Source organism: Apodemus sylvaticus, chromosome 21 (assembly GCF_947179515.1).
Source record: "Apodemus sylvaticus chromosome 21, mApoSyl1.1, whole genome shotgun sequence".
Taxonomy (NCBI): Eukaryota; Metazoa; Chordata; class Mammalia; order Rodentia; family Muridae; genus Apodemus; species Apodemus sylvaticus.
In genome coordinates, this window is record NC_067492.1 from 44,959,545 (window position 1) to 45,842,044 (window position 882,500).

Consider the following 882,500-nt stretch of genomic DNA (forward strand, 5'->3'; position numbering starts at 1 on the left):
GTTTTCCTTTGTAAGAGTTGCCGTGGTCATGGCATGTCTTTACAACAGTAAAACACTAAGGCATTTACCAACCAGTCTTGGCTTCAAGCCCTCCTGCCTTCCACTGCCATATGAATATGATGAAATAATGTTATGGTTGCTTTTAATAACTTCCCTTTGGTGCTCACTGCATCCACACATGTACTAAAAGTAGAACAGTACAGAGATTAGCCGGGCCCCTGCACTAGGATGGCCTGCAGATTTGTGAAGTGTTCCATACACGAAGAAAAAAAAAGTCCTCTCTTGACTTGTCTGATAAAATCCTGGATTTTTTTACATGGTGCTTCCTGACTTCCATAAGATGGCCCAGTCTCCTGTGCACTGCCTGCACCCCCTGCAGTGTGACATGGCCCAGTCTCCTATGCACTGCCTGCACCCCTTGCAGTGTGAGATGGCCCAGTCTCCTGTACACTGCCTACACCCCTTGCAGTGTGAGATGGCCCAGTCTCCTGTGCACTGCCTGTACCCCTGCAGTGTGAGATGGCCCAGTCTCCTGTGCACTGCCTACACCCCCTGCAGTGCACTCATCTGCACAGCGACTGCATCTTTCCATGTTTTTGAATCCAGAAGGAAAACAAAATGGAGAAAATGAGCAATGGGTCTGCACTCTTTTGTCTGTTTCCTGACTTGCAATGTGAACACATAAACCACTGAGACACCTCTACAAGCTCCGTGGTCCCTCAGCATCAGAGATCAAAGGGAATGGGAGCTGAAAAGGCAGAGAAGGCTCTGGAGTCCCAGTTGTATAAAGGACCAGTGGCTACATGGAGGAGTCAAAGCAAAACAAACACCAGAGAAACAACCCCGGGTGAAGGAACGTCTTGATGGAAACAAGACAGTTAGCAAAGAAAGTGAAGTGGGCAGCAATTTGGAGGAGACCTTTAAAAACACAGTGGAAAAATCCAGGAAGGTTATTGAAAGTCTGGAAAAGAGCCAAACAGAAGTGTCAAAACTGAAAGGGCCAGTCACTCAAAGAATCAAGCACCATCAATCCAGGGGCAGGGCTAAGCAGAAGGACTGCTTTTAGAGGCAGTTGAGGAGAAGATGGAGACAATAACACATGCATAAAAAATAACATTTAAAAATCAAAATTCCTAAGAACTCTGGGATACATTCAAGACATAAAACAAAAGAAGCTGCAGAGTAGAAGGAGCTGAGGTAAAGTGTAAGGGAAAGGCTCTTTTTCCCCTAAAAGTTTTATTTAATGTGCATTGGTATTTTATGTGCATGTATGCCAGTGTGAGGGTGCTGGAGTCCCTGGAGTTGCAGGAAGTTGTGAGCTGGGAATTGAACCCAGGTCCTCTGGAAGAGCATCTCTCCATATGAACCATGTCTCCAGCCCCCTGTCCCAAATTTCAGAAATGAAATGGATATCTAAATACAAGAGGGACTTAGAACCTCAAACAGACATGGCCTATTCATGACATGCCATAGTTACGATGTCAGAACTGCAAAACAAACCCAATAGCTGTCTGTCCTGGGATGTGCTAAGTCGTCTACAAAGGTGGATGTAACAGAATAGCATCGTATCTCTCATCAATATCCTGAAAGCCAGGAAAGCAGGGAGGAATATATTTCAGTGTCTGAAAGTACAACTAGCCAACACTGCTATTCCCATCAACCTTGTCTTCTAAAGTTGGTGGAGAAATGCGAACATTTCAAGACAAGTGCACACCAAGGCAGCTCACAGCAGCCAGGCCAGCGCTGCGGAAAGCAAATGATCAACTTTCAGGTAGAGCTGACATCAGAACTTCCCAAGCTGTTCCACAAAATAGAAAAGGAAGACACTCCCAAACTTGTAATGAAGCCAGTACTACCCTAATACAAACACTGGATATCCAACTAAATAAGGGAGATGAACCAGTTTTCCTCATGAATAAAAACACATTTTCAATACAGTACTGAAAGGAACACATTAGAAAGACCATCATGACCAAGTTGATTTCATCCCAGCATATAAGAGTAGGTCACTATATGCAAATCAGTTCATGGAATAGGACATGTAAAACTTGAGGCCCAAACCACATGACAATCTCAATATACACAGGGAAATCATTTGAAAAAGTCCAATATCTTTGGACATGGTGGTGTACACCTTTAATCCCAGTACCAACAAAGGTAGAGCTCTGTGAGTTTGAGTCTACTTACTGAGTTCCAGGACAGTCAGAGCTACACAGCAAGATCCTGTCTTTAAAAGAATTTTTTCAATATCCCTTCCTGATAAAAGTTCTAAAGAAATTAGTTACAGAATATATCTCAATATAGTAAAGTATGTATGTAGCAAACTGATATTCAACACACACACATACACACAAGCTCAAATTTATCTTCGGCTACTGAGCAAGTTTTAGGCCAGCCTGGAATAGGTGAGACACACCAACATAACAACACAAAACAGAACCAGACCACTATGTAGGGAACACTTGATTCCTAGATGGTGGCAACGTTTTTTGGAGGTTTGGAACCTGGAAGGGGTAAAGACCAGCTGGAGGAAGTGGGTTGCCAGAGCCTGGCTCAACTTCCTGTTCTGTCTCTGTGTTTTAATCTTTCCAGAAGTGAGTGCCCTTCACAGCCTCGAAGCTTTGGGCCACTACTGCTGCCATACTTTCTCTACTGTGTTCCTGTCAGCCATGGGTCAAATGAAGCTTTCCTCCATTACTGTGAAGTTCAAAAGTCCAATTGGTTAGACTTCTCCTCTCCTATTTGAAAGGAATTTGCACAGCTGTCTGTGATTGGCTGAGACTCAGCTATGTGCCACAATAGGAGGTCACAATCTAGCTTACAATCTTGCCACCAGATGTATATTGAGAAGCTTTTAGACTAAACCTAATGTAGATGTAATATAGGCTAAACACTTCCATTTAGAGAACTATTTAGAAAACTTCCAGAATCTGGTCTGTAGTAGTTGCTGGCCCCCAGGTATTTGCTGAGTATATATTGAACAATCACTGTAGGTGAGGAAACTATCTGCCCGACTCCATTTTAAAGTCAGGAGCCAATATGTTGTATTATTAAAAATGTTTCCATTTACTGTAAGAACTGAGTTTCTGTTTTGTCTCTGTTTCCTAGAGTCCCACCATGACATTGACTTTTTTTGAGAATACCCAACCCATCTTAACCACCCTGCCTTCTCTAATCACGTGGTGGCTGTTGCTGTTTGGTTTTTTTGAGACAGGGTTTCTTTGTATAGTTCTGGTGGTCCTGCAACTCACTCTCTAGACCAGGCTGGCTTCGAACTCAGAAATCCACCTGCCTCTGCCTCCTCTGCTGGGATTAAAGGTGTGTGCCACCATTGCCTGGCCGACTGATGTGCTGTTGAATTATTTTCTAAACTTCCTGAATGCTCCGTTGTCTTTCTTCTGTAAACCTGCTTTGCAGTGACTTTACTTCTTAACAGGGCTTAAGAACCAGGGCTCGGACTGCTCTATAAGAAACGGGACTCGGGGCTGCTCTATCTCTGACTTAGGAGGCAGTTGCTGGCCAACTCTTGGGTGTACCCCAATAAAAAAATCAAGCTTGCTTCAAATTTGGCTCAAAGGTCATGGTAGTGGTCTTATTCTGGCTGGGTGGGATTAACATCGGTAAGTAGTAGTTGTTGAGTGGCGCCCCACTATGCAGACCAGTCTGGTTTCATCTTCACTATAGGTCATAATGCTTGTAATTATTTTTTGGAACTTGGCTTCTTGTACCTCAGACCAAATGTGTCTTCTGTTAATAAGGAGAAGTACTGGATTGTCTTTTTTTGGACAAAATTTAAGAAATTTTGAAGTAAGTTGGTTTTGGGAGCGGTTTAACAATAACTGACTCATTTAAGAGTCGTCTGATGGAGAAAAGCAGCACATGAAAAAAGCCAAATCTTTATTTTTTTATTAATTTTAAACTGAAATATGTTGTTATTGTTTTAATTTTTGACTTTACGTGTTGTATGTAGGACGGGCACACCTGTCTTGCAGCTTTTATGTGCAGAGCAGAGAAAAACTTGCAGGATTAGCTCTCTCTCCACCATGTGGGTCCCAGGAGCTGAATTCCTTGTGTCTTCAGGCTTGACTGCAAGTGCCTTTACCCAGTGAGTCATTTAGCCAGGCCTTCTACAAAAAAAAAAAGTATAAATATAGGTGACATATCACACTGACATTAATCCCATCAATAAAAATCACAGACATCTTTATTACACATGAATGTCACTCGTACTTACTGTACTTTGAGGACAGCTGCGGTGGCTCAGCCTTAATCCAGTACTTCAGAGACACAGGCAGAAGCAGGTGAATCTTTTGTGAGTTTATGGCCAGCCTGGGCTATTTAGAGTTTCAAGCTAGCCAGGATATACAGTGATACCCCATCTAAAACCAAACCAACCAACCAAAGAAACAAAGTTTTGGAAATGTTTATTGAAAAGCACCTGGATTTTTTTTTAAAGTGTACCTTAAAAGACTGAAAAGTCTTCAAGATTTCCAAATAGATCTGCAACTCAAAACTGACTAAGAGTCCTTGCTAGAATATTTGAATAAAACAGCCCAAGCAAGGCCTAAGGGGCCTCAACCTGTTCAGTCTTTGTTCCTTTCTAGAAAATATTGGACCATGAAAGCTAAGAAGGGGACAGTTGTTTGCAGAAGTGAGAGGCATTTGTTTCAGTTAGCTTACTTAGAACCAGATATAGAGGGAATCGACTCCAGGTTTACCTTAATTTCTCTCTCTCTCTCTCTCTCTCTCTCTCTCTCTCTCTCTCTCTCTCTCTCTCTCTCTCTCTCTCTCTCTCTCTCTCCTGTTCTAAGACAGGGTTTCTCAGTGGAATATTGGTTATCTTAGAACTCACTCCTTAGATCAAGCTGGTCTCAAACTCAGACATCTGTTTACCTCTGCTTCCCAGAGGTAAGGGGGTGTCACCATCTCCCCGCTCCACTTTTTCATTAAATATTATTGCTGTACATATATTTGCTCTTTGAGTGAACAAATCCTTAGCAAGAGCCTGCCAAGCACCAGAATTTAAGAGCTTCAGAGCAGGAAGACATCAGCCATACAGTAGCTAAGGGACTCTGAACAGTGTTTTTATCTTGGAGATTGAGTTTTCTAATCTGTTAAGTGGAGATGCTGATCCTTGGGACTAGATAAGGAAGTGGCTGCAAAACACGGGGTGCACAGATACCAGTCTGGCTCATTACAGATAGGACAAGTTGATAAAAAGAAGAGCTCACATGCTGCGGGACTTGTGGCAACTCTGGTTGCAAAGCTGGGAGAGAAAGAAGACAAAGTCTGTCTTACTCCTTGGTTGAGGAGCAAGTTTTGTTTTATGTTTTAAATTGTGTGTGCATCTGTGTTGGTATGTGCATACGGTATGTAAGTGTGCCTGTGGATACCAGAGGTATAGCTTCCCATGCAGCTGAGGTTATTGGTGACTCAACCCCCCCCCCACACACACACACAAGGGTCTTTTAAAGGCAAAGTACAAGGAAGTGGGAACAAAGGGATGTAAAGGAAATCAAGATGTTACTTTTGAATTTCAGGCATCAAGCATATCACAGTTGGCTGCTGTCAGGAGCAGGGCCTCCCAGGAAATAGATTCCATTATCAACAACATCCCTATGCTATGTTAATGGCTTCCTTCTACCTTCATGTGAGAATGCAAGATGCTGAAAAGCTGTTTGTGTCTCTGTGTTCTGTGACCCTCCCTGGGAGCTACAGTGTTAGCAAGCTTCTAACTTAGCACTGTTTCAGAATTGAATCAGTGTTTTTGTGAACACAGAAAAGGTTACAATAACTATGAATTGACAACTTACCCTTTGACCTCTTATGTCCATTGTTATGTTATGTGTTGTTAGTTATGAAAGAAAAACATTCAGATTTCTTGAGGGGAAAATATCTATACTTCCAGAATTTGAGAGCCCAGCATTATTTTTTGCTGGACCCAATAATTTAGAAAGAGCACAGAGACGTGGCTAGACTTTTGATAGATCTATGGCAATCAGTGGGTAGCAGACCTTGATCTGGAGATGTTGCAAATACCTGATGAAGAAACTTCCTAGGAAGTTTCAGCAGCCTCTCACCACTATTAGCCCAGAAACATTAAATAAGCACCCTAGTACCTGACTCTCAAGCCCTGTACTAAATTCCCTTCCCTTCTTACCAGGTCCATCACAACTGCAGGACAGAAGAGTAAAGATCTCACAGGAAACAATATAATATACATCTAACAGGCCTCTAGGCGTTAGCACAACTGACTCCATGATGGAAGTACCATTCAGGCTTTGGAACCCAGCATGGAAACAGCGCCACCTCCTAAAACTGGAGACTTCATCCATTGAAGTCCATAATTCTGGGGAAGTTCCTAAGTGTATTGACCTTGCTTTTTGGCTTCCTTAGTTTCACTTCTGGCTTACTGTTTATGTTAACTGAATGTGGCTTCTGTGCTTAAAAGCTCAACCTGAGAAAGGCTCACTGGTACACGAGGATCCTGAACACCCAGCACAACCACCACAAAGCTAATAAAAATTTTCTATGGCTTAACCCCATGGCAGAGCAGTCTTCCCTGGTGGATACCTCACAACAGGAGCACGTAATCATATTTTCCCATGCTCAAACACTTAACCTGAAGCAAGGCAACGTTCTGGTGTGTTTCAAATTCCACTGACAAGTGAATAAATGTGAAGGCACTTAACTTTCAAAGCTGTTCATTCCTGCAGGGGACAGTGAATGCCTCTAAACCTGCTCTTGAGATGCAGAGGCACAAAGATTTTGAATTCTAGGATTCAACGTCTCTAAGCTTAGATACAGAGAACCTATGCCAATAAACATCAAACAAACAAACAAGCAAACAAAACCAAAGTTTGTGCTATTCTGTCATACACTGCTTGTTTCCTATCTCCATGGTTTTGAATTTTGTCTTTATCCCTACAAAAACTAAGACCAAATCCCCTAGAATTCCCAGTACTGGGTGTTGATAACTATAAGGCAGCCCTGGGAGTCACAGGCAGAATCCTGAGTTCCACGCAACACCAGGGCTATATGGAGAGACCTTGTCTCAAATAACCACAGCAGCAAGAAAATAGTTGCTTCGCAGAAAGAGAAGAATCACATTATCTTGAATTTGAAGACTACAACAAAGACTTAAGATAAAGGCATATTGGTTTTTTTTTCATCATTTTCTTGTATACAAAGAGATAAGACTACTCCCATAGCTGACAAATTACTTAGTGTAACTTCTTTGTATTCTTGCTTAAGTTTTTTTTTTAAAAAGGCCTGGCAGTGGTGACACATGCCTTTAGTCCCAGCACTGAGGGGGCAAAGGCAGGCAGAAGATCGCTAGGCTCGAGGCCAGCCTGGTCTACAGAGTGAGTTTCAGGATGATTAGTGCTTCTCAGAGCAACCCTGTCTCAAAAAACCAAGATGAAGGGGAAAAGAAAAGGAAGTTGAAAAATAACCACTAAACTCAGAAAAGGAGTGTTTGCCAGGAGTATTGACAAGTGTTCTTAATTCCAGCACCCAGGAGGCAGAAGCAGGGGCATCTTTTCTGAGTCCTGGTTTACATAGCCAGGACAGCCTGTGCTACACAGTGAATAATACCCCGTTCCTGGTCTAGAAAAGAAAATAGAAGAATATTAAGAAATAATAGGAAGGCTCAGGATTCTGTTGAGGTAACAATACACCAGCAACCTCGCAGAAGTATTATTAAAAGGAATATTGCTGTTAAACACCTTAAAATTCCATGTGTGATGGGTGTGCTTGTAGGCAGGCACTGTGGATTCTTGGCTGTTGGTTTCTACCTTTTATTCCCATTCCCCACTGAACCACGGCAGGAAACAGAAACGACCACCAGGGTGCGCTGTAGTTCCACAGCAGCAGGATCAGGCTGGGCTCTGTGGCCATTGTGAAGCTCTGGGTGGCCATGGTTTTTCTGCTTTTAAAGATTGGTGATAGGAAAAAATTCACAGGAAACCTGAAAACACTTTGCTGAAAACAGTCCCAAATTTACTGTGATTTAGAGATCGGTTTTTCAGGGAGAAAAAAAAAATCCAGGGTGGGGTTCTCTGCTTTGCTGGGTGAAAGGACTTTCCTGCTAGACAAAGAAAAGATTAGAAAATCCTGTTGAAAGTTAGTTTTCTATATGATCCAGTTGTTGATGGATAATACTATTTCTAAAAGTTCCAAGATAGGGTATATTTATTTAAAGAAACATAAACATTTCAACTTTTTTTTCTCAAGCATTTTCATTCTCTTTATTCCAAAATGTCAATATTTATGAACTAGGGGTTTGTGGGAAATGTTACTTAGCATTGGAGAAGCCAGGGTTTGTCTTGTCTGTCCCTGGGGACTTGAGCCTGAGTGCCAGAGGGCAGTATGTGGCTGGAGGGACCTAGCCCTTCCTTCTTGGCACCCTGTGGTGAACTCTTTGAAGTAGAAGGAAATTATGTTTTCTACTTCATATGCGGACACCTCAAGACCAGCAATGGCTGCCAGTTTCTGTATATCATTGTGCTATAAAAACAAGCGTACGGACAGCAAAAACTGCACTGGCAGGGCCAGCGCCTATACAAGTGAATGTGGCGGCTCCGCTAAGGTCCACACACCTGAATTTCTGAATACTACATGAGGATCTGCATAGCGTTTGTGTAGTCCACGACAATACTCAACAAAGGTGAGCCCAAATCATGAAATATTAGTAAATTGTGGTGCTTATATTTACTTTGAGAACTTTTTCTCCTTTTAAGATGATGGGGGAACAAAGAACATTATTTTTAATCTGAATGATGTGTTTCCTTTCTACTGTCTGTTGCTAGGTTCTGAGATACAAATTAAGCCACAAGTTGGTAAATGTCACTAGAAAGAATGAGAATAGGAAATATATCAGATTCATGAGAGCCACTAACAAAACAGGAAGAAAGGAATTAAGGAATGAAGGAAGACTTAGAAGCAAAAGTCACACAGTAAACCCTTGTCTCAGATGAAATGAAGACTTGTGCCATGGTCCCAGTGCCAACAGTCTTACATAAAGGCTGCCCCCCCCCTTATTCTTTCTTTACATTTAAATCTGTAACCCTTTGCCCCTCAAATATTTAAGTCTCCTGGTGTCAGTTCTCTAATCACTAATCATGATTCTTTCTTTGTTCTATGTGCTTTAGCAGTTTTTATTTAGCTTGCTTTATTTTAAATGTTCCAACAAAACACTTAACTGCTGTCCAAAAAGCTTGCTGTATAAATAACGAGATAAAACTTCATAGAACATTTTATTTTCCTAGGTCAGGAAGTAATTGTCTTCTTTGGTTTTTTGGAAAAGTGTCAAAAGAATTATTGAGATTAACAAAGAAGCAGTTAGAAGCCTCTGCTTTTGGGAAGCAAAGAGTTCTCCATTTCCTGAACACATGGGTGTGGCCTTGACTTTTCCCTCCCTGTGACCTGCTCTTCATGGATGGCTTTCTCTCCCTTTGCCACTGTTTGCAGTTCTAGTCCCCAGCCTGGCTTTCCTCATCTGGAAAGGGCTTGGAAACACTTAGCCCAGAACTGTAGAGGCCTCGGGATTTGTAACAGATTCAGTCCTTAGCATTGCATAATGTCCAGTGTGTGGTTTGCTCTTCTGCCTTTTCCTTATTGGTTAGAAAAACAAGAAACAAAACACAATTTTATCTCTCCCTATACCTTTTAAGTACCAATATGAAACTTATGTGTAGTAACTTGTACAATAGTAGCTAACGTTTCCAGGGGGCACCTTCCTTTGTAAATGGGTGGTGGCGGAGCTAGGGGCTAACACAGGCTGTTCCATAACCAGTCAGCCACTCTGAGAACGGGGAATGATCTATCCCTCACACCCAACAGCTTGCAAAGCCAGGGACAAAACCTGCAAGCCTTTGATTATGGTCAGAAGGATAGTTTGACTCTTACCTCTGTCCTGTGGGGAGAATGACATTCTGAACTGCCAGACACTTTGTAAGATTTCTATGAGCAGGAGGCTTTCTGGGAAAGAACAATGACATACCATTGCCCTCTCCCTTGGGGAGTTAAGTCATATGGTCTGTGCTTAATTTAAAAAAAATAAAATGTATATGTGAGTGTTTTGCCCAAATGCATGTATGTCCACCACATGCATGCCCAGTGCCCAGGGAGATCAGAACAGATGTCAGATCTGGAGCTGATATACAGGTTATGAGCTGTCATGTGGGTTCTGAGAATCAAACCCTGGTCCTCTCTAAGAGCAACTGCTCTTAAGCTCTGAACCATCTCTCTGGCCTCTGTTTGCACAGTCCTTTGAAAACAACACAATGGTCTCTGGCCACTGTACACTCTCACTCCTGAGCCTGCTCCATCATGTCACCTTTGTTGGTATTCTGTCTAAGCTCCACCCCACACCTACCTGGCAGTAGCCAGGTATGCCCTGCACCATAGAACTGGCCCACTATAAAAGGGGATACTTGCCCCTCCTCCCTCTCTCTCTCTCTCTCTCTCTCTCTCTCTCTCTCTCTCTCTCTGTCTCTGTCTGTCTGCCTTTCTCTACCACTAACTCCCATCCTCTACCCTGAATAAATTCTATTATATACCATGCCTGTGTGTGCATGGTCCCTCAGGGGGCAGAGGTGCCAGGACTAGGGCCTGCCTGGGCATCCCCTTCCCCCATACCGCCCTGCCACACTCCCTTAACCCCCATCGTCCCTTTTTAAGCCCCTTCAACCTTATAATCAAGTCGTTCTTCTACACTCTGCTCTGTTGCCACAGTGATCACAAGGACCTGCGAGCTGGAAAAAAGTCAGAAGGCATCCCAGCAACATTTCCATGGGTTGTACCTCCTGCCTCTTTAACCCAGTCACAACATGCTTAACAGAATCAGTACAGGAGACAAGCCTCGGAAAGCACGCATGAGAATTCTGTTGGGTAGAGTGTATATGTGAATATATTGTCCTTGTGCACATGTATATTTGTGTTTAATTTGTGATTAATTTATTATTATTTAAGGATTTGTATGAACCCTATGTTTCTGTGTATTAGTTGTATATGATTTGGTTTTGATATTGTATACCCATGCATGGTTTTTGTTTTTGTGTTTGTTTTTGTGTTTGGGGTTTTTTTTTTGGTTGTTTTTTTTGGGGGGGGGGTTGGTCTTTTTTGAGCCAGGGTTTCTCTGTGTAGCCCTGGCTGTCCTGGAACTCACTCAGTAGACAAGGCTAGGCTCGAATTCAGAAATCAGCCTGCCTCTGCCTCCCAGAGTGCTGGGATTACAGGCCCATGCATGTTTTAAAGATGCATTTGAAGGTTTTCTATTTCTGTTCAGTCCAAAAATGGAATTACTACACAAAATTTGATTCTACATTAAGGTGAAAAAGAGCCAATTCCCTTTAGCCAACTACCAATGTTATAGTGTGTGAAACTCAAGGTTAAAAATATTCCATTTTTCTTAGGAAAGAAAAACCCATATATTCAAATTAATAGCATCTTTTGGAGGAGTTGCTTGTTTCAACAGGTCTGCTATTGTTCCAGATCTTTTAGGGTATTCTTTTAGAATTAGTTTTAGTATTTGCTAAGTAACCCAGTTAACCATGTGCCCACAGTCCCAGCACTTGGAAGGCTGAAACACAAGGAACTTCAAGAAAACTTGGTCTATAGACCATGCTTCTGCCTCTGCCTCTGCCTCTGCCTCTGCCTCTGCCTCTGCCTACCCCCTCGATGTTCACCTCTCCCCTCCCCCATCTCCTTCTTCCCACTCTCATAAATATCCCTGTATACATACTCACATGCACGTGTGCCAATGAAGAAAGAGAAACAAAAAAGAATAAAGAAAGAAAAAGAATAGCTGGATTATATCAGTCTTCTTATATTTAGGCTAAGTAGTTTTATCTCTTAACTGTAATCTAGAGTTGTTTTAAAAATCCATAGCAGTTTTCTGACTGCTTATGTTGGACATCATTCATACGTGTAGACAAATTCAGGTAGACTTATTCAAATGAAGTGGCACTGTTGGTAGTCATTTTGTAAATGTAAATGTTTATGCCATAAAATGAGGGTCCTCACAAACAGATAGATGCAGTTACTTAAAAAGAAGCCATTGTGAGGTTTTCACCCAGAGTCTGCTGTGTTCAGTTAGCGAGTCCAGAAAGTTCCAAGAGAGAAGACCAATCCAGTCTTCCACCAAGCTCAAGCCTGCGATGCTCCTTCACCCTCACACAGATCTGGTTAGTGAGCCACTGCAGTGCCTTTGTATGTAATTAAATCTAAGCCAGTCACTGCAGAGTAAAGGAGGATGGTTTCATGGACCATGTTGTGAAGCAGAAGCAGGAAAACAACATGAACTTGTTTGAGGAAGGATCCAGATTTGAAGATAGTAAGATCTGAGTAGTAGCAGTTAGGGAGAGGCTCAGATGATCTGCAGGGTATTTGTGTCTGGCTATTGGCTTAAAAAGACAGAGATTAGTATTAAGAGAGAAACTAAAAGAAAACAAATAAACCACCAAGGTCTTTGCTCAATGACCATCCTCAGACCAAATTACAGTGGGGGCTGCACAGCAGATGCGATCCGGGACACAGGCAAAAGGCCCTGAAGAGCCTGCCTGCAAGGGTGGCAGTGCTGGTCCTTGGGCCTGCAAGCTCCTGAGCCATCTTCAGACCCTCAGATCTGCCAAGCTCCTCCTCCTCCCTGCTCCAACTGCAGAAGATTTGAAGTCTTGGGGGCCAATCCACAAAGTGCAACCCACAAAGCTAAGCATTCATTCTGTGTATCCACTGTGTAGCAGCTGGAATCAGAACAAACCCGGGAACTTAAAAAGAAATCCCAGTAGCTATGCTCCTCAGGCCTTGAGAAAGAAATCCCAGTAGCTGTGGTCCTCAGGCCTTGAGAAAGAAATCCCAGTAGCTGTGTTCCACAGGACTTGAGAAAGAAATCCCAGTACCTGTGCTCCTCAGGCCTTGAGAAAGAAATCCCAGTAGCTGTGCTCCTCAGGCTTTGAGTATGGCAGCAAATAACTCACAATGAGGTAGCAATTTTTTTCTCTGGAAAGGATTCCTGGAATTGGTGTGGCGGTGTGGCTATCTTTTTTTTCTTTTCTTTCTCCTTTCTTTCTTTCTTTCTTTCTTTCTTTCTTTCTTTCTTTCTTTCTTTCTTTCTTTCTCCTTTCTTTCTTTCTTTCTTTCTTTCTTTCTTTTCTTTCTTTCTCCTTTCTTTCTTTTTCTCCTTTCTTTCTCCTTTCTTTCTTTCTCTCTCTTTCTCTCTCTTTCTCTCTCCCCCTCCCTCCCTCCCTCTCTCCTGTCTTCTCTCTCTCTCTCTCTCTCTCTCTTTCTTTCTTTCCTTTCTTTTAATGAATCTGTCTCCTTTAAAATAAAACCCATGAATAATTTATATTGTTGCCAAAGATGGCTTGTTTTTATTATTATTAAGTGTCTGGGGATAAAGGTCATTGGGCCCCTGGGGCTATGTGACCTTAAGACTAACCTGGTCTGGCCAGGTCACTTTCTGGGAAGAGGCCCTCCCTGAGAGGAGAGAATGGTCTCTGACATCCTCATATCCTCAGTCTGGACCTGAAGCCCAGCTGGGATTAGCCTGTTTGGAACTTGATAGAAAGAATTAAGGACACAGAGCAGGGTTTCTGGAGCAGCTGAAGGAGATGAGTGATGATGAGATTCTCATGACACCTTAATTACTTATATAACAAAAGCAGCTGTGTTTCCTCTGTCTTCCCTTTCCTAGCTATGGTGTCAAACCTTTACACAGTAAAGCACAGGAAGCCAGCTCTTAAACACCATATTGCTATGTGATTCTGTTGTCTGAAATAACTAGAAGAGCTGATTGGTAAGATAGGAGGTAAGTGGTGGTCAGAATTTAGGAATTAGAATAAGGAGTGTGTACTTAATGGATATGAGATGCGTTGTGGGGTAATAGGACTCACTATGCTGCTAGACAGTTCAAACTAGATGTTTGAGAACATGAGGTATTTAAGCCCACTGGGTTAGATGCTTTAAAGTGATTAAAATGGTAAGTTTTACCCTGCTATTTATTTTCCCTAAACTCATTCCTCTTAGGTAAATCACAGGCAAGGTCCAATCAGAGACATTAATTGTTAAGTCATTTGCATAATTTACCAATTTCAGGAGAAGTTCAGAGTAATGAAGGGTCTTCTGGTGTGCCCCAGAACACGAGGAAGAAGATGCTGTAAATGAGAAATAGGTGAAGCTGGGCTGATCTTGTGAGGAAACGGTGAGGTGATGCTGTGTATTAACTGGCCTAAACTTTGGGATGCACAAATGTTCATGTAAATAATGTTTCTGGTGTGTGTGTAAGGATGAGCTTGTGGCCTGAGTAAGTCAGAGTCTCTCCTGACATGGGTGGGCACTGCTTAATCTGGTCAAGGCCTGGAGCAAATGACAGGACAAGTAAGGAAGAATTCTTTCTCTCTGCCTGTCTGTAGACTAGAACTTTAAAAAACAAAAAAACAGGTAAGGCCAATAAACCCTTTCCTTAGCACATATTAACTGTACAAAGTAATGGATCGTATTGTGCCGTTGCCACACAGGCATAAGGGAGGGATCCACATGTCCATTACTCTGTCTGGGACTTCCACACTCTTTCTTCTCCTGTATCCCCAACAATCCCTCCTTTACTTTCATAACCCCACTTTTAATTTGATATCTGAGAGCAAAACCTGTATCAATAAAATTAGAGGTGAAAAAAGTGGACCCTTCAACAGGAACAAATAAAACCTTGAAAACACTCTGAGATATTAAACTCCAATAAAATTTATTTTGGTTTTTTGAGACAGTTTTTCCATGTAACAGCCTTGGCTGTTTTGGAACTCTGTTTGTAGATCAGGCTGGTCTCTGCCTCCTGAGTGCTGGGGCTAAAGGCATGTGCTACACCCCACTGGCAATATATTTGAAAATTAAGACCTGGAAGGAAGCATTGTAGACCATTTGTCTACCAAAACATAAGTGAGAGGACAAGAAAGCTGAACAGCTGCATTGAGCAATGAGCTCACAGCAAGTGATAGGTCCTTCCAACAAAGCTAACCCCAGGACTGGAGGGGTTCACTGCTGAGTTCTATTAGTCCTTTGAAGAAGAGTTATAACCAATGGTTTTCAAACTATTCCATAAAATAACCCTCCTATAAATCCAATATTTCCTGATACCAGTCTGGATACAGACATAGTCATTAAAAAAAAAAAAACAATTTAAATCAATTTCCTTGGTAAACATAGATTAAAACAAAAACAAAAACAAACCCCAAAAACTTCCTAAACTGAATTTAACAGCACATTGAGAAGCTCAGACAGTGTGGATTTCATGCCAGCAGTGAAAGGGTAATTCAACGTATGCAAATCAATAAGTGTTGCTGCCAGCAGCTACAAATGAACCAGATGCCTGAAAAAGAACCCTGGGGATGCATGGGAAGGCAAGGTGGCAAAAAGGAAGAGGGCCAGGGCAACATTTGCTGGTCCAGGCCCAAGGTTAATGGCTGTCAGACCATTTAACAGTTTGGGCGAGCCCCTCCTCCCAGAGTCTGGGGTGAGTTCCAGGGAACTGTTCTGGCTGTTCCTGGCTCCACTGTCAGCAGGTGGCCTGCTGGGAAAAGTCTGCCAGCTCTGCAGATACTCCAGGTGGTGGCTCCACTGCTCAGGCAGCTGGAACTTGTAGACCTGAGGAACAAAGAACTTCCCCTTTACTCTGAGTGCTCCACCCTAGGTGGAGCAGGATCCTGACTAGCACAGGACTTTCTGCTCAACAAAGGCTGGGAGAGGAAGTTCACCTTGATCAATGTCAGTTCCAACCTTGTGCCATGACACCCACTTATGGCTCTGTACAAATAAGCATATGTATGAGGGGGAAAAATCCTTTGACAAAATTCAATATCCCTTCAGGATAAAAGCCCTGGAGTCACTGGGAATGGAAGGGGTATATCTCAACAAAATAAAAGCTGCATATGACCAGCCCAAGCCAGCATTGTACAGGATGCTGAGAAACACTTCCTCCTCAATAGTGTGTGAGACAGAGCCCTGTGCTTTCCAGTCCTTTCCATGGTGGTGCTGGGACTCACGAAAGGCAGAAATCAAACCATTTCTGTCTGCAGAGGATGTTGCCGTCTAGCTGATACACCAGGAAGATGTTTAGATTTGATAAATACTTTTAGCAAAGGAGTGGGACACAAAAGCAACATATGAAACACTAGTAGCTTTCTTACCTGCTGAGAAAGGAGCCGGGTAAACAACAGTGATTTGTGGCTTTCTCTCAGATGCACATGGAGAGCTACAATGCTGGGTTTCTGCCTTCTTGACCCCTCATGTTTGTGTGGTACATACTTCACCAATAGAGCCTTTCGTAGGCCCTGTTCTTTCTTATTCATTATCCTGAGGGTCTCTTGGATATTTTCATTCTCTTCACTAGGACTTCAGTAATAAGAAGCTTGGCTGTGGGAGTGGGAGGAGCTACAGGAGTGGGCGTGTCTGAAGTGGTTGCTCCATGCAGGCCCATTGCCCCTCCTCCTAGTGAAAAAAATAAGAATTTCTGAAATCAAAGAGATCTTCATGGAGGTCGTCAGAATTTGAGGAGCAGAATTTGGTTAGGGATAAATTACACACACACACACACACACAATACATTAAACTTGTGCTTTTCTGTGTGTGAGTGCTGGTGTGCAGGTGTGGAAATCTGAGGATACCACTGGGGAGGTCAGCTCTCTCCTTCCACCTTGAGGCAGGGTCTCTTGCTTCTGCTAGCTGTCTGGTGAGCTTGTAAGCAGTTCTGTTTCCATCTTCCATCTTGCCATAGACACCCCTCACATGGCTTACAGAGATGGATCAGGTGGTCAGGCTTGCCTGAGCCTTTTCCTGGTGAGCCACCTCCACAGGCCAGGCTATGTGATTTCTTATGGCAGACAGAGCAGACTAAAAGGATCCCACCATTCATCTGTACTGTAAGCCATTCTGCAGCCTGCATTTGCATATCGAAGGGCATTATCTGACATGCTCATCTGCATGGCCTCCATTAAACATCCATATCAGCAAGTGAGGGGCCTGGGCTGTTGGCAGCTCACACTGCACATTAGAAATGGTCTTAGAGGTTTGTGGTACTTTAAGACTACTGGTGATGCTCACAACTAAGAGAAGTCTTAGACAGAATGACGTAAATTTCATTTACTGTTGTATACTGTATTCCAAAAACATTAAGTGAGGAAATTACATTTAAATTAAGATTGCTAGACCTAAATTTGGGTGGACAAATCTCAAATAGCCTAAAAACATAACAAATGAAAATACTTAATGTCATATTATAATACCCTTAAATATCTATATGGACTATAAACAAAAATTTAGTGAACAAAAAGATCCTACAAATATATTTAGACACACCGATTAAAATATTTTCCATAATCAAGGGGGTCATCTACCTGGTCTGCCATAATTCTTCCAAAATAACTGTTTCTCAATAAAAGTATTTTCTGGTTATTATGAATTGTTAATTCTAAGTTTCCACTTTACAGATATATTATAGATATAGGTTAGGTATCTAGATTGTACACTTGACATCAACAAGGTGGGCCAGAGAGACGCCTCAGCAGGTAAGGTGCTTGTCTCCAACACTGATGGCCTCAGCTCAATCCTCTGCACTCATTATGATGAAAGGGCAGAACTGACTCCCCAAGCTGTGCACGTTCAGACCTCCACAACTAGACATTCCCAGGTAGACATCAACAAATATTACTTTTTTAAAAAATATAATGCTACTCTTTTATGTATATAAAAAGGTATACACAGGAGAGGCTTGTAAACTTTTTGCTTTGATTAAGGAGTAAATTCGGGTCTGGGAATGAAGCTCAGTTGGCAGAATGCTTGCCTCAAATGAACAGAGCCCTGGGTTCAATCCCTGCGTTGAATAAACAGAATCATGGATACACTTGTAATCGGACCACTGCGAAGGTGGACATAGAAGCATCATTCTAGGCAATAAAACGAAATCCAGAACAGCCTGGTCTACATGAGACTTTATCTCATTAAAGAAAGAAAACATGTCACTTCGAAGGTAAATTTAATTAGCCAAATCAATTTAACAAGAATCCTTTGGTTCCAGGAAGCTGGCTAAAAGCTTGCAAAATCCAGAAGATAGTTTTCAAGGCAGTTTGGTCTGTTTGGTCAAGCCCAATATTTGCATAGCAGATCTGATTTCAAGAATAAAGTTCTTTCTGGGGCTGGTGGATATTGGGTAAGCAGCCCACCATCATAAGCAGGTGCATTAACTATTGTTTCTCCACCCAGACCTACCTCCAGTTGTAGCAGTTAAATAAAACCAGACAGGTTGGTTTAATGTAGATGAAATGTTTTTCAGTACTCGAGCATTAGAAGGCAGACAAAAAAAACTGTCAACCAGCTAAGAAAGGGTAGCGGTGCAGGACCCTCTTACCTTCGGTTTTTGAAACTACAGGGGTTGGATCCATCTCCTCCAGTTATTTCCATTACATGGGCAAGGCATTTTCAGAACCAAATTCTTTTTGATCAGCCAAGTCAATGAGTGGGAGGAGCTACAGGAGTGGGCGTGTCTGAAGTGGTTGCTTCATGCAGGCCCTTTGCTCCTACCTTGACCTAAATCAAAAAGTTTTTTTGTTCCTCTTCTCCGTTGTTAATTCTGATATGTTGGCCTGAATCAAGAGGCTTTAGTTGTTTTGGGGGGATGTCATGTATGCTATCTTGTCCTCTAACAAGAAGCTTCTGTTCTTCTGGGATAGGGTTCTGTGATGTAACTGTGTGTCCAAAACCTTGGTATAGGCCCACTGTGGAGGGTGGCTTTGAAGAGCTGAAGGTGTTTCTTGTGAAGAGAAGGATAGTAGGCTCGAATGTTCTTTATGATGCTGGTCTCCAGGAAAAAATTTCTTTTTTGGATAACCTTGCATTGTCCTTCCTTTAAGACAATAGAAACTTATTAACCAAAAGTTATTTTTACCATTTTAAACACATGATTCAAAAAATAGCTCCCCCTACCCCCTATCTCCTTGAATTTGAAGAGCCTACATCATGGTACTGCTATGATATGGTCTTATTTCTTACCTACTGAATGGTCATGGCAGGAAAAATATAATAACCAACATATTGGGGCTGAGGAGACATTTGTAAATTGCTGGCCACACAAACATGAAGGAACTGAGTTTAATCCTACTGACAGATAACAAGCAGGGCATGGTTTTGTGTGTTGCTCACAGTAAGAGAAGGAGGGTCTCTGGGGCTCTCTGGCCAAGCATCCTAGCTGAGATCTGTGAACTCCAGGAGAGGGAGACTCTGTTCCAAAACCCAAATCTGAACAGCTCCTGAGAAACCACACAAGAGGTTCATCTGAGGTCCCCACATGCACACACACACACACACACATACACCCAACCTGTTACTTACCGAAACAACTAACTTGGTCTGAAATATCATCTCTAATATCAGAAACATCCCACATTGCGAGGAAGGAGTCAAAGCAGGAGCCTTTCTCTGCTTCATGGACATAGGGTTTATAGGAGAAAAGTATGGAGATGGGCAATTGCGGCCAAAAACATCTCAATACATAATATGAAATGCTATAAAACATCAAGAAAAACATCAGGCATATTTTTGGTTAAATCTAGTTTTCCAAATTAATAACTTTTTAAAAGTTATTTAGGGTGTTAACATTTTTTTAAAGTTCCAGACTTAAAAATTCATTTTCAAAACTTTTTTTTTCATTTCAAAACATGATAAGCCAAGATTTACATTTCTTTTGCATCCTTCAGTCAAGTATTTCTCAATGATACCCAAGGATTGAAAGGTACCATGCAGATATAGGTGGACAAAGAATAAAATAATTAATAGTCAGTATCTATAGCTCACTTCTCTAGGGTTCCTGCACTATAGAATTGGACAACAGTCTCGTCACACTGTTTGCATGTTGTTCAAGGGCAATACTGCATCAAACGGCTCAAGAAACAATACAATTCCCCGAGTTCAGAGATGGTTCTACATACCTGTAGGCCCGTGGCCATAGCTTCTGCACTTTGCCATTCCCAAGTCTGCTTTTCTGAAATAACTACAACTTTAACCAACAAAGCAATAAGTACTGCTTGCCTATGACTCAAGAAAACGAGTGTCAGTGCCACATCTGAACCCTGGAATGACTGGTGGTTACAGATCTGCAACAGGGGCATGCTGGGAGGTGGGTCAGAGGGTAAAGCGCTGGCAGCAGGAGTCTGACACCCGAGTGAGAACCCCAGCCTAGGTAAGGCTGGCCATGGGCAGCACACACTAGTGCTCCTGAGGGGAGCAGGGAGGTGGGAAGAGACTGCAGGGCAGCAAGCCTGAGGTGTGCAGAGAAGCAATTCTAAGACCCTGTCTCAAATGAAGGGCAAGGGCTGAAGGCTTAAGTTGTCCTCTGAGCTCAGCATGCACAGATGGCCTGTACATGCCACCACTCACACAATAAACACAGCATATCATACATGAAAAGATTAGAAAATATGTACGTAGAACCAGTGAAGGCCTCAGAGTATACCCTAGGACTCCATACTAACCTGCCTTCAGGGCATAGTCCCAAACAAGTTGTGTTTATATTAAATAGACTCCCTTGCCTTGTGAATTAATTCTACTAGCTTCTTAAGATGAATTTCATCACACATTCTCACAACTTCTTCATTTGATTTAAATATCCATTTATTGCTTTGAAACCATGTACAAATAATTAGATTCTAAATTCTAACAGCTTGTAAGTAATGGTCTGACACTCAAGTGTGTTCACATGTGTATTACTAGGATTTTATCATTCATTCATTCATTCATTCATTCACTCATTCATTCATTCATATATAGGGCTTTACTATATAACCACAGTTGCTTTAGAACTTGCTGTACTGACCAACCTGACTGCAAACTCAGAGATCTGACTGCTTCTACCTCCCAAAGGCTGAGATTAAAAGTGTGCGCACCACCGCCTGGCATGGGACTAGCTTTTAAAAGAGGTAAAGAATGGCATTTTAGGTCACTTCCTGTCCTAACTCTTGTTTTGTCTGTAGCTTTTCCTGCCTCATACTCACATTATCTTCAACACTTTCTTAATCAACAGCTTTATTTACTGGTATTTATAAAATAAAAACATTTATGAGAAAGCAATACTTACCAAAAGGAAAAGAAGACCAAGAGTTTGACACAGAGAAACTTGCCAATTGGATTTATAGGCTTAAGCTCCTCCTTCAGGGCCTTGTAAAATAGTAGCAGGCAGTACAGGGTGAACTAGAAACAAAAACAACACTCAACCAACAAACACTGTGCTGGAGGAAGGCAGTCACAGAACTGCTGAAGCCCAAGCCAGAGCCTGCTCTACAGTAAGGTTCTGGGCAGAATTACTGCCAATTACACAATGGTTTTAGATTAAAACAGGCTTCCTTATTTCCTGCTGATGCATAGAAGTGAAATTTGTCCAGAGATAGATATGTAACATTTCCGCTGGAACTCAAGGAAAGAAAAAACCAACAACAATGGAACAACAACAACAAAAAAAAGCAAACATCAGTTATACATCTAAAGGCAAACTATCACTGGTTTTGTATGGATTTGGGTTACTTTTATTAGTAAGTCTCTTGCATAACATTTACACAACACACACACACAAGTTTATTTTAGTTAATCAATTAATTAATTGGTATGCATTTTCGAGATAGTGTCTCACTATGTAACCTTGGCTGTCCTGGAACTCACTTTGTAGACTAGGCAGGCCTTAAATTCACAGAGATCTCATGTCTCTGTCTCCCGAGGGCTGAAATTAAAGGCATGCACCACCACTGCCCAGATCATGCAGTTTATAAGTCAACACTAAATAAATACAGTTTCAAACAATTCTGACCATCAGATCTGCCTCATACAAACACATTTCCTTGAGAGGAGTACATTAGTCCACATTACCCAAATGTCTACACTACAGCTGTGGTTCAGTGGCACAGTGTCCACCCAACATGCAGGAGGCCCTAGATTCTAGTTATCATACTGCTGAAAGAAAAGTCAACGGGACTCCAAGCATGAAGCCATTTCGTAGTACCTATGCACTGCTACCCTCATTCTGGGATCAAACCCAGAGCTGTGTATGCTAGGCAAACACTACACCCGAGGAGTTCCATAAGTCCTAAACTAATATCCAGTATCTGTCATGAATTAGAATCAAAGTTTGTTGCTCAATCTTTTTGACCTGAAAGTAGCTGACTTCTGTGTATGTTTCATAGGGTTTCATTTTAGTAACTGTCTAAATGCCAACGGGAAGATGAAACTATGTCCACTGAGTTCAGAGTGTTTGTTATAAAGTCCTTTACATCCAAGGCAAAAGTACTTCTATTTCTTTAGAATACATTGCCAGGAAAGGGTCTATGGTCATGAAGATGACCATGAGGAAGGAAGGCCCTGGAGACATGTCCCACTCATCTTCACTATAAACTTCTCATTTTGGTGTTTCCAGACAGGGTTTCTCTGTGCAGCTCTGGCTGTCCTGGAACTCACTCTGCAGACTGGCTTTGAGCTCACAGAAATCTGCCTGCTTCCACCTCCCAAGTGCTAGGACCAAAGGCGTGTGTCACCAAGGCCCATCACATTTTTCCATTTTTAGTTTTTTTGATTTTTTTGTTTTTTTGAGACAGTGTTTTTCTGTATAGCCCTGGCTGTCCTGGAACTCACTCTGTAGACGAGGCTGGCCTTGAACTCAGAAATCAGCCTGCCTTTGCCTCCCAGAGTGCTGGTATTACAGGCTTGCAGCACCACTGCCTGGCAAATTTTTCCATTTTTCTTTAAACTCTGTCCTATCATATGCCAATTAGATTTTTTCCTCTTACTGAATTGGTCTCTATTAGGTTTCTTTAGAAGGCATATTTCTTTAATATGTACCTTGTATAAAGGTACATATTACAGCTTCCTCAGATTCTATGTAAAAAATAAAAGAATATTTCTGTAAAGAAGTAGTGCCTGATAATATTTAGCTACAGAAACCAATTTAATACAGTTAAGAATATGTTTATTCACTTACCAGTTGTGAGAAATTGTTTAATATAACCAGGTATGTCAAAGGATTGGAGAAAAAAATCTTTCCTTCATGGTATAGTCCAAGGATTTCACATGCCCTGAAAAGTGGCAAAAATCAGACAACTTCATGACTAACCAAGCAGAACCATATCTCACTGTGTATCTTTTAGAAACTGAGTTTTTATTTTATGTGTATGAGTATTCTGCCTGCATATATACCTGTGCATAGTGTGCACACAGTGCCCTGTGGCCTGAAAGAGCATTGAACACTGGAGTTAGCAGATAGCTGTGAGCAGCCATGGAAACCAAAGAGCTCTTAACCATGCACGCTCTTCAGAACTGAACACATATGTAAGGGACAGCTGCACCACTGCTTAAAATTTACCATCAGTTTGTTTTAGAAAGCCTATGGTTTTAGAAAGCCTATACAATATAAAGTGAGAACCATTAAGCCTGAGAATAGTCATTATCTTCCTAATTCTAGAAAGCATGATTGATAAACATGACTATAGCTCACTCTTTCCTGTAAATTATCTTGGAAGTAAATATTTAAAGGGCCAGATCCCCTTCCCACAGGGACATTTTAACACAAGCACTAAGTTATATGCTTGCCCTATTTCTAAGCAGCAAAGAAATAAATCACTTCCATAAATGATTCTGGTTCACTAACAGGGTAAAGAGTTCAACTACTTTCTTCACATGGCTTTCTTTTATTTTGTAAGTTACACAATACAACATCTAACAGACAAGCACAGAAACTGACATTCTGGGATTTTTAGGGAACAAATTCCCAGGCGGTTTGATTATACCTCACATTTTGACTTTAGTTTTTGTGTCTGTTTAAGATCTGGTTGCCTCTGCCTCCTGGGTGCAGTGATTAAATGTGTGCAACAGTTAAAGAATGTGTAAATAAACTCTTAAAAAATTAAAAACAGCACTAAAGATAAATCTGAATGATTAACCCAACTAAAGAAGGTTTTTTGTTTGTTTGTTTGTTTGTTTTTTTGAAGGGTTTTACAGCATGGTCTCCGAGGTGTGAATCTTGTGGTAATTCTTGCACTATTCACCAGCTTTTATACATGTGGTTTTATAGCAGACCAGACTCCCATTGTTGATCAACACTTTTTCTACTTGTTGTTCCCATATAATAGGTTCTTAAAGACAGGCCCCATGCTGGCCTTAAACATTGGCTCTCCTGCCTCTACCTTCAAGTGTTACCACTGTTTGCCTTGAACTTGGTTTCTGTAGTGCTGGGGATTAAACCCAGAGCTTTGTGCATACAACACAAACACTATTCACTGAGTTAAATTCCTAGGCATGTATCATGAAGACAAAAAGAAAAAAAGGAAAGGCAAGTCACACTTACAGGGCAGTGACGGTGGTGATTGGTCTGGCTACGGTGGTACTGCAGCACTCCTAGCTTACACCGAAAGAGCAGCATTCTGTAAAAACAAGAGAAAACAGCATCTTAGCTATCCCTTGGCAGCAGAATACCAATCCCTTTGACAAATGACATCAACTCTATTGAATTCTGCCAACTTTGTTTTAAAAGACAAGAGGGTATGAATACGCATGGCAATAAGGGAGCCTGAAGCCCATTTTGTAATTATATAAGGAATATCATAAAGTTATTTAATAGCTTTATATCTCTGAAAGACCCCACCCTCCACCAGCTCCACTATAGTGCAACACAGAACAAAATGACGACCATGGCACCTTGGTCTTTTCCTGTCTCCTCCTCCTGCCTTGATCACCTCAAATCAACAGCCCACGTGATCTGAATTTGAGTCAAACAAGCCAGATCATCTCAGGATTTTGCCAGTGATAGAAAGCTGACTAACACTCTAGTAGAAAACCTGAGGCCCAGATGAACTGCTCGCTTGTGCATTCACAAGTGGATGGCATCATGCAGTTGTCTTTGCTTGACAGCAGGCATGCCTGCTAGATGCCTTTCTCACCACGATGAGTGCACCCTCAAACTGAGAGCCTATACTAATCCTGTGCCTCAACAGTGGCTTCTATCAGTTTCTATCACAGCAATCAGATGAGGAACTGAAGTTCTTTGTGCAGAACATCCAATCTTAATCTTTTGCTTTAAGAATTTTATTTTAAAAACTTTCAGTGTCCCATACTTTTAATCCCAGCACTAAGGAGGTAAAGGCAGGTAGATCTCTGAGAGTTGGAAGCCAGCCTGGTCTATTGAGTGACTTTAGGACAACCAAGGTTATGCCACCCTGAAAATAGAAAAAGAAAAATAAACTCTTTTTTTAGAAAACATTTTTAAGAAATTTATTTTATTTGTATGAGTATATTGTAGCTGTCAGACACACCAGAAGAGGCCATCAGCTCCCATTACAGATGTTTGTGAGCCACCATGTGGTTGTCGGGAACTGAACTCAGGACCACTGGAAGAGCAGTCGGTGCACTTACCCATTGAGCCATTCTTCCAGCCCCACTTTTTTAAAAAGGCATATTTATGTTACTTTATGTATGAATGCTCTGCCTACATGTGTGTATGTCTGTGTGTGCATTCCACACGCATGTCTGCTGGAGTCCCAGACACTGGGGTCTATAGGGACTGCTGGAGTGGCTAAGGGTCACTCCCTGGGGGCTGGGAAGTTAACCTGGCACCTTGCAAGAGCAGCAAGCAGTCGTAACCCAGAGCCACCTCTCTAGCCTTTCAGTAAGTGACACAGGCTTACTCACCTTCCTTTACTGTCACACAGGAAGAGAAGACAGCTTTTAATTGCCTTTGTTTCTTGTCATATATTGTCTTCCCAGCTAATCTAGGTCGTTTAACTAGATTATGTACAAGATGTGCAGGTGCCAATTTCCAAGTGTAAAGAAGATGATGACTAAGTATCTTCTAAGGATTTCTTCTGCATAGATGACAAACATTTCATCGAGTGAGCAATGAAAAAATAAAACCAACCCCCTCCCAACATGTGCATTATAAAATGTATTTTGTTCTCTCTCTACCTGTGCCTGTTGCTTTGGCTGCATTCACAGCACTGCCGAGCAAAGAGCTGACTGATATTTAGCAATTCTGCTTCTGTAGAGTCAGCCATACTTATTCTCCCATTGCCCATGGTGGACAGCAGCACAGTGGAGGGAGGTGGTTTTGCTGATCTTTAGCTTCCAGGTGTAGTATCAAGTTTGGGAATCGGATTGTCAGTTGTTGATAAGGAATATCATGAAGTTATAGATGACATAAGCTTTGTAACATCCCCTACAGGTGTCCATGTATATTGCTATTTTGGGATATTTCACAGCCATCCACAGTGGAGAAGCAAAGATGTTGAAGAAGATCAGTTGCCAGAATAACATTTCTACTCAATTCCACTAAAACTATAATACTGAGGATTAGACAACTCAAGGCTGTCTTCCATCACTGAGCTACAACCCAGGTCCTGCAAACATGCTTTCAAGTGTAATAAAGCACCTTTGATACAGTTAAACAAAAAAAAAAATAAGCATTTGGGGTGAATAATGAACGTAAAATACAAAGTTAGTACTTGACCAATGCCTAAGGTCCTAAAATTTATGAGTCTACCCAATCAAACTTGTAATATATGAGCTAAAATAGCAAACTTGAAAACCAGAGTGAATTGCATCTCTCTGTCTGTTTCTGCCTGTCTTTCTGTCTGTCTCTCTTATACACAAACTACAATTGGAGGAGAGAGGGCCACCTTGAGCCAATGTGGCAAAGTTGCTTGTTTGTTCTCCACTCCTCAAGACAGCACATGGACCAAGAGTCATCTTAACAGAAGCAAGGCCATATAACCTGAAGGGAGATCTGACAAATAATTTCAAAGGCACAGTCACCTTAGGCTTGTCAAGGAAACATTATCATTTTTCAAGCCTTGTTCTAGCCCAGGGCTCTCCCTTCTGGTTAATAAGGCCTATTGTACATGTGAAAAACACAAAGAAAAATGACATAATGGGAAAGAAGAAAGTGGAGCTTAAAGGTAAAGGGATAATTAGAGCATTGCTGAACAAAGAGATCTAATGAGAGACCTGTGCTTGGGACGCACTGGCATGTTACTGGATATAGAAGGATGAACTTTCCTGAATTGTTTCCAATATTACCTAGATCTTTCCTGCAGCTGTATACTATAGTGAGCAGACTAAAAATCTCAACCACCTCATGCTTACTTGTTACCAACTTAATATTAGGTAGGATTTCAGGGAATTAGATCCTTACTTCAGCCTCTTATTAAAGGAGAATCTAAAGCAGTACAGAGCAGGACCCATGGCCAGGGGTGGATGTCAGCAGACCACTGAAAACAAGATGGCCTGCTCTATTCACTTACAGGAAGCCAGAGACCCAGGGCCTAGAGGCTCATTTTGGCTTAATATGCCTATATTTTAGCCCTCCTTTCTTGTGGATGTTTTTAATACTTCCAGCAATTTGGGGAAGAGATCAAGACAATAATGTCTTGAAAGCACAAAGAGCTGCACTTGGAGCCCAGCACCCATGTGAAAGGCTAGGCATGCTGTGTTTGTCTAGAATGCCAGCTCTGGGGAAGCAGAGAAATCAGATCCCTGGAACGCATTGGCAGGGAAGAACCAATCAGTGAGCTCCAGCTTCAGTAAGATACCACATCTCAAAAATAAGGCAGAGAAAATCAACACCCAGTGCCAACTTCTGATCTCTGTGCCTTTACATACACAGGCACATCCGTGTGTGTGTGTGTGTGTGTGTGTGTGTGTGTGTGTGTGTGTGTGTGTATGTGTGTGTGTGTGTGTGTGTGTGTGTATCCACACAAACACATATGAACACAAGGCACATACAAACAATACACATATAAACATATTCACAACGCACATGTGAACACAAAGTGGCTCTAATAATGGCATTCCTGACCTCCTCCACCTATGCTTGTCTTCAAGAGCTTCCCTTGGGCACACTGCACACTGCAATGGTGCAAATTGCTCTCCACACTCCTCTTCTGAGCAACATGACCTGGCACAGATGGCAGGACTCATAAGACCTCCCACTGCAGGTGTGTAGAGAAAATTACAAGGTAGCAGCTGCCAAGCATTCCACAGAGGGCAGGGCCTGACTGAAACCTGACCAGCCAGGGAGAATAGACCTCATGAGGTTGGAAGCTGCGCTCACTAGTCTAGGTGACATCTTTTTCATGCACAGTTTTCTATGTCCCTGCATTGTGCACAAACCTATGAAAGTGTATCTGATGACCCCAGCACCATTCATTTCTCTTGAAAAGGATTAAAGAAAACATTCTGGGTAAATATTACCATTATTTTCTCTTTATAGAGAAAAGAATTAAGACAGGGAGTGATGAAATAGTGAGGTTTACATCTCACATCAGGTGACTTTGGATAGATTTAATGAAAATACAGGCAGAAAGGCACCACAGAAAACCAGGTGTTGGGTAGTCGTTATTATACTTTAACCAGAGAGATTTGTTGACACGGGTGTGAAACAATGAAATACTTTGCCCCAGTCTCTCTTAGCCATATTTCAGTTTAGGTTGAGAGAGGTATATTGGGTGACTGCTGATGTTAGATGTATAGTCAGGACCCTTTTCCGGTACTTCCTCCATGGTTTAGGCACTGTCTAGGAAGCAGACGTGGTAGTGCACAAGTGTTACACTCAGGTGGGAATAGAACATTGTTTCTGTCCTAAATAAGACATGACCCATTATTTCCCAATGACTACAGGAAGCTCTCAAAGCCTGTGCAAGTGGAGGCAGGATTCACATTCACATGACAGTCAAGGAGTAGAATGAGGTTTATTTAGGAGTTGTTTGCAAGAGAGTTGTTTTCTAAGCTACTGTGACTTCTTAGCCACCAAGCATAATTTATGTGTGTTGTAAAACACATTCAAAATGCCTGATTATAAACATCCCATCAGCTGCTGTCTGTATTTAGGAAGTCTTGCTGTGCTCAGCCACACTTTTGACTTGTTTTAGAGTTAACTCTCATCCTCATTTGCTCCATGGCTCTTGATACAGTCACTGGAGATCTCAAAAGAGGGAAATAAGTCCATTCAAACTGCTCGCTCTCCACAGCCCCTCCAGGTTGCCATAGCTACTGGACATTTTTTTCTTAAAGCTGTGCTGGTTGTAATTCTTCGGCGCCACCCCTGTGGCCAACACATGCACAGCATGCACACACTCCGACCCATCTCACTCTTTGTTGGTTCTTTCTCAGCTTTGCTTCTCTGTATCCCTTCAGCTACCTCCTCCATTTAGCCTTTTGGCCACCGCGTGTCCAGGGGATGCAGCTCCACCCTCTCTTCCTGTCGTCCACCCACCTGCTTCAGGGACCACACTTTGTAGTACCACCTCCCAAGTCTTCATCCACTCAGGGAACATTTCTTCTGGACGTTTCTTACAGTTGAAATCTAAAACAAGTTGGTTGTCTCTCCTTGAGAATCCATCCCCTGCCAGCCTCCTGCACAAATAGTCCTATGTTAGCCAAGGACCTGCTTCCTTTCCTCAGGCTTCCCTCTCCTTACCCGGCTGGTCCCTCAGCCTCGCATCCTTTGCAGCCATCCATGTCAGCACCTGGACATGCCATGGTCTGAAAGCCCTTCTCCCCACCCACCCTCTCTCACCTGCACCTCAGTGTCTGCTTCTCAGTGGACCTATTCCCCATCTCACTCCCTCGTGCATCTGTAGAAAAGTTTTTCCTAGTCTAACTCTGTAGCCGGTAGTTGCTTGCTGCACTCTACTGTGTATTTAAAGAATACTGAGTATTCAGTGCTCATGGCACCAAATGACTTAATTTTAAACGTCATTTTATTTTAATAAGTTTAAATGCCAACTGCCACACCTGGCAAGGGTGACTGCTGACAGAACAGCTGCTGTACAACTGGCTCACCATTTCTCTCCATAACCTTCTAATGATGCTTAGAAATACAAAGAAGGGAGATATTATCAAAGCCAGCAGCTGAGGTGACCTGTGGACCCCTGGTGAAGAAAAACCCCATCAGAGCACCCTACAAAACTCATCAAGGATTTGTTCCTTCAGCTACCAACATCTGACATCACCAAACCTTAGATGACAAGCTGTTTATAGGACACTCAGTCATCTCTTCCATGTTTATCTATCACACATTCTGACTCATTGGGACCATTTAAATTGTGTGTGTGTGTGTGTGTGTGTGTGTGTGTGTGTGTGTATGTGTGTGTGTGTGTCTTAGAAGCCAGAAGAGGGCACTGGATTCTCTGGAGTTGGAGTTACAGTCAATGGGAGCTGCCTAATGTGGGTTCTGGAAACGGAACTCAGGTCTTCTAAAACCAGAAGGCTTTGCTAATCCCTGAGCCAACTCTCTGGCCCTTATTTGTTTGTTTATTTATTTATTTATTTATTTATTTGAAAACCATCTTGAGGCACGTCACTCTGTAGCCCATGCTGGCCTCAACTTGTCCCATACCTCAGGCTGGTCTGGAACTTATGATTTTCCTGCCTCAGACTACTAGTGTTCGGGCCACAGACCTGTGCTACCACACCTGGAACTAAATATATTTGACACACATATTTTTTCAGTTATACCCACATATTTCAGATGGTAACAATTATCCATCAGTACAGCCCACCCAGAGAAATGCTGGACCACACTATACCCTTATAATTAGAAACTTGTAAATGCAAATGCCAGCCCTTACCTCCCAGGGAAAGTCTAAAGGGACCAGTGTACATGACTGGGCGTTGTCCATTGCCACACCATATGGCCAGACAGCAGTCTCATTTCTAGCCTTGGTTTGGGATCTTTACTGAGAAAGTGGTCCTGAGAGCAATCTCTGCCCTGCTTGCTTCCTGATTCCTGGAGAGATGAGGCCTTGCTCGTTCAGCTGACTGCTATAAACAAGTCTATTTAGCATCTTTCTTAGTCATACTCTCCTCAGAGAAGGCGTCAGGATGACACTGCTAGCAATTCCACCGAACACTTGCATGGCTTTCGAACTTGCCCCCTCACAGCTGCCTGTGATACTGGCAACACGGGAGCTTTAGTCATGGAATCAAATGATCCCAATGTCAGTAGGGCAACAGGTAAAGAGAAAAATGTTGTTCTACATTTCATTCATTCCTCAAAACCATTCGATAGTGTGGCAGCATGTCCATTTTAGGAATGAAGAAGTTGATCCCAAAGCATGAAAAGGTGCGCACATGTGCACTGCATACTGAGGGGGTGCTCACAGAGGGCCAGAGGTCATGTTTGTCCTATCCCTGGTACTCACATTTCTGTTAGCAGGTTCCCATTTTGGCCTCAAAACTTTTTCTGAAGGGAAACTGACCAGAAGACTTATGGTACAGTCTAAGTGAGGGTGAGCACGCAATCACCGTGGGTGGAACCACACTCCTGGCATGCATACTTTGGCACATGATAAATGATGCTTAAACTGGGTTTTTCTTTATTTCAAACCCACTTATGGCCGAATCACAGAGGAAGTGTCCAGCACTGCAGCCTGCATGCAGACACTTACTAATGAAATGAGCAGTAGCAATCTGAAGGATCTGTTAGTGGCCCTTGACACTGGGCCATGAAAACAGAACAGACCTGCTAGTGGTGCCTCTCAGAACATTCCAGGGTTGCTACCCCCAGAGCTAACCTTGAGGGAAGGAAACCAGGCTCCCCAGTTGGCTAGACAAGAGCCACTTCAGCTGTCCATCATTCGCCGTGACAGCACAGACACCAATCACACAGTGAGAGCACACTCAGTGCCTTCCCATCAGTCATGGGAACAGATCTGCACGACAGTCTGATGCCTGCCCAGCTAACAAGCAAGTCCCATCTAGGTGAGATGGTCGTACACACAAGCATTTGCCTAGAAAACTGGGGGCAGTGCAGAAGCCTAGACAGCTCTCCTCCCCACGGGGCATTGTAATCAACAACCAGAAACACAGCCTTCAGGGTGTGTCACCATGCCTCACGAAACTGAAGGGTTCCAGAGGTTGATGGGGAAAGTCCAAATGAGCCTGGAGAGCACAGGGCTGTTTCCGGGCTTCCCCAGTCAGCCCAGCCTGCAATGAGTGCTGTTGCCAGCCTGTGCTCATCATGACAGTTGTGTCAGGGACACTTACAGTGAGCCTGGGAAGTTTCTGCCAAGCACAGCTGGCTCCAACATCTTCTCTATGAGACTAATGGCAAATTAGAAGGGTTGCTAATGAGGCCACCATTCAGGCTGTGCCCACCTTGACCTTCAGCTGCCATCAGGTTCCCCTTGTACACAGCCATGCCCTTGCAGTCAGAAAGCTTCTTCCAGAAGGTGTGAGCTCCCCAAGGATGGGCATCCTGCTCTCTCTTGACCCTTTGGTCCTGGTACATAGCCTGCCAGGCCACCACAGTGCATGGGATATGCTTCAGCACTTGAGCCTGTCTGCCTCTACAGATGCTAAGCTGATTCAGATTAGTTCTCCTGGTACTGTTATTACTAGATGTGGTCACATTTTTGTGGCCTTTGTGTACCAAAATAAAACTGTAACTCTTACAATATTTAATAGAACAGGGCAATTTGGCCTCCAGATACAGTACTCATAATTTTTTGTATTTACTAAATACTATAGACCATACCATAAATGGTCCTTAACTTCTGAGAATGCATAAAAGCAAACAACAAATTAATTAGACACATTCTTCTTATACCACAGGAGATGTCTTACCTTTCTTAGTAATAATTTAAAAATGATTGTCCATTCTAATAGAATAAAAATCTACCTAGTCTTTACACACAATACCCAAACATCAGCAATGCAGAACACACCCCTACACTTCTTGGAGTCTCCCCATAGCTGTGGTCCTTGAAACATCATTTTAAGGAAAGATTGATGCTCAGAGGTGTTCTGATTCATAAAAGCTGTTGGCTAAGCACTCAGCTGTCAGTGTGTGATTTGCAGAATGTTCTTTTCACCCACCTTGGCACCATTCTGCCACACATATGTGCACCATGTGGAAGAAATCCATGTCCTGGTAGCTGTGGTCGAGTGGCCTGGGAACTGTGGGCATATGTGTGTGTCCTGGGAACTGTGGGCATATGTGTGTGTCCTGGGAGCTGTGGACATGTGGCCCAGGAACTGTGGGCATATGTGTGTGTCCTGGGAGTTGTAGACCTGTGTCCTGAGAGACAGGAAACAATGTGAGCTTTGGAAGCACAATTTCCATGTATATGATGTAATTGATTCTTACTTGTCTGAGGATCAAGAACAAATGTTCTCTTTCACTAAGTAACCAGAACTCGGCTGGAAGGACAGAGCCAGCATGCTGGTGTAGCAATTAATTTCTTTGAGGAAAACACTACAATGTTGATTCAAGAATTTACTCAAATGAAAACACTGAGGGTATCCCCCAGGCCTAGTAAGCATGATTGCTTAGAAAGGCTTCTCTAGAATTCCCGTGTGCTTCCCTGGGTTCCTCTGGAATCCCCGTGCACTTCCCAGGGTTCCATCCTGAACTGGAAAATAAAGAGAATGCTCTAGATGATTCTTTCCCATCACCTTAATGAGCAAACATCTCTGATATCATAAAATAAAATATTACCGAATAAAAACAATTTCAAATGTACATTTACCTTCATCCAGGTAGAATAAGGTGATTGAATTTACAGAAATGTTCACGGAAAACCTAAGTGTGGCCTTGGCTGATCTGAGGACTTCCAGACACAGCACCAAAAACAAGAGTGGGAATGCCAGCAACAGCCCCTGAACTCCTTTGCTGGAACTGTCACCCAACGGCATCCCTGCGGCAGGGTCCTGCTGCCAGGGACAGGTGCAGAAGCTTTCAGAGGTGGGGCCTTGTGGGAAGTCTGTAGCTGCCTGGAGCTATGTGTGCACTCAAAGCCAACGCGGGACCCACATTTCTTCTCTTTCTTTCTGGGGCTCCCTAAAATCTCAGTGGTTCTTGCTTTGCTGCACACCCCTTGCCATGATGTGCTGCAATGGTACTGGCCAAAGTGGCAAGCCAACCAGTCAAGGGTGGGAGTCCCTGAAATGACCAAGCAAAATAACTGCTTTCTTTTTACAAGTTGATGATCTCAAGCATCTGCTGTAGTACTTGCTAACCTTAAAAAAAGTCTAGGTTTGTAAGATGGCTGGATGGTAAAAAAGCTTGTTGTGCAAATGTGATGACCTGAGTTTGGACCCCCAGAGCCACAGAAATAGTGTGAGAGGCAAGAGGTGGAGACTGAAAGCTCTATGGCCTACTCTCCTAGTATGGCGTGTTAGAGAGCAAAAGCTCTTGTCTCCAGCAAGGCAGCAGGTGGAGGCCAACCCGGAGGGTGTCCTCTGACTGCACACACTCACTGCAAGTGCACATACTGTACAGCAAGAACATGCACTGCACAGGAAAGTACACAAATTGTAAGAAAATACACACACTGCAAGCAAAGTTCACACATTGCACAGCAAAGTTCACACACTGCACAGCAAGCACATGCATTGCACAGCAAGTAAATGCACTACACAGCAAAGTACACACATTGCACAGTAAGTGCACACACTGCACAATACACACACTGCACAGTAAGTGCACACACTACACAGTACGTGCACATAATATAAGCAAGTGCACACACTGCACAGTGAGTACATATTCACAGAAATCTTCTTTCAAAAGCCATTTTCCCCAAGGGAATGTAATGAAGAGACATAGATCAGAAAAAATTAAAAATCACATATCTAATAATAATGATGTGTGTAGCTACTCTATTTAAAAGGTTTTTAAAATCATAACCGCTAATAAGCAATAAAATTTAAAGAAAAGGAGAGGAAAAAATTAGCATGGATACCACATGTAACAAGTGTACAAAAAGATGTCTAATCATGGGGAAAATGCAAATTAAAAACCACATTGACTCCCAACATACAGCAAAGAAAAACACTCAAATTAAAAATAACTAGCCGTGCCCAGCACCGTTATCTAGGGTGTGGGACATTCTACATTCTCAGGTACATCAATCACATGGGAATGTAAAACTAGTGATTGTGGATGATGTTCTGGTATGTCTTATGAAAACAAAAATATATGTGCAGTGTCCACAGGGAATTCCACTGCCTGATACTCCCCATGAAAAGAGGACAACATCTGTCTTCACAAAGACGGGGGCAGAGTTGTTCAGATTTACACAGACTACTCCAAACTAGGAACAAGTCAAGTGTCCATCAGCAGGTGGATTCCATGAGTGAGCCGTGGTGTGTTCACTCAGTGGTGTACCATGCAGAAACCCTGACAGAGAGAGCACGCCGAGCTTCTGAACACACAAACAGCAGATGAGCCTCAGCACAGTCATGGCTACTGAGGGAGGCTCACGAAACCATCTCTACAGGACACACTTCTGTGTGACACTGTAATGCTCAAGGTCAATGCCTTTCACAAGGAAACCATAGAGAACATCCTGCCCAGAAAGAGCTCCAAGGTCATCACCTCAGCAGGTGGGAGGCATCTGAGGCTGGATATGGCACTAGCTTGGTTGCTGTGCTAGTGCCCTGGATATATGGCTGTTTCAAAACTTAAACTATGTATTTTTAATGTACATCAACTATGTCTAAATAATAGAATCCCAAGACACTAAATTATGTCGAATCAACCTGGATGAAACAGGTATTCCCCAACTACGGTAGGCGGCAGAGGAGAGATTTTGGATACCTCTTTTACTTATTCCCTTAAAGCAGGGTCTCTCGTGAACCTAGAGCTAGCTGGGCTGGCAGCTAGTAAGCTCCAACAAGCTTCCTGCCTATGAGGACAGCCATGCCTGGCTATTAGGTGGGCACTGGGGATTTGAACTCAGTTCTTCAGGCTTGCTTAGAAAGCATTCTTATTTATTGACCCATGTCTCCAGGTCCACATACAAAATTTGATAGTATTCTTTACTTTTGTACAATGAACAGAATTCACTGAGAATGAACTATAAGATCCCACCGTTATCTCTTTTAGGGAGGGATTTCAATGAGATCAGTGGGGAAGGTACAATCTGATGTCTTGCAGGTAATAAGCAGAAATAACACCAAACACAGGAAAGATTTCCTACCTGCGCCTCCACCCCGTGTTTCCTTCAGAGTGAGGCATGAGCCTTGCCAACCACCACCCTACATTTCTAAGATGTTTCCAATTACACTGTAAGGCCACAACCACTTATCTCTGAGTTCACCTGAAGTGGAGCTTGCCCTTTGTTATTGGAGAAGTTCAGAGAAAGTGGTGATCTCTATACAAAGCACTAGGAAGTGACCTGTGCTCCTGGGCCATCAGCACAGAGAGAACACTGCAGGGCTATAAGCTGACTTCAGCATTCACAGGACTCTTAAATAATCTTGGCCGCTGAGTCTGTCAACATTTTCCTCCCAGAGTAGAGAAATCTATCATTCAAACCATACAAGCCAAACCTAGATAATAAAGTCTCCAAATGAAAGTGTTGAAAATTTCTCAAATATGAAAAACTCATTGAGCAGAACAACTGTATAGAACATTCTTTGAGAAAGAGCTAGAAAAGCGACACAAGGAACAGAGAGCTGTCTGGCTTGTTATTCTGTGGAAGCTGATAACCAACACTTCAGCTAGATCTTTGATTGATGAAACTAGAAACAAATCCAGAATCTACTTTCTCTATTTACCCAGAACATGAGAGATGCCTCCTATGAAGACTGATGACTATAGGGTTCAACATTTGGTACAGACTGAGATGATCCAAGCTGGCTCAAGACTACTAATGTTTTTGAAAGATTGGGTTGTTAGATTAATAGTTGTGGAAGATGGACACTATTTACGCAATGTTAAAGCAAACATTTTTATGAACCAAGCATTTCCTAAATTGCAAACAAAAATGTGAAATTCTATCTGACACCTGTAGTAAATCTGAGAGCCTTCCATAGTTCAGGGCACAGAGCCACACCCTTTCTGTACACAGTCTCTCTCCCAAGGTTAGACAAAGAAAGGGCACTGTAACTGGAGTTCAACTCTTGCAGTCTACGTCCGGGTGCTTCCATTCTTTCCACAGCCATGTGAAGCCAGTTATCCGGCTTTATTGTGCCAAGTCTTTGTGTGTTTGTGTGTGTGGGGGGGTGCTTGTGTATGTGCGCACACATGCATATGTAGTCACTGCTTACCAACTTTGTGGAGATCAAGGGCTCTACTTACATCATGCATGGAGTCTAAAAGCTTGTTCAGTTGGGAGAACCTCTGCCAACTCTGTCCAGAACTGTTGGGACACTTGGTGACCAATTTCCTCAGTTTTTTTATATACGTTGTCCTCATCTCCTCAAATGCAGCCTGGCTCTTGAGGCCATCTTTGGGAACTATGTTAAGGAATACAGACATAAATCCACATGTGAAGAACACAGATTATCTTATCATCTTTGCAGTTCCATACCCTCAAATATTTTAGACTCACATACTGGTTATGAGGTTGGACTATGTCTTATTTAATTGTAATTATGAAACGATATGACAGTTCCGTACATGGCAAACACTCACTCTCTCTGTCTGTCTCTCTCTGTCTCTCTCTGTCTCTCTCTCTGTCTCTGTCTCTCTCTCTCTCTCTCTCTCTCTCTCTCTCTCTCTCTCTGTCACACACACACACACACACAAGAATGATAACTGTTAGACCTGATTATTCACATGTTAGCTCCTTTTGTTCTGGCACCAATATTATTACACAGCTCATAGTTATTTTCACTTTATAGGTGAGGAAACTGGACTCTAAGTGGATTCATTACTATGGAGTCTAAAATAAACAAACAGCAGCTCAAACCAACTTTCAGTGTTTACCTTCTAGATACCATGCCCCACATAGTATGGGGAGTGTCCTCAGAGTGTCTTCTGAATCCTTGCTTACCGGTGCCTCAGAGCCAGGAAAATACCTTTCAATATCACAGGACAATCTAAGCTGGGGCTCGTCATGGGTGGCAGCATTTTCAAATTCAGGTTTAATTGCAGACACCATGGGGAATTGGCCATGTATCACATGTGCAATGCTGAATACATTGTTTCTCTGACTGCCTAGGATCTCCAAACTATGGTAGCATCACAGAGAAGTGTGTATTGGTTTGCCTGTATGCAGGCTCAGCATCAACACTGCACTCCAATGAGAGCTAATGTTCACTTTTAACTTTGATGAAGTAGAAAATGAAGGATCATATTTCGCCTTTGTTTTGTTTTCTTTTTAAATGGGTAGGTTTTACACTAAAACAAAATGTTCACTTACAAAGACTATTTTAGGAGCTGAGTATGTAGCTCAGTGGCTTCTCTAACATGCACAAAGCCCTGGGTTCCCCAGCCAGACCCCACCCAGCAGGGAAAACTTTGGGGTTCACAGCATTGTGCAGCCATGTGCTCCCATGCCCAGTCCCATGCTGTGTTGAAAGGAGCCACCTGGCAGGACAGATTACAAAAGGTGACAAGAGGGTTGTCGGTGGCATTGCCATTAAAGATGCCTCTTTGGAAGTCAGATTCCTTCTTTTTTTCCAGTGTGGTGGACAAGTGGCAACACATAGACTATAAAACTATGAACAGTACAAATACATAGAACAAAGGTTTTAGGAGGTAAAGACCTCCTGAAGATCCGTCCTGTGATTTCAAGACTGTGAGTGTCTAATATAGAACTCTTATGTTCTTACTGCTTTATTGAAACTCCCTCCCCTTTACTAATTTTCTGTAAATGGCATAAATGGTGATGTCTTGGATCATTAGTACTTTAGAGCAATTACAAAAGAGTTTTCTAGATTGCTTAGCCCCAGAAAGCCAGGTATACCACTGTCTCCAAATTAATTTGTTTTCACAAATAAGGGTGTGAATGAATTATGTGACAAATAAAATAGCCTCCATCGTGATGCTAGCCATCTCTAGAGTTAAACTATTGAGATTTTGACTTATCAATTCCTTACATCTGTTTCCATAGGAAAACATATCTCTGAGAGTCACCATGCACGAGTTCCCGAGGCTTGTTAAACCACAGTGTGACTTTAATATCTGACTTTAATGTTGAGTTAAGTGGCACCCATTGCATATGGAACTTTAAGGTTTATTTATTTTATGTGTCTATATGTTATTCTCTGCACATATGTATATACACCATATTTATACCTGGTGCCCACAGAGGTCAAAAGAAGGCATGAAATCTCATGAATCAGAATTTCCAACGGTTGTGAACCACTGTGTGGATACTGGGACCAAATCTGAGTCCTCTGCAAGAACACTTGCCCTTAACTGCTCAGCCATTTTCCAGCCCCTAAGAACTAGTCTCTTCTGAAAAGTTTAAAAAGCTACAGAAAGATGGCAATAACTGGCAAATTACCAGTGACCCTAACTTGAAACTGAAAGCTTGCCAAGACCAAGCTATGGTACCCAGCCATAGACTGACAGGTCTTTAAAATACCAAAGCCATTTACAGTCCATCTTTTTCAATGAATACTTAAGTGATGATGCTATCCCTACATAAAAAATATCATCTACCACCCAGGGACATTGTGCCATTCAGTATGGTGATACTATTTGCTTATATCAACTAGATTAACCAAAGATCATCATATTTCTGGTAGTTGCATTGTCAAAGAATCAAGGTTATATCATCTCATGTTCAAATATTACACATATATGCATATACATATATATATACACACACACAACACACACACATTGAGGTATAGCATCTCAATTTCTCAGGCAACTTTTAGACCAAAAGTTGGTCTAAAAAAACCAACTTTTTTTTAGAATTTGAAACAAATCAACAGCTAAAGGTAAATTAAGGAAACCCTCACATTTTGAATGCTGCCCTGAATTTCTGAATTTACTTATTAAGTCCAGCAGGCCTGTTGGAACAGTTCCAGAGCCTACATCCCGGAGAGGAGCTGAAAGCCATAAGCTTGAAGTCAGTCTGCTTTCCTCTTTAAGCAAAGGCTGTGGGATTCTTGCTACTTTGTTTCCAACCCAATTCCCTGGTAAAAGAAACCTCAACTCAGTTAACAAACCAAGCTACAAGCCTAGATTGGGCAGACCTCCCACTATGCTTCTATAATCTTAGCTTCTCTTTGTGTTGTAATTCTAATATTGCAGCATCTGCCTTATTTTGACCTATGAAATCCTGAACCTTTAGTTCTAGTGTTACTTGTAATCTCTTTTCTAAGGCAGGGAATTTTTTTGTCTAGGACCCTGTCTTTTGAGATGACATAGTAAATCAAGAGAATAAGTATTGCAATACCAATGAGTTTTTCCTCTAGATCCATTCCTGTTAAACCATTCAAATTATCATGACATAAAGCCAAAAAGACATGTATTGATTTTCCCATCTTTAAGTATCAAGATGCTATATATCTCTTGTATATCAATGAATTACCTGGTCCGGAACCCTTTGTATCTACTGCCCAAGCAGTTCAGGGCTGCAGTTAACGGTTTATCTCAGGTTTGTTAGGTTCTAAACAAACGTTGGGCGCCATTTTGTTGCTACTTTGTTTCCAACCCAATTCCCTGGTAAAAGAAAGCTCAACTCAATCAGTTAACAAAACAAGCTACAAGCCTAGATGGGGCAGACCTCCCACTACACTACTCCATTTCCATCTATCTTGTCCCATATAACTTGCTGTTTCTCCAGGCCATGAGCTTCTCTCTCTTTCCTCCCTCTCCCTTGATCTCCCGTTGCTCCTCCCCTTCTCTCTCAGCTCCTCCCACTTCCTCCTGCCCAATCATTGGCTTAAGCCTTTATGTGAAAAGTTAAGGTGGGGAGAAGGTTCACAAGGCATCTCCTCAGCTGCAGCCCCTCTGAGGAGTGGAATTAGCATCAAAATACAAGCCCAGGGCTCTCCACAACATGGGATCCTTGTGCTATCTTTGCTAAGTCCTCTGAGAGGCTGGTCATCCATTGTGAAATGTAACACACCTAGGAACTGGCTTCGTGAAGTCCATCACAGATGAGCAAAGCAAGCAGCCAAAGCCTGTAGCTTCTGTGATCCCACGCTCCTTAGGCACTGCCGCCTTTTAATTTTGCTTTTTCAGAATTGAAAGTACTAAGTTGGAAGCTGATACATGCATTCAGGTAGTTTAAAATGACATCAGAGGCTGAAGGGGTAAAAATGGACGTAAACAGCATAAGGCCCGAGGTAAGTCAAATTTTCAGAGTGAGAGATGGACACTGGCAGAAGCATTTCTCTTACAGTCTGCCTTCCATCTGATGGTTTAAGGAAATATTTTTCCTAAACAAGTCATAGCAAGTAGCACAGTTTCACTGTGGAACAAAATCATGTCTACTAAATTGAAAGATAATACTTTACAGAGTTATGCTCTGGGGTGGACAAATTAGGACTGTAAGGAAGGGCCGGCTTCTTCACACTATCTACCATGCTGCAGGACTACAATAACACACATTCAACAAATGTTAAAAGTGTCAACCCGACGATACCCAAGACAGAGAGCAACAGTAGAAAAAGTTATATCCTGCCAATTGACCAAGAGTAGAGAATGTTATGTCCTGCCAATTGGCTTCCAGATGATTCTAAACCATATTTTTAAGCTGCCTAAAGAAGTGAGCTGCTATATCATGCACAGACGAGAGGCACAGAATATCTAATTATACCAGGAAGATGTGTATAACAACTAGTGCCATAAACATCTAGCTCCATTTAAAATTAGTGCTGGTACGAAGGAAGCACTCAGTTGTATGGTAAACCTCTCCTCATTCTTCAAAGTATTATTTCTTTATTCTCCCTGTCTTGAAGAGAAAACAAGAGAGGTCACTTTCATCTCAAGCAGGCTCACAAACTTCCCTCCCTATGACAGAGAATACAGCAGCCCGTCACTCATTCAAATCTTCCCCTCAAATCTTGGCAGAAAAAAAAATACCTACCTTTTAAACAAAAACTGTTTATGCTAGATTTTATGAAATAAAATTTACCTTACCCTATGAGGCAAGGAGAATGCGGACATTGTCACATGAAAATATGCTTGGTATCTGAATGAAGAGCCTTGATGCATTAGTCTGCTTTGAGCCAGCCAGTCAGTCTTGAAGAATGCTTATCTGGATTGGGCTTAGCATCCATGTGAAGGTCACTGTGAGAAGGCTACAGGCCTCTGTGGGGCAGTGCCTTAGTTAGGGTTTTACTGCTGTGAACAAACAGGATGGCCAAGGCAACTTTTTTTTTTTAAGTTTGGATGAGGGTCTTAAAGCCCACACCCACAGTGGCACACCTACTCCAACAAGGCCACACCTACTCCAACAGGGACACACCTCCTAATAGTGCCACTCCCTGGGCCGAGCAGGTATAAACTATCACAATCTCCAAAGCACAGAACCCCACCTTGACACAGCACCACCTTCTGCTTTGGATGTCATTCCAGGTTGAAAATGGACCACTCTGTGCACAGCAGTGTGGTGTTTTTATAGAGACTACCCTGTGGGCACATTTATTATGAAAGTCATTACTAAAGTTGTCAGAATCCGTTGTCAGAATGAGCTTGGCTGTAGAGTGATTTTGATATAGGTAACAGAAAGCAACTGAAAACCATGGTTGTCATGTATGATTAAATGACATTCAATTTATTTGAACAGGAACTTAAAATTCTAGTTATTTCCTTAAAGACTGTTACTATCATGCTTGAAAGCTTGGCCCAGGGGAAGTGGCCTTAACAGGAGGTGTGGTCTTGTTGGAGTGGGTGTGGCCTCTTGGAGGAAGTACATCACCACAGGGGTGAGCTTTGATGTCTCCTAGGACTCCAGCTCCACTAAGTGTGGAATAACCTCCTCCTGGCTGACTTTAGATCAGGATGTAGAGCTCTTGGCTCCTCCAGCACCATGTCTTCCTGCGTGCTGCCATGTGTCATGCCATGATGATAATGGATAAAACCTCTGGACCTGTAAGCCAGCCCCAATTAAATGTTTTCCTTTATAAGAGGTGCAAGAGTCATGGTGTCTCTTCATAGCAATGAAACCCTGACTATTCTGATTTGTTTGATTTTATTTCATCTTCTTGTATATTAGTAATTTTTTAAAGAGGCCTGGGTGGGTGGGAAATGGGGAGTATCTGGGAGGTGTTGGGGGTAAGAGAAACCATAACCATAATATATTTGATGAAAAATATCTCCAATAAATAATTAGAGAAAGAGAAAAGCCAAGGTTATCACCAGAAAGAAAGAACAAAGTTGTAAAGTACAAAACGGTAAAATAGCATGTAATTAAACATCATGAAATAATAAACATGAGACAGAAAAATCAAGTAACATTTAAGAAGTCTAACATCAGTGGTGATTGTGGTTCCTAGGCAGAGCATTTGCCTGACACAGAGGAAAAATATATTACTTAAAACTCAGGAGCAACATACTCTATGTGGCACCTTGGCCTTTCCATCAAAGATGTGAACACTGCGAACAGACATTCCTCAGCCATTAGTAATCATTTAGAAGCTTAGCACAGAGGTAGCACCTCTGTAGACTTGTTAAGATATCATTTTATCCCTAAGAATAGTAGAATGTGGATGTATTTTCAGAGGAATGCCTGACCCTGATCACCTCCACTATGAACCAGCCAGTTCCACTTTCCCTGAAGGCCCTTGGGTAGCTCTCTGTGTTGTGTGTATTTCTCCTCTTATGTTCTGACATTTGCTTGTTTCACACTTTATTAATATTATATAACCATAATATATTTGATGAAAAAAATTATCTCCAATAAATCCTTCAGGGTGTTTGTATTCCCAGCACGAGGGAGGAAGTCAGGTGCTGTGTGGAGTGGGTGTGGGCAGGCTGGAGTGTAGACACTTTCACCCCTTTATAATAGGGGAAGGTTGAGTGACCAGGGCAGGTTATCTAATACCCACATGCCACGCTGAAAACAAAGTGCACAATCAGGCTGCACTAAAACAGCAAGTGGTCGGGCCGACATTGAAGCTGGTTTTTGTCCTTTAAAGCCTGTTCCTTAACTGATAAATATGTGTGAACAGTCACATTTTAAGTAAAAGGACTACTTATATTTCACTGTTCAGACCCTCTGAGACATGCTCGCTATGGACACTAGCTTCTCCATCACTGTTTGCAAGTTTTGGTCTCCTCTTTTCTAGGTCTGCTAGTCACCACTGGGATACATATAGTGCAAGTCAGTCAATGGGATCTGGACTGAGTCCTAGGTTTTCCTCTTTCAAGCTTGGAATCAGGTTATAAAGAAACTGGCCTCGTTAGTGTGAGGTTGCTCTTAGGTACCCAGCCTGAAGGGTCCTCCATGGTAGATCTCAGACTGGGAAGACAGGGAGCTCAGGGTTGGTAGCTCCTCTGACTAGGGGTACAGAAACTGTAAGTGGAAAGCTCTTTCCTTGACTCTTGATGACCTCCAGGTACTAATCAAGGCAATCTTGAGTTCCAGCTCATTCTTCTTCTTACTAAAATCAGTTTTTTACCTCCTTTGATCTGTCACGGTTTTAATTACACATACATAGATCACTTGTCAGATTGTAGCGAGACTGTGAGACACCTACAATTTAGTTCATTCTCATAATCAGGTTCCTTAATGGTTTTGATTTAGCTCAGTTGTATTTATATGTTGCTATAGCTTTGGTATCTCCTATGTGACATCAAGAGTCTGGTCCCATAGCTTTTAGGTGGAACCTGGTCCTTTGAAGTATTCCAAACCTAGACCTCTTCCAAACCTGACCCTGTGCCCCATAGTTTTATGCCTAGAACCTAGGAGTGTTGTCTTTCAGGTCCTGTCTTTTTAACCGGCCTCGTCTGTTAACAGCTGGGTTGTCTTCAGGTTTCCTCTTCAGTTCTTATCTTCTCAGCCCAAGATTAAAGCAGCTAAGTAAACCATTCCAACTATCTCTCCTTCCATTCCCTGTTCCCTGTGCCTACCCAGCCTGCCCTTCTCTGTAACAGTAAACTTTATTCTCGTCTTGTAATTCCCTCTGAGGTTTGCTGCTGCCAACCTAGGCCTAGCCCTGGAAGCTTCTACACTGGGAACAGCCTAATCTAGGCCTAGAATGTTTTCAGCCTCTGAGACTTACTGCAGAACATGCTCACCCTTTCTAGTTCTTTCTGAGCTCTGGGTAGCTAGTTCAACTCAGCTGTGCTGGCTCAAACTCCTCTTCAAGCTTACTGATTCAATCTGGCATTTCTCTCAGGCTCTAATTGAATTTCTCTACTTGGCCTCAAACCAACTCTAGCTTTCTTTTCTAATCTGCTTGTGTAAGACCCCCCAAAAACCGAGGGTGCCCCAGTACCCCACACCTAGGAAGGCGACACCCATATCACTCAAGAGAAATGGTCTCAATGCAATAGCACGAGGATTTCTTTTATTTTATATCCTCTAACACTCCTGCCCCACCCCCACCCCTTCTCTGCCACTTCCCCAGCTCATGCATAAGCTCTTTCTTGGGGATGTGTCCCTTGATGTTGATCTCTGCTCTGAAGCCCTGTGCTCTCCCATGTTCTTCTGGTCTGGCCCTCATCTGGCCACTGAGCATTGAAAGTCCATTGCTATGCCTGCCATCCTTGCACCTTCTCCTGAAGATTTATGATCTCAGTGGTTATTCTGAAAGTGGAAATTGTCTTGTGTACGTTTCAGGGAATGTCTAGATTATTTCAGAAGTCTTAAGGAATCTCGGGATGGTGACTGTGATGGTTTGTATATGCTCATCCCAGGGTGTGGCACTATCAGAAGACGCGACCAGCCTCTTCCTGCTCCAGTGCTTCATAGATGGGGTAGATGTTGGGCTGGGCCAACTCAGCTCAGTGTTCCCTGATTCCTTTCTGTTCTCCATTGCTCAGCCTGGGCTTGAGTGTGTCTGTATCAGAGTGACCCATCTAGAGTTCTCCCTCCTCAGTGGGGCATAACTCAAGCAGACTGGCCCTAGACCTAGGACTGTGTAGTAGTTGAGCTGGTCACCCTGTCAGCTCTTAACCCACCAGCAGGGCAAGCTCTCTGTCAATCATGGCCAGGACCCAATGCTGCAGCTGGCAAGGGGCGGGGTCAGCTCTCCCAGGCTTACATCCTTGGGGACAGCTCCCCACTCCCCTGCCACCAGGCCCTTCTAGCATACAGTGTTCTTACATTGTGATTCTGCAGTAGGGTCACATCTCGTAACTTGAAGATTCCTAAAGATTTTGCTTTAGGTTGGAATTTGCTTCAAGGTAATCTTGGGGTTGTAGATAAGCCAGGATTGATCATGGGGTAATAGAATTACCTATGTGATGTGTTTGTGCTGATCATGTAACTGGTTTTATTTGTGCTAATAGTTAAATGATCTGATAGTTATAGTTAACACCTTTTCTTTTATGTAGTCATTATTTGAGTGGACATTTAAAAGGCTGTTTGTATATTCCTAGGAATGCTTTTCGCTACCTAGGTTTGATCAAGTCTGCTCAGAGAAGAGGTTGGTTGCCAGTGGCTGACTGGGTACCTGGTATCCCAGACCCTTGGCAAACTCTGCTCTGGAGAAGGAGCCACAGCTGACCTCAGAAGGGTAGGGTGCTGTCACATTTAGTGCAGTTTGTAGGGAACTGCAGAAGCTAAAGCTTGGAGAGCTGAAACGACTTATCCAAGGTCACACAGCTTCTGCTATCCCCTCACAGCCTGCCTCAGTCTGGAGGATTTTAGACAGTTAAACAACAAGTTAGGCAGTTCCTTGTGGTCTTCCTTTCTCTCAAGAAAAATAAGTCTACTTTTTTTTTTTTAATTTAAATGATGCATAGCATTACGGTCAGAATCACAACATGGCTGGCTCTCCGTTTAAAGTACACAAAAGTGCTTATGTCTGCATCTTTGGGAATGCATGGGAGTCAGAAAGGAAATCCCAGTATTTGGTTTCCTAACGTGATGAGCTTCTATAGCTGCTGGAGCCACACATGCCGGTGCCTGGCAACGCTCAGAGAATGTTCACATTAATCTTCACACAACTGTGTGACATTTGTCACACATGGCCTTCATATTGTAGATGGTGCCAAACCAAATCTACAAAACAGTTGCATTTATAGGTTATGAGGAAGATTTATACTTCTTTCTAAAGAAGAGTAATTCTGCGCACACTCACATAAAGAAACATTGTACATTGGCAGTGCACAGAATCTGGGCCAAGGCCTCCACTGTAGTGTTCCCTGCATCTCCCTCCCCCTGTGCTTTGTTGTGCAGTCAGTTTGGCTTTTTCACACAGTGAAAAGGGAACTTTCTCACCTGGTGTTTGTTCTTTGCAGTAATCCCTTCCTGGCCCCAGCACTAACTGAGAGGGGGAGGGCTCTAACTCTAACTGCTAAGTCACTTTATAATGCCAGTTCTGCTTAGGAGGAAATGTGGGGATGACCACTGAGGGGATTAGACATCATTTAGAGGTTTAATGACAGAATCAGGTCATATGTGCTGAATGTGCTAATAAGCACTAGAAAGCTGTGCTGCGTTGATGGATTGGTGTGGGGGGTCCTCTCCTGGGGGTTGGTTCTTGCATGTAACCATTTTATTTTGTGGTTTCTGCTGGCTTGTGTTTCCAGGGCCACAGACACATGCACTCTCTGACTTTTCTGTCAGTGCATTCTTTTCTCCCACTTCCATGTTCCTTATACAAAACCCTTCTGTGTTGTGTTCCTCCATTCTCTCTATGTCCACTGCCTTTGTCTTAGTATTCTTGGTGTGGGCTTCTCAAGTTCTTATGCTCTACGTGTGTCGGAGAACTTAAGGGGAGGTAACAACCAGACTTCAGAAGGAGCCTATGGTGTTTGTGCTGCACTGGTATGCCATTGAAGTCTGGATAGACCTTGCCCAGCAACTGTTGCTGTAAAGGAGTTGACCCAGGAGTGAGTGAGACAGCTAACACAGACAGAGAGGGGACAGCCATGATGCTTTTCAGCTTACAGGTCTCTGCCTGCCACCAGATCTTCCCACTTAATTAAGCATTTATACATACTGTCGTCACTTATCAAAAACATGTTGTTGTTTTTTTAATGTAGTATTCCTTTTGATATGTGTGGTTGTGTTTTGCTGGCATATATGTCTGTGTGCCAGATCTGTGCTCAGTGCCCATGTAGGACAGAAGAGGGTGTCAGACACCCTGGGGTGGAGTTACAGATGATTGCAAGCTGCCCTGTCAGTGCTAGAATCAAATGCAGGCCCCTGGAAGAGAAACCAGTTCTTAGTTGCTGAGTCACCTTTCTAGCCTTCCAAAAGCATGCTCTAAGGTAGCAGAGTTAGAAACAGATCCCAAACCTCGAATAAAACTAAATTACATTAAGGTAAAAACCAAAAACCTAAATTTAGAAGGACCTCTGGTAGGAGATGAAGGACCAGGCTTAGAGACAGGTGGATAGAATTTCCAGTCAAGGTGATTACACACAGGTGTGCATACAGCATGGAGACACTGAGACAGGAGGACTGAGACTTCATGGCTAGCCTCAACTTCATACTGAGACTCTGACTCATCTTCTGATCCTAACCCTGTATAGAAAGGATAGGGATAAACAAGTAAATTTGGGGGGCTGGAGAGATAGCTCAGGAGGTAAGAGCACCGACTGCTCTTCCAAAGGTCATAAGTTCAAATCCCAGCAAACACATAGTGGCTCACAATGATTCATAAAGTGAGCTAACTCCCCCTTCTGGTGTCTGAAGACAGCTACAGAGTACTTACATATAAAATATATATATATATTTTTTTTAAAAAACCAAGTAAAGTTATTAAAAATATCATCAGAGCCATTGGAAAAGAGGTAGGTGGGAGATGAGCCCAGAGAGGAGCAGAGCTTTGTCCCCACTATGATAAGTTTCTATGTAGGTGGATGAACTGCTTTCCTGTGCCCAGAGGGTCCCTAGCATAAGGACAGAGGTCTGCTAGGGTCATGCACAGCTCAGCCTGAGGAAGGGAACATGGATGCATACTGTGACCGACTTGCACAGAGACCTGGCTGTGTTCTTGTCTGGTCCATACTGGTTATGGACTAGGTTGTTTGCCCTGTAATTCCTAGGTTGAATCCCTAATCTCAAAATGTATTAGAGGATAGGGCTTTACTGAGATAATAAAGGGTAAATGGAGGGCCCAGTGAGGAAAAGAAGGCACAGAGTGGCTACAGGTAGGGAAAGAATCCATCAGTCAGAGGTCTGTTCTGGAAGCCACCAGAAGAGACTCTGCCTCAGGTTAACACCGGTTTTGAACATGTAGCCTCTTGGAAAGAGGCAACAAACAAAAAATTAAAATGCTAGTGAATAGAACAGACTGGAATCAAAGTTTCAGAAGAAATGGCTGCTGTGATCACACGCTTCTTCAGCAAAGGGAGACAGTGAAAGGCGACAAAACACAGATGTAAGAGACAGGTACAGACATCCAGAGGTAGACCCAGTTTCAGTGGTAACTAACTTTTCTTCAAAGTCTGGGGACCGTCAGGAAATGCCAGTTTTCCATCCTGAGTCAATCAGGATTATCCACAGCAAGCATTAGATTTTGAGGAGTAAGAAAAAAATGTATTGAGGGGATCTACCTGGTTGTTTCATGTTTTTCTACCACAGTGTTGATACATCTTGAGGACCTAATTTTGACTTTAAAAGAAAAGCACATGGGCTTGTGAGGTGGCTCAGCAGTTAAGAGCACAGGCTGCTCTTCTAGGGGTCCTGAGGTCAATTCCCAGCAACCACCTGATGGCTCACAACCATCTATAGGGGGATCTAATGCCCTCTTCAGGCAGCTGGATGTACATGCAACAGGGTGTTCTTATATTAAATAAAGTTTAAAAGAAAAAAAAAAGAAAAAGGTAAAGGAAAAACACACCAAAAACATCAAAATGCAAATATATTACTACTGCTTCTGACCACAGTACTCTGAATTTAGATAGTAAAAATGCTAATACTAACAGAAGCAAAATAAATACTGCCCACAATATTGATCTAAAAGCTTATATACATGAGATCCAAGTAATAATTTAAAAAAAGAAACCTGGAAGATATAAAGAAAAATAAAACTTATGAAAAGAATCTTGATGGAACTTAGAGAAGACTAAGATGAATCTTAGAAAACTCACAACCTGAAGCACCTGAGTGTGTTGTCCAGTGAGCGTCACATGAGCAACACCTCCCCAGCACCTGACAAGTAGGAACTGCTGATCTTTCTGAGGGAGAAAAAAATGCTTGTACAAATTTGACTTACACTCTGATAAAGCCATAGAGTAAACCCAAGCACGTAAACTATGGGTTGTGGGAAGGCTTTCAGAGAAACAGTGTTTGTACTTGGAAGTTGAGACTGACTGAAGCTAGGGAAGTAGTGTGAAAGACACTCTGGGATTTCCCAGGGCAGTATCCCATTTCCCAAACACTAGGCTTTGGCATTCTGTTCTTATTTTTGTTTACTCCTGAAGCAAGGTTCCCTGAAGCCCAGGCTGGCCCACAACTCACTCTGCCATGAGGGCTGGTTTTGTACTCCACCTCTTCAGTCTTGGGAGTGTGGTTGTGTTCCACCACGCCTAGCTCTGGAAGAACAGAACTAAGTCATCTGTTAGTGCTTAGACTCAGTCAGCCTCTGAAGGGAAGCTCCCTGAATCAGGCATTAACGCTGAAGCTCAGGAGAGAGATGAATATTATGTAGTGATAGTAAGTAACATCTACAGATAACAGCAGTTCAGTAAGCTTTTGAGTATTCAAGTTTATTCCATTTGAAGTGAAATTACAAAATTTGTCTCCATATTTGGGAAACCATTTTTATACATTGCTTTTTTATTTTTTATTTTTATTTTTATTATTATTTTTATTATTATTATTATTATTATTATTATTATTGGTTTTTCGAGACAGGGTTTCTCTGTGTAGTCCTAGCTGTCCTGGAACTCACTCTGTAGACCAGGCTGGCCTTGAACTAAGAAATCCTCCTCCCTCTGCCTGCAAAGTGCTGGGATTACAGGTGTGCGCTACCACCGCCCGGCTCACATTGCATTATTAAGTCAAAGGAGAATGTCGCACCAGATTCCTGAAAACATTAGATAAAATTTATAAATTCCTAACAATACTTTGAAATAGATTGTGACTGACTACTTAGTAAAGCATTAATATGTATCTAGCTAACATTATATCATATTTTAAATTGTTAAAAGGATACAACTCACAGACCATATGAAGCTCAAGAAGAAGGAAAATCCAAAGTGTGGATGTTTCAGTCCTACTTAGAGGGGGGGGGGAAGAATACTGAAATATAGCTATTAAGTCTTATTCTGCAAATACAAGAAAATGGAAAGGTCTAACTTGGAAGGGGGAAGGCTATATTCACAGATGGAGGGGGAAGGAGGAAGGAACACTACATCTACACAGATTAATGAGGTGGGAGAAAGCAAAGGCTATGTGTGCTGCACAGGAATTAGAGTGTGCAGTGGGATGATGGATCCTGCTAACAGTTACTTCCGAAAAGATGAGTCATGCGAGTGTGAACCTACACCAGAGAATGTAGAACAGCCTTCTGAGAACTCCACCGTGTGTGTGTGTGTGTGTACATATTTTTTAAATTTACTTATTTTATTTATATGAGTACACTGTCGCTGTCTTCAGACACAGCAGAAGAGGGCATCAGATCCCATTACAGATGGATGTGAGCCACCATGTGGTTGATGGGAATTGAACTCAGGACTTCTATGGCTTTGTAATCTAATGGCAAGAATGCTTTTCCGTGCTAGGCTGACAATGTCCAGCACCATTTATACTGTTCATGAGCTTTGACAACTCATGAATAGAATCCAAAAGTGTCATCTTATGGAAACGCAGAACAGAAGAACAGTGCCCACAGGCTGGGAAGGATCGAGAGGCTGGAGTAGGCAGATCTTTGCTCAAGCACTCAAGCACCATTGCATCACACAGGAATAGGCTCTGTTGTTTCCCACAGTAGGTGCTATCGTTAGTAATGTGAATCACATACATGAAGGTACTGAACGTCCTCAGAACAGAGGATTACATGTGATGGGCATTCTTCTGTTTACTTAGTCTTCTGCCATACAGGATGCCACACACTTTCTCTCTGTCACACACTTCTTCACTGCCTTTTAATACAAAACTCATGTGTAAATATATTAGGGTCATTAAAAGAGAGTGAGGTAGATTTGTAAGTATCAGGGACTGTGGTGTAGACAGTAGCCTGACCCTAGAGATCCCAGTTCTGGAGGGTCAGAGATGTGAAACTCAATGCCAACCAATAGACTTCGGCAAGGTGGTGGCATTGTGTTGTGTAAGGTTGCCTTTCCAGACTGGAGAGTCTCCTACTGGCCAGCAGAAGCAAGCAGCCATGTGTGAATTGCCAGTGAGGATGGCAGAGGATCTCAGCTTGCCTTCAGCCCAGTCAGAAAAACCATCTCAACTTCATGGCACCCAGCGAATAACAGGCCACGTGAGCTTAGGTCAGGAGACTCATCCACAGAGCCCTCTGGAGCACGGCCAACCAACACCTTACAGCCTGATGAACTAAGGGCCTTTTGGAGCAGGGGATTCAGCTAACTCCTTCAAGCTGTAATGATTGATCTATAGCTGTCTTATGTACAGTAAGAATCAGAAAATACAATCTTTTTTTTATTCTGGGACAGGGTGTCTCTGTATAGCCCAGGCTGGCCTGGAACTCACTCTTTTAGACCAGGCTGACCTCAAACTCAGAAATCTGCGTGCCTCTGCCTCCCAAATGCTGGGATTACAGGCATGTGCCACCACTGCCCACAGAAACTACCATCTTGATGAATGTATTTGTAGTCAGTGAGACTATGATAACTTGTCCAATCAGAAGTTAACATGCTGAAATGGAACATTTTCCACAAAGTCCACACCCTTCTCAATTGGCAATAAGTTGAAAATCCCAAGCTTCTTCCTAATCCACCATGCTGTTCACACACCCGTGCATCACAATGCATGTCGACTGACCCTGTGGTCTTCCTGCTGCAGGTCTACCTCAGGCCTTTGCATTAATCATGTGTTTCTTCTGTGTAAACTTCACATGTGCCATAGTAGGCTTCCAGTCAACATTACGCTAGATAACTGAATAGCTTTGGAGCAGCTGGATAACTGAATAGCTTTGGCGCAGCTTGTGCATTATGGTCTTGTGTATAATAATGCCAGTATAGAAGTAGACATGTCTGCAGGTTTGTGTGTAGTTAACTGAGATTTTTTTCCTTAAATTTAAGTTATTAGCAGTAGTTGTCTCATGGGGAAAAGAGTATTAGGGAGAAGTGAGGTTTAAGCGAATGGATTGTCTATCATTCTGAGTGTATCAAAATCTACTGCTGTTGGGATGGAGAAATGGGGGTCCATTTGTAATTTTCTAGCATTTACTAACCACCAGAGACTTAGATTATTACAGGATAACAAATATTTTTTTACATATGCTACTATCTTTGAACTCAAATCTTCTGGGTGGAAATAGAAATCCTGAAGAGACCAGGTCTTAGATGAGTAAACTTAAGAACGAGTTGGTTCCCCCTGAGCTGCTTGTGTCCAGCAGTCTTTCTTTTCTGACTAAGTTCTTATATGGCTGTTTTGTCTTTAGGTGACAGAACTTGAAGTACTTGTGAGGGAACGTGTGTGTGTGACCATTTAGCACACGTTTACTGTGAAGCTTTCACATCTTGAGGTTACTGTGGGGATGGTCGCTTTGTTTGTAGCCATCGTCTGGTTGTGTATGTATGGTGTTGGGTGGAGGATGGAAACACAAGCATCTTATTATGGTAAAGATGAACAGATTCTCCAACACTTCCCCTTCATTCCACAGCTTCTTCCTGTGACTATGGCCAAAGATGTGCTGCTTCTGTTCCATTCTTCTTAAGACATTTTTTGAGTCACACAACAAATACAGCTACTCTGAGCCTGCTAGGCAGCAAGGGAGAGGGAGATCGTGCTCTGTGGAAGTGGGAGAGGGGGTGGGAAGGGAGACGTGGGGAGGGAGTGTTTTTCCTACAAGTAAGCAGAAGGGACCACAGGTTTGAGTGACATTGCTTTGGAGATGCCCAGTTGACTTCCCAGGAAGTACTCTTCAAAGGAGACACAACATTCTCTGTTAGCTGTCACTTTCGTAATATGAAACTTCGGGAAGTGGAAATGCAGAAGTGGATCTGAGAAGCTGCTCATCATCCCATGTGGCTCAGCACAGGAGCAGCAGCTCCATAGCATTGACCCCTGGGCGGGGCTTTCCCCGTGAACTTACGCATGCTAGGCAGGGGCTCTACTTCTGATTCTGGTCTCTAGTTCTTGCGCCTATCCTTCCAGGCACAGGACTGTGGTAGAGAGGGATATTTCTCCCTACATGTTCCTCTCCACGCTTCCTTAGCCTGTGTTCTTCACTGGTGGGTTGAACCCTTCTGGCCTTTTTTGGAATCATGCAAGCTGTACTCAATAGTCCCTGATAGATTTTCTTGGTTTACATGTGTTGTCACTGGCAGGTGCAGAAAAGTAAGTTTGAATTCCTGTAGGCGCCATGGGAGTTGGTAAAATGTCAGGAAGGTTAGCCCTCGGGCTTTTGGGCAGAAACCTCCTTCTGTGTCCATGACAAATGTACAAAATGAGTAGGAAGGAGGGAAATGAGAATGGTTTGTCTAGAGATCCTGTGTATGCAATTGGGAGGAGCTAGAACTGCCCCTGAGGCTCACACACACTCTTAGCCTGTGACCAGGCGAGGGGAGTGAGTGAGGAACCGTTATCCCATAGGCTGAAAAAGGCGTCCTGCCACTTTTGTGGGATTGCAGGCCATGAAGTAGAGTCACTTGCCAGATCAGGTATCTAGGTAAGAAAATCTTTTAGTGACAGTTAAATATTTTGTCACTCATAGATTCATGAGTTAACTGTCTAAGCCATTTTGGAACATTAGCCATCCTTTCTGATGAAATGCTTGGGGACACAAAGCTTGCAGCTTCTGCATGAACTGGTCAGGAGGTTCCCTTCTCCTCAGATTTAGCTGGCACGTGTCTTTCTATATTCCCAGCCCTTTAGCTCCATCTTTACTCTCTGGGGCTTAATATAGGCCCATGCCCGCCCCATGTGGCAGTGGATTAGAGGCTGAAGATCGCTGTGGAAACCTCCTGGATTGCTTTTCAGTTCTTGTCATCTCCGAGGCCCCACTTTCAGGAGGCCGTTGCTTCTGTTGTCTCTCGCAGAACTAGGTGGAATGTCACCGACTCCTGGCTTGGCTCTAGTTAGTAAGCTTGCTTAGATCAGTGTCCTTCTCATCTGCCCTTGCTTACCTGCAGGCACCTGCAGTCATCAAGGTGTGACATGCCCAGGCTCCTTCCTGGTTTCCTTGTCCACATTGACGCTTCTGCTGCTTTTGAAGACATCTGTTCATTTCTGCAATCTCTTCCATTTCTGGTTGCTGGTTTCCAGCCCACTAGAAAGCTTTTGGACACATTTCTTACTTTGGTGATTGCTTTTATCATTTTTCCAGGGCGTGTCCAATCTGTCTTTGCAGTTGTGCAGTGCTGTTTTCTAGAGATGGTACAGCAAGTTGGCTGTGGAGAGAGAGAGAGAGAAAGAGAGAGAGAGAGAGAGAGAGAGAGAGCTCAGCTGGTCTCTGATATCAGACTCAAGAGACTGCAGCACAGAAGGTGGTGCTCTTCTCACCACAGTGTTGTTGTTTGGGAAAGAGCTGGCTTCCATCAAAACACATCAATCTTTTCTTTCTAGCCAGCTGACACTACTTTAAAAGGTTTAATAGTCGAATATTTACTTTCGAATATTGTCAGTCAAGAGATGTTGTCTATACAATTCTTTATGATCTTCACTAATTTTTATGACTACAGGAAGAGGTCACCAGATGATAATAGTCAAAGATCATCTGGAATCTGGTGGCTCCCATCACCCATGCAGGGTCACACACAAATGGCTTGCGTCAGGGGGTATTGGACATCTCCATAGGCACATCTCACACCATCTCACACCAGTCATTAAAAAAATAGAATTAAGTAAAAAGTAAAAATGAGGACAAATTCATGATCTCTGAGCATTGTCAGAGCAACGTGGGTCTGTGTAGACAGAATTGTTAGCAGCATGTCTATGTGTCTGTGTGATCTAGAATCAACACAGTGGCTGGGCATTGCCTGGAAGTGAAGACTGCATCCAGCCTCACTCCAAGCTTGCTGAATGAGAATCCTCCTATTAGTGAGACTCTGGGTAGTTGGTGTGTGTGAGCATGCTTGAGAGGTTCTGCTTTGGTGGGCGATGTATGGTTGTGATGTATGCTCATGATGACTTGCATAAGAAGACTTTGGTCCAGGACTCAATCCATGACTATGTGGTTCATAAGACTTGTCATGACTCTTCATTGTCTTCAGTTTTTACAATTGGATTTAGGCTTTGTATATTCTCTTCTAAGTGTCTCATATCACAGTTCGTTGGATAGTACTAGTAATCAGTGAAACTACATTGATCACTTGGCTAAGATATTGTATTGTTACTTTTCTTGCTCCTAACAAAAGCAACTAAAAGAAGGCGGGCTTACTTTAGATCACACAGTGCAGCATGGTGGGGAAGGCAGGGCCCAGGTGTGTGAGATCTGCTTACACTGCAGACATTGTCAGGAAGCAGAGGGATGAATGCAGCTGTGTATTACCTCAGTTTCTCTTTTTGTTCATCTCAGAACCCCACAGTTAGGGCATATCTTCCCACTTGAGTTAAGCCAATCTAGAAATTCCCTTACATATACACTCCAGGGTTTGTTGCATGGAACTTGTCAAGTTGAGAGTCTGGATTACCTGTCACAGTGGTGTTCTGGAAGACTGAAGTGTCCCTGAGCTCATCATTGGCACTAATGTCACAGTCACACAATCACTCTGGTTTCCACTCAATCAGTGGCTTCCAGGTTCTTGTCTTGTGAAGTTAAAGGATGATATTCAAGGGAACTTTGAGGGGCTGTTTAGGAAGGAGTCTTATTACAGATCTATACCTGAGAGCGTGAGAGAAAGAAGGCAGAGCTCCCATACAGCACGCGGACCACTGAGAATGGCACGGCACACCACTGAACTGGCAGTCTAGGGACTTTTATAGCAGGTAGGACAGAAATTGGGATGTGGTGCAGAGGGATTAGCTGGTCAGTCCAGTTGTCCCAACCAGATTTTGTCCTGGTGCTGCCTCTCAGCTTTAGACCTGCATTTATAGGGGAAGAGTGAGAATGAGAAACTGAGCTTCCTTTCTGACATCCCAGGCCTCTGACCAGGCCCAAACCATGACATTTTAGCTTAAAAACTTTGGGTATCTCTGGCCTTTGGTGGAGACACTGCTGCTTAAAGAGCAGATTCTGCTTTTATTTATTTGTTTACTTTGGAATTTTCAAGACAGGGTTTCTCTGTATAACCCTGACTGTCATGGACTCCCTTTATAGACCAGGCTGGCCTCAAATTCACAGGGATCCACCTGCCTATGCCTCCCAAGTGCTGGGATCAAAGGTGTGTGCCACCATATCTGGATGCACTTTATGATTTTAGATAGTTTCTGATACCCTAAAAGTGCCTGGTCATTTCTGTCTCACGTATTTGTGGTATCACGTATTATAGGAGAACAAACCATCCAAAAAAGTAGTCTTGTTTTCATGATTAAATAAATAAGGGAAGGCAGAATTAATTTGCCTTGCTCTATAGTACCTGGGTCTGAGCTAGGTCATTTTCAAGCTTTTCAAAGGACTGTTGGGGGGCAGCATTCTGGAAGCTGCTGTATCCACATCTGGTGCCTGGACCAGGGTCTCTCAGAGTCTGGGCTTTCACCTTTCTATGACTTTTGACGTAGACTAGGCCAGCTCCTTTCAAGAAAATATTCTGGCCAACAAGGCAGAAACAGTCTGGCATTAGACATCCTACAGCTCACTGTGACACAGGCTGCTATTTGAAGGTGTTCTGAGCCTGTGAAGATGGGGAGAAGAGCATTCATGTCCCCTCTTAATGAAGAGTATCAAAGAAATTGTAAAATTATAAAATTGTCACAGACATTGAATGCTTAGACTACTTGCTATAAAGGTGACTCGTCATCAAGGCTTTAAAAGAACTGTCTGTCTGTGTGTGGTTTGTGGATGTTCATTTTCTTTTCCTGTTGCTGTGATAAATACCCTGACAAAACCAACTAACTTAGCTCTGAGGGTGGCAACCCGGCAATATTCTGAGAGGCACCACTAGCAGGTCTGTTATGTTTTCATGGCCCAGTGTCAAGGGCCACTAACAGATCCTTCAGATTGCTACTGCTCATTTCATTAGTAAGTGTCTGCATGCAGGCTGCAGTGCTGGCCACTTCCTCTGTGATTCATCCATAAGTGGGTTTGAAATGGAGAAAAACCCAGTTTAAGCATCATTTACCATGTGTCAAAGTATGCATGCCAGGAGTGTGGTTCCACCCACTGTGATTGCGTGCTCACCCTCACTTAGAGTTTACCATAATTCTTCTGGTCAGTTTCCCCTCAGAAAAAGTTTTGAGGCCAAAATGGGAACCTGCTAACAGAAACGTGAGTACCGGGGATAGGACAAACATGACCTGTGGCCCTCTGTGAGCATCCGCCTCACTTCCCTGACATGGATCCCTGACGTTGGCATCATTTTATTCCATGACTAAAACTCCCAGGTTGCCAGTAGCACAGGAAGCTGTGAGGGGGCAAGATCAAAAGCCATGCAAATATTTGGTGGAATTGCTAGCAGTGTCATCCTGACGCCTTCTCTGTGGAGACTATGACTAAGAAAGATGCTAAATAGACTTGTTTATAGCAGTCAGGTGAACGAGCAAGGCCTCATCGCTCCAAGAATCAGGGAGCAAGCAGGATAGAGATTGCTCTCAGGACCACTTTCTCAGTGAAGATCCCAAATCAAGGCTAGAAGTGAGACTGCTGTCTGGCCAGATGGTGCGGCAATGGACAATGCCCAGTCATGTACACTGGTCCCTTTTGACTTTCCCTGGGAGGTAGGGGCTGGCATTTGCATTTACAAGTTTCTGATTTTAAGTGTGTAGTGTGTTCCAGCATTTCTCTGGGTAGGCTAAACTGATGGATAATTGTTACCATCTGAAATATGTGGGTATAATTGAAAAAATGTGTGTCACATATATTTAGTGCCAGGTGTGGTAGCACAGGTCTGTGGCCTCAACACTAGCAGTCTGAGGCAGGAAAATCATAAGTTCCAGACCAGCCTGAGGTATGGAACAAGTTGAGGCCAGCATGGGCTATATAGAGACCTGCCTGAAGATGGTTTTCAAATACATAAATAAATAGATAAATAAATAATTAAATAAATAAACAAATAATGGCCAGAGAGATGGCTCAGGAATTAGGAAAGGCTTCTCGATTTAGAAGACCTGAGTTCAGGTTCCAGAACCCACATTAGGCAGCTCACATTGACTGTAACTCCAGCTCCAGAGAATTCAGGTCCCTCTACTGTACTCTGACATACACACACACGCACGCACACACACACACACACACACACACACACACACATGCACACTACTTAAATGGTCCCAATAAATCAGAATGTGTGATAGATAAATATGGAAGAGATGACTGAGTGTCCTATAAACAGCCTGTCATCTAAAGTTTGGTGATGTCAGATGTTGGTAGCTAAAGGAGCAATTCCTTGATGAGTTTTGTAGGGTGCTCTGATGGGGTGTTTCTTCACCAGTGGTCTACAGGTCACCTCAGCTGCTGGCTTTGATAATATCTCCCTTCTTTGTATTTCTAAGCATCATTGGAAGGTTATGGAGAGAAATGGTGAGCCAGTTGTACAGCAGCTGTTCTGTCAGCAGTCACCCTTGCCAGGTGTGGCAGTTGACATTTAAACTTATTAAAATAAAATGACGTTTAAAATTAAGTCATTTGGTGCCATGAGCACTGAATACTCAGTATTCTTTAAATACACAGTAGAGTGCGGCATGCAGCTACCAGCTACAGAGTTAGACTAGGAAAAAACTTTTCTACAGATGCACGAGGGAGTGAGATGGGGAATAGGTCCACTGAGAAGCAGACGCTGAGGTGCAGGTGAGAGAGGGTGGGTGGGGAGCAGGGCTTTCAGACCATGACATGTCCAGGTGCTGACATGGATGGCTGCAAAGGATGCGAGGCCGAGGGACCAGCCGGGTAAGGAGAGGGAAGCCTGAGGAAAGGAAGCAGGTCCTTGGCTAACACAGGACTATTTGTGCAGGAGGCTGGCAGGAGATGGATTCTCAAGGAGAGACAACCAACTTGTTTTAGATTTCAAATGTAAGAAACTTCCAGAAGAAATGTTCCCTGAGTGGATGAAGACTTGGGAGGTGGTACTACAAAGTGGTCCCTGAAGCAGCTGGGTGGACGACAGGAAGAGAGGGTGGAGCTGAATCCCCTGGACACACAGTGGCCAAAAGGCTAAAAGGAGGAGGTAGCTGAAGGGAGACAGAGAAGCACCGTAGTAGTGAATAGAGCAAGCCATCTTGTTTTCAGTGGTCTGCTGACAGCCGCCCCTGGCCATGGGTCCTGCTCCGTACTGCTTTAGATTCTCCTTTAATAAGAGGCTGAAGTAAGGATCTAATTCCCTGAAATCCTACCTAATATTAAAGTTAGTAACAAGTAAGCATGAGGTGGTTGAGACTTTTAGTCTGCTCAGTATAGTATACAACTGCAGGAAAGATCTAGGTAATATTGGAAACAATTCAGGAAAGTTCATCCTTCTATATCCAGTAACATGCCAGTGCGTCCCAAGCACAGGCCTCTCATTAGATCTCTTTGTTCAGCAATGCTCTAATTATCCCTTTACCTTTAAGGTCCACTTTCTTCTTTCCCATTATGTCATTTTTCTTTGTGTTTTTCACATGTACAATAGGCCTTATTCACCAGAAGGCAGAGCCCTGGGCTAGAACAAGGCTTGAAAAATGATAATGTTTCCTTGACAAGCCTAAGGTGACTGTGCCTTTGAGATTATTTGTCAGATCTCCCTTCAGGTTGTATGGCCTCACTTCTGTTAAGATGACTCTTGGTCCATGTGCTGACTTGAGGAGTGGAGAACAAACAAGCAACTTTGCCACATTGGCTCAAGGTGGTCCTGTATCCTCCATTTGTAGTTTGTGTATGAGAGAGACAGACAGAAAGACAGGCAGACACAGACAGAGAGATGCAACTCACTCTAGTTTTCAAGTTTACTATTTTAGCTCATATATTACAAGTTGGATGGGGTAGACTCATAAATTTTAGGACATTAGGGATTGGTCAAGTATGCAAGGATACACAAGGCACAGAAAACAGTTGATCTCATGGCCAAGAAGCAAAAGATAGAGGAAGGGGCTCATGTAAAAGCTTTCCCCCAGAGACCTAAGGACCTGCCTCCACATCCCACCATCCTAGAGACCAAGCCTTTCAACACGCAGGCCTTTGGGGGGCATTCATCATTCAAACAACTCCAGCTTGCACATAGGGCCAAACCTTGCAGCCTTCCATTCTCGGCCAACTAACAATTTCCCTGCACACTTTCCATCCTGATGTTGGGTCCTTCTGAGTCAGGCTACTTTTTACATCTCTATCCACTGTCTCTCTGGATAATCTGGTCCAGGAATGTTGCTACTTATTTGTTTCTGTGTCTCTGCTCTTCAGTAGCTGACAGGAAACAGCCATTGAAGCAGTGTAGACACAGGGGCACTACCTTTACCAATGCTTTTCTCTGGCACCATTTGGGGGAAAGTCCACACCTGTGCCCCTCCCTTCCAACTCTCTAAATTCTTTCCTGTAGGGCTGAGGAGATGGCAGATAAGAGCAAAGCGCTGGCTGCTCTTCCAGAGAACTTAGGTTTAGCTCCTGGTAACCACACAGCAGCTCACGACCATTCATATCTCTAGTTCCAGGGAATCTGATGTCCTCTTCAGTCCTGCATGGGCAGCAGGTACACGTGTGATAGATGTGTACTCATGCAGATCAGAGAGAGAGAGAGAGAGAGAGAGAGAGAGAGAGAGAGCATAAACAGTGCTTCAATGGGAATTCATGTTTTTTTTTTTAGAGTTCTTTTTTTTTATTATTCGATATAATTTATTTACATTTCAAATGATTTCCCCTCTTCTAGCCCCCCCACTCCCCGAAAGTCCCGTAAGCCCCCTTCTCTTCCCCTGTCCTCCTACCCACCCCTTCCCACTTCCCCGTTCTGGTTTTGCTGAATACTGTTTCACTGAGTCTTTCCAGAACCAGGGGCCACTCCTCCTTTCTTCTTGTACCTCATTTGATGTGTGGATTATGTTTTGGGTATTCCAGTTTTCTAGGTTAATATCCACTTATTAGTGAGTGCATACCATGATTCACCTTTTGAGTCTGGGTTACCTCACTTAGTATGATATTCTCTAGCTCCATCCATTTGCCTAAGAATTTCATGAATTCATTGTTTCTAATGGCTGAATAGTACTCCATTGTGTAGATATACCACATTTTTTGCATCCACTCTTCTGTTGAGGGATACCTGGGTTCTTTCCAGCATCTGGCAATTACAAATAGGGCTGCTATGAACATAGTAGAACATGTATCCTTATTACATGGTGGGGAGTCTTCTGGGTATATGCCCAGGAGTGGTATAGCAGGATCTTCTGGAAGTAAGGTGCCCAGTTTTCGGAGGAACCGCCAGACTGATTTCCAGAGTGGTTGTACCAATTTGCAACCCCACCAGCAGTGGAGGAGTGTTCCTCTTTCTCCACACCCTCTCCAACACCTGCTGTCTCCTGAATTTTTAATCTTAGCCATTCTGACTGGTGTAAGATGAAATCTTAGGGTTGTTTTGATTTGCATTTCCCTAATGACTAATGAAGTTGAGCATTTTTTAAGATGCTTCTCCGCCATCCGAAGTTCTTCAGGTGAGAATTCTTTGTTTAACTCTGTACCCCCATTTTTTAATAGGGTTGTTTGGTTTTCTGGAGTCTAACTTCTTGAGTTCTTTATATATATTGGATATTAGCCCTCTGTCTGATGTAGGATTGGTGAAGATCTTTTCCCAATTTGTTGGTTGCCGATTTGTCCTCTTGATGGTGTACTTTGCCTTACAGAAACTTTGTAATTTTATGAGGTCCCATTTGTCAATTCTTGCTCTTAGAGCATACGCTATTGGTGTTCTGTTCATAAACTTTCTCCCTGTACCGATGTCCTCAAGGGTCTTCCCCAGTTTTTTTTCTATTAGCTTCAGAGTGTCTGGCTTTATGTGGAGGTCCTTGATCCATTTGGATTTGAGCTTAGTACAAGGAGACAAGGATGGATCAATTCGCATTCTTCTGCATGCTGACCTCCAGTTGAACCAGCACCATTTGTTGAAAAGGCTATCATTTTTCCATTGGATGTTTTCAGCCTCTTTGTCGAGGATCAAGTGGCCATAGGTGTGTGGGTTCATTTCTGGATCTTCAATCCTGTTCCATTGATCCTCCTGCCTGTCACTGTACCAATACCATGCAGTTTTTAGCACTATTGCTCTGTAGTATTGCTTGAGGTCAGGGATACTGATTCCCCCAGATTTCCTTTTGTTGCTGAGAATAGTTTTAGCTATCCTGGGTTTTTTGTTGTTCCAGATGAATTTGATAATTGCTCTTTCTAACTCTGTGAAGAATTGAGTTGGGATTTTGATGGGTATTGCATTGAATCTGTATAGTGCTTTAGGCAAAATGGCCATTTTAACTATATTGATTCTACCGATCCATGAGCATGGGAGGTTTTCCCATTTTTTGAGGTCTTCTTCCATTTCCTTCTTCAGAGTCTTGAAGTTCTTGTCATACAGATCTTTCACATGTTTGGTAAGAGTCACCCCAAGATACTTTATACTGTTTGTGGCTATTGTGAAGGGGGTCATTTCCCTAATTTCTTTCTCAGCCTGCTTATCCTTTGAGTATAGGAAGGCCACTGATTTGCTTGAGTTGACTTTATAACCTGCCACTTTGCTGAAGTTGTTTATCAGCTGTAGGAGCTCTCTAGTGGAGTTCTTTGGGTCACTTAGGTAGACGATCATGTCGTCTGCAAATAATGATAGTTTGACTTCTTCCTTTCCAATTTGTATCCCTTTGATCTCCTTATGTTGTCGAATTGCCCGAGCTAGTACCTCAAGTACAATATTGAAAAGATAAGGAGAAAGGGGGCAGCCTTGTCTGGTCCCTGATTTCAGTGGGATTGCTTCAAGTTTCTCTCCATTTAGTTTGATGCTGGCTACCGGTTTGCTGTATATTGCTTTTACTATGTTTAGGTATGGGCCTTGAATTCCTGTTCTCTCCAAGACTTTAAGCATGAAGGGATGCTGAATTTTGTCAAATGCTTTTTCAGCATCCAATGAAATGACCATGTGGTTTTGTTCTTTGAGTTTGTTTATGTAGTGGATTGTATTGATGGATTTCCGTATATTGAACCAACCCTGCATTCCCGGGATAAAGTCTACTTGATCATGGTGGATGATCGTTTTGATGTGTTCTTGGATTCGGTTGGCAAGAATTTTATTGAGTATTTTTGCATCGATGTTCATAAGGGAAATTGGTCTGAAGTTCTCTTTCTTTGTTGGATCTTTGTGTGGCTTTGGTATCAGCGTAATTGTGGCTTCGTAGAAGGAATTGGGTAGTGTTCCTTCTGTTTCTATTTTGTGGAATAGTTTGAAGAGTATTGGTGTTAACTCTTCTTTGAAGGTCTGGTAGAATTCTGCACTGAAGCCATCTGGTCCTGTGCTTTTTTTGGTTGGAAGACTTTTTATGACTCCTTCTATTTCTTTAGGCATTATGGGACTGTTTAGATGGTCTAGTTGGTCCTGATTTAATCTTGGTATTTGGTATCTGTCAAGGAAATTGTCCATTTCCTCCAGATTCTCCAGTTGTGTTGAGTATAGGCTCTTGTAGTAGGATCTGATGATTTTTTGGATTTCCTCAGTTTCCGTTGTTATATCTCCCTTTTCATTTCTAAGTTTGTTAATTTGGATACTTTCTCTGTGCCCTTTGTTCATTCTGGCTAAGGGTTTATCTATCTTGTTGATTTTCTCAAAGAACCAGCTCCTGGTATTGTTGATTTTTTGTATGGTTCTCTTTGTTTCTACTTGATTGATTTCGGCCCTGAGTTTGATGATTTCCTGCCTTCTACTCCTCCTGGGTGAAATAGCTTCTTTTTGTTCCAGGGCTTTCAGGTGTGTCATTAAGCTGGTAATGTATGCTCTCTCCATTTTCTTTTTGGAGGCACTCAGGGCTATGAGTTTTCCTCTTAGCACTGCTTTCATTGTGTCCCATAGATTTGGGTATGTTGTGTTTTCATTTTCATTGTGTTCTAAAAAGTCTTTAATTTCTTTCTTTATTTCTTCCTTGACCAAGGTATCATTGAGTAGAGTATTGTTCAGTTTCCACGTGTATGTGGGCTTTCTGTTGTTTCTGTTGCTATTGAAGACCACTTTTACTCCATAGTGATCAGATAGGAGGCATGGGATTAGTTCGATCTTCTTATATTTGTTGAGGTCTGTCTTGTGACCAATTATATGGTCGATTTTGGAGAAGGTACCATGAGGTGCTGAGAAAAAGGTATATTCTTTTGTTTTAGGATAGAATGTTCTATATATATCTGTTAAATCTAATTGGTCCAAAGCTTCAATTAGTTTCATTGTGTCCCTGTTTAGTTTCTGTTTTCCTGATCGGTCCATTGAGGAAAGTGCAGTGTTGAAGTCACCCACAATTATTGTGTTAGGTGCAATGTGTGCTTTTAGTTTTAATAAAGTTTCTTTTACGAAAGAGGGTGCCCTTGCATTTGGGGCATAGATGTTCAGGATTGACAGTTCTTCTTTTTGTATTTTTCCTTTGACCAGCAAGAAGTGTCCCTCAGGGTCTCTTTTGATGACTTTGGGTTGAAAGTCAATTTTATCTGATATTAAAATGGCTACTCCAGCTTGTTTCCTGAGACCATTTGCTTGTAAAATTGTCTTCCAGCCTTTTACTCTAAGGTAGTGTTTGTCTTTGACCCTGAGGTGTGTTTCCTGTAAGCAGCAAAATGTAGGGTCCTGTTTACGTATCCATTCAGTTAGTCTGTGTCTTTTTATTGGGGCATTAAGTCCATTAATGTTAAGAGATATTAAGGAATAGTGATTGTTACTTCCTATCATTTTTGACGTTATTTTTTAAATTTGAATGCTTAACTTCTTTTGGGTTTGATGAAAGGTTACTATCTTGCTTTTTCCAGGGTGAAGTTTCCCTCCTTGTATTGGTGTTGTCCTCCTATTATCCTTTTTAGGGCCGGGTTTGTGGATAGATATTGGGTAAACTTGGTTTTGTCATGAAATATCTTAGTTTCTCCATCTATGGTGATGGAGAGTTTTGCTGGATATAGTAGTTTTGGTTGGCATTTGTGTTCTCTTAGAGTCTGCATGAGATCTGCCCAGGACCTTCTAGCCTTCATAGTCTCAGGTGAAAAGTCTGCTGTGATTCTGATAGGTCTTCCTTTATATGTTACTTGGCCTTTTTCTCTTACTGCCTTTAGTATTCTTTCTTTGTTTAGAACATTTGGTGTTTTGATTATTATGTGACGGGAAGTATTTCTGTTCTGGTCCAGTCTGTTTGGAGTTCTGTAGGCTTCTTGTATATTCATGGGCATCTCTCTCTTTAGGTTAGGGAAGTTTTCTTCCATAATTTTATTGAAGATATTTGCTGGCCCTTTAAGTTGTAAATCTTCACTCTCATCTATGCCTATAATCCTTAGGTTTGGTCTTCTCATTGTGTCCTGGATTTCCTGGATATTTTGGGTTACAAGCTTTTTGCATTTTGCATTTTCTTTAACTGTTGAGTCCATGGTTTCTATGGAATCTTCAGCATCTGAGATTCTTTCTTCTATCTCTTGTATTCTGTTGTTGATATTTGTATCTCTGTCCCCTGATTTCTTCCCAAGGCTTTCTATCTCCAAAGTTGTCTCCCTTTGAGTTTTCTTAGTTGTTTCTACTTCTGATTTTAGATCCTGGATGGTTTTGCTTAGCTCCTTCACTTGCATGTTTGTGTTTTCCTGTAATTCTTTAAGAGATTTTTGTGTTTCCTCTCTCATGAGCTCAGCCTGTTGACCAAAGTTCTCCTGTATTTCTTTAAGAGATTTTTGTGTTTCGTCTTTCATGACCTCAGCCTGTTGAGCAAAGTTCTCCTGTATTTCTTTAAGTGTTTTTTGCATTTCCTCCTTGTTGGCTTTTGTATTCTCCTGGATTTCTTTCAATGATTTTTGTGTTTCCCTTGCAAGGGCTTCTAACTTTTGATCCATTTTCTCCTGAATTTCTTTATGTATGACCTTCATGTGTTCCTGTACCAGCATCATGACCAGTGATTTTAAATCCAAATCTTGTTTTACTGGTGTGATGGGGTATCCAGGACATGTTGGTAGAGGAGAATTGGGTTCAGATGTTGCCATATTGCCTTGATTTCTGTTAGTGACGTTCCTGCGTTTGCCTTTTGCCATCTAGATCTCACTGGTGTTAGTTTATCTTGTCAGTGCTGGACTCACCAGTGCAAGCTGCCCCTTCCCAGTTGGCCTCTGGTGCACAGCTTACCTCCTGCACTGCTTGTAGACAGTGTGCTGCTGCCCAGGCTGTTCCGATCCCAAAGCAGGCACCCGAAGGCTCCCGCTGGGGCCCGCTGGATTCACTGGAGCACACTGACTTCTCCCAGCTGGCCGCCCGGAAGCCCAGCTAGCCACTTGCAGGACTTGGAGATGTAATGCTGCCGCCCAGACTGATCTGGATCCGGAAGCGGAGAGAGTAGAGCTAAGGGCTTCTGCCTGAGGCCTTGCCCCAGATTGTGTCTGTGGAGCAGATGGAGCCCGTGTGCACCCCCAGGGAGCGCGAAGGTGTGTACTACTGTGACCTCCCCTGTGTTCCTCTCACTCCGCTGGGCAGCCGATCTGCCAACCGGGCTGTCGCACACAAGGTTAGCCTGGCCGCCCAGTCCCTGAGTCCAGGCAAAAGCCTGGGAGGCCAAGGTCCGAGCAAAGTTCCCCTAGGGCTATGACTGTTAATTGGGTTTGCCAGGTGACTAGGATAGCGGGCGTGCGTGCCCGCGCTCCCTGAAAGCGCTGGGAGAGTCTGCTTTGCTAACAATCACCTGGGCGGGTTGACTCACAGATTGCCCACCAAGCCGCCCAGTTCTTGGGGTCAGTCCTGTGCCTTTTGGGGCCTGGACCCCCGCTTTGTTAGCCTTAGGCTATGCCTGTTACAGGTCTGCCCACCTGAGCTCTCTGTCGTCCTGCAGGCAAAATGGCGGTGGCGCGCTCGCAGGCCTGGGCAAAAAACCTCCTGGCTGGGTTGGCACCCCGATGGCCCCCCCGACCCGCCCAGGGCCTGGGTGCAGGCCAACGCCCGTCGGGCTCAGACCACCGCGGTGTTGGCCTCGGATTATGTTTGTGTACCTCAGTCTGTCCGATTCCTGGAGTACGGAACCAAGATGGATGCTCCTCTCCTGACTGGTGGGAGGCCGAGTTCTGAAGTGGCCTCCGTGCAGGAAAGGCGCCGCACAACTGCAGCTGCTTGCTGCCCGGCTGTTCAGCGAAGGTCAGTGGTCGTGGGCGCAGGGCCTAACTGGTCCCTGTGACGCCTTGGTTCCACTGCTGATGGCCCTTCAGCTGGAGCAGCCACTGCTGCCGCTGCTGCCGCCTCCGCCGCCGCCGCCGCCGCCCGGGAATTCATGTTTTTACAGTCAGAAAACTATTTTGGAATTGAATATCATGGGGCTGAGTGGGGTTTCAGTCTGAGGAAGGTTCTCAGGTTGCAGATGGTGCTCTTGCTAGATACCTACAGGGCTGAACCACCTCTTTTTTGAAATCATTTTCCCTGAGACTATGACCACATCTCACCTATGTCCCTTCCTGTCAGCCTTATCTCCAAGTATGGCCACTTGCATTAGGGATTTAGTTTCAACATATGAATGAGGAGAGCCCAGCCTAGTTACTAGTGGTCAGACTTTACACAGTGTCCACAGTTCAAAGAACACTTGAGTTTAAGGACAGAAGGAACAGCAAGGATCCAGCACCAATATTTCACTGGAATTTACAGAGAGGGTCAATGAACTAAACACCGGGTGGGGAGGGTTTCAGGGGGAACATTTGACATGTCCACACTTGTCACCCTATCTGTCGCTTCTCACAAGTAGGAAGGCCATTGGGAGCTTAGTGATTTCATGGCAGCTGGAAGGGCCTAAGCCAGAACAGAATTGTTTAAGTAGGAATGTGTGCTAGAAACATAGAATCAGAGATTTAATGAGATTTGAAGATTTTTGACTTTGAAGGAGACTGAGAAATGAGAGGACATAGGTAGAGAGGGCCAGGGGTGAGGGAAGCTTTGAGTTGTGTGGTTTATTTTTTTAAGGTTAGAGGCATTAACTGGAGCTTATCCCCAAGATAGCTTTAATTTTTCATGTAACTATTAAGTTATTTAATCCTCTTAGAATATAGAAATGTGTCCTTTTATATTGATGAGGACACTGAGGCAGAGGCAAGTCCCCGGAGTGACACTGTGCTAAGAGCTCATACCTGTAGGAGAGACGTGAAACTTTCTTCCTAACAGCACTCTGGGGACACTTGGGCTTTGTGCCTGGTCAGCACTCAGCCTCTCACATATAAACAGCAAGTAAGAGTCAATATAAAGAGTAAATAACACACTAGGAATAGGCAAAGATCTTGCAGTGATGTGGTTGTTAAGGGCTCTTTGGTGAGGCAGGGGCTCAGTGTGTGGCTCTGGCTTTCCTGGAGCAGAGCACAGAGCTCAGTCTGCCTCTGCCTCCAAGGAGTCCAGAACCCTCCCACTTCTCACTTCAGCAGAAGCCCAGGCTCTCACATGCACAGATACATATAATTGTTTAAAAAGTTAATATTTTGTTTTTTAAATTGTTACTAATTATTTGGGAAATAACCAAACAGTATTACTAATCAAATGAAAATTTAAGAAATACAAATATTGATCTTTATACTTTTAATATCAAAATGTAACCAAATGTGGATTTGGTTTTTTGTTCATTTTGTTTTTCAGGTTGGCATACAAAAAAGCTTGGTTTATTGCTGGGATATTCCTGCTGTTGACCATCCCTGTGTCTATTTGTGGGATCCTTCAACATCTGGCGCATTACACCAAACCTGAACTTCAAAAACTAATCATAAACTAAACTCCTAACCTATTGCTAAGACAATAACAGAATACTGGCATTGAATGACTTAATTCTTAAACATTAATTTTTTTATGTTTTACTTTCCATAGAATTCTTTGGATGGTCAAAATATACAGTTTGGATACTGTACGTATATTTTATTATATTTCATGAAGAATTTTATGGCATTTAAATATGCCTTCTAGAGAATGCTGAATGAGGTAGTAAGCGCACAATATTGGTAAAGAGAGATTAATTTCTTTCACTATTTTAATTCATGGTTTTTTGTTTGCTTTTGTTTTGTTTTGTTTTTGTGTTTTCAAATCAGTGTTCTGTATAGCCCTGGCTGTCCTGGAACTTACTCTGTAAACCAGGCTGGCTTTGAGATCCACCTGCCTCTACCTGAGTGCTAGGATTAAAGGTGTACTCAACTAAAACCTGGCTGTTTTGTATTTTTTTTTTTGAGGCAGGCCCTCACTATGTAGTCCTGGCTATTTTGGAACTCAGTATGTAGACCAGGTTAACACAGATCTCACAGAGAGCCTCCTCCCTCTGTCTCCTCTAAGTGCTGGGATTAAATGTGTTCTCCATTACAACTGGCCAAGTTCACATTTTTTTTAATGTTACTAAGAAAGGTAAAAAATATGATTATGAATAAAAATGCAAATATCTTAAGTATTTTTAGTGTGTAGCTGTTCTCCATGCTCAGTTGCTTATATTTTCAGATTAGAGGTTTTTAATCTTTTAAAGACTTTAGTATTGTAAATTACCTTCAGCCACAAGGGAATTCCTCTCCATCAGAGCTACCAAAAAGTGCTGATGCTTAAGTCCCTCATATAAATTGAGTATCATCATACGAATGAGATCCATCTCTCCTATACTTACAGTCATCCCTAGGTGACTTATGACACCTGATAGAATATTGGTACTTCACATAGGTAAGAGGATCTCTTTGAGTTCAAGGCCAGTCTGGTCTTTATGGGGTTAGCTGAACCCATGTTTGTATTTCTGATAAGAATGCTGATTGGTTGCTATCACATTTTTTAGTTACTTTTATTTATGCCAAAAGAAGAGGAGGATGAAGAAAACAGGTTGGGGGAACTTTCCATAGCAGATACAGCTACTGTGGCAATTACATACACAAAAAAATGTCTTCAGCCAGATGACATGGTGCATGCCTTCAATTCTAGTACTCAGGTAGAACTCTGAGTTGGAGCCCAGTCTGGTCTGTTTTGTGAGTTTCAGAACAACCATTGTATGTAGACCATTTCAAAAAAACACCAAAAAGAAGCAATGTCTTCAGTGGCCTTTTCTGTGGGCATGCTTCTTCTTAATTTCAAATTATTTCTGAGAACTCAACTAAATAATGAGTTCATTTTACACTCACTATTCACCCCAAATGCTTATATCTTTGTTTAACTGTATCAAAGGTGCTTTATTACACTTGAAAGCATGTTTGCAGGACCTGGGCTGTAGCTCAGTGATGGAAGACAGCCTTGCGTTGTCTAATCCTCGGTGTTATAGTTTGAGTGGAATTGAGTGTAAATGTTATTCTGGCAACTGATCGTCTTCAATATCTTTGCTTTTCCACAGTGGGTGGCTTTGAAATATCCCAAAATAGCAATATACGTGGGCACCTGTAGGGAATGTTATGAAGCTTATGTCATCTATAACTTCATGATATTCCTTATCAACTATTTGACAATCTGATTCCCAAACTTGATACTACACATGGAAGCTAAAGATCAGCAAAACCACCTCCCTCCACTATGCTGCTGTCCACCATGGGTGATGGGAGAGTAAGTATGGCTGGCTCTACAGAAGCAGAATTGTTAAGTATCAGTCAGCTCTCTGAACGGCAGTGTTGTGAACGCAGCAAAAGCAACAGGCACAGGTAGAGAGAGAACAAAATACATTTTATGATGCACATGTTGGGAGGGGGTTGGTTTTATTTTTCATTGCTCACTCGATGAAATGTTTGTCAACGTATGCAGAAGAAATCCTTAGAAGATACTTAGTCATCATCTTCTTTACACTTGGGAATTGGTACCTGCACATCTTGTACATAATCTAGTTAAATGACCTAGATTAACTGGGAAGACAATATATGACGAGAAACAAAGGCAATTAAAAGCTGTGTTCTCTTCCTGTGTGACACTAAAGGAAGGCGAGTAAGCCTGTGTCACTTACTGAAAGGGTGGAGAGGTGGCTCTAGGTTAAGAGTGCTTGCTGCTCCTGCAAGGTGCCAGGTTAACATCCCAGCCCCCAGGGAGTGACCCTTAGCCACTCCAGCTGTCCCTAACCCCAGTGTTGGGGACTCCAGTAGTCATGTGTGTGGAACACACTCAGACATACACAAGTGCAGGCAGAGCATTCATACACAGAGTAAAATAATTAAGCCTATTAAAAAAAAAAGTGGGGCTGGAGAGATGGCTCAGTGGTTAAGTGCACTGACTGCTCTTCCAGAGGTCCTGATTTCAATTCCCAGCAACCACATGGTGGCTCACAAACATCTGTAATGGGATCTGATGGCCTCTTCTGGTGTTTCTGACACCTACAATATATTCATACAAATAAAATAATTTTTAAATGTTTTTTTTAAGTGGGGTTTTGTTGGTTAGTTGGTTTTTCTTTTTGTATTTTCAGGGTGGTATAACATTGGTTGTGGTGGAGTCACTCTGTAGACCAGGCTGGCTTCCAACTCTCAGAGATCCACCTGACTCTACTTCCTGAGTGCTGGGATTAAAAGTGTGGGTCACAAAAAGGTTTTAAAACAAAATTCTTAACGCAAAAGATTAAGATTGCATGTTTTGTGCAAAGAACTTCACCTGATTGCTGTGATAGAAACTGATAGAAGCCACTTATGAGGCACAGGGTTAGCATTGGCTCCCAGTTTGAGGGTGCACTCATCATGGTGAGAAAGGCATATAGCAGGCATGCCTGATGTCAAGCAAAGACAACTGCATGATGCCGTCCACTTGTGAATGCACAAGCGAGCAGTTCATCTGGGCCTCGGGTTTTCTACTGGAACTGTTAGTCAGCTTTCTATCACTGGCAAAATCCTGAGATGATCGGGCTTGTGTGACAGATTCAGATCACTTGGGCTTTGGATTTGAGGTGATTGTGGCAGAAGTAGGAGACAGGAAATGACCAAGGCCCCAATGTCTTAAGTTTGTTCTGTTTTGTGCCATAGTGGAGCCTGGGGAGGGTGGGGTCTTTCAGAGAAATAAACTTATTAAATAACTTTATGATATTCCTTATATAATTACAAAATGGGCTTCAGGCTGCCTTATTGCCATCCCTATTCATACCCTCCTGTCTTTTAGAACAAAGTTGGCAGAATTCAATAGAGTTGATGTCATTTGTCAAAGGGATTGGTATTCTGCTGCCAAGGGATAGCTGAGATGCTGTGTTCTCCTGTCTTTACAGAACGCTGCTCTTTCTGTGCAAGCTAGGAGTGCTGCAGTACTCTGTTGTCAGACCAATCCCCACTGTCTGTAAGTGTGACTTGCCTTCCCCTTTTTTTTCTTTTTGTCTTCATGCTACAGGCCTAGGAATGTAACTCAGTGAATAGTGTTTGTCTTGCATGCACAAAGCTCTGGGTTTAATCCCCAGCACCACAGAAACCAAGTTCAAGAAAAACAGTGGTAGCATTTGAAAGTAGAGGTAGGAGAGCCAATGTTTAAGGCCAGCCTGGGTCCTGTCTTTAAGAACCTATTATATGGGAAAAACAAGTAGAAAAAGTGTTAATTAACAGTGCGAGTCTGATCTGCTATAAAACCACATGTATAAAAGCTGACAAATAGTGCAAGAATTACCAAAAGATTCACACCTCTGAGAAGATGCTGTAAAGCCAACCCTTCAGAAAAAAACAAAAGCAAAAACAAAAAACAAACAAACAAAAAAAACAAAACAAAAAACCCTCCTTTAGTTGGGTTAATTATACAGATTTATCTTTAGTGTTGTTATTAATTTAAGAGTTTATTAACACATTCTTTAACTGTTGCACACATTTAATCCCAGCACCCAGGAGGCAGAGGTAAGCAGATCTTAAATAGACACAAAAACTGATGTCAAATGTGAGGTATAATCAAACCGCCTGGGAATTTGTTCCCTAAAAATCCCAGAATGTCAGTTTCTGTGCTTGTCTGTTAGATGTTGTATTGTGTAACTGAAAAAATAAAAGAAAGCCATGTGAAGAAAGCAGTTGAACTCTTTACCCTGTTAGTGAACCAGAATCATTTATGGAAGTGATTTATTTCTCTGCTGCTTAGAAATAGGGCAAGCATATAACTTAGTGCTTGTGGTAAAATGTCCGTGTGGGAAGGGGATCTGGCCCTTTAAATATTTACCTCCAAGATAATTTACAGGAAAGAGTGAACTGCAGTCATGTTTATCAATCACGCTTTCCAGAATTAGGAAGATAATGACTATTCTCAGGCTTAATGGTTCTCAGTTTATTCTTTATAGGCTTTCTAAACCCATAGGCTTTCTAAAATAAACTGATGGTAATTTTTTTTTTTTTTAGTCACAGGCAGTGTTTATTGAAAATCACATACTCATCATGTACAAGTTACAGTTTGATGAAACAAGAGTGGACCAATGAACACAGATCAAAAATTGTTATCACAGGAACAAATTAAAAGAAATTAATGAGGTTGTACACACAACTAAGAGAACCATTGTTACATTAATACTTGAAATTGTGGCACATATTTATTTTCATTTTCTGTGGTGATACTGATAAGAGGTGTTTGAAACCTATATAGAACTTTGTTACTGTTCTCATTTTCAGTTCTCAGTTGAGAAGTATAAAACTCAAGGAAATTGATAAACATTAATAAGCAAGTTGTTTTAGCTACTTTGTCAAAGTTCAAGTGACCATAAGTATGTAGGTTCATTTCTGGATCTTCAATTCCATTCCATTGATCTATCTGCCTATCACTGAACAAATACCATGCATTTTTTGTCACTATTGCTATGTAGTACTACTTGAGGTCAGGAATGCTGATTCCCCAAGAAGTTCTTTTATTGTTGAGAATAGTTTTTGCTATCCTGGGATTTTGGTATTCCAATTGAATTTGAGAATTGCTCTTTCTAACTCTATGAAGAATTGAGTTGGAATTTTGATGGGGATTTCATTGAATCTGTAGATTGCTTTTGGTAAGATGGCCATTTTTACTATATTAATTCTGCCAATCCATGAGCATGAGAGTTCTTTCCATCTTCTGAGGTCTTATTCGATGTCTTTCTTCAGACTTGAAGTTCTTGTCATACAGATCTTTTCACTTATTTGGTTAGAGTCACACCAAGATACTAGTATTAGAGCAAGAAACAATGGGAAACACCAAGAAAAAAAGTACCTCTGTAGCAAAAAGATGAGTAAATATAAGAATTTAAAGTGACTGAGGCAGCATGCACAAGACCTGCATAGGTTTGCAGTAGAAGACATCCTGAAGCTGAAAGAAGTAGGCTCATGACTCTATTCCTAATCCAAAGAAATCTCCCACTGAAACCTACTTTTAAATTATAATGGAGTTTCTTCAAAGGAAGTCTAACTCAGATAACAAACTACTTCTTTTTATTATTTTTTTAAATTAGATATACTCTTTATTTACATTTCAAATGATTTTTCCTTTCTTGGATCCCCCCTCCCTGAAAGTCCCATATTAATCTTTCCTCCCCAATTAACCCCTTCCTGCTTCCCTGTACTGGTAGTCCCCTACACTGCAACAAACTACTTCTTCTTTTTTTTTTTTTAATTTTTAATTTTAAGCAGTGGTGCAGCGGTCCCTTACATATGTGTTCAGTGCTGGAGGGTGTGCATGGTTACGAGCTCTTTGGTTTCCATGACTGCTCACAGCTATTTGCTAACTCCAGAGTTCAATGCTCTTTCACGCTACAGGGCAATGCATGCACACCATGCACAGCTATATATGCAGGCAGAATACTCATACACATAAAATAAAAACTCAATTTCTAAAGGATATACAGTAAGATATGGTTCTGCTTGGTTACTCATAAAGTTGTCTGATTTTTGCCACTTTTCAGGGCATATGAAATTCTTGGAATATACAATGAAGGAAAGTTTTGTTTCTCAAATCCTTAGACATACCTGGTTATATTAAACAATTTCTCACAACTGGTAAGTGAATAAACATATTCTTAATTGTATTAAATTCGTTTCTGTAGTTAAATATTACTAGTCATTATTTCTTTACAGAAATATTCTTTTAATTTTTACATAAAATCTGAGGAAGCTATAATATGTACCTTTATACAAGGTATATATGCCTTCAAAAGAAACCCAATAGAGACCTATTCAGTAAGAGGAAAAAGTCTAATTGGTATATTATAGGACAGAGTTTAAAGAAAAATGGAAAAATTTGCCAGGCAGTGGTGGTGCAAGCTTGTAATCCCAGCACTCTGGGAGGCAGAGGCAGGCTGATTTCTGAGTTCAAGGCCAGCCTGGTCTACAAAGTGAGTTCCAGGACAGCCAGGGCTGTACAGAGAAAACCTGTCTCGAAAAAACCAAAAATCAAAAAAACTATAAATGGAAAAATTTGATGGGCTGTGGTGACACACACCTTTGGTCCCAGCACTCTGGGAGGCAGAGGCAGGCTGATTTCTGAGTTCAAGGCCAGCCTGGTCTACAGTGTGAGTTCCAGGACAGCCAGAGCTACACAGGGAAACCCTGTCTCAAAAACCAAAAATAGAAGTTTATAGTGGAGATGAGTGGGACATGTCTCCAGGGCCTTCCTTCCTCATGGTCATCTTCATGACCATAGACCCTTTCCTGGCAATGTATTCTAAAGAAATGGAAGTACTTTTGCTTTGGATGTAAAGGACTTTATAGCAAATATTCTGAACTAGGTGAACATAGTTTTGTCTTCCCATTAACATTTAGACAGTTACTAAAAGGAAACCCTAGGAAACATACACAGAAGTCAGCTACTTTCAGGTCAAAAAGATTGGGCAACAGACTTTGATTCCAATTCATGACAGATACTGGAAATTAGTTGAGGACTTATGGAACTCCTCGGGTGGAGTGTTTGCCTAGCATACACAGCTCTGGGTTTGATCCCAGAATGAGGGTAGCAGTTCATAGGTACTACGAAATGGCTTCATGCTTGGAGTCCTGATGACTTTTCTTTCAGCAGTATGATAACTAGAATCTAGGGCCTCCTGCATGTTGGGTGGGCACTCTGCCTCTGAGCCACAGCAATAGTATAGGTGTTTGGGTAAAGTGGACTAATGTACTCCTCTCAAGGAAATGTGATTTAGAGTCAGATCTGATGGTCAGAATTATATTGAAACTGTATTTATTTAGTGTTGACTTATAAACTGCATGATCTGGGCAGCGGTGGTGCATGCCTTTAATTCCTGCCCTCGGGGGACCGAGGCATGTTGGTTAAAGTGGGAGTTATTTCAGAAAAGCAGACCTGGTAATGGCAAAGTGCAGAATCTGTGTCCATGGGCCTGCAGGTATGTAGAGCCATCTCTGAACTCGGGGAATTGTATTGTTTGTTGAGCCATTTGATGCAGTATTGCCCCTGAACAACCTGAAAACAGTGGGGCGAGACTGTTGGCCAATTCTGTAGTGCAGGAACACTGGAGAAGTGAGCTATAGATACTGACTATTAATTATTTTATTCTTTGTCCACTTATATCTGCATGGTACCTTTCAGTCCTTGGGTAGCATTGAGAAATACTTGACTCAGGGCTGCAAAAAGAAATGTAAATCTTGGCTTATCATGTTTTGATATGGGAAAAAGTTTTAAAAATAAATTTTTAAGTCTGAAACTTAAAAAAAAATTTTGACACCCTAAATAACTTTTAAAAAGTTATTAGTTTGGAAAACTAAATTTAGCCAAAAAGATGACTGATGTTTTTGTTGATTTTTGTAAGATTTCATCATATGCATTGAGATGGTTTTGGCCGCAATTGCCTATCCCTATACTTTCCCCTATAAATCCTATGCCCATGAAGCTGAGAAAGGCTCCTGCTTTGACTCCTTCCTCGCAATGTGGTATGTTTCTGATGTGAGAGATGACATTTCAGACCAAGTTAGTCTTGTTGGTAAGTAACAGGCTGAGTGTGTGTGTGTGTGTGTGTGTGTGTGTGTGTGTGTGTGTGCATGTGGGGACTTGAGATGAACCTCAGGAGTGGTTTCTCAGGAGCTGTTCAGATTTGGGTTTTGGAACAGAGTCTCACTCTCCTGGAGCTCACAGATCTCAGCTAGGATGCTTGGCCAGAGAGCCCCAGAGACCCTCCTTCTCTTACTGTGAGCAACACACAAAACCATGCCCTGCTTGTTATCTGTCAGTAGGATTAAACTCAGTTGCTTTATGTTTGTGTGGCCAGCAATTTACAAATGTCTCCTCAGCCCCAATATGTGGGTTATTATATTTCTCCTGCCATGACAATTCAATAGTTATTTAAAAATAAGACCATATTATAGCAGTTCCATGATGTAGGCTCTTCAAATTCAAGGAGATAGGGGGTAGGGGGAGCTATTTTTAGAATCATGTGTTTAAATGGTAAAAATAACTTTTGGTTAATAAGTTTCTATTGTCTTAAAGGGAGGACAATGCGAGGTTATCCAAACCAGCATCATAAAGAACATTCAAGCCCCCTTTCCTCCTCTTCCCAAGAAACATCTTCTGGCTCTTCAAAGCCACCCTCCACAGTGGGCCTATACCAAGGTTTTGGACACACAGTTACATCACAGAGCCCTATCCCAGAAAAAGAGCAGAAGCTTCTTCTTAGAGGACAAGATTGCATACATGACATCCCCAAAACATTACTAACGCTTCTTGAATCAGGCCAACATATCATAATTAATATCCCAGGATACCAGATGGAGATTCCCAATCTCAGCTTTCAATACCCTATAGAGACAGTTTCCTCACAGGTGTTATTTTCATCATAGACATCTGAAGATTCCGCGAATGACATGTTGGAATCACTGCAGGAGCTGTCTGATTCATCCATGGACCCTTAAAGCTGCCACATCTTCCTGCACAGTTTAAAATTTAAGATAGCCTAAAAATAGATAGACATATAATAGCAATATGTACATATATTTATATATATATTATATATCACAAATAATATTTAAATTTCCTAAGCTTTGGCTTTCTTAAACTGTTAGGATATCATATATTCAAACAGTAGGTAACAACTTTAGCAGATGCTCTTGAATTTATCAAACAGATAAACATTTTTAAAAAAATCAATGTTTCATAACACTGCATGAATGTAATGCTCTGGACTGAAAATTTGAATTAATTGAATTTAATCCTAATCATGTTCCATTTAACTTTATATAATTATAGTGTTTTTAAACTCATAGAACTCTTACATGTCTTATTCTTTTTTTTTTCTCGAGACAAGATTTCTCCTATATATTCATGGTTGCCCTAGAACTTGTTGCAATATACTTCCTATCCATTCACATTGAGGGGATTTGAGGCCAGTGATTGGAGGCGGAGGAGGAGGAGGAGCTAGGAGAGGTGAGGGGAAGGAGAGAGAGAGAGAGAGAGAGAGAGGGAGAGGGAGGGAGGGAGGCAGGCTTGGGGTAACCACATGAGCAAAGAGAGAGGGAGACACTCCTATGCAGATGGTTTCAGACATATTTCTGTTGTTTTGGATGGGTTAGAAATATTGGGATAAGACTTTATCATTGTAAATTGGCATTATGTAAATTGGAGTTTTATATACATAAATATATCTGGTTAACTATTCAAGTTTAAGAGTCATGCTTTACGAGATACTTGGAAGGAGTGGGTGGGTGCTGGGCAGGAGCGTGGGACTCTGCCATTTACAGAGTCTATGGAGGAGAGGAAACACAGCTGGGATGCTGTGAGAGTTAGTTGGAAGAGATTGGCTCAGTGGTGAGAGCTGACCTGAGAGAGTCCCGCCGGGACCTGGCGGTGCAGTACTCTTTCTTAATTATTAGCCACTACAAGAATTCACTTTGTAGACCAGGCTGGCCTAAAACTCAGGTCTGCCTCCCACATGCTGGGATTAAAGGTATGCACCACCAGTATCTAATTGTGTTTTACTCTTTAAGCAGATTCTTAATATGTGGGGCAAGGGAAACCGTGTCACCAGACAGAAAAAGTGGTCAGAATGAGCTGATTAAGGAACCCTGGCAATTCTCATAATTTAGACCAGTAGGTACTTGAACTGCTGATTCCTGTCCTGAGGTACATAGCGATGACACCCCACTAGAGGACCATGACAACTGGTCACGAAGCAAACCGCCCAGAGTTCTCCATGCTAGTGAGGTATCTAGATGGGCCAGCAGGAGGGCTCAGCCAATGAGCTTCCCTTCCCACACATTCCTTCCTGTAAAAGGAATGTCTATTTAATCTCTAGGCCACCCTGAGTAAGGTGTATGTACCCTTTGCACCATGAATAAACACTTTGGACAAGCAAGGACTGTCTCTGATCAAGAACCACCATGAGGAGGACTTCATTACACTCCTGATAACCTGAGCTAAGCCAGATCCCCTGCCCTGGGCTCATTGCTGGCCCACTGGCCCTCATTCTCAACTCCTTGTGGTTCCTAGCTATTTCTCACCCCAAGAAATGTGGACTGAAGCCCCCATCTTAGTCTACATTTTGCCTCCTCTGAGCAGTGTGTCAGAGTGTCCCACAAGCCCCACACTCCAGTACATTGACTTGAACCATTTACTCAAGTCATACAAGGTCCACAAGAAACCTTTCCTGACTTTTTACAAAGACTATCCTCTGCTGTGGAAAGGAGTATATGAGATTCTGTAGCAAGGAAGGCAATAATTGAGTCTTTAGCTTTTGAGAATGTGAATACTGAATGCAAAGAAGTAATCAGACCACTGAGGGCAAAGTCAGCATCAATAGACGAGTGGGTTAGATATACAACTGATGTTGTATCTTGCTCACCTGATATGACTATAAAAGGAGAAACTGCCACTAGATACCTAGAAATGACCCAGGATTTCAAATGTTTTGTGGTGAGTGGGGTCATCTCAGAAATGAGTGTAGGAAAAAAAATAACCAAAGCAATACCAAAAGGGGGCCAATGCCTTTTGGAATATGTCAAAGGTGTGGCAAAGAATGGCATTTAACTAGGGAATGTAGAGCAAGAACAGACAAATGGGGCAACATCCTGCCAAAAAACTCCCAGGAAGGCCTCTCGCAGGTCCCAATGCCAGACAGGGAGAGCTTTCTTCCTCAGGACAATTAAGTGACACTGCATCAAAAACAGATGTTCTAAGACGAGATAAGACTGAGGCAAGTTCTGTAGACAATTCAGAAAGCCTCAAAGGGACCCAAAAAAGAATATTTTGGCAAACTTCTATAGAGGATCACAGGTCAAAACTAAAAATATTAAGATTGAAGGAATGGTTGACACTGGAGCAGATGTCACCATTCTCTCTCCAAAATCTTGGCCTGTAAGTTGGCCACTTCAAGAAGTAGACATCCAATTTCAAGGAATTGGGACCTTATCCCAAATAAAGCAAAGCACCAGATGGCTTACATGTATAGGACCAGAAGGCCAGGTAGGAAAATTGAGGCCATACGTGGCTGATATAGCCATGAACTTATGGGGAAGAGATCTATCACAGCAGTGGAAAACCCAAATTAATATCCCCTTAGTCTCAGTATCTAGCCATGAAACTAGTCAGGCTCCTAATAAAAATCTTAAATTAGCTAGGGAATCTTATCAAAGGCAGTTACAGACTGTCAAGCTGTCCATAAACAAGATACAACAGAGGCTGACAATTTAGCTTTACCCCAAGGATCCAAAACACCAACAGCCTTACCACTAAGGTGGTTGACTACCCAACACATTTGGATTGATCAATGGTCTATGACCAAAGAAAAACTGCAGGCATTAGAACAGCTAGTCTAAGAACAGCTGGAGGCTCAGCATATAGAGGAGTCTACCAACCCTTGGAATTCTCCAGTATTTGTCATTCAAAAGAAATCTGGCAAATGGAAGATGTTGACATATCTCAGAGCGATTAATAAGATTATTCAGCCAATGGGTTCCTTGCAACCTGGAATCCCATTGCCTTCCTTGTTGCCTAAGGAATGGCCTATCATAGTGATTGATCTGAAAGATTGTTTTTTTACCATTCTTTTACATGAATGTAATAAGGAAAGGTTTGCATTCTCAGTACCTACATTCAATAGAGGTCACCCAATAAAATGATATCACTGGAAAATCTTGCCACAAGGAATGTTAAATAGCCCTACCTTGTGTCAGTATTTTGTCCAACAGCCATTGGACATGATTCGCAATTTCCCCAATCCATTATTTATCATTTTATGGATGGCATCCTATTAGCTAATTCAGATATAAATATTGTGGAAAGAATGTTTGATGAAGTAAAAAAAAAAAAAAAAAAAAAAAACTTGCCTTCCTGGGGATTGCAAATCACCCCTGAAAAAATACAAAGAGGGGATTTTATTAATTATCTAGGATATAAAATAAGTCGGCAAAGGGTTTGCCCACAAAAGGTGCAAATCAGAAGAAGCCAATTAAGGACCCTTAATGATTTTCAGAAGCTACTGGGAGATATCAACTGGCTGAGGCCTGCAATTGGTTTGGCCACTCAAGAGCTAAACAATTTCTTTCAAACCTAACAAGGTGATAAGGATTTAAATAGTCCAAGGAAACTGAAAGCTGAGGCTGAGATGGAGCTAACTTTGGTAGAAATTGCAGGATAGACATCTAGATCATACTGATCCAAAGGTGGCCTGCATCTTAGTTAGTTTTCTGAGGAGCAGGTGGCAGCTGGAACTTCCCAGGCTCACTGTAAGTGTCCCTGACACAACTGTCAATGATGAGCACAGGCTAGCAACAGCACTCATTGTAGGCTGGGATGACCGGGGAAGCCAGGAAACAGCCGTGTGCTCTCCAGGCTCATTTGGACTTTCCCCATCAACCTCTGGAACCCTTCAGTTTCGTGAAGCACGGTGACACACCCTGAAGGCTATGTTTCTGGTTGTTAATTACAACCAGCCCTTTGTTAAGAGCTAGGCAAAAAGGCCTTGAGTAGGTGATCCTGGACCCATAAGATAAGTGGAAATGAGGTAATTATCTGCTTATCTTGTTTCTGTAAACTGCTTACGCCATTACCCCCACCTAGGAGTTCACACAGCTGTAGACCTCCAAGAAAACAGGAAACTAATTGGTCCACAGAGCATGGGCTCCGATAATTTAAACTGACTGGCCTAAAAACTATGGAGTGGTACAAATCAATTGGCTCACACTTCGAGGGCTCTCAAATAAAAATCCTCTTGCTTACTGCATCGAGACCATTTTTTCATGAGTGATATGGGTGTCACCTTCCGAGGCATGGGGCGCCGGGGCACCCTCGTTCTTTGGGTCTTACATTTTCTTGGTGCATTGACTGGGAAGTGCGACTATCTTTCACACACGAGAACTGACTTGGAGGTAAAGGGGATCCCCTCTGGAATGTGTGTGTGCCGGCTGATGTTTTTGTTGTCCTGAGTGTCTGTCCTGCACTATTTTCTGAATTTGAATCTGAAGAGACGTGCACTTTTGGTGGGCAGCTGTTCTCTGGGATCGTGAGAACGTGAGTAGACGTGCTCGGTAGACCACAGGCTGTGACCCTGAGAGACGTCCCAGGAAGTTTTGGGGCAACTCTAAGGACCCTAGAAGATCCCTGTCTGAGTGTCAGAGAGGACACAGTAGTTTACTTAATTGGAGAACTTATATGCCTTCCCGGCCGTCTGGTTTTCAGTCTTTGTCTTGTTTGTCTGTCTACAGTTTGACCGGGTACTACGGTTTGTTTTCTGTCTCACAGTTTGTCAAAGTCTGAGTCTATAAGCCTGTCTGAAAACTTTCGGTTTTGATTGCTAGTGTCTGGGGCTCGGAGAGCCTGTCTGGGGCAGTGAGTTCAACTGGCAGCCATGCTAGTAGAGACCGCAGGGGTCTGGAGGAAGCTTTAGACCCTGGAGAGAGCTGAATAAGGCTCTCCTCCATCTGCAAACAGCAAGGCAGTAATGGCGGGAGCCATTTTGTTTTGCTGAATCTGGTTTATCTGGTTCCTGCAGTGTGTGCAGGAGCACCTGGTGTCTGAAACAGGGCCCCTCTAGGGGCAAATTGTGTGATTTTCCTTGTTCTGTGTTCTTGAATCTAGAGGACTGATGGTGGCAGGGTCAGGCTGTCTATGTGGTGTTGTTTTGTATCATGTTCTGTGTTCTTGGACTTAGACGGACGATATTATTTGGACTTTAGACTGACTGAAAAGCAACTCTCTCTGTGGTGCCAAAATCAGGTCACATGATCCAAGCCCACCATCTTAGAACAAAAGGAGAGCCAAAATGCTTGGGCTCTGATGCCCCCTGGTGGGGAAATAAGTCTTGACAAGACACTCAATGTAGCAGGTGCGAGTATTCTGGTACATTAAGTTGGTACAGAGGGTTTATTTCTTTTATTTTAAATTGTTTAAATTATTATGATTGATGTGATGTTAAACTTTGTGGTTATATTGTTCCTCTGGGAGAGAGGTCAAAATTAGCGAGACCTCCAGAAGACTAGATTCTAAACTATTAAGTGAAAAAAATCTGTCTTTGTGATACTAAAATCTTGTTTTGAGATTTACATTACAGAAAATACCACTCCCCTTCATATCTCAACATCTGTATTCAGAATGAAGAAACTGTCTTTCTAGAGAATATAGAAATGGTCAGATTTAAAATGGGGAGAAAATAAAATTAAGTATATAGGCATAATCTCATTTGATAAAAAACTTTATAATTGTTATTAAGTTCAAGGCATAAATTCTTATTTGATATAGGTTTTATTGTGATACAAAATCAAGGTTTTTATTGGTATAAATACTAAAAATTTAAAAGTACAGGATTTACACCCAGTCCTTTTTTGCTGTTATTATTACAGATCTGAGATATTTAAGCCTGTGAGTTTAGGGCCAAATAGAAATATAAGGCTCTGAGTTTATTGTTAGGGTGTTTTCTAGGTTTTAATCAGAAATAGCTGAAGATAATTTAAGAGACAACAGTCCACATTACTTTACATAGATAGCTGGTTTTCAAAAATGTCAAAACTCCATGAAATATGATGTTTAAGTCTTAGAAACAGTGTTAAGCTTTCTATATAATTTCAGTAAATATTGGTCACTCTTAGATTTCTGATGGGGTTAAAGACTGTTAGTCTCATAGCAGCCCATGTTTCTTGAGAAAGCTGATATAGATTTAAGTAAATGATTTTCAGGTGACATAAAATTTAAAGCCAAGACATGAGTCCATTCTTACAATGTTAATTCTTAAATGTTAATTCTGACAGTCTTTAAAGATAATACAGATGAAAAGGTTATGTGTAATTGACAGGGATGATAAACTAGGTGTTTTGTCTATCTTATAGTTTATAATTTACAAGATGGTAATAATTATGCTCAATTGCTATTTAAAGAGGACTACAGAATGGAGCAGGAGAGGACCTTAGACCACCTATCCTGATACCATGGTAGCTCTCTCACTAAGGGCATATTTCCAAAGAGACTGATTAATCTCTTTGAGACTGTTTTATTTGTAATACAGGAAGCCAAAAAGAATACCCCCTCATATAAAAGGTAAGAGGCACCTATAGGGCCAACACCAGACTCCATTGGCAGGTCTCCAGGGCATGGCAGCCCACAAATTTGACCAAGGTATGTAAGGTTAAGCAGGGACCAGATGAGTCACCTGCAGCTTTTCTAGAGCAGCTCATAGAGGCATTCTGCCAATATACACGCTATGACTCCAGGGGCACAGAATATAAAGCTATATCAGGAAAAAGCGTCAGAGGCTAGATGGATTTGGTGCAGGTTGCTGAGAAGGTCTGTAGAAGTATTTAGTGTAGGTTACTGAGAAAGTCTGTAGAGAGATTTAGTGCAGTTTGCTGAGACAGGGAAATAGAGAGGAGAAGAAAAAGAAAGAAAAAAAAATAACAGAGAAAGAAGCTACAGAGAATCCCGGCTATAATAGTTAGAAAAAGCAGAAAAGAGAGACAGAAAAGGACCAGTGTGCATACTGTAAGGCGAGAGGCCACTGGGCCAGAGTGTGCCCTAACAAATAGAAGCCGGGAGCAGGAATCCTAGGTCTTGAGAAAAGTACCCCCAAATGGCAAACCCAGGTGTTAGCCCTGGGTGAAGACAGTGACTAGGGGAGATGGGGTTTATGACCACCTTCCCCAACCCAGGATAACTGTGGAAGTAAAAGAGAAACCCACTCAGTTCTTGGTGGACACAGGGGCCCTACACTCGGTCTTTCAAGCCAATGGCGCTGTTTCGAAGAAAGGATCTTGGGTCTAAGAAGCCACTGCAACCAAAATGTATTCATGGACTACCCGAAGAACAGTGGACCTACGGATGGGATGGTTAGCCCATTCATTTAGGGCCACCCCAGACTCTCGTTGGAGTAAGACGTGCTCTCTAAAATGGAGAGGGGGCAGATATGCTTCCTGCCCAACAGGCTGCAGCTAACTGGCCCCAAAAAGAGAGACTGACCCCTGCTGAAAGTCACTACAGACAGGAGCAGTTTTCTCCATAATGGAAGCAGGTGCTGCTATGGTGGACGGCACAAATGTCATCTGGGTAGAAGAATCTTTAACCACTGGCATGTCAATGCAGAAAGTAGAGCTCATTGCCCTCACCAAGACCTTGGAACTTGGAACCAGTAAGAAAATCAACATCCACACGGATAACCGGTATGCCTTTGCCACAGCCAATGTCCACAGGGATATATGCCAAGAGGACTACTCACATCAAAGGAAACCAACAGAAAATCTTGGACCTTTTACATCTCCTAATGAATCCAACAACTGTGAGTATTATTCACTGCCCAGGACATCAAAAGGAAAAAGATTCAATGGTAAATAGCCAGGCAGAGCAAGTGGCTCCAGGAATGGATATACAGGAACCTATACTGATTATGGGCCTGCAAGAGACACTCACTGCAAAATGGGACAAAATTAAGAAACAGTCTCACTTAAAAAAGGACTGAGATTGCTGGTCACCCTACCAACTTATTACCAAGAGAAGGTGCACACAAGAAGGGAGAACTATACTCCCCAGGAAGTAAGCCAAAGACTCACTAGGCCAAATGCACAGATGGGCTCAGCAGATTCAAAACCTTGTCCTGGCAGTTAAGGGACAAAACGTATATATTTATGAGTCAGGTTTTAGGCTACAGAGATAATAGAACAGTGTAAGATATGCCAGCAAGTAAATGCTTATGCAGTAAAGAATAAACAGGGCAAAAGGCCTACAAGAGAATAGCCTAGAATATATTAAGAAATTTTATAAAAGCTAAGGCAGGAGAATATGGTTATAAAATACCTTCTAGCATTTATAGATACTTTTCTCTAGATGGGTTGAAGCAGGAAACAGCTGCCAGGGTTAGAAGAAATTTTCTCAGGAAAATTTCAGAGTTCCTAAGGTAATTGGATCAGACAATGGTTCTGTTTTTGTTTCTAAGGTAAGTCAGAAATTGACAGAGATATTGAGGACTAATTGGAAACATTATTGGATGTACTGTCCCCAGGGCTCAAGGCAGGTAGAGAAAATAAACAAAACCCTATGAGAGACTTTATCTAAATTGGCCTTGGAGACTGGCTCAGGCTGGGTGGTGCCAGTTTCTGAACAGCCTCTGCCATTTTAACCTGACCCCCCCTAGAGATCCTCTTTGATACCCCAACTCCTTTGGTGTCCACGGAGCCCTCTCAAGAGGTGTCCCACAATATGAGATTTGCCTTAAATGCTCCAGGCATGCCAGAGACTCCTCACTGCTTCCAGATAGGTGACTGGATCTGTATGAGAAGGCTTCAGGAACTGTTGCTGAAACCATGATGAAAGAAACCCTCACCAAATTGATCACAGAGATTGGTGTTAATGTTAGATAGCTCTCCTACCCTTTGTGCCCTTTAGGCCTTTATTCTCTAGGCACAAGGCTTTGAGTGGGTGAGGCAGCAAGCATGGAAGCAGCTCTGGGAGGCCTACTCAGGAGAAGGAGACTTGCAAGTCCCACATCACTTCCAAGTTGGAGATTCGCTCTACGTTAGATGCCACTACACAGAAAACCTTGAGACTCAGTGGAAAGGCCCTTATCTTGTAATCTTGACCACCCTGCTTTCTGTTTTGATGAGACCCTTACTAATTTTGCTCCTGTTGCTTACAGTTGGGCCTTGCATAATTAATAGCTTTATTGCTTTTGTTAGAGAACGAGTGACTGTGGTCCATATCATAACACTTAGACAACAGTAAGAAAGACTTCTGAGCCAAGAGGAGGCCAACCTTTAATTCTCCTAGTTCTAAGATTAGAACTATTAACAAGAGGAAAAGTGGGGAATGAAAGGATAGAAAATACAGCCTAACTCTCTAATAACCCCAAGAAGTCAGAAGCTTAAAATGCTATCCCGCTCCAAAGAAGCTCTAACTCCACCCTTCTAAGGAGCCCCAAACACTTCATATTCCTTGAACCCACTTTGTTAGAAACTAGGTGAAAGATCGCATTCCAGAGCCCACCCTTTGTTAAGAGCTAGGCAAAAAGGCCTTGAGTAGGTGATCCTGGCCCCATAAGGTAATTGGAAATGAGCTAATTATCTGCTTATCTTGCTTCTGTAAACTGCTTACGCCATTACCCCCACCCAGGAGTTCACACAGCTGTAGACATCCAAGAAAATAGGAAACTAATTGGTCCACAGAGCGTGGGCTCCGATAATTTAAACTGATTTGCCTAAAAACTATGGAGTGTTACAAATCGATTGGCTCACACTTCTCAGGCCCTTGATGCTAAGAAATGATTGGTTTGTGATTCAAGGGCTCTTGATCTCTACAAAGTTCACAGGTTCTCTGTCTAAGCACACACCCAGCATGACTTGGAAATGCACCATTGCTGTTCTCTTGCCCCTGTGCTACATCAAACCCCACATACACCCAAAGCTAGATCATTCGTGTAATTACTAGACACAGCTCAATCCTACTGCATGGATTCAGGGGCTAAGGGATGTGAAGAAAACCACTGATAAACAAAGGAGGAAGGAAAGCTGGAGAACTCTTGACTGAAAAAACAGACACACATCAACCTTCCATCACAGGGACACGCGATTTGAGCAAGTTATTCACTGTGGCAATGACTCTTCTGGCCTGCCTCGCCTGGCTGCACAATTTCAGCCTGGTGGTTTTGCAGACACCTCTTGCTCTCCAGCTCCTCCCACATGACACTGTCCTCTGCTCCCGCCCACTCTCACCTCACACCAACACTGATTAAAACAGAAATGGCGAGTGAGACACGCATTTGCTTGTGTAGGCTTAATGGGGATAGCTGTTCTTTATTGTCTTCATGTCACATGGGATTCGCCCTTGGCGATGTGAGATCACTGTGCAATCATGGTCAAATGCTGCCAGTTCACCTGGGCACCTTAAAACCCAAACACACCTCCAAAGATTAATACTGAAACCACACATTATCTTCTGAAAAAACTCATCCTGAGCCCCCACACCAGCTGAGCACTCTGGAAGCAGCACAATGCCCAAGCCAATGTCAGGAGAATTCTCCAAAAATGTTCGGAGGAAGAGAAATCACATAGGTGTGACAAATCAAGGTCTGTCGTGTCTTTTCTGTCCCAGGCACTCACAGATTGTTACAGTGATGAGTTTGATAACTGACAGCTTTCCTACACCAACATTTTAATGCCATGCTCTAGAAAAGTAAAGTGAATATTCAAATTACACACATATGGAAGATTTTAAAGAGAAACTTCATAAAAAAGTGACATACAAATTTAGTTTTAACATAATGGCTATTTTAAAAACAGCAGCTAACTTGTTTTTAATCAAAAAAAAAAGAATTACTGTTTTTGCTTGCATTGCAGTACATATACCTCAAAATTAGGTGTTATGTGTGCCTATCAAGAAAAAAAAATGTACTAGGCATGTTTCCTCTCTAGGATGGGGAGTTATTTACTTGAGAAAATTACATAGGCATATTTCACACTCTAAAATACTTCACTCTCCTCCATATGCAAGATGATCTTTCTCTGTCTTCTATATCACCCATAATTCATAAAGATGCCGACATAAACTCCTATATATATGACATGGAAATATTCATTCTAAACACATACAGAAAACCAACCCTTCTAATAATTTTATAACCTGTAATTTGTCAACTTGCCAGTATGACATGTTGGTTCTATCTCTTCAATGCCCAGGCCAAAGCAATCGCTTACTGAATGTTTTCTACACGCAAAGCACTGCATGTTGATAGAAAAGAGAAGCATGCAAAGGATAAGGAAGATATTTCTCCATTCCAAGGAAACAGTAGATTCTAAGAAACAAAGTAAACACAGGAAACATAATGAACAAAACCAGGGTGTGAGCAACAGAGGAGGCACACAAATGTGTCAGGATAAACACACACACACACACACACAGAGAGAGAGAGAGACAGAGACAGAGAGAGAGGGAGAGAGAGAGAGAGAGAGAGAGAGAGAGAGAGAGAGAGAGAGAGAAGAAGAAGAAGAAGAAGAAGAAGAAGAAGAAGAAGAAGAAGAAGAAGAAGAAGAAGAAGAAGAAGAAGAAGAAGAAAAAGTAAAACAGAGAAAATGGCAGAGAGCACAGGGTTTTTCCTAAAGCTAGCTCATCTCTTTTCCACAAACTAGGTACATGAAAGCATACAAACTCCTGTCACACTCCCTGGTGCCGGATGAAGAATCTGATGTCCAGATACCATTTGATTCTATGAGTCAATGAGTGTGTGTGGTTTGACTGCTTCTGAGATGCAGCAGACCCTGAATACCTGCCAGACAGTCCCACCCGGCCAGAGAGATGTTAGTGTCTGTATCACATTTGGAAGCTAAGGTCCTTCCAAAGCATTGTTGTAGACCTCACCATTCTCTCAGAGGCAAGGCAGCTCCTTCGAGAGCCTGCTCCACCATACTCCTGTCCTGCCTGCCCAGTCTCACCTGACTCAAACCCCAGGCACAGTACATTCATTCAAACACCAACACCTTTACTCCCTGAGCCTAAAGCCCTTCCTCCTGATAGCCCAAGGCAGCGGGAACCTGGACAATTCTTCTTCCCCTGTAGAATTCAGACCAACAGTTGGGGACGCTCTTTTGCCTCCTGGCCATGGGGCCTCACGTAGTTTTTAAGTTTTGGTAAAGAAACCCTGGACTTGAATTCTGAGTAATGCTGTGAGAGTTACAACCTCGCGCTCTTGGAATGCATTTTACCTTATGAGACAAGAGCCTTGGGAGGCCAGAAGCAGACCATCTTCCAATGGCCCATGTTTTGGAGGACTGGCATCTAGAAAGCAAGGTTTAGCAGAAGGTTGCTGGGACAGCCCCACTGAGGCCTGGAAGAGGAGTGTGGAAGTTGTCTTCCTTGTTTTCTTTGCTTTCTAGCCATATGATGAGAGGTTTTATGTCACTACATAGTCCAGGCATGCTGTGCTGCTTCACCATAGGTCCAAAGCTATCAGAGTAACTGATCACAGACTGGGACCTTCAGACTGAGAACCACAAATATCTACTTGTTTGCTTGTTTGTCTGTTTGTTTATAGAGGGTGGACCCTCCAGGCCTCCATGAATCAGGATGCTCTAGAGGACAAAGGAGAATGCTAAGCCATCCTCTATAACACGTGCAGAGCAGTAGCACTTCCCTGACTTCCCGGGCTCGTCTGCATGGCATCTAACAGATTGATTCTCTTGGCTTGACACACTGAGATCTGGCTTTCCTATAAGTTCCCAAACACTTCTTACAATCCCCAAAGTCCTGCGGCCCCAGTCAATAGATTTCACATATCACCCGCACAGAAACCATGGCTGTCCCTGTGCCCTGAAAGCCCCCTCTAATTCTGCAGCTGCTCTGCTCCTCTCAGGTCTCACTACCTATAGCAGAAACCAACAAAGGTCCTCAACACACTTGGAATCCATAGTCACAAAACACAATGCAGCAAGGATGTGTCACAAATGTCTGTGTGGCTTTGGTCCTCTTACTTCCCAAAGTCCTTGCAGCAATCCAGCGAGTCTCTAAGCACTGCTTGACCAACAGGACTCCAGTGATGTCATCGGTGGCTCGGAACTATATGTGCCTCTGCCAACTTGGTCACCTTGCATAGGAAGCTGCCCAGTCTCTGCAACATGTGCACATGTCACAGTCACTTCCTTTCATACTAACCTCGGTAAGCCTGCTTGCTCTTTAGCGCCCTCTAGCACCGAGCCCACACCTTCACCATTGCGTGGAAATGCATTAGGTACTTGCTTTCACTACTGACCCTTTGTGTTTCCTTCCCAGTCAAGTTTGAACTCCCTCAGCTACATTCCATCTACATCTTAGCTGGTAATCTCTGAATGCCAGGATCTAACCCTCATCCCTTAAGATCTTAGATCAAGAAAGCCCATTCCTGAACCACAGTCCTCCATTAGCACTGAGGCCTTCCAACCCACTGTCTGTCACATGCCAAGGTTCTCCTAATCTGCGCAAACTTACATTTTTATTTTAGCACCTAGAATAATTCAATTGCTTACCGATGTCTCTGCTCTGACTAACATTACTGGTTTAAGGGTATATGGAACCAACCTTTACTGTCTAGTCCAAAGACCTGAGGCAAGGCTCTGTCCACCTTGAAATTGCTCAATAAACCCAAGTTAACAGACCGGCTTTCTTCAGACACACTAGGGATGGATTATCTGTTACTGAGGAAAAGAATACTGCTATCTTGTTCAGAACATTTCTGTTTTATCTAGGATTAAATCGGATTGTTATTTAAGAAAAGAAGTTAAGAAAAAAGATTCTACATAGCAGGTGGTAGCACGGATGAAGAATCTGGCACCAGGGTGAGAAACTTATGTCACACATGTTGTCTCCAAGTTGAAGGATTTCATCAAACACTTGTTGCCAACTTCCTCTGCACCTTCATCACAGTGAACCTTTCACAATACTGACACAGCCTCTGGTACACAGTCTGACTTAATTGCTAATGGTGTGAACTGGGAACTGGCTATTTCAAAAGCTCCCTGCTTCAGGGAGACTCCACAGCCTTCTGTGCATAGCCAGCTAGGAGGGAGTGATCTCCTAGCAGGCTTTCACTTTTGATCTTAGAGGTGAGATCTCCCACTTTTGATCACAGAGGTGAGATCTCTCACTTTTAATCTCAGAGGTGAGATCTCCACCTTCTCTATGGAGGGGACTCAGCTAGGAGCACACAGGGTCTAAGATCAGTGGAGCAGCTGGGATGGAAGTCTTCCTGCCTGCCACCATTTGTACAGGGGAGCCAGGAAACTCCACACAGCCTTCTGTGCATATTCCACCAGGAGAGAGAGAGAGAGAGAGAGAGAGAGAGAGAGAGAGAGAGAGAGAGAGAGAGAGAGAGAGAAAGAAAGAAAGAAAGAAAGAAAGAAAGAAAGAAAGAAAGAAAGAAAGAAAGAAAGAAAGATAGATCTCCCAGCAGTGCTTTCAATTTTGAGCTCAGAGGAGTAAGGACACAGGCTTACAGGCCCATGCGAGGAACAAACTCCAGCTAGAGACAAGAATACTAACTAGCACCAGATGGCGAAAGGCAAGCACAAGAACCCTACCAATAGAAACTAAGGCCACATAGCAACATCAGAACCCAGTTCTCCCAACACAGCAAGTCCTGGATACCCCAACACACTGAAAAAGCCAGAGTTGGACTTAAAATCATATCTCATGATGCTGATAGAGGGCTTCAAGAAACACTTAAATAACTCCCTTAAAGAAATACAGGAGAACATTGGTCAATAGGTAAAAACCCTTAAAGAGAAAACACAAAAATACCTTAAAGAAATACAGAAGCTCATGGATCAACAGGCAGAAACCCTTAAAGAAGAAACACAAAAAGCCCTTAAGGAATTACAGGAAAACACAAACAATCAAGTGAAGGAACTGAGCAAACCCATCCAGGATCTAAAAGTGGAAGTAGAAACAATAAAGAAATCACAAAGTGAGACATCTCTGGAGATAGAAAACCTTGGAAAGAATTCAGGAGTCATAGATGCAAGCATCAACAACAGAATACAAGAGATAGAAGAAAGAACCTCAGGTGCTGAAGATACCATAGAAAACATTGACTCAACAGTCAAAGAAAATGCAAAATGCATAAAGCTGGTAACCCAAAGCATCTAGGAACTCCAGGACACAATGAGAAGACCAAACCTAAGGATTATAGGTATAGATGAGAGCAAGGATTTATATCTTAAAGGCCCAGTAAATATCTTTAACAGAATTGTAGAAGAAAACTTCACTAACCTAGAGAAAGAGATGCCCATGAACATACAAGAAGCCTTCAGAACTCCAAACAGACTGGACCAGAACAGAAAATCCTCCCAGCACATAATAATCAAAACACCAAATTCACTAAACAAAGAAAGAATATTAAAAGCAGTAAGGGAAAAGGGGCAAGTAACTTATAAAGGCAGACCTATCAGAATCACACCAGACTTCTCACCAGAGATGATGAAAGCTAGAAGATCCTGGGAAGACCTCATACAGACCCTAAGAGAACACAAATGCCAGCCCAGGCTACTATACCCAGCAAAGCTCTCAATCATCATAGATGGAGAAACCAAGATATTCCATGATAAATCCAAATTTGCACAATATCTGTCCATAAATCCAGCCCTACAAAGGATAACTGATGGAAAATGCCAACACAAGGAGGGAAACTATACCCTAGAAAAAGCAAGAAAGTAATCTTCTTCCAACAAACCCAAAAGAAGATACCCACACAAACATAAAAATAACATCAAAAATGATAGGAAGCAACAATCACTATTCCCTAATATCTCTTAACGACAATGGATTCAACTCCCCAATAAAAAACATAGACTAATGAAATATTTCTCATGTAAATCTTCAATTTTATCAGAAAAATGTTTGTAATTCCCCTTTTAATCAATTTAGTAATTTCCTTTATGGTGACCATTTTATCTGCATTATTTGTCATGACAATCTTCAATTTTAATACGTCTTTCTATATACTTGCTCTATTTGATCAGAAATGTTTCCAATCTAAATCTTTGATTTTATCACAAATGTTTCTAATTCCACCTTCAATTAATTTAGAAAGAGTTTTTACATCAACCATTTTTTATGTAAAATTTCCCATGAAATAGTCAATTTTAACGTGTTTGTCTATTTATTTCTTGAATTTTACCAGAAATATTTTCCGTGTTAATCTTCAATGTATCTGAAAATGTTTATAATTCTGCCTTCAATCAACTTAGATCTTTATGCCTATCATTTTATCTATATAATTTCCATGATAATCTTTAATTTTAACATGTTTTTCTATCTATCTCTATATATTTCTACAATTTTATCAGAAACATTTTCCATGTAACTCTTCAAATCTGTAACTGAAACAGCCAAAATGCTCCAACTCTAATAGTTTACAGCAATGCTCTAAGACTACAGAGAAGGCTCTGAAAGAGCTTTCCCAGACCTAAGTGTACAGTCACCTTATAGAAGCAGAAGGGAGCACTCTATGAGAATATGACTAATATATCCAATAAATGTATGTGCTCTTAAAAAATGTAACGGTCTTCATGACTTGTGTCATCTAGAAAAACTGTCAATGATTAGAGTCAAGTGCCTTTTCAGGAAAGGACAATAAAATTAAAGGTTCTCCCCTCTCCTGCCCCACCCCCACCCAAAAAAACCTAAAATGCTTATCCACTCTTTCTAAGGAATAGCCCAACAAGTAAAGCTAAGCTAGTGTTCTTTCTTAACCCACTAGGTTAGAACAGTCACATTCTGTGGAAAGTGGGCCAATTATGTTTAGTACAAACACTCTCCTGTCATGAACACCTCAGGATGGATAAAGGCCTTCCCACCCTGAGTTAAAGAAGACAATAAGGGTCAGATATCCTGAAGATCAGACATTTACAATTCATAACGGTAGCAAAATTACAGTTATTAAGTAGCAAAGAAATAATCTTATGGTTGGGGTCACCATAACATGGGGAACTGTGTTAAAGGGTCACAGCACTAGGAAGGCTGATCCACAGTGCTGCTTCTCCCTTCTGAGTCTCCACAGCATCAGTCCCACCCTGATAACAAGGCCTCTGTGCCCCCAAAACATTAAAACCCGGGGGTTCCCTTCAAATAAGAAAAAGGACTTCATGATCTGACAGAAACTCCCATTTCCTTCATATGCTTCTTGATGACAATGACCTTATTTTGCTGTTTGCTTTACTATTTTCTGACACCATTGATACACCTGATGACTGTGGCCTCACACTAATTCCTTTCATTCCACCACTGCTTGCTTGCTTAAAACTGTACATTTGTAACTGTGTTCTTTTCACAGACAGTGAGGTCACACTTCCCAACTCAAGTTAAGACAGGCACCACTGTCTACAAGACTCAGGCTCTAGAGCTGCATTCTCAGGCGAGGGCTGTGTGTGTGTGTTGCCTGACTCGGGGTGCCACATCCTCAGCCCTCCAAGACCTACACACAAGCTCATCTCCCTGTATCGTGGCCACTTGCTAGTAATGCACCTCATGGGAGAAGGGGGAAGAGGCTCTGCTGTTCTGGGAATGACTGTCTACATGAACTGTGCTCGTATGTGTGAGATCGGATGCCCTGAGTGATGATCCTCTTTTCTAGACTCCATTCGAATGATGGCTCTGTTGTTTATGAGACAGGAGATCAGACCGGTTGAGACAACAGATCCCCCAGGACATAGGCTGTATATCCCTATCAGTGTGGACACAGAAAACTATCATCTGCCCTCAACAATCCCTAAGATGCAAGGACTGAAGTCTCAGGGGGTGGGGAGGGACTGAGACAGGAAAAGCTTTTAACTGAAGCTTCCCAGGGGCTGAGAGGCAAGCATCACACAGGTCACAGCTCTGTGAGGCATTCTTCCCTTGAAGGCTCATCCATTCTCTACAACTCTCACCAGAGACCTTTGGTGCACCCCGAGTGGCTCCTAGTTTTGTGTTGCCAGATTTTAATTCCATCCAAGGAACCCCAGGAGCCAAGCTATCATTTCACTTATTTGGGGAAGAGAGGGTCCTCAACAACTTTACATGATGTAACTTGAGAGTCAGCAGAATGGGACCATAGCCAATGCAAAGACACTAAATTGTGGCTTTCCCCCCAGAGGCCATCTCCACCCGTGGGAACATCTTACTCTTCCTGAGCATCTACATATTTTAATTTTATGGTTTGTTATGGGTGTGCCTGTGTGTGTGTAGTATAGGTGCCCTCAGAAGTTAGTAGAGGACAAGAGATGTCCCTTCCCCCACAGCATTTGGCTGGACTTCTTAGCCCATCCTATTCAAGCTATGACATTCATGACCTACAGCCTCCACCCTTCTCCCCCGGACCCCCCACCCCACCCCCATTCCTCTCTGAACAGGAACTTGAATTTTTGTCTGACTCACTATTCACCTCTACATTACTATTTGTGCTATAGCCAAGTCAAACTAGTGGAGCCCTGTTATGCAGTACACATGGCATGCATATATTTACATGAAACAATATAATCCTACAAACATTCGTTGGCATCCGTCTCATCAAATGCAGTAACTTCTCAACAATAAAGCTACTGTGTACCGAACAGATGGCACTGTAAGTCGGGATGCCAGTTCATACACTTCAGGCCTCTACCCAGAAGTCTGTAGCCACTGTCTCCCTCCTCTTCCACCATCCACTAACCTCCAACCACCACCCACTCTTACCCCCAGCCCTCATTCCCAACCCTGTCCCACCCTCAAACACAAGTAGGTCCATTTTAAATGATCTCTAGCATTGCCAAATGTCAAACTGTCCCCAGTTGAGACCTGCTGACTAGCATTTAGTTTCACTCCCATCTCAGCACCTGCCAATGACTCATTTTGTCGTGAGCTTTTATTTCTCTGAGCTCTCCAATTGTCATCTATTCTGCAAAAATTAATTTAGGACTTGGAGGGGCACTCAATGAGATCTCTTATGTGTACCATGCCCAAAGCCAGTCTCCAGCCCAGAGAGTAAAGAAACAGTCCATTTAGAAGTCATTTCTTGGGCTGGAGAGATGACTCAGCGGTTAAGAGCACTGACTGCTCTCCCAGAGGTTCTGAGTTCAATTCCCAGCAGCCTGGTGGCTCACAACCACCTATGACGGGATCTGATGCCCTCTTCTGGTGTGTCTGAAGACAGTTACAGTGTACTCACAGAGATAAAATAAATAAATAAATCTTTTTAGACAATCATTTCTCAGCAGGATGTAATAGTATGAACCTGTAATTCCAGGAACTTGAGAGGCTGAGGCAGGAAGAGCAGTTTGAGGCCAACCTGGGCCACTTAGCAAGATCCTGAATCTTGCTAAGGTCTGGAGAACATCAGCTAGTAGCTCTGAAGCTCAGTGGGGAAGCATTTGCAAAGCTGTGAGTTCAAACCTCATTATGACAAGAAAAAGAAAAATTGAGTGACTTTCTCTAGCAAGACTGGCCAGCTAGCCTCTCCATTCCAATGCTAAGCTTGAGAAGCACTCCTACCCTACGAATGTGCGGGAAGCCTGGGGTTTTCACCACTTTAGGGTGACTCTCACCTCACTGCCACCCTCAGTATCAGCTGCCAGCTGCCCATGTGCCTGGGTGAGACACAGCACTCTTGATACCGTTCAAACCAATGCTATGAACTTCAGACATAACATGCCCAGGTCTATTTTTGGATGCATATGAAAAATGCACCTCTGAATTAGCATGCAAATGTTTAGTGTGGACATGCGTGCTATTATATTCAGATATATGTATGTACATCTACAACTACGTGTACAGAGAAAATGTAGAATTCTGGGTCAGATGGGTATGCAATGTTTTCCCTTTCAAAGGGGTACAGAAGAAAAACTGTTTCTCAAAGCTGCTACAACATTCTATCCCAACTTCTGGGGGTAGTAATGGCCCTGATAAGAGTCTTTAATCTTCCCTCTGAAATTTCACAAGCCAGGCCTCCATCTTCTGCACTCTTCTCAACATTGACTTCCAAGCTCCTACACAACATCCCCCCTTAATACCAAATGGATCTTCTAGCCCAAAGTTCCAAAGTCCTTCCACAATCCTCCCCAAGACATGGTTAGGTTTTCACAGGAATACTCCACTATGCTGGTACCAATTGTCTTAGGGTTTCTATTCCTGCACAAACATCATGAACAAGAAGCAAGTTTGTAGAGGAAAGGGTTTATTCAGCTTACACTTCCACATTGCTGTTCATTACTAAAGGAAGTCAGGACTGGAACTCAAGCAGGCCAGGAAGCAGGAGCTGATGCAAAGGCCATGGAGGGATGTCTCTTACTGGCTTGCTCAGCTTGCTTTCTCACAGAACTCAGTACTACCAGCCAAGGGATGGCACCACCCCCATGGGCCCTCCCCCCTTGATCACTTACTAAGAAAATGCCCCACAGATGGATGTCATGGAGGCATTTGCCCAACTGAAGCTGCTTTCTCTGTGATAACTCCAGCCTGTATTACGTTGACATACAAAACCAGCCAGTACACAGCCTAGCTGTGCCTCCATCAGAACGCTGATGTGCAAGTATGGGCAACCTTTGAAAAATATTCATTAACAACAGCACTATCAGAAAAATGGGAGCAGGTATCTTGAGGAAAAATGGGAGCAATTATCTTAAGCCTGAGGCATCTGAGAAAACGAACCAAGCCCAGAAGGAAGAAAAAATCATACGCAGAATATTTGCATCAACCCTGGCCTGATTGTCTTTGGCTTCCCCAACAAAACAAAAGACAAATTAACTCTGTTTCAATTCATGCTGACTCTTTCTAGTAAATCTAACTAAACCTGATCCAAAAGAAATACCACAACTGCAGAAAATCTCTTGACTCCTATGCAAGAAGATCAAGTGTCTGCCAAGGCTCATGAAGTCTCATCCACAATGCCACTTCTTCCAACATAAAAATGCAAAATAGCAAAAACAGACACTCAGAAAGAAGGCAAAACTTAGATTAAGAGCACGCAATCAACCATGAAGTTGCTATTTAAAAGGAACTGTGCAGTCTCAATGCCCACACTTCAAGACAGGCTAAGTATATCTGGGCTTACGCTGCAGCAGAGTGGATCAGGAGAAAGGCGCTGCCTGACTCAGTGAAGTCTCAGTGCTGTCTCTCCCAAGGAGCAGTCAACGTTGGTTATTACAGCACAGATTTGGGGAATGCTCGCCTTCCACAGGGCACGACATCTGTTACCACAGTACCAAGTCACACCAAGGGTGATGGCCCAGCTCTCGGGATTCACAATCTAACAGAAGGAGAATGCGTTACCTGCATCCTCGTACTCTCCTGGGCCAGAAACCAGGGGATAAACAAGAGCAGGTCCCACCGCATTCCAGCCTCTGATTAAAACCTTGAGGGCTTCATAGTTATGGGTCTCAGTGTACACTCATCACTGACACCCAAACCACTGGGGACTTTTAAAGATTTTTTTAAATTATGTGTTTCTGCTGGGGTAAAGAAGTGCACACAGAAGTACCATGCCTGCAGAGGACAGAAGAAGATGCCAAACTCCCTGGAGTAGATGTTACAGACACCTGTAAACCACTATATGTGGGTGCTAGGAATCAAACTCCAGAACCCACCGCACCAGTACACGCTCTTAACCACTGAGCCGCCTCTCTGGCCCCAGCCCACTAGTGCTTGCTCCAGAAGAGTAACACGGTTGGGGTGAGAGGATCTTTACCCCGAAAACTCTACATACTAGTAACAGCAAATACAAATAGATGCTTTCTAACTGAGAAATGAACAAATTAAGCCATAATTAGGCATCTATAATCCAAAAATAAAAACTGGATTTATTCTGAGGACCCAAAGAAATCAGAAAAAAAATACATTACAGAGAAGCCCCGTGGTCATATTCGCTGCTTGCCAGGACAGAAAAGGGCCACTAGGTACTGACTGTATCACACTGAGCTTTAAATCTCTGGTGGTGCAAACCGCCTGGGGTCTGCCTGTGCCAAGGAACTGAGCACATAGGCGGTTTGTCTGCCAGCCTGCTGGGCGTGGGGCCTGTGTCCTGCCCAGAGAGCAGCAGAGGAAGAGATTCCCTGTGGCCATATTCGCTCCCTTCCGGGACAGAAAAACATCACTAGGTACTGAATCACCCTGAGCTTTAGATCTCTGGGGGTGCAAATCTCCAGGGGTCTGCCTGCATTCAGGAACTGAGCACATAGGCGGTTCATCTGCAAGCAAGTCTGTCGCGGGACCTGTGTCCTAGGTGAGAATTAACAGAGGGAGTGACCCCCACCACACCATCTTTGCTCCATAATAGAGCAGACAGAGAATACCTGGTTGAACTTAACAACCTAAGTATAACATTGCTTGAGGCAAGACTGAGCAGGGCTCCAAAGGCACAAAAGAGGAAGGCAGCATATCAGTAATCTGTGCCAGAGGAAACCCAGTTATCCAGTGTTGCAGAAATAACCTTAAAGATCCACAGTAAGTTGAAGCACCAGCCAGTGACAATAAGACCATCTAACACCTGTGAGAACTAGATGGCTAAAGGCAAACATAGGAACGTTACTAACAGAAACCAAGGCATTATGGCAGCATCTGAACCCAATTTTCCAACAATAGCAAGTCCTGGATACCCCAACACACCAGAAAAACAAGATTTGGATTTAAAATCACTGGTCATGATGCTGGTACAGGAACATATGAAGGACATATTTAAAGAAATTCAAGAGAAAATGGATCAAAAATTAGAAGCCCTTACAAGGGAAACACAAAAATCATTGAAAGAAATTCAGGAAGATACAAAAGCCAATAAAGAGGAAACGCAAAAAATCACTTAAAGAAATACAGGAGAACTTTGATCAACAGGCAGAAGTCATGAAAGAGGAAACACAAAAATCTCTTAAAGAATTAGAGGAAAACACAAACAAGCAAATGATAGAACTGAGCCAAAACTTCCAGGATCTAAAAACAGAAGTAGAAATAACTGAGAAAGCACAAAGGGAGACAACTTTGGAGATAGAAAATCTTGGGAAGAAATCAGGGACCATAGACGCAAATATCAACAACAGAATACAACAGAAAGAATCTCAGATGCCAAAGATACCATCGAAATCATGGACTCAACAGTCAAAGAAAATGCAAAATGCAAAAAGCTTGTAACCCAAAACATCCAAGAAATCCAGGACACAGTGAGAAAGCCAAAGTTAAGGATTATAGGCATTGATGAGAGTGAAGATTTACAACTTAAAGGGCCAGCAAATATTTTCAACAAAAGTATGGAAGAAAACTTCCCTAACCTAAAGAGAGAGATGCCCATGAATATACAAGAAGCCTACAGAACTCCAAACAGACTGGATCAGAACAGAAATACCTCCCGTCACATAATAATCAAAACCCCAAATGTACTAAACAAAGAAAGAATACTTAGGGCAGTAAGAGAAAAAGGGCAAGTAACATATAAAGGAAGACCTATCAGAATTACACCAGATATCTCACCAGAGACCATGAAAGCTAGAAGATCCTGGGTGGAGCTCATGCAGACTCTAAGAGAACACAAATGCCAGCCGAGACTACTATACCCAGCAAAACTCTCAATTATTCTAGATGGAGAAACCAAGATATTCCATGACAAAACCAAATTTACACAATATCTTTCCACAAACCCAGCCCTACAAAGGATAATAGGGGGAAAACACCATTACAACGAGGGAAACTATACCCTGAAAAAAGCAGGATATTAAGCTTCTTTCATCAAACCCAAAAAAGATAACCACACATGTATAAAATTAAAATAAAAAATGATAGGAAGCAATAACCACTACTCCTTAATATTTCTTAACATCAATGGACTCAATTCCCCAATAAAAAGACATAGACTAACAGAGTGGTTACATAAACAGGACCCTACATTTAGCTGCATACAGGAAACACACCTCAGTGTCAAAACCACCTTAGAGTAAAAGGCTGGAAGACAATTTGACAAGCAAATGGTCCCAGGAAACAAGCCGGAGTTGCCATTCTAATATCAGATAAAATTGACTTTCAACCTAATGTCATCAAAAGAGACATGGAAGGTCACTTCTTGCTGGTCAAAGGAAAAATCCAACAAGAACAACTCTCAATCCTGAACATCTATGCCCCAAATACAAGGGCGCCCTCATTCATAAAAGAAACTTCACTAAAGATCAAAGCACACATTGCACCTAACACAATAATTGTGGGTGACTTCAACACTCCACTCTCACCAATGGACCAATCAGGAAAACAGAAACTAAACAGGGAAACAGGGAAACTAATTGAAGTTTTGGACCAATTGGAGTTAACATATATATAACTTTTCATTCCAAAGCAAAAGAATATACCTTTTTCTCAGCACCTCATGGTACCTTATCCAAAATAGATCATATAGTTGGTCACAAGACAGACCTCAACAAATATAAGAAGATTGAAATAATCCCATGCCTCCTATCAGATCACTATGGAGTAAAAGTGGTCTTTAATAACAATAAAAACAACAGAAAGTCCACATACATGTGGAAACTGAACAATACTCTACTCAATGATACCTTAGTCAGGGAAGAAATAAAGAAAGAAATCAAAGATTTCTTAGAATTTAATGAAAATGAAGGCACAACATACACAAATCTATGGGACACAATGAAAGCAGTGCTAAGAGGAAAACTCATAGCTTTGAGTGCCTCCAAAAAGAAATTCGAGAGAGCATACACTAGAAGATTAATGGAACAACTGAAAGCCCTGGAACAAAAAGAAGCTAATTCACCCAGGAGGAGAAGAAGACAGGAAATCATCAAACTCAGGGCTGAAATCAATCAAGTAAAAACAAAGAGAACCATACAAAGAATCAACAAAACCAAAAGCTGGTTCTTTGAAAAAAATCAACAAGATAGATAAACCCTTAGCCAGACTAACCAAAGGGCACAGAGAAAGTATCCAAATTAAGAAAATTAGAAATGAAAATGGAGATATTACAACAGAAACCAAGGAAATTCAAAAAATCGTCAGATCCTACTACAAAAACCTGTACTCAACACAACTGGAGAATCTGGAGGAAATGGACATTTTCTTAGATACCAATTACCAAAATTAAACCAGGATCAAATAGACCATCTAAACAGACCCATAACCCCTAAAGAAATAGAAGGGGTCATAGATAGGCTTCTGACCAAAAAAAAAGCACAGGACCAGATGGTTTCAGTGCAGAATTCTATCAGACCTTCAAAGAAGACTTAACGCCAATACTCTTCAAACTTTTCCACCAAGTAGAAACAGAAGGAACACTACCCAACTCCTTCTTCAAAGCCACTATTATACTGATACCAAAACCACACAAAGATCCAACTAAGAAAGAGAATTTCAGGCCAATTTCCCTTATGAATATCGATACAAAAATACTAAATAAAATTCTTAGCCACCGAATCCAAGAACATATCAAAACGATCATCCACCATGATCAAGTAGGCTTCATTCCAGGGATGCAGGGATGGTTAGATATAAGGAAATCCATAAATACTATCCACTACATAAACAAACTCAAAAAAAAAAAAAACACCACAAGATCATTTCATTAGATGCTGAAAAAGCATTTGACAAAATTCAGCATCCTTTCATACTAAAAGTCTTGGAAAGGACAGGAATTCAAGGCCCATATCTAAACATAGTAAAAGCAATATACAGCAAACTGGTAGCCAACATCAAACTAAATGGAGAGAAACTTGAAGCAATTCCACTAAAATCAGGGACTAGACAAGGTTGCCCCCTCTCTCCATATCTTTTCAATATAGTTCTTGAAGTCCTAGCTAGAGCAATTAGACAACATAAGGAAATCAAAGGGATACAAATTGGAAAGGAAGAAGTCAAACTATCACTATTTGCAGATGATATGATAGTAAACTTAAGTGACCCTAAAAACTCTACTAGAGAACTCCTACTGCTGATAAACAGCTTCAGCAAAGTGGCTGGCTACAAAATCAATGCAAGCAAATCAGTAGCCTTTATATATTCAAAGGGCAAGCAGACTAAGAAAGAAATTAGGGAAATGACTCCCTTCACAATAGCTACAAACAGCATAAGTATCTTTGGGTGACTCTAACCAAACAAGTGAAAGACCTATATGACAAGAACTTCAGATCTCTGAAGAAGGAAATTGAAGAAGATTTTTCCATCTCAGAAAATGGAAAAATCTTCCATGCTCGTGGATTGGCAGGATTAATATAGTTAAAATGGCAATCTTGCCAAAGGCAATCTACAGATTCAATGCTATCCCCATAAAAATCCCAACCCAGTTCTTCATAGAGCTAGAAAGAGCAATTCTCAAATTCATCTGGAATAACAAAAAACCCAGGATAGCTAAAACTATTCTCAACAGTAAAAGAACTTCAGGGGGATTCAGTATCCCAGACTTTAAACTTTACTACAGAGCAATAGTGATAAAAACTGCATGGTATTGGTACAATGTCAGGCAAGCGGATCAATGGAATAGGATTGAAGACCCAGAAATGAACCAACACACCTATGGTCACTTGATATTCGACAAAGGAGCTGAAAGCATCCAGTGGAAAGAAGATAGTCTTTTCAATAAATGGTGCTGGTTCAATTGGAGGTCAGCATGCAGAAGAATGCGAATAGATCCATTCTTATCTCCTTGTACTAAGCTCAACTCCAAATGGATCAAGGACCTCCACATAAAACCTGACACACTGAAACTAATAGAAAAGAAACTGGAGAAGACCCTTGAGGACATGGACACAGGGTAAAAGTTCCTGAATAGAAGACCAATAGCTTATGCTCTAAGATCAAGAATTGACAAATGGGACCTCATGAAACTACAAAGTTTCTGTAAGGCAAAGGACACTGTCAAAAGGACAAAACGTCACCCAACAGATTGGGAAAGGATCTTCACCAACCATATATCTGACAGAGGGCTAATATCTAATATATACAAAGAACTCAAGAAGGTAGAACCCAGAGAACCAAATAACCCCATTAAAGATTGGGGTACGGAGCTAAACAAAGAATTTTCACATGAAGAACTTCGGAGAGCTGAGAAACACCTTAAGAAATGTTCAACATCATTAATCATTAGGGAAATGCAAATCAAAACAACCCTGAGATTTCACCTCACACCAGTCAGAATGGCTAAGGTCAAAAACTCAGGAGACAGCAGGTGTTGGCGAGGATGTGGAGAAAGAGGAACACTCCTCCACTGCTGGTGGGGTTGCAAATTGGTACAACCACTTTGGAAATCAGTCTGGCGGTTCCTCAGAAAACTGGGCATGACACTTCCTGAGGACCTTGTTATACCACTCCAGGGCATACACCCAGAGGATTCTTCAGCATGCAATAAGGACACATGCTCCACTATGTTCATAGCAGCCATATTTGTAGTAGCCAGAAGCTGGAAAGAACCCAGGTGTCCTTCAACGGAGGAATGGATACAAAAAATGTGGTATATTTACACAATGGAGTACTATTCAGCCATTAGAAACAATGAATTCATGAAATTTTTAGACAAATGGATGGATCTGGAGAACATCATACTAAGTGAGGTAACCCAGTCTCAAAAGATCAATCATGGTATGCACTCACTGATGAGTGGATATTAGCCTAGAAACTTTGAATACCCAAAACATAATCCACATATTAAATGATCCAAAAAGAATGGAGGAGTGGCCCCTGGTTCTGGAAGGACTCAGTGCAAGAGTACAGGGGAATTCCAGAACAGGGAAGCGGGAAGGGGTAGATGGAGGAACAGGGGAAGGGAAGAGGGCTTATGGGACTTGCAAGGAGTGGGGACCCAGAAAAGGGGAAATCATTTGAAATGTAAATAGAATATATCAATAAAAAAAAGAAAATACATTACAATTATGAACAATTTTCCAAATTAACCAGAGTTAGAGAAAGGTACGACTTAAGCAACTAAAACTTTTTTAAGACATTTATAGATCGGTGTTTATGTAAGATTAAATTCTTATGTGTATATAAAATGCTGGATCCCATCAACAAATATACTTTCCCCTCAACACATAAAAGCAGGAACTCTGAGGGGGACTTGCTGGTACAACACTCCCCACCATGTTCTGGGCCCTGCCTGAGCTGTAACACGGCAGCACCCAAAAATAATGACAACTTAAAAAGCAACTCTGCCAGACAGTGGTGGCCACACCTTTAATCCCAGCATTCAGGCAGAGTCAGGAAGATCTCTGGGGCCGGTCTAGTCTACAGAGTGAGTTCCAGGACAGCCAGGGCTGCACAGAGAAACCCTGTCTTAGAGACCTACCCCTAAAAGAAGGAAAAATTATAAAAGAAGCAACATATGATCTTGACTGTGAAATGTCTCTCTGAACTATACAAGCAGGAATACAGAAAGCAGGCCCACATTAATGACTGAAATTTGATGAGGGAAAAAACAGGTGGCCACCTCCAATATATAAATACTTGTAACCACATACTAATAGTGTGTGTGTGTGTATGTGTGTGTATGTGTATGTGTGTGTGTGTTTGTGTGTGTGTCACTAAATTTATCGCTACAACTATGAGTTAGACAAGGCCATAAGAGACTGTAAACACTAGGCCCAGTGGACTCCTCAGAGCTGGGAAATGTCCTGGAGAAGGGTTGGGGGGAAGCAGGGCAGTGGTACTGCTGGAGCAGAGGGCCCACTGTACCGTGGGGAGAGTGGGCCTGCCCACAGAGGACATGCACAGCAGACCACCAGGACAAAACCCTGCAGGGGCAGCAGGCTGAGGTCTGACGGCTAATAGAACAGGGGAAAGCCGTCTGAGACATCGCCATAATAGCTTTCTGAGGAGTTTTTGCTGTTTGTGGAAGGAAAGGAATGGGTGGTAGATTAAAAGGTTCACTGATAGTATAACAACTTTTAAATGACAGATGAGAGAACCATGTGTGCTGCTGGGAGAGCTGCAGGGATGAACATGGCGACCAAACTGAAAACACTTAAGGAAATTTAAGGACAAGTGGGCGAAGGCGAGGAATGACAGCACCAGCATCTGCACATGGTCCTTAAAGGACCCTGTAGCCATAACAAAACAAAACAAAACAAAACAAGCACGGAAGTGGGGACCAGAATGATGCACAGTTCTGCAGTTAAGAGCACGGGCTGCTTTTACAGAGGACCCGGTTTTGATTCTTGTTCACAACACATGATGACAGCTACCATCTTTACCTCTGGTTCCAGGGGGTCTGATGCCCTCTTCTGGCCTTGTTAAGCACAGCATGTATATGGTGCACAGACATAACATTCAAACACACAGAAAGCATACCATAAAAGTAAATAGGGGATTTTCCCCTGTGCCCATGTCCTCCAGGATCTTCCCCAGCTTTTTTTCAATTAGTTTCAGTGTGTCAGGTTTTATGTGGAGGTCCTGGGACCTCATAAAACTACAAAGTTTCTGTAAGGCAAAGGATACCGTGAAAAGGACAAAACGTCAACCAACAGACTGGGAAAGAATCTTCACCAACCCTAAATCCGACAGAGGGCTAATATCTAATATATACAAAGAACTCAAGAAAGTAGAACCCAGAGATCCAAATAACCCCATTAAAGATTGGGGTGCGGAGCTAAACAAAGAATTTTCACATGAAGAACTTCGGAGAGCTGAGAAACACCTTAAGAAATGTTCAACATCATTAATCATTAGGGAAATGCAAATCAAAACAACCCTGAGATTTCACCTCACACCAGTCAGAATGGCTAAGGTCAAAAACTCAGGAGACAGCAGGTGTTGGCGAGGATGTGGAGAAAGAGGAACACTCCTCCACTGCTGGTGGGATTGCAAGATGGTGCAACCACTCTGGAAATCAGTCTGGCGGTTCCTCAGAAAAATGGGTATGTCATTCCTGAGGACCCTGTTATACCACTACTGGGCATATATCCAGAGGATTCTTCAGAATGCAATAAGGACACATGCTCCACTATGTTCATAGCAGCCATATTTGTAGTAGCTAGAAGCTGGAAAGAACCTAGATGTCCTTCAACGGAGGAATGGATACAAAAAATGTGGTATATTTACACAATGGAGTACTATTTAGCCATTAGAAACAATGAATTCATGAAATTTTTAGACAAATGGATGGAGCTGGAGAATATCATACTAAGTGAGGTAACCCAGTCTCAAAAGATCAATCATGGTATGTACTCACTGATAAGTGGATATTAGCCTCGAAACTTTGAATACCCAGGACATAACCCACAAATTAAATGATGTCCAAAAAGAATGGAGGAGTGGTCCCTGGTTCTGGAAAGACTCAGTGCAAGAGTATAGGGGAATTCCAGAACAGGGAAGTGGGAAGGGGTGGATGGAAGAATAGGGGGACGGAAGAGGGCTTATGGGACTTGCGGGGAGTGGGGACCCAGAAAAGGGGAAATCATTTGCAATGTAAATAAAAAAATTAAATTAAATTAAAAAAATAAATAGGGGCTGTAGAATGACTCATTGTTGATAGTACTTGCTACTATTTCAGAGGACCCAGGTTTGATTCCCAGTATCCATGGGGAAGATAACAACTATCTATAACTCCAGCTCCAGAAGAACCAATGCCCTCTCTGGCCAGAGACAGAGACAGGCAGACAGACAGACAGACAGACAGACAGACAGCATAGAAAAACTCTGATGGCTATTCTTGGCTGTCAACTTGACTACATCTAGAATGAACTATGATCCAGAAATGGAGGGCACATTTTTGAGTGAATTTTTTTTGGGGGGGGGGGAGATGAATCCACTTCTGGTCTAGACCTTTGAGGTAGGAAAACAAACATAAATCCCCTTTAGACAGACAGACATATGACAGATTCATTCCTTTATTCATTGTATAACTTCTGTGCTCTAGAGACCCCTGACTAATGTCAGGAAGGGCCAGAGTCCCACTGATAACCAAAGCAAGGAAGGAGGGAGTGGGGCTAGCGAGTTAAGAACATGCTTACAGCTTAGCACAGCAGCACTGCCTGAACTCAAGCACACACTTAGGAAGAAGAAAATGGGACCTAAGGGACAGACTGGGTTACGGGAGATTCTACTGAGGGAGGAGAGAGTGAGAGGGGGAGAGGGGACAAATAGGAACACGGCCAGCTCCCATGGTCCTCTGCCATGCGTGGCTCTGCTAGTCATCTCCTGGGGAAAAGCAGCCAGCTCATGGGGAAGAACCTCATGAAAACTCTGCGTGCCTAACTGGGTGAAAAGGGATTCATGTGGAGGCCGCTCCACCTTGCAGGGTTCCAGACTGTGACTACATGGCAAGCAAAAAAGCCAGATCCTCTAGGTAAACATAGATGACCAACAAGTCACAAGGCCTAGTGCAGGAACTCTTTGTCTTCTAAAACAGTAACAAATTCTACTCCTCTCTGCTTAAGAATCTAACTGTAAAGACCTAAGAGTATGATTTAGAAACAAAACAAGGATGCTAATTCTAAAACCAAATGTCTCAATAGTCAATATGAAACTACTAAACGACAAACCCAGCAAGTATCTCTCATATAAAATAAAACGTACTATCAAATACTTACCAGGTTCCCACCAGATCTGTGTTCAAATGGAATCATGTTGAATTTCTTGGCTGTTTTCCTGTACATGTGGTAGTGTTTGACCCAACTGGACCCAAATGGAGCAGGCCCTTCAACAAAGCACAGATCATTGTGGTTTTCCTCCTGAGGAGGCAGACATGCACAGTGAGAGCACATTACCACACAGCTCACTGGGGAAAGCATAAACATGCAGGGGCTCAGCCCAGCATGGTGACACACACCCTTGGTGCCAGCACACAGGAGGCAGAAACAGATAGGTCTCTATGAGTCTGAGGCCAGCCTGGTCTACACAGGGAATTGAACATCCAGGGATACTGAGAGAAACCCTGCTTCACACACACACACACACACACACACACACACACACTGCAGGGACTAGCAGAAGGGGACTGGTGCATAGGACACCTTTAGAGCACTGTGAGACTTTTCTACAGATGACAGTGATGAGTTAGGACAACAAGGTGATTCAACGTGTCAAGTACTTATCACTGAAACCTGGTGACCTGAGCTCAATCCCCAGATCCTACAGTGGAAAGAGAGAACCAGCTCCTGACAGTTGTCCCCTGACCCCACATGCTCCATCCCAGGTGCTCATCCACATCCACATTATTACTATATAGTAATAATCAGAATAAAGGACATACTTTGTATGTGCTAGAATGCCCGAGAGCACCTCAGGCATTCTGGATTGAAGGACAGAAGCACACCATCCCACTGGCTACTTAGCTTTGGTTCAACACAGACAGCACTACTTCTCCCACAATCCTCTACTTCCCAGCTGGTCAACGTGGAAGCCAGACAAATTGGCCATAGACAAACAATGGAAGGAAAGTGTGTAGCCCTGAGCAAAGCTAAGGGTCAGAAGGAGGGAAACAGGGGAATTCAACTCAGAACTTTGAAGGAGTTTTGGCTTCTTTAATTTTCCAACTAGGAAGCCCTCTGTGCTGCATCTGAGCGAAGCAATGGTGCAATGACTAGTCTATACCCCAAAGAGTCTCAAGCTGAACTACCACCCTAACTCTACCACACTGAGCCTGACTGGGTGGTGGGACACCAGTCCAACAAGGAATTTGCAGAGTTCTCAGTGGGTCAGTTCCCATGAGAATAGTGTGTGCACACATGTGTATGCGTGTGTGGGGTGCACTTGCACATGTTCATAGATGCATGACTCCAGGCTAACAGTGGGTATCCTCCACTACCCATGATTACTCTCTACCTTACCTTTTTTTGGGGGGGTGGGAGGGTCCTGTTTTTCAAGGCAGGGTTTCCCTGTGTAGCCCTGGCTGTCCTGGAATGCACTTGTAGACCAGGCTGACCTCAAACTCACAGAGATCCACTTGCCTCTACCTCCTGAGTGTTCCACCTTATCTTTTGAAGACAAGGTCTCTTTGTTAAACTCAGAGCTCGCCAGCTGCCTAGATTGGTTGGCCCAGTGAGGCCCAAGGATGCCCTCTTGCCCACAATGGCACAGCATTATCATGAGACACTCGTGGAGACACCTTGGTTTTTTGATGGAGGCTGTGGATCCTGAGGCTTGAAGTGTAGGCACTTCACCAGCTGAGCCACTGCCCCAGGCCACAGTGGGCTGTTTACAGTGAAGCACCTCACACATGGAGCCATTCACCTTCCTGCTTCTTTGTCACAATGTGGTAGAGCCCAGGGGTCACTTCCCAACCACCAAAAGGATGAGCCAAATAAATCACTTCTTTATAAAGTATCAGGTCTCAAGTACTTTGTTATAAGCTACACAAAGACAAGCAACACAACACTAAAGACTCTTTAAGTAAAATACTGCTATGTAGCACTAGTTTCTATATCCATCCATGGTATTCCTAATATCTTTTAAGGTTTTTATTGTTAGTTATGTGTACAGGTATGCATATGTGAGTGAAGATGCTCACAGGAGCCAGAGGCATTAGATCCCCCTTGTGAGCTACAAGGCATGGCGGCTAGGCACTCAACTCTGGCCTTCTGGAAGAGCAGGAAGTGCTCTTAACTGCTGAGCCACCTCTCTGGCACATTTCTTAATAACAGAGACACAGCAGTGGCCAGAACAGATAAGGAATGGGAAGAGGAAAGGTGTTGGGAAGGGAAGGGAGGACTGTGTTGCTGGTAACACAGTCCCTCCTGGCTGTTGTTACCTTTAACCTTGGTTTCCTTAGAAACAAAAGAAGCAAACTCCTGGAGCACATCATCAGAGAGCATTCAGCAGCACAGTCAACCAGCTGGGGAGCCCCATGCTGCTGCCAAAGCAGGAATGTGTGCACAGTGTGCCTTCAGGAGCTGGAGAGATGGCTCAGCAGTTCAGAGCACTTTCTGCTCTTGCTGAGAACCTGCATTTGGGTCCCAAGCACCCAGAAGCTTCATATCCAGCTTCTGGTCCTGGGATTTTGTCTGATTTTATTCGTGAGTTCCTCCATTTCTAACCTGGTTCCCTCAAATCGATTCTGTGTCTGAAAATGAAAAAAAAATGCAGATTTCAAGTTCTCCTATGAGTTTTCTTTTTTTTTTTTTTGGTGTGTGTGTGTGTGTGTGTACATTTTGATGTTTCTGTATAACTAGAACTAAATCTGCAGAACTGAAAAAAATGATTGTTCTTTCCAGTGTATCTCCCTATTGAGATTCATATTCAAAGATAACAAAATGTAAAACAGTCAATAGAGACGATGAGCTGATGACACCAGAGAGGTCTTGCTGTATCATGTTTCCTGATTTTGTTAACCTTAGATGTAAAGAGTAAATAAGCCATTAAAAATCCTTCTACTGGGGAAAAATAAAAGGTGTTCACAACAATCCACCTGACCCAAGCTAGTACTACAACAGCAATCTGAACACTAAAAATCCGAAAATAATTATTCTTTCCAAGCTAACAAAAACAAAGTCAGTAACCATTTTTTTCTCTGACTGCGCTAAGTACACTAGAAGATGACATTTCTTCCCTGAGAGAGGCAAGGAGGAAGCTCTCACAGACAAATAATATCCATGCAGCTAAAGCAGTTAATGACAGTCTGGAAACTCGGAAGACACAGCTGCCAGTGTCTGCTGAGTGGATGCCCTGAACACGTCTTGCGACTAGAGCAGAGCAGCCACAGGCATCCTCAAGAGTCACCACCACCCAGGGCAGGGACAGCTCTTTCAGCCAGGCTCAAAAACAATTGCATGGATACCAAAAAGCTGTTAATGTGAAACTGTAGAGGGGCTCAGACAGAACATTGTTACTACAATTTCCCCTCCCTCCTACCTACAATGAAAGGGCTGTCATGTTCCTAAGGGCAGAAGAAACTAGAAAGGCTGGAGAACTGGGACCTTCCTCCCAGGGGATGGGAGACTGAGAAGCACAGACTCTAAAAAATTAAACTATTTCCAGAGGTTTATTTAAACAGAAAAAAAAACAAAAAAAAATTTTATGCCCTTTAGGAAAACACTGGACTAGGGTAGGTGGTGCATACCTTTAATCCCAGCAGTTCAGATCTCTTAATTTGAGGCCAGTGGGTCTACAGCGAAAGTTCCAGGACAGCAGGGCTACACAAAGATACATGGTTACTCATTTATATTTATAAATAAATAAATAAATAAATAAATAAATAAATAAATAAATAAATAAATAAAAAACAAATAAATCCATTCATTCATTGATACATTGATACATATTATACACACATACACACACACACACACACAAGACTATAGAAAGGTCTGGTTCCCCTTCCTGTCCCCATCTGCGGCAGCTCCCACGATCATGTCTGCTTCCATTGATTTCACATTGGCATTATTCATCATTTAGTGAGATTATTCCCAACCCTCACTTCCTCCACAAATGTGTAGAGCAGATCTAGTCCAATGGGCTTCGCGCATGATCTCCTGTTGATTAGTGTCACTGCCCTAAATGGCTACCGGTGTGCAGCCAGCCAGCAGGCCTCATGGCACAGCCTCTAATTCTCTGAGCAGTTTCTCATCCTCTCAGACTCATCCTCTCAGACTCTCCCCATCGCTGATCCAGAATGTATTGTTTTGATGGAAGGAAGCAGCTTACTCCATAACCAGGTTCAGTCTCTCCCATCGCTGATCCAGAATGTACTGTTTTGATGGAAGGAAGCATCTTACTCCATAACCAGGTTCAGTCAATACACACACGCGCACACATACACACACACACATGCACACACACACACACAGGCACTCACATACACATTTTATCCCACACATGCATGCACACACACACAGGCGCACACACACACACACACACACAGGCACTCACATACACACTTTATCACTCTCTCTCTCTCTCTCTCTCTCTCTCTCTCTCTCTCTCTCTCTCTCTCTCTCACTGTTTAGCATACACATACACAATGGAGCCGCTATTGCTCTACTGTAAAAACCTGTGACTGCATACCACTAAATTGACTTCTAGTCCGGTTCCTGAGGTTTCTTTGTAGCCCATCCGTTTCCCCAGGTTCACCCACTCCTACTGAGAACTAAAGTCCTATTACCACCAATGCATTTTCAGATCCACTCGACACATTCTTAAGAACAAGCAGGCTCTCACATACTCCATACTCTGCTGCATGTCACCTCCAGACCCCAGTCCCAACCCCACGGTCCCACACAGTGATTCCAAGTGTCGACTTGCATAATTCAGTAAGGTTTTCCTATCCCAGCCAATAACATCACTCAGAGCAAAAGGAGGCAGAGGGGAACAGCGTGAGGAGGATTTCACCTTACAAAAACAACAAACAAAACCAGTACTGTTCCCAAGACAGACAGACAGACAGGCACACAGACAGACAGACAGACCTCACTAAAACCTCATATTCTCAAGAGTTCTATACATATGGAGGAGGAGGAAAAAGAGTGGGCTGGCAGATCCAGGAGAGTAGCTGATCAGGCCTTAATACTCCCGAAATGCCACAAAGCACAGAACGGGGATCTCTGGACCCATCAGACTCCTAGAATGAGAGGCAAGGTTTGCCAGAAGTGCTGGAATCCCAGTCCTTACCATTAAGAACTTGTTTCCTACAAGTTTTTAGAGGGGACAGGCAGCCTTACCAGGATGCTCCCCAAATCCTTGCTTATTGATCCCAGATATACCAGGGGGGGGGGGACCTATTTTCTAGCCCAGCATGCAATCTGAAATTAAGCAGAGCAGGACCTGGTGAACAAGCAGTTCCCAGAAGGATCTGGGAGGAGAGCACCTTTCCTTGCACCTCAGTGTCACAGAGGTCATGACAGCTGTCTGTTCACCGTGGGTGAATCATTCACCACAACAGCGAGCACAGGGAAATGAGTCAATTTTATTCTTCTATGGTTTAACTAGTCAAAACTCTTCATTATTGCCTACCAAAGGAGAACGACGTACCCACACTCTTAACTACTTCTCAACTTCCTGATGATCCTGAAATCCCTATGGCTCCCTCTGTCCACCCTCCTTGCCCACCTCGTCCCACCCTCCTCCAGCCAGCTTTCTAGGATGGCATCACAAAAGTGCAAAGTTAGCTTTCTAAAATATCCTTTAATTTTGATACAATTTCCTTTCCTCTGGGGAAACCACTACTTTCTAAAAGCCATCTTGTTACTTTCTTACTTTCTATTTATTACTCCAGAAAACAGAAAAATGGGTAAAAAGCAAATCCCTCAGGGAAAGTCCAGCCATTTTTACAACATAAAAGACATAACTAGATGAGGCTGGAAATAGCTTGTTTTCCTTTTTAAATAAAATTACCTCGCCTTTTGAGTATAAAAGTCATTTTAACTTTAATTATTTTACTGTAATAAAATTCTAAACAATTGACAAAATTAACTATAATGTTATAACAAAAAGACATCTAACTTTAAAATTCAGTTGTATTATTTCAGTGTGGTTGACAATATCATATTAAAAAGTAAAACATAACCAGGGTTTTCTTTCAGAAATATGTGGCTTTATATAGTCAGTATCTGCCCTTATTTAAAAAATCACAAGGGAATAAGATGAAAAGCCAAAAAAATGAGTAAATGACTTCTGAGGGAGAGCTGACAGCCCGTGACTTATTTGGGGAAAGTGGCTGAAAGCAGAGGCAAGGCACATGAGTGCACACAGACACACACATGCACACATGCATGCACACATGCACACACAAATGCACACACACTCATGCACACACACATGCACACGCACACATACATGCACATGCACACATGTATGCACACATGCACACACACACACAAACACAGATAGACACACACACACTTGGACACAGACACATGCATGTAACCCGTCCCGCGGGTCAGTTATTCCAGGGTTCCGAAGGGGTGCTACCTGCGGGTCAAAAGGGGTGGGGAGGGAGACGGAGGCCAAGCGCCAAGAAAGACAGAGTCAATCTGGGTTTTGTCAAAGCCTCGTTTATTGTCCTGGGGTACCCAGGTTTTAAGGTTTTCAGGAGGGGAGTACCCCAAGGTAAGGACAAAGAGGGGCAGAGATATTCCTGGCATTTACGACAGGAGATGAGAAGGTCATCTGATGAAGATACCCGGAGTCGGCGATGTTGACGCAGGCAGGATCATTCTGCAGTAATCTCGAGACAATGGCTAAACAAATACCCATTGGAGAGGCTCTTGTTTGCTTTTCTCAGGGCCTTAGCCCTGTCAGCCAAAGTGAGGGTCTCTAATGGCTTCCTACAACTCCTCCTTTTTTCTTTCTTAAGTTGAGGGGTGGCTATGGAAAGAGGGTCGGTGGAGAGCCTGTCTTAGGCTATGTGGTTTTGCCCCCACGTCCAGCACCGCAGTAACTAGGCCTTTTTAGATCCTAGTAGGGCAGGGCCTCTGTCTTAGGCTATGTAAGTTGCATCCACTCCTGGCATCACATCCCACTCCAATGGCTTAATCAGGCCCTTGGTGGGTGTGACGGGCATCCAGGTAGCGGACTCACAATAATCCCGTCATGGAGTCACCCTGCAGCCAAGAGCCGGTGTGCATCTGGCTCGTGGCACCACAATATTTCCCGTCATTGGCTACTCCACAGCTTATGGCCCTCAGCCACTATTAGGAGCTGGAGGTCACCCTCCCTGGCATTGACGTTTCTACCGCTTATGGAACCAAGAAAGCTCTGTGCCTGCAGCAAGGGTAGAGAACTTAAGGCCGATGGTTGCTACCTCCATGTCTGTCAAGGCAGAATCAATCTGTGATTTAACAAAACTGGTTAATCTGTTAAAGGACCAGGGGACAAATGACAAAAGAAACAAAAGACCCAGGAGGGGCCCCAAAAGGCTGGAGAGCAAGGTGGAAAGCCAGGGTGAAATCTCAGCATCAGCATACTCTGGCAGCTAGCATGTTCCTTCAGCATCCTGTAGAAAAAACACAAACATACCTCTTCTCTACACTTAGAGTTCCCTGGCATTAAAATTTAAAATTTTTTATGGTATATAGAGATGTTATTCTCCCCTCTTTTATTATAAAAATATTGCAAAGTTATTTTTATTATAAAAATATTGCAAAGTTCTATGGGCTTGTTCTATAATATCTTGTCTTTGCGAATTATGAGGAATCTCAGTAATATGACTAATATCAAATTGTTAATAAGACATCTTAAATGACTGGTTATAATAATCAGTTATAATATTTGTCTTAATCTGATTTGGAACATTTAGTATAAAAAATAACATATGTAATGACTAATTTTATTTTTGTTTCTTATGTTAAAACAGTTATAACTAGAAAGCCTGAAAAGCTGTCAATAGTCGTATGTATATTTTTGATTAATTTTTTGAATTGTATTTGTATAAATAATTGTAAAATTTAAGAATTAGTATCATTAAAAAGAAACAACTTTAAGCAATTGCAAGCCATGAGCTATATATGTATATTATTAATATAAAAATCAAAAGTTTGATTTTTAACATTTTAAAAGAACAGCTACAGCACCCAGTTCAATTATCTGTGCTGAAGCAAGGGGACACTCAAAAGAATAAATATGTGATCTAATTATATGAGCTTTACTCCCATAGTAGATGCATTTTTATAGGATGCATGTATAAATCTATAACAATATAAAAACATGTATAGAGGAAAATTTTTAACAATTTATCTTTAGATAACAATTATTAATTTTGTCAAAAAGGCTTGTCATGTAATAGATTAACAATTAATAATAATCAATTTGATTGTTGTTTAAAATAAGGAACAAACATTTTATCATGCTCTTAAAACATTCTTTTTAAAAATATTTTTATGATTTTATTTTGTAACATTTTATTATTATATCAAATCTTTATTGGAGGATGTCAAAACCTTATTTGGAGAGATTTTATATTAATGTTCTCTTTGTTAAGGAATGGAAGTGAGCATATATCATAAACTGTTGACAAATACTTATGGTAGCTTTCTCTAAGTTATGTCTCTCAATATTTATTTTGTATCTATCTTGAGAATATCAGAAACTTAAATGACAAACTTAAAGCAGTCTCTTAGGCAAAATATTTATCTTAACACCTTTTGAAAATCATTTTCTTAAAAATTTTAAAAGCCCATTGTTAAGAGCAAGCCATTTCTTGAGGAATAACTTTCTAACGAAATTATTTTATTGGTTTTTTAAAGTTAGCTTATGCTCCTTTAAAGTTAGAAGTGAATGTTTTTATAATTATCAGAATGTAAAGCAAAAAACTACCCTCTATACCTATAATAATTTTCTATGGAGTAGACAGGCCAAATTTTAATGCCTTTATAATTTCTACATAGCCTTATTATCTTTTACAGATCTAAGTGTGAACTTTATTTTGAACCATATCTGTATGAATCAGTTAAAAATGTTCTTTTGGCCAGAAACTCTCTAAGTGAGGCCTGCAAGACAAAACTGCATCTCTCAAGCCTCTGCAGCTTTGAGCGGCTTTGAGGCAGCTCTGAGCTTTGTATTAACTCAAATGTAAATCTCCTGATCTGAGTTTGTTATCTCTAAGGCCAGACCTACACCCACCAGTCCTGTAAAGAGTAACCTGTAATCAGACCCTATTGTATAGAAGTCAAATAACAAAAGGAACCTGTAATATCAAAGCATAGCTACAATTTGTTGAAAGCAAAACCCAGTTTTAAACAATCTTTTCTCCTTAAAATTAATGGCAAATATATTTTTATATTGTAAAGTTTGTCCATCATCTTGTGTTTGAATGTATGACTTTGTAACTTATTGAAGAGACATTATTTTAAATCATATTTCTTATAAGTCCAATCTCCAGGCCAAGATTTACACAAAACACCATGTCAATTTAGAAGCATCTTAAACGCCTGTATTTCCTGGGTTGCGTCATGCCACATGTAGCTAGTTAAGATGGCTCCGACACTGAATCACCAGTTTTAAACTAACCTTTTTTTTTTTTTTTTTGTAACATTATACCTTTTAAATCATAACCAATTAATTTATAACTCTATAGTCAAGATATGTAAAACATTTATACCTTTAAGACTAATTAGAAATAAAAATGAAGCGATCATACAAATCTCATAAATTTAAACCAAATATATATTTTTTTCTAGCTGTAACTTCAGAGGAATAAAGCACTTTGAACCCAATCATCATCATGATAGAAATTTTTCTAGGAGAATTAACCATTTCCACTTGTCCGGCTGCTTGCTCTTTAAGAAGCAGTTTTTCTTTTTTTCTTTTTTTTTTTTTTCCAGCTGTCTTTGACTCCTACCTTAGAATGTGAGGCACCTCAAATTAGCCTCCTCTGTGTAAACCACAATTGGCAGGACTGCCAGCAAGATAACGCCTTTTTACCATTTTTTTTTTTTTTACATAAAACATAAAAAACAACCAATCATTCAGCCAAACAAAACAATGGACAACATGAATTGACACACATATAGACAAGTTTTGGTGCACCAAAGACGTACAATAGACAGCGAGGGAACTTCATGTCCCAAAAGATCCAAATATCTTAACCTGAACTAAGGAGATCTCCAGTAGGTTTCAGAGAGAAAACAGGACGTCTCCCATTTTCTTCTCCTTTCCAGGAAAGTTTTGAAATAGCTTCTAACTATTTCTTTCTTTTTCTTTCTTTCTTTCTTTCTTTCTTTCTTTCTTTCTTTCTTTCTTTCTTTTTTTTTTTTTTTTTTTTGATACCGTGTCCTACACATGGAAAAACTGCTTTTCTGTAACCTGCTTTTTCTCTTGTTTAAGATTTAACAAGGGGGAAGGAGGATGCCTAGTCGAACACACACACCTGTGGAGAGGGGTGGGAGGAGAGCCCAGGTCTTACATGCTGCCCATGAGCAGTTTTTCTTCCGCCGCCTCAGCAGCAGTCTCTGACTTCTACCTGCATGGGTCTCCCCTGTCCATTTTTGCCTAGTCCCTGTCCAGGGAGATAGCCCTGGGAGAGCATTTGTTGAGCAATAACCTCATTGGGACTATACATAAGGACTTTCATTTGAGAGAGAATGTCTCTTCCCCAGAGGTTAACAGGCAGACCAGAAACCACGGAGGGCTGAGTAGAGCCAGTATTTCCCTCTGTCCTCCCAAGTCAGCAACTTTGAGCTCTTGGAGAGTATTTTTTTGATTGTCCAATCCCCTGCAGAAGGGTCAGAGAGGCTTGCAAAAGCCAAGCAGGGGCCAAGCACATTGCGAGATCACAGTAGAATCGGCACCTGAGTCTAAGATGCCCTCAAAGCTTTTACCATTTATTTTAAGGCTGAGTGTAGGACGATCTCTGGTGATTGCCTGGACCCAGTTAAGGTCTGAGGGACTTGGCTGAGAGGAGCCACGCTGCATGCCTATCGCCGGGTATAGGGTGGTGGGCCACGTGGAGGGGCTTGTTTTGGCTCTGGCTTTTTCTAGGCATTTGACTTTGAAATAAATCTTGAAGTTAGAATGACCATTTGTCCTTCGTAGCTCCTTTAAGAGGACTGCTTGCTCTCTGCGGCTTTTCTCCTCCAAGTTGGCTTTTTCCCCAGGGGTTCTCTAAACTTAATGACATATCAGCAAGGGATGGGTCCCTCAGGAGCGGAGGATAAGAGAAGTTACAGGAGCGGATGGCGGGGACTCAGACCTGTCTATAACGACCAAGGAAGGTTTTGGAGAGTTCTTTTTATGGGAAAGCAAAGTCACAGAAGCTGCCCAAGACAAAGGGCGGAGGCAATATTCAGCAGGGTCCTCGTTCGCACTCTGAATGAGCCCCCAGTAACTAAAGAATGTATCAAACATTGATTCACCTGTACCTGTTTTTAAAATCTTATTAATTTCTTTACCAACCTTATCTCAAGTTAACGGGTGAATGTCAGGTCCACTTAAAATTAACCAAGGACATTTCTCATGACAAAACAAAAGAACTTAATTAAATCTTTTTTCTTAACTCTTACTCCTCTCTCCCTGAACGATTGCTTGATTTCTCCTTTGAATCAAGCCTCTTTAGCCTCTTTTTTTTTTTTTTTTCCCCAATGACAATCGGACGACAATGTTTGGCCACTCACCTGCCCCTCCAGCGACGCACGAGCGATGCGGTCTGTGGGGTCCTTCATTCCTTTACCCGGGATTTCTCCTCCGTCGTCCGGTAGTTGACCGTACTTCGGGTCCCTGGTTCGGGCGCCACTGTAACCCGTCCCGCGGGTCAGTTATTCCAGGGTTCCGAAGGGGTGCTACCTGCGGGTCAAAAGGGGTGGGGAGGGAGACGGAGGCCAAGCGCCAAGAAAGACAGAGTCAATCTGGGTTTTGTCAAAGCCTCGTTTATTGTCCTGGGGTACCCAGGTTTTAAGGTTTTCAGGAGGGGAGTACCCCAAGGTAAGGACAAAGAGGGGCAGAGATATTCCTGGCATTTACGACAGGAGATGAGAAGGTCATCTGATGAAGATACCCGGAGTCGGCGATGTTGACGCAGGCAGGATCATTCTGCAGTAATCTCGAGACAATGGCTAAACAAATACCCATTGGAGAGGCTCTTGTTTGCTTTTCTCAGGGCCTTAGCCCTGTCAGCCAAAGTGAGGGTCTCTAATGGCTTCCTACACATGCACACACAGAATGAGGCAGAAGGGACAGCTTCAAATGAGCGACACCCAAGAAGCCTCAGAGACCAGAATAAAACTGAGGGATATTTATAAAGGTAGCTAGAATAGGGACACACTCAAGAGTGTGGATTTGGGGCAATTCCTGATGAATGCATAGCTCTGGATTCCAAAACATATAGGAAAAAATGTTTCCCTTTCCAGAAAGCTCTTGCCTATTTACTCACAATAAAGAACAGGTGTTGTTGTCAACCAACTGTGCAAGCTCTTCCCTTGTCAGCGTATTAATGAACATGGCATTCTGAGTAAGCCTCTCTCCTCTCTTCAGGCTTTGCTCACCATCATCCCATGCCTTGACATGACTCAGTCCTGCTGGACTCCCTCTTCGTCACAGGTACATGATAAAAGTAAGGGATGTGAGGACGGGCTGAGCAGAGCCCCAGGAGACTGATGGGTTCCTGGCACTCCAGAACCTGGGTTAACTGGAGATGGCTTCCTAGGCTGGAGGCTGTACAGTCACATAGGGCTGGCCTGTCATACAGGGTCTCGTGATAGGCTTAAAGTGCTATTCTATAATGGGAGGAGAGGCCGGAGAGAGCATTACATGTAGCTCAGGCTGGTCTCAAAATCACTACATAACCTTGAACTCCTCCTGATCCTCCTGCCTCTGCCTCCCTCCGGGATGACAAGCAAGAACCACCACACTGAGTTTAAATGCCCACCATCTTGGAAGTCTTCATTGTTTCTAATGTGGGATTCTGTTCTCATTTTACACTAGTCCCATAATACACACAACAGACCTAACTGCAGTTCTCATCTTGTCAGCCCTAAAGTTGACAAATAAAGTCTAGAACAGCTGTTTCACAGCATATAGGTTACTCTGAAATATAAATCATTTCATTAAAATTTCTAGTGGGCTAAAGAAATGGCTCAGTGAATTGTCTGTCACACAAATATAAAGCTGTGAGTTTGAATCCCCTAGCACCTACATAAAGGTCTGTCTCCATGTCTGTAACACAGCAGGGGCAGGGAGCATCAGAAAGATGTTGAGGTGGACTGGAACACACAGCTGTGTACATCTGTCTTAACTTCTAGCTACCTAGCTTCTAAACCACAGTACACACACACACACACACACAGACTGTGAGTTCTGGGTGTGCTGTGTGTGAAGCTGTTACACTGGGTTTCTAACATACAGAGTTTTTCTCTGAGAATATATCATGTAAGCAAGGTCCACCCTGGAAAAACCAAGTGTTAACTAAATAAAATCTTTTCTTTAACTTTTTTTGAGTGCACATATAAATGAAGTATACAGTGTGTGTGTGTGTGTGTGTGTGTGTGTGTGTGTCCTCACCTTGCCTGACCCATGCCTCTGATTGTTAGTGTTGCACTCACAGGCCAGCTGAGCCCAAGAGTCCTCTTCTCCTCCCTTACTCAAGCACTGATATTATGGAATAGTCTGCCAACTGGCTGGGATTCAAACTCAGGTCCCCAGGGTCATACAGCAAGCACTTTACCCACTGAGCCATCTCAGCCTAAAGCAATCCTTGAGGATATTGCTTTAGGCTAAGATGTGTTGTCTGTGTGCAAGTACACACCAACAACACATCAGGCGATGGCTCAGGCCCTAGTTTATAATGCAGAACATGTGGGTGAAAAAATTATTTTCCAGAACACATTTTAATTATTCATCACCCAAAAATGTGCTGTTTCCTTCTGTGGTTGGATGAAGCTGGCGTCCCCCTAGGGGCTTCCCACATGCTCTTGGTTCCAGGCATGGGTCTATAAACCCACCAACAGAGGCAAACAGGTCCCTTTGCAGCTTTCTACAATTTCTTAACTAAAATAAGGGGGATGGGAAGCATTTTAGCAAACAGAACCTGCTACTGATGGTCCCAGCTGGGAACTATCAGATCCAAGGGGGATTCTGGGTATCAGGAGAGGAACAGATGCCAGCGAGTGACAAACAGACACAACCACAGAGGCGGTTTGAATCTGAATGTATTTTTCTGGGTATCTCCTAGTCCAGTCAAGTTGACATCTCAGATTAAGCATCATATTCATCTGTCAAAGCTTCAGTTTTCTTGGGTAGTACAGGGTGTTTACCCATCATCCAGGGTGCATGTGGTTAAACTAATTCTTCATTGTGGCCCCGCTATCAGGCTAGCCCAGGAGCTAGGGAAGGATGGATCCTGCGTCTAGCTTCCCAGTGAGGATGGCAGCTTTGCAGAGCTTGGAGAGCCGCCTGGCCTGCACTGTCATCCAAGAGCACCTCTGCCTAGTCCACCTGCTGCATTCTTCTCTGTGCCAGCCATGCCCGGGCCGCCCTAGGCGCCTGGCGATTAGCTCCAGCTGCAGCCCCTAGTCCCAGCCCGGTGAAGTAACTGGTGAGTCCCTGTGTCAAACTCCCCGAGTCTAAAATGAGTCTTCCTGACTATTAAGTATGAACTGTATCCTGAATCACACCTGGATAAGCTAAGAAGATTGTTTTGGTCAAAGACTCCCTAGGTCAGGTCTGCAAAACAAAAGCAGTTCCTCACAAGCTTCCTTTGAGGCAAATCACACCTAGATAAGTTAAGAATATTGTTTGGCTAAAGATTCCCTAGGTGGGGTCTGCATGTATCTTTAACAGACATAGGATCTTTGTATCCCGGCGAGCCTGGGTGGAGACAGATTGTCTGCTTAACAAGGTCAAGAGTTGAAGGTTGAACAGGATTAACTTGTCTGCAGATGTCCCCAGGTATCCAATTCAATTGCAAATTAACAACTCAAAAGACAGAAAGCCTGGCCTCAGGGATGGGGGAGGTAGCTTTGAGCTTTGCACCAACTCAAATGTAAATTATAATTTGCCCAACACCCACCTGTTCAGCCAGGACACAGTGTGAGGGCCAAATAACAAAAGGAACCTGTGATTTTAGGATTCCTGGAAAATTCTATTGCCTGCTATTACAACCTTTTCTACCATATTTGGAGCCATACTACATATATATCCTGTATATATGGGAGGTAAATGGAATTACATAAACAATTGGAGCAAAGCATTGCAGAATTTTTTGGCTACAAGATGGATTCTTTTACATCTTAATTTGCTCAGTTTTTCTTAGTCCTGGCTCTAGGAAGAAGGAGAGTTTCAGAACTATAGTAAATTGCCAAGTGAGATTTTTGGCTTCTAAATAGAGGAGTTCCACAAAGTCCCACAGGAGACATTTGCTTGCTTCAGTCTGTAAAATTTTGTTTTACAGATTTCACTGGGGCCACTGTGGCAAGAACCAAAAAGAAAGAAAAAAGAAGGAAAAACAAAGACCACAAACTGATGCCTAATTTCCAAAACTAAAAGGTATTAAATATGTGTCTGGAGAGCTGGACTGAGTAAACCATCACTGTTGATGAATCACAGGACTTTGTCTATCCCCAGGGGCATCACTGTAAATATTACTCACCACTGTGGAAAGGACCTGTCAATCTACAGAAATTAAAAGGAAGACGTTGGCAGCAGCTCCAACTTCACTGGTGATGAAGGTGTTTGCAAGCAAGGGAACGGAATCCCTGATGTGCCCGTCATCTTTAAATGTATCTTTAAAACCATGATCAGAAAAATAAAGTTTCAATTGCGAACTATTTCCCTTTCTCCTTTCTTCATCAAGAACATTTACTAAGTGAAGGACTTTGAGCACCATTGGAGACTTTCGGCAGCAGGATGATGAAGGGGCTTAAAGGGGGGAATATAGGGGGTTAGGTGAGTGTGGCTAGGCAGTGTGGGGGAAGGTGTCCAGGCGGGCCCTTGCCTGGGCACCTCTGCCCCTGAGGGACCACACACACACAGACATGGTATAGAATAGAGTTTATTCAGAATAGGGGATGGGAGTTAGTGGTAGAGAGAGAGAGGTAGAGAGAGAGAGGGAGTGGAGGCCGGCCATGACCACGTGGTGGGGGGGGGGGGAAGAGCCGCAGGGGCAGAGAGGTGAGAGAGTATGGGAGAGCAGAGAGCAAAGAGAGAGAGGAGGGGCAAGTAGCCCCTCTTATAGTGGTCCAGATCTCTGGGGCGGGGCATACCTGGCCATTGCCAGGTAGGTGTGGGGTGGAGCTTAGACAAAACCCCAACACTAAGTACATCCTTAAAAATCAGAACTAAGTATGCTGAAAAACTATCTCACCAGAGGAACAGATGGGGCATCCTTCGGGAGTCATCCCATTGTAGGAATCGTAAGGACTTAACTCTACAATTAGGTGCCCTGTAGGTGATTGTTAGGTAGTAGGTTGGTGGGCTTTCCATCTGTCTGCCTGTCTGTCTTTTTGTCATTTTGTCTTGTCCAGCACCTATCCCTAACCTTCAACACCACCCAAAGCTGAGGACCCAACCAAGAACTCTTGTTCTCTACGAATGAGCTAAATCCCCAAACCTAACAATTTTCATTGGTAAAATAAAAACCTTGGCTGATGAGATTGGAAGGCAAGGTGGTACATGAAGCCTTCATCCTAAGAAAATGTAGCAAGTGAGGTTCATCGGATGCAGCTGTTAGGAAAATTGCTCCGGCAGAGCAGACATCTGCCCGGTACAGCATGGTGAATCACACTGGCACTGACAACAGTCTTTAGGATTTGGGGACAGTGGGTACATGGGTTTGATTCTGCCAAAATCAGCCATGTTAGGAAAGCTTTGATCATGTAACAAAGCATGTTCAGTCGGCCATGTTCAGCTTCCTGATCCTATGGCCTTCATGGGACACAGAAGCAAAGGCGGTAGGTAGGGAAGAGGAGGTGTTTATGGGAGAGCCAACCCCAGTACAGTGGTTTCTCTGTGTATCAATGACCTTACTACCCCTTCAGAATATCCAGAGGCAGGACACACATCAGCAAAACACAACAGTTTATTCAGTGTTTGGTGTATGACCAAAATCAATGAAATATCTAAAAGTCATTCTGAAACAGATAGTTGTGCAGGCCTTTAGACTTACACCAGCTGTTTTAAGAAGTTAATATTCATGTACTCTACCACCATGTGAGCTTTTATATCTGCACCCTTCCCACGGTGTGCAGCTATAACAGTCTAGTTTTCTATGTACACACAGAAATAATGAAATGCCCATGGCATGTTATTTACAACTGTTTACCTGGATCATGCTCCTCAGTGTCAAAGGCAGGCCTGACAGCAGTCCCGTCACAGCAAGTGTGTGCAAGAGGGGGAAAAGAACTAATGACCTCTGACTGAAAAGAAGCCACAATGGCTGCGGTGTCACCCCACCCTTGCAAAGGCACCCCCCCCCCAGTGACTAAAGCCCTCCTGCTAGGTTCCATCGCTGAGAGATCCCCCACCACAATGAGGACCAAGCTTCAAGCCCACTCTGGCTGCAGGGGGCTCTTATTCACCTGTCCTTTGCTTAAGGCCCATTTCCTTCATCGTTTCTTTTCTCCCCTGCTCCTCCTTTTCCTCCTCCTCCTCCACCACATTTTCTCAAATGTGCCTATTTCCTGGGGAAAAGACGCCAGCTGAACAAAACCCACAGACAAGTTGTCTTTTTTTAATCTATGTTCTCTCTCCATGAAGCTTCTGGGGCCACTTTGCTCTCTCAAAGCATCTTTGACAGAGACAGGGATGTGCAGACAGAGCACAGCCCTTCCATGACACTTTTCAAACCATGACACTAAGTTCAAAAGGGGACGAAGTGCTTGTTTGTTTGTTTGTAACAAGCTATATATATTTTATACAGCTCTGGCTCTCTTAGAATGCACTCTGTAAACCAAGCTGGTCTCCAACGTAGAGATTGGCTTGCTCTGCCTCACAAGCACTGGGAGTGAAGGCGTGAGGCACCACATCCAGCTACACTAAGTCCTGCCTCAGAAGGACTGTTTTTTTCATGAGTATGTTTGTTTTTAATCTATTTAATGCATGTGTTTTGCTGGAGTGTGTGGATGAGCACCGTGTGTACCTGCTGTCTCTGGAGGTCAGGATGAGGCAGAGGAAACCAGATCACCTGGAATCATCTAACAAGTGATTGTTGGCTGTCACATGGGTGCTGGGACCGAAACATGGGTCTTCTGCTGGAGCAGCCAGTACCCACAGATACAGACAGAACTTACACAAATATTCATCCATCTTTGTCTTTTGAGAAGTAAAAGAATGTTTTAAGGAGAGAAGCCTAGTTAAATAAATTTAGAAACTGGTAGATTTAAACAAAATTCTACAGATTTATCACTGAGTTGTTTTAATATAATCATTCAATGGTATGTGTCCAAGACAGCACAAAAACACCATGAATTACACCTGACTCCAAATATTATTTTCATGCAACTTCCTCCTTTCAACAAACATCAGTCTTTCCCTGAAAAGGTGGAGGTCTGCTACACTGCATGATCTAATAAATCTTACTTCGAAAGACTCAGTACAACACATATATCACACTGCACTCTGTGATGTATGGCACATGACTGTGGTACACTGAGGCATACACACACACACACATACATACAAATCTCTGACTATAATTTGGAACATTTCATTTGGATTATGCAAATTTTGTTCAAAACACTTAAGTTCATGTTTAAAATGTAACCTGCTCATTATGCTGATTAATCTTCCATTATCAATTTGGCTGGACTCAGATCAGTTAGGAGACACAGCCTCTGGGCCAGACTGTGAGAGTATATTCAGAGAGGCCTATATGAGGAGGGAAGACTCACCCTACAGGAGTGGTGCCACTACACAGGCTGGGAAACCAAAATAAAGAAAGTCTAGAAAGTCAGAGAACACTAGTACTGGACTCTGCTTCTTGAATGCAGAGGCAACTCCTGCCACAGGCATGCCTCCTGACTCTGATACACTGTCTCCCCTCAAACTGTGAGCTGAACCTCAGGCATGCCTCCACACTCTGATACACTGTCTCCCCTCAAACTGTGAGCTGAACTACAGGCATGCCTCGCCACTCTGATACACTGTATCCCCTCAAACTGTGAGCCGAAATAAGAAATAACCACGAAAGTTGCTTCTTGCCTCTTGCTGGGTATTTGGTCCTGGCAACACCTATGAGGATACAGATGCAGGCCTGGCCCACTGCTGACTCCCCAAGAACATTACTTCTCTTCTCCCAGGAGGACTACCTCATCACTAAGTGTGGAACAGAGGACCACAGAAACAATCCTGTATACTCCTGTGGTTTGGACTGATCACTGCCCACACACTCTGAAGTTCCCAGCAAAGACACTCAGAAATGCAAATGCAAACATACCAAGAAATCACATGCAGAAAAGAGATCACTGTTAAAGGTGGAGATCCCTAGAGAAGAGTTTGTACCTTTCAACAGGCTTGTCTCAGAGATACAAGGACATTGACAGGGACTTAAAAAAGCAGCTTGCCTCTGGCTGAGTGCTATCCCCAGCACCTCCTCCAGGACCCAGTTGGACGCTACTTCACAGGCAGTCTTCTGCTCCAATGGTAAGTATGCAGAAACTTTGCATGCCTGTGAAAGCCCACCAACTATGCACAGCACACAGATAGGGTTTTCCTATTTGGCTGGGGTGCCCTTCAATCAGGTTATGGAAAATCAGCCATGAAGGAGAAAAACCAGCTCCCTTCATCTAATTCCTAATGATTATCTGTTCTTCAGATAATCAGATGAGCAGGTCAAGATCTCCTCTTTTTTTAAGGTTTTTTATGAGACTGGGTTTCTCTGTGTAGACCCTGGCTGTCCTGGAACTCCATCTGTAGACCAACCAGGCTGGCCACCTGCCTCTGCCTCCTGAGGGCTAGGATCAAAGGCATCTGCCACCAGTACCTAGTCTTACTTTTCTTTTACAAAACTACTTATACAAGAAATAGAACTTTAAGGAAAACATGGGAAAATAAATTCTTTAAAAGAACTATTACCGGGCACAGTGATACACTTATAACATGAGCATGAGGGGATTATAATCCATTATAATGAATTCAAAGCTAACCTGGGGTTTCTGTAAGAGACTCCGTCTTAAAAAACTGAGGGTTGGAGGTATAATGTTATGAAGTGTACCTTTTAAAAGTTTATATAAGCTGGGCGATGGTGGCCCACACCTTTAATCCCAGAACTAAGAAGGCAGAATCAAGCAAATCTCTGAGTTCTAGGCCAGCCTGGTCTACAGAGTGAGTTACAAAACAACCAAGGCTACACAGAGAAACCTAATCTCAAAAAAGAAAAAAAAAAAAGTCTGCCAGGAGCCATTCTCACATAGATCTCAAAACCCCCTCCTCTCAGCCATTTCCAGCCTGCTTTCTCTAGGCTGCTTTTAGAAGGAAATGTACTAGTTTAAAGATTAGCCAAGTAAGCTAGATGGTCAGTACATACAGAGCTCACCCAGGTGGGCTTAAACAAATGAAGCTCACCTGTGGTAGGTTACCATAGGAACTCCTTTCCGGCTCACCTCCTCATGGCCTAATTATGATGCCAAGTTCCTACAGCACTTGCCAATTCTTCCCTAAGATCCTGAGAGACAATTCTGAGAAACTGTTCCTAAGAAATGATGTTAGCCCCCTGAGATTGTTCCCCGAATACAATGACTTTCCCCCTTCGCCACTCCTTACACTGCTTGCTTGCCTTTATATTGCCTTGTTTAAAAAATAAAAAATGACAGCTTGATCAGAATCTGTCTTGCTGTCCATCTCTCATGTCTCTTGTCTCTCGCCTTTCCCTAGGTAGTTCTGGGGACCCTGTTGACTGTCCTGCTAGTCTGGACAAAAGTCTATAAGTGAGCCCAGGGAGGGGTGATGGGGGAGAGCCTTTCCTTTCCACCATGACAATAAAAACAGCATCCAGAGGCCTCATGCTCCTGCCTCCTTGACAGTCTGTCCAAGCAGTCATGGAGAGAACCCTCTAAAAAAGCATCTTTTAAAACTTAGGGGATCAAAAAGCCCTTTCACAGGGATCATCTACAGCCATGAGAAAACATAATTATTTATATCACATAGCAAAATTACAATTACAAACCAGGGGCAAAAATAACTACGTTTGCGGGTCACCACATGAGGAACTATATTAAAGAGTCACAGCATTAGGAAGGTTGAGAACTAATGCTCTACAATCACGGGGGAGGGAGGGAGACACACTACACACTGACAACTTTCTGGCTTTAAGGTGATTTCTCAGCAATTCAGAGGTAACTGATCAGCAAACCCAGTCTAAAAGATAGGATCACAAAACACTGCTCTATGGTAGTGTGTGCACTAACACTGAGCCCTCTCCCCAGCTCCAGATACGAACTCAGAGCTGAATTCACCTCCTGACATCGCCAACTAAGAACTCTGTAACTGTACGTCTTTATTTAAGGACTTTAGATCTTTATTTACATCATGATATGTTAAAATTCACAAGCTAAAGGAACTCAGCCTAAAAATCTCCCTCAATTAACTGAGAAAAATCAAATGAGGCAGAAAATGTCTTGCAAGTACTCATACAGCAATGCTCACTGTCATCACCAACTGGAAGGGGAGGTGGTATGAACAAACCTCTCTAGAGACAGGTCAACTCCAGCTACCAAACAGAGCAGTCACTAGCCATCTGGGAAGTGCAAAGATGTGTTATTTTAAATGGAGATATAATACAAGCAGAGATACAGGATACCCGGTGGATTCCCATATCCTACCTGAAAGGGAAGATACAAAGTATCCAATAGCTTTCATTCTGGTTGCAAGCTTATAAGGCAGCAGGGGGACATGCTAGATTAACCCCACTTCCTCTTAGTGATTACTAGAAACATTTTACTGATCCAGGTCCCGGTGTATTTTCATGGATGCAATGAGCTGCACTGATGCACACACTTGCCCTACTGCTTACCTTGCAGCCTCAGTTTCTATTTGAATAAAATGAAATCAGCTCTTAACCTTTTAAAAGCAGCAGCAATGACAGCAGGGACACACATGTCAGGCAGGTCAAAGGACAAATCTGGGCAGGCTTTACATGGATTCAGATTCAGGTACCAGGCTGAAGCAGCAAGCACACTTCTGCACTGAGCCCTCCACCCAGATCCAGATACCAGCTCTTCCTGCAAATACCTTAGTACCCACCTACTACATGCTAAATGCTATCATCCATATTAATCTCTGCAAGGCTGCCATTCTTAAGAAAACACACAGTAACTGACAGGAAAATAACAAACTGATGAAAAGCCATCAGATTGTATGCTTTAAATGAATGGACTAAGAGATTTGTGATTTACATCTCAAAAGTTGACCCAAAAATATTAGTCACAAGTCTTTAGACATATGTGTATCTGCACTCAAGTATTTATAGAATGATGGAAAAGGGTTTAATAAAAACAGCATTTGCAGTCTGAAAGGCACATGCAGCTCCAGCACAACTGCTAGACATGTATCTGTCACATGCCCAGCCTCTCAACCCACCTGGCCCTGTTCTGAGCTCTGCTGAGGTGGCACATTCACACAAGTGTCCCCTATCACAGGCTTCCTAAACAGGAGCAGGCTCCTTGTCCAAGAAGCAGGAAACAGACAAGGCTAGTCAAGGACTAGCAAGAGACAGCCTTGACCACCTGTTCCCAAGGGCAAACACTGCTATGTAGGTGACCTAATGTAACTCCTGAAGGACCATGACAGGAGACTGAGGATCTACACAGGAGACACAGCATGGGGTAAGACAGAGAAGCCCGGGGTGAAGACCATGAGTGCAGAGTTCTAGGAAGCAGAAGTTCTGCCTGGAGAGACTATACAAATGCCACAGCAGCTGAAGAGAAACCCAGATGACCAGCAGGGGACATCAAACACTGGGAATACCAACTAGGCCAAAACTAGACACGGAGTACCACAGCACTTCAAGCTGAGAACATTAGACTTTTGAACAAACCTGATGAAGCCACTATACCATGCTAAGATTCCCCTTTGACAACATTCATTTCCCCAGACACTGCCCTCCCTCCTTCCCTTCCTCCCTCCTCCTCTCTGTCCAGGCTGCCCCCATGTAAGCAGGCTAGCTCACCTTCACGAACACCTCTCTACATCAAACGCAGTGGAGCCAAACGACTCTGGACTGAAGCCTTGGGAACTGGCTCAGGTAAATTTCCCTCACCTCTAACACTTCAGCTATTCAGTTACAAGGACAGAAAGCTAACACCCAGACTGCCTTCTGCTGAAGAAGCAGCATTCTGTTTCATGGCCACTTTTGTTCTGCCTGAGACTGCATCAGACTGGAATTTCTAGTTAGATAAATGTCTCTGTGTCCCTCCAATGCCCTAAAACCAGTACAGGGCATTGGCTCTTGTCAACAGTTCAGTGGCCTGCTGACTAACTGGTGGCTGGAGAGACACAGAGATGCTCCCCTTTACAATTATTTACTGAAAGATCCAGAAGCCACTACAATCTTTCTTGCTGCCCTAGAGCTGAACCACAAGTGACTATCTTCTCACAACCACTTATCATCAGTCGAAGACTCATGTAAAAGCTGTGGCCTACTAAAATTAAGCTTACTGGAAAGTTTTAAGAATGCTTCTGATACAGACCAACCTTTCTTCTTCTTTTTCACCATTCCAAAATATTGGGTGTGATATGGAAACTATTTTGTAAGCATAAGGCAAAAGGCAACCAGTCTTAGAATCCTCAGCCTTGGCAGTCACCCAGCAGCAGGCTAATCCTGAAAACAAAAATGACCAAGTTGGTCAGGGTCTTTACACCGGCTCTCCTGCCACATGCAGCTGTCAGTGCTGAAGAACTGCTCCTTCAACAAGTGGGACAGCAAAAGCGATGCGTTATCAATCAACCAAGCTGTCCTGGAGACCTGCTCTCAGTGCATGGCCAGCAACCACAGGTATCAAGCACTGGAGATGATCCACTGTCCACATGGAAGAGCCTCACCTAGGTAAGGACATGGGGAAGAGTCTATTAACAGCAACTTGGAAGAGAAAGCCAGTACAGTCAGCTTCTTCAACAGGAGTCAGACTGCTTCTGGGTAACATGGTATGGATGGTCTTGTCTTACTGCAGAGTCCCTTCCCCCTTACAAGCAAGGAGGTGGAATGGAATGCCTTGCATTTTCTGGAAGAAATTAAATAGAACAAGAGGCCATAAACCAAGAACCTCCGACTGTGTATCGCAGAAGCAGCTATGCCAGGCACAGTTTTAATAAAATAAACCTGGTAAGTAAACAATGTAAGCACAAACTCCATGCCATGAGATAACAGAATGTCATTTCTGTTCTAAAATTAATGGGACTGTCTAATGTTACAGCTTTTGTTTTATCTAAATAACAAATTTACTTCTATTGTTATCTTTGGAAAATTTTTAAATGTCTGAAACATTTGTGCTTCTCAAGAAACTCTGTTCTATTATAAATTTAATAAAACCATATATAACCACACACTACATTTCCCCACACAAAACAAAGAAAATTTAACTATCTATACCTGATGACAGAATTAAAAACGCAGATATCCTTCGGCAAGTTAAGTGCAAGAAGCCATTAGAAATGTCAATAAAGGGATGGGGGAAGACTCAGCAGTTAAGAACACTGGCTGCTTACTCTTCCAGAGGTCCTGAGTTCAATTCCCAGCAGCCACAAGGTGGCTCACAACCATCTGTAATGAGATCTGATACACTCTTCTAGTGTGTCTGAAGCCAGCTAGAGTGTACTCATATGAATGAAATAAATTAATCTTTAAAAGAGAGAGAGAGAAAGAGACAGAGAGACAGAGACAGAGAAAGAAAAGAAACAAACAAACAGTGAGCAGGCGTCAATAGAAACTGAGGCAAAGGAAGCCTGCTGCCCCTGCTGAGCAGGGCAGAAGGGGATCTCAGAGAGACATCCCATGCATCCCAACTGTGACCAACATCACCTGGGCATGTCTTCACTGTCCCCAAATTTATCAACTCAAGGAAAGCCCAAAGCACTTCTGAAGGACTCCCACCCCTAGGGGGCTCCACCACCACCCCAGGCCTCCCTGGGCTTACTGTTCTGACTGGTTTCAATGGTGCTTGCACCAGGAATTTGAGAAGAGATGGAGCAACACATAGGATACAAAGCTTCTTCTAAAAGTCGCTTCAGGCAGGAGCCACATTACACCATAGTCCATGATGGGCCTCCCCCTCACAGGGAGGGCAGCTCAGGGAGCTATGCACTAGAGAAAAACAAAGAAAAGCCTCCTCCCAGCAACTGTGAACTGTCTAAACAGCCTTAAGGAGGATCGGAACCCTCATGCACCCCTCCCCCGGCAACTGTTAATGACTTGTAGTAAATGCTGCCCACTGAGAGGCTTCAAAGGCCCTGTCTCCAGCAACCCTCCTTAACTATCTTATAAACCCTCAGGAAGGGCAGCGCCTTCTTTCCCTCCTCCCTTGAGAGGAAAGTTGGGGGCATAATCTTGTTCATCCTTCCTTCAGGTAACCACAGCTGCTGGCAGTTCTAGAAAGCAGATGTCACCACCACCACCACCACTGTGCAGTGCTTCCAACAGCCTAGGCAAGCCTCTACCAACTGAGCCACACTGGACAGACTGGGAGGTGGGGGCGGCAAAACAAAACCTTCTTCTTTAGGAAGATACAGGCCTTACCCTGCCAGGGGTAAACCACCCAGGCAAAGCCAGTACTGTGCTGTCAGTGCCCTGTGTGACCCTACCTACTGTGCTAAAGGCGAATTGCAGCTCCTTCTTTAGTGATGGATTTCATGGTGTAGACAATAATTCAGATCATCTGAGGACGACTGTTTTCCCTGTGACTCTCAGCAACTGTCTTAGTCACCAGGAACAAAATAACACTGACAAGAGGAAGCATTTAACTGGAGGCTGGCTTACCATTCCACAGAGTCAGTCCATTGTCATCACAGTGAAAGCACAGCACACTGGCCAGCATGGCCCTGGAGCAGAGAGCTTTACACTCTGATCTGCAGGCAGCAGAAAGAGACAGGGCTTGGCATGGGACTTTGAAATCTAAAGCCCACCCCCAGTGGCACAGTTCCTCCAACAAGGCCATGCCCCCTAATCCTTCTAATCCTTTCAAACAGCTCTACCCTCTGGTGACAAGGAATTCAAATATATGAGCCCACTGGGGCCATTCTTATTCAAACCATCATAGAAGCTTAAAGGAAATTTCTGCTTGAAAACTTCTCTGATTCCCTAAAGTAATTACTACAGACATTATAACCCATGGCTTTACACAAAATACCTCATCCCAGGTACTTAAATCACTCATCAACAGAGATAAGATGTGCTCCCCTAGATACTGAGAGCTCTGACCAGGGTATGTCCTGCAGGAGCCTGTGCTCTGGAGGTCAGTGATGTTCCTCTTCAAACTCAACTTCACAAGTTCAAACTGAAATTGGTTTAAGAGTAATGACTATGGTCCCGGGTATAGTGTTACACATCTTTAATCCCAGCACACAGGAGGTAGAGACAGGAGAGAGGCAGAGACACGTGAAATCTGTGAGTTTGAGGAAAACGGGGTTGTCTTAGGATTTCTATTTCCGCACAATCATCATGTCCAAGAAGCAAGTCGGGGAGGAAAGGGTTTATTCAGCGTACACCTTGCACACTGCTGTTGATCACTAAAGGAAGTCAGGACTGGAACTCAAGCAGGTCAGGATGCAGGAGGTGATGCTGAGGCCATGGAGAGGTATATCTTACTGGTTTGCTTCCCTTGGATTGCTCAACCTGCTCTTGTATAGAACCCAAGACTACCAGACCAGGGGTGGCACCACCCACAAGTGGCCCTACCCACCTTGGTCACTAATTGAGAAAATGCCCCACAGTTGGATCTCATTGAGGCACTACCCCAACTGAAACTCCTTTCTCTCTGATAACTCCAGCCTGTGCCAAGTTGACACACAAAACCAGCCAGTACTACAGCCAGTCTACAAAGAGTTGTAGGGCCAGCCAGGTCTACACTGTAAGACCCTGTCTCAAGAACAACAACAATGAAAATCCTTTAACATATAATTGTCACGAGAAATGCACAGTCTCTGAAAACACAGTATGTGCTTGGAGATGCAGACAGACACTTATTGTTAGCTAACAACTACAGTCCTCAGTACCACTAGTAACTGTGGTACTATACCACACACAATGTCTCACAACTGCTGCAAACCCAAGTATACCAAATGAACTGAAATTTAGTATCTCTGAGCAGTAGTAACCTACTCATTATTGGCTAAAGTTAAAGATATGCATGTGTATCTTCATTTAAAGTGCTATTACACTAACCCTGTGGTCTTAGTTCACACACAGTGTGTGTCCACCGAGCTGAGTATCGAAAATTTCATTTATTTATTAACTGATTCAGTGACTGATCTGAAGCAGCACAAGCTGGACTCAAATATACTTCCCAGACAAGGCTAAGCTTGAACTTGTGACATCCCTCAGCCTCTGGAATGTTGAGATTACTGGCGTGTCCCAGCCCATCCTATTTTTATGAAGTGCTGTGGATTGTGAATGGATAAAAGTAATCTTCCAACTGAAGGTCTTCTTTAGCACCTATAGAACTTGTTATTCTAAGTTTTCTCACTCATATAAACCTGTAGAGTTTGTGTGTATTTATGAAACGTCAGCTACAAACTGGCAGAGTCAACCATTGCTCTTCATCGTTGTTGGCTCTCCTGCCCCTCACTATAGGCCACACACTCACCGATGCCTGCGCTGGCCCCTGCGGTGCCACCACCTCGCTATCCATTCTCCACCTTCCATCCATGTCATACATTGAATTCAGATGTCCCCCACTTAAAATGGCACCTAGTCTTAACGTTCTGAACTTAAATGCCAAAGCCACAAAAAGTCTTTTACAAACTCACCTCTGTTTTCTGACACTTCCTTAATTACTTTTTTTGATTTACAACAGTCAAGATCAATGAGACCTGCCACTTGGGCAGACACTGCCAAAAATCACACAATTTTCTTCTAATAGTAAACAAAACCGTTGACTGAGGTTACAGGATACGTCCAGTTTCTTCATTTGTGACTGTTCATTGACAGGCTAGTTTAAATAGCCACACAAGCTTTGAGACTGCACATTTTAAAAGAGCCCAGAGTTTACATAATAGCTAACTGGCTCTCTCCATTCTCTACTTCCCAATCCTGTCTTCAGATACTATGTGGCACACTCAGTGCAACCTAAAGAAGGTAGTCTCAAAGACTATCACATAATTTCAGGAGGAAATAAGGCTCCTCCACCTCACACTCCTACCATGATGTTCTGTCACCACAGGCACAAAGCAGCAAGCATAGTGACCATGGACTAAAACCATCAGCCAAAATAAACCTTTCCTCTTTTAAGAGCTGCCTTTGGGGGAGGGAGAGATGACTTAGCAGCTTGCTCAGTGGGTAGAGTGCTTGCTATGCAATCATGAGGCCCTGAGTTTGAATCTCACTGTACGCTTGAAAAAAGCCAGGTGTGGTCCCAGGCCTGTACTCCCAGGACTACAGGGAGGAGAGACACAAAGATTATTAGGGCTGGCTGGCTGTCAGCCTCACTCAAGGTTCAATGAGAGACCTTGCTTAAGAGGGTAGGACCAAGAGTGATATCAGGATAGCTGATGGCCTCCTCACCAAGGACCCTGCTCCCCACACGCTCATTCACCTGTGTTCACAAAATTCCCCATCTTGCTAAGGAAATGTTGTTTCCTGAACTCTGAAGTGTGTCCTTGGCTGTTCTTCCTTGTCCTTCGTGACTTTCTCCAAATTCATCTGTTCATTCGTTTATTTGCCCATTCGTTCATTCATGCCTTTCCATTTACTCTTTTCTGTCATTTCTCTAATTGTGTCCCATTTCTAAACCTTCTTCCTCACTGTAGTTTGAATGCAAAATGTACCCCCCCCCAGAGTCATACCTTTGAATACTTGGTCCCAATTACTGACAGCATTTGAGAAGGCCCTGTTACCTTTACAAAAATCTTACTGAAGTAAGTCCCTGGGATGATCCCCAAAACCTTACAGCTCAGCACTCTTCCTAGTCTCCTTCCTAAGTGTGGTGACTGAGCAACCAGCCACCTGCTCCTACCACCTATGCTTGCCTGCCTGCTGCCACACCCTCCTCACCATGATGGCCTGGATACCTTGGAACCATGAACCAGAATAAAGCCCTTCTCCTGCCACATCTCTACAACCATTAGCTCTGTTCTCCCTTCCCAAAACATACAACCACAAAACAGGCCAACTGAGCCCACCCTAGACACAACACCAAAAGCTAAAACACATCATTCTTGCCAAGCCTGTTCCTCTCCTTCACTCACCTCCCACAGGAGAAACAGACCTCAGCTTACTTCCACCCCACACCCAGTCAGCACCATCTAAGCAGGGACTGTCCTCCTGCACTAGTCCTGGTCATGGCACCAATGCCCTGCCCCTGATCCGCCTCTTCCCTTAGCAGGAACTGTGCTCATCAGTCCTCATGCCCTCAGACACCCTGACCTGTCTGCAGCCCGACTGCTCCCAACCATGCTGGCTGCATACTGCTGTCTCTCAGCTACAGCCCTCTCTTGGAGAATTTCCCTTCCCCACTCAGCAGAAATCCCTAACCCTCCTTTGCTCTTACTAGTTATTAGAGGATGAATAGCCATTGTTCAAAATGCTTGGGACCAGAAGTGTTTCGGGATGCTGAGATCTGGGTCAGAACCCACCTGTCAACACCAAACTCATGAGTTCCTTATGAAACATATGCATGGGTGCAGAAGGCAGTTCGGCACAATACTCTTAAGAATTCCTGGGCAAACCCAATATTTCATGGTATAGAATTTTTTATACGGTATCTTGGCAGCACTCAAAATATTCCAGGATCCACAAAGTGCACAGTGATCAATTTAAGGAGGTTTTGGGGGTTTTTTGGTTTTTGTTTTTTGTTTTTTTTTTGGGGGGGGGAAGGGTGCGAGACAGGGTTTCTCTGTATAGCCCTGGCTGTCCTGAAACTCACTCTATAGACTAGGCTGGCCTCGAACTCAGAAATATGACTGCCTCTGCCTCCCAAGTGCTGGGGTTAAAGGTGTGTGTCACCAGTGCTCGGTTTAAGGAGCTTTTATTTCGTTTTGCAGTAGTGAGTCTGGTGCGCTGAGATCCAGAAGGCCCGGAGCAGCGCACACTCCGGGCCAGAGCAGGCTCTGGAACTCGCAGCCGCACACTCCAGGAGGAGGGAGAGAAGACACAAACCTTTGGTTGCAGCCTGGGAAAATACCCAATCCCAGAAAATGATCTCACAGCCTAGTCCTCCAAGTCGTTAGGGGGCCACAATTTACTCCCCGGCGTGACGTCATCACAGCGCGTCGCCGCGGGATGCGTGCGCAGCTCCGCCCGCCGCTGGCAAGGCGGGGCTTCCCGCTGCGTGCACCGAGCCACTCAGCACGTCCAGTGGCTGCGACGGGTCCTGGGAAACGCGCAGTGGAGACTCTCTTTTCCCTTCGTCGGCTTCCGAGCGGAGACTTAGCCGTGCCTAACTCGAGGTCCAGGCCCCCGAGGCGCCGGGGGTGGTGCAGGTGCGGCCGGCCGGGCCCAGCTTGTGGCACGGTCCTTGCAGAGTGCTGAGCACTGCCTAGGAGACCAGGACTTGGGCACTGCCCACGCCCATTACCTTCTGGTGCTCAGCCTGGCGCCAGAGCTCAAAGACGACGTGAAGGTGAGGCCTTACTTCTATCAGTAGCTGGCAAATCCTGTGATCTGAGCAGCAACAGCAGGGTGTAGTGTGCGCGTGTGTTTGTGTGTGTGTGTGTGTGTGAGAGAGAGAGAGAAAAGAGAGGGACAGAGAGAGAGACAGACAGACTGACACACACACACACACACACACACTCTTCAATCATCTAATTACTTTGGGAATCGATTCCGTACCGGGCTCCCCTACAGCCTACAGCCAGATTTAATTAGCAAAAGTCAAAAATTGTCACACATCTGTTTCAAAATTTCTGCCTCTCTTAAATAAAATTCCAAAGGCTCTTAAAATGGGATGAGACTGGGTAGTTTTTTTTTTCTTCCTTCTCCAGTATCTAAGTTAAATTTGCCCTGCCCTGTAAGCTTTGCACTATCCTGTGTAGAAGGAATGCTGTGTGTCCTGAGGTTGGATAAAGTGTGCAATCATAAGGGACTCTTAATATTTATTAATCCATCTTATTTGTAACGGTCAAACTGTTAAGCTACTGTATTTTTTATATTAAAATCTTAACTTCAAAAAGTAACGTAATTGTATATACAGTTTTAAGATGTAAATGGTCTTGCTTTGTTTAGTTTAGAATCTCTCAACCTGACACTGTTGACATTTTGCACCAGACAGTCCTGTGTCTTCCTTCCTGTCTCACAGCATGGTCTGCCCTCTGCCCACTAGATGACAGTAGCATTAGGCTTTTGTAATTCATAGACATTTCAGGACCTGTTGGCTTACTTCGGAATATGATAGTATGCTGGATAGTTTGTTCCTCTGCGTAGACCACAGTAGAATAGTGAATCTGGTTTCTGACAAGGGACTGAGGTGTATATTTTATGTATGAAAGCAGACCCGGCCTCCAGGTTCTCCCAGCATCCCTCAGTCTCTACCTGGCATATCCTGCCCTCTACCCTGAACTTTCCAGCCCAGAGGCTGGGCTGCCCCTCCTCTGGAGGCTCTTCTTTATATAATCCGGACATTTTTGTCTCCTCCCCCTTACCTCCCCCCACTCTACTCCTGCACCCTTTCTTTCATTCCCCTTCCCATCATCCCCATGGCAACTCCCCTGGCCTCCATCCTTGGGGCTACTGAACTCACCCACCTGAGAGCAGCTTCCCAATAAACCTACATTTGATTAATCTGGTTTGAGTTGGCACACTTCACCGGAAGAGAAATAACTTATCATAGTGGACCAACACAATTCTTTGCACAGTTCTAGCTGCTGCTTCTGAGGACAGACAAGACAAGCAGTGCTTGTTGAAAGTACATATAAAATTTGGCTGTGAGTGTAGCTCATCAGTAGGGTGCATGTGTTGGTAAAATTCTTATTCCGGGGGAATATATAAGCTGTGCTTGCCCTTCTTCCTAAAATCCCAATAACAGGTCTCTGGAGGAAGTAATGGACTCATGGGGCTTACTTACAGAGGATAGAGGAGGGTTTTTTTTTACTGGAGTGTGAAGACTCCTGCTTCAAAAGGCTGCACTGGAAAGCCTTTACTGAGCAGGGATAACTTTATAGTCAAGAATAGAAGGGGTTACTGGGATAATTGATGCTGGTTACCTGGAGCGAAGAAATTAGTGGTGATGAAGAAGAGACTAGTAAAGTGGAAATTCATGGTTTCTTTGAGCACTCAGTTATGAAACAGGAAAAAGGATATTTTGCTGAAGCAGGCACATGACAGGTGCATGATGATTAGAAAGAATATAAATGTGACCACACAGATAGTGTGACGGAAGCTCTTGCTTTGGATTGCCTTGCTGTGCGTTGCTTGTCGCGACTTCCTAAAGAATATCCCGCCAATGCCACAGACTAACCCAGCTGGTATTCAGGAAGGCATAGGTACGGAGAGATGACAGATGACATAATTTAGTCCCAGCACTCGGGAGGCAGAGGCAGGCAGATGTCTGAGTTGGAGTCCAGCCTGGTCTACAGAGTGAGCTCCAGGACAGCCAGGGCTACACAGAGAAACCCTGTGTCAAAAAAACAAAACACCTATAAACAGTCAACGAACCCTGACACTACTATGGATGACAAGAAGTGCATGCTAAAAGGAGCATGCCATGGTTATCTCCGGAGGGGCCCTGCCAGAGCCTTACAAATACAGAGGCAGATGCTAACAATCAACTATTGGACTGGGCATGGGGTCCCCAATGGAGGAGCTGGAGGATGGTCCAGAGGAGCTGAAGGGGTTTACAGCCCCATGGGAAGAACAATGATTTCGGCCACCCAGACGCCCCAAGATTCCCAGGGACTGAAACATCAACAAAGGGGCACACATGGTTCCACCCAAAAATGTGGCAGAGGAAGGCCTTGTTGGGCATCAGTGGGAGAAATGGTCCTTGGTCAGGTAAAGGCTAAACAGAGGCCCCAACAAGAGAAACGGGGGTGGGAGGGGGTGTTGGGTAGAGGGATATGTACGTGGAGACAGGGGGAAGGAGGAAGGGGAGTGGTTGGGGGGTCTTAGGGGAGGGGGATATGGGGAAAGGGTTTACCATTGACAATGTAAATGAATATTCAATTAAAAAAACCTACACACACACACAAAGACACAATAAAGTGACATTCTTAAGAAGCATTTCTCACTATCAACTTTTCTTGAGTTCTGAAGTACTTTTTAAGACATATTATGAAAAACTCAATTTTATTAAACTAGGTTATAACCTTATCTTCAGAAAACAAGGACTTTTGTTAACATAAGGAGCTGGAAATGTGTCATAAGGTTTTTAATGAAGTATAAACACACCTTTCAGGGATGTGCTTTGGAATCTCTATATCCAGGGACTTCATGTGCAAGAGCTTTATCCCACACTCCATCTTGTTTGCAGCCACTGCGTCACAGGCGAATTCATACAGGGTCTTGGATAATTCACAGGCATAGACTGAGTGTGCACCAGCGTTTTTAGCAAACATGCTACAAAAGAAGAAAAATCCGTAAAATTATGATGCTTCAAACATGGATCTTCCTCCCATTCTTTAATGTAACCATCATTTAAAAAAAGTAGGACAAGCAAGATGGCTCCACAGGTAAAAATTTGCACATGCAAGTCTGACACCTGAAACCCAGCAGAAGGTGAAAAGACTGAAAGGTAGCTTCTGACTTCCACATGCATACTGTGGTATACAAGCTCTCTCTCTCTCTCTCTCTCTCTCTCTCTCTCTCTCTCTCACACACACACACACACACACACACACAACACACACACACACACACAGTAATAATAATCTAGTTTAAAATTAAAATAAGGCCAAGCTTAGTGGCCAACTTTATAGCTTCTTGTTTCAATGTCTGGGATCCACACATGTTATTCTAGGCCCCTCCAAAGGGCTTGGGTCACGTCTCCAGCTCTGTCCTCTGTAGCACTGTAGGCTCTGGTTGACTCTTCTCCACTGCTGCTGTTGCTCTTGGTGGTCATTCCATGGTACTGACATCTCCAATATACTGCTATCTTCTGCTGCAACTGGGCTTCACTAATAGCCTCTCATAGGCCCTCTTCATGGTGCCAGGCCTCAGATTCTTTGCATAATCCCTTTAGTCCTGGGTCATCGACTGCAATTGAGGCTGCACCTTCACCAATGGCCTTCTCTAGCTTCTCACAGTCTCAAGCCTCAGCTGTTCTCCCTGACGCTTTCACATCTTCAAAACCAGTACGACCGAGGTGATTCTTATACATTACCAAGTCCAGCTGCAGCACAAGGTACAACTTTAGCTATCTCTGGAACACAGTTTCTTTGTGATTTCAGAAAACAGCACCCAGAAGATTTCACCTCAGTGATGCTGGTCTGTAGGCTTAGATTTTTCAAAACTACTTTAATAAGGGTTAACACTTCAACCTCCCTTCTAGCCCACCACCCACTAGAGATAGGGGAAAAGAAAGGTTAATAGAAAATGGGGGTGTGTGGACCTGTTTAAAAATAGTTCTTTGGAGCTGTAGCAATCTTCCTTGTCAACAATACAGTCCACATGACAAACACCGAACACGAATCAGCAGTAGTAGTTTAATTCAGAAGAAACCAGGAGGCTCTGCCAATCAGCAAGAGTCCAAAGAAGCAAACAGGAAGCAACCAGAATATCATAAGGTCTGGTGTGCCAAGACTTTTGGTCTTAATAAGACCAAAGAGATTTGTGGCAGCCCTTATCCTAGGGAATCTCAGCATTAATAGCCATACTCACTACATTTGCCATCTCTACTGCTGCCTTGGTTCAGGAAATGCATACTGCACAATTTGTCAATGATATGAATAAGAATATCTCATTGGCCTTGTTAGAACAAGCACTGATAGACAGAAAGTTGGAGTCAAAGATAAATGCTTTAGAAGAGGTGGTCTTAGCTTTAGGACAGGATATAGTAAATATTAAGACCAGGATGGAGACTCCATGCCATGCTGCCTTTCCGTATATTTGTGTTACACCTTTACCTTATGATGCTACTGAGCAATGGGAAAAGGTGAAGAATCATTTACAGGGAGTTTGGGCAGATTCTGAGATTACTCATGACAAGGAGATATTGCAGAGGGATATTGCAACAATTAGCAAAGCACATCTAGATAATACCCAGCTTGACTCATTGGCTAAAGGACTGGAAGCAGGAATTAAGTCTTTGAATCCTCTAGATTGGTACAATATTTTGTCTTAATTGGAATATTGATGTTCATTATTATTATGGTCGTGCTGTTATTTCCTTGCCTTTTCAGACTTGTGCTGAAGTCCATTTACTCAAGGAAGCGAGATCTAACAGAGTTCCGTCTTAAAAACAAAAAACCGGGAACTGCCACACCAACTCCAGTGTCATCTGTGTGACATGACTGTACGTCTTTAAGGCAGATGGGAGAAAAATGCCCCTCGGGCCTAGTCTCCCTGGAGGTCCCTGGCAGTATGCTCACCTCTGCCTAAGAAAGGGCCTTGATGTTCTCTAAGGATATTGAGCTTCCTGGGCTATGGGTTCTGCACTGTGTCTTTCTTCTTCTCATTCTTAATTCTTTATACAGCACAATCCCAACCTACAAGCTGGTTAATTGATAAAGGAGAACTTGGTATTCTGGTGGAAAGAAAAAGAGGATGTGGCGATTATGCCTACTGCTTACAGTCCTAAATCCAATGAACTTAAGTTGAACCTTAGTGAAAGAAAGTCTTGGAATGCTTTTTAACAGGGTCCGTCTTTATCATTAGCCTTAGCAAAGGTAATGATGAATAGTTTGTAGCAGAAAGAATACAATATGAAAAAGTATAGGACTACTGATGAGCTATTGCTTTATACAGGTATTTATGATCAGAAGGTAATAAATGGATAAAAACATTGAAGGTTAGAAGGTCCTATAATTTTCTTGAGATTATGGACATAGATTAGCTTGAGCCAGACCACCATGGTGTTTGCTGTCCAAGGCAGTAGAGAAGGCTCTTGTAATGTATATGTGTTCATTTTTAAAGCATTTTGACTTTTGATAACAGAAATAGGCTTTAAGCATACAAATTGGTCTGAAGGTCCAAGTTCTCCTGTTGATTATTAAGACAACTTTAATAAGAAACCACAAGTTAGAATCGAACACTATATGTCTGAGGTTCATGATCATAGTTTGCTTTTGATAATGGTTGACAGAATAAGAGTTCCTGTGGGTATTATGTCATGTCCACTTGCTGTTCTAATTAAGATGGAAATGTACCTTGTTTAACAATTGTTTGGGTGTGCCAACCTTGATCTGTTCCTCAATATACTATAAATATGCCTGACTAAAAAGTAAAGTTGCAGCAGATTCAAACTGCTCTCTGGTGTCTGTCATCTGGTGTCTGTCATCTCGCTGTACCTATACCTTCCTGAATACTGGCTGGGTCAGTCTGTGGCATCTGCCTCCCGAGTACTGGGACTAAATTATGTGGTTTTTCTCATTAAAGTAGACAGACTTCCTGTGGGTCAGTGGTGCTAAACAGCCGTTTCCACTGTGAGCAGTTCACCCTTGCAGACATCGTGCTGTCATTACTGGCCTGCACCAGAGTGAAAGCTTGCAAGTGCAGTGGGCGAGCACTGTGGCTCGTGTGCACAGTCTGAGAAGCCCTGCGTTTGTGTCTGCATCTCACTGTGGTAGGATCTCTGTGAGATCAAGGGCAGCCTGGTCTACAGAATTACTTCTGTGACAGCCCAGGCCACACAGAGAAACCCTGTCTAAACAAAACAAAAGAAAATAAAAAATGAAGAAGAAAAAGGGAATTAACTTTGAGATGGGTCACTGACAGAGTCTGTGGATGTGTTCCCTCCCTGGTTTGTTTTTGATTTTTAATGCAGCGGTTTCATGTAGCCCAGGCTAGCTTTAAACCCACTGTGTAGTCAAAGATTACCTTTAACTTCTGTCTGATCATCTTGCCTCCATGTGTCATGTGCTGAGATTACAGACATAAACCACAATTCCAGGGCAGGAGAAAAACACTTACATTGTGTTAAGAGTTCGAAGCTAAATGTTTACTGTCAGGCAGACCAGAAAAGATGTGGGTACCAATTACTCTTAAGAACAGGCTGTGAACAAAGTCTGGGCACAGAACAACGCTTCTGTGCCTAGAGCAAGGGAAAGGAGCTAATGAAGAGGAGGGGAACCCAAGGGACATCTCATGACTCAGGGGAAGATAATGAAATGAAATGTATTAAGAGAATTGTAAAGATTTTCTATAACTTATTTGCCCTTTTCTCTCAGCTTTGACAGCTTTATAGAAATAGCATATCAGTTTACTTACATTTATCTTTAAAACATCATTCTATAGAGTGTCCCTAATTGTAGCAGAAACTGTCGATGAAGGCATATTTGGAGAAGGAATTGTGGAGAGTTTGATTCATGCCTGGGAACATTTGCTTTTGCAGCCGAAGGTAAGCAGCAGGCAACCAGTGACTTTTGATGACAAATTCATTGTTTCAGAGGCATATTGAGCCCCTAGAATGTTTGCAGGACATAAAACATATGTCACAGTACAACTAGATACACGGAAAGAAACACAAGAAAAAGCATTTGGCAACAGTATAATACAATGTGCATTTTATGCACCCGTAAGGTTACAGATCAAAATTCTACAAAAGAAAGCCCTGTGAATGAGAGCTTATTTGTGGAGGGATTCACTGAAATGCTCGAGAAGAAGAGGGAAGAACTTTGAATCTCACAGCTGTGTCACAGTGCCTGGGATTGTGGCAGATCTCCAGAAAGAAGGTAGTAATATTAGTTGAGTAATGTTTTAAGGTATTCAGTAAATTCAGGCTACTAAAGAGCACACTGAACTCTTCTACTGCAGCCCACAAGCCATATGTATATTACAGTTAATTTACTATATACATTGTATATATTAAGGAACTTTAGTAAAACCATCTTTATAGAAGATGATATGTATTTAATCTAGAAGAGAAGTTTATTTTTCAAGTAAATAATGATGACTTTGTTATTTTCTTCCTTCCTTCCTTGTTTTTTCTAGTACTAGGAGTTGGACTTGGCACATGGCTAGTGCTCTGCTCCTGAGCTAGATTTCAAGCCTGATTTTATTCTTTCTGTTTAAAGATTTTTTTTAATTTTTGTTTTATGTATTTGTTTTACCTGCATGCATGCATGCCTGTTTCATGTATGTCTATGCCTGTTGCTTGTGTGTCTTTCACATGTGTGTATATGCCTGTTGGATATGTTTGTGCCTGTAAAATGTCTATATGCCTGTTGGATGTGTGGGTCTTTTAAATGTGTGTGTATAGCTATTAGATGTTTGTGTGTCTGTCACGTGTGTGTCCCTGTTACATGTGTGTGTGCCTGTTGGATGTGTGTGTGCCTGTCACATGTGTGCAGTGCTGGTGGAAGTCAGAAGAAGGCATGGTGCCCTGTGGGATCATGAACTGCCTGTGGATGCTGGGACTTGAACTGAGTCCTCTGCTACAGTAGCCAGTGCTTTTTTTTTTTTTCCTCCTTTTAGTTTTTCAAGACATGGTTTCTCACTGTAGACCAGGCTGGCCTCAGAGATTCTTCTGCCTCTGCCTCCAAAATGCTGGGAGTAAAGGCGTGCTCTACCACTCCTGGGCTACCTTTTTTTTGTTTGTTTGTTTGTTTAATTATTAAATGATATTCTAGAGTGACATAGCTTTACACACCACTCTTCCTCTTTGTACTTGTATTCTAAACATTAAGTTACATATATTTGTATGAATTACACATGGACACATGAATGAAATTTTAAAGAAGTTTCTTAGACTACACACACACACACACACACACACACACACACTTATTTGAGCATGTAATGTTGTAACTTTTGTTATATTTTTCAGACAAAAGAAGAAAATGGAAATTGCAGGAAGTATGGGAAAGTGATACCAGCCAGTGCCATTATATTTGGGATGGCAGTCGAGTGCGCAGAGATACGAAGGCATCACAGGTGAGTGGTTAGAAGAGCACTCTGGGGGGCGGTGCGGGCCAGGGCAGGCAGACATCTTCATTTGATGCTTAGTTCTACTTAAGTAGAATTCCAGGATCAGAACCAGCTTTTTCTAAGTGGAAAATGTTCATTCAGCTTACTCTGTGAGAGGTTAATGCAGAAAAATATTTCAGTTCAGATTGATTTTAGTTGACATTCAAGTAAGGATGTCCAATGTGAACATAAATTTTAGTATTGTTTTTCTTGGTAATTTCATCAATGTAATGATTGGGCAAAATGCAATTTTATATCTTTTAAGGATGTCTGTTTCCTGTGTAAAGTTAACATAAAAATAGTTTAGGAAGTACTGAGGAATGAAAGAAATAAAGAAAAATCACCCTGAACGGACTCCCGGTAAATAGCTACTGTTATGTTTGCTGTGAATTGTTTGTTAATCTTATTGTTTCATAAGTGAAACATAAGTTTCATATTGTAACCGGGTGATAGTAAAAATGTTTGATAAAATGTAGGCCCAGGACAGCATGCAGACACAGGGGCCTCAGTTACCAAGTTGGATGAATGCAAATGTACTAGTTGCCTCTCAGTGTATCTTAACTCATTAAAGAATGCCAGTGAATACAGTCGTGTGGGCCGTACCCTCCTTAGGCCTGCTGCTGACTGCCTGTCTTGTGGAGCGTGTGGTGGGGTTCTCACCTCACTGCTTGACGCTCACTCAGATTCATATTTTACTTGGTTGTCTTATCCCCTTTGGTGAAGGACCTAAGTGCTTTGTCTGTTCTTGGTTGTCTCCTGTTAGCTTGCTGGAATTCAAAAGCACATTTTTTTGAATGGAATATGAGTCATTTAGTGAATATGTGTTCTGTAAATACTTCCCTTTTTAAAAGTTTTACAATTTATATTTCTGCATGTGTGTTTTGTGTGTGTGCCATGTGTATGTGCAGTTTGCGGCGGCCATAGGAGGGTGTTGCTGAAGTTGTAGGTATTTGTGAAACATCTGACGTGTGTGCTGGAACCCAACTGAACTCAGGGACGTTGCAAGAACAACATGGGTGCTTATCGCTCCATCCCACAAAAATTGTTAATTTTAATATGGAGTTAGTCATCATTTTTTTCCTTTATGTGATTTTATATATGCGCGCGCGCGCGCACGCGCGCGTGTGTGTGTGTGTGTGTGTGTGTGTGTGTTTATTTATTTATTTAAAAAATCTGTAGCTTTGAGGTCTTATTTCACTGTTATGTTTATATTCTCTCAACTATTAGACAATGATATTTGATAATTTAAAAATCCTGTCTTACAACTTACCTTTTCTTTGAACTCTTCCTAGGGTTGGTGCTAAGGACATTGCTGGTATACATTACCAACAAATGTGAAATTTTAGAGCCTGGCCTATTCTTCTGTAGACACCGAAGAAGCAGTTGAAGCATACACAACTGAAAAGATGGGTGGAATCCCTGGAGGATACCTGCCTTTGACAGAGTGCTTTCAGATTATGAAAGTTTCATAATCTTTCAGATTATGAAAGATGAAATCTTCAGGTAAAAACAATATGTTTATTTCTTACCTTTGTTGTTGTTTGTTTTTGTTTGTTTGTTTTTTCCAGTCCTGGTTTCTCTGTGTAGCCCCAGCTGTTCTGGAACTTACTCTTTTGTCCAGACTGGCCTCCAATTATGACATCCTCCTGCCTCTGCCTCCAGAGCGCTGTAATCAGAGGTCGGCACCACCACCACTGCTGCCTGGTTATGCCTTACTTTTTGAATGTACATGAAGGTTTACAGTCTTATGATGAAATGATCAGCAGCAGATTAAAATTCCCTGTTGAAAGTATTCTTTTTCATTGTAATGGGAATGCTGCCAAGGGTTTTTGTGTGCTGTGCTTTGTAAGAGCATGCACTATGACAGTAGAAATAAGACAAGGTGTGAGCCACTCAGGTGAAAGACTAGAAGAATTTTGCCACGTTCTTAGATATTTAAACACAGGGATGAATACTCCAGCTTAGATCTTTATATTTATCTTTAATATCCTATCTTCTCAAGTTAATTGTTTCCTTGACATGAACAATAATCTAAACCTAATCATCTAAATTTAAAAAAAAAATTGTTTGGGCAGTGATTTTTCAGTCAGTGGGTCGAGACCCCTTGGTTGTCAAATTACCCTTTCAGAGGTCACCTAAAGATCATCAGAAAACACAGATGTTTGTATCATGATTCATAACAGTAGCAAAATTACAGTTATGAGATAGCAGTGAAGATGATTTTATGGTTGGAGGTCACCACGTATGAGAGGATCTCAGCATTGGGAAGGCTGAGAACCGCTGTGTTAGGGTAATAGCGTCCAATCTCACCAAGGGCTGAAGGACTCCTGACACAGAGAACACTTAGGTCTTCTGTTTGGGAATGGTAGGGATTGGACCCAGAACCTGGCACTTGCTAGTCAAGCCTCTGTACTGTGTGTGTGTGTGTGTGTGTGTGTGTATTGGTGGAAGATAAGATGTATGCATAAGGAACCCAAAGAGCCCAAGAACTGTTAACTAAAAATCTGGTTAGTAATGTCTTGAAGAAAGAGTAATATTCATATACACACGTTTCCCGTGCTCCTTTTCTGTAGACTGTGAAAGAAGGGTATTCTAGCATGAGATTTTAAAATGCAGTTGCTTCCCTTTAGCTGGCTCTCTTTTGGGAGTGGTCTGCAGTGGTCTTCAGGTCACTTTTGTAGTTGTTGAGCAGCCTTGTGTTTTAAGGTCATTCCTGACCAGACAGGACATTCCAGGAAGTAATGGGGTACAGCTGTTATGTACCATATAGCTGCTCCTTCTCTTTTAGATTTATTTATTTTATGTGTATGAGCACACTGTAGCTGTCTTCAGACACTCCAGAAGAGGGCCCCGGATCCCATTACAGATGGTTGTGAACCACAGTGTGGTTCCTGGATATTGAACTCAAGACCTCTGGCAGAGCCGTCAGTGCTCTTAACCACTGAGCCATCTCTCCAGCCCAACAGCTCTTCTTTTATTGTTAGTTTTTATTTGAATTTTTCCTTACACTGCACACCCTGTAAAAGGCTTTGGTTTTAAAATTCCTGGCTGTTTCACACTTCCCAGGAGCACAGTGTCCTTTCCCTGTGCCGCTTGTTGAAAGGCCTCATTCTGGCTGGCTTTTCTCTGTGTGTGTGTGTGTGTCTGTGTGTATGTGTGTGTGTGCGCGTGTGTGCGCGCGCACATGTACTTTTGTCATTCAGTTCTATTACTGGTGACTTGACTTCATCTGCAGTATGTGTATGTCTGCTACATGATTAGTAGACACATAATATTCTGTAATCGGTTCCCTGACTGCAGGGCAGGGCAGGGCAGGGCCGTGTGCTGTGAAGTTGGGCTGAGTTGTAACATTGAGGGAAACACAATTTATAAGGCCTCTCATTCTCTTATTATTCAGAAATTTTTGGCTCCTTTCTACTTTCCTCACTTCTGTTTTCTGATCCTTTTTACATTTTCAGGAATTAAAAAGTCTTGCAACTAAGAAACCACACTCTTAATGTCCCTGCTGTTAAAGAAGGCATGCTGGACGCTATTATGGTTTGGTTTGTTCTCCAGCTTGATGACGAACACAGTTTGTCCACAAGTCCTAGTGAGGAAACCTGCTGGGTACAGGCTGTGTATCCAGTATAGGCCCTTGAAGGTAAGTATTATCTCATTAAAAAAAAATTAGTGGCTGGAGAGCTGTGGTTAAGACCACTGGATGCTGTTCTAGAGAACTTGTGGTACCTACAGGGTAGCTCAGAACTGTCTGTGCCCATGATCCCATGGGATCCAATGGCTTTTTCTAATATGCAGACAAAATATCCATTTACATTTCTAAAATGCATAAATAAATAAATAAAACTTTTTAAAAAATTCTTTCAATGGGCTAGAGACATGGCTCACCAGTTAAGAGCACTGACTGTTCTTCCAGAGGCCGTGAGTTCAAGTCCCAGCAACCATATGGTGACTCACAACCATCTATAATAGGATCTGATGCCCTCTTCAGGTGTGTCTGAAGAGATCAATGGTGTACTCGCATACATAAAATAAAATAAATCTTTTTTTTTTAAATTCTTTTAAAGCAAACCTTTCCCCGACAAGCTAGTCAAACAGACAAAATTTGTTGCTTGAATCAAGTTACTGTCAGGCTGGAGAGATGGCTCAGTGGTTAAGAGCAGTGACTCTTCCAGAGGTCCTGAGTTCAATTCCCAACAACCATATGGTAGCTCACAACCATTTGTAATGGGATCTGATGCCCTCTCTTGTCGTGTGTCTGAAGAGAGCAACAGTGTACTCACATACAATCAATCAATCCATCAATTAAAAAAAAAAAGAAGTAAAGAAAATCAAGTAACTGTCGGTGACCAAAAAGAAAAAAATAATTACTTTTGAGATGAAGTTTTCAGCAAAAAAAGTGTTACTTTACTATTTAAGAATTATACATTTCTTTGTTCAAAAGTACATTTGAATTACAAATGTGTTCTTTAGAAGAGAGATTAAAGACAGCTGCAGTATTGTATGCTGTTAATCACAGCATATCAGGGTCTCAGGAGACAGGCAAATATCTGGGAGTTCAAGACCAGCCTGGTATGACTATCATAGGACCTTAACTCCCTGTGTTCAATCCCTAGAGACCAAGTAAAGTAGAAGGAAACAGCTGCCCCGCCTAGGTTCATTCTCTTATAGTAATTTAAATATCTCTTAAAGAATTTGCAATCAAAGACCATTTTAAATGCTTAACCCAAAAATAACAATTTTGGTTTTTTTTTTTCCTCAATTAAAAATATTTGTGTCAGGCGTGGTGGCGCATGCCTGTAATCCCAGCACTTGGGAGGCAGAGGCAGGTAGATTTCTGAGTTCAAGGCCAGCCTGGTCTACCCAGAGAAACCCTGTCTCAAAAAACAACAACAAAAAAAAATCCGTGTGTGTCTGTTTGTACGAGGTGTTTCTTGGGGACACATCCCATGGCATGCACGTGGTCACAGGACAGCTGTTTCCTTCTACTTTACTTGGTCTCTAGGGATTGAACCGAGGGAGTTAAGATTGTAAGTCAGATTTTATGGGCTCAGTCGATCTTTTGGTCTCTGATTCCCTGTCTCACCATACCTAGGTATGGATTGTATTTTTCTCTGGAACTGATAGGAAGAATGACAGTCATACATGGGCAGTGGGGAAATGGACCCCGTGTGAAGAGTCACAGAGGAGCACAGAATACTCCTCACTGCAGGACTTATTCTTCCTTAAACCGTGATGTTCTCAAACATGCAAATTTCCAGGTGCATAAGGATACCATCGTGCTGTGCTTTCATTGTTTTGGAAATTACCTTTAGAGAAAAGAGTGTCTAGTTAAGCTAAAATGAGGCTTTACTAAATGATATTGATTCCATCTGTCATTGCCTATAGACAAAGCCTCCTTTATCCCCAGGTCTTCCTCAGTTTGGCAGCCTTTCTACTGATTGTAGTAAAAACAGTATGAAGCTGGGCATTGTAATGCATGTCTGTAATCCCAACACTTAGGATGTAGAGGAAAGAGAACCAGGAGTTTCAGGCCAGCTCCAGCCCGATGGCAAGTTTGAGATGCAGCCACTTGCAGCAAGGAAGCCCAGCATTTTGGAGATGGCAGTACCATGGCATAACTGCCTAGAACAGCAGCAGCCGTGCATTGTCCCAGTCGGTAAGGGGTCAGTTGTGCTGGGTAGTTTTATGTCAACTTGACATAAGCTAAAGTCATCTAAGAGGAGGAAATCTCAATTAAGAAAATGCCTTTATAAAATGGGACTGTAGGTAAGCCTGTAGAATATTTTTAATAGTTGGTAATTGATGGGGGAGGGGAGGGCCCAGCCCATTGTGGGTGGTGCCATCTCTTAGGGTGGTTGTGTTAATTTCTATATGAAAGTAGGGTGAGCTGGGTGGTGGTTGTGTATGCCTTTAATGCCAGCATTCAGGAGTCAGAGGCAGGCATACCTATGTGAGTTTGAAACCAACCTGGTCTACAGAGGTAGCCAGGGCTACACAAAGAACCTGTCTCCAGAAAAAAAGGAAGGAAATAAGGAAGGAAGGAGGAAAGGAAAGAGGAAAGAGACAAGAGGAAAGGAAAGGGGAAAGGAAAGGAAAGGGGAAAGGAAAGGGGAAAGGAAAGGAAAGGAAAGGGGAAAGGAGAAAGGAGAGGGGAAAGGGGAAAGGAAAGGAAAGGGAAAAGGAAAGGGGAAAGGGGAAGGGAGAAATGAAAGGGGAAAGGAAAGGGGAAAGGGGAAAAAGGAAAGGGGGAAGGAAAGGGGAAAGGGGAAAAAGGAAAGGGGGAAGGAAAGGGGAAAGGGGAAAGGAAAGGGGAAAGGAAAGGAAAGGGGAAAGGAAACGAAAGGAAAGGGGAAAGGAAAGGAAAGGGGAAAGGAAACAAAAGGAAAGGGGAAAGGAAAGGAAAGGGGAAAGGAAAGGGGAAAGGAAAGGAAAGGGGAGAGGAAAGGAAAGGAAAGAGGAAAGGAAAGAAAAGGGGAAAGGAAAGGAAAGGGGAAAGGAAAGGAAAGGGGAAAGGAAAGGAAAGGGGAAAGGAAAGGAAGGTTGAGGAGGCCAGTAAGCAGCCCCCCTCCATGGCCTCTGCTTCATCTCCTGCTTCCAGGTTCCTGCCCTGACTTCCTTTAATGATGAGCCAAATAAACCCTTCCCTCCCCAGTGTGCTTTTCATCACAGTGTTTATTACAGTAATAGAAATCCTAATTAAGACAATCAGGATGTATGAATATGTATTTGTATATGTATATATTATTTTTTCCTTTCCTTTCTTACAAATGAAGACTACTGCATTCAGACTGGTGACTGAGTGACAATGGAGGCATCTTGTCACGATTGTTACCTAAGAATCCAGGGGATCAGTATCTTGCATTTGGAACATGAAATGGAAGTAATAAAAAGTTTTACCAATAATAAAGACTTGCTCTCTCTAGGAAATGAGGCAGAACTCTGTAGTGCTTTGGCTAACCTTCAGACCAGTAGACCAGACGCTCTGGAGCAGACCTGTGTGTTAGAGCCCACAGAGATTGTTCTGCTTAATAACATTCCGTATCATGAAGGCTTTAAGCCGGTGATGAGGAAGGTCTTGTCTTCGCTGGCCACAGAGCCGGGGTGTCAGCCCACAGACACTGTCAGTATGTGGAGACGAACTCTGGGAGTGTACAGAGCGATGCTGCACCCAGTCCCTCTGACCCTTTCTATGTGCTGGATGTTCTGAACGCTTCTCTCTTTTACTTATACTTGCTGGAACACTTGGTCAGGTTAAGCCCTACAGTTCAGTGGAGAAAGACCTGCATTGTATTGCTTTGGACCTCGTATCTGAAGCCAATCACTTCCCTAAGGAAACATTTGACTTTTGGCTGCCACAGAGACGATGAAGCTGCTGTGTTGCAGAGGCCCAAATCGGACAAATTGTGGAACATAATTATATTAGATATCATCGAGCCATCTGGGCTTATCCAGCAGGAGCTAATGGAAAAGGCCGCAATATCCAGGTAAACGAAAACCAGAAGTGTGAGGGGGAGTTTGGGTTCAAGTTTCTCTTAGGTTTGTTGTTGGTTTTGTGTTTGTTTTTCTTTTTGTTTTCAAATTCTATCAGCAAAAGGGGTAAGGCGACTGTCTTACTGTCTAACCATACCTTGACGTCAGGGTTTGTTCTGCAAGGGAGGCCCTCTAGGCAGCTTTGGGGTAGAGGCTGGAGGTTGCCGGTGGTTGACAATTTCTGACCTTTCCTGAAACTGAGTTAATCACCAATAAATAAATGAGTCTTCAGCAGAGCTCTGACTGGAAAGTTCACATGCTTTCCAGAGTGGGTGAACACATCAACATAGGGAAGGGAGAGTAATGTGCCTTAAGACTGGGGCTCCGAGGTCCCCTTTCCATTAAAGAGCTGTTTCTTCCTCTAACCCACCTTTGGTGCAGTACTGGGGTGATAGGTATACAGGGGTTTACAGCTGTTTAGTTCTCCAGACACCAGCTGCTGTTCTTTAATTCAAGTCAGTTCTGGTCCTGCTACCTGGAGGAGAAGTAGAACCTGTAGGGGAGCCACCAACTTCAAAACCCAGATGCATATATAGTTGTCATCTATACTTCTACGTGCCAGATAGAGATTGAAGGGTCCTTCAGTGGATAAAGCCCTCTTCAGATTAGGGTGAACGTCTTATAGCAGCTCATAGAACTTAGGAACATGTTTGTTATAGAGGATACAAATGAGGAGCCAGGAAAGCTGCACAGGGCAAGGCCCATGGAAGGGTGCAGAGTGTCCACAGTCTTTCCCGACATACTGTCCAGGGCCCTTCACTCCCTGAGTAACAGAAGCTCTCAGCTCAATCCTTGGGGATTTCCATGGGCTTCTTTTTGTGTGGCAGCACTGGGTATTCGTGATAACTCAGCCTGGCTTTGAGGCTAGGCAGGGTAATCAGACAGAAAGGCCCTTATTCTTTCTGGAGGACAAACCAGAGAGTCTAGGAGTCCCTAGATCCTGAGATGGCCTCGGGATACAGAAGGTACTCTTAACGTTCTTTTGACTATGAGAAGACTCCTATGTTAAGGAGCTTTGTGCTAAAAACAACAGAACAACAGCAAACCAAGATCAAACATAGTGTTAGTATAAATCATTGCCTTAGACATGTCTTGTTTGGCCATTTCTTCATGAGTTTATCTTTAAATTCTTTTTTTTCAAGATTTATTTATTTTAAGTATGCTTTGCCTGCATGTATGTATTTGTATCAGATACTTCCTTCAAAAAGGGAGTTGTTTGAATGCCACATGTGTATTAGTGGTTGCAGTACACCAGACACTAGGGGTTTAGGATTGGCGTCTGAAGAGGGGCAGTCATATAGGACTGAGCCCTTTAACTGGGGTGATACAGGTAGATAGTGTTAGAATTGACTGGAGAGAAAGCACTTGTTTGGGTAAAAGGCAGACAGTTTATGGGGTGGGGATGTGGTTCAGTGGTGGCGAGTTTGCCCTGGTTTCCCTAGTCCTACAAGGAGAAACCTAGCATGACGTCAGTGCCTGGTAAGTGGCCCATTTAATAACAGTGAAATAACAAGTTAAGGAGCACTCTTACCATTCTTGGAACTTTCTTGAGCTTCACATTTTAGAAAGTTAAGGTAAATTGGCAGAAAATTAACAAGTAAATAGGCTAATTTCATAATAGTTCACTAGCTAATAGTAATGGTTTTGTTGAAAGTTGTGCCACTCTATTAAGAGATAAGTAATTTCACTAATTGAGATTGGCTTCTGACTTTCCCTCGAACTCAAACAAATTGTTAGGACCAGCACAGGATGAGCAAGTCCCAGCCTCCTCTTAGGTGTATGAGGATCAGCCTGGTGGGCGTACATCATGGGTGTGAATCAGGCTCGTTCCTCTTTACTCACTTGTAAGCTCATGACCGTGCAAGCCTAGAGTGAGTCCTATGGACCTGGACAGCCCAGAACTAGACGCCGCCCCGACTCAGTGCTTGCCTGTTGTCCCTTGTTCTTGCTGTTCTGTTTCTATGAGTGGTGAGTCCCTTCCTTGTTTCCCCTCACTAAACACACAGCTTGCTGATTTGGGAGCCTAGGGTTTGGACTTGCCTTGAGGATTCCACCCCCACCCCCACCCCCATAAGAATTTGGGTTAAAGGCAGGCTGCTATTTTACCTCAGTGATGTCGATCTAAGCTCTGGCCTTCCCATTTGGACTGCTAGTGCCTTATCCCCTGAATTGTTTCCCCAGCCTCTAAGGTTTCATGATCTATTTAGGGAAGCCATGTAGCAAAAATATAAACATCTATGCATATTATTTTTAGATATGTACAAACTGATAGATGGCTAGTCTGTGTAACTTGCATTTAAAGTTTAGTGTGAAAGATATTCAAGGTGACACAGTATTCAACTCTCTGTAGTCCCTGTTCTGGAAATTCAAGTAGGAGATACCCAAAATTCTCAGTACAAGTAAGACCTGCTGTCTGATAAGGGATAGTTTCACTTGGCCTTACAGACCTTAGTCTGTCTTCTATTGCTGCTTCATTTTACGGCTCAGTATGAGAAACAGTATTCCATGGTAGTTTTAGTGCCGGTCCCTCATATGGGAACCAATTCTGCCTTGGCATGGCCTCCAGTGTAGTCCTTGCTACAGCAGCACATGGTCTCCACATGCAGGGAGTGCCAGCTTCCCACCAGACACTTGTCTTCTGCTTGTAATTCTCTGTCCAGGGACAGCTTATTTGAAGAGCTTTTTATAGCCATAGCTGTACTGTTATTATGTTCCTGTGGCACCAAAGGGAGCAACATCCTGGAAGTCCCTCCTACTTGCCCAATCTTGGCTCCTTTATTCCTTAGGGGATTGGTTCACAAGAACAGCACCAGGCCCATCCACAACACCTTACATACACTCATAAAGCAGCCTTGTAGTATTTTTAGTGTACTTGTTCTTATGGAAACCTATTCATGAAGTCATATATAGAATATCCCACATACTTTATTGTATGAGTGTTCAAAAAGTGCTCAGTTTTGGAGCATTTTGATTTCCATGTATGGTTCACTATTAATGATTGTGGCCTGTTAATTAAAAATTTGCCTTAGTCTGTATCCTGAGTTAACAATCCAAATATGACTTCTTGGGCAATTATTTCTAGTGGTTTAAATTCTGAGCTACTAGCCAATAGTGACAAGGTCCACCAGACTACGTACCATCTATACTTCATTAATTCATGATTCTTGCTTATATCTAAGGCTTTTACAAATATTTACCCCTTTTCAGATGTTTATTGCAGTCTGGAGGCAAGGTTTCCCCCCAGTATGTGCTGATGTTTGGGATGCTTGTGGAGTGTCAGACGCTGGCGGAGGAGAATGCGGTTCAAGGAACAGAACACACTCATGGGCTAAACATGCACCTTTCATCAACCAGTTTCAGGTAAATGTCTACAGAACTGTTCAGCCAGGATGTCAGCGGCTCCCGGTGTCTTTCTCTCCTTTTGAGTTTTTACCTGGTTAGCAGGTTTATTTGGATAAAAAGGGCTGTCAGTTTCCTGGGGAAACTGGACATGTCAGGGATGAAAATCAACCTGAGAGTCGGAATGACCAGGAACTTTTGTCGTGAATACTGACTAAAGTCAGTAGAGTTTGCTCTGAATCATTGTTAGAGAATAAAAGAACAAGACGTTTTAGGCACGCAATAAACAGTTGTGCTTTTGTAACAAAGAAGCATCCAGAAAACTGTATCTGAAGCTTAAATTTCTGTATTGAAACTTCAGATTGGCTACTGATTGGCCTTAGCAGCTGGAGTCCAGGTCTGGGCCATCTGTCTGCATAGCAGGGGTGGTGGGGCTCAAGAAGGAAGGTTAGTGTTGCTTTAAGAAACAAGGAGTCGTGGGGATTTAGAAAGAGAGTGGCACAGCACAGGTGCACATGTGTGCGCTTAAGATATGTCTAGATAGAGCGCTCAGGGAAGCCACCTGGGGTTCAGGATGGGATGAAGTGGGATGTTGAGTACAGAGTCGGAAAATGATGTCGAAAGGCTCTAACTAGTAAGCTCTTGAGGGTTCTGGGAGTCTGCCTTGACAGACCCTACTTAAGGAATAAATTAATTCACTACTTTTTTGAGGGGCCCTGGGGTATGGGATGTGGTTAATCAAGATTTTAGAGTTAGTTTAATATCTCCTTTGTGAAGATTTAATAAAGAGAATACACTTAGCACAAGATAGAGATGTTTAAGCTGCTTCTGTGCATGTTCCCAAACTGCTACCATCTTATCTTTCTATTGTAATGTTCTAAAAGAATTATTTACTTATTTTAGTGTGTGTTTGTTTGTATGCATGTGTGTCTTGTGTGTTCATTGCTCATGTAGTCTAGAAGAGGAGATAAGATCTGAACCTAGAATTACAGGTTATTGTGAGCTACCATGTGGGTGCTGGGTTGAACCTGGGCATCGGCCAGAGCAGTAAACACTCTTAACTGCTGGAATTTCTCTCTAGTCCTTGTCTTTCTATTTTATTGCCACTTGATCCTGACTCCATCAGTTCTTAATTGTGTCAGGGTCTACAAGATACTGGTCCTGTTGGCCTTTCACAGTATCTCCCACTCATGACCACTCTTCCCTTTGTGGTCTGTATACTTTTCATATAATGTAAGTATTGTACTCCATCCCCCAATGTTCTTGAATGAGCAAGCCTTGGTTAAGTCCCACCCACTGTGTTTCTACAGAACATACACAACACCCTACCATTTGCCCGCATACCATGTTCACTTGACCGCTTAGCTAAAGACAATCCTTAACCTTCTGTAGCACTTTTATATTTTAGAGCCTGTTTACCCCGTTGCCCTAGGTCTCCTTTCTTCTGAGGATTGACCACTAGAAAACTGTGTCAATCAATGAAACAAAATCATAGGTTGTTAAAAGAATATAATACACAAAAAACTAGTCCACAGATGTTCATTGAGCACCTACTGTATGTCCTGTTCATTTTATTTATTTATCTTTTATTTTTTTTGAGAAAAGATCTCATGTAGTCCAGAGGACCTCAGTGTGTAGCCAAGGATAACCTTGGGCTCCTGATCCTTTTGTTTCCACCTCCCAAGGGATAGAGTTGTAGACATATGGCACCATTCCCAAATTGCATGTGTGTATTAGTTACTAGCTGCTACAGCAAAACAACTGACAAGGGCACCTCAAAGTAAAGGTTCATTTTGGCTTACAATTTGAGGAACACGATTCAGGATGGTAGAAATTTCCATCTCAACCTTCTATTAAAAATAGGCAGAAGGAAGGGCAATTGAAGAAGACACCCAGTATCTACCTCTAATCTTCACTTACACTTGTGTAACTTGTGTGCACCAGAGTGCAAGAGCATACGCATACAGAGCTCCACAGAAGCTGTGGAGGCAAGCACAGGCAGGCAGACTTCAGTGCCTTTCCTAGTGCCGGCCAAGCTAGAAGGAAGCATGAACCCCCATGCAGTCCTTCCCTATGGTACACACCCTTCAGGGAGAACAGAGTCATGCTTCTATAAATGACCAGCCTGCCAGCTCTAATATGTCCAATATGGCACCTTAGATTGGGTCAGCAATGTTTTCCTCATAGGAGGCTTGAACTAGAAAAATCAAGAATCTGCTGTTCTTGCTACCAACTCTGCAAACCAGGTATTCCAGTATAAATCAAAGGTGTGTGGTGGGAGCAGGGTGTCTGTGATGATGGGCTAAGAGTATGGCAACATGATCGACCTTTAGGGCCCCATACATACCAAGTGAACCATGAACAAGAGCCCAGAGACATCAAATTAACTCTCGCTACTAACATAGACAGCCAGGCAGGGGGATCCTAAGAACGATTCCACATCCATTCAAAATACTAGTCTGCTATAGCCAATGAGAAGTCTGTTTACAACTCTGTGAGCTTGACAGGAAAATTAATATCTTAACAGAGAAGGCAGTGGGTCCACAAATTTGCCTCTTGAGCTCTGTTGCCTCTGACTATGAAGGAGGTCAGTAGATTGACTCAAGTCAACAAGAACAAAAAATGGTGGCAACTTAAAATGGGCACACGAGTCAGGGTTGTCAGCTCCTTGAAAAAACAGGATGTCCATAGTCTCTGCCAAACAGATTTCGGCTTCACCAAATATTTTTGGACCTTAATGAGTCCATGAAGTCCCAGCCTAAAACCTATCCTTACTCTCCTTCAGGTTCAGGGCTTAGACAGGGACTCTAGACTCCTCAGTCAACCAGCTGTTCCTTGGCAGAAAGGCCAAGACCTCCAACTCCAGCATTAACACTATGTAGTCAGATACCCTCCTTGCCCTCAAGACCTAGGATGCCATTTCTGGTTCCAGAAACGGAATTAAATTACTGCAAACCCTAGATAGTTACCCAGTATGAAAATCTCTGACATGGTGTGGGTCCTGCCCCATGGGGTAAATCAGGATCCTTAGACAGCATCACAGAGGGTTGGGCAGTGGGATGATGGAACAACCTACTTTGAAAAGGTCTCTTAGGTGACTGTCAGGAATAAAACACACGTGAAGCCAGTTGGAGGCAGAACCATAATAGTTAGTCAGCGAGAGCTGGTAGCTTAGACCGGAATTGGAGCCATGTATGCATCTGCATGGATTTTAATGGTAGGAGTTTAATAGATTGGATGTAGAATATGAGAAAGGACCAGGAAGGATAGTTACCATTTATTAATGTGGGGAAACAGTGGAGTAATCAGCTGTATTGTGTATAAGAGCTGTCAGAGGAGGTCACTGAGCAGCTGGATAAGGATTCAAATAAAACTAGGCTGAGCACCTAAAGTTGGCGGTCAGTATCAGATGTTATTAAAGCCACAGAGTGGATGGCACATTAGGGGTGTGCAGAGAACAACTTGCAAGGTGCCGAGCTTTAGTGTGAAGGACAGGAGAGGCTTGGAGGCTAGGCTGAGAAACTTAGGGACAGACCGGACATTGCAGTAGAACTGTGAGCATTTCAGTCCCAGGCAGGGAGAAGTGGGAATGGTGTTCTCAGGGCCTGGCGTGAGCAGGAGTACACGGCATAAGGACGACTGGAGAGCCTAGGAGAGGTTGGTGTGTCTGACAGAAAGGAAAGCGTCTTCTAAGTGGCACCATCTTCTTAGTTCATGCAAGGAAGAGGCTTCAGAGTCCGGGGCCTGACAACAAATTGACATGGTGTGTACCCTGAGCAGCTGGACCTTTTAGAATCCCCCAGTGACTTGAAGTTGTAGCCAAGGTTTTAAGAACCACAGCTTTGTAGAAAAGAGGTCATTTTTCTGAGTGAATTTGTTCAGATGAAATTGTTTGTTTGTTTGTTTGTTTGTTTGTTTGTTTGAGAGAAGATCTCATTGGGTAGACTTGGCTGTTCTGGAACTCACTATTAGACCAACCTGGCTTCTCATAAAGTTTTCTTGGCCTCTGCCTCCATGGTGCTTGGATTTAGAGCACGTGTCACCATGCCTGGCTGAATTTGGTGTCTGATCAAAGACATCAAATACTAACTGTTAGATTGTTTGCATGTTAGGACACATGTTCTAGTCATAAATGTATTTGGAATTGTTTGGCCATTTGAAAGTGTAGTGTGTTTCCATCCAAGAAAAAGGCCTGTAGGTAACAAAGCGCAGCAAAGTGTTGAACCTGCCTACAAACCTTAGCTTTTCCATTCCTCCTGGGTACTGGCCATGAGGCTTCATGCCTTAGGACCGCTGCATAAAAGGCCAAGGCCTAGAAAGTAGTGTGAGAAAACACAGAGGGAGCCCTGCCTGAAGGCGAGCAGAGAGAAAGTGGCCTCTCTTTTCAGGTGCCTATCCGGGTATGTCTGGATCTATCTTCTTTGCCATGTGTCCCGTTAAGCCAGCCAGTGGAACTGTTGAGACTGGATCTGATGACTCCATATTTGAACACTTCCAATAGAGAAGTAAAGGTAAGGACAACTAACTATAAATGATCAGTCTTGTCATTTCAAGACATTTACCCAAAACCCTAAATGGCAGTCATTTCCTTTGAAGAGTTAAATCTTATCTTCTAAACAACATGCAAACATAGATTAGATGAATATTAGTATCCAATGTTAATTATAATTAAATTAAAATGAGTGGTTAAATATATCTTTTGTTTTTGTATTCAAACTGATTAAGAAGAAAAAAAGACCTAACTTTACTTGATGGAATGTTCAGGATTTTCTTTCTACAGGTCCGTGTGTACAGGTCTGGGCGAGTGACCACGGATCCATTTTGGTTTCATTTGTGCCTGGATGAGGAGGTGAGGCTGGACACCTCAGCTGAGGCCTCCCACTGGAAACAGGCTGCCGTGGTTCTGGGTGATCCCATCTAAGCACAGGTGGGAGAGGAGCTTGTGCTTAGTGTTGAGCACCACAAAAGCAACACCAGCATCGCCGTGAAGCAGTGAGACTGTCATCGTACAATACACAGTGAAAATCCGCAGAGTCGTCAAAGATGTTTAAAGGTTGCAATAATAAAGCCGGTGTTAAAAGTCTTAAAGTGTATGTAACATTATTTATTTTTAAGATGTAGACTTTGTTTTCTAGACGAGGATATATCTTTTGTTGGGACTTTGTAGTGATTTAAAAGGTGTCTGCCTCATGGTCATCTCAGTTAAGCAAATGTTTAAGGTTTCCAGCTGTTGCCTTATAATGGGGCAGTGTGTAAGAGTCTGGAGGCAGTGACTATGAACCAGAGGCTGCTTCTGTTGGGTACTGGGTATATTAAAGAGTGAATGGTGTGGGGAGAAGTGTCCTCAGGACGTAATGCTTCCTTCTCTACTTTGACAAAAAGAAAGTTAAACATCAGTGGCAAACAAAAGCTGAAAAATGCCAAAGCAGAATTTGTTTAAATTCAAATTTTGATTTGAATGACCTGTTTCAAAGCTTTGTAACTTCATGGGAGCCCCTTTTTTTAGTTAATTGGTTTTATGTCTATGAGTACACTGTAGCTGTGTTCAGACACACAGAAAAGGGCATTGGATCCCATTACAGATGGTTGTGAGCCACCATGTGGTTGCTAGGAATTGACCTCAGGACCTCTGGAAGAGCAGCCAGTGCTCTGAACCGCTGAGCCATCTCACCAGCCCAGGAACACATGTTTAATTGTTGATATTAGTTTCTGAGTGATCTAGCACATTTCTAGAAGTCCTTGCACTTGTGCCCATCTCTGTCTCTACCTCTTCCCTCCCCTTCCCTCTCCCCACCCCTTCCCTCTCCCCACCCCTTCCCTTCCCTCTCCCCTCCCTTCTCCTCTTTCCTCCCCTCCTTTCTTTCTGTGTTACTTCCTCCCAATATTTATTTTTTGACAGGGCCTTATGTATCCCAGGCTGGTCTCGAATTAGCTCTGTATCTGAGTATGACCTTTAATTTCTGAATCTCCTATCTCTCATTCCTTGATGCTGACAATATATTTTATGAGTAAACTGCTGGGAATCCAGCTCAGAGCTGTGGGCACACTAGTCAGACAGTTTGGTAAGCTGTGGCCCCGCCCCTTGTTTTTCTTCTCAAAGAACCAAGTCAGCCTCACTCCATCTTTTGTTTCATTAATCTCTGCATCTTAATCTCTTTTCAGCCACTGTTTTGGGTCTCACTTGTTCTTAGCTCTTCCAGACTCTAAGGTGCTTTGTTATTTATCTGAGAACCTCTGGTTTGTTTTTTTTAATGTGTGCATGTTTACCTACAACTTCCCTCTTGGGAGTGCTTTTGTTAATGCCACATTGTGTATGTATGTTATGTTTTCCCTTTGCTTTGATTCCAAGCTTTTATTACCTTCTTGATTTCTTCACTGATTGTGCATTATCCAATGTTGTGCTGTTGAATTTCCACAAGTTTGCATCCTCTATAGTTCCTCTTGCTACAGATTTTTAGCATCATGATCAAAATAATAGAAGTTATTTCAAGTTCCCTATTGTAAAGCTTTCTGTCCTACTGCATGGTCTATTATGGTCTTTTTAGAGTCAGTTCTGCAGGTTGCTGAGAATGTCTATTCAGAAGTATTTAGTTGGACTGTTCTGTACTTTCTTTTTTTTAAAAGATTTATTTATTTATTATGTGTGAGTACACTCTAGCTCTCTTCAGATGCACCAGGACCTTCAGAAGAACAGTCAGTGCTCTTAACCACTGAGCCACCTCGCCAGCCGTTCTGGCGTTCTACTTTCTATGTAGTCTATTGATATATGATGTCATTTAGCTGAGGTGTTTACTTTTTGTCAAGATGATGTGTTAGTGAGAATGGAATATTAAAGTCATTCACTGTGTGTTGGAATTTCTGTTAGTGAGAATGGAATATTAAAGTCACTCACTGTGTGTTGGGATTAATTTGTGACTTTTTATTTGGCTTAAAACCTTCATTTGTGGGCTGGATAGATGGCTCAGTGATTAAGAGCACTGACTGTTCATTCAGGGGTCCTGAGCTCAGTTCCTGGCAACCACATGGTGGCTCACAACCATCTGTAATGAGATCCAGTGCCCTTTTCTGTATGTCTGAAGACAGCTACAGTATACTCATATACATAAAATAAACAAACATTTTTTTTAAAAAGTCAATCTAATTTTTTAAAAAGATTCATTTGCATGTGGCTTGTGTAAGGAGAGCACATATGTGCTAGTTTGCATACATGTTGAACCCTGAAGTTGATATGGTGTCTTTCTCAGTCACTCATTCTTGTTTATTGAGGTATGTTCTCTTTCTGAAGCCAGAGACTACCAAGAACAGCAATTGTCTGTGGCTGGTTTGCCTTGGGATTCTGGCTCTGCCTCCACAATGCTGGCATCACGGCAAGCCCCACAGGTGTCTGGCTTGGATGTTGGTACTGGAGTTCCACATTCCAGTGCTGCTACTTGTGTGGCAAGCACTTCTGCCCAGCCAATTTCTGTCCGATCTTTGATTTTATATTTAGCAGTTTTTGTTATTGAAATAGGTGTGCATATCAGCTGGGTGCATGGAAATTGAGAGTTGTAATGTCCTCTTGATAGATTATTGTTTATCTTGATAGATAAAATGACTTCTCTTAGGTTTTTGACTGGCTCTGCTGGGTATTTGCTTGTTTGTAGTTCCATTTGTTTGGAATACCTTTTCCATCCTCTCATCCCGTGGTACTATCTCTTTATAATGGTGACTCATGTTTTGAAGGCAACAAATAACTTGATCCTTACTTTGACCCTAAGCTCCTCACAAGTGTCTTTAGGGATTAGGGAGCATTGCTATTCAGAGTTACTGAGAAGGTCCACATTGATCCTGTCACTTTGTGATATCTGGCGTTCCTAATCTTCATTTGTTTTACTACAGTTGCAGCATCTATTCTTTCCCATAGCCTCTTGGGTTGGTGTGTTTCCTTCAGTCCACAAAAATAACTTCCAGTATCTTCTGCTAGCCTGACTCAGCAGACTTGGGAAGTTGAGTCTGTCCCTATAGTATCATGATTCTCGTAGGCCCCTTCAGCAATAGCAGTTTGCTTGGAGTCTTAGATTGGGTTCCTTTTGCTGCAGAGACACCATGACCACAGCAACCTTTATCAGGAAACAAACCATTTCATTGGGGCTGGCTTACAGGTCTGAGGTTTATTAGTCCGTGACTGACACGGACGTGATTAGTCCATTTATTAAGTCCGTCTTAACTTTCATCTTTTAAAATTTTGTTAAGTCTGCTATTTTGATGAGCCAGGCTTTATAATATGACCTTTTCTTTTGCAACTTTGAGTTCTTTGAGGTTTTCTGAGTTCTCATTGGGCTCCTATGGGTTTGGGAGTTCACACAGCTGCATTGCTTGGTGTTCCAGTTTCCTGTGCTTTTGCCCTGAGCATCCAGTACACTCTTCCAGCTTCCTTGGGCACCAGCCATGCACACTGGTACATTGACAAGTGGGTGAGACAGCCACACACATGAAATAAAAACACGATTGGAAAGAGTATGTGTTGCAGAGGACCTGAGCTAGGTTCTAGCCCGTGTGTGGCTTACAACCACCTGTAACTCTAGTTCCGGGGACCGGGCCACCTGTTCAGATCACAAGCTTCAGGCACATATACATACATTCATAAAAATAAACCTAAGAATAATTTTTGAAAAATCCTATCATCTTTATTGTTTTAGTGGAAGTGTTTCTAGTGTCCAAGAGAGATTCGGGTCTAACAAAGTTGAAGTGCTATTTTCTTCCTGATTACAGTTCTTGGCCTGGCTGTAGTACTCTGACAATGTCTACAACCATAATTGCTATCAAGGGGTAGGCCTACTGTGAAAATACCACACAGCTAAATAAAACCCAATCATCCCTTACTACCTTAGGAAGTAATGGGCACTGATGATTCCTGTGCACTAGTGCATATGCTCCCGTGGGAATGAGGAGGAAGGAAAAAGAGTATTGGTTCAGTAGAGGTAGGGGAGAGGGATGTTAAGTTTCAGGTAACAGAACAGCCCCAGCTCTGAGGAGGAGGACACAGAGACTCCGCAAATCAGCCCAGCATTATTTTTCTTAGAGAAAGGAAAGTAAATAATGATGGGAGGGAGATAGAAAACAACAAACTTGACAAGGATGGGTATGGGGAGTGCTGGGTGGGGACTGGGCTGTTGGCTAGTCTCAAATGGAGACTATTCTTCACCATTCCAAGGATTTTCATCCATTCATTATATGATTCTAGTCACACTGCTTCACCTGTGGTGCTGACGTTGCTTTTGAGATGCTCAACACTAATTACAGGGCATTTTTGTCCTGTTTTCCAGCAGCCTGCCCTGTTCTTCGTCTTTTTTTCACTGCCTGGTCCTAGCTACTGGTCACATCCCAGGTGTTGCCCCCACCCCAACTCCCAAGGATCCTGTTTTGAAAGCTGTTCTTGCTTCTGGGTTTCCCCCTTGCAGGCTGGGTTACAGATGCTGAGAAGGTCCCTGGTTAATCCTGTAGGAAAATGGTTGCCAGTGTTGACCTGCTGTTGTACAGCCAGTGTCGAGCATGCTGTTTACATTTTCCAAGCTTTCCTTAGTTGCCTGTACTTGTTTGTATAGGGTTGAGGCCTATGGACCTTTTCCTTGCCCATTTTGTCCATTGGTGTCACCCTTGTTCAGCTCACGTTTGGGCTATCATGTTGTTGACACTTCTTACATCACTAGGAGATAATCTCACAGCAAACTCCCAGATCCTCTGAATCTTACAGCCTTTCTGCTTCTCTCTCCCACAAAGTTACTGAGCTGCAGGTGTGGAAGCATTTTGTAGATGTGTCCATTGGGACTGGGCTCTGCAGCAAACTTTGGTTTTCTGTAATAGTCTCTCTCCATCTGTTGCAGAGAAGTTTCCTTAATGAGGGATAAAAACTACACTTATTTGTGGGTTTAAAGACAAATGGTTACAGTTTTTCACTAGGGATGATGATTTACTAAATAAATGGTGTAGCTTCTCTTCCAATAATTACTAGCAGAAATTAGTTAGCTGACTTTCCAGTACCAGGCATGGTTTGCCTCTTGAGCAGGTCTAATTATGAGAGCTGTTGTTTACAGCCAAGGTATGTATACCACTAGTGCACCCTTTGGGTTATCATATCATGCTAGTTGTTGATGTGGTTGTTATAGCTGTGTGTAGGACCTTGGAAGCTTGCAAGGTGCCTTCTGGTGGTATGGTATTTTGAAGGTGACTCCTAAAGCTGATGGTTCAGGGACTTGTATATTCTCCTCTTACTTAGTAACAGGTCTCACATTTGCATGTCTTACACAATAAGTTGATTTTGGTGTTTGGTGTAAAATAAGGGTCCACTTTCATGCTTTGGTATGTGGAATCCAGACTTCCTGGTATAATTCCCTGTATGCCAACTATTTTTTCTAGTGCTCTTGGATCTGCTTGGATCTAACACAACTTAAACACCAAGTCAGTGCAGAAAGAAAAGTTCATTGTCATCAACCCACTAGTGATCTGTCAGGGATAGAGAACAGACTCAGGAACTGAACTGCAACCCAAGCCAGAATGTTACAGAGCTTTTAAGCACAAAAAAATCACAAAAAGCTACAATCATCTGTGCCAAGTTACATTTACATTTCTCCCAATCAGGATTCAGGGATGGGGACTTTCCTAGGAACAGTTCTTTGTGCTACACTCAACCTGTCCTTGCTGGTTTGCTCTGCTGTGCTGAGGGGACTTGCCCAGCATATCTCAACTTGCCAGCCAAGATGCAACTCATCCAGGGAGGTCTTGGGAACTTAAAATTTGATCTCTATTCAAAATGGAAGTTTTGTTCGAAATGGCTTCAGTTTGGGTCGTCTTCTCAGTGCTCTTGCCAGCAGTCATCTTGAACTGCCCACTTCATTCTACGTGCTTTGTCAGTACCAAGTTTCCTTTCCCTTCAAACATTTGATTTTTATTACTTATGAGTTTGAGTGCTTTGCATGTATGCCTGTGTACCAGTGTGCATGCCTGGTGCCTGAGCTTAGAAGAGGGTATTAGATTTCCCAGAGGGCTGTGAGCTGCCGTGTTGGTGGTGGGAATCAATCCTGGCTTCTCTGGAAGAGCAGCTAATTTTCTTAACTGTTGAGTCAAAATTCCAGACTACCATATTTTGACCACCATAACTTCGTAATAATTTCTTTTTTTCTAGAGAATGGGAAGGGGGGTCTCACTCTGTTGCTCAGGCTAATGTAGTGGGAAATGCTAATGAATAGCACCAGCCCACCAGGACTGCACCATGTCCCGCAGCTCTCACTGTGTCCTCTGAGCCAACCTTTCCCAGCTAGCTCTCACAGCATCCCAGCTGTGTTTCCTCTCCACCATAGACTCTGTAAACGGCAGGAGTCCTGTGCTCCCGCTCTCCACCCAAATACCCAGTAAAGCATGACACTTAAATAGTTAACCAAATATCTTTATGTATATAAAACTCACAAAGGAGGTCCACACGAGCTGGGCAGAGAGGAGAGACGCGGATATCCAGATGGTTTCAGACATATTTCTGGTGTTTTGGAAAGGTTAGAAAGCTGGGATAAGACTTTATCATTGTAAACTGGCAATTTGTAATTGGGAAAAATAAATATGTTTCGTTAACTATTTAAGTTTAAGATTCATGCTTTACCAGGTATTTGCAGAGCGGGAACTCAGGACTCACTCCGTTTACAGAGTCTGGTGGAGAGGAAACACAGCTGGGATGCTGTGAGAGCTAGCTAAAAGAGATCGGCTCTCTCGGAAATCCAAGAGAGAGAGAGAGAGAGAGAGAGAGAGAGAGAGATTGGTTCAGTGGTTTCAGTGAGAGTCACCCTGAGCTGGACCTGCCAGGACCCTGGTGCAGAGGCCTGGGAGGGCAGTACTCTATATTAATTATTTACTCCTACAGGCTAATCTCAAACTTTTGAGCTCAAATGACCCTTCTTCCTTAGCTTTATTAGTGGGATGACAGGGAATGAGCCATGGCACGCAGCTTGTATTCAAATCAGGGAATATCCAACTTTTCTCAGAAGTGGTTTGACGATTCTTTTACATTTCTATATGAATTTTAGGATTAGTCTTATTTAAATAATGCCACTAGGATTGTGGTGACAGTTATGCTGAATCTATTTATTCATAAGGGCAGCGTGGACATTTTATTCACAAGGTATTCTTCCATTCCTTTTTATCTTGTTTCTTTGATCAGTGTTTTCTGATTTTGATCTTTGCCTAGACCAGACTGGCCTGGAATTCATCACGATCTGACTATCTCTACTTCCCAAGTGCTGGTTTAAAGGTATTATAGTGGTTTTGGCAGAAGCATTATGTGCAGGAAAGGCAAATCTATAACCAGAATAGTTATCTACTTCAGTAAGAACAAACATTGTCCTTTCCACAGAGGAATTGGTCTGATGTAGTCCACCTGCTACCAGGTTGCTGGCTGGTCATCGTGGGAATGGTGCCCCATCAGGGGCTCACTGATGGTCTCTGCTGTGGGCAGATCTGGCATTCAGTAACAGCTGTAGCCAGGCCAGCCTTGGTGAGTGGAAGTCCATGTTAATGAGCCCAAGAATAACCCCCTTCTTGGCTACCATGGCCACATATTTAATTTTTTTTCCTTTCTCATCTTGCTAAGATTGTTTAAAATGCTCTTCATGAGACTTACCCATAGAACAAAGTCTATGGTGGGACTTTCTGAGACTTCCTTTGTCAATAAAATTAATCTGAGTGTCTTCACTTTAACCTCAGGTAGACTCTTCAGACAAGGGCAAAAAGTAGCCACATACTTCACTAAAATACCACAAAAACAGTTTCTAGGCCACATATAGAAATTCTCCACTGAAACCTCTTGGGCTAGGTCTGCACAATTCAAATCACTCTCAGTAACAAAAGTCTTCCATATTCCTACTAGGATAGCCCATTAAATCCCATTTAAAGCATTCCACTGCTTTCCAAATTCAAAAGTCCCAAAATCCACATTATTCCAAACAAAAGCATAGTTAGGCCTATCACAGCAATATCCCAGTCCTGGTACCAACTTCTGTCTTAGGGTTTTACTGCTATAAACAGACACCATGACTAGGGCAACTTTTATAAAGACAACATTTAAGTGGAGTTGGCTTACAGGTTTAGAGGTTCAGTCCATTATCATCAAGGCTGGAACATGGCAACATCCAAGCAGGCATGGTACATGAGGAGCTGAGAGTTCTACATCTTCAACTGAAAGCTGCTGGCACAATACTGGCTTCCAGGCAGCTAGGATAAGGATCTTAACGCCCACACCCATAGTGGCACACCTACTCCAACAGGGTTGTACCTTCTAATAGTGACAAGCATATACAAACCATTACAGGCCAGGTGCAATAATTTATCCTTTACCTTAGAAGGAATACCTTGGCCGGGCAGTGATGGTATACGCCTTTAATCCCAGCACTTGGGAAGCAGAGGCAGGCATATTTCTGAGTTCAAGGCCAACCTGTTCTACAGAGTGAGTTCCAGGACAACCAGGGCTACACAGAGAAACCCTGTCTCAAAAAACAAAACAAGGGAATAACGCTATGCCCACTGGACTCCTAAGAATTTCAGAGGTAGAAAGTCCTTTATTTTATTTCATTTCATTTTATTTTATATTTTTGAGACAGGAGCAGTTGCTCTGTGTAACAGCTCAGGCTGCCTCAACTCTGAGATTCACCTGCCTCTGCCTTGTGAGTGCTGGGATACACCACCAGGCCTTGAATTTTGGTTGGATGTATTTCCCATCCTCTGATACTCTTATGTGTTACTGAGTCCAAAATGATTGCTACCTTCTGCTCACTTGGTCCAATCAGCATAATGTCATCAATATAGTGTACCAATGTTATATTTTTGTGGGAGAGACAGATGACAAAGTTTCCTTCTAAGTTATGACACAGGGCAGGAGAGTTAATATATCCTTGAGGCAAAACTGTAAAGGTATACAGCTGAAGGCAAATATCTTCTCATAGCTCTATGAACAGGTAGTGAGAAAAAAGCAATTACCAGATCAATAGCTGCATACCATGTTCCAGAAGATGTGTCAATTTGCTCAAGTAAGGACACTACAACTGGTACAGCAGCTGCAATCGGAGTTACTGCCTGATTTAGTTTTCGGTAGTCAACCATTATTCTCCCCGATCTATCTGACTTCTGCACTGACCAGATAAGAAAGTTAAAGGGAGGTGTGGTGGGACCACCACTCTGTATCTTTAAAGGTCCTTGATGATGACACTAATATCTGCATTTTCTCCAGAAACACAATACTGTTTTTGATTTACTATTTTCTTTGGCAGAGGCAATTATAAAGGCTTCCATATAGTCTTTCCAACCATGATAGCCCTCACTCCACTAGTCAGGGAGCCAATGTGAGAATCCTGCTACCTTCTAAATACATCTATCCCAATTATACATTTTGAAACAGGGGAAATAACCACAGCATGAGTTCAGGGACACACTGGACCTACTGAGTTGGACATCAGCCAAAACTCCATTAATCACCTAACTTCCATAAGCCTCTACTTAAAGCAGTCCACTGTTTTCCAAAGTTCCAAAATCCATATTCTTCCAAACAAAAGCATAGTCAGGCCTATCATAACAATATCCCATGAAGGGACAATATAAACCCCAATTTGTTCCCATTTAAGGACCCAATCTGTCTCCATTTTGAGGACTAGGCCTGATTTTAAACAAAGGTTGTAAGACACCAGCTTCAGGAATAAAGTATAAGTCCCAGAAACTAGGCCCTAAGACACCAGCTCTAGGTATAGACCATACAATCCATAACAAGATCATAAAACCCCCTCCTAAAGAACAGCCTGGGGATAACCACCAAAATGGGGAAATGTCTTATCTCAGAATGGGCCACCTGCGCTGGACAGCCCTATTTCATCACATGATTGAATGCTCATGACATAAGAATGTAGACCACTGATTACCTGTGACCTCTTAGCATCCACCAATGAAATTGTAGATTACCTAATCCGCCTAGAGAGTTCCTCTGCTTCCCTATAATGTCTGCATGCCTTTGTCTGGGGTCAGCATTTTAAAGAATGTTTGACCCCTGCATGCTGGCCATTTCTGCAGAATAAAGACTGTTTTTGATTACTGAGTCTGGTGTCTTCCTTTAGTGATTTTTGCACCTAGAAACCCTGATACCAACTTGTCTTAATTTGGGTTTTGTTGCTGTGAAGAGACACCATGACCAAGGCAACTCTTATAAAGGAAAACATTTAATTGGGGCTGGCTTACAGGTTCAGAAGTTCAGTCCATTATTGTCAGGGCAGGAAACATGGCAGTGTGCAGGCAGATATGGTCCTGGAGGAGCTACAAGAGATCTACATCTAGATCCATAGGCAGCAGCAGGAGACTGTGTCACATTGGCCAGACTTGAGCATATGCATGAAGCCTCAAAGTCCCCCTGCTACCTCCCCTGACCCTACAGTGACACATTTCCTCTCACAAGGCCATACCTCCTAATAGTGCCAACTTCCCCCGGGCCAAGCATATTTAAACCACCACATGTATATATCACTAAGTCAAATTTTCAAAGAATGTGTTTGATTTCTACTCAAGCAATTTTTGTGAAAGTATTAATATTGTTCTGCATTACACTTCACTGCTGGGGTGTTGAGACACTGCTTGGGGAGATGAAATGCAGGGGTGCCAGGCTATGTTCCTTCATCACTGCCACTGGGGAGTGGGACTTCTGGGACTCTCTGACACACCAATAAGAGGAGGCAAAATGTAGCCCAACATTGGGGCTTCAGTCCACGTTTCTTGGGGTGAGAAATAGCTAGGAACCACAAGGAGTTGAGAATGAGGGCCAGTGGGCCAGCAATGAGCCCAGGGCAGGGGATCTGGCTTAGCTCAGGTTATCAGGAGTGTAATGAAGTCCTCCTCATGGTGGTTCTTGATCAGAGACAGTCCTTGCTTGTCTAAAGTGTTTATTCATGGTGCAAAGGGTACATACACCTTACTCAGGGTGGCCTAGAGATTAAATAGACATTCCTTTTACAGGAAGAAATGTGTGGGAAGGAAAGCTCATTGGCTGAGCCCTCCTGCTAGCCCATCTAGATACCTCACTAGCATGAAGAACTCTGGGCTGTGTGCTTCGTGACCAGTTGTCATGGTCCTCTACTGGGGTGTCCTCGCTATGTACCTCAGGACAGGAATCAGCGGTTCAAGTATCTACTGGTCTAAATTATGAGAATTGCCAGGGTTCCTTAATCTGCTCGTTCTTACCACTTTTTCTGTCTGGTGACACGGTTTCACTTGCCCCACATATTAAGAATCTGCTTAAAGAGTAAAACACAACGAGATACTGGTGGTGCATACCTTTAATCCCAGCATGTGGGAGGCTGACCTGAGTTTTAGGCCAGCCTGGTCTACAAGTGAGTTCTTGCAGTGGCTAATAATTAAGAAAGAGTACTGCACCGCCAGGTCCCAGTGGGACTCTCTCAGGTCAGCTCTCACCACTGAGCCAATCTCTTCCAGCTAACTCTCACAGCATCCCAGCTGTGTTTCCTCTCCTCCATAGACTCTGTAAATGGTGGAGTCCCATGCTTCTGCCCAGCACCCACTCCTTCCAAGTATCTCGTAAAGCATGACTCTTAAACTTGAATAGTTAACCAAATATATTTATGTGTATAAAACTCCCAATTACATAATGCCAATTAGCAATGATAAAGTCTTATCCTAATATTTCTAACCTCTCCAAAACACCAGAAATATGTCTGAAACCATCTGGATATCAGAGTCTCCCTCTCTCTTTGCTCATGTGGTTCCCCCAAGCTTCTCTCCCTCCCTCCCTCCATCTGTCTGTCTCTCTCTCTCTCTCTCCCTCCCCTCACTTCTCATAGCTCCTACTCCTCTTCCTCCTCCTCCTCCAATCACTGGCCTCAAACTCCCTCAATGTGAATGGATAGGAAGTATCTTGCAACAAGTTCTAGGGCAACCATGGATATATAGGAGACTCGAGGAATAAAGAAAAAGAATAAGACATGTAAGAGTTTTATGAGTTTAAAAACAGTATAATTATGTAAAGTGAAATGGCACATGATTAGGATTAAATTCAATTAATTCAAATTTTCAGTCCAGAGCATTACATTCATGCAGTGGTATGAAGCATTGATTGTTTTTTTTAAATGTTCATCTGTTTGATAAATTCAAGAGCATCTTCTAAAGTTGTCACATACTGTTAGAATATATGATATCCTAACAGTTTAAGACAGCCAAAGCTTAGGAAATTTAAATATTATTTGTGATATGTAAAATATATATAAATATATGTACATATCACTGTTATATGTCTATCTATTTTTAGCCTATCTTAAATTTTAAACTGTACAGGAGGATGTGGCAGCTTTAAGGGTCTGTGGATGAATCAGATATCTCCTGCAGTGATTCCAACATATCAATTGCAGAAGCTTCAGATGGTTCTGATGAAAATAACCCCTGTGAAGAAACTGTTTCTATAATGTATTGAAAGCTGAAATCAGGAATCTCCATCTGGTCTTCTGGGATATTAATTATGATATGTTGGTAGGATTCAAGAAGCTTTAGTTGTGTTTTGGGGATGTCATGTATGCTATCTTGTCCTCTTATAAGACTCTTCTGCTCTTCTGCTGGCATAGGGCTCTGTGAGGTAACTGTGTGTCCAAAACCTTGGTATACGCCCACTGTGGAGGGTGACTTTGAAGAGCCAGAAGGTCTTTCTTGGGAAGATGAGGAAAGGAGGCTTGAATGTTCTTTATGATGTTGGTTTGGATAACCTCGCATTGTCCTCCCTTTAAGACAATAGAAACTTATTAACCAAAAGTTATTTTTATCATTTTAAACACATGATTCTAAAAATAGCTCTCCCTACCCCCTATCTCCTTGAATTTGAAGAGCCTACATCATGGTACTGCTATGATATGATTTTATTTCTTAAAAAATTAGTGAATGGTCATGGCAGGAGAAATATAATAACCCACATATTTGGGCTGAGGAGACATCTGTAAATTGTTGGCCACACAAACATGAAGCAACTGAGTTTAATCCTCCTGACAGATAACAAGCAGGGCATGGTTTTGTGTGTTGATCACAGTAAGAGAAGGAGGGTCTCTGGGGTTCTCTGGCCAAGCATCCTAGCTGAGATCTGTGAGCTCCAGGAGAGTGAGACTCTGTTCCAAAACCCAATCTGAACAGCTCCTGAGGTTCATCTGAGGTCCCCACATGCACACACACACACACACACACACACACACACACACACAGCCTGTTACTTACCGACACGACTAACTTGGTCGGAAATATCGTCCCTTACGTCTGAAACATCCCACATTGCGAGGAAGGAGTCAAAGCAGGAGCCTTTCTTAGCTTCATGGGCATAGGGTTTATAGGAGAAAGTATAATGATGGGCAATTGCGGCCAAAAACATCTCGAGACAAATAATGAAATCCTACAAAACATCAAGAAAAACATCAGGCATCTTTTTGGTTAAATCTAGTTTTCCAAACTAATAACTTTTTAAAAGTTATTTAGGGTGTCAACATTTTTTTTTAAGTTCCAGACTTAAAAATTCATTTTCAAAAATTTTTTTTTCACTTCAAAACATGATAAGCCGAGATTTACATTTCTTTTGCATCCCTCAGTCAAGTATTTCTCAATGCTACCCAAGGAATGAAATGTATCATTTTCTATAAGTGGACAAAGAATAAAAAAATTAATAGTATCTATAGCTCGCTTCTCTAGGGTTCCTGCACTACAGAATTGGACAACAGTCTCGTCCCACTGTTTGCATGTTGTTCAGGGGCAATACTGCATCAAATGGCTCAACAAACAATACAATTCCCCTAGTTCTGACATGGCTCTACATACCTGCAGGCCCGTGGCCACAGCTTCTGCACCTTGCCATTCCCAGGTCCGTGTTTCTGAAATAACTCCCACTTTCACCAAAAAGGCAATAAGTACTGACTGCCTATGAGTCAAGGAAATGAGTGTCAGTGCCACACCTGAACCCTGGAATGACTGGTGGTTTCAGATCTGCAACAGGGCATGCTGGGAGGTGGGTCAGAGGGTAAAGTGCTAGCAGTAGGAGTCTGAGGACCCGAGTGAGAACCGCAGCCTAGGTAAGGCTGGCCACTGGCAGCACACACTAGTGCTCCTGAGGGGAGCAGGGAGGTGGGAAGAGACTGCAGGGCAGCAAGCCTGAGGTGTGCAGAGGAGCAATTCTAAGACCCTGCCTCAAGTCCCAAACAAGTTGTGTTTATATTAAATAGACTCCCTTGCCTTGTGAATTAATTCTACTAGCTTCTTAAGATGAATTTCATTACACATTCTCACAACTTCTTCATTTGGTTTAAAAATACTTTTATTGCTTTGAAACCATGTACAAATAATCAGATTCTAAGTTCTAACAGCTTGTAAGTAATGGTCTGATAGTTAAGTGTGTTCACATGTGTATTAATTACTATAATTTTAACATTCATTCATTGATTCATGCATTCATATATAGGGCTTTTCTATATAACCACAATTGCTTTAGAACTTGCCGTGCTGACCAACATGACCAAAACCTCAGAGATCTGGCTGCCTCTACCTCCCAAGCGCTGAGATTAAAGGTGTGCGCACCACCACCTGGCACAGGACTAGCTTTTCAAAGAGGTAAAGAATGGCATTTTAGGTCACCTCCTGTCCTAACACTTGTTTTGTCTGTAGCTTCTCCTACCTCATACTCACATTATCTTCAAACATTCTCTTACTCAACAGCTATATTTACTGGTATTGATAAAATAAAAAGATTTATGAGAAAGCAATACTTACCAAAAGGTCACGAAGACCACGAGTTTCACACAAAGAAACTTGCCAAGTGGATTTATAGGCTTAAGCTCTTCCTTCAGGGCCTTGTGAAATAGTAGCAGGCAGTACAGGGCGAACTAGAAACAAAAGCAACACTCAACAAACACTGTGCTGGAGGAAGGCAGTCACAGAACTGCTGAACCCAAGCCAGAGCCTGCTCTACGGCAATGTTCTGGGCAGAATGACTGCAAATTACACAATGGTTTTAGAGTAAAACAGGTTTCCATATTTTAGGGCCAATGCATAGAAGTGAAACTTCTCCAGAGAAAGATATGTAACATTTTCCCTGGAACTCACGGAAAGCAAAAAACAACAATGATGGAACAAAAACAAAGCAAACATATCAGTTATGTTTTTAAACGCAAACCACCACTGTTTTTATAAGGATTTGGGTTACTTTTATTAGTAAGTCTCTTGCATACCATTTACACAACACACACACAGTTTATTAAACTTAATTAATTAGCTTGGGTGTTCGAGACAGTGTCTGACTATGTAACCTTGGCTGTCATGGAACTCACTTTGTAGACCACACAGGACTTAAATTCACAGAGATCTCATGCCTCTGTCTCCCAAGGGCTGGAATTAAAGGCATGCACCACCACTGCCAAGATCATGCATTTATTTATAAGTCAACACTAAATAAATGCAGTTTCAATACAATTCTGACCATCAGATCTGCCTCATACGAACACATTTCCTTGAGAGGAGTATATTAGTCCACATTACCCAAATGCCTACACTACAGCTGTAGCTCAGTGGCAGAGTGCCCACCCAACATGCAGGAGGCCCTAGATTCTAGTTGTCATACTGCTGAAAAAAAACTCATCGGGACTCCAAGCATGAAGCCATTTCGTAGTACCTGTGAACTGCTCCCCTCATTCTGGGATCAAACCCAGAGCTGTGTATGCTAGGCAAACACTCTACCAGAGATGTTCCATAAGTCCTAAACTAATTTCCAGTATCTGTCATGAATTGAAATCAAAGTTTGTTGCCAAAAAAATAAAAAATAAAAAACCAAAAAAAAAAAACAAACAAAACACAAACAAACAAACAAAAAAAAACAAGAAATAAAGTCTGGCAGAGGTGGCGCATGCCTTTAATCCCAGCACTTGGGAGGCAGAGGCAGGTGGGTTTCTGAGCACGAGGCCAGCCTGATCTACAGAGTGAGTTCCAGGACAGCCAGAGCTACACAGAGAAACCCTGTCTCCAAAATAAATAAATAAATAAAGTTTGCTGCACAATCTTTTTTACCTGAAAGTAGCTGACTTCTGTGTATGTTTCATAGGGTTTCCTTTGAATAACTGTCTAAATGCCAACAGGAAGATGAAACTATGCCCACCTAGTTCAGAGTGTTTGTTATAAAGTCCTTTACATCCAAGGCAAAAGTACTTCTATTTATTTGGAATACATTGCCAGGAAAGGGTCTATGGTCATGAAGATGACCATGAGGAAGGAAGGCCCTGGAGACATGTCCCACTCATCTTCACTATAAACTTCTATTTTTGGTGTTTTGAGACAGGGTTTCCCTGTGCAGCTCTGGCTGTCCTGGAACTCACTCTGCAGACTGGCCTTGAGCTCACAGAAATGGGCCTGCTTCCACCTCCCAAGTGCTGGGACTAAAGACGTGTGTCACCACAGCCCAGAAAATTTTTCCATTTTATTAATATGTACCTTGAAGAAAGGTACATATTAAAGTTTTCTCATACTCTATGTAAAAATTAAAAGAATATTTCTCTAAAGAAATAGGGCCTGATAATATTTAGAATCTAAAAATACAGAAACCAATTTAATACAATTAAGAATATGATTATTCACTTACCAGTTGTGACACATTGTTTATTATAACAAGGTATGTCCAAGGATTAGAGAAACAAAACTTTCCTTCACTGTATACTCCAAGGATTTCACATGCCCTGAAAAGTGGCAAAAATCAGACAACTTCATGACTAACCAAGCAGAACCATATCTTACTGTGTATCCTTTAGAAACTGAGTTTTTATTTTATGTGTATGAGTATTCTGCCTGCATATATACCTGTGCATGGTGTGCATGCAGTGCCCTGTGGCCTGAAAGAGCATTGAACACTGGAGTTAGCAGATAGCTGTGAGCAGCCATGGAAACCAAAGAGCTCTTAACCATGCACGCCCTACAGCACTGAACACATATGTAAGGGACCGCTGTACCACTGCTTAAAATTTACCATCAGTTTATTTTAGAAAGCCTATGGGTTTAGAAAGCCTATAAAGTATGAACTGAGAACCATTAAGCCTGAGAATAGTCATTATCTTCCTAATTCGGGAAAGCGTGATTGATAAACATGACTATAGTTCACTCTTTCCTGTAAATTATCTTGGAGGTAAATATTTAAAGGGCCAGATCCCCTTCGCACATGGACATTTTACCACAAGTACTAAGTTATATGCTCACCCTATTTCTAAGCAGCAAAGAAATAAATCACTTCCATAAATGATTCTGGTTCACTAACAGGGTAAAGAGTTCAACTACTTTCTTCACATGGCTTTCTTTTATTTTGTCAGTTACACAGACAAGCACAGAAACTGACATTCTGGGATTTTTAGGGAACAAATTCCCAGGTGGTTTGATTATACCTCACATTTTGAAATCAGTTTTGTGTCTGTTTAACATCTGCTTGCCTCTGCCTCCTGAGTGCTAGGATTAAATGTGTTCAACAATTAAAGAATGTGTTAATAAACTCTTAAATTAACAACAACACTAAAGATAAATCTGTGTGATTAACCCAACTGAAAGAGTGTTGTTTTTGTTTTTTGTTAGGGTTTTACAGCATGGCCTCAGAGGTGTGAATCTTGTGGTAATTCTTGCACTATTTGCCAGCTTTTATACATGTGGTTTTATAGCAAATCAGATTCTCACTGTTAATCAACACTTTTTCTACTTGTTTTTCCCATATAATAGGTTCTTAAAGACAGGACCCAGGCTGGCCTTAAACATCGGCTCTCCTGCCTCTACCTTCAAGTTCTACCACTGTTTGCCTTGAACTTGGTTTCTGTGGTGCTGGGGATTTAACCCAGAGCTTTGTGCATACAACACAAACACTATTCACTGAGTTACATTCCTAGGTGTGTAACATGAAGACAAAAAGAAAAAAAAAGGAAAGGCAAGTCACACTTACAGGGCGGTGACGGTGGTGATTGGTCTGGCCACGGTGTACTGCAGCACTCCTAGCTTGCACCGAAAGAGCAGCGTTCTGTAAAGACAAGAGAACACAGCATCTCAGCTATCCCTTGGCAGCAGAACACCAATCCCTTTGACAAATGACATCAACTCTATTGAATTCTGCCAACTTTGTTCTAAAAGACAGGAGGGTATGAATACGGATGGCAACAAGGGAGCCTGAAGCACATTTTGTCATTATGTAAGGAATATCATAAAGTTATTTAATAACTTTATATCTCTGAAAGACCCCACCCTCCCCCAGCTCCACTACAGCGCAACACAGAACAAACTGACGACCATGGCACCTTGGTCTTTTCCTGACTCCTCGTCCTGGTATGATCACCTCAAATCAACAGCCCAAGTGATCCGAATCTGTGAGTTAAATAAGCCGGATAATCTCAGGATTTTGCCAGTGATAGAAAGCTGACTAACAGCTCCAGTAGAAAACCTGAGGCCCAGATGAACTGCTCGCTTGTGCATGTACAAGTGGCCGGCATCATGCAGTTGTCTTTGCTTGACAGCAGGCATGCCTGCTAGATGCCTTTCTCACCACGATGAGTGCACCCTCAAAGTAGGAGCCTATACTAACCCTGTGCCTCATAAGTGGCTTCTATCAGTTTCTATCACAGCAGTCAGGCGAGGAACTGAAGTTCTTTGTGCAGAGTATGCAATCTTAATCTTTTGCTTTAAGAATTTTGTTTTAAAACCTTTCAGTGGCCTACAGCTTTAATCCCAGCACTCAGGAGGTAGAGGCAGGTGGATCTCTGAGAGTTGGAAGCCAGCCTGGTCTACAGAGCAACTCCAGGACAACCAATGTTACACCCGCCCCGAAAATACAAAAATAAAAACTAACCAAAAAAAAACTTTTAATTTTTTTTTAATTTATTTTATTTGTATGAGTATACTGTAGCTGTCAGACACACCAGAAGAGGCCATCAGATCCCATTACAGATGTTTGTGAGCCACCATGTGTTTGCTGTGAATTGAACTCAGGACCGCTGGAAGAGCAAATGATGCTGAGCCATCTCTCCAGCCCCACTTTTTTAAAAAGACGTATTTATGTTATTTGTGTATGAATGCTCTCCCTGCACAAGTGTATATCTATGTGTGCATCCACACGCGTGTCTGCCTGAATCCCCGACACTGGGGTTAGGGACGGCTGGAGAGGCTAAGAGTCACTCCCTGGGGGCTGGGAAGTTAACCTGGCACCTTGCAAGAGCAGCAAGCAGTCGTAACCCAGAGCCACCTCTCCAGCCTTTCAGTAAGGGACACAGGCTTACTCACCTTCCTTTACTGTCACACAGGAAGAGAACACAGCTTTTAATTGCCTTTGTTTCTTGTCATATATTGTCTTCCCAGCTAATCTAGGTCATTTAACTAGATTATGTACAAGATGTGCAGGTGGCCAATTCCCAAGTGTAAAGAAGATGATGACTAAGTATCTTCTAAGGTTTTCTTCTGCATATGTTGACAAACATTTCATTGAGTGAGCAATGAAAAAATAAAACCAACCCCCTCCCAACATGTATAAAATGTATTTCATTCTCTAACTGTGCCTGTTGCTTTTGCTGCATTCACAACACTGCCAAGCAGAGAGCTGACTGAAATTTAACAATTCTGCTTCTGTAGAGTCAGCCATACTTACTCTCCCATTGCCCATGGTGGACAGAAGCATAGTGGAGGGAGGTGGTTTTGCTGATCTTTAGCTTCCAGGTGTAGTATCAAGTTTGGGAATCGGATTGTCAGATAGTTGATAAGGAATATCATGAAGTTATAGATGACATAAGCTTCGTAACATTCCCTACAGGTGTCCACGTAGATTGCTATTTTGGGATATTTCAAAGCCACCCACTGTGGAGAAGCAAAGATGTTGAAGAAGATCAGTTGCCAGAATAACATTTCCACTCAATTCCACTCAAACTATAATACTGAGGATTAGACAACGCAAGGCTGTCTTCCATCACTGAGCTACAGCCCAGGTCCTGCAAACATGCTTTCAAGTGTAATAAAGCACCTTTGATACAGTTAAACAAAGACATAAGCATTTGGGGTGAATAATGAATGTAAAATGAAAAGTTAGTTCTCAGAAATAATTTGAAATTAAGAAGAAGCATGACCACATAAAAGGCTACTCAAGACATTGTTTCTTTTTGGTGTTTTTTTGAAACACGGTCTACATACAATGGTTGTTCTGAAACTCACAAAATAGACCAGACTGGCCTCCAACTCAGAGTTCTACCTGAGTTCTGGGATTGAAGGCATGCATCCCGTCATCTGGCTGAAGACATTTTTTTTGTGTGTGTATCTAATTGCCACAGTAGCTGTATCTGCTGTGGAAAGTTCCCGCCAACCCTTTTCTTCATCCTCCTCTTCTTTTGGCATAAATAAAAGTTAGTAACTAAAAAAATGTGATAGCCACCAGTCAGCATTCTAATCAGATACTACAAACATGGGTTCAGCTAACCCCATAGAGACCAGACTGGCCTTGAATTCAAAGAGATCCTCTTACCTATGCGAAGCACAGATATTCTATCAGATGTCATAAGTCACCTAGGGATGACTGTAAGTATAGGAGAGATGGATCTCGTTCATATCATGATGATACCCAATTTATATGAGGGACCTGAGCACCAGCACATTTTGGTAGCTCTGATGGGGAGGAATTCCCTTGTGGCTACCTAGGGCTGAAGGTAACTAATGATACTACAGTCTTTAAAAGATTAAGAGCAACTAATATGAAAATGTAAGCAACTGAGCATGGAGAACAGCTACACACTAAAAATACTTAAGATATTTGTATTTTTCTTCATAATCATATTTTACCTTTCTTAGTAACATTAAAAAAACATGTGAACTTGGCCAGTTGTAATGGAGAACACATTTAATCCCAGCACTTAGAGGAGACAGAGGGAGGAGGCTCTGTGAGTTCTGTGTTAACCTGGTCTACATACTGAGTTCCAAAATAGCCAGAACTACATTGTGAGGCCCTGTCTCAAAAAAATACAAAACAGCCAGGTTTTAGTTGAGTACACCTTTAATCCTAGCACTCAAATAGATTCAGGTAGATCTCAAAGCCAGCCTGGTTTACAGAGTAAGTTCTAGGACAGCCAGGGCTATACAGAACACTGTTTTGAAAAAAAAAAGTGAACTAAAATAGTGATACAAAATTCACTGTTAATCTCTCTTTGCCAATATTGTGTGCTTACTACCTCATTCAGCATTCTCTAGAAGGCATACTTAAATGTCATAAAATTCTTAATTAAATATAATAAAATATACATACACTATCCAGACTGTATATTGGGACCATCCAAAGGATTCTATGGAAAGTAAAACATAAAAAAAGTTTAATGTTTGTTTAAGAATTAAGTCAGTCAATACCAGTATTCTATTACTGCCTTAGCAATAGGTTAGGAGTTGACCTTATGATTGGTTTTTGAAGTTTGGGTTGTGTGTAATGTGCCACATGTTGAAGGATCCCACACATGGACACGGGGATGGTCAACAGCACGAATATGCCAGCAATGAACCATGGCTTTGTGTACGAGAACCTGAAAAACAAAACAAAAAATCCAAACACATATTTGTTTACATTTTGATATTAAAATTATAAAGATCAATATTTGTATTTCTTAAATTTTGGTTTGATTAATAATACTCTTTGGTTATTTCCCAAATAATTAGTATCAATTAAAAAATTAACTTTTTAAACAATTATATGTATCTGTGCATGTGAGAGCGGGGGCTTCTGCTGAAGTGAGAAGAGGGAGGGTCCTGGACTCCTTGGAGGCAGAGGGAGACTGAGCTCTGTGCTCTGCTCCAGAACAGCCAGAGCCAAACACTGAGCCCCTGCCTCACCAAATAGCCCTCAACAAGCACATCACTGCAAGATCTTTGCCCATTCCAAGTGTGTTATTTACTCTCTACATTGACTCTTGCTTGCTGTTTATATGTGAGGGGCTGAGTGCTCACCAGGCACAAAGCACAAGTGTCCCCAGAGTGCCGTTAGGATCAAAGCTTTACGTCTCTCCTACAGGTATGAGCTCTTAGCAGTGTCACTCTAAATAACTAAATAGTTACATGAAAAATTAATGCTATCTTTGGGATAAGCTCTAGTTAATGCCTCTAACCTTAAAAATCAACCACACAACTCAAAGCTTCCCTTACCCCTGGCCCTCTCTACCTATGTTCTCTCATTTCTCAGTCTCTTTCAGAGTCAAAAATCTTCCAAATTCATTTATTCTCTGATTCTATGTTTCTAGCACACATTCCTACTTAAACAATCCTGTTCTGGCTTAGGCCCTTCCAGCTGCAGTGAAATCACTACGCTCCCCCATGGCATTACTACTTGTGTGGAGCAACAGATAGGGTGGCAAGTGTGGACACTTCAAATGTTTCCCCTGAAACCCTCCCAACCCAGTGTTTAGTTCATTGACCCTCTCTGTAAATTCCTGTGAAATATTGGTGCCAGGTCCTTGCTGTTCCTTCTGTCCTTAAACTCAAGTGTTCTTTGAACTGTGGACACTGTGTCATGTCTGACCACTAGTAACTAGGCTGGGCTCTCCTCATTCATATGTTGAAACTAAACCCCTAATACAAGTGGCCATACTTGGAGATAAGGCTGACAGGAAGGGACATAGGTGAGATGAGGTCATAGTCTCAGGGAAAATGATCTCAAAATGAGGTGTTTCAGCCCTGTGGGGATCCAGCAAGAACATGGCCATCTGCAACCTGAGGACCTTCCTCAGACTGAAACCCCACCCAGCCCCATGATATTTGATTCCAAAATAGTTTTCTGACTGTAAAAACACGAATTCCCGTTGAAGCACTGTTTATGACTGATATAATACACACACACACACACACATTAAACGTGTGCTTTTCTGTGTGTGAGTGCTGGTGTGCAGGTGTGGAACTCTTGAGGCCTGGTCTCTTGCTTCTACTAGCTGGCTGGCCAGCTTGTAGGCAATTCTTTTTCCATCTTCCATCTTGCCATAGGCACCAATAGCATTTCTTACAGAGATGGATCAGGTGATCAGGCTTGCCTGAGGCTTTTCCTGGTGAGCCACCTCCACAGGCCAGGCTATGTGATTTCTTATGGAAGACAGAGCAGACTAAAAGGATCCCACCATCCATCTGTACTGTAAGCCATTCTGCAGCCTGCATTTGCATATCGAAGGGCATTATCTGACATGCTCATCTGCATGGCCTCCATTAAACATCCATATCAGCAAGTGAGGGGCCTGGGCTGTTGGCAGCTCACACTGCACATTAGAAATGGTCTTAGAGGTTTGTGGTACTTTAGGACTACTGGTGATGCTCAAAACTAAGAGAAGTCTTAGAATGACATACATTCCATTTACTGTTCTATACTGTATTCCAAGGAATACTAAGTGAGGAAATTACATTTAAATTAAGATTGCTAGACCTAAATTTGGGTGGACAAATATCAAATAGCCTAAAAACACAACAAATGAAAATACTTAATGTCACATTATAATACCCTTAAATATCTATATGGACTATAAACAAAAATTTAGCGAACAAAAAGATCCTACAAATATGTTTAGATACACTAATTAAAATATTTTCCATAATCAAGGGGGGGGGGCATCTTCCTGGTCTGCCATAACTATTCCAAAATAACTGTTTCTCAATAAAAGTATTTTCTGGTGATTATGAATTGTTAATTCTAAGTTTCCACTTTACAGATATATTATAGATATAGGTTAGTTATCCAGCTTGTACACTTGACATCAACAAGGTGGGCCAGAGAGACGCCTCAGCAGGTAAGGTGCTTGTCTCCAACACTGATGGCCTCAGCTCAATCCTCTGCACTCATTATGATGAAAGGGCAGAACTGACTCCCCAAGCTGTGCATGTTCAGACCTCCACAACTGGGTATTCCCAGGTAGACACCAACTAAAGTACTTTTTAAAAAAATATACTTTTATATATATATATATATATATATATATATATATATATATATATATATATATATATAAATGTACACACAGGAGACGCTTGTGAAATTTTTGCTTTAAGGAGTAAATTCGGGTCTGGGAATGAAGCTCAGTTGGTAGAATGCTTGCCTCAAATGAACAGAGCCCTGGGTTCAATCCCTGCGTTGAATAAACAGAATCATGGATACACTTGTAATCGGAGCATTGCGAAGGTGGACATAGAAGCATCATTCTAGGCTATAAAGCGAAATTCAGAACAGCCTGGTCTACATGAGACTTTATCTCATTAAAGAAAGAAAACATGTCACTTCAGACGTAAAGTTAATTAGCAAAGTCAATTTTTTTTGTTTTGTTTGTTTTTTGTTTTTTTCTTTTGTTTTGTTTTTTCAAGACAGGGTTTCTCTATATAGCCCTGGCTGTCCTGGAACTCACTCTGTAGACCAGGCTGGCCTCGAACTCTGAAATCCGCCTGCCTCTCCTCCCAGGTGCTGGGATTAAAGGCGTGTGTCACCACTGCCTGGCTAGCAAAGTCAATTTAACAAGAATCTTTTGGTTACAGCAAGCCGACTAAAAGTTTATAAAACCCAGAATATAGTTTCAAGGTAGTTAGGTCTGGTCAAGCCCAATACTTGCACAGCAGATCTGATTTCAAGAATAAAGTTCTTTCTGGGGCTGATGGATATTGGGTAAGCAGCCCACCATCCTAAGCAGGTGCATTAACTATGTTTTTCTCTACCCGTACCTACCTCCAGTGGTAGCGGCTAAATAAAACCAGACAGGTTGGTTTAATGTCCAAAGATGAAATGTTTTTCAGGCCTCAAGCATTAGAAGGCAGACAAAACCCACTGTCAACCAGCTAAGAAAGGGTGGCGGTGCAGGACCCTCTTACCTTCGGTTTTTGAAATTGCCCAATACAAATAGGATCAGCTACCAGAAGAGCAGCTATGTAAAGGAGTACCAGCAGGGGTCGGACCCATCTCCTCCAGTTATTTCTATTAAAGGCCTAAGGCATTTTTAGGAACAAATTTTGTTTAAACTGCCAAGTCTACGAACTAAATCAAGACTTTGGCAAGTTCTCTTTTTCGGTTGTCTTCTCCACAGGCGCCCTATAGGGGAAGATCTAGTGGCCGCTGACACCGCGATCTCGGGTTGCTCTGTGCTTGCGGCTGCTGCAGAGGTGGCCTTTCGGGATGCTCGCAGGTGCAGGCTGCATCCTTGCCAGCCAACCCGCATGCACCCGGTGCCACCGTGGTGTCGCCACCGCCTCACCTGCCCAGAATCTCGGCTGCATCATGACCCCGAGGACAGTCGGGGTAACCGGGGGATTCTGGGCACTCGGGGTCTGAGCTGCATCTGGTACCCTACCAGCCCTCTCTCTGCTTCCTGCTCTGGCAGGCTAGTCTCCGCCCCCGGAAGTCCCGCCCCAAACTTCCTCACTCACTCAGTCGGAACTTCCAAAGGAGAGGAACTCATTTTCAGACGTCAAGTCCACTTCCTTTTCCTTTCAGAGGCTAACAGCCAATGATTTGCGCTGAGTTTCAAGTTGAGCTAACCTTGTCCTGCAGCGCAAAGCATTGTGATTGGTCAGCTATGGAGGAGGGCGTGACTGTAACCTAGGTTACCTGAAGGGCGTGGCGAGGGCTGCAGAGGAGGATAGAGAAGGATTTCTGGTTTCTCTAATTTACCTCCTCTTAGAGGTGCCCTAAGAGCACTCCCGAAGTTGTAGGAACTGGGGACGTTCCAGAAACACCTGCTACATTCCTGAGACTTTATCGAAAGAAAAGTCGTAGTGAGGTGCAGTCACTATGGAGCAGAATTGAAATAAGAGTCCTGACTAGACACATGAGCGCTGTCTATATTGTCATTTTCTGAAATCAAATACTAACTTTACCCATTTCATATGAGTAGATCTGCATAAAAGTACCGAGTAGCAACGGGCAGTTTTCCGTTTCACAGATGAGAAAAGTTTCAAGTGATTAATTTGTCCAAATTTGACCTATTAAGTAATAGAGCTGTTTTCTCTGACTTTGGACTCTGCTTAATGTTTAAATATTTGCCATCACCTGCAACTAGGGGAATTCTGCCTATTATCCATCTGGGCACAATGCTTTTGGCCAGAGTCTCACATGTATATAGATGAAATCACATACCCCTCAGTTACCAGAGCCTGGAGTCTGATATCTGCAGGCTTTCTTCTGTGATCTACATTTTGCAACTTTCCTTACAGCCGCTGTAGGATTTTAGTTTGGTCTACACTATAAGTTAAAATAGTTGGTTTTAAGGAAATTCCTGACCATTAGTGAAATCTTGGTATACTATTAAAGTTGAGAAAATTAGGGAAAATTCTTGCGTTACAACTTATCACTACTACTTATTTCTTGGCAAAAGGAAGTCTTTTTAGGTAGGCTGTCTAATAGGGCTTGTTTCTGTGTGTCCAGCCACACTCCTGCTGCTGCTGTCTTCTTCCACATTCCTTCTCATAGGGAACCAATTTCTACATAATTTCTGAAATCTATTTATACACACACACACACAAGCAAGCAAGCAAGCAGGACAACAGAGGGATCTCTTAGAATAGTGAACAGAACACAGGTTGTCAGCTTGAATCCAGGATTTGACCTCAAGTCATTCTTTTTCACTGTTCTAGATACTGCTTCTCCCAAGAACCCCTCTTCAAGCTGTGGCTGGTCCTTGGCACTCTAGCATGAACCTTCATGCTTAGAACTTAAATGTTCCTCCATTTCTCTTAGAAAAGTTAAAATTCTTGAACCATTAAGAATGACTATTAGCTAGATGGTAGTGGCACACGCCTTTAAGAGGCAGGCAGATCTCTTTGAGGTCAAGGTCAGACTGGTCTAAAGAGAGAGTTCTTGGCCAGCCAAGGCTCTGCTTCCTGGCCCTCTAGGCAGTGTCTGGGTAGGTTCCCTCTATACCACTCGGGTATATATCCAAAGGATGACCGTATACCACATGGAAATTTTTCTCAACTACGTTCACAGCAGCTTCATTCATAATAGCCAGAGACTGGACACAACCTAGATGTTCCTCACAGAAGAACAGATAAAGGAAATGTGGTACATTTACATCATGGAGTATCTATCACTCAGCTGTTAAAAACAATGACATCAGGAAATCTTCAAGCAAGTGGATGGAACTAGAAAAGATCATCTTCAGTGAGGAAACCCAGACCTAGAAACACAAACATGGCTTATGCTCATTTATAAGTGGACGTAAGCCATAGAGCATGGGATAACAGTGCTACAGTCCACAGTCCCAAAGAGGCTGTGACAGGCAGGGCCGAGGTGGGAAAGTGAATCTCACTGAGAAGGAGAAACAGAACAGACATCACAGGTAGACAAGGTGAGGAAGTGGGGTGTGGGGCATGTGTGTGGTTGGGGTCTGGATGGGGATTGGGGATGGGAACTGGAGGAATCAGGTTTGGGGAAGCTGTGGAAAGGAAAGAGTACTGCATTTTGTTTTGAGTTCCGTGTTTAAACCACTGAACTAAATATTTAAATTGCTGTTGCCCTAACCCTCAAATGTGTGTCACCAGAGCTGTGGGATTCAGGACTGTCGTGTTCTCTAGTTTCCTCAAACGAAAAGTGACAGAGTGTCTTTTGCCACCCAAGAGATTTCAGTAATGATGATGATTAGCTATGGAGGAGGAAATACTGTGAAGTTGTACACAACCTGTGCAGTAAAAAATTACCTCATGTAAAAGTCATTGCTCCCCAGAGGAGCTTTCCAGTCAGTCATCTGACAGGGAAACTCCCTTCCTTCCCTTCCCTTTGCTCTGTCCTCTCCCCTCCCTTCCCTCTCCCTTTTCCTTTGGTCCTCCCCACCCCCACCTCTTGTATCTCAGGCTGACCTCCAACTTGCTACATCACTAAGGTAGACCTTGGACTTTCTGACCCCTTTCTGTCTTCTGAGTACTGGGATTACAGGCCTGAAGTATCCAGGGCAGTTTGTACAGGGCTGGGATTTAAACTTGGTGCTTCATGTACTCTGGGTGACTACTCTACCAACTGAGTACTTCATAACCAGCCCAGTTCTTATTTATTTCCACCAACATGCTTTGTTTTCAGATCAGTTTAAGTGACACTTCTGGAGAATCAAAGTGCAGGCTAAAAGGAATGAAAATGACAGCCCCCGTATGTGTGTGTGTGTGTGTGTGTGTTGAGATAGGGTCTCATTCTGTATCTCAGGTTGGCCCCAAGGTTTGCCTCCGGAGGGCTGGAATTGCAGATTTTTAGCCATCATATCTGACTTGGGATAAACACTAATAACTTCAAATAATAGAAATTGTATTACTTAGAAAAGTCAACAGAAAAATTTTTTGTGGCAAGGCAGATGATTCTGGATATTTTATAAATAGTGAGAAGTAAAAAAGTAATACTGAAACATTTTTACATTTTTAAATAAAAATGTAATATTAATTGTGCATTGCATGCCAAACTGTGCATAATCCCCAAACAAATCTTATGTACCTCCCCCCTGCATGTGATCAAGCACATTGGTGCAGCTGAGTCAGACACACTTGGTGGGGTGTAGGGGTCCATGATTCACTGAAGAATGATTCCCCAGACTCAAACAGCAGGTAAATGAAAAGTGTTTTTTATTCTGCAGAAGCCCAGAGTGCTGGGGTCTCCCATTACCAAGCTACAGAGACCCTGCAGTGAGCCCACAGGCCCAATTTAAAGCACATTAGGGCTGTTCTGTGTGAGGTGGGCTCTGTCTTATTCTAGTCAAGTGCAGTAGTGAGAAGGGGAAAGTATAGCTCAGGGGTTCAATCTGTAACTGTGAACAGTCAACTGAGATAACACACTGCCTTCGGACCTGCCTGTCTCTTCCCTCAGCAGGAGTGAAAGCCTGTGGCTTGTTATCTCCCACAAGCAACAGCTTTGAATCGATGGCTTCTGGCAAATGTCTGGGAGAGGAAGGGCTCAGTTCCATTTAAGGGGCAGGCCACTGAGAGTTTGATCATGTTCTTCAGTGACTATATAGATAACACAAAGTGAACTTGTTTTTCCCCTTATTTTCATTTTTATTAATTTTTTGGAGGGGGAGGTCACGGTGAGGGGAGCTGGACAAGACTGTGTCAGGAAGGGATTGTGAAGGTGCATGATGTGGCTCCCAGGGAATCAGTAAAAATGAACCAACCAACCAACTAAAACCCAACAGCCTTCATGGATTTAGAAGTTTATGTCCCTGCCCACAGGGCTTGCAGATTAGTGGTTTTGTTTATGGATCTCCTGGGCCCAGTAATTACAACTTAAAACATAACTTTGGCTGTCATGGAGGATTAGCTGGAGGGTTTTGTGCTAATGTGGACACACGTTTAAAACTTATAAAAGAAAACATTTAATTGGGACCTGGTTACAGTTTCAGAGGTTTAGCTCATTATCATCATGGCAGGAAGCAAGACAGCATGTAGAGAGGCGTGACATTGGAGAAGGAGCTGAGATTCTACATCTGGATGGTAGGCAACAGAACAGAACTAGTTTGAGTTTCTGAGACCTCAAAGTCCACCCCTAGTAACACACTTCCTCAAACAAGGCCACACATCCCAGTAGTGTCACTTACCTGTGAGCCTATGGGACCATTTTTATTCAAACCAATACAGGTGTTCCATCCCCAAATATCCTGATCTTTCCTCAAGAGATAACCCTTTGATGCTTCCTTCCCAGAAGGGATCCTGCTGTGTGGTTCAGACCACAAAATGAGGAGAAGGGCACGTGTTACTTTCAGTCTAAAATGTTTCATTGCTGGTGTAAGACTGTCACTGTGTGAATCTGAATCCTCAGCTTTGATTGTTTCTTCCCTAGCTGGTAGTGCTATTTGTTGGGGACCTGTGGAGCCTCCCTGGTAGAGGCAGGTCATAGAGGATGACCTTTGAAGGTTATACTTGTTGCGGGTTCCTGCCCTAACCTGTGCTGTCCCCACCACACAGTTCTGATGCCATGAACTAAGCTGTTCTTCCATGCCTTCTGTGCCCTGATTGTTGGAAACCCTCAGAGACTGTGAACCAAAATATGTCTGCTCTGAAGTGAGTTCTGTCAGGCTTCACAGTCACAGTAGGGGCAAAAATGGCTGAGAGAGCCTCCCAGCACCTCTTCCTTCACTCTGGCAAGTCATGTTGACTAAAGTGGGTGCCTCTGCACGGGGAGTGGTCAAGAACTGGTATTTCCTTCACATAACATGGAGGAAATAATTTATTTTATTCTCTCTCTCTCTCTCTCTCTCTCTCTCTCTCTCTCTCTCCCTCTCTCTCTCTCAATCTCTCTCTCTCATCTGCATGAATACACATCCATCATGTGTGTGCCTGCTGCCCATGCAGGACTGAAGAGGACATCAGATTCCCTGGAACTAGAGTTATGAATGGTCGTGAGCTGCTGTGTGGTTACCAGGAGCTAAACCTAAGTTCTGTGGAAGAGCAGCCAGTGTTCTGCTCTTATCTGCCATCTCCTCAACCCTACAGGAAACAAATTAGAAAGTTGGAAGGGAGGGGCACAAGTGTGGACTTTCCCCAAATGGTGCCAGAGAAAAGCATTGGTAAAGGTAGTGCCCCTGTGTCTACACTGCTTCAATGGCTGTTTCCTGTCAGCTACTGAAGAGTAGAGACACAGAAACAAACAAGTAGCAACATTCCTGGACCAGATTATCCAGAGGGACAGTGGATACAGATGTAAAAAGTAGCCTGATACAGAAGGACCCAACATCAGAATGGAAAGTGTGCAGGAAAGTCATTAGTTGGCCGAGGATGGAAGGCTGCAAGGTTTGGTCCTACATGCAGCTGGAGTAGTTTGAGTGATGAATGTCCCCCAAAGGCCTGTGTGTTGAAAGGCTTGGTCTCTAGGATGGTGGGAAATGGAGGCAGGGCCTTAGGTCTCTGGGGGCAAGCTCTCAAATTAGCCCCTTTCTCTGTCTTTTGCATCTTGACCAGGAGATTAACTGTTTTCTGTGCCTTGTGTATCTGGCTGTAGTTGACCAATGCCCAAGGTCCTAAAATGTATGCGTCTACCCAATTCAACTTGTAATATATGAGCTAAAATAGTAAACTTGAAAACCAGAATGAATTGCATCTCTCTGTCTGTCTGTCTCTCTCATACACATACTACAATTGGAGGATACAGGGCCACCTTGAGCCAATGTTGCAAAGTTGCTTCTTTGTTCTCCACTCCTCAAGACAGCACATGAACCAAGGGTCATCTGAACAGAAGTGAGGCCATATAACCTGAAGGGAGATCTGAGAAATAATCTCAAAGGTACAGTCACCTTAGGCTTGTCAAGGAAACATTATCATTTTTCAATCCTGTACCCCCTGCAGTGTGAGATGGCCCAGTCTCCTGTGCACTGCCTGTACCCCTGCAGTGTGAGATGGCCCAGTCTCCTGTGCACTGCCTACACCCCTTGCAGTGTGAGATGGCCCAGTCTCCTGTGCACTGCCTACACCCCTTGCAGTGTGAGATGGCCCAGTCTCCTGTGCACTGCCTACACCCCCTGCAGTACACTCATCTGCACAGCGACTGCATCTTTCCATGTTTTTGAATCCAGAAGGAAAACAAAATGGAGAAAATGAGCAATGGGTCTGCACTCTTTTGTCTGTTTCCTGACTTGCAATGTGAGCACATAAACCACTGAGACACCTCTACAAGCTCCGTGGTCCCTCAGCATCAGAGATCAAAGGGAATGAGAGCTGAAAAGGCAGAGAAGGCTCTGGAGTCCCAGTTGTGTAAAGGACCAGTGGCCACATGGAGGAGCCAAAGCAAAACAAACACCAGAGAAACAACCCCGGGTGAAGGAACTTCTTGATGGAAACAAGACAGTTAGCAAAGAAAGTGAAGTGGGCAGCAATTTGGAGGAGACCTTTAAAAACGCAGTGGAAAAATCCAGGAAGGTTATTGAAAGTCTGGAAAAGAGCCAAACAGAAGTGTCAAAACTGAAGGGCCAGTCACTCAAAGAATCAAGCACCAGCAGTCCAGTGGCAGGGCTAAGCAGAAGGACTGCTTTTAGAGGCAGTTGAGGAGAAGATGGAGACAATAACACATGCATAAAAAATAACATTTAAAAATCAAAATTCCTAAAAACTCTGGGATGCATTCAAGACATAAAACTGCAAAGTAGAAGGAGCTGAGGTAAAGTGTAAGGGAAAGGCTCTTTTTCCCCTAAAACTTTTATTTAATGTGCATTGGTATTTTATGTGCATGTATGCCAGTGTGAGGGTGCTGGAGTCCCTGGAGTTGCAGGGAGTTGTGAGCTGGGAATTGAACCCAGGTCCTCTGGAAGAGCATCTCTCCATATGAACCATGTCTCCAGGCCCTGTCCCAAATTTCAGAAATGAAATGGATATCTAAATACAAGAGGGACTTAGAACCTCAAACAGACATGGCCTATTCATGACATGCCATAGTCACGATGTCAGAACTGCAAAACAAACCCAATAGCTGTCTGTCCTGGGATGTGCTAAGTCGTCTACAAAGGTGGATGTAACAGAATAGCATCGCATCTCCCATCCATATCCTGAAAGCCAGGAAAGCAGGGAGGAATATATTTCAGTGTCTGAAAGTACAACTAGCCAACATTGCTATTCCCATCAACCTTGTCTTCTAAAGTTGGTGGAGAAATGCAAACATTTCAAGACAAGTGCAGACCAAGGCAGCTCACAGCAGCCAGGCCAGCGCGGTGGAAAGCAAATGATCAGCTTTAGGGTAGAGCTGACATCAGAACTTCCCAAGCTGTTCCACAAAATAGAAAAGGAAGACACTACCAAACTTGTAATGAAACCAGTACTACCCTAATACAAACACTGGATATCCAACTAAATAAGGGAGATGAACCAGTTTTCCTCAAGAATAAAAACACATTTTCAATACAGTACTGAAAGGAACACATTAGAAAGACCATCATGACCAAGTTGATTTCATCCCAGAATATAAGAGTTGGTCACTATATGCAAATCAGTTCATGGAATAGGACATGTAAAACTTGAGGCCCAAACCACATGACAATCTCAATATACACAGGGAAATCATTTGAAAAAGTCCAATATCTTTGGACATGGTGGTGTACACCTTTAATCCCAGTACCAACAAAGGTAGAGCTCTGTGAGTTTGAGTCTACTTACTAAGTTCCAGGACAGTCAGAGCTACACAGCGAGATCCTGTCTTTAAAAGAATTTTTTCAATATCCCTTCCTGATAAAAGTTCTAAAGAAATTAGTTACAGAATATATCTCAATATAGTAAAGTATGTATGTAGCAAACCGATATTCAACACACACACACACACACACAAGCTCAAATTTATCTTCGGCTACTGAGCAAGTTTTAGGCCAGCCTGGAATAGGTGAGACACACCAACATAACAACACAAAACAGAACCAGACCACTATGTATGGAACACTTGATTCCTAGATGGTGGCAATGTTTTTGGAGGTTTGGAACCTGGAAAGGGTAGAGACCAGCTGGAGGAAGTGGAGGACCAAACTCACAGAGCTCTACCTTTGTTGGTACTGGGATTAAAGGTATACACCACCATGTCCAAAGATATTGGACTTTTTCAAATGATTTCCCTGTGTATATTGAGATTGTCATGTGGTTTGGGCCTCAAGTTTTACATGTCCTATTCCATGAACTGATTTGCATATAGTGACCAACTCTTATATTCTGGGATGAAATCAACTTGGTCATGATGGTCTTTCTAATGTGTTCCTGGCTCAACTTCCTGTTCTGTCTCTGTGTTTTAATCTTTTCAGAAGTGAGTGCCCTTCACAGCCTCGAAGCTCTGAGCCACTACTGCTACCATACTTTCTCTACTGTGTTCCTGTCAGCCATGGGTCAAATAAAGCTTTCTCCATTACTGTGAAGTTCAAAAGTCCAATTGGTTAGACTTCTCCTCTCCTATTTGAAAGAAATTTGCACAGCTGCCTGTGATTGGCTGAGACTCAGCTATGTGCCACAATAGGAGGTCACAATCTAGCTTACAAGTGAGGTTGCCACCAGATGTATATTGAGAAGCTTTTAGACTAAACCTAATGTAGATGTAATGTAGGCTAAACACTTCCATTTAGAGAACTATTAGAAAACTTCCAGAATCTGGTCTGGAGTAGTTGCTGGCCCCCAGGTATTTGCTGAGTATATATTGAACAATCACTGTAGGTGAGGAACCTATCTGCCGGACTCCATTTTAAAGTCAGGAGCCAATATGTTGTATTATTAAAAATGTTTCCATTTACTGTAAGAACTGAGTTTCTGTTTTGTCTCTGTTTCCTAGAGTCCCACCATGACATTGACTTGTTTTCAGAACACCCAACCCATCTTAACCACCCTGCCTTCTCTAATCACATGGTGGCTGTTGCTGTTTGGTTTTTTGAGACAGGGTTTCTTTGTATAGTTCTGGTGGTCCTGCAACTCACTCTCTAGACCAGGCTGGCCTCGAACTCAGAAATCCACCTGCCTCTGCCTCCTCTGCTGGGATTAAAGGTGTGTGCCACCACTGCCTGGCCGACTGATGTGCTTTTGAATTATTTTCTATACTTCCTGAGTGCTCCATTGTCTTTCTTCTGTAAACCTGCTTTGCAGTGACTTTACTTCTTAACAGGGCTTAAGAACCAGGGCTCGGACTGCTCTATAAGAAACGGGACTCAGGGCTGCTCTATCTCTGACTTAGGAGGCAGTTGCTGGTTAACTCTTGGGTGTACCCCAATAAAAAAATCAAGCTTGCTTCAAATTTGGCTCAAAGGTCATGGTAGTGGTCTTATTCTGGCTGGGTGGGGTTAACATCGGTAAGTAGTAGTTGTTGAGTGGTGCCCCACTATGAAGACCAGTCTGGTTTCATCTTCACTATAGGTCGTAATGCTTGTAATTATTTTTTGGAACTTGGCTTCTTGTACCTCAGACCAAATGTGTCTTCTGTTAATAAGGAGAAGTACTGGATCATCTTTCTTTGGACAAAATTTAAGAATTTTTGACACAAGTTGGTTTTTGAAACAGTTTAACAATAACTGACTCATTTAAGAGTCGTCTGATGGAGAAAAGCAGCACATGAAAAAAGCCAGATCTTTATTTTTTTATTAATTTTAAACTGAAATATGTTGTTATTGTTTTACTTTTTAACTTTACGTGTTGTGTGCAGGACGGGCACACCTGTCCTGCAGTTTTTATGTGCAGAGCAGAGAAAAACTTGCAGGATTAGCTCTCTCTCCACCATGTGGGTCCCAGGAGCTGAATTCCTTGTGTCTTCAGGCTTGGCTGCAAGTGCCTTTACCCAGTGAGTCATTTAGCCAGGCCTTCTACAAAAAAAAAGTATAAATATAGGTGACATATCACACTGACATTAATCCCATCAATAAAAATCACAGACATCTTTATTACACATGAATGTCACTCGTACTTACTGTACTTTTGAGGACAGCTGCGGTGGCTCACCCTTAATCCAGTACTTCAGAAACACAGGCAGAAGCAGGTGAATCTTTTGTGAGTTTAAGGCCAGCCTGGGCTATTTAGAGTTTCAAGCTAGCCAGGATATACAGTGATACCCCATCTAAAACCAAACCAACCAACCAAAGAAACAAAGTTTTGGAAATGTTTACTGAAAAGCACCTGGATTTTTTTTAAAGTGTACCTTAAAAGACTGAAAAGTCTTCAAGATTTCCAAATAGATCTGCAACTCAAAACTGACTAAGAGTCCTTGCTAGAATATTTGAATAAAACAGCCCAAGCAAGGCCTAAGGGGCCTCAACCTGTTCAGTCTTTGTTCCTTTCTAGAAAATATTGGACCATGAAAGCTAAGAAGGGGACAGTTGTTTGCAGAAGTGAGAGGCATTTGTTTCAGTTAGCTTACTTAGAACCAGATATAGAGGGAATCGACTCCAGGTTTACCTTAATTTTCTCTCTCTCTCTCTCTCTCTCTCTCTCTCTCTCTCTCTCTCTCTCTCTCTCTCTCTCTCTCTCTCTCCTGTTCTAAGACAGGGTTTCTCAGTGGAATATTGGTTATCTTAGAACTCACTCCTTAGATCAAGCTGGTCTCAAACTCAGACATCTGTTTACCTCTGCTTCCCAGAGGTAAGGGGGTGTCACCATCTCCCCGCTCCACTTTTTCTTTAAATATTCTTGCTGTACATATATTTGCTCTTTGAGTGAACAAATCCTTAGCAAGAGCCTGCCAAGCACCAGAATTTAAGAGCTTCAGAGCAGGAAGACATCAGCCATACAGTAGCTAAGGAACTCTGAACAGTGTTTTTATCTTGGAGATTGAGTTTTCTAATCTGTTAAGTGGAGATGCTGATCCTTGGGACTAGATAAGGAAGTGGCTGCAAAACACGGGGTGCCCAGATACCAGTCTGGCTCATTACAGATAGGACAAGTTGATAAAAAGAAGAGCTCACATGCTGTGGGACTTGTGGCAACTCTGGTTGCAAAGCTGGGAGAGAAAGAAGACAAAGTCTGTCTTACTCCTTGGTTGAGGAGCAAGTTTTGTTTTATGTTTTAAATTGTGTGTGCATCTGTGTTGGTATGTGCATACGGTATGTAAGTGTGCCTGTGGATACCAGAGGTATAGCTTCCCATGCAGCTGAGGTTATTGGTGACTCAAGCCCCCCCCCCCTACACACACACACACAAGGGTCTTTTAAAGGCAAAGTACAAGGAAGTAGGAACAAAGGGATGTAAAGGAAATCAAGATGTTACTTTTGAATTTCAGGCAGCAAGCATATCACAGTTGGCTGCTGTCAGGAGCTGGGCCTCCCAGGAAATAGATTCCATTATCAACAACATCCCTATGCTATGTTAATGGCTTCCTTCTACCTTCATGTGAGAATGCAAGATGCTGAAAAGCTGTTTGTGTCTCTGTGTTCTGTGACCCTCCCTGGGAGCTACAGTGTTAGCAAGCTTCTAACTTAGCACTGTTTCAGAATTGAATCAGTGTTTTTGTGAACACAGAAAAGGTTACAATAACTATGAATTGACAACTTACCCTTTGACCTCTTATGTCCATTGTTATGTTATGTGTTGTTAGTTATGAAAGAAAAACATTCAGATTTCTTGAGGGGAAAATATCTATACTTCCAGAATTTGAGAGCCCAGCATTATTTTTTGCTGGACCCAATAATTTAGAAAGAGCACAGAGACATGGCTAGACTTTTGATAGATCTATGGCAATCAGTGGGTAGCAGACCTTGATCTGGAGATGTTGCAAATACCTGATGAAGAAACTTCCTAGGAAGTTTCAGCAGCCTCTCACCACTATTAGCCCAGAAACATTAAATAAGCACCCTAGTACCTGACTCTCAAGCCCTGTACTAAATTCCCTTCCCTTCTTACCAGGTCCATCACAACTGCAGGACAGAAGAGTAAAGATCTCACAGGAAACAATATAATATAAATCTAACAGGCCTCTAGGCATTAGCACAACTGACTCCATGATGGAAGTACCATTCAGGCTTTGGAACCCAGCATGGAAACAGCGCCACCTCCTAAAACTGGAGACTTCATCCATTGAAGTCCATAATTCTGGGGAAGTTCCTAAGTGTATTGACCTCGCTTTTTGGCTTCCTTAGTTTCACTTCTGGCTTACTGTTTATGTTAACTGAATGTGGCTTCTGTGCTTAAAAGCTCAACCTGAGAAAGGCTCACTGGTACACGAGGATCCTGAACACCCAGCACAATCACCACAAAGCTAATAAAAATTTTCTATGGCTTAACCCCATGGCAGAGCAGTCTTCCCTGGTGGATACCTCACAACAGGAGCACGTAATCATATTTTCCCATGCTCAAACACTTAACCTGAAGCAAGGCAACGTTCTGGTGTGTTTCAAATTCCACTGACAAGTGAATAAATGTGAAGGCACTTAACTTTCAAAGCTGTTCATTCCTGCAGGGGACAGTGAATGCCTCTAAACCTGCTCTTGAGATGCAGAGGCACAAAGATTTTGAATTCTAGGATTCAACGTCTCTAAGCTTAGATACAGAGAACCTATGCCAATAAACATCAAACAAACAAACAAGCAAACAAAACCAAAGTTTGTGCTATTCTGTCATACACTGCTTGTTTCCTATCTCCATGGTTTTGAATTTTGTCTTTATCCCTACAAAAACTGAGACCAAATCCCCCAGAATTCCCAGTACTGGGTGTTGATAACTATAAGGCAGCCCTGGGAGTCACAGGCAGAATCCTGAGTTCCACGCAACACCAGGGCTATATGGAGAGACCTTGTCTCAAATAACCACAGCAGCAAGAAAATAGTTGCTTCGCAGAAAGAGAAGAATCACATTATCTTGAATTTGAAGACTACAACAAAGACTTAAGATAAAGGCATATTGTTTTTTTTTCATCATTTTCTTGTATACAAAGAGATAAGACTACTCCCATAGCTGACAAATTACTTAGTGTAACTTCTTTGTATTCTTGCTTAAGTTTTTTTAAAAAGGCCTGGCAGTGGTGACACATGCCTTTAGTCCCAGCACTGAGGGGGCAAAGGCAGGCAGAAGATCGCTAGGCTCGAGGCCAGCCTGGTCTACAGAGTGAGTTTCAGGATGATTAGTGCTTCTCAGAGCAACCCTGTCTCAAAAAACCAAGATGAAGGGGAAAAGAAAAGGAAGTTGAAAAATAACCACTAAACTCAGAAAAGGAGTGTTTGCCAGGAGTATTGACAAGTGTTCTTAATTCCAGCACCCAGGAGGCAGAAGCAGGGGCATCTTTTCTGAGTCCTGGTTTACATAGCCAGGACAGCCTGTGCTACACAGTGAATAATACCCCGTTCCTGGTCTAGAAAAGAAAATAGAAGAATATTAAGAAATAATAGGAAGGCTCAGGATTCTGTTGAGGTAACAATACACCAGCAACCTCGCAGAAGTATTATTAAAAGGAATATTGCTGTTAAACACCTTAAAATTCCATGTGTGATGGGTGTGCTTGTAGGCAGGCACTGTGGATTCTTGGCTGTTGGTTTCTACCTTTTATTCCCATTCCCCACTGAACCACGGCAGGAAACAGAAACGACCACCAGGGTGCGCTGTAGTTCCACAGCAGCAGGATCAGGCTGGGCTCTGTGGCCATTGTGAAGCTCTGGATTTTCTGCTTTTAAAGATTGGTGATAGGAAAAAATTCACAGGAAACCTGAAAACACTTTGCTGAAAACAGTCCCAAATTTACTGTGATTTAGAGATCGGTTTTTCAGGGAGAAAAAAAAAATCCAGGGTGGGGTTCTCTGCTTTGCTGGGTGAAAGGACTTTCCTGCTAGACAAAGAAAAGATTAGAAAATCCTGTTGAAAGTTAGTTTTCTATATGATCCAGTTGTTGATGGATAATACTATTTCTAAAAGTTCCAAGATAGGGTATATTTATTTCCAAGATAGGGTATATTTATTTAAAGAAACATAAACATTTCAACTTTTTTTTCTCAAGCATTTTCATTCTCTTTATTCCAAAATGTCAATATGAACTAGGGGTTTGTGGGAAATGTTACTTAGCATTGGAGAAGCCAGGGTTTGTCTTGTCTGTCCCTGGGGACTTGAGCCTGAGTGCCAGAGGGCAGTATGTGGCTGGAGGGACCTAGCCCTTCCTTCTTGGCACCCTGTGGTGAACTCTTTGAAGCAGAAGGAAATTATGTTTTCTACTTCATATGCAGACACCTCAAGACCAGCAATGGCTTCCAGTTTCTGTATATCATTGTGCTATAAAAACAAGCGTCCGGACAGCAAAAACTGCACTGGCAGGGCCAGCGCCTATACAAGTGAATGTGGCGGCTCCGCTAAGGTCCACACTCCTGAATTTCTGAATACTACATGAGGATCTGCATAGCGTTTGTGTAGTCCACGACAATACTCAACAAAGGTGAGCCCAAATCATGAAATATTAGTAAATTGTGGTGCTTATATTTACTTTGAGAAAATTTTTCTCCTTTTAAGATGATGGGGGAACAAAGAACATTATTTTTAATCTGAATAATCTGTTTCCTTTCTACTGCCTGTTGCTAGGTTCTGAGATAGAAATTAAACCACAAGTTGGCAAATGTCACTAGAAAGAATGAGAATAGGAAATAGATCAGATTCATGAGAGCCACTAACAAAACAGGAAGAAAGGAATTAAGGAAGGAAGGAAGACTTAGAAGCAAAAGTCACACAGTAAACCCATGTCTCAGATGAAATGAAGACTTGTGCCATGGTCCCAGTGCCACCAGTCTTACATAAAGGCTGCCCCCCCTTATTCTTTCTTTACATTTAAATCTGTAACCCTTTGCCCCTCAAATATTTAAGTCTCCTGGTGTCAGTTCTCTAATCACTAATCATGATTCTTTCTTTGTTCTATGTGCTTGAGCAGTTTTTATTTAGCTTGCTTTATTTTAAATGTTCCACCAAAACACTTAACTGCTGTCCAAAAAGCTTGCTGTATAAATAACGAGATAAAACTTCATAGAACATTTTATTTTCCTAGGTCAGGAAGTAATTGTCTCCTTTGGTTTTTCTTGGAAAAGTGTCAAAATAATTATTGAGATTAACAAAGAAGCAGTTAGAAGCCTCTGCTTCTTGGGGAAGCAAACAGTTCTCCAAGTCCTAAACACATGGGCGTGGCCTTGACTTTTCCCTCCCTGTGATTGGCTCTTCATGGAAGGCTTTCTCTCCCTTGCCACTGTTTGCAGTTCTAGTCCCCAGCCTGGCTTTCCTCATCTGGAAAGGGCTTGGAAACACTTAGCCCAGAGCTGTGGAGGCTGCGGGATTTGTAACAGATTCAGTCCTTAGCATTGCATAATGTCCAGTGTGTGGTTTGCTCTTCTGCCTTTTCCTTATTGGTTAGAAAAACAAGAAACAAAACACAATTTTATCTCTCCCTATACCTTTTAAGTACCAACATGAAACTTATGTGTAGTAACTTGTACAATAGTAGCTAACGTTTCCAGGGGGCACCTTCCTTTGTAAATGGGTGGTGTCGGAGCTAGGGGCTAACACAGGCTGTTCCATAACCGGTCAGCCACTCTGAGAACGGGGAATGATCTATCCCTCATACCCAACAGCTTGCAAAGCCAGGGACAAAACCTGCAAGCCTTTGATTATGGTCAGAAGGATAGAGTTTGACTCTTACCTCTGTCCTGTGGGGAGAATGACATTCTGAACTGCCAGACACTTTGTAAGATTTCTATGAGCAGGAGGCTTTCTGGGAAAGAACAATGACATACCATTGCCCTCTCCCTTGGGGAGTTAAGTCACATGGTCTGTGCTTAATTAAAAAAAATTAAGATGTATATGTGAGTGTTTTGCCTGAATGCATGTATGTCCACCACATGCATGCCCAGTGCCCAGGGAGATCAGAAGAGATGTCAGATCTGGAGCTGATATACAGGTTATGAGCTGTCATGTGGGTTCTGAGAATCAAACCCTGGTCCTCTCTAAGAGCAACTGCTCTTAAGCTCTGAACCATCTCTCTGGCCTCTGTTTTCAGAGTACTTTGAAAACAACACAATGGTCTCTGGCCACTGTACACTCTCACTCCTGAGCCTGCTCCATGTCACCTTTGTTGGTATTCTGTCTAAGCTCCACCCCACACCTACCTGGCAGTAGCCAGGTATGCCCTGCCCCATAGAACTGACCCACTATAAAAGGGACTACTTGCCCCTCCTCCCTCCCTCCCCCCCCCCCTCTCTCACTCTCTCTCTGTCTGCCTTTCTCTACCACTAACTCCCATCCTCTACCCTGAATAAACTCTATTATATACCATGCCTGTGTGTGTGGTCCCTCAGTGGGCAGAGGTGCCAGGACTAGGGCCTGCCTGGGCATCCCCTTCCCCCATACCGCCCTGCCACACTCCCTTAACCCCCATCGTCCCTTTTTAAGCCCCTTCAACCTTATAATCAAGTCTTTCTTCTACACTCTGCTCTGTTGTCAAAGTGATCACAAGGACCTGGGAGCTGGAAAAAAGTCAGAAAGCATCCCAGCAACATTTCCATGGGTTGTACCTCCCGCCTCTTTAACCCAGTCACAACATGCTTAACAGAATCAGTACAGGAGACAAGCCTCGGAAAGCACACATGAGAATTCTGTTGGGTAGAGTTTATATGTGAATATTTTGTCCTTGTGCACATGTATATTTGTGTTTAATTTGTGATTAATTTATTATTATTTAAGGATTCATATGAACCCTATGTTTCTGTGTATTAGTTGTATATGATTTGGTTTTGATATTGTATACCCATGCATGGTTTTTGTTTTTGTGTTTGTTTTTGTGTTTTCTTTTGGTTGTTTTTTTTTTGGGGGGGGTTGGTCTTTTTTGAGCCAGGGTTTCTCTGTGTAGCCCTGGCTGTCCTGGAACTCACTCAGTAGACAAGGCTAGGCTCGAATTCAGAAATCAGCCTGCCTCTGCCTCCCAGAGTGCTGGGATTACAGGCCCATGCATGTTTTAAAGATACATTTGAAGGTTTTCTATTTCTGTTCAGTCCAAAAATGGAATTACTACACAAAATTTGATTCTACATTAAGGTGAAAAAGAGCCAATTCCCTTTAGCCAACTACCAATGATATAGTGTGTGAAACTCAAGGTTAAAAATATCCCATTTTTCTTAGGAAAAAAAAACCCATATATTCAAATTAATAGCATCTTTTCGAGGAGTTGCTTGTTTCAACAGGTCTGCTGTTGTTCCAGATCTTTTAGGGTCTACTTTTAGAATTAGTTTTAGTATTTGCTAAGTAACCCTGTTAACCATGTGCCCACAGTCCCAGCACTTGGAAGGCTGTAACACAAGGAACTTCAAGAAAACCTGGACTATAGACCATGCCTCTGCCTCTGCCTCTGCCTACCCCATCGATGTTCACCTCTCCCCTCCCCCATCTCCTTCTTCCCACTCTCATAAATATCCCTGTATACACACTCACATGCATGCACGTGTGCCAATGAAGAAAGAGAAACAAAAAAGAATAAAGAAAGAAAAAGAATAGCTGGATTATATCAGTCTTCTTATATTTAGGCTAAGTATTTTTATCTCTTAACTGGACTCTAGAGTTGTTTTAAAAATCCATACAGTTTTCTGACTGCTTATGTTGGACATCATTCATACGTGTAGACAAATTCAGGTAGACTTGTTCAAATGAAGTGGCACTGTTGATAGTCATTTTTTAAATGTAAATGTTTATGCCATAAAATGAGGGTCCTCACAAACAGATAGATGCAGTTACTTAAAACGAAGCCATTGTGAGGCTTTCACCCAGAGTCTGCTGTGTTCAGTTAGCGAGTCCAGAAAGTTCCAAGAGAGAAGACCAATCCAGTCTTCCACCAAGCTCAAGCCTGCGATGCTCCTTCACCCTCACACAGATGTGGTTAGTGAGCCACTGCAGTGCCTTTGTATGTGATTAAATCTAAGCCAGTCACTGCGGAGTAAAGGAGGATGATTTCATGGACCACGCTGTGAAGCAGAAGCAGGAAAACAACATGAACTTGTTTGAGGAAGGATCCAGACCTGAAGATAGCAAGATCTGAGTAGTAGCAGTTAGGGAGAGGCTCAGATGATCTGCAGGGTATTTGTGTCTGGCTTAAAAAGACAGATTAGTATTAAGACAGAAACTAAAAGAAAACAAATAAACCACCAAAGTCTTTGCTCAATGACCATCCTCAGACCAAATTACAGTGGGGGCTGCACAGCAGATGCGATCCGGGACACAGGCAAAAGGCCCTGAAGAGCCTGCCTGCAAGGGTGACAGTGCTGGTCCTTGGGCCTGCATGCTCCTGAGCCATCTTCAGACCCTCAGATCTACCAAGCTCCTCCTCCTCCCTGCTCCAACTGCAGAAGATTTGAAGTCTTGGGGGCCAATCCACAAAGTGCAACCCACAAAGCTAAGCATTCATTCTGTGTATCCACTGTGTAGCAGCTGGAATCAGAACAAACCTGGGAACTTAGAAAGAAATCCCAGTAGCTATGCTCCTCAGGCCTTGAGAAAGAAATCTCAGTAGCTGTGCTCCTCAGGCCTGGAGAAAGAAATCCCAGTGGCTGTGTTCCTCAGGCCTTGAGAAAGAAATTACAGTAGCTGTGCTCCTCAGTCTTTGAGTATGGCAGCAAATAACTCACAATGAGGTAGCAATTTTTTTCTCTGGAAAGGATTCCTGGAATTGATGTGGCTATCTTTTTTTTTGTTTTCTTTCTCCTTTCTTTCTTTCTTTCTTTCTTTCTTTCTTTCTTTCTTTCTTTCTTTCTTTCTTTCTCTCTCTTTCTCTCTCCCTCCCTCCCTCTCTCCCATCTTCTCTCTCTCTCTCTCTCTCTCTCTCTCTCTCTCTCTCTCTCTCTCATTCCTTTCTTTTAATGAATCTGTCTCCTTTAAAATAAAACCCATGAATAATTTATATTGTTGCCAAAGATGGCTTGTTTTTATTGTTATTAAGTGTCTGGGGATAAAGGTCATTGGGCCCCTGGGGCTATGTGACCTTAAGACTAACCTGGTCTGGCCAGGTCACTTTCTGGGAAGAGGCCCTCCCTGAGAGGAGAGAATGGTCTCTGACATCCTCATATCCTCAGTCCGGACCTGAAGCCCAGCTGGGTTAGCCTGTTTGGAACTTGATAGAAAGAATTAATGACACAGAGCAGGGTTTCTGGAGCAGCTGAAGGAGATGAGTGATGATGAGATTCTCATGACACCTTAATTACTTATATAACAAAAGCAGCTGTGTTTCCTCTGTCTTCCCTTTCCTAGTTATGCTGTCAAACCTTTACACAGTAAAGCACAGGAAGCCAGCTCTTAAACACCATATTGCTATGTGATTCAGTTGTCTGAAATACCTAGAATTGTTGATTGGTAGATAGGAGGTGAGTGGTGGTCAGAATTTAGGAATTAGAATAAGGAGTGTCTACTTAATGGATATGAGATGCGTTGTGGAGTAACAGGAGTCAATATGCTGCTAGACAGTTCAAACTAGATGTTTGAGAACATGAGGTGTTTAAGCCCACTGGGTTAGATGCTTTAAAATGATTAAAATGGTAAGTTTTACCCTGCTATTTATGTTCCCTAAACTCATTCCTCTTAGGTAAATCACAGGCGAGGTCCAATCAGAGACATTAATTGTTAAGTCATTTGCATAATTTACCAATTTCAGGAGAAGTTCAGAGTAATGAAGAGTCTTCTGGTGTGCCCCAGAACAGGAGGAAGAAGATGCTGTAAATGAGAAATAGGCGAAGCTGCGCTGATCTTGTGAGGAAACGGTGAGGTGATGCTGTGTATTAACTGGCCTGAGCTTTGGGATGCACAAATGTTCATGTAAATAATGTCTCTGGTGTGTGTGTAAGGATGAGCTTGTGGCCTGAGTAAGTCAGAGTCTCTCCTGACATGGGTGGGCACTGCTTAATCTGGTCAAGGCCTGGAGCAAATGACAGGACAAGTAAAGAAGAATTCTTTCTCTCTGCCTGTCTGTAGACTAGAACTTTAAAAAAAAAACAAAAAACAAAACAACAGGTAAGGCCAATAAACCCTTTCCTTAGCACATATTAACTGTACAAAGTAATGGATCGTATTGTGCCGTTGCCACACCGGCATAAGGGAGGGATCCACATCTCCATTACTCTGTCTGGGACTCCCACACTCTTTCTTCTCCTGTATCCCCAACAATCCCTCCTTTACTTTCATAACCCCACTTTTAATTTGATATCTGAGAGAAAAACCTGTATCAATAAAATTAGAGGTGAAAAAGGGGGACCCTTCAACAGGAACAAATAAAATCTTGAAAACACTCTGAGATATTAAACCCCAGTAAAATTTATTTTGGTTTTTTGAGACAGTTTTTCCATGTAACAGCCTTGGCTGTTTTGGAACTCTGTTTGTAGATCAGGCTGGTTTCTGCCTCCTGAGTGCTGGGGCTAAAGGCATGTGCTATACCCCACTGGCAATATATTTGAAAATTAAGACCTGGAAGGAAGCATTGTAGACCATTTGTCTACCAAAACTTAAGTGAGAGGACAAGAAAGCTGAACAGCTGCATTGAGCAATGAGCTCCCAGCAAGTGATAGGTCTTTCCAACAAAGCTAACCCCAGGACTGGAGGGGTTCACTGCTGAGTTCTATTAGTCCTTTGAAGAAGAGTTATAACCAATGGTTTTCAAACTATTCCATAAAATAACCCTCCTATAAATCCAATATTTCCTGATACCAGTCTGGATACAGACATAGTCATTAAAAAAAAAAAAAACAATTTAAATCAATTTCCTTGGTAAACATAGATTAAAACAAAAACAAAAACAAACCCCAAAAACTTCCTAAACTGAATTTAACAGCACATTGAGAAGCTCAGACAGTGTGGTTTTCATGCCAGCAGTGAAAGGGTAATTCAATGTATGCAAATCAATAAGTGTTGCTGCCAGCAGCTACAAATGAACCAGATGCCTGAAAAAGAACCCTGGGGATGCATGGGAAGGCAAGGTGGCAAAAAGGAAGAGGGCCAGGGCAACATTTGCTGGTCCAGGCCCAAGGTTAATGGCTGTCAGACCATTTAACAGTTTGGGCGAGCCCCTCCTCCCAGAGTCTAGGGTGAGTTCCAGGGAACTGTTCTGGCTGTTCCTGGCTCCACTGTCAGCAGGTGGCCTGCTGGGAAAAGTCTGCCAGCTCTGCAGATACTCCAGGTGGTGGCTCCACTGCTCAGGCAGCTGGAACTTGTAGACCTGAGGAACAAAGAACTTCCCCTTTACTCTGAGTGCTCCACCCTAGGTGGAGCAGGATCCTTACTAGCACAGGAATCCCTGCTCAACAAAGGCTGGGAGAGGAAGTTCACCTTGATCAATGTCAGTTCCAACCTTGTGCCATGACACCCCATTATGGCTCTGTACAAATAAGCATATGTATTAGGGGCAAAAAACCCTTTGACAAAATTCAATATCCCTTCAGGATAAAAGCGCCTGAGTACCTGGGAATGGAAGGGATATATCTCAACAAAATAAAAGCTGCATATGACCAGCCCAAGCCAGCATTGTATGGGATGCTGAGAAACACTTCCTCCTCAGTCGTGTGTGAGACAGATGCCTGTGCTTTCCAGTCCTTTCCATGGTGGTGCTGGGACTCACGAAAGGCAGAAATCAAACCATTCCTGTCTGCAGAGGATGCTGCTGTCTAGCTGATACACCAGGAAGGTGCAGGACCCTCTTACCTTCGGTTTTTGAAACTACAGGGGTTGGATCCATCTCCTCCAGTTATTTCCATTACATGGGCAAGGTATTTTCATAACCAAATTCTCTTTGATCAGCCAAGTAGACCAGTGGGAGGAGCTACAGGAGTGGGCGTGTCTGAAGTGGTTGCTTCATGCAGGCCTGTTGCTCCTCCTCCTAGTGAAAAAAATAAGAATTTCTGAAATCAAAGACATCTTCATGGAGGTGGTCACAATTTTGGGAGCAGAATTTATTAGGGGTAAATTACACACACACACACATGCACTCACGCGCACGCCTGCGCACATGGCTAAGGCAATAAGATAACTCAGTGGGAAGCTTTGTCTGTGCTGGTGTAAAGACCAGAGCCTGGCTGGAACCCTCCACCAGTGTAAATGACTGAGGAGAGGGGCAACCTCCTTGCTATCACCACACTCTGAGGGTGCAGATGGGATCCCTGGACTAAGCTAGTTAGCTGTACTAGGTTATCTGTGAGTTCTGGACCTAACTAAGAGCACTCGGGTCACTGCCCGTGGTGCAGGGCAGTGGAGGGAGACTTCTGACAGCAACATTGGTCCACCCCCCCCCCACATATACACTAGCATGAACATAGCTGTTTACACATATGCAAATACAGACTCATACATTCACACATACAGACTCATGTAAAATACATGTTTTTACTTTTAGTTCTAATGAACTGTTAATAACTGCTAGAACTTACAGGAAGCAGCAAGGTATTTGGATATTACATGTGTTAGATACAAAGGAGTGATCAGATCAGGCCATTAGCATATTTATCAGCTCCCTTATTACTTCTATGTAGGAATATTGAAAATCCTCTCTTGGTTATCGGTTGGTTCTCTCTCTTGGAGTAGTTGCTGCAGCCATAGCCATTCAACTGTGCTCCATAGAGAGATTCCTCTTATCTAGTCACATCCTGTGCTCATCTCCCACTTGGTGTCTGTCACCCTCTGCTGTCCCTCCTGGACTGTGGAGACCACTCTTCTACCCCACAGCTATGAGGTCAGTATTTCAGCTTCTACATAGAAATGTCTCAGTCACCACAGATATTTTCAAATTATCTTACTATTGCTGGCAGATATCCCCAAATGCCACCTACGTTCATTTGGTAGTTGAGGGTCCTGATATTACAGTTTATTATCTCATGTGTCAGTCAAGAAGTCTTACATTGCCTTGTCACAAATTAGCTTTTAAAGTTATTTTGCTGGCTATATTTCATTATTATTAGTATTCAGATACTTCTGTGTATTTAAACAACATATTTTAGAATATTATTCACAAGAGCTGGGTACAGTGGCATGCAGATCTGCAATCCAAGTAGCAGCAGAACATTATCCACTAGGCTTTCCCCAAAAGGTCAATGGCCAAAAAGAGATGAAAAGCCCTGTAATAGGACAGGCTTCCGAGAAAATTAGCAGAGGTGTGGGTTCAGGCCTCTTCAGGACATGGCTCAACACTGCTTAGCAACACTGGTATCAGAAAGGTCAGTTCATTCTAAAGCATGAGATGTACTAGGTTAAACTACTAAGCTATTTCAGTCAACACATTATAAAGTGCTTTCTCGGGTAGCTAAATAGAAGAACTCAATTGATCTCACAGGTCTTGGCATCTTGACAAGCCCACCCCTAACCCTGGTGGAGACAAAAGCTCATCTGATGGTTTAGCCTCTGTCTCTCTGTCTCTGTGCTCTTTCCCTGCCTCTGATCCCTTTGTATAATGTGCTCTGTGTTGTGTTTAGCAATTGTTCCCTGAGCTAAAGAGAAGAGTTGGTACAGCAGTTTCCAGTCATAAACAGTCTGACTTAATCTGATGCAGGAAGAGGCTCTATCTTGCCAAAGCTGTTTCTACCAGAACAATGTCTACAGTAGCAGAATTTCACTTGAACAAATCATACCTTGGATGAAGATTTGGAAACCGCTGCAGACAGCTCCTGAAGTTATTCTGAGATTCTCAGATGTCAATCATGGAATCTTCAGATGGCTCTGCTGAAAACAAAGCCTGTGAGGTAACTGTTTGTATCCGGTATCGATAGTAGCTTTGATCAGGAATCTCCATCTGCTCTTTTGGGATATCAATTGTGATAAGTTGGTCTAAATCAAGCTTTTTTTACTCTTCTTGGATGTTAATTGTGATATGTTGGCCTGAATCAAGAAGCTTTTGTTGCTTTTTTAGGATGTCATGTGAGCTATCTGGTCCTCTAACAAGAAGATTCTCCTCTTCTTCTGGGATGTTATTTAAGATAGCTTCATATATGTTGGCTATAAAGATAGGGCTCTGTGATGTACCTGGGTGTCCAAAACCTTGGTATAGGCCCACTGGGGAGGGTGACTCTGAAGAGCCAGAAGGTATATCTTGTGAAGAGGAGGAAAGTAGGCTCGAGTGTTCATTATGATCCGGTCTCCAGAAAAATATTTCTTTTTCGGATAACCTCACATTGTCCTCCCATTAAGACAATAGAAACTTATTAACCAAAAGTTATTTTTACCATTTTAAATACATGTTTTAAATAAAATCTCCCCCTACCCCTTATCTCCTCGAATTTGAAGAGCCTATATCATGGTACTGTTATAATATGGTCTTATTTCTTAAATAACTACTGAATGGTCATGGCAGTAGAAATATAATAACCCACATATTGGGGCTGAAGAGACATCTGTGAATTGCTGGCCACACAAACATGAAGCAACTGACAGATAACAAGCAGGGGCATGGTTTTGTGTGTTGCTCATAGTAAGAGAAGGAGGGTCTCTGGGGCTCTCTGGCCAAGCATCCTAGCTGAGATCTGTGAGCTCCAGGAGAGTGAGACTCTGTTCCAAAACCCAATCTGAACAGCTCCTGAGAAACCACACCAGAGGTTCATCTGAGGTCCCCACATGTGCGCGCACACACCCAACTTGTTACTTACTGATACAACTAACTTGGTCGGAAATATCATCTCTAACATCAAAAACATCCCACATTGTGAGGAAGGAGTCAAAGCAGGAGCCTTTCTCTGCTTCATGGACATAGGGTTTATAGGAGAAAGTATAGTGATGGGCAATTGCGGCCAAAAACATCTCAATACATATGATGAAATCATACAAAACAGCAAGAAAAACATCAGGCATCTTTTTTTGTTAAATCTACTTTGCCAAACTAATAAGTTTTTAAAAGTTATTTGGGGTGTCAACATTTTTTTAAGTTCCAGACCTAAAAATTCATTTTCAAAAATTTTTTCATTTTAAAACATGATAAGCCAAGATTTACATTTCTTTTGCATCCCTCAGTCAAGTATTTCTCAATGCTACCCAAGGACTGAAAGGTACCATGCAGATATAAGTAGACAAAGAATAAAATAATTAATAGTATCTATAGCTCACTTCTCTAGGGTTCCTGCACTATAGAATTGGACAACAGTCTCGTCGCACTGTTTGCATGTTGTTCAAGGGCAATACTGCATCAAATGGCTCAACAAACAATACAATTCCCCGAGTTCAGAGATGGTTTTACATACCTGCAGGCCCGTGGCCACAGCTTCTGTACTTTGCCATTCCCGAGTCTGCTTTTCTGAAATAACTCGCACTTTAACCAACAAAGCAATAAGTACTGCCTGCCTATAAATCAAGGAAATGAGTGTCAGTGTCACATCTGAACCCTGGAATGACTGGTGGTTACAAATCTGCAACAGGGGCATGCTGGGAGGTGGGTCAGAGGGTAAAGCGCTGGCAGCAGGAGTCTGAGGACCCGAGTGAGAACCCCAGCCTAGGTAAGGCTGGCCATGGGCAGCACACACTAGTGCTCCTGAGGGGAGCAGGGAGGTGGGAAGAGACTGCAGGGCAGCAAGCCTGAGGTGTGCAGAGGAGCAATTCTAAGACCCTGTCTCCAATGAAGGGCAAGGGCTGAAGCCCTAAGTTGTCCTCTGAGCTCAGCATGCACAGATGGCCTGTACATGCCACCACTCACACAATAAATACAGCATATCATACATGAAAAGATTAGAAAATATGCACCTAGAACCAGTGAAGGCCTCAGAGTACACCCTAGGACTCCATACTAGCCTGCCTTCAGGGCATAGTCCCAAACAAGTTGTGTTTATATTAAATAGACTCCCTTGCCTTGTGAATTTCTTCTACTAGCTACCTAAGATGAATTTCATCACACATTCTCACAACTTCTTCATTTGATTTAAATATCTTTTTATTGCTTTAAAACCATGTACAAATAATTAGATTCTAAATTCTAACAGCTTGTAAGTAATGGTCTGATAATCAAGTGTGTTCACATGTGTATTATTAGGATTTTATCATCCATTCATTCATTCGTTCATTCACTCATTCATTCATATATAGGGCTTTTCTATATTACCACAGTTGCTTTAGAACTTGCTGTGCTGACCAACCTGACTGCAAACTCAGAGATCTGGCTGCCTCTACCTCCCAAACGCTGAGATTAAAGGTATGGGCACCACCGCCTGGCATGGGACTAGCTTTTAAAAGAGGAAAGAATGGCATTTTAGGTCACTTCCTGTCCTAACTCTTGTTTTGACTGTAGCTTTTCCTGCCTCATACTCACATTATCTTCAGACACTCTCTTAATCAACAGCTTTATTTACCGGTATTTATAAAATATAAACATTTATGAGAAAGCAATACTTATCAAAGGAAGCAAAGACCAAGTGTTTGACACAGAGAAACTTGCCAATGGGATTTAGAGGACTAAGCTCTTCCTTTAGGGCCTTGCAAAATAGTAGCAGGCAGTACATGGCGAACTGAAACAAAAGCAAAACTCAACAAACACTGTGCTGGAGGAAGGCAGTCACATAACTGCTAAACCCAAGCCAGAGCCTGCTCTAAGGTAATGTTCTGGGCAGAATTACTGCAAATTACACAATGGTTTTAAATTAAAACAGGCTTCCATGATTTGCTGCTAATGCATAAAAGTGAAATTTGTCCAGAGAGAGATATGTAACATTTTCTCTGGAACTCAAGGAAAGCAAAAAAAAAAAAAAAAACAAAAACAAAAAAAAAAAACAAAAACAAAAAAACAAAAACAAAAACAAACAATGGAACAAAAAAAAAAAAAAGAAAAAAGAAAAAGAATAAAAAAAGCAAACAGATCAGTTATGCTTCTAAACCCAAACTACCACTGCTTTTATAAGGATTTGTGATACGTTTATTAGTAAGTCTCTTGCATAACATTTACACAACACACACTCAGTTTATTTAATTTAATTAATAAGTTAGTTTGGGTTGTCGAGACAGTATCTCACTATGTAACCTTGGCTGTCCTAGAACTCATTTTGTAGACTAGGCAGGCCTTAATTTCACAGAGATCTCATGTCTCTCTCTCCAGAGGGCTGAAATTAAAGGCACGCATCACCACTGCCCAGATCATGCAGTTTATAAGTCAACACTAAATAAATACAGTTTCAAACAATTCTGACCATCAGATCTGCCTCGTACACACACATTACCTTGAGAGGACTACATTAGTCCATATTACCCAAACGCCTACACTACAGCTGTGGCCTAGTGGCAGAGTGCCCACCCAACATGCAGAGGGCCCTAAATTCTAGTTATCGTACTGTTGAAAGAAAACTCATGCACTGCTACCCTCATTCTGGGATCAAACCCAGAGCTGTGTATGCTAGGCAAAAACTACACCAGAGATGTTCAATAAGTCCTAAACTAATTTCCATTATCTGTCATGAATTAGAATCAAAGTCTGTTCCCCAATCTTTTTGACCTTAAAGTAGCTGACTTCTGTGTATGCTTCATAGGGTTTCCTTTTAGTAACTGTCTAAATGCCAATAGGAAGATGAAACTATGTCCACCTAGTTCAGAGTGTTTGTTATAAAGTCCTTTACATCCAAGGCAAAAGTACTTCAATTTCTTTAAAATACATTGCCAGGAAAGGGTCTATGGTCATGAAGATGACCATGAGGAAGGAAGGCCCTGGAGACATGTCCCACTCATCTTCACTATAAACTTCTCATTTTGGTGTTTCGAGACAGGGTTTCTCTGTGCAGCTCTGGCTGTCCTGGAACTCTCTCTGCAGACTGGCTTTGAGCTCACAAAAATCTGCCTGCTTCCACCTCCCAAGTGCTAGGACCAAAGGCGTGTGTCACCATGGCCCATCACATTTTTCCACTTTTAGTTTTTTTGATTTTTGGTTTTTTCGAGACAAGGTTTCTCTGTATAGGCCTGGGTGTCCTGGAACTCACTCTGTAGACCATGCTGGCCTTGAACTCAGAAATCAGCCTGCCTCTGCCTCCCACAGTGCTGGTATTACAGGCTTGCAGCACCACTGCCCAGCAAATTTTTCCATTTTTCTTTAAATTTTGTCCTATCATATACCAATTAGACTTTTTCTCTTACTGAATAGGTTTCTATTAGATTTTCTTTAGAAGGCATATTTCTTTAATGTGTACCTCCTCAGATTCTATTTAAAAATTTAAAGAATATTTCTGTAAAGAAGTAGTGCCTGATAATATTAAGCTACAGACACTAATTTAATACAATTAAAAATATGTTTATTCACTTACGAGTTGTGACAAACTGTATAATATTACCAGGTATGTCAAAGGATTGGAGAAAAAAACTTTACTTCATTGTGTACTCCAAGAATTTCACATGCCATGAAAAGTGGCAAAAATCAGACAACTTTTTGACTAACCAAGCAGAACCATATCTTACTGTGTATCCTTTAGAAACTGAGTTTTTATTTTATGTGTATGAGTATTCTGCCTGCATATATACCTGTGCATGGTGTGCATGCAGTGCCCTGTGGCCGGAAAGAGCATTGAACACTGGAGTTAGCAGATAGCTATGAGCAGCCATGGAAACCAAAGAGCTCTTAAACATGCACGCCCTACAGCACTGAACACATATGTAAGGGACCGCTGTACCACTGCTTAAAATTTACCATCAGTTTATTTTAGAAAGCCTATGGTTTTTGAAAGCCTATAAAATATAAACTGAGAACCATTAAGCCTGAGGATAGGCATTATCTTCCTAATTCGGGAAAGCGTGATTGATAAACATGATTACAGCTAACTCTTTCCTGTAAATTATCTTGGAAGTAAATATTTAAAGGGCCAGATCCCCTTCCCACATGGACATTTTACCACAAGCACTAAGTTGTATGCTCGCCCTATTTCTAAGCAGCAAAGAAATCAATCACTTCCATAAATGATTCTGGTTCACTAACAGGGTAAAGAGTTCAACTGCTTTCTTCACATGGCTTTCTTTTATTTTGTCAGTTACACAATACAACATCTACCAGACAAGAAGAAACTGAAATTCTGGGATTTTTAGAGAACAAATTCCCAGGCAGTTTGATTATACCTCACATTTTGACATCAGTTTTTGTGTCTGTTTAAGATCTGCTTGCCTCTGCCTCCTGAGTGCTGGGATTAAATGTGTGCAACAGTTAAAGAATGTGTTAATAAACTCTTAAATTAACAACACTAAAGATAAATCTGTGTGATTAACCCAAGTAAAGAAGGGTTGGGTTTTTTTGGTTTTTGTTTTTGTTTTTGTTTTTGTTTTTTTCTGAAGGGTTTTCAGCATGGTTTCAGAGGTGTGAATCTTGTGGTAATTCTTGCACTGTTCAACAGCTTATATACATGTGGTTTTTATAGCAGATCAGACTCACACTGTTGATTAACACTTTTTCTACTTAAAGACCAGACCCAGGCTGGCCTTAAACATTGGCTTTCCTGCCTCTACCTTCCAAGTGCTACCACTGTTTGCCTTGAACGTGGTTTCTGTGGTGTTGAGGATTAAACCCAGAGCTTTGTGCATACAAGACAAACACTATTCACTGAGATACATTCCTAGGCATGTAGCATGAAGACAAAAATTAAAAAAAGGAAAGGCAAGTCACACTTACAGGGCAGTGATGGTGGTGATTGGTCTGGCCATGGTGTACTGCAGCACTCCTAGCTTGCACCGAAAGAGCAGCGTTCTGTAAAGGCAAGAGAAAACAGCATCTCAGCTATCCCTTGGCAGCAGAATACCAATCCCTTTGACAAATGACATCAACTCTACTGAGTTCTGCCAACTTTGTTCTAAAATACAGGAGGGTATAAATACAGATGGCAACAAGGCAGCCTGAAGCCCATTTTGTAATTATTTAATAAACTTATATCTCTGAAAGACCCCCACCCTGCCTCAGCTCCACTATAGTGCAACACAAAACAAACTGAAGACATTGGGACCTTGGTCTTTTCCTGTCTCCTACACCTGCCACAATCACCTCAAAACAAAAGGCCAAGTGATCCGAATCTGTTAGTCAAACAAGCTGGATAATCTCAGGATTTTGTCAGTGATAGAAAGCTGACTAACAGTTCCAGTAGAAAACCTGAGGCCCAGATGAACTGCTCGCTTGTGCATTTACAAGTGGATGGCATCATGCAGTTGTCTTTGCTTGACAGCAGGCATGCCTGCTAGATGCCTTTCTCAGCACGATGAGACTGGGAGCCAATACTAACCCTGTGCCTCATAAGTGGCTTCTATCAGTTTCTATCACAGCAGTCAGGCAAGGAACTGAAGTTCTTTGTACAGAACACTCAATCTTAATCTTTTGCATTAAGAATTTTGCTTTAAAAACTTTCAGTGGCCCATACTTTTAATCTCGGTACTCCGGAGGTAAAGGTAGGTAGATCTGTGAGAGTTGGAAGCCAGCCTGGTCCACAGAGTGACTCCACCACAACCAATGTTACACCACCCCGAAAATACAAAAAGAAAAACGAACTAACCAAAAAAACCCCACTTTTTTAAAAAAAAAAACTTTTAAAAATTATTTAATTGGTATGAGTATATTGTAGCTGTCAGACACACCATAAGAGGCCACCAGATCCCCTTACAGATGATTGTTAGCCACCATGTGGTTGCTGGGAATTGAACTCAGGACCTCTGGAAGAGCAGTCAGTACACTTACCTGCTGAGCCATCTCTCTAGCCCAACTATTTAAGAAAAAGGCGTATTTATGTTACGTTGTGTATGAATTCTCTGCCTGCACATGTGTATGTCTGTGTGCGTTCCACACCTGTGCCTGCTGGAGTCCCAGACACTGGGGTTAGGGATGGCTGGAGTGGCTAAGGGTCACTCCCTGGGGGCTGGAAAGTTAACCTGGCACCTTGCAAGAGCAGCAAGCAGTCGTAACTCAGAGCCACCTCTCCAGCCTTTCAGTAAGTGACACAGGCTTACTCACCTTCCTTTACTGTCACACAGGAAGAGAACTCAGCTTTTAATTGCCTTTGTTTCTTGTCATATATTGTCTTCCCAGCTAATCTAGGTCATTTAACTAGATTATGTACAAGATGTGCAGGTGCCAATTCCCAAGTGTAAAGAAGATGACGACTAAGTATCTTCTAAGGTTTTCTTCTGCATACGTTGACAAACATTTCATTGAGTGAGCAATGAAAAAAAAGAACCAACCCCCTCCCAACATGTGCATTATAAAATGTATTTCGTTCTCTCTCTACCTGTGCCTGTTGCTTTTGCCTCCTTCATAGCACTGCCTAGTAGAGTGCTGACTGATATTTAACAATTCTGCTTCTGTAGAGTCAGCCATACTTACTCTCCCATTGCCCATGGTGGAGAGCAGCACAGTGGAGGGAGGTGGTTTTGCTGATCTTTAGCTTCCAGGTGTAGTATCGAGTTTGGGAATCGGATTGTCAGATAGTTGATAAGGAACATCATGAAGTTGTAGATGACATAAGCTTCGTAACATTCCCTACAGGTGTCCACGTATATGGCAATTTGGGGATATTTCAAAGCCACACACTGTGGAGAAGCAAAGAGGTTGAAGAAGATCAGTTGCCAGAATGACATTTCCACTAAATTCTACTCAAACTATAATACTGAGGATTAGACAATGCTAAGCTGTCTTTCATCACTGACCTACAGCCCAGGTCCTGCAAACATGCTTTCGAGTGTAATAAAGCATCTTTGATACAGTTAAACAAAGACATAAGCATTTGGGGTGAATAATGAGTGTAAAATGAAAAGTCAGCTGAGTTCTCAGAAATAATTTGAAATTAAGAACAACCATGACCACAGAAAAGGCCATTGAAGACATTGATTCTTTTTGGTGTTTTTTTGAAACAAGGTCTGCATACAATGGTTGTTCTGAAACTCACAAAATACACCAGACTGGGCTCCAACTCAGAGTTCTACCTGAGTACTGGAATTGAAGGCATGTACCACGTCATCTGGCTGAAGACATTTTTTGTGTATGTAATTGCCACAGTAGCTGTATCTGCTATGGAAAGTTCCCCCAATCCTTTTTCTTCATCCTCCTCTTCTTTTGGCATGAATAAAAGTTAGTAACTAAAAAAATGTGATAGCAACCAATCAGCATTCTTATCAGAAACTACAAACATGGGTTCAGCTAACCCCATAGAGACCAGACTGGCCTTGAACTCAAAGAGATCCTCTTACCCATGCAAAGCACCGATATTCTATCAGATGTCATAAGTCACCTAGGGATGACTGTAAGTATAGGAGAGATGGATCTCGTTCATATGACGATGATACCAAATTTATATGACGGGCCTGAGCATCAACACATTTTGGAGGCTCTGATGGAGAGGGATTCCCTTGTGGCTACCTAGGGCTGAAGGTATTTTACAATGCTACAGTCTTTAAAAGATTAAGAGCCACTAATCTGAAAATGTAAGCAACTGCATGGAGAACAGCTACACACTAAAAATACTTAAGATATTTGTATTTTTCTTCATAATCATATTTCACCTTTCTTAGTAACATTAGAAAACATGTGAACTTGGACAGTTGTAATGGAGAAAACATTTAATCCCAGCACTTAGAGGAGACAGAGGGAGGAGGCTCTTTGTGAGATCTGTGTTAACCTGGTCTACATACTGAGTTCCAAAATAGCCAGAACTACATAGTGAGGCCCTGCCTTAAAAAAATACAAAACAGCCAGGTTTTAGTTGAGTACACCTTTAATCCTAGCACTCAGGTAGAGGCAGTTGGATCTCAAAGCCAGCCTGGTTTACAGAGGAAGTTCCAGGACAGCCAGGGCTATACAGAACACTGTATTGAAAACAAAAAACAAAACAAAAGCAAACAAAAAAACATGAACTAAAATATTGAAAAAAAATCACTGTTAATCTCTTTGCAAATATTGTGTGCTTAGTACCTTGTTAAGCATTCTCTAGAAGGCATAAATGTCATAAAATTGTTAATGAAATATCATAAAATATAGGTATACTATCCAAACTGTATATTGTGACGATCCAAAGAATTCTATGGAAGGCAAAACATTAAAAAAATTAGTTTGTTTAAGAATTAAGTCAGAAAATACCAGTATTCTATTACTGTCTTAGCAATAGATTAGGAGTTGACTTTATTATCGGTTTTTGAAGTTTAGGTTGAGTGTAATGCGCCAGATGTTGAAGGATCCCACACATGGACACGGGGATGGTCAACAGCAGGAATATCCCAGGAATAAACCAAGCCTTTGCGTATGCCAACCTGAATAACAAAACAAACAAAAAAACCAAATCCACATTTGTTTACATTTTGATATTAAAATTATAAAGATCAATATTTGTCCCAACCCAAGGAACCTAGTAATTCAGGGAGCCAAGGAAGACCAAGCCTGAAAGAGAAAATGGGCGGGAAAGAAAAGTGAGGCCAAGCAAACGGGGTGTCTTTGTCAAAGCCTCTTTAATGAAATGAAAAACGCCTGGTTTTGAACCCACCATAAGAGGAAGTAGGGACAGGAATGTTAGAGGCATAGAAAGAGATAAGGTCATCTGGAGCGGATGTTGAGTCCAGCTCAAAGCATCTGCAGCTTTTGTGGAATACTGGTTCCACCCAGACCATCCCAGGTGTTCGGCCAGTTAAGGTTGATCAGCCTTGTGTGAAGGGGGTTGGGGGTTTCAGCTGTAAACCACAAGGTCAGTGAACTTTCAAGGTGAGGGCTGATGAAAGTCTGTTTGTTTAGGGTTTGGTCTCCCACAAATATTTGTATTTCTTAAATTTTCATTTGATTAGTAATATTGTTTGGTTATTTCCCAAATAATTAGTAACAATTTAAAAAAGAAAAGATTTACTTTTTAAACAATTATATGTATCTGTGCATGTGAGAGCGGGGGCTTCTGCTGAAGTGAGAAGTGGGAGGGTCCTGGACTCCTTGGAGGCTGAGGGAGACTGAGCTCTGTGCTCTGCTCCAGGACAGCCAGAGCCGCACACTGAGCCCCTACCTCACCAAAGAGCCCTCCTCAACAAGCACATCTCTGCAAGATCTTTGCCCATTCCGAGTGTGTTATTTACTCTCTATATTGACTCTTGCTTGCTGTTTATATGTGAGGGGCTGAGTACTGACCAGGAACAAAGTCCATGTGTCCCCAGAGTGCCATTAGGAAGAAAGTTTCACGTCTCTCCTACAGGCATGAGCTCTTAGCAGTGTCACTCTGGGGAACTGCCTCTGCCTCAGTGTCCTCATCGATATAAAAGGATACATTTCTATATTCTAAGAGGATTAAATAGCTGAATAGTTACATGAAAAATTAAAGCAATCTTGGGGATAAGCTCTAGTTAATGCCTCTAACCTTAAAAATAAACCACACAGGCCTGGGCAAAAAAAACCCCTGGCTGCGTTGGCACCCCGATGGCCCCCTGACTACCCCAGGGCCTGGGTGCAGGCCAACGCCCGTCAGGCTCAGACCACCTCGGTGTTGGCCTCGGATTATGTTTGTGTACCTCAGTCTGTCCGATTCCCGGAGTCCGGAACCAAGATGGATGCTATACCACTCCTGGGCATATACCCAGAGGATTCTCCACCATGTAATAAGGATACATGCTCTACTATGTTCATAGCAGCCCTATTTATAATTGCCAGATGCTGGAAAGAACCCAGGTATCCCTCAACAGAAGAGTGGATGCAAAAAAATGTGGTATATCTACACAATGGAGTACTATTCAGCCATTAGAAACAATGAATTCATGAAATTCTTAGGCAAATGGATGGAGCTAGAGAACATCATACTAAGTGAGGTAACCCAGACTCAAAAGGTGAATCATGGTATGCACTCACTAATAAGTGGTTATTAACCTAGAAAACTGGAATACCCAAAACATAATGCACACATCAAATGAGATACAAGAAGAAAGGAGGAGTGGCCCCTGGTTCTGGAAAGACTCAGTGAAACAGTATTCAGCAAAACCAGAACGGGGAAGTGGGAAGGGGTGGGAGGGAGGACAGGGGAAGAGAAGGGGGAAAAAAAAAGAAAAAAAAATAAACCACACAACTCAAAGCTTCCATCACCCCTGGCCCTCTCTACCTATGTCCTCTCATTTCTCAGTCTCTTTCAGAGTCAGAAATCTTCAAATTTCATTTATTCTCTGATTCTATGTTTCTAGCACACATTCCTACTTAAACAATTCTGTTCTGGCTTAGGCCCTTCCAGCTGCAGTGAAATCACTAAGCTCCCAATGGCCTTTCTACTTGTGAGGAGCAACAGATAGGGTGGCAAGTGTGGACACTTCAAATGTTCCCCCTGAAACCCTCCCTACCTGGTGTTTAGTTCATTGACTCTCTCTGTAAATTCCTGTGAAAGATTGGTGCCAGATCCTTGCTGTTCCTTCTGTCCTTAATCTCAAGTGTTTTTTGAACTTTGGACACTGTGTCAAGTCTGACCACTAGTAACTAACTAGGCTGGGTTCTCCTCATTCATATGTTGAAACTAAACCCCTAATGCAAGTGGCCATACTTGGAGATAAGGCTGACAGGAAGGGACATAGGTGAGATGAGGTCATAGTCTCAGGGAAAGTGATCTCAAAATGAGGTGTTTCAGCCCTGTGGGGATCCAGTAAGAACATGGCCATCTGCAACCTGAGAACCTTCCTCAGACTGAAACCCCACTTAGCCCCATGATATTCAATTCCAAAATAGTTTTCTGACTGTAAAAACACGAATTCCCGTTGAAGCACTGTTTATGATTGATATAATACTCTCTCTCTCTCTCTCTGTCTGTCTTTCAGATCTTCATGAATACACATCCATCATGTGTATATCTGCTGCCCATGCAGGACTGAAGAGCACATCAGATTCCCTGGAACTAGAGTTATGAATGGTCGTGAGCTGCTGTGTGGTTGCCAGGAGCTAAACCTAAGTTCTCTGCAAGAGCAGCCAGCACTTGGCTCTTATCTGCCATCTCCTCAGCCCTACCGGCAAGGATTTAGAGAGTTGGAAGTGAGGGGCACAGGTGTGGACTTTCCCCATATGGTGCCAGAGAAAAGCATTGGTAAAGGTAGTGCCCCTGTGTCTACACTGTTCCAATAGCTGTTTCCTGTCAGCTACTGAAGAGCAGAGACACAGAAACAAACAAGTAGCAACATTCCTGGAGCAGATTATCCAGAGGGACAGTGGATACAGATGTAAAAAGTAGCCTGATACAGAAGGACCCAACATCAGGATTGAAAGTGTGCAGGAAAGTCGTTAGTTGGCCGAGAATGGAAGGCTGCAAGGTTTGGCCCTATGTGCAAGCTGGAGTAGTTTGAATGATGAGTGTCCCCCAAAGGCCTGTGCGTTGAAAGGCTTGGTCTCTAGGATGGTGGGATGTGGGGGCAGGTCCTTTGTCTCTGGGGGGAAGCTCTCAATGAGCCCCTTCCTCTATCTTTTGCTTCTTGGCCATGAGATCAACTGTTTTCTGTGCCTTGTGTATTCTGCTGTACTTGACCAATGCCCAAGGTCCTAAAATTTATGAGTCTACCCAATCAAACTTGTAATATATGAGCTAAAAGAGTAAACTTGAAAACCAGAGTGAATTGTATCTCTCTGTCTGTGTCTGCCTATCTTTCTGTCTGTCTGTCTCTCTCATACACACACTACAATTAGAGGATAGAGGGCCACCTTGAGCTAATGTGGCAAAGTTGCTTGTTTGTTCTCCACTCCTCAAGACAGCACATGGACAAAGAGTCATCTTAACAGAAATGAGGCCATATAACCTGAAGGGAGATCTGAGAAATAATCTCAAAGGTACAGTCACCTTAGGCTTGTCAAGGAAACATTATTTTTCAAGCCTTGTTCTAGCCCAGGGCTCTCCCTTCTGGTGAATAATGCCTATTGTATATGTGAAAAACACAAAGAAAAATGACATAATGGGAAAGAAGAAAGTGGAGCTTAAAGGTAAAGGGATAATTAGAGCATTGCTGAACAAAGAGATCTAATGAGAGGCCTGTGCTTGGTACGCACTGGCATGTTACTGGATATAGAAGGATGAACTTTCCTGAATTGTTTCCAATATTACCTAGATCTTTCCTGCAGTTGTATACTATAGTGAGCAGACTAAAAATCTCAACCACCTCATGCTTACTTGTTACCAACTTAATATTAGGTAGGATTTCAGGGAATTAGATCCTTACTTCAGCCTCTTATTAAAGGAGATTCTAGGGGCTGGAGAGATGGCTCAGTGGTTAAGAGCACTGACTACTCATCCAGAGGTCCTGAGTTCAAATCACAGCAACCACATGGTAGCTCACAACCATCTGTAACGGGCATCTGATGCCTTCTTCTGGTGTGTCTGAAGACAGTGACAGTGTACCTACATACATTAAATAAATAAATCTTTTTTTAAAAGGAGAATCTAAATCAGTATGGAGCTGGACCCATGACTGGGGCCAGACCATTGAAAACAAGATGGCCTGCTCTATTCACTTACAGGAGGCCGGAGACCCAGGGCCTACAGGCTCATTTTGGCTTAATATGCCGATATTTTAGCCCTCTTTCTTGTGTATGTTTTTAATACTTGCAGCAATTTGGGGAAGAGATCAAGACAATAATGTCTTGAAAGCACAAAGAGCTGCACTTGGAGCCCAGCACCCATGTGAAAGGCTAGGCATGCTGTGTTTGTCTAGAATGCCAGCTCTGGGGAAGCAGAGAAATCAGATCCCTGGAACCCATTGGCAGGGAAGAACCAATCAGTGAGCTCCAGCTTCAGTAAGACACCACATCTCAAAAATAAGGCAGAGAAAATCAACACCCAGTGCCAACTTCTGATCTCTGTGTCTTAACATACACAGGCACATCTGTGTGTGTGTGTGTGTGTATGTGTGTGCATCCACAGAAACATGTCTGAACACAATGCACATACAAATAATACACATACACACATACATTCACCACACACATGTGCACACAAAGTGGCTCTAATAATGGCATTCCTGACCTCCTCCACCTATGCTTGTCTCCAAGAGCTTCCCTTGGGCACACTGCACACTGCAATGGTGCAAATTGCTCTCCACACTCCTCTTCTGAGCAACATGACCTGGCACAGATGGCAAGACTCATGAGACCTCCCACTGCAGGTGTGTAGAGAAAATTTCAAGGTAGCAGCTGCCAAGTATTCCGCAGAGGGCGGGGCCTGACTGAAACCTGACCAGCCAGGGAGAATAGACCTCAGGAGGTGGGAAGCTGGGCATCTTTTTCATGCGCAGTTTTCTATGTCCCTGCTTTGTGCACAAACCTATGAAAGTGTATCTGATGACCCCAGCACCATTCATTTCTCTTGAAAAGGATTGAAGAAAACATTCTGGTTAAAAAAATTACCATTATTTTCTCTTTATAGAGAAAAGAATTAAGACAGGGAGTGATGAAATAGTGAGGTTTACACCTCACATCAGGTGACTGTGGATAGATTTAATGAGAATCCTGGCAGAAAGGCACCACAGAAAACCAGGTGTTGGGTAGTCATTATTATACTGTAACCAGAGAGATTTGTTGACACAGGTGTGAAACATTGAAATACTTTCCCCAGTCTCTCTTAGCCATATTTCAGTTTAGGTTGAGAGAGGTATATTGGGTGACTGCTGATGTTAGATCTATAGTCAGGACCCTTTTCCGGTCCTTCCTCCATGGTTTAAGCATTGTCCAGAAAGCAGGCATGGTGGTACACAAGTGTTAGTTTCAGGTGAGAATACAAGATTGCTTCTGTCCTAAATAAGACATGACCCAATATTTCCCAATGACTACCGAAAGCTCTCAAAACCTGTGCAAGTGGAGGCAGGAGAATTATAAGTTCAGAGTTAGTATAGGGGACAAAAGACTGTGTCTTAATGTATATAAAGGGAAATGTCCTGTGTACTGAGAGTGAGGCAGGAGAGTAGCCAACTTAAAAACTAAACCCTTTTAATAAACTGGATTCAAATAAAACTTGAACTTTTTCCAGCTAAGGATTAAACACAGAAAAGTACTGCTATGTAAAAATGCAGGTAAGAAGGATGATTCTGATACACAAATAAAACAAAATATGGAATAAGAAAATATTTGTTAACCACTTATATGATAAAAAACTATGTAGATTTTCTACAAATCAATAATATCCTAAACAAACCACAACAAAAACTGTTGTAAGAGTCGGCCTGTGGAAACCAAGAGCAGGCAGGAAATGTTGAGAGATACAACCCAAAGTTAATGTCCCCCTAGTCAATCATGCTGTGAAAGTGACAGGTGAGGTCAGGTCTGGGATTCTGTCACAGGACACATGATCAGCTCTGGTTGCTGTGGTTGCCTCTGGTGCAAAGTGATGTCATTCACACACCCAATACACACACATGCACACAATACGACAAGAAGCCTTTACTGATTCACATTCACATGACAGTCAAGGTGAAGAATGAGGTTTATTTGGGTTTAGTTATTTGCAAGAGAGTTGTTTTCTAAGCTACTGTGACTTCTTAGTCACCAAGCATAATTTATGTGTGTTGTAAAACACATTCAAAATGCCCGATTATAAACATCCCATCAGCTGCTGTCTGTATTCAGGAAGTCTTGCTGTGCTCAGCCACACTTTTGACTTGTTTTAGAGTTAACTCTCATCCTCATTTGCTCTGTGGCTCTTGATACAGTCACTGGAAATCTCAAAAGAGGGAAATAAGTCCATTCAAACTGCTTGCTCTCCACAGCCCCTCCAGGTTGCCATAGCTACTGGACATTTTTTCTTAAAGCTGTGCTGGTTGTGCTTCTTTGGCTCCGCCCCTTTGGCCATCACCTGCACAGCATGCACACACTCTGATCCATCACACTCTTTGTTGGTTCTTTCTCAGTGGTGCTTCTCTGTTTCCCTTCAGCTACCTCCTCCTTTTAGCCTTTTGGCCACCGTGTGTCCAGGAGATGCAGCTCCACACTCTCTTCCCGTTGTCCACCCAGCTGCTTCAGGGACCACTCTGTAGTACCACCTCCCAAGTCTTCATCCACTCAGGGAACATTTCTTCTGGAAGTTTCTTACAGTTCAAATCTAAAACAAGTTGGTTGTATCTCCTCGAGAATCTATCCCCTGCCAATCTCCTGCACAAATAGTCCTGTGTTAGCCAAGGACCTGCTTCCTTTCCTCAGGCTTCCCTCTCCTTACCCGGCTGGTCCCTCAGCCTCTAATCCTTTGCAGCCATCCATGTCAGCACCTGGACATGTCATGGTCTGAAAGCCCTGCTCCCCACCCACCCTCTCCCACCTGCACCTCACCGTCTGCTTCTCAGTCGACCTATTCCCCATCTCACTCCCTCGTGCATCTGTAGAAAAGTTTTTTCCTAGTCTAACTCTGTGGCCGGTAGCTGCATGCCCTACCCTACTGTGTATTTAAAGAATACTGAGTATTCAGTGCTCATGGCACCAAATGACTTAATTTTAAACGTCATTTTATTTTAATAAGTTTAAATGTCAACTGCCACACCTGGCAAGGGTGACTGCTGACAGAACAGCTGCTGTACAACTGGCTCACCATTTCTCTCCATAACCTTCTAATGATGCTTAGAAATACAAAGAAGGGAGATATAATCAAAGTCACCAGCTGAGGTGACCTGTAGACCACTGGTGAAGAAACACCCCATCAGAGCACCCTACAAAACTCATCAAGGATTTTCTCCTTCAGCTACCAAAATCTGACATCACCAAACTTTAGATGACAGGCTGTATATAGGACACTCAGTCATCTCTTACATATTTATCTATCACATATTCTGACTCATTGGGACCATTTAAGTAGTGTGCATGTGTGTGTGTGTGTGTGTGTGTGTGTGTGTGTGTGTCAGAGGCAAGTAGAGGGCCCTGGATTCTCTGGAGCTGGAGTTACAGTCAATGGGAGCTGCCTAATGTAGGTTGTGGAAACTAAACTCAGGTCTTCTAATACCAGAAGGCTTTGCTAATCCCTGATCCATCTCTCTGGCCCTTATTTATTTATTTATTTATTTATTTATTTATTTATTTATTTGAAAACCATCTTCAGGCAGGTCACTATGTAGCCCATGCTGGCCTCAACTTGTTCCATACCTCAGGCTGGTCTGGAACTTATGATTTTCCTGCCTCAGACTGCTAGTGTTGGGGCCACAGACCTGTGCTACCACACCTGGAACTAAATATATTTGACATACATATTTTTTTCAATTATACCACATATTTCAGATGGTAACAATTATCTATCAGTACAGCCCACCCAGAGAAATGCTGGACCACACTACACCATTAAAATCAGAAACTTGTAAATGCAAATGCAAATGCCAGCATTTACATGCATGTACATGACTGGGCACACTTAGTGCCTTCCCATCAGTCATGGGAACAGATCTGCATGACAGTCTGATGCCTGCCCAGCTAACAAGCAAGTCCCATCTAGGTGAGATGGTCAGACACAAGCATTTGCCTAGGATACTGGGGGCAGTGCAGAAGCCTAGACAGCTCTCCTCCCCACGGTGCGTTGTAATGAACAACCAGAAACACAGCCTTCAGGGTGTGTCAGCGTGCATCACGAAACTGAAGGGTTCCAGAGGTTGATGGGGAAAGTCCAAATGAGACTGGAGAGCACACGGCTGTTTCCGGGCTTCCCCAGTCAGCCCAGCCTGCAATGAGTGCTGTTGCCAGCCTGTGCTCATCATGACAGTAGTGTCAGGGACACTTACAGTGAGCCTGGGAAGTTCCAGCTGCCACCTGCTGCTCAGAAACCTTAGAAATCCTTCTCTGGGCCTGTGGTATCTATAAGAGTTCTCTGACACCCCTTAAAGTTTCTGCCAAGCACAGCTGGCTCCAACATCTTCTCTATGAGACTAATGGCAAATTAGAAGGGTTGTAATGAGGCCACCATTCAGGCTGTGCCCACCTTGACCTTCAGCTGCCATCGGGTTCCCCTTGTACACAGCCATGCCCTTGCAGACAGAAAGCTTCTTCCAGAAGGTGTGTGAGCTCCCCGAGGATGGGCATCTTGCTCTCTCTTGCCCCTTTGGTCCTGGCACATAGCAGCAGAGGTGCATTGTCAAGGGAATAACTACATGGGCATGCATGCATGAGCCTGCCAGGCCACCACAGTGCATGGGATATGCTTCAGCACCCGAGCCTATCTCCCTCTACAGATGCTAAGCTGATTCAGATTAGTTCTCCTGGTACTGTTATTACTAGATGTGGTCACATTTTTGTGACCCTTGTGTACCAAAATAAAACTGTAACTCTTACAATATTTAATAGAACAGGGCAATTTTGCCTCCAGATACAGTACTCACCATTTTTTCTATTTACTAAATACTACAGACCTTAACTTCTGAGAATGCATAAAAACAAACAATAAATTAATTAGACACATTCTTCTTATACCACAGGAGATGTCTCACCTCTCTTAGTAATAATTTAAAAATGATTGTCCATGCTAATAGAATAAAAATCTACCTATTCTTTACACACAATACCCAAACATCAGCAATGCAGAACACACCCCTACACTTCTTGGAGTCTCCCCATAGCTGTGGTCCTTGAAACATCGTTTTGGGGAAAGATTGATGTTCAGAGGTGTTCTGATTCATAAAAGCTGTTGGCTAAGCACTCAGCTGTCAGTGTGTGAAATGCAGAATGTTCTTTTCACTCACCTTGGCACCGTTCTGCCACACATATGTGCACCATGTGGAAGAAATGTCCTGGGAGCTGTGGAGGTGTAGCCCGTGAATTGTGGGCATATGTGTATGTCCTGGGCACTGTGGGCATATGTGTGTGTCCTGGGAGCTGTGGACATGTGGCCCAGTAACTGTGGGCATATGTGTGTCCTGGGAGCTGTGGACATGTGGCCCAGGAACTGTGGGCATATGTGTGTGTCCTGGGAGCTGTGGACCTGTGTCCTGAGAGACAGGAAACAATGTGAGCTTTGGAAGCACAATTTCCATGTATATGATGTAATTGATTCTTACTTGTCCGAGGATCAAGAACAAATGCTCTCTTTCACTAAGTAACTAGAACTCGGCTGGAAGTACAGAACCAGTATGCTGGTGTAGCAATTAATTCCTTTGAGGAAAACACCACAATGTTAATTCAAGGATTTACTCAAAGGAAAACACTGAGGGTATCCCCCAGGCCTAGTAAGCATGAATGCTTAGAAAGGCTTCTCTAGAATTCCTGTGTGCTTCCCAGTGTTCCTCTGGAATCCCCGTGCACTTCCCGGGGTTCCATCCCGAACTGAAAAATAAAGGGAATGCTCTAGATGATTTTTTCCCATCACCTTAATGAGCAAACATCTCTGATATCATAAAATAAAATATTACCGAATAAAAACAATTTCAAATGTACATTTACCTTCATCCAGGTAGAATAAGGTGTTTGAATTTACAGAAATGTTCACGGAAAACCTAAGTGTGGCCTTGGCTGATCTGAGGACTTCCAGACACAGCACCAAAAACAAGAGTGGGAATGCCAGCAACAGCCTCTGAACTCCTTTGCTGGAACTGTCACCCAATGGCATCCCTGTGGCAGGGTCCTGCTGCCAGGGACAGGTGCAGAAGCTTTCAGAGATGGGGCCTTGTGGGAAGTCTGTAGCTGCCTGGAGCTATGTGTGCACTCAAAGCCAACGTGGGACCCACATTTCTTCTCTTTCTTTCTGGGGCTCCCTAAAATCTCAGTGGTTCTTGCTTTGCTGCACACCCCTTGCCATGATGTGCTGCCATGGTACTGGCCAAAGTGGCAAGCCAACCAGTCAACGTGGGAGTCCCTAAAATGGCAAAGCAAAATACCTGCTTTCTTTTTACAAGTTGATGATCTCAAGCATCTGCTGTAGTACTTGCTAACCTTAAAAAAAGTCTAGGCTTGTAAGATGGCTGGGTGGTAAAAAAGCTTGTTGTGCAAATGTGATGACCAGAGTTTGGACCCCCAGAGCCACAGAAATAGTGTGAGAGGCAAGAGGTGGAGACTGAAAGCTCTATGGCCTATCTCCTAGTATGGCGTGTTAGAGAGCAAAAGCTCTTGTCTCCAGCAAGGCAGCAGGTGGAGGCCAACCCGGAGGGTGTCCTCTGACTGCACATACTCACTGAAAGTGCACATACTGTAGAGCAAGAGCATGCACTGCACAGGAAAGTACACAAATTGTAAGAAAATACACACAGTGCAAGCAAAGTTCACACACTGCACAGCAAAGTTCACAACTGCACAGCAAGCACATGCATTGCACAACAAGCACATGCATTGCACAGCAAGTACATGCACTGCACAGTAAAATACACACATTTCACAGTAAATGCACACACTGCACAGTATGTGCACACACTGCACAGTAAGCGCACATACTATATGCAAGTGCACACACTGCACAGTGTGTACATATTCACAGAAAACTTCTTTCAAAAGCCATTTTCCCCAAGGGAATGTAATGAAGAGACACAGATAAGAAAAAATTAAAAATCACATATCTAATAATAATGATGTGTGTAGCTACTCTATTTAAAAGCTGTTAAAATCATAACCGATAATAAGCAATAAAATTTAAAGAAAAGGAGAGCAAAACATTAGAATGAATACCACACGGAACAAGTGTACAAAAAGATGTCTAATCCCACCAATCATTGGGAAAATGTAAATTAAAAACCATACTGACTCCCAACATACAGCAAAGAAAAACACTCAAACTAAAAATAACTAGCCATGCCCAGCGTCGTTAGCTAGGGTGTGGGACATTCTGCATTCTCAGGTACATCACATGGGAATGCAAAACTAGTGATTTTGGATGATGTTCTGGTATGTCTTATAAAAACAAAAATATATGTGCAGTGTCCACCGGGAATTCCACTGCCTGATAGTCCCCATGAAAAGAGACAACATCTGTCTTCACAACGACTGGGGCAGAGTTGTTCAGATTTACACAGACTACTCCAAACTAGGAAAGTCAAGTGTCCATCAGCAGGTGGATTCCATGAGTGAGCTGTGGTGTGTTCACTCAGTGGTGTACCATGCAGAAACCCTGACAGAGAGAGCACGCCGAGCTTCTGAACACCCAAACAGCACGGATGAGCCCCAGGACAGCCATGGCGACTGAGGGAGGCTCACGAAACCATCTCTACAGGACACACTTCTGTGTGACACTGTAATGCTCAAGGTCAATGCTTTTCACAAGGAAACCATAGAGAACATCCTGCCCAGAAAGAGCTCAAAGGTCATCACCTCAGCAGGTGGGAGGCATCTGAGGCTAGATATGGCACTAGCTTGGTTGCTGTGCTAGTGCCCTGGATATATGGCTGTTTCAAAACTTAAACTATGTATTTTTAATGTACATCAACTATGTCTAAATAATAGAACCCCAAGACACTAAATTATGTCGAATCAACCTGGACGACACAGGTATTCCCCAACTACAGTAGGCGGCAGAGGAGAGATATTGGATACCCTGCTCTCTCTCTTTTACTTGTTCCCTTAAAGCAGGGTCTCTCGTGAACCTACAGCTAGCTGGGCTGGTAGCTAGTAAGCTCCAACAAGCTTCCTGCCTATGAGGACAGCCATGCCTGGCTATTAGGTGGGCACTGGGGATTTGAACTCAGTTCTTCAGGCTTGCTTAGAAAGCACTCTTATTTATTGATCCATGTCTCCAGGTCCACATACAAAATTTGATAGTATTCTTTACCTTTGTACAATGAACAGAATTCACTGAGAATGATCTATAAGATCCCACCATTATCTCTTTTAGGGAGGGATTTCAATGAGATCAGTGGGGAAGGTACAATCTGATGTCTTGCAGGTAATAAGCAGAAATAACACCAAACACAGGAAAGATTTTCTACCTGTCCCACCCACCCCATGTTTCCTTCAGAGTGAGGCATGAGCCTTGCCAACCACCACCCTACATTTCTAAGATGTTTCCAATTACACTGTAAGGCCACAACCACTTATTTCTGAGTTCACCTGAAGTGGAGCTTGCCCTTTGTTATTGGAGAAGTTCAGAGAAAGCAGTGATCTCCATACAAAGCACTAGGAAGTGACCTGTGCTCCTGGGCCATCATCACAGAGGGAACACTGCAGGGCCATAAGCTGGACTCTTAAATAACCTTGGCCGCTGAGTCTGTCAACATTTTCCTCCCAGAGTAGAGAAATCTATCATTCAAACCATACAAGCCAAACCTAGATAATAAAGTCTCCAAATGAAAGTGTTGAAAATTTCTTAAATATGAAAAACTCATTGAGCAGAACAACCATATAGAACATTCTTTGAGAAAGAGCTAGAAAAGCGACACAAGGAACAGAGAGCTGTCTGGCTTGTTATTCTGTGGAAGCTGACAACCAACACTTCAGCTAGATCTTTGATTGATGAAACAAGAAACAAATCCAGAATCTACTTTCTCTATTTACCCAGAACATGAGAGATGCTTCCTATGAAGACTAATGACTATAGGGTTCAACATTTGGCACAGACTGAGATGATCCAAGCTGGCTCAGGACCACTAATAATGTTTTTGAAAGATTGGGTTGTTAGAATAATAGTTGTGGAAGATGGACACTATTTATGCAATGTAAAAGCAAACATTTTTATGAACCAAACATTTCCTAAATTGCAAACAAAAATGTGAAACTCTATCTGACACCTGTAGTAAATCTGAGAGCCTTCAATAGTTCAGGGCACAGAGCCACACCCTTTCTGTACACAGCCTCTCTCCCAAGGTTAGACAAAGAAAGGGCACTGTAACTGGAGTTCTACTCTTGCAGTCTCCCTCTGGGTGCTTCCATTCTTTCCAAAGCCATGTGAAGCCACTTATCCGGCTTTATTGTGCCAAGTCTTTGTGTGTGTGTGTGGGGGGGAGTGCTTGTGTATGTGTACACACATGCATATGTAGTCACTGTGTACCAACTTTGTGGAGATCAAGGGCTCTACTTACATCATGCATGAAGTCTAAAAGCTTGTTCAGTTGGGAGAACCTCTGCCAACTCTGTCCAGAACTGTTGGGACACTTGGTGACCAATTTCCTCAGTTTTTTGATATACTTTGTCTTCATCTCCTCAAATGCAGCCTGGCTCTTGAGGCCATCTTTGGGAACTATGTTAAGGAATACAGACATAAATCCATATGTGAAGAACACAGATTATCTTATCATCTTTGCAGTTCCATAGCCTCAAATATTTTAGACTCACATACTGGTTATGAGGTCTATGTCTTAGTTAATTGTAATTATGAAAAGATATGACAGTTCCGTACATGGCAAACACTCTCACTCTCTCTGTCTCTGTCTCTGTCTCTGTCTCTCTCTCTCTCTCTCTCTCTCTCTCTCTCTCTCACACACACACACACACAAGAATGATAACTGTTAGACCTGATTATTCACATGTTAGCTCCTTTTGTTCTGGCACCAATATTATTACACAGCTCTCTGTTATTCTCACTTTATAGGTGAGGAAACTGGACTCTAGGTGGATTCATTACTATGGAGTATAAAATAAATGGCAGCTCAAACCCACTTTCAGTGTTTACCTTCTAGATACCATGCCCCACATGGTATGGGGCCTGTCCTCAAAGTGTCTTCTGAATCCTTGCTTACCAGTGCCTCAGAGCCAGGAAAATACCTTTCAGTATCACAGGACAATCTGAGCTGGGGCTCGTCATGGGTGGCAGCATTTTCAAATTCAGGTTAAATTGCAGACACCATGGGGAATTGGACACGTATCACATGTGCAATGCTGAATACATTGTTTCTCTGACTGCCTAGAATCTCCAAACTATGGTAGCATCACAGAGAAGTGTGTATTGGTTTGCCTGTATTCAGGCTCAGCATCAACACTGTCTGCGCTCCAATGAGAGCTAATGTTCACTTTTAACTTTGATGAAGTAGAAAATGAAGGATCATATTTCTCCTTTGTTTTGTTTTGTTTTTAAATGGGTAGGTTTTACACTAAAATAAAACGACCACTTACAACAACTATTTTAGGAGCTGAGTATGTAGCTCAGAGGCTTCTCTAACATGCACAGAGCCCTGGGTTCCCCAGCTAGACCCCAACCAGCAGGGAAAACTTTGGGGTTCACAGCATTGTGCAGCCATGTGCTCCCATGCCCGGTCCCATGCTTTGTTGAAAGGAGCCACCTGGCAGGACAGATTACAAAAGGTGACAAGAGGGTCGTCGGTGGCATTGCCATTAAAGATGCCTCTTTGGAAGTCAGATTCCTGCTTTGTTTCCAGTGTGGTGGATAAGTGGTAACACATAGACTATAAAACTATGAACAGTACAAATACATAGAACGAAGGTTTTAGGAGGTAAAGACCTCCTGAACATCCATCCTGTGATATTAAGACTGTGAGCCTCTAATATAGAACTCTTATGTTCTTACTGCTTTATTGAAACTCCCTCCCCTTTACTAATTTTCTGTAAATGGCATAAATGGTGATGTCTTGGATCATTAGTACTTTAGAGCAATTACAAAAGAGTTCTCTAGATTGCTTAGCCCCAGAAAGCCAGGTATACCACTGTCTCCAAATTAATCTTGTTTTCACAAATAAGGGTGTGAATGAATTATGTGACAAATAAAATAGCCTCCATTGTGATGCTAGCCATCTCTAGAGTTAAACTATTGAGATTTTGACTTATCAATTCCTTACATCTGTTTCCATAGGAAAACATATCTCTGAGAGTCACCATGCACGTTCCCGAGGCTTGTTAAACCACAGTGTGACTTTAAATATCTGACTTTAATGTTGAGTTAAATGGCACCCATTGCATATGGAACTTTAAGGTTTATTTATTTTATGTGTCTATATGTTATTCTCTGCACATATGTATATATACCATATTCATGCCTGGTGCCCACAGAGGTCAAAAGAAGGCATGAAATCTCATGAATCAGAATTTCCAACGATTGTGAACCACTGTGTGGATACTGGGACCAAATCTGAGTCCTCTGCAAGAACACTTGCCCTTAACTGCTCAGCCATTTTCCAGCCCCTACGAACTAGTCTCTTCTTAAAAGTTTAAAAAGCTACAGAAAGATGGCAATAACTGGCAAATTACCAGTGACCCTAACTTGAAACTGAAAGCTTGCCAAGACCAAGCTATGGTACACAGCCATAGACTGACAGGTCTTTAAAATACCAAAGCCATTTACAGTCCATCTTTTTCAATGAATACTTAAATGATGATGCTATCCCTACATAAAAAATATCATCTACCACCCAGGGACATTGTGCCATTCAGTATGGTGATACTATTTGCTTATATCAACTAGATTAACCAAAGATCATCATATTTCTGGTAGTTGCATTGTCAAAGAATCAAGGTTATATCATCTCATGTCCAAATATTACACATATATGCATATACATGTACGTATATATATATATACACACACACACACACACACACACACACACATTGAGGTATAGCATCTCAATTTCTCAGGCAACTTTTAGACCAAAAGTTGGTCTAAAAAAACCAACTTTTTTTTAGAATTTGAAACAAATCAACAGCTAAAGGTAAATTAAGGAAACCCTCACATTTTGAATGCTGCCCTGAATTTCTGAATTTACTTATTAAGTCCAGCAGGCCTGTTGGAACAGTTCCAGAGCCTACATGCCGGAGAGGGGCTGAGAGCCATAAGCTTGAAGTCAGTCTGCTTTCCTCTCTAAGCAAAGGCTGTGGGATTCTTGCTACTTTGTTTCCAACCCAATTCTCTGGTAAAAGAAACCTCAACTCAGTTAACAAACCAAGCTACAAGCCTAGATTGGGCAGACCTCCCACTATGCTTCTATAATCTTAGTTTCTCTTTGTGTTGTAATTCTAATATTGCAGCATCTGCCTTATTTTGACCTATGAAATCCTGAACCTTTAGTTCTAGTTTTACTTGTAATCTCTTTTCTAAGGCAGGGAATTTTTTTGTCTAGGACCCTGTCTTTTGAGATGACATAGTAAATCAAGAGAATAAGTATTGCAATACCAATGAGTTTTTCCTCTAAATCCATCCCTGTCAAACCATTCAAATTATCATGACATAAAGCCAAAAGACATGTATTGATTTTCCCATCTTTAAGTATCAAGATGCTATATATCTCTTGTATATCAATGAATTACCTGGTCCGGAACCCTTTGTATCTACTGCCCAAGCAGTTCAGGGCTTCAGGAGCAGTTAACGTTTAATCTCAGGTTTGTTAGGTTCTAAACAAACGTTGGGCACCATTTTGTTGCTACATTGTTTCCAACCCAATTCCCTGGCAAAAGAAAGCTCAACTCAGTCAGTTAACAAAACAAGCTACAAGCTGAGATGGGGCAGACCTCCCGCTACACTACTCCATTTCCATCTATCTTATCCCATATAACTTGCTGTTTCTCCAGGCCATGAGCATCTCTCTCTCTCCTCCCTCTCCCTTGATCTCCCATTGCTCCTCCCCTTCTCTCTCAGCTCCTCCCACTTCCTCCTGCCCAATCATTGGCTTAAGCCTTTATGTGAAAAGTTAAGGTGGGGAGAAGGTTCACAAGGCATCTCCTCAGCTGCAGCCCCTCTGAGGAGTGGAATTAGCATCAAAATACAAGCCCAGGGCTCTCCACAACATGGGATCCTTGTACTATCTTTGCTAAGTCCTCTGAGAGGCTGGTCATCATTATGAAATGTAACACACCCAGGAACTGGTTTCATGAAGTCCATCACAGATGAGCAAAGCAAGCCGCCAAAGCCTGCAGCTTCTGTGATCCCACGCTCCTTAGGCACTGCCGCCTTTTAATTTTGCTTTTTCAGAATTGAAAGTACTAAGTTGGAAGCTGATGCATGCATTCAGGTAGTTTACAATGACATCAGAGGCTGAAGGGGTAAATGGATGAAAACAGCATAAGGCCCGAGCTAAGCCAAATTTTCAGAGTGAGAGATGGACACTGGCAGAAGCATTTCCCTTACAGTCTGCCTTCCATCTGATGGTTTAAAGAAATATTCTTTTCTAAACAAGTAATAGCACATAGCACGGTTTCACTGTGGAACAAAATCACGTCTACTAAATTGAAAGATAATACTTTACAGAGTTATGCTCTGGGGTGGACAAATTAGGACTGTGAGGAAGGGCTGGCTTCTTCACACTATCTACCATGCTACAGGACTACAATAACACACATTCAACAAATGTTAAAAGTGTCAACCCGATGATACCCAATAGAGAGAGCAACAGTAGAAAAAGTTATATCCTGCCAATTGACCAAGAGTAGAGAATGTTATATCCTGCCAATTGGCTTCCAGATGATTCTAAATCGTATTTTTAAGCTGCCTAAAGAAGTGAGCTGCTATATCATATACAGACGAGAGGCACAGAATATCTAATTATATCAGGAAGATGTGTATAACAACTAGTGCCATAAACATCTAGCTCCATTTAAAATTAGAGCTGGTACAAAGGAAGCACACAGTCGTATGGTAAACCTCTCCTCATTCTTCAAATTATTACTTCTTTATTCCCCCTGTCTTGAAGGGAAAACAAGAGAGGTCACTTTCATCTCAAGCAGGCTCACAAACTTCCCTCCATATGACAGGGAACTACAGAGAATGCAGCAGCCCTTCACTCATTCAAATCTTCCCCTCAAATCTTGGCAGAAAAAAAATCTACCTACCTTTAAAAAAAACTGTTTATGCTAGATTTTATGAAATCAAATTTACCTTACCCTATGAGGCAAGGAGAATGCAGACATTGTCACATGAAAACGTGCTTGGTATCTGAATGAAGAGCCTTGATGCATTAGTCTGTGTTGAGCCAGCCAGTCAGTCTTGAAGAATGCTTATCTGGGTTGGGCTTAGCATCCATGTGAAGGTCACTGTGAGAAGGCTACAGGCCTCTGTGGGGCAGTGCCTTAGTTAGGGTTTTACTGCTGTGAACAGACAACATGGCCAAGGCAACTCTTTTTTTAAGCTAGGATGAGGGTCTTAAAGCCCACACCCACAGTGGCACACCTACTCCAACAAGGCCACACCTACTCCAACAGGGACACACCTCCTAATAGTGCCACTCCCTGGGCTGAGCAGGTATAAACTATCACAATCTCCAAAGCACAGAACCCCACCTTGAAGCAGCACCACCTTCTGCTTTGGATGTCATTCCAGGTTGAAAATGGACCACTCTATGCACAGCAGTGTGGTGTTTTTATAGAGACTACTCTGTGGGAACATTTATCATGAAAGTCATTACTAAAGTTGTCAGAATCCATTGTCAGAATGAGCTTGGCTGTAGAGTGATTTTGATATAGGTAATAGAAAGCAACTGAAAACCATGGTTGTCATGTATGATTAAGTGACATTCAATTTATTTGAACAGGAACTTAAAATTCTAGTTATTTCCTTAAAGATTGTTACTATCCTGCTTGAAAGCCTGGCCCAGGGGAAGTGGCTTTAACAGGAGGTGTGGTCTTGTTGGAGTGGGTGTGGCCTCTTGGAGGAAGTGCATCACCACAGGGGTGAGCTTTGATGTCTCCTAGGACTCCAGCTCCACCAAGTGTGGAATAACCTCCTCGTGACTGACTTTAGATCAGGATGTAGAGCTCTTGGCTCCTCCAGCACCATGTCTTCCTGCGTGCTGCCATGTGTCATGCCATGATGATAATGGATAAAACCTCTGGACCTGTAAGCCAGCCCCAATTAAATGTTTTCCTTTATAAGAGGTGCAATAGTCATGGTGTCTCTTCACAGCAATGAAACCCTGACTGTTCTGATTTGTTTGATTTTATTTCATCTTCTTGTATATTAGTAATTTTTTAAAGAGGCCTGGGTGGGTGGGAAATGGGGAGGATCTGGGAGGAGTTGGGGGTAAGAGAAACCATAACCATAATATATTTGATGAAAAATATTATCTCAAATAAATAGCTAGAGAAAGAGAAAAGCCAAAGTTGTCACCAAAAAGAAAGAACAGAGTTATAAAGTACAAAACAGTAAAATAGCATGTAATTAAACATCATGAAATAATAAACATGAGACAGAAAAATCAAGTAACATTTAAGAAGTCTATCAGTGGCGATTGTGGTTCCTAGGCAGAGCATTTGCCTGACACAGAGGAAAAATATATTACTTAAAACTCAGGAACAACATACTCTATGTGGCACCTTGGTTTTCCATCAAAGATGTGAACACTGCGAACAGACATTCCTCAGCCATTAGTAATCATTTAGAAGCTTAGCACAGACTGGACCAGAACAAAAATATCTCCCCATCACATAATAATCAAAACCCCAAATGTACTAAACAAAGAAAGAATACTAAAGGCAGTAAGAGAAAAAGGGAAAGTAACATATAAAGGAAGACCTATCAGAATTACACCAGACTTCTCACCAGGGACCATGAAAGCTAGACGATCCTGGGCAGATCTCATGCAGACTCTAAGAGAACACAAAGGTCAGCCAAGACTACTATACCCAGCAAAACTCTCAATCACCATAGATGGAGAAACCAAGATATTCCATGACAAAACCAAATTTACACAATGTCTTTCCACAAACCCAGCTCTACAAAGAATAATCAAAGGCAAACTCCAACACAAGGAGGGAAACTACACCCTGGAAAAAGCAAGATAGTAACATTCTTTCATAAAACCCAAAACAAGATAACCACTCAAATATAAAAATAACATCAAAAATGACAGGAAGAAATAATCACTATTCCTTAATATCTCTTAACATCCATAGACACAATTCCCCAATAAAAAGACATAGACTAACAGACTGGATAAGGAAACAGGACCCTACATTTTGCTGCATACAGGAAACACACCTCAGTGTCAAAGACAAAAACTACCTTAGAGTAAAAGGCTGGAAGACAATTTTATAAGACAATGGTCTCAGGAAACGAGCAGGAGTAGCCATTCTAATATCAGATAAAATTGACTTTCAACTTAAAGTCGTCAAAAGAGACAGGAAGGACAGTTCTTGCTGGTCAAAGGAAAAATCCACCAAGAAGAACTCTCAATTCTGAACATCTATGCGCCAAATGAAAGGGCACTCTCATTCGTAAAAGAAACTTTACTAAAGCTCAAAGCACACATTGCACCTAACACAATAATTGTGGGGGACTTCAACACTCCACTCTCCTCAATGGACAGATCAGGAAAACAGAAACTAAACAGGGACACAATAAAACTAATTGAAGCTTTGGACCAATTTGATATTTATAGAACATTTCACCCTAAAGCAAAAGAATATACCGTTTTCTCAGCCCCTTATGGAACCTTCTCTAAAATCGACCATATAATTGGTCAACAAATATAAGATGATCGAATTAATCCCATGCCTCCTATCAGACCACTATGGAGTAAGAGTGGTCTTTAATAGCAACAAAACCAACAGAAAGCCCACATACACATGGAGGCTGAACAATACTCTACTCAATGACAACTTGGCTAAAGAAGAAAGAAAGAAAGAAATCAGAGACTTTTTAGAATTTAATGAAAATGAAGGCAGAACATACCCAAAATCTTTGGGACACAATGAAAGCAGTGCTAAGAGGAAAACTCATAGCCCTGAGTGCCTCCAAAAAGAAACTGGAGAGAGCATACACTAGCAGCTTAATGGCACATGTGAAAGCTCTGGAACAAAAGAAGCTAATTCACCAAGGAGGAGAAGAAGACAGGAAATCATCAAACTCAGGGCTAAAAAGCAATCAAGTGGAAACAAAGAGAACCATACAAAGAATCAACGAATCCAGGAGCTGGTTCTTTGAGAAAATCAACAAGATAGATAAACCCTTAGCCAGACTGACCAAAGGGCACAGAGAAAGTATCCAAATTAACAAAATTAGAAATGAAAAGGGGGATATAACAACAGAAACTGAGGATATTCAAAAAAAATCATCAGATCCTACTACAAAAGCCTATACTCAACACAACTGAAGAATCTGGAGGAAATGGACAATTTCCTAGACAGATACCAAAACCAAAATTAAATCAGGACCAAATAGATCATCTAAACAGTTCCATAACCCTAACGAAATAGAAGGGGTCATAGAAAGTCTTCCAACCAAAAAAATCACAGGACCAGATGGTTTCAGTGCAGAATTCTATCAGACCTTCAAGGAAGACCTAACACCAATACTCCTCAAACTATTCCACCAAATAGAAACAGAAGGAACACTATACAACTCCTTCTACGAAGCCACAATTATGCTGATAACAAAACCACACAAAGATCCAACAAAGAAAGAGAACTCAGACCAATTTCCCTTATGAACATCGATGCAAAGTACTCAATAAAATTCTTGCCAAGAACACATAAAAAACGATTATCCACCATGATCAAGTAGGCTTTATCCCAGGGATGCAGGGATGGTTCAATATATAGAAATCCATCAATGCAATCCACTACATAAACAAACTCAAAGAAAAAAAACATATGATCATCTCAATAGATGCAGAAAAAGCATTTGACAAAATTCAGCATCCTTTCATGCTTAAAGTCTTGGAAAGAACAGGAATTCAAGGCCCATATCTAAACATAGTAAAAGCAATATACAGCAAATCGGTAGCTAACATCAAACTAAATGGACAGAAACTTGAAGCAATCCCACTAAAATCAGAGACTAGGCAAGGTTCCCCCTTTCTCCTTATCTTTTCAATATTGTACTTGAGGTACTAGCTCGGGCAATTATTTGCCAACATAAAGGAGGTCAAAGGGATACAAAATGGAAAGGAAGAATTCAAACTATCATTATTTGCAGATGATATGATAGTCTACTAAGTGACCCAAAAAACTCCACTAGAGAACTCCTACAGCTGATAAACAACTTCAGCAAAGTGGCAGGTTATAAAATCAACTCAAGCAAATCAGTAGCCTTCCTATACTCAAAGGATAAGCAGGCTGAGAAAGAAATTAGGGAAATGACACCCTTCACAATAGCCACAAACAGTATAAAGTACCTTGGTGTGAATCTTACCAAACAAGGGAAAGATCTGCATGACAAGAACGTCAAGACTCTGAAGAAAGAAATGGAAGAAGACCTCAAAAATCTCCCATGCTCATGGATCAGCAGGATTAATATAGTTAAAATGGCCATTTTGCTAAAAGCAATATACAGATTCAACGCAATACCCATAAAAATCCCAACTCAGTTCTTCATAGAGTTAGAAAGAGCAATTCTCAAATTCATCTGGAATAATGAAAATCCCAGGATAGCTAAAACAACAAAAGAAATTCTGGGGGAATCAGTATTCCTGACCTCAAACAATATTACACAGCAATAGTGTTAAAAACTGCATGGTATTGGTACAGTGACAGGCAGGCGGATCAATGAACTAGGATTGAAGATCCAGAAATGAGCCCACACACCTCTGGCCACTTGATCCTCGACAAAGGAGCTGAAAATATCCAATGGAAAAAAAAGATAGCCTTTTTAACAAATGGTGTTGGTTCAACTGGAGATCAGCATGCAGAAGAATGCAAATTGATCCATTCTTATCTCCTGTACTAAGCTCAACTCCAAATGGATCAAGGACCTCCACATAAAGCCAGATACTCTGAAGCTAATAGAAAAGAAACTGTGGAAGATCCTTGAGGATGTCGCACAGGGGGAAATTTCCTGAACAGAACACCAATAGCATATGCTCTAAGATCAAGAATTGACAAATGGGACCTTATAAAATTTCAAAGTTTCTGTAAGACAAAGGACACCATCAAAAGGACAAATCAGCAACCAACAAATTGGGAAAAGATCTTCACCAACCCTATATCAGATAGAGGGCTAATATCCAATATATACACAGAACTCAAGAAGTTAGACCCCTGTTATTTGGTTAGAAAACCAAATAACTCTATTAAAAATGGAGTACAGAGCTAAACAAAGAATTTTCACCTGAAGAACGTCAGATGGCTGAGAAACATCTTTAAAAATGCTCAACTTCATTAGTCACGAGGGAAATACAAATCAAAACAACCCTGAGATTTCACCTTACACCAGTCAGAATGGCTAAGATTAAAATTTCAGGAGACAACAGGTGTTGGCGAGGATGTGGAGAAAGAGGAATACTCCTCCACTGCTGGTGGGGTTGCAAATTGGTACAACCACTCTGGAAATCAGTCTGGCGGTTCCTCAGAAAACTGGGCATATCAATTCCAGAGGACCCTGCTATACCACTCCTGAGCATATACCCAGAGGATTCCCCAGCATGTAATAAGAATACGTGCTCCACTATGTTCATAGCAGCTCTATTTATAATAGCCAGAAGGTGGAAAGAACCCAGGTATCCCTCAACGGAAGAATGGATGGAAAAAATGTGGTATATATATATATATATATATACAATGGAGTACTATTCAGCCATTAGAAACAATGAATTCATGAAATTCTTAGACAAATGGATGGAGCTGGAGAATATCATACTACGTGAGGTAACCCAGTCTCAAAAGATCAATCATGGTATGCACTCACTAATAAGTCGATATTAGCCTAGAAAATTGAAATACCCAAAACATAATCCACACATCAAATGATGTATAAGAAGAACGGAGGAGTGGCGCCTAGTTCTAGAAAGACTCAGTGTAGCAGTATAGGGCAAATCCAGAACAGGGAAGTGGGAAGGGGTGGAAGGGAGAACAGGGGGAGGAAAGGGGACTTATGTGACTTTCGGGGAGTGGGGGACCAGAAAAGGGGAAATCATTTGAAATGTAAATAAAAAATATATCGAATAATAAAAAAAAAAACCACATGTCTACAAATCACCAATCAGCTTTCGTGGGGCTCACAGCTCAGACATGGCTGTGATGTGAAAGCTAGCTGGTGAGGATAACTTGGTTAGACAGGAGAACCACCAACTGCCCAGTTCCACTGAACCCAGCTCATGCAACCGAACTTCAAAGACAGGTCCGTCTGCCACTCCAGGCTTCCGACATGACTAAGAGAACTTCGGTCCACTGGGTTCAGTACGGTGCAGACACCCAAAGCCCCACAGCAACAGTGACTGGTGCCTCTAATCCAGACACATTAGCAGTGGATTGGCTCCAGCAGCTCCTCACATCAAAGAACATATATTCCCAACCATAAAATGGTGTTTTCTGGTTTGCAAACATTTAGGAAATCACTCCAGATGTGATGTTGCCCATGTGCACCTCCACCATTTGGGAAACCCACTATCACATCTCCACGGTCAGATGAAAGTGCTTTCCCACACACAGCTGCAGCTTCAGTTTCCAGAGCCCTAATGTCTGCAAATTTTCTCCTCACTAGAACTTTTCTTCAGTGTGCCCTTTGCTAACAGGCAAGTAAAATCTTTAAAACAATAAAGGTCCAAACTAACATTAACGAAATATGTCCTATGCTAACTGTGCTCGCACTCCAAAACTGACACTTGCCCCGCCCCTTCCTGCTTTGATCTGGAGAAACCTCTTTGTGAGGAGAACATAGCACTTGCTTCCTTCCTGTTCACTTTTCTTCTGGACAGAAACCATCTTAGAAATTGGCTCTAGAAGCAGTACAGAGGATGTCAAGACTAAACCTATTGTTTGCTGTCCTGAAAAGGCAGGGATTCCTCAAGTGAAGCATCCTTTCAATCTATTAACAGCTCTGACTTAAAATATCCTACCTCATATGCTACTTGGAAACTTTAGTCCCAGAAAACAAATCTAGAAGTAGCTGGTGTCACCTCACAGAATTTCAAGGTCAACAAAATCTTTTGGAACACGGGTAAGCTGGGTAACTAGTTTTCTAGCAGGAAACAATAAGGAAACAACCCAAAATGTACTGGGTGGATTTTAATTACAAAGAAAAAAAGTTACCACAATCATCTGAAACTTCTTCCAAGTACACACACCTGTCCAAATGGCCTGCCTTTTCAAAAGATCCTTAGAGCACTCATTTATTCAGACTAGCACAGACTTAACTCCTTAAAGCAGAACCACACACAGAGCCACTGTCCCTCAGCAACAGTGCTTTGAAAAGAAACAGTGGATGTAGCAGTAGGTATCCCTTTATAGTTAACTACTATTTCTTTTGTTTGTTTGTTTGATTGTTTGTTGGATTTGGCTTGGGTTTTTTTTTTTTTTTTTTTTTTTTTTTTGAGAAAGGGTTTCTCTGTATAGCCCTGGCTGTCCTGGAACTCACTCTGTAGACCAGGCTGGCCTGGAACTCAGAAATCCTCCTGCCTCTGCCTCCCTGAGTGCTGGGATTACAGGCATGTGTCACCACCGCCCAGCCGTTAACCACTATTTCTAAAATTTATGGTAATAGTTTTCCTTCTTTACCAAAAAACCCACTTCTTTCAAATAACAATTCATATGTTAAAAAATTGGTAAGGTTTGCAATATTGAAAATGTCAAATATTTACAGCAGTTAAAAGAATCTCTTAGAAGCCAAAACCAACCACTATGTTGTCAACTTGACAAGCTCTGGAATCACCAGAGAGATGAAGCCTCTGGAAATGACGATAAAGATTACCTACATTAGGTTAGCCCCTGGTCCTGCCCGTAAGAAATTATCTCACCCACACTAGGTTAATTAGAGTGGAAATCCACTACTGTAGGGGGCGTCATTACATGGTCTGGACCCCAAATTTCTTCTAAGGAGAAAGCTAGCTGAACGCAAGCATTTAACATTCTCTCTGCTGACTAGGGCGGGCCAGCTGCCTCAGTCTCCTGCCACCCACCATGTTTCTCCATCATGATGGACTGTAACTTTAGCTAAAATAAAGCCTTTCTCCCTTAAGTTAGTTGGTTTTGTCAGGGTATTTATCACAGCAACAGGAAAAGAAAATGAACATCTACAAACCACACAGAGACAGACAGTTCTTTTAAAGCCTTGATGACGAGTCACCTTTACAGCAAATAGTCTAAGCATTCAATGTCTGTGACAATTTTATAATTTTACAATTTCTTTGATACTCTTCATTAACTAGGGACATGAATGCTCTTCTCCCCACATCTGCACAGGCTCAGAACACCTTCAAATAGCAGCCTGTGTCACAGTGAGCTGTAGGATGTCTAATGCCAGACTGTTTCTGCCTTGTTGGCCAGAATATTTTCTTGAAAGAAGCTGGCCTAGTCTACGTCAAAAGCCATAGAAAGGTGAAAGCCCAGACTCTGAGAGACCCCGGTCCTGGCACCAGATGTGGATATAGCAGCTTCCAGAATGCTGGCCCCAACAGTCCTTTGAAAAGCTTGAAAATGACCTAGCTCAGACCCAGGTACTATAGAGCAAGGCAAATTAATTCTGCCTTCCCTTATTTATTTAATCATGAAAACAAGACTACTTTTTTGGATGGTTTGTTCTCCTATAATACGTGATACCACAAATGAGACAGAAATGACCAGGCACTTTTAGGGTAGCAGAAAGTATCTAAAATCATAAAGTACATCCAGATATGGTGGCACACACCTTTGATCCCAGCACTTGGGAGGCATAGGCAGGTGGATCCCTGTGAATTTGAGGCCAGCCTGGTCTACAAATGGAGTGCATGACAGCCAGGGTTATACAGATAAACCCTGTCTTGAAAATTCCAAAGTAAACAAATAAATAAAAGCAGAATCTGCTCTTTAAGCAGCAGTGCCCCCACCAAAGGCCAGAGATACCCAAAGTTTTTAAGCTAAAATGTCATGGTTTTGGCCTGGTCAGAGGCCTGGGATGTCAGAAAGGAAGCTCAGTTTCTCATTCTCACTCTTCCCCTATAAATGCAGGTCTAAAGCTGAGAGGCAGCACCAGGACACAATCTGGTTGGGACAACTGGACTGACCAGCTAATCCCTCTGCACCACATCCCAATTTCTGTCCTACCTGCTATAAAAGTCCCTAGACTGCCAGTTCAGTGGTGTGTCATGCCATTCGCAGTGGTCTGTGTGCTGTATGGGAGCTCTGCCTTCTTGCTCTCACGCTCTCAGGTATAGATCTGTAATAAGACTCCTTCCTAAACAGTCCCTCAAAGTTCCCTTGAATATCATCCTTTAATTTCACAAGACAAGAACCTGGAAGCCACTGATTGAGTGGAAACCAGAGTGATTGTGTGACTGTGACATTAGTGCCAATGATGAGCTCAGGGACACTTCAGTCTTCAGACCACCACTGTGACAGGTAATCCAGACTCTCAACTTGACAAGTTCCATGCAACAAACCCTGGAGTGTGTCTGTAAGGGATTTTCTAGATTGGGTTAACTCAAGTGGGAAGACACACCCTAACTGTGGAGTTCTGAGATGAACAAAAAGAGAAACTGAGGTCATACACAGAAGCATTCACCCTCTGCTTCCTGACAATGTCTGCAGTGTAAGCAGTTCTCACGCTCCTGCCTTCCCCACCATGCTGCACTGTGTGAGCTAAAGTAAGCCCGCCTTCTTTTAGTTGCTTTTGTTAGGAGCAAGAAAAGTAATAATACAATATCTTAGCCAAGTGATCAATGTAGTTTCACTGACTACTAGTACTATCCAACAAACTGTGATATGAGACAATTAGAAGAGAATATACAAAGCCTGAATCCAATTGTAAAAACTGAAGACAATGAAGAGACATGACAAGTCTGCTAACTTGCAGGAAAAAGACTCCCTCCCCACCTCTTTCTTCCCACCCCCTCTCCCACTTCCAGAGAGCATGCTCTCCCTCTCCCTTGCTGCCTAGCAGTCTCAGAGTAGCTGTATTTGTTGTGTGACTCAAAAATGTCTTAAGAAGAAAGGCCAGAAGCAGCACATCTTTGGCCACAGTCACAGGAAGAAGCTGTGGAATGAAGGGGAAGTGTTGGAGAATCTGTTCATCTTTACCACAATAAGATGCTTGTGTTTCCATCCTCCATCCAACACCATACATACACAACCAGACGATGGCTACGAACAAAGCGACCATCCCCACAGTAACCTGAAGATGTGAAAACTTCACAGTAAACATGTGCTAAATGGTCACACACACACTTTCCCTCACTAGTACTTCAAGTTCTGTCACCTAAAGACAAAACAGCCATATAAGAACTTAGTCAGAAAAGAAAGACTGCCGGACACAAGCAGCTCAGGGGGAACCAACTCATTCTTAAGTTTACTCATCTAAGACCTGGTCTCTTCAGGATTTCTATTTCCACCCAGAAGATTTGAGTTCAAATATAGTAGCATATGTAAAAAAAAAATTTTGTTATCCTGTAATAATCTAAGTCTCTGGTGGTTAGTAAATGCTAGAAAATTACAAATGGACCCCCATTTCTCCATCCCAACAGCAGTAGGTTTTGATACACTCAGAATGATAGACAATCCATTCGCTTAAACCTCACTTCTCCCTAATACTCTTTTCCCCATGAGACAACTACTGCTAATAACTTAAATTTAAGGAAAAAAATCTCAGTTAACTACACACAAACCTGCATACATGTCTACTTCTATACTGGCATTATTATACACAAGACCATAATGCACAAGCTGCTCCAAAGCTATTCAGTTATCCAGCTGCTCCAAAGCTATTCAGTTATCCAGCATAATGTTGACTGGAAGCCTACTATGGCACATGTGAAGTTTACACAGAAGAAACACATGATTAATGCAAAGGCCTGAGGTAGACCTGTAGCAGGAAGACCACTGGGTCAGTCGACATGCATTGTGATGCACGGGTGTGTGAACAGCATGGTGGATTAGGAAGAAGCATGGGATTTTCAACTTATTGCCAACTGAGAAGGGTGTGGACTTTGTGGAAAATGTTCCATTTCAGCATGTTAACTTCTGATTGAACAAGTTATCATAGTCTCACTGACTACAAATACATTCATCAAGATGGCAGTTTCTGTGGGCAGTGGTGGCACATGCCTGTAATCCCAACATTTGGGAGGGAGATGCAGGTAGATTTCTGACTTTGAGGTCAGCCTGGTCTAAAAGAGTGAGTTCCAGGACAGCCCGGGCTATACAGAGACACCCTGTCCCAGAAAAAAAAAAGATTGTATTTTCTGATTCTTACTGTACATAAGACAGCTATAGATCGATCATTACAGCTTGAAGGAGTTAGCTGAATCCCCTGCTCCAAAAGGCCCTTAGTTCATCAGGCTGTAAGGTGTTGGTCGGCCGTGCTCCAGAGGGCTCTGTGGATGAGTCTCCTGACCTAAGCTCACGTGGCCTGTTATTCTCTGGGTGCCATGAAGTTGAGACAGTTTTTCTGACTGGGCTGAAGGCAAGCTGAGATCCTCTGCCATCCTCACTGGCAATTCACACATGGCTGCTTGCTTCTGCTGGCCAGTAGGAGACTCTCCAGTCTGGAAAGGTAACCATACACAACAGAATGCCACCACCTTGCTGAAGTCTATTGGTTGGCATTGAGTTTCACATCTCTGACCCTCCAGAACTGGGATCTCTAGGGTCAGGCTACTGTCTACACCACAGTCCCTGATATTTACAAATCTACCTCACTCTCTTTTAATGACCCTAATATATTTCTCCACACACATGAATTTTGTAATAAAAGGCAGTGAAGAATGCTATTTCTCCAAAGACTTGAGAGAAAGTGTATGACATCCTGTATGGCAGAAGACTAAGTAAACAGAAGAATGCCCATCACATGTAATCCTCTGTTCTGAGGACGTTCAGTACCTTCATGTATGTGATTCACATTACTAACGATAGCACCTGCTGTGGGAAACAACAGAGCCTATTCCTGTGTGATGCAATGGTGCTTGAGTGCTTGAGCAAAGATCTGTCTACTCCAGCCTCTCGATCCTTCCCAGCCTGTGGGCACTGTTCTTCTGTTCTGCGTTTCCATAAGATGACACTTTTGGATTCTATTCATGAGTTGTCAAAGCTCATGTACAGTATAAATGGTGCTGGACAATGTCAGCCTAGCACAGAAAAGCATTCTTGCCACTAGAAAACAAAGCCATAGAAGTCCTGAGTTCAATTCCCAGCAACCACATGGTGGCTCACAACCATCTGTAATGGGATCCGATGTCCTCTTCTGGTGTGTCTGAAGACAGCAACAGTGTACTCATATAAATAAAATAAGTAAATTAAAAAATATGTACGTACACACACACACACACACACACACACACACACACGGTGGAGTTCTCAGAAGGCTGTTCTACATTCTCTGGTGTAGGTTCACACTCACATGACTCATCTTTTAGGAAGTAACTGTTAGCAGGATCCATCATCCCACTGCACACTCTAATTCCTGTGCAGCACTCATAGCCTTTCCTTTCTCCCACCTCACTAATCTGTGTAGATGTAATGTTCCTCCCTCCTTCCCCCTCCATCTGTGAATATAGCCTTCCCCCTTCCAAGTTAGACCTTTCCATTTTCTTGTACTTGCAGAATAAGACTTAATAGTAGCTATATTTCAGTATTCTTTTCCCCGCTTCTAAATAGGACTGAAATATCCACACTTTGGATTTTCCTTCTTCTTGAGCTTCATATGGTCTGTGAGTTGTATCCTTTTAAAGATTTAAAATATGATATAATGTTAGCTAGATACATATTAATGTTTTACTAAGTAGTCAGTCACAATCTATTTCAAAGTATTGTTAGGAATTTATAAATCTTATCTAATGTTTTCAGGAATCTGGTGCGACATTCTCCTTTGACTTAATAATGTAATGTGAGCCGGGCAGTGGTAGCACATACCTGTAATCCCAGCACTTGGGAGGCAGAGGCAGGAGGATTTCTTAGTTCAAGGCCAGCCTGGTCTACAGAGTGAGTTCCAGGACAACTAGGACTGATGATAGTCTATAAACTATTTCAAGGAAACTTCATAAAAGGAGCTGAGCTAGGCCTGGCACAAGAGCATTTCCCACTTGGGTTTTGAAATTATGATTCCCAATCTTGTCTTGGGCAGTGCTGAGGAGAAGTCTCTGAAGACTGTGCAGCTTTGTTTTAGAGAGAAAATTGAACACTAGGTCCAGAGGCAGAAATCTAGTCCCTCAAGTACAATATTGAAAAGATAAGGAGAAAGGGGGCAGCCTTGTCTAGTCCCTGATTTTAGTGGGATTGCTTCAAGTTTCTCTCCATTTAGTTTGATGCTGACTACTGGTTTGCTGTATATTGCTTTCACTATGTTTAGGTATGGGCCTTGTATTCCTGTTCTTTCCAAGACTTTAAGCATGAAAGGATGCTGAATTTTGAAGTAACCCAGACTCAAAAGATGAATCATGGTATGCACTCACTAATAAGTGGATAGTAACCTAGAAAACTGGAATACCCAAAACATAATCCGCACATCAAATGAGGTACAAGAAGAATGGAGGAGTGGCCCCTTGTTCTGGAAACCATCAGTGAAGCAGTATAGGGCAAAACCAGAACAGGGAAGTGGGAAGGGTTGGGTGGGAAAAGAGGGGGAGGGAAGGGGGCTGATGGGACTTTTGGGGCATGGGGGGTCTAGAAAAGGGGAAATCATTTGAAATGTAAATAAAAAATATATTGGGGTGGGGGGAAAGAAATCTAGTCCCTACACCCGATGCTAACTGACGCTAACCTTCCCCTATTATAAAGGGGTGGCAGTGTCTACACTCCAGCCTGCCCACACCCACTCCACACAGCACCCGACTCCCTCCCACATGCTGGGAATACAAACACCCTGAAGGAGATGAGTAGGATCAGGTTCTGCACCCTAACTTTTTGGTCTGCGTCTGCCCTGGAAGCCCGAGGACAGGTCTCTGCACCTCCAAAACTCCAGACACGTCTGCAGAGAATTTCAGGGTGGGCAAGACCTCTGGGGTCACCAGCTTTACTTCAGTCCTGCTCTAGACTCTAACACCTGACCTTTCTTTGCTCAATCAAAAGCTCACTCCTTGCAAATTCATCCTCCTCGAACTGAGAAAGCTTTTCCTAAGACAACAGAGAACCTGCCTCGATTATCCCATCCCTCCCATTTTCTAGAGTCCAGGCCAGGGCTTCCTCTACGCTGGGTACCTACATACTTCAGAATGCCTCCTTCCCACAGATCTTCTCTTCTCAAACTACCGCAGTGGCCCCTGGGAACGGACACCCTCAGAAGTTCTTCCTGGGCCCTGGCTCTCAGCTACACAGCGCAGGCTTGGGAATTCTGTCGCCACTGTTTTCCCTCTCACATGAAAAGGAGAGTTTCGTGCACTGTGAACGACTTTTAAAAGTCATGTCTGAGTGTAAACCCAAAGCATGGAACAGTCAACACCAGAGACAATCATGACAAGAGGGGCACCTGGAAAGGGACGACTGCTGGGTATGGGCATCTGCGGTATGCGAAGTTCCACAGACAATAACTGTGAGGATGCTCAAGTACTCTAAAACACCACAGTACTGACATATCTAAAGTGAGCACAACCTCCTTGAGTCAAAGCTAGATTACCAAAATACTTGATCAATGCAAAAGCAACCTGAAAGGTTGTTGCATGGTATCATTTGGGTCATAATGACAAGGAAAAGAGACCCCGTGGACACATACACCCCCCCCATCGTACTTTCCATCAGTGGTTGGCTGACCCCAGCACCCTTCCCAGTCCAGTTGTCCTCCTTTGTTCTTTATGACTGGGGACTGGGTGCTGGCTGACAGGAGACCTATGATATGTATTTCCAACCAGAAAACAAAACAAACAAAACCAGAGCATAGGATAGAAACTTCCAGAAAGGACACAGATATTGACATCTGCACAAGAGCACGATCATCACAAATTATGTCTATTTCAAACCAAGAAAAATGTAATACAGACCTCCCTAGTTTGTAATATAGACCTTCCTAGTTTGTAGTTTGCTTTCTGTTGCTGTGACCAAACTGACCAAAATCCAAAACAAAACAGAAAACAAAAACAAAAATCCAAAACCACTGGGAAGGAAAGGATTCATTTGGCTCACAGGTCACATACAGCCCATCACTGGGGACCACGGAGGGCTACCAGCAGAAACCACCCGGAACCTGCTCATTCAGCGACCCTTATCCCAGGCCCACACGCCTAGGGATGGCATGGAGCAGAGGTGAGAGGCAGCCCTCCTGCAGCAATTAGCAAATGAGAAAATGCCTCACGGGCATGACACTGGCCAGCCTGAGAGAGACAGTTCCTCAGCTGTAAGCCCTTCCTCCCAGGTACAGTCTAGATTTGGATCAAGTTGGCCAAAACCGAAACAAATTAGTAGCACATGGCTTCTCATTACAAATGCTAACATGATTACTTTGAAAAAGCTATCAAGAAAATCTTCGTCAACAAAAAGGTTTATGTGAACAGTCTTATAATCTCTGTGTACCCTGGGGTCTAAAGAGACTACAAGGTATAAAGGTCCATCCTAGGACAAACTCAACCACCTCCTGTCTCTATGGAAATCAAAGAAATGACTTGAGCAAACTAAAATACCACACGAGGATCAGGTCAACCCAAACAATTCCATCCCACTGAGAAACCAAAATAAGACATCCAACAAGCCAGCTAGAGCATGGATTATAGTCCTAATCATTCATAACTGATGTGGTGGAGAGGCACCATCCTTTCCAGCATGAATGTGAAATTAAAAATCACAAGAAAGCCAGCCTAATATTAATGTGTTCTTTGTTGTTCTCAGAGTTCTTTAGGATCTTCACAGGCCTCTGGATGGACAGTCATGCTGTAGACCTTACTCCACTGCTGTATGCCCACAAGGACAAGAAGCACCAACAGGTGCTCAGCCCTCAGGCACTGCAGGCCCTTCTGGGTCCCTCCCTCCCAGTAGTGTTCTGGCTTTTCCTCCTGAGGGACTGTGAAACATGTGGCACGGAAACATAAAGGTAACCTCTACTTATGACCTCCTTCCTAATCCCGCACACGCCCAGACCCTCGAGGGTGACTTTTACCCTTGCTCCCAACAGGAAGCTGACTCTTGCAGGACTCCATGCCACCTGCCATTTCCCAAGTCTCATGTCACTGGCAGCCACTGGCATGCTTAATCACACTGGTAGGCAACTCTGACACAAGCACAGGATCTTTTATGACTCCCTTTTTATCACTGATTTTAACACTTGACATTTTCTCCAGGACAGTGTTTGATTTCTAGCCACACAAAACAAAGCATCTGGCATCAAACACTCTCAGTCCAAGCCCAAACACCATCATCTGGCTGCGTCCCCATGAAGAAGCTCATCTATCACTGGGCACTGTCCATACAAAGTTTGTACCCACGTAGATATGATCACATACATCGAAGGACTCAGGCATGTGACCTGAATACATACACAGTTGGGCTGTTTGTTGGTTTTGTTCTTGTTTAGGAAGGGTACAGTACACAAGACTGTGCCAGGCAAATAAATACTCTATCACTAAACTAGTCTCTTCAAACTCTCTGAGCAGGGTGGCCTGGAATGTTAATGTTCACCTGCCTCAGTCTTTGTCCCATAAGCATGTGCAATGATGTTCAACTTCATGGTTTTAGCATGTATTTTGAATGTCTGCAGCCACAAAAATCTCCAATCACATTATGGTCTGAAGACATAAATACTGCATTATAATGAATTAAAAGCTGATCTCATGCCCTGGGCTATTATCCTGCCTATTTTTAAACTTCCCTCAGATCTCCCAGAACTGAGTTCTTACACGTTCCTAAGAGAGCCATACAAAATAGACAGTAGATTCTCCTGAGTGATGCTTTTCACCCTGGAAAGCTGTCTTCTAAACCATGCCCTTAATCTACCAGAGCCCTCCCTCCTGATTACATATGCCTCTAATTGCTGTTTCACACCGTAGTCAATTAACCCGTCTGACGCACGTTTACCTGAAACCCTGAGTTGTTCAGAGAGCCTCCGGTGGCACGCCCACCCTGTCCACACCTAGCCAGACGCCCTTTCTCACCTCATCCATATTTCTTTGTGCCATCTTCTTGGGGTAACCATCTCCTACCTTAGGATATGGTCTGCACACCTCCACTCTACAGGACACATACACACACACACACACACACACACACACACACACACAGCTGAAACAGTCTTCCCCAGGGAGCCCTCAGCATGCTCTCAGTGTCCCACACTGTATCTCATGGCTACTTCTCAAGTTTTTCTTTCCCACAACAGGACTCATATTTATTTTCCCCATATCACACACATCTAACTCACAACAGGCACTCAGCAAACAGTGCTCTGAATTAATGTGTAACAAGTACACAAAAGTCACAAAGCCATGAGTATAACCACGGTTGGAAAATCTGTAGGAGGTGCAGAGTACCTGCTGAACAATGGAAAAACAATTTTCTGTCTTGCAAAGAAAAGAAAACACACACACCACCGTGATGTTTTTGGCCCAGGAATACTCCATTTAAAACACCATTTTGATGTTTAGTGTGCAAAAGAAAGCAAGACATATGAAGTGAGTTTCCTAGCAAGTACATATGGATTTTATAAGCAGCAGCAGCAAAGGACTGGGAAATCATGGCCTCTGCAGCACATGAACTTCATCTCTTCCTCACTCCAAGACCCAGCTGGAAATCTTCTGCTCCAATGGCATGGCCCTTCCTCTTTGCTTGGGTGATATTCCTACACTCAACATTTTTGCCAGTCCGGGGGAAGGAAAATAAGCAACGAGAGAATAACACACCCCCTTCAGTCACTGACACACCTTCTGTCTGCTCTGTCACCAGCACTGTAGCACCGTCTATGCTTCAGGAGCATGGAGCACTGTGACCGGTGGCACTAAAATAGAAACAGGAAAACTGCGGGGATAAAAAGCATCTGATCATATGCTCAGGAGTGACACCCCAGGGCTCAGAAAACTCACACAAGTACAGCTCTGAACCAACAGGGGAGCAGACACAAAGCAGGAAGCATTTCTGAGCAGAACCTGGATGTGCCGTGGAAGAAAAGCTCAGGAGAGCACTATCAGGCTGGTGTGAGGAGATGGGGATAGCCCCAGCACAACACAGCACTGTGGTAAGCATCCCAGCAAGTTACAGAGCAGAGCGCTGAGGCAGGGGTAGTGCTGTGAATGCCTTAAGTTACATGTTCTGATAGACCGTGGCTTGCACTGAATCGAGTATATTAAAGTCTATTTCTCCAACCAAAGATGAGTAGCATCACTATGGCCCAGTCCATGGCGTCTGAAACGTGGCTGTCTGGAGGAAGACCCGGTGTATGGCATCCCTGGGCTCTCTTGCAACTGTGTTGAGTGTGTTGACTTTTGCTGGCCTTGAAGCTTTACTATGACTTAATTCACATTGTAAACTTGATTCACTGCAAGTGACAATATCAATTCACCCCCATCGAAGACCATGTGTGAGGAAAAGGTCTCCGACACTTCCATCTCTGTGCAACTCTCCTCTGCTGTTTGTCCAAGCACACTTGCATGCTCCACACAAGCATGGAAGTGCATGGTGCAGGTTACTTTACGACTGGCTTCTTTTACTCCAACTCTTAGGGACTTGTTCCAAGCACTCCAGCTGCCATTTCTTCTCCGGTCTTTGTGAACGCCCCTGCTCACTAGGAGAAGACACTGCTCTTGTTTGCCCATTTATCAACACAAAAACGTTTAAGAGAGTCCTATTTTGGGTACATATGAAAAATGCACCTATGAATTAGCATGCAAATGTTTAGTGTGGACATGTGTGCTACTACATTCAGATGTATGTATTTACATCTACAACTACGTGTACAAAGAAAATCTAGTTTCTGGGTCAGATGGCAATGCACTGTTTTACCTTTTGAAGAGCTATCAAACTGTTTCTCAAAGCTGCTACACTTTTTTTTTAAATTCAATATATTCTTTATTTTTTATTTTTATTTACATTTCAAATGATTTCCCCTTTCCTTGATCCCCCCCTCCCGAAGCATCCAGCCCACTCTGGCTGCAGCAGGCTCTCATTCACCTGTCCTTTGCTTATGGCCCATTTCCTTCAGCTTTTCTTTTCTCCTCTGCTCCTGCTCCTTCTTTTCCTCCTCCTCCTCCACCACACTTTTTTTCTTCAAATGTGCCTATTTCCTGGGGAAAAGACACCAGCTGAACAAAACCCACAGACAAGTTGTCTTTTTTTAATCTATGTTCTCTCTCCATGAAGCTTCTGGGGCCACTTTGCTCTCTCAAAGCATCTTTGAGAGAGACAGGGACGTGCAGGCAGAGCTCAGCCATTCCATGACACTTTCCAAACCATGACACTAAGTTCAAAATGGGACGAAGTGCTTGTTTGTTTGTTTGTAACAAGCTATATATATTTTATACAGCTCTGGCTCTCTTAGAATGCACTCTGTAAACCAAGCTGGTCTCCAACGTAGAGATTGGCTTGCTCTGCCTCACAAGCACTGGGAGGGAAGGCGTGAGGCACCACATCCAGCTACACTAAGTCCTGCCTCAGAAGGACTGTTTTTTTCATGAGTGTGTTTGTTTTTAATCTATTTAATGCATGTGTTTTGCTGGAGAGTGTGGATGAGCACCTTGTTTACCTGCTATCTCTGGAGGCCAGGAGGAGGCAGAGGAAACCAGATCCCCTGGAATCAGCTAACAAGTGATTGTTGGCTGTCACATGGGTGCTGGGACCGAAACATGGGTCTTCGGCTGGAGCAGCCAGTACCCACAGATACAGACAGAACTTATACCAATATTCACCCATCTTTGTCTTTTGAAAAGTAAAAGAATGTTTTAAGGAGAGAAGGCAAGTTAAATAAATTTAGAAACTGGTAGATTTAAACAAAACTCTACAGATTTGTCACTGAGCTTGTTTTAATATAATCATTACATGGTATGTGTCCAAGACAGCACAAACACACCATGAATTACACATGACTCCAAATATTATTTTCATGCAACTTCCTTTCAACAAACACCAGTCTTTCCCTGAAAAGGTGGAGGTCTGCTACACTGCATGATCTAATAAATCTTACTTTGAAAGACTCAGTACAACACATACCTCACACTGCACTCTGTGATGTGTGGTTCATGACTGTGGTACACCAAGACACACACATGAATCTCTGAGTGTAATTTGGAACACTTCATTTGGACTATGCTAATTTTGTTCAAAACACTTAAGTTCATATTTAAAATGTAGCCTGCTCATTATGATGATTAATCTTCCATTATCAATTTGGCCGGAGTTAGAGTCAGTTAGGAGACACAGTCTCTGGGCCAGACCGTGAGGGTATATTCAGAGAGGCCTACCTGAGGAGGGAAAACTCACCCTACAGGAGTGGTGCCACTACACAGGCTGGGAAACCGATATGAAGAAAGCCGAGTAAGCCAGAGAACACGAGTACTGGACTCTGCTTCTTGACTGCAGAGGCAACTCCTGCCACAGGCATGCCTCCCCACTCTGATACACTGTCTCCCCTCAAACTGTGAGCTGAACCACAGGCATGCCTCCCGACTCTGATACACTGTCTCCCCTCAAACTGTGAGCTGAACCACAAGCAGGCCTCCCCATTCTGATACATTGTCTCCCCTCAGACTGTGAGCTAAACCGCAGGCATGACTCACCATTCTGATACACTGTATCCTCTCAAACTGGGAGCCAAAATAAGAAATAACCTCTAAAGTTGCTTCTTGCTTCTTGCTGGCTATTTGGTCATGGCAACACTTTATGAGGATACAGCTGCAGGCCTGGCCTACTGCGGACTCCCCAAGAACATTACTTCTCTTCTCCCAGGAAGACTACCTCAACACCAAGTGTGGAACAGAGGACCACAGAAACAATCCTGTATACTCCTGTGGTTTGGACTCATTGCTGCCCATCCACCCTAAAGGTCCCAGCAAAGACACACAGAAATGCAAATGCAAACACACCAAGAAATCACATGCAGAAAAGAGATCACTGTTAAAGGTGGAGATCCCTAGAGAAGAGTTTGTACCTTTCAACAGGCTTGTCTCAGAGATACAAGGACATTGACAGGGACTTAGAAAGCAGCTTGCCTCTGGCTGAGTGCTATCCGCAGCACCTCCTCCAGGTCCCGGTGGTAATTGACTTCACAGGCAGCCTTCGGCCCCAGTGGAAAGTCTGCAGAAGCTTTGCAGGTTTTCCTATTGGATGAAGGGGGGAGGTTCAATCAATCAGGTTATGGAAAATCAGCCCTAAAGGAGAAAAACCAGCTCCCCTCATCTATTTCCAAATGATTATCTGTTCCTCTGTTAATCAAATGAGCAGGTCAAGATCTCCTTTTTTTCTTTCTTTTTTTTTCTTTTTCTTTTTCTTTTTTTTTTGTAGGCTTTGAGACAGGGTTTCTCTATGTAGTCCCTGGCTGTCCTGGAACTCCATCTGTAGACCAACCAGGCTGGCCACCTGCCTCTGCCTCCTGAGGGCTAGGATCAAAGGCATCTGCCACAACTACCTAGCCTTATTTTTCTCTTACAAAACTATTTATACAAGAAGTGGAACTTCAAGGAAAACATGGGAAAATAAATTCTTTAAAAGAAATATTCCTGGGCACAGTGATACACACACTTATAACCCCAGCATGAGGGGATTAAAATTCATTATAATAAATTCAAAGCTAACATAGGGTTTCTGTAAGAGACTCAGTGTTATAAAACTGAGGGTTGGAAGGTATAATGTTATGAAGTGTACCTTTTAAAAGTTTATATAAGCTGGGTGATGGTGGCCCACACCTTTAATCCCAGAACTAAGAAGGTAGAATGAAGCAAATCTCTGAGTTCTAGGCCAGCCTGGTCTACAGAGTGAGTTTCAAAATAGCCAAGGCTAGACAGAGAAACCTAATCTCAAAAAAGAAAAAAAAGTCTATAAGGGAGCCCAGGGAGGGTGACGGGGAGAGCCTTATCTCTGGCCTCTCAGCTTCCTTTCCACCAGGACAATAAAAACAGCACCCAGAGGCCTCCCTGACAGTCTGTCCAAGCAGCCATGGAGAGAACCCTCTTAAAAAGCAGCTCTTAACCCTTTGGAGATCAAAAAGCCCTTTCACAGGGGTCATCTAAGGCCATGAGAAAACATAACTATGTATATCACATAGCAAAATTACAATTACAAAGCAGGGGCAAAAATAACTACGTTTGCGGGTCACCACATGAGGAACTGTATTAAAGAGTCACAGCATTAGGAAGGTTGAGAACTAATGCTCTACAATCACGGGGGAGGGAGGGAGACACACTACACACTGACACCTTCCTGGCTTTAAGCTGACTTCTCAGCAATTCAGAGGTAACTGCTGAGCAAAGCCAGTCTAAAAGATAGGACCACAGAACACAGCTCTATGGTAGTGTGTGCACTACCACTGAGCCCTCTCCCCAGCTCCAGATACCAGCTCAGAGCTGAACTCAACTCCTGACACGGCCAACTAAAAACTCTGGATGCTTTATTTAAGGACTTTGGATCTTTATTTACATCATGATATGTAAAAATTCACAAGCTAAAGGAAGGCAGCCTAAAAATCTCCCTCAATTAACTGAGAAAAATTGAATGAGGCAGAAAATATCTTGCAAGTGCTCATACAACAATGCTCATTGTCACTACCAACTGGAAGGGGAGGTGGTGTGAACAAATCTCCCTGGAGACAGGCCAACTCCAGATACCCAACAGAGCAGTCACTAGCCATCTGGGAAGTGCAGGGATATGTTATTTTAAATGGAGATATCATAAGCAGAGATACAGGATACACAGTGGATTCTACATGATACAAGGTGGATTCCCATATCCTACCTGAAAGGGAAGATACAAAGTATCTAATAACTTTCATTCTGATTGCAAGCTTAAAAGGCAGCAGGTGGACATGCTAGATTAACCCCACTTCCTCTTAGTGATTACTAGAAACATTTTACTGATCCAGGTCCCGGTGTATTTTCATGGATGCAATGAGCTGCACTGATGCACACACTTGCCCTACTGCTTACCTTGCAGCCTCAGTTTCTCTCTGAATAAAATGAAATCAGCTCTTAACCTTTTAAAAGCAGCAGCAATGATGGCAGGGACACACATGTCAGGCAGGTCAAAGGACAAATCTGGGCAGGCTTTACATGGATTCAGATTCAGGTACCAGGCTGAAGCAGCAAGCACACTTCTGCACTGAGCCCTCCACCCAGCTCCAGATACCAGCTCTTCCTGCAAATACCTTAGTACCCACCTACCACATGCTAAACGCTATCATCCATACCAATCTCTGCAAGGCTGCCATTCTTAAGAAAACACACAGTAACTGACAGGAAAATAACAAACTGATGAAAAGCCATCAGATTGTACGCTTTAAATGAATGGACTAAGAGATTTGTGATTTACATCTCAAAAGTTGACCCAAAAATATTAGTCACATGTCTTTAGACATATGTGTATCTGCACTCAAGTATTTATAGAATAATGGAAAAGGGTTTAATAAAAATAGCATTTGCAGTCTGAAAGGCACATGCAGCTCCAGCACAACTGCTAGGCATGTATCTGTCACATGCCCAGGCTCTCAACCCACCTGGCCCTGTTCTGAGCCCTGCTGAGGTGGCACATTCACACAAGTGTCCCCTATCACAGGCTTCCTAAACAGGAGCAGGCTCCTTGTCCAAGAAGCAGGAAACAGACAAGGCTAGTCAAGGACTAGCAAGAGCCAGCCTTGACCACCTCTTCCCAAGGGCAAACACTGCTATGTCGGTGGCCTAGTGTAACTCCTGAAGGACCATGACAGGAGACTGGGGATCTACACAGAAGACACAGCATGGGGTAAGACAGAGAAACCTGGGGTGAAGACCATGAGTGCAGAGTTCTAGGAAGCAGAAGTTCTGCCTGGAGAGACGCTACGAATGCCACAGCAGCTAAAGAGAAACCCAGATGACCAGCACGGAACATCAAACACTGGGAATACCAACTAGGCAAAAAAATAGACATGGAATTCCTACTGGCATTCATTCTTCAAGCTGAGAACATTAGACTTTTCAACAAACCCGATGAAGCTACTATACCATGCTAAGCTTCCCCTTTTGTCAAGATTCTTTTCCCCAGACACTGCCCTCTCTCCTTCCCTTCCTCCCTCCTCCTCTCTGTCCAGGCTGCCCCCAAGTAAACAGGCTAGCTCACCTTCACAAACACCTCTCTACATCAAAGGCAGTGGGGCCAAACAACTATGGACTGAAGCCTTGGGAACTGGCTCGGGTAAACTTCCCTTGCCTCTAACACCTCAGTTATTCAATTACAAGGACAGAAAGCTAACACCCAGACCGCCTTCTGCTGAAGCAGCAGCACTCTGTTTCATGGCCACTTTTGTTCTGCCTGAGACTGCATCAGACTGGACTTTCCAGTTAGATAAATGTCTCTGTGTCCCTCCAATGCCCTAAAACCAGTACAGGGCATTGGCTCTTGTCAACAGTTCAGTGGCCTGCTGACTACCTGGTGGCTGGAGAGACACAGAGATGCTCCCCTCTATAATTATTTACTGAAAGATCCAGAAGCCACTACAATCTTTCTTGCTGCCCCAGAGCTGAACCACAATTGACTATCTTCCCACAACAACTTATCATCAGTCGAAGACTCATGTAAAAGCTGTGGCCTACTAAACTTAAGCTTACTGGAAAGTCTTAAGAATGCTTCTGATACAGACCAACCTTTCTTCTTCTTTTTCACCATTCCAAAAAATTGGGTGTGATATGGAAACCATTTTGCAACCATGAGGCAAAAGGCAAGCAGTCTTAGAATCCTCAACCTAGGCAGTCAGCCAGCAACAGGCTAATCCCGAAAACAAAAATGACCAAGTTGGTCAGGGTCTGTACACCGGCTCTCCTGCCACATGCAGCTGTCAGTGCTGAAGAACTGCTCATTCAACAAGTTGGACAGCAACAGCGATGCTTTATCAATCAACCAAGCTGTCCTGGAGACCTGCTCTTAGTGCATGGCCAGCAACAACAGGTATCAAGCACTGGAGATGATCCACTGTCCATATGGAAGAGCCTCACCTAGGTAAGGACATGGGGAAGAGTCTATTAACAGCAACTTGGAAGAGAAAGCCAGTACAGTCAGCTTCTTCAACAGGAGTCAGACTGCTTCTGGGTAACATGGTATGGATGGTCTTGTCTTACTGCAGAGTCCCTTCCCACTTACAGAGAAGTGGAATGGAAAGCCTTGCATTTTCTGGAAGAAATTAAATAGAACAAGAAGCCATAAACCAAGAACCTCCAACTGTGTATCGCAGAACCAGCTATGCCAGGCACAGTTTTAATAAAATAAACCTGGCAAGTAAACAATGTAAGCACAAACTCCATGCCATGAGATAACAGAATGTCATTTCTGTTCTAAAATTAATGGGATTGTCTAATGTTACTGCTTTTGTTTTACCTAATTAAGAAATTAACTCCTATTATTATCTTTGGAAAAATTTAAAATGTCTGAAACATTTGTGAACAAGAAACTCTGTTCTATTATAAATTTAATAAAAGCATATACAACCACACACTACATTTCCCCCACACAAAACAAAGAAAATTCAACTATCTGTACCTGGTGACAGAATTAAAAATACAGATACCCTTCAGAAAGTCAAGTGCAAGAAGCCATTAGAAATGTCAATAAAGGGCTGGGAGGAAGACTCAGCAGTTAAGAGCACTGGCTGCTTACTCTTCCAGAGGTCCTGAGTTCAATTCCCAGCAACCACAAGGTGGCTCACAACCATCTGTAATGAGATCTGATGCCCTCTTCTAGTGTGTCTGAAGCCAGCTAGAGTGTACTCATATAAATGAAATAAATTAATCTTTAAAAGAGAGAGAGAGGAAAAGAGGGAGGGACAGAGAGAGAAAGAGAGAGAGACAGAGACAGAGAGACAGAGAAAGAAAAGAAACAAACAAACAGTGGGCAGGCGTCAATAGAAGCTGAGGCAAAGGAAGCCTGCTGCCCCTGCTGAGCAGGGCAGAAGGGGAGCTCAGAGAGACATCCCATGCATCCCAACTGTGACCAACATCACCTGGGCATGTCTTCACTGTCCCCAAATTTATCAACTCAATGAAAGCCCAAAGCACTTCTGAAGGACTCCCACCCCTAGGGGGCTCCACCACCACCCCAGGCCTCCCTGGGCTTACTGTTCTGACTGGTTTCAATGGTGCTTGCACCAGGAATTTGAGAAGAGATGGAGCAACACATAGGATACAAAGCTTCTTCTAAAAGTCGCTTTAGGCAGGAGCCACATTACTCCATAGTCCATGATGGGCCTCCCCCTCACAGGGAGGGCAGCTCAGGGAGCTATGCAATAGAGAAAAACAAAGAAAAGCCTCCTCCCAGCAACTGTGAACTGTCTAAACAGCCTTAAGGAGGATCAGAACCTTCTTGCGCCCCTCCCCCAGCAACTGTTAATGACTTGTAGTTAATGCTGCCCTCTGAGAGGCCTCAAGGGCCCTGTCCCCAGCAACCTTCCTTAACTATCTTATAAACCCTCAGGAAGGGAAGCGCCTTCTTTCCCTCCTTCCTTGAGAGGAAAGCTGGGGGTACAATCTTGTTCATCCTTCCTTCAGGTAACCACAGCTGCTGGCAGTTCTAGAAAGCAGGTGTCACCACCACCAACACAGTGCAGTGCTTCCAACAACAGCCTAGACAAGCCTCTACCAACTGAGCCACACTGGACAGACTGGGAGGGGGGGGCAGCAAAACAAAACCTTCTTCTTTAGGAGGATACAGGCCTTACCCTGCCAGGGGTAAACCACCCAGGCAAAGCCAGTACTGTGCTGTCAGTGCCCTGTGTGACCCTACCTACTGTGCTAAAGGCGAATAGCAGCTCCTTCTTTAGTGATGGATTTCATGGTGTAGACAATAATTCAGATCATCTGAGGACGACTGTTTTCCCTGTGACTCTCAGCAACTGTCTTAGTCACCAGGAACAAGAGAACACTGATAAGAGGAAGCATTTAACTGGAGGCTGGCTTACCATTCCACAGAGTCAGTCCATTGTCATCACAGAGAAAGCACAGCACACTGGCCAGCATGGCCCTGGAGCAGAGAGCTTTACACTCTGATCTGCAGGCAGCAGAAAGAGACAGGGCTTGGCATGGGACTTTGAAATCTAAAGCCCACCCCCAGTTGCACAGTTCCTCCAACAAGGCCATGCCCCCTAATCTTTCTAATCCTTTCAAACAGCTCTACCCTCTGGTGACAAGGAATTTAAATATATGAGCCCACTGGGGCCATTCTTATTCAAACCATCACAGAAGCTTAAAGGAAATTTCTGCTTGAAAACTTCTCTGATTCCCTAAAGTAATTACTACAGACACACAAAATATCTCATCCCAGGTACTTAAGTCACTCATCAACAGAGATAAGATGTGCTCCCCTAGATACTGAGAGCTCTGACCAGGGTATGTCCTGCAGGAGCCTGTGCTCTGGAGGTCAGTGATGTTCCTCTTCAAACTCAACTTCACAAGTTCAAACTGGAATTGGTTTAAGAGTAATGACTATGGTCCCGGGTATAGTGTTACACAACTTTAATCCCAGCACACAGGAGGCAGAGACAGGAGAGAGGCAGAGACATGTGAATCTGTGAGTTTGAGGAAAACGGGGTTGTCTTAGGATTTCTATTTCCGCACAATCATCATGTCCAAGAAGCAAGTCGGGGAGGAAGGGTTTATTCAGCGTACACCTTGCACACTGCTGTTGATCACTAAAGGAAGTCAGGACTGGAACTCAAGCAGGTCAGGATGCAGGAGGTGATGCTGAGGCCATGGAGAGGTGTATCTTACTGGTTTGCTTCCCTTGGATTGCTCAGCCTGCTCTTGTATAGAACCCAAGACTACCAGACCAGGGATGGCACCACCCACAAGGGGCCCTACCCAACTTGGTCACTAATTGAGAAAATGCCCCACAGTTGGATCTCATGGAGGCACTACCCCAACTGAAACTCCTTTCTCTCTGATAACTCCAGCCTGTGTCAAGTTGACACACAAAACCAGCCAGTACTACAGCCAGTCTACATAGAGTTGTAGGGCCAGCCAGGTCTATACTGTAAGACCCTGTCTCAACAACAACAACAATGAAAATCCTTTAACATATAATTGTCATGAGAAATGCACAGTCCCTGAAAACACAGTATGGGCTTGGAGATGCAGACAGACACTTATTGTTAGCTAACAACTACAGTCCTCAGTACCACTAGTAACTGTGGTAATATACCACACACAATGTCTCACAACTGCTGCAAACCAAAGACTACCAAATGAACTGAAACTTTGTATCTCTGATCAATAGTAACCTACTCATTGTTGGCTAAAGTTAAAGATATGCATGTGTATCTTCATTTAAAATGCTATTACACTAACCCTGTGGTCTTTGTTCACACACAGTGTGTGTCCACCGAGCTGAGTATCAACAATTTCATTTATTTATTAACTGATTGTGCAACTGATCTGAAGCAGCCCAGGCTGGACTCAAATATACTTCACAGACAAGGCTAAGCTTGAACTTGTGACGTCCCTCAGCCTCTGGAATGTTGAGATTACTGACGTGTCCCAGCCCATCCTATTTTTATGAAGTGCTGTGGATTGTGAATGGATAAAAGTAATCTTCCAACTGAAGGTCTTCTTTAGCACCTATAGAGCGTGTTATTCTAAGTTTTCTCACTCATATAAACCTGTAGAGTTTGTGTGTATTTATGAAACGTCAGCTACAAACTGGCAGAGTCAACCATTGCTCTTCATCGTTGTTGGCTCTCCTGCCCCTCACTATAGGCCACACACTCACCGATGCCTGCGCTGGCTCCTATGGTGCCACCACCTCGCTATCCATTCTCCACCTTCCGTCCATGTCATACATTGAATTCAGATGTCCCCACTTAAAATGGCACCTAGTCTTAACGTTCTGAACTTAAATGCCAAAGCCACAAAAATTCTTTTACAAACTCACCTCTGTTTTCTGACACTTCCTTAATTACTTTTTTTGATTTACAACAGTCAAGATCAATGAGACCTGCCACCTGGGCAGACACTGCCAAAAATCACACAATTTTCTTCTAATAGTAAACAAAAGCCTGTTGACTGAGGTTACAGCATAAGTCTAGTTTCTTCATGTGTGACTGTTCATTGACAGGCTAATTGACATAGCCACACAAGCCTTGAGACTGCACATTTTAAAGGAGCCCAGAGTTTACATAATAGTTAATTGGCTCTCTCCCATTCTCTACTTCCCAATCCTGTCTTCAGATTCTATGCGGCACACTCAGCGCAACCTAAACAAGGTAGTCTCAAAGACTATCTCATAATTTCAGGAGGAAATCAGACGGCTCCACCTCATACTCCTACCATGGCGTTCTGTCACCACAGGCACAAAGCAGCAAGCCTAGTGACCATGGAATAAAACCATCAGCCAAAATAAACCTTTCCTCTTTTAAGAGCTGCCTTTGGGGGATGGAGAGATGACTTAGCAGCTTGCTCAGTAGGTAGAGTACTTGCTATGCAATCATGAGGCCCTGAGTTTGAATCTCACAGTACACTTGAAAACAGCCAGGTGTGGTCCCAGGCCTGTACTCCCAGGACTACAGGGAGGAGAGACACAAAGATTATTAGGGCTGGCTGGCTGTCAGCCTCGCTCAAGGTTCAATGAGAGACCTTGCTTAAGAGGGTAGGACAAAGAGTGATATCAGGATAGCTTATGGCCTCCTCACCAAGGACCCCGCTCCCCACACGCTCACTCACCTGTGTTCACAAAATTCCCCATCTTCCTAAGGAAATGTTGTTTCCTGAATTCTGAAGTATGGCCTTGGCTGTTCTTCATTGGCCTCTGTCACTTTCTACAAATTCATCTGTTCATTCATTTATTCGCCCATTCGTTCATTCATGCCTTTCCATTTACTCTTTTCTGCCATTTCTCTAATTGTGTCCCATTTCTAAACCTTCTTCCACACTGTACTTTGAATGCAAAATGTACCCCAAAAGTCATATCTTTGAATACTTGGTCCCAAATTACTGACAGCATTTGAGAAGGCCCTGGTACCTTTACAAAAATCTTACTGAAGTAAGTCCCTGGGATGATCCCCAAAACCTTAGAGCTCAGCTCTCTTCCTAGTCTCCTTCCTAAGTGTGGTGACTGAGCAACCACCACCTGCACCTACCACCTATGCTTGCCAGCCTGCTGCCACACCCTCCTCACCATGATGGTCTGGATACCTTCGAACCATGAACCCTTCTACCACATCTCTACAATCATCAGCTCTGTTCTCCCTTCCCAAAACATACAACCACAAAACAGGCCAACTGAGCCCACCATAGACACAACACCAAAAGCTAAAACACATCCTTCTTGCCAAGCCTGTTCCTCTCCTTCACTCACCTCCCACAGGAGAAACAACCTCACCTTACTTCCACCCCACACCCAGTCAGCCCCACATAAGCAGGGACTGTCCTCCTGCACTATTCCTGGTCATGGCACCAATGCCCTGCTCCTGACCTGCCTCTTCCCTTAGGAGGAACCATGCTCATCAGTCCTCATGCCCTCAGACACCCTGGCCTGTCTGCAGCCCGGGTGCTCCAAAGCATGCAGACTGGATTCTGCTGCCTGTCAGCTACAGCCTTCTCTTGGAGAATTTCCCTTCCCCACTCAGCAGAAATCCCTAACCTTCCTTTGCTCTTACTAGTTATTAGAGGATGAATAGCCATTGTTCAAAATGCTTGGGACCAGAAGTGTTTCGGGATGCTGAGATCTGGGTCAGAACCCACCTGTCAACACCAAACTCATCAGTTCCTTATGAAACATATGCATGGGTGCAGAAGGCAGTTTGGCACAATAGTCTTAAGAATTCCTGGGCAAAACCAATATTTCATGGTATAGAATTTTCTATACGGTATCTTGGCAGCACTCAAAATATTCCAGGATCCACAAAGTGCACAGTGATCAATTTAAGGAGGTTTTGGGTTTGTTTTTTTGGGGGGGCGGGAGGGAAGGGTGCAAGACAGGGTTTCTCTGTATAGCCCTGGCTGTCCTGAAACTCACTCTATAGACTAGGCTGGCCTCGAACTCAGAAATCCGACTGCCTCTGCCTCCCAAGTGCTGGGGTTAAAGGCGTGTGTCACCCGTGCTCGGTTTAAGGAGCTTTTATTTCATTTTGCAGTAGTGAGTCTGGTGCGCTGAGATCCAGAAGGCCCGAGTGCTGGGACTAAAGTATGTGGTTTTTCTCATTAAAGTAGGCAGACTTCCTGTGGGTCAGCGGTGCTAAATAGCCGTTTCCACTGTGAGCAGTTCACCCTTGCAGACATCGTGCTGTCATTACTGGCCTGCACCAGAGTAAAAGCTTGCAAGTGCAGTGGGTGAGCGCTGTGGCTCGTGTGCACAGTCTGAGAAGCCCTGCGTTTGTGTCTGCATCTCACTGTGGTAGGATCTCTGTGAGATCAAGGGCAGCCTGGTCTACAGAATTACTTCTGTGACAGCCCAGGCCACACAGAGAAACCTTGTCTGAACAAAACAAAAGAAAATAAAAAATGAAGAAGAAAAAGGGAATTAACTTTGAGAAGGTTCACTGACAGAGTCTGTGGATGTGTTCCCTCCCTGGTTTGTTTTTGATTTTTAATGCAGCAGTTTCATGTAGTCCAGGCTAGCTTTAAACCCACTGTGTAGTCAAAGATTACCTTTAACTTCTGTCTGATCATCTTGCCTCCATGTGTCATGTGCTGAGATTACAGACATAAACTACAAATCCAGGCCAGGAGAAAAACACTTTCATTGTGTTAAGAGTTCGAAGCTAAATGTTTACTGTTCAGGCAGACCAGAAAAGATGTGGGTACCAATTACTCTTAAGAACAGGCCTCATTCTGGCTGGCTTTGCTCTGTGTGTGTGTGTCTCTCTGTGTGTGGTGTGTGCGTGTGTGAGCGCGCGCACATGTACTTTTGTCATTCAGTTCTATTACTGGTGACTTGACTTCATCTGCAGTATGTGTATGTCTGCTACATGGTTAGTAGATGCATAATATTCTGCAATCAGTACCCTGACTGCAGGGCAGGGCAGGGCCGTGTGCTGTGAAGTTGGGCTGAGTTGTAGCATTGAGGGAAACACAGTTTATAAGGCCTCTCATTCTCTTATTATTCAGAAATTTTTGGCTCCTTTCTACTTTCCTGACTTCTGTTTTCTGATCCTTTTTACATTTTCAGGAATTAAAAAGTCTGGCATCTAAGAAGCCACACTCTTAATGTCCCTGCTGTTAAAGAAGGCATGCTGGACGCTATTATGGTTTGGTTTGTTCTCCAGCTTGATGATGAACACAGTTTGTCCACAAGTCCTAGTGAGGAAACCTGCTGGGAACAGGCTGTGTATCCAGTATAGGCCCTTGAAGGTAAGTTTTGTCTCATTAAAAAAAAATAGTGGCTGGAGAGCTGTGGTTAAGACCACTGGATGCTGTTCTAGAGGACTTGTGGTACCTACAGGGTAGCTCAGAACTGTCTGTGCCCATGGTCCCATGGGATCCAATGGCTTTTTCTAATATGCAGACAAAATATCCATTTACATTTCTAAAATGCATAAATAAATAAATAAAACTTTTTAAAAAATTCTTTCAATGGTCTAGAGACATGGCTCACCAGTTTAGAGCACTGACTGTTCTTCCAGAGGCCGTGAGTTCAAGTCCCAGCAAACATATGGTGACTCACAACCATCTGTAATAGGATCTGATGCCCTCTTCAGGTGTGTCTGAAGAGATCAATGGTGTACTCGCATACATAAAATAAAATAAATCATTTTTTTAAAAATTCTTTTAAAGCAAACCTTTCCCCGACAAGCCAGTCAAACAGACAAAATTTGTTGCTTGAATCAAGTTACTGTCAGGCTGGAGAGATGGCTCAGTGGTTAAGAGCAGTGACTCTTCCAGAGGTCCTGAGTTCAATTCCCAACAACCAGATGGTAGCTCACAACCATCTGTAATGGGATCTGATGCCCTCTCTTGTCGTGTGTCTGAAGAGAGCAACAGTGCACTCACATACAATCAATCAATCCATCAATTAAAAAAAAAGAGAGAGAAGAAAAGAAAATCAAGTAACTGTCGGTGACCAAAAAGAAAAAAATAATTACTTTTGAGATGAAGTTTTCAGCAAAAAAAGTGTTACTTTACTATTTAAGAATTATACATTTCTTTGTTCAAAAGTACATTTGAATTACAAATGTGTTCTTTAGAAGAGAGATTAAAGACAGCTGCAGTATTGTATGCTGTTAATCACAGCATATCAGGGTCTCAGGAGACAGGCAAATATCTGGGAGTTCAAGACCAGCCTGGTATGACTATCATAGGACCTTAACTCCCTGTGTTCAATCCCTAGAGACCAAGTAAAGTAGAAGGAAACAGCTGCCCCGCCTAGGTTCATTCTCTTATAGTAATTTAAATATCTCTTAAAGAATTTGCAATCAAAGACCATTTTAAATGCTTAACCTAAAAATAACAATTTTGGTTTTTTTTTCCTCAATTAAAAATATTTGTCAGGCGTGGTGGCGCATGCCTGTAATCCCTGCACTTGGGAGGCAGAGGCAGGTGGATTTCTGAGTTCAAGGCCAGCCTGGTCTACAGAGTGAATTCAGGACAGCCAGGGCGACCCAGAAAAACCCTGTCTCGAAAAACCAAAAAAAAAAAAAAAAAAAAAAAATCCGTGTGTGTCTGTTTGTACGAGGTGTTTCTTGGGGACACATCCCATGGCATGCACGTGGTCACAGGACAGCTTTACTTGTTCTCTAGGGATTGAACCCAGGGAGTTAAGATTGTAAGTCAGATTTTATGGGCTCAGTCGATCTTTTTGTCTCAGATTCCCTGTCTCACCATACCTAGGTATGGATTGTATTTTTCTCTGGAACTGATAGGAAGAATGATAGTCATACATGGGCAGTGGGGACATGGACCCCGTGTGAAGAGTCACAGAGGAGCACAGAATACTCCTCACTGCAGGACTTACTCTTCCTTAAACCGTGATGTTCTCAAACATGCAAATTTCCAGATGCATAAGGAGTATTGGATACCATCGTGCTGTGCTTTCATTGTTTTGGAAATTACCTTTAGAGAAAAGAGTGTCTAGTTAAGCTAAAATGAGGCTTTATTAAATGATATTGATTCCATCTGTCATTGCCTATAGACAAAGCTTCCTTTATCCCCAGGTCTTCCTCAGTTTGGCAGCCCTTCTACTGATTGTAGTAAAAACAGTATGAAGCTGGGCATTGTAATGCATGTCTGTAATCCCAACACTTAGGATGTAGAGGAAAGAGAACCAGGAGTTTCAGGGCAGCTCCAGCCCGATCGCAAGTTTGAGGTGCAGCCACTTGCAGCAAGGAAGCCCAACATTTTGGAGATGGCAGTACCATGGCATAACTGCCTAGAACAGCAGCAGCCGTGCATTGTCCCAGTCTCAGCTTTAGTCGGTAAGGGGTCAGTTGTGCTGGGTAGTTTTATGTCAACTTGACATAAGCTAAAGTCATCTAAGAGGAGGAAATCTCAATTAAGAAAATGCCTTTATAAAATGGGACTGTAGGTAAGCCTGTAGAATATTTTTAATAGTTGGTAATTGGTGGGGAAGGGGAGGGCCCAGCCCATTGTGGGTGGTGCCATCTCTTAGGGTGGCTGTGTTAATTTCTATACGAAAGTAGGGTGAGCTGGGTGGTGGTCGTGTATGCCTTTAATGCCAGCACTCAGGAGTCAGAGGCAGGCATACTTATGTGAGTTTGAAACCAACCTGGTCTACAGAGGTAGCCAGGGCTACACAAAGAACCTGTCTCTAGAAAAAAAGGAAGGAAATAAGGAAGGAAGGAGGAAAGGAAAGAGGAAAGAGACAAGAGGAAAGGAAAGGGGAAAGGAAAGGAAAGGGGAAAGGAAAGGAAAGGAAAGGGGAAAGGAAAGGGGAAAAAAGGAAAGGAAAGGGGAAATGAAAGGGGAAAGGAAAGGAAAGGAAAGGAAGGAGAAAGGAAGGGAAAGGAAAGGAAAGGGGAAAGGAAAGGGGAAAGGAAAGGAGAAAGGAAAGGAGAAAGGAAAGGAAAGGGGAAAGGGGAAAGGGGAAAGGAAAGGGGAAAGGGGAAAGGAAAGGGGAAAGGAAAGGAAAGGGGAAAGGAAAGGAAAGGAAAGGAAAGGGGAAAGGAGAAAGGAAAGGGGAAAGGGGAAAGGAAAGGAAAGGGGAAAGGAAAGGAAAAAGGAAAAGGAAAAGGAAAGGAAAAGGAAAGTTGAGGAAGCCAGTAAGCAGCCCCCCTCCATGGCCTCTGCTTCATCTCCTGCTTCCAGGTTCCTGCCCTAACTTCCATTAATGATGAGCCAAATAAACCCTTTCCTCCCCAGTGTGCTTTTCATCACAGTGTTTATTACAGTAATAGAAATCCTAATTAAGACAATCAGGATGTATGAATATGTATTTGTATATGTATGTATTATTTTTTCCTTTCCTTTCTTAAAAATGAAGACTACTGCATTCAGACTGGTGACTGAGTGACAATGGAGGCATCTTGTCACGATTGTTACCTAAGAATCCAGGGGATCAGTATCTTGCATTTGGAACATGAAATGGAAGTTATAAAAAGTTTTACCAAGAATAAAGACTTGCTCTCTCTAGGAAATGAGGCTGAACTCTGTAGTGCTTTGGCTAACCTTCAGACCAGTAGACCAGACGCTCTGGAGCAGACCTGTGTGTTAGAACCCACAGAGATTGTTCTGCTTAATAACATTCCGTATCATGAAGGCTTTAAGCCGGCGATGAGGAAGGTCTGTCTTCGCTGGCCACAGAGCCGGGGTGTCGGCCCACAGACACTGTCAGTACGTGGAGACGAACTCTGGGAGTAGACAGAGCGATGCTGCACCCAGTCCCTCTGACCCTTTCTATGTGCTGGATGTTCTGAAGGCTTCTCTCTTTTGCTTATACTTGCTGGAACACTGGGTCAGGTTAAGCCCTACAGTTCAGTGGAGAAAGACCAGCATTGTATTGCTTTGGACCTCGTATCTGAAGCCAATCACTTCCCTAAGGAAACATTTGACTTTTGGCTGCCACAGAGACGATGAAGCTGCTGTGTTGCAGAGGCCCAAATCGGACAAATTGTGGAACATAATTATATTAGATATCATCGAGCCATCTGGGCTTATCCAGCAGGAGCTAATGGAAAAGGCCACAATATCCAGGTAAACAAAAACCAGAAGTGTGAGGGGGAGTTTGGGTTCAAGTTTCTCTTAGGTTTGTTGTTGGTTTTGTGTTTGTTTTTCTTTTTGTTTTCAAATTCTATCAGCAAAAGGGGTAAGGCGACTGTCTTACTGTCTAACCATACCTTGACGTCAGGGTTTGTTCTGCAAGGGAGGCCCTCTAGGTAGGTTTGGGGTAGAGGCTGGAGGTTGCCTGTGGTTGACAATTTCTGACCTTTCCTGAAACTGAGTTAATCACCAATAAATAAATGAGTCTTCAGCAAAGCTCTGACTGGAAAGTTCACATGCTTTCCAGAGTGGGTGAACACATCAACATAGGGAAGGGAGGGTAATGTGCCTCAAGACTGGGGCTCCGAGGTCCCCTTTCCATTAAAGAGCTGTTTCTTCCTCTAACCCACCTTTGGTGCAGAACACGGCCAAAGCAACAGGCACAGGTAGAGAGAGAACGAAATACATGTTATAATGTACATGTTGGTAGGGGGTTGGTTTTATTTTTCATTGCTCGCTCGGTGAAATGTTTGTCAACTTATGCAGAAGAAAACCTTAGAAGATACTTAGTCATCATCTTCTTTACACTTGGGAATTGGCACCTGCACATCTTGTACATAATCTAGTTAAATGACCTAGATTAACTGGGAAGACAATATATGACAAGAAACAAAGGAAATTAAAAGCTGTGTTCTCTTCCTGTGTGACAGTAAAGGAAGATGAGTAAGCCTGTGTCACTTACTGAAAGGCTGGAGAGGTGGCTCTGTGTTAAGAGTGCTTGGTACTCCTGCAAGGTGCCAGGTTAACTTCCCAGCCCCCAGGGAGTGACCCTTAGCCACTCCAGCCATCCCTAACCCCAGTGTTGGGGACTCCAGCAGTCATGTGTGTAGAACACATGCAGACATACACAAGTGCAGGCAGAGCATTCATACACAGAGTAAAATAATTAAGCCTATTTAAAAAAAAAAAGTGGGGCTGGAGAGATGGATCAGTGGTTAAGTGCACTGACTGCTCTTCCAGGGGTCCTGATTTCAATTCCCAGCAACCACATGGTGGCTCACAAACATCTGTAATGGGATCTGATGGCCTCTTCTGGTGTTTCTGACACCTACAATATATTCATACAAATAAAATAATTTTTTAAATGTTTTTTTTAAGTGGGGTTTTGTTGGTTAGTTGGTTTTTCTTTTTGTATTTTCTGGGTGGTGTAACATTGGTTGTGGTGGAGTCACTCTGTAGACCAGGCTGGCTTCCAACTCTCAGAGATCCACCTGCCTCTACTTCCTGAGTGCTGGGATTAAAAGTGTGGGCCACTGAAAGGTTTTAAAACAAAATTCTTAACGCAAAAGATTAAGATTGCATGTTCTGTGCAAAGAACTTCACCTGGTTGCTGTGATAGAAAGTGAGAGAAGCCACTAATGAGGCACAGGGTTAGCACTGGCTCCCAGTTTGAGGGTGCACTCATCATCATGAGAAAGGCATATAGCAGGCACGCCTGCTGTCAAGCAAAGACAACTGCATGATGGCCGTCCACTTGTGAATGCACAAGCGAGCAGTTCATCTGGGCCTCAGGTTTTCTTCTGGAGCTGTTAGTCAGCTTTCTATCACTGGCAAAATGCTGAGATGATCGGGCTTGTGTGACAGATTCAGATCACTTGGGCTTTTGATTTGAGGTGATTGTGGCAGGAGTAGGAGACAGGAAATGACCAAGGCCCCAATGTCTTAAGTTTGTTCTGTTTTGTGCCATAGTGGAGCTGGGGGAGAGTGGGGTCTTTCAGAGATATAAACATATTAAATAACTTTATGATATTCCTTATATAATTACAAAATTGGCTTCAGGCTGCCTTGTTGCCATCCCTATTCATACCCTCCTGTCTTTTAGAACAAAGTTGGCAGAATTCAATAGAGTTGATGTCATTTGTCAAAGGGATTGGTATTCTGCTGCCAAAGGATAGCTGAGATGCTGTGTTCTCCTGTCTTTACAGAACGCTGCTCTTTCGGTGCAAGCTAGGAGTGCTGCAGTACACTGTGGTCAGACTAATCCCCACCGTCTGTAAGTGTGACTTGCCTTCCCTTTTTTTTCTTTTTGTCTTCATGCTACAGGCCCAGGAATGTAACTCAGTGAATAGTGTTTGTCTTGTATGCACAAAGCTCTGGGTTTAATCCCCAGCACCACAGAAACCTAGTTCAAGACAAACAGTGGTAGCATTTGAAAGTAGAGGTAGAAGAGCCAATGTTTAAGGCCAGCCTGGGTCCTGTCTTTAAGAACCTATTATATGGGAAAAACAAGTAGAAAAAGTGTTAATTAACAGTGCGAGTCTGATCTGCTATAAAACCACATGTATAAAAGCTGACGAATAGTGCAAGAATTACCACAAGATTCACACCTCTGAGAAGATACTGTAAAACCAACCCTTCAGAAAAAAACAAAAGCAAAAACAAAAAACAAAAAAACAAAACAAAAAAACCCTCCTTTAGTTGGGTTAATTATACAGATTTATCTTTAGTGTTGTTATTAATTTAAGTGTTTATTAACACATTCTTTAACTGTTGCACACATTTAATCCCAGCACCCAGGAGGCAGAGGTAAGCAGATGTTAAATAGACACAAAAACTGATGTCAAAATGTGAGATATAATCAAACCGCCTGGGAATTTGTTCCCTAAAAATCCCAGAATGTCAGTTTCTGTGCTTGTCTGTTAGATGTTGTATTGTGTAACTGAAAAAATAAAAGAAAGCCATGTGAAGAAAGCAGTTGAACTCTTTACCCTGTTAGTGAACCAGAATCATTTATGGAAGTGATTTATTTCTCTGCTGCTTAGAAATAGGGTTATCATATAACTTAGTGCTTGTGGTAAAATGTCCATGTGCGAAGGGGATCTGGCCCTTTAAATATTTACCTCTAAGATAATTTACAGGAAAGAGTGAGCTGTAGTCATGTTTACCAATCATGCTTTCCAGAATTAGGAAGATAATGACTATTCTCAGGCTTAATGGTTCTCAGTTTATACTTTATAGGCTTTCTAAACCCATAGGCTTTCTAAAATAAACTGATGGTAAATTTTAAGCAGTGGTGCAGCGGTCCCTTACATATGTGTTCAGTGCAGGAGGGTGTGCATGGTTAAGAGCTCTTTGGTTTCCATGACTGCTCACAGCTATTTGCTAACTCCAGAGTTCAATGCTCTTTCACGCTACAGGGCAATGCATGCACACCATGCACAGGTATATATGCAGGCAGAATACTCTACACATAAAATAAAAACTCAATTTCTAAAGGATATACAGTAAGATATGGTTCTGCTTGGTTAGTCATAAAGTTGTCTGATTTTTGCCACTTTTCAGGGCATATGAAATTCTTGGAGTATACAATGAAGGAAAGTTTTGTTTCTCAAATCCTTGGACATACCTGGTTATATTAAACAATTTCTCACAACTGGTAAGTGGATAAACATATTCTTAATTGTATTAAATTCGTTTCTGTAGTTAAATATTACTAGGCATTATTTCTTTACAGAAATATTCTTTTAATTTTTACATAAAATCTGAGGAAGCTGTAATATGTACCTTTATACAAGGTACATATTAAATAAATACGCCTTCAAAAGAAACCCAATAGAAACCTATTCAGTAAGAGGAAAAAGTCTAATTGGTATATGATAGGACAGAGTTTAAAGAAAAATGGAAAAATTCACCAGGCAGTGGTGGTGCAAGCTCGTAATCCCAGCACTCTGGGAGGCAGAGGCAGGCTGATTTCTGAGTTCAAGGCCAGCCTGGTCTACAAAGTGAGTTCCAGGACAGCCAGGGCTATACAGAGAAACCCTGTCTCGAAAAAACCAAAAATCACAAAAACTATAAATGGAAAAATTTGATGGGCTGTGGTGACACACACCTTTGGTCCCAGCACTTGGGAGGTGGAAGCAGGCCCATTTCTGTGACCTCAAGGCCAGTCTGCAAAGTGAGTTCCAGGACAGCCAGAGCTGCACAGGGAAATCCTGTCTCGAAAAACCAAAAATAGAATTTTATAGTGAAGATGAGTGGGACATGTCTCCAGGGCCTTCCTTCCTCATGGTCATCTTCATGACAATAGACCCTTTCCTGGCAATGTATTCTAAAGAAATGGAAGTACTTTTGCTTTGGATGTAAAGGACTTTATAACAAACACTCTGATCTAGGTGAACATAGTTTTGTCTTCCCATTAACATTTAGACAGTTACTAAAAAGAAACCCTATGAAACATACACAGAAGTCAGCTACTTTCAGGTCAAAAAGATTGGGCAACAGACTTTGATTCCAATTCATAACAGATACTGGAAATTAGTTTAGGACTTATGGAACTCCTCGGGTGGAGTGTTTGCCTAGCATACAACAGCTCTGGGTTTGATCCCAGAATGAGGGTAGAAGTTCATAGGTACTACAAAATGGCTTCATGCTTGGAGTCCTGATGACTTTTCTTTCAGCAGTATGATAACTAGAATCTAGGGCCTCCTGCATGTTGGGTGGGTACTCTGCCACTGAGCCACAGCTGTAGTGTAGGCGTTTGGGTAATATGGACTAATGTACTCCTCTCAAGGAAATGTGATTTAGAGTCAGATCTGATGGTCAGAATTGTATTGAAACTGTATTTATTTAGTGTTGACTTATAAACTGCATGATCTGGGCAGTGGTGGTGCAGGCCTTTAATTCCTGCCCTCGGGAGACCGAGGCATGTTGGTTAAAGTGGGAGTTATTTCAGAAAAGCAGACCTGGTAATGACAAAGTGCAGAATCTGTGTCCACGGGCCTGCAGGTATGTAGAGCCATCTCTGAACTCGGGGAATTGTATTGTTTGTTGAGCCATTTGATGCAGTATTGCCCCTGAACAACATGAAAACAGTGGGGCGAGACTGTTGTCCAATTCTGTAGTGCAGGAACACTGGAGAAGTGAGCTATAGATACTGACTATTAATTATTTTATTCTTTGTCCACTTATATCTGCATGGTACCTTTCAGTCCTTGGGTAGCATTGAGAAATACTTGACTGAGGGATGCAAAGAGAAATGTAAATCTTGGCTTATCATGTTTTGATATGGAAAAAAGTTTTAAAAATGAATTTTTAAGTCTGAAACTTAAAAAAAAATGTTGACACCCTAAATAACTTTTAAAAAGTTATTAGTTTGGAAAACTAAATTTAGCCAAAAAGATGAATGATGTTTTTGTTGATTTTTGTAAGATTTCATCATATGCATTGAGATGTTTTTGGCCGCAATTGCTATCCCTATAGTTTCTCCTATAAATCCTATGCCCATGAAGCTGAGAAAGGCTCCTGCTTTGACTCCTTCCTCGCAATGTGGTATGTTTCTGATGTGAGAGATGACATTTCAGACCAAGTTAGTATTGTTGGTAAGTAACAGGCTGAGTGTGTGTGTGTGCGTGCATGCATGTGGGGACTTGAGATGAACCCCAGGAGTGGTTTCTCAGGAGCTGTTCAGATTGGGTTTTGGAACAGAATCTCATTCTCCTGGAGCTCACAGATCTCAGCTAGGATGCTTGGCCAGAGAGCCCCAGAGACCCCCCTTCTCTTACTGTGAGCAACACACAAAACCATGCCCTGCTTGTTATCTGTCAATAGGATTAAACTCAGTTACTTCATGTTTGTGTGGCCAGCAATTTACAAATGTCTCCTCAGCCCCTATATGTGGGTTATATTTCTCCTGCAATGACAATTCAGTGGTTATTTAAAAATAAGATCATATTATAGCAGTTCCATAATATAGGCTCTTCAAATTCAAGGAGATAGGGGGTAGGGGGAGCTATTTTTAGAATCATGTGTTTAAATGGTAAAAATAACTTTTGGTTAATAAGTTTCTATTGTCTTAAAGGGAGGACAATGTGAGGTTATCCAAAGCAGCATCATAAAGAACATTCAAGCCTCCTTTCCTCATCTTCCCAAGAAACATCTTCTGGTTCTTCAAAGCCACCCTCCACAGTGGGCCTATACCAAGGTTTTGGACACACAGTTACATCACAGAGCCCTATCCCAGAAAAAGAGCAGAAGCCTCTTCTTAGAGGACAAGATTGCATACATGACATCCCCAAAACACAACTAAAGCTTCTTGAATCAGGCCAACATATCATAATTAATATCCCAGGAGACCAGATGGAGATTCCCGACCTCAGCTTTCAATACCCTGTAGAGTAAGTTTCCTCACAGGGGTTATTTTCATCATGGACATCTGAAGATTCCGCGAATGACATGTTGGAATCACTGCAGGAGCTGTCTGATTCATCCATGGACCCTTAAAGCTGCCACATCCTCCTGTACAGTTTAAAATTTAAGATAGCCTAAAAATAGACATATAACAGTAATATGCATATATTTGTATATATTTTATATATCACAAATAATATTTAAATTTCCTAAGCTTTGGCTTTCTTAAACTGTTAGGATATCATATATTCAAACAGAAGGTAACAACTTTAGCAGATGCTCTTGAATTTATCAAACAGACGAACATTTAAAAAAAATCAATGCTTCATAATACTGCATGAATGTAATGCTCTGGACTGAAAATTTGAATTAATTGAATTTAATCAAATCCTAATCATGTGCCATTTAACTTTATATAATTATACTGTTTTTAAACTCATAAAACTCTTACATGTCTTATTCTTTTTTTTTTCTCGAGACAAGATTTCTCCTATATATCCATGGTTGCCCTGGAACTTGTTGCAAGATACTTCCTATCCATTCACATTGATGGGGTATGAGGCCAGTGATTGGAGGCAGAGGAGGAGGAGCTAGGAGAAGTGAAGGGAAGGAGAGAGAGAGGGGGGGACAGAAGGAGAGGGAGGGAGGCTTGGGGGAAACACATGAGCAAAGAGAGAGGGAGACACTCATATCCAGATGGTTTCAGACGTATTTCTGGTGTTTTGGAGAGGTTAGAAATATTGGGATAAGACTTTTATCATTACTAATTGGCATTATGTAAATGGAAGTTTTATATACATAAATATTTTTGGTTAAATATTCAAGTTTAAGAGTCATGTTTTACCAGATACTTGGAAGGAGTGGGTGCTGGGCAGGAGCGTGGGACTCTGCCATTTACAGAGTCTATGGAGGAGAGGAAACACAGCTGGGATGCTGTGAGAGTTAGCTGGAAGAGATTGGCTCAGTGGTGAGAGCTGACCTGAGAGAGTTCCACTGGGACCTGGCGGTGCAGTACTCTTTCTTAATTATTAGCCACTACAAGAACTCACTTTGTAGACCAGGCTGGCCTAAAACTCAGGTCTGCCTCCCACATGCTGGGATTAAAGGTATGCACCACCAGTATCTAGTTGTCTTTTACTCTTTAAGCAGATTCTTAATATGTGGGGCAAGGGAAACCGTGTCACCAGACAGAAAAAGTGGTAAGAACGAGCAGATTAAGGAACCCTGGCAATTCTCATAATTTAGACCAGAACCGCTGATTCCTGTCCTGAGGTACATAGCAATGACACCCCACTAGAGGACCATGACAACTGGTCAGGAAGCAAACAGCCCAGAGTTCTCCATGCTAGTGAGGTATCTAGATGGGCCAGCAGGAGGGCTCAGCCAATGAGCTTCCCTTCCCACACATTCCTTCCTGTAAAAGGTATTTAATTTCTAGTCCACCCTGAGTAAGGTGTATGTACCCTTTGCACCATGAATAAACACCTTGGACAAGCAAGGACTTTCTCTGATCAAGAACCACCATGAGGAGGACTTCATTACACTCCTGATAACCTGAGCTAAGCCAGATCCCCTGCCCTGGGCTCATTTCTGGCCCACTGGCCCTAATTCTCAACTCCTTGTGGTTCCTAGCTATTTCCCACCCCAAGAAACGTGGACTGAAGCCCCCATGTTAGACTACATTTTGCCTCCTCTGAGCGGTGTGTCAGTGTCCCACAAGCCCCACACTCCAGTACATTGACTTGAATCATTTACTCAAGTCATACAAGGTCCACAAGAAACCTTTCCTGACTTTTTACAAAGACTATCCTCAGCTGTGGAAAGGAGTATATGAGATTCTGTACCAAGGAAGGCAATAATTGAGTCTTTAGCTTTTGAGAATGTGAATACTGAATGGAAAGAAGTAATCAGACCACTGAGGGCAAGGTCAGCATCAATAAACGAGTGGATTAGATATACAACTGATGTTGTATCTTCCTCACCTGATATGACTACAAAAGGAGAAACTGCCACTAGATACCTAGAAATGACCCAGGATTTCAAATGTTTTAATTGTGGTGAGTGGGGTCATCTCAGAAATGACTAAAAAAAAAAAAAAATAACCAAAGGAATACCAAAAGGGGGCCTATGCCTTTTGGAATATGTCAAAGGTGTGGCAAAGGCTGGCATTTAACTAGGGAATGTAGAGCAAGAACAGACAAATGGGGTAACATCCTCCCAAAAAACTCCCAGGAGGGGCTCTCGCAGGTCCCAATGCCAGACAGGGAGAGCTTTCTTCCTCAGGACAATTAAGTGACACTGCATCAAAAAGAGATGTTCTAAGACCAGATAAGACTGAGGCAATTTCTGTAGACAATTCAGAAAGCCTCAAAGGGACCCAAAAAAGAATGTTTTGGCAAACTTCTATAGAGGATCACAGGTCAAAACTAAAAATATTAAGATTGAAGGAATGGTTGACACTGGAGCAAATGTCACCATTCTCTCTCCAAAATCTTGGCCTATAAGTTGGCCACTTCAAGAAGTAGAAACATCCTTCTGTTTCTATTTTGTGGAACAGTTTGAAGAGTGTTGGTGTTAACTCTTCTTTGAAGGTCTGATAGAATTCTGCACTGAAACCATCTGGTCCTGTGCTTTTTTTGGTTGGAAGACTTTCTATGACTCCTTCTATTTCTTTAGACATTATGGAACTGTTTAGATGGTCTAGTTGGTCCTGATTTAATTTTGGTATTTGGTATCTGTCAAGGAAATTGTCCATTTCCTCCAGATTCTCCAGTTGTGTTGAGTACAGGCTCTTGTAGTAGGATCTGATGATTTTTTGGATTTCCTCAGTTTCTGTTGTTATATCTCCCTTTTCATTTCTAAGTTTGTTAATTTTTCCCCACCATGTAACAAGGATACATGCTCTACTATGTTCATAGCAGCCCTATTTATAATTGCCAGATGCTGGAAAGAACCCAGGTATCCCTCAACAGAAGAGTGGATACAAAAAATGTGGTATATCTACACAATGGAGTACTATTCAGCCATTAGAAACAATGAATTCATGAAATTCTTAGGCAAATGGATGGAGCTAGAGAACATCATACTAAGTGAGGTAACGCAGACTCAAAAGGTGAATCATGGTATGCACTCACTAATAAGTGGTTATTAACCTAGGAAACTGGAATACCCAAAACATAATCCACACATCAAATGAGGTACAAGGAGAAAGGAGGACTGGCCCCTGGTTCTGGAGAGATTCAGTGAAACAGTATTCGGCAAAACCAGAACAGGGAAGTGGGAAGGGGTGGGTGGGAGGACAGGGAAAGAGAAGGGGACTTAAGGGACTTTCGGGGAGTGGGGGGCTAGAAAAGGGCAAATCATTTGAAATGTAAATAAATTATATCGAATAAAAAAAAAAAGAAGTAGACATCCAATTTCAAGGAATTGGGACCTTATCCCAAATAAAGCAAAGCAATAGATGGCTTACGTGTATAGGACCAGAAGGCCAGGTAGGAAAATTGAGGCCATACGTGGCTGATATAGCCATGAACTTATGGGGAAGAGATCTATCACAGCAGTGGAAAACCCAAATTAATATCCCCTTAGTCTCAGTATCTAGCCATGAAACTAGTCAGGCTCCTAATAAAAATCTAAAATTAGTTAGGGAATCTTATCAAAGGCAGTTACAGACTGTCCAAGCTGTCCATAAACAAGATACAACAGAGGCTGACAATTTAGCTTTACCCCAAGGATCCAAAACACCAACAGCCTTACCACTAAGGTGGTTGACTGCCCAACACATTTGGATTGACCAATGGTCTATGACCAAAGAAAAACTGCAGGCATTAGAACAGCTAGTCCAAGGACAGCTCAGCATATAGAGGAGTCTACCAACCCTTGGAATTCTCCAGTATTTGTCATTCAAAAGAAATCTGGCAAATGGAGGATGTTGACAGATCTCAGAGCGATTAATAAGATTATTCAGCCAATGGGTTCCTTGCAACCTGGGATCTCATTGCCTTCCTTGTTGCCTAAGGAATAGCCTATCATAGTGATTGATCTGAAAGATTGTTTTTTTACCATTCTTCTACATGAATGTGATACGGAAAGGTTTGCATTCTCAGTACCTACATTCAATAGAGGTCACCCAATAAAATGATATCACTGGAAAATCTTGCCACAAGGAATGTTAAATAGCCCTACCTTGTGTCAGTATTTTGTCCAACAGCCATTGGACATGATTCGCAATTTCCCCAATCCATCATTTATCATTTTATGGATGGCATCCTGTTAGCTGATTCAGATATAAATACTTTGGAAAGAATGTTTGGTGAAGTAAAAAAAAAAAAAAAAAAACTTGCCTTCCTGGGGATTGCAAATCACCCCTGAAAAAATACAAAGAGGGGATTTTATTAATTATCTAGGATATAAAATAAGTCGGCAAAGGGTTAGCCCACAAAAGGTGCAAATCAGAAGAAGCCAATTAAGGACCCTTAATGATTTTCAGAAGCTACTGGGAGATATCAACAGGCTGAGGCCTGCAATTGGTTTGGCCACTCAAGAGCTAAACAATTTCTTTCAAACCTAACAAGGTAATAAGGATTTACATAGTCCAAGGAAACTGAAAGCTGAGGCTGAGATGGAGCTAACTTTGGTAGAAATTGCAGGATACACATCTAGATCATATTGATCCAAAGATGGCCTGCATCTTAGTTTTCTGAGCAGCAGGTGGCAGCTGGAACTTCCCAAGCTCACTGTAAGTGTCCCTGACACAACTGTCAATGATGAGCACAGGCTGGCAACAGCGCTCATTGCAGGCTGGGATGACTGGGGAAGCCAGGAAACAGCCGTGTGCTCTCCAGGCTCATTTGGACTTTCCCCATCAACCTTTGGAATCCTTCAGTTTCGTGATGCACGGTGACACACCCTGAAGGCTGTGTTTCTGGTTGTTCATTACAACCAGCCCTTTGTTAAGAGCTAGGCAAAAGGGCCTTGAGTAGGTGATCCTGGACCCATAAGATAAGTGGAAATGAGCTAATTATCTGCTTATCTTGTTTCTGTAAACTGCTTACGCCATTATCCCCACCTAGGAGTTCACACAGCTGTAGACCTCCAAGAAAACAGGAAACTAATTGGTCCACAGAGCGTGCGCTCCGATAATTTAAACTGATTGGCCTAAAAACTATTGAGTGGTACAAATCAATTGGCTCACACTTCGCGGGCTCTCGAATAAAAATCCTCTTGCTTATTGCATCGAGACCATTTTTTATGAGTGATATGGGTGTCACCTTCTGAGGCATGGGGCGCCGGGGCACCCTTGTTCTTTGGGTCTTACATTTTCTTGGTGCATTGACCGGGAAGTGCGACTATCTTTCACACATGAGAACTGACTTGGAGGTAAAGGGGATCCCCTCTGGAATGTGTGTGTGCCGGCTGATGTTTTTGTTGTCCTGAGTGTCTGCCCTGCACTGTTTTCTGAATTTGAATCTGAAGAGACGTGCACTTTTGGTGGGCAGCTGTTCTCTAGGATCATGAGAACGTGAGTGGACGTGCTTGGTAGACCACAGGCTGTGACCCTGGGAGACGTCCCAGGAAGTTTTGGGGCAACTCTAGGGACCCTAGAAGATCCCCGTCTGAGTGTCAGACAGGACACAGTAGTTCTTCTTAATTGGAGAACTTATATGCCTTCCCGGCCGTCTGGTTTTCAGTCTTTGTCTTGTTTGTCTGTCTACAGCTTGACCATTGAACGGGTACTACGGTTTGTTTTCTGTCTGTCTCACAGTTTGTCAAAGTCTGAGTCTATAAGCCTGTCTGAAAGCTTTCTGCTTTGATTGCTAGCGTGTGGGGCTCGGAGAGCCTGTCTGGGGCGGTGAGTTCAACTGGCAGCCATGCTAGTAGAGACCACAGGGGTCTGGAGGAAGCTTTAGACCCTGGAGAGAGCTGAATAAGGCTCTTCTCCATCTGCATACAGCAAGGCAGTAACGGCGGGAGCCATTTTGTTTTGCTGAATCTGGATTATCTGGTTCCTGCAGTGTGTGCAGGAGCACCTGGTGTCTGAAACTGGGCCCCTCTAGGGGCAAATTGTGTGATTTTCCTTGCTCTGTGTTCTTGAATCTAGAGGACTGATGGTGGCAGGGTCAAGCTGTCTATGTGGTGTTGTTTTGTATCATGTTCTGTGTTCTTGGACTTAGATGGACGATATTATTTGGACTTTAGACTGACTGAAAAGCAACTCTCTCTGTGGTGCCAAAATCAGGTCACATGATCCAAGCCCACCAACTTAGAACAAAAGGAGAGCCAAAATGCTTGGGCTCTGATGTCCCCTGGTGGGGAAATAAGTCTTGACAAGACACTCAATGTAGCAGGTGCGAGTATTCTGGTACATTAAGTTGGTACAGAGGGTTTATTTCTTTTATTTTAAATTGTTTAAATTATTATGATTGATGTGATGTTAAACTTTGTGGTTATATTGTTCCTCTGGGAGAGAGGTCAAAATTAGCGAGCCCTCCAGAAGACTAGATTCTAAAATATTAAGTGAAAAAAAATCTGTCTTTGTGATACTAAAATCTTGTCTTGAGATTTACATTACAGAAAAAACCACTCCCCTTCATATCTCAACATCCATATTCAGAATGAAGAAACTGTCTTTCTAGAGAATGTAGAAATGGTCAGATTTAAAATGGGGAGAAAATAAAATTAAGTATATAGGCATAATCTCATTTGATAAAAATATTTATAATTGTTATTAAGTTCAAGGCATAAATTCTTATTTGATATAGGTTTTATTGTGATACAAAATCAAGGTTTTTATTGGTATAAATACTAAAAATTTGAAAGTACAGGGTTTACACCCAGTCCTTTTTTGCTGTTATTATTACAGATCTGAGATGTTTAAGCCTGTCAGTTTAGGGCCAAATAGAAATATAAGGCTCTGAGTTTATTGTTAGGGTGTTTTCTAGGTTTTAATCAGAAATAGCTGAAGATAATTTAAGAGACAACAGTCCACATTACTTTACATAAATAGTTGATTTTCAAAAATGTCAAAACTCCATGAAATATGATGTTTAAGTCTTAGAAACTGTGTTAAACTTTCTATATAATTTCAGTAAATATTGGTCACTCTTAGATTTCTGATGGGGTTAAAGACTGCTAGTCTCATAGACAGCCCATGTTTCTTGAGAAAGCTGATATAGATTTAAGTAAATGATTTTCAGGTGACATAAAATTTAAAGCCAAGACATGAGTCCATTCTTACAATGTTAATTCTTAAATGTTAAATCTGAGAGTCTTTTAAGATAATACAGATTAAAAGGTTATGTTTAATTGACAGGGATGATAAACTAGGTGTTTGGTCTATCTTATAGTTTATAATTTACAAGATGGTAATAATTATGCTCAATTGATATTTAAAGAAGACCGCAGAATGGAGCAGGAGAAGACCTTAGACCACCTATCCTGATACCATGGTAGCTTTCTCACTAAGGGCACATTTCCAAAGAGACTGATTAATCTCTTTGAGACTGTTTTATTTGTAATACAGGAAGCCAAAAAGAATACCCCCTCAGATAAAAGGTAAGAGGCACCTAAAGGGCCAACACCAGACTCCATTGGCAGGTCACCAGGGCATGGCAGCCCACAAATTTGACCAAGGTATGTAAGATAAAGCAGGGACCAGATGAGTCACCTGCAGCTTTTCTAGAGCAGCTCATAGAGACATTCTGCCAATATACACACTCTGACTCCAGGGGCACAGAATATAAATCTATATCAGGAAAAAGCAACAGAGGCTAGATGGATTTGGTGCAGGTTGCTGAGAAGGTCTGTAGTAGGATTTAGTGTGGGTTACTGAGAAAGTCTGTAGAGAGATTTAGTGCAGTTTGCTGAGACAGGGAGATAGAGAGGAGAAGAAAAAGAAAGAAAAAATAACAGAGAAGGAAGCTACAGAGAATCCTGGCTATAATAGTTAGAAAAAGCAGAAAAGAGAGACAGAAAAGGACCAGTGTGCATACTCTAAGGAGAGAGGCCACTGGGCCAGAGTGTGCCCTAACAAATAGAAGCCGGGAGCAGGAATCCTAGGTCTTGAGAAAAGTGCCCCCAAATGGCAAACCCAGGTGTTAGCCCTGGGTGAAGACAGTGACTAGGGGAGATGGGGTTTCTGACCACCTTCCCCAACCCAGGATAACTGTGGAAGTAAATGAGAAACCCACTCATTTCTTGGTGGACACAGGGGCTCAACACTCAGTCTTCCAAGCCAATGGTGCTGTTTCCAAGAAAAGATCTTGGGTCCAAGAAGCCACTGACACCAAAATGTATTCATGGACTACCAGAAGAACAGTGGACCTACGGTTGGGATGGTTAGCCCATTCATTTAGGGCCACCCCAGACTCTCGTTGGAGTAAGATGTGCTCTCTAAAATGGAGAGGGGGCAGATATGCTTCCTGCCCAACAGGCTGCAGCTAACTGGCCCCAAAAAGAGAGACTGACCCCTGCTGAAAGTCGCTACAGACAAGAGCAGTTTTCTCCATAATGGAAGCAGGTGCTGCTATGGTGGACGGCACAAATGTCATCTGGGTAGAAGAATCTTTAACCACTGGCATGTCAATGCAGAAAGTGGAGCTCATTGCCCTCACCAAGACCTTGGAACTTGGAACCAGTAAGAAAATCAACATCCACATGGATAACTGGTATGCCTTTGCCACAGCCAATGTCCACAGGGATATATGCCAAGAGGACTTCTCACATCAAAGGAAACCAACAGAAAATCTTGGACCTCTTACATCTCCTAATGAAGCCAACAACTGTGAGTATTATTCACTGCCCAGGACATCAAAAGGGAAAAGATTCAATGGGAAATAGCCAGGCAGAGCAAGTGGCTCCAGGAATGGATATACAGGAGCCTATACTGATTATGGGCCTGCAAGAGACACTCACTGCAAAATGGGACAAAATTAAGAAACAGCCTCACTTAAAAAAGGACTGAGATTGCTGGCCACCCTACCAACTTATTACCAAGAGAAGGTGCACACAAGAAGGGAGAACTATACTCCCCAGGAAGTAAGCCAAAGACTCACTAGGCCAAATGCACAGATGGACTCACTTAGCAGATTCAAACCCTTGTCCTGGCAGTTAAGGGACAAAACATATATATTTATGAGTCAGGTTTTAGGCTACAGAGATAATAGAACAGTGTAAGTTATGCCAGCAAGTAAATGCTTATGCAGTAAAGAATAAACAGGGCAAAAGGCCTACAAGAGAATAGCCTAGAATATATTAAGAAATTTTATAAAAGCTACGGCAGGAGAATATGGTTATAAAATACCTTCTAGCATTTATAGATACTTTTCTCTAGATGAGTTGAAGCAGGAAACAGCTGCCAGGGTTAGAAGAAATTTTCCCGAGTTTCAGAGTGCCCAAGATAATTGGATCAGACAATGGTTCTGTTTTTGTTTCTAAGGTAAGTCAGAAATTGACAGAGATATTGAGGACTAATTGGAAACATTATTGGACGTATTGTCCCCAGGGCTCAAGGCAGGTAGAGAAAATAAACAAAACCCTATGAGAGACGTTAACTAAATTGGCCTTGGAGACTGGCTCAGGCTGGGTAGTGCCAGTTTCTGAACAGCCTCTGCCATTTTAACCTGACCCCCCCCCCCCCGAGAGATCCTCTTTGATACCCCAACTCCTTTGGTGTCCACTGAGCCCTCTCAAGAGGTGTCCCACAATATGAGATTTGCCTTAAATGCTCCAGGCATGCCAGAGACTCCTCACTGCTTCCAGATAGCTGACTGGATCTGTATGAGAAGGCTTCAGGAACTGTTGCTGAAACCATGATGAAAGAAACCCTCACCAAATTGATCACAGAGACTGGTGTTAATGTTAGATAGCTCTCCTACCCTTTGTGCTCTTTAGGCCTTTGTTCTCTAGGCACAAGGCTTTGAGTGGGTGAGGCAGCAAGAATGGAAGCTGCTCTGGGAGGCCTACTCAGGAGAAGGAGACTTGCAAGTCCCACATCACTTCCAAGTTGGAGATTCGCTCTATGTTAGATGCCACTACACAGAAAACCTTGAGACTCGGTGGAAAGTCCCTTATCTTGTAATCTTGACCACCCTGCTTTCTGTTTTGATGAGACCCTTAGTAATTTTGCTCCTGTTCCTTACAGTTGGGCCTTGCATAATTAATAGTTTTATTGCTTTTGTTAGAGAACGAGTGACTGTGGTCCAGATCATAACACTTAGACAACAGTAAGAAAGCCTTCTGAGCCAAGAGGAGGCCAACCTTTAATTCTCCAAGTTCTAAGATTAGAACTATTAACAAGAGGAAAAGTGGTGAATGAAAGGATAGAAAATACAGCCTAACTCTCTAATAACCCCAAGAAGTCAGAAGCTTAAAATGCTATCTAGGTCCAAAGAAGCTCTAACTCCAGCCTTCTAAGGAGCCCCAAACACTTCATATTCCTTGAACCCACTTTGTTAGAAACTAGGTGAAAGATCGCATTCCAGAGCCCACCCTTTGTTAAGAGCTAGGCAAAAAGGCCTTGAGTAGGTGGTGATCCTGGCCCCATAAGGTGGAAATGAGCTAATTATCTGCTTTTCTTGCTTCTGTAAACTGCTTATGCCATTACCCCCACCCAGGAGTTCACACAGCTGTAGACATCCAAGAAAATAGGAAACTAATTGGTCCACAGAGCATGGGCTCCGATAATTTAAACTGATTTGCCTAAAAACTATGGAGTGTCACAAATCGATTGGCTCACACTTCTCAGGCTCTTGATGCTAAGGAATGATTGGTTTGTGATTCAAGGGCTCTTGATCTCTACAAAGTTCACAGGTTCTCTGTCTAAGCACACACCCAGCATGACTTGGAAATGCACCATTGCTGTTCTCTTGACCCTGTGCTACATCAAACCCCACATACACCCAAAGCTAGATCATTCGTGTAATTACTAGACACAGCTCAATCCTACTGCATGGATTCAGGGGCTAAGGGATGTGAAGAAAACCACTGATAAACAAAGGAGGAAGGAAAGCTGGAGAACTCTTGACTGAAAAAACAGCCACACAACAACCTTCCATCACAGGGACACGAGATTTGAGCAAGTTATTCACTGTGGCAATGACTCTTCTGGCCTGCCTCGCCTGGCTGCACAATTTCAGCCTGGTGGTTTTGCAGACACCTCTTGCTCTCCAGCTCCTCCCACATGACACTGTCCTCTGCTCCCGCCCACTCTCACCTCGCACCAACACTGATTAAAACAGAGATGGCGAGTGAGACACTCATTTGCTTGTGTAGGTTTAATGGGGATAGCTGTTCTTTATTGTCTTCATGTCACATGGGATTCGCCCTTGGCGATGTGAGATCACTGTGCAATCATGGTCAAATGCTGCCAGTTCACCTGGGCACCTTACCACTCAAACACACCTCCAAAGATTAATACTGAAACCACACATTATCTTCTGAAAAAACTTGTCCTGGGCCCCCACACCAGCTGAGCACTCTGGAAGCAGCACAATGCCCAAGCCAATGTCAGGAGAACTCTCCAAAAATGTTCAGAGGAAGAGAAATCACTTAGATGTGACAAATCAAGGTCTGTCGTGTCTTTTCTGTCCCAGGAACTCACAGATTGTTACAGTGATGAGTTTGATAACTGACAGCTTGCCTACACCAACATTTTAATGCCATGCTCTAGAAAAGTAAAGTGAATATTCAATTAACACACATATGGAAGATTTTAAAGAGAAACTTCATAAAAAAGTGACATACAAATTTAGTTTTAACATAATGGCTATTTTAAAAACGGCAGCTAAGTTGTTTTTAAGCAAAAAAAAAAAAAAAAGAATTACTGTTTTTGCTTGCATTACAGTACATATACCTCAAAATTAGGTGTTATGTGTGCCTATCAAGAAAAAAAAATGTACTAGGCATGTTTCCTCTCTAGGATGGGGAGTTATTTACTTGAGAAAATTACATAGGCATATTTCACACTCTAAAATACTTCACTCTCCTCCATATGCAAGATGATCTTTCTCTGTCTTCTATATCACCCATAATTCATAAAGATGCCAACATAAACTCCTATATATATGACATGGAAATATTTATTCTAAACACATACAGAAAACCAACCCTTCTAATAATTTTATAACCTGTAATTTGTCAACTTGCCGTCTGACATGTTGGTTCTATCTCTTCAATGCCCAGGCCAAAGCAATCGCTTACTGAATGTTTTCTACACGCAAAGCACTGCATGTTGATAGAAAAGAGAAGCATGCAAAGGATAAGGAAGATATTTCTCCATTCCAAGGAAACAGTAGATTCTAAGAAACAAAGTAAACACAGGAAACATAATGAACAAAACCAGGGTGTGAGCAACAGAGGAGGCACACAAATGTGTCAGGATAAACACACACACACACACACACACAGAGAGAGAGAGAGAGAGAGAGAGAGAGAGAGAGAGACAGAGACAGAGACAGAGAGAGAGACAGAGAGAGAGAAGAAAAAGTAAAACAGAGAAAATGGCAGAGAGCACAGGGTTTTTCCTAAAGCTAGCTCATCTCTTTTCCACAAACTAGGTACATGAAAGCATGCAAACTCCTGTCACACTCCCTGGTGCCGGATGAAGAATCTGATGCCCAGATACCATTTAATTCTATGAGTCAATGAGTGTGTGTGGTTTGACTGCTTCTGAGATGCAGCAGACCCCGAATACCTGCCAGACAGTCCCACCCGGCCAGAGAGATGTTAGTGTCTGTATCACGTTTGGAAGCTAAGGTCCTTCCAAAGCATTGTTGTAGACCTCACAGAAGCTTAGACCTCACCATTCTCTCAGAGGCAAGGCAACTCCTTCGAGAGCCTGCTCCACCATACTCCTGTCCTGCCTGCCCAGTCTCACCTGACTCAAACCCCAGGCACAGTATATTCATTCAAACACCAAAACTTTTACCCCCTGAGCCTAAAGCCCTTCCTCCTGATAGCCCAAGGCAGCGGGAACCTGGACAATTCTTCCCCTGTAGAATTCAGACCAACAGTTGGGGACACTCTTTTGCCTCCCGGCCAGGGGCCTCACGTAGTTTTTAAGTTTTTGTAAAGAAACCCTGGACTTGAATTCTGAGTAATGCTGTGAGAGTTACAACCTCACGCTCTTGGAATGCATTTTACATTATGAGACAAGAGCCTTGGGAGGCCAGAAGCAGACCATCTTCCAAAGGCCCATGTTTTGGAGGACTGGCATCTAGAAAGCAAGGTTTAGCAGAAGGTTGCTGGGCCAGCCCGACTGAGGCCTGGAAGAGGAGTGTGGAAGTCATCTTCTTTGTTTTCTTTGCTTTCTAGCCATATGATGAGAGGTTTTATGTCACTACATAGTCCAGGCATGCTGTGCTGCTTCACCATAGGTCCAAAGCTATCAGAGTAACTGATCACAGACTGGGACCTTCAAACTGAGAACCACAAATATCTACTTGTTTGTTTGCTTGTTTATCTGTTTGTTTATAGAGGGTGGACCCTCCAGGCCTCCATGAATCAGGATGCTCTAGACGACAAAGGAGAATGCTAAGCCATCCTCTATAACACGTGCAGAGCAGTAGCACTTCCCTGACTTCCCGGGCTCGTCTGCATGGCATCTAACAGATTGATTCTCTTGGCTTGACACACAGATCTGGCTTTCCTATAAGTTCCCAATCACTTCTTACAATCCCCAAAGTCCTAGGGCCCCAGTGAATAGATTTCATACATCACCCGCACAGAAGCCATGGTTGTCCCTGTGCCCTGAAAGCCCCCCCCCCTAATTCTGCAGCTGCTCTGCTACTCTCAGGTCTCACTACCTATAGCAGAAACCAACAAAGGTCCTCAACACACTTGGAATCCATAGTCACAAAACACAATGCAGCAAGGATGTGTCACAAATGTCTGTGTGGCTTTGGTCCTCTTACTTCCCAAAGTCCTTGCAGCAATCCAGTGAGTCTCTAAGCACTGCTTGACCAACAGGACTTCAGTGATGTCATCGGTGGCTCTGAACTATATGTGCCTCTGCCAACTTGGTCACCTTGCATAGGAAGCTGCCCAGCCTCTGCAGCATGTGCACATGTCACAGTCACTTCCTTTCATACTAACCTCTGTAAGCCTGCTTGCTCTTTAGCGCCCTCTAGCACCGAGCCCACACCTTCACCATTGCGTGGAAATGCATTAGGTACTTGCTTTCACTACTGACCCTTTGTTTTTCCTTCCCAGTCAAGTTTGAACTCCCTCAGCTACATTCCATCTACATCTTAGCTGGTAATCTCTGAATGCCAGGATCTAACCCTCATCCCTTAAGATCTTAGATCAAGAAAGCCCATTCCTGAACCACAGTCCTCCATTAGCACGGAGGCCTTCCAGCCCACTGTCTGTCACACGCCAAGGTTCTCCTAATCTGTGCAAACTTACATTTTTATTTAACACCTAGAATAATTCAATTGCTTACAGATGTCTCTGCTCTGACTAACATTACTGGCAAGTTAACCCAAGTTAACAGACCGGCTTTCTTCAGACACACTAGGGATGGATTATCTGTTACTGAGGAAAAGAATACTGCTATCTTCTTCAGAACATTTCTGTTTTATCTAGGATTAAATTGGATTGTTATTTAAGAAAAGAAGTTAAGAAAAAAGATCCTACATAGCAAGTGGTAGCACGGATGAAGAATCTGGCACCAGGGTGAGAATCTTATGTCACACATGTTGTCTCCAAGTTGAAGGATTTCATCAAACACTTGTTGCCAACTTCCTCTGCACCTTCATCACAGTGAACCTTTCACAATACTGACACAGCCTCTGGTACACAGTCTGACTTAATGGCTAATGGTGTGAACTGGGAACTGGCTATTTCAAAAGCTCCCTGCTTCAGGGAGACTCCACAGCCTTCTGTGAATAGCCAGCCAGGAGGGAGTGATCTCCCAGCAAGCTTTCACTTTTGACCTTAGAGGTGAGATCTCCCACTTTTGATGACAGAGGTGAGATCTCTCACTTTTAATCTCAGAGGTGAGATCTCCAAATTCTCTATGGAGGGGATTCAGCTAGGAGCACACAGGGTCTAAGATCAGTGGAGCAGCTGAGATGGAAGTCTTCCTGCCTGCCACCATTTGCACAGGGGAGCCAGGAAACTCCACACAGCCTTCTGTGCATATTCCACCAGGAGAGAGAGAGACAGACAGAGAGAGAGAGAGAGAGAGAGAGAGAGAGAGAGAGAGAAGAGAGAGAGAGAAATCTCCCAGCAGTGCTTTCTCTTTTGAGCTCAGAGGAGTAAGGACACAGGCTTATAGGCCCATGGGAGGAACAAACTCCAGCTAGAGACAAGAATACCAACTAGCACCAGATGGTGAAAGCCAAGCACAAGAAACACTTAAATAACTCCCTTAAAGAAATACAGGAGAACATTGGTCAATAGGTAAAAGCCCTTAAAGAGGAAACACAAAAATACCTTAAAGAAATACAGAAGCTCATGGATCAACAGACAGAAACCCTTAAAGAAGAAACACAAAAAGCCCTTAAAGAATTACAGGAAAACACAAACAATCAAGTGAAGGAACTGAACAAACCCATCCAGGATCTAAAAGTGGAAGTAGAAACAATAAAGAAATCACAAAGTGAGACATCTCTGGAGATAGAAAACCTTGGAAAGAATTCAGGAGTCATAGATGCAAGCATCAACAACAGAATACAAGAGATAGAAGAAAGAACCTCAAGTGCTGAAGATACCACAGAAAACATTGACTCAACAGTCAAAAAATGCAAAATTCATAAATCTGGTAACCCAAAACATCTAGGAACTCCAGGACACAATGAGAAGACCAAACCTAAGGATTATAGGTATAGACGAGAGCAAGGATTTATATCTTAAAGGCCCAGTAAATATCTTCAACAGAATTGTAGAAGAAAATTTCACTAACCTAGAGCAAGAGATGCCCATGAACATACAAGAAGCCTTCAGAACTCCAAACAGACTGGACCAGAACAGAAAATCCTCCCAGCACATAATAATCAAAACACCAAATTCACTAAACAAAGAAAGAATATTAAAAGCAGTAAGGGGAAAAGGGCAAGTAACTTATAAAGGCAGATCTATCAGAATCACACCAGACTTCTCACCAGAGATGATGAAAGCTAGAAGATCCTGGGAAGACCTCATACAGACCCTAAGAGAACACAAATGCCAGCCCAGGCTACTATACCCAGCAAAACTCTCAATCATCATAGATGGAGAAACCAAGATATTCCATGATAAATCCAAATTTGCACAATATCTGTCCATAAATCCAGCCCTACAAAGGATAACTGATGGAAAATGCCAACACAAGGAGGGAAACTCTACCCTAGAAAAAGCAAGAAAGTAATCATCTTCCAACAAACCCAAAAGAAGATACCCACACAAACATAAAAATAACATCGAAAATAATAGGAAGAAACAATCACTATTCCCTAATATCTCTTAACAACAATGGACTCAACTCCCCAATAAAAAACATAGACTAATGAAATATTTCTCATGTAAATCTTCAATTTTATCAGAAAAATGTTTGTAATTCCCCTTTTAATCAATTTAGTAATTTCCTTCCATTTTATCTGCATTATTTGTCATGATAATCTTCAATTTTAATACGTCTTTCTATATACTTCCTCTATTTTATCAGAAATGTTTCCAATCTAAATCTTTGATTTTATCACAAATGTTTCTAATTCCACCTTCAATTAATTTAGAAAGAGTTTTTACATCAACCATTTTTATGTAAAATTTTCCATGAAATAGTCAAATTTAACGGGTTTGTCTATTTATTTCTTGAATTTTACCAGAAATATTTTCTGTGTTAATCTTCAATGTTATCTGAAAATGTTTATAATTCTGCTTTCAATCAACTTAGATCTTTATGCCTATCATTTTATCTATATAATTTCCATGATAATCTTTAATTTTAACATGTTTTTCTATCTATCTCTATATATTTCTACAATTTTATCAGAAACATTTTCCATGTAACTCTTCAAATCTGTAACTGAAACAGCCAAAATGATCCAACTCTAATAGTTTACAGTAATGCTCTAAGACTACAGAGAAGACTCTGAAAGGGCTTTCCCAGACCTAAGTGTACAGTCATCTTATAGAAACAGAAGGGAGCACTCTGTGAGAATATGACTAATATATCCAATAAATGTATGTGCTCTTAAAAAATGTAACGGTCTTCATGACTTGTGTCATCTAGAAAAACTATCAATAATTAGAGTCAAGTGCCTTTTCAGGAAAGGACAATAAAATTAAAGGTTCTCCCCTCTCCTGCCCTACCCCCACCCAAAAAAAACCTTAAATGCTTATCCACTCTTTCTAAGGAATAGCCCAACAAGTAAAGCTAAGCTAGTGTTCTTTCTTAACCCACTAGGTTAGAACAGTCACATTCTGTGGAAAGTGGGCCAATTATGTTTAGTACAAACACTCTCCTGTCATGAACACCTCAGGATGGATAAAGGCCTTCCCACCCTGAGTTAAAGAAGACAATAAGGGTCAGATATCCTGAAGATCAGACATTTACAATTCATAACGGTAGCAAAATTACAGTTATTAAGTAGCAAAGAAATAATCTTATGGTTGGGGTCACCACAACATGGGGAACTGTGTTAAAGGGTCACAGCACTAGGAAGGCTGATCCACAGTGCTGCTTCTCCCTTCTGAGTCTCCACAGCGTCAGTCCCACCCTGATAACAAGGCCTCTGTGCCCCCAAAACATTAAAACTCAGGGGTTCCCTTCAAATAAGAAAAAGGACTACATGATCTGACAGAAACTCCGATTTCCTTCATATGCTTCTTGATGACAATGACCTTATTTTGCTGTTTGCTTTACTATTTTCTGACACCATTGATACACCTGATGACTGTGGCCTCACACTAATTCCTTTCATTCCACCACTGCTTGCTTGCTTAAAACTGTACATTTGTAACTGTGTTCTTTTCACAGACAGTGAGGTCACACTTCCCAACTCAAGTTAAGACAGGCACCACTGTCTACAAGACTCAGGCTCTAGAGCTGCATTCTCAGGCGAGGGCTGTGTGTGTGTGTTGCCTGACTCGGGGTGCCACATCCTCAGCCCTCCAAGACCTACACACAAGCTCATCTCCCTGTATCGTGGCCACTTGCTAGTAATGCACTTCATGGGAGAAGGGGGAAGAGGCTCTGCTGCTCTGAGAATGACTGTCTACATGAACTGTGCTCGTATGTGTGAGATCGGAAACCCTGAGTGATGATCCTCTTTTCTAGACTCCATTCGAATGATGGCTCTGTTGTTTATGAGACAGGAGATCAGACCGGTTGAGACAACAGATCCCCCAGGACATAGGCTGTATATCCCTATCAGTGTGGACACAGAAAACTATCATCTGCCCTCAACAATCCCTAAGATGGAAGGACTGAAGTCTCGGGGGCCGCGAGGGACTGAGACAGGAAAAGCTTTTAACTGAAGCTTCCCAGGGGCTGAGAGGCAAGCATCACACAGGTCACAGCTCTGTGAGGCATTCTTCCCTTGAAGGCTCATCCATTCTCTACAACTCTCACCAGAGACCTTTGGTGCACCCCGAGTGGCTCCTAGTTTTGTGTTGCCAGATTTTAATTCCATCCAAGGAACCCCAGGAGCCAAGCTATCATTTCACTTATTTGGGGAAGAGAGGGTCCTCAACAACTTTACATGATGTAACTTGAGAGTCAGCAGAATGGGACCATAGCCAAAGCAAAGACACTAAATTGTGGCTTTCCCCCCAGAGGCCATCTCCACCCGTGGGAACATCTGTCTCTTCCTGAGCATCTACATATTTTAATTTTATGGTTTGTTATGGGTGTGCCTGTGTGTGTGTAGTATAGGTGCCCTCAGAAGTTAGTAGAGGACAAGAGAGTCTGGAGATAAACTGAGGCTCACTTTCAGCATAAAGCTTCATATGCTGAAAAGCATGGAGGCCTCAGAAATGTTTTTAATTCTACATGGTCTGTGCCTTTCCAAGTCTACTAAGAGGTTTTGTTTTGTTCCTCTCTGAACAGGAACATGAATTTTTGGCTGACTCACTATTCACCTCTACATCACTATTTGTGCTATAGCCAAGTCAAACTAGTGGAGCCCTGTTATGCAGCACACATGGCATACATATATTTACATGAAACAATATAATCCTACAAACATTCGTTGGCATCCGTCTCATCAAATGCAGTAACTTCTCAACAATAAAGCTACTGTGTACCGAACAGATGGCACTGTAAGTCTGGATGCCAGTTCATACACTTCAGGCCTCTACCCAGAAGTCTGTAGCCACTGTCTCCCTCCTCTTCCAGCATCCACTAACCTCCAACCACCACCCACTCTTACCCCCAGCCCTCATTCCCAACCCCGCCCCACCCTCAAACACAAGTAGGTCCATTTTAAATGATCTCTAGCATTGCCAAATGTCAAACTGTCCCCAGTTGAGACCTGCTGACTAGCATTTAGTTTCACTCCCATCTCAGAACCTGCCATGATTCATTTTGCCATGAGCCTTTATTTCTCTGAGCTCTCCAACTGTCATCTATTCTGCAAAAATTAGTTTAGGACTTGGAGGGGCACTCAATGAGATCTCTTATGTGTACCATGCCCAAAGCCAGTCTCCAGCCCAGAGAGTAAAGAAACAGTCCATTTAGAAGTCATTTCTTGGGCTGGAGAGATGACTCAGCGGTTAAGAGCACTGACTGCTCTCCCAGAGGTTCTGAGTTCAATTCCCAGCAGCCTGGTGGCTCACAACCACCTATGACGGGATCTGATGCCCTCTTCTGGTGTGTCTGAAGACAGTTACAGTGTACTCACAGAGATAAAATAAATAAATAAATCTTTTTGGACAATCATTTCTCAGCAGGATGTAATAGTATGAACCTGTAATTCCAGGAACTTGAGAGGCTGTGGCAGGAAGAGCAGTTTGAGGCCAACCTGGGCCACTTAGCAAGATCCTGAACCAGAAAAGGTCTAGAGAACATCAGCTGGTAGCTCTGAAGCTCAGTGGGGAAGCATTTGCAAAGCTGTGAGTTCAAACCTCATTATGACAAGAAAAAGAAAAATTGAGTGACTTTCTCTAGCAAGACTGGCCAGCTAGCCTCTCCATTCCAATGCTAAGCTTGAGAAGCACCCCTACCCTGCGAATGTGCGGGAAGCCTGGGGCTTTCACCACTTTAGGGTGACTCTCACCTCACTGCCACCCTCAGTATCAGCTGACAGCTGCCCATGTGCCTAGGTGAGACACAGCACTCTTGCTACCGTTCAACCAATGCTATGAACTTCAGACATAACATGCCCAGGTCTATTTTTGGATGCATATGAAAAATGCACCTCTGAATTAGCATGCAAATGTTTAGTGTGGACATCCGTGCTACTATATTCAGATATATGTATGTACATCTACAACTACGTGTACAGAGAAAATGTAGAGTTCTGGGTCAGATGGGTATGCAGTGTTTTCCCTTTCAAAGAGGTACAGAAGAAAAACTGTTTCTCAAAGCTGCTACAACATTCTATCCCCACTTCTGGGGGTAGTAATGGCCCTGATAAGAGTCTTTAATCTTCCCTCTGAAATTTCACAAGCCAGGCCTCCATCTTCTGCACTCTTCTCAACATTGACTTCCAAGCTCCTACACAACATCCCCTTAATACCAGATGGATCTTCTAGCCCAAAGTTTCAAAGTCCTTCCACAGTCCTCTCCAAGACATGGTTAGGTTGTCACAGGAATATTCCACTATGCTGGTACCAATTGTCTTAGGGTTTCTATTCCTGCACAAACATCATGAACAAGAAGCAAGTTTGTAGAGGAAAGGGTTTATTCAGCTTACACTTCCACATTGCTGTTCATCACTAAAGGAAGTCAGGACTGGATCTCAAGCAGGCCAGGAAGCAGGAGCTGATGCAAAGGCCATGGAGGGATGTCTCTTACTGGCTTGCTCAGCTTGCTTTCTCACAGAACCCAGTACTACCAGCCAAGTGATGGCACCACCCCCCATGGGCCCTCCCCCCTTGATCACTTACTAAGAAAATGCCCCACAGCTGGATGTCATGGAGACATTTGCCCAACTGAAGCTGCTTTCTCTGTGATAACTCCAGCCTGTATTACGTTGACATACAAAACCAGCCAGTACACAGCCTAGCTGTGCCTCCATCGGAATGCTGATGTGCAAGTATGGGCAACCTCTGAAAAATATTCATAACAACAGCACTATCCAAAAAATGGGAGCAAGTATCTTGAGCCTGAGGCATCTGAGAAAATGAACCAAGCCCAGCAGGAAGCAAAAATCATACGCAGAATATTTGCATCAACCATAGCCTGACTGTCTTTGGCTTCCCCAACAAAACAAAAGGCAAATTAACTCTGTCTAAATTCATGCTGACTCTTTCCCGTAAATCTAGCTAAACCTGATCCAAAAGAAATATCACAACTACAGAGAATCTCTTGACTCCTATGCAAGAAGATCAAGTGTCTGCCAAGGCTTATGAAGTCTCATCCACAATGCCACTTCCTCCAACATAAAAATGCAAAATAACAAAAACAGACACTCAGAAAGAAGGCAAAACTTAGATTAAGAGCACACAATCAACCATGAAGTTGCTATTTAAAAGGAACTGTGCAGTCTCAATGCCCACACTTCAAGACAGGCTATGTATATCTGGGCTTACGCTGCAGCAGCGTGGGTCAGGAGAAAGGCGCTGCCTGACTCAGTCAAGTCTCAGTGCTGTCTCTCCCAAGGAGCAGTCAACGTTGGTTATTACAGCACAGATTTGGGAAATGCCCGCCTTCCACAGGGCACGACATCTGTTACCACGGTACCAAGTCACACCAAGGGTGATGGCCCAGCTCTCGGGATTCACAATCTAACAGAAGGAGAGTCCTCATACTCTCCTGGGCCAGAAACCAGGGGATAAACAAGAGCAGGTCCCACCACATTCCAGCCTCTGATTAAAACCTTGAGGGCTTCATAGTTATGGGTCTCAGTGTACACTCATCACTGACACCCAAACCACTGGGGACTTTTAAAGATTTTTTAAATTATGTGTTTCTGCTGGGGTAAAGAAGTGCACACAGAAGAACCATGCCTGCAGAGGACAGAAGAAGATGCCAAACTCCCTGGAGTAGATGTTACAGACAGCTGTAAACCACTATATGTGGGTGCTAGGAATCAAACTCCAGAACCCACTGTACCAGTACATGCTCTTAACCGCTGAGCCGCCTCTCTGGCCCCAGCCCACTAGTGCTTGCTCCAGAAGAGTAACACGGTTGGGGTGAGAGGATCTTCACCCCGAAAACTCTACATACTAGTAACAGCAAATACAAATAGATGCTTTCTAACTGAGAAATGAACAAATTAAGCCATAATTAGGCATCTATATAATCCAAAAATAAAAACTGGATTCATTCTGAGGACCCAAAGAAATCATAAAGAAAATACATTACAATTATGAACAATTTTCCAAATTAACCAGAGATAGAGAATGGTACGACTTAAGCAACTAAAACTTTTTTAAGACATTTATAGATTGGTGTTTATGTAAGGTTAAATTCTTATGTGTATATAAAATGCTGGATCCCATCAACAAATATACTTTCCCCTCAACACATAAAAGCAGGAACTCTGAGGGGGACTTGCTGGTACAACACTCCCCACCATGTTCTGGGCTCTGCCTGAGCTGTAACACGGCAGCACCCAAAAATAATGACAACTTAAAAAGCAACTCTGCCAGGCAGTGGTGGCCACACCTTTAATTGCAGCATTCAGGCAGAGGCAGGAAGATCTCTGGGGCCGGTCTAGTCTACAGAGTGAGTTCCAGGACAGCCAGGGCTGCACAGAGAAACCCTGTCTTGGAGACCCACCCCTAAAAGAAGGAAAAATTATAAAAGAAGCAACATATGATTTTGACTGTGAAATGTCTCTCTGAACTATACAAGCAGGAATACAGAAAGCAGGCCCACATTAACGACTGAAATTTGATGAGGGAAAAAACAGGTGGCCACCTCCAATATATAAATACTCGTAACCACATACTAATAGTGTGTGTGTGTGTGTGTATGTGTGTGTGTGTTTGTGTGTGTGTGTCACTAAATTTATCGCTACAACCATGAGTTAGACAAGGCCATAAGAGACTGTAAACACTAGGCCCAGTGGACTCCGCAGAGCTGGGAAATGTCCTGGAGAAGGGTTGGGGGGAAGCAGGGCAGTGGTACTGCTGGAGCAGAGGGCCCACTGTACCGTGGGGAGAGTGGGCCTGCCCACAGAGGACATGCACAGCAGACCACCAGGACAAAACCCTGCAGGGGCAGCAGGCTGAGGTCTGACGGCTAATAGAACAGGGGAAAGCCGTCTGAGACATCACCATAATAACTTTCTGAGGAGTTTTTGCTGTTTGTGGAAGGAAAGGAATGGGCGGTAGATTAAAAGGTTCACTGATAGTATAACAACTTTTAAATGACAGATGAGAGAACCGTGTGTGCTGCTGGGAGAGCTGCAGGGATGAACATAGCGACCAAACTGAAAACACTTAAGGAAATTTAAGGACAAGTGGGCGAAGGCGAGGAATGACAGCACTAGCATCTGCACATGGTCCTTAAAGGACCCTGTGGCCATAACAAAACAAAACAAAACAAGCACGGGAGTGGGGGCCAGAACGATGCACAGTTCTGCAGTTAAGAGCACGGGCTGCTTTTACAGAGGACCCGGTTTTGATTCCTGTTCACAACACATGATGACAGCTACCATCTTTACCTCTGGTTCCAGGGGGTCTGATGCCCTCTTCTGGCCTTGTTAAGCACAGCATGTATATGGTGCACAGACATAACATCCAAACACACAGAAAGCATACCATAAAAATAAATAGGGGCTGTAGAATGACTCATTGTTGATAGTACTTGCTTCTATTTCAGAGGACCCAGGTTTGATTCCCAGTATCCATGGGGAAGATAACCATCTATAACTCCAGCTCCAGAAGAACCAATGCCCTCTCTGGCCAGAGAGGGAGACAGAGACAGAGACAGGCAGACAGACAGACAGATAGGCAGACAGACAGCATAGAAAAACTCTGATGGCTATTCTTGGATGTCAACTTGGCTACATCTAGAATGAACTATGATCCAGAAATGGAGGGCACACTTTTGAGTGAATTTTTTTTGGGGGGGGGGGGGGAGATGAATCCACTTCTGGTCTAGACCTTTGAGGTAGGAAGACAAACATAAATCCCCTTTAGACAGACAGACAGATGAGAGACAGATTCATGCCTTTATTCATTGTATAACTTCTGTGCTCTAGAGACCCCTGACTAATGTCAGGAGGGACCAGAGTCCCACTGACACCCAAAGCAAGGAAGGAGGGGGTGAGGGCTAGCGAGTTAAAAACATGCTTATAGCTTAGCACAGCAACACTGCCTGAACCCGAGCACACACTTAGGAAGAAGAAAATGGGACCTAAGGGACAGACTGGGTTACGGGAGATTCTACTGAGGGAGGAGAGAACGAGAGAGGGAGGGAGGACAAACAGGAACTCTGGGTCTGAACAGACATTAGGAACTGAGGTGGGCACAGGAGAGAATAGTAACGTAAAGAGCAGAGGTTTCTTGCCAGTAAGAGAGCTGTCTTTCGAAATGATTTTACATATGTGTAAAGGTCAGCTTTATTTCAGAAAGGAGCAGTTTTTGTAAAAGAAAAAATGAAAAAAAAAACAAAAAACAAAAAAAAAAAACAAACACAAACACCCATTAGAAGAGGTTTCCTGTAAGCTCTGTTCTAGTTCTTCCTCTATTTTAAAGTTATTGTCCAGGCAAGGTATGGGGCACAATTCTGCTATCCTAGCACTGGATAGACTGAGAAAGAGAGATTGTGGGCTAGCCCAGCCTATCTCCAGAGGCTAGATTCAGGACCTAGCCTTTATCATTTAAAAAAAAAAGGTAAGCCTTTATATACAAAAGTGACTTAGCAGCAATCCCTCATCTGTCTTTCTGAGCAGAAAAAAAGGTTACAGCTTACAATCATCGCGGCCAACAAAAGCATTCAGCATTACCAATGCTTCCAAAAATAGGAGCTTCAGCAAGCACAATACTTCATTCATTCAAACAGCACAGAAAGTACTAGAGATAGCTGCTCTCAAAGCAGTCAGTTACTTCATTGAATACACCATCCAGCAAAGCAAACTTCTGATTCATGAAGGTCGATTATTTAAATAAAACTCTGACCACACTGATATCTGCTGGGGCTGTCACACAGAAGTTTAAAAGACTTGTGCTTTCCAGGCAGAATGTACCAGTTCAACTCTCAACTCTTCACTTCACGTCTCCATGGTCTCCAGGGTCACTGAAGCCCTTGGAGCTGCAGCTTCTGACCTGGGAGGTGTGGCAAGGGGTAAAGCTGACAGATAAAGGTCACAAGGACAGAGTCACGGTACCCTGAGCTGGGTCTGAGGCAGCATGGGCACAGATAGGTTCTCTCTGAGTATCACAGACCAGAGTCTTAGGACCAGTTTGCAGTGATGAACTTAGCTCTTAGCCTGTTTTCAAACAACACATTCTTTCTCTCACAATCTTGGCAAACGCTCCTTGCCACAGCACCACCAACTTCGTCAGGGTGCATAAAGACACCTATTTTTATACAACTGGTCTTCAGTGAATTTACTCATGGGCCTCTCCCTCTCTGTACTAACTCCATTCTCAGCCAGATCATGGAAATAAAGCAGGTAAATTTGACCTGAAAAAAAAGTTTGTTCTTAATACTCTGTTGGAAAACTTACTACACACACACCAAACAGCTTTCTCTAAAATCTCCTGCAGCCAAACTAGGGTCAGCAAGCACCTGCCCTGCAGGCAGCACCAGGTACTCTTGGGGGACAGACATCACTGCCAGTCATTGCCTCCTTTACTTCTGTCTCTCTGCCAAAGATTCTGAAAACTAAATGCTTGAAAGTTATTTAGTAAGAAAGAGCTTTGAGCTCACTGGAAGGGCTTGCCTGTGACCCTCAACGACATAACAAGGACACTCACTCAAATGCGCGTGAGGACTCCCATTTCCACACTGCTGTGGCAAGCTCAGTCTTTAACCTTATCACACACCACTCACACTTGTCTCATTACTCTCTTCCTGCTGTAAATCAGAAGTGCAGCCACAATGAAATGCTTAAAGTCTCTCCTTCAGGTAACAGCACAGGTTGCCAGGATTGTAGTCTTCAGCCAAAAAAAAAAAAAAAAAAACCCTATGACCCTACAACTCCACAGTGGCCAATGACAGTTTACAATAAACATGGCCAAGACTCAACAAGGTAACATTTTTCTACTTGAGAAATCACTTTTTCCCAAATTATACTTTCAATTAATTTTAATATCAAATCTAATTAATTCCAATACCTTACCTGTCAGCGGCTTCAAAATCAAAGCAAAACCTTCTGTCAGTGGAGTCAATACGCCTTTTGATGCATTCTTTCAAAAAGAATGCTTCTCCATCCCCCTACAAATAAGCACAATACTCAAAATTCTATACAGAGTCTGGTGCTGCTGCCCCACTGGAGCCAAGGCTAGCCCTTTCTGTTCTGACACCTCTCAGCTCCTTACCCAGGATTTTCTAGTTCTAGAGGACAGCAGTACTGTTTTGCAGCTGTCACAGACGCTGACTCGAGGACAGCAGGAAGGATTACAGTGCTAGAATCTGCTTTAATATCACACTATATTATACACTGTGTCATTATCAGTATGACCACTATTAGCCTATAAACACCTCAACTCCATAAGGATTGACCTGAAATCTCACCATATTGCTGGGATCACGAGTTTATCCACTAACACAGAACCAGTGGATCTGGGCAGTTCTGCCTCCTATGAGACTCACCGTAAAGGCCTCACCCTCCCTAAGAGCATTAGAAGTGGGGTAGAGACAGAAGCTACGCAGTGCTTCAGCAAAGAGCGAAGTCTACACCGAAGATTTTCCAAACTATGGAGGTCTGTTAACAATATTTTAAAAGATCCCAGGTAGATATTCAGAACATCACAGCTACACTGCTACATTTGGTCATCTGCAGCTGAAACTGGAAGCTATCACTAAGAACTGCCCTAAAACCCCGATTCACAATAACAGCAAACTCAGGCTCAAAGTGAATGCTGCAAGTCACCCTTCTTTTTATTTTAGTCAATATATTTTTATTTACATTTCAAATGATTTCCCCTTTTCTGGCTCCCTACTCCCCGAAAGTCCCATAAGCCCTCTTCCCTCCCCCTGTTCCCCCAGCTACCCCTTCCCACTTCCATGTTCTGGTATTGCCCTATACTGCTGCACTGAGCCTTTCCAGAACCAGGGGCCACTCCTCAGTTCTTCTTGGACATCATTTGATTAATGGATTATGTCTTGGGTATTCCAAGTTTCTAGGCTAATATCCACGTATCAGTGAGTGCATACCATGAGTGATCTTTTGAGACTGGGTTACCTCACTTAGTATGATGTTCTCCAGCTCCATCCATTTGTCTATGAATTTCATGAATTCATTGTTTCTAATGGCTGAATAGTACTCCATTGTGTATATAAACCACATTTTTTGTATCCATTCCTCCGCAAGTCGCCCTTCTACGAGGGACGGAGCCTTGCCTCAGCCCCATCTGGGCAGCTGTTTTCTATGTGCATCCATCACCACAAAGGCTCCTACTCTAATGTGTTTGTTTGTTTCTGGAGGAAGTGTAGGATGAAGACAGAAATCACATTAGATTAATTCTGAATTCAACTAAGCAAAATGTCACCCATCCACACAGCAAGCAACAAACTGACTGGCTTTCTTAAAAAGTGTGGCCAATTATAGTCACGCCTAGTGCGAAGGGCTCCACCCCAGACACCAGTGTTCGCCTCCAGCATCTATCACAGCTATTCACTGGCCCAGGAGGCCCACCTTCCCCACACGGCCAGCTCCCACGGTCCTCTGCCATGCGTGGCTCTGCTAGTCATCTCCTGGGGACAAGCAGCCAGCTCATGGGAAAGAACCTCATGAAAACTCTGCGTGCCTAACTGGGTGAAAAGGGATTCATGTGGAGGCTGCTCCACCTTGCAGGGTTCCAGACTGTGACTACATGGCAAGCAAAAAAGCCAGATCCTCTATGTAAACATAGATGACCAACAAGTCACAACGCCTAGTGCAGGAACTCCTTGTCTTCTAAAACAGTAACAAAGTCTACTCCTCTCTGCTTAAGAATCTAACTGTAAAGACCTAAGAGTATGATTTAGAAACAAAACAAGGATGCTAATTCTAAAACCAAATGTCTCAATAGTCAATATGAAACTACTAAACGACAAACCCAGCAAGTATCTCTCATATAAAATAAAACGTACTATCAAATACTTACCAGGTTCCCACCAGATCTGTGTTCAAATGGAATCATGTTGAATTTCTTGGCTGTTTTCCTGTACATGCAGTAGTGTTTGACCCAACTGGACCCAAATGGAGCAGGCCCTTCAACAAAGCACAGATCATTGTGGTTTTCCTCCTGAGGAGGCAGACATGCACAGTGAGAGCACATTACCACACAGCTCACTGGGGAAAGCATAAACATGCAGGGGCTCAGCCCAGCATGGTGACACACACCCTTGGTGCCAGCACACAGGAGGCAGAAACAGATGGGTCTCTATGAGTCTGAGGCCAGCCTGGTCTACACAGGGAATTGAACATCCAGGGATACTGAGAGAAACCCTGCTTCACACACACACACACATACACACACACACACACACAGAGACACATAGACACACAGACAGATACATGCACACACACACACACACACACAGATACACTGCAGGGACTAGCAGAAGGGGACTGGTGCATAGGACACCTTTAGAGCACTGTGAGACTTTTCTACAGATGACAGTGATGAGTTAGGACAACAGGATGATTCAACGTGTCAAGTACTTAGCACTCAAACCTGGTGACCTGAGCTCAATCCCCAGATCCTACAGTGGAAAGAGAGAACCAGCTCCTGACAGTTGTCCCCTGACCCCACATGCTCCAGCCCAGGTGCTCATCCACATCCACATTATTACTATATAGTACTAATCAGAATAAAGGACATACTTTGTATGTGCTAGAATGCCCGAGAGCGCCTCAGGCATTCTGGATTGAAGGGCGGAAGCACACCATCCCACTGGCTACTTAGCTTTGGTTCAACACAGACAGCACTACTTCTCCCACAATCCTCTACTTCCCAGCTGGTCAACATGGAAGCCAGTTAAATTGGCCATAGACAAACAATGGAAGGAAAGTGTGTAGCCCTGAGCAAAGCTAAGGGTCAGAAGGAGGGAAACAGAGGAATTCAACTCAGAACTTTGAAGGAGTTTTGGCTTCTTTAATTTTCCAACTAGGAAGCTCTCTGGGCTGCATCTGAGTGAAGCAATGGTGCAATGACTAGTCTATACCCCAAAGAGTCTCAAGCTGAACTACCACCCTAACTCTACCACACTGAGCCTGACTGGGTTGTGGGACACCAGCCAAACAAGGAATTTGCAGAGTTCTCAGTGGGTCAGTTCCCATGAGAACAGTGTGTACAAATGTGTATGCGTGTGTGGGGGTGAACGTGCACATGTTCATAGATGCATGAGTCCAGGCAAACAGTGGGTATCCTCCACTATCCATGATTACTCTCCACCTTACCTTTATTGGGGGGGGGGGGGAGTCACGTTTTTCAAGGCAGGGTTTCCCTGTGTAGCCCTGGCTGTCCTGGAATGCACTTGTAGACCAGGCTGACCTCAAACTCACAGAGATCCACTTGCCTCTACCTCCTGAGTGTTCCACCTTATCTTTTGAAGACAAGGTCTCTTTGTTAAACTCAGAGCTCGCCAGCTGCCTAGATTGGTTGGCCCAGTGAGGCCCAAGGATGCCCTCTTGCCCACAATGGCACAGCATTATCATGAGACACTCGTGGAGACACCTTGGTTTTTTGATGGAGGCTGTGGATCCTGAGGCTTGAAGTGTAGGCACTTCACCAGCTGAGCCACTGCCCCAGGCCACAGTGGGCTGTTTACAGTGAAGCACCTCACACATGGAGCCATTCACCTTCCTGCTTCTTTGTCACAATGTGATGGAGCCCAGGGATCACTTCCCAACCACCAAAAGCATAAGCCAAATAAATCACTTCTTTATAAAGTATCAGGTCTCAAGTACTTTGTTATAAGCTACACAAAGACAAGCAACACAACACTAAAGACTCTTTAAGTAAAATATTGCTATGTAGCACTAGTTTCTATATCCATCCATGGTATTCCTAAGCCACAAAAAGATCCAACAAAGAAAGAGAACTTCAGACCAATTTCCCTTATGAACATCGATGCAAAAATACTCAATAAAATTCTTGCCAACCGAATCCAAGAACACATCAAAACGATCATCCACCATGATCAAGTAGGCTTTATCCCGGGAATGCAGGGTTGGTTCAATATACGGAAATCCATCAATACAATCCACTACATAAACACACTCAAAGAACAAAACCACATGGTCATTTCATTGGATGCTGAAAAAGCATTTGACAAAATTCAGCATCCTTTCATGCTTAAAGTCTTGGAGAGAACAGGAATTCAAGGCCCATACCTAAACATAGTAAAAGCAATATACAGCAAACCGGTAGCCAGCATCAAACTAAATGGAGAGAAACTTGAAGCAATCCCACTGAAATCAGGGACCAGACAAGGCTGCCCCCTTTCTCCTTATCTTTTCAATATTGTACTTGAGGTACTAGCTCGGGCAATTCGACAACATAAGGAGGTCAAAGGGATACAAATTGGAAAGGAAGAAGTCAAACTATCATTATTTGCAGACGACATGATCGTCTACCTAAGTGACCCAAAGAACTCCACTAGAGAGCTCCTACAGCTGATAAACAACTTCAGCAAAGTGGCAGGTTATAAAATCAACTCAAGCAAATCAGTGGCCTTCCTATACTCAAAGGATAAGCAGGCTGAGAAAGAAATTAGGGAAATGACCCCCTTCACAATAGCCACAAACAGTATAAAGTATCTTGGGGTGACTCTTACCAAACATGTGAAATATCTGTATGACAAGAACTTCAAGACTCTGAAGAAGGAAATGGAAGAAGACCTCAAAAAATGGGAAAACCTCCCATGCTCATGGATCGGCAGGATCAATATAGTTAAAATGGCCATTTTGCCAAAAGCAATATACAGATTCAATGCAATACCCATCAAAATCCCAACTCAATTCTTCACAGAGTTAGAAAGAGCAATTATCAAATTCATCTGGAACAACAAAAAAACCCAGGATAGCTAAAACTATTCTCAGCAACAAAAGAAAATCTGGGGGAATCAGTATCCCTGACCTCAAGCAATACTACAGAGCAATAGTGTTAAAAACTGCATGGTATTGGTACAGTGACAGGCAGGAGGATCAATGGAACAGGATTGAAGATCCAGAAATGAACCCACACACCTATGGCCACTTGATCCTCGACAAAGAGGCTGAAAACATCCAATGGAAAAAAGATAGCCTTTTCAACAAATGGTGCTGGTTCAACTGGAGGTCAGCATGCAGAAGAATGCGAATTGATCCATCCTTGTCTCTTTTAAGGTTTTTATTGTTAGTTTTGTGTACAGGTATGCATATGTGAGTGAAGGTGCTCACAGGAGCCAGAGGCATTAGATCCCCCTTGTGAGCTACAAGGCATGGCGGCTAGGCACTCAACTCTGGCCTTCTGGAAGAGCAGGAAGTGCTCTTAACTGCTGAGCCACCTCTCTGGCACCTTTCTTAATAACAGAGACACAGCAGTGACCAGAACAGATAAGGAATGGGAAGAAGAAAGGTGTTGGGAACGGAAGGGAGGACGGTGTTGCTGGTAACACAGTCCCTCCTGGCTGTTGTTACCTTTAACCTTGGTTTCCTTAGAAACAAAGGAAGCAAACTCCTGGAGCACATCATCAGAGAGCATTCAGCAGCACAGTCAACCAGCTGGGGAGCCCCATGCTGCTGCCAAAGCAGGAATGTGTGCACAGTGTGCCTTCAGGAGCTGGAGAGATGGCTCAGCAGTTCAGAGCACTTTCTGCTCTTGCTGAGAACCTGCATTTGGGTCCCAAGCACCCGGATCTAGGAGAGTAGCTGATCAGGCCTTAATACTCCAGAAACACCACAAAGCACAGAATGGGGATCTCTGGACCCATCAGACTCCTAGAATCAGAGGCAAGGTTTGCCAAAATGCTGGAATCCCAGTCCTTACCATTAAGAACTTGTTTCCTACAAGTTTTTAGAGGGGGCAGGCAGCCTTACCAGGATGCTCCCCAAATCCTTGCTTATTGATCCCAGATATACCAGGGGGGGACCTATTTTCTATCCCAGCATGCAATCTGAAATTAAGCAGAGCAGGACCCGGTGAACAAGCAGTTCCCGGAAGGATCTGGAAGGAGAGCACCTTTCCTTGCACCTCTGTGCCACAGAGGTCATGACAGCTGTCTGTTCACCGTGGGTGAATCATTCACCACAACAGTGAGCACAGGGAAACGAGTCAATTTTATTCTTCTATGGTTTAACTAGTCAGAACTCGTCATTATTGCCTACCAAAGGAGAACGACGTACCCACACTCTTAACTACTTCTCAACTTCCTGATGATCCTGAAATCCCTATGGCTCCCTCTGTCCACCCTCCTTGCCCACCTCGTCCCACCCTCCTCCAGCCAGCCTTCTAGGATGGCATCACAAAAGTGCAAAGTTAGCTTTCTAAAATATCCTTTAATTTTGATACAATTTCCTTTCCTCTGGGGAAACCACTACTTTCTAAAAGCCATCTTGCTACTTTCTTACTTTCTATTTATTACTCCAGATTACAGAAAAATGGGTAAAAAGCAAATCCCTCAGGGAAAGTCCAGCCATTTTTACAACATAAAAGACATAACCAGATGAGGCTGGAAATAGCTTGTTTTCCCTTTTAAATAAAATTACCTCGCCTTTTGAGTATAAAAGTCATTTTAACTTTAATTATTTTACTGTAATAAAATTCTAAACAATTGACAAAATTAACTATAATGTTATAACAAAAAGACATCTAACTTTAAAATTCAGTTGTATTATTTAAGTGTGGTTGACAATATCATACTAAAAAATAAAACATAACCAGGGTTTTCTTTCAGAAATATGTGGCTTTATATTGTCAGTATCTGCCCTTATTTAAAAAATCACAAGGGAATAAGATGAAAAGCCAAAAAATGAGTAAATGACTTCTGAGGGAGAGCTGACAGCCCGTGACTTATTTGGGGAAAGTGGCTGAAAGCAGAGGCAAGGTACATGAGTGCACACAGACACACACATGCACACATGCACGCACACATGCACACACAAATGCACACACACTCATGCACACACACATGCACATGCACACATACATGCACATGCACACACATATGCACACATGCACACACACACACACAAGCACAGATAGACACACACACACACTTGGACACACAGAATGAGGCAGAAGAAACAGCTTCAAATGAGCAGCACCCAAGAAGCCTCAGAGACCCGAATAAAACTGAGGGATATTTATAAAGGTAGCTAGAATAGGGACACACTCAAGAGTGAGGATTTGGGGCAATTCCTGATGAATGCATAGCTCTGGATTCCAAAACATATAGGAAAAAATGTTTCCCTTTCCAGAAAGCTCTTGCCTATTTACTCACAATAAAGAACAGGTGTTGTTGTCAACCAACTGTGCAAGCTCTTCCCTCATCAGCATATTAATGAACATGGCATTCTGAGTAAGCCTCTCTCCTCTCTTCAGGCTTTGCTCACCATCATCTCATGCCTTGACCTGACTCAGTTCTGCTGGACTCCCTCTTCGTCACAGGTACATGATAAAAGGAAGGGATGTGAGGACGGGCTGAGCAGAGCCCCAGGAGACTGATGGGTTCCTGGCACTCCAGAACCTGGGTTAACTGGAGATGGCTTCCTAAGCTGGAGGCTGTACAGTCACATAGGGCTGGCCTGTCATACAGGGTCTCGTGATAGGCTTAATGTGTGATTCTATAATGGGAGGAGAGGCTGGAGAGAGCATTACATGTAGCTCAGGCTGGTCTCAAAATCACTACATAAGCTTGAACTCCTCCTGATCCTCCTGCCTCTGCCTCCCACTGGGATGACAAGCAAGAACCACCACACTGAGTTTAAATGCCCACGATCTTGGAAGTCTTCATTGTTTCTAATGTGGGATTCTGTTCTCATTTTACACTAGTTCCATAATACACACAACAGGCCTAACTGCAGTTCTAATCTGGTCAGCCCTAAAGTTGACAAATAAAGTCTAGAACAGCTGTTTCATACCATATAGGTTACTCTGAAATATAAATCATTTCATTAAAATTTCTAGTGGACTAAAGAAATGGCTCAGTGAATTGTCTGTCACACAAATATAAAGCTGTGAGTTTGAATCCCCTAGCACCTACATAAAGGTCTAGCTCCATGTCTGTAACACAGCAGGGGCAGGGAGCATCGGAAAGACGTTGAGGTGGACTGGAACACACAGCTGTGTACATCTGTCTTAACTTCTAGCTACCTAGCTTCTAAACCACAAACGCACAGCGCGCGCGCGCGCGCGCGCGCACACACACACACACACACACACACACACACTGTGTGTTCTGGGTGTGCTGTATGTGAAGCTGTTACACTGGGCTTCTAACATACGAGTTGTTCTCTGAGAATATATCATGTAAGAAAGGTCCACCCTTGAAAAACTAAGTGTTAACTAAATAAAATCTTTTCTTTAACTTTTTTGAGTGCACATATAAATGAAGTATACAGAGTGTGTGTGTGTGTGTGTGTGTGTGTGTGTGTGTGTGTGTGTGTGTCCTCACCTTGCCTGACCCATGCCTCTGATTGTTAGTGTTGCACTCACAGGCCAGCTGAGCCCAAGAGCCCTCTTCTCCTCCCTTACTCAAGCACTGATATTATGGAATAGTCTGCCAACTGGCTGGGATTCAAACTCAGGTCCCCAGGGTCATACAGCAAGCACTTTAGCCACTGAGCCATCTCAGCCTAAAGCAATCCTTGTAGGATATTGCTTTAGGCTAAGATGTGTTGTCTGTGTGCAAGTACACACCAACAACACATCAGGCGATGGCTCAGGCCCTAGTTTATAAGGCAGAACATTTGGGTGAAAAAATTATTTTCCAGAACACATTTTAATTATTCATCACCCAAAATGTGCTGTTTCCTTCCATGGCTGGATGAAGCTGGCGTCCCCCTAGGGGCTTCCCACATGCTCTTGGTTCCAGGCATGGGTCTATAAACCCACCAACAGAGGCAAACAGGTCCCTTTGCAGCTTTCTACAATTTCTTAACTAAAATAAGGGAACCACGTTAGGAAAGCTTTGATCATGTAACAAAGCATGTTCGGTCGGCCATGTTCAGCTTCCTGATCCTATGGCGTGGATGGGACACAGCAGCAAAGGCGGTAGGTAGGAAAGAGGAGGTGTTTATGGGAGAGCCAACCCCAGCACAGTGGTTTCTATCAATGACCTTACTACCCCTTCAGAATATCCAGAGGCAGGACACACATCAGCAAAACACAACAGTTTATTCAGTGTTTGGTGTATGAACAAAACCAATGAAATATCTAAAAGTCATTCTGAAACAGATAGTTGTGTAGGCCTTCAGACTTACACCAGCTGTTTTAAGAAGTTTATATTCATGTACTCTATCACCATGTGAGCTTTTATATCTGCACCCTTCCCACGGTGTGCAGCTACAACAGTCCAGTTTTCTATGTACACACAGAAATAATGAAATGCCCATGGCATGTTATTTACAACTGTTTACCTGGATCACGCTCCTCAGTGTCAAAGGCAGGCAAGAGAGCAGTCCCATCACAGCAAGTGTGTGCAAGAGGGAAAAAGAACTAAAGACCTCTGGCTACAAAGAAGCCACAATGGCTGTGGTGTCACCCCACCCTTGCAAAGGCGCACCCCCCCCCCAGTGACTAAAGCCCTCCTGCTAGGTTCCATTTCTGAGAGATCCCCCACCACAATGAGGACGAAGCATCAAGCCCACTCTGGCTGCAGCAGGCTCTTATTCACCTGTCCTTTGCTTAAGGCCCATTTCCTTCATCGTTTCTTTTCTCCCCTGCTCCTCCTTTTCCTCCTCCTCCTCCACCACATTTTTTCTCAAATGTACCTGCTTCCTGGGGAAAAGACACCAGCTGAACAAAACCCACAGACAAGTTGTCTTTTTTTTAATCTATGTTCTCTCTCCATGAAGCTTCTGGGGCCACTTTGCTCTCTCAAGGCATCTTTGACAGAGACAGGGACATGCAGGCAGAGCACAGCCCTTCCATGACACTTTTCAAACCATGACACTAAGTTCAAAAGGGGACGAAGTATTTGTTTGTTTGTTTGTTTGCAACAAGCTATGTATATATATATATATATATATATATATATATATATATATATATATATATATATATATATTTCATACAGCTCTGGCTGCCTTAGAATGCACTCTGTAAACCAAGCTGGTCTCCAACGCAGAAATTGGCTTGCTCTGCCTCACAAGCACTGAGACTGAAGGTGTGAGTCACGACATCCAGATACACTAAGTCCTGCCACAGAAGGACTGTTTTTTCATGAGTGTGTTTGTTTTTAATCTATTTAATGCATGTGTTTGGCTGGAGTGTGTAGATGAGCACTGTGTGTACCTGCTGTCTCTGGAGGTCAGGAGGAGGCAGAGGAAACCAGATCACCTGGAATCATCTAACAAGTGATTGTTGGCTGTCACATGGGTGCTGGGACCGAAACATGAGTCTTCTGCTGGAGCAGCCAGTACCCACAGATACAGACAGAACTTACACAAATATTCATCCATCTTTGTCTTTTGAGAAGTAAAAGAATGTTTTAAGGGCAGAAGCCTAGTTAAATAAATTTAGAAACTGGTAGATTTAAACAAAATTCTACAGACTTATCACTGAGTTGTTATAATATAATCATTGCATGGTATGTGTCCAAGACAGCACAAAAACACCATGAATTACACCTGACTCCAAATATTATTTTCATGTGTCTTCCTCCTTTCAACAAACACCAGTCTTTCCCTGAAAAGGTGGAGGTCTGCTACACTGCATGATCTAATAAATCTTACTTCGAAAGATTCAGTACAACACATATATCACACTGTACTCTGTGATGTATGGTACATGACTGTGGTACACTGAGACACACACACACACACACACACACACACACACAAATCTCTGACTATAATTTGGACCATTTCATTTGGATTATGCAAATTTTGTTCAAAACACTTATGTTCATGTTTAAAATGTAGCCTGCCCATTATGATGATTAATCTTCCATTATCTATTTCACTGGACTCAGATCAGTTAGGAGACACAGCCTCTGGGCCAGACCGTGAGGGTATATTCAGAGAGGCCTACCTGAGGAGGGAAGACTCACCCTACAGGAGTGGTGCGACTACACAGGCTGGGAAACCAAAATGAAGAAAGCCTAGAAAGCCAGAGAACACCAGTAATGGACTCTGTTTCTTGACTGCAGAGGCAACTCCTGCCACAGGCATGCCTCCCGACTCTGATACACTGTCCCCCCTCAAACTGTGAGCTGAACCACAGGCATGCCTCCCCACTCTGATACACTGTCTCCCCTCAAACTGTGAGCTGAACCATAGGCATGCCTCCCCACTCTGATACACTGTATCCCCTCAAAGTGTGAGCCGAAATAAGAAATAACCGTGAAAGTTGCTTCTTGCCTCTTGCTGGGTATTTGGTCCTGGCCACACCTTATGAGGATACAGCTGCAGGCCTGGCCCACTGCTGACTCCCCAAGAACATTACTTCTCTTCTCCCAGGAGGACTACCTCAACACCAAGTGTGGAACAGAAGACCACAGAAAAAATTCTGTATATTCCTGTGGTTTGGACTGATCACTGCCCACACACTCTGAAGGTCCCAGCAAATGCAAACATACCAAGAAATCACATACAGAAAAGAGATCACTGCTAAATGTGGAGATCCCTAGATAAGTATTTGTACCTTTCAACAGGCTTGTCTCAGAGATACAAGGACATTGACAGGGACTTAAAAAGCAGCTTTTCTCTGGCTGAGTGCTATCCCCAGCACCTCCTCCAGGCCCCAGTGGGAAGCTACTTCACAGGCAGCTTTCTGCTCTAATGGTAAGTATGCAGAAACTTTGCATGCCTGTGAATGCCCACCAACTATGCACAGCACACAGATAGGGTTTTCCTATTGGGCTGTGGTGCCTTTCAATCAGGTTGTGGAAAATCAGCTATGAAGGAGAAAAACCAGCTCCCCTCATGTAATTCCTAATGAATATCTGTTCCACAGATAATCAGATGATCAGGTCAAGATCTCCTCTTTTTTTTAAGGGTTTTTATGAGACGGGGTTTCTCTGTGTAGTCACTGGCTGTCCCGGAACTCCATCTGTAGACCAACCAGGCTGGCCACCTGCCTCTGCCTCCTGAGGGCTAGGATCAAAGGCATCTGCCACCAGTACCTAGTCTTACTTTTCTTTTACAAAACTATTTATGCAAGAAATGGAACTTTAAGGAAAACATGGGAAAATAAATTCTTTAAAAGAACTATTACTGGGCACAGTGATACACTTATAACCTGAGCATGAGGGGATTACAATCCATTATAATGAATTCAAAGCTAACCTGGGGTTTCTGTAAGAGACTCAGTCTTAAAAAACTGAGGGTTGGAGGTATAATGTTATGAAGTGTACCTTTTAAAAGTTTATATAAGCTGGGCGATGGTGGCCCACACCTTTAATCCCAGAACTAAGAAGGCAGAATCAAGCAAATCTCTGAGTTCTAGGCCAGCCTGGTCTACAGAGTGAGTTACAAAACAACCAAGGCTGCACAGAGAAACCTAATCTCAAAAAAAAAAAAAAAAAAGTCTGCCAGGAGCCATTCTCACATAGATCTCAAAACCCCCTCCTCTCAGCCATTTCCAGCCTGCTTTCTCTAGTCTGCTTTTAGAAGGAAATGTACTAGTTTAAAGATTAGCCAAGTAAGCTAGATGGTCAGTACATACAGAGCTCACCCAAGTGGGCTTCAACAAATGAAGCCCACCTGTGGTTAGGTTACCATAGGAACTCCTTTCCGCCTCACCTCCTCATGGCCTAATTATGATGCCAAGTTCCTACAGCACTTGCCAATTCTTCCCTAAGATCCTGAGAGACAATTCTGAGAAACTGTTCCTAAGAAATGATGTTAGCACCCTGAGATTGTTCCCCGAATACAATGACTTTCCCTCTTCGCCACTCCTTACACTGCTTGCTTGCCTTTATATTGCCTTGTTTAAAAAATAAAAAATGACAGCTTGATCAGAATCTGTCTTGCTGTCCATCTCTCATGTCTCTTGTCTCTCGCCTTTCCCTAGCTAGTTCTGCAGACCCTGTTGACTGTCCTGCTAGTCTGGACAAAAGTCTATAAGTGAGCCCAGGGAGGGGTGATGGGGGAGAGCCTTTCCTTTCCACCATGACAATAAAAACAGCATCCAGAGGCCTCATGCTCCTGGCTCCATGACAGTCTGTCCAAGCAGTCATGGAGAGAACCCTCTAAAAAAGCAGCTTTTAAACGTTTGGGGATCAAAAAGCCCTTTCACAGGGATCATCTACAGCCATGAGAAAACATAACTATTTATATCACATAGCAAAATTACAATTACAAAGTACATTTGTGGGTCACCACATGAGGAACTGTATTAAAGAGTCACAGCAATGGGAAGGTTGAGAACTAATGCTCTAAAATCACGGAGGGAGGGAGGCAGACACACTACACATTGATACCTTTCTGGCTTTAAGGCGATTCCTCAGCAATTCAGAGGTAATTGATCAGCAAACCCAGACTAAAACATAGGATCACAAAACACTGTTCTATGGTAGTGTATGCACTAAAACTGAGCCCTCTCCCCAGCTCCAGATACGAACTCAGAGCTGACTTCACCGCCTGACATCGCCAACTAAAAACTTTGTACCTGTACGTCTTTATTTAAAGACTTTAGATCTTTATTTACATCATGATATGTTAAAATTCACAAGCTAAAGGAACTCAGCCTAAAAATCTCCCTCAATTAACTGAGAAAAATCAAATGAGGCAGAAAATGTCTTGCAAGTGCTCATAAAATAATGCTCACTGTCACCACCAACTGGAAGGGGAGGTGGTGTGAACAAACCTCTCTAGAGACAGGTCAACTCCAGCTACCCAACAGAGCAGTCACTAGCCATCTGGGAAGTCCAGAAATGTGTTATTTTAAATGGAGATATAACACAAGAGGAGATACAGGATACCCGGTGGATTCCCATATCCTACCTAAAGGGAAGATACAAAGTATCTAATAGCTTTCATTCTGGTTGCAAGCTTAAAAGGCAGCAGGTGGACATGCTAGATTAACCCCACTTCCTCTTAGTGATTACTAGAAACATTTTACTGATCCAGGTCCCTGTGTATTTTCATAGATGCAATGAGCTGCACTGATGCACACACTTGCCCTACTGCTTACCTTGCAGCCTCAGTTTCTATCTGAATAAAATGAAATCAGCTCTTAAACTTTTAAAAGCAGCAGCAATGATGGCAGGGACACACATGTCAGGCAGGACAAAGGACAAATCTGGGCAGGCTTTACATGGATTCAGGGAGCAGATTCAGGTACCAGGCTGAAGCAGCAAGCACACTTCTGCACTGAGCCCTCTCCCCAGATCCAGATACCAGCTCTTCCTGCAAATACCTTAGTACCCACCTACCACATGCTAAACACTATCATTCATACCAATCTCTGCAAGGCTGCCCTTCTTAGGAAAACACACAGTAACTGACACGAAAATAACAAGCTGATAAAAAGTCATCAGATTATAGCTTTAAATGAATGGACTAAGAGATTTGTGATTTACATCTCAAAAGTTGACCCAAAAATATTAGTCACAAGTTTTTAGACATTTGAGTATCTGCACTCAAGTATTTATATAATGATGGAAAAAGGTTTAATAAAAGCAGCATTTGCAGACTGAAAGGCACATGCAGCTCCAGCACAACTGCTAGGCATGTATCTGTCACATGCCCAGCCTCTCAACCCACCTGGCCCTGTTCTGAGCCCTGCTGAGGTGGCACATTCACACAAGTGTCCCCTCTCACAGGCTTCCTAAACAGGAGCAGGCTCCTTGTCCAAGAAGCAAGAAACAGACAAGGCTAGTCAAAGACCAGCAAGAGACAGCCTTGACCACCTGTTCCCAAGGGCAAACACTGCTATGTCGGTGGCCTAGTGTAACTCCTGAAGGACCATGACAGGAGACTGAGGATCTACACAGGAGACACAGCATGGGGTAATACAGAGAAGCCCGGGGTGAAAACCATGAGTGCAGAGTTCTAGGAAGCAGAAGTTCTGCCTGGAGAGACGCTACAAATGCCACAGCAGCTGAAGAGAAACCCAGATGACCAGCAGGGGACATCAAACACTGGGAATACCAATTAGGTCAAAACTAGACACAGAGTACCACAGCACTTCAAGCTGAGAACATTAGACTTTTCAACAAACCCGATGAAGCCACTCTACCATGCTAAGATTCCCCTTTGACAACATTCATTTCCCCAGACACTGCCCTCCCTTTTTCCCTTCCTCCCTCCTCCTCTCTGTCCCTGCTGCTCCCATGTAAGCAGAAACTCTCATCTTCAAGCACACATCTCCACATCAAAGGCAGTGGGGCCAAACGACTCTGGACTGAAGCCTTGGGAACTGGCTCAGGTAAATTTCCCTCACCTCTAACACCTCAGTTATTCACTTACAAGGACAGAAAACTAATACCCAGACTGCCTTCTGCTGAAGCAGCAGCACTCAGTTTCATGGCCACTTTTGTTCTGCCTGAGACTGCATCAGACTGGAATTTCTCGTTAGATAAATGTCTCTGTGTTCCTCCAATGCCCTAAAACCAGTACAGGGAATTGGCTCTTGTCAACAGTTCAGTGGCCTGCTGACTACCTGGTGGCTGGAGAGACACAGAGATACTCCCCTTTACAATTATTTACTGAAAGATCCAGAAGCCACTACAATCTTTCTTGCTGCCCTAGACCTGAACCACAAGTTACTATCTTCTCACAACCACTTAGCATCAGTTGAAGACTCATGCAAAAGCTGTGACCTACTAAACTTAAGCTTACTGGAAAGTCTTAAGAATGCTTCTGATACAGACCAACCTTTCTTCTTCTTTTCCACCATTCCAAAAAATTGGGTGTGATGTGGAAACCATGTGCAAGCATGAGGCAAAAGCCAACCAGTCTTAGAATCCTCAACCTTGGCAGTCAGCCAGCAACAGGCTAATCCTGAAAACAAAAATGACCAAGTTGGTCAGGGTCTGTACACCGGCTCTCCTGCTACATGCAGCTGTCAGTGCTGAAGAACTGCTCCTTCAACAAGTGGGACAGCAACAGTGATGCTTTATCAATCAACCAAGCTGTCCTGGAGACCTGCTCTCAGTGCATGGCCAGCAACAACAGGTATCAAGCACTGGAGATGATCCACTGTCCACATGGAAGAGCCTCACCTAGGTAAGGACATGGGGAAGAGTCTATTAACAGCAACTTGGAAGAGAAAGCCAGTACAGTCAGATTCTTCAACAGGAGTCAGACTGCTTCTGGGTAACATGGTATGGATGGTCTTGTCTTACTGCAGAGTCCCTTCCCACTTATAAGCAGGGAAGTGGAATGGAATGCCTTGCGTTTTCTGGAAGAAATTAAATAGAACAAGAGGCCATAAACCAAGAACCTCCGACTGTGTATCACAGAACCAGCTATGCCAGGCACAGTTTTAATAAAATAAACCTAGCAAGTAAACAATGTAAGCACAAACTCCATGCCATGAGATAACAGAATGTCATTTCTGTTCTAAAAATAATAGGACTGTCTAATGTTACAGCTTTTGTTTTACCTAAATAACAAATTTCCTTCTATTATTATCCTTGGAAATTTTTAAAATGTCTGAAACATTTGTGTTTCTCAAGAAACTCTGTTCTATTATAAATTTAACAAAAGCATATATAACCACACACTACATTTCCCCACACAAAACAAAGAAAATTTAACTATCTCTACCTGATGACAGAGTTAAAAATACAGATACCCTTCAGCAAGTTAAGTGCAAGAAGCCATTAGAAATGTGAATAAAGGGCTGGGGGGAAGACTCAGCAGTTAAGAGCACAGGCTGCTTACTCTTCCAGAGGTCCTGATGTCAATTCCCAGCAACCATAAGGTGGCTCACAACCATCTGTAATGAGATCTGATGCCCTCTTCTGGTGTGTCTGAAGCCAGCTAGAGTGTACCCATATAAATGAAATAAATTAATCTTTAAAAGAGAGAGAGAGGAATTGAGGGAGGGACAGAGAGAGAAAGAGAAAGAGAGAGAGACAGAGAGACAGAGAAAGAAAAGAGACAAACAGTGGGCAGGTGGCAATAGAAACTGAGGCAAAGGAAGCCTACGCCCCTGCTGAGCAGGGCAGAAGGCGAGCTCAGAGAGATATCCCATGCATCCCAATTGTGACCAACATCACCTGGGCATGTCTTCACTGTCCCCAAATTTATCAACTCAATGAAGCCCTAAGCACTTCTGAAGGACTCCCACCCCTAGGGGGCTCCACCACCACCCCAGGCCTCCATGGGCCTACTGTTCTGACTGGTTTCAATGGTGCTTGCACCAGGAATTTGAGAAGAGATGGAGCAACACATAGGATACAAAGCTTCTTCTAAAAGTCGCTTCAGGCAGGAGCCACATTACTCCATAGTCCATGATGGGCCTCACCCTCACAGGGAGGGCAGCTCAGGGAGCTATGCAATAGAGAAAAAAAAAGAAAAGCCTCCTCCCAGCAACTGTGAACTGTCTAAACAGCCTTAAGGAGGATCAGAACCTTCATGTGCCCCTCCTCCAGCAACTGTTAATGACTTGTAGTAAATGCTGCCCTCTGAGAGGCTTCAAAGGCCCTGTTCCCAGCAACCCTCCTTAACTATCTTATAAACCCTCAGGAAGCGAAGCGCCTTCTTTCCCTCCTCCCTTGAGAGGAAAGTTGAGGGCACAATCTTGTTCATCTTTCCTTCAGGTAACCACAGTTGCTGGCAGTTCTAGAAAGCAGATGTCACCACTACCACTACTGTGCAGTGCTTCCAACAGCCTAGGCAAGCCTCTACCAACTGAGCCACACTGGACAGACTGGGAGGTGGGGGCGGGAACAAAACAAAACCTTCTTCTTTAGGAGGATACAGGCCTTACCCTGCCAGGGGTAAACCACCCAGGCAAAGCCAGTTCTGTGCTGTCAGTGCCCCGTGTGACCCTACCTACTGTGCTAAAGGCGAATAACAGCTCCTTCTTTAGTGATGGACTTCATGGTGTAGACAATAATTCAGATCATTTGAGGACGACAGTCTTCCCTGTGACTCTCAGCAACTGTCTTAGTCACCAGGAACAAGAGAACACTGACAAGAGGAAGCATTTAACTGGAGGCTGGCTTACCATTCCACAGAGTCAGTCCATTGTCATCACAGAGAAAGCACAGCACACTGGCCAGAATGGCCCTGGAGCAGAGAGCTTTACACTCTGATCTGCAGGCAGCAGAAAGAGACAGGGCTTGGCATGGGACTTTGAAATCTAAAGCCCACCCCCAGTGGCACAGTTCCTCCAACAAGGCCATGCCCCCTAATCCTTCTAATCCTTTCAAACAGCTCTACCCTCTGGTGACAAGGAATTCAAATATATGAGCCCACTGGGGCCATTCTTATTCAAACCATCACAGAAGCTTAAAGGAAATTTCTGCTTGAAAACTTCTCTGATTCCCTAAAGTAATTACTACAGACATTATAACCCATGGCTTTACACAAAATATCTCATCCCAGGTACTTAAGTCACTCATCAACAGAGATAAGATGTGCTCCCCTAGATACTGAGAGTTCTGACCAGGGTATGTCCTGCAGGAGCCTGTGCTCTGGAGGTCAGTGATGTTCCTCTTCAAACTCAACTTCACAAGTTCAAACTGGAATTGGTTTAAGAGTAATGACTATGGTCCCGGGTATAGTGTTACACATCTTTAATCCCAGCACACTGGAGGCAGAGACAGGAGAGAGGCAGAGACATGTGAATCTGTGAGTTTGAGGAAAACCTGGTTGTCTTAGGATTTCTATTTCTGCACAAACATCATGACCAAGAAGCAAGTTGGGGAGGAAGGGGTTTATTCAGCGTACACCTTGCACACTGCTGTTGATCACTAAAGGAAGTCAGGACTGGAACTCAAGCAGGTCAGGATGCAGGAGGTGATGCTGAGACCATGGAGAGATGTATCTTACTGGCTTGTTTCCCCTGCCTTGCTCAGCCTGCTCTTGTATAGAACCCAAGACTAACAGCCCAGGTATGGCATACCCACAAGAGGCCCTACCCACTAATTGAGAAAATGCCCCACAGTTGTATCTCATGGAGACACTACCCCAACTGAAACTCCTTTCTCTCTGATAACTCCAGCCTGTGTCAAGTTGACACACAAAACCAGCCAGTACAGCCAGTCTACATAGAGTTGTATGGCTAGCCAGGTCTACACTGGAAGACCCTGTCTCAAGAACAACAGCAATGAAAAGCCTTTAACATATAATTGTCCTGAGAAATGCAGAGTCCCTGAAAACACAGTATGTGCTTGGAGATGCAGACAGACACTTATTGTTAGCTAACAACTACAGTCCTCAGTACCACTAGTAACTGTGGTACTATACCACACACAATGTCTCACAACTGCTGCAAACTCAAGTATACCAAATGAACTGAAATTTAGTATCTCTGAGCAGTAGTAACCTACTCATTATTGGCTAAAGTTAAAAATGTGCATGTGTATCTTCATTTAAAGTGCTATTACACTAACCCTGTGGTCTTAGTTCACACACAGTGTGTGTCCACCGAGCTGAGTATCGAAAATTTCATTTATTTATTAACTGATTCAGTGACTGATCTGAAGCAGCCCAGGCTGGACTCAAATATACTTCCCAGACAAGGCTAAGCTTGAACTTGTGACATCCCTCAGCCTCTGGAATGTTGAGATTACTGACATGTCCCAGCCCATCCTATTTTTATGAAGTGCTGTGGATTGTGAATGGATAAAAGTAATCTTCCAACTGAAGGTCTTCTTTAGCACCTATAGAGCGTGTTATTCTAAGTTTTCTCACTCATATAAACCTGTAGAGTTTGTGTGTATTTATGAAACGTCAGCTACAAACTGGCAGAGTCAACCATTGCTCTTCATCGTTGTTGGCTCTCCTGCCCCTCACTATAGGCCACACACTCACCGATGCCTGCGCTTACTCCTGTGGTGCCACCACCTCGCTATCCAATCTCCACCTTCCGTCCATGTCATACATTGAATTCAGATGTCCCCACTTAAAATGGCGCCTAGTCTTAACGTTCTGAACTTAAATGCCAAAGCCACAAAAATTCTTTTACAAACTCACCTCTGTTTTCTGACACTTATTGCTTTTTTGATTTACCACAGTCAGAATCAATCAAACATTCCACCTGGGCAGACACTGCCAAAAAAAACCACACAATATTCTTCTAATAGCAAACAAAAGGCTGTTGACTGAGGTTACAGGATAAGTCTAGTTTCTTCATGTGTGACTGTTCATTGAAAGGCTAATTTACATAGCCACACAAGCCTTTGAGACTGCACATTTTAAAGGAGCCCAGAGTTTACATAATAGTTAATTGGCTCTCTCCCATTCTCTACTTCCCAATCCTGTCTTCAGATACTATGCAGAACACTCAGCGCAACCTAAAGAAGGTAGTCTCAAAGACTATCACATAATTTCAGGAGGCAATCAGGCGGCTCCACCTCATACTCCTACCATGACGTTCTGTCACAACAGGCACAAAGCAGCAAGCCTCATGACCATGGACTAAAACCATCAGCCAAAATAAACCTTTCCTGTTTTAAGAGCTGCCTTTGGGGGATGGAGAGATGACTTAGCAGCTTGCTCAGTGGGTAGAGTGCTTGCTATGCAATCATGAGGCCCTGTGTTTGAATCTCACAGTATGCTTGAAAAGGCCAGGTGTGGTCCCAGGCCTGTACTCCCAGGACTACAGGGTGGAGAGACACAAAGATTATTAGGGCTGGCTGGCTGTCAGCCTTGCTCGAGGTTCAATGAGAGACCCTGCTTAAGAGGGTAGGACCAAGAGTGATATCAGGATAGCTGATGGCCTCCTCACCAAGGACCCTGCTCTCCACACGCTCATTCCCCATTTTGCTAAGGAAATGTTGTTTCCTGAACTCTGAAGTGGGGCCTTGGCTGTTCTTCCTTGGCCTCTGTGACTTTCTCCAAATTCAACTCTTCATTCATTTATTCGCCCATTCGTTCATTCATGCCTTTCCATTTACTCTTTTCTGCCATTTCTCTAATTGTGTCCCATTTCTAAACCTTCTTCCACACTGTAGTTTGAATGCAAAATGTACCCCAAAAGTCATATCTTTGAATACTTGGTCCCAAATTACTGACAGCATTTGAGAAGGCCCTGGTACCTTTACAAAAATCTTACTGAAGTAATTCCCTGGGATGAACTCCGAAACCTTATAGTTCAGCTCTCTTCCTAGTCTGCTTCCTAAGTGTTGTGACTAAGCAACAAGCCACCTGCTCCTACCACCTAGGCTTGCCAGCCTGCTGCCACACCCTCCTCACCATGATGGTCTGGATACCTTCGAACCATGAACCCTTCTACCACATCTCTACAATCATTAGCTCTGTTCTCCCTTCCCAAAACATACAACCACAAAACAGGCCAACTGAGCCCACCCTAGACACAACACCAAAAGCTAAAACACATCCTTCTTGCCAAGCCTATTCCTCTCCTTCGTTCACCTCCCACAGGAGAAACAGACCTCACCTCACTTCCACCCCACACCCAGTCAGCCCCATCTAAGCAGGGACTGTCCTCCTGCACTAGTCCTGGTCATGACACCAACGCCCTGCTCCTGACCTGCCTCTTCCCTTAGGAGGAACCATGCTCATCAGTCCTCATGCCCTCATATGCCCTAGCCTGTCTGCAGCCCGGGTGCTCCCAACCATGCAGGCTGGATACTGCTGTGTCTCAGCTACAGCCTTCTCTTGGAGAATTTCCCTTCCCCACTCAGCAGAAATCCCTAACCCTCCTTTGCTCTTACTAGTTATTAGAGGATGAACAGCCATTTTTCAAAATGCTTGGGACCAGAAGTGTTCCGGGATGCTGAGATCTGGGTCAGAACCCACCTGTCAACACCAAACTCATCAGTTGCTTAAGAAACATATGCATGGGTGCAGAAGGCAGTTTGGCACAATAGTCTTAAGAATTCCTGGGCAAAACCAATATTTCATGGTATAGAATTTTCTATACGGTATCTTGGCAGCACTCAAAATATTCCAGGATCCACAAAGTGCACAGTGATCAATTTAAGGAGGTTTTGGGGGGGGGGGGGTTAGGGGGAGAGGGGTGCAAGACAGGGTTTCTCTGTATAGCCTTGGCTGTCTTGAAACTTACTTTGTAGACTAGGCTGGCCTCAAACTCAGAAATCCGACTGCCTCTGCCTCCCAAGTGCTGGGGTTAAAGGTGTGTGTCACCAGTGCTCGGTTTAAGGAGCTTTTATTTCGTTTTGTAGTAGTGAGTCTGGTGCGCTGAGATCCAGAAGGCCCGGAGCAGCGCACACTCAGGGCCAGAGCAGGCTCTGGAACTCGCAGCAGCACACTCCAGGAGGAGGGAGAGAAGACACAAACCTTTGGTTGCAGCCTGGGAAAATACCCAATCCCAGAAAATGATCTCACAGCCTAGTCCTCCAAGTCGTTAGGGGGCCACAGTTTACTCCCCGGCGTGACGTCATCACAACGCGTCGCTGCGGGATGCTTGCGCAGCTCCGCCCGCTGCTGGGAAGGCGGGGCTTCCCGCTGTGTGCACCGAGCCACTCCGCGCGTCCAGTGGCTGCGACGGGTCCAGGGAAGCGCGCCGTGGAGACTCTCTTTTCCCTTCGTCGGCTTCCGAGCGGAGATTTAGCCGTGCCGAACTCGAGGTCCAGGCCCCCCCCGAGGCGCCGGGGGTGGCGCAGGTGCGGCCGGCCGGGCCCAGCTGGTGGCACGGTCCTTGCAGAGTGCTGAGCACTGTCTAGGAGACCAGGACTTGGGCACTGCCCACGCCCATTACCTTCTGGTGCTCAGCCTGGCGCCAGAGCTCAAAGACGACGTGAAGGTGAGGCCTTACTTCTCTCAGTGGCTGGCAAATCCTGTGATCTGAGCAGCAACAGCAGGGTGTAGTGTGTGTGTGTGTGTGTGTGTGTGTGTGTGTGTGTGAGAGAGAGAGAGAGAGAGAGAGAGAGACGAGAGACAGGGAGAGACAAACAGATGGACACACACACACACACGCACACACACACTCACTCACACTCTTCAATCATCTAATTACTTTGGGAATCTATTCTGTACCGGGCTCCCCTACAGCCTACAGCCAGATTTAATTAACAAAAGTCAAAAATTGTCACACATCTGTTTCAAAATTTCTTCCTCACTTAAATAAAATTCCAAAGGCTCTTAAAATGGGATGAGACTGGGTAGTTTTTTTTTTTTTCTTCTCCAGTATCTAAGTTAAATTTGCCCTGCCCTGTAAGCTTTGCACTATCCTGTGTAGTTGGAATGCTGTGTGTCCTGGGGTTGGATAAAGTGTGCAATCATAAGGGACTCTTAATATTTATTAATCCATCTTATTTGTAACGGTCAAGCTGTTAAGCTACTGTGTTTTTTATATTAAAATCTTAACTTCAAAAAGTAACGTAATTGCATATACAGTTTTAAGCTGTAAATGGTCTTGCTTTGTTTAGTCCAGAATCTCTCAACCTGACACTGTTGACATTTTGCACCAGACAGTCCTGAGTCTTCCTTCCTGTCTCACAGCACAGTCTGCCCTCTGCCCACTAGATGACAGTAGCATTAGACTTTTGTAATTCATAGACATTTCAGGACCTGTTGGCTTACTTCGGAATATGATAGTATGCTGGATAGTTTGTTCCTCTGCGTAGACCACAGTAGAATAGTGAATCTGGTTTCTGACAAGGGACTGAGGTGTATATTTTATGTATGAAAGCAGACCCGGCCTCCAGGTTCTCCCAGCATCCCTCAGTCTCTACCTGGCATATCCTGCCCTCTACCCTGAACTTTCCAGCCCGGAGGCTGGGCTGCCCCTCCTCTGGAGGCTCTTCTTTATATAATCCGGACATTTTTGTCTCCTCCCCCTTACGCCCCCCACTCTACTCCTGCACCCTTTCTTTCATTCCCCTTCCCACCATCCCCATGGCAACTCCCCTGGCCTCCATCCTTGGGTCCAGAGAACTCACCCACCTGAGAGCAGCTTCCCAATAAACCTACATTTGATTAATCTAATCTGGTTTGAGTTGGCACACACTCCGGGAGAGAAATAACTTATCATAGTGGACCAACACAATTCTTTGCACAGTTCTAGCTGCTGCTTCTGAGGAGACAAGACAAGCAGTGCTTGTTGAAAGTACATATAAAATTTGTCTGTGAGTGTAGCTCATCAGTAGGGTGCATGTGTTGGTAAAATTCTTATTCAGGGGAATATATAAGCTGTGCTTGCCCTTCCTACTAAAATCCCAATAACAGGTCTTTGGAGGAAGTAATGGACTCATGGGGCTTACTTACAGAGGATAGAGGAGGAGTTCTTTCCGGGAGTGTGAATACTCCTGCTTCAAAAGGCTGCACTGGAAAGCCTTTACTGAGCAGGGATAACTTTATAGTCAAGAATAGAAGGGGTTACTGGGATAATTGATGCTGGTTACCTGGAGCGAAGAAATTAGTGGTGATGAAGAAGAGACTAGTAAAGTGGAAATTCATGGTTTCTTTGGGCTCTCAATTATGTCATGTGATGTTTTGCTGAAGCAGAAACAGGAAAAAGGATATTTTGCTGAAGCAGGCACATGAGAGGTGCATGATGATTAGAAAGAATATAAATATGACCACACAGATAGTGTGACGGAAGCTCTTGCTTTGGATTGCCTTGCTGTGCGTTGCTAGTCTCGACTTCATAAAGAATATCCTGCCAATGCCACAGACTGACCCAGCCGGTATTCAGGAAGGCATAGGTACGGCGAGATCACAGACACCAGATGACAGACACCAGAGAGCGGTTTGAATCTGCTGCAACTTTACTTTTTAGTCAGGTATATTTATAGTATATTGAGGAACAGATCAAGGTTGGCACACCCAAACAATTGCTAAACAAGGTACATTTCCATCTTAATTAGAACAGCAAGTGGACATGACATGATGCCCACAGGAACTCTTATTCTGTGAACCATGATCAAAAGCAAACTATGATCATGAACCTCAGACATATAGTGTTCGATTCTAACTTGTGGTTACTTATTAAAGTTGTCTTAATAATCAACAGGAGAACTTGGGCCTTCAGACCAATTTGTATGCTTAAAGCCTACTTCTGTCATCAAAAGTCAAAATGCTTTAAAAATGGACACATATACATTACAAGAGCCTTCTCTACTGCCTTGGACAGCAAACACTATGGTGGTCTGGCTCAAGCTAATCTATGTCCATAATCTCAAGAAAATTATAGGTCCTTCTAACCTTCAATGTTTTTATCCATTTATTACCTTCTGATCATAAATACCTGTATAAAGCAATAGCTCATCAGTAGTCCTATACTTTTTCATATTGTTTTCTTCTTGCTACAAACTATTCATCATTACCTTTGCTAAGGCTAATGATAAAGACGGACCCTGTTGAAAAGCATTCCGAGATTTTCTTTCACTAAGGTTCAACATGAATTCATTGAATTTGGGAATGGAAGCAGTAGGCGTAATCGCCACATCCTCTTTTTCTTTCCACCAGAATACCAAGTTTTCCTTTATCAATTAACCAGCTTGTAGCCTGGGATCGTGCTGTATAAAGAATTAAGAATGGGAAGAAGAAAGACACAGTGCAGAACCCATAATCCAGGAAGCGCAATATCCTTAGAGAACATCAAGGCCCTTTCTTAGGCCAGAGGTGAGCACACTGCCAGGGACCTCCAGGGAGCCTAGCCCCGAGTGGCATTTTTCTCCCATCTGCCTTAATGATGTACTGTCATGTCACACAGAGGTCACTGGAGTTGGTGTGGCAGTTCCCGGTTTTTTGTTTTTAAGACGCAACTCTGTTAGATCTCGCTTCCCTGAGTAAATGGACTTCAGCACAAGTCTGAAAAGGCAAGGAAATAACAGCACAACCATAATAATGAACATCAATATTCCAGTTAAGACAAAATATTGTACCAATCTAGAGAATTCAAAGACTTAATTCCTGCTTCCAGTCCTTTAGCCAATGAGTCAAGCTGGGTATTATCTAGATGTGCTTTGCTAATTGTTGCAATATCCCTCTGCAATATCTCCTTGTTATGAGTAATCTCAGAATCTGCCCAAACTGCCTGTAAATGATTCTTTACCTTTTCCCATTGCTCAGTAGCATTATAAGGTAAAGGTGTAACACAAATATACGGAAAGGTAGCATGGCATGGAGTCTCCATCCTGGTCTTAATATTTACTATATCCTGTCCTAAAGCTAAGACCACCTCTTCTAAAACATTTATCTTTGACTCCAACTTTCTGTCTATCAGTGCTTGTTCTGACAAGGCCAATGAGATATTCTTATTCATATCATTGACAAATTGTGCAGTATGCATTTCCTGAACCAAGGCAGCATTAGAGATGGCAAATGTAGTGAGTATGGCTAGTAATGCTGAGATCCCTAGGATAAGGGCAGCCACAAATCTCTTTGGTCTTATTAAGACCAAAAGTCTTGGCACACCAAAGACCTTATGATATTCTGGTTGCTTCCTGTTTGCTTCTTTGGACTCTTGCTGATTGGCAGAGCCTCGTGGTTTCTTCTGAATTGAACTACTACTGCTGATTCGTGTTCAGTGTTTGTCATGTGGACTGTATTGTTGACAAGGAAGATTGCTATAGCGCCAAAGAACTATTTGTAAACAGGTCCACACCCCCCCCCCCATTTTCTATTAACCTTTCTTTTCCCCTATCTCTAGTGGGTGGTGGGCTAGAAGGGAGGTTGAAGGGTTAAAGAACCCTTATTAAAGTAGTTTTGAAAAATCTAAGCCTACAGACCAGCATCACTGAGATGAAGTTTTCTGGGTGCTGTTTTCTGAGATCACAAAGAAACTGTTTTCCAGAGATAGCTAAAGTTGTACCTTGTGCTGCAGCTGGACTTGGTAATGTATAAGAATCACCAAGGTTGTACTGGTTTTGAAGATGTGAAGGCGTCAGGGAGAACGGCTGAGGCTTGAGACTGTGAGAAGCTAGAGAAGGCCATTGGTGAAGGTGCAGCCTCAGTTGCAGTCGATGACCCAGGACTAAAGAGGTTATGCAAAGAATCTGAGGCTTGGCACCATGAAGAGGGCCTATGAGAGGCTATTAGTGAAGCCCAGTTGCAGCAGAAGATAGCAGTATATTGGAGATGTCAGTACCATGGGATGACCACCAAGAACAAAAGCAGCAGTGGAGAAGAGTCAACCAGAGCCTACAGTGCTACAAAGGGCAGAGCTGGAGACATGACCCAAGTCCTTTGGAGGGGCCTAGAATATCATGTGTGGATCCCAGACATTGAAACAAGAAGCTGTAAAGTTGGCCACTAAGCTTGGCCTTATTTTAATTTTAAACTAGATTATTATTACTGTGAGTGTGTATGTGTGTGTATTTGTGTGTGTGTGTTTGTGTATGTGTGTGTTGTGTGTGTGTGTAAGAGAGAGAGAGAGAGAGAGAGAGAGAGAGAGAGAGAGAGAGAGAGCTTGTATACCACAGTATGCATGTGGAAGTCAGAAGCTACCTTTCAGACTTTTCGCCTTCTGCTGGGTTTCAGGTGTCAGACTTGCATGTGCAAATTTTTACCTGTTGAGCCATCTTGCTTATCCTACTTTTTTAAAATGATGGTTACATTAAGGAATGGGAGGAAGATCCATGTTTGAAGCATCATAATTTTACGGATTTTTCTTCTTTTGTAGCATGTTTGCTAAAAACGCTGGTGCACACTCAGTCTATGCCTGTGAATTATCCAAGACCATGTATGAACTCGCCTGTGACGCAGTGGCTGCAAACAAGATGGAGTGTGGGATAAAGCCCTTGCACATGAAGTCCCTGGATATAGAGATTCCAAAGCACATCCCTGAAAGGTGTGTTTATACTTCATTAAAAACCTTATGACACATTTCCAGCTCCTTATGTTAACAAAAGTCCTTGTTTTCTGAAGATATGGTTATCACCTAGCTTAATAAAATTGAGTTTTTTTATAATATGTTTTAAATGGGGCCTCTGTTGAGCCTTTACCTGACCAAAGACCATTTCTCCCACTGATGCCCAACAAGGTCTTCCTCTGCCACATTTTTGGCTGGAAACATGTGTGCCCCTTGGTTGATGTTTCAAACCCTGGGAATCTTGGGGCACCTGGGCCGAAATCATTGTTCTTCCCATGGGGCTGTAAAGCCCTTCAGATCCTCTGGACCATCCTCCAGCTCCTCCATTGGGGACCCCATGTCCAGTCCAATAGTTGATTGTTAGCATCAGCCTCTGTATTTGTAAGGCTCTGGCAGGGCCCCTCCGGAGATAACCATGGCATGCTCCTTTTAGCATGCACTTCTTGTCATCCATAGTAGTGTCAGGGTTCGTTGACTGTTTATAGGTGTTTTGTTTTTTTTTGACAGAGGGTTTCTCTGTGTAGCCCTGGCTGTCCTGGAGCTCACTCTGTAGACCAGGCTGGCCTCCAACTCAGACATCTGCCTGCCTCTGCCTCCCGAGTGCTGGGACTAAAGTATGTGGTTTTTCTCAGTAAAGTAGACAGACTTCCTGTGGGTCAGCGGTGCTAAATAGCCGTTTCCACTGTGAGCAGTTCACCTTTGCAGACATCCTGTTGTCATTACTGGCCTGCACCAGAGTGAAAGCTTGCAAGTGCAGTGGGCGAGCACTGTGGCTCGTGTGCACAGTCTGAGAAGCCCTGCGTTTGTGTCTGCATCTCACTGTGGTAGGATCTCTGTGAGATCAAGGGCAGCCTGGTCTACAGAATTACTTCTGTGACAGCCCAGGCCACACAGAGAAACCCTGTCTGAACAAAACAAAAGAAAATAAAAAATGAAGAAGAAAAAGGGAATTAACTTTGAGAAGGGTCACTGACAGAGTCTGTGGATGTGTTCCCTCCCTGGTTTGTTTTTGCTTTTTAATGCAGCGGTTTCTTGTAGCCCAGGCTCGCTTTAAACCCACTGTGTAGTCAAAGATTACCTTTAACTTCTGTCTGATCATCTTGCCTCCATGTGTCATAACCACATATGACATACCACATATTTACAGACATAAACCACCATTCCAGGCCAGGAGAAAAACACTTACATTGTGTTAAGAGTTAGAAGCTAAATGTTTACTGTTCAGGGAGACCAGAAAAGATGCAGGTGTTGGCAGCCGCCCATACTGCGCCCAAAGATGGGGCAGGTTTCCTGTGCATGAATCAGCAGGACACGGCTATTGTCCACCCCGAAGGACACAGTGCGCATGACCCAAGTATATCACAGCCTGCTCTGGGGCATGCTAATAAGGCATTGAGGCCTGCACCAATCAGGTAGCGACATGAGTCTCCTAGCATATATAAGCTGTGCCTTTTCCTCCCTCGGGGTTCCCTGCTCAGAAAAGCTGTACAATAAAAGAGTGTCCGCAGAAGGATCCTGCTGCCGTGCGTCGTTCTTGCTGGCGAGACGATAGGCGCGAGACATGTGGGTACCAATTACTCTTATGAACAGGCTGTGAACAAAGTCTGGGCACAGGACAACCCTTCTGTGCCTAGAGCAAGGGAAAGGAGCTAATGAAGAGGAGGGGAACCCAAGGGACATCTCAGGACTCAGGGGAAGATAATGAAATGTATTAAGAGAATTGTAAAGATTTTCTATAACTTATTTGCCCTTTTCTCTCAGCTTTGGCAGCTTTATAGAAATAGCATATCAGTTTACTTACATTTATCTTTAAAACATCATTCTATAGCGTGTCCCTAATTGTAGCAGAAACTGTCGATGAAGCCTTATTTGGAGAAGGAATTGGGGAGAGTTTGATTCATGCCTGGGAACATTTGCTTCTGCAGCCGAAGGTAAGCAGCGCGCAACCACTGACATTTGATGACAAATTCATTGTTTCAGAGGCATATTGAGCCCCTAGAATGTTTGCAGGACATAAAACATATGTCAGAGTACAACTAGATACACGGAAAGAAACACAAGAAAAAGCATTTGGCAACAGTATAATACAATGTGCATTTTATGCACCTGTAAGGTTACAGATCAAAATTCTACAGAAGAAAGCCCTGTGAATGAGAGCTTATTTGTGGAGGGATTCACTGAAATGCTCGAGAAGAGGAGGGAAGAACTTTGAATCTCACAGCTGTGTCACAGTGCCTGGGATTGTGGCAGATCTCCAGAAAGAAGGTAGTAATATTAGTTGAGTAATGTTTTAAGGTATTCAGTAAATTCAGGCAACTAAAGAGCACACTGAACTCCTCTACTGCAGCCCACAAGCCATATGTATATTACAGTTAACTTACTATATACATTGTATATATTAAGGAACTTTAGTAAAATCATCTTTATAGAAAGCATCACAGGTGAGTGGTTAGAAGAGCACTCTGGGGGGCGGTGCAGGCCAGGGCAGACGGACATCTTCGTTTGATGCTTAGTTCTACTTAAGTAGAATTCCAGGATCAGAACCAGCTTTTTCTAAATGGAAAATGTTCATTCACTTTACTCTGTGAGAGGTTTATGCAGAAAAATATTTCAGTTCAGATTGATTTTAGTTGACGTGCAAGTAAGGATGTCCAATGTGAACATAAATTTGAGTATTGTTTTTCTTGGTAATTTCATCAATGTAATGATTGGGCAAAATGCAATTTTATATCTTTTAAAGATGTCTGTTTCCTGTGTAAAGTTAACATAAAAATAGGTTAGGAAGTACTGAGGAATAAAAGAAAGAAAAATCACCCTGAACGGACTCCCGGTAATAGCTACTGCTTATGTTTGCTGTGAATTGTTTGTTAATCTTATTGTTTCATGTAACGAGTGATAGTAAAAATGTTTGATAAAATGTAGGCCCAGGACAGCATGCAGACACACGGGCCTCAGTTACCAAGTTGGATGAATGCGAATGTACTAGTTGCCTCTCAGTGTATCTTAACTCATTAAAGAATGCCAGTGAATACAGTCGTGTGGGCCGTACCCTCCTTAGGCCTGCTGCTGACTGCCTGTCTTGTGGAGCGTGTGGTGGGGTTCTCACCTCACTGCTTGACGCTCACTCAGATTCATATTTTACTTGGTTGTCTTATCCCCTTTGGTGAAGGACCTAAGTGCTTTGTCTGTTCTTGGTTGTCTCCTGTTAGCTTGCCGGAATTCAAAAGCACATTTTTTTTAATGGAATATGAGTCATTTAGTGAATATGTGTTCTGTAAATACTTTCCTTTTTAAAAGTTTTACAATTTTTATTTCTGCATGTGTGTTTTGTGTGTGTGCCTTGTGTATGTGCAGTTTGCAGCTGCCATAGGAGGGTGTTGCTGAAGTTGTAGGTATTTGTGAAACATCTGACGTGTGTGCTGGAACCCAACTGAACTCAGGGACTCTGCAAGAACAACATGGGTGCTTACCTACAAACCATCGCTCCATCCCACAAAAACTGTTAATTTTAATATGGAGTTATTCATCATTTTTTCCTTTATGCGATTTTATATATGCGTGTGTGTGTGTGTGTGTGTGTGTGTGTGTTTATTTATTTATTTAAGAAATCTGTGGCCTTGAGGTCTTATTTCACTCTTATGTTTATATTCTCTCAACTATTAGACAATGATATTTGATAATTTAAAAATCCTGTCTTACAACTTACCTTTTCTTTGAACTCTTCCTAGGGTTGGTGCTAAGGACATTGCTGGTATACATTACCAACAAATGTGAAATTTTAGAGCCTGGCCTATTCTTCTGTAGACACCGAAAAGCAGTTGAAGCATACACAACTGAAAAGATGGGTGGAATCCCTGGAGGATACCTGCCTTTGACAGAGTGCTTTCAGATTATGAAAGTTTCATTATCTTTCAGATTATGAAAGATGAAATCTTTAGGTAAAAACAATATGTTTAATTCTTACCTTTGTTGTTGTTTGTTTTTGTTTGTTTGTTTTTTCCAGTCCTGGTTTCTCTGTGTAGCCCCAGCTGTTCTGGAACTTACTCTTTTGTCCAGACTGGCCTCCAATTTTGACATCCTCCTGCCTCTGCCTCCAGAGCGCTGTGATCAGATGTCGGCACCACCGCCACTGCTGACTAGCTATGCCTTACTTTTTGAATGTACATGAGGTTTTACAGTCTTATGATGAAATGATCAGCAGCAGATTAAAATTCCCTCTTGAAAGTATTCTTTTTCATTGTAATGGGAATGCTGCCAAGGGTTGTTAGGTGTGTGTGCTGTGCTTTGTAAGAGCATGCACTATGACAGTAGAAATAAGACAAGGTGTGAGCTACTCAAGTGAAAGACTAGAAGAATTTTGCCAAGTTCTTACGTATTTAAACATAGAGATGTACACTCCAGCCTAGATCTTTATATTTATCTTTAATATCCTATCTTTTCAAGTTAATTGTTTCCTTGACATGAACAACAATCTAAACCTAATCATCTAAATTAAAAAAAAAAATTGTTTGGGCAGTGATTTTTCAGTCGGTGGGTCCGAGACCCCTATGTTGTCAAATTACCCTTTCAGAGGTCACCTAAGATCATCAGAAAACCCAGAAGTTTGTATTATGATTCATAACAGTAGCAGAATTACAGTTATGAGATAGCAGTGAAGATGATTTTATGGTTGGAGGTCACCACGTATGAGAGGATCTCAGCATTGGGAAGGCTGAGAACCGCTGTGTTAGGGTAATAGCGTCCCATCTCACCAAGGGCTGAAGGACTCCTGACACAGAGAACACTTAGGTCTTCTGTTTTGGGGATGCTAGGGATTGGACCCAGAACCTGGCACTTGCTAGTCAAGCCTCTGTACTGTGTGTGTGTGTGTGTGTGTGTGTGTGTGTGTGTGTGTATTGGTGGAAGATAAGATGTATGTATAAGGAGCCCAAAGAGCCCAAGAATTGTAAACTAAAAATCTGGTTACTAATGTCTTGCAGAAAGAGTAATATTCATATACACACGTTTCCCATGCTCCTTTTCTGTAGACTGTGAAAGAAGGGTATTCTAGCATGAGATTTTAAAATGCAGTTGCTTCCCTTTAGCTGGCTCTCTTTTGGGAGTGGTCTGCAGTGGTCTTCAGGTCGCTTTTGTAGTTGTTGAGCAGCCTTGTGTTTTAAGGTCATTCATGACCAGACAGGACGTTCCAGGAAGTAATGGGGTAGAGCTGTTATGTACCTTACAGCTGCTCCTTCTCTTTTAGATTTATTTATTTTATGTGTATGAGCACACTGTAGCTGTCTTCAGACACTCCAGAAGAGTGCCCCGGATCCCATTACAGATGGTTGTGAACCACAGTGTGGTTCCTGGATATTGAACTCAAGACCTCTGGCAGAGCAGTCAGTGCTCTTAACCACTGAGCCATCTCTCCAACCCACAGCTCTTCTTTTATTGTTACAGTTTTTATTTGAATTTTTCCTTACACTGCACACCCTGTAAAAGGTTTTGGTTTTAAAATTCCTGTCTGTTTCACACTTCCCAGGAGCACAGTGTCCTTTCCCTGTGCCGCTTGTTGAAAGGCCTCATTCTGGCTGGCTTTTCTGTGCGTGTGTGTGTGTGTGTGTGTGTGTGTGCACGCGCATGCACATGTAGTTTTGTCATTCAGTTCTATTACTGGTGACTTGACTTCATCTGCAGTATGTGTATGTCTGCTACATGATTAGTAGACACATAATATTCTGCAATCGGTTCCCTGACTGCAGGGCAGGGCAGGGCAGGGCCGTGTGCTGTGAAGTTGGGCTGAGTTGTAAATTGAGGGAAACACAATTTATAAGGCCTCTCATTCTCTTATTATTCAGAAATTTTTGGCTCCTTTCTACTTTCCTGACTTCTGTTTGCTGGTCCTTTTTACATTTTCAGGAATTAAAAAGTCTTGCAACTAAGAAGCCACACTCTTAATGTCCCTGCTGTTAAAGAAGGCATGCTGGACGCTATTATGGTTTGGTTTGTTCTCCAGCTTGATGATGAACACAGTTTGTCCACAAGTCCTAGTGAGGAAACCTGCTGGGAACAGGCTGTGTATCCAGTATAGGCCCTTGAAGGTAAGTATTGTCTCATTAAAAAAAATTAGTGGCTGGAAAGCTGTGGTTAAGACCACTGGATGCTGTTCTAGAGAACTTGTGGTACCTACAGGGTAGCTCAGAACTGTCTGTGCCCATGGTCCCATGGGATCCAATGGCTTTTTCTAATATGCAGACAAAATATCCATTTACATTTCTAAAATGCATAAATAAATGAATAAAACTTTTTAAAAAATTCTTTCAATGGGCTAGAGACATGGCTCACCAGTTAAGAGCACTGACTGTTCTTCCAGAGGCCGTGAGTTCAAGTCCCAGCAACCATATGGTGACTCACAACCATCTGTAATAGGATCTGATGCCCTCTTCAGGTGTGTCTGAAGAGAGCAGTGGTGTACTCCCATACATAAAATAAATCTTTTTTTTTTAATTCTTTTAAATCAAACGTTTCCCCGACAAGCCAATCAAACAGACGAAATTTGTTGCTTGAATCAAGTTACTGTCAGGCTGGAGAGATGGCTCAGTGGTTAAGAGCAGTGACTCTTCCAGAGATCCTGAGTTCAATTCCCAGCAACCAGATGGTAGCTCACAACCATCTGTAATGGGATCTGATGCCCTCCCTTGTCGTGTGTCTGAAGAGAGCAACAGTGCACTCACATACAATCAATCAATCCATCAATTAAACAAAAAAAAAAAGAAAGAAAGAAAATCAAGTAACTGTCGGTGACCAAAAAGAAAAAAATAATTACTTTTGAGATGAAGTTTTCAGCAAAAGAAGTGCTACTTTACTATTTAAGAATTATACATTTCTCTGTTCAAAAGTACATTTGAATTACAAATGTGTTCTTTAGAAGAGAGATTAAAGACAGCTGCAGTATTGTATGCTGTTAATCACAGCATATCAGGGTCTCAGGAGACAGGCAAATATCTGGGAGTTCAAGACCAGCCTGGTATGACTATCATAGGACCTTAACTCCCTGTATTCAATCCCTAGAGACCAAGTAAAGTAGAAGGAAACAGCTGCCCGGCCTAGTTTCATTCTCTTACAGTAATTTAAATATCTCTTAAAGAATTTGCAAACAAAGACCATTTTAAATGCTTAACCTAAAAATAACAACTTTGTTTTTTTTTTTTCCTCAATTAAAAATATTCGTGTCAGGCGTGTTGGCGCATGCCTGTAATCCCAGCACTTGGGAGGCAGAGGCAGGTGGATTTCTGAGTTCAAGGCCAGCCTGGTCTATAGAGTGAATTCAGGACAGCCAGGGCTACCCAGAGAAACCCTGTGTCGAAAAACAAAAAAAAAATTCGTGTGTGTCTGTTTGTACGAGGTGTTTCTTAGGGACACATCCCATGGCATGCATGTGGTCACAGGACAGCTTTACTTGGTCTCTAGGGATTGAACCCAGGGAGTTAAGATTGTAAGTCAGATTTTATGGGCTCAATCGATCTTTTTGTCTCAGATTCCCTGTCTCACCATACCTAGGTATGGATTGTATTTTTCTCTGGAACTGATAGGAAGAATGATAGTCATACATGGGCAGTGGGGAAATGGACCCCCGTGTGAAGAGTCACAGAGGAGCACAGAATACTCTTCACTGCAGGACTTACTCTTCCTTAAACTGTGATGTTCACAAACATGCAAATTTCCAGGTGCATAAGGATACCATTGTGCTGTGCTTTCATTGTTTTGGAAATTACCTTTAGATAAAAGAGTGTCTAGTTAAGCTAAAATGAGGCTTTATTAAATGATATTGATTCCATCTGTCATTGCCTATAGACAAATCCTCGTTTATCCCCAGGTCTTCCTCAGTTTGGCAGCCCTTCTAGTGATTGTAGTAAAAACAGTATGAAGCTGGGCATTGTAATGCATGTCTGTAATCCCAACACTTAGGATGTAGAGGAAAGAGAACCAGGAGTTTCAGGCCAGCTCCAGCCCCATGGCAAGTTTGAGATGCAGCCACTGCAGCAAGGAAGCCCAGCATTTTGGAGATGGCAGTACCATGGCATAACTGCCTAGAACAGCAGCAGCCGTGCATTGTCCCAGTCTCAGCTTTAGTCGGTAAGGGGTCAGTTGTGCTGGGTAGTTTTATGTCAACTTGACATAAGCTAAAGTCATCTAAGAGGAGGAAACCTCGATTAAGAAAATGCCTTTATAAAATGGGACTGTAGGTAAGCCTGTAGAATATTTTTAATAGTTAGTAATTGATGGGGGAGGGGAGGGCCCAGCCCATTGTGGGTGGTGCCATCTCTTAGGGTGGTTGTGTTAGTTTCTATATGAAAGTAGGGTGAGCTGGGTGGTGGTTGTGTATGCCTTTAATGCCAGCACTCAGGAGTCAGAGGCAGGCATACCTATGTGAGTTTGAAATCAACCTGTTCTACAGAGTTAGCCAGGGCTACACAAAGAACCTGTCTCCAGAAAAAAAGGAAGGAAAAAAGGAAGGGAGGAGGAAAGAGACAAGAGGAAAGGAAAGGAAAAAGGAAAAAGGAAAAAGGAAAGGAAAGGAAGGTTGAGGAAGCCAGTAAGCAGCCCCCCTCCATGGCCTCTGCTTCATCTCCTGCTTCCAGGTTCCTGCCCTGACTTCCTTTAATGATGAGCCAAATAAACCCTTTCCTCCCCAGTGTGCTTTTCATCACAGTGTTTATTACAGTAATAGAAATCCTAATTAAGACAATCAGGATATATGAATATGTATTTGTATATGTATATATTATGTTCTCCTTTCCTTTCTTACAGATGAAGACTACTGCATTCAGACTGGTGACCGAGTGACAATGGAGGCATCTTGTCACGATTGTTACCTAAGAATCAGGGGATCAGTATCTTGCATTTGGAACATGAAATGGAAGTTATAAAAATTTTTACCAAGAATAAAGACTTGCTCTCTCTAGGAAATGAGGTTGAACTCCGTAGTGCTTTGGCTAACATTCAGACCAGTAGACCAGGCGCTCTGGAACAGACCTGTGTGTTAGAGCCCACAGAGATTGTTCTGCTTAATAACATTCTGTATCAGCTTTAAGCTGTCGATGAGGAAGGTCTTCTCTTCGCTGGCCCCAGATCCGGGGTGTCAGCCCACAGACACTCACTGTCAGTACATGGAGACGAACTCTGGGAGTGTACAGAGCGATGCTGCACCCAGTCCCTCTGACCCTTTCTATGTGCTGGATGTTCTGAAGGCTTCTCTCTTTTGCTTATACTTGCTGGAACACTGGGTCAGGTTAAGCCCTACAGTTCAGTGGAGAAAGACCTGCATTGTATTGCTTTGGACCAATCTGAAGCCAATCACTTCCGTAAGGAAACACTTGACTTTTGGCTGCCACAGAAAGGATGAAGCTGCTGTGTTGCAGAGGCCCAAATCTGATAAATTGTGGAGCATAATTATATTAGATATCATCGAGCCATCTGGGCTTATCCAGCAGGAGCTAATGGAAAAGGCCGCAATATCCAGGTAAACAAAAACCAGAAGTGTGAGGGGGAGTTTGGGTTCAAGTTACTCTTAGGTTTGTTGTTAGTTTTGTGTTTGTTTTTCTTTTTGTTTTCAAATTCGGTCGGCAAAAGGGGTAAGGCGAATGTTTTACTGTCTAACCATACCTTGACGTCAGGGTTTGTTCTGCAAGGGAGGCCCTCTAGGCAGGTTTGGGGTAGAGGCTGGAGGTTGCCGGTGGTTGACAATTTCTGACCTTTCCTGAAACTGAGTTAATCACCAGTAAATAAATGAGTCTTCAGCAAAGCTCTGACTGGAAAGTTCACATGCTTTCCAGAGTGGGTGAACACATCAACATAGGGAAGGGAGAGTAATGTGCCTCAAGACTGGGGCTCCGAGGTCCCCTTTCCATTAAAGAGCTGTTTCTTCCTCTAACCCACCTTTGGTGCAGTACTGGGGTGATAGCTATACAGGGGTTTACAGCTGTTTAGTTCTCCAGACACCAGCTGCTGTTTTTTAATTCAAGTCAGTTCTGGTCCTGCTATCTGGAGGAGAGGTAGCACCAACTTCAAAACCCAGATGCATATATAGTTGTCATCTATACTTCTACCTGCCAGATAGAGATTGAGGGTCCCTCAGTGCATAAAGCCCTCTTCAGTTTAGGGTGAACGTCTTATAGCGGCACACAGGACTTAGGAACATGTTTGTTATAGAGGATACAGATGAGGAGCCAGGAAAGCTGCACAGGGCAAGGCCCATGGAAGGGTGCAGAGTGTCCACAGTCTTTCCCGACATACTGTCCAGGGCCCTGCACTCCCTGTGTGACAGAAGCTCTCAGCTCAATCCTTGGGGATTTCCATGAGCTTCTTTATGTGTGGCAGCACTGGGTATTCGTGATAACTCAGCCTGGCTTTGAGGATAGGCAGGGGAATCAGACAGAAAGGCCCTTATTCTTTCTGGAGGACAAACCAGAGAGTCTAGGAGTCCCTAGATCCTGAGATGGCCTCGGTATACAGAAGGTACTCTTAACGTTCTTTTGACTATGAGAAGACTCCTATGTTAAGGAGCTTTGTGCTAAAAACAACAGAACAACAGCAAACTAAGATCAAACATAGTGTTAGTATAAATCGTTGCCCTAGACATGTTTTGTTTGGCCATTTCTTCATGAGTTTATCTTTAAATTCTTTTATTTTTTTTAAAGATTTATTTATTTTAAGTATGCTTTGCCTGCATGTATGTATTTGTATCAGATACTTCCTTCAAAGGGGTAGTTGTTTGAATGCCACATGTGTATTAGTGGTTGCAGTACTCCAGACACTAGGGGTTTACGATTGGCGTCTGAAGAGGGGCAGTCATATAGGACTGAGCCCTTTAACCGGTGTGATACAGGTAGATAGTGTTAGAATTGACTGGAGAGAAAGCACTTGTTTGGGTAAAAGGCAGACAGTGTATGGGGTGGAGATGTGGTTCAGTGGTGGAGAGCTTGCTCTGGTATCCCTAATCCCTAGTCCTACAAGGAGAAACCTAGCATGACGTCAGTGCCTGGTAAGTGGCCCATTTAATAACAGTGAAATAACAAGTTAAGGAGCACTCTTACCATTCTTGAAACTTTTCTTGAGCTTCACATTTTAGAAAGTTAAGGTAAATTTGCAGAAAATTAACAGGTAAATAGGCTAATTTCATAATAGCTCACTAGCTAATAATAATGGTTTTGTTGAAATTGTGCCACTCTATTAAGAGATAAGTAATTTCACTAATTGAGATTGGCTTCTGACTTTCCCTCGAACTCAAACAAATTGTTAGGACCAGCACAGGATGAGCAAGTCCCAGCCACCTCTTAGCTGTTCGAGGATCACCCTGGTGGGTATACATCATGGGTGTGAATCAGGCTCGTTCCTGTTTACTCACTTGTAATCACATGGCCGTGCAAGCCTAGAGTGAGTCCTATGGACCTGGACAGCCCAGAACTGGACACTGCCCCAACTCAGTGCTTGTCTGCCATCCCTTGTTCTTGCTGTTCTGTTTCTATGAGTGGTGAGTGCCTTCCTTGTTTCTCCTCACTAAACACACAGCTTGCTGATTTGGGAGCCTAGGGTTTGGACTTGCCCTGAGGATTCCACCCCCATCCCCCACCCCCACTCCCCACCCCTGTAAGAATTCGGATTACAGGCAGGCTGCTATTTTACCTCAGTGATGTCGCTCTAAGCTCAGGCCTTCCCATTTGGACTGCTAGTGCCTTATCCACTGAATTGTTTCCCCAGCCTTTAAGGCTTCATGATCTATTTAGGGAAGCCATGTAGCAAAAATGTAAACATCTATGCATATTATTTTTAGATATGTACTAACTGATAGATTGCTAGTCTGTGTAACTTGCATTTAAAGTTTAGTGTGAAAGATATTCAAGGTGACACAGTATTCAACTCTCTGTAGTCCCTGTTCTGGAAATTCAAGTAGGAGATACCCAAAATTCTCAGTAAAGTAAGACCTGCTGTCTGATAAGGGATAGTTTCACTTGGCCTTACAGACCTTAGTCTGTCTTCTATTTCTGCTTCCTTTTACGGCTCAGTATGAGAAACAGTATTCTATGGTAGTTTTAGTGCCGGTCTGTCTCTTCCCCCACAACATTAAGCTGGCTGGCAACCCCCACTCTTCCGATGGGCTACCTCCGGCCTTTGTTCCTGGGAACGATAAGGCGCCATCACCTTAACTACCAACACTGCCCCAAGGCGGTTTCACCTGACACCCAACAGAGACCTCGCCAGGCTGAAGGCAGTCGACTTGCTGAGATCTGGAGCCAAAGAAGACTTCACAGCCCTGCCTTTGATGTGACCGGCCTCTGGGAGGGGTGGCTGATTCCCCCAAGACTATAAAACATGTCATAAAAATATTAAAGTTAGTCTTGACCGGATTGCCGCCTTGACTCACATCTCTCTCTCGCCCCCACCTTCCCGTTAACCTCAAAATTCTCTTACAGGCAACCCAGTTCACATGTAGCCGCTGGCGGTTACACCGGTCCCTCATATGGGAACCAATTCTGCCTTGGCATGGCCTCCAGTGCATGGCCTCCAGTGTAGTCCTTGCTACAGCAGCACATGGTCCCCACATGCAGGGATTGCCAGCTTCCCACCAGACACTTGTCTTCTGCTCGTAATTCTCTGTCCAGGGACAGCTTATTTGAAGTGCCTTTTATGGCCATAGCTGTACTGTTAATATGTTCCTGTGGCACCAAAGAGGGCAACATCTTGGAAGTCCCTCCTACTTGCCCAATCTTGGCTCCTTTATTCCTTAGGGGACTGGTTCACAAGAACAACAAGCACCAGGCCCATCCACAACTCCTTACATAAACTTCTAAAGCAGCCTTGTAGTATTTTTAGTGTACTTGTTCTTATGGAAACCTATTCATGAAGTCATATATAGAATATCCCACATACTTTATTGTATGAGTGTTCAAAAAGTGCTCAGTTTTGGAGCATTTTGATTTCCATGTATGGTTCACTATTAATGATTGTGGCCTGTTAATTAAAAATTTACCTTAATCTGTCTCCTGAGTTAACCATCCAAATATGACTTCTTGGGCAATTATTTCTAGTGGTTTAAATTCTGAGCTAGTAGTCAATAGTGACAAGTTCCACCAGACTATGTACCATCTATACTTCATTAATTCATGATTCTTGCTTATATCTAAGGCTTTTATAAATATTTACCCCTTTACAAATGTTTATTGCAGTCTGGAGGCAAGATTTCCCCCCAGTATGTGCTGATGTTTGGGATGCTTGTGGAGTGTCAGACGCTGGTGGAAGAGAATGCGGTTCAATGAACAGAACACACTCTTGGGCTAAACATGCACCTTTTATCAACCAGTTTTAGGTAAATGTCTAGAAAACTGTTCAGCCAGGATGTCAGCGGTTCCTGGCGTCTTTCTCTCCTTTTGAGTTTTTGCCTGGTTAGCAGGTTTATTAGGATAAAAAGGCCTGTCAGTTTCCTGGGGTAACTGGACACGTCAGGGATGAAAATCAACCTGAGAGTTGGAATGACCAGGAACTTTTGTCATGAATACTGACTAAAGTATTCGGTTTGCTCTGAATGATTGTTAGAGAATAAAAGGACAAGAGGTTTTAGGCACGCAATAAACAGTTGTGCTTTTGTAACAAAGAAGCATACAGAAAACTGTATCTGAAGCTTAAATTTCTATATTGAAACTTCAGATTGGCTACTGATTGGCATGGGCAGCTGGGGTCCAGGTCTGGGCCATCTGTCTGCATAGCAGGGGTGGTGGGGCTCAAGAAGGAAGGTTAGTGTTGCTTTAAGAAACAAGGAGTCATGGGGATTTAGAAAGAGAATGACACCGCACAGGTGTACAGGTGTGCGCTGAAGATATGTCTAGATAGAGTGCTCAGGGAAGCCACATGGGGTTCAGGATGGGATGAAGTGGGATGTTGAGTACAGAGTCGGAAAATGATGTCGAAAGGCTCTAACTAGTAAGCTCTTGAGGGTTCTGGGAGTCTGCCTTGACAGACTCTACTTAAGGAATAAATTAATTCAATACTTTTTTGAGGGGGCCTGAGGTATGGGATGTGGTTAATCAAGATTTTAGAGTTAGTTTAATATCTCCTTTGTGAAGATTTAATAAAGAGAATACACTTAGCAAAAGATAGAGGTGTTTAAGCTGTTTCTGTGCATGTTCCCAAACTGCTACCTTCTATCTTTCTATTGTAATGTTCTAAAAGAATTATTTACTTATTTTAGTGTGTGAGTGTTTGTATGCATGTGTGTCTTGTGTGTTCATTGCTCATGTAGTCTAGAAGAGGAGATAAGATCTGAACCTAGAATTACAGGTTATTGTGAGCTACCATGTGGGTGCTGGGTTGAACCTGGGCATCGGCCAAAGCAGTAAACACTCTTAACTGTCGGAATTTCTCTCTAGTCCTTGTCTTTCTATTTTATTGCCACTTGATCCTGACTCCAGCAGCTCTTAATTGTGTCAGGGTCTACAAGATACTGGTCCTGTTGGCCTTTCACAGTATCTCCCACTCATGAGCACTCTTCCCTTTGTGGTCTGTATAGTTTTCATATAATGTAAGTATTGTGCTCCATCCCCCAATGTTCTTGAATGAGCAAGCCTTGGTTAAGTCCCACCCACTGTGTTTCTACAGAACATACACAACACCCTATAGTATGCCAACATACGACGTTCACTCGACCACTTAGCTAAAGACAATCCTTAACCTTCTTTAGCAGTTTTATATTTTACAGTCTGTTTACCCCATTGCCTTAGGTCTCCTCTCTTATGAGGATTGAGCACTAGAAAACTGTGTCAATCAATGATACAAAATCAGAGGTTGTTAAAGGAATATAATACACTAACAACTAATCCACAGATGTTCATTGAGCACCTACTGTATGCCCTGTTCATTTTATTTATTTATCTTTTGTTTTTTTGAGATAAGATCTCATGTAGCCCAGAGGACCTCAGTGTGTAGCCAAGGATAACCTTGGGCTCCTGATCCTTTTGTTTCCATCTCCCAAGGGCTAGAGTTGTAGACATATGGCACCATTCCCAAATTGCATGTATGTATTAGTTACTAGCTGCTACAGCAAAACACCTGATAAGGGCACCACAAAGTAAAGATTTGTTTTGGCTTACAGGTTGAGGAACACGGTCCAGGATGGTAGAAATTTCCATCTCAACCTTCTATTAAAAATAGGCAGAAGGAAGGGCAATTGAAGAAGACACCCAGTATCTACCTCTAATCTTCACTTACACTTGTGTAACTTGTGTGCACCAGAGTGCAAGAGCATACGCATACAGAGCTCCACAGAAGCTGTGGAGGCAAGCACAGGCAGGCAGAGTCCAGTGCCTTTCCTAGTGCTGGCCAGGCTAGAAGGAAGCATGAACCCCCATGCAGTCCTTCCCTATGGTACACACCCTCCAGGGAGAACAGAGTCATGCTTCTATAAATGACCAGCCTGCCAGCTCTAATATGTCCAATATGGCACCTTAGATTGGGTCAGGAATGTAATCCTCATAGGAGGCTTGAACTAGAAAAATCAAGAATCTGCTGTTCTTGCTACCAACTCTGCAAACCAGGTATTCCAGTATAAATCAAAGGTGTGTGGTGGGAGCAGGGAGTCTGTATTGATGGGTTAAGAGTATGGCAGCATGATCGACCTTTAGGGCCCCATACATACCAAGTGAACCATGAACAAGAACCCAGAGACATCAAATTAACTCTCGCTACTAACATAGACAGCCAGGCAGGGGGATCCTAAGAACGAATCCACATCCATTCAAAATACTAGTCTGCTATAGCCAATGAGAAGTCTGTTTACAACTCTGTGAGCTTGACAGGAAAATTAATATCTTAACAGAGAAGGCAGTGAGTCCACACATTTGCCTCTTGAGCTCTGTTGGCCTCTGACTATGAAGGAGGTCAGTAGATTGACTCAAGTCAACAAGAAAAAAAAAATGGTGGCAACTTAATATGGGCACACGAGTCAGGGTTGTCAGCTCCTTGAAAAAGCAGGATGTCCATAGTCTCTGCCAAACATATTTTGGCTTCACCAAACATTTTTGGAACTTATGGGTCCATGAAGTCCCAGCCTAAAACCTATCCTTACTCTCCTTCAGGTTCAGGGCGTAGGCAGGGACTCTAGACTCCTCAGTCAACCAGCTGTTCCTTGGCAGAAAGAAGCCAAGACCTCCAACTCCAGCATTAACACTATATATTCAGATATCCTCCTTGCCCTCAAGACCTAGGATGCCATTTCTGGTTCCAGAAACAGAATTAAATTACTGCAAACCCTAGATAGTTACCCAGTATGAAAATCTCTGACATGGTGTGGGTCCTGCCCCATGGGGTAAATCAGGATCCTTAGGCAGCATCACAGAGGGTTGGGCAGTGGGATGATGGAACAACCTACTTTGAAAAGGTCTCTTAGGTGACTGTCAGGAATAAAGCACGTGTGAAGCCAGTTGGAGGCAGTACCTTAATAGTTAGTGAGAGCTGGTGGCTTAGACCGGAACTGGAGCCATGTATGCATCTGCATGGATTTTAAAGGTAGGAGTTTTATAGATTGGATGTAGAATATGAGAAAGGACCAGGAAGGATAGTTACCATCTATTAATGTGGGGAAATAGTGGAGTAATCAGCTGTATCGTGTATAAGAAGTGTCAGAGGAGGTCATTGAGCAGCTGGATAAGGATTCAAAGAAAACTAGGCTGAGCACCTAAAGTTGGCGGTCGGTATCAGATGTTATTAAAGCCACAGAGTGGATGGCACATTAGGGGTGTGCAGAGAACAGCCTGCAAGGTGCCGAGCTTTAGTGTGATGGACAGGAGAGGCTTGGAGGCTAGGCTGAGAAAAGTGGGGACAGACAGGACATTGCATTAGAACTGTGAGCATTTCAGTCCCAGGCAGGGAGAAGTGGGAATGGTGTTCTTAGGGCCTGGCGTGAGCAGGAGTACACGGCATAAGGACGACTGGAGAGCATAGGAGAGGTTGGTGTGTCTGACAGAAAGGAAAGTGTCTTCTAAGTGGCACCATCTTCTTAGTTCATGCAAGGAAGAAGCTTCAGAGTCCGCGGCCTGAGGACAAATTGACATGGTGTGTACCCTGAGCAGCTGGGCCTTTTAGACTCCCCCAGTGACTTGAAGTTGTAGCCAAGGTTTTAAGAACCACAGCTTTGAAGAAAAGAGTTCATTTCTCTGAGTGAATTTGTTCAAATGAAATTGTTTGTTTGTTTGTTTGTTTGTTTGTTTGTTTGAGACAAGATATCATTGGGTAGACTTGGTTGTTCTGGAACTCACGATTAGACCAAGCTGGCTTCTCATAAAGTTTTCTTGGCCTCTGCCTCTGTGGTGCTGGGATTTAGAGCACATGTCCCGATGCCTGGCCGAATTTGATGTCTCTGATCAAAGACATCAAATACTAACTGTTAGATTGTTTGAATGTTAGTACACATGTTCTGGTTATAAATGTATTTGGAATTGTTTGGCCATTTGAAAGTATAGTGTGTTTCCATCCAAGAAAAAGGCCTGTAGGTAACAAAGCTCAGCAAAGAGCTGAACCTGCCTACAAGCCTTAGCTTGTCCATTCCTCCTGGGAACTCGCCAAGAGGCTTCATGCCTTAGGACCGCTGCATAAAAGACCAAGGCCTAGAAAGCAGGGTGAGAAAACACAGAGGGAGCCCTGCCTGAAGGCGAGCAGAGGGAAAGTGGCCTCTCTTTTCAGGTGCCTATCCGGGTATGTCTGGATCTATCTTCTTTGCCATGTGTCCCGTTAAGCCAGTCAGTGGAACTGTTGAGACTGGATCTGATGACTCCATATTTGAACACTTCCAATAGAGAAGTAAAGGTAAAGACAACTAACTATAAATGATCACTCTTGTCATTTCAAGACATTTACCCTAAACCCTAAATGGCTGTCATTTCCTTTGAAGAGTTAAATCTTATATTCTAAACAACATGCAAGCATAGATAAATATTAGTATCTAATGTTAACTATAATTAAATTAAAATGAGTGGTTAAATATATCTTTTGTTTTTGTGTTCAAACTGATTAAGAAGAAAAAAAGACCTAACTTTACTTGATGGAATGTTCAGGATTTTCTTTCTACAGGTCCGTGTGTACAGGTCTCGGCGAGTGACCACGGATCCATTTTGGTTTCATTTGTGCCTGGATGACGAGGTGAGGCTGGACACCTCAGCTGAGGCCTCCCACTGGAAACAGGCTGCCGTGGTTCTGGGTGATCCCATCTAAGCACAGGTGGGAGAGGAGCTTGTGCTTAGTGTTGAGCACCACAAAAGCAACACCAGCATCGCCGTGAAGCAGTGAGACTGTCATCGTACAATACACAGTGAAAATCCGCAGAGTCGTCAAAGATGTTTAAAGGTTGCAATAATAAAGCCCGTGTTAAAAGTCTTAAAGTGTATGTAACAGTATTTTTAAGATGTAGACTTTGTTTTCTAGACAAGGATATATCTTTTGTTGGGACTTTGTAGTGATTTAAAAGGTATCTGCCTCATGGTCATCTCAGTTAAGCAAATGTTTAAGGTTTCCAGATGTTGCCTTATAATGGGGCAGTGTGTAAGAGTCTGGAGGCAGTGACTATGAACCAGAGGCTGCTTCTGTTGGGTACTGGGTATATTAAAGAGTGAATGGTGTGGGGAGAAGTGTCCTCAGGACGCAATGCTTCCTTCTCTACTTTGATAAAAAGAAAGTTAAACATCAGTGGCAAACAAAAGCAGATAAATGCCAAAGCAGAATTTGTATAAATTAAACTTTTGATTTGAATGACCTGTTTCAAAGCTTTGTAACTTCATGGGAGCCTCCTTTTTATTTTTTTATTTTTTTATTTTTTTATTTTTTTTTAGTTGATTGGTTTTATGTCTATGAGTACACTGTAGCTGTGTTCAGACACACAGAAAAGGGCATTGGATCCCATTACAGATGGTTGTGAGCCACCATGTGGTTGCTAGGAATTGACCTCAGAACCTCTGGAAGAGCAGCCAGTGCTCTTAACTGCTGAGCCATCTCACCAGCCCGGGAACACATGTTTATTTGTTGATATTAGTTTCTGAGTGATCTAGCACATTTCCAGAAGTCCTTGCACTTGTGCCCATCTCTGTCTCTACCTTTCCCCTCCCCTTCCCTCCCCTCCCCTCTCCTCTCCTCTCCCCTCCTCTCCGCTTCCCTTCCCTCTCCCCTCCAGTCTCTTCTCTCCCCTCCTTTCTTTCTGTGTTACTTCCTCCCAATATTTATTTTTCGACAGGGCCTTATGTATCCCAGGCTGGTCTCAAATTAGCTCTGTATCTGAGTATAACCTTTAATTTCTGAATCTCCTATCTCTCATTCCTTGATGCTGACAATATATTTTATGAGTAAACTGCTGGGAACCCAGCTCAGAGCTGTGGGCACACTAGTCAGACAGTTTGGTAAACTGTGGCCCCGCCCCTTGTTTATCTACCCCAAAGAAAGAACTCAGCCTCACTCCATCTTTTGTTTCATTAATCTCTGCGTTCATCTTAATCTCTTTTCAGCCACTGTTTTGGGTCTCACTTGTTTTTAGCTCTTCCAGACTCTAAGGTGCTTTGTTATTTATCTGAAAACCTCTGTCTGGTTTGTTTTTTTTAATGTGCGCATGTTTACCTACAACTTCCCTCTTGGGAGTGCTTTTGTTAATGCCCATTGTATATGTATGTTATATTTTCCCTCTGCTTTGATTCTAACCTTTTATTACCTTCTTGATTTCTTCACTGATTGTGCATTAACGAATGTTGTGCTGTTGAATTTCCACAAGTTTGCATCCTCTATAGTTCCTCTTGCTACATATTTTTAGCATCATGATCAAAATAATAGAAGTTATTTCAAGTTCCCTAGGTTAAAGCTTTCTGTCCTACTGCATCGTCTATTATGGTCTTTTTAGAGTCAGTTCTGCAGGTTGCTGAGAATGTCTATTCAGAAGCATTTAGTTGGACTGTTCTGTACTTTCTTTTGTTTTTTTAAAAAGATTTATTTATTTATTATGTGTGAGTACACTCTAGCTCTCTTCAGATGTACCAGGACCTTCAGAAGAACAGTCAGTGCTCTTAACCACTGAGCCATCTCGCCATCCGTTCTGTACTTTCTATGTAGTCTATTAATATATGATGTCATTTAGCTGAGGTGTTTACTTTTTGTCAAGATGATGTGTTAGTGAGAATGGAATATTAAAGTCACTCACTGTGTATTGGGATTAATTTGTGACTTTTTATTGGCTTAAAACCTTCGTTTGTGGGCTGGATAGATGGCTCAGTGATTAAGAGCACTGACTGTTCATTCAGGGGTCCTGAGCTCAGTTCCTGGCAACCACATGGTGGCTCACAACCATCTGTAATGGGATCCAATGCCCTTTTCTGTATGTCTGAAGACAGCTACAGTATACTCATATACATAAAATAAACAAACATTATTTTAAAATGTCAATCTAATTTTTTAAAAAGATTCATTTGCATGTGGCTTGTGTAAGGAGAGCACATATGTGCTAGTTTGCATACATGTTGAACCCTGAAGTTGATATGGTGTCTTTCTCAGTCACTCATTCTTGTTTATTGAGGTATGTTCTCTTTCTGAAGCCAGAGACTACCAAGAACAGCAATTGTCTGTGGCTGGTTTGCCTTGGGATTCTGGCTCTGCCTCCACAATGCTGGCATCACGGCAAGCCCCACAGGTGTCTGGCTTGGATGTTGGTACTGGAGTTCCACATTCCAGTGCTGCTACTTGTGTGGCAAGCACTTCTGCCCAGCCAATTTCTGTCCGATCTTTGATTTTATATTTAGCAGTTTTTGTTAGAGAAATAGGTGTGCATATCAGCTGGGTCCATGGAAATTGAAAGTTGTAATGTCCTCTTGATAGATTGTTGTTTATCTTGATAGATAAAATGACTTCTCTTAGGTTTTTGACTGGCTCTGCTGGGTATTTGCTTGTTTGTAGTTCCACTTGTTTGGAATACCTTTTCCATCCTCTCATCCCGTGGTACCATCTGTTTATAATGGTGACTCATGTTTTAAAGGCAACAAATAACTTGATCCTTACTTTGACCCTAAGCTCCTCACAAGTGTCTTTAGGGATTAGGGAGCATTGCTATTCAGAGTTACTGAGAAGGTCCACATTGATCCTGTCACTTTGTGATATTTGGTGTTCCTAATCTTCATTTGTTTTACTACAGTTGCAGCATCTATTCTTTCCCATAGCCTCTTGGGTTGGTGTGTTTCCTTCAGTCCACAAAAATAATTTCCAGTATCTTCTGCTAGCCTGACTCAGCAGACTTGGGAAGTTGAGTCTGTCCCTATAGTGTCATGACTCTCGCAGGCAATAGCAGTTTGCTTGGAGTCTTAGATTGGGTTCCTTTTGCTGCAAAGAGACCCCATGACCACAGCAAACTTTATAATGAAAACAAACCATTTCATTGGGGCTGGCTTACAGGTCAGAGGTTTATTAGTCCGTGAATGACATGAACATGATTAGTCCATTTATTAAGTCCTTCTTAACTCTCATCTTTTAAAATTTTGTTAAGAAGTCTGCTGTTTTGATGAGCCAGGCTTTACAATATGACCTTTTCTTTTGCAGCTTTGAGTTCTTTGAGGTTTTCTGAGTTCTCATTGGGCTCCTATGGGTTTGGGAGTTCACACAGCTGCATTGCTTGGTATTCCAGTTTCCTGTGCTTTTGCCCTGAGCATCCAGTACACTCTTCCGGCTTCATTGGGCACCAGCCATGCACACTGGTACATTGACAAGCGAGTGAGACAGCCACACACATGAAATAAAAAACACAACTGGAAAGAGTATGTGTTGCTCTCGCAGAGGCCCTGAGCTGGGTTCTAGCCTTGTGTGGCTTACAACCGCCTGTAACTCTAGTTCTGGGGACTGGGCCACCTGTTCAGATCACAAGCTTCAGGCACATATACATACACTCATAAAAATAAACCTAAGAATAATTTTTAAAAAATTATGTCATCTTTATTCTTTTAGTGGAAGTGTTTCTAGTGTCCAAGAGAGATTTAGGGTCTAACAAAGTTGAAGTGCTATTTTCTTCCTGATTACAGTTCTTGGCCTGGCTATAGTACTCTGACAATGTCTACAACCATAATTGCTATCAAGGGGTAGGCCTACTGTGAAAATACCACAAGCTAAATAAAACCCAATCATCCCTTACTACCGTAAGAAGTAAAGGGCACTGATGGTTCCTGTGCACTAGTGCGTGTGCTCCTGTGGGAATGAGGAGAAAGGAAGAAGAGTATTGGTTCAGTAGAGGTAGGGGAGAGGGATGTTAAGTTTCAGGTAACAGAACAGCCCCAGCTCTGAGGAGGAGGACACAGAGACTCCGCAAACCAGTCCAGCATTATTTTTCTTAGAGAAAGGGAAATAAATAAGGATGGGAGGGAGATAGAAAACAACAAACTTGACAAGGATGGGTATGGGGAGTGCTGGGTGGGGACTGGGCTGTTGGCTAGTCTCAAGTGGAGGCTATTCTTCACCATTCCAAGGATTTTCATCCATTCATTATATGATTCCAGTCGCACTGCTTCACCTGTGGTGCTGACGTTGCTTTTGAGATGCTCAACACTAAGTACAAGGCATTTTTGTCCTGTTTTCCAGCAGCCTGCCCTGTTCTTCGTCTTTTTTTCACTGCCTGGTCCTGGCTTCTGGTCACATCCCAGGTGTTGCCCACCACCCCAACTCCCAAGGATCCTGTTTCGAAAGCTGTTCTTGCTTCTGGGTTTCCCCCTGCAGGCTGGGTTACAGATGCTGAGGTCTCACCTGGTTAATCCTGTAGGAAAATCGTTGCCAGTGTTGACCTGCTGTTGTACAGCCAGTGTCGAGCATGCTGTTTACATTTTCCAAGCTTTCCTTAGTTGCCTGTACTTGTTTGTATAGGGTTGAAGCCTGTGGACCTTTCCTTGCCCATTTTGTCCATTGGTGTCACCCTTGTTCAGCTCACGTTTGGCCTATCATGTTGGTGACACTTCTTACATCACTAGGAGATAATCTCACAGCAAACTCCCAGATCCTCTGAATCTTACAGCCTTTCTGCTTCTCTCTCCCACAAAGTTCCTGAGCTGCAGGTGTGGAAGCATTTTGTAGATGTGTCCATTGGGACTGGGCTCTGCAGCAAACTTTCGTTTTCTGTAATAGTCTCTCTCCATCTGTTGCAGAGAACTTTCCTTAATGAGGGATAAAAACTACACTTATTTGTGGGTTTAAAGACAAATGGTTAGTTTTTCTGCTAGGGATTATGATGATTTACTAAATTAATGGTGTAGCTTCTCTTTCAATAATTACTAGCAGAAATTAGTTAGCTGACTTTCCAGTACCAGGCATGGTTTGCCTCTTGAACAGGTCTAATTATGAGAGCTGTTGTTTACAGCCAAGTTATGCATAGCACTAGTGCACCCTTTGGGTTATCATATCATGCTAGTTGTTGATGTGGTTGTTATAGCTGTCTGTAGGACCTTGGAAGCTTGCAAGGTGCCTTCTGGTGGTATGGTATTCTGAAGGTCACTCCTAAAGCTGATGGTGCAGCTACTTCTGTATTCTTCTCTTACTTAGTTACAGGTCTCACATTTGCATGTCTTACATAATAAGTTGATTTTGGTGTTTGGTGTAAAATAAGGGTCCACTTTCATGCTTTGGTATGTGGAATCCAGACTTCCTGGTATAATTCCCTGTATGCCAACTATTTTTTCTAGTGCTTTTGGATCTGCTTGGATCTAACACAACTTAAACACCAAGTCAGTGCAGAAAGAAAAGTTCATTGTCATCAACCCACTAGTGATCTATCAGGGATAGAGAACAGACTCAGGAACTGAACTGCAACCCAAGCCAGAATGTTACAGAGCTTTTAAGCACAAAAAAAATCACAAAAGCTACAATCATCTGTGCCAAGTTACAGTTACATTTCTCCCAATCAGGATTCAGGGATGGGGACTTTCCTGGGAACAGTTCTTTGTGCTACACTCAACCTGTCCTCGCTGGTTTGCTCTGCTGTGCTGAGGGGACTTGCCCAGCATATCTCAACTTGCCAGCAAAGACGCAACTCATCCAGGGAGGTCTTGGGAACTTAAAATTTGTTTGATCTCTATTCAAAATGGAAGTTTTGTTCGAAATGGCTTCAGTTTGGGTCGTCTTCTTAGTGCTCTTGTCAGCAGTCATCTTGAACTGCCCACTTCATTCTACTTGCTTTGTTAGTACCAAGTTTCCTTTCCCTTCAAACATTTGATTTTTATTACTTATGAGTTTGAGTGCTTTGCATGTATGTCTGTGTACCAGGGTGCATGCCTGGTGCCTGAGCTTAGAAGAGGGTATTACATTTCCTAGAGGGCTGTGAGCTACCAGGTTGGTGGTGGGAATCAATCCTGGCTTCTCTGGAAGAGCAGCTAATTTTCTTAACTGTTGAGTCAAACGTTCAGACTACCATATTTTGACCACCATAATTTTGTAATAATTTCTTTTTTTTTTTCTAGAGAATGGGAGGGGGGTCTCACTCTGTTGCTCAGGCTAATGTAGTGGGAAATGCTAATGAATAGCACCAGCCTGCCAGGACTGCACCATGTCCCGCAGCTCTCACTGTGTCCTCTGAGCCAACCTTTCCCAGCTAGCTCTCACAGCATTCCAGCTGTGTTTCCTCTCCACCATAGACTTTGTAAACGGCAGGAGTCCTGTGCTCCCGCTCTCCACCCAAATACCCAGTAAAGCATGACTCTTAAATAGTTAACCAAATATCTTTATGTATATAAAACTCACAAAAGAGGTCCGACGAGCTGGACAGAGAGGAGAGATGTGGATATCCAGATGGTTTCAGGCATATTTCTGGTGTTTTGGAAAGGTTAAAAAGCTTGGATAAGACTTTATCATTGTAAATTGGTAATTTGTAATTGGGAGTTTAATAAATATGTTTCATTAACTATTTAAGTTTAAGAATCATGCTTTACCAGGTATTTGCATAGTGGGAGCACAGGACTCCTGCAGTTTACAGAGTCTGGTGGAGAGGAAACACAGCTGGAATGCTGTGAGAGCTAGCTAAAAGAGATTGGCTCTCTCAGAAATCCAAGAGAGAGAGAGAGAGAGAGAGAGAGGCTCAGTGGTTTCAGTGAGAGTCACCCTGAGCTGGACCTGCTAGGACTCTGGTGCAGAGGCCGGGGAGGGGGCAGTAGTTTATATTAATTATTTACTCCTACAGGCTAATCTCAAACTTTTGAGCTCAAATGAACCTTCTGCCTTAGCTTTTTAAGTGGGATGACAGGGAATGAGCCATGGCACGCAGCTTGTATTCAAATCAGGGAATATCCAACTTTTCTCAGAAGTGGTTTGACCATTCTTTTTCATTTCTATATGAATTTTAGGATTACTCTTATTTAAATAATGCCACTAGGATTGTGGTGACAGTTATGCTGAATCTATTTATTCATAAGGGCAGCGTGGACATTTTATTCACAAGGTATTCTTCCATTCCTTTTTATCCTGTTTCTTTGATCAGTGTTTTCTGATTTTGATCTTTGCCTAGACCAGACTGGCCTGGAATTCATCACGATCTGACTACCTCTACTTCCCAAGTGCTGGTTTAAAGGTATTATAGTGGTTTTGGCAGAAGCATTATGTGGGAAAGGCAAATCTATAGCCAGAATAGTTATGTACTTCAGTAAGAACAAAACATTGTCCTTTCCACAGAGGAATTGGTCTGATGTAGTCCACCTGCTACCAGGTTGCTGGCTGGTCATCGTGGGAATGGTGCCCCATCAGGGACTCACTGATGGTCTCTGCTGTGGGCAGATCTGGCATTCAGTAACAGCTGTAGCCAGGCCAGCTTTGATGAGTGGAAGTCCATGTTAATGAGCCCAAGCATAACCCCCTTCTTGGCTACCATGGCCACTTTGTTCATGTGGCCTTTGGGCAATGACATGGATGGCAAGGGAGAGAGGCTGACTGTCCACAGAATGGGTCATCAAGTGGATATTTGATTACTGAATGCCTCCTCGGCTGGACACCTTTTAATGAGCATTTATATGAGACTTAAAGTATCTCCATATCCTTTATACATTTGGAGAGATCTGTCCACATACTTCTTCACCAGATGTCTTTCTCACCAATTTTCCAATCATGATCTTTCTATCCAGCCCAATCCAGTGATCATCCCATGGTACTGACATCTCCAATACATTGGGGTCCCTTGGTGCAACCAGGCTTCACCAGTAGCCTCTCACAGGCCCTTTTCATGGTGCCAAGCCTCAACTTCTTTGCATGACCCCTTCAGTCCTGGGCTGTCAACTGCAACTGAGGCTGCACTTTCACCAGTGGTCTTCCATGGCCTCTCACAGTACCATGCCTCAGCTTCTCTCCATGACCCCTCTATACCTTCAAAATCAGTACCACCTGGGTGATTATTAAACATTACCTAGTTCAGATACAGCATGAGGTACAACCTTGGCTATCTCTGGAATATAGCTTCTTTGTGTTCTCAGGAAACTTCCCAGAAGACTTCACCTCAGTGATGTTGGTCTCTTCTTAATCACTGCTAATTTCTTAGCTCCAGCTAACCAGCTTAAATTGTCCCAGTGGTCCTTTCTATTCTTGACTCTAAAGACAGACACATGGCCAAAGCTACTGAGTTCTGCTGCTTGATGGGGCTGCAAAATGACCCCCTTGTTCTATTATACTATCACCAGCTTTGTTTTCCAATTCCTTTACTGCCTAAACTTGGCTGTCCTGGAACTTGCTCTGTAGATTGACCTTGAACTCAGAGATCTGTATGCCTGTCTCCTGGGGTCTAAAGGTGTGTACCATCATGCCTGGGTTTGCTACATTTTTCTTTACCCAGAACCTGCTCTGTTCAAGGCTGGCCTTGAGCTCAGAGATATGTTTGCCTTTGCCTCCTGGTAATAAAGGCTTGTTCTATCAAGCCTAGACTTAAACTTTGCTGGCTGAGATCTTGCCCTAAGGTCACCACTTCCTTAATTCAATTTAATATCCTTGAACACAGGATTTGTTCCATTTCACTTCTTGGTACCCTTTAAAACTTGAACTATATATTTAAATTTTTTCCTTTCCCATCTTGCTAAGATTGTTTAAAATGCTCTTCATGAGACTTACCCATAGAACAAAGTCTATGGTGGGACTTTCTGAGACTTCTTTTGTCAATAAAATTAATCTGAGTGTCTTCACTTCAACCTCAGGCAGAGTCTTCAGACAAGGGCAAAAAGTAGACACATTCTTCACTAAAATACCACAAAAACAGTTTCTAGGCCACATATAGAAATTCTCCACTGAAACCTCTTGGGCTAGGTCTGCACAATTCAAATCACTCTCAGTAACAAAGTCTTCCATATTCCTACTAGGATAGCCCATTAAGTCCCATTTAAAGCATTCCACTGCTTTCCAAATCCAAAAGTCCCAAAATCCACATTATTCCAAACAAAAGCATAGTTAGGCCTATCACAGCGATATCCCACTCCTGGTACCAACTTCTGTCTTAGGGTTTTACTGCTATAAACAGACACCATGACTAGGGCAACTTTTATAAAGACAACATTTAAGTGGAGCTGGCTTACAGGTTTAGAGGTTCAGTCCATTATCATCAAGGCTGGAACATGGCAACATCCAAGCAGGCATGGTACATGAGGAGCTGAGAGTTCTACATCTTCATCTGAAACCTGCTGGCACAATACTGGCTTCCAGGCAGCTAGGATAAGGATCTTAACGCCCACACCCATAGTGGCACACCTACTCCAACAGGGTTGTACCTTCTAATAGTGACAAGCATATACAAACCATTACAGGCCAGGTGCAATAATTTATCCTTTACCTTAGAAGGAATAACGTGGCCGGGCAGTGGTGGTATACACCTTTAATCCCAGCACTTGGGAGGCAGAGGCAGGCATATTTCTGAGTTGAAGGCCAACCTGTTCTACAGAGTGAGTTCCAGGACAACCAGGGCTACACAGAGAAACCCTGTCTCAAAAAACTAAACAAAACAAGGGAATAATGCTATGCCCACTGGACTCCTAAGAATTTCAGAGGTAGAAAGTCCTTTATTTTATTTCATTTCATTTCATATTTTTGAGACAGGAGCAGTTGCTCTGTGTAACAGCTCAGGCTGCCTCAACTCTGAGATTCACCTGCCTCTGCCTTCTGAGTGCTGGGATACACCACCAGGCCTCGAATTTTGGTTGGATTTATTTCCCATCCTCTGATACTCATATGTGTTACTGAGTCCAAAATGATTGCTACCTTCTGCTCACTTGGTCCAATCAGCACAATGTCATCAATATAGTGTACCAATGTTATATTTTTGTGGGAGAGACAGATGACCAAGTTTCCTTCTAAGTTATGACACAGGGCAGGAGAGTTAATATATCCTTGAGGCAAAACTGTAAAGGTATACAGCTGAAGGCAAATATCTTCTCATAGCTCTATGAACAGGTACTGAGAAAAAAGCAATTACCAGATCAATAGCTGCATACCATGTTCCAGAAGATGTGTCAATTTGCTCAAGTAAGGACACTACAACTAGTACAGCAGCTGCAATCGGAATTACTGCCTGATTTAGTTTTCGGTAGTCAACCATTATTCTCCCCGATCTATCTGACTTCTGCACTGACAGATAAGAAGGTTAAAGGGAGGTGTGGTGGGACCACCACTCTGTATCTTTAAAGGTCCTTGATGATGACACTAATATCTGCATTTTCTCCAGAAACACAATACTGTTTTTGATTTACTATTTTCTTTGGCAGAGGCGATTCTAAAGGCTTCCATTTAGCCTTTCCAACCATGATAGCCCTCACTCCACTAGTCAGGGAGCCAATGTGAGAATCCTGCTACCTTCTAAATACATCTATCCCAATTATACATTTTGAAACAGGGGAAATAACCACAGCATGAGTTCAGGGACACACTGGACCTACTGAGTTGGACATCAGTCAAAACTCCATTAATCGGCGGCGGCGGCAGCGGTGGCAGTGCAGCAGTAGCTGGTCCAGCTGAAGGGCCATCAGCAGTGGAGCCAGGGCGACACAGGGACCAGTTAGGCCCTGCGCCCTCGACCACTGACCTTCGCTGACCAGCCGGGCGGCAAGCAGCTGCAGGTGTGCTGTGCCTTTCCTGCACCGAGGCCACTTCAGAACTCGGCCTCCCACCAGTCAGGAGAGGTGCATCCATCTTGGTTCCGGACTCCGGGGATCGGACAGACTGAGGTACACAAACATAATCCGAGGCCAACACCGCGGTGGTCTGAGCCCGACGGGCGTTGGCCTGCACCCAGGCCCTGGGCTGGTCGGGGGCCATCGGGGTGCCAACCCAGCCAGGGGGGTTTTTGCCCAGGCCTGTGCACGCGCCGCCGCCATTTTGCCTGCAGGACGACAGAGAGCTCTGGCGGGCAGACCTGTAACAGGCATAGCCTGAGGCTAACAAAGCAAGGGTCTAGGCCCCAAAAGGCACAGGACTGACCCCAAGGACTGGGCGGCTTGGTGGGCCATCTGGGAGTCAACCCGCCCAGGGGATTGTTAGCACAGCAGACTCTCCCGGCGCTTTCAGGGAGCGCGGGCGTGCATGCCCGCCATCCTAGTCACCTGGCAGACCCAATTAACAGTCATAGCCCTAGGGGAACTTTGCTCAGACCTTGGACTCCCAGGCTTTTGCCTGGACTCAGGGACTGGGCGGCCAGGCTAACCTTGTGTGCAACAGCCCGGTTGGCGGATTGCTGCCCAGCGGAGTGAGCGGAACACAGGGGAGATCACAGCAGCATACACCATCGGCACTCCCTGGGGGTGCACACGGGCTCCATCTGCTCCACAGACACAATCTGGGGCAAGGCCTCAGGCAGAAGCCCTCAGCTCTACTCCCTCCGCTTCCGGATCCAGATCAGCCTGGGCGGCAGCACCACATCTCCAAGTCCTGCAAGTGGCTAGCTGGGCTTCAGGGAGGCCAGCTGGGAGAAGTCAGTGTGCTCCAGTGAATCCAGCGGGCCCCAGCAGGAGCCTTCGGGTGCCTGCTTTGGGATCTGAACAGCCTGGGCAGCAGCACCCTGTCTACAAGCAGTGCAGGAGGTAAGCTGTGCTCCAGAGGCCAACTGGGAAGGGGCAGCTTGCACTGGTGAGTCCAGCACTGACAAGACAAACTAACACCAGTGAGAACTAGATGGCAAAAGGCAAACGCAGGAACGTCACTAACAGAAATCAAGGCAATATGGCAACATCTGAACCCAATTCTCCTCTACCAACATGTCCTGGATACCCCATCACACCAGTAAAACAAGATTTGGATTTAAAATCACTGGTCATGATGCTGGTACAGGAACACATGAAGGACATACTTAAAGAAATTCAGGAGAAAATGGATCAAAAGTTAGAAGCCCTTGCAAGGGAAACACAAAAATCATTGAAAGAAATCCAGGAGAATACAAAAGCCAACAAGGAGGAAATGCAAAAAACACTTAAAGAAATATAGGAGAACTTTGGTCAACAGGCTGAGGTCATGAAAGACGAAACACAAAAATCTCTTAAAGAAATACAGGAGAACTTTGGTCAACAGGCTGAGGTCATGAAAGAGGAAACACAAAAATCTCTTAAAGAATTACAGGAAAACACAAACATGCAAGTGAAGGAGCTAAGCAAAACCATCCAGGATCTAAAATCAGAAGTAGAAACAACTAAGAAAACTCAAAGGGAGGCAACTTTGGAGATAGAAAGCCTTGGGAAGAAATCGGGGGACAGAGATGCAAACATCAACAACAGAATACAAGAGATAGAAGAAAGAATCTCAGATGCTGAAGATTCCATAGAAACCATGGACTCAACAGTTAAAGAAAATGCAAAATGCAAAAAGCTTGTAACCCAAAATATCCAGGAAATCCAGGACACAATGAGAAGACCAAACCTAAGGATTATAGGCATAGATGAGAGTGAAGATTTACAACTTAAAGGGCCAGCAAATATCTTCAATAAAATTATGGAAGAAAACTTCCCTAACCTAAAGAGAGAGATGCCCATGAATATACAAGAAGCCTACAGAACTCCAAACAGACTGGACCAGAACAGAAATACTTCCCGTCACATAATAATCAAAATACCAAATGTCCTAAACAAAGAAAGAATACTAAAGGCGGTAAGAGAAAAAGGCCAAGTAACATATAAAGGAAGACCTATCAGAATCACAGCAGACTTTTCACCTGAGACTATGAAGGCTAGAAGGTCCTGGGCAGATCTCATGCAGACTCTAAGAGAACACAAATGCCAACCAAAACTACTATATCTAGCAAAACTCTCAATCACCATAGATGGAGAAACTAAGATATTTCATGACAAAACCAAGTTTACCCAATATCTATCCACAAACCCGGCCCTAAAAAGGATAATAGGAGGACAACACCAATGCAAGGAGGGAAACTTCACCCTGGAAAAAGCAAGATAGTAACCTTTCATCAAACCCAAAAGAAGTTAAGCATTCAAATTTAAAAAATAACCTCAAAAATGATAGGAAGTAACAATCACTATTCCTTAATATCTCTTAACATCAATGGACTTAATGCCCCAATAAAAAGACACAGACTAACTGACTGGATATGTAAACAGGACCCTACATTTTGCTGCTTACAGGAAACACACCTCAGGGTCAAAGACAAACACTACCTTAGAGTAAAAGGCTGGAAGACAATTTTACAAGCAAATGGTCTCAGGAACCAAGCTGGAGTAGCCATTTTAATATCAGATAAAATTGACTTTCAACCCAAAGTCATCAACAGGGACCCTGAGGGACACTTCTTGCTGGTCAAAGGAAAAATACAAAAAGAAGAACTGTCAATCCTGAACATCCATGCCCCAAATGCAAGGGCACCCTCTTTCGTAAAAGAAACTTTATTAAAACTAAAAGCACACATTGCACCTAACACAATAATTGTGGGTGACTTCAACACTGCACTTTCCTCAATGGACTGATCAGGAAAACAGAAACTAAACAGGGACACAATGAAACTAATTGAAGCTTTGGACCAATTAGATTTAACAGATATATATAGAACATTCTATCCTAAAACAAAAGAATATACCTTTTTCTCAGCACCTCATGGTACCTTCTCCAAAATCGACCATATAATTGGTCACAAGACAGACCTCAACAAATATAAGAAGATAGAACTAATCCCATGCCTCCTATCTGATCACTATGGAGTAAAAGTGATCTTCAATAGCAACAGAAACAACAGAAAACCCACATACACGTGGAAACTGAACAATACTCTACTCAATGATAGCTTGGTCAAGGATGAAATAAAGAAAGAAATTAAAGACTTTTTAGAACATAATGAAAATGAAAACACAACATACCCAAATCTATGGGACACAATGAAAGCAGTGCTAAGAGGAAAACTCATAGCCCTGAGTGCCTCCAAAAAGAAAATGGAGAGAGCATACATTACCAGCTTAATGACACACCTGAAAGCCCTAGACCAAAAAGAAGCTATTTCGCCCAGGAGGAGTAGAAGGCAGGAAATCATCAAACTCAGGGCCGAAATCAATCAAGTAGAAACAAAGAGAACCATACAAAAAATCAACAAAACCAGGAGCTGGTTCTTTGAGAAAATCAACAAGATAGATAAACCCTTAGCCAGACTGACCAAAGGGCACAGAGAAAGTATCCAAATTAACAAACTTAGAAATGAAAAGGGAGATATAACAACGGAAACTGAGGAAATTCAAAAAATCATCAGATCCTACTACAAGAGCCTGTACTCAACACAACTGGAGAATCTGGAGGAAATGGACAATTTCCTTGACAGATACCAAATACCAAAATTAAATCAGGACCAACTAGACCATCTAAACAGTCCCATAATGCCTAAAGAAATGGAAGGAGTCATAGAAAGTCTTCCAACCAAAAAAAGCAGAGGACCAGATGGCTTCAGTGCAGAATTCTACCAGACCTTCAAAGAAGAGTTAACACCAATACTCTTCAAACTATTCCACAAAATAGAAACAGAAGGAACACTACCCAATTCCTTCTACGAAGCCACAATTACGCTGATACCAAAGCCACAAAAAGATCCAACAAAGAAAGAGAACTTCAGACCAATTTCCCTTATGAACATCGATGCAAAAATACTCAATAAAATTCTTGCCAACCGAATCCAAGAACACATCAAAACGATCATCCACCATGATCAAGTAGGCTTTATCCCGGGAATGCAGGGTTGGTTCAACATACGGAAATCCATCAATTCAATCCACTACATAAACAAACTCAAAGACCAAAACCACATGGTCATTTCATTGGATGCTGAAAAAGCATTTGACAAAATTCAGCATCCCTTCATGCTTAAAGTCTTGGAGAGAACAGGAATTCAAGGCCCATACCTAAACATAGTAAAAGCAATATACAGCAAACCGGTAGCCAGCATCAAACTAAATGGAGAGAAACTTGAAGCAATCCCACTGAAATCAGGGACCAGACAAGGCTGCCCCCTTTCTCCTTATCTTTTCAATATTGTACTTGAGGTACTAGCTCGGGCAATTAGACAACATAAGGAGGTCAAAGGGATACAAATTGGAAAGGAAGAAGTCAAACTATCATTATTTGCAGACGACATGATCGTCTACCTAAGTGACCCAAAGAACTCCACTAGAGAGCTCCTACAGCTGATAAACAACTTCAGCAAAGTGGCAGGTTATAAAATCAACTCCAGCAAAACAGTGGCCTTCCTATACTCAAAGGATAAGCAGGCTGAGAAAGAAATTAGGGAAATGACCCCCTTCACAATAGCCACAAACAGTATAAAGTATCTTGGGGTGACTCTTACCAAACATGTGAAAGATCTGTATGACAAGATCTTCAAGACTCTGAAGAAGGAAATGGAAGAAGACCTCAAAAAATGGGAAAACCTCCCATGCTCGTGGATCAGTAGAATCAATATAGTTAAAATGGCCATTTTGCCTAAAGCACTATACAGATTCAATGCAATACCCACCAAAATCCCAACTCAATTCTTCACAGAGTTAGAAAGAGCAATTATCAAATTCATCTGGAACAACAAAAAAACCCAGGATAGCTAAAACTATTCTCAGCAACAAAAGAAAATCTGGGGGAATCAGTATCCCTGACCTCAAGCAATACTACAGAGCAATAGTGTTAAAAACTGCATGGTATTGGTACAGTGACAGGCAGGAGGATCAATGGAACAGGATTGAAGATCCAGAAATGAACCCACACACCTATGGCCACTTGATCCTCGACAAAGAGGCTGAAAACATCCAATGGAAAAAAGATAGCCTTTTCAACAAATGGTGCTGGTTCAACTGGAGGTCAGCATGCAGAAGAATGCGAATTGATCCATCCTTGTCTCCTTGTACTAAGCTCAAATCCAAATGGATCAAGGACCTCCACATAAAGCCAGACACTCTGAAGCTAATAGAAAAGAAACTGGGGAAGACCCTTGAGGACATCGGTACAGGGAGAAAGTTTCTGAACAGAACACCAATAGCGTATGCTCTAAGAGCAAGGATTGACAAATGGGACCTCATAAGGTTACAGAGTTTCTGTAAGGCAAAGGACACCATCAAGAGGACAGATCGGCAACCAACAAATTGGGAAAAGATCTTCACCAATCCTACATCAGATAGAGGGCTAATATCCAATATATATAAGGAACTCAAGAAGTTAGACTCCAGAAAACCAAACAACCCTATTAAAAAATGGGGTACAGAGTTAAACAAAGAATTCTCACCTGAAGAACTTCGGATGGCAGAGAAGCATCTTAAAAAATGCTCAACTTCATTAGTCATTAGGGAAATGCAAATCAAAACAACCCTAAGATTTCATCTTACACCAGTCAGAATGGCTAAGATTAAAAATTCAGGAGACAGCAGGTGTTGGAGAGGATGTGGAGAAAGAGGAACACTCCTCCACTGCTGGTGGGGTTGCAAATTGGTACAACCACTCTGGTAATCAGTCTGGCGGTTCCTCCGAAAACTGGGCACCTCACTTCCAGAAGATCCTGCTATACCACTCCTGGGCATATATACAGAGGATTCCCCACCATGTAATAAGGATACATGCTCTACTATGTTCATAGCAGCCCTATTTATAATTGCCAGATGCTGGAAAGAACCCAGGTATCCCTCAACAGAAGAGTGGATGCAAAAAATGTGGTATATCTACACAATGGAGTACTATTCAGCCGTTAGAAACAATGAATTCATGAAATTCTTAGGGAAATGGATGGAGCTAGAGAACATCATACTAAGTGAGGTAACCCAGACTCAAAAGGTGAATCATGGTATGCACTCACTAATAAGTGGTTATTAACCTAGAAAACTGGAATACCCAAAACATAATCCACACATCAAATGAGATACAAGAAGAAAGGAGGAGTGGCCCCTGGTTCTGGAAAGACTCAGTGAAACAGTATTCGGCAAAACCAGAACGGGGAAGTGGGAAGGGGTGGGAGGGAGGACAGGGGAAGAGAAGGGGGCTTACGGGACTTTCGGGGAGTGGGGGGGCTAGAAAAGGGGAAATCATTTGAAATGTAAATAAATTATATCGAATTAAAAAAAAAAACTCCATTAATCACCTAACCTCCATAAGCTTCTACTTAAAGCAGTCCACAGTTTTCCAAAGTTCCAAAATCCATATTCTTCCAAACAAAAGCATAGTCAGGCCTATCATAACAATATCCCATGAAAGGACAATATAAACCCCAATTTGTTCCCATTTAAGGACCCAATCTGTCTCCATTTTGAGGACTAGGCCTGATTTTAAACAAAGGTTGTAAGACACCAGCTTCAAGAATAAAGCATGAGTACCAGAAACTAGGCCCTAAGACACCAGCTCTAGGTATAGACCATACAATCCATAACAAGATCATAAAACCCCCTCCTAAAGAACAGCCTGGGGATAACCACCAAAATGGGGAAATGTCTTATCTCAGAATGAGCCACCTGCGCTGGACAGCCCTATTTCATCACATGATTGAATGCTCATGACATAAGAATGTAGACCACTGATCACCTGTGAACTCTTAGCATTCATCAATGAAATTGTAGATTACCTAATCCTTCTAGAGAGTTCCTCTGCTTCCCTATAAGGTCTGCATGCCTTTGTCTGGGATCAGCATTTTAAAGAATAGTTGAACCCTGCATGCTGGCCGTTTCTGCAGAATAAAGACTATTTTTGATTACAAACTGACTATGGTGTCTTCCTTTAGTGATTTTTGGACCCTTACACCCAGAGATCCTAATACCAACTTGTCTTAATTTGGGTTTTGTTGCTGTGAAGAGACACCATGACCAAGGCAACTCTTAAAAAGGAAAACATTTAATTGGGGCTGGCTTACAGGTTCAGAAGTTCAGTCCATTATTGTCAGGGCAGGAAACATGGCAGTGTGCAGGCAGACATGGTCCTGGAGGAGCTACAAGAGTACTACATCTAGATCCATAGGCAGCAGCAGGAGACTCTGTCACATTGGCCAGACTTGAGCATATGCATGAAGCCTCAAAGTCCCCCTGCTACCTCCCCTGACCCTACAGTGACACATTTCCTCTCACAAGGCCACACCTCCTAATAGTGCCAACTTCCCCTGGGCCAAGCAAATTTAAACCACCACATGTATACATCACTAAGTCAAATTTAAAAAGAATGTGTTTGATTTCTACTCAAGCAATTTTTGTGAAAGTATTAATATGGTTCTGCATTACACCTCACTGCTGGGGTGTTGAGACACTGCTTGGGGAGATAAAATGCATGGGTGCTAGGCTATGTTCCTTCATCACTGCCACTGGGGTGTGGGGCTTCTGAGACTCTCTGACACACCAATGAGAGGAGGCAAAATGTAGACTAAGATGGGGGCTTCAGTCCACGTATCTTGGGGTGAGAAATAGCTAGGAACCACAAGGAGTTGGGAATGAGGGCCAGGGAGCCAGCAATGAGCCCAGGGCAAGGGATCTGCCTTAGCTCAGGTTATCAAGAGTGTAACAAAGACCTCCTCATGGTGGTTCTTGATCAAAGACAGTCCTTGCTTGTCCAAAGTGTTTATTCATGGTGCAAAGGGTACATACACCTTACTCAGGGTGGCCTAGAGATTAAATAGACATTCCTTTTACAGGAAGAAATGTGTGGTAAGGGAAGCTCATTGGCTGAGCCCTCCTGCTAGCCCATCTAGATACCTCACTAGCATGGAGAACTCTGGGCTGTTTGCTTCGTGACCAGTTGTCATGGTCCTCTAGTGGGGTGTAATCGCTATGTACCTCAGGACAGGAATTGAGTTCAAGTACCTACTGGTCTAAATTATGAGAATTGTCAGGGTTCTTAATCTGCTCGTTCTTACCACTTTTTCTGTCTGGTGACATGGTTTCACTTGCCCCACATATTAAGAATCTGCTTAAAGAGTAAAACACAACTAGATACTGGTGGTGCATACCTTTAATCCCAGCATGTGGGAGGCAGACCTGAGTTTTAGGCCAGCCTGGTCTACAAAGTGAGTTCTTGTAGTGGCTAATAATTAAGAAAGAGTGCTGTCCCGCCAGGCCTCTGCACCAAGTGCCGGCGTGTCTCCTTCAGGTCAGCTCTCACCACTAAGCCAATGTCTTCCAGCTAACTCTCACAGCATCCCAGCTGTGTTTCCTCTCCTCCATAGACTCTGTAAATGGCAGAGTCCCTCGCTCCTGCCCAGGACCCACTCCTTCCAAGTATCTAGTAAAGCATGACTCTTAAACTTGAATAGTTAACCAAATATATTTATGTATATAAAACTCCCAATTACATAATGCCAATTTACAATGATAAAGTCTTATCCCAATATTTCTAACCTCTCCAAAACACCAGAAATATGTCTGAAAGCATCTCCCTCACTCTTTGCTCATGTGGTTCCCCCAAGCTTCCCTCCTCTCCCTCCCTCCCTCCCTCCCTCCCTCCCTCCCTCTCTCTCCTCCCTCCCTCTCTGTCTGTCTCTCTCTCGCCCTCCCCTCACTTCTGCTAGCCCCTCCTCCTCCTCCTCCAATCACTGGCCTCAAACTCCCTCAATGTGAATGGATAGGAAGTATCTTGCAACAAGTTCTAAGGCAACCATGGATATATAGGAGAAACCTTGCCTCGAGGGGAAAAAAAATAAGACACGTAAGAGTTTTATGAGTTTAAAAGCAGTATAATTATGTAAAGTTAAATGGCACATGATTAGGATTAGATTAAATTCAATTAATTCAAATTTTCAGTCCAGAGCATTACATTCATGCAGTGGTATGAAGCATTGATTTTTTTTTTAAATGTGTGTCTGTTTGATAAATTCAAGAGCATCTGCTAAAGTTGTTACCTACTGTCTGAATATATGATATCCTAACAGTTTAAGAAAGCAAAAGCTTAGGAAATTTAAATATCATTTGTGAGATATAAAATATATACAAATATATGTGCATATTACTGTTATATGTCTATCTATTTTTAGCCTATCTTAAAATTTAAACTGTACAGGACGATGTGGCAGCTTTAAGGGTCCATGGATGAATCAGACAGCTCCTGCAGTGATTCCAACATGTCAATCACGGAATTATCAGAAGGCTCTGATGAAAATAACCCTTGTAAGGAAACTGTTTCTATAAGGTATTGAAAGCTGAGATCGGGAATCTCCATCTGGTCTTCTGGGATATTAATTGTGATATATTGATCAGATTCAACAAGCTTTAGTTGTGTTTTGTGGATGTCATGTGTGCTATCTTGTCCTCTTACAAGAAGCTTCTGCTCTTCTTCTGGGAAATGGCTCTGTGATGTAACTCTGTGTCCAAAACCTTGGTATAGGCCCACTGTGGAGGGTGGCTTTGAAAAGTCAGAAGATGTTTCTTCTGAAGAGCAGGAAAGAAGGCTTGAATGTTCTTTATGATGTTGGTCTCCAGAAAAAAATTTTTTTGGATAACCTCGCATTGTCCTCCCTTTAAGACAACAGAACCTTATTAACCAAAAGTTATTTTTACCATTTTTTCACACATGATTCTATAAATAGCTCCCCCTACCCCCTATCTCCTTTAATTTGAAGAGCCTACATCATGGTACTGCTATGATATGATTTTATTTCTTAAATAAGTACTGAATGGTCATGGCAGGAGAAATATAATAACCCACATATTGGGGCTGAGGAGACATCTGTGAATTGCTGGCCCCACAAACATGAAGCAACTGAGTTTAATCCTACTGACAGATAACAAGCGGGGCATGGTTTTGTGTATTGCTCACAGTAAGAGAAGGAGGGTCTCTGGGGCTCTCCGGCCAAGCATCCTAGCTGAGATCTGTGAGCTCTAGGAAAGTGAGACTCTGTTCCACAACCCAACCTGAACAGCTCCTGAGAAAACCACACCAGAGGTTCATCTGAGGTCCCCACACGCACACACACACACACACACACACACACACACACACACTCAGCCTGTTACTTACCGACTCGACTAACTTGGTCGGAAATATCCTCTCTAACATCCGAAATATCCCACATTGCGAGGAAGGATTCAAAGCAGGAGCCTTTCTCCCCTTCGTGGATATAGGGTTTATAGGAGAAAGTATAATGATGGGCAATTGCGGCCAAAAACATCTCAATAGATATGATGAAATCCTAAAAAACATCAACAAAAACATCATGCATCTTTTGGTTAAATCTAGTTTTCCAAACTAATAAATGTTTAAAAGTTATTTAGGGTGTCGACATTTTTTTTTAAGTTCCAGACTTAAAAATTCATTTTCAATACTTTTTTTCTCTTTAAAACATGATGAGCCAAGATTTACATTTCTTTTGCATCCCTCAGTCAAGTATTTCTCAATGCTACCCAAGGAGTGAAAGGTATCATGCAGATAGAAGTGAACAAACAACAAAATAATAGTATCTATAGCTCGCTTCTCTAGGGTTCCTGCACTACAGAATTGGACAACAGTCTCGTCCCACTGTTTGCATGTTGTTCAGGGGCAATACTGCATCAAATGGCTCAACAAACAATACAATTCCCAGAGTTGAGACATGGCTCTACATACCTGCAGGCCCGTGGCCACAGCTTCTGCACCTTGCCATTCCCAGGTCCGTTTTTCTGAAATAACTCCCACTTTCACCAAAAGGGCAATAAGAACTCCTTGCCTATGAGTCAAGGAAATGAGTGTCAGTGCCACATCTGAACCCTGGAATGACTGGTGGTTACAAATCTGCAACAGGGGCATGCTGGGAGGTGTGTCAGAGGGTAAAGCGCTGGCAGCAGGAGTCTGAGGACCCGAGTGAGAACCCCAGCCTAGGTAAGGCTGGCCATGGGCAGCACACACTAGTGCTCCTGAGGGGATCAGGGAGGTGGGAAGAGACTGCAGGGCAGCAAGCCTGAGGTGTGCAGAGGAGCAATTCTAAGACCCTGTCTCAAATGAAGGGCAAGGGCTGAAGCCCTAAGTTGTCCTCTGAGCTCAGCATGCACAGATGGCCTGTATATGTCACCACTCACACAATAAACACGGCATATCATACATGAAAAGATTAGAAAATATGCACCTAGAACCAGTGAAGGCCTCAGAGTACACCCTAGGACTCCATACTAGCCTGCCTTCAGGGCATAGTCCCAAACAAGTTGTGTTTATATTAAATAGACTCCCTTGCCTTGTGAATTAGTTCTACTAGCTTCCTAAGATGAATTTCATTACACATTCTCACAACTTCTTCATTTGGTTTAAATATCCTTTTTTTGCTTTGAAGCCATGTACAAATTATTAGATTCTAAATTCTAACAGCCTGTAAGTAATGGTCTGATACTCAAGTGTGTTCACATGTATTAATTACTAGGATTTTATCATTCATTCATTCATTCATTCATTCATTCATTCATATATAGGGCTTTTCCATATAACCACAGTTGCTTTAGAACTTGCCGAGCTGACCAACCTGACCACAAACTCAGAGATCTGGCTGGCTCTACCTCCCAAGCGCTGATATTAAAGTTGTGCGCACCATCTCCTGGCACAGGACTAGCTTTTAAAAGAGGTAAAGAGCCAGGCAGTGGTGGCGCACGCTTGTAATCCCAGAATTCTGGGAGGCAGAGGCAGGTGGATTTCTGAGTTGAAGGCCAGTCTGGTCTACAGAGTGACTTCCAGGACAGCCAGGGCTATACAGAGAAACTCTGTCTTGAAAAAAACCAAATCCAAAAAAGCCAAAAAAAAGAAAGAAAGAAAGAAAGAAAGAAAGAAAGAAAGAAAGAAAGAAAGAAAGAAAGAAAGAAAGAAAGAAAGAAAGAAAGAAAGAAAGAAAGAAAGAAAGAAAGAAAGAAAGAAAGAAAGAAAGAAAGAAAGGAAGGAAGGAAGGAAGGAAGGAAGGAAGGAAGGAAGGAAGGAAGGAAGGAAGGGGGGGAGAGAGAGAGAGAGAGAGAGAGAGAAAAAAAGAAAGAAAGAAAGAAAGAAAGAAAGAAAGAAAGAAAGAAAGAAAGAAAGAAAGAAAGAAAGAAAGAAAGAAAGAAAGAAAGAAAGAGGTAAAGAATGGCATTTTAGGTCACTTCCTGTCCTAACACTTCTTTCGTCTGTAGCTTCTCCTACCTCATACTCATATTATCTTCAAACACTCTCTTACTCAATAGCTTTATTTACTGGTACTGATAAAATAAAATCATTTATGAGAAAGCAATACTTACCAAAAAGTCACGAAGACCACGAGTTTCACACAAAGAAACTTGCCAACAGGATTTATAGGCTTAAGCTCTTCCTTCAGGGCCTTGTAAAATAGAATCAGGCAGTACAGGGCGAACTAGAAACAAAAGCAACACTCAACAAACACTGTGCTGGAGGAAGAGGTCACAGAACTGCTGAACCCAAGCCAGAGCCTGCTCTACGGTAATGTTCTGGGCAGAATGACTGCCAATTACACAATGGTTTTAGAGTAAAACAGCCTTCCATATTTCCTGCCGATGCATAGAAGTGAAATTTGTCCAGAGAGAGATATGTAACATTTTCCCTGGAACTCAAGGAAAGAAAAAAACAACAACAATGGAACCAAAAAAAAAAAAAAAAAAAGAAAAGAAAAAGCAAAGACATCAGTTATGCTTCTAAACGCAAACTACCACTGCTTTTATAAAGATTTGGGTACTTTTATTAGTAAGTCTCTTGCATAATATTTACACAACATACACACCCAGTTTATTTAATTTAATTAATTAATTAGTTTGGATTTTCGAGACAGTGTCTCACTATGTAACCTTGGCTGTCCTGGAACTCACTTTGTAGACCAGGCAGACCTTAAATTCACAGAGACCTCATGTCTCTGTCTCCCAAGTGCTGTAATTAAAGGCATGCACCACCACTGCCCAGATCATGCAGTTTATAAGTCAACACTAAATAAATACAGTTTCAATACAATTCTGACCATCAAATCTGCCTCATACAAACACATTTCCTTAAGAGGAGTACATTAGTCCATATTATCCAAACGCCTACACTACAGCTGTGGCTCAGTGGCAGAGTGCCCACCCAACATGCAGGAGGCCCTAGATTCTAGGTATCGAACTGCTGAAGAAAAGTCCTCGGGACACCAAGCATGAAGCCATTTCGTAGTACCTATGAACTGCCTACCCTCATTCTGGGATCAAACCAGAGCTGTGTATGCTAGGCAAACGCTCCACTAGAGATGTTCCATAAGTCCTAAACTAATTTCCAGTAACTGTCATGAATTGGAATCAAAGTTTGTTGCCCAATCTTTTTGACCTGAAAGTAGCTGACTTCTGTGTATGTTTCATAGGGTTTCCTCTTAGTAACAGTCTAAATGCCAACGGGAAGATGAAACTATGTCCATCTAGTTCAGAGTGTTTGTTATAAAGTCCTTCACATCCAAGGCAAAAGTACTTCTATTTCTTTAGAATACATTGCCAGTAAACGGTCTATGATCATGAAGATGACCATGAGGAAGGAAGGCCCTGGAGACATGTCCCACTCATCTTCACTATAAACTTCTATTTTTGGTGTTTTGAGACGGGGTTTCTGCTGGGCAGTGGTAGTGCATACCTTTAATCCCAGCACTTGGGAGGCAGAGGCAGGTGGATTTCTGAGTTCTAGGCCAGCCTGGTCTAGAGAGTAAGTTCCAGGACAGTCAGGGTTGCACAGAGAAACCCTATCTCAGAAAACAAAAACCCGGAAAGCAAAAACAAAAACAAAAACAAAAACAAAAACGAGATGGTATTTCTCTGTGCAGCTCTGGCTGTCCTGGAACTCACTCTGCAGACTGGCCTTGAGCTCACAGAAATCTGCCTGCTTCCACCTCTCAAGTGCTGGGACCAAAGACGTGTGTCACCATGGCCCATCACATTTTTCCATTTTTATTTAAACTCCTGTCCTATCATATGCCATTTAGACTTTTTCGTCTTACTGAATGGGTCTCTATTAGGTTTTATTTAGAAAGCATATTTATTTAATATGTACCTTGCATAAAGGTACATATAAAAGCTTCCTCATATTCTATATAAAAATTAAAAAAAAATATTTCTCTAAAGAAATAGTGCCTGATAGTATTTAGAAACTAAAAATTCAGAAACCAATTTAATACAATTAAGAATATGATTATTCACTTACCAGTTGTGACAAGTTGTTTATTATAACAAGGTATGTCCAAGGATTGGAGAAAGAAAAGTTTCCTTCATGGTATAGTCCAAGGATTTCACATGCCCTGAAAAGTGGCAAAAATCAGACAACTTCATGACTAACCAAGCAGAACCATATCTTACTGTGTATCCTTTAGAAACTGAGTTTTTATTTTATGTGTATGAGTATGCTGCCTGCATATATACCTGTGCATGGTGTGCACGCAGTGCCCTGTGGCCTGAAAGAGCATTGAACACTGGAGGTAGCAGATAGCTGTGAGCAGCCATGGAAACCAAAGAGCTCTTAACCATGCAAGCCCTCCAGCACTAAACACATATGTAAGGGACCGCTGCACCACTGCTTAAAATTTACCATCAGTTTATTTTAGAAAGCCTGTGGATTAGAAAGCCTATAAAGTATGAACTGAGAACCATTAAGTCTGAGAATAGTCATTATCTTCCTAATTCTGGAAAGCGTGATTGATAAACATGACTGCAGTTCACTCTTTCCTGTAAATTATCTTGGAGGTAAATATTTAAAGGGCCAGATCCCTTTCACCCATGGACATTTTACCACAAGCACTAAGTTACATGCTCACCCTATTTCTAACAGCAAAGAAATAAATTACTTCCATAAATGATTCTGGTTCACTAACAAGGTAAAGAGTTCAACTGCTTTCTTCACATGGCTTTCTTTTATTTTGTTAGTTACACAATACAACATCTAACAGACAAGCACAGAAACTGACATTCTGGGATTTTTAGGGAAAAAATTCCCAGGCGGTTTGATTATACCTCACATTTTGACTTTAGTTTTTGTGTCTGTTTAAGATCTGCTTGCCTCTGCCTCCTGAGTGCTGGAATTAAATGTGTGCAATAGTTAAACAATGTGTTAATAAACTCTTAAATTAACAACAACACTAAAGATAAATCTGTGTGAGTAACCCAACTGAAGGAGGGTTGTTTTTTGTTTTTTTGTTAGGGTTTTACAGCATGGTCTCAGAGGTGAGAATCTTGTGGTAATTCTTGCACTATTTGCCAGCTTTTATACATGTGGTTTTATAGCAGACCAGACTCTCACTGTTAATCAACACTTTTCTACTTGTTATTCCCATATAATAGGTTCTTAAAGACAGGACCCAGGCTGGCCTTAAACATCAGCTCTCCTCCCTCTACCTTCAAGTGCTACCACTCTTTGCCTTGAACTTGGTTTCTGTGGTGCTGGGGCTTAAACGCAGAGCTTTGTGCATACAACACAAACACTATTCACTGAGTTACATTCCTAGGCGTGTAGCATGAAGACAAAATGAAAAAAAAAGGAAAGGCAAGTCACACTTACAGGGCAGTGACGGTGGTGATTGGTCTGGCCACGGTGTACTGCAGCACTCCTAGCTTGCACCGAAAGAGCAGCGTTCTGTAAAGACAAGAGAAAACAGCATCTCAGCTATCCCTTGTCCCTTTGACAAATGACATCAACTCTATTGAGTTCTGCCAACTTTGTTCTAAAAGACAGGAGGGTATGAATACGGATGGCAACAAGGGAACCTGAGGTCCATTTTGTAATTATTTAAGAACTTTATATCTCTGAAAGACCTCACCCTCCCGCACCTCCACTATAGTGCAACACAGAACAAACTGAAGACAATGGGACCTTGGTCGTTTCCTATCTACTACTCCGACCACAATCACCTCAAATCCCAGCCCAAGTGATCCAAATCTGTGAGTCAAACAAGCCCTATCATCTCAGGATTTTGCCAGTGATGGAAAGCTGACTAACAGCTCCAGGAGAAAACCTGAGGCCCAGATGAACTGCTCCCTTGTGCACTCACAAGTGGACGGCATCATGCAGTTGTCTTTGCTTGACAGCAGGCGTACCTGCTAGATGACTTTCTTACCCTAATGACTGCACCCTCAAACTGAGAGCCAATGCTAACCCTGTTCCCTGTAAGTGGCTTCTCTCAGTTTCTATCACAGCACTCAGGTAACGAACTGAAGTTCTTTGTGCAGAACTTGCAATCTTAAACTTTTGCTTTAAGAATTTTGTTTTAAAACTTTTCAGTGGCCCATACTTTTAACCACCGCACTCAGGAGGTAGAGGCAGGTGGATCTCTGAGAGTTGGAATCCAGCCTGGTCTACAGAGCCACTCCAGGACAACCAATATTACACCACCCCGAAAATAGAAAAAGAAAAACCAACTAACCAAAAAAACCTCACTTTTTAATAAAAAACATTTTTTTAAAAAATTATTTTATTTGTATGAGTATATTGTAGCTGTCAGACAAACCAGAAGAGGCCATCAGATCCCATTACAGATGGTTGTGAGCCACCATGTGGTTGCTGGGAATTGAACGCAGGACTTCTGGAAGAGCAGTCGGTGCACTTACCCACTGAGCCATCCTTCTAGCCCCACTTTTTTAAAAAGGCGTATTTATGTTACTTTGTGTTTGAATGCTCTGCCTGCACTTGTCTATGTCTCTGTGTGCATCCACACGCATGTCTGCCGGAGTCCCCGACACTGGGGTTAGGGATGGCTTGAGTGGCTAAGAGTCACTCCCTTGGGGCTGGGATGTTAACCTGGCACCTTGCAGGAGCAGCAAGCAGTCTTAACCCAGAGCCACCTCTCCAGCCTTTCAGTAAGTGACACAGGCTTACTCACCTTCCTTTACTGTCACACAGGAAGAGAACACAGCTTTTAATTGCCTTTGTTTCTTGTCATATATTGTCTTCCCAGCTAATCTAGGTTGTTTAACTAGATTATGTACAAGATGTGCAGGTGCCAATTCCCAAGTGTAAAGAAGATGATGACTAAGTATCTTCTAAGGATTTCTTCTGCATACGTTGACAAACATTTCATCGAGTGAGCAATGAAAAAATAAAACCAACCCCCTCCCAACATGTATAAAATGTATTTCGTTCTCTCTCTAACTGTGCCTGTTGCTTTGGCTGCGTTCACAACACTGCCAAGCAGAGAGCTGACTGATATTTAGCAATTCTGCTTCTATTGAGTAAGCCATACTTACTCTCCCATTGCCCATGGTGGACAGCAGCACAGTGGAGGGAGGTGGTTTTGCTGATCTTTAGCTTCCAGGTGTAGTATCAAGTTTGGGAATCGGATTGTCAGATAGTTGATAAGGAACATCATGAAGCTATAGATGGCATAAGCTTTGTAACATTCCCTACAGGTGTCCACGTAGATTGCTATTTTGGGATATTTCAAAGCCACCCACTGTGGAGAAGCAAAGATGTTGAAGAAGATCAGTTGCCAGAATAACATTTCTACTCAATTCCACTCAAACTATAATACTGAGGATTAGTCAACGCAAGGCTGTCTTCCATCACTGAGCTACAGCCCAGGTCCTGCAAACATGCTTTCAAGTGTAATAAAGCATCTTTGATACAGTTAAACAAAAACATAAGTATTTGGCATGAATAATGAATGTAAAATGAAAAGTTAGATGAGTTCTCAGAAATAATTTGAAATTAAGAAGCATGACCACAGAAAAAGCCACTGAAGACATTGTTTCTTTTTGGTGTTTTTTTGAAACAGAGGCTACATACAATGGTTGTTCTGAAACTCACAAAATAGACCAGACTGGCCTCCAACTCAGTTCTACCTGAGTGCTGGGATTAAAGGCATGCACCACGTCATCTGGCTGAAGACATTTTTTTGTGTATCTAATTGCCACAGTAGCTGTATCTGCTATGGAAAGTTCCCCTAACCATTTTTCTTCATCCTCCTCTTCTTTTGGCATGAATAAAAGTTAGTGACTAACAAATGTGATAGCAACCAATCAGCATTCTTATCAGAAACTACAAACATGGGTTCAGCTAACCCCATAGAGACCAAACTGGCCTTGAACTCAAAGAGATCCTCTTACCTATTTGAAGCACCAATATTCTATCAGGTGTCATAAGTCACCTACGGATGACCGTAAGTATAGGAGAGATGGATCTTGTTCATATTATGATGATACCCATTTTATATGAGGGACCTGAGCATCAGCACATTTTGGTGGCTCTGATGGGGAGGAATTCCCTTGTGGCGACCTAGTGCTGCAGGTAACTAATGATACTACAATCATTAAAAGATTAAGAGCCAGTAATCTGAAAATGTAAGCAACTGAGCGTGGAGAACAGCTACACACTAAAAATATTTAAGATATTTGCGTTTTTCTTCATAATCATATTTTACCTTTCTTAGTAACATTAAAAAACATGTGAACTTGGCCATTTGTAATGGAGAACACATTTAATCCCAGCACTTAGAGGAGACAGAGGGAGGAGGCTCTCTCTGAGTTCTGTGTTAACCTGGTCTACATACTGAGTTCCAAAATAGCCAGAACTACATAGTGAGGGCCTGCCTCAAAAAAATACAAAACAGCCAGGTTTTAGTTGAGTACACCTTTAATCCTAGTACTCAGGTAGAGGCAGGTGGATCTCAAAGCCAGCGTGGTTTACAGAGTAAGTTCCAGGACAGCCAGGGCTATACAGAACACTGTTTTGAAAACAAAAAACAAAACAAAACAAAAGCAAACAAAAAAGTAAACTAAAATAGTGAAACAACATTCACTGTTAATCTGTCTTTGCCAATATTGTGTGCTTACTACTTTATTCAGCATTCTCTAGAAGGCATACTTAAATGCCATAAAATTCTTTAGATTTGGGTTTTTCGAGACAGGGTTTCTCTGTGTAGCCCTGGCTGTCCTGGAACTCACTCTGTAGACCAGGCTGGCCTCGAACTCAGAAATCTGCCTGCCTCTGCCTCCCAAGTGCTGGGATTACAGGCATGCGCCACCACGCGCAGCTTGCCATAAAATTCTTAATGAAATATAATAAAATATACGTACACTATCCAGACTGTATATTGGGACCATCCAAAGGATTCTATGGAAAGTAAAACATAAAAAAATTTTAATGTTTGTTTAAGAATTAAGTCAGTCAATACCAGTATTCTATTACTGTCTTAGCAATAGGTTAGGAGTTGACCTTATAATCGGTTTTTGAAGTTTGGGTTGTGTGTAATGTGCCACATGTTGAAGGATCCCACACATGGACACGGGGATGGTCATCAGCACGAATATGCCAGCAATGAACCATGGCTTTGTGTACGAGAACCTGAAAAACAGAACAAACAAGAAAACAAAACCCACATTTGTTTACATTTTGATATTAAAATTATAAAGATCAATATTTGTATTTCTTAAATTTTCAATGATTAGTAATACTCTTTGGTTATTTCCCAAATAATTAGTAACAATTTAAAAAACAAAATATTAACTTTTTAAACAATTATATGTATCTGTGCATGTGAGAGCGGCGGCTTCTGCTGAAGTGAGAAGTGGGAGGGTCCTGGACTCCTTGGAGGCTGAGGCAGACTGAGCTCTGCGCTCTGCTTCAGGACAGCCAGAGCCACACACTGAGCCCCTGCCTCACCAAAGAGCCCTCCTTAACAAGCACATCACTGCAAGATCTTTGCCCATTCCTAGTGTGTTATTTACTCTTTATATTGACTCTTGCTTGCTGTTTATATGTGAGGGGCTGAGTGCTAACCAGGCACACAGCCCATGTGTCCCCAGAGTGCCATTAGGAAGAAAGTTTCACGTCTCTCCTCCAGGTATGAGCTCTTAGCACATTGTCAATCTGGGGACTTGCCTCTGCCTCAGTGTACTCATCAATATAAAAGGACACATTTCTATATTCTAAGAGGATTAAATGCCTGAATAGTTACATTAAAAAATTAAAGCTATCTTGGGGATAAGCTCTAGTTAATTCCTCTAACCTCAAAAATAAACCACTCAACTCAAAGCTTCCCTTACCCCTGGCCCTCTCTACCTATGTCCTCTCATTTCTCAGTCTCCTCCAAAGTCAAAAATCTTCCAAATTCATTTATTCTCTGATTCTATATTTCTAGCACACATTCCTACTTAAACAATTCTGTTCTGGCTTAGGCCCTTCCAGCTGCAGTGAAATCACTAAGCTCCCCCATGGCCTTCCTACTTGTGAGGAGCGACAGATAGAGTGGCAAGTATGGACACTTCAAATGTTCCCCCTAAAACCTTCCCCACCCGGTGTTTAGTTCATTGACTCTCTCTGTAATTCCTGTGAAATATTGGTGCCGGATCCTTGCTATTCCTTCTGTCCTTAAACTCAAGTGTTCTTTGAACTTTGGACACTGTGTCAAGTCTGACCACTAGTAACTAGGCTGGGCTCTCCTCATTCATATGTTGAAACTAAACCCCTAATGCAAGTGGCCATATTTGGAGATAAGACTGGCAGGAAGGGACATAGGTGAGATGAGGTCATAGTCTCAGGGAAAATGATCTCAAAAAGAGGTGTTTCAGCCCTGTGGGGATCGAGCAAGAACACAGCCATCTGCAACCTGACAACCTTCCTCAGAGTGAAACCCCACTCAGCCCCATGATATTCGATTCCAAAATAGTTTTCTGACTGTAAAAACACGAATTTCCATTGAAGCACTGTTTATGACTGATATAATACAAACACACACACACACACACACACACACACACACATTAAATGTGTGCTTTTCTGTGTGTGAGTGCTGGTATGCAGGTGTAGAAGTCTGAGGATACCACTGGGGAGGTCAGCTCTCTCCTTCCACCTTGAAGCAGGCTCTCTTGCTTCTACTATCTGGCTGGTGAGCTTATAAGCAGTTCTGTTTCCATCTTCCATCTTGCCATAGACACTACTCACACTGCTTACAGATATGGATCAGGTGGTCAGGCTTGCATGCCTAAGGCTTTTCCTGGTGAGCCCCCTCCACAGGCCAGGCTATGTGATTTCTTATGGCAGACAGAGTAGACTAAAAGGATCCCACCATCCATCTGTACTGTTATTTACTGTATTCCGAGGAATATTAAGTGAGGAAATTTCATTTAAATTAAGATTGCTAGACCTAAATTTGGATGGACAAATCTCAAATTGCATAAAAACACAACAAATGAAAACATTTAATGTCTTATTATAATACACTTAAATATCTATATGGATTATAAACAAAAATTTAATGAACAAAAAGATCCTACAAATATGTTTAGACACACTAATTAAAATATTTTCCACAATCAAGGGGGGGCATCTACCTGGTCTGCCATAACTCTTCCAAAATAACTGTTTCTCAATAAAAGTATTTTCTGGTTATTATGAATTGTTAATTCTAAGTTTCCACTTTACAGATATATTATAGTTATAGGTTAGGTATCTAGATTGTACACTTGACATCAGCAAAGTGGGCCAGAGAGACGCCTCAGCAGGTAAGGTGCTTGTCTCCAACACTGATGGCCTCAGCTCAATCCTTTGCACTCATTATGATGAAAGGGCAGAACTGACTCCCCAAGCTGTGCACGTTCAGACCTCCACAACATTCTCAGGTATTATTAACAAATATTATTTTTTAAAAATATAATACTACTCTTTTATATATATACAAGGTACACACAGGAGAGGCTTGTAAAATTTTTGCTTTGATTAAGGAGTAACTTCAGGTCTGGAATGAAGCTCATTTGGTAGAATGCTTGCCTAAAATGAACAGAGCCCTGGGTTCAATCCCTGTGTTGAATAAACAGAATCATGGATACACTTGTAATCGGAGCACTGAGAAGGTGGACATAGAAGCATCATTCTAGGCTATAAAGCGAAATCCAGAACAGCCTGGTCTACATGAGACTTTATCTCATTAAAGAAAGAAAACATGTCACTTCGAAGGGAAAGGTAATTAGCAAAGTCAACTTTTTTGTTTGTTTGTTTTGTTTTTTCGAGACAGGGTTTCTCTATATAGCCCTGGCTGTCCTGGAACTCACTCTGTACACCAGGCTGGCCTCAAACTCTGAAATCTGCCTGCCTCTGCCTCTGCCTCCCAGGTGCTGGGATTAAAGGCATGTGTCACCACTGCCCGGCTAGCAATGTCAATTTAACAAGAATCTTTGGGTTCCAGCAAGTCAACTAAAAGTTTATAAAACCCAGAATATAGTTTCAAGGTAGTTAGATCTGGTCAAGCCCAATACTTGCATAACAGATCTCAAGATTTCAAGAATAAAGTTCTTTCTGGGGCTGATGGATATTGGGTAAGCAGCCCACCATCGTAAGCAGGTGCATTAACAATTTTTTTCTCTACCCGGACCTACCTCCAGTGGTAGCGGCTAAATAAAACCAGACAGGTTGGTTTAATGTCCGAAGATGAAATGTTTTTCAGGCCTCAAGCATTAGAAGGCAGACAAAACCCACTGTCAACCAGCTAAGAAAGGGTGGCGGTGCAGGACCCTCTTACCTTCGGTTTTTGAAATTGCCCAATACAAATAGGATCAGCTACCAGAAGAGCAGCTATGTAAAGGAGTACCAGCAGGGGTCGGACCCATCTCCTCCAGTTATTTCTATTAAAGCCCTAAGGCATTTTTAGGAACAAAATTTGTTTAAACTGCCGAGTCTACGAACTAAATCAAGACTTTGGCAAGTTCTCTTTTTCAGTTGTCTTCTCCACAGGCGCCCTATAGGGAAAGATCTAGTGGCCGCTGGCGCCACGATCTCGGGTTGCTCTGTGCTTGCGGCTGCTGCAGTGGTGGCCGTTCGGGATGCTCGCAGGTGCAGGCTGCATCCTTGCCAGCCAACCCGCATGCACCCGGTGCCACCGCGCCTCACCTGCCCAGAATCTCGGTTGCATCATGACCCCGAGGACAGTCGGGGTAACCGGGGGATTCTGGGCACTCGGGGTCTGAGCTGCATCTGGTACCCTACCAGCCCTCTCTCTGCTTCCTGCTCTGGCAGGCTAGTCTGGGCCCCCGGAAGTCCCGACCCAAAACTTCCTCACTCACTCAGTCTGAACCTCCAAGGGAGAGGAACTCATTTTCAGAAGTCAAATCCACTTCCTTTTCCTTTCAGAGGCTAACAGCCAATGATTTGCGCTGAGTTTCAAGTTGAGCTAACCTTGTCCTACAGCGCAAAGCATTGTGATTGGTCAGCTATGGAGGAGGGCGTGACTGTAACCTAGGTTACCTAAAGGGCGTGGCAAGGGTTGAGGAGCTAGAGAAGGATTTCTGGTATCTCTAATTTACCTCCTATTAGAGGTGCCCTAAGAGTGCTCCGGAAGTTGTAGGAACTGGGGACGTTTCAGAAACACCTGCTACATTCCTGAGACTTTATCGAAAGAAAAGTCGAAGTGAGGTGCAATCACTATGGAGCAGAATTGAAATAAGAGTCCCGACTAGACACATGAGCGCTGTCTATATTGTCATTTTTTGAAATCAAATACTAACTTTACCCATTTCGTATGAGTAGATCTGCAGAAAACTACTGAGTAGCAACGGGCAGTTTTCCATTTCACAGATGAGAAAAGTCTCAACTGATTAATTTGTCCAAATTTGACCTATTAAGTAATAGAGCTGTTTTCTCTGACTTTGGACTCTGCTTGATGTTTAAATATTTGCCATCACCTGCAACGACGGGAATTCTGCCTATTATCCATCTGGGCACAATGCCGTTGGCCAGAGTCTCACTGTATATAGATGAAATCACATATCCCTCAGTTACCAGAGCCTGGAGTCTGACATCTGCAGGCTTTCTTCTGTGATCTACATTTTGCAAATTTCCTTAAAGCGGCTGTAGGACTTTAGTTTGGTCTACACTATAAGTTAAAATAGTTGGTTTTAAGGAAATTCCTGACCATTAGTGAAGTCTTGGTATACTTTTAAAATTGAGAAAATTAGGGAAAATTCTTGCATTACAACTTATCACTACTACTTATATCTTGGCAAATGGAAGTCTTTTTAGGTGGGCTTGTTTCTGTGTGTCCAGCCACACTCTTGCTGCTGCTGAGTCTTCCACATTCCTTCTGATAGGGAACCAATTTTTACATAATTTCTGAAATCTATTTACACACACACACACACACACACAAGCAAGCAAGCAGGACAACAGAGGGATCTCTTAGAATAGTGAACAGAACACAGGTTGTCAGCTTGAATCCAGGATTTGACCTCAAGTCATTCTTTTCGCTGTTCCCAGATATCCCTTCTCCCAAGAACCCCTCTTCAAGCTGGGGCTGGTCCTTGGCACTCTAGCATGAACCTTCATGCTTAGAACTTAAATGTTCCTCTATTTCTCTTAGAAAAGTTAAAATTCTTGAACCATTAAGAATGACTATTAGCTAGAAGGTAGTGGCACACACCTTTAAGAGGCAGGCACATCTCTTTGAGGTCAAGGTCAGACTGGTCTAAAGAGAGAGTTCTTGGCCAGCCAAGGCTCAGCTTCCTGACCCTCTAGGCAGTGTTGGGGTAGGTTCCCTCTATACCACTCGGGTATATATCCAAAGGATGACCGTATACCACATGGAAATTTTTCTCAACTACGTTCACAGCAGCTTCATTCATAATAGCCAGAGACTGGACACAACCTAGATGTTCCTCGACAGAAGAACAGATAAAGGAAATGTGGTACATTTACATCATGGAGTATCTATCACTCAGCTGTTAAAAACAATGACATCAGGAAATCTCCAAGCAAGTGGATGGAACTAGAAAAGATCATCTTCAGTGAGGTAACCCAGACCTAGAAACACAAACATGGCTTATGCTCATTTATAAGTGGACGTAAGCCAATAGAACATGGGATAACAGTGCTACAGTCCACAGTCCCAAAGAGGCTGTGACAGGCGGGGCCGAGGTGGGAAAGTGAATCTCACTGAGAAGGAGAAACAGAACAGACATTACAGGTGGACAAGGTGAGGAAGTGGGGTGTGGGGCATGTGTGGGGTTGGGATCTGGATGGGGATTGGGGATGGGAACTGGAGGATTCAGGTTTGGGGAAGCTGTGGAAAGGAAAGAGTACTGGATTTTGTTTTTGAGTTTTGTGTTTAGACCACTGAGATAAATATTTAAATTGCTGTTGCCCTCACCCTCAAATGTGTGTCACCAGAGCTGCGGGATTCTGGACTGTCGTGCTCTCTAGTTTCCTCAAAAGAAAAGTGACAGAGTGTCTTCTGCCACCCAAGAGATTTCAGTAATGATGGTGATTAGCTATGGTGGAGGAAATACTGTGAAGGTGCACACAACCTGTGCAGTAAAAAATTACCTCATGTAAAAGTCATTGCTCCCCAGAGGAGCTTTCCAGTCAGTTATCTGACAGGGAAGCTCCCTTCCTTCCCTTCCCTTTGCTCTGCCCTCTCCCCTCCCTTCCCTCTCCCTTTTCCTTTGGTCCTCCCCACCCCCACCTCTTGTATCTCAGGCTGACCTCCAACTTGCTACATCACTAAGGTTGACCTTGAACTCTCTGACCATTTCCTGTCTCCTGAGTACTGGGATTACAGGCCTGAAGTATCCAGGGCAGTTTATGCAGGGCTGAGATTTAAACGTGGTGCTTCATGTACTCTGGGCGACTACTCTACCAACTGGGTACTTCATAACCAGCCCAGTTCTTATTTATTTCCACCAACATGTTTTGTTTTCAGATCAGTTTAAGTGACACTTCTGAAGAATCAAAGTGCAGGCTAAAAGGAATGAAAATGACAGCCCCCTTGTGTGTGTGTGTGTGTGTGAGTGTGTGTGTGTGTGTGTGTGTGTGTGTCTGTGTTTGCCTCTGGGGGGCAGTGGGGGGCTGGAATTGCAGATTTGTGCCATCATATCTGACTTGGGAAAAACACTAGTAACTTCAAATAATAGAAATTGTATTACCTAGAAAAGTCAAGAGAAAATTTTTTGTGGCAAGGCAGATGATTCTGGATATTTTATAAATAGTGAAAAATAGAAAAGTAATACTGAAACATTTTTACAGTTTTAAATAAAAATTCAATATTAATTGTACATTGCATGCCAAACTGTGATGATCCCCAAACAAATCTTAGTCCTGCTTATGTACCTCCCACCTGCATGTGATCAAGCACATTGGAGCAGTTGAGTAAGTCACACTTGGTGGGGTGTAAAGGTCCATGATTCACTGAAGAATGATTCCCCAGACTCAAATAGCAGGTAAACGAAAAGTGTTTTTTATTCTGCAGAATCTGGGAATGCTGGGATCTCCCATTCTGTAGATAGGTGTGGCACTGAAGAAGGAGCTGAGATTCTACATCTGGATGGTAGGCAACAGAAGAGAACTAGTTTGAGTTTCTGAGACCTCAAAGCCCACCCCTAGTAACACACTTCCTCCAACAAGGCCACACATCCCAGTAGTGCCACTACTTGTGAGCCTATGGGACCATTTTTATTCAAACCAACACAGGTGCTCCATCCCCAAATATCATGTTCTTTCCTCAAGAGAGCACTTTGATGCTTCCTTCCCAGAAGGGATCCTGCTGTGTGGTTCAGACCACAAAAGGAGGAGAAGGGCACGTGTTACCTTCAGTATAAAAGACTGTCACTGTGTGAATCTGAATCCTCAGCTTTGATTGTTTGTTCCATAGCTGGTAGTGCTATTTGTTGGGGGACCTGTGGAGCCTCCCTGGTAGAGGCAGGTCATAGAGGATGACCTTTGAAGGTTATACCTGCTGCGGGTTCCTGCCTTACCCTGTGCTGTCCCCACCACACACTTCTGATGCCATGAACTAAGCTGTTCTTCCATGCCTTCTGTGCCCTGATTGTTGGAAACCCTCAGACTGTGAACCAAAATAAGTCTGCTCTGAAGTGAGTTCTGTCATGCTTCACAGTCACAGTAGGGGCAAAAATGGCTGAGAGAGCCTCCCAGAACCTCTTCCTTCACTCTGGCAAGCCATGTTGACTAAAGTGGGTGCCTCTGCACGGGGAGTGGTCAAGAACTGGCATTTCCTTCACATAACATGGAGGAAAGAATTTATTTTATTCTCTCTCTCTCTCTCTCTCTCTCTCTCTCTCTCTCTCTCTCTCTCCCTCTCTCTCTCTCTGATCTGCATGAATACACATCCATCACGTGTGTGCCTGCTGCCCATGCAGGACTGAAGAGGACATCAGATTCCCTGGAACTAGAGTTATGAATGGTCGTGAGCTGTTGTGTGGTTACCAGGAGCTAAACCTAAGTTCTCTGGAAGAGCAGCCAGTGTTCTGCTCTTATTTGCCATCTCCTCAGCCCTACAGGAAACAATTTAGAAAGTTGGAAAGGAGGGGCACAAGTGTGGACTTTCCCCAAATGGTGCCAGAGAAAAGCATTGGTAAAGGTAGTGCCCCTGTGTCTACACTGCTTTAATGGCTGTTTCCTGTCAGCTACTGAAGAGCAGAGACACAGAAACAAACAAGTAGCAACATTCCTGGACCAGATTATCCAGAGGGACAGTGGATACAGATGTAAAAAGTAGCCTGATACAGAAGGACCCAACATCAGAATGGAAAGTGTGTAGGGAAGTCATTAGTTGGCCGAGGATGGAAGGCTTCAAGGTTTGGTCCTACATGCAGCTGGAGTAGTTTGAGTGATGAATGTCCCCCAAAGGCCTGTGTGTTGAAAGGCTTGGTCTCTAGGATGGTGGGAAATGGAGGCAGGGCCTTAGGTCTCTGGGGGCAAGCTCTCAAATTAGCCCCTTCCTCTATCTTTTGCTTCTTGACCAGGAGATTAACTGTTTTCTGTCCCTTGTGTATCTGGCTGTAGTTGACCAATGCCTAATGTCCTAAAATTTATGAGTTTACCCAATGTGAGCTAAAATAGTAAACTTGAAAACCAGAATGAATTGCATCTCTCTGTCTGTCTCTGCCTGTCTTTCTCTCTGTCTGTCTCTCTCACACACACACTACAATTGGAGGATAGAGGGACACTTTGAGCCAATGTGGCAAAGTTGCTTCTTTGTTCTCCACTCCTGAAAATATCACATGAACCAAGAATCATCTTAACAGAAGTGAGGCCATATAACCTGAAGGGAGATCTGACAAATAATCTCAAAGGTACAGTCACCTTAGGCTTGTCAAGGAAACATTATCAGGGTAAAAAGAAATAGTCACACTTTGTGTTATTGTCAGACCATTGTTTTTGAATGAACACTAATTGCCACACAATCCTAAACATGATTTCCACCTAATGTATTCACAATTCCAGCTAAAAACTCATGCTAAATTATATCAAGTGAGTAGAGAAGAATTCAAAGCCAGGGCTGTTCACAAAGGGTGCAGACTCACCAATTATTTCAGCCATCCTCATGACTGGTTTCCACCAGCTCAGCTTCATTGAACTGAATGGCCATTGACACTCAGGCCTTCCCTCGATAGGCTCAGCTTTGCATAGTTGGTCACCTTGCCAGCATAGAAATGTCTACCTCAAAAAGCAGTTAAAAGTCACTGGAAGGGAGCTGCTGACCCATTTGAATTCATTACATTTGAATTTCAGCTGTACTGCCACTGCCTTTTTAAAAAGTGTGATTCAGTATGACAGATGTCGTGAAATCAGGGCTGTGTGCTTCTGGAAAGAGCACAAGAGTGACAATATATAGATCTGAAGTTTACAGTAACCTCAAGCCGACCACACTGACCATGAGGCAAGGCTGCATCCATTCCAGACATATTTCTATGGAAGAGATGAAGCAAAGCAGAGAGAGACAGACAGACAGAGAGAGAGAGAGAGAGAGAGAGAGAGAGAGAGAGAGAGAGAGAGAGAGAATTTTGACCTTGATAATAAGTAGACTTCTGTGGAAGAATATGTAATACCCCCAAGTTTGGTGGGCCAGTTTCTTTCCAATAATAGTTCATCTCTAATATTTCTAATAATGAGCTATTTGCTAAGCTAGTTCATATTGCATTATTTATATATTGTCTTTATTCAGGATTTAGAGCATTTTCACTTTACGGAGAGATTGTAATTTTTGTATTCAGATTATTTTAAGGTTGAGAAATTTAATGGTTTTGTGCTTTTGTGTGTTGTGGGGTATGTGTGTGCATGTGTGATGTGTGAGTGTGTGTGTGCATGTGTGCATGTGTGGGCAGGGACATGTGTGCATGTGTGTTTGGGTGTGCATGTGTGTGAGTGTGTGTGGGGGGGACTCATCTTCATCTTCTGACACCTTTATGACACTATTGTGACTCAAAATTTTAGTGATTGGAACAGGGTAGCATAATGGTTGTTTATATTTTACATCTAAAATCTACCCAATGGAGCAGCTTTTAAAAGACTGGAACTGCATCAGGCAAACCCAGTTCAACTCAATATGCTTGGCATGGTGATTTATACGAGCATGCTCAGTGTTTGTTAGTCTTGGTGGATAAGTAACTTCTAAAAAGAAAACTATTTTTACCCCTCTCTTCAATCCCTCACTGTCTCCCCCTCCTCAGTCTCTCTCCCTGTCTGCCTATCTCTCCTCCCCCTGCCCCCACTCTCTGCCAGGTACAGGCATCCCAGCACACATGTGGAGGTCAGAGGACCGGATCGGTGCCAACCACTGCCTTCCACTCTGTTTGAGGCAGTGTCTCTTGTTTTCTTTTTCTTTTCTAAAGGAAACATCAAATTCAATTTATAGAAGCACAACCTGGAATTAACTGCAAGAACAATGGGAAAACCAACTCTGCAAAGCTCAAGGCGTTCACAGTGGCTGGAGGGCTGGAGGAAGGGAACATGGCATTTAGCTGGAGAGCTTGTAAGATACTTGCAAATGAACTTTGAGGGCGGAGGGGTCAGAGTGCGTGTGAGCATCTCTGTGAGTATACTGTACATCTCTAAGAGGCAAAGACTCCACTTTGCTACACAGGATCCATCTTCTGTCTCAGCCAGTTCTCAATGGAAGGGTGACCCCGTCTCATTTCCAACACCACCTCCCCTGTCAGAGCATAGGGCTGCTCTGTTTTGCGGATTTATCTGTCTCTTCATATGTCTCCCATCAGTCTCTGTCATCATCACAGCTTTGCCCACATCTCCCAGAATCATATTTAAATGGTGAACGCAGGCGTGTAGTCCACCTCCGAGCTCTGGGTCAATTCTCAGCTTCACATAAGTTCGCTCATCCAAGCTGATCCCGATGAGATCCATGGAGTCTTCTGTGGTTATTGGTAATCTGTTGCTCATCTATGTCATCCATCATGTTTGGATCTCTTGTTATATGGTGAATGCACCAGGCTTGCTTCTCTGAGACCTTCTGGGGTGTCTCCTATTTCTGTCTCATGTCTTGATGTAGTACTGGTATCAAAAGTGGATACTACTGTGTTCCTGAGGTTGAAACTCAGGTCTTCAGTTGGAGCAGCACATAGTTTACCCACTAGGCCATCTCCTCAGTCAGCCCCCAAATGCCTTTGGAAGTATGAAATGTAGTGATCTTGGAAAGCTCACTGCATACTGGCAAACAGACCCAATAGAGCTACTGGGAGGAAACACTGGAAACCCCAGGTGCCTGGCCAAGATTGGTAATTGATAGCTCTAGGGCTTTAGGGAAGATATGTCTCTGAGCCTCTGTTTTCTTCTCTGTAAAATGGAAACAGGTAAGGCAGCAATCTTGAAAAGCTGAGATAAGCTTTCAGTGACAACTTTAGTACAGTTGTTATATTCTAAGTACTGATAACTCAATGATCTTCTTCACATAGTGGGGGTCTTTGTTCACCACTGTACGTTCTTCTGAAACTGCTCCACCCTTTCTTATCTAGATGGAACAACAGGAGTAAACATGATCCTGTGCAACCCAAGAGCCTGCTCACCGAGTCCTTTTCTCAGGATTTCCTGGACTAGGCACCAAGAGACAGAGCTAGGAGCCTCTCTCTTTGCAATGTAGCTGAAGGAGTTACTGAGGTAGAGACTGGGAGTTGCCAGCAGTGTCCTCTGCAGTGGGACAGGCCAGTTTCTAGGGTGACGAGTAAGGGAGAAGAAAGCAGGGGAGACGCACCCACGAGACCTGGGTGCTGTTTGAGTTCTCATTTCTTGTCCTCAATTCCATGACAACCCCAGGATGCTTACAAGGGATTCCTTTGCAATAAGCTGTGTATGATGTTCTGCTCTGGATGCTTGGTTGGGCTGTGAATTATGTTCTATGCATGGTTCTGAGTTATGGTAAGAAGAGATTTATAAAGACAGAGGGAGACTAAGACAATCACCATGTTTGAATTGTGGGTGAGCCTCTATTTGTTCCTGACTTTGAGGCCAGCCTGGTCTACAGAGGGAGTTCCAATGTACCTAGGGCTCACATGGAGAAACCCTCTCTAGAAAACGAGGAGGAGGAGGGGGGAAGAGTGGGAGGAAGAAGAAGAGGGGGAAGAAGAAAAAGGAGGAGGAGGAGGAGGAAGAGGAGGAGGTGGAGGAAGAGGAGGAAGAAGAGGACGGAAAGAAAACCCTGGCTACACTGCCTGGACTGGCTTTGGTTAAAGGCGAATCATAGAATGAAGAGTTAGCTCTATGAAAGAGAAGCACTGTGAGTTACACAAATCGAGAAGTTTAATAAATCATGCAGAATTGGAATGAATTGGCCATAGTCTACCATAAGAAGTGGTGGCTAAGCGTACTTTCCCTCTTCCTGACAGACCAGCTGATTACCAACCAGCAGAAGCGGCTCCTTTCTGTCCAGCCAGGTCCTTGGCTGCAGAGCACAGAGCAGGCGCAGAGCAGATGCCCTGTAGCCCGCATGCGTGCCCAGCATGCCTTCACAACTTGTATCTCTAGCTTGCTTTCCCAGCCCATGGGAGCAGCTGGGTACTATTGGCTCCTTAGACTTTTCTGCAAACTGTAACAGTCCCTCCTGCCAGTTCTCAAAGAGGATTAGTTTGTGACTCTTCCTAAAACCCTCTGACTGGCACCTCCTTGGCTGTCCTATATGTGTGTGAAGCCTGTTTGCTGGAATCAGTCCCTTGTTCTGTACTAGTCTGGTGGCTCGACTTCTGTGCTAGAAACTTGACCAACACAGGTGGTTCTCGATTCTTCTCTCAAGCTGAAATCACAGCAGTCTTTCCTTTCTTGCATATTTTGCATTCCTTAAATAAAAAGAGCCAGAACAAAGGGGAATAGTAAGATAACACTATAAAATATGTCTGTGTTTGCATGTTTGTGTGTGTGTGTGTGTGTCCTCGTGTGTGTGTGTGTGTGTGTGTGTGTGTGTGTGTGTGTGTGTGTGTCTGTGTCTGTGTATGTGTGTGTGTCCTCATTCATCACTGCATATGTAGGAAATTCAAAGGATGACTCACATGATTTGTTCTCTCCTTCCATCACGTGGGTTCTGGGGATCAAAACTCAGGTCATCAGCTTTGGCGGCAAGCACCTTTCCTGCTGAGCCATCTCACCAGCCCGTACTTGTATCAGTTTTCCTTTCTTGGTGACACATTAGTAGAAACTTAGTGGATTAAGAAATCCTAAACTGGGGGGTTGGAGAGATGTCTGAGTGAGAGATGGAGAGACTTCTTGAGTTCAATTCCTGGTAACTACAAGGTGGTTCACAGCAATCTGTAATGGGAGCCAATGCCTTCTTCTGGTGTGTCTGAAGACAGCAACAGTGTGCTCACATACATTAAGTAAGCAAGTAAGTAAATTAATATACATACATACATACATACACACATACACACATACACACATACACACACACACACACACACACACACACACTAAAAGAAGAAGACATCCCAAAACTGGTATGTCCATTTTCTGCTTGGGCATGGCGTGGCTAGATTCTCTGTGCTGGCATTTGAGAAGGTACAGCCAGGGTATTGGCTAGGACTGGGGTTGTGTCTGGGTATGGATATTTGTCACTTTCTCTTTTTTTAGTGACTGGCCTCTCCAAGAGGCTGTGTCCAGCAGAGCCCATACCAGCCTTTAAGATTGGTTCTGGTAAAGTGTGGCATGAGGGCAGTGGAGAGGAGTCAGAAGCTCAGAGCAGCTAAGGAAGAAAGAACTTCAGCATAGAGTCCTTAATGTGTGTGGGCTGTTGGCCCAGGCAGAAAACACCTTAATCAAAACCTAGTGAAAGGGACATGGAAGAGAGGTCAGTTTGTAAAGTGCCTGCCCTGCAATCACGAGGATATGAGTTTAGATGTCCAGGATCCACGAAAAAGGGGACATGGGACACATGCCTGGATCTCAGTTTTGGGGAGCCAGAAACAGGCGGGAGATCTTTGGATAGCTAGTTTTTCCAAGGCAGCAAACTCTCAGTTTAGTGAGAGACTGTGCCAAGTGATAAGGAGTTACAGGAACACTATTTAGAAGGATTAGGATCTATGGCCTTGTTGGGGGAAGTGTGTCACTGGGATATAGGTTGGATACAGCGCTTTGACAAGCTCTCAGCTACTTCTCCAGTCTGCCTGCCTTAGCCATGCTTCCCACCTTGGTGACAATGGACTAAACTCTGAACCTGTAAGCAAGGTCACAATGAACTGTTTTCCTTTGTAAGAGTTGCCGTGGTCATGGCATGTCTTTACAACAGTAAAACACTTAGGCATTTACCAACCAGTCTTGGCTTCAAGCCCTCCTGCCTTCCACTGCCATATGAATATGATGAAATAATGTCATGGTTGCTTTTAATAACTTCCCTTTGGTGCTCACTGCATCTGCACATGTACTAAAAGTAGAACAGTACAGAGATTAGCCGGGCCCCTGCACAAGGATGACCTGAAGATTTGTAAAGTGTTCCATACACGAAGAAAAAAAAAGTCCTCTCTTGACTTGTCTGATAAAATCCTGGATTTTTTTACATGGCGCTTCCCAACTTCCATAAGATGGCCCAGTCTCCTGTGCACTGCCTGCACCCCCTGCAGTGTGAGATGACCCAGTCTCCTGTGCACTGCTTGCACCCCTTGCAGTGTGAGATGGCCCAGTCTCCTGTACACTGCTTGGACCCCCTGCAGTGTGAGATGGACCAGTTTCCTGTGCACTGCCTGAACCCCCAGTAGTGTGAGATGGCCCAGAACCCTCTGCACTGCCTGCACCCCTTGCAGTGTGAGATGGCCCAGTCTCCTGTACACTGCCTGCACCCCCTGCAGTGTGAGATGGCCCAGTCTTCTGTGCACATCCTGCACCCGCTGCAGTGTGAGATGGCCCAGTCTCCTGTGCACTGCCTGTACCCCCTGCACCGTGAGATGGCCCAGTCTCCTGTGCACTGCCTACACCTCTTGCAGTGCACTCATCTGCACAGCGACTGCATCTTTCCATGTTTTTGAATCCAGAAGGAAAACAAAATGGAGAAAATGAGCAATGGGTCTGCACTCTTTTGTCTGTTTCCTGACTTGCAATGTGAGCACATAAACCACTGAGACACCTCTACAAGCTCCGTGGTCCCTCAGCATCAGAGATCAAAGGGAATGAGAGCTGAAAAGGCAGAGAAGGCTCTGGAGTCCCAGTTGTATAAAGGACCAGTGGCCACATGGAGGAGCCAAAGCAAAACAAACACCAGAGAAACAACCCCGGTGAAGGAACGTCTTGATTGAAACAAGACAGTTAGCAAAGAAAGTGAAGTGGGCAGCAATTTGGAGGAGACCTTTAAAAACACAGTGGAAAAATCCAGGAAGGTTATTGAAAGTCTGGAAAAGAGCCAAACAGAAGTGTCAAAACTGAAAGGGCCAGTCACTCAAAGAATCAAGCACCATCAATCCAGTGGCAGGGCTAAGCAGAAGGACTGCTTTTAGAGGCAGTTGAGGAGAGGATGGAGACAATAACACATGTATAAAAAAGTAACAGTTAAAAATCAAAATTTCTAAGAACTCTGGGATACATTCAAGACATAAAGCAAAAGAAGCTACAGAGTAGAAAGAGCTGAGGTAAAGTGTAAGGGAAAGGCTTTTTTCCCCTAAAACTTTTATTAAATGTGCGTTGGTATTTTATGTGCATGGATGCCACTGTGAGGGTGCTGGAGTCCCTGGAGTTGCAGGGAGTTGTGAGCTGGGAATTGAACCCAGGTCCTCTGGAAGAGCATCTCTCCATATGAACCATCTCTCTAGCCCCCTGTCCCAAATTTCGGAGCTAAAATGGATATCTAAATACAAGAGGGACTTAGAACCTCAAACAGACATGGCCTATTCATGACATGCCATAGTCACAATGTCAGAACTGTCTGTCCTGGGATGTGCTAAGTCGTCTACAAAGGTGGATGTAACAGAATAGCATCACATCTCTCATCCATATCCTGAAAGCCAGGAAACCAGGGAGGAATATATAAGTACAACTGGCCAACATTGCTATTCCCATCAACCTTGTCTTCTAAAGTTGGTGGAGAAATGCAAACATTTCAAGACAAGTGCAGACCAAGGCAGCTCACAGCAGCCAGGCCAGCACTGCAGAAAGCAAATGATCAGCTTTAAGGTAGAGCTGACATCAGAACTTCCCAAGCTGTTCCACAAAATAGAAAAGGAAGACACTACCAAACTTGTAATGAAACCAGTACTACCCTAATACAAACACTGGATATCCAACTAAATAAGGGAGATGAACCAGTTTTCCTCATGAATAAAAACACATTTTCAATACAGTACTGAAAAAAGGAACACATTAGAAAGACCATCATGACCAAGTTGATTTCATCCCAGCATATAAGAGTTGGTCACTATATGCAAATCAGTTCATGGAATAGGACATGTAAAACTTGAGGCCCAAACCACATGACAATCTCAATATACACAGGGAAATCATTTGAAAAAGTCCAATATCTTTGGACATGGTGGTGTACACCTTTAATCCCAGTACCAACACAGGTAGATCTCTGTGATTTTGAGTCTACTTAGTGAGTTCCAGGACAGGCAGAGCTACACAGCGAGATCCTGTCTAAAACCAAACCAACCAACCAAAGAAACAAAGCTTTGGAAATGTTTATTGAAAAGCAGCTGGACTTTTTTTTTAAAGTGTACCTTAAAAGACTGAAAAGTCTTCAAAGATTTCCAAATAGATCTGCAGCTCAAAATTGACTAAGAGTCCTTGCTAGAATATTTGAATAAAACAGGCCAAGCAAGGCCTAAGGGGCCTCAACCTGTTCAGTCTTTGTTCCTTTCTAGAAAATATTGGACCATGAAAGCTAAGAAGGGGACAGTTGTTTGCAGAAATGAGAGGCATTTGTTTCAGTTAGCTTACTTAGAACCAGATATAGAGGGAATCGACTCCAGGTTTACCATAATTTTCTCTCTCTCTCTCTCTCTCTCTCTCTCTCTCTCTCTCTCTCTCTCTCTCTCTCTCTCTCTCTCTCTCCTATTCTGAGAATATTGGCTATCTTAGAACTCACTCCTTAGATCAAGCTGGCGTCAAACTCAGAGATCTGCTTCCCAGAGGTAAAGGGGTGTCACCAACTCCCCGCTCCACTTTTTCTTTAAGTATTCTTGCTGTACATATATTTGCTCGTTGAGTGAACAAATCCTTAGCAAGAGCCTGCCAAGCACCAGAATTTAAGAGCTTCAGAGCAGGAAGCCCTCAGCCATGTAGTAGCTAAGGGACTCTGAACAGTGTTTTTATCTTGAAGATTGAGTTTTCTAATCTGTTAAGTGGAGATGCTGATCCTTGGGACTAGATAAGGGAGTGGCTGCAAAACACGGGGTGCACAGATACCAGTCTGGCTCATTACAAAAGAGGACAAGTTGATAAAAAGAATGGCTCACATGCTGCGGGACTTGTGGCAACTCTGGTTGCAAGCTGGGAGAGAAAGAAGACAAAGTCTGTCTTACTCCTTGGTTGAGGAGCAAGTGTTGTTTTATGTTTTAAATTGTGTGTGCATCTGTGTTGGTATGTGCATACGGTATGTAAGTGTGCCTGTGGATACCAAAGGTATAGCTTCCCATGCAGCTGAGGTTATTGGTGACTCAAACCCCCCCCCCCAACAAGGGTCTTTTAAAGGCAAAGTACAAGGAAGTGGGAACAAAGGGATGTAAAGGAAATCAAGATGTTACTTTTGAATTTCAGGCAGCAAGCATATCACAGTTGGCTGCTGTCAGGAGCTGGGCCTCCCAGGAAATAGATTCCATTATCAATAACATCCCTACGCATCCCTACTTTTAATGGCTTCCTTCTACCTTCATGTGAGAATGCAAGATGCTTAAAAGCTGTTTGTGTCTCTGTGTTCTGTGACCCTCCCTGGGAGCTACAGTGTTATCAAGCTTCTAACTTAGCACTGTTTCAGAATTGAGTCAGTGTTTTTCTGAACACAGAAAAGGTTACAATTACTATGAACTGACAACTTACCCTTAGACCTCTTGTGTCCATTGTTATGTTATGTGTTGTTTGTTATGAAAGAAAATCATTCAGATTTTCTTTCTTGAGGGGAAAATATCTATACTTCCAGAGTTTGAGATCCCAGCATTATTTTTTGCTGGACCCAATAATTTAGAAAGAGCACAGAGACGTGGCTAGACTTTTGATAGATCTATGGCAATCCGTGGGTAGCAAACCTTGATCTGGAGATGTTGCAAATACCTGATGAAGAAACTTCCTAGGAAGTTTCAGCAGCCTCTCACCACTATTAGCCCAGAAACATTAAATAAGCACCCTAGTACCTGACTCTCAAGCCCTGTACTAAATTCCCTTCCCTTCTTACCAGGTCCATCACAACTGCAGGACAGAAGAGTAAAGATCTCACAGGAAACAATATAATATAAATCTAACAGGCCTCTAGGTGTTAGCACAACTGACTCCATGATGGAAGTACCATTCAGGCTTTGGAACCCAGCATGGAAACAGTGCCACCTCCTAAAACTGGAGACTTCATCCATTGAAGTCCATAATTCTGGGGAAGTTCCTAAGTGTATTGACCTTGCTTTTTGGCTTCCTTAGTTTCACTTCTGGCTTACTGTTTATGTCAACTGAATGTGGCTTCTGTGCTTAAAAGCTCAACCTGAGAAAGGCTCAGTGGTACACTAGGATCCTGAACACCCAGCACAACCACCACAAAGCTAATAAAAATTTTCTATGGCTTAACCCCACGGCAGAGCAGTCTTCCCTGGTGGATACCTCACAACAGGAGCATGTAATAATATTTTCCCATGCTCAAACACTTAACCTGAAGCAAGGCAACGTTCTGGTGTGTTTCAAATTCCACTGACAAGTGAATAAATGTGAAGGCACTTAACTTTCAAAGCTGTTCATTCCTGCAGGGGACAGTGAATGCCTCTAAACCTGCTCTTGAGATGCAGAGGCACAAAGATTTTGAATTCTAGGATTCAAAGTCTCTAAGCTTAGATACAGAGAACCTATGCCAATAAACATCAAACAAACAAACAAGCAAACAAAACCAAAGGTTGAGATATTCTGTGATACACTGCTTGTTTCCTATCTCCATGGTTTTGAATTTTGTCTTTATCCCTACAAAAACTGAGACCAAATCCCCCAGAATTCCCAGTACTGGGTGTTGGTAACTATAAGGCAGCCCTGGGAGTCACAGGCAGAATCCTGAGTTCCAAGAAACACCAGGGCTATATGGAGAGACCTTGTCTCAAATAACCACAGCAGCAAGAAAATAATTGATTCGCAGAAAGAGAAGAATCACATTATCTTGAATTTGAAGACTACAACAAAGTCTTAAGATAAAGGCATATTGTTTTTTTTTTTTCATCATTTTCTTGTATACAAAGAGAAAAGACTGCTCCCATAGCTGACAAATTACTTAGTGTAACTTCTTTGTATTCTTGCTTAAGTTTTTTTAAACAAGGCCTGGCAGTGGTGACTCGTGCCTTTAGACCCAGCACTCAGGGGGCAAAGGCAGGCAGAAGATCGCTAGGCTCAAGGCCAGCCTGGTCTACAGAGTGAATTCAGGATGCTCAGGGCTACACAGAGCAACCCTGTCTCAAAAAAACAAGATGAAGGGAAGAAGAAAAGGAAGTTGAGGCTGCGGCGGTGGCGGCAGCAGTGCACCAGTGGCTGGTCCAGCTGAAGGGCCATCAGCAGTGGAACCAAGGCAACAAAGCGTCCAGTTAGTCCCTGCGCCCACGACCACTGACCTTCGCTGACCAGCCGGGCTGCAAGCAGCTGCGGTTTTGTGGCACCTTTCGCTGCACGGAAGCCACTTCAGAACTAGGCCTCCCGCCAGTCAGGAGAGGTTCACCTCCATCTTGGTTCCAGACTCCAGAGATATCGGACAGACTGAGGTACACAAACATAATCCGAGGCCAACACCGCGGGGGTCTGAGCCTGATGGGCGTTGGCCTGCACCCAGGCCCTGGGCTGTTTGGGGGGGGGGAGGGGGCATTGGGGTGCCAACCCAGCCAGGAGGTTTTTTGCCCTGGCCTGCGAGCGCGCCGCCATTTTGCCTATAGGACAACAGAGAGCTCTGGCAAGCAGAGCCATAACAGGCATAGCCTGAGGCTAACAAAGCGGGGTTCTAGGCCCCAAAAAGCCCAGGACCGACCCTAAGAACTGGGTGGCTTAGTGGGCCATCTGTGTGTCAACCCGCCAAGGAGGTTGTTAGCACAGCAGACTCTCCCGGCGCTTTTGGGGAGCACGAGCACGGACGCCCGCCATCCTGGTCACCTGGCAGACCCAATTGACAGGACTGACCCAATTGCATGGACTCAGGGCCTGGGCGGCCAGGCTAACCTTGTGTGCGCCAGCCCGGTTGGGGGATCGGCTGCCCAGCGGAGTGATCAGAACACAGGGGAGGTCCCAGCAGCATACACCGTCAGCGCTCCCTGGGGGTGCACACGGGCTCCATCTGGTCCACAGACACAATCTGGGGCAAGGCCTCAGGCGGGAGCCCTCAGCTCAACTCTCTCCGCTTCCGGATCCAGATCAACCTGGGCTGCGGCACCACATCTCCAGGTCCTGCAAGAGGCAAAAGGGGCTTCCGGGCGGCCAGCTGGGAGAAGTCAGTGTGCTCCAGTGAATCCAGCGGGCCCCAGCGGGAGCCTTCGGGTGCCTGCTTCGGGATCTGAACAGCCTGGGCAGCAGCACCCTGTCTACAGGCAGTGCAGGAGGTAAGCTGTGCACCAGAGGCCAACTGGGAAGGGGCAGCTTGCACTGGTGAGTCCAGCACTGACAAGACAAACTAACACCAGTGAGAACTAGATGGCAAAAGGCAAACGCAGGAACGTCACTAACAGAAATCAAGGCAATATGGCAACATCTGAACCCAATTCTCCTCTACCAACATGTCCTGGATACCCCATCACACCAGTAAAACAAGATTTGGATTTAAAATCACTGGTCATGCTGCTGGTACAGGAACACATGAAGGACATACTTAAAGAAATTCAGGAGAAAATGGATCAAAAGTTAGAAGCCCTTGCAAGGGAAACACAAAAATCATTGAAAGAAATCCAGGAGAATACAAAAGCCAACAATGAGGAAACGCAAAAAACACTTAAAGAAATACAGGATAACTTTGGTCAACAGGCTGAGGTCATGAAAGAGGAAACACAAAAATCTCTTAAAGAATTACAGGAAAGCACAAACAAGCAAGTGAAGGAGCTAAGCAAAACCATCCAGGATCTAAAATCAGAAGTAGAAACAACTAAGAAAACTCAAAGGGAGACAACTCTGGAGATAGAAAGCCTTGGGAAGAAATCAGGGGACAGAGATGCAAATATCAACAACAGAATACAAGAGATAGAAGAAAGAATCTCAGATGCTGAAGATTCCATAGAAACCATGGACTCAACAGTTAAAGAAAATGCAAAATGCAAAAGGCTTGTAACTCAAAATATCCAGGAAATCCAGGACACAATGAGAAGACCAAACCTAAGGATTATAGGCATAGATGAGAGTGAAGATTTACAACTTAAAGGGCCAGCAAATATCTTCAATAAAATTATGGAAGAAAACTTCCCTAACCTAAAGAGAGAGATGCCCATGAATATACAAGAAGCCTACAGAACTCCAAACAGACTGGACCAGAACAGAAATACTTCCCGTCACATAATAATCAAAACACCAAATGTTCTAAGCAAAGAAAGAATATTAAAGGCAGTAAGAGAAAAAGGCCAAGTAACATATAAAGGAAGACCTATCAGAATCACAGCAGACTTTTCACCTTAGACTATGAAGGCTAGAAGGTCCTGGGCAGATCTCATGCAGACTCTAAGAGAACACAAATGCCATCCAAAACTACTATATCCAGCAAAACTCTCAATCACCGTAGATGAAGAAGCTAAGATATTTCATGACAAAACCAAGTTTACCCAATATCTATCCACAAACCCAGCCCTACAAAGGATAATAGGAGGAAAACACCAATACAAGGAGGGAAACTTCACCCTGGAAAAAGCAAGATAGTAACCTTTCATCAAACCCAAAAGAAGTTAAGCAATCAAATTTAAAAAATAACGTCAAAAATGATAGGAAGTAACAATCACTATTCCTTAATATCTCTTAACACCAATGGACTTAATGCCCCAATAAAAAGACACAGACTAACTGACTGGATATGCAAACAGGACCCTACATTTTGCTGCAGGAAACACACCTCAGGGTCAAAGACAAACACTACCTTAGAGTAAAAGGCTGGAAGACAATTTTACAAGCAAATGGTCTCAGGAAACAAGCTGGAGTAGCCATTTTAATATCAGATAAAATTGACTTTCAACCCAAAGTCATCAAAAGAGACTCTGAGGGACACTTCTTGCTGCTCAAAGGAAAAATACAACAAGAAGAACTCTCAATTCTGAACATCTATGTTCCAAATGCAAGGGCACCGTCTTTCGTAAAAGAAACTTTATTAAAACTCAAAGCACACATTGAACCTAACACAATAATTGTGGGTGACTTCAACACTGCACTTTCCTCAATGGACCGATCAGGAAAACAGAAACTAAACAGGGACACAATGAAACTAATTGAAGCTTTGGACCAATTAGATTTAACAGATATATATAGAACATTCTATCCTAAAACAAAAGAATATACCTTTTTCTCAGCACCTCATGGTACCTTCTCCAAAATCGACCATATAATTGGTCACAAGACAGACCTCAACAAATATAAGAAGATCGAACTAATCCCATGCCTCCTATCAGATCACTATGGAGTAAAAGTGGTCTTCAATAGCAACAGAAACAACAGAAAACCCACATACACGTGGAAACTGAACAATATTCTACTCAATGATAGCTTGGTCAAGGAAGGAATAAAGAAAGAAATTAAAGACTTTTTAGAACACAATGAAAATGAAAACACAACATACCCAAATCTATGGGACACAATGAAAGCAGTGCTAAGAGGAAAACTCATAGCCCTGAGTGCCTCCAAAAAGAAAATGGAGAGAGCATACATTACCAGCTTAATGACATACCTGAAAGCCCTGGAACAAAAAGATGCTATTTCACCCAGGAGGAGTAGAAGGCAGGAAATCATCAAACTCAGGGCTGAAATCAATCAAGTAGAAACAAAGAAAACCATACAAAAAAATCAACAAAACCAGGAGCTGGTTCTTTGAGAAAATCAACAAGATAGATAAACCCTTAGCCAGACTGACCAAAGGGCACAGAGAAAGTATCCAAATTAACAAACTTAGAAATGAAAAGGGAGATATAACATCGGAAACTGAGGAAATCCAAAAAATCACCAGATCCTACTACAAGAGCCTGTACTCAACACAACTGGAGAATCTGGAGGAAATGAACAATTTCCTTGACAGATACCAAATACCAAAATTAAATCAGGACCAACTAGACCATCTAAACAGTCCCATAATGCCTAAAGAAATAGAAGGAGTCATAGAAAGTCTTCCAACCAAAAAAAGCACAGGACCAGATGGTTTCAGTGCAGAATTCTATCAGACCTTCAAAGAAGAGTTAACACCAATACTCTTCAAACTATTCCACAAAATAGAAACAGAAGGAACACTACCCAATTCCTTCTACGAAGCCACAATTATGCTGATACCAAAGCCACACAAAGATCCAACAAAGAAAGAGAACTTCAGACCAATTTCCCTTATGAACATCGATGCAAAAATACTCAATAAAATTCTTGCCAACCGAATCCAAGAACACATCAAAACGATCATCCACCAGGATCATGTAGGCTTTATCCCAGGAATGCAGGGTTGGTTCAATATACGGAAATCCATCAATGCAATCCACTACATAAAAAAACTCAAAGAACAAAACCACATGGTCATTTCATTGGATGCTGAAAAAGCATTTGACAAAATTCAGCATCCTTTCATGCTTAAAGTCTTGGAGAGAACAGGAATTCAAGGCACATACGTAAACATAGTAAAAGCAATATACAGCAAACCGGTAGCCGGCATCAAACTAAATGGAGAGAAACTTGAAGCAATCCCACTGAAATCAGGGACCAGACAAGGCTGCCCCCTTTCTCCTTATCTTTTCAATATTGTACTTGAGGTACTAGCTCGAGCAATTCGACAACATAAGGAGGTCAAAGGGATACAAATTGGAAAGGAAGAAGTCAAACTATCATTATTTGCAGACGACATGATCGTCTACCTAAGTGACCCAAAGAACTCCACTAGAGAGCTCCTACAGCTGATAAACAACTTCAGCAAAGTAGCAGGTTATAAAATCAACACAAGCAAATCAGTGGCCTTCCTATACTCAAAGGATAAGCAGGCTGAGAAAGAAATTAGGGAAATGACCCCTTCACAATAGCCACAAACAGTATAAAGTATCTTGGGGTGACTCTTACCAAACATGTGAAAGATCTGTATGACAAGATCTTCCTTCTGAAGAAGGAAATGGAAGAAGACCTCAAAAAATGGGAAAACCTCCCATGCTCATGGATCGGTAGAATCAATATAGTTAAAATGGCCATTTTGCCAAAAGCAATATACAGATTCAATGCAATACCCATCAAAATCCCAACTCAATTCTTCACAGAGTTAGAAAGAGCAATTATCAAATTCATCTGGAACAACAAAAAACCCAGGATAGCTAAAACTATTCTCAGCAACAAAAGAAAATCTGGGGGAATCAGTATCCCTGACCTCAAGCAATACTACAGAGCAATAGTGTTAAAAACTGCATGGTATTGGTACAGTGACAGGCAGGAAGATCAATGGAACAGGATTGAAGATCCAGAAATGAACCCACACACCTATGGCCACTTGATCCTCGACAAAGAGGCTGAAAACATCCAATGGAAAAAAAGATAGCCTTTTCAACAAATGGTGCTGGTTCAACTGGAGGTCAGCATGCAGAAGAATGGGAATTGATCCATCCTTGTCTCCTTGTACTAAGCTCAACTCCAAATGGATCAAGGACCTCCACATAAAGCCAGACACTCTGAAGCTAATAGAAAAGAAACTGGGGAAGACCCTTGAGGACATCGGTACAGGGAGAAAGTTTATGAACAGAACACCAATAGTGTATGCTCTAAGAGCAAGAATTGACAAATGGGACCTCATAAGGTTACAGAGTTTCTGTAAAGCAAAGGACACCATCAAGAGGACAGATCGGCAACCAACAAATTGGGAAAAGATCTTCACCAATCCTACATCAGATAGAGGGCTAATATCCAATATATATAAAGAACTCAAGAAGTTAGACTCCAGAAAACCAAACAACCCTATTAAAAAATGGGGTACAGAGTTAAACAAAGAATTCTCACCTGAAGAACTTCGGATGGCGGAGAAACAGCTTAAAAAATGCTCAATTAGGGAAATGCAAATCAAAACAACCCTAAGATTTCATCTTACACCAGTCAGAATGGCTAAGATTAAAATTTCAGGAGACAGTAGGTGTTGGAGAGGGTGTAGAAAAGGGGAACACTCCTCCACTGCTGGTGGGGTTGCAAATTGGTACAACCACTCTGGAAATCAGTCTGGCGGTTCCTCCGAAAACTGGGCACCTCACTTCCAGAAGATCCTGCTATACCACTCCTGGGCATATACCCAGAGGATTCCCCACCATGTAATAAGGATACATGCTCTACTATGTTCATAGCAGCCCTATTTATAATTGCCAGATGCTGGAAAGAACCCAGGTATCCCTCAACAGAAGAATGGATGCAAAAAATGTGGTATATCTACACAATGGAGTACTATTCAGCCATTAGAAACAATGAATTCATGAAATTCTTAGGCAAATGGATGGAGCTAGAGAACATCATACTAAGTGAGGTAACCCAGACTCAAAAGGTGAATCATGGTATGCACTCACTAATAAGTGGTTATTAACCTAGAAAACTGGAATACCCAAAACATAATCCACACATCAAATGAGATACAAGAAGAAAGCAGGAGTGGTCCCTGGTTCTGGAAAGACTCGGTGAAACAGTATTTGGCAAAACCAGAATGGGGAACTGGGAAGGGGTGGGAGGGAGGACAGGGGAATAGAAGGGGGCTTACGGGACTTTCGGGGATTGGGGGGGGCTAGAAAAGGGGAAATCATTTGAAATGTAAATAAATTATATCGAATAAAAAAAAAATCTAGGAGAGTCAGAAGAACCAAGGCAGATGACTCTGGAAGATCGGCATGAGATAGCCAAACTAAACAGGTAAGGAAAAGGACAAGCATTTTGTAACAGGAGGCTTGAAGGTTCCCCCAAAGCCTTTAAGGAATAAATGTAGGGAAGGATTATCTTTTATACAATCTTCCTTCTAATGCAGCTAAATGTGACCAACTTAATTATAAGGAAGGATATTTACTGACAAGACATCTCAATCCATCCTATAGATAAAAGCTAATATGAGGCAACCAAAACGGACTGTGGCTACATTTTGGTGATGGGAATAAAATTAACTTTCTGCTACAATAGAGCTATGTACTGATCACATGATTATGAGAATAAAGAGAATTTAGAACAATTAACACACTTGAGACACCTGTGAAAATAGAGAGTCAAAGACCCTAATAGCCAACAAATAGTCATGGTCAAGGACAAGAGTACTTTGGAGCTAGAGATGGGAAGATTGGGGTTTCACCTACCTCCAACTGGATGAGAAACTCACAAACAATGCATTGAGTATATCTTTCTGTTACCACGGAAATAGGCAGAGAATGTGTGAATTTTCTGTTTGCTCAGCTTATAATAACACAGAAAATAAACCAGTTTCAATAGTCTCAAAAATACCTCAGGTCTTTTCCATCTCTGCCATGGCCCTAGAAAACCCTAGAAAATCAAAATTCAATGACTTTTAACCTCTCTTGGAAACTCTTTTTTTAAAAAAAATTTTTTTAGCGATTCTTTGTGAATTTCACATCATGGAGCCCAATACCACACTTCCCTTCTTCCCTTTATATCTGTTCTCCACACTTGTAAGCTTCCCCCAAAAGAAAACAAAAAATAAAAATAAAAAAATAAAAAATAAAAATAAAATAAATAAAAACAACAACCAAAAACTTCACATTGTAAAAAAAAAAAAATTCAGGAGACAGCAGGTGTTGGAGAGGGTGTGGAGAAAGAGGAACACTCCTCCACTGCTGGTGGGGTTGCAAATTGGTACAACCACTCTGGAAATCAGTCTGGCGGTTCCTCCGAAAACTGGGCACCTCACTTCCAGAAGATCCTGCTATACCACTCCTGGGCATATACCCAGAGGATTCCCCACCATGTAATAAGGATACATGCTCTACTATGTTCATAGCAGCCCTATTTATAATTGCCAGATGCTGGAAAGAACCCAGGTATCCCTCAACAGAAGAGTGGATGCAAAAAAATGTGGTATATCTACACAATGGAGTACTATTCAGCCATTAGAAACAATGAATTCATGAAATTCTTAGGCAAATGGATGGAGCTAGAGAACATCATACTAAGTGAGGTAACCCAGACTCAAAAGGTGAATCATGGTATGCACTCACTAATAAGTGGATATTAACCTAGAAAATTGGAATACCCAAAACATAATCCACACATCAAATGAGGTACAAGAAGAAAGGAGGAGTGGCCCCTGGTTCTGGAAAGACTCAGTAAAGCAGTATTCGGCAAAACCAGAACGGGGAAGTGGGAAGGGGTGGGTGGAGGACAGGGGAAGAGAAGGGGGCTTACGGGACTTTCAGGGAGTGTGGGGCTAGAAAAGGGGAAATCATTTGAAATGTAAATAAATTATATCGAATAAAAAAAAAAGAAAAGAAAAGGAAGTTGAAAAATAATCACTAAACTCAGAAAAGGAGTGTTTGCCAGGAGTATTGACAAGTGTTCTTAATTCCAGCACCCAGGAGGCAGAGGCAGGGGCATCTTTTCTGAGTCCTGGTTTACATAGCCAGGACAGCCTGTGCTACACAGTGAATAATACCCTGTTCCTGGTCTAGTAAAGAAAATAGAAGAATATTAAGAAAGAATAGGAAGGCTCAGGATTCTGTTGAGGTAACAATACACCAGCAACCTCGCAGAAGTATTATTAAAAGGAATATTGCTGTTAAACACCTTAAAATTCCATGTGTGATGGGTGTGCTTGTAGGCATGCACTGTGGATTCTTGGCTGTTGGTTTCTACCTTTTATTCCCATTCCCCACTGAACCACGGCAAGAAACAGAAACGACCACCAGGGTGCGCTGTAGTTCCACAACAGCAGGATCAGGTTGGACTCTGGCCTTTGTGAAGCTCTGGGTGGCCATGGTTTTTCTGCTTTTAAAGATTGGTGATAGGAAAAAATTCACAGGAAACCCGAAAACACTTTGCTGAAAACAGTCCCAAATTTACTGTGATTTAGAGATCGGTTTTTCAGGGAGAAAAAAAAAAATCCAGGGTGGGGTTCTCTGCTTTGCTGGGTGAAAGGACTTTCCTTCTAGGCAAAGAAAATATTAGAAAATCCTGTTGAAAGTTAGTTTTCTATATGATCCAGTTGTTGATGGATAATACTATTTCTAAAAGTTCCAAGATAGGGTATATTTATTTTTTAAAAAAAACATAAACATTTCAACTTTTTTTCTCAAGCATTTTCCTTCCTTCTCTTTATTCCAAAATGTCAATATTTATGAACTAGGGGGTTGTGGGAAATGTTACTTAGCATTGGAGAAGCCAGGGTTTGTCTTGTCTGTCCCTGAGGACTTGAGCCTGAGTGCCAGAGGGCAGTATGTGGCTGGAGGGACCTAGCCCTTCCTTCTTGGCACCCTGTGGTGAACTCTTTGAAGCAGAAGGAAATTATGTTTTCTACTTCATATGCAGACACCTCAAGACCAGCAATGGCTGCAAGTTTCTGTATATCATTGTGCTATAAAAACAAGCGTCCGGACAGCAAAAACTGCACTGGCAGGGCCAGCGCCTATACAAGTGAATGTGACTGCTCCTCTAAGGTCCACACACCTGAATTTCTGAATACTACATGAGGATCTGCATAGCGTTTGTGTAGGCCACGACAATACTCAACAAAGGTGAGCCCAAATCATGAAATATTAGTAAATTGTGGTGCTTATATTTACTTTGAGAAATTTTTCTCCTTTTAAGATGATGGGGGAACAAATAACATTATTTTTAATCTGAACAATGTGTTTCCATTCTACTGCCTGTTGCTAGGTTCTGAGATAGAAATTAAACCACAAGTTGGCAAATGTCACTAGAAAGAATGAGAATTGGAAATAGATCAGATTCATGAGAGCCACTAACAAAACAGGAAGAAAGGGATTAAGGAAGGAAGGAAGACTTAGAAGCAAAAGTCACACAGTAAACCCATGTCTCAGATGAAATGAAGACTTGTGCCATGGTCCCAGTGCCACCAGTCTTACATAAAGGCTGCCCCCCCCCCCTATTCTTTCTTTACATTTAAATCTGTAACCCTTTGCCCCTCAAATATTTAAGTCTCCTGGTGTCAGTTCTCTAATCACTAATCATGATTCTTTCTTTGTTCTATGTGCTTTAGCAGTTTTTATTTAGCTTGCTTTATTTTAAATGTTCCAACAAAACACTTAACTGCTGTCCAAAAAGCTTGCTGTATAAATAACGAGATAAAACTTCATAGAACATTTTATTTTCCTAGGTCAGGAAGTAATTGTCTTCTTTGGTTTTTTGGAAAAGTGTCAAAGGAATTATTGAGATTAACAAAGAAGCAGTTAGAAGCCTCTGCTTTTGGGGAAGCAAAGAGTTCTCCATTTCCTGAACACATGGGTGTGGCCTTGACTTTTCCCTCCCTGTGACCTGCTCTTCATGGATGGCTTTCTCTCCCTTTGCCACTGTTTGCAGTTCTAGTCCCCAGCCTGGCTTTCCTCATCTGGAAAGGGCTTGGAAACACTTAGCCCAGAGCTGTGGAGGCTGCGGGATTTGTAACAGATTCAGTCCTTAGCATTGCATAATGTCCAGTGTGTGGTTTGCTCTTCTGCCTTTTCCTTATTGGTTAGAAAAACAAGAAACAAAACACAATTTTATCTCTCCCTATACCGTTTAAGTACCAACATGAAACTTATGTGTAGTAACTTGTACAATAGTAGCTAACGTTTCCAGGGGGCACCTTCCTTTGTAAATGGGTGGTGGCGGAGCTAGGGGCTATCACAGGCTGTTCCATAACCAGTCAGCCACTCTGAGAACGGGGAATGATCTATCCCTCACACCCAACAGCTTGCAAAGCCAGGGACAAAACCTGCAAGCCTTTGATTATGGTCAGAAGGATAGAGTTTGACTCTTACCTCTGTCCTGTGGGGAGAATGACATTCTGAACTGCCAGACAATTTGTAAGATTTCTATGAGCAGAAGGCTTTCTGGGAAAGAACAATGACATACCATTGCCCTCTCCCTTGGGGAGTTAAGTCACATGGTCTGTGCTTAATTTTAAAAAATTAAGATGTATATGTGAGTGTTTTGCCCGAATGGATGTATGTCCACCACATGCATGCCCAGTGCCCAGGGAGATCAGAACAGATGTCAGATCTGGAGCTGATATACAGGTTATGAGCTGTCATGTGGGTTCTGAGAATCAAACCCCGGTCCTCTGTAAGAGCAACTGCTCTTAAGCTCTGAACCATCTCTCTGGCCTCTGTTTTCAGAGTACTTTGAAAACAACACAATGGTCTCTGGCCACTGTACACTCTCACTCCTGAGCCTGCTCCATGCCACCTTTGTTGGTATTCTGTCTAAGCTCCACCCCACACCTACCTGGCAGTAGCCAGGTATGCCCTGCCCCATAGATCTGGCCCACTATAAAAGGGGATACTTGCCCCTCCTCTCTCTCTCTCTCTCTCTCTCTCTCTCTCTCTCTCTCTCTCTCTCTCTCTCTCTCTCTCTGTCTGCCTTTCTCTACCACTAACTCCCATCCTCTACCCTGAATAAACTCTATTATATACCATGCCTGTGTGTGTGTGGTCCCTCAGGGGGCAGAGGTGCCAGGACTAGGGCCTGCCTGGGCATCCCCTTCCCCCATACTGCACTACCACACTCCCTTAAGCCCCATCGTCCCTTTTTAAGCCCCTTCAACCTTATAATCAAGTCTTTCTTCTACACTCTGCTCTGTTGTCAAAGTGATCACAAGGACCTGGGAGCTGGAAAAAAGTCAGAAGGCATCCCAGCAACATTTCCATGGGTTGCACCTCCTGCCTCTTTAACCCAGTCACAACATGCTTAAGAGAATCAGTACAGGAGAAAAGCCTCGGAAAGCACGCATGAGAATTCTGTTGGGTAGAGTTTATATGTGAATATTATGTCCTTGTGCACATGTATATTTGTGTTTAATTTGTGATTAATTTATTATTATTTAAGGATTTATATGAACCCTATGTTTCTGTGTATTAGTTGTATATGATTTGGTTTTGATATTGTATACCCATGCATGGTTTTTGTTTTTGTGTTTGTTTTTGTGTTTTGGGGTTGTTTTTTTTTCGTTGTTTTTTTCTGGAGGGGGGGGTGGTCTTTCTTGAGCCAGGGTTTCTCTGTGTAGCCCTGGCTGTCCTGGAACTTACTCTGTAGACAAGGCTAGCCTCGAATTCAGAAATCCCCCTGCCTCTGCCTCCCAGAGTGCTGGGATTACAGGCCCATGCATGTTTTAAAGATGCATTTGAAGGTTTTCTATTTCTGTTCAGTCCAAAAATGGAATTACTACACAAAATTTGATTCTACATTAAGGTGAAAAAGAGCCAATTCCCTTTAACCAAATCAATGATATAGTGTGTGAAACTCAAGGTTAAAAATAGCCCATTTTTCTTAGGAAAGAAAAACCCATATATTCAAATTAATAGCATCTTTTTGAGGAGTTGCTTATTTCAACAGGTCTGCTGTTGTTCCAGATCTTTTAGGGTATTCTTTTGGAATTAGTTTTAGTATTTCCTAAGTAACCCAGTTAACCATGTGCCCACAGTCCCAGCACTTGGAAGGCTGAAACACAAGGAACTTCAAGAAAACCTGGACTATAGACCATGCCTCTGCCTCTGCCTCTGCCTACCCCCTCGATGTTCACCTCTCCCCTCCCCCATCTCCTTCTCCCCACTCTCATAAATATCCCTGTATACATACTCATATGCACATGTGCCCACGAAGAAAGAGAAACAAAAGAGAATAAAGAAAAAAAAGAAAAGCTGGATTATATCAGTCTTCTTATATTTAGGCTAAGTAGTTTTATCTCTTAACTGGAATCTAGAGTTGTTTTAAAAATCCATAGCAGTTTTCTGACTGCTTATGTTGGACATCATTCATACGTGTAGACAAATTCAGGTAGACTTGTTCAAATGAAGTGGCACTGTTGGTAGTCATTTTGTAAATGTAAATGTTTATGCCATAAAATGAGGGTCCTCACAAACAGATAGATGCAGTTACTTAAAACGAAGCCATTGTGAGGTTTTCACCCAGAGTCTGCTGTGTTCAGTTAGCGAGTCCAGAAAGTTCCAAGAGAGAAGACCAATCCAGTCTTCCACTAAGCTCAAGCCTGCGATGCTCCTTCACCCTCACACAGATCTGGTTAGTGAGCCACTGCAGTGCCTTTGTATGTGATTAAATCTAAGCCAGTCACTGCGGAGTAAAGGAGGATGATTTCATGGACCACGCTGTGAAGCAGAAGCAGGAAAACAACATGAACTTGTTTGAGGAAGGATCCAGACCTGAAGATAGCAAGATCTGAGTGGTAGCAGTTAGGGAGAGGCTCAGATGATCTGCAGGGTATTTGTGTCTGGCTATTGGCTTAAGAAGACAGATTAGTATTAAGAGAGAAACTAAAAGAAAACAAATAAACCACCAAGGTCTTTGCTTAATGACCATCCTCAGACCAAATTACAGTGGGGGCTGCACAGCAGATGCGATCCGGGACACAGGCAAAAGGCCCTGAAGAGCCTGCCTGCAAGGGTGGCAGTGCTGGTCCTTGGGCCTGCATGCTCCTGAGCCATCTTCAGACCCTCAGATCTGCCAAACTCCTCCTCCTCCCTGCTGCAACTGCAGAAGATTTGAAGTCTTGGGGGCCCATCCACAAAGTGCAACCCACAAAGCTAAGCATTCATTCTGTGTATCCAATGTGTAGCAGCTGGTATCAGAACAAACCTGGGAACTTAGAAAGAAATCCCAGTAGCTATGCTTCTCAGTCCTTGAGAAAGAAATCCCAGTAGCTGTGATCCACAGGCCTTGAGAAAGAAATCCCAGTAGCTGTGGTCCTCAGGCCTTGAGAAAGAAATCCCAGTAGCTGTGGTCCTCAGGCCTTGAGAAAGAAATCCCAGTACCTGTGCTCCTCAGGCTTTGAGTATGGCAGTAAATAACTCACAATGAGGATTTTTTTCCTCTGGAAAGGATTCCTGGAATTGATGTGGCTATCTTTTTTCTCTTTCTTTCTTTCTTTCTTTCTTTCTTTCTTTCTTTCTTTCTTTCTTTCTTTCTTTCTTTCTTTCTTTCTTTCTTTCTCTCTCTCTCTCTCTCTCTCTCTCTCTCTCTCTCTCTCTCTCTCTCTCTCTCTCTCTCTCTCCCCCTCCCTCCCTGTCTCCCTCCCTCTTTCTCTCTTTCTCTCTTTCCTTTCTTTTAATGAATCTGTCTCCTTTAAAATAAAACCCATGAATAATTTATATTGTTGCCAAAGATGGCTTGTTTTTATTGTTATTAAGTGTCTGGGGATAAACGTCATTGGGCCCTTTTTACAACTGTCTCCTGTGTGTGTATATATATAAAGTAGTATTATATTTTTAAAAGTAATATTTGTTGGTGTCTCCCTGGGATGCTTGAATTGTGGAGGTCTGAACGTGCACAGCTAGGGAGTTGGTTCTGTCCTTTCATCATAATGAGTGCTGAGGATTGAGCTGAAAAGCTAAGATCAAAAACTCAGGAGACAGCAGGTTGTGGTGAGGATGTGGAGAAAGAGGAAGATTCCTCCACTGCTGGTGGTCTTGCAAACTGGTGCAACCACTCTGGAAATCAGTTTGGTGGTTCCACAGAAAACTGGACATAAGTAGTTGTCTTTTTATTCAACATAAAAAAGAGTTAAAAAAGTTAGCACAGCTAGTCAGTAAATTCAACACACAAATTCAAAACTACAAGTTAAATCACTGATATTTAAATATAAGCAGAACATTCAGTCATCACATCTTGGAGAAAGGCAAAACTATCAGCAGTAATGATCCACCTTCCAGAGCAGAAAGGAAATATGGAAGGAATGAATATTTGTGGAAAGCCTGTTCACTAACAAAGAATATCAATAAAATATGTTTTCTATGTGACCTTAAGACCAACCTGGTCTGACTAGGTCACTTTCTGGGAAGAGGCCCTCCCTGAGAGGAGAAAATGGTCTCTGACATCCTCACATCCTCAGTCCTGACCTGAAGCCCAGCTGGGTTAGCCTGCTTGGAACTTGATAGAAAGAATTAATGACACAGAGCAGGGTTTCTGGAGAAGCTGAAGGAGATGAGTGATGATGAGATTTTCATGACACCGCAATTACTTATATAACAAAAGCAGCTGTGTTTCCTCTGTCTTCCCTTTCCTAGCTATGGTGTCAAACCTTTACACAGTAAAGCACAGGAAGCCAGCTCTTAAACACCATATTGCTATGTGATTCAGTTGTCTGAAATAACTAGAATAGCTGATTGGTAGATAGGAGGTGAGTGGTCGTCAGGATTTAGGAATTAGAATAAGGAGTGTCTACTTAATGGATATGAGATGCGTTGTGGGGTAATAGGACTCACTATGCTGCTAGACAGTTCAAATTAGATGTTTGAGAACATGAGGTGTTTAAGGCTACTGGGTTAGATGCTTTAAAATGATTAAAATGGTAAGTTTTACCCTGCTATTTATTTTCCCTAAACTCATTCCTCTTTGGTAAGTCACAGGCGAGGGCCAATCAGAGACATTAATTGTTAAGTCATTTGCATAATTTACCAATTTCAGGAGAAGTTCAGAGTAATGAAGGGTCTTCTGCTGTGCCTTGGAACAGGAAGAAGCAGATGCTGTAAATGAGAAATAGGTGAAGCTGGGCTGATCTTGTGAGGAAACGGTGACGTGATGCTGTGTATTAACTGGCCTGAGCTTTGGGATACACAAATGTTCATGTAAATAATGTTTCTGGTGTGTGTGTAAGGATGAGCTTGTGGCCTGAGTAAGTCAGAGTCTCTCCTGACATGGGTGGGCACTGCTTAATCTGGTCAAGGCCTGGAACAAATGACAGGACAAGTAAGGAAGAATTCTTTCTCTCTGCCTGTCTGTAGACTAGAACTTTAAGAAAACAAAAAACAAAAAAACAGGTAAGGCCAATAAACCCTTTCCTTAGCACATATTAACTGTACAAAGTAATGGATCGCATTGTGCCGTTGCCACACAGGCATAAGGGAGGGATCCACATCTCCATTACTCTGTCTGGGATTCCCACACTCTTTCATCTCCTGCATCCCCAACAATCCCTCCTTTACTTTCATAACCCCACTTTTAATTTGATATCTGAGAGGAAAACCTGTATCAATAAAATCAGAGGTGAAAAAGGGGGGACCCTTCAACAGGAACAAATAAAATCTTAAAAACACTCTGAGATATTAAAATCCAGTAAAATTTATTTTGTTTTTTTGAGACAGTTTTTCCATGTAATAGCCTTGGCTGTTTTGGAACTCTGTTTGTAGATCAGGCTGGTCTCTGCCTCCTGAGTGCTGGGGCTAAAGGCATGTGCTATACCCCACTGGCAATATATTTGAAAATTAAGACCTGGAAGGAAGCATTGTAGACCATTTGTCTACCAAAACTTAAGTGAGAGGACAAGAAAGCTGAACAGCTGCATTGAACAATGAGCTTGCAGCAAGTGATAGGTCCTTCCAACAAAGCTAACCCCAGGACTGGAGGGGTTCACTGCTGAGTTCTATTAGTCCTTTGAAAAAAAAGTTATAACCAATGGTTTTCAAACTATTCCATAAAATAAACTCCATATAAATCCAATATTTCCTGATACCAGTCTGGGTACAGACATAGTCATTAAAAAAAAACAATTTAAGTCAATTTTCTTGGTAAACATAGATTAAAACAAAAACAAAAACAAACCCCCAAAACTTCCTAACCTGAATTCAACAGCACATTGAGAAGCTCAGACAGTGTGGTAATTAGTTTTCATTCCAGCAGTGAAAGGGTAATTCAATGTATGCAAATCAATAAGTGTTGCTGCCAGCAGCTACAAATGAACCAGATGCCTGAAAAAGAACCCTGGGGATGCAGGGCAAGGCAGCAAAAAGTAAGAGGGCCAGGGCAACATTTGCTGGTCCAGGCCCAAGGTTAATGGCTGTCAGACCATTTAACAGTTTGGGTGAGCCCCTCCTCCCAGAGTCTGGGGTGAGTTCCAGGGAACTGTTCTGGCTGTTCCTGGCTCCACTGTCAGCAGGTGGCCTGCTGGGAAAAGTCTGCCAGCTCTGCAGATACTCCAGGTGGTGGCTCCACGGCTCAGGCAGCTGGAACTTGTAGACCTGAGGAACAAAGAACTTCCCCTTTACTCTGAGTGCTCCACCCTAGGTGGAGCAGGATCCTGACCAGCACAGGAATCCCTGCTCAACAAAGGCTGGGAGAGGAAGTTCACCTTGATCAATGTTAGTTCCAACCTTGTGCCAGGACACCCCATTATGGCTCTGTACAAATAAGCATAACCTAACAAATAAATGGAATTAAGAACAAAAGTCAAATGTATGAGGGGGAAAAAACCCTTTGACAAAATTTAATATCCCTTCAGGATAAAAGCCCCGGAGTCCCTGGGAATGGAAGGGGTATACCTCAACAAAATAAAAGCTGCATATGACCAGCCCAAGCCAGAACTGTACAGGATGCTGAGAAACACTTCCTCCTCAATAGTGTGTGAGACAGACGCCCCTGCTTTCCAGTCCTCTCCATGGTGGTGCTGGGACTCGTGAAAGGCAGAAATCAAGCCATCCCTGTCTGCAGAGGATGCTGCCATCTAGCTGATACACCAGGAAGATGCTTAGATTTGATAAATACTTTTAGCAAAGGAGTGGGACACAAAAGCAACATATGAAACACTAGTAGCCTTATTACCTGCTGAGAAAGAAGCCGGGTAAACAACAGTGATTTCTGACTTTGTCTCAGATGCACACGGAGAGCTACAATACTGGGTTTCTGCCTTCTCAGCCCCTCATGTTTGTGTGGTACACATTTCACCAACTGAGCCTTTTGCAGGCCCTGTTCTTTCTTATTCATTATCCTGAGGGGCTCTTGGGTATTTTCATGCTCTTCACTAGGACTTCAGTAATAAGAACTTTTATCAGTGCTGTGGGAGTGGGAGGAGCTACAGGAGTGGGCGTGTCTGAAGTGGTTGCTTCATGCAGGCCCATTGCCCCTCCTCCTAGTGAAAAAAATAAGAATTTCTGAAATCAAAGAGATCTTCATGGAGGTCGTCAGAATTTGGGGAGCACAATTTGGTTCGGGATAAATTACACAAACACATACACGTACATTAAACGTGTGCTTTTCTGTGTGTGAGTGCTGGTATGCAGATGTGGAAGTCAGAGGATACCACTGGGGAGGTCAGCTCTCTCCTTCCACCTTGAAGCAGGGTCTCTTGCTTCTGCTAGACGGCTGGTGATCTTGTAAGCAGTTCTGTTTCCATCTTCCATCTTGCCATAGACACCCCTCACATGGCTTACAGAGATGGATCAGGTGATCAGGCTTGCCTGAGCCTTTTCCTGGTAGGCCACCTCCACAGGCCAGGCTATGTGATTTCTTATGGCAGACAGAGCAGACTAAAAGGATCCCACCATCCATCTGTACTGTAAGCCATTCTGCAGCCTGCATTTGCATATTGAAGGGCATTATCTGACATGCACATCTGCATGGCCTCCATTAAACATCCATATCAGCAAGTGAGGGGCCTGGGCTGTTGGCAGCTCACACTGCACATTAGAAATGGTCTTAGAGGTTTGTGGTACTTTAGGACTACTGGTGATGCTCACAACTAAGAGAAGTCTTAGACAGAATGACATACATTTCATTTACTGTTGTATACTGTATTCCAAGGAATACTAAGTGAGGAAATTACATTTAAATTAAGATTGCTAGACCTAAATTTGGGTGGACAAATCTCAAATAGCCTAAAATCATAACAAATGAAAATATTTAATGTCATATTATAATACCCTTAAATATCTATATGGACTATAAACAAAAATTTAGTGAACAAAAAGATCATACAAATATGTTTAGACACACTAATTAAAATATTTTCCATAATCAAAGGGGGGCATCAACCTGGTCTGCCATAAGTCTTCCAAAATAACTGTTTCTCATAAAAGTATTTTCTGGTTATTATGAATTATTAATTCTAAGTTTCCACTTTACAGATATATTATAGTTATAGGTTAGGTATCCAGCTTGTACACTTGACATTGAAAGGATAGAAAATAATACAGGCTAACTCTAATGACCCCAAGAAGTCATAAGTTTAAAATGCTATATTGCTTTGTTAGAAACTAGGTAAAAAGTCACATTCCAGATTCTGCCCTTTGTTTAGAGCTAGCAGAAAGGCCTTGAATAGGTGATCCTGGCCCCACAAGGTAACTGGAAATGAGCTAAGCTTATCTTGCTTCTGTAAACTGCTTTCACCATTACCCCTAAGCATGAGTTCAAGCAGCTATAGACATTCAAGAAAATAGGAAACTAATTGTTCCACTGAGCAAGGGCTCTGAGAATTTAAACTGATTGGCCTAAAAACTATGGAGTGGTACAAATAGATTGACTCGCATTTTGCGGGCTCTCCATGCTAAGAAATGATTGGTTTGTGATTCTCGGGCTTTGTAGTAAAGTTATAAAAGCTGTCGCAATTTGGCACTCGTGGTCCACAGTCCTCTACCCCTGCGCGGTGTATGGCTGTGGAACCCAGAATTCTGGAATAAAGAAATCCTCATACTATTGCATCAAGACCATTTCTTGCAAGTGAATTGGGTGTCGCCTTCCGGGGCGTGGGGTGCTGGGGCACCCTCGGTTTTTTGGGGTCCTACAACATCAACAAGGTGAGCCAGAGATGCCTCAGCAGGTAAAGTGCTTGTCTCTAACACTGATGGTCTCAGCTTAATCCTCAGCACTCATTATGATGAAAGGACAGAACCAACTCCCTAGCTGTGCACGTTCAGACCTCCACAACTCGACCATCCCAGGGAGACACCAACAAATATTACTTTTTAAAAATATAATACTACTTTATATATATATAAAGGTACACACAGGAGACACTTGTAAAATTTTTTGCTTTGATTAAGGAGTAACTTAAGGTCTGGGAATGAAGCTCAATTGGTAGAATGCTTGCCTCAAATGAACAGAACCCTGGGTTCAATCCCTGCATTGAATAAACAATGATGGATACACCTGTAAGTGGAGCACTGCGAAGGTGGACATAGAAGCATCATTCTAGGCTATAAAGTGAAATCCAGAACAGCCTGGTGTACATGAGACTGAGAGACCCCAACTCAATGTTTTTAAGACCCCTAAACAACTAGCCCAGCACAGAATAACTTGTTTTTCTGCTTTCAGCTTGAGAGAAAGATAGCCCACCCTGTTCTAGTTCCAATGTTTAACTATAGAATGCCCCAAGGACATTTACTCCAGATAATCTCTAACCTTCCTTAAGGCACAAACTTGTCTGACTTCCTCATTCTATACTTTCCCCATTCTGTGCATGTTTTGTCCTCCACCCCTTGCCTTGTGATTTTTGTCCTCCACCCCTTGCTTTGTGACTTTTCCCCTTTAAATACCCCTGACTTCATTTTCACAGGATCCCACAGTCCTCTACCCCTGTGCTGTGTATGACTGTGGATTCCAGAGCTCTGGAATAAATAATCCTCTTGCTATTGCATCGAAACTATTTCTCAGGAGTGATTTGGGTATGACCGAGGAATGGGGCACTGAGGCACCTGCTTTTATCGGGTCTTACAAGACTTTATCTCATTAAAGAAAGAAAACATGTCACTTCAAACATAAGTAAAGTTAATTGACTTTGCTGCCCAGCTAGCAGCAAAGTTCTTTCTGGGGCTGATTGATATTGGGTAAGCAGCCCACTATAGTAAGCAGGTGCATTAACCATTTTTTTTTTCTCCACCCGGACATACTTACAGTTGTAGCGGCTAAATAAAACCAGACAGGTTGGTTTAATGTCCAAAGATGAAATGTTTTTCAGGCCTGAAGCATTAGAAGGCAGACAAAAAACTCTGTCAACCAGCTAAGAAAGGGTAGCGGTATAGGACCCTCTTACCTTCGGTTTTTGAAACTACAGGGGTTGGATCCATCTCCTCCAGTTATTACCATTACATGGGCAAGGTATTTTCACAACCAAATTCTCTTTGATCAGCCAAGTAGATGAGTGGGAGGAGCTACAGGAGTGGGCATGTCGGAAGTGGTTGCTTCATGCAGGCCCATTGCCCCTCCTCCTAGTGAAAAAAATAAGAAGTTCTGAAATCAATGAGATCTTCATGGAGGTGGTCACAATTTTGGGAGCAGAATTTGATTAGGGATAAATTACACACACACACACACACACACACACACACACACACACACACGGCTGAGGAGGTAAGATAGCTCAGTGGGAAGCTTTGTCTGTGCTGGTGTGAAGACCAGAGTCTGGCTGGAACCCTCCACCTGTGTAAATGCCTGAGGAGAGGGGCAACCTCCTTGCTATTCCCACACTCCAAGGGTGCAGATGGGATCCCTGGACTAAGCTAGTTAGCTGTACTAGGTTACCTGTGTGTTCTGGACCTAACTAAGAGCACTTGGGTCACTGACTAAGGAGCAGGGCAGTAGAGGGAGACTTCTGACAGCAACATTGGGCCACACCCCCCACATATACACTAGCATGAACATAGCTGTTTACACATATGCAAATATGTTCACACATACAGACTCATGTAAAATACATGTTTTTACTTTTACTTCTAATGAACTGTTAATAACTGCTAGAACTTACAGGAAGCAGCAAGGTATTTGGATATTACATGTGTTAGATACAAAGGAGTGATCAGATCAGGCCATTAGCATATTTATCAGCTCCCTTATTACTTCTATGTAGGAATATTGAAAATCCTCTCTTGGTTATCGGTTGGTTCTCTCTCTTGGAGTAGTTGCTGTAGCCATAGCCATTCAACTGTGCTCCATACAGAGATTCCTCTTATCTAGCCACATCCTGTGCTCATCTCCCACTTGGTGTCTGTCACCCTCTGCTGTCCCTCCTGGGCTGTGGAGACCACTCTTCTACCCCACAGCTATGAGGTCAGTATTTCAGCTTCTACATAGAAATGTCTTAGTCACCATAGATATTTTCAAATTATCTTACTATTGCTGGCAGATATCCCCAAATGCCACCTACGTTCATTTGGTAGTTGAAGGTCCTGATATTACAGTTTATTATCTCATGTGTCAGTCAAGAAGTCTTACATTGCCTTGTTACAAATTAGCTTTTAAAATTATTTTGCTGGCTATATTTCAGTATTATTAGTATTCAGATACTTCTGTGTATTTAAAAAACATATTTTAGAATATTATTCACAAGAGCTGGGTACAGTGGCATGCAGATCTGCACTCCAAGTAGCAGCAGAACATTATCCACTAGGCTTTCCCCAAAAGGTCAATGGCCAAAAAAGAGATGAAAAGCCCTGTAAAAGGACAGGCTTCCAAGAAAATTAGCAGAGGTGTGGGTTCAGGCCTCTTCAGGACATGGCTCAACACTGGTATCAGAAAGGTCAGTTCATTCTAAAGCATGAGATGTACTAGGTTAAACTACTAAGCTATTTCAGTCAACACATTATAGAGTGCTTTCTCGGGTAGCTAAATAGAAGAACTCAATTGATCTCACAGGTCTTGGCATCTTGACAAGCCCACCCCTAACCCTGGTGGAGACAAAAGCTCATCTGATGGTTTAGCCTCTGTCTCTCTGTCTCTGTCTCTGTGTCTGTCTCTCTCTTTCTCTCAAAGGCATGCCAGTGTATTAAGAGGTGAGGGATTTCTTCCCTTAAATGCCATTTCATTTATTTCTCTTTGGGAAGTTCTAAAGATGTGCTGTTTTGGATGTGTTTATGTTTTGAGTTATTTTATTTGACTCTTGGCTCATGCTTAGTGCTCATAGACAGTACTGAATTAATGGGTCTGGAGACTCAAGTCTCTGTTTATGGCTTCTTTGGGAAACAGAAGATCCTTGAGTGTGGATTTTCCTGCTCCACATATACAGTTGCCTCAGTTGTGATCCAGGGAACTCCAGAGAGCTTAGCTTCCTTTTAAGAAACAGTTAGTGTGTGTTTGTGTATGTGTGTGTGTGTGTGTCTGTGTGTATACACATATGTGTTTGTGTGTGGGTACACACAGCCATGGCATGCAGGTAGAAATCAGAGGACAGCTGCAGGAATTGGTCCTCTTTCTAACAAATGCTTCAAGGGTATCAAACTCAAGGGGCAGTCTTTGGTCTTGAGGGCAGTCACCTGCTGAGCTGCTCAGAGCCTCCCTCCCTTCCCATCCTTCATTTCACCCCTGGAAACAACAGGAGCTCACAGAGAAGGCCTCTGAGGATTTCCCCATCTCTTCTTAATCTGAATACTTGCAGAGATGGCTGCTCACTTTCCAGTCTCCCCACCCATTTTGCTCTTTCCCTGTCTCTGATCCCTTTGCATAATGTGCTCTGTGTTGTGTTTAGCAATTGTTCCCTGAGCTATAAAGGAGAGTCTGTACAGCAGTTTCCAGTCATAAACAGTCTGACTTAATCTGATGCAGGAAGAGGCTCTATCCTGTCAAAGCTGTTTCTACCAGAACAATGTCTACAGTAGCAGAATTTCACTTGAACAAATCATACCTTGGGTGAAGATTTGGAAACCGCTGCAGACAGCGACTGAAGTGATTCCGAGATTCTCAGATGTCAATCATGGAATCTTCAGATGGCTCTGCTGAAAACAAAGCCTGTGAGGTAACTGTTTGTATCCGGTATCGATAGTAGCTTTGATCAGGAATCTCCATCTTCTCTTTGGGGATATCAATTGTGATAAGTTGGTCTAAATCAAACTTTTTTTGCTCTTCTTGGATGTTAATTGTGATATGTTGGCCTGAATCAAGAAGCTTTTGTTGCTTTTTTAGGATGTCATGTGAGCTATCTGGTCCTCTAACAAGAAGATTCTCCTCTTCTTCTGGGATGTTATTTAGGATAGCTTCATATATGTTGGCTATAAAGATAGGGCTCTGTGATGTAACTGTGTGTCCAAAACCTTGGTATAGGCCCACTGGGGAGGGTGGCTCTGAAGAGCCAGAAGGTATATCTTGTGAAGAGGAGGAAAGTAGGCTTGAATGTTCATTATGTCTGGGTCTCCAGAAAAATATTTCTTTCTTGGATAACCTCGCATTGTCCTCACTTTAAGACAATAGAAACTTATTAACCAAAAGTTATTTTTACCATTTTAAACACATGATTCTAAAAATAGCTCACCCTACCCCCTATCTCTTTGAATTTGAAGAGCCTACATCATGGAACTGTAAGAGAAGGAGGGTTTCTGGGGCTCTCTGGCCAAGCATCCTAGCTGAGATGTGTGAGCTCCAGGAGAGTGAGACTCTGTTCCAAAACCCAATCTGAACAGCTCCTGAGAAAACCACACCAGAGGTTCATCTGAAGTCCCCACATGCACACACACACACCCAGCCTGTTACTTACCAACACAACTAACTTGGTCTGAAATATCATCTCTAACATCAGAAACATCCCACATTGCAAAGAAGGAGTCAAAGCAGGAGCCTTTCTCCGCTTCATGGACATAGGGTTTATAGGAGAAAGTATGGAGATGGGCAATTATGGCCAAAAACATCTCAAGACATATAATGAAATCCTACAAAACATCAAGAAAAACATCAGGCATCTTTTTGGCTAACTCTAGTTTTCCAAACTAATAACTTTTTAAAAGTTATTTGGGGTGTCAAAATTTTTTTAAGTTCCAGACTTAAAAATTCATTTTCAAAACCTTTTTTTCATTTCAAAACATGATAAGCCAAGATTTACATTTCTTTTGCATCCCTCAGTCAAGTATTTCTCAATGCTACCCAAGGACTGAAAGGTACCATGCAGATATAAGTGGACAAGACTAAAATAATTAATAGTCAGTATCTATAGCTCACTTCTCTAGGGTTCCTGCACTACAGAATTGGCCAACAGTCTCACCCCACTGTTTGCATGTTGTTCAAGGGCAATACTGCATCAAATGGCTCAACAAACAATATAATTCCCTGAGTTCAGAGATGGTGCTACATACCTGTAGGCCCATGGCCACAGCTTCTGCACTTTGCCATTCCCAAGTCTGCTTTTCTGAAATAACTACAACTTTAACCAACAAAGCAATAAGTACTGCTTGCCTATGACTCAAGAAAACGAGTGTCAGTGCCACATCTGAACCCTGGAATGACTGGTGGTTACAAATCTGCAACAGGGGCATGCTGGGAGGTGGGTCAGAGGGTAAAGCGCTGGCAGCAGGAGTCTGAGGACCCGAGTGAGAACCCCAGCCTAGGTAAGGCTGGCCATGGGCAGCACACACTAGTGCTCCTGAGGGGAGCAGGGAGGTGGGAAGAGACTGCAGGGCAGCAAGCCTGAGGTGTGCAAAGGAGCAATTCTAAGACCCTGTCTCAAATGAAGGGCAAGGGCTGAAGCCCTAAGTTGTCCTCTGAGCTCAGCATGCACAGATGGCCTGTACATGCCACCACTCACACAATAAACACAGCATATCATTCATGAAAAGATTAGAAAATATGCACCTAGAACCAGTTAAGGCCTCAGAGTACACCCTAGGACTCCTTACTAGGCTGCCTTCAGGGCATAGTCCCAAACAAGTTGTGTTTATATTAAATAGACTCCCTTGCCTTGTGAATTAATTCTACTAGCTTCCTAAGATGAATTTCATCACACATTCTCACAACTTCTTCATTTGATTTAAATATCTTTTTATTGCTTTGAAACCATGTACAAATAATTAGATTCTAAATTCTAACAGCTTGTAAGTAATGGTCTGATACTCAAGTGTGTTCACATGTGTATTACTAGGATTTTATCATTCATTCATTCATTCATTCACTCATTCATTCATATATAGGGCTTTTCTATATTACCACAGTTGCTTTAGAACTTGCTGTGCTGACCAACCTGGCTGCAAACTCAGAGATCTGGCTGCCTCTACCTCCCAAATGCTGAGATTAAAGGTGTGCGCACCACCGCCTGGCATGGGACTAGCTTTTAAAAGAGGTAAAGAATGGCATTTTAGGTCACTTCCTGTCCTAACTCTTGTTTTGTCTGTAGCTTTTCCTGCCTCATACTCACATTATCTTCAACACTCTCTTAATCAACAGCTTTATTTACCGGTATTTATAAAATAAAAACATTTATGAGAAAGCAATACTTACCAAAAGGAATCGAAGACCAAGAGTTTGACACAGAGAAACTTGCCAATGGGATTTAGAGGACTAAGCTCTTCCTCTAGGGCCTTGCAAAACAGAAGCAGGCACTACATGGCGAACTGAAACAAAAGCAAAACTCACCAAACACTGTGCTGGAGGAAGGCAGTCACATAACTGCTAAACCCAAGCCAGAGCCTGCTCTAAGGTAATGTTCTGGGCAGAATTACTGCAAATTACACAATGGTTTTAGATTAAAACAGGCTTCCATGATTTGCTGCCAATGCATAGAAATGAAATTTGTCCACAGAGAGATATGTAACATTTTCCCTGGAACTCAAGGAAAGCAAAAAAGAAAACAATGAAACAAAACAAACAAACAAACAAAAAAAAAAAAAAAAAAAGGAAACACATCAGTTATGCTTCTAAACCCAAACTACCACTGCTTTTATAAGGATTTGTGTTACTTTTATTAGTAAGTCTCTTGCATAACATTTACACAACACACACACACAGTTTATTTAATTTAATTAATTAATTAGTTAGTTTGGGTTTTCGACACAGTGTCTCACTATGTAACCTTGGCTGTCATGGAACTTGCTTTGTAGACCAGGCAGGCCTTAAACTCACAGAGATCTCATGCCTCTGTCTCTCGAGGACTGGAATTAAAGGCATGCACCACCACTGCCCAGATCATGCAGTTTATAAGTCAACACTAAATAAATACAGTTTCAAACAATTCTGACCATCAGATCTGCCTCATACAAACACATTTCTGTGAGAGGAGTACATTAGTCCACATTACCCAAACACCTACACTACAGCTGTGGTTCAGTGGCACAGTGTCCACCCAACATGCAGGAGGCCCTAGATTCTAGTTATCATACTGCTGAGAGAAAAGTCATTGGGACTCCAAGCATGAAGCCATTTCATAGTACCTATGAACTGCTACCCTCATTCTGGGATCAAACCCAGAGCTGTGTATGCTAGGCAAACACTCCACCCGAGGAGTTCCATAAGTCCTCAACTAATTTCCAGTATCTGTCATGAATTGGAATCAAAGTCTGTTGCCCAATCTTTTTGACCTGAAAGTAGCTGACTTCTGTGTATGTTTCCTAGGGTTTCCTTTTAGTAACTGTCTAAATGTTAATGGGAAGACAAAACTATGTTCACCTAGTTCAGAATGTTTGCTATAAAGTCCTTTACATCCAAAGCAAAAGTACTTCCATTTCTTTAGAATACATTGCCAGGAAAGGGTCTATGGTCATGAAGATTTGCCTTCAATTTCTTTAGATTACATTGCCAGGAAAGGGTCTATGGTCATGAAGATGACCGCGAGGAAGGAAGGCCCTGGAGAAATGTCCCACTCATCTTCACTATAAACTCATTTTGGTGTTTCGAGACAGGGTTTCTCTGTGCAGCTCTGGCTGTCCTGGAACTCACTCTGCAGACTCGCTTTGAGCTCACAAAAATCTGCCTGCTTCCACCTCCCAAGTGCTAGGACCAAAGGTGTGTGTCACCACGGCCCATCACATTTTTCCATTTTTAGTTTTTTTTTATTTTTGGTTTTTTTGAGACAGGGTTTCTCTGTATAGCCCTGGCTGTCCTGGAACTCACTCTGTAGACCATGCTGGCCTTGAACTCAGAAATCAGCCTGCCTCTGCCTCCCAGAGTGCTGGTATTTGCAGCACCACTGCCCGGCAAATTTTTCCATTTTTCTTTAAACTCTGTCCTATAATATACCCATTAGACTTTTTCTCTTACTGAATTGGTCTCTATCAGATTTTCTTTAGAAGGCATATTTCTGTAATATGTACCTTGTATAAAGGTACATATTAAAGCTTCCTAAGATTCTATTTAAATATTTAAAGAATATTTCTGTAAAGAAGTAGTGCCTGATAATATTTAGCTACAAACTAATTTAATACAATTAAGAATATGTTTATTCACTTACTAGTTGTGACAAATTGTATAATATTACCAGGTATGTCAAAGGATTGGAGAAAAAAAACTTTACTTCATTGTGTACTCCAAGAATTTCACATGCCCTGAAAAGTGGCAAAAATCAGACAACTTTATGACTAACCAAGCAGAAACATATCTTACTGTATATCCTTTAGAAATTGAGTTTTTATTTTATGTGTATGAGTATTCTGCCTGCATATATACCTGTGCATGGTGTGCATGCAGTGCCCTGTGGCCTGAAAGAGCATTGAACACTGCAGTTAGCAGATAGCTGTGAGCAGCCATGGAAACCAAAGAACTCTTAACCATGCAAGCCCTCCAGCACTGAACACATATGTAAGGGACCGCTGCACCACTGCTTAAAATTTACCATCAGTTTATTTTAGAAAGCCTATGGTTTTAGAAAGCCTATAAAATATAAACTCAGAACCATTAAGCCTGAGAATAGGCATTATCTTCCTAATTCTTGAAAGCATGATTGATAAACATGACTACAGCTCACTCTTTCCTGTAAATTACCTTGGAAGTAAATATTTAAAGGACCAGATCCCCTTCCCACATGGACATTTCACCACAAGCACTAAGTTATATGCTCGCCCTATTTCTAAGCAGCAAAGAAATAAATCATTTCCATAAATGATTATGGTTCAATAACAGGGTAAAGAGTCCAACTGCTTTCTTACATGGCTTTCTTTTATTTTGTCAGTTACACAATACAACATCTACCAGACAAGAAGAAACTGACATTCTGGGATTTTTAGGGAACAAATTCCCAGGTGGTTTGATTATACCTCACATTTTGACATCAGTTTTTGTATCTGTTTAATATCTGCTTGCCTCTGCCTCCTGAGTGCTGGGATTAAATGTGTGCAACAGTTAAAGAATGTATTAATAAACTCTTAAATTAACAACACTAAAGATAAATCTGTGTGATTAACCTAAGTAAAGAAGGGTTGCTTCTTTTGTTTTTTGTTTTTTGTTTTTGTTTTTGTTTTTTCTGAAGGGTTTTACAGCATGGTCTCAGAGGTGTGAATCTTGTGGTAATTCTTGCACTGTTCTACAGCTTTTATACATGTGGTTTTATAGCAGATCAGATTCGCACTGTTGATTAAAACTTTTTCTACTTGTTTTTCCCATATGATAGGTCCTTAAAGACCGGACCCAGGCTGGCCTTAAACATTGGCTCTCCTGCCTCTATCTTCCAAGTCCTACCACTGTTTGCCATGAACTTGGTTTCTGGGGTGCTGAGGATTAAACCCAGAGCTTTGTGTATACAACACAAACACTATTCACTGAGTTACATTCCTAGGCGTGTAGCATGAAGACAAAAATAAAAAAAGGAAAGGCAAGTCACACTTACAGGGCAGTGACGGTGGTGATTGGTCTGGCCACGGTGTACTGCAGCACTCCTAGCTTGCACCGAAAGAGCAGCGTTCTGTAAAGACAGGAGAACACAGCATCTCAGCTATCCCTTGGCAGCAGAATACCAATCCCTTTGACAAATGACATCAACTCTATTGAGTTCTGCCAACTCTGCTCTAAAAGACAGGAGGGTATGAATACAGATGGCAACAAGGCAGCCTGAAGCCCATTTCGTAATTATTTAATAACTTTATATCTCTGAAAGACCCCACCCTCCCCCAGCTCCACTATAGGGCAACACAGAACAAACTGAAGACATTGGGACCTTGGTCATTTCCTGTCACCTACACCTGCCACAATCACCTCAAATCAAAAGCCCAAGTGATCTGAATCTGTGAGTCAAAGAAGCCTGATCATCTCAGAATTTTGCCAGTGATAGAAAGCTGACTGACAGCTCCAGTAGAAAACCTGAGGCCCAGATGAACTGTTCGCTTGTGCATTTACAAGTGGATGGCATCATGCAGTTGTCTTTGCTTGACAGCAGGCATGCCTGCTAGATGCCTTTCTCACCACGATGAGACTGGGAGCCAATACTAACCCTGTGCCTCATAAGTGGCTTCTATCAGTTTCTATCACAGCAGTCAGGCGAGGAACTGAAGTTCTTTGTGCAGAACACTCAATCTTAATCTTTTGCTTTAAGAATTTTGTTTTAAAAACTTTCAGTGGCCCATATTTTTAATCCCGGTACTCAGGAGGTAAATGTAGCTAGATCTCTGAGAGTTGGAAGCCAGCCTGGTCTACAGAGCGACTCCACCACAACTAATGTTGCTTTACCCCGAAAATACAAAAAGAAAAATGAACTAACCAAAAACACCTCACTTTTAAAAAAAAAATTTAAAAATTATTTCATTGGTATGAGTATATTGTAGCTGTCAGACACACCAGAAGAGGCCATCAGATCCCATTACAGATGTTTGTGAGCCACTATGTGGTTGCTGGGAATTGAACTCAGGACCTCTGGAAGAGCAGTCAGTGCACTTACCTGCTGAGCCATCTCTCCAGCCCCACTTTTTTTAAAAAGGCATATTTATGTTACTTTGTGTATGAATGCTCTGCCTGCACTTGTGTATGTCTGTGTGTGCGTTCCACACCTGTGCCTGCTGGAGTCCCAGACACTGGGGTTAGGGATGGCTAGAGTGGCTAAGGGTCACTCCCTGGGGGCTGGGAAGGTAACCCGGCACCTTGCAAGAGCAGCAAGCAGTCTTAACCCAGAGCCACCTCTCCAGCCTTTCAGTAAGTGACACAGGCTGACTCACCTTCCTTTACTGTCACACAGGAAGAGAACACAGCTTTTAATGGCCTTTGTTTCTTGTCATATATTGTCTTCCCAGCTAATCTAGGTCATTTAACTAGATTATGTACAAGATGTGCAGGTGGCCAATTCCCAAGTGTAAAGAAGATGATGACTAAGTATCTTCTAAGGATTTCTTCTGCATACATTGACAAACATTTCATCGAGTGAGCAATGAAAAAATAAAACCAACCCCCTCCCAACATGTGAATTATAAAATGTATTTCATTCTCTCTCTACCTGTGCCTGTTGCTTTTGCCTCATTCATAGCACTGCCCAGCAGAGAGCTGACTGATATTTAACAATTCTGCTTCTGTAGAGTCAGCCATACTTACTCTCCCATTGCCCATGGTGGACAGCAGCACAGTGGAGGGAGGTGGTTTTGCTGATCTTTAGCTTCCAGGTGTAGTATCAAGTTTGGGAACTGGATTGTCAGTTGTTGATAAGGAATATCATGAAGCTATAGATGACATAAGCTTCGTAACATTCCCTACAGGTGTCCACGTATATTGCAGTTTTGGGATATTTCAAAGCCACCCACTGTGGATAAGCAAAGATGTTGAAAAAGATCAGTTGCCAGAATGACATTTCCACTCAACTCCACTCAAACTATAATACTGAGGATTAGACAACGCAAGGCTGTCTTCCATCACTGAGCTACAGCCCAGGTCCTGCAAATAAGCTTTCAAGTGTAATAAAGCACCTTTGATACAGTTAAACAAAAACATAAGCATTTGGGGTGAATAATGAGTGTAAAATGAAAAGTCAGCTGAGTTCTCAGAAATAATTTGAAATTAAGAACAAAGATGACCACAGAAAAGGCCATTGAAGACATTGTTTCTTTTTGGTGTTTTTTTGAAACAAGGTCTGCATACAATGGTTGTTCTGAAACTCACAAAATAGACCAGACTGGCCTCCAACTCAGAGTTCTACCTGAGTGCTGGGATTAAAGGCATGCACCACGTCATCTGGCTGAAGACATTTTTTTGTTTATCTAATTGCCACAGTAGCTGTATCTGCTGTGGAAAGTTCCCCCAACCCCTTTTCTTCATCCTCCTCTTCTTTTGGCATGAATAAAAGTTAGTACCTAAAAAATGTGATAGCAACCAATCAGCATTCTTCTCAGAAACTACAAACATGGGTTCAGCTAACCCCATAGAGCCCAGACTGACCTTAAATTCAAAGAGATCGTCTTACCTATGCAAAGCACTGATATTCTATCAGATGTCATAAGTCACCTAGGGATGACTGTAGGTATAGGAGAGATGGATCTCGTTCATATGATGATGATACCCAATTTATATGACGGGCCTGAACATCAACACATTTTGGAGGCTCTGATGGAGAGGGATTCCCTTGTGGCTACCTAGGGCTGAAGGTAATTTACAATGCTATAGTCTTTAAAAGATTAAGAGCCACTAATATGAAAATGTAAGCAACTGAGCATGGAGAACAGCTACACCCTAAAAATACTTAAGATATTTGCATTTTCTTCATAATCATATTTCACCTTTCTTAGTAACATTAAAAAACATGTGAACTTGGCCAGTTGTAGTGGAGAACACATTTAATTTCAGCACTTAGAGGAGACAGAGGGAGGAGGCTCTTTGTGAGTTCTGTGTTAACCTGGTCTACATACCGAGTTCCAAAATAGCCAGAACTACATAGTGAGGCCCTGCCTCAAAAAAATACAAAACAGCCAGGTTTTAGTTGAGTACACCTTTAATCCTAGCACTCAGGTAGAGGCAGGTGGATCTCAAAGCCAGCCTGGCTTACAGAGTAAGTTCCAGGACAGCCAGGGCTATACAGAACACTGTTTTGAAAACAAAAAAACAAAACAAAACAAAAGCAAACAAAAAAACATGAACTAAAATATTGAAAAAAATACACTGTTAATCTCTCTTTGCCAATATTGTGTGCTTACTACCTCATTCAGCATTCTCTAGAAGGCATACTTAAATGTCATAAAATTGTTAATGAAATATAATAAAATATAGGTATACTATCCAAACTGTATATTTTGACCATCAAAAGAATCCTATGGAAAGTAAAACATTAAAAAAAAATTAGTTTGTTTAAGAATTAAGTCAGAAAATACCAGTATTCTATTACTGTCTTAGCAATAGGTTAGGAGTTGACTTTATTATCGGTTTTTGAAGTTTAGGTTGGGTGTAATGGGCCAGATGTTGAAGGATCCCACACATGGACACGGGGATGGTCAACAGCAGGAATATCCCAAGAATAAACCAAGCCTTTGTGTATGCCAACCTGAAAAACAAAACAAACAAAAAAACCAAATCCACATTTGTTTACATTTTGATATTAAAATTATAAAGATCAATATTTGTCCCAACCCGAGGGACCTATTAATTCGGGGAGCCAAGGAAGACCAAGCCTGAAAGAGAAAATGGGCGGGAAAGAAAAGTGAGGCCAAGCAAACGGGGTATCTTTGTCAAAGCCTCTTTAATGAAATGAAAAACGCCTGGTTTTGAACCCACCATAAGAGGAAGTAGGGACAGGAATGTTAGAGGCATAGAAAGAGAAAAGGTCATCTGGAGCGGATGTTGAGTCCAGCTTGAAGCATCTGCAGCTTTTGTGGAATACTGGTTCCGTCCAGACCATCCCAGGTGTTCGGCCAGTTAAGGTTGATCAGCCTTGTGTGAAGAAGGCAGGGGGGGTGGGGGGGGTTCAGCTGTAAACCACAAGGTCAGTGAACTTTCAAGGTGAGGGCTGATGAGAGTCTGTTTTTTTAGGGTTTGGTCTCCCACAAATATTTGTATTTCTTAAATTTTCATTTGATTAGTAATATTGTTTGGTTATTTCCCAAATAATTAGTAACAATTTAAAAAAGAAAAGATTTACTTTTTAAACAATTATATGTATCTGTGCATGTGAGAGCGGGGGCTTCTGCTGAAGTGAGAAGTGGGAGGGTCCTGGACTCTTTGGAGGCTGAGGCAGACTGAGCTCTGTGCTCTGCTCCAGGACAGCCAGAGCCGCACACTGAGCCCCTGCCTCACCAAAGAGCCCTCCTCAACAAGCACATCACTGCAAGATCTTTGTCCATTCCGAGTGTGTTATTTACTCTCTATATTGACTCTTGCTTGCTGTTTATATGTGAGGGGCTGAGTGCTGACCAGGAACAAAGTCCATGTGTCCCCAGAGTACAGTTAGGAAGAAAGTTTCACGCCTCTCCTACAGGCATGAGCTCTTAGCAGTGTCACTCTGGGGAACTGCCTCTGCCTCAGTATCCTCATCGATATAAAAGGATACATTTCTATATTCTAAGAGGATTAAATAGCTGAATAGTTACATGAAAAATTAAAGCGATCTTGGGGATAAGCTCTAGTTAATGCCTCTAACCTTAAAAATAAACCACACAACTCAAAGCTTCCCTCACCCCTGGCCCTCTCTACCTATGTCCTCTCATTTCTCAGTATCCTTCAGAGTCAAAAATCTTCAAAATTCATTTATTCTTTGATTCTATGTTTCTAGCACACATTCCTACTTAAACAATCCTGTTCTGGCTTAGGCCCTTCCAGATGCAGTGAAATCACTAAGCTCCCCCATGGCCTTCCTACTTAGGGTGGCAAGTGTGAACACATCAAGTGTTCCCCCTGAAACCCTCCCCACCTGGTGTTTAGTTCATTGACCCTCTCTGTAAATTCCTGTGAAATACTGGTGCCGGGTCCTTGCTGTTCCTTCTGTCCTTAAACTCAAGTGTTCTTTGAACTTTGAACACTGTGTCAAGTCTGACCACTAGTAACTAGGCTGGGCTCTCCTCATTCATATGTTGAAACTAAACCCCTAATGCAAGTGGCCATCTTTGGAGATAAGACTGACAGGAAGGGACATAGGTGAGATGAGGTCATAGTCTCAGGGAAAATGATCTCAAAATGAGGTGTTTCAGCCCTGTGGGGATCCAGCAAGAACACATCCATCTGCAACCTGAGAACCTTCCTCAGACTGAAACCCCACTCAGCCCCATGATATTCAATTCCAAAATAGTTTTCTGACTGTAAAAACAGGAATTCCCGTTGAAGCACTGTTTATGATTGATATAATTCTCTCTCTCTCTCTCTCTCTCTCTCTCTCTCTCTCTCTCTCTCTCTCTCTTTCTGATCTTCATGAATACACATTTATCTGCTGCCCATGCAGGACTGAAGAGCACATCAGATTCCCTGGAACTAGAGTTCTCTGGAAGAGCAGCCAGCGCTTTGCTCTTATCTGCCATCTCCTCAGCCCTACAGGAAAGAATTTAGAGAGTTGGAAGTGAGGGGCACAGGTGTGGACTTTCCCCATATGGTACCAGAGAAAAGCATTGGTAAAGGTAGTGCCCCCGTGTCTACACTGCTTCAATGGCTGTTTCCTGTCAGCTACTGAAGAGCAGAGACACAGAAACAAACAAGTAGCAACATTCCTGGACCAGATTATCCAGAGGGACAGTGGGTACAGATGTAAAAAGTAGCCTGACTCAGAAGGACCCAACATCAGGATGGAAAGTGTGCAGGGAAGTTGTTAGCTGGCCGAGAATGGAAGGCTGCAAGGTTTGGCCCTATGTGCAAGCTGGAGTTGTTTGAATGATGAATGTCCCCCAAAGGCCTGCGTGTTGAAAGGCTTGGTCTCTAGGATGGTGGGATGTGGAGGCAGGTCCTTAGGTCTCTGGGGAGAAGATCTCAAATTAGCCCCTTCCTCTATCTTTTGCTTCTTGGCCATGAGATCAACTGTTTTCTGTGCCTTGTGTATTCTGCTGTACTTGACCAATGCCCAAGGTCCTAAAATTTATGAGTCTACCCAATGAAACTTGTAATATATGAGCTAAAATAGTAAACTTGAAAACTAGAGTGAATTGCATCTCCCTGTCTGTGTCTGCCTATCTTTCTGTCTGTCTCTCTCATACACACACTACAACTGGAGGATAGAGGACCACCTTGAGCCAATGTTGCAAAGTTGCTTATTTGTTCTCCACTCCTCAAGACAGCACATGGACCAAGAGTCATCTTAACAGAAGTGAGGCCATATAACCTGAAGGGAGATCTGACAAATAATCTCAAAGGTACAGTCACCTTAGGCTTGTCAAGGAAACATTATCATTTTTCAAGACTTGTTCTAGCATCTGCTTCTCAGTGGACCTATTCCCCATCTTACTCCCTGATGCATCTGTAGAAAAGTTTTTCCTAGTCTAACTCTGTAGCCGGTAGCTGCATGCCCTACCCTACTGTGTATTTAAAGAATACTAAGTATTCAGTGCTCATGGCACCAAATGACTTAATTTTAAACGTCATTTTATTTTAATAAGTTTAAATGTCAACTGCCACACCTGGCAAGGGTGACTGCTGACAGAACAGCTGCTGTACAACTAGCTCACCATTTCTCTCCATAACCTTCTAATGATGCTTAGAAATACAAAGAAGGGAGATATAATCAAAGTCACCAGCTGAGGTGACCTGTAGACCACTGGTGAAGAAACACCCCATCAGAGCACCCTACAAAACTCATCAAGGATTTTCTCCTTCAGCTACCAAAATCTGACATCACCAAACTTTAGATGACAGGCTGTATATAGGACACTCAGTCATCTCTTCCATATTTATCTATCACATATTCTGACTCATTGGGACCATTTAAGTAGTGTGCATGTGTGTGTGTGTGTGTGTGTGTGTGTGTGTGTGTGTGTGTGTGTGTGTGTCAGAGGCAAGTAGAGGGCCCTGGATTCTCTGGATCTGGAGTTACAGTCAATGGGAGCTGCCTAATGTAGGTTCTGGAAACTGAACTCAGGTCTTCTAAAACCAGAAGGCTTTGCAAATCCTTGATCCATCTCTCTGGCCCTTATTTATTTATTTATTTATTTATTTATTTATTTATTTATTTATTTATTTATTTATTTGAAAATCATCTTCAGGCAGGTCACTATGTAGCCCATGCTGGCCTCAACTTGTTCCATACCTCAGGCTGGTCTGGAACTTATGATTTTCCTGCCTCAGACTGCTAGTGTTGGGGCCACAGACCTGTGCTACCACACCTGGAACTAAATACATTTGACACACATATTTTTTTCAATTATACCACATATTTCAGATGGTAACAATTATCTATCAGTACAGCCCACCCAGAGAAATGATGGACCACACTACACCATTAAAATCAGAAACTTGTAAATGCAAATGCCAGCCCCTACCTCCCAGGGAAAGTCAAAAGGGGCCAGTGTACATGACTGGGCACACTCAGTGCCTTCCCATCAGTCATGGGAACAGATCTGCATGACAGTCTGATGCCTGCCCAGCTAATAAGCAAGTCCCATCTAGGTGAGATGGTCGTACACACAAGCATTTGCCTAGGAAACTGGGGGCAGTGCAGAAGCCTAGACAGCTCTCCTCCCCACGGCGCGTTGTAATGAACAACCAGAAACACAGCCTTCAGGGTGTGTCACTGTGCATCCTGAAACTGAAGGGTTCCAGAGGTTGATGGGGAAAGTCCAAATGAGCCTAGAAAGCACAGGGCTGTTTCCGGGCTTCCCCAGTCAGTCCAGCCTGCAATGAGTGCTGTTGCCAGCCTGTGCTCATCATGACAGTAGTGTCAGGGACACTTACAGTGAGCCTGGGAAGTTCCAGCTGCCACCTGCTGCTCAGAAACCTTAGAAATCCTTCTCTGGGCCTGTGGGCATCTATAAGAGTTCTCTGACACCCCCTTAAAGTTTCTGCCAAGCACAGCTGGCTCTAACATCTTCTCTATGAGACTCATGGCAAATTAGAAGGGTTGTAATGAGGCCACCATTCAGGCTGTGCCCACCTTGACCTTCAGCTGCCATCGGGTTCCCCTTGTACACAGCCATGCCCTTTCAGACAGAAAGCTTCTTCCAGAAGGTATGTGAGCTCCCCAAGGATGGGCATCCTGCTCCCTCTTGCCCCTTTGGTCCTGGTAAATAGCAGCAGAGGTGCATTGTCAAGGGAATAACTACATGGGCATGCATGCATGAGCCTGCCAGGACACCACAGTGCATGGGATATGCTTCAGCACCCGAGCCTGTCTGCCTCTACAGATGCTAAGCTGATTCAGATTAGTTCTCCTGGTACTGTTATTACTAGATGTGGTCACATTTTTGTGACCTTTGTGTACCAAAATAAAACTGTAACTCTTACAATATTTAATAGAACAGGGCAATTTTGCCTCCAGATACAGTACTCACCATTTTTTCTATTTACTAAATACTACAGACCATACCATAAATGGTCCTTAACTTCTGAGAATGCATAAAAACAAACAATAAATTAATTAGACACATTCTTCTTATACCACAGGAGATGTCTCACCTCTCTTAGTAATAATTTAAAAATGATTGTCCATGCTAATAGAATAAAAATCTACCTAGTCTTTACACACAATACCCAAACATCAGCAATGCAGAACACACCCCTACACTTCTTGGAGTCTCCCCATAGCTGTGGTCCTTGAAACATTGTTTTGGGGAAAGATTGATGTTAAGAGGTGATCTGATTCATAAAAGCTGTTGGCTAAGCACTCAGTTGTCAGTGTGTGAAATTCAGAATGTTCTTTTCACCCACCTTGGCACCGTTCTGCCACACATATGTGCACCATGTGGAAGAAATCCATGTCCTGGGAGCTGTGGAGGTGTAGCCCGTGAATTGTGGGCATATGTGTATGTCCTGGGCACTGTGGGCATATGTGTGTGTCCTGGGAGCTGTGGACATGTGGCCCAGGAACTGTGGGCATATGTATGTCCTGGGAGCTGTGGACATGTGGCCCAGGAACTGTGGGCATATGTGTGTGTCCTGGGAGCTGTGGACCCGTGTCCTGAGAGACAGGAAACAATGTGAGCTTTGGAAGCACAATTTCCATGTATATGATGTAATTGATTCTTACTTGTCTGAGGATCAAGAACAAATGCTCTCTTCACTAAGTGACCAGAACTAGGCTGAAAGGACAGAGCCAGTATGCTGGTGTAGCAATTAATTCCTTTGAGGAAAACACCACAATGTTGATTCAAGGATTTACTCAAAGGAAAACACTGAGGGTATCCCCCAGGCCTAGTAAGCATGAATGCTTAGAAAGGCTTCTCTAGAATTCCCGGGTGCTTCCCAGGGTTATTCTGGAATCCCTGTGCACTTCCCAGGGTTCCATCCTGAACTGGAAAATAAAGGGAATGCTCTAGATGATTCTTTCCCATCACCTTAATGAGCAAACATCTCTGATATCATAAAATAAAATATTACTGAATAAAAACAATTTCAAATGTACATTTACCTTCATCCAGGTAGAATAAGGTGATTGAATTTACAGAAATGTTCACGGAAAACCTAAGTGTGGCCTTGGCTGCTCTGAGGACTTCCAGACACAGCACCAAAAACAAGAGTGGGAATGCCAGCAACAGCCCCTGAACTCCTTTGCTGGAACTGTCACCCAATGGCATCCCTGTGGCAGGGTCCTGCTGCCAGGGACAGGTGCAGAAGCTTTCAGAGGTGGGGCCTTGTGGGAAGTCTGTAGCTGCCTGGAGCTATGTGTGCACTCAAAGCCAACGTGGGACCCACATTTCATCTCTTTCTTTCTGGGGCTCCCTAAAATCTCAGTGGTTCTTGCTTTGCTGCACACCCCTTGCCATGATGTGCTTGCCACTGGTGAAAGTGGCAAGCCAACCAGTCAAGGTGTGAGTCCCTGAAACGATAAAGCAAAATAACTGCTTTCTTTTTACAAGTTGATGATCTCAAGCATCTGCTGTAGTACTTGCTACCCTTAAAAAAAGTCTAGGCTTGTAAGATTGCTGGATGGTAAAAAAGCTTGTTGTGCAAATGTGATGACCTGAGTTTGGATCCCCAGAGCCACAGAAATAGTGTGAGAGGCAAGAGGTGGAGACTGAAAGCTCTATGGCCTATCTCCTAGTATGGCGTGTTAGAGAGCAAAAGCTCTTGTCTCCAGCAAGGCAGCAGGTGGAGGCCAACCCGGAGGGTGTCCTCTGACTGCACACACTCACTGCAAGTGCACATACTGTACAGCAAAAACATGCACTGCACAGCAAAGTATGCAAATTATAAGAAAATACACACACTGCAAGCAAAGTTCACACACTGCACAGCAAAGTTCACACACTGCACAGCAAGCACATGCATTGCACAACAAGCACATGCATTGCACAGCAAGTACATGCACTTCACAGTAAAATACACACATTTCACAGTAAATGCACACACTGCACAATATGTGCACACACTGCACAGTAAGCGCACATACTATAAGCAAGTGCACACACTGCACAGTGAGTACATATTCACAGAAAACTTCTTTCAAAAGCCATTTTCCCCAAGGGAATGTAATGAAGAGACACAGATCAGAAAAAATTAAAAATCACATATCTAATAATAATGATGTGTGTAGCTACTCTATTTAAAAGCTTTTAAAATCATAACCGATAATAAGCAATAAAATTTAAAGAAAAGGAGAGCAAAACATTAGAATGGATACCACACGGAACAAGTGTACAAAAAGATGTCTAATCCCACCAATCATTGGGAAAATGTAAATTAAAAACCACACTGACTCCCAACATACAGCAAAGAAAAACACTCAAACTAAAAATAACTAGCTGTGCCCAGCATCGTTAGCTAGGGTGTGGGACATTCTGCATTCTCAGGTACATCACATGGGAATGCAAAACTAGTGATTTTGGATGATGTTCTGGTATGTCTTATAAAAACAAAAATATATGTGCAGTGTCCACCAGGAATTCCACTGCCTGATACTCCCCATGAAAAGAGGACAACATCTGTCTTCACAACGACTGGGGCAGAGTTGTTCAGATTTACACAGACTACTCCAAACTAGGAACAAGTCAAGTGTCCATCAGCAGGTGGATTCCATGAGTGAGCTGTGGTGTGTTCACTCAGTGGTGTACCATGCAGAAACCCTGACAGAGAGAGCACGACGAGCTTCTGAACACACAAACAGCACGGATGAGCCTCAGCACAGCCATGGCTACTGAGGGAGGCTCACAAAACCATCTCTACAGGACACACTTCTGTGTGAGACTGTAATGCTCAAGGTCAATGCCTTTCACAAGGAAACCATAGAGAACATCCTGCCCAGAAAGAGCTCGAAGGTCATCACCTCAGCGGGTGGGAGGCATCTGAGGCTGGATATGGCACTAGTTTGGTTGCTGTGCTAGTGCCCTGGATATATGGCTGTTTCAAAACTTAAACTATGTATTTTTAATGTACATCAACTATGTCTAAATAATAGAACCTCAAGACACTAAATTATGTCGAATCAACCTGGACGACACCGGTATTCCCCAACTACAGTAGGCGGCAGAGGAGAGATATTGGATACCCTGCTCTCTCTCTTTTACTTATTCCCTTAAAGCAGGGTCTCTCGTGAACCTACAGCTAGCTGGGCTGGTAGCTAGTAAGCTCCAACAAGCTTCCTGCCTATGAGGACAGCCATGCCTGGCTATTAGGTGGGCACTGGGGATTTGAACTCAGTTCTTCATGCTTGCTTAGAAAGCACTCTTATTTATTGACCCATGTCTCCAGGTCCACATACAAAATTTGATAGTAGTCTTTACCTCTGTACAATGAACAGAATTCACTGAGAATGAAGTATAAGATCCCACCATTATCTCTTTTAGGGAGGGATTTCAATGAGATCAGTGGGGAAGGTACAATCTGATGTCTTGCAGGTAATAAGCAGAAATAACACCAAACACAGGAAAGATTTTCTACCCGTCCCACCCACCCCGTGTTTCCTTCAGAGTGAGGCATGAGCCTTGCCAACCAGCACCCTACATTTCTAAGATGTTTCCAATTACACTGTAAGGCCACAACCACTTATCTCTGAGTTCACCTGAAGTGGAGCTTGCCCTTTGTTATTGGAGAAGTTCAGAGAAAGCAGTGATCTCCATACAAAGCACTAGGAAGTGACCTGTGCTCCTGGGCCATCATCACAGAGGGAACACTGCAGGGCCATAAGCTGACTTCAGCATTCACAGGACTCTTAAATAATCTTGGCCGCTGAGTCTGTCAACATTTTCCTCCCAGAGTAGAGAAATCTATCATTCAAACCATACAAGCCAAATGAAAGTGTTGAAAATTTCTTAAATATGAAAGACACATTGAGCAGAACAACTGTATACAACGTTCTTTGAGAAAGAGCTAGAAAAGCGACACAAGCAACAGAGAGCTGTCTGGCTTGTTATTCTGTGGAAGCTGATAACCAACACTTCAGCTAGATCTTTGATTGATGAAACTAGAAACAAATCCAGAATCTACTTTCTCTATTTACCCAGAACAGAGAGATGCCTCCTATGAAGACTAATGACTATAGGGTTCAACATTTGGCACAGACTGAGATGATCCAAGCTGGCTCAAAACCACTAATAATATTTTTGAAAGATTGGGTTGTTAGATTAATAGTTGTGGAAGATGGACACTATTTACGCAATGTTAAAGCAAACATTTTTATGAACCAAACATTTCCTAAATTGCAAACAAAAATGTGAAACTCTATCTGACACCTGTAGTAAATCTGAGAGCCTTCCATAGTTCAGGGCACAGAGCCACACCCTTTCTGTACACAGCCTCTCTCCCAAGGTTAGACAAAGAAAGGGCACTGTTACTGGAGTTTAACTCTTGCAGTCTCCTTCTGGGTGCTTCCATTCTTTCCAAAGTCATGTGAAGCCACTTATCCAGCTTTATTGTGTCAAGTCTTTGTGTGTGTGTGTGGGGGGGGTGCTTGTGTATGTGCACACACATGCGTATGTAGTCACTGCGTACCAACTTTGTGGAGATCAAGGGCTCTACTTACATCATGCATGGAGTCTAAAAGCTTGTTCAGTTGGGAGAACCTCTGCCAACTCTGTCCAGAACTGTTGGGACACTTGGTGACCAATTTCCTCAGTTTTTTGATATACTTTGTCCTCATATCCTCAGATGCAGCCTGGCTCTTGAGGCCATCTTTGGGAACTATGTTAAGGAATACAGACATAAATCCACATGTGAAGAACACATATTATCTTATCATCTTTGCAGTTCCATTGCCTCAAATATTTTAGACTCACATACTGGTTATGAGGTTGGACTATGTCTTAGTTAATTGTAATTATGAAGAGATATGACAGTTCCGTACATGGCAAACACTCTCACTCTCTCTCTCTCTCTCTCTCTCTCTCTCTCTCTCTCTCTCTCTCTCTGTCTGTCTCTCTCTCTCTCTCTCTCTCTCTGTCTCTCTCTGTCTCTCTCTCTCTCTCTCTCTCTCTCTCTCTCGCTCTCGCTCTCTCTCTCTCTCTCACACACACACACACACACACAAGAATGATAACTGTTAGACGTGATTATTCACATGTTAGCTCCTTTTGTTCTGGCATCAATATTATTACACAGCTCTCTGTTACTCTTACTTTATAGGTGAGGAAACTGGACTCTAAGTGGATTCATTACTATGGAGTATAAAATAAACGGCAGCTCAAACCCACTTTCAGTGTTTACCTTCTAGATACCATGCCCCACATGGTATGGGGAGTATCCTCAAAGTGTCTTCTGAATCCTTGCTTACCAGTGTCTCAGAGCCAGGAAAATACCTTTCAGTATCACAGGACAATCAGAGCTGGGGCTGGTCATGGGTGGCAGCATTTTCAAATTCAGGTTTAATTGCAGACACCATGGGGAATTGGCCATGTATCACATGTGCAATGCTGAATACATTGTTTCTCTGACTGCCTAGGATCTCCAAACTATGGTAGCATCACAGAGAAGTATGTATTGGTTTGCCTGTTGCAGGCTCAGCATCAACACTGTCTGCGCTCCAATGAGAGCTAATGTTCACTTTTAACTTTGACGAAGTAGAAAATGAAGGATCATATTTCTCCTTTGTTTTGTTTTGTTTTTAAATGGGTAGGTTTTACACTAAAATAAAACGACCACTTACAACGACTATTTTAGGAGCTGAGTATGTAGCTCAGTGGTTTGTCTAACATGCACAAAGCCCTGGGTTTCCCAGCCAGACCCCACCCAGCAGGGAAAACTTTGGGGTTCACAGCATTGTGCAGCCATGTGCTCCCATGCCCAGTCCCATGCTGTGTTGAAAGGAGCCACCTGGCAGGACAGATTACAAAAGGTGACAAGAGGGTTGTTGGTGGCATTGCCATTAAAGATGCCTCTTTGGAAGTCAGATTCCTGCTTTGTTTCCAGTGTGGTGGATAAGTGGTAACACATAGACTATAAAACTATGAACAGTACAAATACATAGAACGAAGGTTTTAGGAGGTAAAGACCTCCTGAAGATCCGTCCTGTGATATTAACACTGTGAGCGTCTAATATAGAACTCTTATGTTCTTACTGCTTTATTGAAACTCCCTCCCCTTTACTAATTTTCTGTAAATGGCATAAATGGTGATGTCTTGGATCATTAGTACTTTAGAGCAATTACAAAAGAGTTCTCTAGATTGCTTAGCCCCAGAAAGCCAGGTATACCATTGTCTCCAAATTAATCTTGTTTTCACAAATAAGGGTGTGAATGAATTATGTGACAAATAAAATAGCCTCCATCGTGATGCTAGCCATCTCTAGAGTTAAACTATTGAGATTTTGACTTATCAATTCCTTACATCTGTTTCCATAGGAAAACATATCTCTGAGAGTCACCATGCACGTTCCCGAGGCTTGTTAAACCAGAGTGTGACTTTAAATATCTGACTTTAATGTTGAGTTAAATGGCACCCATTGCATATGGGACTTTAAGGTTTATTTATTTTATGTGTCTATATGTTATTCTCTGCACATATGTATATATACCATATTCATGCCTGGTGCCCACAGAGGTCAAAAGAAGGCATGAAATCTCATGAATCAGAATTTCCAACGGTTGTGAACCACTGTGTGGATATTGGGACCAAATCTGAGTCCTCTGCAAGAACACTTGCCCTTAACTGCTCAGCCATTTTCCAGCCCCTAAGAACTAGTCTCTTCTGAAAAGTTTAAAAAGCTACAGAAAGATGGCAATAACTGGCAAATTACCAGTGACCCTAACTTGAAACTGAAAGCTTGCCAAGACCAAGCTATGGTACCCAGCCATAGACTGACAGGTCTTTAAAATACCAAAGCCATTTACAGTCCATCTTTTTCAATGAATACTTAAATGATGATGCTATCCCTACATAAAAAATATCATCTACCACCCAGGGACATTGTGCCATTCAGTATGGTGATACTATTTGCTTATATCAACTAGATTAACCAAAGATCATCATATTTCTGGTAGTTGCATTGTCAAAGAATCAAGGTTATATCATCTCATGTTCAAATATTACACATATATGCATATACATATATATATACACACACACAACACACACACATTGAGGTATAGCATCTCAATTTCTCAGGCAACTTTTAGACCAAAAGTTGGTCTAAAAAAACCAACTTTTTTTTAGAATTTGAAACAAATCAACAGCTAAAGGTAAATTAAGGAAACCCTCACATTTTGAATGCTGCCCTGAATTTCTGAATTTACTTATTAAGTCCAGCAGGCCTGTTGGAACAGTTCCAGAGCCTACATCCCGGAGAGGAGCTGAAAGCCATAAGCTTGAAGTCAGTCTGCTTTCCTCTTTAAGCAAAGGCTGTGGGATTCTTGCTACTTTGTTTCCAACCCAGTTCCCTGGTAAAAGAAACCTCAACTCAGTTAACAAACCAAGCTACAAGCCTAGATTGGGCAGACCTCCCACTATGCTTCTATAATCTTAGCTTCTCTTTGTGTTGTAATTCTAATATTGCAGCATCTGCCTTATTTTGACCTATGAAATCCTGAACCTTTAGTTCTAGTGTGACTTGTAATCTCTTTTCTAAGGCAGGGAATTTTTTTTGTCTAGGACCCTGTCTTTTGAGATGACATAGTAAATCAAGAGAATAAGTATTGCAATACCAATGAGTTTTTCCTCTAGATCCATTCCTGTTAAACCATTCAAATTATCATGACATAAAGCCAAAAAGACATGTATTGATTTTCCCATCTTTAAGTATCAAGATGCTATATATCTCTTGTATATCAATGAATTACCTGGTCCGGAACCCTTTGTATCTACTGCCCAAGCAGTTCAGGGCTGCAGTTAACGGTTTATCTCAGGTTTGTTAGGTTCTAAACAAACGTTGGGCGCCATTTTGTTGCTACTTTGTTTCCAACCCAATTCCCTGGTAAAAGAAAGCTCAACTCAATCAGTTAACAAAACAAGCTACAAGCCTAGATGGGGCAGACCTCCCACTACACTACTCCATTTCCATCTATCTTGTCCCATATAACTTGCTGTTTCTCCAGGCCATGAGCTTCTCTCTCTTTCCTCCCTCTCCCTTGATCTCCCGTTGCTCCTCCCCTTCTCTCTCAGCTCCTCCCACTTCCTCCTGCCCAATCATTGGCTTAAGCCTTTATGTGAAAAGTTAAGGTGGGGAGAAGGTTCACAAGGCATCTCCTCAGCTGCAGCCCCTCTGAGGAGTGGAATTAGCATCAAAATACAAGCCCAGGGCTCTCCACAACATGGGATCCTTGTGCTATCTTTGCTAAGTCCTCTGAGAGGCTGGTCATCCATTGTGAAATGTAACACACCTAGGAACTGGCTTCGTGAAGTCCATCACAGATGAACAAAGCAAGCAGTCAAAGCCTGTAGCTTCTGTGATCCCACGCTCCTTAGGCACTGCCGCCTTTTAATTTTGCTTTTTCAGAATTGAAAGTACTAAGTTGGAAGCTGATACATGCATTCAGGTAGTTTAAAATGACATCAGAGGCTGAAGGGGTAAAAATGGACGTAAACAGCATAAGGCCCAAGGTAAGTCAAATTTTCGGAGTGAGAGATGGACACTGGCAGAAGCATTTCTCTTACAGTCTGCCTTCCATCTGATGGTTTAAGGAAATATTTTTCCTAAACAAGTCATAGCAAGTAGCACAGTTTCACTGTGGAACAAAATCACGTCTACTAAATTGAAAGATAATACTTTACAGAGTTATGCTCTGGGGTGGACAAATTAGGACTGTAAGGAAGGGCCGGCTTCTTCACACTATCTACCATGCTGCAGGACTACAATAACACACATTCAACAAATGTTAAAAGTGTCAACCCGACGATACCCAAGACAGAGAGCAACAGTAGAAAAAGTTATATCCTGCCAATTGACCAAGAGTAGAGAATGTTATGTCCTGCCAATTGGCTTCCAGATGATTCTAAACCATATTTTAAGCTGCCTAAAGAAGTGAGCTGCTATATCATGCACAGACGAGAGGCACAGAATATCTAATTATATCAGGAAGATGTGTATAACAACTAGTGCCATAAACATCTAGCTCCATTTAAAATTAGTGCTGGTACGAAGGAAGCACTCAGTCGTATCGTAAACCTCTCCTCATTCTTCAAAGTATTATTTCTTTATTCCCCCTGTCTTGAAGGGAAAACAAGAGAGGTCACTTTCATCTCAAGCAGGCTCACAAACTTCCCTCCCTATGACAGAGAATACAGCAGCCCTTCACTCATTCAAATCTTCCCCTCAAATCTTGGCAGAAAAAAAATACCTACCTTTTAAACAAAAACTGTTTATGCTAGATTTTATGAAATAAAATTTACCTTACCCTATGAGGCAAGGAGAATGCGGACATTGTCACATGAAAATATGCTTGGTATCTGAATGAAGAGCCTTGATGCATTAGTCTGCTTTGAGCCAGCCAGTCAGTCTTGAAGAATGCTTATCTGGATTGGGCTTAGCATCCATGTGAAGGTCACTGTGAGAAGGCTACAGGCCTCTGTGGGGCAGTGCCTTAGTTAGGGTTTTACTGCTGTGAACAAACAGGATGGCCAAGGCAACTTTTTTTTTTTTTAAGTTTGGATGAGGGTCTTAAAGCCCACACCCACAGTGGCACACCTACTCCAACAAGGCCACACCTACTCCAACAGGGACACACCTCCTAATAGTGCCACTCCCTGGGCCGAGCAGGTATAAACTATCACAATCTCCAAAGCACAGAACCCCACCTTCACACAGCACCACCTTCTGCTTTGGATGTCATTCCAGGTTGAAAATGGACCACTCTATGCACAGCAGTGTGGTGTTTTTATAGAGACTACCCTGTGGGCACATTTATCATGAAAGTCATTACTAAAGTTGTCAGAATCCATTGTCAGAATGAGCTTGGCTGTAGAGTGATTTTGATATAGGTAACAGAAAGCAACTGAAAACCATGGTTGTCATGTATGATTAAATGACATTCAATTTATTTGAACAGGAACTTAAAATTCTAGTTATTTCCTTAAAGATTGTTACTATCATGCTTGAAAGCTTGGCCCAGGGGAAGTGGCCTTAACAGGAGGTGTGGTCTTGTTGGAGTGGGTGTGGCCTCTTGGAGGAAGTACATCACCACAGGGGTGAGCTTTGATGTCTCCTAGGACTCCAGCTCCACCAAGTGTGGAATAACCTCCTCCTGGCTGACTTTAGATCAGGATGTAGAGCTCTTGGCTCCTCCAGCACCATGTCTTCCTGCGTGCTGCCATGTGTCATGCCATGATGATAATGGATAAAACCTCTGGACCTGTAAGCCAGCCCCAATTAAATGTTTTCCTTTATAAGAGGTGCAATAGTCATGGTGTCTCTTCATAGCAATGAAACCCTGACTATTCTGATTTGTTTGATTTTATTTCATCTTCTTGTATATTAGTAATTTTTTAAAGAGGCCTGGGTGGGTGGGAAATGGGGAGTATCTGGGAGGAGTTGGGGGTAAGAGAAACCATAACCATAATATATTTGATGAAAAATATCTCCAATAAATAATTAGAGAAAGAGAAAAGCCAAGGTTATCACCAGAAAGAAAGAACAAAGTTGTAAAGTACAAAACGGTAAAATAGCATGTAATTAAACATCATGAAATAATAAACACGAGACAGAAAAATCAAGTAACATTTAAGAAGTCTAACATCAGTGGCGATTGTGGTTCCTAGGCAGAGCATTTGCCTGATACAGAGGAAAAATATATTTCCTAAAACTCGGGAGCAATATACTCTATGTAGCAACTTGGCCTTTCCATCAAAGATGTGAACACTCTGAACAGATATTCCTCAGCCATTAATAATCATTTAGAAGCTTCGCACAGAGGTAGCACCTCTGTAGACTTGTTAAGATATCATTTTATCCCTAAGAATAGTAGAATGTGGATGTATTTTCAGAGGAATGCCTGACCCTGATCACCTCCACTATGAACCAGCCAGTTCCACTTTCCCTGAAGGCCCTTGGGTAGCTCTCTGTGTTGTGTGTATTTCTCCTCCTCTTATGTTCTGACATTTGCTTGTTTCACACTTTATTAATATTATATAACCATAATATATTTGATGAAAAAAATTATCTCCAATAAATCCTTCAGGGTGTTTGTATTCCCAGCACGAGGGAGGAAGTCAGGTGCTGTGTGGAGTGGGTGTGGGCAGGCTGGAGTGTAGACACTTTCACCCCTTTATAATAGGGGAAGGTTGAGTGACCAGGGCAGGTTATCTAATACCCACATGCCACGCTGAAAACAAAGTGCACAATCAGGCTGCACTAAAACAGCAAGTGGTCGGGCCGACATTGAAGCTGGTTTTTGTCCTTTAAAGCCTGTTCCTTAACTGATAAATATGTGTGAACAGTCACATTTTAAGTAAAAGGACTACTTATATTTCACTGTCCAGACCCTCTGAGACATGCTCGCTATGGACACTAGCTTCTCCATCACTGTTTGCAAGTTTTGGTCTCCTCTTTTCTAGGTCTGCTAGTCACCACTGGGATACATATAGTGCAAGTCAGTCAATGGGATCTGGACTGAGTCCTAGGTTTTCCTCTTTCAAGCTTGGAATCAGGTTATAAAGAAACTGGCCTCGTTAGTGTGAGGTTGCTCTTAGGTACCCAGCCTGAAGGGTCCTCCATGGTAGATCTCAGATGGAGGCAGACTGGGAAGACAGGGAGCTCAGGGTTGGTAGCTCCTCTGACTAGGGGTACAGAAACTGTAAGTGGAAAGCTCTTTCCTTGACTCTTGATGACCTCCAGGTACTAATCAAGGCAATCTTGAGTTCCAGCTCATTCTTCTTCTTACTAAAATCAGTTTTTTACCTCCTTTGATCTGTCACGGTTTTAATTACACATACATAGATCACTTGTCAGATTGTAGCGAGACTGTGAGACACCTACAATTTAGTTCATTCTCATAATCAGGTTCCTTAATGGTTTTGATTTAGCTCAGTTGTATTTATATGTTGCTATAGCTTTGGTATCTCCTATGTGACATCAAGAGTCTGGTACCATAGCTTTTAGGTGGAACCTGGTCCTTTGAAGTATTCCAAACCTAGACCTCTTCCAAACCTGACCCTGTGCCCCATAGTTTTATGCCTAGAACCTAGGAGTGTTGTCTTTCAGGTCCTGTCTTTTTAACCTGCCTCGCCTGTTAACAGCTGGATTGTCTTCAGGTTTCCTCTTCAGTTCTTATCTTCTCAGCCCAAGATTAAAGCAGCTAAGTAAACCATTCCCACTATCTCTCCTTCCATTCCCTGTTCCCTGTGCCTACCCAGCCTGCCCTTCTCTGTAACAGTAAACTTTATTCTCGTCTTGTAATTCCCTCTGAGGTTTGCTGCTGCCAACCTAGGCCTAGCCCTGGAAGCTTCTACACTGGGAACAGCCTAATCTAGGCCTAGAATGTTTTCAGCCTCTGAGACTTACTGCAGAACATGCTCACCCTTTCTAGTTCTTTCTGAGCTCTGGGTAGCTAGTTCAACTCAGCTGTGCTGGCTCAAACTCCTCTTCAAGCTTACTGATTCAATCTGGCATTTCTTTCAGGCTCTAATTGAATTTCTCTACTTGGCCTCAAACCAACTCTAGCTTTCTTTTCTAATCTGCTTGTGTAAGACCCCCCAAAAACCGAGGGTGCCCCAGTACCCCACACCTAGGAAGGCGACACCCATATCACTCAAGAGAAATGGTCTCAATGCAATAGCACGAGGATTTCTTTTATTTTATATCCTCTAACACTCCTGCCCCACCCCCACCCCTTCTCTGCCACTTCCCCAGCTCATGCATAAGCTCTTTCTTGGGGATGTGTCCCTTGATGTTGATCTCTGCTCTGAAGCCCTGTGCTCTCCCATGTTCTTCTGGTCTGGCCCTCATCTGGCCACTGAGCATTGAAAGTCCATTGCTATGCCTGCCATCCTTGCACCTTCTCCTGAAGATTTATGATCTCAGTGGTTATTCTGAAAGTGGAAATTGTCTTGTGTACGTTTCAGGGAATGTCTAGATTATTTCAGAAGTCTTAAGGAATCTCGGGATGGTGACTGTGATGGTTTGTATATGCTCATCCCAGGGTGTGGCACTATCAGAAGACGCGACCAGCCTCTTCCTGCTCCAGTGCTTCATAGATGGGGTAGATGTTGGGCTGGGCCAACTCAGCTCAGTGTTCCCTGATTCCTTTCTGTTCTCCATTGCTCAGCCTGGGCTTGAGTGTGTCTGTATCAGAGTGACCCATCTAGAGTTCTCCCTCCTCAGTGGGGCATAACTCAAGCAGACTGGCCCTAGACCTAGGACTGTGTAGTAGTTGAGCTGGTCACCCTGTCAGCTCTTAACCCACCAGCAGGGCAAGCTCTCTGTCAATCATGGCCAGGACACAATGCTGCAGCTGGCAAGGGGCGGGGTCAGCTCTCCCAGGCTTACTTGGGGACAGCTCCCCACTCCCCTGCCACCAGGCCCTTCTAGCATACAGTGTTCTTACATTGTGATTCTGCAGTAGGGTCACATCTCGTAACTTGAAGATTCCTAAAGATTTTGCTTTAGGTTGGAATTTGCTTCAAGGTAATCTTGGGGTTGTAGATAAGCCAGGATTGATCATGGGGTAATAGAATTAACTATGTGATGTGTTTGTGCTGATCATGTAACTGGTTTTATTTGTGCTAATAGTTAAATGATCTGATAGTTATAGTTAACACCTTTTCTTTTATGTAGTCATTATTTGAGTGGACATTTAAAAGGCTGTTTGTATATTCCTAGGAATGCTTTTCGCTACCTAGGTTTGATCAAGTCTGCTCAGAGAAGAGGTTGGTTGCCAGTGGCTGACTGGGTACCTGGTATCCCAGACCCTTGGCAAACTCTGCTCTGGAGAAGGAGCCACAGCTGACCTCAGAAGGGTAGGGTGCTGTCACATTTAGTGCAGTTTGTAGGGAACTGCAGAAGCTAAAGCTTGGAGAGCTGAAACGACTTATCCAAGGTCACACAGCTTCTGCTATCCCCTCACAGCCTGCCTCAGTCTGGAGGATTTTAGACAGTTAAACAACAAGTTAGGCAGTTCCTTGTGGTCTTCCTTTCTCTCAAGAAAAATAAGTCTACTTTTTTTTTTTTTTTTTTAATTTAAATGATGCATAGCATTACGGTCAGAATCACAACATGGCTGGCTCTCCGTTTAAAGTACACAAAAGTGCTTATGTCTGCATCTTTGGGAATGCATGGGAGTCAGAAAGGAAATCCCAGTATTTGGTTTCCTAACGTGATGAGCTTCTATAGCTGCTGGAGCCACACATGCCGGTGCCTGGCAACGCTCAGAGAATGTTCACATTAATCTTCACACAACTGTGTGACATTTGTCACACATGGCCTTCATATTGTAGATGGTGCCAAACCAAATCTACAAAACAGTTGCATTTATAGGTTATGAGGAAGATTTATACTTCTTTCTAAAGAAGAGTAATTCTGCGCACGCTCACATAAAGAAACATTGTACATTGGCAGTGCACAGAATCTGGGCCAAGGCCTCCACTGTAGTGTTCCCTGCATCTCCCTCCCCCTGTGCTTTGTTGTGCAGTCAGTTTGGCTTTTTCACACAGTGAAAAGGGAACTTTCTCACCTGGTGTTTGTTCTTTGCAGTAATCCCTTCCTGACCCCAGCACTAACTGAGAGGGGGAGGGCTCTAACTCTAACTGCTAAGTCACTTTAGAATGCCAGTTCTGCTTAGGAGGAAATGTGGGGATGACCACTGAGGGGATTAGACATCATTTAGAGGTTTAATGACAGAATCAGGTCATATGTGCTGAATGTGCTAATAAGTACTAGTAAGCTGTGCTGCGTTGATGGATTGGTGTGGGGGGTCCTCTCCTGGGGGTTGGTTCTTGCATGTAACCATTTTATTTTGTGGTTTCTGCTGGCTTGTGTTTCCAGGGCCACAGACACATGCACTCTCTGACTTTTCTGTCAGTGCATTCTTTTCTCCCACTTCCGTGTTCCTTATACAAAACCCTTCTGTGTTGTGTTCCTCCATTCTCTCTATGTCCACTGCCTTTGTCTTAGTATTCTTGGTGTGGGCTTCTCAAGTTCTTATGCTCTACGTGTGTCGGAGAACTTAAGGGGAGGTAACAACCAGACTTCAGAAGGAGCCTATGGTGTTTGTGCTGCACTGGTATGCCATTGAAGTCTGGATAGACCTTGCCCAGCAACTGTTGCTGTAAAGGAGTTGACCCAGGAGTGAGTGAGACAGCTAACACAGACAGAGAGGGGACAGCCATGATGCTTTTCAGCTTACAGGTCTCTGCCTGCCACCAGATCTTCCCACTTAATTAAGCATTTATACATACTGTCGTCACTTATCAAAAACATGTTGTTGTTTTTTTAATGTAGTATTCCTTTTGATATGTGTGGTTGTGTTTTGCTGGCATATATGTCTGTGTGCCAGATCTGTGCTCAGTGCCCATGTAGGACAGAAGAGGGTGTCAGACACCCTGGGGTGGAGTTATAGATGATTGCAAGCTGCCCTGTCAGTGCTAGAATCAAATGCAGGCCCCTGGAAGAGAAACCAGTTCTTAGTTGCTGAGTCACCTTTCTAGCCTTCCAAAAGCATGCTCTAAGGTAGCAGAGTTAGAAACAGATCCCAAACCTCGAATAAAACTAAATTACATTAAGGTAAAAACCAAAAACCTAAATTTAGAAGGACCTCTGGTAGGAGATGAAGGACCAGGCTTAGAGACAGGTGGATAGAATTTCCAGTCAAGGTGATTACACACAGGTGTGCATACAGCATGGAGACACTGAGACAGGAGGACTGAGACTTCATGGCTAGCCTCAACTTCATACTGAGACTCTGACTCATCTTCTGATCCTAACCCTGTATAGAAAGGATAGGGATAAACAAGTAAATTTGGGGGGCTGGAGAGATAGCTCAGGAGGTAAGAGCACCGACTGCTCTTCCAAAGGTCATAAGTTCAAATCCCAGCAAACACATAGTGGCTCACAATGATTCATAAAGTGAGCTAACTCCCCCTTCTGGTGTCTGAAGACAGCTACAGAGTACTTACATATAAAATATATATATATATTTTTTTTTTTTTTAAAAACCAAGTAAAGTTATTAAAAATATCATCAGAGCCATTGGAAAAGAGGTAGGTGGGAGATGAGCCCAGAGAGGAGCAGAGCTTTGTCCCCCACTATGATAAGTTTCTATGTAGGTGGATGAACTGCTTTCCTGTGCCCAGAGGGTCCCTAGCATAAGGACAGAGGTCTGCTAGGGTCATGCACAGCTCAGCCTGAGGAAGGGAACATGGATGCATACTGTGACCGACTTGCACAGAGACCTGGCTGTGTTCTTGTCTGGTCCATACTGGTTATGGACTAGGTTGTTTGCCCTGTAATTCCTAGGTTGAATCCCTAATCTCAAAATGTATTAGAGGATAGGGCTTTACTGAGATAATAAAGGGTAAATGGAGGGCCCAGTGAGGAAAAGAAGGCACAGAGTGGCTACAGGTAGGGAAAGAATCCATCAGTCAGAGGTCTGTTCTGGAAGCCACCAGAAGAGACTCTGCCTCAGGTTAACACCGGTTTTGAACATGTAGCCTCTTGGAAAGAGGCAACAAACAAAAAATTAAAATGCTAGTGAATAGAACAGACTGGAATCAAAGTTTCAGAAGAAATGGCTGCTGTGATCACACGCTTCTTCAGCAAAGGGAGACAGCGAAAGGCGACAAAACACAGATGTAAGAGACAGGTACAGACATCCAGAGGTAGACCCAGTTTCAGTGGTAACTAACTTTTCTTCAAAGTCTGGGGACCGTCAGGAAATGCCAGTTTTCCATCCTGAGTCAATCAGGATTATCCACAGCAAGCATTAGATTTTGAGGAGTAAGAAAAAAATGTATTGAGGGGATCTACCTGGTTGTTTCATGTTTTTCTACCACAATGTTGATACATCTTGAGGACCTAATTTGACTTTAAAAAGAAAAAGCACATGGGCTTGTGAGGTGGCTCAGCAGTTAAGAGCACAGGCTGCTCTTCCAGGGGTCCTGAGGTCAATTCCCAGCAACCACCTGATGGCTCACAACCATCTATAGGGGGATCTAATGCCCTCTTCAGGCAGCTGGATGTACATGCAACAGGGTGTTCTTATATTAAATAAAGTTTAAAAGAAAAAAAAAAAAGAAAAATGTAAAGGAAAAACACACCAAAAACATCAAAATGCAAATATATTACTACTGCTTCTGACCACAGTACTCTGAATTTAGATAGTAAAAATGCTAATACTAACAGAAGCAAAATAAATACTGCCCACCATATTGATCTAAAAGCTTATATACATGAGATCCAAGTAATAATTTAAAAAAAGAAACCTGGAAGATATAAAGAAAAATAAAACTTATGAAAAGAAACTTGATGAAACTTAGAGAAGACTAAGATGAATCTTAGAAAACTCACAACCTGAAGCACCTGAGTGTGTTGTCCAGTGAGCGTCACATGAGCAACACCTCCCCAGCACCTGACAAGTAGGAACTGCTGATCTTTCTGAGGGAGAAAAAAATGCTTGTACAAATTTGACTTACACTCTGATAAAGCCATAGAGTAAACCCAAGCACGTAAACTATGGGTTGTGGGAAGGCTTTCAGAGAAACAGTGTTTGTACTTGGAAGTTGAGACTGACTGAAGCTAGGGAAGTAGTGTGAAAGACACTCTGGGATTTCCCAGGGCAGTATCCCATTTCCCAAACACTAGGCTTTGGCATTCTGTTCTTATTTTTGTTTACTCCTGAAGCAAGGTTCCCTGAAGCCCAGGCTGGCCCACAACTCACTCTGCCATGAGGGCTGGTTTTGTACTCCACCTCTTCAGTCTTGGGAGTGTGGTTGTGTTCCACCACGCCTAGCTCTGGAAGAACAGAACTAAGTCATCTGTTAGTGCTTAGACTCAGTCAGCCTCTGAAGGGAAGCTCCCTGAATCAGGCATTAACGCTGAAGCTCAGGAGAGAGATGAATATTATGTAGTGACAGTAAGTAACATCTACAGATAACAGCAGTTCAGTAAGCTTTTGAGTATTCAAGTTTATTCCATTTGAAGTGAAATTACAAAATTTGTCTCCATATTTGGGAAACCATTTTTATACATTGCTTTTTTATTTTTTATTTTTATTTTTATTATTATTTTTATTATTATTATTATTATTATTATTATTATTGGTTTTTCGAGACAGGGTTTCTCTGTGTAGTCCTAGCTGTCCTGGAACTCACTCTGTAGACCAGGCTGGCCTTGAACTAAGAAATCCTCCTCCCTCTGCCTGCAAAGTGCTGGGATTACAGGTGTGCGCTACCACCGCCCGGCTCACATTGCATTATTAAGTCAAAGGAGAATGTCGCACCAGATTCCTGAAAACATTAGATAAAATTTATAAATTCCTAACAATACTTTGAAATAGATTGTGACTGACTACTTAGTAAAGCATTAGTATGTATCTAGCTAACATTATATCATATTTTAAATTGTTAAAAGGATACAACTCACAGACCATATGAAGCTCAAGAAGAAGGAAAATCCAAAGTGTGGATGTTTCAGTCCTACTTAGAAGGGGGGGGGGAAGAATATTGAAATATAGCTATTAAGTCTTATTCTGCAAATACAAGAAAATGGAAAGGTCTAACTTGGAAGGGGGAAGGCTATATTCACAGATGGAGGGGGAAGGAGGAAGGAACACTACATCTACACAGATTAATGAGGTGGGAGAAAGCAAAGGCTATGTGTGCTGCACAGGAATTAGAGTGTGCAGTGGGATGATGGATCCTGCTAACAGTTACTTCCGAAAAGATGAGTCATGCGAGTGTGAACCTACACCAGAGAATGTAGAACAGCCTTCTGAGAACTCCACCGTGTGTGTGTGTGTGTGTGTACATATTTTTTAAATTTACTTATTTTATTTATATGAGTACACTGTCGCTGTCTTCAGACACAGCAGAAGAGGGCATCAGATCCCATTACAGATGGATGTGAGCCACCATGTGGTTGATGGGAATTGAACTCAGGACTTCTATGGCTTTGTAATCTAATGGCAAGAATGCTTTTCCGTGCTAGGCTGACAATGTCCAGCACCATTTATACTGTTCATGAGCTTTGACAACTCATGAATAGAATCCAAAAGTGTCATCTTATGGAAACGCAGAACAGAAGAACAGTGCCCACAGGCTGGGAAGGATCGAGAGGCTGGAGTAGGCAGATCTTTGCTCAAGCACTCAAGCACCATTGCATCACACAGGAATAGGCTCTGTTGTTTCCCACAGTAGGTGCTATCGTTAGTAATGTGAATCACATACATGAAGGTACTGAACGTCCTCAGAACAGAGGATTACATGTGATGGGCATTCTTCTGTTTACTTAGTCTTCTGCCATACAGGATGCCACACACTTTCTCTCTGTCACACACTTCTTCACTGCCTTTTAATACAAAACTCATGTGTAAATATATTAGGGTCATTAAAAGAGAGTGAGGTAGATTTGTAAGTATCAGGGACTGTGGTGTAGACAGTAGCCTGACCCTAGAGATCCCAGTTCTGGAGGGTCAGAGATGTGAAACTCAATGCCAACCAATAGACTTCGGCAAGGTGGTGGCATTGTGTTGTGTAAGGTTGCCTTTCCAGACTGGAGAGTCTCCTACTGGCCAGCAGAAGCAAGCAGCCATGTGTGAATTGCCAGTGAGGATGGCAGAGGATCTCAGCTTGCCTTCAGCCCAGTCAGAAAAACTGTCTCAACTTCATGGCACCCAGAGAATAACAGGCCACGCGAGCTTAGGTCAGGAGACTCATCCACAGAGCCCTCTGGAGCACGGCCAACCAACACCTTACAGCCTGATGAACTAAGGGCCTTTTGGAGCAGGGGATTCAGCTAACTCCTTCAAGCTGTAATGATTGATCTATAGCTGTCTTATGTACAGTAAGAATCAGAAAATACAATCTTTTTTTTATTCTGGGACAGGGTGTCTCTGTATAGCCCAGGCTGGCCTGGAACTCACTCTTTTAGACCAGGCTGACCTCAAACTCAGAAATCTGCGTGCCTCTGCCTCCCAAATGCTGGGATTACAGGCATGTGCCACCACTGCCCACAGAAACTACCATCTTGATGAATGTATTTGTAGTCAGTGAGACTATGATAACTTGTTCAATCAGAAGTTAACATGCTGAAATGGAACATTTTCCACAAAGTCCACACCCTTCTCAATTGGCAATAAGTTGAAAATCCCAAGCTTCTTCCTAATCCACCATGCTGTTCACACACCCGTGCATCACAATGCATGTCGACTGACCCTGTGGTCTTCCTGCTGCAGGTCTACCTCAGGCCTTTGCATTAATCATGTGTTTCTTCTGTGTAAACTTCACATGTGCCATAGTAGGCTTCCAGTCAACATTACGCTGGATAACTGAATAGCTTTGGAGCAGCTGGATAACTGAATAGCTTTGGCGCAGCTTGTGCATTATGGTCTTGTGTATAATAATGCCAGTATAGAAGTAGACATGTCTGCAGGTTTGTGTGTAGTTAACTGAGATTTTTTTCCTTAAATTTAAGTTATTAGCAGTAGTTGTCTCATGGGGAAAAGAGTATTAGGGAGAAGTGAGGTTTAAGCGAATGGATTGTCTATCATTCTGAGTGTATCAAAATCTACTGCTGTTGGGATGGAGAAATGGGGGTCCATTTGTAATTTTCTAGCATTTACTAACCACCAGAGACTTAGATTATTACAGGATAACAAATATTTTTTTACATATGCTACTATCTTTGAACTCAAATCTTCTGGGTGGAAATAGAAATCCTGAAGAGACCAGGTCTTAGATGAGTAAACTTAAGAACGAGTTGGTTCCCCCTGAGCTGCTTGTGTCCAGCAGTCTTTCTTTTCTGACTAAGTTCTTATATGGCTGTTTTGTCTTTAGGTGACAGAACTTGAAGTACTTGTGAGGGAACGTGTGTGTGTGACCATTTAGCACACGTTTACTGTGAAGCTTTCACATCTTGAGGTTACTGTGGGGATGGTCGCTTTGTTTGTAGCCATCGTCTGGTTGTGTATGTATGGTGTTGGGTGGAGGATGGAAACACAAGCATCTTATTATGGTAAAGATGAACAGATTCTCCAACACTTCCCCTTCATTCCACAGCTTCTTCCTGTGACTGTGGCCAAAGATGTGCTGCTTCTGTTCCATTCTTCTTAAGACATTTTTTGAGTCACACAACAAATACAGCTACTCTGAGCCTGCTAGGCAGCAAGGGAGAGGGAGATCGTGCTCTGTGGAAGTGGGAGAGGGGGTGGGAAGGGAGACGTGGGGAGGGAGTGTTTTTCCTACAAGTAAGCAGAAGGGACCACAGGTTTGAGTGACATTGCTTTGGAGATTCCCAGTTGACTTCCCAGGAAGGACTCTTCAAAGGAGACACAACATTCTCTGTTAGCTGTCACTTTCGTAATATGAAACTTCGGGAAGTGGAAATGCAGAAGTGGATCTGAGAAGCTGCTCATCATCCCATGTGGCTCAGCACAGGAGCAGCAGCTCCATAGCATTGGCCCCTGGGCGGGGCTTTCCCCGTGAACTTACGCATGCTAGGCAGGGGCTCTACTTCTGATTCTGGTCTCTAGTTCTTGTGCCATTCCTTCCAGGCACAGGACCGTGGTAGAGAGGGATATTTCTCCCTACATGTTCCTCTCCACGCTTCCTTAGCCTGTGTTCTTCACTGGTGGGTTGAACCCTTCTGGCCTTTTTTGGAATCATGCAAGCTGTACTCAATAGTCCCTGATAGATTTTCTTGGTTTACATATGTTGTCACTGGCAGGTGCAGAAAAGTAAGTTTGAATTCCTGTAGGCGCCATGGGAGTTGGTAAAATGTCAGGAAGGTTAGCCCTCGGGCTTTTGGGCAGAAACCTCCTTCTGTGTCCATGACAAATGTACAAAATGAGTAGGAAGGAGGGAAATGAGAATGGTTTGTCTAGAGATCCTGTGTATGCAATTGGGAGGAGCTAGAACTGCCCCTGAGGCTCACACACACTCTTAGCCTGTGACCAGGCGAGGGGAGTGGGTGAGGAACCGTTATCCCATAGGCTGAAAAAGGCGTCCTGCCACTTTTGTGGGATTGCAGGCCATGAAGTAGAGTCACTTGCCAGATCAGGTATCTAGGTAAGAAAATCTTTTAGTGACAGTTAAATATTTTGTCACTCATAGATTCATGAGTTAACTGTCTAAGCCATTTTGGAACATTAGCCATCCTTTCTGATGAAATGCTTGGGGACACAAAGCTTGCAGCTTCTGCATGAACTGGTCAGGAGGTTCCCTTCTCCTCAGATTTAGCTGGCACGTGTCTTTCTATATTCCCAGCCCTTTAGCTCCATCTTTACTCTCTGGGGCTTAATATAGGCCCATGCCCGCCCCATGTGGCAGTGGATTAGAGGCTGAAGATCGCTGTGGAAACCTCCTGGATTGCTTTTCAGTTCTTGTCATCTCCGAGGCCCCACTTTCAGGAGGCCGTTGCTTCTGTTGTCTCTCGCAGAACTAGGTGGAATGTCACCGACTCCTGGCATGGCTCTAGTTAGTAAGCTTGCTTAGATCAGTGTCCTTCTCATCTGCCCTTGCTCACCTGCAGGCACCTGCAGTCATCAAGGTGTGACATGCCCAGGCTCCTTCCTGGTTTCCTTGTCCACATTGACGCTTCTGCTGCTTTTGAAGACATCTGTTCATTTCTGCAATCTCTTCCATTTCTGGTTGCTGGTTTCCAGCCCACTAGAAAGCTTTTGGACACATTTCTTACTTTGGTAATTGCTTTTATCATTTTTCCAGGGCGTGTCCAATCTGTCTTTGCAGTTGTGCAGTGCTGTTTTCTAGAGATGGTACAGCAAGTTGGCTGTGGAGAGAGAGAGAGAGAAAGAGAGAGAGAGAGAGCTCAGCTGGTCTCTGATATCAGACTCAAGAGACTGCAGCACAGAAGGTGGTGCTCTTCTCACCACAGTGTTGTTGTTTGGGAAAGAGCTGGCTTCCATCAAAACACATCAATCTTTTCTTTCTAGCCAGCTGACACTACTTTAAAAGGTTTAATAGTCGAATATTTACTTTCGAATATTGTCAGTCAAGAGATGTTGTCTATACAATTCTTTATGATCTTCACTAATTTTTATGACTACAGGAAGAGGTCACCAGATGATAATAGTCAAAGATCATCTGGAATCTGGTGGCTCCCATCACCCATGCAGGGTCACACATAAATGGCTTGCGTCAGGGGGTATTGGACATCTCCATAGGCACATCTCACACCATCTCACACCAGTCATTAAAAAAATAGAATTAAGTAAAAAGTAAAAATGAGGACAAATTCATGATCTCTGAGCATTGTCAGAGCAACGTGGGTCTGTGTAGACAGAATTGTTAGCAGCATGTCTATGTGTCTGTGTGATCTAGAATCAACACAGTGGCTGGGCATTGCCTGGAAGTGAAGACTGCATCCAGCCTCACTCCAAGCTTGCTGAATGAGAATCCTCCTATTAGTGAGCCTCTGGGTAGTTGGTGTGTGCGAGCATGCTTGAGAGGTTCTGCTTTGGTGGGCGATGTATGGTTGTGATGTATGCTCATGATGACTTGCATAAGAAGACTTTGGTCCAGGACTCAATCCATGACTATGTGGTTCATAAGACTTGTCATGACTCTTCATTGTCTTCAGTTTTTACAATTGGATTTAGGCTTTGTATATTCTCTTCTAAGTGTCTCATATCACAGTTCGTTGGATAGTACTAGTAATCAGTGAAACTACATTGATCACTTGGCTAAGATATTGTATTGTTACTTTTCTTGCTCCTAACAAAAGCAACTAAAAGAAGGCGGGCTTACTTTAGATCACACAGTGCAGCATGGTGGGGAAGGCAGGGCCCAGGTGTGTGAGATCTGCTTACACTGCAGACATTGTCAGGAAGCAGAGGGATGAATGCAGCTGTGTATTACCTCAGTTTCTCTTTTTGTTCATCTCAGAACCCCACAGTTAGGGCATATCTTCCCACTTGAGTTAAGCCAATCTAGAAATTCCCTTACAGATATACTCCAGGGTTTGTTGCATGGAACTTGTCAAGTTGAGAGTCTGGATTACCTGTCACAGTGGTGTTCTGGAAGACTGAAGTGTCCCTGAGCTCATCATTGGCACTAATGTCACAGTCACACAATCATTCTGGTTTCCACTCAATCAGTGGCTTCCAGGTTCTTGTCTTGTGAAGTTAAAGGATGATATTCAAGGGAACTTTGAGGGGCTGTTTAGGAAGGAGTCTTATTACAGATCTATACCTGAGAGCGTGAGAGAAAGAAGGCAGAGCTCCCATACAGCACGCGGACCACTGAAAATGGCACGGCACACCACTGAACTGGCAGTCTAGGGACTTTTATAGCAGGTAGGACAGAAATTGGGATGTGGTGCAGAGGGATTAGCTGGTCAGTCCAGTTGTCCCAACCAGATTTTGTCCTGGTGCTGCCTCTCAGCTTTAGACCTGCATTTATAGGGGAAGAGTGAGAATGAGAAACTGAGCTTCCTTTCTGACATCCCAGGCCTCTGACCAGGCCCAAACCATGACATTTTAGCTTAAAAACTTTGGGTATCTCTGGCCTTTGGTGGAGACACTGCTGCTTAAAGAGCAGATTCTGCTTTTATTTATTTGTTTACTTTGGAATTTTCAAGACAGGGTTTCTCTGTATAACCCTGACTGTCATGGACTCCCTTTATAGACCAGGCTGGCCTCAAATTCACAGGGATCCACCTGCCTATGCCTCCCAAGTGCTGGGATCAAAGGTGTGTGCCACCATATCTGGATGCACTTTATGATTTTAGATAGTTTCTGATACCCTAAAAGTGCCTGGTCATTTCTGTCTCACGTATTTGTGGTATCACGTATTATAGGAGAACAAACCATCCAAAAAAGTAGTCTTGTTTTCATGATTAAATAAATAAGGGAAGGCAGAATTAATTTGCCTTGCTCTATAGTACCTGGGTCTGAGCTAGGTCATTTTCAAGCTTTTCAAAGGACTGTTGGGGGGCAGCATTCTGGAAGCTGCTGTATCCACATCTGGTGCCTGGACCAGGGTCTCTCAGAGTCTGGGCTTTCACCTTTCTATGACTTTTGACGTAGACTAGGCCAGCTCCTTTCAAGAAAATATTCTGGCCAACAAGGCAGAAACAGTCTGGCATTAGACATCCTACAGCTCACTGTGACACAGGCTGCTATTTGAAGGTGTTCTGAGCCTGTGCAGATGGGGAGAAGAGCATTCATGTCCCCTCTTAATGAAGAGTATCAAAGAAATTGTAAAATTATAAAATTGTCACAGACATTGAATGCTTAGACTACTTGCTATAAAGGTGACTCGTCATCAAGGCTTTAAAAGAACTGTCTGTCTGTGTGTGGTTTGTGGATGTTCATTTTCTTTTCCTGTTGCTGTGATAAATACCCTGACAAAACCAACTAACTTAGCTCTGAGGGTGGCAACCCGGCAATATTCTGAGAGGCACCACTAGCAGGTCTGTTATGTTTTCATGGCCCAGTGTCAAGGGCCACTAACAGATCCTTCAGATTGCTACTGCTCATTTCATTAGTAAGTGTCTGCATGCAGGCTGCAGTGCTGGCCACTTCCTCTGTGATTCATCCATAAGTGGGTTTGAAGTGGAGAAAAACCCAGTTTAAGCATCATTTACCATGTGTCAAAGTATGCATGCCAGGAGTGTGGTTCCACCCACTGTGATTGCGTGCTCACCCTCACTTAGAGTTTACCATAATTCTTCTGGTCAGTTTCCCCTCAGAAAAAGTTTTGAGGCCAAAATGGGAACCTGCTAACAGAAACGTGAGTACCGGGGATAGGACAAACATGACCTGTGGCCCTCTGTGAGCACCCCCCTCACTTCCCTGACATGGATCCCTGACATTGGGATCATTTGATTCCATGACTAAAACTCCCAGGTTGCCAGTAGCACAGGAAGCTGTGAGGGGGCAAGATCAAAAGCCATGCAAATATTTGGTGGAATTGCTAGCAGTGTCATCCTGACGCCTTCTCTGTGGAGACTATGACTAAGAAAGATGCTAAATAGACTTGTTTATAGCAGTCAGGTGAACGAGCAAGGCCTCATCGCTCCAAGAATCAGGGAGCAAGCAGGATAGAGATTGCTCTCAGGACCACTTTCTCAGTGAAGATCCCAAATCAAGGCTAGAAGTGAGACTGCTGTCTGGCCAGATGGTGCGGCAATGGACAATGCCCAGTCATGTACACTGGTCCCTTTTGACTTTCCCTGGGAGGTAGGGGCTGGCATTTGCATTTACAAGTTTCTGATTTTAAGTGTGTAGTGTGTTCCAGCATTTCTCTGGGTAGGCTAAACTGATGGATAATTGTTACCATCTGAAATATGTGGGTATAATTGAAAAAAATGTGTGTCACATATATTTAGTGCCAGGTGTGGTAGCACAGGTCTGTGGCCTCAACACTAGCAGTCTGAGGCAGGAAAATCATAAGTTCCAGACCAGCCTGAGGTATGGAACAAGTTGAGGCCAGCATGGGCTATATAGAGACCTGCCTGAAGATGGTTTTCAAATACATAAATAAATAGATAAATAAATAATTAAATAAATAAACAAATAATGGCCAGAGAGATGGCTCAGGAATTAGGAAAGGCTTCTCGATTTAGAAGACCTGAGTTCAGTTTCCAGAACCCACATTAGGCAGCTCACATTGACTGTAACTCCAGCTCCAGAGAATTCAGGTCCCTCTACTGTACTCTGACATACACACACACACGCACACACACACACACACACACACACACACACATGCACACTACTTAAATGGTCCCAATAAATCAGAATGTGTGATAGATAAATATGGAAGAGATGACTGAGTGTCCTATAAACAGCCTGTCATCTAAAGTTTGGTGATGTCAGATGTTGGTAGCTGAAGGAGCAATTCCTTGATGAGTTTTGTAGGGTGCTCTGATGGGGTGTTTCTTCACCAGTGGTCTACAGGTCACCTCAGCTGGTGACTTTGATTATATCTCCCTTCTTTGTATTTCTAAGCATCATTGGAAGGTTATGGAGAGAAATGGTGAGCCAGTTGTACAGCAGCTGTTCTGTCAGCAGTCACCCTTGCCAGGTGTGGCAGTTGACATTTAAACTTATTAAAATAAAATGACGTTTAAAATTAAGTCATTTGGTGCCATGAGCACTGAATACTCAGTATTCTTTAAATACACAGTAGAGTGCGGCATGCAGCTACAGGCTACAGAGTTAGACTAGGAAAAAACTTTTCTACAGATGCACGAGGGAGTGAGATGGGGAATAGGTCCACTGAGAAGCAGACGCTGAGGTGCAGGTGAGAGAGGGTGGGTGGGGAGCAGGGCTTTCAGACCATGACATGTCCAGGTGCTGACATGGATGGCTGCAAAGGATGCGAGGCCGAGGGACCAGCGGGGTAAGGAGAGGGAAGCCTGAGGAAAGGAAGCAGGTCCTTGGCTAACACAGGACTATTTGTGCAGGAGGCTGGCAGGAGATGGATTCTCAAGGAGAGACAACCAACTTGTTTTAGATTTCAAATGTAAGAAACTTCCAGAAGAAATGTTCCCTGAGTGGATGAAGACTTGGGAGGTGGTACTACAAAGTGGTCCCTGAAGCAGCTGGGTGGACGACAGGAAGAGAGGGTGGAGCTGAATCCCCTGGCCACACAGTGGCCAAAAGGCTAAAAGGAGGAGGTAGCTGAAGGGAGACAGAGAAGCACCGTAGTAGTGAATAGAGCAAGCCATCTTGTTTTCAGTGGTCTGCTGACAGCCACCCCTGGCCATGGGTCCTGCTCCGTACTGCTTTAGATTCTCCTTTAATAAGAGGCTGAAGTAAGGATCTAATTCCCTGAAATCCTACCTAATATTAAAGTTGGTAACAAGTAAGGATGAGGTGGTTGAGATTTGTAGTCTGCTCAGTATAGTATACAACTGCAGGAAAGATCTAGGAAATATTGGAAACAATTCAGGAAAGTTCATCCTTCTATATCCAGTAACATGCCAGTGCGTCCCAAGCACAGGCCTCTCATTAGATCTCTTTGTTCAGCAATGCTCTAATTATCCCTTTACCTTTAAGCTCCACTTTCTTCTTTCCCATTATGTCATTTTTCTTTGTGTTTTTCACATGTACAATAGGCCTTATTCACCAGAAGGCAGAGCCCTGGGCTAGAACAAGGCTTGAAAAATGATAATGTTTCCTTGACAAGCCTAAGGTGACTGTGCCTTTGAGATTATTTGTCAGATCTCCCTTCAGGGTATATGGCCTCACTTCTGTTAAGATGACTCTTGGTCCATGTGCTGACTTGAGGAGTGGAGAACAAACAAGCAACTTTGCCACATGGGCTCAAGGTGGCCCTCTATCCTCCAGCTGTAGTTTGTGTATGAGAGAAACAGACAGAAAGACAGGCAGAAACAGACAGAGAGATGCAACTCACTCTGGTTTTCAAGTTTACTCTTTTAGCTCATATATTACAAGTTGGATGGGGTAGACTCATAAATTTTAGGACCTTAGGCATTGGTCAAGTATGCAAGGATACACAAGGCACAGAAAACAGTTGATCTCATGGCCAAGAAGCAAAAGATAGAGGAAGGGGCTCATTTGAAAGCTTTCCCCCAGAGACCTAAGGACCTGCCTCCACTTCAAACCATCCTAGAGACCAAGCCTTTCAACACGCAGGCCTTTGGGGGACATTCATCATTCAAACAACTCCAGCTTGCACATAGGGCCAAACCTTGCAGCCTTCCATTCTCGGCCAACTAACAATTTCCCTGCACACTTTCCATCCTGATGTTGGGTCCTTCTGAGTCAGGCTACTTTTTACATCTCTATCCACTGTCTCTCTGGATAATCTGGTCCAGGAATGTTGCTACTTATTTGTTTCTGTGTCTCTGCTCTTCAGTAGCTGACAGGAAACAGCCATTGAAGCAGTGTAGACACAGGGGCACTACCTTTACCAATGCTTTTCTCTGGCACCATTTGGGGGAAAGTCCACACCTGTGCCCCTCCCTTCCAACTCTCTAAATTCTTTCCTGTAGGGTTGAGGAGATGGCAGATAAGAGCAAAGCGCTGGCTGCTCTTCCAGAGAACTTAGGTTTAGCTCCTGGTAACCACACAGCAGCTCACGACCATTCTTATCTCTAGTTCCAGGGAATCTGATGTCCTCTTCAGTCCTGCATGGGCAGCAGGTACACATGTGATAGATGTGTACTCATGCAGATCAGAGAGAGAGAGAGAGAGAGAGAGAGAGAGAGGAGAGAGAGAGAGAGAGAGAGAGAGAGAGAGAGAGAGAGAGAGAGAGAGCATAAACAGTGCTTCAATGGGAATTCATGTTTTTACAGTCAGAAAACTATTTTGGAATTGAATATCATGGGGCTGAGTGGGGTTTCAGTCTGAGGAAGGTTCTCAGGTTGCAGATGGTGCTCTTGCTAGATACCTACAGGGCTGAACCACCTCTTTTTTGAAATCATTTTCCCTGAGACTATGACCGCATCTCACCTATGTCCCTTCCTGTCAGCCTTATCTCCAAGCATGGCCACTTGCATTAGGGATTTAGTTTCAACATATGAATGAGGAGAGCCCAGCCTAGTTACTAGTGGTCAGACTTTACACAGTGTCCACAGTTCAAAGAACACTTGAGTTTAAGGACAGAAGGAACAGCAAGGATCCAGCACCAATATTTCACAGGAATTTACAGAGAGGGTCAATGAACTAAACACTGGGTGGGGAGGGTTTCAGGGGGAACATTTGACGTGTCCACACTTGTCACCCTATCTGTCGCTTCTCACAAGTAGGAAGGCCATTGGGAGCTTAGTGATTTCATGGCAGCTGGAAGGGCCTAAGCCAGAACAGAATTGTTTAAGTAGGAATGTGTGCTAGAAACATAGAATCAGAGATTTAATGAGATTTGAAGATTTTTGACTTTGAAGGAGACTGAGAAATGAGAGGACATAGGTAGAGAGGGCCAGGGGTGAGGGAAGCTTTGAGTTGTGTGGTTTATTTTTTTAAGGTTAGAGGCATTAACTGGAGCTTATCCCCAAGATAGCTTTAATTTTTCATGTAACTATTAAGTTATTTAATCCTCTTAGAATATAGAAATGTGTCCTTTTATATTGATGAGGACACTGAGGCAGAGGCAAGTCCCCGGAGTGACACTGTGCTAAGAGCTCATACCTGTAGGAGAGACGTGAAACTTTCTTCCTAACAGCACTCTGGGGACACTTGGGCTTTGTGCCTGGTCAGCACTCAGCCTCTCACATATAAACAGCAAGTAAGAGTCAATATAAAGAGTAAATAACACACTAGGAATAGGCAAAGATCTTGCAGTGATGTGGTTGTTAAGGGCTCTTTGGTGAGGCAGGGGCTCAGTGTGTGGCTCTGGCTTTCCTGGAGCAGAGCACAGAGCTCAGTCTCCCTCTGCCTCCAAGGAGTCCAGAACTCTCCCACTTCTCACTTCAGCAGAAGCCCAGGCTCTCACATGCACAGATACATATAATTGTTTAAAAAGTTAATATTTTGTTTTTTAAATTGTTACTATTTGGGAAATAACCAAACAGTATTACTAATCAAATGAAAATTTAAGAAATACAAATATTGATCTTTATACTTTTAATATCAAAATGTAACCAAATGTGGATTTGGTTTTTTGTTCATTTTGTTTTTCAGGTTGGCATACAAAAAAGCTTGGTTTATTGCTGGGATATTCCTGCTGTTGACCATCCCTGTGTCCATTTGTGGGATCCTTCAACATCTGGCGCATTACACCAAACCTGAACTTCAAAAACTAATCATAAACTAAACTCCTAACCTATTGCTAAGACAATAACAGAATACTGGCATTGAATGACTTAATTCTTAAACATTAATTTTTTTTATGTTTTACTTTCCATAGAATTCTTTGGATGGTCAAAATATACAGTTTGGATAGTGTACGTATATTTTATTATATTTCATGAAGAATTTTATGGCATTTAAATATGCCTTCTAGAGAATGCTGAATGAGGTAGTAAGCGCACAATATTGGCAAAGAGAGATTAATTTCTTTCACTATTTTAATTCACGGTTTTTTGTTTGCTTTTTTTTTGTTTTGTTTTGTTTTTGTGTTTTCAAATCAGTGTTCTGTATAGCCCTGGCTGTCCTGGAACTTACTCTGTAAACCAGGCTGGCTTTGAGATCCACCTGCCTCTACCTGAGTGCTAGGATTAAAGGTGTACTCAACTAAAACCTGGCTGTTTTGTATTTTTTTGAGGCAGGCCCTCACTATGTAGTCCTGGCTATTTTGGAACTCAGTATGTAGACCAGGTTAACACAGATCTCACAGAGAGCCTCCTCCCTCTGTCTCCTCTAAGTGCTGGGATTAAATGTGTTCTCCATTACAACTGGCCAAGTTCACATTTTTTTTAATGTTACTAAGAAAGGTAAAAAATATGATTATGAATAAAAATGCAAATATCTTAAGTATTTTTAGTGTGTAGCTGTTCTCCATGCTCAGTTGCTTATATTTTCAGATTAGAGGTTTTTAATCTTTTAAAGACTTTAGTATTGTAAATTACCTTCAGCCACAAGGGAATTCCTCTCCATCAGAGCTACCAAAAAGTGCTGATGCTTAAGTCCCTCATATAAATTGAGTATCATCATACGAATGAGATCCATCTCTCCTATACTTACAGTCATCCATAGGTGACTTATGACACCTGATAGAATATTGGTACTTCACATAGGTAAGAGGATCTCTTTGAGTTCAAGGCCAGTCTGGTCTTTATGGGGTTAGCTGAACCCATGTTTGTATTTCTGATAAGAATGCTGATTGGTTGCTATCACATTTTTTAGTTACTTTTATTTATGCCAAAAGAAGAGGAGGATGAAGAAAACAGGTTGGGGGAACTTTCCATAGCAGATACAGCTACTGTGGCAATTACATACACAAAAAAATGTCTTCAGCCAGATGACGTGGTGCATGCCTTCAATTCTAGTACTCAGGTAGAACTCTGAGTTGGAGCCCAGTCTGGTCTGTTTTGTGAGTTTCAGAACAACCATTGTATGTAGACCATTTCAAAAAAACACCAAAAAGAAGCAATGTCTTCAATGGCCTTTTCTGTGGGCATGCTTCTTCTTAATTTCAAATTATTTCTGAGAACTCAACTAAATAATGAGTTCATTTTACACTCATTATTCACCCCAAATGCTTATATCTTTGTTTAACTGTATCAAAGTTGCTTTATTACACTTGAAAGCATGTTTGCAGGACCTGGGCTGTAGCTCAGTGATGGAAGACAGCCTTGCGTTGTCTAATCCTCGGTGTTATAGTTTGAGTGGAATTGAGTGTAAATGTTATTCTGGCAACTGATCGTCTTCAATATCTTTGCTTTTCCACAGTGGGTGGCTTTGAAATATCCCAAAATAGCAATCTACGTGGACACCTGTAGGGAATGTTATGAAGCTTATGTCATCTATAACTTCATGATATTCCTTATCAACTATTTGACAATCTGATTCCCAAACTTGATACTACACATGGAAGCTAAAGATCAGCAAAACCACCTCCCTCCACTATGCTGCTGTCCACCATGGGTGATGGGAGAGTAAGTATGGCTGGCTCTACAGAAGCAGAATTGTTAAGTATCAGTCAGCTCTCTGAACAGCAGTGTTGTGAATGCAGCAAAAGCAACAGGCACAGGTAGAGAGAGAACAAAATACATTTTATGATGCACATGTTGGGAGGGGGTTGGTTTTATTTTTCATTGCTCACTCGATGAAATGTTTGTCAACGTATGCAGAAAAAATCCTTAGAAGATACTTAGTCATCATCTTCTTTACACTTGGGAATTGGTACCTGCACATCTTGTACATAATCTAGTTAAATGACCTAGATTAACTGGGAAGACAATATATGACAAGAAACAAAGGCAATTAAAAGCTGTGTTCTCTTCCTGTGTGACACTAAAGGAAGGCGAGTAAGCCTGTGTCACTTACTGAAAGGCTGGAGAGGTGGCTCTAGGTTAAGAGTGCTTGCTGCTCCTGCAAGGTGCCAGGTTAACATCCCAGCCCCCAGGGAGTGACCCTTAGCCACTCCAGCAGTCCCTAACCCCAGTGTTGGGGACTCCAGCAGTCATGTGTGTGGAACACACTCAGACATACACAAGTGCAGGCAGAGCATTCATACACAAAGTAAAATAATTAAGCCTATTAAAAAAAAAGTGGGGCTGGAGAGATGGCTCAGTGGTTAAGTGCACTGACTGCTCTTCCAGAGGTCCTGATTTCAATTCCCAGCAACCACATGGTGGCTCACAAACATCTGTAATGGGATGTGATGGCCTCTTCTGGTGTTTCTGACACCTACAATATATTCATACAAATAAAATAATTTTTAAATGTTTTTTTAAGTGGGGTTTTGTTGGTTAGTTGGTTTTTCTTTTTGTATTTTCAGGGTGGTATAACATTGGTTGTGATGGAGTCACTCTGTAGACCAGGCTGGCTTCCAACTCTCAGAGATCCACCTGACTCTACTTCCTGAGTGCTGGGATTAAAAGTGTGGGCCACAAAAAGGTTTTAAAACAAAATTCTTAACGCAAAAGATTAAGATTGCATGTTCTGTGCAAAGAACTTCACCTGGTTGCTGTGATAGAAAGTGAGAGAAGCCACTAATGAGGCACAGGGTTAGCACTGGCTCCCAGTTTGAGGGTGCACTCATCATGGTGAGAAAGGCATATAGCAGGCACGCCTGCTGTCAAGCAAAGACAACTGCATGATGCCGTCCACTTGTGAATGCACAAGCGAGCAGTTCATCTGGGCCTCGGGTTTTCTACTGGAGCTGTTAGTCAGCTTTCTATCACTGGCAAAATCCTGAGATGATCGGGCTTGTGTGACAGATTCAGATCACTTGGGCTTTGGATTTGAGGTGATTGTGGCAGAAGTAGGAGACAGGAAATGACCAAGGCCCCAATGTCTTAAGTTTGTTCTGTTTTGTGCCATAGTGGAGCCTGGGGAGGGTGGGGTCTTTCAGAGAAATAAACTTATTAAATAACTTTATGATATTCCTTATATAATTACAAAATGGGCTTCAGGCTGCCTTATTGCCATCCCTATTCATACCCTCCTGTCTTTTAGAACAAAGTTGGCAGAATTCAATAGAGTTGATGTCATTTGTCAAAGGGATTGGTATTCTGCTGCCAAGGGATAGCTGAGATGCTGTGTTCTCCTGTTTTTACAGAACGCTGCTCTTTCTGTGCAAGCTAGGAGTGCTGCAGTACTCTGTTGTCAGACCAATCCCCACTGTCTGTAAGTGTGACTTGCCTTCCCCTTTTTTTTCTTTTTGTCTTCATGCTACAGGCCTAGGAATGTAACTCAGTGAATAGTGTTTGTCTTGCATGCACAAAGCTCTGGGTTTAATCCCCAGCACCACAGAAACCAAGTTCAAGAAAAACAGTGGTAGCATTTGAAAGTAGAGGTAGGAGAGCCAATGTTTAAGGCCAGCCTGGGTCCTGTCTTTAAGAACCTATTATATGGGAAAAACAAGTAGAAAAAGTGTTAATTAACAGTGCGAGTCTGATCTGCTATAAAACCACATGTATAAAAGCTGACAAATAGTGCAAGAATTACAAGATTCACACCTCTGAGAAGATGCTGTAAAACCAACCCTTCAGAAAAAAACAAAAGCAAAAACAAAAAACAAACAAAAAAAAACCAAAACAAAAAACCCTCCTTTAGCTGGGTTAATTATACAGATTTATCTTTAGTGTTGTTATTAATTTAAGAGTTTATTAACACATTCTTTAACTGTTGCACACATTTAATCCCAGCACCCAGGAGGCAGAGGTAAGCAGATCTTAAATAGACACAAAAACTGATGTCAAATGTGAGGTATAATCAAACCGCCTGGGAATTTGTTCCCTAAAAATCCCAGAATGTCAGTTTCTGTGCTTGTCTGTTAGATGTTGTATTGTGTAACTGAAAAAATAAAAGAAAGCCATGTGAAGAAAGCAGTTGAACTCTTTACCCTGTTAGTGAACCAGAATCATTTATGGAAGTGATTTATTTCTCTGCTGCTTAGAAATAGGGCAAGCATATAACTTAGTGCTTGTGGTAAAATGTCCGTGTGGGAAGGGGATCTGGCCCTTTAAATATTTACCTCCAAGATAATTTACAGGAAAGAGTGAACTGCAGTCATGTTTATCAATCATGCTTTCCAGAATTAGGAAGATAATGACTATTCTCAGGCTTAATGGTTCTCAGTTTATTCTTTATAGGCTTTCTAAACCCATAGGCTTTCTAAAATAAACTGATGGTAATTTTTTTTTTTTTTTTAGTCACAGGCAGTGTTTATTGAAAATCACATACTCATCATGTACAAGTTACAGTTTGATGAAACAAGAGTGGACCAATGAACATAGATCAAAAATTGTTATCACAGGAACAAATTAAAAGAAATTAATGAGGTTGTACACACAACTAAGAGAACCATTGTTACATTAATACTTGAAATTGTGGCACATATTTATTTTCATTTTCTGTGGTGATACTGATAAGAGGTGTTTGAAACCTATGTAGAACTTTGTTACTGTTCTCATTTTCAGTTCTCAGTTGAGAAGTATAAAACTCAAGGAAATTGATAAACATTAATAAGCAAGTTGTTTTAGCTACTTTGTCAAAGTTCAAGTGACCATAAGTATGTAGGTTCATTTCTGGATCTTCAATTCCATTCCATTGATCTATCTGCCTATCACTGAACAAATACCATGCATTTTTTGTCACTATTGCTATGTAGTACTACTTGAGGTCAGGAATGCTGATTCCCCAAGAAGTTCTTTTATTGTTGAGAATAGTTTTTGCTATCCTGGGATTTTGGTATTCCAATTGAATTTGAGAATTGCTCTTTCTAACTCTATGAAGAATTGAGTTGGAATTTTGATGGGGATTTCATTGAATCTGTAGATTGCTTTTGGTAAGATGGCCATTTTTACTATATTAATTCTGCCAATCCATGAGCATGAGAGTTCTTTCCATCTTCTGAGGTCTTATTCGATGTCTTTCTTCAGACTTGAAGTTCTTGTCATACAGATCTTTTCACTTATTTGGTTAGAGTCACACCAAGATACTAGTATTAGAGCAAGAAACAATGGGAAACACCAAGAAAAAAAGTACCTCTGTAGCAAAAAGATGAGTAAACATAAGAATTTAAAGTGACTGAGGCAGCATGCACAAGACCTGCATAGGTTTGCAGTAGAAGACATCCTGAAGCTGAAAGAAGTAGGCTCATGACTCTATTCCTAATCCAAAGAAATCTCCCACTGAAACCTACTTTTAAATTATAATGGAGTTTCTTCAAAGGAAGTCTAACTCAGATAACAAACTACTTCTTTTTATTATTTTTTTAAATTAGATATACTCTTTATTTACATTTCAAATGATTTTTCCTTTCTTGGATCCCCCCTCCCTGAAAGTCCCATATTAATCTTTCCTCCCCAATTAACCCCTTCCTGCTCCCCTGTACTGGTAGTCCCCTACACTGCAACAAACTACTTCTTCTTTTTTATTTTAATTTTTAATTTTAAGCAGTGGTGCAGCGGTCCCTTACATATGTGTTCAGTGCTGGAGGGTGTGCATGGTTACGAGCTCTTTGGTTTCCATGACTGCTCACAGCTATTTGCTAACTCCAGAGTTCAATGCTCTTTCATGCTACAGGGCAATGCATGCACACCATGCACAGGTATATATGCAGGCAGAATACTCATACACATAAAATAAAAACTCAATTTCTAAAGGATATACAGTAAGATATGGTTCTGCTTGGTTACTCATAAAGTTGTCTGATTTTTGCCACTTTTCAGGGCATATGAAATTCTTGGAATATACAATGAAGGAAAGTTTTGTTTCTCAAATCCTTGGACATACCTGGTTATATTAAACAATTTCTCACAACTGGTAAGTGAATAAACATATTCTTAATTGTATTAAATTCGTTTCTGTAGTTAAATATTACTAGTCATTATTTCTTTACAGAAATATTCTTTTAATTTTTACATAAAATCTGAGGAAGCTATAATATGTACCTTTATACAAGGTATATATGCCTTCAAAAGAAACCCAATAGAGACCTATTCAGTAAGAGGAAAAAGTCTAATTGGTATATTATAGGACAGAGTTTAAAGAAAAATGGAAAAATTTGCCAGGCAGTGGTGGTGCAAGCTTGTAATCCCAGCACTCTGGGAGGCAGAGGCAGGCTGATTTCTGAGTTCAAGGCCAGCCTGGTCTACAAAGTGAGTTCCAGGACAGCCAGGGCTATACAGAGAAACCCTGTCTCGAAAAAACCAAAAATCAAAAAAACTATAAATGGAAAAATTTGATGGGCTGTGGTGACACACACCTTTGGTCCCAGCACTCTGGGAGGCAGAGGCAGGCTGATTTCTGAGTTCAAGGCCAGCCTGGTCTACAGTGTGAGTTCCAGGACAGCCAGAGCTACACAGGGAAACCCTGTCTCAAAAACCAAAAATAGAAGTTTATAGTGGAGATGAGTGGGACATGTCTCCAGGGCCTTCCTTCCTCATGGTCATCTTCATGACCATAGACCCTTTCCTGGCAATGTATTCTAAAGAAATGGAAGTACTTTTGCTTTGGATGTAAAGGACTTTATAGCAAACATTCTGAACTAGGTGAACATAGTTTTGTCTTCCCATTAACATTTAGACAGTTACTAAAAGGAAACCCTAGGAAACATACACAGAAGTCAGCTACTTTCAGGTCAAAAAGATTGGGCAACAGACTTTGATTCCAATTCATGACAGATACTGGAAATTAGTTGAGGACTTATGGAACTCCTCGGGTGGAGTGTTTGCCTAGCATACACAGCTCTGGGTTTGATCCCAGAATGAGGGTAGCAGTTCATAGGTACTATGAAATGGCTTCATGCTTGGAGTCCTGATGACTTTTCTTTCAGCAGTATGATAACTAGAATCTAGGGCCTCCTGCATGTTGGGTGGGCACTCTGCCTCTGAGCCACAGCAATAGTATAGGTGTTTGGGTAAAGTGGACTAATGTACTCCTCTCAAGGAAATGTTATTTAGAGTCAGATCTGATGGTCAGAATTATATTGAAACTGTATTTATTTAGTGTTGACTTATAAACTGCATGATCTGGGCAGTGGTGGTGCATGCCTTTAATTCCTGCCCTCGGGGGACCGAGGCATGTTGGTTAAAGTGGGAGTTATTTCAGAAAAGCAGACCTGGTAATGGCAAAGTGCAGAATCTGTGTCCACGGGCCTGCAGGTATGTAGAGCCATCTCTGAACTCGGGGAATTGTATTGTTTGTTGAGCCATTTGATGCAGTATTGCCCCTGAACAACCTGAAAACAGTGGGGCGAGACTGTTGGCCAATTCTGTAGTGCAGGAACACTGGAGAAGTGAGCTATAGATACTGACTATTAATTATTTTATTCTTTGTCCACTTATATCTGCATGGTATCTTTCAGTCCTTGGGTAGCATTGAGAAATACTTGACTGAGGGCTGCAAAAAGAAATGTAAATCTTGGCTTATCATGTTTTGATATGGAAAAAAGTTTTAAAAATGAATTTTTAAGTCTGAAACTTAAAAAAAAATTTGACACCCTAAATAACTTTTAAAAAGTTATTAGTTTGGAAAACTAAATTTAGCCAAAAAGATGACTGATGTTTTTGTTGATTTTTGTAAGATTTCATCATATGCATTGAGATGTTTTTGGCCGCAATTGCCTATCCCTATACTTTCCCCTATAAATCCTATGCCCATGAAGCAGAGAAAGGCTCCTGCTTTGACTCCTTCCTCGCAATGTGGGATGTTTCTGATGTGAGAGATGACATTTCAGACCAAGTTAGTCTTGTTGGTAAGTAACAGGCTGAGTGTGTGTGTGTGTGTGTGTGTGTGTGTGTGTGTGTGTGTGTGTGTGTGTGCATGTGGGGACTTGAGATGAACCTCAGGAGTGGTTTCTCAGGAGCTGTTCAGATTTGGGTTTTGGAACAGAGTCTCACTCTCCTGGAGCTCACAGATCTCAGCTAGGATGCTTGGCCAGAGAGCCCCAGAGACCCTCCTTCTCTTACTGTGAGCAACACACAAAACCATGCCCTGCTTGTTATCTGTCAGTAGGATTAAACTCAGTTGCTTTGTGTTTGTGTGGCCAGCAATTTACAAATGTCTCCTCAGCCCCAATATGTGGGTTATTATATTTCTCCTGCCATGACAATTCAATAGTTATTTAAAAATAAGACCATATTATAGCAGTTCCATGATGTAGGCTCTTCAAATTCAAGGAGATAGGGGGTAGGGGGAGCTATTTTTAGAATCATGTGTTTAAATGGTAAAAATAACTTTTGGTTAATAAGTTTCCATTGTCTTAAAGGGAGGACAATGCGAGGTTATCCAAACCAGCATCATAAAGAACATTCAAGCCCCCTTTCCTCCTCTTCCCAAGAAACATCTTCTGGCTCTTCAAAGCCACCCTCCACAGTGGGCCTATACCAAGGTTTTGGACACACAGTTACATCACAGAGCCCTATCCCAGAAAAAGAGCAGAAGCTTCTTCTTAGAGGACAAGATTGCATACATGACATCCCCAAAACATTACTAACGCTTCTTGAATCAGGCCAACATATCATAATTAATATCCCAGGATACCAGATGGAGATTCCCAATCTCAGCTTTCAATACCCTATAGAGACAGTTTCCTCACAGGTGTTATTTTCATCATAGACATCTGAAGATTCCGCGAATGACATGTTGGAATCACTGCAGGAGCTGTTTGATTCATCCATGGACCCTTAAAGCTGCCACATCTTCCTGCACAGTTTAAAATTTAAGATAGCCTAAAAATAGATAGACATATAATAGCAATATGTACATATATTTATATATATATTATATATCACAAATAATATTTAAATTTCCTAAGCTTTGGCTTTCTTAAACTGTTAGGATATCATATATTCAAACAGTAGGTAACAACTTTAGCAGATGCTCTTGAATTTATCAAACAGATAAACATTTTTAAAAAAATCAATGTTTCATAACACTGCATGAATGTAATGCTCTGGACTGAAAATTTGAATTAATTGAATTTAATCCTAATCATGTTCCATTTAACTTTATATAATTATAGTGTTTTTAAACTCATAAAACTCTTACATGTCTTATTCTTTTTTTTTTCCTCGAGACAAGATTTCTCCTATATATTCATGGTTGCCCTAGAACTTGTTGCAATATACTTCCTATCCATTCACATTGAGGGGATTTGAGGCCAGTGATTGGAGGCGGAGGAGGAGGAGGAGCTAGGAGAGGTGAGGGGAAGGAGAGAGAGAGAGAGAGAGAGGGAGAGGGAGGGAGGGAGGCAGGCTTGGGGTAACCACATGAGCAAAGAGAGAGGGAGACACTCCTATGCAGATGGCTTCAGACATATTTCTGTTGTTTTGGATGGGTTAGAAATATTGGGATAAGACTTTATCATTGTAAATTGGCATTATGTAAATTGGAGTTTTATATACATAAATATATCTGGTTAACTATTCAAGTTTAAGAGTCATGCTTTACGAGATACTTGGAAGGAGTGGGTGGGTGCTGGGCAGGAGCGTGGGACTCTGCCATTTACAGAGTCTATGGAGGAGAGGAAACACAGCTGGGATGCTGTGAGAGTTAGTTGGAAGAGATTGGCTCAGTGGTGAGAGCTGACCTGAGAGAGTCCCGCCGGGACCTGGCGGTGCAGTACTCTTTCTTAATTATTAGCCACTACAAGAATTCACTTTGTAGACCAGGCTGGCCTAAAACTCAGGTCTGCCTCCCACATGCTGGGATTAAAGGTATGCACCACCAGTATCTAATTGTGTTTTACTCTTTAAGCAGATTCTTAATATGTGGGGCAAGGGAAACCGTGTCACCAGACAGAAAAAGTGGTCAGAATGAGCTGATTAAGGAACCCTGGCAATTCTCATAATTTAGACCAGTAGGTACTTGAACTGCTGATTCCTGTCCTGAGGTACATAGCGATGACACCCCACTAGAGGACCATGACAACTGGTCACGAAGCAAACCGCCCAGAGTTCTCCATGCTAGTGAGGTATCTAGATGGGCCAGCAGGAGGGCTCAGCCAATGAGCTTCCCTTCCCACACATTCCTTCCTGTAAAAGGAATGTCTATTTAATCTCTAGGCCACCCTGAGTAAGGTGTATGTACCCTTTGCACCATGAATAAACACTTTGGACAAGCAAGGACTGTCTCTGATCAAGAACCACCATGAGGAGGACTTCATTACACTCCTGATAACCTGAGCTAAGCCAGATCCCCTGCCCTGGGCTCATTGCTGGCCCACTGGCCCTCATTCTCAACTCCTTGTGGTTCCTAGCTATTTCTCACCCCAAGAAATGTGGACTGAAGCCCCCATCTTAGTCTACATTTTGCCTCCTCTGAGCAGTGTGTCAGAGTGTCCCACAAGCCCCACACTCCAGTACATTGACTTGAACCATTTACTCAAGTCATACAAGGTCCACAAGAAACCTTTCCTGACTTTTTACAAAGACTATCCTCTGCTGTGGAAAGGAGTATATGAGATTCTGTAGCAAGGAAGGCAATAATTGAGTCTTTAGCTTTTGAGAATGTGAATACTGAATGCAAAGAAGTAATCAGACCACTGAGGGCAAAGTCAGCATCAATAGACGAGTGGGTTAGATATACAACTGATGTTGTATCTTGCTCACCTGATATGACTATAAAAGGAGAAACTGCCACTAGATACCTAGAAATGACCCAGGATTTCAAATGTTTTAATTGTGGTGAGTGGGGTCATCTCAGAAATGAGTGTAGGAAAAAAAATAACCAAAGCAATACCAAAAGGGGGCCAATGCCTTTTGGAATATGTCAAAGGTGTGGCAAAGGCTGGCATTTAACTAGGGAATGTAGAGCAAGAACAGACAAATGGGGCAACATCCTGCCAAAAAACTCCCAGGAAGGCCTCTCGCAGGTCCCAATGCCAGACAGGGAGAGCTTTCTTCCTCAGGACAATTAAGTGTCACTGCATCAAAAACAGATGTTCTAAGACCAGATAAGACTGAGGCAAGTTCTGTAGACAATTCAGAAAGCCTCAAAGGGACCCAAAAAAGAATATTTTGGCAAACTTCTATAGAGGATCACAGGTCAAAACTAAAAATATTAAGATTGAAGGAATGGTTGACACTGGAGCAGATGTCACCATTCTCTCTCCAAAATCTTGGCCTGTAAGTTGGCCACTTCAAGAAGTAGATATCCAATTTCAAGGAATTGCGACCTTATCCCAAATAAAGCAAAGCACCAGATGGCTTACATGTATAGGACCAGAAGGCCAGGTAGGAAAATTGAGGCCATACGTGGCTGATATAGCCATGAACTTATGGGGAAGAGATCTATCACAGCAGTGGAAAACCCAAATTAATATCCCCTTAGTCTCAGTATCTAGCCATGAAACTAGTCAGGCTCCTAATAAAAATCTTAAATTAGCTAGGGAATCTTATCAAAGGCAGTTACAGACTGTCAAGCTGTCCATAAACAAGATACAACAGAGGCTGACAATTTAGCTTTACCCCAAGGATCCAAAACACCAACAGCCTTACCACTAAGGTGGTTGACTACCCAACACATTTGGATTGATCAATGGTCTATGACCAAAGAAAAACTGCAGGCATTAGAACAGCTAGTCCAAGAACAGCTGGAGGCTCAGCATATAGAGGAGTCTACCAACCCTTGGAATTCTCCAGTATTTGTCATTCAAAAGAAATCTGGCAAATGGAAGATGTTGACATATCTCAGAGCGATTAATAAGATTATTCAGCCAATGGGTTCCTTGCAACCTGGAATCCCATTGCCTTCCTTGTTGCCTAAGGAATGGCCTATCATAGTGATTGATCTGAAAGATTGTTTTTTTACCATTCTTCTACATGAATGTGATACGGAAAGGTTTGCATTCTCAGTACCTACATTCAATAGAGGTCACCCAATAAAATGATATCACTGGAAAATCTTGCCACAAGGAATGTTAAATAGCCCTACCTTGTGTCAGTATTTTGTCCAACAGCCATTGGACATGATTCGCAATTTCCCCAATCCATTATTTATCATTTTATGGATGGCATCCTATTAGCTAATTCAGATATAAATATTTTGGAAAGAATGTTTGGTGAAGTAAAAAAAAAAAAAAACTTGCCTTCCTGGGTATTGCAAATCACCCCTGAAAAAATACAAAGAGGGGATTTTATTAATTATCTAGGATATAAAATAAGTCGGCAAAGGGTTAGCCCACAAAAGGTGCAAATCAGAAGAAGCCAATTAAGGACCCTTAATGATTTTCAGAAGCTACTGGCAGATATCAACTGGCCAAGGCCTGCAATTGGTTTGGCCACTCAAGAGCTAAACAATTTCTTTCAAACCTAACAAGGTGATAAGGATTTACATAGTCCAAGGAAACTGAAAGCTGAGGCTGAGATGGAGCTAACTTTGGTAGAAATTGCAGGATAGACATCTAGATCATACTGATCAAAAGATGGCCTGCATCTTAGTTAGTTTTCTGAGCAGCAGGTGGCAGGTGGAACTTCCCAGGCTCACTGTAAGTGTCCCTGACACAACTATCAATGATGAGCACAGGCTGGCAACAGCGCTCATTGCAGGCTGGGATGACTGGGGAAGCCAGGAAACAGCCGTGTGCTCTCCAGGCTCATTTGGACTTTCCCCATCAACCTCTGGAACCCTTAAGTTTCGTGAAGCACGGTGACACACCCTGAAGGCTATGTTTCTGGTTGTTAATTACAACCAGCCCTTTGTTAAGAGCTAGGCAAAAAGGCCTTGAGTAGGTGATCCTGGACCCATAAGATAAGTGGAAATGAGGTAATTATCTGCTTATCTTGTTTCTGTAAACTGCTTACGCCATTAGCCCCACCTAGGAGTTCACACAGCTGTAGACCTCCAAGAAAACAGGAAACTAATTGGTCCACAGAGCATGGGCTCCGATAATTTAAACTGACTGGCCTAAAAACTATGGAGTGGTACAAATCAATTGGCTCACACTTCGCGGGCTCTCAAATAAAAATCCTCTTGCTTACTGCATCGAGACCATTTTTTCATGAGTGATATGGGTGTCACCTTCCGAGGCATGGGGCGCCGGGGCACCCTCGTTCTTTGGGTCTTACATTTTCTTGGTGCATTGACTGGGAAGTGCGACTATCTTTCACACACGAGAACTGACTTGGAGGTAAAGGGGATCCCCTCTGGAATGTGTGTGTGCCGGCTGATGTTTTTGTTGTCCTGAGTGTCTGTCCTGCACTATTTTCTGAATTTGAATCTGAAGAGACGTGCACTTTTGGTGGGCAGCTGTTCTCTGGGATCGTGAGAACGTGAGTAGACGTGCTCGGTAGACCACAGGCTGTGACCCTGAGAGACGTCCCAGGAAGTTTTGGGGCAACTCTAATGACCCTAGAAGATCCCTGTCTGAGTGTCAGAGAGGACACAGTAGTTCTACTTAATTGGAGAACTTATATGCCTTCCCGGCCATCTGGTTTTCAGTCTTTGTCTTGTTTGTCTGTCTACAGTTTGACCGGGTACTACGGATTGTTTTCTGTCTGTCTCACAGTTTGTCAAAGTCTGAGTCTATAAGCCTGTCTGAAAGCTTTCGGTTTTGATTGCTAGCGTCTGGGGCTCGGAGAGCCTGTCTGGGGCGGTGAGTTCAACTGGCAGTCATGCTAGTAGAGACCGCAGGGATCTGGAGGAAGCTTTAGACCCTGGAGAGAGCTGAATAAGGCTCTCCTCCATCTGCAAACAGCAAGGCAGTAATGGCGGGAGCCATTTTGTTTTGCTGAATCTGGTTTATCTGGTTCCTGCAGTGTGTGCAGGAGCACCTGGTGTCTGAAACGGGGCCCCTCTAGGGGCAAATTGTGTGATTTTCCTTGTTCTGTGTTCTTGAATCTAGAGGACTGATGGTGGCAGGGTCAGGCTGTCTATGTGGTGTTGTTTTGTATCGTGTTCTGTGTTCTTGGACTTAGACGGACGATATTATTTGGACTTTAGACTGACTGAAAAGCAACTCTCTCTGTGGTGCCAAAATCAGGTCACATGATCCAAGCCCACCATCTTAGAACAAAAGGAGAGCCAAAATGCTTGGGCTCTGATGTCCCCTGGTGGGGAAATAAGTCTTGACAAGACACTCAATGTAGCAGGTGCGAGTATTCTGGTACATTAAGTTGGTACAGAGGGTTTATTTCTTTTATTTTAAATTGTTTAAATTATTATGATTGATGTGATGTTAAACTTTGTGGTTATATTGTTCCTCTGGGAGAGAGGTCAAAATTAGCGAGACCTCCAGAAGACTAGATTCTAAACTATTAAGTGAAAAAAAATCTGTCTTTGTGATACTAAAATCTTGTTTTGAGATTTACATTACAGAAAATACCACTCCCCTTCATATCTCAACATCTGTATTCAGAATGAAGAAACTGTCTTTCTAGAGAATATAGAAATGGTCAGATTTAAAATGGGGAGAAAATAAAATTAAGTATATAGGCATAATCTCATTTGATAAAAAACTTTATAATTGTTATTAAGTTCAAGGCATAAATTCTTATTTGATATAGGTTTTATTGTGATACAAAATCAAGGTTTTTATTGGTATAAATACTAAAAATTTAAAAGTACAGGATTTACACCCAGTCCTTTTTTGCTGTTATTATTACAGATCTGAGATGTTTAAGCCTGTGAGTTTAGGGCCAAATAGAAATATAAGGCTCTGAGTTTATTGTTAGGGTGTTTTCTAGGTTTTAATCAGAAATAGCTGAAGATAATTTAAGAGACAACAGTCCACATTACTTTACATAGATAGCTGGTTTTCAAAAATGTCAAAACTCCATGAAATATGATGTTTAAGTCTTAGAAACTGTGTTAAGCTTTCTATATAATTTCAGTAAATATTGGTCACTCTTAGATTTCTGATGGGGTTAAAGACTGTTAGTCTCATAGCAGCCCATGTTTCTTGAGAAAGCTGATATAGATTTAAGTAAATGATTTTCAGGTGACATAAAATTTAAAGCCAAGACATGAGTCCATTCTTACAATGTTAATTCTTAAATGTTAATTCTGACAGTCTTTAAAGATAATACAGATGAAAAGGTTATGTGTAATTGACAGGGATGATAAACTAGGTGTTTTGTCTATCTTATAGTTTATAATTTACAAGATGGTAATAATTATGCTCAATTGCTATTTAAAGAGGACCACAGAATGGAGCAGGAGAGGACCTTAGACCACCTATCCTGATACCATGGTAGCTCTCTCACTAAGGGCATATTTCCAAAGAGACTGATTAATCTCTTTGAGACTGTTTTATTTGTAATACAGGAAGCCAAAAAGAATACCCCCTCATATAAAAGGTAAGAGGCACCTATAGGGCCAACACCAGACTCCATTGGCTGGTCTCCAGGGCATGGCAGCCCACAAATTTGACCAAGGTATGTAAGGTTAAGCAGGGACCAGATGAGTCACCTGCAGCTTTTCTAGAGCAGCTCATAGAGGCATTCTGCCAATATACACACTATGACTCCAGGGGCACAGAATATAAAGCTATATCAGGAAAAAGCGTCAGAGGCTAGATGGATTTGGTGCAGGTTGCTGAGAAGGTCTGTAGAAGTATTTAGTGTAGGTTACTGAGAAAGTCTGTAGAGAGATTTAGTGCAGTTTGCTGAGACAGGGAGATAGAGAGGAGAAGAAAAAGAAAGAAAAAAATAACAGAGAAAGAAGCTACAGAGAATCCCGGCTATAATAGTTAGAAAAAGCAGAAAAGAGAGACAGAAAAGGACCAGTGTGCATACTGTAAGGCGAGAGGCCACTGGGCCAGAGTGTGCCCTAACAAATAGAAGCCGGGAGCAGGAATCCTAGGTCTTGAGAAAAGTACCCCCAAATGGCAAACCCAGGTGTTAGCCCTGGGTGAAGACAGTGACTAGGGGAGATGGGGTTTATGACCACCTTCCCCAACCCAGGATAACTGTGGAAGTAAAAGAGAAACCCACTCAGTTCTTGGTGGACACAGGGGCCCTACACTCGGTCTTTCAAGCCAATGGCGCTGTTTCGAAGAAAGGATCTTGGGTCTAAGAAGCCACTGCAACCAAAATGTATTCATGGACTACCCGAAGAACAGTGGACCTACGGATGGGATGGTTAGCCCATTCATTTAGGGCCACCCCAGACTCTCGTTGGAGTAAGACGTGCTCTCTAAAATGGAGAGGGGGCAGATATGCTTCCTGCCCAACAGGCTGCAGCTAACTGGCCCCAAAAAGAGAGACTGACCCCTGCTGAAAGTCACTACAGACAGGAGCAGTTTTCTCCATAATGGAAGCAGGTGCTGCTATGGTGGACGGCACAAATGTCATCTGGGTAGAAGAATCTTTAACCACTGGCATGTCAATGCAGAAAGTAGAGCTCATTGCCCTCACCAAGACCTTGGAACTTGGAACCAGTAAGAAAATCAACATCCACACGGATAACCGGTATGCCTTTGCCACAGCCAATGTCCACAGGGATATATGCCAAGAGGACTACTCACATCAAAGGAAACCAACAGAAAATCTTGGACCTCTTACATCTCCTAATGAATCCAACAACTGTGAGTATTATTCACTGCCCAGGACATCAAAAGGAAAAAGATTCAATGGTAAATAGCCAGGCAGAGCAAGTGGCTCCAGGAATGGATATACAGGAACCTATACTGATTATGGGCCTGCAAGAGACACTCACTGCAAAATGGGACAAAATTAAGAAACAGTCTCACTTAAAAAAGGACTGAGATGGCTGGTCACCCTACCAACTTATTACCAAGAGAAGGTGCACACAAGAAGGGAGAACTATACTCCCCAGGAAGTAAGCCAAAGACTCACTAGGCCAAATGCACAGATGGGCTCAGCAGATTCAAAACCTTGTCCTGGCAGTTAAGGGACAAAACGTATATATTTATGAGTCAGGTTTTAGGCTACAGAGATAATAGAACAGTGTAAGATATGCCAGCAAGTAAATGCTTATGCAGTAAAGAATAAACAGGGCAAAAGGCCTACAAGAGAATAGCCTAGAATATATTAAGAAATTTTATAAAAGCTAAGGCAGGAGAATATGGTTATAAAATACCTTCTAGCATTTATAGATACTTTTCTCTAGATGGGTTGAAGCAGGAAACAGCTGCCAGGGTTAGAAGAAATTTTCTCAGGAAAATTTCAGAGTTCCTAAGGTAATTGGATCAGACAATGGTTCTGTTTTTGTTTCTAAGGTAAGTCAGAAATTGACAGAGATATTGAGGACTAATTGGAAACATTATTGGATGTATTATCCCCAGGGCTCAAGGCAGGTAGAGAAAATAAACAAAACCCTATGAGAGACTTTATCTAAATTGGCCTTGGAGACTGGCTCAGGCTGGGTGGTGCCAGTTTCTGAACAGCCTCTGCCATTTTAACCTGACCCCCCTAGAGATCCTCTTTGATACCCCAACTCCTTTGGTGTCCACTGAGCCCTCTCAAGAGGTGTCCCACAATATGAGATTTGCCTTAAATGCTCCAGGCATGCCAGAGACTCCTCACTGCTTCCAGATAGGTGACTGGATCTGTATGAGAAGGCTTCAGGAACTGTTGCTGAAACCATGATGAAAGAAACCCTCACCAAATTGATCACAGAGACTGGTGTTAATGTTAGATAGCTCTCCTACCCTTTGTGCCCTTTAGGCCTTTATTCTCTAGGCACAAGGCTTTGAGTGGGTGAGGCAGCAAGCATGGAAGCAGCTCTGGGAGGCCTACTCAGGAGAAGGAGACTTGCAAGTCCCACATCACTTCCAAGTTGGAGATTCGCTCTACGTTAGATGCCACTACACAGAAAACCTTGAGACTCAGTGGAAAGGTCCTTATCTTGTAATCTTGACCACCCTGCTTTCTGTTTTGATGAGACCCTTACTAATTTTGCTCCTGTTGCTTACAGTTGGGCCTTGCATAATTAATAGCTTTATTGCTTTTGTTAGAGAACGAGTGACTGTGGTCCATATCATAACACTTAGACAACAGTAAGAAAGCCTTCTGAGCCAAGAGGAGGCCAACCTTTAATTCTCCTAGTTCTAAGATTAGAACTATTAAGAGGAAAAGTGGGGAATGAAAGGATAGAAAATACAGCCTAACTCTCTAATAACCCCAAGAAGTCAGAAGCTTAAAATGCTATCCCGCTCCAAAGAAGCTCTAACTCCAGCCTTCTAAGGAGCCCCAAACACTTCATATTCCTTGAACCCACTTTGTTAGAAACTAGGTGAAAGATCGCATTCCAGAGTCCACCCTTTGTTAAGAGCTAGGCTAAAAGGCCTTGAGTAGGTGATCCTGGCCCCATAAGGTAATTGGAAATGAGCTAATTATCTGCTTATCTTGCTTCTGTAAACTGCTTACGCCATTACCCCCACCCAGGAGTTCACACAGCTGTAGACATCCAAGAAAATAGGAAACTAATTGGTCCACAGAGCATGGGCTCCGATAATTTAAACTGATTTGCCTAAAAACTATGGAGTGTTACAAATCGATTGGCTCACACTTCTCAGGCTCTTGATGCTAAGAAATGATTGGTTTGTGATTCAAGGGCTCTTGATCTCTACAAAGTTCACAGGTTCTCTGTCTAAGCACATACCCAGCATGACTTGGAAATGCACCATTGCTGCTCTCTTGCCCCTGTGCTACATCAAACCCCACATACACCCAAAGCTAGATCATTCGTGTAATTACTAGACACAGCTCAATCCTACTGCATGGATTCAGGGGCTAAGGGATGTGAAGAAAACCACTGATAAACAAAGGAGGAAGGAAAGCTGGGGAACTCTTGACTGAAAAAACAGCCACACATCAACCTTCCATCACAGGGACACGCGATTTGAGCAAGTTATTCACTGTGGCAATGACTCTTCTGGCCTGCCTCGCCTGGCTGCACAATTTCAGCCTGGTGGTTTTGCAGACACCTCTTGCTCTCCAGCTCCTCCCACATGACACTGTCCTCTGCTCCCGCCCACTCTCACCTCACACCAACACTGATTAAAACAGAAATGGCGAGTGAGACACGCATTTGCTTGTGTAGGCTTAATGGGGATAGCTGTTCTTTATTGTCTTCATGTCACATGGGATTCGCCCTTGGCGATGTGAGATCACTGTGCAATCATGGTCAAATGCTGCCAGTTCACCTGGGCACCTTAATACCCAAACACACCTCCAAAGATTAATACTGAAACCACACATTATCTTCTGAAAAACTTGTCCTGGGCCCCCACACCAGCTGAGCACTCTGGAAGCAGCACAATGCCCAAGCCAATGTCAGGAGAATTCTCCAAAATGTTCAGAGGAAGAGAAATCACTTAGATGTGACAAATCAAGGTCTGTCGTGTATTTTCTGTCCCAGGAACTCACAGATTGTTACAGTGATGAGTTTGATAACTGACAGCTTGCCTATACCAACATTTTAATGTCATGCTCTAGAAAAGTAAAGTGAATATTCAAATTACACACATATGGAAGATTTTAAAGAGAAACTTCATAAAAAAGTGACATACAAATTTAGTTTTAACATAATGGCTATTTTAAAAACAGCAGCTAAGATGTTTTTAAGCAAAAAAAAAAAGAATTACTGTTTTTGCTTGCATTGCAGTACATATACCTCAAAATTAGGTGTTATGTGTGCCTATCAAGAAAAAAAAATGTACTAGGCATGTTTCCTCTCTAGGATGGGGAGTTATTTACTTGAGAAAATTACATAGGCATATTTCACACTCTAAAATACTTCACTCTCCTCCATATGCAAGATGATCTTTCTCTGTCTTCTATATCACCCATAATTCATAAAGATGCCGACATAAACTCCTATATATATGACATGGAAATATTCATTCTAAACACATACAGAAAACCAACCCTTTTAATAATTTTATAACCTGTAATTTGTCAACTTGCCAGTATGACATGTTGGTTCTATCTCTTCAATGCCCAGGCCAAAGCAATCGCTTACTGAATGTTTTCTACACGCAAAGCACTGCATGTTGATAGAAAAGAGAAGCATGCAAAGGATAAGGAAGATATTTCTCCATTCCAAGGAAACAGTAGATTCTAAGAAACAAAGTAAACACAGGAAATATAATGAACAAAACCAGGGTGTGAGCAACAGAGGAGGCACACAAATGTGTCAGGATAAACACACACACACACACACACACAGAGAGAGAGAGAGAGAGAGAGAGAGAGAGACAGAGACAGAGGGAGAGGAGAGAGAGAGAGAGAGAGAGAGAGAGAGAGAAGAAGAAGAAGAAGAAGAAGAAGAAGAAGAAGAAGAAGAAGAAGAAGAAGAAGAAGAAGAAGAAGAAGAAGAAAAAGTAAAACAGAGAAAATGGCAGAGAGCACAGGGTTTTTCCTAAAGCTAGCTCATCTCTTTTCCACAAACTAGGTACATGAAAGCATACAAACTCCTGTCACACTCCCTGGTGCCGGATGAAGAATCTGATGTCCAGATACCATTTGATTCTATGAGTCAATGAGTGTGTGTGGTTTGACTGCTTCTGAGATGCAGCAGACCCTGAATACCTGCCAGACAGTCCCACCTGGCCAGAGAGATGTTAGTGTCTGTATCACATTTGGAAGCTAAGGTCCTTCCAAAGCATTGTTGTAGACCTCACCATTCTCTCAGAGGCAAGGCAGCTCCTTCGAGAGCCTGCTCCACCATACTCCTGTCCTGCCTGCCCAGTCTCACCTGACTCAAACCCCAGGCACAGTACATTCATTCAAACACCAACACCTTTACTCCCTGAGCCTAAAGCCCTTACTCCTGATAGCCCAAGGCAGCGGGAACCTGGACAATTCTTCTTCCCCTGTAGAATTCAGACCAACAGTTGGGGACACTCTTTTGCCTCCTGGCCATGGGGCCTCACGTAGTTTTTAAGTTTTGGTAAAGAAACCCTGGACTTGAATTCTGAGTAATGCTGTGAGAGTTACAACCTCGCGCTCTTGGAATGCATTTTACCTTATGAGACAAGAGCCTTGGGAGGCCAGAAGCAGACCATCTTCCAATGGCCCATGTTTTGGAGGACTGGCATCTAGAAAGCAAGGTTTAGCAGAAGGTTGCTGGGCCAGCCCCACTGAGGCCTGGAAGAGGAGTGTGGAAGTCATCTTCTTTGTTTTCTTTGCTTTCTAGCCATATGATGAGAGGTTTTATGTCACTACATAGTCCAGGCATGCTGTGCTGCTTCACCATAGGTCCAAAGCTATCAGAGTAACTGATCACAGACTGGGACCTTCAGACTGAGAACCACAAATATCTACTTGTTTGCTTGTTTGTCTGTTTGTTTATAGAGGGTGGACCCTCCAGGCCTCCATGAATCAGAATGCTCTAGAGGACAAAGGAGAATGCTAAGCCATCCTCTATAACACGTGCAGAGCAGTAGCACTTCCCTGACTTCCCGGGCTCGTCTGCATGGCATCTAACAGATTGATTCTCTTGGCTTGACACACTGAGATCTGGCTTTCCTATAAGTTCCCAAACACTTCTTACAATCCCCAAAGTCCTGCGGCCCCAGTCAATAGATTTCACACATCACCCGCACAGAAACCATGGCTGTCCCTGTGCCCTGAAAGCCCCCTCTAATTCTGCAGCTGCTCTGCTCCTCTCAGGTCTCACTACCTGTAGCAGAAACCAACAAAGGTCCTCAACACACTTGGAATCCATAGTCACAAAACACAATGCAGCAAGGATGTGTCACAAATGTCTGTGTGGCTTTGGTCCTCTTACTTCCCAAAGTCCTTGCAGCAATCCAGTGAGTCTCTAAGCACTGCTTGACCAACAGGACTCCAGTGATGTCATCGGTGGCTCGGAACTATATGTGCCTCTGCCAACTTGGTCACCTTGCATAGGAAGCTGCCCAGTCTCTGCAACATGTGCACATGTCACAGTCACTTCCTTTCATACTAACCTCTGTAAGCCTGCTTGCTCTTTAGCGCCCTCTAGCACCGAGCCCACACCTTCACCATTGCGTGGAAATGCATTAGGTACTTGCTTTCACTACTGACCCTTTGTGTTTCCTTCCCAGTCAAGTTTGAACTCCCTCAGCTACATTCCATCTACATCTTAGCTGGTAATCTCTGAATGCCAGGATTTAACCCTCATCCCTTAAGATCTTAGATCAAGAAAGCCCATTCCTGAACCACAGTCCTCCATTAGCACTGAGGCCTTCCAACCCACTGTCTGTCACATGCCAAGGTTCTCCTAATCTGCGCAAACTTACATTTTTATTTTAGCACCTAGAATAATTCAATTGCTTACCGATGTCTCTGCTCTGACTAACATTACTGGTTTAAGGGTATATGGAACTAACCTTTACTGTCTAGTCCAAAGACCTGAGGCAAGGCTCTGTCCACCTTGAAATTGCTCAATAAACCCAAGTTAACAGACCGGCTTTCTTCAGACACACTAGGGATGGATTATCTGTTACTGAGGAAAAGAATACTGCTATCTTGTTCAGAACATTTCTGTTTTATCTAGGATTAAATCGGATTGTTATTTAAGAAAAGAAGTTAAGAAAAAAGATCCTACATAGCAGGTGGTAGCACGGATGAAGAATCTGGCACCAGGGTGAGAAACTTATGTCACACATGTTGTCTCCAAGTTGAAGGATTTCATCAAACACTTGTTGCCAACTTCCTCTGCACCTTCATCACAGTGAACCTTTCACAATACTGACACAGCCTCTGGTACACAGTCTGACTTAATTGCTAATGGTGTGAACTGGGAACTGGCTATTTCAAAAGCTCCCTGCTTCAGGGAGACTCCACAGCCTTCTGTGCATAGCCAGCCAGGAGGGAGTGATCTCCTAGCAGGCTTTCACTTTTGATCTTAGAGGTGAGATCTCCCACTTTTGATCACAGAGGTGAGATCTCTCACTTTTAATCTCAGAGGTGAGATCTCCACCTTCTCTATGGAGGGGACTCAGCTAGGAGCACACAGGGTCTAAGATCAGTGGAGCAGCTGGGATGGAAGTCTTCCTGCCTGACACCATTTGTACAGGGGAGCCAGGAAACTCCACACAGCCTTCTGTGCATATTCCACCAGGAGAGAGAGAGAGAGAGAGAGAGAGAGAGAGAGAGAGAGAGAGAGAGAGAGAGAGAAGCCTTCTGTGCATATTCCACCAGGAGAGAGAGAGAGAGAGAGAGAGAGAGAGAGAGAGAGAGAGAGAGAGAGAGAGAGAGAGAGAGAGAAAGAAAGAAAGAAAGAAAGAAAGAAAGAAAGAAAGAAAGAAAGAAAGAAAGAAAGAAAGAAAGAAAGAAAGAAAGAAAGAAATATCTCCCAGCAGAGCTTTCACTTTTGAGCTCAGAGGAGTAAGGTCACAGGCTTACAGGCCCATGCGAGGAACAAACTCCAGCTAGAGACAAGAATACTAACTAGCACCAGATGGCGAAAGGCAAGCACAAGAACCCTACCAATAGAAACTAAGGCCACATAGCAACATCAGAACCCAGTTCTCCCAACACAGCAAGTCCTGGATACCCCAACACACTGAAAAAGCCAGAGCTGGACTTAAAATCATATCTCATGATGCTGATAGAGGGCTTCAAGAAACACTTAAATAACTCCCTTAAAGAAATACAGGAGAACATTGGTCAATAGGTAAAAACCCTTAAAGAGAAAACACAAAAATACCTTAAAGAAATACAGAAGCTCATGGATCAACAGGCAGAAACCCTTAAAGAAGAAACACAAAAAGCCCTTAAGGAATTACAGGAAAACACAAACAATCAAGTGAAGGAACTGAGCAAACCCATCCAGGATCTAAAAGTGGAAGTAGAAACAATAAAGAAATCACAAAGTGAGACATCTCTGGAGATAGAAAACCTTGGAAAGAATTCAGGAGTCATAGATGCAAGCATCAACAACAGAATACAAGAGATAGAAGAAAGAACCTCAGGTAATGAAGATACCATAGAAAACATTGACTCAACAGTCAAAGAAAATGCAAAATGCATAAAGCTGGTAACCCAAAGCATCTAGGAACTCCAGGACACAATGAGAAGACCAAACCTAAGGATTATAGGTATAGATGAGAGCAAGGATTTATATCTTAAAGGCCCAGTAAATATCTTTAACAGAATTGTAGAAGAAAACTTCACTAACCTAGAGAAAGAGATGCCCATGAACATACAAGAAGCCTTCAGAACTCCAAACAGACTGGACCAGAACAGAAAATCCTCCCAGCACATAATAATCAAAACACCAAATTCACTAAACAAAGAAAGAATATTAAAAGCAGTAAGGGAAAAGGGGCAAGTAACTTATAAAGGCAGACCTATCAGAATCACACCAGACTTCTCACCAGAGATGATGAAAGCTAGAAGATCCTGGGAAGACCTCATACAGACCCTAAGAGAACACAAATGCCAGCCCAGGCTACTATACCCAGCAAAGCTCTCAATCATCATAGATGGAGAAACCAAGATATTCCATGATAAATCCAAATTTGCACAATATCTGTCCATAAATCCAGCCCTACAAAGGATAACTGATGGAAAATGCCAACACAAGGAGGGAAACTATACCCTAGAAAAAGCAAGAAAGTAATCTTCTTCCAACAAACCAAAAAGAAGATACCCACACAAACATAAAAATAACATCAAAAATGATAAGAAGCAACAATCACTATTCCCTAATATCTCTTAACGACAATGGATTCAACTCCCCAATAAAAAACATAGACTAATGAAATATTTCTCATGTAAATCTTCAATTTTATCAGAAAAATGTTTGTAATTCCCCCTTTAATCAATTTAGTAATTTCCTTTATGGTGACCATTTTATCTGCATTATTTGTCATGACAATCTTCAATTTTAATACGTCTTTCTATATACTTGCTCTATTTGATCAGAAATGTTTCCAATCTAAATCTTTGATTTTATCACAAATGTTTCTAATTCCACCTTCAATTAATTTAGAAAGAGTTTTTACATCAACCATTTTTTATGTAAAATTTTCCATGAAATAGTCAATTTTAACGTGTTTGTCTATTTATTTCTTGAATTTTACCAGAAATATTTTCCGTGTTAATCTTCAATGTATCTGAAAATGTTTATAATTCTGCCTTCAATCAACTTAGATCTTTATGCCTATCATTTTATCTATATAATTTCCATGATAATCTTTAATTTTAACATGTTTTTCTATCTATCTCTATATATTTCTACAATTTTATCAGAAACATTTTCCATGTAACTCTTCAAATCTGTAACTGAAACAGCCAAAATGCTCCAACTCTAATAGTTTACAGCAATGCTCTAAGACTACAGAGAAGGCTCTGAAAGAGCTGTCCCAGACCTAAGTGTACAGTCATCTTATAGAAGCAGAAGGGCGCACTCTATGAGAATATGACTAATATATCCAATAAATGTATGTGCTCTTAAAAAATGTAACGGTCTTCATGACTTGTGTCATCTAGAAAAACTGTCAATGATTAGAGTCAAGTGCCTTTTCAGGAAAGGACAATAAAATTAAAGGTTCTCCCCTCTCCTGCCCCACCCCCACCCAAAAAAACCTAAAATGCTTATCCACTCTTTCTAAGGAATAGCCCAACAAGTAAAGCTAAGCTAGTGTTCTTTCTTAACCCACTAGGTTAGAACAGTCACATTCTGTGGAAAGTGGGCCAATTATGTTTAGTACAAACACTCTCCTGTCATGAACACCTCAGGATGGATAAAGGCCTTCCCACCCTGAGTTAAAGAAGACAATAAGGGTCAGATATCATGAAGATCAGACATTTACAATTCATAACGGTAGCAAAATTACAGTTATTAAGTAGCAAAGAAATAATCTTATGGTTGGGGTCACCACAACATGGGGAACTGTGTTAAAGGGTCACAGCACTAGGAAGGCTGATCCACAGTGCTGCTTCTCTCTTCTGAGTCTCCACAGCATCAGTCCCACCCTGATAACAAGGCCTCTGTGCCCCCAAAACATTAAAACTCGGGGGTTCCCTTCAAATAAGAAAAAGGACTTCATGATCTGACAGAAACTCCCATTTCCTTCATATGCTTCTTGATGACAATGACCTTATTTTGCTGTTTGCTTTACTATTTTCTGACACCATTGATACACCTGATGACTGTGGCCTCACACTAATTCCTTTCATTCCACCACTGCTTGCTTGCTTAAAACTGTACATTTGTAACTGTGTTCTTTTCACAGACAGTGAGGTCACACTTCCCAACTCAAGTTAAGACAGGCACCACTGTCTACAAGACTCAGGCTCTAGAGCTGCATTCTCAGGCGAGGGCTGTGTGTGTGTGCTGCCTGACTCGGGGTGCCACATCCTCAGCCCTCCAAGACCTACACACAAGCTCATCTCCCTGTATCGTGGCCACTTGCTAGTAATGCACTTCATGGGAGAAGGGGGAAGAGGCTCTGCTGTTCTGGGAATGACTGCCTGCATGAACTGTGCTCGTATGTGTGAGATCGGAAACCCTGAGTGATGATCCTCTTTTCTAGACTCCATTTGAATGATGGCTCTGTCGTTTATGAGACAGGAGATCAGACCGGTTGAGACAACAGATCCCCCAGGACATAGGCTGTATATCCCTATCAGTGTGGACACAGAAAACTATCATCTGCCCTCAACAATCCCTAAGATGGAAGGACTGAAGTCTCGGGGGCCGCGAGGGACTGAGACAGGAAAAGCTTTTAACTGAAGCTTCCCAGGGGCTGAGAGGCAAGCATCACACAGGTCACAGCTCTGTGAGGCATTCTTCCCTTGAAGGCTCATCCATTCTCTACAACTCTCACCAGAGACCTTTGGTGCACCCCGAGTGGCTCCTAGTTTTGTGTTGCCAGATTTTAATTCCATCCAAGGAACCCCAGGAGCCAAGCTATCATTTCACTTATTTGGGGAAGAGAGGGTCCTCAACAACTTTACAAGATGTAACTTGAGAGTCAGCAGAATGGGACCATAGCCAATGCAAAGACACTAAATTGTGGCTTTCCCCCCAGAGGCCATCTCCACCCGTGGGAACATCTTACTCTTCCTGAGCATCTACATATTTTAATTTTATGGTTTGTTATGGGTGTGCCTGTGTGTGTGTAGTATAGGTGCCCTCAGAAGTTAGTAGAGGACAAGAGATGTCCCTTCCCCACAGCATTTGGCTGGACTTCTTAGCCCATCCTATTCAAGCTATGACATTCATGACCTACAGCCTCCACCCTTCTCCCCCCGACCCCCCACCCCACCCCCATTCCTCTCTGAACAGGAACTTGAATTTTTGTCTGACTCACTATTCACCTCTACATTACTATTTGTGCTATAGCCAAGTCAAACTAGTGGAGCCCTGTTATGCAGCATACATGGCATACATATATTTACATGAAACAATATAATCCTACAAACATTCATTGGCATCCGTCTCATCAAATGCAGTAACTTTTCAACAGTAAAGCTACTGTGTACCGAACAGATGGCACTGTAAGTCTGGATGCCAGTTCATACACTTCAGGCCTCTACCCAGAAGTCTGTAGCCACTGTCTCCCTCCTCTTCCAGCATCCACTAACCTCCAACCACCACCCACTCTTACCCCCAGCCCTCATTCCCAACCCTGTCCCACCCTCAAACACAAGTAGGTCCATTTTAAATGATCTCTAGCATTGCCAAATGTCAAACTGTCCCCAGTTGAGACCTGCTGACTAGCATTTAGTTTCACTCCCATCTCAGCACCTGCCAATGACTCATTTTGTCGTGAGCCTTTATTTCTCTGAGCTCTCCAATTGTCATCTATTCTGCAAAAATTAGTTTAGGACTTGGAGGGGCACTCAATGAGATCTCTTATGTGTACCATGCCCAAAGCCAGTCTCCAGCCCAGAGAGTAAAGAAACAGTCCATTTATAAGTCATTTCTTGGGCTGGAGAGATGACTCAGTGGTTAAGAGCACTGACTGCTCTCCCAGAGGTTCTGAGTTCAATTCCCAGCAGCCTGGTGGCTCACAACCACCTATGACGGGATCTGATGCCCTCTTCTGGTGTGTCTGAAGACAGTTACAGTGTACTCACAGAGATAAAATAAATAAATAAATCTTTTTAGACAATCATTTCTCAGCAGGATGTAATAGTATGAACCTGTAATTCCAGGAACTTGAGAGGCTGAGGCAGGAAGAGCAGTTTGAGGCCAACCTGGGCCACTTAGCAAGATCCTGAATCTTGCTAAGGTCTGGAGAACATCAGCTAGTAGCTCTGAAGCTCAGTGGGGAAGCATTTGCAAAGCTGTGAGTTCAAACCTCATTATGACAAGAAAAAGAAAAATTGAGTGACTTTCTCTAGCAAGACTGGCCAGCTAGCCTCTCCATTCCAATGCTAAGCTTGAGAAGCACTCCTACCCTACGAATGTGTGGGAAGCCTGGGGTTTTCACCACTTTAGGGTGACTCTCACCTCACTGCCACCCTCAGTATCAGCTGACAGCTGCCCATGTGCCTGGGTGAGACACAGCACTCTTGCTACCGTTCAAACCAATGCTATGAACTTCAGACATAACATGCCCAGGTCTATTTTTGGATGCATATGAAAAATGCACCTCTGAATTAGCATGCAAATGTTTAGTGTGGACATGCGTGCTATTATATTCAGATATATGTATGTACATCTACAACTACGTGTACAGAGAAAATGTAGAGTTCTGGGTCAGATGGGTATGCAATGTTTTCCCTTTCAAAGAGGTACAGAAGAAAAACTGTTTCTCAAAGCTGCTACAACATTCTATCCCCACTTCTGGGGGTAGTAATGGCCGTGATAAGAGTCTTTAATCTTCCCTCTGAAATTTCACAAGCCAGGCCTCCATCTTCTGCACTCTTCTCAACATTGACTTCCAAGCTCCTACACAACATCCCCCCTTAATACCAAATGGATCTTCTAGCCCAAAGTTCCAAAGTCCTTCCACAATCCTCCCCAAGACATGGTTAGGTTTTCACAGGAATACTCCACTATGCTGGTACCAATTGTCTTAGGGTTTCTATTCCTGCACAAACATCATGAACAAGAAGCAAGTTTGTAGAGGAAAGGGTTTATTCAGCTTACACTTCCACATTGCTGTTCATCACTAAAGGAAGTCAGGACTGGATCTCAAGCAGGCCAGGAAGCAGGAGCTGATGCAAAGGCCATGGAGGGATGTCTCTTACTGGCTTGCTCAGCTTGCTTTCTCACAGAACCCAGTACTACCAGCCAAGGGATGGCACCACCCTCATGGGCCCTCCACCCTTGATCACTTACTAAGAAAATGCCCCACAGATGGATGTCATGGAGGCATTTGCCCAACTGAAGCTGCTTTCTCTGTGATAACTCCAGCCTGTATTACGTTGACATACAAAACCAGCCAGTACACAGCCTAGCTGTGCCTCCATCAGAACGCTGATGTGCAAGTATGGGCAACCTTTGAAAAATATTCATTAACAACAGCACTATCAGAAAAATAGGAGCAGGTATCTTGAGGAAAAATGGGAGCAATTATCTTAAGCCTGAGGCATCTGAGAAAACGAACCAAGCCCAGAAGGAAGAAAAAATCATATGCAGAATATTTGCATCAACCCTGGCCTGATTGTCTTTGGCTTCCCCAACAAAACAAAAGGCAAATTAACTCTGTTTAAATTCATGCTGACTCTTTCTAGTAAATCTAACTAAACCTGATCCAAAAGAAATACCACAACTGCAGAAAATCTCTTGACTCCTATGCAAGAAGATCAAGTGTCTGCCAAGGCTCATGAAGTCTCATCCACAATGCCACTTCTTCCAACATAAAAATGCAAAATAGCAAAAACAGACACTCAGAAAGAAGGCAAAACTTAGATTAAGAGCACGCAATCAACCATGAAGTTGCTATTTAAAAGGAACTGTGCAGTCTCAATGCCCACACTTCAAGACAGGCTAAGTATATCTGGGCTTACGCTGCAGCAGAGTGGGTCAGGAGAAAGGCGCTGCCTGACTCAGTGAAGTCTCAGTGCTGTCTCTCCCAAGGAGCAGTCAACGTTGGTTATTACAGCACAGATTTGGGGAATGCTCGCCTTCCACAGGGCACGACATCTGTTACCACAGTACCAAGTCACACCAAGGGTGATGGCCCAGCTCTCGGGATTCACAATCTAACAGAAGGAGAATGCGTTACCTGCATCCTCGTACTCTCCTGGGCCAGAAACCAGGGGATAAACAAGAGCAGGTCCCACCGCATTCCAGCCTCTGATTAAAACCTTGAGGGCTTCATAGTTATGGGTCTCAGTGTACACTCATCACTGACACCCAAACCACTGGGGACTTTTAAAGATTTTTTTAAATTATGTGTTTCTGCTGGGGTAAAGAAGTGCACACAGAAGTACCATGCCTGCAGAGGACAGAAGAAGATGCCAAACTCCCTGGAGTAGATGTTACAGACACCTGTAAACCACTATATGTGGGTGCTAGGAATCAAACTCCAGAACCCACCGCACCAGTACATGCTCTTAACCGCTGAGCCGCCTCTCTGGCCCCAGCCCACTAGTGCTTGCTCCAGAAGAGTAACACGGTTGGGGTGAGAGGATCTTTACCCCGAAAACTCTACATACTAGTAACAGCAAATACAAATAGATGCTTTCTAACTGAGAAATGAACAAATTAAGCCATAATTAGGCATCTATAATCCAAAAATAAAAACTGGATTTATTCTGAGGACCCAAAGAAATCAGAAAAAAAATACATTACAGAGAACCCCCGCGGTCATATTCGCTGCTTGCCAGGACAGAAAAGGGCCACTAGGTACTGACTGTATCACCCTGAGCTTTAAATCTCTGGTGGTGCAAACCACCTGGGGTCTGCCTGCGCCAAGGGACTGAGCACATAGGTGGTTTGTCTGCCAGCCTGCTGGGCGTGGGGCCTCTGTCCTGCCCAGAGAGCAGCAGAGGAAGAGATTCCCTGTGGCCATATTCGCTCCCTTCCGGGACAGAAAAGCATCACTAGGTACTGAATCACCCTGAGCTTTAGATCTCTGGGGGTGCAAATCTCCAGGGGTCTGCCTGCACTCAGGAACTGAGCACATAGGCGGTTCATCTGCAAGCAAGTCTGTCGCGGGACCTGTGTCCTAGGTGAGAATTAACAGAGGGAGTGACCCCCACCACACCATCTTTGCTCCATAATAGAGCAGACAGAGAATACCTGGTTGAACTTAACAACCTAAGTATAACATTGCTTGAGGCAAGACTGAGCAGGGCTCCAAAGGCACAAAAGAGGAAGGCAGCATATCAGTAATCTGTGCCAGAGGAAACCCAGTTATCCAGTGTTGCAGAAATAACCTTAAAGATCCACAGTAAGTTGAAGCACCAGCCAGTGACAATAAGACCATCTAACACCTGGGAGAACTAGATGGCTAAAGGCAAACATAGGAACGTTACTAACAGAAACCAAGGCATTATGGCAGCATCTGAACCCAATTTTCCAACAATAGCAAGTCCTGGATACCCCAACACACCAGAAAAACAAGATTTGGATTTAAAATCACTGGTCATGATGCTGGTACAGGAACATATGAAGGACATATTTAAAGAAATTCAAGAGAAAATGGATCAAAAATTAGAAGCCCTTACAAGGGAAACACAAAAATCATTGAAAGAAATTCAGGAGGATACAAAAGCCAATAAAGAGGAAACGCAAAAAATCACTTAAAGAAATACAGGAGAACTTTGATCAACAGGCAGAAGTCATGAAAGAGGAAACACAAAAATCTCTTAAAGAATTAGAGGAAAACACAAACAAGCAAATGATAGAACTGAGCCAAAACTTCCAGGATCTAAAAACAGAAGTAGAAATAACTGAGAAAGCACAAAGGAAGACAACTTTGGAGATAGAAAATCTTGGGAAGAAATCAGGGACCATAGACGCAAATATCAACAACAGAATACAACAGAAAGAATCTCAGATGCCAAAGATACCATCGAAATCATGGACTCAACAGTCAAAGAAAATGCAAAATGCAAAAAGCTTGTAACCCAAAACATCCAGGAAATCCAGGACACAGTGAGAAAGCCAAAGTTAAGGATTATAGGCATTGATGAGAGTGAAGATTTACAACTTAAAGGGCCAGCAAATATTTTCAACAAAAGTATGGAAGAAAACTTCCCTAACCTAAAGAGAGAGATGCCCATGAATATACAAGAAGCCTACAGAACTCCAAACAGACTGGATCAGAACAGAAATACCTCCCGTCACATAATAATCAAAACCCCAAATGTACTAAACAAAGAAAGAATACTTAGGGCAGTAAGAGAAAAAGGGCAAGTAACATATAAAGGAAGACCTATCAGAATTACACCAGATATCTCACCAGAGACCATGAAAGCTAGAAGATCCTGGGTGGAGCTCATGCAGACTCTAAGAGAACACAAATGCCAGCCGAGACTACTACACCCAGCAAAACTCTCAATTATTCTAGATGGAGAAACCAAGATATTCCATGACAAAACCAAATTTACACAATATCTTTCCACAAACCCAGCCCTACAAAGGATAATAGGGGGAAAACACCATTACAACGAGGGAAACTATACCCTGAAAAAAGCAGGATATTAAGCTTCTTTCATCAAACCCAAAAAAGATAACCACACATGTATAAAATTAAAATCAAAAATGATAGGAAGCAATAACCACTACTCCTTAATATCTCTTAACATCAATGGACTCAATTCCCCAATAAAAAGACATAGACTAACAGAGTGGTTACATAAACAGGACCCTACATTTAGCTGCATACAGGAAACACACCTCAGTGTCAAAACCACCTTAGAGTAAAAGGCTGGAAGACAATTTGACAAGCAAATGGTCCCAGGAAACAAGCCGGAGTTGCCATTCTAATATCAGATAAAATTGACTTTCAACCTAATGTCATCAAAAGAGACATGGAAGGTCACTTCTTGCTGGTCAAAGGAAAAATCCAACAAGAACAACTCTCAATCCTGAACATCTATGCCCCAAATACAAGGGCGCCCTCATTCATAAAAGAAACTTCACTAAAGATCAAAGCACACATTGCACCTAACACAATAATTGTGGGTGACTTCAACACTCCACTCTCACCAATGGACCAATCAGGAAAACAGAAACTAAACAGGGAAACAGGGAAACTAATTGAAGTTTTGGACCAATTGGAGTTAACATATATATAACTTTTCATTCCAAAGCAAAAGAATATACCTTTTTCTCAGCACCTCATGGTACCTTATCCAAAATAGATCATATAGTTGGTCACAAGACAGACCTCAACAAATATAAGAAGATTGAAATAATCCCATGCCTCCTATCAGATCACTATGGAGTAAAAGTGGTCTTTAATAACAATAAAAACAACAGAAAGTCCACATACATGTGGAAACTGAACAATACTCTACTCAATGATACCTTAGTCAGGGAAGAAATAAAGAAAGAAATCAAAGATTTCTTAGAATTTAATGAAAATGAAGGCACAACATACACAAATCTATGGGACACAATGAAAGCAGTGCTAAGAGGAAAACTCATAGCTTTGAGTGCCTCCAAAAAGAAATTCGAGAGAGCATACACTAGAAGATTAATGGAACAACTGAAAGCCCTGGAACAAAAAGAAGCTAATTCACCCAGGAGGAGAAGAAGACAGGAAATCATCAAACTCAGGGCTGAAATCAATCAAGTAAAAACCAAGAGAACCATACAAAGAATCAACAAAACCAAAAGCTGGTTCTTTGAAAAAAATCAACAAGATAGATAAACCCTTAGCCAGACTAACCAAAGGGCACAGAGAAAGTATCCAAATTAACAAAATTAGAAATGAAAATGGAGATATTACAACAGAAACCAAGGAAATTCAAAAAATCGTCAGATCCTACTACAAAAACCTGTACTCAACACAACTGGAGAATCTGGAGGAAATGGACATTTTCTTAGATACCAATTACCAAAATTAAACCAGGATCAAATAGACCATCTAAACAGACCCATAACCCCTAAAGAAATAGAAGGGGTCATAGATAGGCTTCTGACCAAAAAAAAGCACAGGACCAGATGGTTTCAGTGCAGAATTCTATCAGACCTTCAAAGAAGACTTAACGCCAATACTCTTCAAACTTTTCCACCAAGTAGAAACAGAAGGAACACTACCCAACTCCTTCTTCAAAGCCACTATTATACTGATACCAAAACCACACAAAGATCCAACTAAGAAAGAGAATTTCAGGCCAATTTCCCTTATGAATATCAATACAAAAATACTAAATAAAATTCTTAGCCACCGAATCCAAGAACATATCAAAACGATCATCCACCATGATCAAGTAGGCTTCATTCCAGGGATGCAGGGATGGTTCGATATAAGGAAATCCATAAATACTATCCACTACATAAACAAACTCAAAAAAAAAAAAAACACCACAAGATCATTTCATTAGATGCTGAAAAAGCATTTGACAAAATTCAGCATGCTTTCATACTAAAAGTCTTGGAAAGGACAGGAATTCAAGGCCCATATCTAAACATAGTAAAAGCAATATACAGCAAACTGGTAGCCAACATCAAACTAAATGGAGAGAAACTTGAAGCAATTCCACTAAAATCAGGGACTAGACAAGGTTGCCCCCTCTCTCCATATCTTTTCAATATAGTTCTTGAAGTCCTAGCTAGAGCAATTAGACAACATAAGGAAATCAAAGGGATACAAATTGGAAAGGAAGAAGTCAAACTATCACTATTTGCAGATGATATGATAGTAAACTTAAGTGACCCTAAAAACTCTACTAGAGAACTCCTACTGCTGATAAACAGCTTCAGCAAAGTGGCTGGCTACAAAATCAATGCAAGCAAATCAGTAGCCTTTATATATTCAAAGGGCAAGCAGACTAAGAAAGAAATTAGGGAAATGACTCCCTTCACAATAGCTACAAACAGCATAAGTATCTTTGGGTGACTCTAACCAAACAAGTGAAAGACCTATATGACAAGAACTTCAGATCTCTGAAGAAGGAAATTGAAGAAGATTTTTCCATCTCAGAAAATGGAAAAATCTTCCATGCTCGTGGATTGGCAGGATTAATATAGTTAAAATGGCAATCTTGCCAAAGGCAATCTACAGATTCAATGCTATCCCCATAAAAATCCCAACCCAGTTCTTCATAGAGCTAGAAAGAGCAATTCTCAAATTCATCTGGAATAACAAAAAACCCAGGATAGCTAAAACTATTCTCAACAGTAAAAGAACTTCAGGGGGATTCAGTATCCCAGACTTTAAACTTTACTACAGAGCAATAGTGATAAAAACTGCATGGTATTGGTACAATGTCAGGCAAGCGGATCAATGGAATAGGATTGAAGACCCAGAAATGAACCAACACACCTATGGTCACTTGATATTCGACAAAGGAGCTGAAAGCATCCAGTGGAAAGAAGATAGTCTTTTCAATAAATGGTGCTGGTTCAATTGGAGGTCAGCATGCAGAAGAATGCGAATAGATCCATTCTTATCTCCTTGTACTAAGCTCAACTCCAAATGGATCAAGGACCTCCACATAAAACCTGACACACTGAAACTAATAGAAAAGAAACTGGAGAAGACCCTTGAGGACATGGACACAGGGTAAAAGTTCCTGAATAGAAGACCAATAGCTTATGCTCTAAGATCAAGAATTGACAAATGGGACCTCATGAAACTACAAAGTTTCTGTAAGGCAAAGGACACTGTTAAAAGGACAAAACGTCACCCAACAGATTGGGAAAGGATCTTCACCAACCATATATCTGACAGAGGGCTAATATCTAATATATACAAAGAACTCAAGAAGGTAGAACCCAGAGAACCAAATAACCCCATTAAAGATTGGGGTACGGAGCTAAACAAAGAATTTTCACATGAAGAACTTCGGAGAGCTGAGAAACACCTTAAGAAATGTTCAACATCATTAATCATTAGGGAAATGCAAATCAAAACAACCCTGAGATTTCACCTCACACCAGTCAGAATGGCTAAGGTCAAAAACTCAGGAGACAGCAGGTGTTGGCGAGGATGTGGAGAAAGAGGAACACTCCTCCACTGCTGGTGGGGTTGCAAATTGGTACAACCACTTTGGAAATCAGTCTGGCGGTTCCTCAGAAAACTGGGCATGACACTTCCTGAGGACCTTGTTATACCACTCCAGGGCATATACCCAGAGGATTCTTCAGAATGCAATAAGGACACATGCTCCACTATGTTCATAGCAGCCATATTTGTAGTAGCCAGAAGCTGGAAAGAACCCAGGTGTCCTTCAATGGAGGAATGGATACAAAAAATGTGGTATATTTACACAATGGAGTACTATTCAGCCATTAGAAAAAATGAATTCATGAAATTCTTAGACAAATGGATGGATCTGGAGAACATCATACTAAGTGAGGTAACCCAGTCTCAAAAGATCAGTCATGGTATGCACTCACTGATGAGTGGATATTAGCCTAGAAACTTTGAATACCCAAAACATAATCCACATATTAAATGATCCAAAAAGAATGGAGGAGTGGCCCCTGGTTCTGGAAGGACTCAGTGCAAGAGTACAGGGGAATTCCAGAACAGGGAAGCGGGAAGGGGTAGATGGAGGAACAGGGGAAGGGAAGAGGGCTTATGGGACTTGCAAGGAGTGGGGACCCAGAAAAGGGGAAATCATTTGAAATGTAAATAGAATATATCAATAAAAAAAAGAAAATACATTACAATTATGAACAATTTTCCAAATTAACCAGAGTTAGAGAAAGGTACGACTTAAGCAACTAAAACTTTTTTAAGACATTTATAGATCGGTGTTTATGTAAGATTAAATTCTTATGTGTATATAAAATGCTGGATCCCATCAACAAATATACTTTCCCCTCAACACATAAAAGCAGGAACTCTGAGGGGGACTTGCTGGTACAACACTCCCCACCATGTTCTGGGCCCTGCCTGAGCTATAACACAGCAGCACCCAAAAATAATGACAACTTAAAAAGCAACTCTGCCAGACAGTGGTGGCCACACCTTTAATCCCAGCATTCAGGCAGAGTCAGGAAGATCTCTGGGGCCGGTCTAGTCTACAGAGTGAGTTCCAGGACAGCCAGGGCTGCACAGAGAAACCCTGTCTTAGAGACCTACCCCTAAAAGAAGGAAAAATTATAAAAGAAGCAACATATGATCTTGACTGTGAAACGTCTCTCTGAACTATCCAAGCAGGAATACAGAAAGCAGGCCCACATTAATGACTGAAATTTGATGAGGGAAAAAACAGGTGGCCACCTCCAATATATAAATACTTGTAACCACATACTAATAGTGTGTGTGTGTGTGTGTGTGTGTATGTGTGTGTATGTGTATGTGTGTGTGTTTGTGTGTGTGTCACTAAATTTATCGCTACAACTATGAGTTAGACAAGGCCATAAGAGACTGTAAACACTAGGCCCAGTGGACTCCTCAGAGCTGGGAAATGTCCTGGAGAAGGGTTGGGGGGAAGCAGGGCAGTGGTACTGCTGGAGCAGAGGGCCCACTGTACCGTGGGGAGAGTGGGCCTGCCCACAGAGGACATGCACAGCAGACCACCAGGACAAAACCCTGCAGGGGCAGCAGGCTGAGGTCTGACGGCTAATAGAACAGGGGAAAGCCATCTGAGACATCGCCATAATAGCTTTCTGAGGAGTTTTTGCTGTTTGTGGAAGGAAAGGAATGGGCGGTAGATTAAAAGGTTCACTGATAGTATAACAATTTTTAAATGACAGATGAGAGAACCATGTGTGCTGCTGGGAGAGCTGCAGGGATGAACATGGCGACCAAACTGAAAACACTTAAGGAAATTTAAGGACAAGTGGGCGAAGGCGAGGAATGACAGCACCAGCATCTGCACATGGTCCTTAAAGGACCCTGTAGCCATAACAAAACAAAACAAAACAAAACAAAACAAGCACAGAAGTGGGGACCAGAATGATGCACAGTTCTGCAGTTAAGAGCACGGGTTGCTTTTACAGAGGACCCGGTTTTGATTCTTGTTCACAACACATGATGACAGCTACCATCTTTACCTCTGGTTCCAGGGGGTCTGATGCCCTCTTCTGGCCTTGTTAAGCACAGCATGTATATGGTGCACAGACATAACATTCAAACACACAGAAAGCATACCATAAAAGTAAATAGGGGATTTTCCCCTGTGCCCATGTCCTCCAGGGTCTTCCCCAGCTTTTTTTCAATTAGTTTCAGTGTGTCAGGTTTTATGTGGAGGTCCTGGGACCTCATAAAACCTCAAAGTTTCTGTAAGGCAAAGGATACCGTGAAAAGGACAAAACGTCAACCAACAGACTGGGAAAGAATCTTCACCAACCCTAAATCCGACAGAGGGCTAATATCTAATATATACAAAGAACTCAAGAAAGTAGAACCCAGAGATCCAAATAACCCCATTAAAGATTGGGGTACGGAGCTAAACAAAGAATTTTCACATGAAGAACTTCGGAGAGCTGAGAAACACCTTAAGAAATGTTCAACATCATTAATCATTAGGGAAATGCAAATCAAAACAACCCTGAGATTTCACCTCACACCAGTCAGAATGGCTAAGGTCAAAAACTCAGGAGACAGCAGGTGTTGGCGAGGATGTGGAGAAAGAGGAACACTCCTCCACTGCTGGTGGGATTGCAAGATGGTGCAACCACTCTGGAAATCAGTCTGGCGGTTCCTCAGAAAAATGGGTATGTCATTTCCTGAGGACCCTGTTATACCACTACTGGGCATATATCCAGAGGATTCTTCAGAATGCAATAAGGACACATGCTCCACTATGTTCATAGCAGCCATATTTGTAGTAGCTAGAAGCTGGAAAGAACCTAGATGTCCTTCAACGGAGGAATGGATACAAAAAATGTGGTATATTTACACAATGGAGTACTATTTAGCCATTAGAAACAATGAATTCATGAAATTTTTAGACAAATGGATGGAGCTGGAGAATATCATACTAAGTGAGGTAACCCAGTCTCAAAAGATCAATCATGGTATGTACTCACTGATAAGTGGATATTAGCCTCGAAACTTTGAATACCCAGGACATAACCCACAAATTAAATGATGTCCAAAAAGAATGGGGGAGTGGTCCCTGGTTCTGGAAAGACTCAGTGCAAGAGTATAGGGGAATTCCAGAACAGGGAAGTGGGAAGGGGTGGATGGAAGAATAGGGGGACGGAAGAGGGCTTATGGGACTTGCGGGGAGTGGGGACCCAGAAAAGGGGAAATCATTTGCAATGTAAATAAAAAAATTAAATTAAATTAAAAAAATAAATAGGGGCTGTAGAATGACTCATTGTTGATAGTACTTGCTACTATTTCAGAGGACCCAGGTTTGATTCCCAGTATCCATGGGGAAGATAACAACTATCTATAACTCCAGCTCCAGAAGAACCAATGCCCTCTCTGGCCAGAGACAGAGACAGGCAGACAGACAGACAGACAGACAGACAGACAGACAGAAAGACAGCATAGAAAAACTCTGATGGCTATTCTTGGCTGCCAACTTGACTACATCTAGAATGAACTATGATCCAGAAATGGAGGGCACATTTTTGAGTGAATTTTTTTTTTTGGGGGGGGGAGATGAATCCACTTCTGGTCTAGACCTTTGAGGTAGGAAAACAAACATAAATCCCCTTTAGACAGACAGACAGATGAGAGACAGATTCATTCCTTTATTCATTGTATAACTTCTGTGCTCTAGAGACCCCTGACTAATGTCAGGAAGGGCCAGAGTCCCACTGACACCCAAAGCAAGGAAGGAGGGAGTGGGGCTAGCGAGTTAAGAACATGCTTACAGCTTAGCACAGCAGCACTGCCTGAACCCAAGCACACACTTAGGAAGAAGAAAATGGGACCTAAGGGACAGACTGGGTTACAGGAGATTCTACTGAGGGAGAAGAGAGTGAGAGAGGGAGAGGGGACAAATAGGAACACGGCCAGCTCCCATGGTCCTCTGCCATGCGTGGCTCTGCTAGTCATCTCCTGGGGAAAAGCAGCCAGCTCATGGGAAAGAACCTCATGAAAACTCTGCGTGCCTAACTGGGTGAAAAGGGATTCATGTGGAGGCCGCTCCACCTTGCAGGGTTCCAGACTGTGACTACATGGCAAGCAAAAAAGCCAGATCCTCTAGGTAAACATAGATGACCAACAAGTCACAAGGCCTAGTGCAGGAACTCTTTGTCTTCTAAAACAGTAACAAATTCTACTCCTCTCTGCTTAAGAATCTAACTGTAAAGACCTAAGAGTATGATTTAGAAACAAAACAAGGATGCTAATTCTAAAACCAAATGTCTCAATAGTCAATATGAAACTACTAAACGACAAACCCAGCAAGTATCTCTCATATAAAATAAAACGTACTATCAAATACTTACCAGGTTCCCACCAGATCTGTGTTCAAATGGAATCATATTGAATTTCTTGGCTGTTTTCCTGTACATGTGGTAGTGTTTGACCCAACTGGACCCAAATGGAGCAGGCCCTTCAACAAAGCACAGATCATTGTGGTTTTCCTCCTGAGGAGGCAGACATGCACAGTGAGAGCACATTACCACACAGCTCACTGGGGAAAGCATAAACATGCAGGGGCTCAGCCCAGCATGGTGACACACACCCTTGGTGCCAGCACACAGGAGGCAGAAACAGATAGGTCTCTATGAGTCTGAGGCCAGCCTGGTCTACACAGGGAATTGAACATCCAGGGATACTGAGAGAAACCCTGCTTCACACACACACACACACACACACACACACACACTGCAGGGACTAGCAGAAGGGGACTGGTGCATAGGACACCTTTAGAGCACTGTGAGACTTTTCTACAGATGACAGTGATGAGTTAGGACAACAAGGTGATTCAACGTGTCAAGTACTTATCACTGAAACCTGGTGACCTGAGCTCAATCCCCAGATCCTACAGTGGAAAGAGAGAACCAGCTCCTGACAGTTGTCCCCTGACCCCACATGCTCCATCCCAGGTGCTCATCCACATCCACATTATTACTATATAGTAATAATCAGAATAAAGGACATACTTTGTATGTGCTAGAATGCCCGAGAGCACCTCAGGCATTCTGGATTGAAGGACAGAAGCACACCATCCCACTGGCTACTTAGCTTTGGTTCAACACAGACAGCACTACTTCTCCCACAATCCTCTACTTCCCAGCTGGTCAACGTGGAAGCCAGACAAATTGGCCATAGACAAACAATGGAAGGAAAGTGTGTAGCCCTGAGCAAAGCTAAGGGTCAGAAGGAGGGAAACAGGGGAATTCAACTCAGAACTTTGAAGGAGTTTTGGCTTCTTTAATTTTCCAACTAGGAAGCCCTCTGTGCTGCATCTGAGCGAAGCAATGGTGCAATGACTAGTCTATACCCCAAAGAGTCTCAAGCTGAACTACCACCCTAACTCTACCACACTGAGCCTGACTGGGTGGTGGGACACCAGTCCAACAAGGAATTTGCAGAGTTCTCAGTGGGTCAGTTCCCATGAGAATAGTGTGTGCACACATGTGTATGCGTGTGTGGGGTGCACTTGCACTTGTTCATAGATGCATGACTCCAGGCTAACAGTGGGTATCCTCCACTACCCATGATTACTCTCTACCTTACCTTTTTTGGGGGGGTGGGAGGGTCCTGTTTTTCAAGGCAGGGTTTCCCTGTGTAGCCCTGGCTGTCCTGGAATGCACTTGTAGACCAGGCTGACCTCAAACTCACAGAGATCCACTTGCCTCTACCTCCTGAGTGTTCCACCTGATCTTTTGAAGACAAGGTCTCTTTGTTAAACTCAGAGCTCGCCAGCTGCCTAGATTGGTTGGCCCAGTGAGGCCCAAGGATGCCCTCTTGCCCACAATGGCACAGCATTATCATGAGACACTCGTGGAGACACCTTGGTTTTTTGATGGAGGCTGTGGATCCTGAGGCTTGAAGTGTAGGCACTTCACCAGCTGAGCCACTGCCCCAGGCCACAGTGGGCTGTTTACAGTGAAGCACCTCACACATGGAGCCATTCACCTTCCTGCTTCTTTGTCACAATGTGATGGAGCCCAGGGGTCACTTCCCAACCACCAAAAGGATGAGCCAAATAAATCACTTCTTTATAAAGTATCAGGTCTCAAGTACTTTGTTATAAGCTACACAAAGACAAGCAACACAACACTAAAGACTCTTTAAGTAAAATACTGCTATGTAGCACTAGTTTCTATATCCATCCATGGTATTCCTAATATCTTTTAAGGTTTTTATTGTTAGTTATGTGTACAGGTATGCATATGTGAGTGAAGATGCTCACAGGAGCCAGAGGCATTAGATCCCCCTTGTGAGCTACAAGGCATGGCGGCTAGGCACTCAACTCTGGCCTTCTGGAAGAGCAGGAAGTGCTCTTAACTGCTGAGCCACCTCTCTGGCACATTTCTTAATAACAGAGACACAGCAGTGGCCAGAACAGATAAGGAATGGGAAGAGGAAAGGTGTTGGGAAGGGAAGGGAGGACTGTGTTGCTGGTAACACAGTCCCTCCTGGCTGTTGTTACCTTTAACCTTGGTTTCCTTAGAAAGCAAACTCCTGGAGCACATCATCAGAGAGCATTCAGCAGCACAGTCAACCAGCTGGGGAGCCCCATGCTGCTGCCAAAGCAGGAATGTGTGCACAGTGTGCCTTCAGGAGCTGGAGAGATGGCTCAGCAGTTCAGAGCACTTTCTGCTCTTGCTGAGAACCTGCATTTGGGTCCCAAGCACCCAGAAGCTTCATATCCAGCTTCTGGTCCTGGGATTTTGTCTGATTTTATTCGTGAGTTCCTCCATTTCTAACCTGGTTCCCTCAAATCGATTCTGTGTCTGAAAATGAAAAAAAAATGCAGATTTCAAGTTCTCCTATGAGTTTTCTTTTTTTTTTTTTTGGTGTGTGTGTGTGTGTGTGTGTGTGTGTGTACATTTTGATGTTTCTGTATAACTAGAACTAAATCTGCAGAACTGAAAAAAATGATTGTTCTTTCCAGTGTATCTCCCTATTGAGATTCATATTCAAAGATAACAAAATGTAAAACAGTCAATAGAGACGATGAGCTGATGACACCAGAGAGGTCTTGCTGTATCATGTTTCCTGATTTTGTTAACCTTAGATGTAAAGAGTAAATAAGCCATTAAAAATCCTTCTACTGGGGAAAAATAAAAGATGTTCACAACAATCCACCTGACCCAAGCTAGTACTACAACAGCAATCTGAACACTAAAAATCCGAAAATAATTATTCTTTCCAAGCTAACAAAAACAAAGTCAGTAACCATTTTTTTCTCTGACTGCACTAAGTACACTAGAAGATGACATTTCTTCCCTGAGAGAGGCAAGGAGGAAGCTCTCACAGACAAATAATATCCATGCAGCTAAAGCAGTTAATGACAGTCTGGAAACTCGGGAGACACAGCTGCCAGTGTCTGCTGAGTGGATGCCCTGAACACGTCTTGCGACTAGAGCAGAGCAGCCACAGGCATCCTCAAGAGTCACCACCACCCAGGGCAGGGACAGCTCTTTCAGCCAGGCTCAAAAACAATTGCATGGATACCAAAAAGCTGTTAATGTGAAACTGTAGAGGGGCTCAGACAGAACATTGTTACTACAATTTCCCCTCCCTCCTACCTACAATGAAAGGGCTGTCATGTTCCTAAGGGCAGAAGAAACTAGAAAGGCTGGAGAACTGGGACCTTCCTCCCAGGGGATGGGAGACTGAGAAGCACAGACTCTAAAAAATTAAACTATTTCCAGATGTTTATTTAAACAGAAAAAAAAAAACAAAAAAAAATTTTATGCCCTTTAGGAAAACACTGGACTAGGGTAGGTGGTGCATACCTTTAATCCCAGCAGTTCAGATCTCTTAATTTGAGGCCAGTGGGTCTACAGAGAAAGTTCCAGGACAGCAGGGCTACACAAAGATACATGGTTACTCATTTATATTTATAAATAAATAAATAAATAAATAAATAAATAAATAAATAAATAAATAAATAAAATAAAAAACAAATAAATCCATTCATTCATTGATACATTGATACATATTATACACACATACACACACACACACACACACACACACACACACAAGACTATAGAAAGGTCTGGTTCCCCTTCCTGTCCCCATCTGCGGCAGCTCCCACGATCATGTCTGCTTCCATTGATTTCACATTGGCATTATTCATCATTTAGTGAGATTATTCCCAACCCTCACTTCCTCCACAAATGTGTAGAGCAGATCTAGTCCAATGGGCTTCGCGCATGATCTCCTGTTGATTAGTGTCACTGCCCTAAATGGCTACCGGTGTGCAGCCAGCCAGCAGGCCTCATGGCACAGCCTCTAATTCTCTGAGCAGTTTCTCATCCTCTCAGACTCATCCTCTCAGACTCTCCCCATCGCTGATCCAGAATGTATTGTTTTGATGGAAGGAAGCAGCTTACTCCATAACCAGGTTCAGTCTCTCCCATCGCTGATCCAGAATGTACTGTTTTGATGGAAGGAAGCATCTTACTCCATAACCAGGTTCAGTCAATACACACACGCGCACACATACACACACACACATGCACACACACACACAAAGGATACACACTTTATCACTCTCTCTCTCTCTCTCTCTCTCTCTCTCTCTCTCTCTCTCTCTCTCTCTCTCTCTCACTGTTTAGCATACACATACACAATGGAGCCGCTATTGCTCTACTGTAAAAACCTGTGACTGCATACCACTAAATTGACTTCTAGTCCGGTTCCTGAGGTTTCTTTGTAGCCCATCCGTTTCCCCAGGTTCACCCACTCCTACTGAGAACTAAAGTCCTATTACCACCAATGCATTTTCAGATCCACTCGACACATTCTTAAGAACAAGCAGGCTCTCACATACTCCATACTCTGCTGCATGTCACCTCTAGACCCCAGTCCCAACCCCAAGGTCCCACACAGTGATTCCAAGTGTCGACTTGCATAATTCAGTAAGGTTTTCCTATCCCAGCCAATAACATCACTCAGAGCAAAAGGAGGCAGAGGGGAACAGCGTGAGGAGGATTTCACCTTACAAAAACAACAAACAAAACCAGTACTGTTCCCAAGACAGACAGACAGACAGGCACACAGACAGACAGACCGACCTCACTAAAACCTCATATTCTCAAGAGTTCTATACATATGGAGGAGGAGGAAAAAGAGTGGGCTGGCAGATCCAGGAGAGTAGCTGATCAGGCCTTAATACTCCTGAAATGCCACAAAGCACAGAACGGGGATCTCTGGACCCATCAGACTCCTAGAATGAGAGGCAAGGTTTGCCAGAAGTGCTGGAATCCCAGTCCTTACCATTAAGAACTTGTTTCCTACAAGTTTTTAGAGGGGGCAGGCAGCCTTACCAGGATGCTCCCCAAATCCTTGCTTATTGATCCCAGATATACCAGGGGGGGGGGGGACCTATTTTCTAGCCCAGCATGCAATCTGAAATTAAGCAGAGCAGGACCTGGTGAACAAGCAGTTCCCAGAAGGATCTGGGAGGAGAGCACCTTTCCTTGCACCTCAGTGTCACAGAGGTCATGACAGCTGTCTGTTCACCGTGGGTGAATCATTCACCACAACAGCGAGCACAGGGAAATGAGTCAATTTTTTTCTTCTATGGTTTAACTAGTCAAAACTCTTCATTATTGCCTACCAAAGGAGAACGACGTACCCACACTCTTAACTACTTCTCAACTTCCTGATGATCCTGAAATCCCTATGGCTCCCTCTGTCCACCCTCCTTGCCCACCTCGTCCCACCCTCCTCCAGCCAGCCTTCTAGGATGGCATCACAAAAGTGCAAAGTTAGCTTTCTAAAATATCCTTTAATTTTGATACAATTTCCTTTCCTCTGGGGAAACCACTACTTTCTAAAAGCCATCTTGTTACTTTCTTACTTTCTATTTATTACTCCAGAAAACAGAAAAATGGGTAAAAAGCAAATCCCTCAGGGAAAGTCCAGCCATTTTTACAACATAAAAGACATAACTAGATGTGGCTGGAAATAGCTTGTTTTCCTTTTTAAATAAAATTACCTCGCCTTTTGAGTATAAAAGTCATTTTAACTTTAATTATTTTACTGTAATAAAATTCTAAACAATTGACAAAATTAACTATAATGTTATAACAAAAAGACATCTAACTTTAAAATTCAGTTGTATTATTTCAGTGTGGTTGACAATATCATATTAAAAAGTAAAACATAACCAGGGTTTTCTTTCAGAAATATGTGGCTTTATATAGTCAGTATCTGCCCTTATTTAAAAAATCACAAGGGAATAAGATGAAAAGCCAAAAAAATGAGTAAATGACTTCTGAGGGAGAGCTGACAGCCCGTGACTTATTTGGGGAAAGTGGCTGAAAGCAGAGGCAAGGCACATGAGTGCACACAGACACACACATGCACACATGCATGCACACATGCACACACATATGCACACACAAATGCACACACACTCATGCACACACACATGCACACGCACACATACATGCACATGCACACATGTATGCACACATGCACACACACACACACAAACACAGATAGACACACACACACTTGGACACAGACACATGCACACACAGAATGAGGCAGAAGGAACAGCTTCAAATGAGCGACACCCAAGAAGCCTCAGAGACCAGAATAAAACTGAGGGATATTTATAAAGGTAGCTAGAATAGGGACACACTCAAGAGTGAGGATTTGGGGCAATTCCTGATGAATGCATATCTCTGGATTCCAAAACATATAGGAAAAAATGTTTCCCTTTCCAGAAAGCTCTTGCCTATTTACTCACAATAAAGAACAGGTGTTGTTGTCAACCAACTGTGCAAGCTCTTCCCTCATCAGCGTATTAATGAACATGGCATTCTGAGTAAGCCTCTCTCCTCTCTTCAGGCTTTGCTCACCATCATCTCATGCCTTGACCTGACTCAGTTCTGCTGGACTCCCTCTTCGTCACAGGTACATGATAAAAGGAAGGGATGTGAGGACGGGCTGAGCAGAGCCCCAGGAGACTGATGGGTTCCTGGCACTCCAGAACCTGGGTTAACTGGAGATGGCTTCCTAAGCTGGAGGCTGTACAGTCACATAGGGCTGGCCTGTCATACAGGGTCTCGTGATAGGCTTAATGTGCGATTCTATAATGGGAGGAGAGGCCGGAGAGAGCATTACATGTAGCTCAGGCTGGTCTCAAAATCACTACATAACCTTGAACTCCTCCTGATCCTCCTGCCTCTGCCTCCCTCCGGGATGACTAGCAAGAACCACCACACTGAGTTTAAATGCCCACCATCTTGGAAGTCTTCATTGTTTCTAATGTGGGATTCTGTTCTCATTTTACACTAGTCCCATAATACACACAACAGACCTAACTGCAGTTCTCATCTTGTCAGCCCTAAAGTTGACAAATAAAGTCTAGAACAGCTGTTTCACAGCATATAGGTTACTCTGAAATATAAATCATTTCATTAAAATTTCTAGTGGGCTAAAGAAATGGCTCAGTGAATTGTCTGTCACACAAATATAAAGCTGTGAGTTTGAATCTCCTAGCACCTACATAAAGGTCTGTCTCCATGTCTGTAACACAGCAGGGGCAGGGAGCATCAGAAAGATGTTGAGGTGGACTGGAACACACAGCTGTGTACATCTGTCTTAACTTCTAGCTACCTAGCTTCTAAACCACAGTACACACACACACACACACACACACACACAGACTGTGTGTTCTGGGTGTGCTGTGTGTGAAGCTGTTACACTGGGTTTCTAACATACAGAGTTTTTCTCTGAGAATATATCATATAAGCAAGGTCCACCCTGGAAAAACCAAGTGTTAACTAAATAAAATCTTTTCTTTAACTTTTTTGAGTGCACATATAAATGAAGTATACAGGGTGTGTGTGTGTGTGTGTGTGTGTGTGTGTGTCCTCACCTTGCCTGACCCATGCCTCTGATTGTTAGTGTTGCACTCACAGGCCAGCTGAGCCCAAGAGTCCTCTTCTCCTCCCTTACTCAAGCACTGATATTATGGAATAGTCTGCCAACTGGCTGGGATTCAAACTCAGGTCCCCAGGGTCATACAGCAAGCACTTTACCCACTGAGCCATCTCAGCCTAAAGCAATCCTTGAGGATATTGCTTTAGGCTAAGATGTGTTGTCTGTGTGCAAGTACACACCAACAACACATCAGGCGATGGCTCAGGCCCTAGTTTATAATGCAGAACATGTGGGTGAAAAAATTATTTTCCAGAACACATTTTAATTATTCATCACCCAAAAATGTGCTGTTTCCTTCTGTGGTTGGATGAAGCTGGCGTCCCCCTAGGGGCTTCCCACATGCTCTTGGTTCCAGGCATGGGTCTATAAACCCACCAACAGAGGCAAACAGGTCCCTTTGCAGCTTTCTACAATTTCTTAACTAAAATAAGGGGGATGGGAAGCATTTTAGCAAACAGAACCTGCTACTGATGGTCCCAGCTGGGAACTATCAGATCCAAGGGGGATTCTGGGTATCAGGAGAGGAACAGATGCCAGCGAGTGACAAACAGACACAACCACAGAGGCGGTTTGAATCTGAATGTATTTTTCTGGGTATCTCCTAGTCCAGTCAAGTTGACATCTCAGATTAAGCATCATATTCATCTGTCAAAGCTTCAGTTTTCTTGGGTAGTACAGGGTGTTTACCCATCATCCAGGGTGCATGTGGTTAAACTAATTCTTCATTGTGGCCTCGCTATCAGGCTAGCCCAGGAGCTAGGGAAGGATGGATCCTGCTTCTAGCTTCCCAGTGAGGATGGCAGCTTTGCAGAGCTTGGAGAGCCGCCTGACCTGCACTGTCATCCAAGAGCACCTCTGCCTAGTCCACCTGCTGCATTCTTCTCTGTGCCAGCCATGCCCGGGCCGCCCTAGGCGCCTGGCGATTAGCTCCAGCTGCAGCCCCTAGTCCCAGCCCGGTGAAGTAACTGGTGAGTCCCTGTGTCAAACTCCCCGAGTCTAAAATGAGTCTTCCTGACTATTAAGTATGAACTGTATCCTGAATCACACCTGGATAAGCTAAGAAGATTGTTTTGGTCAAAGACTCCCTAGGTCAGGTCTGCAAAACAAAAGCAGTTCCTCACAAGCTTCCTTTGAGGCAAATCACACCTAGATAAGTTAAGAATATTGTTTGGCTAAAGATTCCCTAGGTGGGGTCTGCATGTATCTTTAACAGACATAGGATCTTTGTATCCCGGCGAGCCTGGGTGGAGACAGATTGTCTGCTTAACAAGGTCAAGAGTTGAAGGTTGAACAGGATTAACTTGTCTGCAGATGTCCCCAGGTATCCAATTCAATTGCAAATTAACAACTCAAAAGACAGAAAGCCTGGCCTCAGGGATGGGGGAGGTAGCTTTGAGCTTTGCACCAACTCAAATGTAAATTATAATTTGCCCAACACCCACCTGTTCAGCCAGGACACAGTGTGAGGGCCAAATAACAAAAGGAACCTGTGATTTTAGGATTCCTGGAAAATTCTATTGCCTGCTATTACAACCTTTTCTACCATATTTGGAGCCATATTACATATATATCCTGTATATATGGGAGGTAAATGGAATTACATAAACAATTGGAGCAAAGCATTGCAGAATTTTTTGGCTACAAGATGGATTCTTTTACATCTTAATTTGCTCAGTTTTTCTTAGTCCTGGCTCTAGGAAGAAGGAGAGTTTCAGAACTATAGTAAATTGCCAAGTGAGACTTTTGGCTTCTAAATAGAGGAGTTCCACAAAGTCCCACAGGAGACATTTGCTTGCTTCAGTCTGTAAAATTTTGTTTTACAGATTTCACTGGGGCCACTGTGGCAAGAACCAAAAAGAAAGAAAAAAGAAGGAAAAACAAAGACCACAAACTGATGCCTAATTTCCAAAACTAAAAGGTATTAAATATGTGTCTGGAGAGCTGGACTGAGTAAACCATCACTGTTGATGAATCACGGGACTTTGTCTATCCCCAGGGGCATCACTGTAAATATTACTCACCACTGTGGAAAGGACCTGTCAATCTACAGAAATTAAAAGGAAGACGTTGGCAGCAGCTCCAACTTCACTGGTGATGAAGGTGTTTGCAAGCAAGGGAACGGAATCCCTGATGTGCCCGTCATCTTTAAATGTATCTTTAAAACCATGATCAGAAAAATAAAGTTTCAATTGCGAACTATTTCCCTTTCTCCTTTCTTCATCAAGAACATTTACTAAGTGAAGGACTTTGAGCACCATTGGAGACTTTCGGCAGCAGGATGATGAAGGGGCTTAAAGGGGGGAATATAGGGGGTTAGGTGAGTGTGGCTAGGCAGCGTGGGGGAAGGTGTCCAGGCGGGCCTTTGCCTGGGCACCTCTGCCCCTGAGGGACCACACACACACAGACATGGTATAGAATAGAGTTTATTCAGAATAGGGGATGGGAGTTAGTGGTAGAGAGAGAGAGGTAGAGAGAGAGAGGGAGTGGAGGCCGGCCATGACCACGTGGTGGGGGGGGGGGAAGAGCCGCAGGGGCAGAGAGGTGAGAGAGTATGGGAGAGCAGAGAGCAAAGAGAGAGAGGAGGGGCAAGTAGCCCCTCTTATAGTGGTCCAGATCTCTGGGGCGGGGCATACCTGGCCATTGCCAGGTAGGTGTGGGGTGGAGCTTAGACAAAACCCCAACACTAAGTACATCCTTAAAAATCAGAACTAAGTATGCTGAAAAACTATCTCACCAGAGGAACAGATGGGGCATCCTTCGGGAGTCATCCCATTGTAGGAATCGTAAGGACTTAACTCTACAATTAGGTGCCCTGTAGGTGATTGTTAGGTAGTAGGTTGGTGGGCTTTCCATCTGTCTGCCTGTCTGTCTTTTTGTCATTTTGTCTTGTCCAGCACCTATCCCTAACCTTCAACACCACCCAAAGCTGAGGACCCAACCAAGAACTCTTGTTCTCTACGACTGAGCTAAATCCCCAAACCTAACAATTTTCATTGGTAAAATAAAAACCTTGGCTGATGAGATTGGAAGGCAAGGTGGTACATAAAGCCTTCATCCTAAGAAAATGTAGCAAGTGAGGTTCATCGGATGCAGCTGTTAGGAAAATTGCTCCGGCAGAGCAGACATCTGCCCGGTACAGCATGGTGAATCACACTGGCACTGACAACAGTCTTTAGGATTTGGGGACAGTGGGTACATGGGTTTGATTCTGCCAAAATCAGCCATGTTAGGAAAGCTTTGATCATGTAACAAAGCATGTTCAGTCGGCCATGTGCAGCTTCCTGATCCTATGGCCTTCATGGGACACAGAAGCAAAGGCGGTAGGTAGGGAAGAGGAGGTGTTTATGGGAGAGCCAACCCCAGTACAGTGGTTTCTCTGTGTATCAATGACCTTACTACCCCTTCAGAATATCCAGAGGCAGGACACACATCAGCAAAACACAACAGTTTATTCAGTGTTTGGTGTATGACCAAAATCAATGAAATATCTAAAAGTCATTCTGAAACAGATAGTTGTGCAGGCCTTTAGACTTACACCAGCTGTTTTAAGAAGTTAATATTCATGTACTCTACCACCATGTGAGCTTTTATATCTGCACCCTTCCCACGGTGTGCAGCTACAACAGTCTAGTTTTCTATGTACACACAGAAATAATGAAATGCCCATGGCATGTTATTTACAACTGTTTACCTGGATCATGCTCCTCAGTGTCAAAGGCAGGCCTGACAGCAGTCCCGTCACAGCAAGTGTGTGCAAGAGGGGGAAAAGAACTAAAGACCTCTGACTGAAAAGAAGCCACAATGGCTGCGGTGTCACCCCACCCTTGAAAAGGCACCCCCCCCCCCAGTGACTAAAGCCCTCCTGCTAGGTTCCATCTCTGAGAGATCCCCCACCACAATGAGGACCAAGCTTCAAGCCCATTCTGGCTGCAGGAGGCTCTTATTCACCTGTCCTTTGCTTAAGGCCCATTTCCTTCATCGTTTCTTTTCTCCCCTGCTCCTCCTTTTCCTCCTCCTCCTCCACCACATTTTCTCAAATGTGCCTATTTCCTGGGGAAAAGACGCCAGCTGAACAAAACCCACAGACAAGTTGTCTTTTTTTAATCTATGTTCTCTCTCCATGAAGCTTCTGGGGCCACTTTGCTCTCTCAAAGCATCTTTGACAGAGACAGGGATGTGCAGACAGAGCACAGCCCTTCCATGACACTTTTCAAACCATGACACTAAGTTCAAAATGGGACGAAGTGCTTGTTTGTTTGTTTGTTTGTAACAAGCTATATATATTTTATACAGCTCTGGCTCTCTTAGAATGCACTCTGTAAACCAAGCTGGTCTCCAACGTAGAGATTGGCTTGCTCTGCCTCACAAGCACTGGGAGTGAAGGCGTGAGGCACCACATCCAGCTACACTAAGTCCTGCCTCAGAAGGACTGTTTTTTTCATGAGTGTGTTTGTTTTTAATCTATTTAATGCATGTGTATTGCTGGAGTGTGTGGATGAGCACTGTGTGTACCTGCTGTCTCTGGAGGTCAGGATGAGGCAGAGGAAACCAGATCACCTGGAATCATCTAACAAGTGATTGTTGGCTGTCACGTGGGTGCTGGGACCGAAACATGGGTCTTCTGCTGGAGCAGCCAGTACCCACAGATACAGACAGAACTTACACAAATATTCATCCATCTTTGTCTTTTGAGAAGTAAAAGAATGTTTTAAGGAGAGAAGCCTAGTTAAATAAATTTAGAAACTGGTAGATTTAAACAAAATTCTACAGATTTATCACTGAGTTGTTTTAATATAATCATTCAATGGTATGTGTCCAAGACAGCACAAAAACACCATGAATTACACCTGACTCCAAATATTATTTTCATGCAACTTCCTCCTTTCAACAAACATCAGTCTTTCCCTGAAAAGGTGGAGGTCTGCTACACTGCATGATCTAATAAATCTTACTTCGAAAGACTCAGTACAACACATATATCACACTGCACTCTGTGATGTATGGCACATGACTGTGGTACACTGAGGCATACACACACACACACACATACATACAAATCTCTGACTATAATTTGGAACATTTCATTTGGATTATGCAAATTTTGTTCAAAACACTTAAGTTCATGTTTAAAATGTAACCTGCTCATTATGCTGATTAATCTTCCATTATCAATTTGGCTGGACTCAGATCAGTTAGGAGACACAGCCTCTGGGCCAGACTGTGAGAGTATATTCAGAGAGGCCTATATGAGGAGGGAAGACTCACCCTACAGGAGTGGTGCCACTACACAGGCTGGGAAACCAAAATAAAGAAAGTCTAGAAAGCCAGAGAACACCAGTACTGGACTCTGCTTCTTGAATGCAGAGGCAACTCCTGCCACAGGCATGCCTCCCGACTCTGATACACTGTCTCCCTTCAAACTGTGAGCTGAACCTCAGGCATGCCTCCACACTCTGATACACTGTCTCCCCTCAAACTGTGAGCTGAACTACAGGCATCCCTCGCCACTCTGATACACTGTATCCCCTCAAACTGTGAGCCGAAATAAGAAATAACCAGGAAAGTTGCTTCTTGCCTCTTGCTGGGTATTTGGTCCTGGCAACACCTATGAGGATACAGATGCAGGCCTGGCCCACTGCTGACTCCCCAAGAACATTACTTCTCTTCTCCCAAGAGGACTACCTCAACACTAAGTGTGGAACAGAGGACCACAGAAACAATCCTGTATACTCCTGTGGTTTGGACTGATCACTGCCCACACACACTGAAGTTCCCAGCAAAGACACTCAGAAATGCAAATGCAAACATACCAAGAAATCACATGCAGAAAAGAGATCACTGTTAAAGGTGAAGATCCCTAGAGAAGAGTTTGTACCTTTCAACAGGCTTGTCTCAGAGATACAAGGACACTGACAGGGACTTAAAAAAGCAGCTTGCCTCTGGCTGAGTGCTATCCCCAGCACCTCCTCCAGGACCCAGTTGGATGCTACTTCACAGGCAGTCTTCTGCTCCAATGGTAAGTATGCAGAAACTTTGCATGCCTGTGAAAGCCCACCAACTATGCACAGCACACAGATAGGGTTTTCCTATTTGGCTGGGGTGCCCTTCAATCAGGTTATGGAAAATCAGCCATGAAGGAGAAAAACCAGCTCCCTTCATCTAATTCCTAATGATTATCTGTTCTTCAGATAATCAGATGAGCAGGTCAAGATCTCCTCTTTTTTTAAGGTTTTTTATGAGACTGGGTTTCTCTGTGTAGACCCTGGCTGTCCTGGAACTCCATCTGTAGACCAACCAGGCTGGCCACCTGCCTCTGCCTCCTGAGGGCTAGGATCAAAGGCATCTGCCACCAGTACCTAGTCTTACTTTTCTTTTACAAAACTACTTATACAAGAAATAGAACTTTAAGGAAAACATGGGAAAATAAATTCTTTAAAAGAACTATTACCGGGCACAGTGATACACTTATAACCTGAGCATGAGGGGATTATAATCCATTATAATGAATTCAAAGCTAACCTGGGGTTTCTGTAAGAGACTCCGTCTTAAAAAACTGAGGGTTGGAGGTATAATGTTATGAAGTGTACCTTTTAAAAGTTTATATAAGCTGGGCGATGGTGGCCCACACCTTTAATCCCAGAACTAAGAAGGCAGAATCAAGCAAATCTCTGAGTTCTAGGCCAGCCTGGTCTACAGAGTGAGTTACAAAACAACCAAGGCTACACAGAGAAACCTAATCTCAAAAAAGAAAAAAAAAAGTCTGCCAGGAGCCATTCTCACATAGATCTCAAAACCCCCTCCTCTCAGCCATTTCCAGCCTGCTTTCTCTAGGCTGCTTTTAGAAGGAAATGTACTAGTTTAAAGATTAGCCAAGTAAGCTAGATGGTCAGTACATACAGAGCTCACCCAAGTGGGCTTAAACAAATGAAGCTCACCTGTGGTAGGTTACCATAGGAACTCCTTTCTGCCTCACCTCCTCATGGCCTAATTATGATGCCAAGTTCCTACAGCACTTGCCAATTCTTCCCTAAGATCCTGAGAGACAATTCTGAGAAACTGTTCCTAAGAAATGATGTTAGCCCCCTGAGATTGTTCCCCCGAATACAATGACTTTCCCCCTTCGCCACTCCTTACACTGCTTGCTTGCCTTTATATTGCCTTGTTTAAAAAATAAAAAATGACAGCTTGATCAGAATCTGTCTTGCTGTCCATCTCTCATGTCTCTTGTCTCTCGCCTTTCCCTAGGTAGTTCTGGGGACCCTGTTGACTGTCCTGCTAGTCTGGACAAAAGTCTATAAGTGAGCCCAGGGAGGGGTGATGGGGGAGATCCTTTCCTTTCCACCATGACAATAAAAACAGCATCCAGAGGCCTCATGCTCCTGCCTCCTTGACAGTCTGTCCAAGCAGTCATGGAGAGAACCCTCTAAAAAAGCATCTTTTAAAACTTAGGGGATCAAAAAGCCCTTTCACAGGGATCATCTACAGCCATGAGAAAACATAACTATTTATATCACATAGCAAAATTACAATTACAAACCAGGGGCAAAAATAACTACGTTTGCGGGTCACCACATGAGGCACTATATTAAAGAGTCACAGCATTAGGAAGGTTGAGAACTAATGCTCTACAATCACGGGGGAGGGAGGGAGACACACTACACACTGACAACTTTCTGGCTTTAAGGTGATTTCTCAGCAATTCAGAGGTAACTGATCAGCAAACCCAGTCTAAAAGATAGGATCACAAAACACTGCTCTATGGTAGTGTGTGCACTAACACTGAGCCCTCTCCCCAGCTCCAGATACGAACTCAGAGCTGAATTCACCTCCTGACATCGCCAACTAAGAACTCTGTAACTGTACGTCTTTATTTAAGGACTTTAGATCTTTATTTACATCATGATATGTTAAAATTCACAAGCTAAAGGAACTCAGCCTAAAAATCTCCCTCAATTAACTGAGAAAAATCAAATGAGGCAGAAAATGTCTTGCAAGTACTCATACAACAATGCTCACTGTCACCACCAACTGGAAGGGGAGGTGGTATGAACAAACCTCTCTAGAGACAGGTCAACTCCAGCTACCAAACAGAGCAGTCACTAGCCATCTGGGAAGTGCAAAGATGTGTTATTTTAAATGGAGATATAATACAAGCAGAGATACAGGATACCCGGTGGATTCCCATATCCTACCTGAAAGGGAAGATACAAAGTATCCAATAACTTTCATTCTGATTGCAAGCTTAAAAGGCAGCAGGTGGACATGCTAGATTAACCCCACTTCCTCTTAGTGATTACTAGAAACATTTTACTGATCCAGGTCCCGGTGTATTTTCATGGATGCAATGAGCTGCACTGATGCACACACTTGCCCTACTGCTTACCTTGCAGCCTCAGTTTCTATCTGAATAAAATGAAATCAGCTCTTAACCTTTTAAAAGCAGCAGCAATGACAGCAAGGACACACATGTCAGGCAGGTCAAAGGACAAATCTGGGCAGGCTTTACATGGATTCAGATTCAGGTACCAGGCTGAAGCAGCAAGCACACTTCTGCACTGAGCCCTCTCCCCAGATCCAGATACCAGCTCTTCCTGCAAATACCTTAGTACCCACCTACTACATGCTAAATGCTATCATCCATATTAATCTCTGCAAGGCTGCCATTCTTAAGAAAACACACAGTAACTGACAGGAAAATAACAAACTGATGAAAAGCCATCAGATTGTACGCTTTAAATGAATGGACTAAGAGATTTGTGATTTACATCTCAAAAGTTGACCCAAAAATATTAGTCACATGTCTTTAGACATATGTCTATCTGTACTCAAGTATTTATAGAATAATGGAAAAGGGTTTAATAAAAACAGCATTTGCAGTCTGAAAGGCACATGCAGCTCCAGCACAACTGCTAGGCATGTATCTGTCACATGCCCAGCCTCTCAACCCACCTGGCCCTGTTCTGAGCCCTGCTGAGGTGGCACATTCACACAAGTGTCCCCTATCACGGGCTTCCTAAACAGGAGCAGGCTCCTTGTCCAAGAAGCAGGAAACAGACAAGGCTAGTCAAAGACCAGCAAGAGACAGCCTTGACCACCTCTTCCCAAGGGCAAACACTGCTATGTCGGTGGTCTAGTGTAACTCCTGAAGGACCATGACAGGAGACTGAGGATCTACACAGGAGACACAGCATGGGGTAAGACAGAGAAGCCCGGGGTGAAAACCATGAGCGCAGAGTTCTAGGAAGCAGAAGTTCTGCCTGGAGAGACGCTACAAATGCCACAGCAGCTGAAGAGAAACCCAGATGACCAGCAGGGGACATCAAACACTGGGAATACCAACTAGGCCAAAACTAGACACGGAGTACCACAGCACTTCAAGCTGAGAACATTAGACTTTTGAACAAACCTGATGAAGCCACTATACCATGCTAAGATTCCCCTTTGACAACATTCACTTCCCCAGACACTGCCCTCCCTCCTTCCCTTCCTCCCTCCTCCTCTCTGTCCAGGCTGCCCCCATGTAAGCAGGCTAGCTCACCTTCACGAACACCTCTCTACATCAAAGGCAGTGGGGCCAAACAACTCTGGACTGAAGCCTTGGGAACTGGCTCAGGTAAATTTCCCTCACCTCTAACACTTCAGCTATTCAGTTACAAGGACAGAAAGCTAACACCCAGACTGCCTTCTGCTGAAGAAGCAGCACTCTGTTTCATGGCCACTTTTGTTCTGCCTGAGACTGCATCAGACTGGAATTTCTAGTTAGATAAATGTCTCTGTGTCCCTCCAATGCCCTAAAACCAGTACAGGGCATTGGCTCTTGTCAACAGTTCAGTGGCCTGCTGACTAACTGGTGGCTGGAGAGACACAGAGATGCTCCCCTTTACAATTATTTACTGAAAGATCCAGAAGCCACTACAATCTTTCTTGCTGCCCTAGAGCTGAACCACAAGTGACTATCTTCTCACAACCACTTATCATCAGTCGAAGACTCATGTAAAAGCTGTGTCCTACTAAACTTAAGCTTACTGGAAAGTTTTAAGAATGCTTCTGATACAGACCAACCTTTCTTCTTCTTTTTCACCATTCCAAAATATTGGGTGTGATATGGAAACTATTTTGCAAGCATAAGGCAAAAGGCAAGCGGTCTTAGAATCCTCAGCCTTGGCAGTCACCCAGCAGCAGGCTAATCCTGAAAACAAAAATGACCAAGTTGGTCAGGGTCTGTACACTGGCTCTCCTGCCACATGCAGCTGTCAGTGCTGAAGAACTGCTCCTTCAACAAGTGGGACAGCAACAGCGATGCTTTATCAATCAACCAAGCTGTCCTGGAGACCTGCTCTCAGTGCATGGCCAGCAACCGCAGGTATCAAGCACTGGAGATGATCCACTGTCCACATGGAAGAGCCTCACCTAGGTAAGGACATGGGGAAGAGTCTATTAACAGCAACTTGGAAGAGAAAGCCAGTACAGTCAGCTTCTTCAACAGGAGTCAGACTGCTTCTGGGTAACATGGTATGAATGGTCTTGTCTTACTGCAGAGTCCCTTCCCACTTACAAGCAAGGAGGTGGAATGGAATGCCTTGCATTTTCTGGAAGAAATTAAATAGAACAAGAGGCCATAAACCAAGAACCTCCGACTGTGTATCGCAGAACCAGCTATGCCAGGCACAGTTTTAATAAAATAAACCTGGTAAGTAAACAATGTAAGCACAAACTCCATGCCATGAGATAACAGAATGTCATTTCTGTTCTAAAATTAATGGGACTGTCTAATGTTACAGCTTTTGTTTTATCTAAATAACAAATTTACTTCTATTGTTATCTTTGGAAAATTTTTAAATGTCTGAAACATTTGTGTTTCTCAAGAAACTCTGTTCTATTATAAATTTAATAAAACCATATATAACCACACACTACATTTCCCCACACAAAACAAAGAAAATTTAACTATCTATACCTGATGACAGAATTAAAAATGCAGATATCCTTCGGCAAGTTAAGTTCAAGAAGCCATTAGAAATGTCAATAAAGGGATGGGGGAAGACTCAGCAGTTAAGAACACTGGCTGCTTACTCTTCCAGAGGTCCTGAGTTCAATTCCCAGCAGCCACAAGGTGGCTCACAACCATCTGTAATGAGATCTGATACACTCTTCTAGTGTGTCTGAAGCCAGCTAGAGTGTACTCATATGAATGAAATAAATTAATCTTTAAAAGAGAGAGAAAGAGACAGAGAGACAGAGACAGAGAAAGAAAAGAAACAAACAAACAGTGAGCAGGCGTCAATAGAAACTGAGGCAAAGGAAGCCTGCTGCCCCTGCTGAGCAGGGCAGAAGGGGATCTCAGAGAGACATCCCATGCATCCCAACTGTGACCAACATCACCTGGGCATGTCTTCACTGTCCCCAAATTTATCAACTCAAGGAAAGCCCAAAGCACTTCTGAAGGACTCCCACCCCTAGGGGGCTCCACCACCACCCCAGGCCTCCCTGGGCTTACTGTTCTGACTGGTTTCAATGGTGCTTGCACCAGGAATTTGAGAAGAGATGGAGCAACACATAGGATACAAAGCTTCTTCTAAAAGTCGCTTCAGGCAGGAGCCACATTACACCATAGTCCACGATGGGCCTCACCCTCACAGGGAGGGCAGCTCAGGGAGCTACGCACTAGAGAAAAACAAAGAAAAGCCTCCTCCCAGCAACTGTGAACTGTCTAAACAGCCTTAAGGTGGATCGGAACCCTCATGCACCCCTCCCCCCGGCAACTGTTAATGACTTGTAGTAAATGCTGCCCTCTGAGAGGCTTCAAAGGCCCTGTCTCCAGCAACCCTCCTTAACTATCTTATAAACCCTCAGGAAGGGCAGCGCCTTCTTTCCCTCCTCCCTTGAGAGGAAAGTTGGGGGCATAATCTTGTTCATCCTTCCTTCAGGTAACCACAGCTGCTGGCAGTTCTAGAAAGCAGATGTCACCACCACCACCACCACTGTGCAGTGCTTCCAACAGCCTAGGCAAGCCTCTACCAACTGAGCCACAGTGGACAGACTGGGAGGTGGGGGCGGCAAAACAAAACCTTCTTCTTTAGGAGGATACAGGCCTTACCCTGCCAGGGGTAAACCACCCAGGCAAAGCCAGTACTGTGCTGTCAGTGCCCCGTGTGACCCTACCTACTGTGCTAAAGGCGAATAGCAGCTCCTTCTTTAGTGATGGATTTCATGGTGTAGACAATAATTCAGATCATCTGAGGACGACTGTTTTCCCTGTGACTCTCAGCAACTGTCTTAGTCACCAGGAACAAAATAACACTGACAAGAGGAAGCATTTAACTGGAGGCTGGCTTACCATTCCACAGAGTCAGTCCATTGTCATCACAGTGAAAGCACAGCACACTGGCCAGCATGGCACTGGAGCAGAGAGCTTTACACTCTGATCTGCAGGCAGCAGAAAGAGACAGGGCTTGGCATGGGACTTTGAAATCTAAAGCCCACCCCCAGTGGCACAGTTCCTCCAACAAGGCCATGCCCCCTAATCCTTCTAATCCTTTCAAACAGCTCTACCCTCTGGTGACAAGGAATTCAAATATATGAGCCCACTGGGGCCATTCTTATTCAAACCATCACAGAAGCTTACAGGAAATTTCTGCTTGAAAACTTCTCTGATTCCCTAAAGTAATTACTACAGACTTTATAACCCATGGCTTTACACAAAATACCTCATCCCAGGTACTTAAATCACTCATCAACAGAGATAAGATGTGCTCCCCTAGATACTGAGAGTTCTGACCAGGGTATGTCCTGCAGGAGCCTGTGCTCTGGAGGCCAGTGATGTTCCTCTTCAAACTCAACTTCACAAGTTCAAACTGGAATTGGTTTAAGAGTAATGACTATGGTCCCGGGTATAGTGTTACACATCTTTAATCCCAGCACACAGGAGGCAGAGACAGGAGAGAGGCAGAGACACGTGAAATCTGTGAGTTTGAGGAAAACCTGGATGTCTTAGGATTTCTATTTCTGCACAAATATCATGACCAAGAAGCAAGTTGGGGAGGAAAGGGTTTATTCAGCGTACACCTTGCACACTGCTGTTGATCACTAAAGGAAGTCAGGACTGGAACTCAAGCAGGTCAGGACGCAGGAGGTGATGCTGAGGCCATGGAGAGGTGTATCTTACTGGCTTGCTTTCCCTGGCTTGCTCAGCCTGCTCTCATATAGAACCCAAGACTACCAGCCCAGGGATGGCACACCCACAAGTGGCCCTACCCACCTTGGTCACTAATTGAGAAAATGCCCCACAGTTGGATCTCATGGAGGCACTACCCCAACTGAAACTCCTTTCTCTCTGATAACTCCAGCCTGTGCCAAGTTGACACACAGAACCAGCCAGTACTACAGCCAGTCTACAAAGAGTTGTAGGGCCAGCCAGGTCTACACTGTAAGACCCTGTCTCAAGAACAACAACAATGAAAATCCTTTAACATATAATTGTCACGAGAAATGCACAGTCCCTGAAAACACAGTATGTGCTTGGAGATGCAGACAGACACTTATTGTTAGCTAACAACTACAGTCCTCAGTACCACTAGTAACTGTGGTAATATACCACACACAATGTCTCACAACTGCTGCAAACCCAAGTATACCAAATGAACTGAAACTTAGTATCTCTGAGCAGTAGTAACCTACTCATTATTGGCTAAAGTTAAAGATATGCATGTGTATCTTCATTTAAAGTGCCATTACACTAACCCTGTGGTCTTTGTTCACACACAGTGTGTGTCCACCGAGCTGAGTATCAACAATTTCATTTATTTATTAACTGATTGAGCGACTGATCTGAAGCAGCCCAGGCTGGTCTCAAATATACTTCACAGACAAGGCTGAGCTTGAACTTGTGACGTCCCTCAGCCTCTGGAATGTTGAGATTACTGGCGTGTCCCAGCCCATCCTATTTTTATGAAGTGCTGTGGATTGTGAATGGATAAAAGTAATCTTCCAACTGAAGGTCTTCTTTAGCACCTATAGAACTTGTTATTCTAAGTTTTCTCACTTTCTCATATAAACCTGTAGAGTTTGTGTGTATTTATGAAATGTCAGCTACAAACTGGCAGAGTCAACCATTGCTCTTCATCGTTGTTGGCTCTCCTGCCCCTCACTATAGGCCACACACTCACCGATGCCTGCGCTGGCCCCCGGTGCCACCACCTCGCTATCCATTCTCCACCTTCCATCCATGTCATACATTGAATTCAGATGTCCCCCACTTAAAATGGCACCTAGTCTTAACGTTCTGAACTTAAATGCCAAAGCCACAAAAATTCTTTTACAAACTCACCTCTGTTTTCTGACACTTCCTTAATTACTTTTTTTGATTTACAACAGTCAAGATCAATGAGACCTGCCACTTGGGCAGACACTGCCAAAAATCACACAATTTTCTTCTAATAGTAAACAAAACTGTTGACTGAGGTTACAGGATACGTCCAGTTTCTTCATTTGTGACTGTTCATTGACAGGCTAGTTTAAATAGCCACACAAGCTTTGAGACTGCACATTTTAAAAGAGCCCAGAGTTTACATAATAGCTAACTGGCTCTCTCAATTCTCTATTTCCCAATCCTGTCTTCAGATACTATGTGGCACACTCAGTGCAACCTAAAGAAGGTAGTCTCAAAGACTATCACATAATTTCAGGAGGAAATAAGGCTCCTCCACCTCACACTCCTACCATGATGTTCTGTCACCACAGGCACAAAGCAGCAAGCATAGTGACCATGGACTAAAACCATCAGCCAAAATAAACCTTTCCTCTTTTAAGAGCTGCCTTTGGGGGATGGAGAGATGACTTAGCAGCTTGCTCAGTAGGTAGAGTGCTTGCTATGCAATCATGAGGCCCTGAGTTTGAATCTCACTGTACGCTTGAAAAAAGCCAAGTGTGGTCCCAGGCCTGTACTCCCAGGACTACAGGGAGGAGAGACACAAAGATTATTAGGGCTGGCTGGCTGTCAGCCTCACTCAAGGTTCAATGAGAGACCTTGCTTAAGAGGGTAGGACCAAGAGTGATATCAGGATAGCTGATGGCCTCCTCACCAAGGACCCTGCTCCCCACATGCTCATTCACCTGTGTTCACAAAATTCCCCATTTTGCTAAGGAAATGTTGTTTCCTGAACTCTGAAGTGTGTCCTTGGCTGTTCTTCCTTGTCCTCCGTGACTTTCTCCAAATTCATCTGTTCATTCATTTATTTGCCCATTCGTTCATTCATGCCTTTCCATTTACTCTTTTCTGTCATTTCTCTAATTGTTTCCCCCCCCCCCAGAGTCATATCTTTGAATACTTGGTCCCAAATTACTGACAGCATTTGAGAAGGCCCTGTTACCTTTACAAAAATCTTACTGAATTAAGTCCCTGGGATGATCCCCAAAACCTTACAGCTCAGCTCTCTTCCTAGTCTCCTTCCTAAGTGTGGTGACTGAGCAACCAGCCACCTGCTCCTACCACCTATGCTTGCCAGCCTGCTGCCACACCCTCCTCACCATGATGGCCTGGATACCTTGGAACCATGAACCAGAATAAAGCCCTTCTCCTGCCACATCCCTACAACCATTAGCTCTGTTCTCCCTTCCCAAAACATACAACCACAAAACAGGCCAACTGAGCCCACACTAGACACAACACCAAAAGCTAAAACACATCCTTCTTGCCAAGCCTGTTCCTCTCCTTCACTCACCTCCCACAGGAGAAACAGACCTCAGCTTACTTCCACCCCACACCCAGTGAGCACCATCTAAGCAGGGACTGTCCTCCTGCACTAGTCCTGGTCATGGCACCAATGCCCTGCCCCTGATCCGCCTCTTCCCTTAGCAGGAACTGTGCTCATCAGTCCTCATGCCCTCAGACACCCTGACCTGTCTGCAGCCCGACTGCTCCCAACCATGCAGGCTGCATACTGCTGTCTCTCAGCTACAGCCCTCTCTTGGAGAATTTCCCTTCCCCACTCAGCAGAAATCCCTAACCCTCCTTTGCTCTTACTAGTTATTAGAGGATGAATAGCCATTGTTCAAAATGCTTGGGACCAGAAGTGTTTCGGGATGCTGAGATCTGGGTCAGAACCCACCTGTCAACACCAAACTCATGAGTTCCTTATGAAACATATGCATGGGTGCAGAAGGCAGTTCGGCACAATAGTCTTAAGAATTCCTGGGCAAACCCAATATTTCATGGTATAGAATTTTTTATACGGTATCTTGGCAGCACTCAAAATATTCCAGGATCCACAAAGTGCACAGTGATCAGTTTAAGGAGGTTTTGGGGTTTTTTTTGTTTGTTTGTTTTTTGTTTTTTGTTTTTTTTTTTGGGGGGGGGGGGGAGGGTGCGAGACAGGGTTTCTCTGTATAGCCCTGGCTGTCCTGAAACTCATTCTATAGACTAGGCTGGCCTCGAACTCAGAAATATGACTGCCTCTGCCTCCCAAGTGCTGGGGTTAAAGGTGTGTGTCACCAGTGCTCGGTTTAAGGAGCTTTTATTTCGTTTTGCAGTAGTGAGTCCGGTGCGCTGAGATCCAGAAGGCCCGGAGCAGCGCACACTCCGGGCCAGAGCAGGCTCTGGAACTCGCAGCCGCACACTCCGGGGAGAGGGAGAGAAGACACAAACCTTTGGTTGCAGCCTGGGAAAATACCCAATCCCAGAAAATGATCTCACCGCCTAGTCCTCCAAGTCGTTATGGGGCCACAGTTTACTCCCCGGCGTGACGTCATCACAGCGCGTCGCCGCGGGATGCGTGCGCAGCTCCGCCCGCCGCTGGCAAGGCGGGGCTTCCCCCTGCGTGCACTGAGCCGCTCCGCATGTCCAGTGGCTGCGACGGGTCCTGGGAAACGCGCAGTGGAGACTCTCTTTTCCCTTCGTCGGCTTCCGAGCGGAGATTTAGCCGTGCCGAACTCGAGGTCCAAGCCCCCGAGGCGCCGGGGGTGGCGCAGGTGCGGCCGGCCGGGCCCAGCTGGTGGCACGGTCCTTGCAGAGTGCTGAGCACTGTCTAGGAAACCAGGACTTGGGCACTGCCCACGCCCATTACCTTCTGGTGCTCAGCCTGGCGCCAGAGCTCAAAGACGACGTGAAGGTGAGGCCTTACTTCTCTCAGTGGCTGGCAAATCCTGTGATCTGAGCCGCAACAGCAGGGTGTAGTGTGCGCGTGTTTGTGTGTGTGTGTGTGAGAGAGAGAGAGAGAGAAAGAGAGAGACAGAGAGAGAGACAGACAGACTGACACACACACACACACACACACTCTTCAATCATCTAATTACTTTGGGAATCGATTCCGTACCGGGCTCCCCTACAGCCTACAGCCAGATTTAATTAACAAAAGTCAAAAATTGTCACACATCTGTTTCAAAATTTCTGCCTCTCTTAAATAAAATTCCAAAGGCTCTTAAAATGGGATGAGACTGGGTAGTTTTTTTTTCTTCTCCAGTATCTAAGATAAATTTGCCCTGCCCTGTAAGCTTTGCACTATCCTGTGTAGAAGGAATGCTGTGTGTCCTGAGGTTGGATAAAGTGTGCAATCATAAGGGACTCTTAATATTTATTAATCCATCTTATTTGTAACGGTCAAACTGTTAAGCTACTGTATTTTTTATATTAAAATCTTAACTTCAAAAAGTAACGTAATTGCATATACAGTTTTAAGATGTAAATGGTCTTGCTTTGTTTAGTTCAGAATCTCTCAACCTGACACTGTTGACATTTTGCACCAGACAGTCCTGTGTCTTCCTTCCTGTCTCACAGCATGGTCTGCCCTCTGCCCACTAGATGACAGTAGCATTAGGCTTTTGTAATTCATAGACATTTCAGGACCTGTTGGCTTACTTCGGAATGTGATAGTATGCTGGATAGTTTGTTCCTCTGCGTAGACCACAGTAGAATAGTGAATCTGGTTTCTGACAAGGGACTGAGGTGCATATTTTATGTATCAAAGCAGACCCGGCCTCCAGGTTCTCCCAGCATCCCTCAGTCTCTACCTGGCATATCCTGCCCTCTACCCTGAACTTTCCAGCCCAGAGGCTGGGCTGCCCCTCCTCTGGAGGCTCTTCTTTATATAATCCGGACATTTTTGTCTCCTCCCCCTTACCTCCCCCCACTCTACTCCTGCACCCTTTCTTTCATTCCCCTTCCCATCACCCCCATGGCAACTCCCCTGGCCTCCATCCTTGGGGCTACTGAACTCACCCACCTGAGAGCAGCTTCCCAATAAACCTACATTTGATTAATCTGGTTTGAGTTGGCACACTTCACCGGAAGAGAAATAACTTATCATAGTGGACCAACACAATTCTTTGCACAGTTCTAGCTGCTGCTTCTGAGGACAGACAAGACAAGCAGTGCTTGTTGAAAGTACATAATTGGCTGTGAGTGTAGCTCATCAGTAGGGTGCATGTGTTGGTAAAATTCTTATTCCGGGGAATATATAAGCTGTGCTTGCCCTTCCTCCTAAAATCCCAATAACAGGTCTCTGGAGGAAGTAATGGACTCATGGGGCTTACTTACAGAGGATAGAGGAGGGGTTTTTTTTACTGGAGTGTGAAGACTCCTGCTTCAAAAGGCTGCACTGGAAAGCCTTTACTGAGCAGGGATAACTTTATAGTCAAGAATAGAAGGGGTTACTGGGATAATTGATGCTGGTTACCTGGAGCGAAGAAATTAGTGGTGATGAAGAAGAGACTAGTAAAGTGGAAATTCATGGTTTCTTTGAGCACTCAGTTATGAAACAGGAAAAAGGATATTTTGCTGAAGCAGGCACATGACAGGTGCATGATGATTAGAAAGAATATAAATGTGACCACACAGATAGTGTGACGGAAGCTCTTGCTTTGGATTGCCTTGCTGTGCGTTGCTTGTCACGACTTCCTAAAGAATATCCCGCCAATGCCACAGACTAACCCAGCCGGTATTCAGGAAGGCATAGGTACAGAGAGATGACAGATGACATAATTTAGTCCCAGCACTGGGGAGGCAGAGGCAGGCAGATGTCTGAGTTGGAGTCCAGCCTGGTCTACAGAGTGAGCTCCAGGACAGCCAGGGCTACACAGAGAAACCCTGTGTCAAAAAAACAAAACACCTATAAACAGTCAACGAACCCTGACACTACTATGGATGACAAGAAGTGCATGCTAAAAGGAGCATGCCATGGTTATCTCCGGAGGGGCCCTGCCAGAGCCTTACAAATACAGAGGCAGATGCTAACAATCAACTATTGGACTGGGCATGGGGTCCCCAATGGAGGAGCTGGAGGATGGTCCAGAGGAGCTGAAGGGGTTTACAGCCCCATGGGAAGAACAATGATTTCGGCCACCCAGACGCCCCAAGATTCCCAGGGACTGAAACATCAACAAAGGGGCACACATGGTTCCACCCAAAAATGTGGCAGAGGAAGGCCTTGTTGGGCATCAGTGGGAGAAATGGTCCTTGGTCAGGTAAAGGCTAAACAGAGGCCCCAACAACAGAAACGGGGGTGGGGGGTTGTTGGGTAGAGGGATATGTACGTGGAGACGGGGGGAAGGAGGAAGGGGAGTGGTTGGGGGTCTTAGGGGAGGGGGATATGGGGAAAGGGTTTACCATTGACAATGTAAATGAATATTCAATTAAAAAAACCTACACACACAAAGACACAATAAAGTGACATTCTTAAGAAGCATTTCTCACTATCAACTTTTCTTGAGTTCTGAAGTACTTTTTAAGACATATTATGAAAAACTCAATTTTATTAAACTAGGTGATAACCTTATCTTCAGAAAACAAGGACTTTTGTTAACATAAGGAGCTGGAAATGTGTCATAAGGTTTTTAATGAAGTATAAACACACCTTTCAGGGATGTGCTTTGGAATCTCTATATCCAGGGACTTCATGTGCAAGGGCTTTATCCCACACTCCATCTTGTTTGCAGCCACTGCGTCACAGGCGAATTCATACATGGTCTTGGATAATTCACAGGCATAGACTGAGTGTGCACCAGCGTTTTTAGCAAACATGCTACAAAAGAAGAAAAATCCGTAAAATTATGATGCTTCAAACATGGATCTTCCTCCCATTCTTTAATGTAACCATCATTTAAAAAAAGTAGGACAAGCAAGATGGCTCCACACGTAAAAATTTGCACATGCAAGTCTGACACCTGAAACACAGCAGAAGGTGAAAAGACTGAAAGGTAGCTTCTGACTTCCACATGCATACTGTGGTATACAAGCTCTCTCTCTCTCTCTCTCTCTCTCTCTCTCTCTCACACACACACACACACACACACACACACACAGTAATAATAATCTAGTTTAAAATTAAAATAAGGCCAAGCTTAGTGGCCAACTTTATGGCTTCTTGTTTCAATGTCTGGGATCCACACATGATATTCTAGGCCCCTCCAAAGGGCTTGGGTCACGTCTCCAGCTCTGCCCTCTGTAGCACTGTAGGCTCTGGTTGACTCCTCTCCACTGCTGCTGTTGCTCTTGGTGGTCATTCCATGGTACTGACATCTCCAATATACTGCTATCTTCTGCTGCAACTGGGCTTCACTAATAGCCTCTCATAGGCCCTCTTCATGGTGCCAGGCCTCAGATTCTTTGCATAATCCCTTTAGTCCTGGGTCATCGACTGCAACTGAGGCTGCACCTTCACCAATGGCCTTCTCTAGCTTCTCACAGTCTCAAGCCTCAGCTGTTCTCCCTGACGCTTTCACATCTTCAAAACCAGTACGACCGAGGTGATTCTTATACATTACCAAGTCCAGCTGCAGCACAAGGTACAACTTTAGCTATCTCTGGAACACAGTTTCTTTGTGATTTCAGAAAACAGCACCCAGAAGATTTCACCTCAGTGATGCTGGTCTGTAGGCTTAGATTTTTCAAAACTACTTTAATAAGGGTTAACACTTCAACCTCCCTTCTAGCCCACAACCCACTAGAGATAGGGGGAAAGAAAGGTTAATAGAAAATGGGGGTGTGTGGACCTGTTTACAAATAGTTCTTTGGAGCTGTAGCAATCTTCCTTGTCAACAATACAGTCCACATGACAAACACCGAACACGAATCAGCAGTAGTAGTTCAATTCAGAAGAAACCAGGAGGCTCTGCCAATCAGCAAGAGTCCAAAGAAGCAAACAGGAAGCAACCAGAATATCATAAGGTCTGGTGTGCCAAGACTTTTGGTCTTAATAAGACCAAAGAGATTTGTGGCAGCCCTTATCCTAGGGAATCTCAGCATTAATAGCCATACTCACTACATTTGCCATCTCTACTGCTGCCTTGGTTCAGGAAATGCATACTGCACAATTTGTCAATGATGTGAATAAGAATATCTCATTGGCCTTGTCAGAACAAGCACTGATAGACAGAAAGTTGGAGTCAAAGATAAATGCTTTAGAAGAGGTGGTCTTAGCTTTAGGACAGGATATAGTAAATATTAAGACCAGGATGGAGACTCCATGCCATGCTGCCTTTCCGTATATTTGTGTTACACCTTTACCTTATAATGCTACTGCGCAATGGGAAAAGGTGAAGAATCATTTACAGGCAGTTTGGGCAGATTCTGAGATTACTCATGACAAGGAGATATTGCAGAGGGATATTGCAACAATTAGCAAAGCACATCTAGATAATACCCAGCTTGACTCATTGGCTAAAGGACTGGAAGCAGGAATTAAGTCTTTGAATCCTCTAGATTGGTACAATATTTTGTCTTAATTGGAATATTGATGTTCATTATTATTATGGTCATGCTGTTATTTCCTTGCCTTTTCAGACTTGTGCTGAAGTCCATTTACTCAAGGAAGCGAGATCTAACAGAGTTGCATTTTAAAAACAAAAAACCGGGAACTGCCACACCAACTCCAGTGTCATCTGTGTGACAGGACAGTACATCTTTAAGGCAGATGGGATAAAAATGCCCCTCGGGCCTAGGCTCCCTGGAGGTCCCTGGCAGTGTGCTCACCTCTGGCCTAAGAAAGGGCCTTGATGTTCTCTAAGGATATTGTGCTTCCTGGGTTATGGGTTCTGCACTGTGTCTTTCTTCTTCCTATTCTTAATTCTTTATACAGCACGATCCCAACCTACAAGCTGGTTAATTGATAAAGGAGAACTTGGTATTCTGGTGGAAAGAAAAAGAGGATGTGGCGATTATGCCTACTGCTTACAGTCCTAAATCCAATGAACTTAAGTTGAACCTTAGTGAAAGAAAGTCTTGGAATGCTTTTTAACAGGGTCCGTCTTTATCATTAGCCTTAGCAAAGGTAATGATGAATAGTTTGTAGCAGAAAGAATACAATATGAAAAAGTATAGGACTACTGATGAGCTATTGCTTTATACAGGTACTTATGATAAGAAGGTAATAAATGGATAAAAACATTGAAGGTTAGAAGGTCCTATAATTTTCTTGAGATTATGGACATAGATTAGCTTGAGCCAGACCACCATGGTGTTTGCTGTCCAAGGCAGTAGAGAAGGCTCTTGTAATGTATATGTGTTCATTTTTAAAGCATTTTGACTTTTGATGACAGAAGTAGGCTTTAAGCATACAAATTGGTCTGAAGGCCCAAGTTCTCCTGTTGATTATTAAGACAACTTTAATAAGTAACCACAAGTTAGAATTGAACACTATATGTCTGAGGTTCATGATCATAGTTTGCTTTTGATAATGGTTCACAGAATAAGAGTTCCTGTGGGCATCATGTCATGTCCACTTGCTGTTCTAATTAAGATGGAAATGTACCTTGTTTAACAATTGTTTGGGTGTGCCAACCTTGATCTGTTCCTCAATATACTATAAATATGCCTGACTAAAAAGTAAAGTTGCAGCAGATTCAAACTGCTCTCTGGTGTCTGTCATCTGGTGTCTGTCATCTCGCTGTACCTATACCTTCCTGAATACTGGCTGGGTCAGTCTGTGGCATCTGCCTCCCGAGTACTGGGACTAAATTATGTGGTTTTTCTCATTAAAGTAGACAGACTTCCTGTGGGTCAGTGGTGCTAAATAGCCATTTCCACTGTGAGCAGTTCACCCTTGCAGACATCGTGCTGTCATTACAGGCCTGCACCAGAGTGAAAGCTTGCAAGTGCAGTGGGCGAGCACTGTGGCTCGAGTGCACAGTCTGAGAAGCCCTGCGTTTGTGTCTGCATCTCACTGTGGTAGGATCTCTGTGAGATCAAGGGCAGCCTGGTCTACAGAATTACTTCTGTGACAGCCCAGGCCACACAGAGAAACCTTGTCTAAACAAAACAAAAGAAAATAAAAAATGAAGAAGAAAAAGGGAATTAACTTTGAGAAGGGTCACTGACAGAGTCTGTGGATGTGTTCCCTCCCTGGTTTGTTTTTGATTTTTAATGCAGCGGTTTCATGTAGCCCAGGCTAGCTTTAAACCCACTGTGTAGTCAAAGATTACCTTTAACTTCTGTCTGATCATCTTGCCTCCATGTGTCATGTGCTGAGATTACAGACATAAACCACAATTCCAGGGCAGGAGAAAAACACTTACATTGTGTTAAGAGTTCGAAGCTAAATGTTTACTGTCAGGCAGACCAGAAAAGATGTGGGTACCAATTACTCTTAAGAACAGGCTGTGAACAAAGTCTGGGCACAGAACAACCCTTCTGTGCCTAGAGCAAGGGAAAGGAGCTAATGAAGAGGGGGGGAACCCAAGGGACATCTCATGACTCAGGGGAAGATAATGAAATGAAATGTATTAAGAGAATTGTAAAGATTTTCTATAACTTATTTGCCCTTTTCTCTCAGCTTTGACAGCTTTATAGAAATAGCATATCAGTTTACTTACATTTATCTTTAAAACATCATTCTATAGAGTGTCCCTAATTGTAGCAGAAACTGTCGATGAAGGCATATTTGGAGAAGGAATTGTGGAGAGTTTGATTCATGCCTGGGAACATTTGCTTTTGCAGCCGAAGGTAAGCAGCAGGCAACCAGTGACATTTGATGACAAATTCATTGTTTCAGAGGCATATTGAGCCCCTAGAATGTTTGCAGGACATAAAACATATGTCAGAGTACAACTAGATACACGGAAAGAAACACAAGAAAAAGCATTTGGCAACAGTATAATACAATGTGCATTTTATGCACCCTTAAGGTTACAGATCAAAATTCTACAAAAGAAAGCCCTGTGAATGAGAGCTTATTTGTGGAGGGATTCACTGAAATGCTCGAGAAGAAGAGGGAAGAACTTTGAATCTCACAGCTGTGTCACAGTGCCTGGGATTGTGGCAGATCTCCAGAAAGAAGGTAGTAATATTAGTTGAGTAATGTTTTAAGGTATTCAGTAAATTCAGGCTACTAAAGAGCACACTGAACTCCTCTACTGCAGCCCACAAGCCATATGTATATTACAGTTAACTTACTATATACATTGTATATATTAAGGAACTTTAGTAAAACCATCTTTATAGAAGATGGTTTGTATTTAATCTAGAAGAGAAGTTTATTTTTCAAGTAAATAATGATGACTTTGTTATTTTCTTCCTTCCTTCCTTGTTTTTTCTAGTACTAGGAGTTGGACTTGGCACATGGCTAGTGCTCTGCTCCTGAGCTAGATTTCAAGCCTGATTTTATTCTTTCTGTTTAAAGATTTTTTTTAATTTTTGTTTTATGTATTTGTTTTACCTGCATGCATGCATGCCTGTTTCATGTATGTCTATGCCTGTTGCTTGTGTGTCTTTCACATGTGTGTGTATGCCTGTTGGATATGTTTGTGCCTGTAAAATGTCTATATGCCTGTTGGATGTGTGGGTCTTTTAAATGTGTGTGTATAGCTATTAGATGTTTGTGTGTCTGTCACGTGTGTGTCCCTGTTACATGTGTGTGTGCCTGTTGGATGTGTGTGTGCCTGTCACATGTGTGCAGTGCTGGTGGAAGTCAGAAGAAGGCATGGTGCCCTGTGGGATCATGAACTGCCTGTGGATGCTGGGACTTGAACTGAGTCCTCTGCTACAGTAGCCAGTGCTTTTTTTTTTTTTCCTCCTTTTAGTTTTTCAAGACATGGTTTCTCACTGTAGACCAGGCTGGCCTCAGAGATTCTTCTGCCTCTGCCTCCAAAATGCTGGGAGTAAAGGCGTGCTCTACCACTCCTGGGCTACCTTTTTTTGTTTGTTTGTTTGTTTAATTATTAAATGATATTCTAGAGTGACATAGCTTTACACACCACTCTTCCTCTTTGTACTTGTATTCTAAACATTAAGTTACATATATTTGTATGAATTACACATGGACACATGAATGAAATTTTAAAGAAGTTTCTTAGACTACACACACACACACACACACACACACACACACTTATTTGAGCATGTAATGTTGTAACTTTTGTTATATTTTTCAGACCAAAGAAGAAAATGGAAATTGCAGGAAGTATGGGAAAGTGATACCAGCCAGTGCCATTATATTTGGGATGGCAGTCGAGTGCGCAGAGATACGAAGGCATCACAGGTGAGTGGTTAGAAGAGCACTCTGGGGGGCGGTGCGGGCCAGGGCAGGCAGACATCTTCATTTGATGCTTAGTTCTACTTAAGTAGAATTCCAGGATCAGAACCAGCTTTTTCTAAGTGGAAAATGTTCATTCAGCTTACTCTGTGAGAGGTTAATGCAGAAAAATATTTCAGTTCAGATTGATTTTAGTTGACATTCAAGTAAGGATGTCCAATGTGAACATAAATTTTAGTATTGTTTTTCTTGGTAATTTCATCAATGTAATGATTGGGCAAAATGCAATTTTATATCTTTTAAGGATGTCTGTTTCCTGTGTAAAGTTAACATAAAAATAGTTTAGGAAGTACTGAGGAATGAAAGAAATAAAGAAAAATCACCCTGAACGGACTCCCGGTAAATAGCTACTGTTATGTTTGCTGTGAATTGTTTGTTAATCTTATTGTTTCATAAATGAAACATAAGTTTCATATTGTAACCGGGTGATAGTAAAAATGTTTGATAAAATGTAGGCCCAGGACAGCATGCAGACACAGGGGCCTCAGTTACCAAGTTGGATGAATGCAAATGTACTAGTTGCCTCTCAGTGTATCTTAACTCATTAAAGAATGCCAGTGAATACAGTCGTGTGGGCCGTACCCTCCTTAGGCCTGCTGCTGACTGCCTGTCTTGTGGAGCGTGTGGTGGGGTTCTCACCTCACTGCTTGACGCTCACTCAGATTCATATTTTACTTGGTTGTCTTATCCCCTTTGGTGAAGGACCTAAGTGCTTTGTCTGTTCTTGGTTGTCGCCTGTTAGCTTGCCAGAATTCAAAAGCACATTTTTTTGAATGGAATATGAGTCATTTAGTGAATATGTGTTCTGTAAATACTTCCCTTTTTAAAAGTTTTACAATTTATATTTCTGCATGTGTGTTTTGTGTGTGTGCCATGTGTATGTGCAGTTTGCGGCGGCCATAGGAGGGTGTTGCTGAAGTTGTAGGTATTTGTGAAACATCTGACGTGTGTGCTGGAACCCAACTGAACTCAGGGACGTTGCAAGAACAACATGGGTGCTTATCACTCCATCCAACAAAAATTGTTAATTTTAATATGGAGTTAGTCATCATTTTTTTCCTTTATGTGATTTTATATATGCGCGCGCGCGCACGCGCGTGTGTGTGTGTGTGTGTGTGTGTGTGTTTATTTATTTATTTAAAAAATCTGTAGCTTTGAGGTCTTATTTCACTGTTATGTTTATATTCTCTCAACTATTAGACAATGATATTTGATAATTTAAAAATCCTGTCTTACAACTTACCTTTTCTTTGAACTCTTCCTAGGGTTGGTGCTAAGGACATTGCTGGTATACATTACCAACAAATGTGAAATTTTAGAGCCTGGCCTATTCTTCTGTAGACACCGAAGAAGCAGTTGAAGCATACACAACTGAAAAGATGGGTGGAATCCCTGGAGGATACCTGCCTTTGACAGAGTGCTTTCAGATTATGAAAGTTTCATAATCTTTCAGATTATGAAAGATGAAATCTTCAGGTAAAAACAATATGTTTATTTCTTACCTTTGTTGTTGTTTGTTTTTGTTTGTTTGTTTTTTCCAGTCCTGGTTTCTCTGTGTAGCCCCAGCTGTTCTGGAACTTACTCTTTTGTCCAGACTGGCCTCCAATTTTGACATCCTCCTGCCTCTGCCTCCAGAGCGCTGTAATCAGAGGTCAGCACCACCACCACTGCTGCCTGGCTATGCCTTACTTTTTGAATGTACATGAAGTTTTACAGTCTTATGATGAAATGATCAGCAGCAGATTAAAATTCCCTGTTGAAAGTATTCTTTTTCATTGTAATGGGAATGCTGCCAAGGGTTTTTGTGTGCTGTGCTTTGTAAGAGCATGCACTATGACAGTAGAAATAAGACAAGGTGTGAGCTACTCAGGTGAAAGACTAGAAGAATTTTGCCACGTTCTTAGATATTTAAACACAGGGATGAACACTCCAGCTTAGATCTTTATATTTATCTTTAATATCCTATCTTCTCAAGTTAATTGTTTCCTTGACATGAACAATAATCTAAACCTAATCATCTAAATTTAAAAAAAAATTGTTTGGGCAGTGATTTTTCAGTCGGTGGGTCGAGACCCCTTGGTTGTCAAATTACCCTTTCAGAGGTCACCTAAAGATCATCAGAAAACACAGATGTTTGTATCATGATTCATAACAGTAGCAAAATTACAGTTATGAGATAGCAGTGAAGATGATTTTATGGTTGGAGGTCACCACGTATGAGAGGATCTCAGCATTGGGAAGGCTGAGAACCGCTGTGTTAGGGTAATAGCGTCCAATCTCACCAAGGGCTGAAGGACTCCTGACACAGAGAACACTTAGGTCTTCTGTTTGGGAATGGTAGGGATTGGACCCAGAACCTGGCACTTGCTAGTCAAGCCTCTGTACTGTGTGTGTGTGTATTGGTGGAAGATAAGATGTATGCATAAGGAACCCAAAGAGCCCAAGAACTGTTAACTAAAAATCTGGTTAGTAATGTCTTGAAGAAAGAGTAATATTCATATACACACGTTTCCCGTGCTCCTTTTCTGTAGACTGTGAAAGAAGGGTATTCTAGCATGAGATTTTAAAATGCAGTTGCTTCCCTTTAGCTGGCTCTCTTTTGGGAGTGGTCTGCAGTGGTCTTCAGGTCACTTTTGTAGTTGTTGAGCAGCCTTGTGTTTTAAGGTCATTCCTGACCAGACAGGACATTCCAGGAAGTAATGGGGTACAGCTGTTATGTACCGTACAGCTGCTCCTTCTCTTTTAGATTTATTTATTTTATGTGTATGAGCACACTGTAGCTGTCTTCAGACACTCCAGAAGAGGGCCGGGATCCCATTACAGATGGTTGTGAACCACAGTGTGGTTCCTGGATATTGAACTCAAGACCTCTGGCAGAGCCGTCAGTGCTCTTAACCACTGAGCCATCTCTCCAGCCCAACAGCTCTTCTTTTATTGTTAGTTTTTATTTGAATTTTTCCTTACACTGCACACCCTGTAAAAGGCTTTGGTTTTAAAATTCCTGGCTGTTTCACACTTCCCAGGAGCACAGTGTCCTTTCCCTGTGCCACTTGTTGAAAGGCCTCATTCTGGCTGGCTTTTCTCTGTGTGTGTGTGTCTGTGTGTGTATGTGTGTGTGTGCGCGTGTGTGCGCGCGCACATGTACTTTTGTCATTCAGTTCTATTACTGGTGACTTGACTTCATCTGCAGTATGTGTATGTCTGCTACATGATTAGTAGACACATAATATTCTGTAATCGGTTCCCTGACTGCAGGGCAGGGCAGGGCAGGGCCGTGTGCTGTGAAGTTGGGCTGAGTTGTAACATTGAGGGAAACACAATTTATAAGGCCTCTCATTCTCTTATTATTCAGAAATTTTTGGCTCCTTTCTACTTTCCTGACTTCTGTTTTCTGATCCTTTTTACATTTTCAGGAATTAAAAAGTCTTGCAACTAAGAAACCACACTCTTAATGTCCCTGCTGTTAAAGAAGGCATGCTGGACGCTATTATGGTTTGGTTTGTTCTCCAGCTTGATGACGAACACAGTTTGTCCACAAGTCCTAGTGAGGAAACCTGCTGGGTACAGGCTGTGTATCCAGTATAGGCCCTTGAAGGTAAGTATTATCTCATTAAAAAAAAAAATAGTGGCTGGAGAGCTGTGGTTAAGACCACTGGATGCTGTTCTAGAGAACTTGTGGTACCTACAGGGTAGCTCAGAACTGTCTGTGCCCATGGTCCCATGGGATCCAATGGCTTTTTCTAATATGCAGACAAAATATCCATTTACATTTCTAAAATGCATAAATAAATAAATAAAACTTTTTAAAAAATTCTTTCAATGGGCTAGAGACATGGCTCACCAGTTAAGAGCACTGACTGTTCTTCCAGAGGCCGTGAGTTCAAGTCCCAGCAACCATATGGTGACTCACAACCATCTATAATAGGATCTGATGCCCTCTTCAGGTGTGTCTGAAGAGATCAATGGTGTACTCGCATACATAAAATAAAATAAATCTTTTTTTTTTAAATTCTTTTAAAGCAAACCTTTCCCCGACAAGCTAGTCAAACAGACAAAATTTGTTGCTTGAATCAAGTTACTGTCAGGCTGGAGAGATGGCTCAGTGGTTAAGAGCAGTGACTCTTCCAGAGGTCCTGAGTTCAATTCCCAACAACCAGATGGTAGCTCACAACCATTTGTAATGGGATCTGATGCCCTCTCTTGTCGTGTGTCTGAAGAGAGCAACAGTGTACTCACATACAATCAATCAATCCATCAATTAAAAAAAAAAGAAGTAAAGAAAATCAAGTAACTGTCAGTGACCAAAAAGAAAAAAATAATTACTTTTGAGATGAAGTTTTCAGCAAAAAAAGTGTTACTTTACTATTTAAGAATTATACATTTCTTTGTTCAAAAGTACATTTGAATTACAAATGTGTTCTTTAGAAGAGAGATTAAAGACAACTGCAGTATTGTATGCTGTTAATCACAGCATATCAGGGTCTCAGGAGACAGGCAAATATCTGGGAGTTCAAGACCAGCCTGGTATGACTATCATAGGACCTTAACTCCCTGTGTTCAATCCCTAGATACCAACTAAAGTAGAAGGAAGCAGCTGCCCAGCCTAGGTTCATTCTCTTATAGTAATTTAAATATCTCTTAAAGAATTTGCAATCAAAGACCATTTTAAATGCTTAACCCAAAAATAACAATTTTGGTTTTTTTTTTTCCTCAATTAAAAATATTTGTGTCAGGCGTGGTGGCGCATGCCTGTAATCCCAGCACTTGGGAGGCAGAGGCAGGTAGATTTCTGAGTTCAAGGCCAGCCTGGTCTACCCAGAGAAACCCTGTCTCAAAAAACAAACAAACAAAAAAAATCCGTGTGTGTCTGTTTGTACGAGGTGTTTCTTGGGGACACATCCCATGGCATGCACGTGGTCACAGGACAGCTGTTTCCTTCTACTTTACTTGGTCTCTAGGGATTGAACCGAGGGAGTTAAGATTGTAAGTCAGATTTTATGGACTCAGTCGATCTTTTGGTCTCTGATTCCCTGTCTCACCATACCTAGGTATGGATTGTATTTTTCTCTGGAACTGATAGGAAGAATGACAGTCATACATGGGCAGTGGGGAAATGGACCCCGTGTGAAGAGTCACAGAGGAGCACAGAATACTCCTCACTGCAGGACTTATTCTTCCTTAAACCGTGATGTTCTCAAACATGCAAATTTCCAGGTGCATAAGGAGTATTGGATATCATCGTGCTGTGCTTTTGTTGTTTTGGAAATTACCTTTAGAGAAAAGAGTGTCTAGTTAAGCTAAAATGAGGCTTTACTAAATGATATTGATTCCATCTGTCATTGCCTATAGACAAAGCCTCCTTTCTCCCCAGGTCTTCCTCAGTTTGGCAGCCTTTCTACTGATTGTAGTAAAAACAGCATGAAGCTGGGCATTGTAATGCAGGTCTGTAATCCCAACACTTAGGATGTAGAGGAAAGAGATCCAGGAGTTTCAGGGCAGCTCCAGCCCGATGGCAAGTTTGAGATGCAGCCACTTGCAGCAAGGAAGCCCAACATTTTGGAGATGGCAGTACCATGGCATAACTGCCTAGAACAGCAGCAGCCATGCATTGTCCCAGTCTCAGCTTTAGTCGGTAAGGGGTCAGTTGTGCTGGGTAGTTTTATGTCAACTTGACATAAGCTAAAGTCATCTAAGAGGAGGAAACCTCAATTAAGAAAATGCCTTTATAAAATGTGACTGTAGGTAAGCCTGTAGAATATTTTTAATAGTTGGTAATTGATGGGGGAGGGGAGGGCCCAGCCCATTGTGGGTGGTGCCATCTCTTAGGGTGGTTGTGTTAATTTCTATATGAAAGTAGGGTGAGCTGGGTGGTGGTTGTGTATGCCTTTAATGCCAGCACTCAGGAGTCAGAGGCAGGCATACCTATGTGAGTTTGAAACCAACCTGGTCTACAGAGGTAGCCAGGGCTACACAAAGAACCTGTCTCCAGAAAAAAAGGAAGGAAATAAGGAAGGAAGGAGGAAAGGAAAGAGGAAAGAGACAAGAGGAAAGGAAAGGGGAAAGGAAAGGAAAGGGGAAAGGAAAGGGGAAAGGAAAGGAAAGGAAAGGGGAAAGGAGAAAGGAGAGGGGAAAGGGGAAAGGAAAGGGAAAAGGGGAAAGGAAAGGGGAAAGGGGAAGGGAGAAATGAAAGGGGAAAGGAAAGGGGAAAGGGGAAAAAGGAAAGGGGGAAGGAAAGGGGAAAGGGGAAAAAGGAAAGGGGGAAGGAAAGGGGAAAGGGGAAAGGAAAGGGGAAAGGAAAGGAAAGGGGAAAGGAAACGAAAGGAAAGGGGAAAGGAAAGGAAAGGGGAAAGGAAACAAAAGGAAAGGGGAAAGGAAAGGAAAGGGGAAAGGAAAGGGGAAAGGAAAGGAAAGGGGAGAGGAAAGGAAAGGAAAGAGGAAAGGAAAGAAAAGGGGAAAGGAAAGGAAAGGGGAAAGGAAAGGAAAGGGGAAAGGAAAGGAAAGGGGAAAGGAAAGGAAGGTTGAGGAGGCCAGTAAGCAGCCCCCCTCCATGGCCTCTGCTTCATCTCCTGCTTCCAGGTTCCTGCCCTGACTTCCTTTAATGATGAGCCAAATAAACCCTTCCCTCCCCAGTGTGCTTTTCATCACAGTGTTTATTACAGTAATAGAAATCCTAATTAAGACAATCAGGATGTATGAATATGTATTTGTATATGTATATATTATTTTTTCCTTTCCTTCCTTACAAATGAAGACTACTGCATTCAGACTGGTGACTGAGTGACAATGGAGGCATCTTGTCACGATTGTTACCTAAGAATCAGGGGATCAATATCTTGCATTTGGAACATGAAATGGAAGTTATAAAAAGTTTTACCAATAATAAAGACTTGCTCTCTCTAGGAAATGAGGCAGAACTCTGTAGTGCTTTGGCTAACCTTCAGACCAGTAGACCAGACGCTCTGGAGCAGACCCGTGTGTTAGAGCCCACAGAGATTGTTCTGCTTAATAACATTCCGTATCATGAAGGCTTTAAGCCGGTGATGAGGAAGGTCTGTCTTCGCTGGCCACAGAGCCGGGATGTCAGCCCACAGACACTGTCAGTACGTGGAGACGAACTCTGGGAGTAGACAGAGTGATGCTGCACCCAGTCCCTCTGACCCTTTCTATGTGCTGGATGTTCTGAAGGCTTCTCTCTTTTACTTATACTTGCTGGAACACTTGGTCAGGTTAAGCCCTACAGTTCAGTGGAGAAAGACCAGCATTGTATTGCTTTGGACCTCGTATCTGAAGCCAATCACTTCCCTAAGGAAACATTTGACTTTTGGCTGCCACAGAGACGATGAAGCTGCTGTGTTGCAGAGGCCCAAATCGGACAAATTGTGGAACATAATTATATTAGATATCATCGAGCCATCTGGGCTTATCCAGCAGGAGCTAATGGAAAAGGCCGCAATATCCAGGTAAACAAAAACCAGAAGTGTGAGGGGGAGTTTGGGTTCAAGTTTCTCTTAGGTTTGTTGTTGGTTTTGTGTTTGTTTTTCTTTTTGTTTTCAAATTCTATCAGCAAAAGGGGTAAGGCGACTGTCTTACTGTCTAACCATACCTTGACGTCAGGGTTTGTTCTGCAAGGGAGGCCCTCTAGGCAGCTTTGGGGTAGAGGCTGGAGGTTGCCGGTGGTTGACAATTTCTGACCTTTCCTGAAACTGAGTTAATCACCAATAAATAAATGAGTCTTCAGCAGAGCTCTGACTGGAAAGTTCACATGCTTTCCAGAGTGGGTGAACACATCAACATAGGGAAGGGAGAGTAATGTGCCTTAAGACTGGGGCTCCGAGGTCCCCTTTCCATTAAAGAGCTGTTTCTTCCTCTAACCCACCTTTGGTGCAGTACTGGGGTGATAGGTATACAGGGGTTTACAGCTGTTTAGTTCTCCAGACACCAGCTGCTGTTCTTTAATTAAAGTCAGTTCTGGTCCTGCTACCTGGAGGAGAAGTAGAACCTGTAGGGGAGCCACCAACTTCAAAACCCAGATGCATATATAGTTGTCATCTATACTTCTACGTGCCAGATAGAGATTGAAGGGTCCCTCAGTGGATAAAGCCCTCTTCAGATTAGGGTGAACGTCTTATAGCAGCTCATAGAACTTAGGAACATGTTTGTTATAGAGGATACAAATGAGGAGCCAGGAACGCTGCACAGGGCAAGGCCCATGGAAGGGTGCAGAGTGTCCACAGTCTTTCCCGACATACTGTCCAGGGCCCTTCACTCCCTGAGTAACAGAAGCTCTCAGCTCAATCCTTGGGGATTTCCATGGGCTTCTTTTTGTGTGGCAGCACTGGGTATTCGTGATAACTCAGCCTGGCTTTGAGGCTAGGCAGGGGAATCAGACAGAAAGGCCCTTATTCTTTCTGGAGGACAAACCAGAGAGTCTAGGAGTCCCTAGATCCTGAGATGGCCTCGGGATACAGAAGGTACTCTTAACGTTCTTTTGACTATGAGAAGACTCCTATGTTAAGTAGCTTTGTGCTAAAAACAACAGAACAACAGCAAACCAAGATCAAACATAGTGTTAGTATAAATCATTGCCTTAGACATGTCTTGTTTGGCCATTTCTTCATGAGTTTATCTTTAAATTCTTTTTTTTTCAAGATTTATTTATTTTAAGTATGCTTTGCCTGCATGTATGTATTTGTATCAGATACTTCCTTCAAAAAGGGAGTTGTTTGAATGCCACATGTGTATTAGTGGTTGCAGTACACCAGACACTAGGGGTTTAGGATTGGCGTCTGAAGAGGGGCAGTCATATAGGACTGAGTCCTTTAACTGGGGTGATACAGGTAGATAGTGTTAGAATTGACTGGAGAGAAAGCACTTGTTTGGGTAAAAGGCAGACAGTTTATGGGGTGGGGATGTGGTTCAGTGGTGGCGAGTTTGCCCTGGTTTCCCTAGTCCTACAAGGAGAAACCTAGCATGACGTCAGTGTCTGGTAAGTGGCCCATTTAATAACAGTGAAATAACAAGTTAAGGAGCACTCTTACCATTCTTGGAACTTTCTTGAGCTTCACATTTTAGAAAGTTAAGGTAAATTGGCAGAAAATTAACAAGTAAATAGGCTAATTTCATAATAGTTCACTAGCTAATAGTAATGGTTTTGTTGAAAGTTGTGACACTCTATTAAGAGATAAGTAATTTCACTAATTGAGATTGGCTTCTGACTTTCCCTCGAACTCAAACAAATTGTTAGGACCAGCACAGGATGAGCAAGTCCCAGCCTCCTCTTAGGTGTATGAGGATCAGCCTGGTGGGCGTACGTCATGGGTGTGAATCAGGCTCGTTCCTCTTTACTCACTTGTAAGCACATGGCCGTGCAAGCCTAGAGTGAGTCCTATGGACCTGGACAGCCCAGAACTGGACACTGCCCCGACTCAGTGCTTGCCTGCTGTCCCTTGTTCTTGCTGTTCTGTTTCTATGAGTGGTGAGTCCCTTCCTTGTTTCCCCTCACTAAACACACAGCTTGCTGATTTGGGAGCCTAGGGTTTGGACTTGCCTTGAGGATTCCACTCCCACCCCCACCCTCCACCCCCACCCCCAAAAGAATTTGGGTTAAAGGCAGGCTGCTATTTTACCTCAGTGATGTCGATCTAAGCTCTGGCCTTCCCATTTGGACTGCTAGTGCCTTATCCCCTGAATTGTTTCCCCAGCCTCTAAGGTTTCATGATCTATTTAGGGAAGCCATGTAGCAAAAATGTAAACATCTATGCATATTATTTTTAGATATGTACAAACTGATAGATGGCTAGTCTATGTAACTTGCATTTAAAGTTTAGTGTGAAAGATATTCAAGGTGACACAGTATTCAACTCTCTGTAGTCCGTATTCTGGAAATTCAAGTAGGAGATACCCAAAATTCTCAGTACAAGTAAGACCTGCTGTCTGATAAGGGATAGTTTCACTTGGCCTTACAGACCTTAGTCTGTCTTCTATTGCTGCTTCATTTTACGGCTCAGTATGAGAAACAGTATTCCATGGTAGTTTTAGTGCCGGTCTCTCATATGGGAACCAATTCTGCCTTGGCATGGCCTCCAGTGTAGTCCTTGCTACAGCAGCACATGGTCTCCACATGCAGGGAGTGCCAGCTTCCCACCAGACACTTGTCTTCTGCTTGTAATTCTCTGTCCAGGGACAGCTTATTTGAAGAGCTTTTTATAGCCATAGCTGTACTGTTATTATGTTCCTGTGGCACCAAAGGGAGCAACATCCTGGAAGTCCCTCCTACTTGCCCAATCTTGGCTCCTTTATTCCTTAGGGGATTGGTTCACAAGAACAGCACCAGGCCCATCCACAACACCTTACATACACTCATAAAGCAGCCTTGTAGTATTTTTAGTGTACTTGTTCTTATGGAAACCTATTCATGAAGTCATATATAGAATATCCCACATACTTTATTGTATGAGTGTTCAAAAAGTGCTCAGTTTTGGAGCATTTTGATTTCCATGTATGGTTCACTATTAATGATTGTGGCCTGTTAATTAAAAATTTGCCTTAGTCTGTATCCTGAGTTAACAATCCAAATATGACTTCTTGGGCAATTATTTCTAGTGGTTTAAATTCTGAGCTACTAGCCAATAGTGACAAGGTCCACCAGACTACGTACCATCTATACTTCATTAATTCATGATTCTTGCTTATATCTAAGGCTTTTACAAATATTTACCCCTTTTCAGATGTTTATTGCAGTCTGGAGGCAAGGTTTCCCCCCAGTATGTGCTGATGTTTGGGATGCTTGTGGAGTGTCAGACGCTGGCGGAGGAGAATGCGGTTCAAGGAATAGAACACACTCATGGGCTAAACATGCACCTTTCATCAACCAGTTTCAGGTAAATGTCTAGAGAACTGTTCAGCCAGGATGTCAGCGGCTCCCCGTGTCTTTCTCTCCTTTTGAGTTTTTACCTGGTTAGCAGGTTTATTTGGATAAAAAGGGCTGTCAGTTTCCTGGGGTAACTGGACATGTCAGGGATGAAAATCAACCTGAGAGTCGGAATGACCAGGAACTTTTGTCGTGAATACTGACTAAAGTCAGTAGAGTTTGCTCTGAATCATTGTTAGAGAATAAAAGAACAAGACGTTTTAGGCACGCAATAAACAGTTGTGCTTTTGTAACAAAGAAGCATCCAGAAAACTGTATCTGAAGCTTAAATTTCTGTATTGAAACTTCAGATTGGCTACTGATTGGCCTTAGCAGCTGGAGTCCAGGTCTGGGCCATCTGTCTGCATAGCAGGGGTGGTGGGGCTCAAGAAGGAAGGTTAGTGTTGCTTTAAGAAACAAGGAGTCGTGGGGATTTAGAAAGAGAGTGGCACAGCACAGGTGCACATGTGTGCGCTTAAGATATGTCTAGATAGAGCGCTCAGGGAAGCCACATGGGGTTCAGGATGGGATGAAGTGGGATGTTGAGTACAGAGTCGGAAAATGATGTCGAAAGGCTCTAACTAGTAAGCTCTTGAGGGTTCTGGGAGTCTGCCTTGACAGACCCTACTTAAGGAATAAATTAATTCACTACTTTTTTGAGGGGCCCTGGGGTATGGGATGTGGTTAATCAAGATTTTAGAGTTAGTTTAATATCTCCTTTGTGAAGGTTTAATAAAGAGAATACACTTAGCAAAAGATAGAGGTGCATGTTCCCAAACTGCTACCATCTATCTTTCTATTGTAATGTTCTAAAAGAATTATTTACTTATTTTAGTGTGTGAGTGTTTGTATGCATGTGTGTCTTGTGTGTTCATTGCTCATGTAGTCTAGAAGAGGAGATAAGATCTGAAACTAGAATTACAGGTGGTTCTGAGCTACCATGTAGGTGCTGGGTTGAACCTGGGCATCGGCCAGAGCAGTACACACTCTTAACTGTCGGAATTTCTCTCTAGTCCTTGTCTTTCTATTTTATTGCCACTTGATCCTGATTCCAGCAGCTCTTAATTGTGTCAGGGTCTACAAGATACTACTGGTCCTGTTGGCCTTTCACAGTATCTCCCACTCATGACCACTCTTCCCTTTGTGGTCTGTATAGTTTTCATATAATGTAAGTATTGTGCTCCATCCCCCAATGTTCTTGAATGAGCGAGCCTTGGTTAAGTCCCACCCACTGTGTTTCTACAGAACATACACAACACCCTACCATTTGCCCGCATACCATGTTCACTTGACTGCTTAGCTAAAGACAATCCTTAACCTTCTGTAGCACTTTTATATTTTAGAGCCTGTTTACCCCGTTGCCCTAGGTCTCCTTTCTTCTGAGGATTGACCACTAGAAAACTGTGTCAATCAATGAAACAAAATCATAGGTTGTTAAAAGAATATAATACACTAAAAACTAGTCCACAGATGTTCATTGAGCACCTACTGTATGTCCTGTTCATTTTATTTATTTATCTTTTATTTTTTTTGAGAAAAGATCTCATGTAGTCCAGAGGACCTCAGTGTGTAGCCAAGGATAACCTTGGGCTCCTGATCCTTTTGTTTCCACCTCCCAAGGGATAGAGTTGTAGACATATGGCACCATTCCCAAATTGCATGTGTGTATTAGTTACTAGCTGCTACAGCAAAACAACTGACAAGGGCACCTCAAAGTAAAGGTTCATTTTGGCTTACAATTTGAGGAACACGATTCAGGATGGTAGAAATTTCCATATCAACCTTCTATTAAAAATAGGCAGAAGGAAGGGCAATTGAAGAAGACACCCAGTATCTACCTCTAATCTTCACTTACACTTGTGTAACTTGTGTGCACCAGAGTGCAAGAGCATACGCATACAGAGCTCCACAGAAGCTGTGGAGGCAAGCACAGGCAGGCAGACTCCAGTGCCTTTCCTAGTGCCGGCCAAGCTAGAAGGAAGCATGAACCCCCATGCAGTCCTTCCCTATGGTACACACCCTCCAGGGAGAACAGAGTCATGCTTCTATAAATGACCAGCCTGCCAGCTCTAATATGTCCAATATGGCACCTTAGATTGGGTCAGCAATGTTTTCCTCATAGGAGGCTTGAACTAGAAAAATCAAGAATCTGCTGTTCTTGCTACCAACTCTGCAAACCAGGTATTCCAGTATAAATCAAAGGTGTGTGGTGGGAGCAGGGTGTCTGTGATGATGGGCTAAGAGTATGGCAACATGATCGACCTTTAGGGCCCCATACATACCAAGTGAACCATGAACAAGAGCCCAGAGACATCAAATTAACTCTCGCTACTAACATAGACAGCCAGGCAGGGGGATCCTAAGAACGATTCCACATCCATTCAAAATACTAGTCTGCTATAGCCAATGAGAAGTCTGTTTACAACTCTGTGAGCTTGACAGGAAAATTAATATCTTAACAGAGAAGGCAGTGGGTCCACAAATTTGCCTCTTGAGCTCTGTTGCCTCTGACTATGAAGGAGGTCAGTAGATTGACTCAAGTCAACAAGAAAAAAAAAAATGGTGGCAACTTAATATGGGCACACGAGTCAGGGTTGTCAGCTCCTTGAAAAAACAGGAGGTCCATAGTCTCTGCCAAACAGATTTTGGCTTCACCAAATATTTTTGGACCTTAATGAGTCCATGAAGTCCCAGCCTAAAACCTATCCTTACTCTCCTTCAGGTTCAGGGCTTAGACAGGGACTCTAGACTCCTCAGTCAACCAGCTGTTCCTTGGCAGAAAGAGGCCAAGACCTCCAACTCCAGCATTAACACTATGTAGTCAGATACCCTCCTTGCCCTCAAGACCTAGGATGCCATTTCTGGTTCCAGAAACGGAATTAAATTACTGCAAACCTTAGATAGTTACCCAGTATGAAAATCTCTGACATGGTGTGGGTCCTGCCCCATGGGGTAAATCAGGATCCTTAGGCAGCATCACAGAGGGTTGGGCAGTGGGATGATGGAACAACCTACTTTGAAAAGGTCTCTTAGGTGACTGTCAGGAATAAAACACACGTGAAGCCAGTTGGAGGCAGAACCATAATAGTTAGTCAGCGAGAGCTGGTAGCTTAGACCGGAATTGGAGCCATGTATGCATCTGCATGGATTTTAATGGTAGGAGTTTAATAGATTGGATGTAGAATATGAGAAAGGACCAGGAAGGATAGTTACCATTTATTAATGTGGGGAAACAGTGGAGTAATCAGCTGTATTGTGTATAAGAGCTGTCAGAGGAGGTCACTGAGCAGCTGGATAAGGATTCAAATAAAACTAGGCTGAGCACCTAAAGTTGGCGGTCAGTATCAGATGTTATTAAAGCCACAGAGTGGATGGCACATTAGGGGTGTGCAGAGAACAGCCTGCAAGATGCCGAGCTTTAGTGTGAAGGACAGGAGAGGCTTGGAGGCTAGGCTGAGAAACTTAGGGACAGACAGGACATTGCAGTAGAACTGTGAGCATTTCAGTCCCAGGCAGGGAGAAGTGGGAATGGTGTTCTCAGGGCCTGGCGTGAGCAGGAGTACACGGTATAAGGACGACTGGAGAGCCTAGGAGAGGTTGGTGTGTCTGACAGAAAGGAAAGCGTCTTCTAAGTGGCACCATCTTCTTAGTTCATGCAAGGAAGAGGCTTCAGAGTCCGGGGCCTGACAACAAATTGACATGGTGTGTACCCTGAGCAGCTGGACCTTTTAGAATCCCCCAGTGACTTGAAGTTGTAGCCAAGGTTTTAAGAACCACAGCTTTGTAGAAAAGAGGTCATTTTTCTGAGTGAATTTGTTCAGATGAAATTGTTTGTTTGTTTGTTTGTTTGTTTGTTTGTTTGTTTGAGAGAAGATCTCATTGGGTAGACTTGGCTGTTCTGGAACTCACTATTAGACCAACCTGGCTTCTCATAAAGTTTTCTTGGCCTCTACCTCCATGGTGCTTGGATTTAGAGCACGTGTCACCATTCCTGGCTGAATTTGGTGTCTGATCAAAGACATCAAATACTAACTGTTAGATTGTTTGCATGTTAGGACACATGTTCTAGTCATAAATGTATTTGGAATTGTTTGGCCATTTGAAAGTGTAGTGTGTTTCCATCCAAGAAAAAGGCCTGTAGGTAACAAAGCGCAGCAAAGTGTTGAACCTGCCTACAAACCTTAGCTTTTCCATTCCTCCTGGGTACTGGCCATGAGGCTTCATGCCTTAGGACCGCTGCATAAAAGGCCAAGGCCTAGAAAGTAGTGTGAGAAAACACAGAGGGAGCCCTGCCTGAAGGCGAGCAGAGAGAAAGTGGCCTCTCTTTTCAGGTGCCTATCCGGGTATGTCTGGATCTATCTTCTTTGCCATGTGTCCCGTTAAGCCAGCCAGTGGAACTGTTGAGACTGGATCTGATGACTCCATATTTGAACACTTCCAATAGAGAAGTAAAGGTAAGGACAACTAACTATAAATGATCACTCTTGTCATTTCAAGACATTTACCCAAAACCCTAAATGGCAGTCATTTCCTTTGAAGAGTTAAATCTTATCTTCTAAACAACATGCAAACATAGATTAGATGAATATTAGTATCCAATGTTAATTATAATTAAATTAAAATGAGTGGTTAAATATATCTTTTGTTTTTGTATTCAAACTGATTAAGAAGAAAAAAAGACCTAACTTTACTTGATGGAATGTTCAGGATTTTCTTTCTACAGGTCCGTGTGTACAGGTCTGGGCGAGTGACCACGGATCCATTTTGGTTTCATTTGTGCCTGGATGAGGAGGTGAGGCTGGACACCTCAGCTGAGGCCTCCCACTGGAAACAGGCTGCCGTGGTTCTGGGTGATCCCATATAAGCACAGGTGGGAGAGGAGCTTGTGCTTAGTGTTGAGCACCACAAAAGCAACACCAGCATCGCCGTGAAGCAGTGAGACTGTCATCGTACAATACACGGTGAAAATCCGCAGAGTCGTCAAAGATGTTTAAAGGTTGCAGTAATAAAGCCGGTGTTAAAAGTCTTAAAGTGTATGTAACATTATTTATTTTTAAGATGTAGACTTTGTTTTCTAGACGAGGATATATCTTTTGTTGGGACTTTGTAGTGATTTAAAAGGTGTCTGCCTCATGGTCATCTCAGTTAAGCAAATGTTTAAGGTTTCCAGCTGTTGCCTTATAATGGGGCAGTGTGTAAGAGTCTGGAGGCAGTGACTATGAACCAGAGGCTGCTTCTGTTGGGTACTGGGTATATTAAAGAGTGAATGGTGTGGGGAGAAGTGTCCTCAGGACGCAATGCTTCCTTCTCTACTTTGACAAAAAGAAAGTTAAACATCAGTGGCAAACAAAAGCTGAAAAATGCCAAAGCAGAATTTGTTTAAATTCGAATTTTGATTTGAATGACCTGTTTCAAAGCTTTGTAACTTCATGGGAGCCCCTTTTTTTAGTTAATTGGTTTTATGTCTATGAGTACACTGTAGCTGTGTTCAGACACACAGAAAAGGGCATTGGATCCCATTACAGACGGTTGTGAGCCACCATGTGGTTGCTAGGAATTGACCTCAGGACCTCTGGAAGAGCAGCCAGTGCTCTGAACCGCTGAGCCATCTCACCAGCCCAGGAACACATGTTTAATTGTTGATATTAGTTTCTGAGTGATCTAGCACATTTCTAGAAGTCCTTGCACTTGTGCCCATCTCTGTCTCTACCTCTTCCCTCCCCTTCCCTCTCCCCACCCCTTCCCTCTCCCCACCCCTTCCCTTCCCTCTCCCCTCCCTTCTCCTCTTTCCTCCCCTCCTTTCTTTCTGTGTTACTTCCTCCCAATATTTATTTTTTGACAGGGCCTTATGTATCCCAGGCTGGTCTCGAATTAGCTCTGTATCTGAGTATGACCTTTAATTTCTGAATCTCCTATCTCTCATTCCTTGATGCTGACAATATATTTTATGAGTAAACTGCTGGGAATCCAGCTCAGAGCTGTGGGCACACTAGTCAGACAGTTTGGTAAGCTGTGGCCCCGCCCCTTGTTTTTCTTCTCAAAGAACCAAGTCAGCCTCACTCCATCTTTTGTTTCATTAATCTCTGCCTTCATCTTAATCTCTTTTCAGCCACTGTTTTGGGTCTCACTTGTTCTTAGCTCTTCCAGACTCTAAGGTGCTTTGTTATTTATCTGAGAACCTCTGGTTTGTTTTTTTTAATGTGTGCATGTTTACCTACAACTTCCCTCTAGGGAGTGCTTTTGTTAACGCCCCATTGTGTATGTATGTTATGTTTTCCCTTTGCTTTGATTCCAAGCTTTTATTACCTTCTTGATTTCTTCACTGATTGTGCATTATCCAATGTTGTGCTGTTGAATTTCCACAAGTTTGCATCCTCTATAGTTCCTCTTGCTACAGATTTTTAGCATCATGATCAAAATAATAGAAGTTATTTCAAGTTCCCTATGTTAAAGCTTTCTGTCCTACTGCATGGTCTATTATGGTCTTTTTAGAGTCAGTTCTGCAGGTTGCTGAGAATGTCTATTCAGAAGTATTTAGTTGGACTGTTCTGTACTTTCTTTTTTTTAAAAGATTTATTTATTTATTATGTGTGAGTACACTCTAGCTCTCTTCAGATGCACCAGGACCTTCAGAAGAACAGTCAGTGCTCTTAACCACTGAGCCACCTCGCCAGCCGTTCTGGCGTTCTACTTTCTATGTAGTCTATTGATATATGATGTCATTTAGCTGAGGTGTTTACTTTTTGTCAAGATGATGTGTTAGTGAGAATGGAATATTAAAGTCATTCACTGTGTGTTGGAATTTCTGTTAGTGAGAATGGAATATTAAAGTCACTCACTGTGTGTTGGGATTAATTTGTGACTTTTTATTTGGCTTAAAACCTTCATTTGTGGGCTGGATAGATGGCTCAGTGATTAAGAGCACTGACTGTTCATTCAGGGGTCCTGAGCTCAGTTCCTGGCAACCACATGGTGGCTCACAACCATCTGTAATGGGATCCAATGCCCTTTTCTGTCTGTCTGAAGACAGCTACAGTATACTCATATACATAAAATAAACAAACATTTTTTTAAAAAGTCAATCTAATTTTTTAAAAAGATTCATTTGCATGTGGCTTGTGTAAGGAGAGGACATATGTGCTAGTTTGCATACATGTTGAACCCTGAAGTTGATATGGTGTCTTTCTCAGTCACTCATTCTTGTTTATTGAGATATGTTCTCTTTCTGAAGCCAGAGACTACCAAGAACAGCAATTGTCTGTGGCTGGTTTGCCTTGGGATTCTGGCTCTGCCTCCACAATGCTGGCATCACGGCAAGCCCCACAGGTGTCTGGCTTGGATGCTGGTACTGGAGTTCCACATTCCAGTGCTGCTACTTGTGTGGCAAGCACTTCTGCCCAGCCAATTTCTGTCCGATCTTTGATTTTATATTTAGCAGTTTTTGTTAGTGAAATAGGTGTGCATATCAGCTGGGTGCATGGAAATTGAGAGTTGTAATGTCCTCTTGATAGATTGTTGTTTATCTTGATAGATAAAATGACTTCTCTTAGGTTTTTGACTGGCTCTGCTGGGTATTTGCTTGTTTGTAGTTCCATTTGTTTGGCATACCTTTTCCATCCTCTCATCCCGTGGTACCATCTCTTTATAATGGTGACTCATGTTTTGAAGGCAACAAATAACTTGATCCTTACTTTGACCCTAAGCTCCTCACAAGTGTCTTTAGGGATTAGGGAGCATTGCTATTCAGAGTTACTGAGAAGGTCCACATTGATCCTGTCACTTTGTGATATCTGGCGTTCCTAATCTTCATTTGTTTTACTACAGTTGCAGCATCTATTCTTTCCCATAGCCTCTTGGGTTGGTGTGTTTCCTTCAGTCCACAAAAATAACTTCCAGTATCTTCTGCTAGCCTGACTCAGCAGACTTGGGAAGTTGAGTCTGTCCCTATAGTGTCATGACTCTCGCAGGCCCCTTCAGCAATAGCAGTTTGCTTGGAGTCTTAGATTGGGTTCCTTTTGCTGCAGAGACACCATGACCACAGCAACCTTTATCAGGAAACAAACCATTTCATTGGGGCTGGCTTACAGGTCTGAGGTTTATTAGTCCGTGACTGACACGGACGTGATTAGTCCATTTATTAAGTCCGTCTTAACTTTCATCTTTTAAAATTTTGTTAAGTCTGCTATTTTGATGAGCCAGGCTTTATAATATGACCTTTTCTTTTGCAACTTTGAGTTCTTTGAGGTTTTCTGAGTTCTCATTGGGCTCCTATGGGTTTGGGAGTTCACACAGCTGCATTGCTTGGTGTTCCAGTTTCCTGTGCTTTTGCCCTGAGCATCCAGTACACTCTTCCAGCTTCCTTGGGCACCAGCCATGCACACTGGTACATTGACAAGTGGGTGAGACAGCCACACACATGAAATAAAAACACGATTGGAAAGAGTATGTGTTGCAGAGGACCTGAGCTAGGTTCTAGCCCGTGTGTGGCTTACAACCACCTGTAACTCTAGTTCCGGGGACCGGGCCACCTGTTCAGATCACAAGCTTCAGGCACATATACATACATTCATAAAAATAAACCTAAGAATAATTTTTGAAAAATCATATCATCTTTATTGTTTTAGTGGAAGTGTTTCTAGTGTCCAAGAGAGATTCGGGTCTAACAAAGTTGAAGTGCTATTTTCTTCCTGATTACAGTTCTTGGCCTGGCTGTAGTACTCTGACAATGTCTACAACCATAATTGCTATCAAGGGGTAGGCCTACTGTGAAAATACCACACAGCTAAATAAAACCCAATCATCCCTTACTACCTTAGGAAGTAATGGGCACTGATGATTCCTGTGCACTAGTGCATATGCTCCCGTGGGAATGAGGAGGAAGGAAAAAGAGTATTGGTTCAGTAGAGGTAGGGGAGAGGGATGTTAAGTTTCAGGTAACAGAACAGCCCCAGCTCTGAGGAGGAGGACACAGAGACTCCGCAAATCAGCCCAGCATTATTTTTCTTAGAGAAAGGAAAGTAAATAAGGATGGGAGGGAGATAGAAAACAACAAACTTGACAAGGATGGGTATGGGGAGTGCTGGGTGGGGACTGGGCTGTTGGCTAGTCTCAAATGGAGACTATTCTTCACCATTCCAAGGATTTTCATCCATTCATTATATGATTCCAGTCACACTGCTTCACCTGTGGTGCTGACGTTGCTTTTGAGATGCTCAACACTAAGTACAGGGCATTTTTGTCCTGTTTTCCAGCAGCCTGCCCTGTTCTTCGTCTTTTTTTCACTGCCTGGTCCTAGCTACTGGTCACATCCCAGGTGTTGCCCCCACCCCAACTCCCAAGGATCCTGTTTTGAAAGCTGTTCTTGCTTCTGGGTTTCCCCCTTGCAGGCTGGGTTACAGATGCTGAGAAGGTCCCTGGTTAATCCTGTAGGAAAATGGTTGCCAGTGTTGACCTGCTGTTGTACAGCCAGTGTCGAGCATGCTGTTTACATTTTCCAAGCTTTCCTTAGTTGCCTGTACTTGTTTGTATAGGGTTGAGGCCTATGGACCTTTTCCTTGCCCATTTTGTCCATTGGTGTCACCCTTGTTCAGCTCACGTTTGGGCTATCATGTTGTTGACACTTCTTACATCACTAGGAGATAATCTCACAGCAAACTCCCAGATCCTCTGAATCTTACAGCCTTTCTGCTTCTCTCTCCCACAAAGTTACTGAGCTGCAGGTGTGGAAGCATTTTGTAGATGTGTCCATTGGGACTGGGCTCTGCAGCAAACTTTGGTTTTCTGTAATAGTCTCTCTCCATCTGTTGCAGAGAAGTTTCCTTAATGAGGGATAAAAACTACACTTATTTGTGGGTTTAAAGACAAATGGTTACAGTTTTTCACTAGGGATTATGATGATTTACTAAATAAATGGTGTAGCTTCTCTTCCAATAATTACTAGCAGAAATTAGTTAGCTGACTTTCCAGTACCAGGCATGGTTTGCCTCTTGAGCAGGTCTAATTATGAGAGCTGTTGTTTACAGCCAAGGTATGCATACCACTAGTGCACCCTTTAGGTTATCATATCATGCTAGTTGTTGATGTGGTTGTTATAGCTGTGTGTAGGACCTTGGAAGCTTGCAAGGTGCCTTCTGGTGGTATGGTATTTTGAAGGTCACTCCTAAAGCTGATGATTCAGGGACTTGTATATTCTCCTCTTACTTAGTAACAGGTCTCACATTTGCATGTCTTACACAATAAGTTGATTTTGGTGTTTGGTGTAAAATAAGGGTCCACTTTCATGCTTTGGTATGTGGAATCCAGACTTCCTGGTATAATTCCCTGTATGCCAACTATTTTTTCTAGTGCTCTTGGATCTGCTTGGATCTAACACAACTTAAACACCAAGTCAGTGCAGAAAGAAAAGTTCATTGTCATCAACCCACTAGTGATCTGTCAGGGATAGAGAACAGACTCAGGAACTGAACTGCAACCCAAGCCAGAATGTTACAGAGCTTTTAAGCACAAAATCACAAAAGCTACAATCATCTGTGCCAAGTTACAGTTACATTTCTCCCAATCAGGATTCAGGGATGGGGACTTTCCTAGGAACAGTTCTTTGTGCTACACTCAACCTGTCCTTGCTGGTTTGCTCTGCTGTGCTGAGGGGACTTGCCCAGCATATCTCAACTTGCCAGCCAAGATGCAACTCATCCAGGGAGGTCTTGGGAACTTAAAATTTGATCTCTATTCAAAATGGAAGTTTTGTTCGAAATGGCTTCAGTTTGGGTCGTCTTCTCAGTGCTCTTGCCAGCAGTCATCTTGAACTGCCCACTTCATTCTACGTGCTTTGTCAGTACCAAGTTTCCTTTCCCTTCAAACATTTGATTTTTATTACTTATGAGTTTGAGTGCTTTGCATGTATGTCTGTGTACCAGTGTGCATGCCTGGTGCCTGAGCTTAGAAGAGGGTATTAGATTTCCCAGAGGGCTGTGAGCTGCCGTGTTGGTGGTGGGAATCAATCCTGGCTTCTCTGGAAGAGCAGCTAATTTTCTTAACTGTTGAGTCAAAATTCCAGACTACCATATTTTGACCACCATAACTTTGTAATAATTTCTTTTTTTCTAGAGAATGGGAGGGGGGTCTCACTCTGTTGCTCAGGCTAATGTAGTGGGAAATGCTAATGAATAGCACCAGCCCACCAGGACTGCACCATGTCCCACAGCTCTCACTGTGTCCTCTGAGCCAACCTTTCCCAGCTAGCTCTCACAGCATCCCAGCTGTGTTTCCTCTCCACCATAGACTCTGTAAACGGCAGGAGTCCTGTGCTCCCGCTCTCCACCCAAATACCCAGTAAAGCATGACACTTAAATAGTTAACCAAATATCTTTATGTGTATAAAACTCACAAAGGAGGTCCACACGAGCTGGGCAGAGAGGAGAGACGCGGATATCCAGATGGTTTCAGACATATTTCTGGTGTTTTGGAAAGGTTAGAAAGCTGGGATAAGACTTTATCATTGTAAACTGGCAATTTGTAATTGGGAAAAATAAATATGTTTCGTTAACTATTTAAGTTTAAGATTCATGCTTTACCAGGTATTTGCAGAGCGGGAACTCAGGACTCACTCCGTTTACAGAGTCTGGTGGAGAGGAAACACAGCTGGGATGCTGTGAGAGCTAGCTAAAAGAGATCGGCTCTCTCGGAAATCCAAGAGAGAGAGAGAGAGAGAGAGAGAGAGAGAGAGAGAGAGAGAGAGAGAGAGAGATTGGTTCAGTGGTTTCAGTGAGAGTCACCCTGAGCTGGACCTGCCAGGACCCTGGTGCAGAGGCCTGGGAGGGCAGTACTCTATATTAATTATTTACTCCTACAGGCTAATCTCAAACTTTTGAGCTCAAATGACCCTTCTTCCTTAGCTTTATAAGTGGGATGACAGGGAATGAGCCATGGCACGCAGCTTGTATTCAAATCAGGGAATATCCAACTTTTCTCAGAAGTGGTTTGACGATTCTTTTACATTTCTATATGAATTTTAGGATTAGTCTTATTTAAATAATGCCACTAGGATTGTGGTGACAGTTATGCTGAATCTATTTATTCATAAGGGCAGCGTGGACATTTTATTCACAAGGTATTCTTCCATTCCTTTTTATCTTGTTTCTTTGATCAGTGTTTTCTGATTTTGATCTTTGCCTAGACCAGACTGGCCTGGAATTCATCACGATCTGACTATCTCTACTTCCCAAGTGCTGGTTTAAAGGTATTATAGTGGTTTTGGCAGAAGCATTATGTGCAGGAAAGGCAAATCTATAACCAGAATAGTTATCTACTTCAGTAAGAACAAACATTGTCCTTTCCACAGAGGAATTGGTCTGATGTAGTCCACCTGCTACCAGGTTGCTGGCTGGTCATCGTGGGAATGGTGCCCCATCAGGGGCTCACTGATGGTCTCTGCTGTGGGCAGATCTGGCATTCAGTAACAGCTGTAGCCAGGCCAGCCTTGGTGAGTGGAAGTCCATGTTAATGAGCCCAAGAATAACCCCCTTCTTGGCTACCATGGCCACATATTTAATTTTTTTCCTTTCTCATCTTGCTAAGATTGTTTAAAATGCTCTTCATGAGACTTACCCATAGAACAAAGTCTATGGTGGGACTTTCTGAGACTTCCTTTGTCAATAAAATTAATCTGAGTGTCTTCACTTTAACCTCAGGTAGACTCTTCAGACAAGGGCAAAAAGTAGCCACATACTTCACTAAAATACCACAAAAACAGTTTCTAGGCCACATATAGAAATTCTCCACTGAAACCTCTTGGGCTAGGTCTGCACAATTCAAATCACTCTCAGTAACAAAAGTCTTCCATATTCCTACTAGGATAGCCCATTAAATCCCATTTAAAGCATTCCACTGCTTTCCAAATCCAAAAGTCCCAAAATCCACATTATTCCAAACAAAAGCATAGTTAGGCCTATCACAGCAATATCCCAGTCCTGGTACCAACTTCTGTCTTAGGGTTTTACTGCTATAAACAGACACCATGACTAGGGCAACTTTTATAAAGACAACATTTAAGTGGAGCTGGCTTACAGGTTTAGAGGTTCAGTCCATTATCATCAAGGCTGGAACATGGCAACATCCAAGCAGGCATGGTACATGAGGAGCTGAGAGTTCTACATCTTCATCTGAAAGCTGCTGGCAGAATACTGGCTTCCAGGCAGCTAGGATAAGGATCTTAACGCCCACACCCATAGTGGCACACCTACTCCAACAGGGTTGTACCTTCTAATAGTGACAAGCATATACAAACCATTACAGGCCAGGTGCAATAATTTATCCTTTACCTTAGAAGGAATACCTTGGCCGGGCAGTGATGGTATACGCCTTTAATCCCAGCACTTGGGAAGCAGAGGCAGGCATATTTCTGAGTTCAAGGCCAACCTGTTCTACAGAGTGAGTTCCAGGACAACCAGGGCTACACAGAGAAACCCGGTCTCAAAAAACAAAACAAGGGAATAACTCTATGCCCACTGGACTCCTAAGAATTTCAGAGGTAGAAAATCTTTTATTTTATTTCATTTCATTTCATTTTATATTTTTGAGACAGGAGCAGTTGCTCTGTGTAACAGCTCAGGCTGCCTCAACTCTGAGATTCACCTGCCTCTGCTTTCTGAGTGCTGGGATATACCACCATGCCTTGAATTTTGGTTGGATGTATTTCCCATCCTCTGATACTCTTATGTGTTACTGAGTCCAAAATGATTGCTACCTTCTGCTCACTTGGTCCAATCAGCATAATGTCATCAATATAGTGTACCAATGTTATATTTTTGTGGGAGAGACAGATGACAAAGTTTCCTTCTAAGTTATGACACAGGGCAGGAGAGTTAATATATCCTTGAGGCAAAACTGTAAAGGTATACAGCTGAAGGCAAATATCTTCTCATAGCTCTATGAACAGGTAGTGAGAAAAAAGCAATTACCAGATCAATAGCTGCATACCATGTTCCAGAAGATGTGTCAATTTGCTCAAGTAAGGACACTACAACTGGTACAGCAGCTGCAATCGGAGTTACTGCCTGATTTAGTTTTCGGTAGTCAACCATTATTCTCCCCGATCTATCTGATTTCTGCACTGACCAGATAAGAAGCTTAAAGGGAGGTGTGGTGGGACCACCACTCTGCATCTTTAAAGGTCCTTGATGATGACACTAATATCTGCATTTTCTCCAGAAACACAATACTGTTTTTGATTTACTATTTTCTTTGGCAGAGGCAATTCTAAAGGCTTCCATATAGTCTTTCCAACCATGATAGCCCTCACTCCACTAGTCAGGGAGCCAATGTGAGAATCCTGCTACCTTCTAAATACATCTATCCCAATTATACATTTTGAAACAGGGGAAATAACCACAGCATGAGTTCAGGGACACACTGGACCTACTGAGTTGGACATCAGCCAAAACTCCATTAATCACCTAACTTCCATAAGCCTCTACTTAAAGCAGTCCACTGTTTTCCAAAGTTCCAAAATCCATATTCTTCCAAACAAAAGCATAGTCAGGCCTATCATAACAATATCCCATGAAGGGACAATATAAACCCCAATTTGTTCCCATTTAAGGACCCAATCTGTCTCCATTTTGAGGACTAGGCCTGATTTTAAACAAAGGTTGTAAGACACCAGCTTCAGGAATAAAGCATAAGTCCCAGAAACTAGGCCCTAAGACACCAGCTCTAGGTAGAGACCATACAATCCATAACAAGATCATAAAACCCCCTCCTAAAGAACAGCCTGGGGATAACCACCAAAATGGGGAAATGTCTTATCTCAGAATGGGCCACCTGCGCTGGACAGCCCTATTTCATCACATGATTGAATGCTCATGACATAAGAATGTAGACCACTGATCACCTGTGACCTCTTAGCATCCACCAATGAAATTGTAGATTACCTAATCCGCCTAGAGAGTTCCTCTGCTTCCCTATAATGTCTGCACGCCTTTGTCTGGGGTCAGCATTTTAAAGAATGTTTGACCCCTGCATGCTGGCCATTTCTGCAGAATAAAGACTGTTTTTGATTACTGAGTCTGGTGTCTTTCTTTAGTGATTTTTGCACCCAGAAACCCTGATACCAACTTGTCTTAATTTGGGTTTTGTTGCTGTGAAGAGACACCATGACCAAGGCAACTCTTATAAAGGAAAACATTTAATTGGGGCTGGCTTACAGGTTCAGAAGTTCAGTCCATTATTGTCAGGGCAGGAAACATGGCAGTGTGCAGGCAGATATGGTCCTGGAGGAGCTACAAGAGATCTACATCTAGATCCATAGGCAGCAGCAGGAGACTGTGTCACATTGGCCAGACTTGAGCATATGCATGAAGCCTCAAAGTCCCCCTGCTACCTCCCCTGACCCTACAGTGACACATTTCCTCTCACAAGGCCATACCTCCTAATAGTGCCAACTTCCCCCGGGCCAAGCATATTTAAACCACCACATGTATACATCACTAAGTCAAATTTTCAAAGAATGTGTTTGATTTCTACTCAAGCAATTTTTGTGAAAGTATTAATATTGTTCTGCATTACACTTCACTGCTGGGGTGTTGAGACACTGCTTGGGGAGATGAAATGCAGGGGTGCCAGGCTATGTTCCTTCATCACTGCCACTGGGGAGTGGGACTTATGGGACTCTCTGACACACCAATAAGAGGAGGCAAAATGTAGCCCAACATTGGGGCTTCAGTCCACGTTTCTTGGGGTGAGAAATAGCTAGGAACCACAAGGAGTTGAGAATGAGGGCCAGTGGGCCAGCAATGAGCCCAGGGCAGGGGATCTGGCTTAGCTCAGGTTATCAGGAGTGTAATGAAGTCCTCCTCATGGTGGTTCTTGATCAGAGACAGTCCTTGCTTGTCTAAAGTGTTTATTCATGGTGCAAAGGGTACATACACCTTACTCAGGGTGGCCTAGAGATTAAATAGACATTCCTTTTACAGGAAGAAATGTGTGGGAAGGAAAGCTCATTGGCTGAGCCCTCCTGCTAGCCCATCTAGATACCTCACTAGCATGAAGAACTCTGGGCTGTGTGCTTCGTGACCAGTTGTCATGGTCCTCTACTGGGGTGTCCTCGCTATGTACCTCAGGACAGGAATCAGCGGTTCAAGTATCTACTGGTCTAAATTATGAGAATTGCCAGGGTTCCTTAATCTGCTCGTTCTTACCACTTTTTCTGTCTGGTGACACGGTTTCACTTGCCCCACATATTAAGAATCTGCTTAAAGAGTAAAACACAACGAGATACTGGTGGTGCATACCTTTAATCCCAGCATGTGGGAGGCTGACCTGAGTTTTAGGCCAGCCTGGTCTACAAGTGAGTTCTTGCAGTGGCTAATAATTAAGAAAGAGTACTGCACCGCCAGGTCCCAGTGGGACTCTCTCAGGTCAGCTCTCACCACTGAGCCAATCTCTTCCAGCTAACTCTCACAGCATCCCAGCTGTGTTTCCTCTCCTCCATAGACTCTGTAAATGGTGGAGTCCCATGCTTCTGCCCAGCACCCACTCCTTCCAAGTATCTCGTAAAGCATGACTCTTAAACTTGAATAGTTAACCAAATATATTTATGTGTATAAAACTCCCAATTACATAATGCCAATTAGCAATGATAAAGTCTTATCCTAATATTTCTAACCTCTCCAAAACACCAGAAATATGTCTGAAACCATCTGGATATCAGAGTCTCCCTCTCTCTTTGCTCATGTGGTTCCCCCAAGCTTCTCTCCCTCCCTCCCTCCATCTGTCTGTCTCTCTCTCTCTCTCTCTCCCTCCCCTCACTTCTCATAGCTCCTACTCCTCTTCCTCCTCCTCCTCCAATCACTGGCCTCAAACTCCCTCAATGTGAATGGATAGGAAGTATCTTGCAACAAGTTCTAGGGCAACCATTGATATATAGGAGACTCGAGGAATAAAGAAAAAGAATAAGACATGTAAGAGTTTTATGAGTTTAAAAACAGTATAATTATGTAAAGTGAAATGGCACATGATTAGGATTAAATTCAATTAATTCAAATTTTCAGTCCAGAGCATTACATTCATGCAGTGGTATGAAGCATTGATTGTTTTTTTTAAATGTTCATCTGTTTGATAAATTCAAGAGCATCTTCTAAAGTTGTCACATACTGTTAGAATATATGATATCCTAACAGTTTAAGACAGCCAAAGCTTAGGAAATTTAGATATCATTTGTGATATATAAAATATATACAAATATATGTACATATCACTGTTATATGTCTATCTATTTTTAGCCTATCTTAAATTTTAAACTGTACAGGAGGATGTGGCAGCTTTAAGGGTCTGTGGATGAATCAGATATCTCCTGCAGTGATTCCAACATATCAATCGCAGAAGCTTCAGATGGTTCTGATGAAAATAACCCCTGTGAAGAAACTGTTTCTATAATGTATTGAAAGCTGAAATCAGGAATCTCCATCTGGTCTTCTGGGATATTAATTATGATATGTTGGTAGGATTCAAGAAGCTTTAGTTGTGTTTTGGGGATGTCATGTATGCTATCTTGTCCTCTTATAAGACTCTTCTGCTCTTCTGCTGGCATAGGGCTCTGTGAGGTAACTGTGTGTCCAAAACCTTGGTATACGCCCACTGTGGAGGGTGACTTTGAAGAGCCAGAAGGTCTTTCTTGGGAAGATGAGGAAAGGAGGCTTGAATGTTCTTTATGATGTTGGTTTGGATAACCTCGCATTGTCCTCCCTTTAAGACAATAGAAACTTATTAACCAAAAGTTATTTTTATCATTTTAAACACATGATTCTAAAAATAGCTCTCCCTACCCCCTATCTCCTTGAATTTGAAGAGCCTACATCATGGTACTGCTATGATATGATTTTATTTCTTAAAAAATTAGTGAATGGTCATGGCAGGAGAAATATAATAACCCACATATTTGGGCTGAGGAGACATCTGTAAATTGTTGGCCACACAAACATGAAGCAACTGAGTTTAATCCTCCTGACAGATAACAAGCAGGGCATGGTTTTGTGTGTTGATCACAGTAAGAGAAGGAGGGTCTCTGGGGCTCTCTGGCCAAGCATCCTAGCTGAGATCTGTGAGCTCCAGGAGAGTGAGACTCTGTTCCAAAACCCAATCTGAACAGCTCCTGAGAAAACCACACCAGAGGTTCATCTGAGGTCCCCACATGCACACACACACACACACACACACACACACACAGCCTGTTACTTACCGACACGACTAACTTGGTCGGAAATATCGTCCCTTACGTCTGAAACATCCCACATTGCGAGGAAGGAGTCAAAGCAGGAACCTTTCTTAGCTTCATGGGCATAGGGTTTATAGGAGAAAGTATAATGATGGGCAATTGCGGCCAAAAACATCTCGAGACAAATAATGAAATCCTACAAAACATCAAGAAAAACATCAGGCATCTTTTTGGTTAAATCTAGTTTTCCAAACTAATAACTTTTTAAAAGTTATTTAGGGTGTCAACATTTTTTTTTAAGTTCCAGACTTAAAAATTCATTTTCAAAACTTTTTTTTCATTTCAAAACACGATAAGCCGAGATTTACATTTCTTTTGCATCCCTCAGTCAAGTATTTCTCAATGCTACCCAAGGAATGAAATGTATCATTTTCTATAAGTGGACAAAGAATAAAAGAATTAATAGTATCTATAGCTCGCTTCTCTAGGGTTTCTGCACTACAGAATTGGACAACAGTCTCGTCCCACTGTTTGCATGTTGTTCAGGGGCAATACTGCATCAAATGGCTCAACAAACAATACAATTCCCCTAGTTCTGACATGGCTCTACATACCTGCAGGCCCGTGGCCACAGCTTCTGCACCTTGCCATTCCCAGGTCCGTGTTTCTGAAATAACTCCCACTTTCACCAAAAAGGCAATAAGTACTGACTGCCTATGAGTCAAGGAAATGAGTGTCAGTGCCACACCTGAACCCTGGAATGACTGGTGGTTTCAGATCTGCAACAGGGCATGCTGGGAGGTGGGTCAGAGGGTAAAGTGCTAGCAGTAGGAGTCTGAGGACCCGAGTGAGAACCCCAGCCTAGGTAAGGCTGGCCACTGGCAGCACACACTAGTGCTCCTGAGGGGAGCAGGGAGGTGGGAAGAGACTGCAGGGCAGCAAGCCTGAGGTGTGCAGAGGAGCAATTCTAAGACCCTGCCTCAAGTCCCAAACAAGTTGTGTTTATATTAAATAGACTCCCTTGCCTTGTGAATTAATTCTACTAGCTTCTTAAGATGAATTTCATTACACATTCTCACAACTTCTTCATTTGGTTTAAAAATACTTTTATTGCTTTGAAACCATGTACAAATAATCAGATTCTAAGTTCTAACAGCTTGTAAGTAATGGTCTGATAGTTAAGTGTGTTCACATGTGTATTAATTACTATAATTTTAACATTCATTCATTGATTCATGCATTCATATATAGGGCTTTTCTATATAACCACAATTGCTTTAGAACTTGCCGTGCTGACCAACATGACCAAAACCTCAGAGATCTGGCTGTCTCTACCTCCCAAGCGCTGAGATTAAAGGTGTGCGCACCACCACCTGGCACAGGACTAGCTTTTCAAAGAGGTAAAGAATGGCATTTTAGGTCACCTCCTGTCCTAACACTTGTGTTGTCTGTAGCTTCTCCTACCTCATACTCACATTATCTTCAAACATTCTCTTACTCAACAGCTATATTTACTGGTATTGATAAAATAAAAAGATTTATGAGAAAGCAATACTTACCAAAAGGTCACGAAGACCACGAGTTTCACACAAAGAAACTTGCCAAGTGGATTTATAGGCTTAAGCTCTTCCTTCAGGGCCTTGTGAAATAGTAGCAGGCAGTACAGGGCGAACTAGAAACAAAAGCAACACTCAACAAACACTGTGCTGGAGGAAGGCAGTCACAGAACTGCTGAACCCAAGCCAGAGCCTGCTCTACGGCAATGTTCTGGGCAGAATGACTGCAAATTACACAATGGTTTTAGAGTAAAACAGGCTTCCATATTTTAGGGCCAATGCATAGAAGTGAAACTTCTCCAGAGAAAGATATGTAACATTTTCCCTGGAACTCACGGAAAGCAAAAAACAACAACGATGGAACAAAAACAAAGCAAACATATCAGTTATGTTTTTAAACGCAAACCACCACTGTTTTTATAAGGATTTGGGTTACTTTTATTAGTAAGTCTCTTGCATACCATTTACACAACACACACACAGTTTATTAAACTTAATTAATTAGCTTGGGTGTTCGAGACAGTGTCTGACTATGTAACCCTGGCTGTCATGGAACTCACTTTGTAGACCACACAGGACTTAAATTCACAGAGATCTCATGCCTCTGTCTCCCAAGGGCTGGAATTAAAGGCATGCACCACCACTGCCAAGATCATGCATTTATTTATAAGTCAACACTAAATAAATGCAGTTTCAATACAATTCTGACCATCAGATCTGCCTCATACGAACACATTTCCTTGAGAGGAGTATATTAGTCCACATTACCCAAATGCCTACACTACAGCTGTAGCTCAGTGGCAGAGTGCCCACCCAACATGCAGGAGGCCCTAGATTCTAGTTGTCATACTGCTGAAAAAAAACTCATCGGGACTCCAAGCATGAAGCCATTTCGTAGTACCTGTGAACTGCTCCCCTCATTCTGGGATCAAACCCAGAGCTGTGTATGCTAGGCAAACACTCTACCAGAGATGTTCCATAAGTCCTAAACTAATTTCCAGTATCTGTCATGAATTGAAATCAAAGTTTGTTGCCAAAAAAATAAAAAATAAAAAACCAAAAAAAAAAAAAAACAAACAAAAAACAAACAAACAAACAAAAAAAACAAGAAATAAAGTCTGGCAGAGGTGGCGCATGCCTTTAATCCCAGCACTTGGGAGGCAGAGGCAGGTGGGTTTCTGAGCACGAGGCCAGCCTGATCTACAGAGTGAGTTCCAGGACAGCCAGAGCTACACAGAGAAACCCTGTCTCCAAAATAAATAAATAAATAAAGTTTGCTGCACAATCTTTTTTACCTGAAAGTAGCTGACTTCTGTGTATGTTTCATAGGGTTTCCTTTGAATAACTGTCTAAATGCCAACAGGAAGACGAAACTATGCCCACCTAGTTCAGAGTGTTTGTTATAAAGTCCTTTACATCCAAGGCAAAAGTACTTCTATTTATTTGGAATACATTGCCAGGAAAGGGTCTATGGTCATGAAGATGACCATGAGGAAGGAAGGCCCTGGAGACATGTCCCACTCATCTTCACTATAAACTTCTATTTTTGGTGTTTTGAGACAGGGTTTCCCTGTGCAGCTCTGGCTGTCCTGGAACTCACTCTGCAGACTGGCCTTGAGCTCACAGAAATGGGCCTGCTTCCACCTCCCAAGTGCTGGGACTAAAGACGTGTGTCACCACAGCCCAGAAAATTTTTCCATTTTATTAATATGTACCTTGAAGAAAGGTACATATTAAAGTTTTCTCATACTCTATGTAAAAATTAAAAGAATATTTCTCTAAAGAAATAGGGCCTGATAATATTTAGAATCTAAAAATACAGAAACCAATTTAATACAATTAAGAATATGATTATTCACTTACCAGTTGTGACACATTGTTTATTATAACAAGGTATGTCCAAGGATTAGAGAAACAAAACTTTCCTTCACTGTATACTCCAAGGATTTCACATGCCCTGAAAAGTGGCAAAAATCAGACAACTTCATGACTAACCAAGCAGAACCATATCTTACTGTGTATCCTTTAGAAACTGAGTTTTTATTTTATGTGTATGAGTATTCTGCCTGCATATATACCTGTGCATGGTGTGCAAGCAGTGCCCTGTGGCCTGAAAGAGCATTGAACACTGGAGTTAGCAGATAGCTGTGAGCAGCCATGGAAACCAAAGAGCTCTTAACCATGCACGCTCTTCAGGACTGAACACACATGTAAGGGACAGCTGCACCACTGCTTAAAATTTACCATCAGTTTATTTTAGAAAGCCTATGGGTTTAGAAAGCCTATAAAGTATGAACTGAGAACCATTAAGCCTGAGAATAGTCATTATCTTCCTAATTCGGGAAAGCGTGATTGATAAACATGACTATAGTTCACTCTTTCCTGTAAATTATCTTGGAGGTAAATATTTAAAGGGCCAGATCCCCTTCGCACATGGACATTTTACCACAAGTACTAAGTTATATGCTCACCCTATTTCTAAGCAGCAAAGAAATAAATCACTTCCATAAATGATTCTGGTTCACTAACAGGGTAAAGAGTTCAACTACTTTCTTCACATGGCTTTCTTTTATTTTGTCAGTTACACAGACAAGCACAGAAACTGACATTCTGGGATTTTTAGGGAACAAATTCCCAGGCGGTTTGATTATACCTCACATTTTGAAATCAGTTTTTGTGTCTGTTTAACATCTGCTTGCCTCTGCCTCCTGAGTGCTGGGATTAAATGTGTTTAACAATTAAAGAATGTGTTAATAAACTCTTAAATTAACAACAACACTAAAGATAAATCTGTGTGATTAACCCAACTGAAAGAGTGTTGTTTTTTGTTTTTTGTTAGGGTTTTACAGCATGGCCTCAGAGGTGTGAATCTTGTGGTAATTCTTGCACTATTTGCCAGCTTTTATACATGTGGTTTTATAGCAAATCAGATTCTCACTGTTAATCAATACTTTTTCTACTTGTTTTTCCCATATAATAGGTTCTTAAAGACAGGACCCAGGCTGGCCTTAAACATCGGCTCTCCTGCCTCTACCTTCAAGTTCTACCACTGTTTGCCTTGAACTTGGTTTCTGTGGTGCTGGGGATTTAACCCAGAGCTTTGTGCATACAACACAAACACTATTCACTGAGTTACATTCCTAGGTGTGTAGCATGAAGACAAAAAGAAAAAAAAAGGAAAGGCAAGTCACACTTACAGGGCGGTGACGGTGGTGATTGGTCTGGCCACGGTGTACTGCAGCACTCCTAGCTTGCACCGAAAGAGCAGCGTTCTGTAAAGACAAGAGAACACAGCATCTCAGCTATCCCTTGGCAGCAGAACACCAATCCCTTTGACAAATGACATCAACTCTATTGAATTCTGCCAACTTTGTTCTAAAAGACAGGAGGGTATGAATACGGATGGCAACAAGGGAGCCTGAAGCACATTTTGTCATTATGTAAGGAATATCATAAAGTTATTTAATAACTTTATATCTCTGAAAGACCCCACCCTCCCCCAGCTCCACTACAGCGCAACACAGAACAAACTGACGACCATGGCACCTTGGTCTTTTCCTGACTCCTCGTCCTGGTATGATCACCTCAAATCAACAACCCAAGTGATCCGAATCTGTGAGTTAAATAAGCCGGATAATCTCAGGATTTTGCCAGTGATAGAAAGCTGACTAACAGCTCCAGTAGAAAACCTGAGGCCCAGATGAACTGCTCGCTTGTGCATGTACAAGTGGCCGGCATCATGCAGTTGTCTTTGCTTGACAGCAGGCATGCCTGCTAGATGCCTTTCTCACCACGATGAGTGCACCCTCAAAGTAGGAGCCTATACTAACCCTGTGACTCATAAGTGGCTTCTATCAGTTTCTATCACAGCAGTCAGGGGAGGAACTGAAGTTCTTTGTGCAGAGTATGCAATCTTAATCTTTTGCTTTAAGAATTTTGTTTTAAAACCTTTCAGTGGCCTACAGCTTTAATCCCAGCACTCAGGAGGTAGAGGCAGGTGGATCTCTGAGAGTTGGAAGCCAGCCTGGTCTACAGAGCAACTCCAGGACAACCAATGTTACACCCGCCCCGAAAATACAAAAATAAAAACTAACCAAAAAAAAAAAACTTTTAATTTTTTTTTAATTTATTTTATTTGTATGAGTATACTGTAGCTGTCAGACACACCAGAAGAGGCCATCAGATCCCATTACAGATGTTTGTGAGCCACCATGTGCTGGCAGGGAATTGAACTCAGGACCGCTGGAAGAGCAGACGATGCTGAGCCATCTCTCCATCCCCACTTTTTTTAAAAAGGCGTATTTATGTTACTTTGTGTATGAATGCTCTCCCTGCACAAGTATATATCTGTGTGTGCATCCACACGCGTGTCTGCCTGAATCCCCGACATTGGGGTTAGGGATGGCTGGAGAAGCTAAGGGTCACTCCCTGGGGGCTGGGAAGTTAACCTGGCACCTTGCAAGAGCAGCAAGCAGTCGTAACCCAGAGCCACCTCTCCAGCCTTTCAGTAAGTGACACAGGCTTACTCACCTTCCTTTACTGTCACACAGGAAGAGAACACAGCTTTTAATTGCCTTTGTTTCTTGTCATATATTGTCTTCCCAGCTAATCTAGGTCATTTAACTAGATTATGTACAAGATGGGCAGGTGCCAATTCCCAAGTGTAAAGAAGATGATGACTAAGTATCTTCTAAGGTTTTCTTCTGCATACGTTGACAAACATTTCATTGAGTGAGCAATGAAAAAATAAAACCAACCCCCTCCCAACATGTATAAAATGTATTTCATTCTCTAACTGTGCCTGTTGCTTTTGCTGCGTTCACAACACTGCCAAGCAGAGAGCTGACTGAAATTTAACAATTCTGCTTCTGTAGAGTCAGCCATACTTACTCTCCCATTGCCCATGGTGGACAGAAGCATAGTGGAGGGAGGTGGTTTTGCTGATCTTTAGCTTCCAGGTGTAGTATCAAGTTTGGGAATCGGATTGTCAGATAGTTGATAAGGAATATCATGAAGTTATAGATGACATAAGCTTCGTAACATTCCCTACAGGTGTCCACGTAGATTGCTATTTTGGGATATTTCAAAGCCACCCACTGTGGAGAAGCAAAGATGTTGAAGAAGATCAGTTGCCAGAATAACATTTCCACTCAATTCCACTCAAACTATAATACTGAGGATTAGACAACGCAAGGCTGTCTTCCATCACTGAGCTACAGCCCAGGTCCTGCAAACATGCTTTCAAGTGTAATAAAGCACCTTTGATACAGTTAAACAAAGACATAAGCATTTGGGGTGAATAATGAATGTAAAATGAAAAGTTAGTTCTCAGAAATAATTTGAAATTAAGAAGAAGCATGACCACATAAAAGGCTACTCAAGACATTGTTTCTTTTTGGTGTTTTTTTGAAACACGGTCTACATACAATGGTTGTTCTGAAACTCACAAAATAGACCAGACTGGCCTCCAACTCAGAGTTCTACCTGAGTTCTGGGATTGAAGGCATGCATCCCGTCATCTGGCTGAAGACATTTTTTTTGTGTGTGTATCTAATTGCCACAGTAGCTGTATCTGCTGTGGAAAGTTCCCGCCAACCCTTTTCTTCATCCTCCTCTTCTTTTGGCATAAATAAAAGTTAGTAACTAAAAAAATGTGATAGCCACCAGTCAGCATTCTAATCAGATACTACAAACATGGGTTCAGCTAACCCCATAGAGACCAGACTGGCCTTGAATTCAAAGAGATCCTCTTACCTATGCGAAGCACAGATATTCTATCAGATGTCATAAGTCACCTAGGGATGATTGTAAGTATAGGAGAGATGGATCTCGTTCATATGATGATGATACCCAATTTATATGAGGGACCTGAGCACCAGCACATTTTGGTGGCTCTAATGGAGAGGAATTCCCTTGTGGCTACCTAGGGCTGAAGGTAATTTACAATACTACAGTCTTTAAAAGATTAAGAGCAACTAATATGAAAATGTAAGCAACTGAGCATGGAGAACAGCTACACCCTAAAAATACTTATGATATTTGTATTTTTCTTCATAATCATATTTTACCTTTCTTAGTAACATTAAAAAAACATGTGAACTTGGCCAGTTGTAATGGAGAACACATTTAATCCCAGCACTTAGAGGAGACAGAGGGAGGAGGCTCTTTGTGAGTTCTGTGTTAACCTGGTCTACATACTGAGTTCCAAAATAGCCAGAACTACATTGTGAGGCCCTGTCTCAAAAAAAATACAAAACAGCCAGGTTTTAGTTGAGTACACCTTTAATCCTAGCACTCAAATAGATTCAGGTAGATCTCAAAGCCAGCCTGGTTTACAGAGTAAGTTCTAGGACAGCCAGGGCTATACAGAACACTGTTTTGAAAAAAAAAAGTGAACTAAAATAGTGATACAAAATTCACTGTTAATCTCTCTTTGCCAATATTGTGTGCTTACTACCTCATTCAGCATTCTCTAGAAGGCATACTTAAATGTCATAAAATTCTTAATGAAATATAATAAAATATACATACACTATCCAGACTGTATATTGGGACCATCCAAAGGATTCTATGGAAAGTAAAACATAAAAAAAGTTTAATGTTTGTTTAAGAATTAAGTCAGTCAATACCAGTATTCTATTACTGTCTTAGCAATAGGTTAGGAGTTGACCTTATGATTGGTTTTTGAAGTTTGGGTTGTGTGTAATGTGCCACATGTTGAAGGATCCCACACATGGACACGGGGATGGTCAACAGCACGAATATGCCAGCAATGAACCATGGCTTTGTGTACGAGAACCTGAAAAACAAAACAAAAAATCCAAACACATATTTGTTTACATTTTGATATTAAAATTATAAAGATCAATATTTGTATTTCTTAAATTTTGGTTTGATTAATAATACTCTTTGGTTATTTCCCAAATAATTAGTATCAATTAAAAAATTAACTTTTTAAACAATTATATGTATCTGTGCATGTGAGAGCGGGGGCTTCTGCTGAAGTGAGAAGAGGGAGGGTCCTGGACTCCTTGGAGGCAGAGGGAGACTGAGCTCTGTGCTCTGCTCCAGAACAGCCAGAGCCAAACACTGAGCCCCTGCCTCACCAAAGAGCCCTCAACAAGCACATCACTGCAAGATCTTTGCCCATTCCAAGTGTGTTATTTACTCTCTACATTGACTCTTGCTTGCTGTTTATATGTGAGGGGCTGAGTGCTCACCAGGCACAAAGCACAAGTGTCCCCAGAGTGCCGTTAGGATCAAAGCTTTACGTCTCTCCTACAGGTATGAGCTCTTAGCAGTGTCACTCTAAATAACTAAATAGTTACATGAAAAATTAATGCTATCTTTGGGATAAGCTCTAGTTAATGCCTCTAACCTTAAAAATCAACCACACAACTCAAAGCTTCCCTTACCCCTGGCCCTCTCTACCTATGTTCTCTCATTTCTCAGTCTCTTTCAGAGTCAAAAATCTTCCAAATTCATTTATTCTCTGATTCTATGTTTCTAGCACACATTCCTACTTAAACAATCCTGTTCTGGCTTAGGCCCTTCCAGCTGCAGTGAAATCACTACGCTCCCCCATGGCATTACTACTTGTGAGGAGCAACAGATAGGGTGGCAAGTGTGGACACTTCAAATGTTCCCCCTGAAACCCTCCCAACCCAGTGTTTAGTTCATTGACCCTCTCTGTAAATTCCTGTGAAATATTGGTGCCAGGTCCTTGCTGTTCCTTCTGTCCTTAAACTCAAGTGTTCTTTGAACTGTGGACACTGTGTCATGTCTGACCACTAGTAACTAGGCTGAGCTCTCCTCATTCATATGTTGAAACTAAACCCCTAATGCAAGTGGCCATACTTGGAGATAAGGCTGACAGGAAGGGACATAGGTGAGATGAGGTCATAGTCTCAGGGAAAATGATCTCAAAATGAGGTGTTTCAGCCCTGTGGGGATCCAGCAAGAACATGGCCATCTGCAACCTGAGGACCTTCCTCAGACTGAAACCCCACCCAGCCCCATGATATTTGATTCCAAAATAGTTTTCTGACTGTAAAAACACGAATTCCCGTTGAAGCACTGTTTATGACTGATATAATACACACACACACACACACACACACACACATTAAACGTGTGCTTTTCTGTGTGTGAGCGCTGGTGTGCAGGTGTGGAACTCTTGAGGCCTGGTCTCTTGCTTCTACTAGCTGGCTGGCCAGCTTGTAGGCAATTCTTTTTCCATCTTCCATCTTGCCATAGGCACCAATAGCATTTCTTACAGAGATGGATCAGGTGATCAGGCTTGCCTGAGGCTTTTCCTGGTGAGCCCCCTCCACAGGCCAGGCTATGTGATTTCTTATGGCAGACAGAGCAGACTAAAAGGATCCCACCATCCATCTGTACTGTAAGCCATTCTGCAGCCTGCATTTGCATATCGAAGGGCATTATCTGACATGCTCATCTGCATGGCCTCCATTAAACATCCATATCAGCAAGTGAGGGGCCTGGGCTGTTGGCAGCTCACACTGCACATTAGAAATGGTCTTAGAGGTTTGTGGTACTTTAGGACTACTGGTGATGCTCAAAACTAAGAGAAGTCTTAGAATGACATACATTCCATTTACTGTTCTATACTGTATTCCAAGGAATACTAAGTGAGGAAATTACATTTAAATTAAGATTGCTAGACCTAAATTTGGGTGGACAAATATCAAATAGCCTAAAAACACAACAAATGAAAATACTTAATGTCACATTATAATACCCTTAAATATCTATATGGACTATAAACAAAAATTTAGCGAACAAAAAGATCCTACAAATATGTTTAGACACACTAATTAAAATATTTTCCATAATCAAGGGGGGGGGCATCTTCCTGGTCTGCCATAACTATTCCAAAATAACTGTTTCTCAATAAAAGTATTTTCTGGTGATTATGAATTGTTAATTCTAAGTTTCCACTTTACAGATATATTATAGATATAGGTTAGTTATCCAGCTTGTACACTTGACATCAACAAGGTGGGCCAGAGAGACGCCTCAGCAGGTAAGATGCTTGTCTCCAACACTGATGGCCTCAGCTCAATACTCTGCACTCATTATGATGAAAGGGCAGAACTGACTCCCCAAGCTGTGCACGTTCAATCCTCCACAACTGGGTATTCCCAGGTAGACACCAACTAATAGTACTTTTTAAAAAAATATACTTTTTTATATATATATATATAAATGTACACACAGGAGACGCTTGTGAAATTTTTGCTTTAAGGAGTAACTTCAGGTCTGGGAATGAAGCTCAGTTGGTAGAATGCTTGCCTCAAATGAACAGAGCCCTGGGTTCAATCCCTGTGTTGAATAAACAGAATCATGGATACACTTGTAATCGGAGCATTGCGAAGGTGGACATAGAAGCATCATTCTAGGCTATAAAGCGAAATTCAGAACAGCCTGGTCTACATGAGACTTTATCTCATTAAAGAAAGAAAACATGTCACTTCAGACGTAAAGTTAATTAGCAAAGTCAATTTTTTTTGTTTTGTTTGTTTTTTGTTTTTTTCTTTTGTTTTGTTTTTTCAAGACAGGGTTTCTCTATATAGCCCTGGCTGTCCTGGAACTCACTCTGTAGACCAGGCTGGCCTCGAACTCTGAAATCCACCTGCCTCTCCTCCCAGGTGCTGGGATTAAAGGCGTGTGTCACCACTGCCTGGCTAGCAAAGTCAATTTAACAAGAATCTTTTGGTTACAGCAAGCCGACTAAAAGTTTATAAAACCCAGAATATAGTTTCAAGGTAGTTAGGTCTGGTCAAGCCCAATACTTGCACAGCAGATCTGATTTCAAGAATAAAGTTCTTTCTGGGGCTGATGGATATTGGGTAAGCAGCCCACCATCGTAAGCAGGTGCATTAACTATTTTTTTCTCTACCCGGACCTACCTCCAGTTGTAGCAGCTAAATAAAACCAGACAGGTTGGTTTAATGTCCGAAGATGAAATGTTTTTCAGGCCTCAAGCATTAGAAGGCAGACAAAACCCACTGTCAACCAGCTAAGAAAGGGTGGTGGTGCAGGACCCTCTTACCTTCGGTTTTTGAAATTGCCCAATACAAATAGGATCAGCTACCAGAAGAGCAGCTATGTAAAGGAGTACCAGCAGGGGTCGGACCCATCTCCTCCAGTTATTTCTATTAAAGGCCTAAGGCATTTTTAGGAACAAATTTTGTTTAAACTGCCAAGTCTACGAACTAAATCAAGACTTTGGCAAGTTCTCTTTTTCGGTTGTCTTCTCCACAGGCGCCCTATAGGGGAAGATCTAGCGGCCGCTGGCACTGCAACCTCGGGTTGCTCTGTGCTTGCGGCTGCTGCAGAGGTGGCCATTCGGGATGCTCGCAGGTGCAGGCTGCATCCTTGCCAGCCAACCCGCATGCACCCGGTGCCACCGTGGTGTCGCCGCCGCCTCACCTGCCCAGAATCTCGGCTGCATCATGGCCCCGAGGACAGTCGGGGTAACCGGGGGATTCTGGGCACTCGGGGTCTGAGCTGCATCTGGTACCCTACCAGCCCTCTCTCTGCTTCCTGCTCTGGCAGGCTAGTCTCCGCCCCCGGAAGTCCCGCCCCAAACTTCCTCACTCACTCAGTCGGAACTTCAAAAGGAGAGGAACTCATTTTCAGACGTCAAGTCCACTTCCTTTTCCTTTCAGAGGCTAACAGCCAATGATTTGCGCTGAGTTTCAAGTTGAGCTAACCTTGTCCTGCAGCGCAAAGCATTGTGATTGGTCAGCTATGGAGGAGGGCGTGACTGTAACCTAGGTTACCTAAAGGGCGTGGCGAGGGCTGCAGAGGAGGATAGAGAAGGATTTCTGGTTTCTCTAATTTACCTCCCCTTAGAGGTGCCCTAAGAGCGCTCCCGAAGTTGTAGGAACTGGGGACGTTCCAGAAACACCTGCTACATTCCTGAGACTTTATCGAAAGAAAAGTCGTAGTGAGGTGCAGTCACTATGGAGCAGAATTGAAATAAGAGTCCTGACTAGACACATGAGCGCTGTCTATATTGTCATTTTCTGAAATCAAATACTAACTTTACCCATTTCATATGAGTAGATCTGCATAAAAGTACCGAGTAGCAACGGGCAGTTTTCCGTTTCACAGATGAGAAAAGTTTCAAGTGATTAATTAGTCCAAATTTGACCTATTAAGTAATAGAGCTGTTTTCTCTGACTTTGGACTCTGCTTAATGTTTAAATATTTGCCATCACCTGCAACTAGGGGAATTCTGCCTATTATCCATCTGGGCACAATGCTTTTGGCCAGAGTCTCACATGTATATAGATGAAATCACATACCCCTCAGTTACCAGAGCCTGGAGTCTGATATCTGCAGGCTTTCTTCTGTGATCTACATTTTGCAACTTTCCTTACAGCCGCTGTAGGATTTTAGTTTGGTCTACACTATAAGTTAAAATAGTTGGTTTTAAGGAAATTCCTGACCATTAGTGAAATCTTGGTATACTATTAAAGTTGAGAAAATTAGGGAAAATTCTTGCGTTACAACTTATCACTACTACTTATTTCTTGGCAAAAGGAAGTCTTTTTAGGTAGGCTGTCTAATAGGGCTTGTTTCTGTGTGTCCAGCCACACTCTTGCTGCTGCTGAGTCTTCTTCCACATTCCTTCTCATAGGGAACCAATTTCTACATAATTTCTGAAATCTATTTATACACACACACACACACACAAGCAAGCAAGCAGGACAACAGAGGGATCTCTTAGAATAGTGAACAGAACACAGGTTGTCAGCTTGAATCCAGGATTTGACCTCAAGTCATTCTTTTTCACTGTTCTAGATACTGCTTCTCCCAAGAACCCCTCTTCAAGCTGTGCCTGGTCCTTGGCACTCTAGCATGAACCTTCATGCTTAGAACTTAAATGTTCCTCCATTTCTCTTAGAAAAGTTAAAATTCTTGAACCATTACGAATGACTATTAGCTAGAAGGTAGTGGCACACACCTTTAAGAGGCAGGCACATCTCTTTGAGGTCAAGGTCAGACTGGTCTAAAGAGAGAGTTCTTGGCCAGCCAAGGCTCTGCTTCCTGGCCCTCTAGGCAGTGTCTGGGTAGGTTCCCTCTATACCACTCGGGTATATATCCAAAGGATGACCGTATACCACATGGAAATTTTTCTCAACTATGTTCACAGCAGCTTCATTCATAATAGCCAGAGACTGGACACAACCTAGATGTTCCTCACAGAAGAACAGATAAAGGAAATGTGGTACATTTACATCATGGAGTATCTATCACTCAGCTGTTAAAAACAATGACATCAGGAAATCTTCAAGCAAGTGGATGGAACTAGAAAAGATCATCTTCAGTGAGGTAACCCAGACCTAGAAACACAAACATGGCTTATGCTCATTTATAAGTGGATGTAAGCCATAGAGCATGGGATAACAGTGCTACAGTCCACAGTCCCAAAGAGGCTGTGACAGGCAGGGCCGAGGTGGGAAAGTGAATCTCACTGAGAAGGAGAAACAGAACAGACATCACAGGTAGACAAGGTGAGGAAGTGGGGTGTGGGGCATGTGTGTGGTTGGGGTCTGGATGGGGATTGGGGATGGGAACTGGAGGAATCAGGTTTGGGGAAGCTGTGGAAAGGAAAGAGTACTGCATTTTGTTTTGAGTTCCGTGTTTAAACCACTGAACTAAATATTTAAATTGCTGTTGCCCTAACCCTCAAATGTGTGTCACCAGAGCTGTGGGATTCAGGACTGTCGTGTTCTCTAGTTTCCTCAAACGAAAAGTGACAGAGTGTCTTTTGCCACCCAAGAGATTTCAGTAATGATGATGATTAGCTATGGAGGAGGAAATACTGTGAAGGTGCACACAACCTGTGCAGTAAAAAATTACCTCATGTAAAAGTCATTGCTCCCCAGAGGAGCTTTCCAGTCAGTCATCTGACAGGGAAACTCCCTTCCTTCCCTTCCCTTTGCTCTGTCCTCTCCCCTCCCTTCCCTCTCCCTTTTCCTTTGGTCCTCCCCACCCCCACCTCTTGTATCTCAGGCTGACCTCCAACTTGCTACATCACTAAGGTAGACCTTGGACTTTCTGACCCCTTTCTGTCTTCTGAGTACTGGGATTACAGGCCTGAAGTATCCAGGGCAGTTTATGCAGGGCTGGGATTTAAACTTGGTGCTTCATGTACTCTGGGTGACTACTCTACCAACTGAGTACTTCATAACCAGCCCAGTTCTTATTTATTTCCACCAACATGCTTTGTTTTCAGATCAGTTTAAGTGACACTTCTGGAGAATCAAAGTGCAGGCTAAAAGGAATGAAAATGACAGGCCCGTATGTGTGTGTGTGTGTGTGTGTGTGTGTCTTGAGATAGGGTCTCATTCTGTATCTCAGGTTGGCCCCAAGGTTTGCCTCCGGAGGGCTGGAATTGCAGATTTTTAGCCATCATATCTGACTTGGGATAAACACTAATAACTTCAAATAATAGAAATTGTATTACTTAGAAAAGTCAACAGAAAAATTTTTTGTGGCAAGGCAGATGATTCTGGATATTTTATAAATAGTGAAAAGTAAAAAAGTAATACTGAAACATTTTTACATTTTTAAATAAAAATGTAATATTAATTGTGCATTGCATGCCAAACTGTGATAATCCCCAAACAAATCTTATGTACCTCCCCCCTGCATGTGATCAAGCACATTGGTGCAGCTGAGTCAGACACACTTGGTGGGGTGTAGGGGTCCATGATTCACTGAAGAATGATTCCCCAGACTCAAACAGCAGGTAAATGAAAAGTGTTTTTTATTCTGCAGAAGCCCAGCGTGCTGGGGTCTCCCATTACCAAGCTACAGAGACCCTGCAGTGAGTCCAAGGCCCAATTTAAAGCACATTAGGGCTGTTCTGCGTGAGGTGGGCTCTGTCTTATTCTAGTCAAGTGCAGTAGTGAGAAGGGGAAAGTATAGCTCAGGGGTTCAATCTGTAACTGTGAACAGTCAACTGAGATAACGCACTGCCTTCGGACCTGCCTGTCTCTTCCCTCAGCAGGAGTGAAAGCCTGTGGCTTGTTATCTCCCACAAGCAACAGCTTTGAATCGATGGCTTCTGGCAAATGTCTGGGAGAGGAAGGGCTCAGTTCCATTTAAGGGGCAGGCCACTGAGAGTTTGATCATGTTCTTCAGTGACTATATAGATAACACAAAGTGAACTTGTTTTTCCCCTTATTTTCATTTTTATTAATTTTTTGGAGGGGGAGGTCACGGTGAGGGGAGCTGGACAAGACTGTGTCAGGAAGGGATTGTGAAGGTGCATGATGTGGCTCCCAGGGAATCAGTAAAAATGAACCAACCAACCAACTAAAACCCAACAGCCTTCATGGATTTAGAAGTTTATGTCCCTGCCCACAGGGCTTGCAGATTAGTGGTTTTGTTTATGGATCTCCTGGGCCCAGTAATTACAACTTAAAACATAACTTTGGCTGTCATGGAGGATTAGCTGGAGGGTTTTGTGCTAATGTGGACACACGTTTAAAACTTATAAAAGAAAACATTTAATTGGGACCTGGTTACAGTTTCAGAGGTTTAGCTCATTATCATCATGGCAGGAAGCAAGACAGCATGTAGAGAGGCGTGACATTGGAGAAGGAGCTGAGATTCTACATCTGGATGGTAGGCAACAGAACAGAACTAGTTTGAGTTTCTGAGACCTCAAAGTCCACCCCTAGTAACACACTTCCTCCAACAAGGCCACACATCCCAGTAGTGTCACTTACCTGTGAGCCTATGGGACCATTTTTATTCAAACCAATACAGGTGTTCCATCCCCAAATATCCTGATCTTTCCTCAAGAGATAACCCTTTGATGCTTCCTTCCCAGAAGGGATCCTGCTGTGTGGTTCAGACCACAAAATGAGGAGAAGGGCACGTGTTACTTTCAGTCTAAAATGTTTCATTGCTGGTGTAAGACTGTCACTGTGTGAATCTGAATCCTCAGCTTTGATTGTTTCTTCCCTAGCTGGTAGTGCTATTTGTTGGGGACCTGTGGAGCCTCCCTGGTAGAAGCAGGTCATAGAGGATGACCTTTGAAGGTTATACTTGTTGCGGGTTCCTGCCCTAACCTGTGCTGTCCCCACCACACAGTTCTGATGCCATGAACTAAGCTGTTCTTCCATGCCTTCTGTGCCCTGATTGTTGGAAACCCTCAGAGACTGTGAACCAAAATATGTCTGTTTTGAAGTGAGTTCTGTCAGGCTTCACAGTCACAGTAGGGGCAAAAATGGCTGAGAGAGCCTCCCAGCACCTCTTCCTTCACTCTGGCAAGTCATGTTGACTAAAGTGGGTGCCTCTGCACGGGGAGTGGTCAAGAACTGGCATTTCCTTCACATAACATGGAGGAAATAATTTATTTTATTCTCTCTCTCTCTCTCTCTCTCTCCCTCTCTCTCTCTCAATCTCTCTCTCTCATCTGCATGAATACACATCCATCATGTGTGTGCCTGCTGCCCATGCAGGACTGAAGAGGACATCAGATTCCCTGGAACTAGAGTTATGAATGGTCGTGAGCTGCTGTGTGGTTACCAGGAGCTAAACCTAAGTTCTGTGGAAGAGCAGCCAGTGTTCTGCTCTTATCTGCCATCTCCTCAGCCCTACAGGAAACAAATTAGAAAGTTGGAAGGGAGGGGCACAAGTGTGGACTTTCCCCAAATGGTGCCAGAGAAAAGCCTTGGTAAAGGTAGTGCCCCTGTGTCTACACTGCTTCAATGGCTGTTTCCTGTCAGCTACTGAAGAGCAGAGACACAGAAACAAACAAGTAGCAACATTCCTGGACCAGATTATCCAGAGGGACAGTGGATACAGATGTAAAAAGTAGCCTGATACAGAAGGACCCAACAACAGAATGGAAAGTGTGCAGGAAAGTCATTAGTTGGCCGAGGATGGAAGGCTGCAAGGTTTGGTCCTACATGCAGCTGGAGTAGTTTGAGTGATGAATGTCCCCCAAAGGCCTGTGTGTTGAAAGGCTTGGTCTCTAGGATGGTGGGAAATGGAGGCAGGGCCTTAGGTCTCTGGGGGCAAGCTCTCAAATTAGCCCCTTTCTCTGTCTTTTGCATCTTGACCAGGAGATTAACTGTTTTCTGTGCCTTGTGTATCTGGCTGTAGTTGACCAATGCCCAAGGTCCTAAAATGTATGCGTCTACCCAATTCAACTTGTAATATATGAGCTAAAATAGTAAACTTGAAAACCAGAATGAATTGCATCTCTCTGTCTCTGCCTGTCTTTCTGTCTGTCTGTCTCTCTCATACACATACTACAATTGGAGGATACAGGGCCACCTTGAGCCAATGTTGCAAAGTTGCTTCTTTGTTCTCCACTCCTCAAGACAGCACATGAACCAAGGGTCATCTGAACAGAAGTGAGGCCATATAACCTGAAGGGAGATCTGAGAAATAATCTCAAAGGTACAGTCACCTTAGGCTTGTCAAGGAAACATTATCATTTTTCAATCCTGTACCCCCTGCAGTGTGAGATGGCCCAGTCTCCTGTGCACTGCCTGTACCCCTGCAGTGTGAGATGGCCCAGTCTCCTGTGCACTGCCTACACCCCTTGCAGTGTGAGATGGCCCAGTCTCCTGTGCACTGCCTACACCCCTTGCAGTGTGAGATGGCCCAGTCTCCTGTGCACTGCCTACACCCCCTGCAGTACACTCATCTGCACAGCGACTGCATCTTTCCATGTTTTTGAATCCAGAAGGAAAACAAAATGGAGAAAATGAGCAATGGGTCTGCACTCTTTTGTCTGTTTCCTGACTTGCAATGTGAGCACATAAACCACTGAGACACCTCTACAAGCTCCGTGGTCCCTCAGCATCAGAGATCAAAGGGAATGAGAGCTGAAAAGGCAGAGAAGGCTCTGGAGTCCCAGTTGTGTAAAGGACCAGTGGCCACATGGAGGAGCCAAAGCAAAACAAACACCAGAGAAACAACCCCGGGTGAAGGAACTTCTTGATGGAAACAAGACAGTTAGCAAAGAAAGTGAAGTGGGCAGCGATTTGGAGGAGACCTTTAAAAACGCAGTGGAAAAATCCAGGAAGGTTATTGAAAGTCTGGAAAAGAGCCAAACAGAAGTGTCAAAACTGAAGGGCCAGTCACTCAAAGAATCAAGCAACAGCAGTCCAGTGGCAGGGCTAAGCAGAAGGACTGCTTTTAGAGGCAGTTGAGGAGAAGATGGAGACAATAACACATGCATAAAAAATAACATTTAAAAATCAAAATTCCTAAAAACTCTGGGATACATTCAAGACATAAAACTGCAAAGTAGAAGGAGCTGAGGTAAAGTGTAAGGGAAAGGCTCTTTTTCCCCTAAAACTTTTATTTAATGTGCATTGGTGTTTTATGTGCATGTATGCCAGTGTGAGGGTGCTGGAGTCCCTGGAGTTGCAGGGAGTTGTGAGCTGGGAATTGAACCCAGGTCCTCTGGAAGAGCATCTCTCCATATGAACCATGTCTCCAGGCCCTGTCCCAAATTTCAGAAATTAAATGGATATCTAAATAAAAGAGGGACTTAGAACCTCAAACAGACATGGCCTATTCATGACATGCCATAGTTACGATGTCAGAACTGCAAAACAAACCCAATAGCTGTCTGTCCTGGGATGTGCTAAGTCGTCTACAAAGGTGGATGTAACAGAATAGCATCGCATCTCTCATCAGTATCCTGAAAGCCAGGAAAGCAGGGAGGAATATATTTCAGTGTCTGAAAGTACAACTAGCCAACATTGCTATTCCCATCAACCTTGTCTTCTAAAGTTGGTGGAGAAATGCGAACATTTCAAGACAAGTGCAGACCAAGGCAGCTCACAGCAGCCAGGCCAGCGCGGTGGAAAGCAAATGATCAGCTTTAGGGTAGAGCTGACATCAGAACTTCCCAAGCTGTTCCACAAAATAGAAAAGGAAGACACTACCAAACTTGTAATGAAACCAGTACTACCCTAATACAAACACTGGATATCCAACTAAATAAGGGAGATGAACCAGTTTTCCTCAAGAATAAAAACACATTTTCAATACAGTACTGAAAGGAACACATTAGAAAGACCATCATGACCAAGTTGATTTCATCCCAGAATATAAGAGTTGGTCACTATATGCAAATCAGTTCATGGAATAGGACATGTAAAACTTGAGGCCCAAACCACATGACAATCTCAATATACACAGGGAAATCATTTGAAAAAGTCCAATATCTTTGGACATGGTGGTGTACACCTTTAATCCCAGTACCAACAAAGGTAGAGCTCTGTGAGTTTGAGTCTACTTACTAAGTTCCAGGACAGTCAGAGCTACACAGCGAGATCCTGTCTTTAAAAGAATTTTTTCAATATCCCTTCCTGATAAAAGTTCTAAAGAAATTAATTACAGAATATATCTCAATATAGTAAAGTATGTATGTAGCAAACCGATATTCAACACACACACACACACACACACAAGCTCAAATTTATCTTCGGCTACTGAGCAAGTTTTAGGCCAGCCTGGAATAGGTGAGACACACCAACATAACAACACAAAACAGAACCAGACCACTATGTATGGAACACTTGATTCCTAGATGGTGGCAATGTTTTTGGAGGTTTGGAACCTGGAAAGGGTAGAGACCAGCTGGAGGAAGTGGAGGACCAAACTCACAGAGCTCTACCTTTGTTGGTACTGGGATTAAAGGTATACACCACCATGTCCAAAGATATTGGACTTTTTCAAATGATTTCCCTGTGTATATTGAGATTGTCATGTGGTTTGGGCCTCAAGTTTTACATGTCCTATTCCATGAACTGATTTGCATATAGTGACCTACTCTTATATGCTGGGATGAAATCAACTTGGTCATGATGGTCTTTCTAATGTGTTCCTGGCTCAACTTCCTGTTCTGTCTCTGTGTTTTAATCTTTTCAGAAGTGAGTGCCCTTCACAGCCTCGAAGCTCTGAGCCACTACTGCTACCATACTTTCTCTACTGTATTCCTGTCAGCCATGGGTCAAATAAAGCTTTCTCCATTACTGTGAAGTTCAAAAGTCCAATTGGTTAGACTTCTCCTCTCCTATTTGAAAGGAATTTGCACAGCTGCCTGTGATTGGCTGAGACTCAGCTATGTGCCACAATAGGAGGTCACAATCTAGCTTACAAGTGAGGTTGCCACCAGATGTATATTGAGAAGCTTTTAGACTAAACCTAATGTAGATGTAATGTAGGCTAAACACTTCCATTTAGAGAACTATTAGAAAACTTCCAGAATCTGGTCTGGAGTAGTTGCTGGCCCCCAGGTATTTGCTGAGTATATATTGAACAATCACTGTAGGTGAGGAACCTATCTGCCTGACTCCATTTTAAAGTCAGGAGCCAATATGTTGTATTATTAAAAATGTTTCCATTTACTGTAAGAACTGAGTTTCTGTTTTGTCTCTGTTTCCTAGAGTCCCACCATGACATTGACTTGTTTTCAGAACACCCAACCCATCTTAACCACCCTGCCTTCTCTAATCACATGGTGGCTGTTGCTGTTTGGTTTTTTTGAGACAGGGTTTCTTTGTATAGTTCTGGTGGTCCTGCAACTCACTCTCTAGACCAGGCTGGCCTCGAACTCAGAAATCCACCTGCCTCTGCCTCCTCTGCTGGGATTAAAGGTGTGTGCCACCACTGCCTGGCCGACTGATGTGCTTTTGAATTATTTTCTATACTTCCTGAATGCTCCATTGTCTTTCTTCTGTAAACCTGCTTTGCAGTGACTTTACTTCTTAACAGGGCTTAAGAACCAGGGCTCGGACTGCTCTATAAGAAACGGGACTCAGGGCTGCTCTATCTCTGACTTAGGAGGCAGTTGCTGGTTAACTCTTGGGTGTACCCCAATAAAAAAATCAAGCTTGCTTCAAATTTGGCTCAAAGGTCATGGTAGTGGTCTTATTCTGGCTGGGTGGGGTTAACATCGGTAAGTAGTAGTTGTTGAGTGGTGCCCCACTATGAAGACCAGTCTGGTTTCATCTTCACTATAGGTCGTAATGCTTGTAATTATTTTTTGGAACTTGGCTTCTTGTACCTCAGACCAAATGTGTCTTCTGTTAATAAGGAGAAGTACTGGATCATCTTTCTTTGGACAAAATTTAAGAATTTTTGACACAAGTTGGTTTTTGAAACAGTTTAACAATAACTGACTCATTTAAGAGTCGTCGGATGGAGAAAAGCAGCACATGAAAAAAGCCAGATCTTTATTTTTTTATTAATTTTAAACTGAAATATGTTGTTATTGTTTTACTTTTTAACTTTACGTGTTGTGTGCAGGACGGGCACACCTGTCCTGCAGATTTTATGTGCAGAGCAGAGAAAAACTTGCAGGATTAGCTCTCTCTCCACCATGTGGGTCCCAGGAGCTGAATTCCTTGTGTCTTCAGGCTTGGCTGCAAGTGCCTTTACCCAGTGAGTCATTTAGCCAGGCCTTCTACAAAAAAAAGTATAAATATAGGTGACATATCACACTGACATTAATTCCATCAATAAAAATCACAGACATCTTTATTACACATGAATGTCACTCGTACTTACTGTACTTTTGAGGACAGCTGCGGTGGCTCACCCTTAATCCAGTACTTCAGAAACACAGGCAGAAGCAGGTGAATCTTTTGTGAGTTTAAGGCCAGCCTGGGCTATTTAGAGTTTCAAGCTAGCCAGGATATACAGTGATACCCCATCTAAAACCAAACCAACCAACCAAAGAAACAAAGTTTTAGAAATGTTTACTGAAAAGCACCTGGATTTTTTTTAAAGTGTACCTTAAAAGACTGAAAAGTCTTCAAGATTTCCAAATAGATCTGCAACTCAAAACTGACTAAGAGTCCTTGCTAGAATATTTGAATAAAACAGGCCAAGCAAGGCCTAAGGGGCCTCAACCTGTTCAGTCTTTGTTCCTTTCTAGAAAATATTGGACCATGAAAGCTAAGAAGGGGACAGTTGTTTGTAGAAGTGAGAGGCATTTGTTTCAGTTAGCTTACTTAGAACCAGATATAGAGGGAATCGACTCCAGGTTTACCTTAATTTTCTCTCTCTCTCTCTCTCTCTCTCTCTCTCTCTCTCTCTCTCTCTCTCTCTCTCTCTCTCTCTCTCTCTCTCCTGTTCTAAGACAGGGTTTCTCAGTGGAATATTGGTTATCTTAGAACTCACTCCTTAGATCAAGCTGGTCTCAAACTCAGACATCTGTTTACCTCTGCTTCACAGAGGTAAGGGGGTGTCACTTTTTCTTTGAATATTCTTGCTGTACATATATTTGCTCTTTGAGTGAACAAATCCTTAGCAAGAGCCTGCCAAGCACCAGAATTTAAGAGCTTCAGAGCAGGAAGACATCAGCCATACAGTAGCTAAGGGACTCTGAACAGTGTTTTTATCTTGGAGATTGAGTTTTCTAATCTGTTAAGTGGAGATGCTGATCCTTGGGACTAGATAAGGAAGTGGCTGCAAAACACGGGGTGCCCAGATACCAGTCTGGCTCATTACAGATAGGACAAGTTGATAAAAAGAAGAGCTCACATGCTGTGGGACTTGTGGCAACTCTGGTTGCAAAGCTGGGAGAGAAAGAAGACAAAGTCTGTCTTACTCCTTGGTTGAGGAGCAAGTTTTGTTTTATGTTTTAAATTGTGTGTGCATCTGTGTTGGTATGTGCATACGGTATGTAAGTGTGCCTGTGGATACCAGAGGTATAGCTTCCCATGCAGCTGAGGTTATTGGTGACTCAAGCCCCCCCCACACACACACACACAAGGGTCTTTTAAAGACAAAGTACAAGGAAGTGGGAACAAAGGGATGTAAAGGAAATCAAGATGTTACTTTTGAATTTCAGGCAGCAAGCATATCACAGTTGGCTGCTGTCAGGAGCTGGGCCTCCCAGGAAATAGATTCCATTATCAACAACATCCCTATGCTATGTTAATGGCTTCCTTCTACCTTCATGTGAGAATGCAAGATGCTGAAAAGCTGTTTGTGTCTCTGTGTTCTGTGACCCTCCCTGGGAGCTACAGTGTTAGCAAGCTTCTAACTTAGCACTGTTTCAGAATTGAATCAGTGTTTTTGTGAACACAGAAAAGGTTACAATAACTATGAATTGACAACTTACCCTTTGACCTCTTATGTCCATTGTTATGTTATGTGTTGTTAGTTATGAAAGAAAAACATTCAGATTTCTTGAGGGGAAAATATCTATACTTCCAGAATTTGAGAGCCCAGCATTATTTTTTGCTGGACCCAATAATTTAGAAAGAGCACAGAGACATGGCTAGACTTTTGATAGATCTATGGCAATCAGTGGGTAGCAGACCTTGATCTGGAGATGTTGCAAATACCTGATGAAGAAACTTCCTAGGAAGTTTCAGCAGCCTCTCACCACTATTAGCCCAGAAACATTAAATAAGCACCCTAGTACCTGACTCTCAAGCCCTGTACTAAATTCCCTTCCCTTCTTACCAGGTCCATCACAACTGCAGGACAGAAGAGTAAAGATCTCACAGGAAACAATATAATATAAATCTAACAGGCCTCTAGGCGTTAGCACAACTGACTCCATGATGGAAGTACCATTCAGGCTTTGGAACCCAGCATGGAAACAGCGCCACCTCCTAAAACTGGAGACTTCATCCATTGAAGTCCATAATTCTGGGGAAGTTCCTAAGTGTATTGACCTTGCTTTTTGGCTTCCTTAGTTTCACTTCTGGCTTACTGTTTATGTTAACTGAATGTGGCTTCTGTGCTTAAAAACTCAACCTGAGAAAGGCTCACTGGTACACGAGGATCCTGAACACCCAGCACAACCACCACAAAGCTAATAAAAATTTTCTATGGCTTAACCCCACGGCAGAGCAGTCTTCCCTGGTGGATACCTCACAACAGGAGCACGTAATCATATTTTCCCATGCTCAAACACTTAACCTGAAGCAAGGCAACGTTCTGGTGTGTTTCAAATTCCACTGACAAGTGAATACATGTGAAGGCACTTAACTTTCAAAGCTGTTCATTCCTGCAGGGGACAGTCAATGCCTCTAAACCTTCTCTTGAGATGCAGAGGCACAAAGATTTTGAATTCTAGGATTCAACGTCTCTAAGCTTAGATACAGAGAACCTATGCCAATAAACATCAAACAAACAGACAAGCAAACAAAACCAAAGTTTGTGCTATTCTGTCATACACTGCTTGTTTCCTATCTCCATGGTTTTGAATTTTGTCTTTATCCCTACAAAAACTGAGACCAAATCCCCTAGAATTCCCAGTACTGGGTGTTGATAACTATAAGGCAGCCCTGGGAGTCACAGGCAGAATCCTGAGTTCCACGCAACACCAGGGCTATATGGAGAGACCTTGTCTCAAATAACCACAGCAGCAAGAAAATAGTTGCCTCATAGAAAGAGAAGAATCACATTATCTTGAATTTGAAGACCACAACAAAGACTTAAGATAAAGGCATATTGGTTTTTTTCATCATTTTCTTGTATACAAAGAGAAAAGACTGCTCCCATAGCTGACAAATTACTTAGTGTAACTTCTTTGTATTCTTGCTTAAGTTTTTTTAAAAAGGCCTGGCAGTGGTGACACATGCCTTTAGTCCCAGCACTGAGGGGGCAAAGGCAGGCAGAAGATCGCTAGGCTCGAGGCCAGCCTGGTCTACAGAGTGAGTTTCAGGATGCTTAGGGCTTCTCAGAGCAACCCTGTCTCAAAAAACCAAGATGAAGGGGAAAAGAAAAGGAAGTTGAAAAATAACCACTAAACTCAGAAAAGGAGTGTTTGCCAGGAGTATTGACAAGTGTTCTTAATTCCAGCACCCAGGAGGCAGAAGCAGGGGCATCTTTTCTGAGTCCTGGTTTACATAGCCAGGACAGCCTGTGCTACACAGTGAATAATACCCCGTTCCTGGTCTAGAAAAGAAAATAGAAGAATATTAAGAAATAATAGGAAGGCTCAGGATTCTGTTGAGGTAACAATACACCAGCAACCTCGCAGAAGTATTATTAAAAGGAATATTGCTGTTAAACACCTTAAAATTCCATGTGTGATGGGTGTGCTTGTAGGCAGGCACTGTGGATTCTTGGCTGTTGGTTTCTACCTTTTATTCGCATTCCCCACTGAACCACGGCAGGAAACAGAAACGACCACCAGGGTGCGCTGTAGTTCCACAGCAGCAGGATCAGGCTGGGCTCTGTGGCCATTGTGAAGCTCTGGGTGGCCATGGTTTTTCTGCTTTTAAAGATTGGTGATAGGAAAAAAATCACAGGAAACCTGAAAACACTTTGCTGAAAACAGTCCCAAATTTACTGTGATTTAGAGATCGGTTTTTCAGGGAGAAAAAAAAAAATCCAGGGTGGGGTTCTCTGCTTTGCTGGGTGAAAGGACTTTCCTGCTAGACAAAGAAAAGATTAGAAAATCCTGTTGAAAGTTAGTTTTCTATATGATCCAGTTGTTGATGGATAATACTATTTCTAAAAGTTCCAAGATAGGGTATATTTATTTAAAGAAACATAAACATTTCAACTTTTTTTTCTCAAGCATTTTCATTCTCTTTATTCCAAAATGTCAATATTTATGAACTAGGGGGTTGTGGGAAATGTTACTTAGCATTGGAGAAGCCAGGGTTTGTCTTGTCTGTCCCTGGGGACTTGAGCCTGAGTGCCAGAGGGCAGTATGTGGCTGGAGGGACCTAGCCCTTCCTTCTTGGCACCCTGTGGTGAACTCTTTGAAGTAGAAGGAAATTATGTTTTCTACTTCATATGCGGACACCTCAAGACCAGCAATGGCTGCCAGTTTCTGTATATCATTGTGCTATAAAAACAAGCGTACGGACAGCAAAAACTGCACTGGCAGGGCCAGCACCTATACAAGTGAATGTGGCGACTCCGCTAAGGTCCACACTCCTGAATTTCTGAATACTACATGAGGATCTGCATAGCGTTTGTGTAGTCCACGACAATACTCAACAAAGGTGAGCCCAAATCATGAAATATTAGTAAATTGTGGTGCTTATATTTACTTTGAGAAATTTTTCTCCTTTTAAGATGATGGGGGAACAAAGAACATTATTTTTAATCTGAATAATGTGTTTCCTTTTTACTGTCTGTTGCTAGGTTCTGAGATACAAATTAAGCCACAAGTTGGTAAATGTCACTAGAAAGAATGAGAATAGGAAATAGATCAGATTCATGAGGGCCGCTAACAAAACAGGAAAAGAGGAATTAAGGAAGGAAGGAAGACTTAGAAGCAAAAGTCACACAGTAAACCCATGTCTCAGATGAAATGAAGACTTGTGCCATGGTCCCAGTGCCACCAGTCTTACATAAAGGATGCCCCCCCCTTATTCTTTCTTTACATTTAAATCTATAACCCTTTGCCCCTCAAATATTTAAGTCTCCTGGTATCAGTTCTCTAATCACTAATCATGATTTTTTTTCTTTGTTCTATGTGCTTTAGCAGTTTTTATTTAGCTTGCTTTATTTTAAATGTTCCAACAAAACACTTAACTGCTGTCCAAAAAGCTTGCTGTATAAATAACGAGATAAAACTTCATAGAACATTTTATTTTCCTAGGTCAGGAAGTAATTGTCTTCTTTGGTTTTTTGGAAAAGTGTCAAAAGAATTATTGAGATTAACAAAGAAGCAGTTAGAAGCCTCTGCTTTTGGGGAAGCAAAGAGTTCTCCATTTCCTGAACACATGGGCGTGGCCTTGACTTTTCCCTCCCTGTGATTGGCTCTTCATGGATGGCTTTCTCTCCCTTTGCCACTGTTTGCAATTCTAGTCCCCAGCCTGGCTTTCCTCATCTGGAAAGGGCTTGGAAACACTTAGCCCAGAGCTGTGGAGGCTGCGGGATTTGTAACAGACTCAGTCCTTAGCATTGCATAATGTCCAGTGTGTGGTTTGCTCTTCTGCCTTTTCCTTATTGGTTAGAAAAACAAGAAACAAAACACAATTTTATCTCTCCCTATACCTTTTAAGTACCAACATGAAACTTATGTGTAGTAACTTGTACAATAGTAGCTAACGTTTCCAGGGGGCACCTTCCTTTGTAAATGGGTAGTGGCGGAGCTAGGGGCTAACACAGGCTGTTCCATAACCAGTCAGCCACTCTGAGAACGGGGAATGATCTATCCCTCACACCCAACATCTTGCAAAGCCAGGGACAAAACCTGCAAGCCTTTGATTATAGTCAGAAGGATAGAGTTTGACTCTTACCTCTGTCCTGTTGGGAGAATGACATTCTGAACTGCCAGACACTTTGTAAGATTTCTATGAGTAGGAGGCTTTCTGGGAAAGAACAATGACATACCATTGCCCTCTCCCTTGGGGAGTTAAGTCACATGGTCTGTGCTTAATTTAAAAAAAAAATGTATATGCGAGTGTTTTGCCCAAATGCATGTATGTCCACCACATGCATGCCCAGTGCCCAGGGAGATCAGAAGAGATGTCAGATCTGGAGCTGATATACAGGTTATGAGCTGTCATGTGGGTTCTGAGAATCAAACCCTGGTCCTCTCTAAGAGCAACTGCTCTTAAGCTCTGAACCATCTCTCTGGCCTCTGTTTGCACAGTCCTTTGAAAACAACACAATGGTCTCTGGCCACTGTACACTCTCACTCCTGAGCCTGCTCCATGTCACCTTTGTTGGTATTCTGTCTAAGCTCCACCCCACACCTACCTGGCAGTAGCCAGGTATGCCCTGCACCATAGAACTGGCCCACTATAAAAGGGGATACTTGCCCCTCCTCCCTCTCTCTCTCTCTCTCTCTCTCTCTCTCTCTCTCTCTGTCTGCCTTTCTCTACCACTAACTCCCATCCTCTACCCTGAATAAACTCTATTATATACCATGCCTGTGTGTGTGTGGTCCCTCAGGGGGCAGAGGTGCCAGGACTAGGGCCTGCCTGGGCACCCCCTTCCCCCATACCGCCCCGCCACACTCCCTTAAGCCCCATCGTCCCTTTTTAAGCCCCTTCAACCTTATAATCAAGTCTTTCTTCTACACTCTGCTCTGTTGCCAAAGTGATCACAAGGACCTGGGAGCTGGAAAAAAGTCAGAAGGCATCCCAGCAACATTTCCATGGGTTGCACCTCCTGCCTCTTTAACCCAGTTACAGCATGCTTAACAGAATCAGTACAGGAGAAAAGCCTCGGAAAGCACGCATGAGAATTCTGTTGGGTAGAGTTTATATGTGAATATTTTGTCCTTGTGCACATGTATATTTGTGTTTAATTTGTGATTAATTTATTATTATTTAAGGATTTGTATGAACCCTATGTTTCTGTGTATTAGTTGTATATGATTTGGTTTTGATATTGTATACCCATGCATGGTTTTTGTTTTTGTGTTTGTTTTTGTGTTTGGGGGTTTTTTTTTTGGTTGTTTTTTTTGGGGGGGGTGGTCTTTTTTGAGCCAGGGTTTCTCTGTGTAGCCCTGGCTGTCTTGGAACTCACTCTGTAGACAAGGCTAGCCTCGAATTCAGAAATCCCCCTGCCTCTGCCTCCCAGAGTGCTCGGATTACAGGCCCATGCATGTTTTAAAGATGTATTTGAAGGTTTTCTATTTCTGTTCAGTCCAAAAATGGAATTACTACACAAAATTTGATTCTACATTAAGGTGAAAAGGAGCCAATTCCCTTTAACCAACTCAATGATATAGTGTGTGAAACTCAAGGTTAAAAATATCCCATTTTTCTTAGGAAAGAAAAACTCATATATTCAAATTAATAGCATCTTTTCGAGGAGTTGCTTGTTTCAACAGGTCTGCTATTGTTCCAGATCTTTTAGGGTATTCTTTTAGAATTAGTTTTAGTATTTGCTAAGTAACCCAGTTAACCATGTGCCCACAGTCCCAGCACTTGGAAGGCTGAAACACAAGGAACTTCAAGAAAACCTGGTCTATAGACCATGCTTCTGCCTCTGCCTCTGCCTCTGCCTCTGCCTCTGCCTCTGCCTCTGCCTCTGCCTACCCCCTCGATGTTCACCTCTCCCCTCCCCCATCTCCTTCCTCCCACTCTCATAAATATCCCCGTATACATACTCACATGCACGTGTGCCAATGAAGAAAGAGAAACAAAAAAGAATAAAGAAAGAAAAAAGAATAGCTGGATTATATCAGTCTTCTTATATTTAGGCTAAGTAGTTTTATCCCTTAACTGGAATCTAGAGTTGTTTTAAAAATCCATACAGTTTTCTGACTGCTTATGTTGGACATCATTCATACTTGTAGACAAATTCAGGTAGACTTGTTCAAATGAAGTGGCACTGTTGGTAGTCATTTTTTAAATGTAAATATTTATCCCATAAAATGAGGGTCCTCACAAACAGATAGATGCAGTTACTTAAAAAGAAGCCATTGTGAGGTTTTCACCCAGAGTCTGCTGTGTTCAGTTAGCGAGTCCAGAAAGTTCCAAGGGAGAAGACCAATCCAGTCTTCCGCCAAACTCAAGCCTGCGATGCTCCTTCACCCTCACACAGATCTGGTTAGTGAGCCACTGCAGTGCCTTTGTATGTGATTAAATCTAAGCCAGTCACTGCGGAGTAAAGGAGGATGATTTCATGGACCATGTTGTGAAGCAGAAGCAGGAAAACAACATGAACTTGTTTGAGGAAGGATCCAGACCTGAAGATAGCAAGATCTGAGTAGTAGCAGTTAGGGAGAGGCTCAGATGATCTGCAGGGTATTTGTGTCTGGCTATTGGCTTAAAAAGACAGATTAATATTAAGAGAGAAACTAAAAGAAAACAAATAAACCACCAAGGTCTTTGCTCAATGACCATCCTCAGACCAAATTACAGTGGGGGTGCACAGCAGATGCGATCCAGGACACAGGAAAAAAGCCCTGAAGAGCCTGCCTACAAGGGTGGCAGTGCTGGTCCTTGGGCCTGCATGCTCCTGAGCCATCTTCAGACCCTCAGATCTGACAAGCTCCTCCTCCTCCCTGCTCCAACTGCAGAAGATTTGAAGTCTCGGGGGCCCATCCACAAAGTGCAACCCACAAAGCTAAGCATTCATTCTGTGTATCCACTGAGTAGCAGCTGGTATCAGAACAAACCTGGGAACTTAGAAAGAAATCCCAGTAGCTATGCTCCTCAGGCCTTGAGAAAGAAATTCCAGTAGCTGTGCTCCTCAGGCCTGGAGAAAGAAATCCCAGTGGCTGTACTCCACAGGCCTTGAGAAAGAAATCCCAGTAGCTGTGCACCTCAGGCTTTGAGTATGGCAGCAAATAACTCACAATGAGGTAGCAATTTTTTTCCTCTGGAAAGGATTCCTAGAATTGATGTGGCTATCTTTTTTTTCTTTTCTTTCTTCTTTCTTTCTTTCTTTCTTTTTTTCTTTCTTTCTTTCTTTTTTTTTTCTTTCTTTCTTTCCTTTTCTCTCTCTCTTTCTCTCTCTCCCTTTCTTTCTCCTTCCTTCTCTCTCTCTCTCTTTCTTTTCTTTCTTTCTTTTTAATGAATCTGTCTCCTTTAAAATAAAACCCATGAATAATTTATATTGTTGCCAAAGATGGCTTGTTTTTATTGTTATTAAGTGTCTGGGGATAAAGGTCATTGGGCCCCTCAGGCTATGTGACCTTAAGACCAACCTGGTCTGGCCAGGTCACTTTCTGGGAAGAGGCCCTCCCTGAGAGGAGAGAATGGTCTCTGACATCCTCATATCCTCAGTCCGGACCTGAAGCCCAGCTGGGTTAGCCTGTTTGGAACTTGATAGAAAGAATTAATGACACAGAGCAGGGTTTCTGGAGCAGCTGAAGGAGATGAGTGATGATGAGATTTTCATGACACCTTAATTACTTATATAACAAAAGCAGCTGTGTTTCCTCTGTCTTCCCTTTCCTAGCTATGGTGTCAAACCTTTACACAGTAAAAGCACAGGAAGCCAGCTCTTAAACACCATATTGCTATGTGATTCAGTTGTCTGAAATACCTAGAATTGTTGATTGGTAGATAGGAGGTGAGTGGTGGTCAGAATTTAGGAATTAGAATAAGGAGTGTCTACTTAATGGATATGAGATGCGTTGTGGGGTAATAGGAGTCACTATGCTGCTAAACAGTTCAAACTAGATGTTTGAGAACATGAGGTGTTTATGCGCACTGGGTTAGATGCTTTAAAATGATTAAAATGGTAAGTTTTACCCTGCTATTTATTTTCCCTAAACTCATTCCTCTTAGGTAAATCACAGGCGAGGTCCAATCAGAGACATTAATTGTTAAGTCATTTGCATAATTTACCAATTTCAGGAGAAGTTCAGAGTAATGAAGGGTCTTCTGGTGTGCCTCGAAACAGGAGGAAGCAGATGCTGTAAATGAGAAATAGGCGAAGCTGAGCTGATCTTGTGAGGAAACGGTGAGATGATGTTGTGTATTAAATGGCCTGAGCTTTGGGATGCACAAATGTTCATGTAAATAATGTTTCTGGTGTGTGTGTAAGGATGAGCTTGTGGCCTGAGTAAGTCAGAGTCTCTCCTGACATGGGTGGGCACTGCTTAATCTGGTCAAGGCCTGGAGCAAATGACAGGACAAGTAAGGAAGAATTCTTTCTCTCTGCCTGTCTGTAGACTAGAACTTTAAAAAAAACAAAAAACAAAAAAACAGGTAAGGCCAATAAACCCTTTCCTTAGCACATATTAACTGTACAAAGTAATGGATCGTATTGTGCCGTTGCCACACAGGCATAAGGGAGGGATCCACATGTCCATTACTCTGTCTGGGATTCCCACACTCTTTCATCTCCTGTATCCCCAACAATCCCTCCTTTACTTTCATAACCCCACTTTTAATTTGATATCTGAGAGGAAAACCTATATCAATAAAATTAGACATGAAAAAAGGGGACCCTTCAACAGGAACAAATAAAATCTTGAAAACACTCTGAGATATTAAACTCCAGTAAAATTTATTTTGGTTTTTTGAGACAGTTTTTCCATGTAACAGCCTTGGCTGTTTTGGAACTCTGTTTGTAGATCAGGCTGGTCTCTGCCTCCTGAGTGCTGGGACTAAAGGCATGTGCTCCACCCCACTGGCAATATATTTGAAAATTAAGACCTGGAATGAAGCATTGTAGACCATTTGTCTACCAAAACATAAGTGAGAGGACAAGAAAGCTGAACAGCTGCATTGAGCAATGAGCTCACAGCAAGTGATAGGTCCTTCCAACAAAGCTAACCCCAGGACTGGAGGGGTTCACTGCTGAGTTCTATTAGTCCTTTGAAGAAGAGTTATAACCAATGGTTTTCAAACTATTCCATAAAATAACCCTCCTATAAATCCAATATTTCCTGATACCAGTCTGGATACAGACATAGTCATTAAAAAAAAAAAAACAATTTAAATCAATTTCCTTGGTAAACATAGATTAAAACAAAAACAAACCCCCAAAACTTCCTAAACTGAGTTCAACAGCACATTGAGAAGCTCAGACATTGTGGTAATTAGTTTTCATGCCAGCAGTGAAAGGGTAATTCAATGTATGCAAATCAATAAGTGTTGCTGCCAGCAGCTACAAATGAACCAGATGCCTGAAAAAGAACCCTGGGGATGCATGGGAAGGCAAGGTGGCAAAAAGGAAGAGGGCCAGGGCAACATTTGCTGGTCCAGGCCCAAGGTTAATGGCTGTCAGACCATTTAACAGTTTGGGCGAGCCCCTCCTCCCAGAGTCTGGGGTGAGTTCCAGGGAACTGTTCTGGCTGTTCCTGGCTCCACTGTCAGCAGGTGGCCTGCTGGGAAAAGTCTGCCAGCTCTGCAGATACTCCAGGTGGTGGTTCCACTGCTCAGGCAGCTGGAACTTGTAGACCTGAGGAACAAAGAACTTCCCCTTTACTCTGAGTGCTCCACCCTAGGTGGAGCAGGATCCTGACTAGCACAGGACTCGCTGCTCAACAAAGGCTGGGAGAGGAAGTTCACCTTGATCAATGTCAGTTCCAACCTTGTGCCATGACACCCCATTATGGCTCTGTACAAATAAGCATAACCTAACAAATAAATAGAATTAAGAACAAAAATCAAATGTATGAGGGGGAAAAAAACCGTTTGACAAAATTCAATATCCCTTCAGGATAAAAGCCCCGGAGTCACTGGGAATGGAAGGGGTATACCTCAACAAAATAAAAGCTGCATATGACCAGCCCAAGCCAGCATTGTACTGGATGCTGAGAAACACTTCCTCCTCAGTCTTGTGTGAGACAGACGCCTGTGCTTTCCAGTCCTTTCCATGGTGGTGCTGGGACTCACGAAAGGCAGAAATCAAGCCATCCCTGTCTGCAAAGGATGCTGCCATCTAGCTGATACACCAGGAAGATGTTTAGATTTGATAAATACTTTTAGCAAAAGAGTGGGACACAAAAGCAACATATGAAACACTAGTAGCCTTCTTACCTGCTGAGAAAGGAGCCGGGTAAACAACAGTGATTTCTGGCTTTGTCTCAGATGCACACGGAGAGCTACAATGCTGGGTTTCTGCTTTCTCAGCCCCTCATGTTTGTGTGGTACACATTTCACCAACTGAGCCTTTTGCAGGCCCTGTTCTTTCTTATTCATTATCCTGAGGGGCTCTTGGGTATTTTAATGCTCTTCACTAGGACTTCAGAAATAAGAACCTTTATCAGTGCTGTGGGAGTGGGAGGAGCTACAGGAGTGGGCGTGCCTGAAGTGGTTGCTTCATGCAGGCCCGTTGCCCCTCCTCCTAGTGAAAAAAATAAGAATTTCTGAAATCAAAGAGATCTTCATGGAGGTCGTCAGAATTTGGGGAGCACAATTTGGTTCGGGATAAATTACACAAACACATACACGTACATTAAATGTGTGCTTTTCTGTGTGTGAGTGCTAGTATGCAGGTGTGGAAGTCAGAGGATACCACTGGGGAGGTCAGCTCTCTCCTTCCACCTTGAAGCAGGGTCTCTTGCTTCTGCTAGCTGGCTGGTGAGCTTGTAAGCAGTTCTGTTTCCATCTTCCATCTTGCCATAGACACTCCTCGCATGGCTTACAGAGATGGATCAGTTGGTCAGGCTTGCCTGAGCCTTTTCCTGGTGACTCACCTCCACAGGCCAGGCTATGTGATTTCTTATGGCAGAAAGAGCAGATTAAAAGGATCCCACCATCCATCTGTACTGTAAGTCATTCTGCAGCCTGCATTTGCATATCGAAGGGCATTATCTGACATGCTCATCTGCATGGCCTCCATTAAACATCCATCTCAGCAAGTGAGGGGTCTGGGCTGTTGGCAGCTCACACTGCACATTAGAAATGGTCTTAGAGGTTTGTGGTACTTTAAGACTACTGGTGATGCTCACAACTAAGAGAAGTCTTAGACAGAATGACATACATTTCATTTACTGTTCTATACTGTATTCCAAGGAATACTAAGTGAGGAAATTACATTTAAATTAAGATTGCTAGACCTAAATTTGGGTGGACAAATCTCAAATAGCCTAAAAACATAACAAATGAAAATATTTAATGTCTTATTATAATACACTTAAATATCTATATGACTATAAACAAAAATTTAGTGAACAAAAAGATCCTACAAATATGTTTAGACACAGTAATTAAAATATTTTCCATAATCAAGGTGGGGGCATCTACCTGGTCTGCCATAACTTTTCCAAAATAACTGTTTCTCAATAAAAGTATTTTCTGGTTATTATGAATTGTTAATTCTAAGTTTCCACTTTACAGATATATTATAGTTATAGGTTAGGTATCCAGCTTGTACACTTGACATTGAAAGGATAGAAAATAATACAGCCTAACTCTAAAGACCCCAAGAAGTCAGAAGTTTAAAATGCTATCTAGCTTTGTTAGAAACTAGGTAAAAAGTCACATTCTAGATTCTGCCCTTTGTTTAGAGCTAGCAGAAAGGCCTTGAATAGGTGATCCTGGCCCCACAAGGTAACTGGAAAAGAGCTAAGCTTATCTTGCTTCTGAAAACTGCTTACGCCATTACCTCTATGCAGGAGTTCACACAGCTATAGACATTCAAGAAAATAGGAAACTAATTGGTCCACTGAGCACAGGATCCAATAATTTAAACTGATTGGCCTAAAAACTATGGAGTGGTACAAATCAATTGGCTTGCATTTCACGGGCTCTCCATGCTAAGAAATGATTGGTTTGTGATTCGCGGGCTTTGTTGTAAACTTATAAAAGCTGTCGCAATTCGGCACTCGTGGTTCACAGTCCTCTACCCCTGCGCGGTGTATGGCTGTGGAACCCAGAATTCTGGAATAAAGAAATCCTCATGCTATTTCATCAAGACCATTTCTCGCAAGTGATTTGGGTGTTGCCTTCTGGGGCGTGGGATGCTGGGGCACCCTCAGTTTTTTGGGGTCCTACAACATCAACAAGGTGAGCCAGAGATGCCTCAGCAGGTAAAGTGCTTGTCTCCAACACTGATGGCCTCAGCTCAATCCTCAGCACTCATTATGATGAAAGAACAGAACCGACTCCCTAGCTGTGCATGTTCAGACCTCCACAACTCGACCATCCCAGGGAGACACCAACAAATATTACTTTTTAAAAATATAATACTACTTTATATATATATAAAGGTACACACAGGAGACACTTGTAAAATTTTTGCTTTGATTAAGGAGTAACTTAAGGTCTGGGAATGAAGCTCAATTGGTAGAATGCTTGCCTCAAATGAACAGAACCCTGGGTTCAATCCCTGCATTGAATAAACAATGATGGATACACCTGTAAGTGGAGCACTGAGAAGGTGGACATAGAAGCATCATTCTAGGCTATAAAGTGAAATCCATAACATCCTGGTCTACATGAGACTTGAGAGACCCCAACTCAATGTTTTTAAGACCCCTAAACAACTAGCCCAGCACAGAGTAACTTGTTTTTCTGCTTTCAGCTTGAGAGAAAGGTAGCCCACCCTGTTCTAGTTCCAATGTTTAACTATAGAATGCCCCAAGGACATTTACTCCAGATAATCTCTAACCTTCCTTAAGGCATAAACTTGCCTGACTTCCTCATTCTGTACTTCCCCATTCTGTGCATGTTTTGTCCTCCACCCCTTGCCTTGTGATTGTTGTCCTCCACCCCTTGCTTTGTGACTTTTCCCCTTTAAATACCCCTGACTTCATTTGCACAGGATCCCACAGTCCTCTACCCCTGTGCTGTGTATGACTGTGGACCCCAGAGCTCTGGATTAAAAAATCCTCTTACTACTACATCGAGACCGTTTCTCACAAGTGATTTGGGTGTGACCGAGGAATGGGGCGCTGGGGCACCTGCTTTTATCGGGTCTTACAAGACTTTATCTCATTAAAGAAAGAAAACATGTCCCTTAAAATGTAAAGTTAATTGACTTTGCTGCCCAGCTAGCAAAGTCAATTTAACAAGAATCCTTTGGTTCCAGCAAACCGACTAAAAGTTTATAAAACCCAGAATATAGTTTCAAGGTAGTTAGGTCTGGTCAAGCCCAATATTTGCACAGCAGATCTAATTTCAAGAATAAAGTTCTTTCTGGGGCTGATGGATATTGGGTAAGCAGCCCACCATCATAAGCAGGTGCATTAACCATTTTTTTCTCCACCCGGACATACTTACAGTTGTAGCAGCTAAATAAAATCAGACAGGGTGGTTTAATACCCAAAGATGAAATGTTTCTCAGGCCTAAAGCATTAGAAGTCAGACAAAAAAATCTGTCAACCAGCTAAGAAAGGGTAGCAGTGCAGGACCCTCTTACCTTCGGATTTTGAAACTACAGGGGTTGGATCCATCTCCTCCAGTTATTTCCATTACAAGAGCAAGGCATATTCAGAACCAAATTCTCTTTGATCAGCCAAGTAGACTAGTGGGAGGAGCTACAGGAGTGGGCGTGTCTGAAGTGGTTGCTTCATGCAGGCCCGTTGCCCCTCCTCCTAGTGAAAAAAATAAGAAATTCTGAAATCAAAGAGATCTTCATGGAGGTGGTCACAATTTTGGGAGCAGAATTTGATTAGGGATAAATCACACACACACACACACACACACACACACACACACGACTGAGGAGGTAAGATAGCTCAGTGGGAAGCTTTGTCTGTGCTGGTGTGAAGACCAGAGTCTGGCTGGAACCCTCCACCTGTGTAAATGCCTGAGGAGAAGGGCAACCTCCCTGCTATCCCCACACTCTGAGGGTGCAGATGGGATCCCTGGACTAAGCTAGTTAGCTGTACTAGGTTATCTGTGAGTTCTGGACCTAACTAAGAGCACTCAGGTCACTGACTAAAGTGCAGGGCAGTGGAGGAAGACTTCTGACAGCAACATTGGGCCACACCCTCCACATATACACTAGCATGAACATAGCTGTTTACACATATGCAAATATGTTCACATATACAGACCCATGTAAAATACATGTTTTTACTTTTAGTTCTAATGAACTGTTAATAACTGCTAGAACTTACAGGAAGCAGCAAGGTATTTGGATATTACATGTGTTAGATACAAAGGAGTGATCAGATCAGGCCATTAGCATATTTATCAGCTCCCTTATTACTTCTATGTAGGAATATTGAAAATCCTCTCTTGGTTATCGGTTGGTTCTCTCTCTTGGAGTAGTTGCTGCAGCCATAGCCATTCAACTGTGCTCCATACAGAGATTCCTCTTATCTGGCCACATCCTGTGCTCATCTCCCACTCAGTGTCTGTCACCCTCTGCTGTCCATCCTGGGCTGTGGAGACCACTCTTCTACCCCACAGCTATGAGATCAGTATTTCAGCTTCTACATAGAAATGTCTTAATCATCATAGATATTTTCAAATTATCTTACTATTGCTGGCAGATATCCCCAAATGCCACCTACGTTCATTTGGTAGTTGAGGGTCCTGATAGTACAGTTTATTATCTCATGTGTCAGTCAAGAAGTCTTACATTGCCTTGTCACAAATTAGCTTTTAAAAATATTTTGCTGGCTATATTTCAGTATTATTAGTATTCAGATACTTCTGTGTATTTAAAAAACATATTTTAGAATATTATTCACAAGAGCTGGGTACAGTGGCATGCAGATATGCAATCCAAGTAGCAGCAGAACATTATCCACTAGGCTTTCCCCAAAAGGTCAATGGCCAAAAAGAGATGAAAAGCCCTGTAATAAGACAGGCTTCCAAGAAAATTAGCAGAGGTGTGAGTTCATTATGATCCGGGTCTCCAGAAAAATATTTCTTTTTTGGATAACCTCGCATTGTCCTCCCATTAAGACAATAGAAACTTATTAACCAAAAGTTATTTTTACCATTTTAAACACATGATTCTAAAAATAGCTCCCCCTACCCCCTATCTCTTTGAATTTGAAGAGCCTACATCATGGTACTGCTATAATATGGTCTTATTTCTTAAATAACTACTGAATTGTCATGGCAGGAGAAATATAATAACCTATATATTGGGGCTGAGGAGACATCTGTGAATTGCTGGCCATACAAACATGAAACAACTGAGTTTAATCCTACTGACAGATAACAAGCAGGGCATGGTTTTGTGTGCTGCTCACAGTAAGAGAAGGAGGGTCTCTGGGGCTCTCTGGCCAAGCATCCTAGCTGAGATCTGTGAGCTCCAGGAGAGGGAGACTCTGTTCCAAAACCCAATCTGAACAGCTCCGGGGAAACCACATCAGAGGTTCATCTGAGGTCCCCACATGCACACACACACACACACACACACACACACTCAGCCTGTTACTTACCAACACGACTAACTTGGTCGGAAATATCATCTCTAACATCAGAAACATCCCACATTGCGAGGAAGGAGTCAAAGCAGGAGCCTTTCTCAGCTTCATGGACATAGGGTTTATAGGAGAAAGTATGGAGATGGGCAATTGCGGCCAAAATCATCTCAATACATATGATGAAATCCTACAAAACATCAAGAAAAACATCAGGCATCTTTTTGGTTAAATCTAGTTTTCCAAACTAATAACTTTTTAAAAGTTATTTAGGGTGTCAACATTTTTTTTAAGTTCCAGACTTAAAAACTCATTTTCAAAACTTTTTTTTTTCATTTCAAAACATGATAAGCCAAAATTTACATTACTTTTGCATCCCTCAGTCAAGTATTTCTCAATGCTACCCAAGGACTGAAAGGTACCAAGCAGATATAAGTGGACAAAGAATAAAATAATTAATAGTCAGTATCTATAGCTCACTTCTCTAGGGTTCCTGCACTACAGAATTGGACAACAGTCTCGCCCCACTGTTTACATGTTGTTCAAGGGCAATACTGCATCAAATGGTTCAGCAAACAATATAATTCCCCGAGTTCAGACATGGCTCTACATACCTGCAGGCTGGTGATCACAGCTTCTGCCCTTTGCCATTCCCAAGTCTGCTTTTCTGAAATAACTCCCACTTTAACCAACAAAGCAATAAGTACTGCCTGCCTATGAGTCAAGGAAATGAGTATCAGTGCTACATATGAACCCTGGAATGACCAGTGGTTACAAATCTGCAACAGGGGCATGCTGGGAGGTAGGTCAGAGGGTAAAGCGCTGGCAGCAGGAGTCTGAGGACCCGAGTGAGAACCCCAGCCTAGGTAAGGCTGGCCATGGGCAGCACACACTAGTGCTCCTGAGGGGAGCAGGGAGGTGGGAAGAGACTGCAGGGCAGCAAGCCTGAGGTGTGCAGAGGAGCAGTTCTAAGACCCTGTCTCAAATGAAGGGCAAGGGCTGAAGCCCTAAGTTGTCCTCTGAGCTCAGCATGCACAGATGGCCTGTACATGCCACCACTCACACAATAAACACAGTATATCATACAACAAAAGATTAGAAAATATGCAACTAGAACCAGTGAAGGCCTCAGAGTACACCCTAGGACTCCATACTAGCCTGCCTTCAGGGCATGGTTCCAAACAAGTTGTGTTTATATTAAATAGACTCCCTTGCCTTGTGAATTAATTCTACTAGCTTCCTAAGATGAATTTCATCACACATTCTCACAACTTCTTTATTTGATTTAAATATCTTTTTATTGCTTTGAAACCATGTACAAATAATTAGATTCTAAATTCTAACAGTTTGTAAGTAATGGTCTGATACTCAAGTGTGTTCACATGTGTATTACTAGGATTTTATCATTCATTCATTCATTCATTCACTCATTCATTCATATATAGGGCTTTTCTATATAACCACAGTTGCTTTAGAACTTGCTGTGCTGACCAACCTGGCTGCAAACTCAGAGATCTGGCTGCCTCTACCTCCCAAACGCTGAGATTAAAGGTGTGCACATCACCGCCTGGCATGGGACTAGCTTTTAAAAGAGGAAAGAATGGCATTTTAGGTCACTTCCTGTCCTAACTCTTGTCTGTAGCTTTTCCTGCCTCATACTCACATTATCTTTAGACACTCTTAATCAACAGTTTTATTTACCAGCATTTATAAAATAAAAACATTTATGAGAAAGCAATACTTACCATAAGGAATTGAAGACCAAGAGTTTGACACAGAAAAACTTGCCAGTGGGATTTAGAGGACTAAGCTCTTCCTTTAGGGCCTTGCAAAATAGTAGCAGGCAGTACATGGCGAACTGAAACAAAAGCAAAACTCAACAACACTGTGCTGGAGGAAGGCAGTCACATAACTGCTGAACCCAAGCCAGAGCCTGCTCTAAGGTAATGTTCTGGGCAGAATTACTGCAAATTACAAATGGTTTTAGATTAAAACAGGCTTCCATGATTTGCTGCCAAGTCATAGAAGTGAAATTTGTCCAGAGAGAGATATGTAACATTTTCCCTGGAATTCAAGGAAAGCAAAAAACAAAACAATGGAACAAAAAAAAAAACAAAACAAACAAAAAAAACCCACATCAGTTATGCTTCTAAACCCAAACTCCCAAACTACCACTGCTTTTATAAGGATTTGTGTTACTTTTATTAGTAAGTCTCTTGCATAACATTTACACAACACACACACAGTTTATTTAATTTATTAATTAATTAGTTAGTTTGGGTTTTTGAGACAGTATCTCACTATATAACCTTGGCTGTCCTGGAACTTTCTTTGTAGACCAGGCAGGCCTTAAATTCACAGAGATCTCATGTCTCTGTCTCTCAAGGGCTGGAATTAAAGGCATGCACCACCACTGCCCAGATCATGCAATTTATAAGTCAACACTAAATAAATACAGTTTCAAACAATTCTGACCATCAGATCTGCCTCATACAAACACATTACCTTGAGAGGAGTACATTAGTCCACATTACCCAAACGCCTACACTACAGCTGTGGCTCAGTGGCAGAGTGCCCACCCAACATGCAGGAGGCCCTAGATTCTAGTTATCGTACTGCTGAAAGAAAACTCATTGGGACTCCAAGAATAAAGCCATTTCGTAGTACCTATGAACTGCTACCCTCGTTCTGGGATCAAACCCAGAGCTATGTATGCTAGGCAAACACTACACCCGAGGAGTTCCATAAGTCCTAAACTAATTTCCAGTATCTGTCATGAATTGGAATCAAAGTTTGTTGCCCAATCTTTTTGACCTGAAAGTAGCTGACTTCTGTGTATGTTTCATAGGGTTTCCTTTTAGTAACTGTCTAAATGCCAACGGGAAGATGAAACTATGTCCACCTAGTTCAGAGTGTTTGTTATAAAGTCCTTTACATCCAAGGCAAAAGTACTTCAATTTCTTTAGATTACATTGCCAGGAAAGGGTCTATGGTCATGAAGATGACCATGAGGAAGGAAGGCCCTGGAGACATGTCCCACTCATCTTCACTATAAACTTCTCATTTTGGTGTTTTGAGACAGGGTTTCTCTGTGCAGCCCTGGCTGTCCTGGAACTCACTCTGCAGACTGGCTTTGAGCTCACAAAAATTTGCCTGCTTCCACCTCCCAAGTGCTAGGACCAAAGGCATGTGTCACCACGGCCCATCACATTTTTCCATTTTTAGTTTTTTTGATTTTTGGTTTTTTCGAGACAGGGTTTCTCTGTATAGCCCTGGCTGTCCTGGAACTCACTCTGTAGACCAGGCTGGCCTTGAACTAAGAAATCAGCCTGCCTCTGCCTCCCAGACTGCTGATATTACAGGCTTGCAGCACCACTGCCGGGTAAATCTTTCCAGTTTTCTTTAAACTCTGTCCTATAATATACCAATTAGACTTTTTCTCTTACTGAATTGGTCTCTATCAGATTTTCTTTAGAAGGCATATTTCTTTAATATGTACCTTGTATAAAGGTACATATTAAAGCTTCCTCATATTCTATTTAAAAATTTAAAGAATATTTCTGTAAAGAAGTAGTGCCTGATAATATTTAGCTACAAAACTAATTTAATACAATTAAGAGTATGTTTATTCACTTACCAGTTGGGACAAATTCTATAATATTACCAGGTATGTCAAAGGATTGGAGAAAAAAAAAAACTTTACTTCATTGTGTACTCCAAGAACTTCACATGCCCTGAAAAGTGGCAAAAATCAGACAACTTTATGACTAACCAAGCAGAACCATATCTTACTGTGTATCCTTTAGAAATTAAGTTTTTATTTTATGTGTATGAGTATTCTGCCTGCATATATACCTGTGCATGGTGTGCAAGCAGTGCCCTGTGGCCTGAAAGAGCATTGAACACTGGAGTTAGCAGATAGCTGTGAGCAGCCATGGAAACCAAAGAGCTCTTAACCATGCACGCTCTTCAGCACTGAACACATATGTAAGGGACAGCTGCACCACTGCTTAAAATTTACCATCAGTTTATTTTAGAAAGCCTATGGGTTTAGAAAGCCTATAAAATATAAACTGAGAACCATTAAGCCTGAGAATAGTCATTATCTTCCTAATTCTGGAAAGCGTGATTGATAAACATGACTACAGCTCACTCTTTTCTGTAAATTATCTTGGAAGTAAATATTTAAAGGGCCAGATCCCCTTCCCACATGGACATTTTACCAGAAGCATTAAGTTATATGCTCACCCTATTTCTAAGCAGCAAAGAAATAAATCACTTTCATAAATGATTCTGGCTTACTAACAGGGTAAAAAATTCAACTGCTTTCTTCACATGGCTTTCTTTTATTTTGTCAGTTACACAATACAACATCTAACAGACAAGAAGAAACTGACATTCTGGGATTTTTAGGGAACAAATTCCCAGGCGGTTTGATTATACCTCACATTTTGACATCAGTTTTTGTGTCTATTTAAGATCTGCTTGTCTCTGCCTTCTGAGTGCTGGGATTAAATGTGTGCAACAGTTAAAGAATGTGTTAATAAACTCTTAAATTAACAACACTAAAGATAAATCTGTGTGATTAACCCAACTAAAGAAGGGTTGGGGGTTTTTTTTGTTTTTTGTTTTTTGTTTTTTCTGAAGGGTTTTACAGCATGATTTCAGAGTTATGCTCTGGGATGGACAAATTAAGACTGTAAGGAAGGGCTGGCTTCTTCACACTATCTACCATGCTGCAGGACTACAATAACACACATTCAACAAATGTTAAAAGTGTCAACCCGATGATACCCAAAACAGAGAGCAACAGTAGAGAAAGTTATATCCTGCCAATTGACCAAGAGTAGAGAATGTTATATCCTGCCAATTGGCTTCCAGATGATTCCAAATCATATTTTTAAGCTACCTAAAGAAGTGAGCTGCTATATCATGCACAGAAGAGAGGCACAGAATATCTAATTATATCAGGAAGATGTGTATAACAACTAGTGCCATAAACATCTAGCTCCATTTAAAATTAGAGCTGGTACGAAGGAAGCACTCAGTCGTATGGTAAACCTCTCCTCATTCTTCAAAGTATTACTTCTTTATTCCCCCTGTCTTGAAGGGAAAACAAGAGAGGTCACTTTCATCTCAAACAGGCTCACAAACTTCCCTCCATATGACAGGGAACTACAGAGAATGCAGCAGCCCTTCACTCATTCAAATCTTCCCCTCAAATCTTGGCAGAAAAAAAAATCTACCTACCTTTAAAAAAAACTGTTTATGCTAGATTTTATGAAATCAAATTTACCTTACCCTATGAGGCAAGGAGAATGCGGACATTGTCACATGAAAATATGCTTGGTATCTGAATGAAGAGCCTTGATGCATTAGTCTGTGTTGAACCAGCCAGTCAGTCTTGAAGAATGCTTATCTGGGTTGGGCTTAGCATCCATGTGAAGGTTACTGTGAGAAGGCTACAGGCCTCTGAGGGGCAGTGCCTTAGTTATGGTTTTACTGCTGTGAACAGACAGCATGGCCAAGGCAACTCTTTTTTTTTTAAGCTAGGGTGAGGGTCTTAAAGCCCACACCTACAGTGGCACACCTACTCCAACAAGGCCACACCTACTCCAACAGGGACACACCTCCTAATAGAGCCACTCCCTGGGCCGAGCAGGTATAAACTATCACAATCTCCAAAGCACAGGACCCCACCTTGAAGCAGCACCACCTTCTGCTTTGGATGTCATTCCAGGTTGAAAATGGACCACTCTATGCACAGCAGTGTGGTGTTTTTATAGAGACTACGCTGTGGGAACATTTATCATGAAAGTCATTACTAAAGTTGTCAGAATCCGTTGTCAGAATGAGCTTGGCTGTAGAGTGATTTTGAAATAGGTAATTGAAAACCATTTTTGTCATGTATGATTAAATGGCATTCAATTTATTTGTACAGGAATTTAAAATTCTAGTTATTTCCTTAAAGAATGTTACTATCCTGCTTGAAAGCTTGGCCCAGGGGAAGTGGCCTTAACAGGAGGTGTGGTCTTGTTGGAGTGGGTGTGGCCTCTTGGAGGAAGTACATCACCACAGGGGTGAGCTTTGATGTCTCCTAGGACTCCAGCTCCACCAAGTGTGGAATAACCTCCTCGTGACTGACTTTAGATCAGGATGTAGAGCTCTTGGCTCCTCCAGCGCCATGTCTTCCTGCGTGCTGCCATGTGTTGCACCATGATGATAATGGATAAAACCTCTGGACCTGTAGGCCAGCCCCAATTAAATGTTTTCCTTTATAAGAGGTACAATAGTCATGGTGTCTCTTCACAGCAATGAAAATGACTGTTCTGATTTGTTTGATTTTATTTCATCTTCTTGTATATTAGTAATTTTTTAAAGAGGCCTGGGTGGGTGGGAAATGGGGAGGACCTGGGAGGAGTTGGGGGTAAGAGAAACCATAACCATAATATATTTGATGAAAAAGATTATCTCAAATAAATAGTTAGAGAAAGAGAAAAGCCAAAGTTGTCACCAAAAAGAAAGAACAAAGTTGTAAAGTACAAAACGGTAAAATAGCATGTAATTAAACATCATGAAATAATAAACACGAGACAGAAAAATCAAGTAACATTTAAGAAGTCTAACATCAGTGGCGATTGTGGTTCCTAGGCAGAGCATTTGCCTGATACAGAGTAAAAATATATTTCCTAAAACTCGGGAGCAATATACTCTATGTAGCAACTTGGCCTTTCCATCAAAGATGTGAACACTCTGAACAGATATTCCTCAGCCATTAATAATCATTTAGAAGCTTAGCACAGAGGTAGCACCTCTGTAGACTTGTTAAGATATCATTTTATCCCTAAGAATAGTAGAATGTGGATGTATTTTCAGAGGAATGCCTGACCCTGATCACCTCCACTATGAACCAGCCAGTTCCACTTTCCCTGAAGGCCCTTGGGTAGCTCTCTGTGTTGTGTGTATTTCTCCTCCTCTTATGTTCTGACATTTGCTTGTTTCACTCTTTATTAACACTTCTAGGAGGACGGGTAAGACATAGAAGGCAGAACTCAAGCCAGTCAGTTTTACTCCTTATTAGCAACTCTGTTGACAAAGAATGAAAGTGAGAAGAGGGGAGGGGGACACAGTTGGGATCACAGGTGGGAAGCAACTCTAAAGAGAACTTCCTCTGGGAGCTGGGGAGCTGGGGAGCTGGGGAGCTGGGGAGCTGGGGAGCTGGGGAGCTGGGGAGCTGGGAAGCTGGGAAGCTGGGGAGCTAGGGAGCTGGGGAGCTGGGGAGCTGGGGAGCTGGGGAGCTGGGGAACTGGGGAGCTGGGGAACTGGGGAGCTGGGAAGCTGGGGAGCTGGGGAGCTGGGGAGCTGGGGAGCTGGGGAGCTGGGGAACTGGGGAGCTGGGGAGCTGGCAAGCTGGCCTCCTCAGTGGACCAGCAGGTGGGCAGGAGGGCAGGCTCACCTGCTGAGCAAGCTGAAAGACTGGGCTGTGGAGCCCCAGAACTGACATAGAAAGCTGAGCCTGGCCATACACAGGCCTGTGGCTCTAGCACTGAATGACACAGGGCCAGAGATGGGGAGCTTCCCAGAGTTTAAGGCCAATCAGTGAGTTCCAAATTCAAAAGCACTACTCAAAAGATAGGTTATAGAATGACTGGCCTCTAAAACGCCCCCTTCCTGTTCATTAGGAAATAGTATTAATGATTAATTCACTTCTCCAGGAAAGCACAATCTGACTGTATTTCTGTCACATGTGCACATGGAGCATTAACAAACCAACAAGAGTCCGTCCATACCCCTGGCCTATGAACAGGGGCATTCTGGGTCTTTCTGAATATGCCTCCAGTTGCTTGAAGTCAGTCATCATGAACAAATAGATACTTCTCTCTTTGTGTCTACGATGTGGGTATTGTAATTTGTTTTCATTCAATACAACTTCAGGTGTTGGAAAAGATTACAAAGATTTGAGGGCTTGAAGCAAGAAGAGAAAAGAAAACCAGGAAACATCTTAAATTTGGAGAACTGACTCAACAGTCATGACAGGAACCACATGTAAAATGCAGGCTTGACACCACATCACCTCACGCTCTACACAAAACCACATGACTACAAATCACCAATCAGCTTTCGTGGGGCTCACGGCTCAGACATGGCTGTGATGTGAAAGCTAGCTGGCAACGATAGCCTGGTTGGACAGGAGAACCACCAACTTAGACATGTCTCTTAGACATGACTAAGAGAACTTCGGTCCACCGGGTTCAGTACGGTGCAGACACCCAAAGCCCCACAGCAACAGTGACTGGTGCCTCTAATCCAGACGCATTAGCAGTGGATTGGCTCCAGCAGCTCCTCCCTCACATCAAAGATCTGCTTTAATTTTAGTTCCATTTGTCTCTGGGTTATGTAACCTCACAGGAGGTCACACAAGTCTCCCAAAAAAGAAGTTTAAGCTGTCTTCAAAATAAAAAAAAAAAAAAAGAACTGTGCATAACAAAACAAACATAAAACAGAAACTTGCATTTTTCTCCCTGACCAGAAGTCACCCTCCCTGCTAATCTAAAACATTACAATCTTAGGGGACAGAGCAATTAGAACAGAGACTGACGCTGCACGCTGCCCACAGGGAGTGTGACAGCCAACAGGCCACCGAGCAAAACACCCAATCAGCACCTTACCCTCCTCCAGCTCAAGACAAAGGTTGTACACAGCCACTGGTTCTTCGTCCTCTGTCCTTGTCTCTTTGGCTGTCGTGGTGGAGCGTTTGGGGGTGACGTTGACAGGCATGTGGGCTCAGCAAATGTGGTATCAGGCGAGGTCTGAAAAATCTGTCATTGGGTAAGAAATATGACAATGGATATGACCTGGGCACTGCTGGAGCAAACCAGAATCTAGCCATATTAGATTTGGGGTTCATTAGTGATGGGCCAGAGCCAAAACCCAGCCCTCCGAATTTGACATCAGAAAAGATTAACATAAAATTTCAGAATAAAGCATCTCACTAAAATTAAAACACTATTGAATCATTGTATTTCAAGTAAGATTTTCCCAAAAGAAAACAAGTACGATGGTTTTTCTCATGAGGTAGACAGAATCATAGCCCTTCATTCCCAAGCCAGGTAGCCAGAACACAGTGTTAAAGCACTAAGTACCCTTTAAGTTCACAAAGGAGTATTATTCTTATGCCAAAACACTGGACTTAATCTTTTGTCCCAACTGTACAAATAGACACATCCATTTGCAAACATTTTTTACACATTTAAAAATAGCCTGTGCTGCCAGGTGGTGGTGACACATGCCTTTCATCCCAGCACTTGGGAGGCAGAGGCAGGCAGATTTCTGAGTTTGAGGCCAGCCTGGTCTACAGAGTGAGTTCCAGGACAGTCAGGGCTACACAGAGAATCCCTGTCTCGAAAAACACAAAAACAAAAACAAACAAACAAAAAGTCTGTGCTTATGCAATTACCTGTCTCAATTCTTATTTACATTCTTCATAATTTCCTTATTTAATGCTCTATAGATTTCATCAATTTATTTAATGGCTTCCACCTCTCTTAATAATTTCCCCTTCCATTTCTGAAACCCAGAAAATTACCATCTTGATTTATCTACAATGTCATTCATATATCAGATATAATAACATTAATTAAAATATGCTACTTCTCTGCTTGGCAATTTGTTTTTCTTTGGACAAAGTAATATGTGTGTTGTAAAGAGCGGCTGACCACACTGTCACGGACAGTTGTCACGGACCTTCCCTGGCCACCGAGACCTAGGGTTAAAGGCTCCCCCCTCCAGCACAAGGGCCTTGCAGCCTTCGGTGAAGCCACGAAATAAAACATTGGAGACGTGGGCCTGACAGACACTGTAACTGCAGGCAGCTGACACACTCCTCAGGTGGAGACAAGAAGCAAGCGCCCAGCTTTAAAAGAATGTAAACTCTAAAAGGCACGTCGGTCATTGCCTGCTCATCTGAATAGAATCAAGCGCATGACTTATGGTGAGTGACAGTGTGTCTTACACTTGTGTCCACATCAGAAAACCTGACAATGAAAGGGGTTTACAATCTCACCTAAGAATTACTACACACCAATACAAATAAGTTAATTTTAACAGTTTGTTTGCTTTATGGTGTCACACTGCCCCCTCATGTATAAATGGAATAAGAAATTGTTAAATTGCGGAGGACACGCATTTGCTAATGAAAATCCTGTCTGCTAAAGTCCCTGCTAACGGGGACTTTCCAGAGAATCTGGGGTGCACAGGGAAACTGAAAGATGTGCCTTGGAAAATTCTCTGCTGCCAGACTGCTGGCCCCGCTGCACTACTGCCATTGTTACTGCTCAGGTGGTGATGGGGAGCAGAACAGTCAGGTCGAGAGAAGACAGGAAGCCAATCCCACTCAGAGAGAACTGCACTATGACCACACTTTATATCAGCCCCAAACTTATCTACACCTGAATTCTGCCAACATGGCAGATGGTACTAGATGCCTTTGGGATGGCACTAGAAGAGGAAACCAAGCAACATCCTGGGCCAGAACATCCAAAGCACCAATAAACCATGGAGAAGTCAGGCTCTGAGGACTGGTCCTAGGCAGGTGATAACTTCCCAAGCAGGCCTTTCTGAGAAACCACACAGTTACCAAGGTGCAGGTGCGGCCTTCCTTGTGCCTCTTCTCTCCTGCATTCGAAGGTGAGATGTCTGGACTAGACTATAAGGAAGGAGATAAGGTGTCTGCCTGGTCCTCAGAACCAGATCAATGGTGACTCCACCATTTCCTGAGACTGAACTGAGTTCCTCCCAGAACTTTAGCTCTGAACCATGAACTGGGGCCAAACATTGGCTGATCTCCAGAAGACAACAGGCCCTCCTTGTACCTTCAAGTTGTCTTGTTTTGCTTTGATTTACATTTTAAAGCTCTCAGTGCATTCTTTTGTGTAGCTAGAGCAAAAAACATAGATTTGGGAACTCATCACAAAAGACGAAGGCAAAATCAGAACACCAAAAAATATTTCAGAAAAAAGGCACTAGACACGTAGCTCAACTCCTTAGACATGCCCCCATCCCATTTATGCATAGGATGGCTCGAAGATTCCAGCCACCAACCACTGCCTTAATAAATTCTTCGAGGGACTGGTATCCGGAGAGCTGAGGCATCCTCAATGTGAATGTAGTAATCAAGCCTAGGTATTCACTAGGTACAGCACTGTCTTGGCTCTGGGACCTCAGCAGCTATGGAAGCTGGGCTTGATGCTTGGAACTGATGCTAGTGAACTGGGAGACTTGCCACATCCATCCTTCTGTACAGCACTGGGCTCACAGGACTCAGAGCAAATGGTACCAACCTTCATTTGCGACATGAGGCATAAATAACAAACTCGAATTCAGACCACTGTTCTGCTTAAGCACTGTCTTCACATCTCCCACCATTGCAAATATTCTCAGAGCTAGTGCTCTGAGAAGTTACTCTGATGTTCTAGAAAAAGGCACCCGTATGGAGCTAAAAGGACAGGTATAGATGAACTGCTTCCATGACTCTCCCAAAACTTAGAATCAAACAGCTGTTTATTGTAGGAGCAGGTTTGGTGATAAGGTCCTGTCCTCCAATTGGTTCTTGATCTGTCAGTAAAGAAAGCCATGGGCCAATTGCTGTGCAAATGGTACAGGGAGGACTTCCAGGTCCCTGGAGGAAAAGGGAGACACAAGGGAGGAGACAGGGTTTGCCAGGGTTCGCTAAGACTTCTGATGGAGAAAAGTTGACCAGCCTTGTGAGATCATGAAACAGAGTGGTCACACAGGCTGCTCCTACAGATCAGGGGAGTTTAGTAACTAAAGTTAGGGCAGGTGGGGAGTATGGAACTAAGAGTATTGATAAGGCCACACTTTTCCAGGTATGAGAGAGTAGCACCCAGCAATTGTGCCATGAAGTCAAGTTAAAAAGAAACAACTGTGTGTGTGTGTGTGTCTTTTATCCATGGGTTCAAGGGAAACTGGGTGGGGCCTGGTAAGCAGCATTCCCAGAACTAAGTAAGGCAGGGTGGCAAAAAGCTACACACAGCATTTTGTTATGTCTTCATTTCTCTAACTTAACGCTAAAACTTCACATCTGAATCACTCTTGCTGTTTAGACACGACAGGCCTGGGGCTCATAGACAAAAGCACACCAGTGACACTCTGCTCCTTTCAGACACGGTCACCTCAGCTCCCAGTGTAGTTGCATCCATGCAAAGTCTTTTTTTCTTCCACACACACACAAGACTAATTGTTATGATTCTCTCTGTAATGTGCAGGAATGGTTTTAAATTATCTTCTTTCTGAGGCTCAAGGAGGAAATAAACAAAGCTCTTTACTTTAAAACACTGAGCTGTTTTCTGATTCTAGAATGTACGGCTCATCTGGTTTTGCTGTACATTTCCAAACCATCTTTCTTGAAGGGCTGAACACTTTCCCTGTCCCAGGTCTCTGTCTGGGTGCTTGGTTCTCTTGGTACATTAACTTGCCTCCCACTATTTTCAATCCCTTAATTTAGTACTCTACCTCATGTTGTCATTTTTTTTTCTTTTTTTAGGATAGATCAAATTTACTCAAAACTTACTCCTTATGGGTAAAGCACTTCTTCATATACCTCAGTTACAGCATAAGAAAATTTCAGATAAAAAACCTTAACAATAAAGCAAAACCTATCAGGTCTCACTTCCTCAGGTCTCTGCACAGTGCCAGCACAAACAGGTCTGTCACTGCTGTTCACAGTCACAGGCTCCTCAGAGAAGAAGATGCTTCTGCCACAGGACACAGCCACAAGCAGACATGGCTCTGCCAATTCTTCATGCTGGGCCACCAGGGGCCACATGTGGACAGACTCCATCACTTCTACCAGAGGAGAATGATTGTCTGAAAGTTTTGCATCAGCACCCAACTCAGATCACATCTGCAAGAGGATAAAATCCTTCATCTTCACAAACATGTTTCTGCAGGAGTCTGGTGATTTCCAGTATTGAAGAAGGACTGTCAGCTATTCCTGTATACTTCTGGCATCTCCAGCAGCAGGTATAATTACCCAGAACATGCAATATGTTTGACATTATACCAACCTTGGACCAGATTTCCTGAGTCCAGAATGCGAGTTGCAGCCACTGAACTCTGTGTTCTAGTGAGTCCCATGTGTCTGATGTCCTCCACAGGGATGGGCTAGCCTACAAATGGTGTCTTGCCATAAGCAGAGATTTCCAGCACACAATGGCAAGTCAATGAATTCTCTCTCCCACAATACATCATTGTGGGGTTCTGTGACTAAGGTGGCTCTGAGGAAACCCAAGTACACACTGACGGCTTGCTCTTGGTTTATCCTCCCTGTGCACTACAAGCAAAACTGTAAACTAGTTTACAGCCATCTAACCACCTAGCCCAACCCCAGGACTGCGTATGGGTCTATTCTAGGGCATTCAACTAGACTTGATAATGGGGCTGACAACCAAATACCAGTTGGGCTCGGCCTGGAATATTTTAAGGCTTCCCATCGGTTCTGGTTCATTAAAACTCAGAATCTCAGAGCTGGAAAGCATCCTTGCCATCTCTCATACCAACCTCTCCGCACAGATGAGTGACCTGGGTCTCTGAGGCTAAAGTTTTGCCCCTGTACCCTTCACTTATCAATACCAAACTCAGGCCTCACCCCCAGACAAGGTCCTAGGAGTCAACTGCTATTTAGCACTCTATTGGCACCAAGGCTTTGTCCCCAACAAAGTACACTCTGCATATATACTAGTGGCCTTTCTCACAGAGACAACATAGTTGGAGAAAACCATTATCCCTGTAATAAGTACATATAGATTTTTATCTTGTCATTATTTGGTATTCTATAAAATTGCAATGTGGCCACTAGTTAGATAGCATTTGTACTTCATTAGGTGTAAGATGACTTAAAGTATACGAGAGGATATGTGAGGTTATATGGAAATACTATGCTGTTCCGTGTAAGCAGCTTGAGCACCCATGGGTGGTGTGGTAACCTGGGGCAGGGGATGGTATCCCAGAACCAATTTCCAATGGCTACCAAGGACAGCACACCTCTTCTGGACAGATTCTGCCAACTATCACAATTCCTCAAAGAGCTCTGAGTTCTCATACGCCCTGTGAGGCCCTGAGGCTGGACAACAGGAGCATGCTAAGGGTCTGACTGCACTTGTCAGTGTAAGACCGTTCCTCCTATGGAGGGGAGTGGAGAGGGACTGCAGGACTGAAGGGAGGACAGGCGCAAAGGACATGCTGTGTCTGTGCGCTCTTCCCCCAGGTGGTGAAGGGTGGTACACCTGCTTGGCAGGTGGGGTCCGTCCAGGAAGTGAAGAGATGCTTTGAGAGTGGCTGAATGTCTAGAACACAGATTAAACAGCATGAGCTGATTCAAATGTAATCAAATGAAGGGTCTAAGCTTGAGAGCCTCATCAGGCTGCAGAACATGGCAGCCTCAGCCATGTGGTTCTGGGTCTGGAGTCAAGGATACAAGAAAGGAGATGTGGAATCTCCCTCCATGGCTAATGAATGACTCTGAGGCCAGGAATGTGTCAGGGGTGTACCTGCTTACAAGCTCAAAGGGCCATTGTGTGAAGCTGTGAAAGTGAGTCTGGATTCTGTTGGAGACTCCAAGATGTTGAAGATGCCAGAATTTTGGAGTACATGCCAAAGAAAGCTGCAGATTGGGTATGGAACCAGCCCAGAAGAGTACTCTACTTTCAATTTCTCTTTCTGGGGGAATATACTCCCCCCATTACTCAGAGCTAATCACTCCATAATAAATAAAACAGGTGCACTTCTCAGGAATGAGGAATATAGGTAGTCATGAGGCTGTGGAGGATGAGGAACAGACCTTCTTCTTGGCCTTTAGGGCCCTGTGAAAGGATCTAGACAGTATAATCAGAGAGGCCACAAAAGCCTACATGGTTCTCTGTAGAAATAGTTTATTGTGACTTGTGGGTAAGCCTAGTCCCCCCATCAAGTTCAGACTTAGAACCCTGTAGATCTGGCAAGTGACTGTGCCTGCAAAGGGATGGCAGGTGTTTAGCCATGCCTCTTGGGCCCCTGGCTCCCACAGCCCCCACAGCCTCCCACAGCCCCAACCCCCAGAGAGCACCAAGCCCTCCCACATGCAAATGAGATTTCCCCAAGCTCTGAGACCAAGCCAATGAGAAGTACCTGCTGTCAGACACTGATTCACCCCAAAACTGTATATAAGAATCCTATCCAGAAGGATTAAGTGGGTTGGAGAACTACTCCATCGTCTGAAAGGTCTGTCACAAGAGCTGTAACACTTGGGAAGAGACCTGTTCTCCCAAAACACAACCTGAAGCTCCCTCCCCTCCCTGTTCACACTTGCTCCCCTTTACATGAACTTTCACACCCATCTGGGCCAGAGATCTCCGTGGAAAGCCTCCAGTACACAGGCCCACAGTGACTTGGCCTTGAACTTGGAATTATATGAGGAGATATGCATACTCTCTGGTCCAAAGACTGCTTCATTAATTAGCCAGGGTAAAGTTGGGGACATCAAAGATAGAATGCCAAAGTGGTCTCAAAAAGAAAAGGAAAGGAAAAGGAAAAGAAGGAGGAATCTGGGGTTTGCAACAATATCAACCAACCAGATGTTCCCCCCACCCCCGAGCTCCCAGGGACTAAACCACCAACCGTAGCGTATACATGGCTCCAGCTGCATATGTAGCAGAGGATGGCTTTGTCAGGTATCAATGCGTGGAGAGGTCCTTGGTCCTATGAAGACTTGATAGATGCCCCAGTGTAGGGGAATTGAGGGTGGGAGGCAGGAGTGGGTGGGTGGGTGGGTGGGTGGAGGAACACCCTTATAGAAGCAGAGGGAGGGGTGATGGGATAGGGGGGTTTCTGGGAGAGGGAGAAACCAGGAAAGGATATAACATCTGAAATGTAAATAAAGAAAATATCCAATAAAAAAAGAAAATATACCTTACTAGAAAAAAAGAAAGAAAAGTAAAGAAAACAAGCAAATGATAGATGGATTTATTTTCTAGTAGAAAAGCTTGTATATGATCTAGAAACAAATAGTGTTAGAAGGAGACTACATGAGGCCATGGAATCGCTAGGATAAAGAAACAATGATATAAGAGTATAAAAAGATGATGTACAAGCATAAAAAATTTAGTACTTTGTTCTTCTCGCTACTTGAAGGATTGAAGACTACAATACCTACTTTACTTGCATAAAATTTAAGACTTTGTAAGAAATCTTTTAATCTTAGTAGTCTGTCACCTTTCTGTTCTTACATGAAAATAATTACTAAAGACTGCTGTCTAATGTACCAGGAAACTGCAAGAGCTATGCCCAGCTACCCATGAAGAACAGGCTGTGTAAAAACTATAAGGAAATGTGCTTTTGCTTTATATTTAGCTTCTGTTATAAGGAAGCAGGGGTTAGGGAAGTTTTTTCAATTTTAACATGTTTTTCTCTATTTTTCTACAATTTTATCAAAAATATTTTCCGCATAAATCTCCAATTCTCTCATAAATTATTTCTACTTTCTTTTTCAATTAATGTAGCAATGTTTTTATGTCTATCACTTTACTCTTCAATTTTCCATGAAAATTGTCAATTTTAACATGTTTTTCTATATATCTCTTCTATTTTATCAGAAATATTTTCCATGTAAATCTTCAATTTTATCATAAAATGTTTCTACTTCCTTTTTCAATAAAAGAACATGCTTTTCAAAAAATAAAAATAAAAGTCTATAAGGAATTTTGAAGCTTGACTGAATGCATTTTTTGCATTATATACTTAGACAAGTACTTGAAAACACTTCATAAAACAATACTTACAAATTGCTAGTAAACACAGTAAGCAAAACATTTGGGTATATAAATATATTCAGGGAATCTCAGATCCTAAACTACTGAGCATTGTGTCGCACTGTTCCTGATCAAATGTGTTCACAAGTTTAAAAACAAAGTCAACAAAAGACAGGGCTGATATCTCAACGTTTATTTTATTTTGTTTTGTTTTATTATATTTTTATTTATTTGTTTGTTTATTTACTTATTTGTTTATTTATTGACTTTTTGATTCAGGGTCTCTCTGTATAGTCCTGGATGTCCTGGAACTCTGTAGACCAGGCTGGCCTCAAACTCAGAAATCTGCCTGCCTCTGCCTTCCAAGTGCTGGGATTAAAGGCGTACGCCACGACCGCCCGGTGATATCTCAACTTTCAGAAGTGTTCGTCATGTAAGCATGAGCATCCAAATTTAACCCATAGACTCCATGTAAAAGATCAACATGACACACATTTATAATCCCAATGCAGGGTAGGCAGAGACAGAAAATCTTTGCGTTTCACTGGTTAACTACCCAAACTGAAACTTGAGCACCAAGCTCCTGGGGATTGTGGGGAACTCTGTCTCCAAAGCCAAGGTAGATGCTCATCTTGAAGAGGAACATCTGAAGTTGTCATCTGTTCTACACACACACACACACACTGTCTCTCTCTCTCTCTCTCTCTCTCTCTCTCTCTCTCTCTCTCTCTCTCTCTCTGTCTCTCTCTCTCTCTCTCTCTCTCTCTCTCATACACTTAAACACATACACATATTTTAAAAACTACTTTCAAGATGAGGATGACACACTACATAATAGTATATTCAGGGCTCTCTTCATGTCCCTGTTCCTCAGGCTATAGATGAAAGGGTTCATCATGGGAGTGACCACAGTATACAGCACAGAAGCAAACACCCCTGCCCAAGAAGCCTGTGTCCATATAGAACTGAGGTACACTCCAAGGCAAGTCCCATAGAACAAAAACACAACGGAGAGATGAGAACCACAGGTGGAAAATGCTTTACATTTTCCTCCCACTGTTGAAATCTGCAAGACAGATGTCACAATTTGAGAATAAGAGAAAAGTATCCCAGCAAGAGGAAAAAAGCCCATGATGCCTGTTACAATATATAACACGACGTTATTAATGAAGGTGTCAGAGCAGGCTAGCTTAAGGACTTCAGGAAGTTCACAAAAATAGTGTGGGATTTCCACAACGGCACAGAAAGACAGTCTCAGTGCAGTTAAACTCTCAGGCAGGGCTCCAAGTATGCTTATAAGCCATGCCAGGAGAAGTAGCTGGAAACAGAGTTTAGGGTTCATGAGGACTGTATAGTGCAAGGGGTGGCAGATGGCCACAAAGCGGTCATATGCCATCACGGTCAGAAGCAAATTGTCCAGAAGTCCAAAGACCGTGAAGAAGTACATCTGTGTGATGCAGCCTGCATAGGTGATGAGCTTACTCTGAGTCTGGATGTCCAGCAGCATCTTTGGGACAGTGGTAGATGTGAAACAGATGTCTGAGAAGGATAGGTTGGAGAGGAATAAATACATGGGTGTGTGCAGCTTAGGGTCAGAGACAATGGCCAGGATGATAAGCAGGTTCCCAAAGATGGTCACCAAGTACAAAGACAAGAACAGCCCAAAGAGAACAGATTGAATCTCTGGGTTCTCTGAAAGTCCCAACAGGTAAAATCCTGGAATTCCTGTGTGGTTTTCTCGTTCCATGTAAATGAAGTGTCTAGAAAAGAGAAGACACAGAATGACTGAACTAAGGAAACGAACGTGGCAGGAGTGCATCCGCCCTAACTCAAACCCTATGCACTAGCAATGTGAGGTGTTTGCTTAGTGCTTGCCTCTCTTTAGAGGCTGAGGTCTCTAAGTTCAGCCGTAATCTCCTGAAGCTATAACACTTGATGTAGTATTCAGATCTGGCTGCAGATGCCCAGCTACCCCGGCGCTTCTCTAGCCAGATTTTATCATCTAAGGTCTTTTCAATTACTTCTGATCATGTATTTTTTTTAAAAAAAAATGTATTCTTTGTGGATTTCATATTCACACACAATGAACCACGATCACTACCAGTGCTCATGGCAGCCTCTACTTCCTTCCATATTCACCCAACAACCCCTCCCAACCCAACGTCATGTCCTCGGTTTACAGAACAAAACGTGTGTTTTTATTTCTTACTTATTTTTCTGTGAGAAGCCATAATGGACCCTCACTAACAGCCCGAAGGGCTGTCAGGGCAAAGGTCCTGAGTAAAACAAAGAAGAGCCTCTCCCCGTGCACTGCTGGTTGAAGGGAAGTCCTGAGATAACTGTGGGATGCTCCAGACTGTGCAAACATCACATGTCTCCACCAGAGGACCTTATCTCTTCCTGCTGAAACTGCCAAGAATGCCTCTCCCTCCTTTGTTCTTGCCTCGAGGAGAGCTCTTCCTCTGAAAGCTTAAAACCTGTGTACCCCGGAAAATTAAACAAGACCTCGACAATTGAACCCCTCCTTGCCTGGTCTCCTTTCTCTCTCTCCCCTTTGACCCTCAGGTAGCACCCCTTCAGAACCCTGAATAACTGGACCTGCTGGACAGGTCATTTTTCCTCTTAAAATACGTAAGCATTGTTTTGTTATAGTTTTTGTTTTTTGAGACAGGGTTTTCCTGTGTAGCCTTAGCCATCCTGGAACTCACTTTGTAGACCAGGCTACAAAGACCTGCCTGTCTCTGCTGGGATTAAAGATATGCTTCACCATGACTGGTTAGGTAAATAATTTTTTAAATTAGTATATAACCATATCATTTCTCTCCATTATCTTTTCTTTCTCCAATGCGTCCCATGCCCTTAAATTTTTAATTTCCCTTTCGTTGTTATCGTTAAATATTTGTGCATATATGTGCATAAGTATATAGATACAGCCCACTAAGACTAATTAGTGATGCCCATATGTATATGACTTGGGATCATCCACTGAGGCATGGGGACCCTACGCATGGACACACCTCCTGAATGACAGCAGGTCTCCCTCCCCTAGCAGCTGCCAGTTGTCCCTTTATCAGAGCTTTGGCCTCAGAAGCCCCTCCCTTTTGTGCTGGAATGTTGGCTCAGTTGAACCAATGCAGGTTTGCACAGATATCTACAGTTCACGAGTCACATCCTATCTAGAATATGACATTTCACAACACTCCCCGCTCCCCTGCAGTCCCTTACATCTTCTCTGCAACCTTTTTCACAGTGTTCCCTGCGCGCTGAAAGACGCCTCCATTAGGGCTGAGCACTCACGATTAGTAATTCTCAGCATGTTGACCAGTCATGAGTCCTCACTGACTGCTGCCCACTGCCAAAAGAGGCTTTCCTCACCAAGACAGAGAGAAGTTCGGGCCTAAGGTGGAAGAACAGTCATTTAGAAGGCATTTAGCAAAATAATAGTAGTAGGTTCAACCATAAAGCCTAAGACTTCCCTGTAGCTGCCTGCAGCTACTTCGAACTGGGTTCCTGGAAGAAAAGCTAGGGGGATAGATGGGCAGGGGGGCGTGGCAAAAAGAACTCAGGCCAAGACAACAGTTGCTGAAGGAGGCCAAAGTTTAATGGAGGTCTGACAATTTAAGAGTTTGGGCAAGACCCTCCTCCCAGACTCTGTGTGAGTTCCGGAGAAGTGGTCTGGCATTTAGTTGGCTCCACAGCTCAGGCAGCTGGGACCATCACCTGCTTAATTTAGAAATAAGTAAGTCAGGCAGCTCAACAGACTTCAGTGCTCCACCCCAGGCTATCTCCAGGAGCTGGCTAGCCGGGGCTCCCAGGTGAAAAAGAGGAAGCTGTATTGTTCTATTAAGAACAAAGGGCTAGGAACTTCACAGGCTGAGAACTAGTGGTTAGCGCAGAAGTTTGAAACCCAGCTCAAACGCTGGGGGAGGATACACTTCCCAGCCATGAATTTTTGACCATGTCTACAGTACCAGGCATGAAATTCCCAGGCCACTATTCCAACAGTGGGCACATGTTGCCTGGGAGGTCAGTATTGTAGAATGCAGGGTCCAGAGTTGTTTAAGATACTTGATAACTTTTCTCCCTCAGGCAACTCCACAGTAACTTCCAGCACTATTAGGTCTAGCCAGCTAAAAGGTGGTTTCCTGAGGTTTGAGAGATATCAGTATATCCTGCTGCCAAAGTGTGTGGTATCATGACTTTAAAATGCAACAACAACAACAGCAGCAACAACAATAGTTTAAATAAAAAGTTTAAAGTTATAGTTAAACACCCCTTCAATAAGTGGTTAGAGGGTTAAAAGCCTAAGAAAGAAGGAGAGATGGCCATGCAGTTAAGAGTGCCTGCTGCCCCTTAAGGGAACCTGAGTTTGATTCCCAAACACTAGTAACTCCAGTTTCAGGACATCTGATAACTTCTGGCCTCAGTGGACCCCGGCTACACACATGCTACGCAAATAAATATGCAGCCAAAATGTATACATATGTTTTTTTTTTTAAAAATGGAGTAACTATAAAGGTTGAAATTACTTCAACTGAATTTCACGCTCATGGAGATCAAGATGCTAGTGTGGTAACTTTGTCTAAATTTAGTTTATAAGAATTGTTCAGAATCCAGTGAAATATATCAGCAGGTGAAGGTGCTTTCCTTGATGCTGACAGCCTGGATTCAGTCCTGAGATCCATAGAGTGAAAGAATGGAATGAAGTTCCTGGAGGACCTCTGACCTCTACACAAGCATCATAGTATGACATAGTCCCTCCCCAGGAAATAAATTAAATGAAAAGATTTTTAAAAGATTAACCCTTGTGCTAAAACAACCTTCCTCACACAACCAGAGTAAGAACACCCATTTGCTTCATTAAATTGTATCCAGAGAAAACTATTTTAGACAAGTTAGGTTAGAAAATATATTCATTGAGTCCTAAATATGATGACCAGGTTACAGGCAATTCGAAGAAGCAATTCACTTTCCATAGTAGTAAATGATGTATTACCACACAACCAGTTAGTAGAAGAAGGCATTCTGAACATGGTGAGTTCATCTTTATAGGTGCTAAAAACACTGCATGGAAATAGCTCTGGGAGAATTCTGAATGTAAGGACCTAGCTGACCACAGCAAAATAGATTCTTTATCAGCTAATATCCATCCAGACATGAAATTATAGGAACAGTTTCCATTAACCTTATATTAGAAACAAATATTCATGTTGCTACTGTCACTACTAAGTACAATTATAAAACTTCAGTGTGATTTTTAAAAAGTGATAGTTTTTCATAGTATAGGAAAAAAATTTAATTCATTTTTAGATGAGAAAATGATTGTGTAAAATTGATGAAAAGTTATTACTATTAAAAATGCGTATTGTGTTAGCCTAAATATTTAAGTACAAAACCTACCACTTTATTTACTATCTCCACAATAAACAGATATTTTATGAAAATGGTCATATACCTATCCAACATTCTGGAGTTGGTGAGGTCATGAAACTTAGAGTAGAACATCCTAACACCACTCTACTGAAGTAATATAATTCCTAACTGCATTCTGAATACTTATCCAAACTTCTCTTTATAGAGGAGATAATAGAAATATTGTAAGAGCCAGGGGACCAGGAAGTCTACTGTGAGATTGTCTCCTAGAAAGGACAAGGAAGATACTACACCTGTGGTACCTCAGGAATATGACTGCCTAAACAGAATCTGAATGACAAGACCAATAGACATACTGTTATAGAAAGGAGAAGTCACAGGGGTGCCAACCCAAAAAAAGAACTACAGGCAACTAAGGACTGTTGAGAGAGGGAGGATTGGTCATCCTCAGGCTTGAGTCCTCTTTGGTTGTCCAATATCAAGTGCCCATATGCATTTGAGCAACTAAATGGACTCAGCATGTTTTATTTATATACTTATGCATATATGCAACAATAATTAAAGAAAATGAGGACATATATTTGAGAGGAAGTGGGTGTACGTAGAAGGGCTTGGAAGAAGGAAAGAAGAGAAATGAAGTAATTATATATTAATTTAAATATAAAAGAATCTGGGTTAAATAAAAGACATGCAAGTAGAGAGGTCAGGAGAAATATAACCAATTAAGTATCAGGAAGTGAGTCTGATCAAGGTACACTCGATGCAGATGTGAAAATGTTATCATGTAGCCAAATATTTTGTAAAGTAATATATATGAGTAAGCATTGCTATAGAGCAAAAAATATGTTTCAGAGTGAAAGTGTGAAGTTCCACAGCCTCTGAATGGCTGTTCCAACTCTGCATACGTTCTCTGAGATGTATGGACTTCAGGCATGTTGATTTTGGTCTCTCATTCTCTCTCTCTCTCTCTCTCTCTCTCTCTCTCTCTCTCTCTCTTTCTCTGTCTGTCTCTCTCTCTCTGTGTGTCTCTGTTTCTCTCTCCCTCTGTGTGTGTTTACTTATAATTTTTATAATAAAGCTCATGTTTTAAATAAAGCTTATTTTTAAAAGCATAAATTATGACTTGCACAGAAGAATTTTAGACATTAAAAGAGATAAGCCTACAAATGAGTAAGTCATATTTATAATGTGCATATTTACATGAATCATATTAATCCTTCCTGTTGAATGACCTCATTCTATCAAACCCATATCTCCTAGAAACAGGGAAACGGAGAGCTGTCAGCCATATTTCAAAGATACCTAAAGGAGCCCGGATAGATGTGTGAGCAATGACATGCAAGGTGGATAAGAACAAGTGGGTGATCCTAAAAATATGATCAGTGGATAAAACAGAAGGAAACCCTGAAATCTAACACAAAGGAAATTAACCAAAATCCTAGAAAGCATCAAGAAATAGTTCTATCTGATGGAGAAGAAAGCCTGTAGCTATGAAGAAGGAAGACCACGGAGCAAGAGGGGCGCTGACTATGAACAAGCTTCAGTTAGCCTCAGGCTCCCATTCCTTAGTCACTTGTTTCTTTCTGAATTGTTTTGGAAGCTATGATATGTCCTTGTTGTCTAACCCTAGGCTGCTCAGCTGGAAGAATTGCTTCTGCCTCTCTCCATTGGCCAATAGTTTACTCAATCAGATGCTATAATTTTCATATGTGTCTTGCGCTTCTTACCTTTCAGAAAAGAGACTGGTGGAGCCAAGAGTCAGCAAGGTCAGTGGGATGAGGTAAAGCGTGATTCCTGAACCATAGTGATGCTCTCTGGAGAACAAGTTTTTTTTTTTCACATATGTTTGGATTAGTGAATGGCAATGTCAGGAGCTGTATTGTTTATTTAGTTCCATAAACTCAATTCTCAGAGCCTCTCATTAAATAAAAGTTTGTAATTTCATAATCTCTGGACAATATGCCTGCTAGGAACTTGGAGACCAAAACATTAATGACAAAGTTTCGATCAGTTTTGTTCCCTTGTGGTTATTAAGTTCAGAAACTGTGCAGCCTCCCCCAAGGATCATTACAAAAGTATTCATAAGCACTTTAAAAGGAAATAGATAAATATGTTATAAAATGAAAATAGACAAATCATAGAAAATATAGATATTTGCAAGTATATGTGCACTAAAGAAGATACAATCTTCAGATACTAAAGGATCTGAAGGAACAGAGAGATTGCAGTAACTAACAACAGGGGATTGCAACATACCACTTTCCAGTCATAGGCAGATCAGGCAAGAAATCATACAGAAACATTGTACTTAATCATTTTCAAGTCGGATGGTGGTGGCACATGCCTGTAATCCCAGAACTCTGGGAGGCAGAGGCAGGCAGATTTCTGAGTTAGAGACCAGCTTGGTCTACAGAGTGAGTTCCAGGACAGCCAGGGCTACCCAGAGAAATCCTGTCTCGAAAAAAACCAAATCCAAAAAAAACAAAAAAACCCCAAATCATTTTGAGTAAGTAGAGTTAAAAGACTATAGAATTTAATCCAATAGCAACATTCTGATTGCTGGAAATCTCTCCAGAAAACATCATATGTTAGATCAGGAAACATGCCTGAAACAGTTTGAGAAGACTTAAAAAGTACCTTTTCTAATCACAGTTTTTGAAACTAGTAATTAAGAGTAAGTTGACCTTCAAAAAATTAACAAGTACATTGTAATTTTAAACCATACTTCAGAATAAACAATAGCCTGATGAGGTAATAGGTTGGAAATTTAAAAAAAAAATAGCTTCAGAGAAACAAAACTGGAAATACAACACATGAAAACTTAGGGCATGAATTAAGAACAATCCAAAGGAAAGTGAACACTATCACAAAAAGAAGAAGTATCGCAAGGAAACAACATCACACCTCAACGAAATACAAAAAGAACAAACAGCCTGGATGATTTCAGAGTAAAGGGAAAAATAAGTTATAAAAAGATGAATAGTGCACCCACTACTCACAATACCTCCCTATTCCCTTTGATGGCTATGATGTCATCGGGTAGAAGAAGGTAGAGAAACTCTTGACTAAATCTGTTGGCATGACCAGATCCAGGAGGCCAAGAGTTTGCTAGAGGCACTCATTGCCACAGGATCAACTCCAACAATCACTATCTAGATGATTCTGGCAACATGCTATGTGTCGTGACCATCAAAAGAGGGACCAGACAGACCAGAATGTCTGCCAAATTGTGGATAGACTCCAGAAAATGCTGCAAGAAACAAGGCTAGAACTACACCCACCATTAATGAAGTGTGCTCTGAATACTAGGAAGGTCTGGAGATGGGAGGTCTTAAGCACCCTGTCTCATGAAGCCCAGATTCTTCAGCAAAAGGGCTAAGGAGGCACCTGTATTCTGGTGGCTTGAAGCCACAAAGAGAGCTTCATTAAATGCTAACATTGTTTTTTTTTTTTTTAAATCCAAATAAAATAAGGACTAGAAAAAGCAGTATAAAACCTTACCACCAAAGTGAGTTGTTTTTGTTTTTTGTTTTGTTTTGGAAAGGGTAAACAAAACTGATAAAAACTTTATAAGACAAACTATGAAAAAAAATTAATAGAAATAAAAATAAATAACACCAGAAAGACAAAGAATCATATGAAAATACTGCTAATGATTATTATTGGCAAACATATTCAATTATCTAGGGAAAATGGAGGAATCCTTCTAATGTACAACATACAAAGTAAGAAATTGGCAAAAAATAAACAGCCTGATAATAGGCGAGGGGGGTTGACCCATAATAGCTTTCCATCACAGAAAGGCAAGAGACAGTCTTGGCTAATGAAGCTGAATTTTACAAATATTTCAGAAAAAGAAATACCAATATTTTTCATGCTTTAATAAACATTGAAGATAGGAGACTATTTTAAACGCACCACATGACAGCAGCATAGTCTTTCTAGAAGACCCAGGAAAGGACGCAGAAAACTAAAGGATTAAAGTACTTAATTAAATAGAAGCTAAAGTCTTTCACAAAATATAAGCAAACAAAATCTAAATGTATAGAAAAAGATTGTAATCATGATTAAATGGGATTTCCTAAGAGAGGCAATCTGATTCAGTATAAAAATCAATATACACAATACATCACATCATCAGGATAAAGGACAAATATTGTATGATGTGTGTAGGTTGACAGTGAGCATATAATAGGTGTCAATCTCTTATTAATAAAGAATGCTAGGGTTATGAGGACATGGCATCTCTAACACAATCTTGGCAGAATATGAATTAATACAGATATTATAGAGAAGACTATGGATACAATACAATCCTCATCTAAATTCCAACATAATTCTTCATAGAATAAAAAAGCATCTTAAGTTGTACATGTAAACATATTAGAAACATGACAGCCAAAATTATCCTGAACATTAAGAACATATTTTATAATCCATACATTGATCCTCTGATCAATGGAATAGAACTGAGGACTACATAGAAATCCACACTCTTATAGCCATCTGATTTTTGACAGAGGCCAACAGTACACATTAGAGAAAAGAGCATCTTCAACAAAATTGCTAAACAACTTGATAGCTACATGCTGAAGAATGAAACTGTGGATCATACAACACCTCTCATTTCGTACAAAACTCAACTTGAGATGGATCAAGAATCTCAACGTTAAGACAAAATGCCCTGAATTTGAGAGGAAAAGATATAGGATATGCTTGAAAGCTTGATAGCACAAGAAAGTATTTTCTTTCTTCTTTTTAAATGTGTACAAACATTTTGCTCCCATGTATGTGTGTATGCCTGGAGCCTGTGGATGTCAGAAGACAGCTTCAGATTTCTTGGAACCGGATAGTTATGGATGGTTGCAAATCACCACAGAGGTGCTGGGAATCAAATACAGGTCTTCTGCAAAAGCAACAAGTGCTCTTAACCACTAAGTCATCTCTCTAGGCCCAGGAAAGGAGTTTCTGAATGAGAACAGTTTAAGACCAACTGTGTTTTCTGGACACAAGTTGCACATAAGAGCTTCCAGCAACTGTGACAGCATGTACAAGACCCTCACAAGCTCAGGCCAAACAAAACCCCAGCACTGAGATAGGGGTTGAGAATGAAGCACCACCCCTAGTTGAGAAGCAATTGGCATTTTATAATTTCTAGAAGAAGAGATAGTTTCCTTTTAAGACTGTAATCTTTCCTAAGTGGACCAAACTCCAGGGCAGTCCCCACAACCAAGAGTATTTGAACAGCACACATTGTACTCAGTGGAGTTGTTTTTTGTTTTGTTTTGGTTTTTTTGTTTTGCTTTAAGAATAAGAAGTTAGATGTGTAGACAAGAGAAAGAAAATATCCAGAGGAATCTTGAGGAGTCCAGAGGAGAGTGAAAGGATCAGAATGGACGTGGCCAGCAGAGTGGACGTGGCCAGCAGAGTGGACGTGGCCAGCAGAGTGGACGTGGCCAGCAGAGTGGACGTGGCCAGGACTGTCTGTGAGAGATGAATAGCAGGGGAGCGAGAACAGAGAGAGCATCCTGGGAACAGGGGTGCCGAGAAGAGTGAGGCTAGTCGAGTCCTAAGGAGTAGCTGCAGAGAGGAAAGGGCCAGGAGACTGGTGAGGAGGCTTTGAAATGTTCAAGTTCTTGTGAGGAGAAACCTAGAGAGACCACCATGAGCTTGACATGTTGACAGGCACCACAGGTGTATGTTAAGTGGAAAGCCATATTCCCTTTTGCCTTTGGTTTCACAAGTTCCCGAATAATGCGGGATTTTACCTAACCAGCAGAAATCCTCCTGTAGTCCAGGTTGAGCTCATTTCTGGGCATTTGGACTGCTTTTCAGGCTTGGGGTGGTGGTGGTTAGAGTTTCCCTTAGGCCTCATATTAGTGCCAATTGCCTTTACACATGAGCCATCTCAGGCCCAGTAGCCTCCCTCCTGCTAAGAAGAAACAATTGGGGATTTTCAGTCTTGCCAGCTGCTTGACCAGTAAGGAGAGGGTGTAGTTTGAGAGAGAAGTTTGAAGCTGATGCCAATCACTGAAGCATCCATACCTACTTAAGAGAAAAGCCTCACAGAACAAGAATAGCATTTCAGATTTCAGGAGACTGGACGAAGAGATTTCCTCTTCCTCAGAAAATCACCTACCACGAAAGGAAGCCTGCATTTAAAAGAATACAATTAAAAATAAATATAGTAGCACAAGGAGACAACCAAATTGACGATAGAGGAAGTCTCCAAAACCTCCATCTGAAGTTTCTCTTCATCATCCTCTAGCCAGTGTCACCAGGGCCCAAGTACATGGCAGTCAAGGTAGGGGCAGGGAGGTGCCTCTCTCTGGCCTATGGCCAACTGTGGTGCAGTTAGAGATCTATTGTTGTGTTTATGCTTGGATAGGAGGAAATCCTGGGACTTGAAAGTTCAAAACCACATAGCTCTGATGGGAGAAGGTATCCCAGAGGAAGGGCATCATGAGACACAGAAGCCTAGAAACCTTACAGCTCTGAGGTGGGACAGTGTCCCAAGGGAAGGTCTTCCTGAGACACAAGAGCTCAGGAACAAGATAGGTCTGAGAGGAAGCCTCCTCGAGAGAGGCTGCAGGTCCCAGGCGAGGGTATCCCCAGCTGAGCTGAGCTAAGCAACTTGGCGCCCAAGCCCTGCTCCTTCTTGGCTTCTTCCCTTCATTGTTTCTTTTCTTTATGGCTTCTTCAGACAAAAAAAGTCACACCAGACAGGAAATCTCATGAAAAGGATTTATTGGAGAGTCTAGGGTGTGAAAGAACACATCCAGGAATAGCTGCTCTTGGCTCCTGAGAGGGGACAGTAGGGAATTGGACAAAGGGGAAGAACTTATTTAGGATTTCTGAGGAGGCCGAGCTTCTCAGGGCGGAGATTTCCAGAGTAAAGATTGGTGGAATTCCTAGTTTGAGCTTGGTGAGCTCAGGGATTGGTGGGTTTCCTGCTCAGGGATTGGCAGAATTTCGTGGAAGATCAGGGATTAGTGGCTTTTTTAAACTCCCTTTTCCCTTCATTGGGCCTATGGGTTAAGAGTGCAGTCCTTTCTGGCTGCAGTAAGCTTTTGCTGAGGTGCCATCTCTGTGAGCTGCTTGGTATGGGGAAAGGGAGGAAGTCTGCAGAGGAGGTACTGCCACCATGGACAGTTCCTGTGAGGTTTGCTGGCTGAGAAGTCATTGTGCTGCCATTTTGACAGGAGCAGCCTTTAAAAACAAAAAACAAAAAACAAAAAACAAAACAAAAAAAAAAAAAAAACAGTTCCTGCTGAGGCATCTCACTGAGGCCTTAGGCTGAAACAGGAAGGAGGGGCTGGCTGCCACATTGATGGATTTTGCACTATTACACTAGGATGCTTAGAGAACTACATATACTTTCCTGGGCAGATTTATACAGGAATCACGTCCTCCATGGGACAACCATGGTCCATGCCTTTCCCATGGATAAGTGACTCAAGAGAGTGTCATGCACTCTGCTATATTGTGCCCATGGTTCTCAGTTCTGGAACTCTGAAGTCTGTAGCCATGACATCACAGGAGGAATTGGCCTTTGCTGCTGATTTCCATGGAGACACAGGATAACAGAAGAAAGGTTCCTTTGCGGGGCAAAGTGTTCACTGTCTTTTCCATTTCGGCCGACCAGGAGTTCAGCAAAACCCTGTGCCTCACCAGCAAGGTATGGCTACAGCTTCCCTACTCCACCCACCTGCCCCAGCCCCCACACTGAGATGAGCTGGCAGCTCCCAGGGCCAGGCAGTTCTAAAGTGCAAAAACTCAGACTTTGTTCATAGTGTAGGTGGGGGCAGAGCTGGTGACCAGATGCCAAAACATTTAAACACTGAAAAATGTGGGAGAGCCAGCACCCAGAGTGCGCATTGTTGATCCTTGCCTGAAGCCCTGATCTCTTGAAATAGGGAAGATACCTCTGGCTCTTCTGGCCCTGCCAAACCAGGTCTCCAGCAGCTGATCTCATTCACCTCTTACTCACTTCTCTCCCCTAATTATCAATCCTCTATCCTGAACCTCTCCCTTTTTGGGGGGTCCCATCATGTCTTCCTCCTTGTTCTAGAGCAGGCTTCCCTGTGTACACACCCCTCTCAATAGGGAGTGGGTTTGGTAAATGTCATCAAGTTGAATCCAGGCCCCAAAAAATAACCTAGAAGCCATTTTCAAAGTGTGAGAATTGGCCCTAATTGGATCCAAGGGACACCTGCATCTCATGCCTTCCCACAGGGAAATTTCACTCAAAGAGTGTCATACTGTTATCTGTCATTGTTTTAGTTACTTCTCTGTTGCTATGAAAAGACACTATGACCAAGGCAACTTATAAAAGAATATATTTAATTGGAGGGTTATTTAGAGTCCATCATTGTCTCAACCCACAGGACAGTCAACAGGGTCCCCAGACCACCTAGGAGAAGGCAAGAGACAAGAGATGCAAGAGACAGACAGCAAGACAGTATTCTGATCAAGCTGTCAAATTTTATTTTTTACACAAGGCAATTTAAAGGGAATCAAGCAAGGTGTAGGAAGGGGAAAGGGGGAAAGTGATTATATTCAGGGAACAATCTCGGGGGACTAGTATCATTTCTCAGGAACAGTTTCTCAGAATTGTCTCTCAGAATCTCAGGGAAAAGCTGGCGATTGCTGTAGGAACTTAGCAGGATAAATTGATCATGAGGAGGTGAAGTGGAAAGGAGTTGTCCTAACCACAGGTGAGCTTTGTTTGTTCTAACCCTCTCGGGTGAGCTCTGCATGTACTGACCATCTAGCTTACTTGGCTAATCTTTAAACTAGTACTTTTCCTTCTAAAAGCAGGCTAGAAGAAGCAGGCTAGAAATGGCTAAGAGGATGGGGTTTTGAGATCTCTGTGAGAATGGCTCCTGGCATCTCTCCTTCTCTGTATTAAAGAGAGCAGAGGCCAGCCAGCCATTGATGGAAAGCAGATGAGGTACCAAGATAATGGAGCAGGGCCTGTCTTAGGATCATCCCAGTAGCCACCCATCACCCTTTCCCTCCCTGGGTGTCTCCACCAGCCTCCAGAGACCCCTGTCTTAGGTGGGTGTGGTCCTGGGAAGGTGATCTTCATCAGCAAATACTCAGCAAATTTATTGTTTATTGGTGCCTTGAGCTTGTGGGCCCCTTCTGGAGTCCTGGATGGAATGGCTGTGACAAGAATGCTCTCTCTGCTGGGGCACTCGAGTGTGCCATTTGGGCTGTTCAGTAATTGCCTGGGGGGCTGGGTAGCCATCTCTCAATCTTCCATAGCCAAATGATGGTAATGTATCTGAATGGGCTTGACTGCCAAGTCATCTACCTGCTTTTTAATTAGGGCAGTGAGATGTTTAAAAGCCCATGGTCCAAAAGAACATAACAATAATAGACCTACAAAGGGTCCTAGGATGCTGGGTAAAAGTGTAGTGAGCCACGGAGAGGTGGAAAACCAGTTTTTATACCAACTTTTTTTCTGTTCTCTTTCTCTCTTACATTTTTCTAGTCCTTCTCTGACTTTTTTCATGCTATCTCTTACAACTCCTGTCTTACTAGCATAGAAACAGCATTCTTCTTTTAAAGATGCACAAAGTCTGCCCTGTTGGAGGAACAGGAGATCAAGTCCCTGCCTATTTTGGAGGACGACCTCAGCTAGGGAGTCAATGGAGTCGAAGAGATCAGTTATCCCCTGCTGAAGGCATTAGACATCTTGATCGATAGTGGCACTTAGCTCTGTGTACCTAGAGTTAGAAAGAACAAGGTAAGAAATACCTGGCCCCACTCCCACAGCTCCAAGGCCAAGTAGGGCAGAGATAGTAATAGCAGAGATAGGTTCTCTGTGGGCGTGGCTCAAAGAGGTGGAGTCTCCAGTGGATGTTGATTGATCCCACAGGTGAAAAAAGTCTTCAGAGTGATAATAAACTAAATGAGGAACAATCTTAATAAGGATGCAAAACTCGGGGCTCTCTCCATTCTTTTGATTTTGAAAAACTGAAGCGGAGAGGCAAGGAATAAGGCCATCAAGGCACGCCCACCAGGTTTCCTCTGGGGGTGGGGGGAAGAATAAAATAACTGGAAATATCTGCACGCCATCCTCAGGTTTTTTTGTTTTTGTTTTTGTTTCTGTTTTGGATTTCGTTTTTTTTTTTTTTTTTTTTTTTTTTCAAGACAGGGTTTCTCTGTGTAGCCCTGGCTGTCCTGGAGCTTACTCTGTAGACCAGGCTGGCCTCGAACTCAGAAATCCACCTGCCTCTGCCTCCCAGAGTGCTGGAATTACAGGCGTGCGCCGCCACCACCACCCGGCCATCCTCAGGTTTTAATATTGAGCTGGTGGTGGCGCACAAGTCCAGGCCTGCACTGCCTGGGGTAGCTTGTCGTAACTGGGAGATTGAACAGGAATGTTGGCTGGAAGGACGGCTAATTGTTGTTGTGGGACAAACCCAATCGCCCCCGGGGTTGGTCTGTGGGTAGGGGGCTGGTGGCTGCCCCCGCAGGGTGTTTCCTGAAAGCTGGGAAGAGAGGACGGCCAAGATTATCTGTCTTGGAACAGCATTTCTGTTGCCAATGGTAACCTTTGCAGCAGCGAGAACAAAGGGTAGTTGGAGGTCTCTGCCTTAGGGCAGGTAGACCTGTGAATTGAGAAGCTGAAGTTTGGGGCAAAGAAGTTCTAGTAGTTCTGGGATGAGGACAGTCACGTTGGAAGTGTCCAGGCTGTTTGCAATTAAAGCAAGTTTTTGACTGTGTCTGAACACCTGCTTTCTGAAACGCAACTCCTTTTGCCAGCTCCACGGCATGGCTAGGTCCCACGCCGGCACATAGGTGAACATATTCTGCCAAGGATTTAGAAAGATGATGTTTAAGCACATCCTGGCAGGACGGGTTTGCATTCTCAAAGGCAAGCTGCTTGGATATGTTCCCAAAGACATGCTCCTCAGTCTCAGTAAGGTGGCTGATGAATGAGTTATAGGGTTCGTCTAGGCCTTGAAGAACTTTAGTTACAGTGGCAGATGACCCTGTCTTGGGGAGTAGCCATCTCCCAGCCATGAGAAAGATTTGTCTAACTTGGGCTAGGAGTCCTGGAGGATACTTCATTTGGGCTTCTAATGTATTAAAAGGAGACTCACCCAGGAGTTTCTTTGCAGTCCAGGACTTACACTCTGCCTGTGAGCAGTTTTTTCTTTCAGTTTCTTTAGCCGCTTCAGCTGCCTCTAACTTCCAAAGAACAAATTCTCCCTTAGAGAGCATGGCTTGGGCAAGCTGAATAAATTCCTTAGGTATGAGCCAACCCTCAGTGGAAGATTCTAACAATGCCAACGTGAAGGGAGCTGTTGGCCCGTAGACTGTGACTGCGGACTTTAATTTTTCTAAAATTTTAAAGTCAAGAGGCTTATAGGAATAATTTGATGTGTTGCCGTCCCTGCCCTCATCCAGGGTCGGAGTATCCAGGGAATGTGGAGGTGGAGTACTTGGAGATTGATCTCCTATTTCTCCCTCCTCTTCTCCCTCATTCTCATCCGGACTCTCCTCCTCAGGGGCTGGAGCTGTACGAGGGACAGTTGCTCCACTGCATAAAGAGAGTGGGAAATCCAGGACTGGACCTTTCTGCAAGGATTTTGGCTCTGGCCTTTTCTGGGTTTCTGCCTTTGAAATAAATCCTGAGGTTAAAGTGACCCTTTGTCCCTCTAAGACTCCTAGCACCTTTAAGAGGGCTACTTGCTCCCTGCAGCTCTCTACCATTGGTGGAAAGAAGAAATCTCTTCAGTGGCTCTCCTGCAGGCAGCAGAAGCTGAGGGGGCAGTAAAAATCTCATCAAAAGGCATACACAGTTGAGGCATGAAAGGAGGAACCAATTCTAGTATGGGGGTGGGGTGCTGAGACAAAGGCAATGGTAGTGGTGGGAGCAATAACCTTAGGTGGGTTTGGGCCACGAGATAGTGCAGCTTCCTCCTCTAAGTTGGCCTCCTCTTCTAAGTTGGCTTCCTCCCCTAGGGGCAGACTGTCATCCTCAGGACCATGACCAGATTTCAGAGTTTGTAGAGGGGGGTAATGTATCTTGCCACATAGTTCTTTTAAGAGATCAGGAGAAAGAGCAAACACAGACACGGACCATTTTAAATTTCCCTCCTCCATGTCAATCACCACAGAGGCAGAAGGGGTAAGAGAATGCAGAGGTGGTGCCCTAGATGAATGCTTTCTCAGAGTGCGCTCTCCTTCAGAAACTAGATCCTGGAAGTGGGAGGAATTCTGAATAATGTCATTAATCAGAGACCAGTAGTTAAAGGCAGTAACTGGAATTTTTCAGACCAATGCTTGCATAGTAATCTCTAAAACAATTACCTACTCTAGCCCAAGTTCTTATCTATAGTTCCTTCCTCTGGGAACTAGGGACAAATTTATCCGACAAAGTCTAAGAAGTGCTTAAGATCTTTTCTTCACCCTAGCCCCTCGAGTCTTGAGAGATTCCTTTAGCCCTGAAATGACAGGGATTGCTGAGTAAATGCTTGTCCCATGTCTCACCTTTCAGAGACATTGTCACCGTGGAGAGTTTTCTCCTGGCCAAGCGCCAGCGGGTCAACCATGTCTCGACCTATCCACTCCTGGAGCTGCGCGTGAAGAGCTCTTCCTTGGGTCCTACGGCTCCTTCTCCTTGATGACTTCATGGGGGCCCCACATTGGGCACCAGAGTGTCCCGACCCACAGGACAGTCAACAGGGCCCCCGGACCTCCTAGGAGAAGGCGAGAGACAAGAGACACAAGAGACAGACAACAAGACAGTATTCTGATCAAGCTGTCAAATTTTATTTTTTTACATAAGGCAATTTAAAGGGAAGCAAGCAAAATGTAGGGAGGGGGAAAGGGGGAAAGTCATTGTATTCGGGGAATAATCTTAGGGAGCTAGTATCACTTCTCAGGAACAGTTTCTCAGAATTGTCTCTCAGAATCTCAGGGAAAAGTTGGTGAATGCTGTAGGAACTTGGCAGGATAAATTAATCATGAGGAAAGGAGTTGCTATGGTAACCTAACCAGAGGTGAGCTTCATTTGTTCTAGCTCACTCAGGTGAGCTCTGCATGTACTGACCATCTAGTCATCTACTTGGCTAATCTTTAAGCTAGTACTTTTCCTTCTAAAAGCAGGCTAGAAGAAGCAGGCTAGAAATGGCTGAAAGGAGGGCATTTTGAGATCTCTGTGAGAATGGCTCCTGGCACATCATTATCAAGATGGGGAGCATAGCAGCAGGCAGGCATGGTGCTGGAGCAGTAGCTGAGAGCTCATATCTAATCCTCAAGTAATCAAGCATAGAGAGAGCTAACTAGAATTTGAAGGGGCTTTTTGTGAAACCTCAAAGCCCCTCCCCAGTGACACAGTGACACACCTCGTCCAATCAGGTCATACCTCCTCCAACAAGACCATACCTGCCAATCCTTCCAAAGCAGTTCCACCGACAAAGGAGCAAGTATTCAAATATTTGGGCTCTGGCGGCCATTGTCATTCAGACTGCCACAGAAATCCTTTGGTCACCTTTGACTCTCACACAGCACAGAAATTCTAGACCTGTTTACCTAGTACTCCTGGCTGTGAGCTTGTGGAAGAGGAATGATATACTGGAATCTTTTCAAAAGGATTTGTAGTAGGTAAATCGATGTCTTTATAGCATTCTTATTCCACTCTTTAGGCTGAAAATGGTGGCAGAAGATGGAGGGAGGGAAGGAAGATGGGAAGGAGGGGGAGAAGAGGAGGGAGGAAGGAGAAGGACAGAGAAAGGAAAGGAGGGAAGGAGAGAAGGGAGGAAGAGATGGAGAGAGGAAGGAAGGGAAGGAGGGGGGAGAAAGAGAGAGATCCAACAACTGGATTATACTATAGGCTTCACTGCTGTGTCATATTAGATATTCAGTTTTATGGGATGTGACCCTTAAAACGATTTTAAATTTATCTTTGGTTAAAGAAACATTACTGGATGAAGAATGTTTAGATATCTACTCTGGATTCCTTTGTAGCCTTATATGCCTGCTCCTTTCCCCTACTTTTGTGACTGATATTTGAGTGTTTATTCACAGGTTATTCGCAGGTATGGTCATTAGTGATGGTGTTGGTGGGAAGCATTTACAATCGAGGCAGAAATTCATGGTCTTATTCACTTTTCTTCATTACATTTGTCACCATGTGTCTCCTCTGAGCTTTTACTTGGGGCACATATCAAGATATACTACACTTTGATCACTGTAAGGAGAGCTCGCATTCTCCCTCCCTGAGTAGCTGTGCTTCCTATTCCTGGGCAATGACAAAACTTACATAAACATACCACTTGTGAAATTTAGTCACAGCACAAGTGACTCTTGTTGTTGGTTAATGTAGATTAATTTTCTTTCATCTGAGTATCTGTACACACACTAGTCATTCTCAAAGTATCCATACATAAGCATTATGCTCACTGGGCATTTTTACATTTTTTATATTATAGTCACGCTTACTTTTTCATTCCCACCCCTTTTTTCCTCTTAGCACTGCTTTCATTGTGCCCCATAAGTTTGGGTATGTTGTGCATTCATTTTTGTTGAATTCTAGGAAGTCTTTAATCTCTTACTTCTACTTTGGCCCAGAGTCATTTGGTCTCTATGAGTTTGTAGGTTTTCTGTTGTTTCTGTTGCTATTGATATCCAATGTCAATCCATTCTGGTCTGATAGGATACAGGAGGTTATTTCATTTTTCTTGTACTTGTTGAGACTTGCTTTATGATCATTTTTGGAGAAGTTCCATGAAGTGTTGAGAAGGTATATTCTTCTATGCTTGAGTGAAATGTTCTGTAGATATCTGTTAGGTTTATATCATTTGGTTTATTTTATTTTAAAAAATTCTTGCCTAACCCAATATCTTGAAGAGAAGCTTTAGTAAACATGTAGCACAAATGGGCTTGGGTTGAAACATATAGTACTATATCTGGCTAAAGTACTTGCTATAAATTGTTTTAGGTGTATAAAGTTTTTATTTCAAAGTTCTCCTTTTTGTAACTTTCATAGGGTCCCTTAAAATGCTTTGCTTAAATCTTTGCTTTATTCTGTACATCCACAGTTTACTCACTTACATATATACTTGGATGTCAACTGGTGTTTAATAAAGCTTTCCTAAGAGTTTTTTCTCACATGTGAGTTTCCCTATTTAGAAAGCTTTCCACCATCTGGTGTGTTCAGGTATCTATCTCAGGTTCACTGAGGAGTAAAGTTTGGTTTATAATAGAAAAGTTCCAATATTTCCTTACATGTTTCAGGTGCTCTGGTGCCAAGTGAGTACTAACTAGTTATGCTAAATTTTCACATATTCCTTGCATTCCTGGGTTTTCTCATCTATGATCTCTGTCATAATGAGTGAAGTATGACATAAAACAATCTTGACTTCTTAACACTTGTAAGTTGCCTGCATGAAATCACTGATGTAAATTGTGACTTACACTAGAAAATATTTTTCATTCTGTGTCTTCAGATGGCGTATCATCTGTATGTGTTCTCTGTGACTTGCATAAACTACACTGAATTCTTTACAGTCATAGTGTGTCTCACTTCTGTGACTTAGTTCTCTGATGTTTATAATATTTGGCTTTTAGTAGAAAGCTATCCCATATTCTTCACATTCATAAGGCTTCTCATCTGCATGAGTTCTTTGCTGTAGAACAAGTCTGGACTAGCAGCAGAAAGCTTGCCCACTGTTGTCCACTTGAGAGTTTTCCACCTGTATGAATTCTCTGACATAGCATGAAGTATGTCTTGTAGTGGAAAGCCTTCCTCATTCTTTACATTCAAATTTTTTTCTCACTTTTCTTTGATGGTAAGCAAAGGATAACCAAGTAGAATGTTATCCCACATTCTTTCCATTCAAGCACTTGCTCATTTGCACAAGTTCTCTGATGTGGAGTGAGGTGTGGGCTTACTCAAGGAAGCTTTCTCACTTTCTGGATATTCACATGACTTCTTACTTTTTTTTTTCCGAGACAGGGTTTCTCTGTGTAGCCCTGGCTGTCCTGGAACTCACTCTGTAGACCAGGCTGGCCTTGAACTCAGAAATCCGCTTGCCTCTGCCTCCCAGAGTGCTGGGATTACAGGCGTGCACCACCACCGCCCAGCACATGACTTCTTACATGTATGAGTTCTCTTGATATAAAGTGAGAGTTCTCCTTTCAATGTTGGTATATCAAATGTTGGGATTGTTTAGAACTTTTATTCATTTTTAAGATTTAATTTGCTATTTTTTATTTTTATAATTTTTATCTATTTTTATTTCACATGCATTGGTGTTTGTCTGAATGTATGTCTGTGTGTGCCTGTCAGAATCTCTGGAACCAGAGTTATGGACAGTTGTGAGCTGTCATGTGGATGCCGGAAATTGAACATGGGTCCCCTGGAAAATGCCAGTGCTCTTAACCACTGAGTCATCTCTCCAGCCTCTCTTTAGGCCCTGTTTACACAGCTATGTTGCTGAGATTTTATGGGAGTAACTGCCCTGTCACAGGTAGAACACTTTGTGATTCTGTCTCTTACAAACATTCTACTTCCTCTTCTTTGGTTTTCCCTGAGCGGATGGAAGAGTTATATCAGAGATGTATCAGTTGTGCCTGAATGACCCTCCCATATCTAGTTCTCTGAATTTTAACTGGTTTCGGATTTCTGCAACAGTTTTCTGAAGCAAAAAGAAGCTTCTTTGGGGAGAGCACAGAGCCTCACTTATCTGTAGGTATAGGGATAATTAGGATGCAATTAGGAATTATACTAGCTTAGTAAAGTGGTAGTAATAGGCTCTCTTCTAAACTCCATGAGACACTAGCCACATGAATCTGGCTAAGTTCATTTTGTCTTCAACAACAAGGATTTAACTTCAACTTCTTAGATTGTTTTCTTGAATATTTTTGGGGTTTTTTGTTTGTTTGTTTGTTTTTGCTTTCTTTATATATTCTGGATGGTAATCCTTTGTCACATGTATAGGAGGTAAAGATTCTCCCCCCACTCTATGGAATTTCTCTTCACTTAATTTATTTCTTTAGCTGTACAGGATCTTTTTAGTTTTATGGGATCCCATTTGTCAATTGATGTCCTCAATTTCTGGTCAAATTGGATTCTATTCAGAAACTTCTTTCCTACACCTATATCACAGTGAGCACTGCCTAGGCTTTCTTCTGGCAATTTAACTTTTTCGGGTGGGAGTGGGTTTTGTTCAAGGTGATAGATCCAGGCCTAACTTCATTCTTCTATCCATGGATATCCAGTTTCTCCAGTACAATCTGTTAAAGATGCTGGCTTTTCACCAGCTTATGTTTTTGGTATTGTTGTCAAATATGAAGTTATGTGCACTCATGTTTGGGACTTTTAATTTTGTCCCTTTGGTCTACATGTCTGTTTTTGTGTCAGTGCCATATTGTTTTTATTTCTGTGGCTCTATAATATATCTCAAGCTCTGAAATAGTAAACCCTCCAGCATTGTTTTTATCACAATTGTTTTGACTATCTAAAGTCTTTAATAGTTTTTATGAAATGTAAGGTAATTGTCAACATATTTTTATTGATTATTTGTGACTAATATCATGTACCCCAATCTGGATTATCTCCCAGTCATCTCAAGTCCATTCCCCTACCCTGTGACCTTCTACTCCCCCCAAAAAGAAAAAGGCCAAAGACAAAAGTCCTGTGTTGTCCATATATTCACTGGAGCATGGTCAAGTGGCCATGCTTGCACATGAAGACCAAGCTGTTCGTATGCTACATATGTGCAGGGGCCTACATTCAGCCCAGGCTTGTTCTTTCATTGGTGATTCAGTCTCTGAGAGCCCCTAAGAATCCAGGTTAGTTTACTCTGTTGGTCTTCCTATGGAGTTCCTGTCCTCTTCTGGTCTCTTGATCCTTCCCCAACTCTTCCATAAGACTTCTGAACTCCATCTAAAGTCTGGGTGTGAATCTCTGCATCTCTTTCCATTGGCTGCTATATTGAGTCTCTCAGAGGACAGTTAAGCTAGGTTCCTGTCTGCAAGCATAACAAGGCTATCATTAATAGTGTGAGGGATTAGTTCTTGCACATAGGATGGGTCCCAATTTAAGAAAGTGTGGTTGGCCATTCCCTTGGTCTCTGCTTTATCTTTGTCCCTGCCTCCCTGAAAGCACCTGACCTTGTCTAAGTAACCATTTTTATGACTTTTTTCTAAAAGGAACAGAACTAAGAAAACTGCTCTATATCCAGGGAGTTCTTGTTTCTCTTTTCACCTGGAACTTTTCTAAGCTTGGAATCTATGCCTCATGTTGGATGCAAAATGTTAGTGCAATTTTAAATGCGATCATTTTTTCTTTCCCCTAGCTAGCTCCAAAATAAATGAGACAGAGACTATAAGATTTGTTTGGTTTTTTGAGACAGGGTTTCTCTGTGGAGTCCTGGCTGTCCTGGAACTCACTCTATAGACCAGGCTGGCCTCGATCTCAGAAATCTGCCTGCCTCTGCCTCCCAAGTGCTGGGATTACAAGCATGTGCCACCATGCCCGGCTTATAAGATTTGTTTAATCAAGCTTTAGGGCACAGTAGGAAAGCTGTATTAATCTATTTCTATCTTCAAAATTAATATGGCTACCTCCTACAACAAATCCCCAAGATACTTGCATTTTAGTATTGATCTGGCTCTCTCTGCTCCAGATGTGTTCCCACAGTGTCTCCTCTACACTCTCATTATGGCAAATCCTCCCTCCCCCCCTTTCTCCACCCATTATTCCCTCCCTCCATTCCTTGTCTGGGATCCTCTGCTCAGCCATTGGCTTAGCCCCTTTTATTGACAAATTGGAGAATAAATAGCAATTGATGTTTACACAACATTAAGGTAGGAAATACTTAGAATAAGCATTACAATGTCATATCTGGATTGGAACCAAATATGGGGGCAGAGAAATCATCATTTGAATTGTAAGACCCCCAAAAACCGAGGGTGCCCCAGTGCCCCACACCTCTGAAGGCAAAACCCAAATCACTCGCGAGAAATGGTCTCGATGCAATAGCGAGAGGATTTTTTATTCCAGAATTCTGGGTTCCACAGCCATACACTGCACAGGGCTAGAGGACTATGGACCACGAGTGCAGAATTGTGACAGCTTTTATAAGTTTACAACAAAGCCCACGGATCACAAGCCAATCATTCCTTAGGATCAAGAGCCCTTGAAGTGCGAGCCAATTGATTTGTACCACTCTACAGTTTTTAGGCCAATCAGTTTAAATTATCAGACCCCACGCTCTGTAGACCAATTAGTTTCCTATTTTCTTGGAGGTCTATAGCTGCATGAACTCCTGGATGGGGGTAATGGCATAAGCAGTTTACAGAAACAAGATAAGCAGATAATTAGCTCATTTCCAGTTATCTTATGGGGCCAGGATCACCTATTCAAGGCCTTTTTGCCTAGCTCTTAACAAAGGGTGGGCTTTGGAATGTGACCTTTTACCTAGTTTCTAACAAAGAGCACAAAGAGCAGGCTCTGGAATATGAAGTTTTGGGGGCTCCTTACAAGGCTGGAGTTAGAGCTTCTTTGAAGCGAGATAGCATTTTAAGCTTCTGACTTCTGCTCATTAGAGAGTTAGGCTGTATTTTCTATTCTTTCAGAATAATACAAGAATAATCTTTACACAACACACAACATTATACCTACATCTGTCTACCAGAGAAAATAGTATGTCAAAATCACTAACGGTTTGGTGATAATCTGTGTCTTTAATTTCCCATTGTAAAAAAATTATGAAATTGGGTGTGTCTGGCAGTTTGAATATGCTTGGCCCATGGAGTGGCACTATTAGGAAGTGTAGCCTTGTTGGAGTAGGTGTGGCCTTGCACAGAGCCATAATAGGGTATCTTGCCACATGGTAGGAACTTGACATTGGCCAAGACAATCCCTGGCTTCCGCAGGAATCTGACATTGGGGCATAATAGGGAAGTAGGTTACAACAGGAATTTTTATCCTAGGGTGGAGTGCTAAGAGTGTACTAGACTTTGGTCAAGGTGAACTTCTCCCAGCCTAGTTGGGCTCGGAATCCCATGCTAGCTAGTCAGGATCCTGCTCCACCTAGGGTGAAGAAGCTCAGAGTGAAGGTTAAGCTCATTGTTCCTCCAGGTCTATGAATTCCTGAATTAAGCAGGTGACCCGCCCAGCTGCTTGAGCAGTAGAGCCAAGGATCACCAGAAGACTTTTCTGGAACTCACCCTGGAGTCTGGGGGGAGGGGCTTGCCCAAACTGTTAAAAGGCCTGACCCCCATTAAAGTTGGGGCCTCAATCGGTAAAATATTGTCCTGGCCTCATTCTTTTCGCCCCTTCCCCATACATCCCTCAGCTTCTGTTCCAGCAACCCAGTTCATAGTAGCTGCAGGCAGCTACAGAATACAACATGGCCTTATTTGAGGAAGTGTGTCATAATGAGTGTGGACTTTAAGGCCTTCATCCTAACTGCCTGGAAGCAAGTCTTCTCCTAAGAGCCCTCAGATGAAGATGTACAACTCAGGTCCTCCTGCCTGGATGATGCCCTGCTTCTACCTTGATTATAATGGACTGAACCTCTGAACCTGTAAGCCAGCCCCAATTAAATGTTGTCCTTATAAGAGTTGCCTTAGTCATGGCATCTGTTCACGGCAGTGAAACTCTAAGACAGTGTGGTAGGTCCAAAGTGAACCCTCCCCAAACCCCCCAAATAGCAGTGTTTATTGACAATGTCATCATTTTCAGTCTGTACTCAGTTCAACCTGGACTCTAACTTATAAACAGAGGGATTGCTGCTTAAAATTAGAGTCACCAGAAACTTTGTAAAATAGGTTTCTGTTTAGTGGGAAAAATCATTACTTTCTTGTCCACCACATAGATCCCTTGTTAGGGGCCATGTAAGAGGAACAGTTTTAGAACTCATGGGATGTGGCCCACTTGTTAGCACAATCATGACAGGTGTGCCTCTATACGGGGAGCACACCTGGAGTTATCTGGCTGACTTCTTGCTTGTGATTGTCATGAATGAGTCTGCTGACATGTTTTTTGTTTTTAGTTAAGGCATGTGTTATATCCTACCAAGTTCCTCTGCTTATGTATATGCCCTTGACAGACTGTCTGAGTCTGAACATAGATAGTGTGCACCATTAACTCACCATGTAAGCATTTTATGGTCATTGTTTAACTTCCTGGAATTGGTCATGCTTTTGACCTTGCTTGCTGCTTGTTTTTAAAAGACACTGAGAAAATACACTAGCTGCTGGTATGGTATTGACCTGCAGCCTTCCCATATTTGTCTCTTACATCTTCTTTCTGCCTTCCCTATAATCATCCTCTCTACCCCGTTGTGATTAACTGACTGGCTGGCTCGGGCATGTAGTACCCAGTGTGAAGGCTTAATTATGGGGCATGCAGTGAAGGACACCACTAGAAGTGGATCACTTGGGAAAATCGAAAATGTAGACAGCAGTGAGTAACTTTTGGGAATAAAGACTTAGGAAAACATAGATAAGGGAGTTTAGAAAAAGTAAGGGGCTTGAAGAAGATAAGGGAGCTCAGAAAATAGCAAAAAAAAATATATAGAAAAAACAGAAAAAATAGAGAAGAAATAAGAAAAACAGGACAGGGAAAGACGCTTGTTTTTTGAACATATGCTCAGAGATATGCTGAGAATAGAGGGAACTACGATAAGCCAGCAGCAGTTGCTTAAGTTTTCAGATTTTGTAGAGGAAGTATGTCCTTGTTTTCCCAGAGAAGGGACCATAAATTTAGAAACCTGGGGGGAAAAGGTAGGACAAAAATTGCATGATCATTATGATTCCCATGGGCCTGAGCAAAATCCCTGTGGATAATTGCCGAGAGTCAGGTTTAGGGATGGAGCCAAAAGCGAGAGAAAGAAAGTGCCCGTGACTCAGAGACTCAGGCTACATTATTATTTATTCATAAGCAACCATGAACAAATATAAAGCAAAAAGGGGTCGCATTCATTCACACACACACACACACACACACTCACCTCTGGTCTGGTAAGTGTTGTAGCCTAGTTCCAATGGAAGCACAGGTCAGGCCCAGGGTGTTTCCTCACTGTGCTTTGGATTTCTGCAGAGCCTTGGCCCAGAGTTGGAGTGTCAGAATTAGTAGGATGGCTATGGGAATAAGTCAGTCTCAACACAAAGAGTCTCCGTTGGAGCTCTCAGGAAAGAGCCAACCTTAGCTGTCAGACCAGGGTTTTTAAGTCTCTTTCAGCTCAGGCCTGCAACACCACTTTATCTGACACTAGGCTTTGTCATCTCCATACACACTCTCCAGACTTGGTCTCCAGGGTATCTTTTTAGTCAATTAAAATTGAGGCATTCACTGAGTCTGGGTGTTTACCTTATCACATTTCACCCACACACCCTGGGCTGGGTTATCTTTGTAATTTCTTTTATATTGCTTATATTTATTCCTTACATTCTATCCCCTGGAGCCTCAGGGAAAACAAAGCTTTCAGGTCTAAGTATTCCCAAAGGTTTCACAAGGCTTGCAAAGCGGGATTATATACATCGCTTTCCCATGTATGATATGTATTCCATTATAAGATGCACTCTTTCAATATTGGTTTTTTAATATTGACCTCAGGCAGTTAGCTTGCAGGAGTTCCAGGTTGTGTGATTGTGTAAGGTCATTCCCATACCAATCTCCCTCCAACATGTTGTATGTGGAGTCGGATGTATGCTCCAACATGTTGTAACATGTATGGTACCAAAAGTGTCTCCCTTTGCTAATAATATAGCAGGCCATGAGGCTGCTCAATATGCACTGATGACTTCCTCAATTGGAGATGATCTGCTAATTCTAGGTCTGCTAGACACCATTGGTACCATCATCTGTGCAGTCAGGTTTACTCCTCGAAGGAACTCCGAGATGCACCATTTCCATTGCAAGACCTTTCTTTCCATGGGCAACCCTGCCCATGCCTGTTCTGGTGCCTTTACCCATTCGAGAATGGGCACAGTAGATCAGAGGACCACTGGGTTCTGTCTTAGGATCCTGTGGCATGTGAGGAGTGCTTCATAGGCAGTCCATACTGTTTTTTCCAAGAGTGAATACTTGGCATCTGACCAAGGGATGCTTTTGCAATAAAAGCCAATTGGTTTAATCTGCGGTTGTTTAACAAATATATTCCAATTGCCATATCCCTTTATAAAGAGGATATTTATTATCACTGTACTATCTGCATTGATATAAATTAAATTACAAAATTGCTCTATATATTCTAATATAATTTTCACTACTTCTTCCTGGGGTGGTCCCCAGGTGAAGTTAGATGCTTTCTTTGCTATGCTGTATAATGGTTAAAGCAGCAATTGCTGGTATGGTATATGTTGCCTCCAATACCCAAATAAACCTATTAAATGCTGTCTTACTCTGAGGTCTTGTTAATTAAGTTTCTTAATTTGTTAATTACTTCTGGGGGAATGGAGGGTCCTCTAGTCGACCAGTTGACCCAAAGGAATTTAGCTTCCTCTGCTGGTCCCTTTACTTTGTCTTTATTAATGGTCCATCCTTCATTTGTTAGATGTGCAATTAAGTCTGCTACTGTTTTATGTAATATTTGTCTATCATTTGCTATCAAAAGAAGGTCATCTACATACGAAAAGATTGTTACTCTTCTGGTGTTTGGAATGAGTCTAAAGCCCATCTCAATGCATTATGTTCTATAATTGGGCTGGTTTTATATCCTTGTAGAACTCTAGTAAATTGATATTGTTTTCCTTCCCATGAAATATAGTGATTTCTCTAGAGTTGGGATGTAAGGAAATGCCAAAGAACGTGTCCATTAAGTCTATCATAGCTAACCATATGGTGCCACCTGCCTGAATCTCAGGAATATATCTTCTATATCTGGCAATTTCCCAGGCTCTGATAGTTTTTTTATATTCCTGTAGTCTATTGTGAATCTCCATTTGCCATTCTGTTTCTTTACCGGCCAAATGGGGCTGTTGTAGTTAAAGCTTTGTGTCAGTTCTGTAATACCTTCTGTTAAAAAGGTTTGTATGGTGTCTTTCACTTCTTCCTTTCCACCTTTTATGAGGTATTGAGGTGTGGAATAGTGTGGTATTTTGGGTACTTCTACCTGTGGTATTTTGACTGTAGCCAATAGCACCCTTGGTAGTCTTTTGTAATTCAAATATTTTGGAAATAATTTGTGTATTGTGGGTAATCCTATAACATTTCCTGGGGCACTGCACAAGCAAAATTTAGCTCATAATTTTTATCATATACTTGTAATATTAGTCTAGTCATAGGAGTTCTAACTCTTCCTCCAATTCCTTCTACTTCTGTGTAGCCTCTAATCATGCCTGTATTCAGGATTTGTCCTTCATCTAGGCTATATACATTAGTTTCACTACCCATGTCCAAAAGTCATTTGACCACTTTGGTGGTGCCATCGGGTAGTGCTTTTCTGGGTTTTAGAAATTGTGTCCCTAAGGTTGAAAGGGACGTCCTCATCCTCTCTGGTTGTTCCTGAATGACAGCCTGTTCATAGGTCTTGCCCCTATCCTTGGCCCTTGATTGTTGAATCCTAATTGGGGAGGAGGAACTAGGCCATTTGGTCCCCCCCTCACCTTAAAAGGGTCTTTGAGGAGCTTGCCCAAACAACCGTCTAGTGGGAGTCCATGGCTGGCTTGGTTCTGAGGTTGATATTCTGTCTTCCAAATGGTCTTATATTTTTAAACCATCTCACTCCATTATATTTTTTACTTTTAATAGGTAGGGATACTACCTTCTCTGAGTCTAACTCTCTGTATGATTTTAAGAAGTCTATGGCATCTGGCACAGTTGAACATCCTTGCAATGGTCAAGCTAGGGTCACCCTGAGATGTTGTGAAGCTCCTTTCAACGGGACTTCCTTAAACTGGACCAACATTGGTGCAGCCTGTGGGGTGGGAACCTGGTTGTAGATGAAGTAGATACTCCTAATTTCCTGGCCAACTGAATTGCTTCTTGTAAACTATTCCATTTTGCTGAGGCCTCAAACTGAGTTAAATCTAAGGATGGAAATGCATGTCTCCAAGCTGCAGTTATCCTATCAAGCAGTGGGTGCGTGTCTCCCCAGGGACTGTCTAACACAGGTTCCAGAGCTTCATCTCTTGGTCTGATAACATTATTGTATCTGCTCCCTTCTCCCACAGTTTTGCTATATAGGATGCATCCTACATGCTATTCTGGGCATAGTCTTTTCTAAGTTCATTGAGTTCCTGTGGGGTATATGTTCTGGTTTCCATTATCACCTCCATGGGGCCAGTGCGTCCTGAACCCCTTACTGGCATCTGAGGCCGGGAGGCAGTCACTGGCAATGACAGAACTGGTTCATTTTCTAGAGATTCATAGCTAGCCTTTTGCCTATTAGTCTATCTTTATCTAAACAGACTATAGTCTTCATGAGTGTACCAGGTATTTCTTTTTGAGATGCTTTCTCTAAAATAGGTTCTACCTGCTTTGGTGCTGTTAATGGAATGTCAATTTTAAGTTCCTGCATTTAGTTTTACTCTTAACTATATGGTTAGTGTCCTGCCAAGATGTTTCCACCAAGTCAGAGGTCCCTTCACCCTCTAACTTTACTTTTTTCATACCCTTAATTTTAGTTGGGGTAACACAGTCTGACCTACAACCAGGAAGTCTATTCAAGACATCTGTCAAGCCACCCCAGAAAGTGCAGGATTGGACCTCAGTCCCTCCACCTCTATAGTACTGACCCCTGAAATTGGTATTGCAAGCATTGCCTATTGGTGTCTATGGTCCTATCCCTCAGGTAGCAGTTGATTTGTTGTTAGGTAGAAGCAGTACCACCATGATGTGGATCATAGTAACCCCAAGGGTGATTGTGGGGGAGAAATAAAAATTATGGCCTCCTCTCCAGGGACCATATCTGTGCTGCAACCAGGGCAAAGAATAGCTCAATTACTCTAAGTGCCCAAAATAGATACATATAATTGAAGTAAAATAAAACACAGAGGGAATGCTGATTTTGAATCCTCTGATGCCTATTGGGTGTAGACGATTTCTTCACAATGACAAGAGTTTATTTTAAGAATTAATGGAATTTTTTCTGGCCTTTTAGATACTGGAGCTGACGTATCTGTCGTTGCTGCTGAACAATGGCCTGATGCCTGGCCTGCTTTGGCTGCTATGACTCAAATGCAAGGGATAAGGCATTCAAATCCCTGAACAAATCAGTGATCTCTTAAGTTGGGAGGTTTAGAGAATCACAGTGGGAAATTTCCACTATATATTGTTGCAGGACTGCCTCTAAATTTATGGGGAAGGGATATTATAAAGGAAATGGGTGTTATGCTGTTTATCCCTAATGAGGTAGTCACACAACAAATGTTCACTCAGGGCTTTTTACAAACAGAAGGCCTAGGAGTACAGTGTCAGGGCAGAAAGGACCCTATTATACATAGAACTCAGAGATCTTGAACTGGGTTGGGGTATTTTCACCTGAGGTCACTGACCAACCTGCTTGCCAAGCTGATAACATTACCTGGATCAATGATTCTCCGGTATGGGTGGATCAGTGGCCTCTTAATGCAGAAATATTGATGCTGCGGAACAGCTAGTGCTGGAGAAACTTGACAGTGGTCATATTGAAACCTCAAATTCTCCTTGGAACTCTCCTTTATTTATGATTAAAAAGAAAATCTGGGAAGTAGAGACTATTGCAAGATCTAAGAAAGGTAAATGAAACTAGGGAATTAACAGGGGCTTTACAACCCAGGTTGGCCACACTCTCTGCTATTCCCTCTAATACTTGCAAGATTGTACTAGATTTAAAGGACTGCTTTTATACAATTCCCTTCATCTCCAAGACTGCAAGTGACCAGCCTTTAGTATTCCATCTACCAACCTTAAAGAACCTATGAGGAGATACCATTGCAAAGTTTTACCACAGCACATGGCTAATAGTCCCAATTTATGACAAAAGTTTGTAGCTCAAACAATTGCATTGTTAGACATTTATATCTACATGTGCATATAGTTCATTATGTGGTTGATAATTGTTAGCTGACAAAAATGAAGGTTCTGTACTGAAAGCCTATTCCCAGTTACAACAGGCTTTGAGGAAAAGGGTTAGTTGTTGCTACAGAAAAAAATTAGCACAAACCCTTCTCTAAGTATTTAGGATTCCATTTATATATAAAAAACATTTTACCTCAAAAAATAGAGCTGAGGAAAGATAAATTAAAATTTCAAATGGTTTTCAGAGACTAATAGGATGTATAAATTGGTTTAGACTATTCTTAACAATAACTACAGGAGAATTTAATCCATTATTTGACATCTTAAAAAGAGATTCTGATCCTTTATCTCATAGTCTATAACTGAGGGAGGTTGTCAAGTACTGTCTATAGTCGAAAAGGCTATAGAACAAGTAATTCATTATATTGACTATGATAAGCCATGGGGAGTTTATACTTTACCCACTTCACATATGCCTACTGTGGTGTTGTGGCAAAAAGGACCCTTACTCTGAGTACATCTACCAGTCTCTTCTGCTAAAGTAATCATGTCTTACTATGAACCAGTTGCCATGTTAGTGAAACTATACAGGGAAGAATTATGCAAATATTTGGTAAGGATCCTGATGAAATGCTTGTACCTTCTACTAAATTGCAAATTGATTGGCTCTGTCAAAATACAGATGTTTGACCTATAATATTTTCCAATTTTTCAGGAAAAAATCAAAATCACTATCCTTGCCATCAAGTGTTACAATTTGCTAGTGTGAAAGAGTTTGTGTTTGCCCATAATTTGAATAGTACTCCTTGTTTTAACAAGTTGCTTTAGTCTTTACTGATGGGTCCTCTAATGGAAGAGCTGCTATATATTGGATTTTAAAAAGGTAACTTTGCAATTTGAACCTGCATCTTCTCAGTTTATTGAATTAAAAGATGTTGCAGCTGTGTCTGAACTTTTGGAACAGTCTCCTTTTAATTTATATACAGATAGCCAATACATTGCTCCAGCTTTATCAATGCTGGAGACTGTCTCTTATCTAAATTCTCAGAATAGTCAAATTTTACAATTTTTCAGCAAATTTGATGTAGCATGAGGAAGAGAAAGCACCCACATTATGTAGAGCACATCAGGGCCCATACTGACTTCCCTGGCCCCTTGTCTGAGGGAAATTCCACAGCCAATGCATTAACCCCTGTTGCTGCCATTCCTCTAACAAAGATTGAACTTTCTCAACAATCACTTGCTCTTCATTATCAAAAGAGCAACAGTTTAAGAAGGCAATTTCAGATTTCTCAAGAGGGGCTTGAGCCATTGTTAAAACAAGGTTCTCAATGCCTACAGCATCTTTCTATAAGCCATTATGGTGCAAATCTACAAGAACTAGTGCCTAATCAACTTTGGCAAATAGATGTTACTCATATTCCTAACTTAGGGAAGATATTCATGTCACAATAAATACATATTCAAGAGTCATCTGTACATCTTCCTTGACAGGAGAAGCTAATAAACACGTTATAACCCGTTGCTTTAAATGCTCCACTATTTTAGGCATCCCTGATATCATAAAAACTGACAATGGCACTGCATTCACTGGAAAAGCCTTTCAAACCTTTAGTCAGCAATTCAATATTGTCCACAAAACAGGAATTCCATATAATCCACAAAAGCAAGGAATTGTGGAAAGATCTCATGGAATATTGAAACAACAAATGCTAAAGATAAAAAAGGGGGTAGTATGCTTTGTTTTAAATTTTCTGACATTGGATGCAGCAGGCAAATCAGCTGCTGACCATTCAGTCATCCTCAAACCTAACATGATTTTGCTTATGTTAGATTGTCCCGACCCGCAGGACAGTCAACAGGGTCCCCAGACCACCTAGGAGAAGTCAAGAGGCAAGAGACACGAGAGATGGACAGCAAGACAGTATTCTGATCAAGCTGTCAAATTTTATTTTTTACACAAGGCAATTTAAAGGGAAGCAAGCAAGGTATAGCGAGGGGTAAAAGGGGGAAAGTCATTGTATTCGGGGAATAATCTCAGGGACTAGTATCATTTCTCAGGAATAGTTTCTCAGAATTGTCTCTCAGAATCTCAGGGAAAAGCTGGATATTGCTTCAGGAACTTGGCACAATAAATTGATCATGAGGCGGTGAAGTGGAAAGGAGTTGCTATGGTACCCTAACCACAGGTGAGCTCTGTTTGTTCTAGCCCACTCAGGTGAGCTCTGCATGTATTGATCATCTAACTACTTGGTTAATTTTTAAGCTAGTATATTTCCTTCTAAAAGCAGGCTAGAAAAAGCAGGCTAGAAATGGCTGAAAGGAGGGGGTTTTGAGATCTATGTAAGAATGGCTCCTGGCATTAGATGGAAAGATCCTCTCACAGGATTTTGGCATGGGCCTGACCTCATATTGGTATGGAGATGAGGCCACATGCATTTGTTTGTTTGTTTGTTTGTTTGTTTGTTTGTTCACAGAACGCTGAAGGAGTGCGGTTAGTGCCAGAGTGATTGGCAAGACATGCTGATGCTGGAACAAAGAATGGTGCTGACTGTGATCTTGCTAAGTGCTCTAACAATGGTGGCAGGGAAGCTGTATTGGGCATGTGTTCCTGACCCACCTTTGCTACATCCTTCTGTATGGGCAAGGCCAGAAGAACTTGTGTCCTCTACTGTAAATACTCAGCCGTTAGGACTTCCTTGGTCTGAGAGTAAAAATTATTCCAAATTGGTGAGTTACACTGCTGTGAGTCAAGGCTTACCTATTTGTTTTACTGGGAATAGTACCAATTCTATGGACCCTCAGAACTGGAAGAAGAATATCTCTAAGACTGTAGTGCAAAACATTAAGATGAGAATGCCCTGGGCTTTTAGACTTTGCAGGACAGAGAATACAGAGACTGTAGAACCAGCCTTCAAAAAAAATCAATCAAATGGAGAAATTGTTATAATGGACCGCCTCTTTCCTTTAATGTGACTGGTTATCCTGGACTAGTTTGGAAATCAATCTAATATTGGACAAAAAGAAATGGCAGTGAACATTGGGAGGGTTGGTTCTGGACATTTTCAGAGATATATTTGGAAATTGGCAGCTGCCTTGTATGATATGTTTGCTATGGATAAAAATGGAACAGGTTCTGGGGTTAAGGTAAACATCCTGCATTACTCCACCTAATCGTTTACTAATTGAGAATGTTACCATTGTTATTGGTTCTGATGTGTTCAACATTTCTTGTTTTAATTGTCTTTTGTCCAATTGTGTTTCTGTACTGGCAGTACAACAACCAGATTTTATAATTATTCCTGTAAATTTATCTGAACCCTGGTATTCTGAAATAAACTTAGAAATATTGGAAGTATTAGGTCACGCTCTGGCAAGGAACAAATGTGTTGCTGGGCTAATCACTGCTGGTGTCGCTGCTCTCATAACTCTTATAGCCAGTGCTATTATTTTTGCATTATCCTTAGGACACAAGGTACAAAAGCTAGTTTTTTAAAAATCATTCAGAAAAATGTAACCAATGCCCTGAACATTTGGATAGACAGCTAGAACTAAGAATTGACATCATGGGAGATGAGATCCAAGAAATGAAAGCCAGAAGCCATTTGAAATGTCATGCTTGGTTATCTATGGATTTGTATTACTCCAAAAATATACAATGAGAATCAGCTTGACTGGACCAGAGGAAAAATGTACCTTTAAGCTATTTGACATAATACTAATATTTCTTTAGATTTGTTAGCCCTGCATAAAGAGGTTGTGAATTTAAGAAATGCAAAGCCTTTGTCTTTTGATGCTGCTAGTATTGCAAATGATAGTCTGAAAAAGTTACAGGCCATTTTTCCTTCATAGTCTTTGTTTACATCTCTCTTATTGGGTGTAGCAGGACTTGGCTTTATGACCCTTTTATGGCATGTCTATTACCTGTTCTTTTGAGAGGAATTATCAGAGCTTTTACAGATGTCAAAGCAGAGGCACATAAATTCAAGCTCCAACGTCTTCTCTAGCAGAAGTTGGTAGTCAATGATGGGTAAGACCATCCTGCATACCTTCTCAACTAAGATAGTGTAGAAATACAAGATTATTCATATGCCAATAATGGGTAAGAGCTGTGGTGCTTTTTGTTTTTTGCTTTTGGTTTTGGTTCTGGTTTTGGTTTTTCTTTTTGGATTTTTGGATTTTGTTTTTTTTCAAGACAGGGTTTCCTCTGTATAGCCCTGGCTGTCCTGGAACTCACTCTGTAGACCAGGCTGACCTCAAACTCAGAAATCCACCTGCCTCTGCCTCCCAGATTGCTGGGATTACAGGCGTGCACCACCACCGCCCAGCAAGAGCTGTATTTTCAGATGGCAACCTAAAACAGGCACAACTTTCTGTTCCATAACTGATAAGGTGCGTGACTCTTATAGATAAAATAGACAGGTAAGATTCTCTCAGTGGTGGGTCAACCTAAGACAGGGCATGAATGCTAGGATGTATGGATTCATGTACGGATGAAGGGTAAGGTCCACACTTTTTGAGGGGATGCCTAAGACAGGCACAGTCTTTTTCTATACCAGTAGCTGAGATAGCTTTGGCTTGTATAGATTTTTAAAAAGGTGGGGGGACATGTAGGGAGCAATCCAGATTTAACTTTGACTGACATCTTGCTTATTAATCATGAATGAGTTTGCTGATATATCTTTGTTTTTAGTTAAGACATGTGTTATATCCTGCCAAGTTCCTCTCCTTACATATACATCCTTGAGAGATTATCGAGGCCTGAAGGAAATGGGCCTAGTCAAACATAGATACTATGTACCATAAACTTGCCACGTAAGCATTCGTGGTCATTGTTTAACTTCCTGGAATTGGTCATGCTTTTGACGTTGCTTGTTGCTTGCCTTTAAAAGACACTGAGAAAATACACTAGCTGCTGGTGTGGTACTGACCTGAAGCCCTCCCATATTTGTTTCTTGCATCTTCTTTCTGCCTTTCCTATAACCATCCTCACTCTCCTAGTCATGGTTTTCATGTTGACTGACCTCCTGACTCCAGCACCTTGGAGAGGCAGAGCCCTGAGGACGTCGTGTCCTGAGGACTTCATGCTGCTGTGGCAGATCACTCTGTCTGTTACCCTCTTGTCCTCAGGTCAGGTAGGCACACCCTGAATATTTGAGCTAGGCATTTTTAAGACCAGAGAATAAGAGCCATGGCAGCCTGGCCATCACTAGTTAACATACCTCTGTTGCTACAGCTTGGCTGATGGTTTAAGTGATGCTTAATTTCTGGTGCACATGCCTACTTTTGTTTTCAGCTTCCTGAAATGGTTTAATAAAAAATGTTAATGAGTAGATATGCACCCTGATGGTTTAAAGTATATATGACTTATTTTTATATAAAAGTTTAGATTTTCAATTCTTTTAATATTTTTATAAGATTATTTTTAAAGTAAGTCATAAAATAATTGATCTTTTCTTTGTAACTCTGTAAAATTGCAGACTGCCAGTAAGGGAAACTGGTTGAGAAAATTAACTTGCTTGCTTACACTGTTAATCTATAACAAGTTGGTTTCTTGGGAATGATTTGTTTGGGGTTTCTTGTATGGTTTCTTGGGAATGATTTGTTTGGGGTTTCTTATCCATCATATGTAAAACATTTGATCATCTGAGGATATTGGGCAGCAAATTTTTTATGTGTATTCATTGTAATCATTCACTTAAAGAAAAATAAAATTTAACTACATTGTGATTTATTGTACTGCTTGAACAATTATGCTTGGGTATATAAGCTATGGGAGAAAAAATAAAATTGTTAGAGCTGTGCTCTATCCACCCAAATGGTACACACACACACACACACACACACACACATATGGTATACCTACCTACCTACATATGTACATGTATACATTCATATGTGTGTGTGGTATATATACATATGTATGGTAGTTGGAGCGTTGCTTTATCTACCAAATGTGTGTATGTGCATGTAACATGTTTGGAGCTTGTTGGAGCCTTGCGTCATCAACAAAATGTGTGTGTGTGTGTGTGTGTGTGTGTGTGTGTTCCTTTACCCTTATCTCTGGCCCCAGAGATAATTTTGCCAGCTCCAGAGAGCTTCTCATGGCTCCTGAAAATTGAGGGTTTTTTTCTCTGAGAAAATTCTGCTGAGTTTTCAATCACCAACTCTATACTCCACCTCAGTTTAGCCTGGATGTCAAAGTTGGTCCCTGATGGACCCCCTAACTCCAGAAAGGGTATCTGTTCCTCTCTCAAACATACTACCAATAGATGAAAGCCCCATATTAGTTTCCAGGCTGTTCTACCAAATTTGACTACCTCTTGCCGCAATGTAACCCCTTATAACTGGCAAGAGTCTCCTGCCATTTTTTCCTATCCTCTCTGAACTCCAAGAATCAGCCTTGAAATTTTGAGCAAACTTTTCTTTTTCTACCCATTGAGTGGCCTAATTTGGGGATTTCACTGTGCCCTGGGTAGATTGCTCCAGAGTTTGATGCATACATGTTCAGAAAGTAATGCCTTCTTGTTGAATTGCTCCCTTGATTAGAACAAAGGCCCCTCTTCATCTCCTCTGATTAGTTTCATTTGAATTCTGTTTTGTCAGATATTAGAATAGCAACGCCTGCTTGCTTTATGGTCTCATTTGACTGGAGTACTTTTGTAGATCCTTTTACGGTGGGACAGTTAGTTATCTGTTGTTAAAGGTAAGATGTTGGGGTTAGCCCCAGCTGTTCCTCTTTCCGGTTTTCTCTTGAAGGGGAAAAAGAGGGGGAGAGCATAGGTGAGGGCAAGACTTTGTCTTGGAAAATAATTAGGATTGTGTTTAATAAAACGACTATTTGTCTTAAGTCTATGATACTTTATTGTGGTAGCTGATTTGTCTGAGTTCTTCTGAGGCCAGAAAACTTTAGTCTTTGGCAGTTAGCGCCTCAGAGTAAAACAGCAGGGGATTAAGTGAAGTAGCCTTTGTTCTATCTCTGCTGAAACCCCATGGCTCTAAATCCCAGCCTGCTTGCTGAAGTTACCGGAAGAAAATGGGACACTTTGAAAATGATTTTTAGCCTTTATCTCTAAGTTCTCTCTAAAAGTTTCCTATGAAAGTTCTTTTAAGAAAAGAGGGGAGGTTGTCTCCTCTCTTTGTCCTCAGCACATACATCTTTCAGAATACATGATCACATGGTAAAAAAAAGTTCATCACAAGTTTACACATAAATTCAAATCATAAATTGAATAAGAAGTTTACGTGTATATCCGTTAAGAAAATTCTTTAAAAAGAATAGGATTTATTAGATCTCTGTGCTGCAAAAAATTTAGTAACTATTACTAGAGTGGCGTGTAGATACCAGCACATCTCTGTCAATGGATGAGATGAGTAGGGGGCTGATACCCTTCCCAGACTCTGGACAGATTCTGATACATTTTGGTTTCATGTATAAGCAGGTTCATCTTCAGGTACTGTTTGTGACTTTTCCTGGGAAGACACAAAACAAGCATCTACTCACCCTAGGTACAGCACCAACAATAGACCAAAGTCCAACTTGAGAAAATGAAATTACTGGGATAAACTACAGAAGGCTGAGTAGTGAGTGACTTACATGAGCATGGACAACTCAAAGGCAAATGTGCCCCTGGAAGCCCACACCAGCATAGGGACCACGTACATAAGCTATAGCTCCAGATTTCTCTCAGTAACCTGCAGTCAGCTCATCAGATCATATTTCCTCCAGATATCTGATCAGCTTCCTTGCATTAGTGTTTGGTACTGCTTATATCACTTTGGGGAGAAAGGGACCTTGTGACTCTTGTAAGACAGGGATTTCCTGACACTCATGAGGTTTTTTTTTTCCTAAATACTAATGATCATCCTATAATCCCAGCACTTGGGAGGTAGAGGCAAGCAGATTTCTGAGTTCGAAGCCAGCCTGGTCTACAAAGTGAGTTCCAGGACAGTCAGGACTACACAGAGAAACCCTATCTCGGAAAAAACAAACAAACAAACAAAAAACAAACAAACAAAAACCTCATTAAGCCTCAATGGTTGTCCAGGAGCTAATTAGCTGTATGGGTTATTCAAGGACTTGAAGCTAGGAGAATAACCTCTACATTTTCAAAATACTTGATGACATCTATAAGTTCATCAAGCCATCTAAGCTTTCTTGTAAGTCTACCCTACTTGGAATAGACAACTCTTCAGGTTCCCATTTCCCCAGCCATACATCACTCCCTTAACAAGGAAAACAGTGCTATGTATGGTGTGTCCCCACAGTACAACAACCCTCAGAACAGTCCCTTGCTACACATTTCAATACCTTAATTTCCATTCCTCATATGACAATTACATCTGGAAGCAAACATTCAACATACATGAACAGATTCTCCCATAAATTACCTATGTGTAAAAACTGTATATTTTGCTGACAATGTTCACATATTATTTATTGCCTTTTGGGCTTAGGCCACATTCTTACAGTCTGAGCATTCAACAATAGAGTTGTGGAATGAAGCCTCCATACAATAGACCCCCCTGCACTCTCCTGCTGTGTGAAATCTGTTCATATATAACTTTGTTTACAACCTTGGAAGAATGCCTCTGCCTGCTGAAGGAATGCTGTGGGCACAATGCTTCCTCCCTTCCTTAGCAATGCAGCTTAGTGCTTTTGAGGGCACTATGCAAGCAAGCAGCCTCCTTCTGGTCAGGAGACCTTCTGTCTCTTCAGAATAAGAGATGATCATGATGAGAAATACTGTCTATGTTTATTATTCTTTTCTGTTCCTGATTTGAACTCTGAGCTATCCACAATGAAAACTTTCCAGAATACTTGTTAAGATACACTTGAGCAGAGTTGCCTTTGAATCTAAAATTTGACTTCCTTGGCACCAGTCACTAGCAGGCATCTATAGAGAAGGAATTTGAAGTTTAAATAGCTCTGAATAAATGTAAATAACCAAACATCTCCTGACACCTTGAACAAAAATAAACTATATTCCTTTCTTTTTACTGAAAATAATCACCCACGTTTTTGCCAACTAACACAGCCTATATTTTTTTTTTTGCAATTTCTAACATGATTCTTTTTATCTATAACAAAAACTGAGCTTTGAGGTTAAGTGTTAAAGATAAAAATAACAGTGATGTAAAAGATGGTTGTTAGCCCAGGATACCCAAAGACTAAATTCTCAACACAAAGGGGATGTCTTAGTCAGGGTTTCTATTCCTGTGCAAAACATCATGACCAAGAAGCAAGTTGGGGAGGAAAGGGTTTTTTCAGTTTACTTCCACCTTACTGTTTATCACTAAAGGAAGTCAGGACTGGAACTTGAGCAGTTCAGGAAGCTGATGCAGAGGCCATGGAGGGGTGTTTCTTACTGGCTTGCTTCCCCTGGCTTGCTCAGCTTGCTTTTCTCTTCGAACCCAAGTCTACCAGCCAGGGATGGCACCACCCACAATGGGTGCACCCCCCCCTTGATCACTAATTGAGAAAATGTCCCACATCTGGATCTCATGGAGGCACTTCCCAACTGAAGCTCCTTTCTCTGTGATAACTCCAGCCTGTGTCAAGTTGACACACAAAACCAGTCAGTACAATTGACCCCTTGTCAACTTGACACACAAACACATCACTATTAAACCTAAACCCTTACTTTCTTATTCATCCCCAAGATCAAAATAACTTTAAAAGTCCCACAGTCTTTAAATATTAAAAGTTCAATACCTTTAAACTATCTTTTACAATTCAAAGCCTTTTAAAAATTCAAAGTCTCTTAACTGTGGGCTCTACTAAAATACCTTCTTACTTCAAGAGGGGAAAAATATCAGGGCACAGCCACAATCAAAAGCAAAATCAAACTCCAACCATCTAATGTCTGGGATCCACTCACAGTCTTCGGGATTCCTCCAAGGGCTTGGGTCACTTCTCCAGCTCTGCCCTTTGTAGCACACACCTTGTCTTCTAGGCTCCAGCTGCCTGTATTCCACTGCTGCTATTCTTGGTGGTCATCTTTTAATTTTAAAAAGACTTTGAATTTTAAAAGATAATGGATATTTTTATTTTTTGTGAGTTTTTTCCTGTTTCTGTGCATCATTTTTTATTAGGTATTTTCTTTATTTACATTTCAAATGTTATCCTTTCCTGGTTTCCCCTCCAAAAATGTCCTATCCCATTCCCAACTCCACGTGCTCACCAACCCACTCACTCACGCCTCCCTCTCCTGGTATTCCCCTATACTGGGGCATCAAGCCTTCACAGAGCCAAGGGCCTCTCCTCCTTTTGATTTCAAACAAGGCCATCCTCTGCTACTTATGCAGCTGGAGCCATGAGTCCCTCCATGTGTACTTCTTGGTTGGTAGTTTAGTCCCTGGGAGCTCTGGTGGTACTGATGAATATACAAGAAGCCTACAGAACTCCAAATAAACTGGACCAGAACAGAAATTCCTCCTGTCACATAATAATCAAAACACCAAATGCACTAAAAAAGAATATTAAAAGCAGTAAGGAGAAAAGGTCAAATAACACATAAAAGCAGACCTATCAGAATTACACCAGACTTCTCATCAGAGACCATGGGCAGAGATCCTGGGCAGGTGTCATACAGGCCCTAAGAGAACACAAATGCCAGCCCAGACTACTATACCTGATATTGGATATTTTAAAGGGATAGAACTTTTAATATGTAAAGACTGTGGGACTCTTAAATTTATTTAGATCTTGAGGATAAATAAAAATGTAAGGGTTGAGGCTTAATAGTGATGTGTTTGTGTGTCAAGTTAACAAGGGGTTAATTGTACTGGCTGGGTTTGTGGGTCAACTTGACACAAGCTGGAGTTACCACAGAGAAAAGAGTTTCAGTTGAGAAAATGCTTCCATGAGGTCCAGCTGTAAAGCATTTTCTTAATGAGTGATCAAGGGAGGAGGGCCTAACCCCTTGTAGGTGATACCATCCCTGGTCTGGTGGTCTTAGGATCTATAAGAAAGCAACCTGAGCAAGCCAGGGGAGGCAAGCCAGTAAGAAACATCTGTCCTAAGGCCCCTGCATCAGCTCCTGCTTCCAGATCTGCTTGAGTTCCAGGCCTGACTTCCTTTAGTGATGAACAGCAGTGTGGAAGTGTAAGCTCAATAAACCCTTTCCTCCCCAACTTGCTTCTTGATCATAATGTTTTGTGTAGGAATAAAAATCCTGACTAAGACAGGAAATTTATTTTCCCTAGAGGGACAGAAGGCAGGGAATAAGAGACCAAGACAGGAGATATAGGACTAGGGAGAAGTGGAAGGGAGCAAGAGAGAGGTTACTAGAATATTTGTCCCAGAGTAAGGACAGAGGACTGCCTCTGGATAGAGGAGACAGATATGATCATAAGAAGATGGCCGTATGGGCTGGAGAGATGGCTCAACAGTTAAGAGTGACTGCTCTTCCAGAGTTCTACAGAGGTGGCTCACAGCGATCTGCAATGGTATCTGACGCCCTCTTCTGATATGTCTGAAGACAGCTACAGAGGCTGGAGCAAGCAGAGATCCTGAGTTACATTCCCAGCAACCAGATGATGGTTCATAACCATCTGTACACCTACAGTGTACTAATATACATAAAATAAATAAATCTTTTTTTTCAAAAAGAAGATGGCCGTATTTAAAAGTAAAAGGGGGCTGGGCAGTGGTGGTGGCACAGGCCTGTAACCCCAGCACTCTGTGAGGCAGAGGCAGGCAGATTTCTGAGTTCGAGGCCAGCCTGGTCTACAGAGTGAGTTCCAGGACAGCCAGGGCTACACAGAGAAGCCCTGTCTCTAAAAAACCAAATCCAAAAAAACAAACAAACAAACAAACAAACAAAGTAAAAGGGGAAACCCCATGTTAGGGTGAGGTACTTAATTTTAAGTGGGCATCCTAATTAGGTGAGCCATAGGGTCTTTTGATTGCTGGATTTCAATACTTTCACAGATGGACTTTCTTGAGGAGGAGAAAGTAGCCAAATAAGATAATAGACCTCAGTGGCTGGCTTTAGGATTTTTTTTTAAGATTTATTAATTTTATGTATGTGAGTACACTGTCACTGTCTTCAGACACACCAGAAGAGGGCATCAGATCTCATTACAGATGGTTATGAGTCACCATGTGGTTTCTGAGAATTGAACTCAGGACCTCTGGAAGAGGAGACTACTCTTAACCACTGAGCCATCTCTCTAGCCCCTAGCTTTAGGATTTTAATCTAATGTTTTTTAGCAAGGCAGAGGTAATGAGATGGGCAAAGCCTACCAGAGCCATGTTTGTGATCTGACTAGAGTCCCTTCAAATGATACAACTCAAATGATGAGTAATTATTAACTAAGGGGGCCTCTCTTCTCCACCTCTCCCAAATCCTCAAGTTCATAAATCTATTTCTTGCACTGGAAGAACATTACCACTACTACCATCATCTGGAAGTCAGAGACCCCCCTTGTCAACCGCTTGCCGTAGAATTCTGACTCACAGCCCTGTGCTCTGACACTGACCTGGCTTTTGAGCCCTGCCCTGCAGCAAACTTGTAGCATCAACATGCAAACAGGGTAAGAAGCAAAGCATGCAACTCTGTAGGAACTGCGTAAACTGTCTGCACAGTTGGACTCTGTGAGGTGCATTACTCTCCAGTCCGTATGTACTCTGTGTACTCTCAATCTGTATATCTCATATAGACTGAGGTCTGAATTCATTTTCAGTATTTTCTGTTTTTCACCTAGTGAGTCCCCCATCTCTATAAGTTTCAAATGACTGTGACAATGTTTCATGTTAGAAACCTTCCTGGAGTCACTAAATTACTTCCTTATATATCTTGAAGTCAACTGAGGCTTCACTAATTATACAGCCTTTCTTTAAATTCGTATATTACTTCACATGTATGAGTCGCTTATGCAGAAAGAGGCCACTTGAGTAGAAATCAATCCTTCTTTTGTACAGTCCTGGTATGTTGCACCTATATGTGTTCCTAGAGTTGACTTAAGACTGGACTTGTGGAAGAACATTTTCAAGCATTCTTTGCATTCATCAGTCTCACCAGCATGCTTTCTCTGATGTCAAGTGAGGACTGGCGTTCTATTATAGCAAGGCTTCATGCATTACCCAGGGTTTCTCATGAGTCGGTCATGGAGAGAGACTGGAGACAGAGAAGAAACCTTGCATGTATCTGTGTTCCCAGAGCTCACTTTCTGGATTCAGGAAGCTGCAACGAGGGCTGATTTAAACCACAAGTGCTCCCTGTGTCACTTACACTCTTAGGGTTTCTCTCTTGAATGACGTCTAATGTTGAGAGAGAAACAATTTCTGTGGGGAAGCATTTCTGCATTGGTTACATAATAAGGATCCTCACCTGTGTGAGTTGTCTGATGTCGATTGAGTTTTGACTTGCTATGGAAAGCTTTCCAGCACTTGTTACACTGATAGGGCTTCTCCCCTCTGTGGGTTCTCTGATGTAAAGTGAGGTTAGACTCACGATAGAAAGCATTCTTGCACTCTTCACATTCGTAGGGCTTCTCACTGGTTTGAGTTCTCTGGTGTATAAGGTTTGATTTCTGCCAAAAGGCCTTCTTGCATTCATTGAATTGACAGGGCATCTCACCAATATGAGTTCTCTGATGGCTCCTGAGGTGTGATCTGTAAAAGAAAAGCTTCCCTGCAGTCTTCACATCTATAAGGCTTCCCATTCATATGAGTTCTCTGATGTAAAGTTAGGAGCCACTTAATGGCAGAAGGCTGTCTTACATTTCTCACACTCATACGGCTTTGCTCCTGTATGAGTCCTCTGGCGTCCAAAGAGTTGTGACTTGAAGTAAAAACCTTTCCTGCATTCTCTGCATTCATAGGTCTTCTTTCCAGTTTGTGTTCTCTGGTGTTCAGTGAGTGTTGACTTATCGTGGAAAACGTCACAACAATCACCATATACACACTTGTATGCTTTATCATTTGCTGATTCTTTTCATCCAATGGGTTTTGTTCTTAAAAGAACTTGTGTCTTGAGCAATAAATGCTAAAGATTTGAAAGATTCCTTGAAATAACTAGAGTTCTCTTGAATCTGAATCTCCTTTATTGAATATTACCTTTGCATAGAAATAAATATATTACATATTTAAATATATTAAATATTTCATGATGATATTTTATTCTTGTTACAGGGGCTAATATGCTTAGAATCTCAGAGGATTTTCTCAGTTACATTATCGGGTACTTCTCCAGCCTACATGACATAAGACTAAGTATGGAGAATGTGATGGATTGAATAGATTTGGCCCCCATAGGCTCACATGTTTGAATGCTTGCCCCATAGGGAGTGGCATTCTTAGGAAGTGTAGCCTTGTTGGAGTTGGTGTGGCCTTGGTTGAAGAAGTGTCACTGTGGGGGTCAGCTATTAGGTTTCCTATATTTAAGCTGTGCCCAGGATAACAGACTCTTTCTGCTACCTGCTATTCAAGATGTAGAACTCTTGGCTTATCCAGATTCTTGTCTGCCTGCATCCTGCCCTGCTTCCCACAATAATGCTAATGGACTAAACCTCTGAAACTCTAGGCCATCCCCAATTAAATGCTTTTCTTTATAAGCGTTGTCCTGATCATGGCATCTCTTCACAGCAACAGAAACCCTAACTAGACAGAGAAGTAGTCCATTTTACACGCCCTAGAGTTAAACAAAACCTCGCTGAACAATTCCACTCTTTCTGCTCAGATCACAAGTAGTCTGTGAAGTAAGTTTCACTTACTTCAGCCATATCTATTTGGTATGGTAGTTATCACTTCACACAATGTCTCTCTTCATTTTCTTGCATGATCTCAATTGGGAAACACAATTTTTTACAATTTAATTTTTATAATCTTTACAATATAATTACAATAATAATTTTGAAAAATCACTATCTGTAAATAACAGTATTATTTATTAATTTAAATATAAGTGCTATAGTTTCATCATGTAAATATTATGGCAATAGTTACTAGAACAAGTGTACAAATTTGATTCTTTAAACCTCTATTGGACAATGAATCAGAGACCTAAGTGCTGGCCATGAATATGTCAGGACTGAAGTTCAGATCATAAAACCCAGGTAGAAATGATGGAATGTCTGTAATTCTAGGTTTAGAAAACATAGACAAATGACCCCCCCCCCCAGGCAAGCTGGTAAGTATCTTTAGCTACATTAAGGCTACAGAGGAGGCTCATCAGTCAAAAATGCGCACTGCTCTTCTACAAGACCAGAGTTGAGTTTTCAGCACTCACATCAGGTGGCTGACAACCACTTGTGACTCCAGCTCCAGGGGGTCCAGTTTCCTCTTTTTGGCTCCTGCATCATGCACTCGTGCATACACACAATATGGGGTGAGGAGTGTGGGAAAGAGGGAGAGATTCAAAATTAGATTGAAAGTGGAGAAAGCCTATCCACATTGGTGAGCTCGGGTTTGAGAGACCTTGACTTAATGTGAAATGAGAAGGAGCAATTAAGGATGTTCCTGGGCGTCCAAACTCAGGCTGACACAGTGAGGCTTGTCAGACCCTCCTCACCTCAGGCTCCGGGAACATTTTTTCCACAGTGTATCTGCACTTTCAGTTTTCACCTCTGCTCCTGTAAAACCCCTACCTAGAACCGTCAGTGTTCTCTGATTTCTGATGATTTCTCTTCAGGTCCCAAGAGTACAGGATGTCTGCCTTTAGAATTCCAAGAGGTGTAGTTAAATATAACCAGTTTGTTCTCCAAGGCCAGTCTGCCGTTACAGAGAAGCCCACACTGCTTGATTCAAAACCATTCTTTTGTCCTGTACTGTGAAAAGCTAGTCTCTGCAATTTTTCAGTCTTACAGTTGGCATTGGTTATATTCCCAGGAGGGGAGGTTGGATGCTGCCCAACCAATCTCTTCATCACCTTTCTATCCCCTGTCCCTCTTTTTTGAGAGAAGGTCTCTCTACATGTCTCTGCTATCTTGGAACTTACGACCTAAACCTGACAGGCCACAAACAGAGATTCACCTGCCTCTGCTTCCCAAATGCTGGTATTAAAGGCATGTACCACAATTCCAAGAAAATATTATTTATAACTCTTGTTTTTGAAAACTTTAGTTTTATGTATATGGGTGTTCTGTCTGCATATTTCTCAGTGCCCATAGAGGGCAGCACTGGTTCCTCTGAAACTGGACTGACAGGTGGTTGTAACCTTCTGTTGTGGGGCTGTTTGTGGAATCAAATTCAGGCCCTCTAGAAGAGTAGTACATGCTCTTCATGACCAGATCATTTCTCTAGCATGGTTATCTACATTTTCCTGGTCTTGCCACCTGTTTTTATGATCTGTCCTATTCTTCCTCGCCTGTGAATACATTCTCTTCTCATCTACTCTAACTCTTATCATTGACATTGTGGCATTGCTAATCTTCTAATTTGGCACCCTTATTCTGGTTGTGTTGTTGGGTTTTTTTTGGGGTTTTTTTTTTTTTTTTTTTTGAGACAGGGTTTCTCTGTGTAGCCCTGGCTGTTCTAGAACTCGCTCTGTAGAACAGGCTGGCCTCGAACTCAGAAATCTGCCTGCCTCTGCCTCCTAAGCTCTGGAATTAAAGGCATACACCATGACTGCCTGGCTTGGCATCTTATTCTTAAGCCTCTGATGCTCTCTTTCCTCATTGTCTTATAGCTATGACCAAGTAGTCTCTTTAACCTATAACTTCCAAATTAGTATCATGAGTGGTCATAATTACTATCAAGTGTTAATAACTTACTTTAATTTTAGTTTTTTAATCACTTCATTTATTTATTTTAGGGGCATGTGGGCCCAGGCATGCTATAACATATGGGTGGAGGCTAGCAGAGAACTGTGAGAATCAGTTTTTCCTTCCATCTTGTGGATCCTGGGGATCATATTAAGGCCATCAGAACTGATGGAGAGCAGACAAACCATTCTGCCAGCCCATTTTTGTTTATATCCACTTATACATTAGATATTAAATTTGGAAAATAACAATAAATATACTAAATACTCTTTAGCCTAGTGATATTCTGATTTGTGCCATAATTCCAATCATGTTCATAACCAATTCTTTAATTTATATTCACCTATGTGTGGTTTGAAAAAGGTCACCTCACACTTAAATTAAAATGAATGAATGAGCACTTAATCGTAAGTTCACTTTGTGCCTTCCAAAATTGAAAGCAATGGTGGGGTTTTTTTATCTTCTTATGGTAAATATTCTTGGCAGATTATTCCCTCATCATTGATAAGATCATTAATATGTTCAAATCATGACACACTCTAATACTTCTCTCTTGTGAGTCAGAGCTCTGCGAAGATGAACTTCTGACTACTCTTGGTAGTCACAAGGCACAATTACACAGAAAGAAGCTTATCAGGTAAACAAAACCCAGCAGGTTAAGGAGTAAATGGACAAGCACCAAAGGAAAATCAATTCTGTTAATAAGAAAACCGATTATGTAAACAAGGAGGAAGAACAATTAAAAACTGCATAAAGTAACAAAATATGCCTCAGATATACACCGGGATTGGATTTTTTAAATTAAATAGATAGATAGATAGATAGATAGATAGATAGATAGATAGATAGATAGAAGATATAGATATAGAACATAGATACATAGATATATAGGTATATAGGTATATAGATATATAGATATTTGAGCAAAACCAGCAAGACAGCTTGAAACGGAGACCTCCGTCAGACCAGCCAGAGCCATGTGTCTGATTCACATGCCCAGCTGTCTTTAGGACTGAGTCTGCATTAATGTTGGTGAAAGCAACACACCAGGACCAGGACCCAGCATGCTCTTGTCTGCCTGGCCTCCTTTGCCCAGTGTACTTTCACAGGCCTGGAAAGTCCCAGAATGAGGCTTCTGCTTTTCTCCAAAGCCCAAATCCATGCTTCAACTTGAAGATCAGCTCAGGTTTGGTTGTGCAGTGCCCTATAAATGGTAAATCATACAGAAATGGTGACAAAGTGACAAAGTGCTGAGTTAAGTCCCTGGAAGACAGACAAGACCATTTTTGAATGGGCCTGGTATCAGTCACTGAGTCTCCTCAGGCTATTAGCTCAGACCCCTGAGTCTCCTCAGGCTATTAGCCCAGACCCCTATTGTTGTGGGTTGCCCTGGTGCTATTTGTATTTTTTTTTTCTTAGTTAAGGTTTTATTGATGTGAAGAGACACCTTGACAAAGGTACCTCTTTTTTTTTTTTAATTCAATATATTCATTTACATTTCAAATGCTAAAACCTTTCCTGGTTTCCCCCTCCCCAAAATCCCCCAATACCTCCTCCCACCCCCCTGGCTCCAAGTATATGTCCCTCCACCGTACCCACTCCCACCTACCCACCCACCCCACCCCCTGATTTCCCCACACTGGGGCATCTATTGCGCCTTCACAGGACCAAGGACCTCTCCTCCCACTAGTGTCCGACAAGGCATTCCTCTGCCACAATTTTGGCTGGAACCATGTGTATCCCTTATGGTTGTCTCCGGAGGGGCCCTGCCAGAGCCTTACAGATACAGAGGCAGATACTAGCAGCCAACCATTGGACTGAGCGTGGGGTCCCCAATGGAGGAGCTGAAGGAGCAGCCTTGTGGGTAGAACAATAAGGTCGGCTGTTTGTATTCTAATGTTAATTCTGCTTCCTCAAGAGGGGCTGCCCCAACAAGGAATAGATCTCAACTGATTTCCTGTGAACCTTCTCCCCATTTTAACTGCTCAAATAAAGGCTAGAGCCTGTGATTGGGCAGTGGAAGGAAAGGTGGGGCTGGAGGTTTTTTTTAGGGGGGGGGGAGAGAACGGAAGAAGGGGAGGTAGACAGAAGATGGAGCAGAACCTCGTGGCTCAGAGAAGCTGCCAGAAGCAAGGAATTTCATAGCTGGAGAACAGAGTAGTGTAGCAGTAAATCTGCCCAATCTAGGCGTGCAGCTTATAAATATAACTGAGTTGTGCCTTTTCACACGGGCTGATTGGGGGTGGAGATTTCCAGCAACGCCCTGTTGAGTGTGGTGATGACCCACAGCACAGCCCGTTGTATCCCTTATCAGTCCCCCCTAAATCCGGTATGTCCTGGACTACAGGCTTAGGGTCTTCCTTTCTTACCCACCCATGGGAATGGCATCATCCATACCTTCCAGCGGCCCCTTGGAATGCCTTTTAGAAAACCTCCTGCTTCTCCACGAATCACCCAACCTAAAGGACCCCAAATTTAGTCACTTTGGTAACCAAATCTGGCCTTAATATCTCTTAGATAATTGATGTGTTTATAAAACGGTAAAGAGAAAGGGGGTTCGTTGTATGGGGATGTGGTGATATGGGGAAAGGGATGTCTCAGCGGGCCTTTGCCAAGGCATCCCTTCCCTCTGAGGGACCGGCCACGCGATGGTACAGTATAGAACAGAGCTTATTCAGGGCATAGGGAGGGGAGTTAAGAGGGGAGTAGAGTTAGGAAAAGGCAGAGAGAGGAAGATAATCGAGAAATAGAGGTCGGCCGTGAGCACGGGGGAAGGGGGAAGAGAAGGGGGAGGGGAGAGCAGGGGCAAAAGGAAAAAGCAAGGGAACAAGAAATCAAGGGTAAGAGGGAGGAGGGGCAAGCAGGCCCCCCCTTTTTTACACTGTGTAAATGGCTGGTCTTTATGTGCTGCTGATGGATCTTTAAATTTGTTGCAAAGAGGGAGCTAGAGCTAGCAGGAGGGGGAGAATGTGCACAGAAGCCTCAGGGGCTCGTGTGCCTCTGCTCCCCTCTGTGCTGTCCTCCCTCAGGGTGCATACAGATCATTTGTTTCTGTTGGAGTCCTGCCACCCACAGAATCTGATTCCCAACTCTGGTCTGATGCTTCAGCGCTGCTCCCCTCTACCTACTCTAACCCTTTGTCTCTTGACTCTCTCTCTCTCTCTCTCTCTCTCTCTCTCTCTCTCTCTCTCTCTCTCTCTCTCTCTCTGGGCTCTGGCCCGCTGTACCATCTACACGGGCACCCACATGGGTGTCAGGCTCCTGCAGCCTATACCTCTGGCCTGTTACATCCATGTAAATACCTCCCTTTCCCCGGGCTACCTGCTCTGACTCTCTTGGTGCCCTCCTAGTCCTGTACATTATGAGTTTCCTTGCCTCCTAGGAGCTGCCTGCTTAGTCCTGCAGCAGCCCGCTCAGTGCTGCAGCTGCCCACTCAGTCCTGCAGCTGCCCTCTCAGTCCTGCAGCTGCCCTCTCAGTCCTGCAGCTGCCCGCTCAGTCCTGCAGCTGCCCGCTCAGTCCTGCAGCTGCCCGCTCAGTCCTGCAGCTGCACTCTCAGTCCTGCAGCTGCCCGCTCAGTCCTGCAGCTGCCCGCTCAGTCCTGCAGCTGCACTCTCAGTCCTGCAGCTGCACTCTCAGTCCTGCAGCTGCCCGCTCAGTCCTGCAGCTGCCCGCTCAGTCCTGCAGCTGCCCACTCAGTCCTGCAGCTGCCCATTCAGTCCTGCAGCTGCACTCTCAGTCTTGCAGCTGCACTCTCAGTCTTGCAGCTGCCCGCTCAGTGCTGCAGCTGCCCGCTCAGTGCTGCAGCTGCCCGTTCAGTCCTGCAGCTGCACTCTCAGTCTTGCAGCTGCACTCTCAGTCTTGCAGCTGCCCGCTCAGTGCTGCAGCTGTCCGCTCAGTCCTGCATCTGCCCTCTCAGTCCTGCAGCTGCCCCCTCAGTCCTGCAGCTGTCCGCTCAGTCCTGCAGCTGTCTGCTCAGTCCTGCAGCTGCCCTCTCAGTCCTGCAGCTGCCCGCTCAGTGCTGCAGCTGTCCGCTCAGTCCTGCAGCTGCCCGCTCAGTGCTGCAGCTGCTCGTTCAGTCCTGCAGCTGTCTGCTCAGTCCTGCAGCTGCACTCTCAGTCCTGCAGCTGCCCGCTCAGTGCTGCAGCTGTCCGCTCAGTCCTGCAGCTGCCCGCTCAGTCCTGCAGCTGCCCGCTCAGTGCTGCAGCTGCCCGTTCAGTCCTGCAGCTGCCCGCTCAGTGCTGCGGCTGTACTCTCAGTCCTGCAGCTGCCCGCTCAGTCCTGCAGCTGCCCGCTCAGTGCTGCGGCTGTACTCTCAGTCCTGCAGCTGCCTGCTCAGTGCTGCAGCTGCCCGTTCAGTCCTGCAGCTGTCTGCTCAGTCCTGCAGCTGCCCTCTCAGTCCTGCAGCTGCCCGTTCAGTCCTGCAGCTGCACTCTCAGTCCTGCAGCTGCCCGCTCAGTGCTGCAGCTGCCCGCTCAGTCCTGCAGCTGCCCTCTCAGTCCTGCAGCTGCCCGCTCAGTCCTGCAGCTGCCCACTCAGTGCTGCAGCTGCCCGCTCAGTCCTGCAGCTGCCCTCTCAGTCCTGCAGCTGCCCGCTCAGTCCTGCAGCTGCCCATTCAGTCCTGCAGCTGTCCGCTCAGTCCTGCAGCTGTACTCAGTCCTGCGGCTGCCCGCTCAGTGCTGCGGCTGTACTCTCAGTCCTGCAGCTGTCTGCTCAGTCCTGCAGCTTCCCGCTCAGTCCTGCAGCTGCCCGCTCAGTGCTGCGGCTGTACTCTCAGTCCTGCAGCTGCCCGCTCAGTCCTGCAGCTGCCCACTCAGTGCTGCAGCTGCCTGCTCAATGCTGCAGCTGCCTGCTCAGTCCTGCAGCTGCCCGCTCAGTGCTGCAGTTGCCTGCTCAGTCCTGCAGCTGTCCGCTCAGCCCTGCAGCTGCCCGCTCAGTCCTGCAGCTGTCCGCTCAGTCCTTCTGAATCTCTGTGATCTTTTCCCTGCTGGTACTCAGCTTCCTCCTGGAAGTCTTGTAGCCTCTCTACCCTCATGACTTCTACAATATTGGAACCCTCCCTTGAGTGGAGTTCCTTGTCTCATAACCACACCTTCCCCTGTGTGGCCTAAGTGTCTCCTAGCTCCTGAAGTTCACCCGGCCTTTGGGGTGCCCACAACACGAGCAGCTTTATGCTTACACCTCTCCTGGCCTGCTGCATCGGTCTGGGTCTCTCTCCTAAAGACACGGATGACTCCTCTTTCTTTTGCTCGCTTCTGGCTCTCTCTTGCATTCCCCTAGATTTTATTTTAACAGCTTGTCTTCATACAGATCAACGGTGCATCTGATTGCCAAATTCTCACAAATCTATCAGCTTCTGCCACTGCACCAACCAGTGATCCCTAAATCTCTTATATCTAAACTTGTTCTGCTCTACACTAAAAAAACTCTTATCTCTAAGGTTTTTCTCCATTCTTAAAAATCTTTTATCTCTATGATTTCGCTGTACTCTGCTCTCAAAAAAAAAAAAAAATCTCTTAAGACTATGCTATAAACTCCATCTCAGAATTAGGAAGTTGATTGGGTGTAGTTTTTTTTTAAAAAATCTATAAAGTCTATAATAAGCTGTGGCTTTAAACGTAACTAAAGGCTTATAATTAAAATCTATACATAGGTAATCTTGATTTGCTGTAGAATATTACATATAATTCAACTCTTGTTCAGGAAGTATGTGTGTGTGTAACTTTGATTCAACTGCATATTTGTGTATATGTGTATGTAACTTGGATTCAACTCTCATTTTTAAAAACTTAGATCTTCTAGGAAAGCAAATGTTTTAAATAGCAGCCCTGAGGCTCTCCTGGGTCTTGTCTGATGACTCATCAAGATGAAATCAGCCACATGACTGGCAGTCACCTTTACTAAAGTTAAAGAGTACATGTCACATGATTTAACCAGCATCTTAAGATAATCACAAGACAGCTAGGCTAGTGACATGCCTTTAATCCCAGCACTCAGGAGGCAAAAGCAGGTGAATCTCTGAATTTGAGACCATCCTGGTCTACAGAACAAATTCCAGGACAGTCAGGGCTATGTAGAGAAACATTGTCTCAAAAAAATAAAAATAAAAAATAAATAAATAAAAACCATGTGGCATAAAACAAGAGTCATAAACCTTCTTAGTCCTCTGTTTATCATTATAAAGGAAAGGGCAAGTCTCCAAAATACTTTGGCTTGGTATAGATATTTGTATGATAATATAAATTTAAGGTTATATTTGCTGCAACATACTATATGTGTGATTTTTTTTTTTTTTTTTGGTTTTTTTTTGGGGATTTGTTTTTTTCGAGACTGGGTTTCTCTGTATAGCCCTGGCTGTCCTAGAACTCACTCTGTAGACCAGGCTAGCCTCGAACTCAGAAATCCACCTGCCTCTGCTTCCCAGAGTGCTGGGATTACAGGCGTGCACCACCACTGCCCAGCTATATGTGTGATTCTATATGTTGTATATGGTGATAAAAAATTGAGTTTATAAAGGTCTACTCAAGATTAACAAAAGTTGGCTTAGAGATTTACACCTAACTACCTAATTCTTTGCTAACTTTTCAACATCAGACTTCTAAAAGGTTTAGATAAGTAACAACATATATTTGATAAATAAGTTATATTTGATAAATATGATTTTTAAATGCCTAATGTCTATTAAGATTCACAGTAGGGCTAGGCAGTGGTGACACATGCCTTTAATCCCAGCACTTGGGGGGCAGAGAAAGGTGGATTTCTGAGTTTCTGGTCTATAGAGTGAGTTCCAGGACAGCCAAGGCTACACAGAGAAACCCTGTCTCGAAAAAAACAAAAACAAAAAAATTACAGTAATATTTGTCTGGCTCCTTTGTCTTTGCTTACTTTGTTAAGCTTTATCTATTTGGAAAAGCTAAGTCATACCAGAAAAAAACTAATATTCAATAATGATGCACTATGATTAAAAGTTTTAATTTGCTACTAACAGAGCTTCAGTTCAATTATTGTTATTTCTTAAGTCTCAAGCTTAACAGAGATAAAGCTGTGAAAATCCTAATCTTATAAAAGCTACTAACTTATTGTAACCTCTTAAAGATAATTAAAACATACATGTTAATAGTCACCTGTTGAGGTTTTGTCTCCTACTGTCCATTGTACTGCTAAGTGCATGCTGCAACACCTGAAGCCCCTGTGACCCAGCCCCCAGTTACTCGTGATTGGTAAATAAAGAGGCCAACAGCCAAGAACTGAGCAGAAGAGATATAGGTGGGGTTGAGGTCTCATGTCTTAGGCAGAGAGGACCACAAGGAGGGAAGGAGCAGGAGAAAGCCACCAGGGAGTAAAGAGAACATGGCCCAGGGGACTGCGCAACTGGAGTTAAGAGCAGCCCGGAGGGAACACAGTAAACACTAAATGATAACTTGGGGTTATCAATAGGATATGGATTCTAACAGCATGGAAGGTAGGCAGCTGCCCAGTGATTGTGCTGCCTAAGGCATATTAAAATATAAAGGCTGTGTGTGTCTTTCATCCTGGAAAAAAGTTATCTAAGGTGGGGAAGAAATCCCAGGCTGGAAATTTTATTTTATTTTATTATTTTATTTTATTTTATTTTATTGCTACATATGGTGGCTTAAGATCAGGTAAAAACTCACTTAAAAACCTAATTTGAGATTCCTGAATGCAAAACACATGCCATCCCTTTAGGATTAGGAAGCAGAGAGAATTAGTTTCTTAGCAGAGTTTTTCCCCCCAAGTTACATGGGTTCAGGACTAGGACAAAATGTGTTCTCAGGAGAACTGGTCTCTTAACTGTGGTTGTCCCCCAAGACTCGTAGGTTTGAGACTAGAACAAAATACGTGCTGAGTTGGCGTGCGTGATTCTAGGGTTCGTGGTGTAAGCTAAGATATAGCTGCATCCTCCAAACCAACCTGGCTGGTCCAGCTAGGCATCCAGCCTGAGGCTTCTCAAGTGTCTCCAAGCTGCTGTGGAGAGCTTGAGGCTCAGAGGTGCCAGGCGCCACTGCTGTGCTAAGAGCCAGGCTGCTCAGAAGGCAGAGGAGAGAGCAAGGCTGGGATGCCTCCTGGAGTCAAAAAGAATAGAAATAAATGGAAATTTAAGAAGTCAATCCTATCATAAGCAACTGGGTTATTTGAACATGGGTTCCACAGGAATTCTGGGATTGCTTAACTTGGCTTATGACACATTAGTAAATAGAGAATTTAATTGAAGTTACATATAGGAAAGGATGTTAGTTCAATTTATATAAAGAGAAAGGGGATATAATTATATATTCCACAGAGATATTGATCTCCATAGAAGGGAGGAATAAATGAAAATTGCTTTAATTGTTCTTAAGGATAGAAGGTGTGAGAACCCTGTCAGAAACAGCAGGCCAGCTCCCCGAAACCCAGAGTGGGGGCTCAAAGCTGAACTGAAACTTTGCATTCTGCCCAGGACTGCCTGGGGGAGGATAAGGCCTAAACAGAACCACCCAGCCTAGGGCGAGGCCGGAGAGGGAAGTGACTCGGCAAAAAAAAAAAAAAAAAAAAAAAAAAAAAAAAAAGCCTGGAAATAACACAAATACCTCAAGGTGGGCAGGACAGGGCCAAATGGCAGAGACAACCTCGTTGGAGTTGACTAATAATTTTTAAATGTTGCTCAGGGTAACCAATCACAGTCGTCCAACTCGGGCGACTGCTGAACTCCCCGTCAAAATGTTCCTTGAAAGGGTATGCTTTGTGAGCTCTGGGTCTCCTCGTGCCTGCGTGCTGAGGGATCCTGGAACAATAAACCTCTTGCAGATTGCAGCGATTCCGGTCTCTGTGGCCTTATTGAGTGGGGGTCTTCCGATGGACTCTTACATCTGGTACATTGGCCAGGAGGTTTCCCCCCTCAGGACCCAGACGCTGTGTATCGGAGGTTTGCTCGAGCAAGGCAACATGGGATCCCTGTCTGTCGTCTTTGTCTGTCTGTGTGCGTCTTGTGTGCCTCTTTCTTTTTTCTCCCGCGGCCACATTCGGTCTGTAGTTTGGTTTTGATTTGTAGTTGCCAGAATGGCGGTCAGGGGACTGGGAGGACGCTCTGGTCTCCCGCTGGGAGAAGGAATCCGAAGGGGTTCATCTCTATCTGGGCAAAGTGGCTTCTGCCCTCAGCCATCTGAGTTTTTTTTCTTTTGTGGCGGACGCTGGGAGGTTGTTTTTTAGTGTGTCTTTGTGTCCTCTGTTTCGTTTTTGGACTTGGACAGATGACTGTGTTTGGATCCATGGGACAGACTGTTTCTACTCTGACTCTGACAAATCTTTGGGACCAGGTCTGCAAGTCACCCAGACCAAGTCCTGTATATCGTTGTCTGGGAGGACTTAGCCACCTTTCCGCCCTCCTGGGCCAGTCCCTTCCTTTCCTCCACAGGACCTCTGCTGGTGGGGACGTATGCTCTCCAGGAGACCCCTAAGGAGACCATCTTATCAGATCCTGATGCCGATCTCCTCCTTTTAGACCCTTCTCCCTACCCTCCTTCTTTGAATTCACAGAAGTCACCACCCGTCCCTTCAGCCCCATCTTCTGAGACTGGTTCTGGACCAGCTATGGGGACCCTAAGTCAGCAAGCTACGCCCCCGGGCCCTGTGGTGACACTTCCCCTCCGAGCGTACAGGCCACCCTGTGGAAGGCAACCAAGCACTTAGGGATTCCCTCTCTGCTGCCCTGCCTGGAACTACAACTCCCCTGAAGGTAACCCGATCCATATAACTGCAGGCAGTTACAGATCTGTACAAGTGTGCTTTCCGCTCTGTGTATTGTTTGTCTTTGGTGCACCAGTTTGTCAATTTGTGTCTGTCTCTGTTTCCTTGTTTTAGTGACTGTTGTTCTATGTTTCATGTTTAAAAAAAAATAATAGTAAAACTTCATCCGCTGGTGGCCGGCCCAGTCTCAGTTTACACAGTGGAGTGCCTTACATTTAACTAGGAGTAAAAAGCTGCTTTTAAAAGAGCCAGCAGTGTCTCAAATTCTAGGGCAAATGGGCTGGTGGTTATTTCTCCCAGAGAAATCTCTACAATTGTGATTTGGGGTACAAAGTGCTTTTTTCTCTTGAAGTTACAGCTAGAGAAAAAAATTTGTTTGGTTTAATTTTATAAGATTCGTGTAGTCACTTCATTTTTGTGTCTAATTGGTCTTAAAGGTATAAGGTTTTGCATGTCTTGACTATATAGAGTATTGGCTTATAAGTTATTGGGCATAATTTACAAGGTAAAATGTTGGTAACAAAGATTTATTTTAAAACTGGTAACTCAGGGTTGGAGCCATCTTAAACACTAGCTCATGGCATGACACAACCCAGGAAAAACAGGCCTCTATGATACTGTCAAATTGGCATAATGTCTTATGTGGATCTTATCCTAGAAATTAGACTGATAAGGAATAAGATGTAAAATAATGTCTCTTCAACAAGTTACACTGTCATACATTCAAGCATAAAAGCTAGCAGACAAACTTTGCAGTGTAAAAGTAATGAATCTCCCATTGATTTTAAAGAGATTGTTTAAAATTGGGTTTTGCTTCCACCAGTGGTGGAGCACGCCTGTAATCCCAGCACTCTGGGAGGCAGAAGCAGGTGGATTTCTGAGGTCGAGACCAGCCTGGTCTACAGAGTGAGTTCCAGGACAGCCAGGGCTATACAGAGAAATCCTGTCTCGAAAAAACCAAAATCCAAAACAAAAACAAAAACAAAAAAATAATAATAATAATAATAAATTGGGTTTTGCTTTCCAAAGTTACTGTGATGCTCTAATAATGCAAGAGTGATAAAGGGTAAAAACTGCCAGGGTGCCAGTGACTGCAGTTTGCAGTCTGAGTGAAGGCTCATGATTCTTAACATTTCGTAATTAAGATGATTTCTACAGTGATGAAGGTTAAAAACAGCTGTGGCCAGTATAGGCCTATTGCCCCTTTCCACAAGCTTTATTGCATACAGTGGTAGAAGCAAAATTTAACCCAAGATTGGAAAGAAGATCATAGTGGGAATTTATTTGGTACCAAACAGGCTCCTGATGAACTGTTTCAGGAATCTGTGGATAGCCAAAAATAAAAAGTGAGCAGAATTTTTGGAGACCCTCAAGCAGGGGTTTCTTTTGTTACACAATTGACTTATGAGAATGCTAGTGTAGTGTGTCACACAGCCATCCAGCCATACAAAGCAAAGACAGATTTACATTGGACCCTCATACAATCAGGGTCTGGCTATGGCTGCTGCCCTGCAGGGGTCTAGAGTACAAGCAATGCTTTCACAGTGCTGAGGTGATAAGGAATGATTTAAGTATAGGGCATAAATAATTTTAGGAAAGATTGTCCAAAAATTAAAGACATAGACAGGTAGAGTTGCTCCCCTGGAATCTGTCCTCACCCTCACCGTAGGAAGGGTCCTCTTTAGGCCTGGCCTCAGGAAATTGTCTCAGATAAAGAAATATTTACATTTGAGTTAATGCAGAACTCAGAGCTGACTCAGTGGAGGCTTATGAGATACTGCTTTTGTCTCAGAGGCCCAGCCTAGGGAGTTCCTGGCCAAAAGAACATTCCTGACAAATTTTTCCAGGTGTGGTTCAAAATAGAGTTCAATCTTAGAAAGATCAATAAGGCTATGTAGAACTTATGTAGGCATTAAAATGTGGCCTACCTACTCCATACAAAATTATTATAGATTTAGTTGAGGTTTTTTGTTGTTGTTGTTTATTTGTTTTTTGTTTTGTTTTGTTTTGGGTTTTTGTTGTTGTTGTTGTTGTTTTTGCTTTGTGGATACTGATGACTGAAGGGGTATTTGTTTCCAGTGAGCTAACTTAAAAGTACCAATAACGCAATTTCATTAGAAGGTTTATCCTCAAGAAATGGCTGATAGCCTTATCTTATGTGAGAAAAAAAATATATTGTCTCTATTTCAATACAAGAAGCTAAGATTTGCTCTTAACAATGGGTTTTTTTTAATATTTTAAGTAGTTGTTGCTCCAAAAAAAAAGATTCAAAAGTAATTTTTCACTTATATCCTAAGCAAATTGACACTAAAAATTCAAACAAAGACAATTTGCTATTTCTAAATGATTTTCAAAGGCTGTTAGGATATATTAATTGGCTTTATCTTATATTAACCTCATCTTAAGCTTGCCACAGGAGGACTTAAACCTCTGTTTTCAAGGTAGTTACAAATTAACTGGCAAAGGACAAATTACAGATAATAGAGAAGGCTACTGTAATCAGCTGTTTATGATATTGAAAGGATAGAAAATAATACAGCCTAACTCTAATGACCCCAAGAAGTCAGAAGTTTAAAATGCTATCTTGCTTTGTTAGAAACTAGGTAAAAGGTCACATTCCAGAGCCCGCTCTTTGTTTAGACCTAGCAGAAAGGCCTTGATTAGGTGATCCTGGCCCCACAAGGTAACTGGAAATGGGCTAAGCTTATCTTGCTTCTGTAAACTGCTTATGCCATTAACCCTATGCAGGAGTTCACGCAGCTATAGACATTCAAGAAAATAGGAAACTAATTGGTCCACTAAGTGCAGGCTCCAATAATTTAAACTGATTGTCCTAAAAACTATGGAGTGGTACAAATCAATTGGCTCGCATTTCACGGGCTCTCCATGCTAAGAAATGATTGGTTTGTGATTCGCAGGCTTTGTTGTAAACTTATAAAAGCTGCTGTGATTGGCTCCCATTTCGTGGGCTCTCCATGCTAAGAAATGATTGGTTTGTGATTCTCGGGCTTTGTCGTAAACTTATAAAAGCTGTCACAATTCGGCACTCGTGGTCCTCAGTCCTCTACCCCTGCACGGTGTATGGCTGTGGAAACCAGAATTCTGGAATAAAGAAAACCCACATGTTATTGCATTGTTTCTCGTGAGTGATTTGGGTGTCACCTTCCGGGGCGTGGGATGCTGGGGCACCCTCCTTTTTTGGGGTCTTACAATATGTGTTCACTGCCATTCCTTGGCAAAGGGAACATTAATGTAGAATCACCTTTGTCCATCTCCAAGTAAAGTTTTAACATCCTCTGATAAAAATATATTGATGTGTTAATAAAGTGTCAGATAAAATCATAAACATATGTTAAAAGGAATGTCTTAAGAACCTGATGAAACATTTGTCCCTTGTTTCAAACAGCAATCAAATTGGTTATTGCAGAATATTAATAGTTAACCTATTACATGGCAAGCCTTTTAGGCAAAATTAATAATTGTTTTCCAAAAGATAAGTTGTGAAAATTTGCTTCCATGCATGCTTATGTATTTCTATAGATTTATACATGCATCCCATAGAGAATACATTTACTATGGGAGTGATACTCATGTAATTGGATCACATGCATACATTTTTGAGTTTCCCCCGGCTTCAGCACAGATAATTGACTTAGGTGCTGCAGCGGCTATTTTTAAGATGTTAAAAATCAAGATTTTAATTTATATATTAATAGTAAATATATATATGTATTATATATATATATATATATAGCTTGTGTATATATATATATATATAGCTTATGGTTTACAGTTGCTTAAAACTGTTCCTTTTTTGATACTGCTAATTCTTAAATAACTAAAAATGCTACATTTATTTTCTATGCTTACATAGTCGTTGCCTACATTATTGTCTATATTTGGTGTTCCAACTCAGATTTAAAAAGAGAATGGAACTGCCTATTTATTGCAGTAATCAAACATTTGAGGTGTCTTTGACAATTTAATTCTTCATAATCCTTAAAGATGGAATAATATGGAACATTTGAAACAATATTTTTAAAAAAACAAAAAGAAGAAAATTATATCCCCGTGCATATTGTTTAAATTAATTATGCTTGTATATTTTTAAGAAAATTTTAAAATTCAGCAAGGAACTCTCTGCTGAGTGTCTATGGCTCCCCACAACTAGGCCTGCTTACGCCTGGGTGAAATGGAAGGATCTACACACTGGTGTATGTCATGACCCCAATCAGGTATTTTTATGGGAAAGAGGGCATGTTTGTGTTTTTTTCCTCAGGATATTGAAGGAGCATGCTAGCTGTCACAGTGACTGGTGTGACATGCTGATGCTGGGACAAAGAATGACGCTGACCTGTGAGCTTGCTGAGTCACCTGACAATGGTGACAGAGAAGCTGTTTTGGACATTTGCTCCTGACCCACCTTTGCTTGCCCATATCCCAGACTGGACAAGCTGCCTTGCCTCAAGCTTTTAGACCTTGTGGGACAGAGAACATGGAGACTGTTAAACTAACTTAAAAGAGGAGTTATAATGAGTCTTCCCTTTCCCTTAATGTAATCAGCTGACTCAATCATAGACAGGTCTAGAAATAAATCCAATACTGGAGATTTCAATTATGAAGATGGCTGATAATCTCCTTCAGCCAGCTGAGTTAATTTAAAATATAGTCTACACTCTTCCTGAGAAGTAACAGCTTGTATCTTGATTCACAAAGCTATCCTCCCCCACCCCAGAGGCCTGGCTTTGTGTCTGAAAGTCGCTAATATGCAACTGAATGAGACACCCTGGGCCATTGGAAGACAAGTTAATTCTGTTTTGCTTCTTATTCTTGATCTTGTTTGTTAAGTAGACTGGCTGTCTCCACCCAGGCTCACGTGGATTGAAAATCACAAGTCTGTTAAAGACACTTGCAGAGCGTTCGGCACACATCGACTCTCTGGCATGAATACTTATACAAGTGGATCTCCTTTTAGGAGCCACATAGAACTCAGATCTATGTGTGTCTGCTTGCGAGCAGACATGGATACCAGTGAGAGGTGCAAGGCAAAGCACTGCAGGGGGAGGACTATGTTTTCTGTTTCTGGGTCCCCTGTGAAGTATACCTGATTGCAGAGAGGTTGGTGTTTAGAGGCGGTCCTTAAAATAACAAGGAAGCCTAAGTCCTCTCCTCCAAAAAAAGACACCATAAGTATCTAGGAGGATCAGGTCAATTCTTCCCCTCTATGGTTAATGCCCACCGTCTTTTGGCGAATGTTTATCCACTTGGCAGTTACCTCCTCATCTTAAAAAGGGAGGAGATGCAGAGAGCCGTATTGGGGTGCTATGCCACCTGGAACAACTTGACATTGATCAAGGTGAAGTTTCTCTCCCAGCCTAGGGTGGAGCACTCAGAGTGAAGGTGAAGTTCACTGTTCCTCCAGGTCTATGAATTCCTGAATTAAGCAGGTGACCCTCCCATCCACCTGGGCAGTGGAGCCAGTGCCCAGTAGTAAATTTGTAGAAAAAAAGACTCCAAGAGCTTTTTAATAACCCCATGTGGAGTGCCTGGAATGAAATTTTACCTTATTTGCTCCCCTTATTAGAACCACTGGTGAACTTGCTATTGATCCTGTCCCTGGGACTCCTAATCTTTAACAAAAATAGCTGCCTTTTAAGAGAACACATCAGTACCACTCAGGTGCTAATGCTGCGGCAACAGTACCAGGAACTAGGACTGTATGAGCCCTCATTTCAAGACTGAAATGGCCATAAGAAAAAAGAGGGGAATGTGAGAACCCTGTCAGAAACACCAGGCCAGCTCCCCGAGACCCAGAGTGGGGGCTCGAAGCTACTCTGAAACTTTGCATTCTGCCCAGGACTGCCTGGGGGAGGATAAGGCCTAAACAGAGCCACCCAGCCTAGGGTGAGGCCAGAGAGGGAAGTGACTGGACAAAAGCACACAATGCCAGGAAATACCACAAGTACCTCAAGGTGGGCAGGACAGGGCCAAATGGCAGAGACAACCTCATTTGAATTGACCAATAATTTTAAATGTTGCACAGGGTAACCAATCACAGTTGTCCAACTCAGGTGACCGCTGAACTCCCCGCCAAAATGTTCCTTAAAAGGGTATGCTTTGTGAGCTCAGGGTCTCCTCTTGCCTGCGTACTGAGGGATCCTGGAACAATAAACCTCTTGCAGATTGCAGCGATTCCGGTCTCTGTGGCCTTATTGGGTTAGGGTTAGGGTTAGGGTTAGGGTTAGGGGTTAGGGGTTAGGGTTAGGGTTAGGGTTAGGGTTAGGGTTAGGCTGTTGTGGAATTACACCCTCAAATACTTAAACATCAAATTTTGAAAAGAACAAGGTATGTACACCTACCTAAATCCATGCATTTTATGTTACATTTAGCAATGTTAACTTAAAAAGTTTTCACCTTCAGGGATAATGCTTCTGATACTGAAAAGCATTTTGCCCTAAAGGAGACAGAGCCAAAGTATGTTATATGGAAGGAACTACAGACTAATCAATGAAAAGGGCTTGATGTTCTTTTAACCCCAGGGAAAGGTATGCTTGTGTCTTTTCAGAAAATGATGTCACAGATGGCTCCTGCATTGATGAAATGTCCAAGGATAGATGACAAACTCATCAAGAGACGATAGCTCAAGAGGAAGAAGAAGCTGGTGATTCGGGGAGACAGTAAGACTCTAACTCATCTATCGAGAGTTTGGGGAACAGCAAGAGTACAATACTACTGACCCCAATAGGTTGCTGTTATGTTTACTGATCATATAACATGTTAACTCTCAGCTCACCAGTGCAGGGTCCACATGTCTTTTGTCAGGGGGAAATAAAATGCATAACTGTAACAGGAGGCAGTGTGATAGTGCTTTGCCATGCTAAGTATAATTTTTTTTATCTTTTAGGACCAGTAGCATGGATTAAAGATGGCATGCAGCCTGGTCTACAGAGTGAGTTCCAGGACAGCCAGGGCTATACAGAGAAACCCTTTCTTGAAATATGGGGGTGGGGGGGAAATAGATTAATTCTTTAAATTTGTACTTTGAAAAGGAGTTTCCATGTAGTCACGCCTTAAGCTTTGACTGTGATAATTGTCAAATGGAAACTTTCTTCCAAAATTGTAATGGGCTTAAACATGTCTAAATAAAACCGCTTGGGGCCAGAAGTTTGAACCAGTCTGGTCTGGCTGACTTCCACACATGGGACCAGATTTCCTTCTTGCCACTGGTGTAGAGTTCCTCTCCTGGCCTTCTCATTTGCAGGGAACCTCTCACCTTCCAGTTGATAAGTGTGCATTGTGCTTCATCCCCCACCCCCACCCCCAGAATTAAATTACTGTGTTTGAATTGTCTTTCTGCTAAAGCAAGCTACATCAGTCCAGAAGTGGTGTCCACCGAGAACGCATTTGTCTTTCAGCCACCAAGCCAGGCAAGGGTGTCTGTCCTGCTTCCCCTTGCTGCTTTCTCGATATATTCTTTATTTTTTTTTAATCACCAATTAATTAATTTATTTACATTTCAAATGATTTCCCCTTTTCTAGCCCCCCCCACTCCCCGAAAGTCCCGTAAGCCCCCTTCTCTTCCCCTGTCCTCCCTCCCGCCCCTTCCCAGTTCCCCGTTCTGGTTTTGCCAAATACTGTTTCACTGAGTCTTTCCAGAACCAGGGACCACTCCTTCTTGTATCTCATTTGATGTGTGGATTATGTTTTGGGTATTCCAGTTTTCTAGGTTAATAACCACTTATTAGTGAGTGCATACCATGATTCACCTTTTGAGTCTGGGTTACCTCACTTAGTATGATGTTCTCTAGCTCCATCCATTTGCCTAAGAATTTCATGAATTCATTGTTTCTAATGGCTAAATAGTACTCCATTGTGTAGATATACCACATTTTTTGTATCCACTCTTCTGTTGAGGGATACCTGGGTTCTTTCCAGCATCTGGCAATTATAAATACCCTTGCTGCTTTCTACAGGTAGGACCTGAGATGCTGCAGTGACCGTGGCCTGCTGATCGACTTGCAAACACCTCACGGATACACCAGCAGTCCAGTTTGGTAGAGTTGGGTTAGCAACAGCAGTGGCACTACCTAGGAGAGACAGCCAGGCCTCAGGCTCAGCTGAGTCAGCAGGAGGGACAAGGAGGAGCCCCAGAAGTTCTCAGCTGTGTCTCTTAGGGAAGTGAAGATCAGCAAAGACTTGAGACCCACAGCACTGCACAGCTAGCTGTGCCAGCGAGCCAAGCTCTCTCTCATCCTGTTTATATCCTCTACATATCACGTGTCCTTCACGTGTTTTGCCTAGGCATGCATATTGCCTCAGTTGACTTTACTCTGCCAATCAGCCTGAGTCTGAGAAAGCTGTAAGAAACTGTGGCACATCACCAGAAGTTTTTTTGGTGTGTTTCTTTCTATGGAGTTCTGAAAAATGCAGCTCAACTACACAATGCAAGGCAGATACATGTGTGTGGTTAGCAAAGAATCCTTCATTACGCATCCTCTGATGTGCTTCTTTAGCAGAGCATCCTCTCTCCTGTGTCTGCTTCAGCACAAGCTCCTTCATGTGTCTGCACCAGCAAAACACTGTGCATATTTGTCTGTATTCTTTTCCTTTAATTCTTTTCCTTTCCTTCCTCTCTGGTTCACAAACAAGAGAAAGCAGTACCAGCAACAGATCCTACCACCACCTCCCCAGCTCCCGCTGTTTTACTTTGTGGTGCTAAATGCCAGAGACTGCAGTCCTCAGAGGAACTCAAGCAGGTCAGCTATCATTGCAGAGTAACTTAGACAGGTACACATTTTATTATAGAAAAGGCGACCATACATATCTCACAAGACCGAGTCTTTCTCCTGCTGATGCTCTTCTCCATAGGCTTACCTCAAGACAGAACCAAGAAAGAACTGCTGGGCCTGCCCCAACCCTACCCCTGGCATTGCTAAATGGTGAGCAATGCTTATAGATTCAGAGACTTGTCTTAAGGTAGTTAATGAATATAATCCATGGTATTCTGATGAAGGGACGCTGAGGCCTGAGCAGCGGGGGTCGGCTGAAGGTCGCTCCCAACCCCTCCCATCTTGGGCAGCTCACTCCCTTCTCCAGAGGCACCTCCTTGGAGGCCGACAGCAGACAGCACTGCAGATTTGCAGAGCTGGCCTGAGCAAGCAGTTAGGATTCCTGATTTCATGTAGATGGTCTCAAATTTAGACTATATAAATTAACATATTATACAAGTTAAATATAAATGCTATACATCAAATATAATCTATATATTAATATAGATTACACACAGTAAACATAAATCATATGGACTAAATATTAACTATATACTTCAAATAAAAATTATATACATTAAATATAAATTATACAGGATAAATGTAGATTATATATTTAATATAAATTATAATACTGAATATGATTTCTATTTGTTAGTCATATATTATATACAGTGAATAGAATTAATATAATTAAATATAGAAATCATAATTAAATATTAATGCTATATTAAATTAAATTATATATGTTAAAATATGAATTAGATATGAATAAAATTTATAAAACATGAATTATAATCTATATAAAATACACAATACAGGTCCTCAAGGACAGGGAATTAAGGAACAAGTCACTGGAGCTCTAAAAAAAAATCAAATGTATGACATAAAAAAGGGGGTGAAGAAATGGGAGGTGTTCCATGTTTCTCCTCCATGCTATTGTTATTTCAAAGTTCTGAATTTTCACATTGATCAATGGAGTTCTGATAAGTTAATGGAACATTGTCAGTTTACAATTCAGTCAAAAGCTCAAGATTTTAATTTCCCTTTGGTTGTTTTCTGAATATACACTCATAAGACCCTGACCCTTGGTCAGGGGTACTTACTTTCAGATGCCCCTGAGTGAGACACCAAGATGTAAATCGATGCAAAAGCAAGAGGTTTATTTTCTGGCATATCGGGGTCAACCTTCAATTAGTTCCTCAAGGCAAGTGTCTAGAAGGCAACCTTTAATGGCTATTACAAGCAATTTTATACTTTTTAGGGGCACAGGTTACATCAGCAAACTCATTGACTAAGCATATTGACCTTTAAATCTATTGGCTAGCAAGCATGACACACATTTGAACTGTACCTGGGAATTTCCAGAGGGTCAGGTGACTATCAGTCAGTACACTCTGAGAATTTTTACTCAAGAATGTTCCTGTGGGTGGAGAATGGAACTTGGCCTAGCCTTGACCTCAGGCAGGAGTGGGAAGCTTTAAGGAGGTTATGGGACTGGAAAACCACTTAGGGTCCCTCATTCCCCCTGGAGCTACACTCAGGGGTCTTGGGTAACTAACTCATATTCTTCAGGTCCCGTCCTCAGGATCTCATATATTAGTGCAGGACCATCAGCTGTAATGTTCATATTCTCTCTTTTATGAAGACTATAGGCTTATACAATATGCAGGGTTCAAAGGTCAACAATAGCAGAACAACAATTAGGGGTCCTAACAAGGTGGATATGAGGATAGTTAACCATGGTGAGGAGTTAAAGCAAGACTTGAACCAGCCCTAACTGTGTTCTCTCTCTCTCTCTCTCTCTCTCTCTCTCTCTCTCTCTTTCTCTCTCTCTCTCTCTCTCTCTCGTCTGCTTGGCTAGCCCTTCTCTCACTTTGGCCATTGACTCTTTCATAACCCCAGAATGGTCTGTATAAAAGCAACACTCCTCAGTCAAGGCAGCACAGAGTCCTCCTTGCTGGAGGAAAAGTTAAGTCTAATCCCCCCCCCCCATTCTGTAGTACTACTTCTGATAGTGAAGTCAATGATTCTTGAGGGAGACTGGTGGAAGTTTTTATTCTCTCTATATCTAAATCAATGGCTGCTCTCAAACTTTCATAATTTTTCCCTTGTAAGACCAAAGCCGAGGTCCTGGTGGCTGCCCCGGCCATCCCCAACCCCAACAGAAGGGAGACAGTGAGTGCAGTAACAGGTTTGGTGGACGAGCACATAGGATGGAGGAAGGAACCAGAATCCAAAAGTGCCACTAGGCTGTCATGATTAAGGTCTTGTGATCCTGAGCTTGAGTGGATTGTCCATCTTCTCTACCATCCAGCTGCAGTCCCTGGGGATCAGGGTGTCTGTAGGTTTCACGTGGGAAGCATGCACCCAGGCCACAATACCATCCATCTTGAGGCTGTGGGAGTGGTTAGCAGCACCAGGAATTGTCCCTTCCACCGGTGTTCCAGTGACTGTGCCTGATCCTCCTTATGCAGACCCAGTCTACAGTCTGGAAGTAGTGAGGGATCTCTGGCATCCCTGGGGCACTTAAGGCAGACAGTTTGGGCCAAATCTCATGTTGTATTGACAGGAGCGCTTGGAGCCTCAAGAGAGGTTCCTACCAGTGAGCTGGAATACCTCCGGGGAGGGCCCAGTGGACACCAAGTGAGTTGGGGCACCAAACAGGCTCTCAAAAGCGGTCAGATTAAAATGGAAGGGGGCGTTCCAGGCTTGGGACAGGGCCAGGGGAAGGAGCATCACCCAGTCAGTGCCAGTCTGCTGTTGCAGGAAATAGTAAAATAGATAATCCACCATCTTTTCTGCCCTGCCAGGACACAACACCATGTCCTGGCAGAGTCCCTCTTGGCATGTTCTTGCCACCCACTTATTCTCTCTCAGATAGCTCCCACAGCATCCCAACTGTTTTTTCTCTATGCCATAAACCCCTTGAATTGGTGGACCCATATTCCAGTAACCAAGTACATCAAAACTCTTAAAGCTTAATTAACCAATCAGATTTATGTATAAATAGTATACACATTTATTTATACATAAAAATATTATAAATATTATACCTGTTATACAAGATGTCAATACAATAATTTTAGAGCCAATTGATAATGATAAAAGCTTTATCCCAATATTCTAACCTTATAAAAACATAGCTATTTGTGGCTAGTAAATGCCATGCAGGCCCACGTCTGAAGCCATCTTGGATCTCCTCCTTCTCCTTCTGCGATCTCTCTGATCACCCTACTCCTAGCTCCACCTCCCTTTTCTGGTCCAATCACAAGACTTCCATTGTCCTAATGTGGGAAGTACCAGTGGTACTTATTTTGAGATACTCCTGGTGAGACATTGAGGTGCAGATTGATACAAAAGAAAGAGGTTTATTTTCTGGCACGTGGGGGATACCTTCAATCAGTCCCTCTAGAGAAGTGATGAGAAGGTGACCCTAAATGGCTATTAGAAGCAGTTTTTATACTTTTTAAGGGCACAAGTCACATCAATTTATAGTTCAAACTTATTGACTAAGCATATTGACCTTTAAACCTATTGGCTAGCAAGCATGACATGCATTTGAAATCTACTTAGGACTTTCCAGAGGATCATGTAACTATCCGTCAGTACATTCTGAGGAACAGGATTGGAGCTTGTACAAGAAAAGGGGGAAAAGGGGGTGGAGGGGAGGAATGAGGGACCCTAAGGGGTTTTCTAGTCCCTCACACTTAAAGATTCTTCTCATCATGCTAAAAACATTTTTGTTCAATCTGTGTATCTATAGAGTTTATAATAGACACCTTTTAACTAAATTTCTAAAATATGGATTTCTTTCTTTTTCTTTCTAAATTCTTTTTTTACATTCCAAATGCTTTCCCCTTTCTCGGTTCCCCCTCCCCATATGTCCCATGATCCCTCTTCTCTCCACCCATTCTCCAATCACCTCCCTCCTTTTTCTCTGTCCTGGTTCTCCCCTACAATGCTGGATCAAGCCTTTCCAGGATCAGGGCCCTCTCCTTACTTCTTCATGAGAGTCATTTGATATGCTAATTGTGTCTTAGGTATTCAGAGCTTCTGGGCTAATTAATATCCACTTATCAGTGATTGCATTCCATGTGTATTCTTTTGTGATTGGATTTCAATACAATGATAAATGATAATGTATATCCTTTTATAAACTAAACCTCACACAAACTTCAGAGAATCAAGAGTCCCAAGACTTGGACCCACTTGTCACAGATCAAATGGACTCCAGATAAGTACAACCTGCCTATTCTTGAAAATGAGATTTTTTCCCCTTGGTCTTAGGATTTTTTTTTACCCTTGACAATTGCTAAACAATTTTGTGAGCCACCATGTGGTTGCTGGGAATTGAACTCAAGACCTCTAGAAGAACAGTCAGTGGCTAGCCCTTCTCTCACCTTGGCCATTGACTCTTTCATAACCCCAGAATGGTCTGTATAAAAGCAACACTCCTTAGTCAAGGCAGCACAGAGTCCTCCTTGCTGGAGGAAAAGTTAAGTCTAATCCCCTCCACACACACAAATTTACCAAGTGTTTACTAGTTGTTGTCCAAATAGTCTAACAATGGCTGTCCCCTGACAGAAAGGGCACTGGCTATCTTTTTAATTAATTTACTTTATATCTTGATGATAGCTTCTTCTCCCTTCAATCCCTCCCTCTACCCTCTCCTTCCCTTCTTCCTTTCTCCTCAGAAAAGGGAAGGCCTCCTATGGATATTAGCCTGCCTTGGAATCTCAAGTTGCAGTAGGACGAGACACATCTTCTCTTATTGTGGCTAGGCAAGGCAGCTCTGTTAGGTGAAAGGGACTAAAGGGACAGGCTTTAGAGTCAGAGACAGCCCCTGGCTATGATTTAGGAGTCCCACATGAACCGAGCACTGGTGACACACGCCTGTAATCCCAGCACTCTGGGAGGCAGAGGCAGGTGGACTTCTGAGTTCGAGGCCAGCCTGGTCTACAGAGTGAGTTTCAGGACAGCCAGGGCTACACAGAGAAACCCTGTCTCGAAAAAAAAAATCCAAAAAACCCCAAAACACCAAAAACACCCCCCCCCAAAAAAAAGAAAGAAAGAAAAAAAGAAAAAAAAGAGAAGACCCAGATGTGCAACTGTTACATACGTATATGTACACAGGGCCTAGGTCCATCCTATGTATGTTTCTGGTTGAGAGTTCAGCCTCTGTGAGGCCCAGGTAAGTTAGTTCTGTAGGTTTTCTTGTGGTGTCCTTGACATCTCTGGCTCCTTCAATCCTTCCTCTTCCTACCCTTTTCCCACAGGATTCCCCAAACTCTGCCTAATGCTTGACCATGGCTCACTGCATCTGTTCCCAACCACCTACTGGGTGAAGCTTCGCAGGTGACAATTATTCTGTGCACCTGCCTGCAAGTATAGTAGAATATCATTGTGTCAGGGGTGGTATAGCCAGGCTTTACCACTGGTTTCTGAAATAACAACTCTGAGACTTAATCGATCGGAATGGATGCTTAGGCAATAAAGTTTTGCTCATTTTTCCTAGTTCATAACTCAGTTATCTTGGTTAATTTCTACCACTTGGCTGGTTACTGATAAGATTAAGCAACTCTGACCTAATTCTGAGATGGCTCCAGGAAAGGGCATTAGGCCCCAAGGGAGACTTTCATGCTCTTGGCCCCAGGACGATTTCCCAGAAATGACTCTGACAAAACACTTCTCAGAAAAATCATAAAATGTACTGACTGAAGCTGCCTGGGCCCTCTGGGGAACAAAGGTGCTCACTCAGGATGATCTGATATCAGCCCAGCCAATCAGCCAAAAGGTCAGCCTAACTACCCATCACCAAGTGCCTAGCTGTTGATACTGTGATCTGCCCTCTAAAAACATATAAAAGGCACTTGTAAGTGAGAATCAGAATCACCTCCAGTTTCTTGCTTGAGAGACTGCTGAAGGTCGATCCTGGTGCATCAGAAAAATAAACCTCTTGCTTTTGCATCGATACAAGTCTTGTGTCACTCAGGGTCTCCTGGCAGGTAAAGACCCTCTGGGGCTTTATAGTTACCTCTCCTCAGTTTAATGTGACCATCTGCATCTTCCCATGCCTGACTCTATTCCAGAACCCTCTCTCCCTGCTGGAATGCCCACCTCTTATTTTTCACCTAAGCTAACAGTCCAACAGCTTTTTATTAACAGGTGATGTGGCCACACAGTGCATAGAGATTCTCTTAGAGTGTGTGCTTTCTCTCATGGCCTGGGTCTCAAGCTGGGCCAGTCATTGGTTAGCCGTTTCCTCAATTTATGCTCCATTTCACCCCTGCACCTATTGTAGGTAGGACAAATTGTGGGTCAAAGGTTTTTTGACTGGGATGGTGTCCAAATTTTTACTGGAGGAGGCCATTTCAGGTTCCATATCCTCTTTTGCTAGGTATCTTAGCTAGGTGCTGAGTCTTGCATGACTATGCAGAAGGGACAGTGTGACACAGTTCTCACCCCTGGAGCAGACCTATCAGGATGTGGGCCTCCACAAGTGCTCATGGTTGCTGTGGGTGTGGGGCTTGCTTGTATAATAATGTCCGTAATTTACATTATGTTCCTCCTTCAGGAATTAATCTCCCTGCCAAAGTTATTGTAGAATGTTCTCCCTGCCATGGGTAATGAGTCCGTAATAATTAGAAGCAGCACAAGTCTGGGAGGCAAGAGCGTTTCTTAGCAAAATGATGAATGCTATGGCCTTCAGGACAGCCCTTAGGATGTGGATGTGGGATGAAAATGTGAGTTTGTGGGACCCTAAGGGCTTTTCCAGTCCCATACCCTCCTTATAGCTTCCCCCTCCCACCTGGGGTCAAGGCTAGACCAAGTTCCATTCTCTACCCACAGGGACACTCTTGAGTAAAAAATTCTCAGTGTACTGACTGATAGTTACCTGACACTCTGGAAAGTCCCAGGTAGAGTTCAAATGTGTGTCATGCTTACTAGACAATAGATTTAAAGGTCAATAAGCTTAGTCAATAAGTTTGAACTGTAACCTTGCTGATGTAACCTGTGCCCCTAAAAAATATAAAAACTGCTTGTAATAGCCATTGGGGTCATCTTCTCTTCACACGCCTTGAGGGACTAATTGAAGGTCGACCCCAAAGCACTGGAAAATAAACCTCTTGCTTTTGCATTGATCTGCATCTTGCTGTCTCACTCAGGTGTGTTTTGAAGTAAGCACAACTGACTGAGTGTGGCGGGGTGTCTTACAAGTTCAAGAATATATAATTTTTCAACTATGCAAAATATAATATTACTCTGTAATAATTAGAAGCAGCACAAGTCTGGGAGGCAATAGTGTTTCTTAGCAAAATGGTGAATGCAAAATATAATATAATATAAATAAAATAAAATAAAATATAATATATAATATATAATATAAAATATAATATAAAACATAAAATAAAATAAAATATAATATAATATAATATAATATAATATAATATAATATGGATTATATGACGTGGGCCTGGTTGCCTGTGGAGGAGACCCGGTGGGGGTGTGTGTGGGGTGTGTGTGAGTCCTTGGTTGGGTCTGGAGACTGGAAATGCTGAGAGGCCTGTTCCATTGTTCCAGCACGGCAGATTTAGACGAAAGGAGACAGCCCATGATTTTACAGCTTTGTTGTAGAAAGTAGAGGGAAAGAGAAAAGGTAGAGAAGTAGAAGGTGGCCATGGATGGCCAAGTGGAAAGACGGGGAAGGGAATGGGGAAAGAGAAAGATAAGAGAAGAGAGTGAAAGAGAAGAGAAGAGGTCAAGAGAGGGAGGAGAGGCCAAGCATCCCCCTTTATAGTGAGCCAGGCTGTCTGACTGTAACCAGGTGACTGTTGGGGTAAAGTACCAGGGGCTTGGGGCAGGCATTGCCTTACATGACTGATGGCCACAGGGTTATGTCTGACAATATGAGGAGCTTCCTGGACCTAAAAAGAACAAAAATAGCTGTACTATGAGCCAGCTTGTTAGAAAGATTGTAAAGAAAGAGATAAAGAAATCTAGGGAGTGGTAATTTCAGGGCAAGATCCCAGCCAGCTAATTTTATTGTTTATGCTTACAAAGGCAGGCAGAGTCCTGAGATCAAGGTCAGCCTGAGACGGATTAAGTTTCTGGCCAGGAGTGATAGGAATGGCAGTCTCAGAGTTCCCATCCCATCCAGGTAGATTATCATCTATACGTACAAAGGCAGGAAGATCTCTGAGTTCATTGCTATGTTAAAAAAATGTACTTGCTGTCTTTTCTAAGAATCTTGGTCATAAAATGCTAATTTGTCTGTATAATCAAAAGGGAATCTGGGATGGATGATTGAACTGATATGTAAACAAAAGACTGGGTTTTGGCCTTCAAGAACTGAGCTATCTTTTTCTTTTTTTAAGATTTATTTAGTTATTCATTATTCATTCATTTATTTATTTGGTTTTTTCAAGACAGGGTTTCTCTGTGTAGGCCTGGCTGTCCTGGAACTCACTCTGTATACCAGGCTGACCTTGAACTCAGAAATCCACCTGCCTCTATCTCCCAAGTGCTGGGATTAAAGGGTTATTTATTTATTTTATGTATGTGAGTACAGTGATGCAGTCTTCAGACATGCCAGAAGAAGGAATCAGATCCCATTGCAGATGGCTGCGAGCCACCATGTGAACTCAGGACCTCTGGAAAAGCAATCAGTGCTTTTAACTGCGCAACCATTTCTCCAACCCCAAGCTGAGCTATCTTGATGAGCTAGCTGTCTAGAGAGCCAGCAGGTGCAGAACACAGGCTGCCAGCTTGTACCCCCACAACTGACTTTGAGTCATTTCTCTTGATGATCCCAGATGCCCTTTCCTCAGAACTCCTCTCCAAGCAGAGGCTGGGCTTTGGCAGATAGGGTCATCCTCATAGATTCCTGTGAGCTTCTATTCTTGGTTTCTAGCTTGTGGGCTAGATTTCAGTTCTCTCTCCTTCTGTGCTCTCTCCACTAGATCCCTCGTGTTTCCAACCCTCAGTTCCTTCCCTCCATCCATCTCTGATGTCTATTTCCCCTACTCAGTGAGATTCAAGGATACCCCCTTTTACCTTCCTTGTTACTTGGCTTCTTTAGGTCTGTGGATTGAAGCATGCTTATCCTGTACTTTATGGCTAATTTCCACTTGTAAGTGAATGCCTACCATGTTTGTCTTTTGGGACTGAGTTATCTCACTCTTTACCTTGTGACTAAGCAGGGCCAATTATTCCAGCTGTTCCTGTTCTTTCAGTCACATTGCCCTCTGCTGGCAGGATAAGTGCTTGAGTGTTAAAGTCTAAGGGCATTTGGTGAACAGATATTACTTGTATCTCAGGATCTGCACATTTAAAGTATGTTTATATAATGGTTAATACTTCTTCTACTATATTTGTTGCTTCTGTTCACAGTGGTGAAACCACCTTGGAAGCCCTAAACCATTTATTATATATTTTCTCCTTTCTAGGACTCCCACAACAAATAAAAACTGGTAATAGCCCTGCTTATATTAACAAACATTAAAGATTTTTGAAATTTATGTAATATTAATCATTTTACTTGAATATCTTATAAGCTACAGGGTCAAGCTGCTGTCGAATGAGACCATTAAATACTTAAATGGCAAATTTTAAAAATAAAAAGGGGATATATTTAGGGATATAACATCTACTCAAATCCCGACCTACTATGCTAAGTTTTGCTATGCTTACTTTAAATTCTTTCAACTTAAAGGATGATGATTCTTAAACTGCACAAAAGCATTTTGCCTTAAAGGAGACGCAGTCTATTGAAAGATAATATCAGTGAGAGCTATTCTTGTGTCTTTCCAGAAAATGAAGGAAGTCCCAGATGGCTCCTGCTGCAGTGCGTCTGACCAGCATCCCAGAGACCATTGGATCAGTGAAGTATCTGAAGACAGCTGATCAAAATAGAGAGGAGAGGACTCAAGAGGAAGAGTAAGGTGGCGACTTGGCATCAAAACTTTAACTCATCAAGACAAGACCTTGGGGAGACAACAAGGACACAATACTATTGATTCAAAATGATGCTGTTGGGTTTACTGATTATATTTACCTGTTAATTCAGCTTGTCAACACAGAATCCAAATGCCTTTTGTTAGGGGGTGTAAATGGGATACCAGTAGTAGGAAACAGTATGGTGTTTTTTTGCTGTGCTAAGGATTGTTTTTATCCTTTAGGACCAGTTGTCTAGACAAAAGATAGTACCGAAATATTTAGTCATATGAATGGAGGACTTTTGGTTGGATTAATTTAACCAATTGGTTAATTGAACTAATTAGTTAGTCTCAGAGTTTCTATTCCTAAACAAAACATTACTCTAGCCAAAACAATTCTCAACAATAAAAGAACTTCTAGAGGTATCACTATACCTGATCTCAAGCTGTATTATAAAGCAATAGTGATAAAAAAAAAAATCCTGCATAGTATTGGTATAGAAACAAACAGGTTGATCAATGGAATCAAATCAAAGATCCATAAATAAACCCACACACCTATGAACACTTTATTGTTGACAAAGAAGCCAAAACCATACAGTGGAATAACGAAAGCATCTTCAACAACTGGTGCTGGTCTAACTGGATGTCTGCATGTAGAAGAATGAAAATCTATCCATATCTATCACCCTGCCCGAAACTCAAGTCCAAGAGGATCAAGGACCTCAACATAAAACTGGATACACTAAATCTAATTAATAGAAGAGAATGAGGGAAATAGCCTTGAACAAATTGGTACAGGAGACAACTTCCTGAAGAGAACTCCAAAAGCACAGGCACTAAGATAAACAATTAAGAGGACCTCTTGAAACAAAAGCTTCTGTAAGGCAAAGGACACCTTCAATATGACAAAATGGTAGCCTACAGATTGGCTACCAACTCTACATACGACATAAGGCTAATATCCAAAATAAAGAACTCAAGAAGTTAGACACCAACAAACCATATAACTGTTTTTAAACAGTTTTAAAATGAGATATGGAACTAAACAGAGAATTCTCAACAGAGGAATCTCTACTGGCAAAGACGCACTTAAAGAAATGTTCGACATCCTTAGTCATCAGGGAAATGCAAATCAAAACAACTCTGAGATTCCATCTTACACTAATCAGAATGACTAAGATCAAAAACTAAAGGGACAGGGCTGGAGAGATGGCTCAGTGGTTAAGAGCACTAACTGCTTTTCTGAAGATCCTGAGTTCAAATCCCAGCAACTACATGGTGGCTCACAACTATCTGTAATGAAATCTGATGCCCTCTTCTGGGGTGTCTGAAGACAGCTACAGTGTACTTATATATATAACAATAAATAAAAAAGTAAGTAAATAAATTAAATAAATCTTAAAAAAAAAAAAAAGCCGGGCAGTGGTGGTGCATGCCTTTAATCCCAGCACTTGGGCAGCAGAGGCAGGTGGATTTCTGAGTTCAAGGCCAGCCTGGTCTGCAGAGTGAGCTCCAGGATAGCCAGGGCTACACAGAGAAACCCTGTCTCGAAAAACAAACAAACAAAAAACCCAAAAACCCCCAAAACAAACAAACAAACAAACAAAGAACTAAAGGGACAGCACATGCTTTGGGAGGTTGTGGACCTAGGAGAACATACTTCCCTTGCTGGTGAGAGTGCAAATTTGTACAACCTCCCTGGAAATCAATTTGTCGGTTTCTCAGAAAATTTGGAATAGTTTTACCTCAAGACCCAGCTATACCATTCCTGGGCATATACCCAAAAGATGCTCCATTGCATTCATAACAGCTTTATTGGTAATAGCCAGAAACTTGAAACAATCCAGATGTCCCTCAATTGAAGAATGGATAAAGAAATTGTGGTTCATTTACACAATGAAATACTACTCAGCCATTAAAAACAAGGACATCATGAAATCACCAGGCAAATGAACGGAACAAGAAAATATCATCCTGAGTTACATAACCTAGTCCCAGAAAGGCACTCATGCTATATACTCATTTATAAACGGATATTAACCACAAAGCACAGAATATTCATATGACAATTCATACACCCAAAGAAGCTAAGTAACAAGGAGAGGTCAAGTGGGGACACTTGAATCTCACTAAGAAAGAGAAATAAAATAGTCATCAGAGGTGGAGGGAGGGAGGGAACATAGTGGTAGAGGGGAAGGGCATGGGAATGGAGGCGGGGAGAGAATCATCATGGGATGGGGTGCGTCCCTAGAATGAACCAGAGCCCTGGGATGGGAAAGGCTCCAGGAAGTCTATGAGAATGGTGCTAGCTGTGACTCATAGCAGTGGGGGGTACAAAGCCTGAAGTGGTCACCTCCTGTACCCAGAGGAAGGATAAGGACACCAACCCACCCACAAAACCTTCAACTCCAAATATGTCCCTGCCTTCAAGAAGTGCGGGGGACAAAGATGGAGCCGAGACAGAGGGAATGGACAACGAATGTCTGGACCAGCCCGAGACGAATGCCATGGGCAAGAACTGATCCCTGACACCATTAATGGTACCCTGTTGTGCTTGCAGACAGGAGCCTAGCATAACTGTCCTCTGAGAGGCTCCACCCAGCAGCTGACTGAAACAGATGTAGAGTTCCAAACATTAGTTGGAACTCAGAAAGTCTTGTGGAAGAGTTGGGGGAAAGGATTGAGGAACCTGCAGGGGATATGGACTCTGAAAGAAGACCAACAGAGTTAACTAACCTGGACTCTTGGGGGTTCCCAGTTTACAGGTACCCCCCAAAACTGGAGAAGGGGCTTACACTAACTCTGTTGCCTGCCTGTGGATCCTGTTCCCCTAACTGATTGTCTTGTCAGCAGGAGAGTATAGTGACTTGAGGTGCCAGGATGGGTTTGTACTCAGTGGGGAAATGCCCTTTCTCAGGTGAAGGAGAGGGAGAAGGGGCTATGTAAAGCAGAAACTGGGAGGAGGAAGGATTTTGCTCAGGATGTAAAATGAATAAATAATTAATAGGGGGGAAGAGTTGGAAAATAAAATAAACTCTTTCCTCCACAAGTTGCTTTTGGGCATGCTGTTTTATCCCTATAATTGAAATCTGAGGCATAAAACATAGATGTTGTCTGAGAAAACTATACTGTCACTAAGGTCAACCGTTTGATGATCGGCAGCAGTTTCCTTCAGATAAATATCTAGGGCATGGATTCCTATCCATACGCAAAGCAGATTATAGCATGACTGAATTCATAGGAAGGGAAGGAAGGTGGGGAAGTGAAAGCTAGAGCTTGCAATGGTCTGCCTTATCCTGAGTGTGACTTTATTCTGTAACTGTGGTGGTGCTAGCAAGCCTAAAAGGGTACACTGGAAACCCCTGAGCTGTAGACTAAAGGAGGTCACTGGGACACTTGCTTGCATCTCAGTGTGGCAGTGCAATCTTCTGAAAAGATCTCTTACATTCTAAGAGACTGGAACATTTGCTGGTCCTCAAAGCCAATAATACACTTTAAAATCACTTAAGACATCCATCCCTCTTTGAACTCAACCTGTCCAACCTGTGTAACAATCAGGGTGTGCCCTGGCATTTCAGGTTTAGTTAAGTCTAGATACAGTCAAGCTGACAACCAAGAACCAGCCATCACAAGCTGCTTTAAGAGGATAACGGAATACCCAACTTCACTTGCATTGGGTTTCCCTTGTAATCAGCCTTTACAACCTAGACTAATATATAGCTACAATCTTAAGTTATGTACTCTTCCATGCCCTCCTTGGCCTAGATACTGCATGTGTATCATTTTCTGAAAGCAACAAAACCAGAAGTTGAATGCAACTTCTTAAAAATTACTGGAGGAGCTGAAGGGGTTTGCAGCCCCATGGGAAGAATGACGCCCCAGGGCTACCAGGGACTAAGCCATTATCCAAGCGGTACACATGGTTCCAGCCAAAAGTGTGGCAGAAGAATGCCTTGTCAGGAATCAGTGGGAGGAGAGGTCCTTGGTCCTGTAAAGGCTCGATAGATACCCCAGTGTGTGGAAATGGAGAGGGGCTGGGTGGAGGGGCATCTTCTTGGAGGCAGGGGCTGGGAGAATGGGTTGGGTGTTTTCTGGGAGGGTGGAAACAGAAAGGGTATAACATTTGAAATGTAAATGAAGAATATATTCAATAAAAAACTACTGTAGAGGTTGAAAGTAACCATTTGTGGATATTGGTTTGTAAAGAATGTTTGTTGTTGGAGTCAGTGAGTTAATCCCTTGTAAAACTCTGATACAGATTTCTGTAAAGTATCTCAGCAGCATGGACCACAAAAGTTGGGGTTCAGGAATTACCACACAAACCACATAAACAGTGATCGTAGATAGGGATAATTTATTGAATGCACACCCCAAGACTGACCGATCAGGGTCACAGCGTAGACTCAGGAGCTGAGGCTGGACTCTGTATATTTCTCCAGGCCAGCTTAGAAAAGAAAAAACATCGCAGTGAGCTCACACACAGGTGCAGGAAGTGCTGCCCAGTAGTCAGCTGACTCAAGCTATTTTGGTTAGCTAGACAGAACAGTTCTACATGACCTTTATTCTAATTGGTCCTAAATAGATCTTATGATATGGAATTTCTTAAGACCAACAAATCTCAGAACATACAATCATATCAGGTTATGTAGTCAACATGACCCTGCTCTAAGTTAAACTATGTTTCTGGGTCAATGACTGGCAGATATGGAACAAAATGGCTACAGCTATGCTAGGGGGCAGGCCTCAACAATAAATATCCACCCAATCTTAAGGAAGAATTTTCTAAATTGAGGTTCCCTCTTCTCAAAAACTTTAGCTTATGTCCAGTTGGCATGAAACTACCCAGCACAGGTGGGCTTTGGGGTTTCAAAGCCTGTGTCATGTCCAGTGAACTGCAGTCACTGAGTGCCCTGGGGAGTATGTGCATCTTATTCCAGTGAGCAGCTGCCAAGAGAAATGCACCAGGGATTTGGACCAGGTATTAAACATATTCAGAATTCCAGTGTTATTGAATCATGATGGATTTCCTTTAGTGGGTACAGCTTAGGAGGTTCCATTGCACCCACTTAAACTTCCTGTCAGTACCACAGTCCGTTGTGGAACATCTTCACTCAACAAAGCAGGCCATTGTGATCACTAAGTGTCATCTCACTACCTTCTAATCTCCTTCCTATAAAGTCTACACACACCAGTCTGGTTTCCACATGGATAGACGTCTCTCCTATAGATATTTATACAAAGGGAATTGTCATCTGTGTGTGTGTGCTTAAGAATTATCTGTATATGTGTGAGTGGTTTGCAAGTGGTTCTGCAAGCAGGTAGACCCCATGTGTGTGCTGTACCCACAGAAGCTGCAAGAGGCATGAGATTTAGGCAAGGTGTGTTGACGTTTTTGTCTTTTACTGTTTATTATAATGCTAAGTGCTGGCCTCCAAGATTCAGAATCTGCATGTAGCATGAGGGCCCCTGCCCCCAGTTAATTCTGATTGGTAAATAAATATGTAATCAGTTATCCTGTTTTTTTTTGTTGTTGTTGTTGTTGTTGTTGCTGTTTTCCCATATGAAATTGAGAATTGTTCTGTGGAGGACTGTAAAAAATTTTGTTGTTATTTTGATGGGCATTGAATCTGCCAATTGCTTTTGTAAGTGGCCATGTTTACCATGTTACTACTGATCCATGAACATGGGACATCTTTCCATATTCTGCTATATTCTTCAATTTCTTTCTTCAGGGACTTGAAGTTCTTGTCATACAGATCTTTTACTTTCTTGGTGAGATTACACCAAGGTATTGTGTTATTTGTGGCTATTGTGAAGTGTGAAGGGTATTGTTTCCCTGGTAGTTTGTATAAAGGAGGGCTACTGTTTCTTTTGGGAGGGGTTGAGTTAATTTTATATCCAGTCACTTTGCCAAGGTGTTTATGAGTTTTAGGAGTTCTCCGGGAGAATTTTCGGCACCACTTTTATATACTATCATTTCATCTGAGTATATTTATAGTTTGACTTCTTTTCCAATTTGGGTCTCCTTTAGTTGTTTTTTTTTTTTTTTTTTTTTTTTTTTTTTTTTTTTTTTAAATTGCTCTGGCTAGAACTTCTGTTGCACCAGGAAGCATTCTTGAGCCCCAAAAGACCAACCAGGAGCCAACCCCAGAGCAATCACACTAGGGTCTCTTTATTTACAAGCTAGAGCCTGCCTTACTCATTGCTGACCCACAGGACAGTTTGGTGGAGTAGCCCCAAACTCTCACAAGGTTTTATAGAAAATGGCAAGCAAAAGGTGAGTGTTTCTAGCCTGGCAAGTATCTAATTTGGGGGTATTATGGCCTTTAACTTCATTGGCTCATGCTGGGAACCAAACAATAAATGTAACTTCTGTTTTTCTCCTGATTGGTGGTTACCAGCCAGGGGCAGGTTTGTAACATGGGGGTACAGGGGCCTGCCTGCCACCGTGTTCCCCACCATGATGGCTATGGACTCCCTCTCTGAGACTATAAGCAAGTCCTCCATCAAATGTTTTCTTTTATGGGTTGCATTAGTCATGGTCTCTCTTCATAGCAATAGGACAGTAGCTAAGACTGCATGCTAGTGTATCCCTGTAATCCCAGCACTGAGAAGGCAGGAGGATTTTGGGTGTTTAGGGACAGCCTGAGCTATAGAGTAAGACCACATCTCTAAAGAAATATACAATGTTTGGACATGAATTCCCTGGTAGCACTTACCAGCTGGTTAGAGGTTTATTTCTCTGAACCAGTTTCTTCTCCTAGAACTTTGGGCTAAATCCATGCCATGTGGGTCTGTCACAAAGGTCAGAATTAGTTCAACCCTGCCATCACTGGCCTGGCAGAGCATAGATTCTCAGATTATTACAGACCTCTGTGGCACACTCTCGTAGTCCTACCCTCTTGGAGGTACAGGCATGAAGAACAGGAGCTTGAAACCGGTTAAGAGTACACAGGCAACCTTGCCTTAGAAAGGTGGGGGACTTGGCTCAGTGGCAGAGTCTTTGATTAGCATCTACAAGGCCGTTTTTGGCTCCACTTCAATCAATCAACCAAAAATAATTCTCAAAAATTTCAAACACCCTGCCCTGTCTGGTAAAAAAGAAAGGGATTTTTCAGGATGTGGAAAGTATTATTTTAAATGAGAAATCATTATTGCAGAGCTCGGGGTGCCTAACACAGAGCAGACCACTCCATTCTCCTTCAAGAAACATTTGTGGCTCAGTTGCTAGGGGTGTGATCGATGGCCATGCACAATAGCAATTCCCTTGAACTGGAATCTGCCTCCTGTGTGGCTGTGGCTGGGATGGTAGAGGCTGTCTGCTCCATCCCCAATGGCATCCTCTTGAGAGGTGGCTTCTGTCACGTCTCACATCCCTCATCTCTTTCTGCCTCCTGTCTTTCTGTGGATGGTGGGCTTCCTCGGCTTTTTATTCTCTCAGTGCTAAGTTCAAGTCTGATTTGAGAGGAGCCAAAGTGTCCCCTGGGCTGTGAAGTCTTGGCTCTATCTTGCTTCTGGTCTTTTCATGGCTTCAGTTCCCTCTCTGCTCATTTGCATAGTGACAATATTAAAATAGGCAGCTGGGTGCCAGGAGCCATCCTCACTTAGATCTCAATGCCAAGAGCTCTCCATACCAGGAGCCATCCCCACCTAGATCTTGATGCTAGGAGATCTCGATACCAGGAGTCATTCTCACTTAGATCTCCATGCCAGGAGCCATTCTTTCGTAGATCTCAAAACCCCCTCCTTTTGAAGCTCATCTGTGGATAGGTTACTATAGCAACCCCTTTCCACTTCACCTCCTCATGACCCCCTTTATCATGCCAAAATTCCAACAGCAATAACTAGCTTTTCCCAGAAATTCTGAGAAATTTTCTAAGAAATGCCAGCCCCCTGAGATTGTTCCCCCTTAACCCCTCCCTACACCTATACCTTTCCCTTTAAGTTGACTTGTGTAAAAAATAAAATTTGACAGCTTGATCAGAATACAGACTTGCTGTTCGTCTTCGTGTCTCTTGTCTCTCGCCTTCCTCTTTGGTAGTTCCGGGGACCCTGTTGACTGTCCTGCAGGTCAGGACAGCTGGGAAGATGACTGTTGGCGTGACAGCCTCTGGCAGTTACCTGGGAATGTGTAACCTCCTCCAGGTAACATCTCTACCCTCCTGAAAGATTCAGGGCTCAGGCACCTGACATGTTGGATTCTGGCAAGGTAGCCTGTATTGTACCCCGACCTGCCTGGCAACTTGCAGCAGTCAAAAACTCAGGCTAAGATAAAAAACTCAGGGGACAGCAGGTGCTGTGGAGAATGTGGAGGAAGAGGAACCCTCCTCCATTGCTGTTGGATTGCAAGCAGGTAAAACCACTTTGGAAAACGATCTGGTGGTTCCTCACAAAATTGGAAATAGTTCTACATGAGGACCCAGCCACACCACTACTGGGCATTTACCCAAAAGATGCCTCAAGGCACACATGTAAGGACACATGCTCCACTATGTTCATAACAGCCTTATTTATAATAGCCATAAGCTGGAAATAACCACTTTCATTTTTACAATTAAAATCATTTACAACAATTAAAACAACTTCAAACAATTATTACTATTTATTGAGATAGGGTTTCTCCTTTGTATAGCCTGAGCTGACCTGGACGTGTTTAGAGAAGAGGTTGGCTTTAGATTCACGAGAAACCTGTATCAAAGCCTTTTTTTTCTTACTACGCACTGAGATCAAAGGCCTAGATTTATTCTTCCATGCATACTTAAAAACATTTAAGGTGATTACCATTAATTCTCCCTTTGTAAGAGTCCGTCGGAAGACCCCCCACTCAATAAGGCCACCGAGACCGGAATCGCTGCAATCTGCAAGAGGTTTATTGTTCCAGGATCCCTCAGCACGCAGGCAAGAGGAGACCCTGAGCTCACAAAGCATACCCTTTTAAGGAACATTTTGGCGGGGAGTTCAGCGGTCACCTGAGTTGGACAACTGTGATTGGTTACCCTGTGCAACATTTAAAATTATTGGTCAATTCAAATGAGGTTGTCTCTGCCATTTGGCCCTGTCCTGCCCACCTTGAGGTACTTGTGGTATTTCCTGGCATTGTGTGCTTTTGTCCAGTCACTTCCCTCTCTGGCCTCACCCTAGGCTGGGTGGCTCTGTTTAGGCCTTATCCTCCCCCAGGCAGTCCTGGGCAGAATGCAAAGTTTCAGAGTAGCTTCGAGCCCCCACTCTGGGTCTCGGGGAGCTGGCCTGGTGTTTCTGACAGGGTTCTCACATTCCCCTCTTTTTTCTTATGGCCATTTCAGTCTTGAAATGAGGGCTCATACAGTCCTAGTTCCTGGTACTGTTGCCGCAGCATTAGCACCTGAGTGGTACTGATGTGTTCTCTTAAAAGGCAGCTATTTTTGTTAAAGATTAGGAGTCCCAGGGACAGGATCAATAGCAAGTTCACCAGTGGTTCTAATAAGGGGAGCAAATAAGGTAAAATTTCATTCCAGGCACTCCACATGGGGTTATTAAAAAGCTCTTGGAGTCTTTTTTTCTACAAATTTACTACTGGGCACTGGCTCCACTGCCCAGGTGGATGGGAGGGTCACCTGCTTAATTCAGGAATTCATAGACCTGGAGGAACAGTGAACTTCACCTTCACTCTGAGTGCTCCACCCTAGGCTGGGAGAGAAACTTCACCTTGATCAATGTCAAGTTGTTCCAGGTGGCATAGCACCCCAATACGGCTCTCTGCATCTCCTCCCTTTTTAAGATGAGGAGGTAACTGCCAAGTGGATAAACATTCGCCAAAAGACGGTGGGCATTAACCATAGAGGGGAAGAATTGACCTGATCCTCCTAGATACTTATGGTGTCTTTTTTTGGAGGAGAGGACTTAGGCTTCCTTGTTATTTTAAGGACCGCCTCTAAACACCAACCTCTCTGCAATCAGGTATACTTCACAGGGGACCCAGAAACAGAAAACATAGTCCTCCCCCTGCAGTGCTTTGCCTTGCACCTCTCACTGGTACCCATGTCTGCTCGCAAGCAGACACACATAGATCTGAGTTCTATGTGGCTCCTAAAAGGAGATCCACTTGTATAGGTATTCATGCCAGAGAGTCGATGTGTGCCAAACGCTCTGCAAGTGTCTTTGACAGACTTGTGATTTTCAATCCACGTGAGCCTGGGTGGAGACAGCCAGTCTACTTAACAAACAAGATCAAGAATAAGAAGCAAAACAGAATTAACTTGTCTTCCAATGGCCCAGGGTGTCTCATTCAGTTGCATATTAGCGACTTTCAGACACAAAGCCAGGCCTCTGGGGTGGGGGAGGATAGCTTTGTGAATCAAGATACAAGCTGTTACTTCTCAGGAAGAGTGTAGACTATATTTTAAATTAACTCAGCTGGCTGAAGGAGATTATCAGCCATCTTCATAATTGAAATCTCCAGTATTGGATTTATTTCTAGACCTGTCTATGATTGAGTCAGCTGATCACATTAAGGGAAAGGGAAGACTCATTATAACTCCTCTTTTAAGTTAGTTTAACAGTCTCCATGTTCTCTGTCCCACAAGGTCTAAAAGCTTGAGGCAAGGCAGCTTGTCCAGTCTGGGATATAGGCAAGCAAAGGTGGGTCAGGGACAAATGTCCAAAACAGCTTCTCTGTCACCATTGTCAGGTGACTCAGCAAGCTCACAGGTCAGCATCGTTCTTTGTCCCAGCAACAGCATGTCACTCCAATCACTGTGACAGCTAGCACACACTTTCAGCATCCTGTAGAAAAAACACAAACATGCCCTCTTCCCCATATTAAATACCTGATTGGGATCATGACATACACCAGTGTGTGGATCCTTCCATTTCACCCAGGCGTAAGCAGGCCTAGTTGTAGGGAGCCATAGACACTCAGCAGAGAGTTCCTTGGCATCCAAATTTTAAAATTTTCTTAAAAATATACAAGCATAATTTAAACAATATGCACAGGGATATAATTTTCTTCTTTTTTTTTTAAAAAATATTGTTTTAAATCTTCCATATTATCCCATCTTTAAGGATTATGAAGAATTAAATTGTCAAAGACACCTCAAATGTTTGATTACTGCAATAAATAGGCAGTTCCATTCTCTTTTTAAATCTGAGTTGGAACACCAAATATAGACAATAATGTAGGCAACGACTATGTAAGCATAGAAAATAAATGTAGCATTTTTAGTTATTTAAGAATTAGCAGTATCAAAAAAGGAACAGTTTTAAGCAACTGTAAACCATAAGCTATATATATATATATATATAAGCTATATATATATAATACATATATATTTACTATTAATATATAAATTAAAATCTTGATTTTTAACATCTTAAAAATAGCCGCTGCAGCACCCAAGTCAATTATCTGTGCTGAAGCCAGGGGAAACTCAAAAATGTATGCATGTGATCCAATTACATGAGTATCACTCCCATAGTAAATGTATTCTCTATGGGATGCATGTATAAATCTATAGAAATACATAAGCATGCACGGAAGCAAATTTTCACAACTTATCTTTTGGAAAACAATTATTAATTTTGCCTAAAAGGCTTGCCATGTAATAGGTAAACTATTAATATTCTGCAATAACCAATTTGATTGCTGTTTGAAACAAGGGAGAAATGTTTCATCAGGTTCTTAAAGACATTCCTTTTAACATATGTTTATGATTTTATCTGACACTTTATTAACACATCAATATATTTTTATCAGAGGATGTTAAAACTTTACTTGGAGAAGGACAAAGGTGATTCTACATTAACGTTCCCTTTGCCAAGGAATGGCAGTGAACACACATTGTAAGACTCCAAAAACGGAGGGTGCCCTAGCACCCCACGCCCCGGAAGGTGACACCCAAATCACTCATGAGAAACGGTCTCGATGCAATAACATGAGGGTTTTCTTTATTCCAGAATTCTGGTTTCCACAGCCGTACACCGTGCAGGGCTAGAGGACTGAGGACCACAAGTGCCGAATTGTGACAGCTTTTATAAATTTACGACAAAGCCCGAGAATCACAAACCAATCATTTCTTAGCATGGAGAGCCCGTGAAATGCGAGCCAATTGATTTGTACCACTCCATAATTTTTAGGCCAATCAGTTTAAATTATTGGAGCCCGTGATTAGTGGACCAATTAGTTTCCTATTTTCTTGAATGTCTATAGCTGCGTGAACTCCTGCATAGGGGTAAAGGCTTAAGCAGTTTACAGAAGCAAGATAAGCTTAGCCCATTTCCAGTTACCTTGTGGGGCCAGGATCACCTATTCAAGGCCTTTCTGCTAGGTCTAAACAAAGAGCGGGCTCTGGAATGTGGCCTTTTACCTAGTTTCTAACAAAGCAAGATAGCATTTTAAACTTCTGACTTCTTGGGGTCATTAGAGTTAGGCTGTATTATTTTCTATCCTTTCAATATCATAAACAGCTGACTACAGTAGCCTTCTCTATTATCTGTAATTTGTCCTTTGCCAGTTAATTTGTAACTACCTTGAAAACAGAGGTTTAAGTCCTCCTGTGGCAAGCTTAAGATGAGGTTAATATAAGATAAAGCCAATTAATATATCCTAACCACCTTTGAAAATCATTTAGAAATATCAAATTGTCTTTGTTTGAATTTTTAGTGTCAATTTGCTTAGGATATAAGTGAAAAATTACTTTTGAATCTTTTTTTTTGGAGCAACAACTACTTAAAATATTAAAAAAAAACCCATTGTTAAGAGCAAATCTTAGCTTCTTGTAGTGAAATAGAGACAATATTTTTTTTTCTCACATAAGATAAGGCTATCAGCCATTTCTTGAGGATAAACCTTCTAATGAAATTGCGTTATTGGTACTTTTAAGTTAGCTAACTGGAAACAAATGCCCCTTCAGTCATCAGTATCCACAAAGCAAAAACAACAACAACAACAACAACAACAAAACCCCAAACAAAACAAAACAAAAACAAATAAACATCAACAACAAAAAACCCCAACTAAATCTATAATAATTTTGTATGGAGTAGGTAGGCCACATTTTAATGCCTACATAAGTTCTACATAGCCTTATTGATCTTTCATAGATCTTAAGATTGAACTCTATTTTGAACCACACCTGGATAAATTTGTCAGGAATGTTCTTTTGGCCAGGAACTCCCTAGGTTGGGCCTCTGAGACAAAAGCAGTATCTCAAAAGCCTCCACTGAGTCAGCTCTGAGTTCTGCATTAACTCAAATGTAAATATTTCTTTATCTGAGACAATTGCCTGAGGCCAGGCCTAAAGAGGACCCTTCCTACGGTGAGGGTGAGGACAGATTCCAGGGGAGCAACTCTACCTGTCTATGTCTTTAATTTTTGGACAATCTTTCCTAAAATTATTTATGCCCTATACTTAAATCATTCCTTATCACCTCAGCACTGTGAAAGCATTGCTTGTACTCTAGACCCCTGCAGGGCAGCAGCCATAGCCAGACCCTGATTGTATGAGGGTCCAATGTAAATCTGTCTTTGCTTTGTATGGCTGGATGGCTGTGTGGCACACTACACTAGCATTCTCATAAGTCAATTGTGTAACAAAAGAAACCCCTGCTTGAGGGTCTCCAAAAATTCTGCTCACTTTTTATTTTTGGCTATCCACACATTCCTGAAACAGTTCATCAGGAGCCTGTTTGGTACCAAATAAATTCCCACTATGATCTTCTTTCCAATCTTGGGTTAAATTTTGCTTCTACCACTGTATGCAATAAAACTTGTGGAAAGGGGCAATAGGCCTATACTGGCCACAGCTGTTTTTAACCTTCATCACTGTAGAAATCATCTTAATTACGAAATGTTGAGAATCATGAGCCTTCACTCAGACTGCAAACTGCAGTCACTGGCACCCTGGCAGTTTTTACCCTTTATCACTCTTGCATTATTAGAGCATCACAGTAACTTTGGAAAGCAAAACCCAATTTATTATTATTATTATTTTTGTTTTTTTTTTTTTTGATTTTGGTTTTTTTCGAGACAGGATTTCTCTGTATAGCCCTGGCTGTCCTGGAACTCACTCTGTAGACCAGGCTGGCCTCGACCTCAGAAATCCACCTGCTTCTGCCTCCCAGAGTGCTGGGATTACAGGCGTGCTCCACCACTGGTGGAAGCAAAACCCAATTTTAAGCAATCTCTTTAAAATCAATGGGAGATTCATTACTTTTACACTACAAAGTTTGTCTGCTAGCTTTTATGCTTGAATGTATGACAGTGTAACTTGTTGAAGAGACATTATTTTACATCTTATTCCTTATCAGTCTAATTTCTAGGATAAGATCCACATAAGACATTATGCCAATTTGACAGTATCATAGAGGCCTGTTTTCCCTGGGTTGTGTCATGCCATGAGCTAGTGTTTAAGATGGCTCCAACCCTGAGTTACCAGTTTTAAAATAAATCTTTGTTACCAACATTTTACCTTGTAAATCATGCCCAATAACTTATAAGCCAATACTCTATATAGTCAAGACATGCAAAACCTTATACCTTTAAGACCAATTAGACACAAAAATGAAGTGACTACACGAATCTTATAAAATTAAACCAAACAAATTTTTTTTCTCTAGCTGTAACTTCAAGAGAAAAAAGCACTTTGTACCCCAAATCACAATTGTAGAGATTTCTCTGGGAGAAATAACCACCAGCCCATTTGCCCTAGAATTTGAGACACTGCTGGCTCTTTTAAAAGCAGCTTTTTACTCCTAGTTAAATGTAAGGCACTCCACTGTGTAAACTGAGACTGGGCCGGCCACCAGCGGATGAAGTTTTACTATTATTTTTTTTAAACATGAAACATAGAACAACAGTCACTAAAACAAGGAAACAGAGACAGACACAAATTGACAAACTGGTGCACCAAAGACAAACAATACACAGAGCGGGAAGCACACTTGTACAGATCTGTAACTGCCTGCAGTTATATGGATCGGGTTACCTTCAGGGGAGTTGTAGTTCCAGGCAGGGCAGCAGAGAGGGAATCCCTAAGTGCTTGGTTGCCTTCCACAGGGTGGCCTGTACGCTCGGAGGGGAAGTGTCACCACAGGGCCCGGGGGCGTAGCTTGTTGACTTGGGGTCCCCATAGCTGGTCCAGAACCAGCCTCAGAAGATGGGGCTGAAGGGACGGGTGGTGACTTCTGTGAATTCAAAGAAGGAGGGTAGGGAGAAGGGTCTAAAAGGAGGAGATCGGCATCAGGATCTGATAAGATGGTCTCCTTAGGGGTCTCCTGGAGAGCATACGTCCCCACCAGCAGAGGTCCTGTGGAGGAAAGGAAGGGACTGGCCCAGGAGGGCGGAAAGGTGGCTAAGTCCTCCCAGACAACGATATACAGGACTTGTCTGGGTGACTTGCAGACCCGGTCCCAAAGATTTGTCAGAGTCAGAGTAGAAACAGTCTGTCCCATGGATCCAAACACAGTCATCCGTCCAAGTCCAAAAACGAAACAGAGGACACAAAGACACACTAAAAAACAACCGCCCAGCGTCCGCCACAAAAGAAAAAAAAACTCAGATGGCTGAGGGCAGAAGCCACTTTGCCCAGATAGAGATGAACCCCTTCGGATTCCTTCTCCCAGCGGGAGACCAGAGCGTCCTCCCAGTCCCCTGACCGCCATTCTGGCAACTACAGATCAAAACCAAACTACAGACCGAATGTGGCCGCGGGAGAAAAAAGAAAGAGGCACACAAGACGCACACAGACAGACAAAGACGACAGACAGGGATCCCATGTTGCCTTGCTCGAGCAAACCTCCGATACACAGCGTCTGGGTCCTGAGGGGGGAAACCTCCCGGCCAATGCACCAGATGTAAGAGTCCGTGGGAAGACGCCCACTCAATAAGGCCACAGAGACCGGAATCGCTGCAATCTGCAAGAGGTTTATTGTTCCAGGATCCCTCAGCACGCAGGCACGAGGACCCTGAGCTCACAAAGCATACCCTTTTAAGGAACATGTTGGCGGGGAGTTCAGCAGTCGCCTGAGTTGGACGACTGTGATTGGTTACCCTGAGCAACATTTAAAAATTATTAGTCAACTCCAAAGAGGTTTTCTCTGCCATTTGGCCCTGTCCTGCCCACCTTGAGGTATTTGTGTTATTTCCAGGCTTTTTTTTTTTTTTTTTTTTTTTTTTTGTCCCCTCTCTGGCCTCACCCTAGGCTGGGTGGTTCTGTTTAGGCCTTATCCTCCCCCAGGCAGTCCTGGGCAGAATGCAAAGTTTCAGTTCAGCTTTGAGCCCCCACTCTGGGTTTCGGGGAGCTGGCCTGCTGTTTCTGACAGGGTTCTCACACCTTCTATCCTTAAGAACAATTAAAGCAATTTTCATTTATTCCTCCCTTCTATGGAGATTAATATCTCTGTGGAATATATAATTATATCCCCTTTCTCTTTATATAAATTGAACTAACATCCTTTCCTATATGTAACTTCAATTAAATTCTCTATTTACTAATGTGTCATAAGCCAAGTTAAGCAATCCCAGAATTCCTGTGGAACCCATGTTCAAATAACCCAGTTGCTTATGATAGGATTGACTTCTTAAATTTCCATTTATTTCTATTCTTTTTATTTGACTCCAGGAGGCATCCCAGCCTTGCTCTCTCCTCTGCCTTCTGAGCAGCCTGGCTCTTAGCACAGCAGTGGTGCCTGGCATCTCTGAGCCTCAAGCTCTCCACAGCAGCTTGGAGACACTTGAGAAGCCTCAGGCCGGATCCCTAGCTGGACCAGCCAGGTTGGTTTGGAGGATGCAGCTATATCTTAGCTTACACCACGAACCCTAGAATCACGCACGCCAACTCAGCACGTATTTTGTTCTAGTCTCAAACCTACGAGTCTTGGGGGACAACCACAGTTAAGAGACCAGTTCTCCTGAGAACACATTTTGTCCTAGTCCTGAACCCATGTAACTTGGGGGGGGGGGGGGGGAAACTCTGCTAAGAAACTAATTCTCTCTGCTTCCTAATCCTAAAGGGATGGCATGTGTTTTGCATTCAGGAATCTCAAATTAGGTTTTTAAAAGTGAGTTTTTTGCCTGATCTTAAGCCACCATATGTAGCAATAAAATAATAAAATAAAATAAAATTCCCAGCCTGGGACTTCTTCCCCACCTTAGATAACTTTTTTCCAGATGAAAGACACACACAGCCTTTATATTTTAATATGCCTTAGGCAGCACAATCACTGGGCAGCTGCCTCCCCTCCATGCTGTTAGAATCCATTTCCTATTGATAACCCCAAGTTATCATTTAGTGTTTACTGTGTTCCCTCTGGGCTGCTCTTAACTCCAGTTGCGCAGTCCCCTGGGCCATGTTCTCTTTACTCCCTGGTGGCTTTCTCCTGCTCCTTCCTTCCTTGTGGTCCTCTCTGCCTAAGACATGAGACCTCAACCCCACCTATGCCTCTTCTGCTCAGTTCTTGGCTGTTGGCCTCTTTATTTACCAATCACGAGTAACTGGGGGCTGGGTCACAGGGGCTTCAGGTGTTGCAGCCTGCACTTAGCAGTACAATGGACAGTAGGAGACAAAACCTCAACAGGTGACTATTAACGTGTATGTTTTAATTATCTTTAAGAGGTTATAATAAGTTAGTACCTTTTATAAGATTAGGATTTTCACAGCTTTATCTCTGTTAAGCTTGAGACTTTAGAAATAACAATAATTGAACTGAAGCTCTGTTAGTAGCAAATTAAAACTTTTAATCATAGTGCATCATTATTGAATATTAGTTTTTTTCTGGTATGACTTAGCTTTTCCAAATAGATAAAGCTTAACAAAGTAAGCAAAGACAAAGGAGCCAGACAAATATTACTGTAATTTTTTTTTTTGTTTTTTTTCGAGACAGGGTTTCTCTGTGTAGCCTTGGCTGTCCTGGAACTCACTCTATAGACCAGAAACTCAGAAATCCACCTTTCTCTGCCCCCCAAGTGCTGGGATTAAAGGCATGTGTCACCACTGCCTAGCCCTACTGTGAATCTTAATAGACATTAGGCATTTAAAAATCATATTTATCAAATATAACTTATTTATCAAATATATGTTGCTACTTATCTAAACCTTTTAGAAGTCTGATGTTGAAAAGTTAGCAAAGAATTAGGTAGTTAGGTGTAAATCTCTAAGCCAACTTTTGTTAATCTGAGTAGACCTTTATAAACTCAATTTTTTATCACCATATACAACATATAGAATCACACATATAGCTGGGCAGTGGTGGTGCACGCCTGTAATCCCAGCACTCTGGGAAGCAGAGGCAGGTGGATTTCTGAGTTCGAGGCTAGCCTGGTCTACAGAGTGAGTTCTAGGACAGCCAGGGCTATACAGAGAAACCCAGTCTCGAAAAAAACAAATCCCAAAAAAAACCAAAAAAAAAAAAAATCACACATATAGTATGTTGCAGCAAATATAACCTTAAATTTATATTATCATACAAATATCTATACCAAGCCAAAGTATTTTGGAGACTTGCCCTTTCCTTTATAATGATAAACAGAGGACTAAGAAGGTTTATGACTCTTGTTTTATGCCACATGGTTTTTATTTGTTTATTTTTTATTTTTATTTTTTTGAGACAATGTTTCTCTACATAGCCCTGACTGTCCTGGAATTTGTTCTGTAGACCAGGATGGTCTCAAATTCAGAGATTCACCTGCTTTTGCCTCCTGAGTGCTGGGATTAAAGGCATGTCACTAACCTAGCTGTCGTGTGATTATCTTAAGATGCTGGTTAAATCATGTGACATGTACTCTTTAACTTTAGTAAAGGTGACTGCCAGTCATGTGGCTGATTTCATCTTGATGAGTCATCAGACAAGACCCAGGAGAGCCTCAGGGCTGCTATTTAAAACATTTGCTTTCCTAGAAGATCTAAGTTTTTAAAAATGAGAGTTGAATCCAAGTTACATACACATATACACAAATATGCAGTTGAATCAAAGTTACACACACACATACTTCCTGAACAAGAGTTGAATTATATGTAATATTCTACAGCAAATCAAGATTACCTATGTATAGATTTTAATTATAAGCCTTTAGTTACGTTTAAAGCCACAGCTTATTATAGACTTTATAGATTTTTTAAAAAAAAACTACACCCAATCAACTTCCTAATTCTGAGATGGAGTTTATAGCATAGTCTTAAGAGATTTTTTTTTTTTTTTTGAGAGCAGAGTACAGCGAAATCATAGAGATAAAAGATTTTTAAGAATGGAGAAAAACCTTAGAGATAAGAGTTTTTTTAGTGTAGAGCAGAACAAGTTTAGATATAAGAGATTTAGGGATCACTGGTTGGTGCAGTGGCAGAAGCTGATAGATTTGTGAGAATTTGGCAATCAGATGCACCGTTGATCTGTATGAAGACAAGCTGTTAAAATAAAATCTAGGGGAATGCAAGAGAGAGCCGGAAGCGAGCAAAAGAAAGAGGAGTCATCCGTGTCTTTAGGAGAGAGACCCAGACCGATGCAGCAGGCCAGGAGAGGTGTAAGCATAAAGCTGCTCGTGTTGTGGGCACCCCAAAGGCCTGGCGAACTTCAGGAGCTAGGAGACACTTAGGCCACACAGGGGAAGGTGTGGTTATGAGACAAGGAACTCCACTCAAGGGAGAGTTCCAACACTGTAGAAGTCATGAGGGTAGAGAGGCTGCAGGACTTCCAGGAGGAAGCTGAGTGCCAGCAGGGAAAAGATCACAGAGATTCAGAAGGACTGAGCGGGCAGCTGCAGGACTGAGCGGGCAGCTGCAGGGCTGAGCGGGCAGCTGCAGGACTGAGTGGACAGCTGCAGCACTGAGCGGGCAGCTGCAGCACTGAGCGGGCAGCTGCAGGACTGAGAGTGCAGCTGCAGGACTGAGCAGGCAGCTGCAGGACTGAGTGGGCAGCTGCAGCACTGAGTGGGCAGCTGCAGCACTGAGCGGGCAGCTGCAGGGCTGAGCGGGCAGCTGCAGGACTGAGAGTACAGCTGCAGCACTGAGTGGGCAGCTGCAGCACTGAGCGGGCAGCTGCAGGGCTGAGCAGACAGCTGCAGGACTGAGCAGGCAGCTGCAGCACTGAGCGGGCAGCTGCAGGACTGAGAGGGCAGCTGCAGGACTGAGAGGGCAGCTGCAGGACTGAACGGGCAGCTGCAGGACTGAGAGGGCAGCTGCAGGACTGAGCGGGCAGCTGCAGCACTGAGCGGGCAGCTGCAGGACTGAGCGGGCAGCTGCAGCATTGAGCGGGCAGCTGCAGCACTAAGTGGGCAGCTGCAGGACTGAGTGGGCAGCTGCAGCGCTGAGAGTACAGCCGCAGCACTGAGCGGGCAGCTGCAGGACTGAGAGTACAGCCGCAGCACTGAGCGGGCAGCTGCAGGACTGAGTGGGAAGCTGCAGGACTGAGCGGGCAGCTGCAGGACTGAGTGGGAAGCTGCAGCACTAAGTGGGCAGCTGCAGGACTGAGCGGGCAGCTGCAGGACTGAGCGGGCAGCTGCAGGACTGAGAGTACAGCCACAGCACTGAGCAGGCAGCCGCAGGACTGAGTACAGCTGCAGGACTGAGCGGACAGCTGCAGGACTGAATGGGCAGCTGCAGGACTGAGCGGGCAGCTGCAGGACTGAGAGGGCAGCTGCAGGACTGAGCGGGCAGCTGCAGCACTGAGCGGGCAGCTGCAGGACTGAGAGTGCAGCTGCAGGACTGAACGGGCAGCTGCAGGACTGAGAGGGCAGCTGCAGGACTGAGCAGACAGCTGCAGGACTGAACGGGCAGCTGCAGCACTGAGCAGGCAGCTGCAGGACTGAGCGGACAGCTGCAGGACTGAGCGGGCAACTGCAGGACTGAGAGTACAGCTGCAGCACTGAGCGGGCAGCTGCAGGACTGAGCGGGCAGCTGCAGGACTGAGCGGGCAGCTGCAGGACTGAGGGGCAGCTGCAGGACTGAGCGGGCAGCTGCAGGACTGAGCGGGCAGCTGCAGGACTGAGCGGGCAGCTGCAGGACTGAGCAGACAGCTGCAGGACTGAGCGGGCAGCTGCAGGACTGAGAGGGCAGCTGCAGGACTGAGCGGGCAGCTGCAGGACTGAGCGGGCAGCTGCAGGACTGAGCGGGCAGCTGCAGGACTGAGCAGACAGCTGCAGGACTGAACGGGCAGCTGCAGCACTGAGCGGGCAGCTGCAGGACTGAGAGGGCAGCTGCAAGACTGAGAGGGCAGCTGCAGAACTGAGAGGGCAGCTGCAGGACTGAGAGGGCAGCTGCAGGACTGAGAGGGCAGCTGCAGCACTGAGAGGGCAGCTGCAGGACTGAGCGGGCAGCTGCAGGACTGAACGGGCAGCTGCAGGACTGAGAGGGCAGCTGCAGGACTGAGAGGGCAGCTGCAGGACTGAGTGGGCAGCTGCAGGACTGAGAGGGCAGCTGCAGGACTGAGAGGGCAGCTGCAGCACTGAGCGGGCAGCTGCAGGACTGAGCGGACAGCTGCAGGACTGAGCGGGCAGCTGCAGGACTGAGCGGACAGCTGCAGGACTGAGCGGGCAGCTGCAGCACTGAGCGGGCAGCTGCAGGACTGAGCGGGCAGCTGCAGGACTGAGCGGGCAGCTGCAGGACTGAGCAGACAGCTGCAGGACTGAGAGGGCAGCTGCAGGACTGAGCGGGCAGCTGCAGGACTGAGCGGACAGCTGCAGGACTGAGCGGGCAGCTGCAGCACTGAGCGGGCAGCTGCAGGACTGAGCGGGCAGCTGCAGGACTGAGCGGGCAGCTGCAGGACTGAGCAGACAGCTGCAGGACTGAGCGGGCAGCTGCAGGACTGAGCGGGCAGTTCCAGGACTGAGCGGGCAGCTGCAGGACTGAGCAGGCAGCTGCAGGACTGAGCGGGCAGCTGCAGGACTGAGCAGACAGCTGCAGGACTGAATGGGCAGCTGCAGCACTGAGCGGGCAGCTGCAGGACTGAGAGGGCAGCTGCAGGACTGAGAGGGCAGCTGCAGGACTGAGAGGGCAGCTGCAGCACTGAGCGGGCAGCTGCAGGACTGAGCGGGCAGCTGCAGGACTGAGCGGACAGCTGTAGGACTGAGCGGGCAGCTGCAGGACTGAGCGGGCAGCTGCAGGACTGAGCGGACAGCTGTAGGACTGAGCGGGCAGCTGCAGGACTGAGCGGGCAGCTGCAGGACTGAGCGGACAGCTGCAGGACTGAGCGGGCAGTTCCAGGACTGAGCGGGCAGCTGCAGGACTGAGCAGGCAGCTGCAGGACTGAGCAGGCTGCTGCAGGACTAAGCAGGCAGCTCCTAGGAGGCAAGGAAACTCATAATGTACAGGACTAGCAGGGCACCAAGAGAGACAGAGCAGGTAGCACGGGGAAAGGGAGGTATTACATGGATGTAACAGGCCAGAAGTATAGGCTGCAGGAGTCTGACACCCATGTGGGTGCCCGTGTGGATGGTACAGCGGGCCAGAGCCCAGAGAGAGAGAGAGAGAGAGAGAGAGAGAGAGAGAGAGAGACAAGAGACAAAGGGTTAGAGCAGGTAGAGGGGAGCAGCACTGAAGCATCAGACCAGAGTTGGGAATCAGATTCTGTGGGTGGCAGGACTCCAACAGAAACAAATGATCTGTATGCACCCTGAGGGAGGACAGCACAGAGGGGAGCAGAGGCACACGAGCCCCTGAGGCTTCTGTGCACATTCTCCCCCTCCTGCTAGCTCTAGCTCACTCTTTGCAACAAATTTAAAGATCCATCAGCAGCACATAAAGACCAGCCATTTACACAGTGTAAAAAAGGGGGGGGCCTGCTTGCCCCTCCTCCCTCTTACCCTTGATTTCTTGTTCCCTTGCTTTTTCCTTTTGCCCCTGCTCTCCCCTCCCCCTTCTCTTCCCCCTTCCCCTGTGCTCACGGCCGACCTCTATTTCTCGATTATCTTCCTCTCTCTGCCTTTTCCTGACTCTACTCCCCTCTTAACTCCCCTCCCTATGCCCTGAATAAGCTCTGTTCTATACTGTACCATCGTGTGGCCGGTCCCTCAGAGGGAAGGGATGCCTTGGCATGTGCCGGCTGAGACATCCCTTTCCCCATCTCACCACATCCCCATACAACGAACCCCCTTTCTCTTTACCGTTTTATAAACACATCAATTATCTAAGAGATATTAAGGCCAGATCTGGTTACAAAAGTGACTAAATTTGGGGTCCTTTAGGTTGGGTGATTCGTGGAGAAGCAGGAGGTTTTCTAAAAGGCATTCCAAGGGGCCGCTGGAAGGTATGGATGATGCCATTCCCATGGGTGGGTAAGAAAGGAAGACCCTAAGCCTGTAGTCCAGGACGTACCGGATTTAGGGGGGACTGATAAGGGATACACGGGCTGTGCTGTGGGTCATCACCACACTCAACAGGGTGTTGCTGGAAATCTCCACCCCCAATCAGCTTGTGTGAAAAGGCACAACTCAGTTATATTTATAAGCTGCAAGCCTAGATTGGGCAGATTTACCGCTACACTACTCTGTTCTCCAGCTATGAAATTCCTTGCTTCTGGCAGCTTCTCTGAGCCACGAGGTTCTGCTCCATCTTCTGTCTACCTCCCCTTCTTCCGTTCTTCCCCCCCCCTAAAAAAAACCTCCAGCCCCACCTTTCCTTCCACTGCCCAATCACAGGCTCTAGCCTTTATTTGAGCAGTTAAAATGGGGAGAAGGTTCACAGGAAATCAGTTGAGATCTATTCCTTGTTGGGGCAGACCCTCTTGAGGAAGCAGAATTAACATTAGAATACAAACAGCCGACCTTATTGTTCTACCCACAAGGCTGCTCCTTCAGCTCCTCCATTGGGGACCCCACGCTCAGTCCAATGGTTGGCTGCTAGTATCTGCCTCTGTATCTGTAAGGCTCTGGCAGGGCCCCTCCAGAGACAACCATAAGGGATACACATGGTTCCAGCCAAAATTGTGGCAGAGGAATGCCTTGTCGGGCACTAGTGGGAGGAGAGGTCCTTGGTCCTGTGAAGGCGCAATAGATGCCCCAGTGTGGGGAAATCAGGTGGGGTGGGTGGGTAGGTGGGAGTGGGTCAGGTGGAGGGACATATACTTGGAGCCAGGGCGGGGGGAGGAGGGATTGGGGGATTTTGGGGAGGGGGAAACCAGGAAAGGTTTTAGCATTTGAAATGTAAATGAATATATTGAATTAAAAAAAAAAAAAGAGGTACCTTTGTCAAGGTGTTTCTTCACATCAATAAAACCTTAACTAAGAAAAAAAAAAAAAAAAAAACAGCACCAGGGCAACCCACAACAATAGGGGTCTGGGCTAATAGCCTGAGGAGACTCAGGGGTCTGAGCTAATAGCCTGAGGAGACTCAGTGACTGGTACCAGGGCTTTCTATTGAAGTCAAACATCAACCTGTCAACCGAGTTAAAAAAAAAATGAAGCCTCACCAAAGGGAAAGGATCAGAACAGGGTGTTGGATCACCCGAGCCTGATGTCACAGGTGGTTGTGAGCCACAGAACAAGTGCTGGGAGCAAAAAGAGTGCCCTCTAGCTCCTAAGCCATCTCTCCAGCCCCAGTGATCCATATTTCCAGAACAGTACCTAGCCTGCAATATGACACTACCTGCTGTGAACAGATCCTACAGCCCTGCAGCTCGGGGTGTGCACTTTATCATGATGCTGTGCCAACAGCTGTGGGACTGTGAAAGGCAGTCTGTGGCTTGGATGAGCGAGGCTTACTCCGGAGACCCAGTAGAATATTCTACAAGGGACGGAACCATGAGCTATGCTGCCAGACCCTTAGACTCCTGACACAAGGCCCTCAACTCCATAACCCTGTGGCCACGCCCCAGGCCCCTAGTGTTCTGGTTGGACTCCACCCCACAGTCACCTGGCCACAGCCAGGTAGCCTGTCCCACTATAAAAGAGGCTGCGGGACCCCTCTTTTATCTCACCACTCTCTTTTGCCCTTCTCTCTTACCCTCTTTTCTTTTCTATTGCTCTTTCTTTCTCTTCTCTTTCTCTATTCTCTTCCCTCTCTTTCTATGTGGTCATGACTGGCTTTCATTTCTCTACCTCCCCTCTCTCACTCTACTCTTCTATAATCAAGCTTGAAAATCATGGGCTGTCTCTTATCTAAACCTGCAGTGTTTATGTAAGTCTAAGGCAATGGAACAGGCCTTACAGGGCTTCCAACTGCTGGATGGGACCAAGGACTCCCCTACCCAGCCTGGCTTCCTCTACAGGTACTTGAACCTCTCCCGCACAGGATCAAGACTGGATCAAGGACTCCATTCCCCTAGCAGAGTAGCCTCCCTCTACAGGTACATGGGCCCGTATATTTTCATTGAGGTATTTGCTCTTCACAGATTTAATACTATTTTTATATGGGTGAGCTTATATATGCCTTCCCCTTGCTCTTAACAATCACCTTACACATGCACATATATGTGCATGGAAAAATCTATAATCATATTTTATTGATTCACCTAAGTGACACAGAAGATATTTGTATTGGTTTTCTTTCCCCACAAATACAGAGCGTTTTCTGTTTTTTTTTTTTTTTTTTGGTGTGTGTGTGTGTGTGTAACTTGTCATATGCTATAGTCATCTGGAGAAAGGAACATTGAGAAAATACCTCCATGAGGTTGTCCTGTGGGTAAGCCTGTGTGGCATTTTCCTCATTGATATTTGATGTGGGAAGGTCCGGTCTACAGTGAGTGCTGCCCCTCCTGATCAGGTGATCCTGGGTTACATAAAAAACCAAACTGAACAAGCCATAGTGACAAGCCAATAAGCAAAGATCTGTAGTGAAATCTTTGCTTTCTTTGAAAAACAGAGAAATACTATGGGAATATGTTTTTGTTTTAATCCCAGGTGTGGGATGTGGGGCTGCTTCAGACTGTCCACAGCAGCAATTATGATTTGCCTTGTGCTCTAGAAGCAGTATGATTTTGCCAGCTGCAGATAGCTTCTGTGATTGTGTGACCTTTGGTGTTCTAGGGACTTTTCAGAGGACATATAAATGCTAGAGCCCCTAGTGACAGTGTGGGCTGTTGGTTGCTTTTGATTGCTTTTGTTAAGTAGTCATGTGCAAAGAAGAAATAAAAAGAAAAAAATTAAATATCATGATGGTGAAGATCAGACTTGCCCCAAGGAAATCAACACCCCCAAATCAGCAGGAAGTAGTCTACTGATAACGTCACCCATTTCCCTCTCTTTTCTTTTTTTCCTCTCTTATTTAGTATTAAAGGGGTAGAAAAGGGTGGAAGAAAGAAGAACTCTCAATGTAGCCCAAAGTCTGGCTAGAGTTCCTTTGCAGCCTTTGCTTCAGTTCCCGCCTTGACTTCCCTTGACAATGGACTGTTCCTTATAATAGAATATACGTCTTTGCTCCCCAGGTTGTTTTTGGCCAGTTTATCATTGCCTTGTTTCTCACAGCGACAGACACACTAAGCTAGGCCAGAGTACAATTCCAGCTGCACGTTCTGTAAGGTTCTGTTTGTGTGCACATCCACAGTGAAGACTGAAGCGTCATGTTCTGTTTCCAAAGCTTAGCATGCTTGGGTTGAAGAGAAATCTGTCATTACAGAGATCAGGGTCATTTGAGGATGTAGCTGAGGAATTCATCTGGTAGCAGGAGCTGGATGCTGCTCAGAGGACCCTCCACAGGGGGTGATGCTGGAAACCTACAATAGTCTTGTGTTCTTGGGTGAGGCTAACTTCCCTCTAAGTCTACTTAGCAACTCCCTTCTGCTTGGATGATAAGTGGAGAATAATGGTTGACTTTTGGCAGTAACTTGATAGATGTTTTGGAGACACACTGCCAGGCGTATTTACATAGGACAGTTTGTCTTTGGGGTACACTTAGTGATGAGTAAGGATCAGATGAAGGTAGTTGGTGAGTGCCAGCTCAGACATTCTTCATATGTGGAACATTCAAAATTTCTCTGACAGATATTTTGAAATATTCAGGTTATTTTGCCAACCATAATTTCCCTGCTATGCTATTGAGTATTACATGTTTCTTATTCCTTGCAAATGCACCTCCATGGCTCTTCACATTTTTCCCATGTGTCTTTCTCTTGTTTCTTTTCTATACTCTAATATCCAGTGTTTTATACCTTTGAGGTAGATTATATCTTGCAAGCATGCTGGGAACATGCTAAGTTTTGTCCTTTGTCTCATTTTACCTATGTCTTCTGACGTTGCTGGGGAGACAGAATAAAAAGTTCCATGCATTTTCATGTATTTTTATGAATAAATGCATTTCCTGTAGTAGAAAGCAAAGATGAATCAAGCAGCTCCCACTGAAAACTCTGAACCCTAAGCCAGTGTTTGTCTTTATGTCACAGGAAGATGAGCAGAAGCATTTCCTCATGGGACCTGTTGGCCTGTGAGGTTGACCTGTGTTAGACCTGTGAGGGAATGTTACCAACCCCTTACCCTTATCTGAGACTTAGACTTCTGCTCTCTGCTGCTCTTGAGGGTGTTACCATGACTGTGGGCCAAGGCCTCCCACAGCTCAGCATCATGGCCGCAGGCTCTAACATGACTGCCATCTCAGGCTATTCCATCATTAAACTCCCCTCAAAGCTGTGCCCGAGTCACTGTGACTACACAGTTGTTTATATGTGCCACATTCTTTTACCGGTTCCTCTGTGGTGGCCGCCTCCTTGATTATGTATCCTGGGTTTTATGAACAGTGCTACAAAAGTTCACTGAGGGCAGTACAAACTTCTCTGCAAAATGTTTCTTTAAACCAATATACATATGCACACATACTCAACAGTGGGAGAGTAATTCTATGGAGAATTTCGATATTTAGTTTTGTTTGGATGAAGCAGGTCTCCTGTATGCCACACTGGTTTGGATTTCTTATATAACAGAGTTTGAACTTCTGATCTAGGAAGCCAAGCATGTGAGACCACTGCTGGTTTTCTTAGTTCTTGCCAATTGCAATCTGAGCTTCTTGAATATGGACAAGTGGCCTGCCACCTAATCTACACCTCCGGTCTCTGAATCTATTTTTTTTAAAAAGGAAACAGTAAGTTGCATTTCTTATTATTTTTGCTAATGTATATTTTGACTATGAGTTTCTGAAGCTTCCAGTTGATCTCATGTTTTACTGAGGACCCAGGAAGTTCTCTTGTCTGGGGACTCTGCATTATCACTGCCTGTGTTCACTTCAGTCATGGTAATACCCATGTGCTGGGTCAGTTGAAAACTCCTGGAAAATTTATGGCTGATTCTTTGTAAGGCCACTCACCTTATCCATGATGTCCTAAGTAATATTTCATTGTCTTGCCAACTTCATCTTTTGTTGCCTGTTCTGATCTGCTAATTGAAATTTTAAAAAGTAATTATGTTGTATAATTTACTGTGCACTAGTACCACTTGAGAGTACTATTCCAGAGAACGAAGAACATGAGTTTAAACTAACACATTTGAATGCACCCACCACAGCCCATTCAAAAATGGTCTTGTCTGTCTCCCTGGGACTTAACTCAGCACTTTGTCACTTTGTCACCATTTCTGTATGATTTACCATTTATAGGGCACTGCACAACCAAACCTGAGCTGATCTTCAAGTTGAAGCATGGATTTGGGCTTTGGAGAAAAGCAGAAGCCTCATTCTGGGACTTTCCAGGCCTGTGAAAGTACACTGGGCAAAGGAGGCCAGGCAGACAAGAGCATGCTGGGTCCTGGTCCTGGTGTGTTGCTTTCACCAACATTAATGCAGACTCAGTCCTAAAGACAGCTGGGCATGTGAATCAGACACATGGCTCTGGCTGGTCTGACGGAGGTCTCCGTTTCAAGCTGTCTTGCTGGTTTTGCTCAAATATCTATATACCTATATACCTATATACCTATATACCTATATATCTATATACCTATGTATCCATATCTCTCTATATATCTATATCTCTATATCTATATATTTAATTAAAAAAATCCAATCCCGGTGTATATCTGAGGCATATTTTGTTACTTTATGCAGTTTTTAATTGTTCTTCCTCCTTGTTTACATAATCGGTTTTCTTATTAACAGAATTGATTTTTCTTCGGTGCTTGTCCATTTACTCCTTAACCTGCTGGGTTTTGTTTACCTGATAAGCTTCTTTCTGTGTAATTGTGCCTTGTGACTACCAAGAGTAGTCAGAAGTTCATCTTCGCAGAGCTCTGACTCACAAGAGAGAAGTATTAGAGTGTGTCATGATTTGAACATATTAATGATCTTATCAATGATGAGGGAATAATCTGCCAAGAATATTTGCCATAAGAAGATTAAAAAAAAACCCACCATTGCTTTCAATTTTGGAAGGCACAAAGTGAACTTACGATTAAGTGCTCATTCATTCATTTTAATTTAAGTGTGAGGTGACCTTTTTCAAACCACACATAGGTGGATATAAATTAAAGAATTGGTTATGAACATGATTGGAATTATGGCACAAATCAGAATATCACTAGGCTAAAGAGTATTTAGTATATTTATTGTTATTTTCCAAATTTAATATCTAATGTATAAGTGGATATAAACAAAAATGGGCTGGCAGAATGGTTTGTCTGTTCTCCATCAGTTCTGATGGCCTTAATGTGATCCCCAGGATCCACAAGATGGAAGGAAAAACTGATTCTCACAGTTCTCTGCTAGCCTCCACCCATATGTTATAGCATGCCTGGGCCCACATGCCCCTAAAATAAATAAATGAAGTGATTAAAAAACTAAAATTAAAGTAAGTTATTAACACTTGATACTAATTATGATGACTCATGATACTAATTTGGAAGTTATAGGTTAAAGAGACTACTTGGTCATAGCTATAAGACAATGAGGAAAGAGAGCATCAGAGGCTTAAGAATAAGATGCCAAGCCAGGCAGTCATGGTGTATGCCTTTAATTCCAGAGCTTGGGAGGCAGAGGCAGGCAGATTTCTGAGTTCGAGGCCAGCCTGTTCTACAGAGTGAGTTCTAGAACAGCCAGGGTTACACAGAGAAACCCTGTCTCAAAAAAAAAAAAAAAAAACCAACAACACAACCAGAATAAGGGTGCCAGATTAGAAGATTAGCAATGCCACAATGTCAATGATAAGAGTTAGAGTAGATGAGAAGAGAATGTATTCACAGGCGAGGAAGAATAGGACAGATCATAAAAACAGGTGGCAAGACCAGGAAAATGTAGATAACCATGCTAGAGAAATGATCTGGTCATGAAGAGCATGTACTACTCTTCTAGAGGGCCTGAATTTGATTCCACAAACAGCCCCACAACAGAAGGTTACAACCACCTGTCAGTCCAGTTTCAGAGGAACCAGTGCTGCCCTCTATGGGCACTGAGAAATATGCAGACAGAACACCCATATACATAAAACTAAAGTTTTCAAAAACAAGAGTTATAAATAATATTTTCTTGGAATTGTGGTACATGCCTTTAATACCAGCATTTGGGAAGCAGAGGCAGGTGAATCTCTGTTTGTGGCCTGTCAGGTTTAGGTCGTAAGTTCCAAGATAGCAGAGACATGTAGAGAGACCCTCTCTCAAAAAAGAGGGACAGGGGATAGAAAGGTGATGAAGAGATTGGTTGGGCAGCATCCAACCTCCTCTCCTGGGAATATAACCAATGCCAACTGTAAGACTGAAAAATTGCAGAGACTAGCTTTTCACAGTACAGGACAAAAGAATGGTTTTGAATCAAGCAGTGTGGGCTTCTCTGTAACGGCAGACTGGCCTTGGAGAACAAACTGGTTATATTTAACTACACCTCTTGGAATTCTAAAAGCAGACATCCTGTACTCTTGGGACCTGAAGAGAAATCATCAGAAATCAGAGAACACTGACGGTTCTAGGTAGGGGTTTTACAGGAGCAGATGTGAAAACTGAAAGTACAGATGTTCCCGGAGCCTGAGGTGAGGAGGGTCTGACAAGCCTCACTGTGTCAGCCTGAGTTTGGACGCCCAGGAACCTTCCTTAATTGCTCCTTCTCATTTCACATTAAGTCAAGGTCTCTCAAACCCAAGCTCACCAATGTGGATAGGCTTTCTCCACTTTCAATCTAATTTTGAATCTCTCCCCCTTTCCCTCACTCCTCACCCCATATTGTGTGTATGCACGAGTGCATGATGGAGGAGCCAAGAAGAGGAAACTGGACCCCCTGGAGCTGGAGTCACAAGTGGTTGTCAGCCACCTGATGTGAGTGCTGAAAACTCAACTCTGGTCTTGTAGAAGAGCAGTGCACATTTTTGACTGATGAGCCTCCTCTGTAGCCTTAATGTAGCTAAAGATACTTACCAGCTTGCCTGGGGGGAGGGTCATTTGTCTATGTTTTCTAAACCTAGAATTACAGACATTCCATCATTTCTACCTGGGTTTTATGATCTGAACTTCAGTCCTGGCATATTCATGGCCAGCACTTAGGTCTCTGATTCATTGTCCAATAGAGGTTTAAAGAATCAAATTTGTACACTTGTTCTAGTAAATATTGCCATAATATTTACATGATGAAACTATAGCACTTATATTTAAATTAATAAATAATACTGTTATTTACAGATAGTGATTTTTCAAAATTATTATTGTAATTATATTGTAAAGATTATAAAAATTAAATTGTAAAAAATTGTGTTTCCCAATTGAGATCATGCAAGAAAATGAAGAGAGACATTGTGTGAAGTGATAACTACCATACCAAATAGAGATGGCTGAAGTAAGTGAAACTTACTTCACAGACTACTTGTGATCTGAGCAGAAAGAGTGGAACTGTTCAGCGAGGTTTTGTTTAACTCTAGGGCGTGTAAAATGGACTACTTCTCTGTCTAGTTAGGGTTTCTGTTGCTGTGAAGAGGTGCCATGATCGGGACAACGCTTATAAAGAAAAGCATTTAATTGGGGATGGCCTAGAGTTTCAGAGGTTTAGTCCATTAGCATTATTGTGGGAAGCAGGGCAGGATGCAGGCAGACATGAATCTGGATAAGCCAAGAGTTCTACATCTTGAATAGCAGGTAGCAGAAAGAGTCTGTTATCCTGGGCACAGCTTAAATATAGGAAACCTAATAGCTGACCCCCACAGTGACACTTCTTCAACCAAGGCCACACCAACTCCAACAAGGCTACACTTCCTAAGAATGCCACTCCCTATGGGGCAAGCATTCAAACATGTGAGCCTATGGGGGCCAAATCTATTCAATTCATCACATTCTTCATACTTAGTCTTATGTCATGTAGGCTGGAGAAATACCCGATAATGTAACTGAGAAAATCCTCTGAGATTCTAAGCATATTAGCCCCTGTAACAAGAATAAAATATCATCATGAAATATTTAATATATTTAAATATGTAATATATTTATTTCTATGCAAAGGTAATATTCAATAAAGGAGATTCAGATTCAAGAGAACTCTAGTTATTTCAAGGAATCTTTCAAATCTTTAGCATTTATTGCTCAAGACACAAGTTCTTTTAAGAACAAAACCCATTGGATGAAAAGAATCAGCAAATGATAAAGCATACAAGTGTGTATATGGTGATTGTTGTGACGTTTTCCACGATAAGTCAACACTCACCGAACACCAGAGAACACAAACTGGAAAGAAGACCTATGAATGCAGAGAATGCAGGAAAGGTTTTTACTTCAAGTCACAACTCTTTGGACGCCAGAGGACTCATACAGGAGCAAAGCTGTATGAGTGTGAGAAATGTAAGACAGCCTTCTGCCATTAAGTGGCTCCTAACTTTACATCAGAGAACTCATATGAATGGGAAGCCTTATAGATGTGAAGACTGCAGGGAAGCTTTTCTTTTACAGATCACACCTCAGGAGCCATCAGAGAACTCATATTGGTGAGATGCCCTGTCAATATAATGAATGCAAGAAGGCCTTTTGGCAGAAATCAAACCTTATACACCAGAGAACTCAAACCAGTGAGAAGCCCTATGAATGTGAAGAGTGCAAGAATGCTTTCTATCGTGAGTCTAACCTCACTTTATATCAGAGAACCCACACAAGGGCCCTATCAGTGTAACAAGTGCTGGAAAGCTTTCTACAGCAAGTCAAAACTCAATCGACATCAGACAACTCATACAGGTGAGGATCCTTATTATGTAACCAATGCAGAAATGCTTCCCCACAGAAATTGTTTCTCTCTCAACATTAGATGTCATTCAAGAGAGAAACCCTAAGAGTGTAAGTGACACAGGGAGCACTTGTGGTTTAAATCAGCCCTCGTTGCAGCTCCCTGAATCCAGAAAGTGAGCTCTGGGAACACAGATACATGAAAGGTTTCTTCTCTGTCTCCAGTCTCTCTCCATGACCAACTCATGAGAAACCTGGGTAATGCTCCTGTGAACTAAAAATAAAAATAAAGTATACTTTTTTTTTACTAAAAATAATCACCCACATATTGTTGCAAAATGATAAATCCTAGAATTCTTTGCAACTTCTAACATGATTCTTTATATATACAATAAAAATTGAGCCTTGAGTTTAAATATAAATGTATTTATATTTATGTGTTTGATATAAAAATAACAGTGATGTATGTGTTTGATATAAAAATAACAGTGATGTAAGAGATGGTTATCAGCCCAGGATACCCAAAGGCTAAATTCTCAGCACAAGGCAGATTTATTTGTCATAGAGGGACAGAGGGCAGGGAGTAAGAGGCAAAGACAGGAGATAGAGGACTAGGGAGAAGGGAAAGGGAACAAGGGAGAGGATACTGGGATATTTGTCCCAGAGCAAGGACAAAGGACTGCCTCTGGATAGAGAGGAGACAGATATGGTCATAAGAAGATGGCTGTATTTAAAAGTAAAAGTAAAAGTGAAAACCCCGTGTTAGGATGAAGACTTAATTTTAATTGGGCATGTTAGCTGAGCCAATAGAGATTTTGTATTGCTAGACTTCAATACTTTGATAGTTGGACTTGGTAGTTAGCCTTGGGAGGAAGATGTGGCCAAATAATGAAATAGACCTCGGTGGCTAGCTTTAGGAATGTAATCTAATGTTTTTTAGCAAGGCAGAGGTAATGAGATGGGCAAAGCCTACCAGAGCCATGTTTGTGATCTGACTAGAGTCCCTTCAAATGATACAACTCAGATGATGAGTAATTATTAACTAAGGGGGCCTCTCTTCTCCACCTCTCCCAAATCCTCAAGTTCATAAATCTATTTCCTGCACTGGAAGAACATTGCCACTACTACCATCATCTGGAAGTCAGAGACCCCCCTTGTCAACCGCTTGCCCTGGAATTCTGACTCACAGCCCTGTGCTCTGACACTGACCTGGCTTTTGAGCCCTGCCCTGCAGCAAACTTGTAGCATCAACATGCAAACAGGGTAAGAAGCAAAGCATGCAACGCTGTAGGAACTGCGTAAACTGTCTCTGCACAGTTGGACTCTGTGAAGTGCATTACTCTCCAGTCCGTATGTACTCTGTGTACTCTCAATCTGTATATCTCATATAGATTGGGTACTTACATTTTAGTCAGAGCTATGTAAACTTGACATTCCTTCTCTATAGCTGCCTGTCAGTGACTGGTGCCAAGGGAATCAAATATTAAATTCAACAGAACCCCAGGGTCTTCAAGGCTACTCTGCTCAAGTGTCTCTTAACCAGCATTCTGGAAAGCTTTCATTGTGGATAGCTCAGAGTTCAAATCAGGAACAGAAAAAGAATAATAAACATACATAGTATTTCTCATCATGATCATCTCTTATTCTGAAGAGACAGAAGGTCTCCTGACCAGAAGGAGGCTGCTTGCTTGCATAGTGCCCTCAAAAGCACTAAGCTGCATTGCTAAGGAAGGGAGGAAGCATTGTGCCCACAGCATTCCTTCAGCAGGCAGAGGCATTCTTCCAAGGTTGTAAACAAAGTTATATATGAACAGATTTCACACAGCAGGAGAGTGCAGGGGGGTCTATTGTATGGAGGCTTCATTCCACAACTCTGTTGTTGAATGCTTAGACTGTAAGAATGTGGCCTAAGCCCAAAAGGCAATAAATAATATGTGAACATTGTCAGCAAAATATACAGTGATAGCCGGGCAGTGGTGGTGCATGCCTGTAATCCCAGCCTGTAATCCTGGGAGGCAGAGGCAGGCAGATTTCTGAGTTCGAGGCCAGCCTGGTCTACAGAGTGAGCTCCAGGACAGCCAGAGTTATACAGAGAAACCCTGTCTCAAAAAAACCAAATCCAAAAACCAAAACAACAACAAAAGACGGTGTTTTTACACATAGGTAATTTGTGGGAGAATCTATTCATGTATGTTGAATGTTTGCTTCCAGATATAATTGTCACATGCAGAATGGAAATTAAGGTATTGAAATATGTAGCAAGGGACTGTTCTGAGGGTTGCTGTACTGTGGGGACACACGATGTATAGCACTGTTTTCCTTGTTAAGGGAGTGATGTATGGCTGGGGAAATGGGAACCTGAAGAGTTGTCTATTCCAAGTTGGGTAGACTTACAAGAAAACTTAGATGGCTTGATGAACTTACAAATATCAAGTACTTTGAAAATGTAGAGGTTATTCTCCTAGCTTCGAGTCCTTGAATAACCCATACAGCTAATTAGCTCCTGGAGAACCATTGGGGCTTAATGAGTTAAATGATGTAGTTCCTCACATCTAATGCTGCTGCACCCATCATGGTTCTTATGATGAGACAACTGATAAAATTGACGAAGTCTTTTCATTGCTGTAGGACTTTGCAAGCCTTTTTAAGTATCCCCTTGACTGCTCAAGATCAACTGCATTTTTCAGAATGGATGATGTGAGCTATCAGGGATCCTGTGTGAAAAGATCTCTATGATGTACTCACTCTTGAATGTCTAGGCAGACTTTTTTTTAAAGATGTGTTTATTTATTATATGTAAGTACACTGTAACCATCTTCAGACACCCCAGAAAAGGGCATCATATCTCATTACAGATAGTTGTGAACCACCATGTGGTTGCTGGGATTTGAATTCAGGACCTTTGGAAGAGCAATTACTACTCTTAACTGCTGAGTCATCTTTCCAGTCCCTTAGCAGACTTTTAGAAGGACCCAGAAGAGAAATTAAGATAAAAATTAAGGTAATTAAACTAAAAGTTACACCTTTTAAGAGTTGAAAGTGTGGCTGTATGAAATAAAAGTTACACCTTTTTTTTTTTAAAGATTTATTTATTTATTATATGTAAGTACACTGTAGCTGTCTTCAGACACACCAGAAGAGGGCATCAGATCTCATTACAGATGGTTGTGAGCCACCATGTGGGTTGCTAGGATTTGAACTCAGGACCTTCAGAAGAGCAGTCAGTGCTCTTAACCCCTGAGCCATCTCCCCAGCCCCAAAGTTACACCTTTTAAGAGTTGAAAGTGTGGCTGTATGAAATGTCTAGGACCTGAACTATGGTCAGGAAAGATCCCAGAGCCCCACCCCACCCCAAATCACTAAAGGCCGTTGCTATTGCTTTAGCCTGTATAAGCCAATTCCTGACAATGACACATGCTTTGCTTGTAAGACATGAAGAAGGAAAGCTGTAGTGGAGCTAGATGTGCCCAGAGTCTCGATGCTGGCTGTTTAGTTATAAACAGGATAAAGTGCCCAGCAAGTTGTCTGCTAGTGCCTAGGTCACATGAGTACTGTGTATATAACCAACAACCTTCTGAGTGCATTAGAGACCTACTCCTCAGGAAGGAATCCATGTTGAATGCTTGCTTCCAGATGTAATTGTCAAATGAGGAATGGAAATTATTAGCCTGTGGGTGAGGAGTCCTAGGTCAGTGTGCAATCAGCTGCTACTGTGTGCTGAGCAGATATGACCTCATCAAACTCCCTCCTGCATATTTGTGCTAATGCCAACGGTCACTGCTGCTGCCCATTACCCTCCATCATGGAAGGAAACCTCATTACAGTGGAGTACCACAAAACCTCATAACCACCTGACTGCTAACACTAAGTGACTATTGTGACATTCTGACCCAATGATCAATCAGAAATGGAGGAAATGATCAGACATCTGGGTCACCCATCTAAACCTCAGGGAATGTTCTGGAAGAGGTGACTTGAAAGAATATAAGGGCTATAGGAAGCTTGGGGTATTTTGTATCACTATTCTCTGTACTGAAGCATTTCCATCCTGGAAGGATGATCATTAGTACTCAAGAAATAGACTCACCAAGTGCCAGGAAATCCCTGTCTTACAAGAGTCACAAGGTCCCTTTCTCCCCAAAGTGATATAAGCAGTACCAAACACTAATGCAAGGAAGCTGATTAGATGTCTGGAGGAACTATGATCTGATGAGCTGACTGCAGGTTACTCAGAGAAATCTGGAGCTATAGCTTATGTAAGTTGTCCCTATGCTGGTGTGGGCTTCCAGGGGCACATTTGCCTTTAAGTTGTCCATGCTCATGTAAGTCACTCACTACTCAGCCTTCTGTAGTTTATCCCAGCATTTTATTTACTCCCCAATTTGGACTTTGGTCTATTGTTGATGCTGTACCTAGGGTGAATAGATGCTTGTTTTGTGTCTTCCCAGGAAAAGTCACAAACAGTACCTGAAGATGTACCTGCTTATACATGAAACCAAAATGTATCAGAATCTGTCCAGAGTCTGGGAAGGGTATCAGCCCCCTACTCATCTCATCCATTGACAGAGATGTGCTGGTATCTACACGCCACTCTAGTCTCTCCAAATCAACTTAGCAAACATGCGTGTTTTGCAACATCAAGATCCAATAAAGCCTTTTCTAAATAGCTCTATATCCTTGTGGGGTTTTTTTTGTCCCAGGTAGAGAGGGCTATGCTAATGGCACAAAGAACAGACAACTCAGCAGAATGTGCCAGAAGAGTTAGAGAGTAGCCAGGAGAAGCAAAGAGTCCAGAGATTTCTGAAGACTGGAATGTAGGAGAGAGGGTATGATCTGACAAGATGTTGGGAAACAAAAAGCTGTTGAGGTAGGTCTGCTGCTATGCCTTGTAATGCTCCCAGGTGTGGTGTCAGGAGTCATAATGGGGCAAGCTAATATACTAGCAGGTGATCATCCTGAAATGCCTGCTTCAGATTATTATATAATCTGCGACAGGTGATCCCCCATTCAGCAAGGCTGTGGGGGATTAATTTTAGGAAAGATTACTGCTATTAATATGCTTTTCCTGTTATTATTATACATATATAATAATCAATAAGTAATAGCACACCCCTTTGGAGCAGATCTCTGCAGATCCATGAAGATAAATCTTATAGTGATGCTATGTAGACAAATAGCTTACTTAAGTTTTAATGATGATCCTATAAGAATTCCTAAAATTATATTTGTGATTATTAAGCTGTTTTATAATGGGACTGCTACTAGGTCCTTTTCTGATATTCAAACCTGCAATGAGAACTCTGCCAGTCTCCAATGTGTCACAACTTAATTGCTCTTAGATGGCAACCAGACTTTCTCCTACTCAGAACACATTTCAAGAGGTTGTAAAACAATTAACCAGAGATCATAAAAAGGGAACTAATGACTTATTATAGGTGCTAGGGCAGAAGATAAAATATTGACTGGGTTTATCTATACAAAACTTCACTTATAATTTAGCTATAATTAGTTATAATTTAGTTAAACTTTCTACAAACCTGTAGAGAAGTCAAGTGATAGATGTTTAGCTAAATAATTACTCCTAATGGATGTGCATGTAAACATTCTCTGTTGTAAACTTCTATTTCAATTTATGACTTGGTATTTTGTGTGAACTTGTGATGAACCTTATAATATGTGATCCTGTATTCTCAAATATGTATAAGTACTGAGGACAAAGGATGAGGTGGGATTAGAGTAGAAATTTTACCCCTTCCCCAATTAGAGTAGAATTTTTGCCTTTCCCCTCTTAGAAGAATTTTTTTCCTTTCTCCACTTAGGATCTTTCTGCTTTTTCCTCTTAGATAGCTTTCATAGGAACCTTTTTACAACTTAGTAATAAACTCATTAACCACTTCTCTAAGTGTCCCATTTTTTCTCCCTGCGACTTCTGACTAGCAGGTTGAAAGTCAAAGCCCAGCAGTTCCTGCAGAGACAGTACAAAGGCAGTTTACCAAATCTTTAGCAGTTTGAGGAAGAGGTGCTAAATGCCAAAAGCTGCAGTTTCTGGCCTCAGAGGATTATAGAAGACAGGGCAGCTACAGTATCATAGTAACCTAGATTTAGAAAAGTAAACCTTTTAATATACAGCAACCCTAAATTTTCTGTAAGACAAAGTCTCACCCCAGAATTTTGTAGGACAGAGTCTTACCCCCACCAAAGCTCTTCCCCACTCCACTGCCTCAAGAAGAACCGAGAAGAAAGAATCACCTTTGCCAGGGATGGCTCCCAGCAGTGTGGGGCAATTGGACCATGCAACCAGAAAGAAGTACTGGTAAGGTTGAGTGAGCCCAAACCCTGTGAATCTCAGAATTGAGAACAGTAGGAGTAGGGCCACTCCCTGCCTCACTCGACCTGCTCTGGAACAGTAACCACAACACCCCACTGAGAGGACCACAGCAATCATGGCATAAAATCCTGGAGTTCTCCATGCTAATTCGGTATCTGGATAGGCTCCGAGAGTTTAGCCAATGAGCCTCCATTCACGGGCATTCCTTCAAGCCAACAGTATTTAATCCCTGGTTCACCCTGAGTAAGGCATAGGCATTCACATCCACTATCTAATTGAGCATTTTGAACAAGCAAGATCTGTCTCTTTATCAAGGATCGCCAAATCACGGGGAGAAGACCTTCTCTCATCCAGTCCCTCCATACCCTTGGCACTTACTCAGGATCAAACTGGATTCTGCCCCTGCCCTGAGTTTTGTCCTCCCCTTCCTGCCTAGCATGTGAATGGCCTCAGGGGAAAGCATGGACTGGAGACACCTGTTCCTAACTCTCAGTGGTATATCTGCAGTACCTGGTACACAGGAGACTGGAACCACAGCAATTTCCCCAGACTCCACTGGTTCCCATCTGCGAAAACATAGCAGGGGCAAACTGTCTGTCTAACCTGGTTTCTGTGCCCGTGGCAGGGGCAAACTGCTGGTGTGTTGATTGTCTTTCTCTGTGTTCTTGGGCTTGGATTGACATGATTTGTGGCTGTGTTCTTGAACTTGGACTAACGCTATTTATGGACTTTGGAGAGACTGAACCTACACTGCTAAACATCCTAGTTAACTACTGGAGGAAAGCTAGGCAACGAAAAGGAAACTTGTCAGTAGTAGTAAAGAAGGGCAAGTTAGTCACTCTCTGATCCTCCAAATGGCCCACCTTTGGAGTAGGGTGGCCACACATAGAAATCTTCAACTTGCAGGTGATCAAAGTAGTAGAGGAAAGAGTCTTTAGGCCAGGGTCCCTTGGTCACCTAGACCAAGTGCTCTACATAGTTACCTGGAAGGATCTAGTAGAGGACCATCACCCCCCTACCCCATGAATAAAAGCCTTTCATTTTCCAAGACCCATCTCACAGGTTCTGGCCATCAGGAAAAAAGAAACATGGGAGGAGGGATCCACACCTAAGAGAAGTCGATCCTCCAAGACCCTTCAACATCTGACCAGTTCTTCCAAGATCCTCCTCCTCCATATCTTTCTACCCTTGATCCCATGGCCCCACCAGCACCAGCACCAGGCCTGCGATCCTTGGCCCATATGGGACCCAAGCCATTGTACCCCCCTTTACCAGAGGGAGGAGCAGGAGGAGACCCCCACTTTCCAGTCCTGCCATGGAGACCCGAAGTCTGAATGCCACCATCCCTGATACCAAGATGTCTCTTGGGCTGAGGGCATATCGGCCTCTAGATGATAAGGGAATCAGGCTATACAATATGCCCTTCTCTTTGGCCAACTTGTACAACTAGAAAGCCCAACACACACACACATACACACACACACACACCTTTCAGATAACCCCAAGTGGCTGATTAATCTCTTTGAGACTGTTTTGTTTACTCATCAGCCCACCTGGAATGATATCCAACAACTCATGAGAGTGCTCTTCATGAATGAAGAGCAGGAGGCCAGAAAGAATATCCCCCTCAAATGTGGAAGCACCATCAATTGACCAGGCTGTCATCAACAGCAGGTTTCCCCTGACTAGCCCTGACTGGGACTTTAATATGGCAGAAGGTAAGGGGCACCGGGAGGTCTTACTGCTAGGCTCCATTGGCAGTCTCAAGAGTGTCACACAACAACCCACCAATTTGACCAAGGTATGTGAAGTTAAGCAGTGACCAGATGAGTCGCCTGCTGCCTTTCTAGAGTGACTCATGGAGGCAGTCCATCATTATACACTCTATGGTTCTAGCAGCAAGGAGCATAAAGCTGCTGTCACTATGGATTTTATAGACTAAGCTAGTAGAGCTATTAGGGAAAAGCTTCAGAGGGTAGAGGTACTACAGGATAAGTCTTTGAGGAATTTAGTGTAGGTTGCTGAGAAAGTCTACCATTACAGGGAGACAGAGGAGAAGGAGCAGAGAAAGAGAAAGAAAGAGGATGAAAGGGAGATAAAAAAGAAAAAGAAAAGCAAAAAGAAAAGGAATTTACAGAGAATCTTGGCTACAGTAGTTAGGGAAAGCAGAGAAGAGAGACGCCCCCCCCCCCAACCAAAGAGAGACCGAAAACCCCTTGAAAAGGACCAGTGTACATATTGCAAGGAGAGGAGCCACTGGGCCCGAGAGCGCCCCAACCAATGGAAGCCAGGGGCAAGAAATCCCAGGCCTTGGGAAAAGCACCCCAAAATGGCGAAGGTGTTAGCCCTGTGTGAAGACAGTGGTTAGAGGAGACGAGGTTCAAACCCCCTCCCCAAACCCACGGTAACTCCGAGAGTGGAAGGGAAACCCACTCAATTCTTGGTGGACATAGGCTCAACACTCAGTCCTCTAAGCTGATAGCCCTGTTTCCAAGAAAAAAGTCTTGGGTCCAAGGAGCCACTGGCAGCAAAATGTATTCATGGATTACCCGAAGCACAGTGGACCTAGGAATGGGCTGAGTATCCCATTAATTTATGGTCATCCCAAATTGTCCCTACCCTCTGTTGAAGTGATTCATACTCTCCAAGATGGGGGCCCAGATACACTTCCTGCCTGGCAGGCCTCAACTAACTGGCCCAAAAGGAGAGCCCACGGGTAGAAGAAAAACCTCTCTGACTGACCCCTGTTAGGAGCCAAGGCTATCTCGTTTACAGGCGGGAGCAGTTCTCCATGAAGGCCAGAGATGAGGAAACTTATACAATGTCCTTGCTGAACAGGTGGGTGTTGGGCAAATTAGAAAGAATTTACATTTGAGTTGGTGCAAAGCTTAGAGCTGCAGACTCCACCTAGGGGGTCTTTGGTGTCACTACCAAATCCGTTCAGCCGAATAAGGGAGACGCAGTTCATTCAGGAACGTTACTTCAGGAAGCCCCCGATCCTAGCCGGTTGCCCCAGTTATATATCCCAGCCTGCACCAATCAGCGACCACCACATGGAGGCTCGTGATAGGATTGAGACGGTGGCCCGGAAGTGGTATGATATGATGTCAAAGGGCATATGCACACTTCTCCAGTGCGTATGTGACTCTTAAAGGGGAATGTGGGGGAGCATTGCTGAGTCATGTGACTTGGCAACCAGCCCAGGCACCATTTTAGACTGGCCGCCGTGCCCGCTCCCCACACTTTGGCCAAAACATTCTTAACTTATCCAAGTGTGATTCAGGATGCAGTTCATACTTATTACTCATGGAGACTCATTTAGATTCAGGGAGTTTGACCTTTAAAGCCTCTTTAAAAGTTTATATCAAGAAGATTGATGTTGTCTGTGTTCGTGCTTCTCAATTTGTTACACAGGAAAATGTTTTACCTGGTTGATTATATACTTCCTTGTGCCAAATGGTTATGCTAATTGTTCCTTTGCCTGCTTTACTGAATATATCTTTTGATATGTCAATCCCTCATGCTTAAAGGCTCATGCCTCAAAACAGAAAAATACATTCAGATTCTAACCGCCTCTGTGTGTGGGTGTGTCTGTCTGTCATCTCGCCGAACCTGTGCCTTTTCCTGAAATCCAAAAGTTCCCCCTCAGATCTAAATCTTCCCGGCTGGGACCATCCACAGCAGTTGGTAATATTAATTTTCATGTTAAGATATATTAAGGAAAAGTGATTGTTACTTCCCATTATTTTTGTTGTTAGAGATGGAGTTATGTTTGTGTGACTATCTTCTTTCGGGTTTGTTGAAAGATTACTTTTTTGCTTTTTCTAGGGTATAGTTCCACTCCTTGAATTGGTGTTTTCCATCTATTATCCTTTGTAGGGCTGGATTTGTGGAAAGATATTGTATAAACTTGGATTTGTCATAGAATATCTTGTTTTTCCTTCTATGGTAATTGAGAGTTTTTCTGGGTATAGTAGCCTGAGATGGCATTTATGTTCTCTTAGGGTCTGCACGACATCTGCCCAGGATCTTCTAGTTTTCATAGTCTCTGGTGAGAAGTTTGATGTCATTCTGATAGGCCTACCTTTATATGACCTTTTTCCCTTACTGGTTTTAATATTCTTTGTTTAGTGTGTTTGGTGTTTGGATTATTATATGATGTGACAGGAGGAATTTCTTTTCTGGTCCAGTCTATTTGGAGTTCTGTAGGCTTCTTGTATGTTCATGGGCATCTCTTTCTTTAGGTTAGGGAAGTTTTCTTCTATAATTTTGTTGAAGATATCTACTGACCATTTAAGTTGGAAATCTTCACTCTCTTTTATACTTATTATCCTTAGGATTGGTCTTTTCATTGTGTACTGGATTTCCTGGATGTTTTGGGTTAGGAGCTTTTTGCGTTTTCTTTGACTGTTGTGTCAATGTTTTCTATGGTATCTTCAGCACCTGAGATTCTCTCTTCTGTCTCTTGGATTTTGTTGGTAATGCTTGCATCTATGACTCCTGATCTCTTTCCTAGGTTTTCTAACTCCAGGTTTGTCTCCCTTTGTGACTTCCTTATTGTTTCTATTTCTATTTTTAGATCCTGGATGGTTTTGTTCATTTCCTTTGCCTATTTGATTGTGTTTTCCTGTAATTCTTTAAGGGATTTTTGTGTTTCCTCTTTAAGGGCTTCTACCTGTTTACCTGTGTTCTCCTGTATTTCTTTAAAGGAGTTATTTATGACCTTCTTAAGGTCCTCTATCATCATCATAAGAAGTGATTTTAGATCCAAATCTTGCTTTTCTGGTGTGATGGTGTATCCAGGACTTGTTATGGTGGGAGAATTGGGTTCTGATAATGCCAAGTAACCTTGGTTTCTGTTCCTTATGTTTTTACACATGCCTCCAGCCATCTGATTATCTCTAGTGCTACCTACCTGCAATATATCTGACTGGAGCCTGTCCTTCCTGTGATCCTGGTTGTGTCAGAACTCCTCAGAGTCAAGCTGTCTATGTGATCCTGTGATTCTGGGATCCAGAGATCCTGGGTGTGTCCAAGTTCCTAGGAGTCAAGCTGCTTCTGGGACCCTGATATCCTGGTGTGGCCAATCTCCTGGGATCCTGGGATCCTGGGTGTATTAGAGCACCTGAGAGTGGAGCTTCCTCGGAGTGATGTGGTACTGGCTGCGTAGTTTGTGCCCAAGGTCTGCCCAGGGCACTGGCCCAGACTGGAAGGAACCCATGCCACTGTTCAGGCAGAGTTCCTATGTGCCTGGGTCCTGCTAGTCCCAGTAACTCCTGGTGTTGGGACAGATGTTGTGTCCTCCTCACTTCTGATCTTATGATCCTGGGCATGTTAGAGCATCTGGGAGTGAAACTTCAAGAGCTAGATTTTCAAAACTTAAGTTCAAGTTATATGCAAACGAATTAAAATTCTGGAGCTTAGGTATGTCATGAACAGTGACCATAAGTTAAAATAATTGTGCTTCATAAAGCATAATTAGATGCTTCCTTCATATTTGAAGTCATTCTGTATAGTAAAGAATTTAGAGCTGTAATAGAGCTGCAGGATTTGCTTAATACACAGAGATTCACCTAGCATACAAAGACTTGGGTCTGATCCCCATGGCAACATACACCAGGTAGGGGAGGGGTGGGGCATTTCTATAACTCAGAAGTTGAAGCAGAAGGATCCAGAGATCACTATTATTCTAATCCTCTTCTCAGCCATCCTGAAAATGATGTCAGCAAACACAAAACTAAGGTACATGTTTGCTCTACCAACTTGTTTGTTTTCCTTTATTTTGTTTAAGACAGGGTCTCACTACATAGCCCTGGCTGACCTAGAATTCAATATGTAGACCAGGCAGGCCTCAAACTCACAGAGATCAGCATGCTTCTGCCTCCCCCATGCTGGGAATAAAGGTGTGATCCACCATGATTCATTCTTCTGAGTTTTTATTTTGGAGGTGTGGAGGGAGGGGGTCCTTAAATTTCTTTTTAAAAGAATTTTCATGTGCATGAATTTTTGTCAGCATGTCTGTCTGTGCAGCATGTGCCTGATGCCTGGTGCCCTCTAGGGCCAGAAGTGTGATGATGAACATTATGTTTAGAGAATAATTTACAGTGCCAGGCTCATAAAAACAAATTCGTTTTTAGCTAGTATAAACCATGAGGAAGTAGCTCCTACCTTGAATATACCCTGTCAGCTAACTTGCCCAAGAAGGACAATTTCCCTTTGCAGTTGGGCTAGTCTTAAAAACTGCTGATTGTTGCTGCTCCAGATACTCCTACAAAGTCATGGGTCTCATGATAAAGCAGGCTACCTGCTGACTTCTACTTGTGTATGAAATGCTTGCTTGCTTGGAAGGCTAAGGGACATGCTGGCCATCTGTTACAAAACCAAGCCTTGCCCACATCCAGATAGGATATGAGTCAAAATGGCTCCCCAAAATTATTATAACATTGTGGGGTCTGCCTTTATAATCCTTATACTAACAATAGCTGGGGCCTTCCCTAACGAACTTTCTCCAGTTCAGTCCTGGATAGTCTCTAACTTATAGAGCCCACCTCCACCAGGAAAACAGGACATCAAATGAGAGGGAGGGGGACCATCCCACAGTCATAACTCTAACCCATAATTGTTCCTGTCTGAAAGAGTTACAAGGATGGAAATGAAGAGAAACCTGAGGAAAAGAAGGCCCAGCGACAGGCCCATACTGGGACCCAGCTCAGGGGGAGGTCCCAGTGCCTGACACTGTTACTGAGGCTACTAAAATCACAACTTGACTCTGACTCTGAACTCCAAACCCATAACAAGAGGACGTTGGATCCCCTGGGAGTAGAGTCACAGACGACTGTGAGCTGCCATGTGGGTGCTGAGAATTAAACCCACGTCATCTAGAAGAGCAGCCAGTGCTTTCAACCACTGAGTCATCTCTACAGTAGCTTGTCCTTACGTTTCCATCGTAAAGGGATAATCGGTTTTTGTCATTTGTGCTCTGTATCTCCAGAACTGTAAAGCATCAGCCGCCACCATCTCCAAACCATGCGAGTATACATACGAGAAAACTGGGCTGCGGGCTCTAGAGAGAAATGGATCAAAAGCTCAGGGGATTTTTTGCAGGGTGTTTTGAGACGGGATTTCTCTGTATAACAGGCCTGGATGTCTGGAACTCTCTGTAGACCAGGCTAGCCTCAAACTCACAGAGATCCACCTGTCTCTGCCTCCAGAGTGCTGGGACTAAAGGCATGTGTCACCATTCCCAACAAGCTCAGGGATCTAAAATTGAATTCCTCTCTGATCACAAGCATAGAACCTTAAGCCTCGTATATGAAATAAATATTGGCCACTTGTTGCTTTTTTTTTCTGGTGTAAGATGGTCACAGCTCACTTTTAATTCCAAATAAGACAGATTAAGTCCAGTTTAGCCAAGACTTTACTCACCTTTACATTAGGGCCAGTCTGTAGCTTCACCAGTCTGTGTCAGAAATTATAAAATGCTCTCTCATACTCAAAGGAATGGAAGGATTTGCATACATATGGTGTGCACTGTGGGTGTTTTCAAATTTGTCCTACCTCAGCAGTGACATTATGTCATTGTCCTTAATATGGTTGCTGTAATCTGTTTTATCTGTTCTGACAATTTCTGTCACTTATAAACATTTTTTTAAGATTTATTTATTTTATGTATACAAGTACACTGTTGCTGTCTTCAGACACACCAGAAGAGGGCATCAGATCCCATTACAGATGGTTGTGAGCCACCATGTGGTTGCTGGGATTTGAACTCAGGACCTCTGGAAGAGCAGTCAGTGCTCTTAACCGCTGAGCCATCTCTCCATTCCACTTATAAACTTTTAATGTGGCCTTGGGACACCTGCGACATAAAAGCTACATGTGGGGCATCACAGGGAGGAGTAACCAGTAAGCACAACACTGCACAGGTGGATGACAGTGCCAGAGGGGAGTGGAGTAGGTCAAAGGGTAACAGCCCGCTGGGCTGGCAAAACCCCGCCTATGCCTAATCTTCCTGGGCACACAAGTTCTTTGGCAGCATCCCAGCTATTCCTCCCACCTTGGTCAACACGACAGCCACACAGTTGTCATCTATGTGGTATTCCTTGATGGGAACATTGTCACTCAAGATCTTGCCAGCAGAGATGAGTTTCTGTCCAGCCACAGGGAAAGCATCTCAACCTTTCTCAGCCCTTATCTTCTTCAGCTCCTTCACCTATAGTAAGGAGTATAAGCATTATCATATCAGGAGTATATCAGCTGGTAAAGGTGTTTTCTGTCTGACAACTTGAGTTCAACCACCTGAACCCAAATAAAGATAAAAGAGAAATAAGCCCCCACAAAATTACCTTCAGCCTACACACACTGTGACATGCATAGATGAAAGGATAGAAAATAATACAGCCTAACTCTAATGACCCCAAGAAGTCAGAAGTTTAAAATGCTATCTTGCTTTGTTAGAAACTAGGTAAAAGGTCACATTCCAGAGCCCGCCCTTTGTTTAGACCTAGCAGAAAGGCCTTGAATAGGTGATTCTGGCCCCACAAAGTAACTGGAAATGGGCTAAGCTTATCTTGCTTCTGTAAACTGCTTACTCCATTACCCCTATGTAGGAGTTCACGCAGCTATAGACATTCAAGAAAATAGGAAACTAATTGGTCCACTGAGAGCAGGCTCCAATAATTTAAACTGATTGGCCTAAAAACTATGGAGTGGTACAAATCAATTGGCTCGAATTTCGTGGGCTTTCCATGCTAAGAAATGATTGGTTTGTGATTCACGGGCTTTGTCGTAAACTTATAAAAGCTGTCATGATTGGCTCCCATTTCACGGGCTCTCCATGCTAAGAAATATTTGGTTTGTGATTCGAGGGCTTTGTTGTAAACTTATAAAAGCTGTCACAATTCGGCACTCGTGGTCCTCGGTCCTCTAGCCCTGCACAGTGTACGGCTGTGGAACGCAGAATTCTGGAATAAAGAAACCCTCATGTTATTGCATCGAGGCTGTTTCTCGAGAGTGATTTGGGTGTCGCCTTCCAGGACGTGGGGTGCTGGGGCACCCTTGGTTTTTGGGGTCTTACATAGACACCACACACACACACACACACACACACCTTTTACAGTCATAATAGAAGTGATATGTGACAGATCTAGCAGACACAGTTAGAACATTAATAATTACCTCCAATTATTAAAATCATCCTACAAAGATGTGAGTTAATGTGTCCCATTTTTTCATTTAATTTGATTTACTTTTTTAGTTGACACTTGGTTTCCAGATCAGCCTTGGAACTCACTCTGTAGACCAGGCTGGCCTTGAACTCAGAAATCCACCTGCCTCTGCCTCCCGAGAGAAGATCCTTCTTGATGTAGATGGTAATTAACAAAGAGACCACAAATGGACAACGTGTAGAGAGACTTGGAGCACAGAGCCCTGAGTGAGGTATCTTCATCAAACGCCTTCTATCAAGGCTCTGGTCATGTGGAGAGGAGTCAGGAAGATTTTAAGAGTTATAAGTGATGGCTGACTAAAGGACACTATTCCAGACACAACAGAGATGCACAGCTGAACTCACAGAGACTGTGACAGCATGCGCAAGATCTGCACAGGTTCAAACCAGAGGAAACCCCAACTCAGAGAAGAGCGAGTGGAAACAAAGCTCCACCCCTAACCAAGAAGCTCTCTGCAATTGATAGCTACTGAGCTCCCCTTCCCTTCCTCCCTTCCTCCCTTCCTCCCTCCCCTGTGCTAGCACTTCCAGACATACACAAACCCTTCTATCCATTTCTGCATCGAAACTACAAGTCCTTGTAATACTCTGCCAAGTGGGAATAGGGCACACATATAGCCCCATTGTATATTTCTAGCCATGGCCATCAGAGACTGACCATCCTGTCTCCAGACCCTAGCTATGGTGGCACTGCTTGTCCAGGAGACAATCTTGCATCCCATCCCCCTATACATCCTCACTACCCACTCACTCAGGACCTTATCAGCCACCTCATTTTCCTAATGCCCTCTGCCCTGCCCCCCATCCAGGGTACAGCTTCTCCATGTTTACTTCTTAGATCCCAACCTCATATTTGAACTATGTCCACCCTCAATCCTGCAATAACTCTCCCCCAAAACCCTCAAACATGGAAAATTGAAGGGGGAAACCATAACAGAAAAAGTTTGGGTAGTGTTTGTGTGTGTGTGTGTGTGTGTGTGTGTGTGTGTGTATGTTCATGTTCTAAGTGGAACCCAACATTGCCAACATGCTTAGTAAGTACCACTAAGTAAATTTACACCCACAGTTTTCTATTTTTGTTTTAATAACCCACAAAGTCCCTTAAGTCTATGATACTGCTGAGACCTGATCCTTTTTTGTTGCAGTAAATCTCTAACCCAAATAATCCCAAGCAAAGAAAACACAACTCAATTGATATGAATACAAGCTGCACACCTAAACTGGGCAGATGTACCACTACACTACCCTCTTCCCCATCTATGAGATCCTTTATAACTTGTGGTTTCTCTAGCCCAGTGCTTCTGCTCCACTTTTCTTCCTCCTCCTCCTCCTCCTCCTCCTCCTCCTCCTCCTCCTCCTCCTCCATCATCTTCTCTTTTTCTCCCTCCTCCTTCTCTCCCAAACTTTCAGTTCCACCTTCCCTTCTCCTTCCCAAACACTAGGCTCTAACCTTTATTTTACAAATTAAGGTAGGGCTAAGGTTCACAGGAAGTCACCTGAGTACTGACTCAATCCTTGTTCAAAGACCCTCCCAGGAGATCAGAATTAGCATCAAAATACAAGCAGCCCCAGGGCTGTCTGCAATATTTCTCCCTTTCCATTCTAATAAAAAACCAAAACCTTTCTCTCAAATATAAATAGAGCACAACTTTTACTATCTTGTAATCTATAAAGTATAAGATAGACCTACCACCCAGTCCATCACTTCTGTCATTAAGATAGAACATTGTCATCTATCCTAAATTAAAAGACTTATGATTCTACCTTGACTTATGTCCTGGCTTTAGATAGTATGCCATCTGAAATCCATCTTTTCAAATCTATATCATCTTTCTCAATGCTAATCAGCTTGCTGGCTATGAGACTACCAGTCTACAATCCTGTCAGAAATCCAAGAACAACTACTATTACCTGAAAATATGAGAAGCATAAAATATAGCTTCCAAAACTTAGCCAATGTAGACCCTTATACTTCCAAAAGTTGGAGCATCAGTCTTCAGTCTTCTGGCCCAGGATCATCTGACAGACCCTTGTAATGCAGAATTTTGAAGGGCTGATTACCCTGTCTTGGCAGAGATTATCAGTGGATTATTCCACATAGTGTGTCCTTTTTTCTGGACAGTATTTTGTCTGTAGATGAAATGAAGCAATTCTTGCCTAGTGGCTGTCTGGCTACAACTGGAACAACTCCACTGATGCTCAATTTCTTCTTTGAATCCAAGAAAGGGGTGCTGTCAGGAGCAGACAGGTCTCTAGACATATGATCTTTAATAAAGAGATGTCCATAAACATCATATTCTGTGGACTTGTGAGAACTTTGAAGACCATCTCTCTACCCAAAGCATTTCTGAACTGTTAAGCCTAGACTACTCTTGGCCACTTCTAATTGAAATGTCTCATAAACACAATAAAAGGGTTAACTCGGGAACTTTGGAAAGGTCATGGAACACTTGCCCCTCCCAGAAGGGAGAGGCTAAATTACATTCCTCAGACCACAAGGAGGTCCCTGCAGGCTGGGAAGGCCCAGAGTCTGTTGGCTACCTACCACCTCAACAACCAATTAGTTTAAAGGTAACACTGTTCTGCCAATCACATTGTGCCTAATGGCAGCCGTACTGAGGACTGCATAAAGGTCCGAACAACCCACAAGACAGTAACGGAGCTGGGTCTTGCTATAATCTGGTTTATCTGGCTCTTGCCGTACAGGCAGGAGCACCTGGTTTGTTTCAGTGCAGCTGGAGCTGGCTGAGCAACTCTGTTATCTGGTTCCTGCCGCGTGGGCAGGAACACCTGGTGTCTGTAACTGGGCCCATCAAGGGGCAAACTGTCTGGTGACTGTCTTTTCTCTGTGTTCTTGAAGTTGGATGCCAGTCTGTGGCAGGGCTGAGCTGTCTGTGTGCTGATTGTTTTTCTCTGTGTTTGTTGGTATCTCGTTCTGTGTTCTTGGATTTGACTGGCGACATCGTTGTTTGGACATTAGGCTAACTGAAAATCAAGTTAGTTACTCTCTGCTTCTCCGAATGACCCACCCATAGGTAGGTGATCCAAGCAATAGAAGAAAAAGTCTCTATAATTACCTAGAAGAATCTAATGGAGGACTCATCTCCCCCTCATAGATAAAAGCCTCTCTTTTCACAAGACCCACCTCACAGGTTCTGGCCTCCAGGAAAAAGGAAGCGTGAGAAGAGAGATCTGGACCTGAGAAGTCGATCCCCCCAAGGCCCTTCAACAACAGACCTGTTGCTCCAAGACCCTCTCTGTATCCCCCTATCCTTGTCCCCATGGCCCCACCAGCTGCCAGTGCTGGTTCTGGGATCCTCAGCCCAGACAGGACCAGGGAGAAGTGGAAGGAGATCTGAGAGCCACCTCCCCTGGTACTGAAAGGAGAGAAAATACAGCCTAACTCTCTAATGACCCCAAGAAGTCAGAAGTTTAAAATGCTATCTCGCTCCGAAGAAGCTCTAACTCCAGCCTTCTAAGGAGCCCCACACACTTCATATTCCTTGAACCCGCTTTGTTAGAAACTAGGTGAAAGGTCGCATTCCAGAGCCCGCCCTTTGTTAAGAGCTAGGCAAAAAGGCCTTGGGTAAGTGATCCTGGCCCCATAAGGTAATTGGAAATGAGCTAATTATCTGCTTATCTTGCTTCTATAAACTGCTTACCCCATTACCCCCACCCAGGAGTATACACACACAGCTATAGACCTCCAAGAAAATAGGAAACTAATTGGTCCACAGAACTCTGATAATTTAAACTGATTGGCCTAAAAACTGGAGTGGTACAAATCGATTGGCTTGCACTACGTGTCTCAATGCTAAGGAATGATTGGTTTGTGATTTGAGGGCTTTGTTGTAAACTTATAAAGCTGTCCCAATTCTGCACTCAGGGTCCCACAGTCCTCTACCCCTGCACGGTGTATGACTGTGGACCCCAGAGCCTCTAGAATAAAAATCCTCTTGCTTATTGCATCAAGACCGTTTCTTGCAAGTGATATGGGTGTCACCTTCCAAAGCATGGGGCGCTGGGGCACCCTCGTTTATCAGGTCTTACAGTACCTTGGTGGTGGCTTTCTCACTAAGGGCATATTTTCCAAAAGACTGATTAATATCTTTGAGACTGTTTTATTTATGATGCAGGAAGCTAAAAAGAATACCCCCTCAGACACAGGGGTACTATCGATTGACCAGGCTGTTTCCAAAAGTGGGCTCTCCCTAACTAGACCTGACTGGGACTTTAATATGGCAAAAGGTAAGGGGCACCTGGTCCACCACCAGACCCCATTGGCAGGCCTCAAGGGGGCCACATGGCAACCCACAAATTTAACCAAGGTATATGAGGTTACAGGGACCACAGCCTTTCTAGAGCTGATCAAGAGGCATTCCACCAATATACTGTACATCAATGACCCCAAGGGAAAGGAATATAAAACTACTGGGACAATGGCTTTCCTAGACCAGGCTAGTAGATATGCAAGATATTTCCTGTCCATTCACATTGAGACAGTGAGAGGCCAGTGATTGGAGGAGAGAGAGGAGGAGGAGCTAAGAGAAGGAGGGGTGGGGAGAGAGGGAGCCTGGGAGCTGTGCTAGGGAGTGAAGAAGGAGATGTGCAGATCCAGATGGTGTTAGATGTGTTTCTGGGGTGCTGAGAGGTTAGAAATATTGGGATAAAACTTTATCATTGTAAATTGTCATTATGTAATTGGGAGTTTCATATACATAAATATATTTGGTTAACTACTCAAGTTTAAGAGTCATGCTTTGCCGAATACTTGGAAGGAGTGGGGGCTGGGCAGGAAAGAGAGACCCGCTGGGACTTGGAGCAGAGGCCTGGTGAGGCCTTACTATATTTTAATCATTTCCCACCACAGAAACGAACAGGACATCTTGGACCTCTTGGATGCCCTAATGAAGTCAGCAGCTGTGAGCATTATTTACTGCTCAGGACATCAGAAGGGAAGAGACTTAGTGATCAATAACCAGGCCAATCAAGTGGCTCCAGGAGTGGTGATGCGGGAGCCTATCCTGGTTATGGGCCTGCAAGAGACACCCACTGGGAAATGGGACTGGACTAAGGGATGGCCTCACTTACAATACTCAGATTGCTAGCTACCCTACCAACTATTACCAAGAAAGAACAATAGTGCACACAAGAAGGGAGAACTATATTCCCCAGAAAGGAAGCAAAAGACTTACTAGGCCAAATGCACAAGTCGCTTCATTTAGGGGATAAAAAACTTGCCTAAGCAGTTAAGGGACCTAAAGTATATATTTATAAGACTCAGGCTTTGAGCAAGAAAGACAGTAGAACAGTGTAAGGTGTGCCAGCAAGTGAATGCTTATGCAGCAGAGAGTAAGCAGGGTAAAAGACCTAGGGGAGAACAGCCTAGAGTGTATTGAGAGATTTTACAGAAGTTAAGGCAGGAAAATATGGTTATGAATACCTCCTAGTGTTTGTGGATGTTTTCTCTGGATGGGTGGGGCTTTCCTCACCAAGCAGGAAACAGCTTCCATGATAGATGAAGAAGATATTAGAGGAAATTTTCCTGAGTTTGGAGTGCCAAAGGTAATTGGATCGGACAATGGTCCTGCTTTTGTCTCTTAAGGTAAGTCAGGGATCGGCAGAGATATTGGGGACTAATTGGAAGCATTACTGGGCATACTGTCCCCAGAGCTCAGGACAGGCAGAGAAAATAAACAGAACCCTCTGAGAAACCTTAACTAAATTGACCTTGGAGACCCGGCTCAGGCTGGGTGGTGCCCCTCCCCTTGGCTCTGTTCAGAGCCCAGAACAGCCCTTGCCATTTTAGCCTGACTCCTGTTGAGATCCTCTTTGATATGCCAACCCCTTTGTTGTCCACTGGGCCCTCCCAGGAGGTGTCCCACAACATGAGATTTGGTCCAAACTGTCTGCCTTAAATGCTCCAGGGATGCCAGAGATTCCTCACTGATTCCAGACAGGTGCCTAGGCCTATGTAAGGAGGCTTCAGGGACAGTCACTGGAACTCTGATGTAAAGGACCCTTCCTGGCACTGCTAGCCACTCCCACAGCCCTCAAGGCAGACAGTATTGTAGCCTGGGTGCACGCTTCCCACGTGAAATCCACAGGCAACCTGCCCCCCAGAGACTCCCGCTGGACGGTACAGAAGATGGATACTCTGTTCAAGCTCAAGACCACTCGATTATGAGTTCAAGCACTTGATCATGACTGCCTGGGGGTAGCTTTAGATTCTGTTTCCTTCTCCCATCCTGTGTGCCTGCCTGCCAAACTTATTACAATACTCACTATCTCCTTTCTGTTGAGGTTGGAGATGGCCAGTCCAGCCACCAGGACTTCCAACTCTGGTCTTACAAGGGAAAAATTATGACAGTCTGAGGGCAGCCATTGATTTAGATATAGAGAGAATAAAAATTTATATTCTAAAAACAATGAATTCATGAAATTTTTAGGCAAATGGTTGGATCTGGAAAAGATCATCCTAAGTGAGGTAACCCAGTCACAAAGGAACACACATGGAATGAAGTCACTGATAAGTGGATATTAGCCCAGAAGCTCTGAATACACAAGACAAACAATTCACATATCAAATCATTCCCAAGAAGAAGGAAGGAGAGGGCCCTGGTCCTGGAAAGGCTTGATGCAGCATTGTAGGGGAGTACCAGAACAGAGAAATGGGAGGTGGGTGATTGGGGAATGGGCAGAAGGAAGAGGACTTATGGGACATATGGGGAGGGGGCAACCAGGAAAAGGGAAAGCATTTGGAATGTAAACAAAGAATACAGAAAAAAACCTTATATCTGTCACTGACTTCATTATCAGAAGTAGTACTGCAGAATAGGAGGGCTGTGTGCTGCCTTAACTGAGGAGTGTTGCTTTTATATAAACCATTCTGGGCTGTTAAAGAGTCAATGGCTAAGGTGAGGAAAGAGTTAGCCAAGTGGAAGAGAGAGAGAACGGAGTTGGGGCTGGTTCCAGTCTGAGGCCTTTAACTCCTCCCCTTGTCTATAACTACCTGCATATCCACCCTGTTATGACCCCTCACTGTTCTCCTACTATTGTTGACCTTTGGCTCCTACATTTTGAACCACTTGGTCACTATTGTTAAGAAACACATAGGTACAGTACAGTTAATGATCTTAAAGCAGAGAGACCAGGAGTATGATCTATCAGAATACCAGCAATTACTTCAGAATTGAAGCATGCACAAAGAAAAGGGAGGAATGAAAGGGTTAACTCAGGAACTTTGGAAAGGACATGGAACACTGGCCCATCCCAGAAGGGAGAGGCTAAATTATATTGCTCAGACCACAGGAAGGTCTCTGCTGCTAGGAAAGGCCCAGAGTCAGTTGGACACATACTTCATTCCCTAACAACCAATTAGTTTAAAGGTAACACTGTTCTGCCAATCACATGGTGCCTAAGGGCGATTGCCCTGAGGACTGCCTAAGGCCCTCGCAGCCCACGGTGCATGGTGTTCTCTCCCCATGTGCAGGGCGACCCCAGCATACTGGATAAAAATCCTCTTGCTTTTTGCATTGATTTCCATCTCCACATTGTTCACTGAGGGGGTCTCTCCAGTAAGTTAAGACCCTTCAGAGTCTTACAACCCTTTTAATTAGCTCAGGACCATGAGTTTGTACTCTGGCAAACTCCAATTGCTTAATCATCTAAAAACAGTTTATAATAGCAGTTATAGAAGAACTGGGTCTAAGCCTTGTATTCTTTTTTTTTTTTTTTTTTTTTTTTTTTGGTTTTTTGGATTTTTTTTTTTTTTTTTCCGAGACAGGGTTTCTCTGTATAGCCCTGGTTGTCCTGGAACTCACTCTGTAGACCAGGCTGGCCTGGAACTTAGAAATCTGCCTGCCTCTGCCTCCAGAGTGCTGGGATTAAAGGCGTGAGCCACCATCACCTGGCTTGTATTCTTAAATGTGTTATATAGTCACAACGCCTATGTGAGAGTAACAATATTAATCCAAATTTTATATCAATAAGAAATTCATACCAATGAAAACTTTAAATTTGTATCAAATAAATTCTGTACCAATGTAAGATATAGCTATGTAATGTTTTGCTTAAGAGTAAATTTGCTAAACTATCCCTATTTGTCTATTTCTATAATTTCTATGATATGACTATATCCCCCTTTCTTTCCTGCCCCCTTCCTTTTTACCTAAGAAGGAAGGATAAAGAAGAGGAAAGGAAAGATAGAAATCCCCGAGTTTAAGCTCTCTAGTTCCCTACCTGTCCAAAGCTGTATTTATAAAGTTTCCCTTAAATGACAACCTATCTCTATTTCATAAAATAACCAGAACCATCCACCCCAACATAAGGAACTGGAACAATGATCTTCTTTTGTCTGCTTTGAGCTGAATTGGGGCAAAGAATTCCCTTCTGGGGGCCCAAAGGGAAATAGGAACGTTGCTTTGTCAAAGGAGAGCTAACTGGCATCATTTGCCTTCCAGCCACTGTGTGCTGAGAAAGTTCATCGCTTAGCTGGCATCTTGACTATGACTGTCTGAAAGGCTGGGTAGGAAAGCTAGCTGTTCTGGAACAGTTCTTGGAAGCAGATCTTTAAAAGCAGCAGCTCTGACGAGGTAAAGTCAAGGGTAAAGCTAGACGATCAGGACCAGAATCCCAGCATCCTGGAGTGTGGATCTTTTCAGGGCTATCTTTCTCTTCTTTCATCCTGACGTATATAAAACTTAAACATATAGTTCTGAAAAGACATTCACATGGAGCGTGCAAGGTAAATTGTCAAAGAAGATCAAGAAAGATGACTCCCTTTCTTCAGGTTAATTTGATCTCTTAATCAAACTGCAATATAATTTTGTATACTTGTCCTCATAAAGGATGGCATGTAATAACAAGTTATGAGAAATGTGTACCCAATAAGTGTTATTGGGTGTGTATAGACATTTTATTCTCAGCCAGTTCCAAAGCTGTTTCCATATACAGATACATAAACATCACCACCACATATACATCACCTATTTTGTTGATTGTGTTAGTCTTTCTTCTCTGTCACCAAGATCTTTTTGTTTGTTTGTTTTTGTTTTTGTTTTTTTGTTTTGTTTTGGTTTTGGGTTGTTTTGTTTTGTTTTGTTTTGTTTTGTTTTGAGACAGGGTTTCTCTGTGTAGCCCTGGCTGTTCTGGAACTCACTCTGTAGACCAAGCTGGCCTTGAACTCAGAAATCCAGCTGCCTCTGCCTCCCAAGTGCTGGGTTTAAAGGTGTGTACCACCACCACCCAGTTCATTTCCCATTTTCCATTCTGAGATCAGAATATCCTTAATATAAACAAGCTGGTTTAGGTCAATGGACCTAAATTTATTATCCTGTGGTGTTTTGTTCATTGGCATTTAAAAATCTTAAGGTTAATAAAGCACTATGTAATCTATCCTTGGGAGTTCTCATTGAGCATCTCCTTTAGAGTTCAATTAGATCTCTCCACAGTTGCTTGTCCTTTCTTCCTCTTCTTCTTCTTCTTTTTTTTTTTTTTTTTTTTTTTTTTTGGTGTTTTCGAGACAGGGTTTTTCTTTGTAGCTCTGGCTGTCCTGGAACTCACTCTGTAGACCAGGCTGGCCTCGAACTCAAAAATCCGCCTGCCTCTGCCTCCCAAGTGCTGAGATTAAAGGCATGCACCACCACTGCCTGGCTACAGTTAATTGTCCTGTAGGACTGTATGATATGCCTATAACATATTTTATATTATAATATTCAAAAGACTGCTTCATCTTATTAGAGATATATGCTGGACCATTGTCTGTTTTAATTTGTGTGGGTATTCCCATAATGGCCATAACTTCTAACTAATATGTAATTACAGAATCAGCCTTTTCTGATCCCACCTTCAATTTCACCTTTGTCTCTTTTTCTGATCTATAATTTCCTGAGTCTTCAATTTCCTCTAGGCCGCATCGCCAAGTCTTAAATTTCTCTTTCTGTTGTTCCTGCTGCTCTATAATTTCCTGTATCTTCTGTTCTAAGCCCTGCTTCCATAATCTTAGCTTCTCTTTATGTTGTAATTCTAATATCACAGCATCTGCCTTATTTTGATTTGCTAAAGTTAGTAAATTATCCTCTAGACTTTGCTTCTTTTGACCAATAATATACAGAACCTTTAGTTCTAGTGTTACTTGTAATCTCTTTTTAGGCAAGGAATTTTTTTTCCTAGGGCCCTGTCTTTTGAAAAGACATAGTAAATCAAGAGAGTAAATATTGCAATACCGGTAAATAATAAGGTATCTATTTCTTTTAAATCCATCCCTGACAAACCATTCAAAATATCATCACTTAAAGCCCAAAAGATATTTATTGTGCTTCTCAGATTTAAGTATCAATGTATTACCTGGTCCAGAGCCCTTTGTACCTTTGCCTCCCGATTCTTTTATTCACAGGGAGGGGCTAAGTGTAGAAAGACCCTCATCTTCTGTGTCCCTGTTTGGGTTGCAGTTGTGGGAAGTGAACACCGAAAGACTCTCCCAGGCCCAAAAACTACCTCACAAGCAGTTGTGTTCCAGGGTCACCTGTCCCTCCCTGAAATTCTTACACAGGGCTGCTCAAGCATAACTCCAGACTGGGGTGCTGCCCCTGACCATAGCTGTCTGTCTGTCTGGGGCTTGGGGGGAGGGAGCCTCTCTGCCGTTCTCTGTAGAGAGACCCAGTGAGCTTTCCATCCACACACTGCAGCAGTGACCTTTTATCTCAGGTTTGTTGAGTTCAAATCAGTACATTTGGACACCTTTTTGTTGTGGTAAATCTCCAACCCAAATAAGCCAGGGCAAAGAAAACACAGATCAATTGATATGAATACAAGCTGTGCGCCTAGACTGGGCAGATCTGCCACTACACTACCCTCTTCCCCATCTATGAGATCCTTCTGCTCCACTTCTTCCTTCTTCTTCTTCTTCCTCCTTCTCCTCCTCTCTTCTTCCCCCTCCTCCTTTTCTCCCAAACCTTCAGCTCCACCCACCCTTCTCCTGCCCAATCACCCACTCTAGCCTTTATTGTACAAATTAAGGTGGGAGGTTCCCTTGAGTACAGACTCTTACCTTGGTCAAAGCCCCTCCCAGGAATCAGAATTAGCATCAAAATACAAGCAGCCCCAGGACTATCCACAACACCTTTTAATATAACAGTAGCCATTTTGTTTTCAATCTCCATTTGGTCCTAAGGTGAAAAGTTCTCAGACTCTGCTTCTCAGAAGTAATTATCCAGAGCTAACACTGAAGAATGCTACTAACAGCAGGGCGTGGTGGTGCATGCCTGTAATCCCAGCACTCTGGGAGGCAGAGGCAGGCTTTATGAGCCTTTATAAGCCAACACAGAAAAATGTCTGGGGTCATAGCCTCAGCCCGAATTCTGAACTATGACCCTGATGATCAGTCTTACAGTGTGCATTCAATAAACTATCCCTGTCTAACTAAGATCAGTGTTTATGCCGGGTGGTGGTAGCGGCCCAGCACTCTGGGAGGCAGAGGCAGGTGGATTTCTGAGTTCGAGGACAGCCTGGTCTACAGAGTGAGCTCCAGGACAGTCAGGGCTACACAGAGAAACCCTGTCTCGAAAAAACCAAATCCAAAAAACAAACAAACAAAAAAAGATCAGTGTTTATGTGGTTTAGGGGGCGACTCCTAGGCCCCAACAGTTTGGTCCATAAGGCTGGATGTTTCAGATGGTCTTCAGTACATGCAGGAATCCTGAAGAAGTAGGCAGAAAAAGCAAGCTTTCTTCTTCTATGTCGTTTATATAGGCTGCCAACAGAACATGTGGTCCAGATTAGAGGTGGGTCTTTCCATCTCAAAAGATCTGGATTAAAGGTTTATCTTTTCACCTCAGAGATTTTGGATTAGATAGGTCTTCTTGCTTCAAATAATTCAAGAAAAAAAAGATCGGGTGGTGGTCATGCCTTTAATCTCAGGACCCAGGAGGCACAGACAGGTGGATCTCTGAGTTCAAGGCCAACCTGGTATACAGAATGAATTCCAGGACAGCCAGGGTGACACAGAGAAACCCTGTCTCAAAAAACTGAAGGAGGAGGAGGAATGGGGAAGAAGAAGAAAGTATAAAAGAAAAGAGAGAAAGAAAGAAAAGAAAAAGAAAAAGAAAATCCCTCAGAGGGTACCAAGTTATTTGGTTTAGTTAATTCCAGGTACATTCACGCTGACAACAAGAATAGGAATCACATGACCCATTGCCTGTAATCAGTGCCAGCACATTTTCCAAGCCAAGCCAATCTTGGCTACAGTTTGAGATTCTGTCTGAAAAATGTGAAAGAGAGAGAAAACATGAACCCCTGTTTCAGTGAAACATTCCTTCACAAGTCTGCCTTAGCCTTTCACACTTGTGTCCACTTCAGGAAAACACTGCACATGTTTGCTCCAGAAAAATAGTATCCAACACAACTGACTTTCCAAACCCTTAAGTTTCCACTTCACAACCTAACAAAAAGCACCACAGAGCTCACAAGAGAAACAGAATGTAAAGATCTTTTAGGCACCTCAGAGAAGGTAGCTGGTGTTAACTCTAATTTCTCTAACGTTAACCTAAAGCCACTCCTAAGTGGGTCTCTAAAAAGTCATGCTTCCAGGGACAAACTCTTACCTTTTCTCTTTGCTGTCCTGTAAACCTGACAATATACTTCCTTGTCAGTTTGTAAAATTGGAAAGACTGTTCCCTACCCCACAACCAACCTCAAGTATTTGGTAGGTGTTGAGGATCCCGGAAATTCATCAGCACAAATTTCTAGGGAACCAGCTTCTACCATCTCTTCCCACGGGAGGCACCTGAGTCCCACATCCATGGCTGGTGTAAGAACGTTTGCTCTGTTCTGTCATTCAGACCATTCAGGTTGTACATAAGCAAGACACAACAGCTGCTGGTCTTTCAAAAGTACCAACCACCCTGCCTTTAAAATGCTTGGCAGACAAGCCTGGGTGAGTAGAAGAATAGCTCTTGGTATCATAAAAATGGCAGGCACTAGAACAGCTGGTGCAGGCACAGTTAAATGCCCAAAACACTGAAAATCAACCAGTCCTTGGAATTCTCCTATATTTGTCATTAAAAAGAAGTCTGGAAAATGGAGAATGTTAACAGATTTTAAAAGGTGATTCAGCCAATGGACTCTTTATAGCCTGGCCTTCCCTGGCCTTCCTTATTACCTGAGGAATGGTCTATTATAGTGATTGATTTACTATACCTTTACAAGAAAAGGATAAAAAAAAATTGCTTTCATGGGGACTACTTATAATCTGCTCAACCTGTTAAAAGATGAGTGGGCCTGACCCACTGTAAAGGGGCTTCCTGCCCCCTCCTCACTCTCTTGTGCCTCTCTTGCTCTCTCTCTGCTTCCCTTCCCCACTCTACCCCCATTCCCTCCCCCTCTCCACATGCCCATGACTGACCTCCTCTACTTCTCTTTTCTCTTCTCTTCTTCTTCTTCCTCTCTCTCTGTCTCTGTCTCTGTGTGTGTGTGTGTGTGTGTGTGTGTGTGTCTCTGCCTCTACTACCCTCTTAACTCCCCTCCCCACGCCCTGAATAAACTCTATTCTGTACTATGTTATGTAACGCGTCCCTCAGGGGGAAGGGAATCCTTGGCATGGGCCCACTGAGGCACCCCCTTCCCCCACACCTCACCACACCTCCATAGAGCATATCCCCCCCCCTTTTATCTTTTTTTTTTTTTTTTGAGACAAGGTTTCTCTGTATAGCCCTGGCTGTCCTGGAACTCTGTAGACCAGGCTGGCCTCGAACTCAGAAATCTGCCTGCCTCTGCCTCCCAGAGTGCTGGGGTTACAGGCCTTTAATCCCCCCAGAGACAGGTGGATCTCTGTAAATAGTTATTTTCTAAATTCTAGAGTTCCTGTGAACAAGGTGGTGGTGGTCCATGCCTTTAATCCCACCACAGCTCAGATAGAGCTCCTGAACGTGAGCAGGCCTGTCACAGCAACACCCTAGTACCTGGCACCAACTTCTGTCCTATGTAGGGTTCCACTGCTGTGAAGAGAATACACCATGACCGAGGTAGCTCTTATAAAGGTAAACACTTAATTGGGGCTGGCCTACAGTTTCAGAGGTTCAGTCCATCGTCATCATGGTGGGAAGCATGGTATTCGTGGCATGGGGTTCAGGCAGACATGGTGCCGGAGGATCCAAGAGTTCTATTCAACACCTCGATCTGAAGGCAGCAGAAGGGGGCTGGAGTTTGAAGGTTTCTGAGAACTTTGAAATGTTTTGAAGGCATGAGAGAGGAGATTCCTTGTGAGACTTCAGCCGAGGCGGGAGGTCATCTGAGGCAGGAGGTCATCTGGGGCTTTCTCTGCCTCTGAGCTAGCAGGCTTTCACTCAGCACCTGGCTTCTGTGTCTTCACTGGTTATACCAAACAACTGAAATTCTGTTAAAAACAACAAATACCTATAATTACAATACTAGGAAGGCTGAGCCAGAAGGGTCTCAGTTCTAGGGCAGCCTGAGCTACATTACCAGCCCTTGTTACACAGCAGAGAAACAGAGAAAGAAACCTACACCCATGCTGAGGTTGTCCAATTCAAATGTCAGACCAGAGTAGGGGATCCCTTTTTTAAACCTGGATATGAGGATGGGTGGCTTCACAATGGTTAAGCACTGAACTATACCCTCAAGTTCACTTTATTTTTATACGGGGTCTCATGCAGCCCAGGCTGGCCTTGTCTAATTACAAGCGCTTGACTTATGTTCATACTCCAGCTTCCCAAACTCTGGGATTACAAAGTGGACTGCCACCGAGCAATGGTGGCACACACCTGTAATGCCAGCACTCTGGGAGGCTGAGGCAGGTGGATTTCTGAGTTCGAGGCCAGCCTGGTCTACAGAGTGAGTTCCAGGACAGCCAGGGCTATACAGAGAAACCCTGTCTGGGAGGGGGGGGGGTGTACTGCCATGCCCAGCTGCACGATTACTTTTAAAGAGTGTCTGCAGGCCAGGCGGCGGCGATGGCCTTTAATCACGCACTCAGGAGGCACTGGGCAGACAGATTTCTGTTAGAGGCTAGCCTGGTCTGCAGAGCGAGTTTCAGGACAGCCAGGGCTACACAGAGAAACCCTGCCTTGAAAAACAAAGTGTCTATGGCAAACACCATGATTTCAGGAACAGCCTCCATCCCTCGAGAGCCTTCTTCCTCTTGCAAACACTATAAACTACTCTGGATAACGCTAGATGTCGCACCATCTGGAAAACGAGCATATTTGCGTTCCCTTATTCAGAAGCAGCTGAGGAAAAACGTCGGGGTCCCACTAGAACAACTTAAACGCAGAAGTCCCAGCATACCCTCCGGGCTACCTGGTTAATCAGGAAAGGTGACGCCCTTAAGGGGGGGAGTGGGCGTGGCCATGTTATGCACATGCGCGGGACGTCATATAAATCTGTTCGGACTAAGTGACAGACCAGTGCGATTTCCTTGAGACAAGGCAAAGCATTGATCCGCGAAGGCCTGAAGGCCTGCGATGGTGAGTGCGGCTGCCCTGCCAAGGGGAGAGGGGAGGGAGAAGTGGGAGGGCTGCCGGTTCTATTTGTCAGCGCAGCGGCCAGCCCAGCAGGAGCGTGTTTCAGACGCGGGGCTACGAGCCCTGCGGGTCCGTGACCGGATTTGGGCACTGGAAGAGCTATGCTTGCGCGGCCCGGGCCTCCGCTCGCCCCAGGGTCACTGGTACCACTCGGTCTTATGAAGGTGCCGGACGCAGCCACCGATTTGAGGCCTTGCCCTCTAATCTAGTCTTTCTAGGACTAAAAGTAAATCTGTAAATGTCCACAGCCTTCGCTGATTTCTAAACCTCCGCTTCTTCCCACTCCAGTTTAGGACAGAACTTCGTGATCTCAGTGGTGCATTCGCAAGCGCAGGGTTTAGATACTGTATCCCTCAGTTGGGGCTGGAGAGACGGCTCAGCAGTTAAGAGTACTGAGGCTCTGTAAAGTTCCCAGCACCCATATGGTGGTTCACTGTAAAGTTCCCAGCACCCATATGGTGGTTCGCAACCAACCTCAACTCCAGATCTAAGCGATCCTCCAGGCTGGCAGGAAGCGGAAGCAGAGAGATCACTTCAAGTTTGATTCTATCTTAGGCTACATAATAAACTCCAGGCCAATGCATGAGGCCCCCGTCTTCAAAAAAGAAAGGCTAGAGAGACGGTAAGTGTCTAGGCTAAGAGCACTCTGCTCTTACAGAAGACTCAGGTTCAGTTCCAGGGGATATGATACCTCCTTCCTCTGATACCTTCTTCTTGCCTCCAGGGGCTCGCTCTCTCTCTCTCTCTCTCTCTCTCTCTCTCTCTCTCCCTCTCCCTCTCCCTCTCCCTCTCCCTCTGTCTCTCCCTCTATCTCTCTCTCTCCCCCTCCCCCTCCCTCTTGTCTCCCTCTCCTCTCCCTCTTCCTCTCCCTCTGTCTCTCCCTCTCCCACTCCCTCTCCCTCTCCCTCTCCGTCTCTCTCTGTCTCTCTGTGTCTCTGTCTCTCTCTCTGTGTCTCCATCTCTCCCCTCCTCCCCTTTTTTGTTTGTTTTGTTGTTTGTTTTTTGAGACAGGGTTTAATGCCTGGATTAAAGGCGTGGCTGCCACACCTGGCTCACAGAGCCTTACTACATAGCCTTGGCTGTTCTCAAACTCACCTCGTAGACCAGGCTGGCCTTGAACTCAGATCTGCTTGCCTCTGCCTTTCAAGTGCTGGGATTAGAGGCGTGTGTCCCCCCCAAATGCCCAACTTTTTTTTTTTAAGATTTATTTGTTTTATGTATATGAGTACACTGTAGCTGTCTTCAGACACACCAGTAGAGGGCGTCTGATCCCATTACAGATGGTTATGAGCCACCATGTGGTTGCTGGGATTTGAACTCAGGACCTGGAAGAGCAGTCAGTGCTCTTAACCACTGAGCCATCTCTCCAGCTCAATGCCCAACTTTTTAAGTACTTCTCCCAAACCCACTCCCACTGAGCTGTAGCCCCCGGAAGTGCCTCAATCTTTATTTGTCTCAAAGACATTTTGTCTATTTTTTCAGTTTGGGTGATCAAGCCCATTGCCTTATGCAGATGCTATGGCACAGAGCCTGGTTCTCCCGCCCTCCATGTTTACATTCTGGAGGAGAGGGCTCATCTTTCCTGCCCAGGCTGCTGGCGGGGTTGCTGGGCCTACAGATGCCAACCCCCACACCTGGCATTTCTCTCAAAACAAACACTTCAGATTTACTTATTTTACACATATGCGTATTTAGCCAGCATGCATGTATGTGTCGCACACCAATGCTTGGCAGCTACAGAGGTCAGGACGACAGCTCCGAGCCACCATAGAGGTGCTGGGAACCACACCCAGGTCCTCAAGAACAAGGTCTAACCACTGGGCTATCTCACCAACCCCCTTTTTCCTGAATTCCAGTGCTGTGGAGTTTTTCCTCTTTCAAATATTTGAAATAAATCACCCCACTCTTTAGAGTTTTCATAAACTAAAGTCCAATGTAATTAATCATCGCCCTTCTTGTCTGGTTCATTTTTACACTTTATCTTTGCCCTTCAGAACAGACTGCGTCTTCAGTGTTTATCATACTCAGTGTTTGGGTTTTTTTTTTTTTTTTACCTGTATCTGTAGTTACACATCTGTCATTAATTTGGAACAATTATTGTCAATGAGTGCTAAATATGGATGTTCATGTTTTGGTTCCTTAGCTCATGGGCGGTCTCTCTTGTAGGAGTAGTTTGTGTTTTTGTTTGGTCTCTTGGTATTAGGCTCCAGAGAAAAAGATTCTCTGGGGCTGGAAAGGTGATCCCATGGCTAAGAGCACATACTTACATCACAATTTTGAAGGCCACTGCACACAGCTGCAAATTAGTCTTGGCGGTGTAGCCATTTTCACAGTATTAGGTCTGCCAGCCTAGAGTATGGAAGGCTTTTCATCCCACACACCTTCTATAACCTCCCTCTCCGATGTCTTAAAAGCCTTCATTGTAGAGGCGTTCTCTCTGCTTAGATATATCCATGAGGACATTTTTTTGGAGTTAATCTGAATGATCTGTTTTTCTCAATTTCTTTCCTGAGGGTACATTCTTGGTATATGCGAGTCTGTTTTTATTTTCTTTAATATTGACTTTGTATCCTGCGACTTTACCATGTTTATTAGGTCCAAGGGTTTTCTAGTAAACCTTAGAGGGTCTTTTAGGAAAAGGGTGGCATCACCTGCAAACAGACATGGTTTGACTTCTTCCTTTCCTGTTTTATCCCTGTTCTGCCCTTTGCATGTCTAATTGCTATAGCTGTGACTTCAAACGCTTCAGTGTGTGGGAAGGAGAGTGGATATCCTGTTTCACTCCTGATTTTAAATAAAATGTTCAATTTGCTTCCATTTGTTGCTTATAGGTTTTATTATTATTATTATTATTATTTAAATGTATTCCATATATTAAAGTCTCCAGGATTTTTGTAGTGAAGGCATGTTAAACTTTGTCAAATGTTTATTCAGCAGATGAATGGTATGATTTCTGTCCTTAAGATTTTTTAAATGGTGTGTTACATTTCATACTTTTCTCCTTCCTCTTCTTTTCCTTCTCCTCCTTCTTCCTCTCTCTCTCCCTCTCCCTCTCCCTCTCCCTCTCCTTCTCCCTCTCTTTTTTTCTCTGTCTCTCCTTCAAACAATATTTAATCTACAAAGCCCTGGCTGTCCTGGAACTCACTATGTTGATGAGGTCTTGAACTCACAGAGATCCACCTGCCTCTGCCTCCCAAGTGCTAGGATTAAAGGACCGTACCACCATTATTTTTAAATTTCTTTTTAAATGTTTTCATTTTGTGTATTTGGGTGTTTTGCCTGCATATATGTCTGTGTACTGTGTATATACTTGGTGCTGAGGGAGGTTGGAAGAGGGCATTACATCCCCCGGAACTGGAATTACAGGCAGTTGTAAGCTGCCATGCAGGTGCTGGAAATAGGACCCAGATCCTCTGAAAAAGCAGCCAGGACTCAACCACTGAGCATCTCTCCAGCCCTCACAGTTCTTGATTTACATATGTTAAACCAGCCTTGCCTTTCTGGAAAGAAACCCACTTGGTCAGCAATAACAAGTTAGAAGTCAACCAAGGCTATATAGTTAGACCTGTCTCAAAAAAAAATTTTTTTTATTATTAAGCTCAAGGGGCTTAGTAATTAAGAGCATGTGCTACTGTGCCCTTAATTACTTAATTCCAGCACCTACAGTGAGCAGTTTACAGTCACCCAGAACTCTGGCTCAAGAAGTTCCAACTCTCTGTTCAGGCTCCTTCGGTATACACATGTATGTGTGCACACACAGTCACATAAATAAGAAGCTAAAAAATAATAAAAAATATAAAAAATAATAAGCTAAAAGAGAATAAAAGTCCAAGTCAGGTATCCAAGCACTTGCCTTTAATCCCAGCACTTGGGAGATAGAGGTAGGCAGATTGAGGACAGCCTGGTCTCCATAGAGAGACCCTGTCTCAAAAGCAACAAAGCAATATATTTCAAGATCACCCTCAGCATCAGTGAGTTTGAACCTCGCTTGGGATACAAGAGAGCATTTCTTTCTCTCTCTCTTTCTCTCTCTCTCTCTCACACACACACACACACACACACACACACACACAGCCCTTGAGTACCTTAGGACGGTATATTGATCTGTATCTCATTACAGGTTAGATTTCTATAGAATTTGTGGCATCTTGTGTCTAATGAGGGGAATGGGGGAACCTTGTAGCTCTTCAGTGCATCCTTCTACATTAAATCCTCAACCTAGAGTCACACGTGATGAATGTCTGTGATCTCAGCCCTTAAGTCTGAGGAAGAAGTATCAAGCATTATGAGAATTAAAAATGGATTTTTCTCACCAAAAAGAAAAATATTTATTCCAGTTCAACGACTATTTTGGGCCAGTAAGACTTGCAGTCACAGCCAATCATGGCCTCTAATCACAGCACTGAGGGGATCAAGGCAGGAAGATCCCATCTTCCAGGTCAGCTAGAACTGTGGAGTTACACCCTGTCTATAAGTAAATAAGTGAATGAATAAATAGCTAGGTGCGGGGATTATGCACCTTTAATCCCAGCATTTAGAAAACAGAGGCAGGAAGATCAGGAGTTCAAGGCCATCTTTCATACTATAGCAAGTTGAATGCCAATTTGGACTACTTGAAACTCTTGTCTCAAAAAGCAAATTAAATTACATATTTTTTTTAATGCTTATGCAGTGACCATAGTAAAAATGTAACCCGTGTTCATGCTTTCTAGAAGCTGGTAAACTTATACAGCTCACTATGAGCAATTAGTAAAACTGACAGTCAAGCCAGATAGTAAGCGTTGAGGGATCACAGAATTGTGTGACACTTTTGGACGCGGCCACCTGAGTGGTGCAGTTTGCCTAGTGTGAATGGCACTTGGTTCATTCCCCAGTACTGCAGAGGAACAGGAAAATAGTGTGCTGTGCATTGACAGACTGAAATGGATTTCCCTAGCCCTGCTGATCTTCTGACTCTTCTTTACGCATGCGGAATGCTTAGGATTCAGTGGCCTTTGAGGACGTGTGTGTGACTTTTGCTCAGGAAGAGTGGGCTCTGCTGCGTCCTGCACAGAAGAAACTCTACAAAGATGTGATGTGGGAAACCGTGAGGAACCTGGCCTCTGTGGGTAAGGATGAGGCCGTGGGGAACCTGGCCTCTGTAGGTAAGGATGAGGCCGTGAGGAACCATGAGGAACCTGGCCTCTGTGGGTAAGGATAAGGCTGTTTCCTTCACATAGGTAATTATGTAACAAGGGATTTTTTGCTGTTGGGATTGTTGTTTGAGACAAGGTCCTACTAGGTATTCCCACTAGCCTTGAACTTGTTATGTAGATCAGGCTGCCCTTAAACTTTCAGAGATCCTCCTGCCTCTGCCTCTGCCTCTGCCTCCCCAATGCTAGGATTAAAGGCATGTGCCACCAAGCCTATTGACTGCGGACAGCAATTTTTTGGCCACTGTCTTAGTCAGGGTTTCTATTCCTGCACAGACATCATCACCAAGAAGCAAGTTGGGGAGGAAAGGGCTTATTCAGCTTACACTTCCACACTGCTGTTCATCACTAAAGGAAGTCAGGACTGGAACTCAAGCAGGTCGGGAAGCAGGAGCTGACGCAGAGGCCATGGAGGGATGTTCCGTACTGTCTTCCCCTGGCTTGCTCTTATAGAACCAAAGACTACCAGCCCAGGGATGGCACCACCCACAAGGGGCCCTCCCCCCCCTTGATTCCTAATTGAGAAAATGCCCCACAGCTGGATCTCATGGAAGCACTTCCCCAACTGAAGCTCCTTTGTGATAACTCTAGCCTGTGTCAAGTTGACACACAAAACCAGCCAGTACACCCACCATCACTATTTTAAGAGTTGGAATATAAAAACTGGTTTACATTGATGTAAACCAGGCATTATGAACTTGTTTCAGACCTAGAACCTAAGAATATTTTTGTAATCTCTAAGAGCGTATAATGGTTTTCTGGTTTTACATTTTAGGGAGTGAATTGGAAGACCAGGATGTTACAAATCAGTACAGAATCCAAGCGGAAAAAGTAAGGTGAGTTTACACACTGAAGAAAGCAGAATCTTACTACATATTACATTTTTAAATAAGGCAACCAAAAGAAACTTGTATATGGCTTTCTTTTAAAAAAAAATGTTACCAAAGTATTTTAAATGACACAGATATTGAACATTTAAATATTTTATTAGATACGATGGCTGCCTTACTTAGGGTTGCCTGTAAAGAGACACCATGACCAAGACAACTCTCATAAAGGCAAACATTTAACTGAGGCTGGCTTACAGTTTCAGAAGTTCAGTCCATTATCATCATGGTGGGAAGCATAGCAGTGTCCAGGCAGGCATGGCGCTGAAGGGCCAGGAGTTCTACATTTTGATCCAAAGGCAGCCAGGAGGAGACTATCTTTCATACTGGGCAGAGTCTGAGAGAACTTGGAGCCCACCTACACAGTGACACACATAAATCTATGGGGGCCAAACCTATTCAAACCACCACAGTGGTGCACACCTGTAATCCCAACACTGTGAAGACAGAGGCAGAGGCAGAAGGATCATAGTAAATTAAAGGCAAGAGGGGGCATCGTGAGTTCAAAGCTGATCTAGTCTATATAGTAAACAAAGGTCAGCCAGGGTTATATAAAAGGATTCTCAAAAAAAATTTTTTTTAACTTGGAAACAGCATTGAGGACCATATAGAGGAGAGGTCCTCGGTCCTATGGAGGCTCAATAGATGTCCCAGCGTAGGGAAATCCAGGGAGGGTAGGTGGGAGTGGGTTGGGTGGGGGAACATCCTCAAGGAGGAAGGGGAAGGGGTGGGATAGGGGTTTTCTAGGAGGGGGGAAACTGGAAAAGGGAATAACATTTGAAATGTATGTAAAGAATATATTCAATAAAAAAATAGAAAAAGGAAGGAAGGAGGAAGGAAGGAAGGAAGGAAGGAAGACCCCATATAAGCCTGGTGGCTGGATGGTTGTGGTGGCGCACACCTTTAATTCCAGCACTTGAGACAGAGGCAGGCAGATATTTGAGTTTGAGGCCAGCCTGGACTACAGAAGACTTCCAGAACAGTCAGGACTACTCAGAGAAACCCTGTATGTGGGGGGGGGGGGGGGGGGGGGAACAAGAACATATATATATATATATTTGTATATATATATTTGGATTTGGTTTTTTCGAGACAGGGTTTCTCCATATAGCCCTAGCTGTCCTGGAACTCACTCTGTAGACCAGGCTGGCCTCGAACTCAGAAATCCACCTGCCTCTGCCTCCCAGAGTGCTGGGATTACAGGCATGGGCCACCCCGCCCGGCTCAAGAATTTATATATTGTAATACTTTCTGTTATTGTGCTTTTTGATTGGTTTGGGGTTATTATTATCATTATATTATGCATGTTTATGTGTCTGTCTGCTTGAATTTATGTACACCGCATGCATTCAGAAGTCCCCGGAGGCCAAAAGAGGCTATCAGAACTGCAGGCTTTTCCATACTTCTCACACACAGAGGGCTTCTCTCTAGTGTGAATTCTTTTGTGAACTAGAATTACAGGTGATCTGAGCCACCACGTGTGTACAAACCTAGACAAGCAGTGAGTGCTCTTAACCTTGGCCATTTCTCCAGGCTCTGATTTGATGTTTTGAGTCTGCTGCATAGCCCTAGCTGACCAAAACTCCTAGCAGTCCTCCTGCCTCAGCTTTCAAATGCTGGGGTTACAGGCATGAACTAACCAGCCTAGCTTTTGCTTTTATTTTGAGATAGACCCTTGCTTTACAACATTAACTGCCCGCATTAATTGTGATCCTCCTGCCTCAGCCTCCTACGTGCCAGCATTAGTGGTATACCACCATGCCCTGGCTATAAAAAATGTAGTTCTGGTATGTATTAGTGAACATTTAAATAATAAACAACTATTAATAATGGACTTCTTTTTTTTTTTTTTTTTGCAGAAATTATGTGATACAGAGACTCTATAAAAGTAAAGAAGTTACTCAGCACGGAGAAAGCTTCAGCCTTATTCCAAACACTGGTGTGGCCAAGATAACTGCTGGAGGAAAACCATATCATTGTAGCATGTGTGGGAAAGGGTTCATGCTCTCTTCATCCCTCTGTAGGCATGTCAGGTCTCGCCATGGACATGAACCTGCTGATGGGTTTAAGTGTGGACAGAAGCAATATAAATGTAAGGAATGTGGGGCCACCTTCAGTTACCTCAAATCCTTTCAGAGACATGAAAGGCTTCACGCTGGAGAAAGCCCCTACAAGTGCAAGCACTGCGGAAAGGCCTTCATCTATTACCAGCCCTTTCAAACACACGAGCAGACTCACATTGGGGAGAAGCTCTATCGGTGTAACCATTGCGGTAAAGTGCTTAGTTCTCCCGGTTCTCTTCGAATCCATGAAAGAATTCACACCGGGGAGAAGCCCTATGTGTGTGAGAAGTGTGGAAAAGCCTTCAGTTGTCCCAGTTCCATCCAAATCCACGAAAGAACCCACACCGGGGAGAAGCCCTATAAATGTAAAGAGTGCGGGAAAGCCTTCATCTCCCGCACAAGCGTTCAAACACACATGGTAACGCACAGCGGGGACGCGAACAAGCCTTATAAATGCAAGGTCTGCGGAAAGGCGTTCCTTCGGCCATGTTTTCTTCGAGTGCACGAGCGAATTCACACCGGGGAGAAGCCGTATGTTTGCAAACAATGTGGCAAAGCTTTTAGGTGTTCCACTTCGATTCAGATTCATAAAAGGACCCACACTGGAGAGAAACCCTACACGTGTAAGGAGTGCGGCAAAGCTTTCAGTGCCCACTCAGCCTTTCGAGTCCACAAGCGGGTGCACACTGGAGAGAAGCCTTACAAATGCAGAGACTGTGGGAAAGCCTTCATCTGTCTCACGTACTGCCGCGCGCATGAGAGAAAACACACCGGAGAGAAATCCCACGAATGTAAGCAGTGCGGAAAAGCCTTCGTTTCTCTTGAAAACTTTCGACGACATGTCAAAACTCACACTGAGGATATACCTTATAAATGTAAGGAATGTGGAAAAGCGTTCGTTTTCCTCAGCGCCCTGCGAGCACATGAGAGGATTCACACTGGAGAGAAGCCTTATGAGTGTAAACAGTGTGGCAAAGCCTTTAGATGTTCAAGTTATGTTCAGGTACACAGGAGAATCCACACCGGTGAGAAACCCTATGAATGTAAGGAGTGTGGGAAAACCTTCATTTATTCTACGAGCTTTCGAGGACACATGAGAATGCACACAGGAGAGAAACCCTACAAATGTAAGGAGTGTGAGAAAGCCTTCAGGCTTGGCAGTTCCCTTAAAAGACATGCAAGAACTCACAGCTGAAAGAAACGTGTTTCGCGCATGCATGCCTGGGAGATGCCGTGTATGTGTTTGCTTTGTCCACGTCCTTCAATAGACGTGAAAATGCACACACAGGACAGGCACCGAGTGTGAGGAATGGGGGAAGGGAACGTTTTCAGCTTTTAATAGTTTGTTGTGAAATTATCCATTGTGGATAAATCTCATGTTATTAAGTAATTAATTAATACAGGAAACTAACTGCAGTGTAATAGGAAACTCACATCAAATGGGCCAGAAAACACAAAATGTGAGGAAACATGAACATGGAACATGTTCGTCAGTGCTTGGTTGTTTCTGATGGATCTGTATGCTTTGGTTTGCTGCTGTAGCCCTGACTGGCCTGAAGTTCACTGTAGATTAAACTGACCTCAGACTCAAGAGATGCACCTGTCTCTACCTCCCAAATGACATTAAAAGTATGTACCACCATGCCAGGGGTGTGTGTGTGTGTTAGAAGAAAGATTGTTTTACAGTTCCAGAAGAATAATTGTCCATCGTAAAGTAACTTTCATTTGCCTGATGTGGCAAATGAAATGTCTCTGTGGCTTCTGTCTGCTAACCCGGGCCTAGTCCTGGAAGCTTCTAGCCTCTGTACAATTTAATCTAGGCTTAAGAATGTTTTCAGCCTCTGAGACTTCCTGATGAGGAACTCACCGTTTGTTGTTCCTTCTGATCTCTGGCTGCCTGGTCAACTCTTCACGCTGACTGATTCAATCTGGCTTCTCTCAGCTTCTCTGAATTGCTCTGCTTGGCCTCAAGCTAGGTCTCAAGTCCCTACCCCAGTGGCATTCCCCCAGCACGTCACACCTCCTAAAACCTCCCCTAAATAGTGGTGCCAACTGGAAACCAAGTGTTTCCATAGCCCATGACTGTGGAAGACATTTCTCATTCAAACCACCACGATTAGTAGTTTGGGCTTTTCAGACCTCATGAGAAAGGTAACAGATATATCTTCCTCACCTTTATATTCAAAACAACTTCATTCTCATGTTTAATAAATAGAAAAGACTTATTTTCCTTGTTATTAAATGTCATGAATTACTAAATATGCAAGGCCTTTCACACAAGCTTGTGGTGTTTACTGTCTGCTCTTTGTTTCTTGTTTCCAATGGGCATTTGGATAATAGACTTTAAGAGCCATTGTAGGGGGTTGGAGAGATGGCTCAGAGGTTTAAAATGCTTGTAGCTCTTCCAACAAATTCAACTCCTAGCACCTACATCAGGTGACTCACAAGCACCTCTAACTTCAGCTCCGAGAAATATGAAACTTTCTTCTGGTCTGTAAGGGCACTTTGGAGTCACCTTCACACACTTAAAAAGATGTGCCATTTGAGGGGCCTGATGGCTCAGCATTGAAGTGCATGTTTTGGTTTCTCGCGGCTATGATAAAACACAGGCCAAAGCCAACCTAGGAAAATAAAGTGTTTGTCTTACAACCCCCCACCTTAGTCAAGGTTTTTATTGCTGGATTAAAATATCATAACCAAGTGCTCGCTTCCACAGCACATATACTAAAATTGGAACGATACAGAGAAGATTAGCTTATATAAATGATATATAAGTGGTGGCGCACGCCTGTAATCCCAGCACTCTGGGAGGCAGAGGCAGGCGGATTTCTGAGTTCAAGGCCAGCCTGGTCTACAGAGTGAGTTCCAGGACAGCCAGGACTATACAGAGAAACCCTGTCTCGGAAAAAATAAATAAATAAATTATATATATATATATATATATATATATATATATATATATATATCATAACCAAAAACCAAGTTAGCAAAGAGTGTATTTGGCTTGCCCTTCCGTATCAGTGTTCATCATCTAAGAAAGGTGGAGCAGGAACTCAAAAAGGCAGGTAATGGAGGCAGGAACTGTTGCAGGAGGAAACAGTGAAGTGCTGCTTACTGGCTTGTACCTCAAGGCAACAAAACCCAGGACCACCAGCCCAGGGATGGCATCACCCACAGTAGGCGGGGCCTTCCCCATCAATCACTAAGAAAATGCCCCACAGGCTCACCCAATCTTATGGAAGCCTCTCTTCTGGTTTTTTGTTTGTTTGTTTTTAAGATAGGGTCCCTCTATGGAGCCCTAGCTGTCCTAAAACTCACTCTGTAGACCAGGCTGGCCTCTAGCCCACAGAAATCCACCTGCCTCTGCCTCCTGAGTGATGGGGTTAAAGGCCTGTGCTATCACCTGACCTGTGCGAGGCATTTTCCTAATTGAGGTTTCCTCCTCCCAGGTGCCTTTAGCTTGTGTCGAGTTGATAGAACTATCCAGCACACTTGCCAGTGACAGGCCATCACTGAGGGAAGCTCAGGGCAGCAGCTCAAGGAAGGAACTTGGGGAATGGAAGCAGACTCAGAGGAAATGGTGTTTACTGGCTTGCTCAGCTTACTTTCTTAGACAACTCGGAGCCACCTGTCAGGGGTGACACTGCTCACAGTGAGCTGGCCCCTGCCTCCCACGTTAATCAAGAAAGTGTCCTGCCGGGCAACTGTGGTGCACACCTTCAATCCCAGCACTTGGGAGGCAGAGGCAGGCAGATTTCTGAGTCTGAGGCCAGCCTGGTCTACAGAGTGAGTTCCAGGGAGGGAGGGAGGGAAGGAAGGAAGGAAGGAAGGAAGGAAGGAAGGAAGGAAGGAAGGAAGGAAGGGAAAGAAAGAAAGAAAGGAAAAGAAAGAAAGAAAGAAAGAAAGAAAGAAAGAAAGAAAGAAAGAAAGAAAGAAAGAAAGAAAGAAAGAAAGAAAGAAAGAAAGAAAGAAAGAAAGAAAGAAAGAAAGGTGTCCTATAGGACAATTTGATGAAGGCAATTCCTCAATTGAGGCTCCATCGTCACAGACAGCTCTAATTGGTGTTGAGTTGTTAGAACTAACCACCAAGTGCTTGCAGCTCTTCCAGAAGACCTGAGTTCAAATGATTCCCTCATCTCATTTGGTTGTGGGCTCTCCCGGCTGCAGAGGAATGTGCTCTCTCCATTTATTTGCACGTAAATGAATGGAATTTTAAATAATAGATTATTTTCATTGGCACAGCCATATCCACTGGAAACAGCAAAAGTCATGAAGCCAGCACGGCTCTGACACAGTTCTAGCCAGGCTGAGCCCAATGTGACAGTTGCTGTCAGCCTGTCTCTCACTCTGGGGTTTTGGTCTCTGTGTACTGCGTCCCTGTGGACTTTCTGAATTATGATCCCTTTGTGTCCTTTCCTGAGAAGATTATGTTTGTGTCCTTTTAGGAAAATCCTAAAATTAGCTTTACCTGGTCCTATTTGAAAGTCTTCCTGCTTGGAGATCATTAGCACAGATAAACACATAACTAGATGAGGCCATTACTGCAGGTATGGGGTATCTGCCCCTCAGCAAACAGTATAATTGGTTTGGGGTAAACAGAGACAGCTGACAGACTCTGATTAACCAAGAGAATGGCTTACAGATTCAAGGCCAGCCTGGTCTACAAAGTGAGTTCCAGGACAGCCAGGGCTACACAGAGAAACCCTGTCTCGAAACCTCCCCCCCTCCCAAAAGAAAGATTGACTACAATAAACTTTCCCTACTTTGTAGAATAGATGACAAGCAATACAGCAAGAGAGTTAGGTATTAGTATTTGTTGTTCATTAAAAGACTGGTGCAGTTATTTCCTGTTTGTCTGCAGTGCTTTCAAACTGCAAGCACTGTCAGTCTAAAAGCAAGCTGTCATATAGTAAACGTGTTTGCTTTGGAGGAGACATTCTTCTTCTATTTTTTATTTTTTACAAACATTGGTGTTTTGCCTGCCTGTGTGAGAAAGTTGGATTCCCCTGGAATAAGAGTTCCAGGCAGCTATAAGCTGTCACGTAGGTACTGGGAATTGAACCTGGATCCTCTGGAAGAGCAGCCAATGCTCTTAACCACTGAACCATCTTTCCATCCTAAAGAAGACATTCTTTAGATTCTCTAAATTGGAATTATAGGGCTGATAATAAAAATAAAATCTGTTCTGTTTCTATTTTCTAATTGTGAATGAACTTGTAACCCTGGACATGTAGTAAAACATCACAGATAATCTGTACTTCTTGGATAATCATTAGTCTTTGTTCTGTAAATCCTGTATAAGCCAAGAAGCAACCAGATTTCTAGTCAATCAGAGCTGCAAGATCCCCTTGGCCATGGAACCTGACTCCCTCCTTCCCCTCACTGACTCTGTCTCCCCTGGGGGGTCGCCGTTGACAAGTAGCTCGAGGAGGCTCCCAGCACTTTATGAAATGAGTCTATAAATAAGTCTTGGATTTATTTTTTTTTTTTTGCATCACCTATTTTGAAACAACTTACATACTACCACTGCCTGCTCCATTTTCTTGGTCTATTAAAATATGTCATTGTGCTTACGGAGAACCAAAGCAACTTCATCATTTTGACAAATCCTACACTGTCTTAGTTACTGTTCTCTTGGTGTAAAGAGACTCTATGACCAAGGCAGCTTATGAAAGAAAACATTTAATTGGAGGCTTGCTTATAGTTTCAGAGAGTGAGTCCATGATTGTCATGGTGGGAGCATGTGGCAGGAGGCGCAGTGACCTGAAAATGCAGCCCAACATTGGTCCACAGCCAAAGAGGCGGGCGTTGAGTCATGCTGGGTCAGGCCAGCCCCAGTGACACATGCCTCTCGTCCTAATCTTTCCCAAAAAGTTACACCAACTAGGTACCAGCCATCCATGGGGGCCATTCTCATTCAAACCACATACACACTTAAGTCCAGGGGACATTTTTCTAACTGCTATCTGTTCATGTTGGTTACTTGAGGAGGTGTCCCAGAAGAGATCCTTTTTAAGCTAGGTATCAATGAACCCTTTATTTTATACAGCTCTAGTCTCAAAAGTTTTTAGTTAAAGAAAGCTTAAAGCAAAGTAATCAGCCAGGCGGTGGTGGCACATGCCTGTAATCCCAGCACTCTGGGAGGCAGAGGCCAGCCTGGTCTACAGAGTGAGTTCCAGGACAGTCAGGGCAACACAGAGAAACCCTGTCTAGGAAAAAAAAAAAAAAAAAAAAAAACAAATCCCCCCCAAAAAAGCAAAGTGATCTGCCTGCAATGCAGGACTAAGGACGGGGACTTTGTTTCTGGAAGAAGAAATTCCCAGGAGACACACTGGACTTGCAGCAGATAAGAATGAGGCTAACCCACAGTGACACAGCCAGTGAGTCCCACGTCTCGGTGTGGGCCTGCAGTAACTACCAGGGCATGTCATCTGAACATCTTATGCTATCAGCTTCCTAAAACTTGGCCTCAGGCTTCTAGGTGAATCTGTCGCCATGAACAAGGCCATCCAGCTCCAGGGACAAACGTGGTCATCATGTGACACAGTACAGGACCTGTACTGAAAAATGACACCTGGTCAGAACCAACTCACCTCTATGGGCTAGTTAGTCTGAATGGCTTAAGGCGATCTCAGCTTCCAAAGGAGCCTTGGAACTTCATGGTATCTAACAATGACCTGTGAGACTGTACTCGGCAAAGGAAATTTGTTGGAGCATCCCAAGCTCACTCTGCAGACCAGGCTGGCCTCAAACTCAGAGATCCACTTGCTTCTGCCCCGAGTGCTGGGATTAAAGACCTATACCACCACCACTCAGCTGAGGAATGTTATCCATGAACTTCCCCACCTTAACCACCCATCAGTCTTTCTGTCATGGAAGAACCTGAATACATTTCCAGTATTCATGAGGTGCAAGAAGGAGGGCCCTTCCTAGCTATGTAGTGAATCTGAGGCCAACCTGGGATATGCAAATCCCCCAAAACAACAGGGCCAATAAGATGGTTCGGTGGGTGAAGGTGCATACCACAAACCTGACTCCTCTCCTGTCCAAGGTGGAGATCAGTGAGCCTTGCAAGCTGTCCTCTGACCCCCACATGTACGTTGTGGGACATGAGCAAACACACGTATGCCCATGCACATACACAAATTTCAATAAACATCTTTTTAATTCTGGAGAAGCATCATCATGGAGAGCCAGCCCCATGAACGAAGGCAACTGTCCAAATGTCCCCTGGGCCACTTCACCACCACCACCATCTGGAAAATTATTTTCCCAGGGCATATGAGAGACTAGGGCTCACTCAGCACAGCAGACACACAACTCTGGCTTCTCTTTCCAATCCACCCTAGCTGGTCCCTCTTCGAGACTCTAGAGTAAGACTTGGTCTTGTTTTGTTGAGACAAGAGTCTAGTTACATAGATCAGATCAGTAACAGATCAGCACGCCTCTGCCTCCAGAGTGCTAAAATTAAAGGCATGTACCACCACACCCTGTTTACAGTGAGTCTTTGAGGACATGCCTGGAATTCCAGCACTAAGAAGTTTAAGGAGAGAGAATTCCAAGTCCAAGGTTAGCCTGGAATAAACAGTGTATTCTGAGCTAGCCTCAACTAGATAACTTGAAAGATCTTTGGGGGAGAGTTGGTCTGGTTTCTTGTACCTGCCAGACGCCAGACGGAATGGAGAGATTCTGGGATCTACATTTGATGACTTTCAGTAGCACAAGTTGTCCCCCAAGCAGAGTGCTTCTCTGGTTTTCCCTCCCAGATTCTGCCATGTGACCCTCCCTGCCCCCAGGGATTGTCAGATGACATCTGTCCAGGACAGCAGAGACAACTGGGCTTGTGTATGTGTGTATGTATATATATTTACACACACATACACACACACACACACATTCTATATAGATTCCTTCTATAAATTCTGTTCCCCTAGAGAATCCTGACTAATACAGTGATCCTGTTCACCCTCTCTCATGTTGGGATTACAGACAAGCTACAACACTAAGTCCTTATTTTATTCACTGATTGATTTATTTGCTGGAGAGAGAAACAGGGTCTCACTAACTATGTAGTGAGTGCTGGATTACACAACAGCTCCATCTCCTCCACGTGAGTCTACACTAGTCTTCTGCATGTTTTGGTTATTAGCTTGGTTGGTGTTTCTGTGGGACCCCTAACTGTGGGAGTGGGGTGTCTCTGATCTTCCATCTTCTCTTGGGATGGTTTCCTCCCACCGGGTTGCCTCACCTGGCCTTGACATGAGGGGTTTGTGCCTAGGCTTAGCATATCTTGTTATGTTTGGTGAACATTCCTGGGAGGTCTTCCCTTTTCTGAAGGGAAATAAAAGGAGTAGATCTGGGAGTTGAGGGGAGAACAGGTCGAGTTGTGGGGCTAGAAGGAATGGAGGGAGGGAAACTGATTTAGAATGTATTGAAAAAAAACTTTTAGGTGCTTTTCTTTTTTTTTATTTCATGTGTGGGCGTGTGCACGTGAGTGAAGGTGACCGTGGACCATAAAGGCCACTGGCATGGAATCCCTCGAGGGCTGGTGTCACAGCTGATGAGCCACCTAATGCAGGCGCTGGAGGCTAATCCCAAACCCTTTGGGAGAACACAGGTTATGTTCTTAATCAGAGCCATCTTTCCAGACGCAGTATCTAAACAGACATCAGAACACACTAAAACCCAGAGAGCATCATGCCCCGCCTTGGAGGTATTAGCCAGGGGCCGACTTCACAGGAAGAGGGGTGACAGCTTCCCCTGCCTGTGAGGGGCCTAAGGCTGGGGCCTGCTTCTGTTTCACCACCTCCTCCTGAATTCCCCAGATTCCTAGATCTGACTCAAAGGCTGGCCAGCCATGTAAAGTCCTGTGTACACAAAGGGCGAAAGTGGAAAGAGAGGGAAGGGTGAGTGAGATGGGGTGATTCCAGTGGGGAGGTAACGTCTCACCAGGGTCTGGGGTCAGGGCTGAGCTAGGGTGTGCTGATCTCCCCAGATCTCACAGTCTGTGTCCCCTCCTGAAAAAATAATGCACTGGGTGACCTGAGTCTCAGTAGAAACCTTTTAATGATTTTTTTGAGTGGTTACAGCAGGAGAAGAGGAGGTCTGCTCCTGCTCCTGCTCCTGCTCCTGGCAGGCCTAGCTGGCTTCTTGCCACTGAACTGAGGCCAGGAAGGTCCGTATTTCCATAGGCTGCAGTGTGACTGAGGTAGGGTCCAACGTGGAAGGAGCTGGGTAGGAGATGGGCCCTGGTGATTGGCAAAAGAGAACTCAGGCCTTGACACAACCATAGACACCCACCTTTGCCCAGGTCCTCTCACACCCCGACCTTTAAACCACTTCCCTGTGCCTGAGTACCACCTAAGATTCCCCAAACCCTCTCAGACTCCTAGCCACCGCTCTCACATCCCCAAAGGCAACAGGCGCCATTCTGGAACCAGACATGGATGGAGACAAACGCATCCTGGAGACAAGAGCCTATGCCCCAAAGTACAGGTGCACTGCTGGCTCGCTGGTCCCACCCTCTGCTGCCAGCCCAGGTCTTCACCGGTATTTGTCATCCACTTGAGCCTGGAAGCCCTGGACAGGGGCTGGTTGGCTGCCAGCGTGGTCTCCTGCAGGTAGACGATGGTGAAGGTCTGGAACAGGTTCTGCAGGGAATGGGTGGACCCAGGTGAGCCGACCGGCTCTGGCCTGACCGACTGTGAATCCCGTCAGTCTCTCAGCTCAACAGCCCCTCACCTCCACGTTCAAGGTCACAGGGGAGCTCAGGTTATGATCTTCTTTCACGGCGAACTGGTGCTCCAAGCGCAGCAGCACCATCTTTGGACCCCAGCGAGCCAGCGTGAGCAGATGCACCTGTGGGGGTAGGGCTTGGCGAAGCCCAGAGAACTATGGAAAGAAGAGGGCTAAGTCGAGGAGACTGGATCGGTCAGAGCCTGGCTGGCAATCACCGCGGACTTGCAGGAAATGAAGTTTAATCCTGAAGGGAGGGGGCTTTGGAGTGGGAGCTAGTTCTTACAACAGGGTGGAGCTCACCCCTGGAGGGGTAAGGCTTAGCCTGAGGAGGAACGAACTCTTGAAGAGAGGGGCTTAGAAGGCGTCGCTCGGGTTCTCCCTTTCTGCCCGCCTTGCCGTCCCTCACCTGAGTCTTTAGTGATGCCTGGGATCGATAGGGACTGCCGCTCCCCGGAGCCAGCACCACCTGAGGGGCCAGGACTTCCTGCTCCGCCAGCAGTCGGTGTCTTGCAGCCGCACCTCTAACAGAGCTCACCACCACAAGGTGGCGCCCTCGAACCTTATCCCCGGTATTTGTCTCCAACAAGGCTTCCCCCACTCCACGCTGATCATCCACCAACAGCCGTCGGTGCACCTGCGCCGAGGAGTAGCCAAGAGTGAGGAACCAGCAAGGGGGCAGGGTTCAGAAGTTGGATACAGGCTTGCAGTAACTTCAACAGAAACTAAAGACCGAGTAAACAATGAAGGCGAGGGTCAGTGGCTGGCGGCAGACTCCAGCGGAAGTGAGGCCCAACTGACAAGAGCCCAGGACAAAGAAAGATCACTTGCCAAACCAGAGAATCATCACAGGACAAGTCAAAGCCTAGGTAAGAGGAAGGAAAGTGGAACCTAGGCATGTAATTCCAAAGCCAGGCATATGGATGCCTTAATCCCAGCACAAGAAAGGCAGGGAAGCAAAGAGGGTGGAACCGGGGCCACAAACAGAAACTGGGTACCAACAAATAGCCTTAAGCTTGGCTGTGTCTGAGCGCACCCTATGGGAGAAACTCAGCTTCGATGGGGCTCCTCTCACCATGAGCTCCAGTGAGCCATCCTGCAGGCTGCTGCCCCCCTGGGAGCGGTCAGTCAACACGGTCAGCTGCATTTGGCCGTCCTAGGTGTAAAGGTGACTGAGAATGGAGGGCCCTACTGGGAGCCCATCCTGCCCCGGGTAATCTGGGAGATGCTTCCTAGTCTGGGGCAGTGGCAGGGCAGGTACCATGATGTAAATTCGAGTGTTGACAGGATAGTAGTTTCCAGCCACGGGCTCAGTCTGATTTAACGTCCAAGTGGGTCGGTAATCACCCCTGGGAAGAGGTGGGATGTGGTCAGATCTGGGACCCAGCATCCTCTTCATCCTCAAACCATCACTAAATCCCCAACACACCACAGGTTCCACCATGATGCCCTCTTCCCACCTCCTCTTCAGGATCTCCCGGCCGTTGCTGTCCGTGAAGAATTCTCCCTTGGTTTTCAATGGGGTGTCAAAGCGGCTGATGACCTCCTTCCCCCAGTCATCTCTGTACTCAACAGAAAAGTAACCTTGTGAGTTCCTCCAAAACACCACTCCCCACTGTAGAGAGGCTTGCTACACTCACTCCACTGGGATTGGTCCCACTGTCCACTCCAGCTCCAAATGACGCTGTCCTTTGTACAGGCGAATCACTTGAGAACACCAGGCTGAAAAATTCTGGTGTACCTCCTGCACCAAGTCTGTCTGTGGGTGCACAGGGGGAGGGGCTGCTGTCAGCCATGTTGAAAATGCTCCCTGAAGGCGGTTCCACCAACATCCACCTCAGACTGACTCAACAAGATGTTCTCATGGCTTTCGTTTTTTGGTGTGGTGTGGTGTGGTGTGTGGTGTTGTGTGTAGGAGATATGCAGAGATCAAAGGACAACATGCTGGAACTGCTTCTCCTCTCTACCCCATTCATTCTAGAGACTGAACACAGCCGGGCAGCCTTGTTGGAAGGCACCTTTACCCACTGAGCCGCCTTACCAGTTCCTCCCTCCCACCCCAACGCCCACCCCCACCCCCTTGCTTCTGGAATCCAGAACCTGGCTGGTCCACATAATCATTGTATTTTATCTTATCTTATCTTATTTATAGATAGGGTCTCAAGCACCTCAAGCTAACTAACCTCAAACTCTGTAGGTAGTCAACACTGAAAACTAGCCCTGAACTCTTGCCTGTGCAGACTCTAGCGCCCTGCTGGGATTGCAGGTGTGTTGACCAGGCCCCACAGGCCACATGGCCTTTGACTGTATCCGTACATACTGGATAACCACCATTGCCCCATCTTCCCTCCTTAGCATAGGACTCTAGCTTCGAGCGTGTAGTCTTTGATGTGCCTATCAGGAACTGCATGGCCACAACCCGCCCATCAGGGTAGCATGGAGCAGTGTTTCCCTCTCACTGGCACAAACACAGAAACTGTGCTTGGAGCCTGAGTGTCTCTATTGGACCAGGAGAGTAGCTGAACATTAGAAATAAGAAGTGAGAGGAACAAGAACAGGATAGAAGAAATGGTGGCAATTGTGAGATCTTCACCTATCCTGGGTGACCAGCAGACATTCTGTTACAAAGTGTACTTTGGTTGGTTGACTGGTTGGTTGATTGGTTGTTGTGATGCTGGGTTTTTTTTTTTTTTTTTTTTTTTTTTGGTTTGGGTTTTGGTTTTGAGATGGAGTCTCAGTATATATTTTTGGTTGGCCTCCCACGCCTACCTCTGCCTCTTGGCGCCGGGACTGAATGTATACCATACACGGCCCAGAGGAAATGAGTCTTATCTTGTTGAAAACAAGGTTAATTCAGATAACACTTTTTACAAAAGGCCAAATCATATTCCAATACAGTATGTACATTTGCCTAAATGGGAATTACTTCACATATGAGCCTCAGAAGTCTGCATCCACTCCTTTCCCACCCTAGGAGGGAATAGCAGAAAATCATTAGAGGGCCACTTTGAGATACTCAAGAAAAATTAGGTGTGGATTATCAAATATCCACCCACACAGAAATGTTTTTGCTGCTGCTTCTGTGTGTATGCATGCATGTGCACACGTGTGCGCAGGCATGAGTATGTGCAGAGAGTGGTGGAGTTGGCCTAGCTGTCTTGACAGGCATGCAACATAGGTTTTCCAGGTTACAGTCCGAGGCTCCTGGGGCACAATGTGCCTTCCAGTGCCTGCAGGACTGATGCACTTCTGAGGCAGTGAACTGTTCAGGCCTTTGTGTTTTTCCGTTTGCCCCAAGTAGTCAAGGAAAGACGGAAGCTTGACAAGACAGTTGTAGACATTAATCTTGTATTCCATGTATTCCACACATCATACCTTGGCAGCCATAACTGTATTGATCCTGGCAATCACCACTATATTCTGTTTCTGGTAAAGGTGCTATATCAGATGACCTTGGCCAGTAAGTAAGTACAGGTGCTTACCTCTGTGTGTGTGTGTGTGTGTGTGTGTGTGAGAGAGAGAGAGAGAGAGAGAGAGAGACCAAGACAGACAGAGACAGAGAGACTCACTACATAGCCTAGGCTGGCCTCAAACCTGAGATTCCCCTGCCTCAGCTACCAAGTACTATTATGCTAATGTGGACCTAGATAGAACTCAGGCCTTTATCATATGCAAGTGATCTAAACTGCATCCCAAGATATAAACTCACTTCCCAGACCTTGGTGAACTCTAAGCAGTTTTACTTTGCTACTCGCTTCACCTCCAATTTCCAAAGCCAGGAATGGACTGGAACATGAAAGAACCCATTATACTCGTGGCTTTCATCCATCAGCAGGGGGAGCCTGGGCTCTTACTCCCATATGTAAAGGGAAAGTCAAGCCAGGCATGGTGATGCACTCTTGTACCCCTAGGACTCTAGAGGCTAAGGAGGTCAAGATTTGTGAGGCCAGGCTGAGCTACCTAGTAAAACCCTGTCTTGGGGACCAGAGAGATGAACCCCGGGGTCAAAGTGCTTGCTGCCAAAGCTGATGACCTGCATTCTATCCTAGAGACCCATGTGGTAGATTCACATAAACTGTCCTCTAACTTAACTTGTGCGTGTGTCCGCACGAGCTTAGGCACACGCGCACACTCACACACACCATGTAATATTTAAAATAATAACAAAGAAGATGAAATAGTTCCCACCCACACTTTACGTGAGGCGCCTCCCATTCCCAGAGTCCACATTCCCACTCCCACACCCAGACCCACTCATGGTTCCTGGCCACAGACCTTCACCAAACTGATCTGAGCCCAGCGGCTCACAGGCCGTGGTTTTCGAGCACCAGGTCTGAAGATGTAAGCACCAGAAGCCTGAGAACTCTTCCCATCCCCAACGCTGGCGTTGTACCTGCAACCAGAGACAATGAGCATGAGGAGAGGCCTCCGCTCCAGGCACCCCGCCCCCCGGCTCTGACCACGCCGCCCTTCCTCACCAAAAGAAGCCTTGGCTCACTTCCAGCAAGATATTCTCTTCCATGTTTTCAATCTTCATCAACAAGCCCGTGTCGGAGTCAAATGTGGCCCGAATGTACTGGGTGGGGAAACGGAGCACAGGTGTAAACAAGCCTCTCCCCCCAGCCTTTCCTGGAGCCATCTTCCCTCATCTCGCCCAGCGCTGTTCCTGACCCAGTCAATAAACACTCCTGTAACACCTGCTTCCATCGACTTCCGCCCCTACCTGGCCACTTCTCTACACACCAGAGCCCTTTGCAGAAACCCTCATTTCCATACTCAAGTCTACCCCACAGCAGCAGAGCCAATACGGTAGCCAGAATTCATCACACGCCTCATCTGCTCCAGAGCTTGACCAATAATTTATCATCTGACCCATGAGCCAAATGGCAGAACCCATAAGGCTTTCAGAGGAGCTCAGAAACATTCTCATGTTGCAACGACAATCAGCTCAGTTGTCAGAGTGCTTGCTAGCACATGTGACCTGGGACTGAGGCACCAAGTTCAAGGCCAGCCTGGGCTCTGTGAGACCCTGTCCCCACCATACCGCCCAAAAAATATTTGTATTTCCTTTAGAATCTAAAGAAAAGGTGAATAGTAATAATGAACACATAATGAGACTTGCATAGACATTATTTATCTTTACAAAACTGTCACCACATAGCTTTTGTGTGGTGGTGTGTCTGCATGTGTGCCTCTTTCTGTGTGTTCCTTCATGTGCAGGCATGACGTCAGAGACTAAAGATGGCTGGCTGTCACTACCCACTTTTTTTTTTAAAGATTTATTTATTTTTATTTTATGTGAACTGCTATTTTGCCTACTTGTATGTCTGTGTGAGGATGTTGGATCTCCCAGACAAGAGTCCCAGACAGTTGTGAGCTCCCAAGTCAGTGCTAGGGATTGAACCCCGGTCCTCTAAGAGAGCAGCAAGTGTTCTTAGCCACTGAGCCATCTCCCCAGCCTGTTTTATTTTTATTTTTTGACCCAGATTTACATTATGTAGTTCTGGCTAGCCTGAACTCACTAGGTAGACCAAGCTATGTAGACCTTGTGTTTTCGAGATAAGAGTTTCTCAGTGAACCTGGAGTTCACCAACCCCTGGGTTAGCAAGCCCCACCAACCCTTAACTCTGCCTTCAAAATATCAGGATTACAGACACACCATACCATACCAAGGCCCACATCATCTGATACAACTTTTAGTATATTTTTTTGAAAAAAGGAGCTTACAAAGGCAATATGCCAAGTCTCAGGACAATCTACTTTTCTTTATTTCACTTACCTGGGTTTTGGGTGTTTTTTATTTTTTGTTTGTTTGTTTTGTTTTTTGAGACAGGGTCTCACTACATAGCTCTGGCTGTCCTAGAACTCACTATGTAAACCAGGCTGCCCTTGAACTCCCAGAGATCTGCTGGCCTTTGCCTCTCAAGTGCTGAGATTAAAGGCCTGTGCCACTACACCTGATCAGGATTTTCTTTTTAACTTTTTTTTTTTTTATTTTTTTATTCGATATAATTTATTTACATTTCAAATGATTTCCCCTTTTCTAACCCCCCCCCCACACTCCCCGAAAGTCCCGTAAGCCCCCTTCTCTTCCCCTGTCCTCCCTCCCACCCCTTCCCAGTTCCCCGTTCTGGTTTTGCCGAATATCTTTTTAACTTTTAACTGTATGTGTTTGTGTGTGTGTGTGTGTGTGTGTGTGCGTGCGTGTGTGTGTCTGGGTAGGTATGTGTACATGATTGCAGATGCCTGCAAGGCCAGAAGCACTGTGTTCCCCTAGACCTGGAGTTACAGGCAGTTGATTGTGAGCTGCTGGACCTAGGCACTGGGAACCAAACTTGAGTTCTTTGCAAGAGCAGTGCATGCTCTTAACCAGCTGAGCGCTCCGCAGCTGTGCTGGGTACTTCCCCAGCTGTGCTGGGTACTTCCCCAGCTGTGCTGGGTACTTTTTATATCAACTTGACACATAACTGACATCTGACAGGAGGGAACCTCAATTGAGAAAATGTCTCTATAAGATAAAAGGGCTATAGGCAAGCCTGAAGAACATTTTCTAAATTAGTGATTGATGGGACAAGGCCCAGCCCAACGTGGGTGGAGCCGCCCCTGGGCCAGTGGTTCTGGAGCCAATAATAAAGGAGGCTGAGAAAGCCAGGAAGAGCAAGGCAGTAACCAGCATCCTCCATGGCCCCGGTGTTGGCTCCGCCTCAAGGGCCCTGCTGTGCTTCACTTTCTATCCTGATTCCGCTCAGTCATGGACCTGTTACCTGGACCTGTTACCTGGAAGGAAAGCAAAATAAACCCTTTCCTCCCCAATTCCATCACAGTACTTCATCACAGCGGTAAAAAACGCTAAGACACCAGCTCTTGATTTATCTGGTTTTTTTGAGTTGCTGGGATTGAACTCAGGGGCTCACAGATGCCAGGCAAGGGATCTATCACCGCTGTATAATCCCAGCCTTCGGCTGTCTCCTTACCAAAGAAGCCTTCCCTGACCCTTCCACACCTACCTGCCATGGGCTCTGACCTTAGCAATCTCGTGGTTACACTAGATTTACACAGCTGAAAGAAAACCGAGGCGCAAAGGTCACCCTCCTCACTAAAGAACACATCATCGGGACAGATGAACACAAGCCAAGGACCCAGAACCCACTGGCCCAGAATCCAAGTCGGTTTACAACACTTTAAATTTGTCACTGAGGCAAGGAAGGGAATCCCAGGAGAGTCTCACCTTATTTTCAATGACTAAGACCCGGGACTTGGGCTTCCTGGGCCTGGCCAGCAGGTGGCGGGCCTGGTCGTTACGGCCACTCACTTTGGTCACAGAGTAGCTGCTGAAGCCCAGGGCGGGCACTGAGACTGGGAACAGCAGCTCAAACTGGTACGACTGGTAAGAACTGGGAACCATCACCACCTTGAACAGGAGAATGTCAGTCAGGAAGGCACTTAGGAAACAAGTCATGTGTGTACACATCGACCTCAGAGGGCAAAAAATAGAGAGAAGAAGAAAACTAGGTGGGGGGAGGAGGGGCCTTTGCCCAGCATATTTCATACCTGGTTCAAGGAAGAGGAAACAGGAAGAAAACAAGCAGAGAGAAGAAGGGAAGTCATATACAGAGACTAGGTAGGAGTCTGGGAGAAAAGGGGAAGCAGAGAAAGAGACGAGGTTAGAAGTTCAGGAATGGAGACCTCCTGGGGAAAATCCGAAAACGGAGGTGAGGTGATGGGGAAGCAGTGAGGTGACCCAAACCTGCAATCGCAACACTCAGGGTTAAGGCAGGAAGATCATAAACTGGAGGCCAGCCTGGGCTACAGGGAAAACCTATCTGAAGGAAAAAAGAGGAGGGAGGAGGGAGGAAATGGGGGGGAGGGAAGGAAGGAAAGAAGGGAAATTCCAAGGGGGTTCAGAAGGGTGGTCTCTTGTGGGAAGGAGCTATTTCTCAGGAGGCTGCTATTAAGGAACAGAGGTGGAAGACACACGGAGGAAGAAGAAACTCGGGGAGATATCTACAAGATCCGGGGGACATGCATTGGGGAAGGGAGGATTCATTTCACAGGCTCACATTACTGGGAACGCTCTTATCATTGGGGTCCTTCACGAAGTAGTTGCCTTGACCGACAGGCAGCCGAACCATCCGATCCACCTTTCGCCCCACGGGGTTGTAAACAGTTACCCGGAACTATGGAAGGAAAGGCATTATCACAGCAGGCCTCCAAAACCACCCATCTAGGAGAGTCTCTTCCCACACAGCCCTGAATTTCCAGGACATGCCTGGCCCCTTGTGATGAACTATTCTGTCCCAGCGTCCCTGCATCCAAAATGGCCCCCCAGAAATAAATTACACAACCATTCTATCCTTTTCACTGCAGGTGTCACCTTCTGGTCCTGTCCCACTTGCCTCCCAGCCCTGACTCACGCGCTCCGACTTCTGGCTGACTGGGCAGATGCTGATGTTGAGCTCGCGACAGAATGAGAAGTTCTGTTTGTATTGGCTGAGTTGTGCCAGAGCGTTGCTCACGAGAACCTGGCGAGGATCACCAAAAGACCTACCTGCACCAAGGTCTGCACCCCACGCAGCCTGGTCCTGCCCAACAAGGCTCCGCCTCTCCTACCTATACCCCGCCCATTTCCCATAAGCTCCACCCTTCATTCCCAAGAATGGATCCCTCCTTACCGTCCCCTCCTTCTCCCCGCCCCTACAAGTGCTTTGAGGCCCGCCCATCACTATGGACCACGCCCCCTCCTAGTTCAAGACCCTGCCCCTCAAACCTCACAGGGTCCCCAGCCTGCTGCCAGCTGCTTCGCGTAGTCATTTACAACATTCTGCTTTGCAGTACCACTGACAGCGTCATGGTGCTGGAGCACCGCCATGGCCTCCTCTGTCAAGAGAACATAAGTTGGATGTCTCTCCCACAGAACTCTGAGCCCCACCGGGGCTCAGCATAGGCAAAAGGTCCGGTGCAAGCCAACAGGGTTCTAACTTCAATCCTACCCTCCCCCACCCCAATCAATCCATGGTCAACTGACGACACTCACTAAGGGGTGCACTGTTTCCTGAGCCATAGGGTCCCACGTTGGCTTGGGGACCCACCAGTGCTTCAAGCTGGTTGCACACCTGAGGAGAAAGTGACATGTCGGGCAGCAGCTCTTCTGGGTGGCTGGGATTTCCACAGGCTCACTCACCTGCAGGAAGTTGTAACTGAGGCGCTCATAGCGCTTGAGGGCTGGCCTGCTGGAAAAATAGCCAGTCCAGAACATGTGGGGGCCATCGGCATAAGGAAAGAAGTCGTCCTTCTTCACTGTCCTGCACGGGGACATTGAGAGCAGTCACAAACCGTGGCGCATACCAACCCCACCCCAGACGCCCCAGTCCCCTGTCCCAGATACCAGGTGAGTTTGGCCTTGTTCAGCTCCCAGAGGTAACACGTAGGTGTGGAGTAGAGAACGTGGACCTGGCTCCCTTTCGCCTGCTGCTGGGGGAAGGCGTGTGTGAGCCCGGGGTGTGTATCTTCCCGGGGCCCACAGGAATCCAATGGGTCGAGTCCTCTACATTTGTTGTTGCTTTTAAGATTTATTTGTAGCTGGGCTGTGGTGGCACACGCCTGTAATCCCAGCACTCTGGGAGGCAGAGGCAGGCGGATTTCTGAGTTCGAGGCCAGCCTGGTCTACAGAGTGAGTTCTAGGACAGCCAGGGCTATACAGAGAAACCCTGTCTTGAAAAAACCAAATCCAAAAAACAAACAAACAAACAAACAAAAAAGATTTATTTGTGTATTTAATGTGTATAGATGTTTCACCACCTGCGTGCCTGGTGCCACAAAGACCAGAAAAGGATGTCAGAACCCATGGGGCTGGAGTGACAAAGGTTGTGAGCCGCCATGTGGGTCCTCTGAAAGGGTCCTCTTAGCCTCTCTCCAGCCCCTAAAGAGACTTTTTTGAGTACAAAACAATGGTCAAACGTGGGCGTATGTCTTGGCCAAGACCAAACACTGCTGCATTTAAAAGGATTCAGGGGTAATCCTGTTATCTTACGTAACTTTTTCTTTTCCTTTTTACATGTTTTGACTGAGGCAGTCTCCCTGTGTTACCGAGCTGCCCTGGATGCCCTGGATGACCCTGGATGTCCATGTGATCCTCTTGCCTCAGCCTCCCTTGTAGCTGGAACTACAGGTTTGGGCAGCTTTATTATTTAAAAGAGAGATCGGGTGTGTGTGGCTCAGTCCACGCTTATCTGAACTCGATTGTCGAGCTTGTACAAAGCATGATTTGAACCCCCCAGGAACCCTGCAGTCCTTCCTCTCCAGGGGCACAGGCCTAGCAAAAGTTCAAGGTCATCTCCAGCTACACAGCAAGCAAAGTCCAGCCTGAGTTACAGGAAATCCTGCCTCAAAAGACAATTAAATAAGGAACAATTAAGCATGCCATTATAGGGTAGAAATGATTGCTTTTAGCACTGTAAGACTCCGAAAAGGTCTTTTTCTTTTGTGGTAGCACTGAAGGTGGACTCAGAACCTGAAATGTGCTGAGCTCACGCTCTGCCAATGAATTACATCATCTTCATGGTGAAAGAGAGGCTCTCCTTCAACTGCTGAGAAGAAGAAACAAGTGTGTTGCCATGTTCTTGCTGTGTCCCCCATATACACACCAGAGACTCAATAAACAAGGTCATCCTCAGCCAGGATGGTCTCTGTCCCATGATGCCCCCAGACCAAAGGGGAAGTCTGCAATTTTTCCTTATTTATTTATTTATTTATTTATTTTCTGGAAATTGAATTCAAGAGACTTACATATGCCTCTACTCCCAGATGGATTCCCTTTGGGAGATTTCGTTTCAATTGTTTGGTTCGGTTTGGCTTTGGAGACATGGTCATATTAAGTTGTCCAGGGTGCCCTGGACTTGTTCAGTATCCAGACAGAAAATGAATTTATGATCCTCCTGCCTCAGCTTCTATCTCGTCTGGCTTCTTTCCACGCACACTTGGCTGGGTTTGTAGATGTGGAACCCAGACTCAGGGACCCCCTGTGTACTTCCAACCAGACATCCTCAGTGAACAATTCCTCATCACCTCAACATGCACCCGAAACCTCGGGAAGCCAGCTTCTGAATCCCTGAGATACAGTCAGAGGGGAGGAGGTGTCAGAGAGGTTAAACCGGCCCCAGGAGTAGCATCATGGGTGACAGTGGGGACATCTAGGAGCAGAGAGGAGGCCTCTGCTGTGGAAAAGGCTTCCTAAGAAGCTATTGGAGATAAGTGTCTTTAGGTGTTTATATTCGTTTTTTTTTTAATTTATTTATTTTATGTATATGAACACACTGTAGCTGTCGTCAGACACACCAAAAGAGGGCATCAGATCCTGTTACAGATGGTTGTGAGCCACCATGTGGTTGCTGGGAATTGAACTCAGGACCTCTGGAAGAGCAGTCAGTGCTCTTAATGGCTAAGCCATCTCTCCAGCCCCCATTTGTTTGTTAAGATAAATCACTGTAGCTGGTCTTTGTTAGTTTGTGGATTCTTTTTCCCACCCTTTATATCCCCTCTCCCATTTAACCCCTTCACTAGATAGAGAGAAAGAAGGATAGAAGGGGAGAAAAAGAGATCCCTAAATCTAATTTTTTTCCTTTTGTTTCTTCTTTGAGCACGACTACTAACAACCAGCCCCCATAAATGACCAACAACCCCCACCAACGCCTCTAGGGACCCTCGCATTTATACACCCTCTGAAAAGTTCCTGGAACTCCAAATGTCACACAATCACAGAAACTACTGGTAAAACCATTGCGTAGAACACGAGACAAATCAGTCAGCTGCTCCAGACAATCCGAAGCAGCCCCACACCTGGGATTCAACTGAAACATGTTCTAGAATTGTCGCTACAGTTGACTTTGTATTCTTAGTACTGATTATGGAGCCCACTATGACTGGAACTCATAGCAACCCTATGGCCACAGCCTCCCAAGGGCTACAGTGGCAGGCACATGCCACCATGCCCAGCTGGAGATGGCATCTCAAAGAAGGAGCAGCCGACCTTTCCCAGAAAGAATAAACATAAAGTAACAGTGCCCGGGATGTAGGTCTGAGGGAAAACACACTTGCTTCAAATACTCAAGGCCTGGGTTTGATCTCCAGCACTGCACAAAAACAGCGGCACCGTTCATGTTCCAAGTTTGGTGGCACCCCTCTGGTGCCTGCCATCCCAGCACTCAGGTGGAGGCAGGAGGATTAAACATTGGGGATTCAAGGTCATCCTTGCTTCGTAGTTTAGTTCAAGACCACCCTGAGTTACATGAGACCCTGACTCAAAAGGCCACACAAAACAACACCAAAAAAATAATCGCCATCACTAAATGCATATGAACCAGGCACAGATCTGAGCTGTACAAACGGACTCACCCGAATTCGAATTACCAGCTGTGTGAAGTGGGTCTAGACAGAAAACTAAGACACTGTGTGCTTAAGAACATTTCTCAATATCACCAAGCAGTAGGGAGGTAAACAAAACCAGGACTGGAACCCAGGGGCTCCATTTTTAGAGTTTAGAAGAGTTAAGAAGGTGGCAGGCCTGGAACATGGTTGTTTATAGGAAGTAAATGGTCAAAGGTACCAAAGGCTTTCCAGGAGGCAGGGGTCTGGGAAGGCTGAACAATGACTTCTGGGAGGCCCTGGACGTAGTCCCTGAGAGTCTGGCGAGGCAGACCAGGGAGGGGTGGGCAATGATGTTGGGGGAGGGGTGGAGCTTATGTATAGATAAGGAATAGTGACAAAACCACAGGCAGGTCACCAGAGAGGACACGCCCACCAGAGAGGACACGCCCTCACTGCTTCATGTCTGATAGGTGGGACAATGACCAACCAAAGGCGCCTTGTGGTCTGATCCCACAGAATCTGTGACTATTATTAGTGACGTAGCCAAAGAGAATTGGAGTGGGCTGGAGATGGCTCAGCAGTTAAGAGTTCTTGCTACTCTTACAGAAGATGGGTTCCATTTTCAGCAGTGACAAAGAGGCTCACAACTGTCTATGACCCCCGTTCCAGGGAACCTGACTCCCACTTTTGGCCTCTGAGGCACACACATGTGGTACACAGACATACATGCAGGCAAAACTCCCACACACATAAAATAAAACATTTGAGTTTGGTTTTGAGTTGTTTGATGGTTGTTTGGTTTGTTTCTGTTTGTTTTGGTTTAATTTGGAGACAAGATCTCTCTATGTAACACTGGCCGTCCTGGAACTCTCTATAGACCAGACTGGCCTTGAACTCACAGAGATCCATTTTTTCTCTGTTTCCAAAATGCTAGGATTAAAGGTGTATGTCACCATACCTGGCTATAGAATTTTTTTTTTTTTTTAATTTTTAAGGGCATTGAAATTTCTAATTAGCTGGTCTTAAAATAAAAAGGATCTGGAAAGCCCAGAATAATCACCAGGGTCTTTAAAACTGGATGAGGAACTGAAGTGTGATGCCCTTGCCAAGCATATATGAAACTCATTAATGATCCCCAACCCTGAGAAAGAGGAGGAAAGGGAGGAGGAGGAGGGGCCTGGGGCAGTGGCAGCACCAGTGGCAGGACTTGAATTCCTATGCTCAGGAGGCACAAGCCCACAGATCTCTGTGAGTTCAAGACCAACCCGGAATGCATAGTGAGAGCCTGCCTTTAAAAAAGGGAGAAGGAGAAATGGATCCGTGACTGGGCCACCAGGTGCCATTTCAGAGAACCCAGACTCCACATGACAGCTTAGTTAGCGTACAAATGATCTGTAACTTCCAGGGATTCTGGTGCCCTCTTCTGGATTCTGTACCAGACATGTGCATGATACACAGATACATATGCAGACAAAATTCCCATACACATAAAATAACTAAATAAAGAACATTTCTTAGGGAAGAAGAAACAGGAGGAGTCAGGAAGAGGAGAAAGTAGAAGAGAGGCAGGAAACCAGGAACAGAAAAGCAGAAAGGAGGAGGAGGAGGCTCACTGTGGTGGTGCACACCTTGGTCCCAGCACTTGGGAAGGAAAGGCAGGAAGATGAGGAATTCAGAGTTATCCAGAGTTTGAGGCCGCTACAGTGCAGGTTTGCTGACTGCCAGCCTAGCTGCAGGCTCAACCCTCAGGGGAATAAGACAGGGACCAACAGAGCAAGACACGACACATCCTCCTCCTCTGGCCTCTGTGTACAAGCATAGTCGGTGCACCTGCACTCACCCACAATCTTAGAAAACTAGGACTATGCTGGGTGTGTGGTGGTACACACCTTTAGTCCCAGAACTCAGGAGGCAGAAGCAGGGAGTTCAAAGACAGCCTGGTCTACACAGCGAGTTCCAGGACAGCCAGGGCTACACAGAAAACTTCGTCTCAAACAACAACAACAACAAAACCCGCCAAAAAAAAAAAAAAACAGATGAGCAGGGCGTAGTGGCGCACGCCTATAATCCCAGCACTTGGGAGGCAGAGGCAGGTGAATTTCTGAGTTCGAGGCCAGCCTGGTCTACAGAGTGAGTTCCGGGATAGCCAGGGCTGTCTCTCAAAAAAAAAAAAAAAAACCAGATATGTGTGTGTGTGTGTGTGTGTGTGTGTGTGTGTGTCCCAGGCTGTCCCAGGCTGGGCTCCAACTCAGCAATCGTCAGGAGTAGGTTGCACGACTGTGCTTGACTACTTTCCCCTAGTCACTCAACAGTCTCAGTGTCAGAGAGGTGGTTAACATACACAGGAGGCACACTGACCTGCGCGTTCACCAGGCGGATAAGCTTGTCCATATTTTTGAACCACATGTTGGCATTCTCATACTGGAAGTCTGAGCCCATGGTCATCACAGTGTGGTTGGTTCGGTAATACTTTTTCTGTTGATGAAAAGACAATCCTCAGGCCAGGCAGGGTGTCCTGGACCGTCCCTGTGCCCAAGTGTGCAAAAGCACATGTGGGGCCTAGAGATGGAGCGTAGTGTGAGAGTGCTAGCCTAGCAAGCTGCACACACGCACGCACACGTACATACACGCAAACACACGCTCGTGAATGTATGGGACTCTGGTACCCAGGAGCAGAAGGAAACATAAAGATACCCAGTGAAGAAAGAGCTGCGGATGCAGCCCAGTCAGCAGAGTGCACATATCAAGGCCTGGCTGTGAGCCCCAGGCAGGGTGGTGCATATCTTATTCTCAGCACTCAGAAAGTGGAGGCAGGAGGAGCAGAAGTTCAAAGCCAGCCTCACCTACATAGCAAGTTCTAAGCCAGCTTGGATTACCTAAGACTTTGTCTGACAACAACAAAACAGCCAGTAGTTGCTGTGGGTCCTTTTACTCAAATGAGGCTACAAGGCACTGAGCCGCCCCCTCATCATTTCCCTCCTCCTCCTCCTCCTCCTTTCCCTCCTCCTCCCCCTCTTCCTTCTAAATGCTTATCATGAGGGGAGGAGACATATGTTATGGTATGCATGCTATACACCAGCTTAGAGACTGGAGAACAACTTACAGAGGAGTCAGTGCTTTCGCTCCTCCAAGTGGGTTCTGGAAATTGAACTCAGGTTGTCAACCTTGGCCACAAGCACCTTTATCCACTGAGCCATCTCACTGGCCCACTTCTTTGGTTTGTTTATCAGTTTTGATTCGAGACAGGGTCCCACTATGTAGTCCTAGGCTGGCTTCAAGCTCACAGAGATCTAACTGCCTTCTCCCCAACCCTCCACCCCCAGGTCCTGGGATTAAAGTATACCACAATAGTTGGCCCGGGGATTTTTTTTTAAGGTGTGTGTGTGTGTGTGTGTGTGTGTGTGTGTGTGTGTGTGTGTGGTGTGTGTGTGTGTGTGTTTACACATTTCAGAGGGATGCATTGTCTATAAACATGCACAAATCAGAAGAGAGTCCCAGGTGCCCTCCCACCATTCTCCACCTACTCCTTTGGACAGAATCTCTCCTTGAATCTGGGACTCTCATTTTCTTCCGCAGGCTGAAATCCAGAGCCCAGTGATCCTCCTGTCTCTCCGTCTCTTGGAGCTAGAGCTGGGATAACTCCCGTTCCTGAGCATGTGGTTAGGATGACTAACCTATGATGTGGGCGCTGGGCTCTCAACTCTAGCCCTCAGACGTGAGCAGGAGATGCCCTGTCTCTCCAGCCCCTCGTGTCCCTTGGAGGCATTCCCCTGGGCTTTGGGAAAGGTTAGGTGCCCGTGCCTGCACACCCTGGACTATCATCTGGATCTCTATGTTACCTGGGAAGAGGCGAGCTTCAGGAAGTAATTGACCAACTTCTTTGCATTGAACTCAGGGCTCTGGGGATCCTCCACGATGGGAGGATCTGTGCATAGCACATCCCAGCACAGGTCCTTCGGAGGGTTGTAATTATTGGGGAGCACACCTAGAGACAAAACCAGACTCAGCACCCCAGACCTGCCCTGGGGTCAGAGCCTGCCACATCCTAACCAGGATAGACTTCCAAATTCAAAAGGGCTGTTACAAAAGGAAACACAGAGCCCTGTTCAAAAGTCATTAAAAATTCTACGATAATCACAGCACAGCACGAGCACACCAGGACTCTTCTGGGCCTGAGGTCTTGCATGCTTCACTCTCCCACTGTCTTACCAGTAAAGAGGTCAGCGGCGGGGGGCTTCAGGCTGTCACTGGCTCTCCACAGCTCCTCCATCCTCAGCAGGTTCTTCCGATTAAATTTATCTTGATAGTCAATGCGCCCAAGGAAGAAGCCATCAAATCCCATCTGGCAGCGGAGAGGGTGGGGTGAAGGGTGTCGGCCTTCTCGACCAATGGGAAAGACCACATGGAGAAGGTGTACAGACTAAAACTATGCTTTTCAGGGCTGGGAATCACACTGAGGCTTGGGGAGAAGCGCCTCTACCCACTGACCCATCTTGTCAGATACAGAATTCATTTTTGTAAATTTTCTTTTTTTTTTTCAAGACTGGGTTTCTCTGTATAGCCCTGGCTGTCCTGGAACTCATTCTGTAGACGATGCTGGCTTCAAACTCAGAAATCCACCTGCCTCTGCCTCCCAAGTGCTGGGATTAAAGACGTGCGCCACCATTGCCCAGCAATAATTTTTTTTAAAGTTAGATTTTTTTCTTTTTTTTTTAATTGTTTATTTTATGTATGTAAGTACACTATAGATGTCATCAGACACACAAGAGTGCATCAGATCCCATTACAGATGGTTGTGAGCCACCATGTGGTTGCTGGGATTTGAACTCAGGACCTCTGGAAGAGCAGTCAGTGCTCTTAACCACTGAGCCATCTCTCCAGTCCTAGATCTTTTTTTTTCTCTCCAGCCCTAGATTTTTTTTTTTTTTTGAGACAGGGTCTCAACCATGCTGACCTTTACCTCCCAGTCTCCTCTGCCCGCACCAGCCTCCCAAATGCTGGCATCACAGGGATGGGTCCCACAGAGCCTGAACGCTTATTTCTAAGGTTGAGGAGGATTAACAAAGAAGCAGCTGTTAACCCACAACCCACTTCCACCTGCCTAGTCATGTCTACAGTCTGAGGTGGGTTGGGTCAGCACAGACATGAAGCTGTTTTTAAAGGAAGGTATCGCTAACGGGTCACTGGTTTAGAGAGCTGCCTCACCCCAGCAGGCTGGTGCAATCAAAATTCAGATAAGGCCTGGTCAAGGGAAAGGACCAACGAAGCAGTTTAAACCTGTGCTACCTTAGAACAGACCAATCAGGGCTTGAACTCAACTCATAAGAGTCAAGTTCCCTCACGGGGTGGTGTCTCAGCAAGCCTCCGTCTAGACCCAGAGACTGCTAGAGAAGGGCGGGGTCTGAGCAGCTAAAGGCAGAGTCAGAGCAGGTTAAGGACAGGTCCAAAGGAGAACAGGGTGCTGGCACCTGGGCAAACAGGGAGGCCTGTTCACGAGAGTGGCCGAAAGGGTCAATATGCCAGGCGACACGGGGAAGTCCGTCACTACCAAATGTGTCTTGCAGGAAGCGCAGCCCGAGTGTCATCTGGTCCACGATAGCACCATAGTGGGTGGCTGCCTCGTCGTTCATCACCCATCCACCATTGACAAATTCCAGGCGCCCTGTTCAAACGAGGCAGTGGAGAGGGGAGGTGTCAGGAGTGGGACCATGGTAGGCAAGGCTGGGAAACCAGGCCATACTATATACCGAAGCCTGAAGAGGAGGGGAGCATCTAGACCAGTGTGCTTAGATCTGCATGGCTGACTTCCCGGTGAAGCCACTGGGGGTGGGACCTTGTGAGAGAGGGTTCTCTCTACATGAGGACAGATCCTAAGCAGGTGGAACTATGGGTACAGCGTGTGTACACTATGATATGATAAAAATCTCAGAGATGCCTGGCTGCCCAAGCCTCTCGTTCTAGCTCTAGGGAAGCAGCGAGGAAGGAGGATTTCCACAAGTTCAAGACCAGCCTAAGCCAATAACAAATTCCAGACCAGGAAGGGCTATATAATAAGACACTGGCCCAATGAAGAAGAAGGAGGAGGAGGAAGAAGAAGGAAGAAGAAGGAAGAAGAAGAAGGAAGAGGAGGTAGAGAGGAGGAAGAGAAAGAGGAGGAGGAGGAAGGAAGAAGAAGAAGAGGAGGAGGAAGAGGAGGAGGAAGAGGAGGTAGAGAGGAGGAAGAGAAAGAGGAGGAGGAGGAAGGAAGAAGAAGAGGGGTAGGAGGAGGAGGAAGGAAGAAGGAAGAAGAGGAAGATGAGGAAGAGGAGGAGGAGGAAACGGAGAAGAGGAGGAAGAGGAGGAAGAGGAGGAGATGAGGAAGAGGAGGAGAGGAGGAAGAGGAGGTAGAGAGGAGGATGAGAAAGAGGAGGAGGAGAAAGGAAGGAAGAAGAAGAGGGGGAGGAGGAAGAGGAGGAAGAGAAAAAAGAAGAAGAGGAAGAAGAGGAGGAGGAGGAAGAGGAGGAGGAGGAAGGAAGGAAGAAGAAGAGGGGAGGAGGAAGAGGAGGAAGAAGAGGAGAAGAGGAGGAAGAGGAGGAGGAGGAGGAAGAAGAAGAAGAAGGAGGAGAAGGAGAAGGAGAAGGAGGAGAAGGAGAAGGAGAAGGAGAAGAAGAAGGAGAAGGAGAAGGAGAAGGAGAAGGAGAAGGAGAAGGAGAAGGAGAACAGGAAGAAGGAGAAGAAATAAGTGGTGTGAGAGATGAGGTTTGCAGAAGGTACAAGCCAAACCAGCGGGGCTTCCTCTTTTCGCTTCCTGGGGCAGGCTCACCCTGGCGCACGAGGTTCCGCACAATGTCCTGGGTTGCGTTGCTCTGGTGCTCCCACCAACGGGAAAAGAAAGCCATTTCCACATAGATGAAGCGACGGGTGGGATTCTCCTGGAGAGCGGCGATTACTGAGTCTAGGATGTACTGAACAGATGCGTGCTGAACATCACTCAGTACTGTGGGCATGAAGGTCAGGAAGTCAAGGTCCACTAGAAGATATGTATTGGTACAGAGTCCAGAAAATTCACTGTTCCCACCCCAATGTCCAAGTCCGTGAAAAAATTACAGGGGCTCCCGACTCTCTACTCACTGCCATAATAGTATTGGTCCACTGTCTTCAGCCAGCCCACGTCATCATGTGTATGGGGCAGCAGGTGCACGTTGATCATGCCTGGCTTCGTTGTGGGACATGTCTGTACAGAGAACCCCAAAACATACACATTCCCTGTGAGTAACCTAGAGTTTTAGAGGCAGACAGGCTGGGGCTCTGTGGTAGAACCCTGGCCTAGCATGTTCAATTCCACTGTCACAAGCAGGCAGGGAGATACAAACACAGGCCTGAACTTTGGGGTGATCCAGAGAGGTCACAAAGCTATAATCTGTCCCAGGAAGGACACACAGACTATTCCCACTTTGCACAAACGCCACAGAGCAGATCACATACTTTAGGATGATAACTTTTGCTGGGGTTAGCTAAGCATTGGCAGACACCAGGCAACCACCCTGAGAGACGGGGCAATATTAGCCCTAATTGTCAGGCTGGGACACTGAGGCATGGTGCCGAGAAGTGACTTGCATGGCAAGGCGCCAGGAGGCTAGGGATGAGCAGCCCAGCTCACATCTCCTGGTCATACTCTGGAAAGTGATCTCACATCTCCTAGTCATACTCTGGAAAGTGAAGAAGGGGCGCTTCCAGGTGACGTAGTCAGATCTGCAAGACGCGTTTTCCAGCCGAGCCAAATGGGTCTTGGGGGATGCAGTCACCAACAAGTGGAACCATGCAAGCACAACCTGTGCAAAACTTAGCGTCCCGCTTTCAAGTGGCTGCTCATCCTTCGCCCGACCAACCACAGTTAAGTGCATGCAAAGTCCGAACAGGCCACTTGGAGTCACAGGGAGGCGAATACAATCACGTGCAGCCTTGTTTTCAGGCTCACGCCAGACCTTTTCAGAAACCCAATGCACGCTCTCAGATCACCGTCAGATCAACAGTAGTTTCCTATGAACCAGTGTCACCCACACCTCCAGTTCAACTCTGCCCAAATACATTTCCGCCCGCGGGCCCCAGCTCACCTTGTAACCCGCGGCCCGAGCGCCAGGCGCGGCCAATAACAACCAAAAGAGAAAGGAAATAGGCAGGACTGGCGAACCTAGGTTGCAGGAGCTCATCCAGAGCCACCCGGTGTTCCCGCCACCAGCAAGGACACCAGAGATATGCGATCGGGTGCCCATGGTTCCGGCGACGCCGCTTCCGCAGCTCTCTACCCTAGCTAAATCCCCGAGAACGCTCCGCCCCCAGAACCCGAACCGCCAATCGGTGAGGAAGGGGGCAGGGCCGGGGCTATCAAGGAACTGTGGCTCTAGACTGACATATATACCGAGCACTGGGAAGTACTGGACCTGTACCCACCCCCATTCTACCCAGGGTTCTTTTGGCAGGAGACCTTAGCACTAAGACTTTTTCATATGCTTTTGTAAGAGTGTAAGCGAAGGATTTAGTTTTTCCAGTGGACTTCAATGGTTCCTAAGGGTGAAAGTGTAGATGAGATTCTAGGGTTCCTACTCTCCTTAGGGTTGGGGTCCTGGAGGGACCTAGAGTGGCTAGAAGCTGGGGTCAAAAACAGTTCTGGTCTGCCTTGTGGGACCGGGACTTTAAACAGCTGCCACCGGAATGGCAGCGCTGAGGCACCCAGCCCAGTCTGGACGGAAAGTGAGGAACCTGTGAGCTGTGAGGCCCTTCCCAACTCCTACTGGTCTATCCATTACTCTGTGGCTCTAATAAGAAAACCCAGGGCCAGGGTTTGGTATATAATTATATAGCTGTGGTGTCAGCATGTTGAAGGCTGAGGCAGGACTATATGATTACCAGGCCTGCCATGGTCATATAGAGATACACAAACAAAACCTAGAAATATACCTCTGTAGAATACCTGTGTAGCCTGTATAAAGCCCTGAATTTCATACACAGCATTTCAAAATAACCAAGTAAATACATACATACATACATACACACATACATACACACACACACATACAATGAAACCAAAATCTAGATTGGTTAGGTTACCAGGGCCCACAGTCACCCAAGTGTAGAAAGAACTGTCTTGGTCCTGATGCCTAACTCTAAACATGGGGCTTGTGAAATATGAACATTAACTCTCTTTTTAAAAAGCTCAGGCCGGGCTGGGCAGTGGTGGCGCACTCCTGTAATCCCAGTACTCTGGGAGGCAGAGGCAGGTGGATTTCTGAGTTCAAGGCCAGCCTGGTCTGGTCTACAGAGTGAGCTCCAGGACAGCCAGGGCTACACAGAGAAACCCTGTCTCAAAAAAAAAAAAAAAAAAAACCAAAAAAAAAAAAAGCTCAGACAGGGACCCCAACACAAGGCAGTCTTCACTGGGCAGAGCACCCCATAAACAAAAGAGAAGTAATAAAAGCCAACCAGAGTGGAAATTTTTTTATCAACTGGTTTCACTAAGAAAACAAGTGAATACTTAGAAACATGAACAGTGTTTCTCGTAAAAGTGGCCAGCGGAGGGAAGGTAAAAGTAAAGTCTGTAGGGTTCTCTCTTTGTCAAGGCAGAAACAGGACCCAAAGAAAGGGCCAGATTCCCTCCATCCAGCTGGGAGCCCAGAGACCACACTCAGGGAAGTTTAGGACGGCAGCTCAGGGAGGGTGGGGCAGCCAAAGGCTAAGCCAGAGAGAAGATGGGCAGGAGTCCATGGTCCAACCCTCCTAGGTGGCATCACCATGGAGGCGTCATGGGCTGAGGATTCTGCAGATAGGACATCACCACGGCAGAGATTGAGAGCCTGAGACAGAAAAGAGCTGTCAGTTCCGGAGAGCATGCACGGGACCCCGTCCCCTTACTCAGGATCCTCACATGAAGCTACTCATCATCTGCTTAGTGTCCTCCGAGCTCCGGGAGTTGGCAAAGCTGATGAAGGAGCAGTAGACGGCAACCCAAGCACACCACTTCAGCTGAAGAAAGGTGGGTGAGGAGACTGGATCAGTGACAGGTATGCCAAGAGCTCCCACAACCAAGATCCTCAAATATCAGGATCTACCCGCAGCTCGGACCTTGTCTCCGGGTAAGTACCAAAACACCAACCCTTCAGGGCCTACTCCAAGCAGCAGGAGGCTTCTGGTCCTGGTGTGTGTGTGTGTGTGTGTGTGTCCTGCACCTCTCACCCCACCACACCACACCACATCCTCTAGTCTGCTTCAACATTCCCACATGCTAAGGACCCTCCCTGCCTTTTGTTCCACAAGTCATCGGTAAGTTAGGTTCCACCCTCAGACCTAGGCCTTGTCAACCAGAGCAAGCCAACTTCCCCTCCTCCATTGGAGGCGTCAGCCTAGCTCCGCCCCCCCTGACCTCAGCCCCCTTCCCACCTCCAGCACAGCCCGAGGACCTGCCTCTTTCTGAACCCGCCCCCAGGCCCAGTCTCAGGCGGACCAACAGACACTCAGAGAAGTCCATCCCCGTCCACCTTAAGCATGAGGCCGCACATGCTGAAGATCATGCCGAGAAGATTCATGTAGTCCGGAGTCGGGTCGTCCAAAGCCGGGTTGCACTCACTCGGAGGAGGCTTATACCTGCGACATGTTCAAGGATCAGGAGCGATCAAGTCCCCCCTGGGCCAACTTAGCCTAGACCCACGGCCACAACCAAAGTCGCCTTGCCATGACTTGCTGGACTGCTCACCTCAGCACTTTGTTGGGCCTCCGTGGGTCGGACATATTGTTGGTGGACATAGCAAACTGAAGACCACGCCGTCCTTCTTTCACGGCTGGAACAGCAGCTTCCGGTATGAGGATGAAGGATGGCTTTTAGTGTAACACCAGTAGCCTAGCGCTTCTGTTCCCAATAGCAGCGAACAGGACGGCTCTCAGCCAGAAAAGGGAGAATGAGAAGAGGCCAGAACCGTTCCTGGAAAGTAAGAAGTTTCTGGAATGGGGGGAAAGCAGGAACCGTTCCTGAAAAGGGGGGATAAAAACTGAAAGGAGCTTTCAGTATCCCCAAAACTGTCATTAACGCATTGAAATTTTGAACACGGAAGTGCAAGACAGGAAATAAATCCTGGGGGACAATAATAATGTTACACCCGAGCAAGGATTTTTTTTTTTTTTAAAGCTTGGAAGGAAGGCAGGAAAGCATCTGCAATACATCAGCAGTAAAGCAGGCAGCGGACTAATGCACTTAAAAGTATGGCTTTTCCTGAGCCAAAGCCGCGGGCACCGGAGCTGCCGCAGAAACGGTTGAGGACGCTGGACTGTGGCCAGGGCGCGGTGCGAGCCGTGCGATTTAATGGTAGGCGCCCTCGCCTTCATCCCGGGCGAGCCTGCACCCGAGGCCGGCGGTCCGGTAACCCTGCTTACTGTTCCCCAGTGGACGGCAACTACTGCCTGACGTGCGGCAGCGATAAGACCCTAAAGCTGTGGAACCCGCTGCGGGGGACGCTACTTCGGACGTACAGTGGCCACGGCTACGAAGTGCTGGATGCGGCCGGGTGAGCGCTCACCCGGGCCGGGCCGGGATAAGGAGCGCAGCGGCTAGGATCGTGAGTTGATATTGACCTTCTTTTCCCCCGTCCTTCAGTTCCTTCGACAACAGCCACCTCTGTTCCGGTGGCGGGGACAAGACGGTGGTGCTGTGGGATGTAGCGACTGGGCAGGTCGTGCGCAAATTTCGGGGCCACGCTGGAGTGAGTACAAGCCAGAAGACCCCCATTAACGTGTGCATTGTGAAGATCCATTATTAGCTCGTAGGTGGCACAAGGAAGATCCTTTCATTAGCCTTCCCTATGTGCCCATCTAGTATACCCTGTCAGCCACCAAGTACAGTCTTCCTTCCGGTTTCCCCAGAACCTCTCACTTCCCTACCTATAACATGTGCCCTTGCTCTAACATGCACGGAGACCCTTGCCTGTATCCTGATCCTCCAAAGCCCACTCCTCTAAATTGGTAATTCCTGATTCTCAGAAGGTGAACACCGTTCAGTTTAATGAAGAGGCCACAGTCATCCTGTCTGGTGAGTCTGGGTCTGGACTGCTAGAAACTGGCTGCTACCCAGAGACCCAAACCTGACCTCACCTTCACGTTGACCTTACAGGTTCTATCGATTCCAGTGTCCGATGTTGGGACTGTCGTTCTCGGAAGCCTGAACCAGTGCAAACACTAGATGAAGCCAGAGATGGCATATCCAGTGTAAAGGTGTCAGATCATGAGATCTTGGCGGGGTGAGTAGGTCCAGGGCCACACTCCTTGCCCTGATGCCACTTGACGTCATAGTGCCATGGTTTGATTTTTTGAGACAAAGTGTTTTATAATCCAAGGCAGCCTTTAATTTCTAATCCCCTTGCCTCTACCTCCCAAGTGCTGAGAGTATCAGAACGAGGCATGAAGGGCGTGGTGGCAGAGGCATTTGGATCTCCAAGTAGTCAGGGCTATGTAGAGAAACAGAAACCCTGATTCAAAACAACAACAACAACCACACACACACACAAATACACAAATGCTGAATCCCAGCCTAGACATGTTTTTGTTTTTCTGACAGAGACTCACTCTGTCCTGGAAGTCGCTATACAGTCCAGGCTGGCCTTGTGGTAGTACTCCCAGCTCTGCCTCCTGAGTACTGCAATCATAGGTATACGCCCCAAAGCCTGGCCCAGGTCAGGTAATTAATTAGGCAACACTTCATTCTGTAAATCAAAATAAGCATCCCAAAAGGTAAAAGACATGGGGGCTGGAGAGATGGTTCAATGGTTGCTCTTCCAAAGAAATCTAGCTTCAATTCCCAGTACCTATGTGATGACTTACAATTAGTTGCCTACAACTTCAGTTTCAGGGGACTGGATACCTTCTTCTGGCCAGTGCGGGCACAAGGCATGTACATGTTAAACAAACATACATGCAAGCACACATACAAACACACATAAAAAATTTAAAAAATAGTGTAAGCCGGGCAGTGGTAGCGCATGCCTGTAATCCCAGTGCTCTGGGAGGCTGAGGCAGGCGGATTTCTGAGTTCGAGGCCAGCCTGATCTACAAAGTGAGTTCCAGGACAGCCAGGGCTACACAGAGAAACCCTGTCTCGAAAAAACCAAATCCAAAAAAAAAAAAAAAAAATAGTGTAGATGTATCTGTGTCTGTATGGGGAATATATATACAGTGGGAGGGAAGGTATCAGCAGAGGTCATAGGCCTCTCTGGGGCTGGAGTTATTTTTTATTTTATTTATTTTTAGTATTGTGTGTGTGCAGGCATATATATGTGTAGAGGTCAGAGGACAGAGGACAGAGTCAGCTCTCTCCTTTACTATGCTGAGGTGAGACAGGATCTCTCCCTGTTTCTGCTATGTGCTCCAGGCTGGCTGGCCCTTGGCTATCCAAGAGACTCTTCTACCCCCTCCTCCCATATCACCAGGAAGAGTGCAAAGGCATTAGCTCTTGCCACCTCATCCAGCTATTATGTGGTTTCCAGAGATCAAACTTGGATCTCCAGTCTTGCTTTCCTCCTGCTGAGACTTCTCCCAGGCCTACTGACGTCACTTGGTTTCAGCTTGGTGATATTGAACTTTGTGGTCGTTGACTCCACACTGTTGCCCAGCTTAAGAACTGAAGCAAAAACAATGGCCTCTGTGTTTCCCTCCGTGGCTGCACTGGTTGGCCACTCTCACCTTCAAGTCCCGCTTCTGACGTCACCTACTTGGACCTTTCTACCTCTTCCTTGTTCAGCAGAGGTTACTTAATGGCAGCAACTGTGTAGCCTCTTCCACCGAAAGAGCTGCAGTTTCTAGTGAGTCCTGTCCAGCAAGACAGTCAATAAACGCAGCCATGGGGGCTGGAAAGGTGGTCTGGTGGGTTAGAGGACTTGGTGCTCTTGTAGAGAGCACAGGTTTGACTCCCAGCACCCACATCCACAGGCTCACAACCACCTGTAACTCTAGTTCTAGAGAAGCCAACACCCTCTTTTACAACCCCCCCCAGGGAACCAGACACACACATGATTTATAAACGTACATGCAGATGAAATATTCACGTGTGAGATAAAAATCCAAAAAAATAAAAATAAAAATTTACATAAATAAATGCAACCATGAGCCAGGCAGGCCTTTAATCCCGGTTCTTGGGAGGCAAAGGCAAGCAGATCTCTGAGTTCCAGGCCATCCGGGTCTGCATAGCAAGCTCCAGGCCAGCTAGAACTAAGTCTCAAAAAATCAAAATTACTGACTGCCAGCTATGGCAGATGTGGTGACATCTTCCCAGCACTGTGAAGGCCAGGGCAGGGGGACCAGGAGTTAAAGGCCAGCCTGTACACAGTTAGTCAGTAGTGGCACAGGCCTTTAATCCTAGCACTCAGAAAGCAAAAGCAGGCAGAGGTCTTGACAGAGTGAATTCCATAACAGCCAGGGCCACACAGAGAAAACCTGTCTAAAAAAAAGAAAGAAAGAAAGAAAGAAAGAAAGAAAGAAAGAAAGAAAGAAAGAAAGAAAGAAAGAAAGAAAGAAAGAAAGAAAGAAAGAAAGAAAGAAAGAAAGAAAGAAAACAAGCAAGCAAGCAGAAGCACAACTAATCTAGTCACATTAAGGACAAAAATCAAGAAGTGCGAGAGTGCGTGCGAGACAGCGGGACGGGAGGATTGGTGGCAGTGGAGGCCTGGTGAGAGCAAGCTTGGGTGGAGCAGAGCCACCTAGTGGCTGCTGGAGGGAGAGCAAGCACACATTCCAAGGAGATGAACTTGGCCGGTGCAGCGAGGCCCGTGAAGGCATGGCAGGCAGAACAGGGTCTAGAGGCCCACAGGAGACATTTGGACATTTATTTTTCCGAGAGGGGTGAGAGGCCGTATTTCTTTGATGGGAAGACTGGCATTGTTGTGGTTGAGGCAGGTATGGTAGGACACACCTGTAATCCTTAGCACGAGAGAGGTTCAAGGATGAACCCAGTTACAAAGTGTGTATGAGATCAGTCCAGACTCTGTGAGAGATCCTGTCTGAATAAAGGAGAAAGCCGCTTGGGGGACATGGGCATTAAGGATTGGGGATTATAGGTGAAGCCTTCATGCGTTTATGATAAAAATAAGATGGTGTGGTGCTAGGCGTGGGGAAGGAGTCGCACTCTGAGAATACGATTGCCTTGGTGTCTGTAGTAGGCTGATTTCAGGATCGACCAGAGATAGAAAATTTTAGGCTGGCCATTCGCTACATGGCTTTGGTTTGTTTCCTTGCTTGAGATGCTGGGCTTGTGCATGCTAAGAAGCCAGCCTGGTCTACAGAATGAGTTCCAGACCAGCTAGGGCTATACAGAGAAACCCTGCTTGAAAAAACAGATAATAAAATCTTTATAAAATGTATTCCAGAGCTGTGGTTGGACAAATGTGCAGATGCAGAACCCAGTACAGGGTGGGGTGACTTCTGTACCAATCAGCAGGTGCAGGTCTAGAAAGCTCTGAGGGGTTGGAAGGGAGAGCGTAGGTCTCTGAGTGGGACCACGCTGTCCCGAGGCTGAGTCACAGAGCAGAAGAGCATCATTGCCTTCTCACACTTTCCTAGATGGCCAGGGATGCACAGGCTGCCCTGGAGCGGAAGGTTGCAATGCTTCAGGCTGATCTACCCTTTCTTGCAGCTCTGTGGATGGCCGCGTGAGGCGCTATGACCTAAGGATGGGACAGGTTTCCTCAGACTACGTGGGCAGTGAGTGTGGCCCCAGAGGCCAGTGGGACAGTTGGGACAAGAGGTGTGACAAACAAGAGTGCCCAGACTGAGCGGCTGCCATGCTCTCTCTAAGGCCCCATCACCTGCACCTGCTTCAGCCGGGACGGGCAGTGCACCCTGATATCCAGCCTGGACTCTACTCTGCGGCTTCTGGATAAAGACACAGGGGAGCTGCTGGGCGAGTGAGTCTCCATGGGTGGCCTTTCCCCCTCACCCCACTTCTGGGTGGGACAAGCCCCTCTGAGCCTCCCCACCCCCACTGCTAGGTACGTTGGCCATAAGAACCAGCAGTACAAGCTGGACTGCTGCCTGAGTGAGCATGACACCCACGTGGTCAGCTGCTCGGAGGACGGAAAAGTGTTCTTCTGGGACCTGGTAGAGGTGAGCCTTCCCCTTGTGCTCCCTGCTGAGGGCATCAGCTGTGTGTTTCCTGTGCTTGAGAAGAGCAATAATGACAGGTGTTTGAGCTGGGGCCTCTGAGGGTGGAGGCATGTGTGTCTCACTCTGGAGCCCCAGCTGGGCGTGAGTTCATCCTGCCTCAACCTCCTACACTGGAATATGAAGGGTCAATGAGGGAAAAGCGGGAAGGGCATTTCAAGCAAGGGGAACAGCATATGCTAAAGGACTTGGAGAAGGTGGTGGCTGTAGCTGGTTTTAGGTGGGTCACAAGGGAGACTGAGCTATGGCCTTTCTATGTCCAAGGCTAGCAGTCGCTAGGCCAAGGGTGTGGCTCAGTGATAAGATTTGCCTAGCATTCTCAGCACCACCAAAAGAAGTGAAGGAAGAGGTGACTGAGGACTTCAGGCTAGATCTTAAGGAGACTGGTTGATAGTAACTGTTCCTACCACTCACTCCTTAGGGCGCCCTGGCCCTGGCCCTGCCTGTAGGGCCTAGCGTGGTGCAATCACTGGCTTACCATCCCACGGAGCCGTGCGTGCTGACTGCCATGGGAGGCAGCGTCCATTACTGGCGAGAAGAGACCTATGAGGCAGAGGGTGGGGCAGGCTGAGGCTCACAGACCTGACAGCAAGGATGCAGACTAACTCAGAGAGCCCAACAGAAAGGCCATTTATTCCAGAGATGCAGCAAGGAGCAGGCCCAGGGAGGGGCTGGGGTGTAAAGCAATAAATAAAGGTGTGGAAAGCCTCGGTCTTCACCAGTCCGCTTAGTCCTCATTCTTCTCAGCTCTGAAGGCATCTGCCTTTTGGGCGAATGTCTCAGCCACCAGCAAGGGGAAAACCAGAGACGCATCAGCATAGACCTGCAGAGGGCCTGCGTGAGCCGTGGAGCCATGGGCAGCCCACAGACCCTGCCCCCTGGCCGGCCACCCTCTACCTTCACTGGCTGTGCATCCATCCGGATCTTGCCCCAAGAGACAGCCTCATCTGGCCGGGCTCCGGAATCCGAGCCATCAAACTCCTGGGCTGTGTTGATATAAACCGCATAGTCAGCTCCATTCCGCTGTGGGTAGAGGAGAGCTGCATCAGAAGCAGCAGAAGGCTGGGTATGACACAGAGGAAGGAAGGCCTAGAGGGCCTGAGGTCACTGGGCAGGTGATCATGTGACCTGTACCACCTGGGTACAAGCTGTCCCACCAAAATGTACCACTTCTGAGCATCCCATGTGACAAGCCAGTTAAAGCCCAGGCAAAGGGAGAAGAGCATATAGTGCTGGAGAGATGGCTCGGTGGCTGCCACGGGCCACCACAGGAGACCACACCTACCTCTGCTCCCCTACAACACTATCCTGTGCCTCAGATCCATTACTCTTCACCCCACAGCCACCAGAGGACCTCTGCAAATATGTTCTTCACAAGTACTGTTCTCATTCAGAGCAAGTTTCAAAACCCTCTTTTGCTCCACAGGCCCAGCTAGCTGTGTGCTGTAATATCTAGGCTTCTTCACCACTTGAGGTGAAGATGCCTCAGGGCCTTTGCACTGAATGTTCCCATGTTCCCTCACTGAAATTGCTCTTCCCACACATAACCATAAGTCTTGTGGGTAGCACGTCAATCTCTGCTCTAGCTTCCAATCCCAGAAGCCTGTTCCAACACTCCCTTTAGTAAACAGCGTTCCTTTACGTCACAGCATTTCAAGTTGGCCCTGAACTACATACAAGCCTTCCTCCTGCCTCAGTCTCCCAAGTAGTTATGATAGTCACCTTGCCTGACTGACATTCCTTAGTCCTCACATGCATGTCACTTATGGCTGTCTGACCTGCCTCACCCCAACATGACTCCAAAGAGGACAGGGATTCTGGTCCACCTGGTCCACTGCTGTAGCCCATGCCTAGCATGCCACCTCTTATAACAGAGGGAGGGCATGGCCTGCCGGGGCCACTGCACTCACCATGAGGTTAGCATTGGCGATGTGGTGCTTGACCATACCTCCTCCCAGGATGATCATCCCAGAGCGCTTGGCAAAAATGGCCTGCGTGTTGATGAGTCGCAGGTCTGCGAGAGGGCAGGGGTCAGGCCTGGGCCTCGGTGGCCTTCCTCCCCTTCCTCCCAGGGCCTTTGCACCTCACCTTCAACGATGTCCAGGACCAAGCCTGGGTTTTTATAGGAATGGAAGAAGATCATGTCACCCAGTGAGCCATCTGTGAGTGCTGGACTCAGCACAGGGATGTGGTTCTGGTGGAGACAGGACCAGTTAGCAGCTACAGCTCACACCCCAGAAAAACTGATCCCCACGCAGTGGCACCCTCCCGACCTGAGTAGGCCTCTTGATCTCTCTGCTGGGCATGAGTCTCTGCTTTGCATGTGGAGGCGGACATGAGGAAAACCACGCATGGCTTCAAGAAGGTGCAGGCACACTGAGCGGTGGCTTGTCACTACCCAGACTCCAGCTGCACTGTCCCTGGGTGCACAGTACCCTGGGTCAGGCCCACTGACGTCTAAGGCACTACACCGACTCCCAGAAGTGTGGGGGCATACCTAGGACCCTGCAATCAGGTGACACATTACCTAGCCTCTCTGTCCGACATGCCTCCTCTAAATTTGAGAAGACTAAAAATAATTATTGAGACTCTCAGGTGGCTACAAAGACAACTAAGTCAGTGCAAGCCAAAGCCTAAGGATACTGTCCCCGCCCAACCCACCTTGTGGGCCCAATAATACACAGACTCTGGGTTGTTGATCTCCTTCCCAAGCCGGGAGATCATCTTGGAAGGTGTCCACTTCACGCCCTAACACGGGAGAGAATATCTATTAGCTCCTAATTCTTCTGACTGCTATGCAGGCCCTCCAGAGCCCTTCAACCCTACCTCTGTGTTCTGCTCCAGCACCATCTGGTCCAGAATGGGCATGAGCCAGTCCTCAAACTTGCAGTAATTATCATTTGGCACCAGGAGGTTCCCAATCCTAGAGATGGGAGTGGTGTGAGCACGGGTCACCGGGACCCGCAGCGCAGCTTCCCTGCCCCCACCACTACACAGAGCCTCACCTGTTGATCCCATTCTCCCGGAGCTCCTTCCCCCTGAGGCTGAACTCGCCAAGATATGTGGGTGCCAGGCACTTGATGAGATCTTCTTCCACACCTCCAGCAGTGGTCACCAATACATCCACCTGCAGTCACAGGTAACAGCACTGACCCTCCTTCTAAGCAGCATCCTAACATTGGCCTGAGCTTATCCAAACATGAGCTCTATAACAAAACCAACTCCAGCCCAGTCCTCTGCTTAAAGCAGACTCACAGGCAGAAACAGTGGCACCATCTTGTGATCCCAGCACTCAGAAAGGAAGCCGAGGTATAAGGCCTGCCAGGATGTCTAAAACAATATCCATCTCCTCACACCCTTTCTTTAAAAGATTAATTTTATGTATGTGAATACACTGTCCCTCTCTTCAGACACACCAGAAGAGGGCATCATCGGATACCATTACAGATGGCTGTTGGAAACCAAACCACCCAAATCTTTCTCAATACAGCAAATACTCTTAATCTCTGACTGAGCCTCTTCATTTCTCTTAAATGAACAATTACCCCTTTGTCTACTGGCCCAAGGAGGTTGGGACCACAGAGCTAAACGTGGACCCACCATGTTGTGCTGCACGAGGTATCGAATGGTCTCACGGATGCCTGAACTGATAAGGTTGGAAGTATAGCCCAAGAAAATGGTGCAGCCTGTGAGTGGGCGGCGGCTCTGAGTCAGGTCTTCGTGATGATCTTCATCTACTGCCAGTGGCTCCAGCTTCTTCTCAATCTGGTCATAAGGGCACAGGAAAGTTGCACTAAGACTCCAAATCGCAGTTGAGCTTCCCCACATGGATTGGATTGCAGAGTTCAATTGCACTCAGGGAGACGACTACAAAGTCAAAGCACAACCGCTGTGCAGACCCTAACCCTCCCATTCCAGGTCCAGGTCTGTCACTTGGGGTTTGTTTCTTTTTGAGAACCACCTAGTATCTTTTTTCAAGTCTCCTTCCACTGGGAAAAGCGAATCCAGGGCTCTCCCAGCGTTAAGCTCCTCCTACAAAGTCCTTTCGGATTTTACCCTCAAGCTCCTCCCATTGCCGAACACTACCAGGACTCCGCCTCTCCCAGACACGCAGTAATCTCCGCCTCCCGCCCGGCTCGCCCCGCACCTCACCATGGCGTTGACTTGCTGCACCGCGCGCCCGAAGTTGGTAGCCTGGAAGCCGGTGGTGCGGTAGGCTTCCAGGAGCGCGTGGTAATCTACGCCGCGGTTGAAGTCGTAACCTTGGACCTGGGCGCTCTCGGGCGGCAACGCCGAGCTGTGCTTGAGCACCGCGGCCAGCGCCGAGGAGGGCGCCGCCCCGGGCAGGGTCCCCTCCATGCGCTCGCGGCCACTCTCAGGTCACAGCAGCCTCGGCGCCCTGGGACCCGCAAAATCCTTCTGCGCCGTCGGCCCAAACCCAGGAAATGCGACTCTAGAGCCTGGGGGGTGGGGAAGGGAAACCGGAAGCGGGTTAGTCACGTGACCCCGGGCAGCGCCTGCGGTCCTGGTAGTAGCCATCTTTATTCCTGTGTTCCATACACGTGGTCCAGGAGGTGTCTGTTATTCCCTGTAGGCAGATTCAGCTTCAAGCGGATGAAAATGCCTAGTTTGCAAGCTGTCAAAATACTCTCGTCCCCCATGAACGAGGTGATTGTTTCCAGGACGCAACCCTTGGACACGATTTAGGGAATCAGGTAAAAAAGATGAGTTAGTTGCAGCCTTTTGTCAAATGGAATAATGTTTTCTTTTGCTGCTTCTCCCAGTCTCCACAAGCTAAGTTGCCTCCTCTTCCCCACTCCAGCCATAGCTCAATTTTCACTGGATAGCTCAATTTTCACTGGATCATGGACCTCTGGGAAGACAGGGATGACTACCATCTTTTACTGCAAGAAGCTTGCTGAGAATCTGTATCATGCATCCTCTTACTGATACACTGGGCCTGAGGACACCCCCTCATTCTACAGTTCGTGCAGTCTAGACTGGAAATAGTGCTCTCTGCTAGGCGCTGCGATTTAGCAATAGTCTCTGCCCTTCTGATGTCAGGAAGAAACAGAAATTGTTAAGTGGTTAAACCAGGCTTGGGACACACAGCAATCAGGAGGCAGAAGAATCTCGAGTTCCAGGCCAGTCTGAATGAACAAAACTGTCTCAACAAAAAGGGCAGCTAGGGAAATAGCTGTCAGTACAGTCCTTGCTTTGCAAGTGTGGATTGAATATGCACATTCAGTTCCCAGAACTCAAGGGGGTTGGGAGGTTGGCAATACCAGTAATTCCAGCTCTGGGGAAGCAGAGACAGGCAGATCCTTGGGGATGGGGCCTGCAGAGTGGTTCAGTAACCATAAGCACAGGCTCAAGAGTCTGGACTCCCATACATTCTCTTCTGCCCACCACAATAAGCATGTCATGAGTGCACAAGCTTATACATACAGGTTTGGGGACCAGGTGAATGTCTTCTGAGAGTGACATCTGAACATCTGAGGTTATCCTCTGGCCTACAAAACACACACACACACACACACACACAAAGTGGTAAGTTGGTAACCTGAGCTGAAGAAAATGGTGATTGGTGAAAATTGCCAAGCACGTGTGGTGTTTTAGCGGAGACCAAAAAACCCAGAAAATTCCTATTATTTAGAGATCTCGGAGACACTATTTCTCCAAAGATGCACAGACAACGGCCTCCCCTTCATTTAACCTCCTGTATGCCAGCAGTGCCCATCTGGGAGTGGCATGCAGGAGGGCTAGCCACTCCCAGACTTGAATCCCAAGTGAGAGTCTGATGATACTCTCACCGCCTCCTCCTCCTCCTGTAGGGAACAGGTTCAAAGCTTAATCAGCTGCTCAGATTAGATAGGAATGGCTGTTATGCTAGGTAAACAGAGTCACCATGATTTGCAAGCAGAGGAAAGAGCAGGTGGAGACACAGCATGAAGCTGACTTCCAGGCTGGTAAGACCAAGAGTCACCGGGTAAAGCTCTTTGTCAGTAGGCCAGGATACTTGAGTTCAATCCCCAAGACCGACGTGCTACAACAGGTTCCCAGAAACTTGTCCTCTGACCTGTTTCACATGCAACTCCCCTCTCCTCAATGCACACAATAATTCTTTTTTTTTTTTTTTGAGACAGTCTCCCCATGTAACCAAGTGGCCTAGAATTTATTACGTAGACCTGGCTAGCTTCAACTCACAGAGAGATCATCCTGCCTCTGTCTCCTGAGGGCTGGGATAATGAATGCAATTTTAAAATAAAAATTTAAGAGAGGTTGCTGAAGCAATGATCTTTAGAGAAATCAACCCCAGCACCTTGACCTCAGATTCCCAGCCACCTAGCCGCCTTCCTGGAGTTAATCCTTAGGGGACAAAGGGACGGACGGGATGATAAGCAGGCTAGGAATGAAGGGAGTGTCCAGGCTGACTATACCAGGGGGTGAGCCAGTCACCTCAGTCCAGGAGTCGAAGACCAGTCTGAATGATAGAGCCCCTGTCTGAATAATAATGGTGTTGATCATATAAATAACAGGAAATTCCAAGAAGTAGTCTGGCAGCAGCACCCTGTGGACTGCAGAGGATAAGTTTACTGCAAGAGGCTTCAAAACTGGGGACATTCTCTTGATTTTCTTGACAGGGTTCTTCTGTGACCCAGGCTGCTCTCTAAATCCGGGCTCCCAGTAAACAATCTTTGCAGCTGAGTTTCTGGAGTAGCTTTGAATACTTAATGCCAACCACTCCACCTCCCATCCCAGATTGTTGTTTTGTTTGACACAGAGAGTTATGTAACCCAAGCCATCCTGCACAGTGACAGGATCACAGGTGAACACCACCATATCCAAAACAGCAGGGCATAGAAAAGCTGGCGACTGACACACTGTAGTGCTCAGAACAGCGGGACAGGACTGGGGAGAAAGGCAGGCGGCATGAACAGTAAGAGCTGGAACCAGCCAGAGAATTCTACGTAAAGGTTGACATGACAGTCCGTCAGGCAGATATGGACCTAAGAGATGAAGGCCTTGGAGATGGATGCCTGACCTGGGACTCAGGACTGGGAGTGAACGTGCTAAGACACGAGGATGGCGAAGTCAGTGTGGGCTGTGAGACCATCTCAAAGCCACAGGAGAATTTTAAAATGGAGTGGAGGAGAATTATTAAAAAGACAGGTTGGAGTTCAAGAAGAGCTGAGGCAGGGTACACATAACCTTAGGGGGTGGAAGAAGCAGGGAGGAAGGTCTGCTGGGGACAGTCCACAGATATCCAGCCACTCAGAATCCCACATCTCCCAGGCATGCAGCCAAGTCCCCCAGGGGAGCCAAGAAACAGGTGACACCAAAGCAACCACTGGGCCTCCTGGGGAACAGACCCCTTCTGTCACAGCAGCTGCCACTGCTGTTACTGGTGACATTTCACTGGATCCTGACTTCAAAGTCTCTGCAGGGATTGGGAAGGGGGTTGGAGAAGCCAGGTCAGTATTGGGGAGAGAGTCAGAGTAGCGTAGGTGAGGCTGCAGCAGGCAGCCAAGCTGTTGAGGAGTCGTCAGGAATCAGGAGTACCCAGGGTCCTAGCAGGGCCTCAGAAGCTTAGAGTCTCAGGCTTGCACAGCCCTGCGCACTTCTCCCAGATGTCCAGCAAGGTGGCCATTGGCAGTGACATCGGACAGGCCCGCCGGGCAGTGGAGCAACTGCGGATGGAAGCAGGCATCAAACGCATAAAGGTGAGGGTTGGGACAGGCCTGGGGGTGGGCCCAGCTGTGCAGGGAGCAAGTGGATACCCAAATGTGGCTGACTTGATGGGGTCCGCAGGTATCCAAGGCAGCCACAGATCTGCTGCAGTTCTGCACGGAGCAAGCCAAGAGCGACCCCTTCCTTGTGGGCATCCCAGCTGCCACCAACCCTTTCAAGGAAAAGAAGCCCTGTGCTATCCTATGAACCCATGATGCGGCCCCTATTACCCTGGATACCGCAGGAAGGTCCTCAATAAAAATGACAGCTCCTGTGGTTGCAATTCGTGTGTGCTGAATAGAAGGCTGAGGGGCACCACAGTCTCTGGGGACCAGTGCATACCTGTCATTTCTCCTCCTATGCCCATTTCCAGTGACAGCTGCACATATCTGCACTTAGAGCCCTGCATGAAGAGCCTGCACGATGGCTGCCTACCACATACCCACAGGGTGGTTGGAACACGTGTCTGCTCTCTCTATAAAAGCTTATATTGGGGATTTGAGTCTGCATGCCACACAGCCCACCAACACCTCACTAAGTTACATCAGACACAGGTGCCCATGGTCCTTGAATGCGTGCATACACAGAAAAATAGGCACCCCAGCCCTGGCATGCTTCCCCCCCACACCCACTCAGTCACACCTACAAACCCAACAGGCACAGACATCCGGTCACAGAAAGCACACACTCCAGTTTCCAACAACTGCACAGGAGGTTTATTTCTCTTCACTCCTGTGGGAGAGAGACATCCAAATCCTAACAACACGGGTCATTCAGGCATGGTAACATACCTGTAATCCCAACACTTGGGAGGTTTAGGCAGGAGGATCAGGCATTCAAGGTCTGCCTCAACACATAGTGAATATGAGGCCAGCCTGGGTTACATGAGACCCTGTCTCAACAAAAGAAAACAAAACCCACGAGTGGAAGGTAGGGAACAGCCCTCTTGGTAGTAAAACTAGAATGTCACCCCTGCAGGCACAGGTGTGGGTCCAGCCCTAGGACTTCCTGTGTCCCAAGTCTGGAGCAGGGCAGCACCAATAGCAGGAATTCCTCCAGAACAGAGGCCTCGGAGTAGCCTCAGTAGGCAGTCTATACCAACATCCATCCACAGCATGTCCAGCTAGCTCTTCAGGCCAGCAGCCTCCAGACCTCCAACGATAGGCCACCAGAGGCAGCCACGACTACGTTGCCCTCAGCACAGATCTGGGAACAGTGACAGTGAAATTAGGGACGGCCTAGGCTCTTGGTAGACCAGCAGGCTCTATGAGGCAGGACCTTACCCCGTTTAACACGTTGTGGTGGCTTCGGGTACAGATGGTCCTAGGTGGGTCTGTGGGCACATGAACCTGACAGGAACAAGTGTCAGAGGTCAGGGTGTGTGCCCTGGCCAGGTGGGGGGAGGAGTCTGCCTGGGCCAGTGCTCTCACCCGAATAGTCTTGTCAGTTGACGTTGTGTACAAAGTCCCCAGGGAGTGCTTGATCCCTGTGATCTGAGACTGGTGACCCACATCAAAGGACTAGGGGAGAAAGGATGAGTGACACTCAGGTGGAGTTCTCCCAGGGTTGGCCCTCCACCCAAGGAGTCACAGGGGATGCACAGACAGGGGGTCCTAGCAGACCCGAACAAGCTGGAAGCAGCCGTCTCGGTTGGCGAAGACGTGCAGCAGGCCCTGGTTGTCACCTGCCCAGAGCTGGGGCTCCTGGTAAGACATGCAGAGCAGATAGGAGTCCAGCTGTAGGAAGGACAAGGTATAACGCAGGTGAGGAACTGCAAACTGGGCTGTACTCCTCCTCTGAGACACAGGGAAGTGTCACCCACCTGCAGCCGCTGCAGGACGCTATTGGCTCGACGATCAAACACCACAAGACTGTGGTCCTCACTGCCTGAGATGATGTGCCTGTCATCTGCCAGCACTGCTAGCACAGCGCTGGAGTGCAGCCTCCGGCTCTTCACCAGGGCCAAGCCAGCTGGAACGTGATGACAGACCAGGAAAGATGGAGGACATCAGAGTCCTTCAGAGACTCTAGGCCCATCATCTCCCCTGGGAAAACCTTCTACCCATTCTCACCTGGCAATTGACCATCCCCTCATACCCCACCTGGATCTAGGTCCTACAGGCTCTTCTCCTTTCCTGCCCCTGTCTCTATGCCACCCCCCCCAACCCCCGGCCCCACCAGCTTCTCCCAAAGCAGAGCCAAGCACATTCTGCCCCAGCCTGAGTCCAGTTCAGGGTCCCCTCGTCTCATGGGGTTAAATGACTCAATCAAGGCTGGGTTGAGGACACAGCTCAGCAGCTAAGCAATGGCCTGGCAAGCACCAGGCCTTGGCTTCTCCCCAGAATGGGGGAAGGGGAAGGGATTAATCATCAGCCAGACCTCATGGTGCAAGCCTGCAATCCCAACTACTCAGGAGTGTGGAGGCTGAGACAGGAGGATTACTAGATAGAGGCCAGCCTAATATAGAGAGTGAGTTTGAAGCTACCCTGGGCAACACAGTGAAAGCCTGTCTCAAAAGGAAAAAAGGAAAAAGGGACTACAGTTCAGGGACCAAGCATCTGTCCAGAGTGAGGGAGGCACAGCGTTCAAACCCCCAAACAAGAAAGTTGCACAACCACAGAGGAGACACGAGGTGCAAACAGGCTCATGTCACCCACCAATGGCTTTCTTTATTTTGAGTCTGCTATCTCTCTTGTGTCTGGGTGTCTTCCCTATACATGTCTGTGCATGGCATGTACGCAGTGCCAACAGAGGCCAGAAAACGATGGACCCTCTTAAACTGCAGTTACAGATGGTGGTCAGCTACCATGAGGAAGCTTCCCAACCCAACCCTGGGCCTCCGGAAGGGCAGCCAGTGCTCTTGATTGCTGAGCCATCTCTTCAGCCCCTGCACCTGACCCCCATGTTCTTTTCCACTGTGTTGTGTTTCCTTTCTTTTTGCTTTTTTGTGACAGGATCTCACTGTACACAGTTGACCTAGCATTTACTATGTAGACCGTGCTGATCTTGAACTCAAAGATCTGCTTCTCTTTGCCTTCTATGCATTGGGATTAAAGGCTCACCTCTGGGATCATAGATGGTCACCTTCTTGTCATAGGTACCAGTCACCAGGATATCAGGTTGGTAGGAGAGGCACAACACTGCCGCCTTGCCCCTGGGGACACACGGCACACAAGGCTGGGGTGATGGCTGGGCAGGGCTCTACCCACCCAGGCCCCCTGCCCGGGCCCCCTCACACTTGATCTCTCCAAACTGCTGCCCATCAGCCGCCATGTCCCACAGCTTCACAGTGCTGTCCCAAGAGCCGGAGCACACACGGTGGTCCTGTGCTGCGAGCGACCATACCCAGCCCTGGGGAGCAGGTACAACAGCCATATAAGACTCCTCACTGTAAGAGCTGTACCACAGCTCATGGCTCTCTCCTTCCCAAAGCCCAAGAGAAGAAGCTGGATCTTCCTGCTTTTGCAGGGGAGGAGCCACTAGACAAACAGATTTCCTCAAAGCCAAACAGCTCTTCCACCCTCATGCCCACCTCCACACCACTGCTGTAACACACATAAGTCCCACACTTCGTAATCATCTCTTCCCACAGATGACAAAAACCAAGGGTCAGAAGGAAGAGGCAGACAACTATAGCATCAGACTGTTTTTTGAAAGAGAACAAAGCTAAGCTATTGAGCACTGCCAGATTGTAACTCAGTGATAAAGGACCCACAACAAGTATCAGTGTGTGGGGTTAGGGTTGAGTCTGCAAGCCTGTCACAGCCAGGGCACAAGAACACACATCTGCAGTAGAGTCTAAGAGACCTCTGGATCTCTCTCGGTGCCCCCAACCCTTCTCTTTTTACTAGGATAGAAGCCAGAGCCTTAACAGATGCTAGGCAAGCACTCTATAACTGTGCTACACTCTGGCAGTCCTCATAGCTTATTTCTGTTCTTTTTACTCTTGGAAACAGTCTGATGCTATAGTCCAAGTTGGCCTGGAACTCACTATGTAGCCTAAGCTAGCTTCAAACTCAGAACAATCCTTTGCTTTCAGCTTCCTGAGTATTGGTATGAGAGGCATAAGCCATCAAGATTTAAGTCAAAGTCGGGCGGTGGTGGCGCACGCCTGTAATCCCAGCACTCGGGAGGCAGAGGCAGGTGGATTTCTGAGTTCGAGGCCAGCCTGGTCTACAGAGTGAGTTCCAGGATAGCCAGAGCTACACAGAGAAACCCTGTCTCGAAGGAAAAAAAAAATACCCCCCCAAAAAAAAAACCAAAAAAAAAAAAAAAAGATTTAAGTCAAGGTCTTCAGAGGCGCACACAAATGGAAGTTTGAAGCCTCAAACGACTGGATTAAGAATGTAGCTCCAGGAGCTGGCGAGATGGCTCAGCGGTAAGAGCACTGAGTGCTCGCCCAGAGTTGAAATCCCAGCAAGCTCATACTGGCTCACAACCATCTGTAGTGGGATCCGATGCCCTCTTTGCTGTATCTAAAGGCAGCTCCAGTATACTCATACATAAAATAAACAAACAGGGCTGGAGAGGTGGCTCAGCGGGTAAGAGCGCTGGCTGAGCTGTCAGAGGACCAGGTTTGATTCCCAGCACCTACACAGCAGCTCACAACCACCTGTAACTCTAGTTCCAAGGGATCTAATGCCCCATCCTGACCTCCATGGGCACCACATGTACAAATGGTCACAGACAGGTAAAACACCCCACACATAAAATTTTAATTAAAAAAAAAAAGGTGCTGCCTCCCTTCCAGAACCTAACTAATCGCATGCCCTCCCTTTCTTATTTACAAAAAAAGGGGGTGGGGAACCAAAAAACAAAACCAAACAGTTCCTGCCCTATCAGTTACTGTGTGTGTAGTGAGTTGACATCTGGTCAACACATTCCCTGCCAAACCCTTTGAGAAGGCACTGTAATATATACTCTTCGAGAAATGATACAATTTGGACCCAGGGAGTTAAATTCCCCCACTCAGTAGACATGTGAACTCAGCACTCAGTCTGCTGGTCATGGGCACCGATCACCTTGATGATGGTCAGAGCTGCCCTTCATCAGCCGCTTCTCATACTGAAGGCCAACTGATCCCAGTGACAGCTTCTAACTACTACCTGTTTGCACTTGGCCTCTGGAGGTACACCTCACAACTTATGGGGCAACTACTGTGTGCCAATGATCAAAATTATGGCATATGCATATTAATACTTAATCCATTTTCATCTTCATCTTAACTATCCACTGAACAGTAAAAACTGAACTCACCAAAAGTTACACCAACAGTAGAGGTAGAGTCAAGTCTATGCAGTCTGACATCAAAATCCTGCCCCCTCCCAGCCTGCTTTTGTGCCGCCCAAGAGTGCTCACCTTGTGTGTGCTATTGCCCTGGGTGCCCAAGGCCTTCACGAGAACTCGGCTGGGATCCTTCCCTAGATGCCTCAGGTCCCACAGGTTGACATTTCGATCCCGGGAGCCTGACAGACACAATGCCCCACCCTGGAAGGAGAGCCTGGAGTTATCACTGAGCTTCCTCACCTCTGACCCTTCTTGGCCTCCCACCTCAGCTCCCCTCACCTCAAGCAGCAACACTGCATCAATGGAAGCAAAGTGACCATCGGCCAGGCAGAAGTACTCAGTCCGCTGTCCATCCTCTGCCCAGCGGGCCAGGTGCTGCTCCAGCTCAATGCAGGCGGCTGGCCAGTCAAAGTTCTCCTCTATGGGGTACCAGGAGCAGGAGATTCAGGGGGCATCAGCTGACCAAGTCCAGCCCTGGCTGCCAGGGAGCCCAAGCTCACCAGACCAAGATAGCATGCTGCCTGGATCCCAGCCCCTACCCCAAGCAGGCACAGAACTCTGGCCTTGCCTCAAGTTACCTGACCACCCACCTCCCAGGCAGAACTAGGAATATTAACCCCAGTTCTGAGAAACCTAGACTGACATTTTTCCAGGCTTCATTCTCAAAGCCTAGCCCAGGTGACAGCAACCTCACTCTCAATTCTCTCCAGGGGCCTCAAGACTAACTAACCAACCCTTCTGGCCTTAGCCACCTGACCCAGATCCAGGACACAATGGTTAAAATTTCTAACTATACACCAGGAAGCCATATCAAGTCACAGAAGCCAAGCGGTGGGCAGCATGGCTTGGCAGTAGAGAACTTTCCTAAAAAGTACAGGGCCCTCCTGGCTTTTATCCTTAGAAGCCCCCCACCCCCACCCCATTGCCAGTCAGAATCTAAACCCCAGGTCAGCCATTCAATGGTTTGAATGAGATCCAAGCACCTGTTTTATCAAAGCTGTTTGTAAATCTGACTAGGGGTTGGAGGTCAACTCCCTAATCCAGAAGTCTACAGAATCAAACTCTTCCAGATTAGAGGAATCGAAAGCCTAAAAACCTAGTAATACCAGAATCAACAACATGTCAAAGGCATGCTGAGAGTGGGGCCTAGCAGAGCCAAAGCCCGGAGTTCCATCCATACAAGCCTTAAACACAACAGCAAAACTCTAAATCAATTTCAAGTAGTCTTTTCCTCCCGAAACCAATGAACTCAAGGGCAGAAGGAATAACACCAGCTCTGCAAAGATGACAAGGCTAGCCTAACACTTGTAAGGCTAAGGAAGGAGGATCAGAAGTACAAGGCCAGCCTGGGACTACATGAGAACCTGTCCCAAAATAAAAAATAAAATAGAAAAGGTGACAGGGTAGACCCATTGCTGAAAGATTACTGGTATTAATGATCCCAATCCCTAAATCCCCGAGGCTAGCTCAGGGTTTGGGAGTCTAGAAATTCAGAACCTCTTCTTCATGGATTCTGGATCAACACTCCTGAGGTCAAGGAGTGTTATGCTAGTTGCTGCTTCTGCCTCAAGCTGTTTCCAAAGCTTGGGAATTCTTTGGATTTATTCTGACTCCAAATACAATCCAAGAAGTCAGAGAAACTAGGGCCTTAGTGCTAACAAAGCGCAAACTCGGGAATCTGTAAATTTTTAAGTTTAGAAATCCCAGGGCCAGAGCACTTCCTGAGGAAACCAGTATCTGCCTTGTGGTCGATAAGGATTAGGCAGCACCCAAAAATTCGTCTGTCTCCAGGCAGAGCTGGGACAGCCTGGAAGTCCGCTTCAGAAGCTGTACCCATCCACAGGCGGGGTAGCTCTTTCTCCCACCCCAAGCCTGACCTGGGCAGGAGGAGTTCCTGTTCCCAGGGGTGTGCATACCTTCCACCACTGGGTAGGGTGCGCGTACGCGGCGCTGAGCGCGTAGCCTCCAGGTGACACGATCACGCACGAGGTCGTGCAGCGCTTGGCACACGCACGGCAGGACATGAAGCACGACCCGCGCGTCCAGGTAGGCACATATCTCCAACAGCAGCTCCGGGGGAAGGCTCAGGAGACCGGGCAGGCGCACGGCCGGGACTTTGGAGGCAGCCTTTCGCTCTGGCACGCCCAGGGACGCGGAGAACATGGACTGCAATGACGAGCGCCGCGGGGTCAGGCCAGGCTTGGGCGGGGTGAGCACGCGGGCTACGTAGGCCTCAGCTTGAGCGTCAGGGTCGGGGTCTAGCTCGGAGTCCGATTCGTCCTCACAAGAGCGAGGATCCCCACACCGCCCTGAGGGAAGCTCCATGGCGCCCGGGTGGGCGCGGCCGTCCCAGGTTTGGACAGGGCCGCGTCTTGTTTCCTAGGCAGCGCGAGATCACTTCCGGCGCCCGTTAGATGACGTCAGAAACCACCCGCCAGATACTGGCTTGGAAATGAGACCAACTCCGTGCTGATGTGAATGGTTTTGTTTTTGTGAGACAGGGTTTCTCTGTGTAGCCCTGGCTGTCCTGGAGCTCACTCTGTAGACCAGGCTGGCCTCGAACTCAGAAATCCTCCTGCCTCTGCCTCCCAGAGTGCTGGGATTACAGGAGTGCGCCACCACCGCCCGGGTTTGTAAACCACGCGCGACTCTTATCTTTTGTTTTGAAGGTTTATTTCTTCTCATATATTTATTTGGGATCCCCTAAAGCTAGGTTTACAGAGCGGCAACGGTTGCTAGTAACGCAACTTTGGTCTTCTGCAAGACCAAGTGTTTTTAGACAATCCAGGATAGCCTCGAATTTGGTGGGCGATGTCCCTCTGCTGAGGTGAAAGGCATACATCTCGCTGGTTTAAAGTACTCCAAAAAACTGGGCCATCTACTGTTCCAGCCCGGGAGTTTATGCTTTGTAAGCATTTGGGGGCCTGAAGTTGAGATGGGTGGAGTATCTTCAATCTCCATCGTGGTGTGTTCCCAAACACCACAGGTCACGTGTATCAGATCAGAAATCAATTCTGTAGTCAGTTGTCCACTTTTACATAGGTTCTGGAATCAAATTAAGGTCACCAAGCAGCAAACATATTTATTATGGGCTGAGTCAACTCTCTCATACACTTCTTATATCAGCTCCAAGATACTAAGTTTATTTTGGGGTCAAATGACCATGACCATTCTCTAGGAACCCTGATTCAGGTCGTCTGGAATAGCATTAGGTCAGACAAAGGTGAGCAGTCAACGGCTAAGGACTGAAGGTAGGCCAGGATGGTTTTACATCTACAGTGTCACAGCTCCCACAATCAGTCTTGGTCATGTAGAACCTTAACTCAGAAGTGCATTTTTCTTTTTAATTAACTTTAAGGGTAACACTATGTACCCTTATCTGATCTCTATAGAGACCTAGTCACTATATAAACCAGGCTAGCCCTTAAGCTCAAGTCATTTGCTTTCCAAATGCTGATACCTGGCATAAAAGGCTTTTTCTTCTGAGATTATTATTTTGATTTAGTCATCCTGCTTCTGAACTACAACCATACAGGGTTTTTTGTTGTTTTGTTTTTCTAAACAGGGGTTCTCTGTGTAGCCCTGAAACTGACACTCTGTAAACCAGGGAGGTCTTGAATTTAGAAATCTGCCTACCTCTACCTCCTCATTTTAATTCCCACTGCTGGGATTAAAAGCTATCACCACCACCACCACCACCACCACCACCACCACCACCACCACCACCACCACGGCCAGCTATTTTTACACCAAGATCTCAAAGAATTTCAGTGTTCAGTGACTCATGTCTGCTGTAAGGCTTTGCAAGTGAGTTTACTGTATGGCAGCCTCTCCTGGGTTAACTGTCAAGGAGGCCACCTACCATGTCTAACTACCCTCTTTTACCTTCCCACCTTGTAGGAACTTGTAGACAACATCAGGTGTTCTGCTCAATTATCCCTACCTATTCCCTTCCCACTTCCACAGCAGTAGAGTTTGAGACCCACCTTCACACCACTCTACCACCAAACCAAAGACTAGGAAACAAGACACCAAGTGTTTCACAAGAAAATGACCTTTACTCAACAAAGTTCTACACGAGTGGAATCTCACGCCACCTAGGCGCTAGTCCCCAGCACAGCACAGTAACAGATGGATAGACCTGGGAGCCCATGGGGGTGATGGTAATAAAGACTCAGGGAAACGGCAGCAGGGAGGGCTACAGACCAAGGTCAGTCCATGTCAGCAGCCCCAGACAAGGAAGGTTAAGAAACTGAAACTTCATTGTGCAAAAACTAAAAAATAAATTAAAAAATTAAATAATTTCTTTAAAAAAATAATAAAATAAAATAAAATAAAATAAAAAAGGGAAATACAAGAATTGGGCTCCCCTTTCCTGAAGGTAGTTAGAACTCCCCCCTTGTACAAAGAGGGGTAACAACTACATCAGACAGTCAATCCATCAATACACCCCAAGACCCAGCAGAGGATGCTCCTAAGAAGTGGAATTACCAGAAAGCTAATGTTATTTTTTTAAAAAAATTTTTTTCCTACAAATGGCTTCCAGAGACCTGCTCAAGTTTCAGGCTGGAGGGATGGGGACCACTAGCTGAGTTATGGAATGTGCACTAAGTGTCCCTGGGAATAGAGGCAGGGCCTGACCCTACTTGAGGAAAGACACAAGGCCTGGAAAAGATAAAGTCCAAGTCCTTGGAGGGACTCCAGTCAAAGCCCAAAATATAATGGGTTCCCAAGAGTGTAGGAGGCAAAGAAGGGGGTGGAGGAAACCTCAGGGACCTTACAAGACCGGTCTCCATTAGCCAATGTGGAAATAACCATGCCCCTCTCCTCTCAGGAAGCCCCTCCCACCTTGATGGCATCCCTAACCAATTTCTTCAAAGATTTTGAGTCAGTGTACCAATCTGGTGTGGTCTGAGTCCAGTGGACACTGTGATAAACCTAAGTCCCAAAAGGGACGAGGTTTGAGGCCCTGGGTACACCCTACTCCAAGCCTTCAGATCTTGCTGCACCCAGTGGCTTCTGTCCTCTGTTCTCACCATCACACCTGCTGCTGCCCCAGCTCGTGACAATGGGGCTCTCGGAGCAGAGGTCTGGACTAGCCATAGAGCTGTTTCAGAGACCCAGGAAAGCAGCTCTGACAGCCCTTAGCTTTCACGGACACCTCGTCCCAGGCCTGTGCCTTGAGATATCCTTGGAGCGCAGGCAAAGGGGACATACAGGGCAGCCTCAAGCCAGTCTCAGCTGCTCCAGTGCTCCCCACTCTGCTGCTGGCTAGGATGTGACGATGGGGACACACTACATGAGGCCGCCATGAAGCTGGCAGGAAGTGTATGGAGCAGGTCCAAAGTGAGCAAGTGCTGAGATGGCGGCCCCAAAATGACCACCCTCCTCCCTTGGCCCTGGGAGCCCAGCTGAGGTCCCCCAAACCTCCCAGCCCTCCCATTACCGCCAATTCTGGCAAAACAGCAGAAGCTTCTTATACTCTAGATGCAAGGTACACAGAAGGCCATAGGCATAATTTGGGGGTTCACTAATTCTACTGTCTCCATGCAGTCGAGGAAATGGTGGGGCCATTGGCCCAGCCTAGCTGGCTGTGGTGCCCGCACATGCGTGTCCACATGTGTACATGTGAGTGTATGCTTCTCTACAAGGACCCCTCCCCACCTGTAATTCCCTTACCTTATCTGACACCGGATTCGGTAGGCCTAATGGACTCCTCCCTCCCACATGGCTGGCCCAAGGGGGCTGCCCAAGATGGCCCAGATTAGAGCCCAGAGAACTCTTGCCCACCAAGAAGTCCCACCCCCCTCCCTATTTGTAGGATGAGAATGGAGCCCCCACCCACCTGCCCACTCATCAGGCCCGGTGGGGCAAGTGGACCGACAGATGGACAGATGCACAGACTGGGTTGCACCTGGATTTTGGTCCCACTCGCTCCTCCCTAACCCCCCTCGACCAGGGCACACAGTGACTTCTGGAAGCAGCACATTCCCCAGCACACCCTCCGACGATGACGCAGACAAAAACCTGCAGGGGAAAGAAAGAGAGGACTCAGGGTCTAAATCCTTTTCACGCTCCAGTAGACCCAAATGCTCAAAGACCTGCTCACCTGGTGGTCTCCACGTTCACCTAGACCCCATAGAAGGCTGCCAGCCTCTCCTTGAGCAGAGGTGGGAACTGCTCTGAGAACTGTTGCCAGTTCTCCTCTCCAACTTGGTCTTTGAAGCCATGGAGGATCTGCAGTGAGGCAGGGTTATAGTGGGCTGGGGCAAGCGTGTATTGTCTATTACCCAGGACTCCCATGAGACCACCAGGAGCCTCACCTTATAAAACATGTCCCGAAGATCATCCTTCGGGCTCACCCAGGAGGCTACAGCATCGCAGAAGAAAATAAAGTCCTGAAACATGACGGATCCCATGTGAGGGGCCGCCCAAGCCAGCCCCCGCCCTACCCTCTGAGCCCAGCTGCCCGGACCTGCACAACACCCCCAGGATTGACACCAATCATCATGCAGATGCCTCGGAAGGCAGAATCCTTCTCCTCGTTGTCCCGGATGTTCCTAAGGGACGTGCACCTGGCCATGGAGGAGGGCAGCAGGTCAGTGGATGGACTTGGGGCTGGACAAGCACAGATGAAGGATGGATGGAGGGAATGGGACAGGATGGGCGTCAGTGGGTAGAGGTCTCCCACATGCATCCATGGGGGTGGCACTGGGGGGGTACAGCTGTCCTGCCCACCCCCAACAGGTCCCACCCAGGCAGGCACACACCAAGGCCGGATGAACTGCTGCAGCATGGGTGCCACCTCCTGTGGGCACACGTAGCCCAGGCGGCCGATGGTGATGGCTGGAATGGCAGAGGGACTCGTCAGGCGACCTGCAACCCCGAGTGGCCCCGGGACGGTACGTGGCGGGGCCTCTGACAGGAGGCACCGAGCCCCGCCCCATAGGCCCCAACTGAACGATCCTGTGGCTCTCCTGGGCCCTCAAGTTTGGCCCATAGAGGTGTCCTCCCCACCCGACCAGGACCTCTTCCCATCCATATAGTCTAAAGCCAGTATTTTTCCTTGGTCCCTCCTGATTCTATTTCAGGTATTTACACCCTTCCTTCCTGGAACTTCCTAACTCCTTCAGCCCTGGCTTGGTACTCACCTGTGTTTTCCAGCAGTGTCTTGGGCGTGTTGGGCCTGTTAATGATCTCCACCAGGTTGTTGAGGACCATCTGCACATAGGGCTGCATCTCTGCCCCTAGGGACCAGCCATTCAGAGCCCTGCATGGCCCACTCCACCCACAGAGTGCCAGCTGGGCATGGCTAACCTCACTCCATGACCCCAGTTCCATGCAGACTGGAGCACCACAAAGCCTGAGAGAACAAAGAGCCTCCTCGGGATGCTTCCCACCAAGTCCACAACCAGCACACAACAGAACCACCCAAAGGAGTCTCTGAAGTCACTACCCACAAGGTGACAAAACCACCCACCCAGTCTTCCCTAAGGACAGGAGGCCAAAGTCACTGCCCAGTGAACCTTTCAGAAAAACAATTACATGAGATGGTCTGGTAGGAACAAACCATCTACCCCACCTCATAAATGGCCCTTCAGTTATTTGACTTCACCTGTCAGGGAGATCAAAGCCTGTTCTTCCCCTGACCAATAAAGAACAAAGCTCTGGCTCCCGGAGGGAGACAGACCAATGAAGAGGCAGCCTGACACTTCAGGGCACTCACCCATCTGCATGCAGATCTCCCCAATGGCCCAGGTAGCATTGTTGCAGACAGAGATGAATTCAGGGTTCAGGTTGGTGCCCAGAATAGGCATGAATTCAGCTAATTCAAAGAAAAGAACAGGGAGGGAAAAAAATTACCTGAAAGGCCACTGAAGCCAAGCTCCCAGAACTGAGTGGGTAGGCCCCATCAGACAGTACGAATACATCCCAGTCGGTCATGCACTTCCCAGGGTATGTCTCCATCACTTGAGGCCAATGTTGGGTCATGGGGTAGGGTAAAGGGGATAGCCTACCGATACAGGGCTTGACGTGGATAAAGCAGGCCTTCGTAAGGTCTCCCAGAAGGGCAAAGGAGCTCTGCCGGACCTCAGGCATGGAATCCTGGCATGGGGAGGGAGGCAGAAATGGCAAGGCTATTCCTACCCGCTCCATTTAAGCCATTTGAGATGGCACAGCCCCTAGAGCACATCCTGACCACAAACACTGGCTGAGGTGCAGAGCTGTCCCTTCCTCCACTAGTCTCCTACTATCCTTCAGTCTGTTTCCCGGGACTTGGTTAAGTTCTTGGTAAGCACTTACTTTTAAAATTCTCCAGAACCCTGTTTTACTCCCACCCATCTCCCCCTCCCCAAACCCCAAATGTAATACAAACAGTTGTATTACATACACTCCTAATTTTTCTTTGAGACAGGGTCTTGCTGCACAGACCTGGCTGATGCACACACTACCATCTTCCTGCCAAGGCCCCTCTCTCAGTCACCATCATGCCCAATTGTGTGCATCCTCGATTGCCACCCAATCTTATTTTTGAAAAATAATTTCTTTCTGAATGTGAGCTCACTAAAACTCAGCTAGACAAGCTGGCCAGAGAACCAACTCCAGGAATCCTCCTGCCTCTACTTTCCCAGTGCTTCGAATCGCAGGCACCTCTAGGCAGCTGCACCCATTCATTCCCATCCTTAATTCCGTGCGTGTGTCAGGTGGGAGGGCTGCACACATCTACGGCGTCCTCAGAGAGCAGAGAGGGAGCCACAGGCAGCTGTCATCATTAGCTGCCTGGCGCTGGAGGCAAACTCAGGTTCTCTAGAAGAACAGCAAGTGCCCGTAACCTAAGCCACCTCGCCAGCACGACCCACGGCTTTTACACGGGTGGTGGAGATCAAGCTCAGGCTCCTGGGTTTTGTCTAGCAGGCACGTACTGACTGAGCCATCTCCCCATTACCTAGTTACCCCATTTTGATTTGTTGTTATTGTTCGAGACAGGATCTCACTACACAGCCTTGTTTAGCTTGGAACTCAGAAATCTACCCAGCTCTGCTTCCAGGTCTAAGGCACTGGGATTAAAGGCTACGCCACTGCCACTGCAGATGCCTGCACTTTATTTTGCAGATCAGTTTGCATTACAAATCTGTCACATTTTTACTGTTCTATGTATGTGTGGGCAGGGTATGAGGGCACGCCTGTGTGGGGCAGGGCAGGCAAAATCCTAACGTTATTCCTGTATTCCTGAGGAACCACCCAACATACATTTATTCATTTGCTTGTTTATAAAACCAGATGTTAGTTGGGCGGTGGTAACACATGCTTTTAATCCCAGCACACTAGAGAAAGGCAGATCTCTGAGTTTGAGGCCAGCCTGGTCTACAGAGCAAGTTCCAGGACAGGTAAGATATACAGAGAAACCTGGTCTTAAATAAGAAAAAGAAAAGGGAAAGACAAACTTGGCCTGTTATGTGTGGCCTGGTTGGGAGTGGCTTACGCTGGGCGCCCACTCACCTGCATACACTGGAAGAGCAGTGTCATGATGTTACTTCGTGCTACCAGTTGCTCCACGTGGCCACCCAAGCCCTCAGCCAAACCACTAAGCAGGTCCAACGCAACAATCATGAAGTCCTTGTCCGGGGCCTCATACTGTTCGGGGTGTTGTGTATACATCTAGATATAAATGAGGCAGATGAGGGGAGCAGACGAGGGCCTGGGCAGTAGAGCATGTGGATGGAAGCAACATGCCCTCCTCATCTGTATGTCCCTTCCAGGGTGCTCACCATGGCTTGGGCCAGTGTCTTCTGCACCAGGGTAACACAGCGCTGGTAGACAGGCTCACAGTAGGGCAGGAAACCACTCTGCAGGGCAGTGGCCACAGATGACAGGCACTAGCAGGGAAAAGGGAGAAGGTAAGGCCAGTCCCAGAGGGAGGGCTCTGAGGGAAGGATGCCAGCCCACTCACCTCCAGCAGGGGGAAGAGGTCCTTGTCCTCGTCCTTGAGTTCATTCCACTTCTGGATGAGTGGAGGCATCAGCTTCTGGATGTACTCCTGGAGAGGGAGGGGAGTGGGCTTCCTAGATGGGTGTGGCAGCCTAATTCAGACGTCCCGTAAAGGAGGAGATCTGTGCACCAGATTCCTTTCATCCATATGTCCCTTCCTCCCACTCCCAGGAACCTGGGTAGGGCCTCCAGGTACACAAAGGCCTCTGCACTCTCCCAGCAGCACTCGCCATGCTGTCTCATAACTGCCCATCTCTTCACTGTGGGGAGCTTTTGGGGATGCTTCTAGAAACTTGGCAGGAATTTGACTTTGGGCCAAAACAAGGAAGTAGGCTTCTGGGAGGAATTTGACATTGGGCCAGGACAGGGAAGTAATAAGCTCAAGCAGGAATTTGAGTTTGGGTTAGAACAAAGAAGTAGGCTTTAGGCAAGAATGACAGGGAAGCAGGCTTGGATGCCTTGGTCATCCTGATAAGCCCTTAGCAACAGCAAAGGCAGGACGTTTATTGTTTATTCTTTGATTATTTGTGTTTATTACATTGCTGGTTCCTTAACCTAGAACTGACCTTATTACTTGCATGCAACTAAAATGGTATAAAAGCAGACTGGGAAAAAAAAAAAAAACACCCATCTCAGCCTCAGAACTGCCTGCGGTCATACTACAGTGTGGCCTAATGGTCTTTTTTTCTTTTTAATCCTTGTTCCCTCTCTAGAGAACCTGCAGACTGACTGAGCTGGCTTAGACATCACACTAGACTGGAAGCAGAGTAAAGACTGGGCTAAATGCTTCAGCCTGCCTGACAAAGTCATGGCCAGGTCCTTGGCATGTAGCACAGGTCAATCAATACCAAGACACCAGATGTTAAGGGACACAGGATGATTCAGAGTGTGCCTAGGGTCTCACCGGCTGATTGAGGTGGTGGCCCACAGAGTCCGCCAGGGTACCAATGGCATCATAGAGGATGAGCAGGTTCTTATGCTGGTATTTGCCAAAGGCAAAAACAAGAGTGTCCAGGATATAGCTGAGGTAGGGCACCAGCTCCGTGCACGCCTCCTCCTCCAGGGTAGCAAATGCACTGGTGGAGAGAAGAGGAAGGAGAGTTTAGTGAACTCTAGCAGATGGAGCAGCACCACAGGTCGCTTTGGAGGGTGTATCCAGGATCAGCCAGTACGAATACAACAGAGATCAGAGTCTTGTCAGCAGTCATAGGCATCATCATTTCCCAGAATGAGGGCCACTGTAAGGGCAGGAATCAGGAATCAAGACTCACCTGCAGGCTGCCTCCTGTACCCTCTTATTGCCATCCAGAATCCGCTTGAGCAGTTCTGTCATCAGAGGCTTGAGGTGCATATCAGGTGGCTGGCTGACTACCCAGTGGGCATAGCGGCTCAGCGTCCAGCAGGCAATGGAGCGCACTAGGGCCTTCTTGTCTGACAGGCACTGGATGAGGTGTGGGATCAGCTCAGGTAGATAGGGCACCATTCCCTGCATGCAGCCTGCAGTTACCAGGAAACAGGAGGGCTTGTAAGAGAAAGCTGGGTCTGTGGCATGGTGGTGCACACCTGTAATCCCAGCACTCTAGGAGGCAGAGGCAGGCGGATTTCTGAGTTCAAGGCCAGCCTGGTCTACAGAGTGAGTTCCAGGACAGCCAGGGCTATACAGAGAAACCCTGTCTCGGGAGAAAAAAAAGAGAGAGAAGGCTAGGGCATATCCAACCCAATATGAAAAACTGAGGCTTTTCAAAGAACCCTGAAAAGGCCAGAGCAAAAGGGGCTAGAACAAATAGCCAGAAGCTGGAAAGAACCCAGATGCCCCTCAAAGGAGGAATGGATACAGAAAATGTGGTATATTTACACAATGAAATACTACTCAGCAATTAGAAACAATGAATTCACAAAATTTTTAGGCAAATGGTTTGATCTGGAAAATATCATCCTAAGTGAGGTAAACCAGTCACAAAAGAATACACATGGAATGCAATCTCTTTTAAGTGGATATTAGTTAGCCCAGAAGCCCTGAATACCCAAGGCACAAATCGCATAACAAATGGCTCCCATGAAGAAGTATGGGAAAGGTCCTGATCCTGGAAAGGATTGATCTAGCATTGGAGGGGAATATAAAGACAGAGAAAAAAAGGAGGGAGGTCATTGGAGAATGGATGGAGAGAAGAAGGTTTATGGGACATATGGAGAGGGGGGATCCGGGAAAGGGGAAATCATTTGGAATGTAAACAAAGAATATAGAAAATAAAAATATTTAAAAAAACAAAAAACAAAAAAGGGGGGGGGGGGGGCTAGAACAGGTGCATTGCAGCTGAAGGTGGTCCAGATTCTGGCTGAGCAGAAGCCCAAACACTGAGCAGAATGCCAACACTGAAGGCAGGGGCCAGCATAATCATGAAGGGAAACACCCCTCCCTCTCCCACTTCAAAATGAAACAATAATCAAAACTGCGGGACTCCTGAGAGAAGCAGGCATCATGAGACTGGACAGGAAGTGATTCTCAGCCTGAAACCTTCTATACTTGTACTGTTCTTTTATCCCCCTCCCTCCCTGTCTGTGTCTCTCTCTCTTCTTCCCACCCTCTTGCTTATTTTACTTTAGTGTATGGGGGGGAGGGGTGTTGAATGGGCACAGATATGTGCATGGTGTATCCAAGTGCCCACAGAGGTCAGAAGAGGATTCAACTACCCAGGAGCTGAAGTTACAGGAAATCAAAGGGCTGTGAGGGTGCTAGGAATGAAAATTGTTCTCTGACAGAGCAAAGGCTCTCAATCACTGAGCCAACTCTCCAGCCCTTGTTTGGTTTTTTTGGTTTGGTTTAGTTTGGTTTTTTTGAGACAGGGTGTCTCTGTGTAGCCCAGGCTGTCCTGGAACTCACTCCGTAGACCAAGCTGGCTTCGAACTCAGAAATCCACCTGCCTCCCAAGTGCTGGGATTAAAAGCATGCACCACCACTGCCCCGCCAGCCCTTGTTTTTTTAAGTTTATAGTTGTTTATTTTGTTTCGTGGGGGTTTTTTCCTCAGTAAAGGGAATAAAAGGCCTTATGCATGTTAGCCCCACCTCCCTGCTTGCCCTGACTTTCGAGACCAGGCGGGTCTTGAACTCAAGAGATCTGCCAGCCTCTGCCTCTGAGTACAGGGATTTAAAGCGTGAGCACATCTCTTTATTACTGGGATCAACTTCTCTAGGTCTCTCCCATGGTCTATAGAACAGAGAATACCGAACTGGGTTTCTTCAACATAGTCACAGGTGATACGACTCTGGAAGCAGAAGTAGGATTGCCACAAGACTTGCTTGGCTATATAAGAAATCCTGCTTTCAGCCAAGTGTGGTGATACACACCTGTCATCCCAGCACTAGGGAGTCTGAGTCAAGAGACTCAAATCACAGCATAGCAAGACTACCTCACAAAATAAAAATTACTATGCACACATTATTGCATGATATCTGAGATAGCGTCATCAAAAAAAGTAGTAGTCATGAAACCATTTCTTGATGTGGAACCCAAAGCCTTTTAAAATCCAAACACACATTGTACTGATAAATTATATCCCATTCCAAACCCCAGGCCTCACTCACAGGTACTGAAAGCTCTCGACGCCCAATGCCTGCAGTTAGGTAACAATTTTGGGTGTTGAGATAGTCACACACGCCAAAAATGGCCACATTCCACACCCTATGTCTTGTGGGAGAAAAGCTGAAATGCTATGCCAACTACAGGACACCCCGTGGGTTTTGGTTTTCGCTATCTCCCTAGCTTGCCTGAACTCCCTTGTGTAGACTCTACTGGCCTCGTACACGCAGTAATCTTCTCTTCCAGTTCCATAACTACAGGTATGCACACCACTGTGCTTAGCTTAACACTACGTTAAATGTAAGGAAACTCCATAGCTAGGCACTTCTAATTCTGGTGGGCAGCTTAACAGCAAGAATCAGGTTTCAGCCCAAATAGCTGTACACTGGGAAACGGCTGTGCCAGCCTGCGTGGCTGGTTGGCCACGTACGAAGCCTAGGACTGGCACTGGCTATGTGGAGGGAGTTGCCCTGAATGGATTCTCACGCAAAGAGATATCCTAGTGGGATGGGATTGAGGAAGGCCCCGCAGTGGGCAGCACCTACTGTCCATAAGCTTGAACCATTACAGAATCACCTGCTTATGAGAATGGGGAGGACTGGCATAGTGAGAATTTGTTAGGGGAAGGGGGACACCTTTCAGGCCAAGCTGGGCAAAAAATAAGATCACAGAGCTATTTGGAAAAAGATAAGGAAGCCAGATGGTGGTGGTACATGCCTTTAATCAGAGCATCTGAGTTCAAGGCCATCTTAATCTACAGAGCAAGTTCCAGGACAGCCAAAGCTGCACAGAGAAACTTTGTCTCAATAAATAAATATGATTTGAAAAAAAGAAAAACGAATTGGGAGTCCGTCCTGGCCTACGCTGTGGGGCTGCATGTGTCACTGCAGTGTTCAGGCCAGTGCCTATGTAACGTTGGAAGACTCACCCTCAGCGATGGCGCCCAGCACCAGGATCCCTGACTCCTTGACCACCCACTCAGGGTGGAACAGGAGGCCCTTGAGCAGGGGAAGTAGGTGGGGCAGCAGCTCCTCCCGGAAGACATTGGCAAGAACATCCAGAGCTGCGGCTGAGCACTTCCCTGAAGGGGGAACAATGAGGCTCGGCTCAGGGAGGCCTGCGGGACAGCCCTGAGACCAGTCCTTCATAAGTGCTCCCCACCAGCTTTTCACCCTCTCCCCAGCCAGCCTACGACCTACTCAGATTCCAGTCCGACAGAGCGTCGTCATCATCGTCATCCTCAGCATCCTCAGAGCTGTCAGGCCGCTCAGCCTCGTGGGTCAATGTCACTGTGCGTGACTTGTGGAAACGTGGCTTGATGTCCTGCTCACTGTCAGGTACTGCCTCGTCCTCCTCCACATCCCCCTGGGGACCAGTCCAGGCAGATTTCTCAGCACTGGCTGGAGACCTCCAACCCAATACCCAATGGTCTTGGCCACCCATAGCCAGATGCGGATGCCCCTTGGCTGACCTTAAGAAGGATGATGTCAATTTCTGAGTACTTCATCCCATTCACGAGGATAGGGATCAACCTATTGGGAAAGAGACTGGTTGTTAGGATGCAGGGACTCTGGCTAGGTACCCATCTTGAAAAGGAAATAGAGGTGTGAACAGGAGTACTGAGCAAGAGTCAGACTATGCTCAGCCCACGCATACTCCTCTGTCCTGCTTCTGTTCACTTCCCTTCAGGGAATTAGCAACATATTTTCAGCCGTGATTAGGAGACACAATTTTTTTCCCTCTCCTTTTGAAACAGAGTCTATGTGGCCATGGCTGGCCTAGAAATCATATCCCTTCTTGCAGCTGGAGAGATAGCTTAGCAGTTACACTCATGAGTTGCTCTAACTCCATCCCCAAGGAATACAATACCTTCCTTTGGCCCCTGCCTGTGGGCATTCCACAAATGCGGTACAGGCATACACACATGCAGGCACAACACTGATATACGTTTAAAACACTAATATACATTTAAAATAATAAAAATGTTTAAAAATAAAAAGAACATGATCTTTTTGCCTCAACCTCCAACACTGTGATTACAAGTGTTTACTGTCACATCCAGCCGCCCCATTGTCACTCAGTGACAAGTACCATCAATCACATAGCATCTTGACCCAAACACAACGAATGAAGAACCCTGAAAGCCTTCACCAATGCTGCCCCCAGAACGACCCAAAGCACAAGCATCTGACCTACGACCCATGCACTCCTGAAACAAAGCTGCAGGGCTACTGGCAGGGAACATCAGGAAAGTGTGGTTGCACACAACTTTAGTCATAAAAACTTATCAATACAACCTGTCCCTCTTTGCAAGATTATCAATCTCCTCAAAGTCCTCTGTCCCTCTAGTCACAACTCCTACTTGCTATCAATTATCTGAGATAACCAACAAATCCAAAAGGTCAAGACAAGAGGGGCTCAAACCAGCCTTAGCACCACACGTCCCTAACCCTAACTTGAAGAGTGTATGTTCTAGGCCCACTTGTCTCAAAAACCCAAAAAAGTAAGCTCTTGTACCACTCAAGAGACCCTCAGCTCCTAAACTGAAGAACACCGGAGCCTACAGAGTAGGGCACAAGCCTTCACCCTCAGCACTCGGGAGGCAGAGGCAGGTAGAGCTCTTTACGTTCTAAGCCAGCCTGGTCTACAGTGTGAGGTCCAGGACAGCCAAGGCTATATACGCCATGAAGAAACCCTGACTCAAAATCAAAAAGAAAAAGGGAAGTCAGAGCTACAGCATTCATTACCCAGGAAGGCCACGCTGGGAGGAAAGTGGCTGCCATGCTCTTAGGCATCTAGAGCCGGCCATGATGAAGCTTTGATTTGCTTAAGGGTCATGTCTTCTTTTTGTCCTCTAGCTTTTTTTTTGAGACAGGGTCTCATTATGTAACCCAGACTGGCCTGGCACTCATCACACAGCATTTGTGGCAATTATCCAAGCTTAGCCTCCTAAGTGATGGGTATGAACCACCACACTTCGTTTCTGTTACCTAATTTTTAAAGTCATTAAAGCTATATCTCATAAAAATCAGTGTACACAGGATTCAAAGAAAACGGACTTAAACCACGTAAGATAAAGTAAGCAAAAGCAGCCGGGGAGGCACAGGCCAAGGACGACTGGAGGCTGAGGGCACGGGCAGGAGTACTCACTGGACCAGGTGGGAGGCCAGGACTTCCTTGCAGATGGGCTGCTCGGCCAGCGTCAGCCAGAACTCACAGGCCTCCAGGGCCACGTTCTCATCATGGTCCTGGGTCCTCTGCAGCATATACTGGAGCAGTAGGGAGAGGCTGAGACCTAGTCCGCCTGCGGCTCCCACCCCACAGCAGCCGCTCACTGCCCCTGAAGACCATTCACACCTGGATGATGCTGTGCATGTGAGGGATGAGCCTGTCAATCCGCACTTCCAAGAGCATCACGAGGGCTCGGCACACGTTCTTCCTCACCTCTGGATCATCATCCACAGCCAAGGCAAACAGGTGCTGTGTAAAAGGGAAAGGTCAGCTGCCGGAGGACCCCTCAGCCTCTTCCTGTCCACCTGGAGCCTGGTGACCCACCTCAATGAAAGTGTCGATGTTGTCCATCAGCGCCTGGGCCCGGTCCATGATGAACTGGTTCACACAGGCAATGGCATGGGACCTAGGAGTCAGGGAGGCATGGGTGACACATGAACTCTGCATCTGCCTACCTACTCTAAGACCATTCTGCTCGGGGACATCACGTACCGGATCTTAGGGCTGCAGTGCTTGAAAAACTGCAGGAATTTAGGGATCATGATGTTGAGGGGCCTGTTGAGAGCATCACTGTCCAGAAGCTCAGAGGAGTCTTCACAGATCTTCTGTAGGGCTCCAAAGGCTCCCTAAGAGAGATGGATGGTGGTGAGTCCTACTCTAGGCTCTAGTCCCTGCTTGGGCCAGACCAGGCCCTGTCACCTACCTCACAGGTGTTATAATCCTCTGAGTTGAGCAGGTTGCACAGCTGGGGCAGCAGTTCTGGCCACATCTGCAGCTCACCCTTGGAAGCGATGGTGGTGATGAGAATGCCTGGGGCAGCCAGGGAAAGGAGACTGGTCAGGCTGGGCAAGACTGGTCCCTCAACCCTCCCCACCAAGGGACCGGCTCACCAGCTTTCCCTTCTCTGCCATGCAAGTCCCGCAAAGCACCCTGAGCCTTTCTATGGGGTGCTGGGGACAAGCCAGGCCTCACGCAGGCCAAGTGAGCACTGCATCATAGCCACAGGCCCTCTTCAAGTCGTCCTTGCCAACTCGCTCAGCACACAACCTCATGTCAAACAACTGTTCTAGGTTATAGGCTGTGCCCCAAATCACTACTTTTACAAGCAGGGAGAGGTGTGACGGGAAGACGCCTTAGCCGAAGATATGGCTGGCCACAAAGCAAGCCCTCAGGAAAGATAAAGTTGTTTTACTTTTATGTCATAGTACAGAGGACTGAATTCAGGGCGTTCTGGACAGTGGGCAAGCATCCTCCCGTTGAACTAAATTCCCAGCCTATTTTTCTGTTGCTATTGTTGCTGTTTTTAACCTTTTGAGTTAAGGTCCTAAGGCAAGGCCTGAACCTGCAGATCGTGCCCCCCCCCTTCTTGGGCAGCCGGGGTTACATGTCTGTGCCACTCACTACACTAGGCCCAGCTAAGGAGAAGCAGTTTTAAAGTGGTGGACAGGTGACATCTTGAGAGGTCTGCAAAGACCTGAAGGAGGGAATGGCCTCTAGTCACCTAGGGCAAAGATGTCTTAGCTAGAGGTATGGCAGTCCTGGTGCAGTAACAGAAGAAAGGCCAGAGTGGGGAAGCAGGCTATGAGCAGAAAGGTGGTGGGGACCAGATAACCAAGTCATCCAAGTCTGCATCTGGAGAGGCCTCTACTGACAATCAGAAATATGAGGCTGGGGGCTGCCACGATGGCTCATTTGCTAGACCAATATGAAGACCTGAGTTCAGTTCCCAGTAAATACATAAAAAGCCAGGTGTAGTGGTACACACCTGTAATGTCAGGTTGAAAACAGGAAGATCTCAGGACTTGCTGGCTACCAGCCTAATTTGAGATCCTTTGAGTGAAAGAACAGAGTATCTGATATCCTCTGTTGGCCCCTCTATATGCATAGGTGTGCACACCTGTCTATATTCATGTATGTGCACACACACACTCAGCAACAGGGACTGTTTGCTTAAGTAAACAAGTACACTGATGTTGGAACCAGTGTTCTCATTACAATAAGCTGGTGTAGAATAATGAAATCCAGAGGTCCTGAGTAGAAGCCTTCCTCTGAGGCCTGAGGGCACTATAGCAGCCAGGCCCAACTGATACTGGTGGCCAATGCACACACCACTCATTAATAAAAGATAGCAGGGAGGGCAGAAGCTGCCACTGCCAACTCTCAAGTGATGCCAATCCCTAAAATTGAAGCGTCTCTGAAATGACTGGGTAGACTATGAGAATGGTGCCATCCCATTCTGAGACAGGCCTGTACTCTGTGCTGGCCATCTCACAAAACCTCTTGTACCCCAGGGCTCAGTTTTCACGGAGCAATAAAGAACACCCGCTGTGAGCCCTAGCAGAGACCTGTAAGCTAGTCCTAGGGAAGCCTGAGGCAGGAAGACCCCAAGTTTGAAACTTCAGGCGGAGTAGCAAGCCCTGAGGTTTGTTCAAAAACACCAGCAGCACCCTAAAGCTCTTCCAAGGCTTCTTCATGTACAGATGTTCTCTGGGGAGTTAGTTCCAGGTCATCATAAAGGTCAAAGCCACGTGCTTTACAGGAATGGGCACAGTACTTACTATACACACCCTGCTGTAGAAAACAGGAACATCAACAGAGCTATGTCCCCAACCTCCCAGACTTTAAAACACCTCTACATGACTTAAAATTCCTGTACAAATGTCAATAATGTATAGTTATAAAGTATATTGTGGGGCCAGCAAGATAGTCAAGTATATAAAAGCCATCACCACCAAGCCGGCCAACCTGTCTTGGATCCTTGGGACCCACATGGGAGGAGAGAACTGTGCCCTTCCTCCAGCCTTGAGCAGGCTAAATAGACCAGAAGCGTTAACCTGCTTGGACTCTAATGATCCAGGTGGAGTCAATTTCCTACAGTAGACTCCCCACAGAGCTTGCTTTACAATCCGGCTGAAACAAAGAGATCCACCTGCTACTACCTCCCAAATACTAAAATTAAAGGCATGGACCACTTTGCCTAGCCATTTATTCATTCTTTTATTAAGACAGGATCTCACTAGGGCTGGCCTGGAACTCACTATTTAGTCCTGGCTGATCTCAAACTCTAGGTGCTGAAATCACCAGCCTGTGCTACCACACCTAGCCTTTTATTTATTTTTAAGGCTTCATTTCCTGTCCTTTTCTTAAACAGTCTACAGAGAGGTGAGCAAGACGGCTTAGTAGTAAAGGCGCTGCTGCCACCCACTACGGCCTGAGCTCCAAGCCCGTGCCCCACATAAAAGGACGAAACAAACAACCAAGTTGTCCTCTAATCTCCACAAACATGGCACAAACAAGTAAAAAAAACAAAAAAAAAAACAAAAAAAAAAAACACTTTTTTTAGATGACAGATTTCAAGAAAAACAATGGCTTTAAAAAAACAAAACAAAAACAAAAATCAAACAAACAAACAAACAAACAAAAAACCTGGAGCTGGGAAGATGACTCAGCAGGTAAAAACCACCCACCACCTAAGCCTGCTGGCCCAGACTTGCTCTCCAGAACCCACATAAGCTGGATGCAGTGGTGTGCATCTATAATCCAACACTTCTACTAGAGATGAGAGAGAGGGAAGGAAGGACAGAGAGCTACTGAGCCAACGAGCCTGGAATAACACACTGTGCGGCAAAACCACGACACCATCTTGACAAGGCAAGACAGTACTCTCCAGTACTATCCTCTGGGCTCAAATGCTGCTATGAATTACACCTTTTAGTGTAAAGCCTTCAAGGAGAATGTCCCTAAGTAAACCGTAGCAGCACTGCTGCAATGTCCTCAGGTATTTCTTCTTCATGGCTTCAGCAAGGCACCTCCATTAATTCCCACTGTGTAGGAATCATTGAGGGGGCATCACTCATGACTGGGGACACTGCTCTCAGGAGGCTGAGGCAGAAGAGTAGAAAGTGTAAGGCCAGCCTGGGTTACCTTTTCTCAAAGGGAGGGGGGAGGGCTGACCTGCACTACCTGGCTTGTTTCCAAGCTGTTATTGCCAGGCAAATCCCTTTATCATCTCTGTGCCTCAGTTTCCTCCCCAGTCAGATGGCAGTAGTTAAGAGTGCTATCAGAGGGTGCTGGCGATTTCAGTAAGCAATACCCTGAACACGTTGAATAGCTTCTTGGCCCAGTGCAAGCCCTTAGTGTGTCCTTGACAGTGACCCCCATAGCCCCCTCACCAATGGTGGCTCTGATGAGAGAGGAGGCGTCGCCAATGTTGTTGAGACATTCCTGTTTGATGAAATCAGCCACAGGAGGCGGGAAGCTCTGGTAATGGGCCTTCACATTGTTCTTGAGGATGAGGCCACTCAGAGACCGGGTCGGCTCATCTGTGGGAAAAGTGCTAAGGTCAGAGGACTAAGAGAGAGGCGAGATCTGTGTGGCCTGGAGGGACAGAGAACATACCTTCTGATTTGAGTCTGGTCAGGACGAAGATCAAGTAGTTGTTGAAGTCAGGAAACTGGTTGAGTTGTTTAAGTTTCTGACAGGCTGTTAAGGAACTTGGAAAGCCAGATATACTGGGACATGCTTGTGATCCCAACACTAAGGAGACTGAGGCAAGATCTTGAATGCCAGTCCAGCACGAACCCAAGACCTTGTCTCAAAACAAAACAACAACAACAACAAAAAAAACCTAAAGACTTGACAGGCAAGAACCTTTCTTAGACAATCTTCTCTCAGTGACACTTTGCTCAGAATGCTAATGACCAAATCAATTAGGTGGCCAACTCCTGTGATAACACTGATCAATTCCTAACCTCACAGCACCATCGGGCCTTCTCAGGAGGATCAAGTGCACACAGGGAGGAGGGCACACCTGCACTATTCTTATGTCCTTACCAGGGCAGGAGAGGCTGGGCTTCTCTGAAACCTGGCAGCTGCTACTCAGTTCTCATCTAGGCACTCCAGTGATGCCGGCTTCTCTCAAGCAGAAAGGAAGGCTACTTGGGTGTGGTGCATGCCTATAATCCTAGCCCCAGAGAAGCCAAGGCAGGAAGATCACCCTGAGCTCAGGGCCATCCAGGGCTACACATTCAGTTCTAAATTAATCTGTTAGAAAGAAAGAAGGGCGGGGGGGGGAGGCAGCCCAGGGATATAAGTCAGTGGTAAAACATACATCTAGCATGTGTAAGGCCAGACCACTGAGTCTCCAGCCCTATTAAGAGAGAAAAATGAAGTGAATAACAAGTTCCGGGAGCAAGGCTTCTTCTGGTACAGCCCAAGGATAAAGCCAGTGGCTAGCACGCTCCAGGTTTACACACTCCACTCTCAGCTCTGCAGGAAAACGTGGGGAATAGGCCGTCATTTTCAAGTGAAACCTGATACTGCTTCAAACATTTAATTTTTTTTTTGAGATAGTTTTCATAAGCCCAGGCTACCCCTAAACTCCTGAACACTGTGATTAAAGGTGGATGCTATCAAGACCATCAATCATTTTAAAGCTCATCATGAAGAAGTCCCGAAGTAGGAACTCAAGAAACAACTGCACAAAGCTGCGTACTGGTCCCTTCCCTGCCGCTCATCCATCAACCTTTCTTATACAGCCCAGCATCAATTATTAATCAAGAAAATACCCACTGCCATGCCCACAGGCCAATCTGATTGAGATAATTCTTCAACTGAAGGCACCTCTTCATAGGTGTATCAAATTAATAACAAAACTAACCAGAATTGTTTTTTTAAAGCTCTTAGGAAAGAAAGTTTTCAACTACAAAAACACTCATGTTGCAACTCCAACGTCCCTACTCATCTCCTCTCTCATTCTGACAAGGCAGATTGAACTAAAATTTGCGATGGATGGCTTCTCACTGTGGTTCCTGGCTAAGGCTTAGCCAAGGCATTTTCCCTTTGTAAGCCTCCAGGTTCCCATCTGTTAAAGGAAAGCTACCGACATTCACTTTAATAGTTAAAAGATTAAGTACTCAGTGAACATCAGGCATCCCCATCCTTTTCTCCACTTCCAGAAATGGAATCCAAAGAGCTAAACCTTTAATTCTCGTCCATGTCATGTTCTCTCGCAGCAGAGTCTGGGAATCATGAAGTAGTCCCTCCCTCTCTGGCCTTCCGCAGACATCTGCCCTGTTCCGTGAGCCCCGGAAGGAAAGAAGGATACATCCTGCACAATGCGCTGAGTAGCTGTGTTGGGCGACTGCGAGTCTTTGAGAAGCTGCAAGACCTGCTGCAGGCCCTGCTCGTCAGGCTGCCAGTCCATGGCGCAAGGCGAACTGCAGGGGTAGGAGCCTGGATCAGCGCTGGGTCGCTGGAGTTCTGTGTGAGACCCAAGTTGAGTCCCCGAGGCAGAGGCGGCTGCATGCAGACGCAAGCGCTCTCCGCGGAGAAGCAGAGGCCTCCAATCCGCGCCTGTCCAAGTACCGGGTCCCCGCCAGCTAAGCCATCCTCAGCCACGCAGTCGCGGGCTCGGGGGTGCGAGTGGGGGGAATATAAAAGCGGGCCATCAGGACCAGCGGCGGGGGCGCGACGGATCCACATCGAGCCTAACGAGGAACCCTCTTTCCAAAGCAGTCCACGCCACCGCCGCCCCCGGTTACGGGCCTCACGGCTTCCGCCTCCCTCGAGGGCGAGGGGCCCCGCCCCAGCGGTCTTTCAGGTGAAGCCTCAGTCCACGAGGATTCCCTTCCCCAAAATCCAGCCTTCCAGCTCCGCTAGATGCCAGCCGGCCCCTAGATTCCTGAGCTCTTCTAGGTCCCTAAGCACCCAGATCCTGCTCATCCCTGCTCCCTCTTCTAAACCGGCTCTACAAGCTCAGTAGACGCCACGTGCCCCCCTTTCTGACCTAGACGCGGCCCAGTGACTCTCTTTAGCCAGAATACAAGCAATACCCGATAGGTCTCCAATGTCTCTTTGAATGAGAGCCAGTCAAAACCACCCAACCCACGACCAAAGCCCCCGATGCCCGCTGCCCGCCCCAGTCAGATCCGGCCAAGCCTCTCTAGCCCTAACCCTCCCAGTCAGCAGGAATTAATGCTGACGGATCTCTGGCAGCTCCCCCAATCAAATTCCCCTAAGCCCCCCCCCAGACCACTTCACGTCGGAGACCCCATCCGTCCAATCCCTGCAGCTTCCCTTAAAGAGACCCGCAAACACCCGCCCGGTGCGCTACCCTCAACGGATCCCATCACCGCCTCGCAGTCAGACTCAGCAAAGCCCTGTGGGCTCAAGTATGACGCCCCTCCCTAGTCGGACCAAACAACCTTCCCCTCTCAACTTTCAAGGCTGTCTCCCCCTAGTCAGACCCAACCAAGCCCCGCCGAAACAGATCCCCACACACACCCGATCCTCGCGACGTCCCCCGACGATTCCCCCAATCAGGGCCCCTCCAGCCCGACCCCAGCCGCCCCACTGGCCCGCATCTCGTGGCACCCGAACCTGCCCGGGCGCCGAGGCCCCACCCCTTGAGATCAGATCAGCTCCCCCTCCCCCGCCCGGCCCGTTCTGCCGGCCTCGAGAGCTGGCCCAACCCGGTACCCCGCCTCTCAGCCGGGCGCGACCCCGACGCCTGGGCGGCGCGCGGCGCAGGCCCAGAACCCAGGGAGGTTCGAGGCGAGCTGAAGCCAAGGGGCCCCGGCCGAGCGAGGCCCACCTACCAGGCCCCGGGAGGCAGTGGCGGCGCCTAAGTGCTGCAGCTTCTCCAGAGGCTCTCGCGGAAGGAGAGAGCCAGAGGCAGGGAATAAAAAAAAAAAAATAATTAAAAAAAAAATAAACGCGGCCGAAATGAACAGTGTCGGCTTCCGTACGCCGTTCAAACTGGCCTATCCAAGCCAATCGGAGAGCAAAGCATTCACACGTGATCTAGAACAGCGCGGCCCAGGCCAAGTTGAGTCACGTGATAGAATAAGCACCGCCTCTAGGACCCTCTAGTCATTAGGTCCTCCCAGCGTCTCGTTTCCTTTTACTTACTGCAGCTTTCTTGTTTAAGGTATATTTGGTGTTTTGCCTGAACTGTGTGCATGCCCTGCCATAGGGACCAAAAGATTGCATTGGACGCCTGTTAAGCTGGCGGTGGTAAGCCATGTGGATGCTGAAATCAAACCTGACTCCTCTGCGGACTCAGTACTCTACTTTTACTAGGCTATTTATCCCTCCAGGACCCGACTGCAGATTTTGTTGGAGCTAGAAATTGGTAGTTCATGGGTGCCCTCGGTGTGTAACAGACCTAGGAATCCTTCAACCACAGCTAACCTTGCCCTTACTACAACTCCCTAAGATTTAACTGTTTGCAGTCCGGTGTGCCTCTGAACTGGGGGGGGGGGGGGGGAGGACAGAGATAGGAAAACCTTTGATCACAAAACCCTTTGATCAAAAATAAGTTAAAATGAAGCCGGGCAGTGGTGGCGCACGCCTTTAACCCCAGCCTTCCCTGGTCGACAGGGCTAGTTCCAGGACAGCCAAGGCTACACAGAAAAGCAGGGGTGGGGGTGGGGGGTGTTAAAATGTAACTGTGTTTCTCTTTCGCTCCTCTAAACAGCACTACACTGACTTAACAAGCAGCTTGGGATGCTGGTTTTTCACTAGAGCAACTGTCTGTTTTGTTATTGTACAATACTGTTTAACACTTTTACATGGAACTGAAAAATAACACGTGATTAACTTTTTAAAATTTATATTTGTTTTGCCTGCATTTATGTCTGCATCACGTTTCAGTCGGGTGGCAGAGAAGAGTGTTGAATCTCCTGGAACTCGAGCTACAGGACAGTAGCGAGCTGCCATGTACGTGTGCTGGCACTCGAAACCAGGGTTCTGTGGCAAAGCAACAAGTGCTTTTAATCGCTGAGTCAATTTATTCAGCCTCTGGCTATAACTTTTTAAATATAATAAGGTAGCTAAAAATTCAATGGGAAGACCTTAACCTACCTTCAGAGTGAGATGAAAGTCCTTGCTCAGAGCATTTAGGTAAGAGTCAGGTCATGAATGCTTCTGCCGTTTGAATCCAGTTTTTCCTTTTCGGCCGCAAAACATCAGTCTAGGACTGGGGACCCTGGTGCTTTCCTCTAACCCCTTCCTGTATCCATCCCCCACCCCACCCACGTCCTGCCGCTGATACAGTACTCGCTCTTCAGCTGCTCCTCCATTTCAGTGGATAGAGCATAATTTGCTCCGTTAGAGATGATCCAAATTAAGCTTAACTGGCCATACGCTTATTGAGTAATAATTATTCAAATCATAAATTATTTGAAAATGTCTCTTTAAGCACAGCTCAGTTGACGGCAGGTGTCTTCTTGCCCTGCTTAAACCAATATTTACTAAAGTAACCGTGATTCTAATCCCGAAGTACAACCGAGTTCTGTCATAGGTTTTGCAGTGTTTTTGTTTTGTTTTGACCGTCAGGTGAGGGACAGGTCTATAGGAATGCCTCAACTTAAAAACAACTTCGCCCACTCCCCATTGGCACAATCAGTCCAGCCACGGTTCAGTCATGAAAAAGCAAGGCTCCATTGAGAAAATCTCGGGAAACCTCCCGCTACAGACTAGTGAGTCAATATAAACAAATCCTTTAACGAAACGTGCGGCTAGCCGCCCCACGCATGCGCAGAGCTTCTCTAATCCCACTATTCATGCACCTGTGACCCTTGAAACTACAAATCCCAAGATGCCCGTATCTAAAACTCAATATTTATTAGTGAAGATGGTCTGGCCCCTGAATTCTTGTGAGTTAGCTATTAAATAGGAGATTGAAGGGTCGGAAGGTTCACAGAAGTTTTTCATTTGGCTTTTTTTTTTACTGGGGGAGGGGCAGGCGTGCTTTTTTTTTTTTTTTTAAATCAAGGGAAAGCTCTGACTACAGGTAGAGGCCATGTGGGATTTGAAATGTAGACCAATTAATGATTTTTGAAAAGTGTTTGTATTGGCCAGGCAGTGGGCACACGCCTTTAATCCCAGCACTCTGGGAGGCAGAGGCAGATGGATTTCTGAGTTGGAGGCCAGCCTGGTCTACAGAGAGAGTTCCAGGGCAGCCAGGGATACACAGAAAAACCCTGTCTCAAAAAAAAAAAAAAAAAAAGTGCTGTATTTAAATGTTTCGAGGCAACTTGCAGACCTGCTTCTCACTGTGTGGGCCTTAGGTGATGTGTTTATAAAAAGATAAAGAGAAAAGAAATACGTTCTATGGTGAGGTATGGGTCAAGAGGATATCTCAGACGGAGCATGCGGAGGCGTCCCTTCCACGAGGGACCAGCCACAAGACGGTACAGAACAAAATGGAGTTTATTCAGGGCATGGGGAGGGGAGTCAAGAGGGTAGTAGAGGCACAGAAAGTAGAGGGGTAGAGGCAGGCACAGGGGAGCAGGGGACTGAGGGGGGACCTGGGGAAGGAGGAGGAAGGGCCGAGGGGACAGCAGGAGCTAGAAGGGAAGAGGAAGAGAGAAACAGGAGAGGGAGGAGGGGCAAGCAGTGCCTTTTATAGCGGGTCTGGCCTACCTGGCTGTTTCCAGGTAACTGTGGGTGGAGCTTAGACAGAATGCTAACACTGTGGATTGATTTTTCTGAGGTAGGGTCTACATCCTTAACACAGGCAACTTGTAGTTGCCTCCTGAGGGCATGCATACTAATGTGACTACTACACAGGGCTTAGTTGTCTTTCCTTTCTTCACGAGAGATTTTGAATCAGCAGTTTCTCTGCTTGTTTTTGGTTATTTTGATGAGGTGTCTTCCCGTACTGCCCGTGTTAGTCTATTTTTTATTAATCATTCCATTTGCTTACATCTCAATTGATATCCCAATTCCCAGTTACCCCTCCACCAACCCCCATCCCACATCCACCACACCAGCATCCCCCTACACTGGGGCATCCAAAGGCTTCCCCTCCCATTGCTGTCAGGAAAGGCCATCCACCCTGTGCTAGCTACATTTGTATCTGGAGCCATGATCCCTCCAGGTACACTCCTGGGTTCTTAAAACACCACCCCCACCCCCACCCCCGCCCCAGCCTCTCGAATAACCAGTGGAGCACCACCGTACTGGGCTCTCCTTGAATTTTCTCTGCCATGAGGCTTCCAAACAGTATTTTCCTAAGCAGTTCTCACAGTGACCCTATGCACTTACGTGATTTCAACTAAAAGCATTCAGCTCATGCCCAACTTCAAATCTGTAATTTACAGAAGCCTTGCTGCTTGAGTATATCTATCACAAACACTCGGTTTAAAATGTGTAGCTCATGGTGTCCGTGTCACCCAGCATGCATTCCCTCTCAGCTATTCAAAGGGAGTGTCCAGGGAAGGTTGGAAGGAAGGCTCAACAGATTACAGCACTAGGCACCAAGCCAGACAACCTGAGTTCCCTCCAACAAGGTGGAAGAGAACTGACTTAAGGCAAGTCTGTGACCTCCACAGGTGACACAGCAGATGTGTGTACAATGTGCGCTCTCTCAACAACAGCTCCGGGGGAACCAAACCCAGCTCTCTACAAGAACAGCGAGTGCTCAAAAACCAGCGAGCCATCCTCCAGCTCCAGTCTAATTTTTAAACAAGGCCTCCAAGATGTAGGTCAAGGTTAGTGTGCTTGCCAGCATGCATTAGAAGGAGACAGGCTCCATCACCCAGACCGTAGAACACTGCCTGGAAACATAAGCTAACCACTCCCAGGAAACCGACGAAAGCAGTCTTAATCACAGGGGCACAGTCAAATGTCTTCGGCTCTTTTGCAATGCTGAAGATCATATGGGAACATCTCAAATGCCAGGCAATACCCTGCCTCACTGAGCTACAGTGCGAGCCCTGGCTCAACTTGAATTTAGATGTTTCCCTATCATTAACAACGGATAAGAAAGCGCAGTGTGCTGGTGCGGACCTCTAATCTCCGCTTTTGAGAGGCAGAAACTGATGGTTGATGCTCAGTGATTTGAAGGCCAACCTGATCTACATAGTAAGATCTAGGACAGCCAGAGCTACACAAAGAAAACCCATCTCAAAAGCCCAACAGTAAGTAGACAAAAGACCTGAGACATAAAAAAGCTGAGAAATGGCTCAGTGGTTAAGAGCACTTAATGTTCTTTCATAAGACCAGAGTTCAGTTCCCAACTCCCCAGTCCAATGGCTTGACAACTGGTTCTAACTCTAGCTCCAGGGGACTCAAGAAAGACACAGACACACACACACACAGACACACACAGAGCATCTGCACACATATGGCAGATATAGATAAAAGATAAACCTTAAATTTTTACAAAGGAAAAGTGACTTAGGGGACTGCTCACCTAACAGCACTTTAGTAGGCAGGGGCCAAGGCTTCACTCACCCCAGCTTGGACTTGAAGTTCCTTTCACTTGTCCTGGGTCACACCTGCTTACACTCCGTGAAGGGAGGGAGGGGCCTGGCCCTCAGCTTGCCCTGCTTACTGACACACTCTAAAATAGAGGCCAAGCTGCTGTGGTTGTGACCTACTTGTCTGCCTATGTGTGCTTAAGACCCAACTATTACTGGCTTCCAAGGCAGCAACAGTTGACTCCATTAGCTTCTTGTTTCCTTCCCTATCCTCTATCCATCAACCCTTCCTTCTTTTGAAGATCTGTATGGGCATGAAGCATTCCTGTGTCAGAAAGTGCAAAGGACCTTTTTATCTACCCACTGTTCCCTCTGCCTGGAGCACTTGAGAAATGTGTCACTCACTGCCCTATCTTCTCAAGCTATCAACACTGACCAACTTTATTTTTTCTATGTGGTTTTGGAGAAAGAATCTCCATCAAACAAGAGTTACCCCAACTCCTGACCCACCTCCCTCCACCTCGTAAGCACTGAGATCACAGGCACGCGTGGACATGCCCGACTCCTACACAGCATGTGCTAACTGAGTGTCTTGCCTTCAGATTGCTTTAACAAAAAAAAGGCCAGGGGCACCACCTCAATATTCCAGGACCATAGCTCGCTGTCCCTCCTCGGGTCCCGTATCAGCGCCGGCCACTACTCACCTCCCTCCAGACTTAGATTAGATGTCACTGAAGGAGGCTAGAAAGATGGCTCAGCAGTTAAAAAAGCATCTGCAGTCTCCCAGAGGACCCTGCTTAAGTTCCTAGCAACTAAACAGCAGCTCAAAACCAGATGTAACTCTAGTTCCAAGGAGTCTGTTCTCCTCTGGCCTCCTCGGGTAACATGCATGGATGTGGGACAGACAGACATGCAGGTGAGAGACAATACATAGAAATACATTTTTTAAAAAGTGACATACAGGCTGGAGGGGCAGCTCAGCCATTAAAGGTTAGGCTCACAACCAAAAGTATAAAACATGGCCTAAAAACAGACATCCCCTCCCCCAATAAATGCCTCCATCCTATCCTTGTTACTAGTCACCACTGAAAAGGCTACCCATCCCCTCTGCTTTCCCACTTGTCTCCTATAAGGACAGGGAGAATGTAGGCTGGTCCCTAGAAACCAGGACATCCTTGGCATAGAGCAAGTAGTTGGTCAGTATCTGGGGAGTAAATAACAGCTTTGTCTTAGCCAAAGCCTAAGATTAGTGCACTGCAAACAGGTGAAGTGCTGAGACTGACCAGCGAGCACCACGTGCCCTAGGCTAGCACACTCAACACTACAATAACCCAAGTTATTCTAAATAACTGATTCTGTGAGGAGACTCGGAAGCCATGCTGCTGAGGCAGGAGACAACTCTGCACCTAAGACCCTGTCTCAAAACACAACCACAAACAAGACCAGACTTTGGGTGTCCAAGACAGGCAGCATGTGCCCCTGCCTACAGAGCCTTCCCCTCCCTTTCCACAGTGAGTCCACCCCAGCCCGGACAGACGTAGTACCCACTAGTGGGGAAAGTCTTAGCTTGGAGATCGCAAAGAAGATAAACCAAGCACAAACTCCAGCACTAAGTTAGGTTCTTTACTTCTCAGAAGTGACTGCTAAAAGGAGAAAGACAGCAAGAAGAGACAGACAGAGCCAGAGAGCAGGGTGGTGGGAAGAAAGGGCACAGTAAACCACTGGTCTAGTAAGTCTCAGGAGGCAAGTGCGCAAGGTAAAAAAGAGTCCTGGAGAATGGTCCGCGGCCACGGGGAGCGCCTGGTTTCCTTCCGTCTATCAGTCCTCCAGGAAGGCCGCTGCCGTAAGTTACCGCATTAAATAGTATGTACATCGCAGAGTCCCAGGGAGTGAGCACCCGGGAGGGGTCATTTCACCAGGGGCCGAGTTTTATCATCGTCACCGCACTGGTGGGCTTTGTACTTTTTCACTTCTGCCATGTACTTGGCCCATGCGTCACCTTTACTTGTTAATACCTGTGGGGTCAGAGGAGGGGAAGGATGGTTGGAAGACAAATGCCCAAAAAGCTGGGGACAAAAGTCAGGAACACCATGAAATGCAGGCTGACCCATCCCCCGTATCACCTAAAGGCCCTGGATTTGAGGTCAGAATAAGCAGAAGCAGGTTATCCGGGGAACCTCCCACCCTACAAGGTCCGCCCATCCAAAGCCTGAGCACTGGGCACTGTGTCTGGAAGGACAAGGTAGTTAGGGTGGCACCCGGCAGCCCACTCACCTCATCCTCCGTCTTCTGCTTCTTGGCTACTATTCCCGTCTTGAGGGCTAGTTTGTTCCCGCCTCTGCGCTTGCCCACCTGGGTGAAGGGACAGAAGACTGCAAGGGTTACAGGAGCCGGGCCCGCCCTTGGCGGTGCTGAGGCCCACTACACCTTCCTATCGACGCCTCGCCCAGCTCCTCCAGCCGGCCGACCTGCGCAGCAATCAGAGAGGAGCACACTCGACTCAGCACCTGCCCTGGGCTACCATGCCCAGGCAGTCCTGGGCCCCAGGCTACCCTCCCGGGGGCCACAAGAGTGCTGACCTTGCTGGGAACTGGTTCTGCCCAGGCCTCACACTGTCCTGTCAGGGACCACACAGCACAGCTTCCTTTACTGGGCATCACTATCTACCAAGCCCTATGTACCACAGAGTGTTGTGACCATGTTGTCTCCTGTCATATTCACCGGCATGCTATTTGAAAGTCATTTTAGAAATAAAGACAAGTCTCTGGGAGGACTAGGACAGGCTGCCAAAAACAGAACACTACTCGGGATCTGATGTTTAAGACCAGTGGGAGCAACCTGAATCCACAAGCATCCTTAATTCTCCTACCATGATCTGGCCTGGAATTTTTAGAGATATAATGACAATGACTACTCAGAAACAAATCAGAGGCAGTGACATGACTGATACTCCCATTCCTGGACTGTCCCATCAACCCAGGTCCTGTCACTTTCCACTTCCTCTAAGAACAGCCTGGCTCTGGGTTTTCACCCTGGCCCCATGTTCTGCCCTTAACTGGGGGCCTTCAAGACATCATCCTACACTTACCCTTCAACTAGGCAGTGACTGCTGGGACTTCTGTGCAGTACTGCAGATGGAATCTAGGATCACAAGCGTTCAAAGCAATGTTCTACTGAGTTAGGTCCCCAGATCTCTTTTATTTTTTTTGAAGACAGGGTCTCAGGCTGGCTCTCAACTCATTCAGGACTTCAGTTCCTTTCTCAGCTCCTGAGTAGCTGATATTACAGTATTACAGGCACACACTACTACACACACACACACACACACACACACACACACTTTGTGTATTTAGAAACAATGTAACCTTTGTTCCAACTCTGCAATTCTCCTGCCTCACCTTGCAGGCTCACACACCCTTTTAAGACATAAACAAACTTAAGCCTTACCCCAAACTACAGAACTGGATCTAAGATTTGACCCACAGCCTATTATTTTCAAACCGACATTTCTTCCTCCCCACTACAAGGCCTCAACATCTGAGACAAAGCAAGCTCAAAGAGTATATATCCAACTTATTTAATCCAAGGCTCCTCAACAGGATACTTGACATTCTCAGCTAGATCAGTCTTTGTTATCCCATGCATTATAGGATACTGAAGAGCATCCCTGGTACCTACCTATAGATGTCACTAGCATCTCCTCTGAACAACCAAAATGTCTACAGACTTTATCAAATACATAAGGATGAAGAGACTTCTCCCCAGTAAAGAACCACTGGTCTATTTAAGAGTCTGTACTAACTCAACTGACTTTTTCTAGGACAACGTCATGAAATACATCAAAATCTCAATTATCAGAACTACAGAAAATCAAGGATAGGCCACCCACACACTCCAAACAAACAACGTTCTGTTCTGTCAAAGACACCATCGAATACCCAGCACAAGATGGGTGCTCAATAAATAGACACTAGTTAAATAATACAGAAAGGAATCGATTGATCTTGCTAAGGCCACAAAGTCAGTGATTTGCTTTTTGTTGTTGGTTGGTTTTGTTTAGTTGGGACAAGATCTCACTTTTTCGAATCCTCCTCTTCTTGCATCCGGAGTGCTGGTAATACAAGGCGTGTACCACCACGCCCGGCTACGGTCCGTGGTCTGAGTCGAGTCTAACGATTACAGCAGACTCGGGATTTGAATGTGTCTCTTCCTTTTCCACCACATTATATGTGGGCCTCACTATTCAAAGTCTGGATACAAATCAAACAGGAATCCTAGCATCTAGGGTCCCCTAACCCCAGAGCGCTGCTTCCAATGCAATTTCCCGGTTCTTGGTTCCCGCAAGTGAGAACTAGAGATTCCCGTTCCCGCCCAGAACCAGTTCTCGTCCGGAATGCAGGCTCCAGACTCTCAGCAAGCGTCCGGGACCGTCCAGGCAACCGGGAGGAGGACTGCCTTGGACCATGACGCCCCTTCCCGGGCCCGACTCCCCCAGCCAACGCGGGCCCCGGCGCCCGCCCCCACCCCCGCGGCTCCTTACGAAGCTGAGCGTGGGGCCTGGGCCGCCCTTCCTCTTCGGATTCCCTGGGCCCGCCGCGGCGGAGGCCGATGGATCGGGTCGCTGCGGGCCCGGGGGTGGCTCCTCCTGCCGCTGCCGCTGCTCCTCCTCCATCTTCCGCTTGAACAGCTCCAGGAAGCTGCCATCGTTGGCAAACAAGTTCACACCGCTGGACACCGGACTTGAGCCCGAAACCTCGTCGTCCCCACTCTCGGGTGACGTTCCCGGCCCCGACTCAGCCCATCGGCTCCTGCCGCTGCCCGCCGGGCCGGGCGCCTCCCGACCCGGAGGCTCCGCCCGTCTCCCTCGGGCAGCCATTTTGTGGCCAGATGCCGCGCAAAGGACTTCGGGAAAGACTCTCAGACCGCGCGCTTGGCGCGAGACTGACTTCGTCTGGAGCAGTGCATGCTGGGAAGAGAGGTCTGAACCCGGAAGTCAACGCAGAGTGGGAGGAGCTTAGGTGGGGGGCCAAAGCGTTCTGACCCGGCGACTAGTCGATGGAGCCCGGAAGCCGGTCCCTTTCCTTCGGGTCCTTGGATCCCTAATCCTGCCAGACACGACTTAGTTAAGCAGACAGAAGTTCCCCGAGAATGGGACCTTAGTCTGGGACCCGGGCCCCCCTTAAGGGCTGAGAGAGCACAGTCCCAGGCGGCCACCAGAACTCTGTAACTGAACGGATCTTGTTTGGAGACTGTTTTCAATTGACCCTTGAGAACTTAGGTGACCCCTAACCAGGTCTACAAAACATATCTAACTTTATACCTCCTGTTAGAAACGGAAGCATCTCCAGGTTGGGCATCTGTCTCTGAATTTAATCTTTTATCTTGAAATAAGAATACCGCTGGCTGCGTGCAGTTAGACACTCTGTATTAGTATTTAGTAAGAGATTAGTATTTAGAGGCTAGAGCCGAAATGAAATGAAGCCGAACATCTTTCTAGGCTGAGTCCCTAAGACTTAATGTTTTAAGCTGCGTGCGCACGAAGGGACTAAGGACCCTCGTGTTCCTTCCCAAGGACAGGGACTCGATTAAAATTGCATTTGCTGAACTTGGAGCACACCCAGAGAGAGCAGAGCGCCAAGCACAGGAGTTTCGGAAATTAAAGCTCTTTCTACAAGGACGACTTGTTGCAGATATCATTCATGCCAACATGGGGATTCCGGGAACACAGGGGGAAAGTCTGCATACTCTGCAACAACTTGGAGTCTTTTAATCTACCCTCAGTCAAATAACCAGTTCATTCGTGATTGATTTTCGGCAGAAACCATGTAGCTCACAACCAACTGAGTAACTGGAAGACCGGAAGAGATGTTAAGGTTCAAAACAGATAGCAAGAAGGAAATGAACAGGAAACTGAACCTATGGAATCAAGAGATACCTCTGCTCTAACTTCACGCAAAGCGCTTGAACAGGATGTTTGCCTGGTTGCTAAGGAGAGGTGGACGCGTGCAGGAACTGGAGCGTGACTAGTGGAAGTAAGACAAGATTCAACCAATGAAAGAGTGCCGCAAGACTTAGCGTCCAATCAGTGAAGAACGGTAGTGTGGATCATACCAGTATGTCCACAAGACAGGGGAACCCTTAGAAAACTACAGTCAAGAGTTCACAAAGGTGAGCCCTTGACGCATAAAACGATTAAAATATAGCGGTCATTATCTCTAGATGTCAATGCAGGAATAAAATAAGTCAGGCTTCCATCCTGCACAGGGTCGTAACAGACTCATTTCCCCTGTAGGTATTTAGCACGTGGTGCGCCCCGATTAATCACGTGAGCCGGGTCCAAGATGGCGGCGGGGGTGGCCGGGTGGGGGGTTGAAGCAGAAGAGTTCGAGGATGCACCTGATGTGGAGCCGCTGGAACCCACGCTTAGCAATATCATCGAACAGCGTAGCCTTAAGTGGATCTTCGTCGGGGGCAAGGGTGGCGTTGGTAAGACCACCTGCAGGTAAGGAGGCTCTAGCGGGGCCAAGAGGACGGGTGGGATGTACCACTGGACGAAGGGGAGGACAGGGACCGGCTTTTTCTTCCCGATCGGGGCAAAGCGAGCGGAACGTGGCCCTACGGAGTTGTTTTTCTTCGGAAGTTACTGCAGCCTGCTGAAGATACCTCCTGAATGCAAGCCTAGCATCCTGAGTTGGTTATCCCTCTTTGGGTCTTGTGAATTCAATGTGTGGGGTGTGCAGAGGAACGCGTAAATTCCGCAGTCGACCGGACAGTGCCCCTTCCCAGGGAGTTCAGAGTAGAGGAAAGGACACTAAAGCAAGCTGTCTTAGTATAACGGACTTCCATTTGATGCCAGAGAAGTAAAAGGAGAAAGGGCACGTGATTATGGTGCCTCGGATCCTTGAGAAGTGAAGTACATTGTCCTGAACAAGTAGAGGGCTGGAGGGAGAGCATTCTGTGCCTACTGGACAGCTGGACTGTGTCACTGAGTGGCAGAAAAAAAAAAAAGGGAGAATCAGGCATTCAAAGAGACTGAATCAGTCAACTGAACGTTGCACACCAGTCCCATCCGAATCAAAGAGTCAGGTGGTAATCTCTAATCGCATTAAGTAAGGCTTGATCTCACTGGGACCCATACACTGGTCATAAGGTCCCTGCTGATCCAGGTTTCTGTGGCCAGACCTTGCATATCCTGCTACAAGCACCACTACCAAAACTGGCTCCCCACACCTCATCTTCCCACGTTTCTTTTGTGCAGCTGCAGCCTGGCGGTCCAGCTGTCTAAGGGACGTGAGAGTGTTCTAATCATTTCCACAGACCCAGCTCACAACATCTCAGATGCTTTTGACCAGAAGTTCTCCAAGGTGCCTACCAAGGTCAAAGGCTATGACAACCTCTTTGCTATGGTAAGTCCAGCTGGCCTCAGCCCTGCCCGAAGTCCCCATAGGTTTTTTTTTGTTTTTTTGTTTTTGTTTTGGTGACAGGTGTTTTACCCAGAGTGCATTCTTGGTACCCATGGAGGCCAGATGAGGGCATCAGATTCCCTAGAACTGGACTTAGAAGTGATTGTTAGCCACTATCTGGATACAGGGAATCCAACCCAGACCCACTACAAGAGCAGCCAGTACCCTAACACCGAGCCATCTCTCCAGCCCCAACCAGAAGGCCTTTTGAGGACATGCCTACCAGAAGCCACCAGAACAATCATAGTCTACACTCTCATCTCTTGGGTGTCACACCTTCAGGAAACCTTTAAGGAGCAGGGAGGAGGGTGATAAAACTGGAACTGAGGAAGCAAGGGGAAGGGAAGGAGGACAACCAACCGGAGATGCACTCTGGGGCTCTGCTGGCTGGGCAAGGGGCCGGGCTCGGAGTCTACATCTGGTAGAAGATTTTTAATATACAAAGCTATTCTTGAAAAGATTTAGTTTATGCTTACTTACGTGTACAGGGAGCGGAGGTATGAGGGCTCCCTGGAGCTTGAGTTTACAGAAAGTTGTGAACTCTCACACCCCTGTGTGGTTGCTGGGAACTGAATGAAGGTTCTCTGGAAGAGCAGTACACACTCTGAACCGCCGAGCCGGCTCTAGCTCCATGGTCGTGTTTCAGTTGCTGTTATTATTGTGTTGTTAGTAGTGATAGTGCTTTTGCTGGTGCTGCTACTGCTGATGCTGCTTGAGGTGACAGTGGGGCGGGGCATCCAGCATGCACAACCCGCATTCCCAGCTCTCAAGTCTGAAAAGAGCTGGGCATAGTGGCGCACACCTTTAGTCCCTGCACTAGGGAGGCAGAGCCAGGAGGATCTCTGAGTTTAAGGCCAACCTGGTATGCAGAGTGAGTTCCAGCACCGCCAGAGCTACACAGAAATCTGTTTCTAAAGACATTTGGGGGGGAAAAAAAGCCATATGTCAGCCGGGCGGTGGTGGCACACGCCTGTAATCCCAGCACTCTGGGAGGCAGAGGCAGGCAGATTTCTGAGTTCGAGGCCAGCCTGGTCTACAGAGTGAGTTCCAGGACAGCCAGGACTATACAGAGAAACCCTGTCTTGAAAAAAGCAAATCCAAAAAAAAAAAAAAAAGCCACATGTCTGGCTGTCCTATGGAGAATGGAGTGCAAATCAAGGGTGAAGTTGAGAAGAAAAACCAAAGGATCATGACACGGTAGTCTCGTAAGAGGAAAGGATGGTAGTGGGGATGAGTAGTTAGATTTAGAGTATATTTTGGATGTAAAGCAGTGAGATTATCAGGTTTTGTCTGTCTCTGTGTGTGTGTATGTGTGTGTACACATGTACGTGTATACTCTGCTGTACACACACTCATGCCCATGTGTCACTGTGAAAATCAGAACATCCTCAGACATTGGTACTGGCCCTTCTACCTCGATAGAAATAGTCTGTTGTATGCTGCTGTATACACTAGGTTAGGTGGCCTAGAGCTGCTAGGGCTTCTCCACCTCCATCTTACCATAGCAGCACAGAGATTATAGAATCATGTTACAGCATACACCTTTACTAGAAATCCAAATTTCGGTCACCATACTCACTCACACAAGCGTGTCGTCCAGTAGGCCAACTTTTCATATGTTATTTGTGTCTGTCTGTCTGTCTGTCTGTCTGCTTGTGTATGATGTGTGCTACTTGCATGAAGTCTTAGGCCTAGAGAAGACATCAGGTGCCCTAGAAGTACTACATGCTGTGTGCCCTGGAACTGGTTGTGATGTGCCTGACGTGGGTGCTGGACTCAAACCTCAGGCCCCTGCCAAGCAGCAAATGCTCTGACTGTTGCACTTCTGAGGCATCTCCCCAGTTCTCATTATTCAGTTTTTTGGTTTGGTTTGGTTTGGTTTGGTTTTTGGTTGGTTGACTGTCGGGCTGGCAGAAGAGTCTCCTGTAGCCTAAAGCTTGGTATGTTGTCAAGGGTGACCTTGAACGTCTGATCCTCTAAAGTGCGGGGATGGCAGGTATGTGTCCCGGTGCCCAACAAAAAGTGCATTGTTCTGATTAATATTTTTATGTGCAGAGTTGTCATGCCTACATATATGTTTGTGCGCTATGTGAATGCAGTGCCCTCAGAAGCCAGAAGAGGGCGATGAATGCCCTGGGACTAGAGTTATAGATGATAGTCAGCCTCCATGTGGGTGCTGGGACTTGAACCTGGAACAGCAGCCCATACTCTTAACCTCTGAGTCATCCCTCCAGCGCCTAAGATAGCTTGGTTTCCCATAAAAGATAGGGAAACAGTAACTGTGGTGATGGAAGCTGAGAATGGGAATCCCACAGCAGGGAAATGGAGTTGTTTGTTTCACTGTGCTGCCCAGGCTAGCCTTGAACTCCTGGGTGCAGATGGTTCTCCTGCCTCAGCCTCTAGAGCAGCTGAGTCTGCAGGAACACAGAACCACCCCCGCCTTTAGAAGGGCTTGTTTGAGAAAGACAGTGGTAGGGCGTATTTAATTGCTCCTGGAACTAGCCATCGGGGAGAGGGGGTGGGGGAAAGTTCTTGAAGGGTAAGCTCTGAGTAGCGCACAGAGCCAAGGCTTAGGCTCTGCCAAGGTTGGAAATCAGAAGGAAGTATGTAGAACTGGGGTGTTTCCTGGGGCAGATGAGGTGTTACAACCCCATCTTTTTCCTCAACCTATTTTCCAGGAGTAGGGATTGAAGGCAGGTCCTGGTACACACTGTGCCAGATTCACACACCCCTCAGCCCTTCGATAGACTGTCTCTGTCACTCTGTGTGTGGCTGCATGCATGCTCTCTCCTTCCTGAGTTCCATAGAACTCAGCTCTGTCATGATTGAGTTTCTCCACTGGCTGAGTCATCTTACTGGCCTATTACAGTTTTTAGGTTTGGTTTGGTTTTGGTTTTGGTTTTTCAGGACAGGGTGTCTCTATGTAACCCTGGTTGTCCTGGAACTCACTCTGTAAATGAGGCTGGTCTTGAATTCATAGAGATTTGCCTGCCTCTGCCTCCCAAACCCTGGGACTAAAAGGTGCCTCCGCCACCTGGCCTGACTCATTGCATTTTCATCTGTGGTTTTGATTAGTTGGTTTTGGTCTGGGCCTCACAAGTTACTAGCCACTCACTGGGAGATTATACGCATAGGGGCATAACATGGAGGAACACTAGCCTGGCCTGTAGAAAGCCCTTGGTTCCATCTACAATCCTGCCCCTTACCCCTCAAAATAGAGAAAACTACCCCAGAGAGAGAGCAGCTGGGCAGGGAGAGAAAGCAGGGGTTCAACTGACCTACAGAATATGGAGGCCAGCAAGCCCGATGGAACACCTGTAATCCCAGCACTGAGTAGGGCGGGGATGGGCAGCCTCAGCTACCCATGATCTTGTTTTAAAAATTAAAGGATCATATTCAAAGATGACCCACATTAGAGGCATAATCTGAAAATGGTTGGAGCTGGCTGTGGTTGTTTATTGGGAAAGCAACTTTGGGTTGCCTTTGGAAATTCCTGCAGTAGGTTTGGGCTTCTGCTTGTCTCTGGGGCCTCCCCTAGTCCAAGTTTGCAATTTCTTACTTGATTGTGAAGGTTAAACCACTGAGGGGACAGGCCCGGGGTCCTATGTGGTTGGAGCCCTACATGGGCTTCCTCTGGCCTGCACCTAGGAGTTGAGGCCCCCTCTGGGAGTCCGCCATCGCAGCAGCCTGAGTCTGGTCCCCTCGGCCCCCAGGAGATAGACCCCAGCCTGGGCGTTGCAGAGCTTCCCGACGAGTTCTTCGAGGAAGACAACATGCTGAGCATGGGCAAGAAGATGATGCAGGAGGCCATGAGCGCCTTCCCCGGCATCGACGAGGCCATGAGTTATGCCGAGGTCATGAGGTCAGCCTGGCAGGAAGGGGGGGGGCTGCCCGCCCTGGGAGTGCCTCTGGCCTCTGCTGTGAGCCTGACCCTCCTCTGCCCCCAGGCTGGTGAAAGGCATGAACTTCTCAGTGGTAGTGTTCGACACAGCACCCACTGGCCATACACTCAGGCTCCTGAACTTCCCTACCATCGTGGAGCGGGGCCTGGGCCGCCTGATGCAGATCAAGAACCAGATCAGCCCCTTCATCTCCCAGGCAGGTGCCCCTCCCCGCCCCACCCCGCCCCTCAGCATCTTAACCCAAATCACGCATGTTCTTTTCACCTCTCCCGGTTTTCCTTTTCTGTCAACTGTGGTGCTCACTTCAATATACTTTAAAAAAAAAAATGGAGGACGCAGAAATGGTTCTATGAGCCATCAATACTGCGACACCTGCCCCATTCTAGCTCGTGCATGTGATGCGTGTGCCTTTCTCCACACTCAGAAAATAAGTCTGCTGAGCATCTACTAAGTGCCCAGCACCAATCAGTAATAAAACATGCGACAGCTCACAAAGCACAACAGCTCTTGAGGGTAAGGTGTGAAGATGGGAAAACTGAGAATTCAGGAGGTCAGATATTGTGGCCATGTTTGCCCACAAAATGGAAGAGCTAAAATTACACAGACCTATCCCACGAGTTGGCCCCAGGGCCCACTCCTTTAATGAAGATGCCTCAGTATTCAGTAAGCCCCTTATTCAAAGGGTCTGATGGGCCCAGGAAGGTGGCAAGCCGGCTCCCTCATCCCCACAGATGTGCAACATGCTGGGTCTGGGGGACATGAATGCTGACCAGCTGGCCTCCAAGCTCGAGGAGACGTTGCCTGTCATCCGATCCGTTAGCGAACAATTCAAGGACCCCGTGAGTTATGATCCGATTCAGCAGGAGGTGAGAGGCTCCTGAGGATGGGATCAGAGACCCTTTCCTCGCTCCTGTCTTGTGCCCTACAGGAGCAGACAACGTTCATTTGCGTGTGCATCGCTGAGTTCCTGTCCTTGTATGAGACGGAGCGGCTGATCCAGGAGCTGGCTAAGTGCAAGATCGACACCCACAACATCATCGTCAACCAGCTTGTCTTCCCTGACCCTGAAAAACCCTGCAAGATGTGTGAGGCTCGACACAAGATCCAGGCCAAATACCTGGACCAGGTGTGCCCACCTGCCCAGCCACTGAGGGCTGAGGCTGCAGCTCGGTAGAGAATGCTTGCCGTGTGTGTGTGTGTGTGTGTGTGTGTGTGTGTGTGTGTGTGTGTGTGTGTGTGTGTGCGCGCGCGCGCGTCCGTGCGTGCTCTTAGGGGACTGGGGACTCAGGGATTCAGGGGAATGAGGCTGGACTGGGAATGCTCTCTAATCTGGTTACAGATGGAAGACCTATATGAAGACTTTCACATTGTAAAGCTGCCACTGTTACCTCACGAGGTTCGGGGAGCCGACAAAGTCAACACCTTCTCTGCCCTCCTCCTGGAGCCCTACAAGCCCCCCAGCACCCAGTAGCCACCCCCATCCCAGATGCTGCCACTTCATACCCTCCTCTTTCCCCATGGGGCAGAGTTTGCACAAAGTCCCCCATAATGCAGGGGGTTCACTTAGGAGGTGGGAGGGGTCTGTTCCCCCTGGTGGGGCCTGGGGAGGCTGCAGTGCCCCCCACCTCTTCCTGCCTCACACTCCTCAATAAAATAATCTGAAACAGCTGTGTTTATCAGTGGAGGGGTGGGGGGGATGAGTACTTGTGCACAGCTGCAGAGATTGTACACTGCACACGATTGTCTCCCCCCTCTCTCACACAGATGCATGCATGTTTTGGTGACAGTTGTGGAAAGAAGCTATCTTCAATAAGAAGCCTGCTCTTAAAGATATTCTTCCTAGGGCTGTAATGCCCATAATGGAAGCATTAGCTCCCTTCCTTAAAAACTCAAGTGTGGGAATCTTTAGGCCCCATGGCCAGCCCCAGGCTGGTAGGGAAAGGATTAAGCAGGCAATGGGCCCAACACCACCTGCTGTTTAGTTTGGGAATTAGTGGGCGCCCTGGGCAGAGGCTAGGCCTGCCAGACTGGGGATTAAAGATCTGCACACACCCCTAGTTCCTGCCTTGGTGGGATGCTTTGGCCCCTCCTGGGGTGAGACTGACGAGGTCTGACAGGAACCTGCCTCCAGAGGCTTCCTGAGACTCTCGGGTACAGACCTCCAGCTGTTCAAGCTTTATTCCTGCAACCCTTGAGTTGGGGGCCTGAGCTGTGACACGAATTCTCCAGCCCTCCTCTGCACCCGCAGACGCCTTGGAGACTGGAACTAAAGCATGACTTTGGAGTGTTTCCAAGTTCCAAGCCACAGCTGCTTGGTGCAGGGGGACAAAAGGGGGTGTTTGAAGACATACATGACTCAGGGAGTATTCCTAGTACACTCAGGGTCTAGGCATGCCAGCGAACGCATGTAAGGGGAACCTGATCACGAGCTGAGACTTGTCTTCCCGCTGGACTCTGGGTGTGAGCAAGCTGGTATGGGCAAGTTATGGTGGCAAATGTAAACGGATATGGGCAGCTCCAGGGAAGGACCGCAGACTACAAGTTCATATTGCCCAGGTTCAGAGCTTAGCTTTTCGATTGTCCCCAGAGCTGTGGTTTGCCGTTTTGGCTAGAAGGGATACACCTCCCTTGCTTATGAAATACATAGGTTTGGCTTTTTTTTCCCCCCAGCACCCAGCTGAGACTCAGAGTCCTGCTATTGTAGTGAAGGCATGTGAACCAGGCAGCCTGCCCTCCAGCCCAGCTTGGGGTCAAGAACTGTGTGGGGATTGTGTGCTGGGGGAGAAAAGATGAGCTACAGGGAGCTCAAGGACACTAAGGAGTCAGGACAGTCGAGAACAGCCTGTCCAGGGCCTGGGTCCTACAGCTGGCAGTGTCACCCCAGCCAGCAACCTTTGTTGCTGAAGTTTATAGGCTGCTGGGCAGCTGGACAGCGGAGATATGGGTCCAAGAATGGCCAGCCCAAGCTGGTTCCTAATTTACCCGGGTGGGGCAGACATCTGCCAGCCTGGGAACACTGCGTCCTGGCCAGATGGGCCTCCGGGTGGTGCAGCACTGGGCCATTCCCACTTCTGTTGCTCAGCAGGTGGATAGCAAGAAATGCGTGGGGACCTCCGAGTCTCCCTACGAGATCTAATCTCTGCGCCTCTGCCCCTCATGCCTGTGTGGCTGTGGACATCCTCGAAGCTGGAGGAGGCAGTGGGAACGCTCTTCGTGCCAGGCTGTGAGTGGCCCTCCTGTTGGCGTGTCTCTGAAAAGAAAACATCTACCTCGAACCAGTGCCAAGTGTTTGTGTCCCTGGTTGTGTGTTCAGGGCACTGTCGAATATGAGACCCAAGTATATGCCTGGGTGTTTCTTCGCACAGCCATGTAACAGAAAGGGTTGAGAAAAGCTCTCTCTCTTTTTTAAGTTTTAAACAGGGCCTGACTATGTAGCTTAGGTTGTCCTTGAATGCCCAGTCTCCCAAATGCTTGAATTATGGGCATATGCCACCATGCGAGCCTCAATACATAATGACAAATGCGCGGATGTCACGGGGTCTTAGCCGGTGGAACTGTAGTAAAGACCCCTGTTGTCATCCCCTGCCACGTTAGGGATCCTGCCCAGGGCTTACAAATGCTTGCCAATCTCTTCTCTCTTCTCATTAAGCTGCACCTATAGCCCTTGCAAATACTGCAAATACGGTTCACTATGTTACCAAATGTTAGGAAACCCTAGGCTCCTCCTCCTATGACCCTAAGATATCCCACTGTGTTGAGGGAGGTGCTGAGGGAGGTGCTCCCACTTCTTTTTTTTTTTGGTTTTTGTTTTTTTTTTTTTTTTTTTTTGGTTTTTGTTTTTTTGAGACAGGGTTTCTCTGTGGAGTTCTGGCTGTCCTGGAGCTCACTCTGTAGACCAGGCTGGCCTCAAACTTAGAAATCTGCCTGCCTCTGCCTCCCGAGTGCTGAGATTAAAGGTGTGCATCACCACCACCTGGCTCCTTTCTTTCTCTATTGGGCTTTTTAAAAATTATTTATTTCAGCCAGGCGGTGGTGGCGCACGCCTGTCATCCCATCATTCTGAGCAGCAGAGGCAGGAGGATCTCTGAGTTTGAGGCCACCCTGGTCTACAGAGTGAGTTCCAGGACAGCCAGGGCTGTACAAAGAAACCCTGTCTCGAAAAAACCAAATCCAAAAAACAAAACAAAACAAAAAAAATTTATTTCAAGCTGGGTGGTGTTGATGCACTCAAGAGGCAGAGACAGGTGGATCTCTGAGTTCTGAGTTTGTGACCAGCCTGGTCTACATAGTGAGTTCCGGGACAGTGAAATACACACACACACACACACACACACACACACACAAACACTTTTCTCAAAAAAACAAGTCTAGAACTGGGGTTATAGACAGTTGTAAGCAACAGTGTGGGTACAGGGACCAAATTCTGAAAGGGCAGGCAGTGTGAGATTTTAATCTCCATATCTACTCCTTCATGTATGTCTGTTCGTGTCTCTGCCTGTGTGGGGATGTGTACACTGAAGTCCAGGTGCCCTCAGTTCCCCTGAAGCTGGAGTTAAAGCTGGTTGTGAACCACCACGCTGGATGTGGGGAACAAATACTACAAAAGCAGTATATACTTAGCCACTGGGTTTTTGAGACCAGGTCTCATTCTGTAGCCCAGGATAGCCTAGAACTCACGACAGTCCTCCTATCTTAGCTGCCAGCATACCTGGCTGACCTGGAAAGTCTCAGCGACAGTGTAGATTGCCACTGTGGTAAGGGAAGCTAAATGTGTGCCTGGGTCTACAGTGTGAGTGTGGTTCATCTTTGTGACAGCTTGTGATCACAGAGAACTGAAGAGTGACCCAGTCTTGCTGCGCTGTGTGTGGAGGGTGGTGGTGGCGGCGGGTGTGTGTGTATATGTGTGTGTGTGTGTGTGTGTGTGTATGTGTGTGTGTGTGTGTGACCTTCTCCCTAGGAGGGAGGGAGACAATGAGGAGCAAGAGAGTACAAGGCAGACCTCCCACACTTCCACTACCACTACCCCACCCAGCCCCACCCCCCTTCCCCGGGAGACAAACTGGCAGGCCTTCTCCAAACAAAGTTCTGAGGCTGTAACTCAACTAAAGGGGATGGACTTGGGAGGGGCTGCCCACGCCCACTCCCCAGCTCCTTCCCAAACAGTCTGGCTTCAGCCCCACCCAATCCTGAAGACACCCTCCCATTTAGTCTCTGTCTCTTGCGTCCCTGTACTGCCACAGGTGAGAAGGACCAGGTCTGGGAGAATCAATGGCCCTGGACCGGCGGGCTTTGGGCAGGACTCCTGGGGGGCCGTGGGGGAGGGGAGCGTGGAAGGCTGTAGTCTCGAGAGAGGACAGAGAGAAAACTAAACTTGGGAGAGTGGGAAACGAGTCTGTAAGGGGTGTTGAACTCTGAGAATTAGAAACTGAAGCCTTGGGAAGTCAAGAAGATTGAGTGGTGAACAGGTGAAAGGGATAGGAGGGTGCGGGGGAGGAAATGCAAAAGGTGACTGGATTCATCCAAAGGTTTAGGAAGTGAGGCACCTGGGTAAAAGTCCAAGAGGCTTGGACCAGGCTAGAGGAGGAAGACAGCAAGACTGGGAGACGGGAACTCGAGAAAGAGTCAGGACCCGGGGGGATTGGGGGGTGGGGTGGGGTGGTAACAGCCTGAGTGGGGACCGCCCTAGGCAACGAGGCGCTAGGGTCCTGAGACATTGGATATCACCTGCTGCCCTGTTGGCTGGCACCTCCACCTTCAACTGAAATTTCCAGAATGAGCCCCTCCCAGCATTTTCCCTCTGCTCACAGGCCCGGACCCAGGCTAACCCCTTCTCCATTGGCCACACTGGCCAGGCGCAACGATGACCGTCACCTACACAGCCAGAGTGGCCAATGCCCGCTTCGGCGGCTTCTCGCAGCTGCTGCTGCTGTGGCGCGGAAGCATCTACAAGCTCCTGTGGCGGGAGCTGCTGTGTTTCCTGGGACTCTACCTGGCACTAAGCGCCGCCTATCGGTGAGAAGACCTGGAGTTGGGGCTGGGATCTGAGCCCCGTGGAAGGGGCTGGGAGCGAAGGAGGTGGGGAAGACCTGAAGCTACTGCATTCCCTACCCCGCAGCTTCTTACTGGCAGAAGAGCAGAAGCGCTACTTCGAGAAGCTTGTCATATACTGCGACCAGTACGCCAGCCTCATCCCCGTCTCCTTCGTGCTTGGTGAGGTTGTGCCCCCTGAGAATCCTATTCCTACGTAAGGAAGAAATCTGTTTTCCACCCATGCTTCTTGGAGACCCCTATTCCTACCCCTCTAAGACAGTCACGTCACTCAAATCTAACCTCCAGAACTTCCCACACCTGGAAGATGACCCTACATCCTGAGACACTGAGTATCACTTGGTTAAGACACCCTCTGAAGTGACCCCTTGGAAGCATCACCTCACTCACAGACTTATCACCAGTTGTGTCAGCATCAGGTTAATATCCTCCACACGCATACACATCCTGAGCATCCT

The 882,500-nt window shown here is 43.7% G+C and overlaps 15 protein-coding genes, 3 long non-coding RNA genes, 4 other non-coding genes and 5 pseudogenes across 37 annotated transcripts in view; 10 read left to right on the top strand and 17 right to left on the bottom strand.

Annotated features, from left to right (window-relative positions):
- The first annotated feature begins 159 nt into the window (after positions 1 to 159).
- Positions 160 to 263, top strand: LOC127672234 (U6 spliceosomal RNA). Its single transcript, XR_007974892.1, has one exon. It is a non-coding gene; the product is annotated as a U6 spliceosomal RNA (small nuclear RNA).
- A 76,176-nt stretch (positions 264 to 76,439) lies between these two features.
- On the bottom strand, positions 76,440 to 140,588 carry LOC127672161 (uncharacterized). The gene is made up of 5 exons (XR_007974836.1): positions 140,517 to 140,588; positions 136,182 to 136,270; positions 113,916 to 113,988; positions 110,449 to 110,555; positions 76,440 to 78,962 (listed from the first exon to the last, which is right to left on the bottom strand). It is a non-coding gene; the product is annotated as an uncharacterized LOC127672161 (long non-coding RNA).
- An 89-nt stretch (positions 140,589 to 140,677) lies between these two features.
- On the top strand, positions 140,678 to 358,006 carry LOC127672159 (protein arginine N-methyltransferase 9-like; annotated as a pseudogene).
- LOC127672155 (transmembrane protein 184C-like) lies at positions 177,108 to 427,781 on the bottom strand. Of its 6 annotated transcripts, none has more exons than XM_052167383.1 (10): positions 427,702 to 427,781; positions 186,737 to 186,865; positions 186,598 to 186,634; positions 184,960 to 185,165; positions 183,271 to 183,345; positions 181,939 to 182,032; positions 180,081 to 180,193; positions 179,136 to 179,235; positions 178,545 to 178,716; positions 177,108 to 178,060 (listed from the first exon to the last, which is right to left on the bottom strand). In XM_052167383.1, exons 1-10 carry the CDS (start codon positions 427,752 to 427,754, stop codon positions 177,639 to 177,641), a joined length of 1,401 nt encoding a protein of 466 aa, XP_052023343.1. In that variant the 5' UTR covers positions 427,755 to 427,781; the 3' UTR covers positions 177,108 to 177,638. The 6 variants fall into 6 exon arrangements, with proteins under 6 accessions (XP_052023343.1, XP_052023344.1, XP_052023347.1 ...); XM_052167384.1 differs by lacking the exon at positions 427,702 to 427,781 and adding an exon at positions 212,382 to 212,514; XM_052167387.1 differs by lacking the exon at positions 427,702 to 427,781 and adding an exon at positions 390,575 to 390,708 and having other exon boundaries at positions 177,110 to 178,060.
- Positions 214,510 to 224,672, bottom strand: LOC127672074 (transmembrane protein 184C-like; annotated as a pseudogene).
- Positions 327,201 to 333,510, bottom strand: LOC127672162 (uncharacterized). The gene is made up of 3 exons (XR_007974837.1): positions 333,395 to 333,510; positions 329,133 to 329,221; positions 327,201 to 327,356 (listed from the first exon to the last, which is right to left on the bottom strand). It is a non-coding gene; the product is annotated as an uncharacterized LOC127672162 (long non-coding RNA).
- On the top strand, positions 333,763 to 565,736 carry LOC127672158 (protein arginine N-methyltransferase 9-like; annotated as a pseudogene).
- Positions 342,686 to 357,644, top strand: LOC127672157 (protein arginine N-methyltransferase 9-like; annotated as a pseudogene).
- Positions 376,815 to 398,381, bottom strand: LOC127672076 (transmembrane protein 184C-like). Its single transcript, XM_052167288.1, has 11 exons — positions 398,217 to 398,381; positions 391,086 to 391,177; positions 387,417 to 387,545; positions 387,278 to 387,314; positions 385,451 to 385,656; positions 383,769 to 383,843; positions 382,422 to 382,515; positions 380,495 to 380,607; positions 378,873 to 378,972; positions 378,288 to 378,459; positions 376,815 to 377,785 (listed from the first exon to the last, which is right to left on the bottom strand). Exons 1-11 carry the CDS (start codon positions 398,379 to 398,381, stop codon positions 377,346 to 377,348), a joined length of 1,623 nt encoding a protein of 540 aa, XP_052023248.1. The 3' UTR covers positions 376,815 to 377,345.
- Positions 401,821 to 401,924, top strand: LOC127672233 (U6 spliceosomal RNA). The gene has a single exon (XR_007974891.1). It is a non-coding gene; the product is annotated as a U6 spliceosomal RNA (small nuclear RNA).
- On the bottom strand, positions 430,341 to 467,528 carry LOC127672077 (transmembrane protein 184C-like; annotated as a pseudogene).
- Positions 480,147 to 540,646, bottom strand: LOC127672160 (uncharacterized). Its single transcript, XR_007974835.1, has 6 exons — positions 540,550 to 540,646; positions 536,245 to 536,333; positions 535,405 to 535,571; positions 519,737 to 519,809; positions 516,269 to 516,375; positions 480,147 to 484,659 (listed from the first exon to the last, which is right to left on the bottom strand). It is a non-coding gene; the product is annotated as an uncharacterized LOC127672160 (long non-coding RNA).
- An 11,549-nt stretch (positions 565,737 to 577,285) lies between the features above and the next one.
- LOC127671584 (transmembrane protein 184C-like) lies at positions 577,286 to 593,851 on the bottom strand. The gene is made up of 11 exons (XM_052166429.1): positions 593,780 to 593,851; positions 590,556 to 590,647; positions 586,771 to 586,899; positions 586,632 to 586,668; positions 584,991 to 585,196; positions 583,298 to 583,372; positions 581,964 to 582,057; positions 580,104 to 580,216; positions 579,159 to 579,258; positions 578,569 to 578,740; positions 577,286 to 578,075 (listed from the first exon to the last, which is right to left on the bottom strand). Exons 1-11 carry the CDS (start codon positions 593,849 to 593,851, stop codon positions 577,654 to 577,656), a joined length of 1,512 nt encoding a protein of 503 aa, XP_052022389.1. The 3' UTR covers positions 577,286 to 577,653.
- A 41,552-nt stretch (positions 593,852 to 635,403) lies between these two features.
- LOC127671768 (olfactory receptor 7C1-like) lies at positions 635,404 to 636,342 on the bottom strand. The gene has a single exon (XM_052166699.1). It carries the CDS (start codon positions 636,340 to 636,342, stop codon positions 635,404 to 635,406), a length of 939 nt encoding a protein of 312 aa, XP_052022659.1.
- A 139,712-nt stretch (positions 636,343 to 776,054) lies between these two features.
- LOC127671956 (zinc finger protein 791-like) lies at positions 776,055 to 785,927 on the top strand. 3 transcript variants are annotated; one of them, XM_052167094.1, is made up of 4 exons: positions 776,055 to 776,137; positions 781,131 to 781,302; positions 782,162 to 782,222; positions 784,133 to 785,927. In XM_052167094.1, the coding sequence occupies exons 2-4, from the start codon at positions 781,269 to 781,271 to the stop codon at positions 785,529 to 785,531; spliced, it is 1,494 nt and encodes a 497-aa protein (XP_052023054.1). In that variant the 5' UTR covers positions 776,055 to 776,137; positions 781,131 to 781,268; the 3' UTR covers positions 785,532 to 785,927. The 3 variants fall into 3 exon arrangements, with proteins under 3 accessions (XP_052023054.1, XP_052023052.1, XP_052023055.1); XM_052167092.1 differs by having other exon boundaries at positions 781,176 to 781,302; XM_052167095.1 differs by lacking the exons at positions 776,055 to 776,137; positions 781,131 to 781,302 and adding an exon at positions 781,348 to 781,384.
- A 7,456-nt stretch (positions 785,928 to 793,383) lies between these two features.
- Man2b1 (mannosidase alpha class 2B member 1) lies at positions 793,384 to 814,724 on the bottom strand. 2 transcript variants are annotated; one of them, XM_052166271.1, is made up of 24 exons: positions 814,528 to 814,724; positions 813,545 to 813,647; positions 813,237 to 813,410; positions 811,903 to 812,096; positions 810,644 to 810,776; positions 810,274 to 810,419; positions 808,793 to 808,909; positions 803,457 to 803,539; positions 803,253 to 803,373; positions 803,106 to 803,184; positions 802,839 to 802,948; positions 802,486 to 802,593; positions 802,132 to 802,248; positions 801,300 to 801,482; positions 798,550 to 798,647; positions 798,347 to 798,464; positions 795,712 to 795,830; positions 795,532 to 795,633; positions 795,333 to 795,420; positions 795,147 to 795,227; positions 794,481 to 794,708; positions 794,078 to 794,227; positions 793,884 to 793,986; positions 793,384 to 793,584 (listed from the first exon to the last, which is right to left on the bottom strand). In XM_052166271.1, exons 1-24 carry the CDS (start codon positions 814,684 to 814,686, stop codon positions 793,475 to 793,477), a joined length of 3,024 nt encoding a protein of 1,007 aa, XP_052022231.1. In that variant the 5' UTR covers positions 814,687 to 814,724; the 3' UTR covers positions 793,384 to 793,474. The 2 variants fall into 2 exon arrangements, with proteins under 2 accessions (XP_052022231.1, XP_052022230.1); XM_052166270.1 differs by having other exon boundaries at positions 813,237 to 813,443.
- A 1,169-nt stretch (positions 814,725 to 815,893) lies between these two features.
- On the bottom strand, positions 815,894 to 817,289 carry Wdr83os (WD repeat domain 83 opposite strand). The gene is made up of 4 exons (XM_052167403.1): positions 817,161 to 817,289; positions 816,946 to 817,051; positions 816,336 to 816,433; positions 815,894 to 816,264 (listed from the first exon to the last, which is right to left on the bottom strand). The coding sequence occupies exons 1-4, from the start codon at positions 817,208 to 817,210 to the stop codon at positions 816,198 to 816,200; spliced, it is 321 nt and encodes a 106-aa protein (XP_052023363.1). The 5' UTR covers positions 817,211 to 817,289; the 3' UTR covers positions 815,894 to 816,197.
- A 9-nt stretch (positions 817,290 to 817,298) lies between these two features.
- Wdr83 (WD repeat domain 83) lies at positions 817,299 to 823,322 on the top strand. Its single transcript, XM_052167402.1, has 10 exons — positions 817,299 to 817,392; positions 817,590 to 817,766; positions 817,845 to 817,965; positions 818,055 to 818,160; positions 818,438 to 818,486; positions 818,568 to 818,694; positions 822,078 to 822,145; positions 822,240 to 822,348; positions 822,433 to 822,547; positions 823,026 to 823,322. Exons 2-10 carry the CDS (start codon positions 817,664 to 817,666, stop codon positions 823,173 to 823,175), a joined length of 948 nt encoding a protein of 315 aa, XP_052023362.1. The 5' UTR covers positions 817,299 to 817,392; positions 817,590 to 817,663; the 3' UTR covers positions 823,176 to 823,322.
- Dhps (deoxyhypusine synthase) lies at positions 823,207 to 826,973 on the bottom strand. The gene is made up of 9 exons (XM_052167401.1): positions 826,757 to 826,973; positions 826,205 to 826,369; positions 825,610 to 825,731; positions 825,431 to 825,527; positions 825,266 to 825,352; positions 824,693 to 824,798; positions 824,515 to 824,618; positions 823,502 to 823,627; positions 823,207 to 823,427 (listed from the first exon to the last, which is right to left on the bottom strand). Exons 1-9 carry the CDS (start codon positions 826,961 to 826,963, stop codon positions 823,332 to 823,334), a joined length of 1,110 nt encoding a protein of 369 aa, XP_052023361.1. The 5' UTR covers positions 826,964 to 826,973; the 3' UTR covers positions 823,207 to 823,331.
- A 212-nt stretch (positions 826,974 to 827,185) lies between these two features.
- Gng14 (G protein subunit gamma 14) lies at positions 827,186 to 830,610 on the top strand. Its single transcript, XM_052167404.1, has 3 exons — positions 827,186 to 827,319; positions 827,427 to 830,328; positions 830,417 to 830,610. Exons 2-3 carry the CDS (start codon positions 830,236 to 830,238, stop codon positions 830,540 to 830,542), a joined length of 219 nt encoding a protein of 72 aa, XP_052023364.1. The 5' UTR covers positions 827,186 to 827,319; positions 827,427 to 830,235; the 3' UTR covers positions 830,543 to 830,610.
- A 418-nt stretch (positions 830,611 to 831,028) lies between these two features.
- Positions 831,029 to 837,998, bottom strand: Fbxw9 (F-box and WD repeat domain containing 9). The gene is made up of 10 exons (XM_052167400.1): positions 837,538 to 837,998; positions 835,901 to 836,040; positions 835,694 to 835,822; positions 833,574 to 833,686; positions 833,398 to 833,489; positions 832,158 to 832,306; positions 831,958 to 832,071; positions 831,766 to 831,855; positions 831,619 to 831,684; positions 831,029 to 831,541 (listed from the first exon to the last, which is right to left on the bottom strand). The coding sequence occupies exons 1-10, from the start codon at positions 837,944 to 837,946 to the stop codon at positions 831,467 to 831,469; spliced, it is 1,377 nt and encodes a 458-aa protein (XP_052023360.1). The 5' UTR covers positions 837,947 to 837,998; the 3' UTR covers positions 831,029 to 831,466.
- A 1,661-nt stretch (positions 837,999 to 839,659) lies between these two features.
- On the bottom strand, positions 839,660 to 860,177 carry Tnpo2 (transportin 2). Of its 6 annotated transcripts, none has more exons than XM_052166274.1 (25): positions 860,019 to 860,177; positions 858,527 to 858,638; positions 856,819 to 856,894; positions 856,593 to 856,742; positions 853,124 to 853,230; positions 852,913 to 853,046; positions 852,745 to 852,826; positions 852,547 to 852,669; positions 852,340 to 852,458; positions 850,661 to 850,721; positions 850,389 to 850,554; positions 850,118 to 850,270; positions 846,883 to 847,108; positions 846,516 to 846,687; positions 845,574 to 845,660; positions 845,392 to 845,499; positions 845,123 to 845,281; positions 843,640 to 843,727; positions 843,348 to 843,446; positions 842,773 to 842,868; positions 842,392 to 842,497; positions 842,097 to 842,196; positions 841,945 to 842,019; positions 841,731 to 841,858; positions 839,660 to 841,648 (listed from the first exon to the last, which is right to left on the bottom strand). In XM_052166274.1, the coding sequence occupies exons 2-24, from the start codon at positions 858,623 to 858,625 to the stop codon at positions 841,751 to 841,753; spliced, it is 2,694 nt and encodes an 897-aa protein (XP_052022234.1). In that variant the 5' UTR covers positions 858,626 to 858,638; positions 860,019 to 860,177; the 3' UTR covers positions 839,660 to 841,648; positions 841,731 to 841,750. The 6 variants fall into 6 exon arrangements, with proteins under 6 accessions (XP_052022234.1, XP_052022237.1, XP_052022233.1 ...); XM_052166277.1 differs by having other exon boundaries at positions 842,392 to 842,467; positions 858,527 to 858,681; XM_052166273.1 differs by having other exon boundaries at positions 858,527 to 858,681.
- On the bottom strand, positions 843,527 to 843,600 carry LOC127672272 (small nucleolar RNA ZL2). Its single transcript, XR_007974924.1, has one exon. It is a non-coding gene; the product is annotated as a small nucleolar RNA ZL2 (small nucleolar RNA).
- On the bottom strand, positions 846,768 to 846,837 carry LOC127672267 (small nucleolar RNA SNORD41). The gene has a single exon (XR_007974918.1). It is a non-coding gene; the product is annotated as a small nucleolar RNA SNORD41 (small nucleolar RNA).
- A 6,054-nt stretch (positions 860,178 to 866,231) lies between the features above and the next one.
- Trir (telomerase RNA component interacting RNase) lies at positions 866,232 to 869,574 on the bottom strand. 3 transcript variants are annotated; one of them, XM_052166188.1, is made up of 3 exons: positions 869,170 to 869,557; positions 866,904 to 866,981; positions 866,232 to 866,644 (listed from the first exon to the last, which is right to left on the bottom strand). In XM_052166188.1, the coding sequence occupies exons 1-3, from the start codon at positions 869,503 to 869,505 to the stop codon at positions 866,537 to 866,539; spliced, it is 522 nt and encodes a 173-aa protein (XP_052022148.1). In that variant the 5' UTR covers positions 869,506 to 869,557; the 3' UTR covers positions 866,232 to 866,536. The 3 variants fall into 3 exon arrangements, with proteins under 3 accessions (XP_052022148.1, XP_052022150.1, XP_052022149.1); XM_052166190.1 differs by lacking the exon at positions 866,232 to 866,644 and having other exon boundaries at positions 866,905 to 866,981; positions 869,193 to 869,574; XM_052166189.1 differs by lacking the exon at positions 866,232 to 866,644 and having other exon boundaries at positions 866,922 to 867,097; positions 869,170 to 869,573.
- Positions 869,575 to 870,954: 1,380 nt separating this feature from the next.
- On the top strand, positions 870,955 to 877,660 carry Get3 (guided entry of tail-anchored proteins factor 3, ATPase). Its single transcript, XM_052166187.1, has 7 exons — positions 870,955 to 871,131; positions 871,888 to 872,035; positions 875,806 to 875,954; positions 876,040 to 876,190; positions 876,726 to 876,833; positions 876,923 to 877,120; positions 877,334 to 877,660. Exons 1-7 carry the CDS (start codon positions 870,971 to 870,973, stop codon positions 877,463 to 877,465), a joined length of 1,047 nt encoding a protein of 348 aa, XP_052022147.1. The 5' UTR covers positions 870,955 to 870,970; the 3' UTR covers positions 877,466 to 877,660.
- A 4,194-nt stretch (positions 877,661 to 881,854) lies between these two features.
- Positions 881,855 to 882,500, top strand: part of Best2 (bestrophin 2) — a 5,276-nt gene continuing 4,630 nt past the window's right edge. The window contains exons 1-2 of the mRNA XM_052166884.1: positions 881,855 to 882,006; positions 882,110 to 882,204. Coding sequence (XP_052022844.1) covers positions 881,855 to 882,006; positions 882,110 to 882,204 — 247 coding nt within the window. The remainder of the gene's footprint in view (positions 882,007 to 882,109; positions 882,205 to 882,500) is intronic.

Excerpts from the sequence above, each read along its gene's own strand:
- LOC127672076 (XM_052167288.1), bottom strand. The coding sequence starts at position 398,381 with ATGAGCAACAGATTACCAATAACCACAGAAGACTCCATGGATCTCATC. Across the intron at positions 383,844-385,450 it reads CCACCATGGGCAATGGGAGA|AACGCTGCTCTTTCGGTGCA; the intron begins GTAAGTATGGCT and ends TTGTCTTTACAG. Across the intron at positions 378,460-378,872 it reads CTGTGGCCACGGGCCTGCAG|GATTTCATCATATCTATTGA; the intron begins GTATGTAGAGCC and ends GATGTTTTTTAG.
- LOC127672155 (XM_052167383.1), bottom strand. The coding sequence starts at position 427,754 with ATGGTAATAACTGGAGGAGATGGATCCAACCCCTGTAGTTTCAAAAAC. Across the intron at positions 186,635-186,736 it reads CTTCAAAAACCAATCATAAG|AATCCTTTGGATGGTCCCAA; the intron begins GTCAACTCCTAA and ends TACTTTCCATAG. Across the intron at positions 180,194-181,938 it reads TAAACAATGTGTCACAACTG|TTCGCCCTGTACTGCCTGCT; the intron begins GTAAGTGAATAA and ends TTTTGTTTCTAG.
- LOC127671584 (XM_052166429.1), bottom strand. The coding sequence starts at position 593,851 with ATGGACCCCTACACCCCACCAAGTGTGTCTGACTCAGCTGCACCAATG. Across the intron at positions 590,648-593,779 it reads TGATCACATGCAGGGGGGAG|GGTACCAGATGCAGCTCAGA; the intron begins GTACATAAGATT and ends GAGGGCTGGTAG. Across the intron at positions 586,900-590,555 it reads GCAGCCGAGATTCTGGGCAG|GTTCTCGTACACAAAGCCAT; the intron begins GTGAGGCGGCGG and ends TTTGTTTTTCAG.
- LOC127671768 (XM_052166699.1), bottom strand. The coding sequence starts at position 636,342 with ATGGAACGAGAAAACCACACAGGAATTCCAGGATTTTACCTGTTGGGA.
- LOC127671956 (XM_052167092.1), top strand. Across the intron at positions 781,303-782,161 it reads GAGGAACCTGGCCTCTGTGG|GGAGTGAATTGGAAGACCAG; the intron begins GTAAGGATGAGG and ends TTTACATTTTAG. Across the intron at positions 782,223-784,132 it reads ATCCAAGCGGAAAAAGTAAG|AAATTATGTGATACAGAGAC; the intron begins GTGAGTTTACAC and ends TTTTTTTTGCAG.
- Man2b1 (XM_052166270.1), bottom strand. The coding sequence starts at position 814,686 with ATGGGCACCCGATCGCATATCTCTGGTGTCCTTGCTGGTGGCGGGAAC. Across the intron at positions 803,374-803,456 it reads AACAAGGCCAAACTCACCTG|GACAGTGAAGAAGGACGACT; the intron begins GTATCTGGGACA and ends GTCCCCGTGCAG. Across the intron at positions 793,987-794,077 it reads CTGTGACCTTGAACGTGGAG|AACCTGTTCCAGACCTTCAC; the intron begins GTGAGGGGCTGT and ends CATTCCCTGCAG.
- Wdr83os (XM_052167403.1), bottom strand. The coding sequence starts at position 817,210 with ATGTCCACCAACAATATGTCCGACCCACGGAGGCCCAACAAAGTGCTG. Across the intron at positions 817,052-817,160 it reads AGGCCCAACAAAGTGCTGAG|GTATAAGCCTCCTCCGAGTG; the intron begins GTGAGCAGTCCA and ends AACATGTCGCAG. Across the intron at positions 816,265-816,335 it reads CAGATGATGAGTAGCTTCAT|GCTCTCAATCTCTGCCGTGG; the intron begins GTGAGGATCCTG and ends TTTCTGTCTCAG.
- Wdr83 (XM_052167402.1), top strand. The coding sequence starts at position 817,664 with ATGGCTTTTCCTGAGCCAAAGCCGCGGGCACCGGAGCTGCCGCAGAAA. Across the intron at positions 817,966-818,054 it reads GAAGTGCTGGATGCGGCCGG|TTCCTTCGACAACAGCCACC; the intron begins GTGAGCGCTCAC and ends CCCGTCCTTCAG. Across the intron at positions 822,349-822,432 it reads ACAGGGGAGCTGCTGGGCGA|GTACGTTGGCCATAAGAACC; the intron begins GTGAGTCTCCAT and ends CCCCACTGCTAG.
- Dhps (XM_052167401.1), bottom strand. The coding sequence starts at position 826,963 with ATGGAGGGGACCCTGCCCGGGGCGGCGCCCTCCTCGGCGCTGGCCGCG. Across the intron at positions 824,619-824,692 it reads GGTCCTGGACATCGTTGAAG|ACCTGCGACTCATCAACACG; the intron begins GTGAGGTGCAAA and ends GCCCTCTCGCAG. Across the intron at positions 823,628-824,514 it reads TCGCCAATGCTAACCTCATG|CGGAATGGAGCTGACTATGC; the intron begins GTGAGTGCAGTG and ends CTCTACCCACAG.
- Gng14 (XM_052167404.1), top strand. The coding sequence starts at position 830,236 with ATGTCCAGCAAGGTGGCCATTGGCAGTGACATCGGACAGGCCCGCCGG. Across the intron at positions 830,329-830,416 it reads CAGGCATCAAACGCATAAAG|GTATCCAAGGCAGCCACAGA; the intron begins GTGAGGGTTGGG and ends TGGGGTCCGCAG.
- Fbxw9 (XM_052167400.1), bottom strand. The coding sequence starts at position 837,946 with ATGGAGCTTCCCTCAGGGCGGTGTGGGGATCCTCGCTCTTGTGAGGAC. Across the intron at positions 835,823-835,900 it reads ATGCAGTGTTGCTGCTTGAG|GGTGGGGCATTGTGTCTGTC; the intron begins GTGAGGGGAGCT and ends CTCTCCTTCCAG. Across the intron at positions 832,307-833,397 it reads GACCATCTATGATCCCAGAG|CTGGCTTGGCCCTGGTGAAG; the intron begins GTGAGCCTTTAA and ends ATCACGTTCCAG.
- Tnpo2 (XM_052166274.1), bottom strand. The coding sequence starts at position 858,625 with ATGGACTGGCAGCCTGACGAGCAGGGCCTGCAGCAGGTCTTGCAGCTT. Across the intron at positions 845,500-845,573 it reads ACCTCTTCCCCCTGCTGGAG|TGCCTGTCATCTGTGGCCAC; the intron begins GTGAGTGGGCTG and ends TTTCCCTGCTAG. Across the intron at positions 843,728-845,122 it reads TGCTCTTCCAGTGTATGCAG|GATTCCATGCCTGAGGTCCG; the intron begins GTGAGTGGGCGC and ends TCCCCATGCCAG.
- Trir (XM_052166188.1), bottom strand. The coding sequence starts at position 869,505 with ATGGCTGCCCGAGGGAGACGGGCGGAGCCTCCGGGTCGGGAGGCGCCC. Across the intron at positions 866,982-869,169 it reads CAGGCCCCACGCTCAGCTTC|GTGGGCAAGCGCAGAGGCGG; the intron begins GTAAGGAGCCGC and ends CCCTTCACCCAG. Across the intron at positions 866,645-866,903 it reads AGCAGAAGACGGAGGATGAG|GTATTAACAAGTAAAGGTGA; the intron begins GTGAGTGGGCTG and ends CTGACCCCACAG.
- Get3 (XM_052166187.1), top strand. The coding sequence starts at position 870,971 with ATGGCGGCGGGGGTGGCCGGGTGGGGGGTTGAAGCAGAAGAGTTCGAG. Across the intron at positions 871,132-871,887 it reads GTTGGTAAGACCACCTGCAG|CTGCAGCCTGGCGGTCCAGC; the intron begins GTAAGGAGGCTC and ends TCTTTTGTGCAG. Across the intron at positions 872,036-875,805 it reads ATGACAACCTCTTTGCTATG|GAGATAGACCCCAGCCTGGG; the intron begins GTAAGTCCAGCT and ends CTCGGCCCCCAG.